Source organism: Hemicordylus capensis, chromosome 8 (genome assembly GCF_027244095.1).
Source record: "Hemicordylus capensis ecotype Gifberg chromosome 8, rHemCap1.1.pri, whole genome shotgun sequence".
NCBI lineage: Eukaryota > Metazoa > Chordata > Lepidosauria > Squamata > Cordylidae > Hemicordylus > Hemicordylus capensis.
In genome coordinates, this window is record NC_069664.1 from 11820128 (window position 1) to 12800621 (window position 980494).

General features: G+C 45.2%; 1 protein-coding gene across 4 annotated transcripts; it reads right to left on the reverse strand.

The window, feature by feature from the left end:
- Positions 1-348445: 348445 nt before the first annotated feature.
- LRRTM4 (leucine rich repeat transmembrane neuronal 4) lies at positions 348446-916979 on the reverse strand. Of its 4 annotated transcripts, none has more exons than XM_053269909.1 (4): positions 916237-916979; positions 912486-914032; positions 617230-617289; positions 348446-351491 (listed from the first exon to the last, which is right to left on the reverse strand). In XM_053269909.1, exons 1-4 carry the CDS (start codon positions 916238-916240, stop codon positions 351270-351272), a joined length of 1833 nt encoding a protein of 610 aa, XP_053125884.1. In that variant the 5' UTR covers positions 916241-916979; the 3' UTR covers positions 348446-351269. The 4 variants fall into 4 exon arrangements, 3 of the variants coding, with proteins under 3 accessions (XP_053125884.1, XP_053125885.1, XP_053125887.1); XR_008311098.1 differs by having other exon boundaries at positions 351425-351491; positions 912437-914032; XM_053269910.1 differs by lacking the exon at positions 617230-617289.
- Positions 916980-980494: the final 63515 nt, after the last annotated feature.

Consider the following 980494-nt stretch of genomic DNA (forward strand, 5'->3'; position numbering starts at 1 on the left):
CTTTAGCTGCCTTCCTGGCCAGGAGATGGATTGGGAGAGACTGGGGCCACATTCACATGCAAGGCAAAACCAGAGATGAAGGGACCTCCAGTTTCAAATCTGTACGTCCAAATGCAGACAGCTGCAGTGAAGTCACAACACAAAATGGACCCACGGTTTCCCTCCCTAGACTCTGATTTGTACCTTCAGTTTGTGGCAAAGTTCCTGCTTGGACATCCAGTTCTGTGGTGCAAGTGTTACGTCCAAACGTGGAACGATATTCTGGCTGCTTTTCCAACCAGAGTTGGAAGCCCCTCCCTCAATCCAGCTGCTATTGGCTGCCGGGGCTGTCCTTCAGCAAAGAAGGAAGCCCAAGCAGCAAGTTCCACCTCTTCTCTTTAGTCTTGCTGACTGCAGAGAGGGAGCTCTCTGTGATATCTGAATTCAGACGGGAGAGTGGGGGAGAGGAGAGTGAAACGGTAGGACCATATGACCCATGGTTCCATGTTACATGTGAATGCGGTCCATGTGTGCAGAAGGGTAGGGTTACTCCCTGCAGATTTCAGATGGCCTGGTACTGGCCTCTCTCCGCACCTCAGTTTTCTTGCCCCGTCGTTTTGGACAGAAAGTGAAAGCTAGCTTGGAAGCATACTGGAAGGTTTGACCAAATCCAAAACGACAGTTTTTTCTAAGAGGAATCTGGTCCATTTTCTGAATAAGTTTGGAAATGTCCAACAAGCTTCTTCAAGTAAATAAACTAACAGAATTAATTGCCGTACCTCTATTAGTATTTAATGCATAGTAAATCCTTGCTCCCCAATAATGTTCTTTGCCACAGCTTTGCTGCCCCAAACTAGTTGTTCTAGTCACCCCTGAGTTTGCCAGTGCAGAAGGACAAAGAGTGTTCACTCTCTGCTGTAAGGTGAAGCACTGCATGGGTGTATAAGTGCATAGTGCTGTGACATGACAAAGAAGAGGTTGATAGTGTGATGGAGGCAGGTTAGCAGATCGGATACCAATTGCTCAGAGCCTTGATGAGGGCCAAGAAATGCAGAAAACCATAGCTGAAGCTTTGTGTTGGCCTTGTGCCAGCATTCTAACACAGTAATATACGTTTAGCCATTGAACACTGACTATTCCTGAAGAAAAGAAAAACTGAGACATGTGATATTGAACAGTCAGAAGATTTTCCAAGACAATTTCTGAGAAGGAGCAGTCTACCCGAAAAGGATCAGATCCTTAAAAGGGCTCACAACCATTCTTCACTCACTCGGATGCTGATTTCAGGGAGTGGAAAGAGGATAAGAGGATGCGAGCATCGCCGGGGTTTATATATATTTTTATTTAATATGTTTATACTTAAATTTCTATCCCACTTTTCACCTATAACACAAGAGCCAGCATATACAGTAGTTAGAGTACCAAACGAGGGCTTGAAAACCTCAGGTCCAAATTCCCAGTCAACCATGAAACTTACTGGCCTCATTCACACAATCATATGAATCTAGGTTTCATGTGGGCTATCAAAATTATTGTGATTGTGTGAGCATGCACCAAGGTGGGTTATGATCCAAGATGAATCAAATTCCAACCATAGAGGTCATTCACACAATCGAAAACTGTGTTCTACCTGGGTTTGGGAACTGTGTGTACTCCCAATTTTTGATTGTGTGGAAGCAAGGTTAGAGGAAAACCTGGGTAGCTTTTTCTCCTACCTTGCTTCCACACAATCACTTCTACCCCGGTTTTCCTCTAACCTTGCTTCCACACAATCAAAAATTGGGAGTACACCCAGTTCCCAAAACCAGGTAGAACACAGCTTCTGATTGTGTGAATGACCTCATAGTCTGGGTTCACACAATCACCCTGAAGCCGATAATCCATATTAAAATTAGATTTGAATGATTGTGTGAACTAGGCCATTGGGTGACCTTGAGTAGTCACCTAATCTTCTGTTTGGCCTTTTCTGATGACTCAGAAAGTAGAACCCGCTAACCCTCAAAACTGTAATGGGAGAGATATCTTTATTAATCCAGTACTTTTCTTGTGCAAAAATCAGATTATATCCCAGTAATTTTCATTACATTACTCCAGTCATGGGACCCAAATTCTCTAAGTTCATAACTTTTAAAAGATTAATTTACTTCTTATTCGAGTCCCTCTTTTTAAAAATAGAACATCACTTTAAACTAACACTCTCTGGCTCCTTTAAATTCATTACCACTTTTCTTCAACTTTGGAGACAAGCTTTCTATGTTGCATTAGTCTAAGCTAGTCTAAGAGACTCCTATGCTATCAAATTTGCTGTAATAGCAAGAACATTAGCAGAAGCAAAGTTTATATCCTGATAATTGTCTATCATTATTTTGAGAGAGAGAGAGAGAGAGAGAGAGAGAGAGAGAGATGGGAGAAAACTCCCAAACTAAAATGAACTTCCCTACGATCTTGGTTTTAATTGTGGACTTAATTCCTTCAGTGCTTTCACAGCTACTTAAATTTCCACATCATTTGCAGTTGAGAAGGTCTTTAGCTGCATGTAATATATTTGAAGGAGGCCAAAGGGAAAAGCAGCCTGGAGTAACTTTATCTTTTTTATGCCTCACTAAGGGTCCATTTGCATATGCAAAGAGATCTGCATAAGTGAAACACCAATTGCACCTCTGACACAACAAACATATCACCTGAGAGCTAGGGTGGTATAATAGATGATGTACCAACTTAAAAAAGAAAGGCAGGGGGTTAAATTATTGCTTAGCTAGGTGCATAGCTTTGACAGCTGAACCAGGGCTGAATAAAATCAGCCCAGTTTGACCAAAATCAACCCAACTTCCATTTTGGAATGAATCTTAAATTGAAGGCATGCCACAACGGCCACTCTACCTTCAGTGCTGGGAACAAAAATAAAATGAAGCCTCTCCTGATTCTACCCACCCAATGATTCAACTTTGAGTTGAATCAAGTCTACCCTAAACAGGGATTGGGGGAGCAGGGAATGGGTCATAGCTCAGTGATTTTGCATCTGCTCTGGGGGGAAAAATGCCAGTCAGTGTAGACAATACTGAGCTAGATGGATCCATGGTCTTACTCAGTATAAGGCAACCTCCTGTGTAAGATTCAAACTGATTCAATGTAATCTCTACCCATGCTAACTGGGCAAAGAGGCACCTTTTACCATGGTGATTCTCTTTATTTAGCAGGGTGAGAGTAACTGGCCCTATCCACCCCCAGCACAGTACTTCCAGTGACTGTTACTGCCATCTGTCTTATGTTTCTTTTTAGACTGTGAGCCCTTGGGGGACAGGGAGCCATCTTATTTATTTGTTGTTTCTCTTTGTAAACCGCCCTGAGCTATTTTTGGAAGGGCGGTATAGAAATCGAAATCATCATCATCATCATCATCATCATCATCATCATCATCATCTCTCCCCAAAAAGCTGAATCAATGGTGATTCATAGATCCCTACTGTAATAATGAGGGCAGGCTAGGTACCAGGATTCAGGACCTTGGATAGCTCTCAGTGGAATAGGTATCTTCAAAGACTGGATGCAACACCTAAGAATGCTGTTCCAACAGTTGTCTGGAGCCAACTGAGAATAGAGTGTTATCTCTAGCTCTGCTCCCCCTCTTCCCTAGGACTGCAGCTTTAAAGGGCCATGCTCATGCTACAGAGGGGCTGGAGAGCCTTCTCCTGAGATGCTGGAGTACAGGCATGGAGCGAGGCCGAGCCCCCATGTCTGGTATCAGGGGCCCGGCTGGCCACGCCCCCGCATCTGACATCAGATGCAGGGGCATGATCTCTCTCCCAAATGGGGCTGTGCGGCCCCATTTGGAAGGCAGATCGGCCCGCGCTGCATTGGGCGGTGTGGGCTGGAGCCATTCCAGCCACGCTGCCAACACAGTGCACGCCAATCTCCCACCCAAATGGGGCCGCGCGACTCCATTTGGGAGGGAGATCAGCCCCGCTGCATTGGCAACAAAGCCAGGAGTGGCTCTCCCTGCCAGGAGCCCCATTTGAAAGCAAAATAACGCCCCCCACGTCTGACGTCAGCTGCGGTGGGCATGTTGGGGCCACAAGGGTGTGTTGGCACCTCCTGATTAGGGGTGGCCCAGGTTCAAAAGCTGTTGCTGCCAGTGCTGCCTCCTGGTACCCCCTCATATGGGAGTCTCTAGCAAGGCAGGTATTTCTGACTGCCTATCCAGGTACCATTCCTGCCCTCAGTCTTTCTGATCCTCAAAGCCCCCAGGTTCTGAGTCCATGACAACCCTCTGTTTTCAGAATAGGAATACAGGAAGGAAATTTGGAGTAACTATTAGGAATGCAGATTAGCACAGCCTCAATCAATACTTCTGAAGTAATTCAGCAAGGTCATTATTACATGGTTAACCATGAGGGTCAGAGAGTTAAGCAGGTAATCAGGAGTCAAAACGAAGTTCACATCCAGCAGACAGGCACAGCAGTAAGTCAAACACATGAAGACAAGTGAGGCCAGTGATAATGAGGCAAGTCCTGCCTCAGGCAGGACATCTCTTATACTGGCTGCTGACATTGTTTTTAAAAAGAATGTCCCCCCACTACTGTAGCTTACATTAACTGAGGATTGCTAAATCATTGACATTGTTATAAGAGTTGTCCAAGAGAAATGGTATAATATATGGAGAAAAATGTGTGTATTTTGTCCATTTTCTGGCTTTCTTATATGGAATTCAAGACTGCTTATGCAGGAGTCCCAGGAGGTCTCCAAATGAACAGACTTAGATTCATATAGTTTCAGCAAGAGCTGGTCTGTGGTATCAAGCATGAATTAGCTAAGCAGGGTCCACCCTGGTTGCTTATGAAAGGGAGACTTGGTGAACACAGTAAGGTATTCCCCTTGGGATGGAGCCACTCTGGGAAGAGAAGAAGGTTCCAAGTTCCCTCCTTGGCAGCATCTCCAACAAAGGGCTGAGAGAGATTCCTGCCTACAACCTTGGAGAAGCCGCAGCCAGTCTGTGTAGACAATAATGAGCTAGATGGACCTATGGTCTGACTCAGTATATGGCAGCTTCCTATGTTTCTAAAGTTGCTCTAGCATATGTCTCAAGGACAGCATTGGGGGTTAGCCCTTGGGCTCTCAGAGGGCCCAGCAATGCCAGGTGTTCTTTGTACCTGGGTCAGCCAAGGCCGCTGCTGGAGCCAAGAGCTCAATAAAGGAGCTGAAATTCGGCCCTCATCTGGTGCTACTTCTGCTCCTGGCATCCTGGGGCAATAGAGGGGGTTCTACAGAAAAGACAGGAGTCCCTCTGATGGATCCCAGGTCCTGAGTACTCCAGGGTTCCTTTGAAGGGCTGACTGCAAGGGGGACAACAGTTCTGTTTGCCGCTTGTTGAATTAGGGGGCTTTTGTCAGGGTCATGCTCTGTCCACTCTGAGCGCCTTCATGCTGCTGCCCCCTGTGACCATCTGCCACATTACAGTGGTTTACCAGATCACTCATTGACCTTTTCCTTCAGCAGCCAGGACTTGCCTCACTCTCACTGGCCTCACTTGTCTTCATGTGTTTGACATACTGCTGTGCTTGTCTGCTGGGTGTGACCTCTGGCTTCTTTTTGACTCCTGATGACCTGCTGAACTCTCTGATCCTCATAGTTGATTTGGCTCAACCTTTGGCTTGTTTCTGACTTCTGGCCCCTGTCCTGACCCCTTGCCTTTTAACAGTGAGGCTATTCACATGATTGCAGAAAATCGATTTTCTGCAATCGTGAGAACCACCGGGCTTGGCTGCGAGCACGGTGGTTCTTGAGCGGGTAACCCGCTCAAGTAGCCTGCCCCTAAAACTGGGTTTGCAGAGCGAGTGCTCTGCAAACCAGTTAATCATGAGTAGCCGCAGCGTGGCTCTGCACCATGGCTACTCACAAGGAGACCCCCAGATGGGAGGCGAAAATCTGCGTTCCGACTGCGGGGATCTCACCAGCATGCCCTGCATGCTCACGCAGGGCATGCTGGAGCTTCCGGGGACCGATTGGCCCCTGCTCCCCCCAGCCCCCGCTGGCTCCATCATGGAGCCAGCAATCATGTGGGCAGCCAATCTGGCCACCCAGGGCTCCCGCCCTGCTCGTGTGTGGGGAGAGTGGGCACAGCCTGCTCTTCCCGCTGAGCTCGTGAGACCTGGCTCAGTTACTTGGCTTGATGTCAGTATGTTCCTGGCTTCTGTCTTGAACCTCCTGGCTTCTAACTACCTGCCTGGCAGGACCTCCTGACTCTCCCAGGAATACACACAGCTAGCAGCCCCAGCTGCCTTTGGTCTTGTGGAGCCGAGCAACTGCTGCCCAGGGCCTAGCCAGCTGGGGCTGCTAGCTGTGTGTGTTCCTCTTTCTCTGATAGGGTCTCCACTGGGTTAGAGTTCAAGTCGGTCCTGGCAGGTGCTCTGAGGCAGAAGTAACACTCTCAGCTGAGTCGGTCCATTTGCATCTTCCCTTCACTGTTGGAGATACAGCTCCAGGATCATCAACTCTTTACACTTTCTGGCCTACTGACCATCAGGGGCATGGGGAATAAAGATAGTTAGCAAGGGTCTTCCTCTTTGTTCCCCAACTCTTGTTGTCTTTCTCTCTGTTCTGGTTTCTGATGGGTAGACAAATATTCTCGGGTCCCCCCCCCACACCTCCTCTTCATACTTCCTTGTTACATTTTACCTTCCCTCCTTCCTTGTTTTGCTCTCCCACTATGAAGAAACTCGCTTTCTATCCAAGTATGGAGGACTTCCTTAATAAACCTTAACAAATATTTGGACTTTAAATGTGTGTCTCAAGGTACTCTTAATGGGCTTGGCTTTCCTCACACACACTTGCTCTGTTATAATTGGGAACATTGAAATCCCTTCCCTACAACACTCTCCACCCCATCTGCCAATGCAGTTCTCCCCCATAAGCCTCTGCCTCTACACAAAGGCTTTGCTGATGAGTTCCCATTTGCAGATGGGATGGCTGGAAGGGAGGAGAAGGTGGGGTCAGCATCTCCTCTCCTCTCTGTCTGTAAAAGGAATTCCCACTCCCCAGATTCTGGCTAAGGTAAACCCCATTAGGATGGACCTTTGGGAGTGGGTGAGCTCACCAGCCATGTAGGAATGGGTCTACAGAGGGTATTTTGTCAAGCGCTTCTGGAGGTTGTCCTGATGTGAAGAATTCAAGAAGTCAGTGTGGTGTAGTGGTTAGGGATGTGCACGGAACTGGCAGGGCCAGTTCAAAGGTGTGGGGGGTACCTTTAAGGGTGAGGGAGAGAGCTCTTACCCCTCCCACCGCATTTCCCCCACTGGTGCTGCACTTTAAAAGCGTCCAGCGGCAGCGTATCTCCCTGCTGCCCCATCCCTCATCGGACTGGAAGTGACAGTTAAGTACCCCGTGCATATGCGTATGTTGGTGCATGTGTGCACACATTGGATGTGCACACAACTACATTATGGGAGTTTTAGTTAAACAACTGGAGATGCTGGAATAGAACAGGGGAGATCTGAGTTCAAATCCCAGTTCAGCCATGAAATTCACCGGGTGACTCTGGGCCAGTCACTTATCTCTCAGCCTAACCTACCTCTCAGGGTTGTTGTGAGGATAAACATTACCATGTACACCACTTTGGGCTCCTTGAAAGAAACAGGATGCGCGTGTGTGTATGTGTGTAACATACCCTGGGCTTTAGGAAGAAATGTTTTGAATATGCAAGATCACTAAAAATATCCACAAAATTAATAATGAAAGTGTTGTACACCTTTAGCTATGGGCAGAGGCCCCAGATTTGGATCTTGCAAGCTGAGCTTTACTGATCTGTCCCTTGCAGTATGGAATCAAGGGAGACGAGATTTTTCAAGAAACAGTGAATCAAGAAAAACAGTGGAGAATGAAATGGAACAACCCCTTGTAGACAGCTGCTTATTTCTGTTGAGTTGTCTGTCATTCCCTCAACAGGATGACAGAGTTTATTTCACAGAAGATGAAATGCATTTTCTTCTCAGACCATTGCAAGTTCCATTTTACACAACCAGCAAAAAAAAAATTTACTATGCTTTAAAAACTCATGATTCCTGAATTATTAGAGCTGAACTGCACACCTGAGGATTGTGGACACTGCCATGCTGATATACAATTGTGGTGATCATTTAGTTGCAATAGTAGAAAATATAAGATGAATACTATAGAAGCAGGGAAATGGCTGGACCTAGTGAGAACAATCAAGATCAAGAAAATCTATCAGAATTTTAAATTTGAAAAAAGCTATTTTGGTCCAGTTGCAAGACTTTTGAATGTAGGTGTGGGAAAATGGGTTTCTAGTCTCTTATGAGCTATGAACTGGACAGACAATAAATAATCACCTTTCAGCCTCGGTTCTCTGCTTGTGATGGGAATAGTAGCAATCTGCCTTAACAGAAGTGTTACAGAGCCAAATATTCTGCATACATACCAGTTTCCAAAATTCCATCAAACACTAATGTACCCAAAATAGAATTCAAGGAAGACTTATGAAGATTGGAGGGGGGAAACTGGACTCTTAATGGATAAAGTCAGATGGAGGTAAGAAGCAGATTTATCTCACTCCAGGTGGAACATAGGAACACAGGAAGCTGCTTTATACAGAGTCAGACCCTTGGTCCATCTAGCTCAGTATTGTCTACAAAGACTGGTGGTGGCTTCTCCAAGGTTACAGGAGATGCCAGGGTTAGGGTTAGGAGATGCCAAGGAAGGAGCTTGGAATCTTCTGCATGCAAGAATCCAGGTGCTTTTCCCAGAGCAATCCCATCCCCTAAGGGGAATATCTTACAGTGCTCACATGCAGTCTCCCACTCAAATGCAAACCAGGGTGGATGCTGCTTCGTAAAGGGGACAATTCATGCTTGCTACCACAAGACCAGCTCTCCTCCAAGTGGTGTTCCTTAGTGCGGTGTTCCTCTTTTAGCTCCTACCATATACTTGAATATCTGGCATTTTGAATAGCAAGTAAAGTGCTGATTTTGAGGACAGTAATGTGACTGAGAGGAAATGTGCTCTACATGGCCTAGACCTCTCCAACAGGAATTTCACAGCAGTTGCAGCTCCAGAAGTCTTTGCAATATCTAAGCCTTCCAAACCTTGGCATTTCACAAAAGCCCTTGGCTTTCCTCAAAACTCCTAGGACATTTTGCCCAAAGAGGAACTTCTAAATTCATTTTGGTGAAATCCAGAAACTGGGGGTGTGCAGAAATTTCTCAGGAAGTTTAAATCATCATCTGAGCCATTGAAATCAACTTCTAGTTTTTGCTTCAAATGTTATTTGGGTGGAAACTCTTACTGTTTTCCTGTACACAGTGAGATTTTGTTTTTTATTAAACATTTTTTATATCCCGCTCTTCCTCCAAGGAGCCCAGAGCAGTGTACTACAAACTTAAGTTTCTCCGCACAACAACCCTGTGAAGTTAGGGTGAGAGAGAAGTGACTGGCCCAGAATCACCCAGCAAGCATCATGGCTGAATAGGGATTTGAACTTGGGTCTCCCCAGTCCTAGTCCAGCACTCTAACCACTATACCACAATTGATGTATATGCGGTATCAACAAAACAAGGTGTGAGAGAATGGATTCTTTCAATGAGTGTAGAAGAACTTGCAATGATTTGCCCAGCAGTAGGAGAGGTGAAATTCAGGACAGGCCTGTGAAGACCAGGGCTACATAGTTATTTCCTAGGGTAGATGCAGTCTACTTAATTATTATGGCCTTTTTACACATTCCCCCCACAGGATGAAGCTTCATTCTCTGAACTGAGCCACCTGTTGTGGGTTATGGTACCCAGAGAAGGACATCCAAAGAAGACCTTAAAGGATTAGTAGACCTGAAAGGAATACCAAATGGATATAAGTTTGGTTAACCTAACTTTAAGGATTGAATGAAAGACTATGGAATTCTCTGCCATGGGATGTGGCGATGGCCACCAGCTTGGATGGCTTTAAAAGAAGCTTAGCCAAATTCATGGAGGACAGCTCTATCAATGGCTACTAGTCAGGGGCAGAGCCACCATTGGGTGAATGGGTTCAAAGAACCCGGGCCACCTCCCCCAGGGGCTACACCTCATGGTCCCAGACACACACCCCACATCTGATATCATACTCAACGGGGTGTTATTTCACCCCCAAATGGGGCCATGCAGCCCCGTTTGGGACTGAAATCAGCCCCGCACTGTGTTGGCAGCATGGCCAGAGTGACTATCCCTCCGTTTGGGAGGGAGACCACACACGCATCTCTGATGTCAGATGCAGGGGCAGGGGGCTGCGGCAGTGGGCGAACACGGGCTGCCGCCAGCCTCCTTCTGCCCCTGCTACTAGTCTTGGTGGCCATAGGCTACTTCCAGGTCCAGATGCCTTTGAATACCAGTTGCAGGGGAGCAATAGCAGAAGAGAGGGCATGACTTCATGGAGGCATCTGGTGAGCCACTGTGGGAAACAGGATGCTGAACTAGATGGGTCTTGGGCCTGATCCAGCAAGGATCTTATTTTCTTACATAAGATAGATTCCCTGTAAGCAGACTCCAGTGATCAAGAAATTCATTGAGGATCAGCACTTTGTTCCTTCAAAATATATGGCAACCCGACTTTTCTTGAATACTAATATTTTATGTTGGCCTAGTATCAGTATTTCCACAAACTTTTCAAACCTTTTTTTTTAACCTCCAGGCAGTGAGTGCAAATTATTTCTCCCAGGCAGCAGTGTCAAGTTGAGCAATAACGTCTGCAGTCACACAAAGCTGCGCATGCAATGATGCACTTAGGCATTTGCCAACTGATTCTGTGAAAGAGTGAGGAACCCTACTGCCCCCCCCCCAAAAAAACCTCTGGGAGATTGTTTTTTTGATTGAGGCTGTCTGTTACGAAGGCTAATTTGAATGCTGTTAACACACATCACAGACATCCCTGACACTGAATAATTTAGTGCATGCACACCTTGCTCACGGAGAGGAAATCTGGCAGATCAAATGAAAATGTTTACTTCGGAAGGCTGTCGTTGCAATTTGCACAATGCTTAGGGATGAAAGGAGCACAGTGAAATATTAGGAGACTCACCCAATAGGAAATTAGTTGAAATTTCATTTCAGTGTTTGCTGTCACCTTCACTCTGCATTCATTCATAATGCTGCCTGCCTGCCACCCAGCTGAGTCCCCGATTCTACTATCCTCGGATAACATCATTCCACTGATGACTCTCAGAATGATAATTCATTGACTGTTGTCCTTCCAATAATGTCCTTCCTCCTACTCACCTCTGGCTTTTACTTTCATAGAAACAACATAGAAACACAGGAAACTGCCATATACCAAATCAGATCCTTGGTCCATCTAGCTCAGTATTGTCTTCACAGACTGGCAGCGGCTTCTCCAAGTTTGCAGGCGGCAGTCTTCCCGAGCCCTATCTAGGGATGTGTGGACCGGTCCGGTCCAGGGGTTAGGGGTTGAACCGAACCCCCCCAGTTCCGTCGGACCGGAACCGGACTGCTGGGTCCAATCAGGCCAGTCCGCTTTTTAAAAAAAATCAAAGTATTTTTAAAGTACCTTTAGCCTCTTAGGGGGGCTTGCTGAGGCTGTGGTGGGGGTGTGTCTGCGCGGGTTCCCTCTCCGGCCGCCTTCATCACCGCCGCAGCCCGCTGTGGCTGGGTAACTGAACATTTTCGGCACTTTTGGGCCTCTGTAGGAGTGCACGGCTGCCATTTTGCAAGGCAGAGGGCACTGGTGCATCCATGGCAGCCGCCAAAATGGCAGCTGCGTGCTCCTATGGAAGCCCAAGAGGGCCAAAAATGTTCAGTTACCTGGCCGCGGTGGGCTATGGCAGTGATGAAGAAGGCTGGCGGGGGGAGAGGGAACCTTTGCAGACACCGCCCCCCCCCGTGGCCTCAGCAAGCCCCCCGACCGGTCTGGGAAATGGACTGGACTGGACCGGGGGGGTTCGATGGGGGACCAGACCGAACTGGGCCAGACGGTTCCATGCACACCCCTAATTATTCATAATTATTATTATTATTATGAATTTGATTTCTATACCGCCCTTCCAAAAATGGCTCAGGACGGTTTACAAAGAGAGATAACAAACAAATAAGATGGCTCCCTGTCCCCAAAGGGCTCACAATCTAAAAAGAAATGCAAGATAGACACCAACAACAGTCACTGGAGGTACTGTGCTGGGGGTGGATAGAGCCAGTTACTCTCCCCCTGCTAAATAAAGTGAATCACCACGTTAAAAGGTGCCTCTTTTTCAAGTTAGCAGGGACTGTCCCTGAAAATATGGTACTTTCCATGCCAAATCATCTCTCAAAAGGAACATTGCAAAGCATGTTGCTTGCTTTCTGCTGAGTTTGCCTCCCCAAGCTTTAGATATCCATGGAATTATTTGATATCCTTGCTCTTCCAAACAAATTTTGTTCATGCAGAGTTCTTGAGCCTTTTTCTCCCCAAAGAAACATGATAGTGTAAGGATAATACCAATCATTACACAATACATTATTTTTCCAAACGTTAAATAAATAATCAATGTTATTGGGCCTTAAAAACTCATACTCTTATATCATAATATAAAACAATTCTAAATTGTAAACGCCATGTAAAGCTAAAAATATATCAAAAGTTAACCATGTAAAGTGTTAGTGCAAGTGGTCACATGGAGACGGGCCTTCCCGGTTGCTGCCCCGGGACTATGGAATGTGCTCCCTGTTGAGATACGATCCTCCCCATCTCTGACAATTTTAAAAAAATATTTTAAAACCCATCTTTTTACTCAGGCTTTTTCAGCTTCTTGATAATGTACACAGGTTGTTAATTTTGTGATTGATTTTAAATTGTTAGTTTTTAATTGTTTTTATGTGTTGTTATATGTGTTTTTAAATGTTTTATCATTGTGAACCACCTAGAGACGTTTGGGGTGGTATACAAGTGTAATAAATAAATAAATAAATAAACCATTTGATATAAGTCATTAAACTAGGGTTGTTAAGAGAATGAATTAACTGGCATAGAAACTTCTTATTGAAAAACCCCTTTCTAAAAAGCAAGGGGAGAAAAATAAAATTAAAAGATGGGGAGCATACCCCTATTGATCACAATAGGTTGTCTTTGTTTTTCTGAAAATATCACCCTCCATCACCAAGGGTATGTATATTCTTCTTTCAAGAACAACTCTCTAAAACCTGCTATAAAGCAAGAGCCATTGTGACTGAATATCACCTAATCTGCAAGAGGAGATCCAAAAAGGGAATCCACAGCATCTGTCTGTGAAATGGAGGAAGGATGCGACTAGTGTTAGGCAAGCTTATTTGTCAAAGGGTGTTACTAACATCATAATTTGTGAGGCCTATTCACAGCTTGCTGGCTATTACTTGAAGTCACAAATCACAATAACTGTTCAGTTGAAATTGTAAAAGAGAAACCAGAAATGCTTCTAAAGCCAATGAGCCATTAAATAGTTGACAGTAATCTGCTTGAGAACCTAGAATTGTTAATTAGCCCCCAAATACAAATGGTGAATGCTCACTGCCATAGGCTCTACTGGGCCAGCTTCAGCGTGAATACAAATCCATGTCTTTTATTCATTTAAATGCGTTTGTCAGAGTGGAGACCACCAGTCGGACCCACTGTGCAAAATTCCTAGGTTTTATTTTAATGTGCATCTACTGAAATCCTGTTATGGAATTTCGTGCCAATCTGCTTTCTCATCAGTGAAGCAATTGTAACGACATGTATCTCTCTGCCTTCGTGGAGGTTTTACAAAGCTTCATTAATTAATGTTTGCAAAGTGCTTTAATATGCTTGGATGAAAAACATTGGCGGTGCAATAGTATCGTTATTAATAACACCCCAGAGGAGATTCGGCGAGGGAAACAGCCAATGAGGATGCAACTCAGTCATTCAAGTTAATTTCCTGTTTCCACATTGTCATGATGTGCTGAAGTGCTGGTGGTACCTGACAGATCCTTCGGGGGCATTGATGCCCATGGGTCTTTGCTGAATTTATTGGCAGGAGCAAGGATGGAGGTTGGCCAGAACAGAGAACTGCTGTTTCATGAAAGCATTCTGTTCTGTCTTTCAGCAATATAGATTGAAGGAGAAGTGAGGTAATACCTGAGCAGCTGCATTTAACTGGAACAAGGTATACAGAGTATATTACTACAAGGAGTTCACCACACAGCAAGCTTTACCGTGAGTTTTCTGTGAGGCTTTACTGTAAACTCAAAGTTATCCCCAAAACCCAATGCAAAAAGTGGATTTTTTTTACCCCATATATAAATTGGTCTAAGTGGGGAAATGATTTGCCTAGTGAGCAAGAGGTTGCTTGTTCGAATCCCTGCTGGTATATTTCCCAGAATATGGGAAACACCTATATAGGGCAGTAGTGATATAGGAAAGTGCTGTAAGGCATAATCTCATATGGTGCGGGAGATGGCAATGGTAAACCCCTCCAAAGAAAACCACATGCTCTGTGGTCACCAGGAGTTGACACCGACTCGAAGGCACAACTTTAGCTTGACTTTATAAATTGGTCTGCACTCTAATGTGCCGTCAAACACCCAAATTGTGTGTGAAGTACTCCCTGATAGCTTGCAGGGACTTCAGGGTAAATCTGCCCGATATGTGAATGCACACCCTCCATTCCGGAGAAGATGCAAGCTTTAAAAGTCCTGTGTGAAAAAATTCCGATACCTACGGGTCCTTGCTGAATTTATTGGAGGGAGTAAGGCTGGTGAGAGACATTTTTCTCCCTCTCACAAAACACTAGAACCAGGGTCATCCTCTGAAACTGATTGCCAAGAAATTTAGGTCTGACAAAAGGAAGTACTTTTTCACACAATGTATAATCACTCTATAGATAAATTCATGGAGGACAGGTCTATTAATGGCTACTAGTCTGAGGGCTATAGGCCACCTTGAGCCTCAGAGGCAAGATGCCTCTAAATACCAGTTTCAGGGGAGTAGCAGTAGGAGAGAGGGCATGCCCTCAGCTCTTGCCTATGGGCTTCCCAGAGGCATCTGGTGAACCACTGTGTGAAGCAGGATGCTGGACTAGATAGGCCTTGGGCCTGATCCAGTAGGGCCTTTCTTATGTTCTTATGCCCAGCCTATGAAATCATGTAGGGAGGTTCTCCTGCAGATCCCATCACCTCCTGAAGCAAGATTGTTGGCAACGCATGGGCAAACCTTCCCAGTGGTGGTCCCAGCTCTCTGGAACTCCCTGCCCCTTGACCTTAGTAATATAATGGAAAGCATCACTAAGCTGCCTATATTGTCACCATTTGTGTGCAAAGAGATGAAAACAACAGGGGTGATAGCCCCTTAGGTGTGCTCCACTATTTTGTTTTGTGTGGATATATTTCAGGCCTTCCTATTTGCAAACTCTTAGGGTCAGCCCCAGCCTCTAAATCATGGAAGCACCAGCCATCACAGTTAGTAAGTATGGGGTTTATTTTTGTAACCACCGGTCATAACACAACATTAAAAAATAAAAGGGGAAGGCAAATAGGGGGGAAGGGGGAAACAAAATCATACAATAAAAAACAGCAAAAATTGATACAGATTTAGTAAAGCTGAGACGAGTGCTCCAGTTTGGAGCCTTGATAGATACCATGTTTGCCTCTTCCGAAGAACGCTACTGTAACTGTGAGTGGTAAGCTGCGGGGGGTTGGGGGTAGGGGTGTGCAAACAGGTTCGAAGGTTCGGGGTCGAGCCAAACCCCAACCGGTTTTGCTCGACCCCGAACTGAACCCCCACCCCCATTTGGAGGTCATGACGCAGCCATGCAGGGTCCCATTACGCAGGCGCAGTGGCCTCCATAATGGCCACTGCACCAAGGAATAGGCTCGGAAAGGGCCGAACATGCCTGAACCGGGCAACCTGTAACTCCCCAGGAGGCCGGCGGGGAGGAGGGGAAACCTCCACAGCCCCCCCTGCCACCTTGGCAAAGCCCCAGAGGGGGTAAGTTAAAAAAATCTTTTAAAATTGCTTGTCGAACTCCCCTGGACTGAACCGAACTGGGGGGCAGGGTTTGAAGGCAGCCAAAACTGAACTGGCCTGGCTCAGTTCGAGTTCAGCTCAAACTCAAACTGAACCTGGCCAGGTGGTTTTGTGCACATCCCAAGTTGGGGGTAGAACCTCTGGCCCCATTTTAGATACTGTTCATGAGTGCAATGCCTTTTAGTTTGACATCTGACGAGAGCTTCAGAAACTAACATACACTGGGGAAAAGGTTTTTCTGTTCTAAATCTGTGTTTTGAATCAATAGTCCAGATTTCTTTTAGAAAAACCCATTAACACAGGACCACTTTAATGATTTAAAATTATATAGAAAGACTTCTTGTTGCTGTGCAAGTGTGTTCCAATGCATTATTATTCTTTTCTTTTTTTAAGGAAGGAAACCATGAGAACAGATTAATCCCACAGAGATATGGATTCTGAATTATCGGTGCCTCTCTGGCAAGAAAGCTGGATAATACCCAACCTATGGTGTGAAATGCAGCAGGGAATGATTTCATAAGCATCCCTACTCAATGCACTCAAACCATGTATCCAGCCCACTAAATGAAAGGACTTCTGCAGACACAACATGGCTCAGGCCTTAATATGAACACTGCTACTGTAAACTCCTTTAATCCCTCAATTACAGGCGGCTTCCTTCTACTCAGTGGCTGATGTTTGCTTTGGAAATATTTTCGTGCTCGCCCCCATCAATTGGAACATTGAGTATCTTAACTGCAAGACATCCTGAGCAGGAGAAAGGTTTGCAGACCAATCAAGGCGGGGAGGGAGGGAAAGAGGGAGGGAGACAGAAGCGAGAAGAAAACAAACAACATAGGACATCTTAGCACCTCCGTGGTGTTTGCCTGGCCTCAGAAATAGTCTATTACTTGGATGTCTGGTCATGTTATCCATCTAGCAGTGAATGCACTTGAAGTTGACAGAACAGACAAAAGGAAAAAGGGGGGACCTAACATCAGCAATCACCCAGGACTAACTCTTTCTCAACTGTTAGCCAATGATTAAAAAAAAACAACCTGCAGAGGAGAAATAGATACCACAGTGGCAAGTTGAATGAAATGAACTATGAAGTAAACTATAGATCCCCTGGTGTTGAGAAGCAAACAAACCCTGACTGAAGGAAAGGATTATAGGAGAGAATAAACACAGCTATGTACAAGCTGCACCTAAGGTATTAAACACCATATTAACCTTATCATTCTCTCTGTTTACAAGAGCAGACGAGCGGCACAGGCCACCTGAAGAAAAGCAGGAATGCTCCGGGGAATGTTGTCTTGGAAGCACAAGGCAAGGCATTAACATGTTTGAGTGCAGCTGGGACTGGCTGAACTTATTCTTGTTTGGTTCAATAAGTCAATAAACAACCTAATACCTCCCGACCCAGTTCAGTTCCAGTTCACATGGGGAAATGCACAATGAATTATAGTGCAGTGCTGATTTGCAAAATGCGGGGACAACTTAATCCAAGGCTTTTTTCTTTTTTCTTTTCTTTTCCAAACAGGGACCATTGGGGCAAAAAGAAAACAATGTGAGAGCCAATTCCCATTGACTTCTACACATTACTGCCCCTTTCTCAGTGCTTGGAGGGCCCTTTTATGAGATACGGAGTCCTCTCTTAAGAGCTCTGTGGGGAAAGTGCTGGGAAAGGGCTACACTTCCCAGCATGCCATGCACATCTTCCAAAATGGTGCAGGAGCTCAAGATGGCTCTGTTTCCCTTAAAGGAGACCCAGCCTAACATTGGGCAAAGTGGAGCATTGCACAGTGGGAACTGTGTGTCACCTTTGCATGGTGCCAGGGGTGTGTGTGCAACAGGGTATTCATCTTCAGCTGAAATACAGGCTTGCATGGCCTGCATTCACACAGGACCAAAAAACAATTATTTATTTAACATTTCATTCATCTGACATATTTGTACACCTGCCAAAAATTATGTCTCTGGGTGGTGTACAATAAAACAATACAAACAAAGCAAAATTAAAAAGGTTAAAAAACATTACCATAATGTCACTGCCCCAAGATTGTGGAATGTGCTCCCTGCTGAGATACGATCCTCCCCATCTCTGGCAATTTTCAAAAAACACCTGAAAACCCATCTTTTCGCCCAAGCTTTCTCAGCTCTCTAAAATTTTTAGGTTTTAATCTCTGGTTTATTTTTAAATTGCTAAAGTGTTTTAAGTTTTTTGTATATATATTTAACTTGTTTTATGTTATTCTTAACCGCCCAGAGATGAAAGTTTGGGACAGTGTCCACATTTGATAATAAATAAATAAATAAAATAATCTAAAATTTAAAACAAATGTTAAAAACTAGTAAAGCAGTATTTAATCAAAAGCCTGGGTGAACAGATGTGTTTTAACTGCCCTCTTCATTCATTCATTCGATTTCTATACGATTCATTCAATTTCTTCTTAAAAGTTGTCAGAGACGGAAAGGCTCTTATTTCAACAGGGAGCACATTCCAAAGCCTCAGGGCAGCAACAGAGAAGTCCCATCCCCAAGTACGCACCAGATGAGCTGGTGGCAACTGCAGATGAACCACTTCAGATGATCTCAATGGGCAGTGGGGTTGATGGTGAAGATGTTCTCTTACACATCTTTTTCAATTAGTCAAGGAGCTATACTTAAGGTTGATGGGAGCTGCCATTGACTCCTGGGCTTTACAATGAAGGACACGGACTATAACAGGTCTAAAATATCAGTAATAAAACTCAAGTACTATGAAGGAAGTGTGAAATAATTACAACTGGAAACATTCCGCTTAGTTCTTTTAGTGTATGAATTGCTTAATACAATTGGATTGTACCTTGGAATCTTTAAGTGGCAAGCTTTTGGTCTGCCTTCTGCTTCACAGCTCTGTAATAGCTTGCTCCTAAAAAGAATCAGAAATAGACCATTAGAATTAGACCATTGAAATAGTTCCATATAATCACTGGAATTTAGCCCCCAATTTGATTCCATTTGAGACCTGCAACATACAAGCAAAGCGTAAATTGGCTCTTTGGCTCGATGCTCTAAAGCAAAATCTGACAACCTCCACTTGAAATGAGCCCATGTGCAATTTTTCCTTATTTAGACCTCTGGAGTGGAACTCAATTAACTTATCAGATTTAGCATCTTTAAGGTACACTCTGGCAATATGTGCCTTGAGGAGAGGAGAGGAGAGATGTGCAAATAGATTCAAATTCAGATAGATTCAAATTGAATCTGGGTGATTTGGGTGATTCAAATCCAAATCCAACCATCCCTTAAAAAGGTAATTTGATTCAAATAGAATTTTTGAAACTTCAGCTCAAAAAGTTTACAATTTGATTCAAGAGCAGTTTGACATCTTTTAAAAACCATTCAGGCACCCTGATTGGTTTAAAAAGATGCTCCAACAGGGTCAAATTGATTCAAATAAAATTTTGGGATCAGATTCAAATTCAAAATGGATTTCAGGAATTCAATTTGAATTCAAAATGAATTGAAAAATTCATTCATGCACATCTCTAGAGGAGAGCTGGGTTTGCAGTGGTGAGTGTAAACTACCCCCTTTGCTAAACAAGGTCTGCCCTGGTTTGCATTTGGATGGGTGATTACATGTGAGTACTGTAAGATATTCCCCTTATGGCATGGGGACATAGCTCAGTGGTAGAGCATCTACTTGCACGTAGAAGGTCCCATATTCAATCCCTGGCATCTCCAGGTAGGGCTGGGAAAATTCCTGCCTGAAACTTTGGAGAGCTGCTGCCAGTCAGCATAGACCAGGCCTGCTCAATGTCACCCCTCTCCAGCTGTTTTTGGACTACAACTCCCATAATCCCCAGCCACAGTGGCCAATAGCCAGGGACTAAGGGGGTTGTAGGGCAACATCTGCAGGAGGGCCAAAGTTGAGCAGCCCGAGTTTACAGTACTGAGCAAGAAGGACCAATGGTCTGACTTGGTATAAGGCAGCTTCCTGTGTTCTTGAGGAAGAAGTAGCTGAGACAATCCAAAAGAATACAATTCCTGTGTTCTTTCTCTCTCTCTTTCTTCCTTTTTTCTGTTGTTGAATCTGACCTCCAGACTTGAAGTGAGTTCATAGGCAGGCAAAGCTTCCACGTCAAATGAGAAACACAGATAATTAACCAGCACAGATCTAACACTGGTTGACTTAATCTCAGCAGTTGTCCATTTTTGATGGAAAATTTGTGCTGATTTCATGGTGGGTGTATGGGAAAAAGTCGTCAAGTTTCATGGCTATTTCATGGCTTACAGGGAAGGATGTGGAGAACAATGATTCAATTAGGATTCCATAATAAAATCTCTCTTTCTAAATGGCTGCCGGTTTGTGTTAGTATCAAAAGTTCCCAATTACTATAATTTCCTTTAAATCTGCTTATCGGATTCAGTGTTGGTGGAAAAATGACGGAACGATCTTCGGTATCCTAATTAAAAGGCTGGAGATTTGAAACATGTTATGGTTTCTCCAGCATTTATTCTGGGGTACATTAGTGTCCTTCAATAACTACAATAGAGATAATCTGCCATTACTCACATGTAGATTCTCCTCTATATCTTGTATACTTATGTATAGCCAGAGATTTGTATATAGAGTGTTTGGGGTGGGGAGAACAACCATCTCTTGGCAGCCGCAACAATAGGCAAGTTTTTATGAGAGGGCAGTTCTGCTGGCCACCATGCTTTCCCTCCCCCAAAATTGTCCCAAAATTTATGCTATATAGGGGAGAACATTCAGGTCACTCTTAGGAACATAGAAAGCTGCCTTCTAATGAGACAGACCATTGGTCAATCTAGGTCAGTATTGTCTTCACTGACTGGCAACAGTGACTTCTCCAGGGTTCCTACCTGGAGATGCCAGGGACTGAACCAGGGGCCTTCAGCACACAAAGCAGGTGCTCTACCACTGAGCTACAGCTCCATCCCATCTTGGATGACTTATCACAGCTGAAATATAATCGTAAAAGTTGCCAGGGATAGAACTGGGAACCTACAGATTTGTGCAGTGCTGCCTTATGTGGAGAGGATTGCTGGTCTTCTGGTAGCAAGCATGACTTGTCACCTTAGCTAAGCAGGATCCACCCTGGCTACATATGAATGGGAGACTTAATGTGTGAGCACTATATGATATTCCCCTTAGGGGATGGAGCCTCTCTGCGAAGAGCAGAAGGTTCCAAGTTCCCTCCTTGGCATCTCCAAGATAGGGCAGAGAGAGATTCCTGCTTGCAACCTTGGAGAAGCCACTGCCAGTCTGTGTAGACAATACAGAGTTAGATGGACCTATGGTCTGACTCAGTATATGGCAGCTTCCTATGTGGTGAGCCCTGGGACTGAACGTTGGAATATTCACTGGATGTAGTCATCATATTGAGAGTGATGAGGAAGGATCCACTCCCCCTGACCTGAAAGAACAATCTTCTTTCAGATCTGACTGCAACTGTTCCTGGGCAATAGTAGTATCCTGCTGTGTTTCATGCCACAGCTATCTGAGGCCCAGTACTGACTTATGGTTCTCATGTCAGCAATGGTCTGCAAGCTGGGGCACTTTCATATTTTAAAATTAAGTGTCTAGTCCTTATGACTACAAAAACAGGCCGTAAATTGTGTGGGCAATTGAAATAAATCAGAGAAGTTATTAAATACATTTTCAGGACTCTGAGTAGCATCTTGCACTTCCCCACATTTTTTTTTTAATTTGCAGAATTTATGAAAACAGTATTTGGGTTATTTGGTTTTTAAATTTGTCATAGTGTAACATACACACAGCCCTTCTTATGGATCAGGGGTGCACAGCTTCTGCCATCCAGCTGTTGAACTATAACTCCCCAGACACACAGTGGATCAGTCAGGAATGATGAAAGTTGTCATCCACCAACAGATGGAAAGCGAAAATTGTGCAGCCCTGTTATAGGTGCTGCTTAGAAGTAAAGTAAACTACAAATAAATCACCCCTCAAGCCCTTTGTGGGAGATCATGGAAGCATCCAAACTAGCTCACCAAAACACTTCCGGAATGCTCCAACAATGAGTTTCACACAGAACTTCATTTCTGTAACACAACATTCTGTAACTCAACAGTCCAGAGAGATTTTACTCTCTGCCAGTGATTTCTTAGCGCTTTTTAGCCCCAGGACTGATTCTCTCAGTCTGTGCTAGAAATCCCTTTTCTTGGATTCTTCAGCCCCACACTTCTGATACTGTACTTCACTGCATGCCTCTGCCTCTGCACTCTCCAGACTGACCAAAAACAACTCTCCAACTGAACTTCTTTTTCAACACCAACACTCTCCTGGTGCCAGAGTCTTCATATACTCTTCTTCCCTCAACCTTTTTTTAAACAAACCAATCAGCATAACTTGTTCCCTCCATTTTTCAAAACATAACCAATGAAATCAAACCTCCCCTTCCTTCCAAAATCAACCCAGTACATTGCATCACCCTCAAAAATGAAACTGCTGAAGAGAAGCTGTGAACCTTTGGTCCCCTGTACAGCAAGACAATGGCAACAAAGAAATGTATAACAGAAGGGGTTTGCAGGAGCTGTAAACATGCGACTCCTTGCACAGCCTTCTTAACACAGCGAGCAACGTGTTTACAAAATGGAACTTTATGTACAAAAAGAAGAGGTTTAGGTCTCACTCCTTAGAGGCTCCTGCTGTAATTGAACAAGGGAAATACTAATGAACTGGTTCAAAAGTACTATGACGTTTGGATAACAGCATAACAAGACACAGAAGAGAACAAAAAGTTCTTGCTCACCCCCAGATACAGATATAGGAGGGAATAAAAGGTTCTTGCTCATCCCCAGCTGACATAGCTACATACATATTTTTTGTATCGCTGTGTGCTTTTTAAAATGTTGTTTTGTAGTGGTTGCCATGATGGGGGGCTTCCAAATGTTGCTGAAGTACAACTCTCATCATCTCCAGATACAATAGCTTGGGATGATGGGAGTTGTAGTTCAGCAACATCTGGAGGCCCCCAGGTTGGGAACCACTGTTCTATTGCAAGGTGCTCTAAAGACTATGTAGCTGGTGGAAAAGCAGGAAAACTGTGTGGCAGGTTTCCAGTTGGAAGACGGAGCCACATGTTAGTTTTGACAGCACTCAGCATGGTTGCTAGATGTTGTTGGGGCCTTTCACATGATCGCATGAGCAGGCTGGTGGGCTTGGGGAAGGCAGTCTTAAGCCTACCTTCCCCGCAGATGATCCGGGCTGGCTCCAGCTGCACCACCACACACACGATTGCCATGGCAGCAACCGGTGTGGCCAGGGGTGTAGCTAGGGGAGAGAGGGCCCGTGTTCACCCCTCTCCCTGGTGGCCTCTCAGAGTGAGGGAGATAATGAAGAAAATAGGGAAGGGTTGGGCTGCAGGGCCTTCAGGAGCTGGGGGGGGGGCCTCGGGTTCTTTGAACCCATCCACTCAATTATAGCTATGCCCCTTGTGCGGCGTTCCGGAAGCCAGGGGAATCCCACAATGCACCACGTGATGAGCATGGTGCATTGGAGGATTCTCCTAGGAGACCGGTGCTCTAGGCACTCATCTTTGTGTCAGCGCGGGTGGCAAGCAGCCTGTGCTGACACACGATCCCAGAGCCTGGGTTAATGGGGTGCACACTTCTTTAACCCAGGCTAAGAGCTGGGCTTCAGTGCTGGGTTTAGTGCCATGGATCCCAGTGGTTCTCACGGGCAGCCAAACACAGGGTAGGCTACCTAAGCCTGGGCTTGTCAGCTTGTAAGAACAGCCTTTTTGTTGATTAATGTTCAGGTTGTGTTTGAATTCATGGGCATGATGCAAGCAATAATTTGGCCTAAGTTTAGGAAGCCATCAGTGTGTGTGTGTGTGTGTGTGTGTGTGTGTGTGTGTGTGTGTAGAAGAAGGAGCAGACTTTCCCCCCTGTTTCTCCTCAGGCTAAGACTAGAACCAATGGGTTGAAATTACCAGGAAGCTTACAAGGACCTTAAGGCCACTGGGTCCAGGGTCTAAAATTGCCTAGCTGCACCTCGATCATAAAACATGGGAATAGCTTATCTAGTAGTCATAACATAAATACAGGGATATAATAATCTCTAACCATAGCCTGATGGGGGGAAAGCATCTTTTCTGATTTTTTCTCATTATCTGCAAAGTCAAAGCCTCAATTCTTCCATCTGCTCCAATACAAATTTCAATATAAATTGAACTAAAAATAATTCCTGGAAACATAAATGTCTCTGTTAATTTCCATTCTCTTCATTTCCTACGTGTTTTAACAGTGTGTTGAATGTCGTGGCGAGGCTTTCAAGTGATCCTAGAATGAGGAAGGCACAACTTGCTAACAGCAAACTCTCCTATAGAGTTCTGTGCCCTCTAGAGATTATTATAAGAAACAAACCACACACACTTAATTCCATAGTTGTAGGAAAAACAGAACAGATGGAGAAGTGCTCTATTAATGCAGCTATTTTCTGACTGGCGGCCAATTGGACATTCAGAAAGGAGCCAGCTCAAAATAGGACATGCAACTCAATCCAATCTATATTTATCAATGCGATGATAACCTGTTTTCTGGCCTATAAGGCATAATACACATTTTCAAATACACAAACAGGTTTTCCTAGCCAGGACGAAGATGGTTTCACGCAAAAGAGTTAAAATATTGCATGTGGTTTCAGATGTTTCTGTGAAATAAATAAATAAAAATAAAGTGCATATTTCATATTTTAAGTTAATAGTGAAAGAGTTTTTCTAAGTGAGGAGGTAGAAAGAATGCATAGAGGTACAGTAGAGCTGGTAGGAATAATTAACCACTTGTTTTTGATAATTGCATCTAAGAATTGCCTTGCGTCATGTATTCAGTTGCACTGTAGGTTCATAGGAACATGATTCTGAAAGGTTGCCGACTCCTGGTTTAGTATATTAAGACAATTAAAGGTAAGGTAAAGTATGCTGTCAAGTCAATTTCAACTCCTGGTGCCCACAGAGCCCTGTGGTTTTCTTTGATAGAATACAGGAGGGGTTTGCCATTGCCTCCTCCCATGCAGTATGAGATGATGCCTTTCAGCATCTTCCTATAATGCTGCTGCCCAATATAGGTACATAGGAACATAGGAAACTGCCATATACTGAGTCAGACCATTGGTCTATCTAGCTCAGTATTGTCTTCACAGACTGGCAGCAGCTTCTCCAAGGTTGCAGGCAGGAATCTCTCTCAGCCCTATCTTGGAGAAGCCAGAGAGGGAACTTGGAACCTTCTGCTCTTCCCAGAGCGGCTCTACCCCCTGAGGGGAATATCTTACAGTTCTCACATTTCTAGTCTCCCATTCATATGCAACCAGGTGGACCCTGCTTAGCTATGGAGACAAGTCATGTTTGCTACCTCAAGGCCATATTCTGGGAAACTTACCAGTGGGGATTCAAACCAGCAACCTTCTGTTTGTTAGTCAAGCATTTCCCTGCTGTGCCACTTAAGGTGACAATTAAAGACAATTAAAGAGCTCAATTTTCAAAACAGAGATCCAGGTGAGCTATAAGCCCTCACCAGTCACAATTGCTGGATCAAACCTCACAATTCCTCATTGTGAAAGATTATGGAATGTATTTGTGCTATGCACTTCCTCTGATCAAGTGATGTTACATCTGACTCACGCACTACTGTGCAAACTAGTGACTGTGCAATTCACGATAAACATAAAATAAGTCTCTAAATGCCTTTTAATTTCTTCTCAGCACCACATTGCAGGCGAGGCCACCTTCTGTGATAAAGCAGACACAGAGAATAGGATGTAAAATGAAGCACACATCCTGGAAGTCAGCATGTCTCAAGGAATTATATTTTTTGGTTCTGCTGGAGATGCCGTTTAGGAAAAATGGAAAGGCGTTCAAAGGCATAGGCAACAATTGACCATGATTTGACTATCATTCTCGTCACAAGGAGCATTGTTCTGAAAATAGGGTGCCCTTCTGCATTTTGGAGGTCAGGAAAGAAAAGCTTGTGACCAGACACCTTAAGAAGTTAGGGCTTCTTGCCAAAGGTGAGGCAAGGCTATTAAATGTCTCTGATCAGGTCAGCACACGATCAGAGCTGTGCCAAGATTCATCTGTTCATTGAAAGCTTTATTAAAGAAGCTGCCACTAAATGTGAAGATTGCTCTGCAGGCAGCACATAGGCTGTGACCCTGTGCACAGAGCTCCACAAGTAATAGTTCACTTTCTCATGAGAACAGGATGTTTCCTCCTGATATAGGCTGCTTTACAAGCTGAACTGTACATATGCTCCTTCCTCTGGGGAAAAACGGATTTGTAGCTAGGTTTGAGCTGAAATGTGAGACTGCACTTCATGGTGGGGAAGTGGAAATCACCCCCAGTTAACTAATCTTTATTTTAGCAATAATTTGAGGAAGAGGGGCAAAATACTGGGGAAATGTCCATCCATTCAGAGTGAGGACATAAAGCATTGCCCGCACTCTGATTTGGCTTTGCAATTTTATCCTGTAGCCAAATCTGATTGGCCACATGATGTCATAACATCATCACACTGGCTACACAGTCTCTGATTGGCTGGATCACATACCCAAATAACTCTTCTTTATCAGATGAATAAATAAATAAATGATGCACCAAAACAGCTGTTGACCAGAGCAGTGAACAGGAATGAAATTGAGCCAAATCACACGAAAAATGCAAGGTCTTGGTGGGGCATTTCCCAAATTCCTTCTCTAACACTAAAAAAAATGTGGTTGGGTGAACAAGACTGTGGTACCTGGTAACTGAAATATCAAAGATAGCACCAAGCAAACTTGCCTAGGAAGTTTGCAATGACAGAGATAGCCCGATCTCACATAGTCATGTAGTCACATAGTTGCGTGCCTAACTTCTCAAGGCAGGAGCAAGAGAGGTGTAGCTCAGAAACAGGGGTGAAGCAAGGCTGGAGTGGGCCTGGAGATGAGATTTTAAAATGGGCGCCTAACTGCTGAGTATCAAAGGAGACTTTCAACCATGTAATGCGATCCTATGTATGTTTTCTCATAAATCCTAACAAATTCAGTACAGTTTGCTTCCAGGTAAGTGTGTAGAGAATTGCAGCCTCAGGCAGCAAATCTAACCACATTTAGCTGGAAGTACATTTCACTGAAACCTAAAGGACTTTGTAATTTTTTTTCCACGAAACAACCCACTTATAGGACTTTTTGGATGTTTTTTTTAATTTTAAAAATATTAAAAACCAACAACTTGTCCAATCCACTTCAGTTTAAATATACATATTCCTCCTACATCTTTCTGCTCAAAACCAAAGCCCTATGCCCAGTCATTCCAGGTGATCTAAAGGCTGGGGTTGAAATGAAGTTGGTTTTTTATGAAGTCAAAGGGCAGATTCTTCCATTTTGGGATGGAACTACTTTAAAAAATCAAAACAAAACCCTGCTTCCCTCCCTCCTTCCTTCCTTCCTTGCTGCCTGCCAGCACTAGAGTTCCGGCTTCAGTGAGGCCTGAATGGAGGCCTCCCTGGAAGCCCCGCCCACCCACCAAACAGCTGAGAAGTAGAAACTGAAGGGGCTGCAGCCACTGGCAGGTTGCTTTGCTCCCCTGGCCAGAGCAGGAGAGCTAGCAGGAGAGGGGACAAGCAAGCAAGGCAAGGAGGACTGGCTAAGGGACCTGGGTGGGGGCCTCCGGGCACTGTGGGCCTAAAGACATTTGTCTCCCCTTGCCCAATAGAACTTATGCCCCGCTCAGTAGTAGAATACATGTTTTGCATGCAAGAACTTCTAGCTTTATTCCCTATCATCTACAGATAGTGCTGGAAAGAGATCCGCCCAATCTGGAACTTTGGAGAGCTGTTGCCAGTCAGTATAGATAATCGGGCAAAAGTCATAATGTTAAATGATGTAAAAGGTGAGTGATAGCAATGAGAAAAGTAAAGCGAATAGTCCAGGCTCCTCCAGAACCCTGACCTTGATCAAGCATAACCATTTCTCCTCCTCCTGTCAAAGATGCTTCCTGCAGACTCCCCACTACTCTTCACAGCAGGGGTGTGGGGGACAATTGAGCAAAGAGAGATGACTGTCCCTCAGGCACTAGGGTCTGGTGGGGTTGCCAAGGCTCCTCCTTGCCCTTGGCCAGGGGACTTCCTTGCCCCCTCCTGCACCCAGCCAGTGAACAAAGCTCTCACCCACTGGGAGTCTGAGGCATGCCCCTCTTCTCTCCAGCCAGCGTTTCATTGAGATGCTCGCTGGACTGGGGGGAAACATCCAGCAAGCAAGCCAGTGTTTCAATGAAACAGTGATTGGATAGGATGGGAGAGGGTTCAAACGGGCCCTCTCCAGGGCACTGGCCACACCGCCTGTGCCTGATGTCAGATGCAGGGGGGTTGGCCAATACCAGGGGCAGGGCCTGTCAGCCCCTGCAGAACTTACCCAGTCAGTGGTTTGTTTAATTGCTGACTGGAAAGGAGCTCCCAGTCAACGATTCCACAAACCACTGAATGGGGAAGCTTTGGTAAGGCTGATGAGCCGTGCCTCCTGCGGCTGATGTCAGACACAGGGGGTGTGGCTTGGGGGCACATGGGTGTTTTGCATGAACAATTAGATATCCTTGGGGCAGGGGAGCTACCGGAGGCTTTTGTCCTCCAGCCACAAGCAAGCTTCCTATGCTCCTGCCCCACAGAGTCTTCAGCAACAGATATCACATTCTCCTGCAATAAAAAAGTTGTGCTGTCGAGTCGTTGTTGACTCCTGGCAACCACAGAGCCATGTGGTTTTCTTTAGTAGAATACAGGAGGGGTATACCATTGCCATCTCCCGCGCAGTGTGAGATGATGCCTTTCAGCATGTTCCTAAATTACTGCTGCCTGATATAGGTGTTTACCAGTAGCGGTTAGAACTGGCAGCCTCTTGCTTGCTAGGCACGTTGATTCCCCGCTGCGCCATTAGTGCTGTCCAATTCCCAATTCTGAGGATTTTCACCCACTCTGTTTAGGCTTCTAAATGCCTTGGAGTGTGACTCTAGGCAACAGAGTATATGTGCACAGAGAAGGGAGATGCATATTCCTAAAGCACTGGGGCAGGTCTGCATTTTCCTATTTAAAAAACTGTTTGGGGAAAGAATCCTGTTTCAAACCCTGGAGAGACATTGGTAGTCATGGTAGATCAGGGTTGGGCAATCTTGGCCCTCCAGCTGTTGTTGAACTACAACTCCTATCATCCCCAGTGTCACACTGGGGATGATAGGAGCTGTAGTTCAACAACTGCTGGAGGCCATGATTGTCCACTCTTGATGTAATCAATACTGACCTAGATGGACTAACACTCTGGGTCAGCATAAGACAGCTTCATGAATTCAAGGCAGGAGCACCCAAAGAAGAGTTTCTTTCCAACAGATATCCCTCTGGGCCTGTAGCTACAATCAAGCACTGCGGTGATTTTGCCTCAAAGTTCACCTCCTAGGGAACATTGTTTAAACAAGTACTAGAAATTTCTTCCTCTGGCACTTGAGGATCCTTTTTACAAGAAGAATGAACAAGAGGAAGGCAGGTTAGAGAAAATGAGTTGGGACTGGAGCCACAGGAATTCAGGCCTGGGTATGCCTGAAAGTTGGAAGAAAGAATGAAACAAAACAAAATGCTGCAGTCACTGTTACATAATTGAATGATAGGCACAGAGGAAGCTGGCTTCTACAGAGTCAGATACTGGCCCATCTAGCTCAGTACGGTCTACACTGCCAGCCAGGGGCATAGCAAGGTTGGAATGGACCCAGACACAAGATTTTAAAATGGGCCCCTCACTGATATACACACACAAACACACTTCACAATATATAGTGCACTCACACTCACATCCCCATTATGAATACAGTGAATATTTAGTTCGCCTTGAATCTAGTTCACAGGGGCAGATCCAGCAGGAAAGTACAGGGGGTGTAACAAGAATTCCCCCCATAAAAGATCCTCCCCATATCAATAGTGTGGCTTGGATTCTCTCTTTCTTGCAAATGCACTATGCCAGGAGGTGTCAAACTAAAATTTGGTGGTGGGCCAGATTAGATTCTGATGCATCTCTGGTGAGCCACACATAGCCTTGCACCCACCTCACAACACCTATCTTCCTCCTCCTCTCTACTCTTTCTCTCATTTCTTCCTCCCCCTGCCCCTAAATTAACTGAATTCACTACTTTTTACACTCAGGGAAAGATTTATTTTTATTTTTAGAAGAAATTCAAAACATACCTGCTAATACCAGTTTTTGCATGGAAAATCCTATCACTCTTCCTCTCTCTTTGACAAAGGTGTTGTTAGGTACTTAAAAGATCCAGGGCTTGGGCCCACAGCCTCCCCACATTTTGATAACGAAAGCCTTTCATGCTCTCTTAAAGGTATAAATGCTCTCTTAAAGGTATAAAGCTAACTGGGCAAAGGGCCACCTTTTACCTTGGTGATTCTCTTTATTTAGCAGGGGGAGAGTAACTGGCCCTATCCACCCCCAGCACAATACTTCCAGTGACTGTAGCTGGGGTCTATCTTATGTTTCTTTTTAGAATGTGAGCCCTTTGGGGACAGGGTTCCATCTTATTTGTTTGTTATTTCTCTGTGTAAACAGAGCCATTTTTGGAAGGGCAGTATAGAAATCGAATTATCATTATTTTTTGTTTATTATTATTATTTCTTGTTTACACAGTCAGACAGGTGTTATTGACTGGTTTGTTTTATCCAGACATCGAGTCCTTCCCAAGGACCTGGGGTGGCTGCATTTTATTGTCAGTTGTTATAGATATCGTCGCAGAATATAGGCTGTTCCCAGTAAAACGGCTTTTTGTAATTGGCTGGTGGTGATTTCTGTGGCCCCTATGGTGTTGAGGTACTCTTCAAGGTCTTTTGGAACTGCACCCAGGGCACCAATGACCACTGGGAAGATTTTGGTCTTTTTCTGCCACAGGCTTTCAATTTCAATTTGTAGATCTTTGTATCTGGTGATTTTTTCTATTTCTTTTTCTTCTATTCTGCTATCCCCTGGTATTGCTATGTCGATTATTTTGACTTGTTTTTCTTTCTTCTCGACTACAGTTATATCTGGTGTTTTGTGTGGCAGATGTTTGTCTGTTTGTAGTTGGAAGTCCCATAATATTTTTATATCTTCATTTTCTACCACTTTTTCAATTTGATGGTCCCACCAATTTTTGGCTACAGGTAGCTTGTATTTTTTGCAGATGTTCCAGTGTATCATCCCTGCTACCTTGTCATGCCTTTGTTTGTAGTCAGTCTGTGCAATCTTTTTACAACAGCTGATTAGGTGGTCCACTGTTTCATCTGCTTCTTTACAAAGGCGGCACTTGCTGTTTGTTGTTGACTTTTCTACTTTTGCTCTTATTGCATTTGTTCTTAGTGCTTGTTCTTGCGCAGCCAGTATTAGACCCTCTGTTTCTTTCTTCAAGTTGCCATTCTTAAGCCATTGCCAGGTCTTGGTGATGTCTGATTTTCCACTTATATTGTGCAAATATTGACCATGCAGGGGCTTATTTTTCCATTTTTCTGCTCGGTTCTTGACTTGTTCTTTCTTGTAGGCCTGCTTTGTTTCATTGGTGTTGAATAGTTTCTCGTTATTGACCATTTGAAGTGCATCTTCTTCACTGTCCTTGATATATTCTTCAAGGCCTCTTTTCTCCTCCTCTACTGTTTGATGGACTTGCAGCATTCCTCTTCCACCTGAGCTGCGAGGGAGGTATAGCCTATCGACATCACTGCAGGGGAGCAGAGCATGATTGATGGTCATGATCAACCAACCTCACTGTCTGCTCATGTGGGCTGTCGGGCTGCTGGCAGCTGCTCATGGAGACTGGGGGAAGGAGCAGAGACTCATAGACTGGGGGAAGGAGTCTCTATGATATCATAGAGACTGGGGGAAGGATCAGTCTGGCATCCTGGAATCATAGAGATTGAGGGAAGGAATAGAGTCATAGCGACTTGGGGAAAAAGCAGCCTAGCAGCCTGGAATCATAGAGACTTGGGGAAGGAGCGCCTTGGAAGCGGAGAGATTTCCCAATGCACTCTGCTGCTCCTGCACAGTGCATTGTGGGATTCCTGCTCTCCCCCTTCCACCTTCTGATCACTGCACTGCTCTCAGTTGCACTGCTCATCTGGGCTCAGGGGAAGCCTTCCCCAAAAGCTCCCCCCACCCAATTTGGTCATGTGAATGACCACAATGTCTGAATAGGGCAAACATGAGTGACCAATTATTTTCATGACTGTGCGGGATTTGAATTCAGATTTCCCCACTGCTATTCAGACATTCCGATCATTATTTCTCTCTCTGTGGAGAGTTTTCTTTACACTTGTGTCCTTTACACTTTATGTCTCACATCTAAGAAATGAAGTGAAAAGCCTTGCATTTAAGGCTTTGAAAAATCTGCCTGTGGCATTAAATCTGGGATGGCCCATTCACACATGCAAATCATCACACAAGAGACAGTAAGATCTCCGTTTCTGCAATAGTGACAGTCAGACCCAGTGCAGCTGAGAAAGGGCTGGGGGAATAGTCTGTCCACTCAGCCCTAGATGAGTACTCCTCAAAAGCTTTCACATTCTCTGAAACTCTTTCAAAGGTATGGAAGAAAGAAAATAGCATGTTTGATCCATCTACAATGCAGGACTAGCACAAACATAAAATCAATACTTCTGTGCCAATGCTTAGTGAGCTAACATGGTCTGGTTTAGACCTCGTGCAGCTTGAAAGGTCCATGTTGTTTGGCCTTTCCAGTGACTTATATTTACAGCTGTTGCCCCACATAAAAACTGAGCATCAGTGAGGAAACTGGAGAAGGAATTTGGCTGATGGAGAGAGGTTTTCTGCTCTACATTAGGCATCACCGAACTCATACAGTTTTGTGTATCTTGTTTTTGAACTACAACAAGTAGTTGTAGCCTGGGTCATTCACAGCTACCATGGTCAAAAGCTGCAGTTGACAGGAATTGTAGTCCAAAGCAAGAAGTTACTAAGACTGACAAATTGTTAACACATATATAAAAGGTAAAAAGAGAAGGGAAAAGAAATCATAGATTGCTAGGCAGAGGTGAAACTAGGTAATTTTGGACCATAGACCTAATGAGCCTACTGGGCTCCCACTGCAAAATAAGCATCCTCTCTGTACAACCACAATATCTTTATTACTGTACTTGACCAGATTTCAGCATTATAGTACAATATTAATGTTCAATGCAGTTGATACAGTCTGTAAGATATCACAGTTACATTTAGGTAGAGGAGATTTACCCAAAACTAGGGATGTGTGAACTGGTCTGGGGTTAGATGGTCCAGGGGTTGGGTTTGGGGGTTTGGGGGCTCGGGGTTGAACTGAACCCCCCCGGTTCCATCCGGACCAGAACCAAACCCCCTGGACCAGTTCATGATTTTTGGGGAGGGGATTTTTTTTTACCTTCTCTCCCCTCCGGGGGTGTTCCTTGAGGCAGCAGTGGGGGTGAATCTGCAGAGGTTCCCCCTCCCCCCACCAGCCTTTGAAATGCCCCCTTCTGGCCTTTATGGCCCTTTTTTGGCCCATTTGGGCCTTCTTAAAGTGTTGTGGCTGCCAAAATGGCGGCCACTGCAAATGCACAAATGGCCTCTGAGAGGCCTGGCATGGCCCAGGACCTCACAGAGACCATTTGCAAACACACGGCAGCCATTTTTGTTGGCAGCCATTTATTTTATTTTATTTTTAAATGGCCGCTGCACTTGTGCAAGTGGTCTCTGCAAGGTCCTGGGCCATGCCAGGTCTCACAGAGGCCATTTGCACATGTGCAGCAGCTGCCATTTTTGGCACTGCACCACTTTAGGAAGGCTCAAATGGGCCAAAAAAAATGGGCTGAAAAGGCCCAAAGGGAGTATTGCAAAGGCCGGCGGGTGGAGGGGGTACCTCCGTGGACACCCCTGCCGCCACAAGGAAGTCCCCCGGAGGGGAGAGAAGGTAAAAAACTGTTTTTAAAAAATCACGACCCACCCCAGACCAAACCAGACCGGGGGTGGGGGGAGAGTTCAAGGGGTGCCAGACCGAACTGGTCCGGTCAGGTTCGAGTCCAGTTCAGACTTGAACCAAGCCAGACCAGCTGGTTCCATGCACACTTCTATCCAAAACAGGGACATATCTTTACCTAACTGATGGGGTGGTGCTTCACCATTGTTTGACGAATCCTGTATGCAACGGCAGAAAATTTAGCAACACAAGAAGTAACAAACACAGTCTTATCTTCAAGAAGATAGGTCACATAAAAATCCATTGGTCTTCTCTGCAAGTTCTCTAAAAGGGGTAAAATAAATTTGCTATGTGGAGTGTTATACAATTTACAATGAAGTAAAATATGAGTCAAATTTTCAACTTCATCTGATCCACAAGAACACTTGTGCAGGTGGTAGGGTATCTTTTTATATCTCCCCTCCAGCCAAGCTGATGGAAAATTATTATAACAAGCTAAGGGGAAAGTTCTCCGGTCGGTTGGACATGTCAAATTATAAAAATAACTTGCTGGAGTTACAATTGAGATAACCCACCAATTCTTAATATAGTTAGGGAGCTTACTTCTTGTGACTCGATATCTAGCAGATGTTGTTCTAGAATTCTATTGGCTTGATCAAACCCCACAGCAATTAAAGATCCAGAATAAAGTCCGACTGTCTGAAGTTTTCCCATTAACTTGGATAAACACTTAGAGTGGGTCTGATCCACCAGAACTAGTGCGGCCAATCCACTTGGTTGAAAATTTATTTTTAACCAATACTTTATCATTGCTGACCACACTCTGGTCTCCACTTTATTCACCCCAGCCTACAGCCTTAAGGCTCAGTTGGATATGCCTTTTGGCATTTGAAGAAATATTCTTAGAAATTTAGTGTGGACAACCTCCATGGGGGTAAAGTTCAAATAAGGGCCAATTAAGTTTCAATGATCAGCTGGGCCATTGACTTGGCTTGAAACAGTTTAATAGCCGCTGGGACAAATTGTCCTTCTTTGGAGCAATAGAACCTTGAGGACATTGTAACACTTCGCAGTTTTTGTTGAGTGTGCTTTCCTCCCCTCGGAAGTGTGAACATCCTCTCTGTATATATACATTTCACCATTAACCCACAGGTCTGGGTCAAAGTGCATTTGAGCAGAGGGGTGGGGAAGGACTACACAACCCTTGAAGGATCCATACATATTCTTGATCATTCACCATAAACCCACAGATCTGGGCCAGCATGCATTTACAGAAGAAGGAGAAGGAGAAAAAGGAGGAGGAGGAGGAGGAGGGGAATTGGAGGAGGAGAAGGAGAAGAAGAAGAAGACGATGACACAAACCCCAATGGATGCACACAGCTTCCTGTTCACTCCAAACTACCTGAAACACAACATGTGTCCCTTGCTCCACAGATCAAACATAAAACCAACTTGGACATATAGTGCATTTGTAAAGGGGGGAACTTAAAACCACAACACATGCCCTTGCTTCATAGTTCTCATGCAGACCTTTTGGATCACCAACTTGAGCATAGTGCTTTTTTTTAAAAAAAAGTTTATTTATTCAGATGTAACAGTTCCATTTTCACTGTATATGAAGTACTCTATGGATAGAGATAACTCTTACTGGTAGCTTTACTGCAGTAGGGGGAAAATCATTAAAAATCACAGGATTGAAAAATTTCCTTGAAATAAAAATACAGAAAGTCCTACCATTTTGGACTACATGTGTGCCCAGTTTCAGAACTCTAAGCCCAGCCATTCTGGAAATGTAAAGAGTTGGGGGAAAGGGCGGCAATGTTGAACTGTTATGAAGGGAAAGTGAAGATTCCTTCACATGGGGGGTAGAATGATGGTCCAATGGGAGGAGGGGCTTCAGTTCCAGAAGTTTTTATAATTTTCTGCCATGAAACAAGTCACTTCTAGATTAGGCACTGATTAGGCTTCTGGGAATCAGGCTTTGATTGTGCTTCCATGTTCCCAGACTTTTCATTACATAGCAAAAAGAACTTCTGGAACTTGGTCACATCTCAGTACCATAACTAAATGTGGCAACTGTTAATAACAACCAGCACCATCTGGGATGTTGTTGTTTATTGTTGTTGTTGCTGCTGCTGCTGTTGTACCAGTTGCCAGAAGTGTGTGGGTCAGGGCCAGAATTTAGGGATAGTTGCCAGAATATTTCTAGTAAAACCATCTCCATTTTTGCTTGGTGCTCATGGTTGGAGATTGGGAGAATATGCTAAAAGAAGAGGAAGTCTGGGATTGAAACGTGTGAAACAATTCCCCTTGCTTCTGGCTTCTTGCCCTGAGATGTAACTCCTTAGGAACATAGGATGCTTGTCAGATCACTGGTCCATCTAGCTCAGTGTTGTCTGCACCAACTGGCAGCAACTCTCCAAGGTTTCAGGCAGGACTCTTCCCCAGCCCTACCCGGAGTTGCCAGGGATTGAATCTGGAACCTTCTGTATACAAAGCAGGTCCTCTACCACTAAGCTATGGCCCCATCCCAGAGAAAAGGGGAGCTGCTACCTACTGAATCAGACCATTGGTTCGTCAAACTCAGTATTGTCTACACTGACTGGAAGCAGCTCTGCAGGGTTTTAGATGGGTCTTTCCCAGCCCTAACTGGTAAAGCCAGAGATTGAATCTGGGACCTTCTGCATGTAAAGCTGATGGTGTGCCACCGGGTTATAGCCCCATCCGTTTCCCTAGACACCCTGACAAAGAGGCTAAAATCCTGATACTGCTAGACAAATTCCTTAAACTTGGCACCACAACTCCATTCCCATCCAGGAACCAGAAGAATTAATATCTAAAGTTGGTAAGCTGTGTTTGTGTATCTATGTACATACACATGCCAAAAAGTCCTGTTTTGACTAACCCAGTTGCACTGACAGGATCCTTTTCTCTTCAGAACTGCTATGAAGTCTGCTGAAATTGCAACTTGGCATGATTTGGTTGCTTCTGGATCTTTCCATTTTACACTAATTAAAATATTCAGATTTCATTAAGATCAAGAGATTTCACACACTCTCTCCTTTGCTCTTTTAATTTTTTTTTGTCTTTGCACATCCATTATTAATAAGAACCCACCAACAATGCATGTGGCAAATTCATTCTCATGATAAAAACCCAAATCAAGGGGATTGTCTTTGCTTTTCATTGAGAGAGAGAGAGATAACCACGCAGTTCCAATCGTACACAATTAAAACAAATAATGCAACTAAACAAAGCATGGAGGGCGTGAAAAGCTCATTAAGACAGTGCTCTGCAAAGTCATTATAATGTATTTGTCAAGGTTAATTCTGTGGAGAAACAAATGCCATTAGCATCCTCGTAGTAATCAATATGCTCCACATTTCTGCCTTGAATGCAGCAAGGCAAAGGAGGAAGAGTAGACCGCCATACTGTCTTAAGTGCTTAGACTCATATATTTACACAATATCCCTTCTAGAGTAATTAGGGTACATCTTGCATTTCTCTCAGCCATGATGACTTGCCTAGGAGCCAGGCGTAATGAGTCTGACTTGTATCGGCTCCAGAGAAACGGCAACAAATCCATTACCAGAACTAAGTGTGTTGAAGAGGACACACCAAGCACAGCACTGAGAGTGAGTTGTGGGTGGGGGGGAGACAGGAAGTAGAACTGAGTACGGGAAACTCTGGGCCCCAAATGGGGAGTAGCATCACAAACAGGGAAACGGTTTCATGGAACAGGAAGTTGGTCAGAATGTGACAGCCAGAAGCTTTTTCAGATGGCGACATTACTCTGGGAGGGTGGGCAGTTCACATATTGGCCAGATTGATCCCAGAGTCCATGCAATATTTCCGAGAACACTTCACACCCAATTCAGGTTTTTCCCTCCATATTGGAACCTAGCCTGATTTATGTTCAGGGTTAAAAAAAAATCCTCTTTTTGCATCGGAGTATCTGTTCTGCCCTGAACTCACAGTAAAACCTTGTGGTAAGCCTGCTGTCTGAAAAGCCTCCAGGTAATCTCTGGCTAAGCTACAGGGGACAGAGGTTCTGTATGAGTTCCACTTATAACCAGTTTGTTTCCAGGCTATATTCAAAGAGATGGTGCTTACATTTAAAGCACTGTATGCATTGGGACCACTGTATGCATTGGGACCACCATCACCTTTTCTCATTTCCCCCCTTCCTGTTTTTCACAATCTGAGGATGAAAATTCCTTGGTATTCCTCATGATCTACCAAGTTGGTGGTGACCACAAAATAGACCTTTTCAGTTATGGCCTACTGGCCTCAAAGTTCTAGAAACACTCTGTGTGGCACATCCAGGATATTCGCCGTGTTATATGAGCTGTCAAGAATCCCACTCTCTTCAGGTGAGCCTTTTATGATCAAGATGTTGCTTTACTGCCAGTTCTATGTTTTTGATATATTCTTGTTATAATATTGCTGAGATTTTATTGATATTTCATTTTCTTTTTAACCCACTTTGAGAACAATTATTGAAAAATGGGCTATAAATTGACAAATAGTGGGGATTGAGGCCACTTTCTCATAAGAAAGTTCAAGTGACAGTTTTTCTAAGAAAATCTAACAGATTCATAGTAACTAGCCGACCCTGCACAGAGCATCTGTGTGCTCTTTGGGGCCGCGGTTACCTCTCCCCCCCACCTTCTGCCCTAGTCTCCACTTCCGGCCCAGACGCCTCTCCTCCCCACGACCACTTCTGCCCCCCCTTTCTTTCCCCTCCTCCTGGGCCTTGCCTCTGTGGCCGGGCCAATCCCGCCGCTGCCTCTGGCTTCTGTGGCCGGGCCCACCACTGCAACCAATGATCCTGGGTGCACCTCAGCCAGTCAGGCATGTCTGCCACCCAGCCAATCAGCTGTGCACTGGGACGCACATTCTAAGGTGCACCCAGGAGAATTAAATATATAGATGGATTGTACTGTTAACTTCCTATAAGTGAACTAATTTGTAATGGCCTATGGCTAAAATAATAAACTGAACATAGAGTTAGAAAAACTCAGTGGATCCGGGCAAAAGTTCCAACTTACTATGGTTTCCTTGCACATTATAAAGACCCTACTTATTATATTTTATAGCTGTCCCTTTAAGAACTTTAGAATGGTTTAAAACTTTAGGGGGAAAGGAACTTTAGAATGCTTTCATTCTAAACTGACCTCTCTACCATGCTTCCCACAGTTCCAGCTTAGCATGAAGTGCTATGAAAGTTTAATGCTAACCAAAAAGTCTACATGTATGTATGTATGTATGTATGTATTATTACATTTATACACCACCCCATCCAAAGCCTCTGGGTGGTGCACAAGAAGTTTTAAAAAGCATAAAACAAACACCATCTAAAACACACTACTTAAAACAATATCAAAACAATTCAAAACCATTTAAAACCAATTAAAATGCCCCCAAACTATTTAAAAACCTTGGAAGGCCAGGCCAAACAAATAGGTTTTTAGGGCTCTCTTAAAGGCCAACAGTGAGCCTAAACTGTGGATATCTGCTGCGAGTGCATTCCATAGGCCAGGAGCAGCTACAGAGAAGGCCCGGTTCTGAATCGCCACCAGACATACCGGTGGTAACTGGAGAGCCTCAATGTGCCTTTTATTTATTCTTCTGGATCATCAATAGCCTAACATGGATGTCTACATACAGCCAGATTGGTCTCTGGGGCAACCCAGAGAGACCTTATTATGCCTGTTTTGAAGCCGATATGTTTCTGGGCAAAATACAAAGTGTCGGATATTACCCTTAAAGCCCTGAATGGCTTAGGTCTGAGTTATCTTATGGAGCACCTTCTTCTGCACAATCCACACCGAATGTTAAGGTCATCTGAGGAGGTCCATCTTCAGTTACCACCAACACGTCTGATGAGAGGCGGACCCTCTCTGTAGCTGCTCCTGGGCTGTGGAATTCACTCCCGGCAGAAATACATCATCTGAGTTCGTTATTGGCCTTCAGGAGAGCTCTTAAGACCTATCTATTTGGTCTGGTCATCCAGGGTTTTTAAACTGTTTTTAAACCGTAAAGGTTTGGCCTGGTTTTCCAGGGTTTTAAAAAAACTGTTTTAATTGTTTTAATAATATCTTTATGTTGTCTTTTTAAACAGTGTTTGATTGTAATAGTTAATTGATCTTAGTTTTGTTTTAATGTAAACTGCCCTGGGCAATTTTTGGATAGATAGAGAGATAGAACTTTATTACGAACGTAATAAAAATCAAAATATATAATATTTTATATTTTATTACAATCATAATATAGAAATCAAATAAATAAATAGATAGATAGATAATATTTGTACATAGATTGTAGTGCATTCAACATGTGTGAATAGCAATAAATAAACTCAAGTATATATACAAACTCAACACTTTGAGTGCAGAGCTACCCTCTTCTGTTGTGAAAATGCAAGATCATTACAATATACTAAAGGGTGTTGTTGATTTAAAACCCTTTCCCATTACATATCTAATGAAGCCCTATTACCAATCAGTGCAAAATGACTCCATTGCCTGCCTTTCATTGATAAGGACATGAGGATTCGGAGTGGACTGGTAAAAGAATATTCTCCTGCATTATTTAGCACAGGAGAGAATATTCCGGAGAATTATTCTACCCATTCTATTAACTGTATCGTAGAATATTCATTTACAAGTCTAATTCAGAGTTCATATTCCAATCTCATGAAAATGCAGTGGAAGAGGAAGGGAGAATGCTACCTCTGTTAATCACTTCATCTCTGGTATTGAGGTTGAGAATCTTCTTTCGCTTAAAACAAGTGAACACTGATTTTGAATTCTAGCTACTCTGATAACAGCAATGACACAAACAGGTACTGATTTATCCCGTCTGTGCACTAATTATGATTGGAGCCCATTCCCTTTGTGTTTACAGAAACAAACAATATAACACTCCCTGAGACTCAGAACATATTTCATTATGTACACAGACTGCGAGCATGTTTGGATTTCGACCTGCAACTGGAGTTCATCTGACCTACTTTAGAGGGCAAAGCGGTATCTGACTAGTGTGTACCCTCTTGAGCTACAGTCCTACCCAGTTAAATGTCTATGGGAGGTTTGCTATTGATCTACAGCATGATCAAAATAGGTGCTATTGAGCATCAAGAGACGTCTGGTCACAGTTGCACTGGCTCTCATCTGATGACAACTTGAAATTGGGCCTTCTCTATTGCTGCCTGCTCCAGGACTTTGGAATATACTCCTTGTCAGAATAAGAGCTTCCCCACCTTTGGCTGCCTTGAAAAATCTCTTATGACACCAGAGGTGCTCTTACCCCTGGACTTCAAGGCCGAAGTCCAGGGTCTCCACAGCCTCTGTGGGCCCCCAAAGCCTCTTTTGGCTGTCCCAGGAGGTGTGGTCACCCAGCGGAGCATGGTGATGCTTAATTTTCCGTGCGGCGGCCTCCAAAGGCCTTTAGGTCCAGGCTCAAAAATTACCTACATGCACCTCTGTACGACACACCTGTTTCTCCAGGCTTTCTGTTAACTTTTAAACTGTTTTAAAAGCTGTATTGTTGATTGTTTTTAATTATCTGTTTTATTTAAATTTTATTTAAATGTAAACTGCCTTGCCTGAGTGAAAGAGTGATGGCAGTATATAAATATGGAGAATGAATGAATGAATGAATATCGACTTCAACAGAAGAGAAGTTGAATCCATTAGCATCGAGAACATGTCTCTGTGTCAATCAGCTTTGGCTGATATGCCAGCTGCATCCGTTTCTTGAGAGGAACAACCTCAAAACAGTGGTACATATGCTGGTAATCTCTGGATCAGACTACTATAATGCTCTCTTTTGGGGCTGCCTTCATATGTAGTCTGGAAATGGCAATTGGTGCAAAATGCAGCAGCCAGGTTGGTCTTCGGGTCATCTTGAAGGGACCATAATACTCCTATATTAAAAGAACTACACTTACTACCAATATGTTTCCAGGAAAAATACAAAATGCTGGTTATAAGCTATGAAGGTATTGCCTATAAAGCCCTAAACAGCTTAGGCTCAGGGTACTTATGAGAACATCTTCTTCGCCATGAGCCCCCTCGCCCATTGAGATGATCCAGAGATGTTCATCTGCAGTTGCTCATCTTCTCTGTTGCCACGTTCCTTGGGAATATGCTCTCTGCTGAAATAAGAGCCTCCCCATCTCTGAAAGCTTTTTAAAAAGTCTTTAAAGACACATTTATTCACTCAAGCTTTTTAACTAGAAATTGCTTTAATTTTATGTTGTTGTATACTGCCCAGAGAAGCAGGTTTTGGGCTGTGTGTGTGTGTGTGTGTGTGTGTGTGTGTGTGTGTGTGTATGTTTCACGATGCCTAAATGAGAAAATGTGCTTTCGTACAGGATATAGGAAGACTGCCTTAAGCCCTGTAAGAATGTATTCATGTTGGTTCCCTTAGGAAAGCACAGTGCTTCAGATTAGCTGTTTAAATATGTTAGTGGGGGGAACAGGGAAATTTTTTCTAAGAACTTGGAACACCTGGATGAGGTCTGAGCCTCTTAAAAGGACTGAGAAGGCTTCGATGTACGGAGAGATGTGTGGAGTTGGTTTGCTGTTATTTTAGCTTACAACTGTGCAATAGCAATTTCTAAGTCTGAATTTTGTATGTGTGTGCCCTTACTCTGCAGCAAGTCCTACTGAACTCAGCTGGGTTTACTTCTGAATAAATATGTCTGGGATTACACTATAAAAGAGAAGTGCTTCTGCTCAGTCTCCCAACAAGGTGATTTCTTTGGTTTTCTAGCTTCGGCTCAGCTTGGATACAGGGAAATAATGGAATTCACATAGAGCGCTGACTCATGTTCAGCTTGTGATCTGCTGCAAGCCTGAAATCATTTTTACATGTGTTACTGCAAAGTCAGGTATCCCCTATCCAGTTGGGGACAGAAATCCCTTTTAAACTGGTGACTGTCTTATTTTTAGAAGAGGATTGTAACTTTTCTTGTCCAGTCCCAACACAGAAGGCCTGCTCAGACTTCATGTTCTATGAGTGTACAGATGTCTGTGCACTTGTATATGTGTTTGTGTGAATGAGTGTGTCTGCATTCATGTTAAATGTGAACCTGAGTACAGGCCCCTCAAATGCATGGTATAGATAGGAAGTGCAGTATTGTACCTGTGTTCAACATAACGTGTGAATGACTGTACCTGTGTACAGATCTGTACCTGTGTACACTGTACACTCATTGTACAACTATTTGACATAATGTGTGGATGTATCTAGTGCCTCTCCAATGTCTTCTGCTTCTGTCTCCTTTGTGTTTCTTTTTGGATTATGAGTCGTTCCGGGACAGAGAATATAAATCTATATAAATTTGCTCTGACATGTTCTTTTGTTGAATAGTGTTATTATTCTTAATAATCCTGTACTCCTGGGCTTGTGTGTATATGTGTGTGCATTTCTGGTTGCTGAATTTCATGTTAGTTTCATACCAGTTTTCCATCCTATCAAGGTCTATCAATTTCATTCTATGAATTTAGAACATGATTTCTGCCTTCTGTGAAGTTATTCCTCCCAGTTTTGTGTCTTCTACAAATTCAGTAAAGATTTCCTCCACCCATTCTGTCATTGATACAAATAATGAAGAGCACCATGCCCAGGACAGGGCATGGTGTTACACTCCAATGAAAACCTTCCTCCAGTTTGATGTGGTGATATTTAAAGGGTATTATCTAGGGATGTGCAAATCGATTTGAATTTGAGTCAATTCATCTTAAGTATGGGTGATTTGAGTGATTTTAATTCAAATTGAATCACTCCTCTAAAGGGCAAATGGATTCAAATTAGAATCAAATTTTCAAAATTCAATTCAAATTTGATTTGAGAGCTGTTTGGCACCTTTTAAAACCATTTAGGCCCCCTGATTGGTTTTAAAAGGCCCAAAACAGGGTGCAAGCCAGAGGTCAAGTTGATTCAAATTCAATGCAAGCTCTAATTGAATTTTCAGATGACATTCGAATTTGATTTGAATTCAAAATGAATTTTCAGAATTCAATTTGAATTCAAAATAAATAGAAAAATTCATTTTATGCACATCTCTATATTATTATTATTATTATTATTATTATTATTATTATTATTATTATTATTATTATTAATTCGATTTCTATACTGCCCTTCCAAAAATGGCTCAGGGCGGTTTACAAAGAGAGATAACAAACAAATAAGATGGTTCCCTGTCCCCAAAGGGCTCACATTCTAAAAAGAAACATAAGACACACACCAGCAACAGTCACTGGGAGTACTGTGCTGGGGGTGGATAGGGCCAGTTACTCTCCCCCTGCTAAATAAAGAGAATCACTACGCTAAAAGGTGCCTCTTTGCCCAGTTAGCAGGGAAGAAAAGAAAGAGGTTTTTTTTCTGGTGAGGTGGCTGATGAATTTCAAACTAAATAAACTCACTCCTCAGTGAACTCCCATTTGATAGTTATTGGGCTGGTTCACTCATGAAAGTTCACCACTTGTTGACTGTTGACTTGGATATGTGAATGAGCAATTAACTACCTGTTAGAGGTCCCCAAGGCCTGGACTTTGCTTATAAAGGCTGGGACTCTGCTTACTTTTGGTGACTTGCTGCACTTCAGAGTGGATGTCAGTCAGAAGAGCATCCAAAACTTGCAGGCAATGACTGAGAAGACCCTGACCTATTTGCATGATAATCAAGCTTCCCCCAGCATCAGCACAAAGAGCAGAACACCCCCTGATGATCTTGTCAATCAGACAGAAACATTCAGGAGCAGATATCCTTCAGTCCTTCAGATATTGCGGGCCAAAATAATAAAGGACTTTAAAGGTTATACCACCACCTTGAATTAATAAAACATTAAATTTGTAACTCAGTTGGTGTCCATTAATGGCTCAATCAGAACATTGTCAGATGACAGACATAACAATAACCCTATTCAGACATTATGTTGCATGAGTGTACAGATATCAGCACACAGGTGCAGGTTTATGTATGAATGACTGTACCTGTGTTCATTTAAAAAGTGAACCTGAATACAGGTGCTTTAAATACATGGTACAACTAGGAAATATAGTGCTATACATAGCATGTGTAAAACTACCTGTGTGCAGAACTGAACCTCTGTATATTTTTCATGCATTGCACAAGGGAGTGTTAGGGTTGTTCTCACAGTAAGAGATGCATCCTACTCAAGTTCTGAAGCTGTGTGTGCTTCTGTTTTCTGCTTATGTGAAGTAAAAAAACAAAGTCAGAGGCGCTGACAGTGATAATCTGTGAACAGCAGTTGGGTATGATGGATCTGTACTACCTAGAGAGAGTGGACAGAAATATTTCTTCCTTTTTCTCAACACTAGAAAAAGGGGTCATCCCATGAAACTGATTGCCAGGAAATTTAGGACCAACACAACACATAATTAAAGAACGTTTCACACAACACATAATTAATCTATGGAATGCTTAGCCACCAGATGTGCTGATGGCCACTAGCTTGGATGGCTTTAAAAGGGGCTTAGACAATTTCATGGAGGATAGGTCTATCAGTGGCCACTAGTCCGGTGGCTATAGGCCACCTCAAACCTCAGAGGCAAGATGCCTCTAAATACCAGTTGAAGGGGAGCAACAGCAGGAGAGAGGGCACACCTTTATCTCTTGCCTGTGGGCTTCTCAGAGGCATCTGGTGGGCCACTGTGGGAAACAGGACTAGATGTTGGACTAGATGGGCCTTGGGCCTGACCCAGCATGGTTGTTCTTATGTTCTTATGTACCCAGCAAGCTTGTACCCACCACTTTAATGAGGTAAGAGGAAAAGCCCTCATCTCCAGCTGCTGTTTAAGAGTTGAATACTGTTGGTGCCTCCAACCTTGTGTTTTATTCACACACAGGGAGAAAATTGGAGCATTCACAGCTCCCAAACTTGAGTAGGACACTTGTCCTACCCAGTTGATTCACCAAATTCAGACGTAACAGGAAAAATGGAGGAAAATGTAACAGGAAAACAGGAAGTTGCTTCACTTCCGCCTCATGACCGAATTTGGGAAACCGGAGCTGAAGTTTCCCTCCCTGAACTCTGGAGGTTTGGGAACCTCCAACTCCATCAGACCCACGGATCCACGTTATATCAGAAGATGGCCATTGTGTGAACTCACCTAATGCCTGAATAGGGCTTATGAGTTTACTGTAAATAATTCACTGGGGGGAGAGGCTGAGTTCCATCTCATATGTGCCTCTAACCTCTTTCAAACAGCAACAAAGGAATGTGCTCAGCAAAACTCAGGCAGCACAGTGGAGTCTGATCATTTCCCCTGTAAAACAATGACCCTTTTGCAGAATTGCTTGAGAGAGAGTTGTCTTTTCCCATTGCTTTTCCTCCCGATTCCATGCACCTGTGCACTTTTCAAATGGCTCCATATGCTTAATCAAAAAGAAATCTAATTAGCTTAATTTACTTCATCGAAAACTAAGCAAGTAAACTATATGTTTAATTATACACTTTCCACCTTAGACAGCTATAATTAATGAGTCAAGAAATTGTGCAATATGCCTAGAGCAACCCTACATTACTCCTGAGGTACTTGGATACCAACAACCAGTCACTTCTTATTAGTATTAGAAGCAGAAAAGCCGACCGGAAGCATTAATCACGGAATCCTCAACACTGAGAGACTTTTAATTGTGTAGAGTGTATACAGCATGCATAGGCTTGTGCACATAGCATGGGTTTAATAATCTTATTTTAATAAATCATGTTCCTGCAGGTAACAAGAAGTTTAGCTGTCAGGTTTTCTAGTTCATGTGAGTTCCTTTTTGACACTGAGAGACCTGTAAAAGATTGCAAAGATTAGCCTTTAACTGGATAAAATAGGATACTGAGTAGAGCTTCAATAGATGTTCACAGGCAAATATTTTTGGTGAGAAAATGGGTTTGGGGAGGACTGAAATGTTCCCTCGAATATCCTCCAGGCCTTATTTCCTCTGCCGGATAATCAGTGTTAGCTTCACTACTATTTCCTCCCCTTTAAAGGGGCTACTCCTTCCTCAAAATGTAATCACAGTCAGTCAGGGAGCACACTGTAAATGTGATGACATCACAATTCCAAATACCCAATCCGATTTGGAATTGTGCCATCTCTTAGGGAAAATGTTGCCAGTTCAGACTGAGGCCAATGTGAGCCAGTGTGGTGTAGTGGTTAGAGTGCTGGACTAGGACCGGGGAGACCTGAGTTCAAATCCCCATTCAGCCATGAAACTAGCTGGGTGACTCTGGGCCAGTCACTTCTCTCTCAGCCTAGCCTACTTCACAGGGTTGTTGTGAAAAAGAAACTTAAATATGTAGTACACCGCTCTGGGCTCCTTGGAGAAAGAGTGGGATATAAATATAATAATAATAATAATAATAATAATAATACTTGCTATATCACATCTATCTATCTATCTATCTATCTAATCTATCACCCAAAATTTGTACCTCTGTGAAGTTTACAACAAATACAACATAATTAAAACAGTAAATAAAACATTAACTGTTCAAAACAAATTCACATTAAAAATATAGCTAAAAGCTTGAGTGGACAAATATGTTTTAAGCATGTTCCTAACCACAGAGATGGGAAGGCTCTGTCAGAGATGGAGCAGGGTCGTAAAAAGGTATCTTGCAAAAATGTTGCAAAAGCAGAATATGAGTTGTGGCTATCAAGATGACACTGAGAACACCAGAAGAGGAGTGAATGAACTCTGAATGCACCCTGAGCAACATCTGCAATCTCTGCTCAAACATGAGTCCATTCATGACAATGGGGGATAAAATTGTCTCTTGGGAAAAACCCATTCAAGACAGGGATACAGAATTGTCGGTGGCACTTCTTCATTCACAGGGACCAAACCACTTATGGTAATTGCACACATATTTGGGGGGCTATTGTGTACTGGGTGCCAGTGACAATGTCTTAAAATGAGGGGTGGAGCCAACATTGGGCAAATGAGTTCAAAGAACCCGGGCCGCTGTTCCCAGGGACCATGCCTCACGGCCCCAGACACACACCCCGCATCTGATGTCAGATGCAGGGGGCATTATTTCACCCCAAAATGGGGCTGCACGGCCCTGTTTGGGACTGAAATCAGCCCGTGTTGCATTGACTGTGTGGCCGGAGTGACTCTCCCTGCCTTTTAAAGGCAGAAAGAGCTGCTCCTGGCCTCTCTGCCAATGCAGCAGGGCCGATCTCCCTCCCAAACAGGGCCACACAGCACCGTTTGGGAGGGAGACCATGTCCCTGCGCCTGACATCAGATGCAGGAGTGTGGCTAGCTGGCCCCCTGCATCTGATGTCAGACTTGGGGGCAGGGGCAGGGGGGCATGGCGGTGGCCGAACACAGGTTGCCGCCATCCTCCCTCCGCTCCTGCTTAAAACGGCAATACTAAAGAATGAACAATCCTTGGATAATGGCACAAGATATTCAGCAGGGAGTGCCATTTGCCCCATGGCTGCTACTGAAGGTCAAAGCACGTACAACTATCCAACTGATGTACAATTATCACATCAACAATCCTTTCACATCAGTTGGGCAAGGACAAAGGAAATAGTGGCCCACTTTTCAGAGGCTCCATAGTGTGCAAGTATAACTACGTCCTTCTCATGTTGGATGTATATGAGCTTCAAAGGAAGAGCGAGTCCTTCCCCAATGGCTTCTTTGTGTGCATCGATCACCTGGAAGAAGGCTTTTTTGTATCATCACTTTTTCTCGCTGTGGTTCTTGTTCCGTAGGATTGAGAAGGCTGACCTCCAGAGGAACCTACAAAGGCAGTAGCACAATTTAATAAAGGGAAAGGGGGAAAACTTTAAAAGAAGTCAAGCTACAAACAGAATGGATAAAAAAGAAGAAGGGATTGGAGAGGATGATAAAGTGGTTGGCTATGGAGCTGAAGGGAAGATAAAAGTTGAACTGATCAGTTGAACTGATCAATAGTCAGGGTCATTTTCTGTCCAGCATAGAAATCTAATGTTTCTGGAAACTGGTCGTATAGGCACCAGTGAGTCAATGCATCTACCTTTGAAGAAAGAAGTCTCTAAGATCACAATGGACTCAAAAATAAATCCAGCATATTTCTCCACCCAGCCCCAGAATGAAAAAAAGTCATTTTTACCTTCTCAAATTCTTTAGTTGCTACTTTCCTTGCTAACTTGGTGGTGTAAAGGTACCTTCTTAACGTGTTGATTCTCTTTATGTAGCAGGGGAAGAGTAATCTTTTTATCTATAAAATACACTAAGGTTGTATGTGGCAGGCCCCACCCACACAGTGCTTTACCAAATGGAGGTGACAGAACAGAAGCACTGTGGTGATTGGGCAGTGAGGATTCCCTACCTGCAGATAGGGAAGAGGAGCAGGTAGGGGGCTAGTGAGTGAGCAAGCAGTGGGAAGGGGGCGAGTGAGAGTGCGGTAGAGAGGGTGTGAGTGAGAGAGCGAGTGAGCAGGGAGTGAGTGAGTGTGCGGCAGGGAGGGGTCGAGTGATCAAGCAACTAGTGGGGAGGGGGCGAGTGAGCGAGCAAGCGGCAGGAAGGTGGTGAGTGAGTGAGCAGGGAGTGAGCGAGTGGCAGGGTGGGGTGAATGAGTGAGTGGCAGGGAGGGGGCAAGTGAGTGGCAGGGAGGGGGCAAGTTAGAGTGGGTGACTGACACTGAGCAATAAAGCAGGGGCTGTGCTGGGGAGCAAGGAGAACAAAAATGCCCTAGCGCACAGATTATCTGTGCAGGTTCAGCTAGTTTATTTAATATTTCTCTGTGTAAACCGCTTGGGAAACTTTTGTTGAAAAGCAGGATATAAATATTTTTTGTTGTTTCCACACTTTCTGTATTCACACCTTGTTTGTTGCCTAAAGGAAAAGGGGGTGGGTCTTATTTCTGCTGTATAGGCTTCATCTGCTGCTCATTTTCTCTTTTCATCTTCTCTCTTCGTAGTGAGAGAAAAAAACCCATCTGTGAACTAATTCTAGGTAAATATAGAAAAAGGTCTGGTCTCAAAGAGATGCATAAGTTCAGCTGAGGAATGGACAGGCTTCACTCTGCTATATTTGTGGCATTCTAAGATCCCCTGGGTTCCACTCCACTTGTCTTCTAGAAGAAATTGAGGATTTCAGGATGTTGGCCACAGATTATTAACATATGGCTGGGGAGTAGTTGTGGGCTGGAAAATGTGCTTTCATCTGGACTCCAGTTTGAATTAGTTTCTGTCCCCCTTCTCTCCTAGTGATACACTATAACCATACATTCTTTCATTCTAATACTAATAAATTAAAGCAAAAAACATTTGGTTTACAGGAACAGTTATGGGTGTGGCAGCTCTAACTGAGCTCCAAAAAGCAAGGAAATTTGATGGCCCATGATGTTCATGCCATGAGGGCATGAGATCTGATGTCCAGTCTGAGATAGTGTACTGGCCTACAAAAATCATAATCACGGAAGCACAAACTGGCGAAGTCCTCCAGGCCCCAATGCCCTACCTGGGAAGGCTGGTGGCAATAGCAAAAGCTGAGGATCAGTGCTACAGCAATGTTACTACCAGTACCACTACCACTATCACTACCACTACGGTAAAGTATGCCGTCAGGACGATTTCAACTCCTGGCGCCCACAGAACCCTGTGGTTGTCTTTGGTAGAAGACAGGAGGGGTTTACCATCCTCCTGCGCAGTATGAGATGATGCCTTTCAGCATCTTCCTATATTGCTGCTGCCCGATATAGTACCAGTGGGGATTTGAACCAGCAACACTACTACTATTTATATAACACTTTTCAACAGAAGTTCTCAAAGCAGTTTACATAGAAAAATAAAGTAAATAAGTAAGATGGTCCCCTGACCCCAGAGGGCTCACAATCTAAAAAGAAACATAAGGCAGATACCAGCAACAGCCACAGGAGGGATGCTGTGCTGGGGGTGTATAGGGCCAGTTGCTCTCCCCCTACTAAATATAAGAGAATCGCCACTTTAAAAGGTGCCTCCTTGCTCAGTTAGAGTTTAAGAAGAATTTGGTAGCCTGTATCTTTGGACATATGATGTTACCTCATGCAATCAACACAATTTGTAAAAGAGAATGAATGGAGCACCTAGCCCAATTGTGTTTCCATGGTTATAATTTTTTAGGTCAGTACATATCTCAGACTAGACATCAGGTCTTATGCTACTGCTTTAAAAAGCAGTTTAAACAATATTTTCCTTTTTTCCATTTCTTATTCTCCACCGTTCTCTTTCAGAAAGGTTTTAAAGTGTGATTTTTTACACGGACACACACACACACACACACTTGAGCAATCAATACAATTTTATCCCATGGAGGGTGATCCATGACAATCTGGATAAAGACTGTCAACCCAGGCTCAATGAATTATGGAGGGAGACTCTGCCCCACTCAGATGGGAAGAACCCAACCACTGCCCTGTGGAAGGAGAGACATGGTGGGGGTGGACGATTCCTGACTGAGAAGAACAGAGTTTGTGCAGATTATATGTGTCATCTCATGAAGTGAGTTGTCTGCCCAGTGCATGTATCCAGGTTATGACACAGATGTTGCTGAGACCCATCAGACTCACTGACCGTGTCCCCTTCCTGATGATCAATGTGGGAATGTGTGCTGTTTTCAGAAGAAAGCTAGAATGGATCACAAGAGATTATGAGGCTCTGGGAAGGAAAGCAAAGAAATTTGGGGTCCAACTGATGTTTTTGTTGATTCTTCTTACTGAAGGTCAAGGCACAGGAAGTGAAAGCAGAATCCTGGAAGTAAACAGCTTACCATGAAGATGTTGGCGTTGGGAAAAGTTTGGTTTCTTGGGCCATGTCCTATGCTACCAACATGAAGGACTCCTGGCAAAAGATTGGATGCATCTCACAACAAATGGATGGAACATGTTTGACATGTGCCTGGCAAATCTCATCTAAATCTGGAGGGGAAAGGAGACAAAAGCCCAGAATCAAGTATAAAGCCAATCACCAGAAGCAATAATATGACAGTGGCAAAGGCAGGATGGTGAAGGAGATGTTCAGAAATATGCAGGAACCAAAGCAGGGAAATTGGGGTTCCTCCCAATGAGAAACATCTGAGAAATTTCTTAGAGAGTTTAAAACTGGATGTTGAGACTGCCTTGTGAATGAAAACTAGGGATGTGTTGTGTGGCTGAATTGATTCAACTCAAATCTGGTCAACGAGTGATTCAACCTCAAACTAAATCACCTCCGAGGGCACTGACCAGATTCGAGGTCAAATTGAATCACTCTAGATTTGAACTTGAATTGATTTGGCTATTCGAGTCACCATTTTGTCCCTGCAGTGCCAGTCCTCTGAGCTTCTCTGCCACTCTGGTTGGTTCCTTTGTACTATCTCATGATTGGCTGGCAGTCTCCCTTGCTTCTTGGTTTGGATTCTCAGATTCAAATAACTTCTTCATAGTATTCCCTATGAAGAATTTATTTCACAACCGAGAATCCACAACACATAAAAATTCTTAAAAATTCACCCCTTTGCCCGATTCCTTTGGGGGTTGGGTTGTAGTTGGCACCCATGGGCTCCCATCACCCAACCCACTTGGGTCCCCCCTAGCTCTGAAAGATTAGGTCAAATGAATTCAAATTCAAATAGAACCAAATCAAATTTGAAGTGAATCAACCCCAGATTCGAGGCAGCAGATTCGAGCTCAAATCAGATCAGGCTGATTTGATTCAAACTCGAATGGAATGACTAAAATTGATTTGTACACATCCTTGATGAAATCTGTAGAGACCTCACAGACGCTGAAGAATTCTGCCTTGCACTGTTTTGAACAGTCCTCTGCCTGCTTGCTGTAATGCAGAAGCTGCTCCTCTCTAAGGTGTGTGCCACTGTACATAAAGCATTAAAGCAAGCTAATGAGGTGTTCTTCCTCCCCCCCCCACTCATTATCTCTCTGCCAATCAGAGAAATGTGTGTTATCACATCTAAGGAAGTTAACAGCTGGGGAACTGAGGTTTTCATCTGTTAGCATTTATTTTAATCGAGGATGGTGTGTCACACCAAAACGTCTTGTGCTTTTATGTTTACAAACTTTTAGTTTGTCTTTGTTTGCACAATAAAAGGTATTTTGGTTGAGAGTTTGGAGTTAATATGCGTATTGCATCACCGATATATCAATTTATGCAAGCTAATGAATATTTATCTGACAGATTGTCAGCACCTCCCAGTTTCCTTCTCACATGTAGCAAAACCTACAAATGTTTTGTGGCATTTGCAAGACTGACAGATTTATTATGGCAGGAGCTTCCATGGACTACAGCCCACTTTGGAAAAGGCATGAATAATAATACGATGCAATAAATAATAAATAGTGGAGTGTTATCCTCAGTTGGTGGATACTGACACACTCACCCAGTCATACATATAACTGGGTGGGGGGACAGGGACAGAAGCAGCATAGTCAAAAGGCCACATAAGGCCTTTTGTCAGAAGTCCAGCAGATCTGTGACATTCCAAATGTATGCAAAATAAGATCAGTGATGATTCACATCAGCAATAATTGGTGATAATGCAATCTTCCAACCTTAAAGGTGTTAGATTAGCAAAACAAAGCTAGGAAGATTGTGTTATTATCAGTTGCTAGCACTGTGAGTGGTCACTGCTCACAGTGATTTGTACTTGAAAAGTGCAGTTTGAAAAAAAGTTTGGGAAAAAAAATTTGAAAAATGCAGACTTGGCCCTTTTTTGTCATTCTGCTTGGCACTGAGCTCAGGCAAAGATTCAACAGGTACAGCTTCTCCAATCACTTGGAGATGGTGGATTTGCACCTGATGGATTTCAGGAGATGCACTTGATGGATTTCTCCCTGATGCATTGTAGATGCATTCTCCACAGCATCCCATGAATGGGTTATTAAGAGAGTATGTCATCGATGCCATGCAGTAGATCAGCATTCTCACAACATCCAGCTGTGATCCTCAAATAACATGCGCTGGATTCTAGAGATAATTTCAGCCCTGGAAAAATGTCCTGTTTGGCACTAATTCTTGCACCAAGCCAAAAGTAGTATCAGAAGCTGGGGGAATTGCAAAGAGCTGGATCCGATTCCTTCCAAGCATTTAAGATCAACTTCTTCCAGATCTAAAAAACTGCACATTAACAGCATATCTGCAAATGGAAGAGATTACTGGCTGTAACCATTCTCTCCCATTGATCTGTGGAACTCAATGACACTGGATACAGAAATGACAGATTTGTTAATTACAATCAAGAACAAAGCATGTTGAGGTGGCATCTCTGACTGAAGATGGAGGGACAGAAGAGAACAATAGGCAACAATGCCAGCAGCTGACAGCACCACGTAGAGCTAAGTAAATTTAAGATAACACTTAAATATCCAACAATGGGCTTTGGTCCAGGAGAACATTTTGCTACAATAATTCTGTCAGTCTTTAATGTGCAACAAGCACATGAGTATATGTGTGTGTGTTTCATGCAACATCAGGGGCGGCCTTAGGGATAGGTGGTGAACTAGGCAGTTGCCCAGGGTAGCTACTGATGGGGGTGCTGAGCTAAGATTGCAATGGATACACAACTAGGCAACACTGATAAACTAGCCATGACTGAGTGACTTGAATCAGACTCAAATCAAACTCAACTCAAATCAGCCTGATTCGATTTGAGCTTGAATCTGCTGTCTTGAATCGGAGGTCGATTTGATTCAAATTTGGTTTGATTTGATTTGAATCGATTTGACCTAATTTATAAAGGGCTATGGGGCACCCAAGTGGGTTGGGTGGTAGGGCCCAAAGTGTGTGCCAAAGGCATTCCCCATCCACAGTGCTATTAGGGCCAGCCCTGAAACATAGCAATCCTTTCGGAAGCCGACCTGTGTTTTATCAGGGCACAGACACTAGATATAAAATTTCACAGAGCTTGGCTTTATAATATTCATGCACCTATTATTCTGCCTTGCCCATTGCTGCTGAATTTCTAATTCAAATATCAGATAGTGAATGCAACTAGTTTTGTAAACAGGTAGTACGCTGGCTGAGGGAGGAGGAGGAGGAGGAGGAGGGAGAGGAGGAGGGGGGATCATATCTTGACTTGAGTCTCTCTAAAGTCTCAGTAGAAGACGTAATCCCCCTGACCCTAATTTTTCTTTCTCTACAGGATCTTAAACAAGGAACCTCTGGAAGCCAAGTCAATCAGTGATTCCTTCAAACTCTCTAATCTGCCTATGGATTATCCTAAGAGCATCTGTAATTGTAAAAATCTCTTCTTTGAATGTCTGTAAGATGTCACTCTGTTCCTCAAGCGTGTCATGCATTATTCCTAATTTCATGACAAATGCCTCCAAAGAAAGCCCCCTCCCCTCTCTTTCTTTTTCTCAAGTCTGACATGAGCTACATTGTTCACTGCTTGCTGTCACGCGAGATACTCTCTGCAGAGCTCTTAAAGTATTCATACAGCACTGAAGCACTGAGAAGCATTTCCCATCCATCCATTCCATGTCTATAGCTCCAGGCCAGCTTCTTGCTTTTCCAGCATATTAGTAAGCCTTTTGATTCCAACAGAGTTTGTTTCAATTTTCTCCCACCCCTCACAATTTGTGAGCTATGATTCTTAATTTGGGGGGCATTGCAGAATGGCTCCCTATGTTAGAGCCATTTCAGAGGCAATTTCGAAAGGAAGGAACATAGGAAACTGCCATATACTGAGTCAGACTATTGGTCTATCTAGCTCAGTATTGTCTTGACAGACTGGCAGCGGCTTCTCCAAGGTTGCAGGCAGGAATCTCTCTCAGCCCTATCTTGGAGAAGCCAGGGAGGGAACTTGAAACCTTCTGCTCTTCCCAGAGCGGCTTCATCCCCTGAGGGGAAGATCTTGCAGTGTTCACACATCAAGTCTCCCATTCAGATGCAACCAGGGCAGACCCTGCTTAGCTACGGGGACAAGTCATGCTTGCTACCACAAGATGAGCTCTCCTCTCCTTAGACCAGCCTTTGTGTGCCTTCCTCCACATGCAATATAGGGTAGATGCATCAGGGAACTGGAGTCAATCCTAAATAATAATAAATAAGAAATGTAATTTCTTAGCTGAACCATAACCAATTGTTCTCTGGACAATTCAAAACACAAAATAAAAACATATAACAGATTAAATCAAAACAGACCAGAGGTGTGGAGGAGAGAATACAAAATACAATCCAAAGCAATTTAAAAACTCTACTAAAATCATTCTAAAAGTCAAATTTAAAAATAAAACTTAAATTTGAAAGGCCTGAGTGAACAAAAAGTTCTTTACTTGACATGTAAAAGAATGAAGCGATGAAGCCAGGCAAACTTCACTGAGGAGTAGGGATGTGTACGAATCAATTTTTTTTCATTTTGATTTGTACCTGAATCAAATCACCCCCAATTTGTTTTGAGTCTGAATCTGAGCTCCCTGAATCACCCCAGATTTGATTTGTACCCAAATTGGGAAGGCTATTCCATTAATGGGGTGCAACCACTGAAAAGGCCCTCTCCCCCGAAGGCACTCACCTCACTTCTTTTGGTAGGGACATGTGATCTGGTATAAACCTCAGTGCTTCAGAATGTGCATTGCCTCTCACATTTCATGTTAGGGTCTGGAGCAGTCCAAGGCAGACTGGACCTGACATCATATTGCTGTTCTTCAGAAGAAGGGCAATATCATGCACACACACCCATCTTGTGGATGAGTGTTCATCATTCTCAAGCCATGCTGCTGAGGCAGTGACATGTGATCACTCCCAGACTATACCACCAAACAGAAGTGGCTGGTGAGGCTAGGGCTGGGTGGGAGGGGAGAGGTGTCGTAAATCTGTTGGCTTGGCTAACCCGGCAGGATTTACAACCCCTTCAGCTCTACTTCTGTGAGTTAAACAGAAAGTCTGGAAATAAGAGTAGCAGCAAAGCTGCACGAATGAAAGCGAAAAAGACTCACAAAGAAAAACAGTAGCAAACAAAATAAAGACCCTTGAACTAAACTAGGTACCCCCCCCGATAACTGAGTAATAACTGGAAAAACAACAGAGCAAGGAGTAAACAGAACAAGGAGCAGGGAATGAACAGAACAAGGAGCAGGGAACGAACAGAACAAGGGCAGGCTGGAACACGAAAGGTTGAAGAATGCTAAGTATGAACACAGTCTGCGGTAAGCAAAAGTTGCTAACAGCAATCTGTGCCAATAACAGTCTGCTTAATATAGGGCTCAAGATAACCGACAGCCGATCAGGCTTTCCTGACTCAGCACTTCTATTTCCTCTCCTGTGATATCTTGCACCTGCGTGTCTCCCACTGAGCCTTTCTCTTGAGATGCCTTCTTAACACAGGTGAAATTCCAGCTTCCTCCTGATCAGCCTCTACAGCTCTCATGTCTGCCAGCTGTTGAGATTCCTCTGTATTTATTTTATTTATGTATTTATGATTTATTAAAACATTTTTATACCGCCCAAAACGTACGTCTCTGGGCAGTTTACAACAGAATAAAAACAAAGTAAAACATTCGTTAAGACTGCCATTCCAGCCCAGATCCAGAGTCTTTCCCCCCAGCCAAATCCTGCTACTGTGCCTCTGAGCCTGCACTCCCAACCGAGTCCTCCTGTTCCTCCTCTGATTCTTCTGAGCCATGACAAGAGGGCAGGGTGGCCATGCGCCTGTGCTCCCCCACCTTTCCATTCCTGACTAGGGATGTGCACAAAAACGGTTTGCCTGGTTCAGTTCGAGTCAAAACAGGGCTCAGACCCAACCGGGCATGATAGGTCTTGACACCCTGAATGTGGGGCCTGGCTTGGCTCAAATAGTTAGGGATTATGGGAGTTGTAGGCCAATATCTACAGGAGGAGCGAAGTTGTGCAGCCATGGTTTACACTGACCAGCAGCAGCTTCTCTGGCAGGGGGTTTCAGGCAGGAATCTTTCCCTGCCCTACCTGGGCATTTTTAGGGCTTTTTGCTCGCATCTCCTCCAGAATGGAAGGGGTGCGTTCACATTAGGGATGTGCAAACAGGTTTGGGGGTTCACAGTTTGTGGTTTGGTTTGGGGGTTTGACAGTTCGAGGGTCGGACCAAACCCCCACCCTGGTTTGGTCTGGACCGGGACCACACCCTGCCCTGAAGTTTGGAGGGTTCATGGACCAAAAATTGTAAAAAATTTTTTTAGATTTTCTGCTCTCCTCGGGGGAGTTCCTTGAGGCAGCAGGGGTCTGTGGAGCTTTCCTCTCCCCCAGCAGACCTTCTAAATCACCCCCTCACCCTGTACGGGAGTTCTTTGGCCAGTTTTCGGCACCTGTGAACAGGTGCTCAGCCCCCAACATGACCTCCGGGCCACCTGGTGAAGGCTGAAAACTAGCTGAAGAGCACCTGAATGGGGCGAGGGGGTGATTTAGAAGGCTGCTGGGGGAGGGGGAACCTCCACATACTCCCCCACCACCTCCAGGAACTCCTTTGAGGGGAGTAGAAGGTGTTTTTTAAAAATAAACAAACCAATATTCATTCCATGAACCCCCTAAACCAAAACCAAATCGGGTGTGTGTGTGTTCGAGGGGGTGCCGGACCAAACTGGCCCAGCTGGGTTTGAGGCCAGTTCAGCCTTGAACCAAATTGGGTTAGCCGGTTTTGTGCACATCCGTGGTTCTCATATCAGAAAAAATTACCCCCAAGTCCCTGTGAGCTATTGGGGAGCAGTTCATACACAATTTGGGTTTTTCACAGTGCATTAGAGTGTAGCCCGATTTATATCCAGCATGGAAGAGCCAGCGTGGTATAGTGGTTAGAGTGCTGGACTAGGACCGGGGAGACCCAAGTTCAAATCCCCATTCAGCCATGATACTAGCTGGGTGACTCTGAGTCAGTCACTTCTCTCTCAGCCTAACCTACTTCACAGGGTTGTTGTGAGGAGAAACTTAAGTATGTAGTAAACCTTTCTGGGCTCCTTGGAGGAAGAGCGGGATATAAATGTAATAAAATAAATAAATAATAATAAATAAATATCCAGGGTAAAACAAATCCACTATTTGTGTCATTTTGGGTGGACTTGCTGTAAACTTGCGGTAAAGCCTACTGTGTGCAAAACGCCCTGGAAATGTCAAAAATTGAACCTGAATTGGAAAAAAAATTGAACCTGGGACCCTCTGCATGCAAGCAGATACTCTTCCACTGAGCTACAGTCCTTCCCCTAATATCTCACAGCAGTCATGTAGTCACCATCCAAATGCAAACCAAGCAGATCCTGCTTAGCAAAGCGGACAATTCATGCTTGCTACCACAAGACCAGCACTCCTTCATGAGTGTATAGAATCATAATTTTAAAGCCAATTATACAACTGTTTCTTTGGATCACAACTGCCACTTTCCCAGTCCTCAAAACACATTCTCCTGTGCTCCCAAGACTGTGTCTTGGTCAATGACTGTATATTGTTACCAAGGGTAAGAATGGGACAATAACAAAAATGTCTTGTGTGGGCCAATCTGATGTTTTAAAATTAGATAATTGTGGCCATTTATCCTTTTATAAAGCAATATAATAAAGATTTCTCCATAACGATGTTATTGAAATAATATTTGCTTTGTTATTGCATTCTGTCATACTTTTAAATACATGATTATATCTTTGTTCCTCTGTATGAGAAAGACATGAATATGGCTTTTGTCTGCTTTACGCGATTCACAATTGCTTAAATTACTGCATGCATCAGATAAGATGGGACTGCAGGGAATGAATTCTTCTATATGATGGCTGATTATTTATTTATTGTCAATGTGATAAAATATGCTTCTTCCACACAGGCCATGGAAAAAAGAGGGGGGAGAAATAAAAAGAGAAAGGGGCTGTCTCAAACAACCAGAGAAAACATAAGAACATAAGATCATCCCTGCTGGATCAGGCCCAAGACCCATCTAGTTCAGCATCCTGTTTCACACAATGGCCCACCAGATGCCTCTGGAAGCCTACAGGTAGGAGTTAAGGGCATGCCTCTCTCCTGCTGTTACTCCCTCGCAACTGGTACTCAGAGGCATCCTACCTTTGAGGCTGGAGGTGGCCTATAGCCCTCCAACTAGTAGCCGTTGATAGACCTCTCCTCTATGAAGTTATCCAAACCCCTCTTCAAGCCATCCAGGTTTTTGGCTGTCACCACATCTCGTGGCTGAGAATTCCAGAAGTTGATTATGCGTTGTGTAAAAACGTACCTCCATTTGCTGGTCCTAAATTTCCTGGCAATCAATTTCATGGGATTACCCCTGGTTATAGCATTATGTGAGAAGGAGAAGAATTTCTCTCTATCCACTTTCTCCACTCCATGCATGATTTTATAGACCTCTATTATGTCTCCCCGCAGTCATCTTTTTTCTAAACTAAATAGCCCCAGGTGTTGTAGCCTTGCCTCATAAGAAAGGTGCTCTAGGCCCCTGATCATCTTGGTTGCCCTCTTCTGCACCTTTTCCAGAAAGTAGTGCCTTCAGACATTGACTAACTTTCTCCAATTTGATTGCATCATTACAAATGAAACTACAAAAGAGGATAGGTTAGGTAGCATAGAGACTGAACTTTTCAACTGCTATGGGATTAAAGTGTTCTTGTGGTAGCAAGAATGAACTGTCCCCTTGCTAAGCAGGGTTCACCTTGGTTTGCATTTGCATAGTTGACTAAATGTGAGGGCTGTTTCCCATAGGGTATGGAGCCATAGCTCAGTGGTAGAGGATCTGCTTCTCATGCAGAAGGCCCCAGGTTCAATCTCTGGCATCTCCAGATAGGGCTGAGAGAGACACCTGCATGAAACCTTGAAGAGCTGCTGACAGTCTGTATAGACAATACTGAGCTAGATGGACCAAGGGTCTGACTCATTCTGACAGCTTCTTATATTCCTATGTCCTGCTAATTTATTTTTTTTACTAAAAACTATAGCCCTATTTACATGCTGTATTCAACAGATATACAATCTATGTACAGTTTACACATATTTATTTTTACATTTTACATTTTATATCCCACACAACAACCCTGTGAAGTAGGTTAGGCTGAGAGAGAAGTGACTGGACCAGTCACCCAGCAAGTATCATGGCTGAATGGGGATTTGAACTCAGGCCTCCCCAGTCCTAGTCCAGCAGTCTAACCACTACACCATGCTGGTGCTCATACAGTACATATTTCTATGCATGTACAGTTATGCAGACATGGGGTCTAACTCTATAGCGTTATTTGCACCAACATACTCCATGAGATCTATTAAGGCTGCATATGGGCCACAGTGTTGGCCTGATCCTGATAGTGATTCAGGCCATTCTTGCATCATGCATGTGATGCAGGGGGTGGTTTGGTTCGTGTTAAGGAAAATCAGTATAATCTTGATGCATCAGGATAGGGTGGGCTTCCCTTTTAATGGGAATTTAGCTACTGCAGAGCAGTCAGTTGCCCTGTGGTAAGCCACAGTGACAGGGTTTCAGATTGTCACTTTCCCTTTCCCTAGAATGCACCAGAAAAGGAAGTAACACTGTTTCTGATTTAAAATGTCTGATAGAGCTTGCATCACCTCTGACCTGATAATGCAATGCATAGCCCTATTATATATGACTTTCATCACAGAGACAAGTTTCTATTTTAGCTAGACTCACCTTGTGGCCCTATCTCGATCGGTAGGCCCTGGCAATGGTAACTCATGCCCTCATCATTTCTCATCTGGATTACTGTAATGCACTCTACCTGGGGTTGCCTTTGAAGATGATCTGGAAGCTTCAGTTGGTCCAGGATGCAGCAGCCTGCCTGCTTATGGGCACTAGGAGACATGATAGTGTGACACCTCTCTTGCGGTCGCTGCATTGGTTACCTATTTGCTTCCGGGTCCAATGCAAAGTGCTGGTTCTCACCTTTAAAACCCTTCAGGGCTTAGCACCTGTTTACCTTCAGTACCGACTCTCCCGGCCCAGTTCTGACCCCTCCTGTGAGATCTCAGGTTGCCCTTCTTTTGGTCCCTGGTCTCAAAGAGGTCTGTAGTACTAGGGCCCATGGAAGGGCTTTCTCTATTGCCACCCCTTCACTTTGGAATTCTCTTTCCCCCCAGATTTGGTCTGCCTCCTCCCTTTCAGCCTTTAAGATGTTATTGAAGAAGTTTCTTTTCCACCAAATCTCTCTCTCTCTCTCTCTCTCTCAAATCTCAGATGCTGTTCTTGCCTTGTACACCACCCTAAGTCTGTGGATCAGGCAGTATATTAAATCTTTCGATAAATAAATAAATAAATAAATAAATAAATAAATAAATAAATAAATAAAAACATGCATATACGGCCATGAATATTTATATACCGCCTTTCAACAAAAAGTTCCCCAAGTGGTTTACATGGATATAAATAAATAAAATGGCTCTCTGTCCCCAAAGGGCTCACAACCATAAGATAGAACGCCAGCAACAAGGATGTGGTGCTGGGGATGGATAAGGCCATTTGCTCTCCCCCTGCTAAATAAAGAGAATCACCACTTTTAAAAGGTGCCTCTTTGCTCAGTTAGCAGGGGTTGTGGATGTCATTGGTTATGATCTCAAGCGGCACCCTAACCCACAAAGAAAAAGCTGCTGGAAGCTGCTAAAATGGATATGGAAGACAGAAACTTTTTTTTAATTTTTTAAAAAGAATGTATTTAGGAATAGTTTTAGCAGAGAAGGTAGCATGGGAGCTGTCCATGGTGCCTGTTTCTTGGCTGTCTCATCATTAGAATTAGCTCTGAGAGGCAAGTGAGTAAGGAACAAGAGTAGGAACCTTTTTTGAAAGAGGACTACATCTGAAATCAGACTAGACCCCTTTCCACATGTTAAGTCAGATCTTGACCAATTTTCCTTGGAGGTAGGAGCCAGGCCAAAAATGTGAGAGCCAGACGATGGACACTTGATAAAAATTACCTATCTTGCGGATGGATATTGTGGAGGGGGAGGGTAAATGGACTTCCCTTTATCCCCTTAACATGGCATTTTCCCTCTTTGAAAGCAGTTGGGAGACTCTCTTCATTTAAAGAGCTTGTAGTGGTTTAGTGAATGAGCATATTAGACACCTGTATGTTACTTGATATATTGGGAGATTGTGGTTGGGGATGACAGGGAGAAGAGTGGGCTGGATGTCTTCTTCTTTCCTGGCAAAATTGGTTATACATGTTGAGTTCTTCTTATTAATCAATCAATCAATGATGCCTTTATTGTGTATCAGTTAACATTGTGTATTAATTATGAGTGATCCTTAGACAATTGGAGATTTAACTTGATAATTCATTTGTCATCAATGAGCATTTGATCCACTTGGGGGGGGAAATTCACGTTCCAAAATTATTATACACTGTATATGGAATAAATATCTCAATTCTAATGTAAATACACTATATCTAAATTTTTATATGGATGGTTGTTAGAATGTGATTTTTTTTCCATTTGTATGTCATGGTCTGTTTTGATTGATGGTGGTCAGTAATAATTAATTGTTTCTATTTTTATATTAGGCATTTAAATATATGAAAGTTTGATGTTTGGGTGAATCTCCTTTATTTGTTAACTGTTAGTGTGCCATTACTTACATGAGTCGGTCTGTGGGAGAACTCCCGGAATGAGCTCAAAATGACTAAGCCAGCTCTTGACACATTTTAATGAGATTTCCCAACGCTCATGTGTGCGCTCTCTCTCTCCCTCCCCAAGTCCTTTGCAATGCCTGGACCAATTTGATTCAAATTTAGTACAGTTTAGGGACACATAGGGTGGCAGATACATGAACTTTGGTGGTGCAAGTAGGCTAACCTGTGTACTACCTAACTGATTTTATTGATTGATTGATTGATTGATTGATTGATTGATTGATATCTATGTAAACTGCTTTGGGAACTTTTTTTGTTGAAAAGTGGTATATAAATATGTGTCATATTCATAATCATATTTGGACCAAATTTGGAACAGTTGTTGGGACACATAGTCAATCAATGATGCCTTTATTAAATGATGCCTTTTATCAATGATGCCTTTTAGATTGTGAGCCCTTTGGGGACAGGGAGCCATCTTATTTATTTGTTGTTTCTCTGTGTAAACTGCCCTGAGCCATTTTTGGAAGGGCAGTATAGAAATAAAATAAAATAAAATAAATAAGTGACACCTCAATGGGCTAACTTGTGAAGATGGTAATTATCAATTAAGATTATAATGAAAGGAAAGTAGGCAGATTAGTTCTTACCAGAACTTCTTGTTTTGGATCTAGGAGCCAGCCTTAAAATCTCAGAGCCAGGCAGGCCTTTGACAAAATTACCAGACATTGTGGAGGCAGAGGATAAATGGTCTTCTCTTTATCCCCTTTACAAGTAACAAACTTAGAACAGAGAAAAGGGCTGTCTGGGAGAAATAAAGATTTTATTTAGCAGCTCTGCCTCTGAATATCCTAGTCTAGGTATAGTGGTTAAATTTCTAGGCACCATGGCTTCCTGGCATCTGGGATTTGCCAAGTCCTGTGTTAACTGACTATGTAGGGAATAGGAGGGAACAATCTCCTTTCCTCTACATGCTCACTGAAGATTTGAGCAGAACATAAAACATGCCTGGGGACCCTGACTTCCATATTTTTTCCAACCACCTAGAGAGATCCTTTGGACAACTACTCAGCCCATTCGATGAATGGGACTTCAGGAGTGAGGAATGAGAAGTACAATTCTGTCTTCTTCCTGTATACATTTACTGAATACTTTAATGACCCAGTCCATCGTATCCTCATGCTAGGCATGATCCTTTTCATGAAGAAAACAAGGGGAACATACTCCTGCATGTGAACAGTGTGTGATCAACACATCAATAGTACACCCTCCTGAATAAGCAAACAGAAGTTCCTGATGTTGTTTGTGTGAATCACTGTGCTTTAAAAGCGTTTGGAAGGTGATCTTTGAATGCAAGAGCAAATGTCATTTTGGTTCACTCCAAAGTTGAAGTGAACTTTGAAAAGTTGAAAAGATGCACATTCTAGCCCTATGGTTCCTCCACACTGCCTCAGTAGGCTTATGGTATCACCCGGCATTCTCTCTGTGTGTGTCTGTCTGTGAGTGTGTTTGTATGTGTGTCCATGTGTGTCACACCACCTATTAAATTCAAAACACCCGGACCAATATGAACCAAATCAGGTACAGTTGTAGGGACATGGAGAGACAACTCAACTGCACAGTTTGTGATGATGTCAGCCACCCCAATCCAAGATGGTAGATGTGTGGATGTTTGAGGTGTAAGAGGTATAACTTGTGGACTATCTAATCAATTTGAACCAAATTTAGTCCAGTTGTAGGGATAGTGAAAGGAAAGTAGTCAGATTAGTTCTTACTAGAACCACCTGTTGGGTTGAATTCTCCTCTTGCTGATACAGCTAGGTCCTAGGGGTACAGACTCTGAATGGGGAAGAGTGGACTTCCTACCACTAGATAAACTTCATCCTAGCCAAAATTCACACACCTAACATTCTGGCTAGGAGACTAGAGACAAGTGAATATCAAACAGGGAAATAGTCAAGCAAACAAGGAGCCGGGTCTCACGATCAGTGGGACTAAGCCCGCTCTCCCCGCACACAAGCAGAGCAGGAGCCCTGGGTGGCCGGATCGGCTGCCCACATGATTGCTGGCTCTGTGATGGAGCTGACAGGGGCTGGGGAGCTTGGGGGCCGCGCGGCCCCTGGAAGCTCGTATGCCCTGCCTGAGCGCGCAGGACATAGTGGGAAAACCCCCAGAGCCAGGAGACGGCTTTTCACCTCCCCTCTGGGGGTCTACTCATGTGTAACCATGGCACGGAACCACGACACAGCTACTAACGATCTTTAAAACCAGGTTTGCGGAGTGCTCGCTCTGCAAACCTGGTTTTAGGGCAGGGGTAGTTAGGTGGGTTCCTCGCCTAGGAACCACCAGGCTCGCAGCCGAGCCTGGTGGTTCACACGATGGAGCAAAATCGGGCTATCCTCCACTAGCCTGATTTTGCCCCATCATGTGAATAGCCTCAAGAAGTGCCAAACAAATGGAAGAGACAATTATATTCGGACCTAGTGGTACCCGGAAGGACTTTTGTAACTCCTAAACCTTGCTAAGCTGACAGCTACAGTATCATCTTTTTGCCATCAAAACTAGTGGCACTGAAGTGCAGTAGAAAGTGGGTGAAATGTTCTCTCCTCTGGCAAGCTATTGGGGTTTCACAAAGTGTATAGTGCCTGGGTCCTTCTGCCCACCCGAGTCTCTGGTACAAGATCTACTCCTGAAATGGTATACTGTATTATTTAATAACATGGCACGATATGCAATGAGGACTCCATCCTTTTCTACCCTTTCCTTGGATCGGCATTCATTTAACCTGGCCCCGAGAGATTAATTTCCTTTTCATTATCATTGCAGCTGTGACCCGCAATAAATGCTGAGTTATGGTCCAATTTATCAGAAGCTGTCATTGCTATTTACCATATTGAGCAATAATCCTCATTTTTCCTTCAATGGAGCAAAAGAATGGTACCAGGCAGTTTGGGGAAGTAAACCTCAAAAGATATGAAGGGCGTTCACATGACCCAAATCCCTGGTGGCTAGGGAGGGCTGAGGGGAAGGCAGTAGTATACCCTATGTTCCCCCCACATGGTCTTCTTGCTCCTATTGCCATGCTGCTGCGCACATGACCCCTACTGCGGTGAGCAGTGCAGCATTCTAGAGGTTGGGGAAATGCTGCTTGGCCTTCAGAAATCCCACAATGCACCATGCGAGGAGTGCAATGCATTGGGGGATTTCCCTGCAAGCTGGGTGCTCTAGGTTCCCAACTTTGTGTCTGCTCAGGCTGCGTGCAGCCCGAGTATTCAGACAAGCTTGTATCGGGGTAGAAGTCTGCGCTCGTACCCTTCTAACTAGGTAAACGTTCAGGTAAAAACCTGGGCTACCCAGGAGGGCAGTGCTGGGATCAAGGCCAATTCCAGCACTTCACATGAGCAACCCTACCCAGGCAGGGTTGCCCAAGCCTGGGTAGGGTTGCTCGTGTGAACAGCCTTAATGTCTTTTTGCATTGACTGTGTGTTGCATGCTGACTATAGTAAATAACACTTGTATGAATTGCTTCTGACCTCAATCCTTTTGATTACATTCTTCACACTGGCAAAATCCATAGCAAGGATGTTCTACCCTAATCTGTCAAAAACCTGGTGATTACATTTCACCGATTTTATTTTTTTCCTTTTAAGTAGGTCATGCACTTAAAATGTACATAGGCATACTGGCCATCATCAGCCAAGGAGAAGTGCGCACCATGAACCTCCTGTCTAAGTGAATGTTATACAAAATTAGTAGGTTTCAAGTTGTTTATTACTTTGTTGTGGGAGGATTACTCTGTATAATTCACTGTCACAATGCCCATTACCTTTGATGGCATTATTTTATTTTATTTTGTTTTATTAATTAGTTAGTTAGGTTGTTTGTTTGTTTGATTTATATACCACCCTTCCAAAAATGGCTCAGGGCAGTTTACAACAAACAAAACCAATTAAAATCAATTAACCATTAAAAAGATTTAAAGAGGGGTTATATAGGAAGCCGCTGAATATGGAGTCAGACCTTGGTCTATCTATTATTTATTTATTAGATAAATTTCTATAACGCCCAAAACGCAAGTTCTCTGGGCGGTTTACAAAATTCAGTATTGTCTATCTAGCTCAGTATTGTCTACATTGACTGGCAGCGACTCTCCGAGGTTTCAGAAGAGTATTTCCCAGCTATTCCTGGCAATGCTAGGGTTGGAACCTGAGATCTACATGCAAAGCAGGTGCCCTTCCACTGAGCTACAATCCTTCCTGATTAGACCCTTTCAAAGAGGATAGGATTATCAGTGGCTATGGCCTGTGATGGTGAATAGAATTTCCAGGTTCAAAGTCAACATGCTTCTGAATAGCAGTGGCTGGGCCTGATTCTTTGTTTATTGTCAAAGAACAAGAAACAACATATTGAGGCGCTGGACATGATTGCTGTGAAGCGCCTCAGTGAGGTCTGTGGGGAGAGCGGACTTAGCCTGCTCTCCCTGCAGATGATCGGCAGTGGAGCCCTGGGTGGCCGTATCGGCCACCCACATGTCTGCCAGCTCCATCACGGCCCCCAGATGTCCCAGGATGCCCCACGCGAGTGTGCGTGGCATCCTGGAGAGACCCCTGAACCTGTTAACCCATTAACCTCATTTAAGGGGAGGGTGTTTTAGGTGGGCTAGCCACCTTGGGAGCACTGCCCGTGAGACCGGTGGTTCCCACGAGCACTGGAAAGCAGCCTGAGCTCCCTTAGCCCACTTTCCAGTGATCGTGGGAATAGCCTCAATATGTCTTAATAATAAGTAGTGAGAATGGGCTCTTACATACAGGCATGTCGGCGACTTCCAGTCCTATCTGGAAGATGAGGGCAACAGGGTAGCAGGGAAGTACACTGCCACCCCAATGGGCTTTGGAAAACACGGATGCTGGTGGGGGAAAAGTGGCAGGAGGGTAAGTGCATCCTCCCCCCGCTCTTAAAGATAGACCCCCACCGCCGTCGAGCCTCCCCGCAGCGGTTCTTTTCACATCCCTACCTGTGGGCTCCCCAGAAGCATCTGATGGGCCACTGTGTGAAACAGGTTGTTGGAGTAGATGGGCCTTGGGCCTGATATAGCAAGGCTGTTCTTATGCTCTTATGTCCTTATGTTCCCCACAATTTAGCACTCTAAATCCCTATTCCTTGTTTTATGGTCTCCCCTGCCTGTTGACAGTCCAGCAACCATGCACTGGGGTCATGGGCAATCCATGACATTTTGTTGCCTGATCTGAAGGACAATATGATGCCAAAAAGGCAGTAGTGAAGATACACTCTTAGACTTTGCCACCAAGCCAATCAGTAGCTGCAGGGGCGGTTCCTAACTCAAAATGGTGGGGGGAAAGGATGTGCCACATTGGTACAAGGAAGGCAAGGCAAATAGTGCACTTCGGTGGGACGAGGAAGGGATGGCAGGGTCACACTAGTGGGACCAGTGGCCCCACACTTTCCACCTGCTGTGTCCCATCCTACACCTTTGCCTGAGGCAACCACCTCATTATTTCTCATTGAAGGGCCACCCCGATTGTGGTCTGCCATGTACCTCCCTCCCTCCCTTTCTCTTTCACACCCCCTCGCATATTTCCACAGTCCCCAAAACATCTGGAGGCTTATGAAGGCCCTGGAGGGTTGCTGCTTTCAGCTTGATAGATCACACTGGCAAGTTGTGTAGGTCTATCATACATACTACTAGAGATGTGAAAACCTGCAAAAAAAGATGGAGGGGGGGGAGGGAACTGGCAGGGGGGAGGAACTCATGTCCCCACCTTTTATGGACAAAACTCCTCCCCACACCACCCAGTTTTCTTCCATCTCTACATACTGCACCATCAATGCCTGTGGTGAGATTTGGAAGATGTTCTGATTTGACCTTTATGACAAGAAGAAGAAAAAGAGACCGGTATTGCAGTGTCTTTTAAGTATTTGGCTAAGCAGAATTTATCCGCTGTATTTTATTAAAAAGGTTTCTTCTGTGCACTTCTTGCTACAATATCCCCAAAGTTAGATCAGTTTTTTAATTGTCTCCATATTCTCTCTGCTGCATGTATTTGCCTTGTGCAATCATCTTCATGGTATAATGCTGTACGTTGTAATGAAACTTTTTACAACCACTCAGAAGCAGCCATAATTTTTAATGACTTTTCTCAGCATAATGATAGTGTAACATGTACTGTGAATGCGCAGCAAGGTACCTGGTTATTTAGGTTCATCTCATAACCAAGCTGCTCTGTCTCCCTCCCTCGCTCCCTCTGCATATGAAATAGCAACCAGATCTCCCTCCCCGGGCCCTCCCGATCCAATATATATTTTCTGCCGATAAGTTTTACAGGATTGGTCAAACATGGGGAAGATGAAACCTCCTTAACATCTTAAATACAAAATTGCTTGGGTGCCTGAGTGTGAAAACAGATGTAATATTTTAAGATTAGTAGAGGTGGTTCTTAGGAACATAGGAAGCTGCTTTCTACCAACTCAGACCATTGGTCCATCTAGTTCAGTATTGTCTACACTGATTGGAAGTGCCTCTCCAAGGTTTCAGGCAGGAATCTTTCGCAACCCTACCTGAAGATGCCAGGGATTGAACTTGGAAGCTTCTGCATGAAGAAAAATATGAAATGTTCCTGCCTTGGAATGAGCTCTGAAAAGATTCGTTATGAAATGAAGAAAACACAGCTGTAGTGGGTACTGATTGGCCAGTGACCATGACAGCAGCAACACATACACACACATATCTGGAGTAGCTTTGGAATTTTTTTTTAAACAGTATCTCTTTTGGGGTGTGTGTGTGTGTGTAATTCTCTAATTAACCTTCCCACTCATTTGCACTAAATTATAGGCATGGGCATTGCCTCAGAGTTGGGGGAGGAGAGAAGTATAGTCACTCCTCTCCTTCACCTCTCAGCGGGAGCCAAATGTCTGAGCTCCTCTCTGGGAGTCCACCAGACCAACAAATCCCATCCGTGCTGACCGTCTCATCTTTGGCAGCCCCTGCCTTAAATAAAGCCCTACATTTAGGACACTCCTCCCCGCTTCCAGCTTGCTCTTTCTTCCATGGCCAGGCAAGTGGATTGGCCACCCAATCCCTGGCTTCCAAAGGGGACCCCCTTCATTAGCATTTTTACACTCATCTGCAGCTGTGGAGCTGATATCATCGCTATTCCCTCTCTACCATTCTGCTTCCTCTAGGGCTGCACCCACTCCATCCCCAGCAGCTGCTGTACACCTCTCTGAGCCCTTCCTGATTTCTGGAAGGTAATTACTGGGGTTGTCCACATGATCTCACCAGGTTTTCTCACACATGTGGTTCCCCCCCCCCCAGTACTTGGGAGGGGCACCTCATCTCTTGTCAGTATTTATCTACTAAGGAAGCTTAGACAGTTGTCCTGGAAGCCAGATCTCTCTTGTTGATGCCATCGGCTTAAACAGCCATTCACCTGAAGTATTCTTGGAGGTGCTTCACATGATTGGTGTGAAGTGCTGTTAGGGTTAGTGCAGGGAGAGCGGGCTTAGCCCTCTCTCCCTGCACATGGGCAGTGAGCCATGGCTGGATCAGCCACCCACACTATTGCCAACTCCGTCATTGAGCTGGCAGGGGCTGCAGGGATTTGGGGCCAGCTGGCCTCCGGAAGTTCCAGAATGCCCCATGCAAGTGCATGGGGCATTCTGGAGAGACCCCTGGGGCCAAGAGCCTTATTTTAGCCTCCTGGCAGGGGTACCTTGTGTGTTGTTGTGTTGTGGCGCCGTGGTGCAGTAACACATGATCAACTAAATGGGGTAAGCAGAGCACTCGCTCCACTGACCTTGTTTAAGGCGAGGGGTAATTTTGGTAGTTTGCTGCCGGGAGCTGTGTGGCTCCCATGGCAGCAGACAACCAGGAGAAATCGGGCTAGGCTCCCTTAGCCCGAACTCTCCTGGTCATGGGAATAGCTTCTCTGTGTTGTATTTGGAGTTGTAGTTCAGCAACATCTGGATTACCACTGGTTGAGAACACCCGTTTTACAAGAATGGATGAAAACATTACCTGAGAACACACACACACACACACACACACTAAGCTAAGCTCAGCTAAGCTAAGCTAAGCTAAGCTAAGCTAAGCTAAGCTAAGCTAAGCTAAGATAAGATAAGATAAGATAAGATAAGATAAGATAAGCTAAGCTAAGCCCACTCTCTCTGCAGACGAGCAGTCACTCTGCTCCGGGCCGAACTGGCCACCCACACAACTGCTGGCTCCGTTATGGAGTCAGTGGGGGCTGGGAAGCTCAGGGGCCATGTGGTCCCTGGAAGCTCCAGCATGCCCTGCGCAAGTCCGCAGGGCATGCTGGAGAGACCCCCAAGTCAGGAGGCTTCTTTTCAGCCTCCCGGTTGGGGGTCTACTCATGAGTTGCCATGACGTGGAGCCGCACCATGACAATTCATGACCAGAAAGCCCAGGTTAGCGAAGCGTTTGCTCCACTAACCTGGGCTTAAGGCAGGGGCAATTAAGCGGGTTACTCATTTTGACTAAACTGCATTCGGCTGCGAGCCCAGTGAGTCTCATGAGTGGTGCGAAACGGGCTAAGCACCCTTAGCCCACTTTCCACTGATTGTGAGAATAGCTTCACACACACACACACACACACACACACACACACTCCCCTAAGGCTCCTTAGTCAAAGGAATACTGGCAAGAGATGGACTGCATCTCACCAGGCCTATGCCCCTGTGTGACAGCCTCCAAGAGAGGAGGTTGGTCAGAGTCGCACAGCTGTTGTGGTGATGGAGAAGGACTTGGGTCTCAGCTAAACCCTTTGTCCTCCATTATCAGGTGTAAGCCTGATGATACCAGAAGATCTGAGGGAAGAACAGGATAGGCCACCCAATGGGTGGCTCTCATACCCAGTAATAACTCCTGTATCTTATACAATAGTCTTCCAGTGAATCTGGGCAAATATACAAATCCACCATAACTGTAGGAAGATGTCATCTGCTTGATGTCAGGCACCAGTTGGTGCGTGCTCTCTGCCACCAGATAGACCCTCCTCTTTCACGAAGGTAATAGTTTTAATATAAGAACATAAGGATGTAAAAATAGCCCTGCTGGATCAGGCCCAAGACCTGTGTTGTCAAGAATCCTGTTTCCCACAGTGGCCCACCAGATGCCTCGGAGAAGCCCACAGGCAAGGGGTGAGGGCATGCCCTCTCTCCTGCTGTTGCTCTCCTGCAACTGGTATGTAGAAGCATCTTGCTGGCAGAGGAACTGGCAAAGTAAGGGCAGGGGAGAAGGGAAAACTCTAGTACAAGTTAGCCCAAGCTTCTAAAGGATCTTGGGTCAACTCAAAATGAGGTGCATATTTCCATCTGGGAGGAGTTCCCATTTAAACTCCTTTCCCAGCCATAATGTTACCAGCATCACTAAATGGTGACTGAGTAGCTATTCTGCTGACCACCATGTCTACTTGCTATAGCCCTGCTAATGTTTAGCATAAACTTCAAACTTTCACAAAGGTTAAGGAAGTAGTCCAGAAGCTGAGTTTGACAAGCATTATGAAGAATATTTGAGGGTGGCTTAGTTCCGCCTATACATCAGGACAATTCAAAGCAAAAGAAAATACTCATTTTCCTTTCCTTTAACTTACTTATTTATTTTGCTAGCAATGCTATTTTCTCCCCAGATAACATGTTATTTTCTCAGTGTAAGTACCCTTTGCCTTCCATTCACATGGAAAGAAGAGGTCTTTTCAAAAGCTCTCAGTTTTGACCTCACTCCTGTTGAAATCAGGTTGGGCTGTAGTGCAGTGAATGGATTTACCTATCAATTTAGAAAGCTTTTACTTAGAGTTAATTTACAATGGGAGTTGCTTCTCAAAGTTGCATATAGCTTTTGGAGTACTTTGTGCAGGGAATGGCTCCTTAGAGCCATTCTGCACTGCTAGAACCTGATGTCACTTGGGAATGTTGCTGTAATATGAAATGGGTTGAGAAAGAGGGAAGGGAGTAGAACTCCTCTACATACATTAGAAATTTGGTTGAACTGCTTCCCCGTGCAATCAAGGAAGGATATAGATTTCAGGGTGTGCACACCTCATCATGTGTGGTGGGTTGGCTGGCTGGCTGGATATTGTCCAAATAGGCCTTTGGAAAATCGGATCAGTAAAATCAGACCATTTCCAATTTTACTAAAATTGGAGGAGTTCAGAGAGAGTCTGAACCTGAACTTGGCCAACCCAGTTTGGATTGGACTTCTCCAACCCCTATCACAAAAATTCTGAGCTTTCCAGATGTCCAAATGGCAGCAAGAGGGTATTTTTAAAAAAGTAATTGCTGCTGAGGTGGCATCTTCTGCCCTCTATCTGCCTGCCTGTGCATATCTCATTAAAAAAAACCAAAAAAACTTTTAGCCCATTTATCACTCACATTACTAGCCACCAGCCGATTTCCAGGTTTCTCTTATGATTCTGTGGTGTGAGGTATCTTCCCCTTAGACTCTCTGATGTTACATCACTTCCCCTGTGACTCTCTGGTATTATGTTAGTTTTCTTGCGGGTTCACAGTGAATATATGTGGTTAATTTAAAAACCGATATTTAAAATAATAAAACTTTAAAAATGTTTTGTCTGATCCTGAACCTGTTCCAGAACCCAATCCCAACTCCGATCCCAAATTTGAGAAGGGTCCACAGAACCCCAAACTGATATTTTCAGGATCGGATGAGATCAGGTCAGACCCGATCCAGCATTTTGCACTCGTGCACAGGTCTATGTGCAAATGTATAATGTTATGCCAATCTATACTTGGATACAGACCTCCTCAAATTTGTGGTACAGATAAGTAGTAAACTACGTATACTACTACTTATACTACTGCTACTTAATACTACTTATACTACTCAACACAATCTGTGAATAAATGTACATATGTACAGAATGGTTTGTGTGTACACACACCCCATGAGGTTTTGAGACTTTTATAGCTAGACTATCGACTCACTGCCACCACTTGAGGTGAGGAAACCTTCAACCCTCAGTCTGAGCCATCAAGTGTCTCAGGGTAGCTGTGTTAGTGTTGTGGCACAACAATCCTTCAGCCTTCACATAGAAACATAGGAACATAGGAAGCTGCCATATACTGAGTCAGTCCCTTGGTCTATCTAGCTCAGTATTGTCTTCACAGACTGTCAACGGCTTCTCCAAGGTTTCAGGCAGGAATCTCTCTCAGCCCTATCTTGGAGATGATGCCAGCAAGGGAACTTGGAACCTTCTGTTCTTCCCTGAGCAGCTCCATCCCCTGAGGGGAATATCTTGCAGTGTTCACACATCAAGTCTCCCATTCAAATGAAACCAGGGCAGACCCTGCTTAGCAAAGGGGACCAGTCATGCTTGCTACCACAAGACCAGCTCTCTTCCCTAAGACCAGCTCTCTTCCCAAAGACCAGTTGACACATTGGATAAACAACAATTGAGGATTTTTTCTTGCTTGAAATAAATATGGCACTTTTCTCCTTTACACAGAGCTACAGTAAGCACCCCCACCCCATGCTAGTAAGGGACATAATTAGACCTGATCACCTGGTGGTGATGGCAGTCCATGTACTGGCTCTTTGCCACTGGCAAGTTGCCAGTGGCAACCAGGGCAGAGGGTGGGTGGCTGTGGAGGCAGGCGCGGTGCATGGTTCCCCTAGCCCTGGCCCAATTAGGTGGTGTGTGTTCATTGCTCACGGTTGCTCAATCTGTCCCTGATTCCTTACACTTTGCTAGGAACACCCCTCCGCACACTCCTTGCAAAGCTTCTGAGAAGCACCAGGTGAGAAGAGAAGCCTGCTGGCAACCATCCTTCCTCCAGCCCCATATGCCACTTGCAAAGTTTAAAAGTGCTGGTTTTGAATGAGGACTGCAAGGAACATGTGTGAGCAAGGTAGCCCCATGGGAGGAGAGCTGGTCTTGTGGTAGCAAGCATGAATTTTCCCCTTTGCTAAGCAAAGTCCCCCCTGGTTTGCATTTGAATGGAAGAAAACATGTGTGAGCACTGTGAGATATCCCCCTTAGGGGATGGGTCGGCTCTAGAAAGAGCACCTGCAAGTTTGCATGCAGGAGGTTCCAAGTTCCCTCCCTGGCATCTCCAAGAGATGGCTGGGAAAGAGTCCTGACTGCAACCTTGGAGAAGCCGCTTCCAGTCTGTGTAGACAATCCTGAGCTAGATGGACCAGTGGCCTGACTCAATATAATGCAGCTTCCTATGTAGCCTTTGGCACCTTGCCTCAGGTGCCACAATACTTTGGGCACAATACACAGGGACAGGACTTTCCAATGCACTCTCAGGGATATGGTTAGTGAGTAGAGCAACCCCACTTGAGAAAACACCTGAGCAGGGCTTTACTGCTATGCAGTTCCAAAGGAACCCAATTAATGCTGACCAAGAAATCATGTGCTGCAGGTGGCTTGCATATATAGTGGGGGAAACAATCAAGTGATGTTACTTTCAATTTGTGAGGGGAGGAAAGAGCCAGCTGTCTTCCAACCCATAAATTGAATGACTTGGTGTCCTAATATTGTGGTGTTTTATTATTATGGTTCTGTTCTGTTCACCATTTGTTTCTCTCCTGTCATAGCTATTTATGGTTCAATGCAACAATATCTAGTAAAACAAAATCATTTTCAATTTATGGAGTGGAAAAGATTTTTTTTTTTAAACTGTGGTCAGAGATCTACTGTGCCACATCAAAACATTTAGGACTATCTCTGGGCTTTAAAAGCTCTTCCGATATGATGATGCTCTGAAGATTTGATCAATGTTATCATCTCACCACAGGGCCTTTTGACTTTCTGTATGAGATATCCAACTCTCTTCAGAAATGCATCCTCCATATTTTGCTCTCTTCAAGATTTGTTTTACACTATCAGGAATGTTGATAGTGTGCATCAAGGGATCTCAGTAGGAGGTAGTGGGCACTATAGTTCTTATCACTGAGTGTCAGGTGGTGGAGGGAAGAGGAGGAACATCCTGATTCCCAGTTGTCTGTACATTGAAAATGACTGAGAAGTGATTTGTGCAAGATGGCAATTGTGTTGATTGGAATGGCCAACCAACACAATCAATCTTAAATTTGAAGTAGGGTGGCCAATGACCAGTCATGGTTGCCCTGTCTTATACACGATCACTTCCTGGTCATTTTCAATGTGCAGACAACCAGAAATCAAGAGCACATGCCTCCCCCTCCTCCCTCCACCATCTAACATTCAGTGGCAAGAATGATCATGAGAACCCATCCAGCATGCGAGAAAGATCTAGAACTGGAGTTGAAATGTATTTGTCCCGTAGGGGTACAGGGAACCATTTTATTTGTAGTATGTTTTATTTTTCTATGTAAACTTTGGAAATTTCTGCTCCAATATATAAATAGTAGTAGTAGTGGTAGCACAAAGAGAAGGGAAGGAGCCTAAGATGCCTACTGGGGTACAGAGACAACTCTGAAAGCATTGGGGAGAAGTGCTGAGATGAGGACTGCCTCATCAAGAGGGAGAGAGGAGAAACCTGCTAGCCTTCTCTGCCAAGGGCTAGCAGGTTTCAGTAGGATCAGCTCCCACATAGTAGCTTCTGCCTAATCCACCACAGCTAATGGATTAGCCTTCTGGCTCTCAAAACATTCAGCAGTAAAACCTCTCTCACACAGAACTCTTCTCCCTGTCAAAATCATCCAGTCCACCTATTTCCAGCAGCTTCCTCTTTATTTTATTTTATTTTATCTTATTTTATTTATTCAATTTATATACTGAACACAATACTGAGCTAGATAGACCAATGGTCTGACTCAGTATATGGCAGTTTCCTATGTTCCTATGTACCCTACTTTATTCCAGCTGGACTACAGCCCTATTACATTTTATATCCAACACATGTACAATCTGTGTATAATTTATGCACATACAGATCTATGAATACATATGTAGAGTTGTGACTTAAACATTACGTTCAACAAACCTACAGTAGAACACTTCCTATTTGTATCCTGCATTTGAGGGGGCCTCTATCCAGTTTCACTTGTAATAGGAACACATGTACAGTCATTCCCATAAAAATACATAAGGGCTGTTCACACAGCCATCAAAATCATGGTAGGAGGCATTCTACCCTAGTTTTTATGATTGTGTAAACTCATGGAAATCCCTCCAACCCAAGTTGCTCAAAGCAAGGTAGCTCAGCTTTTGTAACCCGCTCTTAGCCAAGGTAGGAGGAGAAGTGATCTCTTATACTTTGCTTTTCTGGTCATGTGGGTACACCTATCTTTTCTATCCAGCCACCAGGACCCATCAGGCCTGGAAACAATAGATAGCTGTGGCTAGAGGGGCTGCCATCATAGATGTGACATTCTGCAAAGCACATTCTATGATCTGTAACATCAGTTGCTCCAGGAGGGTTGGGTCTACCTCCTGCTCCTTCATAGCCAATCTGAGGGAAGCTGCTGATGTCATGAGTCTTTCCAATCTTCTGGTAAAGCAAAGCATGCTGGGAAGGCCAGCAGCTCCTGATTTCAGCAATGAACACCTCTCCTGGCTTTGTTGTGTGTTTCCTGGAGTTGCTGACTCTACTGTGGTAGGAGCTCTCTAACCCTTAACTCCACCTGTTTATTAGAACAAGCCTATACATGTGTATAGACATCTGTATGCACGTACAACACAATTTCTAATTCGGGCATAGCATCATCTCCCCATCTGTGAGATGGAGGTAATAACAGTGGCTTACAGGGTTGTTGGATTACTAAAATAATGTAAACTAGCTTAACCCACGGAGTGCATCTGCATGCTAGTACCTGATTGTTTCCACTGCCACAGCCTCCCTCACCTCAGATATCTCTCCACCCTCACCAGAATCTCTCTACCCTCACCTGAGCCACACTCCTGCTCCTCCTCCTTCATCCGGTTGCTTCCATTCCCCTCACCCCTCTTGCTCATGGCTGCAGCATTGTTGGCACCTATTGGCCAAGCTGCAGCCTCCTATCCCCAGAGACCTCCCCACCCTCACCCCGCTCCTGCTCCTCCCCAGCAGGAGCAGCAGGAGCAATTGACCGGGCCCTTCCTTGCTGCTGCCACCGCCATGGCCACTTGTTCCCCTCAGGCCTCTGACAGGCTTGGGCTCATCCCTTGCCTGCCTGCCTCACTCTGCCAATGGCCCAAACAGCAGCGGTGGTTGACTGGGCCCTATCTTGATGCTGCCACCATGGCTTCTCATTCTCCTTAGGCCGCAGACAGGCTCAGGCCCATCCCCTGCCCTTCCTTCTTTCTCTATTCCCCTCCCTTTCTCTCTCCTCCACTCACTTTTCCCCTCTGTCTGTCTGTTTGTTTGTTTGTTTCCTTCCTTCCTTCCTCTCTTTCTCTTTCTCTTTCTCTTTCCCTTCCTGAGTTAACAGATCTTGTTAATCTTGTTTCCTCATCTAATTCACACAATAGCAACCTCCTTATCCTGAAGGGGCTCTTTCCTCCCTCATGACTCCTCTCTTCAGAGAACCCTGCCTATGATTCTTATAGTCCTCTCCTCTACAATCAAGAACATCTTCCTACCAGTAACAGTTGCATTCCAACTGACCTTAACCATCACATGCTCCTCCCCCCTATACGCATATGGAATCCCCACTGCCCAATCACCATGATACTTTTGCTCTCACAGGCTCCTCCCCGCTATCTGCATATAGAATCCCCACTGCCCAATCAGGTGCTTTTGCTCACAAACTCTCGTGAGAGCTGCCACACAAAGGATTATCCACGGGTATGCCTTAGAGAATTAAATATATAGATGGGAAGTGCCTCAAACACTCTAGAACTATATAAATGTTAACTATAATATACCCTTCCTTCAGCTGCATGCATTTTTTTATTCTTCTCAGCAGGAAACTACACCTTCTGCTTGCATATGAAAGCACAGGGCACATCTTGCAGCTGGGGAAGTTATTAGATTACAATAGCCAGCAAACAAGTGTCTTAGCCCTCTGCTTGAAAGTCACTGATGCCAAACACATAATCACCTGATACAGCTCTATTTACTTTTGGGTATATTACTGAGCATTTGTGGAAGCCCCCAGATATTATTCTCTTGCGATCATCAAAATATCTGTGGCACATCAGCTTGGGAAATGCTTTGAGGAGGAAATTGGGTTTCTCTGCTCTATTAGGAGCAGTCCATTTTTATGATTAAAATCAGAAATAACGTTATTCTCAGTTAAAGCAGAATGCGTAAAATGAAGGCTCTCAGACAAGTAAAATGCTCAGAAAATGTATTAAAGAAGGGTGAGGGCGATCCAGACTGCATACAAAGGAATGGCTACTGTAATACAGACACTGTTGGCAGAAATACTGGTAGTGACGATGCTTATGCAGTCTATGGAGGGCCAGTTCAATTAATACTTTCAACACATGATTAGATTCCTCTACCCATGTACAAATGAACATCTGAATGGAAAACCATATATTCTTTACCCTGGATTCAAATATTTGATGTAATATAGCATTTAGAATGTGGGTAGTCCCAATCATGTGATTGGATGATCATCTGATTCGCAATCTGGTATTTCTCCCCCTGTACCATAGAGTTTGAATTGTAAACAAGACAGAGCCCAGAACAGGATCATCCAGATATGTAAGTGGGACTTAATTCTGGCACAATTTTTTCCTCCCTGTTTGAGATAGAGAGTTGTGAAAGGCCGCCTTCAGATATTATGCCAAACTGGAGGCCTCCATGCCAGAGGTTCAGGTTTGTGTTCGTACGAATGCATGCACTCACTGTTTTGTCACAAAAGTGACCCAAGGTTTTTGACCCCAAACCTGAATCTGAACCTTTGGTTCCACTCATGTTTTGCCACCAAAACCTTGGGTCCAGATCCAGAAGCAGCATCATGTCATTTGGATTCTGACGCTGCATCAAACCAGAGTTGAGGGTAGGAAGCTCCTCCCTCTCTCCTTCATGATTGGCTGCCACAGCTGTCCTTCATGTGAAGGAGAAAGCCCATGCAGCCTGTTCCTCCCCACTTGCAGTCTCTCAGATTGGGATTGTCTGGGAGACGGGGTGCAGGGTGGGGTGGGGAAAACTGCAGGTCCATTGGTTTGCTGTTATGTGTGAAGGGCTGGAGGGCTGAAGACCACCTCCAGCCTCAAAGGCAGGATGCCTCTGAGTACCAGTTGCAGGGGAGTGACAGCAGGAGAAAGGGCATACCCTCAACTCCTGCCTGTGGCTTCCAGCGGCATCTGGTGGACCACTGTGTGAAACAGGATGCTGGACTAGATGGGCCTTGGGCCTGATCCAGCAGGGCTGTTCCTATGTTTTTATGAAGAGTCTCACACACTGACTGACAAATGTGGAATAAGTGCTGCTTACAAGACAAGCAGGCTGTTTACAAGAAGGAAAGAGGAGAAATGACTGATTTGAGGTGTGAGGCACTCAGATTTTGCTGGGTCTTCCCACCACAGCCTTCCATCTGGGGTGAAACCATCAGCCCTTGGATCAGCAAGAGAAAGAATGGCTGTGAGGAACAAGCAGGATTGGGAGCCCCGCCACACAGAAGTCTTAGGAGTCTAGCTTGGAGCTATAGGAGACAAACTGCTACCCCACATCACCTGGGCTACTCTGTGGTGCACACATGTAGAGCAGAGGTTGAGGACCGATAGACAAAGGGGTGGTACAGTGTACTCAAAGAGAATATTCTCACGATTGCCCAAAAGCAGGCTAAGGGAGCCTAGCCTGCTTTGGGGCGATCGTGTGCTGCAACAGGAGCTGCACGGGTCCCAACAGCAAACCTCTCTATGTACCCCTCTCCTTAGCCAGGCTAATGGAGCAAGTGCTCTGTTAACCTCATCTTTTTGCTCATGTGTTGCTGTGGTGCACAGCAACACATGAGTAGATTCCCAACCAGGAGGCTGCAAGCAGCTTTCTGGGCTCGGGGGTCTCTCCAGGATGCCCCACGCACTCTTGCATACTGTGGTTGCATTCTCACAATTAGAAGGATAATTGTTAAAAGGTTAACCATGATCAGCAAGCCCCTCACATTGCCATGCAGTGTGCCATGAGAACCAGGAATGCCAAGGCTATCCTGGTTAAATCACTGAGGTTAACCATCATTTAACCAGGATAGATAACCAGGATCCAGTCTAATGTTGATTAACAGCAGCAATTTAACTGGGATAGCCTTGAAATTCCAGGTTCTAATGACATATTGAGGCTATTCAGGCACACGTGCAAGCCTCCCCTCAAAATGAGATTTGGAGAGCGAGTGCTTTCCTAACCCTGCTTGAGCGATTGTGTGCTCGTCTGGGCAGGTGATCTGCCCTCCCAGGGATACTGCAAGGATCGTCTGCGGGTAGGTAAATGCTTTCAGGCTTCCTCCCTGCAAAACAGGTAGCCCTTTCTCAATGCACGTGAGAAAGGGCTCACTCTGTGGGAGTACAAAAGTCTCACCAATTGCGATTAACCCTTTAACTGCAATCATTCCAATCATGAGAATGCTGCTTAAACAAAAATATTGAAACAAGGTGAGGCGCATCACATGATTGGTGTGAAGGGCCATTTGGGTTAGTGCAGGGAGAGTGGGCTTATCCCGCTCTTCCCACACACAGGTAGGGAGCTGTCCCTAGGCGGCTGGATCGGCCACCCACACGATTGCTGGCTCCATCATGGGCGGTGGGGATCAGGGGCCAGCCGGCCCCCAGAAGTTCCAGGATGCCCCAGAATGCCCCATGCATAGGACATTCCGGAGAGACCCCTAGGGCTGGGAAGCATATTTTAGCCTCCTGGTGGGGGGGTCTCCTCGTGTGTTGCCGTGCTGCAGAGCTGCACCACGGCAACACACGATCCACTGAACGAGCACTTGCACCGCTAACCTAGTGTAAGGGGAGGGGTACTTTTGGCAAAGCTGTGCGGCTTCCGTGGCAGCAGATGACCAGGAGGAATCGGGCTAGGATTCCTTAGCCCGATTCCTCCTGGTTGTGAGAATAGCTTCGGTAACTGCTCAGAACAGGAAGAAGTTGTTCAACACTTTGTTCAACCATTGGTTTTCATCTCTGAGCAAATGGTGATGGGGGGCAGATGCTAATACAGGTGCTGAAACCTGCTAGGGGGGTTCCATTTTTCATGCTTTTGCACTTTTTCTCCCACACGGGGCATTTTGATTCCCATCATATGTCCATGCCCTTCTGCCACTGGTTAATTAGGCAGATTGGAGTCTTGGCTAGTTTAGCTTCCACAGGAATCCAGAGCATGTTTAAGGAGGCAATTCATTTGAGCTCCCATCACTGGAGTTTGCAAAAGCCAAGGCAAGGACTCACTTTAATATACTGCTAATAAGGAAGCTTTAATTACAAAGCTCTCCAGAACCATTTGCCAATAATTTAGGTAGCTGCAAACTGGAGGTGTTCAGCAGGTAACGGGTAATTTATCAGCAGACCTTCTATCACTTCCATAAATCAAATGTTCTTATTACTTGTCATACCTGCACCATCCAATCTTCTAAAATGCCAGCTTCAAAGCACAAAAGAATTGGACTGCAAGAAAGGAGGTAGGCAGTTGCTTCTCGGATGTACGTAGCATTATGCTTTCTCATCCCATTGTTACAGATGTTGTGAAAATCTGTAAGATTTGCATTCTGTGACAAACCCCATTTTTACTTCCACGAACCACATTAGGAATCTGATCTGAGTAACTCTGATCCAGAAAAAAAACTGTGCTGTACTTTGAACCATCTTCACCAGTTTGCTTCTGGGCTAGATTCAAGTTGCTGGTCTTGACCTTCAAAGCCCTCCATGGCTTGGGTTCAGCATATCTGTCAGACCACATCCACCTATATGAACCTGCCATAGTCCTCTGTTGGACATCTCAGGTCCTGCTCATGGTCCCACCACTAACAGAGATCAAATTGGCGGCTACTAAAAATAGTGAGGCTCTTCTCATGATCGGTGAGAAGAGCCTGGGGGAGGGTTGTGAGGAGAGGGGGCTAAGTCTGCTCTCCCCGCATACAAACAGCAAGTCCTGCCTGAGTGGCTGCTGCGGTCACCCACATGACAGCCGGCTCTGTCACGGAGCCGGCAGGGGCTGGGGAGTTTGGGGGCTGCGTGGCCCCCAGTAGTTCCAGCATGCCCTGCACAATCGTGCAGGGCATGCTGAAGAGACCCCCGAGCCAGGAGGCTGCTTTTCAACCTCATGGTCAGGGGTCTCCTCATGAGTTTCTGCTGTGCAGAACCGTGCCGCGGCAACTCACGATCTGTTAAACCCAGTTAGCGGAATGCTCACTCTGTTAACCTGGGCTAAGGGGCCCAGGTTACTCAAGTGGGCTAGCAACTTGTAAGCCACTGGGCTCGCCTGTGAGCCTGGTGGTTTACACGAGCAGGAAAAATTGGGCTAGGGTCTCCTAGCCCAATTTTTGCTGCTCGTGGGAATGACCTCAGGGTCTTTTCGGCTGTGGCCTCTCAAATTTTGGAAAGCCCTTCCAGAAGAGCTTCACCATGCTCCCTTCCTTAGGGCCTTTTTGAAGACACATCTTTTTAGAAAGGTGTTTCAATATTTTAGCTAACTATATCCGGTGGGTTTTTAATTTTTTAATGTTAACTTTTAACATTTTAACTTGCAACTTTAAATTGTGGGTTTAACTGAGATTTCTTTTGAGTTTTGATTTTATCAGTTATATACTGTTTTATAGTGTATTGGTTTTATTGACTTGGTTAGCAACCCTGAATAGTAGAGTACTCAAGCGGCGTGGCATAAATATTTTAAATAAATAAATTCTCTTTCCCTTCCCACAAATTGGTCATCAGATTGATTCTCTTATCCACGGATTGCCAACTGACCAAGGGTCCAATCTGCTAACATGTCCCCTGATAAGAGAGCAAAGAGGCACCTTTTTAAAGTGGTGATTATCTTTATTTCCCCCTCCCCTTAAATGAGCGAGTGCTCAGTTTACCTCATTTTTTAATTTGTGTGCTGCTGCAGCGTGCAGCAACACATGAGTAGACACCTGACCAGGAGGCTGCAGCCAGCTTCCCAGCCTCGGGGTTCTCTCCAGAATGCCCCTCGCATTTGTGCGGGGCATCCTGGAACTTCCAGGGGCCGAGCGGCCCCCGATCCTCTCAGCCCCACCGGCTCCATGATGGAGCTGATAGTTGTGTGGCTTAGCCCACTCTCCCTGCAGACGATCGGCGGCGGAGCCCTGGGTGGCCGGATTGGCAACCCACATGCCTGCCGGCTCTGTCACGGAACCGGTGAGGATCAGGGGCTGGATTGCACCCAGAAGTCCCGGGGGGGATCTTGGAGAGACCCCAAGCCCAGGAGGTTGCTTGCAGCCTCCCAGCCAGGGTTCTACTCATGTATCGCTGCGTACAGTGGTTACACACAAGCAACAAAATGAGCTTAACGGAGCTCTCACTCCATTAACCTCATTTAAGGGGAGGGCGTTTTAGGCAGTCTAGCCACCTTGAGAGCACCGGGCTCGCCTGTGAGCCTGTTGGTTACCATGATCAACGGCAGGGGCGTAACTATTATAGGGCAAGAGAGACAGTTGTCTGGGGTCCCACTGCCTTGGGGGGCCCCCAGAGGCAAGTCATATGACTGACTCTCCCAGCCACACACCCGCCCAGGCTTCCTTCAGTTGTATTCATCCTCCGAAATTGGTGTGAGTGTTAAGACCTGGAGCTACCAGAACAGCATGTCTTTCTCTAGGACCATGAAATGACTTGCATCGTCCACAAATTACAAAACCTTTTAAAAATAATTTAGGATGATGTTCTATTGTGGCACATAGGAGATATGCTTGCTACCATAAGACCAGCAGTCCTCTTGCTGGGAAGCATCCAGCAACATCTCCCTGTTGTGACTATATATATATATATATATATATATATATATATATATATATATATATATATATATAACTATGCTTTTTGTTACCACTATTCAGCCTCATTTAAGATCTCTTTACTTCATGAGCTGAGCTTCAGTGAGGGGGGTGCATTTTAAAATCTTGTCTCTGGGCCCACTCCAACATTGCTATGCCCCTGATCAACGGAAAGTGGCCTAAGTTCTCTTAGCCCACTTTCCATTGATAGTGGCAATAGCCTCAATATTGAGCTAGATGGACCAATTGTCTTATTAAGTATAAGGAACCTTCCTGTGTTCCTATTCCTGCCCTCTTCTCCCATCTGTTGTATAGGAAGCAACAGTAACCATGAGCAATCTCCCCTTGGATCAACTCAAAACTGGGCTCAGAGAATGAAGCTATTTAAAAAAGGAAACAAAGAAACAGAGGTTGTTGCTTTTTCCAAGCTCAGTTATCACTTGTTTCGCTCCTGATGACATCACTGGGAGCTCATTGGGAGCTCAACAGGATCCTACGTGAGCATCCTCAACCCTTCTGTGAAGCCCTGGATGTTGCCCATGCCCCAAGACCCCTGGTCACAACAGGGAGAGGTTGCTGGATGCTTCCCAGCAAGAGGACTGCTGCAAGAATGAATTGACCCCTTTGCTAAGCAGGGTCTGCCCTGGATTGCATTTGACTGGGAGACTACATGTGAGCACTGTAAGATATTCCCCCTGGCTTAGAGGATGTGGCTCCTCTGAGAAGAGCATCTGCACGCTTGCAATCAGAAGGTTCCAAGTTCCCTCCCTGGCATCTCCAAGACAGGGCTGAGAGAGACTTCTGCCTGCAACTTTGGAGAAGTCACTGCCAGTCTGGGTAGACAATACTGAGTTAGATGGACCAATGGTCTGAGTTGGAATAATGCAGCTTCCTGTGTTCCTATGTTCCTAAGGTCCTGTGTTCGTTCTCTGTTCTTTCTTTTCCATGCCTTCTGTTCTTTTACTCTGCAATGCCAGTGTCCAAGTCAACAGGGACCCTTAACATAGTTATCTAGGGTGCCTTAATTTGAGTATCAGGTGCACTAGAAACGAGATATTTCCCAGGGCTCCTATCCCAAGGTTTGTCACAACTGATTGCTCAATAAAAGAAACTGCTTGGGGGTGATTTGGAAGAATTGTCTGGGGGAAAACTACTGAGTAACCACAAAGCCCCCAAACATTTACAAATTGGGAAGAATTCTGTAGAATCCAGCCAGGCTGAAATGTATTTTGGAGTTTTCGAATGCTGTAACAACAACAAATACAATGTTTTAATAACAACAAATACAACATGTATTAAATATTCAGCACAGATAGGAACTACAAAACAACTGGGGAGGTAAAAATAGAGAAAATAGGAAAGAGGGGTGATAGAATGTAGTGGAAAGGTAAGAGAAGGAAAATATGGTTCTCATATATACAGGTCAGTCTATTTGTTTCAGTGACCATGATCCATCTCTAGTCATATGTAAACAATATGACTCGTACAAAAAAGTACATGTAAATGGGCATCTGAAGGCACATTGGAATGTACATTCCATGCAAAGCAATAAGTTCAGATGGGAAGGAGAGCTGGTTTTGTGGTAGAAAGCATGAATTGTCCTCTTTGCTAAGCAAGATCTACCTGGGTTTGCATTTGGATGGGAGACTACATATGAGTGCCGGAAGATATTCCCCTTAGGCGATGGGGCCTCAGCTCAGTGTTAGAGCATCTGCTTTACATGCAGAAGGGCCCAGATTCACTCCTTGGCATCTCCAAGTAGGGTGGGAGAAACTACTGTCTGTCAACTTGGAGAGGTGCTGCTAGTCAGTGTGGACTAGGGCTAAGCAACTTTGGCACTCCCACAGTTTTTGAACTGCAACTCCCATCATCCCCAGCCACAATAAATTGTGACTGGGGATGATGGGATTTGTAGTTTAACAACAACTGGAGAGCCAAGGTTGCCTACTGCTGGTGTAGACAGTACTGAGCTAGATGGACCAATGGTCTTATTTGGTATAAGGCAGCTTCCTGTGTTCCTATGACTGTATCTTCATTTGGATGTGCATTCAGATATAGTTCTGTAAACAATGTGAATAGGACAATGATGGCCAGTGCAGTTGGATAATACTGAATATATTCTTTGATTCTCATCTTAGCCCTGAACTTGCAAGGTGATGCAAGACTGCCTCTCCCAGCTGTTACTAGGAGCTAATGCAGCACACTTTCTGCTTTTGGGAGGCCGAAGCCATCGTTGAAAAATGGATAAAATTAATTAGCCATTTTATAATGAGTTTTAGTTAGCCATCTTTTAATTGCTGCCTCCATGGTTATGCCTCTGGACCTGATTCTGGAAACAATTATCCATTGCAAAATGGGAACAGTGCGCAAGTAATGGCCTTTCTCTTGCATGCCATAAATGTGACTACTCCTTGGTGTTCATTTTGTGAGAACAGAGTTATAGCTTGAAGTTATCCCCATGCTTCTGAAACAGCATTCAGCAACCTTCTGGGTATACTCTATTAAGTACAGAGATAAGATTTTTCATATGACTGACACGAAATCACTTCTGGAGACTCTGTCATGGAGCTATAGGGATAAAATATAGGGATATAAAGGTATAAGAAATAAATGTTGTTCCTTTATCTGACAGTTATTTATTACATTTAAATCCTGCCTTTCTTCCATCTTGGAACTTCAGGCAGTATACATAGACTGCACTCACACATCACACAAAACTGGAGGTGAAGGGGCCTCTGGTTTCACTGAACTTCTGAATGCGGGCAACTGGAGTTACGAGACAAAATGGACCTGCGGTTTCCCTCCCCTGACTGTGATTTGTACCTTTGGTTTGTAATGAGGTTTGCCGCCTGGATCTCCAGTTCTGCAGTGCCAGCGTTATGTCCAAATGCAGCACCACAGTCTGGCAATGGGAGTTGAGGGAGGAAGCTCCTCCCTGGCTCCGGCTGCTATTGGCTGCTGGGGCTATCAAGAAGGAAGCCCAGGCAGCCAGTTTCCCCTCTTCCCTGCAGTCTTGCTGACTGCAGAGAAGTTCCATGTTGCATCATGGAGAGCATAGAGGGAGCTCTCTATGATGTCTGAATTCAGATGGGAGAGCAGGGGGAGCAGAACCACAGGTCCATTGGATTTGCGGTTCCATGTTTCGTGCAGCCATAGAGCTTCCAGGCTGTCACCCATCCAGGCAGAGGCTGAACAGAATGAGACCTGCTGAGCTTCAGCAAACAGATGATGAGAGTATAAAATGCAGGTGCTGAACCAAGCAAACCATAAAAATGAAGTCTACAAAGGGGAAATCCAACAGTACTGTTTCGCTGGGAGATCGCTCGGAAAACAAAGCACTAGTATGATTCAGCCCTGCTCAACTGCCAGCCATAATGATGGGACTTCATCCCATGGAAGAGGACATCCATCTTGTCCTCCAGATGGAGGGATGGGTCCCAGTCTGGAATCATTACATGCATACAGCCCCATGCATGTAGGCCCTATCCATGCAAAGTGTGTGCTTTGATTTTCTCTGGGGCACACTGAGGAGGCTGGTGTGCTCCAATATCCAGCTGGGTATACCGCTTGACCACAGCAACAGGCTATGTTAATTCCTCACAGTGGTAGGTCTAGAGCACCCAGGGAAGAGAGCTGGGGCACATACAGCAAGCATTTCGAAAGGCATCCCCTAAATTCCTAAAGGCAAATATTAATTCAGAATAAGGCAGGGATTTTCCAGGGCTAGTGACTGTCCCTTGCAAAGTGGGATCATATACACCAGGGGTTCCTAATCTGTGGTCCTCCAGATGTTACTGCACTACAACTCCCATCATCCCCATCCACAAGAAATCATAGCTGGAGATGATGGGAGTTGTGGTTCAGCATCATCTGGATGGAGCACCACAGGTTCGGAACCCCCTTTCCCCCCTTTTTTTCTTTTTTGCAATGGGCAGGCAGGTCATTCCTGCCGGTCATTTATGCAAAGAGTGATTCTAAAGGAAAAGACTGACTCCCTCTCCATTGATTTTGTTTCCCCTCAGCACATTTGATTCCCCCCTGCTCTAGATGAACTGTTGGGGAGGCAGCAGGAGAAGGCTAATTCAATTCTCCTTATGATTTGATTCAGGTTAATCATCATAATCTTTTGAACATGCAGCTGTCAGCAACCATTCTGTACTTGAGGTGCTAATAAAAACGTAATCAGCCTGAAAAGCTCTGGGCACATAACACACACTACCCCCATCAACTATAAATAACTACAGGTAACTTATCAGCTGTTGTGTTTTTTTGGTTTTTTTAAAAAATAAGCACACACATAAGCACACGTTTGTGCGCATGCACATAAATGAGTGTGAATGTGCCTGTGCAGCCTTGTAAATACTTCAACCGGCCCCATGGAAGGAATGATACAGGTGCTTCTAGAGGACACTCCCATGTGTAGATTCTATTCTCTCAGGCTGGGAGAAAGGCTCAATGGTGCAACTCTTGGCTGAGAGAATTGTGCCAGAGCTGCTTCCACAGACACATGGACACTGAGACCTCAGTCAGTGGCGCACCTAGGTCTAAAATCAGCCCCGAGCTTGAGGGCTTCGGTAGCCTCCCCCATCACGAGGCCCCCCTTATTTTTTTCCCCCAAAGATACCTGGCTCCACTGCTGTTCCTGCCTCCTGAGGAGCCTCCAAATGATCTGTGGGGCCTCACCAGAACCCTGACACTGTGCTGCTGTTCCACTGCACTATTTCTCCCATCTTCACTGCTGGGGGGTGGGGGGTGAGCCGAGTGGAGCAGGCCACCCCCTGTTGCAGCAGCGGTGGGCTTCTCCCCAGTCGGCACTTGGGCTTCTTCCCACTCCCTGGCCAGTGTGCGGGTTTCTCTCTGGCGGGTGCACTTGCCCAGTTTGAGTAGGGAGAGCATCATGTGATACATCAGGGCACGCAATGCTCTCCATACTCAAACTGCACCGGCATGCTGGCCAGAGAGAAGACTGCGTGCTGGCCAGGGAGGAGTGGGGAGAAGCCACCACTGCTGACATGGGTGGTGTCCTGCTCTGCTCAGCTCACCCACTAGCGGTGAAGATAGGAGAAATATCAGCACGTTGGGGCAGTGGCGGTGCGGGGCAGCAGTGGGGCTCTGGTGAGGCTGACTCTCACCCGGCTCATTTTATCCATGTATAGTTTTTTGTATTTGTATATTATATGTTTTAATATCAGATTGTTTTTATATTTTTAGCTAAATACTTTTAATTCATTTTTACTATGTGTTTTAACTTTTGTAAACAGCCTTGTGATTGTTTTAATGAAAGGCGGTATATAACTCTTACAAATAAAGAAAGAAAGAAAGAAAGAAAGAAAGAAAGAAAGAAAGAAAGAAAGAAAGAAAGAAAGAACTTCCTGCCATGGTTATAGAGGGAAAGTATAAGAGGCTACCTTATGCAGCTTGCCTCTGTCCGTGTGGTTTTGGCGATATTGAGACTACTGCCCACGTAATCCTTTATTGTGCCTTTTATAGGGATAGTCACTCTAAGTTTATTTCCCCCTTGCTAATAAATTGCCCTGGCCACACTGATCAATTTTATTTAGAGTTTTTGCTGTCTGATTTTAAAGAAACGATTTCAGTAAATGTGTTTGTAAGTTTCGTAAAGTTTTTATCGCCAGATTGAATGCTGCTGAAAATTGTTGATTATTTGCTGGTCTATGATCGAAATAAACTTTGATCTGATCTGTGTGAAACAGGATGCTGGACTAGATGGGCCTTGGGCCTGATCCAGCAGGGCTGTTTTTATGTTCTTAATAACAAAGAAGGCACTCTCTTAAATACACTGGACACAAACTATTACCTATTCCTTTTAAATTTTGTCAGCCACCTTGGGATGAGTTTTCTGAAAGGCAATATGTGTGGAGGCCAGGTGACATGAGCTCCAGTCAGATACGTGCTGCCATCATGCAGAATGCTGGCCAGAGTGCCACCACCACAGTTTGCAGGGCCGCTGTTACTGCTGGTAAGAGAGAGCTTGAATTAATTTAATGTTAAAGTTCTCTCTCGCTGTCCCCCAGTACTGCCCTCATTATCTTTATTTTTTTTAAAGCCAGAGTACTCAGAACATTCCGAATGGAATGGGCTTTTTCTGTTCCAAGCATGGAACACAACCCCATTTTTTTAGCTTGGAACACTTGAAACAGCCTGTTCTGAGCTTGGAACATTCCAGCTCGGAATATTCTGCACATCCCTACAGTGAAGCTTTAGCACTTTGGCCCCACTTCTAAAGCTCCTTGTACGAACAGGAAGGGAGCAGGACATAGGCCATCTCCCTCGATCTTCACTCCCAGCCATAAGGGAGGAGGCCGCCATCTTTTGCAGCTTGTATTTTTAAAATGACTTTTCTTATGTTCTCGTGGAGTCCTTGGTATGGTGTTGGTTAGAAATCCATTCCCTGGTTCAAATCAGCTTTTAAAGAATGCTTTAAGTTAATTCAGGGGTTTTCAAGTGTGGGTCCCCCAGACATTGTTGGACTACAACTCCCATCACTTCCAGCCACAATGACCAAAGGCTGGGGATGATAGGAGTAATACTTCAGCAACATCTGGGGGCCAAAGTTTGAGGACTTGTGGGTTAGAGCCTACTTCAGTCCTAGACTGAGGGTAGAGGTGATGGAGAACAAGGTAAGCAGAATAGCAGAATGGGGTCATTTGCTGTATGTAAAACTGCAGGACTTCCTTTATTAGATTCCAGCTGTCTTGAATTCCCTCTACTGCCAGGTCATTAGATTACAACCCATAATTATCTAAAATTTATGCACAGGTACTGTTGGAAGTGAAGGACTTCGCGCTGTCTCTTGTCTCAAAGACAGTGGAGGACAGACTAGTGAGTCAGAGGGCTAGAGGGTCAAAACATTGGTCATCCCTTCTCTACTGCTCTATCCCTTTGGAATGTAGATTGCTACTCTTATGGGCAGCAAAATGGGCTGAAGCCAAATAGGCCACCAAAGTTTCACACAGTCCTACTAGGTATGTTCATTATTATCTTCACCAGAAGCCCTCTTCTAGGTGCCCCCTTGGTTGGGTGGCAACCGGAGAAAGGGCTTCCTCAGTGGTGGCACCCCTTTTGTGGAATGCAGGGACATTCTCCTGGTATCTACTTTAGTATATCTCAGGTAAGAACCTTGTTCACTGAATGCAGAGAGAAATTCATGAGAACAGGACAAGATCATCACAGTGGGTCACTATTTCGATGTTCTCGTACTCACACAATTGATGGGAAGAGAGGGGAGAATGGAGACACAGCCCCATTCTCCAAAGTATATTTAAATAATTTGCAAAACATTACGCACATTGTAAATGTACTCTGCCTCATGTAAATCACGTCTGTAGCAATGGGTGATAAGGCTGAATATTCAAGATAAATACAACATTTGTAGTAATGATTTCTAAATCAAAGCCGAGTGTTTAAACTACCTCGACAGCTTTGATAAATCAGCAGCTGAGATCTAAAACTTCAAGAGCAGGGTGTGCATGTTTATAATTCCACTTTGTAAATCAACCTGCAGGGAAGAGTGTGTAGAATAATCATATTTATTACCGATTTCCCCCCTAAGGCACATTGAAAAGGCCAGGATGATAGTAATCTTGCTGTTTTGGGTTGCAGTAAAGCTGAACTAGAGAGGGAATTGTAAGAAGATTATACCATTTTGGAATGACTTATCCAAGCGAAGGCTCTGTCCTCACCGTGGTAAACCTGTTCTGGGATGTAGCCCAGTGTCTGGAGAGCCGTCTTTCTGGAGCAGAGCACAACCAAAGGGGGACTGCCATTTACCCATAATGCACCACACATTTATGGGGAGCCCTGTTGCTAAATGTAGCACTTCAGATGGAAGATGAAGTTTGACATGGCCAAATAGTTCTTCATACATAGTTAAACCAGCATACAAAAGAAAGAATGGGAAAGAAGACTAGTTCTAGAGGCTAATCCCACGGTCAATGGAAAGCTTTCCGTTGATCATGGGAACCACCGGGCTTGTGGGCGAGCCCGGTGCTCCCAAGATGGCTAGCCCGCCTAAAACACCCTCCCCTTAAATGAGGTTAATGGAATGAATGCTCCATTAACCTCATTTTGTTGCTCATGTGTTGCTGCGGCTCACAGCAACACACAAGTAGACTCCCGACTGGGAGGCTGCAAGCAGCCTTCCGGGCTTGTGGGAGGGGTGTCTTTCCAGGATGTCCTGCACACTTGCACGAGACCTCCTGGAACTTCCAGGGGGCCGGCCAGCCTCCGATCCCCGCCATACCTGCTGGCTCCGTGACAGAACCGACAATTGTGTGGGCAGCCAATCCAGCCGCCCGGGGCTCTGGGCAGGATCATCTGCGGGGTGAAGAGCTTCCTAGTATACCCTTCTCCCGGACTTGCTGGTTTTCTTTGCTTTTATTGATTGATTGATTGATTGATTGATTGATTGATTGCTGTTTACATTTATATTCTGCTCTACCTGCAAGGAGCCCAGAGCAGTGCACATGGTTCATGTATATCCCCACAACAACCTTGTGAGGTTGGTTAATCTGACAGAGAAGCAATTGGCCCAGCATCACCAAGTAAGGTCATTCACACAGTCGTCCACACTGGGGCTGGGGCGGGCTCGAGGCAGGACACTACCTACCTTCCCCCACACAATCCTACAGATCTTGGGCTTTGCTGTGCTGCACGCCGACAAGAGCAAGTGATCCTGGAGCAGCAAAGGGGATGGGGGGAAAGCAGGCTGCACCCTCCTGTATCCCATAATGCACCAAGCAAGGAGCACAATGCATTGGGGGATTCCCCACAGTTGGAATCTGTGAATTCCGGGAATTCCCCCGGCTCTATGGAAGCTTGGGCTTCTGGCATCCCGAGCTTCTACATGAGTGTGCAGTGAGACTGAATTAAAACCTGGGCTACTTGGTGGAGGAGCACCAGGACCAGGAGCAATCATGTTGATTCTCACAACTGGCCCTACCTGTGCTACAGCTCCCCTACCCAGGTAGGCCTGGTCATGAGTAAGTTTCATGGCTGAACGGGGATTTGAACTCAGGTTTCACTTGTCCTAGTCCAACACTCTAAGCACTACACCACTGTCTCTTTTATGGAGTATCCACAACTGTCACAGCCTAGCCCAAGTCTGCATCTTTGGTGAGAATTCCAAGGCTGCCCCATGTAAAAAGTATTGGTAACTACCTATTATTCCTTTCATAATGTTATCGGGATGTGTTTAAAACGTTGCTCAGCCAATACATTAGGAGCTAGCATGTAATCTACTGACTGTGTCATTGTGGCTTCCAGCTGACAGAAAAACACTAATGACTTCTACTGATGTTTGGATCATGACAGTTCATGCTAGAAATGAAAAATCGACTTCATCCCATGTTTGTTTGTTCGTTTAGTTAGGCGGGCATTTGGTTGCTGAGGCCAGTCTTGTGTGATGGGGCTTGCTTTATAAGATTATTTTAAATCTCTGTCCACATTTGTCTAGATTTCTATTGTCCAGGTTATTTTTCCTTCATCCCTTCACTGTTTTAGCCAAATGGGAAGCTCCAAATTTATCTTGAACATTTCACTGCAGGAAAAACTGAGACCCAGACATGTCCAGAGGACATATGATACAGGTTAAAGCCATCTTGCTGAACCAAATAATATAAGGACAGCCCTGCTGGATCAAGCCCAAGGCCTACCTAGTCCAGCATCCTGTTTCCCACAGTGGTCCACCAGATGCCTCGGAGAAGCCCACAGGCAAGAGGTGAGGACATGCCCTCTATCCTGCCACACACACTCTTACCTCTGGACATTTGGGTGGAAGTCCAGGGCCTTCACACCCCTGGAGCCCCCCAAACCCTCTTGTCTGCACCACATGGTGTGGTTGTCATGCTGTGCCGCTAGCTTGGGCAACCAAGCCTGAGCTCTGCTTCAGAGAGGAGAGTGGGGAAAGAGATATGTGGGATGGGAATATGTTAAGTTGTGTATTGAAATGTTTCTGCTAATGCCTATTTGCATAAATATATCTGCTATTTGTTCTTACATTATTGTGAGTTCAGTTGTTGTTTGTGCCTACAAGAACCTACGCGTTAAAAATTGTGTGTGTGTTTGTGTGTGTGTATAGGGATGATGCTTAACATGCAGTGGGATGTGGGGCTCCAAAGCCCTTTAGGTCCATGCTCCAAAATTACCTAGGTGCACCTCTGCCTCCTTCTGTTGCTCCCCTGCAACTGGTATTTAGAGGCATCCTGCCTCTGTGTCTGGACAGAGCCTATAGTCATCAAGACTAGTAGCGACTGATAGATCTGTCTTCCATGAATTTGTCTAAGCCCTGTTTAAAGCTATCCATGCTAGTAGCCATCACCACATTCCATAGATTAGTTCCATAGATTAATGAAGCAGTGAAAAACTACTTCCTTCTGTCAGTCCTAGATTTCCTGGCAATCAGTTCCATGGGATGATCCCTGGTTCTAATGCTGTGGGAGCGGTAGAAAAATTCTCTATATCCAATCTCTATCATGTCTCCTCTTAGCCACTTGTTTTCTAAATTAAAAAGTCCCAGGGGTACTAGCCTTGTCTCAAAAGGAAGGTGCTCTAGGTCCCTCATAATCTCAGTCATCTTCTCTACCTTTCCCAGTCCTATAATGTCCTCTTTGAGATATGGTGACAGAGTTGTACCCAGTACTCTAAATGTGGCCACACCATAGATCTGTATAAAAGCATCTTAGAGAGTGCCGCCTTCTGCATGATCTTCACCTCACACTAAGGTCATCTCCAGAGGTCTGTCTCCAGCTATCACCGGTGTGTCTGGTGGCAACTAAGAGGCAGGCCTTCTCTGTAGCTGCTCCTTGGCTGTGGAATGCACTCCCTGCAGAAATCCATAATCTGAATTCTTTATTGGCCTCAGGAGAACCCTCAAAACCTATCTGTTTGGCCTGGCCTTCCAGTGTTTTTAAATTCTTGTAAATGGTTTTAATGTTGTGACCTGGTTTTTCAGGGTTTTTCAAAAATTATTTTGAATGTTTTAATTGTTATTTTTATGGTGTTTTATAATCTCTGTTTTTAACTGTTAATTTGATTTTAATTGTTTTATTTTAATGTAAACCGCCCTGAGCCATTTTGGAAGGGCAGTTTAGAAATTGAATGGATGGATGGATGGATGGATGGATAAATTATACAAGCTAAGCAGGACTGGGCCTGGGCAGTAAATGGACGGGCGACCACGCAGGAAAACCCATTTAAGTTGCCAAGGTTACCCACCCTCCCTTATGTATGGACTGAAAGATCCACTTTACCCTGGAGGGTCATGGTTGAGCCCCCAGCAATGTAGCCAGTAGAATCCTCTCTATGTTGTTCTACCATCTCATAGTCTTTGCCCCTGAGAAATTTCAGGAAAAGGAAAAGCAAGTCCTGCCCCCAAGAGGGGAGGTAGACAGAGAAGCAGAAGGAGACACCTTAAAGCCAAATGGGATTTGAGCCAGATAAGCTCCCAAGACAGCCACATCACTTGAGAAGAACTTTCCTTTTCTGAATCGGCATCTGTTTCTGTACTCCGAGAGCCCATCAAAAAGGTGCCAGATGTTGCTTCTGCTGTAATCGCTCCTGCAGCCTGGCATCTGTGTCCTGCAATTTACAACCCTGCTCCAGGAGCAGCATGATCTAACGTTTGCAAAGCCGAAACTCCAGCTTGAGCAGATCGGTGAGAAGATCCCCCTCCCTTTCCTTTTAGCATGGCAAAATGCCCAGGACTGCAAACAGGACCAACTTTATAACAAGACAATTTTAGGTGGTAGCCCCAGGCAGCACTTTTGCTGCAGCAGCAAATATAGCTCTCCCTTCCTGGCTTTGGAAACAGAAGGCCAAAGACCCCCCCCCCCGGTGTCAGACTAATATATTAAAGTCTGAAAAATACAATAGACTATCTATATATATCTTATTGAACCTCTTTATAGGACTCTCTAGAGAGAATGCCTAAATAAACCATCAAGAAGAAAATTGCTTCCCCTGAAGATGCCAAAAATATAATGAGGCGGGTCTCACGATCCATGAGACCCTCTTTGGCTGGGTTTGCAGGGAAAGCAGGCTAAGCCCGCTCTCTCCGCAGACGAGCAGGGCGGGAGCCCTGGGCGGCCGGATTGGCAGCCCACACGACTGCCAGCTCCTATGTTCCTATGGCCTGGAGTCTTCTACTTTCTAACTTGCCCCTCCATCTCACAGTTACAATATTCCACTAACTGAAAATATACCTTAACCTTTCTCCAGCCACCTGAAGGACATCTTGAACAGTGGCCTATGACAACTCCTAAAACATTTGCTCGTGGTGTCAGAATCTAAGATAAATTCTGCCTTCTCTAGTTTCAAAACAATGGCTGGTTGATCAGGACATCTGGAGACATGATTATGGCTTCTCTTCTCCTCTCCCTCTCTCCAGGTTGATAAAGCTGAGTTTATTTCCCCCCTAAGCAAATCAGTAGGCTGACAATACAATAATCAGAGAAGCCTGCTCAGAAAAGGCCGCGGCCTTTCACTTATAATCCAAGTTGTAGATTTGCTCTCTGCAGGGTGCTGAGCTTGCGCTTTCCCCAATTCTGGGGATGACAGTTTGCTACAAAACAACACCCTGCCGTAAAAGAAAGAATCTTAGAAGATCTGTTAATTAACTAGGATTGCCAGTAGCTCGCAGTGGGAGAAGAAGCCACGCAACATGCTGCAGTGTTAAAAGCATCCCAGCACTTGAATCATTGCCGTCATCTTTTGTACAACATTTTTATGTGCAGTAATGATAGAGTTGAAATGAATCTGGGAGGGGGGAAAGAATACGAGCTGCCTCTGAACATGTAATTCAGATGGTGCATTGCAAGATACGTTCAGAATTCACCCATCAAGGGATATTAGCACAACCCAAACACGGAGTTTGCCGTTTTCAAACCCTTGCCTGAAATTCTGGTCTTTTAAAAAATCAGAGTGTCGGAGATAGGAACATAAGAAGTTGCCTTCAACCAAGTCAGACCATTGGTCCATTTAACTCAGTGTTCTCTACACTGATTGGCTGCAGCTCTCCAAGGCTTCCGGAAGAGGACTGCTTGGAAAGGAATTGAAAGGAATTGGAAAGGTATTGCCAGGCTTTGAACTTGGGATCCTCTGCATACAAAACAGATGCTCTACCACTGAACTATGGCCCCATCCCCAAAATCTAGGAACATTGGAAGCTGCCTTATAGTGATCCAGAGCAGGGATTCTCAACATTGTTGTTGAGATGTTGTTGGACTTCAACTCCCATAATCCCCAGCCCCAGTTGCCTTTGGTTGGGGATTCTGGGACTTGAAGTCCAATAACATCTGGGGAGCCAACGTTGAGAATCCCTGAGTCTAGCTCAGTATTGTCTACTCTGACCGGCAATGGCTCTCCAGAGCTTTAGGGTCTTTCCCAGTTCTACTTGGAGATGCCAGGGATTGAACCTGGGACTTTCTGCATGCAAGCAGATGCTCTACCACTGACTGAACTATAGCCCCATCTGCTAAGGGGAATATCTTACAGCAGACAGCTCACACATGCAGTCACCCATCTGAAAGCAAACCTGGGCAAACTCTGCTTAGCAAAGAGGATAATTTATGCTCGCTACTGCTAGACCAGCTCTCCTCCCTGAAACTGAAGGTAGCAGGGATGTCCCCTGAGCAGATGCTCTGATGTTCTTATAAGGTTTAATAGATGCTGCAGAGGGGCCCAACTCAACGGGGAGCCTGTGCCAGAGGAATGGGGATTAACCCTTCAGCCATATAATTCTCCCAATGAAAATTCCCCCCAGAAGTTGCTGTTTGCCCTACAGGAAGAAAGTTGCAGGATCAGTTGCAGCTTACAGCCTCTGTGCACCTGAGGCAGGTTTCCAAATCTCTCCCTCCACCATTCTTTAAAAACAGGGCAGAAGAGCATTTTGGCTCCTCACTGGTACCCCCAAGAACCTGCTGTCTTAGGTGACCATCTTCCCGCACCTCATGGAAGAGCCACCCTAGTACAGTACCCACTACATTGCCCATTACAGTACCCACACATTTTCCCCATGGCCAGACGGCATCTTTGGAGACAATTCAAACTGAGAAATCTTGTGAAAGGAAATGGTTTAAACCCATCCCAATACTGAACTAGATGGACCAGTGGTCTGACTCGATACAAGGCAGCTTCCTATGTTGCCCGAAGAATTGTCATAGAGCTCCATCTAGTCCATGAGATCATGGAGAGAATCTCCCCTGTGCGTCCTGCCACCTTCCGATTCAGGACTGTTGGTGATGCGTGGGCAAGCCTTCTTAGTGATGGCCCCAGCTCTCTGGAACTCCTTGCCCCTTGATCTTAGGCCATCCCCTCCTTTTTAAAAATTTTAAATGAAATGTTAATACTTTTTTTTTTTACTTCAGCAGGCCTTCCCCTAACTCTATACATGGTTCTCTTTGACTGCCCTGTTGTAATGATTGCCTATTATCCTGCATTTCTATCATTTTAGAGATGATTGTGTTTTATTGTGGCTTTTTGACAAATCTTGTTGTAAGCCACCATGAATTTGCATATGAAGAATGGCAGCATATACATCTTCTAAATAAATAAATAAATAAATAAAACACCACCTCTCCCAAGGTGATTTCCTTCTGGTTTTTTGCTCTTGAAAGCATCGGCGCCAGCTGTGATCTCTGTCTCCCAGCCAGGAAAATGAAATGGATGAATTATTATTAAGCACAGAAAATAGTTGGAAGGAAAATACCTTGCAGTAATAAAGCAACCCCACCACACAGAAAACCATTATTCACATCAAAGTTCTGATTAATATTCTTTATGCACAGCTTATCATGAATTTTGTGCAGGGTTAAATATATTTTCCAGTGACTAACATTGCAAGGCTGAGGATTAAAAAGGATAATGTACAATGTGATTTATGAAATTTTAATGGAAAATCCCCATGGGTTATGTATAAATCTTATTTATATCTTTAAAAGTATGTAATATGCTTATTGTATAGGTTTTTTTAAAACACACACACACACACACACACACACACAGTGGGAATAGGAGTGCCTGTCTAAGTTAATCCATTTAGAAAAAGAAAGCAACTCCTAGAGGCTCCAGGGGATAAACTATTTGATATTTTGGAGTGGATTTATGTTTTAGTATGGAATGTTTGATATAATTTATTTAGGAAACGGGTGGGGAGGAGATCAGGCTATTTTGAAGCAACTTATTTTTAAAGTATCTTGGATAGAAGAAATGGAGCGATTGTCCAAAGCTAGAACAAGAAGCAATGAGTATGTAACTCAAGAAGGTCAAGAGTTGAATAAACTTGGGGTGGCAGGTGGGGGAGATCTTAACTGTGAATCCTGTTCCTCACTGGCTTCCTAGGGAGGTTGTAGAAACTCCTCAGGCTGGCTCCTATTATGGAGTAATATGATCAGGATAGAAGCTGGGTTACCCTGTTTTGCATGATCATGATAACTCATGAAAATCCCTTGGGAAAATCAAGGTTTTCCCAAGCAGGATAACACATGTTTTCTGTCCCACTTTTAATAGAGGATGAAGGAGAGGAGAACTCTTCTGCATTGAAAGTGTGGTCACGAGAACTCACGTGGCTCTTCTAGCCAGCCTTCACATGGAGATCACCATCTCCCCACATGGCAACCATAGAGAGCTGTGCCTACAGCAGCTGCCATATATGGACGTGCCACTCTGCAAAACACACTCTGTGATCCTGAAGATAGAGCTGCTTCAACAGAGCTGTATCTGCCTCCTGCTCCTTTTTGGCCAATCAGAGGTCAGCCATTGATGTCATGAGGCTTTCCCATTCTGCAGGCAATGCAAAGCATGCTGGGAAGGTAGAGGGGCCTTCAGAGGACCTTCCATGGAGGGGGCAGGGCTTGCAGCTCCCAATTTCAACAACGGACACAGCACCTGCCTTGATCGTTTGTTTCCTAGGCATGTGGACCCAAATGGAAGCTCTGCTTGTGTGCTTCTAATAGGGTAGAGCTCTCCTGCACGCCAACCCACCCCAAATGGTTGTGTGAACACACTTCTTTAGGTTTTTAAGGAAATTTGTCTTCATTATGTGGCAGACATTCCTTAAGTATACAGATATTCTGCTTCAGGTCATAATAAATTATACATAAATAAGATGGCTCCCTATCCACAAAGGGCTCACAGTCTTAAAAGAAACATAAGGTAGACATCAGCAGCCACTGCAGGGCAGAAATGTTGCACTAATTAGTTGCACTAACTCTGAAGCATTAATTCCAGACTACTGTTGAGCTAGTGCAAACTAGAGATGTTCACAAAACAATTTTTTTGATTTGAATCCAAATTGAATTCTGAAAATTCCTTTCTGGTCTGGAAATTTGAATCTGGTCTGGAAATTCGATTCGAATGCAAATGGATTCAATCCTGTTTTGGCACCTTTTAAACCAATCAGGGGGCCTGAATGGGTTTTTTTTTTTTAAAGTGCCAAGTGGCTCTTAAATTGAATTTGAATCAAATATAAAAAAATTAAGGGGCAGTTTGTTTTGAATTTGATTCAGTAGAATCACCCTGATTCAAGACCAATTGATTCAAATTTGAATTGATTTGCACATCCCTAGTGCAAAATTCCCAATGGGATTCAGCTTCTTGTTCTAGTGCAACTTTATTCATAAAGCAAGCACAGCATTAGTTCAGGTATTTATTATTATTATTATTATTAATAATAATAATAATAAAGCTGTTGTAAAAAGATCTCACAGACTGACTACAAACAAAGGCATGACAAGGTAGCAGGAATTACATTGGTGGGACCATAAAACTGAAAAAGTTGAAGAAAATGAAGATGTAAAAATATTATGGGACTTCCGACTACAAACAGACAAACATCTGCCACACAATACACCAGATATAACTGTAGTCGAGAAGAAAGAAAAACAAGTGAAAATAATCGACATAGCAATACCAGGGGATAGCAGAATAGAAGAAAAATAAATAGAAAAAATCACCAAATACAAAGATCTACAAATGGAAATTGAAAGGCTGTGGCAGAAAAAGACCAAAATCATCCCAGTGGTCATTGGCGCCCTGGGTGCAGTTCCAAAAGCCCTTGAAGAGCACCTCAACACCATAGCGGCCACAGAAATCACCACCAGCCAATTACAAAAAGCACCTTTACTGGGAAAAGCCAATATTCTGCGACGATATCTATAACAACTGACAATAAAATTCAGCCATCCCAGGTTCTTGGGAAGGACTCGATGTCTGGATAAAACAAACCAGTCAATAACACCTGCCTGACTGTGTAAACAAGAAATAATAATAATAATTATTATTATTATTATTATTATTAATTCAATTTCTATTTCCCTTCCAAAAATGGCTCAGGGTGGACAGGACCCGTCCATATTGGCCACTTTTCCCCGATGCTAGTCAAAGTCCTGGTTTTCATGTGTAAAGCTCTAAACAGCCTTAGAGAAGCTTATCTGAAGGATTACCTTCTCTCATTTGAAGTTACTCACTCACCTAGGTAATAATCTGAGGTTTGACTCTGATGCTTTAGAAGCAGGTGGGCTGATGATGACCTTTTCTGTGGTGGCACCATATCTTTGGAACTCCATTCCCAGACTGGTCCACATTTATGTATTTATGTGTTTGTTTGTTTGGTGCCAGATGAAGACTGTTCTATTGCTACTGAGTTTGATTACCTACCTTTTGGTTGTACTGATCTTATGTTCTTGGATATTGTTGTATTATTATTCTATTTAATTTTATATTTTTATTTTATTATTCTATTTTATTTTATATGTTTACATTTATATCCTGCACTTCCTCCAAGGAGCCCAGAGCGGTGTACCTGGTTATGTTTATCCTCACAACAACCCTGTGAGGTAGGTTAGGCTGAGAGAGACATGACTGGCCCAGAGTCATGGCTGAATGGGGAGCCCCATGGCTGAATGAGGATTTGAACTCTGGTCTCCCCAGTCCTCGTCCAACACTCTAACCACTGCACCACAAGAACAGTGCTTTTAACAGCTGCTATAGCACTCTGTAAATGGCCTTCTAACATTACCTTAGCACTGTGTGCTACCTGCTCACCAGTGTTCGCTATAACAGGGATTCCCAAATATTGTTGACTACAGCTCCTGGCATCCCCAACTGCAGTGGCCTGTGGTTGGGGATTATGGGAGTTGTAGTCAACAACGTCTGGAAATTCCTGTCACAGTGAACACTGCTGCCTACTTCTCTTCTGGCAAAGCCCAACTTCTTCATAAGTGTGGAGCAGCAGAAAGGAACAAGAATGCCACAGCCAAAGAACAGTTGAGTACTGAGGCTGGTAGCATTTCATGTAACGTGGAAGGGGGCTGTAGCAGTTATTGGAGCCACTAATTGCTTCAGTTGACCCAGAGTAATCTTATGACTTTGAGCCTTGTTTGTGGATTTGTGAGTGGGATTTGGACTGAAGGCAGTCCAAATTGAGCACAAGTTCTAGGTGGCCATGCAGGTAAGAAGAGACTAACTTATGGTAAATCATTTACAAAACTGCTCTGGGCCTGGAGGATATTGCCTTTGTTCCAGGTGGAAAGCAAAGGTGTCCAATATCATACTGGCCAACATGACGAGCCATCCTGTGGCAACATCAGGTACCCACTGGGGCTGCTGCTCAACTTGACAGGCAGCCCCTCCAGTGCAGCACAATGGGGCTGCTGCAGGATGCCCTTCTGGGCAGCCACACAGCAGGAAGGAGCCTTGTGTGACTGCCCATAAGTGGTTTACATTGTTCCACAGCAACCTGGTTGCAATATACCTTCAGGGCTGCCTTTTAAGTAGCGCGGCAGCCTCCATGGAGCCCTAATGCTGATCTAGGGCTGCTCGTCATGTCGGCCATTATTTGCAATCCTGATCCCCAAGCAGACAGAGAATGGAAACACAATATATGGATTTGATCTGATTTCAAAAGCAGCTCGTCCATTTTCTTGCAAGAGGAGAGGTCAAGTGGCAAAAGTAAGAAAGAGCTGATAAGTGTTAGCTGTGCCTCTTCGCTCGTGCGAGCAATACGACATCTGGAGCATTGGAGCGATGGGAGTGAGTCCCCCATATCTCCTTGGCTGATGTTTTCTCCATGCACATGCCGAGAAGGATGGCATCAGAAAGACTAGCAGCTGGCTCTGAAAAATTGGCAAAGCCACCACCCAACCAATCTCTCATCTTCACACAGGCATAAACGTCAACATCCCCCTTTTTTACTCATTTGCTTTCTGCCAGGATCCATATCTCATTGAAAGATAAATATATATTTCATGTTTTTTAATCCAACCAGAGACAGCGTCACACAAATATCAAATGAAACTTCTGCTACCGAGAATGATTTGGGACGGAGATGAAAAGATAATGAAGCGAACTTTACTTCCATGTTCAGAATATATTATCAAACTAAACAGTACCACTTCATCAGGAGCAAATAAATTAAAGATGTGCCAAGGAATAGTTTATATTGGCTTCTTTCTTTCTCTTGCCCTTTCTTTTAAACCATCTCTGATGTATTGCTTCTGATCTCCAGATGCTATTTATATAGGCAAGTAATAGAAGGCCTTTTTCTATGCAGTCTTTAAGCAGATCTTAGATCAAGCTATAGAACATTTGAATCTCAGTATTTGGAAAGATCCGGTACTACTTTCTCGTCTATCAGGAACAGAGATCAATACCCTAGACAGACCTTTGAAGCTTCTTACTTCAGCGACTTTTGTAGTGTGTGATGGTACGGCTAGTGTGTGCCATAAGAAAGACATTGAGGTCATTCACACAGGTTTGGGACTTGGGAGCTGTGTGTGCTCCCAATTTTCAGTTGTATGGAAGAAAGGTAAGAGGAAAACCTGGGTAGAAGTGATTGTGTGGAAGCAAGGTAGGAGGGAAAGCTACCCACGTTCAAGGAGGGATTTTCAATTCATTCAGTAAGTTAATAGTCACCATTCTGCCTTTCTGCCTCATTGAAAAGAGGGGGGGGGGGACTAGTTTGCAGCATTGTATTCCTCAAGTTGCCATGATGCCATGCCATTGCCTATGCCTGCCTTGTTGCCAGCCTGAGCCCAGCCTGCTATGGCTACTGCATGTCAACCTTGGAATGGATTCAGGGACAGAAGAGTGGGTTGGATGGTAGTGCCCCAATGGGTGCCTGCCAGTCTTCCACCACCCAGATTCCAAAGGAGTTGGTCAATGGACTGATTATTTGTGATTTGTTAAAATTTACGTGTCTTTAAGATTTTTCCTCATAGGGAATAATGGAGGTTTCAGCAGCCCCATAACTTCACTTGTGGGACACCAGGGTGGCCCAGAGAGAGTGGTGGTGTAGTGCACATAGGGTGCCAACCATCCCCATGGGTTGCTAATCCATGGGGTGCTGGGTTCTTTTGTTTCTGTGGTGTTCTGAGTGTAGATTCTCTGGTAGCATATGAGAATGGATTCTGTTTTTCACTGAAAATTTCATATGCTAACAGAGAATCTACACTGAACACCTCAGAAACAACAAAACCCAGTACCCCACAGGCTTGTAGGTATGGGAGTGGTTGGCACCCTATGTGCACTACACAACCACTCGCTCTGGGCAACCTCAGTGCCCCCAAGTGGAATTATGGGGCTGCTGAAACCTCCATTATTCCCTACGGGAGAAATCTTAAAGACACGCAAACATCAACAAATCACAAAAAAATCAACCCTTGCCCAATTCATTTGAAATAATTCTGGTAGCTTCCTTGCCCCCATTGGGCACTACCACCCACCACACTCCGCTCTGGGCCACCCCTTTCCCCTTGATGTGAAGCAATACATTTGCTGGAATCCTCGTTATTCCCTATGGGAAAATTCTTAAAGATGCGTAAACTTAAAAAAATTCACAAAATAATCAGCCCTTGGCCCAATTCCTTTGAAATTTGGGTGGTAGCTTCCACCCACTGGACATTACCACCACCCACTCTTTTTGCCCTGGTACCCTTTTAAAAAATCCAAATCGATTCGGATTCAGATTCTGAAAATTCGGCTACAAAATGAAACAGGAGTGATTCAGATTCAGAAAATTTGGGTACAAAACAAAACGGGGGGTGTTTCGATTCGGAAACAAATCGAAACGAGAAAATTCAAAAATGCACACCCCTACTTTTTAGCATGATAGCACACTGAAAGCTGAAAGTCTTGCAATGCTATCCCCTTTTCCCCATCTCTAGGGGTGTAGTGTATACCTTGTCAAAAATCACAATGAGCATTCTGCCCCCAATGGGACCGACCACTCCAGGTGGCTCAAGTACTATATTGTGGACAAGACTGAGGCAGAGTAGGGGAATCCCCAGGAAGGTTGGCACAGGGCTGATGTTCTCCTTGCTGTGATGTTCCTCCTGGGAGACTGATATTGCAATCTCCCAATGACCCTTAGTGTTCTAGACCTTAAGTTCTGCAATCCTCCAACCAACTAAGAGTTCATGGAGGACAGGTCAATGGCAGAGGACTATCAATGGCTACTGGTCTTGCCTGTGAGCTCCCCAGAGGCATCTGATGGGCCACTGCATGAAACAGGATGCGAGACTAGATCTTCTTATGTACCTCTTCCTGTATCTGACAAAGAAATAAGACAGTCAATGAAGGCTTCTACCAGAATAAACCTATTCATTTTTAAAGTGACTCAAGATTCCTTTTTTGTTTTGGCTGTAGCACATTTAGACAACAACCACTATCATGTATAAAGACGTTATATGCCTTAATTAGGAAATGTCCATGAGCCTTGTTTTTATCCCAAACCATGACAAATATTTATTTTCATTAATTGATTGTTAGATTTCTATACCGCTTTTCACTAAAAACAAATAGCAGTGTATCCTAACAAATGGGAGAAAAGACAATTCCATTCCAAGTTTCAGATTCTGCCCTGTATGATGGGAGGAGAACAGGTTTGGGGAGGAAAGCTGGTCTTGTAGTAGCAAGCATGAATTGTCCCCTTTTCTAAGCATGGTCCACCTTGGTTTGCATTTGGATGCAGGAATAAAAGTGCTGTAAGACAGGGGTTCCCAAACTGGGGTACTACAGATATTGCTGAACTACAACTCCCATGAGCCCCTTGTGGCTAGGCATGATGGGAGTTGTATTTCAGCAAAATCTGGAGTACCACAGGTTGGGAGCCCTTGCTGTAAGATATTCCACTTAGGAGATGGGCCACAGCTCACTAGAGGAGCATCTGCATGCTTGTATGTTCCCAGGTTCATTCCATGGCATCTCCAGGTAGGGCTGAGAAAGCCTCCTGCCTATAACCTTGGAGAGCTGCTGCCAGTCAATGTAGACAATACTGAACTAGATGGACCAATGGTCTGACTCAGTATAAGACAGCTTCCTATATTCCTATGATGCATGCATGTAGAAAAGGTGTGCCTTTCCATACGCATAGCTAGGGATAAACTTTTTTGAAATGTTTTATGATAGCTGTCAAAACTATGTGAAAGGGGTAGAGCAAAAAAGACTCTAGAGTTTTCCCATGAATGTCATTGAATATTTTAGATTTGGTAGACTCTACACAGTGTGCCAGATGGCAAGAACCTCTGTGGGTGGTTGGTTTAGAACTCTGGGCCAAATTGAAGACTTCTAAAGATTTCCCTTTCATCTCTTTGGGCAGGGTGATGAAACCCTCTTGAAAGGCTCATGAAATCCACTGAGCACAGCTCTCAATGGGCAGAAGTTCCTCCAAGGATTGTAAATGCTCTGGTCATTGTTCCAGTGACACCAGGAGGTGGACTCCATCTGGCTCATTAAATTAATGCTGTCGGAGGTTGGCAATGCACTCTATGGAAATCATAACTGCAGACTTCTAGCTACTGAAACACGAACACTTCTGTATGCTTTTGGTAATGCGACATCAACATTGACACATGCTTTCCAAAGGCATACCCAGGCATCTGGCTCAGCTTATCTCATTTGCACACTTTCACAAGGGGCTTTAACAGGCTTGTGTTGGCCCTTCGCTCTCAAGTTTTGCCATTGAAAGCCTTCCAAATTTTCTGTCTCTACAGAGCCAAAACCTAATTATTTTCCTTGCTTTGGTAACTCGTAGTTAGATTTCAGTCCCTTCGGTGATTCTTACTAGGGATGTGCCTGAGCCGCGGTTCGAAGCAGAGTTCGAAGCAGAGTTCAAGCAACTTTGGGGAGTGGTTTGGGGAGCTTTAAGAAAGAGGAGAGCAGGTCCTTACCGGCTCTGTGTTGCCCCATGCAGCTTCCTGCTGGAGTGGCACTAGAAATGTACCCTCACGTGGCACCAGCACAAATATGCTGACCTCAAAAATGGCACCTGTACATGTTGGCACCAAGCAGGGATACTTGTCATTTCAAACTGCAGTTTATGCACATTCCAAATTCTCACAACCCTCATCAGGATCAGAGGAGCACCTGGTCAGGGTAGGAAGCTATGTGCACCCCCGACTGGTGGATGTGTGTTTGCAGATATCAAGGTAGGAGGAGGGTGTGAGCTGGGAGCTAGGAAAGATGTGTGCCAGCTGGGAGCTAGGAAAGATACCTTGATAAAAGGTTGACAATGCCCGTCCTACTCAGCCAGCTCTTACATGATCATGATCCCCTTCTCCTTTCTTGAATCTTGCTAACACATGATCACTGATCACTAATTGGAGACCAAAATGAAGACAGTGGGGCTATTCTCACGAGCAGCAAAAATCGGGTTAGGCTCTCCTAGCCTGATTTTTGCTGCTCGTGTAAACCACCGGGCTTGCAGACGAGCCTGGTGGCTTACAAGCGACTAGCCCGCTTTTGTAGCCCTCCCCTAAGCCTAGGTTTGTGGAGCAAGTGCTCCGCAAACCCAGGCTTCCCGATCGTGAGTAGCCGCAGCATGGCTCTGCGGCATAGCTACTCACGAGTAGACCCCCGGAGGGGAGGTAAAAAGCCGCCTCTTGGCTCCGCGGGTCTCCCCAGTATGCCCTGCATGCTCACACAGAGCATACTGGAGCTTCCAGGGGGCTGCACAACCCCCGAGCTCCCCAGCACCCATTGGCTCCGTCACGGAGCCACCAATCATGTGAGTGGCCGATCCGGCCACCCAGGGCTCCCACTCTGATCGTGAGTGGGGAGAGTGGGCTTAGCCCACTGCATAAAACTGTGGGTCATCTCCGGAGGTGTCTGGAGGTGACCCACTGATCATGAGACCCAGCTCATTATCTGAATGAGGATTTAAGTAAAGAAGGAAGAGATGCTTCTAAACTTTATATCCTCTACATTTCTCTTTAGGTTTTGAAGTTCCAAATTCATTTGGTTCCTGATTTTGGAGTTCCAAATTAACTACCTTGTTTTTGACAAGGAAGCCTTTTGACAAGGAATTAGGAAGCCTTCCTTTTTCTATTTCCAGATTTTGTAAAGAGGGCATGTGCAGTTTGCTGCAGCCTTCATCTCCATCGAGCATGTCTTCTCTATCCCTGAAACATTACCAATGAACATTTGCAGATTGCTAAAACATCCCTCCACAAAAAAGCAATCTTCATGATACGTAGATGCATCAAGGTTCTTTATTTTTGTGCAGAGTTTTACTGATATGCACATGCATTTGTGTGAATTAATAAAGCACCATTAAAAAGGCAGAAGACATCTTTATACACATGGCATCTTTGTGTGTGGTGTTTTCTAGGCCTGTTGCATGGCCAAAAACATCAGATTCTGACAAGAACACAAAAATTGCAATGTTGGAAAGGACCTTGTTGGCCCTTCCAAACTTTTGGGTCCTGTCATTGTGAAACTGTGACATTCTGTCAGACCTCCCTGCAATACTGTCCTGCCCTGCCCTGCCCTCTCCCCCTCCACCTGAATGGGGTTGTAGAAGAAAAGGGTTCTAGAAAGAAAACTGTCCTACTAAGTGCCTGTGTGACCCAGCTGCTCCTGGGGTTACCTAGAACAAAAGGGGGAAAGTCACAGCTGGTTGGCTGAGTGCTCCCTCCAGAGGAAGAGGAAGCAAAGCTGCCTATGTCCTGCCTAAGGAGGAAAGGAGGACAGGACAGAGAAGGGAAAGGGTTCTGGCAAACATGTTGGATCTCTGACAGTTCCAGAATGACAGCAGGGTGGTCTTGCCTCTTGCAGTTCCAACTTTCTGCCCACTACCTACTGTTATTGCAAAACTCCTTCTGAGAATGCCTGACAGAGAGTTCGTAATCTGTTGGATCCGATACGATGCACAGCCCTACTTTTCCCACAGTTGCAAAAGCACATTGTGCAACACAGCAGGAATACTGATGCAGTCGTACATATGAACACTTCAGGATCCCCCCCTTTTTGCCATGTTTTATCTCTGTGCTGCGTCTAGTTAAACTGAAACCTGGAATGCAGCACAGAGCAAACCAGAGAAACAATAAATGAATGGTATGGAAGAAATGCACTCTTCTCTAAAAGGAGGTGTTGCGGGGGGATATTTTAAAAGCCTTGGTGTTTTCAATACAGAGGAGTCATAAACAAAGCACGCTCCAGATATGTTGTGTGTGTGTGTCATTTTGTTTCAACATTCATCCAATCCCCAAAGCTCACTGAAGTAGTTGAACCTAACAAAGGAGTAAGATAATCTCACTAGGGGTGTGTTCACGCTATGGTTTTATAGTACTATATTTTATGATTCCATAAAATGGTTTATTGTGCTATAAAATATTCCATAGCAAGACAATGTTCATGCCACAAAATTAGAACATCCTAACTCGGGGGGAAGAGACAGAAACAAGCAATGACCACAAAGACTGACCTTCCAAGAACGGACTGGTGACTATATTGCCATGCCCCATTCATTTCTCTCTTGTCTGAAAGCATCCTGAGCTGCATCAGCACTGCTTGTTGGGAAGTTCTGTTAGGCTGCTTGCTCACTGCATTGGTGCATCCTTGTTCTGTATGTCAGTCAAAGAGACTTGCTTCTAGTAAATGTATATAGGACTGCACTGCATGGTTGTGGCCTCATGGGGCATGTATACAAAATTAAAAGATGCTTAAAATCAAGAAGGTTACCAAGCAGCTTTTTAAATGACACCTGGGGGATTGTCAACAGGAGCTGGGCAGTATCCAATTTGGCAAATGCCATTCCTTAAGGTGCGAGGGTACAAATGCTTCAGATAAACCAGATAGGGGCAGAGTAGAACCACTTAAAGAGCAGAAAGAAGGATGTGCTAGCTGGTCAAAAAGATAGAATGGCCATAAGAAAGGTAGCACACACCAGGTGAAAGATTCAGCATATCAGGTACTTTTATTCCAATGGTGAGTGAGCTGGAGTGCTTGGTTACTATTGAAAATATAGATATAGTGGGCATAACGGAAACATGGTGGAATAGTGAGAACCAGTGGGGCACTGTTATTCCTGGATATCAACTCTATAGAAAGGACAGCAAGGGGCAAATTGTTGGTGGTGTAGCACAGTATGTTAAGGGATAGAATCTAACAAGATAGAAAATCTAGGAAGACTGGAGCCCTCCACAGAAAATATGTGGGTGACAATACAAGGCCTGAAAGGAAATGTGCTACTAGGAACAGATCAAAACACTGACAGTGACTGGGAATTGCAGAAGGAAATCAGGGAGGTATCAAAGAGAGACAGAGCTGTAATAATGGGTGGTTTCAATTACCCACATGTAGACTGGGTAAATTCACATTCAGGTAATGTGAGTTTACTTGAAGATTCAAAAGATTTCTAGATATGCTGAATGACTGTGCCCTAGAAACATTAGTCATGGAACCAACCACCAAGAAGGTTACCTTGTACTTAATCCTAAGTGGTGCACAGGACCTGTTGCAAGATGTGTCATGGAAGCTTAAGGGAACAGTGACCATAGTGTGATCAAATTCAGCATATATGTGAGGAGAGAATCACCAAGGAAGTCTAACACAGGCACTTTGGACCTCAGAAGAGGAAACTTCTCTATAACAAAGAGTCTAGTCAAGAGAAAACTGAAAGAGAAAATCAGGAGTTACTTCACTCAAGAAGTTTATTTAAAACCACAATACTAGAAACCCAGTTAGAATGTATACCAAAATGGAGGCAAGGTACCACCAAGTCAAGGAGGATGTGAGCATGGCTAACAAGAAATGTCAAGAAATTTCCTATAAAATGGAAAAAGACTTACTTCAGAAAATGGAAGGCTTTCCCCAGTGAAGAGAACAGAAAGGAACACAAAGAGGTAATTCACACTATCTAACACTGTGTTCCACCAAGGTTTGGCAGCTGTGTGTGCTCCCAATTTGCAGTTGTGTGGAAGCAAGGTAGGAGGAAAACCTGGGTAGCTTTTCCTCCTACCTTGCTTCCACACAACTGAAAATTGGAAGCACACACAGCTCCCAAACCTGGGTGGAACACAGTTTTAGATAGTGTGAATTACCTCAAATTCTGGCAGAATTAATTCAAGGAGATAATAAGGGATGAGAAAAGAGAGTTTGAGGAACATTCACTTAAAACCATCAAGGAGAATAACAAAAACTTATTTGAATACACTGAAGCAGGAAACCTACCAGGGAGGCAGTTGGACTGTTAAATTATGATGGAGTGAAAGGGATTATTGAGGAGGATATGGAGATTGCAGAGAAGTTAAATGAGGTCTTCACAGCAAAGGATACCATGCGTATACCTGTGCATGAACTGAGCTTCTCAAGGACAGAGGCTGAAGAACTGAATCTGATGGAGATGATGAGATAAGAAGTTCTAAAATATCTGGAGAAATTAAAAATTAAATTGCCAGGGCCAGATGGCATCCACCCAAGATTTTTTAAAGAATTCAAATGTGAAATCACTGATCTCCTATCAAAATATGTAACTTGTTCCTGCAATCAGGCTCTGAACCAGCAGAAAGTAGCTAATGTAATACCAATTTACTACTCTGAAAGTAGCTAATATAACACCAATTTTCATAAAGGGATCCAGGTGGGAGCCAGGAAATTACAAGTCAGTTGGCTTAATGTCTGTTCCAGGCAAATTGATGGAAAGCATTCTCAAGGATAAAATTGTTAAGCATAGAGAAGAACAGGCCCTGCTGAAGGAGAATCAGCATGGCTTCTGCACAGGTAAATCTTGCCTCACTAACCTTTTGGAGTTCTTTGAGTGTCAACAGGTGTGTGGATAAGGGTGATCCAGTCAACATAGTATACTTGGACTTACAAAAGCTTTTTTCTTTCAATCTATCTATCATAATATTTAAAACAATATTTAAAAATTAGCACAAATTTAAAGATATAAAACAATTAAAACAGTATTATAAAACAGAAATAAAAATAGTAGCATAAACAATTATTAAAACAATTTTTTTTTTACAAAGTTCCTCATCAAAGACTCTTGAGAAAACTTAGCAGACATGGAATAAGAGGACAGGTTCATGTGTTTAATTGGTTGAAGGACAGGAAACAGAGAGTAGGTAATAATGGACAGTTTGCTAAATGGGGAGAAATAAGAAGTGGGTTCCCCCAAGGATCTGTATTGGAACCAGTGCTTTTTAATTTATTTGTAAATGCTCTAGAAGTTGGGATAAGCAGCTAAATGGCCACATTTGCAGATGACATTAAACTGCTTCGGGTAGTGAAATCCACAACAGATTGTGAGAGCTCAAAAAGGATCTCTCCAAATGGGTGAGTGGGTGACAAAATGGCAAATGTGGTTCAATGTAAACAAGTGTAAAGTGATGCATGTTGGAACAAAAACAAACAAACACCAACTTCACATATACACTGATGGGATCTGAGCTGTCAGTGACTGACCATGAGAGGGATCTTGGGGTGGTGGTGGACAGCTCATTGAAAGTGTCAACTCAGTGTATGGCAGCTGGGGAAAATACCACTTCCATGCTTGGAATCATTAGGAAGGGGTTGCAAATAAAACTGCTAATATCATAATGCCCTCATTCAAATCTATGGTGTGGCCACACTTGGAGCGTTGTGTACAATTCTGGTAACCATACCTCAAAAAGGATATTATAGAACTGGAGAAGGTGCAAAAGACGGCATCCAAGATGATCAGGGGCCTAGAGCACTTTCATTATGAGGCAAAGCTACAACAGCTGGGGGGGAGGGGTTTGGTCAGAAAAAGGATAACTGAGGGGAGACATGATAGTCATCTATAAAATTATGCATGGTGTGGAGAGAGTATAACACTAGAACCAGGGGTTATTCCTTGAAACTGATTGCCAAGAAATCTAGGACTGACATAAGGAAGTACTCTTTTACACAATGCATAATTAACCTATGGAATTCTCTGCCACAAGATGTGGTGCTGTAGATAAATTCATGGAGGACAACACTATCAGTAGTTCACATTTTCTGTTACAATTGCAGACGTGATTGTGAAAACAAGAACAAACAGTTGTGTATATGTGTGTGTATTAGTGGAATGTTTCAGCTTACACCTTCATCAGCAACATAAGGATTCCCCCCCCCAAAGGGTTGTGTGAGCCCATACAACTCACAAGGTGGCAGTTTAAAATGCTGTATTAGCAGAGTTCACGGGCAGGTGACAGGAAAAGAATGATGGGTGCATACTGCATATATATTATCCTCCAGGATCAATCCTTGAGGTGTGAGGGTCTTGTGCATAAAACCAATTTTGCATTCCATTCCAAGCTTGAAATGGAATGCAAAATCCATGGGATGTCTAGTTGGAGCAACTGGTCAAGCTGGTTGTTCCAACAGAATGACCCCATTCCAACTCAGAATGTTCCAAGCGCCATTTTGGACTCCAAAATGGCACTCTTCAGGCTTCCACACATGTGCAGCAGCCATTTGCATGGTGATGCTGATCACGCAAATGGCTGCCGCTTGTGTGCAGAGGCCAGAAGAGCACCATTTTGGAGTCCAAAATGGCACTTAGAACATTTTGAGTGTTCCAAGTCAGAACAAGGTCTTTCCATTCCAAGTTTGGAACAGGCCCTTTGTTTGAAGGATGTTTTGTCCTGAGCTCAGAACACTTGAAATGGCCCAGTTCATGGCCAGAACATTCCAACCGTAAACTGTTCTGCACATCCGAATCTTGAGTCCATAGATACAAATCTTTTCTTATTTGTCCAGCATCTCACAATGTATATTTTGCTCAAATATATTTTTTGTATATTTTGATATGAAATGTTTCCATATCAGTGAGACTGGTTACCCGAGTTGAAATGTCTGGCCACAGGTTGCTCCAATTTCTTTGTTAAGATGGTGGATTTGTGGCTCCTGATACGTGTCCTCAGGTCTGTGGATGTTTTGCCTAAATATTGCACAACATAAATGACATAGGTGGAAATATACGTGAAGCTTTTTCTTGATATAACAGACTTTCTTGGTAGAGGTACTGCTGAAGGAGATCCCTCAGAAAATTGCAAGTTGCAAGTTTTAGGACAGCTCTCATTAATAGTCTGCATGGGTTAGCTGGTTGATGGGATGCAATAAATGGAGGCTTGCAGATGATAGGTAGATAGGTAATCCATCATGTAAACTCACCTACAATCTGAAATCAAGTTTATGGTCCAGACCTACTTGCAACCTGAATCATCAACAGTATGTTTCTGCAGCTGGCTTGCTCTTTCCTTTTCTTTGCACACAGATAGAATCCACAGGTTGACATGGAGGGCCACCTGATAAGTGATCCTACTTTGGGGTTGGTGATTGAATTAGCTGGCCTTTTGGTGCTTTATAAATACTATGATTCTCTATTAGACATAGTGACTGTCTTTTCTGAGAACATTGGAGTCCATCCTGCCGTGCTCATCCAGTGCTGTGAATCTGCTTGCATCTCCAGCGCGCCATTGCTAATTTGCCTCCAGTATATCCACAGGTCTACTGATGCAACACCACAGGATCAGGTATTTAAGCCTGCATATATTTAAATACTTCCACATAGCTAGTTCATGTTATCAGGCAATCCCCATGCCTAATGCACTGAAGTTCAAAACTAGTAAGTGAAAGTTAATTTTCTTCCTTGTATTTTTAAAAAAAAATTCTCTGGGGAAAAATGTTATTTATTGGAGCTCCTAGGCTAAAAAAAAAAAAAATCAGAAGAAGTGATTCATTTCCAATGTGCCAGGATGAGGTTAGTGTGGTGCTTTGGAAGAGAATATCACATGAAATAGGATTTTGTGCTATTTCTGAGAAATGTCTCTTCTCCCTAACATGTTCTATTCAGATTTCTTCTAATTATGTCACATTGTTCAAGATTATTGCTGGGTGCTGTAATAAAAGTGCCAGATGCCCAGACATATTACTGCCTGCCAAGGAACAAGAGATAAAGAATGTGTGAAGAGGCATAGGTAGAATTGGCCATATATTGTATGTATGAAGGGAGGAAGACGTGATCTTTCAAGGAATTGAATCCTATGTCTTGTACATTTTCCAGAGGATCCACCCCCCACCCCCACACACCCTTTTATAAGTTCATGTCCTCACAGCAGACTTCTTATGGTTTAACAGCCATGCCCTCTTCCCAAGAAACCTGGCTAAGTAACATCTGAGTGAGAAGAAGCTATGGCAGTTTGGGCCTGATGACATGATTTCTGTACTAAAGGCTAGCAGACAGAAGAGAACACCTGAAATGGGAGATTGAACCCATATTCAAGAGTGTCCTCACCATCATCTGATCCAGACATTATGCGGTACAAGTGTTCGGATGCAGTTACACTCGTACACGTGTTTGTGTGAATGATTTTAAAAGTGAACAAGGATAGAGGTCCCTCAAATGCACAGTACAGATGGGAAGCATATTGCTGTGCCTGCACTTTGCATAATATGTGAATGAATGTACCTATGGATAGATCTGTACCTGTGTACTCTGTACACTCGATGTACAAGTGTTGAACATAACGTGTGAATGGGCCTCATGTGTTCAGCAAATGTGTGAAACGGGAATATCTGAACAGAATCAGAAGGGAGAAGGAAAAGAGGGGAAAAACTTTCCCTAATGTTTTAGAACCCCTGCTAACTGAGCAAAGAGGCATCTTTTTAAAGTGGTGATTCTCTTTATTTAGCACAGGGAGAGCAACTGGCCCTATCCAACCCCAGCACAGCATGCCTCCAGTTGCTGTTGCTGGTTTCAACCTTTTGTTTCTTTTTAGTTTGAGAGCCCTTTGGGGACAGGGGACCATCTTATTTATATATTTTTCTATTTAAACCGCTTTGAGAACTTTGGTTGACGAGTGGTATATAAATATCCATAGTAGTAGTAATGTCCAGGTCACAGGAATCAATTTCGTCAAGGATCAAGTCTTCTTCCCTTGATAGGTCTAATATATAAACAATTCTACTGGTATTCTTCACACAATCTTTATATTTTGTTCCTTCGCAGGCAGTAATATATCTGGACGTGAATCAAGTAAAAGGTTGGAAGGACAATGCACCGATCGTAGGAATCAATTTTCTTAGGATCATGTCCTCTTCCTTTCATATATGATCAATTCTACCAGTGTTCTTTACACACTCTTGTTCCTTGGCAGACAGGACCAGGCTTTTTCTGTTGTTGCCCCAGGGCTTTGGAATAAACTTCCCACTGAAATAACATAGGAGCATCTCCTTTGTTTGTTTGTTTTCAGGAAGAACCTCCAGACCCTTGTTCTCTCGGGCTTTTAATTAGAATTAATTTTCAATAATTTTAATACTTTTTAAAAACTTGTTTTAATAATTTTATTCTATTGTTTTTATTGTCATGTATTTTAATTTGTGACTTGTAAATATTTTAAATTTTGTACACTGCCTAGATATATACATATCAGGTGGTATAAAAATATGATGAATGAATGAATGAATGACTGATATGTCTGGACATATGGAACTTCTATTACAGCAGCCAGCATTAATATAAACACACACACACAGACACCCCGCTTGGCTAGCATCCAGATGAATGCTGCACTAGTACAAACATGTTGCAAACTTCCTTTGGAAGTGCAATAAGCAGGTCTTACTAGTGCAAGGATGTTGCAACAGCTAGTCCTGCTAAGTTTGAAACTTGCATTCCAAACTCGTGTGTCATGCCTCCTACTGTGAAGCCTCTTCCTCAGTCCATATATGTTGTAGGGAATGACGCAAACCTACTCACCATCCTTGCCATGCAAATGCAGTGATTGGACAAGCAGACCAAGAGTAAGAGATTTCACAACTTTGAGCCTCCTCTCACCTGCATGGTCTTCTTGCATGGGGGCATCTTTGTTCATTCCACTAGTGCAGCATGAGTCAGTCCTTAAAAGAGAAGGATTGAAACAGGGCAGTGGTTTGTTTATATAACAAATATATATACTGCCCCAAACTCACATTGTCCGGTGGCTTGCTATAGGCCACCTTCAGCCTCCAAGGCAAGATGCCTCTAAATACCAGTTGCAGGAGAGCAACAGCAGAAGAGGGGGCATGCCTTCACCTCTTGCCTGTGGGCTTCTCAGAGGCATCTGGTGGGCCACTGTGTGAAACAGGATGCTGGACAAGATAGGCCTTGGGCCTGATCCAGCAGGGCTGTTCTTATGTGTCTGGGCAGTATACAACAAAACAACACAGATTACAACAAAATTAACACATTACAAGAATTCAAAATTTTAAAAACAATGATCAATTCTAGAAGTCTAATGAAAAGCCTGGATGAACAAATGTGTCTTAAAAGCCCTTTTAAAAGCTGTCAGAGACTGGGAGGCCCTTATTTCAGCAGGGAGCACATTCCAAAGGCTTAACACGGCCTCTGTATTTTCCCAGTCAAAATCATTCAGTTCTCAAACCAGGTATTCGTTTTAGAAAAAACACACAAGTTTCTATGTTGTGGAAGCCACCTAATGGTACAGCAGGGAAATGACTTGACTAGAAAGCCAGAGGTTGCCAGTTCGAATCCCTGCGAGTAAGTTTCCCAGACTATATTGGGCAGCAGCGATGTAGGAAGATGCTGAAAGGCATCATCTTATCCTGTGTAGGAGATAGCAATGGTCAACCCCTCCTGTATTCTACTAAAGACAACCACAGGGCTCTGTGGCCGCCAGGAGTCCACACTGACTCGATGGCACACTTTACCTTTTCCTGTGTTGTACCTGTCTTCAGGGGATGGGGCCAGAGCCCAGGCAGAGCATTTGCTCTGATGAAGAAGGTTCCAGGTTCACTCCATGGCATCTCCCAGTTTAACTGGGAAAGACTCCTGCCAAAAACCTTGGAGATAGATGGATCAATGGTCTAGCTCAGTATAAGACAGCTTCCTATGTTTCTATTACCCCACCCCCTGGTGTGGCTAATGGCAACTGGCCTCAGCTTCCTATGTCTTATATACATTTTATTTGTTTGTTTGTTTAAAATATTTCTGTGCCGCCCAAAACTTGCATCTCTGGGCGATTGATTAAAGATTAAAAATGGTGGAAACCTAGCTGCTACCATCCTCCCGAAGAAATACTTTCCACCAATCAAATCTCCCCACATGCTTCCTCGTATAGGGAGATTTCCTCTTTGCCCAAATATCCAAAGTGTTTCTGTCAATCTACATCCATAATGTTGTCCCCTCTCCTGTTGTTTAAACCATGACAAATCAATCCACTCACTCAGGCAGCAACACATTTTCTTCTATACAGTAAATTACCTGCTTCAGCGATGGGCACTAGCAGCAGATGCTACCAACATATGGCTGGTTGAGGGCTGCCAGACACACCCGTTATGTCCTGATGGTCTGCTCATTTCAAGGGACATTGCATCACACAGTGAATTGTGCAAGGAAGCAACTGTTTCCTCTGCATTGTGATCATCCTTTACTGTGGCTGATTGATATAGGGGAAGATTTTCTTCATCAGACTCAAGAGTCCAACCTTTCATTTCTGCCAGTAGATGGAAGCTTAGGAAGCATCAAAAATTATACATCCCTCATCGAATGTGCTATGGGAAAGAATGTGTCATAGCTTCACTGCAAGTACCCTTGCTTCAATTAGGTATGACACGGGGGTGTGTGAGCAGGGAAGGCTCCGTAATTATAGTGATGGGAGTGTAGCTCAGTCAGTGGTAAAGCATCCGATTTTCATGCAGAGAATCCCATAGACTTGTGCCCATGGATAGGTGCCATAGATACCATAGCCCATGGATAGGATGGGGAGAGACAGGATAGCACTAGCTGGTCATGATGTTATTGAGATTCTGTCTGAAGAGTGGCCTATAGTGTATTAGACCCCTGTGTATTAGACTCTATATGCCTGTCTGTACCATCTATTTTTGCAAGGTGGGAATCACATCAAATCAAGTTTATTGCGGTCACAGACCACAATATTAACAAACAATAACAATTAATAGCATTAACAAGAAAAATTCAGGAAATTTCAAAGTTTACAAAATCACGAACTGTTCCAATTACTAATACAGTCTTTATGGAGCTTCGACGCCACAAAACAGAACTTTTTAAAAAAAAATTTTTTTGGCTATTTTAAAAAATATATTTGAAAATTCTTTTTTTTTTTAACCCAAGTCTTCTCAGGTTTTTAATTAAAAATACTGTTTGTTAATTCTATGGTTTCTAAATTATTGTATTGTTTAAACTTTTATTTGTGTTATATGTTTAACTGTTTTAACTTTATGTGTTTTAATTGTTGTTAGCCACCCAGAGACGTAAGTTTGGGCGGGGTATAAACTAATTAATTAATTAATTAATTAAGAGCCTTTACCTATTGGGATGCATCCATGGAAACCACTGGGCAGATGGGGCTCTGGATGTATAGAGGGCACAGATACTATTTGCAGTTAAGAACTCCACATGGGGGTCATAGCTCAGTTGGAGACTATCTGCTTTAAAAATTGGCCCCAGTTTAATCTCTAGCATCTCCAGGTAGGACTGGGAAGGATTCCTTCCTGAAACCTTAGAGAGCCTGTGCCGGTCAGATTCCGGACAGAGCAATGGTCTAACCTGGTTGTGGGACCCATAACTGGGAAAGTAGGGAATGGTGCCTAAGGCAATGTGCCAAAGGCTTCTTTGGGGAAAGTGATTTTTAGGAAGGGAAGAGGCATTATTTATTTTTATTTATTTATTTATTTATTCATTCATTTATTTATTTTTGCATTTATATACCGCCTTTCGTTAAAAAGATAACCCCAAGGCGGTTTACAAAAGTTAAAAACATACAATAAAAAGACAATAAAAACATCATGTTAAAAATATAAAAACATATAAAAACAGGCATAAAAACAATACAACAAATACAACAAATAAAAACACAGAGAAGCTGCAGTAGAAAATGATCATGTAAAAGCCTGGGTAAAAAGCCAAGTCTTTAAAAGCTTTCTAAAAGCCGTGATGGAGTCCGAGGAACGAATGGCCACTGGGAGAGCAGATATAAATATATATTATGCAGATATAAATACGACAAATATTTATATACTGCTTTTCAACAAAAGTCCCCAAAGCAGTTGACATAGCTATAAATAAATGAATAAATAGAATGGCTCCCTGTCCCCATAGGGCTCACAATCTAAAAAAGAAACATAAGATAGAAACCAGTAACAGCCACTGGAGGGATGCTGTGTTGGGATAGAGTAATAAAGAGATAATTAAGTGGTGCCATGGGGAAATGCTTGATTAACAAGCAGAAGGTTGCCAGTTCGAATCCCCACTGGTATGTTTCCCAGACTATGGGAAACACCTATATCGGGCAGCAGCAATATAGGAAGATGCTGAAAGGCATCATCTCATACTTCACGGGAGGAGGCAATGGTCAACCCCTCCTGTATTCTGCCAAAGAAAACCACAGGGCTCTGTGGGCGCCAGGTGTCAAAATTGACTTGACGGCATTCTTTACCTTTAGCTCTGGGGAGAGGGTGCAGAGCCCGAGCCCTCTCTTAAAAGCTCTAGGGGAAAACACTCCAGGCATGCCTCCCCAGATGGTTCAGGGGCTCAAGAGGGCCTAATTTCCTTTACAGGAACCCTCCAGCACTGGGGAAAGTATCATGGAGAACGTTAAGGAGCTTCTGCTGGATCCAAGAGCAGGCAAGATGCAAGCAGAGTGATGTGGTCGGAGCTTCAGGAGAGGTGAATGCTTCTAACAGTTTAGAATTCCATTGACACCCTAGAATAAAAGCTTGGAAATCTTTCTGGTGCCCCATTTTCATGTTCATTAAGCAGCACATTCTGTACGCGTACATCAGTGCCACTTCACCGAGTTTGGTCGCGTCAGACTTCCATTTGCAGCGGCACAAACACAATGCGCACCAGGCCCAGTTAATTTATCTGTTGGAAAGAGTGTCCTAAATCAAGGAAATCCGCTTATCCCTTTTGCATTGCTATTGAGGCTTTAAATGAAGGGGGGGGGGAGAGAATGGGAGAAAGGCTTTCAATCACAGATCAGATAATATTTTTCTTTTAATATTCATCCCTTCTCATGTTGCTTCCAGCGCATAAGATTAAAATAGGCAAATTAGGTTAAAGGATTAAGGGAGAGTAAGGCTTTCAAAAGAAAGTACAGTAGATATGATTCTCTCGCGCTTTGCATCTCTCAAAAGCATTTATATCCTCAAAGGGTGGCTTCCATCACTACCCACCCTTGCCCTGTTAAAACACGAGGCTTCAGTGTCAGCTTGCTGAATGAATCATTGTCCTTGGTTTAAAGTAAAGGAAGCCTGTGGTTTTGTCATACCGTGTTTTTTTGCCAAGTCAAAACAACAACAACAACAAAACAACCCTAGACAAGGAGAGGCTGGGGCCCAGTGGTTGAGCCCTGCCTTGCATGAACCGGGCTCCAGGGTCAACCTGTGGTGACATCCCCAAGTAGGACTGGAAAAGACTCGCATGGGAAATCTTACAGAGCTGCTGCCATTCAGGACTACTAGCAAAAGTCTATTCTGCACTCAAAGTGGGAGGGCAGGGAAGCCTGTCTGAGGCGCCGGAGGGATGGGGTCTCCAAAGACTGCTCAGGCCTCACCTCCTCCAAGCACTTCAGCTAATGAGATGTGCTTCATGGCTTCCTATGGAGGCCAAGGTAAAATACCACCTTCAGCACGGGGCTGGGGTGTGGCCACAGTGGCGTAGCTATGGCACAGGGTGTCCTGTTTTCAGCCTCCCGTGATGCTCAGGCCCCTAGCAGCATGCGCAGCCCCCATCCACAGTGGTGCACATGCCTCTGGCATGCAGCTTTTCTCACTACCAGCCACCACACCACCGCTACACCTCTTGCCACATCATTGCGCCTCCTCTCCCCCGGCTGCCCAGTCGCCCACCGCCACTTGCCATCAGGTTCAGTGGAGACTTAGAAGCAAGGAGCCCACATTCAGTTCCTCTCCCCAGATAGGAATGGAGCAGGGCCTCTCTGCTTCCAAACGCATCCTGAGCCTGTTGAGAATGGAGACTGCGCATGTGCTCTGATGCTGAGACAGGGCGCATGTGTGCCCTCCATTCACTTTGGGCTCTGGAGGTGCTCAGGAGCAGAGAGGCCCTGTTTTGTTCCAAAATGAGGCCCTGCTTTGGGGCACTCCCACCACCTCCACCCCACCACCCGACCCCAATGGCAAGTCGCAGTGGCTGGCAGGAGCCACCTTGGCAAGTGGGAGAGGGTGAGGAAGCAGCAAGTGAGAGGCTTTCAGTGGCCCCACCCTTCTGGTGACCTGTGTTCTCTGAACATGGGAAAACACCGGTAGCTGCGCCCTCAGTGGTGCAGGTGCCACATTCTCATAGCGTCATCAGATAAGATAATATGCTGCATTTAGCTAGCTAGTAGAGCAAACTGGCTCTTCCACATCATGAAAACATAGCATGCCCCAGTTCAGGTTAAAATTAGAGATATGCATGTTATGAATTTTTGATTTGTTTTGAATTTGAATTGAATTCTGGAAATTTGTTTTGAATTTGACTCAAATTTGAATCTGGTCCAAAAATTCAGTTTGAATTCAAATACAATTCCAATAGATTTGACCCTGTTTGGGTGCCTTTTTTACCAACCAGGGAGCCTGAATGGTTTTTTAAAGATGCCACATAGCTCTCGAAGCAAATTCAAATTTCAAAAATTTGGGAGGGATGCTGGGCTGGGAATGGATAAGGCTTGTCCTATGATTCAATTCTGAGGGTGATTTGATTCAAATTCAAATCACTTAAATCACCCAGATTTGAGCTGAAATGATTCAAATTTGAATTGATTCATACATCCCTAGTTAAAATCAGTAGAAACCTTTAGACTATCCACAAGCACAAGAGTCATTAAATTCAAACAGGAATTATCCCTCACTGGTAATATTTGCAGCCTCTCTTGCAATCCCAAGACATTTTAAATAGCTACCATTAATTATATTTCTGTTATTCTTACCAAAAGCTTCATTTCCAAGAACTTGGGTGTAACAGAATCTCTATATGCATTAGCTAAGAGCCTGTCCCAAACTGGGTGGGGAAAACAGTCCCTGGATGACTGACTGTACCAGCTGTCTGCCTTCACCAACAGCCATCAATCATCTGTCATTGCTCATTTTGTGCAGTCGAATGTTGGAGACGTCTGAATTGTTATTAATGTGCGGCAGAAGCAGGATATGTCTGCTGGAGAAGAGCATTTGCTATCACAAGTTAGTTTGGAACCAACAAGAGGAGAAAGGGATTCTTCAGTTGAACATGTAGCAGAATAAAAAATTTAAGAAAACTCTCACCCAATATCTTACCATGGATGTGAACTTCCAGTTATATAGGTTTGGGCTGCAAAAACAGGCAGGAGATGAAATCCGGTGGGTGTTTGTGGGAATCTTTCCAAAACACTGAGAAATGCTTCCCACCTCACTGATGGATGACCCCAGCTGTCCTCCAGTCTGTACACACATCCCTTCCTGACGTCTGCCTTTGAATGGATCACTGACTGCTTATGGTCATTAAGAGCTCTGATGCCACATAATGCTCTCTGAGTGCTTGCCAAATTCCCATTTACTTAATTTGCATCACCTCCCTATTAAAAAATAAATCCTCCCTATAAATGATGAAATTCATTGGTAAAAGAGACAGGCAAGCATTGGGACATGAGATCTAAATACTAGGAACATCGGGGGCTGCCTTATATGGAGTCAGACTCTTGGTACACATAGCTCAGTGTTATCTACACTGACTGGTAGCAGCCCTCCAGGGTTTCCCACAGGAGTCTTTCCCAGCCCTACCTGGTGGTGCTGCCAGGTAATGAACCTGGGACATCTTGCATGCAAGCAGATGCTCTACCACTGAGTACCCGGCCCCATCCCGCAAAGTGAATATCTTTACATCAGATAGTGCTCACATGTATTTATCTACCCAACCTAAGGTAAACCCTGCTTGGCAAAGGAGACAATTCATGATCTACCACAAGACCAGTTCTCCACCCCAGTACACCATGGAATATTCTCCCACTTTGATTTCCAGGCCAAAGGCAGGGCTTTCATTTTTTCTAGAAAATGAGGCTGTTGATACATCTGAAAAGGGATAGGACAAGTGTCCTATCCAGGTTTAGGAGCTGTGCGCACTCCAAATTTTCAGTTGTGTGGGAACACACAACTAGGTAGGAGAAGAGAGAAGTGATTATGTGGGAGACAGGAGCTGAGTAGGACATAGCTGAGGACAGGAGCTGAGTAGGATTGTGTGGGAGATAGGAACTGCTGTCCTGCCCAGTTCCTATCTCCTACACAACACTGCCCTACCCAGTTCCTGTCTCCCACACAATCACTTCTCCTTCCTCCTACCTTGGTGCACACACGCCTTTACTTATAAAACTTTAATAATTATCATACTATATATCACTAACTCTAAAAGGATTTTCACCATCCACACATATATATTTCTGTAAGATGTACCCGCCGCTAATCCCATGTATGGCAGCTCTCACGAGAGTTTGCAAGCAGCTGCTGGATAGTGGCGAGGACAGGCAGACCACAGCGGGGACGAGCAGGTTGGGGGAAACAAACTGTTCCCCAGGAGAATGGCCAAGTACCCCTGCTAACTTGGCAAAGAGGCATCGTTTAACATGGTGATTCTCTTTTTTTTAGCAGGGGGAGAGTAACTGGCCCTGTTCACCCCCAGCACGGTACTTCCAGTGACTGTTGCTGGTGTCTGTCTTGTGTTTCTTTTTTGATTGTGAGCCCTTTAGGGACAGGGAGACATCTTATTTATTTATTATTTCTCTGTGTAAACCACCCTGATCCATTTTTGGAAGGACGGTATAGGAATTGAACAAATAATAATAAATAAGTAAGCGGTGGAGAGGGTGGCACAGCCTCTCTCTCTGGCCTGCCTGCCTGCCTGCCAGCCAAATGTAAAGAAGGCCCCCACGTGGGCCAAATGTGGACAGACAGGCGAGAGAAAGAGGCGGCTGGGGGCAGAGTGGTGGGCAGGCAGCCAGCCTGAAATGGGCTGAGAACGGGGGGGGGGGGAGAGCTGAGGGGGAGGGGAGAGGGGAGAAGATGGGGGAGGGCATGAACGAGGGAAGGGGGGCAAGAACGAGGGGCAAACTAGAGGCACAGATGCTCTGCACCCGGGCCAGCTAGTAATCATTAATATGCAATCCTAAAACAAAGTACCTTGAAAACATCCAATGGCACACCAACCTTTCTGAAATAACAAAAAAAGAGAGAAACTAAGAGTAAAAATATTTTCCATGAACTAGCCATTTCTCCTCGCATGTACTGCATTTTTATTCACTTGCTGGAAAGTGTGTCATACGATTGCCACATCTCTGTGTTCATCCTCCAAAGGCAACTTTCCAAATAAAAACGCTCTTGAAAAGCAAACACTTTATATTAATGTGCTGCTTCAGAGAGACAGAAACTAATGAAGTGATTAACTCTTTAAGGGAGTGTCAGAAGTATCTCATTGTTTTAAAAGAGAAACATGAACTGGTCCTGGGTCACAGTCTGCAATCTTAGAATCCACTGCATTTCTTTTCACAACAGCAATTGATCATTTTGATTCCTCACCTGTTGAATTGCCCAGAAAATAAAATCTGTAGATTTATGGTTATGTTTTACAAAGTGTTCTACTAGTGGTTCTCCACTGCATTTATTCTGAATATTGCATTTATGTTCACCAATATATTTCTTCGCATTTCTGGAGGTTTCCCCCACAAACAATAGTTTGCAGGGACACTCAGTCATATAAACCACGTTATTTATTTATCATATTTGTACACTCCCCCAAACTTCCACCACTGGGTGGTTTACAACAACATAAAACAAGTTAAGACCAAAATAAAAACCTTAAAACAAATTTAAAACCACAATATCTAGTTAAAAAGCTTGGGTGAATAAATGTGTCTTTAGAGACTTTCTAAAAGTTGTCAGCGATGGGGAGGATCTTCTTTGAGCAGGAAGCGTATTCCGGAGTCTCATTGCGGTAACTCATCTGAGAAGGCCCATAGGGTTAAGGATGGAATGGGTTTTCCCAGTTTCGCTTGTGTCCAAAGTGAACTTGAACAGAATCTGACGTGTTCAGTCCCCCCCCCTCCCCGCTGAACAGACCCCCAGCCAGTTTGGATTGAATTTGAGCCAGTCTGGGGGTTCTAATGATTTTTAAAAAACAAACCAACAAACCAACCACTCACCATCTCCAGGAGGCACTGCCATGGTCGTGTTAAGGTCTCCTGCAGTTCCACCTCCCAATGCGGGCTTTCCTCCTGGTCTCCAATTGGAGTGGTTTGGGCAGTTTGGGGGCAGTTTTCAGCTTGTTCTGGGCCTCTTTGCATGGGCGGAGGCCATTTTGAAGGCCCTTGTGCATGTGCACTGGCCATATGCATGACCAGGGTCATGCGGATGGCTAGTACGCATATGTGGTGGCCTCCAAAATGGTCACTACCAGCACAAAGAGGTCCAGAACAGGCTGGAAATGGCTGAAAACCACCAGAAAACTGCCCAAAATGGGCCAAATGGAGTACAGAGGGAGGCTGGCAGTGGCGGGGGGGGGACCATTCCATGGTTGTGGTGAGTTTTTCTAAGAAATAATTTTGTTAGAACAGCCTGGGCGAGGGAGTTGGCTCAAGTTTGAGCCAAACCGGGTCTGGTTCGGCTCGGGGGCAAGCTATGGGTGAGCCCTCAAGCCGGCCAAGTTCAATGTCCAACCGGATCCCTAAAGGCCCGTTCCTGATTAGCCAGCAGATGAGCCAGTGGCAACTGCAGACAAACCTCCTCTCTGGATCATCTCAAAAGGTGGTGGAGCTCATGGAGAAGACATTCTAGAAGATGTATGTGGTAAAATGCTTTAAGATGTATTTTTTTATCATCAAAAGGATTGCAGGGAAAGTATTTTTAACATGTCTGTAAAAACGCTTCCCACATGGGAAGTCATCCCTTTGGAAGGTGACTCATTATTTGTGAGTTTTGTTCTGGCTTCCATGGGCAATCAGGCTTCTTCTACTGCTATTGCTAGATGGATATGTGCAGGCATGTCTCTGGCATATGAGTCCTTACATTTTACGCTCACCGGAGCACATACTGGCACACTCTACAAGAGCTGCGGCAACGTCTGTTGTTGTGAGGAGAAACTTAAGTATGTAGTGCACCGCTCTGGGCTACTTGGAGGAAGAGCGGGATATAAAATGCAACAACAGCAACAACAACTACAATAATAATTTAAAAAAAAAACACCTACCAGAGAGGCAGACACATCTGGCCAATCAGGGAAGCAGGAGCTTGACAAATCACAGCAAGTGACACAAATGTCACAAAATGGCTGCCAGTACCTAAAATGGAGGTTTGAGCCTTTGAATCGTTTCGATGGGCTCTGTTAGATTCGAACTCTCGGACTGGCATTGCCTATTCAATGCCCTGTTTGGTCCAATTTCAAACAATCAAACTGAACTGGTTTGAATTCTAACAGGTTCAAATTTGAACCTGTTAGAATTCAAACCTCCTCCTCCCCCTTCCCCCCTGCATACTTGTTCTCTCTCCTGCCCACCACGGCAGCCATGACCATTGCCTCCCCTCTCCCCATGGAATGAACCCTCTTGGCAGCTTCAGCCCCCACCGTAAAAATAATGAAGATCATCAGCCTATTAATGAAGATCCTACCTTATTTAATGAAGGTCCTGTGCTACTTATCACCATATAAACTAGGCTAGTGCATGGGAAGCAGTCTGAACCCTCTGAAATGTGATATCAATTCTCACAATTATTATCTGTTTGGAGCTTCCCACCCCCACAGCAACATTCTCTATGGAAACTTCAGGAGAATGGAACTCCAAATTGGGAAAAGGGAACCCATAAAGAGGAAGTTAATGGACAGAAACACACAACTGCATGTTTCTCGGCAGGTTCTGGAACATTAAGCAATGCTCAGTTAAAAAGACATGCTGTGGTGGCTACTTTCCCCTCACACCTTTCATTTCCAGCTGTTGGTCTACCAACTGTCCCAGGTGAGCCCATTATCCAAATTAGAGCTTGAGAAATCAGAGAATAGCTCGGAGAGTAGCTCATGGCGTGCATTTCCGTTCAAGCAGTGAGCACAACTGGAGAGAGAGTGATAAAATCCAACCACCTTCCAAACAGGAGGGTTTAATCAAGGACGCAGGCGGCTATGGACTGCATAATTACCTCTGAATCACCTGATGATCAGTGAAGACAAACAGCATGAATTCATGCACACAGCACAATGCACCTACAGCATGAGATGTTAGCTGTGATTGGGTACAGCAGTGCTTAGCTTGAGACCACCGAAAGATATTATCCAGGCCCCTTTTGCCCTGGAAGACTCCATATCCACCATAGTGTCACATCCTGGAGTGGGTTAAGTGATGATGTCACCGATGGATGCTTTCTGTGCTTCTGCTAACCAACCCACGACTATGCTGCTTTGTCAAGGGACAGGCAAGGTGTGTGCAGCTTAGGAAGGCTTAACCTCTGGAGGTTAAGCCTTGCATTGCCACATCTGGCTTCCTCACTTTCTGGAAACTCCTTGAAATTTTCCTTATTTGGGAAACATTTGGTCCAAGTTAGTAGCTTGTAAGTTGGTCTTTTCAACAGAGGCTTCTGCAGATTTGTTTCTGGCTTATTTAATTATTTAATTGTGGCTGTGCAATTTCTAAAGCTGGACTGGTCTTTTTATGGACTGTTAACTGACTAAAGGACAGGAACCACAGTCTAGGAATAAACTGACCATGAAGAGAAGTGGAGTCCCCCTAGGATCTGTTATGGAACCAGCCCTTCCTAACTTATTCATAAAGGATTTAGAGTTTGGGGTGAAGAATGAAGTGACTCCATTTAAAGATGACACCTAATTATGCACGATGGTGAAAACCCAAATGGATTGCAAAGGCCTTTTGCAAACAAAATGGCAAATGCATTTCAGTGTAAGCAGGTGTAAGTTGATGCTCATCAGAGCAAGTTCTGATTTCATATGGTTTCATATATATGACAGTGACAGTGTCTTATCAGGAGAGAGATTTGGGGGCCATGGTGAATAAAGAAAGGAAAGATTGTGCCGTTGAGTCGGTGTTGACTCCTAGTTATCACATGTGATTTTCTTGGTAGAATACAGGAGTGGTTTACCATTGCCTCCTCCCGCATTGTATGAGATGATGCCTTCAGCACCTTCCTATATCACTGCTGCCCGACAGAGGTGACAACAGCTATATTTACTAGGCACAGTCTGGGAAACACACCAGCGGGGATTTGAAATAACAGCTTCTTGCTCTCTAGGCAAGCTGCTTCCCTGCTGTGCCACCGCAGCTGAATGAATCAGTAGAAAGGTTTATTGATGACAAGGAGAAATATTTATATACCACTTTTCAACAAACCTTCCCAAAATGGTTTACACAAATAAATAAAAATAAATAAAGATAGGTCTCTGTACTCAAAGGCCTCACAAGCGAAAAAGAAACATAAGGTAGACTAGGGATATGAGAACTGACTTGAAGGGGAGCCGGTTCGCCATTGAACTGGGCCAGACTGGGCCTAGTGTGGCTTAACTTCAAGCCGAACCCCCTGGCCGGCTTGGAGACAGTTTGGGAGATTTAAGAGGCGTGTGTGTGTGTATTTATTTTATTTTATTTTATTTATTTATTATTACACTTTTATACCATCCCAACTCATGTCTCTGGGCAGTTCACAATGATAAAACAGTTAAAAACACATATAAAAACACATTAAAACAATTAAAAACTAACAATTTAAAAGTCAATCACAGAATTAAAAACCTATTAAAAAGCTGAAAAAGTGAAAAAGCCTGAGTGTGTGTGTGTGTATACACACACACACACACACACACACACACACACACACACACATGAACTCACTGCCGGGTCTGGGGGTGCTGGCCCCTGCTGGCCTTCCCTCGCTCTTCAAAATATGGTTTTGACCCATTTTAGAGCTATTCCAGCCCTTTCTCTGGTGGTGGCCACCCTTTTGGAGGTCACCATGCATATGCCTTTGCCATTTGCACGGCCTGGGGGCCAGGGCGCATGTGCAGCAGCCAGCAAAATGGCTGTCACCACCAGAGGAAGGACCGGAATGGTCCCAAAATGGGTTGGAACAGCCCTTTGAAGAGCAGGAGAGGGATGGCGGGGGGAGGTGGAGATGTCAGAGACCCCCCTCCCCCACAGCCACAGCAGCACCTCCCAGACCTGGCGGTGAGTTAAAAAAGAAGATTTAGCCTTAGAACCCCCAAATTGGCTCGAATTTGAGCCATGCCAGGGGTCTGTTTGGGGGTTACAAAACCAAACAATTCAGTTCAAGTCTGGTTCGGACTTGAATCGAAGCGGGCAAACCGATTTCACGCACACCCCTAAGGTAGACACCAGCAACAGCCGCTGGAGGGTTGCTGTGCTGGGGCTGGATAGGGCCAATTGCTCTCCCCCTTCTCAGTAAAGAGAATCAACACTTTTAAATGGTGCCTCTTTGCTCAGTTAGCAGGGGGACAGCTAGTTCCCTGCTCAAAACTGCTGATTGAGTGTACAGCAGCTATTTTAAAAAAGTTAATTCCATGCTAAAGGTCATTATGAGAGGGATTGGAAATAAAATTGCCAATATTGTCAAGCCCTTATATCAATTTGTGGTGCAGCCACACTTGGACTTGTGGCTGACATTCTGACTAAGGAAGCACATGTGCTTGTCCCCTTGTGGACCTGCTGTTTAAATTGGCAAGATATGTTTCAACCAATCTCTTCCAGTTAGCTGCCTTGCTGCCTTATTTCAAACTTGCTGAAGTTTCCCATTGGACTTCAAACATAGCCCCACGTACAACACAATGCACTAACCTAATCCAAACGTTGCATAGCCTAACATGGAAACAGGGCATGTGATACAGCCACCTTTCTGAAGCTAAGCAGGTCTAGATCTGATCAGTGGTTGGAAGGGCGGCTGCCTCACAACCCCCATGTGTGCCACTGTGACTTCAGTGGCGGTGGTGAGAAATGCAGGTTATATTTTAGGGATGTGCACAGAACCGATTTGTCCAGTTCGGTTCAAATCCAAACACTGGACTGGGCATGTTCAGTTTTTGCACCCTTAATGAGGGGCCCACTTTGGTTCAAATTCAAACCTGTTTGGGATGTTAATGACATTACATTTTTTCTTTTAGAAGGTGGACTTACTGCTGAGGGCTTCGGTGGCCTTGGGGGGTCTTGCTGCAGCCATGGTTGGGGGTCTCTGGTGCCTCCCCCTCCCCCTGCCAGCCTCCCCTCAGTCTCCCACAGGACGGTTGGGTCCATTTTGGGGTCATTTTGGCCCTCTGTGAGCATGCGGCAGCCATTTTCATGACTGGGTCATGGCCGGGCCCGGTCTGGTTCAAAGTTGAGCCCTCGAACCAAGTCAGTTCGAGCGCGAACCAGCTCGAGATTGAGCCAGTTCGCAAACCTCTAATATATGTAATAATGAATCACAAAGCAAAAAGCCTATGTGCAGTTCTGTTAAATAAGTAGGACTTTTGACAGAGGAGATATGAGGTCCTTCCTCCTCACGTGCCCCTTGCTCTTCTAACCAAGAGTTTAATCTTTATTAAAGGTGATAGACAAACAATTTCTTAGATGCTACCTCTGGGATTAGATCAGAAGTCAGCCTGAGCTGTACATTCAAAACAAAATCAATGCCCACCAGGATGTATCTGCCCCTCCAGCTTATTTGTCTAGAAAAAGCAGTATTCAAATGGAAGCATTTTATGCATGACTAATGCACATCTATCTGGAGTTAAAAGAGGAGTGGTAATTCTATCAATGTTGGTTCTCAGCTGGCCTGAAGGTATCTGCCTTGGATGAGAATGCGTTCCAAAACATTTGCTGTTTGACATTTCTGAGACTACCCCCCACCATTTTTTCCTTTATTTTATTCCAAAGGTTTAACACTTTAATCTTTTGAGCTGTCTCGTCAAAACCTCCCAGGCTTTCAGGGATAGATTTTGATGTAATTTAGAAGTGTAAATGACTTGGTTGATTGATTTAAGCAAAGCAGTTCTTCCCCCCAAATATCCACATGTAAACAGAGAAACAGAAGAAATAAAGGAAGTCTAAAGGGAGAGGGGATGAAGGTAAATGCAAGGCAGACAGCAGCTGCTTTTGTGAACATAAACAGGGTAACCTTAGATAAGGAACAGACACAAACACCGAAATAAATATGTTGACATTGCAGAAGTGAAGAGAGCTAGACTTTGGAATAGAAACCATCAACGTCTGCAATGCGTCACTGATAGAAAACATCAGTGTCTAGAGCCAGAATGTCAGTGGCAGTAGTGAGACAATTCCCATCCTCTGCCCCACGCAGCTTGAGGTGTGGGGGACCACAGACTGGATGGAAATCTTTGGCGATGGGGTGTCAGAGAAATCAAGCTTCCCCTCCCTTGAGATGCAAGGCATCCTCCATTCCTGCCCTGGGTAGGGATAGTCCCAGACCGGTCCGGAGGCCATTGAAAAAGCCTCCGGACTGGTCCGGACCAGTCCGGACCTGGGCAGTCTGGTTCGGGTGGTGGGGTAGCTTTAAGAGTGGCGGGAGGGTTTACTTACCCCTCCCGCTGCTTTCCCGCTCTGGCGCCGTAATGCTAAGAGTAATTGGGACAGCAGGATACCTCCCTGCCGCCCCTTCCCCGATGTTGCTGGAAAAAATTCCCAGCAGTCCTTTGAGCGCTTCACGACTCTGTGACGTGTGCGCATGCAAAGGACTGCTGGGAATTTTTTCCAACAACATCGGGGAAGGGGCGGCAGGGAGGTATCCTGCCGCCCCAATTACTCTTAGCATTACGGCGCCAGAGTGGGAAAGTGGTGGGAGGGGTAAGTAAACCCTCCCGCCACTCTTAAAGCTACCCCCCCACCCGAACCAGACTGCAGTTGGTGGTTCCATGCACACCCCTAGCCCTGGGATGGGTATGGGTTTGGGCTATAATTCTTGGCTGTCAAATTGGCTGCTGGTGAACAGTCTTTTTGCCTAACTGAGTGGGCCTAGCTTCATTGTAGGGCCCAGGGCCAGTGGTGACCTCCATCAACCCTTATGATTTATTTGGCCTGTGTGCAGCTTTGGCCAAGCTGATAATGCAGCACAGTCCCTCTAGCACCAGGCAGAGATGGCCATTCTCTCTGTGCAGTGCTGCACATTGTTCATGGCCGGGAAGCGGGCGGGCGGGGGGCTCCTTTAAGGGAAATTGAAGGGAAGGCATGCAAGGGGCACTGGGAAATGAAGTCTTTCCCATTGCTTTCCTCCTAGATCTTTTAAGAGAGGACTCCATCTCTCTTAAAGGCCCCCCCCACCCAGTACTGAGGAAAATGTAGTATTTTGCAGAGGTCAGCACAGTGGGAAATGGCTCTCACAATGAAGGGTATTGTTGTTTGCCAGAGTACCCCATTTTTGAAAATATCTACCCCATGTGAGAACAATTTAAAAAAAACAAAACAAAAAACACCCAAACACAGATGCTATTTTTTATTTACTCTGTTGTATCATCTTAAGTGGTGCAGCGGGAAAATGCTCAACTAACAAGCAGAAGGTTGCCGGTTCGAATCCCCACTGCTACTATATCGGGCAGCAGCGATATAGGAAGATGCTGAAAAGGCACATCTCATACTGCACGGGAGGAGGCAATGGTCAACCCCTCCTGTACAAACCCCTCCTGTATTCCACCAAAAGAAAGCCACAGGGCTCTGTGGGTGCCAGGAGCCAATGCTGGGGTGTGGGGAAAACATGCCTGTTAACTGCTGCTAGTCAGAGTAGCCAGTCCTGGCCAACATGACTAATGCTCTCACTCAGTAGCCTCTTACACAGGATTCATGAATGAATGCAGGCCACCTGTGTGCCCTCCTGCCATCAGCTGGGAGCCTGACCAATGGAAGGAGGATGGGCTGAGTTGGGTGAGTGGCCAAAGGAAGCGGCTGGTGGTTTCTGCAGGTAGCCGATAGCAGCTGCAGTGGGAGCCCCAGCAAGGGGAAGGGGTGAGCTTGTCGGCTCCTTTCGGTCGGGGTGTGCATAAAACTGGTTTGCCCAGTTCACTTTGAGTCCAAACTGGACTCAAACTGAACCAGGCATGTTTGGTTCCCCCCCCCACCGCAAACAGACCCCAGTCACGCAGATAGCCAGTGCACATGTGTGGCAGTCTACAAAATGGCTGCCACCAGCGCAGAGATGCATGAGCCGAAAATGGTCCAAACCAGGCCATTTGAGACTGGGAGGAAGCCAGCAGAGGGGGGAACCACCATAGCCCTCCTCTGTGGCCATGGCAGCACCCCCCAGAGGTGGTGTGTGTGTGTGTGTGTGTGTATGTATGTGTGTGTGTGTGTGTGTGTGTGTGTGTGTGTATATATATATATATATATATATATATATATATATATATATATATATTAGAACCAGTGTTCTCTGTAAGAGGAATTTCCAGATGCTGTTGACTACAACTCTCATCATCCTCAGCTGCAATATCTTTTGGCTGGGAATCATGGGAGTTGGGGTCAAAATATTTGGAAATGCCTCTTACAGGGAACACTGGTTAGAACCCCTGAACAGGCCTTGAGCTGGCTGGTGGATAGGGGTTTCCATGGAACTGGCTGGTCTGGTCCAGTTCAAGTCTGAACCAGACCTGAACCAGACTGGGCCAGTTTGGTCCATCACTCCCTCAAAACCCCCTGCCCGGTTTGGTTCACTCCAGTGAGGGGGGGGGGAGTTTTGCAGAACTTTTACAGAATTTTCCAGGGGGCTTCTCCAAGGCAGGTGGGGGATCATCTGCTCTCCCGGCCGCCGGCCTTCCTGCCTTAAAAAACTGTCCCATTTGGCCGTTCTTTGGCCCGTTTGGGTCTTTTCCCTGGCCTGGTGGCCATTTTGGAGGCTACCATGCCTGCGCAGTGGGACTCAGTGTGGCCTGGGGATGATTATTGTAATACCTTTTTCACTTAATGACCCCAAAATCAGATATTGAAAAGTATACAGATGCTTTCTGAACATGGGAATTCAATTTAGTGAACTTGGCTAAAAGTTCTCAGTATTCCATAACTTTCTCTAAGGAATCAGCCTCTGATAGATGCATGGAATTGATCGATTCTTTGTCAGTTATTGTTTAATTCCCACAAACATCCTCCTGCTAAACCTGTGTTAAGATGAAAAACACAATTCTATGCACATTTAACAAGATAATACGTGACTTAAACTTCCTAAAGTGCCTATGAAATATAGAGATAACATCCAGCACACACACATCACATACACATTCATATGAAGTGTTGATCTAATTTAGTGCTTTTTCAAGAAAAATAGGAGATTAGAATTTCAAAGAAGTGGTTTAAGATGAGAGTTAAGGGGCTTACACATTTCACTCATGCTTGAATACATTTAGAAATTACAAGTTAAGGTGGCCTAACAGCCATACCATGTAAGCAGTAAGCAGTAAATACTTTAGACAAAAAATATAATATTCTAGATATTATATTGGGTTCACAAAATAGGCTCCATGTACCCATACTTCGCCATCATTTTTCAGTGCCACATCAGGCTGGGAAAAGATGCATCCAGGCAGAAAGTCAACAGGTGCAGTTTTTCGAATCACTTGCTAGAGATGCCCCTGATTAATAGCAACTTGGTGCATCTCAAGCACAATGCGATCTATGTAAATGTCCAGGCAGAAATTCAACAGGTCCGTGCTCGGAAGAAGCTGTTGAGAAATGTGAGGAGAAACATTAAAGTCCTCACACAGCAGAGTATGCTCTGGTGGTAAAGAAATTTAACCCAAGAGATTATCTGGAGGCAGTAGGTTGAGTTTTAAAAAGCTACAAAGAAAGATTAAGAAACTAAAAATCCTATACTAAGAGAGAGCCATTGAACAGCACACCAAGGAGTTTCACACAACCCGTGTGAAGTGCCAGGAGGGTTTGTGTGGGGAGAGCGGGCTTAGCCCACTCCCCCCACACATGAGCAGCCTCCAAGTCCTGGGTGGCCGGATCAGCTGCCCACACGACTACCGGCTCCATCATGGAGCTGTTGAGGGCTGTGGGGATCGGGGGCCGCCCGGGCCTGGAAGTTCCTCCACACTTGTGTGGGGCATTCTAGAGAGAACCCTGAGGCCAGAAGGCTTGTTTTAGCCTCCTGGCGGGGGTCTCCTCATGAGTTGCCATGGTGTGTAGCCATGCCACAGCAGCACACGAGCAACTAAATCCTGTGGCTCCCGTGGCAGCAGACGACCAGGTGAAATTGGGCTAGCCTCTCTTAGCTCGATGTCTCCTGGTCGTCGGAATAGCTTCACCCAAACCTGCGACACTGACAGATTCTGACTGACTCTTGACTGCCTTAGAGACCTATTAACATAACTCTTCATGCCTCTAGTGGCCAAAGGAAGTTCCTGCAATGCTAGGAGTTGATGCTGAAGAATTCTCACTTCTAGCCGAAGGCACTTTTCTGTTCTTTGCATGCTTTTCAAAATGCTGATGCACCGCACCATCACAATAAAGGAATCTTCCCTTGCCTAAGCCTTTGGTGTAGCAAAGCTTCACATTTAGCAGAGGGTTTCTGTCCTATTATAAATTTTCTGTGGCTCCCCTGGTGTAGTAGTGGATGTTTTCATTCATCCCACCCCCACCCCCGCCATACCACTTGCTGATTGAATAGTGCTGTGCCTACACCTATACGGCAATCTTGCCACAGGTCGCCAGTTCAAATTTTCATCACCAGAATGGCAATCTGTGCAAATTAATAGCAGAACATAAACAATAAGAAGAGAAATCCCAGTGGGGAAACCTGTGGGAACACTGGTGCTTGACGATTTATTAACAGTTCATAATTCAGCAGCACTTTCCGTGTCGCAACCTCTCCCAGTTGCAATCCTGTTCCTGAAGTAAACAGCACCTCTCTGATTGATGGAAGAGCAGCTGGCCACAGGAATGGGCCTGAAGCTCCTAGAGGAGCTGGCTGAGCATTGGGATGACCTGTGCAGCATTTCCAGTTCAGTGGCCATTTACCAACTTTAATCAGAGAGCCTGCATTTCCTACTAGCAACAATTCGGCATTGTTAGAACAGGTCGCTACTGCCTTGGTCCCTAACCGCGACGGTGCCAGCAGCGCAGATGGCACGGCAGTGGCTGACTGTGAATCATTAATATGAAATCAGGCACATCTTTGCAAACTGGGAAGAAATGGAAAATGCAACACAGGAATTACCATTACAATGGCCACAGCTGCTTCCTGAGTTTAACGGTGAAGCAGCAGGTGGATATGTAACATTTTCCCCCTCCAGCTAAACATCTTTCAGTGGCTGTATGTGCATGTAACGGGGGACCAGAGTTGCAAGGACCTGCAATTCCCTTACCATTACATCCAGTCACATGCAACTCCAGTTCTGTCCATTGCACGACTTGAGGTTGCACTCCAGAGGCTCCAAATTGAGCCCTCAGTTTCTCGTGAGTTGCACAGTTCAAAACCAAGGGTTCATGCATCCTCCGTTCCATCCAAATGCAGCACTGGAGACTGCATTCGGCCAGACTGGAGTTGAGAGAGGAAGCTCCTCCCTCCCTCCCTCCCTGATTGACTGTGGGGGCTGTCCTTCAAGCAAGAAGGACACCCACACAGCCCTTCCCACCTCCTCTCTGCAGTCTCTGACTGTATGTAAGCCTGCAGATGCTCTTCCCAGAGCAGCCCCATCCCTTAAGGGGAATATATTGCAGTGTTCACATGTAGTCTCCCATTCAAATGCAAACCAGGGTGGGTCCTACTTAGCAAAGCAACCTGCCTAGAGAGCAGGAGCCTTTTGGTTTGAATCCCTGCTGGTGTGTTTCCCAGAATACAGGAAACTCCTACATTGGGCAGCAGCAATACAGGAAGGTGCTGAGAGGCATCATCTCATACTATGCAGGAGATGGCAATGGTAAACCCCACTTGTATTCTACCAAGAAAACCACATGGCTCTGTGGTCCCAAGGGGTCAACACTGAGTCGAAGGCACAACCTTTACCTTTACCACAGTACCAGCTCTCTTCCTCCATTTATTTATCTATAACTATCTTTATCTATATCTATCAATCACTTGTTATAATGCTTAAAAAATTTCTAGGTGGTTTACAAATCAAAACACTTATAATACAACATTTAAACAAACCAATTAGAACAGTGAAAAACAACCATCAAAGTGCCTGGTTAAGAAAATGCACTCTCTTAAAGGCCAGTAGAGAGGGCAAACTTTCTGTCTCAGTTGGGACCACATCCTAAAACTCAGGGTGGCTATAGAGAAGGTGTTGGGAATTCTCTCTGGTAAGAGATACCCTTCTGTTACAGCAGAATGCACAGAGGCACAACACAGCAGAGTCATATGTGTATGCTGAGAGTAAAAGAAACTTGGAGCCAGTTTATAGTTTCAAATCAATATAAGGAATCTTTATTGGAGAACTCCATTCTAGATAGGAAAGTGAAGAGATAGAATCTCTAATCTAGCTAGCTAGCTGGATGCAGAGGGGGTCTACTCATGAATTGCCGCGCCGCGTAGCTGCGCCGCAGCAACTCATGATCAGAAAGCCCAGGTTAGCAGACTGCTCATTCTGCAAACCTGGGCTTAGGGGAGGGTTGCTTAAGCAGGTGACCCGCTTTTATGAGACTGGGCTCAGCTGCGAGCCCGGTGGTTCTCACGGTCCTGCAAAATCGGGCTGGGCTCCCTTAGCCTGATTTTGCAGGACCATGAGAATAGCTTCCCTATCTATCAAATTAGTTAATCTCCGCAAGCAGCCCCAGAGAATTTGTGGGCTCATAATGAGGGTACTTAATTGCTGCTGTTTATCCCCAGGAGTTTCATTATGCTAAATCACTGAGCCTTAAGCCACCTGCCTTTGGGCATCCTCAACAGAAGAAAAATCAGATTCATTACCTATCCTGACAAATTGCCATTAAATAGTAGTTTATTTGAAAATGGGCTTCATAATTATATCTTTGATTGCACAGGGGAAACAGTTTGAATTTGTTAGAATACATTCTAAATGTAGGCTTTCACATTCACAGTAAGGCAGAAGGAAAGCAGAGTGCTTGATACACCCACATCACCATAGGTATAAGCAAAGAGACACCTTTTAAAGTGATGATTCTCTTATATTTAGCAGGGGGATAACAACTGGCCCTATACAACCCCAGCATAGCATGCTTCCAGTGGCTGCTGCTGGTGTCTGCCTTATGTTTCAGATTGTAAGTTCTTTGGTGATAGGGGACCCTCTAATTTATGTATTATTTATTTTTCTATGTAAACTGCTGTGAGAACTTTGGTTGAAGAGCGGTATATAAATATTCATAGTAGTAGTAGTAGGTACTGCTAAAAGATGCAAAGCTCTTCCAGCAAACTGGGTGCCAAGAACAAGAGTCTGGGATACAAGTCTCCACACCTTTACCTGTCAAGGGAAGGGAGGGTTAAAAGAAGCAGGAAGTTATGGGAACATGGGAAGCTGCCTTCTATGGTCCATCTAGGACAGTATTGTCTACACCAGGGCTGCTCAATTTTGGTCCTCCAGCTGTTTTTGGACTACAAATCTCATAATCCCCAACCACAGTGGCTAATAGGAATTATGGAAGTTGTAGGCCAACATCTGCAGGAGGACCAAAGTTGAGCAGCCCTGGTCTACAATATCTGGCAGTGGCTTCTCCAATGTTGCAGGCAGGAGTCTCTCTCAGTACTATCCTGGAGATGCTGCCAGGGAGGGAACTCAGAACCTTCTGCATGCAAGCCTGCAGGTGCTCTTCCCAGAGCAGCCCCATTCCCTAAGAGGAATATCTTACAGTGCTCACACATGTACTCCCATTCAAATGCAAACCAGGGTGAGCCCCATTCATGCTTGCCATCACCAGACCAGCTCTCCTCCCGTGAAGTTCCTACTTCTGCCTCTGCTTCTGTGCTTAATGTTCAAGACACAGAGTATCTGAAATTAATTAGTTAGTTAGTTAGTTAATTAGTTAATATTTATATATCACCCTACATCCTAAGAATCAAGATGGTTAACGTTGAGATAAAAACAATTCAATCAAAATAGAACAACACATCTCAAAGCTTTATACGAGCTTATTAGCCAAAAGCCTGGGTAAAAGGGGCAGCATTCAGGTTCCTCCTAAAGGCTGGGAGAGGGGGACCCATGAAGATCTCAATAATAAACAGACTGGGGGCAACAACTGAGAAGGCCCTGCCAAATGACAATGAGCCCAAGCAAGTTTTGGCATGTGAAGCAGAGCCCTCACAGGCAACGTAGCCAGGCAGGTAGACAGTGGGAGCAGATGATCCCTAAGGTACCTGGACCCCAGCCCATTATTTATTTATTTATTTATTTATTTATTTATTTATTTATTTATTTATGTATTCATTCATTCATTCATTCATTCATTCATTCATTCATTCATTCAATTTCTATACCGCCCTTTCAAAAATGGCGTAGGGCAGTTTACATAGAGAAATAATAAACAAATTTTGGGCTCCCTGTCCCAAAAGGGCTCACAATCTAAAAAGAAACATAAGATAGACACTAGCAACAGTCACTGGAGGTACTGTGCTGAGGGTGGATAGAGCCAGTTATTCTCCCCCTGCTAAACAAAGAGAATCACCATGTTTAAAGGTGCCTTTTTGCCAAGTTAGCAGGGGACATTAGGGTTGTGTCTGAAATGCAGACTGTTAGAAACATAGGAAGCCTTATACTGTGTCAGACCATTGGTCCATCTCAGCTGTCTACACTGACTGACAGCAACTCTCCAAGGTTTCAGGCACGAGTCTTTCTCAGCTGGACCTGGAGATGCTGCCAGGATTGAAACTGGGAAGTTCTGCTTGTGAGGCTGATGCCCTACCACTGAGCCCCATCCTCAAAGGTGGTATACATGGGTCTCCCATCAAGGCACTGACCACACCAAGACCAGCTTTGCTTCAGCAAGGGGCATGTTTTCTGTGCCCTTGGACCATGCTCTGGGATCCAGGAGCCTCAGATTTGGCAAGTTTGCTGTACATCAAGTGGGCTTTGATGAGATAGATCTTTTGCAGATCAAGAAGAGACATGTACAGAGAGAGTAGCTGATATCCAGACTGACACAGCACTGGTGCTGCTAATGCTGCACTGAACATTGTGGGGAGAGTCCATATTTGTCCATCTCCCCTTTCCTCAGAAGCCAACCAAATATACATCCCTGAGCATCCTTCAGCCCTCAGGGACTTGTTCCCACAGTGCCCAGCAGGTTCCGAGGGAGGGGGAAATTGACAGAAATTACCACTCCCCCACACCCCTGACCACCAGCACAGCATTAGAGCATCAGCACAGTGTTAGTCTCTGTTTCAGTCACTATCTCTGTACATATATAGTTTGCATTTCCACGTCACATGAAACCGGAGGTGAAGGGACATGTCTCTTGCAGATAGAGAAGAGTATGTCTTTAGGTATGTATGTAAGGGCAATCACAGTTTTACAAGAAAATGGACATGGGGTTTCTCTCCCTGGACAACAATTTGTACCTTTGGTTTGTAGTGAGGTCTTCTGCCTGGACCTCTGGTTCCATGGTGCCAGCGTTACGTCCGAATGTTGGCACTGCAGTCCAGTTGCTTTACAAATGGAGTTGAGGGAGGAAGCTCCTCCCTCGCTCTAGCTGCTATTGGCTGCTGGGGCTGTCCTTCAGTAAAGAAGGAAGCCCAGGCAGCCACTTGCCCCTCCTCGGTGCCTTGGACCCACGGTTCCACATTACATCCAAAAAATACCATAGAGATGAAGTTCATCAAACTTGTCAAATCTGAAATGGCTAAGAACCTAAGAATCATGTTGGATCAGACCTAAAGTGCATTTAGTCAGGGCTGCACAACTTCAGCCCTCAAGCTAATTTAGACAGCAGTTCCCATTAAGTTTGAACTGCAGCTCCCACAGAAGCCAATAATCATGGATGATGGAAGTTGTAGTCCAACATCTCCAAGAGGGCCTATGTTCTGCTGCTCTGATCTAGTCTGTTTTGGCCAACCAGATGTTTCTGGGAAGCTATGAGCAGGATATCAAGGCAATGGTGGACCTATTAGGATGGTCCATCCAAAAAGGCTTCTGGACCCAGTGGGATTTCAAAAGGCCTTGGAGGATTTTGACGTTGGTGCGGCTGGTGGTTCTGTCGATGCCCTGGTGGGAACCTGGAACAGGGAGCTCAACAGGGCAGTAGACATGATTGCTCCCTTCCGACCTGCTGCAAAAATGGCCCCTTGGTATACTGAGGAGCTGTGGGGGCTTAAGCAGTTGGGTAGGTGACTAGAGCACAAGTGGAGGAGAACTCGGTTCGAATCTGACAGGATTCAGCATTTGACCCATTTGAAGGCTTATGCGATGGCAGTGCACACAGCGAAAAAGAGATTCTGGTCTGCGTGCATTGCAGCTGCAGGTTCACGATCAGCGGAGCTATCCCGGGATGTGAGGAGTTTGGTTTCTGCTCCTTCTACTTTCAATCAGTCCCCGGAGTTGCTCTGCTGTGATGCCTTTAATGGGTTCTTTGCAAATAAGATCTCCTGTATTCGGGCCAACCTGGACTCCACTATTTCTGCAAGGTCTATGGTGGAGGTGTCCAGCAATCCCTCTTGCAGTATTAGATTGGATCAGTTTCAATCTGTGACTCCTGAGGATGTGGACAAGCTGCTTGGGGCGGTGCAGCCTTCCACCTGTTCTCTGAATCTTTGCCCGACTCGGCTGCTTCTATCTAGCAGGGAGATTGTTGGAGGTGGCCTAGTTAACATCATAAATGCATCGCTGAGGGAGGGTAGGGTGCCCCCTTGTTTGAAGGAGGCAATGGTTAGACCGCTCTTAAAGAAACCTTCCGTGGACCCCTTAGCGATGGATAATTATAGGCCAATCTCCAATCTCCCTTGGTTGGGCAAGGTGATTGAGAGGGTGGTGGCCGACCAGCTCCAGGCAGGCTTGGAGGAAACTGATTATCTAGACCCATTTCAAACTGGCTTTAGACCTGGCTATGGGGCTGAGACAGCCTTGGTCGGCCTGATTGATGACCTTTACCGGGGAATTGACAGAGGGAGTGTGACTCTGCTAGAATGCTTTCTATCAACTTTGGCTGATTCGACAGCTACGCCCATTCCTCAGAGAGGATGACCTCAAAACAGTGGTGCATCAGCTGGTAACCTCCCGGCTTGACTATTGCAATGCGCTCTACATGGGGCTGCCTTTGTACGTAGTCTGGAAACTTCAGTTAGTTCAGAATGCGGCAGCCAGATTGGTCTCTGGGGCAACCCAGAAAGACCATATTATGCCTGTCTTAAAACAATTACACTGGCTGCCGATATCTTTCCGGGCAAAATACAAAGTGCTGGTTATTACCTTTAAAGCCCTGAACAGCTTCGGTCCGAGATATCTTCGAGAGCGCTTTCTTTTACATGATCCCCACCGCACATTAAGGTCATCTGAGGAGGTCCATCTCCAGTTACCACCGGTTCATTGGGTGACAACTCAGTGGCAGGCCTTCTCTGTGGCTGCTCCTGGGCTGTGGAATGCACTCCCAGCAGAAATTCATAATCTTAATTCCCCACTGACCTTCAAGAGAGCCCTAAAAACCAATCTGTTTGGCCTGGCCTTTAAGAGTTTTTAATTAGTTTTAATTGTTTTAATGCCAACCTGATTTTCAGGGTTTTAATTGTTATGCTAGTTTAATTTTTTTTAAGATTTTTGTTTAATTGGTGTTAATATTTATATCTCTGTTTTAATTGTTATTGGTTTTAATGGTTTCTGTTTTTAATTGTAGACCGCCCTAAGCCTTTTCGGAAGGGCGGTATAAAAATTAAATGAATGAATGAATGAATGAATGATATCAAGGCAATGACTCTTTTCTGTGCTATTGCTCCCCACAAACAACAGCTATTTGATTTGTTCCTCCATGAATGCATGCAAATTGTGTTTAAAGCCAACTCAGATTCTAAAATTCAAAAAGTCTCAGGAACATGTGAAACATTGCTACTGCTTTCAACATCAAACTGTTTGGATTTTTTCTTCCTGTTGTTTGGCAGTTGTTAACTTTGTTTTTTAGATATTCATATTTGTTCTCTGGATGAAGGTGGATTTGTTTATCCTGTCCCTCTTTGCACATAATGCAAAACTGGAGTTGAAGGGGGCAGAGGTTGTCAAACCTGTACATCCAAATACAGGTCACCCTGGTGAAACTCTAGTTCCACACGGAAAGCGACCCAAGGTTTCACTCTCCAAACTCCAATCTGAACCCTCAGGTTGTAATGAGCTTTGCTGCTCCAATTCAAGGTTAGCAACCGCCTGTGCCACGTGCAAATGCTGAACTGCAAGTTTGGTTGTCTGAAACCAGAGTTCAGGGAGGAAGCTCCTCCCTCTATCCAGCTGTGATTGGCTGTGCAGGCTGTCCTTCACGCAAGAAGGAAGCCCACACAGCTAGTTCACCCTCATCTCTGTTACATCTGGATGTGGACAGGAGAGTAGGGGTGGGGTAGGGAGTGGACCCACAGGTCCATGCGGCCATTATAATTTGAGTAGAGTGGTTATAAATCAATTGTGTGTAAGGAGTGTATAAGAATAATTCTAACTAAAAGATGTTTCTAAGATCAGTGTTGTACTATTCTTGCTCCTAGAACCATCACCGCCCCAGGAATAAATAGGGATTACTCATTGTGCTAATACCCTTTTCATGCTGCATTTTCAAAAGTTGATGAGGTTGATATAGCCAGGATGATTCATGTGGAACTTTGCAGAGAAGTATTTCCCCCCCTCCAATGAGTTGATATAAAGCCATCAGAGCTGTAAACAAATCATTGACCTTTCCCTTGAGTGGATACCTACTGAACCCGAGGACTAGTCAACTTGATGGATCTCATATTTCCCAGCAATATACAGAATGTTGTGAAAACAGAAGTGCCTTTTTTGTGCCCACATCTTTTCTGTATGCAACAGCTACTTATCTTTTTAGTCACCCCCTCTGGGATCTTCATTTCCACCTACATGCATCACTTTTCATCACAAATTAGATCTTTGTATCTTTCTGAGATGAGGAACAAAGAATAGTTCACCCAGGAGAAAATCTACACTGGATCAGAAAGAAATTGATCTTTCAATTAATGCCAGGCTATAAGATTTATTATGAAATTAATGCCAAGCTAGAAAATAGCATTTGGAGAGCAACAGGATTTGAATCCATCCCCTCAATACGCCCATTTGACTGCAGTATCAGAAATGTCTTTTTCTTATTTATTTTTTAAAGGAGGGGGAAAGGTCTCTCTATCCTTCCCTCTCCCTGGCATTTGAAAAACCACCCTGGCAGAATTGTACGTGCATGGGCTGTATTACGACAATGTGCTCTGAGTGGGGTAGGGATGTAGATGAACCAGTTCAGCGGTCCTTTTATGGTGCGCACACACTGGCCACTTCTGGTCTGACACTGGCCAGGGTGCCAAGGAGGTATAGAAACTCCGTGCACAGGCAATTTTAAAGGCAGAGATATCCCGGAGGCCATAAGAGGGCACCTTGGTGACTTTAACCAGGAACCTGCTAGCTATCTATTGTCCCTCTCTTTACCAAGCCATCACAGGGTTTTCCTCAGAGCAAGATATGACGCCTTACCATCAGTGGTTCTATCTGGAAGGTTTTTGAAAACCCCTCTAGCCAGTTGGTTATGCCCCTGCGGCTCAGGTGAGGTCGAATCTGTCCACCATGTGCAGCTCTTTTGTCCTTTTTATAATGATAGCCAGTGCAGTCTTATTTCTCCCTTGCTATTCCCTTTCTCCCTTCCCTGGCCAGACTGCTGAATTTTACACCACACTCTGGATGCCAGGGAAGGAACTTGGAACCTTCTGCTTTTCCCTGAGCGGCTCCATCCCCTCAGGGGAATCTCTTACAGCGCTCACACTTCTAGTCTCCCTTTTGTATGCAACCAGGGTGGACCCTGCTTAGCTTAAGGGGACAAGTCATGCTTGCTACCACAAGACCAGTTCTCTTCTGAAGGGGTACATTTGATTCTTCACACTCTAACAGAGAAGGAACTTGGAACCTTCTGCTCTTCCCAGAGCAACTCCATCCCCTCAGGAGAATATCTTACAGTGCAAACATTTCTAGTCTCCCTTTTGTATGCAACCAGGGCAGACCCTGCTTAGCTTAAGGGGACAGTTCATGCTTGCTGTGACAAGACCAGTTCTATTCTGAAGGTGTACATTCAATTCTTCAGAATACGAATACTAATACAACAAATATTTATATACCATTTTTCAACAAAAAGTTTCCAAAGTGGTTTACATTGATAAATAAAATGTCTCCCTGTCCCCAAAGGGCTCACAATCTAAAAAAGAAAAATAAGATGGACACCAGCAACAGCCACTGGAGGGATGCTGTGCTGGGGATGGATAGGGTCAGTTGCTCTCCCCCTGCTAAATAAAGAGAATCACCACTCTTAAAGGGTACCTCTCTGTTCAGTTAGCAGAACCCTTTCACCTGCACTAGTCACTACTGTATTATTTCCCAGCCCATCTTATTTCCAAATTACATTGCATAATTTACTGAATGTCTTTTGTGCCATACATTCTGTACATAATTAAAGCATGTAACATGAGTAATCTACTTTCTCCAATTAATTATCTCTGTTATTCACAGCCAGCCATGGGTGGGGGGGTCTCCCCTATTACACAATCCTCTCCTTCAGTCTGAAAGGTCAACTGCAATTATGAATGTGCTTCCAACCCACTGTGTAATGAAATTAATTGGGAACATAAAATGAGGCTTGGAGGGAAATGACTATTTCCTTCATCTTAGCCAACTCCCATCCAACAGATAGCCATACTAAAGACTCTCACATTCCAAGTTTCAGGAGCAAAATAGCTTCCCTTTTGGGTGAGGAAATAATCGGAAGCTGCCATATACTGAGTCAGACCATAGGTCCATCTAGCTCAGTATTGCCTTCACAGACTGGCAGCCGCTTCTCCAAGGTTGCAGGCAGAAGTCTCTCTCTCTCTCTGCCCTATGTTGGAGATGCTGCCAGGGAGGGAACTTGGAACCTTATGCTCTTCCCAGATCAGCTCCCTCCCCTGAGGGGAATACCATACAGCATTCACATGTGGTCTCCCATTCATATACAACCAGGGCGGACCCTGCTTAGCTAAGGGGACAAGTCATGCCTGCTACCACCAGACCAGCAATCCTCTCCTTAATCTGTGTGCAAAGCAGATGCTCTACCTCTGAGCTATGTCCCCATCCCCTAAGGGGAATATCTTACAACAGACAGTGCTGACATGTACCCATCCAAATGCAAAGCAGGGCAGACCCTGTTTAGCAAAGGGGACAATCATGATTTCTACTGCAAGACCAGCTCTCTTCTCTTCATTAGGAACAAAGAAAAGGTGCTGCTTCTTTACAAGTTACAGCCTGGCTATTAACTCATTCAGTCATCAATGGCAGGGGTTCACAACCAGGGCCAGATCTATCTATCTTTCTTTCTATCTATCTATCTATTTCTGTACCACCCAAAACTTGTGTCTCTGGGCAGTTTACAATTAAAATCATTAAAAACATCAAATCAATTAACAATTTAAATCATTTAAAACATTTAAAACCCAGAATTAAAATTTTTAAAACTATAAATCTAATTAAATGTGAATAAATGTGACTTCAGTGCCTTTTTAAAAGTTGCTAGAGATGGGGAGGCTCTTATTTCAACAGGGAGCACATTCCGAAGTCCAGGGGTAGCAACGGAAAAAGCCTGAGTAGCCGCCAGACAAGTTGGCGGCAGATGTTGTGGGACTACAACTCCAATGATCCCCATTGACAATAGCCTCCACTGTTATGGCAGGCAATAATGGGTGTACTGATCTGCATCGCCGAGATCTACGGTTGGGTGCAGGTCGGAGTTGTGCCCCCAGCACCAAGGCAGGCACATGGGCCACCATTTTGCCTCCCACTGCTCATGGTCGGGGCTGACCAATCAGGGAGAGGCTTGACTGGTTATATGGCCAACCTGTTCTCCTCCTGGCCAATTGTTCTTTTTGCAAGGCACTCACCTGCCTGGCCTGTGCTCAGTGAAGATTAGCCAGTTGAGGCCATAGAAACCTTTTGAGCCTCACTGGATACAGCCTTTTTTCACCTGTCTCTCACTGAGTTTTGTTGTGCAGGGTTTTAATAGGTTTTTTTAGGATGGTTTGATCACTTGACAGGAGAGTGCAGGTTGGGGTAGGTTGTTTTGGTAATGGTGTTGGGTTGGAGGACCATTTAATGTGGGAGGAGGTTGAGGAACAGCCCTTCAGGGTTTTGCCGCCTGGAGGGTTGGGATTGGCCCCTCCTTGGAGGGTGGCTCAGTTCACCAGCCCAGAGTTCTGCGGCTTGGATTGGAGTGGGTCAAGCCCCCCCCCATCAGCGGGGGAAAGCCCTGTGGATGTCAGGACCTGGTGCCTGGCTGAACTGGCACCCGGCCCTTTGCCCTGGTGTGGAGAGGTCTTCCTTATGCTACTGACCCATATGGGTGGAATATGCATACTCTGGTTAGTTAGGTTCCTCATTGCAAATTTAGTTATGTATTTAGCAATAGTGGCCCTAGTTCACTCCAGTTATGCATGTCCTATCTTTATTGGGGCCTGGGGGTACAAATGGAATCCCACAACACCTGGGGTCCAGAGTTGGGAACTCCTGATTTATAGAAGCTCTGCTTTCTGTCCTGCTGCTGTGGAACTGGCTGGAATGGGTCATGGCCTTCCCAGTGGTGATGCTCAGACTCTGGAACTCTGTTCCCAGAGGCCAAATTGGCCCCCTTCTCTATTAATGTTCACACTGCAGGTAAAGAAAATGCTATGTCTTTACTTGGGATGGGGAAAGGGAAATGAAACTAGTGACATGTGTTTGTCCATTAGATGTGATGCTTGGTTTACAAGAACAATTGTAATAAGGTTGTGGGGTGGGGAAAAGTCTTCTCCTTTCTATAAATTGTGAATGTTGTTCTTGTAATGCAAATCTGTCTATATATTTCCCTAAGGTGTACCTGTCTCTAATCCCATGCATGGCAGCTCTCACGAGAGTTCATGAGCGAGCTGCCGGAAGGAGGGAGAGGAAAGCAGCGGCACCAGCAGACAGGCTTGTGGGAAGGTGGGAAACAAAATGGTGGGGGGTGGGAAGAACTAGAGGCGCAGATTCTCTATGCCCAGCCTAGCTAGTGTTGAATACACTGTTCGTGGACAGGGGAAGAAAACGGAGGTGGTGGTGGTGGCGGTGGGTGGGTGAAAAATGGCGGGGGGTGGGGGGGTGGGAAGAACTAGAGGCTCAGATTCTCTATGTCCAGCCCAGCTAGTGTTGAATAAATTGTTAGCAACAAATAAATACATACATACATTAAAAAGGAGAATCAGCATGCTGTAGTAGCTAGTGTTGTACTAAGATTGGGAAAAGAGAATTTTAATCCCCATTCAACTATGAAACTAACTGGGCCAGTTACTTATCTCTCAGCCTGACCCACCTCAACAGGGTTGTTGTGAGGATAATCATAACTATGTAGACAGCTCTGGCCTCTTTGAAGGAAGAGCGGGATATGTTTGTATGCATCAATTTAAACACCACACCACAACAATCTTCATGCAATCATCGACATATGTATGAATGTTTCAAGATAGGGCAGTGTGTGTTTTTGCAGTGTTTTATGAGTGCACATGTCACAAATACTTATAGATAAAGGAAAAGACGAGACTCTGGAAGGTACTGCAGTAACTAAACACTGCTGCAAACTTGTGTGCCCCATGCTCTTTACAAAAATCAGAATAATTTAAAAGGGACAATGAGGACTGCTTACTTCATGGGTTCTCTTTGGAAATCAGGATTCCCAAATGTGGGATGAAATCTGGAAGAGGATAATTTCAGAAGTATCTCTGTTATACAATCTGCATGTGCTTCTGTAAAATTATTTCTGGCTAACAGGTGCTTCTCTGCTACTATTACTTGATGAAAGCTGGGATTTCGTTAGTTAGCAGGTGTTCTATCCAACAGAGCATTCCATCACTTTTATTTATCAAGAGATGACTTGAGAATTTGATAACCTTTGCAGAGATGGAAGTGTGGCATGTACAATGCTTCAGTCCCATTTATAATCCTAAAATCAAGTTAACATACTTATTTAATTGGTCAGGCACTCTGAAGAATTTGATGGATTTATGCCTGTTGGAGTGAGTCGCTGCTACTCCCATATACCTGGGAGAGAAAAATTGTACTCTGGGACAACCTGGAAACAATTCAACAGCACAGGGCAGACATGACGTCTACGTGTTTGTTCCTATATTGTTTCAAGTTGATTGCTATGTCGAGTTAATATTTCATCCAAGTCCTTGCTTAGGAGATGTGATTATAATTATACAGGAAGTGACTTGAGCTTAGCTCTAAAAATATTTTCTGTGGGTATCTGTATGACCTTTCTTCCATATATCAATAAAAGTGCTAGAACAGAATTCTTTATGCAGCTGAAATTTCACCTATATCACAGCAAATCATAGGGATAACCTTGGGCCTGTTCCTCTCAAGGAACCATAAGTGTGCCTCTCAGATTTGATCTAAGTGTTCTAAGAATGTCCCTGAAGTCATATATTATGACCTAATTATACAGTGTATTAAGTCATCTATATATATAATGCCTTAATTATACAGTATACTGGAATATGGCTCTCATATTCCCCCTTAACTATTGATTGTGACCTAGAACTAAAAGCTTGGATGCCTAAATAAGGACTCTGATCCTGGGGGGTGAGGTTAGCCACTGAAGGTTAGGAAGGTTCCTCCAGATCTTTGCCTCCCCTAAATCAATAACAGCTGGACACCCAGGAAAATGGTCTTAGAACCTTCTTGATGATGAAAATTCTATAGCAAGCAAGCATATTTATTATATTTAGATTCCACTTTTCCTCCAAGGAGTCCAGAGTCATGTACATTGCATTATTTTCTTCCCTTCTTTTGGAGAGACACCAATGGTGAAAATAGGGCCGCATAGCAATAGCAATAGCAATAGCACTTACATTTATATACCGCTCTATAGCCGGGGCTCTCTAAGCGGTTTACAATGATTTAGCATATTGCCCCCAACATTCTGGGTACTCATTTTACCTACCTCGGAGGGATGGAAGGCTGAGTCAACCTTGAGCCCCTGGTCAGGATCGAACTTGTAACCTTCTGGTTACAGGGCGGCAGTTTTACCACTGCACCACCAGGGGCTCTTCTTGAATCATTGATTCATGAGCATGAATCGTGGGGCGTTCTCACAGTACACATTAGATGCATGGTGGAGCACGGGCATTTTAGATTGTGAGCCCTTTGGGGACAGGGATCTATCTTATTTATTTGTTATTTCTCTGTGTAAACCGCCCTGAGCCATTTTTGGAAGGGAGGTATAAAAACAGAATGAATAAATAAATAAATAATAAATATACCTGCTCATCCACTATGGCGATTTATTTTACCACCTGGTAATTGTTGGAAGCACACCCTAGATTTCGTGTTGCTTAATCAGCAGCAGACTCATAGCAGAAGGGGGGACTCTGCTGAGTCAGAAGAAAAATATTCCGTGAAACTTCTTTTAATGCCTACTCAGGATATTGCATCTTCAGCTCCTCTTGTAAGCTTTCCAAATAGTTTTCTTTAAATTAATGAGGTAATATACATTTCCTAATCTGTTCTTGCCTTGCCTTAGGGATGTGGGTCACAGGACTTTTTAACATATTAAGTGGATGGGCAGTCACCCAGCTAATAAAGCAGTTTCCTTGCTATCCCACGCCTGATGCTGTTTGTGTAATGACCAGATTTACCAGAACATAAATCATTGAAAGAGACAGAGAGAAAGGGAGGGAGGGAGAGAGAGGGAGGGAGGGTTCAAACTGACCGGTTTGAACTCAGACCAGCATTGCCAATGTAATGCCCAGTATGGTTTGAATTCAAACCTTCAAACCGTACCCAGCATAAGGAACAGTCTTTTGGTATTCAATGTCCTCCTCCATTAGGTATCTCATGGCATCATTCCCAGTGTATTTGCCACCATTGTCCGTGCAGAAGCTCTGTGCCTTTCTCCCAAACTTGTTGCTCACTCTTGCAATGTATTCTTTTAGTCTTTCTAATACTTGTCCCTTTTCACTTAACAGGTATGTGTATGTGTTTCTCTTTGTTGTAAACTTTTCGGTATCTACAGTATCTAAATTTTTCAACAGGTATCTAAATTTTTCAACAGGTATCTAATCTTGTGCACATGCCCATTATGTGTGCATGCACTCTGGGCACTTCTGGCTACTTCCAGCCAGGGGTGGCAAGGAGGTACGCTGCCGCCCTGCTGGACTATTTTTACACAGAGCGCTGGAGGAGGAAGCACGGTGGTGGAGGGGTAAGTGCACCCTCCCCCATCCTTAAAGCTGCCCCCCTGCCACACCAGCACTCAAAGGGTGCTGGTTCCATGCACACCACTAACACACACACAGTCAAAAACCATCAGGCTGCACGGTTCTAGTCTTTACTATAATTTTTTCTCTATTTTGAGAACTTCTGCTGTAGCACCACCAACACATTCAAGAAAGGATGGCGTCCTTGTGAGATAATGGGAAAGCCTAGGGTTTCACCTGTACTGTGGAAAAGATTGCTAACATCCACTATTCACTGGTGGGGGAAAATAAAAATTGGAATCCCATCATCTCTGCATGTTTGTCTATTTTTAGACTATGCTGGGAGGTAATTTATACCCACTCTAAGGCCTCTTAACATTGCCAACAAATGTCCGTGAGAGCTGTGTCCCATTGGGTTTACTACTGGCCTTTATAGCCAAAGTTTTAAATGCTATAACATAGCTCTTAGAATGTGGGTGTGCTGTCTGGAACAAAAACATTTGAAAGGGCAATTTAGAAGGCTGGATTTCACTGGAACCACTTAGAATGCCCTGGGGGGCACCACTGGAAGGTTCTGCTGGGGAAAGGTCTGCTATCACAGCAGGTGATGATAGTGGCTCAGAGTATTATTTTAGCCCTGTTCAGACCCTCACAATCATGCAGAATGAACACACAAAGCGGTGGGGAGCGGTGGATTACAACTGCTTCCCTTTCTGCTGAGCATTGAGTGGGAGATCTGAATGGAGCCTTGTGCATTAAAACAGCAGGCTCCCAAATCAGATGTTTGCAATCTAGACACTGTAAGGCACTGGAGGTGAACCTCAACCCAGGGCCTTAATCAGCTAGTCTCCTCCAGCAACTTATACCTCTTGCCACCAGGGCAGCTTGTAGGGAGGGACCAAGTGGTCTGGGTTGGGGCTATAGTTCAGTGGTAGAGCATTGGTTTTGCATGAAGAAATTCCCAGGTTAAATCTCTGACTTCTCCAGGTAGGGCTGGAAAGGACTCCTGCCTGAAACCTTGGAGGGGGGTTCAAAAAAGACCAAAGGTAACCACACTGGAACCTCAATCAGAAATCAGGATTCAAGCAAACATATAGCAACAAATCTGTATTGATACTATAAGCAACTGCAAATACAAACAATGGCAAAATATACATATACATATTTTCCAGATAGCAACTAATTTTGCTACTTTATCAAGTGTATAAGATAAATGTATAAGCAATATGAATGGACAAACTTTTAAAAAAAACACACTTGTAGGACTGCTGACTACAAGTCTCTAACTCTCTCCACAATCCAATAAAATTTACCAAAATCAACCAAATCACTCTTGTCCATGCAGTGAATGCACAGGATGTGCTACAAGTGAAGGATAATTTTAATTGATTTCCCCTTCCTTCTGAAGCCCACTGTGACTCCCAAAAGTATGTCCCTGTGGGCTGTGCAACCCTCAGGGACATACTGGAGTGGCAGGCAGAACAGAATATAGAAACAAAGAAATCCTCTGTGTCAGGCTAATGGTGAAAAGCCTGAAGAATACAACTGACTATGTTGTAAATCTATAGGACTCTCTAAAAAGAGCATGTTTGAACCATCAATGAGAAACTTGCCTCCCCTGAAGATGCCAAAAAATATAATGTATAAACTAAAACATTTTAATACATAAATCAAAACTTAAATTGTGAAAAAGTCACAACACTATGGAAGATAACAATAAACAATCAGTGAAAATAAACAATGAACAATAAGCATACATCAGGAGATGACAAATAAAGTTGCTACAAAGAATAATCTCCACCAATGTCCATGCTTACTGGTGTGAACCACTGTAGAGGGAGTCTGAGGATTCAACACATGCTAGAACGATGAATATCTTCAAATACAGATCACAATATGTTGTGTCGAAATGTCCACTCCACCAGTAAAAGTGTCCTCAAGTAAGAAAGCAGGTAGCAATCAATGGAAGTGCCAAAGCCAACAGGCACCCGGGTTCTGAAACAGTTTCAAGGTAACCCTCTTCCTCATGGGCAAATGTTCACTACAAAATTACAAATGCAAATTACAAATATCACAAGTGTGCATTCCTGAATCCCAAAATGAATGATCCCTCAAATTGCCCCATTGATACAGATACCTGATATGTCTCCTTATACCACAGACAATGCCTTTTCCACAGAAAAAATCTTTACTCAGTGGTTCACTGTCCTGCCCTCATCCCCCCTCCCTTCTCCCACCTTCCCCCATCTTTTCCCTGTCTTCCCCATCATCTCCTGTTGTCCCCCGTTACCTAAGAACCACAGCCTGCCATCCCCACTGGAGCTGGAGCCACCCAGCAGCCACCTTCCCTTCCCTTCCCTCAACTTGCAAAATGCCCTCTTTTTCTTTAAGGTCTTTCTGAGGACCCCAACTCACACAGTGGATTGTGGGGTGTGTAGTTCTTTTAATAAATGTAGCCATTAAAAAAACTATTCATCCCACAATCAACCATTCTGGGGTCCTCTGAATGTCTCCCAAATTGGGAGAAAGAGCGTTTATTCGATAGAAATCGAATAAATAATAAAATAATAATAATTTTGAAAATCAAGCTGCGGGAAGGGATGAGAAGCTACCCGTCAGGCATCTGGCTCTAGTATTCAGATGTCATGCTATGGTCCTTAAGTCCAGGTAAAAGAGGGGAGTGGGGAAAGGGCAGGGGGAGGCAGGAGAATGGAGCATGACATGGACAGAGCAGTGAGAGGTCAATAGAAATCTGCCAGGACAGGAGGATTGTTAGTTGAAGCGCCAACTTTCAAGGGTCCCTGTTGTCTTGGCAGAATTCATTCTGATAATGCCCAATATTGGGTATCTCCGATGCAAAACGCCTGTTGGACTAACCTGACCGCAGAGCCCTGGAAGATATTAATCCTTTGGTCCAGTGCAGTGCCAACATAAGCAGAAGACAACTTCCACCTCTGCACCGCCTGCTGGATTGAGAAGATTATATAGATAATCTATCTCAGAAGGGGCCTTCTTCCCAGTTAATGGAAAATTGCATTTCTTTTTTACATTAAGCACAATTTATGTGGGATTTTAATGAAACTCTTTCATTCAAGTTTATCTTACATGTTTCCTTGAGGTACTTAGGAAGGAGATGCTTCCCTGATGGATTTTTTAGCCTTTCACAATGTGTGGAACTAGCAAGAGTTATTCTGTTTCTTTCTTAAGGGTTTTTTTTCCCTTTTTCACAGAAGTTCATTTGCTTTTCATCTTGATGGAAACAGAGGGAAAAGTCCATTATTTGTAAGGCTCAGCAGTCCATGTGGGCCCTGTGCAAACACTGTCAAAGACATGCTGTACTTGATTGTCCTACTTATTAACATCACAGTCCAAAGTCACTCTTCCCCTTTCATCGGTTTTTCTTCCCTGCAGGATGGCCTGCCCCACTGAGTAACCCTTTCCCCTAGATGCTGGGCAGATGTGCAGAAGGTAAAGGCTAGGCTGTAATTTCAAAGGGAAATAGGAGATTCAGTTGAGCACCTTTCAGTTCAGTGGGATCACAGTTCAAAATTAAATGCCCTGTCATGCTAAACCACTGTATCAATTCAAATAACCTTAATCTAAGACCAAGGAAGCACTGGACTACTTTGGCTTTTCTGCAATAAATAAGAAGACACTACAAATTTGCAATGAGTTCAAGGTGTTTGAAATAGGCCTACTCCTAAATAAAGGTAAAGTTGTGCCATTGAGTTGGTGTCGGCTCCTGGGGACCATAGAGCCATGTGGTTTTCTTTGGTAGAATACAGGAGGGGTTTACCATCGCCATCTCCTTCACAGAATGAGATGATGCCTTTCAGCATCTTCCTACATCGCTGCTGCCCAATTTGGTGTTTCCCATAGTCTGGGAGACATATCAGTGGGGATTCGAACCAGCAACCTCTTGCTCCCTAGGCAAGTTACTTCCCTGCTGCGCCATACTTGTCTAGGGAGCAAAAGGTTGCTGGTTTGAATCACCACTGGTATGTCTCCCAGACCATGGGAAAGACCAGAGGCAAGCTGGTCTTGTGGTAGCAAGCATGACTTGTCCCCTTAGCTAAGCAGGGTCTGCCCTGGTTGCATATGAATGGGAGACTAGAAGTGTGAGCACTGTAAGATATTTCCCTTAGGGGAAGGAGCTGTTCTCAGTAGGTTCCAAGTTCCCTTCCTGGCAGCATCTCCAAGATAGGGCTGAGAGAGACTCCTGCCTGCAACCTTGGAGAAGCCACTGCTAGTCTGAGAAGACAATACTGAGCTAGATGGACCAATGGTCTGACTCAGTATATGGCAGCTTCCTATGTTCCTATGTACCTATATCAGACAGAAGCAGTATAGGAAGATACTGAAAGACATCATCTCATACTCCGTGGCAGATGGCAATGGTAAACCCCTCCTGTATTCTACAAAAGAAAACCACATGGCTGTGAGGTTACCAGGAGTTGACATCGACTTGATGGAGCAACTTTACCTTTACTCCTAAATAGGTGCTTAGAAAATACTTTATGAAGCAAAAACTGGGATTAAATCCCAGCTGACTCCCTGATATGTCTGGATATGAATTTTAAAGGTTGTGCACACAACCTGGGTGGGGAGGGTAGACAGGGGGTAAGGCAGGGTTTCACCTACCTTCCCTTCAGATGAGCAATAGAGCTCCTCTTCAGAGTGCCAGAGTGCACCCACGTGATCCACACTCTCTGTGCAGCATAGATCCCTGGAGGCCGGGACTCATTTTCACAATCCTCCACGCAGTGCATTGGGGGATTGCCTCATGATCCAGGTACTCTAGGGGCCCAATTCTGTGCGTGCTCAGGCTGCATGCAAAGTAGCACATCCTACAGCATTTCTACCCTACCTTAATGCAACATAAAATTATGCATGGTGTGGATAAAGTGAATAGGGAGATGTTTTTGCCTAACTCATAATATTAGAATCTGTGGTGATCCATTGAAGCTAAATGCTGGGAGATTCAAGACAGAAGAAAGGATGTCCTTCTTTACACAACATATACTTAAACTACAGCATTCACTGCTGCCAGATGTGGTAGTGCCCATCAATCTAGATGGTTTTAAAAGTGGCTTAGACCAGGGTTTCCGTGGGCCCCCAGATGTTGTTGGACAAAGGCCATGTCTGGGGATTCTGGGAATTGTAGTCCAACAACATCTGAGGGCCCAAGATTAAGAAACCCTGGCTTAGACCATGGAAGATAGGGATATCACTGGCTACTAGTCTTGGTAGTTATATACTTCCATGAGGATCAGAGGTAGCAAGCCCCTAAACACCATCTCCTAGGGAGCAGCAAAGGAGGGGAGGCTTTCCTCTTTCCCCCCACTTGTTGGCTTCCAAGATGCACCTGGTTGGCCACTACATGAGATAGGATGCTGGACTTGATGGGCCTTTGTTTGATTCAGCAGGACTTTTCTTATTTTCTTATAAATTCACTGGTTTCCCTTTTGGACTTAAACTGCTCTTTCTGAGTACTGTATACTGTATACATTGTCTTTTAGTAGTCTCTAGAGCACAACCGTGGCCATCAACCCATGCTGCTCTGAATTAAACATAATGAAATTAACTTTGTGTTACAGCATTAAGTGATCGGTGAAGATTCCGCTCCAAATTGTCCACCTATCAGGGTCCATTTGATTGTGTATCCCGCTGCTTCCAGCTCAGATCAAATCCCCTTTCCCATGTGCTTTCCCTCTAATCAGTTTTCATTATATTGTCTTGTACCTTACCTGTTGTGTGGGCTCTGAGAAATAACGTTTAAGCTGTTTTCAAGTACTGTATTTTTATGTTAAACAGGGAAAGAGATATTTGAGATGCTGGTGAAGGCCTTGTTATCCATCACAACTTACCTTTATTAACCCTAGGAAATGCTAGGAAGATCAGCCTAAATGCCTCTCCATTTAAATAATGTTGCTCTTAGCTGTACAGTTGAAATCCGTCCATTTCATTAAAATGGGTGTCATCATCTTGGTCGCAAACATTGTTTCATCTCTGATGCTGCCCTCTTTGTCTATGAGCTTTGTTTAAAAGGACAACTGTGGTAAGACAGTTTGCTGAATCTGTTGCATAGCACACTCTCCTCTCCCTGCTCAGATTTTTTATCCTGTCATGTTTATTAATTTACTGTTAAAAAGAATTTACTGGCTTCAGTTGAGACGTTGGGCCAACCAGACATGACAATGGAGGTTCCATGTTTAGGATTTTCCAGGGGTTTGGTTTTTGTCATTAATTAGCAGTTCCATGAGCCTGCTTTGAAGGTCAGGGAGGGGGTCCTCTGGAAGAGGGTGTTCAACCTTTTCTTCCCATGCCTTTTGGATAATGTAACCCACTCTCCTCAAATCTGCTTCTACTTTTAAAGTATTGGTACTGACTATACCAGCTGGTTGGGTAGGAATCCTCCTCTGGTTCTGACCACAATCTCAACCTAGGGATGTGTGAACCGGCTCAACCTTGAGCTGGTCAACCATCGAACCAGCCTGCTCCAAACTTGCCCTTGAGCAACACCAGGCCCGGTTTGGCTCAAGGTGGAGACACCCTCCCACCGTACCCCAGTCTGTGATGGTTGGGGTTTCTTTAATGGTGGACTTACAGCCCCTGAAGCCTCCAGCAGTCCCCCCTCCCCTTGCCAGCCATAACTCAGCCACACAAATGACCCATGTGTATGCACGACAGACTCCAAAATGGCCACCACGAGCTCAGAGAGGGCTGACAAGACCCCAAAATGGGCCGGAAAGGCCCCTTGGAGACCAGGTGGAGGACGGTGGAGGGAGGGGGAACTGCCAGAGACCATCACCCCTGCAGCCACAGTAGTACCCCCCAGGCCTCGGAGGTGGTAAGTCTGCCATTTTTCAAAAACAAACAAAAAATATCCCTGGCACCCTCTAACAGGGCCTGAGCCAGCTTGAATTTGAGCTGCCAGGACCCTCATTCAGGGTGCCAAAACTGAACATGCCCGGTTCTTTTACACCAACAACTACAACTACAACAATTTCTATATTGCTTTTCAACAAAAGTTTCCAAAGCAGTTTACAAATCTCTTTATTTTGGTCAGTGACCAGGCTGAGATTAAAACAAATGTAGAAGAGAAGACAATCAAACTTCTGCTACAAACAATAAAACCAAATAAATTTTAAAAAGTCCTCCTGAACATAGATCAAGGTACTGAGAGTACTACTAAAAATACATAACGAAGAATAAAAATAAAACCAAAGCAGTTTACATAGAGAAATAATAAATAAATAAGATGGCTCCCTGCCCCCAAAGGGCTCACAATCTAAAAATAAACATAACACACCAGCAACAGTCACTGGAAGTACTGTGCTGGGGGTGGATAGGGCCATTTACTCTTCCCCAGTCATTTGGTATGACTCAGCCAAGTGGGGAAAGGGCCGGCAGGGAGGTATCCTGCTGCCCCAATTACTAACGAGAATACGCACGCCAGAGGGGGGAAAGTGTCGGGAGGGGTCAGTAAACCCTCCCCCACCCTTAAAGGAACCCCCCACCCCAATCCATCCGAACACCAAACCGCTCATGTCCGGACAGGTCCAGAGGCCTGTAGAATGGACGCCAGATCGGTCCAGGCACATCACTCCTGAGAGAGAGACGCCTGCCTGCTAAGCACCTACTTAACTTTAGTAAAGCTACAGCACCCTAGACTGTTCACAGAGCTCCACCACGGCTGTTTCTAAAATGGAGTGGAAACATGGTGAGCCACCAGTTTGGCTGAACTGCTGGAGCTCTAGGAATGTGTCCATTTCCTACTTCTGATGTCAGAAAAGACATGCCAAGACTGGGCATGTCATTTAAACTAGGCAGTCTTGGTATATTCTACCCTGCATGTGGTCCTGATCCTGACATCTGTCCCTCGCTTCAGATCTTAGGTATAGATGTTGGGTTCTAAACCAAGAAGTGGGATAGAATTTGCCAAGACAGGCAGGTTCAGACAACATGCCCAATCTCGGTATGGCCTTCCTGGCACCAGAGGTAGGGCTGATTCACATTCTTGGGGGCTTGGGGGCTCAGCTGAACCTGTGATTCACTGTCACATGTGAAGCAGCCATCCTAAGCAGAGTTATTTGGGAGTGAGCCCCATTGAATTCAGTGATAAACATGCATTTGAATAAGCCTGCATAGGACTGGGCTATGCAGCTGCATCCAAAGCACTTGGAATGATTCCTATTGGACTTATTTTGAAGTAAACATGCATAGGATTAGGTTGCATACATCAAATATGTGCAGATGCTTCCTAAGAAGCTAAGCACCGTTATTTCCACAGTTCACAGTTATTTCCATATTTTGAAAAGATGTGGCTAGTCCTATTTCCCCAAATTGCTTGTTTTAATTCATAGGTGAGATTCTCAGATCAACATAACATTTTGCCCATTCTCTTTAATAGTGTAGAATTTGTATTTGTTAACTGGAGACCAAGCTTCAGATTTCAGAATATATTTATTGTATCTGCCTCATTATCCCCCTGAGAGTGAAAAAGAAGTGAAGTTGAAAGAATGGAATGTCTTTGTTATAAGTCTCATTAGCTCACGGAGAGAGAGAGAAACAAGTCAAGTTGGAGGAAGCACAGTTTTGCAGTTTCCAAGTCATGATTATCTCCAGTTTGACATATGCGCACTAGATATCTTCTGTCTGATTTTATGCACTGCTTCCTAAGGTTACCTGAAGGATGGCTGGTGTGTCCAAGTTCCTTTAATGAGAAAGCATAGCATTCCAATGGGGAACAAAGACGGTTAGAATTTCATAGATGTTGACTATGTTCCAGGATTTTACTTTGAAAAGACAAGAAGATATCAGCAAATGAGAACTGACAGTATGTTGCTTTGGTCTGACAATCACTCTAGTAACCTACAACAGGCCTTGAATATCAGCTTCCTTATTGTTGCTGTACAAAGTCAAAAAAACAGTGTGTAGTTCATGGAAGTCGTCATGAAATATCTGACAAAATCAATAAAATCCCTGGAGGAAATGGTGCCTGTAAGAACAATATATTACTTTGCTTCACTTTGGCACCTGCAAACCAAGGATTCTGTATGGGAGGGGTTGAAAATCAGGTCCTTTGTGTGCCTCTGTGTACATCTGGATTTTTGTCAAACCTAGGAAACATTAAAAAAACAAGCAATTTTTCAGATATCCAGTGCTTTATAAGATATTCATATGCTACACATTTCATATAATATTCATGCGATACACTTCTGTTATCCAATGCTACACATTTATTCACCCAGGCTTTTTAACTAGACTTGTGGTTTTAAATTATTTTAAGGTTTTAATTTCTCTGTTTTAATATGTTTTATTTTGCTGTTAACCACCCAGAGATGGGAGTTTGGGGCAGTGTATTATTATTATTATTATTATTATTATTATTATTATTATTATTATTATTCTCATCTCATCTCATCTCATCTCATCTCATCTCATCTCATATTTATTTACAAGTATTTATATACTGCTTTTCAACCAAAGTTCCCAAAGCAGTTTACATACAGAAATTAATTAATTAATTTAATGGCTGCCTGTCCTCAAAGGGCTCACAGTCTAAGAAACATAAGAAAGATTCCAACAATAGCCACTGGAGGGATGGTGTCAGTGGAGCTCTTAGGGCTGGACTTCCGGGCAGAGGTCCAGTCTCCTGCAGGCCTGGGGGGCCTCCAAATGCTGAGTGGTCCACTAATTTAAGTGGCAGGATTGTCCATGCAAAATGTGGTATCTCTCTTCAAGTCAGTGGGAGGTATCTTATTCAGAATGAGGCGGTTCCCACGATCAGTGGGAACTGCCAGATGGGGTTAAGCGAGGAGAGCGGGTTTAGCCCGCTCTCCCTGCAGATGAGTGCCTGCAGAGACGGCGGGGGCTGTGGGGATCGGGGGCCGCGTGGCCCCCCAGAAATTTGAGCATGCCCTGCGTAAGTGCGCAGGGCATGCTAGAGAGACCCCCGACTGGGAGGCTGTTTTTTTAGCCTCCCGGTTAGGGGTCTACTCGTGAGTTGCCATGGCACAGAGCAGGGGCCGCAGCAACACACAATCTAAAAGCCCGGGTTAGCTGAGCGCTCGGTCCACTAACCTGGGCTTAGGGGAGGGTAACTTTAGCGGGTTACCCGCTTTGGTGAGACAAGGCTCGGTTGCAAGCCCAGTGGTTCTCATGCGTGGGTTAAATTGGGCTAGGCTCCCTTAGCTCGATTTTGCCCAGTCGTGAGAATTGCCTCATAATCTTCTTTAAAAAACCCCCAAAAAACCAAAAAACAGCAGTTCCCCACTTCCCCTGAGCATGTTCTGGTGTAAAAAAATAATGCATTGCAGCTTATCTATTGGCAGTGGTAGGAGCAATAGGGGCCCCCCGAAAGGCCTTTAGGTCCAGGTTCCAACATTACCTAGGTACACCTCTGGATGCTGTGCTGGGGTTGGATAGGGCCAGTTGCTCTCCCCCTGCTAAATAAAGAGAATCGCCACTTTAACAAGGTGCCTCTTTGCTCAGTAAGCAGGGGTGAAAAGATAAGATAAGATAAGATACTTCATATTTTATACATTCTGTATGCATCTGGATATATGAATGTCTTGAAATGCAATGGAAGAAAAGAGAACAAGGTAGATGGAAGGAATCAGAGGCACCCAATGTGAGGAGGCTAGTTTCAACATTGGATTTTTCAAACCTGAAAAATCTTTATTTATGTACTTTATTTATGTACCTTGGATTCTTAATAATACATGCAGTACTTAACAATGCTACAGGTAGGGGTTTGCACAAATCCAGCTTGCTAAGTTTGGTTCAAGTCCGGATCGGGTTTGTGGGTTCAGGTTTGTGGATTCATCTATTAATTATTATTTTTTTAAAAAAAATAATTAAAAAACTGTAATAAAACTCACCGCCTCCCGCTCTGGGGGCTTCTCTGCAACTGCATGGGGGTTGGTCTCCAGAGGTTCACCCTCCCCTGGCCGGCCTCCTGCTTTTCACAAATATGCCTGGTTTGGGAGGTTTACGGGCCATTCCAGGCCTGTCCTCCATGGCAGCAGCCAATTTGGAGGCCGCTGTGCATGTCCAATGGGCCCCCTGTGTGATGATGCCATCCCCCCCAGTTCAAGATGGTGGATGCATGAACGTTTGAGGCACAAGTGGGCTAACATGTGAACAGACTAACTGATTTGGAGCAAATTTAGTCTACTTGTAGGGATAGTGAAGGGAAAGTAAGCAGATCAGTTTTTACCAGAACTACATGTTAAACAATTCAGTGGAAGATGCTCTTATCTCATCTGGATAAAAAGAAAAGAGAACTTGTCAGTCTCCCACCTTTGTGCTCTAAGTACTTACAGGGACATCTACGAACTGAAGTTTCAGATCTGAATTTGGTCAAAGTGAAGATCTCCCCGCGAAGCTCCAAATCAAATTAGAGACCCCCAAAGCACTGAGGTGGCCCTCATACTGAAGCTGTATTACTTTACTTTACACCATTCCACTCTGTAGTGTTCAGCCACCCTTCCCCCTGCCAAAGAGTTAACCGGAAGTGAACCTCTCTTGACTGACAGACTGATGAACTCCACGGCTCAACCAATCAGAACACCTGGTCGGTGGGATCTAGAGATCTTTTGGGAGGAAGAAGGCAGTTCTTTGTTAGAGAAGAGAAGCACATGTGGCCAGGAAGGTTAGCTGAAGGAAAATGACTCTGCAAGTCCTGGAAAGCCAGGAGGCTTGAATTCTCAACAACGGTTTGATGAGTTCAAGAAAAGGAAGCCTGGTCTTTGGCTTCAGAAGTTTAGGGCAGGAGAAATTGGTTTAGTCAGACTTTGCTTTAGAAGTTATATTCCTTTTGTGTGTATGTTTTGCATATTCCTGATACTGTTTTATTATAGTTACCTGCAACGTAATTAAAATAAGAAATACTAGAGTATGGTCCATACACCTATCGCACAGAAAAGGAGTCTGCATGCATTCAAGTGTGCTTTTGCATTTCCCTACATACCTGTTCTTGGGTAACCAAGATTTTTAAGGTGTGCCACCCCTACATCATTTGGGGTGATTTTGAAGTATTCTTGTAACCTACTGAGCCGGGTCTTGTGATCAGTGAGACCCGATTTGTAAGAGTAAGTGGGGAGAGTGGACTAAGCCCGCTCTCCCTGCACACGAGCAGGACAGGAGCCCTGGGTGGACCGATCGGCCACCCACACAATTGCCGGCTCCACACAATTGTCGGCGGGGGCTGGGGGGAGCGGGGGCTGATCGGTCCCCGGAAGCTCCAGCATGCCCTGAGCAAGCGCACAGGGCATGCTGGTGAGACCCCCAGAGCTGGGAGGCTTCTTTTCACCTCCCCTCCAGGGGTCTACTTGTAAGTAGCTGTGGTGCAGAGCCTGGTGGCTCCCACGATCAGTCAAAATCGGGCTAGGCTCTTTTGGATGGTCGTGGGAATAGCCTCACTGAGTATTTTTATCTGTAACTAAAACCTGAGAAAGCCTCAGATGGAAGCAGACTGTGGTACTTGAATAAATATGTTTTTCTTTTTGTTCTTTTACAAGCCTCTCCAAGTTGGTTTTTACCTCAGGAAAGGGGGGGGCAAAAGGGGGTTTACTCTGGTGCAAACATGTCTTCAGAAGCTCAGCAGCTATCAGTTTTCTCACCACATGTAGGCTTGCAGGTGGAAGATATTGGTACTTTTCCAGTAATCAAATAAAGAGAGTTTTCCCTGGGAATTCCACCCCAAACCCAGGGAGGTTCAAGCTCTGTAATAATGAGGGGTGGTGGCGGCAGCTGTTTTTGAACCTACCAAAAATACAGAAGAGTTTTAGGAGAAGCCTAGGTAGGAAGCTCAGCAGGAATGATTCAGCATTTCTTTCCCTCACGTGAGCTTGGTCTGAGACAAAGGCTTCAGTCTGCTACACACTGAGGCTATTCACACAAGGGGAGAAAATCGGCCTAGAAGAAGCTAGCCCAATTTTATCCCATCGTGAGAACCACTGGGCTCGGCTGCGAGCCCAGTGGTTCTTCAGCGGGTAATCTGCTAAACTACCCCTGCCCTTAAACCAGGTTTGTGAAGAGTGTGCTCCGCAAACCCGGTTTTTCTAATCGTGTGTTGCTGCAGAGCAGCTCTGCACCATGACAACTCACGAGTATACCCCCGACCGGGAGGCTTAAAAGCAGCCTCCTGGCTGGGGGGTCTCTCCAGCATGCCCTGCACGCTCGCTCAGGGCATGCTGGAGCTTCCAGGGGCCATGCGGAACCAGCAGTTGTGTGGGCGGGAAGAGCGGGCTAAGCCCGTTCTCCCCACTAACCCTCCCCAGGAGCCTCCCGCTGACCGTGGGAACTCCCTCACTCTGAGGCTATTCTTACGATGGGGGAAAACTGGGCTACAGGAGCCCAGCCCAGTTTCCCCCCATTGTGAGAACCATTGGGCTCGCAGTGGTTCTCTGGCAGCTAGCCCACCAAAGTAGCCCTCCTCATCAATCAGGTTAGCGGAGCAAATGCGACTCATGAGGAGAATCCCACCAAGAAGCTAAAACAATCCTCCCAGTCCTGGGGATCTCCCAGTATGCATCCTGGGGCTCATGTGGGGCATCCTGGGCCCTCCAGTGGCTGGGCTGCTCCTGATCCCCACAGCCTCTAACGGTTCGTTGATGGAGACAGTAGTCTTGTGGGCAGCCAATCCGGCCACCTAGATCTGCTCTGCAGGTGATCGTCTGTGGGGAGAGTGGGCTAATCCCACTCTCCCTGCCGAACCCCACCTGGCACTTCACAGGGATTGTGTGAAGCGCCTCTCTGTATAACATCAATGCCACATATATAGTTCAACTTTACATTTTTTCACTCTGTTGTGAATAGTCAGAGGCTATTGTCAGGGCTGCAAGGCAGACAATCCGAATCCAGATAAATATTTACACAATGTGATTTTATCTTCAGCAATTTCAGAGATGTATCATTCTGTCCCTACATTTTGGGGTAAAAATGAACAAGATTAGTCAGAAGATGCAAGATCCTTGTAACCCAATCTGACAATGTGATCTCATTAAGAGCCAGACATGAAATAGAGGCTTTCAAACCCAATCTAATTAGTCCCCATTACAGGGCTCTTTTGAGTGTATTATTAATTCAAAGCAAACTTCTGCACTTTAAATGAGCCACAGAGAGTGCATTTTAACAGTCAGTTACACTGAATACTTGCAGGGAAATAGCAGTATAAAATAGGGCACTTTGTGGCATGTTTTAAATCATCAAAGTATTGTACAAATATATTAACTGTTTTTCTCCTTTAAATGGGAGCCTGATGCTCCTTTATCTGGAATTCTCTTTCATTTGAAAATCTTACAATATAAGCCGAGGGGAGTTGCATCTCTGAATATGGGATGCCTCAAAGTAGCTTGGACATGATGTCCATGAGTTTTGCACAAATTGCTCCTAAAATTTTCATATATTTTAGGAAGTCAACGTTCTTCAACTAAAATTCCCATTCCCACACCCTGATTTTTGTTTTGTTTTTTAAGCAGAGGGGATCTTGCTGGGTCTGCTTTTCTATGGGGCATAGCATGAAAGCAGTACCCAAAAAGACTGCTGTCACTCACCTGAGCATGTTTTGCGTGAAGCTGTCTTGCCACACCCACCTTCGAAGCCAAATCTGGCAACAGACACCTAGGTTGGTGTGGTGGTGATTCGTTGAGGCCCTTTTTAGCCATGGGAGCTCATGCCCATCTGACCCCACATTTGGTGTTAAAAGGCATCCCTCCCACTAGTGTTCCCTGTCAGGGATTCCCAGATGTTGTTGACTACAACTCCCATAATCCCCAGCCACAGGCCACTGCCTGTGGCCAAGATGGCAGTTATAGCCAACAACACTTGGGAATCCCTGATACAGGGAACACTGCCTCCCACCCATCCTAGAGAACAGTGTGGATTTGGGCTAATTGTCTGTTTGGGCGCTGGGTAGGAACGTTTGGCTTTCTATTTCATTGGCCAGAGAGGGGAGTCCTTCTGCCTATCTCATGCAGTTACACTCCTTTTGCTCACAACTGTCAGATGCAGTGGAGGACGGAGAAGTTTAGTAAGTTTAATGGTGAGCACCCTAAAGTGTGAGTTTGGCATGAAGAGGCATTGTAGTCATCCTTTCCTGGCGTTGAGGCCTGGGGGATCTGGATAATCACATTGCAATATGCGGAGAAGCAACGTAACTTGATAGCATATTGAATATAGTGAATAAGGGTGTACGTGAATCAAAACAAAGCCAGAGTTCCATTCTGGTTGACAGGGTAGATCAACCAGATTAAACTCTGGCTTTGTTGCTGATTTATTGTATTGTGTGAATATCTAGGCCTCCCTTTCGGTCTCCTTAACGAACTTTCCAGCTCATGTGCTGGCCACCTCTTGCCTAGAATACCACAACTTTGTTCTCTCTGGCCTTATGAAATCATGTCACATTATCCAATGATACGGTGAGAAACGGAGGGAAGGAAGGATTCAGAGCATGGGTAAGCACTTCAAGACTCTTCTCAGTATTACCTTGGCCACACTCTAGCCATTTCCTCCTGGTGAGTTTCCACTTCGGTGCTGTTCTACACATGTTTAACATGAGACTCTATGGATTGGTTCAGATATCACATGGAGCCACAGCCCGGTTCCACATGATGTCCTAGAGCCTTGAGAACATGCCTTCACCCTCCCACATCTTCACAAGCTTCTGCTTCCAATGTAGGTTAAATGCCAAATCGGTTATGATATCTGAACCAACAGTCCTTGGTTTACTGTAACCTACTGAGTTTACATAAACTGCTGTCTCTAACTTATTTCAAACCTTGGTTTCAGATCGTGGTTATGAAAGATTGGAGGTCAGAATAAACCAAGATCGTTCAGTTTGGCTATCAAGATTGACCTGGATGGCGTTTGCGAGGAGAGCGGGCTAAGCCCGCTCTCCCTGCAGATGAGCAGTCAGTCTGCTCCGTGCGGCCAAACCAGCCACCCACACAACTGCCAGCTCTGTTACGGAGCCGCTGGGGGCTGGTGGGATCGGGGCCCGCTCAGCTCCCGGAAGCTCCAGCATGCCCTGTGCAAGCATGCAGGGAATGCTGGAGAGACCCCTGAGCCGGGAGGCTGCTTTTAAGCCTTCCGGTCGGGAGTCTACGTGGGAGTTGCCATGGCATGGAGCTGCGCCATGGCAACTCACGATCAGAAAGTGCAGGTTAGTGGCGCACTCGCTTCGCTAACCTGGGCTTTGGGGAAGGTTGCTTAAGCGAGTGACTCACTTCTGGGAGAACGGGCTCGGCTGCAAGCCCACTGGTTCTCACGGTCCTGCAAAATCAGGCTAGGCTCCCTTAGCCCGATTTTGCATAAGCGTAAGAATAGCCTCCTTGGTTTATTTTAACTCAAAATGAAAGTAGATGCAGGCACAGCCATTGGAAGATTGAGAGCCGGGTCTCATGATCAGTGACACCCAGTTTAGCAGGGTGAGCGGGGAGAGTGGGCTAAGCCCGCTCTCCCTGCACACGAGCAGGGAGGGAGCCCTGGATCGGCCGCCCACATGACTGTTGGCTCCATGACGGAGCTGGCAGAGGCTGGGGAGCTTGGGGACCGCACAGCCCCCGGAAAATCCAGTATGCCCTGCGCAAGGCATACTGGGGAGACCCCTGGAGCCGGGAAGCAGTGAAACAAGGCAACACTGGGAAGATTAGAAATAAAAAATTGGAAGCAAGATCAGCAGGAACATAACCCACCGCCCTTCACAAGAGTACTGTAAGAAATTCCCTTAGAGGATGAGGCCATAGCTTAGTGGAAGAGCATTTGCATGTAGAAGGTTCCAGGTTCATGCCCTGGCAACATCTCCAGGTAGGGCTGAGAGAGACTTCTGCCGGAAATGATGGAGAGCCACTGCCAGTCAGTGAAGATAATACTGAGCTAGATGGACCTATGGTCTGACTCAGTGTAAGGCAGCTTCCTGTATCCCTAAAGAGAGAAAGCTGGGTGTCATCAGCATATAGTCAAGACAGCTTCAACTTTACTTTGCAAAAACTGTTCAAGCTTCCGAAGTGGCACAAACGATTCCAGTTTGAACCCTGACATTCAGCCTAAATGTCCTCTGTATAAAAGCCTTCCATGCTTATAAACTTTCCCCCGCCTCAAAAAGAGAGAGAAGATCTTATCAGTCAAAGATTCTGGTGGCTGTTTTGATCATCTAAGAAAATCCAGTTTTCACAAATCAAAGTCTTGGCTGAAACTTAGACATCCTGAGGAGAAACTGTGGCATTTTTTAACATGTAAAAATCCTTCTATATTTGCAAAGGAAGCATGCATCGACCAGTTGGAATAGGCAAGGAAAGAAAGCTAAGATGTTAAAATCTACCTGCTGCTGGTTTATCCTCTTATCACTTTGTAGTTCAGCAGTTACAAAATGAAAAGGGATGAGAGAGAAGGAAATGCCTGACAGGGTGATTTTCAGCCATTTTAATGGCTAGAGCTTGCAATGTTATTTCTCCCACTTGCATGTGCTAGACAAAAGAAGAAAATGGACAGGGGGGAAAGCTTATATCTGCAAAGAAAAGCCTGACTGTTATCTGCTTTGCGAAGAATACTGGTTCCTCTGCTTATACCCAGTCTAATTCTCCTAATCAATTATAATCATAAGAGCCAGTGCAACAGCGTGGCCAAATACTGAGGCTCTTCTCACGATTGGTGAGAAGAGCCTGGATTGGGTTTGCGGGGAGAGCGGGCTAAGCTCACTCTCCCCACAGATGAGCAGTCAGTCTGCTCCGGGCAACTAAACCGGCTGCCCACACGACTGCCAGCTCCATTATGGAGCCGGCGGGGGCTGGGGGGATCAGGGGCCGCACAACCCCCGGAAGCTCCAGCATGCCCTGCACAAGCACACAGGGCATGCTGGAGAGACCCCTGAGCGGGGAGGCTGTTTTTAAGCCTCCCGGTTGGGGGTCTACTCATGATTTGCCACGGCATGGAGCCGCACCATGGCAACTCATGATTGTAGAGCCTGGGTCAGCGGAACGCCCGCTCCACTAACCTGGGCTTAGAGAGGATTACTTAATAGCAATAGCACTTACATTTATATACCGCTCTATAGCCGGAGCTCTCTAAGCAGTTTACAATGATTTAGCATATTGCCCCCCAACATTCTGGGTACTGATTTTACCGACCTCGGAAGGATGGAAGGCTGCGTCAACCTTGAGCCCCTGGTCAGGATCGAACTTGCAACCTTCTGGTTACAGGGCGGCAGTTTTACCACTGCGCCACCAGGGGCTTAAGCGGGTTAACCACTTGGAGACCACTGGGCTTGCCTGCGAGCCCATTGGTTCTTATGGTCAGGTGAAATCGGCTGCCCTGGCCTGATTTTGCCTGATCGTGGGAATAGCCTCAAAGTATACTAACCCTGGAAACCAAACCAGGAAATATGGAATAACAAAATCCAAGGGAAAATGCAGATGCAGAGACCATCTGGGAAATCTTGAAAGCATCCTCCACCAGGGTCAGGCCTGGATGCTTAAGATACTAAGAGGACACTATTGCAGCACATGGTTTCAGCAGCAAGACATTAGACTTTCTGCTTGGACCAAGTGTTGCAGGAAAAATCCTCTGGAATCTTGCCCTCCTGTTTGATCCAGATCCTTGCTTTCATCCTTCTATCTGAGTGGATAGAGAATGAGGCGTCTTGCTGGACCAAAGAGGATTGGGCAAGCTTCCCACTATTGACTTGCTGCCTGACTGAATTTAAGTCAAAATGCAACAAGGGTACGTGCTCAAATAAGCTTTTATTTCGTGATCACAAAAGGCAAAAGTACAGGTCAGAAAGTCCGGCAAGTACTGTGCACTGAAGCCACACAGTTGGCTAGTTTATATAGGTTTCAAGCAAACAAGCATATCAGTAAAGCGATTAATACATGTCATTAGTAATTAAACATACACGTTCCAGACGTGCCACTTAGAGCTTAGGAAGATGAGTTACTACTTGACCTTTCTGATAACCCTACTCCCTCATCTTGGTGCCAGAGATGTTTCTTTTTGCTGAGTGAGGGGAACATCTTCTTCACTATGAGCCCCACTGCCCACTGAGATCATCAGGAGAGGATTGTCCGCAGTTGCCACCAGTTCATCTGGTGACTACACAGGGACAGGTCTTCTCTCTTGCTGCCCCAAGTTTCTGAAATGTGCTCCCTGCTGAAATAAAAGCCTCCTCTTCTCTGGCAACTTTTACAAGTCTTTAAAGAAACATTTTTTTCCACCCATGCTTGTTCATTGGACTTGTGGTTTTAAATTGTGTTAAGGTTTTAATTTCTGTTTAAATTTGTTTCATTTTGCTGTAAACCACCCAGACTCAGACGGTTGGGGCGGTGTAAAAGCATGATAGATAGATAGATAGATAGATAGATAGATAGATAGATAGATAGATAGATAAGGAGGCATTTCACAAGACAAGTGTGAAGCGCCTGAGGGGCATTGGCCGCCCACACGACTGCCGGCTCTGTCACGGAGCCGGGCTGCGGAGATCAGGGGCCACATGGCCCCGTAAGTTCCAGGATGCCCCGCGTGAGTGTGTGGGGCATCCTAGAGACACCCCCCTCCCAAGCCCAGGAGGCTGCACACCATGGAAATGCACGAGCAACCAAATGAGGTTCACGGAGCACTTGCTCCATTAACCTCACTTAAGGGGAGGGTGGTTTAGGAGGGCTAGCTGCCTTGGGAGCATCGGGCTCACCTGCGAGCCTGGTGGTTCCCACGACCATTGAAAAGCGGGCTTCCTTAGCCCACTTCCCAGTGATTGCGGGAATAGCTTCAAGATGTTGGATCTGAGAGCTGGGTAGGGCGATGCTGGATAGGATCCAGCTCCTGTCTCCCGCCCGATCCCTGCTCCCTCCTCTTACCTAGTTGTTTGCTCCCACACAAGCAAAAATTGGGAGAGTGCACAGCTCCCAAACCTGAGTAGGACTCCTGTCCCACCCAGTTTTTGGTTGTATAAATAGCATCGAGGACTACCTTCTCCGTTGCAGCCCCTGGACATCGGAATGCACTCCCTGTTGAGATGAGGGCCTCCCCATCTCTGACAACTTTTAAAAAGGCACTGAAGATGCATTTATTCATTCTGGCTTTTAATAATCTATGGTTCTGAAATAATAATAAATTTAATACGGGTTTTTAAATTTTTTAATGTTTTAAATGTTTTTAATTGTTATGTGATTTGATGTTTTAAAATATTTTAATTGTAATCTGCCCAGAGATGCAAGTTTTGGGCAGTATAGAAATGAAATGAAATGAAATGAAATGAAATAAATAAATAAATAAATAAATAATACTTATGACAGGCACTGAGGCTATTCACACCACTGGACAAAATTGGGCTAGCCTCCGCTAGCCCAATTTTGTCCCATTGTGTGAACCACCAGGCTCAGCTGTGAGCCCGGTGGTTCCTGAGCAGGTGACCTGCTCAAGTAACCTGCCCCTTAAACCGGGTTTGCGGAGTGAGTGCTCCGCAAACCCAGTTTTCACAATCGTGAATTTCACAATCGTGAGCAGCCTCCCGCCTTAGGGGTCTCTCTCGCGCAGGGCATACTGGAGCTTCCGGGGGCTGCATGGCCCCCGATCCTCCCAGCCCCCACCAGCTCCGTCACAGAGCTGGCAGTCATGTGGGTGGCCTCTGTGGCCACTCAGAGCAGACTGCCTGCTCGTCTGTGAGCCCGCTCTCCTCGCAAACCCCCTAGTGGCTCTTCTCACCGATCATGAGAAGAGCCTCATGGTCTCACCCAGCCAAGCTCCTGGCCAGGAAGGAAGTGAAAGGATTGGCCTGGAGGACTCTTCTTCCCCCCTGGCTGCACTGGCTTTTACTGTTTGTTCAGGGGCAAAAGAGTGAGTGGATGAGGCTTCTTTAAGCAGCAGAGTCCTTTTAAAATAATTAATTCAAGCTATACAACCATAATATACTATGACTGTATTTTCTGAATCTTTGCTGTAATGTTCAAGTCTGTTGGAAAAGGGGAGCAGGACATATTTTTTGAGGGAGCTGCTGTTACCCCTTGCAGCCATCCCTGTTGTGCCTTTATGCATAACAAAGGCCACAAAGAATGCCTGAAAAGCAAGCACTTTGCAATAAAGAGAGAACAGCTAATTGCCCTGAAATGCTTAAACTTCCTTGCAGTTCCAGACCTTCTAATCTAGGCCCTTACTCAGTCCAGTTCGATTCGGAGAAGAAATAGAGCATTCCTCTGAGCTTGTCTAAAGTATGTTCCCTGGATTGCTCATGGTATTTGGACCCAATGCCAGATCTAAAGATCTGGCTTCTAGATAGGCCTGCACCCTGGTCCTGCTCTTTTTTGTAAATTAGCCTGTGCTTGTAGATATGTTTGTGCTGGATCACCAATGACTCTAGAACTATAAAGCTCCTTCAGTGCTATTTGCATACAGCAGAGATGGCTAAGTGTGAGAATGACTGGCCACCCACAAACTGTGTAGGTGTGTTTGGTGACATCCACGTCCTGCATAGTGCCTAACAGCTTCACTGGTCTCAAAGCACAATGGGACGAATCAGAAGCTCTCCATCTAGTTAACTGCCAGCTAAGTCCCACTACACATCTTTCTGCCCTTCTCCTTCCTCACCAAAGACTTCTGGAATAAATGGGGGTTCTACTGCAAAGAAAGATCGTTGTGTAAAAAGGGCCATTTCAAACAAGTGGGGACACTGCGGGATATCAAAGCATGGATTCAAAAGTCCTGATGCTATCAGGAGAGATTGCTCCATCTAACACATCCTTTAGGTAAAACCGGGCATCTTTGATAGTTCTCCATATTTGATCAAATATACCTATTGATCCTTAGCATGAAAGTTCAATAAGGACTATCAGTGTAGTAGAGGAGTACAATAAAACCTTCACTCTTTTTGATCTCTGGTGAAGCATTTCATCTTGACATTTGTTAAATATATCAGTGGATTGCTTAAAATAAGATAGGGTTTTTTTTTAAAAAAAAACACGCTCACTGAGAAAGGAAAGCACGCATTAAAAATTCACCTTTTATATTTGGTACCTTTTACATCTGGTTCCTTTCATTAATCTCATTGCACAGCCTGGTATTATTATCCAATTCCATTCTGAGCAAGATTGTGAGCCTTAAATGGATATTAAATATATACCCTTGACTGCTTCCTTACACCGTTTTCTTTCTCAGTTGCTAATCTTCTGTACCTTCCCTTTCATACATTTTCAGAAACATCTTTATAGCTCTGATCTGGGATTGCCATTGCGAGGAAGAAATACCTTTTCTCTCTCATTTGCACTGAAGTGATATAAACTTATGCAAATTTAAAATAGCACATTTCCTAATGCTGAGCATGCAGTTTTAAAAAAATCTGGTGCTTGCAGAAGAAACAACAAAAAGCAATCAAAAACAATGCAGAAATGAAAGAGAGAGCAACGTTCTTCTCAGGAAGAAGCAGCGGTGTTCTGATCCTCTATTAGGATTTAGGCACAAGCTAAGTCAGCTACAGCTTAGGGTCTTACCTTATGAGGGGCCACTGAATACAGAAAGAAAATGACTAAACTTCAAGTTTTACATAATGTGGTGTTTTTGGTTAATCCATTCCTTGATCCAGGCCAGCTTTTGAATAAGATCATAAGAATATAAGAACAGCCTTGCTGCATCAGGCCCAAGGCCCACCTAGTCCAGCATCCTGTTTCACACAGTGGCCCACCAGATGCCTCTGGGGAGCCCAGAGGCAAGATATATATGCATGCCGTCTCTCCTGCTGTTGCTCCCCTGCAACTGGTATTCAGAGGCATCCTGCCTCTGAGGCTGGAGATGGCCCACAGCCATCAGACTAGTAGCCATTGATAGACCTGTCCTCCATGAATCTGTCTAAACCCCCTTTAAAGCCATCCAAGCTGGTGGTCACCACCACATCCTATTAATTATGCACTGTGTGAAAAAGTACTTCCACTTGTCGGTCCTAAATTTCCCAGCCTTCAGTTTCATGGGGTGACCCCTGGTTCTAGTGTTGTGAGAGAGGAAGAAAATTTTCTCTCTGTCTACCCTCTCCACTCCATGCATAATTTTATACACTTTGATCATGTCTCCCCTTAGCAGGGGCGTAACTATAATAGGGCAAGGGGAGACAGTTGTCTGGGGGCCCACTGCCTTGGGGGGGGCAGTGTCAAGTCACATGACTGACTCCCCCAGCCACGCATTTGCCCAGGCTTCCTTCAGTTGTATTCATCCTCCAAAATTGATGTGAGTGTTCAGACCTGGAGCTACCAGAACAGCATGTCTTTCTCTAGTACCATTAAATGACTTGCACTGTCCACAATTTACACAACCTTTAAAAAAATAATTTAGGATGATGCTCTATTGTTGCACATAGGTTATTTTTATTATATCTATATCCATATCTATAAATTTTACTATGCTTTTTGTTACCACTATTCAGCCTCATTTAAGATTTCTTTTCTTCATGAGCTGAGCTTCAGTGAGTGGTGGGGCCCATTTTCAAATCTTGTCTCTGGGCCCACTCCAACCTTGCTATGCCCCTGCCCCTTAGTCACCCCTTTTCCAAGGTAAAGAGCCCCAGATGCTGTAGCCTAGCCTCATAAAGAAGGTGCTCCAGGAATGGTGCTTTAGTTACTTTTAATCCAGTCCGGAGGTAGAGGTTGGGCTAACAAACAGCCAGCAGCAAGAATGCAGGAAAGCAGCCTGCACTTGCCTCTCCATATTTTTTGTTTGTTTGTTTAAAGTATTTTTTGTTTTGTTTGTTTAAAGTATTTATTAAGGGAGTATCTAGGGAAAATAGCTCCTAGGACAAGCACTGAAATTGCGCCCCTGTCCAAACATCTGACACCCATCTTTCAGATAAGCTTACCATAATATCAGCTCAAAAATAAAAGTCCAAACCCTTTCAGGAGAAACAGGTTGTAAGCAACACAAACACATACACACACACACACACACACACACACACACACACCCATGCATGTGGCACATATGTGCCAGTCGCCTTCCCAAGGAAACACAGCACATCCATGTGCTGGGCATGCCTCCATAGAGCTAAGCAGTGAACGCTCTCTTTAGCAAACGCTCTGCCACCTCAGCACACCTCACTACAGGTTGCTGCCTCCAAGAAATTCAGGGATGTGTTTTTTCTGTCCAAACAGCCTTTGCCTTAAAGGGAGATGGTTGCAATGGGAAATCCTAGAGGTTCCAAACAATCTGAAATTGTCCAGCAGCTTACAATAGGCTTGGATCCAGCAGCCTGATCAGGAAGAAGGTGGAAGTTGGCTGAGATCAAGCATGCTTTCACCCCAGGGGAAGGGGTTGGGCCCCCCTTCTCCAACAAAACTGGTTGGAAAATAGAACAAAAATCTTCAAACCATCCAATCAAAGGGGCAAATCCTCAGACCTATTCCTAGCAGTCTGCTCCTAAACCCCCTTTCTTAAACCCCTTTCTACACACAATCATTTATACATAGGATAGGAAAGGGGGTTTAAGAGAAGGAAAATAATAAAAATTCCCAGAGACATGGGTCAGATGGGACGATGTATCTCCTGACATCCCTGCTGAAGCCTTGGGCTGGTGTCAAGTCACAAACCTGGGGTCAGGCCCCTTAAACAGGGCAAAAGCATGTGTCTGGAAAATTCCAGAGAATTCCTGCCCTCTGGGGGTCAGGACAAAGGAAGATGGAGTTGGGTAAAGGATATGTTAATGTGCCAACCTTGGTGCCAGGCAGTTGATGGGCTTTACCTGCTGGAACCGTCACCTAGATGGATGGAAGATTGCCCTTTTGTTTGTCCAGGGACTGACATACCTGCTATGGCCTCGACCCCATCTCTGATTTATTTTATAGAATCAGCATTACCTAAAGGAAATACTAATACTTCTAGTCTTATCTACTGCTTTCATATGGAGCAATCTCTACTGCAGCTTTAACTGTTGATAGTACCTGGAGAGGAGAAGATGAATGAGAGGCAGCACACATGGATCAAGATACCTAATTCTGCTGTCATGCAACAGATGGCTTAGCAGCTTGACCTCTGACACTTTTGCCTGCACTCTGCCCACAAATCTATTATCGGCGGGGTGGGGGGGAGGCATCTGACATCTAAAGCCACATAAAAAGCTCTCCGAGAGCTGCTATGTGTGGTTTAAAACAAACATGCTACAAAAAGTTTTCTCCCTCTCCAAATCACACCAAATCAAGAATGGACAATTGTATTGGCCTGAGGTTTAGGTTTCCACATTAACTACAGAAGATTTCAGTGCTCACTCTCTCCGAAGGGCTAGAGCTGTGTGGAGTGCGAATTTAAACCTGATTACTCAGTGGAGACCCAACAGTCAAAATCACTTGATTTCCTGGCCCTGTAGACTGATTCAGTTGGTTCAGAAGATTCGTGGGCTAGGAAATGGCCAGGAGGGCATGTGGGCCTGTCTTTTCTTACAAGGACTGTGTATCCTCCATAGATCACTATATACCACCCAGACCAGAGCACTTAACATATTCCCATTGCAAGTTAAAAGGGTTGAACTTTGGCTAGTTTGTACATACTAGCTGTCCTCTGATAGCAATATCTCGTGTCCAAAAGAAAGAGGGTGGGAAGCAGCAACAACAGCATTGTGACTTAGTGGATAGTGTGTTAAGTTGTGCCGTCACGTCGGTGTCGACTCCTGGCTACCACAGAGCCATGTGTTTTCTTGGGTAGAATACAGAAGGGGTTTGCCATTGGAAACATACCAGCGAGGATTCGAACCAGCAACCTCCTGCTCCCTAGGCAAGTAACTTCCCCGCTGCACCATTAGGTGGCATGGATCGTGTGTACCTGTGGTCAAATCCCTGCTCAGTTCACTGACTAAATGACTTTTGGCCAATCACTAACAATATTGACTTGAGCCTTGCCTACCTGGCAAGTGCATTAATTAATTAGTAGTGCTGTTAGCAACATTAATAATTCCTGATTTCAAAATAAGAATTTGGGTGGCTTATAATGCTGAACTCAAACATACAGTGGCCAATACTCTTCTCTAGCTTGAATTAAGCTCCAGAAAAACTTAGATTTTCCTTCCCAGCATCCCTCCGATCCACATACTTGCCTCAAACTTCCTCTCTGTCACACTACAACTACTACTATTTATATACTGCTTTTTAATGTATATAAAGTGTGCTGTCAAGTCGATTTTGACTTCTGGCACCCACAGAGCCCCGTGGTGTTCTTTGCTAGAATACAGGAGGGGTTTACCATTGCCTCCTCCCATGCAGTAGGAGATGATGCCTTTCAGCATTTTCCTATATTGCTGCTGCTTGATATAGTACCAGCAGGGATTTGAACTGGCAATGTTCTGCTTGTTAGTCAAGCATTTCCCCATTGTGCCACTGATACACATCCCTTATCTCCCTTTTGGTAGGTAGCAGTGGAGTGTTGAAAGGGATGGAGAACTTTCACTCCCCTCCCTTCTCTGATGCCTGGATGGTGGTACATGCCAGGAGCTAGAGGTGCTGGGAAATGCAGTTTTCCCAGGGCTCCTAAAACTGCTTTCCCTCAGTTCTCCTGATACTGATAATGAGCCAGCATGGTGTAGTGGTTAGAGTGCTGGACTAGGACTGGGGAGACCCAAGTTCAAATCCCCATTCAGCCATGAAACTAGCTGGGTGACTCTGGGCCAGTCACTTCTCTCTCAGCCTAACCTACTTCACAGGGTTGTTGTGAAAGAGAAACTCCAGTATGTAGTACACCGCTCTGGGCTTCTTGGAGGAAGAATGGGATAAAATAATAATAATAACAGCAACAATAATTCACATAAACAGCAGCAAACCAGGAACCAGGAGTGGAGGGTGGCAGGGAGTGTGTGTGAGGGGAGATCATGCCTCTCCTTGGTCCCATTGCTGCTGCCACCAAAGTGGCAACCCAGGTATGTGGGCAGGAGGGAGGGGGTTTTGACTAGGGATGTGCAAAAAATTTCGGGCTGAACCGAATCACCCCCGATGCCCCCGATATTTTTCGGGGCCGAGCCAAATCACCTGAATTTCGGGGCTGAAAAATTCGGGTGATTTGGCTCATGACCAATTTTTGGGGAATTTCTGAAGTTTTAGTGACTTTGGGGCGGTTCAGGGGCATAGCATGGGATCTGGGCAAAAAGAGTTTGCCCACAAACTGCCCCAAAGTCACTAAAACTTCAGAAATTCCCCAAAAATCAGCCCTTTGCCCAATCCCCCTGAAATTGGGGTGGTAGCTTCCACCCATTGGGCACTACCAACCCACCCCAATATTTTGCCCCTGGGCCCCCTTCCCCCCAAATCGATTCAGATTCAGATTCGGATTAAATCCGAATCTGAACCGAATCAAGGGTGATTTGGGTGGCCCAGATTCGGGCACAAAACAGAACAGGGGTTATTCGGTTCGGGTCCTGAACCGAATCACCGAAAATCCGAATTGCACACCCCTAGGTTTGACACTTAATGAGGGAACTGGGGGAGAGTTTTGACCTTGTTATCTGGGAAAAAACCAGGGTACAAGTAGGATGGAACTAGGTGCTGGCTAAGCTAAGCTATTTTCCAATTTCCTGATTCCATGGCTGAGCTAGGCGAATTATCTTCTTCACTATTAGCTTTATTTGTTTATCTATAAACAAGCTTTCCCTCATTATGAATTCTTAATATTAGATAATTTTATATATATCTTTATATATCTTTTATATCACTTAAAAGTAGGGTTGTGCACTGTGATACAAGGATGAATCGATTAGATTCAAATTGGGTCAAGTGGAACGATGCAACCACAAATCAAATTGCCATTGACCTCAATGGTGATTCTAGAGGTCAAACCGAATTGACCGTGATTCAATTTGCATCAATTCATCGATTCGAACCACCATTCTGTTTGCCGATTCTACTGGTTTTCTGTGGGGAGAGCAGGAGTACCAATAGGTTTTCTGGGAGAGCAGGTCTACCCATTAAACCCGATTGGTAGACCAGCTCTCCCCAGAAAAACAGTGCAATTTGAGAACCTATTGGTAGACCAGCTTTCTATTCCAGGTTGAATTGAATTGCAAAATCCAATTTCTGCACACTCCTACATGGAAGGGATCTAAGCCATAGATCATTCCCTTGTTACTAGTGTCAAACCCATGGAAACTGAAGCAGAGCTAGCATAGGAAAAACCAGAGGTTGGACATTTCCCAAATGCTCCCAGACTTCCAACATTACTGAATGAGGGGAAGCTGCATTACAGTAAAATAAAAAGTTGATCTATGACACAATTATCTGAATATTCTTACAAAATACAATTTATTACTGTAAATCAGTCATAATACATTCAATGACACTGACAAACTGTGGTTGTCAAAGGCATCATAAAACATCTCCAAAAGGTTTTCCCCCCAGGTTTTTCCAAAATAGTAAATCATCTTAAAATAATTAAAAACGTCAAAAAACAAACTTCATTAAAGCCACAAAATCTGTTTTGATTTTGACCAAGTCTATTGATGAATGGATTTTCTTGGTTCTGTTCTTTAATGGGTTCTCCCATAGTGGGGCTATTCTGATGATCAGCAAAAATCAGGCTATCCTCCACTAGCCCGATTTTTGCTGATCGTCAGAACCACCGGGCTCACAGCCGAGCCCAGTGGTTCTGGAGCAGCTAACCCGCTCTGGAACCCTTGGTAAAAAGCAGGTTTGCAGAGCAAGCGCTCTGCAAACCTGCTTTTTACAATCGTGAGTAGCCACGGCGCACCTTTGCGCCGCGCCTACTCATGAGTAGATCCCCCCCGGCCAGGAGGCAAAAAGCTACCTCCCGGCTTGGGGGTCTCCCCAGTATGCCCTGCACGCTCACGCAGGGCATACTGGGGCTTGTGGGGGCCACGCGGCCCCTGAGCTCCCCAGCCCCCGCCGGCTCTGTCTAAGGGCCAGCAATCGTGTGGACAGCCGATCCAGACGCCCAGGGCTCCCTCTCCACTCGTGAGTGGGGAGAGCGGGCTTAGCCCACTCTCCCCGCTCACCCGAAGAAACCGGGTCTCATGGATCGTGAGACCCGGCTCAGTGTGTTCCATTCAAGCACTTAGATACAATTCCTTAATTCCGGTTTAACTGTAAGAATTTCTGAAAGTAATCCCAGAACTGGAGCATGCACAATTTACTACAACCTTCTTGGATCTTGATTTCTACCATCTTCTTGTGGCTTTGGCAGATGTGCTGGTGATGGGTATAGGAAGTCTTGGGAATCTAGTATATTTGCTTTTTCATTAAATTAACACAGAAAAGTAACAGAATTTACCCATCTGTAGTTTTAACACCAATCTGGGCTTAATAATTGTCTCATTGTTCTCATGTTCCAATATAAGTAAGAGGAGTGGCCAGTTAGGATTCAGGAGCTATGTGCATCCCCGGTTGGGGGGATTAGCAATGAAGGTCAAATCTCATATCACTTGTCAGCTGCCCATGGTGACCAATTGGGATTCCTTCTCCCACATGATCACTTCACAGTCCTCTGTCCAGCTTTCCCCCTGCCCACACAATCCATTTTCAGGAGCTTGAACAGCTCTGGAAACATAATTGGCCACTCCTCCATCTTACACTGAATCATGAAAACCAACCGACAGTTTCTCATGTGAGATCCATGCCATGAAAATATATCAGCCAGTTCCCCCCCTGTAATTGCATCAAGATTAGTTTGGGGTGTGTTTTACTGCTGAACGTATCTACTACTACTATTTATATACCCTTTTTTCAAACAAGTTCCCAAAACGGCTTACATAGAAAAATAAATAATGCAAATGCAAATGTAAATCCTTTATTACGGTCTCTGACCAGATGCAATACCACATAGTGAAAATACAATGCCAGTTGTAACGCAACAGTAGGAAACACAAACCATATATACAATAATACAACATGCAATAACAGTACAACTACAAGGAACTTGCACCTCAAAAATAATGATAGAATAAAATATAATCACTTGAAATAAACCGTGCAGAGATCAATTAAATTCAATAGTTTATCATTACTCAGTTCACCCAATTATAGATTGGAGGAGTCCTTTGTTAATTCCTGATGCACTCTGCTAGCCATAGTGCAGAATTTTGCCACTGAATAAGTTATCATTTGTTGTTTATCTGATAATTAAAAAGACACATAAAACTCTTCTGAATGACCTGGCAGCTGTGAGAGAAATGGGCTAATTAGCTTGCTGTGAAGTTGGTTGCAGAAATTGCAGTATTACAACAAATGTCCCATTGGTTCCCTGTCCCCAAATAAGATGGTCCTCTGTCCCCAAGAGGCTCATAAGCTAAAAGAAACATAAGGTAGACACCAGCAACAGCCAACACTGGAAGGATACTATGCTGGGGTTGGAATGGATAGGGCCAGTTGCTTTCCCCTGGCTAAATATAAGAAAATTACCCATTTAAAAGGGTTCCTTTTTGCTTAGTGTGTCACACAAACACACACAGAAGCTCTTCTCATGATCTGTGATAAAAGCTTCTGTCAGGTCTGCAGAGAGAGTGGGCTTAGCCCGCTCTCCCCACAGATGATGGTGCCCAGAGCCCTGGGCAGCCGGATCAGCCGCCCACACTATTGCTGGCTCCATCACGGAGGGGTGGAAGAGATCAGAGACCAGCCGGCCCACAGAAGTCCAAAGATCCTGCAGAGACCTCCCAATCAGGGGTCTACTCATGCACACCGCAGTGACACATGAGCAACAAAATGAGGCTAATAGAGAGCTTACTCCGTTAACCTCATTTAAGGGGAGGGTATTTTAGGCAGGATAGCCTCCTTGGAAGCACCGGGCTTGCCCGTGAGCCTGGTGGTTCTCACGACCAACGGAAAGTGGGCTAAGCATCAGCCCACTTTCTGTTGATTGTGGGAATAGCCTAAGACACTCACATTAAGATAATTTAAGACAGGGTTACCAAACCCAACTGCTAAGCCCAGCCTTTAACTGAGGTTAAGGGTGTGAGTGCATCCTTAACCCAGTTGCTGGGATCGTGTGTGAGCTTGGGCTTCTTGCAGCCCAAATGCACACAGAGACAGGTGTGTAGAGCTCCCACGTCTTGGGGGTATCCCCCAATGCCCCGCGCTCATCACGTGATGCATTGTGGGCTACCCAGAGGCTGGGATGCCGTGTCCCAGCCTTCGGAGATCTGCAGTGCTCCAAGCAGCACAGATTGTGTGGGTACACAGTAGCACACCCAAAGAATAGGCACACCATCATCTGGGGCGGGGAAGGTGAGTGGGAACCTGCCTCCTCCCTCACTTGCCCTCCCATTCGTGGGGCATGTGAATACCCCCTTATTTTTTGTTACTATTTTCTTGGATGACGTGGTTTAGGAAAAATATTGCTTTTTTGGCAGTGTTTTATCAGTGTGCACATGCATAGTGGCATTAGTGGGGGGAAGACACTAAAGAAATGAAGGGATGGAAAGCTATCGTGAATTATGCCTTTACCCTGCGTTGCAGAAACTACAGAAACAAAAACAGGACAGTGGCTAATTCCACTTCAGAAACCAGACCAGTTAGTTTGCAACTCCAATATCTGAGAGGACGTTTGTATGAGAATTTCAGACGCGTCCTTACCAATGTCTTCCTCAACACCAGTGCAAAACATATATAGTGAGGGTGTTCTCATGAGCAGCCAAGACTGGATGAGGGCAGCTAAGTCTTGACTTGGTTGCCCATGAGAACTACCAGGAGCTGCATGGCTCTCAGTGGCAAAGCCACCTGGGAGCTCACTGGTTAGCCGAGGTCAAGGGCATGAGCGTGCCAACCCTGGCTAACTGCTGATGTATAATGACGGATAATGCATTGTGGGATTTCCAGTGGCAAGGAAAACACATCCCGGCTCCCAAACCTCTGTGCTTCCTGGGGCAGCAATGGCTCATCTGAGCACACGGTCCACACACCCAGAAACTCTTCTGGATCATCTGTGGGGAAAGTAAGCTGCTGCAGCTTTTCCTGCCACCCACCCTCAAGCCCGCTTATAGGATTGTGAGAAAGGGCTCTGTCCCTTGAGAATAAAGCTCATAAGTATCTTCTTGAGCCTCAGTATGAGGCTCTTCTCACGATCTATGAGAAGAGCCTCTAGGGGGTGTGAGAGGAGAGTGGGCTAAGATGAGCAGACAGTCTGCTCTGGGCAGCCGCAGTGGCCACCCACATGACTGCCAGCTCCGTGACGGAGCTGGTGGGGGCTGGGAGGATCGGGGGCCGCATGGCCCCTGCAAGCTCCAGTATGCCCTGCACGAGCACACAGGGGATACTGGAGAAACCCCAAGCCAGGAGGCGGCTCTTAAGCCTCCCAGCTGGGAGTCTACTCGTGAGTAGCTGCTAGCGCTCCTCAAACCCAGTTTAAGGGGAAGGGTAGTTAGGCGGGTTAACTGCCTGGAAGACACTGGGCTCCCCTCCGAGCCCAGTGACTCACACGGTCAGGTGAAATTGGGCTAGGCTCTCCTAGCCTGATTTTGCCTGATCATCAGAATAGCCTCTATATGTATTTAAAAGTGTGTGTGTGTGTGTTTGTGTGTGTGTCCAGGATGTCAACACATATTCTTCTCTACTAGAGGCTATTTCACTACTGAGAAATTACCAGATTGAAAGAGAAAAAAGTTGGTTGGTTGGCTCCAGGGGAAGTGTGTGTGTGTGTGTGTGTGTGTGTGTGTGTGTGTGTGTGTCCCTTTTACTTATGGTCAGTGTCCTCGAAATTTTGTTGAAGGACATAAACACAATGATCAAACTGAATGTCTGAAACAGGTACACTCAGGGGAGGAGGCCAGGAAACAAAAGAAGAAAGATCCCCCTTTAAACTAAATTTATAACTCTGTGTTGGAAGGAACAGTCAGGAAATTGCTTTCAAGAGGAGAGAAAGGGGAATTGAGAGCACCGAGGGACAGAGAGAGTGAGGCCAGGTTTCGTCTTCCTTTTTTCTTTTGTCAAAAATAAGAATGAAAGAAATGGTCAGTGAAGTTAATTCTGACAAACACTGTGGATTTAAAGCAAGGCTTGAAATCCAGGAAATGACAGGCACATTTGAAAATTGAGAAAGGTGAAGTTTAGTGACTAAGAGACAGAGCAAGTAACCTGATTTAAACCTGAAACCTGAGTCTGGAAGTGTAGGGTGTCGAAATCGCTAATATGGAGCTTTAAGCACTTTTGCTCAACTACAATTCCCAAAATTCTTTGGGGGAAGTCATAACTGTTAAAGTGGTATAAAAGGTGCCTCTTTGCCAAGTTAGCAGGGGCGTAGACGAATTCATGGAGGACAGGACTATCAATGGCTACTAGTTTGATGGCTTTAGGCTACCTTCAAGTTCAACAGCAGGAAGCATCCAAATACTAGTTGCAGGGGACCAACAGCAGGAAAGTGGACATGCCTTCATCTCCCACCTGTGAGCTTCCCAGAAGCATCTTGTCAGCTGCCATGTCCAGAATGCTGGGCTAGATAGCCCTGGGGTCTGTCTGATCCAGCTAGGCTGTTCTTATGTTTTTGTGTTGATACCCAGTCTTAGTTCAGTTGCTATTGGTCTCTTATATCAGGGGTTTCCCCACATGTTGTTGGCCTACAACTCCCATCATCCCTGATTTCAGTGGTTGGAGATCATGGGAGTTGTAGTACAGCAACATCTGGGGGGCCAAGCTCAGGAACCCCTGTGCCAAATACTGTAGCATTCATGCAAACCATGCTCATGTTATTGTATTATTTTTACCATGTTGAACTATTGCCGATGTGAGGTTTTGACCTGTGTTACATAGCAGACATCTAAAATCATGCTTGAGAGTAGCCAACCAGCCACATTTTGCACTGGACAAAACTTCCAAGAGTTCTTCAAAAAGTAGCCCCAGGGAAAGTGCCGTGCAATGCCTAGCCTGAGGCAAATCAGGTTGGCAGGCCTGGAGAGGATTTTTACAGGAAGGTTAAGTTGAAGCAAAATCCCTTGGTGTGGCTTCAGGTTTTGGAATAAACCCAACATTCAGCTTTGAACCTTGTGAATGAAATGAAACTTCAACGGTGGATATTTACCTCTGTTTAGGCAGTGGTAAATAGCAAGAAACACTGAAGAAGCTCATGCACAAGTAGAGGGAAAAGATGAGAGGCATAACTAGATTAGTGTAGCAAGCTGTAAGCACAGCACTATGTATAATACTCTAGAAGAAAAGAAAAAAAATATTTATTTTATTTACATTTATAATTTTCCAGGTCGTGGAGATTATTTTTATTTAAACTATCTACTCACCAATCCTAATTCGGACGTTATTCTTATTGCGGCCAAATATTGTTATATAATATGCCAAATGCGTACAAATGTAGTCTGATTTTATATTATTATTATTATTATTATTATTATTATTATTATTATTATTATTTTCTTATTTGTTTTATATTGTTATATTGCTGGTCTATGACCGAAATAAAATTTTACTTACTTACTATTTACATTTATATCCTGTTCTTCCTGCAAAGAGCTCAGAGCGGTGTACATGCTTATTTTTATCCTCACAACAACCCTGTGAGGTAAGTTAGGCTGAGAGATACATGACTAGCCCAGAGTCACCCAGTCACCCCTTAGCCCAGGTCAGTGGAGTGAGTGCTCCACTAACCTGGCTTTTCCGATCATGTGTCGCCATGGCGCTGCTCCGCACCATGGCAACACATGGGAAGACCCCCACCGGGAAGCTGCAAGCAGCCTCTCAGGCTTGCACAGGACATCCTGGAATGTCTGGGGGCTGTGCAGACCCCAATCTCTGCCACCCCTGTCGGCTCTGTGACGGGGCCAGCTGTTGTGTGGGCGGCCGATCCGGTTGCCCAGCTACGAGCAGCTGCTCATCGGTGGAGAGAGCGGGCTAAGCCCACTCTCCCCGCAGAACCCCTTCCGGCGCTTCGCACCGATCATGTGAAGCACCTCACTGTGTGCTCGCCCAAGAAGGGGTCACGTGTCAGCAAAAATCGAGGTAGGAGGAAGGGGGAGTAATTGTGTGCCATCCATGATCTAGGTAGGATGGCAGTGGTCAACCCACATCATTGTATACCCTGCAGTGAATCAAGGGTGGAGGAAAAGCATGTCCTGTGCCATGGATGCTGCCATCCAGCAGAACTCTTCTTATGTTCTTCACTTGTACAACCCTGTCCTGGATCCTCTGTCCTGGAGCTTCTTTGTTGGTCACTTGAGCATATGGGAAAATACCGGAACTTGACTTTTCTCTGTAATGTTTTCCTGGTTTCCATCCCATTACTGAAATCAAACCTGTTTCATTTTTGTGTGAACAACACTTTAAAAACATTCCCAAGTGTGATATGGAACAAAGTACAGAGGTAGAAGTGGAAACACACCTTGTCAGCTGTTTACACTGCACGTTTAGAACTCTCACTGGAATCAGCAAGGTAATTTGAAGCCGCGTCTTCCTGACAAGCAAGCTGAGTGAATGAGGTCAGCCCATGGAAAGTTGTCTCCATTTATCATGTGCTTCAAGAGTGCAGGGTTGCTATCATTTGCACCTGCTACCCAGGAGACTGTTTGGAAGCAAAGACTCAGCTAACTTTATAAGTCTTGACACAGTAGTTGCAAGAAGAGAGCACTGGAATCATCTTCTTGTCTTCTGGGAGCCGCTATCCACCTGCCTTGACAATACAGCCAATATCTGTTTTCATAGGCTAAATATAGCTATCTGACAATACAGCATCTGTTTTCATAAGCTAAATATAGCTAAGGTGAAGATTTTGTTGTTTTTAATCAAGAATGGGAGAGCGTATATGCTACTGAAAACAGTGTTCTCTTGTTTTTCAGTATGGATTTCAGTGCTCTAGAAAACTGAAGGATATTCAACTCTGTTGTGCTTTTAAATTCTCTTGTGCATTTGAGATCATAGCTTAGTCCAAAGGGATATTAAGAAGTTGCAAAAACATTGAGATCATTCACACAACTGAAAACTGAAAACACTTGTCCTACTCAGGTTTGGGAGCTGTGTGTGCTCCCAATATTTGGTTGTGTGGGAGCAAACTACTAGGTAGGATGGGGGAGAAGTGACTATGCGGAATCAAGGAAGGAGTGTAGGACAGTGCTGTCCTACCTAGATTTCATAACCAGGATTTGACCAAGGTAGGAGGAAAAGGGGTCCTATCCAACTTTTCCTCCTACTTTGCTTGTACACAATCACTTCTCCCTCCTCCTATCTAGTTTTTTTATTCCCACACAACTGAAAATTGGGAGCGCACACAGCTCCTAAACAGTGCTCCCTCTAATTTTTTTTCATCTGTGCACAGAATGAGTTGTGTTCTGGACTGGCATGACCCAGGCCATGCAGAGGCCTATTGTGCAGGTGTGGCGGCCTCTAAAATGACCACCGTGCCGAGGGGGGAAGGCCGAAAACTGGCCGAAGAGCAGCCAAACTGGAATAATGGAGGCCAGTGGGGGGGAATCCCCTCAGGACCCCCCCACCACCACCACCTCAAACCATTCCCCCAGAGGGGGTAAAAAAAATAAAATTTAAAAAAAATTCGCAAACCCCCGGGTGGGTTTGGTCCAGGGTCGGACCGAACACATGGTGGTTCGATGTCAAACCTGTTTGCACATCCCTATCCCAAGGCTGAACTCATCATGGTGTTAACAGACATCTGAACCCACCCATTGTAAAAACTCTTTTTTGATAACAATGCTGCTTCTCTGTGTAGGTGCATTAGTTAAGGAGGTGTTAAGCACATGCCATTTCATTTTAATCCATGCCTCTTGGTGTTTTTGAGTTGAAGGGGAAAGTGCCTACAAATTAACAATGAGTCACTAGAAGCATCAGATACCATCCCTCCTTGTAATGTTGTACCTTTGTCCTACTTGATTCCAATATCAAATAAAATTATTTTTACAAATAAAGAAAAGATTATGGCACAAATTCCTTTATTTATTGTGGAATATTTTGTAAATTGCACACAATATGTAGCCATTTTAAATAAATATGCTTGTTAGATTAACTTTCAAGAGCTCTACAATGAGATATTGTCTCTGTCGTTCTATACACAAAACATAAAAAGCATCATATATTATAAGTGGTTACACAGAAAGTCTAGCTTGTGTTTACCAAGTGCCATAGCTCCTACAAGAACCAGAGGTGCAGGGGAGAGTTCATTGGGCTTACTCCTTAACTGTAAGGGATTCAAAGTAGGCTGCCACCATCAGGTGTGCAGGGCATTCTGGAGAGACCCCCAAGGCCAGGAGGCTGCTTGTAGACTCCAGGTATGGGGTCTACTAGTGTGTCACTGTGCCATGGAGCCATGCCACAGTCAGTAAAATGGGGTTAGTGGATTGCTAGCTTCGCTAACCTCGTTTAAGGGGCGGGACTTAAGTGGACTGACCACCGGGAGCTGCGCAGCTCCGGGTGGGTCCCACAGCTGTGGGAAAGTGGGCTGGTCTCCCTTAGCCCGCTTTCCTGTGGTCATGAGAATAGCCTCATTATCTAATTAAAAGCCTGGGTGAACACATATGTCTCAACGGACTTTTTAAAAGCTGCCAGAGATGGAGAGGCTCTTATTTTGGCAGGGAGCGCTTTCCAGATCCTCAGGGCAGCAATGGAGAAGGCCCGTCCCTGAGTAGCCACCAGATGAGCCGGTGGCAATGGAAGATGAACCTTTCCTGATGATCTCAGTAGGCGGTGGGGCTCATGGTGAAGAAGACTTTGAGGCTATTCACATGATGGAAGAAAATTGGGCTAGCGGAAGAGCCCGGTGGTTCTTAAGCGGGTTACCCGCTTAAGTAGCCCTGCCCTTAAACCAGGTTTGCGGAGCGAGCGCTCTGCAAACCCGGTTTTTCTAATCGTGTGTTGCCATGGTGTGGCTCTGTGCCACAGCAACTCATGAGTAGACCCCCGACCAGGAAGCTCAAAAGCAGCCTCCTGGCTCAGGGGTCTTTCTAGCATGCCCTGCACACTCGTGCAGGGCATGCTGGAACTTCCAGGGGCCACGCAGGCCCCGATCCCCCCAGTCCCCGTCGGCTCTGTAACGGAGCTGGCCATCATGTGGGTGGCCGGTTCAGCCTCCCAGAGCAGACTGACTGCTTGTGTGTGGGGAGAGCGGGCTAAGCCTGCTCTCCTCGCTAACCCTCCAGAGGCGGGTCTCGTTGATCATGAGACCCGCCTCATTCTCTTAAATACACAGGGCAAAAGCTGTTTAGGGCTTTATACTTATAACCAGCACCTTGTATATTGCCCAGAAACATACTGGGACCCAGTGTAGCTCTCTTAGTATTGGGGAGCTAATGGTTGTCATGGCAGCTAGAGTGAGCTATGCTATTTGGCTTGGTTTCAAGTTCCCAGCAGTCTAAATTAGGGAATTTTCTGGCAGGTGGCCATAAGTCCTGTAGCTTCTGGGGATATTCTCCACCCAGAGGACTATTCCAGGTCCCCTCTCTTAATTTTTTTTTTTAAAGTAAGCTCCTAACCTTTTTTCTTGTAGAGATATGGGATAAAGCACGAAGGCTGCATTCTCACTAAAATGTAAGCTTTCTCCTTTCATCTGAAGTGAACAAAGATGGGCCCCATTATGAGCTGGGTCCAAATTCAGAGTGTGTGGCCCTAACAGTGGCTCACATACTGCACAAGAGTACATCAGCCTAGTAACATTGCATTTACACAATTTGAGTAAATTGCGCAAAGGCAAAATCTGCACAAATTGTGTTACGCAAGACTAAGCCCACTGCAAACAATGCACCTTACTCTTGTGTAACACAGTGTGCACAAATGTTGCATTTGTGCAACTTCAACAACTTACACAAATTGTGCAAACAGAACTTTACTAGGCTGATGTACTCTTGAGCAGTATGCCAGCCAGTGCGCGAATGAGTTTGCGTTCCACATTCATTGAATTCTGGATTTTCTATTCCAAACTTGCCGAATTCCAAATTCTCCCCCCACCCCCACCCCATCACACTTAATGTGGCTGTAGTCTGGTGACTATACATGGATTTCAGTCCTGTAGATTTAAATCTCTTAAGCATATGAAAAATCCAACCCTTGTGAAAATCACACATCTGCTTTATTCAGGAACATGAAATGCTGCTTTTCAGGAAGGCAGACACCTAGAAGAGTTTTCAAATATCTCAAACCTGGCCTTGGGTTTAAGTGAGGTTCTGTAGGGTTAGGCACACTGGGTGGATATATCCAGACGTCTTGCATAATGTCTGTTTTCTTGTGTTAGATACTATTTTCCCAGAGAATCTGAAACTTGATAAAGCCTTGTGCAAGAACATCTGTGTAACTTTCTTTCTCAAAGCAGAGGACAAATGAAAGGGCAGTGGCAGGGTACTACAGCCTCAGTGGAGGAATTCACTCTTCCTCCCACCACCTTTTCCCTTTCATTTGTCGCCACTGGAGAATACAACTGTCTCACTAAAGGTCTGACACCTGAGAGCTTATTAAAAGAGAATATTCAGCTTCTCCAAGAAGCTTAAGGTTTTTTAAATTTTATGATGTGTCTGGTTGTACAATAGTAGCATTATTTCTCTTCTGAAGGATTACAGATGGTAAGTGAACAGAAAGACGGAGGGAAAATCTATCTATATGCTGCATGCATTCGTTTTAACATTAAGGGAAGAGGGAGGTGAGCAGGGATGTGGAAATTGATTTGCCCATGAATCAATTTGGGTTGAATTGGGGGTGATTCAATGATTCTACCTCAAATTGAATCACCCTGAGAAAAGGGACCAGATTTGGGGTAAAATAGAATTACCCCCTAATCAATTTGGGCTATTCAGGTGCCCCTTTGAAGCCTGTTTTTCTGGGAAGTGGGCCTCAGAATGACTCTTTCATCCGGGGACAGCTGGTCTAGGTCTATCAATTGGTATCAGTGGGTAGACCAGCTCTCTGAGGCAGGCTGACACACTAAGAAGCTCTTCACAAGATCTGTGTGAAGAGCCTCAGGAGGGTCTGAGGGGAAGGAAGGTTTAGCTTGGTGGATCGCCTGTGGGCTGCCTGTGCCTCTCCGTGCCTCACCCAGCCGCACCGGGGGTCAGGTGCATGGAAGCACCGCCACTCAGTGCCCCACTCCCTGGAGCCCCAATAATGTACCACGTGAGTGTGTGGTGAATTACTGGGAGCCCCCCTCCCCCCCGAGTGTGCCTGCTGCAGCCTGGTTTCTTCTCTGTGTGTGAATAGCCTCATTGTCCACCCACCAGTCCCAATTGGTAGACCAGCTCTGCCCAGAAAACCAGGAGAGCTGGCCTACCAATTAGAATCAGTGGGTAGACCAACCCCTTACTGAGGTTGAATTGGGGTAATTTGCCAAGGTAGCTGACCAAGCCAGCTGCTTTCGATGAATCAGTTAGAGGAGTTCAGGTATTCTATTCGAGGTTCTATTCAACCTCGAATAGAATCACAGATATTGATTCATGCACTCCCCTAGGGAAGAAACAAAGATTTGTGTGGTGGAAATGGTCAGCTACACCTGTTTCTCTGTTCTGTTAGAAAGAGGCAATAGCCCTGCTCAGACATTAGTGCAGTTCACATGTCTGGCATTAAGATAGGAGAAGCCTCCTGCACTAATTCAGGAGCTGGATGCACTCCCATTTTCGCATAATGAGGCTATTCTCACGACTGCAGGTAAGCTGGCTAAGGGAGCCCAGCCCACTTTCCTGTGGTCGTGGGAATCACTGGGAGTGGTGCAGCTCCGGGCGGTTAGCCCGCTTAAGTCCATCCCCTTAGACGAGGTTAGCAGAGCGAGAGCTCTGCTAACCCCATTTTAATGGTTGTGCGCCTCTGCGGTGCGACTCCGCGCCACGGCAACACATGAGTAGAACCCCAACCAGGATGCTACAAGGGGGTCTCCCCAGAATGCTCTGCTCAGTTGTGCAGGGCACCCTGGGACTTCTGGGGGCCAGGCGGCCCCTTAACTCCGCCGCTCCTACCAGCTCCATGATGGAGCCAGTAGTCATGTGGGACTAAACCCAATAGCATGTTGAATTTGGACCTGAATATTGAGCCATTGGCTACACAGTATTCATCTTCTCCATGCCATTCCAGATCGGGAGATCTCAGTCATGTGGTAAGAGAACTTGTCCCTATCCCATGACAACATCAGTTTCTAGGAAGGCTGACACTAGCGTGGAAAGGAGTGTTCCTCCCACATGGCCTAGCTCCTTCAAGAAAAGGAGAAACAGCAGACAGACACATTTATTTCTCTTCAAAGTTTACTACATTGGCTTTCAGTGAAATGATCTCCAAATGCAGATTAAGAAGGCATTTAGCTCCCAGCTCATTTTTTGGTGTTGGAGAAGGTAAGAGATACACTGGCAGACATGAAGCGAATTCCTACTTCTCTGGTGTTCCTGCTGCTGCTTATGGGGACCATGGTGAGCACAGGGGAAACAGTTCTTCACTCTGGCAGTGTACTAAGGAGGAACACTGGGAGGCGGGATAAGTCCGCTCTCCCCGCAGACGAGCAGGGAAGCAGCCCTGGGCGGCTGCAGCGGCCGCCCACATGACCGCCAGCTCCATTACAGAGCCGGTGAGGGCTGCAGGGATCGGGGGCCAAATGGCCCCCGGAAGCTCCAGCATGCCCTGCGCGAGTGCATAGGGCATACTGGAGAGACCCCCAAGCCAGGAGGCTGCTTTTTAGCCTCCCAGTCAGGGGTCTACTCATGAGTTGCAACAACTCACGATCAGAAAGCCCAGGTTAGCAGAGCGCTTGGTCCACTAACCTGGGCTTAGGGGAGGGTTGCTGAAGCGGGTGGCCTGCTTCCGTGAGACCGGGCTAGGCTGTGAGCCCGGTGGTTCTCACAGTCACGAAAAATCGGGCTAGGCTCCCTTAGCCCGATTTTTCATGACCGTGAGAATAGCCTCATTATGTAACTGTCACTAGGAAATGGAGCTTTCATTCACAAACTAGCTGCATTTAGACACTGAGGCTATTCTCAGGCACAAGCAAAACTGGGCTAAGGAAGCCCAGCCCGGGTTTGCCTGTGGGTGAGAACTGCCGAGAGCGGTTGGTTTCTGGCAGCGGTGTGGTGGCAAACCCACCTCTGGAGCATGCCTACAAAATGAGGTTAAGGGAGCAAACACTCCCTTAATATCATTTTTCTAATTGTCTGCCAGGCCCGGCTGCTTGCAGGCAATGCTCTACCATTGAAAGAGCTACATTGGCTGGCGATAGGTTTTCCAGGCCAAATACAAGGTGCTGATTATAACGTATAAAGCCCTAAACAGCTTAGACCCATGGTATTTACAGTAAGAGAACAACTTCTTTACTATGATCCCCATCACCTGTTGAGATCTGGAGAGGTTCATCTACCGTGTCCACCAGCTCATCTGATGGCTTCTCGGGGACGGGACTTCTCCGTTGCTGCCGCGTGACTTTAGAAATGTGCTCCCTGTTGAAATAAGAGCCTCCTCATCTCTGGCCACTTTTTAAAGGTCAGTCAAGACACATCTGTTCACCCAAGCTTTTAATTAAATTTTAATAGTTTTTAACATTGTTTTAAATTTAAAATTATTGTAACGGTTTTAAACTTTTTATTTTGTTTGGTTTCTATTTTTTAATTGAAAACTGCCCAGAGATGTAATTTATGGGCAGTATAGAAATATGTCAGATAGATAGATAGATAGATAGATAGATAGATAGATAGGATCTCTTATAGCAGACAGTGCTCACATGTAGTCACCCATCCAAATGCAAACCAGGGCAGGCCCTACTTATCAAAGGGGACAGTTCATGCTCACTACTGCAAGGCCAGCTCTGCTCCCTAAAATGACGTTTTGGAGAATGCAGAGGGCCGAAAAGGAAAGGGGAGATTCAGCCAAAATAATTCCCTTTTATGCATATGGAAAAAGATGCTACCCAATAAAAATTATTTTGGGTACTTCCTTCATTTACTTTGTAGATTATCATGTACAAATATTTCTCCACATAATCAGGAAATAATGATCAATTTATCAAAGTCCATGCTGATTTCTAAAATGCATTGCTCATACCACTGGTACTATACGATTTAATTGTGAAAGCTATTTCTCATGTTTCACATGCATTTTCTTATGGAAAGGTTCTGGCTCATTTCGGGTTTCAGCAGATGGAACCTTAGAAATTTGGATGGCTGCCTCCAGAACCCTTTAATTTGAGGCGCAGGATTTGTGAGGAGGATATTGCTGAGGATTTATATTTCTACTTGTTGACATCCCATTTATTTTCAAAAGGAGATAATACACAGGTACGTGGAACAGCTGGTATTGCTTTTGGTCAAACCAAGAAAAAAAAAATCTATATTTTTGTTGTCAAAACAGAAACAGACATTTGAAAACATCATTGGCAGCGTCTGCTTAGATGAGGATGATGCGTATATATAAAAGGAAGTCTTCTTGGAGCACATGGTGGATTGTTTTAATAATTATCTTTTTATGTTATTTGTAAATTTGGTATGAGTTTATTTATTATCAATGATCTATGCAAATACACTTACTAGCAAGCAAAGCCTAATTTCAGCAAGAATGGAATGACAGTTATGCTCTCAGAATGTTACATAGCTTGTGAAAAGGAGTCCCAGCAGTCTTCCAAATAAAGTTGAAAAATAAGCACGGATTTAAAACAATTCTTTATTTTTTTGTAATCACTGAAATACTGCAAGCCTGCCACTCCCAAAAATGGTTCAGTGTATTTAATTATTCGGAACATGAAACAAATTCTGAATAAAAAATCCCAAGGGATTAGTGCACCCTGCTCCTTAAGATCTAAACGTGTTACGAGAGAAATGATTACATCCAGACAGCTCTTTCACACGTACTTTCCGCCACCACAAGTGGATGGCCAGCATCACAACACTTCAACCATCTGTAAACAATTGCCATTTGAGAGCCACTCAATGACCACTCAGTGAGACCCACTTTTGCCGCTATTGCGGGGAAAGCAGGCTAAGCCTGCTCTCCCTGCAGACAATCATGGCGGGAGCCCTGGGTGGCCGGATTGGCTGCCCACACGATTGCTGGCTCCGTGATGGAGCCAGTGGGGGCTGGGAGGATTTGGGGCCAGGTGGTCCCCAGAAGCTCCAGTATGCCCTGCATGAGCACACAGGGCATAATGGGAAGACCCCCGGAGCCGGGAGGCGGCTTTTCGCCTTCCCTCTGGGGGTCTACTCCCAAGTAGCTGTGGCATGGAGCCACGCCACGGCTACTCACGATCAGATAGCCCGGGTTTGTGGAGTGCTCGCTCCACAAACCCAACAGAAGCAGGTGACCCACTTGTAAATCACCGGGCTTGCCTGCGAGCCCGGTGGTTTACACAATCGGCAAAAATTGGGCTAGGCTCTCCTAGTCTGATTTTTGCCGATCATGAGAATAGCCCCCCAGTTTGTAAAGCGAAGAGGGGAGAGCAGGTTAAGCCACCCGCTCAAGAACCACCAGGCTTTAAGCCGAGCCCGGTGGTTCTCACCACTGTAGAAAATCAGGCTAGCGGAGGCTACCCTGATTTTCTACAATTGTGTGAATAGCCTCAGTGAGTAAAATGAAGAGTGGCTGTCCAGGGTCAGGCAGAGTCTGCCCTATATCTCTTAAGCAAGAACAGTCTGCTCATCTGTGGTTGTAACTATTGTCTGTGCCATCTGCAAGTGCACTCTAAGTGAAGACAGCCATGTAAAAATCATTACCCAGTCATGGTAGTGCCAGTGTAGTTAAGATGAAGAGTGTTTTCAACATTCCACCATTATAAGCCTGGTACATGCTATTGCTTATAAAATCAAAAGTATCCACCCGATCCCTCTGAAATCTTGCACACATCAACTAGGTGACAAGAGATAACCCCCCACACACACACCACCTGCCAAATGTGGTGCAAATCCAAATGTGGTGCAAAATGGCAGAGATACGTCAGTTTATGTTTTAACTCCTAAAAAGAGGGGTCAAAGTGTTGGTGACCTTTTTGCCACAGGCTATTCACACAATGGAGGAAAACCAGGCTAAGTGAGCCCAGCCTGGTTTTCCTCCATCGTGAGAACCACTGGACTCGCAGGTTCACCTGGTGGTTCAATGGCGGCTAGCCCGCCAAATCCCATATGGGATTGATGCCTTTTGCTCATTTAATAAAATATCATTCTAGTGATTTTTGAGTAAAACACTGATTGAGCAATCTGAGGGCCATCCTACATTAGGTTAAGTACCCTGTTTCCCCGAAAGTAAGACCTACCCCGAAAGTAAGACCTAGCAGTAATTTCTGATGTACCGCTAATTGCCCTAGTGCATTTTGGGGGGCTAAAATTAATATAAGACGCTGTCTTATTTTCGGGGAAACACAGTATACATTTGAATTGTTATGCTTGTTTTTAACTCACTTTCCAAAGCAAAGGATCTTATGTAATCATCATGTCTGTGTATCCCCTCTCTAATAACTTTTGCATTGACACGTCCTAGGGCAGGGACCACCAGCTACTGTTGGCCTACAATTCCCTTCATTCCCAGTTACAATAGCCAGTGAGCCGGCTCTCATGATCAGTGAGTGGGGAGAGTGGGGTAAGCATGCCTCCTGTTGCTTCACACAAGTAGCAGAAACTACTCCCTTAACCCAGTTTCTGCTGCTCATGTGAATCGCTTCACCAAGTGGCTGCTGTTTGCCCTGGGAAGTTGCCTTCCCTGATTTAGGGTTTCTGTGGTGAATTCATCAGGGTTGCTCAGCAGATAAATGAACATGTAAACGGTTCCCTGGGGGTAGGAAGTTTGAAATCCACTGTCTGAAGTTCACAAAATTCACTTCAACTCTACCCTCCCTGCCCGGGGACTAGTGAATTATGGAACAAGCCTATGAGTGAGCGTGCGTTCTTTGTAGTGGAAATACTGCACAACTACATCCCAGGTAAGTTACAGCTGAACTAAATTCTTTTTGGAAAGAAGAATCAATATGAGTTCTTCTTTCCCATTAAATCACTGCGGGGCTTTTGGTGAAATCAGATGAGGTATTTCTTAGGTAGTTATCTGTCTACCTCACATTCTATACTATTTATTTATGCCATTGTTCTGAAAAGGAGAAATAGAGGCAAATTTGCTTTCCTTTGCTTTCAGTGGTGTACTACTAGAACTGGAAATCTCTGCTGTTCTGTCAATTTAAAGAAAATGTAAGACTTTTAATTCATAACTAACGTAACCCATGCAGAACATCTGCGTGCTAGTACTCAATTGATCCTCTCACCCTCTGCCACAGCCCCCCCTAACCTTAGAGATCTCTCCACCCTCACTTGACCTGCACTCCTGCTGCTCCTTCTCCATCCCATTGCTTCCATCACCCTCACCCCTCTTTGTCACTCAGCCATCCCTTTACTCCACCCCCCTCACTTCTCTTGGTCGTGACTGCAGTGTTGCTGGCACCTATTGGTCAAGCTGCAGCCCTCTATCCCCAGAGACCTCCCCACCCTCACCTGAGCCCTGCTCCTGCTCCTCCCCAAAGGAGCAATAGCCGTTGACTGGGCCCTTCCTTGCTGCTGCCACAGCCATGGCCACTTGTTCCCCTCAGGCTGCTGACAGGCCCAGGCCCATCCCTTGCCTGCCTCCCTCCCTCTGACAATGGCCTTGGAAGCCCCAAACAACAGCAGTGGTTGACTGGGCCCTTCCTTGCTGCCAATAGGAGTCACCATGGCCACTCATTCCCCTCAGGCCACTGACAGGCTCTGACCCGTCCCTCTCCCTTCCTTCTTTGTCTCTTCCCCTCCATTCTTTTTCTCTTTCTCTCTCCTCCACTCACTCTTCTCCCTGTCTTTCTTACCCCCCCTCTCTCTTTTCTTGAGTTAACAGATCTTGTTCATCTTGTTTCCTCATCTAATTCACACAATAGCAGCCTCCTTATCCTGAAGGAGCTCTTTGCTCCCTCATGATCCCACTCTTCACAGACCCCTGCCCTCTATCTATCTATCTATCTATCTATCTATCTATCTATCTATCTATCTATCTGTCTGTCTGTCTATATTCCTCTCCTCTACAATCAAAAACACATTCCGACCAGTAACAGTTGCATTCCAACTGACCTTAACCATCACAGGCTCCTCCCCGTTATCTGCGTATGGAATCCCCACTGCCCAATCACCACGGTGCTTCTGCTCACGAATTCTTACGAGCGCTGCCACATGTGGGATTAGTCACGGGTACGCCTTAGAGAATTAGATAGATAGATAGATAGATAGACAGACAGACAGACAGACAGACAGATAGATAGATAGATAGATAGATAGACAGACAGACAGATAGCTACTGGGTAGGTGTGTGCATGAATGGTTCAAAATGAACTGGTTACTGCACATCAGGTCAGTTCATTTGGCTCAATTGCGAACCATACTGGTGCTCACGATTGGCAGCCGGTCTGTGATCGAACCAAATCAAACACAGTTCAGTTGAACCAGTTCCAACCAGTTCGATGGTTTGAGTGGCTATGGCAGCTGCCATTTTGTCTATATTACTCTCTGACTGCAATCCTATTACAACACACAATGTTGCCAAGTTCTGCACAGCAGCGTGCAAAAATTTGCTGGGATCTGACCACCAATAAGAACGTAATCAGGCCTGACATAGTGTTCATGCCTGCTGTGCTGCTTCTCCTACCCAGTTATACAGGGGTTTTTTTTGGTATTTTAATCACATTTTAATTCTAATCTTGTTCATAGCTTCTCAAAGATTTTAGTTTTATGCTCATAGTTTTTAAATGTCTTAGCGTCTATGCACTTATTTTATCGTATTTTAACATTCTATAGATCTTAGTTCAAACTTTACAGTTACTGTTTCCCACAGGCACAGATTGTTTTTAACAGCCCTGTTATGTTTTATCTTACTACTTCTGCAACAACAAATCTCTGGTTTATTTTCAAGTTCTTAAATTGTTTTTAAGATTTTGTATATGTTTTTTAACTGGTTTTATGCTATTGTGAACTGCCCAGAGATGAAAGTTTGGGGCGGTGTACAAATTTGATAAATAAGTAAAAATAATAAATAAATAAATATTTATATACTGCTTTTCAACAAAAGTTCCCAAAGCGGTTTACATAGAGAAATTATATAGTTCTTATGCTACTCAAAGACTGAATTAAAGATTGCAGCTATTCAGATATACAACCAAATCTGGGCTAAGGAAGCCCAGCCCACTTTTTTTGCACGTGAGTACCACCGGGAGCTTCTTGGCAGCAGCACAGCAGCAAACCTGCTTAGGGAGCCCACCACTTAGCCCGGGTTTTGGGTGCAAGGGTGCCCAGAAAGCAGGCAAAACGACCGTGTGTCAGTGCCGTACAGCCTCATGCAGCACCTATACACAAGTAGCCTTCTGGCCTCCATCGGGAGGCTCCCCATAATGCACTGCACACTCACACGGTGCATTATGGGAGTTCCGGGGACCTCCTGTCCCCAAACCTCCCGTCTGCCAGTAGCAGCCGGCGACTGCCTGGGAAAGCAATCTGCTCACCCATCCAGGAGGAAATGATCATCTTTGGGGGAGGTAAGCATTTCATAGCTTCCTCCCCTCGCCCCTTTAGAGCCCTTTCTCTGATCATGAGAAAGGGCTCACTGATTGGTTGGTTGGTAACCTACATTAAATCTAGTTTCTGATGATTAAGTGAACAAGCCTATTGGGGGTGGTTATTCTAAAACGCGGGGGAAGGCACGGTTCTGCAGGTCTTTGGGCAAGGGTCAACTTAGCAATACAGGGTCAACTTGTGGGCAACTTAGCAATACAGGCATGAGCGAAGGGAAATCTGAGTAGTGGCACGGGATGGCTTGTATAGGGAAAGACTAAGAGGCAGTTCCCATGATCAGTGGGAAGCACCAGATAGGGTCATGCAGGGAAAGTGGGCTTAGCCCGCTCTCCCCACAGACAATCCTCCAGTGTGCCCTGGGCAGCCGGATCGGCCGCCCACACGACTGCTGGCTCCATTACGGAGCTGGCGGGGGCTTGGGAGTTCGGGGGCTGCATGGCCCCCGGACGTTCCTGCATGCTCTGCATGAGCGCGCAGAGCATGCTGGAGAGACCCCCGAGCCCGAAGGCTGCATTTTAGCCTCTCGGTCGGGGGTCTCATGAGTTGCCGTTCCACGGAGCTGCGCTGCGGCAGCACATGATCTATTAACCCCGATTAGTGGAATGCTTGCTCTGCTAACCTGGGCTAAGAGTAGGGGTACTTAAGGCACTTTGCTGCTGGGAGCCACTCAGTTCTCGTGGCAGCACACGGCCACCAAAAAGCGGGCTAGGCTCCCTTAGCCCACTTTTTGGCGGTCGTGAGAACAGTCTCTAAGAGTACAATTTGCTCCAATGGATGGACAAGCTTGGGCCTCTGGCATGTGATTGATTGATTAAGTGCCGTCAAGTCAGTGCCAATTCTTAGCAACCACATAGACAGATTCTCTCCAGGATGATCTGTCTTCAACTTGCCGTTTAAGATCTCTCAGTGCTGCATTCATTGCTATGTTCTGCCTGTCACCTTGAGCCCCTCCCTTTTGTAACTAGGTGCATAGTAGGATTTTACAGTCTCAATTTGCAGCCAAATAAAGGGGACTGTTTGTTTTCTTAATGGCATCAATTAGACAGTGTAAATATCCTTTTCAGCTCTGTACTACCTTGAAGGTCAATAGGACTGAAACAAGAAGATCAATAGTCACAGATCTATCAAGACACTTTTGACTGGAATACTTGATGTCACAGATAGCTTTGTTTAACTGAGGATTTTTTTAGGTTCCTCTGAAAAGAAAGCATGATGTGGACAATGGGATAGGGTCTCACTAATTGGTGCTACAGGGTATGTCAAAAGTTGGTAAAAAAAATGCAAGTAGACAAGTTTGTCCATTAGTTAAAATCCAAATGTCACAGAAGGGTAATATCAGGACCAACTAAAGGTCACAGCAAACATGGGGGAATTAGCATCTGCACAAAGAGCCGGGTCTCAAAATCAGTGAGACCCACTTTGTAAGGGTAAGCAGGGAGATGAGCAGGGCAGGAGCATGGTGTGATGGAGCCAGCGGGGGCTGGGAGGATCGGGGGCCGTGTGGCCCCCAGAAGCTCCGGTATGCTGTGCGCAAGCGCGCAGGGCATACTGGAGAGACCCCCAAGCCGGGAAGCTGCTTTTTAGCCTCCCGGCTGGGGGTCTACTCATGAGTAGCTGCATTGCGGAGCTGTGGTGCCTCTACTCACTATTTTGAAAACTGGGTTTGCGGAATACTCACTCTGCAAACCCGGTTTAAGAAGAGGGGTAGTTAGGCGGGTTAACCGCCTGAAAGCCACTGGGCTCGCCTGGGAGCCCGGTGGCTCACACAGTCAGGCGAAATCGGGCTAGGAGAGCCTAGCCTGATTTCGCCTGATTGTCAAAATAGCCTCAAAATCTCTGGAGGGACATCATCCAGGAGTTTGGCACTGGGTATCCTCAATATGCAGTTTTATACCTTTGCCATCCCCAGCTATGGTGACTGTGGAGTTAATCAGTGAGGTCATTCACACAGTCAAAACCTGTGTTCTATCTAGGTTTGGGTGTTGTGTGTGCTCACAGTTTTTGGTTGAGTGGGGGCAAGGTTAGAAGAAACTCTGAGCAGAAGTGATTTTGTGGAAGCAAGATTGGAGGCAAACCTGGGTAGCTTTCCCACCCACCTTCCTTCCACACAATCACTTCTACCCAGGTTTTCCTCTAACCTTGCTCCCACACAACCAAGAATTGTGAGCATACACAGCTACCAAAACTAGATAGAACACAGGTTTTGTTTGTGGGAATGACCTCAGTGTATGGGGTTGGTGAAGGGCTGGATGTGGGGAAACAAGCTGAAACTATACATGCACGAGGATATTCTCCAGCCAGCATTAAAATATATACATCTTTGCTGAGGGGGCAGCAAATAGGGGAATTTACTTCCCATTTACCACCTCTCAAATTTCACACCCAGGAAAAATCTGTCTACCCATAGATGGCTCCTTGGGGGCATGGCTAACAGAGGAAGCAGACCCCCCCAATACCTTAAGGGCATTCATAGGACCTGGTCTCACGATCCGTGAGACCCGGTTTGAGGAAGTGAGCGGGAAGAGCGGGCTAAGCCCGCTCTCCCCGCACATGAGTGGGGAGGGAGCCCTGGGTGGCCAGACTGGCTGCCCACATGGTTACCGGCTCCAAGACAGAGCCAGCGGGGGCTGGGGAGCTCAGGGGCCGCGCGGCCCCCGGAAACCCCAGTATGCCTTGCGTGAGTGCACAGGATATACTGGGGAGACCCTTGAGCCGGGAGGCTGCTTTTAAGCCTCCCGGCCGGGGGTCTACTCACAAGTAGCCACACTGCAGAGCCATGCCTCAGCTACTCATAAGCAGATAGCCTGGGTTTGCAGAGCACTCATTCTGCAAACCTGGGCTAAGGGGCAGGCTACAGGAGCGGGTTAGCCGCTCCAGAACCACCGGGCTCGGCTGCAAGCCCGGTGGTTCTGATAACCCGCAAAAATTGGGCTAGGCTTTCCTAGCCCGATTTTTGTGATCGTAAGAATAGCCCCATTGTTTATCATAGTTCTATAGTTTGAATTTTTTTTAATTTTAAAAGGCCTCCATTGTTTAAAGAAGCCCCATTCAGTCACTCCTCTGCCCCAGAACAAACAGCAGAAGCCAGTGCAGACAGGTAGGTAGGAGACCCCTACTGTGTCCAAGAGCCCTTAGCTTCCTTTCTGGCCAGAAACCCAAGATCATGTGTGCAGTGGGGTGCAGGATCATCTCCCCTGCAGATTTCAGCTAGCCTGCTACTGACCTTTTGCCCTGTTTGGCTCTTTCTTAACACATCGTCTTGGACAGGAGGATAAAACTAGCCTGGAAAACAGACTGGAAGGTTTAGTCTAATCCAAAAAGATAGCGAGGTCATTTACACAATCACAAACTGAAGCTCTTCAGACAATTAGTGTGAAGAGCTGAAAGGGGGGTTGCAGGGAGAGTGGGAGGTTCATCCACCGAGACGAGTGGCAGCTTTGCTCTGGCGTTCTGGTGCCTGGCCACAGCTCTCTTGGGCACTCCAGAGGTTAGGCGGAGGGAAGTGTCACTGCACAGTGCGCTACCCCCCAGAGCCCCAGTAATGCACCACACATTTGGTAGAATACAGGAGGGGTTGACCATTGCCATCTCCTGCACTGTATGAGATTATGCCTTTCAGCATCTTCCTATATCACTGCTGCCCAATATAGGTGTTCCCTGTTGGAAGTTAAGGACTCTGCGCTGTCTCATGTCTCAATGACAGAGGGGGACAGACTAGTGAGTCAGAGGGCTAGAGGGGTCAAGACATTGGTCATCCCTTCTCTACTGCTCTGACACTGCTCTGATCCCTTTGATATGTAGATTGCTACTCTCAGGGACTTCCTGCCTGCCTGCCTGGCCACTTCCTCTTCCTCTTTCCCTTTCTTCTGGCTTGCAACACCCACACTCCTCTCTCCCTGCACCATATGTGTAGAGATGCAGAAACCATCCCTCAGCATCCAGCTAGCTAGCTTTTTTCGATTTTTCCTATCTCTCCACTTTACTATCTAGAATGGAGTTCTCCAATAAAGACTCCTTTTATTGATTTGAAACTATGAACTGGCTCCAAGATTCTTTTACTCTCAGCATACACGCATTGCCTAGGCAGACTCTGCTGTGTTTTGCCTCTGTGCACTTTGCTGTAATAGAAGGGTATCTCTTACCAGAGAGAATTCCCAACATTCCCCATAGTCTGGGAAACATACCAGCGGGGATCTGAACCAGCAACCTCTTGCTCCCTAGGCAAGTTACTTCCCCGCTGCACCATTAACCCCCCACCAAATAAAAAGGCAGACTTTATTGGGGGAGGGGGCTTTTGCACCCAGACCCAAGGAGACACGGACACACGATTCTTTGGTGAAATTGGCCACGTTTATCGAGACATAATTCTTTGTGTGCCAACATGGCACTCAGCTGGGATTGGCGCTCCACCCACTACAGTGTGGTTCCTATAAGGCCGGCCACGGAGTGACCACCTTGGCCTAGGGACAGTGGTGTTAGCACCTTGGCTCCAGGCGGCTCCATCACTCTAAAGTGGGTGCCACCCATCCACGCCGACCTAAAGTCAGGTCTCTGGTACTGACGACACCCCTCCAACGCTGCACAGCCATACGGAAGGATGGCCCTTTGCAGAGAAGAAGGGCTGAGCGGCATCCCTGATCTGTCAACCCTCAAGGGATCCATCGTCCTCCTTGGTGCCAAATGCTTACCTAAGGTGCATCATCCATTTTAAGCTGGTTTCCCCTCCGCATTGTACCTGCCAAATGTGACCGGGAGGTTATGATGCTAGCTGACTACCAAGCATACAGATATAGACTGGGGCAGGCAAAAAAAGGCGCACCCCCGCCGGCCAACTAGGTGTGGACCCAAAAAATTCCTGCCCGGCCCCAAATGGCGACCAGCAACGCCCAGCCTATATCTAAGGGATGGGGGGGGGGGTGCCTTTGAGAGGCGGACTGAGTGGGAGCACGCACGCTCCATCCCTTGCTGCTCCAGCCCTGCCCCTGGAGCACCCGGGGAGCTGAAAAGCAAGAGCTCACCCGGTGTCATGTGCTTCTTGGAGGAAGGTGGGCTGGGGCAAACAAGCCACGCAGCCCAGTCGGGCAGCAAGCGGCCGGATTCTGGAGGGGCACAAGCAACAATGGGGTAAGTCTTAGGGAAAGGGAGGGATACTGTAGCCTAAGCTACCCAGTACCCTCCTACCTCTGCTGCCCAGTCCTAGTATGTACCTACCTAAATCCCTTCCCACATACTAGGTGCCATTTAAAAGAAAGAACTCTGGGGCTCACCAATCTGAAGTCTTCTTGTTTCGGCATCTGACCAGGAGCTCCCGGCAATCACATCAGGCAGAGCCTACACAGGCGCTCAACAGCTGCCCACCACCCAAATAATCAGAAAATAATGGATGCAGGGGGACAGCAACCAGTTAAAGTCACTGGAGTGCCTGGTAACTCAGGGAAACAAAAAGCAGTTGGCACTGTAAAAGAGAAATTAGCGAGAGAGATAAGCCTCTGGCTCGCTCTCTTTCCACCAGCAGAAGGCCCAGCAGAGCAGTGTCTGCTGCAGTGTGGAGTTATTCAGCTAAGTGATTCAGCAGCAGGCACAGCAAAACAGCAGGCACAGAAAAGCAGTGGGCCCAGCAGTGCAGCAGAGCGAGCAAAAGCAAGACAGCAGCAAGCACAGCAAGGTAGCAATGCACCAAGTCAACCAGCTTTCTTCCACCAGATCCAGAGGCAGAATGAAACCAGGCACTGTCTGCCTGGGCTTTAAATACACTTTGAAACTCCCTCCTTTTTGCTCCGCCTCCCTCGTCCACCCTCCAATGGGGCCAGAGTTGCCCTGACAACGCTTGATTTGGAATGATAACAAGCCAACCAGAGGAAAGGAGATTGCAAGCTAATCAGAAGGCAGTGGCAGAAAACCAATCAGGAAAGGAGAAAAAGGGGGGATAAACAGCAGACAAAATGGTGGCTGCCATAGCTGCACGTAACTTTAATCTGGTTCAAACCAGATCACATCAAACCGGTTCGATTCAGTTTGACTGTGGAGGTTTGGGAATTGTGCGCGCTCCCAATTTTTGGTTGTGTGGAAGCAAACAATTAGGAGAAGTGATTGTGTGGGAGACAGGAGCTGGGTAGGACAGCACTGTCCTACCCAGCTCCTGTCTCCCACACATTACTGTCCTACTCAGCTCCCATAACCAGCATTTAACCAAGGTAGGAGGAAAAGGTGTCCTACCCAGCTCCTGTCTCCCACACAGTCACTTCTCCCTCCACCTACCTAGCAGTTTGCTCCCACATAACTGAATATCGGGAGTGCACACTAGTCCCAAACCTGGGTAGGATGCTTGTCTACCCAGTTTTCAGGTGTGTGCACAGCCGCACTGAAGATGATAGCTGGGGCTTGACAGAGGAGCAAACTCCCTGTCATCTACTTTGTTTAGATTTTAGATTTAGTGCAAAATGGGAGCACCCCCATCTCCCAGAACTGGGCAGGACTCATTGCCAATTCATATGATGGTTGTATGAGCTGCTTTCCTAATAAGGTATCCCAAGCACGGCTCATGAACATGCCTCCGGGGGGAACATTGCCTCCGCCACTCACCTGGCCGTGGGGGCTGCTGGGCAGCATGGAGCACCGGCTCCGTTTCCCTTAAAGAAGCCACCTGCCACCCCTTCCTGGAGGCACGTTCACAAGCCGTGCCTGAGGTATCCACAAACAGCAAAAAATAAAAAATAAATCAGGGACAAGAATTCACCAGGGACAGGGGCCAGAAAACCAGGACTGCCTCTGATTAAATAGGGACAGATGAGACAAATGACTTTGCATTTCAGATTCCAGAGAGCCAGCACGGTGTAGTCATTAGAGTGCTGGACTAGGACCGGGGAGACCCGAGTTCAAATCCCCATTCAGCCATGAAACTAGGTGGTGACTCTGGGCCAGTCACTTCTCTCTCAGCCTAACCTACTTCACAGGATGGTTGTGAAAGAGAAACTCAAGTATGTAGTACACCACTCTGAGCTCCTTGGAGGAAGAGTGGGATATAAATGTCATCATCATCATCATCATTCCAAGGCACACTTCAGGCCACAACCACTTCAACACTCCAAAGTCCTGCCTTAGAGGGGCATTCCCAGCTAGTGCTATTGCCATGATTTCAAAACACCATAACAGAGAGCAAAACATCTCATAGAATGGGATTGCTGTTATTCAAACTCATTGAGAAGCCACAATTCATGTAGCAGAAAGGCACTCCCAGGCGAAAGCCCCAGGAGCCTGCTTCTCTCTCCATGCACTGTTAGCTTATCTTCTGCCCACTGAAAAGCATCACCTACCAGATGATTTCATTTTTTTAAAACCAGAATCTCAGCCTTGGGTGGTTGTTAGTGTGTGAGCTCACATTGCGTTTTACAGGCATTAGCACACCAGGTCCCTCTGTGGATGCATGATGCCCAGCTCACTATATCGAACCTGACAGACATCAGAGAGGCAAAATAGCAAACATTAAAAGCAAAGCTTTTTTTAAAAAAATGAGTTACACAAGTAACAGGGGGGAAATCTGGTTTAGAGAAAAGAGAAGGGAAGCCATACATTTCCTGTCCCTCAGTCACAGATAAATCTGATCTTCTAGTGTATATTAGGGAAGCTTATGAAATCCCTCCTGCAGCTCAATTTCTCCCTCGATTTTGGATTTCCAGATTACCTCTTCCCCAAATGATATTAAACCAAAATGTCAGAATCTGGGGTTCTCCTGGATTTGTATTACTGGCATTGGCACAAATGTGCAATTAACACAGCAATTTCCACCATATTTGAATTATCAATGTTATAGAATCATATTAGGTTTGGGAAGGTCTTGGAGGTCTTCCTGAAGTTCTTCTAGTTCATCCCCTTGTGAGTGCAGAAAACTGCTACAACATATCTGCAGGTTTTCAAATAGTCCCGGTTTGAAAATCTCCAGAGGAGGAGTTTATTCAGTGCATGAGTAAACCAGGGGCATAGCAAGGTTGGAGTGGGCCCAGAGACAAGATTTTAAAATGGGCCCCCACTCACTGAAGCTCAGCTCATGAAGTAAAGAAATCTTAAATGAGGCTGAATAGTGATAACAAAAAGCATAGTGTTGAGATAGAGATAGAGATAGAGATAGAGATAGAGATAGAGATAGAGATAGAGATATATAACCTATGTGCCACAATAGAACATCATCCTAAAATATTTTTTTTTAGGTTTTGTAAATTGTGGACCATGCAAGTCATTTAATTAATGGTACCAGAGAAAGACATGCTGTTCTGGTAGCTCCAGGTCTTAACACTCACATCAGTTTCGGAGGATGAATACAACTAAAGGAAGCCTGGGCGGGTGCGCAGCTGGGGGAGTCAGTCATGTGACTTGCCTCTGCTCCCCCCCCAAGGCAGTGGGCCCCCAGACAACTGTCTCCCCTTGCCTTATTATAGTTACACCCCTGGAATAAACACAGGATAGGGGTTAGCATTTTCTCAAGCAATTCTCCCCATGTTCTTCTCGAGTAATTCTCCCTTCAATGGGAATGGGAACCAGAACCACACCTGATGGTCCTGCCCCCCTGGTCCCCCCACACCAACACTCTCACTGGTCATAACACCCTGCAGCTATGAATTTGGTTTTTCTACCCACATACACCATGCTAACGGGAGCCCTGGTTATTCAGATTTCTCAGAATTCTGTTGGAAAACACTGGGAATGCCCCTTGCTCTAATGGGCAGTCTCTAACAACATGGACAATGAAGGTGTCAGTATCAGGAGGTAAGGCAAGCATGGTCCCTCTCTCCCTCCATATAGGAATGTAGGAAGCTGCCTTTTAGCAAGTCAGCTCAATCTAGGGATGGTCACAAAATCGGTTCCCCCAGTTCAGTTTGAGTCCGAACTGGACTTGGACTAGACCAGGTATGTTTGGTTTTGGCACACCTGAACTTGGGGCCTGGTTCAGTATGAATTTGAACTGGTTTGGGCCTGGTTCGGGGAGTGCCAGACATGTTAGAATTAGAATGTAAAGAGATGGACTCACCGCCGCCGGGGTTGGCGGCCCCATTTGCATGGCCAGGTCAAACTCTCGAACCGAGCCGGTTTGAGCTTGAGCAGGCTCCAGGTTGAGCCGGCTTGCCCATCCCTAGCTCAGTCCATCTAGCTTAGTATTGTCTACAGTGACTGGAAGCAGTTCTTGAAGATTACAGGCAGGAGTCTCTCTCAGTCTTACCTGGCGATGCCAGAGAGTGAACTTGGATCTTTCTTCCTGCAAGCATGCAGATGCTTTTTCACTGCGCTATGGCCCCATCGCCTAAGGGCAATATCTTCTAGCACTCACGTGTAGTCTCCAATCCAAATGCAAACCAAAGTGGACCCTGCTGAGCAAAGATGGGAATTGATGCTTGCCACCACAGGACCTGGTCTCCTCCCCAAGGAACTCAATGGACACATGGATAATTACTTGAGGAGAGAGCTAAAACGACAGTGCACATAGTCACTGAAACGACAGTGCACATAGTCACTGAATATGCGTACTGTTGTGTGAACTGTTGGACATATCTGTATGTGTATTTCAAAACCATAGAGAGGGAAAGAGAAATAGAGAGGAGTGAAATTTGTCTACCAAGTGTAGGTTGTTTAGCATTAGTGTTTTGTTAGCATTTCCTGCATGACTATTTCTTAACCTTATCCCTGCTGTGACGCCAACTGGGATACCATCTGGGAATTTGCTTACATTAGCATGCAAAATTACATGGACTGAACATGCAAACAAACAGCAAGAATCACCCAAACAGCATACCTTTTTTGCAATGAATACACAACACGACGGTATGTTTTGTATGTCTTAGCTGGATCACAGCTACCTAGAAGCAAATGCTGTTCTAGCAGTGGCTAAAGAGACACGTTGATTATCATAGAAACTATGACCAGAAAGCCACAGATGTCCTTGTGGAAGAACTGGGTGAAGACATGAAATTACAGTGTCTATGTACAGAAAGATTGGCATTGAGCTAATCTGGGAATAGGCATAAGAGCTCTATTACCTAAACTGATCTCTCCCTCTGCAGATGCTGAACCTGAGCAAGGATACCTTTACCATAATGAGGCGGGTCTCATGATCCATGAGATCCGCTTTTTAAAAAACTGCAAGGAGAGCAGGCTAAGCCCGCTCTCTCCACAGACGAGTGGGCAGGGAGCCCTGGGAGGCCAGATTGGCCGCCCACATGATGGCTGGCTCCGTGATGGATCCGGCAGGGGGTGGGGGGAGCTGGGGCTGTGCGGCCCCCACAAGCCCCAGTATGCCCTGCGCGAGCACACAGGGCATATTGGGGAGACCCCTGGAGCCGGGAGATGGCTTTTCACCTCCCGGCTGGGGGTCTACTCGTGAGTAGGCACGGCGTGAAGCCACGCTGTGGCTACTCACAAGCCTAAAAAGCAGGTTTGCTGGAGCGCTCGCTCCGCAAACCTGCTTTTTAGCAGGGGTTCTCAAGCGGGTTACCCGCTCAAGAACCACCGGGCTCGGCTGCGAACGCGGTGGTTCTTACGATCAACAAAAATCGGGCTAGGCTCTCCTAGCCCAATTTTTGTTGATCATGAGAATCGCCCCAATGATTTTATAACCTGAACAATCAAGTCTTGGAATTTCTTCTGGGGATTGCCAGAGTTTTGGGAAAAAATGAATAAAAGTTGCCCTTAAAAAAAACCCCAACTCAAATAAACATCTAATAACTTTACTGCTTCCAATAAAGGATTCATTGCTGTGATTTACTAGTTATATGCAAGCATCACTGAAGATTTATGTTGCTAGTTACTAATTTATATACCCTAATTAGAGGTTTAGGAGCTGCCTGGATGAAAGGGGCATTATCTCTTGGCACAGAAGTTAATTATAGGCCAAATCTAATTTGTGTGCATGCATGCCTCTCATTAGGAAGATAAAAAGTACACACACACACACACACACACACACACACACACACCCCAGGTTTCTGCTTTATGTCACACATTTTGATTCTCCAAAATACAAATTGTATTTCAATCACATCTACAAACGGATCTTCACCTATATAGTAATTGTTTGTTAGAGCCTTGCTGTGATTGTATCACTTCAAAGGGGGGTTGCTTACACATCTAAAACAACACATAATAAACCAAAACATTTGAAATCCATCCTCATTTACTAGAACACCAAACAAAATGAGGCTCTTCAAACGATTACTGTGAAGAGCTGTAAGGGGGTTTGCGGGGAGAGAGGGCTAAGCCCGCTCTCGCCACAGATGACCAAGAGGCAGCCCTGAGTGGCCGCATCGATCGCCCACATGACTGCTGGCTCCGTCACAGAGCCGGCGGGGGCTGCGGGGATCAGGGGCCATGCGGCCCCCAGATGTTCCAGGATGCCCCGCATGCACACACAGGGCATCCTGGAGAGACCCCCGATCAGGGGTCTACTCGTGTGTTGCCACGTGCCACAGCAACACACGAGCAAAAAGATGAGGTTAACAGAACGCTCACTCTGTTGACCTCATCTAAGGGGAGGGTTATTTATGGGGGCTCCCATTGCAGCACACAATTGCCCCAAAGCGGGCTAGGCTCCCTTAGCCCACTTTTGGCTGATCGTGGGAATAGCCTCAATGACTCATTGAGGCTATTCACACACACACATGCAAAACTGGGCTAAGGGAGCCCAGCCCGTTTTTTCATGTTGTGTGAACCACCAGGATCAGACCAATCTGGCAGCTCTACGGTGGCAGACCCCCTAAATAGCCCCCTTACTAAATGAGGTTAAGGGAATGCTCACTTTCTTGCTCGTGGGGCCACACTGCAGGGAGGGCAGGGGAAGTGAGATTCCCAGGATGCACTGCAAACTGGCACAGTGCATTCTTGTATCCTGGTGACACATCCCAGGCCCCAAGCCTCCCTGCTGGCTCGGAGCATGGGGAATCGTCTGGGCACATGGGGAGCACGTCCAGCAACACAAGCGGGGTTGACTGTGAGGAGAAGTTTTTAATCTGCTCTCCTTGCAACCCACTCTAGAGCCCTTCTCCACAATCATGAGAAGAGGCTCCTAGTTATACAAAGATAAAAGACATCACTTGACATAATCGATGATGACTGTTCTTGTTTGACAACTTTGTTCTTTTTTATTGTGAAGATTTAAAAAACAAAATAAAAAGTATTTTACAAATACAATTTTTTTAAAATATATATTAAAAACTTTCCAAACTTTAAAAAACTAGTCTATTGGGAGGTCGAGGAGGAATCTATTTTACCTCCAGACTGAACCCCCAAACCTCCGGACCAGTCCGCACATCCCTAAGCCCTACACATTCACAGTTAAATGAATACTGTTTCAATAGTTTTAACATTGTTTTAAAATATTGTTTTAAGGTTTTAAATCATTATGTTTTAACTTTTTGCTGTCATTTATTTTAACCAATGTTTTTATTTCTCTGTTATCATTATTTGTTTTAACAAATCTTTTAACTTTTCACTTTTTTGTTGTAAACTGCCCAGAGACGTAAGTTTGGGTTGGTATAAAAATATGTTAGATAGATAGATAGATAGATAGATAGATAGATAGATAGATAGATAGATAGATAGATAGATAGATAGATGTTGGTTGAGGATCTACGCCAGTGGTCTTACTGTCTGACCAATTAACTAGCCTCTTACACACCACATACCACACACACACACACACACACACACACACAGCATCCACAACATTGATCCTAGTATTTCCTTTCCTACCAGATTTATTGATGTATTTGACTCCAGCTGCCTGGGAGATGGCTTATGACTCTTACATGGGACACCATTGACTATCATCTGCCTCACAAAACAATGTTCTCAGTGCCTCTCTTACAATCTCACAATTAATCCCACACACACACACTTTCCTGACAGTTTTCAGACTCTGTTGAATTTATTCTTTCTCTCGCCTGCCTCTTCAACCCTCTCTCGAAAGTGTTAGTTAGAAGTTAACAGGCAGAAAGAGAATTAACGAGATGCACACAAATAGCCTCCAAATGGGTTCTTTATATGCACAGCAAACTTCATGATATACAGAGAAGGCTATTTCCTGTTGTCAAAATCAATTATCACTGCAAACAGCAGGCTTCAGGATTACCAGTTTCCTGCTATTTTTCTTAAGGAACATCAGCGTATTTATTTCTCAAGTGTTGAAGACCATCTCTTGTGGCTTCAGAGCACCATACTTGCACACTGGGGTAATTCCCTTTTTCCATTTCCTGCTGCACAGTTTATTGAGGATAGAAACAATATAAAGCATTTGATTTAATTCGGCTAACTTCAGGTAGGTAAAACATATGGAAGCTTTGGATACATGCATATGTTCCCTTCCAAGAGCTGTGATTGTGGATTCTTCTCCTATGGTTAAAAAGAGATGTCCAGCATCACAACACAGATTTCAAATGCACATAGCAGGAGGCAGACTGCTCAACTCAATAGCAGAGTGCGTTGGAGAGGAGAGCTGGTCTAATGGTGTAGTGGCACTGTGGAAGATATGGTGAGGAAGCCTAGTGGTATGATCCACATTTAGCCTCTGCACATGTAGACTTCTATACACTGCTTATATCCATGCATTTAAAGGGGTCATTCTAAGCCTCTCTAGCCTTAAACTTTAGTAACCTTGTACTCCTGGGTTTTTTAAATTGAAAACTGTATATCCACCTGCATTTTTGTATTCATATTTTGAGTTGGTATTACTCTGCCAATTAGTACAGCTAGGCACAGATAAGGTTTACTTAAAACATATGCATTAATCACCCACCTGGGGCAGGGAGGATGGGAAAATGCACTGCCTGGGATTGGAATATACTTGGCTGCTGGTCAAGTGCATTGGTCTCACACAGGCCACTGATGGGCGGGGGGGGGGGGGACAACAGCCCCTTTCTTGGTGCTGCTTATGGGAATTGTAACAGTATAATAAAGAAACACAGACACCCCAGTTATTTGGAAATTCAGCATAGACTGAGACCCAGGAAGGTGCTACTCACCAGCTGGCGTTACAGGGGCCACATCCTTTTCATAGTCTCCGGGGCTCCTAGATGAAAAAGATAGCAATAGCAATAGCACTTACATTTATATACCGCTCTATAGCCAGAGCTCTCTAAGCGGTTTACAATGATTTAGCATATTGCCCCCAACATTCTGGGTACTCATTTTACCGACCTTGGAAGGATGGAAGGCTGAGTCAACCTTGAGCCCCTGGTCAGGATCGAACTTGTAACCTTCTGGTTACAGGGCGGCAGTTTTACCACTGTGCCACCAGATCATGCCAGATCAGGAATGTATGTTTTATCTTTTGTTCTGTAATCCTCTTAAAAACATTATTCAGCTTTGTCTAATAAAACCTCTTTGGCATTTACACTGGTTTGAGCTTATTGCCTCTGAATCCCAGAACCTGTTGGACACCAGCTGGCCATCGGTGCCAATACATATGGTAGCGAGCACGAATTGCCCCCTTTGCAAAGCAGGGCCTGCCTTGGTTTGCATTTGAATGGGTGGCTACGTAGGAGTGCTATATAATATTCCCCTTAGGGGATGGGGAGATAGCTCAGTGGAAGATCATTCATGTTCACTTCCACATGGGCAGAGCCACCATTGGGCGAATGGGTTCAAAGAACCCAGGCCGCCACCAATCAGGGGCTGTGAGTGCGGTGTCAGATGCGGGGACATTATTTCAGTCCCAAATGGGGCCACGGAGCCCCATTTGGAGTCAAAATCAACCTTCACTGCATTGGCAGCTTGGCCAGAGTGACTCTCCCTGTCTTAAAGGCAGGGAGAGACACTCCTGGTCTTGCTGCCAATGCAGCAGGGCTGATTGATCTCCCAAGCAGCTTGCGCTGACACATGATCCCAGGAGCCAGGTTAAGGGTGCATTTGCACCCTTAACTTTGGCTAAAAGCCAGGCTGCAGCACTGGGTTTAGCGCCGCAGCATGGCCAGGATCTGTGCAGATCCTGGCAGTTCTCATGAGCAGCCAAGCACAAGCTTAGGCCTAGGCTTGGTTGCTAGTGAGAACAGCCTCTAGATGTTGCTGAACTATGTATTTATTTAACATATTTTTATACCACCCAAAATTTACGTCTCTGGGCGGTTTACAACAAAACTAAAACTAAAACTCCCATCATAAATTAAAAAAAACCAAACAAACAAATAAATAAATCCTCCCCAGTTACAATTTATTGTGACTGAGGATGATGGGAGTTGTAGTTCAGCAACATCTGGAGTACCACAGGTTGGGAACCCCTAGTGTAGGCGATATTGAGCTAGACAGAGCAATCGACCGACTTAGTATAAGGCAGCTTCCTATGTTCCTGTGTTTCTGTGTTCCTATGAAATACAAACTCCTCCACCATTTTTTTTAAAATGTGATTCATTTAAGGCTGGTACACATCAATTGGACTGGTTCCTGAAATGGACTGAAAATGCCCTTCCCTCAATTGCTAGTTCTCTCCCCTGACTTACAGGCAAAAACATAAAATTAAGAAAAGGGAAGGGTATCCAGCATTGAAATGCAGTTCTCAGCTCCTAAGCACAGATGCAGGAAGGGCAGGTGTTCTGGTTCCCAGCAGCAAATGACATTTCTGGGCATGTTCAGAACATTGGAAGCTGCCTTATATCAAGTCTACAAAAAGAACCAATTGATCCCCCATCAAACTGAAATGAAGAAAAGAATAACCACAATAGGACAGACTAGCTGACTCCACACAGAGCATCTGTGTGTTCTTCGGGGCCTGCAGTTACCTCTCCTCCCCAGTCTCTGGCCATCTATGCGGCTGGGCCCAGGCTGCCGGGCTTAGTGCTGCCTCCGCGGATGGGCCCATCTCCACGGACAGGCCCACTGCTGCTGCCTGCCTCTGTGGCCAGGCCTGCCACCACCACTTGCCTTGTATTGCTGCCTCGGTGGACGGGCCGCCACCAGGCCGAGTGCCTCCTCTGCGGCCGGGCCCGCCTGCCGCTTGCCTCCCTGGCCATGCCCGCTGCCACCTCTGGTCTCCTGGGTGTGCCGGCACCCAGCCAATCAGCTGGGAGCTGGGACACACATTCCATGGCACACCCAGGAGAATTAATATAATAGATTATTGCCATTATAGAAAATGTATTCCGTATAGATCAGTTAAAGAATATGGACAGAACCATTAAATCATCACAAAGGAGTTGGGTTGGTAATCTGTATTTTGGACCTGTGAAATTGGGCGCTTTATGTGAAGCAGAAATTCCCCGGGTTCTGTGACAGAGACTGACACCAAGGTGAGAGAAATCAGATTTATTTATTTGCCGGCAAATAGCCCCAGCGGAATAATTTCCAAAGGCTGAGACCCCGATCACACTGCGGCCTCGCCTTTTATACACATAACAATTTACATATAGTGGGTACAATTCTCATTGGTAAGCATCACTTAATCGTCATCTTAACTATTACTACCAATCAGACAATTTCCCTAACTAAACTATAACTAAGCATTTCCCCCCCTCCTTCTCCCTGCATATTACTACAAATATTTCACTCAATTTCCCTAACTAAACTATAACTAAGCATTTCCCCCCCTCCTTCTCCCTGCATATTACTACAAATATTTCACTCCCTGCAGCTGTGGCCTTCAGCAAGTGCCGGCCAGCAGTTTGTTATCTAACAGATAGCAAAGGGGCCTCCTGTCTACATACCAACAAGTGGACTGGAGTTTATTATGCTGTCAGCAATTTGTAATTAGAGCAGCTTGGTTTATGCAGACTTTCTTTAACCATTTCTTGACCATAAAACTGAGTCTGCCTCATATGTACAGGAAGAATTGCAGTGCAGTCCCCAAATAGAAAAGCGAAATCAGTTTGGTGAGAAAGCAGCAAGGCAAGAGGTCTTGAGTCAGTTCTTTAGTACTGAAGAACTACAAGGATTTATTTAAGAAAAGGTTACAAACAAGTGTGGAAAAGGCTGCAGTTTAATTTCAGCTGTAGCTCATGGCTGAAGAGAGAGCCCCCCAAAACACAGCCCTTTCTGGAGAAACCAAATGGAGACAAACTGGAAGAACAAAGAGGGGAGGAGTCCAGCACTTTTTAGAAACTATCCCCCCCGGGGTCACAATGAGACATTGCAGCTGAGAGCTAATGCTTCCAGGGTCCTAGCTCCAACACTTTAAATAATACAGCAGTGCCATGGGAGTAATCTTTTTAACCAGTTCTACAGCACAGTATTGTTTAAAGAGGAAGGTCAACTCTAAGTGCACAGCAGGATAATATGCAAAGAGTGAGTGGTAGAAAGGACTGTATCACTCCAGATTACAGGTAGGAGATCACATTTTTGAATACTTACTGATGTGTAAATTGCCCTGTATGTAGAAAATGAGCACAGTGTAGGCAAAACTAGACTCTTTCTCCAAGATGGGCTAGAATTTTCTTTGTGAGAAGTTGTGAGGAATTGAGATTCAGTCCTCTGTGTTGTGTTGTGTAGTCGATATATTGTATGTTTTAAAATGGCAGCCTGAGGTCAAAAGTTTATCCTAGGAAATTAGTTACTCCTGAGGTGAAATGGTTAGGCCAGGAAAACAATTAGAGCTTGAGGTGAAAAGGTTAGCCCAGGAAAACAAGTAAAGCCTAAGGAAACAGAAACCAGGAATGCAAAATTTGCCCTCTTGATTGTCTACTTTTGTGTGTGTGTGCCCTCGTTTTAGAATAAAAAAGGCAGAGCTGAAGAGGGGTTTTAGTCAGAGGGAATTATTAAAAGAAGAAAGATAGATGAAAGTTCCTGGAGGCCTTCGGAGATGGTGAGTCTGTCTGCATTAGAGATAGAGGCTATTCCCACAATCACTGGGAAGCTTCCCAGTGATCATGGGAACCACTGGGCTTGTAGGCGATCCCTCCTCCCTTTAAATGAGGTTTACGGAGTGAGCACTCCATTAACCTCATTTTTTTGCTCATGTGTTGCTGCATTATTAATTATTATTATTATTATTACATTTTATAGCCCGTGCTTCCTCCAAGGAGTCCAGAGCGGTGTACTACATACTGAAGTTTCTCCTCACAACAACCCTGTGAAGCAGGTTAGGCTGAGAGAGAAGTGACTGGCCCAGAGTCACCCGGCTAGTATCATGGCATAGTATGCGGTGACACATGAGTAGACCTCCGACTGGGAGGCTGCAGCCCAGGCCTGCACTGATTCCAGCTGTCCAGGGCTGCACTTTGATCGTCTGCGGGGACAGCATAGCCCGCTCTCCCCACAGACCCGACAGAAGCTGTTCTCATGGATTGTGAGAAGAGCTTCATATGGTTTTAGATTGCATACCTGGATGCAGTTCCCTACATTGTTTTATAAGCTTTTGCTCATTTTTTTAAAATGAGAAAACAATTCCTAGGAATATAAATTGAATTGTGTTTTTTTCTTTCTTTCTAGCAGTGACATAACTTTGTTCAGATCTCTTGTGGTCTGCCATGCTTATTTGCCATACCATTACTCTGAGTTGTTGTCATAGACTGAGAGATAATGTGGGCTGTTTGGTAGAGGCAACTAGGGAATAAAGACTTTCACATTCTGGCAGCAGTAAAGTCCAAAAGGCGGGAGAAGCAAGAGGCTGGTTTGCTTGCCTTGCCCCCTCATTCACCCCCTTATTCACTACCAGACCGTGACGGAAGTATTAAAAAATGTCATCACCCATTGCAACCTGAAATTGTATGGTCAGCTTGACCATCTCATTTTTCTGCTTGTGAAATTGCTTTATACTGCATCAGACTATTAATCCATCCGTATTATCTGTACTGACAGCAGTAACTCTCCAGGGTTTCAAAAAGGGGCTTTCCCCAAACCTCACCTGTAGGTTTTACAGACAGGGCTTTCCCCCCAAATCCACTCCTGATTGGAGTGTGCCAGTCCACATATTCGCTGGATTTAATCCAACCTTCCTGCAGGCTATCAGAGACCAGGACAGACAGGGTTTTGTTTTTCTCCAAAGGGAGGCAGCGAATTCTGGCTTAGCCAGAGTTAGGTGCGGTGTAAAAAAATCCTCTATTTCCAGCACCTTTTGAAAAAAGCTCCAGGGCTTCTGCTTTCTCCGAAGATGTTGATGGAGGTGCTGATGGCTATGTGAAGGAGGTGCTGATGGCTATGCAAATGGTCCATCTAATCCCTCAAATTAAAATGCCTTGAATTTGCTGCGAAGCAGATTCAGCAGATTCGCTCTTCAGATACTCTGAGGCATAGAGCCATGTGTGAAAACCCTCCTGGAGAAGTCAGGGATTGAACTGAGAACTTTCTGCATTCAAAACGTATGTTCTGCCACTGATTCTGCAGCACCTCCTGCATTTGAATAGCCCAGTCCTTAGAAAAAGACAGCTGGGTGATGTACAGAATATTTTCAAGGTGCTATCTGTTCTCTCTCTCTTTCAGTCTGCTAAGTTTGTCTTCCATGTAAAGAAATCTATACTTTGGTCCTCATTTGAAGAGAGAGAGGAAAAAAAGAAGGATACATAACATTACACCAGATGGCAAATACAAAAATTCTAAGGCAGCAAAAACAAAAAGAAAAAGGGAAAAGAGAAGCTAATCTTGAAATCAAGCACACATTTCGGCATAATGGACCATATAATTAATCCATGAGTGAGATGACAAAGTCCCTAATCATACATACCAGTCAGCTGGCTCTTTGTCGATTTGGTTTCTAACTCAACTGTTTCATTTAATACTCAGAGTTAATGAAGGGTCTCGTATCCTAACAAGCTGTGCATTAGTGGATTTCTCTGCAGTGAGCACTAGAACCTCAGAAGGTTTGGTGCCAAATGGAAATGACAAAGATTAAAATTAAAACCTAATGAAAACACTGGGGGAGGGGAGAATTTATTACGGGATCCATTGGGAAGTAGCCAAGGGAGACCAAATTCAGCATGTTGGGTTTTTTTGGATCCCCAAACAATGGGATGTAAAAGGATGTGCAGACTCCCTGGGAAATCCCTTAGAGATGTCCCCGCTGAGGAGGATTCTGCAGTTTTTTTCTCAAAGTTTACTTCTGGCAAAATGTGATGTCAAATGAGAGATGCACAAAAATTTACAAACTGTACCAATATTATCAAAATCATTCTAGCTCTCTGAATCCCTACTAAGTGTGCACCTGGAAAAGGGATTCTTCTTCTTCTTCTTCTGCTTCTCTACTACTACCTGTTTGCACATCCCTATCCAACAATGCCCCCCAAATGCCCCAAATGGCCCCCACAATAACTGAAATTCTTTTTGCTGAACTGAGCCACAAATGGCTCCCGAAGACAAAATGGTGGCTGGAAATGACCTTCATGGTCACTTCCAGCCCTCTAAGAATTATGGATACATGGGTTTTAACCCTTTCATATCTACTGATTATTTATTTATTTATTTACTTATTTAGCAAATTTATTCACCACCACTTCCTTAGACTTTAGGCAGTTTACATAAATTAAAACAACAACAATGGGGGGGGAGAAAGAAAGCAAGAAAGAAAGAAAGAAAGAAAGAAAGAAAGAAAGAAAGAAAGAAAGAACCACACACTAAAAACTAAAAGCCAGGCAGAATAGGTAAGTTTTCAGAAGCTTCTTAAAGGACAGAAGGGAAGGGGCGTTATGAATACCAGGAGGCAAGGTGTTCCATAAGAAGGGGGCAAGGTGTTCCACAGAGAAGGCCCTCCCACAAGTCCGGGCTCCATGTACCTCCCCTGCACCCAGATCTCTGAGAAGGCCCTCCTGAGACAACCTCGCCGGGTGGGTCAAAGTTGGATGGGAGGGGCAGTCCTGAAGGTACACAGGCACCAAGCCCTGAAGGGTTTTATAGCTAATAACCAGCACTTTGAATTGGACCCGGAAGCGAACTGGAAGCCAATGCAGTGACCTCAGCAAAGGTGAAACATGATGATATTTTCTGCTGCTCATAAGCAGCTGGGCCATGGCATTTTGAGGCTACTGCAGCTTTTGAGTCATCTTCAAAGGCAACCCCAGGTAGAGCACATTGCAACAGTCCAACCGAGAGGTGATGTGGGCATGAGTTATGGTTGCCAGGGCCTGCCGGTCAAGGTAAGGCCACAATTGGTGCACCAGACGAAGTTAGGCAAATGCTCTCCTGGCCATGGCTTCCTCTTGCTCTTCCAGCAGGAGCCATGAATCCAGGAAGACCCCCAAATTGTGAACCTGCTCTTTCAAGGGGAGCATGACCCAATCAAGGGAAACACTTGAAAACGGAACCTGGCCAGACTGAGAACTGAACAAGAGCAACTCTGTCTTGGAGGGATTAAGCCTAAGCTTGTTTTGGCCCATCCAAACCCTTACAACCCCCAGACACTGGACTAATACATTCACGGCATGCCTGGATCGGCCTGGGGTGGTGATGCACAATTGAGTATCATCAGCATATTGATGATGCCTCACCCCAAACCAATGGATGACCTCACCCTGCGGCTTCATATAGATGTGAAAAAGTGAGGACTGAGCCCTGCAACACTCCACAAGAGAGAGGCCACAAGAGAGAACACTTACCTCCAATGCAAACTGTCTGAAACCATCCACTAAAGTAGGAATTGAACCAGCTCAAACTTGTGCCCCCGATTCCCAAGGCCTGTAGATGATTCAGAAGGATACCGTGGAAGATGGTATCAAAAGCCGCAGAGAGATCTAATAGAACCAAGAAAGGCACGCTCCACTCATTGAGGCTCTGATAAAGGTCATCCACCAGAGCGACAAATGCCATTTCCGTGCTGTGCTGTGGCCTAAACCCTGACTGAAAAGGGTCAAGAAAATCTACTTCATCTAGGATTCTCTGTAGTTCAGCAGCAACAATTTTCTCCAAACCCTTCCCTAAAAAGGCAAAGTTGGAGATAGGTCTAAAATTATCTAATATCTCTGTATCCAGGGGAAAAGACTTCAGGAGAGCGTGGACCACTGTTTCTTTCAAAGCTAGAGGAACCTCTCCCTCACTGAGTGATGAATTCACTGGCTCCTGGGCCCAGGACCTCACCCCACCACCAACCAAACAAATCAACCAGGAGGGGCAAGGATCAAGAGAACAAGATGCTGTACTCATACCACAGAGAACTCTATCCACATCATCGGGCTCCACAAGCTAAAACATATCTCAAATGACATCACAAGACATTTCCACCATCACCTCAATGAAGAAACCGAGTGTCAATTAGATACCCATGAATATGCAAAACCGTGGCTATAGAATCTGTGTATAACCAAGATCTCCTTTACTTGTTTTCAGATAGTCACCATGGAGGGGAAGAGTTGGAAGAGGAAGACTAATGTTTATATGACAAATTTAGATGCAGAGATAATTTAGTCCAATAATATTTATTTTTTAAAAGTCAATAAATAACTAACATACACAGCAGCTTGGTGTGTGTCCCAATTATACAATACTGACAGCTGTCCTGGAAATGCGGCGCAATTTAAGGATGGTACAAAACACTATTCATTTAATTGGCCTTATGCTTCAATAGTGTACTTCAGCAGTTTCCCCCCTTTCCAAATGTATAGTTTGTATATAAAATGAAACCAAACTCTTAAGTGACTTGAAGTGTACTACATATGATAAGCTGTGATCCTGGCAATCAAACCAAAATACTTGCTCAGTCACAAAGACTGTCAAAACGCCTTTTAGAGAAGGAGCTCATTTGCCTTTGACAAAATTTGGATTAAGGTCTTAAAGAGTTGGGTGCTTAGTAACAGCGACTTATGTGAAATATTTATATCCTGCCCCTCCATCACCTCTAGAGGAGAGCTGGTCTTGTGGCAGCAAGTATGATTTGTCCCCTTAGCTAAGCAGGGTCCACCCTGGTTCCTCCTCCCCCCAGCCGACCTTCCTTTTTGTAAATATCACCCGGTTTGGGCATCTTTGGCCCTTTACGGGCCTATTCCCTGGTGCAGCAGCCATTTTGGAGGATTCCCCTTTACCAGTAAAGCGGGCATGGGGGCCATCCTAAGGATAAAGGGGGCAAAAGGGAAATAAAATGAGCAGCCATGGGGGTTGAGCAGTGGGCATCTCCCCCCCCCCACACACACACGGCATCCCCCAGAGTCAGGCCTTCTTCAGCCTGTTACAGGCCTTCCTCAGCCCGGTTCAGGCCTCTTGGTGGTAGTAGCAAATATTCAAATGAGAACTTTGAAGGCCGAAGTGGAGAAGGGTTCCATGGGAACAGCAGTTGAACATCGGTCAGTCGGTCCTAAGAGATAGGTAAGCACCTTTCTGAAGGGACGGGCGATGGCCTCCGTCGCCCTCTCTTAAAAGCCAATAAAGAGTTCAAATTACGGATTTCTGCAGGGAGTGCATTCCACAGTCCAGGAGCGGCTACAGAGAAGGCCTGCCTCTAAGTCGCCACCAGACATACCTGTGGTAACTAACTGGAGACGGACCTCCTCAGATGACCTTAATGTGTGGTGGGGATCATACAGAAGAAGGCACTCTCTAAGGTAACCTGGGCCTAAGCTATTCAGGGCTTTAAAGGTAATAACCAGAACTTTGTATTTTGCCCAGAAACATATCGGCGGCCAGTGCAACTGTTTCAAGACAGGCATAATGTGGTCTCTCTGAGTTGCTGGCTGCCGCATTTTGAACTAACTGAAGTTTCCAAACTACGTACGAAGGCAGCCCCACGTAGAGCTCATTGCAGTAGTCAAGCCCGGAGGTTACCAGCTGATGCACCACTGTGCACCATTTCATTAAGAAATGAAATGAAGCCAGAAATCCATGTTGAAAAGGGGCAGGGACAAATGTAACTTGAATTTATCTTGAAAGGGACAAACTTGAAAATACAGTGCCACGCAGCACCCAAGCCACAATGATGTGAAAGTGTTTAGCATTTTATGAAAACACTTTGCCTCCCAAATCAAAATGCTCTATCTGTAAAAAGGGTCTCTCGGATGTCTTGCCTGAGGAATCTAAACTACTCTACATGCCTGAGAATCCCCAAAGGCTCACTAAGTAAGAATAAACAAAACAAATTAGTGTAGCAATGGGCAAATCTCCAAAGGCATGACTCAGAGAAGCAATGCACACAAATATGTTATGCATGCAAGAAAAGATCCCTTAGCAAGCGAGACAGACAAATACATTAGGCTCTTGGCAACTCATTATACTCCCCTTCACAAAGGCTACAAGGGGCGGGGGAGTGCCTCATTGGACTGGGAAGGCAGGATAGCTTGGGAATCTGAAAATGACAGCCTGGTGTCGCAGTCTTGTATCAAAACTGCCTATAGATATGGACACTGTTGATCACACACTGAGGCTATCCACATGACTGCCGAAAGAGGGCTAAGCGAGCCCAGGCCACTTTGGAGTGATCATGAGAACCGCCAGGAGCCGCACAGCTCCTGGAGGTTAGTCCGCTTAATTTCCCCTCCCCTTAAATGAAGTTAGCTCTGTGAACCCCATTTTGGCAATCATGAGTCACCTGCAGGAACTCATGAGGAGACACCCTTCCAGGAGGCTCCAACAAGCCTCCTGGCCTTGAGGGTCTCCCCAGATTGCCCAACGCACTTGCGCAGAGCATTCTGGGGCTTCCAGGGGCCAGGTGGCCCCCGATCCCTGCTGCCCCTACTGGCTCCATGATGGAGCCAGTAATTGTGTGGGCAGCCAATCTGGCCGCCCAGGGCAAGCTTCCTGCTCATCTGTGTACCGGTAAGGCTCTACACATGGAGCGTCTGTAGGGCCTCACTGTGTGGACCATCCCAAGGATCAGCACTTCCTTCTTAGTCCAGGAGTCTGGCCCACAAATTTTGGCCATCGGATTTGGCCATTTTTTGCAGGGGAAGAATGCTCATAGTGATTTTTGACAATGTCTACACTGCCACAGATGGAAAGCAGGTGAAAGCTAAAAGCACTGCAATACTTTCCGCAGGTTATCATACCTGCAGTGGGCACAGCTGTACTTCCACCTTGCTTCCATACAACTGAAAATTGGAAGCACACACAGCTCCTAAACCTGGGTAGAACACAGTTTTTGATTGTTTGAAGGACCTTAGTGTGTGAATAGGGCTACTATGAGCCTATGAAATGTTTATTTCCTATTTAGAAAACCTAAACTGTTGTGACTTCACTATATAACATAACAACTCTGCTGAATCAGGCCCTAGGCCTATCTAGTCTAACATCTTGCGTCTGATAGTGGTGTACCAGATGCTTCTGGAAAGTCAACAGGAAGAGATGAAGGCATGCCCCCTGTCCTGCTGTTGCTCCCCTTCAACTTGTATTCAGAGGCATCCTGCCTCTCAGGCTAGAGGTAGCCTACCGGCATCAGTACTAGTCACTGATAAACCATGATTTGTCTCAGCCCTTTTAAATACATCCCAGCTGTTGACCATCACCACATCCCCTGGCAGAGAATTCCATAGATTTATTATGCGCTGTTTTAAAAAGTACTTATTTTTGTCAGTCCTAAATTGCTTTGCAATCAGTTTCATGGGACGACCCCTGGTTATAGTGTTGAGAGGGATACAAATTTCTTTTTCTCCAATATCTCCATACCATGCATATTTGTATAGACCTCTATCATGTCTCCCCTTAGTCACCTCTTGTCTAAACTAAAAAGCCCCAGATGTAGCCTTGCCTTCTGATACCTGACTTTTTGGATAAGACTAATGAAATTTCTCAGGAAGTTCCCACATTTTCCTAATTCTTTTACAATGCATGATCTGATGGGGCCCATTCCCCTCAGCTTGGTTTGGAATTACACTTGGTAAATCAAAGTACACCCCAACCCTGAAAATCAGAGAGCAGAATGTGTGTGTTTTTCCAAATCCAGTTCAGAAATTCTCAGACCCCCATCACATTCCTGATGATGTCGGCGGATCCTGTTCTGCAAGCAGGACTACAGACTTATGAGTTTTCAAGAAATTATAGTCACATCCATTTTCTGCAGCAATAGCATTTTTCCTGGGTCTCAGGGAAGTACTTTCTCACTCGCAACCCGCTTGGCTTGTCAAATCAATCTGCTATTCCCAGAGCATAACACAGTGCAGACTGCAGAAAGGCATTTCTGCTGTCAGTGCAACTTCTCCTGGCGATCCCTTGCTTTCTTATGCTCTTCCCCAACTCCTTTTCGCTAAACAACTGGGTTGTGGTTCATCGATGCAGCAACCCACATACCAGAGATGGAAACAGGAGCTTCTTTCACTCTTGTCAGATAACAAGGTTGGTGGCCACTTCTGCTGCATTATCATCGCTGGTGTCACTTGAGGAGATTTGCAAGGCAGCTAGCTGGTTGTCTCCATTTACCTTTTCCAGGCATTATAAGTTGGATGAGCATGCTGCTACCAGAGCGGCATTTGGTCAGAGGGTCCTGCAGAGGGTCCTTCCAGGTCAGTAGATCCAGTTTGGGTCTTTCCCTCCCATGGTTGGTGCTGTGGTATCTCCCACGTTGGCTGACCTCCTACACCAGATGAGAAAGGTACATTGGTACTCATCGTGAAGGTGTCTTTTGGCTGGTTTAGAAGAGGTCACCCAAGTTCCACCCCGGTTATTGGTCCCTGGATCTCTGGGCTGGGAAGGGGGGACCATTTCTGGTTTTTCTCTTCTGATTTTTTCTGCCTCATTTTGTTACAGTTATGTTGGTTGTTTCATGTTATTTCTGTTTCTGAAGCTTGAGCTGTTTTAGGCACTGAGGGGATCTGCCCACATGCACTGGGTTACGGATCTTCAAGTATTTCTACTTCCTACCTTTCTGGAGCATGTGGAGCGATATAATCAAGGGTTTTCCACACATCACTGTTCCCCAGTGACAATAGCTGCAAATTTGGAGCAAATGGGAAGTGCCTCATAGAGGAAGGTCACCTAATGGTGTCGCAGGGAAGCAACCTGCCTAGAGAGCAGGAGGCTGTTGGTTCGAATCCCCGCTGGTGTGTTACTCAGAATATAGGAAACTCCTATATCAGGCAGCAGCGATACAGGAAGGTGCTGAAAGGCATCATCTCATACTATGCGGGAGATGCCAATGGTAAACCCCTCCTTCATTCTACCAAGAAAACCACATGGCTCTGTGGTCGCCAGGAGTCGACATCAACTCAACGGCACAACCTTTCAGACCTTTCCATAGAAGAAGAAGCTGCTCTCCAACAGAATGGAGCTTCTATCACTCATTTTCTGGCTTTCTCAGTGAACCGAAGGATGGCACCCAGGCCCAGAACCAAGATTCAGTAAGACCCTAAGCAGAGCCCTCCATGCAGCTCCCTAATGTCATGATTGCTGAGCCTCTCTCTCCTTCATCGGAGTCAGACTTTGAGCCTAACTTCCACCCATCCAAGACAGACCCCAAGCCATAGAGACTCAGAAAACCCAGTCGAAGAAGCAGGACGCTGAGAAATAAGGGGTGGGCACTTGAAGCAGGTCAACATACCGGACCAGGGTGCATGGTCAGGATCCACTTCCCCTTGAAAAGGACTCAGTTTGCTGCAGGACTTTGTTGCAGTGCCACTGCTCCCAGCCTGACTTGCTATGCTCCTGTGTAAACAATCTCCTGACTTGACTTTGGTGTGTGAATTTATTTATGTATTTATTTATTTTTACATTTATATTCTGCTCTTCCTCCAAGGAGCCCAGAGTGGTATACATAGTTAATTTTCTCCTCAAAACAATCCTGTGAGATAGGTTAGGCTGAGCGAAAAGTGACTGGCCCACAGTCACCCAGCAAGTATCATGGCTGAATTGAGATTTGAACTCGGGTCTGCCCGGTCCTAGTCCAATATTCTAACCACTGTTCCATGCTGGCTCCTGAACTGACTTGGCTCATCCTGCTCCTGTGTAAACTTGACCTCCTAAATTGGCCTTGGAACGTGGTTGGACTTGACTCATCCCATCCCCATATAAATCTGACATCCTGGCCTTGACCTTGGACTGTGACTGCTCATTCCTTTGTACAACTGACTTCCTGGCTTGTAGCCTCTGCTCTCTGACCCCGACTTGGTTCCCATGGTGAATCCTCACTAGAAGACCAGCAGACCCAGCCCTGCAAGACAAGGACTGAATAGCACCCCAGCCCACCACTCCCTGGTGCCTGCTCTGCATTCCCCATGGCGCCTGGCCTGACCCAGCCTGAACTCCCTATGGCACCCAGAGCTCATTCTCTAAGGCTCCTGTCCTGCTTCCCACAACCGAGTCCCTGACTGATATACAGTCAAGGAAGCACTGGTGCAGCGAGTGGAATGGACTCCCAACTAACAGCACCTCCCAATTACCTGCACCTGGGAAGGGCAATATTTGATTTCCCCTTCTTTAAGAAGCCCTCTATGCCACCCCAAAAATATGATCTGGAGGGCTGTGCCAACCTGCTGGAGTTAAGCTAGTCAGTGCCTGGATGAGAGACCAGAGAACCCTATACATGTTGCCCTGAGTATCACAATAGAAAAAGTACTGGGTATGAATATCATAGATCAACCAACCAACCAACCAACCAGCCAACCAGCCAATAAACCCATTTCCATCAGCTGCCTTTTTATTGTGACCCCCACCCCACCCCAAGTCATTGCTTTCTACTCCATGGAAGACATATAGAGCCGGGTCTCACGATCAGTGAGACCTGGTTTTGGAGGGTGCACAGGGAGAGAGCCCTGGGTGGCCAGATCGGCCACCCACACGATTGCCGGCTCCGTAATGGAACCAGCAGGGGCTGGGGAGCTCAGGGGCTGCACAGCCCCCGGAAGCTCCATTATTTATTTATTTATTTATTTAGCACATTTTTATGTGCTAAACCCTAACCCAAGGTCTCAGGGCCGTTCAACCCAAGGTCTCAGCAAGCACACAGGGCATATTGGGGAGACCCCCGGAGCCGGGAGGTGGGCAAGTCTGGTGGTTCTTATGATTAACAAAAATCGGGCTAGGCTCTCCTAGCCCGATTTTTGTTAATTGTGAGTATAGCCCCTTGGTCTTCTTCTGCCAAGCCTTTCAATTTCAATTTGCAGATCTTTGTATTTTGTGATTTTTTTCTATTTCTTCTTCTGCTATTCTGCTATCCCCTGGTATTGCTATTTTGATTATTTTAACATTTTTCTTTCTTCTCGACTACAGTTATATCTGGTGTATTGTGTGGCAGATGTTTGTCTGTTTGTAGTCAGAAGTCCCATAATATTTTTACATCTTCATTTTCTACAACCTTTTCAATTTTATGGTCCCACCAACTTTTGGCTACAGGTAGCTTGTATTTTTTGCAGATGTTCCAGTGTATCATTGCTGCTACCTTGTCATGCTTTTGTTTGTAGTCAGTCTGTGCAATCTTTTTACAACAGCTGATTAGGTGGCCCACTGTTTCATCTGCTTATTTACAAAGAAAGCACATGCTGTTTGTTGTGGATTTTTTGACTTTTGCTCTTATTGCATTTGTTCTTAGTGCCTGTTCTTGTGCAGCCAGTATTAAATCCTCTGTTCCTTTCTTCAAGTTGCCATTCTTAAGCCATTGCCAGGTCTTGCTGATGTTTGATTTCCCACTTATATTGTGCAAATATTGACCATGCAGGCGCTTATTTTCCCATTTTTCTGCTCGGTTCTTGACTTGTTCTTTCTTGTAGGTCTGCTTTGTTTCATTGGTGTTGAATAGTTTCCCTTTCTTGACCATTTTAAGTGCATCTTCTTCACTGTCCTTGATATATATACTTTTCTCCTCCTCTACTGTTTGATGGACTTGCAGCATTCCTCTTCCACCTGAGCTGCGAGGGAGGTAGAGCCTATCTACATCACTGCGGGGGTGCAGAGCATGATTGATGGTCATGATTTTCCTGGTCTTACGATCTAGCGTCTCTAGCTCTGCCTGGGTCCAGCCTATTATTCCTGCACTGTATCTGATAATAGGTATTTATTATTAGGTATTTATTTATTATTATTTACCAGGTATTTATGGCTTGTATGGTGTTCCCGCCATTGAGTTTGGACTTTAGGATTTTTCTAACTCTCTTGATGTATTCACTTTCAATTTTTCTTTTAACTTCAGTGTGTGCAATGTTATCAGCCTGGAGAATGCCCAAGTATTTGTAATGTTCTTTCTCTTCCAGGTTCTTGATCTTGCTTCCATTGGGCAGTTCTATTCCTTCTGTTTTTGTTATTTTTCCTCTGTTCATTATTAATGCATTATTAATGCATCATTATTATTAGATTTCTATACTGCCCTGCCAAAAATGGCTCAGGGTGGTTTACACAGAGAAAAAATAAATAAATAAGATGGCTCCCGGTCCCCAAAGGGCTCACAATCTAAAAAGAAACATAAGACAGACACCAGCAACAGTCACTGGAGGTACTGTGCTGGGGGTGGATAGGGCCAGTTACTCCACCCCTGCTAAATAAAGAGAATCACCACATTAAAAGGTGCCTCTTTGCCAAGTTAGCACCCTCCTCTCCACTCCTTCTCCACTCTGAATTACAGCCTCCTAAAATGCTTTTCTTTTTTAAGAATGGCATTGAGGCTTCATTACACACATTTCATGTAATGTGTAGTTAGTTTCTAACAAAAGCAATCATTGGGGCTTTGTTCCACATATTGCCATGTAATTTAGCTCCCTCCGAATACAACTGGCATTGCTTCAAAGAAGCTGCTGCCACCACTTCTGCTGAGGTTGCATGGACTCGGAGATTCTTTTTAATAGATTGAATCTGACTGAGGTATTAGATCCAATAATCCAATCACATCGGCATAATTTGGGCAATCTGCACATACTATTCCTCTCACCTTTTCAGGCTAAGATTTTTGTGTGTGTGTCATGACAATAGCCCCCATGATGTGCAGAAGTGTAACGCGAGACTGCTGCCAACCTGAATGGCAGTGTCTGGGGTCCTTGGAATGTGTGGTTTTGCAGGCAGACCTTTTGCAGGTTTCCCCACTCAGGTTGCTTACATAACCATCCATTCTGAGCTGCACCAACACTGCTTCTCATCCACAGCACAGCAGCCCTACAGCTTTTCCTCCTAACCTGGTCAAATGCTGGTTATGAAAGCTGGGTAGGGCTGTGCGGTCCTACCCAGCTTTTCCTACCTTGATTCCACATGATCACTTCTCCCTCCTCCTACTTAGTTGTTTGCTCCAACGCAACCACAAATTGGGAGGCCGCCCCCAAAATGGACACTTGTTTGTGTGAATGACCTCATTGAGCCTGTTCTCATGAGCAGCCAAGACAATGCTAAGCCAGCCAAGCCCGGGCTGCCCGTGAGATCCGCCAGGAGGTACGCGGCACCTGGAAGCACCTCAACAGCAAACCAACCTAGGGAGGTCCCCTTAACATGACTGAGAAGCAAGTCGTACGATCAATGAGACTCGCCGAGAGCGGGTTAGCGGGGAGAGCGGGCTTAACCTGTTCTCCCCACAGGCTATCATAGCCCTGGGCAGCTGCCGGCTCAGTCACGGAGTGCAGGGATCGGGGGCTGCATGCTCCCCGGAAGTTCCAGGATGCCCCGCATGGGGCATGCTGGAGAGACCCCTTGCAGCCTCCCAGTTGAGGGTTTCCTCATGTGTTGCCATGGTGTGGAGCCATGCTGCAGAAATACACAACCAAAAAACCTGGGTTAGTAGAGCGCTCGCTCCACTAACGTGGGGTAAGGGGAGGGTAGTTAAACGGGTGACCTGCTTTGGGGAACTGGGCTCGTCTGCAAGCCCGGAGGTTTCCACGATCCATGGAAAGTGGGCTAAGCTCCCTTAGCCCACTTTCCACTGATCGTGAGAATACCCTCCGTGTGTCAGAGCTGGCTGCTTTCAGCCGGTGCTGCAACACTGACAGGTGCCAGCATTTGTGCAGTGCATTGTGGGATTTAGGGGGGCCGGGACGAGTCCCAGCCTCAGAGTGATCAGTCCTGTTGTGCGCTGCATGGAGCAGTGCTGATCATGTTGGAATGTGTAGCATGCTTGCACCACTACAACCATGATCATCTGGGGGGAACACAAAGCTTGGGAAGCCTTCCCCTCCCTGCCCTCCCTCCCACCTGGTAGGTCTTGTCAATGCTCCACTGTGTGCTATGTAGCAGGTACAACTCCTGCTTAGCATATGATCACTGCCAGTGCTTCCAACCTTGTTGACACACGAGCAGAAAATGGAAGAGCACACAGCTCCTGAACTAGGGTAGGATGCTTTTCCTACCCATAATTATGAAAATGCACCTTTTGAGTCATCTGATAATATCTTTGGACTTAGGAACATGGGATGCAGCCTTATACTACGTCCGACCATTGTTCTGTCTAGGTTAGCTTTGTCTACACTGACTGTCAACAACTGTGAGAAATCAGGCAGGAAGCTTTCCCAGACCTTCCTGGAGATGCTGCTCGGCATTGAACCTGGGGCCTTCCGCTTCCAAGGCAAATACTCTAACACTGAGTGACAGCCCCATCCCCTAATGATGAGGGGGGGATTTGGTGAGGAATAGCTGCAAAAGCCAACAATGGATGTGCTGAAAGCAAACTATTTATTGCCTGCCCCCCTCCCTTTTTAGTTTTCTAATTCTTGCGAAGAAGCTGCTTCTCCAATTCTGTTGATTACTGTTGTAAAACAGAAACATATGATCTATTGGAAGTGGTGCATGGGAGATGGAGTTTCTTGAGTGCTAAATGACTGATCCAGGGCGGTCTCGTAAAGATGCTTGTTTGTCCCATCTCTCTGATTTATTTCTGCTTTACTCGAAGATTGAAATCTGGAAATGTTCTCATGACTCAGAGATTCTCATTAGGGGGGAAGCTATCAGCTGAGTACATGAAAAGGTGGACTATATTCCAGGCTTTGAATTCGAGTGATGGATCTCAGGGATGCTAATGATTCCCCATTTTGCAAAATCGGCAGGGAGAAATGGCTTTCTTTTATCACAGGTTGTATATCTACCTCTATTCATTTGTGATGAAGGGAAGAATTAATGTATAATGTCCAAAGGAGACTGTGCCTCATAACCTTCTCAGCTCCCCCTGCTCCACAAAAAAGTAATATTTTAATATCCTCTGCAGAAAAATAAAGGAATATCCTACCTATACAAATAAAAAGGCATAGGTAGGATGTAGGGCATTGCTTTGTAATTCCCACCCCCAACCTGAAATGCATCTGATTCCTGTAGGAATCATAGGCTGGTGTTTTGGCATGCAGAAATGGAAGGTGTTGATGAGCAGTGTTCCCATCATCCTCAGCTGCAATGGCCTTTGGCTGGGGATTATGGGAGTTGTAGTCAAAAACATCTGTTTTTGGTGACGGTGAGGGTACACTCTTTGCCATCAGCTGGAGGGCAAAGAGGTAGAAGTTATTTTACCTGGGTTCACAGGGACCAGATCTCTTCTGGAGACTGCCTGACTTCTATTTCCAAAGCATATAGACTTGAGGAAGTGACTCAGCCAGACCTTCCTCAACAGGACAGGAGAGCTGGTCTTGAGGCAGCAAACATGAATGTTCTTCTTTGCTAAGCAGGGTCTGCCTTGGTTTGTGTTTAGATTTGAACACTGTAAAATATTCCCCTTGGGGATGGGACCATAGATCAGTGGAGGAACTTGCGTGCAGAATGTCCCAGGTCCACTTCTTGGCATTCCCAGGTATGGTTGGCAAAGACTTCTGCCTGAAACCTTGGAGAGCCACGGAGCTCTCCTGTGCAAGATCAACCCATGGTCTGATTTGTTGTAAGGTTCCTATTTCTTGTGACCTGTGGCTGCAAAGAGGTGGGAGTAGTTCCTGTTTGATCCTGGGCTTGAAGTGAGGTCAGAATTGCCCTGATCTAGAGGAGGAGTGAGCCACCTAATGGTGCAGTGGGGAAATGACTTGACTAGCAAGCCAGAGGCTGCTGGTTCGAATCCCCACTGGTATGTTTCCCAGACTATGGGAAACACCTATATCGGGCAGCAGCGATATAGGAAGATGCTGAAAGGCATCATCAAATACTGTTCAGGAGATGGCAGTGGTAAACCCCTAGGTTCACATTTTGGGGTGGAGGGGAGACTATGCAAGTCCCAATGGATTCACACAGCTTCTTGACTATTCAGTAGCCCCCAGCCTGATCTCTATACTCTCAAAGGTATTGTTTGCAAAGACATTCATATACCAAAATGCATGTAGGCTACTGTCTGGTACTCTGGAAAATGAAGGGTCCTAGATCAGAATAAAAACCATTTAAAACATTTCATGGAGTGAAACAATTAAAATAATTTCATAGGATAAAAACAATTAAACAGTTTAAAATTAATTTTAATTAAAAGCCTGCAGGGGCTGGGGAGCTCGGGGACCGCGCAGCATCCGGAAGCCCCAGTATGCCCTGCGCGATTATGCAGGGCATACTGGGGAGACCCCCGGAGCTGGGCGGCGGCTTTTCGCCTCCCCTCTGGGGGGCTTCTCATGAGTAGCCATGGTGTGGAGTGGTGCCATGGCTACTCACGATCAGATAGCCCGTGTTTGCAGAGCCAATACGGCCACTCAGGGCTCCCTCCCCACTCACTGCCCCAAACTGGGTCTCACTGATCGTGAGACCCGGTCCATTCTCTTAAATACCCAGGGCCTAAGCTTTTTAGTGCTTTATAAGTAATAACCAGCACTTTGTATTTTCCCCAGAAACATATCGGCAGCCAGTGTAGTCACCTCAACACAGCAGTAATATGACCTAGATCAGGGACCCTCAACGTTGGGCCCCCAGATGTTAGTGGACCTCAACTCCCATAATCCCAAGCCTCAGTGGCCTTTGGTTGGGAATTATGGGAGTTGAAGTCCAATAACATCTGGTGGCGCAACGTTGAAGATCCCTGGCCTAGATGACCCAGAGACCCACCTGGCTTCCGCATTCTGGACAAACTAGTTTCCGAGCTACGTACAAAGGCACCCCCACATAAAGTGCTTTGCAGTAATCCAGCCTAGAGGTTACCAGCATATGTACCACCATTTTGAGTGGTACATCTCTCATCATCTCTGGTACAATAAAATGTGGCTGAAGATGATGGTAGCAATTGTTCAGTGACAGCTGGAGAACCAAGGTTGTCTTCCCTGGTCTAAAGGATGCACACCAACTGTGCTCTAAGAATTTAATTAGTTCTTTCTCAATGACCCTCTTGAAGTAAAGAGTTGCTGATATGCATTCCCTTTAATGGTAATTTGCCAGACAGACATCACTTTATGAGTGTGAGAGCCAGCTTTGGATCAGCGATGCTGGAGAGTGGTCAGATTTATGTTCAGTAATGATCCCCTTTTGCTTTCCTGTAGGGTGAAGCCATCTGTGAGTTTCTAGACTGTTTCACTGAGGATCCTCCAATGCTTTCCAATGGGAGAACAGCTTTCAAAGAGGCTAGCTACAGCTGAAGGCAGGTATCCAGAACTGTATTGTACACACTGTCAACAGACAATTCTTGCTACAGGAACAAGATATAAGGGCTCAAAAAGCTCACTTTTCTCCCTTTTCCCCTTTCACAACTTTCTAAGGTAACGATGGGAAAGCACCCCCTTGCCCAACACATTTTTTCAGATGTGACATACAGAGCAAGGAAAAACCAGTACAGCAAGAGGAGTAGGCTCACAATACTTCCCAACTACTTGCACGCACAAGTCCACTAGGGAAGGAGCAATTTCTGATGCCCTTCCCTTCACCAGGAAGTTGTCAGTGTCACCTGTAAATATGTCCCTGAGAGCTGCACAACCCTCGGTGACATATTTTCTCCCTCTGCATGTACTTGCTGAATGTGTTGGGAATGGGTCATGAGAAGAAGGCTGGAATGTCATCATGGCATTGACTCACAAATTGCATAATGCGACACAGGAAATTGGAACACTGTCTGTGCAGCTACTAGGTGCGTGTTCACACTGCCAATGGAGTTTCACACTAGGGTAGTTCCATTCTGGAATAACATTGCGCAAACACAACTTATTGCACCCGGATGACAAAGACACGAGACAAATTATATGGATTTAGAAAAGGGCCACAACTTTGTTAATTGGATAATGAAAGGAAAGAATTGGCACTCCACTCCCAACAGTGTGGTTCCAAAGAACTTGCTGCTTACACATGAGCCAGCCAGAATAACCTAGGGTGATACACCTCTGCTCCAAGCAGCCTCAGGCCTAAGTCTGTCTGGTGCCCATCATAGCCACCTAATGTGAGCATTAGAGGGTGTTGAATCCTATTGGCAGGTTGAAGTAAGCCACCACTCCCTGAGCCGTGAAGCATCTAGGGGCAGGCAATGACCTTTCCTTATGCCAAACCCGTGCCTGAAAAGGTGCTTACCAGAAGCCATTTGGTCATCAAATGTGTAGGGAGGATCTGCACCCCTGCAGTTACTTCAGATTTGGATGTCTATTCAACATATATTCCCCACTGCCTGCTTATCAAAATCGCCCTTAGCATTTTGGGAGTGTGCTTCAAAAATCTTAAGTGTACACCCAAAATAAAATGGAACCTTTATGAGGTGCCAAACCAGACAAGATTACCAAAGACCCATGACTGGTTAGTCCACAGTCCCCCCTCTGCACAGCAAAAACCAGCCAAGAATCATAGGAAGCTCTCTCTGGTCCATTTATGAAGCAGGCCATTGGTCCATTTAGCTCAGTATTGTTTACACTGACTGGTTGTAGCTTTCCAAGTTCTGCCTCAGTATATGGCAGCTTCTTAAGTTCTTTTCTTCCTGGGGTGGCATAGCCAGTCACAAATTGTTTGTGTAAAACACTGTATCAATGGAATATATCATTGGTGTAGGCGTGTGTGACCACTGGTCCAAAAAAAGCCACAGGTGCATCACATTGGGCAACACACCCTGATTCATAACCACATCATGGCTTTATGGGGAATGCTATTCCTCTTATACAACCTAAGGTCAAGGCATCTGAAAAAAGCTCCACTCTCTACAAGGTAATCATTAAGGTTGGCAATGGCCCTGAAGGTGAGCGAAAGCCCCCAGTCAGCACTCCTCAATGATCTTGTGATAGTTCTTCATTGGGTATGATATTTCTTCATTAAGCATGGGTATATACTCTATACCACCTATGGAAGTGATCCAGTGATCTTCCTTAATTGGGTATATTTCTTCATTGAGCATGTATATCAACCACCTATGGAAATAAACTTGTGGTATCCCTTCACTGGGCATGGTATTCCTTCACTGAACATGGATATCAACCACCTATGGAGTGACCTTTTGGTATTGGGCATGGTATTCCTTCCTTGAACATGAGTGTATACTCATGTTGGGAGTCCAACAGCAGCTGGAGGGTGAAGGTTGTGCAGCCCTGGTCGACACTGACTGCCAGCAGCATTCCACGGTTTCAGGCAGGCATTTCTCCCAGCCTTACTTGGAGATGCCAGAGAGTGAACCTGGGACCTTCAAATACATACAAATCAGATGCTCTACCACTGAACTATGGCCCCATCCTTGTAATAGGAAGCTGCCTTATCCTGAGTCACACCACTGGTCCATTTAGCTCAGTATTGTCTACACTGATAGGCAGCTTTGTTAAGGTTTCAGGCAGGAGTCTCTCCCAGCCTTACTTGGACATGCCAGGGAGTGAACTTGAGTGCTTCTGCATGCGAGCATGCAGATGATCTCCCACTGAGCTACAGTCCATCCCCTAAGGGGAATATCTTACAGCGCTCACATGTAGTCACCCAGCCAAATGCAAACCAGCTTAGCAAAGGAGACAATCCATGGTCACTACCACAAGTCCAGCTCTCTTCCCTTGTGGGTAGTCTGCTCCAGCTGTAGGTAGCCCTGGGTTGGATCAGGACTGTGGTGCATGGGTAGAGGGGCTTCTTTCTTTCCCTCCCTCCCTCCCTCTTTCTCCCCCACTCCCTCTCCACATGGATATCTGTATCTTTCCAACATAGAACAATTAAATGTTACAAATTATTTCCAGTTATTGAGATCAGCTAAGAACAGTCTATGCTTGCTTACAATATTTATGATCAAGTCAATCCATCCTTTAGGAAAGGAGAGGAGACAGATCCATTTAGAGCAGGAGTGATTGCAAACAGATTACCCCTCCAGAATATGAGCAAATTAACAATAGCATAAAACCATCATTAATCTCAATAGATTTACCACAGAGCTAAAGTCCCCAGCCTTGGCAAAGACTAAGGAGAATATGCTAACCAACCTAATTAGTCTAATTAACTTATGTTAATGGACCCGATTAACCTTATCAAAAAAGGTTAAATGTCTCTTCCAACCAGAGAATAGCAGCTTCTTAAAGCATCCTATCCTGAGGATGATGTTGCAATAAGATGAATTATGAGTGAGTTGGCTGAAGAAGTTAGAAGTCATTTCTTGTATTAAGAAAGTGAAATTGAGTTTTCTGGAACAGTATATGAAGGAAAAGTCAAATGGAAACGGATCTTGTGATAGTTCTTCATTGGGTATGGTATACCTTCATTGAGCATGGGTCTATACCACCTATGGAAGTGATCCAGTGATCTTCCTTAATTGGATATGATATTTCTTCATTGAGCATGTATGTCAACCACCTATGAAAGTGACCTTGTGGTATCTCTTCATTGGGCATTGTATTCGTTCATTGAGCATGGATATCAATCACCTATGGAGTGACCTTTTGGCATCCCTTCATTGGGCATGGTATTCCTTCATTGAACATGAGTGTCTACTCATGTTGGGAGTCCAACAGCAGCTGGAGGGTCAAAGTTGTGCTGCACTGGTCTACACTGACTGCCAGCATCTCTACATGGTTTCAAACAGAAGACCTCTTCAGTCCTGGAGATTCTAGCAAAGAATTTTGTACCCGAATCAAAACAACCCCATTTCAGAAACAAAGTTTTGTTTTGTTATCGCTCCTTTAGTTCCCTTCTGATATCTCTTAGTTCTGACTCTGATGTCTCTTTGAATTTCCCACCCTTCGGGCCTAGGCGCAGGCGGAAGCAGGGCCAGATGTGGCAGTTTACGGAACATCAGAGACAGGGAGCTTGCCGGCCCGAGAGCTCCTTACTCTTGTGGGTGGGTGGCAGCAGGCATGGCCACAGCCATGGCGGAGGAGGCAGACAGTGGGATATGGAGGCAGATGGCGGGGTATGGAGGTGGATAGCTAGGTATGGAGCAGCGGCAGCCCCTATCAGAGGAGGCGGGCGGGCAAAAATGGCAGGGAGGGAAGCCCAGTGCCGGGGAGAGAAAGCGCTGCTGGGGGGAGGAGAGGGAAAGCTGCCAGAGGGGAGGATGGGGAAGGACTGGGGAAGGAGAAGAGAAGGTGGAGAACAGACTGGAAAGGATGACATTACAATGGAGAATGGACTGGGGCAGAAGGGAGGGGGGGAAGTGGTGTTGCAGATGCAGCCCCAATTTGGATTCGGTTTTGGAGCAATTTGGCTCTGAAACTGAAAATTGGGGGCTTCGGGAGGGTTTGGACCCTCCCTGAATTGGGGGAGTGGCTTCGGATTCGGTCAAAGCGGAATGCAAAAAAATATGAAATGCATAACCCTTCTACAAAAGTGGTACTACTGGGCAGATTTCAGGCTTCTGAGAGGTGCGTTGTTGTTTTTTGGCTAGAGCTTTTGTAACCAGCAGCACAAAATGGCAGCTTGGGGAGGTGGAGCCAAACACAAAATGCTGGAGGAGAGCTGGTCTTGGGATAACAAGCATACAGTATTCTCTTTGCTAAGCAGGGTCCACCCTGGTTTGCATTTGAATGGGTGAGTACCCTGGTTTGCTACATGTGTGATTATAGTAAGATATTCAACTTAAGCGATGGGGCCACTCTGGGAAGAGCATCTAGTTCCAAGCTCCCACCCTGGCATCTCCAGATAGGGCTGAGAGAGACTCTGCCCATAACCTTACTGCAGCCAGTCTGTGGAAACAATACTGAGCTAGATGGACCAATGGTCTGACAGTTTATGCAAAACATTATATCAATGTAAGAAGGGGTTTTCACATCTCCGGAATACCCAAATAATGCTGTTGCAAGACAGGAGGATAGCCAGTAAGGATGCTTTGTAGTAGAATAAACTGGAGATAAATGTGTGTAAGACAAGGTAAAAGCAACTCTGAGCACACACAGAGGGAATGAGATTCCAAATGGCACAGCTATGACCCTATTCAGCCAGCCAATCAGATCGACAGTATTGATTGGAAGGGAAAGGAGAAGCAAGTCCAAGCTAGACTTGTAAAAGAATATTCTCTGATACATTTAATAGATTGGGTAGAATAATTCTCCAAATTATTCTCTCCTATGCTAAATAATTCTGCAGAAGAATATTCTTTTACAAGTCTAGTCCAAGCCCCCTGGAGAATGACTTAGACAAGATCTGGAGATACCAGTAGCTCCTGAGCTGCCTAATGCCTGCCCCTGGTTTACTCTACTACTACTACTACTACTACTACTACTACTACTACTACTGATATTTATATACCACTCTTCAACAGAATTCTCAAAGCGGTTTACACAGAAAAATAAAAATACATAAATAAGATGGCTCTATGAATAATAAGATGGCTGGATAAATAAGAGGTACTATCTATACTACACACATCATTGATCTACATCCATATAAGACAGTCCACTACACTGTATAATTGGGGAAGCATTTGGGTATTTCAGCAGGTGTGCCGAGTATGGTTTCGGAATTGAGAATCTCATTTAAAAATTTTTTTTTAAAGAAAAAATATATCTAGATCCCATGGCTTCAAAGATATGTTTGAAAGAAAATGCATGGGAAATTTTCAGGTGGGTTAGCAGGAGAAGATTTATAGTGGTTGAAGCCGGGGCTTTCTTCCATGCCCTTTCCCACCACTAACAAAATCACTGGTGTAGGAAACCCTGTCGTGACTCATGTTCAAGGCTTCATAATGCCCCCTTCTTTTTTGCAGTGTGAAAGGTGCCACAATTTGGGGGAGAACCCCACCACTCACCCACTACAAGCCCCTCCTCCCACCAAGACTCCCGCCCCCCCTCACCAGTCTCATGCGGTAGGTCAGCACTAATCCCTTCAACTTCACCCTCTGTCTTGCCACGGCAAATGGGTGGTATCTTTCTGCTGCATAAGTTAGCCAACAAATGACAGTGGCAAGGGAACAGGAAGACAGGTGAGGGGCCCTACACAGTCCCTGTTTTGAAGTGTACCCTGGGAGGCCCGTGTTATTTGAACATGCCCATCCAATTATAGTTATGAAGATACAGCAACAGCTTCTTTCTTTCTTCCTTTCTTCCTTTCTTTCTTTCTACAAGGCATCAGCAGCACTGGGCAGGAAGCGAAAATGGAAGCAAAAACAAACCTTTCCTCTAATTAGCTGCACTAGCAGTTAAGAAAGCTGTCCTTTGGCTCTACACACACTCCAAAAATGTTGTTATTTGGGGGACCTGGGGGGGAGAGAAATTATAGGACCTACCATGTCATTTACTTTTCATGAAGTCATTTTTCCCCTCTCCAACTATAACTGCATTTTAAAGGGCAACAGGGGCTACCTGGTGAGTCTGTCAAATTAAAATGAAGACTCCTGTGGTTTCTCTCCTCTCCCTTTTGCTGAGCACACATATGAAAATGTACAAACACCCTTCCAGAAAAAGAAAAAGCAGCAGCAAAGAATACTTGCCATAAGAACATAAGAACCACCTCACTGGGTTAGGCCCAAGGCCTATCTGGTCCAGCATCTTGCTATATGCAGTGGCTAACCAGATGCCTCTGGGAAGCCCACAGGCAAGAGATGAAGGCATGATGCCACCTCTCCTGCTGTTGCTCCCTTGCAACTTGTCTTCAGATGTATCCTCTTTCCGGACCTGGAGGGAATCTATAGTCATTGATAGACTGGTCATCCAAACATTTGTCTTGTCCTTTTTCAAGCCATCCAAGCTGGTGGACACCCCCATATCCTATGGCAAGGAAGAAGAAGGGAGAGGAGAGCTGGTCTTGTGGTAGCAAGCATGACTTATCCCCTTAGCTATGCAGGGTCTGCCCTGGTTGCATATGAATGGGAATGTCTGAGCACTGTATGATATTCCCCTTAGGGGATGGAGCCACTCTGGGAAGAATAGGTTTCAAGTTCCCTCCCTGTTTTCTCCAAGATAGGGCTGAGAGAGATTCCTGCCTCCAACCTTGGAGAAGCCGCTGCCAGTCTGGGTAGACAATACTGAGCTAGATAGACCAATGGTGTGACTCAGTGAGGCTATTCCCATGATCACTGGTTGCTCATGTGCCGCCTTGGCACACGGCGACACACGAGTAGACCCCCCCCAACCGGGAGGCTGCAAGCAGTCTCTCAGGCTCAGGGGTCTCTCCAGGACACCCTGCACACTTGCGTGGGGCATCCTGAAACTTCCCTGATCCCTGCACCCCTGCCAGCTCCATAACGAAACTGGCAGTCATGTGGGTGGCCGATCCAGCCACCCAGGGCTGCCTTTTGATCATCTGCAGGGAGAGCGAGCTAAGCCTGCTCTCCCCGCAAATCCGATCGTGAGAAGAGCTTCAGTATATGGCAGCTTCCTATGTTCCTGTGTTGCTTTCATTTTGTCTGTCCGAGCAATAAGTTTTATTGGATGACCCTTGGTTCTAGTGAGAGGAAAGGAAAAACTCTCTACCCACTTTCTCCAGCATGATGTTATAAATTTCTATAATCTCTCCCTTGTGTTACTTTATTTTCTAAATGAACCCCCCCCCCAACTCTACAGCCTTTCCTCATAATGGCCCTATCCACCCCTAGTAAAGTACCTGCAGTGACTGTTGCTGATGTCTATCTTATGTTTCTTTTTAGATTGTGAGCCCTTTGGGGACAGGGAGCCATCTTATTTATTTGTTATTTCTCTGTGTAAACCACCCTGAGCCATTTTTGGAAGGGCAGTATAGAAATTGAATGAATGAATGAATAATGAAGGTAGCCACCCCATCCCCGATCATTTTGGTAACCCTCTTCTACACCATTTTTCAGCCCAACGCTGTCCTTTTTGAGATGTGGTGACCAGAACTGTACACAGGGGATGACATTTAGTGCAAGAGGACACGTAGGAACATAGGAAGCTGTCTTATACTGAGTCAGACCATTGGTCCATCTAACTCAGTATTGTTTACCCAGACTGGCAGCAGCTTCTCCAAGGTTGCAGGCAGGAGTCTTTCCCAGCCGTACTTAGAGATGCTGCCAGGGATTGAACCTGGGGCCTTCTGCATGCAAAGCAGATGCTCTTCCCTTAAGGGGATTATCTTACAGCAGACAGTGCTTACATGTTGTAATTCATCCAAATGCAAACCAAGTTGGACACTGCTTAGCAAAGGGGACAATTCATGCTTGCTACTACAAGACTGGATCTCCAACCCCACCCATGCCACCTGGGTGGGCCTAAGCACTATTGATGGGGCTGGGTTGCACTTCGTCATAAAGCTCCATGAATGCAATTGTGCATCCACTGATTTTAGAAACAAATCTCACCCAAGGCAGGATCCATCATATGTAATGTACACCACAGAAAAAAGCCTTTATATAAAACTATATAAAAGCCTTTTACGATGCATTGTAATCATTAACCAGTCTTTTACCATTAAACTTACTGTAAATGGCTAATTAAGACAAACAGTTCTGAGACCATGCGTCCACCCTTTTTCACAAGCAGTGAGAAAGGGCAAGAGAGCTTGCAGGGCGGAAGCCCTAAAAAGCTAACCTCCCTGCAAACAATCCGGTTCTTTCCTTTGGGTGGGCAGATTGCCCTATCAGATGATTACCGGCTGCTGCTGGTAGCTCTGAAGGCTGCGGTGCTGGATGCATCGCCCCGCATCACTCTGCCCCCTGGAGCTCCCATAATGTACTATGTGTATGTGTGGTGCATTGTGGAGACCTCCCCTCCCCTCCCCGAAGCCAGCCATGAGCCGCACAGTCTGGGGCTGGCAGACTATTAGTAAAACAGGGTTAGAAGAGCGCTCACTTTCCTAACCTCATTTTGGAGTGTAGCTCCATAGGCGGGTTTGCCGCCATGGTGACGCTGGGATTGGGCCTGATCCCAGTGGTACACACATGTGTGCAAAATAGGGTTGGGCTTCCTTAGCCCAGTTTTGCATGTATTTGTGAACAGCTTCATTGACTGCTAGAATGTGAACTAATACGTTTTGATGATTTCAAAGGCTTTCATAAGCTGAAGGAAATCAGTGGCAGACAAAACAAGCAGTTTGTCCAATTAAGAAAATGATGTTAATTTTTATTGCTCTCTTGCACAAAGAGTCTTCTCTTGAAAATCCAACAGGACTTTGAATGAGTGGTGATCATTTCTAAGGAACTTAGATCAAGGCTTTAATTTGGATTTTTATCTATTTTATCCAGTTTTCTTCTGGATAATTGTCCTTATTTGTCCGTGTTACCATTGTACTCTGTGCTGTTTGATATGGTCTTTTGGCTGAAACAATCAAACTGATTGAGTGCTTTAAACAGATATAGTAGACCGACATATTTCTAAGACCTTGCAGACGCCCAAAGGTTAAATGCATCCATTGGAACTAATCCATAGGAGGGAGCTGCCAGCTGTTGCCAATTCTCAAACTGTGAAGTCAAGGAAGGGAACTCACTGGCTTTTCTGTTGGCTGAAATGAAGCTGTCAGCTGTTCTGAGGATGATTGAAGATCTTCTATAGCCACCTGCTTAAAATGAAACCATCCAGCATTGCTAAGTAAATTAGGAAGAGAGAAGGGAGGTGAGAAAAGATTCCATAAACCAATATCCCAACAAGGAATACGTATGGGTAGAAAATTGGTTTGAGCTAAGCTGAGCACCCATGCACAAAAAACGCACACACTGAAAGGTGTTCACAAAACACAGTAAAGAACTTATATCTCTCTTCTGGTGTCTAAATGAGTTACGATGCCTGCAGGATCTGTTGATCAGAATTTATTTTTTTTATCACACATAGATTGGAAAATGTGCTATGGTGAGAATCTATACACTGTTGTGCCAGCACTGTAGCACCAAAGAGGATTTTCATCACCTAGCATCAGGGTTCATTTTGTTTTGTTTTGCAAGCAAACACAAAACGTGCAGTTCAACCACACACAAAAAAAGAGAGAGCAATTCTAAAAGAACATTTATGCTGCTCAAAAATTCAAATAATGCAAAAAGTGCATTAGGTTAAATGTAAAAAGGGACTGATATCAATGAGAGATGTCAAGTGAGTAATCCAGGCTCCTCTAGACCCAGACCTTGATTAAGTGTACCAATGCCCCCAAAACCTAGCCAGGTTCCATCTCCAGCTTCTGTACAAGGTAGAAGGTTCTGTTTTTTCTGATGGGCTGTTTGGCACAACCCTTGGCTCTTTCTTGACTTCTGGTGATTGGTTGGTTTGATCTTTGATGTGTCCCTTGCTTCTCTCTGACCACCTGGCTCCTGATGACTACTTGGCTTTGACCTCTGGTGTGCTACTGACCCTTGGCTCTTACTCAACCATTCTGCCCCCTGAATGCCTACCTGGTGTGATCCCTGGTATGTTTCTGGCTCTCCCAGTCTTGTCTTTGGACCTCTACCCCCTAGTGGCTGCTTGCCCATGGTTCGGCTACACTGATGTGGCTAATGCAATACTAGGAGAGGAGAGCTGGTCTTGTGGTAGCAAGCATGACTTGTCCCCATAGCTAAGCAGGGTCTGCCCTGGTTGCATCTGAATGGGAGACTTGATGTGTGAGCACTGCAAGATATTCCCCTCAGGGGATGAAGCCACTCTGGGAAGAGCAGAAGGTTTCAAGTTCCCTCCCTGGCTTCTCCAGGATAGGGCTGAGAGAGATTCCTGCCTGCAACCTTGGAGAAGCCGCTGCCAGTCTGTGAAGACAATACTGAGCTAGATAGACCAATGGTCTGACTCAGTATATGGCAGCTTCCTATGTTCCTATGTTCTTAAGGAATATAGTAATAAAGAATCAGGCTTCCAATTGCATGCTACATCAGTATTGGGCACATAAAGGGCACTTCATAAGAAATAGATTTCACCATTGGACCAGAAAGCTCCATCCCTCGAGCAACCTCACTCCTGACACATCATACGTGCAGTCAAACCCAGGCTGGGCTGCCCTAGCCTGGGTTAGGCTGTGCGTGTGAATACCTGTATTTCTAACTTACTCAGAAATGGACCAGATTCTTAGAAAACTATTATTCTTTTTGGATTCAATCAAATCTTCAAGCCTACTTTCCAGGCTATTTCCTGTCCAAGACTATGTGGCAGGAAAGACTGGAGTGGGGAGAGAGGTCACTACCAGAGCAGTTGACATCTGCATGGGAGGCAAACCTGCACCCTCCTGTATGCATGGTCTGTATGCTCACCCAGCCCAGTTCCTGACTAGGAAGGAAGTGAAGGGGTTGGCCTGGCTTCTGGGAGGCTGGAGGAGTCTCCTATTTACCTGGCTGCCCCACCTTCTGCAGGTAGAGAGTGAATGAGGCTTCTTTAAACAATGGGCTCCTTTTAAATAATTGATTCAAACTATTGTATCATGGTATAGTATATCATGATCTAAAAGACTTTATTGTCTGACTCTTTGCTGTATCGTTCCAGGCTAGTGGGTGAGGAAGTAGAAAATATTTTGAAGGGAGTATCCACTACCCTTTGCTACCTTTTGGCGTCATCCCTACCCAAAATGAAGAAGCATGCCAGGCACATTGCGATAGCAGAAAGTACACCTCTAATAGCAAAGGGAAGCTAGAGTTGGGTGTTATCAGTTTTCAAAACTCATTAAAGGTTCGAGAATCTATTCCCAGTGGACATCTAACTCTGTTTGATGCCTTTGAAGGTGCTGTGATTAAGGGGAAGAAAATGTGATTTTAAAGAAGGGAAGCATCAGAGACTTAGCTTAGACTTAGCTGTTGCTTTTGGGAGATGTCTTTGCCTTGTTTCTCACCTCTACTGCATGAACCTGTGTTTGCCATTGTGATGCTTTCCCCACCTACCCACGCCTTCCTTAATCCTATTTATATAGCCTTGGAAATGAATGTGAGCAAAAGAACTGACTCCATTGCAGGGTTGACTAGCTCCTGGTCTCATTGTGGCAGGAATCATATATTTTACCTAATTAAGATAAGGCTGTTGCTTCTTTGCAGATTTCACTAATACAGAATTTATTGATGCAGTCGTACTCGCTGCTGTGGAGTGATAAAATACAGCTGACACAGGAGCCAAAGGCACCCTCTGCTGGAAATTGGAAAGCTGGCTAATAGAGATGGATCTGCTGGCTTGAACTCAACATGGGTGCTTCTCCGAAAATCAAGTGGTAACCTTGCATGGTTGGCTTCATATCGTTTATATACAGCCAGTTTCTCACATGTTGTCCCATTCCAGAGCAACCAAAAAAGGAGACCAGTCTATGAAGTTGAAAGGGCATGTCTATGCAGTAGAAGCTGGCTTGAGATTCTCAATGGCTGAGGCTACCAGTGAGAAGCATGGATATAGCCCTTCCCCAATGGTGCCATAGGAAGCTGCCTTATTCTAAGTTAGACCATGGCTCCAACTAGCTCAGCACTGTCTACACTGACTGGTAGTGGCTCTCCAAGGTTTCAGGCAGGAGTCTCTCTTAGCTCTACCTGGAGATGCCAGAGAGTGAAAGACATCTCCCAAAGGCAACAGCTAAGTCTAAGCTAAGTCTCTGATGTTTCCCTTCCCTGCAAGCATACAGATGCTGTTCCACTGAGCTATGGCCTAATCCCTTAAGGGGAATACAATACAGATCTTTATTTTGGTCGACAGAATATCTTAGTACTCACAGGTAGTCACTTCCAAATGGAAAGCAAGGTGGATCCTGCTTAGCAAAGGGGGCAATTCATGCTCACTACCACAGGACCCACTCTCCTCCCAAGTGCTTACCTTTTTGGCCCTGTTAGTGAGCAGGTGTCTTTCACTCCTGTGGAGAACTGTAAAGTGCTGCATTTTGGGAAGGGACACGCACTGTTGCAGTGAGAACAAAACTTGCTCTCCATATATGGGGACTCCAATCCTCATGGATGGGGATGCTGCAAAGAAATGCAAGTAATGAGGTCCTTGCTAGATATGCTTTACTAATATATTAGGGCCTCTCAGCAAGTCTGAGCACTGCTGAACTGTTAGCCAGGTCAGAATGCCCCAAAAGAGGGAGTGAAGAGAGAGGATCACAGCAACTAACAAGTAGATAAAGAGACTATTTTCACAAGCAAGCAAAACTGGGCTAAGGGGGCCCAGCCCGATTTTGCTCCCTTGTGAGAATCACTGGGCTCGGTGGTGAGCCCAGTGGCTCCATAGCGGCAAGCCCGCCTAAGAACCACCCCCTTAAACAAGGTTAACAGAGTGAGTGCTTTGTTAATCTCATTTTCCAGATCGTGTGTCTGCCTTGGAGGGGGAGGGGGATCTCAGAAATGCACCGCGCACTTGCACAGTGCATTACTAGGGCTCCAGGGATGAGGCACCATGTGGTGGCACTGACCTGCGCCTGACCCCCGGAACTGCCAGGCAAGGCGAGGTGCGGGAGAGCCGCAGGCGAGCCGCCGCTTGTCTGGGCAGCCGATCCGCCCGTCCAGCGATGGGTGAGTGCTCATCTGTGGGGCGGGTTCGGCAAACACCCAACTCCCCACAGACCACCGAGAAGCTCTTCTCACTGATCATGAGAAGAGCTTCACTATCTTCCACCTTACCCAAGTTACATGCTAAATATGAGGCCGGAACAGCCAGCAGGAAAGAAGCTCAGTCTTCTTTATGATGGAGAAACATTTCCCACCTAGGCAAGGTCTGGAAAGAGGCTCCATCTCCTTGATGATGGAGACACATTTCCCACCTAGGTAAGGCTGGATGTTTTATGAGACGTCAGAAGTTGAAAGAGAGTGTGTGTGGCTTGTCAGTTGGCATCTATTCCACTTATCCTGTAGAATTCACTCTCTAAGGTGGCTTTTTAAATGATTTTAAAGAATCATGTCCCACAGGAAGGAGCTGTTTCTCAGTCGCCATAGCTCAGTGGTAGCACTTGTTTTATATGCAAATAGTCCCAAGTTCATTCCATAGCATTTCTACACTGGGCTAAAAAAACCCCACCTGACATCCAGGAGAAATCACTACCAGTCATGGCCCTGGATCTGGAACCCAGTCCCAAATTGGGGGGTGAGATAGGCTGACACTAGCAGATCAGACTCCAGGTGACCCTAAGTGACTGGAATACCCTGCAGCAAGGAACACCTAGGAACCACTTCCAGCACCCCTGCCATGACCCAAGAATGCAAGTCATCCTCAGTGACGTGCAGCAAACACAGACACTCACCGGCACCACCAGAGTCCATTCTTCCAAGTCAAGCAAAGACTTTCAGCTACAAAGCCTTCTCCTGGAAGGGGCTGTGCCAAACCACTTTGGACAGTTGCTATGGAAACCTTCATTCAGCTCCAGACATTTGCCGGAGCAACGTCCAGTCTATTCTGTTGTATCCGCTTCCTTGCCCCTGTATGGAGCTGTCCAAGGTCCTAATACCTTCACCTGACTTGAGCTTCCCTTGGGACTGACTGTTGTCTGTGTCCCTCTCAGAACTCTTGCCAGCACCCAGATCACTGCCTTGGGGAAGGCCTTGCCTCGGTCATCGCTCCACACATGAAACAGGATAAGCATGAACAGGATAATACATGAGTAGTGCCACACACAATGAATGGTGCACAGAATTCTTCTTCCTACATTAGCTCAAGACAATTTGTGTTTGTGGTGTGAACAGATGCAACCATGCCCAGCTGATTTGCTAGGAGAAATATTAGCAGGTACCACAAAAGCAAACACATCTTCTTCCATGTGACTTATTACATGGCATCCAATGTCTGTCATGTCACCTCACATTACAACTAATTGGAAGCTGATGCAATATGACATCAAAGCTGTGGTTTAACATCCCACTGTTGTTCATTTTTAATCCAGCCTTTATTTTCCAGGCATGCTGATCATCTTGGACACTGAGACAAGCAGCTGCAGCACATTAGTTGACAAATAAAATTAAAGCTTGCGAAGCTTTCCATTATTGCGGTGATGCTCCCAGGCAAAAAATGACATATTGCATGATCTGAGGTCCTTTTGAGTTCTTCCAGCCTTAAGGTGCTGAATGATTCACTGCTAAAACCTATTTTCAGCTGTGGATGTTACTTTTGCTTCCATGCACCATGCTAAAGGGAAGCCATGTGGGATAGAAACTTGCTTGCAAAAAAATAAAAACCTGAAGTTTTCATAAAGGCAACTTGTCCCTTGGATTCTAGATTCTGTGCCAATCTGAATGGAATGGTAGGACTAAAATAACAAATGCATGGACATACATAATAAATAATTCTAAAAGGTCATTCACATAACCACAAATTGTGTTCTACCCGGATTTTGGAGCTGTGTGTACTCCCGGTATTTGGTTGTGTGGAAGCAAAGTAAGAGGAAAACCTGGGTAGAAGTGATTGTGTGGAAGCAAGGTAGGAGGAAAAGCTACCCAGTTTTTCCTCCTACCTTGTTTCCACACAATCACTTCTACCCAGGTTTTCCTCTTACCTTGCTTCCACACAACTGAAAATTTGGAGCACATATAGTTCCCAAACCTGGGTAGAACAGCTTGTGATTATGTGAATGACCTCTAAAAGTACTAAAAGAATACTGTCAAAAATCTATAAAATAATCATTCATAGTAATATTAATGAAAGAACAGGTCAAAATCTGATGGGAAAGAATGTTACAAGTAAGGATATCAGATAATGATTGGAATTTTATCTTTACTGCACCTGCAGAAAGAGCTATTTGTATAAACCTAAAAGAGAATTATTATAATAGCACTTACATTTATATACCGCTCTATAGCCAGAGCTCTCTAAGCGGTTTATAATGATTTAGCATATTGCCCCCAACATTCTGGGTACTCATTTTACCGACCTCGGAAGGATGGAAGGCTGAGTCAACCTTGAGCCCCTGGTCAGGATTGAACTTGTAACCTTCTGGTTACAGGGCGGCAGTTTTACCACTGCACCACCAGGGGCTCATAAGTTGGTGTATTACTCCCCAAAGATTAAATAACATATTTTCAAAGAAAAAGAAAAACAACAACAAATGGTGGAGATGTGGTTCAGAGAGATGGCCGATATCTTACCTATGTGGTGACATGTTCAAAAAAATTAGGAAGAAAAACATATAAAAAGAATGACTGGATTTGAATTTCAGATGGATCCCAAAGTAAAGCTATGAGAGTGGAAATATCCAAGCTGTATAGAACAATGATATCTAATTTGTTAACAGCAGCAAGATTAGTCATTACTAAAAATTAGAGGGGGGGGGAGTCTACCTACTTGTAAATAATAGGTTAAGAAAGTATGGATTATAGCACAACTGACTAAGTTTAGCCTGAGCTAGTCAGGCTAAGAGACAGAACACTCACAAAGAATTAGTATATCTCAAGCAATGGTAACTTTTTATTGAATATTGGAAAACATAATATAAAATGGATATATCAATATGCATGACTGTTTTTCTTTATTATAAGGTACATCAACAGGCTCTTTTTTCTCTTATGGTTAGTGTATATTTATTTTTATATTCAATTTGTTTCAAAGGTTTTTCTTCAGAAATAAACATCTTTGAGAGGGAAAAAGACAGACAATATAATTTATTTTAAAAGCGGCACAGGTCCAAAGCCAATTCCTAAAGCATCGAGTTATGGGCCACTATGCTGATTTAGCATCTCATTTTTCACATGGATTGATGGGTCATAAGGATTGATGGGACCCAGTTTCATTGCTGGTGTCAGTGCTACAGTTTCCTTTGATGTTGCATAGTGATGAGCAAACTCCGCTCAGCTCAGTTTTGAATGGTCACAGTGAAATAAACTATTTTCCAAACAACAATACAAGAACTTTTTATTTTATTTTAAAAATTCCAGTTCCAAAATTTGGAAACCCAAGGGTCTCATTAGGAGTGCAATGGAGTCTCAGTGCCTCTCTCAAATTCTCCCATGAATCCACAAATCACTTAGGAGCTCCACTGCTCCCTTCCCTTCTCCTATGCATTACCTGGTTCCTACAGATGACTCACAGAAAGTAAGTAGGAATACAATACAATACAATACAATACAGTACAGTACAATACAGTACAACAAATATTTATTTATTTGCTTTTCAACTAAAATGGCTAAAATGGCTCTCTGTCCCCAAAGGGCTCACAATCTAAAAAAAGAAACATAAAGAAGCATAAAACCATCAACAGCTGCTGGAGGGATGCTATTACTCAAGTTCTTTTTCAAGTAGGGATTATTTTCTTCTGTCATTGTATGAATGGTGAGATCAAATTGTATGGTATTCATTTAAAAATTAGAGATGTGCATGAAACAATTTTTTCAATGTTTTTTGAATTTGAATCGAATTCTGGAAATTTCCTTCAAATTTGAATCAAATTCAAATCTGGTCAGAAAATTCAATTTGAATTTGAATGGATTCGACCCTGCATTGGTTCCTCTTAAAACCAGTTAGGAGGCTTGAATGTTTTTTAAAAGGTGCCAAACAGCTCTTCTTTATGAATTATTTATTTAACATATTTTTATACCACCCAGAACTTATGTCTCTGGGCAGTTTACAACCAAATAAAATAAATGACAACAGAAAAGTTAAAAGATTACAACAATTAAAAATTTTAAAACAATATTTTTAAAACAATGTTAAAACTATTAAAACAACATATAATTAAAAGCCTGGATGAACAGATGTGTCTTTAAAGATTCTTTAAAAGTTGTCAGAGATGGGGAGGCTCTTATTTCAGCAGGGAGCACATTCCAAAACGTCAGAGAAGCAGTGGAAAAGTCCGGTCCCCAAGTAGCCACCAGACAAGCTGGTGGCAACTGCAGACGGACCTCTCCTGATGATCTCAATGGGTGGTGGGGTTCATGACAAAGAAGACATGGAGCCGGGTCTCACGATCGGTGGTGAGACCTAGTTTGGGAAGCACAGTGGGGAGAGCAGGCTAAACACGCTCTCCCCACAGATGATCGGGGGGGTCCTAGGTGGCCGGATTGGCCACCCACATGATTGCCGGCTCTGTGATTGCCGGCTCTCTTCCCGGAAGCTCCAGCATGCCCTGCGTGAGCATGCAGGGCATACTGGAGAGACCCCCGGAGCCGGGAGGTAACCATGGCACAGAGCCGCGCTGTGGCTACTCACAATCTTTAAAACCAGGTTTGCGGAGTGCTCGCTCCACAAACCTGGTTTTAGGGGAGGGGTACTTAGGCAGGTTACCCGCCTAGGAACCACCGGGCTCGCAGCTGAGCCGGGTGGTTCACACGATGGGGCAAAATCGGGCTAGCCTTCGCTAGCCCAATTTTGCCAGATTGTGTGAATAGCCTCATTCTCTTAAATACCCAAGGCCCAAGCCATTTAAGGTTTTATAGATTATAAGTAGCACCTTGCATTTTGCCCACAAACTTATCGGCAGCCAGTGTAGCTCTTTCAATACGGGAATAATATGGTCTCTCTGAGATTTCCCAGAGACCAACCTGGCTGCCACATTCTGGACCAACTGTAGTTTCTGGAGTACATACAAAGGCAGCCGCACATAGAGCACATTGCAGTAATCCAGTCTGAAGTTTACCAGCATATGTACCACTGTTCTGAGGTCATTTATCTCAAGATCTATTGAATCAAATTCGAATTGAATTTCTAAGATTTGATTCAAATTTGAGTTGAATTGCAATTTTAAGGGGTGGTTCGATTTGAATTAATCACTCGAATCACCCAGATTCGAGTCAAATCCGCATGTCCCTATTAAATTGGAATTTAAATAGATTTGCACATCCCTATTAAACATGTAATGTTTTTTAAAGTCTTCAGTAAAGATGCTCCAATATGTAACCAAGCTTGCACCACCTGTTCCAAGCTTGCAATGCCCGTTGCAGCAGTTAACAGCATCCCAAGGAAATGTGTGTATAAAATATGCATGGGCTTACAAAAAAACAACTACTGGGAATGCACACAGCTCCCAAAGCTAGACAGAATGCTTGTGCTACCTTCTTACCAATCGTTTGAACTGCCTTTGTATGTTGCCCATTAACTTAAAAGATAAATACTCAGAATTGCATAGAGTAAAATCATCTAGAACTCATATTTACACACACACACTACTTGTACAGGCATTAAAATCCCTTTAGTAATGGATTAAAGCTGTAAATGCAATTACTGCCCATTATTATGTGTGTCTTCAGTTGATTAGTCATCAGAATCACCATGACAGCAGATGACTTTAAAACAAATCCTAATTATGGGGAGTTTTTTTAAATAGCAAATAAGACTACCTTCTGTATGACATATTGGTTCTCTCGTTGAAATAAAAATATTAACTTTCCTTTGGCATTCCAATACTTCATTTTCCGATATAATAAAGCAGTTGCCTTGCAACAGGGATGCTGCCACGTCCCATCCCAAGCTCGAAAGCCTGTCAAATGGTAAGGTCACATGGGGGGCATGCCCTCTTCCCACATTGTCCCTTGTTCCCTCCTCCTGGCAACCAGGAAAGAAAGGGGACAGGATGGCAAGATGGACACTATGTGCTTTGCTCTCCAAAAATGAAGCGATAAAGATCTGTGTTCACAAGCACATGCAGCCAAGGTGGCACCATAAACTGGGCAACCCAATTAGATAATGGCAAGGTAACATATGGCAGGGTGGCAATACCCCGGGTTGGGTTTAAAAGGCAGGCGCACCCAGGAATTCTTGAAAGGCTCCGATCTATTGTTTGTACAGTGTTATTGAGGAAATGGGGCCCAGCCCCTTGCCCTTGGATTAACATTTGTGGTGCTGAGGCTTAAGCATGTGAAGATCCATCCAGCAGGATCAGCATTGTGTCCAGTGAAAGGAGTGTTTTTACATGGGTGATGGCGGATGCTGTTCTGGAGCAGACCACTTTCTCAAGAGATGGGGATACCCATCCATGAGAAGAACCATCTGAGGGGACAGGTGGATCGGGCTGAATCGCTAATAATGTGTGTCAAAAGCACATCTCCCAAGGATTTCTCTCTCATGAGAGTATTAGAACATGGAGGCATGCATGTGGGCTGGATGGCAGATGCTTTCCAGCCTGGTTGTTACACACAAGCAAGCCATGGGGAGAGGTATCCCAGCAACATGTCTCCCAGTCTTGGTGACTGCTGTGAGGAAGCAGTCCAAGCAAGCCCTCTGCCAGTCCAGTCACCCATCGGGACATATACATTTTTATTTTTGCCCAGCATGGTGACCTCACTCTCCTGGGGTTACTGGAAATCAGGGTTCTTCTTTCCCATGATTCCCCATGGTGGCTGATTGGCATACACCACAACACCAGTCTGAACCTGGGAAATTTGAGTGAGAGTTAAGATCTGTCCCCAGTCCCAGTGTTTCCCCAATCTGCCCACCCAGCAACACCTGGACACATGGAGTGTCAAATTCTCCTTTGGGTACAAAGGCTTCCCTGGAAACGAGGAGGTCGCTGTGCAAATGTTCTATCATTAACCAAAGAAAATGGGGGACCCCCCTTTTTTGATGGCTCAACTCATAAGAATGCAAGATTGAAGGTTTTTGTGTCTAAGATCCTCCCCAGTTGACTGGCTCTCTCCCCATGCATGCCCAGAGGTCATTTAAAGGGCCAGCCCTGTGTAAGTGGCCGGTGGGATTCATTCATTCATTCATTCATTCATTCATTCATGTATTAAACTTCTATACCACCCAAACTTTCATCTCTGGGCGGGATGCTCTAGGGATGGTGGGTCACGTCACTGCCGCCTCCCTGCCACTGCACACTCCCTGCCACCAATCCCAGGAGCATTCAAAGGTGCTTTCTACGGCAGGGATGTCTTAGAAGTCTGCAGCAATGCCGGGATACAGCATTATAGAGCTGTAGTGTTGCACATCATGTTACCCAGTGATTAATCAGGGAAAGGAAACAGAATCTAAGGTCTTTTTCTGGCAAATAGGGACAGCTGGAGTTTATGCAGTCTATGGATGGAAAGATGAGACGAGAAAGCCAGAGTAAATCTGGGTCTGTCTAAACTATATATATATATATTTGGGGAGCACAGCAGAGAGAATTGGGTTTGTCCAACTTGACTAGCAGATCTAATGTCTTCTAGCTGTGACAACACATCACTACGTGCACCACCGGAGCCCAAATCCATCTGTAAGATCAGCATATTAACGCTGATTTCCCCAACCCCATCCCTGCCCCCAGCACTTAGCCCAAAGTGGACTAATCAGAAAGAAAAAATTATAGTGCAATGCAAGGAATATAACTCAGACTAGGTTAAAATGTAAATCATTCAGTTTGATCAATACACAATCAAATGAAACGCATGCGATAAATAATTAACAATTCCTAAAACACTATTGAAGGTGGTCTACAAAAAAACAATTGCAGCAAGAAAGTCCATGCATACCTTCTCTCCTTCCCCCACACTGCCTCAAAATATACAAACTGATAAAATACTGTCCAAAAGACATATATAGCAAGGATGCTCCAGTGCAGTCCGAGAGCAGTCTAACAGAAGTGTTCCAGCAGGGCTGTTATGTTTTACTGCCAGTCTGAGTAGAAAATGTTGAGCTAGATGGCCCAATGATCTGACTCAGTAAAAGGCAGCTTCCTAAGCATTCGGGATGTGCGAATTGATTCAAATTTGAATTAATTCAACTTTAATCCAGCCAATTCAAGCTATTTGAATTTGAATTTAATCAGATTCGGAATCAATTTGAATCATCCCAATTCAAATCAAATCAATCTGAATAAATTTGACCTATATGGGGGGAGGGGGAGGAGAACCCCCTTTCAGCACTTTTTTTTTTTTTTAAAGTAAGGGGCCAGGATCAGAAATGGAAAGACACTAAAATGCCCTCAAAAGAAGACTGGTTGATAAAAATTTTGGAACATGCTGAGATGGCAAAACTTACAGCACTTATAAGAGACGAAAATTTGGAATGTTTTAAAGAAGATTGGGAACCATTTTTGCTTTACTTAAAGAATTATTTTTCTAATATGGACATTTCAGTAGGATTTGAAATATAGTAATAACAGCAGGTTGGGTAAAATCGAGTAGTATTGTGGAGAATGTATGTTTTGAATTATTATAGCAATGGTTTATATGTATAGTTATTGTGAACCACGCAGATAGGTAAGCAGGAAGTCAATATTTACTTATGTGTAGAATTAGATAAATGAATGTAATTTGAATGTAAAAGCTATTGTAAAATCCAATAAAAATTTAAAATGCAGAATAAAGCAAGGGGGCAGGGCACTGGGAAATTATCTTTGATGTGCAGAGCCTACAGTGGGGGTGGGGGCAGGGGGGGTGGCAGGAAAGGCAATGACCCGACCCACCATCCCCCTGTGGCCCGCTGGCCACTGTTTCTAAAAACAAGAGGCACAGAGGCGCCTTTGAACCACTCCTGGGGATGGTAACTGCAGAACATTCAGTGGCAGGGAAGCATCAGTGACCCGATCCACCATCCCTAGAGCATCCCACTGGCCGCTTACACAGGTACACAGGGCTGTCCCTTTAAATGGCCTCCGTACATGCATGGGGAGGCCATTTTAAGGGGTAACCCACTGTTCTTCTCACTAGAACATCAGTGTTTTTGTGCAAAATCACCAGTGTTCTAGAGAAAAAACACCAGGCTTTCCCTCTAAACAGCACGTTTGGATTCAAACGCGAATCGAATCCAGATTTTCGATTTGTGCACATCCCTACTATCTACCGGTGCAGCAGGGAAACTCTGTCTGATTTGCTCCATCTTTGCTCTGTATGTCAGCCACTGGCTTACATACGACACAGTGAGTCATGCACCCAAGAGTGATGCAGGCTTGCTGCCTGAGGGTCACTTACCAGCCCATCACCACTCCTAGTGCAGGCAGGGGAGGCACAGCATCATAAGCATGAAGCCTCCCCCTCTACATGTGCAGTGGCAGGGTGGCAGCAACTGTCCCACAAGCAGTGAGCCCTCATTCCTAATGGGGGCGCAGCATGATGTGCAGTATATAAGGCAATCTTTGTAACATTGTGGGGCTATTCTCACGATCTGCCAAAATTGGTCTAGGAGAGCCTAGCTTGATTTTGGCTGATCGTGTAAACCACCAGGCTCACAGGCAAGCCTGGTGGCTTACAAGCGGCTAGCCTGCTTTTTTAGCCCTCCCCAAACCCGGGCTTTCCGATCGTGAGCTCCCTCATGGAGCTGGCAATCGTGTGGGTGGCTGATCTGGCCGCCCAGGGCTCCCTCTGCCATCGTCTGGGGGGAGAGTGGGCTTAGCTCGGCCTCCCCACTCACCCCACCAAACCGGGTCTCACTGATCGTGAGACCCAGCTCTGTATCAATTCACATCTGCACATCGGTCATGCAAATGAATGCAAGTGAATTGAAGGCATTCCAAGCTGAAGCAAAATGTGCACGCTCCAATCTGGAACTTAATTTAAAATATTCTTCTACTAAATCAGATTCTGGGAGGTATGGAGTCCAGGACACAGCAAATCCAGAGAGCATTAATGAAACTCAATTAGGGACATGTTTTCATGCTTGGGAGAAAAGAGAAGAAACTGGGTGTCTGAATCCTGCAAATGAGCAATAGCAGAGCCATCAACATGGGCTGACATACCAAGGCTGTGCAAACAGGCAGCCCTACCCAGGTTAGGGCAGTCCTACCCAGAGGCGCTCTTAGCCCTGGACTTCTGTGCAGAAGTCCAGGACCTCCACGCCCCCTAAGGGCCCCCAAATAATCTTTAGTCTGTCCTGGGTGGTGTGGTCACCACACTGTGCCACCAGCCTGCGCTGTATCAGGTGGCTGAGCAGGACTGTGACCTGCACCGGGTGGCTGAGTGTGACCTCTGCTTTAGAGATTTCCATCAATATACCTATTTTATATTGTTACATTCTTGTGAGTTCAGCTGCTGATTGTGCCCTCATGAACCCACATGTTAAAAATATTGTCTGTCTCATGGTGTGTGTGTCTGTGTGTGTGTGTGTATGTGTGTGTAGGGGGCTGATTGCAGTGGGGTGGGGCAGCGGCAGTTCCAAAGGCCTTTAGGTCCAGGCTCCAAAGCTACATAGGTGTACCTCTGGCCATACCTGGATAGGACTGCTCATGTGCAGATTGAGACTGATCCTGGTGCTGCCTCCCTTGGTAAGCTGACTTTTTATCCAAGCTTTCATCAGAGTTAAAGGGCATGAGCACACCCTTTACCCCAGGTCCAGCTTCATGTGTACGCTAGGGCTGCATGCATGTCAAGCATACACAGAGATGGGCATAAAGAGCGCCCAGCTCACGCGGGAATCCTCCAATGTCTCTCACTCATTGCATGGTGCCCATAGCAGAGTCAAGGAATGGAGGCACATGTTCTGTCACATCTTTGGGGGCCCTGCCATGCATGCACCATGCACACCAGAGAAGCACGTGACATCACACCTATGTAGGCATGGCCTGATTGCCGGAGAGCCCATGAGAACCCTTCATAGTGCATTCCAATCTGGTGTTTGCTGGCTAGGTGCATATATTTCTCTTTCTCTCTCTCCAGCACTAGAAAGGGAAATAAATGCACCCAGACAGCCGATGCTGGCTGGGAATGAACTCCAGAGGGGTCATGTGGCCCTTCCATGGCTCAGGGCCGGGTTCTTTGAACCCATCTGTTCAATGGTGGCTCTGGCCCTGCGTGGTGCATTGTGGGATTCCTGGAGTCTGGGAAAATGAGTTCCAGCCTCCAGAGATCCATGCTGCATGGAGCAGTGCAGATTGTATGGATTCATGACAGTGGGTCAAAGAGGAGAGTGAAGATCGTCTTGGGGGAAGGTAGGTCCATCACTGCTTTCCTTGCATGATGGTCATGTGCATGCTGATGCCAGCATGAAAAGTGCCATGCCCAGAAAAGTGGTGGGGTGGGGACAAGCCAGTAAGGAGCTCCTTACTGGCTCCTTAAGGGAACAGTTCCCCACCCCTCCAGCCCATGGACGAGCTGATTGTGCAAATCTCTAGAATGCTGGGAGTTGATTGCTAGGTTGCAGATGTAATGATGCACAGCTTCAGGGGCACGGAACAGCCCAGTGGCCATTTTGGAGGCCACTGCGCCTGTGCAACTGGCCTCTACATGGCTTTGGTCATGCAGAGGCCAATTGCGCAGGAGCGGCAGCCTCCAAAATGGCTGGCGCGCTGGAGGAAGCTGGCTGAAAGGGCCGGTTTGGGCTATAAGGAAGGCCGGGGGTGGGGGTGGGCCTCCACGGACCCACCCGCCCCTGCCACCTCCAACAATTCCCCCGAAGGGGGTAAGTTAAATATATGTGTGTGAGTGTGTGTGTATGTTTGTGAACACCCCCGGACCGGACCGGGGTGGTTTGAGAGGGTGCCAGACCAAACTGGCCCGGTCCGGTTTGAGTCCAGTCCGGACTCAAACTGAAGTGGGCCAGCCAGTTCCATGCACACCCCTATTGTAGAATACCAGCCAATGTTCTCCTTTTGCCTTCGATAGTCCTTCTCTGGTAGATTTCTATCTATGCCCTTCTTTACAAATTCTGCTGTTGATAACAGAGATGACAGCAGAATGAGTTATATTTTTGCTCCAGGAAATTGGGAGCTTTCTTCTGTAGCAAAACAAAGATGAACATCCTTTTGTTCCCCTGATCAGGTTACCACTCTTGTTCAGAGCACAGAGAATAAACTGATCCTGAGGAGCAATAACCTGTGACTCTCCATTTCATCTACCTAAGACAGTGATTCTGAAATAACCCCTTCCTTCTTCATGTGGGATATTAACACATATATCTTACTGCTACCACTACTATTACTACTGCAAATATTCATATTCCACTGAAGTTCTCAAAGTGGTTTACACAGAAAAATTATATATTTTGAAGAATTTGCGTGAAATAAAGTCATATTTCCTGATGACTTACAAATACCAAATTTTGCAGACACAAATCCTGCCACTGAAACAGTGCACTGAATGCACTATTTTTTACAGCAGAATATGCTCAGGGAAAGGTTTGGATACTTTTGTATTTTTAGAAGAAATTCTAAATATAATCATCAAATTTTAATTGCTATTGTTCTCAACAGATTTTTAACACTCAGATCAATAGTTCCAAAATGACATTGTGCCCAAGAAAAGCAGACCTTTCTCAGATTCAGATTTACTATGATTTAAATTTACCAATTTTGGTCATTATTAAATAAAATGAATAATTTTTGAATTTGAAACCCTGCAAATTTCCAACTGTTCCTTTACTTCCCCTTTTCAACCACACTAATAAAACATTTTATTACCTTTATTTAATTTCTTCAACTTCCCTGTAAATGTAATCTATGCAAAATGACTTTGCCTGGTCAATGTCATTTGACCAGTAAATGACGGGCCTCATTTAAAAGTAAAAAGTAAAAGTAAAGTAAAAGTGTGCTGTCGAGCTGATTTTGACTCATGGTGCCCACAGAGCCCAATGGTTTTGTTTGGTAGGATACAGGAGGGGTTTACTATCACCTTCTCCCATGCAGTGTGAGATGAGGCCTTTCAGCATCTTCCTATATCACTGCTGCCCGATATGGGTGTTTCCCATAGTATGGGAAACATATCAGTGGGGATTCAAACTGTCAACCTTCTGCTTGTTAGTCAAGCATTTCCCCACTGTGCCACTTAAGGTACCTAATTTACTGGTACCTAATAATAATGGCACAGCAGGGAAATGACTTGCCTAGTGAGCAAGAGGTTGCTGGTTTGAATCTCCGCTGGTATGTAACACCGATATCGGGCAGCAGCTATAAAGGAAGGTGCTTAAAGGCATCATCTCACACTGCACAGGAGGAGGCAATGGTAAACCTCTCCTGTAATCTAGCAAAGAAAACCACATGGCTCTGTGGTCACCACGAGTCGACACTGACTCGAGGGCACAACTTTAGTTTAATAAATAAGGTGGTTCCTTGTTCCAAAATGGCTCACAACATAAGGTAGATACAAGCAACAACCATTGGTGGGGCGGGGGAATACTGTGCTGGAACTGGATAGGGCCAGTTCTCCCCCTGCTAAAATAAGAGAACCACTACTTTTAAAAATGCCTCTTTGCTCAGTTAGCAGGGACCAAAATGCATAAAATGCTCCCACTCTGTAGTAATCTCATTCTTGAAAAATCCGTCAGTGTGAATCAAAGACATCTACACGAAAAGAACATTAACTTCACAATACTCCACTAGTCCCACCCCATAATTAAAGAGGTGGAACCCCTTAGAGATAAACCCGGAGACTATCGTCTCTCATCCACTGCTTCTTTGGCCTTCTCTTAATACACATCATTGTAAAAAAAACCACACCAAATAAACCTTCTTATTTCCTTTAAATCCATTGTTAATTGCTAAATGTGGACTGTTCTTGCCCACAGATGGGATAGAGAAGTAATTATATATAATATCACTTTCCCTGCTGGGTTGTCAGGAGATTGTGCTGTAATTGCTGGACCAGCATCAAACAGCAAATGGCCAAGCTAGTTAGTTCACGTCCACACAAGAAGGAGTAATGATAAACTTTAAGAGGGGAAGATTGCAGAGCAAGCACCAGTGCTGCATATGGAATCAAATAAATCAGCATTGGCACTTGCTTTGGGGAGGTGGAATTTGATGACCACCCTGCTGTGCCACCTGAAAATATGTCCCTGAGGGTCATGCAGCCCTTAGGGACATATTTTTGGGTGGCATGGAAGGATTCTGGGGGGAGTGGAGGTCACTGAAGTCCCCACCACCACCATGAGCAGTCAATCAACCAACCAATCAATCAATCTTTATTACAGTCAAAGACCAGCACAGGATAAAGTACAGATGCAATATAATAAAACTCACACTAAAATAAAATATATCTCTAGAAGCTAAGTATGATTATAATAATAAAATACAATTCTAAAAACTGTATGGAATTAATAAAGTAAAATGCTACCGGCTAAGCCTAACACCTGTAGGAAGATTAATAGAGTAAATGAAAAGCTATCCTTAAAAGTAGGGCAACTAAAAGTATAAAATGGTTAGAATAATATATATACAAGCTACATAAAGTCAATATAAAAGCAGTGAAGTAAAAGGCAAATTAAAATTATTATATAATCAAGCAAATAAAATGCTCAATAGTCAGACATCTGCTACCAGGGATATTAACTGGCGGTCAAGACCCTGCGGATCTTGCACACTTCCCCACAGAACCTGGCAACTTTGTACGTGAAGGACTGATTGTCAATGTCATCTGAGAGTAGCATCTTGGTGTAGACTTCACTAGAGCGGGTATTTAAGAAGGCTGGGGTATTTAAGAAGCAGGGGAGACATGAAAGGAGGACATGGTCTATGGTTTCCACCTCCCCAGAGTCACAAGGACAGAGCCTTTCCATGAATGGGATCTTCTTGTATTTGCCTTCCACAATGGCGGAGGGAAGGGCATGACACCGGGCAAGGGTGAACATCCTTCTATGGCTTGATATTTCTAATTGTGCCAAATATGCAGAGGGGGAGATGCTAAGCCTACAACTTTCCGGGGCCAGAAAGCCTGTTGCCTTACTTAAATCTGCCTGGTGTTCCATGTCCAGAATCCTCTGTTAGATGGCCATTTTCACCCTGTCCCAATGCATTGTAAGCAAAATGGACGGAGAGAAGCCCAGCTGTGCCACTTTGTTGGAGACTGCCCATTTCCATGAGGACTGCAGGGTTAGCGGGGCCAAGCCCTGTGGGCAAAGCCAATGGTTGAGGACTGTCATCCAAACCTTCACCTCAGCTTTTATCATGCCAGTTTCCAGCCGTAGGGTGGCATTGGAGACACAGCAAGGCACTTGTAAGGTCCCTCTCAGGAATTTAGATTGAACATGTTCCAGTATGGCAAGATTGGATGGAGATCCTGGGTGGGCACCACATAGTAATTGTGTCAATGACTTGGCTTCATATTGTTTGAGCACTGCAGGTACGTAATGGCCGCCTCCAGTAAGTAAGAACTTCACAATGGCAGAGGAGCTCCTCTGTGCTGCTAGTGCAACGTGTTCACAATGGGCCCTTCTTGAGCCAGAGGCATGAAGGACCACCCCCTGGTACATAAATCAGGCGACCTGCTCAATTCTGTGCCCATCAATGTTCCAATGGTGGATCTTCAGTCTTCTAGTGAAGGCCATGGCCTTGGTTTTTTTGATAATTTATTTCCAATTGTTCACTCTTGCAATGCTGAGATAGTGCTGCCAGCACCCTTCTGAGACCTATAGAGGTCCACAAGAGGATAGCAGCAGCATCCGCATAGAGTAGGATGGAGATGGGCCAGCTTGGGAGGGTGGGTTGCTGAGGCAGCTCACCATGGCATTGATATAGAAGTTGAACAGTAGCGGGGCCAGGATACATCCTTGTTTAACTCCCTTCTGGGTTGAAATAAGGTTTGTAAGGTGTCAGTGGGGGCTACATCTCCCCTTTGGTGATGTTTCTGTGTGAAGGGCGCAGATCAGATACAGCAGGCATTGATCAAAAGCTTTTCCCAAAGCTTGACTTGGGAGATAGAGCCAAATGCAGCCATAAGGTCTATGAAGGCAGCATAGAGGGAAGTTGCTTTGTTAGAAGAGTACCTTCCAATGAGATGTTGGAGCATCAGGCACTGATCAGTAGTAGATCTGCCCTCTCTCAATCCCGCTTGTTCATCTGCCAGCATCTCTTCTTGCTCTAGCCAGTCTTTGAATTTCCATGTATGTACCTAGCATACAGCTTGCTGATGGTGTAGAGCAGGCTAATGGGCCTATAATTGGCAGGGTCATCCCTTTGGCCCTTTTTGAATATGGGGAAGATCGCCCATCCCCAGTCCTTGGGGATGCAGCCCTGGCAGTCAATATGGGCTGTGTTAGTCTGGAACACAACCCTAGCACTGGTGCATCTCACAGAGCATTGGTACTTCTTTTGCTAGGATGCCAGCCATTTGTTTTTTCTCAGCTGTACCAAGGAATCCTTTTAAAAGTTCACACACATCCCGCTCCACCAACAAGGCTTGTGAAAAGAGCATGTGAAATAAATGGTCCCAATCTCTCCCGCCAATGCTCCCATGAGCCTTGAACCTTTCTTCCACCAATCCATCACATCCCAAACCCCTCTCTCATATCTCCACCAACACAGTCAACTCTTGCCTGCTCCATCGGAGAGCAGAAGCAAGAAGAGAGGGATCTCTCTCTCCCCTCATTGATGCTTGGTATGCTGTTATCCAGTACACTAAGCACATGTAGACCCAGGAAATGCAGTTTTCCCAGTCTATGGCACCTGTAGCAGCCCTTGCTAAAACTACATTACCTATCTCTGCTCGCACCTAAATTACCTATCTCAGCACACTGTGTGGCAGCACCGCAGGCACTGGAGTGCAGAGAATCCTGCCACCAGCAGCCAATTGAGTGGGTGGGAAAGAAAGGGATTATGAATAGATGGGGGGGGGACTTTGGGGGTCTAGGTAAGTTGGAGGGGGGGGCAGCATTTAATTTCTCCACAAAATGTTTAGGGGTTTTTTTTCCAGTCTAGTGGTGCTAATTCTAGACAGAGAAACATTATGTGGTTGAAAAATGCTCATCTAATATTGGAGGTAAGCATTCTACATTCCCAAGGTTTATTTTTCTGAACCAAGAAACACAAGCTCCCCCATACACCAGACTGGAACTTGACAGCAAAGTGCCACTGTTGAGTCATGGTATATTCTGGTCCTAGAGTTTCAATTCATTATTTTTAAAAAGGTCTCCATTGTTTAAGTTAGCCTCACTCACTCATTCCTCTACTCCAGGACAAGCAGCAGAAGCCAATGCAACCTCCTCCAGCCTCCCAGGAGCCAGAACACTCCTTTAGCTTCCTTCCAGGCCAGGAACCAAGCTAGGCGAGACAATGGCCACATTTACATGTGACATGGAACTGTGGGTCCAATGGGCCCACGGTTCCACGCCCCTCCCCCACTCTCCCATACGAATTCGGACATACAGGACAGCAGTTTCTCTGCAATCAGCGAGACTGCAGAAAAGTGGGGGAGCCGGCTGTGCAGGCTTCCTTCTTTACTGAAGGACAGCCTGTACAGCCAATCATGCCAGAGTTGAGGGAGGAACATCCTCCCTCAACTTTGGGTTCAGGGGCAGCAGCCTGTGGTTCTGAATTCAGACGTACTGCAGGCTGCCTGGAACCTTGGGTTGTGGTGATGAAACTCACTACAACCTGAGGGTTCACATTGGAGTTCCAAATCTGAGCCCTCAGTTTTGTCACTGTGCGTAACCCTGGTTGCCTGCATTCAGATGTAACATCCATGGAACCGCAGGCCCATTCAACCACAGTTTCATGTTATGTGCAAATGTGTTCCATGTGTGCCGTGGGGGTGCAAGGTAATCTCTTCTGCAGATTTCAGCTGGCTTGGTACTGATCACCCTCCCCACACCAGTCTTGCCTGGCAAATGGTCTTGGGCAGGAAGAGGAAACTAACCTGGAAAGCAGAGTGGAAGGTTTAGCCTAATCCAAAAAGACAGTCCGAGCCAGATTCTGAGAGGAATATGGCCCATTTTCTGAACAAGCTTGAAAATGTCAATAAAGTTTCATTAATAAGGTAAATAAACTAACATTAATTATCTTAAAGTAAAGTGTGCCATCGCGTCAATGTCGACTCCTGGCGACCACAGAGCCCTGTGGTTGTCTTTGGTAGAATACAGGAGGGGTTGACCATTGCCATCTCCCAGGCAGTATGAGATGATACCTTTCAGCATCTTCCTATATCACTGCTGCCCGATAGAAGTGTTTCATCGTCTGGGAAACATACCAGCAGGGATTCAAACCGGCACTCTCTGGCTTGCTAGTCAAGTCATTTCCCCACTGAACCATTAGGTGGTTATTAATTATCTTACCTGTAAAAGTATTTAATGCATAGCAAACCCCTCCCTCCCCAAATAAGATTTTGCCACCCCCTTGCTCCCCCAAACTAGGTGTACTGGAGTTGCCCCCAGGCAGCTGGTACTACAGTCACCTGCAGTAGTTTGGAGGGGAGTGTCTAGAGAAGGTCAGGCAGAGGCAGCAAGTTGGCAAAGGTGGCCAATTTGTCATGTGCCAATCCCTTGCCTGCGGGGGCTCCTCATCAGGCCTCATTAGTGAGACACCTGTGTCGAGAAAGCAGAGTACAGTAATACCTTCACAGTGGTGCTGCAATGTCCTTATAGTGATGCTGCAGTGAGCTTTGATCAGGACCATAAAAGGAATCAGAGTGGTGTTTTTCCCCCTGTCATTAAGCAGGCTGAAGAACACTGGCCTATCATGCCAAATTAAAGTCTGAACTGCCATACCTGCCTTTGTGGTGCCCATATGTATTTTTAAAAATACATTCTTTGCTGTTAACATCATGGCTTCCAACACTTGTCATGAACTATGCACAGCAACAGTCTGGTAACTGTCTGCTTTTTTTCCCTGCACACCAACGAAAAAGCATACTTTAAGAGTCAGAAATGGATACATCAGGCAATTTTGCTGTCTCAACAGTGTCAGCCTAGATTACTTCGAGCGTTCCTCATGCTGTCCTCTGATGGGTAATGCATACAGTAGAAACTCAAAGATGCCAGGCCCAAACTGATGGCTGAGAGCTATATTTCATTATGGCACTAAACATACCCCCAACCTCTTCCCAGTTAGGAAAGACATGATCAAGGAAAGTAATCCCGTCTTGCAGATTTTTATTTATTTATTTATCAAATGTGTACACCACCTCAAACTTTCTTGTCTGGGCGGAAAGAAGGAAGCTGTAATGTGCCTGACAGGATATTTCTACAGCCATACATGAATTCAACCATACCTATTCTATAACAGTTGGATTCGCCAATGATTATCTCCAGGAGTTCTCAAGATCTTATTTATTTATTTATTACATTTATATTATATTCTGCTCTTCCTCCAAGGAGCCCAGAGGAGTGTACTACATACTTAAGTTTCTCCTCAGAACAACCCTGTGAAGTAGGTTAGGCTGAGAGAGAAGTGACTGGCCCAGAGTTACCTAGCAAGTATCATGGCTGAATGGGGATTTGAACTCAGATCTCCCCAGTCCTAGTCCAGCACTCTAACCACGCATGCAATATTACATCTGCAAGTTGTATCCTCTGGAGACCTAAACTCATTTAAAGTAGTTAGGTGTTCTTTTACCATCTATTTACCAATCTTCAGGTGCATTTCCCGCCTTCATATATGCATCCGATGCTCATCTGGGTCACATTTGCCTTGTCGGAGAAGATAGATGCAAAATCAGCATTGAGCAGCACTACTATCTCTTTGTCACCCATTACAATTTCAGCATCTTCTCCCAGCAGCAGACTTACTGCTTCCTTGGCCTTCCTCTTGTTCTTGACACACCCATAAAGCCCTTTGTTATTCTGAGCCTTAGCTTTTCTGTCCTTGGTCCTACAGGTTCAGGCCACTTTTTGGTATTCTTCATTTGTTAAATGCGCCCCCCCTTCCATTCCCTATGGGTCCCCTTTGCTTCTCAGCTGTTCACAGAGTGTACACCTGCAAATAAATCTGTGAATCTGAACATGGGGGCCCTGTTGAAAGTACCTAGGGAAAATCAGAAAAATAAATAAAGTGATATCATCATGGTGGTTGATGATATCATCATGTGAGCATTGTCTGCTGTAAGATATTCCCTTAGGGGAGGGGGCCATTGCTCAGAGGAAGAGTATCTGGAGGACAGCTGGTCTTGTGGTAGCAAGCATGACTTGTCCCCTTAGCTAAGCAGGGTCCACCCTGGTTGCCTATGAATGGGAGACTTGATGTGTGAGCACTGGCAGATATTCCCCTTAGGGGATGGAGCCGCTCTGGGAAGAGCAGAAGGTTCCAGGTTCCCACCATGACAGGCAGCATCTCCAAGATAGGGTTGAGAGAGATTCCTGCCTGCAACCTTGGAGAAGCCGTTGCCAGTCTGGGTAGACAATACTGAGCTAGATGGACCAATGGTCTGACTCAGTATATGGCAGCTTCCTATGTTCCTATCTGCATCCGTACATGTAGGGCTGGGAAAGACTCCTGCTTGAGAGCTCTGAGAGCTGCTGCCAGTCAGTGTAGACATTACTGAGCTAGATGGACCAATGGTCTGACTCAGTAGAAGGCAGCTTCCTATGTTCCTATGCAGGGGCGTAACAAGGCTGGAGTGGGCGCAGAGACAAAATTTTAAAATGGGCCCCACGCTCACACACACACACACACACACTTCACAATATATAGTCATGTGACTTGCCTCTGGGGGGCCCCCTCGAGGCGTGGGGGCCCCTCAACGTGTGGGGGGCCCCAGGCAGCCGCCTCCCCTTGCCTAATAGTAGTTACGTCCCTGTTCCTATGGCCACCTGATCAAGCTCCTTCCTTCAAGTATTATTTTCAGCTTATCACAGGTTTTGTAGTAGCGAGAGCTGGTCTTTTGGTAGCAAGCATAAATTGCCCCCTTTGTGAAGCAGGATCTGCCCTGTCAACTACATGTGAGCACTGTCTGGTGTAAGATATTCCCTTAGAAGAGTGGGCGATAGCTCAGTAGAAGAGCATCTGCATGTGTACACGCAGAGGGTCCCAGGTTCACTCCCTGTCATCTCCACATAGGGCTCAAAGACACTCCTTGAAAACTTGGAGAGCCACTGCCAATCAGTATAGAGATTATTGAGCTAGATGGACTAATGGTCTGGCTCCATACAAGGCGGAGGCTCCGTACAAGGTGGTCAAGCTCCTTCCTTCAAGTATTATTATTATTTTCAGCTTATTACTAAGTTTTTTGTACAGCTGCATTGGCTTTTCTAGTTTTTATGTTTCTCATTGAAATGGAATTGTGCCTTCCATATCCCCTTCAAGAACCACCTCTTCAATCTTGAACTCTTTTACACGGTTTGTTTATCTAGTCATAGAATCTGACCTAGCATGTCTGTGATTCCAACATACACAGATTCCAACATACCTTTCTCATGATCAAGTATGATGCCGGCCAGGTGGGTGAGGAGGAAACCTCTTCTGCGGATGATCATCCTGTTGGTGCTGGGTGTGCGCATTGCACACCCAGATGCTCTGTCACTGCCCCTGGCAGCATGGAGGTGTGGGGAACAGGATGTGTCATCCAGGCCTCTGGATATCCCACAATGCACCATGCCAGTGTATTGAGGGACTTTCCCCAGGGATGGCCAAGAACCTGCTCCTATGTCAGCGCCGACTGGAAGCAGACACAGTTAGGGATGTGCACAAAACTGGTTTGCCTGCTTCAGTTTGAACCAGAACTGGATTTGAACCAGACTGGGCATGTTTGGGTTTGACACCCCTCAAGCAGGGGCCCAGTTTAGTTTGAATTAGAGCTGGTTCGGGCCCAGGTTGTGGGTGGGAGGGTGTTCCATTTACAGGTTTAAAAAAATGACTTGCTGCCTGGTGAGGGTAGCAGTGTCCTTTGGTGGGTGCTGTGGCAGCTGCAGGGGTTCTCCAGCATCTCCCCATCCCACCTCAGGCCTCTCTGCAGTCTCCCATAGACTGAGTCAGCCCATTTCGGGGCAGTTTCACTACCTCTATGAGTGCATGGTAGCCTGGGTGATGGGCACCCTCATGCTCTTAACCTTGTCTAACTGGCGGGCTCCCTAGGCAGGTTCGCTGCCAAGGTGCCTTTGGGAACTACACAGCTCCTGGCGGTTCTCACTGGCAGCCAAGCCTAACCTTAGGTGCCCTAGCCCAATTTTGGCTGCTTGTGAGAACAGCCTCACTGTTTGCTCAGTGTAACTTTTCCAGAAGATCAAGAATTCCAACATTTCGTTATAAGTTCCCCTAAAAGTTCCCTATTAGTTAGAATCAGGTCGAGGACAGCTGATCCTTTTGTTCTTTCCTCCAACTTCTGAAAGAGGAAGTTTTCAGCAAGACAAATCTGTAACTTTTTAGATCTTTGTTGCTTAACTGAATTCATCGGCCAGCAGATATCAGAATAGTTGGAAGTTCCTCGTTACTAGTAATTCTTGCATCCCTGGATTGTTTATCAATTGTTTCAGGAAAGCATCATCCATGTCCTCTTCTTGGTAGGACCATCTGTAGTATACCATTGCAATGTCTTATCTCTTTATCTATTTTTATGCAATGTTCTCATCTGGGGTACCATGAGAAAAGGAGACTGAGGTGGGGGGAACATGGTTGCACTCCTCAAATGCCTGAAGGGTTGTCACATAAATGAGGGCAAAGACTTGTTCTCTGCTGAACTAGAAGGCAGGACGAGATCTAAAATGTTACAGGAGGGTAGAATTCAACTGACCATTAATTAGGACAAACCACTTCACAGAACAGCAGTATGACAAGATGACAGTCACCTGGGGTGGGTGTGCTCTTCCTCACCGGACATCTTCAAAAACACCACTAGGAACAGTGGTCAACCCATGAAACTGAAGGCTGGGAAATTTAGAACCAACAAAAGGAAGTACTTTTTCACACAGCATATACTTAATCTGTGGCATTCTATGCCACGGGATGTGCTGATGACCACTAGCTTGGATGGCTTTAAAAGGAACTTAAGAGAAATTCATGGAGGACAGGTCTCTCAATGGTTACTTGTCTGGTGGTTATAGGCCACCTCCAGCCTCAGAGGCATGATGCCTCTGTATACCAGTTGCAGGGGAGCAACAGCAGCAGAGAGGGCATGCCCCCATCCCTTGACTGTGGGCTTCCCAGAGGCATCTGGTGGGCCACTGTGTGAAACAGGATGCTGGACTAGATAGGCCTTCAGCCTGATCCAGCAGGGCTGTTCTTATGTTCTAAGAAGCTGGACAGCCATCGGCTGGGGTCACTTTAGCTCTGGACTTCCTGCATGGAGCAGGGGTTGGACTAGATGGCCTCTAAGACACTCTCCAGCTGCATGATTATATGTTCCCAGCCTTCCTGAAGGTCTTGGACACTGTGCAGTTTGCCGGAAGCATCATGGGATCTTGTGCACAACTCCCATGATCCCTGTATGCCTTTCCATGGATGGCAGCACATGAGACTATGCTGCAGCCTGAGGCCTCCCCAGCCGGGATAGGACCTTCTCTACCCTCTGCATTAGTAAAGTGTGGGGATGGGGACCTGAGAACATTGCTGGAAGCATGCCAGGGATCCTTCAGAATGGGCTAGGCTTTAAACTAAGTAATTGAGAGCATGCAAGAGAAATGCAAATGACTACAATTTAAATGGCCCTATCACACACTGATGTTATAACTGAAAGCACAATTCAGAATGGGCCTGAATTAGTTTAAGGCATCCAATGGACATTCCCACAAAATTAATTTTGATTTAAATAGCCCCATTACGAACCAGCGATGGCAGAGGGGAGACTTGGCCCATCACAAAGAAGGTCTTCTGTAGCCTCAGGTTATGACAAGGCGCAAGCTGAGAACATATTCAATGCAACAATAATGCTGCTGGGTTTCAGTATATCCATAGCAAGCAAGTTACTTTGTCATGTTGGAATAAGGCCGGGCACTACATGTTGATTGTCTGATGAGGAGATGTTTGCAGCATGCCAGGTCCAGAAGCTAAAGGTGAAATGCAGGGGTATAGTTATAACTGAACAAGGGGGGAGGGCAAATGCCTCTGGGCCCCTGAGGAAGGGGCCCCCTTCCAGTGGGTGCCAGCTCACTCTTTGTGACCCCCTCCAGACTCCACAACAGGATAATTGCTGCTGTGATTCATCTTGGCTTCAAGGTTGTTGAGCCCTCTCCAAGGGGGAGGAGTGTCAAACAGCATCCCTCCCTCCTCCTGACTGGCAGCTAGTGCTTAGGTTCAGCCCACCCTTCCCTCAGCCTGACTGGCAGACTCAAAAGTGAGGGAATCAGAGAGACAGTGAGAGAAATAGGGAAACTGCCTGAGTTTCAGCCAGCCAATCACAAGGAGAGAAGAAGGGAGGGTGCTGCCTGACACTCCTCCCCTCCCCTCCCCTCCCCTCCCCTCCCCCTCCTGAATCAGAATGAAAAGATATCCAGGATTCAAAAGGACCCTTTTGAATCCTTCATTAAAAAAAGAAGGGTGGAGGAGAGAAGGAGGCAGGGGCCCAATCTTTACTTCTTGTCTCACGGCCCATTCCAAGCTTGCTACTTCCCTGGTGAAGTGCATACCAGAAATTACAAAATAGATCAAATAATACAGATATCTCTTTAGACTAGAGCATTGGCTCCCATTCAGATAAAGACTGTCTGGTTACCTTCTTGCTAGCAGGCAAAAGAGCAGGGAATGAAACACTACTGTTCTTTTCATCAATTGTATTTGTTTTTCTAAGTCAGAAATCACTTCCAAGGAATATATCATCATAACACCGACAACCACAGCTGTCCTAAGAGAATTCAAATGCAACCAAAGTGTTCTCCTTATCAACATGTAATATTGGGCTGTTTTTGCATATACAAAATGTAATATTTTATACATGTGCTAGTGTCTATGTGTGCTGTATTGGTAAATTCCCATAAACCACAGCAGTTCCTTTCCTCTTCAGGAGAAGTTCTCACAATTGTTTACTGAAGTCATGTTTGTACTTTAGAAGGCCAAATATATATATATATATATTTGGCATTCTAATACTGCTTTGCCAATCCCCTTAACTTTTCACCCTAGGAGAGAAAGTAAAGCCCACCAAAAGCCATGTGTTTTAGATACCTGCCTTCGTGTCTCATATTCTATTCACTTCCCTTTGAGAAACTTTATACAGGTCAGGTCAGGAGGTGGGGGGGGGGAGGACTGGACCAGATTGACAGATGATGTAAACTATAGAAAAATCCCAATTTCAACCAAATAAATAAATAAAAAGATCTGGGCTGATCTACGTGAGGTGGGAAGCCAACTCATGAGATTCCTACATAGCCCAAACTGCACCCAGACTACTGAAGACACAAGGCATATTTTGGAAGTAAAGGGCCACAACTTTATTAATTAACAAGGTCATAAGCAGCAACTTGGTGCTCCACAGCTCACATTGTGAGATGTCTAAAAACACATTAGGTTACGCACCTTGACTCTGGGTAGCACTGTTGCCCTAAAGGTTAATAACTTCCCATTTTAGCTGATCTAGCAACATAGGAAGCTGCCTTATACCAAATCAGATTATTGACCCATAAGGTGCTCACCAGACCCTTCACTAATACTCCCTATTTCACACTGTGCCTGCTGTTGTGACTGGGAAAAACTAAATATGTAAGGAACATAGGCTAGGTTTGGATGTAGCACAGAACCATGGGTCCAATGAACCCATGGTTCCATGCCTTCCTCCTCCTATCCACATTTGGAAGTTTTGAAGAGGGGTCTCTCTGCAGTCAGTGAAACTACAGAGTGGTGGGGGAGCTGGCTGTGCAGGCTTCCTTCTTGATAGAAGGACAGCCCACACAGCCAATCAGGATGGAGTCTCCTCCCTCAACTCTGATCCCATCAGGCCCAAAATGTGGTGCCAGTGTTCAAACATAGCACTGGCACCGCAGAAATGGAGCTTGTGGTGATGAAATTCCACTCTGACTGAAGGTTCAGAATGAGGCAAGGGAAATCGCAGGTCACTTTCCCCTGCAAACTCCATTTCCCTGAGTTTGGACTTTTGGATTAGGGAACTGGAGGTGAAGGGACCTCTGGTTTCCTATTTCGTCTGAACTCAGCCAATGTATGAGGTAGGCAAAAAAACGAACAACCCCTCCATCAAGAGGCAATTGGATGAAGGCCAAAAAATTCCTACCAAATCCCCAATAAGACAAGCAGCAAAAAAACCATACTATGCCCAAGAGCGGGTGAGAGGGGTCACCTCTAAGGTGGTGATTTCCAGGCTAGCAGAGTGGGAGACAAAACTGCTAACTCCACCCCCTGGCCCATCAGCCGATGGAAAAGCCTCAGTTGCCTCATACAACTTTCCCAGACAAGATGGGAGTGAGTGGCAAGGTTTCTGCCACTTGCCAGAAGACTCTTGTCCCATCACATCAAAAGGACAAAGGAAAGCTCAGTAAGCATCCTCTTGCTGTAAGGAAAGATAGAGGCAATATTGACTTTGGCAAGGTAAGGATCTAGGACAATTGCCTTCAAGGCACACAAGGCCAAGTAGTCCCCCCACTGCCAGTATAGAGGTTGCTTTGGTTAGAGGTACTCCCCCCACATCAGTTATCTCATTGCCCCCTATTAAATATCAAGGTTCTACACACAATCAATGTGTAGAGCCTCATGGGGGTTGGCTGGGAAAGCGGGCTTAGTCCTCTCTCCCCACACACAAGCAGTCATTTGTTGCTGGGTGGCTTTGATCGGGTGCTCCTGTGCCCAGCTGCAGCTTGCTGGGGAGCTCCAGGGGAAGGGGAGCACTGCCGCATGGCACCCCGGCCCCTGGAGCCCCAGGAAAGCACCGCACAAGTGTGCGGTGCCTTCCTGGAGTCCCCCCTCCCCTCTTCCCCCAGCCCCTGGAGTGTGTCAGCCATGACACACAATCAAAATAACAGGGATAATGGAGCACTCTCTCCATTAACCTCATTTAGGAGGAGGGGTATTTAGGTGGGCTAGCTGCCATAGAAACACTGGGCTCGCCCACTAGCCCAGTCATTCTCACGATGGAGGGAAACCGGGCTGGACTTCCTTAGCCTGGTTTCCCTCCATCACGAGAATAGTCTCAATGTTTAGGATTGACAGTTTATGAAGCTGTGAGGCTTAAATAGAAGCCTGTGTTGTGGCCAGCACTTGCGTTTTGGTGGGTGTCTGATCTCAGGTTGGCAAAAGAGTCATTCTGAACATAGATAAGGCCATTTTTGAGCAGCTTTTTATCAGACTTGTTTGTGAAGACCACACCTGTTGTAGTGGTGCATTCTGGCTTTCACCTCCCAGTCAAAACAAGGCAGAGCTTGGAGCATGACAACGAGGTCATCAGCTTCTGGCTTGATTTGAATTGGGAGCAGGGAAAGGGCTTATAGAACTATCAGAGGCCTGAACAGTGTTCTCAGGGCAGAGAGGAAAGATCTGGAGTATTTGTCATAGGGATTCTATCTTGGAGGGTGATCTTTGTGCAAGCTGTTCCTGTGCATTGGGAGAGAGGAACCTGAGATTGGACACCCACCAAAACTTGAATGCTGTTCATACACCTGCAGGTCTCCACCTGCTAGCTAACACCTCAGAATCTCATGTGAAACACTTGTTGCTAGGTCTGTTTGCTCCTTCCGAGGAGATCCCATCTCCTCCTGAGTAGTTTTTTGGGAAGATCCATCAAGCCACCAGTTGTGCACTTCTCCAGTGATGCTGTTGTATCTCAACTCAGGCCCCGCAATAGTGTCGCTCTGCTGGGTTGGGTGATGATAGTGGTGGTAGGAATCTGGTGACAGCCCTGCCAGGGTTGGTTCTGCAGCCTTGACACCCCAGTTGCCCCAGGGTGTATATGTCTTCTGAGGGGTCCTTAGAGGAGTTAGAGAGGCCTAAGATTCCAGGGAGGCTGCTACTCTGGTTTCATTGGGAGAGCCGCCTGAGGGCATTGCATCAGTGGAAGTCTCAGGGTGCACACTGAGGGGTTCCTCGGAGGTTTCTTTGGGTTTCTGAATCCCCTTCAGGGTCCTTATCAGGTGAAACCCAAACAAATGCACAGTCTATTCTGCCTTCAACTGGTGGTAGAAATCCAATTTGAATCTCAGTAGACAAGTTGTAGGAACAAGGTATTGCCAGCTTGAGGTTCTCCAGATGTTGTTGGGATACAACGCCCATCATCTTTTGGTATTGGCCATTGTGACTAGGGATGATGGGAAATGTAGTCAAACATCATCTGACAGAGCCTTAGACTGGCCATGCCTTTGAATGGGGCTGTGTATGGCAGAGTCCATGGCTATACTCCCACTAGACTAAAAATCTCTCTCCCTCTCTCTATCTCAAACACACACACCATGAACCCAACTTTTGGCACTTTTGCTGTGGCCAATGAATGCTCTTATACTAGTTCAGTTCACATGCAAATCATCCTTGAAGTGCTAATATCCTGCATGAGGAATGAATACAGAAATTAGCACATAATTCTAAACTTCAGTGTCATTAAAGAAAATAAATGTTTTCCTTTGAGAAAGTAATAGGCGGTTTCCAGTGTTCTGGTACATTAGCCTCTTCTGTGCCCTTGCATATGATACTATCATCTTTAATGCACATATTATTGCATTAAAAAGGTAGAAGTGAGAGTTAATAAAGTGAATAGTTTCAATAGCTATACACTTACTGGAAAGTGTCAATTATTTCAACTCTGTAGGGCAGTTAAAGAGGTCTTAAGAGGACTTTATTTCCATTAGATAGCAACTATGACCAAAGGAGTAGTGCAGTCATATATTTAATTGTTGTTCTGATTGGCAGGTGTGAAGCTGGATTCATGCCATATGCAACTGAGACTACTTGTAATGTGTCGGAACATATATCTGCACAACTCTGCAGCTCCCACCACTTCAATGCCCCACCATCAAAGATGCTGTTCCTTTATCCAAAGTGTTCCTTATAACAGAGGTCAATACTACTGATGGATATTTTTTTAAAAAAATGTACATTTGTTTCACAATGAATGAAAAACTGAATGGAATGGACCTCATTTGGCATATTAATGTTTTTTGTGAAATGAATGGTTACTGACTCAGAAGTGGTGTAGTGGTTAGAGTGTTGGACTAAGATCAGGGAGGCCTGAGTTAAAAGCCCTGTACAGCTATGGAACTCACTGGATGACTCTGGGCCAGTTACATCTCTCTCAGCATAACTTACCTGACAGACTTGTTGTGAGGAGAAATATAACAAAGTACACTCCTCTGGGTTCCTTGGAGGAAGAGCAGGATGGATAGAGATAGAGACAGAGACAGAGACAGAGACACCCATTTATTATTTTGAGGAGAATTAAGCATATTGAACTCTGGGAAATATGGGGAGCCCATCCCCATGCTACCCTTAGGAGAAGAGGGCTCCCCTGGGGCATGGATGTTTGCCTTCTTAGCAGTCATTTCCCATGGTGTAGGATGTTAGAGTTGCCCATACACTCTACTGGAATGATGCTGTTCCATTAACCAGAGTTCTTCAAGCATCTCTCAGGTAAATAAAATAATAATAATAATAATAATAATAATAATAATAATAATAATAATAAAAATAATAATAATAATTATTATTATTATTATTATTATTATTATTATTATTTTACATTTGTATCCCGCTCTTCCTCCAAGGAGCCCAGAGCAGTGTACTACATACTTGAGTTTCTCTTTCACAACAACCCTGTGAAGTAGGTTAGGCTGAGAGAGAAGTGACTGGCCCAGAGTCACCCAGCTACTTTCATGGCTGAATGGGGATTTGAACTCGGGTCTCCCTGGTCCTAGTCCAGCACTCTAACCACTACACCACGCTGGCTCTCCAAAATTCTCCAAAATGGTAAAACCTCCCACCTCAGGCACTTCTGTTCCGCCTCTTGTTCCAGCCAGTCATTCCCCATCCCAGGAGCAAGGGTGTTCATGTGTAACAGGAAGCCTTGGGAACCTAGGAAGCTGGCTCAAACTGAATCAGATCATTGGTCCATCTAAGTTCAGTATTGTCAACACTGACTGGCAACAGCACTCCACAGTGTCAGACAGGAGTCTCTTCCAGCACTATCTGGAGATGCCAAGGAGTGAACCTGGCACCTTCTGCATGCAAGTAGATGCTCTTTCATTGAGCTACAGCTTCATTCCCCAACGAGAATATCCTACAGCACTCATATGAAGTCACCCATCTAAATGCAAAGCAAGGCAGACCCTGATTAGCAAATGTATAATCCATGTGGATGACCACAAGACCAGCTTTCCTCCTGCTCTCCTCATGTCTTGCAACCTTCAGTTCTTCAGTGCACAACATTCAAAACCAGTCTTTACTTTCCATTTGACTTTCAGTGGGGTGGGGCAAGGAGGGGGTAGGTTGCCTTGTCTCTCCTCATGCTTCTTACAGGCTGCACAAGCACTGTGAGGAGAGATTCTCCTTTCAAGGTGTGCAAAAGTCAGAACAGTCCCAAAGATCTGCTCTGATAGTGGCAGCGGGGAGAGCATCTTCCTGCCTAGCTGGCACGCCAATAATCTGCCACCTGAGGCCAGCACCTCAACTGCCCTCATGAAAGGACTGCCCCCTGTGCACAGGAACTGTGCAGTTTTCCATTTCCCAGAGTTAATCCAAGCAAGCCTCAACCTGCCTGGGCACATGGATCTTTTGTAGATATGCTGAGGGCTGACTCAGAAGCATGCCTTTTCTCTTTTAATGATTCCTGCCCTAAGAGGCTGTTACATGAAGTATGAACAACCCTCTAATAGACTACCCAATTGCAACTGTCACCTGCCGCTGGGGGCACAATCTTGAATTAAGTCTGTATCCCATTTCCAGCCAGATACCAACCTAACAAATGATATACCTCTTGTAGGTTTGATTCCGTTAGGGGAGTTCTAACAGGAAATACATGAGAATGGGAAGACATTCTCCAGCTCATTCTGAAAGAGACTCTTAGCTCTTGATGCACTTACTTATATATCAATTTAGCACTCTTAGTTGGATTTAAATTGAGCTGAGACCAACTTGCTTAAGACAAAATTGTGTCTTTCCCCCTACAGAATGTTCTGCGGGAGATTAAAACATGAATAAAGGGGGAAGAAATTGCATTATTACAACCTGAGAAGTTCTTGTAAAATTACTCTAATAGACTGACTGAACTGCCTAGTTCGCCAACTCACGGTGTGACTCACTGGTTGACATCCTGACTGAGCCTGCATATGTGCTCCCATCAGGGGCGTAGCAAGGCCCCCCAGGGGCCAGGGGACAAAACCCAGATCAGGGGGCCCCCTCACAGATGCGAAATGTGTGTGTGACCCATGCCCCAAGACACACCCTCTGCATCTGATGTCAGACACAAGGGGTGGGGCAGCCAACATCTTCCCACCACTACCCCTGCCCTGCAACCCCACCACAGCTACTTATCTTGGCCTCCGGATCCAGGGGGGATCACCCCCAGCAGAGCAGTACAGGACAGAGGTGGTGGTGGGGTGGTCTCCTGGTGGGGGGCCTGACCCATTGGGCCTAGGGACATTTGTCCCTGCTTGTCTAATGGATGCTATGCCCCTGGCTCCCATGCCCAGTGCTAGTCCAAAGCATGGGCACATTTTTGTAAGACTGCAATAACTTTCACCACTCTCCTTGTGCTCCAGAAATGCTGTTTGACAGTGGAAAAGATATCCACAATCATGTGTTTCTATGGGTCAAATAATGCTTCTGGAGCACAGGGAGAGGGGCAAAAATGTTCACACTCTTCCAGAAATGCACCCATGCCTCAGAAGTGCCAAGTATAGCAGTGTGCATGCATTGCTGTTAGAAGCATGCACGATGTATTAGTCAAGATATTAGCCAGTTTCTTTAATTCTTCTTAAAACTCCAAGAACCTTTGTGGGCATGTTTAAAAATACTATACTACACTATACATATTAATATTATATTTTCTGGTATTGTATTGGTATTGTAACTATTGGGCATTGACCTAAACAAAACTAACTACGGTGTGTGTATTTATATTGTTGATATTTCTCTTGGGGTTTCTGCAGTACAGGCCTCAATCCTTCCCGCTTAGTACATGTTCAAGCAAACATTTCCACAGCTGCTGAATGAGTCAAGCCAAATGCATAGATTAGGGAGGTTCTTATTAACAGGAATGCTCAAAGAATTACAATAACACATTTCAAAAGTCAAATACTCTTTATAATGAAGGGCATTCTACAGGCCTCTGGACCAGTCCAGACATGGGCGGTTTGGGTTCGGGTGGATTGGGGGGGGGGCGTTCCTTTAAGGGTGGGGGAGGGTTTACTTACCCCTCCCACCGCTTTCCCCCCTCTGGCACATGTATTTTCTTTAGTAATCGGGGTGGTAGGATATCTCCCTGCCGCCCCTTCCCCTGCTTGGCTGCAACATCATTCTGCATGAAAAGCAGGTGCTGTACCTTTGAGCTATGGTCCCATCCCTATTTGTATCCCTATCTCAACCTATCTGTAATAGATGGGACAATAATACATACCTTACAGGGATGTTTTTAGAATTATGTTAAGTACTTTGAATGCCCAAAAGTGTCCTACGAACGAAAATGAGGTGGTCTTGTACAAGCATGAATTGTCCCCTTTGCTAAGCAAATTCCATCATGGTTTGCATTTGAATGGGAGACTACATGGGAGCCAGCGTGGTGTAGTGGTTAGAGTGCTGGACTAAGACCTGGAAGACCCCAGTTCAAAACCCCATTCAGCCATGATACTAGCTGGGTGACTCTGGGCCAGTCACTTCTGCCTCAGCCTAACCTACTTCACAGGGTTGTTGTGAGGAGAAACTCAAGTATGTAATATGCCGCTCTGGGCTCCTTGGAGGAAGAGCGGGATATAAATGTAAAAATAGAATTAAATAAATAAATAAATAATGTGAACACAGTAAGATATGGAGCTGCTCTGGGAGGAGCACCTGCATGCTTTCATGCAAAATATCCCAAGTTCCCTCCATGACATCTCCAGATACGGCTGGGAGAGACTCCTGCCTGCAACCGTGGAGAAGCTGCTGCCAGTCTGTGTAGACAATACTGAGCTAGATGGACCAAGGGTATGTCTCGGTAGAAGGCAGCTACATATGTTCCTATGAAGCACTTGAATCCATCCTCATATCTCCGAGCATGCATCATTTCTTTAATTAGTTGTATGAAGCACTGCATCTGAAATATTTTTCTCATTCTCAGAGAGCATAAGAAGCTACGCTGATAAGTCATTAGGCTCAACTCAAGCCTTGCCTGGGTTTAATTAATTTAAATATTCATGGAAGAAGGATATGTGGGGAAGTGTTGTTCTTAATCAGAACAGACACCGCTGTTCTGTCATGCAAATTGCTCCTTCTGACGTAGACAATAACAGCAGCCTATTATAAAATCAAAATTAATGCTAATACAAGAGTAGGGGAGAAATGTCTGCTGAGTGCTATATGTGATTAATACACACCTGATAACCTGGTAGCAATGAAAGTCAATGCAACACCCAATCGCAGGCAATAATCTACCTTCTATTTTATTAAAGGGAGAGTCCGAGGGTCAAAATATACATTATGACAATAGTGCAGTGTGTCATGTGTGTCTCTGTGTGTTTCTTAACAGAAGCCGAGGAGTGCCTGATAAAAATTGTGATTGAGATTTAAACCTTTATCCCTGGGGTCCCAATGAAAACTGCATCCCCCAAACTATTAGTTCCTGGAGCAAAGCTTCAATTGGTATCAGGGGTGGCTCTAGAACAGGCCTGTACAACTTGGACAGATGTCCTCCTGCAGATGTCCTCTCTGCAGACCCCGCTGCAGAGAGCCAGCATGGTGTAGTGGTTAGAGTGATGGACTAGGACTGGGGAGACTCGAGTTCAAATGGTAGCAAGAGAGGAGAGCTGGTCTTGTGGTAGCAAGCATGACTTGTCCCCTTAGCTAAGCAGGGTCCACCCTGATTGTATATGAAAGGGAGACTAGAAGTCTGAGCACTGTAATATATTCCCCTCAGGGGATGGAACTGCTCTGAGAAGAGCATCTAGGTTCCAAGTTCCCTCCCTGATTTCTCCAAGACAGGGCTGGGAGAGATGCCTGCCTGCAACCTTGGAGAAGCCGCTGCCAGTCTGTGAAGACAATACTGAGCTAGATGGACCAATGATCTGACTCAGTATATGGCAGCTTCCTATGTCCCTATGTCCACATTCAGCCATGAGACTTGCTGGGTGACTCTGGGCCAGTCACTTCTCTCTCAGCCTAACCTACTTCGCAGGGTGGTTGTGAGGAGAAACCTAAGTATATAGTACACCGCTCTGGGCTCATTGCAGGAAGAGCGGGATAGAAAATGTAAAATAAATAATAATAATAATAATAATATTCTACAATTTCCATCTGGGGGCAGAGCCACCATTGGGTGAATGGGTTCAAAGAACACGGGCTGCCCCCACCAGGGGCCACGCATTATGGCCCCAGACACGCCCTCCATGTCTGATGTCAGATGCAGGGGAGTTATTTCACTCCCAAGGGAGATAGACCTGTGCTTCGTTGGCAGCACAGCTGGAATGCCTAAATGCAGGGAGAGTCACTCTGGTCAACGCAGCATGGGCTGATCTGCCTCCCAAAGAGGTCCCTGTTTGGGAGTGAAACAACACCCCGTGTCTTATGTCAGATGCGGGGGTGTGGCTAGCCGCTCCCTGCGTCTGACATCAGCTGTGGGGGGCAGGGCAAGGGGCCACATTAGCGGCTGAACATGGGCTACCACCAGCCTCCCTCCACCACTGTTTCCATCATCTCTGACTTTTGACCATAGTGGTCAAAATGCACTATCCATAGTAGCTGGGAGATAATGGGAGCTATACATTTAAAAAAAAAGCTGGAGGGTCTATGTTGTGCAGCCCTGATCTAGAACTAGTTTGGGGGAGCAAAGGGGTGGCAGTCAACATTATTAGAGGAGCGAGGATTTTGCTATACATTGAAGCTGTTCACATGAGTAGCCTCCTGGATAGGGCTGCTTGTGTGAAGCATCAGGTTTGAGGTCAATCAAAGCACTGCCCCATGGGATGCCGGGAATTTAACCCCTGGCACTTTCTTCAGTTAAAGTTAAAGGGCCTTTATCCAGGCCCCTCTGGCATGTGAATGGGCTCTATGTAGCCCGAGCATACACAGAGCCGGGCGCCAAAAGCCCTCAACTCATGGGGGAATCTTCCAATGCACCATGCTCATCATGTGATGCATTGTGGGAGAGCTGGAGGCCATGACACATTTTCCCAGCCTCCAGAACGCTGTGAGACTCACTGCAGAGCTGCTGATGTGGGTGCACGATCTTCTGGGGGAAGCTAGGTGCTCTCCTGCCTTCCTTCCTTCCACCCACCCACCCTCTCCAAACCAGCAGAAGGTCATGTGGATGACCTTATTAAATACTTATAAAGGTAAGGTAATTAATACTGTTAGTTTAGGTACCTTTTTAATGAAATCTCTGAAACTCCTCTGGAAAATGGCCCAGATTCATCTTAGAAAATATGGCCTTTTTAAATTAGGCCAAGACTTCCAATCTGCTTTCCAGGCTAGTTTTCCCTGACTAAGATTATGTGGCAGGAAAGACTGTAGTGTGGAGAGAGGTCAGCACCAGGATAGTGGAAATTACCCATCCCAGTTCCTGGCCAGAAAGGAAGCTAAGGGGCTGATATGACTCTTGGGAGCAGGGGCGTATCTAGGGTAGGGCAGGCAGGGCACGTGCCCTGGGCACCACTTGAAGAGGGGCGCAAATTCTTAAAATTAATTTAAAAAAAAATGGCCACCAAAAACAAAATGGCCACTGCACATGCTCAAATGGCCTCTGTGAGGCCCTAGGCCATGCCAGGCCTTGCAGAGGCCATTTGAGCATGAGTGGTGGCCATTTTGTTTTCAGAAGCCATTTTTTAAAAAAAAACCCACTACAATTATTTTTAAAAATGGCCACAGCAATGCTCAAATGTTCTCTGCAAGGCCCTAGAGGCCAGTGGTGGGAGGGGTAACCTTTGAAGATGCCCCCCTCCCACGGCCTATAGGAAGCACCCCGAAGGGGCTACAGGTTAAAAAAAAGATTAATTTAATATAATATAAGTTACTGTACACATATTCAGTTTGGCACTATGTACAGAGAATCAGGGCTTGTGAATACTGAGCTGAAGCTTATGAGCTAGGATTGTATTCATTTGCTCTTACTTTGCTTCTTATGATAAGTGAGTTAAATGTAGTGTCTTAATAATATGGCTATTAATGGTGAGTTTGTCTTTGAATCAGTATGAAATCCTTAGTATTAAGGCCCCTGGGAGTTCCTTGCTCTCTTTCTCTCATTTTAACTGTTGTGAGGAGAAACCTAAGTATGTAGTACACTGCTCTGGGCTCCTTGGAGGAAGAGCGGGATATAAAATGTAAAAAAAATAAAATGAAATAAAATAAAACATCCTTGGTACTATGGAACAGCTTCAAATGTTCATTTAACTGAACTGGAGTGAGCTGTTGCCCAAACAAATCAGCCTACTCTTCAGAATTGTTGAGATTTATCATTACTGCATTTAAGAAAGTGCAAAACCATGGATCATGGTTACCAGAAAGAGAGAAGCAACTAAAATTCCTAGGGATGTCAATAGATTGACAGGTGTATTCCTCACCCCCCTCCTTTTGTCTCCTGTAGTCCCATGTGGGTGACCTGTCCCTGCAATGGCAAAAGTTGTGAACCACTGGCTTAGACATCACGTCCCACCAAATTACATTGTGGCCTAAATTACATTAGACTGCTCAACTTGGGCAACAAAACTTAAGACACAACTATAACTCATAAAAATCAGAAGAAAAACAAAATAGCTCTTCAAAAGACCCCTGAACAAGTCAAGGAATTCTTTCTAAACCTTTGGAAAGAAAAACCTGTGTAATTTCAGAACTTTCCTAACCAGCTTCTCAAAAAGCTTCTCGACACAATTTATACCATGGCTTTTAGCAAGAGCTTTGGAATTGCATTGAGCTCCCAAAGATATTTGGGTATTTCTGTTTCAAAATGCTGTCTTCCAAATCCCTTTGCAAGGTCAGTTTAAATTTCAATCACACTGAATACAACACATACTTAACTAAACCATTCATGAGCTTTTTGCATATCTTATCTTCTGCTAATCACTCAGTGCCTCAGCTGGAGTGGAGAGAGTCAGAGAAGTCAATTTCAATTGCAATGCTTTTCCGAAGAACAAAGCATTCTGTCCAAAACACAGTCATTTTGATTTGGAAACAAAAATCTCTGTCTTTTAATTCTTGATTTTGTTTTGGTTACAAGACCTCCGAAATTGCCATTTTCAGGCACAAAACGTTTTGTACCCGAATTGAAATGCAAAAGCCTAGTTTTAAATTGTTTGAATTGTTTAGATTTTATGGTTTTAAGTTTGATTTTTGAATGATTTTCTTTTTGTAAACTGCCCAGAGCGGTGTAGAAATGTAAAAACAAACAAACAAACCAGATTTGTATCCCAGTGTTGTTTCCTGCACACCAATGAGCTCAGGGTGGCCTCCACTGATATAGGGTACCCCATTGTATCCTCCCAAGAACCATGTGAGGTAGATTAGGAAGAGAGTTTGACTGACACACTCTCTGCGAAGAGAGTGTGACTAGCACAAGGTCAGAGGACCATAGCAAGCTGCCTAAAGTCAGACCATTGGTCCATCTAGCTCAATATTATCCATACTGACTAGCAGCAGTTTTTCCAAGGTTTCAGGCAGGAGTCTTTCCTAGCCTTATCTGGAGATGCCTGAGATTGAATCTGGGGCCTTCTACCTGAGCTACAACACACCCAAAGGTAGCATACATGGGTCTCCCATCCAGGCACTGACCACACCAAAACTTGCTTAGTTTCAGCAAGTTGCTGTATTATGTTCCCTTAGACCATGCTCTGGGACTCAGTGATTCTTGGAGCTAGGGATATGATCCCAGGTCTTCCTTGTCCCAGTCCAACAATTGCACCATCGAGGCTATACCACACAGGCTTATGCACATACAGGCCTGTGTATGCTTTCTCTTCCATCTTATATTATGTTCATGGTGGACATGGGGGCCATACATCCACTCCTTCACCAAGCAAAGAGGATTGTCAGCCCGAGGCTTTTAAAATATGCAACCAGACACAAAACATGCAGTTCCAAAAACCATTATACAGCTGAAAAGAACATTTGTTCTGTTCAAAAATTCAAGTCATGCAAAAGGTTAGATTAGCTTATGTAGAAAGTGACTCATAATCACGAACAAAGTAAAATGAGTAGTCCAGGCTCCTCTAGAACCCATGCCTAGTTCAAATGTACTCATTTCTCCTCCCTCTGCCAAAGTCACTTCCCACAGACTCCACTGCTTCTCCCCAAGGAGCTTTCACCAATGAACATAACACTCTTCTGCAATACTACCATGCAATTCCCAGCTCCAAGTTTGCTGGTAATGAAAATACCTTTCATTAGCCCAAATTAGCCCAAATGGGCTAATTTGGTATGCTAGCAGAGGGTGAATGAATTTCATTTGGCATAAAGAAACAAAGTGTGAAAGACTCCTAAATCACTAGGAAGGAGATATGCATGGCAAAGCATTCCATGCACTCACACCAGGGAAGTGCAAATCAAGTTGATTCAAATCTGGGTGATTCGAGTGATTTGATTCAAATTTGAATCATTTTTTCAAAATTTGATTCAAGAGCTGTTTGGCACCTTTTAAAAGCAATTCCGGCCCCCTGATTGGTTAAAAATAGCACCAACACAGGCTCAAATTCAAATCAAATTTTTGGACCAGATGTGAATTTGAAACAAATTTTCAGAATTCATTTTAATTCAAAATGAATAAAAAATTGTTTTGTGCACATCTCCAACTTGCACATGCACACACACACACGGAACACTGGTTTACACAACCATTAACATCAGGGTAGGAGGTGAACTACCGAGCTATGCATGATCTTCCGAACTTACACATTTTGCTCCAGCTCAGGTTACTCCCAACAAGGCTACCAGCTTTTAAACAAAGATGGTGGGCGGGGTGGGGCAGAAAGGCTGTTTTTATGAGAAATCTAAGCCAGGCTAAGGCAGCCCAGCCTAGGTTAGGCTGCTCATGTGCAGAACTAGGATTGAGGCTGCTCCTGATGCTGCCTCCCTAGTAGGCCAAGTTTTTGACCAAGGCTTTTACCTGGTTTAAAGGGCATGCCCTGAACCCCGGTTCTGAGGTCATGTGACTGCTCGTGCTGTTTGCAGCCCGAGAGGAAACAGAGATGGGTGCCTAGAGTGCCAGAGAGATGTGCTCGTTGTATGGTGCATTGTGGGATACATGGAGGCCAGAATGCATCATCCAAGCCTCTAGAGATCTGCACTGCATGCAGCAGTACAGATCATGTGGTGTACTGTGCTTCCCACAGGGATCGTAGGGGGGGGGGGCAAGGTAAGCTTAGTGTAGACTTTACCCCCTGCCCCCCACCTCCAGTTGTGTGCATAGCCTCAAAGCCAGCTACCCTGTTTTCCCAGTCATGAGAACCCTCGCATCTCTTCTACCCAGCTATCCCACACTCAGGAAGCCACCCCAGCATGGAAATCAGAGACAGCTGTGCATAGGGGTGTGCACGGAACCAGTTCCAGAGGTACAGTTTGAATTTGAGCTGAATTCGAACTGTCCCACTGGACTTTGAGCTGGTTTGAGTCAAACCAGCCACCGGTTCAGTCCAAGGTTTGAACTGGGCTGAATCAGATTGGGACTGGTTTGATTTGGCTCGAGATACCAGTACCATTAGATTAGTGGCTGGTTTGGCTCAAACTCAGACTGGCACCCCTTTGTGGGGGTCTGGTCTGGTTCGATTCTGAACTGATCAAACTGACCCAGTTCTATTTGAACTGCACATCCCCAGCTGTGCATACAGTGGCCACAGTCAATGGACACTCTATGATGCCAAAGCTGGAGCAGTTTTAGGAGGGCTATTTCTGCATCTTGCTCATTAATGGCCAATGGGAGGGCAACTGCTGACATTATGAAGCACTTTCAGTCAGTGCTTTCCCCTGCTAACTTGGCAAAGAGGCACCTTTTAACGTGGTGATTCTCTTTGTTTAGCAGGGGGAGAGTAACTGGCCCTATCCACCCCCAGCACAGCACCTCCAGTGACTGTTGCTGGTGTCTATCTGATGTTTCTTTTTTAGATTGTGAGCCTTTTCGGGACAGGGATCCATCTTATTTATTTATTGTTTCTTTCTTTAAACTGCCCTGAGCCATTTTTGGAAGGGCGGTATAGAAACTGATTTATTATTATTATTATTATGCACACTTGGAGGACCTGGGGTGAGGCTTGCAACTGCCAAGTTCAGCAACTGAGTCCTTGTATGTTTGCAGGGTTTTAAGAGCCAAAGTGAGGCAACATTTTGGCTGACCTCCTACCTACCTCAAAATGGCCACATGAGCAAGCCTAAAGTTTCAGGAACTACCCACTCATTTTATTCACTCTTTATCCACCCTTCATGGCAATCTCTATGTGTTTCAGATGAGAGGGTGATGTTCAATCCCCTTTTGATTACAGCTTGCAGTTCATAGGGGTTCCAGCCTGCCGCAGGGAGGGTTCCATTGAACAGAAGCCAAGAAACAAAAAGCATATTTAAGAGTATTGATATGGTACATTTCAAACATTTCCCCAGTTTTTCATTGTACACCTCTTGCTTGATGAGGAAGAAAGCTCCCCCTTTCTAAATGTGGGAAGGGGATGTTTAGCTCTTTGGGTTTAGCAGCTCAGCCCTTTCTGCCGAAGTCTCTTCCAACCTCTAGTAACAGCAGGGAGGCAGATGCAAAGGAGTAACATTTCCCCCTTTCTAGAGCCTACATTTTCTAACACAAAGATATCTTTTAAAAGTCCCATGTCCAGATACAACTTCATAGTCCTTTCTGGAAGGCAATATACTTCCTAAAAGTCTCTTGTATGGAGATTAAACCTACTAGGACAATTTTGACAAGAAGTTTGCACCCTGATCTAGCAAGCCAAATTTGCTGGCACAAGTAGCCTTCCTAGGCTAGGAACACCCGACCCCCACAAGAGATGCCACTTCATGATAATTTGTTTGGAATCTGTGGAGGAATTTGCTTATCCCACCGTGTTGCTAAGATGTCATAGATCAGACTAAACCAGCCCTGTGATTTCTATGCTTAACCACTGCCACTAAGGAGACTTTTCTTTTCTTGGGCTATGTCTACTGTAACAGTCCTTAAACCTTTGCAGTAAAACAAAAACTCACTAAAGTGGGAAGGCTTTAGGCATGGGGTGGAGAAAATGAGACAGAAGTTTCTAATCTTTAAATACAAGAATTCTTTGCTTTGGAAAAAAGCAGTCAATTTAAAACAATAGCTTTGGTTTCTTGGCACAGCCTAAGAGAACAACAACAAGAACAGCAACAAAACCAGTTACCATAAGGGCAGGAATAAAATGGCTGGAAAAACACATCCAACTGACCTACCTAATACTGGTCCCTAATCTAGAGTCCTTGGTACTTACCTCAGGTTTTGCATCAACCTGGCTTGCCCCTTGTGCAGCCTCAGGTCCTATTCTCCTTCACAGTCCTGGGGGGTTCAATGCAGACTTGTTCTTTTGCTGGTGAGTGTTTCAGCTCTACAGAGAGATTTCACTCTCTGCTAGAGATTTCTTAGCTCCAGTGGTGCTCTTTGCACTGGATTTCCGGGTGGAAGTCCAGTCCCCTGCAGGTGTGGGGGCCCTCAAATGCTGACCTAGGGGGCCTCCAAATGCTGAGAGATCCATTAATTTAAATGGTAGGATTGTCCATGCGAAATGTACTATCTCTCTGCAAGTCAGTGGGAAGTATCTTATCCAGAATATTTTCTTTATTTAAAAAAAAAAAAAAAAGAGTTTCCAGCTTTCCCTGAGCATGTTCTGGTGTAAAAAAGAATGCATTGCAGCTTACCTATTGTCAGTGGCAGGAGTAGCAGGGGGCCCCCAAAAGGCCTTTGGGTCCAGGCTCCAAAATTACCTAGGTGCACCTCTGCTTAGCTCTTTTTAGCCCCACTACTGATTCTCTCAGTCTGTGCTAGCAACCCCTTTTCTTGGATTCTTCAGCCCCACACTTCTGATATTGTACTTCACTGCACGCCTCTGACTCTGCACTCTCCAGACCGACCAAAAACAACTAACTGAACTTCTTTTTCAACACCAACACTCTGCTGAAGCCAGAGTCCTTATATAATTTTCTTCCCTCAACATTTTTTTAAACAAACCAATCAGTATAACCTAAGTTCCCTCCATTTTTCAAAACATAACCAATGAAATCACCAAAATCCAGTACATTGCATCACCTTCAAAAACGAAACTGCTGAGGAGGAGCTGTGAACTTTTGACCTCCTGCTAGCAAGGCAATGCCAACATAGAGCTTGGGTACAACAGAAGAGGTTTGCAGGAGCTATGAACTTGTGACTCCCTGCACAGCCTTCTTAACATGAGGAGCAAAGGATTTACAAAATGGAACCTTATGTACAAAAAGTAGAGGTTTAGGCCTTGTTCCTTCATGGATTCCCTTGAAAATTTTCAGATGTTTCTCCTTGAGAAAGACACCAACATTTGCTTTGAATTCCCCTGCTTTGAAATAAAAAATGTTAGCCTTCTTCTTCACCTGATTGATATACATGTCCAGGTGTGCAGCCACCTAGTGATGCTTAGCTGAGTCCCATTGAATGGGCTGACTGCATTATCTGATGTGGGGGTGGATTCCCATGAGGTACTTACTGGGGATGCACATCCGGGACTACTGGACACGTAGTTACACATTGTCATACCTAGGCAGGGCAGCTGTGTCAGGAGAAAGACCTGTCCGGAGACTGAGAGCCAGGAACCATACCATTGGGGCAAGCTAAGCTGAAATGACAGAAGGCAAAGGATCAGCAATCAGTCAGAAGTAAGCAAAGTCAAGGTCACAACAAGCAGGAAGTTGGGAAAAGGTAAGGTTGAGATCACAACACGCAGGAAACCAAACGATTAGGGGATCAGAACAAGTCAGAATACATCCACAACAGAGTTGTTTCTACAAGAGGAAGAAGCAGACGGAAGCCTGAAGTAGAGCAGCCAGTAATGGAGCCCCGCCCAAGCCTGGAATGTCCCAGGTCTTAAAGGGCTTGTGTCCTCTTTTCTAGGGGTTGGCTGTGGTGCATATGCTGGTGGAGGTTTTGGTGCCTCTGCTTCATTCTCTGAGTCTTAGGAGAAGGATAGTTGAGGGAGTCAGCAGGTTCAGGGGACCCTGGTATTGGAGCTGGAGGCCCCTCAAATCACACCCCATCCTCAGTGTCAGACCCAGGTACTATACAGTCAGGCTTGGTGTTTATGACACATGCCACAACCACTGCTGGATCAGGGTTAGGGTCCATGGTGAGGTACGCTGGGGAGAGACTGGAGATACATGACAGGTTGAAGGCAACAGGAAGTAGAAACTGGTAGCGGAATTATGGAAGGAAGGCAGTGGAAATCAGCTGGAGAATGTAACCATGTCCCGAGCCTTGTGCTGGGGGTAGTTGCTATGCCCCAACCAGATTGCTTGGAGGCACAAGGCAGTGGTTGGTGTTAGTGCCTTAGGAGGCAGGGATGGGCGGGGTGAGCTGAGCCATTGACACACTTCCCTGCTCTCATTACCATTCACATCTTGTGTTTGTCCTTCCCTTCCTCTCTGAGGAGAGAAGCCGCCACCCATGGACATTGCGCTGTATTCGGGCCACTGGCATTATTAGTGATGTGCATGAATCATAATTTGACACATGATCCAGAACACATCCCCGGCCCCTTTAAAATGGAGGAGAGTAGGTGCCTACGTGCTCCTCTGCTGCTTGCCGCCACTTCCTGAATTGGCAGCGCTTCTCTCAGCTATTTCTGTGCACCAGCTGCATTCTTCCCCACCTGCCATCACATGTTGTATTGTGCACTTTGAGATTCTTGGAGGCCAGGAAAATGAGACCTGGCCTCAGAGCGATCTGCCCTGCTCCATGCTGATGCCACAGATGCTGATTGTGTGGCAGTGTGGAACATGCTCCACCAGGCAGCAAAGGAGCATCTGGGGGAAGGCAAGTTTTCAGAAGCCTCCCCTGCCCCTTCCTGACCACCCAGGAGGTCTTGTGAATGACCCCAAGTATATTAGTGCAAACACTGCTCCAGATCACATGAGTTTACCCACAGAAACACCATATAGCTATTTAGTGTTGGGTACACCAGGCAATCCCGAAAAACCGATGACACAGTTGAACTCAGTGGAATTTCTTAGCACTTCCCGGCTTCCTCTGGTTTTGCTCCTCTGTGTTACCAACATTATGACATGGAATAAAGATTTTTTTTTTTACGGACTGTAACTTTGCTAAGTAACAATGTCAAGACAGTAGTTTTCCTTTTAGAAGTTGCACAAGGGACTACAAGGCTGGGTATCTGGAACTCGAGATCACAATGAAAGCTCTCTTGCAATTATCAAAGAATGAATAAATTAAGTTACTTTTGGGGCTCTTTTATTTTTTATGAGAGGGGAAAAATGGGTCTTCCAAATTCAACAGAAGTAAGATTGGTCCATTTCATGGGTACAAAGTTAAGATCACTTTCTTTAATACATATTCTTCCAGATGCACTTTTTAAATCCCTTGCATAAGAGTATGGCCCATTGAACAAAATGTTCTATTCCTGTCTTAATTGTGAGCAAAGGCGGCGGGTGGGGAGAATCAGAAAGAAACTATGAAAGTAAAGTACGAACAGCACCACAGGCTCCAAATTCTCACTTCTTAAGAAGGTAACTTAATGGGAACCAAAGGTAAAAACTGACCCTCTGGCTATTTAGGAAAATTAACATTACCCGGGGAAACAGTGAATGGATATCTAGCTAGATAATGCAGCAGGTAATACTATACCTCAATGCCTCAGAAAGGCAAAAAAAAAAAAAAAAGACCCACTGGAAAACAACCATGTCCATCTTTAACTTCTGCATCACAGAAGCGATAAAGATTTTCTACGGTCTGATATATCACGCTGGCTTTAGAACTGAGGCTCCATACACCCACAATTTGCCTTGGTCTTTCGCTCAAGACTGGATGGGAGGGAGGCATTGAGGAAATATCCAACGAGAGAGAGAGAGAGAGAGAGAGAGAGAGAGTAGAGATATGCACAAGATGAATGTTTCAAATGGTTTTGAATTCAAATCCTATTCCAAAAATTCATTTTGAATTCAAATCAAATTTGAATCTGGTCCAAGAATTCAATTGAATTCAATTTTTGAATTCAATTCAAATTTGGACCAGCTTTCAATTGATTTGACCCTGTTTGGGTGCCTTTTTAAACCAATCAGAGGGCTTGAATTTTTTTCAAGGGTGCCAAGTGGCTCTCAAATTGAATTCAAATTGAATTGCCCTTTTAAGGGGTGATTTGATGCTAGTTCAAATTTATTCAAATTTGAATCGATTTGCACATCCCTAATAGATAGATAGATAGATAGATAGATAGATAGATAGATAGATAGATAGAAGACCAAAAATGATGCAGCCAGGTCTGTGTCACTGCGGAGCCTCTCTGAGGATTCAGACTAAGAGCAACTATCTGTTTGCTAAAAAGCTGTGAAATCCCAGTTCAGCAGAAAGGTCATCCTCAGGTACCTAATTTGCTTCCTGTAGCTCATTATTGGAATCCCGCATCTTCCATTTCCTTCAGCCCTGTATTTGCTGCACACACCCATCCCTCTGCAAGAGAGGAAGGTCAGTGACTATTCTGACTGCTATACAAAGACAAACTTCATTCTTCCATAATGTAATGAGCCACAGGAGGATTGGTTTTTCCCCTGGGCATACCACACTACAATAATGGAGATAACACTCATCTGTATTGTGTTGATGCACCTGCAGAGTCTGAAATGGTCCTTTCCTGAAATCTAACCCTAGGCAAAGGAAATTATCTCTCTCTAATGCTCTAATGGCATGCAACTATTAGGAATACACCAATTTCCCCTGTTTCATGACTTTATTATGTTCTGGTTTTGCTCTGGCCTACATTGGTGGGGTTCCTGTGTTCCTCAATGTACACCTTTTGATTTTTAAATTGTGCCAAACTTCACATAACACACTTGATGTGATTAAGACAGAAACAGGTGGCTGCTACTGAAAATGGTAGCTGAATTCCTCCGAAACTTCAATTACCGTAGGCTCCAACTGTTCTCATTTACCAAGGACATTCTCTGTTTCCCTGGGATATCGCTCTCCCTGTTCTGTTCCTATTTTTTGCCTATTGGGGATGCCTAGTTCAACTTTTCCCCCATGTGAGTTTTTTCGATTCAGTGGAAGAGGAGAACTGGTCTTGTGGTAGCAAGCATGACTTGTCCCCTTAGCTAAGCAGGGTCTACCCCAGTTGCATATGAATGGGAGACTTGGTGTGTGAGCACTGTAAGATATTCCCCTCAGGGGATGGAGCCACTCTGGGAAGAGAAGAAGGTTCCAAGTTCCCTCCCTGGCATCTCAAAGATGGGGCTGAGAGAGATTCCTGCCTGCAAGCTTGGAGAAGCTGCTGCCAATCTGTGTTGTCAGTAGTGAGCTAGATGGATCTATGGTCTGATTCAGTATATGGCAGCTTCCTATGTTTCTATGTCCCCACCACCCAGACTCATGTGTGCTCCCAAGAACTAGTCGTGGGTCAGCAAAAACAACTAAAACAAAAACAAGGTAGAAGGATAGGAAAATGGTTGTGCGCTAGCCACAACCTGGACAGGATACTGCAGGATGTGCTTTTTCTCCATCCTCAATTCCATGCTGGGTAAACAAAAGGCCCATTCACATGTTATGTTCAACACTTGTATGATGAGTATACAGTCTACACTAGTAGAGATTTGTACACAAGAACAGTCATGCACCTGTTAAGTTGAATGCAGGCACAGAGGAAGACTTCCTATCTGTACCATGCATTTGAAGGGCCTGTATCCAGGTTCACTTTAAAAATGAATGCAGGAACAGTCATTCACACAAACACATATACAAGTGTACAGACAGCTGTACACTCATTCAGGATTATGTCTGAATCAAACTAGGATCAGTTGGCCATCACCGACCTACCCAGATTGCAGCTACCACATGGTTACTTTCCCCTTCTACTTTTATTTTTGCTGATGCACAACCAGTTTTGGGGAGCGTGTTCAAGTGTGGGATCCTTGCTGGACACTTCTGCTACCCAGCATTTGGTCGTGAGAATGGCCTTCATTTCTAGAGATACTGAGCTGAATCCTGAAGAATGACAACGTGTAAGAGCGGGTTTCTCCAAGTGGGTGGACAGATGTGTCATGTCTGTAGTGCACCTACATGTCAATGTGTGCACAACATTAAGGCCCAATGTAAGGCACAGCATATAGAAACTGGAATCCAGTCTTCAGCGACCTGTCGCAGTGGGTGAGGGTCTTGGTATGAGTAAGTATTTGTTGCTATATGTATACCCCAATTTTCATCTGCAAAATGTTGGTGGGTATGGGCTTGGCTCATCTGTTTTGGTAATCTGGAATAATGTGCTCTGCCTGAACTTTATTATCTGCATTCCAATTGTAGTATGTTTGTAGTCACACCTCTCAGGTTGGTTGGCCATGTCTCGTTATACACAGTTATAGCCATCGGGGGTGGAGCTATAATAGGGCAGACTGGTTCAAAGAACCTGTTGCACCCTGCATTGAGAAGCTGTTGAGAGTCTGGGAGGAACTGCCAAGCTGCCATCTCCCCCTAGTTGAGGCTTCCGTTGAACTGCCGCCAGCCACCTAATACTGCCACTGCCATCCGCTGCTTTCTTTGGCCACTTGCTTGACTCCCAGGTCCATCCTTCTATTGACTGGGTTCCTGCACAATAGAAGGAGGGTGAGCATGTGCTGCCAATGTAAGGAGGGCAGGCCTGGAAGCCAAACAGGATGAGGCAGAGGCAATCAGCAGCAGTGGAGACAGTGGGGCCCCGGGAAGGTGACGGCCTGCTGCAGGGGGGAAGCAGTCATGGAGGAGTGAGTGGGGGTGAGTGTGTGCATGCACATCGGTATGAATGTTGCCTCCATGGAGGGGTGCCACTGCAAGTGGGGAGGCCGCCCATGTTCACTATCCCCTTGCTATACCTCTGAGAGCCATGTCCCTGTTTTCATCCGTGAAATGTTTCAAGGTAAGAGGTTTTTTTTTTTTTAGCATGAAACAAAACACAAAACACTCAAAAATATTTCATCAAAACAGCAGCCAAGCCGGCTATTTCAAAGAAACAAAGAACACACATTTTGCATGTTCCAAGTGTTTCAGCCATAGGGAACAATGGGGGAATCAAAACACCCCCTTGTTACATATGGGTAATTCCTAGGGACACCAAAGTGGGTTGGATGGTTGGGCATGCTGGGTGATACCTACCACCCAACCCACTAAACTTTCCCACCCGCCCCAACCCCCATTGAATTCTATGGGGAAAGCTTAAAAAATTGTTTAAAATTGCCCGCTTGTCCAATTCTTTTGTGGGTTGGATGGTAGGTAGCACCCATCATGCTGTACCATCCAACCTGCTTTGGTGTCCCTAGGAATTACCCATATGGAACAATGTGGAGTTTTGAGTTCCTCATTGTTCTAATGGCTGGAACAAGCAGAGTGCACAATTTTGCAACCCTGCCTCAAAAAACTCTGCGGAAGCACACAGTAAAAGGGAATCTGTCCTTTCTGACCTAGGACGCATTTCAAAATAGTTCCAAAATGGCCAAAAAAGGAGACACTGACACAGTATCCACTGTCAGCCAAAGGCCTGTGCGGCAGTAACATCATTGGCAAGCTGCTATCTTGCACACAATTATGACTCCTTTACTTTACATCCTAGCATGGTTGCAACAGCAGCAATCATACCACTGCAGTTGCACCTGCTATGAATGATGTTCAGCCTATTCTAGATGGGGTTGCACTCCCCTATAGGACCAGATTTGCAGTTGGGGGGTGATCAATTATCCAGCACTGCCACTAGAAGTTCAAGTGGCCTCTGTGGCTTGGAGCGCCTCTTATCAGCTTTGGCTGATATGCCAACTGCAACCTTACGTGGACAGAGAGAGCTTGGCCACAGTTACTCAAGCTCTGGTAATCTTTCACTTATAATACGGCAATGCATTGTATATGGGGATACCTTTGAAAACAGTCCAGAAACTGCAGCTGGTACAAAATAGGTTGCTAAATGGCACTGGACATTTTGATCATATTATGCCAGTGTTTCGTCAGCTGCACTGCCTCCCAGTTCGTTTCTGGGCCCAATTCAAAGTGCTGGTTTTAACTTTTAAAGCCCTAAATAGCTTGGGACCAGGGTTACCTGAGACAGTGCCTTGCCCCATATGTCCCAACCTAACCTTATGATCTTCTTCGGAGGCCCTCCTCTGGGTGCCACTGCCAAACAAATTGAGGTGGGGAGCTACTAGGGGAAAGGTCTTTTTAGTGATTGCACCCCATTTATGGAATAGCCTCCCCACTGAGGTTCGCCTGACTTCATAACTTTGTTCTTTTAGATGCCAGGAAAAGACTTTTGTCTTTTTGTCAGGAAAAGATCTTTTCGATGCCAGGAAAAGACACAGGCCTTTTAAATTCTGATTTTCAGGTTTGGTCTGATTTTTAACTAATTTTAAAATGAGTTTTTAAGCAGCTTTGTATTGTATTTTGTATTTTCTTTCCACCCTTTTGTCTGTTATGATTTAAAGTGTTATGTGTTTTTATTGTATATTTTAATCCTCTGTTGTGAGCCACCTAGAGAACGATTTGTATTGGGGTGGGTAACTAATAAAGTTTATTGTTGTTGATGATGATGATGTTGTGTTGATATTGATGTTGTTGTTTACACAGTCAGACACGTGTTATTGACTGGCTTGTTTTATCCAGGCATCGAGTCCTTCCCAAGGATCTGGGATGAATTTTATTATCAATGTTGTTGCTGTTATTATTATAGATATCGTCGCAGAATATGGGCTGTTCCCAGTAATGTTGCTTTTTGTAATTGGCTGATGGTGATTTCTGTGGCCCCTGTGGTGTTGAGGTGCTCTTCAAGGTCTTTTGGAATTGCACCTAGGGCGCCAGTTACCACTGGGATTATTTTGGTCTTCTTCTGCCACAGCCTTTCAATTTCAATTTGTAGATCTTTGTATTTTGTTATTTTTTTCTATTTCTTTATCTTCTATTCTGCTTCCCCTGGTATTGCTATGTCGGTTATTTTAACTTGTTTTTCTTTCTTCTCTAGTACAGTTATATCTGGTGTATTGTGTGGCAGATGTTTGTCTGTTTGTAGTTGGAAGTCCCATAATATTTTTGCATCTTCATTTTCTTCAAGTTTTTCAATTTTATGGTCCCACCTATCTTTGGCTACAGGTAGCTTGTATTTTTTGCACTTGTTCCAATGTATCATCCCTGCTACCTTGTCATGCCTTTGTTTGTAGTCAGTCTGTGTGATCTTTTTACAACAGCTGATTAGGTGGCCCACGGTTTCATCTGCTTCTTTACAAAGGTGGCACTTGCTGTTTGTTGTTGATTTTTCTACTTTTGCTCTTATTGCATTATTATTTATTATTTCTTGTTTACACAGTCAGACAGGTGTTATTGACTGGTTTGTTTTATCCAGACATCGAGTCCTTCCCAAGGACCTGGGATGGTTGAATTTTGTTATCAATGTTGTTGCTGTTATTATAAATATCATCGCAGAAGATAGGCTGTTCCCAGTAAAGTTGCTTTTTGTAATTGGCTGATGGTGATTTCTGTGGCCCCTATGGTGTTGAGGTGCTCTTCAAGGTCTTTTGGAACTGCACCCAGGGCGCCAATGACCACTGGGATTATTTTGGTCTTTTTCTGCCACAGCCTTTCAAATAATAATAATAATAATAATAACAACAACAACAACAGAAAAGCTGCTTCTAGTCTGTGTAGACAATACTGAGCCAGATGGACCAATAGTCTGACTCAGTATAAGGGAGCTTCCTATATTCCTATGCTCCTACCACCCTGTTTCCACCTCATTCTGCTGCATGTATATAGATCAGGCGTAGTTCTATCTTCACTGTGTTTGTTATTCTTGTGCAGACAAATAATGCCTAAAATATCGCTGGGGTGCAAGAACCAATGGAAGATTTCAGAATGGGGGAGGTGAGAAAAGCAGGTGACAGGAGGCAAATGGAGGTGAGCTGGAGAGGTATGCTGGAAAGCATTTCAGCATCCAAAAATAGATCTCAGAACACAGGGAAATGCTATTTAAATTGAAGTATGTGCATTTTTCCAAGTTGAGAATGTTGCATTCCACGCATGTTTTCGGGGAGAGGAAGCGACTATTATAAAACTGGGGAGATGGGAAGGGAGGCTCAGTGGAGAAGGAAAGCTGAGCTGTATCTGCTCCACCTGCCCTGCCTTCTACAGCTTCAGTTTGGTTTCCAATAAAAGAACTCAACAGGGCTAGAACAGGAGAGGTAAAATCATCAGCTACAAGAAGCAACCCTCACATCTCTGGCAGCATTTAAAAGTGACACCATCTGCATGGTAAGCTGTGCCATTGCTTTATTTTTAACTTCACCTTGCATTGCAAGAGTTCTGTGCTAAGGTCATCAGCACAGGCAGGGTGCAGTTTGATAGAATCACTCCCGTCTGTTGTACAGGAGTGTGCCTCTTATATTTTATAATAGGCATGGAGAACAAACTACTGATGTATACAGTGCAGCCACTGATGCTCCTTGGATCCTTTTTGCCATTTTAACTCATGCTATCTGAGCATGGTGCTTTACACCCTTTAAGAGTCCAGTTTCCTGCCCCAAGAAGCTTACAATCTAAAATTCAACACAAGGGAAGCAACAGAGAAAAAGGAAGAAGAGGAAAACAGAGGCTGGGGTAAATAAGAGAAAGGATATGCCAATCTCACATACATATACTTACTTTACTTCCTGTAAAGGTAATGGTAAAGTGTGCCATCAAGTCAATTCTGACTCCTGGCGCCCACAGAGCCCTGTGGTTTTCTTTGGTAGAAAACAGGAGGGGTTTACCAATGCCTCCTCCCATGCAGTATGAGATGATGGTCTTTCAGCATCTTCCTTTATCACTGCTGCCCGATATAGAACCAGCGGAGATTCGAACTGGCAACCTTCTGCTTGTTAGTCAAGCATTTCCCCGCTGTGCCAGTTTGTGCTAATGGCTTCATAGGAAAGATTTTGAGGAGGATTTGTAATATGACATGATGCAGGCACAAAATTCTGCAAACCAGAAAGCAGCACTTCAGTTTTAAACAATCTTTGAATAAATGGCGCACATTTTCAAACATGCAATAGCTGGGGTGAAGAGGCAGTCTTTATTGATTGATTGATTGATTTGATTTGTATACCACCCTTCCAAAAATGGCTCAGGGCCATTTACACAGATAAATAATAAATAAATAAGATGGCTCCCTGTCCCCAAAGGGCTCACAATCTAAAAAGAAACATAAGATAGACACCAGCAACAGTCATTGGAGGTACTGTGCTGGGACTGGGAGTGATACTCTGCTGACTGCAGAGAAGATGCTCTCCAGTATGTCTGAATTCAGACGGGAGAGCAAGAGGAGGGGGGCACAGAACCACAGATACATTGGACCCATGGTTCCATGTTACATGTGAATGTGGCCCCATATTTGCTCAATCTCTTATGCCCTTGATCTGCTTGTGCAACAAGGATAGTGGATAGCTTTGCATCATTTCATGCAAAATATATGGACCAAGGAAGAGTTTTCACAGCAGGAGAAGCACCCCAGTTTTCAGAACAGGAGAAGTGTCCCAGGAAGCACACACTGTTGCACTCGCACAACCTGAGTCTGGAATGCAAACTCTCAACTTATCAGAACAAGCTAGCATGACATCCTTGCCAAAAAGCTGCATTCATCTGGATGTCAGCCATTCTTGTGAAAATGGGATCCTCAAGAAGAGCTTTCCTATGAGGATTAAATGCGCTTTAGCGTCAGATAAGACCCAAAGCAACCTCACATTTATTGATTGATTGATTGATTCATCACATTTGTACACCGCCCCAAACTTTTGTCTATGGGCGGTTAACAATAGCATAAAACATGTTAAAATATATACAAAAATGTAAAACAATTTAACAATTTTAAAAATTATAGATTTGCACTCTTATAGAAATCATATTAATTTTAGCAGAGCTCATTCAAAAGATCTTCCCAGTGGATTGTGCCCATAGAGAACAGGTTATAATTTGAAGAAACAAATGGCCAGAAGCCTTCATGGAAAACCATGAGCTTTAAATAAACTGATGGCAAAACTGAAGACATAAATCTTTGCAAAAACTATGTATGGAAGAAGTAATGAAGTAATGAATGGAGCAGGGGAGAGAGAGAGAGAGAGAGAGAGAAGCAAAATAAAAACAACATGCAACATTCTGTTAGGGTAGCAATTAGATTCCCAGGCATATTTTAAACAGCAGGAGATCCATAGATGTTCCAGTTAAAAAGAGCTAGAAAATAGATTTTGAGTTCGTGAGATAGCAGCAGCATCCTCCCAAAGAAAGGTCAGCAGCCTGTTTCTTTCTCATGTACCTCTCCTTCCCCCTTACATCCCTTTTTCTCACCAGGATGTTAAGAGGGGACAGCAAATCTGAAGCTGTGGGGAAGCAGGTTTGTCAGCTGGTGGGAGTGAGAACTAACAGGGCTTGCTGTTTATGTGACAGGTGCACAAGAGTGGTGGGGGGTGGACATCGTACAGAAGACCACTGGGTTTGAGCTGGGGAGAGAGAACTTGTGATCCAAAAATGTATAGGAAAGAGCAGCAGGCATAGGGTGAGTCATATTCTAGGACAGGTTTCAGATGTCACTGGAAAGAAACGGTGGCTTGTGTTTATCCTTTCAGTGTATGGATGCTCTCATTTGTAACAGTACAAGTTTTTGTGTGTTATTGTTTTTTAAAACACCTGTCCTGCCTTTGAAGAGAATTGGTGGGATGGTGTTGAAGCTATAGGCCTGCCAGATCTATTCATCTATAGCTGTGGCAGACATAGGGACACAGGAAGCTGCCATATACTGAGTCAGACCCTTGGCACATCTACCTCAGTATTGCCTACACAAACTGGCAGCAGCTACTCCAAGGTTGCAGGCAGGAATCTCTCTCAGCCAGGGCTGGAACTTGGAACCTAGATGCTCTTCCCAGAGCAGCTTCATCCCCTGAGGGGAATATCTTACAGTGCTCACATACCAAATCTCCCATTCATATGCAACCAGGGCAGACCCTGCTTAGCTAAGGGGACAAGTCATGCTTGCTATGATAAGACCAGCTCTCCTCTGAAAATTCTGACAAATGAAGTGCTGGTACAGCATTTTCAACTAAGGCTGTGCCAGCATTATTTATTTATTTATTTATTTATTTATTTTTACATTTTCTATCCTGCTCTTCCTCCAAGGAGCCCAGAGCGGTGTACTGCATACTAGAGTTTCTCTTTCACAACAACCCTGTGAAGTAGGTTAGTCTGAGAGAAGTGACTGGCCCAGAGTCACCCAGCAAGTCTCATGGCTGAATGGGGATTTGAACTCGGGTCTCCCCGGTCCTAGTCCAGCACTCTAGCCACTACACCACACTGGCTCCTGGAGGAGGTAACTATCTTCCCATCATAGGAACAGAGGAAGCTGCCTTCTACTGAGTCAGATTATCATTCCATCTAGATCAGTATTGTCTACTAAGACTTTTGTTAATTGAGCAAAGAGGCACCTTTTAAAAGTGGTGATTCCCTTCTATTTAGCAGGGGGAGAGCAACTGGCCCTATCCACCCCCAGCACAGCATCCTTCCAGGGGCTGTTGCCGGTGTCTACCTTTTGTTTCTTTCTTAGAATGTGAGCCCTTTGGGGACAGGGAGCCTATCTATCTATCTATCTATCTATCTATCTATCTATCTATCTATCTATCTATCTATCTATCTATCTATCTCAATGCAAACCGCTTAGGGAGCTTTGGTTGAAAAGCAGTATATAAATATTTGTTGTATACTGACTGGCAGTGGCTCTCCAAGACCTTCCAGACAAGACCAGCTCTCTTCCCCTTCCTCCTGCAGGTGCTTGTGCCACCTGAAAATATGTCCCTGAGTCCCTGAGATGGTGCAGGTAGGTGCAAAAGGAAGGGGAAATCATTCTTCTCCCTGGTTACATTAACTGGAATGTAACAGTTCTGCAGTGACACTTCCTTTTAATGTTCCCTCTAACAGGGATTCCCAGATGTTTTGCACTACAGCTTCTAGCATCCCCAGGTGCAGTGGCCTTTGGCTGGGAATTATGGGAGTTGTCGTCGACAACATCTGGGCATTCCTGTTAGAGGGAACAGTGCTTTCCTAGGATGTTGCTTCTCGATCTCGACCACAATGTCACTGTCCGTAGAGGCCAGGCTGTCAAGTGTCAGGGGCAATGACAAATTATCTCCTATGCAAAATTGTCTCCGAACAGCAGATATGCGCAGTTGTGCAGGGTGTTCTAAATATGTGCAACCAGTTGCAAAAGGGGCCACTCAACAACAACAAAAAGTGCAGTTACAGAGGAACATCCGTGCAGTTCAAGCATTCAAGTCATGCAAAAGATTATGTTTAAAGTGATTGATAACCAGAGGCACTCTTAACCCTGGACTTTGAGGCTGAAGTCCAGGGACTCCACACCCCCTGGGGGCCTCCAAATCCTCTTTAGTCCATCCTGAGTGGTGTGGTTTGTGCCTTCAAGAACCTACGTGTTTAAAAAATTATGCTTAACTTGCAGTGGGGGCCCCTCCAAGGGCCTTTAGGTCCAGGCTCCAAAATTACCTAGGTGCACCTCTGCTGATAACCATGAGAAAAGCAAACGTGAGTCATCCAGGCTCCACTAGAACCTAGACCCTGACCAAGCATACTAATTTCTTCTCCCCCTGCTAAAGACACTTCCCCCAGACTCCCCTGCTACTCCTAAGAGTCTTCACCATGAATATCATGCTCTTCCACAATAGTGCTGGACACCTTCTCCACTAGGAGACCCACCACCTATTGAGATCACCTGGGGAGATTTGTCTGCAGCTGCCACCAGCTTGTCTGGTGGCTACTCAGAGATGGGCCTTCTCCATTGCTTCCCCGAGGCTTTGGAATGTGCTCCCAGTATAAATAAGAGCCCTCTTTTAAAAGGGCTGTTAAAACACATTTATTCACCCAGGCTTTTAATTAATTTCTAGAATGTATCAGTGTTTTGCGTTGTTTTAATGGTTTAAACCATCCAGAGACATGGGTTTGGGGTGATATACGAATATGTTAAGTAAATAAATAAATAAAATTGTGTGGTCCAATTCCCAGGTCTGAGGATTTTTCTCCCACTCTGTGTAGGCTTTTAAATGTCATAGAATGTGACTCTGGGCAACAAAGGATGTGTGCACAGAGCAGGAAAATGCACAGGTGTGCATTGTACTGGTGTTCACAGTGTGTGTGAATTATGCTCACATTCTATTGTGCACTTCTGCATTTTCCTTTTAAAACCCCTGCAGTGGTGTCACCTCCAAAAGCTCTTGTCATGATGGATTTGACACATAGTATAATCAAGGGTAGGAATAGTATAGTCAAGGGTAGGAAATACTCATGATTTTCATTTCCTTAAGTGGAGAAAGTTCATATTCATATTTGCTGTTAAATGTCCTGATTGGGGATAGATGGGTGCTCTTACATGATAGTTATTTAGACAAGGATGCTCCCCTAGAATAGTGGCCTCTGAACAGCAATTGCTTAATAACCTCAAGATTTTACAGGGCAGAGCTGGAGGGATATGCTAGGGTTTGATAAGAGGCTCATAGTGAGGAGTGTCAGAGAGAACAAGCTTGCAGCAGACATGGATGGGAATGTTTGAGTATGATGAGCCAGAGGAGGTTTTCATAGAAACATAGGAAGCTGCCTTATACTGAGTCAGAACAGTGGCCCATCTAGCTCAGAATTGTCTACACCAGGCCTACTCAACTTTGGCCCCCCAGCTGTTTTTGGACTGCAACTCCCATAATCGCCAGCCACAGTGGCCAATAACCATGGATTATGGGAGCAGTAGGCCAACATCTGCAGCAGCTCAGTGTAGGGTTTCAGGGCAGGAGTGTCACCCAGCCCTACCTGGAGATGCCACCAAGGATTGAACCTGGGACCTTCGGCATGCAGAGTAGATGCTCTACCAATGAGCTATGGCCCCATCCCCATGGGAAATTGAAGATGAGAGTGTAGGAGTGGGACTGACCACAGAGCTTAGAGATGAGAAGGCAGCTCCGGGAATAGGGAGCAGCACAACAGAAGGCACAAGGTAGAAGCTGACAAAAGGCCGAAAGAAGGCCATTTGGATATGAACATCCATGGGGGTGAAGAGAGATCTCATGAGACCAATATGTTTTGGACTGAGATAATGTCAGAAATTAGGTAAATAATAACAGACAATATTGCACCTTTCATTATAAATATTAAAGGCATTTTAAAATACTATTTATTTTATGATTTTTAAAAACCTGTTTAGGCAAAAGCATATTACCAGTGCATTTGAGAATAACAGCAGCAAAAACCAATGAACAAAAAGCTCATTGTAACCTTGAGATACATTTTGTGATGCAGGTAAAAGAGGCCTAGAGAAAAACAATATTGTATAATTACTACTGCAATCAGATATGACTCAGGCACAGTAATGCTTGTATAATTAAGATGCGTTTCAACATTCTACCATTATAAGCCACAAACATTCTATTGCTCGGAAAATCTATAATAGGCCAGTTCAGATGAAGGAGAGCTGGTCTTGCGGTCGCAAGCATGATTTGTCCCCTTTGCTAAGCAGAGTCTGCCCTGGTTGCATATGAACAGGAGACTACATGTGTGAACACTGTAAGATATTCCCCTCAGGGGATGGAGCCACTCTGGGAAGAGCAGAAGGTTCCAAGTTTCCTCCATGGCATCTCCAAGATAGGGCTGAGAGAGACTCCTGTCTGCAACTTGGGAGAAGGTGCTGTCAGTCAGTGTAGAAAATACTGAGCTGGATGGACCAATGGTCTGACTTGGTATATGGTTGCTTCCTGTGTTCCTAACAGTGGCTGCTACACGTGAGGAGGACAAGGCTATGCTGTGAGCATGCCCGTCCTGACTCCTGATGTCATTAAAGGATGTACCAAGTCTCTGCAAGTACTTTAATTGTGCAAGTCTGCAATGATCTCTGCAAGTCCCTTAGTTGTGTGTGATGGTGATTTATCCAAATTGTCCCTCTACACACAGTGTTTTGCAGCATATGTAGAAGGGTCATTCCAATGAACACTCCTCACACATGATTAAAGGATATGCCAAAACCTTGTTGGCCCATCCTTTAATCATGTCAGTGTGGGTGCTTTCACAGTGTGACCCTGTCCTCCTCATGCATAGAGGCTGTTGTTCATCTGAAATGGCCCAGACGTCAACTAGGAGCATTTCCCAATGGGGCTTTTAGCTCGCTTCTCCTCTGGAAGAGAGGGTGTGCATTCACATATTGGCCAGATTTATTCCAAAGTTGCCGCAAAGTATCGGGGAACACTCCAGACACAATTCGGGTTTTTAATTGTGCATTACATCATCACCTGATCTCTATCTGGGGTAACAAATTCCACTTTGTGCATTGGTTTTTTGGGGAGAAAATTCAAACTCGCAAACTTCACAGTAAACCCACAGTAAAGCCTGCTGTCTCGAAATGCTCTAGGTGATAATAAGTACCACCACTCCGCTAAATCTGGTGCAGATCCAAAATATGGCAGAGATAAAGAATGCAAAAATCATCTCCTAAAAAAGAGGGTGTTGAGTGTTGGTCACCTTTTTCTCTACAGATAAGCTACCTTTAAAAACAAATTTTCTTTGCTTGGACCACAGCTCTCCATGATGCATTATGTCATCTGAAAAGTCACATCACTCTCTTCCACATATTCTCCTTGTGAAAAATAAAGATGCAATTATGTCTAGATGGTATCATGTAAAGTTGATTGGATTTGTCACCCAAATTTTTAAAAGAAAGCCATTTTGAGAAGAATAAAATGGCCTCATATTATATCATTGTTTGTGTTTTAAGTAGCCTTGGAGGGACCCAAACAAGTCAAGAGACGTGATGTAATGTAGAGGGAAGTTAACCCTTTCCACTCTGCGGTGTGGTTCCAACAAAAAAACCCACCACCCCTGAATTAGGAACCTAACATTTATTTCAATCGCAGCTTCACTCCTCGGGCAAATATCTGCTTTCGGGGGGTGATTTTCACCAAGACCACAGTGCAGGAAGAAAACAATCTCTCTCTCTCTCTCTCTCTCTCTCTCGCTCTCTCGCTCTCTCTCTCCCCATCATGGTCATCACTGATTTGGGCTACTCCATGGTAGCATTGACACTACATCACATGAAGGCTGTCCTGTATCATTAGTGCAAGGTAAGGTAAAGTGTGCCAATGAGTTGATTTCGACTCCTGGTGCCCACAGAGCCCTGTGGTTTTCTTTGGTAGAATACAGGAGGGGTTTACCATTGCCTCCTCCCATGCAGTATGAGATGATGATGCCTTTCAGCATCTTCCTATATCACTTCTGCCTGATATAGTACCAGCGGGGATTCGAACCAGCAACCTTCTGCTTGTTAGTCAAGCATTTCCCCTCTGTGCCTAGAAATTGAGGCCTCAGGGAAGGAGGACAACATTCTGAGGAAGAGGGAAACATCCCCTTGAAGGGGCCCCTTCCGTGGATGATGACCCATATTCTCTTGCACAGGGGATACTCCTATGAGGGGGGCTCCTAGTAGTGGGTGATTCAGTCATTAGGGTCATAGAGAGATGGGTCTGTGGCCTGCGTGCCAACTGCATGGGGGCTTGCCTGTCTGGTGCAAAGGTTGTGGAGGTCACGTGGCATCTAGATAGGCTGTTAGGCAGTGCTGGGGAGGAGTTGGCTGTTATGGTGCATGTTGGCACCAACTATGTTGGGAAACGTAGTCAGGAGGACCTGGAAGCAAAATTTAGGCGGCTAGGTAGCATATTGAAGTCCAGGACCCCCAAGGTAGCATTCTCAGCAAGGAAGATTTGAGCCAAATATAAGAAGGTGCAAATCTTCCTTTCGGTAACTTAAATTATTCCTTCGTGTTCTGTCCTTCTAGTCTATTTCCCCCTGGACAAAAACAGGGGACATAGAGATTTTCAAGCATTTCATCTGAGTGGCAGAAAAAATCTCGCAACTAATACTGTGAACATCTTCTGGGAAACCAATGACCCTTTTCGTTAGTTCCACTTGGAAAGAAAAAAAATTGGCTTGCAGCAGGAGCTGTCTCAGAGAGCTGGCTCCAGGTAAGGCCTGTCTTTTCCTATTAGTAAAAGCAAACTTGCGATAGGTCTGAGACTGACAACCAGAGAGAAGGAGAAGGAGGATGAGAAGGAAATTTCAGCGAGCAGAAGGTATACTCTTTCTCCATGCCTCAATCGTACTTGGAAGATTGGCCTCTACAGCTTCTGGATCAATCTCCGTACCTGCCAATGGCTGAAATAAAAAGAAGTGCAGCCTGATCATTCCACTGACCCACATGATGCGCAAGGTGACCCCGGCACTCCCAGCCGGACAGTGCAGCTGTGCACATGGACACCCGCCTCAGCAGAATTGCACAGGACCACAGTTGCACAGCTGTGTAAAACAGTGCCCCTGCACTTGCACAGCACTGTGTACATAATGCCACTTCTGCTGCACAAGTGCAAACGCACTGCTTTACCTAGTTGTGCCACTGTGGTCTTCCGCAACACCGCCGGGGCGAGCTTCCGCATGCGCGGCAGCACCTGTCAATCCGGATTGCCAGCATTGCATTTCACATTATGTGGGCCCCTGTCTTCAGTGAGGCTTCTACCCAAATGAGTAGGTTTGTTCCCACACCATTTAAATCTAGGTTTAATCACATTGAAGTGATTGTGTGCATTCATGCCAAGTAGGGATGGGCACACGCTTGTTCAGCACCTTCTTTGGGAAGTGCCGAACCGGCTCGGGCACTTACCTGCTGCAACGCTTCCCTGCTACATTTCCGGGCATGGCGCTCACTCTAGCAAAGGCTGTGTGCAGCTGTAGCACTGTTCCCTGTAGCCTAAGCACATGGTTGTGGTGGCTGATGTCGCATGCACAGGCTGCAGGGAACAGTGCAGCAGCTGCGCATGGCCTTTGTTAGAGTGTGCACTGCACATGGAAAAGCAGTGGGGCAGTAGTAGAGAGCTACCTAATGGCGCAGTGGGGAAACGACTTGACTAGCGAGCAAGAGGTTGCCGGTTCGAATGCCCACTGGTATGTTTCACAGACTATGGGAAACAGCTATATTGGGCAGCAGCGATACAGGAAGATGCTGAAAGGCATCATCTCACACTGTGTGGGAGATGGCCATGGTCAGCCCCTCCTGTATTCTACCAAAGACAACCACAGGGCTCTGTGGTTGCCAGGAGTCGACACCGACTCGAGGGCACAACTTTACTTTACTATAGCAGCGGAGCAGGTAAGGATCTGCTTACGTCATTCTTAAAGGAGCCACTCTCCAACCTGCCTGCACAATCGGCTCATGCACGTCCCTAATGCCAAGGCGTTTTATGACCTGAGATTACCACTTGACATGGGTTCACATAATCCCTTCAGTGTTGGTAACCCTCATTACACCCAGATTCAAATGACTGTGTGAACAGGCCTGGTTTGTATAAGACTGTAGCCTTATAATTTCTTCTTCTTAATTCAAGAGCCCCTGCTTGAGTTTTACTCCTAGAAGTTGGTTATTATCTGACTGCAAACTGAATCCAATAGAAATTAATATTTAGCATCTTCCTAGCACTTTTGAGCATGTAGAGTGTTCCATGGTAATTCTATGGATTACTATGGAGTAATTCTATGAATTCTAAGCAACCCTATCAGTATTATTATCTCCTAAGAGTCGGTGGGGTGGGAAAGGCTGAAATTGGGAATAGATGGCTTTGCCTAGACTCAAGTCATGTAGAAAGTTTATAGCAGAGGTGAAATTAGAACCAGATACTTTTTGGTTCAGTTCAGTTTCATAGTCAAGCTCAGATTGCATTGCAAACTTTCAAAAGTAACACCAACACAAATGACATTTTATCTTACCACATGTTAGGGTGGGGTACACCAGTTAATTTAAGTATTTTTAACTCTGACGTGTCTGTATTTTCCATACTTAATTGATTTACATTTGACCTCTTGCAGAGTTTATTATTTTTCTGTATCCAGTTGATCTCTTGCAGAGCTTATTCTTCTGTGCTCTGATGATCTACAGTTGACCTCTTGTGGAGCCTATTCTTTTTCTGTGTTCAACTCACTTGCAAGTCTTGTCAAATGATCTTCATTGGTGGCGGGAGGGGGATGCTTGTTTCAGATTTACTTTATACTTGTATAAATGTTAATGCCTCCCTTTTCCAGGCACTAGGAAGAAGAAGAAGAACTGTCTGTACTGGTAGACTTTAGCTCCTTCCTGTGTACAAATTAACCTACTCCAGACATTCCACTGTTGCCAAAGCAGTCTGTACACATTGAGCACACTTCATTTTACCCTCCTTTTCCACCTAGGAAAGAAATGATAATCAGCAGATTGAACACTGCAAGGCTTCATTTATTTTGCAAAGCACTTTGAGACTTCAAGGCAAAGCTCAGTGCTGCATGAGTGCAAATTCTTATTGATTTTTTAAAATGGTTAGGAATAAAACACGGGAGGCATGAGGGAAAGTGAATCATTCACATTTGAAGAACAATCATTAGGATGCTCCAGGAATAAATTCCGAGTGTGATTTTGTTCACTTTGCATATTTCATTAATCACCCTGGAGGTGGCTCGGAATGTGATCAATGGCTCTGTTATGAGTACATTTGCTAATGACTCAAAAAGGGGTCAGAAAGACACTATATATACATCTGTGGGACAGCAAGGAAAGTGCATGGGGAATTATTTGAATAAATGAGAGGGCCTGTAGGCAAAGAATTAGGCCTGCATGATAATGGTAATTGAACAGGACATGGTGTTCAGTTTCCAGATTAAGTTTCTTGCATTGGGCCAGATCATGCAAAGAGTTCTGTTAGACGAAAGAGGGTGCCAACTTCTTCAGTGACACTTTTATGCATTAAATCATACAGAAGAATACCACCGATTCAAAGTGCATTGTAAATCGGCATAGAGTGGGAGTAGGACTGTACATGGAACCAGTATGGCCAGTTTGGTTCGCATTGGAACCGACCCGTCACAGTCCAGTTCCAGCCAAACTAGGCCTGGCCTGGTTTGACTGCCAAACTGGGCAGAAACCAGGTCAATGCTTGTAATGGGGAATCCAGTGATGATTCCCCTTTACAAGCAAAGCGGGGTTTCCTAAGGGTGGGGAGGAGAGGGGAATTTATTTTCCCAGCGCTGGTGGGACAGCAGCAGCAGGGCAGCGGGAGGCTCCTCTAAAGCCCCTGCTTTGCCCCCCATAGCAATCCGGACCAGCAGCGATGGCCCAGTTCAGGCCTCTGTACAGTAACTGCAGGGTGCCGGTCCGGTTCGAACCAGTTCGCCTCGTGGAGAGACAGATGAACTGTGACACCTCTATTTTTCATGCATACTCTAAAATACTGTATAATATTTGAAAATATCTGAAAGCAGTGTTTGGAGGTCTATTGGAACAAAAAGCATGAGATCTGCTCAGTAATGTTAACTGGATGGGATATTTTGTTCTCCTTTGTATTATAATCCATGAGTCTGGTGTGCCACTGTGGGAAAAAGGATACTGGACTAGATAAGCCTTGGGCCTGATCCAACAGAGCTGTTCTTATAAGTCAGGCACATAATGTTTTGGTCCTCAGTACCACCTCAGGGGATGTTTACCCCCCTAGAGATGGAAAATAGGTGACAGCATTGTTGCACTTATATCTTTTTCTGCATTATCACCTCCTTGCCACTGCCTCCACCCTCTGCTTTCTCAGCAAGCTATAATTTGGATTGCCACAAAAGTGGGGCATGCAGGAGGTGGCAAGGAGGGCAGGCAGGTGAGTGGGTGGGTGTTTCCCATCGGCCCTTGCCTCACTGGCCCAGCTCCTGCAGAGGATGCAGATAGCATGGTGTGGGTCACCAGGGAAGAGCACAAAGTGGTCCCACACCATGCTGCTCTCAGTCTGGGACCATTTTGGTAGTCCTGGTAGTGGGGCTGCTTGTTGACTCTGGGGGTCACCAGCACCTTCTTTGTCTGGGGCTGAGAAGGTCCAGGAACAACCCGAATGACTTCTGTCTGCTTCTCCTCATTCTCAGATGGGGGAGTGGCACTGCCAACAGGGATTGGTGAGGATGGAGAGCGCAATCTGGCTGGGCTAGTAGCCAATGACACCTCCTCCTCCACTGCCATGGGAAGGAGAGGAGAGGACCAGAGCCAGCTGCACTCCAGAGCCAGACTCCTACAGATAAGAGGAACAGAGGAAAAGAGGAAGTTGCCATATACTGAATCAGACCATTGGTCTATCTAGCTCAGTATTGTCTTCACAGACTGGCTGTGGCTTCTCCAAGGTTGCAGGTAGGAATCTCTCTCAGCCTTATCTTGGAGAAGCCAGGGAGGGAACTTGGAATCTAGATGCTCTTCGCAGAGCGGCTCCATCCCCTAAGGGGAATATCTTACCATGCTCACACTTCCAGTCTCCCATTCATATGCACCCAGGGTGGACCCTGCTTTGCTAAGGGGACAAGTCATGCTTGCTTCCACAAGACCAGCTAATCTGTGCACAACCACATCAGTGGGGAGGACTCGGGGAGTAGGCCCCTCTTGCTGTTGTCCACCACAACCACCATTACCCCTCCCTCTGCCTGTCACTCTGCTCCCGGCTCTACTCCGCATCCTCCCAGACACCTTGGGTTGTTTACTAATTTAAGCCCCAATTCTGATGGGGGGTGGCTGAGAAAAACCACCTCTAAGAGGGTAAGTGTCCAAGGGTGGCCCATTTACGCTCTGTGTGTCACAAACAGTGCTATCTATAGCACTGTGGTATGCACACAGAAGCTAGAAGAATTAACCCCCTCCCCAAATAAAGAAGCAGGCTTCATTTTTTGGGAGGGGGCGGTTTTTGGAGGGGGCTGAGCAACAATGTGACAAATCAAAGGGAAGAGAAGGCAAAGAAGGACAAGTGATTACTGTGGCCTTTCTCTAACCAACCCCTCCTGCCCTATAGGCTTGCCACCAAATCCCTTCCTGCCCCAAACTAGGCCCTATGGAACTGAACCTGACTGGCCCAAGGGTGGGGTTGGGGCTCTCACCTCCCAGCATATTCAGCTGCGGACCTGCCTTGGCATCTTATGCTGGATTCTGCACTTGGAGGCACTCTTGGGCTTTGAAGACACCAGGACTCAAGAGCTGGGGGGGAGAGGATTTGGTTGCCAGTCAGGCACCCACCCACCTAAAAGAATCAGAACAAAAAAGAGGGCAACAGAGAGAGCCTAAACAAGCTGGGCACCAGACAGAACTCACAGCACACCAGCCTGCCATAAAAATAGAAATTCCGACCAGAGTACAAGAGCAAAGAAGTGATGTGGCTACAAGGGGGGGGGGAACCCACCACATCACCCCAGTTATTAAAGCCACTGGGGGTGGGGGTGGCTGCAAGCAAGAATAAGAAAATAAAATTCCAAGCAGCACCCAGTTAAGTCACTAGGGCTGCTGGTACAATTTTAAAATAATTGGGGTGGGGGGGAATCAGCACCCTAGTTATTAAAGCCAGTGGGGGGTGGGGGGGTGAAGGTGGGGGTAGTTACAAGCAAGAATAAGAAAAACAAATTCCAAGCAGCACTCAAGGCACTGGTGCTGCTGGAAGGAATAGGAGGAGGCACTGCAAATTAAAGATTAAAAACAATTTGAGACACAGATATGCCCAGCAGGCTGGCACTCTCCAAGGTCATTCACAAAATCAAAAAACGTGTTCTACCTGGGTTAAGGTAAGAGGAAAACCTGGGTAGAAGTGACTGTGTGGAAGCAAGCTTCCACACAATCACTCCTACCTTGCTTCCATACAACCAAAAATTGGGAGCACACACACAGCTCCCAAACCCAGAAAGAACACAATTTTTGATTATGTGAATGACCTCTCTGTCTCTCTCTCCATTCAGTGGGGCTTAGGCAGGTAGGCAGGCCCAGACCACCACCACCACCACTCTGTTCTCTCTGATCTTTCTCTCCCTAGGCTCAAAAAGCAATGAGCCAGGTCTCACGATCAATGAAACCCGGTTTGGGGTCGTGAGCAGGGAGGGAGCCTGGGCGCCTGGATCGGCCATCCACACGATTGCCGGTTCCATGACGGAGCTGGCGGGGGCTGGCGGGGGCTGGGGGGAGCGGGGTCCGATGGGCCTCCTCATGCTGGCGAGATCCCCGGAGCTGGAAGCCGGCTTTTCGCCTCCCCTCCTGGGTCTCCTCATGAGTAGCTGCAGCGCGGAGCAGCGCTGTGGCTACTCACAATTAATAAAACCAGGTTTGCGGAGTGCTCGCTCCACAAACCTGGTTTTAGGGCAGGGGTACTTAGGCGGGTTACCCGCCTAGGAACCACCGGGCTCGCAGCCGAGCCTGGTGGTTCACATGATGGGGCAAAATCAGGCTAGCCTCTGCTAGCCCGATTTTGCCCCATCATGTGAATAGCCTCCATGTCTCTCTCTGCCTTCAAGCAGCTCCTAATATACATTTTGAAAATCCCTCCTTTGGCCTTCCCTCTCCCTGCTCCCTTCACACAGCCAATGGGGGCACAGTTGCCCATGTCAACACTTTATCTGAATGACAACAAGCCAAGCAAGAATAAAGGAAATCTCAAGCCAATTGGAAGCCAGTGTCAGAAAACCAATCAGCAAGGGGAAAACACGGAGACAAAATGGCTCCTGCAGCACTAATCACACTAATCGATTTGTGACATATCAGGACCGATTTGATGTAAACTTGAATTAGCCCCTTCATTTAAGGGGTGATTTGATTCATGGTTGAATTCGTGAATCACCCTTGATTGGTATGCAAATTGAATTGCACATCCCTAGAGTCAACTCAATTGCCAACATCCCCCAATTCTCTTCTCTTGTTTTTAAAAAAACTATTTATTTCCCATTTTTAAAATTGAAACACACAAAGCAATATTGTAAACAATCGATCACATAAACCTAGCAAAGAAAATATAAACAAAATACAAACAAAATTCAGCACTCTCTTAATATCAAAAAGGGTACAGAAAATATCCAAATCATTTCTAACATAATCATCTTTAACTGCTCTCGCCTAGTATAAGTGGAATTAGAATGTTCATTAAAAATAGAAAATGGAATCCACTTCTCTCAAAAACAATTTTTGTAACTCACATGCTTTCTCTTTTTAAAGTCCCCTCCCTTTTTAAACCTTTCTCTTATACTTGAAATTCTCTGTTCTTGTTGAAAGATAGCTGAAGAGGAGCCTAAATAAAAAGCAGTACTGAACTGGAGTGGTGGTGCTGGTGGAATCTGCTCAGGATAGTTATTTATTACATGACCCAGCCCTCAACATACAGGTACTGTGCTCGGAACCAGCTCTGAATTCAGTATGGATAGTTCAGTGCAAACATTCACCATTTGTGTCCTCGAGCAAACACTCAAAGGAGAAATGGCTTTGCTTTATAAAAAGTCTGCTGACTGGCATGCTCTCTGTATAGTTCTTGGAAATGCAAGCTGCATGGCTGAATTCCCAGCATGCTAAGGTTAGCTAGCAATGGTACCGATGCTTGGCAGTGCAAACACATGCTCTGGATTTCTGGCAAGCAAAATCTGCAGAATTCCTGGCAAAAACAAATGTATGCTCCCTTTATCGTTCTTTTTCTGCCATTGCACCCATATAATTTCAGACAGTGCTGACATATGGCCTTGAATTTCTGGCCAGTGAATGCACAGTGATTCCTCTCAGGAGATCTGCATTATCTAGATGGGAACCCAAACACAGAGGAAAGTGCAGCTTCCTGACAAGACCACGCTGATGTGATTTGTGAAGGTGGGGAGGAATTGTTGATTTTTTGCCAACCAAAACTACTGTTGGTGACACTGAAGAAAAGACACCAGATGGAGTCCTTCAGGGAAGAGAAACCAACCTGATTTGGGCACATTCAGCAACCTTAAATAGTTCACTTTGTGTTTTGTGTCACAATTCAGAAGTGACGTCCAGAAGGGTTTTTCTCTCCAGATTTAGGATTCCCTCCCAAAGAAATTTGGGAGAATTCTCTTAGATGATGTCTCCATGTTCTAGGACCGGGTAAATGCAACGGTGGCTTGACTGACATCCTGAACACCCAAGTGTCCATGCTTCAAGCAGCTGCAGGGATGAAAGAAGAGCCTGTGTGTTGCTCATTCGTATTTTGAATTTGGAGCAGTGATGGCTGCTGCCTGTTGAGGCAAGGGGTGGGGGGGCAGTGATTCTCTCAGCAGCAGGAAGGGGGTAAAAAAAATTCTCTTCTCTTTTCCTCAATCAGCAAAGCAGGAACAAAAAGCAGAGAATCCACTCCAGGCAGCAGGCATTCAAGGCAAAGCAAAGCTCCTCTGGTTCTCTCTCTTCTCCCACAAGGCAGAAAGTCAGAATGGTGGCTGCCTGTCTCCTTAAGTACATTTGAAAATCCCTCCTTCAAACTCCCCACAACCTTATCCCTTTTTTAACTTTCTCCTAGCCAAAGCAGGGCAGTCACCCCTGGCAGCATACGATTTGAATGGAAACGAGCCAATCTGGAACCAGAGGGGAATCGCCAGCCATTCGTTGCACACTTTAAATCACCAATCTGAGGCTTGGGAGGGTGGGATTTAAAAAAAAAAATTCCTGACACAAAATGGAAACAGCAAGAGAGATTGCCACAAAATGGAGGTCTAAATCTACGAATTTTTCAGGTCAGAAATCTGGGCAATTTGTTTTTGGACCCGAATTTGGCCAGCTAGCACAGGGGTGATTTGTTTTGTCCACAAATTGCCCCAAACAAGTAGATGAGGGTACAAATCATTTTCTACCTTAATCAGTTTGCACATCCCTACTACAAGGTATTTGCCCCCACCTGCACACACAGAGCCTATTAGTTTCCTTTCTTCTCACAAATACAAATATGTATTTGGTGTGGGTGTGTACATGTCCTCCTCCCTCACCGCTTGATTGTGTGGACCCTTGGGCTGCTGCCAGCCTGAGTGTCCATAGAGCTGCCCATCAGTGGGAAAATCCCTCAATGCACCACATTACTCACATAGTGCATTGGGGGATGAAGAAGGACCCAGCCTGCATTTCCCCCGCCCCTCCCTGCTCCCGTAGCACTCGCACCTTCCCCACAAACCTCCCTGCCCTCAATGCTTTTGGTCATGTGAACGACCTTATGGCCTTGAATTTCTGGCCAGTGAATGCATAAGAGGCTCATTCACACTATTAGGAATAGGGCAAGACAACTGCCCTGTCCTAGTTCAGAAGCTGTGCATGCTCCCATTTTGTGATGCTATGGGAGGGGGAAAGCAAGGTTGGATGAGGAGGAGGTGATCATCTGGGAGAGAGAATCTGGATCACACAGCATTTCCTCCACCTCAATAAAGTCCTGGGTGTAAGAGGTGGTAGGAAGGCAGAGGTGCTGTTGGGGGTGGAGTGCAGGTCCGAGGCCCACCTCTCTCTCTGACTTAGAGAGGCCCCACCCCATCTCACACCCTCCCATAGGAATCCGCCCCATCTCCTGCTGGCCCAACAGAGCACAACTCTCTCGGTGGCAGCAGAGTGGGCTGGCAGCAGCCCAGAGACACAGTGTGCCTATAGGAAGGCACTGGGTAGAAGGACCCAGATCTTCTCTCCCAGATGATAACTGTTGGGAATTCTCTCTGGTAAGAGAAACTCTTTTTCATTATAGCAGAGTGCACAGAGGCACAACACAACGGAATTTGATTAGGCATGCGTGTATGCTGAGAGTAATGTAACTTGGAGCCAGTTCATAGTTTCAAATCAATATAAGGAGTATTTATTAGAGAACTCCATTCTAGATAGGAAAGTGAAGAGAAAGGATCTCTAATCTAGCTAGCTAGCTGGATGCAGATGGATTCTGCATCTCTGCACACATGGTGCAGAGAGAGAGGAGCTTGCATGTTGCAAGGGAGAAGGAAGGGAAGAAAAAAAGGAAGAGGAAGTGTCATGAAGGAAGGAAGTAAATCCCTGAGATTAGCAATCGACATATCAAAGGTTTGTGTCAGAGCAGCAGAGAAGGGATGACCAATGTCTTGACTCTCTAGCCCTCTGACTCACTATTCTGTCCTCCTATGTCATTGAGACAAGAAATAGCGTATAGTCCGTCACTTCCAACAATAACTTCCTAGCATTTTGACCTTGCTTTCCCCCTTGCATGTGATCACAAAATAGGTGCACACAAAATAGCTCCTGAACTAGGGAATGGCCTTTGTCCTATATTCCTAATAACATGAATGAGCCTACTGATTCCTTTCAGGAGGAACAGGGACAGTTGCTGGTAAAGGTAAAGTGTGCCATCTAGTTGATTTTGACTTTTGGCGCCCACAAAGCCCTGTGGTTTTCTTTGGTAGAATACGGGAGGGGTTTACCATTGCCTCTTCCCGAGCAGTAGGAGATGATGCATCTTCCTATATTGCTGCTGCACGATATAGGTGTTTCCCATAGTCTGGTGTGTTTCCCATAGTCTGGGGAACACATCAGCAGTGATTCAAACCAGCAGCATTCTGCTTGTTACTACTACTACTACTTCTACTACTACTACTACTATTGTTATAAATACCTAGATACTACTCTGCAACAAAAATCTCAAAGTGATTTACATAGAAAAATAAATAATACATCAAGAAGATGGCCCCTGTCCCCAAAGGGCTCACAATCTAAAAAGAAACATAAGGAAGACACCAGCAACAGCCACTGGAGGAATGCTGTGCTGGGGTTGGATAGGGCCAGTTGCTCTCCCCCTGCTAAATATAAGAGTATCACCACTTAAAAGGTGTCTCTTTGCTCAGTTAGCAGGGGTCTCGTTAGTCAAGCATTTTCCCACTGCGCTACTTAAGGTGACCGTTCCCCTTCTAAATACAAGGGAATCACGACGTTGAAAGCTGCCTACTTTTCCTGTTAACCTCTTACAGAGAGAGTTGCCTTTCAGAGGGTATTTCCATTGCAGCCATTCTCCGTAGCACAATGAAATCTCTTCACTTTGTGAAACAAGCTAATTGACAGCGTTAACAATCTCACTTATTACACAATTGGAAAACAGTCACGCCGTAAACTGCAGATTCACTGTCCCCCGCAGGGCAAACTTGGGGGCACTGCTAACTCAATTAGCCCAGTATTTCTGCAGGATGTGCAATTACATTTACTAGCAAGTACTCCACAAAGGGTGATTGGAAGTCTCCGAAGAGCTGAAACAAAGGGCTGCTTTTTGTCAAAGAGGAACAGAACTCATTGTCTATCTGGGAAATCAGGGCAATTCAGAGAACCATGTTCTAAGTCCAGGCTGCAAAACTTTGGCGCTCCTGAAGATGTCTAGCTACAGCTTCCTTCATCCTTCACTATTGGACACTATGGCTGGGGACAATGGGAGTTGTAGTCCAAAAACAGCTGGAGGGTTGAAGTTGTGCATCCCTGTCAAGATCCAACTGATTCCAGTGGGAGAATGAAGTTTAGACCTGGCCCAGAAATGGATTTCAATATCAACTGAGGAAAGATGACAAATATGACACCAAGAACTGGATATTCATATGATCCAAATTATCTACCAACATGTTAGAGGGGCTGTAGGAGAAAAGGCATCTAAGAACATGAGAACATAAGAACAGCCCTGCTGGATCAGGCCCAAGGCCCATCTAGTCCAGCATCCTGTTTCGCACAGTGGCCCACCAGATGCCGCTGGAAGCCTACAGGCAGGATCTGAGGGCATGCCCTTTCTCCTGCTGTTACTCCCCTGCAACTGGTATTCAAAGGCATCTTTACTCTGAGGTTGGAGGTGGCCTATAGCCCTCTGACTAGTAGCCATCGATAGACCTCTCCTCCATTAAGTTATCCAAACCCCTCTTAAAGCCCTCCAGGTTGCTGGCTGTCACCACATCTTGTGGCAGAGAATTCCACAATTCTACTTTCATTAATGACAGGAATGTCCTAAGATAAGATTATTTGGGGGAACATCTTTGGCAATACCTAAATATCATCCTTGGTCTTTCTATACCATTAGACCCAATTATATTTATACCTGGACACCTACCAAATGTTTCCCTCTCAAAAAATTGCATTGAATTAAGTGCAGTCCTCCTGATGGAAACTAAATTTGAAATAATCAAAGGATGGGTGGGGGGGGAATACCACCCTCCATTGATCAAAGACTGGTTTGATAAAATTTGGGACATGCTAATTATGGACAAAATCTCTTCCCAGATTAAAAAAAAAACATAACAACCCCCAATCTAAAGATAACTTTTTACCACCTTGATGCTATTCACACAATGGTAGAAAATCAGGCTAGCCTCTGCTAGCCTGATTTTCTACCATTGTGAGAACCACCGGGCTCGGCTGCGAGCCTGGTGCTTCTTAAGCGGGTCACCTACTGAGTTAGCGCTCCTCTAACCCGGCTTCCCAATTGTGAGTTGCCACGGCGCGGAGCCATACCACTGCAACTCATGAGTAGTCCCCCGACCAGGAGGATGAAAAGCAGCCTCCTGGCTCAGGGGTCTCTCCAGCATGCCCTGTGCAGCCCCCAATCCTCCCAGCCCCCACCAGCTCCGTAATGGAGCCATCAGTTGTGGGCCACTTTGGCCACCTGGAGCAGACGGTTAACCCGCTCATGTAGCCCTCCCCATAGCCCGGGTTTGCAGAGTGAGTGCTCCGCAAACCTGGGCTATCTGGTCATGAGTAGCCACGGCACGGCTCCACACCATGGCTACTCACAAGTAGACCCCCAGAAGGGAGGCGAAAAGCCACCTCCCGGCTCTGGGGGTCTACCCAGTATGCCCTGTGTGCTCACAAAGGGCATACTGAGACTTCAGGGGCCGCACGGCCACTGCTCCCCCCAGCCCCTGCCGGCTCCGTCATGGAGCCAGCAATTGTGTGAGCGATCGATCCGGCCGCCCAGGGCTCCCTGCCCGATCGTCTGCAGGGAGAGCGGGCTTAGCCCACTCTCCCCGCAGTTTTGCAAAAAGCGGGTCTCACAGATTGTGAGACCCGCCTCATCCACAGTCTGGAAAAGTACTGCCCATCCTACAGTCTCATTTGGGGAAGGTCCATAGCTCAGTGGAAGAGCATCTGCTTTTCATGCAGAAGGTCCAAGATTCAATCCCTGGCATTTTCAGAATTCTATTCAAATTCAAAATGAATTTGTTTCATGCACATCTCTAGTATTGATGTTACTGGATTTCTCACTTGCCAGAATGCATCTTGCCCAACTGCTGATTGTGGTAGGACTAAAACTCCTACCCAGCTGCTTCTTCCTATGTGATCACATGATCCCACATGATTACTCCCTCCCCCTCCAACCTTGGTTTTAAATTGCAGCCAATCAGCAAATGGGAGCACGCTCAGCTCCCTATTCAGGGTTGGGGGCTTCTCCTCCCCTAATCCTAGTCGTGTGAAGTGCTCTAGTATTTTCTAAGAGGAATCTGGCCAATTTCTGAATAAGTCTGAAAATGTCAAGTAAGCTTTGTTAATAATGTTAGAATTCTAACATACTACTTACCGTACCTCTATAAGTATTTAATGTATTGTTTATCTTTTATGCAAACTGCTTTGAGAACATTTGTTGAAAAGCAGTATATATACTACTACAGTATTCAATATTCACTATGTAATTCATTGTAGCTGTATGTTTTTGTAAGTGGCCTGTTGTTTTATTTCCACCATATATTATAATGCTATCAATTCTCAAGGTACTGACAGGATACAACAAAATGCAATTTTAAAACATTTGCCATATTTTAAAATTGTGTTTTTAAAAAGCAGAAGAGGTGTCTGTTGTTGCTTTTAAATAACAACTGAAAACACTTACCCCTTAGGGTTGCCAGTCTCTCCTTTCCAGTTGCTCTATTTTTATGACTGTTTTTTATTTTTATTTTTTTGTTTTTACCATTGTGATTGATTTTAATATTTTAATGTTGTTGTTTTTTGGGGGGGGGGGGGGCGTTGGAATTATGTTGTATTAACTTCTGTAAACTGCCATGGGATAATTTTATGAAAGGCAGTAAATAAATCTAATGTTTGTCCAGGTATGTCCTGGGCCTCTTAAAGGGGGTTGGTTGAAGCACCTGGGCCAAGCCTCCGAGAAAAGGGAGGGGCTTAGCAGCACCCTTGTCCTCCTCCTTGGTAGTTACTTTCTAGTCTTGGGGCTGGCTCCTCACTGGGAGATCACAGTTCCGCTCTTTCCTCTCTGCCCATCATCACAGGCCAGGCCAATTTAAGGCGGCTTCACAGGCCGAGCACCCAAGCTCAACCCTTCTTGCTTCCACCTCCATGCACTCCCATCTAGTTCGGTCCTCTCCCCTACACCCACTTTCTATCTTCCATCTCCCCCTAACTCCAGCCCTGCCTTTGGGCAGCCACTGCCTCTGTCAGCTGAGTCTCTCTGCTGACATCATCAGCAGGTGTTGTTCAGCCCATCAGGTTGCTTTCCCGAGTCTGGCCGTCTGCACTTCTCCTGCCTGGCACCGGCACTGGGACGATGCCAGATCCACCTAGCCTCCCACTCAGCCTCCCTGCAATTGCACCAGCTCCTCCCCATTCATGATAAACTGAGATTGTGGGTGGGTCAGCTGGACATCCTAAAATAAAATAAAATAAAATAAAATAAAATAAAATAAAATAAAATAAAATAAACTTTCCCAAAGACCTCTTTAATGCCTAACACATAAAATAGATGTTCAGACTTAGCAGACAGTTTGCTGTGACACATCAGCTGCAATGCTCTAAGCTGATGTGTCACATCCAAACATCTGCTAATTATGAACATCGCTTTTACATTTTATTTTACCCATTAAAGGAAGTCCTCTTTAGTTTGTGGATTTTTGGACAATGCGTATGTTGGCGTTGTTGTACCATCTTATTTGAATAAATAAATATACAAATAAAATGCCGGGGAGGGGACTAGTAACTTTCTGCATGCAAACATGCAGATGTTCTTCCCAGAGCGGCAGCATCCCCTATGGGGAATATCTTCCAGTGCTCACATGTCATCTCCCATTCAAATGCAAACCAGGGCAGACCCTGCTTAGCCAAGGGGACAATTCATTTTGACTACCACAATACCAGCTCTCCTTCTTATAAGTTCTGTTTGGTTGCTCTCTCACTGTACCAGTGTATCCTTGCTCTGTCTGCCAGCCACATTTTTGGTTACTCTTGATAATTGAATCTTCCTTCAAATTTTGCACACACCCCACTGAACCCTGAGATGATGTCCTTGCACCCCATGTCTGTAATCTGGACACACAAGAATGCCATCCTTAATTAATTCATTGCACCACGAAACCTTTAAATGCAAGTGTGAACCCATTTCCGACTGAATAGCCTGTTCCTTGCAATTTGCTCTTCTTTGCAGCAGGGTTATTGGAAGCTAGTCCCTGCAGGGAGCTGATGCCATCTGGGCCCGTAGGCTCAATTAGCACATGGTGACAGCTAGCAAGACACTTTTGAGAAATTTCAACTTCTTGGCAAGAGGGAAGCTTTCTGGATGGTGTCAATGGTGTTTTACAAGGCGGCTTGCTGTTCCTTAACTTTACATAGCTATCACAAAGGAAGGGTATAGAATACCAGAAGAAGCTGAGCTCTGTGTGTGTTGGAAGGGATGTTGTGACTTGAACTGAGATTTCCCAGAAGTGATGCACTGACCATCTTCCTCTGCAGTGCCAGATTTCCATGCCAGCTGTAGGCAAAGGCCACGTCAGGATGAGGTGTTTAATTGCTTACTTCTGACTACTGAAACAGATCTCATCGCAATTTGGCATGTCACAAAAGAAAGCATCATGAGAGATGGCTTCCTCTGTACATTAAGAAGGCAATGACTTTCCAAAAATTAATCTAGAATGCCATCAAAGTAGAAGGTAGTTACCAGCTTCAACAGCCAATTCCTGTAATCCTTCTCAGCCAACCTTACCCCGGTTTATAACTCTTCAGACATTCACCTCCATTCACTGAATACTGTTCACTTTTCCTTTTGAGACAAATCAATTTTGATGTAAGAGTGAACATTGTGAATTGTAATGTTCTGGTACAAAGTTCCAGGAAATAGTATTGGGGGCAGGGGGTAAGTATGTACCAGGGCAAGGATTCTCAGCGTTGGGTCCCCAGATGTTATTGGACTTCAAGTCCCATAATCCCCAGCCAAAGGCCACTGGGCCTGAGGATTATGGGAGTTGAAGCCCAATAACATCTGGTGACCCAACATTGAGAATCCCTGCAAAGGGATATTCTTGGTTTAGCTTGGTCTTTTAATATATTTTTTGCAAAACACCTGTTTATGCAGTCAGAGACAAATGGGATGAGTAGAAGACATGCAGTAGCTGATGTCAACTGAAATCAGATTAAATCTGGGATGTACAGAAGCATTTCTGAATCTTTGTTCAGGCTACTCAACAAGAGCAAATTAAGCATTCAGCATCAGTGAATATGAGTACCAAATTGCTGTGTGATGGCTTCAGAGAAAGATACTTGCTGCTCCAGGTAACCGACTCACTGATACATTAAGAAAGGTTTCCCTTCCTTTGGAATCATGCATCATTCTCTCCTGCATGACTTTGCCTGTACACAAGACTATAATCCATAAGGGACATAAAAATCCAGTTATGACCCTAGTTCTTGATATGGGACCACAGTGGGCTTCCCTTTTCTCCTATCATGCTCATGCCAGAATACTATGTTTGTGAATAATCATGCTTTTCACCCACAAGTAGAATCAGTCTCTAATTGGGGAGAAACCCTGAGCCGGGTCTCACAATCAGTGAGACCTGGTTTCTAAGGGTGAGTGGGGAGAGCAGGCTTAGCTCGCTCTCCCCGCACTCGAGCAGACAATCTGTTCTGGGCAGCTGAACTGGCCACCTACACAACTGCCGGCTCTGTAACGGAGCCGGTAGGTGCTGGGGGGAGCGGGGGCCGATCGGCTCCCAGAAGCTCCAGCATGCCCTGCGCTAGCATGCAGGGCATGCTGGAGAGACCTCCGGAGCTGGGAGGTGGCTTTTCGCCTCCCTGCCGGGGGTCTACTTGTGAGTAGCCTCAGCGCGGAGCCTCATTGTGGCTACTCATGATTTTAAAAATGGGTTTGCGGAGCACTCGCTCTACAAATCCATTAAGGGGAGGTATATTTAGATGTGTTAACTGCCGGGAGGCAACCGGGCTTGCCTGTGAGCCCGGTGGCTCCCACGATCAGCCAAAATCAGTCTAGGCTCCCCTAGCCCAAATTCAGCTGATCATGGGAATAGCCTCCATGCCCTCCCACCTCTTGCAACATTTCATGAGAAGAGGAAAGGTGTAACTGATTGGCCAACTGCAGTATCCACATGTGTTTTTCATGTCTTTGTGAAAACATCTCCTTCTCAGCAGTAGAGCATCTGCTTTGCATGCAGAAGGTCCAAAGTTCAATCCCAGGCATTTCCAGTTAAAGGCTGGGAAAGACCCCTACCTGAAAGCTTAGAGAACCACTACCAGTCAGTGTAGACAATAGTGAGCTAGACAGCCAACAACCTGGATGGCTTTAAGAGGAGTTTGGATAACTTCATGGAGGAGAGGTCTATCAATGGCCTGAGGCATTGTACCAGTAGAGGGCTATAGGCCACCTCTAGCCTCAAAAGCAGGATGCCTCTGAGTACCAGTTGCAGGGGAGTAACAGCAGGAGAGAGGGCATGTCCTCAACTCCTGCCTTTAGGCTCCCAGTGGCATCTGGTGGGCCACTGTGTGAAACAGGATGCTGGACTAGATGGGCCATTGGCCGGATCCAGCAGGGCTGATCTTATGTTCTTATGGACCAATGGTCTGACTCAGTATAAGGCAGCTTCCAATATATGTTCCTTCTTAAAAGACATGCAGCCACCCACAACTACAATGGCAAGCAACAAGCCATCCAGTCATAAGAACATGCTGTCTCCTGCTGTCTCAGGCCCAAGGCCCATCTAGTCCAGCATCCTGTTTCACACAGTGGCCCACCAGATGTCGCTGGAGTCCAGTCGCAATGGGCGGAGAGGTGCAGAGGAAGCCCAAAGAGACTGTCAGCATGGGAGAGCAGAGGCCACAATCCTCAGGGAAGGGGAAACATGGGCAAAAGGGTGAAACCAGTCTCTGTGGCACATGAATAAAGGCATGGGTGATGGGAAGGGGTGTAGTTTGGGCAGGAAGTAATGGCGAACGTCCCTATTTTGGCCGAGGATGAGGACTTCTAAGAGTGTGGAGCTTGGAATCTCTAGGGAGAGGCCAGACTGTGAAAGAAGCAGACCCCTTGGGCACTAAGATGGGCACTCATCTTAGAAACATAGGACGCTGCTTTCTACCGAGTCAGAATATTGGTCCATCTCGTTCAGTATTGTTTACACAGATTGGTGGCAGCTTCTCCAAGGTCACAGGCAGGAGTTTCTCTCAGCCCTATCTGGAGATGCCAGGGAGAGAACCTGCAGGCATGCAGGTGCTGTTGCCAGAGTGGCCCCATCCCCTAAGGGGAATATCTTACAGCGTTCACATGTACTCTCCCATCCAAATCCAAACCTAGATGAGTTCTGCTTAGCAAAGGGGACAATTCATGTTTGCAAGACCAGCTCTCCTCCTCATCTTCAGGCTAAACATACTTAGCTCCTTCAACTGTTCCTTGGAGGACTTGGTTTCCAGACCCTTTACCATCTTTGCTGCCTTCTGAATTGCATTCTCTGAATTTAATTTAAAACCCAATGCAAAAAGAAAGCGGGGGTGGATGGAGAATCACATCTTGCCCATTATGTCAGGGGAATGGTGTATTATTGTTTGATATTGCAAAGGGGAAATTATCTTAATGTTCATCATGAGACTGTAAAGACAGCCTTCAGAATTGTCACAGATATCTCTTCCATGTAGCATGTGATACAGTCCACTTTGGCTGATAAGCAGATTTTGTTCTCTCTTCTTTACTTCATTATTCTTGTTTTATGGATGTTTGTGTAAGGAACAGAGATACTGCACTGAAGATCATATCTGGAAATATAAAGTTAGTGAATAGGCTTACTTTGTGTATGCTGCTGGATTGGACCTTCTGCAAGCTGTTGGAGTGGTGATTTGGGGAGGAGCTGCTCTGGGGTGTTTGCTATGCACCCATGACTAGTTTTGGGGGTTGTGTGGAGAATCACCAAATCTAGAGTGAGCAGTTCATTACAGAATAAATTTCAGCAAAGCTTTGGTCTTGAAAATTACTGACCGAGAATTTAAGTCAAATATAATCAGCTTTACAGTTGTCCCTTGTCAGTCATGGTTTTCCCAATCACGGATCTAAGTATGTTGCACCACAACATTTTGTTCATACTCCATCATGTCCTAAGGTTGCAGAATGATATTGTAGATGCTTTCTCTTGTTCACAGGACAAGCATTTTCATCAGCTAGCCCCAGCGGTGAGGCAGGAGCCAGACACCATGGCACTCGGCACTCTGGCTGTGGAACTTTGGCATGTAGAGGCACATCGGGCAATTGGGGCCTCTGTGGCACCAAGCACCAGGGTAGCCTACAATAGGAAGGGCAGGGCTTTCCAGCACCTCAGGTGCCAGGTAGGATTGGCTGACATCTGGCCTACTGCACCTGAACACCTGATGCAGTATTTGGTGCATCTGCAGTCCTCTGGTCTCTCTTCTACTACAATGGCTGCTCACCTAGCAGCTTGGGCCTTCAAGGTACAAGGTTTTTTTGGAGACTACTTTAGACTTTAGGGTATGGAGGATGCTTGAGGGTTGGACACATGAGTACCTGCCCTCAGCCCATTGCCTGTCATCCATTTGCACTGGAGATGTTTGAGTCACTGATTGGACTTCTCCCCTCTATTAGTGTGTCCAATTATGAAGTTGTTGTTTTTCCATGCTGCCAAGGTGTTTGTGTTTTTGGAGCCTTTGGGACTTCAGAATTCTTTCCCAGAAGGTGTTATGGGCTTCGGTCCCAAGTGGTATGGTAGATTTGGGCGTCATGGGACTCGGACCCAGGTGTTAGGCTAATTTAGCATTATTTGCCCATCACGTTACCATTAGACTTCATTTCTTCAAAACTCATCAAAAGGGTAAGGGGCATCTGGTTACCCTTCATAGGGCTGCAGACTCAATTTTGAGCATGGTTGCTGCCTGGAAATGCTATGTGTCTGGGCCATTTATGGGGTGTTTAGTCACACTGATGGGTCACCTCTGAACCAATATCAATTTTTGGTGGTTCTTCAATGTGCTCACGAAATTTTTTGGTAAAAATGTTTTAATTTATCCCCTCTGGGGGGTGTCTCCGAGGTGGTGGGGGATCCGCGGAGGCTCCCCCTTCCCCCACTGGCCTTCCTGCCTTCCAAAACCAGCCTGATTGGCCAATTTTCAGCCTGTTCAGGCCTTTCCACTGGCACAGCAGCCATCTTGGATGCTGCTGCGCCTGCGCAAGGGACCTCTGCATGGCCTGAGCATGAAATTTTAAAAAAGAATTATCAAAAAATGTCAACAGACCACCCAAACATGTTCCATCCAGGATCAAACCGAACCAGGGGTGGTACGGCTCAACCCCAAGCCTTCAAAGTGAACTAGTTTGACTTTGAACTGGTTTGTTTTCAAACCTGTTTACACATCCCTAATGTTTGGGTGCTGGTCCAACCTTCTGCAGCACCAAGTTCGCTGCAGGGCTGATTTTTCTGGTTTTTTCCCCTTGCTGATTTAAGATGGGATTGGCTGCATTTTTGGATGATTGGTGAGAGGTGTAGGGGATGGAAAGCTAGGCTTGCCCATCCCTGTGGCAGGTTCCAGTGTGACCTGCCACAATGTGACATGCCACAGTGGGGTCCTCCAGGGATCTGTACATGGACCAGTGCTTTTTAATTCATTCATAAGTGATCTAGAAGATGGGAGAAGCAGCGAGGTGGCCACATTTTCAGATGATATTAAACTATGTTAGGGTAGTGAGATCCAAGTCAGATTGTGAGAAGCTCCCAAAGGGTCTCTCCAAACTGGATGAGTGACACAATGGCAAATGCAGTTCAATGTTGGCAAGTATGAAGGAGGAGAAAAAACCCAACTCCACATATACGCTGATAGGATCTGAGCTGTTGGTGACTGTCCAGGAGAGGGAACTTGGGGTCATGGTGGACAGCTCGTTGAAAGTGTCAACTCAATGTGCAGCAGCTATGAAAAAGGCCAATTCCATGCTAGGGATCATTAGGAAGGGGCCTGAAAATAAAACTGCTAATATTATAATGCCCTTATACATAACTATGGTTCAGTCACACTTGGAGTACTGCATACAATTTGGTCACCATACCTAAAGAAGGACATTGTACAACTGGAAACAGTGCAGAAAGGGGCTTCATGGAGGAGAGGTATATCAACAACTACTAGTCCAAGGGCCATGGGCCACCTCAAGCCGCAGAGGCAGGATGTCTCTGAATACAAGTTGCGGAGGAATAACAGCAGGAGAAAGGGCATGCCCTCATCGCCTGCCTATGGGCTTCCCAGTAGCATCGGGTGGGCCACTGTGTGAAACAGGATGCTGGACTTGATGGGCCTTGGACCTGGTCCTACAGGGCTGTTCTTATGACAAAAGAATTTTTGTTATGAACCCCACCGCCCATTGAGATCATCAGGAGAGGTTCGTCTGCAGTTGCCACCAGCGCGTCTGGTGGCCACTTGGAAACGGGCCTTCTCCACTGCTGCCCCAAAGCTTTGGAATGCACTCCCTGAGGAAATAAGAGCCTCCCCATCTCTGACAACTTTTACAAAGTCTTTAAATACACATCTGTTCACCCAGGCTTTTAATTAAATAGTGTTTTAATAGTTTTAACATGGTTTTAAAACATTTTTAAAAATTTAAATTATTGTAATGTGTCAATCTCATTGGTTATCATTTATTTTGTTTTAATCAGTGTTTTAACTTTTCTATCATTTATTCTGTTTTAACTTTTCTGTTGTAAACCACCCAGAGACATGAGTTTGGGCAGTATAGAAATATTTATTTATTTATTTAACATATTTTTATACCACCCAAAACTTACATCTCTGGGTGGTTTACAACAAAACAAAAACAGAAAGTAAAACATTAGTTAAAAGAAAAACAAAAAGTTTAAAACATTACAAATATATATATAAATAAAAACAGCATTAAATCCATTAAAACAATATTAATTAAAAGCCTGGATGAACAGATGTGTCTTTAAATACTTTTAAAAAGCTGTCAGAGATGGGGAGGCTCTTATTTCACTAGGGTGCGCATTCCAAAGCCTCGGGGCAGCAGCAGAGAAGGCCCGTCCCTAAGTGGCCACCAGACGAGCCAGTGTCAAATGCAGACGGACCTCTCCAGCTGATCTCGGTGGGAGGTGGGGTTCATGATGTTATGCTAAATGAAATAAAAATAATAAATAATAAAGGGGCAGTGTAGAGTGGTGAGCACATTATAGCACATGTTTGGCATGAGGAGAAATCCTTGGCAGTCCTTGCGAATTTTTCCATCGTGTTGGGGAATCACCAACCTTAAAGGGCATTATGGCTTGGGGGCAGTGAGAACCCTGAAGCCTCCAGAACACTGTGCTGCTGAGATTAGCATGGATTGTGTGGATGTGTGAACCATGTGGCCCATGAAGAAACAAAGATCATCTGGTGGGTGAAGTGCTCCTGCCTGATGGAGAGCTTGGTGAGGGGGAGATTTCTTTATTTACCCCAGCTACAGTGGAAGTGCACAGGTAGAGAGAGCATTACTAATTAATATTGTCTGGAGACACGGAGTTAATGTTCTTAATAAAGTAGATTATTTAGGAAATCCATCAGGGAGATAGATAAGGCCTACATACCTTGCTACATGCAGGAATAGGAGAGGGAGAAGGAGGAAGTCTCTCTCCAGGTGAAAGAATGTAACCCAGTCCAGTCTAACAAAGGGGGAGTAGAGTAAAGAAAGCATAGTCAGAAAGGGAATGACCTTACTTGCTGGCTGTGTCCCAAATTCCCCTAGTGGATGCTGCTGCTCAGAGTCTATGCTATCAAGAGGTGCATCTCCAACACCCCTTCCATCAGAGAGAGTTGGATGTAGGGGTGTGCTGAACCAGTTTGATATTGCACCAATTCTCTTCGAACTGGGCCGGTTCAACTGCGAACTGGACCAGCCTCAAAAAAAGGCGTCTGGTCCGTGATCGAACCAAATCAGATCCAGTTCAATTCAAACCTATTTGAACCTTTTTGAAGGTTCAAGTGACTATGGCGGCCACCATTTTGTCTGCTGTGTTTACTAGTTTTCTCCCTTGCTGATTGGATTTCTTCCACTGCCTTCTGATTGGCTTGCTATCTCCTTTGCTCTGCTTGGCCTGTTGTCATTCAGAATGACAACAGGGCAACTCAGAGTTGTCAGGACAACTTTGCCCCCATGGGCAGGGGGCGGGGAGGGACGATGGAGTGGGGAGCAAAAAGGAGGGCGTTTCAAAGCGTCTTTAAAATCGGGCAGTGCCTGGCTGCACTCTGCCTCTGGATTCTGGAGAAAGAGAGCTGGCCTTCCTGCCTTTGCTGTGCCTTGTTGCTGGACCCTGATGCCTTAGACCCTGCTGTTGCCCTGATGGACATTGCTGGGCTCCTGCCCTGCTAGACCTTCCTGGGACTTGCCGGGCCTTTCTGTTGCTGAGTCGATGCCATCAGAAGCTGCATCTCCAGCACTGCCTCCACCCCCTCCCCAGCCCTCCCCACCCAGACCTTAAAGTCTTTGGCTCTTCCTTTGGCCTCTTGGAAATACAAACTTGCCATTCTGATTGCTTTGTTGATTTCTCCCAACATATTGATGCATTATTTAACACAACTGCACAGGGGCGTAGCAAGGTTGGAGTGGGCCCAGAGACAAGATTTTAAAATGGGCCTCCCTTCACTGAAGCTCAGCTCAGGAAGTAAAGAAATCTTAAAGGAGGCTGAATAGTGGTAACAAAAAGCATAGTGTGTATGTGTGCATGTGTGTGTATATATGTATGTGTGTGTATGTATGTGTGCACATGTGTGTGTGTATGTATGTGTATACACACACACACACACACTATGTGCTACAATAGAACATCATCCTAAATTATTTTTTTAAAAGGTTTTGTAAATTGTGGACGATGCAAGTCATTTAATGGTACTAGAGAAAGACATGCTGTTCTGGTAGCTCCAGGTCTTAACACTCACATCAATTTCGGAGGATGAATACAACTGAAGGAAGCCTGGGTGGTGTGCAGCTGGGGGAGTCAGTCAGTGTGACTTGCCTCTGGGCCTCTCCGAAGCAGTGGGCCCCCAGACAACTGTCTCTCCTTTCCCTATTATAGTTACGCCCCTGCAAATGCACATTCTGTAAACTAGCTTTCTGTCATTTTTGAAATATTGACGCATTTCCAGGAGTTCACAACTTCTCCTGTAAATCCAGTTCCAAATATATATGGCACATTAGTTAGTTAGTTAGTTTGAAAGCCTCATAGCTCAAATCCATACAAGAAAGAAAACAATGATTTTCTGAAAATATGTCTTGACCTTCTTGGTGCTCTTCTGAGATGATTTTTCATCCTCTCCTTCTGCCCTCCAAAACCACCACTTATCCTTTTCTTCATACTCCAAAGATCTTCCTTTTTGGAAACCTTTCTTTCTTTCTAGCAGTGTGGAATAATTCATGTCAGCAGGGAAGTGCAACTGCCAGATGAAAACAGTGCTTGACTTTGCCTCGTCCAGTTCCCACTACCTGATATTATTTACATGACAGACATCTGAAGTAACAGGAAGAAAACAAGTCTATTGTTTTGTCAAAGTTGGGGTTTTATGGAAGTTATTAGGTTTGGTCTTGGTCTACATCAGTTAAAGCCAGCTGAACTTTTACTATTTACTTCACACTGCAAGGAGAAGACAGCCTCTCCCAACATCTTCATTTGCAGCCCCATCACTACTGCCCGCCACCACCCACCTGCCTTTTCTGGGGAGTTGAGTCACACAAGAACAGACCTGGCATAAAGAGGCTGCCCACTCTCACTGAGATGGGGCAATGATCCAATAATGGGCCCAAGCAAGCAGCCAGCAGGAGCAGCAAGCAAATCGCAAGATGGAGGGAGCCTCTCCAGACCCCCATAGTCCCAGGATTTTGCTCCCCCACCATACAGTGGTGGTTATACCACTGGCCGAGTGCTGCTGGTTCTTATATTCCAGCACAGTCCTACGTTTGGACAGAGTGAGCTGATGGCATCGAAAGCATAACCCAATAAGCAGCCTCTTAGCCTAGGAAAACACTCTGTTGCATCCTACATTAAGAGCTGTCAGAGGAAGGACCAGATGTAAGTGATCAAGAACCAGCCAAGGCTAAGTGAAGAATATCTGGAAACTGCAGCTAGTGCAAAATGCAGCTGGTAAGGTTTTATCTGGAGCTGCCCGGTGGGAGCATATCACATCCATTTTGAAAGAGCTGCACTGGCTACCAGTTTGTTTCTGGGTCCAATTCAAGGTGCTGGTTTTGACCTTTAAAGCGCTTAACGGTTTGGGCCCGGGATACCTGAGGGACTGCCTGCTCCCAAGGGTTGCTGCCCGCTTGACAAGGTCATCTGAAGATGCTCTGCTCTGGGTGCCTACAAGGAAGGACGCTCGGCTGTTGTGCACTCGGGACAGGGACTTCTCTGTTGCTGCCCCCAGACTCTGGAATGCTCTCCCGGTGGCCATTTGCTCCTCGGACTCCATCACAGCTTTTAGAAAGAGTGTAAAATCTTGGTTTTTTGCCCAGGCGTTTATTTGATTCTCTGCTGCTGCTATTTGTAATCTGTATTGTTTTAAATTTTTAATCGGATTTGTTTAATATTTTCACTTAATATTTTAATTGGGTCTTTTTTTACCATCTTGTTTTTAAATTTTGCTGTAAACCGCCTTGGGATTGTTTGAATGAAAGGCGGTATATAAATTTAACAATCAAATCAAATCAAATAAGTGTGTATTCGCCCAGACAAAAGCTCAAAACTCCCAGCAGAACCAATTCCTTTTTATCTCATGGTTCCCATTTGCCTGAAAACATATTGGGCACATGCATTTTTGCACGCCACATGGAATTTTTAACAGGGGGACAGGAAAAAGAATTACATCACCTAGGCAACCGCACAACACTCTTTCACTCCATATATATAATGCCAGGAGGATAAAATCAGCAACAGGGACCATTCTGGACTCATGACTTCCCATTATTTCAATTGTCCACCAGCCCAACACGGTGCTTAGCTCGGCCTGAACGAGTGAGTTAGCAGACATCATCACCAGGGACCTAGCTAGATTGGCATGGGACAAGAAGTGGAAGAGCTGTAGGGACATGGTGAAAAAGAAAACATTATCAGCATGCCCTTTCTCTTGCTCTAATGTAGATAATAGCACACATTCTCCACACACATGGGGACCGTTACACATACACACACACCTCTCTATATCTGCATGCATTCCTGTGTGCAGAGGAGAGCTAGTTTTGTGGTAGCAAGCATGACTTGTCACCTTAGCTAAGCAGGGTCTGCCCTGGTTGCATATGAATGGGAGACTTGATGTGTGAGCACTGCAAGATATTCCCCTTAGGGGATACAAGCTCAACATTACCCCTCCCAGCTGTTTTTGGACTACAGCTCGATCTAAATTTTAGGAGCTACTGTTCATTATTATGTACCATACTACTGCTGGTATATTCTGTTTTTTGTTTTCTTTTAATTCTTGTATGTTTTCTGTATGGCCTACGGCCACAATAAATTGATTGAATATTGGGGGGGGGGAGGACTACAGCTCCCATAATCCCCAGCAACAGTGGCCAATAGCCAGGGATTATGGGAGTTGTAGGCCAACATCTGCAGGAGGGCCGAAGTTGAGCAGGCCTGCCTTAGGGGATGGAGCTGCTCTGGGAAGAACATCTAGGTTCCAAGGCCTTCTCTGGCATCTCCAGGATAGGGCTGAGATTGATTCCTGCCTGCAACCTTGGAGAAGCCACTGCCAGTCTATGCAGACAATGCTGAGCTAGATGGACCTATGGACTGTTTTGTTGCGCAGGGCATACTGGGGAGACCCCTGAGCTGGGAGGCGGCTTTTCACCTCCCGGCTGGGGGTCTACTCATGAGTAGGCATGGCACAAAGGCACGCCGTGGCTACTCATGATTGCAAAAAGCAGGTTTGCAGGAGCGCTCGCTCCGCAAACCTGCTTTTTGGCAGGGGTTCTCGAGCGGGTTACCCGATCAAGAACCACCGGGCTCGGCTGCGAGCCCGGTGGTTCTTATGGTCACCAAAAATCGGGCTAGCCTCTGCTAGCCCGGTTTTTGCTGATCGTGAGAAGCGCCCCCATGTATTCTAACACTTTGCAAATAAAAGACAATAGCTTAAAGACCTCTGTTATGCCTGCATATGTTCTCAAGTGTGAATTCCTTCAGATAAGAAGAATCAATGATCAGCATTAACACACACACCAATGGAGAAGCTGTTTCCAGTCTGTGAAGACAATACTGAGCTAGATAGACCAATGGTCTGACTCAGTATATGGCAGTTTCCTATGTTCCCATGTTGCTAATAAAACTGTCTTCTACCAAGATTTGTGTGTTTTCCTCTTCCTTTTTTCCTTTGTTGGCCTCTCCTTGGAAAATCTCTGATATTAAATAATTCCTTCTTCATATGGAAGTAGCTCATTACTACTACCATTACCACTACCACGACGAATAGCCGAGATACTCTGCCCCAAAGACCTCCTGACAATATAAGGGGAGTACCTACCTGGGAAATAAAAGTCAGTGAGGCTATTCACACGCATGTGCAAAACCGGGTTAGGGCAGCCCAGCCTGGTTTTGCATGCACGTGTGAACTGCTAGGATCATGTGCGATCCCAGCGGCACCATGGCAACAAACCTGCCTATGAAGCCTCCTCTCAAAACGGGGAGGCATTTTGTTTTTCTGCTCATGTGTCAGCCATGGCTGCTTGCAGCCACAGCTGGCAGACTCAGGGAAGGGGCATCTCCCTAATCCATCAAACACTTGCACGGTTCATTAGTGGGGCTCCAGGAGGTGGGGCACCACGGGCACCGTGGCTCGGCACCCCAACCCTCGAAGCTAACGGCAGCAGCCGGTGCTCATCTGGGTGGGCGATCTGCGGATCATCTGTGAGGAGGTGAGCTCTTCAGGGCTTCCTCCCAGCACACCCTGCAGCTTTTTCTCATTGCTCGTGAGAAAAGGCTCAGTGTTTTTTAAAAAATAATCTGTTTGCTAATATTGAGATACTGTTTCTGTTTGTTGGCAAAGATGCCAAAACAAAACACTTGATCCAGTTCTGCTGTCACAAGTGGTCAATTTGTCCAAGATCCTTTTAGTTGAAGGAGCCGGAATACAGAATGTGGAACGCAGTCTCTCAATACCAGAGTTTCAACGAGGAACAGATGAGCCATGATGAGTAGCGGCTGGTCTAGCAGATCATTTTGCTAGTTTTGCTGGATATGTATGCCCTATTTACACATTATGCTCAACACACATGTAATATGTATGCAGTGTACAGATCTTTGCACATGTACACACACATATAGTTGTGTAGTTATTCACACATTATGCCCCATGCATATGGAATAGTACACTTTCTCTCTGTTCCCTGAATCTGAGAGGATCTGTGTACTAGGATTCATTTTTAAAATGAACACATGTACAGTCATTCACACACAAAACATTTCCAGTTGTCATTGGACTACAACCCTCATCACCCCCTTCTGCAATAGAGCTGTGGTTTAAGAACTTCCGGGATCCAAATTTGAACACCCTGAACTATTCAGTTTCAGCTTCAGAATGATCTCCTAAACATTCTTAGTATTGCCCAAAGGATTCAGCAAAGCAAATAATTCCTCTCAGTCTCCTTACAAAATATTTGAAAGTCCACATTTTCATTCTGCATTTTTTAGTATAAAAGCATTATTTATCTAAAGCAAGTACGGGAACTGGCCCTGGCCCTAGTATGGCCTCCCTGCATGCCCAGTACAGGGAAGGCACTATCTGCCTGCTAAAGGTGATGTGAGAGGGGATTTGGTAGTTGGGGGCAAGCAGCCAGAGCAGTCAGCAGAAGCTGGCCTTCTCCACCACCTGCAATTGCTGGTTGTCCAAAGCTATCATCTCCCCAATGGCCCGGGTGATGAGATGAGGCTCTGGGAGACTAGACCACTTGTCCATTCACTGTACAGGCAACTTCTTGTGCTTGGGGCCAGGATCAGGAGCCTTGCCACTATTCAAGGATACCATAGGCCTATGGCTTCCAGCAAGAGCAGGGACCACCGGGTTGATGCTGTCGCAGGTGCTGCAGCATCCCCATCGTCCCAACGTGTGTAAGGTCCTCACCCCTGCTGACCAGTGTCCTGCAGTGGGTGCAGCCAGCATGATGTGGGTCATCATGGTGGAGCCCTAAGTGGTCCCACACCATGCTGCTCTTGGTCCAGGACTGTTTGGTGGTGGTGGTGGTACTGGGGCTGCAGGTTCATTCTGGAGCCACCACAATCCTCCGTCCAGGGCTCAGAAGGTCCAGGAACAAGCAGAATGACTTCCTCCTGCTCCTCCTTGGTCTCAGTTGGAAGTGGGGGGTTGTACCACCAACAAGGATTGGGGAGGATGGAGAGAGTGGTCTGGCTGGGCTAGCACCTCCTCTGCTACCATAGGAAGAAGATTTTCCTCCCTGACAGTGGAGGATCTTCCCCCTATCTCAGCTGTCACAGTCGGCTACACTGAGGTGCCAGGCTTCTCCAGATAGGAGAGCCTGGACCCAACCACGTCAGTGGTGGGGAAAACTTGGGGAGTAGGTCCCTCTTGCTGTCGCCCATCAGAACCAGCATCACCACTTCCTCTGCCTGCCACTCTGCTCTTGGCTCTGCTCCCAGTCACCTCAGTTTTTTGTCTCTTTTAAAAAATGTAGTTTCTCCCCCTAACTCTGATGGGGGAAGGGAAGAAGAAGCCTTGAAGGGGGTGTGAGGTCACAGGTGGCCTCTTTATGATATGTGTGCCACACACCATGCTATCTATAGCACTGTGGTGCACACTCAGAAGCGAGAAAAATCAAATCCCCCAAATAAAGAAGCTGGCTTTATTGGGGGGGGGCTGTTTTGGAGGGAACAAAGCAACAATGGGGCAGGTCTAAGTGAAGGGAAGGCAAAGAAGGGCAGGGGATTATTGTGGCCTCTCTCTACCCACCCCTCCTGTCCTACAGTATTATGTATTTATGTAGTATATTTTTATACCACCCAAAACCTACATCCCTGGGTGGTTTACAACACTAGTACTGCCACCTAATCCCTCCCTTCCCCAAACTAGGCCCTATTTAAAGAACTATAATTTCTAACAACCTCACCAAGGTGAGGGATGTCTCACCTTCTGGAATCTTCAGCTGGGTGCTTGCAGTGGTGTCTTTGGCTAGAGTCTGCCAGGTGTTGCTCTCAGAAGCACTTTTGGGACGAGCAGACACCGGGACTTGACAGGTGTAGGGAGGGCAGGTGGGTACCATTCAGGCACCCATCCACTCAATCGATCAAAACAAAACAAAACACAAAAAACACACACCCAAAAAGTTAAATAGAGGGAGGCACCGCAAACCAGCCTACCAAAACCGAAAATTAATCTACCAGGCACAGGCAGCACACAGGCATCAGTAGCAAAGGTGGCAGCAGGACTGCAAAACAATTGTTTTTTAAACGCACAGCACTCCAGATATTAAAGCCACTGGGGACCGGATACAAGCAAAGAGAGATAAAGGAAAACACGCATAGAAGTAAATTGCAAGCAGCTCCCAATTCCAGCCACTGGGGTGCTGGTTTGTTTGTTTTAAAAAAATAAAATAAATGCAGTTGTTGGCAGCACTGCAAATTAAAAGAATTTAAAAATACAGAGAGTCAGAGAAGCCTGCCTGCCTGCCTCCTCCTCTCCCTCTCTCCACTCACAGTTGGGGCCAGGCAGGCCAGCCCAGACCACTACTACTACTCTGCCCTCAGTGCTGCTCAGTCTGTCTCTGATTATCCTCTTCTGAGGCACAATTGCTCTCTCTGCTTCCACTCAGTCCCTTAAATAGATTTTGAAAATCCCTCCTTTGGCCTCCTCCCTACCTGCTCCCCCCTTTGGCCAATGGGGAAACAGTTACCCATGCCAACAATTGATTTGAATCACAAGCCAAACAAGAAGCAAGAAGGTCTGAAGCCAATTGGAAGTCAGTGCCAGAAAACCAGCCAGCAACTGAAAAACATGGAAACAAAATGGTGCCCATAATGCAAATCATGCAACTAGTGTCACAATGAGTCAGGGGCTATTCAATTCACCCTCAAATCAGTCCCTTCATTTGATTCGCAAGCAAATCTATGAATCACCCACGATTCATCGTGAATCAATTCACGCATGAATCGAATTACACACATCCCCATTATGAACTCTTAATGAGTTACTTTACCAAAGAAACAGAAGGTGCCAAGATATTAGACTTAGAAGGGGGGAATAAGTCACACTTTTAAATGGCAAATACCTGTATGTCAGCTGTGGGTTGTTTGAAGGTTATATGCAGAGTCTGGGATGATGCAAGATCCACCTATGATTATTACTCACTTACCACAGCACTGGAACTCAACGAGATGCATCTGATATAGATGCTAGCACGATCAAGGGGCCATGCAAATGAGTCTTCTGTATTTCCCCTTGGCCACCTATTGGTTCAGAGTTAGGAACATAAGGTGCCTTATGACCATTGGTCCAGTTAGCTCAGTATTGTCTACACCAGGAGATCTCTAATTTGGATACCCAGATTTTGCTGGGCTGAAACTCGCACTGTCTAGAGCCTCAATGGGCAAAGATAGATAGATAGATGCTTTATTTATGGCCAATGGCAAAAAAAAAAAAAAAAGGGCAAAGGATTATGGGAGTTGTAGTCAAACATCTGCATCCTCGAGATTGGGTAACCCTGATGTACAGTGATTGGCAGTGGCCCTTCAGGTTTTCAGGTAAGAGACTTTTTCAGCCATACCTAGAGATGCTTCTAGGGAGTGAATCTGGGACTTTCTGCATGCAAAGAGATGCTCTACCACTGAGCTGTGGCCCCATCCCCTTCCAGTTGAGTATCAGCCAGGATTTCTTCAATGTATCCTTGAACTAGCCAGAAATAAGCATCAGAAATGCTGCTGGGAAACATACATGCTCCATATCATATTTCAAAACCTTCGGATAGGGACCTGTAAATCACCCAGCAAGCTCTTGTGGATAAACTACACTAATTAATATAAGCAATACTGAGGCAGAGAAAATATTTACTGAGGGATTTATATGTAACCCTGCCATCATGTTGCACTATCCAGGGCTCACTTTATAAATCATTTAACAAACATTTGCATGTCTCATAAATGCTTTATAAATGTTTGCCAGTAATTTATCGCACACAGAATGCGATAAACTCACCTCAGTTTATAGTGCTAAATTCTTTTTAACGACCAGTGTATGCAATAAGAAGTGCGGCTGATAAATATCAAAATTGTTTGTCTTCGCGAAAGCTCTCATGAGGAATCTTTCGGGCCTGTGCAGTTGTGTCAGTCCAACAGGCATGTCAGAACACAAATATGCCCTCTGTTGGGCATTATCAGAAGGAATTTGAACACAATTGGAGGGACCCCGACAGGTGGAACTCCTACTAAAATCCCTCCTGTCATGGCAGAATTCTGTTGCAGTCGGTGGAGGAGCTATAATTGAGTTCACAGGTTCAAAGAACCTGTGCTCTCCTGCCTCTGGGGCGGCCTCGGTGCTCTCTAGGGCCGCCTTGCTCACCTCCCCCACTGGCTAGCCATTCCTGGGACTAGCCACTCCTGTGTGGTGCAGGGAGGCTGAGGGTTAGTGTGCACGCTCCTGGAACAGGCGCGGGCCGTGAATGCGCCTCTGGGGCGGTGGCGGGCAACTTCTTTAAGTGTAAACAGAGCCGGTGCTCCATGCTGCCCAGCAGCTCCCGCGGCGGGGAATTGCCTCCACCACTCACCTGGCTCCCACGGAGGTGAGCCCCCGCCAGAGGCCAGGTGAGTGGCAGAGGTGATTCCCCACTGCGGGGGCTGCTGGGCAGCACGGAGCACCGGCTCTGTTTAGAAGAAGCCGCACCCCCCGGAGATGCATTCACGGCCCGCACCTGGCCCAGAAGGAAGGAGTGGGAGCATGGAAGCCTCCAGAGGTACTACGGGAGTTCTCCTTCTCCCTGTATGTGCTGCCTATCCCCAGTGACACATCTTGTGGAGCATGCCATTGCTTGTGGAGTGGAGAAGCGGCCACCACCACTGGCCAGCATTGCACAACATTGTGTGCAAACAGCGGGAGTGTGTATTTTATTTTATTTTATTTTATTTATTTATTTTAGATATTTTTATACCGCCCAAAACTTACGTCTCTGGGCGGTGTATGGAAGCCGTTAGCCGTGCTGTGAGATACCCTCTCTCCCGACATGTGCTGCCCACCCCAGCAGCGCACCAGATGGAGCATGCAGTCACTACAAGGGAGCTGCCACCACCAATGGGAGAAACATTGTGTGCAACAGGTTAGGGGGTGCACCGCCACCGCAGCAGAGGGGGCCTGTAAGAACCTGCACTCCCCATGCCACTGGTTGCAGTTCTGATGTGTCTGTAGGAACCAAATGAGTGAAAGAGAAGTAGCTTCTCATCTGAGAGGCTGCTTCTCTTTTGCCTGACTGGGATTTAAAAGTTAAAGGATTTAGAAGTGCCTGGTTGAGATTTAAACGTTAAAGGATTTAAACATTTCCCTCTTAACTTTTAAATCCCAACAGAATGTCTGAAAATTTTTGGAGTTTCAGTTCAACTCAACGGGTTAGAGTGCTGGGCTAGGACCGGGGAGAACCGAGTTCAAATCCCCACTCAGCCATGAAACTAGCTGGGTGACTCTGGGCCAGTCACTTCTCTCTCAGCCTAACCTCCTTCACAGGGTTGTTGTGAAAGAGAAACTCAAGTATGTAGTACACCGCTCTGGGCTCCTTGGAGGAAGAGCGGGAGATAAATGTAATAATAATAATGATAATGATGATGATGATGATGATGATGATGTCAGTCCCTCCCAACTATGTTCCTATTGAATCAGACCAGACAGTATTCATCACGCAATGGCCAAGAAATCTTGCCTCACATTCTGGACTGTGCACAGAGATGCTGTAGAAGAGCTGAACGTGGAAATAGTTTCATTTAATTTCCTTTAAATAGTCTCATTTAATAAACAATTAAATAAATATGTATGTGATTTTTATGAAATTATTTAATCTAATTAATATTATTTTTAACTGTTGAGGTTAACATTTTTTTAAAAATTTCCTAGATATTTTGAATGGCTGGGATAGAAATATAATAAATGAATAAATAATACTAGTCAGCCATAGTATGTCCTAACTCAACGATTGTCCAACCTGGATCCCAGTTGATCATGGACCACAACACCACTTAACCCCAACCTCAATGGTTGTGAATGCATACCCTAATGATACCCCTGCTAACTGGGCAAAAAACCACCTTTCAGTTGGTGGTTCTCTTATTTAGGGGAGAGCAGCTGGTCCTATTAATCGTAGTATAGGGTCTTCTCCAGCGGTTATTGTTGGTAACTCCTTTTAAGAAAAGACCATGCACCTCTTATGGGAAATATTTACCAAGGGGGAACTAAATCGTGTTGTACTCTTGGTTCTTTCAAAGTTATATTTCCAGAAAAGAAAAGGGGAGAAAGGAACATGATTATGTTTTGGAGGAAGGGGCTACTTTTTTGAAAGAGAGAAATGTAAGGGTGTGCTGACACCTACCCATTCAAGCAGCAGCCTTGCTTCTGCAGAAACCAATATCCTAGTATTTATCTTCAGGTTCTCTATGCAGAGTTATCCCTACTAGGTCCAAACCGGCAAGAGCTTAAAGCAAGAGCTGCTGAACCAGTAAATGTTGGCTTTAAGTGCTCAGCCTCTTACTAGAGTCCAGTTGGCCTCAGAGTAGCCTGCAATGGATCTACTCAGGATGGATCTACTCAGGAGGAGGGGGAGCCTCCTTCTAAGTAGATCCATCCAGAAGGAGGACCTGAGCAGCTAGGCAAGCACTTGGCCACCAGAGTTTGACCCTGGCATTATGTTCCTTCTGGGGTCCCTGGGGTGATAAAGGGGATTCTGGACCCAGAACAGGAGTCTTTCTGGGGTCCCCAGGGCTCATCTCCTCCAAGAGGCTGACTGCAGGAGTGACAACAAGTTTTGGATGTTCAAAGTTTGTTGGATCTAGAGTGCTTTTGTTAGGATTGGGGGTCTCCCCTTGAGTGTGGCCATCTCCTCTTCTGAGTGGTTCTCCTCTGGGTTGGAGTTCAGAAAGTGCCTCACAACTGCCAACATAAAGAGGAGAAAAGCAACCACCCTACGCTGGATGAAGTCCTTTGCTACAGAAACAACTGATCAAGAAAACTCTTGCTGTTTGAGAGGCTAGTGACCATGCTCCATACACGTTGGTCGAAGACGAAGGTCAAATCCCCATTAAACCACAGAACTCACTGGTTGATTCTGGGCCAGTCACTTATCTCTCCTAACCTATCTACAGGTCTGTTGTGATGGTAAACATAACCATGTTCACTGCTCTGGGCTCTTTGGAGGGAGAGCGAGAAAGAGATAAGGAGGGAGGGAGGAAGGAAGGAAAAGCTGTTGTCCCTTGAATTGTGCTGGCTGATTTCAACTTTAGTTATGTTGACAGATTTTATCAATGGGAGGTTTGGAATGCAAACTCCCCAAGTTAATAAATCATGGTGAAGCCAAGACCAAACCTTGAGCCGGGTCTCATGATCAGTGAGACCCAGTTTCTGCAGCAGAGTGGGAGCCCTGGGTGGCCAGATCGGCTGCCCACACAATTGCCGACTCCATGACGGAGCCGGTGGGGGCTGGGGAGCTCAGGGGCTGCGTGGCCCCTGGAAGCTCCAGTATGCCCTGCACGAGCATGCAGGGCATACTAGGGATACCCCTGGAGCTGGGAGGCAGCTTTTTGCCTCCCCTCTGGGGGTCTACTCGTGAGTAGTCATGGCAGACTACTCACGATCGGGAAGCCCGGGTTTGCAGAGTGCTCACTCCGCAAACTTGGGCTTAGGGGAGGGCTAAAAAAGCGGGCTAGCCGCTTGTAAGCCACCAGGCTCACCTGTGAGCCCGGTGGTTTACACGAGCAGCAAAAATTGGGCTAGGCTCTCCTAGCCCGAGTTTTGCTGCTTGTGAGAATAGCTCCCTTGTCTGAAGTTTGTGCCTGGCTCATAATGAGTACAGCCTTCTTCCCCAGCTGCACTACACCATGAGGCTGTTCACACAACCAAAAACTGGGTAGGACAAGTGTCCTACCCAAGTGTGGGAGAAGTGATTGTGTGGGAGACAGGAGCTGGGTGAGATGACACTGTCCTAACCAGCACCTGTCTCCCAAACAGCACTGTCCTACCCAGCTTTCATACCCAGCATTTGACCAAGGTTGCAGGAAAAGCTGTCCTACCCAGCTACTGACTCTCACATAATCACTTCTCCCTCCCCTCCCCCCTAGTTGTTTGCTTTCACACAAGTGAAAATTATTTTTACATTACATTACATTATATTTACATTATAATGTAAAAATAATAAAATAATAATAATACAGTAGAACCTCGATATCTGCACTCTATACCCACGGATTCACATATTTGCAGTCAGGTAATGAACACCCTACCTCAGTACACACAGGGGGAAATCAGAAAATAATGACTTAATTCCATGTATCCGTGGGTTGGAGATGGTCAGAAATGACCTCAGAGGTCATTTCTGTCCGTCAGTTTGTGTTTAGGAGGCTCAAAATGGCTTTGTTAGAAATTGTTTTTTAATTTATAATAATAATAATAATAATAATAATAATAATTAATAATCTTTTTTTTACATTTTTAATTTTATTTATTTATTTATTTGGCCAATTTCCAGCCAATTTTTGGCTCAACCAAGTACAGGAGGCAGCTTCCCTCCACATTTCCCTCCGAAATTTGTCCGATTTTGGATGATTTTCCTGATGGTCAGGAACCTAACCACTCCATCCTATATTCCCAATGACTTGATATTTGTGGTTTCCATATCCACTGTTGCAGTGGGGAACGGAACTCCCATGAATATTGAGGTCCTCCTGCATTTGCCCCTTTTCTGCCTGTTAATGCATGTTTATCATACTCAGTCAAAAAAATGTCACAACTCGAGGCACATATTTTGAGGTGGCACAGAGGAAGGCGAGGGCATAAAAAGTTGCTTCTCTGCTGCATTGATGCAATTAGTTGGGAAATTCAGGGAGGTTGCTCTCTTGCTGTGCTGGAGCTCAGTATGTTAGTCACTTTCTGGAAGTCAATTGATATTAGCAATAGCAGAATTCCAAGTTTTGAGAATCAAAACCATTGCAGAATCTATGACTGCGGAATCTAGGTCAACTAACTGGTTGATTTTATATTTGTATAAATTATTGCTTTTTTTTTTTTTTTGGTCAACCAAGCCTTGTCTTCCATAGTCAATGTGCAATTGTAAAATTCCATACATTTTGATTAGTTAACACTGGCAAGTGAGAATTGAATTTTGGTCTCCCCTAATCCAATCTACTGTCCCCACTCTAGTGTTCATTGTGTTGAAATCAGTAGCACACACCCTTTGCCCCCCTAAATTTAATGGCTCTGGTTTGATTCCTATTTGGCTATCAAAACAGGTGCTTGCATTTTTTCAAACTCACTCAGGTTCGAAAAAACCTGCACTGTATGCTCCACCAAGCCATTCAGATGATGTTTGTTTTACCTTGATTATAGTGCATGATGAAATAAAAGATAAGTCCAATCTTTTTAATCAAAATAGAAATATGGGGCAAATCCCAGCCAAAGTTCAGCACTTCAGCTCCATTGATTTAAACAGGAGAGTTAGGTCTGTTCACACACTGGATTGTATGCACATATTGGCCCTCTTCACACATTATGTTCAACACTTGAGCCCTCTTCAGACACGATGAGTGCGGCAGTGCAGACACTCATGCTTATGAGGGCAAAAGTGAGGAGGATGTCCCACTGCTCTGCTGTCAATCACCCCCTGGAACCCAATGAAGACACTTAGGAACACAGGAAGCTGCCATATCAGACCATTGGTCCATCTAGCTCAGTATTGTCCACACAGACTGGCAGCAGCTTCTCCAAGGTTGCAGGCAGGAATCTCTTTCAGCCCTATCTTGGAGATGCCAGGGAAGGAACTTGGAACCTAGATGCTCTTCCCAGAGTGGCTGCATCCCCTGAGGGGAATATCTTACAGTGCTCACACTTCTAGTCTCCCTTTCATATGCAACCAGGGCAGACCCTGCTTAGCTAAGGGGACGAGTCATGCTTGCTACCACAAGACCAGCTCTCCTCATCTTACGGAACCATTTGTCTGAAGGGGGAGGCTCTATAAATGCGTTCAGTGGCAATTCAGTGAGATGGAGCCCGGATCAATCCAGGTTGGAGTTTACAGAATCGCCATTGAACACATTTACAGCACCACCCCCTTCAGACAATCAACTCCGTGTTCCACAGGTGCAAGGGGGTGACTGACAGTGGAGGGGGGGCGGGACTTCCTCTCCACTTTTGACTTCATAATGCCTGAAAAGGGCTGTGTACGACCAATGTACTCAGGTACAGCTATTCACATATTATGCGGAATGCAGATACAGCAGTCTCTGTAGCATGCATTTAAGGGAACCAGGTTCACTTTTGAATTGAGTGCAGGTACAGTCATTCATACAAAAACATGTAAGCATGTACAGCAGACGTTCTCAAACTTGTGTTCACAGATAGTATATAATTCCCACCCTCTTCCGTCACAATGGCCAAAGGCTGTTGAGGCTGGAAATGATGAGATCTCAACATCATCTGTGGACCCATGTTGAGAACACTTGGTGTACAGACAGCTGAATGCAGGTACAACATAATGTTAAATAGGGCTATGTGCAGATTGTACACAGGTACAGTGATTCACGCAGGTTGAATGCAGTTACAGCAGAACACTTCCTATATGCATTTCTGGGGACCTGTACCCAGGTTCACTTTTAAAATGAATGTAGGTACAAGTCATTCACACAAAAGCACGTACAACATCTGAATGCAGGTAAAACATAATATCTGAACAGGACTGTCATTAATCACACATTCTGTACAACCCCTGTACAACAGTATGCATCATCTGTACCCTGAATTTGATGAAATCCTTCCCTCAATCTCACTTCTAAAATACACATATACCGTTATTAAGACAAAAATATGTATGCGTGTGTGTATTCTATGGACAATTGTATGTGCATAGAATGTAATGTGTGAATAGCCCTAATTACACATGTGTTTAACTCACTCCCACTGAAATGGTACTTAATAAGTGCTTAACCTTGGCCAGAACATCCCCATTGATCATAACATATTAACATTTTTAAATTAGACAAAACTCCATCTTGGCCTGAGAGTACTTGATTGCAGCGGTCAACAGTACAAAACAGCTAGAGAAAACATTCAATAATTAGATTAGTGGCAGCCCCACCACAAAATAATATGTTTATTTTTCCCCACCACTTTTTTTGTCCTTTTATTGATAAAAACTACACAAAAGCTAACTGATCAGAATAATTAATTAAAAATAAATCAAACCATGTTACACATCCTACTGTGGTTATCTTTAAAAAAAATAAATCACGAGCTGTCGACTTTCACCAAGAAGCCTTTTCAGCCTAATTTTTACCATATTGGGTACGTTATGGATATTTCTATACCCAGCGTCCTCTTCCTTCCCTTTGTCTACATTGAACTCTGCTGTTCTGTTGAAGTGTGAGCTCTTATATCATCAGTAGCGCCCCCAAACACAAGGGTAGTGTCAACAATGAAGCACAATGAAGATAGGAAAAATAAAGTCACATCCACCCCCATAATGTACAGCATGTGTCTTAAATGTACATGCACCCCGAGGTTTGTCTGTTTTGCCTCTTGGTTCTTTTACAAGAATTGCCAGTGTCCATTTGGTTCTACACAAGCCTTTAACACCATGTTTAGAACCTGAAATGATAATACTGAGCCCCCACCCTCTCTCAAGAAAAAGGAAAGGAGAGATCTTGCTTTGTTTTGTTCCCAAAATAAAAAAAAAAGAAACAAATGTTAAAGAAATCTTCTGCTAAACACTTAATAAAGAAATGATACCTCATACACCATTCTCTGTCTGCATCCCCCCTTATTTGTACCTGTGGTTCTCATTCCAAGGAACCGTGCAATGTAGAAAAATTAAATATACAAACAGAACTTTTAATCCATCCCTTTATGTTGCTAGAGTGAAATCTAACTTTTTTTTTATAAGAACTCGACAATCTTTGATATTTACACCAAGAAGTCTGTTCAACAGTTTAAAGCCAAAAGAAATCCTGAAGTTCTCCAATTCATACTGCAAGGTCACTGAACTGGATTTCCACTGTCCTGCCCAAGCAAGTTCTCATTTCATTCCCCTCCTCCTTGTTTGCCTCAAAACGTTTGTCACTGGAATGGTAAACTGTCTTCTTCTTGTTCCATTCTGACCTTGAATTGTAGGTTCTTCCCGCCCCAGAAAAAAAGAATCCTCCCGTACATCCTTCTTAACTTTCAAGAAAGACTTTCCATCAGTTGGGTATTCTTTCAATGTAGATAGCTGGAGCAGCAGAACGTGCGATTGTAGCAATGAAGCTGTGATCTCGACTCAGCTCCAGGTTGGTGGTTTCAGCTTGGTCCCGGGAGATGGTGTCAAATCCTTTATTTACATGGAGGGGTTTGTGGGCCTGGCAGTATCCAATCACTGGCTGGTCATAGCCGTAATAGGGTAAGGTTTTCATATGGTGAGGGACCTAGAAAGAGACAGAGAGAAAAGGCAATGCATTACAGAAGAGAAGACATGTCCATCCCTAGGAACAAAAAGACAACAGGGCTATTCTCACAGTTATTATTAGGGTAGAATAGGCTTCCTAACGTAGTTGAGGAACCTGTGTGCTCCCGATATTTGATTCTGTGTTAGATAAAAGCAAGGTCAGAGGTGGTGAGTTTGCTCATCTGTCAAGCCTTGGCTGGGTAGGAGGGTTTTTCATCTGACCTCATTCCATGACAAGGAACTACCATAACTATTCAGATGGAATAGGGAGAAGGTGTGCTCATCCTACCCAGCTCAGGCTTGATAGATGAGCAAGCTCCCTGCCTCTGTCCATGCTTTTATCCAGACATGGAGGGAGGCCAGCAGTAGCCCAGGTTCTGCCACCACCACAGCCCCCCTAACCCCCATCCCCTGCATCTGATGCCAGATGCAGGGAGCATTTAGCTATGCCCCCCGCATCTGATGTCAGCTGCGTGGCCCCGTTCGGGAACTAAATCGGCCAGCGTTGCATTTGCAGTGCAGCCGCAGCAACCGTCCTTGACTTTTAAATGCAGGGAGAGCCACTCCAGCCACACTGCAAATGCAGTGCTGGCCAATCTAACTCCCAAATGGGGCTGCATGGCTCCATTTGGGAGCTAAATTGGCCAGTGCTGCATTTGCACTGCAGCCAGGAGTGGCTCTCCCTGCCTTTAGAAGGCAAGGAGGGTTGCTCCGGCCACTGCAAATGCAGCACTGGCTGATTTAGCTCCCGAACGGGGTTTTGTGGCCCCATTTGGGAGCTAAACCACGCCCCCCACATCTGATGTCAGACACAGTGGGTGTGTCTGGGGAGTGAGGCACGGTGGGCAGCAGCCGGGGTCCTTTGAACCCGTTGTCTCAATGATGGCTCTGCCCCTGCTTTTATCTAACACATGATCAAATATGAGGAGTGTGCACAGCTCCCCAACTAAGGAAGGAAGCTTCTCCTACCCTAGTTCCATTTATGCGGACAGCCTTAATGGAGGTTGGGGAGGGCCACCAGACCCTGATCCTGAGAACTACAAGGGAGCACAAGGCTGAGTCTATACTGCTTCACCTGTGGAGACTCATAGTGCCTTGTGTGCAAATATGGTGTTCACAAGTGCATACTCATCACCAAACGAGAACAACCTCAAATGGTGAACTGGCATGTGCGAGCAGACCATCACACTTCAACAAACACATAACAACAAACACAGCATCAATACCGTAGATCAGAGATCCTCAACGTTGGGCCCCCAGATGTTCTTGGACTTCAACTCCCATAATCCCCAGGCCCAGTGGCCTTTGGCTGGGGATTATGGGAGTTGAAATCCAAGAACATCTGGGGGCCCAACATTGAGGATCCCTGCCGTAGATGGTTTAACATAGTTATTAGGAAGCATTTTGAATAAAAAACAGCTAAATCCATACTTTAAAAGCTTGTCAATCAATCAAAGTTTATTAAAAAGCTTGTCTTAACATTAACTTTGCCTATCATTCTAAACGGGAAGAGAGTTCATAAAAGTTCCCTCACTCTAATATGTCCCCCAAATTTTCCACTGGAAAAAAGCCTCAGAAAAGCAAATGGAAAAAATCCTATCCCTGCCCAACCTGCTGCACAGCCATATTTCCATTTCCCCCCTGAACCTTCACTCTCTAGGAAAGAATCAAATGATTCTGTATAATGTGTTGTACTAGTACTAGCCTCAACAGCCAATCCATTTTTATTGATACAGTCACAGACCAACAAATAACCCCAATACAGGTTGAACAAAAGAAAGCAAGTGTGTTAAGGGGAGGGGTAATTTTAGTAGTTTGCTGCCGGAAGCCACGCGGGCCCTGTGGCAACAGACAACCAGGTGAAATTGGGCTAGGCTCCCTTAGCCCACTCTCTCCTGGTTGTGGGAATAGCTTCATGGAATGTGGTTCTGATGATGCCTGTTCCACAAGGATGAAGTCATTGAGCATATAGGATTTTTCTGAACCTTTCTTCTAGAACACTGTGGGTAACACATTAAGATGAGCTAACGTAAGCACCCTGTGATATTTTGGATTTGTAATTTGAGTCAAATATCTAGCAGGGTTAGACCTAATAGGTTGGGTTCGGAGAAAAACTCCCTTGGAAATCAAGGATTGTTCTGTTTGCCCATCCATGTCTAAAACACGTTGTCTAAGTACAGTTTCGGCTTGTGCATATCCCATTCTTAATAAAACCTCCAGATTAAATCCTTCTCTAATATTATAATACAGCATGTATGAAGATGGAAGCAGCAGAGAGTCAGGTACGGCTAGGAGCTCTCTCCCATGCTTTGTGCAAATGCTTCCACTGCTTCAATTTTTTTCTGGAAGAGGTCATGGAGGAGGGAGGGGCCTGATGAGATTCAGGGCTCTGAGCTATTCACTGGTCCCCACACTTACCAGACACTGCGGCTATTCAAACAATGGGAGAAAATTGGGCTAGCGGAGGCTAGCCCAATTTTCTCCCATTGTGTGAACCACACAAGCCCGGTGGTTCGCAAGCGGGTCACCTGCTTCTGTAGCCCGATGCTTAAACCGGGTTTGCGGAACGAGCACTCCACAAACCTAGTTTAAGCAATTGTGAGTAGCTGCGGCACGGCTCCGTGCCACGTCTACTCACAAGTAGACCCCCAGTGGGAGGCTAAGAAGCAGCCGCCCAGCTCAAGGGTCTCTCCAGTATGCCCTGCACGCTCGCACATATTGGAGCTTCCGGGGGCCGTGCAGCCCCTGATCCTCCCTGCCTCTGCCGGCTCCATCACAGAGCTGGCAGTCATGTGGGTGGCCGATCTGGCCACCTCGGGCTCCCGCCCTGCTCGTCTGCAGGGAGAGCAGGCTTAGCCCGCTCTCCCCGCTTACCTCCACAAAGCGGGTCTCACTGATTGTGAGACCCTGCTCACTTTCACACTAGATACAGTAGTACCATGCACAGTACCCTGTTTACAAGCAGTTGTATGAAAGGCATTTCCATCTCTCTGAAGATTGTTGTTAGGACAGCAGATCTATCAATCTACCTAGCCATCCATCTATTGTATCTGTCTAAAAATCCAGGATGTTCCTAGTGGTTGGCATTCAGTCTGAAACATTTTCATTTTATGTGACAGCTAAATGGCTGTCAATACATTTAGTCAACAGGAAGACCAAGACCACCTGGGTACCATATACAGCAGCCCTCATATAATGCAAGAAAATTCCCTCTTCAAAACAATGGCTGACTGGCCTAGCCTTCATCTTGGCTTACACGTAGCGTTCACCTCCAGGCTTTAAAGCAGCTATTTATGATACCATAAAACTCAGCCATGGTTTGTGTTCTGTTTAGGTTGGAGAATGTAGCCCTGTGTTTTACAGTGATGATGTACAGTACATTAACCAGGTCGGCCCCAGTCCATGCGATAGCTTTGTTCTTGCCTCCAAACAGGAGTGGAAAGCTACTGAATCACAGCATTATCTCTATCCCTGAAATGCCATTGTCTTGTCAACCACATTTTCAGTACTTTTAAAAACCTTTCCTTTAGCTCTCCTAGCTTGTTGCTTGCTGCTCTTATCAAGGTTGCCCTTTCGCAGCAAACTAGTTCAAAGCAAGGGGTGACATCCAGACTAACACTTCACTTGTGCAAACATGTTGCACTAGCTCATTAAGAACACAGGAACAGAGGACACTGTCTTATACCGAGTCAGACCATTGGTCCATCTAGCTCAGTATTGTCTACACTGACCTGATTCACACAATCATTCCAATCTAAGTTTAATGTGGGTTACCAACATTGACATCGTTGTGTGAACCCAGACCAAAGTGGGGGAAAAACCACCTTGGCATAGGTTCACACAATGATGCTAATGTTGTTAATTTACATTAAGAACAGGAGGAGAGCTGGACTTGTGATGGCAAGCATGAATTGTCCCCTGAGCTAAGCAGGGACCACCCTGCTTACATATGAATGGGAGACTAGATGTGTGAGCACTTTAAGATCTTCCCCTCAGGGGATGGAGCTGTTCTGGGAAGAGCAGGTTTCGAGGTTCCTCCCTGGCTTCTCCAACATAGGGCTGAGAGAGATTCCTGCCTGCAACCTTGGAGAGGCCACTGCCAGTCTGTGAAGACAGTACTGAGCTAGATAGACCAATGATCTGACTCAGTATATGGCAGCTTCCTATGTTCCAACATTTGAATGATTGTGTGCACCATGCCACTGACCGGCAGCAGCTTTGCAAGGTTTCAGGAAGGATATTTTCTGACTGATATCTATCAACATCTCAAAGCCTCTGAAAACATCCAGGGGCTATTCCCACGATCAACAAAAATCGGGCTAGGAGATCCTAGCCCGATTTTTGTTGATCGTGTAAACCACCGATTGGTGGCGAGCCTGGTGGTTTACGAGCGGGTAACCTGCTCAAGTAGCCCTCCCTAAAGCCCGGGTTTGTGGAGCAAGCGCTCCACAAACCCAGGTTTTCTGATCATGAGTAGCCATGGCACAGCTCCACACGATGGCTACTCACGAGGAGACCGCCCTGGAGGGGAGGCGAGAAGCCACCTCCTGACTCTGGGGGGCTCACCAGCATGCCCTGCGCACTCGCACAGGGCATGCTGGAGCTTGCGGGGGCTGACTGGACCCCGCTCCCCACAGCCCCCGCTGGCTCTGTCATGGAGTCGGCAATCGTGTGGGCGGCCGATCTGGCTGCCCAAGGCTTAGCCTGCTCTCCCTGCTCAACACCCCAAACCAGGTCTCACTGATCGTGAGACCCAGTCCCCACACTAGTGAAAGTAATAAGAAAGAATCCCCCCCCCCCCTAATTTCTTTTAAGATTGTACGCCCTTTTAGGAAAGAGGAACAACTTATTTTTACATAAAACTTCTTGAGTCAGAGTCATATACAGAGTCAGACCATTGGTCCAGCTATCTCAGAATTGCCTTCTGATCATATAAAGGGATCTCTGAATCACACCCAGTTTTATTTGGTTAGGAACAAACGAAATTGCCTTATACCAAGTCAGACCATTGAGCCATCTAGTTCAGCATTGTCTACACTAACTGGCAGCGGCAGATGCTCTTCCCCTGAAATTTGGCCCCATCCCCTAACAGAAATACCATACAGCAGCTCACGTGTAGTCACACATTCAAATGCCAACCAGGGCAATCCCTGATTAACAAAGGGGGCAATTCATTAAGTATGTGTTCCAAAATGTGATTTGGCATCTGAAGTGTGGGCACATCACTTTAAAAATGGGGGCTCACACAGCCCTTTTAAAGTGGAGGAGGGCAGGTCCATCCCATCCCATCGCTCTCCCCAGCTATGCCCACATGCCAGCTGCCCCTGTGCGATGTCAGCATGCACATGGCCTCCTCTCCAAGGTTCCAGGCAGGAATCTTCCCCAGTCCTACCTGGAGATGCTTCCAGGGACTGAACTTGTGACCAGTTGAATTTCTGGTTAATATGCACTACTGAATTTCTATCACACATCCTGATAGTCCCAGGTACCATAGTACTCCATGAAGGTACACATGCACCTATAGATATTCAACTGATGGTTTGCGGTCCATATGCAAAGTTTGGGGTCCATAGTGGCAGAAGCTTGGTAGTAGTAGAGCATGGTGGTGGAAGGAGCTTGAGTGGTTAGACCAAGCCTGCTCCACTTTGCCCTGTCTGCAACCTTGGAAAAGCCGCTGCCAGTCTGTGAAGACAATATTGGGCTAGATAGGCCAATGGTCTGACTCAGTATATGGCAGCTTCCTACGTCCTATGTCCTATTGGCCCATCTAGCTCAGCATTGTCTACACCAGGCCAGCTCAACTTTGCCCTCCCCAGCTGTTTTTAGACTACAGCTTCCATAATCCCCAGCCACAGTGGCAAATAGCCAGGGATTATGGGAGCTGTAGGCCAACACCTACAGGAGGGCTGAAGTTGAGCAGCCCTGGATTAGACAAACATGGTACAAAGCATGTCTGCCCTTTCTGCAGATCTTTTGATTAAAAGGGAACATTATAATTTTCAAGATGAACTCCAATTCCTGTAGCTTTCTTAACTTGGACAACTGAGTTATTTTCAGTGACATGCTTACAGATCCGATAAGAAAAGGATCAAACTGAACACTCTTGATAGAGTGCTTCTTCAGCTGAGCAGTGTATATGGAGATTATTTTGAGAATAATATTTCAGGCAAGTGGAATATTATGACTCTTGACTCTTCTCTGAACTGGGATTCTGCAAAATGTTTGCAACCAATTGTGCCATTCATTGCCAAAGTTCACAGTCCCTATGGAGAACATTTCAGATGCTGTGTGTGTTAAGCCTCCAGTAAGCCTGGAGCCTTGCTGAGTTTTCTTTGGTAGAATTTTTAAAAAGAGGGTTATCTCTTCCAATATCAGGCTAATGCTCATTTTGCCACCTGGAACACAAATTCTGTTTCCACTCTTGGCCTAAGCAAACCTGTTTGACAGCTTCCCCTCCCCAGTACCTACAAGTGAGTCTGAGTTAGCCAACTGCTGTTGATCACTTACTGATTAACATCCATTGTCAGCAACCAAGAAGAGCAAAAGGAGAGCTTGAGCCCTTTCTCACAATTACAGGTCAGGTGGAAGGGAAGGCTGCTCAAACTTACCTTCCCCACACATGCTCCGCCAGCCCTTGCTGGGCATGGATCACGTGCCCAATCACCAGCTTTCCCCAGCAGCGTGGTTTCCCACAGCAGCACGGAGGGTCAGGGGCTGAGACACATCATCCCTGATCCCCCCGGCACTGGCTGAGAGCCTGCTCTTGTGTCAGTGCGGTATGGTGCAGCAGACACACAAACTTTTATCCCCTGTTAAGGGTGTGCTCTTAACGCATACATGTGTCAAACCCCCTTCCACAGAGAAACATAAAAGTATGAAATGGCTGGTGAGAAAACTGAAAGCCACCTTCGGACATAACGCGGAACTGCAGATCCAATGGACCCATGGTTCTGCTCCCCCTGTTCTCCCATCTGAATTCAGGAGAGCTCCCTCGCTGTAGTCTCGCTGACTGCAGAAGGAGGGGGAACTGGCTGCCTGGGCTGGGCTTCCTTCTTTGCTGAAGGACAGCCCTGGCAGCCAATAGCAGCCAGAGCCAAGTAGGAGTTTCCTCCCTCAACTCTTGTTGCAAAGTAAACTAACTGCGGTGCCAGTGTTCGCATGTAACGCTGGCACCGCAGAACTGGAGGTCCAGGTGGAGGACATCACTACAAACTGAAGGTACAAATCACTGCCTGGGGAGGGGAACAGCGGGTCCATTTTCTTTCTTAACTGAAATTGCCCACATTTGGATGTTCAAAAATTGAAACTGGAGGCCCCTTCTCCTCCAGTCTCAGGTTACATGCAGATGTGGCCAAAGTGAGGCACCTTTCCACCTCAGAAGCAGAAGCGGTTGTGACTGTCCTAAGAAACTTCCCACTCTTTTTGTTCCCCCCTCACCCGTGAATTCCATTAGCTCTTCCCACCTGATTGTCTATTAAGTAACCTCTAAGTTATACACCCCTCCATAGAGTTACATTGGGGCAGTTGGGGGGGGGGGGCTTTTTGGCCCCCTTGGTTTTTTCTTCCAGATTTTTGTGAAACTAAATATCTGCGAATTACCCCAAGTCTGCCAGTAACTCCCTTTCACCACAGCTGCTCTGATTATGCGCTCATAAGGATCATAACGTATCCAGTTTTTTGGGGGGAGGGATCGATATAAGATACATCCAAACTGCTGTGATCTGCTACATTGATCTCCTATTGCTTAACATCCATTGTCAGCAACAAAGCCACAGCTAAGTTTAGAGGTGAGACTTCTTGAGACAAGGAACCATCTTCTCATTAATTCGCTAAGCAAACTATCCTGGGAACATTTTTTGTTGAAAAGTGATTCATAATTATTCATAATGATAATGGCTGACATTGAGAGTTAGGAAGCACAGGTGCAGTAAGAAAGCAGCCTAACAAAACTTCCAGATTAACTGCAGTGCTGCATGGGATAACACGACCATTTGTGATACGCTCCCCTTACCCAGGAAGCCATCTGTGCCACCTGAAAATATGTCTCTAAGGGTTGGGCAGCCCTTGGGGACAAATTTTCCAGTGGCACAAAGGCTTTCCTGGGAAAGGGGAGGACATAAAAATGGACAATTCAGTGCACATCACAGTTAGTTTGTAAGTTCTGTTAGGCTGCTCTCTCATTGCACCAGTGCTTCTTTGCTTTGAATGTGAGCTAGAGAAAATAATAATGTGCATGGGGAATGTCTCCCTATGTGAATAGAAGTGAGAGATTTTATTTAATTATTTCATTTTTTGATATACAGTATATACCACCTTTCATAAAAGCTATCCTAGGAGATGATTTTTAGTCACCCCTCTGGGGAAGCAACCTGCCTAGAGAGCAGGAGGCTGTTGGTTCCAATCCCCACTGGTATGTTTCCCAGAATATGGGAAACCCCTATATTGGGCAGCAGTGATATAGGAATGTGCTGAAAGGCATCATCTCATCCTGCGTGGGAGAAGGCAATGGTAAACCCCTCCTGTATTCTACCAAGAAAGCCACATGGCTCTGTGGTTGCCAGGAGTTGTCACTGACTCAACAGCACAACCTTTCATTTCATTCCTTCTCTAGCTCCCTGTGCCTCCCAAAAATATATCCCTGAGGGTTGCAGGATTGACAAGGACATACATTTTGGAAGCATAAGCAGCTGCAGAAGGATCCTCTGTGTCAAGATTATTGTCAACAGACAAGAAGCACAATTAAAAAGAGCTTGCACAAAAACAAGGATGCTGTTTTAGCTAGTTCCAGACTAGTATCGCATTAGTGCATCTAGCAAACACTAGTGCACAAGGCGCAGAAGTAGATGCCCACAACCTGTTCTCTCTCTCTCTCTGTCTCTGTGTGTGTGTGTGTGTGTGTGTAAATGCAACTTAAACCATATCCATATATTTATTTATTTATTTATTTATTTAACCTTCTTGCTTTGTTCATTGCATCAGTGTAGCCTTAGTCTGGATGTCAGCCAGTAATATTGATTATATAAAACCACAGTATGTAACAAAAGTAAAATAATCAAGAAAAAAACATGATCCAAGATAACCCTTGTAAGAAAATCCTTTCAAAATCAATTCACCAACTGCACCTGGTCTTCGCACACGCACACACACACACACTGTTCTATTGCTAAGGACATGCTAGGGTTTTTATCTGCTAATATGTATTTTAAATAAATAAACTCAGCAAACCTACCCAGCTGTAAGTCACCTAGACAATGTTGAACATATGAAAGCTTATACGATGAGCCGGTTCCCACGGTCAGTGGGAGCCGCCTGGAGAGGGTTAGCGGGTATTAGCTCACTCTCCCCGCAGATGACCCAGGAGTCTGCTCCAGGTGGCCAAATCGACCGCCCACACAACTGCTGGCTCCGTTACGGAGCCGTCAAGGACTGGGGGGATCGGGGGCCGTGCAGCCGCCGGAAGCTCCAGCATGCCCTGCGCGAGCGTGCAGGGCGTGTTGGAGAGACCCCCCAAACAGGGAGGCAGCTTTTAAACCTCCGGGTCAGGGGTCCACTCATGAGTTTCCACGGCACGGAACTGCACCGCAGCAACTCAGAATCGTAGAGCCCAGGTTAGCGGAGTACTTGCTCCGCTAACCTGGGCTTAGGGGAGGCTCATTTAAGCAGGTGACCTGCTTAAGAACCACCGGGCTCACAGGTGGTTCTCACAATGGGAGGAAATTGGGCTAGTCCAATTTTCACCGCTAGCCCAATTTTCTCCCATCGTGTGAATAGCCTCTAAGTCTGGCTCAGAGTGGTCACTGACTGGCAGTGACTCCTTACAGTTTCAGCAGGGGTGACTCTAAATCAACTAGTTTGGGGGAGCAATGGACATTGTTAGGGGAATGAGGACTTTGCTGTACATTAAATATAGAGGTAAGGTAATGAATGCTGGTAGTTTATTTGCCTTATTAATGAAACTTGCTTGACATTTTCAAACCTATTCAGAGAATGAGTCAGATTCCTCTTAGAAAATAATGAGCTTATTCTTATGACCAAATGGGAGGGGGAGTTGAAAGGAAGGCAGGATACTACCTGCCTGCTCCAATATGACCAGAGCTTACTCTGGCCTCTGCCGTTCATGCACCCACATGGCACAGTGGCGATCTCCATTACTGAAATCAGGAGCTGGGGCCTCCAGCTATACCACAATGCATTGCAGCAGCAACACAGAGGCAGCCCTCTGTATTACAGCAGCTTCACTCTGCCTGGCCCCTCTTTCTACCCAACTCTATGGTAAGCATGGCTGTTGGCAGCTTGGAAGTAGTTTAAATTATGCCAGTGCTGAAGATGACCGGGGGGGAAAAGGTAGGATGAGCTCTCTTCAGGTCTTTTAGCCTGGGTGGTGAGTCCGGGCCATCCAGGGAAGGAACTGCTGGACTGGGAGGGCTCCTGCTGCCCTGGATGACCAGAGATTCCTGGGTAACCCTTTCCTATCCAGGAATCTGTGGTCTTCAGAACATCTCCACTGTCTTTTTTTATTAGGTCAAACTTTCCAGTCTGCTTTTCAGGCTATTTTTGTCTTCCTGTCCAAGACCATGTGGCAGGAAAGATTGAGGCAGGGAAAGCAGACAATAACAGGCCAGCTGAAATCTGCAGAGGAGGTGACTCCACACACTCCCTGAAAACATGTTTCTGTTGAGGAGGAAGCTAAGGGGTTGGTCTGGCTCCTGAGAGACAGAAGGAGTTTCCTCCCCCTATCTGGCTCCCATGGCTTCTGAGGCTTGTTCTGGGGTAGAGGAGTGAATGAACGAGGTTTCTTTAAACAACTGAAGCCTTTGATTAATTCAAGCTATATGACAATAAGATATTTTGGCTGTATTATCTGACCCTTTGCTGTAAATTTCTCATCTGGTGGGAAAAGGGGAGCAGGAAATATTTTTGAGGGAATGCCTGCTACCCATTGATACCCTTGGAGGCTCTCCACACGAGCAGTGTGGAGAGCCTGCAGGGCTTCTGCGGGGAGAAGAACGATCCATCGGTGAGCCCTGGGTGGCTGGATCGGCCACTCACACAATTACCAGCTCCGTCATGGAGCTAGTTGGGGGGATTGGGGTTGCAACCCTGGTTGCATCCCTGGCTGCAGAGATTGGGGGCCGCTTGGCCCCCAGAAGTCCCAGAATGCCCTGCATGAGTGCACAGGGCATTCTGGAGATCCCCTCTGATGCTGGGAGGTTTGTTGGAGTCCCCCCCCCCAGTTTGGGGGTCTCCTTGTGAGTCACCATGGCATAGAGCCTCGCCATGGTGGCACACGATCCTGAAAACACATTCAGCTTACCTCGTTTAAGGGGAGGGGCACTTAGGGAGGTTTGCTGCTGGGAGCCATGAGGCTCCAATTGCAGCACACGACCAGGAGAAACTGGGTTAGGCTCCCTTAGCCTGGTTTCTTCTGGTCGTGGGCAGAGTCTCTTGGAGTCATCCCTTGGTTTTAGACACCAGCCTGGTTTCAGACACCAGACCACGTATCTTCAGCCCTAGCTGGAGATGGCAAGGGTTGAGCTAGGATTGCCCACCTGCAAAGCAATTGCTCTCCCACAGAGCTGCGCCCCAGAGACATTGGTGGGGGTGAGGGAGGGGATTTTGTCCAGCTCTACCTCTAACAGAGCTCCATAAAAGTGACAGGGGTTTCTAAACCCTTTGTGGGGGTGGGAAAACCTCATCTTTTTGAAAAATAAGTTTGAGGTCTGGAAGCAAACAAGTGCATAGGAACATAGGGAGCTGCCATATACCGAGTCAGACCATTGGTCCATCTAGCTCAGTATTGTCTGCATAGACTGGCAGCGGCTTCTCCAAGGTTGCAGGCAGGAATCTCTCTCAGCCCTATCTTGGAGGTGCCAGGGAGGGAACCTAGATGCTGTTCCTAGAGTGGATCCACCCCCTAAGGGGGATATCTTACAGTGCTCAGACTTTTAGTATCTTTTTCATATGCAACCAGGGTGGACCCTGCTTAGCTAAGGGGACAAGTCATGCTTGCTATGACAAGACCAGCTCTCCTCCTTTCACTGCAAGTAGCTAGTGAAGATAATATAATGAATTAAATGCCCCAAATCTGCAAACCTCATTTAGCACCCTGGCAGCAGTATCTGACCTTTTCAAAGTTTCTCACCTATGAGACCCTTTCAGGTGTCTCACGTGAATCTAGAGTGGTACAGCTCCTTAGTGCATGCATAGGCAATGCCCCAGAGTATATTAAAATTAAAGTAGCACCATAACTAGTTTCCTTTGAGGATGTAGACACCCAACACCCATCTTCAACCATGTGAAGATCTCATCATGGGGAAAGATGTCAGAATATCATTTTATGTGGACATTGCTTGAGGATGGCTTGAAGATGCTCTAAGATATACATCCCATGTCTCATTTGAAAATCCAAACACATAGCTTCCATCAGGAAAGACTTATGACAATGAGGGAGAAGGTAGCGTTGTTTTTTGTGTGCACTGATCATAAAGATGGCAGCTTGTTCCATCTATTATGCACAATATGTACGTCCAGTATTTAATATGAACATTTGATAATGTTGCTGCCACAGTGACAAATGAAGGCATTGGAGAATGAGTGAAATAAGTCTTTGTCTTGCATTAAATATTGGCTTTTCATTAGATCGGCTCAAAATTTATGGCCTGCAAGAGGGCTAACCAGGAATGAATGGCTTCCTTAAAGAGTTTAAAATGCTTTTTTAAAAGTTGCACAGGAGTTCTGTACATCGAGAGCAAAAATAAAAATGATTTCTTAAAGCCACAAGCCTGGGCTGCCAAGATATAATTCTTTTTGGTTATGATCTTTCTGGCTATAGCTCAGGGAAAATAATTGCCTGGGATTTCTGCAACTTATATAAAGAAAAGATTGTTCTTTTCTAGGTAAAGCTGGTTCTTCATATGTGGTGCCTCTTTCAGTGGTAGTAGGAGTATGCATCTGTTTTGTAGCAAATGGAAGATTGAACCAAAGTGGACCAATTTGGTTCAATTTTCACTGACCATAAAACAACCACCTACAGGCCATGAGTCCCATTTGTTTTCATGGTGCAGAGGCAAGATTTACCTTGTTGTGGAGCTGGTAGTAAGCTTTTTCTTTTTAAAAATGTTTTAAAATGTAGAGGGTGTGCAAATGATGTCAGAAGGCAAGGCAAGAGGTGCTAGGGTGTGGAATGTAGAGAGGAGCTGAAGATGGCTGGGAAGGAAGAGAGAGAGAGGATAAGAGAGATGGAAAAGGATTGATTTGAGATGTGAGAAGCTGGGACTTTGTTGGGTCCTCTGGGAATAAAGGAGGTCATCTAAATCAGGGATTCTCAACATTGGGCCCCCAGATGTTCTTGGACTTCAACTCCCATAAACCCCAACCAAAGGCCACTGGGGCTGGGGATTATGGGAGTTGAAGTCCAACAACATCTGGGACCCCACATTGAGAATCCCTAATCTAAATCGTGGCCAAACCATCAGCTATACAATCAGAAGGGTCAGAATGGCTGTGAGGAGCAGGGAGGCCTCTCGTGCAGATGCCTTAAGACTAGCTAGTAGCTGCAAGAGATTTTGAACTGCTGCTCTACACCATCTGGACCACTCTGTGCAAACCCATAGAACAGAGTTTGAGGAGTGCTGGACAAAGAGGTGGTACAGTTTTCTCAAAGTGTGGGGAAAGGGGGAAAGTTACCAACTGTAACAGCAGAATATAAAGAAAACCTGTTGCTTCGTCCAAGTGTCTGTCTGGATTCTCTAACCTCATCTCAGATACCATCTACAAGAACACATGACTTTCACTGGCGACAGATGCATCAGAGCCTCCCAAAGCTGCCTCCTAATGACCACCATATTTCCCCCATAATGCCCCAGCCACCTGCACTGAGCTTAAGATATTTTCCAGAACTATGTGAAGAAAGAAGTGAAGGGGGTGGTGTTGTAATCTACACCATCTTGAGCTCTTTGGAAAAAAGGTGGGAGAAGGACTAGTAATAAAATAAATGATGCGGCTGAAATCTTTAGTTCCTGGTCTCCAGAACATTAAACACCCTCCTCTCCCCACTCGGCAGAGGTAAAACAGAGTGCAAGAAACTTGAGTCCATACAAAAATACATACCACCGCATCATTGACAATATTCTTCACATTCAGTCAAGAGCCTGCAAATGTATTATTACCACCCTCTTTCTTTCATATGACAATTTTCTCAGTGGAGCCTCTTCTCTGCTGAATAGGAACAGTCAGACCAGCCGCACACTAAATAGCAGCGGACACAGAGGGGTGTTTTTCTTGTCCGGAATGCCTTACTGGGACACTGTTCAGAAGAAATTACAGGAGAATAATTGCCCAGCTAGCTCCCAGCAGTGAAAAATCAGTGGGCATGGTGGTTTAAATGAATTGGAAATCAGTTTAATCTGTCCCCGTAAGGGAAGCGTTTCTTCGGAATGTGCATACGTCGCTCTCATTAGCAGTCACAGGAGTTGTGTGCCCGCATCGTGGACTACAGCCCCACTGCTTCTGAAGGTAGAGGAATGACTCATAGACCCTTGCTTGAAGATATGCAGAACTATTGGTGTGATTGACAAGGCTGAGAAATCATGTATCTAAAACAATGGAGTGGGTGTCTGAGCTAGTAGTTAGAGCCAAGATTTAGTATGTCAGTCTTAACGTTGTTGCTGGAGAACAGCCCAGGAAAAGAGCACCAGAATTCTTAAAATCCTTTTCCATCTGCTCCTATTTAGTAGGGATAGTCTGGCTTTTCCTACCTCTGGTAACTCTGACACCGTTCTAGGACAGTGTCAAAATGCCCACCACATTTCGGCTGACATTTTTGCCTGCAGAAGAAATGGGGCAATTTCAGCAGGAATACCGGGCCCCTGGAAATGGCTGCGGAAATTCAGGGTGAGCGGGAATTACCAGAAGTGGTGGTTTTGTTTTTGTTTGTTTTTAAGTTTAAAGAGGAGCAGCAGCTCCAGATATGCTGTCCATCTTCATTCTCCTTGTTGGCAAGTCGCTGGGAAGGACATGTGTGATGCGATGTGTCCTTCTCCAGTGCATTCTGGGAAGAAAAACAGTGCTGGTGGAGAGATAGTGGCAAAAATGCCACTGCTTCTCCTTCCTGCTTCTCCAAAGAGCTTTTTGTACTTTTTTTTTTTTTTTACAAAGACTGCTGTTGCTCTCAATAGGACTCACCCCACATCAAAATTTCCCTGTGGGTAATTTCACATCCCCCTCCATGAAGGCTTCAGGGCTTCTAGCCCCCTGCCAGCCTCACCAGTAACTCCAGAATACCAGTGGTTGAGAACAAATATTTCAACCCTACTCCTAGTCCTGATGTCCTAAATCTGTCATAGAAGTGGAGAACCTGTGTCTAAAGTGGACAAAACCATAAGTAGGGGGAAAACCAAGTAAATAAATAATGCATTACTACCATCTAAAAAGTCACAAAAGAGTATAAAAGAATACACCTCTGAATACCAGTTGCAGGGGAGCATTGAAAGAGAGGGAGGCATGTTTTTATCTCCTGCTTCTGAACTTCCCATAGGCATCTGGTGGGCTACTGTGAGAAACAGGATGCTGGACTAGATAGGTGTTGGACCTGATCCTCCAAAGCTCTTATTTTCTTAACAATATAGTAAAGAGGCACCATGTATAGAGCCATGAACTGTAAATACTGTAGCTTCTCTAAAGTTAACTGAAATCTTAATTCAAATATGTTACAGAAACATATTTGACCCCTGAAATGACTATTACCTTGGTTGTGTGGGTTTTTTTTTCTGTTTTGTTTTTGGCCCAAATCTGAAACACCCCCATTTTGTTCTTTGTTTGAAATTGCAAAATCTGAATCCAAAATGTTTTGGATTTAAAGAAATGGCCAAAACTAGTGGGTGCCCAGTGGGTGGAAGCTACCACCCAAATTTCAGAGGAATTGGGCAAAGGGCTGATTTTGGTGAATTTTTGAAGTTTAAGATTTTTCCCATAGGGAATAATGGAGGTTTCAGCAAAATTATAGCTTCATGTCGGGGGGAAGGGGGGTGGGTGGCCCAGAGCAGAGTAGGGTGGGTGGTAGTGCCCGGTGGGGGCAAGGAAGCTGCCAGAATTATTTCAAAGGAATTTGGCAGAGGGCTGACTTTTAAAAATTTAATGGAGTTTATGTGTCTTTAAGGTTCTTCCCCATAGGGAATGATGGAGGTTTCAGCAGCCCCATAATTGCACTTGGGGGGCACTGGGGTGGCCCAGAGCGAGTGGTGGTATAGACCACATAGGGCAGGTGTCCCCAAACTGCGGCCCTCCAGATATTGCTGAACTACAACCCCCAGCATACCCAGCCACAATAAATTGTGGCTCAAGATGCTGGGAGTTGTAGTTCAGCAACATCTGGAGGGCCGCAGTTTGGGGAAGCCTGACATAGGGTGTCAACCACCCCCATGGGTTGCTAATCCATGGGATACTGGGTTCTGTTGTTTCTGAGATGCTTTGAGTGTAGATTCTCTGGCAGCATATGAGAGTGGATTCATGGTTTGTCATTGAAAATCTACAAGCTGGGCTCAGGCTGGCAACAAGGCAGGCATACACCATGGCATGGCATCTCTCAAGGGGGTTGAAAAAAATTCTTCTGGAACAAAAAAGTAATGCAGCAGATAAATCCATTCTCAGGCTGGGCTCAGGCTGGCAACAAAACCAGGCCTTTTCTGTAGCTGCTTCTGGTCTATGCAATGCACTCCCGGCAGATATCTGCAGTTTAGGCTCGTTGTCAGCCTTTAAGAGAGCCCTAAAAACCTGTTTGTTTGGCCTGGCCTTCCAAGGCTTGTAAAGTGTGTGTTTTTAAAGTATTTTAATTGGTTTTAAATGGTTTTAATCATTTTTGAATTGTTTTTATATTGTTTTTAGCAATGTGTTTGAATTGTGGGTTTTATGTCTTTTTAAAAAGTTGTACACTGCCCAGAGCCTCTGGATGGGGCGGTTTATAAATGTAATAAACAAACAAACAAACAAACAAATAAAAAGGCAGGCATAGGCAATGACATGGCATCATCATGGCAACTTGAGGCATGCCATACAATGCAAACTAGCTCTCTCTCTCTCTCTCTCTCTCTCTCTGTCCTCAATGAGGCAAAATAGCGTATGAGTAACTAACTTGTTGAATGAATTGAAAACCCCTCCTTGAACTCCTACCCACCCTTGCCCCTTCTTTGGCCAATGTGGGGTCAGGAAAGAGTGGCAAGAGGCAAAAGAGCCACTGGGGAACAAGGAGGGAATTGTCAGCAGTCCAGCCCATGCTTTAGGTCACCGATCGGAAGGCTGGAAGGGCAGGAAATTCAAAGAGATGTCAAACACAAAATGGAGACTGACTCAGAGATCACCACAAAATGGAAGTCCGAAACAACAAAACGTTTTGTAGCCGAAACAGGGACGTTTTGTTTTGTACAAAACTTTGTATTTGGAAAATGGGTGTTTTGTTTTGTCTATAAAACACCCAAAATGACCAGTTTCAAGTACAAAATGTTTTGTACCTGAAACATTTCGCACATCTCCAACTGTTACTGATGTTTTCAACACACTGGCTGACATCCTGAGTGACATTTTTTCCCCTCAAAGGCCTTTTAAAAGTTTCAATTTTTTTTAAAAAAAAAATTTGATCTGATTGTAAATGGTTCAAAAAAAGTTTTAAAATTGTTTTTGTATTGTATTTTGTATTTCTCCCCCTCCCCCTTTTTGCTCTCTTATGATTCATTGTGTGTGTTTTATCTCATGTTTTAATGTGTTGTAAGTCAACCAGAGAACAATTTGTTGTGGGGTGGCTACCAAATGATGATGATGATGATGATGTTTGTGGAAGGATATCACACAAGTGTAATGCTGTTGCAATAAGCTTGGAGCTTGTGTTCCAGTCTAGTGTTGTGCTCCCACAAGAATGCTTTAATTCGCACAACTATGGCATGTATAATTTGTTTTAAAGTGAACTTTTGCACAACTGCAATTGCACGAATCCTTGTTTTTAGTGCAACTACGTGATCTTCTTGCTCTAGTGCAACTTTGCTCATTACACAAGAGCTTCATTAGTCTGGATGTCAGCCTCTATTTGAATCTGTGATTTCTCTACTAATCATTTTAAACAGATTTCCTTAATGTGGGGTGTGTGTGTGTGTGTGTGTGTGTGTGTGTGTGAGAGAGAGAGAGAGAGAGAGAGAGAGAGAGAGAGAGAGAGAGAGAGAGTGAGTGTCGGGGGGGAATATATGACACCATAACCAGTATTCAAAAATGAATGACAAACTTCTGTACTTGCCTTAGTCATGTGCTATAGATGTTTTGGAGACCAAGCAAGCAGAAAATTAATGCAAGCCTGCCCAGCATTTTAGGAAAAGGATATTTCATGATGATAGTTTGGTTTTTAATACTCGCTAGAAAAACAAATGGCTAGTTCATTCCTCTGGGCATGTCTATACAGTATGTAGAGAAATCATCAAGAAAGGCACATGCAAGATCCTGAAGGAAACTGGAAAAGCAATTGGTTGAGAAAACATGTGCAGCTTTGCTGTCTTTGAAGTAAAAGTATCCCAAATGTGTATGTTACATATCCTACAAGAGGAAGGAAGAAAGAAGGTGGGGAGGGAGGGAGGGAGGGAAGGATACTTTTCAGACAACCTGACATTTTAAAAACAAAGAACAAGTTTCTTTGTCCATTCTTTTTCCATGGAGAGAGTTCCAAAAATTTCTGGAGCACCTTCTCCATGGCTCCATCTCTACATATTTCTGTGTTACACTGAAGGTGTCTACAAGTCAGTTTTCACACAACATTATTTCTAATATTTGTAGTGACTGTCACTCTTTATACTTAATGTTGTCCTTCTTGCACAAAAATCAATGGTGTGATTTCAGAGTTTAGGGACCTATATTCAGGAGTTACACAGAACTGCAGAGGAAAAGGGGGATCAGCAAAAATCATGTCCCACACAGGATGGGAATCTCTGTTGCACTGTGGGAGGGTTAATTTACAAGCCAGACATTGTACATCGTGAGGGTGATTTTGAGTTGCCCCACACCCCAAGAAGACATGGGACACATAGGTGTTGGTACAAATAAGGGCCACAATTTATTTATCAACTTCAAATGTAACGTTAAATAAAGAACACGGATTGGTTCTCCACCCCTGCATTGCAGGATCTAGAGGTACCCTCAAGGCATGTCTTGCCTATAGCATAGGGTGATGCATCTTGGCTCCAGGCAACCCCCAATGCTCTAAAGAAGGAGCTGCCCATCCTAGCCAACGTAAGGCGAGGCCTCTGCAATAGCAATACCCCCTGGTAGCCGCTCAGCATGTCCAGGGAACATAAGAACAGCCCTGCTGGATCGGGCCCCAGGCCCATCTAGTCCAGCATCCTGTTTCACACAGTGGCCAATCAGATGCCGCTGGAAGCCTACAGGCAGGAGTTGAGAGCACGTCCTTTCATGTCTTGCTGTTACTCCCTTGTAACTGGTACTTCACAGGGGCGTAACTATAATAGGGCAAGGGGAGACAGTTGTCTGGGGGCCCACTGCCTTTTGGGATCCCCCAAAGGCAAATCACATGACTGCCTCCCCCAGCCACGCACCCGCCCAGGCTTCCTTCATTTGTATTCATCTTCTGAGATTGACGTGAGTGTTAAGACCTGGAGCTACGAGAACAGCACGTCTTTCTCTAGTACCATTACATGACTTGCATTGTCCACAATTTACAAAACTCTTTTAAAAATAATTTTAGGATGATGTTCTATAGTGGCACATAGGAGATAGATAGATAGATAGATAGATAGATAGATAGATAGATAGATAGATAGATAGATAGATAATGCTTTTTGTTACCACTATTCAGCCTCACTTAAGATTTCTTTACTTCATGAGCTGAGTTTCGGGGGGGGGGGTGGATTTTAAAATCTTCTCTCTGGGCCCACTCCAGCCTTGCTATGCCCCTGATACTCCAGCAGGGCTTTTCTTATGCTCTTATACTGAGTGAAGCACATCTAGCTCAGTACATTGACTGGCAGCGGCTCTCCATGGTTTCAGACAAGGAGATCTTCCACACAACCTTGCTGGAGAGGGTGGGCAGGCTTCCATCCTCCCCTGAACCATGCCGGGTGCCCACATGAGCAGCGGGAGTTATGGGAGTTCCAGGGAGTGGGGCTATGTGGAGCAACGCGTCCTGGCACCCCAACCCTCAGAGATACCAGCAGAATCTGGCAATTGTCTATGGACACCATGAAGAGGCTCGTCTGTGGGGGTGGTAAGCTTTCGGAAGCTTCCTTCCCTTGCCCCTTCGAGCCCGTCTCACAGATCATGAGAAAGGGCTCTTTGTATGTTTTATTTTTTTTTTAAAAAAATGTTTTAAGAGTTTGTCTTATTTTGGTTTTGTGGTGTTTATTTTTGTGAACTGCCAGGAGCCTGTGGAGTCAGGCACTATACAAATAAAATGAAATAATAAAATAAAATAAAAATGGATAAGAGAGGATCCTATGGGTTTGGTAGGAAAGGTTAAAAACATGCTTAAAATCACCCACTTGATTATTTCTTTTGTGGGTTGGGTGGTAGATAGCACCCATCATACTCTACCAACCAACCCACTTTGGTATCCCTAGGAGCCAAATATGGGGAACAATAAGTTGTTTTTATTTTCCCCATTGTTCCCTATGGCCAAAACACTTGAAACTTTAGAGGTTTGTGCTGTCAAAACAATGAGGTCGACCGCTGTTTCAACAAAACGTTTAGGCTGCCTGCATTTTGTTTTGAGCTCAAACGAAAATGAAAAATCCATTTAATGGACATCCCTGTTCGGTCCTATTATTGACCTAATACACAGGGACTGTGATCCATGTAAACCAGTTTTGAGGTTTTGCTGCTGTTCTTTGCTTCCTGTGGTGGATTTTAAGTGTGAATAGGAGTAGGCAGAAAGTAGCCTACAGGGGAAAGCAAACCCACCCTGTAAATTGCATGTGGAAAGCACAAAGATCTCTTGTGGGGAAAATGTCGGCAGTTCATGTCAACAAGAGGCAGCATGCTTGACTGATCTCTAAACCAGTCAGCCATGATCTGAACAGTCCTGGGCTGCTCTAATAGTCTTCAAAATGCTTTCTGAGAGAGAGAGAGAGAGAGAGAGAGAGAGAGAGAGGTCTTGTGTATTAAACCTCTCCCTCCCTCCTTCCCACAGTTGTTGTGCTTGGTCAGTCTCAATATTGAGTTCGTGATGGTGTTCTCCCCATGCTCCCCCCCCACCAAAAAAAACCTCTTCAAGAGATTTGAAGAAGCCAAAGTTCTCATCCCAGGGATTAAATGACAGGGAAAACAACACACGACATGTTGTGTTGCAAAGTTTCCGATTTCATGAAGGATGCAGGAGGGGGAGCTTTGCCCTCTTTGGACTATGCTCATTCATTCCAACATGGGTCAAACCATCTTCTGCAGAAAGGTTCCCATTCTCAGTGTTTCGATTGGTTCCAGATGCCTAGAACTGTCATTTTATAGTCCCTGGCTGACATCCATTCTCAAAAAGTGCTTGTTGAAAATGTGCTTGTTTTCATCTGTAAGAAAAAAAACAGAGCTGTGCAAAATCCCAGAGTTACACGCTTGCACAAACAATCCTTGCAATGAAACCAGATAGAAGAAGGGGAATCCCAGCAGGAAGCTGCCATATACTGAGTCAGACCACTGGTCTATCTAGCTCAGTATTGTCTTCACAGACTAGCAGTGGCTTCTCCAAGGTTGCAGGCAGGAATATCCCTCAGCCCTATCTTGGAGATGCTAGGGAAGGAACTCAGAACTTAGATGCTCTTCCCAGAGTGGCTCCATCCCCTAAGGGGAATATCTTGCAGTGCTCACACTTCTAGTCTCCCTTTCATATGGAACCAGGGTGAGCCCTGCTTTGCTAAGGGGACAAGTCATGCTTGCTATCACAAGACCAGCAGGAGGTGCACAACAGCCCTCCACCTGGTTGCACATGCATAACAATGTTTGCACTATCACAACACTAGTCTGAAATGCAGGCTCTCAACTTAGCACAACAGCCTTGTGCTATTGCTACACATTTGTATAAGTGCTTCATTAGTCTGGATGTTGGCCACTGTCTCCAAGTGAGGACCTGGCAGTCCTTACAGAAGACCTAAGTCGAGTTTCTTTGAACACGAGAAGTCAAGAAGACATAAGTTGTGATCCTTTGAATATAGTATCCAAGTGTGACGCCCCCACTGGGGTTTGAACTCCCTCCTTGGACTAGTGCTGGGTGGCCGTCAGGCAGTCAGACCTCAGCAGGCGACGGGGTGTTGAAGGTGTGGGGTGGTTGCAGTCACTGTCCTCCCCCCTCCTTCTGTTGTGGCTGGGTGAGGTTCAGCTGGTCCCCCTTTTGGTTCTTTCTCTTACAGCCCAGCAAAGACTCTCCCATCCTCCACAAACTCCATGGCTGTCTCGTCATCAGCAGTTGCTTTAAATGCCTCCCCAGACTCTCGGGGTGCCATGCCAGGAGAAGTGGTGGGGTGTCGCAGGAGCAGGTAAGGACCGGCTTACCTGCTTTTTAAGGGAACTGCTCCCCGCCCACCAAACCGGTTCAGCTGTGGACACCCAAGCCAGTTCGGTGCTTCCCTAAGGAGGCGCCGAACTGATTTGTGCACATCCCAATGTGTTTGTTGTTCAAACTTTGGGTAGTCTGGTTCTTGGCCACTATATTTGCAAGTGGTAGACCTGGAGCAACTAGAATAACCTCAGGTGTGTTTGTATGTGCCAGGATAAGGACAGGATAAAGGGACATTACAAAGCCCTCAATTTCTCATTCCAGTTTGAATAAGCCCTGCTCAGGATTGGATCTAGGGCTTTTGGTGCCCTAGGCAAAGGTTGATGTTGGCGCCTTGCTACTTGTTGAGCTCCAGCTTTAATTTTGGCTGCGTAGGCTGCTCATCCACAAGGTCGAATTACCAGCCTGCACAGACGACCAGTGAATGCCTGTGCTGGTTCGTGGATACAGTGTGAGAGAGTTCCTTCTCTGTTATGGGGGCAAAACTCTAACACTTCAGAGATGAAAAGATGCTGCTGTGGATTTGGAAATCCTGTCTTAGACAGTTTCCTTTTGGAAAAGAATGCTGGGGCAGGGAATTCGTCTTCAAGAGAGGGAATGCAGCATATGAGCCTAGCTGTTTATTGAGGGATGAGGGTCGATGAGCAAAGGAGACTGTATATTCTGGGGTGCAGAATGTTCAGGACCTTAGAGGAGCAGGCTATGGGTGTGCACAAAGCTGTTTGGTTCGAGTCCAAACTGGACCCAAACTGGACCTGACCAGTTTGGTCTGGCACCCCCTTGAACCTTCCCACCCCTGTTTGGTTTGGGGGGCAGGGGGTTGTGAATAGTGTGTTTTTTTTTTTTAAAAAAAAGTTTCTTACCCCCTCCAGGGGTTGCTAGTGTGGCTGTGGGGGGCCCTCCGGTGGTGCCTCCTCCCCCACTGACCTCCAGAATTGCCCCCTCACCCAGTTCAGATGCTCTTCACCCTGTTCCAGGAGAGCTTTGGCTCATTCTGGGCCTCACCCCCATTGCGGTGGCCATTTTGGAGGCTGCCACACATATCTAATGGGCCTCTGCATGGCCTGGGCTGTTTGGTACGGCACCGAACCGAATCAGGGAGTGTTTGGTCCAGCGCTGGACCATCGGACCGAACAGGTTTGAGGTCGAACCTGTTCTACCTTGAATCTGTTTGCACACCCCTAGAGCAGGCTGCAGGATTACAGTATAGTTGATACAAATCAAATCTGGGGAGATTTGATTCGAGTTCTGATTTGGCCAGGTGTGACTGGCTAGATTTGTGCCGAGGTCGAATCACTCGAATCAGCCAGATTTGAGTTGAATCTATTCAACCTCAAAATGATTTGCAGATCCCTATATTATATTCTAACACCCCTGTGCAGTACTTCAGGGGGTGCAATTCAAGAAGGAGAGAGAGAGAGAGAGAGAGAGAGAGAGAGAGAGAGAGAGAGAGAGAGAATAAATGGAAGTACTATATTCTGGCATTGTTGATGTGCCCCCCAAGAATTAGTGCCCTAAGTTTCCTTGAGTCTCCTACTTTCCACTAGGGAGGCATCTTCCACAGGCCCCAAATATGCAGAATGTCAATACGACTTTAAACACGTGCCCCTCTAGCATTTGTTGCCTGCCCAATCTTCAGGAAAGCAGCAGGAACAAGAAACAAGTGCTAGGCTTTCTCCCATCCACTTGCCAAGGAGGCATTTAAACATGAAGGCAAGTAAATAGGTGCAGCGATGAGTTCATGAAGACTGATAGCAAATCAAAGGGAGCCAATTTATCTTAATGATTTGAGCTCTGTACAAAGCAGAGCATGTGGGGGCACAGGCTATTTCTGCATATCCTTCTACATTACATATAATAGGCTGCTCCAATTAGCGGCCAAATTGTTTCACAGGATTACCATGCATTTCAATACCCAAATAATCAAGCCAGCACTGCATGGGGGTGGATTGATGAACATTTTGCATATTTTGACAAGGGGGAATAATTCAGACTGACTTTGCTCACCACTTCGCTGTGCACACCACTGCATAGATCTCCCTGATGCTTACACGGAAGGAGGGGTACATGTCGGGGATGATAAACGTTGAGCACATTCAGCTCAAAAGCAGGTTAATTGTTCTCACCCATCAAAATACAGACGGACAATGCATTCATCTCGAGTTCTCATTTATATGGAGATGAGGCAAATTGTAGCCAACTCAATCTCTTCCTCACATTCCATAGAAAAAATGATCGGATTCCTACAGTAGCTCAGAACAGGGAGGATTTAGATGAAAGCCTAACGGAATGCATGATGGACCACCCAACCCTCCAAAGCCGGGAAATTGTTCATAACAGCAGACATGGAGTTGCTGGCTCTCGTGGGCAGAACGGGAAGTAACCCAAAATGGCAGCTATCGTGTTGGCAGGAAATTGCTTCCATTACACAGGAAGTAAGTGGTTAGAACCATTTTGGCTGACTGATAAACTGAACCAAATTGACACTGGAAGTCGGGAAAGGGATGTACATTGGGGAAAAGACCATCTAGTTCAGTACTATCTCTCTATACTGACTTACAGCAGATCTCTAAGGTTTCAGGAAGAAGCTTTCCCAACCTTACCTGGAAATGTAGGCGATTGAACCTGGGACCTTCTGCATTCAATGCTGATGTTTTACCACTGCTCACTTTACCACTGACCTACAGCCCCATTCATCTCAGTCCAGCTGCTATTGCTTTTTTTAAAAAAGGTTAACCTTATCAGTGCTGATGACAGGTTTAACATAACACGCAGTTTGGCCCTAAGTAGTAATGCAGTTATAGAACTTTAAAAATATCCGGCTGTTTGATTGGTGCTCTGATTCCTTATTTTTGATGGTGGGCTTGACTTGGGTATGGCTTGTAGGCTTTAGGCTTAATAGGAACAGAGGTACATAAGAAGCTGCTGTTTCCTGAGTCAGACTATTGGTCTATGTAGCTCAGTATTGTTGCCACAGGCCACCAGCAGCTTCTCCAAGGTTGCAGGCAGGAGTCTCTCTCAGCCCTCTCTTGGAGATGCAGCCAGGGAGGGAACTTGGAACCTTCTGGCATTCCCAGAGCGGCTCCATCCCCTGAGGGAAATATCTTACAGTGCTCACACATCACGACTCCCATTCATATGCAACCAGGGCAGACCCTGCTTAGTTTAGGGGACATGTCATACTTGCTACCACAAGACCAGCTCTTCTCCAGTCATGGTGATTTGGAGCTTCTCTGCACAGGGCTGAACAGCATAAGGCCAATGTGTTATACTGAGTCAGACCATTGGCCTGCCTTGCTCAGTATTGTCTTCGTTGGCTGCCAGCAGCTCTCCAGGGCTTCAGGCAGGAATCTTTCCCAGCTGTACCTGTAGAGGACTGTCTGGAGATGCCAGGGACTGGATCTGAGAACTTCTGCATGAAAAGCACAGCTTTTCCATGGAGTTACAGCCCCGTTTTATGATCGCCAACAGCACCAATGAGATTTAACTGTGGAATTGATGTCTCTAAGGATAACAATAATATCTTGTACAATCACACACTGGGAATTCCTCATGTCAATCAAAATGCTAGGGTGGGGAGAGGGCTGGTTGTCATCTCACTTAATTAAAGGCAAAATGATGGTGCCAGCTAATAGTTAGTTATATCTTTGTTGAAAAAGATTCTGGAGAAGGAAAACACAAGTCTTACACACAGTATGTTTCAGCACAGCATCAACAGAGAACATTGTCTGCCATCCAGAGCAGGCGAACGCTCATGGGAGGAGAGCTAGTAGTGTGTGCTACCAAGCATGACTTGTCTCCTTTTATAAGCAGGGACCACCCTGGTTTGCATTTGAATGGGAGACCACATGTGAGTGCTATAAAATATTTCCCATAGAGAATGGGGCCACTCCGGGAAAAGCATTTGCGTGCTTGCATGCAGAAGGTTCCACGCCCCTCCCCCCCCCCACTGCCCACCTGGCATCTCCAGATATGGCTGGAAGAGACTCCTGCCTGTCGCCTTGAGAAGCTGCTGCCAGTCTGTGTAGACAATACTGAGCTAGATGGACCAATGGTTTGACTCAGCATAAGGCAGCTTCCTATGTTCCTCAGCACTAGTGCTTTTGTGTAAGCACACCAAAACTTGCAGGAATTCTGGAGCTCACACTCCAGAGGTGCTCATTGAGACTGGGAACATGTCACTTGACCATCCAGAATATATACAAGCTCCCATAAAAATCTTTGCCCTCTTGTGCAAATGGGCAAGACCACCCATGCATTGCAGTGAGCCCACAGCAGGGCAGGGCTATTCAGAAAACCATAGGAGCACTGGAAACCACTTTCTACCAAGTCAGACTATTGGTCCATCTGGCTCAGTACTGCTTCCACAAGACCACCTCGCCTCCTCCAGACCATGATGCTCCAGGCAACTACCTAGGCGACCTATATGGACAGGCAGACCCTGAACACCAGCAGAGAAGATGTTGTTTATTTATGTATTTATTTGAAGATTGATTGATTGATTTACTGCCCTTCCAAAAATGGCTCAGGGTGGTCCCCCCCCCCCCCCTGAAACCTAACATGTCACTTACTTAAGCTAAATGAAATCTCCCTGAGATTTCAGGGAGATAATCATGGGATACTTTGATATACCGCCCTGAGCCATTTTTGGAAGGGCGGTGTATAAATCAAATAAATAAAAAATAGAATGGTGTGCCCCCTAGGTCTCTTTGAAGGGAATGAAATCCTGGGACAAGTCTCCAAACTTCTGCTAGTAATCCCATGCAGTCCATTTTTTTAGAGGGGGAGGGAAACTTATTTTGCTGTGATCACCTTCATCCAAGGAAAAGCCTTATATGGTTCAAGGTCTGGTACCATCATGGATTTGAATTCAGATATTGCACCCCCTCAACCAGACACAGATTCATTCACAAAATTAACTGCTTTAATTTTCTCTAACTTGGGTCCCCAGATGTTGTGCTACACATCCCAGCATCCCTGCCACAATGGCTTTCAATTATTGTGACTGCGGATGCAGGGAGTTGTAGCCCAACAATTTTTGAGAATCCCTGGCTTAATTACTTGTCACAGCCATCTTTTATCCTTTTGCCAGGGTCTGTCTGCTCTCATGACTGCCGCATCAAAGGATAGAGACAATGTATCCAAAAAGCTTCCAAATGTCAATGACATCATTCATTTCATGTCACCAACACTGGGATTTTGTGCCTCATGCCTATACAGGCCAACCAAAAGGCTTAAGTATAAAATCATCATTGCAGGTGCCACTAGATGGCACTGTTGAACACAGTTTTTCAAGAAAATCTTGAACTCTGGCTATAAAGTTGCACTTCCAGAGAAATGCTGTGTTATTTCTCTATTTTTTTTCTTGCCTATACTCTAAGAATGACCTCTCTCTCTCTCTCTCTCTCTCTCTCTCTCTCTCTCTCTCTCATTCTCTCTCTCTCTCTCACACACACACACACAGATCTTTATTGCTTACAAAGATATCAGTGTCATCGATAAACTGTTTTGATAAAAGTTAGACCACCTAGAGCCTTTAGAATCAGGAGGCATATATAATTAATTAATTAATTAAACTACACTTGCCAAGAAGCAAGCCGCAAAATATCTGTCGACTATCACGTTTTCTAAGTTTTGATGGATACTAGAGTAAGGGTTAATTCCTTTCCATCTACACTTTTAGCTGGGAGGTTTCAGGGTGTGCCTTTAGAAGAACAACGCTGTAGTTGGGGGTTAGAAGATACAGAAACTGTTGCACATATTCTTCTTCACTGTAAATTCCATTTATACCCTAGGGAATGTCTTATTGCTCCTTTAATATGTAAACCAGTAGATCAATCCAATGGAAATCTTGTTAAACATTTGCTCTCAGATAAAGATGCTTCAATTTCTATTTCTATAGCTAAGTTTAGTTATATTGCTTTTAAGAGGTATAATGGGACATCATCCTAATTGTAAACTCTCTGTGTGTGTATGTATGTGTGTATGTATGTATGTATGTGTATATATGTGTGTGTGTGTGTGTGTGTGTGTGTGTGTGTGTGTATCTCACTAGTTTTAATTCTCTGTTTGGTCTAATGACCGTAAATAAAAAATTATAATTACAGTTTAATTTATTATTATTATTATTATTATTATTAATAATAATACAAACAGACAAACATCTGCCGCACAATACACCAGATATAACTATAGTTGAGAAGAAAGAAAAACAAGCCAAAATAATCGACATAGCAATACCAGGTGACAGCAGAATAGAAGAAAAATAAATAGAAAAAATATCAAAATACAAAGATCTACAAATGGAAATTGAAAGGCTGTGGCAGAAGAAAACCAAAATTATCCCAGTAGTAACTGGTGCCTTGGGTGCAATTCCAAAAGACCTTGAAGAGCACCTCAACACCATAGGGGCCACAGAAATCAGCACCAGCCAATTACAAAAAGCAACTTTACTGGGAAGAGCCTATATTTTGCGATGATATCTATAATAATAACAACAATATTGATAATAAAATTCAGCCACCCCAGGTCATTGGGAAGTAGGGATGGGCCCGGACCTGTCCGGAGGCCATTCTAAAGGCCTCCAGACTGGTCCGGACCGGTCCAGACCTGGCTGGTTCGGTTCGGGTGGGGGGGGGTTCCTTTAAGGACGGGGGAGGGTTTACTTACCCCTCCCGCGCGCATATTCTATGTAGTCACGCGTGCGCTTCACGTCTCCGCAACGTGCGTGCGTATGGCCATGCGCGCGCACACATCGCGGAGACATGAAGCGCACTCGTGACGTGCGTGTGCACAAAAGGCTCCGTGCAGCCTTTTGCACTCAAGCGGGAGAAGGGGCGGCAGGGATGTATCCTGCCGCCCCAATTACTACATAGAATACACGCATTGGAGGGGGGAAAGTGGCGGGAGGGGTAAGTAAACCCTCCCCCGCCCTTAAAGGAACCCCACACACAGTGCCGGACCGCAGCTCTGCGGTTCCGTGCACACCCCTATTGGGAAGGACTCGATGTCTGGATAAAACAAACCAGTCAATAATACCTGTCTGACTGTGTAAACAAGAAATAATAATGATAATGATATAGACCTAGATATAAATTTGCTCTGTTGATATGCCCCTTCTGAATCTAATGATACACAAATTCCAAACACTTCTGAGGTTATATCTCAAAATAATGTTCAGGTTTTGAAGCACTATCTCTAATGTGACAGATGTAACTGATGGTTTTTTTCTGAGTAATGTGATGCATTGAGTAAATTGTATTTGTATTTGCTAACTTCTATTTTCTCTTTTCCTTAACCTGTATAGTGACTTATGGCTAAAGCAAGCTACATATTCAACCAATTATTCTGCTGCAATGCATCTATATATGGAGCTGCCTGACTTTGGTCCAATTTATGTGTCCAATTTATCACAGACACAGTTTGTCCTTTGTGTATGTTTCTTGTAAAATAGCATCCACCAAGGGATCAGGATGGGGGCATCAGTGGGGAGGAAGGGGTAGTGAACCCTTCCCTCTACATCATAGTCTCTCAATGAACATTTCTGCTTCATTGGCTGCTATTTGTTCTGGAAGGGAAGTTGGCATTGGTGCCTATGGCAAGACCCCTCCTGAGGTAAACAGGAGCTGTTGGGTGGATTACACAATTTTTTCCCATACAATGAAACAGGGTTTTAAAAAACTTTGCTGTGGTCCCACTTTGATTGCTCCCCATGGTTGCTATCTTGGTGTAGTGGTTATAGTGCTGGACTTGGACTGGGGAGACTCGAGTTCAAATCCCCGTTCAGCCATGATACTTTCTGGGTGATGCTGGGCCAGTCACTTCTCACTCAGCCTAACCTACTTCACAGGGTTGTTGTGAGGAGAAACCTAACTATGTGCACCACTCTGGGCTCCTTGGGCCTGCTCTCTGGTGGCAGCAAGTTGTGGCATACCTTCCCCAGAGATCTCACAAGGTGCCAACTTGGCCTTCCCGATAAGTGCACACTTTATTGATTCTTGGGTGCTAGGTCAAGAACATATTGCTTTTAGTTCTTCTGAGTTTCCGTGAAGGATTTTGGTTTCTCCTTCCGTTTGTAGGAGGAGAGCTGATCTTGTGGTAGTGAGCATGTGTGGTCCCTTTTACTAAACAGGGTCCACTTTCAGTTGCATTTGGACAGGTGCCTACAAGGAAGCAATGTGAGATATTCCCCTTAGGGGATGGGGTCATAGCACAGTGGAATAGCATCTACATGTGGGCATGCAGAAAGTCCCATAGTCACTTCCTGGCATCTCCAGGTGGGGTTGGAAAAGACTCCTGCCTGAAAACTTGGAGAGCCATCGCCAGTCAATGTAGACAATACTCAGCTAGAAGGATGACTGTTTTGGCATGTCATATATATATATATATATATATATATATATATATATATATATGGATATGGCATACCCATGGCTAATCCTGTGTGTGTCAGCTCTCACAAGAGTTCGCAAGGAGGAGCACCTGAATGGGCAGTGTGGATTCCATATGCAGATAAGGAGGAGGAGCCTGTGAGAGCAGAGGCACCATGGTGATTGGGTAGTGGGGATTCCATATGCAGATAGGGAGGAGGAGCCTGTGATTGTTAAGATCAGTTCAATGTGACTACTTTGAGTAATTTTCCTCAGTCTATCAGCTGTTATTCCTTGATGTCATTCTCTACTTTGTTAGCCATCACGAGAGCCGACTGAGCTGAAAGGCAGGAAACACATTTTTTAAATAAAAATAATAGCAAAATCCAACTGCCATCTTTGAAGAAGAAGAAAAACCATCCTTGAAAAATGTGTACATTTTTTTAAAGGATCAATTTAAATTCAAATCTTTTGTTTTTAAATGTCCTTCCACACCTGCTTATCCATCTCAGATTCAGCTCTGATATTCATGACCATGCAGAAAACTATCTAGTAGTCCTTCCAAATTTGTAACTTGCTATTCATGCATTTGCAAGTCATTCTGGCTAGTGGAAACCTCCTCATTGGCTGCTCAGCATGCTCAGCCTCCTGTGAATTTTCAGTTTATGTAACAACTTGTTTGTGTAATGGCTGCTTCGTTGACCATACAACTGCTTCAATTTCAGCTGCGAAAGTGAATTAAACAAAACCAACATTACTGATGCAAAGTTCAGAGCTGAAGTTTTCAAATGACTGAATGTGTCTGTTGATCAGAGGAAGCAAGGCTGTGAATATGATTCAGGAATCAAGAACTATTCATTTCACCTTCTATTTATCCTTACAGAGCATTACAAAAACAAGAAGTAAACATTCCCTGTGAAAACCCTGGGTCATATGAACGGCATCACATTCTCACAATCAAAAACTGGTTAGGAAGTTGTGAGCGCACCCAGTATTTGGTTGTGTGGGTGCAAACAACTAGGTAGGAGGAGGGAGAAGTGATAGTGTGGAAGCAAGATAGGAGGGAAAGCTGGGTAGGACAGCACCAAATATTGGGTGAGTAATCCACTAGTCAATAAATCACTTCCACAAACTTTGGTCATCAGTTCTATTGCAGGGGACTCATGCTCATTGTGATTTTTGACAATGTCGACCCCCCAGAGATGGAAAAGGGGAGATAACATTGCTGCATGTATAGCTTTCTCCATGTTACCACCCCTTTCTTATTCCTAACCTCAAACAATTATGTCAGGGGTGTCAATCTCCTGGGCCACAGACCAGATGCATCCCACAGAGCTCCATTACATAGGAACATAGGAAGCTGCCATATACCAAGTCAGACCATAGGTCCATCTCACTTAGTATTGTCTACACAGACTGGCAGTGACTTCTCCAACGTTTCAGGCAGGAATCTCTCTCAGCCCTATCTTGGAGATGCCAGGGAGGGAACCTGGAACCTAGATGCTCTTTCCAGATCAGCTCCATCCACTAAGGGGAATATTTTACAGTGCTCACACATGTAGTCTCCCATTCATATGCTACCAGAGTAGACCCTGTTTAGCTAAGGGTCCACTTCCACTTCCTTGTGCCACTGCCAGTCTTTCTCTCCCACTCAGAAGCAGGAATGGTTTGCCTGTTTGTTTCCTCCCTCTCATCGTTCCTCCCACCTCAGTCATATCTGGCCCACCATTCGATTGAGTTTGACATCCCTGGATTAAGCTGAAATTCTAGTCATTTTTGCACAGAGGAAAAGACATGGAAACAGATAGTCTAAGATTCATTTTTCACTGAATATTCTGCACCTGCAGCAGGAAAGAACTGCTAAAAGAATTCAACAGCACGTTAATTCTCAACCACTGATATTATCAGACAGCCAACATTCAAATTTGTAAGACTCTATTGGCCACATTTACATGTAATGAGGAGCCATGGTTGCAGGGGGCCGTTACATCCGAACATGTGCAACTCCAGTCCTGTCCATTCTGTTACCTGAGGTTTCACTCCGGAGACTCCAATTTGAACCCTTGGTTTGTAATGAATTTTGCTGCTCAAAACCGAGGGTCTGCGGAGTCTCAGTTGCATCTGAATCCAGCACTGGAGTTGAGGGAGGAAGCTCCTCCCTCTGTCCCTGCATGATTGGCTGTGTGGACTATCCTTCAAGCAAGAAGGAAGCACATAATGCCAGCCCCTCCTCCTCTCTGCGATCTCACTGAATGCAGAGAGGGAGCTCTCCCTGACATCCAAATGCAGACAGGAGAGCAGGAGGTGTGGGGGAGAGTGGATCTGTGTTACATGTGAATGCGGCCATTGCTTCAGGGTATAATGATGGTTATGTGAAAGATTAAATCTGTCTTCTTTTACTTATGAATGGATGCTGATTATTGCCAGCAACTACCATCTTAGCACCAGGAATTAGTGTGCTTGCCACACTATGGTCTTCAGAGCAATGGAAAAGAATTCATTTCCCATTCTTCTTTTCAACCACTAAGCTAACCAGGTGACCTCGTACTAATCCCATGATCAGATTAATCAAAAATCAAATTGATTAATTAAAAATATGCTTACTTCCATACCTTAAAGCATACTTCCTTTTTCAGAGAAGACATGACTCTGCTGCTGAGAGACACTAATTCCTGCTGCTAAGATGGTAATTGCCTGGTAATTGGTTTGCAAAAAGATGTAGACTAACCTTTCATTTGCAAATGAAGACACAGCATGAGAATTATTCAGAGAACATTCTGAGAATAATTGGAAGTCCAGCAGTAGGATATTCTTGGAATTTCCCAACTCACATATTCACCATGAGAATCTTTTGAGAATAAGTTTTGGCATATTCGTCCCAAGTCTAGGCGTAACAATTAACAAATTGTTCTACTCTCTTCATGGAGTAATCTTTGGAGGACATTCCTTCCAATTTTCATTTTCATTCCTCTGACAACATCTATTAATTTTTATATTAGTTTTTGTATTATTAAATTTTTAAAAAGCTTTTAAAACATCATTGCAATTATTCCACTGTCTTCATGGAAGCCAGATCTTCAGAAAATGCATGCCACACCCCCTTAACCCTTCCTGATGCATAAATACCAATTTTTGGCTTGATGAAACCCAGGCCACCTCCTGCATAGATAGCATAGCATAAGAGTGGTCATGATTGGGATCGGCACAATCATCCTGGGCATACAGCCCTAATTCGCACAATTTTCCTCCTCCAAAATAATTGTTCTTTCTTTTTCAAGTGTACCAGGCACAAGTGCAACAAGAATCTCAGAACACCTTGACTTCATTGGCCAACCTTCTAACATCAACTTTGTGTTCATCAATCCTTTGTATGTTAATGATTTCCCATTTTCTTCATGCACACAGTTTCCTAAATGCCATTTTAAAAAAGAATAAGTAACAACAACAAAAAAAGCACCACAGCTACAGCCTGTTTTCTCAGTCACAATAAAATAGCAATAATTTATGTTCCCTTTGTGATAAATGTAGTTGCTTGAGCTTCATAAAGTGCCAGGCTGAAAATTTACAATACAATGGAAATAATAAACATTGGAGGTGGACTCAATGCATACCACACAAGGGGATTGAAGAATCGGCTCACGTAGTGCACAGACCATCTATTCAAACCAATTTTCCATTCTAGCATTTGTTAGAGTAGTCTAAATGCCACATAAACTTCTTTGACATTCAATTATATAATGTATATTGAACAAGCCATGGAAGGATGGACAGATGGAAAATCTCACTGAGTGCTTTCCTGGCCACATGCAATTGTCAGCCTGTGAAGGCCAACTGTAAAGCAACATTGTGTGTGTGCATAATGCACTTCCACATGATAAGGCCACCCATATGGAATACATCAAAGATGGCAAACCACAGCCATTTTGAATCTGAACAATATGTCCAAATGAATGTGGAAACCCTATAGGAAATGATTGGAGATTTGTAGTCTCAGACTCATTTGGATATGAAGCAGTGTAAGGACTTGGGGTAGGGATAAAGACATAAGAACAGCCTTGCTGTATTAGGTCCAAAATCTATCTAGTCCAAAATCTAGTCACACTATGGCCCACCAGACCCCCACCAGATGAGGGCATGAAGGCATGTCCTCTCTCCTGCCACTGCGTCTCTGCAACTGGTATTTGGAGTCATCCAGCCTCTGGAGGTAGCCTAAAGCCATCAGGGCTGGTAGCCACTGATAAACCTGTCCTCCATGAATTTGCCTAAGCCCTGCTTAAAGCCACTCAAGCGGGTGGCCATCACCACATCCCGTGGCAAATCACCATATCCTTCTAAAATTATCTGCATCTGAATTTCTCATGATTTGAGTTCTGGTCTTATTTCTGAAGTGGAACAGAAGCATCATCATCATCATCATCATTATTACATTTATAGCCCATTCTTCCTCCAAGGAGCCCAGAGCAGTGTACTACATACTTAAGTTTCTCTTTCACAATAACCCTGTGAAGTAGGCTAGGCTGAGAGAGAAGTGGTTGGCCTAGCGTCACCCAGCTAGTATCATGGCTGAATGGGGATTTGAACTCAGGTCTCCCCGGTCCTAGTCCAGCACTCTAACCACTACACCACGCTGGCTATTAGTATTATTATGCTATTTACACACAGTCTACCAGATGTTATTGACTGGATTTGGTACTTTAATTATTGGGCCCTTTCCAAGGGTCTAGGATAACTAGAGATGAATTAAAGATATCACCATAGTATTTGTGCTGTCCCGAGTAGTGTGGCCTTCTGTAGCTGATGTGTTGTAATTTTATTGATGCCCACAAGGTGTTGAGATGGTGTTCAAGTTCTTTTGGTACTGCACCAAGGGCACCAACCACTATGGGCACCACTAGTGTTTTCTTTTTCCAGAGCTGCTCAATTTCAATCTGAAGGTCTTTTTATTTAGTTATATTCTCCCATTGTTTTTTGTCAACTTGTCTATCCCCTGGGATTGCAATACCAGGGATCAGAAACTGATTCTTCTCAATGACTGTCAGATCTGGCGTATTGTGCACTAAATGCCTATCAGTTGGTTTTGAAAAATCCCAAAGGATTTTTGCCACATTTTCTGTGACCTTCTCTGTTGTTGTTGTTGTTAACATCCAACATGTCAACATGTTGTGCAATTAAACACTGGCAATTTTGAATTGCCTACACCACTGTGAGTGCCTCCCCACTCCACGCCAGCACTCTTGTCCAAAGAGTTAAACTGGCGTGATCACACTTCGGTGACACAACTTTGATTATTTCCAATGTAAGCCGCATTTCTGAAGGGCAATCATGCCAGTTTAACTATTTGTACTAGAGCAGATCTGTGTGCATCATAGCCTGTGAGTGCAGCATGCCTGCACAGTCCTCCTTGACCCCAGTTTTCAGGGCTTTTGCCCCTTTTAGTGGGTTACCTTTAAAAGAAATGTACTCCCGTGGATATTCAGAAGCCTCCATTGGGTTTGTCAGTGGTCCTGTTTTGTTTCAAAACTCATTGGCACAGGATCGCATATTTTGCTGTTAGAAAGACCAACGGTCAGATTTGATTTTTCTTTCATTTCTTCAGCCTAATACTTTAGAAAGATACCACCACCATAATCTAGCTGCAGTTCTTACAACAATCCTGTAACTCGGTAGTGTTGCAGTCCTAATAATTCAAACAAAATAGAGATTGATCAGCTATCAGTGATACATTTTTGCTTAGTGGAAGATGTTCTCCAAACCAAACTAAATATTCATCTTGCTCAGTATTGCACAGTGTGTGTTTGATATCAGATACTGTCCATTCATTTGTTAATTCCACGTGTGTTTAGAGAGGCTGCTATTATTATTATTATTATTTTTAATTTTATTTTTATTATTTTTATTTTTACATTTATATCCCGCTCTTCCTCCAAGGAGCCCAGAGCGGTGTACTCCATACCTGAGAAGTGACTGGCCCAGAGTCACGCAGCTAGTTTCATGGCTGAATGGGGATTTGAACTCGGGTCTCCCTGGTCCTAGTACAGCACTCTAACCACTACACCATGCTGGCTCTCATCTGGTATGGGGTGTAATATTTGGCTGCTTCCCCCCCCCCCCATGAAGCAGACATTTGAAGTCATCTAGTTTGATCACTTAACTGCTCATTAAAAATAGAACACATAATTTAGCATAAATAAATGACAACCATACTATTTAATGTAGTCCAGGCTCATAAATGTACGCAGAAGCTGTTACATCAAATTTAAAGCTTAGTTGAAAGAAGTGACTTTTCCAATTGAATTGGTGAAGCAGAAAAGCCACATTACGAAGTATGACCTGTTTGTCAGATTTCTATTATGGACAGAGAGCAATCTTGATCCAAAATCCAGTGTGATAAAGGGAAAATATCTCATTGATTTTTAACCTGTGCGGGATCGATTCTGAAACAGCTTCCAGTATAGTCCGCAAATCACTTAAGCTCTTAGACTTGCATTTAAGACATTTCAGCCTATTGATGTCAGTGGTGCTAAGACCAGCAGCGAGGGCTTGTTCACACCATATGTTTCTGTAGAATCTACTCCAGGATAGATAACAATCAAGTTATGGAATGAGTTCTGCAAAAGTTCCACGCCTCCTTGCCAGGCCATGGATGGCCAGGTCTTGCTCCTGCAGGGGCTGGAGCAAGAGAAAGATGGAGTTCCACTGGATCGGAACATCCTGAGGGATCAGGTGTTCAGGTAGGCCCAGCTCAAGGTGCTTCTCCTTGAGCATCTGCCTACTCTTTTCACCCCAGTGGAAGTAAGGTGCTATCTTGCAGCACTTCTCCACAAGAGCAGCTGTGACAACAGCAGACAGGTGCTCTGCAACTTCAGCTGGGATATCGCGCCTGGCCATGGCCCCAGAAAGGCCAAGTGCATTCTGCACAACCAGGTTCTGTATACAAATATTGTTTGTTTGTTTGTTTATTCAATTTTTATACCTCCCTTCCAAGCTGGCTCAGGGCGGTTTACAATTAATTTTATATGACAGATATTTATATGCCACTTTTCAATAGAAAGTCCAAAAGTAGTTTACATAGATATAAATAAATAAATGCAATGGCTCCCTGTTCCCAAAGGGCTCAAAATCTTAAAAAGAAGCATAAGGTCCAGCAACAGCCACTGGAGGGATGCTGTGCTGGAGATGGATAGGGCCAGTTGCTCCCCTCCTGCTCAATAAAGAGAATCACCACTTTTAAAAGTTCAGTTAGCAGGGGACTAGTTCAGAGTGTGAGCTACACAATGGATGGAGACAAAATGAATCTACTGAGCTGCCTTCACTATGTTCAGAGCATTGTCGGTCACAATGAACCCTCAGTGAAGGTTTGGCTGCCCAGAGAGCCATCCCTCCACCTGGCGATCCATGGTCACCGACAGCCCCTTGGCCATATAATTATGTCCACCATCTCCACATGCAGCAGAACCCACTTGTGCTTTATTGCACCACCACCAGCAGATGTCCCCTCACTCTCCTGCCCCCACCAGTACACTATGAGGGAAAGGAAAGCATCATGGAGTCCTCTCCTGCTGGTCCACAGATCAGCAGTGAAGTGCCAAGATGGTGTCAGGTGCTGCTGCATACAGCAGCACTGACACAGCCTCCCTGCACAGCTGGTACAGGGAGGGCATCACCTGCCTGCTGAAAGTGGCACATGAGGAGATGGTATAGTTAGGAGCAAGCAGTAGGAACAGCTGGTGGAAGCCTGAGTTCTCCACCACCTGTAATGGCTGGTCATCCAAAGTGATCAACTCGGCAATGCCCTGGGTGATGAGATGAGGGTTTGGGTGACCAGACTGCTTGCCCACTGACTGCATCCAATGCTCAGGCAACCTCCCCTGCTTGGGGGAAGGAGTAGGTGCCTTGGTGCTAATCGAGGGCACACCAGGCCTATTGCTGCCAGTAGGAGCAACCCCCCCCCCCGGGAAGATGCTATTGCAGGTGCTTCATCATCCCCGACATCGCAAGACATGTAGGGTCCTTCCCCTGCTGACTTGTGCCCTGCATTAGGAGCAGACAGTGTGGGTTGGGTCACCATGGTGGAGCTCAAAGTTGTCCCACACCATGCTGCCATTGGAGCCTGTCCAGCCCCATTTTGGTGGTGGTGGTGGTGGTACTGGGGCTGCTGGTTCCTTATGGGGGCCGCCGCCACCATCACCACCTTAGGTCCGGGGCTGAAAAGGTCCAGGAACAGGAAGTGGAATTACTTCCTTCTGAGGGGAGGGATCACACTGCCAAGGCGGTTTGGGAAGGATGGTGAGACTGTGTTGGCTGGGCTATCAGCCAACACAATCTCCTCCACTGCCTGGAGAATACTCCAGAAGTAAACCAGTATATGTTTGTGGCGTAGATGATCCCATAGGCTTGCTGGGAATGAATATTGCAGTTACTCCATTCTTTTCCTTTGCACTTTCTGGCTTCCTCTGTGGCAGGATGTCATTGTTAACAGGATGCTAGATAAGTTGTTCTACTGATAAGATGTGGTAAGGATGTTTGGTGAGTGCATTATATAAAGATTCAGTCCGGCAGTGGTGAAGATCAGCATTGCTCTTCAGCGAGAGTGAATTGCCTGAAACACAATCTTTTCTTTAAACAGTTGGTAAGCTCTGCAGATTTAGCTGCTAACACTTCTTATTGAGATTCCATTTATAAATGGTTAAGGAAACTTTCACAGGTGACACAGACTAACTGCATCGGTGCACCGGGAAAAGGGTTGGTTTTTTATTGTTTCCCTTCCCCGGGAACAGAGATGCACCTAGGTAATTTTGGAGTCTGGACCTAAAGGCCTTTGGAGCCCCCCCCCCCCCCCCGCCTGCCCCCGCTGCAAGTTAAGCATGATTTTTTAACATGTTAAGTTCTTCAGGGCACAAACCACACCACCCAGGACAGACTAAAGATGATATGGGGGGCCCCGGGGATGTGGAGGCCCTGCACTTTGGCCCCGAAGTCCAGGGGTAGGAGTGCCTCTGCCCAGGAAGCCCTCTGGGACATATTTTCAGGTGGCACAGAGGACTTCCTGGAAGGTCATCCAAAATGGCTCTTTCTCTGGTGCACCGGTGCAGTTAAGTCTGGACGTGATTTTAGTCTGCTCCTCTCCCTGCACTGGTACTTCCTTACTCTGGATGTCAGCCATTGTATCTTTGTGTGGATTTCAATGGGAAGCTGCTTTGGGAGCCAACTTTGTCTGGGGAGGGGGGGGGGAAAGATGCTTACATATAAAAAAGATGAAGGATCCATGCTCATAGAATAACTGCTACTAGGAAGTCATTTTAAGTCAATGTTCTTCACTGCAAGGCTCTGGAGCCAGTGGTGGCCCTCAGGAACTCTAAGAGTGGTTCCGTGATTAATGGTTTTTTGGGCCTGTGTGAAGCTTTGGCCCAAGCACAGTCCCCCTGGCACCATGTGGAGCTGATCATTCTCACCATGCAGTGCTGTGCTGTGCCGGGAGTGGGTGGGTGGGGTCTCCTTTAAGGGAAACAGAGTCCTCGCGAGACCCTGCACCATCTTGGAAGGTGTGCATGGAGAGCTGGGAAGAGTAGTCCTCCCAGTGCTTTCCTCCTGGAGCTCATAAGAAAGGGCTTCATCTTTCTTAAAGGGCCCTCCCACCACTGAAACAAGCACAGAACTGGGCGGAGCTTAGCACAGTGGAAAATGGCTGTCACAATGAATGTTTTTTGCCCAAGTGGCCCCTGTTTGAAAAAACAGTGATGCTCGCTGATTTAAATTGTTCATCCAATGGCTATCCCCATACAGAAACCACATATATGCAGACACACACTACACAAATCAGAGGACCCCTTCAACAACATCCATTGTTCCAGCCTTTGCACATGAATGGCTTGGTGCGTGGAGACCTCTACATATGTTAGACATGGGTACCCAAAGCCCTGTTTTCCTGGAGAATGATCTCGAACCAGGACTGCTTGCTAGAGCTCCGTGCAATGCTTGTAAGGCATATTTCAGAAAGTAGGTCTGCCTGGCTGCCTGATTTATATTTATAATTCTAAAGACAAAAAATAACTTAGCAGGTATTGTGCCTGTCTTTAAAACACATCTATACACAGAAAGAGACTATTCTACTATACAGAATGAATTTGTATTCTCACAATTTTTTTTTTTTTTTAAAAATCAGTGTAAGATAATCATTGGTGGAGATGGGTGAGCTCACTAGGATTGATGTGAATTGGGCCTAGCAATGATGAAAACAGTTTTTCAGACTTGGGGGGGAAAGCTCAAATTTTCCCTTTGAGTTCTAAATATGCTCATAATTGGCACTCCCTGCAAGTTTGGACTCCCATATGAGCTTCCAATCCTTCCATATACGGCAGCTGCAGCTGCTGAGCTCCTTCAGCAGCTACTGATGATGCTCCAGTGACAAGCACTCCCTTTCTCATGCTCTCTCTCATATGCACATGCAGGAACACAAACTTTCTCCTCCACTCATCCCTGATTTGTGAAGTGTTACTGAGGCAGCATGTGCAGGGTGTCCTGGGAAATGGAAAGTTCCCAGGACACCCGGCATCTAAAATGAATGCCTGAGAAGAACTCTGGGCTATAAAACCCACTCTTGTTTTGAAGGCAAACATTATGAGCCTATTTGGGGCATGAAATTTACTAGGGATGTGCATGAATCAATTTTTGAGATTCGATTCGAGTTCAAATAAAATCAGCCTGATTTGTCTTGAACTCGAATTTGCTGCCCTCAAATCTGGGTCAATTCGAACTTGATTTGATTAGGTGTTATGAGTGCTTGGTTTTGAAATGACTTCTTCATAGAGAATCCCTATGAAGAAGTTATTTCACAACCAAGAATTCACACATACAAATTCCTAAAAATTCACCCTGGCAGTGATGGCAGAAACTTGGAGGGGGGGAAATAGAGATCGCTGGGAACAAAATGGAGGCTCGCATTGCCAAATCAATTCATGCTCAAATCAAGGATGATTCAAACTCGAATCTGGTAAGCATCCACAAGGATGATTTGATTCGAGGTCAAATCACTCAAATCGCCCAGATTTGAGTTGAATCAATTCAGCCATTAATTGATTCACACATCCCTAAAATTTACCAACTCCAGCGACATCTGTAAGCATGGGTTAGGTGTAATGATTTTTAGATGCTTTGGGTAAGCTTCTATTCTATCAAACAGTTTCTCACAGATTGCACTCTAAATGGGAAACATGATCCCTTGTAGATTTGCTCCACAAGATGCCTGCAGCATTTCAGATAAGACAAAATGGGCGATGAACGTTAACAGAAAGCATCAGTTGAAGGAAGAGAGGTGCTGCTTGTATGTGCCCCTTTCCCAGAGAGGTGTTGGACTTGCCTTTATAGATATAAATTCAATACTGTAGCACCTCACTCAAACTCTCATCTGGAATTAACTGCAGTGCTTGGCTATTTCTCTGAGGAGGCTGCTGGACAGTTTCTTTGAAGGAGTCTATTTTAATGCCTGCACTAAATAATCGCTAACGGTTACATTGTCCTCTGTATATTCCAGTACCGGGGTGCTTTTGTTTAAGCTAGGCAAACAGAAGGTTTTGTATCTCACTTGGAGAGATCTGACTCCATTTTCTGGTAGCATGAGTCATGAGACAGTCTGCAAAATCTTTGGCTGCTTTTGCTATTTGTCATATGCCTTTTGTTTTCTCTGGCTTGGTCCCTTGCTGCTGCTTCTTGGGTGCTTCTAGATGTTATCTTTCTCCAGTAATTGTTAAGCTTTCCTAGGTAACCAGCACAATGACATGCCAGTCTGACATCTGCAAGACACATGTCAACTGTACCAATCCCCATGCTGATTGCTAGTCCAAATGTCCTCCTGACAAGATCACCACAGGGGAAACAATGCTCATTGTGCAAAACCGGTGACAGTCGCTCTCAACCTCAGTGACAAGAGGCACCTTTTCCAAGAGTTACTTGCTCTTGTGCTTCTGGGCTTGGGGCTACCTCTGCTGGCGATGATGACTTCATGCTGTTCTTTGTGCAATCGAACAGCAGCACAGGAATGGTTCAGAGGAAAAAATACAGAAATGATAAGCTAGAGGCTCCCAGGAAGCTGCTCCCAAGTCTTACTGGGTTCATATACAAACTCAGCCATGAAACTGGTTAGGAACATAGGAAGCTGCCATATACTGAATCAGACCATTGGTCTACCTAGCTCAGTATTGTCTACACAGACTGGCAACGGCTTTTCCTAGGTTGCAGGCAGGAATCTCTCTCAGCCCAATCTTGGAGATGCTGCCAGAGAGGGAACTTGGAACCTAGATGCTCTTCCCAGAGCACCTGCTCCATCCCCTGAGGGGAATATCTTCCAGTGCTAACACTTCTAGACTCCCATTCATATGCAACCAGGGCAGAACCTGCTTACCTAAGGGGACAAGTCATGCTTGCAACCACAAGACCAGCTCTCCTCTCTTGGTAACCTGGTTAGGTGACCTAAGGCCAGTCAATTCTTTCTCAGTCTAACCTACCACACCATAATATTGGAAGGAGAGCCATTTTGGTGTGTAGTGGTTAGAGTATTAGACTGAAGCTGGGGCAACTAAGTTCAAATTCTCATTTGACTATAAAACTGGTTGACCAGGCTCTTGACCAGTCACTTATCTCTCAGCTTAACCTACCTCATAGGGTTGTTATGGGGATAAAAATAACCATGCAGAGTGCTCTGGGCACCCTGAAGCAAGATATAAGTGCAAAAATGCATACATACATGCATGCATCATGTGCACCACCCTGACCTTCTTGAGAGAGGCTGGGATACAAATCTCCCTCTCTCTCTCTCTCTCTCTCTCTCTCTCTCTCTCTCTCTCTCTCTCTCTCTCACACACACACACACACACACACACACACACACAGACATGCACCAAACCAATTGGGAAAGAAAGCTAGACTGGGGAGGAACTTAAGAACATAGGAAGTTGCCATATACTGAGTATCCATTGGTCTATCTAGCTCAGTATTGTCTTCACAGACTGGCAGCAGCTTCTCTGAGGTTGCAGGCAGGAATCTCTCTCAGCCCTATCTTGGAGACACCAGGGAGGGAACTTGGAACCTTCTACTCTTCCCAGAGTACCTGCTCCATCCCCTGAGGGGAATATCTTCCAGTGCTCACACTTCTAGTCTCCCATTCATATGCAACCTGGGCAGACCCTGCTTAGCTATGTGGACAAGTCATGCTTGCTACCACAAGATCGGCTCCCCTCACAATTCATGCTCACTTGTGGTAGTGAGCATGAATTGCCCCCTTTGCTAAGCAGGGTCCACTCTGGTTAGCATTTGGATTTTTTCCTACATGTGAACACTGTATGATGTTCCATTTAGGGGATGGGGTCACAGCTCACTGACATGCCCTGCTGCAAGTTAAGCATCATTTTTAACATATAGGTCCTTAAGGGCACAAACCACACCACCCAGGACAGACTAAGGATAATTTGGGGGCCACAAAGTCCAGGGGTAAGAGAGCCTCTGAACTCTGGTTAGAACGAATGCAGCCTCCAGAGCTGCATTTGGATGTCACATTCCCAGACTGAAACACTGAAACTCACTACAAACCGAGGGTTGAAATTGGAGTATGCGGATCACAACCTCGGGCTGCTTTACTAACGGGACCGGAGTTGCACATATTTGGATGTAACAGCTTGGCAACCTCTGGCCCCTACATCTCTGGTTCCGTGTTACATGCAAATGTGGCCTAAAGTACTCCCTGAGATCAATGAGAACAGTGGCTGTCCTTTCATTTCAATGCCAGGGAAAGAACCCTATGCAAATTCTGAACTGCATGCAAATTCTGGCCTGAATTTTGGAATGCATTCAGATATATACTTGCATGTTGCAACAACGTGCAAATACTTGCCACAACACGCTCCCTGCTGAAATAAGAGCATCTCCTTTTCTGTTTGTTTTTAGGAGGACCCTGAAGATGTACCTCTTTTCCCAGGCTTTTAATTGGAACCAAATTTTTAAACTTTAATGTGTTCTTATCTATTATGATTTTTATCATGTATTTTAAATGTTTTATATTATAGTTTAATTCTGTACACTGTCTAGGGATTTCTATATTAGGAGGTATATAAATTCAATAAAGTGATGATGATGTTTATGATGTGATGATGATGTTGATGATGATGTTGATATGCCATTTGGGGAGGGGGGATTACTGGCAATAGCCCAAGATGTCTGCATGAATATTTCTTGATGGCCAAGAGATATCCCACAACAGAAGTTAATGGCTGGGCGGTTCTTGGAATGTTGAAAAGAAAAGGCTGTTTGCTGTTTGGCCACAAGAGATAAAGAGATGGAGACAGAAGCAACAAGAGGGCTGCCGGCTGGAAGGCTCCTTGAGGCCTCTCTCTGGGAATCAGATAGGAGGCCGCAAAGTGTTTGCCTAATAGGAGCACACATGCTGTTTGCCTCCATCTGATGCTCAGCTTGAATATTTGTCCATAAACCAAATATTATGAAAATGTCACATGCCTCCAGTGATCTCTCCTTCAAAGGAAGCCAAACCCAAGAGGCAGATGGGAAGATAGGAGCTGCCTTGTACTGAGTCAGACCATTGGCTCATCTAGTTCAGAACTCTCTACACTGACTGGCAACAGCTCTCCCGGTTTCAGGCATGGGTTTCTCTCAGCCCTACCAGGAGACACCAGGGATTTAAAAAAACAAAACAAAAGCCTATTAATATTTTATTGGTTTTCCAGCAATGAACAAATCATCATTTTGAGAGTTATTAATATACAGCAACCTTAACTGTGCTATGAATGACATCTTTGATGAATGGTTATTATGGCTAAAAAAATTAGAATCGTTTGAGCAATTGTTTTTCCCATGACACTTTATGGATGCGAAAGATGGACTTTGAAGAAGCAAGATTGAAAGAGTATTGATGCTTTTGAACTTTGGTGCTGGAGAAGACTTTTGAGGATACCATGGACAGCCAGGAAAACAAACAGATGGATCATAGAACAAATCAATCCAGAATTTTCACTTGAGGCACAAATGACCAGGCTCAAACTATCATATTTTGGATATATTATACGAAAATCCAGATCCCTTGAGATGTCCATAATGCTGGGGAAGGTTGAAGGAAAGAGAAGAAGAAAACGACCAGCAGCAAGGTGGATGGACTCAATTATCACAGCAATGAATGCACCACTGAGAGACCTTGTAGGCCAAGTTGAAGACAGATCATACTGGAGAGAATCTATCTATGTGATTGCTAAGAGTCGACTTGACAGCACTTAATCAATCAATCAATAATGGTAAGGTGTGGAAGAAAGAAAATAAAGTGGGGAAGTTGAAGAATGAGAAGGGAAAGGGGAATCCATCCACACATTTACTTTTTTCTGTTCTAGAATTGCTCACCAAATATATGTTTATTCCATATATGAAAGCTAAGTGGTCCTTTTCTTTTTCAAGATATGTTAGGAATAGTTGCCAATGTATGAGAAAATAATCATAATGATGGTGATTTGTGTAATAAGTGCTTTAAGTAAAAAGATATCCATAACCATTATATTCCAGACCCTCAAAAACCAAGTCCTAACTGACAGATAACTGGATCCCCCCTTCCAGTGTATTGCAATAATTAACTTAGCTGCTCTAGTTAAAAGACTAAATAATTCATTATGGCAATAAACCATTGCCAGGGCTTGAACCTGGGACCTTCTGCATGAAAAGCAGATGCTTTGCCACTGAACTGCAGTGCGGCCCCATCCCTTCAGTGGAATATCTCGCAGCAAACAATATCAATATGTAGTTGCCTTTCCAAATGCACACCAAGGCAAATCTTGCTTAGCAAAGGGGATAATGCATGTCTGCTACCACAAGACTAACTCTCCACCCCGATCACCCTTCCTATCAACTAGGAAACTGGAGCGCACATAGCATGAAAACTGTTATCCTCTGTCTTTCAGTCCTTAATGGAACCTTCAAGGCAGTTAACAATAATCGCAAACAACATTAAAAAAGCAAACTGAATTAACCACATAGTTCAAGCAACAATAATATCATATCAGCCAAAAGAAAAGAGAGCTCAGTGCAAACCAAATTCAATAGCTTAATTCAGAAAGCTCTCTGAGCAAATGTACAGTGAAACAAGTGTCTTAACCGGCAAATCAAAGGGACAACACACGGAGATATTTTTCAAAATGGCCGCCAACAGTGTAGCCTGTGCTCCTGCAAAGCTCTACATTTGCACCAATGTTTGACAGAACTGGGGCAATTCTTCATAGTCTATAACACCTATGCATACTGTGGTGTTTGGGGTTAATCCATTCCTTGATCCAAGCAGGCTTTTCAATGGGGCTTTACTTATTTGTATTCCAGTCCAGGAGTAAAGGAGGGGCCAATGCAGCGGGAGCTGATCTATCTCCTAAAGAGGGCCAAACGACTCCATTTGGAAGGGAGATCGATCGGCCCCGCTACATTGGCAGCAAGACCAGGTGTGGCTCTCCCTGCCTTTAAGGCAGGGAGAGTCACTTTGGCCACACTACCAACTCAGCGCGGGCCAATTTCAGCAGGCCAATTTCAACCGGGGCCCTGTTTGGGACCGAAATAACCCTCCAAGTCTGATGTCAGACGTGGGGCGTGTGTGTCTGGGTCCGCACTCACGGCCCCTGATTGGTGGCGGCCTGGGTTCTTCGAACCCGTTCGCCAAATGGTGGCTCTGCCCCTGGGAGGAATATCTTGCAGTGCTCACAAATCAAGTCTCCCAATCTTATGCAACCAGGGTGGACCCTGTTTAGCTAAAGGGACAATTCATGCTTGCTACCACAAGACCAACTCTCTTGGTCATTTAAGTTCTGTAAGTATATTTCTTAATTTCATGTCTTCCCCATAGGAGTTCTGAGTGCCTTATGGCAAATCACCAGCCATTCAGGGCGAGGTGGAACTATCCTTTGCAGTGTTGCAGAACGTGAGCTGTCCACGTGTTTTTCAGAACAAACACCCGTGCAGGGTTTACGACAACATTACTTGTGAGACAAATGAATAGAGGTCAGTACAGAGCTTGCTAACTCACACACAGGAACAGGAACAAAGAGGAACAGGTAGGAGAATAGAAACTCCCAGCTAGCCCAACCAGTACAGAGGAAACTACAGCACCCCCTCTGGCCTCATAGCAAATTGCACGCAAACTCTATACAGTATGTTTGGCTGCAACTGTTGCATATCCCAACATGCAGCATATCATGATACTAGAATAATGCCTAAACAACCCCAAAATAAAAGGGGTTGCCCAGTGTGGTCTGAGAGCACATGTGACAGCCATCTTGCTGAAACTTAGCTGGTCTAGGTCTGGTCAATGTCTGGCTGTGTCACCTAGGAAGAGAAGCAGGATATAAATGTAGGGAATGGATTCAATTTCTCTACAGTAAACGTCAAAGATAAACAGCAGCGGAACAGGCTGGGGTGTCCTTTGCTGGAGGCTGACCTACACTGAGCAGGAAGTTGGACTAGAAGACCTACCAATCCGAAAATTATATGGCCGACATCCAGACTAGCCAAGTGCATGTGTGTCGTGATGTTGAGTATGCACTCTGGGGGATGGGCAATTTCCATCAATCTCCCCACCCACTGTAAAAAATATATGTCCCTGAGGGTCACACAGCCATGTCACAGATGGCCACAGAGGGCAGAAGGGAGATGTGGGGGGCAGGCGGGGGAACCACCCCTTTCCCTTAGTGCAGGGTGTGTGTTTACTGCATGCATGCTTTCTCAGTTTGGATGTTGGCCTCCGATTCAGTCATGGTCATGATTTAGCTATGAAGCCTTCGAGTTTTTTGGTTTTTTTATTGCTGTGGAATCGTTTTTGCATTGCAGACTGGTTATATAAAATAAGCCATTTCTCATGATCAGAGAAAGGGCGTTAAGGGAGTGAAGGGAGGAAACCACAAAATGCTTACCTCCCCTACAGACAATCATCTCTCCCTCGGTAAGCAAGCGGATCACTCTCCCAGATGATTCTCAGCTCCTGCCAGCAGCAGGCAGTTCCTTGGGAAGCCCCCAGAACTTCCATAATGCACCACAGGAATGTGCAGCGAATTATGGGGAGTCTCCCGACACAGGCCAGGAGGCTACTTGTGTGTAGGTGCTATGCGAAGCCACACAGCACCGACACATGATCATGTAGTCTGCTTTCTGGGAGCCCTCATGCCCCAAACCTGGGCTTAGCAGCAGGCTTTTAAGTGGGTTTGCCACCACGCTGCTGCTGGCTCCTGCTGGCAACCAAAACCTGGCCAGGCAACACATGCGCAACCAAAACCAGGCTGGGCTTCCTTAGCCCAGTTTTGGTTGCACATGTGAATAGCTTCAATGGCTGACATAATGGGGGAAATTACTAAAGTAGTCCCATTGAAATTAAAAGGACAAGTTAGGCAATGCGGACCTTATCCTTTTAATTGTCTAATTAAATGCCTTACTTGTCCTTTTAATTTCAATGAAACTACTTTGAGTAATCTTCATCACGGCAGCAGAAAAATGATGATGATGATGATGATGATGATGATGATGATGATGATGGCTGACAGCCAGCTCAAATCTTGCTGACTGCAGAGAGGAAGGGGAACTGGCTTCCTGGGCTTGCTTCTTTACTGAAGGGCAGCCCTGGCAGCCAATAGCAGTCAGAGCAAGGGGGCGAGGGAGGGAAGAGAGTTCTCCCTCAACTCTGGTTGCAATGCAACCAGACTGCGGTGCCAGCACTTGGATGTAATGCTGGCACTGTGGAACCAGAGGTCCAGGCAACGGACCTCACTACAGGGAAAAGATACAAATCACTGTCTGTGGAGGGAATCCACAGGTCGGTTTGGACATTTGGACATACAGTTTTTGGAACCGGAGTTCCCTTCACCTCCGGTTTTGTGTAACATGTGAATGCAGCCTATATGGGTGATTTCAGAATGAAGTATCACACACACACACACACCACCACCACCTGCAAGTGAATAAAGGTTTCCAAAGAATTGGCACAAGAGAGGCATAGAATGAGGATAGCCCTTAGGACTGAGCAACAATACAATAACAGGATATCTGTCCTGGCATTGGATAGGGCCAGTTGTTTTCTGCCTGCTAGATATCAGAGAATCACCACTTTATAATGGTGTCTCTTTGCTCAATTAGCAGGGACCTAGCTACAATCCCAGCACAGCACCTTCCACTCAAGTCAAGACAAGTCAATCTTTATTTACGGTCATTGACAGAAGAAGAAGAATAAGAATTTACATACTTAAAACAGTCAATCATACATATAAAGATAAGAATTAATGATTATATATAGTTACATTAAAAATCTATTCCTTTAAATTTCGCATTCTGGTGGCGACATAACAAAATTTAGCTACTACATATGATTCAGTTACATTCTTATCTGCTAATAGGTATGTTACAACAAAGTCATCTGTCTGTCCCTTGGAGGACCGGGTCTCATGATCAGTGAGACCCGGTTTTAAGCTGTGAGTGGGAAGAGTGGGCTAAGCCCGCTCTCCCTGCTCACGAGCGGGCAGGGAGCCCTGGGCGGCCGGATCAGCCACCCACACGATGGCCAGCTCCGTGACAGAGCCAGCAGGGGCTGGGGAGCTCGAGGGCCGTGCGGCCCCCGGAAGCCCCAGTATGCCCTGTGCGCGAGCGTGCAGGGCATACTGGGGAGACCCCCGAGCCGGGAGGTGGCTTTTCGCCTCCCGGCTGGGGGTCAACTCGCAAGTAGCCATGGTGCCGCGGCTACTCACGAGCAAACAGCACTAAGCACTAAGCCCGGTGGTTCTTACGCTCACAAAAATCGGGCAAGGATTTTCCTAGCCTGATTTTTGTGATCGTAAGAATAGCCCCGATGTCTTTTTTCAATGGGCTAATTAGTTGACACCTCAATTTTTGATAGATTGGACATTTTAAATGAATGTGAGCCATAGTTTTGATTGCCCTTCCGCAAAAGCATTTGCAATCTTCATACTGTAATTTCAGATACTTCTCGTAAAGCTTTGCAGAGGAAAAAGCATCGAACCTAGCCCTAGAAAAGGCCCAACGAAACTTGCTCAAAGTAACTGTAAATAGATATGTTGCCAGAACAAGATCTGACTTTGTATATATTTGTCTATAAGAGGATTGAAGGCGGGCTTTCTCTTCTTGGATATTGCACCCTCCACTTTATGTTGCTTTTTAGCCTGGGAGCCCTTTGGGAACCATCTTATTTATATATTTATGTATTTTACTTACTTACTTATCTGTATAAAACACTTTAAGAACTTTTGTTGGCTGCCCGGATGAATTCTCTCTTAGCTATCTTTTATCTGATATGATGACAAAATTACTTATGCTCAATTTTGTCTCATTGCCATTAGAATTCGATGAAAAAGTGTATCTGTATAGCTGGACTCCATAAGGTCTATGAATAGCTGGATTAACTACTGTTACTGTTTGACTTGTATATATGTATTATAAACTGTGCTGTCTGGGCACCAGTGCAGTTCCATTCGACCCACAGTTCTGTTTTACGTCTGAATGGGGCCCCTGTCTCTCTCATACACAGGCACATATGTGCATGACCAGTGACACACACACACACACACACACACACACACACACACACACAGACTACTGGTTTGCTCCACAGTGTCAGTAAGCATTGCTGTCCTATAAATGAATATTGATTTCCACTGCAGAGAGCCATGGCAAGTTTTAGTCAAGGAAATGGCTCTTTATCGGATGAGAGAGAAAGCCCTGCTCAGTGAAGTGTCAAAACAGAAAACTGAAATGTGCCTTACATCAACAAAATGCAAGCTGAAACCAACTGCCAAAATCTGAGGCCTAGAGAGACAAAGAAGGGATGTATCAGGCAGGCAGTAATGGGGAACAACATATTTATTGCATCTGAAACATGCTGTCGTCTAGACCTAACTAAAAAGCATCCAGGCAAAGTAAGTGGGGGAAATATCACTTAAGGCAGTTTCAAAGTGCAGTTGGTAGGTGGAAACAATCATGGATCTTGGTCTGGGGAAGCCAACGATGTAAGGAGATGCCTGATTCTGAATCAGACACAAGGCCCATCTGATCTAACCCTCTGTGCCTATGCATGACTGGGTAGGAGTGGCGCGGTGTGTGTGGACAGGAATCTCTCTCAGCCCTATCTTGGAGATGCTGCCAGGGAGGGAACGTGGAACCTGGATGCTCTTCCCAGAGCAGCTCCATCCGCTAAGGGGGATATCTTACAGTGCTCACACACCAAGTCTCCCATTCATATGCAACCAGGGCAGACCCTGCTTAACTAAGGGGACAAGTCACAGTTCCTATCTGTACCATACATTTGAGGGGCCTGTGCCCGGGTACATTTTTTAAAATGAACACAGGTACAGACTTTCACACAAGAACATATATGTGTGTACAGACATTTGTACACAATGTCTGAATATGGCTAATGACAGAGAGAGAACAAGAATAAATATGATTTGAGTTGTAGTCTGACAACCTCTGGGGATGTGAGGCTGGGGACCTCTACTTTATCTCCAAAGAGGGTTTTTAAAACACAAACCAAGAGATCCCCCCATCAGTGTTCTCTCTATCTCCCCCCACAATCTGTATGCAGAATTAGATTTGTTCTGGGTGGCAGTATCAAGGCAGTGTGCGCGCACATGAGCACTCAGGGTGGGGCCTTCCCAATTCAATCTGCGCGGGATCTAAAATGAACTGAGCAGATGTAAAAAAATGTATGAACATGCGCACATGTGCATGCCTTAGAGCAGGGTTTCTCAACGTGTGGGTCCCCAGATGTCATTGGACTTCAACTCCCATAATCCACAGCCCTAGTGGCCTTTGGTTGGGAATTATGGGAGCTGAAGTCCAATTACATCTGGGGACCCATACGTTGAGAATCCCTGCCTTAGAGGGAACACTGCCCCCCACCGTCTTCAGAGACCCACTCCTGCCTTCCTTTCCATCCATTTCAGAGCCCAGCACATCTGCACACGACATACCCACTTTACTAAGAGAGGAATATTCATTCCCTTTCTCCAAACAAATGAAATACATCCTGGCTGGTAGCTCAGAGCTATCAAACATGCAGTTGGCAATGCGTGCAAATGATAAGCAGCTGCTCCATCTGAAGTGCTATACAACTGAGCTGATGGCTCCGCTTCAGATGGGATTAGGAGAGAATGCTTCATAGGTAAGGAAAGCACAGTGGAGGAGGAAATGCATGTTTCCTTTCTTCTCATCTAATTTAACACAACATCCCATGGATTACCTGGCCCCGCAATGCAAAAAAAAAAAAAAAAAAGGTTCATCTGCTACAAGGCTGACTTCATGTTGTATTCTGGAATGGCTTCTGCAAACATCTCTCCCCCTTGTTTGCCCTCAATGCCAGCCAAAAACAGATTCTGCCTGAAATTTGCACTGTGATGTAGCTTGGCTTTCCAAGAGCCTCTGGGATCCCAGCGCACGCACCATTCACACACAATGTTTTAAACTGTAATTCTAACCATCTGTCAAAATAGGACTTCAGATTAGTGTTGCTTCCATTGATGACATTGCAGGATTCCTTGGTGTTGCCCAGCAAGAGTTTTTTATTTTTCCAATTTGCACATCATTGTTTTGGCTTGTTTGGAACATGCGGTGTGGCTCCTAGGAAGACAATCAGTCTCACAGCAGGATCTAGCTGTTGGTGGGAAAGGATGGGAACTGGCTCCAGCTCACCCAACAAGGAGAAAATCAATTGGGAAGAAGAAAATCTTCAAAGAACCCAAAATTGCTAACTGAGGTTTAAAGTGAGTTACAGATCTTGGGTTATTTGAAGCAAGAAGGTTAGAATAAACTAAGACTGGTGGGTTTGGCTTATTTAAACCTAGATATGAAGTAGACGCTTGTGCGGGGATGTTTGACCTCCTCAAGCACACATTCCTGAGTGTCAGGGAAGTTGTATAGAGCAGGGCTCTAACGGAGGTTCTGTGTGATGTCTGAACCAACCAAATGGCTGGTTGGACTAGAATTGGGAAGACCTGAATTCACACCCATGTTCAGCCACAAAACTCACAGGGTGACTCTGAGCCAATCAGTGTCCACCCTAGTTTGCATGTGAATGGGAGACATGTGAGCACTGTAAGAGCCTTAAGGGGATGGAGGCACTCTGGGAAGAGCATCTGCATGCTGGCTTGCTTAAGGTGCCAAGTTCCTTCCCTGGCAACATCTCCAAGAGAGGGCTGAGAGAGATGCCTGCCTGTAACCTTGGAGAAGCTGCTGTCAGCCTGTATGGACAATATTGAGCTAGATGGACCAAGGGTCTGACTCAATAGAAGGCAGCTTTCTGTGTTCCTATGTGGCTGCCCTGAGACTGGATGTAATTGCCTGAAGCATTTTAGGACAGGGTAGGAATGTACATCTTGGGTTGTGAGATGTTAGTATCCACACTATTGAGGTGGAGAGCCAATCCCCTTGCTGCTTAATTTGTTTGGATTGCAGAAATCTGCATTCCTTTCCCCCCAACAGAGCAGTGTGCCTTCATTGTGAATTTCAACGCAGTGTGGATTTAAGGCCTCAGCTGCTATTTAGGCAATCTCTTTGGTTCAAAAATCAGTAATATCCCTCACAATAGAGGACACTTGAAATATATGAGCAAATACCATTCCGTTCCCCACTGATTGTCCCTGGATGAATGGAACACACGATTACCAAACTTGCAGTTGAGCTGAAATATTTTTAGTTTTCAGTCTTTGTCTTATGCATAATCACCTACATTTAAGGTAATTTAATGTACCGCATATCAAAGGAATTTTAAAATGCTGCTTTTGTGCCTCGGAAGTAAATGCCAATTTACATCCAACTGCCACTCGATGAGAGAGAGAAGGGGGGGGGGGGGAGAGAGAGGTGAATAAAAAGCTAATTATGTAGAGGAAGGAGAAACAAATTTTCTACAATAATAAAAAGGTATTACTGCTGAATAAATGTATGTTAAGCTACATAACTGCATAAATATGTGTATTTAAATTCTGACTATCCTTGCCGATAGCTAATAAGCATGAAATCTGAGGTAAGAGATTAATTTAGTTGTAAATAGTCAAATCAACGTTCTTTCATGGTTACATCAACTGAGAGCACATCTCCCCCTTAGGGAAATAATTTTTAAAAAATCAAAATCAAAAACATGATTAAAATATGTATTTTAAAATCAGAGAGTCTTCATGTTATGATTAAAACTGACATTGTGAATCAGAGTGATTAAAATGGCACATACCTGATATTTTAATAAAGTAGCACTACTGAAACATTCCCGCCCAATCTCAGACCATAGTCAGATATTCTAACATGATGATAAAAACTGTCAGTCTCAAAATGGTTTCCTGTCTGTGAACCACCATTGAAATATGCCTGTTCCTCCTTTGTGATTGTTTGATTCTCTGTCCACTCTCTCTACATAATTTTAGACACATCTATCATGTCTCCCCGTAGTCACTTCTTTTCCAAACTAAAAAGCTCCAGATGCTGTACCCTTGCCTCCTCAGGAAGCTGCTCCAGGCCCCTGATCATCTGGGTTGCCCTCTTCTGCACCTCTTCCAGTTCTAAAATGTCCTTCTTACGATACGGTGATCTGAACTGCACATAGTACTCCAAATGTGGTCGCACCATAGATTTGTATAAGGGCATTATAAGATTAGCATTTTTATTTTCAATTCCATTCCTAATGATCTCTAGCATGGAACTGACCTTTTTCACAGCTGCTGCACACTGAGTTGATACTTTCAATGGGCTGTCCACCATGACCCCAAGATCTCTCTCCTGTTCAGTCACTAACAGCTCAAACCCCACCAGTGTATATGTGAAGTGTTTTTGCCTCAATCTGCATCTCTTTATATTTGCTTACACTGAACTGCATTTGCCATTTTGTTGCCCACTCCCCCAGTTTGGAGAGATCCTTTTGGAGCTTCTCACATTCTGCTTTGGATTTCACTACACCAAAGAGTTTAGGGTCAGTTGCAATTATGGCCACCTTGCTGGTTACTCGAGCTTCTAGATCATATATGAACAAGTTGAAGAGCACTGGTCCCAGTACAGATCCCTGGGGGATCTTCCCTCCATTGTGAAAACTGTCCATTTATTCCTACCCTCTGTTTCCTGTCCTTCAACCAGTTACTTCTGTCCATATGCCTGTTGACACTCTCAAAGAACTCCAAAAGATTAGTGAGGCAAGACTTGCCCTTGAAGAAGCCATGCTTCAGCAAAGCCTATTCTTCTGTATGTTTCACGGTTTTGTCTTTAAGTATGCTTTCCATCAATTTACCTGGCACAGAAGTTAAGCTAACTGGCCTGTAGTTTCCCAGATCCTCCGAGATCCCATTTTGAAAACTGGACTTACATTACCTATTTTCCAGTCCTCTGGTCCAGAGCCTGACTGTAGGGACAAGTTACATATTTTTTCTAGGAGATCAGCAATTTCACATTTGCCTTCAGAATGCTTGGGTGGATGTGATCTGGTGCTGGCCATTTGTTAATTTTTGTTTTTCAAGACAGTTTAGAACATCCTCTCTCGACACCCCAAATTGGCCCAGTACTTCAGCCTCCAACCCTAAGAAGCTCAGTTCCGGAGTAGGTAAATGGTCAGTATCCTCCACTCTGAAGACAGATGCAAATAACCCATTCAGTTTCTCTTCAGTCTCCTTATCCTAATAATAATCCTTTTCATGCCCTCATCATCTAAGTGTCCAACCACCTCCCTGGCAGATTTACTTCTTCTGATATATTTAAAGAAGTTTTTGTTATTCCCCTTGACACTTCTAGCTATATGCTCCTCAAACTCTCCTTTTGCATCCCTTCTTGTCTCCTTGCATTTCTTTTGCCAGAGTTTATGTTCCTTTCTGTTCTCTTCATTTGGGGAGGACTTCTTCCTTTTTATAGCTTCCCTGACTCTGCTTGTCAGCCATGCTGGCATCTTCCCGAACTTGGTGGTACCTTTAGTCATTCTTGGTATTTCTGCTTCCCTCCTGCATTTTTCATTCATTCATTCATTCATTTGATTTCTATACCGCCCTTCCAAAAAATGGCTCAGGGTGGTTTACACGGAGAAATAACAAACAAATAAGATGGAACCCTGTCCCCAAAGGGCTCATAATCTAAAAAGAAACATAAGATAGACACCAGCAACAGTCACTGGAGGTCCTGTGCTGGGGGTGGATAGGGCCAGTTACTCTCCCCCTGCTAAATAAAGAGAATCACCATGTTAAAAGGTGCCTCTTTGCCAAGTTAGCAGGGGTTTTTTTGAAAACCATTTTTCATGATTTTTGACAAAAAAATAATTTTTTCAGGAACCTAACCCCTGGATTCCAATAGAATTAAGGTTTCATTATTCACCATTTTTATATTCACGGTTGTAGACGAGAATAGAACCTCCGCAAATAACAAGGGCCTCCTATCATCCATGCATCTATCCATTATGCTGGGAGCTGACCAATGTTTCCCTTTGTGCAGCTATAACATTGCAAGAGATAAGCCAGAGCTAACAGTGCATGATCTGTGCACATGTGCAAGAAGAGTTGGCAGTTCAGGCTGCATTTGCTCAAAATAAGTTGTGCAGTTGTACTGTCTGATCACTCAATATGACACAGCTATATCTTCTTGCACTCATGAAAATCTCTGGCTTCCACCAGTGCAATGTTGCACAACATGTGGACCAATATTTATTTATTGACCTCTTTTTGAAAGCATACTCATGGGATATGGTTAGAGAGGCATCAGACCCCATCACGCTCCTCATGACAGCATCAAGAATGCAATCCACTCTGTTTGTAATTGGCTTCGGATAAACCATGTTATTTTCTGGTTTGTGGGAGGCTGGTTGAGAATTAGTTTGACAGAAGAGGAGGAGGAGGAGGAGGAGGAGAATGATGAGGATGAGGATGATTTCATATAGCACTTTGCACCCGGACAATATAGACACGAATCATAATTGTGGATTAAAATAGGGCCACAACTTTATTAATTGCAATCAATGGAAAAGTGGGAGAGGATGGGTGCTCCACCCCCAACAGTGTGGTTCACAAGACTCACTGCTAACCAACATAGCACCTAGGGCGAAACACCTCTGCTCCAGGCAGCAACAGGCTTAAGACCAACTGCTGCCCATCTTAGCCCACCTAACATGCAGCCACCTGCCACAGGATTTGCCCTCCCCAAGCCGGAAAGCCTTAGAGGGTGTTGAATCCATTAGCAGGTTGGAGTAAGCCACTAACCAATGCTCCCTGAGTTGGAAAGCCTCTAGGAACTGGCAAAGACTCCTCCAACCAAACATATGCCTGAAAGGTGCTCACCGGAACTCAGTTACCCAAGAAACTGCATTGTAGCTGCCGTTGTGACCAAGGGAACCTGAACCAACCAACTAACTAAGGCATATAGTGTGAGGTAGGCAAAAAAGGCCCCTAAACCAAAGCCAATCCATCAAGGGTAAAAAAAATTCCTACCCAGACCCACAAAAGGGGCAACCAGCCAAAGCCTGCACTATAACCAGGGATGGGTGGGAGGGGTCACTAAATGAGAAAGGACTGAGTTTGGGTGGTCCAGGAGCAGCAACGGCAGCCCGAGACCTGCCCCCTGATGGCCCTCCAGCCAATGGCTAATCCAGCATGCCTCGTGCCTTTTTCAAGGACGGGGAAAAGAGCCCCACCCCACCCAACACGCTGGGGAGGATCAGACCATTTTAACAAACATTTTCTCAAAGCAGTTTACACAGGAAAAGGAAGGAAAAGATGGTTCCCTGTCCCAAAGTCTTAACAGAAACCAAAGACAACCTGGGAAGGACACTGTGCTGAGCTGGAAAAAGGTTCATGTGTCAAGTCTAGTTTGTTCGTTTACAATGATAACAATGCATAATAAAAATAAAAAGGTAAAGATGATCTCAAAGCAGTTTACAGTAATTAAAACAATACATAATTAAAATACAAAAGTACAGATAATAGAAATATAAAAATAAAATCTCTATTTAAAATTTTAAAAACCACATAAAACACAAAGAGCAGCAGCAGTGAAAGCAATACTTTCATTCCAAAGCCTGGATGAAGAGCCACGTCTTTACTTTCCCCCTAAAACTATCAAGGGGACTGAGGACTGGATGCCAGCTGGGAGAGCATTCCAAAGCCTGGGGGCAATGACTGAGAAGGCCCTGTCCTGTGTTCTTGACAACCAAGCCTCTCTCACCATTGGCTCATGGAGCATAGCCCCCTCAGATGATCTGATCAAGAGGGCAGAAACCACTGGGAGCAGGCAGTCCTTCAGATATCCAGGGCCCAAACCATTAAGGGCTTTAAAGGTCAAAACCAGCACCTTGAATTGGACCCCAAAACAAATTGGTAGCAGTGCAGCTCTTTCAGAATGGGTGTAATATGATCCCAATGGATAGCTCTGGATACAATCCTTGCTACCACATTTTGCACTGAATATTCTTCAAGCACAGCTCCACATAGAGTGTGTTACACTAATCCAGCCATGACATGACTAGGGTATGGGTAACCGTGGCTAGATCTGCCTTCTAAGGAAAGGGACACAGCTAACACACTAGCCAAAGCTGTGCAAAATAACCTCTGGCCACCGCCTCCACCTGAGCTTTCGAAAGCAGTGCCGGATCCAGCAGTACTCCCAAGCTGCACGCTTGCTCTTTCAAGGGGACTGCAATCCCATCCAGAACCGGTTGGATCCTTTCATCCCGATTGGCTCTCCTACTGACCTACAGCATCTCTGTCTTGTCTGGATTCAATCTCAGTTTACTAGCCCACATCCAGCCCATCACAGCCTCCAAGCCCTGATTCAGGTCATCCACTGCCTCCCTAGGATCAGGTGACAAGGAGAGATAGAGCTGAGTGTCATCTGCATATTGCTGACAATGCAGTCCAAGTCACCAGATGATCTCTCCCAGCATTTTCATGCAGATGTTGAACAGCATGGGGGACAGGAACGAATCTGGCTGGACCGCACAAGCCAATAGCCAAGGAGTCAAGCAGTAGTCCCACAGCACCACCTTCTGGACCCTCCCTCCAGGAAAGGACAGAAGCCACTCGAAAGCATGCCTCCAATCCCCATACTAGAGAGGTGGTCCAGGAGGATACCATGGTTGATGGTATCAAATGCCACTGAGAGGTCCAGCAGAACCAGCAGGGACAAACTCCCCCTGTCAAGCTGCTGGCATAGGTCTTCCACTAGGACAACCAAGGCAGTTTCAGTCCCAAATCCAGGATGGAAGCCAGATTGAAAGGGGTCTAGTTACATACTGAAACAAAGTTGAGGTTTGGCCATCACCAAATGGCACTAATATCTTACCCTGAGCAATTCTTCAACAATTTTTCATTAACCAGTGAATAAAATGCACTATACCATCCTGTATTGCACTCAAGAATCTGTGACTCGTGACCCATATCTATGCAGAAATAACTCAAATCCAACTTGCAAAGTATCCCCTTGACTAGTCCCCTGGATTCAACACAAAAGCCTTAATTCCTCTTCCTTTATTGTATTCAATGCAATTACATAAAATGAAACCTCAGAAGTCATTGTGCTAAGAGATTAAATTCTACAGGTAAGATTGCCACCTAGAATGCACAATTGTAGACTTCTTACCTGATATTTTTTTTAACAAAAAGAAGAACCTAGGAAGATAATAGAAACTAAACAGTGCATGAAGATAGTAAATACGAGATGTGATTCTGAGGCTTTCTTCGTACAGACTATTATCTTCATGGGAGTGATTTCTCCCTTATAGTGATTGTCCCCATTCCTGCCTTGATAGCTGGGTAACTGGATACTGTAATTATATTCACCTAAGGAGGGAAAGTGGAACTTGGGTTTGGGAGTCTAGATCTAGTTTCTTCCTTAAGTGGAAAAAAAAAATTAAGTAGATTTAAAATCTGATAGCAAAAGGGAAACACCAGGCACAATCAAGTCAAAGTTATTTTGGGGCCCACTTTGAAGACCTATAGAAGTGTTCAGCTCATGCTTAAATCTTTCCCATTGAGATCAATTAAAATTAAAAGTGCCAAACTTTGGTTAGATCATGCCAACTATATAAGCCACTTTAAGCACAGGTCAGAAAGGCATAACTATTTTAAACAAACAATAATGGATATATATAATCAGTGGAAAATGGGTTTTAATTTCAGCAAGTAAGAAACATCCTGAGTGTCAGTGAGACTGCGGAGAAGTGGGGGAGCTTGTTGTGTGGGCTTCCTTCTTAGAGAAGGACAGGTCACACAGCTAATCAGGCTAGAGAGAGGGAGGAACTTTCTCCCTTAATACTGGCTCCATGGGCCCCTATGGAGCATCCCTAATCCCTATACTAAAGGGTAATGGTGAGAGAAAGAGACCTCGGTACTTATAGCAGAGGCAGCAAGCCCTCCGCCAGCCTCCTGAATGGCAGCCCTGGCTGGCTGCAGCCCGGTCCATGCCTCTGCGCATGCGCGGAGGCCATTTGCATCACCACGTGATTCAGGCTATAAGAATAATAGAGCCCTGAAAAGGAATGTCCCCCTTCCTGGAAAAGAACTGGGTTTCCCCCCAGTACACTTTAAATTGTGCCATAAATCTGAAAAACCAGTTTAATCACAGACCACAGTGGGGTTGAAAATTGCATGTGTGTTATTTCTGGGATGGTGGGGGGCGGGGGACGGACATAGGAAGCTGCCATATACTGAGTCAGACCATTGGTCCAACTTGCTCAGTATTGTCTACATAGACTGGCAGTGGCTTCTCCAAAGTTGCAGGCAGGAATTTTTTTTTTAAAAAATCTTGTCCTATCTTGGAGATGCTGCCAGGGAGGGAACTTGGAACCTTCTGCTCTTCCCAGAGCGGCTCCGTCCCCTGAGGGGAATCTCTTCCAGTGCTCACACTTCTAGTCTCCCATTCAAATGCAACCAGGGTGGACCCTGCTTAGCTAAAGGGACAAGTCATGCTTGCTACCACAAGACCAGCTCTCCTCTCAGCCTAAAAGAAATGTGACATTCTGAAGCCTTGAACAAACCATTCTCTTTCTACTTGTGTTGTGTTCAGAAGCAGGAGAAATTATACTGAGAGCATGATGCCCATGCCCCGGGTAGCATTCGTAGCGAACACATAGCTCTGTTTGACTCCCAAGCACTTGCAGGAGCTAATTAAGCAAAATGGAGACTGTCAAGAAAAACTCACCTTTTGCTCTGAAAAATTATTGCCATTCCTCAGTTCAGGCAGTGCAATCAGCATATTGCACCTCTTCTAGTCCCGGTGCAGTGCAACAGAGTTCTACAGGGCTAGTACCTATATCAGAAAGATGGGATCTTTGACCTAGAAAGGACACCCAAAATCTAGCCACTCAGCACTTTAAAAAAAGAAAATCAGGAACTGCACAATGCCCCTCCCAAGGCCTCATGCTGTGGGGAGGGTGATTTGTCCCAGCCCCCCCCATCACAGGCCCTGGGAGACCTCCCATTGGTCAAGGGCATCTCAGGGGGTGGGGTTAGAACAGCAGCTACAGCTGCTTTCTGCCCCAAATTTTCTGTGGGTGCCTGGCTTTCCCCTCCCTCACTTCCCTAGGTGCAGAACGGGCTTCTGCTGGTCATCCTTTTGGGGGCTGAATAGGAATTTTTTTGGCCTCCAACATATTGGCCTCTGTTGGGTTTCCCCCCACCTACTCTGTTATACTGGCCTAGTTAGTTAGTTAGTTCGGTCACAGCTGGCCAGGGACAGTGTGGGCTGGGTTATCAGAAAAGTGGGATTTAACATCGGTGAGCACCCTTGGACAGTTAAATAGGTTGATTGGTCAATCGCTCCCTGGTGGTTTTAGCAGTCCAGGGATGCTGGGGGGCCATGAAACCGGCTTCAGGACTTCACAAATCTTAGGGCTCAGCTGTCCGGGAGATGTGAAGGCCTAGAAGTGTCCAGACCCCTGTGGGGTTGACTATGAAGGGACAGGAGCGGGTTCTTACCTGCTTCTTTCCAGAGTCAGAGTGTGTTGCCCACTTAGGACGTGGGGTAGGACTGTGGAGTCTGAACCCGGTCTTTGTTAAGCCCGCACTGTCGGGGTGGGTGGGTGGGTCTTGGAGTGTTTCCCTCCTACTGTCCGCTATTCAATTAATTAATTGAATAATAAAGTTGTGGCCCTAGAGAAGCCTGGACTAGGTTCTAGAGAAGCCTGGACTAGGGATGTGCACAGAATTGGTTTTCCCAGTTCGGCTCGAATCCGGACCAGATACGAGCTGCACTGGGCAGCCCAGGATCAGACTCAATCATCCTATTTCCACCCAAGACTCAGAAAACATAAGCTATCTAAAGAAGAGCTTCAGCTTCTAAAACAGCCATAAAATAATATACTCTGTCCCAGCTCTCAGTCCCAGACCAAAGGCCTGATAACACCTCTTTGGTATCTGGCTTTGGCAACCACACACAGGCTGGCGGCCTACCACTGCTCATGCCACTGGCTGTGCCTCTGGTGTGCCTCTTTCCTTAAAAGCCCCAGAAACCCAGAACCTCCCCTCTCATGAGAGGGCCCAAGACTTGGGGAAACTGCTGCCAGTCTGCGTAGATGATACTGAGCTAGATGGACCAATGTTCTGAACCAGTATAAGGCAACTTTCCGTGTTCCTATGTTCCTGTGAGTTCTGCAAGGATGGTTGTAAGAATGCAGAGTTCCCAGGCAATCCTGGTTAAACCACATTTAACCAGGATGGTTAACCAGGATCTGATCTTTAACCAAGATAGCCATGATTATGAGAACACAGCCTAAAAAGAACATTGGACTCCATGATTGCGATATCAAGAGTTTGAGGTTTATTTCTCACCCCACACCTTTTCTATTCAAAAGAGCTCTAGAAAACATGCCCAAAGCTGTATAGAAGGACCTCAGGGATGTTAGGGGACCTGTGCAAACTTTCCATGGTTTTGCAGCCCCAACAAAAACACAAGCAAATTAAAGTCCCTTTAGCAATGTGGTTGCTAATGAGGAAGTTTAAGCACAAAAGCATCCTCAGATGTGCACTGCTAATTAGGTGCCTCTTTTGGTCTTAATCACATTTTAAAACCATTGTTGGAATTGTGTTTCTTCTTTAAAATGTGATTCTAACTAAGCAAACCCCTTTGAAAGGACATTGTTCCATCCATTTCTACACCTCGGAGCCTGTTAATTGGGTTCAATAAGAGCCAAAATAAATACTCCAGCCACGAGGAACTGGAAATAGAAACAGTCAAGATAAAAGATGAGGTCATCAAATATCCCTTTTCATTTGCACAACTCCTATCTCAGCCTGTTTCAAATTGCCATTCAAATTAAAAATGAAGCACAAATTTAGAAGCTGCCCTCTTTCATCGATTGCTCACATCATGACCCCACACATAGATAGGCTTTTTCCCCTCAGCTCCTGCCAAAATAGTACCATGATGAACGGGCTGGTGAAGTGGGAGTGGAGAGATCTGGACTTGTGATACTGAGCATGAATTGTCCTCTTTGATAAACAGGTTGTACTTTACTTTTCTTTTGATGACTACATGTAAGATATTCTTCTTAGGGGATGGGGCCTTAGCTCAGTTGAAGAGTATCTGCTTTGCATATAGAAGGTCCCAGGTTCAACCCGCGGCATCTGCAGGTAGAGCTGGGAAAGAATCCTGCCTTGAAGGACCACAGCCAGTCAGTGTAGACAATGGTGAGCTAAATGGACCAATGGTCTGACTCAGTATAAGGCAGCTTCCTATATTCCTATGTAAACCACCTATTGGTACAGCGAGGAAATGGCTTAACTAGAAAGCCACTGGCTTGCTGGTTCGAATCTCCACTGGTATGTTTCCCAGACTAAGTTAAACACCTATATCGGGGAGCAGCAATATAGGTAGATGCTGAAAGGCATCATCTTATACTATGCGGGAGAAGGCAAAGGTAAACCCCTCCTGTATTCTACCAAAGACAACCACAGGTCTCTATGGTTGCCAGGAGTCAACACTGACTCAACGGCACATTTTACTTTACTTTATGTTCCTATGTACCTAACAGGCCAGATAAGGCACTTTGTCATAAGCACAAGCAGTGCTTTGAATGCAACCTGTCAAACTACAGTTAGAAAATATTATTAGAAAATGCAAGACTAGAGCCAATAGCTCAGCAGATTGAACTAACCTACACATGCTCAGAATCTATAGCTCTCATTAAGGGACTAGGTCCCGGTTTGGACGTAACACAGAACCATGGTTCCACAACCCTCCCACCCACCCACTTTGCTATCCATGTTTGGACATACAGGAGAGCTGCTTCTCTGCAGCCAGCAAGACTGCAGATATTCAAGCGAATATGTTTCCATGACCTCCTGTGTATGTGTAAGATGTCTTCAGATGCGGAAAATGTCTTAAAACGTTATCAGTCATTAGAGGAAGAGAGCTGGTCTTGTGGTAGCAAGCTTGACTTGTCCCCTTAGCTCAGCAGGGTCCACCCTGGTTGCATTTGAAAGGGAGGCTACATGTGAGCACTGAAAGATATTTCCATTAAGGGATGGAGCCGCTCTGGGAAGAGCATCTGAGTCCCAGGTTCCCTCCCTGGCATCTCCAACATAGGGCTGAGAGAGATTCCTGCCTCCAACCTTGGAGACGCTGCTGCCATGTGTAGATAATTGATGGACCAATGGTCTGACCCAGTATATGGCAGCTTCCTATGTCCTATGTTCCTATTTTCCATACTGGAGCACGGAAACAGAGGGGTGGGGGGCAGGTGTGAAAGGTGCAGGGAGAGTGTACCTATTTGTCTAACTTCAGTAAAATTGAGCCCCAAAGCCAGAGAAACAAAATGGGGATTCTGGCCAAGATTTAAAAGGGAGCTTTCCCTGTCCCCTGCTAACTGAGAAAAGAGGCTCCTATTTTAAAAGTGGTGATTCTCTTCTGTTTGTTTGTTTGTTTGTTTGTTTGTTTAATTCTGTTTCTATACTGCCCTTCCAAAAATGGCTCAGGGTAGTTTACACAGAGAATAATAAATAAATAAGAGGATCCCCTATCCCCAAAAGGCTCACAATCTAAAAAGAACCATAAGACAGACACCAGCAACAGCCACTGGAGGGAGGGTGTGCTGGGGGGTGGATAGGGCCAGTTACTCTCCCCCTGCTAAATAAAGAGAATTGCCATGTTAAAAGGTGCCTCTTTGCCAAGTTTAGCAGGGGGAGAGCAACTGGCCCTATCCAACCCCAGCACAGCATCCCAACAGTGGCTGTTGCTGGTGTCTATCTTATGTTTCTTTTTTTAGATTGTGAGACCTTTGGGGACAGGGAGCAGCCATCATATTAATTAAATTAAATTTATTAATTTTGTATGTAAACCTCTCTGGGAACTTTTGTTGAAAAGCAGTATATAAATATTTGCTGCTGTTGTAGTATGATTCAAAACATAGCTCTGGTGCACAGGAAGCTGCTTTCTACTGAGTCAGACCTATGGTCCATCTAACTCAGTATTGTCCACTCTGACCAGAGACGTAACTAGGGAAAACGGCGCCCGGGGCAAGCACTGAAATGGCGCCCCCCATCCCCCCAACATACTACATTATACTTAGGTTTTTCCTCACAAGCGCCCGCCGCCGCCACCAAGCCAGGCCACTGACTGGCTGCCAGGCACCAGCAAAGCAATGGGGGTGTGTGTGTGCGGGCGGCGCGGAAGGGACCGCTCATGGGGGAGGGGGCGCCGACGCGCTCCCTTGACTGCTGCAGCGCTGCTGCACTGAGCAGGAAACATTTGTATTAACAAAAAATTTTTAAAAAATTAAAAAAAAATTTTTTGTCATGGCGGCGCCCCCCACGTGACCAGAAAAGATGGCGCCCGGGGCACGTGCCCCCCCTGCCCCCCCTATAGTTACGCCTCTGACTCTGACTGGCAGCATCTCTCCAAGGTTCCAGGCAGGTGTCTCTCCCAGCCCTACCTGGAGATGCTTGCAGGGATTGTCCTGGAAAAGCTAGAAACTGAACACGGAACTTGCTGCATACAAAGCAGATGCTCTACCACTGAACTATCGCCCCATCCTCAAGGACTGCAGTAAGTCCCTTCCTCTCATACGTCCATTTATTCAGCTAGGCCAGCTGCATTTATATCTGCACCAGTGCTTACATGTACCTCTTCATTTGTTTTCTATTGACTTTCTTAAGCTTCTCAAGACAGAGCCATACATGGACAAGCTGAGAGCCTTATGTTTCACAATCTGGCCGCATCTGGCTGTTCTAAATGCAGTGAAGAGGGTTTTAGATTAATGATGGGTGAACTCCCCTCAGCTTGATTTGGAAGCAAGCCGGCCGTTATGAGCGTCATCGAAGAATGCTAAACAAAGGGGGGGGGTATTAAAACTACAGCTGTTCCAAAAATGCTCAAATGAGCCATTTTGGTGAATTTCAGGATTGTGGGGCGACTCCGGAGGAGGTAGAACGGGGCCACTTTGGCAGGGGAGGGGTGACATTCTTCCAGGGTTTTGAAGTAGAGGTGGTTTACCACTTTTGGTGGCACCTGCAAGTTTAGAAAGGTAAAGTATCATTATCATAAAATTTATATTTTTCTGTATATTAATATGCAGGAGAGATGGTCTTGTGTGGTAAAGGTAAAGAGTGCCGTTGAGTCGATGTTGACTCCTGGCTCCCACAGAGCCCTGTGGTTGTCTTTGGCAGAATACAGGAGGGATTTACCATTGCCATCTCCCGCATAGTATGAGATGATGCCTTTCATCACCTTCCTATATCACTGCTGCCCAATATAGGTGTTTCCTATAGTCTGGGGAACATAATGTACTTTATCTGAATCCAACATTAGGAGGCTGTTCTCACGTGCAGGCAAGACCAGGCTAAGATAGTAGATAGTAGATAGCTGGTATGGCAGCTAAACCACTTAGGGAGCCTACTGTTTAGCCAAGGTTAAGGACATGAGGGCACCCTTAGCTTGGGCTAAGTGCACCGCATGGCGGCAAAACAAGAGCAGGCTCCTGGCCAGCAATGGACGCAATGGCATAGGGAGGCTGATGGTGACCTATGTGCGGCGGCGGCAGCAGCCCCCTGCACCCACCCCCTGTGTCTGATGTCAGATGCAGGCACCTGGCTAGCCATGCCCTGCATCTGACGTCAGGCATGGGGGACATGGTCTCCCTCCCAAACGAGGCTGTGCGGCCCTGTTTGGAAAAGAAAATGGCCCACGTTGCATTGGGCAGAGTGGGCCAGAGTGACTCTCCTTGCCTTAAGGGCAGAGAGAGCTGTTCCAGCCACCCTGACAATGCGGCGTGGGCTAATCCCTCTCTTAAACGGGGCTGCATGGCCCCATATGGGTGGGAGATCGAGCAGCCCCACTGTGTTGGCAGCAAGACCAGGAGCGGCTCTCCTTGCCTTTAAGGCAGGGAGAGTCATTCTGGCCATGCTGCCAATGCAGCGCAAGCTGATTTCACCTCCAAATGGGGCCGCATAGCCTCGTTTGGGACCGAAATAACACCCCTCGCATCTGACGTCAGACGCCGGGGGGGGGGGGCTTGTCTGCGCGGCCCCTGTTTGGTGGCAGCCCAGGTTCTTTGAACCCGTTCGCCCAGTGTTGGCTCCACCCCTGAACAGACAGATTCCCTACAATACACTGTGCACTCGCACAGAGCATTATGGGATTCTGGGGGCTGAGATGAGGAATCCTGGCCCTCAACCCTCCAGACTGCCTTGGCCAGTGGAGGATCATCTGGGTGCATGAAGAGTGTGTCCAGCAAAGGAAGACGAGTCATCTGCAGGGAAGATAAGTTTAAGCAGACTTCCCCACCACCCGCCCTCTAGCTTTTCTCATTGATTATGAGAAAGGGCTCTTGGTTTTCCCCAAGTTCTTTGATTTTAGAAATTGGGGGATCATCTTAAATTCAGATTCTCTTTTGCCTCTTCTGTTACCTCTCAATTTTTTCTGGTGCCGCCACAGGAGGTATAATAAACAGAGGTATATAAACTCTGTTTTTTTTGGGGGGGGGGGGAGTTGTCTTAAATTCAGAGTAGTCTTTGATTTGGGTAAATATGGTACATGCCATGTATTTGTGGGTCATACTCATGGCAGCACCGGAAATGTTGCAAAACCTATCAGCAGCCAATCACCATGTTCCCTCTGGAATGCTCCTCTGAAGGATGCTACATAGGATCTTCCCAAGGGGCATTCCAAGAAAAGAAATGACAGAAGCCAGAGGCTGGGAAGATTCACAACAAAGAACCAACAATCGCTAAAGAACCAACAAAGGCTGAACATAAACTGTGTGGCTGACATCCCTAGCCATGCTCTGCTTGTGCAAGGCTGTTGCGCCCGCAAAAGGCTGTAATTCTGGCTCGTTGTGCTGAGACTAAAGTTTGTATTCCAGACTAGTGTTGCATTTTTGCACTTGCACAAGCTGCACAACCTGTGGCATGCCTCACATGTTTTGCAGGCAACTATCAATGGCTACTAGTCTGGTGGCTATAGGCCAACTTCAGCCCCAGAGGCAAAATGCCTCTAAAATACCAGTTTCAGAGAAGCAACAGCAGGAGAGAGGGCATGCCCTCAGCTCTTGCCTGTGGGCTTCTCAGAAAGCATCTGGTGGGCCACAGTGTGAAACAGGTTGCTGGACTAGAGAGGCCTCGGGCCTGATCCAGCAGGGTGGTTTTTATGTCCTTAACTTGAGCACAACAGTGCAATTACCCAAATCCCCAGAATTTAGAACAGCTATGAGATCTTATTGCACTAGCACAACGTTGTTCATTGTGTAAGTGCAGTGTTAGTCAGGGTGCAGGTATGTATTTTTTTAAAGGGAGAACTGCCACTGCTGATGTCATCAAAATCAATGGTATGCACATCACAAAACTTTTGAGGAATTCCCACCCCCTCAAAGTGTGCTAGCGGGCTGATCCTAACATCTTTCCCCATTCTACCCCCATGGCCTCCCATCAGGGGCAGTGTGTGTGTGGGGGGGTACATAGGAACATAGGAAGGTTCCTTATTCTGAGTCAGACCATTGGTCCATCTAGCTCAGGATTGTCTACATAGACTGGCAGTGGCTTCTCCAAGGCTGCAGGCAGGAATCTCTCTCAGCCTTATCTTGGAGATGCCAGGGAGCAAACCTGAGACCTTCTGTATGTAAGCATGTAGATGCACTTCCCAAAGTGGCCCCATCCCCTGAGGGAAATATCTTAACACTACGCATGCACGTAGTCTCCCATTCAAATGCAAACCAGGGCAGAACCTGCTTAGCAAAGGAGACAATTCATTCCTGCTACCACAAGATCAGCTCTTGGGGGGGGCGGTGTTTGGATTAGCCTATTAAAACTAGGGGTGTGCATGGAACCAGATGGCCCCGTTTGGTTCGAGTCCAGACCGGACTTGAACTGGACTCGGTCAGTTCGGTCCGGCACCCCCTCGAAACCTCCCCCCCACAGTTTGGTTTGTTCCAGCGGGGTTCGTGAACATTTTCTTTTTTAAAAAAAACACCCAGGCCACACAGAGGCCAATTGCTCAGGCACGGCAGCCTCCTTTTTTTTTTTTTTTTTTAAAGAAAATGTTTACGAATCTGAATCTACATATCTACACAGGCCCAAGAGACCTGTTTGCATGTAGATGGGCAATTCAGATTAACACCTCCCTCATGCAGTTCAGGGATGTCCTAAGAGTATGTCAGGAAGTCCTTAGGTGGTGGTATGCTCAGAAGATCCCATCCTGATCATGTGTTGCAGCTGATGTAAGAATTGCTAAGACATAAGAAGTCCAATAAACATCACAGCAGCAACCAAGAGTACTACTACAACTCTGATCTATATCTATATCTATAGATAAATATAGATACACACACACACACACACACACTGCTTTTCAACAAATAATCTCAAATCAACTCAACCCAAAAACTTGGTAGACAAAAAAATACTGGACAACCCACTGACAGAAAGTTAGGGAAGGGAAAAAGCAGGGAGTTACATAATCTAGTGTGGGATGGTTACTGAAATATTTCATGATTCTGTCTAGCAAGTTCTGCTACTCAAAAACATGTGCAAACATTACTGGGAAGGAGAAATGTTATCCAGAGTTGACATGAATATTTTCAGACATTCACAATTCAGCAAAATTCCAGATGTCAATATTGTAATGTTGAATGCAATTTCCCAAAGGGATTTCATTTGAAAAATTAGCGCCTTAGGCTAGCATCTCTTAATGGTTTTCACCTCAGCAGGTGTCAAATTTGAAATCTGATTCGCCGTCCACAGACACATGTTGTCAAATACCAAGTGCCTTTTTATGTCAATAATCAAAGGCTGTCAAATTTCAAGTGTCAAATGCCAAAATCCAATATAATTGGACATTCAGTCCTGATAGCAAATCTTTGAATACTCAGTGAATATTCAAAATATGTGGAGGATATGTAAATACATTAAACCCAGTTTTGTAAATGATGAAGTTGGGAAGCAATTTCATTTATTTCAACTTGTCTACCTTTTTCTGCTACTCCCTTAAACTGTACTTTAGAGCTGGATGTAGGCTGAGACTATCCCATCTCACTAAAATAGTTAGTTTAGTAGCAACAATTTTTGACTGATACGCTGCAGTCATTTCATATATTAAACAATGGGGTTCCAATGAACAATTTACCAGCAGCTACCACTATGAGAATAATTAAGTAATTAATTATATTTTCTAATCTATTAAGCCTTGATTGCTTATCAGAGCATTCAAATGCAACATTTTCCTCTTGTCACTTCCAATTAATTTTGCACTCTTTAAAAAATAAGGAAATACAATAAGGAAGCTTAATGAGAAAAGATGTTTTTTTAAAAAAAATGGAGCATTTTTCACTAGACGTCTTTTAGGCCATAGTGGCCTTGCCATTGGGACAGGATGCCATTTTGAAAAGCGTTATCTGAAGATCAAAGAAACTGATAGTGGAGGAAGGCATCAAGCAAGGATGTTCACATCCTGTGACCGTGGCAGTGTAGATCAGAGCATCACAATGTTGGCCTCCAGCTGCTGTCGGAATACAATGCTTATCCTCCCCAGCTACAGTGGTCAGTTGTCAGGGGTGGTGGGAGTTGTAGTCCAACAACATCAGGAGGGCTGAAGTCCTGCAGATTAAGGAGTAACATGACTAAGTAAGTAAATCAGCCTGAGCAGACACAGAGCCAAGTGGCTGGAGTGCCCAGATCTGGGGAAATACCTCAGTGCACTGTGCTCCTTGTGTGGTGCATTGTGGGATTTCTCAGTGCCAGACTGCATTTCCCTGGCCTCCAGATAGCCACATGGCTCCTGGCCAAGCCTCTTGTGCAGGCACATGAGTCACATGGCCAGGAGCATATCATCTGCGGGGGGGGGGGACACCGGTGCTAGCCAATATCCCCCTGCCCTCCCCATCCTGCTGAAAAATCAGTCATGTGAATGAGTTTTCTATATGTTAGAGCGAGAGAGAGAGAGCAAGAGAGAGCAAATGTTATACATTATGCAAAATCAGTCACTGCAGCGCTGCAGAGAATTTACAAAATTACCAAGAAAAAGACAATGGGAGTTTGATGGGAAGATGTTCATTGATAGGATAATTGATTATGGCTTACTTACCTCTTCACATGCTTTATCTATCCTTTCATAGAGAGGATTAGGGTGATCAAATAATACAAAGGAGAAAAGGATGGATTTTTCCAACTTTCTTACTGCCTCTTTCTAAAGAAGGACAGAGAAATTCTCATCTTTCCTGGAGTACTCAGAAGCAAAGAATCCTATGACATGTTCCAGTGCTATGGTAACAGGAACCAGAAAAGTATCTTGGAAAGACAACTACTTCTGGCAGTTGCTAGGGGATATTTAAAATCTAGCTCAAACTGACAGGATCTCAGGTTTTTATGGCTTCTTCCAAAAAGCCCTAATCAGTAAATTGCAAGAAGCTGAGCCTGGTTTATCTAACCTCTAAAGAATAAAGGGCAGCATCATCCCTAATAGGTTTTCAGAGTTCGCACATTGCGAGCTGGATGCAAAAGGTTGCTCCACTATTTCCTCCGGTGATACCTGTCATTCCTTTGATTGACAGCCAGCTATTCTCTTGCTAACAATGACTATCCACTACTTCCTGATAGAATTACAGTTCCGATGTAGTGAGATTAGTTTCCTGCTTGGGCTCCTGTTGCTAGCTTTCCTTCCCCGCTTGCTCTATAAAGTAATCGCTTTGTAAAATAAGAGGTTAAAGGATAATGGGCCAAAACTGGGCCCTGTAGAATGCCACAGGGCCAGATGTTGGTCTACATCATGCTAGTGTAAACTATGAGCAACATCACTCAATAAGAGGCACACCAGTAAATGAAATCTACAATCCAAAAGGAGCATAATGCTTGTATAAGGAACACCTTAAGAGTTACAAAGCATTAATCCACAAGTTTTCAAGTTCTACAGAAACTTGTTCTACCCTAACCTAACCCCTGCTAACTGAGCAAAGAGACACCTTTTAAAGTGATGATTCTCATATTTTTTACAGCGGGGGAGCAGAGCAACTGGCCCCATCCAACCCCAGCACAGCATCCCTCCAGTGGCTGTTGCTGATGTCTATCTCGTGTTACTTTTTAAATTGTGAGACCTTTGGGGACAGGGAGCCATATTCATAAATGAATGAAAGAATGAAAATAAAATTGCTAATATTATAATGCCCTTATACAAATATGGTGCAGCCACACCTGGGGTACTATATACAATTCTGGTCACCTAAAAAAAGGACATCGTAGAACTGGAAAAGGTGCAGAAGAGGGCAACCAAGATGATCAGGGGCCTAGAGCACCTTTCTTATGAGGCAAGGCTACAACCCCTGCTAACCTGGCAAAGAGGCACCTTTTAATGTGGTGATTCTCTTTATTTAGCAGGGGGAGAATAACTAGCCTGATCCACCCCCAGCACAGTACCTCAAGTGACTGTGGCTGGTGTCTATCTTTCGTTTCTTTTAGATTGTGAGCCCTTTGGGGATAAGGATACATCTTATTTATTATTTCTCTGTGTAAACTGCCCTGAGCCATTTTTTGAAGGGCAAATTGAAATTGAATTATTAATAATAATAATAATAATAATAATAATATTACACCAGATATAACTGTAGTTGAGAAGAAAGAAAAATAAGTCAAAATAATCGGCACAGCAATACCAGGGGATAGCAGAATAGAGGAAAAAGAAATAGAAAAAATAACAAAATACAAAGATCTACAAATTGAAATTGAAAGGCTGTGGAACAAGAAGACCAAAATAATCCCAGTAGTAACTGGCACCCTGGGTGCAATTCCAAAAGACCTTGAAGAGCACCTCAACACCATAGGGGCCACAGAAATCACCATCAGCCAATTACAAAAAGCAACTTTACTGGGAACAGCCTATATTCTGCGACAATATCTATAATAATAACAGCACAACATTGATAATAAAATTCAGCCATCCAAGGTCCTTTGAAGTACTCCATATCTGGATATAACAAACCAGTCAATAACACCTGTCTGACAGTGTAAACAAATAATAATAATATTTAGCTTAGAAAAAAGACAACTGCAGAGAGACATGATAGAGGTCTATAAAATCATGCATGGTGTGGAGAAAGTGGATAGAGAGAAATTTTTCTCCCTCTCCCATAACACTAGAGCCAGGGGTCATCCCATGAAATTGATTGCCAGGACATTTAGGACCAGCAAATGGAGGTACGTTTTCACACAACGCATAATCAACTTGTGGAATTCTCTGCCACAAGATGTAGTGACAGCCAACAACCTGGATGGCTTCAAGAGGAGTTTGGATACCTTCATGGAGGAGAGGCCTATCAATGGCTATTAGTCTGAGGGCTATAGGCCACCTCCATCCTCAGGCAGGATGCCTCTGAGTACAAGTTGCAGGACAGTAACAGCAGGAGGGAGGGCATGTCCTCAACTGCTGCCTGTAGGCTTCCAGCAGCATCTGGTGGGGCACTTTGTGGAATAGGATGCTGTACTAGATGGACCTTGGGCCTGATCCAGCAGGGCTGTACTTATGTTCATTCATTCTCTATGTAAACCGCTTTAGGTTTGATGAAAAGTGATATATAAATATCAGTAGTAGAAGTAGTAGTAGTAGTAGATGATGACTCTTCATCAGGCTAGGTGTTAAGCAGAAGGGTGAGTGGGTGGAGGAATTGTGTGACTTCTAGTTCTCATATTTCCAAAGTATAGGGATATAGCCTTTATCTAAGAAGCTCTCTTTCTGTAATGAAATCATCTCCAAACTACCAGAGGCTGACCCAAGCCAACATAACAAGTATCTGGGGCATGGGTATTGGCAGGGGCCATTTGGATGAACAAGCAATAAAGGGATACACAGGGAATTCTTCTATGGAGGATGTCCCAACTGGAATGCTCTCAACATGTCCCCTTCATAATTGCATGTGCCAGGGGCTGTACCATCAGAACTGACCTATACTTTTCAAACTGCAGACCACTGGAGACACTTCCAGCACACCTCAGCCTTTACTTTGACAGCTAACCTGATCAAGAGTCCTGTAGAACCCAAAAGCTTACTGATTAATGCTTTGGGACTCTTAAGTTGGTCCTACTAGCTCCTTATATCATTTCATCCTCACCATCATTGCCTTCACATACATCCAACACTGGCCAAAGGTATTTGGGGTGGAGAGTCCCTTTTGAGAAGCTTCAGCCAGTGCTGGGTTCCCTCCCTGCCTTCATAAGCAGGGAAAGGCACCCCTGAACACCACTGTGAACATGGCACTGGCTGTAATTTACTCGCAAACAGGGCATACAGTCCCATTTGCCAATGTGACCACGCCCCAGGGGGTATAGCTGGGGCGGCAGAGGCCAACTGCGGATGCCCTGTTAACATTTGGTTGAGCTGATTTGCTAGAATGATGGAATAGAGCTGGTCTTGTGGTAGCAAGCACAACTTGTCCCCTTAGCTAAGCAAGGTCCACCCTGGTTACATACGAATGGGAGACTTGATATGTGAGCACTGGAAGATGTTCCCCTTAGGGGATGGAGCCACTCTGGGAAAAGCATCTAAGTTCCAAGTTCTCTCCCTGGCAGCATCTCCAAGATAGGGCTGAGAGAGATTCCTGCCTGCCACCTTGGAGAAGCCACTGCCAGTCTGTGTAGATGATACTGAGCTAGATGAACCAATGGTCTGGCTCAGTATATGACAGCTTCCTGTGTTCCTATCATTCCTTCCCAGGACCTCTAGGAGTCAAATCTGTGAGATCAGGGAGAATCAGAGAGCCCTATTCAGACGTTATGTTGTACCTGTGCGTTCCTCCCCGCCACCTGCCCCATGGAACAACATGACTATGATGTTGCATTTGAGAATAATCCACTAAACAATGATAAATTCATGTGATTCTTTCCCTTCCACAGTTACAACTAGAAATTTCAGGAAAACGGTAGAAACCTTAGGCCCTTCTTGCCCAAACCCCTGCTTTTCTGCAGGAGGGAGAAACAGAACTTCTTCAGAATCTTCCTCCCCCACTTTCTTTATAGCAGCATTAGAATGAATTGACATTTGCAGGCAGTCTGATTATGGATTTTTCTTCAGGCCATTGCTGTCTTCTGTTTTACATTTGGTTTGGTGTAAATTGCCTTTCTTGGTATAATACCATACATTTGTAGAAATTAGCAAAAGGTAGAGAAGTGAAAGTTGCACCGGAATTGGAGAATCGAATTGGAAAAGCTCCAGGCTGAATCTATATAAATCATACCTAAAGCACCATTGAAGGAGACGAGCTGTGCAAAATTAACTCTATTTGCTTTGGAGAAGGAATATTCAAAAAATATGCCTCGTGGGATGCATGGAAGCTAATTGAGCTTTAATTGAATGCACTCCTGAGACTGAATATTCCTCCACTGGGAAATGGATGCTCCTTAGAATGTCAACGCCTTGGGTCTTCTGTTCTTAGGTCAAACTGGCACAATCACCTTTTGGGTTTACTTTCCATAACTGGCCTTATCTATTCCCAGCACAGCCTCCTGCCAAAGGCTGTTGCTAGTGTCTATCTTATATTTATTTTTTAGATTGTGAGCCCTTTGGGGACAGGGAACCATTTTATGTATGCATGCATGAATGCATTCATGTATGTTTTTTATGTCTATGTAAACTGCTTTGGGAACTTTTGTTGAAAAGCAGTATATAAATATCCAACATATTTGTATTTGTATTCATATTTATGGGCTTTTCTTTGCTTGTTATTAGATTTGGGCTTGAACAGTGGGGCAGTGAAGTAGTCCTCTGAATTTTCCACTGTAGGCTCAGATGCTGATTTAGCACACAACCACAACTTCTTTTCAACAAATGCTCCTGCAAGCTTGTGTGTGCACCTTCTCCTTCTAAGCTATGTTGCCCATGTAGGCAGCAGAGGGGCAGGAAGAAGTCTGAGAAGAAAGAGAAAGAAAACTATAGGTGACTTCACATATCACATGAAATCTGAGGATTGGTGAAGTCACCAGCTCCTGGACTGTGCAGGCGAGGCCAAAATTCACTGTCAGGAAGGCTATGCTGACATTCCTCATGTTGTGTTAACCGGCCAGTGTTGACATATTCTGCCCTACTTGCTGTCTGGAGGTCAAAAACGGTCCCCCACGTCAAATCTTGGTTGCAGGTGTCGGCTTGCAGACTACAAGTAGGGCAGAATATGTAATCCCTGCTCACTGATCAAAGGGGCACCTTTTAAAGTGGTGATTCTCTTATATTTAACAGGGGGAGCAACTGGCCCTATTCAACCCCAGGCCAGCATCCTTCCAGCGGCTGATGCTGATGTCTACCTTTATGTTGCTTTTTAGATTGTGAGCCATTTGGGGACAGGGAACCATTTTTATTTATTATTTGTTTGTTTGTTTTTCTACCAAGAATACCACATGGTTCTGTGGTCGCCAGGAGTCGACACCGATTTGACAGCACGACCTTTCCTTTCCTTTCCTTTTTCTATGTGAGCTGCTTTGAGATCTTTTGTTGAAAAGCAGTATGTAAGTAGTAGCAGTCATAGTAAAGCCATCCTACCCAGCTCCTGCCTCCCACACAGTGACTCTCCCTCCTCCCAACTTGCTCTTTGCAAACACATGGCCACTGATCAGAAGCATGCACAGCTCTCCTATCCTGGCTTGTGACCCTTTGGGACAGGGAACCATCTGTTATATTATGTATTCTCCCTTGCAAACCACTTTGAACACTTCTTCAAAAGGGGTATATAAATATTTAATATCCTGATACTGGAGGATTCGCACAACACACCCAGTGTTGGCACAGTCTTCTCAATACTGGAAGGTGGGCTCACGTGCATATTCCAGAAAACAGCATCTTGTCTGAAACAACCCAATGTTTGAGAACCTACATAAGTCCACCTTGGAGACAGTCTACACACACACACACACACACACACACACACACACACACACACACACACACTGCCCCTTCCACTTGGGAAGTTGATATTGGAATACCACTGCTAGGGAGCAATCAGCACCTTTGTGATATCATTGACTCTTACACCAATCCCCACTTTCATCTCAGACCTATCTGCGTGCCTGGGATACAAAAGTCAAAACCTGCCAGGCTTAGCACCTCTACAGATAAAGGGAAAGAGTAAATGCAGACATACATAAGTGAGCAACACTCAGCATTCACCCACCCAGTCAGTTACAATCCATCTTCACGGCCACATTTCTATATGCATGGTCATCATCTGATGGATGTTTTGTAACTTTTTAATGACCTGAGTACTTTGAAATCAATCATGTAACCATCTCCCCCCCCCCTGCCCGAAAAGCAATGTCCTTGGTAGTCACAAAGTGCCCACACTGAAAATAATGTGGTTGTCTAAAGGGGTCCACTAGTCAACTGACTCTCTGGACATCATGTTTTATGCAACCTGTAGAAATCTAGTCTGCTGAAATGATGGAATCTATCACATGCTTTGTTCCCCAACAGTGTTCCCTGTCGAGATTTCCATTACAGCTCCCATCATCACCAACCAAAGGCCATAGCAGCTGGAAATGATGGAATTTGTTTTAACAACACGGATGTGAATCCACTCTTAAAACATTGAAACAACCATGCAATAAGACTATTGGTTAGAGATGTGAAATGTGATTTGATATTGAATTGATTTGACTCAAATCTGGGTGATTCGAGTGATTTGAATTTGAATTGAATTCTCTCTTAACAGGGCAATCCAATTTCAATTTTGAATTGAATGTTCAAAATTTGATTTTAATTTCATTCAAGAGCCACTTGGTACCTTTAAAAAAAAACAGGGGGGGTCCCCCATTTGTTTTTAAAAAGCACCAAACAGGGTTGAATCGATTCAAATTTGAATCAAATCTTTGGACCAGATTTTAATTCAATTCGAATTCAAAATGCATTTTTGGAGTTTGATTCAAATCCCAAATGAATTTTCGGAATCGGATTCTAATTCAAAACAAATCGAAAAATTTGTTTTGTACACATCTCTACTATTGATGATGCCCATATTCACATTTCTGGCTGAGCAATACAAATTTGAGTGGGCTTGGAATGCTTTCCTCAATAGGAGACAAGCATTATGACTCCAAACATTGTTCTGTTGTTTGGATTTTAAGAGGGACTTAAGCGCCTCCTCCCTCCCACTCACCCACATCAAATACCCCAGTTACCACCCTCCCATACCCCAGTTACCTTTCTGGGTTCTCCAGCAGTGGGGGGAAAGAGCAAGGTCTCTTTCTGCCCCTCTCCATGTTGGCCCTTGGCAATGGTTGTGTGAAAGAAACAAAGAGTGAAGGGAAATATAGTTCTCTCAGCCCTACTGTCAGTACATCTCCTGGCACCCCTTCCATTGAAGCATCAGAAAGTGGTCGTGGGTGGGAATTCCCTACCTTCCCCTACTTCCAGAGCACCAAGACAGATAAGCAGGGAGTCACCGAAGGGCAAGTAAGTTGGTAGCTGGGTGATTAAGGTGGTGGGGAGAGACTCAGTATGATGACATCTTTGAGATGTTACAGGCCATGAACTGAGATGGGAATTGATTTTGATAGAGCTAATCAAGAGATTATCTGGAGAGCCAGCATAGTGTAGTGCTTAGAATGTTGGACTAGGACCGGGGAGACCAGAGTTCAAATCCCTATTCGATCATGAAACTCAATGGGTGACTCTGGGCCAGTCATAGGAACATAGGAAGCTGCCATATACTGAGGCTCTTCTCATGATCAGTGAGAAGAGCCTGGGTGGGGTTTGCGGGGAGAGTGGGCTAAGCCCGCTCTCCCTGCAGACGAGCAGTCAGTCTGCTCAAGGCGGCCAAACCGGCTGCCCACACAACTGCCGGCTCTGTTACAGAGCCGGCGGGGGCTGTGGGGATCGGGGTCCACATGGCCCCCGGAAGCTCCAGCATGCCTTGCGCGAGTACACAGGGCATGCTAGAGAGACCTCCAAGCTGGGGGATCTACTCGTGAGTTGCCGCAGTGCGGAGCCACGCCATAGCAACTCATGATCAGAGAGCCCGGGTTAGCGGAGCACTCGCTCTGCTAACCTGGGCTTGGGGGAGGGTTACTTAAGCGGGTTAACTGCTTGGAGGCCACCGGGCTCATCTGCGAGCTTGGTGGTTCTCACAGACAGGCTAAATTGGGCTAGGCTCCCCTAGCCTGATTTCGCCTGATCATGGGAATAGCCTCACTGAGTCAGACCATAGGTCCATCTAAACAGTATTGTCTACCAAGACTGGAAGCGGCTTCTCCAAGGTTGCAGGAAGGAATCTCTCTCAACCCTACCTTGGAGATGTCAAGGAGGGAATTTGGAACTGTCTGCTCTTCCCAGAGTGGCTCCATCCCCTAAGGGAAATATCTTACAGTGCTCACACTTCTCGTCTCCCATTCATATGCAACCAAGGTGGGCCCTGCTTAGCTAAGGGGACGTCATGCTTCCTACCACAAAACCAGCTCTCCTCTCTTCCCTTGAGGAGAGATCAGCTCTCCTCTCTTCACTTGAAGTCATTTCTCTCTCAGCCTCATCTGCCTCACAGGGTGGTTGAAGGGCTGAAAAAACAACCTCTGGGCTCTGGGCTCCTTAGAGGAAGAGTGGCATATAAATGTAAAAATAAACAAATCATCAACCAACACATACTCCAAAGTTTTGGAGACTAGCTTGGTTTTTCTGAGCCCAGTTTGTGAACCTTACTCACGGGTTCTCTCCGTCAACAGATGGGGCAAGCGAATGAAGCAACGTCACGATGTGGCCCCTCATGCACTTTGCTGATGATTGTGTCTTGAGATGATGGTGCCAAAAGATGTAATAGAATCATTCTGCCAGTCTCAGAGTATGAGGAACCTGAATTCAGGTTGCAAGTTATAACTATGATTAAGACATGTTTCAAGCATTGCACGTGTCTTTTGGCAATACGCTCATGTCAAAAAATAGCCCCTAAAATCTGCTAATGTAGTTCAAAGTCTGTAGTTCAAGCTCAGGAGTGATTTTTTTTTAAGCTGCAGGGCCATAACATTATAAAAAGATAATAAAAGCAAAATGAAATGACAAGGAAAAAATGTGTCTAAATACAGACAAATAAAACCCAGCGAACCCAGGAACATAGAAAGAACATCATCGAAAATTGATTGAACAATAATATCCAACATATAACTAAAGACATTCATCTCAAACTAGTCCAAGAATTAATTTCCTGTGCAAAATATCACATTCATTCTAACAATTGATGGAAAATAGGATTGCATCTGTGGCATCTGTTGGCAACTTACATCTTGTTAGTTACATCAGTGGGCTTCAACAATAATTTCTTACACACAGAGACACCCACCACCACCACCACCACCACCAAAGTGAGGTCTTGTTATGGTGAGGAGAGCTGGTCTTGTGGTAGCAAGCATGACTTGTCCCCTTAGCTAAGCAGGGTCCACCCTGGTTGCATATGAATGGGAGACTTGATGTGTGAGCACTGGAAGATGTTCCCCTTAAGGGATTGAGACAATCTGGCAAAGAGCATCTGAGGTTCGAAGTTCCCTCCCTGGCACCATCTCCAAGATAGGGCTGAGAGAGATTCCTGCCTGTCACCTTGGAGAAGCCTCTGCCAGTCTGGCTAGACAATACTGAGCTAGATGGATCTAGATGGAGGCTACCAGCAACTCCACTGCTACCACCAATGCCACTGGGAGAGGGAATGTGCCACCACCAAGGTCGGGAGCGCACTACAACTGCAGTCGGCCTGACTGTGAGAACACAAGCTGTCTAGGCCCTCCCGACACCACTGATATTGAGCACCTGGAAGGGGTACCTGTGCTGGTCCTCCTCCACATGAAGCTTATCACATGCAATAACTGCACTGGAACATACGCATGCATTCAAGTCAACCTGTCCATGCAACCCAGTAGCATATCTCTCAAGACTGGTGAGTATTGCAATTATTCTCGATTGCAATTACAGTTTGGTACCTTAAGTGGCACAGTGGGGAAATGCTTGACCAACAAGCAGAAGGTTGTCGGTTTGAATCACTGCTGTGACTATATTGGGGAGCAGCAATATAGGAGGATACTTAAAGTGAGCATCCCTTTCATACTGTGTGGGAGGAGGCAATGGTAAACCCCTCCTGAAGAGAAAGAAAACCACAGTGCTCTGTGGGCTCCAGGAGTTGAAATCGACTTGATGGCATACTTTACTAAGTCTTGCTCTTTATTTAATCCCCTGCAATATAATTTTGAGTGCATGGCCCCACAGGAATATTCCCTTCCAAGTGTGCGTGCACACACACACACATGCTGAAAAATTAATTTGGGATTCCTTTTGCTTCTCCCCTGTCTGGGGTATCAGTTTGTGCCTTAACAACTGAATTTTTGCTAAACTAGGGATGTGCTCCCCTAAACTAGGGTAGGGCTATCTAAGTGGGTGACCCACTTTCATGAGACCGGGCTCAGCTGCGAGCCCAGTGGTTCTTACGATCAGGCGAAATCGGGCTAGGTCCAATTTCGCCTGATCGTGAGAATAGCCTCAATTACTCTTGGCAAAGCCCTTTACTTGTAAAGGGGAATTCTTGCCAGATTCCCCTTTACAAGTATTCCCCTCAAGCCGGCTCACAAGCCCCGCTTGGGAGGCTCAACAGTCGGACCGGACCACGCCCTGGCTCAATCAAGCCTGAGCCTGAACCACCCGGTTCTTTTCAAATTTGGCTCAAATTTGTACCCAACTTGGAAATCCAGTTGCATGAACATCCCTATGCTAAACACACGGCAGTTATTTAAAGGAGAGATTTGCACATTTGGAGATTAATGGATAGCTTTAACCTTGTGGTTGTTAATGGGAGCCTGTCAGGAGAAAAAGTAAACTTGCCCAGTAAATGTATTTGACCCTTCTTTATCGCGCCAAAGAAAGAAGCTGCAATTAGAAAGTCACACTGTCTTTTCTGGATTTTTTTCTTTTAACTGCATGCTTGCATACCATTTATCTATTTATCGAAATCAGCAATATTGGCTTGTTAAAGTAAAGAACAGCATCAGTTATCTGTGGACCACACAAACTACTGTTTAATACAATGCTGGAGGGGCATTGTTTCCAAGCGAACCAATTGTATTCCTTTTGATGGATCAGATCCTTTCAGGCTCTGCTGAAGATAGGTGGAAGGTTCAGTTGGAGGCAAACCTGTCCTAACCAAGTTCTTTCATCCCAATGAAGTTAACATTTATTTGTGTCATAGAAGCTATCCTGATCCTCAACATTCTATTTTTAACAACTTCTTCCAGAGCAGTTTGTGAACATTCCATAGCATCACAGCATGGCTGGATGCCAGGACCTGTAGGACACAGACAAGCAAGAGCCATTTTGTTAGCCTATGTTGTCTGTAAGATTGGGTTGTGAATATTATTAGGAGCATAGGAAGCTACCTTATAGTGAGTCAGACCATTGGTTCCTCTAGCTGCACTGACTGGCAGTGGCTTCTTCATAGATTCACGCAGGAATCCCTCCCAGGGCTACCTGTAGATGCTGCCAGGGAGTGAACCTAGGACCTTCTGAGGTCTGGAAATGGTCCGGTAACTGCAGCTAAAAAATAGGCCTGCAAGATTATTAACTGGGACTGGACATTTTGAGCATATTACACCAGTGCTTTATCAGCTGCACTGGCTCCCAATTCGTTTCCGGGCCCAATTCAAAGTGCTGGTTTTAACCTTTAAAGCCCTAAATGGCTTGGAACCGGGTTACCTGAGAGAGTGTCTTGCCCCATATGTCCCACCTGGGAACTTAAGATCTTCTTCAGAGATATGTCTCAACCCTGCCAAACAAGGTGAGGTGGGTTGCTACTAGGGAGAGGGCCTTTTCAGTGGTGGCACTCCATTTATGGAATGGCCTCCCTGGTGAGGTTTGCCAGGCTTCATCACTTTGTTCTTTTAGATGCGAGGTAAAAAGAACACTCAGGCCTTTTTGTTCACTCAGGCCTTTTAAGTTTTGACATTCTCATATTTGTTTTTTAACTGTGTTTATGGGGCAGCTAACAAATAAAGTTGTTGTTTTTATTGTGGGGATGATGATGATGATGATGATGATACCACCTGATATCTACATCTCTAGGTGGTGTACAAATTTTAAAACAGCATTTAAAAATCAGCACAGATTAAAATACACAAAACAATTTAAAACAGTAGCAGAAAACAGAAATAAAAACAACAGCATAAAATAATTATGAAAACAAATTATTAAAATTAATTCTAATTAAAAGCCTGTGAGAACAGGTGAGTCTTAAGAGTCTTCCTGAAAACAAACAGAGAAGGTGATGCTCTTATTTCAGCAGGGAGCATATTCCAAAGCCCCAGGACAGCTACAGAGAAAGCCCGGTTCTGGATCACTACCAAATGAGCTGGTGGCAACTGTAACCTGACCTCTCCAGAAGATCTTAACAGGTGCCAGGGTTCATGACAAAGGAGGCGCTCTCTTAAATACCCTGGACCCAAGCTATAAAGGGCTTTATAGGTAATAACCATCACTTTGTATTTCACCCGGAAACATATCGGCAGCCAGTGCAGTTCCCTTAAAACCGGAGTTATATGGTCCCTTTGAGGGACCATGTGAAAGCACACAGATGCTCTTCTTCTGTTTGTCTAAGTACAATGCCATAGGAGATTATTAGCAGCTTGGTGAACTATGTAGCAAAGAGGGGAAGGGGTAAGTCTTTAAGCTTACAGGTGGGGTTCTGGGAGTGGGGAGTCCTGGGGATGCCTCTTCTCTCCTGTTTTTTCAAGATCTCCAGACATATATGCATTAATAGCCCTGAGCTGCATTTTCCTGAAATGCTATAGAGCTGTCAGCTTCTTCCTCTTGATGTCTCCCGCATGCTCTGAATATATTGCCACCTCCAATTATTTCTCTAAAGCATTAAATATGACCGACCATAATCATACAAAGCTCTATAATGTAGCAGTCATTATTTTCAAAATGGTGTGATCTATGTTCTGCAGATGCAGAAACATGACATTGTTGCATATGGTCATCTACACATGGTTTGTACATAGTTTCTTACATTGACAGTTTCCATGCTGAGAAAATCAAGAAGCAGCTGTGCATTAATAATGAGTTATAGACTTTCTGGAACAGAGTTCTGGTCCATCACAATTACTATCCTGCCTCTGACAGCTGCTGGTACTTGGTCCCAGAATCCCCCATGGGGGATAAAAAACAGCTGGAAGGCAAATTTGGGCAGACAAAAGGTGTCAAAGAAAGAATTAGCCACCCCCTCCTGCTGGTCCTCTGATGAACCTCAAAGCCACCATTGCTGCTTTGCTTTAAAAAGAAGAAGATAAGAGGTTATCATGACTAACAGTGGGCTTGCAGAAGGACACTGCACATGTGCAAGGATGTTGTGCAGATGTGTTCCACCATGTCAGAGCTTTGTGCAATGCTGTGTAGTACTTGAGTCAGCTGGAGTCATGTACAATCTGGGTGGGGGGAAGAAGACTCATTGTGATTTTTGACAAGGACGCTGTTCTCATGAGCAGCCAAGATTGGACTAGGGAAGCTAAGCCTAGGCTTGGCTGCCTGTGAGAATTTCCAGGAGCTATGTGGCTTCCGATGGTGCTTCGGAGGCAAACCTGCCTATGGAGCCTGCAGGTTAGCACATTTGCACAGTGCATTGTGGGATTTCTGGAAGCTGGGATGATGCATCTGAAATTAGGCAAACATGTAGTCCAGGATGGCAGGACTCTGTATTTTTATTGAAAGGAAATTGGTCAATTCTGTGATTTCTAATTATTTCCCCCCCTTCGGCAGAAAAGCTGCTAGTAAGAGTTATCATTATCCATACAGTACTTTCTATCCAGTGAAAGTGGAACTGTTACATCTGAATAAACAAAAAAACCCACAATTTATTTTTACAAATGCAAGTTGGTTTGTGACCCAAAAGATCTGCATGAGGGCATGTATTGTGGTTTTAATTCCACCCCCCACCCCAGAAAAATGCACTCTATGTCCAAGTTGGTTTGGTGTTCGAACTGCAGAGCAAGGGACATGTGTTGTGTCCCAGTTAGTTTGTGAATGATCAAGAAGCTATATGAATCCATTAGGGCTTGTGTAGTCTTTTTGGGGGTTTTGGCAAATGCACTCTGGCCCAGATCTGTGGGTGTGTGGTGAATGATCAAGAAGAAGCATGTATCTTCTGGGGTCTGTAAATCCCTCCCCCACTCGTCACCCCAAATGTACTCTAGTCCAGACCTGTGGGTTTGTGGTGAAATATATAAATATGGAGAGGATGCTTATTTTTTGGAAGCTTATTAGGTCCAGGTTACACAATTACCTAGCTGCACCTTTGGTTATAGTGCCAGGTTTGTTTGTATTTCTGCATTATCTGCTTTGTACAGTAGTAGTGTTGTCCATAAGGCTTAGCTTTGAATTGCATTATAGTCTTATATGCTGAAGATTGGTTTTTCATTTGCTGAGTCACAATTACCAAACGGCCAATTTACCCTTATGCATTTTGATTTGAGATTACCCCAGAAGGAAAGTTGTTTCATCAGGGTCTACACTCTCCCTGTGCATACTACTTAGCTTAATACAGTCAGTTAAGATGTCTCAAGTTTGTTGAGAGTATTTTTAAAAGGAACATCAAATACATTGGATAGGTTCAATGGCTCATATCAGTCTTTAAGTGTACATACATATGGAAGAATATCAACCGGCCTCAACTTGCTGAGTTAAGGAACAGATAGATCACTCCGACATTTAGAAGGGCTGTTCTCATAACCTGAAACAGCCCCATAGTTATTAGTGGCTTGGGGCAATTTTCATTGTAGTTCAGAATCAGTGCAGCTCACCTACCCTTCTGCTTCTTAGGCCTAAGATGTCATCTCACCAGAGGGTCAACTATTAGTCAACAACCGGTCTGAGTGACAGAGAAAATGAGCAGTGGACTGGCTTTGCTCTTAAATCTGCTCTAGTATGAAGAAAATATTTGCAGATCCCTACCTGGTACACAGATGGAGAAGAGAGCTGGTCTTGTGGCAGCAAGCACAAATGGTCCACATTGCTAAACAGGGTTCACCATGGGTTGCATTTGAATGGGAGACTACATGTGAGCTCTGTAAGGCATTCCCCTTAGGGGATAGGGCCATAGCTCAGTGGAAGAATATCTGGGTTTGGGCCCAGTCAAGAATGGGGAGCCCTTTTTTGAGCAGGTGGAGATTTCATTTTGAGCACTGAGTGTACACTTGGTCAAAGACCTGAGCAACTTTCCCAAACATCAGGGTTGCTCAGATAGTATTTAATGTGGCTACAAGTTCTGCTTATGGCTGGCAGTAAACAATGTTCTAGTGTGGTGTGTTAAAATCATACTACTCAGAGGCAGAAAGGACCTCCTGCATTCAATTCATCCTCCTGCAATATAATCCCCAGTAGAGAGATAGCTTGGATATTAAACTTGATAGCATTTGATTTCCACAATAGTTCTCTAAAAAAAATCTTCTCTGTGCATGTAAAGCTTTTCAAACCCATTTGAATTCCTCCAGGGATTTAAACCTGCTTGCAAATATTTCTGGGTGGGGTGGGGGACCCTCAGCAATGCTGAAATAGCTATAAGAACAGCAGAAGGAGAGAAGTGAGTAGCATTTGTACCCCCATGCATTCTAACGGTACCTGCCCACCACCCCTAGTACATTTTACAACTGACAGGACAGCCATGTGCTTTATTGACTCAGTTCAATAAACCTGGTTCTTACCATCAGAACCCTTAAAAGTTTGAGGCCTGGGGATTTAAAGGGCTGCCTTCTGCCATATGTCTCTCCCTGTGAACTATATCATCATCTGCGGTCCTGCTGCATTGTCATCAGAAGTACAGTGGTTAAAGAGATGCTGTTTTGATGCTGGCGACCATTTTCTGCAGGGGCAGTTCTTCCATGAGGCAAGGTATCAGGAAGCTGAACTGTGGGAACTAGGGGCGCAAGTCCAAAGCTGGGACTGGGGGAGCCAGAAACATCCCAGGGATGAAGTATATGATCAGGAACTAGAGGGTCTGGTGGCATATGAATGGGAGATTACGTGTGAGCACTGTAAGATATTCCCCTGAGCCACTCTGGGAAGAACATCTAGGTTCCAAGTTCCTTCCCTGGCAGCATCTCCAAGATAGGGCTGAGAGAGATTCCTGCCTGCAACCTTGGAGAAGCCGCTGCCAGTCAGTGTAGGCAATACTGAGCTAGATTGAAGGCAAGGAAGCATGCACCCAGGCCATGGAGCTCTTGTCCTCAGCTCCTGAAAAGACCAACAGCCTGAGATAATGTTTTATTAATCTATTATTTGCTTCTTTTAATATTGTAAACTGCTTTGGGTGCCTTTGTCAAGGCAGAAAGGCCATATTAAAATGTAGTAGATGAATGAATTAATGAATGAATGATTAATATGTGAATGGATTCTTTGTCTATTAGCTTGTAGTCATGTAGGCTCACACAGACTCACACAGACTTCTCTCTAAATCCAAACAGACATGTACTGCAACTAAAGTTTTTTTTAAAAAATACTACTATTATAGGTTAGGTTCCACCCCACCACCACCCCCATTATGAATTAGGATTCTGAGTGGTTTCTTCAGAATCCGACACTGCTAACATCTCCTTGCTTCGTTACTAAAAATATAAATGAAAATTGAGATTCTCAACTGGTGATAGAGATGGAGCAGCTTCAGCCTCCTCTTCTGAAGTCGAAGAGGAGGAAGAGGACAAGGGGGCAGCTGTGGGTTGGAGGGGAGGTTCAGGAGATACAGGATCCCCTGGGCAGGAGATGCAGTAGGAGAACCTCACATACATATTCCTCTGCATCCTCAGAATCAGCATCAGGGTCTGTCTTGAACAAAGGGGAGTCAAAGCTAGGGATCACAAAAGTGTGCACCTAGGGAAGAGGAGGCCATTGTTGCAACTGCCGCAAAAAGGGAAGGCACATGGGAGGAGAGCTGGTCTTGTGATAGCAAGTATGAATTGTCCCCTGCACTAAGGAGGATTCACCTTGGTTTGCATTTTGATGGGAATCTACATGTAATCACTATAAGATATTCCTCTTAGGGAATGGAGTCTTAATGAATGTAGTTAAGGGAGAGGGCATCTGGTTTGAGGTTCAGCCAATGGCATCTCCAGGTAGGACAGAGAGACTCCTGCCTGTACCTTTGGAGAAGCTGCTGCCAGTCAGTATAGACCATGCATCCCCAAACTGCGGCCCTCCAGATGTTGTTGAACTACAACTCCCAGCATCCCTAGACACAATTTTTTTGTGGCTGGGTATGCTGGGAGTTGTAGTTCAGCAACATCTGGAGGGCCGCAGTTTGGGGATGCCTGGTATAGACAATACTGAGCTGTATGGACCAATGGTCTGACTCGGTATATGGCAGCTTCCTATGAGGGAGGTGGCATGTGGCATCCTGCCTCAGGCTTGCTGAGGACTTGGGCAAGCTAGGCCAGTGGACTAGCTTGCCAAGGAGTATGTGTGGCTTTCAGTGGTCAAGGGTAAACTCACTGGGAAATACACTTCAAGCTTCATCTAAACAACTCCACAATAAGACTGAATGATCACATAACACAAAACCAGGGGGCCCTTCACCTCTGGTTTCACAAGCTGTACATCCAAATGTGGGTAATTTTTGTTTCGTTGAGAGGAGGAAGGTAGCTGGTCTTGTGGTAGCAAGCATGACTTGTCCCCTTTGCTAAGCAGGGCCCACCCTGGTTGTAGTTGAATTGGAGACCACATGTAAGCACTGTAAGATATTCCTGTTAGGGGATGAAGCCACTCTGGGAAGAACAACTAGGTTTCAAGTTCCCTCTTTGACATCTCCAAGACAAGGCTGATAGAGATTCCTGCCTGCAACCTTAGAGAAGCCACTGCCAGTCTGTGTAGATAATACTGAGCTAGATGGCCCAATGCTCTGACTCAGTATATGGTAGCTTCCTATGTTCCTAAATGGATCTGCGGTTTATCTCCCCAAACTCTAATTTGAACCTTAGGTTTTCATTTAGTATTGCTGCCATTAATTTATGTGGTGCAAGCATTATATCTGAGCACTGGCACTGCAGTTTCCCGCTCCTGCAATGGGAGTCAAGGGAGGAAGCTCCTCCCTCGCTCTGGCTGCTATTGGCTGCTGGGTCTGTCCTTTAGAAAAGATGGAAGCCCCAGCAGCTCTTCTCTGCTGTCTTCTCTGCTGTCAGCAAGATGGCAGAGAGGAAGCTCTCCATTTTGTCTGAATGTGGATGGGAGAGCAGGGGGAGGTGGGCATGGACCCGCGGTTCCACGCTACTTCCAAAGGTGGCCTATGTGTATGTTGTGGATGTTCAGTATCTCATTAATCTGAAGACTACAATTGTAGAAATAAAATGAATACAGTTCTCGTGCATCAGAGGAAGTTCTGAGGCTTCAGGTAGGATTGAATGCATTTTCCTCTTGGTGTTTGCAGACATCAATACAACAGGAAATTTACTTGGTAACCAAAGTGGTTCACTGCCATCAACAGCATTGTTTTAGCAGTGGGAAGAGGCAATACATCTATATATCTATTTACATGGAAACGATTTCCAATAGGAAGAAAGAGGACAACATTGGGGTTTTGTCAAATAAATGAATTTTGTGGGGGAGCTGAAGGTCTTTTTCTCCCGCTGAACATTTCATTATGACTTTTCTTTTGGAAGGCTTCTACTACATTAAGAATGCTGGTGTTCCTTTCCAAAGGAGCAAATTGAAAGAATTATACGTTCCATATTCTTTTTCTTTAGCATTAACATGGCATGGGGCCAATCTCTATATCTCTCTAATAGGCACAAATATACCTGCCACTTAAAAGGAAAATATGGTGCCTATATGAGAGATTTGGAGTTCCTAAGGGAAAAGCTATTTTACAGGAAGGTTTGAGACAGGTAGAATTAGACCATTTCCAGATGGGGTAATATTTCTCACTAGGTGGGAATTGGAGAGAAGTTTTTCTGGTTCCTTTGACAACGAGCATCTCTCTTTGTAGTCGCTCTCCTAGAAAACATCTCACCAACATGGGCAGCTAAAATCTATTCAGGATTATTCTTATCTGTGGTGTTATCACAACACCATAGATAAAAATAATCCTGAATAAGTTTTAGTTGCCCATGTTGGGGATAGCTATGGATAGAACATTGCATTGGTTCGGGGAGAATTGGGTCCAAATCTCCACTCAGCCTTTAAACTCCCTGGGTGACTTTGGTTCAATCATTGTCCTGTTTCAACCTCTCATCTAAACAGTCACCAGGGCTAACCGAAGGGTTTTTGGAGCCCTAGGCAAAGTTTGGCGTTGGTGCCTCCCCAGCTGAGAAGTGTAGAGTCCTGGCTTTAACTTGGCCATGCAGACAGCTCATTTGTAGGGCCGAATGACCAGACCATGGCAGTTTTCCCTCTAACAGGGATTTCCCGATGTTGTTGACTACAACTCCCATAACCCCCAAGCAAAGGCTATTGCATCTGGGGATGCTGGGAGTTGTAGCCAATAACATCTGGGAACCCCTGTCAGAGGGAACACTGATTCTTACCACTAGCTTAGACAGCTTTACAAGGGAATTTCATTGAACTCATGGCACAGTGATCTATCATTGGCTATTATTCACAATGCCTATGTGGAATTTCCATGTCCAGAAGCAGTATACCAGGAACGTGGGGACCATGAAACAAGAGGGGTGATGGTTCCCCAGCTGCCAGCCTCTGGGGGACCATCAAGACACCCATCACCCTCGACACCCCCTTGAACAAAGCGCTCACCAGCTAGGAGTGTGAGGCACGCTTCTCTTCTCCCCAGCCATTGTTTCACTGGAATGCTGGCTGTGCTGACGGAAGGTGGGGAAAGCCTAGCCAGCCAGCATTTCAATGAAATGCTGACTGAGGAGAATGGGAGAGGCTCTGGAAAGACCCTCTCCTAGGCAGTGGCCCCACCCTGCATCTGACGTCAGATGCAGGGGGTGGGGCCAGTGCCAGGTACGGGGCCGTCAGCCCTGGCCGAGCTTCTCCAGCCAGAGGTTCATGGAATCTCTGACTGGGAGCTCCTTTCCCTGTCTTCTCGAGGAGGCAGGGAAAAGAGTTCCCAGTCAGCAATTCTACAAATTGTTGCCTGGGGAAGCTCTGCCAGAGCTGAAGGGCCCGTCCTTGGCATTGACCCCAGCCCCTTGAATCTGATTCAAGAGACGTGGCTTGGGGTGCACATGTGCTTCACGTGCAATTGATGCCTAGGAGGCAGGGGAGCAATGGCCAAGTTCCCTATGCCCCTGGACCAGAACACATGTATGACCAGCAGATAACTAGCCCATGCTGATGTGGGGATAATACAATGGGAGAAAGAAAGGATTTGAGGAGCTCAGAGCCACCCCACACTGCCCTTCCTCTGTTGCTGCTGCCTAGCCATGCAGGCCAGTAGTGCAGGCTCTCTTATATTTAGCGGGGGGGGGGAGCAATTGGCCCTATTCAACCCCAGCACAGTATTCCTCCCATGGCTCTTGTTGGTGTCTCCTTTGTGTTTCTTCTTAGACTGCAAATCCTTTGGGGACAGAGAACTATCTTATTATCATTTTATGTAAACTGCTTTGCGAACTGTTGTGGGAAGTGGTATCTATCTATCTATCTATCTATCTATCTATCTATCTATCTATCTATCTCCATATTAGTGGTAGGCCATGCCATCCTCAGGGCCAACTAAACCTTCTGTCTTCCTGAGAGTCAGAACAGCACTGTAAGGAGCTTCCCGGGGCAGAGACACCATTGAGTGGACGGGTTCAAAGAACCCAGGCTGCCACTCCCAGGGGCCACTCCTGGCACTCCAGACACACACACCCCGTGTCTGACGTCAGATGTAGGGCATGTGGTTTTGCTCCCAAACGGGGCTGTGTGGCCCTGTTTGGGAGTTAAACCACATCCCTGCATCTGACATCAGATGTAGGGGCATGGCTAACTTCTCCCTGCGCCTGATGCCAGATGCGGGGTGGGGTGAGGGGGGCTACGGCGGCAGCATCAGAACCCGGGCCACCGCTGGCCTCCCTCTGCAGCTGGAACTTCCATCTGCAATCACATCCAAGCCAACCATCACATACACCATTTACTTCCTGTTTTGCATTCGGGCAATTTTGAAACCCGGATGAAGGCTCCTATACTGAAAAGCCACAACAGTAATAGAGCAGAGGCAGGAAGGGAGGGATTAGGGACAGAATACATTGAGGTGACTCTGAATTTAAGATAAGCCCCTTTTAAAATAGAGGTAAAATACAGGTTTTACCTTTATTTACCCAAAAAGGAAGGAGACCCTGAATTTAATATAACCTCTCTGATTTCTAATATCAAAAAACTTGGACAAAACCTAGTCTTGAATTCAGGTAAATACAGTACCTCTCCACCGTAACTAGAATGCTTGCAAACCACCATTAGACAGTAGCTAAGGTACATGATATATATACCTACAGGTACATAGGACAACACCCGTTGACTCCAAACAACATCATAATCCCAAGAAAGTATGGCTCAATTAAGACCAAAAAGAATTTTAATGATGGTTTTAATCTATCTCTGGAATCTAAGGAGTGCACTGAGACTGCAGCAATTGGGTTTCTTCTCCGAGAAGAGCGGAATTATAATTTGGTGAAGCACGTCTGGCCATCAAAATTTCAAAGGAAGATACTCTACAGGAATAGCAGCCAATCAACAGATGGCAAACAGATGGCTACAAGATCCAGAGATATGTACATACCAAACTTAATTGAATGAAATTCATAATTCATTGCAATAAATTCAGTTTGGGCAGATGAAAGGCAACATCCTCAAGTCAATTAATGAGGAAAATGGTTTTAAATAATTAAGGCTCTATTTACAAATGACATCTGCATGTGAGGGTTTTCACAGGGGTAACAACAAATATATTGCATCTTTCTAAATGAGACGAAGAGGAATTCTTTGCTATGTAGATCCCGCTGAATTCCAGTGAACAGCAACATTCAGAAACTGAGCTGGAATTCCCCAGTTCTACGACAGTTAATGTCTGAGAAAGGTGATGTCACGAGTTACAGAATTTCAAAGAATTGGAGATGACACGCACAAGACCCCATTTCTTTCCTAGAAAACACACCAAACAGGTTTTTACTTCTGAGTGAATTTCCTGTTTGGGGGCAGAGTGCAGCTATTGGTATATCTACGTCTATAAGAAAGAAAAAGGTGTGGGTTATTTGTTGGTACCTATTTTTGTATTTGGTGGCAATGTCATATGGTGAGAGCATTTTGGGCTGGAGTGGGTGAGGCAATAATGGAAATAACAGGAATTCAACTAGAGTTGGATCCAATATTGTTTTTATTAACTTATCTTTAAAAAAAGGATACTGGTACAGTGTAGGGAGCTGATATCTTATTTGATAATTTTCCAGAAAGCTCAGATTCCTACAAGAGTCAAAATTATATGATGATGCAGTTATGGAAAAACTTACAAGTTATACAAGGAAGAAAGAGAGTTATATAAGTTATATAGGGGTGAAATATAAAGGTAAGAAGATAAGAAGAGAACAGCTCTGCTGGATCAGGTCCAAGGCTATCTAGTCCAGCATCCTGTTTCCCACAGTGACCCACCAGATGCCTCTGGGGAGCCCACAGGCAAGAGGTGAGGGCTGTTGCTCCCCTGCAACTGGTATTTAGAGGCATCTTGGCTCTTAGGGTGGAGGTGGCCTACAGCCACCAGACTAGCAGCCTTTGATAGACCTGTCCTCCAAGGATTTGTCTAAGCCCCTTGTAAAGCCATCCAGGCTGGTGGCTGTCAAAGCTTAAATTTCAATTTAAGTTTAAATTAACTTAACAAAACACAAATTTAAAAAGTGTGAGAAAGAAAATGCAAATACCCTGATTTTTCAAACAATTTAATGAGCCCTTTAACACGATTGATGAGAAAAGGCTCAAAGGGGCGAAGGGAAGAAGTCTTGAAATGCTTACCTCCCCCGCTGGCGATCCCTCCGTCCATGCTGGGTGCGGAGATCGTGCACCCAGATGTGCAGCTGGCTCTTCATGCCACACAGAGGGTCGGGAGCCGGGACGTATTGCCCTGGCCCCCTGAACTCCCATAATGCACTGTGCGAGTGCACAAGGGATTATGGGGATTTCCCCGATGCCCCGCAGTCTCCCAGCTGCCAGCTGCCGAGGCTGGTAGACGATTACAGAAACTGGGCTAAGGGAGTGCTCACTCCATTAACCCGGTTTAAGCTGCAGGCTCTGCAAGCAGGTTTGCTGCCACAGCACTGCCAACAGACATGTGCTTCTCGCAGCTTCTCACGCACAGCCAAGAGTGGGCTTGGTTGCCTAAGCCCACCCTTGGCTGCTCATGAGAACAACCTCATTAACTTACAATCCAAATCATACTTACTGAAACCCAACCATAAAATGTCTCTGCTTTTAAATATCAAGTCATTATTGGTACCAAGTAATTGGTGCAACATGTGTGACCTGTATCTAAATATTAGTGCAGATATTGTTGCAGTAGATGTGCACGGAGAGAGTGAAGCATTCTTGGATGCTCAGCAGGTTCCTTTTCTGGATAGAGGCACTAGTATAGAGGGTATGGACCTGGATAGAGGTAGGGGTGTGCACAGAACTGGCTGGTCCGGTTCAGTTCAATTCCTAACCAGTCCCGAACTGGACTGGGCCAGTTAGGTCTGGCACCCCCTCGAACCCTCCAGTTTGGTTTGGTCCAGGGCGGTTCATGAACTTTTAAAAAATTTAGTTTTTATTTAATTACCTCCTCTGGGGTGTTCTCCGAGGCAGTGAGGGGGGTCCATGGAGGTTCCCCCTCCCCTGCCGGCCTCCCTCTGCTTGAAAACCAGTCTGTACGGTAATTCTTCAGCCCATTTGGGCATTTCCCCCCCGGTGTGGTGGCCATTTTGGAGGCTGCTATGCTTGCACAATGGGCCTCTGCATGGCCTGGGTCATGAACAGTTAGTGCAGCTACTGCTGCCAGTAAATTTATTTTATTATCTATTCAATCTATACCACCCTTCCAAAATGGCTCAGGGCATTTTACAATTAAAACAGAACAATTAAAATCAATTAACCATTGAAACAGAGATGATGAAACATCATAAAACAATAATTAAACAATCAGAACAATTTAAAAACCTTCAAAAACCAGGTTACAATAGGGCTAATGTTTCACCCCTGTTCACAGTTCTCTCCCACATGCCCCTCAAAAAGTTATTTTCAGACTAGGAATAGGGCAGTGACTTAGGGCAGGCAGGCTTCAGATCAGCCCTATTAAATATCAAGAACACCTTTAGAAAGATGTTCAGTGCAGTTTAAAATATTGTTGCTAAATATTTCTATCTGATAATGCTCCATCTTAGGCTGCCAGCAACCTTGAACCCCTAAATGCAACTGCAAATACCTTTGCAGGCAATGTAACATCAGACAGCCATATACCACAACTAAAGATGACAGGAGATGATACCATCGTGCCCAGATGAAACTGCAGAGAGAACCGAAACTAGCAAAAAATAATGTAATTACCTATGCTGGAATACAGCCAGCTCAGGGCTCTCTCCTTGCACGAAGAAAATAACACTTTTTTATTTTAAAAGCAGGTGCTCTTTTTCTACATTGTGGCGCATGAAAGAAAGGAAAAAAACATATAGATAACACGATGTTCAGTTCTTGTTTCTTTGACATGATACAAAGAGCTTGGCTAGCACAATGCAAGAACAGGCAGATTCCCCCCCCCCCGCCCATTTCGGAATTTTTTAAGAGATCAGAAACATCCGCATCAGTCATGCTGAAGCTGTCTAATGTTAATGATTTGCTGCTTGAATATTCTTCATTCAGCAGGCTAAATTTATCACAGATATAACTACCAAGTCTAGTGAATGGTTGGGGACTTCAATCAATAAAAAGCAGGATAAGAGACCAACAGTTTTTATAATGAAGGATACCAGCATCCAACACCATCCCTGGAAGTTTTTTTTTCCTGGTACTGGGCATGGGCGTAGCGCCCATTGGACAAACAGAGAAAAATGTCCCTGGGCCCAGAGGCTCAGGGGCCCTCCAAGGGGCCCCCAAGCAGACTGGACTGCCCCTGCCTTTGCCCCACCACCCCTGCCCTGTTATGCTCCTGCCCTTGTCCCACTGCCACTACTTATCTTTGCCCCCATGTGGCTTGGTGGCGGGCACTGCGGCTGGGCTGGGCCTCTCCTCTCCGGCCAGCCAGCATGCCTCTCTCTCTTGCCAGCCAGCTGAACAGTGCATGTGCGTCGTTCGACTATTGACATCGCATTCCCGTGATGTCATGAGCATGAGACTTCCATAGTCAGAACTGTGCAGCTGGCTGGAGAGGAGAGGCCCAGTCCAGGCACATCTCCCGCCGCCATCACAGGGGCAAAGCCATGGTGGGCCAAGAGCAGAGGCTGCAGGGCAAGGGCAGCGGAGGGGAGATGTTTGTTGCCCCGCTCCTTGCATCTGATGTCAGACATAGGGGGCATGGCTTGGGGCACATGTGCAATAGAGTGGGGGCCCTACCAAGGTTTTGTTCCTGGGCCCTTGGGGATCTCGCTACACCTGGTTTGGCCTCAGGTTGTTTGCGGAATACCTGAATTGTTGCTAGCCCAATGTATAGATCAGGCACACATGTAGGGACAATGGAGCAGGTGGGGGGGGGGAGAGAAATGTCCATGAGCTACGGGGTATGGGGGTCCTGAAACAAGGCAGCCCCTCAGTCTCCCAGGGCACTCTGCCCCCCATTCAATCACCCCATGCTCCTTGCTGTGCTTCCCACCCACCCAGCACACTAAAGCCAGGTGCACTACAGCGCATTGACCACACCCCTTCCCCCTGCCTCATCCTGCTGACACAGGAGGTGTGGCCAGTGCTGAGAAGGAACGTGCCACATTTACATGCCCTCCACAATCATTGAAGTGCTTGCTTCACCAACTGCAGACGGAGCGGGGCTGTGCGGTTGTCCCGGACCTCCAGCAACCTTGATATGCCCCTGAGGCCAGGGATGGTAAATTTGTGGCTTGTGAACTGGATCTGATCCTGAGACAACTAGTTCATCCCTGACAGCCTTTCGAATGCATGCTAATCCACATATCGTGAAAAGTTTGCTTGCTTGCTTTCAGTTGCTTTCACTTCCAAGGAAAAAATATTTTTCAAGTTTTATATATGTGCATCTTATATGTAAAAGCTGAACATCTTATATGCATCTTTAGATGATGTACGAAGCTGCCTTATACTGAGTCATACCACTGAATCGATCTAGAGCAGAATGGTCTATCCTGTCTTATTGGTAGCAGATCACCAAAGCTTTAGGATCTGCAACATTTGTGGTCTTTCCTATTTCAATTTCAATTAGTTTATTATAGTCCAAGACCAGCAGAACACAAGGTACATCATACACAAGGTATAATACAGAGAAACCAAAGCAAAGATATAATACCAAGAGCCCTTTAAAAGGGGAGGGGAGCCTTTAAAAGCCTAGCCCCCTGCAGACAATCCGTTTCTGTTTGTCTGGCAGACGGATTGGCCACCCAGACGATTGCCAGCTTCTGCCGGTTGCTCAAAGGGTCAGGGTGCTGGGATGTGTTGCCCTATCCCCCAGAACTCCCATAATGCACCGCATGAGTGTGCAATGCATTATGGGGGTCCCCCCTCCCTGAAGCCAGCCGAGAGCCTTGCAGTATGCCAGCCCCAGCTGGGACTGGCAGACAATCAGTAAAGCGGGTGCTCGCTCTCCTAACCGCATTTAAGAGGGTGACTCCGGAGGTGGGTTTGCCTCCAAGTGTCGTAAACCCACCACACTCAATGAGCCATCGGTAATTTACAATGCAGTAGTAGGTGAAGAAAGCCAACTAATGGCGCAGCGGGGAAATGCTTGACTAACAAGCAGAAGGTTGCCGGTTCAAATCCCTGCTGGTGTGTTTCCCAGACCATGGGAAACTTCTATATCAGGAAGGAGCAATATAGGAAGGTGCTGAAAGGCATCATCTCATACTGTGCAGGAGATGGCAATGGTAACCCCCTCCTGTATTCTACCAAGGAAAAACCACAGGGCTGTGTGGGCACCAGGATTCGAAATCGACTGGACGGCACACTTTAACTTTAGCAGGCAAAGAGATGTCTCTGGTTCTACACTTCTTCCAAGCAGGCAAGAGGCTCCGTCCAGCGTCAGATCCCAGGGGTTCAGACTCCAAGGGTCCAAGCCGTACGCCACCACCATCACACAGAGAGGTATCAAGGCTGTTGATGAGTTGTCTCCAGCAGCCCGTCCAGAGTGAGGTTGCTGGGTTTATAGCAGATTGCCAAATGGAATCAATCAGCGCTCTGCCCAGTCGGCCGCCCTTCATCAGCCGCATGCACGCTACAAGTGGCTGCTGTGTTTCAACTCCCTGACCTGGTCACACCACTTCTTGCGCCTGCATGCCCTGGGAGACAACACCGGTGGCGAGAGTTCCTCCAGGGATTCATGACTCTGCTGGCTCCTCCTGCACCAAGCCCTCCTTCTGGCCCATCCTGAGTGCCTCCTCCCTCCAATCACACCAGCACTGGATGTTACGAATACATCATCTGGTCTTGTTATTTTGGATAGTTTGCAGACTGTTGCCTTAGGAGGTGTACAGGCGGCTTGGAAGGCTGAGGCCTACCACATGCATGCTCGACCCTTGTCCTTAATGGTTGGTGAAGGCTAGGATGGACTGGGTCCATGGGTGGTGGTGAATGCCTCTCTGAAGAAGGCAGTCATTAGGACCCTCCTAAAAAAAGGCCTCCTTGGACCCAGATGATTTTAATAACTTTCAAACAGTTTCTAAACCCACCCCGCTTCCAGGGCAAGGTGTTTGAGAACATTGTGGCATCTCAATTCCAGGCAGCTGGAGCAGCCCTGGATGAATCTGATTACTTAGACCCTTCCAGTCTTACTTCTGGCCTAGATGTGGGACGGAAACTGCCTTGGTTGCCCTGGTGGATGACCTATGAGGGGAGATAGAGGGATTGATTTTCCAGGGAGAGCTGATCTACCCATTGGGATCAATGGGTAGACCAACCCTCAGGGTCCTCAAGTAAATTCACTGCCTCCCACTTCTCTTCCAAGTCCTCGAACAAAGGCATGACACCGAGGCACCAGCGGGATCGGGCACGATCCCAGGAGTACACACACGCAGGCAAAACAGAGGCTGGGGTTCTTTAGCCCAGTTTTGCCTGCGTGTTTTAATAGCTTCCATATATTAAGCATTAAATATTGGGGGGGGGGATTAAAGTATAATATAGCCTTAAGTATAATATAAAGATAAAGTGTGTCGTCAAGTTGATTTTGATGCTTGGAGCCCATACAGCCCTGTGGTTTTTCTTTGGTAGAGTACAGGAGGGGTTGACCATTGCTTCCTCCCATGCAGTATGAGATGATGCCTTTTAGCATCTTCCTATATTGTTGCTGCCCGATATAGTACCTGTGGGGATCCGAACTGGCAACCTTCTGCTTGTTAGTCAAGCATTTCCCCGCTGAGCCATTAGGTGGCTTGAAGTATAATATACCAAACTTCAATTTAATAGAAAAATAAAATAAGATAAAATAATTCACACAGCGATGATCTAATTAACCTTTTCTAACATACCATTTCTGGATTTCACCCGCTGCTACACCAAATCTAGCCATTTGATAGGACACTGTAGCACACCGATCAGAGAGATTAAATCATTAGAACTACGTGGGTATCTATTGGAATTGGAATTGGTCTTTCCAAGCTGTGCTAGGTGGAAATCTTTTCTACTGAAAATGTCAGAGACAGAACTTGTTGTGACCTACTGGATATAAAGCAAGGGATAACTGAGGCTAACCAGGGATGGGTCCATGGTAGAGTTGTTTTACATGCAAAATGTCACATTGTTCAATACCTGGCATCTTCAGGTAGGGCTGGGAAAGAACCCTATATGAAGTCACCATTTTTAGTGCCACAAAGCCATTCTCTGGTGCTGGCTCCACAGTATTTGTTCTGCATGTGGGTCCCTGCTCTGGAGGCTGGTCACTGTGTATTTTTCCAGAGCAAGTCACACAAAAAAGCTTAAGTATGGGTAAACACTCTTTGTCATCTTAGCCAATGTGACAAGTGTATGTTAGATCAGAACTGAAACAAAAGCTTTTTAATTAATTGTTGAACAACACATTCATGCAGTCTATGATTACTTAATTATGTTATCATTACTGCCTAACCAAGATGCACTTATAAAAATCTCCAAGCCTCTTGTTTTCTCTGACTTTGCCAGAGTTAATAAACTCTGCTGTCCTCAGTACACCATGTACTAAATGATACTATTCTGTATTTTCCCCCCTCCACCTTTCCAAATTAAAAATAACCAATCTGCACACAGCCTTTGAAATGTGTCTGCTGTCCACAAATCCAATTTTGCACAATGACAATCTAATTAATCTTCCTTTTTTCCCCCGTGCTAACATATGGTCTCTATTCAACTGTGGAATATGGCAGAACCTTGCTGAGAACACACATGCCAGGCATACAGGGCGAGCAAAAATATCAAGTAGATGTGTGCATTTGGATATGCAGCAGAATCCACAAAATGTATGTACATGTGCCTTGCAGTATGCTTTCTTATTTGTGTAAAATATGTTGATTCCACTGTTCTGCCACCAACAGTATTCATAATAACAAGATCATAAATAAAAATATGAAACAGATAAAGTTTCAAATCACACTATTACATCACAGATTCAAATAAAAGCTAGTAATTACAAAGGGGCCAAACTTCTTTTGGGGAAGTTTCCAGGTCACTCTGATGAATTTTATTTAGAGTTATTGCTATCCAACTTTTGTAAAGAGATCACTTTCAATGTGGCTAGGTTTTGCTACATTGTTTGTATTATATACTCTAGTTTTATGTAACGTTTTTGTTGTACAGTCTGATCTACGATTGCAATAAAGTTTATCTATCTAAGGGGCCATTCACAAGACCTACTGGGCAAGTGGGCGGAAGAGTGGGGGAAATGCTTCCCAAACCTTGCCTTCCCCACAGACTATCGTTTGTTGCTTGGTGGGAATGCTCTCCACATGGTCAGATCTTCTCCGGGGCCCCACATGATCAGCCCTGCTCTGTGCAGATTGCTCTGAGGCCGGGAATCATTGTCCCGGACTCCAGAGATCCCACAATGCACTACAAAACACAAGTGATGCACTGGGAGAGTCCCACAGGAGATAGGCGCTCTAGGAGATAGGCGCTCCATCTCTGTATTCACTGGGACTAAACATAGCCGCAGTAAACACACGAGCTTGTAGGTCAGGCTAAGGTAGTGCTTGCTCCCATAACCTTGGCTAACAGCTGGGCTCAGGAATGAAGCTAGGTGGCACTGCCCTCCGGGTTTGGGCATGACCGCAGGGTTCTCACACACACCACGACCCAGCTGGGCATCCCTAACCTGGGCTAGGCTGCATGTGAGAACAGCTTCAAAGTCTACCAACCAATATAATAAGCAACTCATTCACCAAAGTGGACCATGAAAAAACAAGCAGTACAATAAATAAACTAAATATCAGAGGCCTGGTAGAAGAGGAAATAATTTGTCTGGCACGTAAAGGGTCATCAAGAAGGCCTCAGGTGGCTTTCCCTTGGGAGGGAATTCTATAGCTGGAACATGGCTATGAAACTGTCCCTCTGAAGGTGTTCAAAACAGACTGGATGGCCACCTCTCTGGGATAGTGTCAGAGTTTTCTGCTTTCAATAGAGGGTTGGACTAGAAGTCCTTTAAGTTCGTTCCAGATCTTAAATGGTATGATTTTCTAGTAGTCAAGCACCCAAACTCTGCAGGGAAGGGAACCTGATAGTGAGCTTCTAGTTATGTTTGCACTTGCTAGGTAGCTTCATATGGGAGTAGGCTGTCAGATATCTGACCCAGGGTGCCTAGGTTTATTCAGTATTCTCATTCTTGTCCTTAGTGTTCCTCAATCAATCAATCAAATATATTTTATACAAGGGATTCTCAACGTTGGGTCCCCAGATGTTATTGGACTTCAAGTCCCGTAATCCCCAGCCCCAGTGGCCTTTGGTTGGGGATTATGGGAGTTGAAGTCCAATAACATCTGCAGACCCAATGTTGAGAATTCCTGTTTTATACCATCTTAAAAGTAATTTTCCCCTCAAGACGTTAAATGCAAATAGAGAAAAGCAGCAATGATAAAAATCAAGAAGGTAGTCCGCACAACTGTTTGGGCTGGGACTGGGGAGGGCGGGGGGAAGGCATGCTCCTGTTTACCTGGTGAGGCAGGTGGCTACCAAGGAGAGGGCTTTTTTGGTGGTGTCACCCCATTTATGGAACTGCTTCCCCAGTGAGGTTTTCCTGGCTTCATCACTTTATCATTTTAGACGCCTGGTAAAGACCTTTTTGCTCACCCAGGCCTTTTAAATTCTGATTTTCAGATTTGATCTGATTTTTAACTACTTTAAAAATGTTTTTAAGCTGCTTTGTATTGTATTTTTATATTTTCTTTTCACTTTTTTTGTCTGTTATGATTTAATGTGCTATGTGTTTTTACTGTATGTTTTAATCCTCTGTTGTGAGCTGAGCAGAGAACAATTTGTTATGGAGTGGCTAACAAATAGTTGTTTTATTTATTTATTTATTTATTTATTTATTTATTTATTTAGTTAGTTAGTTAGTTAGTTAGTTAGTTAGTTAGTTTACACAGTCAAACAGGTGTTATTGACTGGTTTGTTTTATCCAGACATCGAGTCCTTCCCAAGGACTTGGGATGGCTGAATTTTATTATCAGTGTTGTTGCTGTTATTATTATTATTAGAGATCATTGCAGAATAGGCTGTTCCTAGTAATGTTGCTTTTTGTTACTGGCTGATGGTGATTTCTGTGGCCCCGATGGTGTTGAGGTGCTCTTCAAGTTGTTTTGGAATTGCACCCAGGGCGCCAATTACCACTGGGATTATTTGGGTCTTTTTCTGCCACAGCCTTTCAATTTCAATTTGTAGATCTTTGTATTTTGTGATTTTTTTCTATTTCCTTTTCTTCTATTCTGCTATCCCCTGGTATTGCTATGTCGATTATTTTAACTTGTTTTTCTTTCTTCTCGATGACAGTTAAAGATGATGATGATGATCATCATCTTCCTCCCACATGACTGGCGTAGAGGCTGGAGGAGAGAGCATCTTAGATTCCAAGTGTACCACAATGCATTGCACTGTGGCACCGCAGTGTGGCACACTGTAGCCACTCTAGAGGCTGGGACGCTCTTTCCCCTGGCCTCTATGGTAGCATGGGCTGCCAGCCACCCAACCGGGCAGAGCAGTAGGGGTGTGTGCACATACCCTCCTACCTCACTTTTAGCCTGGGTAGGAAGCTTGGGGCTACCGAGTGGGGGAGTGGAAGGAGCGGTAGTTGTTGTGAGGATAAATATAACCCTGTACAGCTCTCTGGGGCTCCTTCGAGGAAAAGATGAATGTAAATTTAGTACATACTACTTTGAGGGAGCAAAGTGGTGGCAAAGAACCTTATTAGGTGAGCTTATTTTGCTTACATTAAATACTTACAGAAGTAAGGTAATTTATGTTGCTTGTTTATTAAACTTATTAATGAAGCTTGACTGATATTCTCAAACTTATTCAGAAAATGGACCAGATTTCTCTTAGAACATACTGTCTTGTTGGATTAGGCCCAAGGTTCCAATCTGCTTTCCATGATAGTTTTCTCTTCCTGTCCAAGACCAGGTGGCAGGAAAGACCCTGATGGGGAGAGAGGCAGAGGCGATGACTCTGCACTAGTGGTGTCCACTGAACCGTTTTTGGCATTTAGGTTCAAATTTGAACTGAATTCAAACTGAACCACTGGTATGCAAACCCATTCGGTTGAACCAGCTAGTGATCTGGTCCATTCAATCAAACTGGTTCAAACCAATTTGATGGGCTATGCTTGTAAGGGGGAATCTGGTGGGGAATCTTGCTTTTTAAAAGATTCTAAGGATAGCCGGGGGTGGGGGGTGAGAGGGCACCTTACCAGTGACATTGGCAGCTCCTCTAAACCTTGGTGCTCCCCTTAGCAGCACGGCCCAAGCGGTGGAGGCATGGTTCCAGCCTCTGCAGATGCTCAGAGGCCATTTGCATGATCTCCGTGCATGCACAGACACCATTTTTGTGTGGTCACACAAATGGGTTCCACACATGTGTAGAGGTCTTGCAAATGGTCTCTGCACTTCCGCAGAGGCCGGAACTGTTCTTCTGCCATTCAGGCCACACTGCTGAGGGGAGTGTTGGGGTTTAGAGGAGCTGCCATTGCCACGACAAGTAAGGTGCTCTCTTTTTGCCTCCCCACCCTTCAAAACCTTTTAAAGGCAGGATTCTCCTTTGCTTATAAAGGGGAATCCTCACCAGATCCCCCTTTACAAGCATCACCCCTATAACCGTCAAACTGGTCAGTAAGGGACTAGGCCCAGATTGGTGCGAATTCAGACCAGCTGCCATATTTTTTTGTGGCTGGTTCAGTTTGAGTTTGAACAGGTCAAACTGGGCCAGTTCATATCAAACCTGGTTTGATTTGAACCATTTCTGCATACTCCTACCCTTCACCCCCTGCATCCATGGTCTCACCCAGCCCATTTTCTGGCCAGGAAGGAAGTGAAGTGTTTGACCTGGCTCCTGGGAGGCTGGAGGAGTCTCCTCCCTACCTGACTACATTAGCTTTTGCTGCTTGTTCCAGAGCAGAGGAGTGAGTGGACGAGGCTTCTTTAAACAATGGAGACCTTTTAAAACAATTTAATCAAGCTAAAGTATAGGTAAAGTTGTGCCGTCGAATCGGTGTCAATGGCGACCACAGAGCCATGTGGTTTTCTTTGGTAGAATACAGGAGGGGTTTACCATTGCCTCCTCCCACATAGCATGAGATGATGCCTTTCAGCAACTTCCTATATCATTGCTGCCCGATATAGGTACCAGCAGGGATTTGAACGAGCATCCTCTTGCTCGCTAGGCAAGTTACTTCTGTGCTGTGCAAGCTATAGGACCATAATATACTTTTATTGTATTGTCTGACATTTTGCTGTAAAGTTCCAGTCTGGTGAATGGGGCAGCAGGAAGTATTTTGGGTGGAGCACTCACTATCCCTTGCCACCCCTTGGAGACATCCAACCCTCATAGACATAATTTCAGGAGGTACTGGTGTTTTCGGATGGAAGGGAAGATGGGAAATTTCTGGCACATCAGTGCAGTGTTAGTCCAGCTGTCAGCCACTCACTTTTCTTAAAGCACATATTTGAAAGTGTAGAGCACACAGGTCTCATCATGAATGAAATCAATCTCTCTCTCCATTTTAGTGCAAATCCAGAAGTATTAGTAATGCACTTTTCTGCTATCAAAGTGCTTTGTTTAAAGCCAAGTAGCCTTCAGCTACCATTTCCAGAAAAGTCTATTCTTCTGCTTGCATGTATTGGGTCCCTGGAGATTTTACAGCAGAAATGGTTTTGAATGTAATACACTTTGATGTCAATTTTTTTACTTGAAGGTATGGCCTTAATTATAAGGGAAAACAGCTCTGTGTGTGTGTGTGTGTGTGTGTGTGTGTGTGTGTGTGTGTGTGTGTTTAGATGTGTATTTAGACAGTCTTCCATGTTCCACAAAGAAATAATTACAATTTGTGTCAAATAAGAAAAAAATATTTCAATTTCTGGGCAATATGACTAGATGTGGGTTGTTTCAGTCACAACATGTCATAGGAACTGGAATCACCTGATAGTTTTCAGGCATGCAATTAAACATGACATCTAATAATTAGGAAGGCAGGCTGCACCAAACTACCTCTGAATGCATGATTCTCCCAACTGGCACATCCACTGCATTTCCTTGATATGCACATGTTGAGAATCTTTTTATTTATTTTTTTAAAGGATATAATCCAGAGTACGGCACCTGGCAGAATATGGCAGAATAAGAGATGTTGTGAGAGAGACCCATAAGTGCTAGATCCATGGTGTTATTTTGATGTTTAGGGCAAAGGTGGAATTTCTCAATAACAACAACAATGAAACCACACAGTTCACACTGTTGTGTTTTGGCACTCATTTACTGACTCAGTTTGCAATTAGAATAGCAGTTACAGCTGGCCAGGTCATGCTAGTCAGTCAGGATGACCCCTCTGGATGGCATTCTTGACCCTTTAAGCTTGTGACTAAGGGCAATCCCTCTAATATTGAAATCTCTTAGCTATATTCACTAATTTTGAAAAGGAACCACTGAATCCTCCATATACTGAATCCCCTGCCTACTGAGCAAAGAGGCATCTTTTAAAAGCAGTGATCCTCTGTATTTAGCAGGGGGAGAACAACTGGCCCTATCCATCCCTGACACAGCATCCCTCCAGTGGCTGTTGCTGGTGTCTATCTTATGTTTCTTTTTTAGATTGTGAGCCCTTTGGGGACAGGGAACAATTTTATTTATTTATTTATTTATATCTGTGTAAACTGCTTTGGAAACTGTAGATGAAAAGCAGTATGTAGATATCCATTGTATTGTATTGTATTGTGTCAATCGTATTGAGTTGAGGAGAAGAGAGCTGGTCGAGGAGAGGAGAAATGGTCTTGTGGTAGCAAGCATAACTTATCTCCTTAGCTAAGGAGGGTCTGCCCTGGTTGGATACAAATGGGAGACTTGATATGTGAGCACTGGAAGATCTTCCCCTCAGGAGATGGAGCCGCTCTGGGAAGAGCATCTAGGTTCCAAGTTCCCTCCCTGGCAGCATCTCCAAGAGAGGGTTGAGAGAGATTCCTGCCTATAACCTTGGAATAGCCACTGCCAGCCTGTGTAGACAATGATGGATAGATCTAGAGGGACCAATGGTGCGACTCAGTATATGACAGCTTCCTGTGTTCCTATGTTCATAAATTCATCAAGTTACACTGTCTAGAGCAGTGATTCTCAAACTTGGGTCCTCAGGTGTTATTGGACTTCAACTCCCATAATCCCCAACCAAAGGCCACTGAAGCTGGGGATTTTGGGAGTTGAAGTCCAATAACACCTGAGGACCCAAGTTTGAGAATCCCTGGTCTACAGTGACTGGAAGCAGCGCTCCAGGGTCTCGGGAAGAGGTCTTCCCCAGTCCTACCTAGAGTTGTCCGGGACTGAACCTGGGACCTTGAACAGTGAGCATATGCATGTCACACAGAAGTATCCAGGTTCAGTCGCTGGCATCTCTCCAGGTAGGGCTGGAACCTTGTCTGAATCCTGGAGAGCTGCTGCCAATCAGTGGCTGATTTAATTTCTCAATGGGACTTCTCTGGGAAACTTTCCTCATTGTGTCAGCCTGTGTAAACAACACTGAACCAGAGGTGTCATTGGTTTGGTTTGGAAGCATTCATAGCCAGAGGCGTATCTAGGGAAAATAGTGCCTAGGGCAAACACTAAAATTGCGCCCCCTGTCCAGGCATCTGACACCCATCTTTGAGATAACTTTACCATAATATCAGCTGAAAAATACAAGTCAAGCTCATTAATCTTTTAATATTTCAAAAACTATTTAGCAGTGGACTTAGCCAGACCAAAAAATGCTGGAAAATGACAAATTTCAGTATGCGGGGGCTCATGAAATACCCAAATACAATGTGGAGGTGTACTTGGAAAACCAAACAGAAGTGCCTGTCTAATTCTCTACTGTGCATTGTAGCATCACCATTACATACGTTCTAAAAATCAATGGAGAATTTGACTTTTCCCAGATACTCTGAAAATAATTAAAGGATATGCAGAGTCAACTGTGTCACTGCTTGGAATATATTCTAGTCTTTCAGAAAGACAGTTAAAATGAGAGAAAGAGAGCAAGAAACTCCCAGTGGGCCTTAATATTAAGGATTTCACACTGATTCAAAGACAAACTCACCGTTAATAGCCATATTAGCAAGATATCACATTTAACTCACTTATCACAAGAAGCAAAGTAAGAGCAAATGAATACAATCCTAGCTCATAAGCGTCAGCTCAGTATTCACAAGCCCTGATTCTCTGTACATAGTGCCAATCTGAATATGTGTACAGTGTCTTATATATTATTATTATTATTATTATTATTATTATTATTATTATTATTACCTGTAGCCCCTTTGGGGGGCTTCCTAAAGGCTGGGGGGGGTTTGCAAAGGTTCCCCCCCACTCCGCTGACCTCTAGGGCCTCACAGGGACCATTTGAGCATGTGCAGTGGCCATTTTTAAAAATATTCTTTTCTTTTTAAGGCCACTGAAAACAAAATGGCCACCGTGCATGCTCAAATGGCCTCTGCAAAGCTTGGCATGACCTAGGGCCTCACAGAGGCCATTTGAGCATGCACGGTGGCCATTTTGTTTTGGGCAGCCATTTAAAAAAAAAATAATTTTACAAAATGGCGCCCCCCTTCAAGTGGCGCCCGGGGCACATGCCCTGCCTGCCCTACCCCTAGATACACCCCTGTTCATAGCGGGGAAGGACCATCGCTCAGACAGGTCCCAGGCACAATCTCCACAAGGTAGACTGTTCCATTGTCAAACAGTTAAGGAATTCCTCTCAGCAATTGAGACTGTTCTCACGAGATCCGCATGGATCCTCACACTCCTGCCCAGCCTAACCCTACTCCCAAGCCCAGCTCTTAGCTATTGTTAAGGGATCAAGCACTCCCTTAACCTGGCTGCCCACCTGCCTTATCCTGGTATCTCCTTGTGCCTAGTAGCACCCATCTGATGGGGGAATCCCTGAAGGAACATGGTGCTTGTGGGATATCCGGAGGCTGGATATCCCACAACAGACATCAATAGTCCCAGACTCTGTTGATCTGCACTGCACAGACTGTGTGGGCACAAGGGTCGCATGCTGAAGAAGCAACCAACTGATCATCTGGGGGAAGGTAGGTTGAACCTTGCATTTCCCTCCTGGACGCCCAACCACCTGCTCAACTGCCCGCCCATGCAGTCATGTGAATAGCCCCATAGCCTTGTCATTTGTGTCACCTTAAGCAGAGCAGTGGGGAAATGCTTGACTAACAAGCAGAAGGTTGCTGGTTCGAATCCCTGCTGCTACTATATCGGGCAGCAGCGCTATAGGAAGATGCTGAAAGGCATCATCTCATACTGCGTAGGAGGAGGCAATGGTCAACCCCTCCTGTATTCTACCAAAGACAACCACGGGGCTCTGTGGTCTCCAGGAGTTGATATCGACTTGATATCACATTACTTTGTAATTGTACCTTGTATCAAGTTACCTTGGAACTTGATATCAAATTACCTTGTAATTTGTGCTTCCTTGTAATGTTAACCCATTGGTTCTAGTCCTGCCATCTGGAAGAAAAGAGAACAAGTCCACAACTTCTTTTGTGACAGCCCATTTGAAGATGGCTATTATATCTCCCCATAGTCTCCTCTTTTTCAGGCTAAACATAACCAGCTCTTTCAACTGTTCTACATAGGGCTTGCTTTCCAGACCTCTTCCTACCTAAGCGGTCCTCTTCTGGACCTATCCCTTTTCATCAACACCATCCTAAAGATGCAGTCCCCAGAACTGTGATAGCTCAGCTTAGACATAGTGAGGTCCAGTTCCCTATTTTTCCCCTTCTACCCATGGAAATTGGATGCTGTTGTTCATGCATATTACCATATAGTACTGCAATAATACATACTAGCTGATCTTGCACAGAGCATCTGTGCGCTAGTGCACTCAGCCCCCGCTTGCCCGTTCCACCCCCCCACCACCTGCCTGTCCCCCCCACCCGCTTGACTCTTCCTCCCCGCACCTGCTCACCGCTCGGCCGTTAATCCCCCTCCACTCAGCTGGCAGCTGCAGGTCTGGCCCATTCAACCTGCCATTTGGCCAGCAGGCGGGCCCGGAAGGCTGTGCCACCCTCTCCACCACCTGCTCGGCCGGTCCCCTCAGGAGGAGGACAGCCATGGCCGGGCTGCCAGCCCACCGTTTTCTCTCCCCGCCCAGCCAGATGCTGCCACTGCCTGCTGCTTCCTCTTTCCCACCCCCACTGCCCACCCACCTGTTCACCATTTTTGCAGCCGTCCACCACTTTCTCCCCCCGCCACTTTCTCTCCCCACCCCGTGCCATATTCTTCCCCACACTGCCACTTTCTTCCTGCTGCCACCACTCTCCCCCCCACACCGCTGCTTTCCTCTCCCCCTCCTGGCAGCTCGCTTGCGAACTCTCGCGAGAGCTGCCACACATGTGATTAGCCACAGGTATGTCTTAGAGAATTACATATAGATATTTGTTGTTATACTGATTTGTTGTTTTACCGTTTATTTATTATATGTGAATGTCAGAGTAGCTTTCATCAATTTCACTGATCTCTGTCTCTTTCTCTCAAGGGCTCACAGTTTAAGGACTGTTTGTTTTCCCTTTCCCCGGCTTCAGGAAACAAGGTCAAACTTCAATAATGTTAAACAATTTATTTCTAGTTACCAACATCATCACTTGACCTCACAAAATACAGATCCCTTGCTGCACATATAGTAAGCTACCTTATACTGAGTCAGACCATTGGTCCAGCTTACTCAGTATTGTCTACACCGGCTGGCAGAAACTCTCCAACTCTGAGGCAGAAGTCCCCCCCTGCCCTACATGGAGATGCCAGGGAGTAAACCTACCTTCTCCATGCAAGCGTGCAGATCCTTTCCCACTGAGCTATGGCCCCATCCTCTAAGGGGAATACTTTACAGTATGCAAACCAAGATGGACCCTGCTTAGCAAAGGCAACAATTCATGCTTGCTACTGCAAGACCAGCTCACCAGAACCAACACTTTGCTCTTCTTTGATTTAACTTCTGCTCCCATTTCTCAGGTCACATAAGGAAGAGAGTTGGCCTTGTGGTAGCAAGCATGAATGGTCCCTTTTGCTAAGCAGGGTCTGTCCTGGTTGGCATTTGAATGGGAGGCTACATGTGTGATCACTTTGAGATATTCCCCTTAGGGGATGGGGCGGCTCTGGGAAGAGCACCTTCATGCTTGCCTGCAGAAGATTTCAAGTTCCCTCCCTGGCAGCATCTCCAGATAGGGCAGAGAGAGACTCCTGCCTGCAACCATGGAGAAGCCACTGCCAGTCTGTGTAGACAATCCTGAGTGAGATGTTCCAGCGGTCTGACTCTGTATAAGGCAGCTTCCTATGTTCCTATGGCATGCCAAAAGTCCTTGACTATCATGGCAGCATAGGCTGATATAAAAAGTGCTTGTAATAGCTCACAGGGTTCTGTGAGTCAGTGCAAACTGAGCCCTGAACCAATGTTTAATCTGTGTACTGAGGGACGTGTGGGTGAGAAGAGTTGGGATCCCACTTGGTGGCTCCGCTTTGACCATCACGTGTGCAAGGTCCTGTCTGTACTTGATTGTCCATCAAGCCAGAACAGGGATGGAATCTGGGCAGGGCCTGTTCACCCCTACAAACTGGGCCTTAACTGATGATCCAGCTCTCCACCTCCAACGGTCACCTCCTCTTCCTTGGTCATCTCCCTCCCGGTTCCCTCCGGAGGTTCTCTCCCCATTCCCTCCCCTCCCAGGTCCTCCCCTCCTGGTTCCTCTTTTTTGTGTGTCTCCTTCCACCTTTGTGTGTCCTTATGCCCTTTAATTAACCCCTTTAATTAACTGATTCAATTAATGCCCCCCTTTAATTAACTCCTTCTCCCCTTTGTGTGTCTCCCGGTTCCTCCCCTCCCGGCCCCCTCCCGGTTCCCTCCTTGGTCACCTCCACCTCCTCCGCTCCTCCACTGATGATCCAGCTCTCCACCTCCTTGTTTTTATCTAAAACATGATCAGAAATTGGGGATGGACTCAGATCCCAAATTAGAGTAGGAGGCTTCCATCCTAATATCTATCTATCTATCTATCTATTGATCTCCTGACTTCCTTAGACTTGAGGCAGTTTACATAAATTAAAACAACGAAGACAAGAGGGAACCCCCCCACAACACTTTTCAGAAGCTTCTGAAAGGACAGAAGGGAGGGGGCATTATGAATCTCAGGAGGCAGGGTGTCCCATAAGGAGGGGGCTGCAACACAGAAGCCCTCCCATGAGCCTGGGTCCCACGTACCGCCCCTGGACCCGGAACTCTGAGAAGGCCCACCTGAGATGACCTCACAGGCCGGGTCGAAGTGGGATGGGAGAGGCGGTCCTGAAGGTACACAGGCACCAAGCCCTGAAGGGTTTTATAGGTGATAACCAGCACCTTGAATTGGACCTGGAAGTGAACAGGCAGCCAATGCAGCGACCTCAGCAAAGGTGAAACATGATCATATTTTCGGCTGCCCATAACCAGTGGAGCATTTCAGGCCAGCTGAAGCTTTCAAGTCATCTTCAAATGCACCCCAGGTAGAGTGCATTGCAGTAGTCCAATTGAGAGGTGATGAGGGCATGAGTTACGGTTGCCAGGGACTAATGGTTGCCAGGGCCTAATGAGCTGCCCTATAGTATTTGGTAGTGGACTCGGAGCCTAAAATCCAAACCAAGTTCACACTGGGGGGATTTGAGGGAGCTCTGGTGAACATCAATCCCACACTGATGCACAAGAGGAATTAAAAGGCTGGCTGCTGAGCTAGAGCAGTGCTCAATCTTGCCAGTTCCCTCCAACCTTGAACCACAGGTGAATGCCATAAATATTAAATATGGGATTTACGGTCTCCAAGACTCATGATAGAAATACTACCACTGAAGAGGTACCATTGGGATTTACACCATACTTTGATTTAATTATTCGGCAAGAAGCGCTGTGTCATGTCAAGCCATTTTGTCCTTTGCTGTCAAAGAAGCAAGCGCCAATTTTGCTTGTCGAAAGAGGCCCCATAATGGACTGAAAAGAAATAAGAATGGGAAACTGTGGGCATGATTATTGTAATTTTCGGTGTCATGATGAAGCGATTATCCTTTTAAGCATGCAGACTATACAGAATGCTCTTCTATAATCATATACTTTTTGGCTTTCATATATACTTGAAGCACCACCGTGCTAGTTTTGCTCCTGCCGCGTTTGTAGGAAACAGAACGAGTCTTTGTGAATGTCACCTCTTTGATCGGGAAACAAAGGGCAATGTTTGTAGAGCTTATATGCCTTTTCCCCTGATAGTACAAGTTTATTGCACTCTCTGCAGCAATTTGCTCTTCATCCCAAGCCAATACAGAAGCCAGCACAGCCCCATAGCTTCAAAATTCCTCCAGCCTCCCAGAAGCCAGTTGAACCTTAGCTTAGCTTCCTTCCTGGCCAGAAACTACTACTAAAAGTTGTGCTGTCAAGTTGGTGTCGACTCTTGGTGACCACAGAGCCATGTGGTTTATGGTAGAATACAGGAGGGGTTTACCATTGCCTTCTCCCGTGCAGTATATGAGATGATGCCTTTCAGCATCTTCCTACATAGCTGCTGCCTGATATAGGTGCTTCCCATAGTCTGGGAAACATACCAGCTGGGATTCAAACCAGCAACCTCTGGCTCCCTAGGCAAGTTCCTTCCCCATTGTGCCATTAGGTGGCTTCAGAAACTCCTACTCCTACTACTATTAATATTTATATACTGTTCTTCAACCAAAGTTCTCAAAGCAGTTTACACAGGAAAAGATATAATACATAAATATGATGGTCTCCTGTCCCCATAGGGCTCACAATCCAAAAAGAAACATAATGCAGATACCAGCAATAGTCACTGGTGGGATAATCTGCTGGGGTTGGATAGGGCCAGTTGCTCTTGCCCTGCTAAGTATAAGAGAATCGTCGCTTTAAAAAGGTGTCTCTTTGCGCAGTTAGCAGAGGAGTGTCCATGTTTCCAGGGGCTGTTAGGTAATCTCCCCTGCAGATTTCACTTGGTCCGGTACTGACCTCTCTTAGGAAGCTACCATATACTGAGTCAGACCATAGGTCCATCTAGCTCAGTACTGTCTACACAGACTGGCTGCGGCTTCTCCAAGGTTGCAGGCAGGGGTCTCTCTCAGCCCTATCTTGGAGATGCCAGGGAAAGAACTTGGAGCCTAGATGCTCTTCCCAGAGCAGCTCCATTCCCTAAGGGGAATATCTTACAGCGCTCACACTTCTAGTCTCCCTTTCTTATGCAATCAGGGTGGATCCTGCTTAGCTTAAGGGGACAAGTCATGCTTGCTACCACAAGACCAGCTCTCTTCCCACCCCAGTCTCTCTTCCCACCCCAGTCTTTCCTGTCACATAGTCTTGGACAGGACAGGAAAACTATCCTTGAAAGCAGACTGGAACGTTGGGCCTAATCCAAAAAGTCAGTGAGCCCTTTCACATGATCAAATGGGGGTGGGCCAGAGGAGAGGCAGGAACCTACCTGCTTCCTCCCACATGACTGAAGCCTCCATTGGGTTCAGCTGATCCTGTCCCCACACCATCACTGCAGCTGCATTCCTCAGGGAAGCATTTGGCAGCTGGGAGTACGCCACAATCCCACAACTACACAGGCAGCAGAGAAGCAGCTCTCAGCAGTGCAGCAGCACACCTCTCCCTGGGCCTGCTTTCCAGTAGACTCTTTTGTTTACATGGCCGCCAGCTCCTGGGAGCTGCAGAAAGCTGGCGCAATTGCCCACATGATCAAAAGCGGAAGCATGACAGCAGGGGTTTCTGTCCTACCTCACTTTAAGCATGGGTAAAAAAGCTAGGCTACCCAGTTAGGCAGGCCCTGGGTAGGAGAGGTTCCTGAGGCTCCAGATGAGCTTCTGTAGCCAAGTTGCCCTCTCCTCCCAACAAAATGTGCTCGTGAAAAGGTTCTAAAGTCACCCCCTGGTTTCCTTAAATAGTCTTTTTGTCTAGCGAGGCCAGCTGTCCTTACCTCCGAAGACCCAGTGGAGAGAGGCCGCTAGGTGACAGGGACAAGTAGCAGCCTGGGAGAGATGGAGGAAAGACTGCCAAGGGGCAGGGACTCAACTCCAGTGGAGGAGGAGCAGAGCCCTGACAAGGCCGAAGGGGAGGCGTGCAAGGATAGCATCAGCAGCATGCCTCCCGAAGGAAGGGGGTCTGAGCAGGAGGAGGGAGAAGGGGGAGAGGCATTGGCAACAGCTGTAAAGGGTGTTGGCCCCAAAATTGGGGGCGGGCGATGCATAGCCTGTGAGGAGGCATATAAGAAACCAGCCAGGATTGAGAGGCTGGCTGATGGAGAGTGTCAGTGGGCCCCGGAGAGGGGCAGACACAAGGAGCAAGCAACCTGGGATGGAGGAGGCACCGGATGATGCTCAATCCCCTCCCTGTCCCTGCTCTGAGACTGGACCCGATAAGCCTAGCCAGGCTGGGTAAAGGAGAAAGGGACTTGTAGCTGGACACTTTTTAAGAGGAAAGAATAGATATTAGCTAACTGGACAGAAACTAATTTATTATTTATTATTTGCATTTTATTTCCCGCTCTTCCTCCAAGGAGCCCAGAGCGGTGTACCACATACTTAGGTTCCTCCTCACAACAACCCTGTGAAGTAGGTTAGGCTGAAAGAGAAGTGACTGGCCCAGAGTTACCCAGCAAGTATTTGGCTAAATGGGGATTTGAACTCGGGTCTCCCCGGTCCTAGTCCAGCACTCTAACCACTACACCACGCTGGCTCTCAAGTTGCAGCAAACTGTGCATATGCCCTCTCCTGGATTCATTTCATTTGTTTATTAATTGGAACCTTTGTGTCCCACTCTTCGAGAGCAAGTGTTCCCAAGGCAGCTGAAATTCTATTGATTCCCCATGTTAAGAGGTCAGAGCAATCCCATGAAAAAAGAATCGAATGGAGTTGAATCTGCTCGTTCTTAGTGAGCCATACAAGTAGAATTCTAACCCCTTGCAGGTGAGAAAACAGAAGATGCTGCTTCCCCAATAACTGAAGCTCCATGATAGGAATAAATGTTCATGTTGAATTGTTACATTCTGTACAACTGCTATATGCAGAGAAGCTCTACCAGGGGAAAACTGGGGAATGGAAGGAGGGCAAGCACTTAGGAAACTGCCTTATACCAAGTCAGACCATTGGTCCATCTAGCTCAGTATTGTCTATACTGGCTGGCACCGCATCGCCAAGGATACAGGCAGGAGTCCCTCCCAGTACCATGAAGATGCTCTTTCACTGAGTTGTGGCCCCTTCCTAAGGCGAAAATCTCACAGCTCTCAGATGTAGTCAGCCATCCAAATGCACACCAAGTCAGCAAAGGGGACAATTCATGCTCACTACCACAAGCATTGATGCTTTTGAACTTTGGTGCTGGAGAAGACTCTTGAGCATACCATGGACAGCCAGGAAATCAAACCAATGGATCATAGAAACAAATCAATCCAGAATTTTCACTCAGGGCACAAATGACCAGGCTCAAACTATCATACTTTGGACACATTATGCAAAGACCCAGCTCCCTTGAGAAGTCTATCATGCTGGGAAAAGTGGAAGGAAAGAGAAGAAGAGGCTGACCAGCAGCAAGGTGGATGGATTCAATTATCACAGCAATGAATGCACCACTGAGAGACCTTCAAGGCCAAGTTGAAGACAAATAATCCTGGAGAGAATCTAGAGAATCTATGCGGTTGCTAAGAGTCTACATTAACCTGATGGCACTTAATCAATCAATCAATCAGTCAATCAATCAATTGATCACAAGTCCAGCTCTCCTCCCCAGACCCACAGATGTAAGAGAGGGGGCACACATATTTGCAGGGAAATGTGGCTTTAGTATACACAGCTCACAGGCTTGCAATTTTTCTTTGCAAACCATGTGGGATAGAGACTTACATTTCCTATACATGAGAAAGGGCATTGCAGTGCCACAATGCTCAGGACCTCGAGCAGTTCCCACAATGCATTCTATTGTATTGCCATGATAAATATGGCAGTGGTTTGTAAAACTCTCCTCCAGCAGGGTGCAGGGTGCCTCAATTATTGTTTGAAGGGAGCTCCACACTATTTATGGACTACATACGGAAAATACAGTATGTACTACAAAGACCAAATTGTGTATGAGAGCACTGGAATGAAAGGTTAGAACTTGAAAACACAAAGGATTGTTTTTTCCATGCTGGCAGTAGTCACTAACAAAGGCATTACTCTATTAACCTATCCCACATGGGTTTTCCTTAATCTCTACATGAAGCTTCAAGCCCTTAAAAATGTTCCCTCTGTCCCTCCTGTGGATTTAAAAGCCTCTGCAGCCCTATGATCTTTTCTTAAGGAAACATATTGAAGCGATGAATTCTAAATGTTATAATCCAAACCGTCATGCTTGGGTGACAATTCACTTCATTCTGCAATGTCTACCATCCTGGCATACAATCTCTTTGGTTTATGGAAACTTCACTTCCTGGTGAGTTTAATAATAAATCGGCAGCAGCATCTGCCTTGGTAATAAATAATCTTAACAGGGAACAAAAGTGTAGTAATTTTCATAAGACATCTATAAACGCCATGCAAGAGGGGAAAAGAACAACTCATTCAAAAGACCCAATTTCCCTGGGACCTGATGCTATGGCCTGTTGAACACGATCTGAGGGGAAGAACAGCATTTTCCTCATTTAAAGATTTAGTGCATCTGGTGTTTGGAAAATGCTCTATCCTGCTAGCATCTGCTCTTTGAAAAATGCATCAGGAGTATTTATTCCATTTAGAACAGTGGTCTCCTACCTTTCCGTCATAAAATAGGCCTGCAGGACAGGGTGGTCTGGGTAGACCATACTGAACTAGATGGACCTATGGTCTAACTCAGTATATGGCAGCTTCCTATATTCCTATGTTCCTGTGAGTAAGGGACTCACACACCTTACAGTATTTACCTGAATCCAAGACTAGTTCCCCCCAGGTTCTTTTGTGTTAGAAATCAGGCGGTCATCTTAAATTCAAAGTCCTCTTCCTTTTGGGTAAATAAGGGTATAACCTGTATTTGAACACTATCTTTTAAGGGGCTCATCTTAAATTTAGAGTCATCTTGTTTGGGTAAAGGTAAATATGGTATTTTGCAAGACTGTTCAGTTCAGTCTCTCAGTGCCAGACCAGTTCTGGAGCAATGTGCATTTATGATCTTTCTTATCAGCAGGTCTCATATCTGGTTTGATCTCATATCTGGCTTGAATCCAAGCCCATGGTGAGTCCATGAATGGTCCTGTCAGTTTTAGTCAGCCTGTACCTTTGCCAAAACTCCCTGCAGCCTGAAATGGGAGAGTATCATGTCCAAATACAAGAAATATTGTGCATATAAGATGGAGATGTATGAAGAATATATGCCTGTATCCAGCCAAAAGACTCCAACCGCAGGGAGATGCTAGTTAAATAGTTTTGATTGCAGAGAGCAAAGGGCACCGACTGTCTAGTTAATAATGCAGCCCTCAAAGGACAATTTATTGGTACAATGGTGATCGCCCTTGTCTATAAACAGCAACTCAAGGTCTGAACTTCCACAGCCGCCCACATATAGTAATTTTAATCTTTCCACCTCTAATCACTGTACTTTCCCATAGAGGGTCGTGTTCCAATGCCATGTCCTTGAACGGGCGGGAGTTAAAATGCGCACACACTATAGAAAACAATTCAGCTAGGTCCATGTCCTTCGATACCTACATACTTTCCCTGCCTGCCCATTCAAGACTCTGAACACTGCTCAGCATATCAATGAGGCTGGATGCTTTCAGCAGTGCTGCCTTTCCCTTTTAACTTCTGACTAACAAGCTAAAATGTTTCCCATTGTAATTCATTAGAATGGATCCCATTTCAAGATTTATGTTTTTATTTGTTTGTTTGTTTGCCTGTTTATTTGTCATATTTTTATACCGCCTGATATCTACATCTCTAGGTAGTGTACACAATTTAAAATAATATTTAAAAATCAGCACAAATTAAAATACACGAAACAATTAAAACAGTAGCATAAAACCGACATAAAAACAGTAGCATAAAACCATTATTAAAACAAAATATATTAAAATTCATTCTAATTAAAAGCCTGTGAGAACCGGTGAGTCTTGAGGGTCTTCCTGAAAACAAACCGAGAAGGAGTTGCTCTTATTTCAGCAGGGAGCATATTCTAAAGCTCTGTGGTAGCCACAGAGAAAGCCCGGTCCTGGGTTGTCACCACCAAATGAGCTGGTGGCAACCATAACTGGGCCTCTCCAGAAGATCTTAACAGGCAGCAGAGTTCATGACAAAGGAGGTGCTTTCTTAAATACAAGACTTAGATTGTAAACTAAGTTTGTTGTGACTAAGCCACATTGAAATTAATGGGAATTAAATGAAACATGTCTCGCTGATTTCAATTATCCTGAGTCATGATTAACTTAAATGAGAACCTGCCCACTTGTAATGTATTACTATTAAAAGAGAATTACACTATATTAGGAATATAGGGAGCTGCCTTCTCCCGAGTCAGATCCTCGGTCCATCTAGCTCAGGGTTGTCTACACTGACTGGCAGTGGCTCTCCAAGGTTTCAGGCAGGAGGAGTCTCTGCCAGTGCTACCTGATGATGCCAGGGAGTGAACAGCTTGGGGCCAGGGTACCCGTCGGAACGCATTCGTCCATATGAATCTGCCAGGGCCCTCCGCTCATCATCTCAGACCCTGCTCATGACCCCGCCACTAACAGAGATCCGGTTGGCAGGGACTAGAGACAGGGCCTTTTCGGTTGTGGCCCCTTGTCTTTGGAACGCTCTCCCTGAAGAGTTTCGCCATGCTCCCTCCCTCAGTGTTTTTTTAAAAACCATCTCAAAACGCACCTTTTTAAGGAGGATTTTTAATGCTCCATTATTGCTTTGTTATATTTGGTAGGTTCTTTAGCTTGTTTAGCTTTTTATAATTTTCAGTTTTAATTTGAACCTAATGATTGTGGATTTTAATGTGACTTCTAAAAAAAAAGTTGCTTTTATTACCTTTATTGTATCTGTGTCTATCTTATTGTTATGAGCCAGCCCGAGCAGTAGTGCATTGAAGGGGCTGGGTATAAATATTATAAATAAATAAATAATAATAATTAATAAACAACCTGAGATCTTCTGCATGCAAGCAGATGCTCTCCCACTAAGCTATGGCTCCATCCCTCGACTGGAATATCTTATAGCACTCACGTGAAGTCATCCATTGAAATACAAGCCCAAGGTGATAAAGCACAACCATATTTTTTTTAGTGGGGGGAATCATGTTATGATGCATAAAATCCTAAATATAAACTTTTCCTACCCATCTGAGCTTTTTTTTTTTTGCTCAATATGATTAAACCCTCTATACCAGACTAATATATTTGTCATGCCCTCGATCTCAGATATCGAGGAGGAGGGGGAAGCTGACAGCCTTTCAGCCGATGCAGGGGTGCCTGAGGGGCAGAGCCCAGCTGTCGTTCCCAAGAGATGGCTGAGGAAGGTGCGGCTGATGTTTCAGAGCAGGCACAGCAGTCTGAGGCAGCAGAGACAGTGACGGACAGACTAGAAGATGAGCTGTGCAGGCAACCTCCACTGACTCCATAGCAACGGCATGTCACAAGGCGGAGAGCACAGCTGGAAACTATCAGGAGTAAACACCTCTTGCAGAGGGCTGAAAAGCCTTGAATCCCTGCCAGCTGAGAGTTATCAGCTTGGACTATAAAGCGCGTCAGCAGCTTTCTGTTAGCTGCTGGAAGACAACATTTGTCAACCTTCGTGTCAACAGCTTTCAGTCCGAGCCTGATATAAAGGACTATTCTGAGCCATGTTTTGTTTCTGCAGCCCAGTTTGTATTGTGGACTATCTTCCTGGACTTCCCTTCTGGGTGGCCAGATTGCTGACAATACTGAGCTATCTTTATACATGATTACGGCAGCAAGGACTCTATATGCTGCAAATTGGCGCTCTCAGATACTCCCAACACTGGATGAACGGACTTTAAAGATATAGGAGTATGCCTCAATGGCTAAAGTCACAGCTTACTTTAGGATTAACACAGATGAAACATTCTGGCTATCTTGGGCACTTTTTATAAATTATAATGTAGCGCAAGGTTTGTACCCTCACCCCAGATTTGGTTTTTGTTAAAGCTGAGGTTATATAGCATACATTTGCTTATGTAATCATGACATAATCTTTGATCTGTTTTTTGTTTTTCTGGCTCTGGAATATTTGAAGATTTGATGAACTTTAATCTTGCAATGGGGTTTTCTATTTGAATGTTCTCCATAATGTCCCACATGTACCTGTATGAAGCTCAAGAGTGTATAATGCAAATTTTTCTCTTTTTTCTATCTTTAAATAAAAAATTCTTACTTGAAAGAAAAAAAGAAATGCAAGCCCAAGGCAGACCCTCTTGGCAAAGGAGACAATGCATGCTCATTATCACAATACCAGCACTCCTTCTCAGTGAATGAGGCAGTTCCAACGATCAGTGGGAACCGCCGAGACAGGGTTTGCGAGGAGAGCGGGCTTGGCTTAGCTCGCTCTCCTCGCAGACGACCCATCAGTCAGCTGCGGGCGGCCGAACCGTCTGCCCACATGCGAAGCTGCGCTGCGGCAACTCACAATAAAAAAACCGGATTAGCGGAGCGCTCACTCCACTAACCTTGGCTAAGGGGAAGGGGAAATAGTAGGGTTTGTTGCCGAAAGCCATGCAGCTTCCGTGGCAGCAGACGATCAACAAAAAGCAGGCTAGGCTCCCGTCGCCTGTTTTTTGATGATCGTAAGACTCGCCTCAATGTTTTTCTTTTTAAAAAAACACTAAAAAAATTATTGCAGCCTAAGTTTTCATTGATTACAGACCACTTAGATGCACAAAGTGCCATTCTCAATAAGCAGGTATATATAGATGTGAACACATATCAATACAATGTGGTTTGATAGCTTTACCAGCCTGTAGAACAGCCCTCAAGAAACATTTTAAAAGCCTGGCCTTTAGTAATTGTTGAATGTTTTAAATTGTTTTAATAGCTGTTTTGTTTTTATTGTATTTATTTGCGTGAACTACCTAGAGCCTTTGAAGTAAGGAGGAATATACATTAAACACACACACACACACACACACACACACACACACACAAAACTATACAGAGAGAGAAACATACATACACACTGGTATATTTCTCTACACCCATGCATCCATCTTTCTTCCTTCCTTCCTTCCTTCCTTCCTTCCTTCGCAATAAAGTTACAGATTATAAACTTGATCAAGGGTAGTAATACATGTGAATATAACTGGCGGCGGGGGGGGGGGGGGGAGAGGAAAGAAAAATCCCTTAAACATAACTTAAACACAATAAATAAGATACAACCATCTTTTTCATGAGTATATATCATATTTCAAAGCATAAACAATTCATTAAAGTTCAACCAAATTGCTGAAAATTCATCTTCTTTACCTTGCCGACGGGAAAAAACAACAACCCAATTCAAATGCTGACAGGCAACACATATCAGTAACCCAAAGTTCCAATTCAGGAGTGAATTTGTTCTTCCAGAATTGTATTATAATCCTTTTAGCTACACCTCAAGTGCGAAGAATCCACAGTTCTTGATGTAGTGCTGGATTCCATATGCTGTGTACAGAATTAATGTATTTTGTACATCCCAGTGTACAGAATCAATGAATTCTATTAACATATGGTATTCACTGTGACAAGACGTGGTGATTCTCACCAGTGTTCCCTCTAACAGGGATTCCCCGATGTTGTTGACTACAATGCCCATATCCCCCAAGCAAAGGCTATGGAGCCTGTGGATGCTGGGAGTTGTAGTCAACATCTGAGAACCCCTGATAGAGGGAACACTGATTCTTACCACTAGCTTAGGCAGCTTTACAGGGAAATTTCATTGAACTCATGACTTAATGACCTCTGGCACAGAGGTCTATAATTGGCTATTATTCATAATGCCTGTGTGGAACTTCCATGTCCAGAAGTAGTACAAGTGCTTCTGGGATTAAGAGCCAGTATGATATAGTGGTTAGAATGTTTGACTAGGACCGGGGAGACCCAAGTTCAAATCCCTGTTCAGCCATGAAACTCATTGGGTGTTGGTGGGCCAGCCACTTCTCTCTCAGCCTGACCTACCTCACAGGGTTGCTGTGAGGCTAAACATAAAACCATGAGCACCACTTTGGGCTCCTCAGAGGAAGAGTGGGATATAAATGTGAAAATAAATAAATAAATTTACCTGCCACAAAACAAGAGATTTCAAAGCATTTAAAATAAATAAATAAATAAATAAATAAATAGGTAGGGACTTTTGACTCTTATGTATGTGTCTCAGTCCATGTGTATGGATCTTTTTATGGGGCAAAGGAGAGGAGGCTGCTGAGAGACTAGTTTTCTCATTACACTTTCTCTTCAAAGGCACAGAGGGGTAAGTCAGCACCCAAGAAGTTCCCCATCCATCCTTGCAGGTTTTGGAAGGTAAGCAGGGAGAGCAAGTGCTGGTTCCAACAGCCTAAGCTCAGTCCATTGATTGACTCAGTCAGGAGGGTATGTGAACGGGTTGGTAGAAGCATTGGTAGTGGGCTGTAAGACCTCGCACTACCACCCCAGAGACCTTGGGTCATTGGACACTGGCCAATTAAGCAGCTTCTGATGCCTCCTATGCCATCATGAGAACAGTCCTGCTGGATCAGGCCCAAGGCCTATCTAGTCCAGCATCCTGTTTCACACAGTGGCTCAACAGATGCCTCACAGTAGGGGTGTGCACAAAACCAGCTGGCCTGGTTCAGTTCAAGTCCAAATCTGGAGTAGTCCAGTTCAGTTCTGCACCCCCTTGAACCAGTTCAGCTCTGTCCAGGGGGATGTTGTGCATTGGGCATGTGCAGTGGCCTCCAAAACGGCCACCACCACACAGGGCAAGCCCGGAATGGGCCAAAGACCACTGAGACTTGGTGATTTTCAACATAACAGAGGCTTGGAGAAGCCTCCCAGAGGGGTGAGTAAAGAAAAACTTTTCTTTCTTTTTTTTAAAGTGACCCCCCACCCCCGAATGCCCTGCCTCCGCAGCCTTGGAAAATCCCCCCAGAGGCTCAATTTTTTAAAAAAATCGGGGCAGGCACCAGAAAATACGAATTATCCCTGGGTTTGTAAACCGCCCTGAGCCATTTTTGGAAGGGCAGTTAAGAAATTTAATAAACAAACAAACAAACAAACACAAACAAATGGATGGATAGATAGATAGATAATAGAGTGGATCAAATGCAGGCTAAACTGATATCAATCTTTCTTCTCTGTGAACTAACCTGAGTATTTCAGGATGACTAGATTTGCAAGATTTCCATTCATAATTGTAATGTAAACTTTGGTTTCTTCCAGGAAAGAAATGGCCAAGTATACTGATTTTTCTCCTTTATAAAAGTACTACAGGCACAATATCGATATCAACTTAAGGAATTTTCTGCTTAGTGAACAGACCCAGGTTATTGCTAACATCAAAGGCAAGCTAAAGGCCACCTTTAAAGAAATCACCCATCCAAAGAGTAATCCTGGGATTAAGGTTTTCTGATACTGTGTTCTGATATCAAAGACCATAACAAGAAGCACAGAACTCTTACATACCAGAGTTCATTCACTCCAATAGGCTGGTTAATTACCAAAGGCTTTAGACAGATATTAATCCCTGATATCCACCATAAGAGAGAAAACAATATAGAGATAACATATGACTTTGGACCTAGTAAAATGGACTGGGGCTAAGGAGGTAGGCGCTTGATTTCCAGAACTACCATGCAGGGCATTGGGCTTCTACCTTAGCCAATGGAAATAATAAATAATCAGAGCAAAAGGTAAAGGAATGTGAGGATTCCCCAAAGCCCTAACAGGAACCAGGGTGCACTTGGATATAGGATCAGGCCCAAAGAGTTAGCAGTGAAAGGAGATAAGAAAATAAGAGCAGCAAGACTGTAGCCATGGCATCTCCAACTCTTTTGGATTTGTTGCAGGGAATCTGGGAGCGGGAAGAACCAGTCAGAGTAGAAACCAGAGACAGAGCTGGCCCACTCACAAGACAAACCTAGGTGGTTGGCTAGGGCACCAATTCTTGGTGCGGGGGGCACACAAACAGTGCCAGGCTATAGGGAGACTTACCGCAATACTGGGGAGAGCCTGGCCATCATGACACACTTCCTGCCCACAAGGGATGTGCATGGAACTAGCCAGCCCAGTTCAGTTCGAATCCGGACCAGATTCGAGCTGCCCCCGGGTGGCTTGGTTTGGTTCGAACAAGCCTGGTCCCACACCGCTTTGGCCGTTGAGCCATCTCGCGCGCTCAACGGCCATACCTGTAAAGGGAAATCTGGCAAGGGGGAGCAACGGGAAAGTCCCCCCTTTTACCTTTAAAAACGTGTCACTGCATGGGGTAGGGGCGGCAGTGGCCACAGTAGCTGCAGGGAAGGTGGCGGAGGGGAAAGTTTCCCCTTTTACATTTCAGAGAACACCACTGCGTGGTGGGATGTGCACGGTGCTGGCCTCTGCGGCTGTGGGATTAGGACAGAGAGGGTGACAAGAGCTTCCTCCTGCTCCCCTCCTGCCTTCCAAATGACTGCATGGGCCAGCCTACAGCCCATTTGGGGCCTTTCTCCACACGCACGCATGTGCAGAGAAGCCCCAAACGGGCGGGGGGGACAAAATATTTCATTGCAAACTGTGATGGTATGTTTGCATTGGGGATGCTACTGCCAGGCAGGGACAGTCATGTGAGCAGATAAGGATAAGTATTGTTGCCTTTGAAGTGTCCCAGTTTATAGGGAGGTAAGCGCAGGAAGGGGCTGATCCAGAGGTGTTCTCTACCCTTCCGTATTCTGCAAAGCCTTACAGGGAGGTGATCTCAATGAAAAATACAGCCCTGAGAGCTCTGGCTAACTAAACTCACTGGGATTCAATCAGTAGAAACACTTGCCTACAATAACTAGTGCCCCAAAGAATATTTTTCACTGGAGAGGGGGGGAATAGTGACGATGATTGATTGATTGATTGATTGATTGATTGATTGATTGATTGATTGATTAAGTGCCGTCCAGTCGGTGTCGACTCTTAGCGACCACAGAGAGAGATTCTCTCCAAGATGATCTGTCTTCAGCTTGGCCTTTACAGTCTCTCAGTGGTGCATTCATTGCTGTCGTAATCGAGTCTATCCACCTTGCTGCTGGTCATCCTCTTCTTCTCTTTCTTTCAACTTTCCCCATCATCATCATCATCATTACATTTCTCTCCCGCTTTTCCTCCAAGGAGCCCAGAGCGGTGTACTACATACTTAAGTTTCTCTTTCACAATAACCCTGTGAAGTAGGCTAGGCTGAGAGAGAAGTGACTGGCCCAGAGTCACCCAGCTAGTATTATGGCTGAATGGGGATTTGAACTCGGGTCTCCCTGGTCCTAGTCCAGCACTCTAACCACTACACCATGCTTGCTCTTGTTATGGACTTCTCAGGGGAGCTGGGTCTTTGCATAATGTGTCCGAAGTATGATAGTTTGAGCCTGGTCATTTCTGCCTTGAGTGAAAATTCTGGATTGATTTGTTCTATGATCCATTGGTTTGTTTTCCTGACTATCCATGGCATCCTCAAAAATCTTCTCCAGCACCAAGTTCAAAAGCGACAAGCTTTTTCGATCTTGCTTCTTCAAAGTCCAGCTTTCGCATCCATAGAGTGTCACAGGAAAAACCATGACCCTTTCTAATTTGCCATCCTTGCTAAAATAAAATGGCAAATGCAAACAAATATTTATTTCTCAGTGCAGGAGTGCCCCACTTATCCCCCCCCCTCGAGTGAATATTTGTTGCGATATTATGACACCACTGAATATTTATCATGCTTAGCCTGAACAGATTAGAAATGGCCCTGTACAACATGGGTAATATCAGGAGGAGGGAGGAGGAGGAGGAGGAGGAGGGAGAAATGAGAGGGGAAACCTACTGTGTCGGATGGGAGGGGGTGACAGTGATTTATAACACAGTAATAAAGTTTCATCGTGTAACTGTCACTCTCAGCATTTCCAGAGTAAGAGCACGTTAGCTGCAGACAATGCGCTGGCTGCAGTAAGGTGCATTGCAGATGCATAATGCGATCTGACACTTTTTGTTCCTCTTCATATTAGTGCAATTCAGAAATGAAATTTCCCATGACACCGGGGCTGTAATTCAAAAGGAAATTTGTCAGTTGTGCATGCTGACCATCGTCAGGAGCTGGCACAATGGAGGAAGAGTCCACTAAATGCTCACCAGCAAGCCAGAAGGCCACAGGTTTCCAAATTTAGGAGCAAAACTCTGCCATCTTTCTCATTTTCCTCCCTTTGTTAGTATGTCTAAATGCCTGTCAAAAGAATGCTCAAACCAGTCTCCCTTCTATGCCTTTCCTCCACTTGCTCCTCTTCTGTTTTGCCTTTATCTGCATTAAACACTAAAATATCTGGGAGGAATGTTTTGGTTCATTTCTGAAGGTTCATCATATTAGAGGTATAGCTAGGTAAATTTGGACCCTGGACCTAACGGTCTGGCAAAATAAGCATTAAGGTAAAGTGTGCCGTCATTTTCAACTCCTGGTGCTCACAGAGCCCTGTGGTTTTCTTTGGCAGAATGGGTTTAGGTCTGGGCCAGAGTTAGGGATGTTCACAAACCAAAAATCACAGTTGGGTTTGAATTTGAACTGAACCACATGTTTCCTAACCACTTCAGTTGAACTGACTGGCTGGGCTGGTCCATTTGATTGAATCAGTTTGGCGGTTCAAGTGGCTGATACAGTAGTCCCTCGACTTACGAAGCACTCGACATCCGAAGATTTCGACATACGAACGACAAAAAATACTGGAAGTCGTTGCCGGTTTAGATGCGGCTTCCTCGACCTACGAATTTTTAGATGCGGTTTCCTCGACTTACGAGTGTTTCCGGACCTCCGTGGATGCGCTTTTCGACTTACGAAAATTCCGACCTACGAACGTGCGTTCGGATCGGATTATCTTCGTAAGTCGAGGGACCACTGTACTTGTAAAGATGAATCAGGTGAGGATTCCCCTTTAAAAGTAAAGGTATGGGGCCCTGGGAAACTGTAAGGGAGGCAGCAAGAGAGGCATTTAAAGACCTTTCAGATCACAAGCCAACTTGAGCACACTGCACTTGTAAAAGAAAAGTTTATTTATCCAGCTGTAACAGTTAGTTTTACATTAGTTAGTTAGATAGTTAAGTTAGTTAGCTCCACTTTCACTGGATCTGAAGTACTCTATGGATAGAGATAACTCTTTCTAGCAGCTTTACTGCTAAAGGGAAAACATCATTAGAAATTATAGGACTGACCAATTTCCTTGAAATAAAAATACACAGAGTCCTGCCATCTTGGACTACATGTGTGCCCAGTTTCACAACTCGTTAGCTCAGCCACTTTGGAAATATAAAGGGTTGGGCAAAAGGGTGGGTATGTTGCACTTTTTATGAAGGCAAAGGGCAGATTCCTTCGCATAGAGGGTGGAATGGTCTTGCGGGGTGGGGCCAGTCTGGAAATATAAAATGGACCCTCTTTTCCCTTGGGGAAAACCATGGGGCCCTCTAGGAGAGTGAGCACATGGACCCAGACCAAGTCCATGCCTAGCAGTGCCGCTGCAACATAAGCGAAAGAGGCCAAGGGACAGGCAACTAGGGCAAACATAGCCTTGAGACTTCTGAAGAGGCCATGAAAAAAAATCAGCAGCAGGGATAGCTAGCATTGTATTGAGAGCTAGAACAGGCTGTTTGGTGCTGTAATGCTTCTCTCCCGTTTGAGCTAACAACATCCTTATTTATAATCTAGAACAGGGGTTCTATTGTGGCTGGGGATGATGGGAGTGGTAGTTCACCGACAGCTGCAAGGTGGCCTACTCCGATCTAGAACATGTGATACTTCTACTGCAAAGCATTTGCCCAGACAGAGGCTGCATACTGTGGGTGGGTCCAGACACAATGCTAAACCATGATTGAATGACCATTTAATGTTACTAACACAAACCTTGACTCTCATAGAATCATACAATGCTAATGCTGGAAGGGAGGTTAGTCCAGTCCCCTGCTGAGTGCAGGAATCTGATATAGCATCACTGACAGATAGCCATCTGTTAGGAACACAGGAACACAGCCTCTGTTAGGAACACAGGAATCTGCCATATACTGAGTCAGAACATTGGTCCATCTAGTTCAGTATTGTCTATCAAGACTAGCAGCAGCTTCTCCAAGGCTGCAGGCAGGAATCTTTCTCAGCCCTATTGTGGAGGTGCCAGGGAGGGAACTTGGAACCTAGATGCTCTTCCCAGAACAGCTCAATCCCCTAAGGGGAATATTTTACAGTGCTCACACATTTAGTCTCCCATTCATATGCAACCAGGGTGGACCCTGATTAGCTATGGGGACAAGTCATGCTTGATCCCACAAGACCAACTCTCCTCCAACATGGAAATCCACATGTTGAGTATTTTTAGCATGAGGCCAACTGTTTAATTGAGGCTGTTCTCATGCACAGCCTAACTGAGGCTAGGGAAGGCCAGCCTGGGTTAGGCTGAGCATGAGAACAGCTGGGATTAGGCCCAATCCTGATAGGGCAGCACCACCTAGCCCCACTTTGTAGCCCTTCTGTTAGCCAACGTTAAGGGATCATGTGTTAGTTAGCTAACACACCAGGTTAATCCAAGATTAAGGGATCATGAGTTCACTGGGGCTATGGTTAGCCCCAGCAGACATAGAGACAGGTGCCTAGAGCATCTATCTCTTGAAGGAATCACCCAATGCATTGCAGATGTTATGGGATCTCCAGGGGCTGGGATGCATTGACCCGGCCTCCAAAGCTCTGTACTGAAGTATCTTCTGGGAGCATGCTGAGCTCCATTCTCCCAGCAGCATGGAATTGGAGAACAGAAGGGAAGGGAAGTTTAACAAGCCTCTCCCCTGCCCCACCCAGTCGTGTGAACAACTTCATTGTCAAAATAGCTCTTATAGTTAGGAAATTCCTCTAAGAGCAACATTAACAATAGTGTTAGTCGATCTGTCATTGTTTTAAATTGTTTTGATGATTTAATTCTTATTTTAATTTCTGTTCTTTTATTGTAAGAGCAGAGAAATGAGTTTGGGGGCAGTATACAGATTATATGCTATCTAAATAAATACTACTATGGAACACAAGCTCCAGACTGTGTAACTAGGTAGCACAACAGCCTTTTGGTCATGCATCACATTTGTGCAAGTTGTTCTTGAGTTTGGATCTCAGCTTTCGCTGGCCGCTCTTGGGTGGCATGTTGTTCGGATCCAGCCTTTGCTTCTTGATCTGCGTGTGAAAGCTGAAGCAAACTTTATGAATCTCTGCATTAGGCCATTCAAAACATGAATGGGTCTCAGCCTTTAATTTCTTGATCTTATCCTTGAAAAATCCAGAGCAAGGCCATCCATCACAAGGTTTAGCTGCAGTTCTGAAAATAACAAGATTGCCACCTTCTTATTCTTGGGACTGCAGAAAGTAAATTTTTCATGCCTGATAAATCAGTAGTTAATCCAGACACAGTCTCGTGGTGTGGTAAAAACAAAAGCTATTCTTGGTAAAGCTGAGTAAAACAACACACGTTGTAAATTGTTTTCAGTAATAATCTCAGGCTGTGAATGCCTCCGTGTCCATAAATCAGGATCCTGCATGATAGCACAATCAGAACTGAAATGGAAAGAACTGGCCTGTCTGTCTCAGGGAGAGAAAAATGAGACCAGCTTTTAGAGGAGAAAAAAATACTGGTGATAAAGGTGCCTGGGTATCCCTGAAAACAGAACAAAAAATCATAGGGAGGATCTAATAGGTTTGAGCCAAAATGGGTGGACATAGTTGGCAAACATTTCCACCCCCTTCAAAACACAATCACTCATGTCTTCATGTAGATATAGATACAGATACACACACACACACACACACACACACACACACACACACATATATATACACCCTGCCCCCCAGTACAGCACTTCTCGGGGTGGCTCACAACAATAAAACAAAAGTAATAAAATTAACAAAATTAAGTAAACAAGTTAAACGTCAGGCTAAAAATTATTTTATTATTTTAAGGGTTGGCTGCAAGACTGGGCAAACATGTTCATCTGTTCCAAAAGAGAAGCACTGCTCTCACTATTTGGCTTTGTGGCATCATTATCTAGTTGAACCTAGGTCCCTACTTTGGTAGTGGCACTTATTTCAGAATACGATCATCCTCATCCTCATTTACTACTACTACTGCTACTACTACTAGTACTATTAAAGGTAACGTGTGCCGTCGAGTCGGTGTCGACTCGTGGCGACCACAGAGCCCTGTGGTTTTCTTTGGAAGAATACAGGAGGGGTTTACCATTGCCTCCTCCCGCTTAGTATGACACCTTTCAGCATCTTCCTAGATTGCTGCTGCCCAGTATAGGTGTATAGCTCTCTAAGGCAGAAGTCTTTCCCAGCTCTACCTGGAAATGCCAAGGATTGGACCTGGGACATTTTGCATGCAAGCAGATGCTCTACCACTGAGCTACGGCCCCATCCTCTAATGGGGAATCTCTTACAGCAGACAGCACTCACATGTAGTCACCCATCCAAATGCCAACGAGGGTGGACCCTGCTTAGCAAAGGAGACAATAAGCATGACTCACTACTGCAAGACCAGTTCTCTTCCAAAGATTGTACTATGGTTGTGCTATGGGGCTTGCCAAACATTGGTGTTTAGCCTAGCTAGTGGTATCTCAAAACCTACAAGAGAATGTTCATTACAGTTTTGGATGTTTTTCCTCTGCCAACTCTAATAATCACAGAGAAAAACAGGCTTGGCCAACATTGCCTGAAATGGTTCCAAATATTTTATACCTAGAGCTGAAGCCTTATTATGATGGTAGGACATGAAAAAATGTTACTGTCATGGCGCTCTTGCATATGCAAAATCTCCCCGTGCCAAAATGAGCTTTGCATATATTATTAGGAACATAGGAAGCTGCCTTATACTGAATCAGACCATTGGTCCATCTAGCTCAGTATTATCTACACAGACGGGCAGCGGCTTCTCTAAGGTTGCAGGCAGGAGTCTCTTTCAGCCCTATCTTGGAAATGTCAAGGAGGGAACTTGGAACCTTCTGCATGCAGATGCTCTTCCCAGAGTGACCCCATCCCATGAGGATCTTACAGTGCTCACACAAGTAGTCTCCCATTCAAATGCAATCCAGGACAGACTTTGCTTTGCAAAGGGGATAATTCATGCTTGCTACCATCTGACTAGCTCTCCTCCTATTATTTTACAGATATTATTTGGGTGGCTATGAAAACTTTGCCATCTCATCCAACATGTAACGATCAGGAGCACACAACACTGGCAATACAACCACTTTTGGCAGAATAATACAGTTTCAATATGGAGTGAAAGCTTTTATAAGATGTTTAACGAGACATTGTCACCAAAATAGATAACTATTAAACGGAAAGAGCCAAATCTCAGTTTACTTTGATTAATTTAGCAATTCAGAAACACCGAGAAGTATTTTTTGATTACTTTTCAACACTCCCAAAGATTCAAGCTAATCAGCTGCATATGCATCACAATCTATCAAAGAGTCAATCTGTGTACAACTAAAATAAAACAATAGGAGTTATCTTGCACTCGTCTGGTCAATTTTAATGCTCTATGGACTATGCCCACTGAATTATGATGATAGTAAGACTGTTGGGGCCAAAAGTCATGGTTGTCACTTTTGCTAAGCAGGGTCTGCCTTGGTTTGCATTTGAATGGGAGACTACATGGGAATGCTGTAAGACATTCCCCTTGAGCAATGGGAATGTAGCTCAGTGGTAGAGCATCTGCATACTTGAATGCAGAAGACCCCATAAACATCCTCTGGTATCTCCAGAATGGGTATGGATTGGCTGGCAGGTTTGGCTTTTTTTAAGCCAAACTTTGGGTTACGGCCCATTTGATCCACGAGTATACCCCTTAGGTTCTGGCAACCTAGGACTATGGAAAGACTTGGGCTTGAAGCCTTAAGAACATAAGAACAGTTCTGCTGGATCAGGCCCAAGGCCCATCTAGTCCAGCATCCAGTTTCACACAGTGGTCCACCAGATGCCGCTGGAAGCCTACAGGCCGGAGTTGAGGGCACGTCCTTTCATGTCCTGCTGTTACACCCTTGCAACTGGTACTCAGAGGCATCCTGCCTCTGAGGCTGGAGGTGGCCTATAGCCCTCCAACTAGTAGCCGTTGATAGACCTCTCCTCCATGAAGTTCTCCAAGCCCCACTTAATAAGAACATAAGAGAAAAACCACTTCCAGTTATTGCAGACAGTACTGAGCTAGCTGGACCAATGGTCTGACTTGGTGGTATAAGGCAGCTCCCTAGGTTCCTAGGCCTTTGCACAACTGCGAACATACTTCATTAAAGCATAGGTAGCATTTTGCACAGTATGTCAGTCAGTGGATTTGTTCCATTTGCACACACATCAGAAAATGTTTCAAGGTGCTCCTACAAAGCAAGACATTCTTGCCCTTAAGTAAGTGGTTTGATGATCCATCTTTATGAAGGATTTGATACTGAAAAAAATAGTTAAGTATAATTGCTCCACATTTTTTATTCAGCCCATCTTCACCCCCACTTCACAACTCGGATGCCAGATGTTCATGCAATGATAGTGGAGTTCTCCAAATACTGCAGGAATGCAGTGAGTGTCATTTCATTGTTTGAAGCAAAGGCTTTCTGAATCCATTATGCCACAAGATTGTAACAGGAGCACAGTATATATATATATATATATATATATATATATATATATATATATATATATACACACACACACACACACACAGTATATATATATATGACTCTTATGCTGCTGATGTCTGTTCAAATGGAACTGTGCAATTTAATAATATTTATAATATGCAATGACATTTTAAGTGTCTAATTGTTCCAAAGTTATTTGATTTTCATTTGTAATTTAGTCGGTTGTAACGATTTCATTTGGCAGTCATTCCTGTCACATGCATTTCTATAGGTGCAGGATAATAATTTCATAATATATCTTAGACACTTAAGACCATAGAGCTAAATTACATTAGAATTCACCTGGAACAATATATTTCCATCCAGACTGGATGCCATTGTATTAGCTATGATTAATGTTTTTACAATTGGAAACCAATGGAAGTAATAAGGATTTGCTGCATATTATAGAGTGTTGCTGAACAGTTTTAATAATATTATTATGAATAAGTTGGCATGAAATAAAAGTTGGCAACATTCTTTATGAAATGTGAAAAATTATTAATTCATTGGGTAGACGAATCCATTATTCATCACAATGAATGCAGATGAAAAAACTCCTAACACCATGTTTATCTTTTGTATTAAAAGTATTCACATGTGCAGCATAATCCAGGCTAGGGCAGCCCAGCCTGGATTAGGCTGGAAGTGTGAAGCACCAGGAGTGAGATCGCTTCCATCGCTACACCCGTGCCAAGCCCCACTTTCAAACTCGATGGTAAACTGAAGTTAAGCAAACTTTTTGTTTGCTTAAACCGAACATTTTGTAAAGTTTGGGCATAAAACAAGCCAGATTTCACCATTTTTAGCCATTTTTAAAGAAACATTTCAAAAATTCACCAAATATCAGGAGATTAACCCATAACTTTGAAAAAAATTACACAGACTTCTGCCAATGTGGACCTCAAGTGTGCCAGATTTCATAACTCTATGCCCATCCATTCCAGAAATATAAAAGGAAGGCAAAGGGGACATGTTGTTACCCCTTTTCATCAAGGCAAAGGACAGATTCCTCCACATGCTGTTGGAATGATGGTACAATGGGGCTCTTCAGTTTCAGAAATTTTTGTAAAGTTCTGTCTTGAAACAAGGAAGATTGCCCATTTTTAGCCATTTAAAAAGAAAATATTAACACCAAAAATCAGGGGATGGGTCGATTATTGTTAAGTTTACTTAAATATGCTCTGGTGTCCTTCCCCATATGTGTGGCAAGTTTCAAACCTCTAGAACCAACCAGTGATTTTTAGTGATTTTTTTAAAAAAAAAAAATTCCCCACTTACCTCTATGGGAAAAGAATCCTATTCCATTTTGCTAATTCCAAAAACCCAAAGTATTTATTTCAGAACTAATTCCAACTTTACTGATCCATTTTTTAAAAATCCAATTTAGATTTCATCAGTGTTTACCAATTTGGGGTAATTTCAGACAAAATCCAAATTTTGGCATTCTGGAGATGCCAAGAGCTGCCACATATGGGACTGGCTCACGAGTTTGCAACTAAGCTGCTGGCAGTGGGAGAGGAAGGCAAATATAGATTAAATGCACATGATTATTATATTGTTTTTGTTTTTGTATGTTTTATAGTGCCCGTGAAGAAGCTTTGAAATATTGCACCCTAGAGGGATTTTGTCTTTCTTTATTCTTGCATCAGTTCTTGTCTTCCTTCTTTCCTGCATAGGCCTCCATGTAGGCACACCACCAGCAGAATTCCTGGCCCAAAGAATTTCATGGCATCACTCTTCTGTCCTTACCCTTGCATACTGGTTCCCAGCCCTGCTTTTTTTGAGGAGCTCTATCCTGGAAACTGTGGAGTCAGGGAAGCAAATACAAGCCCTCAGGAAACCCCTCAGGTCAGAGAGGGGCCCATAGAGAATCGTTTCCTCCCCCTCCACCTGATATCAAGGATGCTTCAAAATGAACAGAGTGAAGCAGAGAACATCTACTACTTGGCTCTATAATTACTTTTGAAAAATGTGAATTCCAGAAAATTGGCGGTTGGGTGGAAGGAAAGTCAATCCCACAGGGATCCCTCAAGTTCAAGGGGTCCTTTCTGCAGGTTTGTCTTTCCTCTCCTTCCTGCTATCAGGGCACAGTATACCCTTTTAAAATGTGTCTCATAACTAAGAAAGCTATTTCATCCTTGCTTTCCTAGGAGACCACTGCCAAGATTAGTTTGGATGAGGAACTGGGTTATTTCCCAGTCTGGGGACCTCCCACAGTGCCTCCATCAGCCTCTACTGCCATCACCTACAAGATCATTTGGGGAGGTCCATTTATGGTCGCTTGTCTACTAGCAACTCAGGGTTGAGCCTTCTCTAAAGTTGTCCCAAAGCTTTGGAATATGGTCGCTTTCACAATAGGAGCCATGTCATCCCTGGTAGCTTTCAAAAAAACTCTTAACCAGGCTTTTCAGAGAAGTTCAGAGAAGCTCTCCACACAAATAGTGTGAAGAGCCTGCAGGGCTTGTATGGGGAGAGTGGGCTTGGTCCGCTCTCCTCGCAGATGATCATGGCGCTAGCCCTGGGTGGTCAGATTGGCCGCCCACATGATAACTGGCTGTGTCACGGAGCCAGTTGGGGCAGTGGAGATCGGGGGCTGCTTGGCCCCTGGAAGCCCCAGGATGCGTGGAGCATTCTGGGGAGACCCCTGTGCCGGGAGGCTTGTTGGAGCCTCCCAGTCGGGGGTCTCCTCGTGAGTCACCGCAGCATGGAGCCACTCTATGGCGACTCACAATTAGGGAGATGGGGTCAGTGGAGTGCTCACTCTGCTAACCTCATGTACAGCTCCCATTGCAGCACACAACCACTGGAAGGTGGGCTGGGCTCCCTTTGCCCGCTTTCCAGCGGTTGTGAGAATAGCCTCGGGTTGTTTTAAATTGCTTTAAATTTTAATTATTGGTTGGTTTAATTTTTACGTGGTTTAATTTTATGTAAACCATAAAGAGCTTTGCATTTCCGTGGTATAAAAATTTGCTAAATAAATAATAAAGGCCAGAAGACACCATCGGGCGGTGGGCGGAAATCTCTTCCTCTCCTTCTTGAAATTAACCCAAGAAGTCTTTGCCATCTTAAACTGCCTTGCTTTCCTTCCCTTTTGTTCCGGCTGTTCCATTCATCCACTCCCTTTACTTGATTTAAAAGAGGCATGTATAAAGATGTAGATCAGTCATGTGGGTGCCTAGTTGAAGTGAGATGTAATAAGGATGCTCTTTGTGATTTAAAGATGGGAAGAAGGCAAGGCTAGGCTTTATATGCAGATAAGGTGAGCATGCAATAATTTACACAGAACAATATTTAACAACAGGAAAACTTATGAAGAAGGTAGGAACACACATAAACTCTTCTCCATCCAGCCTAAATTCAAAAAGCAATCTAGCAACTGCCAGAGAATAGTGAAACTCCAGAGTGATTAAATAAATGGAAGTATGAATTATACTGGTATGGTTAATCAACATATGTGCTGTCTGAAAGCTCTCTTTTGCACAGAGGATTTCCAAAAGGAAGCGGGGAAAGAAAGATCTGGCACGTATTCAGCATTACCTAAATGATGGCATTGTGTAGCGCACACACACACACAGAGACACAAATCAGCAGTCTTCCAAGTGAGCAGCTCTTTGAGATGATATTTCTGCCTCCTACTCTAAGAGGGTTTTAAACTTTGCTGCATCGATCCATTATCTGCAAGAACAGAGTTCTGCAGTCAGGCTGTAAGGAACACCAGGGTCATGGGTTTCTCCCTTGGATGCATTTATTTTAAGGTAGCAAGAATTCTTGTTGCTCTTTCTTCCTTTGAAAGATTAAGTCTAATCTAAGCATCGCCCCTATGGAAATCTTGGATTTATTTCCCTTACCATTTAAAAGCAATAGCTTGCATTCAGATGACATTTATCACTGCTTCTGGCACTACCAAGGAACACTTCTAATAGTTTTGCCAATTGCAAATGTGAGTTCTTTTCTTACCTCGCCTCCTCCCCAAAGGAGAGACTAGAAAAAACGCTGAAAATATTACTATTTTGTAGGAACTGAAGGGAATAAGGCTCCAGGATTCCATTGCCATTCTAAATGAGTATGAGGTACTAGTTTTTGGAACAGCCTTTAAAAAATCCATCTATAATGGCCTTGGGAGTCAGAGGCCAAGCCACTGGGGTGTGTGGATTAGTCTCTGTTGTCATTTTCAATGCAGGACAATTCCACTTCTCCACTTGCTGGGGGCAGCAGGGGCGACTTTGCCTTCACCCCTCAAAAAGTGGACTCTGCCTCATGCAGTGGAGCCAATTAGAGGCAGGCGCATCTGTGGTGACTTACAGGGGCCATGGTTCCCCTTGGGCCTCTTCTTGGATACAATACAGTCATCCCGCACCAACCATGGTTTTCTCAACCATGGTTTGGAGCATCCACAAGTGAGATTTTGCTACTGGTCTTGCAAAACGTGACTCGAGTATCCACAATTCTCACGTGATTTCATTTGCGAGAGGCACGGTTTTTGCCAGAAAGAGAAGAGAGAGAGAGGCAGAGGAATGAGAGAGATGGAAAAGTGGAGGAGAGAGAGAGAGAGAGAGAGAGAGAGGGAGAGAGAGAGAGAGAGATGTAGATGAGAAGATAAGTGAAGGTGAGAGAGAAGCATGCATTCCAAAGCATGTGTGGGCACAGATTTCTTTGTGCTGTTGATTTTTGGTGCTTTAAAGTGCATTTGAGTAATTGGGGGGGGGGGGGCTCACAAACATTTGGTAATGAAAAGGGGGGAAAGACTCCCAAAGGCGCTGGTAGATTGCAGTGAATGCAGTTAATATCTTTAAACTGATGCATTTCATATGAATACGTTCAGCGTAGGTATGTGCAAACTGGCTCAGTATTGAAGCGGTGCACACTCAAACTGGGCCTGTTTGGATGCTCAACCTTGAACCAGACCAGACCCAGTTTGGTCTGAGGTTGAACCAAACCTCTTGGGCCGGTTTTGGCCTGGTAATAGGGTGGCAGAGGGGGCGTGTTAAAATACGGTAAAATAATGATTTGCCACTGCTGGCAGCTGCGGTGGCTCAGGGGTGTGCTGTGATGGCCATGGGAGGGGTCTCTGATGGCTCACTCCCCAGTGCCAGCCTCCCCCAAGTCTCCCGGGGCTGTTTCGGCCCATTTGGAGGCCAGTTTGGCCCTCTGTGTTCATGCAGCAGCCATTTGGGGGGCCATCATGCATGCTCACGGGCCATTTCCAGAGGTTCAATCTGTTCATTCCTCCCCTTGCTAACTCCTGGTGATATTTAGGGATTTTGGGTGATTTTTAGCCATTTTAAACCATTTTCCCCTTGATTTTGAGGTACTTACATGATTATGGTTCTCCTAACCCAATGTTTCCCATTCATGTTTTCCCCTAACCCAATGTTTTACATTGACAATATTTCCCATTGATTCCTATTGCTCACCAACAACGAATTTGCCAACCACAGGTTTTTGTGAGAATGTAACCCTCACAATTGATGAGGGATGACTCTACACAGAGGCACTCTTACCACCACCACCCCGGAACATGGGGCCTAGTCCCTGGCCTTTAAGCTCCAGAGGGGCCTCCAAAGGCCCAGTAGGCTGCCGCGAACCCCCCGCCACTGCCGCCACCATGAGGCAGAACCGTCGATCTTCCAAGTATTCTAGCCACCATGTGCATGGCCAGGGGGTGGGGGGTGAGCCTGAGCAGGCCTTCCCTCATGGCAGCAGCAGTGGGCAGAGTGGGAGCAGCTGCTGGGCTGACTGTCCACTCAAGGGTCGTTGAGGCAGATGGTGCTCCTCCCAGAGTGGTCTCACCCCCTAAGAGTATATCTTACAGTGCTCAGATGTAGTCTCCCATTCAAATGGAAACTGTTTAGCAAAGGGGACAATTCATGCTTGCTACCACAAGACCAGTTAGTCACATAAGACAGTTACAGAGCAAAACTCAGAGAGCATAAGTTGCTTAATGGTGAGCACACTAGAGCACACACTTGGCATGTCGAGAGGTCATTCCCTGGAGCCTTTGCAACTTGAGGAAACCTTACTCAATCTTCTTTAGCATTGGGATGGGGGGGGGCATGCTTATCAGAGACTTCCGTCCAATTGGGCTAGCTCATGGAGCTGGGATCAGCTTTAGGGCTGTAATTCCATTCTAACAGTTTAAGAACCTGTCATGGGGCTTCCTGTACTATGAAGGGATAGGGAACCCAATCTCTTTGCTAATTTACTTCGGCTGTTTTGATAATCAAGCAGTGGCCTTTTTAGTCCATGAACCAGGCCCAGAAATGTTGGGCATCTGTACCATCTCTGGTACGTGTGACGGAGACCTGGTTGGATGAGCTGGACGGGCTTGGTCTCTCTCAGCAATGTCCTCCAGGTTTCCAGATCGTGCAACATCCCCGCCTTGAGGGTTGGGGAGGGGGCATTGCAGTCATCCATCAAGAGATCCTCCCCATTTCCAGATGCCCAGTCAGGCAATCTCAGAATTTTGAGTGCTTGTCCTTGAGGGTGGGCCTCCGAGATAGGCTGGGGATTCTGTTCGTGTACCGACCACCCCGCAGCACTTCAGTCTCCCTACCTGAGCTGGCGGGGGTGGTCTCGGAGGTGGCCTTGGGTTCCCCCAGGCTTATTGTTTTGGGGGATTTCAATGTTCACGCTGAGGCCCCCCTAGTGGGTGCGGCTCAGGATTTCATGGCCTCCATGGCAACCATGGGCCTGTCTCAGTTGGTATTGGACCCTACCCACGTGGCAGGACATACTCTGGATCTGGTTTTTGCTGACAGGGAAATAAATGATCTGGAGGTGTGGGAATTTGAGTCCACTCCCTTGTCACGGACAGATCATCATCTGGTGGGGTTTAGTTTGACTGCTCCGTCTGCCCTCTGCAGGGGTGGTGGGCCAATTAGGATGGTCCACCCCCAGAGGCTTATGGATCCACTTGGATTCCAGAAGGCCCTCGGGGAGTTTCCAGTGTCCAGAGCTGGTGACCCTGTCGAGGCCCTGGTCGATTTGTGGAATGGAGAGACAGCTCAGGCTGTTGACACGGTTGCTCCTAAATATCCTCTCCGGCTTGGTGGAGCCCGATCTGCTCCTTGGCTTTCCTCTGAGCTTAGGGCGATGAAACAACTTGGACGATGGCTGGAACGACGCTGTAGGAAGAGTCATGATGAATCCGACCAAACACGGGCTAGAGCCCATTTCAGGGACTATGCCGTGGCAGTGGGGGCGGTGAAGAAATTTTTTTCTCTCTGCCTCCATTGCATCTGCTCAGTGCAGACAAACAGAGCTGTTTTGTGTGGTAAAAACACTGCTGCACACATCCCCCCAGGTAATAGGGAGGAATCATCCACAGCTCGCTGCGATCAGTTTGCTTGTGACTTTGCAGATAAAGTCACTCGCATCTGTGCCGATTTGGACTCCAGAGTTTTGGCAGTTCCGGCAGACGTGCCTCTGGTACCATCTGGTCCCACTGTGTTGGATTCTTTTCAGTTGGTGCGGCCTGAGGATGTGGACAAGATCCTGGGCAGTGTGCAGGTGACATCGTGTGCTCTTGACCCTTGCCCTTCATGGCTAATAAAAGCTGCCAGGGAGGGTACAGGTAGATGGTTGGAGGTGACTATTAATGCCTCATTAACGGAGGGCAGGATGCCACCGTGCCTCAAGGAGGCAGTGGTAAGACCAGTACTAAAATAGCCCTCCCTTGATCCCTCCAACCTGGACAACTATAGACCGGTCTCTAACCTGCCCTTCTTGGGCAAGGTGATAGAGCGTGTGGTGGTGTCCCAGCTGCAGAGGGTCTTGGATGATACAGATTATCTGGAACCTTTTCAATCTGGCCTCCACCCCGGGTATGGGACTGAGACTGCCTTGGTCGCTCTAGTGGATGACCTACGCCAGGAACTAGACAGGGGGAGTGCGTCCCTGTTGGTTGTGCTGGACCTCTCGGCGGCTTTTGATACCATCGACCATAGTATCCTTCTGGGCCGCATCTCGAGTATGGGAATCAGAGGTACTGTGTTGCAGTGGTTCCAGTCCTTTCTTGGGAGGAGGGTCCAGAAGGTGGTGCTGGGGGACTACTGTTCAGCTCCATGGCAACTGGCCTGTGGGGTCCCCCATGCTGTTTAACATCTACATGAAACCGCTGGGAGAGGTCATCCGGGAACTTGGACTGAGTTGTCAGCAATATGCAGATGACACTCAGCTCTATCTCTGCTTGTCATCTGATCCTAGGGAGGTGGTTGATGTCCTGAATCAGGGGCTGGAGGCCATTATGGGTTGGATGTGGGCTAATAAACTGAAATTGAATCCAGACAAGATGGAGGTACTGTTGGTCAGTAGGAGAGCCAATCGGGATCAGGAGATTTTACCGGTTCTGGATGGGGTTGCACTCCCCTTGAAGGAGCAAGTATGCAGCTTGGGGGTACTACTGGACCCGGCTCTGCTTTTGGAAGCTCAGGTGATGGTGGTGGCCAGGGGTGCCTTTGCACAGCATTGGCTAGTGCGCCAGCTGCATCCCTTTCTCAAGGAGACAGATCTGGCAACAGTTACCCACGCCTTAGTCCCGTCACGGCTGGATTACTGTAACACGCTCTACGTGGGGCTGCCCTTGAAGAATATCCGGAAACTGCAGCTAGTGCAAAACGCGGCAGCAAGGGTGTTATCCAGAGCTGCCTGGTGGGAGCACATCACCCCCATTTTGAAAGAGCTGCACTGGCTACCGGTTTGTTTCCGGGTCCAATTCAAGGTGCTGGTTTTGACCTTTAAAGCCCTTAACGGTTTGGGCCTGGGGTATCTGAGGGACCACCTGCTCCCAAGGGTTGCTGCCCACTTGACAAGGTCATCTGAGGGGGCTCTGCTCCGGGTGCCTACAATGAAGGAGGCTCATCTGTCATGCACTCGGGACAGGGCCTTCTCTGTTGTTGCCCCCAGACTTTGAAATGCTCTCCCAGTGGCTATTCGCTCCTCAGAATCCATCACAGTTTTTAGAAAGCTTCTTAAATCATGGCTTTTTACCCAGGCTTTTACACGACCATTTCTATGCTGCTTCAATGTGTTTTTATTCTTGTGTCTATGTGTTTTTTTGCTTGTATTTTATAGTTTTTAAATTAGATCTGTTTTATACTTTTAGCTTACATAGGTACATAGGAACATAGGAAACTGCCATATACTGAGTCAGACCATTAGTCTATCTAGCTCAGTATTGTCTTCACAGACTGGCAGTGGCTTCTCCAAGGTGGCAGGTAGGAATCTCTCTCAGCCCTATCTTGGAGAAGCCAGGGAGGGAACTTGAAACCTTCTGCCCTTCCCAGAGCGGCTTAATCGCCTGAGGGGAATATCTTGCAGTGCTCACACATCAGGTCTCCCATTCATATGCAACCAGGGTAGACCCTGCTTAGCTATGGGGACAAGTCATGCTTGCTACCACAAGACCAGCTCTCCTCTCTTAAGTTTCTCCTCACAACAACTGTGTGAAGTAGGTTAATTGTCATTTTTATTGTATGTTTTTAACTTTTGTAAACTGCCTTGGGGTTGTTTTTAATGAAAGGCGGTATAGAAATTCAACAAACAAACAAACAAATAAACAAACAAATAATCAATCAATCTCTGGTTGTATCACCACAGGGATGAATGCTCATAGAGATGTTTGGCAACATCTACCCTCTTAGTGATGGAAAATAGGTATTGGCGTTGTTGCTTTTATAGCTTTCTTTGTGTTATAACCCCTTCATTATCCCTACCCCATACAATTAGCGTAAAATTGCAGTCATTTTTACACAGAGCAAAGGGTTAGGGATGGGGTTAAGGTAATAAAGAATAAATGGTTGTACTCTCTCCATGGAGTCATCTATGGAGGACATTCATGCCAATTTTAATTTCCAGTCAACAGTAATTCAATTCTATACAAGTTTATTTGTTTTTTAAACAAAGCATTTAAAACACCACTAGCCGGCCCGATCGCAGAATATCTGCGCCTCTAATTCTCCCCCCTCCTTCCCCCTCCCTCTCAGCTCTCCCCCCTCCCATTCTCAGCCCTCTTGGCCGTCGCCATCGCTGTTCTCTCCCCCTGCCCACTGCTGCCATCCCCCCCCCCGCCACTGTTGTTTCCCCACCACCATTTTCTTCCCCCCAGCAGCCACTGCCACTTTCTTCCCCCCCCCCACCATTTTCTCTGTCCACCACTGCTTTTCTCTCCCCGGCCTGGCAGCTTGCTTGTGAACTCTCGTGAGAGCTGCCACACGTGAGATTAGCGACGGGTTCATCTTAAAGAATTATATATATATAGATTGCAGATTTGTCCACTTCAGACCCGATGCTCAGGACAATAAAAGCATGAGAACAGTGCAATACTACAAGTATTGCAATGCTATCACCTATTTTCCCTAGAGGCATAGACCTTGACATAAATCACAATGAACATTAATCCCCCCAGATGGTACCGACCCCCAGCAGGCTCAAACATTACTTCATTCCAAATACTTCCCTCATGTCTTCAGTGGTGTAGGTGCAAAGACCTCTACTCCACCAAGGTCACTTTGACACTTGTTCTATCCATGCATGTTGCTTCCTGAAGTTAATTGGATTCTATCCAACTCCACATGGACGAAGGTGATACCACTGCAGCCCTCTGTCTTGCAAAAGGGGTGTCTAAACGATGCAGGCAACATTTCATTTCCATGTCTCCCTTTTTAAAATCTCTGCTTCACACTGATATCTCTGGGTGGCATCCCCTGCATGATTCGAGCCACCAAGAAATGGATTGGCTGGAGCTACTTCAGAACTCTCTGTGATTTTTAACTTGCTCGAGGCTTTTTAAAATATGGGCTAAAAGATATGGCATATGGATTTTTCTTAAAATTGAACTGGAAAACATCCTTAGCCATTCTATATACCCTTTGATGTAAGTCACTAGAGCTATACGATAGAGAATGGGTGGGTAGCAGTTCCGGAATAAGAATGAGCACATTTCCCCCAATTCTGTTCCTTTCTTGTTCCTACAGCTTGCTCTGCCTTGTGCTCCATTCCTCTTAAATTCCAGTTTAGCTAGAAACATTTCTAAAATTAATTCCAAACATGGAGCAAGCACAGTTGTGGTTTCCAGCTTTCACTGTTCATTTGCATCTCTTTCTCCACCTACATGACCCATGTGCAGAGGCTGATAACGACAAGCAAGCTTACACGGGAAGAGGAGATCCTTATGGCCTCTGGTCTTAAGTGATTTTAAATTTAAAGCAGACCTGCACAGCATAAGGCCCAGGCCCAGGATCTGGCCCATAGGGACATTTTTGTTCCAAGTAAGCATATCCTGAAGTAACAGCTATGAAGAGCTCTTGGCCTGTCCTAGTTAGGGGTGCGCAAACAGGTTCGAAACCAAACCAGTTCAATGTCATGACCTGGCCACGCAGGGTCCCACTGTGCAGGTGCGGCGGCCTCCAAAATGGCCTCCGCACCAGGGAATAGGCAAAGAAAATGAACTGGGCAGGTTTTAACTCCCCAGGACGCCAGCGGGGAGAGGGGGAACCTCTGTGGACACCACCCCGCCACCTTGGAGAAGCTTCTGGAGGGGGTAAGTTTTTTTAAAAATAATTGCTTGTTAACCCCCCCCCCCGACCGAGCTGAGCCAGGGAGGGTTTGAAGGGTGCTAAAACTGAACTGGCTTGGTTCAGTCTGAGTGAGATTCGAATATGAACCAAGCCAGGTGGTTCTGTGCATATCCCAGGTCCTAGTGACAAAAGGTAAAGGTAAAGGTAAAGGTAAAGTGTGATGTTGAGTTGGTGTCAATTCCTGGTGACCACAGAGCCCTGTGGTTGTCTTTGGTAGAATACAGAAAGGGTTTACCATTGCCATCTCCCGCGCAGTATGAGATGATGCCTTTTAGCATCTTCCTATACTGCTGCTGCCCGTTATGGGTGCTTCCCATAGTCTGGGAAACATACCAGCGGAAATTCGAACCGGCAACCTCTGGCTTGCTAGTCAAGTCATTTCCCGGCTGACGAAAAGCAGCGGCTTAAGGCAATTGGGCACTTGAAACGTCCAACAATACCATACATCCCCCCCATTGCCTTTTCCATGACTCCAATCCTCTCCCTGCTCACTTTCATTAGTATCTTAATAATTAATTTTAATGTAATACTTATTGTGCTGAAAATTGACCTCAGCCTCCTGTACACGAAGTCATGGTTGGTTCCGGCCAACCACAATGTTTGAGTTGAGTACCCCTTCTTTAAAGATAATAGCTAGCACATAGAATTGGCCTGGGAGAGGGACTATGAGCCAGTGAAGTTATTTTAACGCTGTGGACTAAAAAGATGTCGGCTGCCTACACCCTACTATTTAATAACCTAGCTGATGTGTTTTACACTAGCTGGAAATTCTTAACTGTTTTCAAGGGAAGTCTCATGCACAGCGCTTTGCAAAAATCCAATTGGCATCTTATCAGAGCATGAAGGGCCATCTCTGCCTATTTCTGTCCAGGAAATAATTGGGATTAGCAAACCAGCCAAGCTGGTAAAAGGTGCATTGTGCCACAGAAGCCACTGCAGCCTCCACTGAGATGTCCAGATCCAATAGCACCTCCACTCTGCAGGGCAAGTCTAAAACAGGCCAAGCACCCACACCCAGCTGTGATTTCGTGACTGCCAGAATACTGTTGACTGACCCCTGCCTCAACAAAAGTGCAATGCTGGCCACACCATGCATCCACAACATCAGCCCTCCTGCTGTTTTTCACTACAACTCCCATCATACCCAGCCACAGTGATCAATAGTCAGGGATGATGGGAGTTGTAATTCAACTTCTGCAGGCTGGCCAAAGACAGCTGGCCTTGTGGTAGCAGGCATGAATGGTCCCCTTTGCTAAGCAGGGTCTTTCCTGCTTTGCATTTGAATGGGAGACTACATGTGTGAGTGCTGTAAGAGTGCCTAAGAGAGATCCCTTAGGGGATAAAATCACTCTGGAAAGACCACCTGCCTCCTTGCATGCAGAAGGTTCCAAGTCAGCCTAACCTACTTCAGAGGGTTGTTGTGAAAGAGAAACTCAGGTATGTAGTACACCGCTCTGAGCTCCTTGGAGGAAGAGTGGGATATAAATGTAAAAATAAAAAATAAAATAAAATAAAAAGTTCCCTCCCTGGCATCTCCAAGATAGGGTGGAGGGAGACTCCAGATTGCAACCTTGGAAAAGCCTCTGCCAGTCTCTGCAGACAATACAGAGTTTGATGGACCAATGGTCTGACTCGGTAGAAGGCATCTTCCTATGTAAAGTTCTGCAGCACAGACTTTTGTCTCTTCTTCTTCTTCTTCTTCTTCTTCTTCTTCTTCTTCTTCTTCTTCTTCTTCTTCTTCTTCTTCTTCTTCTTCTTCTTCTTCTTCTTCTTCTTCTTCTTCTTCTTCTTCTTCTTCTTCTCCTCCTCCTCCTCCTCCTCCTCCTCCTCCTCCTCCTCCTCCTCCTCCACCTCCACCTCCACCTCCTCCTCATTTTTTATGTGCAACCAGGCACAAAATGTTCACTTGGGGCAAGTTGGGGAGTACAGTTCCAAAATAACATTTGCGCAATTCAAAAATTCAAATTATGTAAATGTTGTGTTATATTAGATGATGAAAAAAGTGGCCAATAACAAAAGGAAAGTAAGTAGTCCAGGCTTCTCTAAACCCAGAACTTCATCAATTATCCCCATTTCTCCTCCCTCTGCCAAAGATGCTTCCTGCAGACTCTACTGCTATTCCCCCCAGAGTTTTCTCCACTGAATATAACACCTCTGAATATAACACTATTCTGCAATAAGGCTGTCAAGTTTCCAGTTCTGAGGATTTTCTCCCACTGTGTAGGCTTCTAAGTCTCATGGAATGTGACTCTAAATATGTCTGCACAGACAAGGAAAAGGCACAGGAATGAGCTGCAGCAGTGCTTAAGTTATACTCGCATATCTGAATTTTCCTTTCAAATCTGCTCTTCATCTTATAAACATAGGAAGCTGCCTAATACCAAAGCAGAGCACTGATGTCACTGAACTACAACTCCCTTCATCCCCAGCTATAATTTACTGTGGCTGGGGCTGATGGGAGTTGTAGTTCATCAACATCTGGAGGCCCCAGGTTGGAGGTACACTGACCAGGTCTACATGGACTTTGGTTCTCCAAGAGTTCAGGCAGGAGTGTTTCCCAGCTTTACCTGAAGATGCCAGGGATTGAACCTGGGACCTTCTGCATGCATAGCACTGCATTCCACTTCTGCATACCACTGAGCTCCACAGTTTGCACAGACTTATGCACACCTATATCCCTTTACACGCATTAGCAATGTGTGTAGACTGGACATATGGAGGGGGGGCACAGGATCATGCCTGCTGCCCATGCCCCCAGTCTCTACATCTTGATTGATTTTGTCTGCACAAACCTGATCAACACAGGGCTGCTAGGGAGGGAGATACTGGGCACTATCTTGCTCACCCTAGAGGTGTGCATGGAACCAGATTTGCTGGTTTGGTTCAAATCTGAACTGGATTCAAATTGACCTGGATCACCCCGGTTCTGGCTTGGGTCAAACTTGACCCAGACTGGTTCAACCACTGGACCGGTCTGAACCACTTCACGGACTGTTTTGGGGGTCAACTGGTAAAAGAGAATCCATTGAGGAATAGTAAAGGGACAGGGGAGTTTCCTTATGCCTAGGGGGATGGGAGGTAAGTCAGTAGTACTCACAAAAAAGGATCAGTGGTGGCAGCTGTGGGGTGGGGGATGGCAGTCGCTCCCTCACACCCCGTCAGCCTCCCTCAGAGTAGTCCGGGCCTTCTCCAGCCCACTTTGGGCCTCCACGCATGGTAATTTGGGCCTCTACTAGTGTTCCCTCTATAAGGATTCCCAGATGTTGTTGACTACAACTCCCAGCATCCCCATCAGCAATGGCCTTTGGCTGGGGATTATGGGAGTTGTAGTCAACAGCATCTGGGAATCCCTGTTAGAGGGACTACTGGCCTCCACCCAGCCTGACAAGTGAGTCACATCACTCTGTTGTCATGAGAATGTCACATACCACCCTGACAGCAGCCCTGAAGACATTTGGGGATTGATGTCCCTTCAAGATGTCATGGAAAACAGGCCTTGAGAAGCTCCAGATATCGGCCTACTATTATGGTATTTAGGCAGCATCAAGAGAGGAATAAAAATGGGACAGAGCAGGTATACCAGCTCTGTATATTAAGATGTTGTTTTTGTTAGAGCAGCGACACATTATCTGGGGGGGAGATCAGACACACACACTTGCATCTGTCTCTATGACCCTTAATCATAATTGATCAAAGCCTTTGTGCACGGTGACTCATTTATTTGCGACGACCTTCATGAAGTACACTTTTTCTAAGCACCACCTAAGGAAAGTTTAAACAGGAGGTGCAGGGATATAACAAGCTGTCTTGTGTCATTCATTTATCTGGCCTGGTACTATCTGCGCTGATTGGCAGCTGCTCTCCAGAGTATTGGGCAGATACCTTTCCCAGCTAGATCACTCCGTAGATGCAAACCCCATTTGAATTAAGGGTCTTTACATTAGTGGGGAAGTCTGCAGCTTAAATGTCTAATCATTTTTGAAAGACAGCTCAGACTTCATGCCTCAGTTCTAAAACTTGCACTCTCCGGAAATAAATGCTTACAATATGGCTGTGACTGCAGTTTTCATGCCATGTCTGAGACCATAAGATCTTGGGGTCCAGGGGCGGAGCTATAATTGGGTGAGCATGTTCAATGAGCACAAAGCCACTCAGCTCCTAGGAGCCACCTGGTTCCCCCCAATCTCCGGTCGCCCTCTTGCCTCCTCGTTCATTCCCAGCTGGCATTATGTTGCTGGCTGGGTGCGTTTTTGCTTGCTCTCCCTCCTATGCAGGGGGCATAGCCATCGCCCGGAAGGGCCCTCATAGCTCCTCTGAAGCTCATTCCCAGCTGGCACTTCATTGCTAGCTCTGAGCGAGGGAGAGAAAGAAAGAAACAGCCAATCAGCAATGAAGCTCCAGCTTGGAACAAGCTGTAGACTGCCTCGTGGCCCTTCTGGGCACTGGCCATGCCCCCTGCATGAGACATCACACACAGAGGTGTGGCTAGTGTGCGCACATAAAAATCTGCCCATGGGGTCACTGGGGAGTAGGGCAAACACAGGCCCACCCTCACCTAGCTAGACCTCTGCTGGAGAGGAGAGCTGGTCTTGTGGTAGCAAGCATGACTTGTCCCCATAGCTAAGCAGGGTCTACCCTGGTTGCATATGAATGGGAGACCTTATGTGTGAGCACTGCAAGATATTCCCCTCAGGGGATGAAGCCACTCTGGGAAGAGCAGAAGGTTTCAAGTTCCCTCCCTGGCTTCTCCCAGATAGGGCCGAGAGAGATTCCTGCCTGCAACCTTGGAGAAGCCGCTGCCAGTCTGTGAAGACAATACTGAGCTAGATAGACCAATGGTCTGACTCAGTATATGGCAGTTTCCTATGTTCCTATGTTGAGTCTTTTCCTTACCCCACCACTGGAAAACCCCATTAGATGGGTAACTAGTTGCTCTGCCTTAACCACTGGGACAGAATCATCCTTAAAAATAAACACAAATAGTGGCCACCACTTGACTGGGTTAAAGAGGCATCAGAGCTTTGGGGCAGGGGGTACAGATTCTGCCCTGCCCTGTCTAACTATTCTAAACTGAGCAGCCAAAAATTCAGATTTATTTGCAAAGAATATAGAATTGCATCAAAGAAATGGTGGGAGCACAATCTTGGTTTGATCCTCAGACACGGGGATGGGGATGGAGCTCAGTGGAAGAGCATCTGCTTTGCATGCAGAAGATCCCATATTCAATTGCTGGCAACATCTCCAGATAGGGCTGTGAAAGATTTCTACATAAAACTTTGGAAAGCCACTGCCAGTCAATGTAGACAATACAGAGTTTGTTGAACCAATGTTCTGACTTCCTATGCTGCACTTGCCCCAGCTGATACAGGAGAGCTGGTACCCTTTGCTAAGCAAGGTCTGCCTTGGTTTGCACTTGGATGGGAGACTACATGTGTGAGATCTGTAAAATATTCCCTATAGGGGATGGGGTCACTCTGCGACGTGCATCTGCATGCAGAAGGTTCCAAGTTCCCTCCCTGCCAAATCCAAGATAGAGCTGAGAGAGACTCCTGCCTGCAGCCTTGGAGAAGCCGCTGCCAGTCTGGGTAGACAATACTGAGCTAGATGGACCAATGGTCTGACTCAGTATAAGTCAGCTTCCTATGTCCTTATGCTCCTATAATCTCTATGGCAGTAGTTTTAAGCCAAAAATCAAATCAGGCCTTTCACAAGAGTATCTGAGGGTGGGGTTTCAGGGGGAGAGCTTCTATGCTGGTCCTGACAGACAAGCAGAGCCCCCATTTCAGTCTGCAAGTCCATCACACATGCACAAGTAACACAGCTGCGATATCCGTTACAGAATCTGGGAGCTGGGTCCTCTTAGGATTGAAAGATCTATCCCACGATGCTTTGCTCTGACTGGAGATCCCCCATTTTAGCATCAACCACCCTCTGACTGGTTATGAGGGGGCAGGAGGCAGGGCCAGCCCTATTCAAGCCATTTTGAGGAAAGGAGTATAGATAGCGCTTTGCAGAGTGGCACATACACACATAGCAGCTCCTGTAGCTGCTGCTCTCTATTACAAATATGGGGGCCAGCAGCCAGGAGCTCCTGCCAAAGGGAAATGCCCAAACAGAATCAAAACCATTGAGACAGGGGAGCACTTCTTCCTTCCTACCTTGGTAAAGAACAAGGTAGAGAGAAACTTGGCTACCCATATTTGAACGAGCTAAGTGGAAGGGGTTTCCGTGTGTTCTCACAAGCCTGCAAACCTGGGCTGTATGCCTCCCACCTTCATTCTGATAATCATGTGAACAGCCCTCAAGTCTCCCTCTCCCTGATGCAGTATAGAACCCAAGGAGCAGAACCTCTGTCAACAACACAGATGACCATTACATGTGAGTCTCGCTCGCATACACAAACTACTGTTGACAAATTAGGCTCAAGCAGACACCTGTGCATCCTATCAAAACCTGTGCATCCTCTCTTGCAAGTAGACTGAATGGAATATATGGTCTATAATTCTCTTTGTATCATGATCTGGAGGGGTGTGATGAAGCTAGAAGAAAGCATTGCATCTTCTTAATAGACCATATTGTGAGTGAATCAGATATCCACATCATAATAAAAAGCTGTGAGCATTCTAGGGAATATGTAACCAAACTGGGCCTATTTATTTGTCTCACTAGATTTCTGATTGTGAAGTGCTATTTACCTTCTTTCATAAGAGAGTGATTTCTGTCCCCTTGTGCATTTATTGCTTCCATTTCACTCTCCCTGATAACTCCAAGATCTTCTTTATCCCATCTCTTTGTTCAATTACTGCCCAAGAATGCACATAACTTCAGCAGGCACTTTCTATACACGTTGTTTAGCAATCTTCCTAATCATGATCTGAAGCAAAATCCAATTACAGGCAGACTGTAGTGTCCATTAGATTCCTATTAGTAAAGATAAAAGCTATTCCTGCCCTCCCTCTTTTGCTGTCTTGCAACCTCCCACTCCAAGTGCTCAAGAAATAATAGCAAGACACAGCGATGCTGAAAGGTCATCAATAGGGACGACTAAACTTTTTGGTTCTCAGAAATTAAGGAACAGCATCCTTTGTAGCCAACAATAACAGTGGCTAATACTCATTAAAGACTGGATTTACAGAGAATCTGAACCCATCCTCAACCTCCAAGTGAAACTGGCTGATTGCTGAGTTCGGCACAACTTTGAAATCAAACCAAACACTTTAATTCACATGGCAAAGACAGTGCTGATCCTGACACTTAACTTGGAGGTACAGTGGATGAGTGAAAGGATGAAGAGATGTCTGGCCTGTAATAGTAATAAAGATTATTCTATTCTATTCTCCCCTGTTGTGTTCCTTTATTGTTCCTCTGCTTCACTCTGCCCTGAGCTTCACCTCTCCTAAATCCTAACAACTAGGAACTGCTCTAAGAGAACTGCTCTAGAAATGGAGTGTGTGCACAGGGCTCTCAGTTTTTGCTAACTTATAGTTCATTTCCATAAGTTAATTTTCACTAGAGCAGTTCACACTATCATAATTAGAGTAGGAGAAGCCTCCTACCACAAAAAACTGGAAGCATGGAACATCATTCATTCATTCGATTTCTATACTGCCCTTCCAAAAATGGCTCAGGGCGATTTCTGTACCAGTATCTGTATCTGTAGATGAATGGTACAGCAGGCTTTGATTTATTGCAACAGTGGAGAAATTAACCTATTAGTTGCATCTCAGAACAGGACAATCGAAACAGGACATTCTTTGAGATCTGGCAAGATTTAATACTTTTTATCAATCAAACAAATTATGGCCAAGTATTTACCTGCGTGTTACATTCAGGTATGGGTGTGTTATTCATAAAGGGCTCCCATTTGTTTGGGTTAATGTTTTGGATTGGTAACATCTTTAAGAACAGAACAGAACTTTATTACGGTCATAGACCAATATACAAGAAATACAAACAATGCATCGTGTAAATAAAATTAAAAAGGAAGAGAAAAATATATAAACTACTTATGAAATGCATTGCTAAAGATCAGATCGAGTTTTGCAGATTATAAAACAAAACCTGGCCACCATATTAATATTTTTTTCATCTGGGTTAAGTAATAAAAACTTCAAATAAAAATCATCAGAGTGTCTTAAAAACTTAGACAATAAGGTGGAGATTAATCTCAAGCGGACTTCCTTAAAAAAAACCACAGTGTAAAATTGAATGTGTACTGGTCTCCACTTGGCCAGAACTGCAAGGGCAGAGGCGGGCAAGGAAAGGGATGCCCTTGAACCTGCCCTCTAAAACGGCAGATGGAAGGGCATCCATTCTTTAATATCTTTATTATCTTTAATAATTGAGAACTGATATCTAGGAAGCTAAAATGTAAGGATTTTTTAAAATGTATTCTGTGATATATTATGACTGCGTTCACATGTAACATGAATCCAGAGCTCCCTTCATCTTTGGTTTTGGAAACTGTACATTCGAATGTCGGCAACCACCATTGTGTCATGAAACAGACCCGCGGTTTCCCTCTCCAAACTGTAATATGTACTTCCAGTTTGCATAAGTTTCCTCTGCCTGTCCCTCCAGTTTTGCACTATCATCATTACATCCAAACGCTGGCACTGCAGTTTCCCCCCTCTGCAACCGGAGTAGAGGGAGGAAGCTCCACCCTCGCTCCAGCTGCTATTGGATGTGCGGGCTGTCCCTCATAAAAGAAGGAAGCCTAGACAGCCAGTTCCACCTCCTCTCTGTAGTCAGCAAGACTGCAGAGAGGTAGCTCTCCATTTTGTCCGAATGCGGATGGGAGAGCGGGGAGAGGAGGGCACGGTTCAAGGCGGACTACGAATACAAATACGAATACGATGAATATTTATATACTGCTTTTCAACAGAAGTCCCCAAAGTGGTTTACATAGATATAAATACATAAATGAATGAAGGAATGAATGAATGAATGAATTAGCAAGTAAGTAAGTAAGTAAGTAAATAAAATGGCGGCCTCTACCCAAAGACTCACAATCTTAAAGAGAACCATAAGAAAGACACCAGCAACAGCTACTGGAGGGATGCTGTGTTGGGGATGGATAGGGCCAGTTGCTCTCCCCATGCTAAATAAAGATATTCAACACTTTTAAAAGGTGCCTCTTTGCTGGGGATCAACAATGTATTGTTCTGCCATTAATAAATAAATAATTTATTGGGGTGGGAGGTGAAGGAGAGCCACATATGCTGTCCTGAGTTCCTGGAGGAAGGTGCACTAACTAAGGTAGGGAATGCACTAACTAGCTGTGCATGCTCCTGTTTTCTGATCTGTCCTATCGAAGGTCCATCCATTCTCATGTGCTAAGTAGCAGCTGGGTTGGAGGACTTTTCCTCCTACCTCATTCAACAGCTGGGTAGGAGGGAGCTTTCTAATGCAGCTGCTGCTTCGCTCATAAGCACAGATGGTGCCTCCCTCCATCCTTGGTTTTAACTGACAGCCAATCAGCAGACTCCTGCACAGAGCTCCTGCATTCAGGTAGGATACTTCCCCCAACCTAATTATGATCATGTGAAGTGTGTTCCACTTCATCAGCTTCCTTCTACTACCTGCGTATTTTCAGAAAATATGTGGATGTTGTCAAGTTGCCTTTGAGCCACGATCCTTTAACTTCCCGTGCTCTGCTGCAAGGCATATGCAGCACTGAGAACAGTGGATCCTCCTGCATTGAAAAAGACGGATAGGGAAGCCGTCTCCTCCCTCTATCCTTCCCCAATGGGTGCAGGGCTGTCCCTTAGGGCAAAGCAAGCAGGGTGAAAACCCCAGACCCCACTCTTTTAACCCCATTAGAATTAACTGGAAGGGCCCCCCACACTGGCTGATTTGCCCCGGGCCCTGCACCCTGCCAGGGTTCTCTAAGGACAGCCCTGAATGGGTGGACTTTGTTCATGTTCATAGGGAGCTAATAGGGAGCTCTCAAAAATTGGCAAAGGGAGGTCCAACTTTGCAATCCTTGAAAAGGATGTGGTTTCTGTTCTCGAGCAGTTCCTGTTTATGGTCCCTGTCCTTGAAAAATCACTGTCCCTATTTTGTCCTTATTTTTGTCTTTTGTCGTTCCTTGTTTATGCGTGTGAGTTGCTTGAGTTGTCATTCTCCGATGTTCAACTCCACCTCCAGGGTCTCCACTAGTCAGATCTCAGAGTGGGAGGTCAATGCTTCTTGTCTCAATACACATCTATCTAAATGTGCTGTGTATGAACTCTAAAGCATCATGTGCAACCTGCCATTTCATCACTGGAGCAACTGAGGTATATTTTGAGCTGTCAAAATATTGTAAGAAAACTGTGGTTCTCTCCCTGCCGACCCAGTATATCTTCAGCAACAAATACGACTGAGTTTGGCATTTAAATCAGTGGAAGACAGGCTATGGTAAAGTAAATGGATACAGCATATAGCAGGGGGAATAAAGTCTTCACCAATGAGTAATAGTTGGCTGAGAGCTTGGGCGATGATTCTTAGTCTTAAGTAGAAGAAGTTAAAATGTGTCTGTGTTTCACTATTGTCCGGGGAGGCTGGCTGACTTTACCTCCGAGGATGGAGTGGCAAGAGGGCCCAAGGTGACAGGGACACATCCCAGCACTCCACATCAGTAGCCTAGCCCAGGCTAGGCTGACCTGGGCTGGGCTGCTCGTGAGAACCACGTCTATGTGTCATAAGGGTGTTGGAGAGGAAAGCTGGTCTTGTGGTAGTAAGCATGACTTGTCCCCTTAGCTAAGTAGGGTCTGCCCTGGTTGCATTTGAATGGGCGACCACATGTGAACCCTGTCAGATATTCCCCTCAGGGGATGGAGCCACTCTCGGAAGAGCAGAAGGTTCCAGGTTCCCTCTCTGGCAGCATCTCCAAGATAGGGCTGAGAGAGACTCCTGCCTGCAAGCTTGGAGGAGCCACTGCCAGTCTGAGCTATATAGACCAGTGGTCTGACTCAGTATACGGCAGCTTCCTATGTTCCTATGACTACATGCGTGCACTGTCTGTGGTAAGATATCCCCCCTTAGGGGATCGGTCCATAGTTCAGGAAAACATCTTATTTGCACGTAGAAGTCCCCAGTGTCCGTCCCTGGCATTCTCAGGTAGGGCTTGCAGAGACTCCTACCTGAAACCTTGGAGAGCCACTGCCAGTCAGTGTAGACAATACTGAACTAGATGGAGCAATGGTCTGACTTGGTATACGGCAGCATCCTATGTTTCTGTATTCCTGTGGTGGAGGTCACCAAATTCAAGCTTGATGAAGAATTCTTGGAACTTAGGATAGCCTTCCTCCTGCTGAAGGGAAGGGTGAATTTCCCAAGCTCTGAGAATTCTTCTGAGCTTGGAGAGCTCAGATGAGTTATCCATCCCCTCTTTATCAGTGGGAAAAACAACAGCAGCAGCAGCAGCAACAGCACCACCACCAACATTTGTATGGGGAGACTTTTTCTCTTCTCTTTGTCTCTGTTCTCCCACATCTCTCCAATGGATCCCAGCACATCAGGGGAACGACTGTCACAGTACTGTCACAGTACTGCCAGCCTGAGACCAAAGAAGGCCTTTTCTCTTTCCTCCTCCTCCCTCCTGCATTGTTGCTTTCATCAAAGTAAAAGGATGGTTGCTCTTGGGATTTGGAGTTTTCCAAAGACTCTAAATCCTAAGGGCCACTGTGCGTTGACTTTTACAAGCTGCTCTGAAGCTCTTCGAAATGACAACAGGAGGAGGAGGGGAAGGAAGAGGGGAAAAACCTCCTTTAGTGCTGCTGCTGCTTTTCCCACTGCCTCATCAATACAAGTAATGAAAGGATGGCGGTCTGATTGGAGGGGGTCGAGAACTTTCCGATCTGCCTGAGATTAATTTGTTGTGTTAATGAAGTACTTCTCCATTTGAGGATGGGGGGATGGGGACACTGACAATTTCCAAGTAAATCTAAAGTGAGCTTTGTCAATCTCCATGGGTACATGATTTCTGAATATACCAGTGTTATCTACTAAACTAGCAGATTCCAGTCATTTCTATCCAGTCATTTCTATCCTGAGCGTCCTCTGTTGACATTGGAAGGAGCTAAGGAAGCTTTTTGATGCTGGGGGTGGCGCAGTGCAGCATGAACCAGATCACAAAAGGAAGTTCATTCTCAAATATTCATTACCTTCCCTTCACCCATCAGAACCTGCAATATACACTCATTTCCAAATTACACTTCCTTTTGGTGATGAAGGAAAACACCCACTCCTTCATTTTGTGTAAATCATTGCTCTTGCTTTGGCACCAATGGAGCAGAGCTGATTTATTGCCACTTGCTATCTGGCCAGGAATCTTTATGTATCTAGTACCGAGTACATTTTAATTCATCTTCACTCTCATATCTATGAACCCAGGAAGTGTATGTTTATAAGGCAGCTGAACTGTTGCAAAAAACACAAGTGATTTAAGCTACAGGCCTGCCACTCTGGCTGGGGATGTCAAATTGTACTGTTGATGATTCTGTGATACTCAGAATATATGGGTATTAAATCTCCAACATGAACTTATATTCTACTGCCTATCTACCCTCATTTAATTGCAACGTCCCCTCTGTCCCAGGTCTACATATGGGAACAAAGAAAAGAATGTTGTTGGAACTGCCATCAGTCTCTGGCATTGAACACCAATGTGGTGTAGTGGTTAGAGTGTTGGACTAGGATAAAAGAGTCCTGAGTTCAAATCCCCATTCAGCCATGAAACTCACTGGACGACTCTGGGCCAGTCACTTGCATTTCCTTCAGTGTGGCATAAGTGATCATGCAGACAATAGTATGGCTGTTATCTGCAGCATGATGTAGTGGTTAGAGTGTTGGGAAAGGACCAGGGTTCAAATCCCTGTTCAGCCACGAAACTCACTGGATGACTCTGGGCCAGTCACTTCTCTCTCAACCTAATCTGACTCACAGGGTTGTTGTGAGGATAAACATAACCATGCACACAGTTCACAGCTCCTTGGAGGAAGAGTGGGTTATAGATGTAACAATAAAATATAATAAAAATAAACCCAAATCAGATACAGTTTGGGATACATTTTCAGATGAACATCTGCCTGTGCCATCCTGAGCTCCAGATTACCTTGAGTTTAATGCACCAGTGGACTTCATTAAACAACAATGAACAACTTTAGGAAACCTCGATGATGAAGATGATGATGATGAAGAAGAAGAAGAAGAAGAATTTGATTTCTATACCGCCCTTCCAAAAATGGCTCAGGGCAGTTTGCACAGAGAAATAATAAATAAATAAGATGGCTTTGAAGAAACATGCATACAGGCTGGAAAAAAGACCTCAGTAATAAGGCGATTTCAAAGAAAGCACACACACCAGAATATAAGAAAAACACACAATAATTTATAGGTAGCTAACTATGCTGTTAACTAAAGGAGTAGAAAGTCAACAGGATTTAAGAGCATGTGGTTACATTACCAGCCTTTCACTCAAACAGTGAGTGTGTGTGTGGTATATTTGGTATATTTGTATACCACCCCAAACGTGTGTCTCTGAACAGTTTATACACTGAGTATTTGTAGGCTGCATTCTTGCAATCACGGTGGATGATGCTCATCTTAGCTGACTCAAGGTCAAGCCATCTTGCCCGCTTGACAAGGTCATCTGAGGGGGCTCTGCTCCGGGTGCTGACAATGAGGGAGGCTCGTCTGTCATGCACTCAGGACAGGGCCTTCTCTGTTGCTGCCCCCAGACTTTGGAATGCTCTCCCAGTGGCCATTCGCTCCTCAGACTCCATCACAGTTTTTAGAAAGCTTCTTAAATCTTGGCTTTTTACCCAGGCTTTTACATGACCGTTTCTATGCTGCTTCTATGCTGGCTCTGTCGTGGAGCAGGCCAGGGCTGGGGAGTTTGGGGGCCGCGCAGCCCCCGGAAGCTCCAGTATGCCCTGCTCGAGTGAGCAGGGCCTGCTGGAGAAACCCCTGAGGCTACTTTTCAGCCTCCCGGTTGGGGATCTACTCATGAGTAGCCATGGCGCAGGGCCACACCGCGGCAACTCACGAGCAAAAAAAAGGGGGGGGGGTTGTGGAGTGCTCGCTTCACTGTGCTAGTCGCAGGATTGGCTTTTTTAAAAGCCAAATTTTGGGTTACGGCCCATTTGACTCACGAGTATACCCCTTAGGTTCTGGCCATGCGCAGCGCTCTGAAGCTGGGCCACCTTTACCACAACTCTCCCATCGATCAGTCTACACAAGCATAGAACAGGGTAACTGCAGAAAATATACTTACAGAGCAAACAAAACATAATAAGGCAAGCTACACTGTGGTGTCCTTCTTCACAAATAATGATGGGTCCCCCCCCATTGAAAATAAATCTTTTAGTCTAAGATGCATTCTAAACAGTAGGCTGGCTTTTATGCTAACTGTATCTTGGAGCGCCTGGAAATGCTTGCTGAGACAGAAGCATAAAACCGACTTTGAGGCAGAAGACAATGAAAGCTTTATTTACATTCACTCCCCTTGCCAGAGCCTGACTCCATATGGTCAGGAGCACAGATTAGAGCGCCGTGGGGGGAAGGTGCAGCAGCGGCAGGGTGAGTGACCTCTCCTTGTCCAAACTGTAGACTTCCCGAACACAAACACAGCTCTCACCGTTTTATGCCTTCACACTCCACTTCCCTACCGAAACCCATTGTGATCTAAGGCAAACTTGCCTCTCCGTGGAAGTTGCTCTGGCATCCATCAATAACACGGACGTAAGATATTCCTGTGCTATTGTAGCAGTCTGGGAAGTCATTGAGGTGAATGGGCATCTGGTGGGATGTGTGGAGGCAGAGGGTAGATTTTTCAACAGAGATAATCACATACTGTACACTCCAGCTGTCCTGTTTACAGTGGAGAATGCCAGTTTTAACAAGCTTCGGCACTGGTAAATTCCTATCCCTATTTTGGTCAATAGCAGATACCTTGCTAAATACCTTGCTTGTCTTTCCTTAGGGGTCAGCCCCACTCCCCAGTCTGAATGTGGGCATGTACAGATGCATCTTGTCCCTAGTGCACATGCATGTAAATACGTACACAGGAACTTCAAGCAGCCATTGACATAGGGGCTGTTCACACAATTGCACAAGCATGGTTGGGTGAGTGGGTGTGGGAGAGGCAAGACTCAACCTACCTTCCCCCAGATGATTGCTCACAGGCTGGGCCGCATGCAAGCCATGTGCCCACATGACCAGCACTGCCGAGAGCAGCACAGGTGAATTCCCATGCTGCTCCCGGAAAGACTTGTAAACAGAGGCCGCGACTCGTTGACTCAGCTTCTGTGAATCCCACAATGCAGTGTGTGATGCATGCACTGTACTGGGGGATTCCCCCAGAGGACGGGCACTCTAGGTGCCCATCTCTGCGTGTGGCCGACCTAGCAGTAGCCCAACTTGCACATGAGCAGGTAGATGGGGCTAAAGGAGCACTTGCTCTCTTAATTTTGGCTAACAGCTGGGCTTAAAAGCAAGGCTAGGTGGCTCTGGCCTGGCCATTCTCACAGGCAGCCTCACTTGGGCTGGGCATCCCTAGCCTGGATTAGGCTGCATGGGAGAACAGCCTCACATTTTCTTTGGATCTAGAAGCCAGCCCACAAATTTAGGAACCAGATGATGAACACTTGACAAAATTACTGGACTTCATGATGGTCATGAAGTCCATCTCCTCTGGAGGGGAGAGCTGGTCTTGTGGTAGCAAGCATGACTTGTCCCCTTAGCTAAGCAGGGTCCACCCTGGTTGCATTTGAATGGGAGACCTGATGTGTGAGCACTGTAAGACATTTCCCTTAGGGGATGGAGCCGCAATAGGAAGAGCATCTAGGTTCCAAGTTCCCTCCCTGGCAGCATCTCCAAGATAGGGCTGAGAGAGAGAGATTACCATTCTCACCAGTGCTGGGAGATTCCTTTCAGGGTATATTGTAAGATGGTGGCCAGTCTGTGTAGACAATAGTGATCTAGATAGACCAATGGTCTGACTCTGTATATGGCAGCTTCCTATGTACATTGTGGGGAGGGGGTGAATGGGTTCTTTTTATCCCCTTTACAAGTAACATACTTAGAACAGAAACAGGGCTGCCTGGGAAAAATAAATATTTTATTAAATAACCCTCTGAATATCCTAGTCTAGGCGGCATGATTACATTTCTAGGCACAATGGCTCCTTGGTGCCTGGGATTTGTCAAACCCTGTGTTAGTTCCTAGCCTGTGATTTCACACAGTGCAGCAAGTGAGATTTGATATGTTGACAATATATTCACAACATATTGTAGAATAATCTTGACTTTGCCTTTATTTAGCCAATAATCTTTGACTCTAAGACACACACACATCCATCTTTTAAATCATTAAAAGGCAGGCTACTGCAGAGTACAGTAATTCAATGTAGGGACAGCATTCTTCAGCAATGTGAGAAGGGGATATTTCGCAGGCAGTGATCTTTGCTATGAAATGCCAGGGATATAAGAATGTTGCTATTTTCATCTGTGAAATGTCAGAGGGTATCCATGTGAAATACATGGCATCCTAGGAGTTACCTCTAGCAATCCTTAGTATCATCCCTAAACAGGGGCGAATTAAACTTTTTGGTGCCCATAGGTGACCAGAGATTTGCCGCCCCAACAAGGGCTCCCCTTTACAAGTAAAGGGCTTGTGGGTGTGGGTGTGGTTAAATCTACTTTTAAAACATTTACAGCCCATTTCAGGCCTCGTGTGTGTGTGTGCGCAGAGACCCAAAATGGGCCAGAAATGGCCTGACCTGTCATTTGGGAGGCAGGTGGGCCCATGGGAGGAGCTCTCACCGCCGTCTCCACCATCATCCCACCACACACACACACGAAGATGGCCCGATGACCTGTCATGATTTGGGAGGCAGGCAGGCCCACTAGGAGCTGTTGCCACCTTCGCACAGTGGCAGTTTTAAAAGTTTTCAAAATAGATTTGACTTTCCCCTGCCCCCCCAAGTGCAAGTGGCGGATTAACACATAGGCACAAATTTGCTGCTCTGCAAAATTTGCCACCATAGGCAAGTGCCTACTTTGCCTATGTGTTAATCCACCACTGCCCCTAAAGATCACCACAGCACACAGTGGGTGGAAATCAGTCTTCAGCAATGTGTAATAGTGGGTGGGGACCTTGAACATTAATCCTTCATCAGTGAAACGTGAGAAGGTATGGACTTCACTCATTTGTTTAGGTAATTCAGAACAATGTGATCCACATGTATTTTGTTACCCAATTTCCATTAGTGGCATGCATGTAATTAGAACTGTAGATGCATTTGCATGTGAAGTGGAACCACGGTTCTACCACCCCACCCCATCCCACTCTCCCATCTGAATTTGGACATTCAGGAGAGCTGTCTCCTTTCAGTCAGCAAAGGAGCTGGTTGTGTGGGCTTCCTTCTTTACTGAAAGACAGCCCGCTCAGCCAATCACACCGGAGTTGAAGGAGGAGCCGGCACATTCAGATGTACCACAACCTGCCTGGAACCTCAGATTGCGATGATGAACCTCACTACAACCCGAGTGTTCCGATTGGTTTTCCAAACCTGAATCCTCGGTTTCATCGCCACGCCAACTGTGGTTCCGCGCATTCAGACGTAATGTTCACAGAACTGCAGGCCTATTCAACCGTGGTTCTGCCCACACATTCAAAGACCTGTCCCTATTGAGACTGGTGAAATGTTGCAGGGTATGCATTAGCACAGCTACCCAGGTTATAACTACATGAACTAAAGAATAGTCCATGTATACTTAGGAAAATTCCAGCATTGGTTTCTATGGTGAAAGTCTTATTATGGAATACACTTTAAAAAATCCCATGGACATGATCAGGAGCAGAAGACTGCACCGTGCTGGATTTAAGCACAAGCTACCACTTAGGCTCTCACATTATGAGATGCCTCTATACCAAAAAGAGGACTAAATTTCCAGTTTTATAGAACTGGTTGGAAAATAAAGAAGCAAGTCGGGGAAGACTCAGAGGCATGGCTCATATGTAATGGTGTAGTGGTTAGAGTGCTGGACTAGGACCGGGTAGACCCGAGTTCAAATCCCCATTCAGCCATGATACTAGCTGGGTGACTCTGGGCCAGTCACTTCTCTCTCAGCCTAACCTACTTCACAGGGTTGTTGTGAAAGAGAAACTCAAGTATGTAGTACACCACTCTGGGCTCCTTGGAGGAAGAGCGGGATATAAATGGAATAATAATAATAATAATGACAAGGTAGCAGGGATGATACACTGGAACATCTGCAAAAAATACAAGCTACTTTTAGCCAAAGATTGGTGGGACCATACAATTGAAAAAGTTGTAGAAAATGAAGATGCGAAAATATTATGGGACTTACGACTACAGACAGACAAACATCTGCCACACAACTGTAGTCGAGAAGAAAGAAAAACAAGTCAAAATAATCAACATAGCAATACCAGGGGATAGCAGAATAGAAGAAAAAGAAATAGAAAAAAAATCACAAAATACAAAAATCTACAAATTGAAATTGAAAGGCTGAGGCAGAAGAAGACCCAAATAATCCCAGTGGTAATTGGCGCCCTAACTGCAATTCCAAAACAACTTGAAGAGCACCTCAACACCATAGGGGCCACAGAAATCACCATCAGCCAATTACAAAAAGCAACATTACTGGGAACAGCCTACATTCTGCGACGATATTTATAATAACAAGAACAATATTGATAATAATATTCTGACATCCCAGGTCCTTGGAAAGGACTTGATGTCTGGATAAAACAAACCAGTCAATAACACCTGCCTGACTGTGTAAACAAGAAATAATAACCAATTACAAAAAGCAACTTTACTGGGAACAGCCTATGTTTTGCGGTGATATCTATAATAACCAACAGTATTGATGATAAAATTCAGCCATCCCAGGTCCTTGGGAAGGACTCGATGTCTGGATAAAACAAACCAGTCAATAACACCTGTCTGACTGTGTAAACAAGAAATAATAATAATGAGAAACCAGAGATCCCTTCACCTTCGATTCACAAACCTGAACGTATGGACCTGGGCATTTTCCCTCCCCTAACTCCCATTTGTCACCTTCAGTTTGTAGTAAGTTTTGCTACTGTAAATTGTATTCCAGCGGTGCCGAAACCGAAATGTCCATCCGAAACGTCCAAACTCAGGAGCACAATTTGATTACATCACAAAACGGAGTTGAAGGAGTAAGCTTCTCCCTCACTACAGTTGCTATTGGCTGCACGGGTTGTCCTTCAGGAAAGATGGAAGCCAGCACAGCCAGCTCCCCCACCTCTCTTCAGGCTCACTGACTGCAGAGGGCCCTCCAGAACATTATTTCTGGAGAGCAGGTTGCGGGGGCATGGAATGGAGCTGTGGGTCTACCAGACCCACAGTTCCAGGCTACGTATGACCTGGCCAAAAACAGACATTATTGTTCTGATAAGAATATACCTATATGGCCATGCAGTTATTTACCATATTGAATTTGTGAAGAAATAGATGTAAAGTGTATCTAAATTTTGTTAGACCAGGGCCTGGTTTAGACCAACGCCCACCATCATGGCTACAGACAGTCTTCACCTCTTCAGACTAACACTGCTGTTAAGTGTGAGCAGCACAGGAAGACTTCTAACTTGTTATATACTAGCCTTACAGGGTCATAAGATCATAAGAACAGCCCTGCTGGGTCAGGCCCAAGGCCCATCTAGTCCAGCATCCTGTTTCACAAAGTGGCCCACCAGATGCTGCTGGAAGCCTACAGGCTGGAGCTGAGGGCATGCCCTCTCTCCTGCTGTTACTCCCCTGCTACTGGTATTCAGAGGCATCTTTTAAGCAGGACTTAGCTTAGGGCCTCAGCATGTCATAATCCAGCCCTGATCTTGCAGTGGAGAAAGGAGAAAGAGGAGGAGGAGAAAGGAGAAAGAGTAGGAGGAGAAAGAGAGAGAGAGAGAGAGTTAAGCAAAGTGTTGATATCATCTTTCCACATAACCCTGCTTGAGTATAAAGATAACCAGGTATGTCTCTATTGTGAAGCAGGGTGAACGTGGCCGATTGTAGATGTTGGTTCTGGTGATGCTGGGAGATCTCTACTTGTGCTGGAAGGTCCTCAGGAGACTCTTTTAAGTCCAAGAATTAAGGAAAGGACACACTCTTTGGTTGTGGTGGAAGTGCTAGCTCTGGTTCCTCTAGTATGAGAAGGTGGTGGCATGGGGTCACCAGGGATCTGGATGAAAGGACCTTTCCACCTTGTCTAATCCCTTGAACTGTGCAACCCATCCCTCAAGTAAGAGTGTGTGTGTGTGTGTGTGTGTGTGTGTGTCCCAACGCTGGGGCCATGATGCTCACACATCTGTTTCAGAAGTGAGCACAGGAGAAGGTGTTGCAAATTAGCTTAGGGCAGGCAAAGAAAAGCCTTCAGTTATGTGGAACACTGGAAAATAGGAAGCTGCCTTGAGGCTATTGGTCCATCTAGCTCAGTATTGTCTTCACAGACTGGCAGCAGCTTCACCAGGGTTACAGGGAAGAGATTCAGCCCTATCTTGAAGATGCCAGGGAGGGAATCTGCAGCCTACAAGCATGCAGATGCTCTTCCCAGAGTGGCCCCATCCCCTAAGGGGAATATCTTACAGTGCTCACATGCAGTCTTCTATTCAAATGCAATCCAGAGTGGACCCTGCTTAGCAAAGGGGACAATTCATGCTTGCCACCACAAGACCAGCTCACCTCAAATAGGGGGTGAGATGCTTGGGATGAAAAGCAATTCAGCTGTTATAGGGAAAGATCACATAATGCCCCTATGTCAGTGTTCTTCATTGTAATGGCTATGGGGCAGTGGCAGCCCCTATCAACCCAAAGTGTGGTCCCCTTACTAATTGTTTTTGGGACCTGCGTGAAGCTTTGACCAAAGCTGAATACTCTGCATAGTTCCCTGGAACCATTTGGAGGAGAGCTGGTCTTGTAGTAGCAAGCATGACTTGTCCCCTTAGCTAAGCAGGGTCCACCCTGGTTGCATATGAATGGGAGACTAGATGTGAGAGCAATGTAAGATATTCCCCTTTAGGGGTTGGAGCCACTCTGGGAAGAGCATCTAGGTTCCAAGTTCCCTCCCTGGCATCTCCAGGATAGGGCTGAGAGAGATTCCTGCCTGGAACCTTGGAGAAGCCGCTGCCAGTCTGTGTCGACAATACTGAGCTGGATGGACCAATGGTCTGACTCAGAATATGGCAGCTTCCTATGTTCCATACAGAGATGGCCATTCTCACCAGTACTGGGAGATTCTTTTAGGGGTAACAGAGCCCTCTTGAGCCCCTACACCAACTTGGAAGGCATGCATGGAGTTTTGGGAAGTGTAGTCCTTTCCCCATAGTTCTCTTAAGCGAGGTCTCCATCTCTCTTAAAGGGTCTTTTCAGCACTGAGAAAAGTGAGGTACTGTGCAGAGGTCAGCACAGTAGGAAATGGCTCTTACACTGAAGGGGTGTGTGTGTGTGTGTGTGTGTGTGTGTGTGTGTGTGTGTGTGCATGCGCATGCCAAAAGTGGCCTCTGCTTTAAAAATAGTGAAGATCACTACTCTGCCAGAATGGTGAACTTGGCCACCATGTTACAATATTCACCATTCCTGCATACAAGTATGTTGATTTGCTTTTACTCTGCTAATATTCCGCACAGGAAAAACTGCCTCTCGAATGCCACATTCCACAGAAAACAGAAAACAGCTTCAAAGAATGAAAGAAAAAGAGAAAGCATCCAAAAAATGTCCTCCTCTCTCCCTCACCAATCCCTAATGCCTTTGAACAACAAGAGGGTACCAACATACAATGGTAATGTCTAATTGCATTCAACGATGTCTCATAAACCTTGATTTCATTTGCTGTAGATTCATGTATAAGCTTTTTAATTCTCTTATCTCACGCATATTATTAATCTGCCTAATGATAACCTTTCAAGCTGTTCTCCCCATAGCAAACTTGCATTATTTACAGACCAAAAAAATTTCTAGATTGACTTGCTTTGATTGCTGCTTATTTGAACCACTGTGTTGATCAGGCATAAATCAAGAATAATTATTAAAGTGTCTGAACAAGAGTTTTCATCCAAAGCTTTGCAAAAAATGCCACGAAACAAACTTCACACAAATACACGTCTTTGCTCTGCTCGACAAAACAATTAGGTATCTCATGGGGGGGGTGATGTCAACAGCTGTCATGTTCAACATGACAGAGACACAAGTTTGGGGCGGTAGATAAATAAAATAAAGTATTGCCTTGTTTGCTACAGATTATTTGTATTGCAAAATGGGCTGGTTACCTGAACAATGCTAATTCCCCCCCCCCCCCGAAAAGTGACCCCTGCAGCAACTCTGCCTGAAAAACTAAATTTGCCTCGTACTAATGATGTGGCTGGAATCCACAACATAGTGTGAGCTGTGTGGTTCCTAGCTCAGGTTCTGGATCTGCGTGGATTCCATGTCACAACTCTACCTTTAAACTGTAAGGCAGCTCAGGAGCTGGGTGCACTCCTGTTTTGTGATCATGAAAACAGCGAGGTCGGAGGAGAGGAAATGATAATCTGGGAAAGAGGAGCTGAGTCGGATGGTGCCGCTCTACTCAGCTCTCTTACCCAGCACTTTACTGGGGTAGGAGCGAATGCCAGTCCTCTCTCCCAGACAATCACTACTTCCCCCTCTGACCTCACTTTTTCATGATCACAAAACAGGAGTGTGTATAGCTCCCAAAATAGGGTGGGACATTTGTCCTACCCGGATTTTAATATATACCCGGATTGTGAACGGCCTTTGGGGTTGAGTAAAAGCACTTTATTCTGCTCCTGAATGTCTTTGCCAAATGTATCAATCCATTTCACTATGCTAGAACTCTAGAAGGCAGGACTGATACCACATTCACCTTGGACATACACACTGAGGTCTAATGCAGGAACATTAACTGTAGCATGTGAGAGACTGGCTCCTGTGCTCCTGTGCATCTGGAATAATTTATGTGTATTACCCCTACATAGCCACCTAATGGCACAATGGGGAAATGCTTGACTATCAAGCAAGAGGTTGCTGGTTCGACTCCCCGCTGGTACTTATATCGGGCAGCAGTGATATAGGAAGATGCTGAAAGGCATCATCTCATACTGCATGGGAGGAGGCAATGGTAAACCCCTCCTGTATTCTACCAAAGGGCTCTGTGGTCACAAGGAGTCGACTCGATAGCACACTTTACTTTACTTATTACCCCTACATTTAGGCACAGAACAATTACGGCACAGCTCAACTATTTTAAAAAACTGTGTTTGGGTCCAGTTCAGGTTCACCAGTATGCAGGGTTTAAGCAAGTTTGTAGTCGGCCCGGGGACAAAAGCGAAGATGGGTCCCTACCCCCTTGTCTTTTTTGTCTTCTCTCCCATATCTCCTGTAGGGGACTGAGTAATCACTCAACTAGTGATCCCCCTCTCTCAGGGACTTGTCCCCCCGTCCCTTGTTCAATTATAGCTACAATCCTGCCAGTATGTTTTTAACTCTCAAAGAACATTTCCAGATGAGGATTTTAGCTCACTTCTCCTTCAAAATGGAGGGTGTACATTCACTTATCAGCCAGATTTACTCTGAAGTCCCTGCGAGCTACCAGACACAATTCAGATTTTTCATTGTGCATTAGAGCATAGCCCGATTTATGTCTAGAGTAAAAAAAAAAAAAATCATTTTTTTGCATTGGTTTTTTGGGGCAAATTTGAACTTGCAGTATAGCCTTGCAGTAAACCTATGATAAACAGCATTTCCAGCTGTCTGGAAATGCTCCAGTTCACTTCTGGTTCAGATGCAAACTAAAAAAAAAAAAAAGTTAGGTAACCAGTTGAGATATTTTTGAGCGAATGTTAAACCACTTTTAATGCAGGTCTAAGAGTGACACCTCAGTTTCACTGCTCAGTTCATAGGTGGAAAAACGGGAGGGAGATTTCTACGAAATTTCCACCTGAAATTTTCAGGGGAGGGAGATTGCAGCAGTGTGAATGTCATTCAGTATTTTCCTCCAATGCCATGCCTGTGTAGCCAGAAGAACTGGAAGCACCAGAGGTGTTTCTACCAGCCAGCTACTGCTGGGCACCATTTTCTTTTTCCCAGAATGCACCAGGGAATGATGCAACATCACATTTTGTTGCAACATTCCAGACAACTAAATGATGGCATTTGACTTCAGCTCTTCTGCCATAGCTGCCACTCCCTGCCCAGGAGCAGTATGAATGCAAAATAAAGACATCTGTATAACAGTCACTTCTGCCACTAAGCTGAAGTGGCAACAGTACAGTGAGTCTCCTTGAAGCTGCACACAAGCATGCCATTAGCTCATGTCAATGGGGTGGGAATTGCACAGCGGATCTTCTAGGTGAATCGTGCCCCATGACTTTCACTTACCCCATGACTTTCACTTACAGTGGCATGGAGAAAGCATAGGTGGCCTGTGTTCTCATGGGAAGCCACCCCCCCCCCCCGCACACACACACTCCATGGTAGCAGCACACTACTTCCCACCCTGGTGTTGGCATGCTTGTTCTCTTGGTGGTGGTGCCAGCAACAGTGATGACAGTGGCTCCTCCCACCCCAGCGAAAGCATGCGGGGCCACTGGGGATGGGCAGGAAGTGGCGGAGGGCTTCAGGCATGCACTGCTGGGGGTGGGCAGCCCGGCATCGTGGGGAGGAGAGCTGTGTCAGTGGGCAAATGTGGCAGCCCTGGAGGTGGGGCCATGAGAGTTCTGGGGGTTCTTGGGGTCCCTTGAACCCTATCATAGCTCTGCCCCTGGGTAATTTCTGGAGCCCCCCCCCCATCTTCTAGCCCTGCTAACTGGGCAAGGAGGCACCTTTTAATGTGGTGATTCTCTTTATTTAGCAGGGGGAGAGTAGCTGGCCCTACCCACCCGCAGCACAGCATCCCTCCAGTGACTGTTGCTGGTGTCTGCCTATGTTTCTTTTAAGATTGTTAGCCCTTTGGGGACAGGGAGCCATCTTGTTTATGTATTATTATTATTATTTTATTATCTCTCTATGTAAACCACTTTGGAAATGTTTGTTGAAAAGTGGTATATAAATATTATTATTATTTGTTTTTGTTTTTGTTGTATGCTTAGGTGGCAAAAATGAGAAAGGGGAATTTCAGCAATTTCTTGGGTGGGCCCGAGAAATTCTAAGTAAATTTGAGGAAATCCCCCCCCAAAAAAAATCCCCTTCAGAATGATTCCACACCAGGACTAGTGCTGCCACCACCATCTAAAGTAAAGTAAGTTGTGCCATTGAGTAGGTGGCCACTCCTGGCGACCACAGAGCTCTGTGGTTGTCATTGGTAGAATACAGGAGGGGTTTACCATTGCCATCTCCCACACAGTATGAGATGATGCCTTTCAGGTCTTCCTATATCTCTGCTGCCTGATATAGGTGTTTCCCCATCGTCTGGGAAACAAAGCAGCGGGGATTCGAACCACCAACCTCTTGCTCCCTAGGCAAGTTACTTCCCCACTGCTCCAAAAAGGAAGGGAAAAATTGCACCTGCTATTCCACCACCAAACAATGGCAAGTTATCACCCCTGAAAATTTTACAAGAAACCTTAGAATAATTTCCCTTTCCTCCAAATCACCCAGTTTAATCCCCCGCATCCCCCAGCACCTTCAAATCTTGTTTAAACCACTTCTAAGAATTTTTCAGACCAACTCTATCCCTTCTGGTTAAATGTAAGTCACTGGAGCTATTTTCACGACCAGAGCTATTTGGATAGGAGAGGATTATTCTAGGTATCTGTGGTCATTTGAGGCATGGGAGCCCTCCCATGGCAGAAGCTCCATTCCTGGGTAGCTGATCTGGTCTACCCAGGTTAAAAGTGAGGCAGGAGGAGAACCAACCCCTCCCTACCTTCTCCTCTGGTTGTCTATGCTACCACCACTTTCAAAACTGTTCCCAGGTGGCCATGTTAATCAGAAAGTTGGGGGAAAGGGGGGCCAGACAAAGTGCAACTTCTGCAATGCTGAGGACAGCTAGTCTGCTGCTCACGCAGTGCATTGTGGGATCCTGGAGGACCCAGTGCAAGTCCCCCCCCCTCCCCTCTGAGCTCTGGAGCTCGCCGCCATGCTGCATGTGTGGGCTCACGAATGGCGGAGCCCAGAGGAGACTCGTGTCATGTAGAAACAGCAAGACTGGAGTCTGCCTTCCTTTGTGCTCCACCCTGTTTGACTTTATTGAAAAGCAAACCCTGTGACCCTTGCATTCCAAATATCTATTAACTATGGCATTGTAAATGACTATCCTAGGTGGACAAAAGACCAGGAAAAGGCTTATCCAGGAAAACAAAAACCACATTGTTGAGAATAAGTAGCTGAATAATTTAAAACAGCACAATTAATACTGAATTTTCTACACATCCAGAAGGAACAGACTTTGTTAGTGCAATCCACTGGGCAAACCAGGTTATCAGTTCTTAGATCAATGATTCCAAATGAAAAGTCGCAGACATATGAGCTTTCCCCGGGTTGAAAAAACTCCATAGGCTGCGTAATGGATTTGTTGAAGTAGGCAGTAAATTCTCTAGAAAAACACTGTGTTCCTTCATGAATAAGATTTTTACACTGACTTTCCTTCCTGGACACATCAAAATTTATACACATCGACAAAGAACCCAATTCCATGGTCACAGACTTCAATGTTAAAAATGCTACTTTTGGTGACTTGCTAATAGGATGAGTCAGAAAGCCAATTCACTAAACCAGTAACTCCTCTTACAAATCACAGTATCAAATTGGTGATTCACTCAATTGGGCTTCCCCCACAGTCCACCAACAGGACTGTGAATGCCAACAGAATCTTCGACTTGGAAGGCTTGGGTTAAAATCAAGGATGAATTGGAGGGATGCAATCACTAGCCATTCATGAATGGGACCAAAATAAAGATCATACACCTGTCACCACTCCCAACCTTCACATATTCAGCCAAAGATCAGAATAGGGTCTATGTGCATACAAGTGGTATGTACAATAGGCTCTCTCATTGCAACTGGAAATCCTGTAAAAGGAAAGATCGCCAATGTCATGTACAGAGACTATGAATGCACAATTGTACATGCACAGGTTCTGCTTGCACTTTTGCAGGAGTCAGGGACAGTTTCCACTGTAACAGGGATTTGTAGGATTTCCTACAAATCTCAGCATGCCCGGTCAAAGGCCCAGCCCAAGCTGGGGATGCTGGAAGTCATAGTCAACAACATCTGGGAATCCCTGTCACAGGTAACACTTATCAGGAATAGTGCAGCAGGATGATACTGCTGTCCTGTCATGTCTCAGCAATGGGTAGCAGTTCAGTGATGGAGTACATACTTTTTCTGCAGCAGGCCCTCAGTCCATTCCCTCTCATTTCCTTCAGATTGACATGGAGCCATGAATGAGCACTCGTTGGGTACAGTTGTTCAGCCAGTCATGAATCCATCCAACAGTAATATCATTTCGCTCACATTTTACCATCTTTTTCTAAATCCAAGATACACTATGCTCATGACATTCCCATGACATACTAAACTTTTTTTAAAAAGGAGCTAACTTTAGTTTGTCATGACTTGTTTTTGAAAAGCCGATGCTGGATCCCAGTGACCACAGTATCTTAGGTCATGAAACTCAGAACTGGGGACAAACGTTCACATTGGACAATAATACTCAGAAGAGTAATAGTAGGGAAATACCATTATAAAATACTCTGTCGCTATTAAGATCATCGGGAGACATCCAGTTACGGTCGCCGCTGGCTCGTTTGGTGGCAACCCGGGAGCGAACCTTCTCTGTGGCTGCCCCGGGGCTCTGGAATACTCTCCCTGTTGAAATAAGAACCTCTCCTTCTCTGTTTGCTTTTAGGAAGAGCCTCAAGACCCTCAAGTTTTCCCAGGCTTTTAACTGAAATTTAAAATTCTTAATATATTTTTATCTTCTGCGATCGTTTTTACTTGTTTTGAGAATTAACTCTTTTTATATTCTTTTACCTTCACCATGTTTTTAACTTTGTCTATATCAGGCGGTATAGAAATATGATCAATCAATCAATCAATAACAAACTAAATAGTTACAAATAAGTGAGAAACTTATTTTTCAAATTTAATTTGCACGTTCCTGTACTGCCACAACTCATGTCTCCAGGCAGTTTACACATGACATTTCATTAATTTAAGCACAACTCTTCACCAGGCAGGAAGTAAAGGGGGGAAATATGAAGAAAGGAGAAAGAAAAATGATGTTGCTGTGCAAGATGAAAGAGCCACTGGTTTCAGACTATTATAGTTTTAAAACACAATGTGGAGGGAGGTGTTATCCAGACACAGATTAGGTAGATTAGGTGAGGCTGTGCTCTGTGCAATAAAATTCAGGTTGTGCCATAAGCTGTCAGGATGGAGAAGCATGGAAAATCATGGAAAGAGGTTCTGTCAAAGCAATAAGTTTACTTCCCGTCAAAGAATCCACACCATGTACATGCCTCAGATCATGGAAAGAGCTTGAGGCACAGCAATGCACACTGGAGAGAAACTGTGGACATGCTCAAAATGCGGGGAAAGCTTCAGTCAGAAGGATCAGCTTTCTTATCATCAAATATTGTTTGGACTTCTGGTCAAGATGGCAATTTGGTTCCAAGTTAGTTTCAATTTGGTTCCAACGCACTCCAGTATCTCATGCCTAAAAGAGCCCCTGGTGGCGCAGTGGTAAAAACTGCTGCCCTGTAACCAGAAGGTTACAAGTTCGATCCTGACCAGGGGCTCAAGGTTGACTCAGCCTTCAAGTTCAATCCTGACCAGGGGTTCAAGGTTGACTCAGCCTTCCATCCTTCCGAGGTCGGTAAAATGAGTACCCAGAATGTTGGGGGCAATATGCTAAATCATTGTAAACCACTTAGAGAGCTTCGGCTATAGAGCGGTATATAAATGTAAGTGCTATTGCTATTGCTATTTTGATTATCCTCAGCTGCTTGTTTCCCCTGCCCCATCAGCTTGGAAGGAGAGCTGGTCTTGTGGTAGCAAGCATAACTTGTCTCCTTTGCTAAACAGGGTCTGCCCCGGTTGCACATGAATGAGAGACTACATGTGAATGCTGTATGGTATTCCTCTCAGGGGATGGAGCTGCTCTGGGAAGAACATAAGGTTCCAAGTTCCCTTCCTAGCATATCCAAGATAGGGCTGAGACTCCTGCCTGCAACCTTGGAGAAGCTGCTGCCAGTCTGTGTAGACAATACTGAACTAGATGGACCAATTGTCTGACTCAGTATATGGCAGCTTCCTATGTTCCTATGAAACTAATGAGGAAGCTCAGTGTTCCTATGAAGCTAATGAGGAAGAATACAGTCAGGAATGCTAGAAGCAAAGACATCCAGTCACTACAGACCAAATCAAACCAATAAAATCAAACCAACATAAGTGAGCCCAGACTTTGATGTTCCAGGATAGGACAATGGTAAATAAAATTGGCAACATCCTTTGCAAACCTCGTTTCAGGAGAAGGACATGTTGGGAAGCCAACAGCTCTAACTTGCCAAATGTCAGGATGGATCATGCAAAATACTATCTCCCTCCCGACACAGTGTGAATGATGCCCAATTCCATTCACAGCCACTCCGTATGGGATGCCAGTATTCTCTTGAACGGACTCCTTGCATGTGTAAAGAGTCACTGTCACTGGAGGCAGCAGCATTTCCCACACATGCCAAGGCAGGGACAGTCATTGGCAAGACAGAAAACAGTGCCAGATGATAATCAGAACATTTCCCTTCCAAGAAAGACACATGGAGATTGCAACAAGAATTCTTTCATCTTCACATTCAACACAACAGGAGAAGAGATTTGATCCAGATCTACTAATATTATGAGATGGCCTCTCCTTGCATGTATTTTTGTGGAACACTTCCATGTTCTCTGACATATGTAGTAGATCCATGTTCAATCATGATGACAGAAGAGCATTTGGGTCAGTAGGACCAGCTTTGGATTCAGTTCCAAGCCTTGACAGCAGATTGGCATTGGGATCTGCTAATACTCAACAGGATTTATGTCCTGAGTTTTAAGAATGTGAAGTAAGGATGTTCACCATCACATCGACATTGTCCACAGATTGTACAAATGCTGAATGTAAGGTCTAAGTAGGGCTACGGGCCATTTTCAGTGCTTCTTTTTACAACACAGGTTAGTAACATGACCAGAAATCAATAACTTCACAGTGGCTTCACATGACTCTGTTTCAGTGCCCAGACAAGCATTCAGTGGAAGCAACACATGAAATATCTAAATAACTTGGGTCCAAGGTATTTAAGAGAATGAGGCAGGTCTCAAGATCCGTGAGACCTCTTTTTAAAAAACTGCGGGGAGAGCGGGCTAAGTCCACTCTCCCCGCAGACGAGCAGGCAGGGAGCCCTGGGCAGCCAGATCGGCCACCCACACGGTTGCTGGCTCCGTGATGGAGCTGGCAGGGGCTTGGAGCTCGGGGGCCGCACGTCCCCCAGAAGCCCCAGTATGCCCTGCGCGAGCGCGCGGGGCATACTGGGGAAACACCCGAGCCGGGAGGCTGCTTTTAAGCCTCCCAGTCGGGGGTCTACTCATGAGTAGCTGCGGCGCAGAGCCGTGCCGCAGCTAATCACAAGCAGATGCCCGGGTTTGCAGAGTGCAGGTTAGCCGCTCCAGAACCACCGGGCTCAGCTGCGAGCCCGGTGGTTCTGACAATCCTCAAAAATTGGGCTAGGCTTTCCTAACCCAATTTTTGTGATCTTCAGAATAGCCCCAATGTCGTCTTCTTCTTGAACCCTGCCACCTATTAAGATCACCAGGAGAGGTCTGGTTGTGGTCGCCACCAGCGCAGTTGGTGGTGACTCCAAACTGGACATTTTCTAGGGTTGTCCTGGACTTTGGAATGTACTCCCTAACAAAATTGGTGCCTCCCCTTCTCTAGATGCTTTAAACGATATATGGAAACATGCCGGCTTAATCAGGCTTTTAGTCTGTAGTCTTAAAGTTCTGAGTTTTAGAGTTTTTATCTATATTTTAAATTGTCTTAATTGTGTTAATGCTTAAATTATTGTTGTGTTTTAAAATGTAAACTCCCTGGAGATTCGTATACAGGGCAGTATAGAAATGTGCCAAATAAATACATAACTGAAGCATAGCAAAATCACACTGTTATGCATCTACTTGAACAATGTGTTTTAAAAAACCCCATCAAAAAAAGCAAATTTGGATAACAAGGAGCTTTTGACGTATTGAGGTTCTGGTAAGGTAGGTTTTCAATTTCCAAGCAACAGGAGGTCACTGACTTACAAGAGGTTATCTAATGTGGTTGAGATTCTGTTTCATTTCCATTAAGCACAGCAGCTTATCCATGTAAATAACTTTGCAACTTGCGGTGTTTTTGAATATTGATTAAGAAAACTATTCTGCTGTAACTGTAACCTCCATGGTTAAAGTCAGCTGGCAGGTATATATGAGAAAACACAATCAAACCATCCAAACTGATACTAGCAATATTTAATTTCTTGCAAAATTGCAAACTCAAAGCTTCCTGGACATTAGGAACATAGGAAGCTACCTTCTACCAGGGGCGTATCTAAGAGCGGGGCAGGCAGAGCAAGTGCCCCAGGCGCCACTTGAAGGGGGGCGCAAATTCTTAAAATTAATTTTTTTTTTTAAAAAATGGCCCTAGGGCATGCCACGCCTCACAGAGGCCATTTGAGCATGCACAGCGGCCATTTTGTTTTCAGCAGCCATTTATATATATATATATATATATATATATATATATATATATATATATATATATATAAATGACCACTGCACATGCTCAAATGGTGCCTGTGAGGCCCTAGAGGCCATTGGGAGGAGGGGGAAACTTTGCAGACCCCCCACAGCCTTTAAGAAGTCCCCCAAAGGGGCTACAGGTAATTTTTTTTAAAAAAAATTAATATAATATAAGTCACTGTACACATATTCAGATTGGCACTATGTACAGAGAATCAGGGCTTGTGAATACTGAGCTGAAGTTTATGAGCTAAGATTGTATCCATTTGCTCTTACTTTGCTTCTTGTGATAAGTGAGTTAAATGTGATGTCTTAATAATATGGCTATTAATGGTGAGTTTGTCTTTGAATCCATGTGAAATCCTTAGTATTAAGGCCCACTGGGAGTTTCTTGCTCTTTCTTTCATTTTAACTGTCTTTCTGAAATACTAGAATATATTCCATGCAGTGACACCGTTTACTCTGCATATCGTTTAATTATTTTCAGAGTATCTGGGGAAAGTCAAATTCTCCATTTATTTTTAAAACTTACGTATTCATGATGCTTCAATGCATAGCAGAGAATTAGACAGGCACTTCTATTTAGTTTTTCCAAGTACACCTCCACATAATATTTGGGTATTTCATGAGCCCTAGCATACTGAAATTTGTAATTTTCCAGCATTTTCTTGGTCTGGCTACATCCACTGCTAAATAGTTTTTGAAATATTAAAAGATTAACAAGCTTGACTTATATTTTTCAGCTGACATTAAGGTAAAGTTATCTGAAAGATGGGTGTCAGATGTTTGGACAGGGGGCGCAATTTCAGTGCTTGCCCTAGGCCCTATTTTCCCTAGATACGCCTCTGCATTCTACTGAGTCAGACCATCTAGCTCAGTATCGTCTACATAGACTGGCAGTGGCTTCTCCAAGATTGCAGGCAGGAGTATCTCTCAGGCTCAGACCTATCCTGGAGGTGCCAGGGAGGGAACTTGGGACCTTTTGCATACAGGCATGCAGATGCTCTTCCCAGAGCGGCCCCATCCTAATGGGGATATCTTACAGTGCTCACATGTAGTCTCCCATTCAAATGCAAACCAGGGTGGACCCTGCTTTGCAAAGGGGGTCAATTCATGCTTGCCACCACAAGACCAGCTCTCCTTCCGTGATTGCATCTCTTGTCCTTGAAACTGTGTGCCCTTGAAACCCGAGGAATTGCACTTGCCTTCTAGAAACTCATTTGGCCTCCCCTGAAAAGCTGTTGGGGCTGAAGAGCATGGGAGCTGTGGTCCAACAACATCGAATGACTCAAGGTCGGGAAACTCTGCCGGAGAACATCTTTAAACCATCGTGCCATCACCCTTTTAGTGGCATTTATCATTGAAGTACAAACTGATGCAGAGCACATGGCATGCTGTGAAGAGCTTCAACACTGTGCCACACGAGAGAGGCTGGGAAATTGGGAATCATTTCAAACTGGGACCCATTAGTGATACTTGGTATGAAAAACGGGGATGGTATTACAATCATGTCCTATTGACGTATGTGAAACATTGGGGGGAGAGGAGCCGCATCTGCAATGACCAGAACATTTCATTGTGGGCTGCTGGCCAGCCCTTTCTTTTGCTAGGCATATCACTGGCTAATGGCCCAAGACATCTATTATTTATTTCAGATAATATATATCCCATCCTTCCAGTTGAAGACAGCTCAGGAGCAGCTTACAGAAAATGTAAAAGCATTAAAAATAAATAAATTTAAACCATCAGATTAATGTAAGAGAAAATAAAACAATATAAAACAGCAATGCTCCAAATGCTGGCACCACTACTCAGTGTTGAATAACTGCTTTGTATGCAGAAGGTCCCAGGTTCAACCCTTGGGAGCCTCTCCAGGTAGGGCTGAGAGTGCCTGAAACCTCGGAGAGCCACTGTCTGTCACTGTAGACAATACTGAGAAAGATGGACCAAGGGTCTGACTCAGTATATGGCAGCTTCCTATATTCCATACGGACCAGTAGACATGTCTCAATTAAAATCTCAGGTACAGAGATCCATCAGGAATGTCTGGGATGAGAAAAGCATCAACCAGAAGGAGAAGACTCTGCTCAACATAAGAACAGCCCTGCTGGATCAGGCCAAAGGCCCATCTAGTCCAGCATCCTGTTCCACACAGCGGCCCATCAGATGCCTCTGAGAACTCACAGACAAGAGGTGAGGGCATACCTTCTCTCTTGCTGTTGCTCCCCTGCAACTGGTATGTAGAGGCATTTTGCCTCTGAGGCTGGAGGTAGTCTATAGCCACCATGCTAGTAAGCATTGATAGACCTGTCCTCCATGAATTTCTCTAAGTCCTTTTTGGAGCCGTCCAATTTAGTGGCTATATCACCGCATCCCATAGCAGAGAATTTCACAGATTAATTATGTGGTGTATGAAAAAGTACTGCCTTTTGTTGGTCCCAAATTTCCTGGCCTTCAGTTTCATGGGATGATCTCTGGTTCTAGTGTAGTGAGTGAGGGAAAAATATACAGAATTTGTTTACTTAGAAAAATAGATCTTAGGTGCAATTGTTAGCTAATTAAAGGGTTTAAGCTCTGTCCTCCAAGACAGGAGGCCCCCAGCTCCCGGAGGAGTATCCTCTGTGCGGGAGGATATTGGTTCATCACCCAAGAAAGGAGTCCCTTCTAATGGAGCATTCCCCTCTTCCTCAGACTGATGTCCTCCTTCCATGACATCTTCATTTGCCATGACAGCAGAGTTGCTGTCAGCCTGGAAGTGGGATGCCTCTGTCACATCCCTGAGGATTTCATCCACATACCTCTGCCTCCTGGAGCTTCTCCAGGATACCTTGAGGCTATTCCCATGATCAGGCAAAATCGGGCTAGGGGAGCCTAGCCCGATTTCGCCTGATCATGAGAACCACCAGGCTCGCAGGTGAGCCCGGTGGCCTCCAGGCGGTTAACCCGCCAAACTACCCCTACCCTTAAACTGAGTTTGCGGAGTACGCACTCTGCAAACCTATTTTTAAAAAGTGTGGGTTGCCACGCTGCAGCTCTGTGCCACGGTTACTCATGGGGAGACCCCTGACCGGGAGGCTCAAAAGCAGCCTCCTGGCTCGGGGGTCTCTCCAGCATGCCCTACGTGCTCACACATGGCATGCTGGAGCTTCCGGGGGCCATGTGGCCCCCGAACTCCCCAATCCCCACCAGCTCTGTGATGGAGCCGGTAGTCATATGGGCGGCCGCTGTGACCACCCAGAGCAGACTGCTGCTCATCTGCGGGGAGAGCGGGCTTAGCTCTTTCTCCTCACAACCCCCCCCCCGGCTCTTCTCATGGATCGTGTGAAGAGCCTCCTTGTCTTCTAGAAAAATAACTTGTTCTCTGAGAACTGGAAGCTCTTTGCACTGAGTGCACACTCATGACTTCTGTCCCTCAGGCAAATAATCAGACATGTCTACTTGATGTCAGATAGAGATCCATCATCTGGAAAGAGTGCATGTGCTGCTTGCTCACAACAGATGCTCTACATGGATATTTATAAATAATCCCCCCCCCAAAAAAAACCCAATAAGCTTCTAGAAGCGATCTTCCAAAGGAAACCAAACCTAGATAGAATGCCCCCAGAATATCTCACCACTCAAGGAAGTGCAGATCCATTTGTTTCTTAGATTGTACTGTATGTGTCTTGATTTTCAAGGCTCACTGCTTTCCTCTGCGTTCTATTGATCCTGTACAGATTAGCTTTTCTTACATGTCTGAATGTGTAGCTATTTGGGCTGCCGAGTCTGCTGAGTCTGGAAACTGCAGGAGCTTCAATCCATTGTTCTAATTAATAACCTGCTGGAGATCAGTGGCAGTCCTGATTAAGTCTACTGGATGCTTTAGCCTGAGGGCTCGTGCCTCATAGTCATTCATTTTTTAAAAACATGAATATTGGAAGCTTCTTCCAAGTGTAAGTGAATACATCTTTGCTCTTCTTCTCAGGACTCTGAGTCTGTTAAATCTAAGGGGCTATTCTTACGGTCACAGAAATCGGGCTGGGAAATTTTTGTGATCGCAGCCGAGCCGGGTGGTTCTGGAGCGGCTAACCCGCTTCGGTAGCCCGCCCCTTAGCCCGGGTTTGCGGAGCGAGTGCTCCACAAACCCGGGCTATCTGCTCGTGAGTAGCCGCGGCACGGCTCCGCGCCACGGCTACTTGTGAGTAGACCCCCAGCCGGGAGGCTTAAAAGCAGCCTCCTGACTCGGGGGTCTCCTCAGTATGCCCTGCGCGCTCGCGGGGACTGCGCAACCCCCAAGCTCCCCAGTCCCCGCCGGCTCCGGCTCGGGACCGGCCATCGTGTGGGTGGCTGATCCGGCCGCCCAGGGCTCCCTGCTCGCTCGTGAGCGGGGAGAGTGGGCTCCCGCTCTCCCGTTAGAACCGGGTCTCCCTGATTGTGAGACCTGGTCCAGAGTCTTGTTGCTCCACAGACAACTGTTATATTAAGGATGGAACCTGATGAACAGGTTTTGTAGGGATCTTTGGCAAGTACAATGTAAGGATATCTAGATAGGTGCATTGTAGATGTAGAGACCTTTGTTGCCCATAGGGAAGTGCTCAGAAACCTCCAGCTTCTTTCAACTTGAACAAAACCTTGTTGAATGAACTACTTAGGCTGTGTTCACACAATCACAAGGATCCTTAAGAAGTTAATGGGGCTATTCTCATGATTAAAAAAAACCGGGCTAGGAGAGCCTAGCCCGCTTTTTGTTAATCGTAAGAACCACCGGGCTTGGCTGCGAGCCTGGTGGTTCTAGAGAGGGTTCTCCACTCGAGAACCCCTGGTCAAAAACCAGGTTTGCGGAGTGAGCACTCCACAAACCTGGTTTTCAGTATTGTGAGTAGCTTCGCACCACACCTACTAACAAGTAGACCCCCGGAGGGGAGGCAAAAATCTGCCTCCCAGCTCCGGGGGTCTCCCCAGTATGCCCTGCGCACTCCATGCCATGGCAAAACATGGGGAGCACCCGCCGGGAGGCTGCAAGTAGCCTCCTGGGCTCGGGGATCTTTCCAAGATGTCCCGCATGCTTGTGTGGAACATCCTGAAACTTCCGGTGACCATATGCCCCCCACTCCCTGCATCCCCCCGCCGGCTCTGTGACGGAGGGCTGCAAGCTTGACAGTCTGTGGGGAGAGTGGGCTAAGCTGGCTCTCCCTGCAAACCCCCTTATGGCACTTCTCACTGATCATGAGAATCGCCTCAGTCAGGATTAGTGAGCCCTTTGGAACTGATTGTGAGAACCCAGAGGCTTGGTTGACACCATCATTCGAATCTAGGTTTAATGTGGGTTACTGACATTAGCATAATTGTGTGAACCCACTTGAAGGTGGGAATCTCAGAGTCATCTCTGGCCATAAACCACCTTAGTCTGGGTTCACACAAGCATAGGAATGTCCATAACCCACATTAAACCTAGATTCAAATCACTGAGGCTATTCACATGAGCGTGCAAAACTGGGTTAAGGGAGCCTAGCCTCGTTTTGCATGCTCATGTGAACCACCTCGTTTATTTGATTGTGTGAGGTTCTTCTCACAATCAATAAGAAGAGCCTAGATGGGGTTCGTGGGGAGAATGGGCTAAGCCCGCTCTCCCCAGAGATGATCAGTCAGCCATCCCTGGGTGGCAGCAGTGGCCACCCACACGACTGCCGGCTCCGTCACGGAGCCGGCAGGGGCTTGAGAGTTTTGGGGCCACACAGCCCCCAGTAGTTCCAGCATGCCATGTGTGAGCGCGCAGGGCATGGTGGAGAGACCCCTGAGCTGGGAGCCATGCCACGGCAGCACACAATCCGGTAACCCCAGTTAGTGGAGTGCTTGCTCTGCTAACCTGGGCTAAGGGGAGGGGTGGTTTGGGCAGTTTACTGTGGGCAGCCACTCAGCTCCCATGGCAGCACATGACCACCAAAAAGCGGGCTAGGCTCCCTTAGCCCGCCTTTTGGTGTTCGTTAGAATCGCCATGGAAGATTGCAGCCACGGCAGGCACACTCAGAGGGGTGGGGGATCCCAAAAATGCAGCGTGCACTCACTTGCTGCATTCTTGGGGCTCCAGTGGGTCGGGTGTTGCACCTCCCTCCACCCAAGCCTCAGAGCGACTGGGCAAGGCATGGATGATCCGCTGCTCATCTGGGAGGGCAGTCTGCCCAACCAGAGACCTCTTGGAGATCATCTGCGGGGATGGTAAGCGAAACCCTTCTTCCCCACAGACAGCCCCGAAGCGCTACTCATGGATCGTGAGAAGAGCTTCACTGTATTAACTAGGCCAGTATTTCAGGCCTTGACCAATCCTGATCTCGCTGCTCTGGTTAACCAGCATTTAACCAGGATAGATAACCAGGATTAAATGCTGGTTAGCTGGAACAGTTTGCTTGTCCTGAAATTCTGGTTTTCACAATCAGCAAAACAGGGCACACTAATCCCAATTAAATTTTTAACCAAGATCCTTGTGATTGTGTGAACTCAGCCTTAGTCATATATCCTAGCTTGCAACTGTTCTGTTCTTTCTTTGTGAGGGGTCTTTCTTCTTTAAAAGAGAAAAGGACACTTTCTTGAGCAGTTATTTTCATACCTTCTCCTTTCGATGTGTTTTCCATTCAGGCAGAATGAATTACCAGTACATGGCCTCTTTAAGTACAACCCAGCTCCCAGACTTCATCATTCTTTTCACCCCTCAAGTTAGAAGAAACAGTGCTGCAGAAGTGCGGTTTAGAGACTGTTATATTCCCAAAACTTGCATGGAGTTTGAATGAATAATCAAGATGCAACATACCATACATAATGGCAACAGTCAGACTAAATTACTCTTCCCACTGAAATGATTCACGACTAATTTGTCCCATTAATTTCATTGGGACTCCTCATGAGTAACTTGAGATGCCAGCTGGTGAGCTATGCCCCTTTTAAGACACTGAAGCCATGTGGACTCATTCTTCTCACTGCACCCTGTGGACCAAACTACACATTATGTTAATAGCATACTTGGCCCTAATCTGATTTACTTTGATTAGCCTACTTTCCTTAAGGAAACTAAGCTCATGAGACCACCCGGGTGTGTGTGTGTGTGTGTGTGTGTGTGTGTGTGTGTGTGTGTGTGTGTGTGTGTGTTCCTATCAACTTTGCAATGCCTGGACCATTTCCCACCAAATTTGGTAGAATTGTAGGGACACATAGGAACACCTCAGTTGCGTAGTTTGTGATGATGTCACTCACCCCAATTCAAGATGGCAGATGTGTGAACATTTGAGGCGCAAGGGGGCTAACTTGTGAAGATTATAATTATCAATTAAGCTCATTGTGAAAAGATAGTAGGCAGATTCGTTCTTACCAGAGCTTCTTGTTATCTAAGTAGAAGTCTTGGTTGCGGGGAGGGGGATTTGGATCAGGACTGTGGCATCGGAGGAGAGGAATTTACACAACATGTTCTCTTTTTGCCCCCACCATGATCGCAATTCAAATCAGGCCTCTCATAACTGCTGCTTGTGCAGCAAGGGAATTCCCATTGGTGCCAATTGGGACATGTCACAGTTATGAGGAGGAAGGGGACAGGGTTTCCAATTCAGCCACTCCAAGATTCTAGTACATGATGCCACAGATCTGAAGCCTACCAATGTTTGCTCCCATCAGGCTTCTCAGCTCAGGTGAATCACACATTTGAATGCACACTTTAGCGTGAATAGCCATGGCGCAGCTCTGTGCCATGGCTACTCATGAGGAGACCCCCGACCGGGAGGCTTAAAAGCAGCCTCCTGGCTTGGGGGGTCTCTCCAGTATGCCCTGTGTGTTCGCGCAGGGCATACTGGAGCTTCTGGGGGCGGTGCAGCCCCGATCCTCCCAGCCCCTGCCGGCTCTGTCACAGAGCCAGCAGTCATGTGGGCAGCTGATCCGGCCACCCAGGGCTGCTGCACTGGTCGTCTGCGGGGAGATTGGGCTTAGCCTGCTCTCCCCGCAAACCCACTGTGCCTATGGAGGTGGGTCTCTGCGATCGTGAGACCCCCCTCACACACTTCCATCCAGCTCCGGAGCGGGCCTTCTCCGTAGTCGCTCTTAGGCTATTGAACACGCTCCCTATAGACATTTATGGTTTAACATGTTTGCCAGCCTTGGCTAAGAAAGCTGAGCCTGGTCTCGGCTGATTGTCAGAACCACAGAGAGCCACATGGCTCCCAGAGGCAAACCCACCTATGGAGTCCTCCTTTAAATTGAGGTTACAGGAGCAAAGCATTGCCTTTGCCCCATTTTTGACCACCTGCCGGCCCCAGCTGCTTGCAGGGCTCCCAGCTGGCATCAAGGGAATCCCCACAATGCCCTGCACACTCACGTGGTGCATTGTGGGAGTTCTTGGGGCCTTCTGGCCCCCAAACCTCCCTGCTGTTGGCAGCAATCATCTGGGGGTGGGAGCAATCCATCTGCCCAGCACAGTGACAGAAATCATTTGCAGGAGAGGTAAGCTTTTGGAGCCTTCCTCCCCTGCTCCTTCAAGCCCTTTCTCATGGAATTTGAGAAAGGGCTCACTGAATGCTAAAACTGGTGTCATCAACAGTATCAAAATGTGTGCTTTCTGCCCAGTGGAGTGGATTAATTCAACCCTAGCAAAAGTATGTGCAGAACCAACCTCCCTCCCTCCCTGCCTCCCTTACCCCTGCCTCCCTCCCATCTCCAATCCTCCCTCCTTCCTTCCTATGCTTCCTCCCATCTCCCTCCCTCCCTCCCTCCTTCCTCTCTCACTCCCCCCTCCTTTCCTCCCTCCCTCCCTTCCTTCCTTCCTTCCCAGCTTAAACACCTTCTTTCTGTCCTACTGCCAGCACAAGCTTGGATTTTCCTGGATGTAATCAGTGTCCCAGCAGGTGACAATTGGCTGTGTGAACCAACTTCATTTCCCCCCCTACAGCAGAAATGTGAAAGGCCAGGTGATATTATTAAAGAGGTCAGGGACATAATGTTGCAGGAGCTGAAATCACATTAATTCCTGTCAGTCCAGATAGATCACAAGCTGATATACACTCATCAGGACTTGTTTGTGCTTATTAGGTCTCCTGGGAGAGCAAAACTGATCAAAGCTCCATTACATTCATGTGATCAAGGAGTTAAATCAGAACCTGAAGTGAAATGAAGCATCAGGGATGGGAACCCCGAGACTGATATAAACCTCCTGACTTACATTTCCTTCAGGATGGCATAAGTGATTGTAAGTATGGCATAAGTGTTCATACAAACAATAGTATGGCTGTTATCTGTAGTGTGGTGTAGTGGTTAGAGTGCTGGACTAGGACCGGGGAGACCCGAGTTCAAATCCCCATTCAGCCATGATACTAGCTGGGTGACTCTGGGCCAGTCACTTCTCTCTCAGCCTAACCTACTTCACAGGGTTGTTGTGAGGAGAAACTCAGGTATGTAGTACACTGCTTGGGGCTCTTTGGAGGAAGAGCGGGATATAAAATGTAATAAATAAATAAATAACATAGCACACACCTAAGCTAATGCCCTGGTGGCAAGGGCAGGTTGGGGGAAGGCGTGGTAGGACCCACCTTCCCCAAACGATGGTCACTGCTTCCTTCGGCATGATGCTGCACTCTGCTGCACATGATCTGCATTGCTCCTGGCAGGGTGGCTCACTGGAGGCTGGGGAAACCAGTCTCCAGGAATCCCATAATGCACTGTGCCGTGAGCACAGTGCATTGGGGATTACCCCATGTGTCAGGTGCTTGGGCTGCATGCCATCATGCTTAGGGCTCTTTCCGCTTCAGACAAGCAATCATGGAAGTGCCTAACATCATGTGTGGGGCTCTTCCCTCTTTAGACAAGCTTTGCTGCAAGCATGAATTGTGGGGGGCGCACTGCTGATTGATATGGTGGGGCAGGACTTCCTCCTCCTTTGCCTTGATGCCCACAGAGAGGGGAAGCAAAATTTGAGGAGGGGCAAAATTTGCTGCTTCTCAGACTTTGCCGCTGTAGGCAAATGCCTACTCTGCCTCTCGATTAATCCACCACTGCACACAACCAAAAATGGGGAGCACACACAGCTCCCAACCCTTACCCAGTTTTCAGTTGTGTGCATGACCTCAATATTTTCCTGACTCCTGGCTTCTAGGGAGTACTCAACCCTGACTCTTGGTGTGTTGTTGAGGCGGTTCCCACGATCGGAGGGAACTGCCAGATAGGGTTATGCAGGGAGAGCAGGCTTAGCCAGCTCTACCCGCAGACGATCCTCCAGTGTGCCCTGGGCAGCCAGACGGGCTGCCGAGATGACTGCCGGCTCCGTTACGGAGCCGGCGGGGGATTGGGAGTTCGGGGTCTGCGCGGTCCCCGGAAGTTCCAGCATGCTCTGCACAAGTGTGCAGGGCATGCTGGAGAGACCCCCGAGCCGAGAGGCTGCTTTTTAGCCTCTCGGTCTGGGGGTCTCCTTGTGCGTTACCACAGCATGAATCCACAGCATGGCAGCACACGATCCATTAACCCTGGTTAGAGGAGCACTCGCTCCGCTAACCTGGGCTAAGGGGAGGGGTACCTAGGGCGGTTTGCTGCCAGTAGCCACTCGGTTCCTGTGGCAGCACTTTTTGTGGCAGCCCACTTTTTGGCGGTCGTGAGAACTGCCTCGCTGATTTCTGGCTCCTGTCTAGCTTTCCTGGCCCCTGCCTGCCTGCCTGCCTGGCTCAACCCCTGGTGAACTCCCGATTCTCCCTGTCCCAGCTTTGGACTTGCACCCCCTATGGATTGCTGCCCATGGCTCAGCAACCTCTCACCCTTGGAGAGTCAATGAGGCTATTCACATGATGGGGCAAAATCGGGCTAATGGAGGCTAGCCCGATTTCGCCCCATCGTGTGAACCACCGGGCTCAGCTGCGAGCCTGGTGGTTCCTAGGCGGGCAACCCGCCTAAGTACCTCTCCCCTAAAACCAGGTTTGTGGAGCGAGCACTACGCAAACCTGGTTTTAAAGATCATGAGTAGCCACAGTGTGGCTCCACACCACGGTTACTCATGAGTAGACCCCCAGAGGGGAGGGGAGGTGAAAAGCCGCCTCCCAACTCTGGAGGTGTCCCCAGTATGTTCTGCGCGCTCGCTGAGCTCCCCAGCCCCGCCAGCTCCGTCATGGAGCTGGCAATTGTGTGGGCGGCTGATCCGGCCACCCAGGGCTCCCTCCCTGCTCATGTGCGGGGACAGCAGGCTTCGCCTGCTCTCCCCGCTCACCCTTCTAAACCAGGTCTCACTGATCGTGAGACCTGCTCATTACCTGCTAAGCATTGTGGGGCAAAGTTTGAGAATTCAAGGTTCTTTGTGTGTTCTACAAGAACACCTGAAAACCCCCCAATTGATTTTTGGGTGAGCCAGTGGAGGACTCACACATCACTGGTTCCCTTACTTTCCTTTAGATCAATACACATTTAAAAATAGACATTTTTTTTTAAAAAAAAGCTTCTAAGCTTTTGAAATTGTAGCATCTAGCACACAACATCTTTATTTTCATAAGATGCTTTCCTTTGGGCACTAATGCCCTCCTCCATTTCTTTCCCACTTCCAGTGTGGTGGTAGTGGTGGTGATTATGACCATTATGATAGTAATTACTTTAAATGGAAAAAAATCCCAAAAATAATCTATAGGAAATGAGTGAGCCGGTAGAAAAGGTACATCTATAAATTGCATTGTGCACTGAACTGTAGGAGTGATGTCTCTGCTGGCTGAAATTTCCTGTGTGTGAAATCAGAGAAGTGACAATCATTCCCTGCAGGAAACCTATTTCCTGGCACCCATATGCACAGCCATTTTCTAATGAATAAAAAAGCACTTGAAAAATAAGCCTATAGAAAAGGAAAACACCTACTTAGAAAAAAAAAACCACATTCAAGCCATCAATGGCTTTCTGAGTCACAAGAGGAAATGGGAAAGTTGCCTGGTTGTTTTTCACACGGGACTTTTAGCTCACATCTTCTCCGGAACGAAGGATGTGTGTGTTCACATATTGGACAGATTTGCCCAAAGTCCCTGTGAGCTATTGGAGAGTGCTTCACACATGATTCAGGTTTTTCATTGTGTATTAGAGTGTAGCCTGGTTTATATCCTGGGTAAAAAATCCACTTTTTACCTTGGTTTTTTTGGGCAACATGAAACTTGCAGTAAAGCCTCTGAGTAAACAAGTACAGGTTGTTGTGTGAAAAATGCCCTGGAAATAAAAAACACTCTTTTGATTAATGGTGATGTGACATGGAAGAAACTGCTTCTAATGTACTAATTTGGACAGTCCTCTTAAGCTTTCCCCATTTCATTTTATTTCTTTTCAGCACCAGCATCCAGGGTTTTCTTTTTTCTTTTTGAATTTAAATTGCTGTGCGAAATGAAATTTGATTCTTCTTTTTCATTTAAAATGTCGGGCACAATCCACCAGTTAAGTTAAGCACATCTAAGTCCCATTGATTTCAATGTCAAAATGTTAAGCATTTGTTTATCCCTCTCCTTTAAATAGATGGGACTTAGGAGTGTTTATGTGTATTTTTTTTAAAAAAATGTGAACATGTTTATCATGTCTCTTCCATTGCTCAAGGTGCCTTAGAAAGTCAACAAGTAATAATAAAGCAACAGAATCCTAAAAACAGCCCCAGAAACTTTTTAAAAGCAGCAAACCCAGTAGGGAAAATGACATGAGATATAATCATTCTAGAGGGATTGTCATAAGCCTACTAGAGCCCTCTTCTCTTCCTTCCCCTCCTTCCCTTTTGTACATGGGTGTACATCATGGGCGTAGCGTCCCTTGGACAAGCAGAGACAAATGTCCCTGGGCCCAGAAGGTTAGGGCCCACCAAACAGACTGCCTCATTGTCTCTGTCCCACCGCACCACGCCCCTGCCCCACCCCACGCCCCTGCCCTTGCTCCGGGCCTCTCCGGCCAAAGCCTCTCTCTCTCTCTCGCTGGCTGGCTGGACTGCACGCCCACGCAGTTCAGCAATGGAAGTCACATGTCCATGACACCATGGGCATGCAATGTCCATAGTTGAACTGTGCAGGCACACAGTTCGGCCAGCTGGTGAGAAAGAGGGGGGGGGCACACCGGCCACCCAGAATGGCCTGGCCTGGGCCAGCCACATCACCTGCCGCCATAACAGGGGCAGAGATAAGAAGCAGCAGTGGGGCAAGGGAGAGGCAGTGGCACAGGATGGGGGCAGTGGGGGAGATGTTTGTTGCCCCATTCCTTGTGTCTGATGTCAGCTGCAGGGTGTGTGGCTTGGGGCATGTGCACACTTCATGCGCTCGATAGGGGGAGCCCCCTACAAAGATTTTGTGCCTGGGCCCCCAGGGGTCTTGCTGTGTACCTGGTGCATATATGCACACACTCATATGCATACACTCTAGGGCTCTTCTCACATTTGGCATTAGGCAGGAGAAACCTTTTGCCCTATTTCAGGAGCCATGCATGCTCCTCATTGGCTCTTGTGAGAATTCTACAATCAAGGTAGGAGGGAAAAACAAACTGCATACTAGGTATGGAGAGGAGCAGCAGTGGTAAGCCCAGAACTTGAACCCAGCTTGGGAGTGAGGGTAGAGAGAAAGCCCTCCCCGTGCCTCCCACCTCCATACCCAGCTCATAAAGTGTGCCGTCGAGTCAGTGTTGACTCCTGGTTACCACAGAGCCCTGTATACGTCTTTGGTAGAATACAGGAGAGCTTTACCATTGCCTCTTCCCACACAGTACGAAATGATGCCTTTCAACATCTTTCCTATATTTTTGCTGCCCGATAGAGGTGTTTTCCACCGTCTGGGAGACATACCAGCAGGGATTCAAACCGGCAACCTCTGGCTTGCTAATCAAGTCATTTCCCAGCTCATAGACAAACATTATTCCCTTCTTCTACCTTGCTTGTAGAATCCTCACGATGGTCACTCAGCAGCATGCATGGACACCTAATTAGTGTCAGGGGCTTTTCCTACCATAATGCCAATTGTAGGAACAGCCCTACAATAATGTCAAGCTAGTGTGCATCCAGCAGCACTACCACCCCCACAAACTCAGGACTCAGCTGGGAATATACAGAAGGTGTTGGGAATTCTCTTTGGTAAGAGAAACCCTTTTTCATTATAGCAGAGTGCACAGAGGCACAACACAGCGGAATTTGGTTAGACATGCATGTATGCTGAGAGTAAAGTAACTTGGAGCCAGTTCATAGTTTCAAATCAATATAAGGAGTATTTATTAGAGAACTCCATTCTAGGTAGGAAAGTGAGGAGTTAGGATCTCTAATCCATCAATCTAGCTGGATCAGATGCATTCTGCATCTCTGCACACGTGGTGCAGGGGAGAGGAGCTTGCATGTTGCAAGGTAGAAGGAAGGGAAGAAGAAAGGAAGAGGAAGTGGCAGGAGGGAAGGAAGGCCCTGAGATTAGCAATCTACATATAAAAGAGATAGTGTCAGAGTAGTAGAGAAGGGATGACCAATGTCTTGACCCTCTAGCCCTCTGACTCACCAGTCTGTCCTCCTATGTCATTGAGACAAGAGACAGCGCATAGGCCTTGACTTACAACAGGAGGAGGAGCAGGGGGAGGGGGAGGAGGAGGAGGAGGAAGGCTTTGGTAGGGCCCTATTGGTGGCCCAACAGGATTTTTTTTGCATATATTGGCTGATATTATGCAGTGTTAACAGAGCTATAAAGCTGTGCCTTGGGACTGCTGAAGCCTTCAAAGAGAGTCCTGACACTCAGGCTGTTTTCAAACAGTGATTGCGGAAGCAGCCTTTCCACTAGTTCCTCACAAAAACCACCCACTGTTGTGAATGGGGAAACTTCTGGAAACACTGCTCCTACAGTCTTTCTCCCTATTTCTCTTAAGTGTACCCATCGCTAATCTCATGCGTGGCAGCTCTTGCGAGAGTTTGTGAGCAGCTGCCCGGATAGTGACGGGCACGGGCAGGAGGGGGGGAAATGGCGGTGGCAGCAGCCGGGCTGGCAGGGGGAAAAGACGGTGGCAGGCAGTGGTGGGTGGGCAGAGAAAATGATGGGTGGGCGGATGCAGCCAGGAAGTAAACAGCAGCAGGTGGGGTGGGGGCAGTGGCAGCAGCGGTGAAGAAGAGGCCCGCCTTCAGCCAAAAGGAAGGATGGCCCGCATTGGGACCGAATGTTAAGTGTGGGTGGGTGGGCAGCAGAGAGGGCGGTGCAGCCCCTCTCTCTGGCCCATCTGCTGGCCAAATGTCAGGTCAGCCCACAGTGGAGAACGGCTGAGCAGGCAGTGGAGAGGGTGGCACAGCCTCCCTCTCCAGGTTTGTCTGCCAGCCAAATGAGGGGGCAGTGAGGGGGCAGGTTGGGGGGGAGAAAGTGGGGGGCAGGGGGAGAATGAGGGAGAACAAGAGGTGCAGATGCTCTGCACTCATTTCAGCTAATTTCTATTTAATTATTTAAGTCAAACGCTTCCTTCCTTCCTTCCTTCCTCACAAACATTTGCACAACCAAATTGTCCATGTATCAGTACGATGTATCAGATTGTTATTGTTTGATCCCAAATCTTTGACTTTCCTATCAAAAAACATGTTGCTTTTTCAATTGGTCCCTCCAGTTTCTTTTCTGTCTTCATTCTAAGCCAGAATAAAGTGAGAAATGGAATAAAAAGTGTGTGTGGGGGGGAAAGAGAATTTCAAGAGTGACTGATGAATCACATGGCCAGAACTAATCATACATCCTGGAGGGTTATCATTATCACAAGACACAGGCTGCCGTCTTATGGCTAAGATCAGGATTCAATTTCATCAGTAGAAGTCACTACTTTTAATACATTATAAGTTTTAAATGAAACTCTTCAGGTTTGGAGCATCCACAATAGAAGAAAGTGTATGACAATTAGTAAAAAGTTCTCGCAGATCTGTTAACATCAAGCTATGACATCAGTTCACAGTTTTGCTTGGATGCAGAGAATATTTCTCCAACGCAGAAAGCCTGAGATACAATCAAAGTAATCTATCTACTTGATTCTCAATGGCTTGGTTTTAAAGAAAGTCACTGAACTTCATAATACCTTGGCTCAGAATACAAACCTTGGTTATTCATACTGCTCCCTCCTCCTCGTCCTTCTCTTGCTCCATTTTTAATCTGAGCTGGAGAAGAAATCAACTCCCCTATCTTTTTCATTCAAACTTTCTTGCTTGATCTGACATTTTCCCCTCTTGAAAATAAACTCTTTTCCCTCAGATGAATAATTATGCAGACATACTGTAGCAAGCATGAATTGTCCGCTTTGCTAAGCAGGATTCACCCAGCTTTGCATTCAGTTGGGGACTACATGTGAGTGCTGTAAGATATACCCCTTAGTGGGGTGGCCATGCCCCCCTGAGGCCATAGCTCAATGACAGCGCATCAGCTTAGCATGGAGAAGGTACCAGGTTCAATCCCTGGGAGCATCTTGATGTAGGGCGGGGAAAGATTCCTGCCTGAAACCTTGGAGAGTCGCTGCCTGTCAGTGTAGGCAATACTGAGCTGGTCTGGAGAGCAGAGCTGGTCTTGTGGTAGCATGCATGAATTGTTCCCTTTGTTAAGCAGGCCCGCCTGGTTTGCATTTGAATGGGCGTTTACATGTTTGAGCACTGAAAGATCATTCCCTTTAGGGGATGGGGCTGTTGCTCAGTGGAAGAGCACCTGCTTGCATGCAGAAGGTTCCACGTCTCCTCCTTGGCATCTCCAGAATAGGGCTGAGAGAGACTCCTGCCTGCAACCTTGGAGAAGCTGTTGCCAGTCTGTATAGACAGTACTGAGCTAGCTGGACCAAGGGTCTGACTCGATACAAGGCAACTTCCTTTTATATCCTTACTGGCTGGCCCAGTACAGAGCACCTGCACACTAGTTCTCCCGGTCTCTCCATGCCCCACCCCCCATCCCAATCATCTCCTTATGCCACGTTCCCGCCACCCTAGCCACCCCCTACCATCCAGGATGGCAGCCGAGGCAGCAATACCTCCTTCCTGCTCCCCCATCGGCCTTTTGTCCCCCTGCTCCGCCTCCTCTCCCACCTTAAGTTGCCCCATGGCGGCGGAGAGGACAGGTGACAATGGGGCACTGGCAGCAAAGAGGGCAGCGAAAGCTCCTTCTGTGGGCCTGCCTGTCACCCAAATGGCAGATCAGGCCATTTACGGCCAATTTCAGGACTCCCTCAAAGAGCCTTGAAATGCACACCCATGGAAGGAGCTTTCGCCGCCCCCATCATCGCAGCCTCTGCCTCCATTCCTGCCTCGGTCTAAGGTTGTGTGTGCAAGCCCCACCCCCACACTTTCATTGGCCATGGCTGTGGCGGGGGCGGGGCTTGCCACACACGTCCTTAGCCTTTTATATATAGATAGATTGAAAGGTGCAGGCAAAAACTACAGGTTGCCAATTGACATGCAACGTTTCTCTGGATGTCCGCCAATCTTCCTCAACATGTCTGGCAGTACAAAGAATAGTCTAGTCACGCAACCACTATTGTGACAGGGCCACTGCAGTGGCAGAGCTGCAGGTCTTTGGGGATGGCCAGTTGCCTCCCCCACTCCCCCCCCCAAGTTGGATGCTCAGCCCCCCCAAGTTGGATGTTTCTCAGCAAGAACAGAGAGCCCCTTTAAAAGCTACCTATTCTTACTGAGAAGCAGCAGTGGACGGCACAGGATAGTACAGCCCTACTTTGCCAGGCTGATGTTGGCTCCATGACATTGTCAGACTGCGTCTTGTGGCCATCCTAGTCTGTGTAGGTGGTGGAGAGATGGTTCAGGCAGGTAGGCAGGAGGCAACGAGCTGTTAGGCGGGCAGATGGCAGTCAGTGAAGGGCCACAAAGGGGTCCGTCCTCAAATCTTGCCCCAGGGTCACCTCCAGCCTTGATATTCAAAGAAGTTAATACTTCTTCAGTGAAGAAGAATTAAAATTTGAGAGTGTAGCCCTAATTGGGAAATGCCACTATCCTGGACTGTGATAAACCAGCTGGAGAAGAAATACCTTCATCCAACACATGAAGCACTCTAGGAAAATCTGGTCATGGAATCATCACAAATTACTCTTGAATGAAATAGAACACCTGGGAAATTTTGAATCAGATTATAGGAAAGATGGACTTCGCTCTGCCTACTGTATTTACCTGAATCCAAGAGTAGGTTTTCCCCAAGCATTTTTATATTATAAATCAGGAGGTCATCATAAATTCAGAGTCCTGTTCCTTTTGAGTAAATGCAAGTATAACCTGCATTTAACCTCTATTTTTAAATGGGGCTTGCCTTAAATTTGGAATTGTCTTCGATTCAGGTAAATTCAGTATATGACCATCTTACATTATTGATCTCTCCCAAATCTCCACTTCTTGGAATGCTGTATGTATCAGATCTGTTTGTTTTAGGAGATCCAAGTGGTAATGTCACTCAAAAGCCCAGAGAAGCAGAAGTGCACCTAGGTAATTTTGGAGCCTGGAACTAAAGGAGGTTCCCCTGCTTCAAATTAAGCATCACTTTTAACACATAGATTCTTGAGGGCACAAACCACACCATCCAGGACAGACTAAAGAGGATGGGGGGGGCAGGGAGTGTGGCGGCCCTGGACTTCGGCGCTAGAATTCTAGGGGTAAGAGCACCTCTGTGTCAGAAATTTGGCCACCCGGTAGGGAAGTCTAGGATGATAGTTCACCAAAAGACCAAACTGGGTTGCAGAAGCGAAACACGGCTCAGAAATATTTCTCTCTGGCTCAGGCTGAAAGCTGTCGACACCAGGGATGACATATGTTGCCTTCCAGCGGCTAACTGTAAGCTGTAGACGTGCTTTATAGTCCAAGCTGATAACTCTCAGCTGGCAGGGATTCAAGGCTTATCAGCCCTCTGCAAGAGGCGCTTACTTCTCCTGATGGTTTCCAGCTGTGCCCGCCATCTTGTGACGTGCCTCTGCTGTGTAGTCATTGGGGGGTTGCCTGCACAGCTCATCCTCTGGTTCGTCCATCACTGTCTCTGGTGCCTCAGACTGCTGTGACTGCTCTGAAATATCAGCCGGACCTGCCTCAGCTGTCTCTTGGGAACCGACAGCTGGGCTGTGCTCCTCAGGCACCCCTGCATCGGCTGAAGGGCTGTCAGCTCCCCCTTCCTTCTCGCTATCTGAGAGCAAGGGCATGACACTCTGCAGAGAAGTATCATTTTTGATAACACTCGTAAGTGGGTCACTTCATAACATGCTCAACGACTATTGATTAAATGCTTGATGACAATTCAGGTTAGAATTCCATGTGTCATTAACACAGACAAAAGGAGAAGGCTATTTATGCTCCAGAGCTCACAGCCCTATATGCACATCTAATAATAATCTCTGGGCTCACATTTCATTCACAGACCACTTGGGAGGCTTCAAATTAAAAGCATTAAAATTATCAGTCAGGTGCTGGTTTCAAACACAGCATCACATATTTATGAGCTGAACCAGTTGAGTAGTTCCAGTATTGGGTTACTTTGCTGCTGACTTTAGAATATATTGTAAGCTGCTTCAAGAACTTCGGTTTGCAGTCAGGATTTAAATATCTGAACTGTCTGGGCGCCCCAGCTCCTCTGCCTTCTGAGGCAGCCAGAGGAGTCTCAGTAGCCACTGGTGAGCAGTGTGGCATCCTCCTCACCACACTTAGAAGAGGCATCTTCCCTAGGTAGCTGGAGTGAGTGTTTGGAACAGGAGATGCCACCAACACCTCCTGATGGAGTCAGAAGGCCGATGATGTCTGATGGACTCTGTGTGTGTGTGTGTGCGTGTGTGCAGGAGGGAGAACGGGTGGGCCAAGATAGCACAGGGACAGAAGCAGAGGGCAAACAAAAGGAAAAGGGAGAACTCTATGGGATTAATAAAGCACCAGGAGGTTTTTCACACATGGCTCTTTGCCTGGGATATCTGAAGAGCGAATCTGATTTGCAGTAGATTCGAGGCATTTTAATTCGAGGGATTAGGTGGATCATTCGCATAGCCATCAGCACCTCCATCAACACCTTCAGAGAAAGTAGAAGCCCCCCACCCCCTGAGCTTTTGCAAAAGCTGCTGGAAATAGAGGATTTTTTTTTTTTTTAAACCCTGGACTTAACTCCAGAATTCCCAGCCTTCCTTTGGAGAAAAACAAAGCTCTGTCTGTCCTGGTCTCTGATAGCCAGCAGGGAAGTTGGGTCAAATCCAGTGAATATGTGGACTGGCACACTCCAATCAGGAGTGGATTCGGTGTGTGTGTGTGTGGGGGGAGCCCTGTCTGTGAAACCTCCAAGCGAGGTGAGAGGAGGGGTTGGAGTCAGGATGTTTGGTCTGCAACTTGGCCTTTAAAGAGGGCAGAGCCAGTGATAAGGGCTGGCTGGAGTCAGGGAGTGTGTGGGTCATCTGGAGATGGACCAGTACAAAGAACCAGAAAGGCACACAAGAGGAGGAAGAGGGTGTTGCTAACCTCCTCCCCTGCCTCCGAGGCCTTGCTTGTAAAGCAGTAGACCCTTGCTGAGCCAAAGGCAGGCACCTGGGCTGACATAAAAAAAATAATAATAGGAAGGAAGGAAGGAAGGAAGGAAGGAAGGAAGGAAGGAAGGAAGGTCCCTTATATAACTAGACATTTCAGGGCACTGAATTGTGAATATAAAAATCAACAACATTGATATTGCGATCCAGTTACCAACCCTGATCTCTATCTCTGTGTGAATAAATATTTATTTTATTTATTTATCTATCAATTTTGTACACACACACCCCCGCCCAAACTTTCATCTCTGGGTTACAAACTTACAGCAACAATAGCAAAACATGTCTTCCTGAAATAATTTCAGTTACTGACACACTCATAGGAACATAGGGGCATAGGAAGCTGCCATATATTGAGTAAGACCATTGGTCCATCTAGATCAATATTGTCTACACAGACTGGCAGCGGCTTCTCCAAGGTTAAGAACATAAGAACAGCTCTGCTGGATCAGGCCCAAGGCCCATCTAGTCCAGCATTCTGTTTCACACAGTGACCCACCAGATGCCGTTGGAAGCCTACAGGCAGGAGTTGAGGGCATGCCTTCTCTCTTGCTGTTACTCCCCTGCAACTGGTACGCATCCTGCCTTTGAGGCTGGAGGTGGCCTATAGCTCTCCGACTAGTAGCCATTGATAGACCTCTCCTCCATGAAGTTATCCCAAGCCCTCTTAAAGTCATCCAGGTTGTTGGCTGTCACCACATCTTGTAACAGAGAATTCCTCAAGTTGATTATGCGTTGTGTGAAAACATACCTCCATTTGCTGGTCCTAAATTTCCTGGCAATCAATTTCATGGGATGACCCCTGTTGCAGACAGGAGTCTCTCTCAGCCCTATCTGGAGATGTCAGGGAGGGAACTTAGAACATTCTGCATGCAAGCATGCAGATGCTTTCTCCAAAGTGACCCCATCCCCTAAGAGGAATATCCTACAGTGCTCACAAATGCAAACCATGATAGATGCAGCTTAGCAAAAGGGACAGTCCACACACTCATGTCCCAGAATTACTGGAAGTAACACTGAAGGTTATAATACTCCAGGAAATCAGACTGCACTATAAACATAGTGTATATAAACATTTAATATATGATAGCCTTTGAGTTATTTGGTACTGTACTTTAAAAAATGCTGCCCTGGGCAACAAGTGATTGCATGTAATTTAACATTTTAAATGCGCCACTGCAAATAAATCTTTAATTTAGAGGTACAGTTTTAATAGCTCTTGTAGGACACTAAAATGTTTTAAAATCAACACTCATGGAAAAAAAAATCCCTCTTGTATTTATCATCAATAAAGTGGCCACATTCCATATTGTGTTCCACCTAGAGTAATTAGTTCAGAATTATGCTAGTCATAAAGGTGTAATTAGATGCTTTTTCTTAATAGATTAATATTGCATAGACTGCAAATATTTAACAAGTGCAAAGTTACAGAACACAGGCCTGGATCATATGGAAGCTACAAGTAGAATCTATGGGAAACAGGCCTACCAACAGCTATTAACTATGGTAATTAAATGGGATATTCCCAGGTTGAAAGGTGGCATTCCTCTGAAAAGCATTTTCTTAGGGTGGGGACAAGCAGAAGGGATAAGCTGGTGTCTTCAAAGTTAGTTGGTGGGTTTCCTGTAAGCATTTATCTGGGAATGGGAACTGCCAGGAAACAAGATGCTTGACTGGATGGATCTTTTATCTGATCTGCCCCCATTATGAGGCAGCCAGATTGGTCTCTAGGACAACCGAAGAAACCATCCTACCCCAGTTTTGAAAGAACTGCACTGGCTGACGATATGTTTCTGGGTGAAATACAAAGTGCTCATTGTCACCTATAGAGCCCTTAACAGCCTGGATCCAGGCTTTTAAAGGGAGTGCCTCCTTTGTCATGGACCCTGCCGCCTTTTACAATCTGGAGAGGTCCAGTTATGGTTGCCACCAGCTCATCTGGTGGCGGCTCAGGACTCGGCTTTCTCTGTGGCTTTGGAATATGCTCCCTGTTGAAATAAGAGCATCTTCTTTTCTGTTTGTTTTCAGGAAGAACCTTGAGACTCTGCTGTTCTTGCAAATTTTAATTAGAATTCATTTTAATTATTTTAATTATTTTATATTGTTTTTATTGTGTTTATGTATTTTAACCTGATTTTAATAAAATGTGTACACTGCCTAGAGATGTACATAACGGGCGGTATAAAAATATGATAAATAAAATTAAATAAAATAAATTATAAATAAATTATAATGAAATCACAAGAGAAAAGAGCCACAACTTTAGTGATAAACAGCCATGTAAACAATGATGAAAGTATTGGATCGCCACCCTATTTCAATGTGGAAACTAGTCTCTTGCCACCACAGGTGCAAGTCCAAATCTACATCACATTAGGTGACCCATCCTGGCTTAGAACAGCATCACAGAATGCTCCTCTTAGCCGACCAAAGGGGTCAAGGCATCTTACAGGAGGCATCAGCCCCCACATCATGCAGCTTTTAAGGTTGGCAATGCCCCTGCAGGCTAGAGAGTCTAAGGCAGGCTGTGAAGTATCTAAGGATTGAGCAAGAACTCCTCACTAAGCCCAACATGTGGCTTAAGGTGCTCACCAGTCACTATAGGATTTCCCATTCCACACTGTACCTGCAATTGTGACCAGAAAAAGAACTTAACCATAGAACATACGAACCTGCCTTATACCAAATCAAACCATTGGTCCATTTAGCTCAGTATTTTTATTTTATTTTATTTATTGTTAAATTTATATACCGCCTTTCATTAAAAACAATCACAAGGCAGTATTGTCAGTCAAAAAATCAATCAATCAATCTTTAAGGCGATTCCCACAATCCCTGGAAAGTGGGCTAAGGGAGCTTAGCCCACTTTCCAGGGATCGTGGGAACCCAGTGCTCCCAAGGCGCCTAGCCCACCTAATTTCCCCTCCTCTTAAATGAGGAATGAGCACTCCGTTAACCTCATTTTTTTGGCTCGTGTGTCACCGTGGCTCGCGGTGACACACAAGTAGACCCCCAACTGGGAGGCTACAGTGGGGCATCCTGGAACTTCAATCTCCAATCCCCGCACCCCCCGCCGGCTTTCGCTAAGCCCAGTCTCCACGCAGACCACATTGAACCACTTCACAGCAATTGTGTGAAGTGCCTCATTATTTCAGTACATGACCAGCAAAAATTAACACTTCAGTATTGTTTACACTAACTGGTAGCTGCTTCTTCAAGGTCTGAGGCAGGACTTTTCCCCAGCCCTACCTGGGGATGCCAGAGGTTGAACCTGGGACCATCTGCATGCAAAGCGGATGCTCTTCCACTGAGCTAAAGCCCTATCCATGGTAGGCAAAAAAGCAGAGTTGGGGTGGGGGCTGCCATCATCAGTCAATCAGATGAAGACCAAAAAATTCCTACCCAGCCCTCAACAGTTGAACATGCAGTAGTAGTAATGCAGTATGTAAAGCAGTAGTAGTTAATGCACAGCAGGGATTTTTTAAGATCTCCTTCCCCCCAGAAGTGCTCTGTGCTGTGAAAAAAAAAAATGTCCCGAAGGGCTGTGTGACTCTTGGGGACATATTTTTTGTCTAGCATAGAGTGCTTCTGGGAAGAAAAGGGGGGTCATCAAAAATCACCACCACACCCCAGGCAATCGCTGGAGTTGCATTAATAGAATGTAGTAGCAGCACCAGTGCTTCATAACTCAAGATATCAGCCATCTGTGAAATTGGCTCTCCCAAAATGCAAGAGTTAGTGCATCTGGATTGCATTCCTAAAGAACAAATCTGTTTGAGGCATCAATGCAAAAATCCTGGACAGCAGGAAAAGACCAACGTTTGAGCAAAATCACTCCTAACTTCAAGCACCACCATTTCCAGCCAAGGCGGAAGTGGTCTTCAAGGGTTTCAGAATCAAGTGATTCTGAAAAACACAACCCTCTCCATAATAAATCCATTATATTCAATTGGATGGGTCTGCCGCATGACAGCACTGATAATGATGGCCATGGAAGGAGGCATTGTGCATTCTGCAAGGAGCTTGGTGCAGCCAGTGCCTGGCAGGGAAGAAAATCAATGACTCTGACAGAAGCACCCTGCTGATCACACTGCCGTGTTATCAATTTTCTTCCCAGCTAGACAGCAGCAACTTCATTCACTCAGGAAAAAATAATAATAAGAGAATAAATATATAAAGAAATTGTCATCTAGCCTAAGGATGGGTGTAGCATGTATGCCAGAGTGGATCTTGATGATACATCCTTTCTTTGCCAATAAAGGAGAGGGCACCATAGGAATACCTAGTGGCAAACTGCTTCTTCTCTGAATAAAAGGAGGCTTAAGGAAGCCTTCGTTAGAATGATGGTTGGTTTGTTTCTTGGTGGAGGGAGCAAAGAGCAGAGGAGAAGAGGAGGAGGAGGAGGAGGAGGAGGAGGAGGAGGAGGAGGAGGAGACCTGGTCTGGTGGTAATGAGCATGAACTGTGCCGTTTGCATAGCAAGGTCTGCCTTGATTTGCATTTGGAGACTACATGTGAGTGCGGCACAATATTCCCATAAGGGATGGGGCCATAACTCAGTGATAGAGCATCTGCATGCTTGCAGAAGATCCCAGATTCATTTTCTGGCAGCACCTTGAAGTAGGGCTGGGAGAGGCTCTTGCCTGAAACCTTGGAGAGCCACTGCCAGTTAGTGTAGACGACACTGATCTAGAAGGATCAATGGTCAGACTTAATATTAGGCAATTTGCTATGTTCTTGTGGGGATCATAAACAGTATTGTAGTGCTCCAGGGATGGGCAGAGGTGCAGCCCCAGTACTTTTCCCCCCTCCAGGGTTTCAGCAGGGACTCAAAGCTCTTTGCTATCAAAATGGAAATCTTACGCTGCTCTTGCTATTCCAACAGTTTGTTATATAACTTGAATATTAGATTCCAATTACAAATACGTTAAAGGCGTTAAGAGACTTCCTTCTTCACTTTGAACCACACCACCCATTGAGATCATCAGGAGAGGTTTGTCTGCTGTTGCCACCAGCTCATCTGGTGGCTACTCAGGGATGGGCCTTCTCCATTGCTGCCCCGAGGATTTGGAACACACTCCCTGCTGAAATAAGAGCCTCCCCATCTCCTACCACTTTTAAAAAGGCAGTCAAGACACATTTGTTCACCCAGGCCTTTAGTTAGATATTGTTTTAATTGTGTTTTTAATAGTTTTAAGGTTTTAAATTTTAAATTGTTGTAATCTTTTAAACTTTATTAGGGTTAGGGTTGATTAGGGTAATTGAATTTATTACCATTCTTCCTGTCTTATCTTACAAGGAATATCCTCCACCCTTTGTCTTTGACAATCCAGACTACTCTTCTGGTTGAACAACCACATGAGGTTCAAGCTCTGTAGGGTAAGGAAACTATCCTTGATTTCTTCTAGCAGAACCTCCAAAATTATTGCATCTATTTAAGGGAGGTGTGTGGCCATTGGAATGGTTGTGGCTATAGGGTGTGGCTACTAAGATGAATATGGCTGTGTGGGCCATCATGGAGAGAGACTACACCACTGATGGCAAAGTTGTGTTACAGTGATGGGCAAACTCACAGCAGCTCAACTGCAGTGAATAATTGTTCCTGTGTACACTGTATGCTTGTACAAGTGTTAAGTATAATGTCAGAATAGGGCTACTGTCTCTTTGAAATTGCCAGCTGCTCTTTCTCTTGAACTCACACATCCACTAGGGGTGTGCACAAAACTGGCTGCCCCGGTTTGGTTCGAGTCCAAACTGGACCCAAACTGGACTGGGCCAGTTTGGTTCTGCACCCCCTCGAAACCTCCCCTCCCCAGTTTGGTTCAGTTGGGGTGGGGTGTGTGTGTGTTTCCGTGAATTTTTTTTTTTAAGAAGACTGCCTGAATCAGGCGATTTAGCACATAATGGAGGCCGGCAGGGGACGGCGAATCTCCAGAGACCCCCTGCAGCCTCAGGGAACCCCCCCGGAGGGGGTGAGTAATTTTAAAAAAAATATCACAGACTGGGAGAGAGGAGTGTTCGGTCCGAAAACAAACTGAACCGGGGTGTTCGAAGGACTGCTTGATTAGTAGACATAACAACAGTTCTCTGTTTGCTTCTAGGAGGACCCTGAAGACGTACTTATTTTCCCAGGCCCTCAACTGAGATTCAGTTTTTAAATTTTAATGTGTTTTTAACATGTTTTTATCTAATTTTTATCTTACGGATTTAAAATGTGTTATATTTTATGTTTTAATTCTGTACACCGCCTAGAGATTTTTGTACTAGGCAGTATATAAATTCAAGCAAGCAAGTGATCAATCAATCAATATATTTTAAGTGATACCTTAAGTAAGCAACATCTGTTAACTTTAATGAAAGGAACACAAGATTATTTATCCCAAGAAGAGCTAAATATCCTCCTTCCCAAAGCACAGATGTGCACACATAGACAAACACACCTACCCACTAATTTTCAACTTTCAGATGGAAAGTTCTTCAGCTGAGGAGAAATCCATCACCCTAATGCTCAAAACTCAGCTGCAGGAAACCAAAGGAAATGAATCCATACTATGGATCATTAGCCATGCATGAGTACTGCACCCAGAATTAATAGATATGATGTTATGCCTTGTGTTGTGGGACTGCTTTAAGTCTTTCCCCCATCTGATGGGAAAGGGTGGATGGGAATTTTTATTGTACTTTTTAATCCCTACTCACCTGACCCGCCTTTAAAAGCTGAGGTCCTAGATTCCCCCATAAGAATAGTTGATTAGTTGATAAGTTATAATTCAGCCATACTTGTCCTTCACTCACCATTTCTTAGTTACGGATTAAAGCAGAGGGCATCACATTGCTGAATGTCTATCAAGAGTTCATCCCTGAAAGTTCTTCATTTCAACACCAACTGTCTCTTAGCAGTCTTAGTGAAGACTGGAAGCCTTCGGGCACAAGCAAAGATAATTTCATTTCAAAAGACTGGCCTGTACCCCTTTTGACACAAAACAATTTCCATTTGTAAGGCTGAGCAGTTTCCGTTAAAATGGGTTATGATCTACAAAGTTCTAGAGCTAGGGATGGGGAGATCACAGACATGTAGATTTTCTACAAATAGATTCTTGGGTATCTGCTATTTATACTAAGCTCAGGTGTCATGGAGAACTGCATTTCTCAGGATCTCTGGTACCTGAGATGCTATTGTGAGCATGCTCAGTGGTGTTTTAAGCACAAGGCCTGGAATATACAATGCAGAAGGGGAGGGAGGAGGGTGAAGACAGCTCCTCCTCTACTCCTGATTGGCTGGCTACATGTTGTAACTCAATGTACCCCTCCCCTCAGCCTGACTGACAGGTTTCAGAAAATTGGCTTGGAATACTTCCATTGAAATCAATTTCAATAAGACTTATTATGAGTTATGTAGTGTGGATGTGAGCCATTGACTGTAGTAGCCTAAAGACTCTAATATTTAAATGTGTATGGGCATGCACACACATACGTAACATGTCTATGGAGTATATGAGCTGAAAGTTTTTGACAAAAGGGGTACACTTCTTTTTAAAAATTGGGAACCCGTGGTCTAGGTGATCACTCTGAGCCAGGTGATTACCAAGACAGGCAGCATACTGGCCAGATTTGGTCATAATAGGAGAATGGAGGTATCTTCATCTCTGATTTCCATAGCCACACGTCCGAATGCTGGAAACCAGAGTTAAGGGTGCAAAGGGACCCAAGATTCCTCTCTCCGAACTCCACTCTGAACCTTCAGTCAGAGTGGAGTTTCACCAACTGTAACTTCAGTTTTGCAGTGCCAGCATTACATCCAGACATGGGCACCACAGTTTTGGCCCCATGGAACTGGAATTAAGACAGTTAGCTCCTCTCTCACTCTGGCCCAATCAGTTGTGTGGGCTATCCATCTGTCAAGAAAGAAACTCGCACAGCCAGTCCCCAACCTCTCTGCAGTCTCACTGAATGCAGATAGGCAGCTTTCATCAACATCCAAACGTAGACAGGAGAGAGAGGGGCACGGAACCATTCAACCCACGGTTCTATGTTACATGTGAATTCATATATCATTAATTATATTCATGCTCTTGGGTCTGACCCAACACTCAAGAGAGACAAGAAAATAATCCAGTATCATTCGATGGAAGCAAATCTCAAAATTGCTTATGTTTTCATTCTTGATCCCTCCCTCCCTCCCTCTCTCTCCATTCCGCAAAATCTCATTTTGAAGCTGTTTACAGATGGGAGCCAACTACCAAGCTGACAATTTAAATAATTATCACTATTCAATGGACATATTGATTAGTGACTACCAAGTTTTCTCATTTTTGCCCTGATACAAGGAATAGAATTAATGGCTTTCTTTCTCAAGTCTAGCAGCAATAAGAAGGCATAATTAAACCACAATCTAGAATCTAAGTGAGAAAATCTAACTGAAGAATGCAGCTAGTACCAAGTGTTGACTTTTCACTGATTTAACTATACATTTCCCTGTATGTATAATGGTGGGTTTAAAAAAAAAAAACATGGGTTCTTGGTATTTCCCCCTTTCTCTGACAGATCATGTACTTATCGTATATGGAATCTGGGAGAGACACAATAAGTTTACTTGATAAAAATTATAGAGTAGGTACTGAAAACCGTAACTACTTGAACTTGAACTTGATAATGTTGGATGCAAATGAGTGAAGACCAAAAGGCTTTCGTTGGGCCACGAGAAGGAAATCTGCCTGAATTGTGGGGCTGTTGCTTTAGAAGACTATTTGTAAAATGAGGATTGTTGTTGAAAAGCCAGACTGGGATGGGTCAGACACTGCAGGACCACAGCCAGAAATAGAGGAGGGACAGCACACATTAAGTAAATTGGTCATTTGTTCCAGCTGCTAAACCCTGAAGTAGTAACGATTATCTGGGGATTCAGATTACAGCTGCCACCCCCAGAGGCACTTCTTCCTTAGCTTTTCTTCCAACCATTTTGTGCATTTATGGAATAAGGAAAAAAATTCTCTGGTTACTAGGCAGCCTAGTTGGTTGCCCCAATGTTAAGATACTGGCCGCATTCGCTCATAATGGAGAGCCGGAGGTGGAGGGACCTGCAGTTTCCTTGCAATTTCATCCAAACCCAGCCAACTCCAGTCCCATCCATAGTGCGACCCAAGGTCGCACTGACGAGACTCCAATTTGAACCCTTGGTTTGTAGTGAGGTTTGCTGTTCCAGACTGAGGGTCCAAGGTGCCTCCTTTTCATCCAAATGCAGCACTGGAGGCTGCATTGGTCCAGAGAGTTGAGGAAGGAAACTCCTCCCTCTCTCCCTCCCTGATTGTCTGTGTGGGCTGTCCCTCAAGCAAGAATGAAGTTCTCACAGCCAGCAACCTTGCCTTTCTGCAGTCTCGCTGACTGCATAGCAGACGCTGTCCTGAATGTCCAAATGCGGATGGGAGAGCAGGGGGACGGGAGAGTAGGGGGAGGGAGCATGTATTGGAATGGAACCCTTCATGTAAATGACATGTAGCTCCATGTAGTTACATAATGTAATGACAGCCCTTTATGTAAATGAAGGGATGAGATGCAGTGTTAGAATTTAACCAGAAAAGGCCAGCAGTATATCTGATGGTAGGAATTAAAGTTATGAGACTTCCAGAAGTGGTTATTACTGGGAAGAGAATGATGGCCTGGATGGATAATTGGACTAACCTTGTAGGGCACTTGCTCTGTTCCTATACTGAGCTGTACAAGATTTCTATATACTAGGCATGGTTAAGGAAAATGTATTTATTAGATTTATATACCGCCCTTCCAAAATGGCTCAGGGTGGTTCACATCATGATAAAAACAATTAAAACAAATAAACAATTAAAATCAAACTATTATAACACAATAAAACCAATAAAACAGCTACAAGCCCTGAAAATCAGGCCAACAATTTAAAACAGTTACTAATTTAAAACTCTGGATGGCCAGGCCAAATAGGTAGGTTTTAAGGGCTCTCTTGAAGGACAGCAATGATCTCAAATTACGAATTTCTGCCGGGAGTGCATTCCATAGCCCAGGAGCAGCTACAGAGAAGGCCTGCCTCTGCGTCACCACCAGACGAACCGGTGGCAACTGGAGACGGACCTCCTCAGATGACCTTAAAGTGCGGTGGGGATCATGTAGAAGAAGGCGCTCTCTTAGATAACTTGGACCTAAGCCGTTTAGGGCTTTAAAGGTAATAACCAGCACTTTGTATTTTGCCCGGAAACATATTGGCAGCCAGTGTAGCTGTTTCAAGACAGGCATAATATGGTCTCTCCGGGTTGCCCCAGAGACCAATCTGGCTGCAGCATTCTGAACTAACTGAAGTTTCCGGACTACGTACAAAGGCAGCCCCACATAGAGTGTATTACAGTAGTCAAGCCAGGAGGTTACCAGCTGATGCACCACTGTTTTGAGGTCATCATCTCTGAGGAATGGACGCAGCTGTCGAATCAGCCGAAGCTGATAGCACTCCTGGCCATGGCCTCCACCTGAGATACCAGGGTGAGGCCTGGGTCCAGGAGTACTCCCAAGCTGCGCACCTGCTCCTTCTGGGGGAGTGTAACCCCATCCAGCACAGGGAGATCTAACTCATCCCTCAGCTTCTGAGCCCCCACAATGAGCACCTCCGTCTTGCTTGGATTCAGCTTCAATTTGTTCTCCCTCATCCAGCCCATTACTGCCTGTAGGCAGGCATTTAGAGAATGAGTGCCATTTCCTGAAGATGAAAAGGAGAAGTAGATTTGGGTGTCATCAGCATACTGATAACACCCAGCACCAAATCTCCTGATGACCTCACCCAGCGGTTTCATGTAGATATTAAAAAGCATTGGTGACAGAATGGAGCCCTGGGGGACTCCATATAACAGCTCCCATTTTGAGGAGCAACTGTCACCAAGCTCCACCATCTGGAATCTACCCGAGAGATAGGAGCGGAACCACTGCAAAGCAGTGCCCCCTATCCCCAACTCCCCCAGGCGATCCAGAAGGATACCATGGTCGATGGTATCGAACACCGCCGAGAGATCCAGAAGAACCAGCAGACTCACACTCCCTCTGTCGATTCCCCAGTAAAGGTCATCCATCAGGCCGGCCAAGGCTGTCTCAACCCCATAGCCAGCCCTAAAGCCAGTTTGAAATGGATCTAGATAATCAGTTTCATTCAAGACTGCCTGGATCAGGTCGGCCACCACCCTCTCAATCACCCTGACCAACCAAGGGAGATTGGAGATTGGCCTGTAACTGTCCATCACTAAGGGATCCAGAGAAGGCTTCTTTAGGAGTGGTCTAATCAATCCCACCTTCAAACAAGGGGGCACCCTACCCTTCCTCAGTGATGCGTTTATGATATTAACTTGGCCATCTCCAACAATCTCCCTGCTAGATAGAAGCAGCCAAGTCGGGCAAGGGTCCAGAGAACAGGTGGTAGGCCTCACTGCCCCAAGCAGCTTGTCCACATCCTCAGGAGTCACAGATTGAAACCGATCCAATCTAATACTGCTAGAGGGATTGCTGGAGACCTCCTCCATAGGCCCTGCAAAAACAGTGGAGTCCAAGACGGCCCGAATACAGGAGATCTTGTTTGCAAAAAACCTATTAAAGGCTACAAGACCAGCAGCTCTCCTCCCTTCATGGATGGATGGAGGGCATGAGCCTGGGTAAGGTGGCTGGAAGCAACCAATTTGCTCCCTCTGTATAGGCCATTTCTAGTTGTTTTTCCTGCAGCAAGCTTTTGCACTTCACTGAAACTGGTCCTTGATTTATCCATCACACAGTATAAAAGGCTCTAAAGGTCAATGCCAGTCCTTTGCATTGGACTCAGTCACCAACTGTGCGCCAGTGAAGTGATATATTGAATCATACACTTCGTATGGCCAGTACTGTTCAAACCCCTTGTTTACAGCATTCTGGACCAACTACTCTCTGAACACTTTTCAAAGGCATCGCCAGAGCCCACTGAAAAAAATGACCGTAGACCTTCGTCCTGGAGCAGGAGTCCACAACCTGTGGTACTCCAAATGTTGCTGAACTACAACTCCCATAATCCTCAGCCACAATTTATTGATGGGAGTTGTAGTTCAGCAACATCTGGAGTACCACAGGCTGAGAACCTTTGGCCTAGATTCTACTGCTCTGTTGTACACCATGTGAGTTGTTGCACTTCCAAAACCAAGTTTGAATATATCCCCTTTCCTCTTTAAACAGTCAATGCTCTGGGTGACTGGTTCTATTAATAGCTGGAAATAGATATTAAGCATGTGATGCTTCACATTAAGCAAGCCATGACTATCACTAAAACACACAGAGTATGGAAAATGTATAAAATTATATGGAAACATAAAAGACCAAATTAATATCTTATTAAGGTGTCTTCCAGAGATTGCATTAAAATTCATGACTTGATCGTATAGCTACTCACCTTAGATCTCTTTCTTTAACAACTGCCTACGTTCTGTGGCAGCATTATGAAAATCAAGGGGTGATCAAAGGTAAAGGAGACTTAAGGAAATATGGTTTCATTCAGTATTGCAATGTCATTGCATGGTAACTATGGAAAAAAGAAAACACGAGGCTGTTCTCACAAACGGGGAAGGGCTGGAGGAAAGGCAGGATCCTACCTTCCTGCTTCCAAATGACCAGAGCCTCCATTTAGCACTGCAGCATTCTCCAGAGCTGAAATCAGGAGCTGGGGCCTCCAGATATACCACAATGCATTGTGCGAGCAGCAAAAAGGCAACCCTTAGCACAAGAACAGCTCTCCTCTCCCTGGCTATGCTTTCCATCCATCTCTATGGTAAACATGGCTGCCAGCAGCCTAGGAACAATTTAAAGCACACCAGCTGCACAGATGACCCAAATAGAAAGATAGGACAGCTCTCTTTGAGCCGGGTCTCACGATAAGGCTCAATATATTTAGTCAACATTTCAAAGGAAAAATGTGGATCATGGCCTGAGGTAGCTGGGTTGGACTGAAGGGCAGTGCTCATAAGAATATAAGAAAAGCCCTGCTGGATCTGGTCAAAGGCCCATCTTGCTCAGCATCCTGCTTCATCTGGAAAGCCTGCAAGCAGGGGAAAGAGGGCAACTGCCCCCTCCTGTTGGTGTTCAGGGGCATGCCCTGATGGAAAGAGAGCCAGATCAGTGTAGTGGTTAGAGTCTTGGACTAGGACCCGGGTTCGAATCCCCATTTGACCATGAAACTCACTGGGTGACTCTGGGCCAGTCATGTATCTCTCAGCCTAACCTACCTCACAGGGTTACTGTGGGGATGAAAAGTGTAAAAATAAATAATAAATAAGTGTAAATAAATAAATATACAGCTATCTAGGGTAGTAGCCAATCATAGCCCTATCCTTCATGAATTTATCTAGATTTTAAACTTGTCTAGATTAGTGGCCATCACCACATCTGGCGGCCGTGGATTCCATATGTACACTTTTACTTGCATTTAGTGGTCAGACCATAACAAAATAAATGGAATAAATCCAGTAAAACAATTGACACAAATAATACCAGTAAATAGCACACAGGTCAAACAACAAACAAACAAGCAAACCTTTTTAAGCTAGTAAAAATACAGTAACATCCAAGAATCCAATTAAAAAACAGATCACATAAAACATATAACTAAAATAGCATATAGGGCCAAATAAAAATCAGCCACACCTTAAAATACAGAATCCTCCCAACGAGCAACAGCATTTGCCTTCAAGAACTTCCTTCGAACATTAATTGCTGTGGATAGAAAATGAGCAGTCCCAGTCATTGAAGCTATTCCCACAATCACTGGAAAGCGGGCTAAGGAAGCTTAGCCCGCTTTCCAGTGATCGTGGGAAACACTGGGCTCGCAGGCGAGCCTGGTGCTCCCAAGGTGGCTAGCCCGCTTAATTCCCCCTCCCCTTAAATGAGGTTAGCAGTTTTTTGCTCATGTGTCACATGCTCGTGCAAGGCATCCTGGAACTTCTGGGGGCCACACGGCCCCCGATCCCCACAGCCCCTGCCAGCTCCGTGGGCAGCCAGTCCAGCCATGAGTGGCTGCTCATCTGTGAGGAAGAAGCTCTTCCCCCCCATCATGAGAAGAGTTTCATTGTATAGTTATCTTGATCACACAACAAATCGAATACTGTGTTATTGGCAGGTAGGTATCCTCACAAAACTCTTAAGGGTGTGCCCTAGATGTAATTGCCTTTCTGTTTTATACAGTGGACTTTGAATTGTAATATGAACCAGTTCTTCTACAGACTTTAAGATGCAAGGGCAGGGATTATCAGGATATGGCTTGTTGTATCTGTTTCCTCTAACACAGCTGATGGCATGAGATCCAACCTAGCTTTAGTAAAGGCAACCCTCTCTCTATAACTGTGTATCTCCCTGAAACAGCATAGCGCAATTAAAGGAGCACAGTGGGGATTTCTATAAAATGGTGATATTCTGGAAGCCAAGACAACTGCTCTATCACTTTGAAGAGCTACATCCTGCAGATGCTGGCTGAGCAGCTTTTTAGCACACTGTAAGTCCAAGCTCTTTATATATTGTTCAGAATCATCACTAAAACTCAGACTCATCACTCAAGATGATATACACATCCCCTCCAGGACTGAGCTACAGATTGTATTTGGGACACAATCCACTTTTGTTGGAGTGGCTGGCAAATTTGATTCCTCTGGCATAAATGGGCTAAAACATGGCTAGTCTCAAAGTGGTGCTTAGAAAGAAACTCCCACCAAAATCAGTGGGACAGGGTCAAACTGGATGGCCAAATTATCGGGGCTCTGGAGATCTGAGATTGAGGCCAGCATGAGGTGATGGCATTCTCCAATTGCTTCGGCATGTACAGATCAACCCACATATGTACTGTCTTAAAACCAACTCACCTTCAACCGTGGAATCATCATCATTTTTATTAGATTCTCACAATCTCCTCTGTAGGCAGAGATTGGAGATTATCACAGGGTTCAAGGGAGCACTCTTCCCACTCTCCCCATTACTGGTTTCACAGAGATTGCCACATGCTAGCTGTAACTTAGAACTGGAGGTTGGAATGCAACCATCACATATTCACCCTATTCACAGCTACGTTCAACACTCATACAATGAGTGTACAGAGCACACAGGCATGGATCTGTACACAAGTTTACAGTTTAAATTCACATTTTTATGTTGCACACAGGTACAGCAGTACGCTTCCTCTCTGTGATTAGAGGTGTTCACAAAACTGGTTTCTTCGGTTCAGTTCAAGTCTAAACTGGACTCGAACCAGACTGGGTATGTTTGGTTTTGTCACCCCAAATGAGGGGCCTGGTTCAGCTTGAATTAAAGCTGATTTGGGGGTTCTATTGTTGAAAAATTTTTTTTACTCACCTCCGGGTTTGGTCTTGAAGGGTGCTACCACGGCCACAGGGGGATATCCGGTGGTTCCTTCTCCCCCTGCCGCCCTCCCCTCAGTCTCAGAAGGGCCATTTTGACCCAGTTTCAGGCCATTTCAGCATGTGCAGCGGCCTCCAAAATGGCAGCTGCCATCTCCAAAAGGGCTAATACGGCCGGAAAATGGACTTAAACAGCCCTTTGGAGACTGGAGGGGAGGCCAGGGGGGAACATGCATGCATGCATGGCCACAGCAGCACCCCCTAAGGTTGCTGAACCAGGTGGTGAGGGAAAAATTTTTAGAACCCCCGAGCTGGCCTCAAGCCAGCCCAGTTTGATATCGAACCAGCTCAAGGTTGAGCTGGTTCGCGCATCCCTATCTGTGATATGCATTTGAGGGGCCTGTAGTTACGTTCAATTTTAAAATAAACATGGGTACTTTCCCCCTTCAGACTTTTTAATAAAAGGATGCTGTACTTGATTACAGGCCACCTAATGGTGCAGTAGGGAATGACTTGACTAGCAAGCCAGAGGTCTGGGGTTCGAATCCCCACTGGTCTGTTTCCTAGATTATGGGAAACACCTATATTGGGCAGCAGCAATATAGGAAGATGCTGAAAGGCATGGTCTCATACTGTGCAGGTGATGGCAATGGTCAACCCCTCCTGTATTCTACCAAAGACAACCACAGGGCTCTGTGGGCACCAGGAGTCAAAATTGACTCGATGGCACACTTTACCTTGACATGATTACAGCATCCCAAGTGAAAATGGAAGCCTGGCTGCCAGCAAATCATCACCAACACGTCACTCTCTGTCCACATTTGCATGTAATGTGGATCCGCAGATCCTATGGAGAGGGTAATACAGAGGGTAGGTCGGTTAGAAAAACCCGTGTTGCAAGTATTCAGCCGACATGGTGAGGAAACCTCTGTCCCCTAAAACTCCAGTTCTGCATTACCTGTGAATACGTGAATTTCTCACTCACACGCTTCACAGTTATGTTTTTTTGTCTGAAAAGACAAATGCAGTAAGCGAGATGGTGCCCATTTCCATGATCAGCAGGTTGATGCCTACCTGGAGTAACTGTGGATTACTGAGTAAGATTTGGTGCTGTACTTTTGAGAAGGAAGTACAATATATTTGACTATTTGCAAAGAGTTGCAGTCTGCATAGTGTGCACTGAGGAAGGAGAGTAGAATCGCATATGGCTGAACAGAATAATGGTATCTGAAAATTGGAATCATATATTTCTCCACACATGCGGATTATATCACACAGTCATCTTTCATTCTGAACAATTGCTCTGGATCACTGGACTTCTACAAGGAATGTGAAAGATTTTTACCATTTGGGACTTTTAGCTTTTATTTTAAATTTTCTATATCAAAGTATCTATATGTGGGACAATTGTTATAAGCTATATCAGAATTATGTCATATTTAATTTATTTATTAATTTAAAATATATATATACTGCCTCCTCCAAAGATTCTAGGTGGTGAACAACAATACGAATATCAATACTAATACTAATAAGTATTAATAATAAGTAATAAGTAATAATAAGTATTCCCGTGACACTCTATGGATGCGAAAGCTGGACTTTGAAGAAGCAAGATAGAAAAAGCATTGACGCTTTTGAACTTTGGTGGTGGAGAAGACTTTTGAGGATACCATGGACAGCCAGGAAAACAAACAGATGGATCATAGAACAAATCAGTCCAGAATTTTCACTCAAGGCACAAATGACCAGGCTCAAACTATCATACTTTGGATACATTACGCGAAGACCCAGCTCCCTTGAGAAGTCCATAACACTGGGAAAAGTTGAAGGAAAGAGAAGAAGAGGACGACCAGCAGCAAGGTGGATAGACTCGATTACGAAAACAATGAATACACCACTGAAAAACCGTAAAGGCCAAGTTGAAGACAAATCATCCTGGAGAGAATCTGTCTATGTGGTCACTAAGAGTCAACACCAACTTGATGGCACTTAATCAATCATCATCATCATCATCATCGGGCAAATGCCTGGCAAAACAGGTGGGTCTTAAGAAAGGCTTTAAAAGCAGCCAGAGAGGAGGTAAAATTACCATTTTATGGTAATGATTCTTACTTCATTCAAAAATTTCTTAATTCATTTGGTTTTTTACGGTTGATAGCATTTTAGTTTGGGTGCAGTTGTGACTTATTGAACCCTTCAGACTTCTTGTTTTTCTGTTTCTGCCTACCTGGAGATGCCAAAGATTGCAAAACTGATGCTCTTCCACTGAGCTACAGCTCTTGCGACAGCCAAGCATTAGTATCTGAGCCTGCCTGTGCATGCTATTGACATATCTATTCGGCATTCAAAGTTTATAGCCTTCATTTTTATTTATTTTTACTGGGGGGCTGCTAAACTTTTTCTCCAGCCATCTTTCCTCACCTTCAGTCTTTTCAGTGTGAGTTGGAATGAACTGCTCTCTTGATTAAACACAGGACTCAATTTTGCTCCATCACTTCCAGGATTATCACTGAGAAGAAACCCATAAAAAGCCTGACTGTAAATGAGTATAGTTAATGAAAAAAAAGCTGCATGAGGCTTGTAAATTATTGGCCGGCGTCAAAATCTTGCTGGAATCTATAGTGCCAGAGTCCCTTCTTCCTTACAAAAAATGGATCTCTTCCTTATTTAAGTGGATCTCTAAATATTCAGAGGACAATAAATGCAATTGGGAATGAGTGGGATAGAAAGACAGTGAGACACCTTTGTGGAAATTATTTTCCAGAGCAAGAAAAGTGGGGAGCAGGAACTTTCCAGTAGTTACATTCTATGATCACACAATAGGCTGGCTTCTATGATCAAAAGCTGGGTAGGAGGCACTGGCGACCAGTGAGGACAGCAAGTGGTACCCATAACAATCTTAACCTGTGATATTGCCACCACCTGAATGCTGCAGGGAGCAGCACTGTCCTGCCCAGCGTTCCACATGGCGGTGACCCCATCTTCAGCATTCACCTGGCTGCCGTGCATGGTGTCGCTGACCATGCAAATGACTATGCATGAGTAGTGGCCAGGTGAATACTGAAGATGGGGGTGCACCACCACGCAGAATGTCAGGCAAGGTGGCCCTGCTCCCTGCAGCATTCAGGTGCTGGGGATATCAGTGGTTAAGACTATTAGAGTTACCTCTTGCCGCTTCTCTACACAGCCCACACTGGCTGCCACTAGTAGGCTTTCAGTGCTCCACGGGTACTCATTAGAACTAGTGTGTTGGCAAAAACTGAGGTAGGAGCTTAGGAAAGGGATTAGGCCTGTTCACATGACCATTTGGTGGTGGGTTGGAGGCTTAGAGAGTTCCTACCGCATTAGCAGCACATGACCAGAACTTCTGTTTGGGTCAGCAAGCCCAAGAAACACACAAAGAACCCAGGTGTGGTGTCCATTCCTGAAATCAGGAGCTACAAGCATTGACAGTCCCCCAAGGCTTAGCAGGGTTTCCCAGCATGCTTTGCGCTGCCAGCAGACTGGAAAGCTGCAGCCTGCAAGACGTCAGCAGCAGCCCTCTGATTGGCCATGAAAAAGCAGCAGGCAGACCAAGCCTTGTTGAAGCCACTCTAAAGCTTTTGCCGGTTTTGCAGGGAGAACAGGCTAAGACTGCTCTCCCTGCAGACGAGCAGGGCAGGAGCCTTGGGTGGCTGGATTGGCTGACCACACAACTGCCGGCTCCATGACGGAGCCAGCGGGGGCTGGGGAGTTTTGGGGCCACGCAGCCACTGGAAGCCCCAGTATGCTCTGCACGAGCACGCAAGGCATACTGGGGAGACCTGCGAGCCAGGAGGCTGCTTTTCAGTCTCCCACCAGGGGTCTATTGTGAGTAGCCGTGGCGCGGAGCCACGCCGCGGCTACTCACGATCCCAAAAACCGGGTTTATGGAGCGCTCACTCCGTAAACCCGGTATAAGGGTCGGGGTACTTGAGTGGGTTACCTGCTCAAGAACCACCGGTCTCACAGCGGAGGCTAGCCCGATTTTCTACAACTGTGTGAAGAGCCTCAGCGTGTGCTTTGCAGATTGGAACAACACTGGATGGAAGGTGTTGTAGCTATAGCTATCTATTGTTTCCATGTGAGGCAGGGACTCTTGGATCCTAGTGGCTGTGTAGAAGTGGTGAATGTAAGAACATAAGAACAGACCAGCATCCTGTTTCACACAGTGGCCCACCAGATACCTCTGAGAATCCCACAGGCAAGAGGGGAGGGCATGCCCTCTCTCCTGCTGTTGCTCCCCTGCAACTAGTATTGAGAGGCATCTTGCCTTAGAGGCTGGAGGTGACCTATAGCCACCAGACTAGTAGCCATGGATAGACCTGTCCTCCATGAATTTGTCTAAGCCTCCTTAAAAAAATTCAGATGTAAAATTGCAAAACTCCTTGCAATATATATAACTTATCCCTAAAATCAGGCTCTGTACCAGAGCTAATGGCACAGTGGGGAAGCAACCTGCCTAGAGAGCAGGAGGCTGTTGGTTCGAATCCCCGCTGGTGTGTTCCCCAGAATATAGGAAACTCCTATATCAGGCAGCAGCGATACAGGAAAGGTGCTGAAAGGCATCATCTCATACTGCGCTGACTCGACGGCACAACCTTTCCTTTTCCATTTACCAGACAACAGTAGCCAATATAATACTGATTTTCAAAAAGCTATCCAGAGGGGATCTGGGAAATTACAGGGAGGTTAGCTTAACCTCCGTCCCTTCCCAACTATGTCAGTTGGGTCACCTTTATCCACATCCCTGTTGACACCCTTAAAGAACTCCAAAAGTTTAGCAAGGCAACCCTCGCAGAAGCCATGCTGGTTCTCCTTCAGCAGGGCCTGTTCTTCTATATGCTTAACCATTTTATCCTTGAGGATGCATTGAGCATTGCTTTCCATCAATTTGCCCAGAAAGACATTAAACTAACTGCCCTGTAATTTCCCAAATCACCCCGGATCCGTTTTTGCCGAGGACTGCAGTGGGAGAATGAATCAGTGGAAACGTTGAGAGTCACCCTGCATGAGCAGAAGTGTCTTCCCTTTCACACTAGCATATCTCATCTTCAAGAGGGATCCTTGTTCCATGTGGCTGAACATAAAGTTTTAGCAGCAGTGAATGTTCATTACGGTCACAGGAAGATGAATATATTGAATCATAGCCCTTGGCTCACCATCCATCAATATTGATTCTCCGGAGGCTTTTGAGAAAGCCACGCAGAGACTACAATATGGCATGCAAATAGAGTTCTACTGAAGTTCTGAAAGTGAAATTCCTAGTGAATTTTAGGGTTTCTTCCAAGGTGAGACATTTGAAACTCACCAAGAGCTGCCAAGTGTGTTTCTATCACATAAGTGCAATAGTTCAGGAGGGCTGGCACCAATGTTTTATGCAAAAGTGAATTTTGAAACTAATTTCAGGGTTGGTCTCATAGTGAAACATCAGAGAAGATTCTGTGAAAACCAAACAAGCTTCTATAAGGCATTTCTTTGGAGGGTTCTGCATATCGTATTTACCTGAATAGAAAATGAATTTGAATTTAAGATGGCCCTTGTAAAAAATAAAATAAAGGTTAAATACAGGTTTAGCCATATTTACTGTATAGGAAGTGGACTCTGAACATTTCTAACATCAAAGAACTGGGAGAAAACCTAGTCTTAGATTCAGGTAAATATTGTCAGGCACTTCACAGGATGAGTGTGGAATGCCAGATGGAGTTTGTGCAGGGAGAGCAGGCTTAGCCTGCTCTCCTCACAAACAAGCAGTCGCTCAGGGCTGGGTGGCCCCATTGGCCGCCAAGACAACTGGCTGCTCCAGTTGGGCGCTCCTGCTCTTGGCCACAGCAACGTTTGGAGCTCCAGGGGAAGAGGAGCACCACCACATGGCACCCTGGCACCCCAAAGCCCAGGAAGGCACTGTGTGAGTGTGAGGTGCCTTCTTGGGGTCCCCCATCCCCTATCCCCCCCACCCAGTGTGTGTCAGGTGTGGCTGCAGGCAGCCAAGGCTGACACACAATCAAAAGAATGAGTTTAATGGAGCACTCAACCTCATTTAAGAATAGAGTTTTTTAGGTGGGCTAGCCGCCAGAGAGCCACTGGGCTCACCCGCAAGCCCTTTGGTTCTCACGATTGCTCAAAACTAGGCTGGGCTCCCATAGCCCGGTTTTGAGCAATCATGTGAATAGCTTCAGTATCTCTATCAAATGTTAACAACTGATCAATGGACAACCCAGGAGTAGTTGGTTGAGCTAATTAATTCCATTGCAAACAGATACAGAAATAATGTGGCAGTAAGCATGAATTGTCCCCTTTGCTAAGTAGGGTCTGCCCTGGACTGCATTTGGATGAGTGGCTACAAGTGTGCACTGTCTACTGTAGGATGCCAGCGTGGTGTAGTGGTTAGAGTGCTGGACTAGAACCGGGGAGACCCGAGTTTAAATCCCCATTCAGCCATGGTACTTGCTGGATTACTCTGGACCAGTCACTTCTCTCTCAGCCTAACCTACTTCACAGGGTTGTTGTGAGGATAAACTTAAGTATGTAGTACACCGCTCTGGGCTCCTTGGAGAAAGAGCAGGATATAAAATGTAAAATAATAATAACTATTGGCATCTTTGTGGGAAGTGAAGGACTATATGCTGTCTCTTGTCTCAATGACATAGGAGGACAGACTAGTGAGTCAGAGGGCTAGAGTGTCAAGACATTGGTCATCTCTTCTCTATTCCTCTGACACTATCCCTTTGATATGTAGATTGCTACTCTTTGGGACTTCCTTCCTTCCAGCCACTTCCTTCCTTCTCCCCCCCCCACTTTCTTCTACCTTGCAGATGCAAGCTCCTCTCCCCTGCACCAATGCAAGCTCCTCTCCCCTGCACCATGTGTGCAGAGATGCAGAATCCATCTGCATCCAGCTAGATAGCGAACTGCCAGTCAGTGTAAACAATTCTGAGCTGCATGGACCAATAATCTGACTGGCAGCTGCCTGTGTTCCTAAAAATCCCGAATACTCTCTTTTATTTCATAATCAAACATCAATGCACTTTTCAAGAGAAACTGGCTGACATCCAAACCAATGCTGCACTGACACACCAACATTTTATCTTACAAAACGGGGGAGGGATGATTTCTGACTATCTTCTGTGCCTCCTAAAACTATGTCCCTGAGGGCTGGGGGGCTCTCTGGGACATAGTTTTGAGAAGCAGAAGGATCAGAAGATTGTAAAAAAATCACATTGGGGACGGGACTTCAGGGGAGAGACATCAGTGCTGAGGGACACTGGGGACATGCTGTGACATCGGGGACATGCTGAGAGACAATGGGAGTGGTGCACCAGAGGACATTTACACTGGCATATCAATCACATTGGGGGAGGGACACTTTTTGACTATCCTCTCTTCCTTCTGCAGTTGCCTGTGCCTCCTGAAACCTGAGGTTTGGAGGGCGAGCTCTGAGGAACTTATTTTCAAGAGGCACAGGTGAGTGCAGCAGGAACACAAGATTGTCAAAAATCACCTCACTCATTCTGCAATGGAAAATGCTGGTGCATCAGCACAGTCTTACTCTGGATGTCAGCCACTGACTTAATGCTAATAGATTGCTTTGAATGATATCCAACCTCAGATACAATATTTCTTTTAGAACTGGAAATCAAAACACTGCCACGTTTTTAATGACAACCATAGAGTGGCTGTGTCGTAATGACAAACACTCCTTGGAGTTAATTTGAGGGCTTTGCACACAATGCCGCACATCACCGGTCCCTGATTTATGAGAGCTGTTCGGCATAATAACAGAAAAACAGCACCATGTTGCCAGAGACAATTACATTACTATAACAGATGTGAGTGTTGAATACATTAATCTAATTTACCTAACAGGTAAGCTGGGGTGCATATGTTTTTAAAAGGACTACCAAAAGGTTATTACAAATGTTGTTACATTTTGGTTATTACATTTTAGAGCTAACTCTAGAAGAACTAGAAAGGAGGGTTTGGGACAGTATCTCAGTGGTACACTCAGACCAGTGCCTTACATGCAAAAAGATCACAGGTCTACTTTCACAGATCTCTAATTTAAGATTATCTGACGCAGAAGAGCTGGGGGGAAAACCCCAGAAAAAAACTGAGGTTCTGCTGTCCATCAGAATAGAGAGTAGTTTAAAGGATGGATAGTCTTGACGGTAGAACACAGCTTTGTATGTCCTAGTAGGGGTGTGCACAAAACTGGTTTGCTTGGTTCAGTTTGAATCCAGAATGGACTTGAACCAGACCGGGACATATTTGGTTTTGTGCACCTTGAAACACGACTCCCCCCTGGTTTGGTTAGGATTCTTGGGGGTTACATGTCTAATTTTTAAAAATTAAACAGAAATAGAACTCACTGCCACCACTCTGGGGGCTTCTCTGAGGCCACGGGGGTCTCCAGAAGTTCCCCCCGTCCCACCGGCCTCCATTATATTCAAAATCACCCAGTTTGGGCAGTCTTCAGCTCGTTCCAGGCCTCACCCCTGTGGTAATGGCCATTTGGAGGCTGCCGTGCATGCCCAATGGGCCTCTATGTGACTGGGTCATGACCCCCACCTCATGGCCTTGAAGAAGCCTCCAGAGCAGCAGCAGTGAGCTCTATTTCTAGTTCAAAACCCTCAAACAGGCCAGGGGGGTTGGCTTGATATCAAAATGAACCCGTGAGGGGGGGGGTTCGGTCCAATATCGAGCCATCAAACCAAACCAGTTTGATGTTGAACAGGTAGATTTCTGAACCTGTTTGCACATCCCTACGTAGAATTGCCAGGGATGACTCCAAAGGCTAACAGGCGCTCCCCTCAAAATACTTCCTACTCCCCCTTTGGCTCATCCATCCATCAGATTGGAACTTCAAAGCAAAGCTTCAGACAATACTGTCATAATGAATTATGGTCCTGTAGCTTTGATTGTTTTAAAAGGTCTCTGTGTTTTGTTTTTTTTAAAGCCTCATTAACTCATTCCTGTGCCCCAGAACAAGCATCAGAAGTCAATGCATTCAGATAGGTAGGAGACTCCTCCAGCCTCCCAGGAACCAGGCTAACCCCTTAGCTTCTTTGCTGGCCAGGCACTGGGATGGGAGATGCCAGGAGTAAACCTAGGATCTTCTGCTTGCAAGCAGGTGCTCTACCACTGAGCCATGGCCCCATCCTCTAAAATAATCAGTTAACAAAGGAATCTTCCTTATATACCTGGTGAAACTATTGATCCATCTAGCTCAGAATTGTCTACACTAACTGGTAGTGGTTCTCCAAGGTTTCAGGCAGGAGACTTTCCCAGCCCTACCTGGAGATGCAAGAGAGTGCCAAGCAGTGACCCTGGAACCTTCTGCATGCAGAGCAGTTAACCTGAGCTATGAGCACTGAGCTATGGTCCCATCCCATAAGGGGAGTATCTTACCGTGCTCACATGTACTCACTCATCCAAATGCAAACCAAGGTGGGCCCTGCTTAGCAAAGGGGGCAATTCATGCACATTAGCAGAAAACCAGCTCTTTTTTGCGAGCTCTCCCTCCTTCCCTCCCTCCCTTAGTGTGTTTTCCTTTCCCAAAACACACACTTGTCTTTTAGATCTGAGTCTTAAGCTGTCTGCAAGTCACTTTATTTGGGTGTATATACTGGGTGAAGATTTGATGTTTCAGAGCAAATAGTCTTTCTAACCCAGCCATGCAGACTGTTTTGCAATGATTTCCCAGCCTCTCTTCCTGATATGCTTTAACTTGAGATGTCAGGGATGTCACCCTCGGTGAAATCATCTATGAGATGTAACCCTTGACAACCAGCAGTCAAATAATGATATTGATACATGCAATCACCGTGTCTGTGTGCATTCAGATTCAGATTCAACATGATTCAAATGTGACAATATAAGATTCTGATTCTATACGCTCCAGTGGTGTCAGATATCGGATTGGATTTGGAATCTGAATCCTGATTTAAATTTGGATTTCCCCCCAATAGCAGTCAATGGGGAACAGGGAGAAAAATAACCAAAAATTAAGTCTTTGTCCTAAAGCCTTGAATTGTGTTGCACTTGTGAGGAAGGAGGTTAGGGTCCCATATAGTGAATTTGAAGAGAATTGGTCAATTTTATGATTTTTTTAAATTTCTGTTTTAAATTGGCTTTAAAAGGGGAAATCTGGCTTATTTCAAGCCAGAACTTTACAAAAGGTTCTGGATCTGAAGGCCCTCCTTGGGCCATCATTCCAACCCCATGTGGAGGAAAAAGGAGATTTCTCTGATTTTATATTTATTCTTTCTTCCTCATTTCATGAACAGACAAACCTTTACAAGGGATAAAAAGTATTTCATACCTTTTAATCCCTTAAGGGCTAGAAGAGAAAGTGAGAAATTCTTTCTAACCAAATCAGAACCACTCAAAGTACTTTTACTTTGACTGACTGTGTGCTTCTTCAATGGGGAAGACAAAAATTAATATAAAATCAAAAGAATGTCCTTGTTCCTCTACAATGGAGTGGAATGATGGTCCTAGGAAGGGCTTCAATTTTAAAACTTTACTTTTTGTAAAGTTCTGGCTTGAAAGAAGCCAGTTTTAGTCCTTTTTTTCTATTTCTGAAAATTTCCCTAGAATAATCAGAGTTACCTTTAAAAAAAACAACATATAGAGTGTTGCCAATGTCAATTTAATGTGTGCCAGATTTCATAACTGTATGCCCATTCATTCAGGAGATGTAAAAATTGAGACAAAGGGGCATGCTGTTACCCCTTTACATGAAGGCAAGGGGCCAATTCCTCCATATGGTGGCAGAATGATGGTCTAAGGAGAGTTTTCAGTTTCAGAAAATTTTGTAAAGTTCTGGCATGAAACAAGCCAGATTTTACCATTTCTACTCATTTTAACAAAATTTCAAAAATCCACCAAACATCAGAAGATTGACCAAGTCTCTTCAAATTCATTGGAGGGGGCCCTGAACTCCTTCCTCACATGAGCAGCAAGTTTCAGGGCTTTAGGGCCAACCACTTATTTTAAGTGAATTTGTTATTAAAAAATCCAATTCACCTCTACAGGGAAATTCCTATTCCATTTTGCTAATCCCCAAACTCCAAATTATTTTCAAATTTAATTTCAATATTTCAAAATCAATTCCAACTTTACCAACCCAATTCTGGGGAAAAAATTTCTAATCCAAATTTGCACAGGACAGGCCTATGCAGTCATTCATGGTGCATCATCAGTTTGTATAACTGTTTGGTGTTCTTAGACCACCTTGGGTCTCAAAATGTGGCCTTTCTGCAGATATTAAACTCTCAGAACCCCCACTCACAACCCCTGTCATTGACATAAGAAAATCAGAGAAAGTTGAGGATCCCAAGCCGGAGGAAACAACAGGAACATAGGAATTTGCCTTATACCAAGTCGGACCATTGGCCCATTTAGCTCAGTATTGTCTACACTGACTAGCTGAGGCTCTCCAAGGTTTTAGGCAGGAGTCTTTCCCAGCTAGACCTGGAATTGCTGGGGATTGAAACTAAATCCTTCTACATGCAAAGCAGAAGCTTTATCACTGAGCTATGGCCCCATCCCCTAAGGGGGGGGGGAATATCTTACACTGTTCACATATAGTCACCCATTCATATGAAATCCAGGGCAGATCCTGCTTAGCAAAAAGGACAATTCATTCTTGCTGCCAAGGGTGGCTTTTCTCCCCAGCCCTCCCAGATGGAGGGAGGGAGGGAGGGAGGGTCGAACAGAAGAGCAAAGAGATAAGAATTTGGTCAAAAGTAACAGTATGTAAAGGTTGGGCAAGCAACTCCTCAAGAGTCTTGAGGGAATAACTTTTTAACACTCACTTATATCTCCTGACCCTTCTCTCCTTACATATGAAGCTGTCTTATGATGAATCAGACCATCAGCCCATTTAGGCCAGGGTTGCAGGGAGAAGGTCTTTCCAACCTTGCTACTTAAGCAAGGAACTGGGCATGTTAGGTTTTGCTTCACCCACCCACCCCCAAACAGACCACCTGGTTCAGCTTGAATGTGAGCTGGTCCAAGGGTTCTAACAGAAAATCAATCATCATCATCATCATCATCATCATCACCACCACCATCATCGTCTCACTGCCTCTGGTGGGCACTGCTGTGGCCATGGGTGTGTGTGTGCATGTGCATCTCTGGTAGTTTCCCCTCTACTTGCCAGCCTCCCCCAGTTTTCAACTGGCTCAGTTCGGGCGGTTTTCTGGACATTTTTGGCCCTTTCTGGGCCTCTTTGCATTGGTGGCAGCCATTTTGGATGGATGGCCATCTGCATGACTGGGGTGGGTCATACTACCTTGATTTGGGGTGGGTGGTATCATCACAAACTATGCAGTTGAGGTGTCACTGTGTGTCACTTACTACAACTGTACCAAATGTCTCCACTGTTCATGCATCCACCATTACAATCTACACCATTGAGGTGTCCCTATGTGTCACTCACTACTGTAGCAAATTTGGTTCAGATTGGTTAGATGGTCCACAAGTTAGCCCACTTTCACCTCAAATGTTCACACGTCCATCATTTTGAATCTGGGTGGATGACATCATCACAGACTATGCCGTTGAGGTTTCCCCATGTGCAGGGGCGTAGCAAGGTTGTAGTGGGCCCAGAGACAAGATTTTAAAATGGCGCCCCCCTCACTGAAGTTATCTATCTATCTATCCATCCATCTATATACACACATATGTGTGTGTGTGTGCGCGCGCGCGCCACAATAGAACATCACCCTAAATTATTTTTTTTACAAGTTTTGTAAATTGTGGATGATGCAAGTCATTTAATGGTACTAGAGAAAGATATAGCAATAGCAATAGCACTTACATTTATATACCGCTCTATAGCTGGAAGCCCTCTAAGTGGTTTACAATGATTTAGCATATGCTGTTTTGGTAGCTCCAGGTCTTTACACTCACATCAATTTCGGAGGATGAATACAACTGAAGCACACCCTGGGTGGGTGCATGGCTGGGGGAGTCAGTCGTGTGACTTGCCTCTGCCCCCTCAAGGCAGTGGGCCCCCAGACAACTGTCTCCCCTTGCCCTATTATAGTTACGCCCCTGCCCATGTGTCCCTACAGCTGCACCCAATTAGGTTAATATTGGTACAGGCATTGTGTCGCTGATGTGGGACATACACACACAGAGACAGAATGTTTGGTGATCTCATTCCTTCCTTAAAGGAAAGTACTTAAGGAAAGTAGGAAAGTTACTTTCTTTAAGGAAAGTAAGCTAAAAATGGACCAATTTGGTGGCAAGTCTAGACTGAGATCTCGTACATACCATCCAACGCTGAGCTACAGTCTGTCACTCAATATGCATTCCGTCTCAAGAGATGCTTGAAAACGATTCAAGAAGAAAAACTGTGACCTGCATAGCAACCCAAAGTACAGAAATATCTGCAGCGCTATTAGAAAAGCATTGTTTCTTCTTTAAGGGAAAAAAGGGCCAAGATGTCTAATTTTGTTCTGAAGAGGAACTCTTTAAAAATGGTGGCAGTCAACCAGCACTAATGCTCAAATTTAGACTTCAGTGCAACTGGATAAGGTTGTGACTGAAGGCTCTCTTGAGCAAGAGAAGCCCTGGTAAAAGTCAGGCACTCCATCTTTAATTCATCCCACTCATCCTAAACAATGGAGCTGCTTCAGATGAGTGAATTATACAGCTACTCAGTCCATAAGCACAGCAACGAGAATGAACAATGAGACACAAATAAGATGGAGCACCAGGCCTTACCCCTGGATTCCAATAGATCTGTCACTCAGTTGCCTGTCCCTATTGTTACCTGTGCGTGCTGCAGGTAATTCTCTGCCAATTGCATAGTAATTAAATGGCCCCTTCTTTCCATGCCTCATCATCAGAGCATTTATGACAAACAATGCCAGGATGGTGTGGTGTGACAGTTCAAACTGCGGCACGCACAAGGGAAGGTTGACATGGCTGTGGAGGCTTTGTACAGGTGATACTTACTGCTGTCATACTAACGATTTCCTCTGCAAAATTGATCATGTAATAGGGGTGGACATGACTGATAAAGGCCTTTAAGTAGTTACCTTTGATCTAGCTTGTCTATAGCAAAAGGCCCAGAATAGAGAACATACAGATATTGAATGCAATCCAGTCTGGGAGGGGGATAAAAAACTAAACTAGAAAGCTCACAGTTAAGTGCTTATAAAGGATAGAAGTTTTTGAGAAGGAATCATTCAAAGCAGGAGCCTTATTCACACGTTATGCTGAACTCTTGCTCACACGTTTTGTTCAACACATGAGCAATGAGTGTCTGGTGTACAAAGGTACAGATTTGTGCACAGGTACAGGCATTCACATATGATGTTGAACACAGGTACAGAAGTACACTTCCTCTCTGTACCATGCATTTGAAGGGCCTGTATCTAGGTTTACTTCTAAAACGAACACAGGTACAGTCATTCACACCAACACATGTACAACTGTACAGACGTCAGTACATGAAATTGCATAATGTCTTAATTGGACTTTGTACAATCTGTATACAGTATATACAGGTTGTACCTCTGTTCAGATGTCTTTACACAGGTACATGTTTTTGTGTGAACGACTGTATCTGCATCCATTGTAAAGGTGAACTTGCGTACAGCTCCACCCCCACCCCTGATGGATCAGGCCCAAGGCCCATCTAGTCCAGCATCCTGTTTCGCACTGTGGCCCACCAGATACAGAGCTGAGAGGTCATAAAGCCTACCCCAAGCCCCGCCCCCTCCCTGGTCTCACTTCCTGTTTCTTGCCACGCCCAACATGGCTGCCCCACTGTTCCTCTCTGCTATCCCTGCCTCGCCTGCTTAACCCTACCGGGACTCAACAAGCCTGGAACCATCTCACCCCCGCTCTCTTCAGGGAAAGACTGAAGCCGCAATGGAGGAATGCCACACTCTCTGCTGGATCCCACAGGGCCATGCAGGCAACCAGGGAAGGCGCCATCCCAACATTAGTCACCATGCCTCTCTAAGTATTTAATATATAGTAAAATCCTTGCTTCCCTAATAATGTTCTTTGCTACCCCTTTGTTTCCCCAAACTAATCATTTTAGAGTCATTCCTGTCATACATACCAACCACTTTCAACAATTCTTGTAAACTGCCTAGAGCCTTTGGAGTCAGGCAGCATATAAATGAAATAAATCATATAAAATTACAACAATAAAAACATGTTTGCCCAAAACAAGAGATCCTGGTTTGCCCTGAAAATGGTCCCATGGAGCATTGGCGTCATCAATCCAATGAGGATGCCCACATTGTAGTGTCTCACTCTGAAGTGAACTAATGCAACCACACACAAAAATACGATTGGCATAATTGTCCTTGCTTCTTAGGTCTAGAAGAGCTGGAAGTGAACTCAGGAACATGACAGATTATTCTGTCTGTTGGCGCTCTCCATATCATTGCACAAAAAGACAAATTAGGTAAGATATAGTGTGTGCCTAGAAGTCATTTGCTATACATGTTCAGAATCAATGCTTAGCAAAATCGAGTCCCGGTTTTTGGCGATACATATTATTTGCTATAGCAACTTAGTAGAATCCGTCCCTAGTTCATGGTGCAGATGCAAAACCTCCACTCTCTTTCATCCAACTTTCCAGCTCTTTGAGGGGTTGTCAGGATATCCTTAAAAGGGCTATCGTCAATAGCTGGGTATTATCGCTCAAGCAGATGTACCATATTCAGCAATTCCAATAAAGTATGTGTATGTAGTGGGGAATTCAAATCCATCAATAATGCAGTAAACATAGCTGGATGCCAACAAATATAGCCTGATACATATAGGGAAATGTATTTCTACTCAGTCCTGATTTAAAAAAGAAGCTGGGATATCCTATGTGATATGTCTACCAGTTTTCAGAGCAATTTAACCAGTTGCCTATAATAATTGTGTATTATATTAGGGGTGTGCAAACTGTCTCGAGGTCAAGTCGGTACACCATCAAACTGGATTGGCTCAAGGGCTCACCCTCGAGCTGGACCGGGCACCGTTTGGCTCAAGCTCAAGCCACCCCCACCCCCCACTGGTTGGCTTGGGGCCAATTTGGGGGTTCTAAATTTAATTTTTTTTAAACTCGCCACTGCGGGTCCAGCAGCTGCGGGTCCAGGTGCTGGAGTGGCCATAGGTGTCTCCTTAGTCTCCATCTCCCCCACCGGCCTCTCCCCAGTTTTGAAAGGGCCGTTTGGGCTCTTTTCCTGGTGGCAGTGGCCATTATGGAGGCTGCCACGCATGCTCCCTGGCCTTTTGCGTGGGGGCATATGGAGGTTAAGGTGATCCTCCGTGGCCATGCCAGCACACACACATATACTAAAAGTTAAGAACCCTCAAACCAGCTTGAATTTGAACTGGACAGCAGGGACAGGGGTTCAGTGCTACAAAACTAAACATGCCCAGTTCATTTCAAGTCTGGTTTGGACTCAAACCCAGCTGGGCAAATCAGTTTTGTGCGCACCCCTATATTATAAGTTGGAACTGGGACCCTGCAGCACCTGCTCTCAACTGCAGTGTCTCATAGTGACCACTGGCAGGGCTGTAGGGTCATGGATGACTTCTCCTCTCTTTGTTCTCAGAGTTTGTAGTCTCCATTTTGTCTCTCCCAGAGCTGGCTGTTTGTTTTACTCTCTCTCTCTCTCTCTCTCTCTCTCTCTCTTTGAGCAGCAGCTAAAACAAGCTGCAGACACTTTCCATTTGTTTGTAACTTCCAAATAAATCCTTGTTGTTCTTCAAACTTAAAGAACTGTCTCCAGACCTCCTGCTTGGCTGAGTTCTCACTCTACTGGTTTTGCTATGCTCATCTTCCGTTTTGCTTCCGTTCATCTCCTACATTATACAGGTATGCTAATGCCTGTAAGGTGTGGTATGAAAACTGCATTCTGTCATTAAAAGCCTTGAACATTCTGGCCTGGTTCACACAATCATTCAAATCTAGTTTAAATGCGGTTTACCAACATTAAGATGATCGTGTGCATGCCAAGGCAGAAACCTCAGGACCACACCAAGGTGGAAATCTCAGGTTCATCTCAGGCCACAACCCACCCTGACCTCGGTTCACAAAACCACACTAATGTCGACTCACATTAAACCTGGTTTGTCAAAAGATCAAGACCTGTCATCCAAATGGCCTAAGATTTGATGACAAGCACCACTAGTTCTCAGGTGTACCTAGAAATCTTTTGAAAAATTATCATGATACAGCACTCTGAAAACAGATCCCTAAGAAGCCCTTTTTAAGGTACAAATTTTCAGCGAGACTTTTCTTGTCCTGATCAATATGTTTTTAAAAATTGAGTCAGTAGAAGGGTAGATGTCTTTGTTGTGAAACAGATCCATTGAGTATTCTTCAAATTACTAACCTTTTGAAGTTCCCATGATACCCTATGGCATAGATCAGCAGTTCCAAACCTGTAGTCTTCCAGATGTTGCTGAACTACAACTCCCATCATCCCCAGCCACAATAAACTATAGCTGGGAATAATGGGAGTTGTAGTTCAATGACATCTGGAGGACTACAGGTTGGTAACCTCTGGCATAGATCACACTGTGATACAAATCTGATTGTATTATTGCCACACTTATTTCTACCCTTCCTCCAAAGAAGTTCAGGGTGCTGCACATGGAATGCCCCTTTTATCCACACCTCACATCCTCTGTGAGTGGGTTAGGTTGAGAGAAAGTGACTAGCCCAAGTGAGTGTCAGGGCTGAGTGGGGACTTGTACTCACATCCCCCTGGTCTAGTTAAACTCTCCAACCTCTGACCACATGGCTGGTTTGAGGAGAAAGAGCCTTCTAGTAGGAAACCAGGAACTGCAGCATCCCCCCCCCGCCAAAAAAGTGCCCGTGCACTGTTTTTAAAAATTACACATGTGTACTTTTGTACAACACTGTCAGGGCTGCTTCATAAGTGAAGAGAGCCAGTGTGGTGTAGTGGTTAGAGTGCTGGACTAGGACCAGGGAGACCCGAGTTCAAATCCCCATTCAGCCATGGGACTTGCTGGGTGACTCTGGGCCAGTCACTTCTCTTCCTCTCTTGGAGGAAGTGCGGGATATACATGTAATAAATAAATAGATAGATAAATAAGTGGAAGGCAGCCCTGGCAGGCTGGGAACACTTGTGTTGGTTTGCACAATGTGTTGGCCGGTGTCAACTGCTGAATTTTAAATTCCTAATTATGCTGAAAGTGGGATGCAATTCTTGCAAATTTAACGAACAACATTTTAAATAAGGCCAAAGTTCCGCTGGGCATGTCCCCAAGATGCATCCCAAGCAGCACTCTGTGTTGTGGCCAAATCACCGCAGAATCACACCAGCAAATGAGATGTTTCCAGCTTGGAATTGCTCGGAAGCACAAATATAATAAAATCAAAGTAGACATGCAGGCATAGCAAAAATGCAACACATCAGAGGTCTCGGAGATCTTATTAGAATGTAACCAAAACAAATCAGTTTTATTATCTTCTACTGTAAACTCTCCATTTAGAGCGGAGGACAATACCAAGAGATGGAATTATATTTGCAATCGCAAAATCCATATGCTCTTTTGTCAATCACGCTGTATACAGAAGATGCTCTGAACACATCTGCGGAATGAGATTTCATCAAGCCGGCACAAATGTTACAGAGCTATTCATTAGAAGCAGACATTTACTGCAAAAATTACTGTTAAAATGGGATTCCAATTACAGAGCCAAATGTTGTGAGCTCGCTATTCAGAATGGCAAAAAAGAAAAAGAAAAAGAAAAAGAAAAATACATAGCCACCTTAACTTGTGGGAGTATTCATGCAGCTCTTCTAATTCAACTCCAGAGCATGTTTTGCTAAAAACAGGTTTCGTTTAGTTAAAATATACACAAGGTCAGAGAAGGGGAGGGAAACCTCCATGGTTAGCACTGAAATGAGCAATAAGGGCATGCCCACCTACATGCTCCCTGAGGCTTTATTAGTGAGTATCATTAAAACTTCAGATGTGAAGAACAGCTGAAGTCAGCCCAAGCAAACAGTCAATGGAAAATTAATGGCGTTTGTCAACAACATGCTACTAGGACACAATTACTGGTGCCTCTCATTCCTGAGCGAGTGGCTTTCTGGCTCACCTCTCAGCAAAGCAATCTAACATGCAAGGTTACCATAGCTATAGCTGAAATCTGGAAGGAACATGTCTATTATTTGCATTATAATTGGGGCATGCAGGCAACTGAAAAGTCTCTTTTGCTTCCATAGAAGAATTTGGTTGGGAAATCATGATTGGTGAGCCTTAAAAGCTTTCTCTGGCACATTGAGGGTGCATTACAGCTACACTGAAGGGCTTAAGAGCCAATCTGGATGTTCTTTTGTATGACTGCCATAAATGAAAAAAGTGATTTACAAAGAAGAATGCAGATGCAATTCCTTTAAATTACAACTATATAAATATTAGAGAGGGGCAAACAGCATGTCTTGAAAATCGTTCCAATAATTAATAAATGAAAGCCATCTTTTTATGGACTTGTCAGATTATATACCTTCTTTCAGTATTTGATGGTGAGTTTCCATCACAACTATTTCCTAGATTATTTTAAACCACTGTGGCACTGATGGATGGTCCATCTATTTCCATACTTTAGTGATACAGATCCTTGTTGCCCTCAATAAGCAGGTTAAAGGCTGATACCCTGACTGATGTTGGCTGCATTTGCATGTGATGTGGAACCTGCAGTTCTGTGCCCCCCTTCCCCTGCTCTCCCATCCGAATCCATACATACTGGAGAGCGTCCTTTCTGCAGTCAGTGAGACTGCAGATAGGTGGGGCAGCTGGTTGTGTGGGCTTCCTTCTTGACTGAAAGACAGCCTGCACAGCCAATCAGAGAGGGGCCATCTGCTAAGAAAGGCCCACCCTGGTTTGCATTTGGATGGGTGACATGTGAGCACTATGGATAGGGTCATGGTTCAGTGACAGAGTAGTAGCAGAGCATTGCATGTAGAAGATCCCAGGCTCACTCCTTGGCATCTCCAAGTAGGGCTCGGAGATACATCTGCCTGAAATTGTGTAGAGCAGTTGTCAGTAGTAGACAATGCTGAGCTAGATGGACCAATGTTCTCTCGGTATGAGGCAGCTTCCTATGTTCCTATGACTGAGGGGAACAGAATGGTGTAGCTGAAAAATATCCAAAATTTGTCCAATCTGTTGGGGAGTAAAAAGGATGCCCACGAGCAAAGCCCATTCTGCACCCAAGTGGGAGGGAGGAAGAGTCTGGGGCTATTCTTACGATCACAAAAATCGGGCTAGGAAAATCCTAGCCCAATTTTTGTGATCGTCAGAACCACCAGGCTCGCAACCGAGCCCAGTGGTTCTGGAGCAGCTAACCCACTCCTGTAGTGGCTAACCCACTCCTGTAGGCCACCCCTTAGCCCGGGTTTGCAGAACGAGTGCTCCACAAACCCGGGCTATCTGCTTGTGAGTAGCTGCGGCGCGGCTCCGCACCGCGGCTACTTGTGAGTAGACCCTTAAAAGCAGCCTCCCGGGCGGGTCTTCCCAGTATGCCCTGCATGCTCGCGCAAGGCATACTGGGGCTTCCAGGGGCCGAGCAGCCCCCGAGCTCCCAAGCCCCCGCCGGCTCTGTCTCGGAGCCAGCCATCGTGTGGGCGGCCGATCCGGCCGCCCAGGGCTCCCTGCCTGCTCATGAGCGGGGAGAGCAGGCTTAGCCCGCTCTTTCCGCTCATCACTAGGAACCGGGTCTCACTGATCATGAGACCTGGTCCTCTGCCTGGTGAAGACTGAGACAGTGAGGGGATTAAAAGATGGAAATGGCTCTGCCCCCTCCTGGATCACCCAATAGACTTTGCTCTGTGCCTTCTCCAATGAAGGGTGAGGCAATAACACTACCCCAACATGAACTGGAGAGTGGCCACATGATCAATAGTTCTGCTTAGTCATTAAAACGTTTTGGGGTAGTTTTTCTTTTGTAAAATTCTACAGGTAGCTCTTCAGGCCCTGTTCTTTTTTTCCTCCAAGGTTAAGAGAATTGTACTCCAGTGTTGTTCTGTGGATATTGGTGCTTCTAATAACACTTGTCTTCTTTAAGAACCTAGTGATATGGATATTTTCCAAGAAGAATATCTCCCTCTGTTGGGTTATCTGAATTCTACAGTTTCTTGCTATATATCAAACTCTGCTTATCTTCTGGTAAAGAAGCTATTCCCAAACCATATTTAATTGGGGGAACTGACTTTTTTTTTCCCTGTTCTGAAGCCATGATTCTTGCCAATAGTTTCCCTAGCTTATTACTAGATTTTTTTAAAAAAATCTGCTTAAAGAAATAAGAGTAACTTGATATCTATTTTTAATTTGAGTAGTTTCTTCAGAGTGACTAATTTAACAAAATCAGACTTTGTGCAGTTCTTATATTGCTCCCAAATCTGCAGTTTGTGCAATTAAATTATCTTCTGTTAAACTCTTTTCCTGCATCTCTGAGGGGTATTTAATCAGCACTCTCCCAATGAAAGCTTTACCAGTATCCCATAATTTTGACCATTTTACTCCCTACATATAAATAATAAAATTGTTTTTGGGTAGTTGAACCTTCTTGAAAACATCTTGATTAGTTGAATATTTGGAGTGGAACTAGACTGAATGGGTTTAAATTATAGGAGAGGGGATTCACTTGAACATCAGGAGAAATGCTTTAATGGTAAGAACTGTTCAGGAATGGAACCAATTACCTAAGGGTTGGGTGGGCTCTCCTTCATTGGAGATAGTCAAGCAGAGGCTTGGCATCCATGTGTTGGGACTTTCTGCAACAAGCAGAGCTTTAGACTAGATGGCCTACTCATCACCTTCCAACCAGTGTTGCCCCACAGGGTTTTGGTACCCTAGGAGAAGTTTGACTTTGGTTTGCTCCCGCACCCTGCCAGCCGAGACATGCAGAGCCCCAGCTTTAACTTGAACCACACAGGCTACTCTTTCATTGGTTCAAATGACCAACTGTGTGGATGGCCAGCAAATGATTAGCCTGCACTGGTTAGGGTATACAGTGGGAGAGGGAAAAGAGCTGAGGAGCTAGAAGCCTGCCCAATGCCCACCCTTCCTCTTTTGCCAATGGCTTCCTTCCTTCAGGAGTGCAGGTCCTGTGATCCTCAGGGCCAACTAAGCCCTGTCTCGCTGAGAGGCAGCTTTAATGGTGCTGCAAGGAGCTTTTCTCCATGACCAATCTAATCTAACAACAGTAAAGTCAACCATCTTGCACACCACTTACTTCTGCCTTTGAGAATCTAGTATGGAGGGTAGTGAGAAAAGAGAGGTGGGCAGGGTAGGTATGGGGAGGGAAGGGGAAATAGTTTGTAAATCACATAATGCCAATAAAAATTGTAAATGATGATGAAAAAGAAAAGGATGAAGACACATGCCTGAGCAACTGAAGCAGTAACAGGCAGGAAGGCAGGAAGGGAGCGGAGACAGAATGTACTGAGGAGAAAGGAAGAGGGGGAAAGTAAGCCAGAGACAAGCTAGAAGGTGGACCCTGACTACTCAACTTCCACCCAGAAAGCTGCAGTGCCCCCAAGAACTGGTGCTGTAGGCAACTGCTTAGGTCTGCCCTAGGTCTGCCTAGTGGATGCTTCCAGCTGTTAGATCCTATGTTTCTCCATTAGTAGGCATGTTAAACCTCTGACGCAAAATATTTCAGATACAAAATTCATGTACTTTCTTTCCCTTCTCCCTTTACTTTTTGCCTGTTCCATAAAGTTATTGAATTAGAGATGTTTTTATATCCAAATCATCATCCCTAAGCCTTTGTGATTTGGAAAATGATGGCAGTTGTAGAAGCTCTTCTGTGTGCCGAGTGGGAGAGAAATGTAAAAATGTTTGTTTACGCTATATTTCTTCTTGCTATCGTATCAGCGACATTGCTCTAATCAATATTTTATTAACTTGCCAAGTCACAAAGTTCTCTATATGGATGAGCTGCAATGATTCATAGAAGAACAATAGTCTTATTTTATGGCACGGCTTATCGGAGGAGGCTTCAGCAAAAACCCAATCATCCATTGCAAATACAGCACCCATTTGCTGAACTTGTATGACAAGTAAAATGTTTTGGAGACAGAATACACATAAAAGCTTTGTGATAAACTCCCTCTCATTATGTAAAAGCACTTAATGCATTATCGGTCTTTTAAAAAATTCTGCCAGTGGGGATATTGTATCTATTTAATGGTAGCATATTCAGATTACTCCATCATCAAGGGTGGGTTTTCCCCCCACCCTTCCCCTCTCTTTTCCTTTGGTTTCCTTGCTTGAGTATGAGTTAAGACTCTTAGAAGTGCATTGCAGATTTATGATGCTTGTATGATAATTAAGAGTCACATTTTTGACAATCATAGAACAATAAATTAAAATGCCATCTTCAGAAAGTGATATGTGTGCACAGCTCATTTGTCAGTGTGCAAAGGAATAATGGCATTTTCACATTCTTTCCATTTCATCAATTCAAAGTGGGCCAGTTCGAAGGAAGCCAGTCACAACTTGGAAGCAGGTTGGGGTCACTCCTAGAGCGTGCCCATCCTGATGTCACTGGCGAGCATCCCAAAACACTGTTGGGGCATCCCTTAATTGTGTGAGGCAGATTAATCAAAATCACCCTCAAATTGATTTCCAAAATGCTGTTTGAATTAGACAAAATATTCTCCAAAGATTCTCAGGTGGAGAAAATGTGGTGGGGAATTTTGAGAATTTTCTGTGGGGCCTTAAAATCTTCTTTGACTATTCACCAAATAATTCTCACCTTTCATTTCCAGAAATTGTGTTTTCTGGAGTAAGAAATGAGCCCCCAAATAAGCTTATTTTCAAGTTCCTTAGTGAAAAGGGAAATAGTAAACAGTTAGAAGGGATAGAAGGGACAGTTAGAAGGATGGTAGAGAGCCTTGAATTACCCTTTATAAGTTAAAAAGCTTTCTTTGAATGCTACGAAAACATATTGTTCAAACAAGCTGAAAGATCTGGTTGTGCTAATAAGATCTATCCACAGCACCAAAATGTTAATTCCTAAGGACCCCTTCCGTTTTGCTAAAAGCAGGAATTATAAGTACCTGGAACAACTTGAACTTGCAATTTTTTCAAAGTCCTGAGTCTAGGCCCCTAAACTAAGGAAATCCAGACTTTTCTTCTCTGCTATTCCCAAAATGTCATTTTGTTCATTAAATAGACTATCAGCCACTTATGCAACTTAAAAAAAATAAATCTCTGTTTGTCCCCCCCCCCCCCCCCCGTACACTCTTTAAGTATTCTGGATCTCTGAATTATTTTGCCAAATTCGGACGTAACAGGAAACTGGAGGTCCCTTCACCTCTGGTTTCCATACCAGCACATGCAGATACAGGCAACTGGAGTTTGCAGTGGAAAGGGTGCCGTGGATTCCTTCCTTGAACTAGAATCTTCAGCTCAGAGTGGAGTTTCGCCACTACAAACTCCATTTCTGCAGTGCCAGCATTTCATTCAAATGCTGGCACCACAGTTTCGGCCCCATGGAACCGGAGTTGAAGGAGGAAGCTCCTCCCTCACTCAGGCTGCCATTGGCTGATGAGGCTGTCCTTCTTCATTAAAAGAAAGGAGCTCTGGCAGATAGTTTTCCCTCCTCTCTGCAGCCAGCATGACTACAGAGAGGCAGCTCTCAATTTTGTCCAACTGTGGATGGGAGAGCAGGAGGAGGGGGCATGGAACTGTGGGTCCATTGAACCCACAGTCCAGTGTTGCAACCATAGGCAGCCTTTATTAAAATGCACCCAAGGAGCCATTCATGGATAGATATGCAGATCTATATAGTTAATTCTCTTAGCCGGCATGCGTGTCCAGGATTTGGCGGTGGAACTCTCACGATACGCTGCAAGAGTTCCGGTGAGAGGCCTGGCGGAGTGAGGAGGGAAGAGGAGAGGGGGAAGAAAGTGGCAGTGGCGGTCAGCCAGCTGGTGGGCAGGCAGGCAGAGGAGGGGAGTAGAGAAAAGTGGCGGCGGCAGGCAGGCAGGAAAAGCAGTGGTGGCGGGGGGGAGAGGAAAGCTGCGACAGGGCCCTTTTTGGCCACCCGCTGCGGCTCTGGGTGGGGGGGAGGAATGGGAAGGGGGAGGGCTAGAGAGTGCGGGGCTGGAGGGAAGGGGAAGAAAGGAGAGACCAAGGGCCAGGGCAGGAGGAAGAGGGAGGGGAAAACAGCCAGCCCGAAAGCGCCGCAGACGCACAGATGCTCTGTACGGGGTCAGCTTTTTTGAATTACTCCTATATATAAAAAAATTCAAGAGGTGAGAATCTGGAGATTTGGAGAATAATTCTCCAAAACATTATAATCCCCTCTAGGTGAAGAATAGTCAAATAGATTTGAATTGGATTTCATTTTTTTTCCATGTCTAGTTTGAACAGGGTTTTGGAGTGTGTGTAGTAGGGAGATTCAGGTGAATGCCCCCTTACACAAGAATAGGATAGCGCCACATCCTCCAGTGACAGTAAGGTGGGCACGCTCCTGATCTGACCCCATCTTGTTCCCATGCAGTGGACTGGTGCTTGTCCAAACTAGATCAGTGCAACATCATTTAGTGTGAAGTCCCAGAATATTTCACAAAGCAATTGGATAAGATAAGAAGGAGCATGATTTGCATTCAGCCCAGAATATATTGATCCCAAGCCCTTTTGGGATAGGGGGAGTATTTTATTATGATGATGCGTGTTTCACCTTGGCAGGGATTCTAAATCCTAAATTTCACTTTGAATCTCACTTCTTTGAAGTTGTGGTGCAAACTCTAGGAAATACTGACATGATTCCAAATGAAGATGAGAGAAGTTCACCCATGACTACAATGGATGGAGGATGTTAGATGGGGGCGGGGATTCCTGTGTGTTTTCCTTTGCTGAAATCCCTGTATTAGGGTGTATAGGTGTATGTTAAATTTCTTGGAATGTTGTTACAACGATGATGTCTGATAATGTCAAGGTTTATAGCTTTTATGGGGCAAGCATCTCTAGTTAAACTCATAAACTTACAAGCTTCACTAAACTCTTATAAATGGAAAACTTGAACAATGTCACCAATATAATACTGCCTTAGAAAAGATAACTTAGCCCTTCACTGTCATGGATGTATGGATGTGGGTGTGGGTGTGGGTGTGTGTGTTTCTATTGGAGTATGACAGCCTTTAAGCTCAATCATAAAACAATTTACTTAGAAGTATGTTCCTAGGGATGTGCAAAAAAAATTTTGAGCTCGAAACAAAACACCCTTTAAATAAAGGCCCTGTTTAATGCTCAGAACAAAACAACCCTGTTTAGATTTGAAACATTTCAAGCGCCATTTTGGAGACCTGTTTTTCCCTTGCTGATTGGTTTTCTGACACTGGCTTCCAATTGGCTTGCAATCCCGTGAGGGCTATGGGGAAAGGTTAACATTTTGTTTAAAACTGCCTGCTTGCCCATTTCTTTTGTGGGTAGGGTGGCAGGTAGCACCCGTCATGCCCTACCACCCAATCCACTTTGGTGTCCCTAGGGGCTACCCATGGGGCCAAAACACTTGAAACGTTTCAAGTTTTGTTCCATCAAAACAACCAGGTCGACTGCTGTTTCTACAAAAGGTTTCAACCATCTGTATTTTGTTTTGAGCTCAAAACAAAACAAAATCTGTTTTGTGTACATCCCTATAAGTTCCATTGATTTCAAAATATGGTTAGGCCCGATGCCAGGCAGACTGATCATACAAAGCCACTTTGTCTGCTGTTGCTGACAAAAAGCCCCTGACTCACAAATGAATAACACAAGTTGCACAAAACATATTGCCAGATCATACACAAGGGGAGGGAATACAGAGACTTTTCACAGAGAGTATTAAAAATGCATGTTTGTGTCATTGAGGGGATGTTCAAAGTTGCACATTCACACTTTCATTCTGTTTGCACAAGCATTTTACTAATGCAACAAGAATAGTGGATAGATTTGCACCATTCTCTGCAACAGAAGAACATAAGAACAGCAATGCTGGATCAGACCCAAGGCTTCTCTAGTCCAGCATCCTGTTTGACACAGTGGCCCACTAGATGCTTCTGAGAAGCCCATAGCAAGAGGTGAGGGCATGCCCTCTCTCCTACTGGTGCTCCCCTGCAACTGGTATTTAGAAGCATCTTGCCTCTGAAGATGGAGGTGGCCTATAGCCACCAGACTAGCAGCCATTGAGAGACCTGTCCTCCATGAATTTGTCCAAGTCCCTTTTGAAGCCATCTCAGTTAGTGGCCATTGCCAAATCTGTGACAGAGAATTCCATAGATTAATGACATGCTGTGTGAAAAAGTACTTCCTTTTGTTGGCCCTAAATTTCCTAGCCTTCAGTTGCATGACATGGGATGACCCCTGGTTTTAGTGTTGTGAGAGAGGGAGAAAAAATATCTCTGTCCATTCTCTCTACTCCATACATACATGCATACACCACAAACATGGCTCCCCATGGTCACCTCTTTTCCAAACTAAAAAGCCCCAGACGCTGAAGCCTTGCCTCATAAGCAATTTGCTCCAGGACCTTGAGCATCCTGGTTGTCCTCTTCTGCACCTTTTCCAGTTCTACAGTGTCCTCCTTAAGCTACAGTGACCAGAAGTGTTTGCATATGGACTGAGGAAGAGGTTTCACAGCAGGAGAAGCATTATTACAAGACTAGCCTGGAATGCAAGCTCCTAAGTTAGCAGAACTTGCTACTGCATAAGTACAACATGTTTGCACTACCCCAACATTAGTCTGGATGTCAGTCTATTTACATTGGAAACAAAGCTTCCCCATCTCTTGCTGCCTTCAAGAAAGCTCTTAAGACACACCTGTTTTTTCAGGCATTTAGTTAACATTTGTATATTGCTTTTAATTGCTTTGTTTTATTTTTGAATTGCATGTGAACTGGCTGGAGATGTCGTATACCAGGCAGTTACTTCAGAAATATAATAAAACAAAATAAATGCTAGCTTTTTTCTTTATTTCTTCACTTAATTGTCATCTCAGATGTCTGGTATTTATAGCTGCCTCCCCAACATCCCCACCCCCTTAGCCGATATCCCGAGCTCTGTGATAATGTGCCCAAGATTAAAATCCAGGCTGTTATGACTTCACATTTAATATTTTACTGGTAGTTCATCATTGTAGCTGCATCCTCTCTGCTGCCCACCCCCTCCGCCATTTGTTTAGGTGTATGCTCCAACGGATGCTTGAAGAAAATTAAAAACAAAATTGTGCAATAGAGTTGAAAGTATAAATCGGGGTCAGGTGGTGCTGAAATCCCTTTTGAAAGGTGTCTTTTAACATGCAAATCTGTGTGATGACACAGGCATACTCGCCTCATTCACAGTCATCATGTGGACAGTACATGGGGCAACAGTCAAAGGCCAGGCATACTTCTTTTTAGGAAAATTGCTGAATACATATCCATAGCAAAAAGAAATCGTTTATGGTTCAGATTATATAACTGTGATGCATCTAAATACATTTACTTTAGGAAACAGTCCTCAGACACTCAAAAATGAAAGCATATCCCCCCACCCTGTTCACACATTCATTTAAAGAGATAATAAATAAATGAACATCTGCAAAGCTTGTCCTGGCATTATTAACCAGCTGAGTGACAGTATAAGTAGTGCCCCCTACTAAGATACGATCCTCCCCATCTCTGGCAATTAAAAAAATAAATAAATCTGAAAACCCATCTTTTCAACCAAGCTTTCTCAGCCTTTTAAAATTTGTTGGTTTTAATTTTGTGATTGACTTTAAATTGTTGAATTGTTTTAACTTTTTATATGTGTTTTAATTGTTTTATGTTAACCGCCCAGAGATGAAAGTTTGGGAAGTATATAAATGTGATAAATAACTAAATAAGTAAATATGAAGTGATGGCCTTGATAATAACTGGTCTAAGGAGGCAGTTTGGAATATCAAGTTATCAAAAGGTAGCTTTTAACTAGTCAGTTTGGCCCTGCAGAAAGCTATCTGCTTGGTTTAATGTTCAGTTGGGTACATGTAGGCTCTGTTTAGACCTACCGATGAACACGTGGAGGTTGGGAGTGGTTGGGAGTGGAACAGTGGGCCTGATCCTGACCACATCCCCCTCCTCCATAGGTATATTAAACATCGGCACAGGATCATATCACTTCTTGGCCTTTGGGCTAAGATCGTGTGATGTAAAGAATCACATAACTAAGCCAGTGGGTCGCTCCACTGACTTTACTTAAAGGTAAAGTGTGCCATTGAGTCGGTGTCGACTCCTGGTGACCACACAGCCCTGTGGTTGTCTTTGGTAAAACACAGGAGCAGTTTACCATTGCCATCTCCGATGCAGTCTACTTACTTGATGATGATGATGATGATGATGATGATGATGATAAACAACTTTGTTAGCCGCCCCATAACAAATTGATCTCTGGGCAGTTCACAACACAGCATTAAAACATGAAATAAAAACACACAACACATTAAATCATAATAGACCAAAAGGGGAAAAATACAAAATACAACACAAAGCAATTTTTTAAAAAAATCAAATAAGTTAAAACTCAAATTTGAAAATCAAAATTAAAAAAGAACAAAGTGATGAAGCCATCTGCTTCTGCAATATATGATAACTTCTGATCAGGTTTTTTGGGGGGAAAATAAAGCAAACAGTATATGATGAGCACTCAGGCTTATGATGTATTCCATAAACAGTCATGAAGAATTCCACAAACAATGAACCCGGCAAGGGGTCACTGCTCCACTGGATTTGAAATTCCCCACTAGAGTCACAACAGAGGTAAACATGTCACTCCATCATTCTGAAAGAGTGACAAAGGCGCAAATCTAAAACAAAAATAATATTTATCTCTTTGAAAAGGGATATTTGATTCTCTTATGACAGTCTGGACGTTACCAAGCACTGCGGCCAGTATTAAAATGTAGATGGTGACTATCATTAGACGAGCGGGGACCAATGTCCCCCAGGGGCTGCCAGGGCCCCACTCCCCTCCATACTTTAAAGATGCCAGTATTGACTCTAATAAAGATTCCTCCATACCTAGCCAGCCAAGGTGGGGATTCATATGTTATACTTGATCATCTGTAGGCTCCATAATTGCATCTCAAACTACAGTACTAAGAAAAGATTCTGCCCAAGACGCTAGCCAACATTCCAAGGGGTGGAACCAGTGGGCATTGTAACGGCTGCTGAGCAACATAATGGGCAACTCTGATTATATTGCCCAACAGGACAGCTACAGAATGACTTAAAACAGTGTCTGGACTGTTGCCATTGGAAACAATGTCTACAAGTTTGGCTCTACTGGGTATGGGGGAGAATGTGTTTTGTTGAATTAAGTGTCAGGAACAGTTAATTACAACTCCCATCATCTCTAGCTGCAAAGGCCTTTGGCTGGGGATTAGGAGAGCTGTAGTCAATATCTGGGAATCCCTGTTACAGGGGACACTGGTCAGGAATAGAGAAGTGCACCAAATTAACTTTTTTTGTATTTGAATCGAATTCCAAAAATTCATTTTGAATTCAAATCAAATTTGAATCTGGTCCAAAAATCCAATTTGAATTAGAATCAATTTGATTCTGTTTTGACCCGGGTTTGGTTCCTTGTTAAAACCAATCAGAGTGCCTGAGTACTTTTTTAAAGGGAGCCAAATGGCTCTTGGATCAAATTCGAATCAAATTTCAAGAATTTGATTGAAATTTCAATCAAATTGCCCTTTTAAGAGGTGATTTGATTCAAATTTGAATCACTCAAATCACCCAGGTTCGAGTGGAATAGGTTCAAATTTGAACTGATTTGCACATCCCTAGTCAGGAGCTAACTGTGTTAAGGTTGATTATCTGATAACCTGCCCAAGTTTTCCCCATGTGGCAACTAGCTGAACTACATCAGCTTTGCCAGAGCATAAAGTTCTTAGGAACTGATCTGACCCTACCAATCCAGGCCATTCACTGGATCCTTGCAAGATAGGGAAAATAAAAAGGTTTCTTGTCTGGGCTAACGCCCAGCCTCCTTGGAGTGCTGGGCTTCCTGATTGCCTTCACCCCTGGCTTTTGCTGAGACTTAAGATGCATCATGTGGTCCTGGATCCTGTTGTACCTTTAGCTTCAGCCCTTAGCTTTAATGTTGGCTTCTGGTTTCATTTCCTGGTTGACTCACTCTTAGTCCTTGGGGCTATTCTCACGACCAACAAAAATCGGGCTAGCAGAGGCTAGCCCGATTTTTGTTGGTCATCAGAACCACCGGCCTCGCAGATTTGGCAAAAAGCAGGTGTGCGGAGCGAGCGCTCCTGCAAACCTGCTTTTTGCAATCGTGAGTAGCCCCCCGGCTGGGAGGCTTAAAAGCAGCCTCCCGGCTCGGGGGTCTCCCCAGTATGCCCTGCGTGCTTGCGCAGGGCATACTGGGGCCTGCAGGGACCGCACGGCCCCCACTCCCCCCCGCTGGCTCCATCTCGGCGCTGGCCATCATGTGGGCGGCCGATCCAGCCGCCCAGGGCTCCCTGCCCGCTCGTGAGTGGGGAGAGCGGGCTTAGCCCGCACTTCCCGCTCACCGGACAAAACCGGGTCTCACTGATTGTGAGACCCGGTCCCTTGACTGCGTTTTCTTGGACTTGATTACAGGAGTCTGACCTACCCTTCGATGACTGCTCACAACCCAGCACTGAAATTAAATTTTAGAGCAGATATATAATACAGTATAAGGCCATTCACATGGCCGTGACAGTGGCACAGATGGTAGAGGTGGGGAGGCAGGACCTACCCTCCTCTCAGATGATCTATAGTCTCCTCATGCCCACATGATCCATGCTGCTCCTGGTAGCATAGATCTCTGGAGGCCAGGAAAATGAGTCCTGGCCTCCAGGTATCCCCCAATGCATCACGTGATGAACCCGGTGCATTGGGGGAATCCCCCATGAGTTGGGCACTCTAAGTACCCCACTCTGTGTTCGCTCGTGCTGTGTGCAGCCTGAGCGCATACATGGCCCTGGCCCTGGGGCTGAAGGTGTGCTCATGCTCTCTAGCCCCGGCTAAGGGCTGGGGTTAAATGCCAAGCTAGTGGGGGTGGAAGCCTGGGTTGAGCTGCTTGTTTGAATAGCCTCTGTAGCTGATCTGTTGAATGGATACAGTTTAATCCCATTACTGTGTCTACATTCTGGGGGCAGGGGGACAAGATTACAATTAGCTCCAATCTTTGGAAATGCTTCTGAAGGAAATGGTCTTAACCACCAGACTAGCTTTGTTGCAAGGAAAAGAAACAGCCTGAACATTTCTGGAGGCTTGTTTGTCTGAAAATAATTCCACAAGACAAAGATATAGGCTTTTTCTGAGATTAAACTATAAACTATGTGCGGATTTATAGAATTTTTCCTTATTAGCTTTGAAAAACTACTGTATATTAAAAAAAAAAGGAGAATACATCTTTTAAGTCCAGAAAAGAAACCAATTGACAATGTGCCATTTGTTCATTTTCAGCAAATATTAACATGGAAGACAATTTTCTGCCTGACACGATTGCTTTAATTTTTACCAAGACGAATAGTGGGAGCAGCAGAGAATAATTAAATCATCTTCTCTTTCAAAAGATGCCTCATATTCTCAATGTGTGTTTTCAGCATTTTGTAAATCATCTAATGATTTTCTGCTCGTTTAAATATTGCTTCCCCATACCAAACTGATTAGCTAATGTGAAATATACAGGACTGCCTTTAGTTTCAGAAATGACCAAGTTCCTAAATCAGCTAAAGATTTCCTGCTACTGCGTATATTACGATTCCTGCGAAGCTGATTAGGATAATGTAGAAGCTGCAGGGACAAATTCTTTTTTTTCTCCTCAGGGTTACCTCTGATATATTCAAAATGAATTTCACTGTGAAAAGAAGGCAGCATTTAAATCACAGACAGCACAGCCTGCCTGAACAAGCTTTCCCTCCAGGCAGAATTGCCAAATATGCAGCCAACAAATCTTGCAGATTTGTTGCACATCCTGACTGCTGACTCGGGTGCCAGAATGTGTTTCTCAGGTGAGCAAGTCCTTGAAATTTGGGCTAGAGCAGATCTGCATGGGCTCTTCAAAGGTGCTGAAGTGTGATTTGTGCCCACAGGGTGGGTGGAGGAGTGGGGTTATGGTAAAATTTGGTGGGGGGACCTACCAGTGTCATTTTTTAGTTTACTTTCCAGTAGGCTTATGAGAGGTCCCAGAATTCTGTGTGTGTGTGTCCATCTGTGTGTGTCCCTCTATTAACTTCTGAACGCCTGGACCAATATGAACCAAATTGGGTACAGTTGTAGGGACACCTCAACGGCATAGTTTGTGATGATGGCATCCACCCTGATCCAAGATGGTGGACGCATAAACTTTTGAGGTGCAAGTGGGCTAACTTGTGAACTGCTTAACCAATTTGAACCAAATTTGTTACAGCTGAAGGGACACATAGGCATGCCCTAATGGCATGGTGTGTGATGATGTCATTCACTCCAATTCAAGATGGCAGCCGCATGAACATCTGAGGCGCAAGCGGGCTAATTTGTGGACTGCCTAACCTATTTGCGCACTCGCAACTTTCGGCCACTTCCGGCCGACGGGGGAAACAGGGCGGCAGGGAGGAACACTCAAGGGGCTTGGACTTTGAAGAGCGCCGGTGGGGGAAATGCGGCGGGGGTGGGGTTGAGTACACTCTCCCCCGCCCTTAAAGTGCTACCCCCGCTGGTGCCGAAGCACCAAATCCCGCCCCAGCACCGAAATGTTTCGGAGACCTTTACAATGGCCTTCGAAACGTTTCGGGCACATCCCTAATTATATATCATGTCCCAAAAGTATTTAGTATATATAAAGTAAAACCATCATCCAAAAGAGCACAGAAGACAAACAAAAGGTGGGCAAAAATGCATCCGCTAACCTGACTCTCACTGAGCCCTAACTTAGAGTCCTTGATATTCACCTTCTGCAACTCTGGATTTTCCTTCTGTAGTTTCTCCTGCTGGTCACATTACAGGCCTTGGGTTCAAATCAGCCTGCTTCTTTTGCTATCTCAGCTCTTGCTACAGCCACAGCACTAATTCTCTCAGCCTAGGCTAGCAATTCTTCAGCTTTGACTGGCCCCAGCTCCTCTACTTGGACTAGACTCAGTTCCTTCAGCTTTCCAACATTTATTTCTTGTCTGTCTGACTTCTCCATCCTTTTCTCTGCACATTCCAGCTCTTGTAACTGAAGACTCTCTACTCTGACTTCCAAAACTGAACTCTCACTGCTGACTTACTCAACTTCTTCACCCTTCAACTGCTGACTTCAGACTATAACGCTCTCTGTGAAAGCAGCCTCCTATAGGGATGTGCAAACAGGTTTGATGTTGAATGTGTTCAACATTGAGCCGGTTCAGTTCGACCATTCAGGGTCAAACCGAACCATTCCCTGTTCAATCTAACCCTGGACCACTCCCCCCCCCTTGACTGTTTGGGGGGTTCACAGACATTTTTTAAAAAAATTAAACTTACTCCCTCCGGGGGAGTTGTTGGAGCCAGCGGGTAAACAGAGGTTCTGCCTCCCCCTGCCAGCGTCCCTTGATGCCCATACTGCCATCTGGCTGGCTCTTCAGCCCATTCAGGCCTTCCCCTCCAGCGTGGTGGCCATTTTGGAGCCTGCCGCACCTGCACAATTGACCTCAGCGTGGCCTGGCTCGAACCGAACCAGACCACCCATTTACGTGCACACCCCTAGCCTCCTATATATACACAATTTTTCACTAAGCATTTTTTAAAAACCCAATCAGTACAACTCAAGTTCCTTCCCTTTTACAAAATGCAATCAATTAAACCAAAGCTGCCTTTCCCTCCAAAATTTACTCAGTACATTGCATCATCTTTAACTGAATCTTGCTTGAGAAGAAGCCATGAGCTTTTGACCCTACCAGCTTTTTTCTAACACACTTTGCAACATTTCATAATTACAATCTATTTACAGTAATGATGAGTTCTTAGGAATATCAATGCAATAATAATGCAATTCATTTAGGAGGGCTTATTTTTTAAAACAACAACAACAACAAAAACAAGAGGTCTAGGCCTCATTCCTCCACAGTTGCTGAACTACAACTCCCATCATCTCCAGCCACAATAAATTGCAACTGGGGATGATGGGAGTTGTAGTTCAGCAATGTCTGGAGTACCACAAGTTGGGAAGCCCTGCCCTAAGGGGAATATTTTACAGCAGGCAGTGCTCACCAAATGCAAGCCAGGGCAGACCCTGCTTAGCAAAGGGGACTATTCAAGCTCTCTACTGCAAGACTAGCTCTCCTCCATCTGACAAAGATCTTAAGAGATCAGGAAGCAGATATGGGAGGAGGAGGCAGTCTTTTGGGTACCCCAGTTCCCAGTCATTGCAGACATTAAAGGCCAAATTTAGCAACTTGGGCTGAGCCTGGAAGCTTCTGGTAGTCAATGAAGTGCTTTCATTAGTGGCACAATATGCTCATGGTGGCCACCAGGTCTCAATTAGCAGTCTGGCAGCCACATCTGGAGTCAGCTGCCACTGAGGGGCCAGAAGTTGGAAGCGTCTGTTCTCAACTAGAGTTGCACTACACAACAAGGCCCCAGAAGTAGGCACCCACATCCTGCCCTGCTGTTGCTGTGCCAGTGCAGGAGAGTGCACAGCACCGAACATCCATGCAGCTACGCAACCTTTGGGCCTGTACACAACTTTGTGGTGCTAGCACAGCACTGGCCTGGATGTCAGTCAGCACGACTAGCTTTTAAAGACCCTGTTCTCTTGAGCTTTTAGTGGTATTTAATTGATTGTTATGCTATTTCTCTCTCTCTCCCCCCCCCCTTTAGAATTAGAGCTGGTTTTCATTGCTGGCTGCTCATTTTGATGTTTTTACCTGTTGTTTTAGTTGTTTATTGATTTTTTATTTATTGCTGTTGTTAGCTTTCTTGAGGCTTCAGTGGGAAAGTAAATACTAATTCAGATGTAAACAAACATTACAGCTGGGATGGAGATTGCTCAGCAAAGAGTAGACCCAACTTGACAGCAGCTCCTTATGTGGACCTCTTTCAGAGCTGGATATAGATAGCCACCAAATAAGAGCCAGAAACCAGTGAAGGCTGCAGTTACCAGGCAAAATTCCAGTCACAACCAGTAGTCTTTATCACCCTTCCTGGTCAAGGGGAGAAAATGGCCAACTTCGGTTCCTTGCCCAGGGGAACAATCCAGCCTGCCATGCCCTACGCTTGTCCACATGGTCCACATCTAAGTAGGAGGAGCTGCCAGCCAAGTGTACTTTCAATCCATGGTCACATGAACTCAAGGCAGGAGGATGGGTAGGGGTGGTTTTTCATCCTTCCTCGGTAAAATGCTGGGGATGGAATGTGAGTAGGGTGCGGCCATCCTGCTGAGCTCCCACCTCACACACAATCACTCTTTTGCCCTCCTTCTTTGTTTTCTGAGTTCACATGATCATGGATTGAGAGTGTTCACAGCTCTTGTACCCTGGATGGGGGGTTCCTCTAACCCAGATGCAGATCATGTGAACCAGCCTACTGATCCGTGGGCTCCTAGTAGGGGTGTGCCGTGGAGGCTCAAGACCTCTGTGCACCTGAGGCAAGGCACCAAATACTGCAACCCCCCTTGTGCATACTTCCTCCCTCTATCCCCCTTTTAAATGCAGGGGCAAGAGGGCATTTTGCCACCTTGATGACACTCCAATAACCTACCGCCTGAGGCAACCAACTCACTTTGCCACGCAGAAGAGCTGGCCAACCCTGTTGGTGCATATTTGTTTGGGAGGAAACACACACACACACACACACACACACACACACACACACACACACGACTGCATTTCAGAGCTTCTCCAGAGTATCCTTTGGACATGCTCTGAACTTTGGTTCTAAATGATTTAGGTTCTAAACTACTTAGGAGGACTGAATGCCTTTTTCTCATCTGCCTTGTTTTGTTAATTGTCTTGTTCTGTCTCTCTTTTTTTTTTTGTCCTCCCTTTTTTCCGTCTCTAAATGCCTAAGCCTTTTCTTATTTGTAAGGAAAGCACCTTCTAAGAAGTACAAGGAAAGAATAGGAGGTCAAGCAAGGGATGATGTGATTGACAGCTCATATCAGTCAATGAGAAATGTAGCAGATGAATGAAAACTGCTAACTGGTGCTTCCTTTTCTTCCATTTAGAATCAGTGTGATTCTTGAGAAGAAACGTTGACAATGTGAAAAAAATGAAATGTCTTTGGCTATTTTCTCTGCCCCATATAAGTTTCCTCTTAGAGTACATATTCCCAGGAACTTTTCACATTTATTTTACATCAAGAATTTCTTTACCATTCCATTCTTCCTAAAATATTTTAATTAAGTGTAGGTTCAGAAACATTCCCCATAAGCATAGAATCCTAGATTGGTGTGGTGAGTATGCTCTTGATTTCCCGTTGAGAGAATCCAGGACATTTTGGGGATGTGAGGATGGCACTGTGTCAACCCAACTTTAAGCTGACATTGATAGCTGTAGAACAACTCCTAGATTAACCATGTTGGGTAAATGAGGGTTGATGTGGTGCCAACCCCCACATCATTGAAAATGTCTAGGTTCTCCCAACCAGAAGTCGGGATCATGTGTACCACACTAATCTAGGAAATGCAGGCATGCTTCTGATCATGAGAACCCACCCTAAGAATATATAGAGCCCTTTCTCATGATCCAAGAGGGCTTGGCGGGTGGGTGGTGAGGAAGGTTCACTAACCTTACCTTCGATGATGTGTCGAAGGATCTGGGTGCATGGATCATGCTCCTAAATGATTCTTGGCTGCCCCAGGCAGTGTGGAGGATTGGGGGCCAGGATGCATCATCGTGGCCTCTGGAAATCCCAGGATGCGCCCACACGAGTGTGCAATGCGCTCTGGGTATCCCCGCGGCGACTGGCAGGAGCCCTGCAGTCTCCCAGCCCCAGCTGTAAGCAGCTGGTGTTGGTAGATGATCCAAAAAATGCAGCTAAATGAGTGCTCACTCCCTTAACCCCATTTAAGAGGCTGGGTTTTTTTGGTGGGTTTGCCGCCGAAGCGGCACTGAAATTGGGTGAGATGCCAGAGGTTCCTTGATCAGCCAAGACCAGGCTTGGCTTTCTTAGCCCGGTTTTGACTGATTGTAAGAACAGCCACATAGAGGGGCTATTCCCACAATCAGGCAAAATCAAGCTAGGGGAGCCTAGCCTGATTTTGCCTGATCATGGGAGCCATCGGGCTCACAGGCGATCCCAGTGGCTCCCAGGCGGGTAACTGGCCTAAGTAAGTATCCCTCCCCTAAAACCGGGTTTGTGGAGCAAGCGCTCCGCAAACCCGGTCTTTTTTTATCGTGAATAGCTGCGGTGTGGCTTCACACCATGGCTACTCATGAGGAGACCCCCCAGAAGGGAGGTGAAAAGCAGCCTCCCAGCTCCGGGGGTCTTGCCAGCATGCCCTGCGCACTCGCTGCCCAGGGCTCCCGCCTGGCTTGTGTGCAGGGAGACTCGGCTTCGCCCGCTCTCCCCACTGATCTCCTGAAACTAGGTCTCACTGATCATGAGACCCGGCTCACTGTGGTTTTCAACAAAAACATCCCCCAAGCAGTTTTCATGGGGGGGGGAGTCCCCAAAAGTAGTCCCCAAAAGATCATGTGTTCAAAAGGCTCATTGTCTAAAAAGAAATCCAAGCCAGATACCAGCAAAAGCTCCTGCAAAGCTAATGTGCTGCGGTTGGTTTGGTTGCTTGGTTGTGCCATCGAGTCGGTGTCGACTCCTGGCAGCCACAGAGCCATGTGGTTTTTCTTGGAGTGGTTTGCCATTGCCATCTGTATGAGATGATGCCTTCCAGCACCTTCCTATATCACTGCTGCCCGATACAGGAGTTTCCCATATTCTAGAAAATACACCAGCGTGGATTCGAACCAACAGCCTCCTGCCCTCTAAGCAGGTTATTTCCCTGCTGCACCATTAGGTGCAGATACCAGCAACAGCTCCTGAAAAGGTAATGTGCTGTGGTTGGATTGGGACCTGCTAAATAGAAGAAAGTCATAAAATAGTTGTATTTAAAAGGTGCTCTTTGTCCTGGAAAAAAGAGAAGGAATTTTATTACCTTCAACCCAAGGCATGGAGATCAGGTAAACTATCCATCCACATAAATCACTCCCCTTTAAATTCAATGTGTGTAAAGCACAAACCAGTGAAGATAGTGTCTTCCAGGTGAATGGTTTGTGAAATGAGTTTGTTGACTGAGCCCAGCTGATGTACACCAAAGACCAGCTGTTAGATGGCAAGGAAGTTTGGATGCATGCCTTTTGAAAAAGTAACACTGATCATCCCCAGAGTGTCTATAAATGTTCTGATGCTGCAGCCTCCTCTTGAGCCGAGAGGACTGAATGGTTTTCAGTGGGGTGCTGGCTTAGTGAAACACATTTAGAATGTAACTCCCCATTTTGTAATTTAGGATGATACATAATACGCCATGTAATAGGGCAAAAAAGCATTTTTCAAATTGATGGCTCTCTAAGTGTGTGTGTGTGTGTGTGTGTGTGTGTGTGTGTGTGTGTGTGTGTGTAGCGGGGGGAGATGGGGAGAGGGAGAGGGAGAATGTGATGTGGAACAACTGTCTCTATTCAGTCCACCAAAACATCCCTCCAGTGGCTGTTGCTGGTGTCTGCCTTGTGTTTCTTTTACCTTGTGAGGTGGTGGCACCTCCAGAAAAAAATATGAACCCCTGCCGCCTCATTTCTGATCTAGCCTTGTTGTGAGCCATCTTCTCATCCATTCCTTTGGCTATGTAAACCGCTTTGAGGACTTTTTGTTGAAAAGAGGAAAATAAACATTCTGAACAATTAAAAATATAATAATACAATACAAGTAGTCTCTCCCACCCTATGAAATTCCCAGGCTCATCTCAGATTAAAGCTGTCACTGGTCCCAATGCAGGGTGTGTGTGTGAAAGAGAGATTGGTCCATATTTTGTGTCTATCTCCCTCCTTCCAAGAGAGGGAGTAGCAATTTTGATGGATGAAGTGTGTGTGTGTGGGGAGGGGGGTACACCATCATCCCCAGTGTAGCTGCTCGAATTCAATGTGAGAACACCCATAGCTCCTTTAAAAAAACAACCAAGAGTTCTTATAATAGATTTCTCACATCACATTTAGTCTGATCCACTGAGAAAAGGTCTGCTCATTCCCTCCCTCTTAGCAGACCACAGCTAAGAGCAAGTTAGGAGCATGTCCTTGTGGATCCACTCCACACGGCCATTGTTATCACATGGGTAAATAGATGTCACTGTTATCTATCTATATAGTTAGCCATACATTTTCTCCATTTCACTGCAAACCCTTCTTGTAGACATCTGCTATGACATGAAGAATATCAGCTAATCTTCATATGGCTTTTAATGATATCTAGTAGGGATGTGCAAATAGATTTGGGTACAAAATGATCTAAACCCAAATCTACCTGTTTGGGGTGATTTGTAGACAAACCCAATCGCCCCTGTGCTAGCTGGCCATATTTGGGTACAAAACAAATTGCCCAGATGTCGGACCTGAAAAATTTGTAGATTCAAACCTCCATTTTGTGGCGATCTCTCTTACGGTCTCCATTTTGTGTCAGGAGATTTTTTTGAAAATCCCGCCCTCCCATGCTTCAGATTGGTGACTTATAGTGTGCAGTTATTGGCTGGTGATTCCCCCTGGTTCCAGATTGGCTCATTTCCACTCAAATCTTGTGTTGCCATGGGTGACTGATCCCATATTGGCTAGCGAAAGGATCAAAGAAGGGACAAGGGTGGGGGGAGTTCAAAGGAGGGATTTTCAAATGTACTTATGGAGGCAGCCAGCCACCATTCTGCTTTCCTGCCTTGTGGGAGGAGAGAAAGAGAAAGAGAAAGAGAAAAAGAAAAAGAGAAAAAGAGAAAAAGAGAAAGAGAAAGATAAAGAGAGAGAGAGAGAGAGCCAGAGGAGCTTTGCTTTGCCTTGCCTACTGCCTGGAGTGGAGTCTGTGCTTTTGGTTCCTGCTTTCCTGATTGAGGAAAAGAGAAGATAATTTTATTCTCTTATTTTATCCTGCTGCTGAGAGAATCACTGCCTGTGCCTGCTGTCTGTACAAATCAATTTGGGTACAAAAGCTATTTGTACCCGAATCTACCTGTTTCAGGAGATTTGTGGACAAAACAAATCACCCCTGTGCTAGCTGGCCAGATTCGGACCCAAAACAAATCGGGGTGATTTGATTCAGGTACAAATCAAATCAAAAACATTGATCGTGCACATCCCTAATATCTAGTTTTAACCTTAATTGTAATGAGACTTAGGGGCCACTCACCTGGCCTACCAGACAGGCAGGCAGGTGTGGGGAAGCCTTCTCAAACCTTCATTCCCCCCCAGACAATTATTGTTTTGTTGGTGGGAGCACACTCCACTCCCACACAATTAGTCCTGCTATGTGCAGTGCGAAGCAGGGCAGACTGGTCTGAGGCCGGTAGGGGCGTATCTAGGGTGGGGAAGACAGGGCACGTGCCCCGGGCGCCACTTGAAGGGGGCGCCATTTTCTAAAATTATTTTTTTTTAAAAAAAATGCTGCTGAAAACAAAATGGCCACCATGCATGTTCAAATGGCCTCTGTGAGGCACCAGGCCATGCCAGGACACGCAGAGGCCATTTGAGCATGCATAGTGGCCATTTTGTTTTCAGCGGCCATTAAAAAAAATTAAAAATGGCCACCACACATGCTCAGATGGTCCCTGTGAGGCCCTAGAGGCCAGCAGGGGGAGGGGGAACCTTTGCAGACCACCCCACGGCCTTTAGGAAGCCCCCCAAAGGGGCTACAGGTAAAAAATAATTTAATATCATATAAGTCACTGTACACATATTTAGTTTGGCACTATGTACAGAGAATCAGGGCTTGTGAATACTGAGCTGAAACATATGAGCTAGGATTGTATCTAGGAGCTAGAATTTGCTCTTACTTTGCTTCTTGTGATAAGTGAGTTAAATGTGATGTCTTAATAATATGGCTATTAATGGTGAATTTGTCTTTGAATCAGTGTGAAATCCTTAGTATTAAGGCCCACTGGGAGTTTCTTGCTCTCTTTCTCTCATTTTAACTGTCTTTCTGAAATACTAGAATATATTCCAAGCAGTGACACAGTTGACTCTGCATATCCTTTAATTATTTTCAGAGTATCTGGGAAAAGTCAAATTCTCCATTTATTTTTAAAATTTATGTAATAGTGATGCAACAATGCATAGTAGAGAATTAGACAGACACTTCTGTTTAGTTTTCCAAGTATACGTCCACATAGTTTTTGGGTATTTCATGAGCCCCAGCATACTGAAATTTGTAGTTTTCCAGCATTTTTTGGTCTGGCTATGTCCACTGCTAAATAGTTTTTGAAATATTAAAAGATTAAAAAGCTTGACATGTATTTTTGAGCTGTTTTTATGGTAAAGTTATCTGAAAGATGGGTGTCAGATGTTTGGACAGAGGGCGCAATTTCAGTGCTTGCCCTAGGCGCTATTTTCCCTAGATACGCCTCTGGGACTCAACCTGGCCTCCGTGAAGCCCACAATGCAGCATGTGACACACACGTTGCTATGGGGGATTCCCACAAGAGACAGGTGCTCTAGACACCCATCTCTGTGTGTGACCAGGCTGGAAGGAGCCCATGCTCACACATGAGCAAATAGCCGGGGGTGAATGCTCACTCCCTTGACCTTGACTTACAGCTAGGGTAAATAGGGGGGCTGCAGTGCCTCCCCACAGGCCCAATCCCAGAGATTCCCACACACAGCCCAACCTGGGCTCGGTGCCCTTAGCCTGGGTTAGGCTGCATGTGAGAACAGCCTCTTAATCTAGTTTACATGTTTCTTGATTTATTTGTTTTATTCTGTGTTTTTGATTTTAATGCAAACTGCTCTGAGCCACTTCAGGAAGGGCAGTATATAAATTGATTGAATGAATGAATATTGAGGCCCTGCACACAAATGGCTTAGGACTTATGCTTTAAAGCAATTTAAAGTGTCTTTCATGCAGCAACCATAAAATGCCTTTCATGCAGCAACCCTTTGATAAGACCCTGCTAAATGGCTCTGGGTGGATAAAGGCTGGTTTGTAATACCAATAATGCCAGAGTTATTTTTCGGATCAGAGGCAATTTGTCCTGCCTGGGTTTATACAGGTTGTTTCCCCAAGAAAATATCAGAGGCATCTGCTTGTCATGGTTCAAAGACCAGAAGCTGGACTGGTGAGGTTGCAATATTTTAACATGCCAGAGTGTAAAAGAAATCACTCTGAAGGTTGCATGCCCAAAGCAGTCAAATGTTTTCATGGAGACAGCAGTTATGATGATGGCCAAGCTTAGGAGGGCACTCAGAGAACTGATATATTTTGATGGCACACTTTTTCAACACATGATGCTCGTTTCTGTTTGTTGTAAAAGGAAGCATATGGGCAAAAGCATTCCACATCATTCTTTTGAGAGCTGCCGTTTTAAGTCTTGATTTGTTGGATTAACTGCATGGCAAATTAAAAAGGTAAGAAGAGCCCTGCTGGAATGGATCAAAGGTACAACAGTGCAGCATTCTGTTTCACAGAGTGACCAACCAGAAGCCCCTGGCAAACACACAAGCAGGAAGTTTTCCACACCCGGCTTTTAGCCCACATCTCCTCCTGAATGGAGCAAGCTCATTCACATATTTGGCAGATTTACCCCGAAGTGATATTCAGAGATAAAGGTAAAGTGTGCTGTCAAGTCAGTTTTGACTCCAGGCACCCACAGAGCCCTGTGGTTGTCTTTGGTAGAATACAGGAGAGGTTTACCATTGCCTCCTCCTGCGCAGTATGAGATGATGCCTTTCAGCATCTTTCTATGGCAAGTCCACACAGCCAATATGGCTAATAGCCACTAAGAAAGTTATTCTCATCCCCAAGACACACTCCTGCTTCTCGCCATGTACAGAAATTTGTCACTAGGCCAAATGTCTCAACCAGCCCAAAACATTACACTCTCTGACATTATAATTATATGGCATGAGTAATTTTATAAACTGTATATTCTTAATTCTTTATGACCTGTTTTTATCCATCTTGTCTCACATTTATTCTATTTGCCTCAGCCATAACTGATCATGTTTTGATTTTTAGCCTTTTAACCTTTTATTGAGATGCTTCTTACTGCGCTTTTCTTATTGCATAAGACACAGCTGGGGCTGAGAGGCTGGCTGGTGGAGAGTGTCAAGGTCCCCTGGAGAGGGGCAGACACAAATAGGAAGCAGCCTGGGATGGAGGAGGCACAGGGTGACGCTCAAACCCCTCTCTGTCCCTGCTCTGAGGCCGGACCCAATAAGCCTAGCCAGGCTTGGTAAAGGGGAAAGGGACATGTAGCTGGACAAGTGACTTTTGGTGCCAGCACCAGCCCTGTTCGTATGTTAAATTCAACACTTGTACAAGGAGCGTAGAGTGCAGACAAGGTAAAGGTATTATACAGGTACATTCATATGTTACGTTGAATGCAGGTACATCAGTTCACTTCCTATATGAACCATGCAATTGAGAGGCTTGTATCCGGGTTCACATTTTAAATAAATGCAGGTACATTCAATATCCATGCTTTCATTATTCAGACCTCGATATGCATCGATTCATTATCCACAGATTCACATATCTGCGGCCGGGTAAAAGAAACCTGACCTCGGCATATGCAGAAAGTGGGGGGGGGGGAGCACACTGACCTCGCATATCTGCAGGCCAGGGGTGGCTGGAAATGACCGTCATTTCCAGCTGCCATTTTGTGTTTTGGAGTCTCAAAATGGCTCCATGGTTTAAAAAAAAAATGGAAAGAAGGCAATTTCCAGCCCATTTTCAGCTGATTTTGAGGCATCCAGGGGCACTCAGGGGACAGTAAAGATGGTAGGCAGTTCCCCACCAACACCCCAAATTCTGCTGGTTTTAAACCATTTTCTTCAAGCTGGGAACCAAACCCCCAATTCTGCACTGGCCTAATGCCTCGATATTAGCAGTTTTCCATATCCGCAGTTATGCCATGGAACTGAACCCCCACAAATATTGAGGCCATCCTTTACAGTCATTCACACAAAACATGTATGGCATCTCAACACAGGAAGAACACAGTAAGCCTCTTCAAAAGAGCAGCTAAACCTGAGTTATCTGCCTCAAGCACAGGGTTGCATGCTAGAGTATGCAAAATCCCCAAGACCTGGTAGTCCGAATCTGAACAACCCTGCTTCTAACCCTCAATCTTAACCCAGTTTAGTGCACAGCAGGGGCCCCGGTACCTGGGTTGATGATCATGATCAGAGCTTTCAGCTCTGTTTGCAAGTCCCACCATCCAGCTGCCATGTTTGTTAGAGAGCGTTACAGCTGGAGGGGCTGCAGTCTGTGAACATGCCACTCTGTGCAGCCACTCTATGATCCCTTGCTCAAAATAGCTTGATTGGGGCTTGTCCCACCTCCTTTCCCCTCATGGCCAATCAGATGGTGGGTGTGATGTAATGAGGTTTTCCCTTCTTCTTCTGGCAGTGCAATGTGTTGTGGGAAGGTTCTCCCAATTCTTGGCATACTTTCCTGATCCAAGCTCTCCTCATCTGTGCGCTGACTTTGCAGAGCCCAATGGAGGCTCTGCTTGTCTGTTCAGCAATGGGTAAGAACTCTTCCCAGCCCCAAACCACCCCCTCCTGATCATGTGCAAGAGCCCAATGTCTGGATAGGACTACTATTACTTAGACACATTCATACTATTATTCAGGCTCAAAAGGGAAGGCAGCTATTGCAGAGTAAATGAATACAGGCAGAAATGAGTGTTTAGCAATTAGTAATAGAGGGAGGGTAGCATATAATGGTCCTTGGTTCAAGAACAAGAGTGTTCTACATAACTTCCACTTTGTATTTCATCTATGCAATGTCTGAGGCTATGCTCTCTCATATGTGCAAATTAATTTCCCTTTTGGATTGGAAATACATTTTGATCTGAAGCACATACAAAGCTGACCATAAAATGGTGTGGTGAGGAAATTATTTTACTAAAAGCCAGATCATATCAACAGTAGTTGTTAAAAATTAAATTATAAAAACATCTTCAAGTGGAGGGGAGAAAGGTGAGTTCAGCATAAATGCAACCTAGCGTTGCCATGCATTTCAGGGGGAAAGAACATCTCTGTTTTGTTAAAAAGGAAGAACTGTTGTAATTTATTATAATTTCAGTGGTGAATGTGCTTGTCAGATATTAAAAATCCACTTCTGCAGGTTAGAAAATGATGCAAACCTAAACCACCACTGGGGGAATGGCAACAGTTGACTGAAGGCAGAATATCTTGAAGGGATGTTGATTATGAGGCAACAGTGATGTTTCTGACACTTACATATGCTTAATGCATCCCTTTCAACATTTCACAGGTGAAGACAGGGATGAGAAAACTCATTCCAAACAGATCTCGAGGGATTTCATTCCAAAAAGATCTCAGAGGGATTTCTAAATTTCCCTCTCAGAACAAATGACACCCCTGCCCCTTGAACTTGGAAAATAGCTAATTTGTTTCATGGACCCAATTAGGACAATGGCTACTAGTCTGGCGGCTGTGGGCTACCACCGGCCTCAAAGGCAGGATGCCTCTGAGCACCAGTTGCAGGGGAGTAGCAGCAGGAGAGAGAGGGCATGCCCTCACCTCTTACCTGTGGGCTCCCAAGAGGCATCTGGTGGGCCACTGTGTGAAACAGGATGCTGGACTAGATGGGCCTTGGGCCCGATCCAGCAGGGCTGTTCTTATGTATATTTTAACTTATTTGAGATGTTATCGCATTCCTGATAATGCCATTGGGACCAATGGGGCCCAGTCCCCCCACCACACACCCCAGCATAAAAGCTCAATACCAGCTTCTCACAAAGCCCCTCTCTTAACTTTTAGTGCTACGGTAGAACCAGAAAGATTATCAATGGGTATCTTTCCTCTCATCTTGGTACCTGACACATTTCACTGGTTGTGTGCCAGGTGCAAGGTATGCTGGGAATTTTAGTTTCCCCCACCCATACCACTAACTTGTGGCATTATGGAAGCAACACAGGATGGACCCACAGCTAAATGGCTCCCATAACATACTACTACTCCTTCCCAATAAATATACAATGGCTCCCATACCACTGGTTAAAGTGGTATCATTGTTTTAAATTGCTTTAGTGTTTGAACTTGGTCTTTAATCTGTGTAATTTTATTGCAAACTGCCCAGAGATGTGATTTTGGGGCAGTATACAAATATACTAAACAAATAAATAATTGACAAGTGTAAACTCTGTGTTAGTAATGTCCTAAGAAGGATCCTACTCAAATCACAGGGTGTCTCTATTTTATTTATTTTAAAAATAACTGTCACCTCTCCAAATGTTCAAAGTGGCTGGCTGGCAACCAATAAAAACAGCTTATAACGAAAAATACAATGTATACACTGTTTATAACTGTTATCCAAACTAAACAAGAAAACTTCATATGTTCCAAAAAATAATAATGAGATCAGCATTCTGAATTATGTTTAAGGATGGTAAAAGATGATTGCTTTGGAGTTAAGGAAATCCTTGTATGAAGAAAGAAAAGGAACTTAACTGCCATGGCCATAAAAGGTAAAATGTGCCATCAAGTTGATTTTGACTCTCAGCGCTCACAGAGCCCTGTGGTTTTCTTTGGTAGAATATAGGAGGGGTTTACCACTGCCTCCTCCCACGCAGTAAGAGATGACGCCTTTCAGCATCTTTCTATATCACTACTGCCTGTTATAGGTCTGGGAAACATACCACTGGAGATTCAAACCGGCAACCTTCTGCTTGTTAGTCAAGCATTTCTCCACTGCACCACTTAAGTTGAATGCCATGGCCATATCACTCTCTAAACTTATCACCTTTCTGAACTTTATTTAACCCCCACTCAAGGCAGCCAAACATTACATAATTTACATGAAAAAGAAGTGTGAACTTACAAAGTACATCCTGATTAAATGTGCATACAAGCTCTTCCTCATGAACTTTTTATTCAAATTTATATATATATACACACACATAGACAATGCAAACTCACAAACTCTGCTACAATAGGTGGAAATCAGATTAACACAATCCCCATCTCATGGCAATGCAAAATGGGCATGGACAATGGCAACTGCTCATTTCCATACGTTAATGCACTCAAAAGGTATCCGATATACACTGGGAAATTTACATATGGATAGATTAGCTAGCACTGAAGCTAAGCTACAAATGCTACCTTACACAGTAAATGTCCTGAAATTCACTGAGATCAGGGCAGCCCTTCCAGGAGAAGAGGTGAGGTGATCACTTCAGGCAGTGGATTATTGAGGTACCAAAGAGCCTGCAAGATGTCCCCCAGCCCCCTGTTTTTTAAAAGAGGAGGAGAAGGGTGTGCACAGGGATCAAAGCATGGGGATATTTGTTGCCCTGCTTGAAGGTGCATAGAGGTCTTGAGCCACTAAGCCTGAAGTCGCAGTCCTAGTGTTCCCTGTAATAGGGATGTGCACAGAACTAGTTCTGTGCACTCCCGGGAGGGCAGGGGGGTTTCTTTAAGGAGCAAGGGAAGTGATGCCTACCTGCCAGCCCCTGCCCTGCCACTTTCCCTCCACCAGTGCTCTTGCAAAAAGAGAGCGTTAATCCGCAGCTCGATTAACAGGGTCTAGCATCATTGCCTCCTTGCTCTTCTGATAATCCAGGACATAATTAGCTATGCTCATGTTGCACATAATGAGGCTGTTCCCACGAGCAGCCTTACATAGGCTAGAGAAGCCCAGCCTAGGTTAGGCTTCTCACGTGGAGTGTTGGAATCTGTGTGGATCCCGACACTCCCGCCCAGCCTAACCCCACTTCCTAGCCCAGCTCTTAGCCAAGGTTAAAGGCACAAGTGCACCCTTAAACCAGTTGCCGGGATCGTGTTTATCCTCAGGCTGCATGCCTCCTGAGGAAAAACAGCACCTGTCTGGTGGGTGCACCATGCTCAGTGCACAGTGCATTGTGGTATTCCTGGAGGCCAGGATGCATCATCCTGGCCTCCAGAGATCAGTACTGTTTGTTGTAGCATGGATTGTCTAGGAGCACAGTCTGCACTCCTAGCAATATTTGCTGTATAGTATGTTTGCTGTATCGTTGGGGGAGGGGAGGTAATTTGGACCCAGCCTCCCCACCACCACCTGCCCAGTCATGTGAATGGCCTTAATCTGTCATTTATCTTGATATATGAATTCTAGATGTTCCCAAGCTCTGACATTGCCCCTTATCTCTATGTGGGATGGTATGATCTTGCATATGAATTAGCTTGACAATTTGGATAATTACTGGGGTGTAGACAATTTGTGTCTAGGAAATATTTTGCTCCAAATGGTGGCTCAAAAGTGAATGTAGCAAAGCCATTATAAAGTACTGCCGAACACCAATAGAAAAGGTTCCATTTGCAATGTAGAAGGTGAAATATCACCAATGTAATCTATATTCTGGATGCTAATAAAGCCATGTCCAAAAGTTCTGGTTGCTGAATTGAGTGGAATGTTTCTATTTTCTGTCTTTCTGTTTTAGGCATGATCACTTGTTCCACTAGAAGGTTACAAGTTCGATCCTGACCAGGGGCTCAAGGTTGACTCAGCCTTCCATCCTTCCGAGGTCGGTAAAATGAGTACCCAGAATGTTGGGGGGCAATATGCTAAATCATTGTAAACCGCTTAGAGAGCTTCCAGCTATAGAGCAGTATATAAATGTAAGTGCTATTGCTATTGCTGCTAGAAAGATATACTTTTTCTCTCACCAATACTCCCCCCACCAGGTAATATTAGCATTATTTATATACTATGTAAATTATTAAGGATTTCCCCCCTCATTCCTTTTTGTTTGCATTTGTTCATTTTTACCCTAATCCTGACTCGAACACTTTCTTCTGTGTAAAAGCAACTGTCATTTTATCCCAATCATTTGGGGGCAGGGATAAAGAAGGGGTGATAACACAGAGCAAGCTGTAAGTGCAAGGATGCTATAACTTGTTTCCCATCTCTGGGGCTGAGGAGCTAGGTGTTGTCCAAATCACTATGAGCATTTGTCCAGTGAAACGGTACCAGTGGCTAGAATTTGTGGACCTGGGTGATGGACTATATACTAAAAAGACAGCATTTCCTCTAGGGCTGAGCACGGAACCAGGTGGGGGTAGATCAAAGTGGTGCAGGGTAGGACTTTAAGGGTGGGGGAGGGTGGATTTACCCCTCCCCACCCCCACCCCCACCAGTGCTGGAGTTTTGTAAAATACCTCAGGGTGACAGTGTACCTCCCTGCCGCCCATCCTCCTTTGATCAGAAGTGGCTGGAAATACCAGGTGTGCGTGCACACATCACACGTGTGCTTTCACACATCAGACGGGCTCATGTGTGATCCCAACATGCGCACTCGCGCCCGGCCACTTCCGGCCGAAGAAGAAGAAGGGGCAGCAGGGAGGTACGCTGCTGCCCTGGGGTATTTTACAAAACTCCAGCGCTGGCGGAGGGAGGGGTAAGTGCACCCTCTCCTGCCCTTAAAGTCCTACCCCCCACCCCCATCAAATGTTTGAACTGGCCAGTGTTCAGACCTGTTTGGAGGCCCATAAAAGGGCCTCCAAACAGGTCCGAGGACATCCCTAATATCCCTCCCACACCACCTTTTATTTTATTTTATTTTATTTTATTTTATTTTATTTTATTTTATGCATTTTATACTGCCCCATACACAAGTCCCTGGGCGGTTCACAAATTACACATTTCACAAAATGTGCACTGATGTGCTATAACAAACGTGTGAGTATCCAGGAGCATGCTCAGCAGCATCTGAGAGACGCTAGACTCCCTGGGAAATGTAGTTTCTCAACCCCTTTCAACAGTGTCCATGCCGGAACAGAGTGACTTTGTCCCATAGAGCTCAATGCAAGCTGTCAGGAATCCCCTAAAGTCATCTTAGATAACTGGCTGGGGTTGCTCAACTCTATCATCGCTTTGATCACACTTCTCTCCTTCTGTTTTATCTTGCAAATCAAACTGTGACTAGCGCCATGCTCTTTCTAATGGTGGGAATTTATTTTGCCTAATCAAGTGGAGAATCAAAGCTGATGAATCTATGCAGAAGGGAATAAAGAGGGTGATTATTTTACCTTTTAACATGTGAAAAGGCCTGAAGTGAAGGAGCAATATTCATATAAGGAATTATTCTGAGTCATTTGCTTACAATTATTGTGTTACTTCTTTTTTTGTTTCTGGAACAAATAAAGGAAAATGGTTCTGAAAATTGACAATAAATGCACAGATAATTCTCTGGAGTTTCCAGCTAGTGGAACTAAATGAGAGAAGTTATGGGTTCACCATCTCTTTGATTTTTTTTTAAACAAAGATCAAAAACTGAGATTAATGTAACTGACATTTATTAGACCAGGCAGATGAACACTCCTCCAGGTGAAACATACAGGGTCATCCTAAGGATGACCCTCAGGTGCCCTCCATTGATATGAAATCATAATCAGATAACAGAAGAAGAATGCCTCAGCTGTAATTAATTCCTACCTTATTCACTGCACAATCATCCATGACCATTCCTTTTTGAAAGAGGACTTCTCCGGAGAGCTGAGAAGATAATGGCAAGGAAACAATATATGTCTCTATTATTATTCATTCAAATTCTGCAGTCCATCTAGTACAAGACAATCACTATAAATTGTACATTAATAATTTGCCAAGATTCTTATTAACTCATTTTCTTTGACCCATTCAAGAGTATAGGACAATTTTGTCTTGGGCAAATAAGGGCATTACCCATTTGCCTGCCCCACCTCACACATCCCTATGAGCATACAATAAAGCAATTCACATGATCATTAACTGGACAGGAAAAGCATCCTACCCAGTTTCAGAAGCTGTGCACATTCCTATTTTCTGTTCACATGTCAGCAAAAACCAAAACCAAGGTCAGATGCAGGCACCAACAGATATCGGGAGGCTATTCACACAACCAAAAACTAGGTAGGACAAGTCTTCTACCCAGGTTTGGGAGCTGTGTGTGCACTCCCAATTTTTGGTTGTGTGGGAGCAAACAACTAGGTAGGAGGAGGGAGAATTGTGTGGGACACAGGAGTTGGGTAGGACAGCCTTTCCTCCTACCTTGGTCAAATGCTGGGTATGAAAGCTGGGTAAGACAGCACTGTCCTACCCAACTCCTGTCTCCCACAGAGTAATTGGAAGCATGCACAGCTCCCAAACCTGGGTAGGACACTTGTCCTAGACCAGGGCTGCTCAACTTCAGCCTTCCTGCAGATGTTGGCCTACAACTCCCACAATCCTTGGCTATTGGCCACTGTGGCTGGGGATTATGGGAGTTGTAGTCGAAAAACAGCTGGGGGGGGGCCCTAGGTTGAGCAGGCCTGTCCTAGACAGTTTCTGGTTGTGTGAACAGGCTCAGTCTGTTACACAGCAGCTGGGTAGGAGGGCTTTCCCTCCTTCCTCATGAAAGAGCAGGGGGCAGCTGCTGGGCAGGACGGAGCCCTTGTTCCCAGCTGCGGTTTAAGACTCTCTCTGCTGGCACCTCCAACCTTATTTTTTTTGCTTATACCTGATCAGAATGTGGGAGTGCAGACAGCTCCCAAAACTGGGTAGGACACTTGTCCTACCCAGTTCATGATCATGTGGATGGCCTTCTTGGACGGTTTTCTCTTCCCAATGTTGTTTGGCTGCTGCCACACTGCTACATGCTCAACTTCTATGGCCAATGGCAAGCCCACCTGCACCCTCTCACTGAAAGATCCAGTTGCCCTGCTCCTCCCCAGAGCCCAGTGCACAGTCTACTTGTTCTCCAAGTATGCAGGAAAGGGGGATAGGCACCTCTAATCATATTTCGGATTATCGGGGCTGTTAATTATCTGCGATAAACATGAACTAAAGCACACATAAAAATCAAAGGTCATAAACGTTCCATAATGATCACTGGAGGAAAGCTATTAGTTACTGAAGCAGTGGCAGCACTGGGCGGGGGGTCCGAGGGGGGGCACAGAAGGGACAGAGTGCATTTCTGGGTGGGCGAGCTGTGTCCCACATGTTAGATTTTGGAAACAGAGAGGATAGTACATTTCACATTTGCAGTCTCATCCTGAACATATTTTCACTGAAATATTTATTTATTATTTATTTTTATTTATTTAATATGTTTATATACCGCCCCAAATCAAAGTCTCAGGGCGGTTCACAACTATAAAACAACAATCCAAATAAATAAAACATTAAAATCAATTAAAACTTCAGAAGCTGCTTAAAACAAAATCAGTTTACAATATTTAAAATTACCAACGTTAAAAGTCCTGGTTAAAAAGATGAGTCTTCAAAGATCTTTTAAAAACTGATAGAGATGGGGAGAGTCTTATGTCAACAGGAAGCACATTCCAAAGTCTCAGAGCGACAACTGAGAAAGCCCATCTCTGAGTGGCCACCAAACAACTTGAAGGGCCTCCCCTGATGGACACAGTGGACGATGGAGATTGTGCAGAAGAAGACGCTCTCTTAAATACCGTGGGCCTAAGCTGTTTAGGGCTTTATAGGTTATAACCAGCACTTTGTATTTTGCCTGGAAACCTATTGGCAGCCAGTGTAACTCCTGTAACATAGGAGTAATATGGTCTCTTCGAGATGACCCAGAGACCAACCTGGCTGCCGCATTCTGTACTAATTGTAGTTTCCGGACTATGTACAAAGGCAGCCCCACATAGATTGCATTGCAGTAATCAAGTCTGGAGGTTACCAGCAGCTGTACTACTGTTCTGAAGTCATGAATCTCAGGCAACAGATGCAGCTGGCATATCAACCGAAGCTGATAAAAAGCGCTTCTGATTTTCTGGCGAAATCAGGGAGAGGTGTGAATCCAGAAGCACTTCCAGATTGAGTACCTGTTCCTTCTGAGGAAGTGTGACCCCACCTAGAACAGGCAGATCAATATTGTTTCCTGAGTAATGACCCGGCACAACAAGTACCTCCGTCTTGTCTGGATTCAGTCTCTTTTACTTCTAAAGATCAAATCCAATAAGGAAAAGCTGTACCATCTGATCCCTACTAATTATGGACATTAAGAAATGGTGCATATATTCAAGGAATTTGAATTGGTTCCTGTGCATCACTCTCCACTATTCACAATCCAGGCCATGTCCAAAAACTACCTGGGACATCCAACCAAGATCTACAATTGCAGAAGCAGTTGAGTGTATGTAATATCCTCTCAGTTACAAAATATTGTGGATCAAGTGCTCAGAAGGTGTGATGATGCTGTAACAGGCGGACAGCCTCAAGGAGAGATGTCTGCAGTGCCAGCAGCATATGGGTAGCAAGTAAGTAGGCACATATTTTACAGAATATGCCTATACTTGCTACCTCTTTGTTACAGGAGTTATTTCAGGTTTCACTTAGAATAGGGAGCAGGTCTGGGCAGTAGCATGCCATCCCATATAGCAGCAAATTAATCAGCCCATAGCACTTAATGTCTGAGCAACAGTCTTTTGCAGTAGCCAGTTAATGTTCCAATTAGGGATGCAACATTTAATTTATTAATCAGTTAGAATAATCGATTCTCACACACACACACACACACACACACACACACACACACGCATACACACACACACACCACTTTGATAGATGGTGTCCAAATTAGCCAGGCAGCAAATTTTAATAGACTTTTTTTTTGTTAATACCCGTACCTATAAACACTGCAGATGAGCACCATCTTGAAAGGGGCATTCTATCCTGTGTCAGGGAGAATGGAGAATGTCTCTCCTATTGTGGTGGGATCAGCACTAGAATTTCTTGAGAGAGGTGGTGATCCTTTAGAAAAAAGGGTTTTGTATATCTTTTTGCAAAAGAAGGGAGGAAAACCCACCAACAAGAAGTAGTAGTAATTATGTAATAAGTTGTGAAACGTACAGATAATGAGGCTGCTAGAATAACAAGGAACCTACTGTAATGGTGCAGCAGGGAGAGGATTTGATTCGCAAGCCAGAGGTTACTGGTTCGAATCCCTGCTGATATGTTTCCCAGACTATGGGAAACACCTATATCGGGCAGCAGCAGTATAGGAAGTTGCTGAAAGGCATCATCTCATGCTATGTGGGAGGAGGCAATGGTAAACCCCTCCTACCAAAGACAGCCACAGGGCTCTGGGGGTGCAAGGAGTCGACACCAACTCGATGGCACAACTAGGAATAAAGAAGCGATGAGGACACAGAAAAAGTTGTAAATGCAACAATGCAATCACCTATTTTCCATCTCCAAAGGGCAGACATTGCAAAAAATCACCATGATCATTTGTTCCCTGAAATGCTGCTTGTGGTGAGAATTTGTGGGCCGAGCTCATGGACTATATGTTTAAAAGAAAAGGAATTATACGCAGTGATTTGGAATATTTTAATCAACTAAGAGGTGTGTTTGTGTTTTTAAGTTGGGTAACAGCTGTAGTTCCAACAAGGAACAAACTGAAGCAATAGACAAGAAAGCTGGTCTGTGCTTTAACTGGAGACCATGCACAATTAAGCAATTCCTTGCTCCATCAGCAGAACTGTGTTTGACATTTTTTTAAAATTTTAAACTGGAAATGTGCATATGCAGCGGGGGGGGGGATTAACCTCTTTGCCACCCATAGACAAAGAGGATTTTTGCCGCCATGGGGAGGGAGCGCGCGTGGGGAAATCCCCCGTCTCTAAAAATTGCCACTGTCGTGGCACAATGTGGTGTGCTGTTGGCTAACCGCAGGGAGGGTAGAGGGGAGCGAGGAGGGAAGAGTACCCTTCCTTTACCTATTAAAGTTCTGCCCATAATTTTTCCTGGCAGCGGAGCCTTTCCATTAACATCCAACTGTTCTGTCCCAAGGGGGTGTGAGCAAGCAGCTGGTGAGTGAGTTTTACCCCTCATTTCAGGCAGCCATTTGCTGCCTGAACACCATTTATTCCGCTTTATCAAGGGAGAGAAAGCAAAATAAACGGTGTTCAGGCAGCAAACGGCTGCCTGAAAAAAGGGGGAGAGCTCGCTCCTCGGGGTCTCTGGAGCCCTGGCCATGCCCCCTTTATGTCATCATGTTGCTTCATCACGCAAAGGGGACGTTGCCAGGGCTCCAGCGAGACTAAGGAGCGAGCTCTCCCCCACATCTCAGGCAGCCATTTGCTGTCTTAAAATTGTTTATTTCGCTTTTTCGAGGGAGAGCAAGTGAAATAAATGGCGTTCAGGCAGCAAACTGCTGCCTGAAATAAGGCTCACTGACCGCTTGCTCATGCTCCCTTGGGATGGGACGGTTGGATGTTACTGTAGGGGCAGTGTTGGGCTGCCATGCTGCCACTGGGAAAAATTATGGGCAGAACTTTAAGAAGTAAAGGGGGTGTACTCTTCCCTCCTCGCCCCCTCCACCCTCCCTGCAGTTAACCAACAGCACATAGCATCTTGCTGTGATAGCGGCAATTTTTAGAGACAAAAGGGGGGGATTTCCCCTCACACCCCCTCCCTGCAGCTACCGCAGCCCCCAGAGGTGCCCTGGCAAAATTTGAGGAGTGGTCAATTACCGCTCCTCAAATTTTGCCACCAAAGGCAGACACTTCCTCTTCCTATGCCTTAATCCGCCTATGTGTATATGTGCTTCTGGAAAAAACTTTAAAAAGTATGTTCCTTTGAATTAATGAGAAGCAATGTGCACAAATACTAGGATCTGTTCAAATAAGCAAACTAAATTTGCAGGCAGACAGTTCAGATAAACCTACACTAACTAAAACAGCATATCTATTTATGAAATAAATGCCCTGTATATAAAGGTCACTTTTCACTGATGAAGAATAATTCTTAAGAACATACAAACATAAGAACAGCACAAAGAACCCAGGCCCTCCAGCTGCCTATTTTCCTCATTATCTCCCTCACTCTGAGAGGCCGCCGGGGAGAGGGGCAAATACGGGGGCCCCCTCCCCTGGCTATGTCCTGGGATTACCCCTGGTTGTGAGAGAGGGATAAAAATTTCTCTCTGTCCACCCTCTCTGCTCCATGCATAATTTTATACGTCTTGATCATGTCTCCCTGTACTTGCCCCTTTTCCAAATGAAAGAGCCCCAAATGCTATAGCCTTGACTCATAAGCAAGATGCTCCAGACTCCTGATCATCTTAGTTGCCCTCTTCTGCACCTTTTCAAGTTCTACAATGTCCCTCTTATGATATGGTGACTAGAATTGTATGCAATATTCCAAATATGGCCGCACCACAGATTTGTATAATGGCATTATAATATTAGCAGTTTTATTTTCAATCCCCTTCCTAATGATCCCTAGCATGGAATTGGCCTTTTTCACAGCTGCCACACATTGAGTTGATATTTTCAACAAGCTGTCCACCTCAAGATTTCTCTCCTAGTCAGTCACTGACAGATCAGGTCCCATCAGTGTATGTGTATAAGTTGTGTATAAGTTGGGGTTTTTTGCCCCAATATGCATCACTTTACACTTGCTTACATTGAACCACTTTTGCCATGTTGTCGCCCACTCACCCAGTTTGGAGAGATCATTTTGGAGCGCTTCACAATCTGTTTTGGATCTCACTTCCCTAAATGGTTTAGTGTCACCTGTAAGCACTTTGCTGCTTACCCCAACTTCTAGATCATTTATGAACAAGTTAAAGAGTACTGGTCCCAGTACAGATCCCCGGGGGACCCCATTTCTTACTTCCCTTCATTGTGAAAACTGTCCATTTATTCCTACCCTCTGATTCTAAAATAGAATCAGAGGTTTTTCAATTCTATGACAACACCTTGATGTTTCAGTTTATGGTTTCATGCCTTTCAGTCCCTGTTTCATTCATCAGACAGACATCCTGTCTCTCCAATAATCATCTCTCAGCACTGGAGGATCTATTTAACTGCAGATATATCCTCCTCCAACCTATCTGCTTAAAAAAAACTTATCTTGCTGATGCAGTGCAAATGATGTATTATGTGTCAGTGGGAGGCATTCCAATGTAAGGAGGCTATCTACAGCTGATATCAGCAGGCTGCATCTCTTATCTCTAATTAAAACACTCATGCAATTGTAGTCAAAATGTTTCATTCTTAAAAATTGCAATTGGATTTTAAATGGGGATTGGAGGGAGGTAGTAGTCTACAAAAGGAGCCACGCTGAAAAGTTTAAAAGAAGAAGAAGAAGAAAGAACATTGATGGATTGGAAGAAACAATCAGCCTGGGTATGCCTCTGACCTGGGTATGGATGGTCAAGTGAATGGGCATGCGTGCATGCACTCAGTCACCCTGTTCACAAGACCATGCATACTTGGGTACAGCCTCTGACCTGGGTATACAACATGGTCATGTAAATGCACACAACCATGTATACTCCCGTCAGAGGCTGTACCTGAGTATGCATGGTTGTATGAATAGAGTGCCTGGGCAGATTCAGATGTTACACAGAACCTCAGTTACAGCCAAGCTCTGAGTGACCTCTCTTAGGCTTGGGCCACACTTTCTAACCTCCTATCCCCATGTGAGTGCCTTCCTTTTTAGGGTACGATATGCCAAGATTGGTGGGTTCAGACATTGTGACCAATCACGGCATATCCCAACTGAAAAAGATGCATTTGCACAGGGATGAGAGTGAGGGGTGTGCATTCCCAGGGTCTATGGTCTGACTCGGTATAAGGCTGCTTCTTATGAGCAGAGCTCAGCTGCAGCTGAAGTTCCATGTGACGTCTGAATCTACCCATACTGCTGGAGGAATCCCTTTTCCTTTAGGAAAAGAAAGCTGCCTTGTACAGTCAGATCATTGGAGGGTCTACCTCAAAATGGTCTACACTGACTAGCAGTTGCTCTCCATGGTTTCAGGCAGAGGTCTCTCCTCGCCTTACCTGGAGATGCCAGGGAATGAACCTGGGACCTTCTGCATGCAAGCAGATGCTTTAGCACTCAGTTATGACCCCATCCCCTATGGTGGAATATCCAGAGGTGCACCTAGGTAATTTTGGAGCCTGAACCTAAAGGCTTTGGATGCCCCCCCTTCCCCTGCAAATTAAGCATAATCATGCTCCACCAGGTGACCACACTACCCGGAACAGACTCCCCTGCTAACTTGGCAAAGAGGCACCTTTTAACGTGGCAATTCTCTTTACTGAGCAGGGGGAGAGTAACTGGCCCTATCCACCCCCAGCACAGTACCTCCAGTGACTCTTGCTGGTGTCTCTCTTGTGTTACTTTTTAGATTGTGTGAGCCCTTTGGGGACAGGGAGACATCTTATGTATTTATTATTTCTCTGTGTAAATTGCCCTGAGCCATTTTTGGAAGGGCGTACAGAAATCAAATCAGATCGATCAATCAATCATCAATCAGTAAATAAATAGGGTTTGGGGGCCCTTAGGGTCTGTAAAGGCCCTGGACTTTGGCCCCAACGTCCAGGGGCAAGAGTGCCTATGGGAATATCTTACAGTGGCCACATATGTAGTCACCAATCCACATGCAAATCAGGGGAGACATTGCTTAGCAAAGGGGACAATTCATGCTCGCTACCACAAGATCAGCTCTCTTTTTCACTGGTGAGCAACAAAGAGAGAAGTGGAGAGACCCATTCTCACTGTCTGCTTTGGAAATCAACCAAAACCTGGTTCTTCTTGTTGACTTAACCACTTGCAAGAGAAGATGATGGAGAAGTAAAACTAGCCCCTCTCTTCACAATTCTGGAAGAAGCGAACTTCTAGGGGGCAACTGACCCAGCAAAAATTGGGGGGACCAGATATTCATGGAGCTCCTGGCTCAGCCCTATTGGCAGATGGGAAGGAAAACTGGGTTGAAGCTCAGAGCCTGTCCTTCCTAATGAAAAGGGGTACCTGAATAATAATAAATGTATTTTTTTAAAAAAGCAGCACAGAATACACTGCTCTTGGAGGGGAAAATATTCACCTTTGTTCAGCCTTAGAGTTCTTAATAGCAATATTGTACAACCAAATCTTTCAAAATGAACTTTTGTTAAAGGTATTCTAAAGCAGAAAAAAGCATTTCTTTGTTCTTCAGAACAACCAGCCACATTTTCAGATGGAGCTGACCTAGGAAAGCTCCTGGAAATCTGGAACAGCAGGATTGGGCGGGGGTGGGGGGTGGGGTGGCAGGCGGGGTGGTGGTGGTGGAGGGCTCACAACGGAAAGAAAAAAACGGATTCTAAGCTTCCTGCTTTGTACAGACATTCAGTGAAGAGGGGAAGAATCTGGATCACAGCATCCCTGCTGCTAACCTCCGTGACGCAGTTACTCATGAGGAGACCCAGGAAGGGGAGGCAAAAAGCCGCCTCCCAGCTCCGGGGGTCTCGCCAGCTCACGCAGGGCATGCTGGAGCTTCCGCGGGCCAATCGGTCCCCGCTCCCCCCAGCCCCCGCTGGCTCCATCAACTTTGACCTTATCATATTCCCATCCCACATTTTTCTTTCCGTTTTCCCCACTCTGTCTATAAAACTTCCAGCACAAGTCACAATCACACTCGGCCACCTGGCACAGTGCCAGTGGCACGGGACTCAGGGGGCCCCAGGTGGTGTGGAGGCCCCAAAGTCCAGGGGTAAGAGTACCACTGGTGGAGATATGGGGGACGGTCTTTCCTTAGATGCCCAACAAGGGTGTGGCCCAAACAGGCAAGGTCAAGGCTGAAATCAACAGATCAGACTCTGTAGTCAAGGCCGGGCCAAAAGCTGAGTTCTAGCAAAGAAAGTCAGCTGAGGAGAGTCTGCTGCTCCTGATAAAAATGAATAGCTCAGACTGATGGGTCAGTTACTACATGCATTTGTCTGAATAGGCAAACACTTGTTCACAGCTGCTTCCATGATCAACAGACAGAGGGACCTGTGCCCAAGTTCACTTTGAAAATGAACATAGGTATAGTCACTAACACAAAGAAACATGTGTGAGTGCACAGACATCTAGCCTAGGTACAACATATAGTGGGCTTGTTCTCATGATTACAAAGTTAGCTTGAGGATACTAAGATGCAGGGACTGTACACACTCCAAAAAAGTGATTGTGTGCAAGGGGGAATTTGAGTCGCAGGACAAGGAAGTGATTGTCACCAAGGCACAATCAGCAATCTTAGATCTGATGTGTGGTGGCTTGGAACAGCACCCAACTACGATTGTGCCTCTCAGACTACTATCACTTCCCAGTCCTCTGTCCAGGATTTCCCTCAAACACACAATCACATTTTGGAAGCACGCACAGGTCCTGCATCTTAGCTGGCTACTCCTCAGACTAACTTTGTGATTGTGAGAACAAGTCACAATCTAAAAAAGAAAAATAAGATACCAGCAAAAAAATAAGACACCAGCAACAACCATTGAAGGGATGCTATGCTGGGGATGTCTGAATAGGACTTGGGTGCAGCCCTCTTCTGTTGTTTTAAGAAAAGGGATACTGTACTTGTGTACCAGGTCCCAGAACATGCCTATAAATCTTGCTCCTGACATTGACACACCATGAAGCCTCACCCTCCTTGCACTCTTTGTAGTTTTGGTGTTTGCCTGAAGAGTTACTTCTGTGACTGGCAGGCTGGAGTGCTGGGCGAGTGAGATTTCCTGGTGTATCAGTGCTAGGGTCGGGATTCTGGGCATGCTCTGGGATAGGCGTGTGCAATTCAATTCGAGGTCGAATGGATTCGGGTCAGATCGAGGCAATTCACAGATTTGACCTTGAACTGAATCGCCCTCAAAATACAAAGCCTGATTCGGGGTTGAAGCGAACACCCCCAATTTGACCTGAATTGGTTTGAGATTCAAATGCCATTTTGAGGCATATTTTGCTGGGAAAATGGCACTTTTTCCCAGGGAGAGCTGGTCTACCTGTTAGGGTTGGCAGGTAGACCAGCCCTCTGCATTGGACTTGGCACGTCTGCCCACCAGTCTAGTCCTCTGAGGTGGGCAGATGCGCAAAGTCCAGAACGAAGGGCTGGTCTACTCACCAACCCCAATTGGTAGACCAGCTCTCCCCCAGGGAAAAAATGCCATTTTGAGGCCTGCAGAATAGGCCTCAAAATGCCGCACAAATCACCTGAATAAATTTGGGTCATTCGAGCGTGATCTTGAGCTGGCTGTTCTCAACAAATCAATTTGATGGTTCTGTAATTTGATTTTACTTTGAACTGAATCACAGAATTCTGGGATGCTCTTTTAAGCTTCTGAATAGGGCTAGTATTGCTTACCAAAAGGTCATGACAACTTGAGCAAAAGTATCTCAAATTCTTGCCTTCATTACGGCAACATGGCCTTCTTCACTAAGTATAAGCAGACACTGACTAAAGCCAAGAGTTGAGACCCCTTTGCTGAACCTTGTCAACATTCTTATCTGAGCAAAAGAACGTGCTCCTTTGCTGACAGCCAGACTTAACTATTTTAAGTGTCTCCGTCCTTCTGCTGAGCACTTTTGCACCACATGTAATTTTTCCTATCCCCTGGAGATAAATAACTATCATCTTCAAAATGAATAGTGGAATATTAAAAATAGCAATTCATCTTATGGTGGGTTTTTCTTTAATAAAATCTAAATGACAATGTCTAATTGCTCTCTGGTCTCATTAAGTAAATGGCTTTTATTAGGTCATCTCACAATATAGGTAGTACATTCTGACGCCTTAGTAAAACCATCCCTAATTAACTCTGAATATAAACAAAGGACCCTTCTGAACGTACCTTTATCACAATGCATTACTTAAAACTGATGGACAATGCAAAGTTTTCAGAAGAGAGATTTTCAAGCATCAGCTCTGAGATGTTGCCCATTATAATTTAGGAAGAATTAGAAGGTACAACATTTCATAAAAACCTTCATCAGCATCTAATGATGGCCTTCCTTTCAGTGATTTTAGGACTGCTATGGAAAGACTGAGAATTTGTGTTCACAAGTGAACCCTGATTGGCTAGGGGCACCCATGTGTCTGATAACTTCACTCTAAATGAGCTTCATTTGCCTTTAGTGACATCACCGCTCTGGGCTCCTTGGAAGAAGAGCGGGATATAAATGTTAAAAAAAAAAAAATTAAATCAGTACACAGCTGGCTTTGTAATCTTATGACATAAACCCACATCTGCCACATGAGCCCCAACTGGTTCCAATCACTAAGGGATGAATGAAATGGGGACGAGAGAGAGCGTGCCAAAGCATCAGTAGAGGTGGGGGAAGAACAGTGCTTGGCAAAAGCCACCAAAAAGGTGTGTTAAAGGTTTTTCAGGGGGCAAAAAGACCCCCCAAACTGCTAAGAGATCACTAAGTGCAGTTCTACCTATCATAAGAACATAGGGACATCAAATCAATCAACCAATCAATGGTGCTGAGTATAAGAGACAGAGTACTGGTCCATCTAGCTCAGTGTTGTCCACTGGCAGGGATTTCTTCAAAGTAGGCAGGAGTCTTTTTCCAGCCCTACCTAGAAATGCTGGCAGGGATTGAACCTGAGACCTTCTGCATGCAAAGCAGATGCTCTACCCAGGGCTGTCCTTAGGGCCTGGCAAGCAGGGCGACCGCCTCAGCCCTGCTCTTTTAAACCTCATTAGAATTAACTGGAAGGGCCACCTCCTCCTACCCTCCAATTCCCAGTGGCCGACCCACCGCCACCTGTTGCTCCCGGCAGCCTGCCCGGGCTGCTGCCTGCTCCTGTCGGCCAGCTGGCCGCTGGCAGGAGCACCCATGGTTTCTTGGCCCACCCATGGCCCACTGCCGCCTCCTCCTGCCCGCCAATTCCCGGGGGTTGCCACAGCCCACCACTGCTTGCTCCTGGCAGCTGGCCTACCAGCGCCCACATCCCTATTTTCTCCCACGTCCTGTCACTAATTGGCAGCTGCTCACGAACTCTCGTGAGAGCTGCCACACATGGGATTAGCGACGGGTATGCCTAGGAGAAATAAATATATAGATATTTATATACCACTTTCGAACAAGTTATCCAAGGGGAAGATGGGTGGGGGAAAATAGATTGATTCCCTGTCCCGAGATAGATTACAATCTAAATTTAGTTTTGCAATTGTGAGAAAAGAACTGGGCTGACATCCAGCACAACCTACTAGTGGCATGCAAAAAAGATGTGCCTGTGCTACAGAAAACTTCCCTAACTGCACAGCCACAGGGGTGTGCAGCAGAGGGGAAGAGAATTTCAGTGATCTGCCCTGCCTCCAGAAGTGCTGTGTGCCATCTAAAAATATGTCCCTGGGGGTAATGCAGCACTCAGGGACATATTAGGTGACAGAGGACACTTCTGAAGATAGTGCAGAACAACAAAATTCACTCCTCCCCTGCTGCATGTCAGAGGCTGAATGGCTGCAGGGGCAGTGGAAAAGCTTACCATAGCACAGGCACACCTTCCTGTAGGCTGTGCTTGATGTCAGCCATTTTTAAAAATCAGTCCCTAAAGCCATGAAGTGCTTCGAGGGGACACAGATGCAAAAAAAGAGGATATATTCTTTAAAGCAATAAACCAATGTCTTGGAGTTCATGAGGATCTGCACACATTAACAATGCAGCTTAGCAGGGTTTTCAGATTTTGTTTTACCTCCGGGGAAGAAAGGGAAAAAAAATAACCTAAGCAAATGCAAGCTGTCAAGTCATATATATGATGCCTAAAATCTCAATCGAGCACTTTGAAAGCTTGTCAGGAAAATTAATTACCCTCTTGATTTAAAGAGTGCATTTTTGTCCCCAATGACAAAAGCAGCATTTAACTATTGAAAGTGTATACTACTAGACACAAGACATCTCATTCAAAACATAATGCTGGCTGGGGTAATAACATATCGGATACAGAATGGATTTCACAGTCCCACAAGTACCTGTTTCTCGGTTCAGTCTGCTCCTGAGGTTAACCGGTGTGACCTCATTTGAAACTCATGGCTTGAGAACACCAAGCACATTCAGTAAATGCTTGGAAGTGACATATGGGAAGGACATTTTGATGCCCTTCATTCACCATAGGGGAAATTCAGTTCACTCTGTCCCTTTATTCTCTATCCTTTCTTCCTCCATCCCTTTCTAAAAGCTTCTAAAAGGGAGAAGTGCTTGCAGGGTCATTTACAGAAGCACTCTTACTCCTGGATTTTGGGGCTGAAGTCCAGGGCCTCCACACCCCCTGGGGCCCTCAAAATTCTCTATAGCCTGTCCCGGGTGGTGTGGTTGATGTGCCACTAGCCTGTGCTGCACTGTGGTGCTGAGCGAGACCTTTGCTTTAGAAACAGAGGAGGAAATGGGGAAAGAAATATGTGAGAATATATGTTGAGTTGCGTGCTGAATTGTTTCTGCTAATGCATACCTGGGCACTTTCCAGATTGTACCCTGCAACAGGGTCACATCATATCTCCTGTGTTGTAACACCGCAGTCCCTATACAGACAGCAGGGTGCCGTTCACATTCCCAATGCCTTGTTTCAACTGCGATATAGAGCTAGGACATCGTATATCCGGCTGTGTGCAACTTTGTTTCACTAGATTAGTGGAGCAGTCTGGATGTCAGCCATTGGAATAGGCCATTTTCAGATGTTTCAAACAGTGCTAAAAAACAACAATGATCAGCTTCCTCCAATAATTCCCTGAGGAAGTTCAGAAAGAATGAACCCCTTTGAATGGTGATGGGGAAAGGTTCCCCGGTCTCTCCAATAAAACTCCTTTTTTGTTTCAATTTTAAGCATGTAATGGTTCTCTCCAATAGCAACGGTTTTAATAAAAAGTTTTAAAAGTCTGAGAAGAATATGAGAAAGAATTCCTAAGAAATTGTAAGGTTCTATACATGTAAAGAAAAGGCATCAAAACGGAAGAAGAAAGTGGTGCTCTCGACCAATAGACTTCCAGGCATTTAATTCTGCTTTTTGCTGTGGTTCTTTCAGGCTGAGTTAAGCAAGATGATGGTAGACATTGTTCTCCAATCATACTGACAAGTATTACAGCTAATGAGTAATTACCTGTCATTCAGAAGCATTTGACAATGCCCATACAGGTTAAAGCCTAGGTAAGGCATTCAAGGTTTTGCATGCATCATACTGGCTTACATACCCGTGCATCATACTGGTTTACACGATTTAAAAAAAAAAAAAGGCCATAAAGCAGCCCTAACTTAGATAAGACAAGCTTCGGCTGTTAAAAATAATGAGTGTGGGGAGATCAGATTAATTTTATTACACAGAGCAGATTGATTCTTGTCAGTACATTATTTTAGACATGAAAATTACCTCTACTTTATTTAACCTGCAATTGCTAACCTGGCCAATTTGAAATTGGCCTTAAAAAAAAAAAAAAAAAGGACACCGTTTTGCAAACCTGGTCAATATAGCTAAATTGCCATATAGTTCAATGAGTTCTTGTATGAAAATAAGTATAGTTTAACCCACTGACCCTGAACAACTATCTTGATGCAACATCCAGGAATGAGGGTGGTCACACAGGTCAGGGTTCATGAGATGTGGCTGTAACTCAGTAGTAGAGGATCTGCTTTGTATTCAGAAGGGTCCAAGTTCAATCCCTGGCATCTCTAGGACTGACAACGTACTCGCAGCGTATCCTCTAAGTGCCCCTCCAGATTGCCTGTGTTTCCACATCAGTGTCCCTGCGTTGTCAGCAGGGGGCTATTCACATTTCCCATGCCTCGATTCAAATGTTAATGATGTGTTTTTGCCCTAAGACTTATAAATGTGCTGCAGGAAAGTAGCTGTATCTTTCCGTTGTAGGGAGCTTTCCCCGCATTTTATGCACTGCAAAGTTTTGCAGTATGGACAGTTCTTGCTTCCTTCACCGCGGGGAGAGAAACAGGCAGGGAGAAATCTCTGCTTTCTCCTCCTGTCCTCCCCACAGATCCCAAACCATACACCTCCATCCCCCTCCACTTGCTTCCAATATAACTTGATCTTGCTGAGAGCAGCTTTCTGAATCCAACCCTTTCTCATGTACTTTTTACCGCAGAGGAAGCCCATTGAACGAAATCATTTACTTCTGTGCAATCCCACTTGCTTAAGCGCCTCTCCATCTCTTACGACGACGTTTAAAAAGGCAGCCAAGACACATGTATTCAGCCAGGCTTCTAATTAGACACTGTTTTAATGGATTTTTAAAATAATTTTAACATTTTGAATTTTAAATTGTCGTGATGTTTTAACCTTTTTATTCGTTGTTTTTATTGCTTTGTTGTACACCGCCCAGAGACTTGCGTTTTGGGCAGTATACAAATATGTTAAATAAATAAAACATAAATACTATGAGGCAAAGGGCAGGGAGAGAGAACAGTCACTTACTTAAACGGAAGCTCATTGAAGTGAATCATGATTCATTTACTTCTAGGCAATCCCACAGCACTCACTGGAGGAGCGCTAGCCACCACTCCTTCTCTTTCCTCCTATGTATTTATTTCTCTGGAAATGTGCCACCACCGCCATCCTCACTCCTCAGGAGAAGGCCCGGCAGGAGGGAAGCAGCGAGGGCGACGGCGGAGAGGAGAAAGGCACCCCACCACTGCTGCAAGGCTCCCCGGCACTAGCGAGGCTTTGCTTGGGGCACTGACTGAGGAGGAATGGTGGAGGCTGCTGCTGCTGCTTTGCCCCCCGCCCAGAAGCCCCAGCAGGGGAGCTGAAAGGGTGCTGGTGGCCACCACTATGGAAGAGAGCACCCACCCGGGTGCCCAGCTCCTCTCTTCCCCGCTTCCAGGCTTGCCACAGGATTCCCTTTTGCTCACGACTCCATTGGCCCAAATAGAGCAGGAGGAGGGGCAGATAAATGCATTTCAATGAGAATATGAACATCCCTTCCTGGAAAATACATTTCAGCGGACGGAAAATATGAATGGCCACCAGCTTACAATGAAGCATTAAACCACCCTTTACTCTCATTTTGAAACTATTGCACTATTCCATCACAGTTTGCAATGCTTTAACCATTGCAAATCTCTTAGTCTGGGAAATGTCCAGGTAGGGCTGGGAGAACCTTCTGCCTGAAGCCTTGGAGAAGTCACCGCCAGTCAGTGTAGACAATACAGAGCTAGATGGATTAATGGTATGACTCGGTATATGGCAGTGTTCTCTGTTCCTATCTTTAACAGTGGCTCAAAAGGAAGAATTTCTTGGCTGCAGTACTATGACTGAAAATTATGCTGCACCTCTTTGCTATGCAACCATGACTTGGTTCACAAAAGATGCCTAGAGCAATCCCCACATGGTCAAAGAGGTCTAGTAACTGTCCGTAGCACTTAGGGGCTGCAACAGTTGGTTATGTCAATGGGGAGGCACCACTCCACCACTCTGTCTCTGCCACTCACCCACTTGTTTGTTTTCTAGCAGTTGGCGGGGGTGGGGGAGGATTAGGTGTTATTCTGAGAAAGTGAGAGCTGGTCATATGTTAGCAAGCGTGACTTGTCCCCTTAGCTAAGCAGGGTGCGCCCTGGTTGCATATGATTGGGAGATTAGAAGTGTGAGCACTGTAAGATATTCCCCTCAGGGGATGGAGCCACTCTGGGAAGAGCAGAAGGTTCCAAGTTCCCTCCCTGGCAGCATCTCCAAGATAGGGCTGAGAGAGATTCCTGCTTGCAGCCTTGGAGAAGCTGCTGCCTGTCTGTGATGACAATACTGGCCTAGATGGACCATTGGTCTGACTCAGTATAGAACAGTTTCCTATGTTCCTACAGTACCTGGGGCTTTTTAGTTCAGAAAAAAAGATGACTGCAGGGAGACATAATAGAGGTCTATAAATTCATGGTGTAGAGAAAGTGGATAGAGAGAAATTTCTCTCACACACAAACAACACTAGAACAGGGCCGGACTGGGGGCACTGAGAGGGCGCCAGAATGTATGTGGGGAGGGCGCCGGGTTTTGAGCAGAATAGGTAATTAATGGTGGGAGTTGGGGCGCAGGGGCGCCTGTGCGGGTAGGGCGCACCAGGAATATGCCCTGTTGCCTAGTGGGCCAGTCCGAGCCTGCACTAGAACTAGGGATGTGCAGACCGGTCCGGCAGTCCAACGGTCCAGTCCAGGGGTTCGGGGTCAAACCGAACCACCACCACCACCTGGTTCCATCGGACTGGGACTGGACCACTGGGGACCGGACCCCACCTAAAGGGGCTAAAGGTATTGACAATGTACTTTAATTTCTTTAAAAAATATATTTGTGGACTGTTCCGGGACCGGACCGGACCGGTGGGGAGGGGGGTTCGATGGGGGCCTGGACCGAACTGGGCCAGAAAATTCTCATGTTCTTAAAGTGTGTGTGTGTGTGTGTGTGTGTGTGTGTACGTGTGCGCCTGTTTATGTGGGGTTCCATTCTCGCCTACAATCACAAAAATGGAAACTGCGAATGAAGAAACGTTAACCCTATGGGAATCTCTGGTGGTTAGGCTCCTGAGCACACCAACATTGCAAAATAAGAAGGGGGGAGCTAAAATAAGAAGAATACCTTGCTCTCCAGTTCTGACCCCTAAACCCCCCAAATCACCTGATTATCTCCCCCCCCCCCATTTTTTGCAGAAAAGAGCCACAAAACGGCCCTATGCTGCCTTCAGGTCAGAAATGCCACCGGTAATGACACTGGGAGTCATACCGAAATTGCAAATAGGTGTGTGTGTGTGTGTGTATAGATATATAGATATAGATATATAAAATATATATGTTTCTGTTTTAATTGTTATTGGTTTTAATGGTTTTGTTTTTAATTGTAAGCCACCCTGAACCATCCTGGAAGGGTGGTATAAAAATTGAATGAATGAATGAATGAATGAATGAATGAATAAATAAATAAATAAATAAGCCTATTTTTTTACCTCTGATAATGGGAGGAACTGGGTCCCAATGACTTGTCCACAAATAGCAGAAACTGCAATAATAGAACCCAAAAAATGAGGTCTCATGTTTTTAAAGAATACATATTAAAAATATAAAATCAATGGCAACTACAATGCAGCCTGAAGAAAGACCCAGCAGTCCTCAGTATAACAGTTCAGAGAGCTCCAAATAAAGCAGCTTTAATCTGCCATTGTGATGTACGTTCTGTCCCTTCATTAATGGTTTTTCATTTTTTTAAAATGAAAAAGAAAATCATCAGCAAAAGGACAGAACATACATTGTAGCAAATAAATTTTACTATCGGTGCCACCATGGAAAAGACCCTGCCTGCAACAGATGTTTTCTCCTCCCCCCCACACACACACTACAAAACTGGTATGTTGCTATGCATAGAGATGATCTCTCCAGTATTCTAGATTCAACCCAGTCAGAGCTGTAATATTCTGAATTAGTTCCAGAAAGAAGCTTGAAGCCAGTATATGCCTGGCATTATTCATTCTCCATAACCACTCCATTCAGCGGTCTTGCAGCCATATTTTGTATCAGCTGTCGTTTATGAGAGCTCTTCAAAAGCAGCCCCACACAGATTACCATAATGTGCTCTATTTGCAATCTAATTGTTCAAAATAATTAAGTCTAAATGAGAGTTAATTAGTTGGATATAAGAAATATATCTATCATTAGGGTTTCATGACTCTCTCATGCATTCCTGATCCTGAGTGTTCATTTTTGATAGGGTGGTGACATCATGATGTCAAAAGAACCTGGGCCGCCAATGAAAAAGGCTGCTGAAGCCCACCTGAGGGTGTAGCTCGGGCTACGGAGAGCCCCAAGAGAGCTCTACACAGGTCATTTCAGGCAGCGCTTGCTGCCTGACAGTGTTTATTTCCCTTCCTTGCTGAAGGGAAAGAATGGGAAATACTGTCAGGCAGAAAATGCTGCATGCCCCAGTGCATGTGACGTCACGCACACGGGGTGTCACTCGAAAGGCCGCCAGGTGGGGCCGGACACCTGTACTGTCATTTGGCTGGCTCAGCAGCTGTTGCCGATATATGTGTTAGCTCAGCTCCTAACTTTAAAGGGACCAGGTGGTAGGGCGAAGTGCTTTGCCTATGCCCAAGACCTAGAGAAGCTATGAAACTATTGCCTTTTGCTGATAACTGAGGAAAGAGGCACCTTGAAAAGCAGCCACTCTCTTATATTTAGCAGGGAGTGAGCAACTATCCCTCTGCACCCACCAACACAGCATCCATATATTTATTTATTTATAGAATGCGAGTCCTTTGGAGACAGTGAGCCATCTTACTTTGTATTTTTCCCGTGCAGATCACTTTGACAACTTCTGCAGGAGAGATATATTATATATAAATATTGTAGCGATGATTAAACTCAATAATATAGCCATTGCTGGGTTCATTTTGTTCACTCTGCTCCAGGGTCTTGGTTAGGCTTCTTTCCCACTACTGGTCCCAGAGATACTACTTCTTCTACTACTACTACTACAAATATTTATATACCACTTATCATCAAAAGTTAGCAAAGCCATTCACATAGAAAAAATGGATGGATGGAGCTATTCTCATGAGCAGCTAAACCCAGGTTTAGGCAGCCAGGCCTGGGCTTGACCACTCATGAGAACCGCTGAGATCTGCGCAGATCCTGGCGGTGCTGCAGTGCCAAACCCAGTGCCAAAGCCCGGCTCCTAGGTTAAGGTGAAAACGTGCCCTTAACATGGCTCCTAGGATCTGTGTCACACTGACACAGAGACGGGTGCCTAGCAAAGGAGAGCTGGTCTTGTGGTAGCAAGCATGACTTGTCCCCATAGCTAAGCAGGGTCTGCCCTGGTTGCATAGGAATGGGAGACTTGATGTGTGAGCACTGCAAGATATTCCCCTCAGGGGATGAAGCTGCTCTGGGAAGAGCAGAAGGTTTCAAGTTCCTTCCCTGGCTTCTCCAAGATAGGGCTGAGAGAGATTCCTACCTGCAACCTTGGAGAAGATTGCAACCTTCCCAGGGGAAATCCCCCAGCACAATGTGTTCGGCACACAGTGCACTGTGGGATACTCAGAGAGTCCCGGCCTCTGTTTACATGCGCTGCTGGGAGCAGCACAGATAGTTATCCACACTGTTCCTGGCAGTACAGGTCATGGTGGCGTAGTCTGGGTGAGGGTAGGTTGAACCCTGCCTTCCTGCCCACGAGCACGGTCATTTTTTTAATTTTTTTTTTTTTACATTTTATGTCCTGCTCTTCCTCCAATGAGCCCAGAGCAGTGTACTATATATTTAGGTTTCTCCTCACAACAACCCTGTGAAGTAGGTTAGTCTGAGAGAGAAGTGACTGGCCCAGAGTCACCCAGCTAGTCATGTGAATAGCCCCAATGAATAAGATGGTTCCAAAAGGGCTCACAATCTGTAAAAAACACAAGGTCAAAACCAGCAACAGCTACTGGTGGGATGCTGTGCTGGGGACAAAGTGGGTCAGTTACCACCACCCCCTTTCTAAATTTAAGAGAATCACCAAAAAGACTCCTCATTGCTCAGTTAGGAGTCAACTCATCCTTTAGATGGAGATTATAAGAACTGAACCAGGGATCTTCCATATGCAAGACATGCACTCTATGATTGATTGATTGATTGCATTTCTAGACCACCGCATTCAAAGGCTCTGGGATCGACCACTGCACTATAGACTCTCTTAAAAATAATAAAGAATATGAATTTAGCCAGTCACCAAAGGAATGGGCATACTGACCCATAGTGCAGTTAGGTCAATATTGTCCACTCTAACAGGAACAAATATTTATATACCACTTTTCAACAAAAGTTTCCAAAACAGTTTGCATAGAGAGATAATACATAAATAAGATGGCTCCTTGTCCCCAAAGGGCTCACAATAAAAATAAATAACCCCCCAAAATAAAAAAAACCCATAGACTCCAGCAACAGTAACTGGAAGTACTGTGCTGGGAGTGGATAGGGCCAATTACTCTCCCCACTGCTAAATAAAGAGAATCACCACGTTATTATTTAATTTATTTAATTTAATTATTTATATATTTAATTTCTATATTGCCCTTCTAAAAATGGCTCAGGGCGGTTTACACAGAGGGAACTAGCGAACTTGAATGGAGCAGTCCACCTTGGAATGAGTTTGTACAAAACTTCAGTCTTAGATCTGAACAGAGAGTTTGAAGTTCAAAAATAGAATCAGGTTTATTTCAGGGTTTAGGGGTATAGGGGAAAAATAATAATTATTAATTCAATTTCTATATTGCCCTTTTAAAAATGGCTCAGGGCGGTTTGCACAGATAACTAACAAATAAATAAGATGGCTCCCTGTCCCCAAAGGGCTCACAATCTAAAAAACAACATAAGACAGACACCAGCAATAGTCACTGTAGGTACTGTGCTGGGGGTGGAGAGGGCCAGTTACTCTCCCCTTGCTAAATAAAGAGAATCACCATGTTAAAAGGTGCCTCTTTGCCCAGTTAGCAGGGGTTATGTTAGCAGCCTTCCAGGAGCTTATCCAGTTATGTTACTTCAGTCAGGGGCATAACTATAATAGGGCAAGGGGAGACAGTTGTCTGGAGGCCCACTGCCTTGCCCCCCCCCGAGGCAAGTCACATGACTGACTCCCCCAGCCACACATCCGCCTGGGCTTCCTTGAGTTGGATTCATCCTCTGAAGTTGATGGGAGTGTTAAGACCTGGAGCTACCAGAACAGCATGTCTTTCTCTAGTACTATTAAATGACTTGCATCGTCCGCAATTTACAAAAACCTTTAAAAAAATAATTTAAGATTTCTTTACTTCATGAGCTGAGCTTCAGTGAGGGGGGCCCCATTTTAAAATCTTGTCTCTGGACCCACTCCAACCTTGCTACGCCCCTGACTTCAGCCCCATTTAACTGGTCAGACCAGGTATGGAACCCAAGAATGCAAATTCTACCACTGAGACATAGTCCTTCCCCTAAGGGTTTCAGGACACATTTTTTTGGTGGCTCTGAAAGCAAGAGAAGTTATTAGTGAAACTGAATGGTTAAATTGGAGCCTCATTGAAGGATGATTTAGTGTTTTACCTAGGACCTCAAAAAGACTTGGGGTAGAGAAGCAATCAGGATACGCAACTGCTTCAAGGAGTATCAGTCGCTGAGGAAACCAATTAAAATTTTCAAAGTTCATAGAAAATAGGAAATAATTCAGGAAGTGGAGCTCTTTCCCAGCTCTACTCCCTCAGAGTTTTAACAGGAGATGTCATGGATTGAATCTGGGCTCTTCTGCAATCAAAGAAGCTGGTCTACTTTGTTCTATTTGGTTTTTAATTACATCAGTCTAGAAAAGCATACATTTTTAAGCATACATTTTTATACTGCCAGATGGCTCTAGGTCAGGGCTGCTCAACTTCAGCCCTCCTGCAGATGTTGGCCTACAATTCCCATAATCCCTGGCCATTGGCCACTGTGGCTGGAGATTATGGAAGTTGTGGTTCAAAAACAGCTGGAGGGCCTAATCTGAGCAGGCCTGTGGAGTCTATTTGGTTCACATGAATAAAGACAAAATCGATAAACCATTAAAACCATTAAAAATGAAAACAATTTAAAACCATTTAAAAATCACTGAAGGCCAGGTTAAAAATTACATTTTCAGAGCTCTTATAAAGGCTGCTAAGCCACCTAATGGTGCAGCCGGGAAATGGCTTGACTACCACACCAGAAGCTGTTGGTTCGAATCTCCACTGGTATGTTTCCCAGACTAGGGGAAACACCTATATCGGGCAGCAGCAATATAGGAAGATGCTGAAAGGCATCATCTTGTACTGTGTGGGAGATGGCAGTGGTAAACCCCTCCTGTATTCTACCAAAGTCAACCACAGGGCTCTGTGGTCGCCAGGAGTTGACACTGACTCATTGGCACACTTTACCTGTAATGATCTTAAGCCTCATATATCTATAGGGAGCACTTTCCACAGCCTAGGAGTGACTATGGAGAAGGCCTGATATCAAGTCGCTGCTAGGCAAACTGGCAGCAGCCAAAGATGGACTTCTCTGCATGACCTTAATGTGTGCAGAGGGGATCATGAGGAAGTAACTTGCCTAGAGAGTAATAGGCTGCCAGTTCGAATCCCCACTGGTATGTTTCCCAGACTAGGGGAAACACCTATATCAGGCAGCAGCGATATAGGAAGATGCTGAAAGACATCATCTCATACTGCACGGGAGATGGCCATGGTAAACTCCTCCTGTATTCCACCAAAGACAACCACAGGGCTCTGTGGGGACCAGGAGTAAACACCGATTCAACAGCACAGTTTTACTTTAAGCCATGCTATACCTCTTCCGTAAGAGCTGCACCAGGAGCTTTTTCAGACTGGTGACTTTACCGTGGTTTACCTTTACCTTTACTTTGGGAGGGTAGGAGTGCCCCCTATAGCCCATTGAGAATGCTTCTTACAATTTCATTACTTGACTGAGACTGCTTCTCACAATTGCATTACGATTGTCATGACTTGATTACTTGATGCAGGAGAACAGTGCTGTATTTCAAGATGTCCTCAAGATGCTTCCCAAGCATTAAACTGTTGTGAACACTTCCCAGTTATCCAAGCAATGAAAAATGCAAGGGGAGGAGCACCACCTTTATCCTGTCTTCCTTTGGAGGAGAGTGGTGTCTTATGGTGTCTTTGTAAGATTTGGTTTACTTACAGAGATACCGGCTGAGAAGTGGGTAAAGTAGATCAGCAGTTCACTTCTACAAGCCAGCAATAGATTACATTCAATCTCTAGAGAAACATCCCTGCAGCCTAAGCAGTGCTCCCTCTAATGTTTATCATCAGTGAGGTGAAAGAGTTTTGTTCTGGGTGGCAGTATCAAGGCAGTGTGTCCGTGTCTGTCTGTCTGTCTTTCTGTCAGTCTCTCCCCCCCCCCCACACACACACAGTATTAAAGTGCTGCACAAAGCATTAAAAAAAATCTCTCCACACCCCCAGGCCCCCAGCTCAAGAAGTTTTAATTCATTTAAAAAAGCTGCGGGGAAGGGGGCAAGGGAAAAGTCCCCCCTTTTGCCCCCTAAAGACTGCCGCTGCTGGGGGCAGGATGGGGCACGGTGGTCGTGGTGGATGGCTGCAAGAAGGGGGGCGAGGAGGGGAGAATGCCCCCCTTTTGACCTCTGAAAGCTCACCACTGTGCAGTGTCACGAGATGGGGGGGCGGCGGCAAGCTTCTTCCACCTCCCCTCCACTCAAGTGACTGCACAGACTCTGCTGTCTGAAGCCCGTTTCCAGCTTTCCAAGGGAAAATATTCCGATATCAATATTCATTGTAATGTTAACTCCATAATGTGGTATTATCACACACATGCCCTCTCATTTGCACCTGTACTGGAGAACTAGAGCATAAACATTTCAATATGTTCTCAAGATGCTTCCCAAGCATTAAATTGTTGCAAACACCTCCCAGTTCTCCAAGCAATGAAAAATTCAAAGGGAGGAGCACCACCTTTAAACATTTCAAGAGCTTTTCCAAAAGGCCAAACAGGAAATTGTCCTACGGGTCCTTCACAGCGATAACTCCAAGAGATAGCTAGGGGTAGCGGGTACTCTCCCTAAAGTATTTCCTGCTCCCCCTTTCACTCTTCAACCCACAAGACTGGAATTTTACACCAAAGTGTCACTCTGTAACTTGAATTAATTATTTACAGAGGCCTCCATTGTTTAAAGAAGCCTCACTCACTCACTCCTCTACCTCAAAAAAAGCAGTAAAGGTTAATGCAACTGAGGATTCAAATTCAGTTTTGAGGTCGGAAACCTTGGCTCGCTTTGCTTACGGAAACATGGTTCCCACAAACAGACAACCACAAACCTGAACCTCTGGCATTGTTGCCTCTGGTTTGGCATGATGTCCGAAAGCGGCCTAAGTGTTCTAGAGTTGCCCCTGGTCCTACAGTGGCTGCGCCTATATTGGAGTAGCAACCTGCCTAGAGAGCAGGAAGCTGTTGGGTTCGAATCCCCATTGGTGTGTTTCCCAGAATATAGGAAACTCCTATATCGAGCAGCAGCGATATAGGAAGGTGCTGAAAGGCATCATCTCATACTGTGCGGGAGGAAGGCAATGGTAAACCACTCCTGTTCTCTACCAAGAAAACTTCATGGCTCTGTTGTTGCCAGGAGTCGACACCGACGCAATGGAACAATATTCTTCTTCTACCCCAAGAGGCTCTCCTTGCTCCTTCTCTCCTTCATCAAGCCAAAACTTTGCTCTTCAGACAGGTTTTTGGCATGAAGAAATCTCTCTCTCTGCTCGCAGTTTATCACTATTTCGCCTTTGACACAAACCAACATGAGTAATATTGTTGGGGAAATGGGGTATAAGTCCTTAAACAAAATAAAACCTCAGGGTGACTTCCTAGAGGTCACAAAAGAAAGTCTATGAGGCTCCACACATGATCCATGTGTAGAGCTTTTCGAGGCTCTATGGGGAGAGCTGGCTTAGCCCGCTCTCCCCACAGATGAGCAGGGAGCTTGCTCTGGGCGGCCGGATCGGCTGCCCACATGACTACCGGCTCTGTCATGGAGCCCGTAGCGGCAGCAGGGATCAGGGGCCTCCCAGCCCCTGGAAGTCCCATGATGCCCCACATGAGTGCATGGGGCATTCTGGGGAGACCCCCAAGGCCAAGATGCTCACTGTTTTGCCATGGCAACTCACGATCAACTAAACAGGGTTAGTGGAGCGCTTGCTCCATTAAGCTCATTTAAGGGGTGTGTGTGGAATTAAGCGGGCTAACTGCTGGGAGCCACACAGCTCCCGATGGTTCTCACGTCTGCTTAAAAGTGGGCTGGGGTCTCCTTTCGAGTGGTCGTGTGAATAGACTCTGTGACTACATAGGTAATAGAGGGTTAATGGTCAGCGCAGTGGTAAAGCATCTGCTTTGTGTGCAGAAGGTCCCAGGTTAAATCCCTAACAGCATTTCCAGGTAGGGTTGGGCAGGACCTTGGAGAGCCACTGCCAGTCATTGTAGACCATAGTGTTGTAAATGCACCAAGGGTCTAACTCAATATAAGGCAGCTTCCTCTGTTTCAACAGAGGAGAGGAGAGAACTAGACTTGTGGTAGCAAGCATGACTTGTCCCCTTAGCTAAGCAGGGTCTGCCCTGGTTGCATATGAATGGGAGACTTGATGTGTGAGCACTGTAAGATATTCCCCTCAGGGGATGGAGCCACTCTGGGAAGAGCCTCTAGGTTCCAAGTTCCCTCCCTGGCAGCATCTCCAAGATAGGACAAGATTTTTTTTTTATTGAACCAACAAACTACCAAAGCATACAGTTCGTTGCCAAAGCACAATTATATGCAAAGTAGTTGTTTGTACATGATATATCTACAAAGATTTACACACAAGGATTTGGACACCCACAAGGTTATGACGTATATGCAGGTAGTCCTGTAACTTGGGGGTGGGGGATTTCAAGGCACATCAGGTAATGGGGGGGGGGTTGTTTACATCCAACGTCCATTTCCACAATTTGTCCCATTGCTGTTTAGAAGAGATACTCTTGTCTTTTTGCACATAACCATACAAACTTTTCCAGAAGAGATTTACTGTCTCATCTGTGTGAACCTCTTGGTCGCGTCTTCCCTCCCTATTCCTATGCAGGAGCATTGCATAAATGACATACAGGTTTACTACCCTGATTACGAGAAGGGGAATGTTCCAATTCCCTAGTATGAGGGCACCCATTCTGTCCTGTTTCCTTGAAGGTTTCTTTCTGGGACCTCGAAAGGAGGTTCTATCGCTCAAACCCGAGGTTAGTTCTTCCCAAGTCTGTTTTTCCAAATCAGGCCACTCTAACAGCTTGCTTACTCCCTGCCACACTCTTTAGGGCTGAGAGAGATTCCTGCCTGCAATCTTGGAGAAGCTGCTGCCAGTCTGTGAAGACAATACTGGGCAAGATGGACCTATGGTCTGACTCAGTATATGGCAGCTTCCGATGTTCCTAAGCTCCTATGTAATAAAGTGATGAACACTAGAAACTAATTCCTGTCACTGCCAAGATAGCTGCTATTTGGACTGACATCCAGACTAATATTGTGCTCATGCTGCTAATGTTGTGATTTTCCCTGAACCCCCATTCACTCTGAAGCCTACTCTTCCGGCCAAAAACATTTCCCTTCTCCCTAGAATCAGTTTAGCATTTGTAGCATGAATACTAAGTTAGCCTGGATGGCGGCCCTAGATTTTATCAGATTTACATAGGCACTTGGTCCACATGGAAGCAGCAAACTCGGTGAGATGCTGTGTTTAGCATAATTCTCATTTAAGCCCATTTGAAAAAGCAATGAAATTAAATAATGTTCATGAGTGTGTTTTATAATTTCAGCAAATGGACCCATCCATCAGCCACTTGGCTTACATCAATTGATTGCATTTGTGCTTGAAACAATAATTTGCATTGACAATGGTTATTTAAAGAAAGGACCAAGTCAAAAATACTTCTAAATGAATAACTACATATAGCACTAGGGAATGGAGGAGGGTGGGCGAGAATCTATCCATTTTGCGTTTGTCAGCCTGGTTAAATGAAAGATAGTTTGGTCATGGAATGAACCTTGATCTAAAGAATTTTTTCCTCCCTGCAGCATATAGGATGGGAGAGTTTAATAGCATATGCCTCTATGTTGTGTATTTTTGTTCAAGTAAACCTAGCACAATGCAGAACACAGGAAGTTGTCCTCTACCAAGTCAGACTATTAGTCCATCTAGCTCGGTATTGTCTAAACCAGGGCTGCTCAACTTCGGTCCTCCAGTTGTTTTGGGACTACAATTCCCCTAACTCCTAGCCACAGGGATGAGTAATCGGGGATTGTGGGAGTTGTAGGCCAACATCTGCAGAAGAGCTGAACGAGCAGCTCTGATCTACACAGACTGGCAGTAGCTTCTTGTAGTGCTACTTCAAGGTAGGTGATGCTTCTGGTGATGCTACTTCAAGTAGCTGCAAGTTGATGGGCTGGCAGAAGTCTCTCTCGGCCCTGTGCTTATAAGGGGCCCTGCACTAACAGAGATGCTTCTGGTACCAGCATCACTGGGAAATTATTTAGGAAGGTTATGTATTCATCATGGGGGCCCTGTAAAAGCTAGAGATTTGGCCACCAACCTGGATTGCTTTAAAAGGGGCTTAGACAAATTAGAAATAGGATACATGGTGGGGCACGGCTAGGTACTAAAAAGATCTGGGACCTACAGCTCCACTTTTGATAATTAAACTCAATCATCCCCACCCACCACAAGAATAAGCATGTATGTCTTTTTAAGTCTCTAAGTTTATAGTGGCACCCAGGACCTGGTGCATGATGTCAGTGTCATCGACCCTTTAGGGAACAGTGACCATTGTGCCATCAAATTCAGCATACATGCAGGGAGAGAATCACCAAGGAAGTCTAACACAGACATTTTGAATTTCAGAAGAGGAAACTTCTCCAAAATGAGGAGTATGGTGAAAAGAAAGCTGAAAGGGAAAATCAAGAGAGTCACTTTGCTCTAGTTTACTCAAAACCACAATACTAGAAGCCCAGTTAGATTGTATACTCAAAAGGAGGAAAGGTACCACTAAGTCCAGCAGGATGCCAGCATGGCTAACAGGAAGCCATAAAAGGGAAGAAGACCTCCTTCCGAAATTGGAAGCCCTGTCCAAAGGAAGAGAACAGAAAGGAACAAAAACTCTAGCAAGAGAAATGCAAGGTGACAATAAGGGAGGCAAAAAGAGAGTTTGAGGAACATTTAGCTAAAAGCATCAAGGAGAATAACAAAAACTTGTTTAAATATATCAGAAGTAGGAAACCTGCCAGAGAGGTGGTTGGACCATTAGACAATGAGGGAGTGAAAGGGATTATTAAGGTGGATATGGAGGTTGCAGAGAATCTAAATGAGTTCTTTGAATCTGTCTTCATGGCAGAAGATACTGAGCATATACCTGTTCCTAAACCAGGCTTTTTGGGGATGGAGGCTAAAGAACTGAGTCAGATAGAAATGACAAGAGATAATGTTTTAAACTGTCTGGAAAAACTAAAAACTAACAAATCACCAGGACTGGATGGCAGACATCCAAGAGTCCTCAAAGAACTCAAATGTGAAATTGCCTATCTCCTTGCTAAAATATATAACTTATCCCTTCAATCAGGCTCTGTACTGGAGGACTGGAAAGTAGCAAATATAACATCGATTTTCAAAAAGGGATCCAGGGGTGATCCTGGGAATTACAGGCCGGTTAGCCTAACGTCCGTTCCAGGCAAACTGATGGAAAGCATCCTCAAGGATAAAATTGTAAAGCCCATAGAACAATAGGCCCTGCTGGGAGAGAACCAGCATGGCTTCTGCAAAGGTAAATCTTGCCTCACTAACCTTTTGGACTTCTTTGAGAGTGTTAACAGGTGTGTGGACAAAGGTGATCCAATTGACATAGTATACTTGGACTTCCAAAAAGCTTTCGCCAATGTTCCTCATCAAAGACTCCTGAGAAAACTCAGCAGTCATGGGATAAGGGGACAAGTACGTGTGTGGATTGCTAATTGGTTGAAAGACAGGAGACAGAGGGTAGGTATAAATAGAGAGTTTTCACAATGGAAGTAAGTAAGAAATGGGGTCCCCCAGGGATCTGTACTGGGACTGGTGCCTTTTAATTTATTCATAAATGATCTAGAAGTAGGGGTAAGCAGCGAGGTGGCTAAATTTTCAGATGATACCAAACTCTTTCGGGTAGTGAAATCCAAAACGGATTGTGAGGAGCTCCAAAAGGATCTCTCCAAACTGGGGGAGTGGATGACAAAGTGGCAAATGTGGTTCAGTGTTGGCCAGTGTAAAGTGATGCACATTGGGATGAAAAACCCCAACTTCAAGTATACACTGATGGGATCTGAGCTGTCAGTGACTGATCAGGAGAGGGATCTTGGGGTCGTGGTGGACAGCTCGTTGAAAGTCTCGACTCAATGTGCGGCAGCTGTGAAAAAGGCCAATTCCATGCTAGGGATCGTTAGGAAAGGGATTGAAAATAAAACAGCTAATATTATAATGCCCTTATACAAAACTATGGTGCAGCCACACCTGGAGTACTGCATATAATTCTGGTCACCTCATCTAAAAAAGGACATTGTAGAACTGGAAAGGGTGCAGAAGAGGGCAACCAAGATGATCAGGGGCCTAGAGCACCTTTCTTATGAGGCAAGGCTACAACACCTGGGGCTATTTAGTTTAGAAAAAAAGACGACTGCAGGGAGACATGACAGAGGTCTATAAAATCATGCATGGTGTGGAGAAAGTGGATAGAGAGAAATTCTTCTCCCTCTCACATAACACTAGAGCCATGGGTCATCCCGTGAAATTGATTGCCAGGAAATCTAGAACCAACAAATGGAAGTACTTTTTTACACAATACATAATCAATTTATGAAATTCTCTGCCACAAGATGTGGTGACAGCCAACAACCTGGATGGCTTGAAGAGGGCTTTGGATAACTTCATGGAGGAGAGGTCTATCAACAGTCAGCTAGTAGGTGGAGGGCTAAAGGCCAGCCTCAAAGGCAGGATGCTTCTGAGTACCAGTTGCAGGGGAGTAACAGCAGGAGAGAAGGCATGCCCTCTACTCCTGCCTGTAGGCTTCCAGTGGCATCTGGTGGGTCACTGTGTTAAACAGGATGCTGGACTAGATGGACCTTGGGCCTCATCTAGAAGGGCTGTTCTTATGTTCTTATAATACAGCACCTTCAAAGGTAGAAGCAGTAGAGAGCTTGGTAGATCAGAGGAAGCTGCCTTCTAGTGAGTCAGACCATTGTTCCATCCTCCTCAGTATTGTTTACACCAGGCCTGCTCAACTTAGGCCCCTCTGCTGTTTTGGGACTACAACTCCCATAATCTCCAGCTGCAGTGGCCAATAGCCAGGGATCCTGAGAGCTGTAGGCCATCATTTGCAGGAGGGCCAAAGTTGAGCAGCCTGGTCTACACTGACTGGCAGCAGCTCTCCCAGGATTCAGGTAGGAGTCTTTCCCAGCCCTACCTGGTGATGCTGCCAGGGAGTGAACCTGGGACCATCTGCGTGCAAAGCAGATGCTCTACCACTGAGCCTATGGCCCTATCCCCTAAAGGGAATATCTTAAAGCACGCTAGTCTCCAATCCAAATGCAGACCAAGGTGGATCCTGCTTAGCAAAGCGGCAATTAATGTTCCCTAACAAAAGACCAGCTCTTCTTGATGAGGCCAGGAACTCTCTCCCACTCTCTGTGCAAGGTGCCTCTGCTGCTTCACTTCCTTTCTGGAAGATGTCATGGAGGAAGGAGGTGGCGGATGAGATTTGGGGCTTGCAGCCATTCTCTGGGGACTCCTACCCCATTGGCCACCCCCTAATGACACCCCCTGCCCAAAACACTGCTCATCTGGTTAGTAGCTGATGACAAGCAGGGTTGTGTTTGCCTCAGTTCTGCACATGTGCATTCAAGCAGCAATATTCGATATCACAAGTGCCCCTAGTCAAATGCCCATGACAAGCCTAATCTAGTTTGGGCTTTGGAAGAGTTCATTAGGCCAGCATTCGAGATGCCTGGATCCAGACTTCTGCAACTGGCAAATACACATTTCTAAAGGATTAAACTCCAGCTGAATGCATAAACTTCTCATATTATCAGGCAGGCCAGTGCTACCTGCTGTGCCTTCAAGCACCCCAGTGTTTAAATTTGACTGCTTCTAATGGGTTTCTCACTGCTGAAGAGCTCCACTTTCAAAAGTGACACCTAAAGGTATACAATTTGAGACCTGTCAGATAGAAGTCTTCTCAGTTATCCTTTAATCACTGCAAGGCATTCTGGAATAACAAGAGTAAACAGAAGGGAGAACAGGGGCTTTTGAACTCCTTCTGCGATCTCTGAAGGCAGCAGAAGCCAGCAGACAGAGAAAGAAGGAGGATCTGTATAAACCCTTTATTAACTGGATATTTACCATTTTATAGGGCAGAGGCAAAAAGGGATAACTGGAGAAACCATCATCAACCATCATTAATTGAACAGTGCTCATTTCAAGGAGCATGGAGATAGGGAAGCCAAGTTGTGTCTTTGATGACTCCTGATTGGCTAGGTTCATCCATGTGAGCATTACCTTCCCTCTAGAATGGGCTTGATTAGCCAGTTGTTCCGACAGAACGTTTCAAGAATTTGTGTTCTATTCTGAGTTCAAAAGGGAACACAAATCCCGCTCCATAAACATCCCTAGTCATCATGTCTACTGCATGATCCCTAACTAGGGATGTGCATGAACTGGTTTGTGTACTCACGGGAGGCAGGTATATTCCTTTAAGGGGCAGGGAAGGTGCCCTTACCCGCCCCGCCGCTTTCCCCCTGCCAGCGCTCTCCCCAAAAGCCCTGGCGTGGGGCTGCAGTGTACCTCCTTGCAGCCCTGGCCAGTGTTGTACTGGAAATGGCAGATGTGTGTGTGCATGCATGCTGCACACATGCGCGTCGGCCATTTCTGGTACGATGCTCAATGGGGCTGTACGTAGGTACGCTGCAGCCCTGTGCCAGCGCTTTTGGGGAGAGTGCCAGTGGGGGGAAATTGGTTGGGCAGGTATGGGCACCCTCCCTGCCCCTTAAAGGACCTGTCGCATCTCTGAACTGGCTTGGACACCAGACTTTCAATCTGTTTTGGCACTCCATAAAAGAAGTGCCAAACTGGGTCATGCACATCCTTATCCCTAACTGGCAGGTTGAGAGATGATTACTGAATCAGCAGCAAGGGGGAGGCATAGACAGGGTTTGGGGGGGGAGGGAAGCAGAATTAAGGGGCTTTTCAGGGGGCTTGAAAACCTCTGATATGCATGTCTCATTTCCCTGATCTTCAGTTAAGCTATACCTGGTGACTCTGTAATTTGCATTGATGATCTCTAACATTCACCACATTGCCCCATTCCTCTAAATTTTATTTATCTAATGTATTTCCTTTTTTTAAAACCACTAAGCGGTTCACTGCAATATTTGAAAAGATAAAAACAAGACCAACAAGTTAAAAGTAAGCAAAGTAACATAGAATGTCAGGCCATCTGCAGCAAGGTAAAATCCAATTAAAAACAGCTGTAGTTTAGAGCCATTCTAACCACATCTTAATTGTCTAATATAGACAATGCCAGCTACCTGCTACTTTCTAGAGTGCTCACACAGATGGCTTACTGATGCCCCACACCACCAAAATGCAACTACAGCAAGACTGGTAGGAAAAGGCTGTTGATTTCAGCTTCAAAAATGGCATTTGGGCCAGATGTGGTTTCCTCTAGATAGGCTCTCTCTCCCCATTTGGTGTTTTTGTTAGGAATCTACCTTTCAAGGTCAGAATCTACCTAGATAGGATTATTATTTTTGTGATGCTTATTAATTACCTGTTAGACCAAAACCTTTATTGGTTTTTACTTATTACCTGTATTAGACCAAACCTTTAAACAACAATTCACAAAGATGCTCTGGAACCTAAGGGTTCCACTACCTAGAAATGCCACTACCTAGAAATGTGTGTGTGTGTGTGTGTGTGCGCGCGCACGCGCGCGCATGCGCATAACACTTTGAACCATTTCTTCAGCTCTAATTACAAGTTTTCATCAAGCTGTCGCAGAAAGAGAGACAGGCAACTCATACAATGTTGTGTAAAACCAATCAATACAGCTTAGTGACTGAGTGTTTGTAACAGTAGCCTTGACAAAAAAAGGGGGAGACCCCCAATCTGTGATGAAAGGTACACACTACAGTTTCACATCTGTATACAGACATGATGAGTGCTTCAGTTTCTCTTCTGATGATTTTACAGCACCAGACGCCTTAAAACTCTTGATGCATCCAAGTGCAGTACTAAACCTACCTCCAATTGCCACTGTTACTCCTCCCTTCCAGAAAAACAACAAGGAGCCATGAAAAGAGTACTGAGTTCACAAGCATCCATGATTCAGAGGGCGCCTCAGACCCAAAGAAATGCTCTTTTCTCCGAAAGGGAGTAATACGTCTGACATATTAAGCATCTCCCATTTCCACCCTGCAAGACTGCAATGCATTATAAATAGTTATCTGTAAGCACCAAGCATCGTCCAATTTGTAAACTGCTTACCAAATTTCTAAAGATGATTTTTCATTATGCTCGTTTCCCCCGCCCCTCGTGGTTTCCCTCTCTCCTAGTGATATTATTGTCAGAGTATGTCATCAACGCCACTTCAGATCTGTCAGATATAATCTTCTAATCTGCCAACTTTTCACAAGGCAGAGATGAGATCTCGCACAGACTGACAAGACGTGCTGAAAAGTCTGGGCTGTCGCAAAGCCTGTTAAAAGCTTTAAGTTCCCCCTATTGTGTGAATCCTGTCAAACTTGGCCCGGGATTTTAATAATGACAGCTCCTGTCAGTTTAAAAGGGTAAATTATTCAGTTTGACACAGAATGTTGACAGTCAGTGTAAAAGGGGTCTTAGCAATTAAAAGAGAAAGGTGGGGGCAAGATCCAGGTATTGTAAAAGAAAGGTATTGAACTCTTGCTAAGCATCTTGGCAATTATCAGCCTAAATTGATATCTCTTCTTCCGTTCTTAAAATTAAAACCCTCTCTACAACAATAATGATTTAAAGCTACTGTATATAAACTGTCACTGATGTTCTCCTAAAGCAAGATTCCAAAAAGAAATCACAGTGTTGTTCTTTGGGTGACACATCTGAGGAAATAACACAAAATAATTTTAATAAGACCAGCAGAATTTAAGAGTCTTGCTGTATCAGATCTGGTCCATCATCCTGTTTTTTGGTACTGGCCAAACAGATGCCTTCAGGAAACACCAGACAGGGCACAAAAAGAGAGAGAACCCGTGTGGTGTAGTGGGTTAGAGTGTTGGACTAGGACCAGAGAGTCTCGAGTTCAAATCCCGATTCAGCCATGAAACTCATTGGGTGACTCTGGGCCAGTCATCTCTCTGACAACCTAACCTAGCTCACAGGGTGCTTGTGAAGATAAACGTAATCATGTACACCACTCTAGGTTCCTTGGAGAAAGAGCAGGATATACATGTAGAAATAAATAAATGAAAGCAATAGCTGCCACTTCCTCACTTCCTGGTATTCAGTGGTATACTGCCTCTGAAGATTGAGGTTTCACTTAGCCATCACAGCTAGTAGCCTCCAATATGCCCAGCTAGAGATTGGAAGGCCAGGGGGGGATGGGGTGTGTGTGTGTGTGTGTGTGTGTGTGTGTGTGTGTGTGTGTGTGTGTGTGTGAGAGAGAGAGAGAGAGAGAGAGAGAGAGAGAGAGAGAGAGAGAGAGAGAGAGAGAGGTGGGGGAGGGAGAGAACAACCCAGGTTTTCTTTTCTTTTTGAAAAATGTGGGGTTTAAAAACATAAGCACAGCCCTGCTGGATCAGGCCCATGGCCCGTCTAGTCCAGCATCCTGTTTCACACAGTGGCCCACCGGATGCTACTGCGAGCCTCCAGGCAGGAGTTGAGGGCATGCCCTCCCTCCTGCTGTTACTCCCCTGCAGCTGGTACTCAGCCTGCCTCTGAGGCTGGAGGTGGCATAAAGCCCTCCAACTTTCCTGCTGTGCCTGGGTTTCCCCCCAGGGTTTTTCCATTAGGTTTTTCACAGCTGGCTTTTAGTTCACATCTCCTCTGGAATGGAAGGAGTACATTCACATATCGGCCAAATTTATTCCAAAGTCCCTGTGAGCTATCGGGGAGCACTTCACACACAATTCCGTTGTTTTTTAAATTGCACTTTAGAATGTAACCCGATTCATATCCAGTATTTTAAAAAATCAACTTTTTTATGTGCAGTGCAGAAGCAGTGCCACCACCAGGCTTGGGGGGGGGGGTGGTCTTTGACCAAGTGACCAAGCAACTGTCCCTATTTAATTGTATAATTGTCCCCTAGCACAGGATTTCTCCAGTGAATGTTGCTCTCTCCTTCTCCTTCTCCCTCTCTTGTGAGCCCTTTTGGGGCAGGGAACCATCTTATTTATTTCTGATGAATATATTTGTGTATATAGTTTTGAGAACTTTTGTCGAAAAGCTGTGTATAAATATTCTTAGTAACATGACGGTATAAAGGCGATGAGATATGCATTTCCACACTTCAAAATTTTTTCAATGGCCTTCTTTAATGCGCAATTAAAAGTTAAGTTTGAAAATATTCAAAATTTCAAAAACTTAAAAACTAAACCACAGATGTGGCAAAATAGCAAACATTTTGATGTAAGACATCATCCTCCATGCTTACAGAGGTGGCTGAGGTCTTGTTCTTAAATATGACTTGACACCATGATTCAGCTAAAGAACTGAAGGCAATCAGCCAATCCTGTGCAGATCCCAATATCACATACAGGAAAAACAGTGGAAGGAGGGAAAAGAACACAAAAGCATAATGAAGTTCATATACTCAATAGCCAATGAATTTCCTTGCCTCTCTCATTTCCTCTTTAACATTTAGAATAGTTGCACCCAACTATAAATGATTTAAATCTTTTAAATCGTTATCATTATCCATAATCTTTTGGAGTGCAGGGACAGAGGCGGGAAGTCTCAATATAACCTTTCAGGGAAACAAAATTCTGGTCTATCAAAGGCTACTAGTCTGAGAGCTGTAAGCCACCTCCAGCCTCAGAGGCAGGATGCCTCTGAATACCAGTTGCAAGGCAGTAACAACAGGAGAAAGGGCATGCTCTCAACTCCTGCTGCGGACTTCCCAGCGGCGTCTGGTGGGCCACTGTATGAAACAGGGTTTCACACCAGTGGGCCTTGGGCCTGATCCAGTAGGGTTGTTCTTACGATCTTATGATTTCACTGAGAGTATGTGCCATTTGAGGCCACCTAATGGCACAGCAGGAAAGCAACCTGGGTAGAGAGCAGGAGGCTATTGGTTCAAATCCACACTGGTGTGTTTCCCAGAATATGGGAAACTACTTTATCGGGTAGCAGCGATATAGGAAGGTGCTGAAAGGCATCACCTCAGACTGTGTGGGAGATGGCAATGGTCAACGCCTCCTGTATTCTACCAAAGACAACCACAGGGCTCTGTGGTCACCAGGAGTCAACACAATCTTTCCTCCCCACCCCTTATGTGCCATTTAACACAGTGACATACTTCTGAGTAGATGGGTAGTGTAATATGACAGATGTCCAATCCATTCTACTCCACTCTGCTCCAGACTTTCACACAAATTTTTAAAAGTTGACCGGGAAAGAAAAGAAAGAAAAAGAAAGAAAGAGAAAAAGACATGCTCAACTGCCACAAAATTGGTGCAACATAACATCGGAGCATGGTTTGAAGACATATTCACAGGACTGTTTCAACACATGACTCAGCTGTTATTATGGGTGTTGATAACACAGTCTAAGGCAGAGCTGTAGAACTCTGGCCCTACAGCTGTATTTGGACTACAACTCCCATCATCTCCAGCCACAGTGGCTAATCATTTGGGATGATAGGAATTGCAGTTCATCATCTACAGGAAGGCTGAAGTTGTGTAGCCCTGGTCTATAATTTTATACAAATCTGGACCATTCACACTCTCTCAGCCTAACCTCCTAAGGGGAGGCAAGCTGGTCTTGTGGTAGCAAGCATGACTTTCCCCCTTAGCTAAGCAGGGTCCATCCTGGTTGCATATGAATGGGAGAATGGAAGTGTGAGCACTGTAAGATATTCCCCTCAGGGGATGGAGCCACTCTGGGAAGAGCAGAAGGTTTCAGGTTTCCTCCCTTGCTTCTCCAAAATAGGGCTGAGAGAGATCCCTGCCTGCAAGCTTGAAGAAGCCGCTGCCAGTCTGTGTAAACAATAATGAGCTAGATGGAACTATGGTCTGACTCTGTATATGGCAGCTTCCTGTGGTGATAGGAGATGTAGTCCAAAAGCAGCTGGGGAGATTCAGATTGGCCACCCCGGCAGTAGGGCTTATTTATAAGTAAATATGCAGAGGATTGTTCTGAGTGCAAATATGCTCCTTTCCATGGGAAGATCAGGCAGAACCTGGGCATCTGGTGGGCCATTGTGTGAAACAGGATGCTGGGCTATGTAAGTCTTGGGCCCAGAGGCACTCTTACCCCTGGACTTCCTGGCCAAAGCCCAGGGCCTCCACAGTCCCTGCCCGCCTCCCTGCAAAATCCTCTTTAGTCTGTCTCAGGCGGTGTGGTTGCCCAGCCGAGCATGATGATGCTTAATTTGCAGGGGAGGGGGACCTCCAAATGTCCTTAGGTCCAGGCTCCAAAATTACCTTATGTTCTTAACTAACTCTCTAGGAACCATCCTTTTATGGATTTGTTTCAAAGTTTACACAAATGACCTGGCCAGTCTTTCCTTCATAAGAAGAATGCACATCTTTAAGAGCATTCTGAAATACTGGGCGATCCTTTTAAATTGCTTATCAACTTGAAGAATGCTAGCTTCACTGAGACCGATTAAAGCCCCAAATACTGCTGTGCATTTGAGATCTCAGGCTTGCTAGAGTCAATATCCAGCACGTCTATGTACTTCTGAGTGGCAATATATCTAGGAACATATTTTCAAAATCAGAGCAATGTTCTCTGCAACTTCAGCCAGCCATAAAGGGCAAGAAAAGTTGCATTAATGACAGCAAAAACCAAGTATCTCAGTTATGTGTATCTATAGAGATGATAAGGGGTAAGAGTGCAGCTATCAAATGCTCTTATACTTGGCTTAGGCTAGAATTAGATTCTACACTAGGCACAGGGCTAAAACAGCTCTGAATCCGGCTTCCCCCTTCTCCTCTACAAAGTCTTCTCATATATGACCCCACCCCGTACCCCGGCCACCTCCACACCAATTACTGACATATAGTAATGAAGCCCTGTTCTGGTATTTGTCCCCTCTCCCTATTTTTGGCATTAGGATATTAGAATAGAATACTGGAGTTCAAAGGGACCTTGGAGGTGCTTTTCTGCTCAGTTCAGAAAACTGCTAAACATCCCTTATAGATGGCCATCTGGCCTCTGTTTGAAAACCTGCAGCAAAGGAGATCCTAACATTGCATGGGGCAGGCAGGCTGTTTTACTAACAGGTCTGAAAGCGACAAGCGGCGCAGCAAAGAAATGACTTGAACAGCAAACCAGAGGTTGCCAGTTCGAATTCCTGCTGGGATGTTTCCATCCCAGACTATGGGAAACACCTATATCAGGCAACAGCGATATAGGAAGATGCTGAAAGGCATCCTCTCATACTGCATGGGAGATGGCAACGCTAACCCCCTCCTGTATTCTACCAAAGAAAAACCACAGGGCTCTGTGTTTGCCAGGAGTCGGCATCAACTCAACGACACACTTTACCTTAAAGCGACAGAAAGGAAGGAAAATAGGCCCACCTAGCAAGCAAACACCAGCTGGGAATGACCTCCGTAGGGCTCGCACCCTAGCACATGGCATATCATGCAAGGGGGCATGGTCAGAGCCCCAGAAGGGCCACACAAGCCCTCCGGTGCTCATTTCCCTGCATTGCTGGATGCACATTTTGTTTGCAAAACCAACGATGAACATGGCTGGGAAATGAACACTGAGGGACGTGTTAGGTGGCCCCCAGGAGTTGGGTGGCTTTTGTTCTTTGAACCTGTCTGCCCTATTATAGCTCCACCCCTTCAAGGAGCAGGCAGTGAAGTGCATTAAGCCAACCAAGAGTGTTCATTTCTGGGACTATTCTAGAGCTCAGGTACCTTCCAATTCAGGTTCAAAAGGCTGACAAGACTCTTATTGTAGAATTGTATTTTAAAATGTCCTAAATTGAATAAGTGAAGCAATAATTTAAAAAAAAAACACCTGAATTGTTACATTTGTTCTTAAGTTGAGTTAGATCTGATGTTTTTGATACATTTCTGCAAATTAAAAGTATAGGGGAAAACAATGATTTCAAAGTTTAATTGTCAAACCCTGGCTTTGGAGGGAAAGGGAGGGAAACTTTATTAATAAAGTGAACATTGTATTGGCATCACATATAAGTGGCTTACAAATCTATCTCCACCTCAGCTATTTTGGCAGCCTCCTAGATAACTGCAGAGAACCTAATTTATTGACTGTTCCTACCAATCAACCAATGTGTAAGAGATCTAAAGCTACAAATATCTGGACTTGAAAGAACAACTTCCTAGTCCTTGAACTTGGAAGTGTTGGATGTGGTCCCAGAGACCACCTATACCTCATTTCTCTGCTTCCTTCATCCTACAATTGGCCAAGATATTCCACAATCTTGTAAAACCAGTAGCTGACTTCCAGACAAATTCCTCAATACTACCCATATGTTACTCAAAAAGGAAAGGTTGTGCCATCGAGTCGGTGTCAACTCCTGGTGACCACAGAGCCATGTGGTTTTCTTAGTAGAATAAAGGAGTGGTTTACCATTGCCTTCTCCCATGCAGTATGAGATGATGCCTTTCAGCACTTTCCTATATCGCTGCTGTCCGATATAGGAGTTTCCCATATTCGGACAACTTAATTTCAACTGCACTTCCATTGAGTAATTTAGTTAGAATGCCCATCAGTATCCCAAAAGAGGAAATAAGAGTAGATATGCTCATTGCTTATATTCACGTGATTCGTTTTTACTCCAGACTCTGGATATTTGGAGTGCTGAATTTGGGGATGGGATGGCACTATGTACACATACCACACAACAGTATATACACAGGAACATAGGGATCGGCCTTATACCAAGTTAGAACATTGGTCCATCTAGCTCAGAATTGTCTACACTGGTTGACAGCAGCTCCCCAAAGTTTCAGGCAGAGTCTTTCCCAGGCTTGCCTAGGGATTCAAGAGATTGAAGCTGGGACCTTCTGTATGCCATGCAGATGCTCTGCCACTGAGCTATAGCCCATCCCCATCAGAGTACAAAGATGCAGCAGATAACTTCCATCTTTGTTAAACAAAGGATGAATGAGTGATAGAAGTGTATACACTGGGCCCATTTGAACGAAATTCTCAGCCGATAGCTTTGGCATAAGCAATGTCTTATATCTAGTTCCTATGGCATGCACTATGAACTATGGCATGAACTACCATATTTACCTGAGTAGAAGGTGTCTCTGAATTTAAGATGCTGCCTTAAAAGAGAGGCTAAGTAGAAGTTATACCTGTATTTAACCCAAAGAAAGAGGACTCTGAATTTAAGACACTCCTGCATTTATGAGGAAAGACCTGGGCGGGGGGAACCTTGTTTTGGATTTGGGTTAATATGGTATGGTTAGTCTGGACAAAATGGTCGACCAATCTGCAATTATTATTTTTTTTTGAGTCATTGTTATTTTCAGAACCAAAATCAGCAATGATTGGTGTGATTTGGAATAGGAGGATTTGGTACTCTGAACCCCTCAGCTCAGAAACTCCATCCTCAATACAAGCCGAGCCCAAATGTTCTTCAAAGTTTGGGATTGGCTCATATTTGATTTGACACCAGCTCACCACTGTGGCGCAGTGGAGAAATGCTTGACTAACAAGCAGAAGGTTGCGGGTTCGAATCCTTGCTGGTACTCTGTCGAGCAGCAGTCACATAGGAAGATGCTGAAAGGCATCATCTCACACTGAACTGGAGGAAGCAATGGTAAACCCATTCTGTATTCAGGGCTATTTGGGTATCAGGCATTGAAATCGACTTGACAGCACACTTTACTTTATTTTAGCCACCTAATGGCACAGCAGAGAAATAACTTACCAGAGGTTGCCGGTTTGAATCCCTGCTACTATGTTCCCCAGACTATGGGAAACTCCTATATCGGGCAGAAGCAATATAGGAAGATGCTGAAAGGCATCATCTCATACTGCGTGGGAGATGGCAATGGTAAACCCCTCCTGTATTCTACCAAGGACAACCACAGGGCTCTTTGGTCGCCAGGAGTTGACACCGACTCAGCGCAACTTTACTTTAGCTCATCCAAGCAGTCCTCCTTGCCAAGCAATATATATATACCGTATTTTATGGACTATAAGACTCACTTTTTTCCTCGAAAAATATCCGCCAAAATTCAGGAGCATCTTATATGTTTTAACAGTTTAATATGTTAAAACTCTGAAAAACGGGATTAAAATTAAGGTGCGTCTTATAGTCCGTAGCGCCTTATAGTCCGTAAAATACGGTATATATATATATATAGAGAGAGAGAGAGAGAGAGAGAGAGAGAGAAGTGAACAAGTGGCAGGAAGAACTCAGGTTTATAGTCTGTACAGTCCTGCTGGGGCACAGAAACTGTAGTTTCCTTTGTCTCCCAATTTAATTCATTGGCCCATAAAGCAAAATAATCTCTAGCAAGAAGTGATGTTCCAGAGCACTCAGGAATGTCTAGATCTTAAAGATGAGGTCTTCACAGCCTCTCCTATCTGTAGTAGTCACTCCTTTACAGTTGCTTCCCCTTCACATAAGTAGATTTGCTTGTGTAGAGAGGAACAGGCTGTGGCAAACTCCCTGTGATGCAAGTTTCCTAAACTTTCTTGAGAACTTTCTTGTTCATTTTGGTTTTGTCCTCATGAATTCTCCAGAAAGCTGGTGGGGGGTGGATAATGACATGATAAGCAGGGGGAACTCTCCCTTCACTAAATAAAAAGGTAAGCAGATTGTACCTTAGAATAATCCACTTAGCCTTCCTACTCCTCCATCCATCCCCCCCCCCACTGCCAAATAAGGTGGTTTGGAATAATGTAGCTTCTTGATATGGGTTTTGGACCTGGTAGAGCTCACACTCAAACATAATAGCTAACATTTGCTGGTTTTCTAATGCTTCCATTGAGTTATCTCCAGCAAAGCTTAGCACTTAGCAAATAGACTTAGCATTAATGAACACTTTGAAAGTTCATATTATGATTTTTATAATGCATTCCGGTGGAGAAAATGAACAGCATCAAAGGGCTGGTGAGATTTTGTGCTTATTGAGTTAGCAGAGTGCCTTTTCATCAATAGAGCTAAAATTATCCAAGACACACCTTTTCCCCCCTCCCACAATATTTTGGATAGGTATTAGGGTGCAGTTATGGTGCAATGAATGCATAACTGAGAGACCTTAAAGGCCAAGTTGAAGACAGATCATCCTGGAGAGAATCTATCTATGTGGTCGCCAAGAGTCGACACCGACTTGATGGCACTTAATCAATCAATTATATTTGGATGTTCATCAAGGAAAAACAGGACTACTCAAAAATACTATATGACTTTTCCATGCAGGAATTAGAGGAGGGGCAGAGTGTGTGTGTGTGTGTGTGTGTGTGTGTGTGTGTGTGTGTGTGTGTATAAAGAGAGAGAGGTGGGGAGGGAAGGAGGGTGAGGGAAGGAGTTTCCAAACAACAACAACATAGGAAACTGCCTTATGATGAGCCACAACATTGGTCCATCTAGCTCAGTACTATCTATACTTATAGGTGTGGTGTTTTTGCTTAATCCATTCCTTGATCCAGGACAGCTTTTGAATGTTACTTTTATTCCAGTCCTGGATTAGAGGCAGGGTTAACAAACAGCCAGCAGCAAGAGCACGGAAGGCAGACTACACTTGTCTCTCTGTAAATAATACCTGTCTCATTAAACCATTAAAATTTCTGATTCTACTCCACTGTTTGTCCTTGCATACCACAACTCTTTCCTCTGGATTTTACAATAGGCAGCAGCTTTCCCAAGGTTTATCTTCCCCAGCCCTAACTGGAGATGCTAGAGAGTGAACCGGAGACCTTCTGCATGCAAGCATGCAGCTGCTTTCCCACTGTGCTATGACTCCATCCATCTTGCAGCACTAACATGTAGCCACCCATCCAAATGCAAACTAAGACAGACACTACTTAGCAAATGTGGACACTGCTTAGCAAATGTATTCTTGCAACCACAAGACCCGTTCACCTCCCCAGATGCTCAAAAATAGAAATGTGTTGTGCTGTGTACTATGTCAGTCATTTTTCAACATACCTCTTTCCCCAGGGTCACAACTGGAAACTGACATTAAAATAACTATTATAAAACGGTAAAGGTAAAGTTGTGCTGTCGAGTCGGTTTCAACTCCTGGTGACCACAGAGACATGTGGTTTTCTTTGGCAGAATACAGAAGGGGTTTACCATTGCCATCTCCTGCACAGTATGAGATGATGCCTTTCAGCATCTTCCTTTATCGCTGCTGCCCAATATAGGCGTTTCCCATAATCTGGGAAGCATACCCTTGGGGATTCAAATCAGCAACCTCTCGCTCTCTAGGCAAGTTACTTCCCCGCTGTGCCATTAGGTGGCTATTATAAAATGGTGCTGAGTGCTAAACTGAAGCAATTAATGTAAACCTTACCATGAAGAATACATGAGACACAAAATTTGGAGAAAGTAAGGGGGAAGAAGCAGCTCAAAGGGACCCAAGCTTACAAGCCAAGTTGAAATCCAAAGATGCTTTTACTTGGATGATAAAAATCTTATTATTTTAGTTTCCAAAAGATTCTTCCAAAACTCAGCAACATCGCTATAGCTTGCTTTAAAGAAAAAAATCAATTTGCTTTTGGTGGTCAGGGATGGAGAGGGATAAGATATAATTCATAGCATATTATTACCCACCCTGAGTCCTTAGGCAATAAGTACTGAATACATAAAGGGAACAATCTGCCCCAGGGCTGGGCTGTCTACTAGGCTGACCCAGACAGTCACATAGGGCACCAATTCTTGAGTGTTATGCAGTGGGCATGAACTCTGCTTGGATCTGGGTTGTGGAACAGAGTGGCAGGCATCACTGGTCTTATGGATATTTAAAGGTAGTGAGCATGTTCTCACGACCTCAGATTCCTGGGTAGAACAGGGTTAACCCTGGAATCTGTAGTCATCTGGAGAGCCAGGAGACCTCCCAAACTGGGGAGTCTAAATCCGCTATCCAGGTTAAACATGAGGTAGGAAGAAACTGGAGCCCATCCTACCTTCTTTTCCGGTTGTCTGCGCTGCTATGTGGTTTAAATTACTCCCAGGCAGCTAGCAGCCATGTTAACCATAGAGTCCTGGGGCTTGTGTGGCCAGGGAGTGTAGAGCTGCTGCAATACTGCTGAGGCTTGCCTATCTGCTGCCTCTGCAATGCATTGTGGTATATGTGGAGGCCTCAGCTTCTGACTCCAGCAATGGAGAATGCAGTGTTTATTAGGGATGTACACAGAACCATCTGGCCCGGTTCCGTCTGGCCCCCATCAACACCCTCCCTTCAGTCTGATCCAGTGGGGGTCCGGGATTTTTTTTAAATTTAAAATTAATGTTAAATACCTGTAGCCCCTTCAGGGGGCTTGCTGTAGGCCACGGGTGTGTGTGTGTGTCTGTGAGGGTTGCCCCTCCCCTCACCAGCCTCCCTCATCTCTGCCACAGCTGGGTAAATGTAGTATTTTTGGCCCTTTTGGGCCTTCGTAGGTGAGTGGAGGCCATTTTGGGCTCCGCTGCGCATGCGCAAATGCCCTCTGAGAGGCTGTAGCCATAGGTCATCCAGGAGGAAGGCATGAGGTAGGAGCATGCCTTCCCTCCAGCCCGCCCCATATGGTTGTGAGAATGAGCCCACAATCTGGTTTCCTCCCCACTCTCCTGCCCCAGCCACCATGTAGGATTTTGCCCCTGTGTGTGAAGGTTTCTGTATCTGCTGCCACCATTTATCTCCAGTGTGCCTCTCCTATTACCCTTGATAGTGGGGAATATACTTTAGGGTTAGGGTGTTACTCCAATCATGGAAATCCAAATATGTTAAAATCACAAAGAAAAATAAAGAGCACATTAAACAACATTTCTGTTCACCGCCTAGAGTCTTTGGAGAAGGTGGTATATAAGAAGTTTCAATAAATAAATAAATAAATAAAACAAAAGTTTAAAAGGGGATCCTTCCAATGAAACACAGTTCAAAATACAATGAGGCTGTTCTCACAACCAACCGAGGCAGGGTTAGGCTGGTCATGAGAAGCAGTGGGATGCTCGCGGATCCCTCTGCTCCTCACCTGACTAACCCTCACACCTTTAACCCGGTTACCAGGTATCATGTGTCTCCTCAGGCCAGGTGCAGAGCGGGACCACCAGCGGCATGTGTGTGGCCATGGCTGCAGCCCCACTGACGCTGCCCCCTTGTCTGACATTAGACAAGGCAGCGCCAGCCTTTTAACTCCTGAAGGGGCCACGCGGCCCCCGCTCGGGAGCTAAACTAGCACCCCCGCGTCTGACGTCAGATGTGGGGGGCATGTCAGGGCCGCAAGATGCAGCCCCTGATTGGGCGCGGCCTGGGTTCTTTGAACCCATTGGCCCAATGGTGGCTCTGTCCCTGCCTCAGGCTGAATTCAGCCTGAGGAGACACAGAGATGGGCTCACAGAGTGCCCATCTGATGGGGGAATCCCCAATGCAACACACATGCTGCACATTGCATTGTGGGATGCCCAGAGGCCGGAACAACAAGTTCCGGCTCCGGATTCCTCCTAAGAAGCCTCCCCCCTGTGCCCTCCCCGGGCGATCGTGAGAATCGCTCCAATCAGTTACAGTTTACTGTTTTACAGTCCGAGTTCCTTTCTGCCAGGTTCTCCTTGACAGTTCACTTCCAGCTGACTCTTCTTCCTAGGTGCTGAGATCCATGCAACTCTCCCTATCAGTCCCAGTACCTAGCAACGGTTGCCATGCTTACCTCACTAACCCCTCGGCTCAACAGCATACAAACACATCGATGATTCTTAACTAGTCAGTTCTTCACCCACCCACATTCAGTTAAAATTATATTATGTGCATTACAGAATATAAATTTTAACTGAAGGCGGGGGCAGAGCCATACTTTGCCAAGGGCAACAAAAACCCTATGGCTGGCTCTGCTCAGCCTCTAAAGCAGGGGTTATCAACCTGTGGCACTCCAGATATTGCTGAACTATAACTGCCATCACCCTGAGCTATAATTTATCGTAGCTGGGGATGATGGGAGTTGTAATTCAACAACAGCTGGATGGCCAAGTTTTCCCACCTCTGCTCTAAAGCATGGGTTTAGAGGCCCATGGTCTAGGGCCATTGGAGGGGTCCCTGGGTGGGTGGGGGCGGGGAGTCCAAAGAAAATATTTGCTACACTGAATTTAATTCCTGGCGAGTCAGCATGATATTCTTGTAAATAACTATCCTTTGGCTCAAGTTACCTAAGGGAACAGCTCCTTCTGCATGATCCCCACTGACCACTGGGCTCATATGAGGAGGCCCACTGGCGATTTCACCAACTTATCTGGTGGCAACTCAGAGCTGGGCCGTCTCCGTAATGGTCCTGTAGTGGCACTGCTGAGATGTGAGGCTTGATGTAATTGGAAGCCTTTAAAAAGGCCTTGAAGATGCATTTTTTTCCAGGAGGCTTTGACCTGAACACTTTAAATTGTTTTAAATGTCCCTAACAGCCACCTAATGGTGCAGCAGGGAAATAACTTGCCGAGCGAGCAAGAGGTTGGTAGTTCATATCCCCACTGGTATGTTTCCCAGAATATGGGAAACACCTATATCAGGCAGCAATGATATAGGAAGATGCTGAAAGGCATCACCTCATACTATGCGGGAGATGGCAATGGGAAACCCCTCCTGTATTCTTCCAAAGAAAAGCACACTGCTCTGTGGTCACCAGGAGCCCACACTGACTCAACAGCACAACAACAACAGTTTTTACCTGTTCTTAACTGTTTTAATCATTTTTTTACTTAGTTTATTTTGTTGTTAACCACCACGAGGTTCATTTAGTGGTGGTATATAAATGTAATAAACAAACCAACCCCCTCCCCCCATTTTATTTTATTTTTTGTACTGGAGCCCTATGAAAATATATAAATGGGCTGAATGTTCATGGGTGATCCTTGAGGACCTGAGGAGTCCATAGATGCAAAACAATTAAGAACCCCCACTCTAAAGTAGGAACATGAGAAGATGCCTTATACCAAGTCTGACCATAGGTCCAACTAGCTTAATATTGTCTATATGGTTTGGAAGCTGCTCTTCAAGGCTTCACTCAGGGGTTTCTCCCAGCCCTACCTGGAGATGCCAGGGATTGAAAATGGGACCTTCTCCATGCAAAGCAGATGCTCTACCAATGAGCTGTGGCCCCATCCCCTAAGGGGAACATCTTACAACACACAGTGTTCACATGTAGTTGCCCATCCAAATGCAAATTAAGGCAGACTCTGCTTAGCAAAGGGAACAATGCATGCTCGCTACCGTAAGACCAGGTCTCCACCCCTAATAATACTAAACACCATTTAAAACATTGCCACCTGGTGGGTTGTGGAAGGGGAGTTAGCCATTGATTGATTAAGTGCCATCAAGTTGGTGTTGACTCTTAGCAACCACATGGATGGATTCTCTCCAGGATGATCTGTCTTCAACTTGGCCTTTAAGGTCTCTCAGTGATGCATTCATTGAGTTAGCCATACTGGGAGATTGAATACAAACTGCTCAGGCTAGATTATACGGTCCATTGCCAACTTCAAAATCCCAACTGCAGCCTCTCTTGGAACAAGGTCAACAGTACACTGGGGCCCATAAATGACATCTCCTAGCCCTTGTGGCTTCCTGGTCCTTCTCCAGGCCACATCTTGGCCTTATACTTCCTCTATACAATTACACCAGCCCAGGTAAAAACTTCTCATTCCTATCTGTTAGGCATACCTACTTATTTTCCCAGCAGGAGCAACAGCTGCCAAATTCAACTGAGTGCTATCACATGAACACTGCCAAGCTAGTGTTAGACAACCTTTCTGCCATCGGTGAAATGTAAAACAAAGCTGATTTAATGATCACAAAGGAGCAAGAGGAAAAAGCACATAATCACCCGATGCTGTTACATATAAATCAAGTCCATAATTATGCAGCAGTAATTCCCACATAATTTGCCACCTGCCAATTCTTAATCAAAAGAAGAATGTTTCTGCATGAGTATCTTGACCTTGAAAATGTTTGCAGCACTGCAGTGCATGTTGGGTGGTGCCGATCTTCTACTGGATCTTTGTTCTTCCCACGTATCTGATTGATATGCACCTAGCTCTAGCTTCTTATGTTCCAAACCAAGAATTTTCAAATGTTGACAGGACAACACTCCCTAAATGCAGAAGAGTCTTTCCTTCAGATGAGCAAAACAATGATGTTACAGCTGCTGGCCAGTCATTCCTTGGCAAGACAAAGTGCTGGTGAAGTCAGCTGATGTTTCACCAGTAGGAACCAATTGTCTACTGATATTTGGCAATCTCTCTAAGATATCTATAACAGCTTGTATGACACCTCTCCAGCTGAGGTGATTTACAGATGTGTGTGTTTCAGAGAGAAACAGAAGTTGACAGTTTGGGAAGAGGAGAGAGTTGAGAATCTCTAGCTGGAATTAATTGAAACTAGGATCAAGAGTTGGGGCACGGCTCAGTTGTCCTCTCAGGGATTTTAGAAACATAGGAACATAGCAAACTGCCTTATACCACTGGTCCATCTAGTTCAGAATTCCCTACATTATCTGGTCATGACACTTCAAGGTTTCAGGCAAGAGTCTTTGCCAGCCCTACCTGAAGATGCTGCCAGGGATGGAACTGGGACCTTCTGCATGCAAAGCAGATGCTCTACCACTGAGGCATGACCCTGAGGCACAACCAAGAGAGGAGAGCAGGTTTAAGAGAGGAGAGGTAGCAAGCATGACTTGTCCCCTTAGCTAAGAAGGCTCCACCCTAGTTGCATTTGAATGGGAGACCACATATGAGCATTGTAAGATATTCCCCTCAGGGGATGGAGGTGCTCTGGGAAGTGCATCTAGGTTCCAAGTTCCCTCCCAGCAGCATTTCCAAGATAGGGCTAAGAGAGCTTCTTACCTGCAACCTTAGAGAAGTTGCTGACAGTTTGTGAAGACAATACTGAGCTAGATTCATATACTGGTCTGACTCAGTATATGGCAGCTTCCTGTGTTCCTATGACCCCATCCCTAAAGGGAATAACTTACAGCAGACAACACTCATATGTAGTCACCCATCCAAAGGCATAGGGACATAGGAAGTTGCCTTATATGGAGTCAGACCATTGGTCCATCTAGCTCAATATTGTCTACACAGACTGGCAGTAGTGGCTACTCCAAACTTACAGGGAGAAGTTCCCTTGTCCCTATCCTGGAGATGCCAGGGAGGGAACTTGGAACCTTCTGCATGCAAGAATGCAGGTGCTCTTCCCAGAGCGGCCCCATCCTCTAAAAGGGAATATTACAGTGCTCACACATGTCTCCCATTCAAATGCAAACCAGGGAGGACCCTGCTTAACAAAAGGGACAATCCCTGTGTGCGACCACAAGACCTGCTCACCCAGGTCTCCTGATACTGGCAAGCCTGATAATGACAAACCAGAACCACAAGATCAGCTCTTCTGCCTTCTAGAGGTGCCTGTTTGCATACACTTATGTTCTGCTTGTACATTTGCAAATAGAGTCAATATTGCAAAGACACCTGCAGTTCCTTCTAAATAAAAGGAAACATAATCAGTGGTACTCTTGAAGATCTCACACTGGGGAAGTATGAAGTGCTTAACAATGGCTCCTGAGAGATGAGTCATTCCATTGGCTCCCAAGCAATGGATGGAGTGTGGTTGTGGGGTGCATAATAGCCGTCCACAGTGTGCTGGATGCAGTGCTGGTCATTCTTCTTCTTCCTGCTCCAATCAAGACACACTTTAAATCATATTTAAAAAATTACAATTATTTGACAAACACTTCCTGCTCTGGGAAGAGCATCTGCATGCTTGCAAGTAGAAGGTTCCAAGGACCCTCCCTGGCATCTCCAAGATAGGGCTGAGAGTGACTCCTGCCTGCAACCTTGGAGAAGCCGCTGCCAGTCTGTGAAGACAATACTGAGCTAAATGGACCCATGGTCTGACTCGGTATATGGCAGCTTCCTATGTTCAGGAAAGGATGTCAAGCTGGAGTTTGTATTTTCCCTTGCTATTCTGACTCTACCTTCTTTGCAAGGCCCACTTCTCACTCTGGGAAGACTAAGGATGTATGATGAATCCCTCTATGCAAAAATCCCATTTTTAAATCTCTTTCTTAGCTCTGAACAATACATTTCCATGAGAAATGCAGCTTCCCTTTTTAGACTTCACCCACGGCTCACTGCGGTGTGTCCTAAATTACCAATTTGTCACTGCATGCTCCCACCTGATGCCACACATCTGTGTTTTATTTTGTCATGCTGCAACACAGGTTCTGTAGGCTTGAAGGGACATAAATCATTCAGAAGTCTCATGAAGGACAGCAAGCGGATCCAGTTCTCAGAGTTGGTGCCAACGTTTTGAAGAAGTGAAATTCAAAATCAATTTCAGGGCTTCCCCCCCCCCCCAAGGAGAAACACCTGAAAAGTTTCAAGGGAAGTAAAATGAAGTTCTGTAAGACAAGGGGCAGTGTGGTGCAGTGGTTAGATGCTGGACTAGGACTGGGGATACCCGAGTTCAAATCCCCATTCAACCATGGAAGTCACTGGGGGCCGGGCACTTATCTCTCAGCCTAACCTATCTCACAGGGGATAAACATGCTATGAGAGGATAAACATAGCAATGGGCTCCTTGGAGGAAGAATGGTATATACATGAAAACAAACAAACAAACAAACAAACAAACAAACATCTCTGGGGGTTCCTGCATAGCCCTAATTGTTACCCTTGTGTGAAAGGTAACTCATGTAACTGTGGCAGGTTCCATATTCTTGATTTGGGCAAATCTCCCCCGCCTCTGGAATACAGTTGAAAACAGTACCTTTCCTCTTCTCAGATGTTTTGCCTGAATCCAGCCACTGTGAGCGACTGTGGTCATGTGCAATGCAAACACTCTGAAAAGCCCGTTTAGGGGATAATTGTCCAAGGAGAACAACCCTGAGATACAGTAACTACCTTAAAAACTTCATTGTGCAAATCAGCCCTCAATCCCCACCCACACTTTAGAAGGGGAACAAACAGATTTACTTTAGGCAGAGAGCACAGAAGAATATCTGCAGATTGGGGAACAGATTTAATAGCCGAAAGTTGGCATGCTGTCTGAGAAACGAAGGTTGTGTGGGATGCAGTCACTCCACTGCATCAGTGTTCTTCATTGTTAGACCCGGGGGTGGCGGCCCGCACCAACCCAAAGTGCGGTTCCCTGATTAATTTGTTAATTGGGCCTGTTTGAAGCTTCAGCCAAAGCTGAATACTCTGCACAGTCCCCCTGGCACCATGCGGAGTTGACTGTTCCCACAATGCACTGCTGCACTTTAAGAACAGCCCTGCTGGGTAACGCCCAAGGTCCATCTAGCCCAGCATCCTGTTTCACACAGTGGCCCACCAGATGCCACTGGAAGCCCTCAGGCAGGAGCTGAGGCCATACCCCTCTCCTACTGTTACTCCCCTTTGCCTGGCACTGGTGGCTCCTATAAGAGAAACGGAGCCCTCTTGAACTCCTGCACTATTTTGGAAACTGCACAGCGAGCTAAGAATGATGGCGTCTGTGGTGATGGATAGTTCTATGCCACTCTTCAACCAAAGTTCTCGAAATGGTTCACACAGAAAAATAAACAACACATAAAACATAAATAAGACTGTCCTCAAACAGCTTGCAATCTGGAAATAAACATAAGTTAGATACTAGCAACAGCCACTGGAGAGATGCTGTGCTGGGGTTGAATAGGGCCAGTTGCTCCCCACCTGCTAAAATTTATTTATTTATTTATTTATTTAGATTTATATGTCTCCCTACTCCCATAGGACTCAAGGTGGCTTACAAGCAAATGTACACAACAACACAATTTCATAAAAATATATCTTGCATAGCCTCATAAACCACAACCCCATACAATCACCACTTTAAAAGGTGTCTCCTTTGAAAGACTTTCCCAGTCCTTTCCCCGTAGAGGTTTTAAGAGAGGGCTCCGTCTTTCTTAAAGAGCCCGTCCAGAGCTGAGAAAAGGGCAGTGCTGTGCTGAAGACATAGATAGGGCTGAGAGAGATTCCTGCCTGCAACCTTGGAGAAGCTGCTGCCAGTCTGTGTAGACAATACTGAGCTAGATAGACCAAGGGTCTGACTCAGAATACGGCAGCTTCCTCTGTTCCTATCTTCCTCACTCCAAGGGACCGCCAGAGAGAGGGGTGAACATGGGCCCCCTCTCCCCTAGCTATGACCCTGATGCTCACAGTGAAGGTTTTTTTTTGCCAAAGTGGCCCCCACTTGAAAAATAGGAAGATCACTGCACTAAATGGTATAAGGATTTTTGGCTAGGCTTTTATCAGCTTTCCCAGCTCCCCATTATGTACTCATGTGCTGCAGCAGAAATTATGTCTTACGTACAAAATTCAACTTTCCAGTGTTAGGGAGACCCCTGGGGGATTGAGGTAAATCAAAGCTTAGAGGAATGCTTCAACTCTGGGGAAAAGAGAAACACAAAAGAAAACTTCCCTCCCACTTGCTTGCCAGACAACTGGTCATCTTCTTAACAGAAGCCTGCGGGCATGGTTAGCTCAACCTGCCGATGTCTTTGCAGAGAGCGATTTGTTTTGTGCCTAGCAAACCCTTTGTTCTCCAGGGGGAAAAAATCCCCACAAGAGTGAGTTGTCATGTTACATGATCACAGTGGGACCACCACCAATAACATCTCAAAGAATTCCCCACAAAAATCCTGGCTTCTGGCTAAGGCATACTTCAATAACAAAGCTGTATTTGATGGATCCTGAGTATTACTGCTGAGGAGGAACAGCACTTTTTTCTCCAGGATGGCTCGTTGTGCTTTCTTGTTGCATCTTTCAATTCTTCTGTGTGATAAAGAGGAAAACAGTTCATAAGGCTTGTTCACACAATCATTAAGTGGGGAGGATGAGTGTCCGACCCATCTTTGGGAGCCCGATTTCTGTCATCTGTCAGCAAAAATCAAGGCAGGAAGCAGGGAGTGGGATCTTCTGCCAAACCTCAGCTGGTAGATCGGTTTTTCATCATACCTCATTCAGAAGTTAGTGACAGAAACTGGGTAGGCCGTAGTTGTCCTACCCAGCTTAGCAGATGATCATGCTCCCTGCCTCCTACCTTGATTTCTGCTGACAGACGACGAAAAAATTGGGAGCACGCACAGATCCTAAAGATGAGTCAGACACTAGGGGTGTGCACAAATGGCCAGGGAATGTGTAGCAGCCTCCAAAATGGCTGGAATGGCCTGAAAATGGGACAAAATGGCCCTTGTGGGACCTGGTGAGGCTGGCAGGGGAGAGGGAGGCTGCAGACACACACCCCTGCAGCTGCATCAGCAGCCCCCCAAGGCTGTTGTACCCATGGTGATGAGTAAAAAAATTTTTTAAAAAAAGTTTAGAACTCCTGAAATAGCCCCGAGCCGGCCAGGGGGTTCTGCTCAAAGTTGAGCTGAATCAGGCCTGGTCCGGCTCGAGGTTGAGCCTTCAAGCTGGACCAGTTTGATGGCGAACCAGCTCGATCTTAAATCGGTCCACACATCCCTATAGGACACTTGTCATACTCACTTAGCGGTTGTGTGAACAAGCCAATAGATTGGAGTGGACAAACATGGCCCTCCAGCTGCTGTTGAACTACAACTCCCATCTTCCCCAGGTACTGTTGTGGCTGGGGATGAAGGGAGTTGTCGTTCAACAACAGCTAGAGAACCAAATTTGCCCATCCCTGGAGAACACTGCAGACATCTATAAGATAAAGGCTGGGGGGTTGAGGGGAAATGGTAAGATTCAAAATATATCTGGCTTTCACTGGCAAGATTATTAGTTGTCCTTGATGCGACATCTGACAGGGGAGTCCTAACTCCAATACAAATAAATCTAGACTGATGCAGAATGATTCTGAAAATCCTAATGTTGATCATTGTCATTTTTTTATACCCCATACAGAACTTAGAAGCTCAGTTATTAATCTAAAATGTTTTGAGCTCTTAGGATGTGAAGAGCATTAGAGTGTGGCAAAATATTTATGAAGCCTCCAAAGCTCTGACAATGAGTTCCCATCTTGATCAGACAGGCCTCAAATATCTTCACTTTGCATTATCCTGCATGACTTATGGTCTCTATGAAAGCCCAGAATGGAATGCTGCCTCTTTTTGATAATACGAGAGAACATTCATTAGGAGAACTTTAGTCTTCCAAAGGCATTTGTGCATCTACGATACAGAGAGAGGTGAATGCAATGCATCAAAATGTTGTGACATGACCCTGCTTCACCATTTTTGATCAAACTGGGGACACAGCAAGGTTGAAGTAGGCCTTGGGACAAAAAGTGAAGATGGGCTGTCAATATCCATCCTCTTCCAAGAGGCTGTCACGCAGCTGGTGGGAACCCCCTCCCCCAGAGGCCCTGCGGCATTTGTCTGTACCCATGTTGAACTGTAGATCAAATGCAGGACATACAGCCCGCCAACGAGGCATAACAACCCTATTATGATTTCTACTACTACAAATATTTATACACCACTCTTCAGCAACTTCCCAGAGTAGTTTACATAGATACAAACAAACAAACAAAATGGGTCCCTGGTCCCCTGGCTCAGAATCTTAAAAAGAAGCATAAGATAGATACCAGCAACAGCCACTGGAGGGATGCTGTGCTGGGGATGGATAGGGCCAATTGCTCCCCCCGCACCCCACTAAATAAAAAGAATCACCATTTCTAAAAGGTACTCTTTTCTCAGTTAGCAGGGAATGTTGTGATTCACTGGGGATGTGATAGACCATCTTGTTCTGCTGCATAACCGGAAATACAAACTAGGAAGTTGTAAAGAACCCCAAAAGCCACAATTCATGACTACTGGGTTGTGTCAATAACTTGGCAGGCCACACATCTTATAGTATATGCCTATTTGATGAGTAGCCATGAGATGAGCAATTTGATTCAGTCCAACTCCTAAACCACGTCTGCTTGTAGTGAGCCATTTTCAACTGTGAAAATGGAAAACTCCACTGCTATGATCTTGGACAAAATTCCTTTAAGGATTCCCTTTCCCCATATGACAACCTGTCTGACTTTAAAGATCAGCCACTGAGGCCCTGCTCTCTGGCCTGCTAACAGAAGATCGTTGGTGGATACAGGGATAGGGTGTTTTTGGTGGTGAGTCCTCAGCTTCCTAGAGAGGTTCAGCAGACTCTCTCTCATGTACTTTTTGACCTACCCTCTTCCTCTTTCAGCAGCAGAGGCGTATCTAGGGAAAATAGTGCCTAGGGCAAGCAATGAAATTGCGCCCCCTGTCCAAACATGTGACACCCATCTTTCAGTTAACATTACCATAATATCAGCTGAAAAATACAAGTCAAGCTTGTTAATCTTTTAGTATTTCAAGAACTATTTAGCAGTGGATGCAGCCAGACCAAAAAATGCTGGAAAACTACAAATTTCAGTATGCTGGGGCTCATGAAATACTCAAAAACTATGTGGAGGTATACTTGGAAAACTAAACAGAAATGCCTATCTAATTCTCTACTATGCATTGTAGCATCACTATTACATAAGTTATAAAAATAAATGGAGAATTTGACTTTCCCAGATACTCTGAAAATAATTAAAGGATATGCAGAGTAAACTGTGTCACTGCTTGGAATATATTCTAGTATTTCAGAAAGACAGTTAAAATGAGAGAAAGAGAGCAAGAAACTCCCAGTGGGCCTTAATACTAAGGATTTCACACTGATTCAAAGACAAACTCACCATTAATAGCCATATTATTAAGACATCACGTTTAACTCACTTATCACAAGAAGCAAAGTAAGAGAAATGAATACAATCTTAGCTCATAAGCTTCAGCTCAGTATTCACAAGTCCTGATTCTCTGTACATAGTGCCAAACTGAATATGTGTACAGTGACTTATATTATATTAAATACTTTTTTTTTACCTGTAGCCCCTTTGGGGGTCTTCCTAAAGGCCGTGGGGGGTGTCTGCAATGGTTCCCCCTCCCCCCACTTGCCTCTAAGGCCTCTCAGAGACCATTTGAGCATGTGCAGTGGCCATTAATTTTTTTTTTTAAAAAAGAGGCCACTGAAAAAACAAAATGGCCACTGCACATGCTCAAATGGCCCCAGAGGCCTGGTATGGCCTAGGGCCTTACAGAGGCCATTGGAGCATGCACAGTGGCCATTTCGTTTAAGCAGTCATTTAAAAAAAAATGGCGCCCCCTTCAAGTGGCGCCTGGGGTACGTGCCCTGCTTGCCCTACCCTAGATATGCCCCTATTCAGCAGGCATTTGATTCTATGGCTTCAATGTGTTTTATTTGCTGTTACTAGTTTCTTTCATTTTTAAATCTGTGGTTTCATTTTTTAAATCTGTGATTAAATGTGGCTGAAATTGTGTGTGTGTGTGTGTGTGTGTGTGTGTGTGTGTGTGTGTGTGTGTAAGCTGCATTGCTTTGTGAGCTGCATTATTATAAACAAAACAATTAACTAGCTGGCCCGGGCAAAGAGCATCTGTGCCTCTAGTTTGCCCCTCGTTCTCGGACTCCCTCCCTTATTCACGGCCCTCCACCCTCCTCTCCCCTCCGCCTTGACTCTTCCCCCCGGCCACGCACCGCTTTCTTTCCCCCCACTGCCACTTTCTCTCCCTGCCACTCCCCCCTGCCGCTTCCCGCCGCCACCACCTCTTTCTCTTGCCCGTCCATCCTCAGCGCTTTCCCCAGCACTGCTTTCCCCGCCCCCTCTTTCTCTCGGTCATTTCTCTTGCCCATTCACTTTTTCCCAGCCACTCGCTCATGAACTCTTGCAAGAGCTGCCACACATGGAATTAGCGATGGGTATATCTTAGAGAAATATATAAAGAGATAATAACAACAATGCACTGCAGTCATCATAGGAGCCATGTTGGCTGCCTGAGGCAAATGGCAGTGAGCTGCATTGCCCTCCTTGCCAGTCCCTCTGTTTGGCCAGGAGCCGGCATTGACACCGCTCCACCCCCTCATGGCCACTTACTGCCCCCCCCACCTCATCCCCCTTGCCACTGGCCTCAGCTTCTGGGGTGGCCTGTTGCTGCTTGAATTTTGCATACCAAAGAAGCATGGAGTGAGCATCCAGCAATGGCAGCTTCACTGGTGGGTGTCTCCTCATGTCACACCACACAGACAGGTGAGGTGACACTTGCCACAGGCTACACTCACTCCCTATGGCACCATCTCCACCTGAGGCCATTACCTCACCTGGCCTTATGGAGGAGCCACCATCCTGGAAATGTTGATCTAAGGATTGTGTGAGGCCTTTTACGAGAAGGCACTTCCTAGTCACCTTTTCCTGACACGCAGAAACAGGCGTCATAAAACACATTGCCCTAGTACGTTAGTTGTGCCCCAGGGTATCAAAATGAATCTGATGTACTAGTAGCAGTAGTGATTTCTCAGCTTGGAAAGCCTTATTCCTTATCATACTGGCTTTTAGTCAACATTTCATTAACAAATATTTGCAGTGTTATTCAGGGTGGGTGGGGGCAGCAATAACAAGAACCCATTGTTGGGCTTGAAAATGCTTGTAAAATTTGAATCTCAAATAGAGCCAGCAACACAACTGGCTTCATTTCCCAGAAAACTCAAACATATTCATGACATCCTCATGGTGTTTCATTTGAATGCTAAGACCAGGCAGACCTGGGCATGCATTGTTAATACCAGCTACACTGATACAATCATGAAATGACATGAGAATTATGGAGAGCCCTCTGAAATGATCCTCACCCAATTTTGGAGTTCTGAATGGTCTGCTCTTGTTTCTGAAGTAGGACTGATGCATTAGCAACCCTCAGTTTCAAGGGCAATGACAGGGGACAGCCAAGTCAGGCATTTGCAAACAGGCCATGGCTAACCCATGGCTGACCCATGACTTGAAAGCCGAAAGGGAGGCACTGGCAAGAGACAGAAGCACTGTGAGTCTCCCCCCTCCAATGCTGCCTTCTGCAGCCCATCCTACCAGCCTGCAAATGGGAACTTCTCTTAGAAGTGGGATGCTCTCATTTGCAGATCAGGAGATGGGCTGAAGGTGGCAGCAGTGGTTCCAGAGATCCATGGTCGTGCCTCTTTTACCCTCTCATTGGGTAAACAGTTTTCCTCTCAGAGCCCTCTGGGAGGATCCTGGAGACATTAAGAGCTCTAGGAAGAGAGACCATTTGCCAAGGGAACTGGGAGGAGGAGACAGCAGCAAGCAACTGGGGGAGGGCTGCTCCTGCTTCTACTTTCCCCCTTGGGAGGGCCTGGCAATGGTGGCAGAAGCAGAAGGCAGAGGAGGAAGAGAAGGGGGATTCCGCAGGGGGAGGAAAAGTGGCCCTATCCAATTCTGGCACAGCAGCTCTCCAGTGGCTGTTGTTGGTGTCTACTAGTGATGCGCACAAAACCAGTTTTGCTGTTGGCTGGATTCCGAACCCAATTCGAGCCAACCTGGCCCAGTTCAGTTTTGTACCTGGTCAAACTGGACCTGGTTCGAGTTAGAACCAAGCTGGTTCAAACTGGCTTGGAGCTCCACTGTTAAACGGGAATCCGGTGAGAATTCCCTAAAGGGGCATGGGGCTTTCCTAAGGGTAGAGCAGGCAAGAGGGGAGTAAGTAAATGCTTCCAGCAGCGAGTGTGGCAGTGGCTCCCCCACACCCATTGGCCTCCCCCAGAGTAGCATTGGCCCCAATTGGGCCTTTGCACATGCATCATTTTAGTGACCTCTGTGCATGCACAGAGGCCACTTGCATGACCAGTAGAGCTCTGAGCTGGTTTGGTTCGATCCCAGACCCAGCCGGCTCACACACTCCTAGTGTCTACCTCCTGTTTCTTTTTAGATTGCGAGCCCTTTGGGGACAGGGGGCAATTTTTGTTGTTCATTTCCAATGTAATTCACTTTATATGTGTTTGGGGGGGGCAGGGGAGGAGCCGTATTTAAATCATAGTAATAGAGTGACCAGGAGGAGGGGCTGCTGTTGCTGCCAACCACATTCCTTCATTCATTCAGGGAAATGAGGTGGTGCAATTACCCCTCTGTTGTACCCCTTCCCCACTATTCACCAGTTAACTTGGTGTGGATGCAGCATTGCAGGGAAATGCAGGGCTTTGCCCTAGGGCACCTTGAAAACCTGGTACAAGCTATGGAACAAAGGGATGGAACTGGGGAAGCTATATTGCAGGCAGATTCTGTAGCTGCTCCCGGCAGATATCTGCAGTTTAGGCTCACTGTCGGCCTTTAAGAGAACCCTAAAAACTTTCTTGTTTGGCCTGGCCTTCCAAAGTTTGTAAACGGTTTTGTTTTGTTTAAAAGTATTTTTATTAGTTTTAAATGGTTTTAAATTGTTTTTGAATTGTTTTTATATTGTTTTTAGCATTGTGTTTTAAATGGTGTGTGTTTTTATGCTTTTTAAAATGTCTTTTACACTGCCCAGAGCCTTTGGATGGGGAGGTTTATAAATGTAATAAATAAAATAAAGAAATAAATCCACCAACTTAACTTCCAGGATTACAAATACAAAAGTTTTAATATTTGTTGGAAGGCATTAATATTTAGATGCCCATGTTCATCCCTGTTAACTAGGCAAAGACACACCTTTGAAATTGGTGGGTCTCATATTTAGCAAGGAGAGAGGAACCGTCCCTATCCAACACTAGCTCAGCATCCCTTCGGTGGATGTGTTACTAGTGTCTTTATTTTTAGACTGGGGGACAGGCTGCCATTTTCTTATAACTTTATAATGTAAGTTGCTTTGAGAACTTATTTGTTGGAAAGCAATGAACAAATATTAACAGAATATGCCAGAAGGAGAATCCCCCTCAGTATCTATCTTTAGTGGTCCTGTGCAGTCAAGATGAGGGGGCAGGGGTGGAGAAGAGTGGTCCATTGGATTGCTCAAGGTCCCCAAAAGTGACATGTCATGGCTCAGTATCTGCAATGAGAGTGGAAATCCAAGTGTCTTCACTTTAGTCCTAAATACATTACTTATAAATATGGCTCACTGATTTCAGTGGGATTTCGTTACAAGCATGCATGCATAGAATTGCATTGCAGCTCTTGAGTAACAGTCCCTGAATCTCTTTGGAAAAAGAGCTGAATTAAATATTAATAATTTGAACGAAAAGGCAATGGCAGTCCAATGAATCATATGGAAAGAGCTAAAAATCACCACGTCAAAACCACCTCTTGATTGTCAATCATTTCAGCGCACTGCAGTGTGAAATTGGCCTACCGTAGCAGTCAGATGTACCCTATAAAATAAAACTAAGCCAGACTCTTAAGGAGGCATTAAACGCTTTAAGGAACATTTATGATTTAAGATGCCATGAGAGACTCAGATGCAAGCAATCTTCTCCCTTTCCTCTTCTAGATTTGAAGAGGAAACAGTATCTCTTCACTATTATTTATCAGCATCTGAAGTAACCAAGATGCTCTCTACAAATGTCACAGTACTTTTGCCATGATGATGTTAAAAAAAAAAAAGAAGATGGTAAGAGCCACCAAAATAATGCCCACCAAAAGCTGAGAGAGAATGGATAGGATGGGCAACAAAAATCCAAACTATAACTAGAAAATCTGGATTAATTGATTGATTAAGTGCCATCAAGTCAGTGTCGACTATTAGCCACCACATAGATAGATTCTCTCCAGGATTATCTGTTTTCCACTTGGCCTTTTAGGAGGAGTCGCCGCCATTCAGGGGTTTCACAAGGGCCACAACTTTCCTTAATAATCAAACTAAAGGATTTGCCACAAGATCTTTAAAAGATGCAGAAGAGGGTAACCAAGATGATCAGGGGCCTGGAGCACCTTCCTTATGAGGCAAGTCTACAATATCTGGGGCTTTTTTTGTTTGGAAATGAGGAGACTATGGGGAGACATGATAGACGGAGTAGAGAGAGTGGACAGAGATAATTTTTTCTCTCACAGCACTAGAACCAGGGTTATACCATGAAACTGTTGGCCAGGAAATTTAGGACCAACAAAAGGAAATACTTTGTCACACAGTGCATAAATCACTGCCTAGAGATGTACATATCAGGTGGTATAAAAATATGAGATAGATAGATAATCTATGGAATTCTCTGCCATGGGATGTGCTGATGGCCACTAGGTTGGATGGCTTTAAAAGGGGCTTAAGACAAATCCATGGAGGACAGGTCTATCAATGGCTACTAGTCTGGTGGCTATAGGCCACCTCCAGCCTCAGAGGCAAGACCCTCTGAATACCAGTTGCAGGGGAGAATACCAGCAAGAGAGAAGACATATCCTCACCTCTTGCCTGGGGGCTCCTCAGAAGCATCAAGTGGGCCACTGTGTGAAACAGGACGAAGGACTGGAAAGCCTCAGGCCTGATCCAGCAGGGCTTTTCTGATGTCCTTATGTTATATTAATGTGCTAATTATGTCTATTCTTTAATAGCAGTTAAAGTTCTTTGGACCAAGACTGTAGATGCCAATTCTCTGCTTTCCTCAAAACCAAATTAAGGGCACGTCCCACCCCATGTCTACGCCCAGGAGCAGCCCTGCCTCAGTCACACATACCGTATCCTACACCACCACCCCTCTCTCACACACACACACAGTTTGGGGGTGGAAAAGCAAGGATGCCTCAAGGGACATTGTCCCCATTACTTAAATAGTCCTGAAAAGCTAATTCAAGGAGTCCCTTTGACCCTCCAATTCATGCTTCAAGATGCTCACCAATGCCTTTCTTTCCTATTCCCCTTTAATCCACACGGGAATATTGAAAGCTACTTTACACTGAGCCAGGCCATTGGTTCATCTAGCTCTAACTACACTTCCTCATAGGATTCTAGACTAGTGTCTTTCCCAGATGAATGGTACAGTTACTCCTATGATTTGTAGTCTCTTTTGAGGCAGCAGAAATGGTTGCAGCCTCAGAAAAAGAGGTCAAATCCCAAGAACTCAATGGGACAGTGGGGGGAAACACATGATTTTTAAAGTCAAGTCTTGGAAGGCAGCTGCTTGCTGCTCCCTCCTGAAATGAGGTAGTCAATTATCCAGAACTTTTGTGGCGGTATGAACAGAGGAGGTCCAGAGAAAAATAACTAGCAGGAGAAGGATTGAGCACCCCTTTCTTTTCCCGGATGCTAATCATCCTGTCACAGGGGAACTTTGCACCAGACCAGAGGCGCTCTTACCCCTGGACTTCTGGGATGAGGTCCAGGGCCTCCACACCCCCTGGGGTCCCCAGAATCCTCTTTAGTCTGCCATGGGTGGTATGTATGGCTGCCATTTCACTGGCCCAGGCTGCGCTGGGTGGCCGGTTGTAACTGTGACATGTGTGGGGCGGCTGAGCTTGACCTCTGCTTTAGTGACAGAGTGGGGAAAGAAATATGTGGGATGGGAATATGTCAAGTTGCGTGATGAAATGTTTCTGCTAATGCATATCTGCATAAATATTATTTATTTACTTCTTTATTTATTCAATTTCTATACTGCCCTTCCAAAAATGGCTCAGCGCAGTTTACATAGAGATATAAATAAATAAATAAGATGGCTCCCTGTCCCCAAAGGGCTTACACAATCTAAAAAGTAACACAAGAGAGACACCAGCAACAGTCACTGGAGGGGTATTGTGCTGGGGGTGGAATAGGGCCAGTTACTCTCCCCCTGCTCAATAAACAGAATCACCACGTTAAAAGGTGCCTCTTGGCCAAGTGAGCAGGGCAAACCTGTTTTATACTTACCCTTACATTCAAGTTCAGTTGCTGTTTGTGCCCTCAAGAACTCACATGGTAAAAATACAGTGTGTGTCATGGTGGGTGTTTGTGATGATACTTAATTTGTAGTGGTGGGCGATAGGGGGGCTCCAAAGGCCTTTAGGTCCAAATTACCTAGGCACACCTCTGCATCAGTCCAACGCCATTGGACGTTGTTACATGGAGCTGCAGTGTGAACTTTGTCCTCTGTGTTCCCATGACTGCAAGATCTCAATTTATTTTCTTCTCTGTTCAAATTACCATCACTGCAAGACGACTGTCTTCTATACAGTTCCTTCTTTTGCCTTGCTTCCTACACACTTCTATTTTTAGAGGGCAGGGCATAGGCCTCGGGAAAGGCAACACTTGTATACAAAAGCAAGATTGCCAGGAATTTCTAAATCATGGTAATTAACTTCATGGTCACTGTTACACAGTCTCCCAGATTCCTTGCTTTAAAAAAACATGTCATCGGTGCCTTTGGTTGCAATATAGAGGAATCGAGGTCTAGTGTGTATTAAAAATGGCCCAAATCCCATCAAAACCTGCAGGATTATTATCACAGTGATTGAAATAATGGGGTTAAAAGCCTCCTTCTCTCTCTCTTTGGTGTCATTACAAGGAAACTTATGATTAGACAATTAAATAAGGCACCCAGCTTGCCAAAGAGCATGTGTTTTACATTGCACAATGTTCCCCCAAATTGCTTCTGACTATCTTTCTGACAGCTTGGAAACGTGCATACGGCGCACCAAGGAGACAAGCACACACACGGAGGTGCTTGTTAGCATTTTGCCATCGTTACTATATTACACTATAACATGGTCTATAAGCGGGGAGGGAGAGGGGAGACAGTAGCACTCAATCCTTTCCAAAAGCTTGATGGCAAGACTCAAACAACATACATTAGCTAGGAGTGCTTTCAATGGTCTCTTCATTTGAATTTCTTTCCTGATTTTGGAGTTCTGAATGACCCAGTCCAACCATATTTACCTGGTTGATAATACTGTAAGACCATTCACATGACCACACGGGAGTGGGCTGGGGAGAAGGCAGCAACCAACCAACCTGCCTTGCCCCAGAAGACCAGAGCCTGATCAGAGTTCTGCCACCCACATGCTGACACTAGCAGTGCAGTGAGGGAGAAGAGGAATCTGGGCCACCAAGTATCTCGGAAGTGTGCTTCCACACTTCCTGCGTCATGACACCGCAGTCCCTACGCAGACAGCAGGTTGCTGTTCACATTTCCAATGCCTTGTTGTGAATTTAATAGCTGTGATATAGAGGAAGGATGTCATATATCCGGTGTGAAAAAGTTGCTGTTTTTTCGGGTTGTTAGTTGCTGTGAGACTGCTCCCCCTGCTGTTTACGTTCCGAATGCGACTTGCCCAAAGGGAGGCATTTTGCTGCTGTTCCAGAAGCTAGCCTGGAAAGCGCCCAGCTGTTGCTCCCTTGCAACTGGTATTGAGAGGCATTGTGCTAATGAGGCTGGCCCACAACCACCAGACTAGTAGCCATTGATAGAACTGTCCTCCATGAAGCAGTCTAAGCCCCTTTTCAAGCCATCCAAACTAGTGGCCATCACCACATCCTATGGCTAAGAATTCCATAGATTAATTATGTGCTGGGTGAAAAAGTACTTCCTCTTGTTGGTCCTAAATTTCCCAACCTTGATAGGGCAAGGTAGCAGTTTGGCAGCTCAACTCAGGCGCTGAAATATTTGGGCCACTCTTGCACAAATGTCCATCAACTTCAGCACTACAAAATAAGTTACTATGAAACAGAGTGAAGGCAAAATGTTTTTTTACAATGGAATATGGTTGGACTTCGTTATCCATGTGGGTTCCATTCCCCCCATTTTCTGTGGATAATGGAACAGTGGATGAATAACTAGTCAACTGAGTGAATAGGAATTGAGGGGTTAGGTTCCTGGAGGTTAGAAAAAGTAAGGGGGAAAGGCATGAAATGGCCAAAGTAATTAAAATTAATTGCTGTACTGTGCTCTGTGGGTCTCCATCTGTTCAGCAATGCCCCCTCCTCAAACTGCCAAGTCATCCAATTTTTCCATGAAAAAAACCCACAGAAATGTTTTTTCTAAGCCAGAAAAGCCACAAAATAGCCCCTTTAAGCAAAAGGGCAGCCAGAAATTTATTTATTTATTTATTTTTAAATTTATATACTGCCTTTCATTAAAAGAATCTCAAGGCAGTTTACACAGAATTTAAAAACAAGATTATAAAAAAGCCACAATTAAAAAATTAAGCTAAAATATAAAAACAAATCTGATTAAAAAGATTAAAATACAAGCATAAAAACAGAACAAAATACAAAGAAGCAGCAGCAGAGACAATCATATAAAAGCCTGGGTAAAAAACCAAGATTTAACACGCTTTCTAAAATCTGATGGAGACTGAGGACCGAATAGCCACCAGGAGAGCATTCAAAGTTCTGGGGGCAGCAACAGAGAAAGCCCTGTCCTGGGTGCACGACAGCCGACCCTCCCTCATTGTCGGCACCCAGAGCACAGCCCCCTCAGATGACCTCATCAAGTGGGCAGCAACCCTTGGGAGCAGGTGGTCCCTCAGGTATCCCGGGCCCAAACTGTTAAAGGCATTAAAGGTCAAAACCAGCACCTTGAATTGGACCTGGAAACAAACTGGTAGCCAGTGCAGCTCTTTCAAAATGGGGGTGATGTGATCCCACCAGGCAGCTCTGGATAAAACCCTGGCTGCCGCATTTTGCACTAGCTGCAGTTTCCGGATATTCTTCAAGGGCAGCCCCTCATAGAGCGTGTTACAGTAATCCAGCCGTGACATGACGAACGCATGGGTAACTGTGGCCAGATCTGCCTTCTTGAGAAAGGGTGCAGCTGGCACACTAGCTGAAGCCGTGCAAAGGCACCCCTGGCCACCGCCTCCACCTGAGCTTCCAAAAGCAGAGCCAGGTCCAGTAGTACCCCCAAGCTGCATACTTGCTCCTTCAAGGGGAGTGCAACCCCATCCAGAACCAGTAAAAACTCCTCATCCCGATTGGCTCTCCTATTGACCAACATTACCTCCACCTTGTCTGGATTCAGTTTCCATTTTTTAGCCCACACCCAACCCATCACAGCCTCCAGCCCCCAATTCAGCACATCCACTGCCTCCCTAGAATCTGGTGACAATGAAAGATAGAGCTGAGTGTCATCTGCATATTGCTGACAACTCAGTCCAAGTCTCCGAATGACCTCTCCCAGCGGTTTCATGTAGATGTTAAACAGCATGGGGGACAAGACCAAACCCCACGGGACCCCACAGGCCAATGGCCACGAAGCCGAGCAGTAGTCCCCTAGCACCACCTTCTGGACTCTCCCCACATGAAAGGACTTCCAATTCTCATACTCAACAGGTGGTCCAGAAGGAGGTTCAAAAGTCATTTAACCCTTTTCTGTCTGTGAATATTGAGGTCGCTGTATCTTCTCCGACCACAGATATGCAGAACTGCAAATACCAGTGCCACAAATATGGAGGTTTTCCTGTACATATGCAATGAAAAATAGAACTTTAATGTAAATGTGCAATCTTGAAATTCATTGTGTTTCCATAAGTTTAGCTTCTAGTTTGTGTGAACACAACAGATTTTTCCATGGTACTAAATTTATTTTTTCCCATTTGGACAAGCAATATACTATTTCAGTTAAATCATCCCATTTGGCCATATTAAATTTAAAAGAGGGTTAAATGCAGGGGGAGCCATATTGCTCTTATTCCAATCTATGGAATTGGACTTATTCTTGGTCTAGTCATAGACGATTATTTGCCAGCAATGACTAACAGAGATCAAAACATCCATTTTCCCTATTCATAAAATACAGAGTGTACCACCTCTGTTATCAACCTCTGCAATACAGTGGCTGCAGTCAGTAGTAAAACCAAGATATTGTAATGTGGCAAATGGCAGAAAAGAGCCAGAATGCTTCTAATTGAATTGCTTCAATTAGCAATGTTTCCTAGGAAGCAGCAGTATCGGGCCTATTATCCAACAAACCTTGCTCAGTTCTTTGAAACTCAGTTTAGCTTACAAGGCTGACATTTCATATCCTTAGGAAGTATTCACACTGATTACCTATCTATCTATCTACCTATATCACAATCATTAAAAGACATTAAGAGCCTATCAAAAAAATGCAACATTTGCTGAACAATGTTGATAGAATGGAAAACTGAGCTGAAACAAAATAAAATTCAGAGACCAATGCAAAGTTCTGCACTGGGCGTGGAGGAGGGGAGAAGAACAGGTATAGCATGGGGAATAAATGGCTTGGCAGTAGGGGTGTGAATGGAACCAGCTGGTCCTGTTCGGTTTGAGTCTGGACCAGATCCAAACCGGATTGGGCCAGTTTGGTCCAGAACCCCCTCGACTCTCCCCCCCCAGTTCGCTGGGGGGTGGGTTCACAACTCCCCTCTGGGGGAGTTGTTGGAGGCAGCAGTGGGGAGTCCGTGGAGGTTCCCCCTCCCCACAGACCCCCCACATCCAACTCCCCCAGAGGGGGTACATGAAAATATATTTTTTTAAAAACAAACAAACCGTGAACCCCCCAAATGGTTGGGGGTGGGTTGTCGTGTTCGGTCCGGGGCCCCAACACAGGGGATGGTTCAGTTCAACCCCAAATGGTTGAACCAAACCAGTTCAGTGTCAAACCTGTTTGCACATCCCTGCTTGGCATGTGAAGAGGAATGTAGTCAATGCAGTTGAGCAGAAGAAAGCAGTGTGATGCAGCTGCAAAAAAGACTACTGTGGTTGTTGTTTCCATGTCATGAGAAGTAATAGTTCCATTTTACTCTGCACTAGTCAGTAGGGCTATGCAAACTGATTTGAATTTGAATCTATTCAACTCAAGTCTGGGTGATTCAAGTGATTCAAATTCAAATCAAATCACCCCTTAAAAGGGCAATCCGATTAAAAGCTGAATCAAATTTTTGAAATTCATTTCAAATTAGATTTGAGATGTGTTTGGCTCTTTTAAAAAACCATTCAGGCCCCTTGATTGGTTGAAAAGGCACCCAAGAGGGTTGAATTGATTCAATTCAGACCACATTTGAATCTGATTCGAATTTGAAACGAACTGGGGGGAAAATAATTTCATTCACATCTCCACTAGTCAGATCTCACCTGGACTACTGTGTCCAGTTCTGGGCACTAGATGTGAATAATTATGTAGACAAATAAGAACATTTTCTCTTCACATTGAAAGCCCTGTGCATGAACCGCTATGAATGCATAGGTGCTATGCAGACATTCACCTGAACAGAAGTCAGCACTTACAGGATGCATATAAAGAACTGGTGTCTTCCTGTACATGCTGGCCAATACCCAGACTAAGTTACACAACAGTACTTCTCAGGAATTACTGTGTAGGATTAACTGTATTTAGCCTAATCGAAGATGACTGAATTTAACCACCTTAAAAAATAGAGGTTACATATCAAAACACTTGGAAAAAAATGAGTCTTGGATTCAGGTAAATACAGATTTTAATTTCAATAGGATTACTCTGGAGTAGTTTAGCCTGCATGTCAGTCACTCAATGTGGCCCACTCTCTCATACCTAGCACGTTTTTACTCTGGTATTTATTGCATTTAAAATTCTGGGTTTTGCAGATGTTCTGTTAAAACCACATTTCTTATCAGCTATTACTAACTGGTATTATAGATATGGAAGTCCTTGAGAAATTCTTGCAAAAATTATTTAGACATCTAGCCTGGCATTATATGATTAGCAGCAATATTGTAGTTCTGCTTTTAATAAGATTCGAGATGTGCAATGGCTTCTAGAGATGTGCACGGAACCAGGTGGGGGTGGTTTAGAAGGGGTGGGGGGGTCGGACTTTAAGGGTGGGGGAGGGTGCACTTACCCCTCCCCCGACCTTCCCCTTGCTGGAGCTTGGTTCCTGTAAAATCCTTTGGGGTGGCAACATACCTCCCGCTCCTTCCTCTCTTCAGCTGGAAGTACCGGGTGCACATGTGCATATCACAATCATGTGTGTGCAACCTTGAAACATGTGCATGCATGTGCCTGGTATGCCAGGTACTTCTGGCCATGCCAGGTACTTCTGGCCACAAAGGGGAAGGGGTGGCAGGGAGGTACGCTGTCACCCTGAAGGATTTTACAGGAACTGAGGACCAATGGAGGGAAAGTGAGGGAGGGGTAAGTGCACCCTCCCCCACCCTTAAAGTCCAACCTAAAGTCCAACCCCCACCCACTGCCAAATGTTCGAACCGACGGCCAATGTTCAATCCTGTTCAGAGGTCCATAAAAGGGCCTCTGAACAGGTTCGTGCCATCCCTAATGGCTTCTCCTTTATGGTCAGGAGAGAGTCATTGTGGTTAGAACATGACAGATACATTTTGCTAGCAGTGCTGGTCATCTGAGCAAGCAGCTTGCATGCCGCAGAGGCTGCAAAGGATAGTTTGGGAGAAGGTAGGTTGAACCCCACCTGCACACAAGCATGGGCATATGAATAGCCAGCCCCATAGTGTGAAAACCACAGGGATCACAAAGACATTGGCTCCACGTCCCCCAAAAGCTGGAATGTGGATCTCTCCTTAACCAATCATCTTATGCAACTACTAGATGAAGCACTCCCGCCTCTCTGCCCCCATGTACAATAAAAGATTGAACAGAGAGGGGTGAAGTGATAGTTAAAGAGTAGGAAAACGAATTGTTCTCTAAATGAGATATGACATGAAGTACACTAGGGGTTGCTGATTGGCTCTGTTGCAGAGAACGAGCGTTGTCCACAAAGACTGAAACTTAATTAACAGTTTAAAATTGTGCTTTGACATTTTTACCTCACCCTATAAAACCATGTGTGTAGCCCATGGTGTTAAAACTGACAACATTCATACTTCACATATTGAAATTACTACTTCACCAGAAGCTGGGTTTTTTGCTTCCAAGAAAAGAAGAACACTTCAAATGCAAATGGAACTTATTTGAATCTTAAGATTGCCACGAACCTCATGGGAATGTCAAGGAAAATTGAACTAGGGTTATTCCTAGGATTCCCTGCCCCCACCCCACCCCCACCCCCGCTTCCCCACAATGCAGCACATACCCATGTCTGGAATAAAATATGTTTGGAAGAAGGCAAATGTCACAAAACATAATGTGCAAAACATTCTTCATTACCATCCTCATTCTGAACAGCACCGCTAACATGGGTAGGGACATCAGCTTACCTATCATAATACACAGGCTTTGCGTGCAGAAGAGTCCAGGTGCAGAGGAGAGCTGGTCTTGCAGTAACAAGCATGAATGTAGGGATGTGCACCAATCAATATATGTGATTCGATTCAAGGTCAAATCAAATCGCAGACCACCACACCTGCATTGATTCATCAAAAGCAGCTGGCTTGGTCAGTGCCATGACAAATCACCCCAATTTGGGTGACGTGGGCACCATTTTAATGCTCATTTTGCTGGAGAAATTGGCTTCAAAATGGGACTTCTTTCTGGGGAGAGCTGGTCTCCCAATTGGGATCGGCAGGTAGACCAGTTCTCAGAGGCGGACTGATGCACCATGTCTGGAGCAGAGGGTCTGCCAACCAATCCCAATTAGTAGGCCAGCTCTCCCCAGAAAACCAGGAGAGCTGGTCTACCAATTCGGATCAGCAGGTAGATCCACTCTCCACTCTGGACGTAATACGTCAGTCCACCTCTGAGAGCTGATCTACCCAAGAATCGATTCATGGGTGAATCTATTTGCACATCCCTATATGAATGGGCCCCTTTCCTAAATATGGTCTGCCCTGATTTGCATTTGGATGGGTGACTAGTACTACATATAAGCACTGCCTGATGTAAGATATTCCCCATAGGGGTTGTGTTGTAGCTCAGTAGAAAAGCATCTTTATGCTTGCAGAAGGACCCAGATTCGCTCCCTGGCATCTCCACATGGAGCTGGGGAAAATTCCTGCCTGAAACTTTGAAGAAGCCACCAGTTAGTGCAAGCAATACTGTGCTAGATGGATTGATGGTCTCACTCATCGTAGGGCAGCTTCCTATGTTCCAGGTATCTCCAGGCAGGAGGATCTCATTGCTAATCTATAACAGTAAAACCAAGCAAGAGGGCAGCATTCTGAATCATGCTATTTCAGATTGAAATTGCAGAGGGTGGGTTTCTCCAATATAAATGGATCTGTACATGTAGTGAATCAGCACTTCAGAGAGAAAGGTCGCTCCTTGATGTGCTAGTTTACTAGATGCAAGGTTGCTTTGTCTTTAACATTTTTCTGTACCTAGTGTGCCATGGAGGCAAAGTGGATTGCATGAGACTCAAGATATGGAGAGGCTGTTCTCACATGCAACCCAACCCATGCTAGAGAAGCCCAACCTGGGTTAGGCTGCACATGAGAACTGCTGGGATCTGGCCTGATTCTGGCAGGGAAGCACCGCCTAGCCTAGCTTTTAAACCTCGCTCTTAGCCGTAGTTAAGGGTATGAGCAAGCCCTTAACCCGAGCAAGCCTTTATTGTGTGTTCACTGGTGCTATGTTCAGCCCCAGCAGACACAGAGACAGGCGCCTAGAGCACCTGGCTCCTGGGGGAATCCTCCAATGCATCATGCAGACAAGCACTCATCTGGAGGGAAGGTGCATTCAACCAGCCTCAGGACCAAAGGCAGAAGCCAATGTCTGAAGCAGAAAGCTCACTCTGTGAAGAGCCAGTATGAGGCTGTTGCACCAGCATATGTATATGTCTCATATATGAGGCTCCACTCCTTCCTGGATCTAGCTGGATTTCAATCCAGGGTATCAATCAGAGCCTTCTTCCTCCCCTGCCACCAAAGGAGACTTCAGGTGCCTAGGTGGGTACTTTGCTGCCAGCTGCCCAGAGCACAATTTGTTATGAAACTGGTAACAAAGTTTGTTTGTTTAATTATTATTATTATTAATTAGTTCTAGAGTTGAATCATCAAATGTTTTCCTAGGGTTGATGGAAAGATTCCAGGACTGGAGCAGGGTCCAGATGTGGGGTACCAGGCTCCTGGGAATAAGTGTCAGTGGACATTTCAAGGAGCCTGTGCTCCTTGGAATGAGTGTCTGTAGAGGGGAAGGCTTCCTCAGGGGCCATGGTCACTATGGGGTCCTTGTTCGTGCAAGAAGGCCCCTCAGAGGCTCACTTCTCCTCCCACCAGGGGAAAAGCAACTGGCCCTATCCATTCCCAGCACAGCATCCCTCTAGTGTCTATCCTAAGTTTCTTTTTTAGACTGTGAGCCCTTTGTGGACAGGGAGCCACTTTATTTATTTCTATCTATGTAAACCCCTTTGGGAACATTGGTTGATAATATTTGTCATATTCATATCTGGAGGAGGCCTCATCAATGTCTGAGCCCAGGTATGGGTGGATCCTGAAACATGGAGAAGCAGTCCAGGGAATCGCAGGGGAAGTGATGTGACATTGGAGAATTGTAGGAGAAACCTAGAAATCATATACTTGTGTGTTTAAAATGGGCTAAATACCTTTTTTAAAAAAGCAACCTAAAAAGGATATATGCACGGGCGGGCAACCATGAGAGCAGAAAGAAGGCAGAAGATGGATTTCCACCCCCACCCATGATTGCTAAAAAGAGAGAGAGAGAGAGAGTATGCTCAGACTCTCTCTGCCATTTGGAGCTCTGGAAAACTGATTCTTTTCCCTGGAAGAGCTCGGAGAAGTCCAAACCAAAATCAGGATTGGGACTGGGAACTCCAATCACCTCCAAAATGGCCCATATCGGGAACTTTCTGAAGGTCACAATCGGATGTTGCACAGACCTAGAAGACCAACCTACGGTCTGACCCAGCAGAAGGCAATTTCCTATATTCACAAATAAGAGGAATCATTTCCAAGTATTTAAAACTGAGCATTGTCCTTTGGGAGGCAGGACAATTCTTGCCTTCAAATCAGCATGAGGTGTCAAGGCATGATAACAAATAAATCTGTTCAAACCAACCCTAAAATAGAGCCACTTACATAAATATACAACACAATTAGAAGGAAATGGTCATCTCAATATTGCTGCACTAATGAGAACTGCCTCTATGAAATAACTATATTCATTTAATTAAAAAGCCCATTATGGATCCCATTCAAAATGCTGCTCATTGAACTCTTTCAAATAAATCTAATTTGTTTTAGTGCAGAGTTTAGGAGTGTCATTTTATTTGTACAAACAGGTTCAGAACAACAAGAGCTTTGGGTAATATAATAAGCTTTTCACAAAAGACTGGAGGGGGCAAGCATTGTGTGTGCACAGCTGCAAATTATTTGGAAAAAAATATGTGGAGTTTCTGGAGCGATTGTTAGCCTTTGGTAGACACATATCTTTTTCTTTGACTCTCTGCCCATTTCATTGTCTGTGACTGTGGTGACAGGAAAACACACTATGAAAAAAGTCACATACTTTTATCATCATTATGTGATTTTGAGTATGCAAAATCACAGTATTCCGTACCAAGCCTGCTCAACTTCAGCCCTCCTGCAGATGTTGGCCTACAACTCCCAAAACCCCTAGCTATTGGCCACTGTGGCTGGGGATAATGGGAGCTGTAGTCCAAAAATAGCTGGGGGGCCTACGTTGAGCAGGCCTGTAAGTTATGAAATGCTAATACTACTACAAATATGTATACACCTCTCTTCAACCAAAATTCACAAAGCAGTTTACATAGAAAAATACATAAATAAGATGGTCCCCTGTCTCCAAGTGGTTCACAATCTAAAAAGAAACATCAGGGGTTCCCAAAATAGGTCCCCAGATGTTGAAGTTGGACTCCAACTCCCATCATCCCCAGCCAATATGGCTGGCCGTTGTGGTTGGAGAGGACAGGAGTTTTAGTCAACACAGGAAGCTGTCTTATACTGAATTAGACCATAGATCCATCTTGCTCCTTATTGTCTATACGGACAATATACAGCAGCTTCTCCAAGGTCTCTCCTAGCCCTACCTGAAGATGCCAGGGAGTGAACCTGGGGACCTCAGATGCTCTTCCACTGAGCTAACCCTAACCCCATTGCTTAAGGCAGGGCTGCACAACTTTGGTCTTTCAGCTGATTTTTGACTGCAGCTCCCATAATCCCCAGTCAACTCTCATCATCCCTGACCCCTGGATGTCCAATATCTGCAGGAGGGCTGAAGTTGGGCAGCCCTACCCTAAGAGGAATATCTTTCTGTACTTACAAGTAGTCACCTATCCAAACACAAACCATGGTAGACCCTGCTTAGCAAGGGAGACCATTCATGCTTGCAAAGGTTCCAAGTTCCCCTTGGCATCTCCAAGATAGGGCTGAGAGAGACTCCTGCCTGCAGTGGCTTGGAGAAGCCGCTGCCAGTCTGTGAAGACAATATTGAGCTAGATGGACCAAGGGTCTGACTCGGTAGAAGGCAGCTTCCTATGTTTCTAACTACGCCCAAACCTTTAAAGGGGAACCAACGCCAATGCTGAATCTTGCTTCCAGACATTAATTTGGAACTAGGCACTGGAACATTTGAATTGTTTATGTGCTTGTTAATGCTAAGGCGCAGCATTTAAAATAAAACCGTTATGTCCTGCTCTCAGAGAAGGTCTTTGGCATGCACGTTTACTGCTAATGAAAGAATGTAATGCCAATGACCTTCTTCCCAGGTCCAAGCTGCACTTAAAAATTTAGTGCACTGAAGGCAGAAGATCAAGTGCCGTCCACACACTGCAAGTCCCCATCGAAATTAATAGGGCTGCAGAGTGGAGTAGAGTTGGAGATGATGAGATCTGGTCATCAATAACTCAGCAGAAAGCACATCCACTCTCTTTACTGTAGTGTATGCATCATTTCATTATGCTCCCAGGCATGTCTGAGAGACAGCAGGAACAAGCTACAAAGAATGACATGACTTCACCAAACCCCTGTAAAAGTCCTTCAGTATTTGTCGGCATCTGTCCCCTTCTGCAAGATTATTTGCTTCTACAGGCTCTGAAAAAGCACAGTGAGGAAGTGTTGATAGAGGACTCCTCTAGCTCCCCATTAATTAAAAGCAAAACCGCCACCAAAGCAGGTGCTATCACATTCAACTGGGGGATGGTTGTATTTCAAATTCTGTGAGTCCCTATTTTTATTTCACAAAGTATCTAGCTCTCTAGAAAAGCTGAACAAGATGACAGCAACATTTCCTAAAATGGCCATAGATGGTTTACCAGGGATATGTGGTGCTTTCACACTAGCCCTTTTCACTGGGATGGGCACCCTTTGTCTACTCATTTGTAATGGGAAGTCCCCACAATAGTCTCCTTCCAATGTGAAAATATGGAGGCCGTACTCGGGTATAGCCTCCAAAAAGGAGATGGAAGTCCCGCCTGGCTGTTAATCATTTGCCTCTGCCGGGTAGGCGCTTCACACTTTCAGCCTTCATCAAAAGCAACAAAGGCTGTTCTGTGAGTGATTCTGTGAGGTGATTGTGAGGTAATTTTTGAGCAAAGGTGATTCAAGCTTCAGGCCTAGGAGTCTCCCACATGCTTACAGCCTTTGCCACTTCAGACAAAGGCTGTAAACATGAGGGAGGGTGACTGACAGCCAGGTGGGATTTTCCCTCTTTTCTGGAAGCTGTACTCGAGTGTGGCCTCCATTTTAGATAGCCAGGCAGGACTTCCATCTTGCTAAAATGCTGCAGAAGATCTCTTTTAGCGGCTACACAATCATGGTCAAACCACTTCTTGGAGGGAATTTTCTGAGTAGAACAAACTGAGCCGGATCTAGATAATAGTGGTTTTAAAAACTGTATAAGTTCCTCATATATACCCAAGAAGGAATCAACATTGCCCAAATGACTTAAAAGTCTATCATGAATCTCTCTACCCTGGGAGATGTCCGCCTCTTTTTTGGAGGCTGTACTCAAATATGGCCTCCATTTTATAACATCTGAAGGCGGCTAATATCTGTCAAACTGTTGCAGTTCAGTGTATGCTTCCCTCTCCTCCTGTGATATTTTAAATTTATGCTTCCCTCCCCCCCTCCAACACTGCTTTTATGGAATTCCAGTGCCAGCTTCTCATGTGTAGACTGGCAACGTTCTAATTAACTTGCATGAGCACCATGCTTTTTTTCTTCCCACTACACTTGCCCCATTACATTGAAAGCCAACTTGAACTTACTATTTTCCTCTCACACTGCAATGCAAAGAATATTAAAAAATAAACTTGTCATTGCTTTGCTGAACTAGAGTTCTAAGCTGGTGGTAAGGAGAGAATGGTATGCTTCACCTTGGAGTGCTGGTGAGATTTATAAAGCATTTCCTACCCTTTCAGTCCTCCCCAAGGTTCTGTATGGATGAGGGAGATTTCTCTCTCCGCCTGCCTGCCAACTCTTCTCCCAAAGCAGGATAAGTTCCCAGATTACTTTCTTTCTCACTTTTCTTTCTCATAAACCAACACAGCAGTTGGTTTATGAACTTTGCCCATTCTGGGGGTACCAGTATCGTTGTGATAAGTTTGGAGTTAGATTGGAGCCTAATACATGTGTTATGTCTAAAACACTCTATCCCTATCCCTATTCAGACATCAAGGCTGTTCACACAATCAGAAATAGGGTAGGACACATGTCCTACCCAAGTTCAGGCACTGTGCACTCTGATTTTATGCGGGTAAAGCACAAGGAACGAGGCACTGACAGTGACTCTCTGAAGTGGCAGCTGAGTCAGAGGGCTTTTCCTCCTACCTCATTCAGCAGCTGGGTAGAACAGAGCCCTCCTACCCAACTGCCAGTTAGCAGACAATCACAGTCAGCACCTCTGACTTTTTTACTCGCACACAATCAGAAAACAGGACTGCGCGCACAGCTCCCAAACTTGGGTATGACCTACTCTATTTCAGTTCTTGTGAACTGCCTTAATAGGTTATACCTGTGTTCAGATGTCTGTGTACACATACATGTTTTGTGCAAATGATGGTAACTTTTTACATTTAAGAAGTAAACCTGGGTAAGACCCAGGGGCGTAACTACAATAGGGCAAGGGGAGACAGTTGTCTGGGGGCCCACTGCCTTGGGGGACCCCCCAGAGGCAAGTCACATGACTGACTCCCCCAGCCCCACACCCACCCAGGCTTCCTTCAGTTGTATTCATCCTCCAAAATTGATGTGAGTGTTAAGACCAGGAGGTACCAGAACAGCATGTCTTTCTCTAGTACCATTAAATGACTTGCATCGCCCACAATTTACAAAATGTATAAAAAAATAATTTAGGATGGTTTATTTTAATTTATGCTGCTGGTAAGACCATAGGAAGCTGCCATATACTGAGTCAGATCATAGGTCCATCTCACTCAGTATTGTCTACACAGACTGGAAGCAGCTTCTCCAAGGTTGCAGGCAGGAATCTCAGCCCTGTCTTGGATTTGCCAGGGAAGGAACCTGGAACTTAGACGTTCTTCCCAGAGCAGCTCCATCCCCTAAGGGGAATATCTTACAGTGCTCACACATCAAGTCTCCTATTCATATGGAACCAGGGCGGACTCTACTTAGCTAACAGGATAAGTCATGCTTGCTACCACAAGACCAGCTCTCTTCCCATGTGGTCCCTCAAATACAAAGCAGCTTAAAAACTCACTTTAAAATTAGTTAAAAATCAGATCTAATCTGAAAACCAGAATTTTTCTGGTGAACAAAATGTCTTTACCTTTGTTCTAAAAGAACAAAGTGATGAATAGCCTCACTGGGGAGGCTGTTCCATAAATGGGGTGAAACCACCAAAATGGCCTCTCCCGCCTCACCTTGTTTGGCAGGGGCATCTGGAGGAGTGCCTCTGAGGTTCTTAAGGGTTGGAGAGGGAGTGTGGACCGTGCATTTCTCCCTGGCTGCGCTTTCCAGCACCCTCCATGGTCACCAATCTCAGCAGCTATTTTGAGAGCTACACTCCTCCATCTGAGTACAAAGTGAGGTAGGATGGGCTTAAAGGAGCTGCTGAGATTGGTGACCATGGAGAGTGCTGGAAAGCACAGCCAGGGAGGAAAGCACGGCTTCACTGTCACAGACTGCCTCTCCACTGCTCACATGGTACATTGTGGGATCCAGGAGGACCTTATCCTCCCAATCCCACTTCCAGTCTGTCACCATGCCGATTGTGTGGGTGTGCCTGAGCAGTGCAGCCCTGAACAGGCTCTAACCACCTGGGGAAGGTTGGTAGGATCCTGCCTTCCCACCAGCAACCCTACTTTGATTATGTGAATTACCTTAATGCCTGAATATGATGTGGGAGTCAACCTGTTCTTTGGCAAATGTTTGACTCTGACTTCTGGCTATGAACTACAGCACGTTGCTGAGAAGAACTAAATTGTATATACCGATTATACCGATCCTTGTATGAGCAGCCATTGAAAATTGAATCTTACAATACATTTGTGTTTGAAATGGTGGATTTCCCATCTCAAACCTGCAATTTCACCCCAGAACTTCTGCTGCATGATACTTTAGCTCAGTCTTGGTACAAGAATTGCCAGTGTTGTCTGTGCCACTTCCTCTAGCCAAAGCAGAGATGGGGTGGGGGGGGAAGCTAAAGATGATCTGCAAGGGAAGCAGAAAAACACTGCTTCAAGCACTGGCTTCTGTCCCAACTGTAATGATTTGGAGGAAGTTATGTTAACCCACTGGTACTATGAGCTTAGCCAAATGCACACCCCTAGACTCCCACAGACTCCTCCAGGCAATTTCAGCCTATTTTTCTACCCATGTTTTCAGAATGCAAGCAGGAAACCTTATCCTCAGAAATTACTTGATAATTGAGTCTGGCCAAATTCCACCCGTTACCAAATGAATAAACCCAGGTTTGCAACTGAGCCAACCTCAGCTTTCTGATAAAATGTTCCAGCATGCGATGCACGTTTTCAGACACATGATCTGCTCTGAGGAAGTTGCTTCGTTTTGAGTCAGCCCTACGGCTCTTCTAACCCACGTCTGACTGCTTCAACTAATAGCAGCAGCTCTCCCAGCACCCAGCCAGAGAAATCTCTTTCCAGGCCCTGCAACATGAAATCTTTTCAATGGGAGATGCAGGGAACTGACTCTTTGTTGCTTTAGCCTGCAAAGCACATGTTCTACCACTGAGCCACATTCACCCTTTACAATGTAAGGCATCTATTTATAAAGAGGCCCTAGGCAAATGATGGAGAATGACTTAACTAGGGATGTGCAAATTGATTTGAATTGATTCAGCTCGAATCTGGGTGATTCAGATTCAAATCGAATCACCCCTTAAAAGGACAAGTCAATTCGAATTGAATTTTCAAAATTCAATTTGAATTTAATTCAAAAGGAGCTTTCAAATTGGGCACCCAATTCAGATCCCACCAATTGATTCTCTCTCTCTCTCTCTCTCTCTCTCTCTCTCTCTCTCTCTCTCTCTCTCTCTCTCACTCACACACACACACACACACTTCCCCCACCCCAACATTGAGGAAAAACACTGCCCACCGCATTTCCCCCCAGGTCTTCACATCTCTAGGTTTATAAAGCAAGATAAACAATAAAATAAGAGGATGTTCACTGTCCCAAAGGGGCTCACAACAGAAAAAGAAACTCAAAAGGAGATACAACCACTACAGACACGTTATGTTGAGTTGTCTATGGACAGTTGTTTCCCCCCTTGATAAATATAAGGAAGCTGGTCATGTGGTGGTGAGCATAAACTGTCCCCTTTGCTAAGCAAGGTCCACCTGGCTAGCATTTGGATGGGAGGCTACTAAGATATTCCCTTTAGGGAATGGGGCCATAGCTCAGTGGAAGAGCATCTGCATGCAGAAGGTCCCAGGTTCAATTCCTAGCATCTCCTGACAGGTCTGAGTGAGACTTCTGCCTGAAACTTTTTTTGGGGGGGGAGGGGGGTACTGTCAATCAGTGTAAACAGTAATGAGCTAGAGATACCAATGGTCTGAGTCAATATAAGACATCTCCCTATGTACCCACTCAAACAGATCCATCAAATGCCCACTGCCACCTTAAATGAGATGAGGAGCAGCAGCAACAGTCACCACCCCAAGCCGACAATTTAAAACATCATAACTGGAATAGGAAACAGCTCATTACATGAAAGATGCCCATGTTAATGGAGGTCTCAAATAAATGCTGCTATTAACAGAAGCAAATGCCACAAATTAAAAGCAAGCCCATTACATTTGATGTTGCACCTAGCAGTAGCAAAATATTACAGCATGATTCATTGCCGCTTTTCAGTTTACACAGCTGCTGGGCACCATTAGTGTGCCAGTTTCATTGGCACTTGCAAATTCATAAAAAGATTAAAAAAATATAGATAAAACACATTAAAAACAATTAAAATTTAGAAATCATATTAGAAACACACATGATCATCTTTGCTAGATAAAAAAGGTAAATTTAAAATCTAACCACCTGTGGTCTATAATCTTCTTAATCCACTTAAGGCTGCAATGTTTATTTATTTACTGATTCTCCTGTTATTTTCTGAAACACAGGCCACAAATGATTGATTTTGAGGTAAATCTTCCAACTAATGAAACTGTTACATTAAAAAAAAAAAATCTGTTACCTGGTAATCTTGAGGACCTGTAGTTTCTGGAATATGCTTTTCGCCAATGCCTCTTAACAACTGCTCGCTGCTCGCTCATGGCTATAGTAGCCTTACTCATTTATAATACTAAGCTTTGTACAGTAAAGGTAAAGTGTGCCGTCAAGTCGGTGTCAACTCCTAGCACCCACAGAGCCCTGTGGTTTTCTTTGGTAGAATACAGAAGGGGTTGACCATTGCTTCATCATTGTTAGTCAAATATTTCCCCACTGCACCACTTAAGGTGACCTAAGCTTTGTAATCTAGGTTAACTTGCAGGCAGCTGTAGTTATTTTTCTCTGCTAATTAAGCATGATTGAGCTTAAAGAGAAACACATACATTATCCTATTTTCCTGCTGCTTGAATACAAGAGGTCTCACAACATTTTAACCATAGAAAACCAAGTATTCTATTTTATCATTTAAACCATTCGTATTCTTAGTGTTCATTTGGAAAATCCATTTAGTCTCTTTCTGAATCAATATCCTCTGTTTGTTGACTTGATAGTATTTGCATGATTCAACTTTATCAATAATCATGACGTTAAAGTCCTTAAAATGATGGTGGTTTTGAATCGTTGAATTAATGTTGTGTCACCTTTCCCAACTTTAAAAGTGCTTCTGTGTTCTTGTATTCTTATTTTCAATGGCTGAGTGGTTTGTCCTACATATAACTTATTACATGGGCATATTAATAAATATGTAAAATTTGCCATCCAACAAGTGCCAAATAAATTGAATTGAAAAGATTTTTCTAAATAATGTAGAATATATTCATGTCTTTCATATATATGCCTGCAAGACATACAATGACCACATTTAAAAGTCCCTTTAAGACTTGATGTTTTTTGGTGAGATTTGTATGCTATATCTGCTCGAACTAACTAATACTTTAGAGAAAAGCCTCTCCTGTAGCTAATTGTTGGACAGACCACCTCTTCTATATGTTCTACTAAGTGCCAATGTTTATATATTATTGTTTTGATTTGGTTAGACAAACAGGTGTATTCCATGCTCCAGTATATATATTTTTCTGTCTTTACTAGCAACATTGTCAGTTTTTCTTTTTAACATTTCCTTTCTAGTTCTGTTTGACATCTTGTCTAGTGCAGTTTGAATTAGTTTCAAGGGATAGCCTCTATCTCCAAATTGCTCTACTGACTTATTAGGTTCTGTTTCATATGTATTGTCTAAAGTAGAGGGGCGTAGCAAGGTTGGAGTGGGCCCAGAGACAAGATTTTAAAATGCCCCCCCTCACTGAAGCTCAGCTCATGAAGTAAAGAAATCTTAAATGAGGCTAAATAGTGGTAACAAAAAGCTATATATATATATATATATATATATTCATCATCCTAAATATATCATCATCCTAAAACATCATCCTAAATTATTTTTTAAAAGGTTTTGTAAATTGTGGATGATGCAAGTCATTTCATGGTACTAGAGAAAGACATGCTGTTCTGGGAGTAGGGGTGTGCATGGAACCGCCGAACTGCGGTCCGGCATTGGGGTGGGGGGTTGTTTTAAGAGCGGGGGGAGGGTTTACTTACCCTCCCTCTGCTTTCCCCTTCCGGTGCCTGTAGTTCTTTAGAATTGGGGCGGCAGGATACCTCCCTGCCGCCCCTTCCCCTGTTCCACTGCTCAAGGCTCCCAGGAGGACCCAGAGAAGTCTTCTGCGTGTGTGCATATCGTGTGTGCGCTTCACATCTTTAAAGCTATTCCCTAAGGGGGGGTTGCAGTATAATACCTACGGAGGTATTGCGATGGCGGCGGCAGTAATTGGGGCGGCAGGATACCTCCCTGCCACCCCTTCCCCCGTTCCACTTCTAAAGGCTCAGAGCCTTAGGCTCCCAGGACCCAGATGTCTTCTGTGTGTGCGCTTCACGTGAAGCCAAATATCTCAGGTAACTTGCTAGATTATGCCCGGGGCTTTCTCTTAACTTCTCCCGCATAAGGTTCAAAGAGTAGAATGCAAAGTAGTCTATCAGAGGTTTCTAAGTTACCCTAATAAGGGAAAATTACTACATGTCAATGGGTTTTGATAAGAAGCTATTATCTCTATTATATAAACACACATAATTTGATAAGACTATTCTTTAGCGTACCATTATAATACAATGGCATTTAGATCCCAGCTACTGTGCCTATTGCTGTGAATATCCTTTGAAATGACTGGTTGTCTTAAAGAGGATGATGTGGCAAGGCAAGGAAGTTCCAGAAATGTTAATTCCATCACAGGAATGATGCAAAGCATTTCACTCTCCACTTATGCAGGAGAAAATGGCAGGAGCAGGAGGTACACAAGCTGGCAGCTTGAGAGTCAAAATATCCAGTGTGGTGAAGTGGTTAGAGTGCTGGACTAGAACCGGGGAGACCCGAGTTCAAATCCCCATTCAGCCATGAGACTAGCTGGGTGACTCTGGGCCTGTCACTTCTCTCTCGGCCTAACCTACTTCACAGGGTTGTTGTGAAAGAGAAACTCAAGTATGTAGTACACTGCTCTGGGCTCCTTGGAGGAAGAGCGGGATATAAATGTAATAATAATAATTATAATTATAATAATATCAAGAGTGCTGTGTGTTTGTGTACTAGGGGTAGGAACACAGGAACATAGGAAGTGGCCATATACTGAGTCAGACCATTGGTCCATTGAGCTCAGTATCGTCTTCACAGACTGGCAGTGGCTTATCCAAGGTTGCAGGCAGGAATCTCTCTCAGCCCTATCTTGGAGAAGCCTGGGAGGGAACTTGGAACCTCCTGCTCTTCCCAGAGTGGCTCCATCCCCTGAGGGGAATATCTTACAGTGCTCACATGTGGTCTCCCATTCAAATGCAACCAGAGCAGACCCTGCTTAGCTAAGGAGACAGGTCATGCTTGCTACCACAAGACCAGCTCTGGTCTTATTTGGATAGTCACCCATCCAAATGCAAAACAAAGCAGACCCTGCTAAGCAAGGGTGCAATTCATGCTCACTACCACAGGACCAACTTCGGAGACAGCACAAGCCCTTTCTATAAGCCATGCTTGAGATGTAAGCAGTTGACTGATGTCACACCATCCCAAGATGACACATGCCATAAATGACTCTCAATCTGAGACCTTAGTGTTATGATTCACTAAAAGAGGGATCTCATATAGAGAAGAGTAGGGGTGAAAAGGAATTTGGTTTTACAACAAAGTATTTTTAAAGCCATTCCATACACTGTCATTATTTACAAGCTTCTTCTTGACAATAAATTCTCACCCCATAAGAACAGTGGCTACTCCTCATCTTGCGAAGTCAGCCATTTCATCCTTGTTTAATTAACCTAGTAAAGGCAGAGCAAAAAGCTTCTCCGCATCAATAAAAACTCATGGAGTGAAATTATTGGCAAGCCAGTATCTTTGCTGGATTCTTGGGCTCTGAGCAGTGCTTACCGAAATGGTCTGATGTCTTGTTCCAAATGCAAACAGATTAACATCTGCATCTAAAAGAAACATGAGCCTTTGCTGTGCTGTGTACACTCCGTCTGCATCATTTGGGGTTAGTGAGGTGGTAAGCTCATATCAGGGCTGTACCAGGTGGGGGCTTGTGTGATTGGATGCCCCTCTCTCTATAGAAAGAATAAGCCCTATTGAACTCAGTGGGAGTTACTTCTGAGAATATTAGTTGGGAGTCAGCAGTAGATGACTAGAGAAGGATTCTAGCCTAGCCTTCTTTATGACATGGTTTTCAAGTCTCAAGGGAACACTTTTCATAAAGTACCTCCATCAAGTTTTGGCCAGTTCCCTAGCTCCTCAGTCACACCATGACCAAAATTGGAAAGATCCTCTGATATGGGAGACAGTAAATCCTTTCTTATGATTGCACGAGAGGGCTTCAGGGCGGGGGGCAGGGAACAGCGTTCCCTCTAAGCCATGTGCACGTGCATGTGAGTTTACTCACACCAGTGTGGTGTAGTGGTTAGAGTGCTGGACTAGGATCGGGGAGACCTGAGTTCAAATCCCCATTCAGCCATTATACTAGCTGGGTGACTCTGGGCCAGTCACTTCTCTTTCAGCCTAACAAACTTCACAGGGTTGTTGTGAGGAGAAACTTAAGTATGTAGTACACCACTCTGGGCTCCTTGGAGGAAGACCGGGATATCAATTTGAAAATAAAATAATAATAATAATAATAATAATTAATAAAGAAAATGAAGATATTATGGGACTTCAGACTACAAACAGACAAACATCTGCCACACAATACACCAGATATAACTGTAGTCGAGAAGAAAGAAAAACAAGTCAAAATAATCGACATAGCAATACCAGGGGATAGCAGAATAGAAGAAAAAGAAATAGAAAAAATCACCAAATACAAAGATCTACAAATGGAAATTGAAAGGCTGTGGCAGAAAAAGACCAAAATAATCCCAGTGGTAATTGGCGCCCTGGGTGCAGTGCCAAAAGACCTTGAAGAGCACCTCGACACCATAGGGGCCACAGAAATCACCATCAGCCAGTTACAAAAAGCAGCTTTACTGGGAATAGCCTATATTCTGCGACAATATCTATAACAACTGACAATAAAATTCTGGTATCCCAGGTCCTTGGGAAGGACTCAATGTCTGGATAAAACAAACCAGTCAATAACACCTGTCTGACTGTGTAAACAAGAAATGATGATGATGATGATGATGATGATGATGATGATGATGATGATGATGATGCACCATAGGGGTCACAGAAATCACCATCAGCCAATTACAAAACACAGCTTTACTGGGAGCAGCCTATATTCTGCGACAATATCTATAACAATTGACAATAAAATTCAGCCATCCCAGGTCCTTGGGAAGGACTCGATGTCTGGATGGATAAAACAAACCAGTCAATATCACCTGTCTGACTGTGTAAACAAGAAATAATAATAATAGCCTTTCCTAGACCAACACTTCTCCAGAATTGGTCAAATCCCTGTTTACATCCATCTAAGTCAGGAATAGAAGGAAGTGGTTGATTTTATGCTACTGTGTCGAACATTCTCAGCTCCATTGAACCATCATCTGCTCAGTCCTCCACAACATGCCATCCTGAGATAGCAAGTGAATGAATTGGAGGTGTGCTGCTCCTGGAAAGAGCAGTTGCTGCTGCCCCTCCTCCTCCTCCTCCTCCTCACTTGCACTCTCCCTTTGGGTGGCACAACAATAGGGAATTTGTTGTGCCATTCAAAGGGAGAACCAGTGGCAGCTGGTGGAGCCTGGGGTAGGAGATGCGCAGTGGAAAGTGGGATATACGTTTAACTTCAGATAAACCCTCCCACCACCACAGCCCATTATCCTGAATGGACAATGAGTCACTAACCGCACCTTTTGGTTTAGCTGGCTGACGTACTTGTGCAGAGAACATTTGAGGGGTAAACAGAACAAAGGGACAATTCAGAACGGGACTGAAAATTAAACTGCTAATATTATAATGCCCTTAGAGCCCCTGGTGGTGCAGTGGTAAAGCTGCCGCCCTGTAACCAGAAGGTTACAAGTTCGATCCTGACCAGGGGCTCAAGGTTGACTCAGCCTTCCATCCTTCCGAGGTCAGTAAAATGAGTACCCAGAATGTTGGGGGCAATATGCTAAATCATTGTAAACCGCTTAGAGAGCTCCGGCTATAGAGCGGTATATAAATGTAAGTGCTATTGCTATTGCTATTGCTTATACAAAACTATAGTGCGGCCACACCTGGTGTACAGCATACAATTCTGGTCACCACATCTAAAAAAGGACATTGTACAACTGGAAAAGGTGCAGAAGAGGGCAACCAAGATAATCAGGCTACAACACCTGGGGCTATTTAGTTTAGAAAAAAGATGACTGCAGGGAGACATGATGGAGGTCTATAAAACCACACATGGTGTGGAGAGAGAGAAAATTCCTTCCCTCTCACATAACACTAGAACCAGGGGTCATCCCATGAAATTGATTGCCAGGGAATTTAGAAACAACAAACGGAAATACTATTTCACTTTTTCTCTTCCACAAGATGTGGTGACAGCTAACAACCTGGATGGCTTGAATAACTTCATGGAGGAGAGGCCTATCAACGGCTACTAGTCAGAGGGCTACAGGCCACCTCCAGCCTCAGAGGCACGGTTCTGAATATCAGTTGCAAGTATACCTCTGAATACCAGTTGCAGGGGAGCAACAGCAGGAGAGAGGGCATGCCCTCAACTCCTGCCTGTAGGCTCCCAGTGGTATCTGGTGGGCTACTGTGTGAAACAGGATGCTGGACTAGATGGTTCTTGGGCCTGATCCAGCAGGGCTATTCTTATGTTCAAAAACTTAAAACATGCTGTGCTGATCCCTCAAAGGGCCACTGTGCAAGTGCATTGGCTGGTTGAGCGGTGGGGGTGGGTGGGCATCTCAGGATGTTGGGCAGCAGCCCTGGGAACATTTACCTGGAGCTAAAAGTATACTCCACTTTCTGATCCACCAGCCACCCCTGGGGAGAACGCAAGCTAGCAGGAGATGGAAGTGCCATCTCTGCTCAGTTGCTCATCCTCCCTTTTAATTTACTGAAGCACAACCTTTCATGGACTACAGTCCAGTTCATCAGATGCATGAAGTGTCATCCCAGGTAGGCAGGCTTATATAAACATTTGGTAATAGAGGGAATAAATTGAAAACAGGGGAGTCAAATGTCAGAAAGTGCATGACGCTTTGCCTTGTGTGGAGCTTAAAAGTAATCAAGATAAGTAGATGGTTATAATTCACAACAGCAGTAATTGGTGATAACAACATCCTCCTAGCAGTGCTAACTTAATTAATTCTATAATGTGACCGAAATGATTGGTCCTTATGGAAACCACAGCCTAATCTCTGTGTGTACTCAATGGAAAGAAAGGGTCACATCAGTCTTTACAGTTGCATCCTTTGCAGGCATTTTAAGGCTTCTAGAGATCTGATGATGGGATTAAGATTTAAATGCTGTCAGGAGTCTTGCTTGGGCAAGATCCAGGAACCCACAGATCTGGATGCTACTACAGCATGTTGTGAAATCCGTACAGTGCAGAGCAATTCATTCCCCATCCAGTAAAAGGTACAGTATACACCCTCTGGTGAACTTTGCTTACCAGGCTATGCACAGACTCTACCTAACCTGGAAGAAGTTTGGGTCAGGCTAGAACTTTGCCTGGGCAGCAACAGAATCTCCTCAATATCTGACAATGGTATAGCACTGAGGAATAGTGGACACATTTTTTGGGAGTGGGGAGGGAATTGTGAAGTTTTGAGGGAACCAACAAGGGAAAAGAAGATCTGATCAGAAGGTCTGTTTCCCCTTCTTCTTTTTCAAGCCTTCCAGCCCCACTCTGGTTTAAATGCCCTCCAGCGACCCTGAGATCATTTTCTACTGCCATGATTCCTGCTATAGAGGTATAAAACATTGCTCAACCAGAGCCCCTCTTAATTGCCCTCGTTATCACATTTAAAAAGAAAGGGACAGTGTGTGTTGAGTCAGCAGCATGGTGACTTTAATGCATGATGCACTAATGAAGTGTGCCTTAATGAAACTGTGAACGCTTCCCTAAGCCCAGATTTTAAGGGATAAAGCCTTATGGATGCGTCAAAGCATTAGGAAAGCAGATTACAAACCACAGCATTCATCCCTGCAACGGATCTAACAGCATCCTCCATGCCAATTTGAGCAAGCGTCTCTCCCCCAGCAGGCCAAGGGAGAAAAATGACAAGGACTAGCTGTATGTTCATATATCATGCCTTGCACACTATTATTCTGCCCTAATATCCTCTGGGGATTGTTTTAAAGCCTTGCAGACACACTCAAACCTCTGTCAGGCATAATACAGAATACAATACCTGCTTCAAAGGCTTGTACAAGCAGCTGTCATGTTGTCTTTCATAATGGCAGAGATGCTCCCCTGAAAGCTCTCCCAACCACTGTAATGCCTTCCTTGTGCAAAGTACAGTTTGGAGCATTTTCAAGCCATAGAGTGTGGTGGCAAACTGAACAGGTCTAGTCAGCCCTTCCTTATGCATTGAAACAGAAGAATCTTTTTGCACAACTTTTAAAAAGCCCTTTCCACTTCAGCTTATCTGGAGAAGGCTCCCTGTATACCTGCTACAAAACAAGCACGGTGCCTCATCTGGTCTTGTTTTAGCATCTCATCTATGCTGGTTTTGTGGTATCAAGCATGACTTGTCTCCTTTGCTAAGCAGGATCCATCCTGGTTGCATATGAATGGGAGACTTGATGTGTGAGCACTGGAAGATACTCTCCTTAGGGCAGGGGTGGAGAACCTTGGCCCTCCAGCTGTTTTTGAACTACAACAATTATTGTGGCTGGGGATTGTGGGAGTTGTAGTTCAAAAACAGCTGGACGGCCAAGGTTCCTCACCCCTGCCTTAAGGGATGGAGCCACTCTAGGAAGAGCATCTAAGTTCCAAGTTCCCTCCCTGGCAGCATCTCCAAGATAGGGCTGAGAGAGATTCCTGCCTGCAACCTTGGAGAAGCCACTGCCAGTCTGGGCAGACAATATTGAGCGAGATGGACCTATGGTCTGACTCAGTATATGGCAGCACCCTATGTTCCTACTGTGAGGTTTGTTTTTTATTACAAAACCTTTAGAGGCTGGAAAACTGGTCTTGTGGTAGCAAGCATGACTTGTCCCCTTAGCTAAGGAGGGTCCGGCCTTGGTTGCAAGTGAAAGGGAGACTAAAAGTGTGAGCACTGGAAGATATTCCACTCTGAGAAGAGCAGAAGGTTCCAAGTTCCCTCCCTGGCAGAATCTCCAAGATAGGGCTGAGAGAGATTAATGCCTGCAACCTTGGAGAAGCCGCTGCCAGCCTGTGTAAATATTGAGCTAGATGTACCTATGGTCCGACTCAGTATATGGCAGCTTCCTATGTTCCTATGATAGAAGTGCTGGCTGCAATTCCCCTAGTATTGGGCAGGGGGTGTCACTGCAGTATGAGTGTTACCCAGGGTCTGGGTCATAGTGACCCCCATCTCATCTCTAGAACGTTATGTCTTGTCTCCAAGTTGAGGGGATCCTTGACCTGAGGTCATGACAATCACATGAGAACATTTGTTTACTATGTTTACATCCTGTTCTTCCTCCAAGGACTCCAGAGCAGGCTATGTTTATCCTCACAACAACCCTGTGAGGTAGATTGGGCTGAGAGATAAGTGACTGGCCCAGAGTCAGCCAGTGAGTTCCATGGCTGAACATGGAATATGAACATGGGTCTCCACCGATCCTAGTCCAGCACTTACCATTTTATTACACTGGCTCATTGATAGGAAGATGCTGATGTGTTGTCCAGAGGTGCATTTATATTAGCTCCACATACAGAAACCCATCGCTGCACATGGCTCCCCTCTGAATGCTGCACATGGCCATGTGTTGCACATCACTTCACATGGCTCCGCCGAACGTTGCTCGGTTCTCATGACTCATGTTTTTTCAATAGCTGATGCAAATGTTTGCTGTCTGAACACAACTTCTGCATAAAGATACTGTTCAAGAAGGGTGGCACACCCTCCTACTCAGGCGTGACTCCAAAGAGTAGCAAGGGGTAGAAGGAACTCCACCCAAAATATTTCCTACTCTCCCATCCACCAGACTGGAACGTCATAGCAAAGTAAAACACAATGCAGTCATAATATATTATGGTGTTCTAGGAAAGGAAAGGAAAGGAAAGGAAAGGAAAGGAAAGATTGTGCCGTCGAGTCAGTGTCAACTCCTGACAACCACAGAGCCCTGTGGTTTCCTTGGTAGAATACAGGAGTGGTTTACCATTGCCAAATCCCACACAGAATCCCACACAGTAAGAGATGATGCCTTTCAGCACCTCCCTATATCACTGATGCTGGATATAGGTGTTTCCCATATTCTGGGAAACACACCAGCGGGGATTTGAACCAACAGCCTCCTGCTCTCTAGGCACGTTGCTTCCCCACTGCACCATTAGGTGGCTCCATTATGGTGATCTAGCTTGAATTAATTATTTTTAAAGCCCTCCATTGTTTAAAGAAGCCTCATTTGCTCACTCATCTACAAGCAGCAGCCAAATAGTTAAAAGATTCCAGCCTCCCAGGAGCCAGGCCACATGCTTAGCTTCCTTCCTGACCAGATTTCAGTTGGCCTGGTGCTGACTTCTCTCCCCACCCCAGTCCTTCCTGCCACATGGTCTTGGATAGGAAGAGAAAACTATCCTGGAAAGTAGACTGGAAAGTTGAGCCTAATCCAAACACTACTCTCTAAGAGGAAACTAATTAATGACCTCTGTATTTAATGCATAACAAAATCCTCACTATCATGTAGTTTGCCACCCATTTGCTCCCTAAGAAGAATTGTTCTTGAGTCACCCCTGCTGCTACTCTAGTTCATCAAGAGTCATGCTCATGAAAGTCATGAACACAGCCTGTGAACTATTAAAGGCTAAGAGCCCCATGGAAACAAACATGAACATAAGAACAGACCTGCTGGATCAGGCCTAAGGCCTATCTAGTAGGTATGTGCATGGAACCACAGTGGTGTGGTCCGGCACTGGGGGGTGTCTGGCTTTTAGGGTGGGGGGTTAGTACTTACCCCTCCGGCTGCTTTCCCCCCTCTGGCACTCCACTTTGGTGCAAAGGTTTTTGGGCAGCAGAGTTCCTCCCTGCCACACCTGCCCCCATCATTGTCCGGAAAAAGGGGAAGTTGCCTCCACGCATGCAGCCATCGCAGTGCACGAGCGCCTGTTGCCACTGCCACGCGCACACCACACACGGCACACGATGCGTGTGTGATGTCACAAACACAACGCATGACGTGTGTGGCGCACGCACAACGGTGACAAGCGCATGCGTGGCGGCAACTTCCCCTTTTTCCAGACAACAATGGGGGCAGGGGCAGCAGGGAGGAACTCTGCCGCCCCAAAAATTCTGCACCAAAGTGGAGTGCCGGAGGGGAGAAAGCTGCGGGAGGGGTAAGTCCTACCCCCCCACCCTTAAAGCCAGACACCACCACCCCACCGGACTGCTGGACTGGCCCAATCCCTCTTACATGGCCCCGGAGCAGTTCCGTGGACACTCCTGCTATCTAGTCCAGCATCCTGTTTCCCACAGTGGCCCACCATATGCCTCTGGGAAGCCTGCAGAGAAGAGCTGAGGACATGCCCTCTCTCCTGTTGTTGTTCCCCTGCAACTAGTATTGAGAGGCATTGTGCCTCTGAGGCTGGAGGTGGCCCACAGCCACCAGACTAATAGCCAGTAATAGACCTGTCCTCCATGAATATGTCTAAGCCTCTTTTAAAGCCATCAAAGCTGGTGGTCATCACCACATCCCCTGGCAAAGGATTCCATAGATTAATTGTGTGCTGTGTCTAAAAGTACTTTCTCTTGTCGGTCCTAAATTTCCCGGCCTTCATTTTCATGGGATGACCCTTGGTTCTAGTGTTGTGAGAGAGGGAGAGGAATTTCTCTCTGTCCACTCTCCCTACTCTATGCATAATTTTATACATCTTGATCATGACTCCCCGTAGTCACCTCTTTTCCAAAATAAAGAGCCCTAGATGCTGTAGCCTTGCCTCATAAGGAAGGTGCTCCAGGCCTCTGATCATCTTGGTTGCCCTCTTCTGCACCTTTTCCAGTTCTTTCCAAAACTACAGTTTGCCTGGCTCTTTGGGAATAGCCAAGACAGGCTTTTAGATCAATTTAAGTTGCTGTTGCTCCCCTGCAACTGCTATTTCGTGTCATCTTGCCTCTAAGAGAGCAAGAGAAGTTGAACCAGAGAACATCCTGGCAGGTGGTGTTCTAGGACACCGTCTAAGCTATTACCAACACAAGACGTCTTACTGATGTGGCCATCAGTACTGAATAATCTGCTAAGCAAATTTGGATTCGACTAACCTAATTTGCAATAGACAGAAAAAGCTGTGTTTATTAAGTTACAGCACAGCCTTAAACACATTACATGGATAGAAGTAAGTCCCTACAGATGTCAAGAGAATTTATGTCCACGTTAAATAAATTTAGGATTTCAGCCTTTGACAGTCAGAACTTGTGCTCCGTTTCCATCCCTGCATATAAGAAGAACTCAAAACGCATTCAGTGGGAACAGAATACTGTTTTTATATCCAGTGCACTAATTCACTTTGGTGTCTTCTAGAGCATAAGGTTCCAGTTGCCAGAGCAGAGAGGGTACTTGGACCCTTCTGAATGGCTCGTTTCTCTTCCCTAGCCTGCAACAGCAATTCCTTGCACTGACAAACTGCCTCGGTGGATCATAGCTTTTATTTCCTAAGATATGACCACAAGCTAGCTATTTTTAGAGACAGAATTCTTGGTTTAATGGACCATTGGTCTGGCCAAAACAGATTTGACTTAGCACTGAATTTTCAAAAACGGGAAAATGGAAATGAATTCAGGGTTCCTTCTTGAGCACTTTGAAACACGTCTCTATAATGCATGTGCCATTTTTCAGAAGGATTCTGCACAAATTTGGCATTGACATTTTTTTGGGGGAAATCATCTGATATCTGTAAGACAGTGAGATCAATCAGTACTTCTTACAGCTTGGCTCAGAGGCATATCACTGGGCAGTGTAGATGCCAGGATGATACTAGAGAAGAATCCATACAGCTGCCTGATGCTGTGCTAGCTGGCTGGGAAATGGCGATAGGCAGCAATATGAGCTGTGCATGGCAAGGCAGGTGAGGTAATGAACTTGGACAGAGAGGTGGGATGCCCACAACTGCCCTAGGGCACAGGTGCCACCTAAGTCCATTGCTTCGCCTCGCCTCATTGACAAGCCACCCCGATGATGTGGCTGATTTCCCTTCAGCCCTTCCTTTGTCCAGAGTTGATTGGTGGCCTTAATGACCATCTGACATCCCTTAGGTTGTGTCATGATCCACCCTGGTTCACCTAAGGAGGACTTAAGTACAGAGACGGACTCAGATGAACCTACTGAGAAAGTCCCATTTGAGGACTCCTCTGAGTAGTCCCCTCTCCTGCCAAAGAGAAGTGTCCTCATGACCCCACAAGAGGGCACCTTACCAGAGGCCAACGCAAGCCCAGAAGAGCCTGACAGGCCTCCAAGCCTCAGGGAAGACCTCAGACACTACAATGCACAACCCCTCAATATCACCCTCGATTCTAGGGACCACTATCTATGGCTTTTGCTGGCTGGCAATCCCAAATGGAGAAGGCACATGGTGGGGGGAGGGGAGAGAGAAAGAGAGAGCTGCCACCGTCCATTTCTCACCACAACACTATCTCACAAACAAACCAAACTACAACTCAAGGAAGGTACAAGGCAGGCACCCAAGTTCTGCCTTTGTCAACTGGAGATCCAGCAAAACTCAGTGCTGAGAAGAGAAAACCACAAAGTAAAACCTTCCTTCCTTACTCCTGTCATGATGTATCCTCTTCAAGATACACAAAGAATAAAGGTGTGCTCTCTCTGCCTCCCAGTCCCTTTGAATAGACTTTTAAATTGAAATTTCCTCCTTTTGTGTTTCCCCTCCAATGAGGATACAGCCAATGAATACACCATTGCCCATAGCAACACTAACCAAGAAGCAAGGAAATCACAAGCCTGTGCCAGAAAACCAATCAGCAAGAGGGGAAAAAATTCTCCAAATTAGCACTCAGAACATCAAAACATTTCAATCAAGAAGGGAGTTGTTCTTCTCCAAGCTCAAAACAGGCCCTTTATTTACAGGGTGTTCTTTTTCAAGCTCAAAATGGCCTATTGGAAGTCAAAACATTTCACCAGCAAAACATTCTGCACATCTCTAGTAGAGTTCCAGGAGAGAGAGTGGGATCAGAGAGCCATCTTATTACTGGCTGGTGATATTTATTGTAGCCACACACAATTCCAATCTCATTGTTTGGGGACTTAACAGGGTCTTAATGGTTAGCTCCACTACTACTATAAGCATAGAGAGAGCTCTTGACAGATAATAATATCTGTCCTGGGTGGTTTGCTGGTAGATAAGAGCCCTATTCAGGCACTATTGTTAAAAGGCTGTACTTGTGTACAGCTGTAAAAAGCAGGGCTAGAAGTCCTGCCCTGGCCCATCACTCACCACCACGTCCTCCGGATACATTGGCATTTGTCTGAAAAGGTGAATGCTGAATCCATAATGGTTGGTGCTTCCATGATTGGGAGGCTGGGGCACTTGAGTTTCCCAGTCATGGAAGTCTCCACCATCACAAATGCCAGGATATCTGTAAGCAGTGGGGAGGAAGTGGGGAGTGATGGGCCAGCCTTTCACGGGTGCATGTGAGTACAGTGTGTTAACAACATCTGGACAGGGCTAAAGATCTACTAGAATGTGCATCCTGGAGAACCAAGAGTCTCTAGTTCAGATCCAAGTGTGTTTGTGCTAAACGGATTGAAATTAATTTGGCTTGTGTGTGCACATGATCACAGAGGCTGTTTGAGGAGTGCAGCTTACAGTATATTTGTGTAATTCAAGAGGCCACAGGAAACCTGTGCGCTGAATCAGCAACCCGTTGACCTTAAAGCCATGAAGTGCTAATTAAAGCATGGGAAGTAGAAGGAAGATGCATAACCAGTAGGGAAACAAATAAATAAGAACCTATAAAAACCAGGCCATGTGCTTGCTCGCAATATAGGCAATTATTCCTCCTTTCTCTACCCTGAACAAAATATGGAGCCCTTTCTCAAAATTGCATGAGAGGGCTAGTTGGTGGGCAGCAGGGAAGGCTGTGAAAGCCCACCTTCCCTGTAGATGATCTTGGAGGACTGGGCATGCAGTTTGTGCACCCAGATGGTTCTCCGCTATCCACAATGCACTGTGCAAATGCACGGTGCATTGTGGCGAGTACCCTGGCAATGGCTGGGAGCCTGCTCCTGGTAGCACTGGCTGGTGCTGACCCACAAGCAGTTAGCCCAAGTTAAGGGTGTGCTCATGCACTTAACCTTGGCTAACTGCTGGGCTCCCTAGGCGGGTTAGCTGCTGGGAGCCGCTTTTCTACCCCTGGTTCTCACGGGCAGCCAAGCCCAGTCTTGGCTGCCTTACCCGGTCTTGGCTGCTCATGAGAACAGCCTCATGGTATGTTGTCCACAATTTTCTTTAAATGGTGATGGAGGTGGCTCTCTTAAAAACCCTCTTCAAACTTATTTTATTCCTTGATAGATAAAACTACAATGGGGGGAAATCCTGACTTCAGTCATCCAAATCCTGCTGCTCGAGCAATATGTCAGCATTTTAAAAAAACTTTAAATATTTGATTAAACCTCAAATATTTGTCAAACTGCAAATAGTGGATTAACCCTACCATGTTTCCTTAGGGGAAAGGTGCTATATTTGTTCAGCTCCATGGGAAAACCTCCATGTAAAGCACATACTGAGGCTTAGAAAACTGGGAAATTGGATTACTGCAAAACTGCTGGACATTCAGTCACGTCCCTGATTTGTGTGTATGAAGTGACCTTGTCTGGGTTGGATCACTGGTTTGTTTAGTCTAGTACTATCTGTGCTGACCACCAGTAGCTCATAAAGGGTCGGGCACTGAGGTCTTTTCAATTGGGAAAGCATATACTCTACGAGAGAGCTGTTACTTCTCCTGAACTCAGAACTGCACCATGTACCACTTTAGTCTAGATAGGGAATCCTGGTGTACACATTGAAAGTTGTGATGCACACTTAAGAAAGCTGGAATCTCATTCCACTTGTACATGTAGGAAAATGCTATCTCACTCACTTCACTAGATGGAGCAGCTCTGGTATGTATGTATTTATGGGAATATTATTCATGAGAAGATTTATATATCACTTTTCAACACAAGTGAAAAGGGAGGAGAGCTGGTCTTGCAATAAAGTAAAGTTGTGTTGTTGAGTCGGTGTTGACTCTTGGTAACCACAGAACCACAGGAGGGGTTTACCATTGCCATCTCCCATGCAGTATGAGATGATGCCTTTCAGCATCTTCCTATATCTCTGCTGCCAAATATAGGTGTTTCCCGTAGTCTGGGAAACATGCCAGTGGGGATTCGAACCAGCAGCCTCTTGCTCCCTAGGCAAGTTATGACCCCGCTGCACTATTAGGCAGCCAGTCTTGTGGTAGCAAGCACAAATTGCACCCTTTGCTAAGTAGGTCCTGACTTAGTTTGCATCTGGATGAGTGACCACATGTGAGCAGTACTGTACAATTCCCTCCTCAGGGGATGGGGCTGTAGCTCAGTGGCAGAGCATCTAATTAGCATGCAAAAAGTCCCAGGTTCAGTCCCTAGCATCTCCAGGTAGGGCTGGAAGAGATCCCTACCTGAAACCTTGAAGAGCTGCTGCCAGTTCATGTAGATAAGAATTAGCTAGATGGACCATTCAACTGACTGGAGGCAGCTTCCTATGTTCCTAGCTTTCAAAATGGCTTACATAGTAGGAGGTATATGACTTCCATTCTTTAGAGGGTCAAAGATATCTGCATGCTCATCTAATTGAAGAGAACTTCTTGTTGTCATAGCTCCATGATGGTGCACAGGTTTTTCATGCAGAAGATCTTGGCTCAATCTACAGTTAAGAGGCCTCGGAAAAACTGCTACCTGAGACGTTGAAAAGCAGACAAGGCTAGATGGACCAGTGGTTTGTCTTGGTAGAAGATAAATTCATGCACATACAGGTGAAACTCGGAAAATTAGAATATCGTGCAAAAGTCCATTAATTTCAGTAATGCAAATTAAAAAGTGAAACTGATATATGAGACAGACGCATTACATGCAAAGCGAGATAAGTCAAGCCTTAATTTGTTATAATTGTGATGATCATGGCGTACAGCTCATGAAAACCCCAAATCCACAATCCCAGAAAATTAGAATATTACATGGAACCAAGAAGACAAAGATTGTAGAATAGAACAATATCGAACCTCTGAAAAGTATACAGTGTACTGTGCTTGATTGGCCAGCAAACTCGCCTGACCTGACCCCATAGAGAATCTATGGGGCATTGCCAAGAGAAGGATGAGAGACATGAGACCAAACAATGCAGAAGAGCTGAAGGCCGCTAATGAAGCATCCTGGTCTTCCATAATACCTCATCAGTGCCACAGGCTGATAGCATCCATGCCACGCCGCATTGAGGCAGTAATTGCTGCAAAAGGGGCCCAAACCAAGTACTGAATACATATGCATGCTTATACTTTTCAGAGGTCCGATATTGTTCTGTTCTACAATCCTTGTCTTCTTGGTTCCATGTAATATTCTAATTTTCTGGGATTGTGGATTTGGGGTTTTCATGAGCTGTACGCCATGACCATCACAATTATAACAAATTAAGGCTTGACTTATCTCGCTTTGCATGTAATGCGTCTGTCTCATATATCAGTTCCACCTTTTAATTTGCATTACTGAAATTAATGGACTTTTGCACGATATTCTAATTTTCCGAGTTTCACCTGTATTTAAGGAGCAGAAGAAGAAGGGCAGAGCATGTGGTCAAGCTCTGTTTGCTGAAGGTCATAGGTTCAATCTCTGCTATCTCCAATTCAGAGGTATTGGTTAGGAGTGTTGGGAAAGAACTATGATTGGGATTCTGGAGTGCCACTATCAGTCAGATGAAATACTGGATTAGCTGTATTGGTAGCCCAGGTCTGACTCCACATCAGGCGTCCATATGCAATTATTATATTGAGTTATTAAATCAAACTTGAGTAAATTGTCTTCCTTAGGAAGCAAAAACAAAACAAAAAACCCTGTTCTGGGTTTTTCTCCAAAACAATGTTAGTTTCCCAGAAATAAAGTAACAAACAACATTGTGAAAATTTGCTCACTCAGAACACACATAAATCAAACCATTGTTAATATGATTTACAAGAGGAGGAAAGGAGCAATCCATTAATAAATCTATCCCAGGGGATACAAAAGGTGGTCTTTGAAAAGAGATTTTACAATACCACCGCACAAAAGAGGCGCTTGCTCATTGGGTACCATGTCACTATGCTTGCCTCTCTTACACCAACAAACCCAAGTGGTAAACAACTCATTCTAATGGAGAATTCCTTATGGTTCATTAAATTTGAGGGAAGGGGAAAGAACAGTGGAAAATGCTGAGAAACCTAAGAGCTGTGGATATAAATAGAGCAAACAGTGGATTCTAGTGTTTAATATTTGCTCAGATTCTGACGTGACAGCAAACATCTATCCATTCCCTACAATTCACCCCTGAAAATCCATTGGGCTTTTTGAGTGTTCCTGTGAGAATTCAAACTGGGTGTAATCCAAGGGATTGCAGAACGTCAGAAAAATAATGGAGTGGAACTGAGAGGATCCAATCATTCCTAGTTAAGACATGAGATGCAATACTATCATTACTTGTATATCTCCATGTTTGTGCATGGTGCTGCTTATCATGAATATGACAAATATTTATATTCCAGTTTTTAACAAAAGTTCCCAAAGTGGTTTACATAGATATAAATAAATAGGCCCCTGTCCCCAAATGGCTCACATTCTAAAAAAGAAACACAAGGTGTTTCTTCTCCACAGTCACTAGAGAGATGCTATGCTGGGGGTGGATAAGGCCAGTTGCTCTCCCTCTACTAAATAAAGAGAATCACCACTTTTAAAAGGTGCCTCTTTGTTCTGTTAGCAGGCGATGATGGAGACAGGGGATGATGGAGACAAAGGGCTAATGACCAAAAATGGATACTAGTGATTAATAATAATAATAATAATAATAATAATAATAATAATAAGAAGAAGAAGAAGAAGAAGAAGCAGCTTGTTAGCTGCCCCATAACAAGTTGTGTTCTGGGCAGCTCACAACACAAGGTTTTTTAAAAATCCAATAACAATACATTAAACACAACAAACAAATCACAGCACACAGAAATACAATACACTTTTAAAACTCTTTTTTAAAAAAATCAGTTTTTTAAAACCAGTTTTTAAAAAACCAAGAGGCCTTCAACTGGTGTCTAAAAGAACAAAGTGATTGTGTCAGGAGAGCCTCACTGGGGAGGCTATTCCATAAATGGGATGCCATCACCAAAACGGCTCTCTCCCCATAGTTGCCCTCTTCACCTTACTTGTCAGGGCACTCAGAGCAGGGCCAGGACAAAATGATTGAACAAAGGAAGGGGAGGGATGTGGAGGACGCAATAAACAGAGGAAGAGTATCTGATCATTTCATTTACACACATTTAAACTTAGTTACAAGAGAATAGAGCCACCTAATTGTGCAGCGGAGAAATGCTTGACTAACAAGCAGAAGGTTGCCAGTTTGAATCCTCACTGGTATGTTTCCCAGACTATGGGAAACACCTCTATCATGTAGCAGCAATATAGGAAGATGCTGAAAGGCATCATCTCACACTGCGTAGGAGGAGGCAATGATAACCCTCTCTTGTATTCTACCAAAGAAAACCACAGGGCTCTGTGGGTGTCAGGAGTCGAAATTGACTTGACAGCACACTTTACCTTTACAAGAGAATAAGAAGACCAGAGAGCAGCACTAATGAAGTCTGTATATGGAACAGTCATATAGTATGACTGCGGGAGACAAGTTTGCATGAGGATGCCATTAGGAACATAGGAAGCTGTCCTATTCTGGGTTAGACTATTCAGCCCAGTATTATCTGCACTGAGTGCTAAGGGTTCTCCAATGTTTCAGGCAGCAGTGTTTCAGAGTAGGCTTGTGCATTTCAATTTGGGTACAAAATGTTTTGTGCCCGAAAATGGCAATTTTGGAGGTTTTGTAACCAAAACAAAATCAAGAATTAAAAAAAAGATATTTTTGTTTCCAAATTGAAATGACTGTGTTATGGACAGAATGCTTTGTTCTTCGGAAAAGCATTGCAATTGAAATTGACTTCTCTGACTCTCTCCACTCCAGCTGAGGCACTGAGGGATTAGCAGAAGATAAGATATGCAAAAAGCTGTTGAGCATGAATGGTTTAGTTAAGTAAGTGTTGTATTCAGTGTGATTGAAATGCAAACTGACCTTGAAAAGGGATTTGGAAGACAGCATTTTGAGACAGAAATACCCAAATATCTTTGGGAGTTCAATGCAATTCCAAAGCTCCTGCTAAAAGCCATGGTATAAAGTGTGTGGAGAAGCTTTTCGAGAAGCTGGTTAGGAAAGTTCTGAAATTACACAGGTTTTTCTTTCCAAAGGTTTAGAAAAAATCTCTTGACTTGTTCAGGGCTCTTTTGAAGAGCTATTTTGTTTTTCTTCTGATTTTTATGAGTTATATTTGTGTCTAAGTTTTGTTGCCTAAGTTGAGCAGTCTAATGTAATTTAGGCCACAATGTAATTTGCTGGGACATGATGTCTAAGCCAGTGGTTCACAACTTTTGCCATTGCATGGACAGGTCATCCACATGGAACTACAGGAGACAAAAGGAGGGGGGTAGGGAATACCCCTGCCAATCTATTGACATCCCCAGGAATCTTAGTTGCTTCTCTCTTTCTTGTAACCATGATCCATGGCTTTGCACTTTCTTAAATGCAGTGATGATAAATCTCAACAATTCTGAACAGTAGGCTGATTTATTTGGGCTATGGCTCACTCCAGTTAAATGAACATTTGAAGCTGTTCCATAGTATACCAAGGCAGTTCATTGGTCTATCTTGCTATCTCAAATGACCTGTGGTCACTGTTCCATGGGGAGGGAGTGTTTTTATTGAAAGATTGCTTGAATCCACAAATGGGTTGTGTGGCTGTGCTAGTGCCACAGGGACAGGCTCCCATCTGCTGCAAAATTCTCAAATAACTGTGCCAAAAAATTAAGTATCGTTGTTCATCATTCTCTTCACTCTTTCAACTTGTTTATGTGGGGCTTCAAGGGCAAAACAGTTAGTTGGGTGGCAGTGCCCCAGGGGTGGTGCACCCAGATTCCAAATAGGGCAAAGGGCTGATTTCTTCAGAATTTTTGAGGTTTACGCATCTTTAAGATTTTTCCCCATAGGGAATAATGGAGGTTTCAGCAGCCCCATAACTCCATCTGGGGGGCACTGGGATGGCCCAAAGTCAGTGATGGTGTAGTGCACAGAGGGTGCCAACCACCCCCCTGGATTGCTAACCTATTAGGGTACTGGGCTTTGTTGTTTCTGAGGTGTTGAGTTTAGATTCTCTGGTAGCAAATGAGATTTTTAATGAAAAACCATGTATCCACTCTCATATGCTACTAGAGAATCTACTCTCAGAACACCTCTAGAACAGCAAAACCCTGTACTTCATTGGTTGGCAACCCATGTGGGTGGTTGGCACCCTGTGTGCACTACACCACCACTTGCTCTGGGCCACCCTAGTGCCCCTCAAGTGGAGTTATGGGACTGCAGAAACCTCCATTATACCCTACGAGGAAAATCTGAAAGATGCGTCACTTCATTAATTCTTTAAAAATCAGCCCTTTGCTAAATTCCTCTGAAAAAATTGTGGTAGCTTCCTTGTACCAACTGGGCACTACCACCAACCACACTCTACTCTGGGCTACCCTTTTCCCCCACGTGAAGCGATACTTTTCCTGAAACCTCCACAAGGTTTTCAGGTTTTTCTTGAAACTTTATCGCACGAGTGAGATTTTTGCTGATCTCTCTTTCCCCAGGAAGTACCCTGTGCCACTCAGAAATATGTCTCTGAGGACTGAGCAACCCTCAGACATATTATCAGGTGGTTCAGGGCTCTTCCAGAGGAAGGTCAGACCAGTGAATATTGCTTCTCCCACTTGTTTGATGTGGGAATGTTCTGAGTTTTGCCCTTTGAGGCAACATTTCATTATTGTTTCATCATCATTCAAATGAGGTAACCATTTCATTGGTTACTGAATTGTTTCTGGGCTCAGTTCAAGATGCTGGAGTTGACATTCACAGCCTGAAAAGATCTAGGGCAGGGTTTCTTAACCTTGGGTCCCCAGATGTTGCTGGACTACAACCAGAATCCCCAGACATGGCCTTTGTGGCTGGAGATTCTGGGAGTTGTAGTCCAACAACATCTGGGGGCCCAAGGTTAAGAAACCCTGATCTAGGGCACAATATCTGAAGGATTGTTGTCTGATCCAACATATGTGTGTCTGCAGACTCAGGTTGACATCTGAGACCCTACTTCAGGTATCTTTAGAAGTGAAACAGGTGGGACGTGGCATTTTCAGTCATCATTAGTCCACTATTTTGTTGATAATGTTGTTTGTAAAAAAAATGTTTTATAAGCCATTAAAGCATCCCTGAGAGAATTAATGAACAGCCTCCCAAAAGGGACCTGGTTGGCATAATCACTGCTTGTTTCAAAAGATCTGCTATATATAATTGGAGATGGGTAAAATGATTGAATATTTGCTGGTGGACTGACATAGTTTGTGTTTGATGGCTTTTTAAAGCTATTCGATGCTGGAGATTGAGGGGGCTGCTTTGTTTTGTTTTAATTGCTTTTATACTATTTTAATTCCTGGAATTCCTTACTGGACTAAACATGTGGGTGCAGATGATGATGAATTAGACTTCTCTTAACTGGTCTTTAGACTAAGCACAAACAGCATCAACTAAAAGAGTGGAATATATGGACAGTCTGCCTTCTCGGGCTTGTGGCTAAGGCAAAGTGTGGTGTGTGCTTGCCTGGCATCCCTCAAGTTTATAAAACATTATGCAAATTATACATTGTGCACAAATGAAATCAGCTACTGTACAGCACTTTTCCTTTGCTTTATGATACACTTCCACTATAACACCTAGGAGTGAATCAATAGCTTTATGTAAAGAGAGGGAATAAGTGGGCTAATTTTCCGAAGAGGTACACATATTGGGCTACTCTTGAGACTCCTTGAAACTGAAGGAACTCTCTCAAAGATTGCCTAGAAGTGTCACATTGGGAGTTTCCTGCTGGTTAAGGTCTTGATTTTCTTATTTTGATCAGTTGTGTGCTAGAATTTAACACATAGGATTGATTCCAATATAATTTTTCCATTCATGGGAGAACAGGTGTGGAAAATGCCATATCAGGAGAAAGCATGATCAGATTTATCCCATTTTTTCCTTTATTATTCTGTGGTTTTGCCCTGATTTGCATTTCACTCCTCTTGATTTCCAGTCAAATTAGGAGAATGATTAAAATTAATTCTGGAGCTAGACTACGTGCAATTCACTGCAGCTTTCAGTTCTTTTAGCAAATTCACATTTCACTTCCATCCCCGCTGCTGTGTTATCCTCATGCATGTTTACTCTGGTACAAATGCGGAAAAGCTTCTTGATGTGATTGTATATATGGTGCAGTATTTATATACAGTATTTATATACAGTATTTATATGGTGCATACATACATAAGCACAGCCTAATGCACGTGACTAAGGTAATATGACCTTTTATTTTATTTTTGCTTCCTGCTTAGTTGGTGCTGATCTTTGCTCAATTTGGGGAAATCAAGTGAGCCTATGCAGGGCCTCCCATTTCTTTCGCTCAAAAGACAGACACCATCCCATGCACACATTTCACTGAAGCAATCGCAAAGTCTAAAGGGCGTCAAGATTCAAAACTTGGGTTTCAGTCCCCATGGCTTAATGATGAGACATTGCAACTAATGACAAAGGAGAAGGTTCTTTCGAGAAGGCTCAGAATGCAAGAGTATCTTTAGGGGTGGCCCATGGGGCACGGACCCCCAGTCAATGGCTCAGATCCCCAGACCTCATCATCCACCTCCCTCCCTCCTCCATGACCTCTTTCAGGAAGGAAGGGAAGTGGTGGCGGCACCTGCATAGAGCATGGGGAGAGAGCTTACTAGCTCTCTGCTGCTTCCATCACCATACATGTTGTACAGGAGGACCACAATATTTGCGGGGGTTCCATTCTCAGCTAGTGCTGCAGATATCGAAACCGTGAATAAATACTGAGGCATTGGAGCAATGGAAATCCAGGGGTTAGGTTCCTAGATGCTTTAAAAATTGCTAAAAATTGCCCTACCTTGCTCTGCAGGTTCCCCGCATTCCAGCACTACACCCCAAAAGCACCAAAATTCAGTTTTTAAAAAGCAAAAAATCATTATTTTTGGAGTTTGGGGGGGGTGTCAAAATGAGCTATAAAATGGCTCCCGATTTCTCCTGAACACAAAATGGCGGCCACAAATAACTTACTCTAGTCATTTCCGGCTGCCTCTGATCCATAGATATGTGATTTAATCCCACTTTCACTGGTTTTTCCTCACATATATTGAAGTTGGGTGCCAGTTACCAAACCATGGAGATGCAAAACCACGAGTGCCAGACCTGCGATTAATGAAGCCCTCCTGTATTGTAATATTAGGTTTTTTTTTAAAAAAAAGCATATGTAATTATTCGTGGGGGCATGACTGAGTTTGTTTATCAAAAGTGGGGCTGTGGACCTGGGCCATGGATCTTTTAAATACGTAGCAATGTCCATACCAGAATGCCTTTCTTCACCCCATACATCTGAAGACTAGGCTTCCATATGGGGTGGCATTTAGCAAAGAGCATCATGGAGTTACCCTTTGGGGTTGCTTGCCATCCTCAATGGCTTTTGTGCAAAATCAGTTCTCTGACCACTTAAGTGGATAAGGCTTAGTTCCAAATTAATGTGTTTCAGTCCAGGCTGTTAATGGACTTGGTAAAGTCACAGGCACTGTTTAGATCCTGCTGTCTCTCCTTGCACCACCGCTATCCATTACAATGTGACTTAAGAACTGGAGGAAATCTTGCTTTCATAAGCACCCTACAGGACCACAGGCAAGTGCAACACAAGCAGAATTAAATAATAACAAAGACAAAATAATTATGTTTTGCCCTATGGCACCTTTCCCCCTGTGGATCCCAAAACACTTTGGAGACCTTAATGAATCAAAGCCCCATATGCTATTGATGTTTGCTCCTGGATGTAGCAGTCATTGTTAAGTCCAGTACCATAAAAAGTGCAAAGCCCTCAAAGGTAGGGGAAAGGAAATGAGTTACTTTATGCATCCTGGCAACCGCTGTGCAAAGTGGCTGGAGATGAGAACTTGAGTAAATGTTTTTTCAGTGTCCACAGTATCTATCTACATGAAATTTATCTTGTGATTGGGCAGGATAAGGAACATTAATGGACACCAGCGAGATACTCTTCTTGTCCTACATGTAACAAGGCTTCAGTGTGATTTGAATGGTTCCCTAGTGTTTGAATTTATATTCTGCTTGGGGGCACTGGATATTGCGTCTAGCCACAAAGAGCAAAAAACATTGCAATCACTGTTTATAAATCTTGTGGGGAAATGCATTTTCCTAGCTGCCGCTATGGCAACCGGGAACCCAATATTGAACCAGGAAGCCTGGCATAATATACAAGGGATTATTTTCCCCTGGTTTTGCTGGAGTCGGAGCTGCTTTAATAGAAAATCAAGTCAATTAAAAGGGACATCACAGAGAGATTTCATCTACTCAAATAGATGCTACTCAGTGGAAGTTGGGGAGTGATTTGCTAAGTCCTTTCTTAATTAAATTTGAGAAAAGACATGGAATTGCCCCCATATTCTGAAATCGCCCCAAATTCTGTGCTCCCCAAATCCTAGAATGATACACAAATTCATATTTGGCCCTAATGTTGGATGGTCTGTTGTGCTTAATATTGTGCGAAACTGTTCGGCAGAAGGTCTCTAGGGTTCAGGCCAAGTAATTCAAACATGTCTAAGTTACAGCTGTGAAGATCATCACCGATGGGACAGCAAGCTTAAATTACAAAGAAAACAAGAACTAGTGACTGATCAGTAATGACACATTCCCCTTCCAAGTTCTAAATCAATGCCCAGCCCTGTTTGGAGATGCTGGGGACTGAGCCGGGGACATGCAAAGCAAAGGCACTACCACTAGGCTATGGCTGCAGCTCATACTGCTACTATGAATATTTATATACCATTTTTCAACAAAAGTTCCCCAAGTAGTTTACATAGAGGGGGGGAAAAAAGGTGGATTCCTGTAGGATTCCTCCCTATTCCCAAAGGACTCACAATCTGAACAGAAACACAAGATAGACAAAATAGCTTTGCTATTTGTTCTATGAATGTGGACCAATCTTATGCTGGTCTTGGACCATAATAAAGATGATTGATTGATTGAACACAAGAGAGACACCAGCAACAGCCACTGGAGGGATGCTGTGCTGGGGCTGGATAGGGCCAGTTGCTCTCCCCCTGCTAAACTACCACTTGGAAAAGGTAAGATAATCATTCAGGGCAACATTTCAACAGCCAATAGTATGGTTGCCATATGGAAAAGAAGAGAGTATTACTATATGGAGGTATACTTGGAAAACTAACAGAAGTGCCTGTCTAATTCTCTACTATGCATTGTAGCATCACCATTACATAAGTTTTAAAAATAAATGGAGAATTTGACTTTTCCCAGATACTCTGTAAATAATTAAAGGATACACAGAGTAAACTGTCTCACTGCTTGGAATATATTCTAGTCTTTCAGAAAGACAGTTAAAATGAGAGAAAGAGAGCAAGAAACTCCCAGTGGGCCTTAATATTAAGGATTTCACACTGATTCAAAGACAAACTCACCATTAATAGCCATATTAGCAAGACATCACATTTAACTCACTTATCACAAGAAGCAAAGTAAGAGCAAATGAATACAATCCTAGCTCATAAGCATCAGCTCAGTATTCACAAGCCCTGATTCTCTGTACATAGTGCCAATCTGAATATGTGTACAGTGTCTTATATTATATTCTTTTTTAATTTTTTTACCTGTAGCCCCTTTGGGGGGCTTCCTAAAGGCTGTGGGGTTTTTTGCAGAGGTTCCCCCTCACTCCGCTGGCCTCTAGGGCCTCGCAGGGACCATTTGAGCATGTCCGGTGGCCATTTTTAAAAACAATCTTTTTTTAAAAGGCCACTGAAAACAAAATGGCCACCGCACATGCTCAAATGGCCTCTGCAAGGCCTGACATGACCTAGGGCCTCACAGAGGCCATTTGAGCATGCACGGTGGCCATTTTGTTTTCAGCAGCCATTTTTTAATATATTTTTTAAATTTTACAAAATGGAGCCCCCTTCAAGTGGCGCCCAGGGCACATGCCCTGCCTGCCCCATCCTAGATACGCCCCTGTGCGCTCCCACATGATCCCAGCTCCATTCAGCATGGAGAAGGACAGATTGCTCTGAGGCCAGGACACATCGTCCTGGCCTGCAGGTATCCTACAACGGGCTGTGCGCCAAGCACAATATATTGAAGGTTGGGCACTCTAGGCATCTGTCTCTGTGTCAGTATGAGCTGCAAGCTGACACACACAACCCCAGCAACCAGGATAAGGGTGCATTTAACTTCAGCTAAGAGCCGGGCTTCAGCGTAGGGTTTGGCGCCAATGCACTGCTGGGATCTGTGTGGATCCTGGCGGTTCTCACAGGCAACCAAGCCCAGGCTTGGCTGCTTGAGAGAACAGCCTCAATAAGTGGCTCCTTTAAAATAGACTATCTTTGACAAAATGTATAGGGTTGTTTGGGGAGGTATATGTGTGTGTGCACCTGGTAAAAAATCTATTTCTTCCTGAACAATGTACAGAAGTTATTTGAAATCCCCGGTAAGGCCTGCTTATTGAGTCAAAGGCCAACCATGAAAGCTGTGACATGCCCTGACAGAAATTACTAAAGGGGACCAAAAACAGTAGAATGCTGCCTCTATGCTTTTCCTTATTAATTTTCAAACACAATGAACTGAGGACACACTTCTCAACAAGAATTGATTCATAGTATTTAAATATGACTTTGCCCTGCGTTCACCCAGAATGTCTCATTTGTAGCTGCCAAGAACATCATTACCAATGGTACAGCAAGTTTAAATTACAAAGAAAGAGAGAACTGGTGTGATGACTGCTCAATAATGAAACATTCTCAATACAAGCTCTGAAATCAATTTCACTAGACACTGGGTCCTTATTTGGACCACTTTCAAGATCAACTGTTTTATCATATTTTTTCCTTGCATAATCATTCTCCACTGACTTTTGATTAAGCTCTTCATAGTCTAGGCTATTGAGTAAAGGGAGCTTTCTTTCCTTGGGAAAAAAGAAGAAACAAACAAGAACATAAATCAGTTTTCCCTGTAGGTATTTTTTCCTCTACCCTGTATTCTTCCATTGCAGCTGAATTTGTTTTTCTCAGCATTTCTTAAAGAGATTCACACCCCCAACCTTTTCCCCCTCCCACTGCTTTAATACTAGAATACATGAACATAAGTGTCTTTCATTAGGCTTCCTTTTACTAACAATTTTTTTCCTGACTTCAAAACTGGAAGCCGATCTAATATAGGAAAAAAGCCTTGCTAGTTCAAAATTGGTTAGCTGTGGCAGGATACCTTGTTTGAGCATCACACCAAAGTGCCCTCATTATTAAAGCAGAACTGAACTGTCACAGCACAACTGAATGCTGAATATCTCAAAATTAAGGCAAAGGCAAGTATGCATCCAACTCTTTAAAGCTCTACACACGATCAGTGTGTATTAGAGAGCTGAACTGGGCTTGTGGTAGCAAGCATGACCCGTCCCCTTAGCTAAGCAGGGTCCACCCTGGTTGCATATGAATGGGAGACTAGAAGTGTGAGCACTGGAAGATATTCCCCTCAGGGGATGGAGCTGCTCTGGGAGGAGCATCTAGGTTTCAAGTTCCCTCCCTGGCAGCATCTCCAAGAGAGGGCTGAGAGAGATTCCTGCCTGCAGCCTTGGAGGAGCTGCTGCTAGTCTGTGAAGACAATACTGAGCTTAGATAGACCAATGGTCTGACTCAGTATAAGGCAACTTCCTATGTTCCTATGAGCCTAATAGAGTTCTACAGGGAGAGTGGGTCAAGCCTGCTCTCCCTACAGATGATCGGGGGCTAGCCCTGGGCAGACAAATCGGCTGCCCACACAATTACTGGCTCTATCAAGGAGCCAGTTGGGGCTGTGGGGTGGCCACCGGAAGTCCCAGAATGCTCTGCGTGAGTGCACGGGGCATTCTGGGGAGACCTCCAATGCTGAGAGGTTTGTTTTAGCCTCCCAGTCAGGGGTCTCCTTGTTAGTTGCCGCAGAGACTCACGACCACAGAAACGGAAGTAGTGGAGCACTCGCTCAACTAACCTCATTTTAGGGGGAGCTGTATTTAGGTGGACTGAGCCACCTAATGGCACAGTGGTAAAATGACTTGACTAGCAAGCCAGAGGTTGCCGGTTTGAATCATCTTTGGTATGTTTCTATGGGAAACACCTATAGTGGGCAGCAGCAATATAAGAGATGCTGAAAGGCATCACCTCATACTGCGTGGGAGGAGGCAAAGGTAAACCCCTCCTGTATTCTACCTAAAGACAACCACAGGGCTCTGTGGTCACCAGAAGTTGACACCGACTCGACAACACACTTTACCTTACCTTTATTTAGCGGGGCTAGCTGCCGCTGAACCACCAGGCTAAAACAGCTGGGCTCCCTTAGCCCACTTTCGAGTGCTTGAGAGAACAGCCTCTTTATGTTCCCCCTTGGTTGGGCATCTGCTGAGGACCAGGGCCCAACAGAGGATGGGGTAGAACACCTGCTCTGCATGCTGTATGTCCCAGGTAAAATCCCTGGCATCTCCAGGTAGGGCTGAAATACACCTTTTTAATTTTTTTTTTTAAAATACATTAAATCCCGCTCTTCCTCCAAGGAGCCCAGAGCAGTGCACATGGTAATGTTTACCCTCACAACAACCCTATTGGATAGATTAAGCTGAGAAAGAAGTGATTGGCCCAGAATCAGCCAATGGCATGGCTGAATGAGGATTTGAACTCATGTCTCCCTGGTCCTTGTTCCCACACTCAAACTGCTACACTGGCTCTCTTTCCCTTTTTCAGCTTTACAATACAAATTTCTCACAAGTATTTAAAGTGAAACAAAAGGCAAAAAGGACTTGGCGCGTGATGGATAAAACAGCTAAATCAGACAATCTTGCATGAAAATTCTGACTGTTGTGAGATGACATGGTGTGATCACGTAGCTTTTACACCACAAACAAAGCAAAAGAAAAAGGATTGACGTTTTTCCAAGTCACGGATTGTGAGCCAGAAGTTTACCAAGAGATATAGAATGTACTGGGTCTAATCCATGCTAGGGCATACATGCTATTGCACCCATGGATAAGTGACAATCGGGGAGAAAGGGTTAGTCTGAACCAAGTCTAAATCACTGAGCCTTCTGTTATTGTAATATTTGCTGCTGCAAATTGCATAAAAATTAGGCTACTGGAGATGAAAGAGTAGAAGAAACAAACCTTATTTAATGTTGTGCAACTCTTCTGATAACTATTCTCACAATGTCTGTTGGCCTGAGTGTTGTTTCTTTGCTGGTGTCCCCCCAAATTTATTCTCTCCCTGTGCTCATTCACAGAGCAATTTGGTTCGAAACATCGTTAGAGCCATCTCCATGAATGACTGCCAGTTCCCATTTGGGGCATCACCAAAACTATGGCAAGAGCTGGAATCTCCATGTTTATTTTGTTCAATTACTCTTCCTCATTCAGCACATTCCCCACTTAGAAATACCACCTCCTGCCCCATGGGCAAAATCATCCTGTCTTAAAAATGATGTACAATGGTCAGTGTTGCCACATGAAGTCATGACATTACACAGATCCTTCAAACCCAGAAAGAAACAAAATACTACTACTACGAATATTTATAGACTGCTCTTCAACTAAAGTTCACAAAGCAATTTACAAAGAAAAGTTCATAAATAAAATGGTACCCTGTCCCCAAAGGGCTCACAATCTAAAAGAAACATAAGGCAGATACCAGCAACAGCCACTGGGGCGATGCTGTGCTGAGTCATTTAACCACATTAAATGAAAGTTTTTCTACACCTCAGGGAAAGCATCAGGGCCCAGGGTGCTCAGAAGGATCCACTGCTTATCCCAGAGAACACATAGGAACATAGAAAGCTGCCTTATGCCAAGTCAGACCATTGGTCTAACTAGCTCAGTCTTGTCTACACAGACTGGCAGCGGCTTCTCCAAGGCTGCAGGCAAGAATCTCTCTCAGCCCTCTCTTGGAGATGCTTCCAGGGAGGGAACATGGAACCTTCTGCATACGCAGGCAGATGCTCTTCCCAGAGTGGCTCCATCCCCTAAGGGGGATACCTTACAGTGCTCACTTGTAGTCTCCCATTCAAATGCAAACCAGGGTGGACCCTGCTTAGCAAAGGCGGCAATTCATGCCGGACCTGAAAGGTTACAACCTGATCATTGTAACCTTTGTATAAAATTGGGCGTAGAACATTGGACGGTGGAGGGAAAAGGCGCAAGTAACCAGGACTTCGCTCTCTCTGGGAACCAGCATTTGCTTTCTACTTACTTGCTGCTCCTACATGAAGCTGCCCATTGTCTCCTTATAAAGTGAGTAGGAAGGAAGGGGCTGTGGGCAGGCAGGTCAACAGTTCCAATTGATGCCCCTTTTTTTGTCTTCACCCTGCTCTGCCCTGATTCTCCCTCAATACTGCCTGGTCTGTCTGCCAGGACTCTGCGTTTTGCTTTTCCCCAGTCCTGGAATGTATTGCACTTCCTTGGCTCTCCATTCAACAGAAGTACAAAATGGAAGCAATGGACTTTTGTCATAATTACTCAGTGTTTTCAGAAGTTAGAATCACTATCTTCTGTCCCATGGGCAAAGTTATCCTATCATAAAAACAGTGCACAACGGTAAAACCTTGCCACATTAGCTCATGACATTATCAAGAGTGTTCAGGAAAATGAAACAGGCAAAAAAAGCCAGAACATTCACATGCCCAAAGGTACCAAAATGAGGAGAAATTATTCTTATTGTGTCTAAAAATGTTTCATTGGCTCAAGGTGTTTGGGATTTATAATTATACTTCTAAATAACTTAACTCTTATATTTAGCAAGGGAAGAGCAACTTATTTTTTTTGTTATTTCTCTGTGTGAACCGCCCTGAGCCATTTTTGGAAGGGCGGAATAGAAATAGAATGAATGAATGAATGAATAAATAAATAAATAAATAAAAATAACTGGCCTTATCCAACACTAGCACAGCATCCCTCCAGTGGCTGTTGCTAGGGATGTGCACAAAACCGATCTGCCTGGTTCAGTTGGAATCAGAACTGGACTCGAACTGGACCAGGCATGTTCGGTTTTGGTACCCCAAATGAGGGACCTGGCTTGGTTTGAATTCAAACCGGTTCAAGCCCAGTTCAGGGATGTTAACTTTTTAAATTTTTATTTTTTTTAAAAAAAATAGGTGGACTTACCACTGCTGAGGGCTTCAGCGGCTTCAGTGGGGGCTGCTGTGACCACAGAGGTTCTCCAGCATCTCCCCCTGCTGGCCTCCTCCTGGTCTCCCACGGGCCAGTTCAGCCCATTCCGTGGCCCTCAACCCTCTGCAGGAATGCAGTGGCCATTTGCATGGCTGGGTCATGACCTGACCAGACAAATGGCCCCCACACATGTGCAGCACCCTAAAAAATGGCCACAGCACACGCACAGAGGGACAAAATTCCCCCCAAATGGGCTGAACCAGCCTGTGGAAAACCAGGGGAGGATGGTAAGAGGATTGGGAGCTGTTGGAGGACCGTCTCCTGTGGCCAAAGCAGTATGCCCTGAGGCTGCTGAAACCCTCATCAGTGGTAAGTCCACCTTTCTTAAAAAACAAAATTAAATGTCTCTGGCACCCCTGAACTGGTCCCGAACTGCCCTGTGGGGGTTCGACTCCAACCTTTAGCCAAACTGGGCTCAGTCTAGTTCAAGGTCAAGCCCTCAAACTGAGCCAGCTTGCACACCCCTAGCTGTTACAGGTGTCTACTTTATGTTTCTTTTTTAGATTGTGAGCCCTTTGAGAACAGGGAACCATCTTCTTTATTTATTTTTCAATGTAAACTGCTTGGAGAACTTTTTAGTTCTCAAAGCAAAGAATTGCGTTGAGAGCAGTTGTTGTCCATGGAGTTCCATTTCCACTCTTTTCTGCAGATAACAAAACCACAGATAACGAGGCATTGAGTCTATGGGGATGGGGGGTTGCGACCCTGCAGGGAAAATGAAGGGCATAAAAGTGTGAGAAATGGTAGAAATGGGAGCATAAATGTGCCATACCATGCTCCGGAGGTCTCCAACTGTCTCACAATGCTTCCCCCCAACCCCCCAATTTCAGGGATTTTCCTTGAAAAATAGTGTTTAAAAATTTTTTTTGACAGAAAAGCCACAAAATGACTCCTTTAAACAAAATAGTAGCTGGAAATGACCTCAGAGGTCACCTCTGGCCACCTAGGAACTGTGGATACATGAGTATTAATCCTTTCTGTATTGGTGTTTGCCAGTGTCAGGTACTAATTTTTGGACCATGGATACGCAGAACCGCAAATAGCAGTACCGCATATAGGTGAGGTCCACCTGTATTCGTATTTGTAGTCATGATGAAACCTTTGTTTCAGGGGCTGAAAAGGCAGAGAGATGCTTTATTACCACAGAGTAACTTCCTTTGAGAAGAGTGGCAGACATCCTGCCTAATGCAGCATGGACATGCCAGGCACATACATCTATGCTGCAGAGAGGTTCCTAGCTGTGCAATATCAGGATAACGATAACTTTTTGGAGGGTGAGCCCTCGGGAGACAGGAGCCATCTTTGCATTAATCTTTTTCTATATTGTCATTGGGTCTTTCAACAGAATTCCTTACTTAGGATACGAGCAAGCCAAACAAGTATCTTCCCAGTGGGTGGATGATATAGAATATCAAAATGATGTTAATGGAATACCTCATTATATGAGGGGTTGGGTTGTAAATTTTGTATGGGAACCTGCAAGCTATTTAACAATGCTTACCTTCTCCAGGCTGTGAAAGGAGTTCTTTGGGGCTAGACACAATGCCCTCCCTTCTGTACTCCTGCTGTGTAGATTCTCTAAAGCACAATTAGCAGAAAGAACCTGTCCATGTTGGTCAGGGAAGACAGAAATGATCCAACATGTTTTGTTAGAACATGTTATTCCTCATTTTAGAACTATTCCCGTACAGGGTATATCTCCCCTCTTTTGCAGAGGTATCCAGACAGTCTGGAGGGGTTTTATACCAAGCTATAGCTTTCTGATATAAATCAATCCTCAACTTGTATGGTAGCTACATTTTGTGAAAACATGATAACAATGGACAGTCTTGATCCCGTTCATTGTAATATTTTTCTTTTATTGATTTTAAATCCTGTATTTTTTCCTTTATTGTTCTTAAATTATGTATTTGATACCTTGATTGGTTGAGTCTTTTTCTAAGTGAGCCACTTTGAGGACTTTTTTGTTGTTGAAAAGTGGGATAAGAACAATAGTATTGAATGTATGGGTGAAGGACTTTCTTCCTCTGCATCTGAAAGTGCCCTGTACTACCTAAAATATATGTCCCCGAGAGTTGCACAACTATTGGAGACATTTTTTTGGATGACACCAGGCTTTTCAGGAGGTAAAGGAGATTGGTAAAATTTGCCCCCCACTGCATGAGTGGGCACTGTGATAGCGTGGAAGCTCCCCACAGTATAGATGCATCTTCCTGGTGTGCTCATGCTGTATTAGTCAGGATGTCAGTCAATGTCTGTTGATAACCCCGAAGGATTACAAATCTGAAATGCTGATATTTCTCTCTCTCTCTCTCTCTCTCTCTCTCTCTCTCTCTCTCTCTCTCTCTCTCTCTCCTTTTGTGTGAAGAAAATGAAGACTTTTAAGTCTTATTTGTTCCCAAGCCTCCACCCCACTACTGATAGAAGAACCCTAATCATTTTTATAGGAATTATAAATACCATCTCTTAAAATAGCCCCTCTCATCTTCTAAAGATGTTGTGCTATTCTCATCACAATCACGTTGGTTGCTAATGTGCAGAGAGCTGTATAAGAAAGAAATGGATGACAGCTTAAAATCTTTTTTAAAAACTGAGTCTAGCTTGCAAGGAATTATGGTTCTCTAACATAGTTTGTTGGGTTCCCCCCTCCCCCAGAAGGCATGCATTTTTCATCCTGTAGATGGTAGGAAAAACTGTCAGCCTCTCCACACAGTTTTTGTGTGCTTTGTGGAAGATCCAAATAACTTCCTCCTCAACTGAAGTGCCTGTTGCTGAGAAATCATGGGTTCTTAGCAATACATCAGAATATTTAGTCAGTGGAAGAATGCATATCTCCCCTGCTTGTCCAGCATGGGATCGTCTCCTGCAAGAAGTGATTTGTGGAAGCTGATATTTAAAATAAAATATTTATTTCCTGCCTTTCAGATCCACTACAGAACTCTCAGGATAACTCCCAGTCTAAATGAATAAAATGTCAATCATATGAACTATAAGAAGAGCTATCAACCAGCAGATACAAATCAGGAGAACAATAGTTGAAGACACATCTCAAGAGAACAGTGTTGAGCTGATGCAGAACTGGAGCTAACTGGGTCTCATTTGCTAAAGAGATCCATAACCTGGGCACTATTTCTGAGAAGGTCCTGTCCTATGAGCCCACCAACCACACCTCAAATGGTGGTGGAAAAGAGAGCAAATCCCCTCTAAAGACAAAAAGTGTATGGGCAGTTTCATCTGTTTAGTAGACAGAGAGGCAGGGTGATCATGGTGTGAATACCATAGGCACCTACTGGCTAGTCCCAGAGACATTACTAGTGATGCACATCACAACAGCCTCCTTGATCTGTCTATGCCATCTATATATTTAATTTGCTAAGACATACCTGTGGCTAATCCCATGCGTGACAGCTCTCACAAGATTTCACAAACGAGGAGAGGGGGAGAGGAAGGTGAGTGGCCGCTGGCCAGCGAAAGGAAGTAGTGGTGCCGGCCACCGGGAGAAAGCACCGGGTGGCGAGAGGAAGCAGCAGCCAGGCCAACCACTGAGAAAAGCACCATCCCGGTGGCCATTGGGCGGCGAGAGAAAGCACTGCCTGGTGAGAGGAGGTGGTGGCCAGGCCAGCTGCCAAAGTGCCATCCAGTGAGAGGAAGCGGCGGGTAGGGCCAGCCGGCCAGCTGCTAGGAGGAAGTGGCGGCCAAGGCTGGAAGGAGGGGGGAGAATGAACTGGGGATGAAGGGGGGGAAGAATGACTGAAGGGATGTGGGGGGAGACAGGGAGAACCAGGGGCGCAGATGCTCTGTGCCAGGTAAGCTAGTTGTCTATATTTCTTTAAAACATATTTGCAAGTTTAACTAGATTAACTGTGTGACTTCCTCTTAATGCTTCCTGGGAATTGTAGTTTGGTAATAATACTCTCTGAGGTCCCATTCGGACATAATGCCAAACCAGAGGCAAATGTGCCAGAGGTTTAAGTTTGTGATTATCTGAAAGTGTGAAGTCGCGGGTTCATCACCCAACTGCAGCTCCATTTTCACTCCCAAATTAGAATTTAAACCCTCAGTTTGTAGAGAGTTTTGCTGCAGAAACCTGAAGTTGAAAGGTGGGATTTGGTCTTGCAAATTCTGCCGCTGCTATAACCTCGGTTCTGTGTGCAAGCTCCTCCCGCTACTATCAAGAGAGGGAGCAGCCCAGAAATGTGTCATTTGTGTCTAGGAAATGTGTCTAGGGTAGCCATGTTTCTTGCTGGCCATCTCTTGGAGCTGCTGCCCTGCCCTCTGCTGCCTCCCTTCTCCCCTTGCTGCTGTTTGGAAACAGAGATGCCACATCCTTGGAGTTCATGCATTTAAAGGGACAGAAATACATTGGAGAAAGCCTGCTTTCCCCTGCTTGTTTTGGACTGCGTGTGTTCCCTGGCAAGAAAAGGATGGTAAAACTAGATGGAAACAGGGGAAGAGGTTCCCCCATGATTCATCACTGTGGTGCTCTGTTCACAAATACATAGAGCCCTGGTAGCACAAAAAATGGAACACATTCTCAGCACACACATCTCTATCGCCCTCTGTTTCCCCATCCTTCAGTCATAACAGTGAGATCCTCTAGTTGGGTTTATTTTCTTGCAGGTGGCTTCCTTCCACACCTATGTCCCACCCATGTTCCACGATGCTCATGTTACATGCTGTGGGATTCAGGTTCCAAATACTTCACAAGTGTGCCAGTGTGCCAAGATTTGAGTGTGCTATTGAACTGTGATCAAAGGCAATAGTCTGATATGCTGATGCACATGCCCATGTACCAGAGAGTACACTGCTGCAGGGGCGTAACAATAATAGGGCATGGGAAGACAGTTGTCTGTGGGCCCACTGCCTTGGGAAGGGGGGCAGAGGCAAGTCACATGACTGATTCCCCCAGCTGCACAACCGCCCAGGCTTCCTTCAGTTGTATTCATCTTCCGAAATTGATGTGAGTGTCTGCAATTGATGTTGCTATCATTAACCAGTTAAAATGGGAAGAGAGGGGCCCAAGTCTCTCTTCTTGGGAGAGGGAGCAAGGGGGCCCCAAGTCCATTCCTCCCCAACTGGGGAAGACAAGAGGACCCTGCCCCCTGGAGAACTCAGGGATTCTCAGTCAGCAGCTATTTTTCTGGAAGTTTAAGGCCAACGCAGCAAGCAGATTCCCCTAGGGAGAGTCCACTTGCTGGCTGTATGCTCACATCCAATGGCAGGCAATGGGTTAGCACTGGAATAGCTACCGGGGGAAGTCCCCATGTCAGCCCTTTTAAGTGCAGCGATTGCAGACCTGGAGATCCCCTTGTCTCCAAGCTGGGATGCATATAATACAGGTAATTCCTCCTGCCCAAAGATAACAGTTACAATGGCTTCGACAGGTGCTGCCTTTCCAGGCAGGCACCACTTCCCAGAAACACCAGCAGCTACTGATTTCCATGAGATCTACCCTTGGGTCTGGGAGCAGCTGTGTGGACACCACGTGACATCAATTCTCAGGAGCCAGCATCCCCTCTTGAACCCACCAAGCCAACAGCCTACCAATCACCCCCATTTCTTAGGTGCTGTTCAGCATCTCTCCCACAAGACCTCATAACACCCTGCAGTGGACAATTATTGTGCTTGTGCGTAATGTGTAGAGGGCAGGCAATCCATGCCAAAAAGGCATGACCGCACTGGGCACACCCCTTCTAACATCATAGCCAATGGTTGCAGCTTCACTAGCGTGCTGATGCCTTGGCCACAGTGTGGCAATGCGAGGAGAATGGAGCTTGCTGGGATGCAGACTGACCGGATTAGGAAGGGTCCCTCTGCCCAGAAGCCATCAGTTGTAAAAGCACAGTTGGACAGTTGTCTGTGGCCTGATTCTTGGCGTAACAGATTAACCGCAGCTTTGTCTACCTGCAGTTTCATGCTCTATCCAAATGCAGCCTTAGAGATCCCTGCTTCACCTGCCATACTGCTACAGTTCCCTTGGTTTCTCAGGGAGTGGGAACAACTACGAAATCAGTTCAAGTTTGGTATGTAGTATAAGAACAAACTAAGCCAGCAATCCTTATTTTTATTGATTGTCATATTTGTATACCAACTTCCATCAAAATAATCCCAAGGTGTATTAAACACATTAAACCAGGATTTTTTTAACCTTGGGCCCCCAGGTGTTGATGGAATACAACTCCCATCATCCCCATCCATGTCAATTGTGGCTGGGAATGATGGGATTTGTAGTCCATCAACATCTGGGGGCCCAAGGTTAAGAAACCCTGCTTTAAACAATACAAATATTGGGGTGATTCTCACGATCGCCGAGAGCAGGTGGGCGGGGGGCAGGATGGAGGGATTGGTGGTGGGAGTGTACCCCAGGCTTCCACACAAGCAGCCAAGGGATCCAGGGCTGGAACTATTTCTTCCAACCTCTGTGAATCTCACAGTGCAACCCGCAGCACCCTCATTACATTGGGGGATTCCCCCAAGAGACAGGTGCTCTAGGCACCCATCTCTGTGTGTGGCTGGGCTGAAACCAGCCCATGTACATGAGCAAGTAGCCAGGGATAAGGAAGTGCTTGCTCCCTTAACCTTGGCTAACAGCTGGGGTAAATAGCGAGGATAGGTGGTGCTGCCCCACTGGGATCAGGCTTGATCCCGGAGATTCTGACGCACAACCTAACCTGGGCTGGACTTCTCTAGCCTGGGTTACGTTGGATGTGAGAATAACCTCATTAAATTTCAATATAAAAATAATAGCAATTGATTAAAGTTAAAAACATATCTCTATATATAATTCTCTAAGGCATACCTGTGGCTAATCCCGTGCATGGCAGCTTGTGCAAGAGTTTGCGAGCAGAAGTACCTGATTAGGCAGTGGGGATTCCATATGCAGATATGGAGGAGGAGCCTATGCTGGGTAAGGTCAGTTGGATTGCAACTTTTACTGGTTGGAAGATGTTCTTGATTGTAGAGGAGAGGAATATGTATGTATGTGTGTGTGTATATATATATATGAATGATAGTAGGCAGGGGTCTGTGAAGAGAGGGTTCGTGAGGGAGGAAAGAGCCCCTTCAGGAGAAGGAGGCTGCCATTGTGTGAATTAGATGAGGAAACAAGATGAACAAGATCAGTTAACTCAGGGGGAGAGAGGGTGGGACATGAAGGGAGGGGGAAGAAATAGTGGGGAAGAGAGAGTTGAGGAGAGAGAAAGAGAGAAAAAGAAGGGAGAGGAAGAGAGAAAATATGAAGGGAGAGAGACAGGCCCAAGCCTACCAGCGGCCTGAGCAGGACGAGCAGCCATGGCAGTGCCTACTGGCAGCAAAGAAGGGCCCAGTCAACCACTGCCCCTGTTTGGGGCTACCGAGGCCACTGGCAGAGGGAAGCAGGCAGGCAAGGGACGGGCCCGGGCCTGTCAGCGGCCTGAGGGGAATAAGCAACCATGGTGTTGGTGGCAGCAAGGAAGGGCCTGGTCAACCACTGCTGCTCCTGTGGGAAGGAGCAGGAGAGGGCCTCGGGTGAGGGTGGGGAGGCCTCTGAGGATAGGGGGCTGCAGTCGGGTCAATAGATGCCAGCAATGCTGCAGTTGTGACCAAGACAGGTGAGGGGGATGGAGTAAAGGGATGAAGAGGGGGTGAGGGGGATCGAAGCAACCAAGAGGTTGAGGGGGATCAAAGCAACTGGATGGAGGAGGATGAGCAGGAGTGCGGTTCAGATAAGGATGGAGAGATCTCTGAGGTGATGGGGGCTGTGGCAGGGGGTGAGGGTGAGGGGAGCAATCAAGTACTAGCGCACAGTTGCTCTGCGCGGGTTAAGCTAGTACACAATAAAACTACAATATACAGAGCAGCAGCAACACAGAACATAGCACTCATCTAAAGGCCTGGGTAATAACCCGTGTTTTTACTTATAATATTTCCTGTGCTTCGGCAGTGTGCTTAAAGATCAGAAAGGTCAGAACATGCTGATTTGTTCCTGTGGTGTGTTTTTGATCTCCCGGAGTGTTTCTAGTGTGTGGGATGCATTCCAGACTAGGATGCAACACTGCATATGCAGGGAGAAAGGGGGAGTTGTGAGCGGGCTCCCTGCACACACCTGCAGTCTCTCAAAGCGTACTCACTTAGTTAGTCAGGAAGTCAACCGTCTTGAATTAACACATTAGAAGTGAGTCCCGTGCTGTGAAGTTTAGTTAAAGTTGAATCCTGGGTCTGAAAAGGTTGGAGATTGTTGACACAAAATTATGCTTACCTAGCTTTTTAAACAAGTAAAATACCAGGTAGCCATCCTAATGTGGGCATCTGCAGTTCTGACAGAAAATGGACCCATGGTTTCCTTCCTCAGACTCTGATTTGTACCTTCAGTTTGTAGTTAGTTTTGCCACCTTGACCTCCGGTTTAGTGGTGCCAGCGTTTCATCCGAACATGGCACCGCTGTCTGGCTGTTTCTGAATTGGCATTTAGGAAGGAAGCTTTTCCCTTGCTCTGGCTGCTCTTGGTTGCCGGGGCTGTCCTTCAGTCATGAAGGAAGCCCAGGCAGTCAGCTCCCCCTCCTCTCTCCAGTCTCGCTGACTGTAGAGAGGGAGCAATAGGTGATGTCCGAATTTGGATGGGAGAGTGGGGGGAAGGGGGAGTGGAACCACAGGTCCATTGGACCTGACGTTCTGTGCTGCGTTCAAATGTGGCCCCTGTCTCTAGACCCTGTCAATCAGATCTCTGTTAGTGGCTGGGCCATGAGCAGGGCTTGAGATGTTGAAATAATCCTACCCTGGCAGGTTTGTATGGGTATGTATGATCAATTGTGTATCTGCTCTGAAGGAACAGCATACAGAGAAAAAAAGAAAAATGCCCATCATGAATATGAGAATGTGCTAAGCTGCCCAACAACCTGTATGACATTCAAACAAAACAAAAATCTGTTCCATGTCACTTTTGTAAAGAATAATTTTTTTGCTTAGCTGATAATAGGAAGAGAGATGTTCTTTAAACACGTTTTCTCATAGGAAACGAATGTGCTACCAATCCTGATCCTGACATGCTGGCAGCTGGCAGGTAGAAAGCGAGACTGGTGGAATTAGATGGTTATTAGCTGCAAATATTGCAATACCTTAAACCATCTCAAGCTAGCAATGTTGACAGAGTGATGGAATCCTGACAATACCATGCCAAGCAGGCTAAAGGATATCATAGCCGAGCAGATGATTAGTTTTAAAACTTTTAATGGGTCCAGGTCCACTGCAGCCTGATGGAGTGAATGGTGCAGAGACCCCAGGGAAATATAAAACTATTTTATATCTCATTTGCAGGAATGAACACCCAGGAGGTACTTCCTTTTGTCAGAAGACATAAGCTCTCCCTGAATATATTGCTTTAGCATTTCTGTGCTGCTGCATATAGCCAGTGCTAATATTTTTTATACTGAACTGGGCTCATTAAGTCCCCTGGTAGAGAGATGGGGTCGAGGGGGAAGGGGAAGAAAATCTAATAGGAAATATTCAATTCAGTTGTGTACATAATGCATTAGCAAGATGTTGGGGACATAGCAGCCAATGGCACCTGATAACATGCCAGGTTAAAAGATGGGGCTGCTAGAGTTTCATGGAGAAAGTAGTTAGAGAAGAAAAGTAAAATGTTTAGGTGCACATAGCTCTAAAAGCCAATGTATTCCAAAAAGGTCAATGTATTTAAGCAACTGGGAGCTAGAGAGAGACCTGGAGGAATGTGCTCAAAATGGTTCTTGGCAGTTAATTCACTGTCTAAGGGCATACAATACAGACACCTTGCTGAAGCTAAGCAGCTCTCGGTGCGGTCAGTGCCTGGATGGGAGACCGTGGCTTTGTTGTGAACCGCCCTGAGATTTTGGTTTGGGGCAGTATATAAATATGTCAAATAAATAGATAGATTAGGCCACTTTTGGAGATGGGGCCATTGCTCAGAGGTAGAGCATCATGCAGAAGGCCCAAGGTCCAATTACTGGCATCTCCAGGTAAGGTTGAGAAAGTCTTCTGCTGGAAACCCTAGAAAGCCACTGCCAGTCAGTGTAGAACAATACTGAGCTAGATGGCCAATGGTCTGACTCAGTAAGGTAGCTTCCTGTGGACAGTAGAACTATTTTGGGGGAGTCTGTGTAGACATTTTTAGCAGGATTAAAACCCCTTGCTGCATTCTCAGCTGCCGTCACTTGCCCAAAAGTAATAGCAGTGATATCATGACATAGCCACATTTGTTTGGTTATTTTATCTGTGACTGGTGATGGAATCATGCCAGATGTAGCATCTGGATGTCATCCATTTATGATATGAAGCCTGATTAGGTGAACCATGGAATCACCCATGTAACTAATTCCGTAAGCTGCAGAGGAGGGCGGCGAGATGACAAAGCAACAGCAGTCAAGGAAATAATGTTATCAAAGAGGGTTTTAAAAAGTGACTATTTGCACATTCTAAGTGTTTTTGAAGCAGACTTTCAGCTCTGTCAAATTAGCCAATTTCAACTCAAGGATGTTACCAAATTCCAGTGAAAATACTGTTTAAAGGGTTTAGAATATATTTACATATATATTTAAATATAGATTTTCTTCCCCAATGGTAAAAAAAAAGAAAAATCCAGGGATTTTTAGTAGGAAAGAATGGAATGGAAAAGGAATCTGTGGAATCTGATGGGGCCATAGCTCAGTGGCAGAACATCTGCTTTGCATGCAAAAGTTTCCAGGTTCAGTTCCCGGCAGCATCTCCTGATAAAAGTTATAGTCTGCCATCGAGTCAGTGTTGACTCCTGGAGGCCACAGAGCCCTGGGGTTATCTTTGGTAGAATACAAGAGGAGTTTACCATTGCCTCCTCCAGTGCAGTATGAAATGATGCTTTTCAGCATCTTCCTATATCACTGCTGCCCAATATAGGTGTTTCCCATAGTCTGGGAGACATACCAGCAGGGATTCAAACAGGCAACCTCTGGCTTGCTAGTCAAGTCATTTCCCCACTGGGAAAAACTCCTGCCTGAAACCTCAGAGAGCGACTGCCAGTCAGTGCTTTATGGCTCTCCCAAGTCACATATAGTTTGAGCCCCAAGTGATGATCACAGATTGTGGATAAATTAGTGTTGAGCTGAGTGACTGGGTAAAATCTTCCTCAATAGAGTAATCTATGCCTCCAGTGAAATGTCCAGATGAATCCTTATCCCATATAAGTTGTCACTACATCCATTTTCTTATCTGCCAAGAGCATTCCACATATTTGCCTTCATTGTGATCAAATGGTCAACATGTTGGACTTCATAGTAGGCTTTCCAATATCAGCTCAATTGGGTCATCTCTTGGGTGAGTCACTCACGACCTCACAGGACCAGTGTCTATTAAATGAGCTTTAATACCCTATTTGAGTAAAATACCCTATATGGAAGGGTTTTTGAGATGAACTTGAGATCATTCTTTCACGAGTGAGACCAAAACAAGTCATCAACCATCCTAAAGTTTAGGGATATGCTGGAATGTAAATCAGCATGACTGCTGGCATCACAGGACATAACATCCTCCTCTGCAAATCCTCAAATACAATATTATTTGACCAAAGCAATATTAGTTGCATATTGCACATGAAAGTTTTAGCAAACAAAATTGAGTTCTGCTATGAGCTTTCATGAACCAAAGGGAGATCATTCACATTTTTTAAAAAAAAAGTGTAAAAGTTTCATTAGTTCACAAAGTGAATACCAGTTCATAATTATTGTAAGGAAGATGTAATATTCCACAAAATTACCAGAGCCATACCTTTTTATTAACTTTGCTTGATAAAAAGTGAGGAGGATCATGTTAAAACTATTACATTAATATTCCTCTGAGAGTTGTGCTATAATTTCAGCTACTCTTTTTCTTTCTCCCTCTCTGCCCTGTGAGTCAATATAGGAGGATGTCTGGCAATCAGCTATTGCAATTATCTTTCTTTCCCAGATTTGAATTGGTAACTGTAGCTTCCACTAATAGAACGGAAAATGAATAGTATCCTCCCCCCCCCACACACACACACTTTCTCTGCTGCTTGTAGTTAGTGGATGAATATTAAGGAGACTAAGAGAGGGTAAAGAGGACATATGTTTTTAAAAGTCTGATTAATGCCAACAAGATAGATAGATAGATAGATAGATAGATAGATAGATAGATAGATAGATAGATATGACTAAAAAAATCATACTAGCTGGTAAATCTTGACTGCACGGCACAGGATTAAATAGCTGTTGCCAGGATATGACACCAATGACCTCTGGAAGTAAAGCGAAGAGCTATTGAATATTATAACAGTTTCCTAAGTGACTTGATTATACTCTGTGCCTAAGACACTGAATGGGGGTTATATTCTACATTTATCAGAGTTCCAGATGCACTTAGTGAGCTACAGAAAGGTTTTCAAACCATTTCCGATATGAAGCTGCCCAAGAATAAATATCCTTGAGCGATCCACCTTTCTCAAAGATAAGGCAGAGAGCAGCCAGGAAGAAGATCTTCTTGAGGGAGGCACCTTATTTGGAGAATGCCCTTCCTTGGGAATGTGCCTGTCCCCTTCTCATGTGAGTTATCACTGGCCAGGCTCTTCTGTGTTTTGCCACAATTCCCTCCTCACACTAGGGATGTGTGAATCGATTCGGGTACAAAACAATTCGTACCCAAATCTACCTGTATTGGGCCATTTGTGGACAAAACAAATTACTACTGTGATAGCTGGCCAGATTCGGGTCCAAAACACATTGCCCAGATTTCAGATCTGAAAAATTTGTAGATTCAGACTTCCATGTTGTGGTGATCTCTCTTGCTGTCTCCATTTTGTTTCAGGAAAATATTTAAAAAATCCCACCCTCCCAAGCTTCATATTGGTGACTTAAAGTGTGCAATGACTGGCTGGCGATTAGTTCCAGATTGGCTCATTTCCAATCAAATCTTGTGTTGCCAGGGGTGACTGAGTCCGCATTGGCTAGGAGAAGGGTCAAAGAAGGGACAAGGGTGGGGGGAGTTCAAAGGTCAGATTTTCAAATGTACATAAGGAGGCAGCCATCCACCATTCTGCCTTTCTGCCTTGTGGGAAGTGAGAGAGAGAGAGAGAGAGAGAGAGAGAGAGAGAGAGAGAGAGAGAGAGAGAGAGAGAGAAGCTTCGCTTTGCCTTGCCTGCTACCTGGAGTGGATTCTCTGTTTTTTGTGCCTCCTTTCCTGATTGAGAAAAAGATAAGATAATTTTTTCACCCCCTTCCTGCTGCTGAGAGAATCACTGCCTGCACCTGCTGTCTGTACGAATCGATTTGGATACAAAACAATTTGTACCCAAATCTACCTGTTTCAGGAGATTTGTGGACAAAACAAATCACCCTTGTGCTAGCTGGCCAGATTCAGACACAAAACAAATCAGGGGTGATTTGATTTGGGTACGAATTGAATTAAAAAAAACCCCTGATTCATGCACATCCCTACCTCACACCTCTATCTTGCCCTTTAGCAGCATTGTGGAACCGGCTTTCACTCTCTGCTAAGCTCTGTGACATGCCCATGCCCAAGCACGCGTTGTTCTCAAGCAGGCCATGCCCATCAGATTCTCTGGTCACTCCATCACCACCATGCAGTGCCTTGGAGCATGACCAAGTGCTTCCAAAAGTGAAGATGAATGAGAAGAACGAGGAGCTCATCTGCCAAGCACCAGTGCACACGGTAAGTTTCTATGTGTGTTCTTTGTGTATCTGGATGGCTTGGAGGGATCCTATGGAGGATATTTGCATGTGTTAACCGGAATGCAAATGGAAAAGAATTGTCAATTTGTCATTTGTCAAGCAATGAAATTTAGATATAAACAAAAAAAACCCACCTATCTAGTCTTGGCATCCAGCCCCATTAAAATCGGGAAGCATAATACAGAGACATAACACAGAGGCAGCAACATATTTTGCCGCTTTCACAATCCCCAGCCATCACAGAGCCTTCACAATGGTGAGGTTTGATATTCTCCCTTCAAAAGTGCAAGAGGGACAATTAAAACAACAACATATAATGAATGTGTCTGCCCATGTGGTGCAGAGGCAGTTGAATCATTAGGGCATGTTTTATTTTATTGCCCCTTTTAAAATGATCTTAGACGGTCCTTAATACTCCCCTATTTGTAAGATTTCTGGGACATTCTGATGAATTTTATCTGGCTTCTTTCTGATAAATATCCAGGAGTAACATATAACACTGCAAAATTCTGTGCTGCAGCATGCAAAAGATGATGTTAGTTAATTAAGGATCAATAAGGATTGTACTGGACAAAGATCATATGTTCCTTAAAGGTAAAGTGTCCCGTCAAGTCGGTGTCGACTCCTGGCGACCACAGAGCCTTGTGGTTGTCTTTGGTAGAATACAGGAGGGGTTTACCCTTGCCATCTTCCATGCAGTATGAGATGATGCCTTTCAGCATCTTCCTATACTACTGCTGCCCAATATGGGTGTTTCCCATAATTTGGGAAGCATACCAGCGGGGATTCGAACCAGCAGCCTCTGGCATGGTAGTCTGTATTTGTGATTTTACTGTGGTTGTATGGGCAAGATTGTGAAGCTCGTCAGGGACCAAAATAAAGATGAAAATAACTGTAAATGTTGTTGTGTAATCTGAACCTATGGTCCAGCTAAGATGACTGCCTTTGCACTGTTTCATGGGTAAGGCAACTCAACTGCACTAAATGAATAGCAAGTGCTGAAGCTTTGAGAACAATGCACACAGAATCCATAGGAAGTGGGCTGATTCCATTCAATCAACAATGTACTTGGAATCCATAGTAAGGCCATCACTCCTCCACAAACAAAGTAGAGAACCTGCCTAGCAACTGTTGCAGAGAAAGTACTGAAGAGGATGCTCCTTTGTCACCTCTGTGGTACTTAATCAGTTCTGTCTTTCACATCCACCCGCCAGGCCATGTTCAGTGGGAACTGAAGAAAACAAGGCTTTGTTTGGATAATGCTGTAAAGTTTGAAGTTTTACAATAAATGGAGAATTTCAAACTCTGGTTGTGGTTCATATTACTCTTTTCATATGCTCTTTTAAGAAGTACTATCCAGTGTACATATTGTCAGACTGACTTGAATGGGCCCTAGAATAGGAGACCAACATACTTCAATGCAGCATTCATTTAATAAGGCTATTCACATAGCCGTGTGTTGGGAAGGTGTGGCAGAAGGTGGGGATGGACCTACCTCCCCCCCAGATGATCATTATCTCCTTGTGTGGAGCATGGCTCACGCTCCACACTGCTTTGAGCAGTGTGGATCTCCAGAGGACAGGAAAATCAGTCCCAGCCTCCAGCTATCCCACAATGCACCACATGACAAGTAAGGTGCATTGGAGGAATCCCCCGTGAGTTGTGTGCTCTAGGCTCCCAACTCTGTGTGTGCATGCAAGCAGCCTGAGCACACATATGATCCCAGCCCCAGGGTGGAGGGTGTGTTTGCACCCTCTAACACAAAGGCCAGTTACAAAACCTGGGGCCGAGGCAGTGCCAGGATCAGGCTTGATCCTGGCGGTGCACATGAGTAGCTAAGCTGGGCTGGGCTGCCCAACCCTTGACTTGTCTGCTCACGTGCACAGCCTCAACTGCCTTGTATTGAGGCACACCGTTATTCATCTACCACAGTATTGTCTACACTACCTGGCATCAACTCCCTATGATTTCAGACAGAGGTGTTCTCTTTCCCTGCCAGAGATTGAACCTAGGACATTCTACATGCAAAATATGTTCTTTATGACTGAGTTATGGCTCCTTGTCTGCGAACATGCAGCTTCCCAAGCATACAGATCCAGAGTCAGCCACTAAATGGTCTTTCTCCTTGTGGAGAGGGCATATGTCATTTTTGTGGTAAGTTTATTTACAAATCTACTTTTTGAGCATGGGGAAGCAGACAAGCACCAAGAAAGGCATTGCATGTTTTAAAGCACAATTATCTCAAAAAGCAAATAGAGCTCACCCCCATCTAGGCTTTTTCCTCCAATCAGCACAACACTGGCTGCTTGCATTTCATTGGCTATACTGCAACTCACGAGTGTTTTCCCTACCCGAGCTGGTGGAGTGTGTACTAGGGGTCTGCACAGTTATGCACCTAGGTAATCTGGGTGCTTCGACTGCTCCCACCACAAGCCCCTCCTGCCTCTGCGAGCCCCCCCCCCGTTGTCGTTACTGCCGCCGTGAGGCCAAACTGCTGATCTTTGCAAGTATTCTAGCCGACATGTGAGTGGCTGGGGGGCAGAAGTGCACCTAGGTAATTTGGGCATCTGGACCACCCCATCACAAGGCCCCCCCCCCACCACTGTGAGATGCCCCCTGCCACTGCTATGAGGCGAAAACACTGTTCTTTGCAAGTATTTGAGCTGCCATGTGCAAGGGTGGGGGTGGGCCTGCGCAGGAATCCCCCCCCTTCCCGTGGCGGGCAGAGCAGGAGTGGCTGCTGAGCTGACCGTCCCCCTCAGTGACCCTTGAGCAGACAGATTGGGTCAGATCCGGAACACCCAGATATCAGTTTGGATCTTTTTTGAGCCCTCGAAGGTCGAGGTCAGTAAAATTGGGGTTGGTAAAATTGGCGAAAATCCTCGTAGAAGTCTAAGGGGGATTAAAAAAACATCAGAAAACAAACAAATCAGCCTGGGAGCTCTGAAAGCTGGTATACAAGTAGCAACGGATAGTCGGACTAGGCATATTTAATTAAAAGTGAATCCAGCTTTTGGTGTTTTTATTTTAATTTTTTTTTAAGTAACTGGGAACTTGTACTCACAGAGAATGTGGAAGCAAAGTGATGCAACATCCAAGAATCTCAGGGGAAGTGCTATAACGACAGAGAATCGCAGGGGGAACCTGGAAATTGGCTGATTAGTTTTAAGAATTTGTAAGTTAAAATACTGGCTAATTAAAAAATAAATAAAAAGAAACGCATGGGCGGGCGGGTTGGTTGGTTAATAGAGGGCTGAAGATGCCCCCCCCCATTGCGTTGGGTGGGGAAGCAGACTCCTGTCACCCTTTAGAGCTCTGGGAAGTTCTGAAGTTGCCTGAATAGAGTCAGAGAATCCCAACCTGAACTAGGATTCCCTAGGTTGGGGTCAGAGTATCCCTGACACCCTCTGTCCTGGCCCGTGTCAGGCTATGTCCAACTTTGCTGACCTGGCATTGCACACCCCTAGTGTGCACTACACAGATTCCATCAACCAACTATGCTCAATCTTTCTCCTGTCCATCAACAGTCATAGTACAAACAACTTCAGCAGGCTCTAGAAGCATCATCAGCTGACAACCAGTGCTTATTATCAAGCAAATAACTGAAACAAAGTATTGTAATCATTTCTATATAATAGCATTTCCTACACATACAATTAGAGCATTATACAAAACAAAAAGTTAGAGAATGAAAGAGGTGCAACATTTTTTTAAATTAAAAGATAGCAGCATTTAACTATCCCCCCCCCCGGGTATTCAACACAATATAGAAAAGTCAAGACTTATCTTAGGGGCAGATTAAATGAAAATGCATTTTAATGAAGCACTGGAAATCAACAGCAGACATGAAAGACTGCAATTTCAAGCTGAAGAGTGTGTGTTGGCAATATATGTTTTACCGTCCCTACCAGTCATTTGTCTACTAGTATCTGAAAACTGCAGGAGGGAAACCTGAAGGGGATGCTTTTGAATGGGGAAAAAATGTCCGGCTTTCTGAATTGTATCCCCACTCAAAACCACAGCCTTCCAAGGATAGTCTTTAATAGTAGCTGGGCCAGGCACAGGGCATCTATGCCTCTAGTCCTCCCCCATTCCCCCCCCATTGCCCCCCCCCAGTGATCCTACACCCAGTGCTCCTGCCTTGTGGCCAGCAGGTGGGCTGGAGAGGAAGGCAGAGCGGACCTGTCTGCCACAAGCCCGCTGCCATTAGCTTCTCCCCCACTGGAGCTCCTGCCCTTTGGCCGGCAGGCAGGCCAGAGAGGAAGGCTATGCCGCCCTCTCTGCTGGCTGCTGGCCACTAACACCATCACCATTTTCTCCCCCTTCCCCATGGCTAATCAGAAGCTGCTCGCGAACTGAGCTGCCACACATGAGATTAGCCACGGGTACATCTTAGAGAAATAAATATATAGATTCCAGGGGTTAGGGTTAGGGAGAGATTCCACTTTTGTATGTTCTTTACAATTTGCTCCTTAGGATGCAATCCTATATTATCAGCATGTACATTCAGACATTATCCTAGTCGAGGTTACAGATGCCTGGACACACTTTTACATGTTTGTGCTCGACCTGCGTTCGTTTTAAAAGTAAACCTTTGTACAGGGGCCTCAAATTCATACCACAGATAGGCAGTGAACTGCTCTACTTGTGTTCAACATGAATCACATAACATGTGTACAGATCTGTACTTTTTATTATTTATTTATTTTTATGAGGCCTAACCTACCTCACAACAGCTGAGAGAGAACTGACTGGCTCAGAGTCACCCAGCAAGTATCATGGGCCATGATTCAAGGCTGAATGGGGATCTGAAATTACTTTTGCACATTGGGTAATTACCTTGGCACTGGTCAGAGGCGTAACTAGGGAAAACGGCACCCGGGGCAAGCACTGAAATGGCGCCCCCCCGCGCCCCCAACATACTACATTATACTTAGGTTTTTCCTCACAAGCGCCCGCTGCCGCTGCCATGCCAGGCCACTGACTGGCCGCCAGACGCCAGCAAAGCAATGGGGGGGGGCACGGGCGGCACGGAAGGGACCGCTCATGGGGGAGGGGGCGCTGACATGCTCCCTTGACTGCTGCAGCGCTGCTGCACTGAGCAGGAAACATTTGTATTAACAAAAAAATTAAAAAAAAATAAAAAAAATTTTTTGTCATGGCGGCGCCCCCCATGTGACCAGAAAAGATGGCACCCGGGGCACATGCCCCCCTGCCCCCCTATAGTTACGCCTCTGGCACTGGTAGGAGAGGAGAGCTGGTCTTGTGGTAGCAAGCATGACTTGTCCCCTTAGCTAAGCAGGGTCTGCCCTGGTTGCATATGAATGGGAGACTTGATGCATGAGCACTGTAAGATATTCCTCTTAGGGGATGAAGCCACTCCAGGAAGAGCAGAAGGTTCCAAGTTCCTTCCCTGGCAGCATCTCCAAGATAGGGCTGAGAGAGATTCCTGCCTGCAAGCTTGGAGAAGCTGCTGCCAGTCTGTGAAGACAATACTGAGCAAGATAGACCAATGGTTTGACTCAGTATATAGCAGCTTCCTATGTTCCACTGTACATTCATTGCATAGTTTCTGAAAAAAAGCCAGCTTATGTCTGATTGGATTTCGTGGTGCTTACCTCTGACTAAAGGTTGCTTAAGATCAGTGTTAATTGCATCATGTAGGTGTGTGCACGAACCATGGTTTGAACATTGTTTGGGAGTGGGGACAGGGCCGTATCTAGGGAAAATAGCGCCTAGGGAAAGCACTGAAATTGCACCCCTGTCCAAACATCTGACACCCATCTTTCAGATAACCTTACCATAATATCAGCTCAAAAATACAAGTTCAGACACTTTCAGGAGGAACAGGTTGTAAGCAACACATACACACATACAACCATGCATGTGGCATATATGTGCCAGTCACCTTCCCAAGGAAACACAGCACATCCATGTGCTGGTCATGCCTCCATAGAGCTAAGCAGTGAACGCTCTCTTTAGCAAACGCTCTGCCACCTCAGCACACCTCACTACAGGTTGCTGCCTCCAAGAAATTCAGGGATGTGTTTTTTCTGTCCAAACAGCCTTTGCCTTAAAGGGAGATGGTTGCAATGGGAAATCCTAGGGGCCCAAAACAATCTGAAATTATCCAGCAACTTACAATAGGCTTGGATCCAGCAGCCTGATCAGGAAGAAGGTGAAAGTTGCACCTAGCCACAGAACAGCAAAACAGTGTGATATTCGAATCAGAAAAATAGTGTGTGTGTCTGTCTGTGTGAAAGAATTTATAACAATAATCTACCAATTTTCTGTCTCTGCCACACTGCAGACACTGCAGAGGTTTGGTAAAAGGTTGCCCCTGCCCCATCCCCTTGAGTTCCTGGGTCTAAAGGTTAAAAAAACCAAAAACAAATTCTATTGCACACATATTCCATTTCCTATCTGTCGCTGTGACAGATACTAAGGTAGTAAGAGCATATGGCCTGTGATAGTGTGCATTGGATAGAGGACATCAGCCACCTTCATAGCATTACAATGCTTTCAGAAGTGAGCTTTGTCATAAATGAACCAAGTGGGGACACAAATATGGTGCCTTGGATAAGTTACACTTCCCTTGTTCAATACAGAGGCAGGCAACAGGCAGACTGGACAGTAAACTTTATGTCTAGTTTATCAAATGCACTAATCAATCAGAATCACAGCATGACTATTCAATGTGTCTTTTAAAAACAATTGTGTTCAAAGTAAAAAGGGAGTTGCATTGATTTTTTTTTAAAAAAAAGACATTCTAAAATATAACTTTTTTAGAAGTTAAGGAAACTTGAGCAAATCTACTTGGGATGCACACAGGCAATAAAAACCAGAGTACAACTCAGATAAATTGAAGGAAATAATTTGCAGCACGTTACCTACTTATTTCAAAAGACAAGCCATTTCTCAGTATGGTAAGACTGCACAACACAGGGATGGCAATACATTGCAAATGCAACATTTCTGGGTGTGAATTCTTACAACAGTGTTTTTTTCTTTTTTAAGCACCACGAAAGTTAAAGTCAAGCACTTTCCAAGTTGGAAATCGCACAAACCTTATAATCAGATTGCTTGACAACTATGCAGATAAAGATAGAGCTCTCTATAGAGAATTAAACAGCATGCAAGTGATTATTTATTTATTTATTTATTTTATTGTTAAATTTATATACCGCCTTTCATTAAAAATAATCCCAAGGTGGTTTACAAAAGTTTAAAAAATATATAATAAAAATGGCAGTTAAAAGTATTAAGCTAAAAATATGACAACAAATCTGATTAAAATACATAAAATACAAACATAAACATATTTCCATTTTATTCCTTGCCTCTCCCCCCACCCCGCCTTCAGTTTTGCCAGCTTACAAGGTATTCAACCAACATTGTCTTTTTAAGGGATGTTTTGTCCACTTTCTGTCTCCTTTGATGTGTGCTCTGGTGCATTGTACTGGTATGCTATGGTGCTTCCTATAAAAGAAGAATTGTCTTGTTTGTAGTCTATAAATCAACAAGAACAAATTTTCTGTGAGCTGCTGTACACACACATCAGCCAACTGTATACAGCCAAGAGCAGAAGATCAAAGGAAAAGGTTTTTTTGATGGACAAGCAATTGATTTGTAAACCTGCCTTTCCACTGGATTTGAAGTGGGGAAGAAAGTAGATTAAACAGACCTATCAAAGAAACTCAGATCATGAAAGGAAAAAGATGTGCCCTAAGTAGCCTGTAGAGGGCTTGTCTTCTGCAGGCTCTGAAGAAGTACAGAAGTCAATTAATCAGAACCGTTGTCTTCATGGAAATGTAACCTTAAATATACAGGGACTAGAAGGCATAATGTAATACCTGCATTACATGTGGCATTTGTTCCAATGTAGTATTTGTTCCAATATATGGAACGTGCTGATGACTGCCCTGTCATCCATTAGATTTTGGCAACTTAGAATCCCTAATTCTTAAACTACTATGCTCAGTAGGGGAAGATAAATAATAGGACACCTATGGAGCTCAGCGGAGAAGCATGGCTTTATGGAAGCAATGCTTGCCTGGCAGCCTCATGGTCTTAGGGGATGGAACCATAGCTCAGTGGAAGAGCAGCTGCCTACATGTAGTAGGTCCCAGGTCTACTCCTTGGACTGGGAAAGATGCCTACCTTAAACTGTGGAGAGCCACTGTCAGACAGTGAGGACAATACTGAGCTAGGTGGAGCAAGGGCGTGAAAGGCAGCTTCCTACAGTCTTCTATGAGAGCCAGCATGGTGTAGTGGTTAGAGTGCTGGAAGAGGACCAGGGAGACCCGAGTTCAAATCCCCATTAAGCCATGATGCTTGCTGGGTGACTCTGGGCTAATCACTTCTCTCTCAGCCTAACCTACTTTCACAGGGTTGTTGTGAGGAGAAACCTAAGTATGTAGTACACCGCTCTGGGCTCCTTGGAGGAAGAGAAGGATAGAAAATGTAATAAATAAAATAAAATAAGTGTGTGTTTAAAGGAATTTTGTGGGATGATATTGCACTCCAAGTGCCCCAGTTTACCAGGGCCAATCCCGATTTATGATGCCTGTCTCTAGCAACTAGCATTCCTACTGGGGATATGAGAGCCAGCTCACTTTAAGCTGGGCTAGACATCAAACTGACCTGCTTCGAGTGGTCCGAGTTTGAACCAGACTGACCCCTGGTTCAAAGAACCAGCTCACTGGCCAGTTTGAGTTTGAACTGGACCTACCCCGGTTCAAAGAACCGACTCAAGGGCCAACTCAGGTGGTGACACAAATGGCCTGCACATATGTGCAGAGGTCATGAAAATGGCCTCCATGTGTGTGCAGAGGCCCAAACCGGGCCACAGCCAGCCCGCAGTCTCATCTGAGAGGCTGGGGGAGTGGGTGGAGGAGCACCCACCACCACCTCCGATGTCTCTGCTGCCACTGCAGCTGCCTCCGCTGTCCCCATCACCTGCATTTTAAAGGTAAAAGGAAGCCTTTCCCCTGCCCCTCCATCCAGTGGTCCCTCTAATTGTTTTCATTTCTGTGCAGAATGAGTTTTGTTCTGGGTGGCAGTATCAAGGCAGGGTGTGCGCACCTGCATTCAGAATGGGGCCTTCCTGATTCAACCTGAGCAGGATCCAAAATGAACTGAGCAGACATCCAAAAACCTGTGAGCGCACACACATGTGCACACCTTAGAGGGAAAAGTGCCCCCACCCCACATTTCCTGGGGATGCCCTTTGCTTGTAAAGGGAAATCCTTGCCAGAATCCCCTCTATTTCATCCATCCATCCATCCATCCATTCATTCAATTTATATACAAATAAAATAAATTTGATTTATTAGACTCAAATAAATCACATTTCTTTTGATTTAAATCTATCAAAATAAATGATAGATAAATGACCTTTATACTTACGCTGAACCGGGATGAACCAGCCTGCAAACCGGTTCATCCCAGTTCAGCCAAGCCCGAGCCAGCACTGTCGCACACATCCCTAATTTCTGCCATTTCACAAATGAATTAGGGATGTGCTAGTGAACACCCCAAGCCTCATTTAAAAAAAAAAAATCACTACTCAGAGCAAACCAATACAGCATACAGGGAGCAGAACAGAGCTTTCAGCAATGTGAGATGCTGTGTGGTGCTCAAGCAGTGATCCTTGGTTACTTTAATAAGGTGTCCCTATTTTCATCTGTGAAATGATGGAAGGTATGCTTCAAAGGTGGAGTTGGCTCTCTGTGGGGGTGGAGTAATGGAACTTGCTCTACTTGTGTGTACAGTCAGGTATGCTGACCCTTGCCTTTCTCATCCCTTCTGTGGCATCTTCTTTCCATCCTCCTCAAAGAAGTCAGAGTGGACTATAGGAGTCAGACCCATGGGAGAAGAGGCTGAGTACAAATTTTGTGTACAGACGAACGAATCTTGTCCATGACATATGAAGCTGCTTTACACTCAGTCACACTACTGGTCCATTTAATATTTAATCTGCCTACAGTACAATGAATATTACTTGATATTATAGGAAGAAGCACAAATCCACGTCAGGGTCTAGAGTTCTGGGGAAAAGTGCAGTAAGGTCAAAGTCAGTAGTTGACCTTGTTGTGTTTGCATACACTATTGGTTATCTCAACACTTTTCTTGTACTTTTCCTCAACTGAACTGTTTTCTGTTTTTACTTGATAATTCCTGCATTGTTTCAGAATGAAGAAGGTTTTGAACCAAGTAAAATTTTTCTTCTTCTTTTAACGGTTTCAATAATGTCTCTATTATTTTTCCTACCCTACACCTACTTGCCTAAATTGCCTTACCACTTGTTTTATAGCTGCTTCCCTCAAAATCACAATGCAGTCTTATATAGATTTAACTAAGAGTTTACTCAGTAACACTCCAATTCATCTTTCTCTTTCCCCTCCCTTTTCCTTTCTGACAACCCCCCCCCACACACACACATACTCTTTCTACAGGATCCCCACTGAGACAAACTTCTAAACAACAAAACATAAGAGACGCTGGATAGAATACACCACCACTCTTAACTTTTTGTAAAGCTGAAGAATAGAGGCTGCAGTGATTGGATAGTAGAACCAGTCAAAAGAACTCTACCTGGTGGCAGAGAGTTGTTTATGAGCAGGGCCCGCTGAGGTGGTACCCTCCACAATGCACAACCATGTTGAGGTTCTTTATATATGTGCTCCAGGAACAAACACAGTTGAAGAGGAATGGGGGATCAATATCTCCATCATGACCCACTTTAGAATTTCCCAGAAGGAGCATCTGTTTTGCTATTTTTTTTAAAAGTGTACTAGATTAGATAGACCTTCAGCCTGATGCAGATAGACAATTCTCACTGAGCTCTTTCTCACAATCGGCGAGAAAGGGCTACAGGATGAGTGGAGAGGAAGTCTTGAAATGCTTACCTCCTCACAGATTATTTGGGCTCCTGGTCTGGGCACGGAGATCGCATGCCCAGACATGCAGCTGCCTCTTTGGGCAGCACAGGGGGTCGGGAGCCAAAGTGCATTGCCCCACCTCCTGGAACTCCCATAATGCACTGTGCAAATGCACAGTGCTTTATGGGATTCCCCCGACACTGGCCAGGTGCCCTGCAGCCTCTCAGCCTCAACTGCAAGCTGCTGGGGCTGGCAGGTGATCCAAAAAATTGAGTTAAGGGAGTGCTTGTTCCCTTAACATCCTTTTGAAGATGGGCTCCGGAGACAGGCATCCTGCCTGGAGCTGAGCGGCTCCCAGCAATCCTTATGTGCAGGGGATTCCTTAGCCCAGTTTCCCCTGTGCATGAGAACAGCCTCAATGTCTACTTAATGTAAAGTTCTCTTCATCTTCAAATCTTGGAGATTACGGGCAAGAATGGGCAGATCTCTTTCAACATTCATGAGAGCTAGAAACTAGCAGTTATTAAAAAGGGAAATCGAAATGATTGAGGTTCTGTAGATTTTTAAGACCTATTGCCATTAGCTAAGGGAAACTCCAGAGACCCTGCCTACCCTCTCAGTGCACACTAATTACCAGTCTTTTTTTTTTCTTGGTGCACCTTAGCTTGATCTCCAGTCTCCCATTTCATTATTCTCACCTTTGCAATAGTAAAAGTACCTTGGTTGGCTCAGCCACATCCTTACAGTAATCAGCATTTCATTATTATTTCAGTGGAGTGTCTGCAGATCAAAAGCACATCACTACAGGCCACTGAATTGCCATGAAGAGTCATACATATTTTAAGTAGTAACATAGAATGGAATTATTATTTTACACTGGAGACACATATCAAAGATCACACAGCAATAGAGGCAGGGAAACTGAAAAGACCCTATTCATCTTTCACAAACACCAGAAAAAAAGGCTTTCAATAGTAGTTCAGATTAATTAATTAATTAATTAATTAATTACTTTATTCAATTTATATACTGCCCTTCCAAAATGGCTCAGGGTGGTTTACAACAGGATAAAAACAATTAAAACCAGTTAACAATTAAAATCAAAACTATAAAAACAGAATAAAATCAATTAAACATTCAAACAGCTAAAAACTCTGGAAAACCAGGGCAACCATTTAAAACCGTTTACAGTAGTTTAAAAACCCTGGAAGGCCAGGCCAAACAGATAGGTTTTAAGGGCTCTCTTGAAAGACAGTAATGAACTCAAACTACGGATTTCTGCCAGGAGTGCATCCCAAAGCCCAGGAGCAGCTACAGAGAAGGCCTGCCTCTGAGTCGCCACCAGACAAACCGGTGGTAACTGGAGATGGACTTAACATGTCCATCCTCAGATGACCTTAACATGTGGTGGGGATAACTCCTCAGATGACCTTAACATGTGGTGGGGATCATGCAGAAGAAGGCATGCTCTAAGATAACTAAGAGATAGAGGTGATATTAGTAGGATTGTGCATGGACAAAATTATCAGAGACAATGTGATGATGCAAGTGATTATCAAATTGTATGAACTAGGATCAAGTCAATTGATTTATCAGTATTGGGGTGAATGCATCAGTCCATAGGATATAGTGGGAAATCATCATCACATATATAAAACTATTATTGTCAGTCAGAATGGGGTGAAATGCTTTGGTGTGATAGACCTATCTTAGAATTGAGGGTGGACCCAATTTTATCCTTCTATCAATTCTATTCTTCAGAAGCCTTGATAGTACCACCATTTCATGCAGAAGTGCCAAGGTTTCAGAGAAGAGGCTCTGATCTGGAGCAGGGATACCAAATAATTGTTCTCTCTCTACCCTCCTGTGACACTTCAACATTTTCCATATATGCCACACCAGATTCAATGTTGTAAAGAGTTTCAATCTTTGTCTCAGAGCTAGCTCACGGAAAGAAAATGCCAAGTCATCCTTGCTGAGCTGCCTGGGTGAGCTTCTCATGAAACTATTCTGTATTTCCGGTAGATTTAAAATGCTGCCACCACCACCACCCCTTATTGACAGAGCCTGAACTCCCCTGAGATTTGGGGTGTACTATCACAGGGGAAACTCTCTTAATTTTGCTACTGAACAAGTACAAAAAAGCCTTCCACGTGGATGCCTACATGGAATGAGAAAAACTGATAGCTGCGGAGCTCTTGAGACCATTTTTGCACCAGAGAAACCCCTTTTTCCCTGATTTAAAACACAACTCTGAGAGGCTTGTACAAAGGAAAAAAAGTTTTATTCAGTTACTACAGACTGCTTCCATCTGAGGCTTTTAGCTTTAGATACATTCAAAAATACTTAGTAGGTTACAAAAATAGGTTGTCTTAGGCTTCAGATTTAGGTTGCATTTAGGCATGCCTAGATGTTTACAGAGTCTTTTGCAACACCCTAGGTGGGTTGAGTGTAGGCTAGTGTTTCTTATTTTAATTATGTTGCAGGTAAACAATAATAAAACAGTATCAGGGATTTACAAAGCAGACACACAAAGAAATGTAAGTTCCTAACACCCAGTCTGATTAAACAAACTGTTCCCTATGCTGGATTCCCCTTTCCTTGAAAACTCACCAAAACTCCTGAGGAGAAATCAAACTTCCTGCAGAGCTCTCACCCTGGGAAATTATCTTGCAGCCTCCAGCCATGAGGCATCCAACCCCATGTTAGTCTGCACTCTCTGCATAGACTTACTTTCTTGTTCCCAGAATTCTCAGCAACAGCGCTCTAGCTCCCACCCCACTGGTGGACTGATTGGGCGATCTCTGGAGATCACCAGCCTGTCATTCAAGACAAGGGTGCACATTCATTTAAAAAAAAAACAACAACAAATTTTAATACTGTCCAAAACTTACGTCTCTGGGCAGTTTAAAACAAAACAAAATAAATGACAACAGAAAAAGTTAAAACACTAGTTAAAACAAAATAAATGATACTAGAAAAAGTTAAAACATTGCAACAACTTAAAAAAATTAAAACAATATTTCAAAACTATTAAAACAATACTTAATTAATTGTTAACTATTTAGAGGGAGGGGAGACTGGTCACTACAAATGTCAAGCAACGTCTGTGCCATCAGGAACAGAGAAAAGCAGCATGAAAACAGCTCATCCATCTCTGGATGAAGTTTGATATAGCCTGATTCAATATGGACAATATTGTAACGGGTGATGCCAATATTAGCATTTTTGCCCAAAAATGATGAAAGTGTCACTAATCTGACTGTGTCAGATCAGATTGTAGTTCTGATTCAGTCCACAGCCCTAGAAATCAGATATATGTGTGGAAGGGCAGTCAGAATCATACCTATTTGCCCTAACCTCTCTAAATGTATGAGGTGACACAGAAAGGTTTTGACAGTGTCAACTGTACCTTTCATTTTTGTAAGTATAGATTGATTGATTGATTGATTGATTGATTGATTGTTAAATTTATGTGCTGCCTTTCATTAAAAACAATCCCAAGGTGGGATTGTTAAAAACAACCTTTTAAACAAAAGTTTAAAAACATATAATAAAAATGACAGTTTAAAGTATTAAGCTAAACATATGACTAGGGGTGTGCATGGAAATGGCTGGCCCGGTTTGGTTTGAGTCACCAGACCGGCCAAGTTCAGTCCAGACCCCGTCAAACCATACCCCCAGTCCGATCCAGGCTGGGAGGCTCATAAAATTATTTTTAAAAATATTTTAAATGGGGGGGAGGAACTGTAGCCCCTTCGGGGGGCTTCCTGTAGGCCGTGGAGGGGTCCGTGAAGGTTCTCATCCCCCCGCCAGCCTCTTAAATCACTGCCACGGCCTGGGCAAACGCTTGCTTTTGACCCATTCAGGCCTCCATAAGTGCACACGACAGCCATTTTGGCTGCTGCCACACATGCATAAATGGCCTCTGTGAGGCCTGGCATGGCCCACAGCCTCACAGAAGTCATTTGCACATGTGTGATGGCCATTTTGGAAAAAACATTTTGGCCGCTGCCACACATGCATAAATGGCCTCTGTGAGGCCATGGGCCATGCCAGGCCTTGCAGAAGCCATTTATGCATTGTGACGGCGGCCAAAATGGCCGCTGTGCACACTTACGGAGGCCCGAATGGGCCAAAAGCAAGTGTTTGCCCAGGCCACAGCAGTGATTTAAGAGGACGGCTGGGGAAGGGGGAACCTTTGTGCCCCCCCCCCAAGCCTAGAGGAAGCCCTCCGAATGGGCTACAGGGTTTTTTTTCTCATTTAATTTTTTTTAAAAAATTGAATGTTCTGTGGACTTGTCTGGAAGTTCGGTTCCAGTCTGGACGAAACCAGGGTGGGGTTGGGTTCATTCCCAAACCTCTGTACCAAACCCCCAAATCCCCAAACCTCCGGACCGGTCCACACATCCCTAAATATGACAACAAATATTGCAACAAATCTTATAGCATTGCAATACTTTTAGTGTTTAGTATGTTGCCATGTTTTCATTGTCCTGCAGCAGCCAACTTTGCAATAGTGCTTTAAAAGCTTTTAAAAGTTTTTAAAACACAACTACTCTACCCCCCCCTCAAAAAAATATGGGTAGAACGGGTGTCCTATGTACCCAGGATTGGGAGCTGTGCATGCTCCCAGTTTTTAGTTGTATGGGAGAAAGGAACTACATATGAGGGGGGAGAAGTGATTGCGTGGGAGTCAAGAGCTGGGCAGGGCAGCACCGTCCTACACAACTTCCATACCCAGCATTTTGAGATGGGAGGAAAAGCTGTCCTCCCCAGCTCCTGTCTCCCGCACACTCACATACTCCCACACTTATTTCCTGCTCCTACCTCAGTTTGCTCTCACCAGGGGCGTAGCCACCACTGGGCAGCCGGGTTCAAAGAACCCGGGCTGCCACCCCTCAGGGGCTGTGCCTCGCGGCCCCAACGCACCCCCTGCATCTGACGTCAGATGCGGGGGAGCTGGTTTAGATCCCAAGTGGGGCCCTGTTCGCAGCGCGGCCAGGAGCAGATCTTCCCTGCCTTAATGGCAGAGAGAGCCACTTCTGGCTGTGCTGTGAACACAGAACCCCGTGTCTGATGTCAGATGCGGGGGCATGGCTAACCCTGCGTCTGTCGTAGGGGGTGGGGTGACCCGGACCACGGCTGGACACGGGCCGCCGCTGGCCTGGCTCCGCCACTGGTTCCCACACAACCAAAAATTGGGCACCCACATGCACAGTTCCCAAACGTGGCTAGGAGCCTGCTATACCCAGTTTTGGGTTGTGTAAACAGTCTCAGTATTAATGTTGGAAATGAAAAGCAGCAGGAATGTCCTCCAGTACAACAATTTGGTCATTGTTACCCTAACCCTTTCCTCTGGGGAAGAATGAGTGCAGTTTTGGTTGGGGGGGCAGAGATAAAGAAGGGATGGTAAGAACACAGAAAGCTAAATGCTATCACCTCTCTTTGTTCTCTTACCAAACTTAGTGATGGACATAAGAACAGACGTGCTGGATCTGGCCAAAGGTCCATCTAGCCAAGTATCCTGTTTTACACAGTGGCCCACCAGATGCCTCTGAGAAGCCCACAAACAAAAGGTGAGGGCATGTCCCCTCTCCTGCTGTTGCTTTCCTGCTACTGATATTTAAATGTATCTTCTCTCTGAGGCTGGAGGTGGCCTATAGCCACCAGACTAGTAGCCACTGATAAACCTGTCCTCCATGAATTTGTCTAAACCCCGTTTAAAGCCATCCAAGCTAGTGGCAAAAATCACCACATCCTCTAACACACCATTCCATAGATTAATTATGAGCTGAGTGAAAAAGTACTTCCTTTTGTCTGTCCTCAGTTTCCCAGACTTCAATTTCATGGGATGGCCCTTGGTTCTAGTGTTGTGAGAGAGGGAAATTCCCCCCCCTCTGCCCACTCTCTCTACTCCATGAATAACTGAGGAGAGCTGGTATTGTGGTAGCAAGCATGACTTGTCCCCTTAGCTAAGCTGGGTCTACCCTGGTTACATATGAATAGGAGACTACATGTAAGCACTGTCAGATATTCCCCTCAGGGGATGAAGCCGCTCTAGGAAGAGCATCTAGGTTCCAAGTTCCCTCCCTGACAGCACCTCAAGATAGGGCTAAGAGAGATTCCTGCCTGCAACCTTGGAGAAGCCGCTGCCAGTCTGGGTAGACAATACTGAGCTAGATGGACCTATGGTATGACTCAGTATATGACAGCTTCCTATGTATACTACCCTATAATATTTCCCCTGCCTGTACAATGCTCTCCTTATGTAGAGAGCATTGCAGTAGTCAAACCTGGACGTACTAGCTGATACACTACTACCATTTTGAGGTCATTACCTTCAAGGAATGGGCACCACTGTCATATCAGCTGAAGCTAATAAAAAGCATCCTTGGCCATAGTCATCACAGCCCTAAACAAAACCAACCCCCCACAACCTATGTAAGTATATAAACCATGTGAGACCCTATTCACAGCTCTGCTGTATCATGGCTTGCTTACCTCCGATGCTCCAGAAAGCCCTTGCTGGTGTCTCTCTAATCCAGGCCAAGAAGAACAAAATAATAATCAGTCTGAGAAACAAAATATGCAAAGGGCCAAACTCCATGTTACACACCTCCTTTTCTCCATTTTTTTATTTCTTTGAATACCAAATACAGGGCAATAGCATCGTAATTTAATATAAACTGACAGTAACACAAACATAGTGAATCATAACCAAATATAGTATCTAATGATATTATCAACACTTAACAACATCTCCTACATAAAATGCCTTGAATACTGAAATCAAATGCCATTGCTAAAAAAAGAATTACATAAATAAGTATGTGGTACTTTGTCTTGTCCTTTTGAAGCTTTCTACGAATGTGTCAATTTTCCCCATTATCAGTTGATCTCAGACTCTCAGACTTATTCTTTAATGAAAGAAAAATGTGATTCCAAAACTACGAGGACATTTTAAAGCAAAAAAAGTACTATTATCAATGCCAGCCTCTCCATTACAAAAAAAGAAGAGACTACAGTTTCATGCATCTGTGTGTAACATATAGTGTAGCTCAATGATGAATGGAAATAACCATAATTCTTCTATCAGCTTCAGCAGACACGTTCGTCTATGTATTTAATGATGTTTCATAGCAGAACTATGTTTTTAAAAGCACTTTGAAATACTTGATTAAAATAAATAAATACGATTATCTTTGCCAGCTTCAACATTACAATATATACATTCAGTGAGTGAGTGTGTGAGTGTGTGTAAATGTTAATGGCCATTAATTGCAGGCATTTTGGATATATATATATAGCCTGCAATTAACGCCCATTAACATTTATTCACCCCAGATCTGTGTTTTAAAGCCAATAGAGTAATTAAAAGAAGAGAAAGGAAAGGTTATTCACTTCTAAAGTTGTATGTTTGCACACCGTCTGTATTTCCAACTTTTTTCTCCCCAGTTTCTGTCTTGCAGACAGGAGAAAAAAATGAGTCACCTTCAGAACACAGTTGAAATATATGAGGGTGTAAATTAAAATGACTGATGAGGGGTTGAGGTACCACAAATGTGTTGGCGTCCTTCAAATGCCAATCAGTAATCAAGGCAGATTAAATTAACGACAGTGCTTGATTTCTGATTATATTTCAGAAAATAAGTCCTGTTGGGTCCCCTTGACTTTAAAATCAACCTTTATGGTGGGGGCGGAGAAGTATCAGTTTAGAAGTATTGGTACAGTTTTTCTTTTGGATGTGTGAATAATAACAACAGTTTTGTGAGGGCAGCCATATTGTTGGCTTGATTTACAGCACACCAGATGGCCAGGGGTTACTTCAGTGAGATCCCAACATTTGACTGTAATGAAAAGTAAATTTAAGATTTCCCTCCGTGACTTAACTCAGGGGAGTGGGATCATTCTGCTAAATTCGACATGATTGGCATTACCATAGAACCTCAGGAACTGTAATTAATTTTCTGCATGACCCAACATATTTACAGTGTTGGTTATTTGCTTAAATTATTTGGCACTGGGGTCATGGGCAGCTGTAATTTGAGAGGAATTGGCTTACTTTCTGGAAGAGAGTAAGACGGTGTCACAATATAAGCCTGGCTGGAGTCCAGGTTCTTTCTTCCTCATAAAACAGATGTTCAACACTATGGCTGCACAGCCCCAGTTAACCTCTACAGCTCACAGACAACAGGAGCCTATAAGGAGGAGGAGGAGGTGTGCACTGCCTGTCACAAATGGGCTGCAAGATGAGGACATGAAGCATGCAGATGCAAGCCATCACTTGAAAAGGAAGCTGAGGAAGAAGAGAAGACCTGTTCTGTGTATTAGAAGAAGCACTGGTGTAGAAAACTCATAAGAAAATCAGTGATGACATTGTCCTGCAAAGATAGCACGAAGCTCTTCTCATGATAAGTGAGAAGAACACTGGGGCCAGTTGCAGGGAAGGAGGGTTAACCTTACCTTCCCTGCAGACAATCCTCCATTGGTCTCTGGGTGGATAGATTGCCCTCCCAGATGAAAGGCCACTTCCCTGTGGTGCCTCCGTGCCTCACTCAGGCACTTCAGGGGTAAGGCACAGGGAAGCACTGCCATGTGGCGCCCCACACCGGAGTCCAAATAATGCAGAACGCAAGTGAACATACATTACTGGGAGCCCTCCCCTGAGTGTGCCCACCACGTGGCAGACACATGATCACTTAGCCCAATTTGGGGGCACGCTTGCACCCCAAACCCAGGTTAAACGGTGGGCTAATTATGAGGGATCACTGCTGTACCACTACTGGGAGCTGTGCGGGTCCTGGCAGTTCTCATGCGCAGTGAAAACCACACTGGGCTTCCCTAGCCCAGTTTTTCTGCTCATGAGAATAGCTTCCATGTAGGGATGTGCGAAACGTTTCGGGTACAGAACGATCTGTACCCGAAACAGCGAATTTCGGGTGATTTGGAGCCGAACCGAATCACCCTCAAAGAAATCTGAATAATTTCGGATCCGAAACGAAGCACCCCTGTTTCAGATCCGAAATATTTGGAGCTCCATTTTGTGGCCTTCTTCCCCCCGCCCCTACATTTTGAGCAATGACGTCTATTTGAATTTCCCGCCTTTTTGCATCCCATTGACTTCAATGCAAAAAGGTCTGATGTGACTCTGCTCCAATTTTGGGTCCCAGGGGCAAAAGAGTGGGGTGGGGTGGTAGTGCCTAATGGGTGGAGGCTACAACCCAAATTGCAGAGGGATTGGGCAAAGGGCTGATATTTGGTGAATTTTTTAAGTTTTAGTGTCTTTGGGGAAGATTGGGGGCATAACGTAGGATCTGGGCCAAAAGAGTGGGGTGGGGTGGTAGTACCACCCCAATTGCAGAGTGATTGGGCAGAGGGCTGATTTTTGGTGAATTTCTGAAGTTTACGTATTTTTAAGGGTTTCCCCCATTAGGTATAATGAAGGGTGTATTGCTTCATGTCGGGGGGAAAGGGGTGGCCTAGAGTGGTGTGGGGTTGGTGGTAGTGCCGGGTAGGGGCAAGGAAGCTACCTGAATTTTTTCAAAGGATTTGGGCAGAGGGCTGATTTTTGGTGAATTGTTGAAGTTTATGCATCTTTAAGGTTTTTTTCTCATAAGGTGGTATAATGGAGCTTTCAGCAGCCCCATAAGTGCATTTGGGGGGTGCTGGGGTGGCCCAGAGCGAGTGGTGGTGTAGTTCACATAGGGTGCCAACCACCCCCATGGGTTTCTAACCCATGCGGTACAGGGTTCTGTTGTTTCTGAGGTATTCTGAGTGTGGATTCTATGATAGCAAATGAGATTTTCTATGAGACACCATGAATCCACTCCAATTTAAATAAAATCTCCAGGCTTAGATCAGATGCTAGTAAATTGAAAGATATGAAAGACAAGAAGCTGAAGAATGAAAACACCAAACAGTATCTGATCCAAAAAATACCACCTAGATTCAAGGAAAATTAGAGAAGTCCTGGAAATAATAAAGCAGCAAATAACAGCAGTGTCAAAGAAGATTAGCAGATATGAAGCCAGAATTACACAACACAAGCAGAATCTCCAATTCCAGTCGAATCAGAGACGTTTCTACCAAAGTATAGAAGGAGAAACTGCAAGAAACGTAGAAACACCAAATAAAGAAGAAACAGTGCAATTCTGGGGGAAATTATGGGACAATCCAATAGATTATAATAAAAAAGCAGGCTGGATGAAAGAGGTCAAAAAATGTAACCAACAAATGCAAGATCTAATAATAACACCAGAATTAATAAGTGAAAGAGCAAAGAAAATTAAAAATTGGACTGCGCCAGGTGATGATGAACTGCATGGCTTTTGGCTTAAACACCTAACAAGCCTTCATAAACAACTATCAAAACAGTTCAATCACATTTTGCAAGGCGGTGATGTTGAACAATGGCTAACAACTGGGAAAACTCATCTCATCATGAAAGACCCAGCAAAAGGTGCAGTTCCAAGTAATTATAGACCGATCACCTGCCTGCCAACCATGTTCAAATTATTAACTGGAATAATAGCAGATGAAGTGATGCAACACTTATTAACTAACAAACAGCTTCCAGTTGAACAGAAAGGAAATTACCCGAACACCAGAGGCACAAAAGACCAGCTGCTGATTGACAAAATGATTTTAGAAAACTGCAAGAGAAGAAAAACCAATCTAAGTGTTGCATGGATTGACTACAAGAAAGCCTTCGATTCATTGCTTCACACATGGATACTAAAATGTTTAGAAACAACTGGTGTCAGCAAAAACATTCAGATATTTATTTAAAAAAACAATGAACATGTGGAGTACACAGTTAACAATCAGTGGCAAGACACTTGGACAGGTTAGCATTAGAAGAGGCATTTTCCAAGGGGACTCACTATCCCCTCTGTTGTTTGTAATCGCCAGGACCCCACTTTCACAAATACTAAACAAAACAGGCCTGGGATAACAAACATCTAAAACATCAAGTCAAATCAACCATCTGCTGTACATGGACGATCTGAAGTTGTATGGAAAGTCCCAGTCAGAAATCGAATCTCTGCTAAACACTGTCCGTATATTCAGTAGCGATATAGCAATGGAGTTTGGACTAGACAAGTGTGCTGCATTAATAATGAACAGAGGGAAAATAAGAAAAACAGAACGAATAGAACTGCCCAATAGAAGCAAGATCAAGAACCTGGAAGAGAAAGAACATTACAAATACTTGGGCATTCTCCAGGCTGATAACATCGCACACACTGAAGTTAAAAGAAAAATTGGAAGTGAATACATCAGGAGAGTTAGAAAAATCCTCAAGTCCAAACTCAATGGCAGGAACACCATACAAGCCATAAACACCTGGGCTATACCTATTATCAGATACAGTGCAGGAATAATAGACTGGACCCAGGCAGAGCTAGAGACGCTAGATCATAAGACCAGGAAAATCATGACCATCAATCATGCTCTGCACCCCCGCAGTTATGTCGATAGGCTATACCTCCCTTGCAGTTCAGGTGGAAGAGGAATGCTGCAAATCCATCAAACAGTCGAGGAGGAGAAAAGAGGCCTTGAAGAATATATCAAGGACAGTGAAGAAGATGCACTTCAAATGGTCAATAACGAGAAACTATTCAACACCAATAAAATAAAGCAGGCCTACAAGAAAGAACAAGCCAAGAACCGAGCAGAAAAATGGAAGAATAAGCCCCTGCATGGTCAATATTTGCACACCATAAGTGGAAAATCAGACATCACCAAGACCTGGCAATAGCTTAAGAATGGCAACTTGAAGAAAGAAACAGAGGGTTTAATACTGGCTGCACAAGAACAGGCACTAAGAACAAATGCAATAAGAGCAAAAGTCGAAAAATCCACAACAAACAGCAAGTGCCGCCTTTGTAAAGAAGCAGATGAAACCGCGGACCACCTAATCAGCTGTTGTCAAAAGATTGCACAGACTGACTACAAACAAAGGCATGACAAGGTAGCAGGGATGATACACTGGGACATCTGCAAAAAATACAAGCTACCTGTTGCGAAAAATTGGTGGGACCATAAAATTGAAAAAGTGGTAGAAAATGAAGATGTAAAAATATTATGGGACTTCCGACTACAAACAGACAAACATCTGCCACACAATACACCAGATATAACTGTAGTCGAGAAGAAAGAAAAACAAGTGAAAATAATCGACATAGCAATACCAGGGGATAGCAGAAAAGAAGAAAAAGAAATAGAAAAAATCACCAAATACAAAGATCTACAAATGGAAATGGAAAGGCTGTGGCAGAAAAAGACCAAAGTAATCCCAGTGGTAATTGGCGCCCTGGGTGCAGTTCCAAAAGACATTGAAGAGCACCTCAACACCATAGGGGCCACAGAAATCACCACCAGCCAATTACAAAAAGCAGCTTTACTGGGAACAGCCTATATTTTGCGACAATATCTATAATAACCAACAGTATTGATGATAAAATTCAGCCATCCCAGGTCCTTGGGAAGGACTTGATGTCTGGATAAAACAAACCAGTCAATAACACCTGTCTGATTGTGTAAACAAGAAATAATAATAATAAGGCAGTCAAGATACATTTGTTCACCCAGGCTTTTAATTAGATATTGTTTTAATTGTGTTTTAATAGTTTTACCTTTTTAAATTTTAATTGTTGAAATATGTTAATCTTTTTATTGATTGTTTTTATTGTCTTGAAAACCACCCAGAGAACTTGCATTTTGGGCGATATAAAATATGCTAAATAAATAAGTAAATAGATAGATAGATAGATAGATAGATAGATAGATAGATAGATAGATAGATAATGTACTGCACTGTGCACAAAAACATCACACTCTCATATTTTGAACTTGAGTGGGGCATACTTGCAAAAAAATAAAAAATAAAGGCAGGTTACTACTCATTTATATTTCCTTTAACTTAATAAATGATGCTCACACGCATTTTAGAACTGAACTCTCTTGATGCCAGTGTCTGGTTAGCTGCAATGTTGCCGTCTCTCTGTGCCAGGATGCTGCCAGGTCCTAGACTGCACAACCCTTCTGTGCCAGCCAGAACAGTCATGGCCCCGTGATGGGCCCTTTGAGAATGACCAACATGAAAACCTTAACTATTTCCCCCCTTTTCACTTAATGAGCTTTTGTTATTTAATGCCTTCTGAGCTTCATGCCAGCACTCTATTTCCAGCCCTCAGAATGTACTTTGTGCTATACAACTGACCCAATGACAATAAAACATCCCAAAGCAATAAAAACAACATATAACCTTTTAATTAAACATTTAAAAGCCATTCATTTATTAGGAAGATGCATTCCTGGGAATACTTCCATCTACTTTAGTTTTAGGCTGCCGTGTCAGCACTACTCTGGCTGCATTTTAGTGACCTCCAGGCAATGTAACACAGCAGCTTGAATGGCATTCCCAACTTTTAACGGGTGATGTTGACATTTCCGTATGTCTGCTTTGGACCAGTATCCCCATCTAAAGTCAGTTTGGATATTTGTTAGATGTCTAATCATGACAGAGAAGGCAAACATATACCAGTTTGTTTGTTTTTTTAATAAATGAAACCAAACTGTATATATCGTACACCTCCCAGCTTGACTCATGTGGCCCATATGGATTGAGAGATGGTTCTGTCAAATTTGCCACTGCCATTATGCCCTCATGCCCTCAGCAGCTGCACAAGAGGAGAACCTGACCAACTGACACATCTCCCATCAATATTTTCCATTATGCTATTAAAAGGCACAAATGTCCAACAAGAAGAACATGGGAAGCTGCCTTATCCTGAGTCAGACCATGGCTCCATCCGGTCCGGCGGTCCGCGGTCTGATGGTTCGGTCTGGGGGTTTGTGGGTTCGTGATCGAACCAAAGCCCCACCCACCCCCACCCCCGGTTCCGTCCGGACTGGAACGGAACCGCCAGTCCAGTCTGGCACAAGTCCGCGAACTTTTTTTTAAAAAATTAGAAATTAAAAGTAACTACCTGTAGCCCCTTCGGGGGGATTGCTGTAGCCGCAGGTCCGCGAGGGTTCCCTCTCCCTCTGCCAGCCTCCCTCATCACCACTGTGGCCTGGTAAAGGTAGGGGTTTTTTTGCCCTTTCAGGCCTCCGTAAAGCGAGGCATGTGCATGCCCTAATGCACTCTGCAAGGCCCAGCCCGAGTGGGGGAGGTGTTTGACGGGGGCTGGTCCAAACTGGCCCAGTTCTGTTTGAGGCCGGTCCGGCCTCCAACCAAACCGGGCCAGATGGTTCCATGCACACCACAAGCTCAATGCTGTCTAAACTGACTGGCAGTGACTCTCCAACTGTTCAGAGAACAGTTTTCTCCAGCCCTACCTGGAGATGCTGCCAGGAATTGAATCTAGGCCCTTCTGCATACAAGCATGCAGATGCTTTCATGCTGAGCTATGGCCTCACACCCTATGAGGAATCTCTATATATAATTATCCTGGGTGTGCCTTTAGAATGTGTGTCCCGGCACCCAGCTGATTGGCTGGGTGGCAGAGGTGCCTGATAGGTTGAGGCAGCGGGAGCTCACGCACGGCAGGAGGCTGTTGAGCTGCTGAAGGGGAAATGGCAGCGGCCCCAGGCACAGTGAGGCAGTGGCGGTGGTAGCCTGCATGCCCACCAGGGTCAGGAGGCAGCTGTGCTGCCAGGAAGAGGAGGCGGTGGCAGCAGGAGGCAGAAGGAACCATGAGCAGGGGAGAGAGAGAAAAGTGGGCCAGGCGGGTGTCAGAGACGCCTGCTGGAAGACAGGGAGAAGGGCCTGAAGTGGGGGGGGGGAGAAGAGTCAAACTAGGGGTGCAGATGCTATGCACCCAGTCAGCTAGTATCTTCATATTGACTACATAGTGATGACACAAAGTCACCCATCCAAATGCAAACCAAGGCAAACCCTGCTTACCAAAGAGGACAATTCATGCTTGCTACCCCAAGACCAGCACTCTACCCCTTGAGCAACTCTGCATCCCAGGAGGAGGGAGTTCCATAGGAACATAGGAAGCTGCCGTATACTGAGTCAGACCATAGGTCCATCTCGCTCAGTATTGTCTACCCAGACTGGCAGTGGCTTCTCCAAGGTTGCAGGCAGGAATCTCTCTCAGCCCTACCTTGGAGATGCCAGGGAAGGAACTTGGAGCCTAGATGCTCTTCCCTCCCATCCCAAGGGGAATATCTTACAGTGCTCACATTTCTAGTCTCCCTTTTGTATGCAACCAGGGCAGGACCTGCTTAGCTTAAGGGGACAAGTCATGCTTGCTACCACAAGACCAGCTCAAGACCACAAGACCAGCTCTTGCTACCACAAGATCAGTAGAAAGGTCACAAAATATAACTAGGAGTGGTCTATGAGGCTTTAGAAAACATGGAATCCTACCTCACTTTGAGAGCATTGACTTTATGGTTTACAACAGCTCTTACAGCCTCTTCCCCCCACCCCCAGCCACTATTTTCTGTCTCAGCCTTCTCCAATATTTCTTGACCTTCGGCACATATCTGGTAAGAAGCTTTGGTAAGAAGTTTCCTGCCTAGCTTTTTTGGCTAACTTGGTGGAGCCAACTCCTATCCATGTCTCAGTGTAATGCTGTGCATAGGTACATCTTCACTTCACTTGGGGTCTGGCAGGGTCACGGCCAGACACCAAGACACAATCTTGACACATCAGCTTAGCTAAAGCTCTTTCATCCTGGAGCCCCGTGTGCATGTTATACAGCAGCATAATGAGGCATCTAAAAAATCAAGTCCTCTGGTGAGCAGGACACGCAGATCTCCTCACCAGAGGTCTTGTCTGCCAATGTGGCCTGTGTGCTAGAAAAGGAACTGAGGAAAAAGTGGGGATTTTTGGTGGCAACCACAAATAATGTCTGGCTAGTGAACTAAGTCTACGTTTTGTGGATCCATGAACATATCTCTTGAAACCATGGGACCCATTTTTTGTGTAGTTCAGCTGTATACTGTATAAGTTGCTGCTGTGAGGCTTCTTGACATGCCATTCTAGGGGGGAGAAGGAGGAGGAGGAGGAGGAGGAGGAGGAGGAGAAGGAGAAGAAGAAGAAGAAGAAGAAGAAGAAGAAGAAGAAGAAGAAGAAGAAGAAGAAGAAGAAGAAGAAGAAGAAGAAGAAGAAGAAGAAGGTGGTTTATATCCTGCTCTTCAACCAAAGTTCTCAAAGCGGTTTACATCGAAAAATAAATGATACATAAAAGCATGGACCTTCACACAGAAGGACCGTAGCTGGAATTCATTCCAATGGCCACATTGCCCTACCTCCCAGGTAATATGCAATGTGAGTCTGCTTTCCCCAAAGCAGAAGCCTGTAGAAATCCATGCCCTCAAATATCTCCAGGTTGTACCTTGCTACACACTAATCCCATTCTCATGATCAAAATCTTGGCAAGAGGAACTCCCAGCCAGTGTAGGAGAGCCTACCTGGTGGTCATGGGTTTGCAAATATCAATGTAGGTGGAAGAGAGATTGTTGGGGAAAGAGGAGCTGGGGAGAGTGGCTTTTCATCCACCCTCGACAAAATGCTGGAGAAAATGTGGGTTGGCTGTGGCTGACCTACCCAGCTCCAGGCTCCCACAAATCTCTGCAAACACACAACCACCAAGGAGCCAATTGGATGCATGGCTCTCCCACCCTGGCTGGGTGCTCCTCGTGCTCAGATTTTGATCATGAGAACAAGCCTACTGGTTGTCAGAATAAATGTTCAATGGATTCTGCTTGTTTATACAAATGTTTTAGCACAATTATTGCTTAATAATTAAGCAGACCATTGCTTAATTATTGCTTCTACAACACATTTGGGGCTTAAAGCCACAAGGGGTTTAATTTATTAATAGTATTAATAACTTAAGGCTGCTTATTCTCAAATACAGGGGAATATTCCCGGTATTTTATGTTATTTTTATAAATAAAATATAACTTTTCTTTAAGAAAAGTTCTTTTTAAGAGACTTGATTTTAATGTCCTCTGTTCCGCTATTTTGGAGGGGAAAATCCCTATCAAACTACTTGGGCCCTTGTGGAAGTGAGATAAGCTGTATATCACATATTATTACTTTGTGGTTTCTACAGAGATAAAAGAGCAAGGCTTCTATTACCTCTGTTTGCTCCCTTGCCTGGGAGGCCGTGGGAAATGTCTATGGCCTTCCTGGTTGTGAATATGTGAATAAACAAACAACATTAAGGTCATCCACACAACCGTTTTTGTGCTAGGGAGAGTAGGCAGGGGGGGAGGCAAGGCATAACCTACCTTCCCCACAGATGATCCGCCACAGTACTGAACCACATGATGAGAATGCCCTCAGAATGGTTGCTGCAGTGTGCCATGCGGCATTATGGAGGCTGGCCCAGCCTCTGGAGATCCCATAATGCATCGCTTGAGAACAAAAGTTCTCAAAGTGGGTGGGTTACATAGAAAAATAATCAAACACTAAATAAGATGGTTCCCTGTCCCCAAAGCCCTCATAATCTAAAGAATGAAATGCTCCCATTTAAATAATTAAATGTTGCTGCTGGCTTACAATCCTTGCAATGAAGAGCACCAGTCCATTTATTTGTAGAAAAACAGATATCACAGAAATGCCATAAGCTTCCAGTGCTCTCTCCTCACAAGGAAAGAGACCCTGTAGTGACTTCCGCTGGAATGTTTTTATCCATAGGGAATTGGGGAACACATATTAAGCAGCAATTCAGATTGACAGAATAGCATGAAGGAAGGTGTGAAGGTCAATCCATGAGTGCCTATTGCAGCCAGCAAGCCTCCCAAGACTGTGAAAACTTTGCTGGATTAATTTACAGTTGATTAGGCATTATTAATGTTGGAAGTTAAAGGACTTTGCGCTGTCTCTTTGCCTCAGACAGTGGAGGACAGACTAGTAAGTCAGAGGGCTAGAGAGTCAAGACATTGGTCACCCTTCTCCACTGCTCTGATGCTATCCCTTTGAAATGTAGATTGCTACTCTTAGGGATTCAACTTCCTACTTCCTCTCTCTCTTCCTACCTGCCCGTCTACCTTGCAACATGGCAAGCCTCTCTCCCTGCACCATATGTGCAGAGAGGATGCAGAATCCATCTGCATCCAGCTAGATAGATAGATTAGAGATCCTAACTCCTCACTTTCCTATCTAGAATGCAGTTCCTTAATAAATGCCTTTTATATTGATTTGAAACTATGAATTGGCTCCAAGTTACTTTACTCTCAGTATACACGCATGCCTAACTAAATTTCCACTGTGTTGTGTCTCTGTGCACTCTGCTATAATGAGAAAGGGATTCTCTCACCACAGAGAATTTCCAACAGGTTATGGGCCCAGTATTTTGAGCTGTGTGTACTGCAACTAGAGTGTTAGGTTTGTTCCAGGAGATCCAGTGAGATCTAGCGTGGACACTTTGAATTGCTAATCTACAGCAACTGCCTTTTGAAGCCGGTGAGGATGGCTACATACCTAGAGAGAAAGTTCATATTCTTATCTCAACATAAAAGCATAAATACATATGCAAGAGGTAACCCAGAATAGAATCTCGACCAAAAGAAACTTACTATAATAGCACAGCCATTATTTTAAAAGGGGAAGTCCCCTCCCACCTCAATTTCTGATTATGTAACTTTGTTTTAAACAGTTTCTAAACTAACATCTGTATTTGAAATGGAGCAATTAACAAGGGGATAAGAATATGCATAATAAGGAGCATGTTAGCAAAGTATTAAGCAGGCCAGCAGAGGCAGACCCCTTCTGAAAGCTCTCTTCTTTAGGGTTTTGGCTTATTTTTGGAACTATTTCTTATTTCCTACCATTCAAAAGGTGATGTTACTCCAAATGGTTATAGTTTGTTACCTGAACCAAACTAAAGTTATATAACAGATAATCTCTTGTCCCTTTAAAATCTTTCAGTAATGAATGGGATTGACATTCTTAAGGTTGATGTCAAAGAACTCAAAAAGCCATCCTCAACAACCAATAACCTGGTCTCACAACATTAAGTTACAGATTTTTAATTATTTTCCCAAATCATATTTTCTCTTTACCTTTCATGTTATGCAAAAGTTGATCATTCTCTTACAGTGTGCACTGCAAATCCATGCAATTCTCTGTGATCTAAAGTTCTCAAAAAAAGTCTTCTTCATTAATCAACGGAGCTACATATGTTGCAATTGTATTTATTTACCTGAAAAAAACCTCTCTATTTTCTGGTACTCCTCCACAGAAAGAACATTCTCCATTTTCATAGTCTCCTCACCCCCACTTGTATTTTTTAATTTTTTTTTTTACAAACAACAGATAAAATTCCGCTCTGGAATAAACACATATAACACCTTAGGATCATTACTTCACTTAATTCATTTAGAATATTTGTATATTTTATATATTGGATCATTTTCAACCTTCCAAGTCCTGTAAATGCAGGGATTTTGCACCAGTAAAACTAGTTTAGCCTTTTAAAATCCCTTTAAACATGCCATGTTAAGATAATAGAGATGACATTCCTCAGGGTTCAGCTTCTTTCTCAAGAGACTTTCATGGGAATCTCAGAGCACATTCCTCTGAGCAGGGGCACACCAAGGTATATTTGATGCCCAGACCTGAAGCTGAAAGGCTTCAGAGGCCCCCTGCCTGCTGCCCCCCCCTGCTGTGAGCCCCCCCATTAATTTTTTAAAGAAATACTTCTTGGCTGTCCTGCTGCTGCTGCTGCTGCTGCTGCTGCTGCTGCTGCCAAGCCCCCTGCATGCACCCGGAGAGGGGGAAATAGTAGCAGCACATGTTGTGGGGGCCAGGCAATAGCGGTGGGGCATTGGGGCTCTTGGGGAGGCTCCCCAGAGCATTTGGGGGGCCCCCAGGAGGCAAGAGGCCATGGACACCCACCCCGTGGTCCGTGCCCAAATGGGCCACTGTCTCCGAGTGAAATCTCATAGCAGCTAACCAGAATAACACTGCATTAGTGCAACAAAGTTGTGCATATGCAAGAAGGCCACATCATGGGACAGATGCTCAGTCTTATGCAAGATCTTGGCTCTCAGTCCATTTGCTCAACAAGGAATCTGCCACAAAGACATGCCAATTTCAATATCTTTTTAAAATCATTCCTTTGCCTAATTCCTTTGAAATCTGGGTGATAGCTTCCTTACACCCATTGGGCACTACCACCCACCACAACCCACTTGGGACATTATGCCCCTCCCCCTGGGACTTATAATGAAGGCTGCAGAAATCCCCATTATTCCCTTTGGGGAAAAGCTTAAAGATGCGTAAACTTCAAAAACCATTTAAAAATCATCCCTTTGCCCAATTCCTTTGAAATCTGGGTGGTAGCTTCCTTGCACCCATTGGGCACTACCACCCACCACAACCTGCCCTGGGCCACCCTGGTGCCCTCCACGTGGAGCTATATATCTGCTGAAATCCCTATTATTCCCTATGGGGAAAACCTTAAAGATGCATCAACTTCAAATATTCTTTAAATACCATCCCCTTGCCCAATTTATTTAAAATTTGGGTGGTAGCTTCCACCCACTGGGCTCTACCAACCATCCCACTCATTTCCCCCTGGGGCCCCTTTTTTGTCCCAAATCAATTTGGATTTAGATTCAGAAATTTTGTGTACAAATCGAATCTGGGGTGATTGGCGGGTGGGGGTGGGGCAGATTCAGACCCAAAACCAATCGGTGTGTGTGTGATTAGATTTAGGTAAAAATCAAAATGAAAAAATTGATTCATGCACATCCGTAGTGGATAGCAACACAGTGGGAAATGGCTCTCACACTGAAGGTTGCTGGGGTTCCCATGTGCTTTTATCCCATCTCTCACCATGTCCAGAACCTTCCTGATACACATTGACAGGACCACGTGGAACATCCAGAGAGGTTTCCAATAGATGAAGAACATCATATGCACACCACACCCCACAAAATGTGCAGTTAATCACTGTGCTCTTTTTGCCGCATGTCTGAACACGATGCTAACAGCAAGGCATAACAGGATGCCTCATATAAGTCCAGCAGTTCCAGATAAACTCTGAGTGGCAACAAGAATAGCAAATGACAGATGAAGTTCTCCTCCAAAACAGTGTCTCATTAACAGCATGTCCTCATTTAAGAGGGCAAATTTACCATACACAATTGCATTCCTTCTTCAGTGTCCTCAGCAGCAATTGAGCATGCCATAGAAGAATTTACCCCCTGCTACTCAACAAGGCATTAGGACAGAATGGTCTAGAATGTTAACTAAACACACTATGGAACCTTCCTCCTCAAATTAAATTAAAGGCTCTAAAAGAGGCATGTGGATTGAGATCAATGGTGTCCAACTTCTTCTTTTTCCCCTTCTCGTACTGAAGTACAGCAGTATTATTCCAAGCTTTTGTCCATGGAAGTATTTTGGCCAGAAATACAGCAGATTATCTGGCAAGCATCCTTTTCATCATTTCATATGAGCATATGGAGCTGCCTTATACTAAGTCACACCAGTGGTCTATCTAGCTCAGTAGCTGGCTACACTAGCTGGCACTAGCTCTTCAGATGGCGGGGGGGGGGCGGCGGATCCTTCCCAGTTCTATTTGGAGATGCTAGGAAGTGAATCTGGGACCTTTTGCATGCACTCTCCCACTGAGCTACAACCCTGCAAGCTAACATATGAAGTTGCCAAATCACATTAACAATTTGAAAGAAAGCATCCCAAAAAGGGAGACAGGGGCAGAGATTTATCAGAGCTGGGTATCAAAAAATAGGAACCGCACCTGCTAAAGAGGGCAATTGCTGTTTATCAGTGTAATAATCAGTAACTAGCTGGGCTGGGTGCAGAACATCTGTGCCTCCAGCCAGCCCACCCACTGCCACTGCCTTTTTCTCCCCCTGCCCGACCTCCTCCAGGTGGCCAGGCCAGCCCGTCTCCTCCTCTGGCCAGCATAGCTATTTTCTCTCTGTTCCCGTCGCTATCCTATCCGGCAGCTGTTCGTGAACTCTTGTGAGAGCTGCCACACATGGGATTAGCAATGGTTACATTTAAGAGAATTATATATAAAGATTGTTTATTGGGCCTGTGAGAGGTTTTGGCCAGAGCTGAATACTCTGCAGCATCCCCTGTTGCTAGAACAGCCTGTTTGGGGGCTACAAACAGTGCCCTACTACGTTATTTGGAACTGCAGGCTTGCAGTCTCCATCTTGGCTATGAGTTCACATGACTGTGAACTCTGCACATTCCCATATTTGGCAAAAGCTGTTGAGTCGGTCACTTAGCATGAGCAAACATGGAGTAACTGTTACCCAAGAAGTATAACAAGTGACTGCAAGGCAAAAGCCTATGGCCCCTCTCTGTTCAGAAAAGGAAGATGCCTGAGCAGACCCCAGTTAAGGGGGGAAAGTATTTCTCAAGAGAACAATTAAAGTCCCTTTTCTGGGCATAAAGGATTAGTTTCACTAATCGTCTTCAAAGGAATCCAGATAAGGCTGAGACAAGGAACTCCCACCCCACTATCGCTGATCAGGCACAGACCAGAGGGAACAGTCATTTGTTTCAAAAGAATCATTTTTTGTCCATCTGGAAGGTCTTCCTGGTGTGCCAGATAAGCCTGAGCTTACCCATTCACTCCAGCCTATATAGGTTGTACAAACCATTTCTCTTTATTGTTCATTGAGATCACACCTACTGGTGATAGAATCAAGCAATATGAATTAGTTTGTCAATCACCGATGTCGTCCCTATCAGCAAGGAGATGTGACCCGTGTATAGCCTGAAGGCATGATTTTGCCTATTTCTAGCCCAAACGCCAAGGAATTGTGTGTGTGTGTGTGTGTGTGTGTGTGTGTGTGTGTGTGCTTAGCAATAGCCATAACATCAGCTACAGCTTTTACTCCAGTCTTGATTCCAGCTCGGATCCCAGCGTCCGGTTTGGACATGTCTCCAGACCCAACCCATGCACCCCGCTTGGCTGCCCTAGAGAACTGGTCTCTAGAGACCCGACCACCTCTGGACTTTTCTTGGAACCAGACACTATTCTGGTTTCCTGGCTTGCGAGTGGCATGCTTGCTTCTCCTTTCCCCTGCCTTCCTGCCTTGTCCCTTCAAGGAGATTCCCCAACACACATTACCCTGCGAGTATGTCCGACACACCACCGGATTTTGGATTAGGTATTACTGATGGCCTATCTTTCAAACTCTCTTCGCCCCCTTCTCTTTTCTCTTTATGCCTAAAGCTACTCTTCAGGCCCTTTCTCTAGCCACACCTGAGCTGATTCTGTAACAATTCAAGCCTTAAGGTAAAACACCTCTTCGTGAGATTCCAAATTAGCATCTTTAGTTAATATTTTTTTGCCTCCTTCTCTGCTTAATCAGTGTTTCTCTTCCTGTACACCCTAAACTACTAGATCAATCACATTGTACCACATTTCTGTCTCCTCTTCATTTTCCAGACCAAAACTTTGCACAAATTGATACTGTAAGAGACTGTTTGCTCTAGTCTCACTAATTCCCCACACAAGCCCCAAGTAGTCTTGGGGTGTTCCACCAGTGCTCCAGAACAGTTCTGTTAACACCTCTGACACCCTGAAGAGGTGATCATTTCCACCATGCAATGCCAGTTGGCTCCTTTAAGAGAAACTGAGCCCTCTTGAGCCCCTAAACCATCTTGGAAGGCATGCATGCACAGAGTGCTGGGAAGTGTAGTCCTTCCCTGGGCTTTCCTCCAAGTTATCTCACGAGAGGACTCAATTGCTCTTAAAGGGCCCTCCCAGCATGGACAAAAGTGCTATACTGTGCAGAGGCCAACACAGTGGGAAAAGGCTCTAACATTGAAGGGTTGTGGGTTTGCTTTTTTTGATGAAGTGGCCCCTACTTGAAAAAATAGTGAAGATCACTGGAAGATCACTAGGAAATGGTGCCATAGTTCAGCAGTAGAGTGTCTGCTTCACATGCAGAAGGCCCTAGGCTCACTCCCTCGCATCTCCAATGGGGAAAATTCCTGTTTGAAATCCTGGAGAAGCTGCTGCCAGTCAGTGTAGACAATATTGCGCTAGATGGATTAACAGTCTGACTCAGTGTTAGGTAGCTACCCATGATCCTATTTAATCGATATCATACATTCTAAAAAAAGAGGACAAGTTTGGCTACAATTTTCTAATATGCTTCAATAGACACATTAGCAAAAGAAGCAATTTTTTGTGCAATCTTCACTTTCCAGCTAACAAAGAGCAGTTTAATTTTTCTTGTTGAACTGACCCAATGATCCTGTACTAAAATGTAAGCTGTCCAGACATTTAGTTCTGCTGCACTGCAGAATCTAATGTTCTCAGTGTAGGCAAACTCTTTTGTTTTGTCTCTGTATATTTTTTTGATTGCTTTAATCAGCGTTATCTGCTTGTTATTTGTGTTACCTTCTTAAAAAAACAGCTGTGATTCAGACAAAATAAACAATGCTTACAAATGCTATGGTCCTTCCATTTAAATTTTTAAAAGCTGTACTTCTCAGTGATTGATTGATTGGTTGATTAAGTGCCGCCAAGTTGGTGTCGACTCTTAGCAACCACATAGATTCTCTCCAGGATGATCTGTCTTCAACTTGGCCTTTGAGGTCTCTCAATGATGCATTCATTGCTGTCGTAATTGAGTCCATCCACCTTGCTGCTGATTGTCCTCTTCTTCTCTTTCCTTCCACTTTCCCCAGCATTATGGACTTCTCAGGGGAGCTGGATCTTTGCATAACGTGCCCAAAGTATGATAGTTTGAGCCTGGTCATTTGTGGCTCGAGTGAAAATTCTGGATTGATTTGTTCTATGATCCATTTGTTTGTTTTCCTGGCTGTCCATGGTATCCTCAAAAGTCTTCTCCAGCACCAAAGTTCGAAAGCATCAATGCTTTTTCTATCTTGCTTCTTCAAAGTCCAGCTTTTGCATCCATAGAGTGTCACGGGATTCTTGTGACATTGTCCAAATGATTCTAATCTTTGTAGGTGTAGACATGTCATGGCATCTAAATCTACTTTCCAAGGCCTTCATTGCAACCCTACCAAGTGATAGTCTGTGGCGTATTTCTTGATTGCTGGATTAAAATTGGTTACAAATGCTATGTCCTTCCGTTTAAATTTAAAAAAGCTGTACTTGTCAGTGATAGCCCTGCCACAACATTGTAATCAGATGCCAGACATAGGGGGCAGGGCTAGGGGGTCTGTGGCCATAGCAGAACCCAGACTGCCACTGGCCTCTCTCCATTCCTGGTGACACCCCTGTCCATATCCCATCTAAAAGAGGCATCTCTGTCCTTTTGTCCTCCTCCACCAGTCCCTGTGCCTGAGTATCCTTGCTCGCTAGCAAAGCTAGTCACTGCCACAACACTTTGGTGGCATTATTTCTTGGCCATTCCCATTCTTAGAAAGGAAACTGCCTTACACCAAGACAGACTATTGTTCCACCTAGCTGGGTATTGTCTACATTGATTGGCAGTGGCTCTGTCTAGACAAAACACTGGCTGGAATCCTGACAAACCACTGAGGCTGTTCACATGATCAGAGATCCCTGGGTAGGAGAGGATTAAACCAGGTCACCTTGGAAACTGGGAGCCTTGCCAACCCAGCTGTACTGAACCTGGGTAGCTCAGATTTGCTATCCAGGTTAAAAGTGAGGTAGGAGGACTACCAAGCCCATCCCACTTTCTTCTGTGGTCATCTGCACATGCGATCTGCAATAAATGCAGCTCTAGCTGCCAGCAGCCATGCTTATCATAGAGTTTTGGACTTGCAGGGCTAAGCAGAGCTGAGCTGCTGCAGTATTGAGGGCTGACTCTCTGCTGCTCATGAGATGCATTCTGGGATACTGGAAGACCCAGTTTGGATTTTCTTCTCCTCGGAGCACATAGCAGCCTGATTGTCTGGGGCAGGGATTCTCAATGTTGAGTCCCCAGATGTTATTGAACATAATCCCCAGGCCCAGTGGCCTTTGGCTGGGGATTATGAGAGTAGAAGTCCAATAACATCTGGGGACCCAACATTAAGAATCCCTGGTCTGGGGTTTTTTTGTAATTTAACACAACCAGAGGTTTGGGTCATCTGGGAGGCATGAGGCAGGAGCATGCCTCCCCCACAGGGTCATGAGAATGGGCTCACTATGTTTCACATCCCTACAGGCATACAGGAGGAGCCCATGGACTATTGCCCCAGTCCCCTAGGTACTGGATGTTGCTCTAAAGCCCTAATACTTCCAAGCACTGCCCACATTCCAGAAGCTCTCTGCAATATGCACCCAGAGCCTCTGGATGGGGCAGTTTATAAATGTAAACTGTAATAAATTAATAATAATAATAACAACAACAACAACAACAATAACAATAATATCAGAAACATATCTCTGTTTGCCTTCTGGAGGACTGGGGGAGTTGCATGTGGGCCCCCGCTGCATACCAGCAGGGGCTTAAAGTATGCACACTTCATCAGGATTTCAACCACTGTGTGTAAACCATGGGCAAATTATGGGTTTAAAAAAATATAAGAAAATGGTGCTATTTTAGACCTTTATTCCAAGCTAACTATACCAGTTTGGGGAGGAGAGCTTGTCTTGTGGTAGTGAGCATCAACTGTCCTATTTGCTAAGCAGGGTCCACCATTTGGATCAGTGACTACATGTGAGCACTGTAAAAAATCCCCCTTAGGCAATAGGGTCGTCGCTCAGTGGAACACATGCAGAAAGTCCCAGGTCCATGTCCTTGCATCTCCAGGCAGGGCTGGGAAACAGATGGATCACAGTTTGTGTACTGGTCCAAATTTGGACCGGTCCAGGTTCCAGTGGACCGGTTTGGCCTGGTTAGGCCAAACCTCGAACTGGTCCAGTTTTTTGAGGCTGTGCTGGGGGTGGGGGTGGAAAGTAGCTCCTTTAACAGTAAAGACCTTACCAGTTATAGTTTTATAGTATTAGAGTAGAAATTTGAAATAATGTTTTATGGTTTCATAGTTTGGTTTAATCATGCTCTACTGCTCTATTTTATGCTGGTCTGGGACCATAGTAAAGATGGATGATTGACTGATTGCCCTTACCAACTGGACTGCTGCTCCAAGCAGCTTCCTCCTGCTATGGCACTTCCCATGACAGCCCACGTGCGGCACTGTCATGACTCCATCACTCGCCTGGCCTCCATGCACTTTGTCTTTACTAATAAAGGTGTTGCTGCCTCTGCTGGTGCTGCCTCAAACTGCTGGACCGGTTCAAGGTTCAGCCAAATTGGGCTGAACTGGTCCACCACACTGTGGACCAGTCCAGGTCTGTGTGCACACCCCGACTGGAAAGACCTCTGCCTAAAATGTTGGAGAGCCACTGCCAGTCGGTGTGGATAAAACTATGCCAGGTGGACCACTGGTCAATATAAGGCAGCTTCTCATGTGAGGAACAGTGTTTGGTAGAGCATCTGCCTTGCATTCAGAAGGTCCCAGGTTCACTCTCTAGCATCTCCAGGTTGTGCTGGGAGACACTCCTGCTTGTAAACCTGGACAGTTGCTGCCAGTCAATGTAGGCCACAATGATCTAAATGGACTAAGAGACTGACTTGGTATAAGGCAACTTGCTGCGTTCCTGTATTCCAGCAAATGCCTTGATAATGGGTTTTCCATGAAAGAAAAAGAAAAAAGCTGGCATTTCATTTCTATATTATATATGATGCTCTTTTAAACAAACAAAAATCTAGGTCTCCATCCAAATCCTTCGTTCTTCTCCCCAAAGCCCTGCCAAACAACTTCAGCTCTATTTCTGGATAGCAATTAACACAAGAATCTGTCCCCAAAATACTGCAGTTTCCAAGCAGCGGGGCTTTGGGAGAAAAAAGGAAAGGAGGGGGGGAACACACAGACAGGCACATATGCTGACATAAACTATGTATTTGGATTCTAAACAGGATCTTGCAGCACACGCTGTGCTTAAATGGAGGCATCTAGCACTATCCGTTTAAATGCATGCTCCTTTCCCCCGCTCCTGCACAGCACATTTCTCTTTTCCTTTCTTTCCCCAAGAGTGCCCAGATTTTCTAATCCATAGCGCCTGCTGTTAATTGTCCTCCTGCACCTGCTTGCTTTTTGACACACAGGAGTCCTGAAACGTGGCTTCTCTGTTCTTTCTGCCCCTACACTGCTGCAATTTGGGTTTTCTAGCTTCCATACAAGCTGGATGCTTTTCCCAATTGGGGAGAACCAACAAATGCTGATGCTGAGAGTGAGCAGCAAGGAGGAACCTAGTGGAACCATTCTGCCCAATGGTTTCTCTGCTGTAGGGGACACCTTTATCATTTCAAGTCTTGCAACTCCTGTTCAGGAAAAATTGGTGTGATCCATTCGGAGGATAACTGAATGGGTTTCCGTACTCTGCCGTGTTACAAAAGGCTGTTAGCCATTTTGGGAACATCGGTAAACATAGGAAAATAGGGAGCTGCCTGATACTGAGTCAGACCATTTCTCCAACTAGCTCAATATTGTCTACCCTGACTGGCAGAGACTCTTCAAGGGTTCAAGCAAGAGTCTCTCTTAGACCTACCTGAAGATCCTTCCAGGGATTGAACCTGGGACCTTCTACATGAGTCTACATGCAAAGCAGATGCTCTTCCACTAAGCTACAGCCCCATCCCCTAAGAGGAATATCTGACAGGGCTCACATGTAGTCACCCATGCAAATACAAACCAAGGTGATATGTGCTTAGCAAAGAGGACAATTTATGCTTGCTCCTACAAGGCAAGCTCTTTGTGCGCAGAGCTTAAAGTCCCTGCCTTACATACACCGCAGCACCCTACTGATAGAAATGGCATTGGGAATGATGGGACCAGTGTTGCTGTAGCTCTGACGCAATCTCCTTCAGAGCCATGCTGCATTTGCTAGTACCAGTGATGATGCTTGGACTCACATGGAGCCACTGTGGACCCCACCCCACCCTCCTTCATCAGTAGGGCTCTGCCCTAAATGTAAATCAGGGGAAGCCACTAACAACTGCATGCAGGGCTTAAAGTCAAGGAGGGCTTGAGCCTTCCAAGTTAGCTAGGGGAGAGTGGGCTCATGTTTGCCCATCTCCCCAGGGGCTCCTCACACATGCTATGCTGCTGACATCACATGCAGGGGATGTGCCTAGCACTCAGAAGGTCCAACACAGCCCCCCAGAGTTGATTTCCCAAATGGCTTCTTTGTCAGCTGGGTCTTTTCTTGGTTCTCTCCCTTGCTCGGAGTGAGAACATAGGAAGCTGTCATATACTGTCAGACCATAGGTCCGTCTAGTTCAGTATTGTCTTCATAGACTGGCAGCAGCTTCTCCAAGGTGGCAGGCAGGAATCTCTCTCAGCCCTATCTTGGAGATGCTGCCAGGGAAGGAACTTGGAACCTTGATGCTCTTCCCAGAGTGGCTCCATCCCCTGAGGGGAATATCTCACAGTACTCATGCTTCTAGTCTCCCTGGACCCTGCTTAGCTAAGGGGACAACTCATGCTTGCTACCACAAGACCAGCTCTCCTCTCGAGAACCCAGCTGACAATGAATTCAGCTGGGAAAGGAGGCTGCTGGAACTTGGGGCAAGGGGCGAGGCATGTGGCTCCCAAGAGTTGTATGGCTCTGGTACTTTGAACCAGTCCCCCCAATTATAGCTCCACCCCTGCAGCCTTCCCAAATATTTTAAGGAAGGCTGGGGAAAATGCTTTCATCTTTTAAACTGTATTTACAATGTGTATTTTAAACCATTTTAGTTATCTTTTGAATGGATTAAACCAGTTATCTCAATTTGGCTTCTGGAAGAGTAACACATCTTGAAGTGTATTGGGCTGTAAATTGAGCCCTTTCTCATGATTAGTGAGAAAGGGCTTGAGGGAGCATGGGGAGGAAGGCTGCTAATGCTTGCCTCCCCACAGACAATCCCTTGTTTCTCCCTGGGTGACAGATCACCTGCCCAGATGATCACCAGCAGCCCCCGGCAGTGCAGACGGTCTGAGGACAGGATGCATCCTCCCGGCCCTCAGAATTCCCATAATGCACAGTGCAAGTGCATTATGGGTGCCTGTTGCTGCTGCAGCATCAGGTTAAAGCAGCTGGTGCTGCACATGAACAGGGAAATGGGGTTAAAGGAGCAAAAGCTTCCTTATCCTTACTTAAGTGGGTGGCTGCACAGACGGGTTGGCTGCTAAAGCACCATCACTTGGCTTCCTTGGCCTGGTTTTGGCTGATCATAAGAACCTCATTGTTTTCAGTGCAACTTCTAGGTCTGTTTCTTTCTGGAAGAGCTGACTTTGTTATTGTACATTGTTGACTTTTTTGTTGTTATTATTAAATCTGCTTTTTAGGTTGTTTTGTTTAGAGATGCTTACAGAATCCACCTCAGTTAGATTTAGAAATTCTGCTTTACCAAACGTGATTACTGAAGAGGAACTCAAAATATCAGAATTCATTATTCTTCTGGAGGTGCATTTCTGGAAATTTTGAAGACATGAAAGGAAATTAAAACTTTCATTGTTTCCCCCTTTATTGTTTTATTTGGAATTGTGTAATAGCAAATTCTCCACTGTCATTTCCCCCCACATTTACTCTCTTGATTTTATTATCTTTGAAAAATTACATTTAGTAGAGTTTATCTCCCAACAGATAAGAGTATTTGAAATTCTTCCTTACTACCAATTCTTGTTTTCTTAAACATCTAATTTGTTTCAGGAAAGCAGACTCCACATCCTCTCTTTTGCATGGTTATCTGTGAAAGAGTTCAACTATAGTGTTAAAAACATGTCCTCCTTCATTTATTTTTGTCCACCTGCCCTCCACTGGGCACCCTCTTGAATTTCTATATAGGTGTATACATTTGACATATCATGCAACTCTCTCTCCCTTTCTGTTGCAAGTGTTATTTTTGAACAAGTTATAACCTTTGACTGCTATGTTCCAATCCTGAGAGTCATCATACCAAAGTTTATACCTATCAAGTAGGCGTGTGCATGGAACCACTTCAGGTGGTTCGGTCTGAATTAGAACTGAATTAGAACTAAACTGCTGGTCTGCGAACCGCTTTGTTAGAACTGGCTGGTGGTTCGTACACCCGAGCCAGGTCAAACCAGATTGAGTGTGTTATTTTTGAAAACGTTATATCCTTTGACTGCTACATTCCAATCCTGAGAGTCATCCTACCAAGTGTATAACTATCATGTTTATACCTATCAAGTAGGGGTATGCATGGAACCACTCTGGGCAGTTTGGTTTGAATTAGAACTGAATTCAAACTGAACTGCTGGTCTGTGAATCAGTTCATCAGAACCAGCCCGCAGTTCGGTTTGTACACTCAAGCCAGGTTTATCTCAGTTTGAGATGCTTGTAAAGGGAAATCTGGTAGGTACAAGCACTGAGGATCCCTAACAATTAAAATTGGGTTGAAAACGGTGTGTGTGGACAGGTGGGAGTTCACCTTACATGTGGCGAGGTGGACCGGTGGCGGCTCCCCTAGGCCTCACCAGTGCTCCCCCCATCAGCCCATGCTGGCAGGCACCCAGTTTAGATTCCCCTTTACAAGTATCCCAAACTGGTCAAACCAGCCTGAACCACCACCACTCTTGAGCCATCACCTCTACTAGGGGTGGGGGCAGGTCTGGTTTGAGCTTGAACCGGTCGAACCGGGTCAGTTTGAATCGAACTGCGTTCTGCACACCCCTACTATCAAGTCACATTTACCTTCCTGTACTTGAAATTCATGCTCATCTTGTTTATTTCCTATACTCTGTGCATTGCCGTATAGACACTGCAAACCATGGATGATAGGCTTCAGTGTCTGTGCTGCTATTTTATTGTGGGGGCTGCAAGGCAGCCCTACAACTCCCCCCAGTTTCTCCTCTAGCACCCAACTCTGTACTTCCCTTCAGGCTTTTGGATCAGTTCTCCATAAGATTTCATTTAAAGCCCTCTTAAAGAAATGAGAATCTGTCTAAAGATTTCCTGCTTAACTCAGCTCTGAACCCAGAAGGCAAAAGGTTAAGCAGAAACCTCAACACAGATTTTGGAACGTTTGTAACACTGTTAGCAATCTGATTATGCATATTCTCTCTCTCTCTCTCTCTCTCTCTCTCTCTCTCTCTCTCTCTCTCTCTCTCTCACACACACACACACACACACAGCCTTTTTTTCTGATACCATCAAGATATGCACCATTCATTCATTCACTTAATGCAATTCAAGGGTACCTTTTTTCCCATGCTGAAGGACCTGAAATTATTATCTTATCCAAACCACTACTGCACTTTGGGAAATCTGATTCTTATAATAAACAGTAGGTCCTGTTCTCTCCATCTTGTTCATTCCATCTAGTCAGAGCTCCTTTTGCTGTGAGGCAGAATACCTTACACTATTAGCTAAGTGCCCATTCAGAGGAAATTCCAGGTGAAAATTGGTACCTGCACTATCTATAATGGAAATAAAAAAATTAACACTCTGCTTCTTAGTAAGGTCTTTGGCTTTTCCTGAGCCAAGCTTTCAGTGCATTCAGCCATTTCTGAAAATGAGCAGAGTCTCTACCTGTGCATCACTAGAGTACTAGCATTTATGAAGATCCGTTGGCCTCATTCACTCACTGACATGAAATTCCCAGACCAAACCATGGAATATAGAAACATGCCATCTTTGCAGGTTCCCGACCTTGCCCAGACTACCACAAAAATCCCAAACCCCAGAAAAAGCCATTAATGTCCCAGAAATTTCAGGGAAACTCTCCCTTTGGAAAGCATAGGGAATGATATCTCATAAAGATAGAGCACAATAAGCACAATAAGACATTATTATGTTTGAAAACTGCAATTTCTGATTTACTAGTGTTCTTATAAGCATCAATAGAAGCACAGTTCGAGCTGATGGGAGGGAAGTTGGGGAGGGCCTAGGGGACCCACTGATGGCCCCCTACCAGGGGGTGGGATCTAAGCAAAGAGGAATCTAGTAAAGACCCTAATCAGCAAGCACTAAAACCAGGGTCAAACTGGTTCAGTCCAGTTTGACCCTGGTTCTAGGAATTAGCTGAACCAACAGCTCATTCATTAGAACTGGTATGCAGACCTGGCGTTCAAACTCGATCTGAACAGAGCAGTTTCGTATACACCCCTACACCAGAGCATCATCAGAATCATCAGCAGAGCCTACTCAAAACCCATTCAAGGCTTCTTGGAATCCTATTGGACCCAATAATCTTCTCAGACTGACCAACCTAATGAGTCCTTCATCCCTAAAGAGGTGGGTTGTGGTTGCAAGTCCTGTCTTAACCAAGAAATCACAGGAGTCCCCACCAACAGAACACTACCCTGATCAGAATAAAAGACTAAATCGAGCGTGTGACCAGCAGCATGTATCAGTACAGAGACAATCTGGGATAGGCCCATAGTTGTCATGGTTGCTATGAACTCCTGAGCCATTCCTGACAACCATAGTGAACACTGAAGTCCCCAACCACCAACAATCTGGACAACTCCAATGCCTAACCTGAAATGAACCTCCCATTTTCTCCAGTCATATTCTCAGGTTCCACAAATGGTCCTGAAAAGCGCTAAAAAAAATGTTCAGCCTACTCTCAGCTGCCATCCACCACCACCCATAATCCCCTCAAAATGACAACACATGATGACTCTGTTGAGCTGCTGTGTAAAAACAGACCCAAAAGGGAAATGACACCTCTTAACTGAGCAAAGAGGCTCCTTTTTAGTGGTGATTCTCTTTATTTAGCAGGGAGAGAGCAACTGGTCCTTTCCAACCCCGACACAGCATCCCTTCAGTGGCTGTTGCTGGTGTCTGTCTTATGTTTCTTTTTTAGATTGTAAGCCCTTTGGGGACTGGGAGCCATTTTACCCATTTAATATGTGTACCTATTTATTTCTATCTAAACCGCTTTGGGAAACTTTTGTTGAAAAGCAGTAAATAAATACTTGCCGTATTCATATTTGACACTCCTGCAAGCCATCCCTTTGAAACTTTACAAGGGACATTGGACAGATGCCTTCTGCCCAGCACAAAATTGCCCCACTGCATTCCAAAATCCTTCAACACCTTCAGATATCACTGAAACTGCTTCAAAGAGAATGTTTGGATCATGTCTTCTTGTAACCTATATGGAGCCTATCTATATGGTAAAAGACTGGAAACGGAGTAAACTTATTTGCTGAACTGTGAGACAGTGCAGAATAAATGAAAAAGAAAACTCCTTCACTTCCTTATTCACTCCTGGGGTCAATTTCGAAATGGTGTGCATGGGGGGGGGGAGACTCTACTTGGCCTCACTGGCAACTGGTTTGTCCTATAGCAGGCCTGCTCAACTTAGGTCCCTCAGCTGTTTTGGTACTACAACTCCCATAATCCCCAACCACAGTGGCCAATAGCCAGGGATTGTGAGAGTTGTAGGCCAACATCTGCAGGAGGGCCAAAGTTGAGCAGCCCTGTCTTATAGTGTCAGAAGCTGGGAGAGTGGATAGGGTTCAATCACATCAGGAACTACAGCTTTCATAGAATCACAGAGGTAGAGGGACCTTAGGAACATAGGAAGCTGCTATATACTGAGTCAGACCATTGGTCCATCTAGCTCAGTATGGTCTTCATAGACTGGCAGCGGCTTCTCCAAGGTTGCAGGCAGGAATTTCTCTCAGCCCTATCTTAGAGAAGCCTGGGAGGGAACTTGGAACCTAGATGTTCTTCCCAGAGCGGCGGCTCCATCCTCTAAGGGGAATATCTTACAGTGCTCACATGTGGTCTCCCATTCAAATGCAAACAGGGCAGACCCTGCTTAGCTACTGGGACAAGTCATGCTTGCTACCACAAGACCAGCTCTCCTCTCCCTTGTAGGTCATCTAGTCCAAACCCCTGTCTCAATGCACCTGCTTGCTTTTTGACACACAGGAGTCCTGAAATGTGCCTTCTTTGTTCTTTCTGCTCATGGCCATGATATCGAATCCAGTAATCTGTGTTTCTTCTAACCGATTTCCCTAAAATAAAACAAGATATGAAAACAACTTCAAATCTTGGATTCATATCTTGCCCCCCCCCCCACCAAGGGATGTTCATTAGAATAAATCATGATGGCGTATTTCTAAGCTACCTTGAAAATACAGTTCTTTGGAGGCTTACAAGAGGAGGGAGGGAGGGGGGACATGCATTCATGAGGGATATCATGCAGAATTTAGAGATATTGTGCAGAATATCATGCAGAACCAATATTTAACCAAGGTTCTGTGTGACATCTGAACTGGCCCATTAGCTGTTTTATATTACTTATACCAAAAAAAAAGTTTTTAAAAGAAAATAAAGTGGGGGGGGGGAGAGGAGTATTAAGAAGATGTTGCACAGTATATGTTATTAATTTTTATTTGGAAGCTGTATTGATGTAGAGAGGAAAAGATGGAACCATGAATTAATTCAAAGAGTCAGTATTTTAGGTTGCATTGCTGTGCCTGGATTGGATCTTGAAGGCAGCAAGCGCCTCTAAAAATAAAACTATGCAGAAGAGATTAAAGGAATACAAAAGGAAAATTTGGAGGTGTGGTAAGGATGACTAATGGGGCTAAATTTAAGCAAGCCACTTACACTGCTTCGTTGTTTTGGTGATTTTATATAACTGGCTTTGGGGGTGAACCAACAGATTGGTGCTGAATATTTTTTGATATTTCTGATTTAATGTATTTAGTGTTACAAGGGTGTCCCCCCTTCATTTGTCACAAACAATATTTTTTTGAGAATACATTTATGTCAGAGTATTAATGGGCCACATCCAGTGCTCTATTAAGTAACAGACATTCCATTACCATCTGACCCAGAAGTTCAGATGCATCTAAGGACACATGGAGGGCCAGACCTTTTATTTTGAATTAATCTCTTCAGAACAACTTCCACTGTGTACAGCTGATGTGGATATGGGAGATGACCTCCATGTAAGGGAGAGGATTACCCTGTATTTTCAGGGCAGCAGAGTTCCATGAAAGGAGTAACTCTAATGGGCTGGGAAGAGGAGGAAGAACCTGATCCAGAGGCTGCCAATATCAGGTACTAGAAGATTTTAACTAGAACAGGGATTCCCAGCTGTCATCTTCCAGATGTCACTGAACTACAACTCTGATCATCCCCAGCAACATTGTGGTTGTAGTTCAACAACATTATGGGGACCACCAGGGGGGAACCCCTGAACTAGGACTAAACACCAGTTCCCAGCATCACTGAGGCCACTGGGAAGAGGAACTGCAAGCCATTCTAGCCAGATGATTTCCACAGCAAGCCATTATCCTCCTAACCTGGGAAGTCAGCACAGCAGATGTTGAAGGCTCAACTGGGTGTTGCTGGTGCTTCGAAAGGCTCCCTTGTCCTTTCTCTGTTCCATCACCCAGACTGATAAGTCTGTAGCTTGCCTACCTCCAAAGTAGTTGCCACCATGGTCTGAGGAACTGATGCCCTGGCACCAGCATCCTCAGTAGAACACTACACAAAAATAATAGTCATAAACATTAACACCTCTTTTTATGGTATTTTATCAGTTTCATTGCATATTTACATAATGCAGATGCTCTAATCAGCATTCAAAATTTCTCTAATCACATCACAATTCATGTGTAGAGTGCACTGCAGACGTAAACCACAGGAATAGTGAAAAGTAAAAGTAAAGTGTGCCGTCGAGTCGGTGTCGACTCCTGGCTACCACAGAGCCCTGGGGTTGTCTTTGGTAGAAATACAGGAGGAGGCTTACCATTGCCATCTCCCACACAGTATGAGATTATGCCTTTCATCACTACTGCTTGATATAGGTGTTTCCCACAGTCTGGGAAGCATACCAGTGGGGATTCAAACTGGCAACCTCTGGCTTGCTAGTCAAATCATTTCCCCACTGGGAATACCCACTGGTGGTATTCAGGAGCAGTGAAAGAACTATGGAAATCATTTCATCCATACTTTTCTTTTACTCTTCTTTTGAAGTGCTCTGCATCCTCTCCTCGTGGTTAGTTATGGAGCTGCCGCAGGAGAACTTGCCAGAGGAATATGCTCAGAGGCATTTCTGCCAGTTGCACCTGTGCTCCATCATGAAGAAGCACATTTAGGTTCTCACAGGGGAAACAGATTTATCGTTGTTGAGGTCTTGTGGTAGCAAGCATGAATTGTCCCATTTGTTAAGCAGAGTCCACCCTGGTTTGCATTTGAATGGGAGACTACATGTGATAACTAAGATAGTCCCCTTATGGGATGGGCCCACTCTGGGAAGAGGGCCTGCATGCTTGCAGGCAGAAGATTCCAGGTTCCCACCCTGGCCTTTCCAAGACAGAGCTGAGAGAGACTCCTGCCTGCAACCTTGGAGAAGCTGCTGCCAGTCTGTGAAGACAATACTGCTAGATGGCCAGTGTGGTCTGACTCAATATACGGCAGTTTCCTATCTTGCTATGGAGGGAGTTGTGTAATCCTAAATGCAGAAGCAATGACTGGACTGCTGAATCACAAGCAGGTTTAAATTTCTCTCGTTTCAGCAAAAGTATAGCTTCATTTTTTTGGGGGGAAAGGGGTGGCTCAGAGGAGAGTAGGGTAGGTGGTAGTGCCCAGTGGAGGCAAGGAAGCTGCCAGAATTATTTCAAAGGAATTGGGCAGAGGGCTGATTTTTAAAGATTTAATGGAGTTTGCGCATCTGTAAAGTTCTTCCCCATAGGGAATGATTGTCAGTATCTGGCCACCTGGCAGGGAAGTTCACAGTACCAAACGGAGCTGCAGACACAAGATACTGGCAGCAGGAATTCAAGGCTTATCAGCCCTCTGCAAGAGGCATTTACTCCTGATAGTTTCTAGCTGAGTTCTTCGTCTTGTAATACGCCTCTGTTGTGGAGTCAGTGGAGGCTGCTTGCATAGCTCCTCTTCTCATTGGTCTGTCATGGTTTCTGCTATGTCAGGTTGTTGTGCCTGCTCTGAATCATCAGCCGGATCTGCCTCAGCCATTTCTTGGAAACTGACAACCGGCCTCTGCCCCTCAGACACCCCTGCATCGGCTGAAAAGTTGACAGCTTCCCCTTCCTCCTCGCTGTCTGAGATCGAGGGCATGACAATGATGGACCTCCATAATTCCTGCCCCATAACTGCACTTGGGGGGCACCAGGGTGGCCCAGAGCGAGTGGTGGTGTAGAGCACATAGGGTGCCAACCACCCCCATGGGTTGCTAACCCATGGGGTACTGGGTTCTGTTGTTTGAGATGTTTTGAGTGTAGATTCAGATTTTCTGGTAGCATATGAGAGTATATTCATGGTTTGTTGTTGAAAATCTCATATGCTACCAGAGAATCTACACTCAGAACACCTCAGAAACAACAGAACCCAGGTTAGGAACCCATGGGGGTGGTTGGCATCCTATATGCACTACACCACTTGCTCCCGGCCACCCCAGAGCCCCCAAGGTGGAGTCTGCTGAAACCTCCATTATTCCCTGGGGCGCGGGGGGAACCTTAAAGAAGTGTAAACTTCAACAATTCCTAAGAAATCAGTCCTTTGCCCTATTCCTTTGGAATCTGGGTTGTGGCAGGCACCCCTTGGGGCACTGCCACCCAACCCACTGTTTTGCCCCTCAGGGCAAAACTTTCTGCCCTGAATCTGCCCCAAAGACATGTCAACTTCAGAAATTCTTTAAAAATCAGCCCTTTTCCCAATTCCTTTGGAATCTGGGTGGCAGCAGGCACCCATTGGGGCACTACCACCTGAACCACTCTTCTGCCCATAAAGCCCCCTTTCTGCCCCCAATCCACCCCAAATAACATCAACATCATACATCAACAACAGCAGAGCTCTGGAAAAAATCAGGCAGATTTCCAAAGGTCATGCACATCCACACCCCACCCCCCGCGAAATGCAACTGATCTACACACAACAGTGTGAAACAACAGCAATGAAATGCATACTGCTCCACTAGCCAATGAGGGTAAAATTTACTCTTAAATTTGCTTAAAAGGAATAAGGAAGCAATTGCCAGCAGATCAGCCCATGCTTTCGCTGGCCAATCTGCGGGCTGGAAGGGCTGGAAATTCAAACAGATGTCAAAACTCAAGATGGAGACTGAAGGAGAAAGACTTTTTGCGATTACAAAATGGAATTCCAAAACAGCCCAAACAACATTTTGTATCCGAAACAGGGACATTTTGTTTTGGCTACAAAATTTTCTGTTTTGAGCATTGGGTGTTTTGTTTTGGCACCAAACGTTTTGTATCCAAAACGAAACACACATCCCTACTTAGTTCATGGTCAGACTTCACCTAATGTGAAATTCAAAGGTAATTTTAGAATCCTCCTCAAAAAGAACATATTCATTTCAAGAGAAGTCAGGAGCTTCAATAAGACCAGTAAAAGTGTGTGCGTGAGTGTGTGTGCATGCGTGCATGTGCTTGTGTGAACATGCACATGTGCACATGTGCATTGTGGCAGAATTGCAAAGTAGTATAGTCATAGGAACACAGGAAGCAACTTTACAGGAAGTCAGATCATTGGTTCATCTAGCTCAGTATTGTCTACACTGACTGGCTGCAGCTCTCCAAGGATTCAGCCAGGAGTCTCTCTCAGCCCTATCTTGGAGATGCATAGAGGGAACTTGGGAACTTCTGCCTGCAAGCATGCAGGTGCTCTTCCCAGAGCAGCCCCATCCCCCAAGAGAAATATCTTACAGTGTTCATACATGTAGTCTCCCATTCAAATGCAAATCAGGGCAGACCCTGCTTAGCAAAGGGGACAATTCATGTCTGCTGTCACAAGACTAGCTCCTACAAGATTAGCCTCCTGACAGTGTTACTCAGCTTTAAGTAATGTTACATTCAGTGTAAGTTTCCCTCTAACCAGAACACTGTGAGAAGAAAAGCAAGTTGTTTATTTACTACCCTGATTCTAAGATTCTTTCATACTAAAGAAGCATGAGATTTAATTAGTGTCTGATCAGCTGATGACAGTCAGGAACTCAAGTTTCTCATCTTCAGTAATAATTATCACCATTTGAGTTACAAATATCAACCACCACCTCCTGCATATGTATATATTTCTCAGGATGATGCAAAATGTAGACATCTTTTTATTTTTATGTTTTTAAAGTACTTATTAAGGCGATTCGGTGGAGAACTGATTGATTGAAAAAGAATTATTTGTTGTTATTTTAACGAAAATCACCATCACCCAGCTCTGCCAAGTCATAATCCTCAATTTTATTTTCCCTCCACTCTGGTCTCCACATCTTTGAATTCCTGGGGATAGAATAGCAAGTGACTAAATTTATTTATTTGTTTGTTTGTTTGTTTGTTTGAATTCTATACCGCCCTTCCAAAATGGCTCAGGGCGGTTTACATTAAAACAAAGCTAAAATAAATTAATCTAAAACTGTAAAAATATAAAAACCATTATTAAAACAATGAAAACAGTTTTTAAAACCCTGAAAAACCAGGCCAAACCTTTACAGTTTAAAAACAGTTTAAAAGCCCTGGAAGGCCAGGCCGAACAGATAGGTCTTAAATACTACAGAAGAAGAAGAAGAAGAAGAAGAAGAAGAAGAAGAAGAAGAAGAAGAAGAAGAAGAAGAAGAAGAAGAAGACAACATCACAAAATACAAAGATCTACAAATTGAAATTGAAAGGCTGTGGCAGAAAAAGACCAAAATAATCCCAGTGGTAATTGGCACCCTAGGTGCAATTCCAAAACAACTTGAAGAGCACCTCAACACCATAGGGGCCACAGAAATCACCATCAGCCAATTACAAAAAGCAGCTGTACTGGGAACAGCCTATATTTTGCAACGGTATCTATAATAACCAACAATATTGATGATAAAATTCAGCCATCCCAGGTCCTTGGGAAGGACTCGATGTCTGGATTGACAAACCAGTCAATAACACCTGTCTGACTGTGTAAACAAGAAATAATAACAATATAATTAAGGAGCACAAAGCATTCCCCTGCCCTACACTGCTTTCAGTAATTAAAGGACCTTGACTACAGTGCTAGCACTTGGTACATGCCACATTCATTTAGTTCCAGGGACTCAAGTGGAGTTTTGGCAGTTCATAGCCCATTAAAGCTCTTCTTTCTTGCTCTGTGTGATGGCAAAGCCAGGAAGCCATCCACCTCATTAAAGAAAACCTTGATGGCAGTTTGCTTTCCAGAAGACAGTAGCTCAGACTTAAAGCCTCTGCTTTTGCATTCATTTGTGACATACCCCTTTTTCTCAGCCCAACAGCATATTCTCATAAGAAGATAAGAACAGCCCTGCTGGATCAGGCTCAAGGCCTATCTAGTCCAACATCCCATTTCATAAAGTAGCCTAGTAGATATCTCTGGGGAGCCCACAGGCCAGAGGTGAAATCTCACAGATTTATAGCAAAGGGGTCCCTTGAAACATAGATTAGGCTGGTTCCCATATTTCTGCACTTATGGAAGTGGTCTACAGCTGCAAACAATTTTATTAATATTTATATCCCAGTTTTTGACAAAACGTTATCAAAGATATACACAGAAAAAGTTCCCTGCTCCAAAAAGACTCACAAGCTAAAAAGAAACACAAAGCATCTACAGCCACTGAAGAGATTCTGTTCTGGGGTAGGGTAGGAATAGTTGCTGTTGCCTTGCTAAATATAAAAACCATAGAATTGTGGTGGGGTGAAGGGCAATAGCCAACACACAGATGACAGAATCACAATTCAAGATTCAGTCTGATCTGGCCAGACTTGAATCTTGCGCCAAAGCCAACAAGCTGAAATTCAGAGAGTACAGAATCCTGAATTTGGGCATGAAAAATCAAATGCCCAAGTACAGAATGGGGCGAATCTGGGTTGGCAGCAGTACATGTGAAAGGGACTTAGACTTCCCCATGGACAACAACTTGAACATGAGCCAGCAGTGTCATGCAGCTGCTCAGGGGTGTAACTATAACAGGGCAAGGGGAGACAGTTGTCGGGGGGCCCACTGCATGTTCACATGGAATACTGTGTCCCACATTTTAAGAAGTGTGTTGATGAACTGAAACAACTTCAAAGGAGAGGAGAGCTGGCCCTGTGGTAGCAAGCATGACTTGTCCCCTTAGCTAAGCAGGGTCTGCCCTAGTTGCATATGAATGGGAGACTAGAAGTGTGAACACTGTAAGATATTCCCCTCAGGGGATGGAGCCACTCTGTTTCATGTTCCCTCCCCGGCAGCATCTCCAAGCTAGGGCTGAGAGAGATTCCTGCCTGCCACCTTGGAGAAGCCACTGCCAGTCTGTGAAGACAATACTGATCTAGATAGACCAATACTGATCTAGATAGACCAGCTTCCTATGTTCCTATGAGAGCAAACAAGATGGAAGCCAAGTCCTATGGGGGATGGTTAAAGTAGTTGGGTGTGTCTAGCCTGGAGAAGCTCTTGTGTGCAGCCCTGTGGGTGTAGGTTGGGTGTGGGTATGAGCCCCAGCATGGCACAGACAAGCCCCGACATGGCACAGACAGTTGAGAACCACCCACATTATGCCGCAGGGCATGAGAGCCATTAATTTTATTTTTTTCTGTTATCGTGTATGTGAGATTAAGATAAAATGAAATAACTTCGCACTGTCTGACAGGCAACACAATTGCAGAAATGGTCTGTGAGATCTGGATGGCGCTTCGGTACTCAGTGAGCAGAATGTATGTGTTCAGTCAGAATGGCTTCCAGACCCTTTCCGTGCACTGATTGCCCCAAATATATTGGCTGATATGAACCGGAATCTTGAGATAAATGCTTCTAAATGTAATTCAGCCTCATGAATGAGGTTATAGGGAATGGAGAGCCAATTCAGAAAGAATCTTCGGCTCTTGACTCACTGCACCTCATTCCACAGCTGAAGATGAGTGTATAAACAGCAGCAAGTTTGCTATCTTTGGTGGATAAAGTTCACCCCAAAAGGCAGAGACTTGTGAATCTGCCAAGACAGTTAGCAAGGGGACAATGTTGAAAAATTGTGCAATTTGTTGGTCTTGCAGTTATCTCAAAATAACCATCTTGAGATAACAAACTGAGATTCCTGAGGCCCTCTATTCTAACCTTCCTGTCCACTTTAATCATAGCAATACTGGCACGAAACAAAAAGGAGCAATCAAAATAAAAAATAAAAATGCTACTGTCCTGCACCTTGGGCATTCGAGGTCAACGGAGAACTGACTTTCAGCACATGCTATGCTGCTGTATGCTTAACTGTCTTTGCTAGAGACCCTGGCTATTTAAGATAACCTCTTCTTCATTATGCCCCCCACCAGCCATTGAGGTTGTCTGGAGAGGTTTGTTTCCAGTTGCCGCCAGCTCGGCTGGTGGCCACACAGGGACAGGCCTTCTCGGTTGTTGCCCTGAGACTGTGGAATGCGCTCCCTACTGAAATACGATCCTCCCCATCACTGACAATTTTAATAAAGCACTCGAAAACCCACCTCTTCAGCCAAGCTTTTCCAGCTTTTCAAATGTTTAGGTTTTAACCTGTTTTTAATTTTTAGATTTTTCTAGCTAGCATTTGTGGAGGCCATCTGAATTGGGAGCACTGCTTTAATCATTTCCATTTATGGGAGGAGAGATGGTCTTGTGGTAGCAAGCATGAACTGTTAATTTGCTAAGTAGGATCCACCCTGGTTTGCATTTGAATGGGAGACTACAGTGTAGGAGCACTGTAAGATATGCCCCTTAGGGGATGGGGCCACTCTGGGAAGAGCACCTGCCTGTTTGCATGCAGGAGGTTCTAAGTTCCTCCTTGACATCTCCAATGTAGGACTGAGAGGGACTCCTGCTAACCTTGGAGAAGCTGCTGCCAGTCAGTGCAGACAATAGTGAACTAGATGGATAAATGGTCTGACTTGGTATAAGGCAGCTTCCTATGTTCCTATGTACCTTTGCTACAGTCCCAATCAACCTCTTCCCTGCAGTTATTAATTGAATAGGGAGAAAATCTCATGTTGGCATCTATGGAAGCTTTTCTCTGTGGTCAGGCATGGGGAGGAATCTGGATTGGGACCACAGCAAGGGCAAAGGGATAATGCTCTCCTCCCCAAATGTGGTCCCATTAAGGAGGAATCAGTCCTATTCCTTGAAACGGTATCACTTCACAAGGACTTGAGCAACAGCAACAAAAAGATAATAAAGGCAATATAGGTGGACCTCATCACATGCAATCCTGACAACCGTAGTTTTGTATATCTGCAGTCAGGTAATGGAGATCCAACTTCAGTATATGCAGTTTTTAAAAGGGTTAGAATCTGCATATCTGTGGTTCCTATGTGGCCGGAAATGACCTCCAAGTTCATTTCTGGCCACCATTTTGCTGAAAGGAGTCATTTTGTGGCGAGGATCCAGGGTAATGAGAGTGCTCGGGCTGCGTGCAGAGCTGGGCACTGCTTGTGCAATGCATTTTGGGATACCTGGAGGCTGGGATTCATTTTCTCGGCCTCCAGTGATTTGTGCTTCTTGGAGCAGTGCAGACCTTGTGGGCACACAAAGAAGAGATCATCAACTGTCAGGGGCAAAGGTTCATCCCTGCCTTCGACCCCCACCCCCACCCTCATCACTCTTCTCATTGTCATTAATGTGGGCTATTTAGGGGAGAGATCCAGGGAATAAAGACCTTCACTTAATGGAAGTCCAAAGGTGGGAGAAGCTTTGCTTTCCCTTCCCCCTTATTCACAGGTCATGCATGGAGGCCATATACATGTCGGCATAGTGCAGGGGCATCTGGAAGACACCCCACTGGCATATGGGCATAGCTGGGGGGAGCACCAGGATTACAGCAGGATTACAGTCATCAGAGGAGGAGAAGGTATGGACCTGTTCTCCTCCTCTTTAAAGGGGCTGTGTAAGCCCTCATTTTTAAAGGGATGTGCCTGCGATTCGGATGCTGAATCACATTTCAAGCACATCCCTAATTCAAGGTGGCTTTTCTATGAGCAGAATTTAGATTTGGGGGAATTAGCCTACACATGACCTTGCACATGATCATCTCATGTTAAAACAAACAAACAACTTATTCCCACTGACAGTTGTTGGCGCGTATGAACTCAGAAAAGAAACCATCCTTTCTGAAGAACCCTTGCCATCAAAAGGAGCGTTGGTTTTGCAATGCATTTCTCCTTCACTAAGCTAGGCCAATTACAGTTGTTTGAATCAGCTCACGTGTATAAACATTTGCAGACGCAACTCCTAAGCACCATATGTTCTTTGAATCAAAAGCAATATATGAGTTCATCACTTTTAATAATGATAGCGATTGCAGGATGGTGTCCAATACCAGAAACATAAGGCATCTGTTTGTCTTGCTGGCATTGGCCAACTTGCTGCAATAATAACAGTTGAGCATCACCGAGGCCACAATTACATTCAATATGTGGCATTGCTCCACGTCAATGCTAGAATGTATAAGTTTGCATATACGCACAAATAAACATCTTTACATAAAATCAAACCCAGAGCAACATACTGAAGCTATTTTCACGACCAGTAGAAAGCGGGCGAAGAAAGCCTAGCCCACTTTCTACTGATCGTCAGTGCCACCGGGCTTGCGGTCAAGCCCAGTGGTTCCAAGGTGGCTAGCCCGCCTAATCCCCCCTCCCCTTAAATGAGGTTAACGGAGTGAGCCTCCCAGTCAGGGGTCGATTTGTGTGTCGCTGCGCACCATGTTGGCACACGAGAAAAGACTATTTGTGGCATACAAGGGAAAGAGCAAGAGCCTGGCAATATCCAGGCAGAGGATAGCTCATTGGTTAGTGGAGCTGATTGTCCATGCCTACAAACAGCAGAGGGTTGATCCTCCACGCACTATACGAGCGCACTCAACAAGAGCATATGCTGCCTCGGCTGCGCATTTGTCAGGAATCCAGGTGGCTGATATCTGTCCAGCAGCAACATGGTCATCTCAACAACCATTCATCAGGCATTATGCCATTGACTTGCAGATGGCAAGACAGGCTGAATTTGGGAGAAGCGTTTTCAAAAGGGTGTTGCCATAAGCTAAGGGTCTACTGTACCCACCACCATAGATAAAAGCTGGCTAACTGCCCATTTCATTATTAATGCAATGGATCACGATCCAGATAAACAGTTTGCTCACCTGTAACTCTTGATCTGGAAGTGATCCGTTGTATTCATAAGACCCTCCCAAACCATCCCCGCAACAGTACAAAAAAGAAGTTTTCAGTTGTGTGACTGACCACCATAAGGCCATGCACACGAGCATTGTCGGCGAGCAGGGAGGGCATGGGGGGAAGGCAAGATCCAGCTTGCCTTCCCCCAAGACAAGCAGAATCCATATGTGGGACTTCAAATAGATCTTTGGAGGCCAGGAGAATGAGGCCCAGCTTCTAGGGGTGTGCGTGGAACCGCGGAGCTGTGGTCCGGCACTGGGGTGGGGGGTTCCTTTAAGGGTGGAGTAGGGTTTACTTACCCCTCTCGCCGCTCCCCCCCCCAGCGCGTGTATTCTCATTAGTAATCAGGGCAGCAGGATACCTCCCTGCCGCCCCTTTCCCCGCTTGGCTGCAAAAGGCTTCAAAGGCCCATTGTCTAGAGTCATAAAGCTCCAAAGCAAAATTTAATTTGCAATTCTAAAAAGTTGTTCCAAGCACCTGAAACACTGGTTTTGCACAATAAAAGAGGTCATTTACAGTTATTCAGTACCCCCTTGCACCTCCTGTGAGCCTTCCTTCCTTCAGTGCTGCCTGTTACTGAATTTATGTTTCTGTAAACTGTTTGGAGTCCATGCAGCACATGCATTCTGAGCATGTGCTAAGTGCCTGTTCAGTTATGCCAGGGCTTCTCAACCTGTGGCACTCCAGATGTTGCTAAATTACACATTCCATCAACCCAGCCACAATAAATTGTATCTGGTGATGATGGGAGCTGTGGTTCAGTAACATCTGGAGTGCCACAGATTGGGAACCTCTGAGTTATGCTCTGGAGTAAGATCCCAATCCGTTCTGTAGGAATCGAAGTATGTCCACAGTATGTCCAGATCTCATGTAGCATGTGCACAACCATAGTGAGAAGGTCTGTATGTATTTGTGTGTACTTGTGTATGCTGGAGACCTATGATGGAATATAACAGATTTTAGTCTCACAATATTTGAAGACAAGATCTCAAAAAAAATTTCATCTGATTTTCTCTTGGTTTTCAAGGGCGGGGCACAGGAAGGATGAAGAGAAGGAGTTCTGTCTTATGTGTCTGGGTTCAAATAATCTGATTGTAAAACTGCATTTTTTCCTACTTCATTGATCCACTTTATTTTCATTTCTATCTGTGCTAAAAAGGGGTGAATCCATTAGTCACTTTAGGGAAGGCTGAATATGATCTTTTATCATACGCCCAAAAGCTTCAGAGTTTCATACAGTACACAAAGAGCAGAAAGCAAGGAATATCTGTAGGTAAAAATATCTTCCGTTGCTTCTTAGAAAAGAGAAACTACCCTATGTGATTGGAGTTCAGAGGTGTATTTGAAATCACCTAATTTGATCGTTTACAGTTCAGTGCACAAATTCACCCCTATTCAAGAATAAATAAAATATGAGATTCAGCTGAGCTGAAACCTGTCACTTCTGCTCACTGCATTTTGAAGATTTTTTTTAACCTGCTCTTATGCCTGCAATATAGCAAGTGTTGTTTATTAACTATGAACAGGCTTGTTCGTGTGCTGTGCTCACCACCACCCCTCAAAAACACCCCACCCTCTATTTAAATTCTTGGCTAAGAATACTCAAATTATAGACTGAGAATAAGATACACAACTTGAAACTTTATGGGCATTTTGCCCGCAATCCTGCATGCAGAGAGCAAGGTGTGACATAGAGCTGGCTCCAGATTCCATGAAGGAGACATCTCCTGCACAGGTGCTCTCCGCTCCCAGCACCCAAGGTTCATGGGGAAGGTTCACCTGGGTGGTAGCAGCAGTGATGCCGAGTCTGTTCTCACCAGGCAGAGATGAACAACCACAATGAGAGGAGAAACCTGTTGGGATCCTTGTCTGCTCGGTTTTAGTGGTAAGGATGTGCACAAAACCAGTTTGCCAGGTTTGGTTTGAGTCCGAACTGGACTCAAATTACAGGCATGTTGGGTTTGGGCACCCTGAACAAGGGACCCAGCTCAACTTGAATTCAAGCTGGTTCAGGCCTTGTTTTGGGGTGCCAGGGATTATGTTTAATGGCTGACTTACCACCTCCGATGCCTCAGGGGGGTGCTGCTGTGGCTGCAGGGGGGGTGGGTGTCTCCAGAGGTTCCCTCTCCTCCCACCGGCCTTCCCATGAGCCATTCTGGCCCATTTGGGGCCTTTTCGGCCCTCTCCAAGCTTGTTGCTGCCATTTTGGAGTACGTTGCAAGTGTGCATGGGCCATTTGCCTGTTGTCTCCCTACAGGGGCCAGTACTCACCGCCATGGGTGGTTAGAGCAGCAACACCACCACACTCAGAGGTAAGAGGCATCATGGGATGCTCCCTAACCCAAGCGGCAAGTTGGTTTCCCCCCTCTTTTGTCCCGACTCTTGGGATTTCCTCACACAGACATAGATTATACAAAACTATGGTGTGACCCCATTTGGAACAGTGTACAATTCTCGTCACCATATCTCAAAAAGGATATCGTAGGACTGGGAAAGGTCTAGAAGGGGGCAACCATATGGCCTGCAAAGTGTGAGCTGTGAGCGTCACAAGCCTGGGCTTGTGACACTCATGACTCGAGTTGTGCAGACAGGCAGAGGTGGTTTGCCCAGGCCAGGAACAGTGGCTTAGCTGCTGCCACCATGGAGGCCCGCTCACCTGAGGCACTCAGCCCCCACCTCTGGCAACACTGTGCACACGATGGCACGAAAACAGAGATTGATGTGATGTGACGTGGCATGGCAGACAGGCATGGCAGGGGGTGCAGGAAAGCCCTTCAGGACATTTGGAGCCCCTCCGGCTGAGGACCGGACTTCGTCCCAGAAGTTCAGTCAAAGAGTGCCACTGTAAATGTACACAAGCCCTGCTTTCCTATGTATGGAGAGAATGTTCTAGCAGATCTCTGCACTGAGCAGGTGGTTGACCAAGATGCTCATAGCTATAAAATTCTATGAATTGTGAGGAAAGCCATCTTTGCCAGCCATCCAGCAAAAACCATTCCCATGCTTCTATTACATCTTCATAGAGGGGACCATACAGGGATGTCAGGTCTGCAGAGTTGCCACCCAGGGATACATCTGGTGAGTTTGCTCCTGGTTTATGTCTGTTCACTGAAATTAGATGTCTGCAACTGGCTCTGAGTCATATAGGCAGCAAAGGCCTTGAATTTCAGATCACTAAATAAGAGTAATAACCTTCCTCCCCACTTGCCACTCAAATCTCTGCAGTTGCCATAATCATCACCCGTGACTTTCCTGCAAGGTCAAATCCCAATTGATCAAATGCCTTTTTAAAATTTATGTATATCAAGTTAGAATGTGGTTATGACTCATATTGGATGATGCAGAAATCTACAGTTTATATAATTGTAAGTTGTATCCACAAGGAGGATACAACTTGTGTCCCTATAACTTGGGATACAACTGGGATCCTATAGTAAAATACTGAAATGCTGCTTCTGTAAACCCCAAACAGTTCAGTATCAGGACCAGCAACAGGGATCATGGAGGTCAGGTCCTGCTCAAAAACCCACAGCTCACCTTCAGGGCCCCAGGGACTAGGGATGTGCATGAATCGATTTTTGCGCTTTGATTCGAGGTCGAGTCGAATCGAATCAGCCAGATTCGATTCAAACTCAAATCTGCAAACTCGAATCTGATCAGATTCAATTTGACTTGGATTCAATTTGGATATTGCGGATGCTCACAAGATAAAGCACTGTTGGCCCCTCAACCCACCTGTTAGCACCATCTACTTCTGCCACTTCATCTTTCCCTTCCTCCCCATTCAGGTAAGTGGGGGCGTGAAGTGCTGTGGGGAAGAGATACATAGGAAGCTGCCTTATACCTAGTCAGATTGTTGGTCCATCTAGCTTAGTATTGTATACTCTGATGGCCAGCGGCTCTCCAATGTTTCAGGCAGGAGTCTCTCTCTGCCTTACTTGGCTATTCTGCCAGGGATTGGACCTGGGACCTTGTGCATGCAAGCAGATGCTCTACCACTGAGTTTAGGCTACAACCTAAGGGGCACTCATCCAAATGCAAAATAGGGCAAATGCTGCTTAGCAAAGGGGACAATCCATGCTTGCTACTGCAAGACCAGCTCTTCCCTCCAGAGTCTCCTGCAGGGTTTTGCTGCAGGGTCCCCAGCATTCTGGGACTCTCCCTGGCATGAGTTTTTACAAGTTTGTCCCCAAACATCCCACTAAAGCAAAGCTATGATTTCCTACTTCTCCAGGACATCAAGGAAAACCTCTACATACAATCCTCACAACGTTATTCCATCCGCTTGCCCTTCTTAAAGTATGCAAAGCAGCCACTTCTGTTTCCTGCTTTGCAGGCTGATGAATGGCAGCATAGAAGAATTCACAAAGCAGCTCCCATTAAAAATCACACACACACACCAAAGCAGATTGTTGACATCAATGCACTGCTCATCAGGTTCTATCTCACTCCTAACATTTCACAAGATGTTTTTGCTCCTGAAAATAGGCTTGTTAATAGTATGTTGACAGAGGTTTAATCAAAACTGCACCAGCCCCCACCTCTCCTTTCTTGGGCATCCTTCTCACAACACACAAACATCTCCATGAAACAGCACTGGAAGAAAGAGCTGTTGTTACATTCACTGTATTGCGCTTTCCCTGATTATTCTAAATCCCAGCTCCACCAAACTTCTCTGCAGAAATCCCCACTGCTCTCCTTTTGCAGATCTTATTGAAATGAACAGTGTGAAGACAGCTTGAAATAAACCAAGTTAAGGCTGCCATATTACTAGGGAGTAAGTTTTGTTGAATTCACTAGGATTTAGAAATCAGCAGAATGACTAAATAGGGATAAGTAACTGTCCCCTGCTCCATTCCTTCATAGGTTTGCTCTGCCCTGCATTGACTGCACTCCTCTTGAATTCCAGTTTAATTAGGAGGATGCTAAAATCTCCAGATTTGAGGCATCAACAGTTTTCTGCAGCCTTCACTTCCTTTGTGTCTTTTCCCCAACTCTGTATTACTGATGTGTACATGGGTTGTTGGTCCAAACACTGCAAAAACACAATCTTGATGTGATTATGTGTATTGTATACTTGCATCAAGACCTCTGTGTGCAGTGATCAATGGACATTGTGGTGTTTTTGATTAAGCTATTCCTTGATCCAGGCCAGCTTTTGAATGGGGCTTTAGTTACTTGTATTCCAGTCCTGGAGTAGAGGTGGGGCTAACAAACAGCCAGCAGCAAGAGCACGGAAAATCAGTCTGCACTTGCCTCCCTGGACATAATATCTATTTCATTAAAGTATTAATATTCCTGATTCCACTCCACTGCCTTATCCGTGCATGTAAAGTAAAGTTGTACAGTTGAGTTGGTGTTGGCTCCTGGCAACCAGAGGGCTATGTGGCTGTCTTTGGTAGAGTAGAGGAGGGGTTTACCATTGCCATCTCTCACACAGTATGAGATGATGCCTTTCAGCATCTTCCGATATCGCTTCTGCCTGATATAGGTGTTTCCCATAGTCTGCATAGCATACCAGCGGAAATTTGAACCAGCAACCTCTTGCTCCCTAGGCAAGTTACTTCCCTGTTGTGCCATTAGGTGGCATACCACAACTGTTTCCCTTGGATTCTACAGACACACACATACATGTGTCCTGTGCATCTAAAAACATTGTGCAAAGGAACCCTAATGCAAGCAAACATACAATCAATTACATGGTTTGATTTCTGTGTGTTATCAATGCACATATGTATATTGGAACACTTTGGTCTATGACCGTAAATAAACATGACTGACTGACTGGCTATATTGGAACACTGGCTACCCTTTTTAAGTGTTCTTGATGCCAAAAAATACCCTGAATATAGAGGGCCTGAAAGTCTGGAAATGATTTTTAAAAATTTAATATTCATATTTATGAAGATCCTAAATGGATTAATTGAAGTAATAAAAATTGAAGTATTATACTTGTTTCCAAGCTGATTTTTTTTTCTTTTTCTCAAACTTTAACTCCATGCCTCCAGACAATATTAATTAGCAGTGCTCCCCTACCTGTGCACTTCTGCTGTAGCTGGAGCAGATAAAGAAACCCCCCCCCCCCACACACACAAGCTCTCTAACAAAGATGGGTCCTGTGATAAGAGCTACAGTAATGGCACGGCCTTTGTGTTCTTGCCAGACCCATCTGGCAATCAAAGCTTCTCCTGCTTTCAGACATGCAGACGGCAAAGATTCTGCCTAGCTGAGCTGCTGGAATTGGCCACAGAACAGTATATTCATAGTAGGAAAAAATGACTTTGTGTCACCATTTGTGTACTGATTGGAAGAGAAGCAATTAGTGATGTGTCAAATAATGGATACATGCCACAGGTGGCAACATGTTTGCAAGGGAGACACAGGATCCTCATCCATTCTGACAATCCATCCTCCTGATTAGGCCTGCATTTCTACAGCAGCGGCCCATTCTTTATCACTTCTTGCTGGCGTGGGCCTCAGCAAAAGGGCCGACATCATTCTCTCCGTAGCGGCATGGAAACCTGCCACTGTTCCTCACTCGGCGACACCTCCGGCTCCCAGCCCTCTCATTTATTTGGGAAGAATAATATTTTCGGTGCTTTGCCCACTAAATCATGCGGCTTTCAAATCATGACAGCAAAATTAATGATAAACAGTCAGCACCGAGTAAATATTCCCATCCCGGAGGGACTCACAAATTAGCAAGTCTGATGTCATTAAACATTTAGGCCTTTATTAACTGCTGCATTCTGTGGTCATACTCAGATAATTTCGAGGCTAGCAAATATATCTTCTTGCATTTCAGAAGTGCTGTTCTATAATGTATGTCACTAAGCCATAAATATAGGCTTCTGCTGCCTGCATAATGTTCTCCAGCGTGGGGCAGTCATAAAGGAAGCTGAAGCGATCTACACCTTTTCAAGAGTGGCATTTAGGAACAGAGCATTGCTTCCTTTCCCACCCCTTCATTTCATATCCTATGAATTTGCTCCCAGATGTTTCCCCCATATTTTATTCCCTCCACAAGCAGAAAGAACTCAGGTAAACCCACTGAGGCAAAGCAAAGCAGTTTGGAGAAGGTCTTCACCTGCTTCCTGGCTCCCCATGAATCCTCCATCCTTTCCTTAAAGAGTTTCTCTTTTTCCCTATGTCTAGGGATACTACCAAAGCCTTGATGAAGACTAATATTTGTAATAAGACAATGATGCATGATTTGTATGATTTAAGGAAGCTTGGTTTTTTAAGAAGTGGTATGTAAATTTTTAAGGTTTTTTTTTTAATTGATCCCGCTCCTTATTTACTCATCTCTTTTAACCCATTTAAGTCTGGCCTATGCAAAATTTGGAAAGGATATTTAGATGTTGTGACGTGTCTACACCTACAAAGATTAGAATCATTCAGACAATGGTTTTCCCTGTGACACTCTATGGATGTGAAAGCTAAACTTTGAAGAAGCAAGATTGAAAAAGTATTGACACTTCTGAGCTTTGGTGCTGGAAAAGACTTTTGAGGATACCATGGACAGCCAGGAAAACAGACAAATGGATCATAGAACAAATCAATCCAGAATTGAGGCACAAAAGAGCAGGCTCAAACAAAAGAGCAGGCTCAAACTCGAGGCACAAAAGAGCAGGCTTCAACTCTCATACTTCAGACACATGATGCGAAAACCCAGTTCCCTTGAGAAGCCCATAATGCTGGGAAAAGTGGAAGGACAGAGAAGAAGAGGACGACCAGCAGCAAGGTGGATGGGCTTGATCACGACAGCAATGAATGCACCACTGAGAGACCTTCTAGGCCAAGCTGAAGACAGACCATCCTGGAGGGAATCTATCTATGTGGTTGCTAAGAGTCAACACCAACTTTAGGGCACTTAATCAATCAATCAATCAATCAATCAAATGCAAAACTTAGATGGCATGCAGTTTGTTGTCACATTTTTCTAAAGGTTGTTCACATGACCAAAATCCCTGGTGGTAGGGAGGGCTGGGTGGGAGGCAGTAGCATACCAACCTTTTTCCACCTGATCTTCTGTAGCCCTGTGCCACGGTGTGCTGCTGCACACACAATCACTGCTGTGGTGAGCGGCACAACGTTCTGGAGGCTGGGGATATTATTATTATTGTTTATTTTTGTTTATTTAACTTGCATACTGCCCAAAATTTTGTCTCTGGGCAGTTAACAATGACATAAAAACAATTAAAACAAATATAAAAGGTTAAAACAGTTTAACAATTTAAAAACAGCATAAAATTAAAACCTACAAATTTAAAAAACTGAAAAAGTAACTCATCAGTTCCTTTTTAAAGGGAAAAGAAGAGGAGGAAATACCCACCAGTCTGGTAGGGTAAGCCCCACAGAGAAAAGGAGGAGGAGGAGGAGGAGGAGGAGGAGGAGGAGAGAAGGAACAATAATAAAACATCCATCATTACAAAATGAATGATGGCTACAATGAACCTTAACTGAAATGAGTCAAAATTTAAACAAAAATTAATGGAACAATGCAGCATTTTATTTTATTTTATTGCTCATTCTAATGTACCAGATAGGGGGTTTGGCAACCAGCCTACAAAAATCATAGTGTTTTCAGTTCCTGCCACCATTCTGTAAGAATGATGGTGAATTTGTACTACAACTTCACCGCTAACTATGGCACTGTATCCAATCATGATTAGATTAAATCCTAAAAGATTAGCTGTTATCCTAAAAGATGCTGCTGCTTGAATTTAGTTAAACACAACATATAAATCATAGGCCCATTCTCATCCAGGACTGTTTGGAATTGATTTGCCACAACTCATTCTTACTCGGAAATTGTGAATTTGAGCAATTGTGAATTTTGCCATGTGTGTGGCAATGGTTGTGAAAGTCAGATTGATCCAATGAGGTTACCTTTTGTTTTGAAGAATGGGAACGCACTACAACTTTCTCCAATGGGACCACAGTACCCCTCTTCCTACGAGAGGAATACACACCCAAATGTTGAGCTCAGCCATGGTAGATTTCATGAAGTAGCAAGAGCAAGGATCCACAGGTAGTAGGTCTCAGCCCTGGGATACAATCTATCTTGCCTGGGATGTGAACAAGCCAAAATGAATCCAAAGAACCTAGGCAATATTCATATCTGATCCTATCACTGAGCTGCAGTCCAAGTTGATGCAGATGCAAGCAATTTTTTTCTGTAGAATATTCTGCAAACTGGTCAGACCTGAAAACTGACCATTCTGAGCAGTGAATCTCTAACAGGGATTCCCAGATGTTGTTGACTACAACTCCCAGAATCCCTAGCTGCAATAGCTTTTGCTCGAGGATTCTGAGAGCCATAGTCAACAACATCTGGGGATCCTTGTTAGAGGGAACACTGATTCTGAGTTGTGTCCCCTAGGGCCATGTTGTAACTGCATTTAGCAGGTAAATATCGCCTTTTCCTATCCAGCCACAGTGACTATTGCTGGTATCTCCCCTGCTTCCTTTCAGAGGTGAACCTCTAGGGTTAGGGAACCATTTCTTCATTCTGTATGTGAAGAGAACCACTTTGAGAACTTTGTGGAACATATTTGTTGAATATAAATATTCTACACCGGAATCCTACTATATAGTCCCTAGATTGGATGGAATTATTATTATTTTCCCTTGGGAGCTAAGAAATAAAGTGCATCACCCAATGAAGCAGGTTCCTGACTTTCATGAGCTGTTCTGAAACATTTTAGCAAAGCATTATAATACTTAAGAAAAAATGTCAAAGATCTAGCAAAATCCAGGAGCCTCTTCACCATTTCCCAACTGCATTGTACAACATTATAGAAATTACTCTCGTACTTTAGAGTGCTTAGTGTCATGGGGGAGGCAGCTTGCTAAATATTAATATTAAACCTGAAGGCATTCCATGAGCTGTGCCCTAAATTCACTTAGTATTTCGAGAGTCACTGAAGACAACAATTTGAAGCTGTTAAATGAAGTATTATCCAAGTTTCTAACATTGCTTCTGGATGTTATTTACTCCTAACTATTTTGTGTGGTGAATTATTTCATTGGGATGCACCCTCGCTTGGCAAGAGTTTGTTTGTTTGTTTGTTTGTTTATTACATTTTTTTGCTGGCCCATACAGAGGCTCTGTGCAGTGCACAACAGATCAAAATCTAACAATCAACCATTTAAAGAAACACAATATAAATACAACTGTAAATACCAATAAACTTTTAAAACAAACATTTAAGAGCAATTTAAAAACACCGCAAGGCCAGACCAAAGAAGTTTTAAGGGCTCTCCAGAAAACCAACATTTTTCAGAAATTTACCAAAAATCAGCCCTTTGCCCAATCCCCCTGAAATTGGGGTGGTAGTCTGCACCCATTAGGCACTACCACCCCACCCCACTACTTTTGCCCAGATCCCATGGTATGCCCCCGAACTGCCCCAAAGTCACTAAAACTTTAAAAATTCACCAAAAATCAGGATTTTGCCCAATCCCCCTGAAATTGGGGTGGTAGACTCTACCCATTGGGAAATACCACCCCACCCCAAAATCTTGCCCCTGGGCCCCTTTTTACCCAGATTAAATCCGAATCCGAACCGAATCAAGGGTGATTTGGGTGACCCAGATTCAGGCACAAAACAGAACAGGGGTGATTCGGTTCGGGTCCGAGCCGAATCACCCAAAATCCCGAATTGCACACCCCTAATGCGTTGGGGATCAAACAGAAGAAGGAGCTGTCTAAGGTAGTCCAGATGGAAGCCATTCAGGGCTTTAAAGGTAATAACCAGCAAGCACTTTGTGTTTTGTCTGGAAACATATCGGCAGCCAGTGCAGCTGTTTTAATTACAGGTATCATATGGTCTCTCCATGTTACCCCAGAGATCAATCTAGCTGCTGCATTTTGCAATAACGGAAGTTTCCGAACTACGTACAGAGGCAGCCTCACATAGAATGCATTGCAATAGTCAAGCAGTAGTGCCAATAGAGTTGGTACTATTCACTATTCAGGAGAAAGTTGATCCAAAACTAGTTTAGGAACATAGGAAGCTGCCATATACTGTGTTAGACCATCAGTCCATCTAGCTCAGTATTGTCTGCACAGGCTGGAAGCGGCTTCTCCAAGGTTGCAGGCAGGAGTCTCTCTCAGCCCTATCTTGGAGATGCCAAGGAGGAAACTTGGAACCTTCTGCTCGTCCCAGAGCAGCTCCATTATCCCCTAAGGGAAATATCTTACAGTGGTCACATATGGTCTCCCATTCATATGCAACCAGGGTGGACCCTGCTTAACTAAGGGGACAAGTCATGCTTGCTACCACAAGACTAGCACTCCAGTATGCATCTAGATCGGGGGGATATAAACATATTCATACAAAATCGCTATCATAATGTTGATATGATAATGTCCCTATGTAGAAAAAAATCACTTTCAGTTGTAGATGTCTTTGAAAACCTATAGACAATTGACCCTATCCAAACCAATAATCTGCACAAGAAAAAAGACTCACAGAGGCTGAGCTACCTAGCAGGTGCACAGAAAGCTAGTATGGGGAAACGATGCCTGCTTTCAGTGATGGGAGAAGGCATTTGAAATAGCATTCATTAGCACATTTGAATTTGTATGTAGGCAGCTTGTTCGGAGTCTGCTGAACTTGTGATCAGTCAGAAAGGCCCCCTGTATTCAAGGATGGCGCTTAAGTACATTGTCTTTCCTAGGATATGGTACTTCTAAAATTGTCCTAATGTAAATTTGTTTCCATATTTTGAAGTTCCAAACAACATGCTTTAGGAATCCTCCATAGTTCCTTCCTAAATAATCTTGGTGCAGTTTTGTGTTTATCATACTGAGATTGCTTTTTGGTTTGGTTTTGCATTATTATATATATTCAGTGGTCATGTAAAGAGATGAGAGAGCAGTAAATGAATTTAAAGAGGTGGACACCTCAGCAAACTGCACTTACTGTACTCTAGTTCTGGAATTCATCTTAGAAGTTTGCTGAGTTAAACTTGAATTTGGGGGGAGAGCAAAGTAGGGCACAGCAAACCTTGTCCCATTCCTTTATTGGAGATACCACTGCTGCAGGGACTCAACATGCTCCTTGAACCTTTCCAGATGTTTGGCTACGGTTCCTTAGGTTTTTTCCAAACAACAACAACAAAAACCTACTTGGAAAGCAGTTCATACTGTATGCTCTCCCTGCCGTCCTTCTGGTCCCTTTTGGCCAATGTCTTTGAAGATGAGGCAGGTGCCCACCTCCTCCTTTCTATTCAAGTGTGCAGGTAGAGAAGGAGCAGGGTATGTGTGCATATGTGGTGGAGACCCTGATGCTTTTAAACATTTGCTATTTTTAAAAAATCATAGAAGTCTGATTCATATTTGTTTTAATGGCATGGGTCTTGTACAAGGCTGCCACAAGAGAACTTGGAACTCTGAAACCAGGCTCGTTGTAGCACAAGGTAGTGGGACTCTATATACAAAATTTGAAGCTGATCACTTGATCGGATGGTTTTTAATAAAAATTTTACACAGGGCAAGTATTTCGCTTTTTGTTTTTTATTTCTCTGTTGATCTAGCACAAGGCTGCAACTGGACACCAGGTGGCAGACCTGCACAAGATCGATGGGGAACAAAAAAAGATGAAGCACCCTCCCCGTCTAAACAATCTATTAATAACCATCCAATTGACCAATCAGTTTCAAATTTAATACACAGAGTCCTGCTATCCTGTGCTACAACTGTGCCTGGTTTCAGAGCTCCATGGCCAGCCCTTTCCAACTTATGGTTTATTTCTAATTTTCCATTGACTTCTATGTTTAAAAAAACCTTGTAGCTAGCTATAGAGACATGTGGCAAGACCCATGGTGATTTTTTTTAAAGAGTCAGTTGTTCCAGGAAGGAAGAATTTTAAAAGATTAAAGAAAAATATAGAAATGAACTGAGGTTGACTCCAGGGCTCAGGAAAAAATTCTGCCAAATGCTATCATGTCAGCAGATACTCAGCAAAGCCACACCTCCATCTCATCTTGATCTGCTTTATCCATGGGGTCTATCCACACATCAGAATCATAGTCTGCAGATTGTTGGAGTATTCCAGGAAAACATTTTAGAAAGTGCACCTATTTTGGAATGCAGATACTCCAAGTTAAGCTCCAATCGTAAAGATAAAACCTGAATAATTCTACTCGCTATATGAACAGTTCCTTATTGTTTCAGTATTGAATTCGGGCTAAATTCTGCCCCCATATGAACGCACCCCAAGCTTCAGTGTGCAAAAGCTATGTAAAAGCTCTGTGCAGAAAAGCTCCTTGTGTCTTTGAAAGGTTCACCAGAAATCATTTAAAGGCCAAAACATTTCAAATTAGATTACTCTTCAGGGACAACAATACCCCCCTTTCCATGTTTTATAAGTTGATTAGTCTTGGGGATGGGGCTGTAGTTCAGTGGTAGAGCATCTTATTGGCATGTACAAGGTCCCTAGTTTGATTCCTGGCACCTCCATGTAGAGCTGCAAAAGATGCCTTCCTGAAACCGCAGAAAGCTGCTGCCAGGCAGTGTAGACAATACTGAGCTATATAGACCAATCATCTGACTTGGTATAAGGCAGCTTCCCATGTTCCTCTGAGAAGACTAAACTAGATGAGACATTTATCTTTGGTTAAATGGCACCAATGAGAAGGACTGAGAAAACTGTCAAACGGGTGTGTGTGTGTAGGAGGAAGAGAGTTGTAACCAGTGGAACATAGGAAGCTGCATTATACAGAATCAGACCACAGGTCCATCTAGCTCAGTAGAAGACCTTGTGAAGCTGGGACCTTCTGCATGCCAAACAGAACTACAGCCCCAATATCCATCCCTTTATGTTGTTTCCTGTAACTTAAATAATTTAATCACTTAAATCACCCCCCACCCCACAAATGATTCAAATTGCTACAAGATGAAAAACAAACAAAAATATACTTATATTGTAACATTTGTTTTCTCCCTCCACAGCTAAAAAGCAGCAATTGGGGAAACATTTAAAGTTGGGAAACAGCATGGGAGGGAAGGCTACAACCCTAGTTCAAGTCACCACCACCCTCTGCAACTGCTGATTAACAAACATGGATTAAAAAGATATGGGGATATCCGAGCACAGCTCTCCCATGCCACATCTTGGCCTTGATTTTAGTATATGGCTGTCAGGTTCTAAGGGAATCCACAGCAGACCGCCGTCCATGAGCCTCCAAGAGCCACTCAGCCACTTCCATACACAGGCTATGGGTGCACAGGGATGGTTTTGGAGATCAATGGTGGGTCTGAGGACCCTGATCCATCAGCAACTGCTGATGGATCCATTGGCAACCCCTGCTACCAATCCTGTGGACCAGTGGCATTGCCATGTTGGCAGCAGCCCATGGCCAAATATTTTGGAGGGTTGTAGCCACCACTGAAGCCACACCCACCTGCTGTTGCCTGTACATGATATGACGACATCACTAGCCAGCAGGAACAGGCACCAGGAAGTAATGTCACTCTTCAGCAGCTGGGCTATGGAGGCCAGGAACTAATGGCAGGGTGAGCAGGGTGTGGGGGGGGGGGAAATCTGAGATAGCAAATGGGGGGCTCATACAGCAAATGATGTGGTGGGCAGGCCCAGGGCAGTGAATAGCAAGGCATATGATGGCTGCCCCCAAACAGAGCCACCGGAGGCCTGTGTTCATAGAATGTGGCTGCTCTGTGGTAGATCCGCCCCTGCCATTGACTACACATGCTTCTGGGTGTGGAGACTTCCATCAGATGGTCAGTGCTTTGACCAAGTTCTGGTCACCACATCTAAAAAAGGACATTGTAGAACTGGAAAAGGTGCAGAAGAGGGCAACCAAGATGATCAGGGACCTAGAGCACCTTCCTTATGAGGCAAGGCTACAACACCTGGGGCTATTTCATTTATAAAAAAAGACAACTGTGTGGAGAAATGATAGAGGTCTATAAAACCATGCATGGTGTGGAAAAAGTGGATAGAGATAAATTCTTCTCCCTCTCACATAACACTAGAACCAAGGGTCATCCCATGAAATGGATTGCCAGAAAATTTGGGACCAGCAAACGGAAGTATTTTTTCACACAGATGCATAATCAACTTGTGGAATTCTCTTCCACAAGATGTGGTGACAGCCAACAACCTGGATGGCTTTAAGAAGGGTTTGGACCAGTTGCAGGGGAGTCACAGCAGGAGAGAGGGCATGCCCTCAACTCCTGCCTGGAGGCTTCTCAGTGGCATCTGGTGGGCCACTGTGCAAAACAGGATGCTGGACTAGATGGGCCTTGGGCCTGATCCAGCAGGGCTATTCTTATGTTCTTATGAGAGAGTTGTGAGAAGAGAGACTGATATATTTCTGTGCATGGATCGCTTTTGGTGAATCAGGCTCTCTGGCCACTAGGCCAGAAAACTGCCTGCTTGTCATTACTTGCTTGCAAGGACAAATAGATCAAACACTGCAAAAAATCAGGGTTGGGCTATGGCATAGAAATTCTTCACAATCTGCAAACAAGTACATGTCTGCATAATTTCTGCACTTCCTGGCATAGAATTCAAATTCACCTGCCAATTTTGAATCTCCCCTGCCCCACTTTCTTTTGGAAGAACATATGAAAAACCCTAGAATTAGCTATCACTCTCATGTAGAAGATCTCAATCAAAGCAAAGAATGTTTACATGAAATAGGGGTGTGCAGAACCGGTTCGAATCAAACTGGGTTCAATTCGAACTGGCCCAGTTCGAGTTCGAACCAGATCAGCTGCTAAAAAAGGTGATCGGACCAAGTTTGAAACAAACTGGGCCTGGTTAGGATCGAACCATTTGGCCAGTTTAGGTGGCGATGCTTGTAAAGGGGAATCCAGGAATTACAAGCGTAGGGGATTCCTAACTCTAAAGGGGTTCAAAGGGCAGGGAGGAAGCCACTGGCGATGTAGCAGTGGTGGTGGCTCCTCGGTGGCGGCAGCTCCTCTAGACCCCTCTGGTGCTCCCCCACAGCAGCACAGGCCCACCCTTTCAACCCCTTTAGGACTCCCCTTTGCTTCAGTCTGAATTAGAATTGAACCGCCCAGCACAGTTCCATCCACATCCCTATCAGGAAATTCCTGTGTACTAAACCTGCCAAGTTCGGCAAAATCTTTCTAACAAATCCTCCTCTAACAATCCCCTCCCATTTCAAGAAGCTTGTTTGAGAAGGAACATATGTTAGGCCTTTCCCTGCCAATTAGAGGAAGATATTTAGAATATGTCTCCAAAAGACAATTTAAGGAAATTGTCATATTCTTCCATTTTCTCCCCTCACTATCTCTATAGTTATAAGATACGTAGGTAATCTTCCAGCTGAGATCTGGGAGGTATGCGCCAGGATGAACACTTGAATATCTCAGCCCAAGGATGCTAGCAATGAGAAAATCCATCACCACCCAATTAAAAAAATGTAGTTTTCCTCGCTCTTTAATTTGTTCTTAACATTGTTGTTTAAAGAAGAGGTTTTATGTTTTGTTATACTAATAAAGGCGTCCCTACCAGCCTTGAAATAAGTAATTCCAGTTAGAAGGTGCTTGATTTCTGGCAGCCAACCCCCTGAGCTTTCCTTCTGAGGTTGATTTTAATTTGTTTTACTATAATGAATGCACTCCAAGCATTTTATGAGCCTCGGAATTGGATGCTGCAAAATGCAAGAAGAGCTTTTGGTGTCCATGGTTTTAGGAACATTCTGAAGATTTAATGGAATATGAAACATATTTAGGATACACATGGGCTGCGTTTGCACGTAACACGAAACCAGAGTTGAAGGGGCCTCCAATTGAAAATTCTGTATGTCTGAATGTGGGCAACTTCAGTTTGGACGGAAAATAAAACCAGTGGTTTCCTCCCCAAACTCTGATTTGTACCTTTGCTTTGTAGTGTGTTTTGCTGCCTGTACATCTGGTTTTGTGGTGCCAGCAATATGTCCAAACTGAAGGCTCACTCTTCGGCAACCAGAGATGAGGGAGGAAGTTCCTCCCTTACTCTGGCTGCAATTGGCTCCTGGGGCTGTCCTTCAGTCAAGAAGGAAGCCCACACAGCCAGTTCCTCTTCCTCTCTGCAGTCCCACTGAATGCAGAGAGGGTGCTCTCCATTACATCCAAATTTGGACAGGCGAGTAAAGAAGCGGGGAGTGGAACCATGGGTCCATTCGACCCACTATTCCGTATTACTTGCAAATGTGGCCATATTAAAGACCTGGGTTATGTCCGCAACAGTATCCACTGGGCTTGTTTTCTCCTAAATGATGCAATGAGGAATCATACAAGCAAGTGGCATCTTGTGTGTATTGCAGTCAAAAACCTTCAAACTCACACAACTGCTTGACATCAAGATCTTGTTTAAAATCCTTACCACAGGAGCAGTGATGAAACAGTTTAACTTAATAAAAGCTCCCCACAGACCTTTGAATTCAGATTCCAAGATCTCTCAGGACCCCACCAGCATTCAGCTTCAGGGCCCCAGGTTGCCCAGACTCTGTGGCACCAGAGTAGCTCAGTCAAGAAAGCCAAAGCAGCTGTGACAGCCTTGCCTGCCAAACACTGTTGTGACATCTGAATCAGGGCTGGCCCTAGAATTTTTGGCATTCTAGGTGAAATATAACTTGGTGCAGTGGCATAACGAGCTTGGAGGAGGAGCAATAAATGAATAGGGGCCCTTGGAATGTTAGTTTGTTTGCAGCACCTAATGACACTGCAATTTTTTTTATTTTATTTTTTTGGGTGATGGTGGCAGCCACCACTACAAAGCCATTGCTGCTGCTTCCTTCTCCCTCCCACCACCGGCCCTAATTTTGCCACTGCTGCTTCTTTGCCACCATCATCAGATGAGCTGGTGTGCGGGCGGGCAGACCAGAGGAGAAGAAGAAGCAGGTGGGTGTAGGACGAGGCCATAGACTTCATACACCTTGGGCTAAAAAAAAAAAAAAAAAAACCCATCACCATTGACGGAATCAAGGCCTTGGTATAAAACACCCATGAAGAGGCACAATGCACACAAACATTTCCAGAAAAACCCAAGAACACTACAAGCTCTTTGGATGCTGCATGTGTGAAGCTGTTATGGCAATTTTTGAAGACAGGCAATAATTTGATGGATAGGCACACACAACTGACAACTCACTAGAATCAACCAGCATATGGAAAAGAAACATCTGGAATTGTGAGATTATGCCTGAACTGAAACAATGCATACACTTTTTATTTCATTTATGGTGGAATAAATATTACTTTGTTTCCAGGTTGTCTATTGAGGAATTAATGAGGAATGTGCAGCATTTTCATCAGAGCTCATGGATCTTCTCGAAACATGTTCCTAAATACATGTCCCTGAATGCTTCGTGACCCCCCCAGGCTGAGAAGCTGCCTCCTTCCAAACAGACTTAAAACCACTATTCCCCCCTCCCTGCCACGGCTTTTGCAAAACAAAAAACAAAAAACTTGCCTGCTTTTTTGACAAGTTCTATTTCATTACAGGGGCAAAATTTGATGTGAAAATTGAAACTGACTAGCTGTGATGCATTTCCTGCCATCTTACTCCATATTATATTTTGTTTATGTCTTTATGGGTATTGGTCTAACCAGAAAATGACAAAAAACAAAACTGTGTAATGAAGATGACAGAGTGCAAGAGCCCCAGACTTCAAAATGACTTTTGTGCCAGTTTTCCTAATGAGCAGTGAAGGATTAGGCCACCGTGTGCTTCTCTTTCCTATGGGAAGCACAAATTGTTCATCACATTTAACAGTGAAAGATTTTTCACATTCATGTGTCTCTGAAGCGGCATGTAAATGATTTATATGCTGATAGGGTAAGAATAGCTTTTAGGACATTACAGTGCTCACTGCAGAAAAACTGCTAGGAAACTTTTCAGCAACCCAGTCTTAAGATGAGAGACATTCATTGCACACTTAACACAGCTGTCATAACATATGAGCACTGCTGGATCAGACCCAAGGGCAATCTAGTCCAGCATCTTTCTTCATGTAGTGTCCAACCAGAGGCCCACAACCAGAAGATGAAGGCATCTCCTGCCAGTGCTCACCTGCAACTGCATCTACTCGCCTGCATCCCCTGCCCTCTCCTGCCGTTGCTCATCTGCAACTGGTGTTCAGAGGTGTTCAGAGGCCTCTGAAACTGGAAGTATAGCCTACAGTAATCAAAGACTAGTAGTCACTGATGAACCTGTCCTCCCTGAATTTGTCTAACCCTATTTCAAGCCATCCAACTAGGGATGTGTGGAACCGGTCCAGTGGACCGCGGTCCAATGGTTCAGTCTGGGGGTTCGTGGGTTCGTGATTGAACCGAACCCCCCCCCCCGGTTCCGTCCGAACCAGAACCGAACCGTCAGTCCAGTCTGGCACAGGTCCATGAACTTTTTCTTTAATTTTTTTTAAATAAAAGTAACAACCTGTAGCCCCTTCTGGGGGCTTGCTTTAGCTGCGGGGGGGGGGGCACAAGGGTTCCCTCTCCCTGCGCCGGCCTCACTCATCACAGTTGCAGACAGGTAAAGGTAGTATTTTTGCCTCGTTCGGACCTCTGTAAAGCGGGCGGCAGCCATTTTGGCCGCTGCCACACATGCGAAAGTGCCCTCTGCAAGGCCCGGGCCCACGTGGACACCCCCCCACCCCGCAGCTACAGCAAGCCCCCCGAAGGGACTACAGGTAGCTACGTTTAATGTTTTAATTTTTTTTAAAAAAAAAAAAGTTCACGGACCTGTGCCGGACCGGACCGGAGGGTGGGGGGAGGCTCGATGGGGACCAGACCGAACTGGCCTGGTTCTGTTCGAGGCCGGTCTGGCCTTGAACCAAACTGGGCCAGATGGTTCCATGCATGCCCCTATATCCAACCTGGTGTCCATCACCACATACCATGGCAGAGAATTCCACACAATAATTGGGCCCATTCGCATGACCTAACAGGTGGGTGGGAAGGCAGGGGGAAGGCTTCCCAAATCTTGCCTTCTGCCCCCACCCCCCAGATGATCATTATTTGCCTGGTGGGTGCACAAAGCACACACCCACATGATCCCCAATGCACCTTGCATTGCGAAGCAGCGCAGATTGCTCTGAGGCCGGGACTTGTTGTCCCAGCCTCTGGGTATCCCACAGTGCACCACACACTGAACACAGTGTACTGGGGGACTCCCCCAAGGGATGGGTGCTCTAGGCACCCATCTCTGTGTTAGGGTGAGCTGTGAGCAGCTCATGCTGACACATGCTCCTGGCAGCTGAGTTAAGGGCATGTTTGTGCCCTTAATCTCGGCTAAGAGTTGGGTTTTGGCGCATGGTTGGGTGCTGCAGGGCTGTCGAGATGCACATGGATCCTGGTGGTTCTCATGGGTAGCCAAACCCAGACTTGGCTGCTTGGGTTTGGCTGCTCACGAGAACAGCCTCATAATGTGCTGTGTGAAAAAGTACTTTCTTTTGTCAGTCCTAAGTTTCCTGGCAATCACTTCCATGGGATGCCCCCTGATTCTAGTATGGTGGGAGCTTGAGAAGAACATCTTCTTATCCACTCTATCTACACCATGCATAATTTTACAAACTTCTATTATGGCTTCCCTTAGTGGCCCTTTTAAAAAACATTTATATTCCGCTCTTCCTCCAAGGATCCCAGAGCGGTGTACTACATACTTAAGTTTCTCCTCACAGCAACCCTGTGAAGTAGGTTAGGCTGAGAGAGAAGTGACTGGCCCAGAGTCACCCAGCTAGTTTCATGGCTGAATGGGGATTTGAACTCGGGTCTCCCCGGTCCTAGTCCAGCACTCTAACCACTACACCACACTGGCTCGTTTCTAAACCAAACTAAATGCTGGCTCTTTTTCTAAACTAAAAAGTGCCAGATGTTGTAGTCTTGCCTTTTAAGGAAGGTGCTCTGTCTAGTAAAGGGGATCTGTGTTCTGTGTTTTTGAGAGATACAGTTCTCATATTGACTTTTTAAATGAATGCATTCACAAGTCTCATTTACATCAAAACCTGTACATGTGCACAGACCAGTGTTTCCTGTAATAGAGATTCCTAGATATTGTTGACTACAACTCCCAGCATCCCTAGCTGAAATGGCCTTTGCCTGGGAATTATGGGAGTTGTAGTCAACAATATCTGGGAATCTCTGTACCGGGGAACACTGGTACAGACTAGAGTTGATGTGAATGGACCTCCCATTTTCATTGCACTAGTAACAGGCAAACACTGAGATACCTGTTCTGTGATGTCCTGTTTATGGATGAACAGGTCAGTGGGAGGGAGAAGTTGCATTCTACTTTAGTCTCTTCTGGAGAAGAATGCAGGGCTTGTGTGCAATACTCACTTGATATTTGGGCAAACATTTCAAGTCACAGTGGTTTCTATTCTATTCTATAAGCCTCTCTCTAATTACACATTATTGGAAGATGTTAAGTTAAATTTGATGTCCCAGCCAACTCAAAAGATGCTTGGAATGGTGCTTGAAAGTGGCCATCTGAGCAGTTCCACCTCTTCAAGTCACTGACCTTGAACTTCTGTCTGCTCCTTCCTTCATTTTGCCCTCCCTGAGAGTAATGTTCTTGGGATCATAAAGGCCCCACTAGCCCTCTCCTGTTGCCTCAACTACACATAAATACTTTGGTTTTATAATATTCATTCAGATCAGTTTATACCTACACCAGCTCCAAACTACCAGCACTTTATTTTTACTACTATTCATCATAAAAAGAAAATTACTAAGCCAATGACTTCCGAGTCCTTGCTTTAAAAATATAAGAATACAATCCAGGTCGAAATGAAATTCTGTTCAACTTGGACTTTTTAAGTACGATCTATAGAGTAATACAAGGTAACAAGGAAATTTACTTTAAAGCATTATTGAAAAAGCTATCAGACACCAAGGACTTGTGAACAACAATCAAAATCTATGATTATTATTTTTATTACAATGAGGAAATGGGAATTTGTTCTAGGGATGAACCTTACATTACTGTATATATATAATGTGTATTTTCAAAAATTGTCCACTTTCTTCTATTCCAAGTTCCAACATCGGGATCTTATATCTATTTCCAAAACAGCTGGAAATGTTATAATCCTTGTGGACAGAGAACCAGAGTGCCTGTGGGCACGTAGGAGGTACTGGCAGACTCGGAGCGACCCACAGATGCATCAATTACACACAAATCTGAAGGAAAAAGCCCAAGAGGGACAAAGAAAACCCCACCCCATAATTACACCCATGTTAGTCAATGGGACAGATTGTCCATGAGCCCAGACAGTTAACAAGTGGGCAGAGCTTACTATTTTTATTATTATTATTATTATTATTATTATTATTATTATTATTATTATTACATTTTATATCCTGCTCTTCCTCCAAGGAGCTCAGAGTGGTGTACTACATACTTGAGTTTCTCCTCACAACAACCCTGTGGAGTAGGTTAGGCTGAGAGAGAAGTGACTGGCCCAGAGTCACCTGTAGCAGAATCCTCCGGGTTCAAAGTGAAAGATTGACACCAACAGTTGAGAAAAACCAGACTTTATTGCTAGCAATAGACTCAGTGGGATAACTCTCCAAAAGCTGAGCCCTGATCACATTCCAGCTTCAGCTCTTATACCCATCTTAATTACATTCAGTGGATACATTCCTCATTGGTTGGCATCACTTAGTCGTCATTTTACAATTATTATAATCATTGCTATTATTACAATTAGGCAATATTCCTCTAGCTTATAATTGAGCATTCCTCCCCTCCTTCATCTTGTTCCAACCTCTACTCCCCTCGGCTATTGGCCTTGAAGGTGTCGTTAGCCAGCGCCTCTGTTATCTGGAGATACCAAAGCGGCCTCTTTGCTTGCAATCCAGCAGAGGACAGATTTACGGTGCATTCAGCAATTTGCAATTAAGGTTGTTTGGTAACACAGACCCTTTAACCATTTCTTGACCACTACCTGAGTCTGCCTCACACCCAGCAAGTATCATAGCTGAATGGGGATTTGAACTCTGGTCTCCCTGGTCCTAGTCCAGCACTCTAACCACTACACCATGCAGATTGTCCACGAGCCCAGACAGCTAACAAGTGGACAGAGCTAATGAAATTCAGTGTCTAGGATTAGAGAAAGAGGGCTTCAGCAAAAACAGCAGGAATCCTCCTTCAAGACAGTCTTTCCTGCAGTTTTTTAGAGGAAAGTTTTCTAATCATCTCCACAGGGCGGGGGGAGGCTCAAACTCTGTGTTCCTGCCCTCACCAGTCAGGTAACCTGTTCTGCTTCTGAAGGTAAAATTTGACACAGTTAATCTCTTGTTGTTTTGAAGTATGGCCCTCCCATGTGCTTGTGGGCATCTCCTCTCAACTCATCAGCTTTATGAGAACACTCTGGAGCTTCAGACACACCAAAAACAATAAACGTACCTTAGGCCACTCAATAGCATATACCCCAAACTGAAGAGCCCTGAAGCTTTAGGGCTGGATTCAAAGGAAGTGGGACTGAGCACAAGTGTCCCCCCCCACCCACCCACACACACAACACACAAAATCCCAAGAAACAGAACAAATAAAATTTGCACATGAGGAAAAACCCAAGTTAGAGCAGGCACGTCTGCCTTTGTTGCTAATTTTTGTTTTGTCACCATGGTGAGCCAACTCAAGTAATGCATGCACAGTAGGGATATAGTGCAACACATGGTGGTGGGTTCAGATTTGGAACATGGTATGACTTGCTTCGCCAGCCAGAGGTTGCCGGTTCAAATCCCCTCTGGTATCTTTCCCTGGTATGACTACTCATGAGTAATTTAGTCTGGAAGTCAGACAGTGCAACTATCTCCCTTTCCTAATTGATAACTAAGGAGTGAGATGTCCTTCAACCTCTCAAGGAGTATAACTAAAGATCCAATTATAATTATTGCAACTAGAATTTGTTGCCTGTGACAAGATGGTTATTGTTCCTATAAACCATGTTGCAGGTTCTGTACGGTATGCTAGAGACGGTAGGTTTCAAGGTTGTTACAAAAGAGAAGGGTTCCGAAGGGCTGTCAGAAGGGCTTGGGATCAATCTGTACAACCGAGAGAGCAGGTCTGGTTTTAAGATAAAGAGACAACATTTTTATCTCGTGTGGTGAAACCTGGAGCCTCCAAGTATGGACCCAGCTTGAGTTATGCAGTATCTTCACTGAATCTAAGCCCATCTTGGCCTGGTTAAATGATTGCTTGAGAAACTGCAGTATGCTGCCTTGAGGTCATTCATACTTTTAAAAACTGCATCCTATCCAGGTTTAGGAGGTGTGTGTGCTTCCAATTTTGGAAGCAAGGTAGGAAGAAAACCTGGGTAGAAGTGATTGTGTGGAAGCAAGGCAAGAGGAAATGCTGTGTGTCAGCCATGGCTGGCAGACTCGGGGAGGGGAGGTGGGGTTCCCATAATGCACTGCGATATAATGCAATGCATTATTGGAGCTCCAGGGGGGCAGGGCGATGCAGTGCAATGTGTCCCAGCACCCCGACACTCAGAGCTGCTGGCAGGAACCAATGCTCATCTGGGTGGGTGATCCACCTGCCCAGGGACGTCGCAAGGATCGTCTGCAGGGAGCGAAGTGCTTTTGGGTTTTCTCCCTGCAGAACGGGTAGCCCTTTCTCACTGCACGTGAGAAAGGGCTCAACATGTCATCCATATTAGATAAAAAATAACTTACATAAAGCTTATCAGAACATCCTGGGTAGTCTTTTTACAATGGCAGCAAAGAACTATGGAGGTTGTTATAAAAACGGCAGTATAGCAGAAAAGCTATAGCAGAGTTCAGTTTGTTGTTGTATTACATGGGCCTAGGCGTTCTGCATAGGAACCTTCTTAAATCTTCCTTTAAGCACAGCTGCACACAGCAAATAGTATGATACTGTCAGAGCTGCATTCTAGGAAGTTAGCCTGAAGATTGTGGGAGTGGAAAGCCAGGATAAGGACCGCAGGGTAGACAAGTCAACAGTCAGGCTGAGCAGTCCACTCACAGTCATGGACAGCAGCAAGCTAGAGTTCAGCCCAGGCAGCCACCTAACAAGCAGAGCCACCACACCAGAAGCAAGGAAACTTCTTTTCCCCCTTCCTGTTTAGAAAGCCAGCCAGGGCCGGATTAAGCTACTGCAGGGCCTGTAGCATATGTTATGAAGGGGCCCCAAATTAAAAAAAATGCACATAAATATTGAAACATAAATTATTTACTTGCATATACAGTAATTCAATTTTTTCATTTGCTATACAGCCAGATAATACGACAAATGTCTGACACTTCAGTAATACTATTACGTACATGTAGGAATCAATTTCAAATGTCAAAAGTAAGAAAACTGCGATTTAAATGTGCCGGGTTCACGCACAAACTGATAGAGAGGTTGTATGGTGTATGGTTGAAAGTTTATCATTTTTAGACACTTCCCCATCATTGAATACAATTGTTAGCATTATTTATGCCTTGACATTGCAAGCAGACAAAACCAACAAAACACAGCACTGCATAAGAGTTCTTTTGGCCCTATCTATCTATCTATCTATCTATCTATCTATCTATCTATCTATCTAAAATGAAAATTCTATGTAGACAGTGGCTTTCCAATTAATAACATGTTGGGACCAATATCAACTGGTGTGTTTGTGGCCACATTCGCATGCAACGCAGAACCGCAGATCCAATGGACCTGCAGTTCCATGCCCCTCCCCACATTCTCCCGCCTGCATTCAGACATACTGGATAGTGTCTTCTCTGCAGTCAGTGAGACTGCGGAGAGGTGGGGGAGCTGGCTGTGCAGGCTTCCTCCATGCTTGAAGGACAGGCTGCACAGCCAATCAGGGAAGGAGAGAGGAGGGAGCTTCCTCCCTCAACTCCAGTCTGGGCAAATGCAGCCTCCAGTGCAGGAAGGCTCCATGGATCCTCGGTTTGGAGCAGTGAAACTCACTACAAAATGAGGGTTCAAATTGGAGTCTCTTCAGGTTGCGCTACCAGTGGGACTGGAGTTGCATGCGTTCAGACATAACAGTAAGGAAATCATAGGTCCCTGAAACTCCATTCTCCCCCGTTACATGCAAATGCAGCCAATATGTTTTGATATCAGTTAGCATGAAATAGACATGAAATACCTCTGCTGAGTTACTTTCCTTAATGAATGTGACCTTTGAATAGTGCCGTTCAGTTCCATTTCCACTTGGGCAACACCAGTCACTTTTATGAATTTTTTATCAGAGAAGGTCTTTAGAATAATTAAGGAGATTTTTAAAAAATCAAATGGAAATTCAAACATCGAAAGATGAGCCTTCATTAAATATACCCTTTGAAGCACGGAGGCAGGGTTTCCTGGTGGGGCTGTCCTCTGTTCCGACTTCATGAAATAGCTTTCCATAATATGTCATTTCATGTCCCCTTAATGAAAACTATTTATTGACTCATGCAATAAAACGTAGTAATTCTATTCTCTCAACTATCTGGCATTTTAGACATGGGAACATAAGAATAGCCCGGCTGGATCAGGCCCAAGGCCCATCTAGTCCAGCATCCTGTTTCACACAGTGGCCCACCAGATGCCGCTGGAAGCCACAGGCAGGAGTTGAGGGCATGCCCTCCCTCCTGCTGTTACTTCCTTGCAACTAGTACTTAGAGACATCCTGCCTTTGAGGCTGGAGGTGGCTTATAGCCCTCTGACTAGTAGCCGCTGATAGACCTCTCTTCCATCAAGTTATCCAAACCCCTCTTCAAGCCATCCAGGTTGTTGACTGTCACCACATCTTGTGGCAGAGAATTCCACAAGTTGGTTATGCATTGTGAGAAAAAGTACTTCTGTTTTTTGGTCCCAGATTTCCTGGCAATCCATTTCATGGGATGACCCCTGGTTCTAGTGTGATGTGAGAGGGAGAAGAATTTCTCTTTCTCCACTTTCTCCACTCCATGCATAATTTTATAGACCTCTATCATGTCTCCCCACAGTTGTCTTTTTTCTAAACTAAATAGCCCCAGGTGTTGTAGCCTTGCCTCATAAGGAACGTGCTTTAGGCCCCTGATTGTCTTGGTTGCCCTCTTCTGCACCTTTTCCAGTTCTACAATGTCCTTTTTTAGATGTGGTGACCAGAATAATACGCAGTACTCCAGGTGTGACTACACCATAGTTTTGTATAAGGACATTAGAAAATTAGCAGTTTTATTTTCAATCCCCTTCCTAATGATCCCTAGCATGGAACTAACCTTTTTCACAGCTGCCGCACATTGAGTCAACACTTTCAACGAGCTACCCATAACAACCCCAAGATCCCTCTCCTGGTCAGTCACCTACAGCTCAGATCCCATCAATGTATACTTGACTTTGGGGTTTTTTTTGTCCCAATGTGCATCACTTTACATTTGCCAACACTGAACTGCATTTGCCATTTTGTCTCCCACTCACCCAGTATGGAGAGATCCTTTTGGAGCTCCTCACAATCCATTTTTCATTTCACTACCCAAAAGAGTTTGTGTTATCTGCAAATTTGGCTACCTCGCTGCTTACCCCTACTTCTAGATCATTTATGAATAAATTAAAAATACTGGTCCCAGTACAGATCCCTGGGGACCTTACTTCCCTCCATTGTGAAAACTCTTTATTTATACCTACCCTCTGTCTCCTGTCTTTCAACCAGTTAGCAATCCACACATGTACTTGACCCCTTATCCCATGACCACTAAGCTCAGGCATAAAGTTTTTTGAGCCAGGATTTGAAATATAACAATATCTTAAGAAACTCAACATTCCTATGGAAACTTAATCCTTCTTGCATAAAGGGTTTGCCCTAAAGAAGAAGAAATGAAATAGTGGGCCGGGTCTCACGATCAGTGAGACCCGGTTTGGGGCAGTGAGCGGGAAGAGCGGGCTAAGCCCGCTCTCCCTGCTCACAAGCAGGCAGGGAGCCCTGGGTGGCTGGATCGGCCACCCACACAATGGCCAGCTCCGTGACAGAGCCGTCAGGGGGTGGGGGGAGCAGGGGCCACATGGCCCCCGCAAGCCCCAGTATGCCCTGTGCGAGCGCACAGGGCATACTGGGGAGACCCCCGAGCCGGGGGTCTACTCATGAGTAGGCGCGGCACGAAGGCGCGGCACGGCTACTCACGATCTTAAAAAGCAGGTTTGCTGGAGTGCTCGCTCCGCAAACCTACTGTTTAGCAGGGGTTCTCGAGCGGGTTATCCGCTCAAGAACCACCGGGCTCGGCTGCAAGCCTGGTGGTCCTTACGGTCAATAAAAATCGGGCTAGCCTCTGCTAGCCCAATTTTTGTTGATCGTGAGAATCGCCCAGTATGTGGTTGCCCCACAATTGTCTGTGGAAGGGGAGAACTACTCTTATGGTAGTGATCACGAATTGTCCCTTTTGGTAACCAGGGTCCACTCTGGTTTGCATTTGGATGGGTGACCATAGGCAAGCGTTGTCTGCTGTAAGACATTCCCTTTATAGAATGGGACCATAGTTCAGAGGTACCTTGCATACAGAAGGTCCCAGGTCCAATCCATGACAGCATTTAGAAATAGGGCTGCATGAAACTTTGGAGAGTCATGATTCTTGACCCCTCAGTGGCTGCCTAAAACTTGTCAGTCTAATCCAGTGGCCTCAGCACCACAAGCCAAATGTGTCAGTGACGTGCTTATCTGTGTAACATTGAAAAGGAAACTTGCATGGGGAGAATGCACAAGCTGCCCCATGCCTTGATGCTTATTCATGTTTCCCTGAATGAGGTTTACTTTCAACACTGCAAATAACTGCAACCTACCAAGGACAAGGAGCATTTAGTCATATAACCCTCATAGTTTTACCATCTTGGCTGTGTGTGAGAGCAATCTCTCTCTCTCTCTCTCTCTCTCTCTCTCTCTCTCTCTCTCTCTCTCTCTCTCTCTGACACACACACATACACACACCCCTGGCTGCCTGGCCTTTAGCACAGCACACCTGAAGAATGTCCACTTCTCAGTCTTTTGACCCATACAGTGTATTGTCACTTTTAGGGGGCCCTCCCTGCAAGCATCAACATGCTGGCCAATTGGCCAGCTGAGAATTTCACAGCAATGCAAAAGAGCAAACATTACAGATGGGGAGATGATTTTATTTAGATGAAATGTGACAGAAATCCAATTTCTCTTGCTGCATGTCTGGAATACCAAGTTACCCAAGTCTCTGATTACAAAGTATGATTTCTACTTTCTTTGAACAAAATGGAGGTACATGCACTAGAGTCTCTGTGCAGATTATTTTTATTGATCAATATTGTATTCAGAAGATGTATGCACCAGAGCAACCCCTTCTTCTTACATATATTAGCTTCCAATCTACTGATGTGATACAAAGCCCAATGAAGGGAATGCAAACCTATTTTTAAAATTTATTTATGTGTCCTACAGTGATACAGGTTACATGACAATCTGAATCTTCATCTTGCAGTGACAGGTGCCCCTTCTTTATAGGTTTTTAAAGAGAGGCTGGACAGATATCTGTGTCACTCTCTCTCTCTCACTCTCTCTCTCTCTCTCTCTCACTCTATATATATATAGTTGCTGCTTTGTGCTATGTATTATTATTATTTTATGGGTTGTTAAATTTTTATATAGAGATTATTTTATATGAATTTATCTATTTTGATTTTTGAGATCATCTGTACCTTTTAATTTTTTATTATTTTTATTTTATTTATCATATTTTTATACCGCCTGATATGTAAATCTCATATTTACATTATGCCTGCTAACTAGGCAAAGAGGCACCTTTTTAATGTGGTGATTCTCTTTACTGAGTGAGAATAACTGGCCCTATCCACCCCCAGCCTAAGTACCTCCAGTGACTGTTGCTGCTGTCTATCATATGGTTCTGTTTAGATTGTGAGCCCTTTGTGAACAGGGAGCTATCTTATGCATTATTATTTCTCTATGTAAACCATTTTGGAAAGTTTTGTTGGAAAATGGTGTATGAATATTGGTTGTTGCTGTTGCTGCTGTTTTAATTATATTGTAAACCGCGTAGAGATTTTGATGAAAAGCGGTATATAAATTGAATAATAAAACAAACAAATATAATATTTGTATAATGCCCACTACTGAAGTCTCTATAATGATATTCTATTATTCTGTATTATTCCAGCATTTCGAGGTTTTGAATCACCTTATCTTGTTAATGGAGTCTTGCATTAGCAATCCTACATGCTTTCATTTCTGATTCCCAAACATTGTTCAGATGGGTGTGCATGGGCAGTTGGCTAGTTTTCCATTTCCTTCCTTTTCTTTTTCTTGCAGATTATTGATGTGCACCAGTGCATATGCTCATTGATTAGATCACAGAGCAAAAATGAATCTTGATGCGATTGCGCAATCATCTCCGGATTCTTTTCTTGTTCTGCAATTTAACCAACGCATGGGGGGCATGGGTTGAATTGCAGAACAAGAAAAGGATCCTTATATACACTCATGTACAGAGGTAACGTGTTGTTTCTAGGTCCAAATGAAAGTGCTGCATTTACCGTTTAAAACCCTAAATGTGTTGGGGCTTGGGTGTTAACTGAAAGACTGCTTTTGTCCCCATCAGTTTGCCTGCACACTCCAGTCCTTAGGGCAGTGTTGCACAACTCCAGGCCAACAGCTGTTCATGGGCTACAATTCCCATCGTCCCATGGGACAGTGCATGCAGGACAGGGCCTTCTCTGGAATGCTCTCCCAGTGGCCATTCGCTTCTTGGACTCCATCACATTTTTTAGAAAGCTTGTTAAATCTTGGCTTTTTATCCAGGCCTTTGCATCTGTGTCTAGTTTTATTGTTTGTATTTTGTATATTTTGAATCAGACTTGTTTCATATTTTTAGCTTAATATTTTTAATTGTTCATTTTAATTGTATTTTTAAAAAAACTTTTGTAAACCGCCTTGGGATTGTTTTTAATGAAAGGCGGTGTATACATTTAACAATGAATGAAATGAATGAATGAATGAAATCCCCAGACACAGTGGCTAATAGGGATGATGGGAGTTGTAGTCCAACACCTGTGGGAGGGCCAAAGTTGTACAGTACTGCCCTGTTCACCGCTCCGGGCTCCTTGGCGGAAGAGTGGGATATAAATGTAATAACATAAAATAAATAATTTTTTTAAAAAAACCTGGAGAACCAGGTTGCAGCAAGTTAAAAACATTTTTTACAAGAAGAAATTAAAAACCCTGGAAGGCCAGGCCAAGCAGATAGGTTTTGAGGGCTCTCCGCTGCTCCTCCTCTGCATTTTGGTATACCTGGAGGCACCTGCTCCCGATTTCAGCAATGGAGATTGCTGCTGCACCATTTGTGTGGGCACAAAAGTGGCAGAGCCCAGAGCAGGCAGGTGGGGTCCTGCCTCCCCTCCACCCCATCTCCCCCATTTTGTCATGAGAACAAACTCAATAGTTGCTCGCTGTGATTGCTGTGATTGCTGTGCACTGTTCCATTTGCCGTTTTAGGCGTTATTGCTCTTAGGACTGTTTTGTTTTATTAGTGCTTTATGAAAGTTGCAAAAGGGTTCAACTTTTCAACTCCAAAGCAGGAGATATGTACACATACCCCCCATACATACCCCTGAAAGCTGAAAACATGCATAACGTTCTTGCAGGAAATGGCTGGACTCTGCAGCCAGAAACTGAAACTTGGGTTTGAAGCTCCTCATCTCCATTCCTGGCAAGCCCCTAACTTTGATTTGTGTTTGTTTTTGAAGGAACATCATTAAAATCAATCTTTGTCAAACTTACCAAAACCGAAGTTGAGATGCGTGTTGCAACTGGCGATTTCTAAATTCATTACATTTGACAAGAAAGGCAACAAAATTGAAAGAATTCACCATAGAGTGTATGAAGAAGGATTTGGGTTGCTATGGTTACCCTAATGATCCCAATGTTGCCTGCTATAATAATCTCTCTGGGTCTCCACAGATGCACAAGGCTGCATTTTGGAGCACATTTCCCTGTTTCCTTTTCAAGGAGGATTGGAGCATGGGGGGAGGGAGAAGGACAAACCTCAAAATAAACTTTTCCTGCCCCCAACTGAAACAACTTCCATTTGCTTCTAATGACACTTTAAAAAAAAGTTGGGTCTGAGTTTAAGCAGAAACCTCCATTTAATGAAAGATGGAACACACCACACAAGGAGGGAGAAGTCAAAACAATAGATGTTGAGGGAGGCATTTGAAAAGAAACATATAATGGAACCACAAATGCAACATAGAGAGTGGGGAATGTTCTCATTCAAACAACAGTAAGCTCTCTATGGCACAGGGAAGATGGTAGAACAGCTAATCTGGGGGAACAGAGGGGTGGCAAAGAACATTATAAGGGGAGCGAGGATTTTGCTACACATTGAGGCTGTTCTCATGCACAGGCAAGACTGGGCTAACAAGGTCTTGCCCACAAATGAGAACCACCAGGGTTGCATGGCAGTTAAGGTTGCTAGCATTCCCTTAGACCCATTTTTGATTGTCTGTCAGCCCCAGCTGCTTGCCAGCATCAGGGAAATCCCCGCAATGCACCACAAACTCATGCAGTCCGTTTTGGGAATTCTGGGGGCTGGGGCGACACATCCCAGCCTATGGTCTTCTGTGCTGCCCAAGGAGGCAGGTGCATGTCTGGGTGCCCAATCTCCACGCCCAGACCAAAAGCGAGGATTATCGGTGGCGGGGGGTGGGTGGGAGGTAAGCTTTTTGAAGCTTCCTTCCCTGCTCCTTCAAACCCTTTGTCACACATCATGAGAAAGGGCTCGTAAAATACTTATAGAGGTAAGTTTATTTAGTGTATGCGCCCTATTGGCATTTTCTTGGAAAGCATACTGACCTTTTCAAATCTGAAAATAAGCCAGATTCCTCTTAGAAAATTCCAGGCCTGTTCTCCTGACTCTTAACTGGGTCGGACAAGCATCCTACCCAGCATCAGGAACTCTGCATGCTCCCAATTTTTGGTCGTGTGTGAGTAAAACGCTAGGTTGGAGGAGGGGGGAAGTGATCGTGTGGGAGGCAGGCACAGACTCCGACAGCATCATCCTACCCAGCACGTTTAACCAGAATGTTGCTAAGGTAGAACAAAATGTGCACAGAACACCCAATCTATTATTATTATTATTTATTTAACTGCTTTACCATCTGAATACGGCTAGATGGCTTTAAATTTGTTGTTCTTGTTTGCCTGACAGCAGTTGTTTGACAGATATAAGTTGCAGGAGGCAGAGTTCTTCCTTCCTCACCCTTATTATTTGTCTGTTTGTTTGATTGATGGATTTCTATACCGCCCTTCCAAAAGTGGCTCAGGGCAGTTTAGATTAAAATAAAAACTAAAATCAATTAACAGTTACCATAGGAAACCATAAAAATAACATAAAACCATTAAAAACATAAACATTTTTAAAAACTTCTTATATAAAGAAGCGGACAGGGCCAGGTGTTACCTGCCAGTTTGGAAGAAGTAAATAATGTTTCACTCGCATTTTATTACTCCATCTAGCTCAACACTGTCTGCACCAGCAGTTCCCTACCTGTGATACTGCAGATGTTGCTAAACTACAACCCCCATTATCCCCAGCTACAATTGATTGTGCCTGGGGATTATGGGAGTTGTAGTTTAGCAACATCTGGAGTACCACAGATAGAGAACCCCTTGTCTACACTAACTGACAGTAGCTCTCCACTGTCTCCAGGGTTCCTGGCAGGGTTTCCTCCCCTCCTCCCAGCTCTATATAGAGATGCTAGGGATTGAAACTCAGACCTCCTGAATGCAAAGCCCCTAAACTACAGTCTGTCACCAATTAGTGAACATTCAGATTCCCCCTTAATCAGCTTCCCTTAGGGTTTCCAGTCAGTCAAAAGTAGTCTGACAGAGTCCTCTAACGAAAACAGAAGGCTGAAATGCAGAAATCAGAAGGTGGTGCAGAGCTAAATACGATAAGGGAAATGATCAGGTCTTGTGCTAGAAAGCATGAATTCTCCCCTTTGCTAAGCAAGGTCTGCCCCGGTGTGCACTTGAATGGGAGACTACATGTGTGAGCACTGTAGTGTGAGCACTGTAAGATATTCCCCTCAGGGGATGGGTCTGCTCTGGGTAGAGCATCTGCATTTTGCATGCAGAAGGTCCCAAGCCCTCCCTATCCAAGACAGGGATGAGAGAGACTCCTACCTGCAACCTTGGGGGAAGCCACTGCCAGTCTGTGTAGACAATACTGAGATAGCTGGACCAATGGTCTGACTCGGTAGAAGGCAGTTTCCTATGTTCCTACGGTCCAGTGATCATCATCTGATAAATTACTGCTGCTTCAACTGCTATGAAAGGGACAGCTACAGGGTCTAGTATAAAAGTTGGCAACTCTAATTGACCTGCAGGCCAGGCCAGAACTTAAATCCTTCCATATATATGGTGCGCCTTCCATAGCTTTTTGCCAGGGGGCAGAGCTTTGGATTCCCCCAGAGCATTTGAGGAGCTCCCTGCTTGATTTTATTGAACTCCACCCCCACCAAGATTAATATATCTTCAGATTTTCTCCAGTCCCCCCAAATGGTCTGTCTTTTCCCAATCCCCCAAATTGAGGAGTTGCTCTCAAATCTTTCCCTTTGCCCACATCAGATCAGCAGATGCTACAGCTGGCACAGGCAATTTAACCCTGAAACCACCACTGGCACTTCTGTTGTCACTTTCCAGGTACTCGAGCATCTCTTCTTGCTCCTGCACAACTGGGAAGCATCATAGGATGCTTTGGCTGGTCACCCAGCAACAGGGATGCAATGGAATGCTACTTGCAGCTGAATTCAGTGGCAGACTAGGTATCAGCAGAAAAGCAGGGATCAAATGGCAGCAGCAGCAACATCAGCAGCAGTGACCACCATCACCCTTTCTGCCACATGTTCCAGTTCAAGTATGGAGGGAGACAAGTGAGCCCTGCTGGATCAGACCCATCTAGTCCAGCATCCTGCTTCACACACTGACTAACCAGGTGTCCCCAGGAAGTGCATAAGCAGAGTCTGAAGGCAATAGGTCTCTCCTACTTCCCAGAAGCTAATACAGCCTCTAAACATGGAGGTTACATACAGTCATAGGGGCAACTCTAGAACAAACAGTTTGGGTGAACAAAAGGATGTCCAGCAACATTATTAGGAGAGCGGAGATTTTGCTATACATTGGCCTCATTCGCACATAATGCCAAACTGCAGTTAAATGGGTCAGAGGTTGGGATTCCTGTATGTCCGAATGTGTGAAACTGCAGTTACATGCCCCAAACGGTTTGTAGGTTCCCTTGCCAAACTTCAAATTGAATCTTCAGTTTGTTTTGAGTTTCGCCACTCCAAACTTGAGGTTTGGGGATGGCAGTGTTACATCCAAATGCTGATGCTGCCATAACTGTGGCAGCCCAGACCCACCCAGGAACAGGCACACTCCATGCTTCCCAGCCCTACCTACAGCCCCATTTCCATGCCTTGAAGAGGCAGGAGCACTCAGGTGAGTGCTTCTGATCTTGGAGCTTGGTTGGCTTTCCTGAGAAGTGGGAGGTTTTTAGATTGTGAGCCCTTTTGGGACAGGGAACCATCTTATTTATTATTACATTTCTGTGTAAATCATTTTGAGAACTTCTGTTGAAAAGCTGTATGCAAAAGTTCTATGTAGCAGTCATTGTAGTAGTAATAGTAGAAGGAGGAGGAGGAGGGAGGAGGAGGAGGAATCACTGCTGAAACAATCTCAGCTTTCAGATTTCAACCAGGTCTTTTGTTGATATGTCACATTGTTTAAGAGCTAATGAATAAAACTCTGCTTTGAGTTCAAAGCAGTAGGAGCAGAAGTAGTTCAACATCTCATCTGGGGCCTGAACAGAGGATCAACAAAACACATTTCTACTCTGGTGTGGTTTAGAGGTTTGGCTTCTGCTTATCATAGGTAGAGTTCCCATAAATCACACTGCACAAAGGACACATGAGATGTTATATCACTCACCCCTTTTATCCAGAAGACAAGGAGGAAAGCAGATTTAGGGCAGCATAGATGACAATTTCCACCACCTCCTTGGAAAGTTACTTTCTCAAGGACAGAGAGTCCTCCCACTGCACTGACAAGAAGTTCTTGTCTGAGGACAGAGATTTAAGCTACAAAATCTAGGTGGTCCCCTCCACGTACGGCTGCAATGCTAAAGAAATGCAAATGATATTAGGGCTGGGATTCATACAAATTTCTGAATAGGGAAAAAAGCCAATTCTACTGGCTAATTTATTCGTAAGGAATAATTCCACCAGCTCTAATAATGCACATAATTACACACCTCAGTGGAGTGTTGGGGGTACTAATTAGTTAATGTTTGTACAGCACATTGAAGATGCTATGTGCTTAAGTATTACTATTATCTAAACAGAGTATTCACTTTCAAGTAATATGCGCCATAACTTGGACTACTGATATATCAGCTCCTCTCACAGAGATATAATCAGCAGAAGGTAGTGCATTAACTGCACTGAGAAATGAGGGGAATCCCACCCAGCAAGGAGTGCTGATAGATGCCTAGACCACCTTCTATATTCAGAAAATCCATTCAGGTGTCAATAGCCTTGAAGAATGAACAAGTTTTGCAGTTGGCAGGGAAGAGAAGTCAACAAGCAAAGAAGCAGCAGGAACAAGGGCCCTATTCAGACACGAGACTGGTTCACAGATTGGAGGTGGGTCACCCTGATTTGCATGATTGTCAGAACCCATGCAAAGCCCTCCAGCCCAGGTTGCTCCCAGCAGAGCTACCCAAGTTTTAAGCTGGAAGAGAGAAAAGCCCTCCTACCTTGATTATCTGATCGTGAGAACTCACATCCCTCTTCTACTTTGACAAATTGCACCCTGTCTGCCCTCCCCCACATGCCAACTATAGAGAGCTGTGGCTACAGTGTCTGCCATAGACAGACACAATAGACTACAAAGCACACTCTATTATCCTGAAGGTGGAGAAGCTTTGGTAGAGCTGTGTTCACCTCTTGCTCCTTCATGGCCAATGGGAGGGCAGCCACTGGTGTCAAGAGGCTTTTCCAGTCCGTTGGCAGCTCAAAGCATGCTGAGCCCCATTCTTGGAAGACCTTCCATGGTGGGGTGGGGCATGCAGCTGCCAAATTCAACAATGGACCAAGAGGCTGCCTTGATGGTCTGTATCCTGGGTTTGCAGACCCAAATGGAGATGGGATATGTTATTGTGTGCTATTGTATGGGTAGGAGCTTGCCTAGCCTACAACCCACCCACCCCCAAATGGTTGTGTGAATGAACCTATGATGTTGTATGTATGTACTGGTGTCTGTGTACATGTAGGATCAAGTTCAGATGATACTTTGTCTACTGGCCCTAGCTTATGCAATATCAATAGGGGTGTGCATGGACCCAAAAATGTGGTTACGGCAGAATTCAAATTGAATTTGAACTGAACTGTGCTCCGCTGAACGAGTTTGGTCAAACCGACTGGCCAGTCTGGTCCATTTGGCTGGACCAATTTGGTGGTTCAAGCAACAATACTTGTAAAGGGTAATCCGGTAGGAATTACCCTTTACAAGTAAATTGGAGGAGGAATCCACTGAAGGGTGGTGGAGGAGAGAGGTGAGAAAGGTAATTTAAGGTTCCTATTGCCTGGCCTGGTGCGGCTGCCAGCACCTCTGCTTGTTGCCGCCCTATAGTGCAGCCCAATTGCTGCCATATCCATCTTTAAGCAGGCCATCCACACAGCGGAGGCACAGTTCCAGCCTCCGCTGATGCGCAGAAGCCATTTGCGTGGCCTCCATGCATCTGCAGAAGCCAGAGCCATGCAGCCGCCACACAAGCAGCCTGCTTAAAGATGGCTGTGGTGGCAATTGAGCTGCACTAGGAGGCTGTTAGCAGCAGCCAAACTGAGCTGAGCAGTAAGAACCTTAGATTCCCTTTCTCGCCGCTCCCCCTGCACCATCGCTTTTCAATGTTGAACCAGTCCACTCGAACCAGGCTTTATTCAGTTTGATTGTGGACCAAACTGGCCCGGTTTGATGCAAACAGGTTCAACATCGAATGGGATGTATTTAGGCACACTTAATCTGGATATGTGGGCACTATGAATGCACACATCCTTCGCTAGATGTGCATGTTCATGGTGACACCTTTCCCTAATTGTGCGGGGAGGGCTATTTGTCTAAACTCATCCCCTACATGCACTACAAATTGGACTAGTCCAGATGACAAATAAATGTTGGAACTGCAAAGCCCCATGCAAGCTCCAAATGACATCTTATGCACAGATCACACTTTCACATAGGCTGCAACATTCCTTCCTAGCACAATTATATCTTCTGGCCACATGCTGAGCAGGGACTTCATCCAATTTTCACAGTGCCATTTACTGGCCATCTCTTGCAATCTGAGTAGAACCTCTCACTACTCTTTGAAAGTGAAAAGGAAGGGTTCTTCTAAAATTGCAAGAGCGGACAGCAGGTGGCACTGTGAAAACTGCATGAGGTCTCTGTTCAGCATGTGACCAGAGGATAAGATCATGCTAGGAAGGCGTAAGATGGCCTATGCAAGCATGTGTACTGTAAGAATAGAGCTAAGTTCAAAATCAGAGAGCAGAAAAGTTGAATGGGCAATAGTTGTCAATAGTTGCTTGAGCATGCAATAAAAAGACAGAATACATAGCATGCTACAATTCCTTAGTAAGTCTTGATTTAAGTCTCAATTTAAGTCTTGTCCACCTAATGGTGCAGTAGGAAAATGACTTGACTAGCAAGCCAGAGGTTGCTGATTCGAATCCCCGCTGGTATGTTTCCCAGATGATGGAAAACACCTATATTGGGCAGCAGCGATATAGGAAGATGCAGAAAGGCATCCTCTCATACTGCACGGGAGGTGGCAATGGTAAACCCCTCCTGTATTCTACCAAAGACAACCACAGGGCTCTGTGGGTGCCAGGAGTCAACACTGACTCGATGGCACACTTTACCTTTACCCTGCTAATTAGAGGCAAAGATGTGTTTTTTAAGCTGTGGCTCTCTTATATTTAACAGGAGAAGAGAACCTGTCTATTTATCCCAGCACGACATCTTTCCAGTTGCTCTTGCTGGTGTCTCCCTTGTGTTTCTTCTGAATTGTGAGCCCTTTCTGAGCACAGAGAACTGTGTTTCTTAATCCCTTTGTGATGTAAACCTTTTGGTCGAAAAGCACTGTATACATATTCCTAATAGTACCCAATGAGTGTATGTGTGCTGTGGGTGGCAGACGGACATATCTCAGTGGCTTGCTTCATAGATCCTTGTAAGTTCAGACACAAACACATATCCACAAAGTAGTTCCCACCGCCCCTGCCCCAGCCATTAATGGCTGCTTTAATCCTGCTGGCATGAAGTTGTTAATTTAAAGCTCTCCAGACAATGAGTAATGGCTAGAGAGCTCTCATTTGAAGAAACAGATGAGCCGGAACACTTTCAAAGCCAAATTAAGAATTTAGAAAATTGTACTTGCATTTGTTTGTGGCTAATGCATTCATTTCCCATCTCTTCCTCATTAATATAGTATAGCCATTGATGCAGCTCCTATTAATTTAATAGTAGTATAGCCATTATATGCTTAACATGGTAGCGTAGCGCCTTTGCTGAGTTCCGTCTGTCAGTGAGCATAATACAGTGCTTAAAGAATTTATGTTCAGGCATGCTTTTACTCAATTGCACTTTCAGTGGGACATGTGTATGATCAGAAGCAGTGCAATTCACCTCCCACCTATTAAAAAAAAGCTGCCAGTATCCATCTTGGATACTTGGATTAAGGGAAGGGATGGACATTTGTTTTGATGTTCATTTACTTCCATTTTTAAAAAGCTTAAATTCACTGGAAATTGGCTTTTGTTCACTTGTCAAGCCTCTGTGAACTGGAGGTACTTACAGCCAGATTTCATGGGTGCCTGCAAGGCATTGCTGCATCAGTGCAAGCTACTTATCAGGCTGTTCCAAATCTGTTGGGACCAGGGGCCATTTCTCCCTGGATTTTGGAGGTCACAACTAGCTATTCTTGTTTTGAATGTGTAAGTGGTGCATTAGGAATCTGATGGGTTGTTTTTTAAAAAAATTGAAACCAGTCAGTCCTAAGATATAGGCACATGCCATTCTGAAGGGATGGGTGATGGCATCTGTTGCCCTCAGCCAATTGGAAGGGAGTTGGATTCAGATCTCCAAATCTGAAGTGGCAGAGATGTGTGCTGTGAGACATCCAGTGCAGTAATGCAACCAATCCCAAAGAAGCCAGGATGGGGATGGGGCTATAGCTCAATGGTTTAGTATCTGTTTTGCATGCAGAAGGTCCTAGGTAGGGCTGCAAGAAACTAGAGGTGTGCACAAAACCAGTATACCCAATTCTGTTTGAGTCCAAATCAGACATGAATGAAACCAGGCATGTTTGGTTTTGCTCCCCCTAAACAGACCTCCCAGAACAGCTTGAATTCGAGTCTCAAAACTGGTTCAGGTGGTCAGCCATTTCTGACCACTTGTGGCCTATTCTGGGCCTCTTCGTGCTGGCAGTGGCCATTTTGGAGGCTGCCACACATGCACACTGGCCATCTGTGTGATCCTAGTCAAGGTTGAGCCTGTTCACACACCCCTAAGAGCGACCCCTTCCTGAAACTTTGGAGAGCCTCTGCCAATCAGTATAGACAATAGGGGTGTGCACAAAACCGGGTTGCCCAGTTCGGTTCAAGTCTGGACCGGTCTCAGACCAGACTGGACATGTTTGGTTTTGCCACCCCCCAAACTCCCCCCGGTCCGGTCCAGGGGGGTTCGCGATTTAAAATAATATTTTTTCAATTTACTCACCCCCTCCGGGGGGCCTCTCCGAGACTGCAGTGGGGGTCTCCGGAGGTTCCCCCCTCCAGCCGCCTGACCTGGCCACGCAGAAGCCCATTGGGCATGTGCAGCAGCCTACAAAATGGCTGCCGCCATGGGGGTGAGGCCTAGAATGGGCCGAAGACTGCCTGAAACGGGCGATTTGGGCACTAACACAGGCTGGCAGGGGAAGAGGGCAGGGGCGTAGCAAGGTTGGAGTGGGTCAAGAGACAAGATTTTAAAATGGGGCCTCCCCTCTCTGAAGCTCAGCTCATGAAGTAAAGAAATCTAAAATGAGGCTGAATAGTGGTAACAAAAAGCATAGTAAATTTATATATATATATATATCTCCTATGTGCCACAATAGAACATCAACCTAAATTATTTTGAAAAAGGTTTTGTAAATTGTGGACGATGCAAGTCATTTAATGGTATTAGAGAAAGACATGCTGTTCTGGTAGCTCCAGGTTTTAACACTCACATCAATTTCAGAGGATGAATACAACTGAAGGAAGCCCGGGCGGGTGCACAGCTGGGGGACTCAGTCATGTGACTTGCCTCTGGGGGCCCCCAAGGCAGTGGGCCCCCAGACAACTGTCTTCCCTTGCCCTATTATAGTTATGCCCCTGGAAGGGGGAACCTCCAGAGACATCTCCCATAGCCTCGGAGAAGCCCCCATAGAGGGTGAGTGAATTTTTTTTTTTTTTTTTAAATTAAAATTAAAACTTAGAAACACTGCCCACCCACCCCATCTGGGGATGGTGTGATGGGTTCAGTCCAATATTGAACCATCGATGTCAAACTGGTCCAGAAACAAATATAGACAATACTGAGCTAGATGGACAGGCTGTCTGCCAGTCTGTCTTTAGGCAGCTTCCTCTGTTCCCACATGTGTGTATGTGCATGTGCCCGCACAAACATTGTGCCAGGCTACTGCTGCAGATTGGAGCTTCCATGGCTGCATTTTGTATAAAAAGTGGGTGGGGAGAGAACAAAGAAGAAGACGTCAGGGACTCAGCCCTATACAGTATATAGTTTGGCATTTGATCTGAAATCTGAGGAATGTTTATTTGTAATGCAAGGAAGTTCCACTGAGTCTAACAGGTCTTGCTCTCAAGTAACAGTGCATAGGATTGCAGCCTCAGTCCCTGCATGTTTAAGGTATGCAATTCAACCCAAATCTTGTATATTACATTTTAGCAAATATTGTTGGAAGAGAAGATGCCACAAAGGAGAGAAAACACACACACTCATATATCTCCCCTAAGAAGCACTTGTCCTTGGTTCCTAAATTTAAAAAGAGAATTCCAGAGTGTTCCTCTTTTTCCATTAGACGAAGCTAGTGCAATGATCTCTTGATACCTTCGTCACAAACACCAGACATCAAGTATCTGACTCTGAAGGAAATGGTATCTGGACCAGATGCTATTAGAGACAAGCTCATAGGGAATTCTAAAGCAACCAGCAGACTTTGCAAAGAAAGAGGAAAAAAGCATTAGCCACAGGCTGGAATAACTTTGCTTTCTCGAAAATGAAGAAGGCAAGGATAGGAGCTATAACAGGCAGAGATAAGAGTGCCTAGTGCTGCTTTTCATTTAAACCAGAAATCCTCCCTGAAAAGAAAAGAAAAATACTGGTGTGTTTGATTATCAAAACAGAGTGATGATTTCTGGGTTTATGTTACCATACACATTCTCAGTAGCTATGTAGTGGTGGCATATTGTGATACTGGCCCACACCTCTTGCTGATAATGGCAGGTACACACTGATCACTATTGCTAGTCAGCCATTGAAAAGGGAGGTGGGCCACATGGGTTTGAAAGAAAAGGAAGTGATGTGCTATGGCTTGCTTCTGCATACCTGACCCTGCTAATAGAAATACAGGAATATTGGTCCATCAAGCTCACTATTGTCCTCCCTGACAGGCAGTGGCTCTCTAAGGTTGCAGGCAGGAGTCTCTCCCAGCCCTACCTGGAGATGCTGTCAAGGGTTGGACCTGGGACCTTTGGCATGCAAGCAGGTGCTCGACCATTGAGCCCCATCCCTTAAGGGGAATATCTTACAGCAGACAGCACACTCACATGTAGTCACCCATCCAAATGCAAACCCAAGATCCTGTGTAGCAAAAAATGACAATTCATGTTTGCTACCTCAAGAACAGCTCCCACAGGAACATAGGAAGTTGCCTAATACTGAATCAGACCATTGGTCCATCTAGCTCAGTATTGTCTACACAGACTAGCAGCAGCTTCTCCAAGATTGCAGGCAGGAGATTGCCCGAACCGGGTGCTTTTATACAAAAGGAAGGCCAGCAGGAGAGGGGGAACATCCATGGGACATCCCACCCCACCACAGCCTTGGAGAAGCCTCCCCAGAGGGGGTAAGTACCAAAAAAAATATTTTTTAAAAAAAAATGCATGAAAAAAACCCCCATGCCCTGGGGGCATTCAATCCAATGTTGAGTTGATTGGGGGGGTGCGTTCAATATCGAGCTGTCAAAGCAAACCACTTTGACTTTGAACAGCTTTGGAATTGAACCTGTTTGCCCATCCCTAGACTCTGCATATCAAAGGGAACAATTCATGTTCACTACCACATGGCCAGTTCTCTTCCAATTAAGATGTAGAACCTGTGGGAGCAACTGGTGTGGGAGAGTTAGTCTTGCAGTAGCGGGCATGAATTGTCCCCTTTGCTAAGCAGGATTCACCATGGTTTGCATTTGGATGGATGACTATATATGAGCACTGCCAACTGTAAGATAGGGTATGGGCACCTTAGGGGATGGGGCCATAGCTTAGTGGTAGAGCACTTGCTTAATATGCATTCAGTCCAAAGTTCAGTCCCTGGCAGCATCTCCAGGTAGGGCAGGGGAAGAAACCTACTGGAGAAGACTCCTTGGAGAAGCTGCTGCCAGTCAGTGTAGACAGTACTGAGCTAAATGGACCAACGGTCTGATTTGGTATAAGGCAGCTTCCTATGTTCCTATGTAAAATGAGTAGGAGAGAGATGTGGGTGTTATAGGTGCTAAGTAGCTGGAGGGAGATGAAATTGGGGAGTGTGATGCTGAACAGTATAGATGGTGGGAGGTTCCAAAATATCCTGCCATCTCACATCTGAAATTTCACAAACTTTTAACTTGTTCTGTATATAAAAACTATTTCCTGGGTGCCATTTCTGATTTACCTAATCTGGTTTTCAGAGGGGCAGCAATGAGGTAGTGATCTGCCATTTCCCATTATTGATATCTGTGCTTTGTTTAGTTCACTTGGAATGCTATTCATGTGCTCTTTGCCATCATCTTCATTTTCCTTTCCCCCCCTTTACTGAAGTGCAGAAGTGCATATGCACATTGATTCAATCATAGCACAAAAGAGAAACTCAATAAGATCGTGCAATCACAATATCTTTTTCTGGAGCAGGAAGGGTCCAGTGTTTCATGCTTTAATCAATCTGCATATACCCTACTGCACAACTGCAACCTGTAAGGCCGAAATAAGACATGAAGTAAAAACTGTTACATTCTGGGTTGGTAGTTGCATCTATGGAAATAGGAATGTACTGCTTTCTTAATGGCTCCCATAGAATTCTTTCAACAAACTAGTAAATGAGTTGCAATGAGCTGTTGTGCACTGCCCAGAGCCGTTTGGATAGGGTGGTATATAAATGCAACAAACAAACAAACAAACAAACAAACAAAGAGGCTTTGTGACTAAGGGAAAGGGAAGAGCATCACCTCACATACCAAAAAAGAAACAATGACCAGTGGCAATCTTAGCCCTCACTCCAGTGGTCCTGAGCACACCTATTTATTACTCCCATGTAAATAAATGGATGCATGTCATTCATTCATAGAGACATAGGAAGCTGCCTTATACCAAGTCAGGCCATCAGGCCATGTAGCATAGTATTGTCCACACTGACTGAAAGCGGCTAGTCCAGGATCCAGGCAGGAGTCTCTCCCAGCTCTACCTAGAGATGCCAAGGAGTAGGGATGTGCAAATAGGTTCAGGGGTTCACGGTTCGCAGTTTTGGTTCGGTGGTTTGATGGTTCGGGTTGAACCAAACACACACATACACGGTTCAGTCCGGACCTACCCTGAAGTTCAGGGGTTCGCAGACCGAAAATTGTTTCCTAGAGGCGGTGGCGGGGTGGGGGTCCATGGAGGTCCCCCCCGCTGGCCTTCTAAATCACCCCCCACCCTGTTTGGGCGCTCTTTGGCCAGTTTTCAGCCTTCACCTGGTGGCCCGGTGGCCAGGTTGGGGGCTGGGTGCCTATACACATGACCACTGGGCCACCAGGTGAAGGCCGAAAACTGACCGAAGAGCACCCAAACAGGGTGAGGGGGTGAACGAAGAGCACCCGAATGGGGCGAGGGGGTGATTTAGAAGGCCAGCGGGGGAGGGGGAACCTCTGCGGACACCTCCCACCGCTGCCTCCTCCAGAAACTCCCCCATGGAGAGTAGAAGATGTTTTTTAAAAAAATAAAATAAAATAAAAACCATTTCCGGTCTGCAAACCCCCCAAACCCGAACCAAACCCGGGGGGGGGGGGTTGAGGGGATCCTGGACCAAACTGGCCCTGTTCAGCCTCAAACCCAACCAGGCCAGCCAGTTTTGTGCACACCCCTTCTAGGGAGTGAACCTGGAACCTAGATGTCTTCCACTGAGCTGAAGCCCCATTCCTAAGGGGAATATCTTTTATTGTTTACATGTGGCCACCCATCCAAATGCAAACCAAGGTGTCCTGCTTTCCCCCCTTTCCTATGAAGAAAAAGTAAAATACAGAACTGGATGACCCCATTGGTGTGGATGGGCCATCTCCACGTAGAGGGACACAACGGGAGAGAACAAAGCTCCAAAAATGGCATTGCACTCCTCCATACATGGGTTCCTCTCACCACCCTGCTTATCGTGATGGCAGCATTTTCCTAGTAACATTGGATGAGATCCTGATTAATGAAGCACAGACTGAGGCTTTTCCGCTAACAGAGATCATGCAGTCCTACATATTTTCAGAAACCACAAAGCACTTATGGAGGCAGGGCAGATCAGCGAAAAGTGCTCCCCCTGCCACATGTACGCATGCTCCATTAGTGAGGCCATAGCTCAGTGGTAAAGTATCTACTTTGCATGTCAAAGGTCTAAGGATCAATCCCTGGCATCTCCAGGAGTGTTCCTAGATGGTGATTTTACTTTAACCACAGAAGGGCAAGTGTGGGTTCACATATTGTCCAGCTTTAAGTTGAAGTCCCTGCTAGCTTTTGGGGAGCACTCCATAGACAATTCTGGTTTTTCATTGCTCATTGGAGCTTAGCCTGATTTATGTCTGGGGTTAAAAAAAAAAGCCACCTTTTGTGTCGATTTTTAAGGCAGTATTTCACCCCTCCTAAGCCTGCTGTCTGGGAAAGCTCCAGGTAGGGCTGGGAAAGATTCTAGCCTGAAACCTTGGAGAGCCACTGCCAGTCAGATGAGACTGTGCTGATGTCGATGGACCAATGGTCTGACCTGGTATAAGGCAGCTTCCTATGTTCCTAGTGACCTGCATTAACGGCTACATCCTCTCTTTGTTACTCTGGATCTCAGTCATTATCTATCTATCTATCTATCTACAGTGGTCCCTCGACTTACAAACTACTCGACATAAGTATTTTTCGAGTTACAAACGGCAGTTTTAGATCCGGTTTTAGATTCGGTTTTTTCGACTTACAAATTTTTAGATGGGGTTTCCTCGACTTACAAATTTTACATGCGGTTTCCTTGACTTACGAATTTTACATGCGGTTTCCTTGACTTGCCTGCCTGTTTACTGCCTGTTTATTCTTGAAAAGAAATGTTCCTGTGCAGTTTGCAAGCCTTACTGGGGGTCTGGGTCTTTTTTCTAGGCTCCGGAACGCATTAATCCGTTCCCAATGCATTCCTATGGGAAACCGCTTTTCGACTTATGAACTTTTCGACTTACAAATGTGCATTCGGAACGGATTAATTTCGTAAGTAGAGGGACCACTGTATCTATCTATCTATCTATCTATCTATCTATCTATCTATCTATCTATCATGCCACATTGAAATGAATTTCATTACCACAGATTTTTTTGGGGGGGAACTTCCAAACAATATATATTTTTGGAAGGCACAGAGCACTTTCTGAGGCAGGGAAGATCAGCAAAAATTAACTCCTCATCCCTGCATCCACATACTCTGTTAGTGGAGAACCCCCTGGCTTCAAAGAGCCTCCTTGTTTCGTTAGTCAATGAGGCTATTCTCATGATGGGGGTGGGGGACAGGCAAAAGGAGCCCAGCCCAGGTTTTCCCCACCGGGGTGGTTCTCTGGTGGCTAGCTGGCCAAAGAAGCCCTCTGCTGACCCCGTTTTCCCGACTGTGAGTCACTATGGCGTGGCTCCGCACCACGGGCAAGTCATGAGGAGACCCCAGCCGGCAGGCTAAAACAAGCCTCCCTGTCTTGGGGGTCTCTCCAGGATGCCCCACGCACTCGAGCAGGGCATCCTGGGACTTAAGGGAGCTGGGTGGCCCCCAATCCCTGCAGCCCCTACCGGCTCCATGACAGAGCTGGTAGTCATGTGGGCGGCCAATCCAGCCACGCAGCAACAAACAACTGCTCGTCTGCGGGGAGAGCCAGCTAAACCTACTCTCCCCACAGAGCCTAGTAAGGCTCTCCATGTCAAGGTCTGGCCAGCTGCTAGGGAAGTTCATGAAGTAAGCGGAGCTGCTGAAATCGGATATGGCTTGGCTGAACGCTGTCGGCAAGGAATGTTGACGAACGTTGATTCTCAGCAATGAGTAGGAGGCTGGAGATGTGATTTATAGAGCAAGCTGAGAGCTCCCAGCTGGTAGGAATTCATGGCTTGTCAGCCCTCAGCAAGAGGTGTTTGCTCCTCCTAACAGCCTCTAATTGCGTTTTACGTCTCGTGATCCTGCGCTGTTGTGGAGTCATTGGTGTTTCATTACATAGCCCTTCCTCGCATTGGTCTCCCATGCCTTCTGCTGACTCAGGTTGCCGTGCCTGCTCTAAATCATTAGTTGGATCTACCACAGCCGTTTCATGAACGCTGACAGCCGGGCTCTGCCCCTCAGACACTCCTGAATCGGCAGGAAAGTTGACAGCTTCCCCTTCCTCCTTGCTGTCGGAGCTCGAGGGCGTGACACTCCACACTGCTCGTGTGGAGAACCTCTATAGCTCATCCAATGTTGCCAGGAAAATACACTGCAGTGGTTGTCAGCCACCATGTTTTCACCCTCAAAGACACGTCCAAGATGATGATATATCTGTGTTCTAAAATCTGGTTTTGCAAATGTGCTGTTTCCATTCAGACTGAGGCACTTCACTTGCTGAAATCTTTGGTTTATTAAGCTAGTCTGAAATCCAATACAGTGATTGCTTTCTTAAACACACAGAATTGTCTCTAAATGTATGATGTTCCCAGTGCCAAGTGATTTTTCATCCAATGCTTCTTTGGGGGGGGGGGAAACACAAGTATTTGTGTTTGTTTATTTGTTTAGAGGGGGAAAGCTCTTTGGTTAAACTTCATGCCCTGTAGCCAAGTCAAGTACAGCATGTTGTTTTTGATGGTATCTATTAGTATTGAGAATATGTTTGTGGGTCTCTAGCTGCAGTTGCTCACACTCAGTGAAATCAATAAGCAATTTCCTCCATATGTATGTTATATACAGTAGCTGTGACAAGGTCCAGATAGCTTACTCTACTCTGTAATTGAGTTTAGCACTGAATGTAATATTAGTGAGAATAAGCCAATTGAAATATCTATCTATCTATCTATCTATCTATCTATCTATCTATCTATCTATCTATCTATTTTTCTATCTATCTATCTACACATACTTAATGTTGTGTCTCTCATACTCCTTAATCAAATGTCCACAGAGCACTCATAAAAAATTAAATAAATAAAACTGGAAGAAAACCCAACATGCACAGAGAAATGTCTTAGGAATGACCCTCAGTACGATTTGCAAACAGGACAGCATCACACAAATAAGCAATGCAGTATCTTTGGGGTAGCATGGCAGGGGAGAGCAAAGTTTTATCCCCAAATAGGAAGGTGCCCACAAAAATGCCCTTAAGAATTAAACTATGAAACTGACCTAAATGAGTGGTTCCTTAGCTTAGTTGCAGATCACATACTTGGTTTGCAGAAATGGTGCATTCCTCAGCACTTCTTATGTGGACCTCATGTAGCTGGGTTTGGAAAGGCCTTTGTGTTCCCAAGCCTTAGGAGAGCTGCTGCTGCCTGTCAGAGCACAGAATATTTTGCTAGGTGGACTAATTATCTGACAGTGGAAAGCAGCTTTTCTCTTACGAGCAACCTAACAGACGTTAGGATTATTTTAAACAACTATTGCATGGTGTCATATATTGCTGGCCACTCATCTTTATGCCCCAAGATACCTTGTACAAGGGATCTTCACAGTGAAGGTAATGTGTGTTTGCCTATATGTGCCTTTGTATGCATGGAGCTGTATCTGTGTCTCAGATACACACATAGAGAAATAGGGAGTTGCCTACTACTGAGTCAGGCCATTGGCCCATCTAACTCAGTACTGTCTACACTGACTGGCAGCATCACTTCACATGCAATCTTCACATCCCTCCATGGCCAGTGTCCTAATGCAGGGTTTCTTAACCTTGGGCCCCCAGATGTTGTTGGACTACAACTCCCATCATCATCATCCCCAGACATGGCTTTTGTGGCTGATGATGATGGGAGTTGTCGTCCAAGAACATCTGGGGGCCCAAGGTTAAGAAACCCTGTCCTATTGGCATGCTTGCCATTAGGCAAGGCTTAAGGTGCCACCCAGCTACCTAATGGCACAGCAGGGAGGTAACTTGCCTAAGGAGCAAGAGGTTGCTGGTTCGAATCCCTGCTGGTGTGTTTCCCAGACTATGGGAAGGCTATGGGAAACACCTATATTGGGCAGCAGCAATATACGAAGGTGCTGAAAGGCATCATTTCACACTGCACGCATGGGAGATGGCAATGGTAAAGCCCTCCTGTATTCTACCAAAGACAGCCATGGGGCTCTGTGGTCACCAGGAGTTGACACCGACTTGATGGCACAACAACAACAATGTACCACCCACCGCTGGCTTTCCAGACTATTATTGCGGTGCAAGCATGCCTGCACAGCAGGCACACAACTTTTGGCACAGCCCATATGTTTTAAAGAGAACTTTTGCACAATAAAGCCATTTTGAGAATCCCCCGTGGCTCTGCACGGTGGCATTTGTGAAACCACACACTTTTCTTGCGCTAGTGTCACTTGGCCTATTGTGCAAGCACCACATTAGTTTCTCAACCCCCACGTTCACCACTGTCTGTGGGGTTAACGGACTGGACAGTGTGTCTTACTGTCCCTAACCAGACCCAGCACCTCATTTCTCCAGAGACTTTGCAACCAGGAAACTAGCTTATTCCTTTTTCTATGTAAACCACTTTGAGAACTTCTTTGGGAGTAAAGAGTGGTATAAATAAAGATGGAGGAGGAGGAGGAGGAGGATCAAAGGCACATGGTGGCTGTGGAGGATAGGTGGGCACTTGAAGGATGTTTTTAATGCCCTTCAAAACTCCAAGTTCACCCTCCACATAGGAATGATGACTCCCAAGTTCACCAGGTATTAAAGTATCATTCCAATATTACACAGAGCAGGGATTCTCAACGTTGGGTCTCCAGATGTTATTGGACTTCAACTCTCATAATCCCCAGCCCCACTGGCCTTTGGTTGGGGATTATGGGAGTTGAAGTCCAATAGCATCTGGGGATCCAACATTGAGAATCCCCGACACAGAGCATTGGTCCCAGTTATATCAGACTATTATTTTCATGTTTAGTCTTGCAAAGTCCTAAGCTGGACTAAGTATGGGTTCTTGGTTTGTCATGAAATTGTAGTTGGGAAGGTCAAATGGAGAGTTTATGCAGTGGCAATCCCCATGGGCCCTAAATGCAGCTCCCTGATTAATTGTTCATTGCGCCTGTGGGGAGCTTTGGCTAAAGAGGAATATTCTGCACAGTCCTCCTGGCACCATGCGGAGGTGGCCGGTCCCTCCATGCAGTACTGCGCTTTGCCCAGAACTAGGGGGCTCCTTTGAGGGAAACTGAACAATCTTGAGCTCCTGCACCATCTTGGAAGGTGTACACAGTGTGCTGGGAAGTGTAGCCATTCCCAGTGCTCTCCTCCTCAAACTCTTAAGAGAGGGCTCCGTCTCTCTTACAGGGCCCTACCAGCACTGAGAAAAGGGTAATATTGTGCAGAGGTCAGCGCAATAGGAAATGGCTCTCACATTGAAGGGGTTTTGCCAAAGTGGTCCCAGCCTAAAACACAGGCCCGTAACAGGAAACCGGCAGACCCTTCACCTCTAGTTCCCAAACTGGAACATATAAACTGAGGAATAACAGTCTCCTCCCCACCCCCCGCAAAAAATGGACCTGCGGTTCCCCTCCCCAAACTTTTGTCACTGGTTTTCTTGAAGTTTCATCTGCTCAGTGTCCAGTTTGCCTGTGCCAGCATTACAGCGTTACATACTCTTTAAAACTGGAGTTAAGGGTAGAAACTTATCCATCACTCTGGCTCCTATTGGCTGTGCGGGCTGTCCTTCAGGAAAGGAGGAAGCCTACACCGACAGCTCCCCTGGCTCTCTGCTGTCTCACTGACTGAAGAGAGAGACTGTTCTCCAAAATGTACAAACACGTACAGGAGAGTGGAGGGAAGAGGGGCACGGAACTGTGGGTCCACTGGAGATGTAGTTCCATGTTACGTATGACCCGGGCCATAGTGCAGATCACTAGTTTATGGCATAGTGACATCTAGGTTGTATTACACCATAGATTAGATCATGGCTCAAACCACCTCCCTTTAGGTCATGCATAAACCCTTTTGTCATTAAGCAGATCCCACTAGTTCTCAAGAGCTTTGAAAAAAACATTGGTGCAGTCTCTGCACCAGGATCATCTGTGTGGCTTGTAAGTGTCAAGCACAATAAATGAGAACACTCAACACAGAAAAATCAGTCCTCTGCCAGCAAGTACACTTGATGCACAGCTATTGTGTCCCCAAGCATTTAAAGACCACTCGAGTAATCCATTCAAGGTGACTGGCAATGCATCCAAACATACGTGTTCTTTCAGAAGTCACCAACAACTCGAGTCAGAAGCGACGGGTTCTCCAGTGTCCATGCAGTGTGCATTTCTGGTTGATCACTCGATTCCCACTCCTGGACTCAGTCCAGCATATAGAGACATCTAGTGGCTGAGGCATGTACTCTACATTAGCATGTTATGATAGGGTTTAATTGTGAGAGCTTTCTACAAATAGGGAAGTTTGCCTCCAGGTACTAGCTTCATTCCTCTTGATTTTGAACAGGATGTTTGTGAACAGAGCCTGTGAGAGACAGAGAGAAATGTGCTGATTGTCTTGATAATTTCCTTAACAATATTGTTTCCTCTTTTGAACAAGACAGATGTCTCATTTTGCAATAACATTGGCTGTTTGTGACATTTGTGGAATATATTATCTGTTCCTATTTCAACCACTCCTGGGCTGAATATGTCACCAACTTATTCATTTAGCTTTCTTGGGGCCATAATATGGCTGAATTCAGGCAAAACAGGCAGTCGGTGAATAGCCCCTTCACCTCTGGTTTCTGAAGCCGCACATCCGAATTTGGCAAAATGGAGAAGGGTGAAAAGGGACCTGTGGTATCCCTTGCAAAACTCCACTCTGGACCTTAGGTGCAACCTACAAGACTTTTACCACCCTTAACTCTGGTTTTGTGGTGCCAGCGTTACATCCGAATGCTGGCACTGCAGTTTGGCCCCCATGGAACTGGAGTTGAGGGAGGAAGCTCCCCCCTCACTCCAGCCTGATTGGCTGTGCAGGTTGTCCTTCTGTCAAGAAGGAAGCCCACACAGCCAGTTCCTCTGCCTCTCTGCATTCCTGTAAAAGACTCACAACTTGACCACACTAATAAACGAGCCACGGGGAAAGGTGACGAGCAATAAATCAAATCTTATATAATATGCAGATTTTATCCATATGTGATGGGGCTGTCAGAAAGTGGAAGGTTTGGGGGCGCATGTCTAAGGTATTATTCAAAATATATTAAGGTCATTCACATGACCAGCCTTCGGGGATAAGACAGGGCTAGCCCAGGTAGGGCTGGTCGTATGAAGCACTGAGATCGCTCCTGATCTTGCTGCTCCTCCCCAGGCAAAAGGGCATGTGACTCTTACCTCACTGCCTGGCCACTGTGCTGTGGAAGCTGTTCCTAGGCTGCTGACAGCCCTCTTATTTATTTTTATTTATTCATTCAGTTTCTATACTGCCCTTCCAAAAATGGCTCAGGGTGGTTTGCACAGAGAAATAATAAATAAATAAGATGGCTCCCTGTCCCCAAAGAACTCACAATCGAAAAACAAAAATAAGATAGACACCAGCATCAATCACTGGAGGGGTTCTGTGCTGGGGGTGGATAGGGCCAGTTACTCTCCCACTGCTCAATAAAGAGAATTGCCACGTTAAAAGCTGCCTCTTTGCCAGGTTAGCCATAGAGGACATGGGACAGAGCAGTCCGGCAGTGGGGAGGTTTGCTAGAGTGGTGCATTATGAGATATCCTTCTCCCCACGTCCCACTCACTGCGCCACTCACTGTGCGCTGCTTGTATAGGCATACAGGCGGTGAAGCCCTGTTCAGATTCTGGTTGCATTGGGGAGGGCAGGAAAGCTCCTTCCTCCCCCCGCCAGCTCTCCCCACTTTGGTCATTTTGATGACCTTATTGAATTGCAACTTAACTTTGGCTATTATGTTGATGATATTTGATGTTATTAATGCGAATGTTTATGACATCGGAACCTAGAATGCTGCATTATACCAAGTCAATCCATGGCATCTACACTGACTACAAATCCAAGGTTTCCTCCTCCCTATCTGGAGATCTCAAGGGATTGAAGCTGGGCCTTCCTGCATGCAACGTCGATGCTCTGCCGCTGAGCTACGTCCCCATCCCTGGCAATGACAATGGCGAATCTCTTGGCCAGTCTATTGGCAGGAGCCAAGATTGTTTGGAAATATCACTGGAAGAAACCTGAAACCCCAATGCTTAAAGAGCTGCTGCTAAATTCACTGCATATTACAGATCGGGGGGGGGGGGGAATACTGACATAGGTAACAACAATAAGGCAAGAGAATCCAGCCTCCTTAATTTGGCAGAAAAACTGACTCATGTTATTTCTTTGGGGAATACTTACAATGCACATATAGTACTTACTAGAATGCTACCCCTACTACCTGGGCAACGAGGGACCTTTTAATGTTGTAGTTCTCATATATTTAGCAGGGAGAGAGCAACCTTTCCCCATTCAATCTGGCACAGCATTTTATTCTTTTTTTTTCTATGTAAACCACTTTCAGATTTTTTCTTATTGAATAGATAAGAAATCCACCCCTATCCACCCCCAGCACAGTGCCTCCAGTGACTGTTGCTGGTGTCTATCTTGTGTTTCTTTTAGATTGTGAGCCCTTTGCAGACAGGGATCCATCTTATTCATTTATTATTTTTCTGTGTAAACCACCCTGAGCCATTTTTGGAAGGCTGGTATAGAAATAGAATTATTGTTATTGTTATTGTTGTTATTATTATTGGCATAATAAAATAATAATGGGGGGGTGTAAGAAAATGATTATCTCTGTATTAGACAGAGGCATACATTCCCATGAGCATATAGTTCCAGGCTGACAGTGCATTACAGAGGCTCTGTAGCCCCTGGACTTCCGGGTCAAAGTCCAGGACTTCCATACACCCTCCCCCCACCAAATCCTTTTTAGTCTGTCTCAGGTGGAGTGGTTACACTAAAAATGTGTTAAAAAATACTGTATGTGGGGGTGGGGGTGGGCCCTCCAAAAACCTTCAGGTCCAGGCTCCAAAATCATCTAGGTGCACCTCTGAGTACATACACCTTTCCTTAAAGTGGACTGCGTCACTCTGCTCTCTCCCACCCTCTCCCCCATCGCATGGACCATGTTCACACACTTGCTTCAATCTAATCAAACCCCATATCCAGACGTCTGCAAACTGGGGGCCTGTTTTGTGCGGATGACTGTACCTCTCTTCACTTTAAAAGTGAACCTTGATACAAGCCCCCTGAGATGCAGGATGAACATTGGACATGTCAAGGAAGCAGCTAGGAGAGCCCCTTGTGTGTACCAGCCACGCCCCTACATGTGACATCATGTGCAGGGGGCGTGACCAGCACACGGAAAACCTGCACGGCCCTGAGTCTCATTTCCCAGCTGACCACGAAGCGGGATGGCTGTTTTCTTTGTGTTTTCTTCACTTCAGGAAAACACCTGCTTCATTGTCAGCTGGAAAATGAATGCAAGAGGGTTGAGCTGGCCCTTTTGGTGCTGGCCAGGCCCGCTATGTGTGACATCACATGCCGGGGTTCATTTCCCAGCCAGCTGCCCTGCTGGCTGGGTGTTTTGTTTGTTCTCCTCCTCACTTAGAGCGAATCAAGAAAACATGAAGGGACAAGCCAGGCAACTCTCAGGAACTGGGCAACTCGGGTTCTTTAGGGACATAGGAAGCAGCCTTATACTGAGTCAGACCATTGGTCCATCTAGCTCAGTAATGTCTACCCAGACTGGCAGTGGCTTCTCCAAGATTGCAGGCAGGAGTCTCTCTCAGCCCTAACTTGGAAATGCTAGGGAGGGAACTTATTTTATTTATTTATAAATAAAGAAGAAGACAGAAGGAGAACAGCTTGGGTGGGGCACTGACTGACTGCTGTCTTTGCCCCTGCCCCACCTTTCCTCAGGTGTGTGTAACATCTCCTTGGGCTGCTGCTGGGGCTTTGGCTGCTGCTGCTGCTATATAGGGCAGGCTAGCCCAAGGGCCTGGGGGAAGAAGACAGAAGGAGAACAGCTTGGGTGGGGCACTGACTGACTGCTGTCTTTGCCCCTGCCCCACCTTTCCTCAGGTGTGTGTAACATCTCCTTGGGCTGCTGCTGGGGCTTTGGCTGCTGCTGCTGCTATATAGGGCAGGCTAGCCCAAGGGCCTGGGGGAAGAAGACAGAAGGAGAACAGCTTGGGTGGGGCACTGACTGACTGCTGTCTTTGCCCCTGCCCCACCTTTCCTCAGGTGTGTGTAACATCTCCTTGGGCTGCTGCTGGGGCTTTGGCTACTGCTGCTGCTATATAGGGCAGGCTAGCCCAAGGGCGCGAGCCTCTTGGTGCGAGCCGAAGGGCGAGAGCATAAGGGCTCTCGTCCTTGTGGCTCTCTGCCGTGGGGCGAGCTGCCTGAGGACCAGAAGATCTCTCTCCTTCCGCCCTGAAGAGCCATCTTCTCACAATTAAGAAGTCAGCAGGAGACTACGCAAGCCTGGTTTTGTTTTGTTTTTAATTAAGCCAAGAAGCCGTGGTGGGTTAGTCTGGGGAGATGTGTCTGGGGGAGCAAAAAAGTGGGTCTGAAGCGGGGGCGGCAATATCACAGGTAGCGGGCAGAGGGAGGTATGGCGGTGGGAGTTGGGCAGGCCGTTACAGGGGAAAACGGTCCAGGCAATTGAGGCCTGTTCCTTTTTCCGGCCCTTCTCCCAACCCTCTGACCCTAGGGAGCTCTGGGAACACTCCTTCGAGGATTAGGGTGCTGCTGCTGAATGCCAGGTCAGTTAACGCAAAAACATCTCTCATCCACGATCTGATTGTGGATGAGCGTGCTGACCTGGTATGTGTGACGGAGACCTGGTTGGATGCGCTGGGCGGGGTCGGTCTCTCTCAGCTTTGTCCTCCAGGTTTCCAGATCGTGCAGCAGCCCCGCCTCGAGGGTCGGGGAGGAGGCGTTGCAGTCATCTTTCGAGAGACCCTCCCCGTTTCCAGGTGCCCGGTCAGGCAATCTCAGAATTTCGAGTGTTTGTCCTTGAGGGTGGGCCTCCGAGATAGGCTGGGGATTCTGTTGGTGTACCGACCACCCCGCTGCACTTCAGTCTCCCTACCTGAGCTGGCGGGGGTGGTCTCGGAGGTGGCCTTGGGTTCCTCCAGGCTTATTGTTTTGGGGGATTTCAATGTCCACGCTGAGGCCCCCCTAGTGGGTGCGGCTCAGGATTTCATGGCCTTCATGGCAACCATGGGCCTGTCTCAATTGGTATCGGGCCCTACCCACGTGGCGGGACACACTCTGGATCTGGTTTTTGCCGACCGGGAAATAAATGATCTGGAGGTGGGGGAATTTGAGACCACTCCCTTGTCATGGACAGATCATCACCTGGTGGGGTTTAGTTTGACTGCTCCGTCTGCCCTCTGCAGGGGTGGTGGGCCGATTAAGATGGTCCGCCCCCGGAGGCTTATGGATCCGCTTGGATTCCAGACGGCCCTCGGGGAGTTTCCAGTGTCCAGAGCTGGTGACCCTGTCGACGCCTTGGTTGATCTCTGGAATGGAGAGATGGCCCGGGCTGTTGACACGGTTGCCCCCAAGCGCCCTCTCCGGCTTAGTGGAGCCCATTCCGCTCCTTGGTTTTCCTCGGAGCTTAGGGCGATGAAGCAACTCGGACGACGGCTGGAGCGACGCTGGAGGAAGAGTCGTCACGAATCCGATCGAACACGGGCTAGAACCCATTTTAGGGACTACGCCGTGGCGGTGGGGGCGGCGAAGAAACGTTTTTTCTCCGCCTCCATTGCGTCTGCTCAGTGCAGGCAAACAGAGCTGTTTCGTGTGGTGAAAACATTGCTCCACACATCCCCCCGGACAATGTGGGAGGAGCCATCTACAACTCTTTGTGATCGGTTTGCCTGTCACTTTGCAGATAAAGTCGCTTGCATCCGTGCTGACCTGGACTCCAGAGTTTTGGCAGTTCCGGCAGACGTGCCTTTGGCACCATCTGGTCCCGTTGTGTTGGATTCTTTTCGGTTGGGGCGGCCTGAGGATGTGGACAAGATCCTGGGCAGTGTGCGGGCGACTTCGTGCGCTCTTGACCCTTGCCCTTCATGGCTAATAAAAGCTGCCAGGGAGGGGACAGGCAGATGGCTGGAGGTGATGGTTAATGCTTCATTAAGGGAGGGCAGGATGCCATCGTGCCTTAAGGAGGTGGTGGTAAGACCTCTATTAAAAAAGCCCTCCCTTGATCCCTCCAGCCTGGACAACTATAGACCTGTGTCTAACCTGCCCTTTTTGGGCAAGGTGATGGAGCGTGTGGTGGCGTCCCAGCTGCAGAGGGTCTTGGATGATACGGATTATCTGGACCCTATTCAATCTGGCTTCCGCCCCGGGTATGGGACTGAGACTGCCTTGGTCGCTCTAGTGGATGACCTACGCCGGGAACTAGACAGGGGGAGTGCGTCCCTGTTGGTTCTGCTGGACCTCTCGGCGGCGTTCGATACCATCGACCATGGTATCCTTCTGGGCCGCCTCTCGAGTATGGGAATCGGAGGCACTGCGTTGCAGTGGTTCCGGTCCTTTCTTGAGGGGAGGGTCCAGAAGGTGGTGCTGGGGGACTACTGCTCGGCCCCGTGGCCGTTGGCCTGTGGGGTCCCGCAGGGTTCGGTCTTGTCCCCCATGCTGTTTAACATCTACATGAAGCCGCTGGGAGAGGTCATCCGGGGATTTGGACTGAGTTGTCAGCAATATGCGGATGACACTCAGCTCTATCTCTCCTTGTCATCTGATCCTAGGGAGGCGGTGGATGTCCTGAACCGGGGACTGGAGGCCGTGATGGGTTGGATGTGGGCTAACAAACTGAAATTGAATCCAGATAAGACGGAGGTGCTGTTGGTCAGTAGGAGAGCCAATCGGGATGTGGAGATTTTACCAGTTCTGGATGGGGTTGCACTCCCCTTGAAGGAACAAGTACGCAGCTTGGGGGTACTACTGGACCCGGCTCTGCTCTTGGAAGCTCAGGTGGAGGCGGTGGCCAGGGGTGCCTTTGCACGGCTTCGGCTGGTGCGCCAGCTGCGTCCCTTTCTCGAGAAGGCAGATCTGGCCACAGTTACCCACGCCTTAGTCACGTCGCGGCTGGATTACTGTAACGCGCTCTACGTGGGGCTGCCCTTGAAGAATATCCGGAAACTGCAGCTAGTGCAAAACGCGGCAGCGAGGGTGTTATCCAGAGCTGCCCGTTGGGAACATATCACCCCCATTTTGAAAGAGCTGCACTGGCTACCGGTTCGTTTCCGGGTCCAATTCAAGGTGCTGGTTTTGACCTTTAAAGCCCTAAACGGTTTGGGCCCAGGGTATTTGAGGGACCGCCTGCTCCCAAGGGTTGCTGCCCGCTTGACGAGGACATCTGAGGGGGCCCTGCTCCGGGTGCCGACAATGAGAGAGGCCCGGCTGTCGTGCACTCGGGACAGGGCCTTCTCTGTTGCTGCCCCCAGACTCTGGAATGCTCTCCCAGTGGTCATTCGCTCCTCGGACTCCATCATGGCTTTTAGAAAGCTTGTAAAGACTTGGCTTTTTACCCAGGCTTTTACATAATCGTTTTTACTGCTGCTTCTGGGTGTTTTTATTTCTTGTATTGTTTTATGCCTGTTTTTATATGTTTTTATACTCTTAGCATGTTGTTTTTATTGTGTTTTTATTGTATGTTTTTAACTTTTGTAAACCGCCTTGGGGCTATATTTTAACGAAAGGCGGTATAAAAATGCAAAAATAAATAAATAAATAAATATTTGGCATATTTTTATATCACCCAAAACTTATGTCTCTGGGTGGTTTACACAGATTAAAAAAGTAAAACATTAATTAAAAAGAAAAAAATTTAAAAGCAAGAAATTTAAAACACAATTTAAAATTTTAAAACAATATTCTAAAAACCACATTAAAACAATCAAAACAACATCAGTTAAAAGCTCAATATCAGCTAAAAACTTGGAACCTTCTGCTCTTCCCAGAGTGGCCCCATCACCTGAAGGGAATATCTTAGTTCTCACATGTAGTCTCCCATTCAAATGCAAGTCAGACAGACCCTGCTTTGCAAAGGGGACACTTCATGCTTGCTACCACAAGACCAGCTCTTTCCCGTCCACCCAGGCACTTTCCAGATTAAACCCTAGAATAGTGTCACTACAGATGTGCTAAGTGTGCTTCCGTACTTCCTGTGTTGTGGCACTGCAGTCCCTGAGCTGACAGCAAGGTGCTGCTCACATTTCCAATGCCTTCTTTCGGGTTTTATCTTTGTGTTATAGTGCTACAATGTTGCATGTGCATCCCCCCCCCCCCCAAATAGCAGTATTTTCCTGTTTTAGGAGTTTGAGATTCTGGGGATAGTTTTCAATACGATCCTGCCAAGCTGAAGCATTTTACTGCTGTTGTACCATGTAATCTGAAAAGCGCCCCAGTTATAGCTCTGAGCCTGGGAAATGTACTACCTGTGTCCAACTTAACATGTGAATGACTGTGCCTGTTTACAATTCTGTACACAGATCTTTAGACAGATCAGTATAATGTATACAGATTGTACAAATGTTGTACATCACGTGCGAACAGGGCTACAGTTTGTCCTGCTTCACTCTCATTCATTGCACAAGTGTGCATTTCACACATGTGGTCATTTTCACACAAAGGCCTGTGGTTTTCAATGACTACCTCCTTTCCGCTGTCCCCACAAAGGCAGATTACATGACGCAGACATCTCTTGAGAAATCATCACCAAAATGAGCACTGTAAACTCTAAGCTGCTCAAGGACATGTTCCTATACTTGTTTGTTTAAGCTCAACATAAATATCGGTTTTATTTTTAGATCGCCTTTAAGTTATTTTATTACACATTAAGGGAAATGAGATCTAGCCAATTAAAGTACATTGGCCATTACTTACAAGTAGGCCAAAATCCATCATAAAACAAGTTTAAAAATAAAAAGAGCTCGCTAAGGTCTATAAATGTAGTAAAAACTCAAAATGAGGAAGGACAAGGATATTAATATGGTGATTCTTTGGAAAGAATTCCCAGCCCACTAGTAAAAATACTTTGATTTAAAATAAGATTATTTATTTTTTTAGCTTTCAGGGATTATTTGTTTGTTTGTCCATACTAAATTTGCCAACTTCCAGACACAAATTATTTATCCTTAACACCTACATGGGAGGGAGAACTTTGGTTGGGAAAATGTTCTCCTCAACACAACCAATTATGGTCCAGAACCACAAGTTCCATTTGGGACAGAAGACTTCCTGGAACAGGCTCAGAACCAGGAGCACAGTTATAACTGAACCATAGGGGACAAATGACCCTGGTCGCACAAGGGGTGGGGGGCAGGTCTACTGGTTGGGAAACAGCCCTGACTCATTGGCAAGCTGCTGACTTCTAACCAGAGTGTGTGGACTGTGTGATATGATTTGCATAGGAGCAAAAAAGAAGTACTACGTTCATACAGTTCTGCAGCAAAGACATGGGAGGGAGGGAGAGGGAGGGAGGGAGGAGGAGAAGGCCAGGTTCCCAGGGGCCTATCTGTGTGGTGTTTTTGGTTAATCCATTCCTTGATCCAGGCCAGCTTTTGAATGGGGCTTGAGTTACTTGTATTCCAGTCCTGGCGTAGAGGCGGGGCTAACAAACAACCAGCAGCAAGAGCACTGAAGGCAAACTGCAGTTGCTTCTCTGTACATATTTATATATGTTTCTTCAAGGCGTACCCATCGCTAATCTTATACGTGGCAGCTCTCGCGAGAGTTCACAAGCAGCTGCCTGGATAAGCAGCTCACAAGCAGCTGCCAGCCGGCGGGGAGGGAAAGTGCTGGCCAGGCTGGCTGGCTAGGGAAAGCGGACTGGGAGGGGGAGAACGGACTGAAGCTGAAGAGGAGTCAGGAGAATGGAATGGGACTGAAGGGAGGGGGGGAAATGAAGATGGGGAGGAGAGTCGGGGAGAACTAGGGGCACAGATGCTCTGTGCCAGATTCCGCTAGTAATAGCTATTTCATTAAACTATTAATATTCCTAATTCTACTCCACTGCCTTGTCCTTGCAGACCATGACTCTTTCCCTTGGATTTTACAGACTGCACTTCTTGTCCTTGCTATCCCTCTGCTCAGACTGTATTGCTTTCCAGTGAGTTCCAGGTCCGTTCTGCAATTAGAATGGGAAGTGGGTGTAGTGGAGGCCAACCTGGTGGCATCTCTAGCCTTGTTAGGCCCCCACCACACGTGCCTGGAGGCTTGTAGAAGGCAGTGATGCCCCTGATATTTCACCATACCAGAAGCCTCACATCATGCACAGAGAGGCCTAGCGGTACATCTCCAGAACAGACTGAAAAAAACCATTCCAGGTTCCACAATGCATTCAGGAATTGGTGTAGAGTCAAGCCTGTTCTACCACCACCTTCTGGAATGGAGTCTCCCTCAGAATTGCTTCTGAAGCTCCAGGGCAATTCGAACCTCTGCTCATACCTGTAAGCCGGGTGGAATCATAAGTGGAGAAGCATCTGCATGCTTACATGCAGAACGTCCCAGGTTTACTCCCTGGCATCTCCAGGTAGGGCTAGGAGAGACTCCTGTCTGAAAACTTGGAGAGATACTGCTAGTTAGTGTGGAAAATACTGAGCTAGATGGACCAATAATCTGACTGAAAATATAGCATCTTCCTGGGCTCCTAGATAGGTTAGGGAAAAGAGGTTAGTCAGAGTAAACTAAAGTGTGTCATCAAGTTGATTTCCCACTCCTGGTGCCCACAGAGCCCTGTGGTTGTCTTTGGTGGGATGCAGGAGGGGTTTGCCATTGCCATCTCCTGCCAAGTATGAGATGATGCCTTTCAGCATCTTCGTATATCACAGCTGCTCAATATAGGTGTTTCCCATAGTCTAGGAAACATACCAGCAGGGATTCGAACCAGCAACCTTCTGCTTGTTAGTCAAACATTTCCCCACTGCACCACTTCAGAGTAGGGTGAGATAAAAGGAAGATGTAGAAAGGGAGACATTTCCATTGTTTATATTCTCAGGATTTACTGCTAGTTGTTATGGACATCTTCTAGGGATTATTGGCCACATGTTTCTTGTTTAACTGTTCAGTGATTATTTACAAGTTCTTTGAGAACAACTATCTCTGCCTCTTCCGAGTAGCCAAAGTGGAAATATAACCTGAACCTTCTACTTGATACAAGCAGTAGAAATTTATGTTCACTCTGAGTTTATCTCTACATGAATAAAGCATCAAATACTTGGGAGTATCTGTACTGGCTCCTTTTTGATCGGGGATGGTCAGTCTCCGAAACTCAGACATTGGAAGCTTTTGTACTGCTTCTGTGAATCCAAAGTGAAGTTTTTGAAACTTCCTTTCTGCAAACATGATCTTCACTCTCAGATGGGATTATGTGCAGCATCTGAGAGATTGCAGCACTGTAGGCTTCCTGATGTTTGCTATCGCTGTGCAGTTTCAGATTCTGACTAGTATGCGGGGGGGACCAGTTGCAGTAACTTTTTTTAAAAATGTCAGCAACACATTGAACTTTCCACATTTACTACACTCTTACAAATATGAACAGCTGGGAAGAGGAGGGGCATGTCATAAACCCAGAATCTGACATGGAGGAGTCCCAGGATGAAGGGTTCATGACCCCTGAGCTTGACTCTGGTTGAGACAACTCACAGGACAAGGCAGAATTCGAAGGCCCTCACCTCCACCCAGGGTTACCCTTAGGCAAGGCAAGCAGGGTGACCACCCCAGGCCCCTCTCTATTAACCCCCATGAAGATTGACTGGAAGGTGGCCCCACATTGGCTCATTTGCCCCAGGCCCTGCTCCCTGCCAGGGCTCTCAAAAGACAGTCCTGCCTCCACCAATGAAAGCACCTGCTGACCTGCTCAATATACCCTTGCCTGTGTCATGGGAGGAGAGCTGGTCTTGTGGTGGCAAGCATGATTCCCCTTTGCTAAGCAGGGTCTACCCTGGTTGCATTTGAATGGGAGACTACATGTGTGGGCACTGTAAGATATTCCCCTTAGGGGATGGGGCCACTCTGGGAAGAGTACCTTCATGCTTGCATGCAGAAGGTTTCAAGTTCCCTCCTGGGCATCTCCAAGATAGGATTGAGTGAGTCTCCTGCCTGAAACCTTGGAGAAGCTGCTGCCAATCTTTGTAGACAATACTGAGCTAGATGGACCAAGGGTCTGACTCAGTAGATGGCAGCTTCCTCTGTTCCTATCCGAATCGGAGGATGAATCAGAAGCACCCCAATCCTCACCAGCAGCCACCTAGCTATACTGCATCCATACTTAAGAAATAGGCACCCTTTAAGACATTCAAAGCTTGGGCGGGGCTGCAGTGCTGGATCTGCATTTAGGACTTCCGCTGAAGCAACTTTGTGGTGGATGTGTATTTCCCTGCTCCGGATCCTCTTTCTTGGACCCCTTGCTTGTTGTTGAACCTTGACACTGCCTGCTCTTAATGGACTGCTCTTTGGCTCCTGACCTCCTGCTTCATTCAATCACTTTGCCTTGCTTGTCCCAGTGGATTGCTTTCTGGCTTTTGTCCCCATGCTGGGTTGACACTGACTTTCCTTCTCCCACTATGGGCTTCCTGACCAGTCCAGGTATGACAGCGGAGCACTGTCTTCTGATAAGTTAGTGGGCTGGTTCACATGATCAAGTGCTGGGTAGGAGGACGCCTGGCCCCTGGAAGTCGCAGGATACCCCATGCGAGTGCATAGGGCATTCTGGGGAGACCCCTGAGGCCGGGAGGCTTGCTGCAGACTCCCGGTTGGGGGGGGTCTACTTGTGGGTCACCGCTGTGCAGAGCCGTGCCACAGCAACTCATGATCATGAAAATGGGGGGGGGGTATGAAAAAGGGGAGGGGGGCTTAAGTGGGCTAGCCACTGGATCTCCCGTGAACCCAGTTGTTGGGGGGGTCTACTTGTGGGTCACCGCTGTGTAGAGCCGTGCCACAGCAACTCATGATCATGAAAATGGGGGGGGATGAAAAAGGGGAGGGGGCTTAAGTGGGCTAGCCACTGGATCTCCCGTGAACCCAGTTGTTCCCACAGCCACTGGAAAGCAGGCTGGGCTCCCTTAGCCCGCTTTCCAGTGGTCATGAGAATAGCTTCATTGTTTGCTAGCCATGATCTGGGTGGGATGGCACAAAAAAGTGCTTTTCCTCCACCGAAGATAAAATGCTGGGTAAACAATGCCAGTTGGCCATGCCATCCCTAGCATTAAATTCAGAGTTCTTTTCATTTCAGGTAAATCCAGGTGTAACTTGTTAATAATTTATATATAATTTTGTCTTGATGGCTTTAAGGTTGTTTTTTAGAATATTTTTTTAAAATTTTAAATTGTGTTTTAAATTTCTTGCTTTTAAATTTTTTGTTTTAATGTTTTACTTTTTAAATCTTCTTGTAAACCGCCCAGAGGTGTAAGGTTTGGGCAGTATAAAAATATGTTAAATAAATAAATAAATATCATATAGAATTTATTTATATAATTTGTTTCAGGTACATGCAGGGGTCGTCTTAAATTTAGACTAGTCTTCTGTTTGGGTAAATGGCATTCAGATGTGGTGGTAGCAGAGGGAAGCACCTATTATTTTACACTTAAAGGGGTCTCTCACCACCACGACCCCTGGCGACACCCACACTGACCACTACTGTAACACACTGTTGTATTCATTCATTCATTCATTCAATTTATATACTGCCCTTCCAAAATGGGTTAGGGCAGTTTACAACAGGATAAAAACAATTAAAACCAGTTAACAATTAAAATCAAAACTATAAAAACAGAATAAAATCAATTAAACATTCAAGCAGCTAAAAACCCTGGAAAACCAGGGCAACCATTTAAAACCATTTAAAACCGTTTACAGTAAAACCCTGGAAGGCCAGGCCAAACAGATAGGTTTTAACGGCTCTCCGGAAAGATAGTAATGAACTCAAATTATGAATTTCTGCCGGGAGTGCATTCCACAGCCCGGGAGGAGCTACAGAGAAGGCCCGCCTCTGAGTCGCCACCAGACGAACCAGTGGTAACTGGACACAGACCTCATCAGATGACCTTAACGTGTGGTGGGGATGTGAACACTTCTAAGAAGGCGCTCTCTAAGGTATGCATATTGTATGTCTGAATTGTGAGGGTATGTGTGTATGTCTATGTGTAGAGGTCCCCCTAATTTTCACATCTCTCTCTGCCATGTCCCCCCCCCACACACACACACACTCCAAGACAGCTTCAGACAAAGCCCTGCTCTTCTTTGGCACAGTTCACCCTGTGATGATCAGAGGGAAGGGATAATCTCTTAATTGGCACATTTCACTTCTCACCAGGGTGTGCTAATTAAGAGGATCCTATAGCAACCCCTGCTGACTGGATACTTTGAAGAATGTCTGAGTAGAGACATGGATGGCTTCCAGCAGTCGCCAACAGAGTGCTAGGTGAAGACCAAGGTTTGCTCATTAATTCAGGGAAATCTGTAGGAGGGTCACAAAGGCGAACGGTGGACAGCAGGTAGAGCAGTCGCCACCACCCTACAAGTCCTGTATGCACAGAAGCTAAGAGGACTCCTGCCTGCAAATAGTGGGAGTTGATGTTTAGCAACAGCTGGAGAGCCAGGGTTGCCTCCCATGGTGTAAGTGTAACTTCCGGTGTCACCCAATCCAAATGCCAAAGTCCAACGTGGCCTTTCACTCTTGCAGTGATCAATGGAATATTTGAAAAGGTTCAAGATCTTTCTGCTAGGGGTATGCACAAACCGTGGTTTGAGCACCATAAGAACAGCCCTGCTGGATCAGGCCCAAGGCCTATCTAGTCTAGCACCCTGTCTCACACAGTGGCCCACCAGATGCCTATGGAAAGCCTGCAAGCAAGAAGTGAGGGCATGCCCTCGCTCCCCTGCAACTGGTATGCCTTTAAGGCTGGAGGTGGCCTATGGCCACCAGAGTAGTAGTCACTGAAAGAGCTGTCTTCCATGAATTTGGCTATACCCCATTTAAAGCCATCCAAGCTAGTGGCCATCACCACATCCTGTGGCAGAGAATTCCATAGATTAATTATGTGTTGTATGAAAAAGTACTTCCTTTTGTTGGTCTTAGATTTCCCAGCCTTCAGTTTCATGGGATGGCCCCTGGTTCTAGCGTTGTAAGAGAGGGAGATTTTTTTCCCTCTATCCACTCTCTCTACTCCATGCATAATTTTATATACCTCAATCATGTCTCCCTGTAGTCACCTCTTTTCCAAACTAAAGAGCCCCAGATGCTGTAGCCTTGCCTCATAAGGAAGGTACTCCAGGCCCCTGATAATCTTGGTTGCCTTTTGGGAATGGCACATAGGAGCTTTAAGAAAGAAATAATTAATCTATGGAGTTTTCTGCCATGGAATGTGGTGATGGCCACTAGTTTGGATGGCTTTAAATGGGGCTTAGACAAATTCATGGAAGACAGTGAGGCTATTCACACGATGGGACGAAATCACGCTAGCCTCCGCTAGCCCACTAGCTGCGAGCCTGGTGGTTCCTGAGTGGGTAACCCGCTCAAGTAGCCCGCCCCTTAAACCGGTTTTGAGGAGCGAGTGCTCCACAAACCCATTTTTGAGATTGTGAGTAGCCGTGCCACAGCTCCGTGCCACAGCTACTCATGAGTAGACCCCCAGCGGGAGGCTGAAAAGCAGCCTCCCAGCTCGGAGGGTCTCTCCAGTATGCCCTGCGTGCTCACGCAGTGCATACTGGACCTTCTGGGGGCCGTGTGGCCCCCAAACTCCCCAGCCCCTGCCCGCTCCATCACAGAGACTGCAGTCATGTGGGCGGCCAATCCGGCCGCCCAGACAGGTCTGCCCGATCATCTGCGGGGAGAGCGGGCTTAGCCCACTCTCCCTGCAAACCCGGACAAAGCAGGTCTCACTGATCGTGAGACCTGCTTCAGTGGGTAGGTTCCTTTGTTGATGCTTTGAAAAATAATTACAAACTCCAACAAAAATAGTGAGGAAAGGAAGGGAATGGAGGAAGGAAGGAAAGTGGGGCAGTGAGGAATGGAAGATGGTGAGGAAGGACGTGAGCGATCCCAAGTAACAGGAAGCTCTGTTGTAAGGGATGCTACTTGAAGCAAGGACACATCAGCCAAAAAGGAGACAGGAGGGGAAAGGCACATATAGAAACACAAGAGAAGAAGAGCTTGTGATTTTTGACAAGGTCCACACCCTAGAGATGGAAAAGTGGTGAGGTCCCAATGAAGCATGAATTGCCCCCTTTGCTAAGCAGGGTCTGCCCTGTTGTGCATTTAGATGGAAGACTACATTTGTGAGCACTGTCAGAGGTAGCCCTCAGGAGATGGGGCTACTCTGGGAAGAGAGCCTGCATACATGCATGCGGAAGGTTCCGATTTCCTTCCCCGACATCTCCAGATAAGACTGAAAGAGACTCCTGCCTGCAATTTTGGAGAAGCTGCTGCTAGTCTGTATAGAATACCGAGCTAGATGGACCAATGGTCTGATTCAGTATTAGGCAACTTCCTATGTTCCTATGGGAGCTATTCTTGAGGTAGCAAACATGAATTGTCACTTTTGCTACACAGGATCTTGGGTTTGCATTTGGATGCGTGACTACATGTGAGTGTGCTGTCTGCTGTAAGATATTCCCCTTAAGGGACGGGGCTCAATGGTCGAGCACCTGCTTGCATGCCAAAGGTCCCAGGTCCAACCCTTGACAGCATCTCCAAGGAGGACTGGGAGGGACTCCTGCCTGCATCCTTGGAGAGCCACTGCCTGTCAGGGAGGACAATACTGTGCTAGATGGACCAATGTTCGGACTCGGCATAAGCCAACATCTGAAAACATATGAAGCTGCCTTATACTGATCCAAAACCATTGGTTTGTCTAACTCAGTATTACCTATACTGACCAGGGCTGGAGCCAGATGGTGCTGGGCCTTGAGGGAAGACCATGCCTCCCCCATCCCTAACCTTGAGCACCTTGACATTCTCAGCAAAGCTTCAGCAATGTTTATCTTTCAACATAATTAACATGTAAAGGAGGACTTTGGAGGAGCTCTGATTTGATCTGACATTGCATTCTGTGAGGCTCCTTTTGATCAGCTTGTGGAAGAGCTCAGCTCAGCTTCTGTGAAAGTACACCTGACTGAAACAAAAGCAAAGTAATCGGATTTTCCAAGCAGAAGGCTAAGGCTGCTACATCAAGTTTGGGGCTGACAGATCTAGTCAGAGACTTCAACTCTTATTAACCATAGCCTATGTGTAATGAAAGAGAGGTCACCGGAGATTTCTAAGCATTTTCCAGCCCAGGGCTGGCCCCAGGCTTGAGTGGGCCTTGGGTAAGGTCACCTCTCCAATCCCAGTGGGCCATCCTCCCTTTCTATGAAAACAGACAGTGGCCTTGTTCACACAATCACTTGAATCTTGGTTTAATGGGAATCTTGGGCCATAAACCACCTTGGCATGGGTTTGCACAATCATGTCAATGTAGGTAATCCACATGGAAACCTAGATCCAAATGATTGTCTGAACAGGCCTACTGGCTGGCCTACTGCATGGCATGCAGCACATCTGCTTGCCAAAGGATGCTGCACTAGTACAAAACCACTGTGCTAGCTAGTAGCACTATTTCTGGAGCCTTAGTTCCAGACCAGTGCTGTGCAACCACGCCTCATTTATTTCAGTGGGAACTTTTGCACATTAGCGCTCTTCCACAATCACCGTTTTAGTGCAACTAAGCCTTCCTCTTGTGCTAGCATGGTGGTGCTCATTCTGCACGTGAATGTGGAATCCTCTGGATGACTTTCAGTCTCAGCAGCAACAATAATTCATGCCACAAGTTGCCACCTACCATGCATTCCCTTAAGAATGTCCCAAGCAGTCTTGCAGTGCTATATGGGGCACTATGGGAAAGAAAGAAAAACATGGTGGGAAGCAGCGGCCAACCAAGAAACCCTGCTGGATCATTCCAAGGCCTGTCCAGTCCAGTATTCTACTTCATTCAGTGGCCAACCATCTGGAAAGTCCAGATGGTTGGCCACTGAAGTGAGGAGAGCTGGTCTTGTGGTAGTAAGCAGGACTTGTCCCTTTAAGCTAAGCAGGGTCTACTCTGGTTGCATATTAATGGGAGACTAGAAGTGTGAGCACTGGAAGATATTCTCCTTAAGGGATGGAGCCGCTCTGGGAAGAGCATCTAGGTTCCAACTTCCCTCCCTGGCTTCTCCAAGATAGGGCTGAGAGAGATTCCTGCCTGCAACCTTGGAAAAGCTGCTGCCAGTCTGTGAAGACAATACTGAACAAACTCTATGGCAGCTCCCTATGTTCCTATGTTCCTAAGTAGGGAAAAGAGGGCAATCATCCCCTCCCATTGGTGTTCCCAGCACATGGTGTTCAGAGACATGCCATCTGATCCTCACGGAAGCATATCTTTTCCATGGCTAGTAGCTATTGCTATATCTAATACAACAGCAGCAGCAACAAATATTTATATACCACTTTTTAGCAAAAGTGTCCAAAGTGGTTTACATAGAGAAATAAATAAGATGGCTCCCTGTCCCCAAAGGGTTCACAATCTGAAAAGAAACATAGGAGCATAGGAAGCTGCCATATTCAGTCAGATCATTGGTCAATCTAGCTCAATATTGTCTTTACTGACTGGCAGCGGCTTCTCCAAGGTGGCAGGCAGGAATCTCTCTCAGCCCTATCTTGGAGATGCTGTCAGAGAGGGAACGTGGAACCTTCTGCTCTTCCCAGAGCGGCTCCATCCCCTGATGGGAATATCTTGCAGTGCTCACACTTCTAGTCTCCCATTCATATGCAACCCATGTGGACCCTGCTTAGCTAAGGGAACAAGTCATGCTTGCTACCACAAGACCAGCTCTCCTCTCCCAAACATAAGATAGACACAAGCAACAACCCCTGGAGGGATGCTGTGCTGGGGATGGATAGGGCCAGTTGTTCTCCCCTTGCTAAATAAAGAGAATCACCATGTTTAAAAGGTGCTTCTGCCTAGTTTCTGAAAGAGAGTCACAGCTTGGTACATATGGTGGAAAGGTGAAAAAACACTTCCAGAGGTACAAAGTTTTAGAGGTTTTTTTTAATATATTAAAATGTTTTATTTGTGTTAACATGGTGCAGCAGGGAAATAACTTGACTAGCAAGCCAGAGGTTTCCGGTTCAAATCCACACTGGTGTGTTTCCCAGACTATGGGAGACACCTCTATCGGGCAGCAGCGATCTAGGAAGATGCTGAAAGGCATCATCTCATACTGCGCAGGAGATGGCAATACTAAACCCCTCCTGTATTCTACGAAAGACAACCACATGGTTCTGTGGTCACCAGGAGTTGAGACCGACTTGATGGCACAACTTTAGCTTCATTTGTTGTGCTTTAGATTGTGAACTGCCAGAGTTTTGCATATGGGGTGGTATAGAAATGTGCTCAAATAAATAAACGTGGGGTTTTTTTGCATTGTTTGCGGTGTGGGGGGGACTTCCCTTTTGACATTTCTCACACTCCTTGTGCAAACGTTTGCCAATCATTTACATTTCCCTCTCTTGCTCTCACTTGATATCACTCTCAGGGATGTCAGCAGCCAATCAACTCTCCTCCTCCTCACTGCAGCTTGGCATTTCCCCTTCCCTTTCTATCATGTGAATAGCTTCACTTTGGGGCTATTCTGACGATCAGCAAAAATTGGGCTAGCCTCTGCTAGCCCGATTTTTGCTGGTTGTCAGAACCACCAGGCTCACAACTGAGCCTGGTGGTTCTGGAGCGGCTAACCCACTCCTGTTGCCCACCCCTTTGCCCGGGTTTGCGGAGTGAGCGCTCCGCAAACCCGGGCTATCTGCTTGTGAGTAGGCGCAGTTCTGCACCATAGCTACTCGCGAGTAGGTCCCCGAACGGGAGGTGAAAAGCCGCCTCCCGGCTCCGGGGGTCTCCCCAGTATGCCCTGCAGGGTCTCCCCAGTATGCTCGCGCAGGGCATACTGGGGCTTCCGGGGGCCGCGCGGCTCCTGAGCTCCCCAGCCCCCGCTGGCTCCATCTCAGAGCCGGCAATTGTGTGAGCGGCCAATCCGGCCACCCAGGGCTCCCTCACTGCTCGTGAGTGGGGAGAGCGGGCTTAGCCCACTCTTCCAGCTCACAGCCCCAAACCTGGTCTCACAGATCGTGAGACCCGGTCCTGTGTTTTACCCAGGTTAAGGAGCTATATGTGCTCCCAGATTTTGGTTGTGTGGAAGCAAGGTTGTGTGGAAAACCTGGGTAGCTTTCTCTCCTACCTTGCTTCCACACAATGAGTCTAGCTGGGCTCCCTTAGCTCGGTTTTGCTCGCTTGTGAGAACCACCAGGCCAGCCCGTTGGCTCCACAGCGACAAGCCCGCCTAAATACCCTCCCCCTTAAATGAGGTTAACTGAACGAGCACTCTATTAACCCCATTTTAACTGCAGCTGCATACTGTGGGCACACTTGGGGAGGGGAGAGAGGGGAGGGGGGATCCCAGGAATGCACCGCGCACTTGCACGGTGCATTACTGGGGCTCTGCAGGGTGGGATGCCGTGTAGTAGCTCTTCCCTTTGCCCGAGCCCCAGAGTTGCTGGGCGAGTTTGGCCGAGCACGGGAACGCCGGAGCCAAGCTGCCACTCATCTAATCAGGCGATCCTCCCACCAGGTCAAGCCTACTCTCCCCAATGAACCCCTTTTGGCATCATGTGTAGAGCCTTAATCACTTCTACACAGGTATTTCTCCTATCTTACTTCTGCACAACTGAAAACTGGGAGCACAAACAGTTCCCAATCCCAGATAGAAAACAGTTTTTTATTTTGTCAATGACCTTGCAAATGACTGTGTAAACCGAGCTAGTGAATGTTTGCACAATCTGAAGGATTTGAAGGAAAACCATGTGCTGTCTGGTTTTGACCAGGATATTCAGCACAGCCCTGCTTAGAATTTAAATAGCCATATAAACAACACCTTGACTCATGTTTTCAGTTACATTCCAACAGTTTCCCCATATGCAGGAAATTGTAGCCTTTAAAGTGGCTTGAGCTTATCCAGAGTGATCCATTTTGCTAATTAATTCATTTGCACTTCCCTTAAACACTCCAACTCCTGTTTGAGGTGGAAATTAAACCTGTCTCTCCTGTCCTAGGGATGATTCACACATGCAGGCTCCTCATTCCATTGCTCATCACTGGATGAATCCCCTCTAGGGAACTTCCTCCATTGACAAAGGACTATATATGACACAAGGTTACTTGATTATGGAAGTTTTGTTTGTGCTCCTGGTGGCAATTTTACACATTCCAGTAATCACTTGAGGCAGCAGCCATCAAGTGATGAATTTGTGTTTGTGAGTTGCACTTCAACACCTAACCTTGCAAGGATGAAAATAAGCATCATCCCAATTTTCTTACAGAGGATAACTGTCTGGGCTCCACATTACACACTGATGAAGGCTCTACTCTGGCTTCTGTATTTATTTAAGCTGTGATATCACGCCTTGCCCTTACTTAACGCACGCCATGAGGGTGTTTGTTCTTTAAAGTAAAAAACAAGAAAGTATAGAGTAAAGTAAGATATGCTATCAATCAGATATCAACCATAAATTGTCCTCAGTACCATGCAAAAAGGCAAGCTGTGGAACATAGGAACATAAGTTAACCCCTGCTAACTTGGCAAAGAGGCACCTTTTAACATGGTGATTCTCTTTATTTGGGGGGGAGGAGTAACTGGTCCTATCCAACCCCAGCACAGTACCTCCAGTGACTGTTGCTGGTGTCTATCTTATGTTTCTTTTTAGATTGTGAGCCATTTAGAGACGGGGTTCCATCTTATTTATTTATTATTTCCCTGAGCCATTTTTTGAAGGGTGGTATAGAAATTAAATGAAGAAGAAGAAGAAGAAGAAGAAGAAGAAGAAGAAGAAGAAGAAGAAGAGCAGGAGGAGGAGGAGGAAGAAGAAGAAGAAGAAGCAGCTGCCTTATACCATTATTACCTGATGCCTACACAGACTGGCAGTAGCTTCTCCAAGGTTACAGGCAGGAGATTCCCTCAGCCCTATCTTGAAGATGCCAGGGAGGGAACTTGAAATCATCTGTGTGCAAGCAGGCAAGTGCTCTTCCTAGAGCAGCCCATCCTCACAGGTTAATATCTTTTAGTGCTCACAGATATTCTCTCATTAGAATGCAAACCAGAACCTGCTTCACAAAGGGGACAATTCATGCTTGCTACCACAAGACCAGCTCATCCTGTATATTTGTTTACTTAGAACCATGTCTACTCTGCACCTTCACATATTGGCTTACATACTTCACATGCTGGCTTACAATACAAAAAGCAAGACACAACTGCAAAACCCATACACAATCTAGCATACTGAGGCTCTCCACATGAGCACTGTGGGTAGCCTGCAGGGCTTCTGCGGGGAAAGTGGGCTTGACCCGTTCTCCCCACAGACAAACATGGAGCCCCCCCACCCAGGCCATCTGGATCGGCTGTCCACATGATTACCAGCTCCATCTGGTAATCATGTGGATTATCATGTGCTATTATGTGGTAATCATGTGAATCATGTGGTAGGGGTGGTGGGGATCGGGGGCCACCCAGCCACCGGAAGTCCCAGCATGTCCCGCGCAAGTGCACAGGGCATTTTGTGGGGACCCCTGATGCCGGGAGGCTTGCTACAGCCTCCCAGTCGGGGGGGGGTACTTGAAATTTGCCGTGGTGCGCGGCCGCACCGCAGCATCTCACAATCTTAGAAATGGGGTTAGCGGAGTGCTCACTCTGCTAACAAAATTTAAGGGGAGGGCTACTTTAATGTTGTAAATTATTATTACTTTGGTGGGCTAGCTGCCATTGAACCACCGGGCTCGCCTGCGAGCCCAGTGGTTCTCACGATGGGGGAAAACCAGGCTGGGCTCCCTTAGCCCAGTTTCCCCCCGTCGTGAGAATAGCCTTACTGGCTTGCAAGATGAGAAATTCCACATGTTTGAGAGATAAACACCAGGGTTTTACATAGGAACAGGAAACTGCTTTGTACTCAGTCAGACCACTGGTCCATCTAGCTCAGTATTGTCTACATTGATTGGCACCGGCTCTCACAACGTTCCCAATCCAGGTTAGGGCTGCTATTTACTTTAGGCGGAAGCTACCATTGGCAGCAATAACATCTGGGGGTGGAATCTAGTTTGGGATCATGGAGGGAACATAAGGTTAAAAACAAACCCTTTTCCCTACCAGGGTCCCGATCAAGATTGGGTCCTCACACAATTGTTCTTTTCATTTAAAGGAACAAGCCTGAAGGCCTCACTTGTGCAATCGCTCTGTTCTCTAGTTTGAATCTCCTATTACTGGCATTTCAAAATAGATTTCCCCAAATGTAGGGCAGGGACCAGGACAGGGTCCTGAAAATAGGGGCTGTCACTGGTAAATATAGAGGCTATTCACACAATTGCAGAAAATCAGGCTAGCCTCCGCTAGCTTGATTTTCTGCAATCGTGTGAACCACCAAGCTCGGCTGCAAGCCCGGTGGTTCTAGAGCGGGTAACCCACTCAAGTACCCCTCCCCTAAAACCGGGTTTGCGGAGCAAGTGTGGTGCGGCATGAGGAGACCCCCGGAGGGGAGGCGAAAAGCCACCTCCCGGCTCTGGGGGCCTCACCAGCATGCCCTGTGCACTCGCGCAGGGCATGCTGGAGCTTCTGGGGGCCCCCGCTCCCCCCAGCCCCCACCGGCTTCATCACGGAGCCGGCAATCGTGTGGGCGGCCGATTTGGCTGCCCAGGGCTCCCTCCGGGAATAGTTTAGCCTGCTCTCCCTGCACACTCTCCAGAACTGAGTCTCATTGATCGTGAGATCTGGCTCATAGGCTACTTCGCAGCAAGTTAGGATCCCAGAATGTTAGAGCTGGAAGGTAGCATGGAGGACTTCTAGACCAGCCCCTTACTCAGTGCAAAAACCAGCTATAGCTTCCCTGACAGATGGTTGTCCATCCTTTGTCAGAGAAGGGGACAACATAATCCCTTGCAGATCTGTTTTTATCATTTCCCCCTTTCTCCCGCTTGTAAGAAATAACTCCAAGAAGATTCTCCATGGTTCAAACCAAGCATGGTTGTGATAAACATACAAACACATGAACTCTGGCCCTGAGCTGCAATGAAACTCTTCTCATGATTGAAAGACCTTTGTTTAGGCAAGACAACAAGACTTTAACGAAGGGATACATTATGTGTAAACAAAAGAATTCAATCCAGCCCTACTCTCAACAGGGCAGCAGTCCTAAAGAAAGCTTATCAGACAGGAGCATATGGGGAAAGCAGAAGGATTGAGTGTTTAATTGGATGCAAGTGAAAATAACCCAGCTTCTGTGGAACTCTAATTAGAGGGGGGAAACACCTTAAATTAATTACTCCAGGGGAGTTGGGGTCACATTTTCCTTTGTTATCATCAAGCTTCGGCCTGAACTGAGGGTATTACGTATGGTATCACCTTTTACGTAAAACTCAAGGGCCTGGTCCACTCTCAACCCCAATGTGGCAAGGCAGCAACATTTGCAACGCAACCCTTTGCACTTTTACACAGAAGTAAATCTTATTGTGTTCAGCAGGGCTTACTCCCAGATAGGGACAGGATAGCAGCCTCAGTCAATGAACTGGTTGGATGGATCCATGAACAATATTTTGGATAAGCTCTTGGCAGTGGGGTGGGGCTGGTCTTGTGGGAGTGAGCATGAATTGTCCCCTTTGCTAAACAAGGTCCGCCTGGGTTTGCATTTGGATGAGTGACTACATGTGAGTGCTGTACGGTATTCCCCGTGGAGTATAGGGCCATAACTCAGTGGCAGAGTATCTGCTTTGCATGCAGAAGGTCCCAGTTTTGATCCTTGCCATCTCCAGGTAGGGCTGGGAGATATTCCTTCCTGCCATATTGGTCAGCTGCTGCCAGTCAGTGCAGACAATACTGAGCTAGATGGACCAAGGGTCTGACTCAGTCTATGGCAGTTTCCTATGTTCCTAAGACAGCTCCCCCCCCCCAACTGACTGTCCATTCCTACTTAGGAGCTATGAAGACCATGAAGTGTTCAGTGAGTGAATCACAATTGGAAAGAACAGAAAGAGAGTCAACAATCCCATGTCAAGGTCAGGGGCTTTTGACTCACCTCTCTTTCATCCTGGAATGACAGTGCCAGGTGAATATATATCTGTTCTTTCAAACTGCGAATTGTCAGTGACTCAAGCCATGAGGCAAAGAGCTGAGTCACACATTAGAAAAAAACGGAGATTATGGATGGATGAGTCATTTGTGCTTTTGATGCTTCATTTCTGACGTAACATGTAGGGGGACTCAGGATGTACAATTGCCACCATGGTGAGACACCATGAACTCCAGATCGTAAATACTGGGCTCACCAACCCACATAAGTGTTTCCTTTGGCTACCACAACTCTTTTTGTTACAAGTTAATGATGCCTACGAGATCCAAATCCCTCTTTTAACAGCGTGTTTGGTTTTTAGCTTCTGATTCTCAGGGACACATTCAAACAGCTTGGCCTTCTGCCTTACTCCGCCAGCACCCCATTTGAGCTCTCGTGCTCAAGAGAGGGGTACTGTGTCACTGACTGGAATGCTATGGAACTGAGCCACCTTTGATCATCAGGATTTCATACATGGGAAATGTGAGCTATGCCCAAAGCATCAGTGCTTGAATGAAGTGCTGTATGTGGTGTGCAAAAGCTTCAAAAAGAAGGGAACGTCCCGTGAGAAAATGTCCCACTAGTGGCAGGGACTGGAATGACACAGATACACTTTATTGCCCTTGCAGGCAACTTATGTAGGGATTCGCTTTCAAATTCAGCTGGGCCTGAAAGGTTGCCTCAAACTCCTTGAAGGAAAGGGAGGATACAGCTATCCAGCTTTCCCACTGCCAGCCTTCCCTCTTTGTAAGTAAGTAAGTAAGTAAATAAGTAAAGTGCCATTGTTGTTCTGTTGCCAGAACCTGAGGGGTATACTCGTGTGAAATAGGGGCCGTAACCCAGAATTTGGCTTTAGCATCTTCCTATATCGCTGCTGCCCGATATACCGTATTTTACGGACTATAGGACGCTACAGACTATAAGACGCACCTTAATTTTAATCCAGTTTTTCAGAGTTTTAACATATTAAACTGTTAAAACATATAAGACGCTCCTGAATTTTGGCAGATATTTTTCGAGGAAAAAAGTGAGTCTTATAGTCCATAAAATACGGTAGGTGTTTCCCATAGTCTGGGAAACATACCAGCGGGGATTCGGACCAGCAGCCCCTTGCTCCCTAGGCAAGTTACTTCCCCACTGCGCCTTTAGGTGTCTAAGTAAGTAAGTACATTTTATTCGACATGTGTAGCCATAGAGCATCGCACCAAACAAAGCCAACACTAATCCAAAGGGAGAACACAAACATGAGAATGATGACAATATTGGCTTTGCCCACTGAGCACAAAGATACAGGCAAAAGGTTCTTTAACCCATCCCTCCATATTATGAAGGGCAACAGAGACTTGGGCTATTCCTCCCCTTTATTCAGTTCAGACCCACTCTTCAAGACACAAGCAAAGGATGCTGAGAATCCTAGGATTCAGAGCTGGAATGGACACTGAGGGTTTTCCAGTCCAACCCCCTGCTCAGAACAGGAAACTGCCACAACATCCCTGACAGACGGCAGTCCAGCCTCTACTGGGAAACTTTGGAGGAGGAGAGTCCCCTTGATTTCCAGATACCTCACCAGAGGTGAAACCTAGGTAATTTTGGAGCCTGAACCTAAAGGCCATTGGAGCCCTCCTCCCCCCCAACGATGCTGTAAGTTAAGCATCATCCCCCTACACACAAACACTGTGACATGCAGTATTTTTAAGGAATCTTTAAGGCACAAAGAACAACTGAACTCACAAGAATGTAAGAATATAAAACAGGTCTATTTATGCAAATATGCATTAGCAGAAACATTTCATCACACAACTTAACATATTCCCATCCCATATATTTCTTCCCCCACTCCCCCTTCTTTCTCTAAAGCAGAAGTCACGCTCAGCACCTGGTGCAGGTCACATTCATGCTTGGCCCCCCGACGCAGTGCAGTCCGGCAGCGTGGCAACCACACCACCCAGGACAGACAAAAGAGGGTTTGGGGCCCCTAAGGGGGTGTGGAGGCCTTAGACTTTGGCCAGAAGTCCAGGGGGAAGAGCACCTCTGCCCCTCACAATTTTTGTTGCCCTCTTCCGAAGCTGTTTCAATTTATCAATGTGATGCCCAGAAATGGACACAGGATTTCTAAACAAGATCTGACCAGACAGAAGAATAAATAAATCAAACAAATAAAATAAATAAATAAGAATGGAATAATTACTTCTTGTGCCCGGGACATTATGCCTCTGTTAAGACAGCCTAAGACTGCATTTATAGGGGTTTTTTTAATAGCTATATCACACTGCTGGCCAGGGGCAGAGCCACCATTGTGCGAACGGGTTCAAAGAAGCCGGGCCATCAATGGAAGGGCCATCACCACTGAAGCCCATGGGGGATGTAACTCAGGCCTCGGAAGAGTCTGAAACGATCTCCCCCTGCCCATGCCTGGGCCCCGAGCAAGCATTCCCCTGTCCTTTTCAGGTCCTTTCTCAGGTTCTGTCCTTTCTCTCCCTCCAGTGAGGGAGAGAAAGGATAATAGATGCTTTCAGGCAGCAACTGCTGCCTGAAATGACATGGAGAACTCACTTGGGAATTCTCCCTGTCATTTCTGGTGCTGCCTGAAATAGCTGGAGGGAGAGCAAGGGAAATAGATGCTTTCAGGCAGTAAATGGTGCCTGAAAAGGACAGGGGAGCACTTGCTCAGGGCTTTCCGTAGCCTGGGCATGGGAAGGGGGAATCCCCCGTGCATGTGATGTCATGTGCACGTGACATCCCTAGAGGGGCTGGGGTGTGTGTGTGTAGCCAGGTTGCTGTTTGGCTGGCTCTGGGTCTGCTGCTGGTTCATTTACAACTTGTTGTCTGTAAGATACCTTGGTTTGCTTCACATATGCTGCTGCCAAGCCAAGTCTTCTCCATCCGGCAGGTGTGCATTTGATTTTTCTTCCCTTAATGAGGGACTATAGGGACAGAGGGAGCTGCCTTCTACTGAGTCAGACTAGTTGAGGATTGTCTACCCAGACTAGCAGCGGTTTCTCCAAGGTTGCAAGCAGGAGTCTCTCTCGTCCCTATCTTAGAGATCCTGCCAGGGAGGGAACTTGGAACCTTCTGCATGCAAGCATGTAGATGTTCTTTCCAGTTCATCCCCATCTAAAGGGAATATCTTACAGTGCTCACACATGTCTCCCATTCAAATGCAACCAGGGTGGACCCTGCTTAGCTAAGGGGACAAGTCATGCTTGCTGCCACAAGACCAGTTCGCTTCACTTTACATTTCTCTCAACTTCACCTTATTGCTTTTAGGCCAATGTTTGAGCTTGTGGAGATCATTCTGAATCTTGATTGTGTCTTCCTAAGCATTACTGTATCCCCTTCCCCACAAGTTTCATTTCATAATCATCCTTCTTCCAGACCATTCAGAAATATGCTGAACTCTACAAGTTCTGAGACAGAGCTTTAAAGGAATGTTGTCATTCCTTCTCACTGGAAAATGGTAACAGAGGCTGTGGCAAAGCCCACCCCTTTACTGGATATTTAGCCCCTCATTTCAGAGCCCAAACGACTCGAACTCTACCCTTATCATCCTAAGGCTGTTGCTCCATGGTGGAACATCTGCTTGGCATGCAGAAGGTCCCCAGTTCAATCCCTGGCATCTTCATGTAGGGCTGGGAAAGACTCCTGCCTGAAACTTTGAGAATTGTCATCAGTGTAGATAGTACTGAGCTAGATGGATCAATGGCCTGACTCAGTATGGTGGCTTGAAGAACCTAAGGGGTATACCCGTGGATCAAATGGGCCGTAACCCAAAGTTTGGCTTTTAAAAAGCCAAACCTGCCTTCCTAGGAGAACTTTGACAGAGTCCTCCCCCCTTAAACACGCTGTGACAGAGTCTCTGGTGTTCTTTCCACCTGGAGAGTAGTTTAAAGATGCTCTTCGTGTGTCTTTGCTTGCACGAGCAAATGCAGCTAATAATATGGGAGTTAAAGGCAGCTGTGCTTGGAACTAGTAAGCTTCTGGGGACCACACTAAGCACTCAGGCCTCCATTCCCCCCTCCCCCTCTTCTCACCTACTCCACAGCACTCAGATCTCTCATTGCCCAGCTGGAAAGCAAGGACTGGCTTTCTAAGAGATTACCGAGGAGAGAGAAAGATCCCCCACCAAAAGCCTGCTTGAAATCCAATACTAGAAATTAATGTAGCTGAAACAATACACTTCTTGTTAATCATCGAGGAAACAGCATAAAATGGATGGAGGGGGGAGTGCAGTGGCATTTGACAAATCAAGGCATCCACAGGTGTCAAGGAACAATGTTTATTCCTGCTGCCATTAATTTATTTAAGGCAAAGCCGATGGGCCAAATGTTATATTAAATATAAATATATAATTTAAAATAAATAAATAAATAAATAAATAAATAAATAAATAAATAAATAAATAAATAAATATAGTGCCCAGCTAGGCCGTTATGCTTATCATACACTCTTGGAGTGGATCCAAGCCTATTTCTTAAGAGCATTATTTTTTTTACTCCTAAATGTAAATGCTACTCTGAGATTGGAAACGGGAGTTATTAAGATCAAGGCCAGAGCCTGGTACCTAACACTAATAACCTGGATAATAATTAATGTAATGCCCAGCGGACTGCTACCTTTACTATTATCTTAATAATTAATTAATTAATTACTATTAATTATTATTAATTATTAATAATAAGGTGATTATTATTGAGATAATAATAATATCTTAATAATTATTATCTTTCCTTTAATAGACTCTAGCTGGTGGGAGCACTGTGTAAAGAAACTCTGCAGCTCTGGTCTTTCACCAGATGCAGTCCTCTCTCTAGGACTGGATAGGGCCAAGGAAGTTATCAAACAAAGAATCTGGGATATTGAGTTTCAGAATGTTCTGATATTTCAGCTCCTTAGTGGAGCGTTGAGAACTCGCCCAGCAGATTACTTATTCATTTTTACCTTTTCCAAATACAGGGCCAAATACAGCCAGAAAGCGCCGGCTGGGGGTAGGGGCAGAAAAAGTGGGCTGCTCCCACCAGACAGAAACTGCAGGCGGCCAGGGTGGGGGACAAGCAGGCACACGTGGGGCGGGAGAAGAAATGGGCCGGTGGAGGCGCAGATGGTCTGCGCCTCTCCCAGCTAGTTATGTCCTGTAGAATCCAAGGGAAAGAGTTGTGGTATGCAAGGACAAGGCAGTGGAATCAGGAATATTAATACTTTAATGAAATAGATATTCTGTACAGAGAGGCAACTGCAGTTTGCCTTCAGTGCTCTTGCTGCTGGCTGTTTGTTAGCCCCGCCTCTACTCCAGGACTGGAATACAAGTAACTCAAGCCCCATTCAAAAGCTGGCCTGGATCAAGGAATGGATTTACCAAAAACACACATGTCCCATCCTCATAATGTTCACTTCTAACATGGAAAACAGATTTATTTACAAACCATTAAAATATCCTTTCGTTCACTGTGAATAATAACAATGAATGAAAGGATATTTTACTGGGATGTAAGTAAGTAATGCTTAAAGGTAAAGTGTCCCGTTGAGTCAGTGTCAACTCCTGGTGCCCACAGAGCCCTGTGGTTTTCTTTGGTAGAATACAGGAGGGGTTTGTTTACCATTGCCTCCTCCTGTGCAGTATGAGATGATGCCTTTCAGCATCTTCCTATATCTCTGCTGCCCAATATAGGTGTTTCCCATAGCCTGGGAAACATACCAGTGGGGATTCAAACCGGCAACCTCTGGCTTGCTAGTCAAGTCATTTCCCCATTGTGCCATTAGGTGGCGCAAGTAATACTTACATCCCAATAATATATCATTTCATTCATTGTTTCTAATTGTGAATAATAAATGATAAATTACACTTATTTATTTAAGAGACCCCTTTCAGAGAAGCCAAGGAGGCCAAAAATAAGTGATTTCTGCCCTCTTTCAAATTTCCAGCCATAAAATGTTTGTACTACCAGGGATCACAAATACTTCACGAAAATATCAATAAAGGATTAAAATTCTGACTTAGTGCGTGCACATGTGGGTGTGTTCCATTCTTGGGGTAAAAAAATTAGGAGCAAAAAGTTAATCATTTCTTAAGACTGCTGAATTTTCTCCCTAACTCACAGGGTCTGTGGATACATTTGACAAGTAAAAGAGACAAAGAAGAAGAAAAAAGAAAAGTATGTTTCCATCGGCAAATTGCTGCTAATTTGAAATTGCTAGCAACCTGCTTCTTGGTTTGATTTGTGCAATTTGTGTTCCTACTGTGAGAACACAAGAACTGCCTTCATTTCTCCATTTTATTTCATGTGTGACATTGACAAGGCTTTGAAATCAAAGGCTCCTACCATATGATTTAGAGACTCTGAGAAGGAAAGATGATAATGTTGGAGGGAGGAAAAGAAGATAAGAAATTTACATTAAAATCATGCAATTTTGCTGCACTGAAGAAAACCGCTGGGACAAGGCAGTACCTGAGGAGCTGCAGGCAATGTTACATTATGGATATAGTTACATATGGATATAGTGTAGACATTTTAAAAAGAACTTTTTAAAAAATCACCTCTTGTACCAGACCATGATAAAACGGTACAAAACTGGCATGTTCATACAGAGTACAGAACACATTTCAGGTGACACTAATATGTGAAGCTTTTTAATCTTCCACTTGATAAGTTGTGCTGCACTACAAAACAACGGCTGACATCCAGAGCAAGGGCACACTTGAAGAATAAGAAAATGTGCACTGATGCAAGCAGTTAGCTTAGTTGGGTTAAAAAAATGGGGAGTTGCACAAGAGCGCTGTTGCACAAAAATTCCCATTAAAATAAATAAGGTGTGCCACAGTCTCACAGCTATTGCAGAATTGGAAGCATGCTTGTGACGCAATGCTAGTCTGGATCATAAGCTCCAGATTTAGTGCAATGAGCTAGTGCAACACTTTTGTACTAGTCCAGGGCTGCACAATTTTGGCCCTTCAGCTGTGGTTGGACTACAACTCCCATTATTCCTGGCTATTGGCCATTATGGTTTGGGTGATGGGAGTAGCAGTCCAAAACCAGCTGAAACGCCAAAGCTGTGAAGCCATGCACTAGCTCAATGTCCTTCCACAAGCGTGCCATTGCTCTGGATGCCACTGTCCAGTATGTCCCCAGCTGCAAGCTGGGGTTAAAGGTGAGTCCAAGGTAATAGAATTTTAAAGTTGGAAGGCACCTAGAGGTCTTTTAGTCCAACCATCTGTTCAGAGCAGGAAATTGCTATACTATCCTTGCCAAATGCCTACCCAGCAGGCAATTTCTATTTTTTTTTTAACCTTTCCCCCCAAACCCCCATAGGATCCTATGATTGGGTGAAAGGTTAAAAATTTGTTAAAATTGCCCACCTGCCCATTTCTTCTGTGGGTTGGATGGTAGGTAGGACCCATCATGCCCTATCACACAACCCACTTTGGTGTCCCTAGAAGCTACCCATGGGGAACAAAAATTCCCCATTGTTCCTTATGGTCAAAACACTCGAAACATTCTGAGTTTGTTCCATTGAAATAGCTGAGGTCGATTGCTGTTTCACTGAAATGTTTTGGCCATCTGTGCTACATTTTGAGCTCGAACCAGAATGCAAAATCCATTTCATGCACATCCCTAATAAACAAACAAAACTAAAACTAAAACAGGCCTGTTTTGCATAGCTTTATATAATTCCTTTTATAACTATTTATCATCATCCTCATGGGTATATTTTATGTTGTAGTTTCCTGAAGATGAGTCTTTACTTGAAACATGTCGGGATCTACTCTTGAATAAATAGCTACTGAACTGTCCCTGCTTCCTTCCTTCCAGAAATATTTGTACCCAGGCTGGGAGTTATCCATGGGCTACCTGAGTAAGTGGAATTTGGAGGGATAATACTGTTGATGCAGTGGAGAAGCAACCTGCAGAATATTTCCCCAGAATATGGGGAACTCTTATATCAGGCAGCAGTGATATAGGAAGGTGCTGAAAGGCATCATCTCATATTGCATGGGAGATGACAATGGTAACCCCCTCCTGTATCCTACCAAGAAAACCATATGGTTCTGTGGTCGCCGGGAGTCGACATCGACTCGACAGCAAAAACCTTTCCTTTCCCTTTTTCAAATTCAACCTTCTTTCTGCAACCATGAATGGCTTGCCACAAGGAGCAGCAGAGCTCAAAGGAAGATCCCCTAGTTCCAGACCCAGCCCCTTTGGGCAATGTAGCAGGTAAGGGAGAAAACTGTGGCTCACATGCAGACTAATGAAGCACTTGAGCAACGATATCATAAAAAGATTGCACAGCTGCAGTAAATCACAGGGGTTTTTCATAACTGCGCTGTTGTGCAAAGGTTCCCTGGAAAACATAAGGGGTGTGTCAGGAATTGCACGCCTTGAGCAAGCACAAACATACTAGTATGCTAGTGCAATAATATGCTTGCTCTAGTGTAACGTCCTTGAACACACACGCAATGGATTTGCATGTTGGCCACTTCTTCTCTCTCTAAACTGTTATTATAAATATTTATGTAGCACTTTTCAATGAAAAAGCTCTCAAAGCAGTTTACATAGCAAATTATAACTTGATTGGCAATATCTTTAAGCTCCCATTTGGCTTTGGAAAACAAATCTCAAGCAAACTTATTAAGGCTTCAGAATTCATCATTGAAAGTTACACAACACATTCCAAGGGTCATTGATTTGCTTGGGAAATAAAGATAGATAGATAGATAGATAGATAGACAGGCATTCATTATATATTATATTATATTATATTATATTATATTATATTATATTATATTATATATAATTTAATATTCTAAAGTATTGCACATACACACACATATATTTTCTCTCTGTGTATGTTTATGTCTATAGATACACAGGGGTGGGGAGAAGCTAGTCAATCAGAATATCTCTGCAAGGTTTCTTTCAAGAACCAAATAAATTAGACACCTGACCTGGTAGTTCATCTGTATTTGATGTTTGCACAAACAAGTAATCAGTACTATCGTTTGTTCAATAGTGTTTTACAAATGCCATGTGCAATGCCACAACCGCTAGAGTCAACAGAGTGGAAGCCAGTTATAGATGACTTCCTTCATATCTTCTTCTCCTGGGCTGCTAATCACTGCTCCCAGCTATCTTTATCTGCGTGCAAAGAAGCAGAAAAAAACTGTATCCCTCCCTGCACAGTCTGAGAAAGACATTGGTTATGGAACTGCAGGCATCCGTGCTTGCAAATCCTTTTTGCTTCTTTGGATAAAACTAGTATTAGCAAAGAGGCACCTTGAATCAGCAAGGGAGATCTGTGAGAAGAAACATGAATCCATGGGCACAGAAGATGCAGATTTGGATGTTGCTCTTGCAACTATGTCACCTTGTACATTTGGATCCCACTGGACTGGCTGAATACCAGCTTTTGATGAAAATAGAGATGTATCAGGTCTGCTCCTTGTGAGTGGCACATCACCATACCTGGACTGGGGAATTATCTGCAAAGGGACAAAGATGAGGGTGGAGAGCCGGTCTTGCGTTACCGAACAACAAGTGTCTGCTTTGCTAAGCATGGTTCAACTTGGTTTGGGTTTGGATAGGTGACTATATGTGTGCAAGACTTCTGCCAGAAGAGGAAGGAAGTTAGGGGAGGGGAGGTGGCCCAGGCCAGGGGAGGTGGTGGCGGGAAAACCAGGTGGGCCTCTCCTTCAGGAGGCCAGTGGGGGTGGTGGTTAAAGGAACCCCCAACACTGCTGCTGCTGATGTCTCCACCACTGCGGTCCCTGCCACCTGCACGAAGAAGGTACTTAGTACCCTTTAACTCCTCCCGCCTTAGTATAGAGAATGCCCCTATAGACACATATACTTGTATAGAGGAGTCATTCCTGGATTCCCTTTTACAAGTATATCCCCCAAATTGGTTCGGACCAGTTCTTTTATAACCGGGTCCAGTCCGGTTCGAACTTGGACTGGCTCCCCCCGCCCCGCTTTGGGTGGGCTGGGTCAGTTCGAATTGAACCGGTTCACACATCCCTGCTCCAAAATAGCCATCCTAGAGTCGCCCTTGTCTAGAGTACCATTGTGATAATGTAATGGGTGAAAAAGATAAAGCATAATTGTGTTTCATCCAGGGTTATAACCTCCTTCTTCAAACATGGCTGGTTGACTTCACTTACATGAAGTAAATGGTACCAAGGGAATCCTTTTCTTTTATGTATACAAAAGGGCCTCAGCCTCGATGCGACTGTTTAGAGAAACTGGTAAATTTTATATTGTGTATAATCTAATACAAGATGAAATGCTTGGGTCCCCACCCCCACTTTCTTAGCTACAAGGACAAGCAGATCAAGGTTTCTCTATCATTCAGCTATCCACGTTTGTGCCTCTTTAGTAATAAATGCTTAGAATGTTCTTTCAGAATAAACAGAATCTACAGTAACTCATATCTGAGAGTATTTTAAAAATAGGTCTTATCTTGTTCCATTTATTAGTGTGAGTACGTGTATACGATATTGTCCATGCACACACACAACAGAATGCAAAGAGTGCTCTCCCTGCAGAATTAGGAACACTGATTTCCTAATGTGTGCATTTCCAGCATCATAATGCCTTTATATAAATATATAAATATATAATGTCTTTGTATCAAGGATGTAATGATAGCCATTAGATTATGTGTCTTTTTAAAATAAGACAAATTCACTGAGGCATATAGGTATGCTCATGATGGCTGTTCGTGATGGCTAAGTAGAACCTCCATATCCAATGGCAATATACCTCTGTATACCAGATACTGGAAACATACATTGTTGCCCCGTATCTAGGCTTCCAGGGTCATCTTCCCAAATGCAGAGGAGCATTTTGTATATTCCACAGTGACCTGACCCAATGGAGCTGGGGGGAAATGGAGCAGTGGGGAAATGACTTGATTAGCAAGCCAGAAGTTGCAAGTTCAAATCCCTGCTGAAAAGTTTCCCAGACTATGGGAAACACCTATATCGGGGAGCAGCGATATAGGAAGATGCTGAAAGGCATCATCTCACACTGCGCAGGAGGAGGCAATGGTAAACCCCTCCTGTATTCTATCAAAGACAACCACAGGGCTCTGTGGTTGCCAGGAGTTGACACCGACTCGACGGCACACTTTACCTTAACCCTACTGTGACCCAATGTGACACTTTTTGCTGTGCTAACATAGCTGTTGGTACACACACATTTTCAGCATTCATGGGCTGGCAGAACTCATCTTTGGATGGGAGAAACTTTGAGACAATTTTGAAGCTTTGAGAAAATTCAAACTGTTTGCCTTTGATAAACCTTACTGCAGCATTTAGGAAAGGGCTGTCACTTAGAGGTAAAGCACAAGCTTTGCATGTAGAAAAAAGTCCCAGGTTCAGTCCCCGCTGTCTCCAGGTAGGGTTGGTCACGATCCCTGACTGAAACCACAGGGCACAACTACCAACTAGTGTAAGGAAGTGAGCTAGATGAACCAGTGGTCTGTCTCAGGAGCAGGTAGCTTCATATCCATGCATCATAGGAACATAGGAAGCTGCCATATACTGAGTCGGACCATAGATCCATCTTGCTCAGTATTGTCTACACAGACTGGCAGCGGTTTCTCCAAGGTTCCAATTTGAACATATTCATCCCAGTTAGCTGTTCAAGGTCTTGAATCTGGAATACATCCTTCTCAGTCAGCTGTTCAAGTTTCTGGATCTGGAATGAGTGTACTATAACCCCTTTGTTACTTCAGTGACCCATGAGGATTACTATCAAGGATACCAAGGAAACGATCAAGAAAACATCAGAAATTTTGCCCTCTGGGTCTACATAGGAGCTTGGTTTCTCCTCTGGGCATACTTATTTTTTCTAGCCTATAATTGGCTTTATGTTATGGGGTATATTGATTACTACTCTTCCACATTTTATGTATTTCTCCTGCCTTATTTTTGTATTCATACTTTGTGATATTTTATGATTATTTGTCACTTAAAATAATATATGGCTGTTCTTACTAGCCTTAACTAGTCGATAGTGAAGTTTGCATATATGGACTGATTATACTGTTCATTGAGTATGTGTACTAGGCTTTTCCAATGCATTCACTTGTTCTATCAACACGGTTTTTTGATTTAGGCTTCTTGACTCTATGTGTTTCCCTTTTTGCATTGTGAATTTCTCCAAGGTTGCAGGCAGGAACAGGGGCAGATTAACGGACAGGCAAAGTAGGCACTTGCCTATGGCGGCAAAATCTGAGGAGTGGCAAATTTTGCCACCGCTCTCTGGGAGACAGGAGGAGAGCCGGAAGAAGCTCTTGCAGCCCTCACTGCTTCCATCCTGCCGTGCTGCAATGGTTTTTTTAAAGGTAAAAGGGGGGACATTCCCCTCAACCTCTCTTCCCACAGCCACTGTGGCCACCCCCGCTCCCAGAGCTGGGTGGCAAATCCTTGGCTGCCTATGGGTGGCAAAAAGCTTAATCCGCCCCTGGTCAGGAATCTCTCTCAGCCCTATCTTGGAGATGCCAGAGAGGGAACGTGGAACCTAGATGATCTTCCAGAGCAGCTCCATCCCCTGAGGGGAATATCTTACAGTGCTCTCACTTCTAGTCTCCCTTTCATATTTAACCAGGGTGGACCCTGCTTAGCTAGGGGGACAAGTCATGCTTGCTACCACAAGACCAGCTCTCTTCCCATCAAAACTGCATCTGGTATGGTTGCCTTGACAACTAGGATCATAAGCTTCAAATAATGTCAAGTAGAAGACCAAGCTTCACTTCAAAAGCAATCAGTATTCTGACTATGGAAACATTAACCTGAATTCAGATATCGAACCTATCAATACAACCATGGATCCAAACCAAATTTTGACATTTCAAATTTCAGAAGCCCCAGTTTCCAAATCTGAAGGATTCTGCCATTCAAAATATCAAATGCTGGAAGTTAAAAGGGAACATTTGCAATCTCTAGAACATCACGCTTTGATTCAAAATGAAAGATATTTCTTACCAAATACAATATGTGCTGCTGCAAATCTGACCAACATTTTCATTAGAAATCAAACTTATTTAAACATTCACATTTGAGCACCAAGCACAGCGTTTGCTTTCCAATTTATGGTTCCTTGATAAACTTGACTGTGAACAAATTATTATTTTTTTCCCCAGCAGAAAGAGGGTGGGCAAGATTTGTTTTGAAATGCTGCTTTGAAGCACTCATAGTTTAAAAGAATTTCCCACTAAATGCGTGGGCTGCGATAAAGAGACCATGGACCGGGTCTCACAACCCGTGAGACTTGGTTTGGGGTGGTGAGGGAGCTCTGGGTGGCCGGATCGGCCGCCCACATGATTTCTGGCTCTGAGACGGAGCTGGCGGGGGCTGGAAGGCTCGAGGGCCGTGCGGCCCCCGGAAGCCCCAGTATGCCCTGTGTGAGTGCGCAGGGCATACTGGGGAGACCCCCGGAGCTGGGATGTGGCTTTTCGCCTCCCCTCCGGGGGTCTACTCATAAGTAGGCGCGGTGCAAAGCAAACAGGCCACTTTCCTATATTGTCACTTTTGGCAGTGAGGGAGCAGGTAGCATCTTCTGAAGCTTGAATTTTGAAATGTTTTCCCTCCCTCGTTTAATTTCCTTAGAGTTCTGGGAATGGCTGCAGCCTCAAACAAAGGTCATGAGCAGAGGCGTATCAAGGGAAAATAGCACCTAGGGCAAGCACTGACATTGCGCCCCTTGTCCAAACATCTGACACCCATCTTTCAGATAACTTTACTATAATATCAGCTGAAAAATATAAGTCAAGCTCATTAATCTTTTAAAATTTCAAAAACTATTTAGCAGTAGACGTAGCCAGACCAAAAAATGCTGGAAAACTACAAATTTCAGTATGCTGGGGCTCATGAAATGCCCAAATACTATGTGGAGGTGTACTTGGAAAACTAAACAGAAGTGCCTGTCTACTTCTCTACTATACATCTACTAGCATCACTATTACATAAGTTTTAAAAATCAATTGAAAATTTGACTTTTCCCAGATACTCTGTAAATAATTAAAGGATATGCAGAGTAAACTGTGTCACTGCTTGGAATATATTCTAGTATTTCAGAAAGACAGTTAAAATGAGAGAAAGAGAGCAAGAAACTCCCAGTGGTCCTTAATACTAAGGATTTCACACTGATTCAAAGACAAACTCACCATTAATAACCATTTTTTAAAGACACCACATTTAACTCACTTATCATAAGAAGCAAAGTAAGAGCAAATGAATCAGTGTTCATAAGCTTCAGCTTAGTATTCACAAGCCCTGATTCTCTGTACATAGTGCCAAACTGAATATGTGTCCAGTGACTTATATTATATTAAATTATTTTTTTTAACCTGTAGCCCCTTCAGGGTGCTTCCTATAGGCTGTGGGGAGGGGGGGGTCTGCAAAGGTTACCCCTCCCACTGCTGGTCTCTAGAGCCTCGCAGAGACCATTTGAGCATATGCAGTGGCCATTTTTAAAAATAATTGTGGTTTTTTTTTAATGGCCGCTGAAAACAAAATGGCCACCACGCATGCTCAAATGGCCTCTGTGAGGCCTGGCATAGCCTAGGGCCTCACAGAGGCCATTTGAGCATGTGCAGTGGCCATTTTGTTTTTGGTGGCCTTTTTAAAAAATAATAATAATAATTTTAAGAATTTGCGCCCCCCTTCAAGTGGCGCCCAGGGCACGTGCCCTGCCTGCCCTACCCTAGATACACCCCTGGTCATGAGGTCATTCACACAATCAAAAACCTGCCTGGGTTTGGGAGCTGTGTGTGTTCCCAATTTTTGATTGTGTGGAAGCAAGGTAGGAGGGAAACCTGGGTAGTTTTCCCTCCTACCTGGCTTCCACACAATCACTTCTACCCAGGTTTTCCTCTAAATTTGCTTCCACACAACTGAAAATTGGGAGCATACACAACTCCCAAACCTGGGTAGAACACAGAGAAGCTCTTCCCACAATCAAGTGGGAAGAGCTACCCTCTTTTGCGGGGAGGAAGCCCGAAAGCACTTACCTTCTCACAGATGATCCTCCTTCGGGCTCTGGGTGGGCAGATCGCCTGCCCAGACAAGCAGCAGCTCTGCTGCCCCCCAGAGTCCCAATAATGCACTGTGTGAGTTGTTCCCCCCTCCCCGCCTGAGTGTGTCTACCACAGCTGCAACCAGAAAAACAAGTAGCGCTTGCTCCGTTAACCTCATTTAAGAAGGTAGGTAAATAGGTGGGGTGGCCGCTGTGGCGCCCCCAGGCTCGCCCTCAAGCCCGCTGGTTCTCACGAATGAGCAAAACTGGGCTGGGCTCCCTTAGTCTGGTTTTGCTTGCTCGTAAGAATAGCCTCAGTTTTTCATTGTCTTCATAATCTGTGTGAAGAGCTTTGGGCAGGAGAGCATGTTTGCCCAATGCTACCTGTAGACAATCCCTTACCTTTCCCTGGGCGGGCGGATCGCCACACAGATGAGTGCCGGCCTCAGTTTTTTTAAGACAGGAGTGGGCAAACTTGGCCCTCCCACTGTTGTTGAACTACAACTCCCATCATCCCCAGTGACAAATCGTTGTGGCTGAGGATGATAGGAGTTGCAGTTCGACAACAGCTGGAGGACCATCCCTCTTCTCTGAGGAACCTAGCCCATTTTTGAATAAGTTTGAAAATGTCAAGCACACTTTGTTAATACGCTAAACAAACAATATTAATTCCATTACCTCTTTAAGTATTTAACATATAGCACATCCTTTCTCTCCAATAACATTCTTAGCCAGTCCTTTGTTCCCCAAACTGGTTGTTCTAGAGTCGCCCCTACTCATAAGTCTGGAATGATGAGAAGCCTGACCCTCTTCAAAGTCTCACCCTTTTTCTTCTCACCTGGGACTGTTACACAGAGAAGGCTTTACTGCACGTTTACTGGAAGGCTTTACTGTGAACTCAAAGTTGCCCCCCACAAAAGACCCTGACACAAATAGTGGATTTTTAAACCCCAGATATAAATCAGGCTATACTTTAATGCACCGTGTAAAGCCCTAATTGTGCATGAACTGCTCCCCAATAGCTAGCAGGGACTTTGGGATAAATCTGGCCAATATGTGAACGCACCCTCTCCATTCCAGAGGAGATGTGAGTTAAAGAGCTTTAAAAGCCCTGTGTGAAAAACTTCCTGAAGATCAGGAAGTTAGTTTCAATATTTGGATTCAGATCATGATAATCTGTGCAGTTTATAATATTTGAATCCAATATTTAGATTCAGATTATGATAAACTGTGCATAATCTTTAACTTGGATTCAGTGTTGCCTCTAACAGGGATTCCCAGATGTTGTTGACTAGAACTCCCATAATCCCCAAGCAAAAGCCATTGCAGCTGGGGGTTCTGGGAGTTGTAGTCAACAACATCTGGGAATCTCTGTTAGAGGGAACACTGTAGTGGGATTGTGTGTTTTCATGAGAGGGATGTGGTGGGCAGTGGTCAAAGAAAATGGCACGGATATCATGAAGCTGTTTGCTGAGAGATTTCCAACTTGGCAGTGAGAGAGGCCTAATATATGCATTGTAACACATAACCATTATTTTTGTCCCTTCAACCTTATACCTTCAAGCTCAGCTTAAAAGTAGTCATTACCTCTTTTCAGCAGGTGGCAGTGTAAAGTAAAAACAGGCTCTGGAGTTAAAATGAGTAGGTTTGTTCCACCTCACAGTCTCTCCTCCCAGGAAAAGCAATGAGACATTTACAGGAAAGGTCAGCCTCTCGGAAGGTTCTGGACTCATTTCCACAGCACAGCCATTCATTTCTTGAACAGTCCAGGGCATTAACAGGCTAGCTATGTGCAACCCAAGGATTTTCTTCCTTTTGGTTGCAACTAGTGAAATAGTCTCTGGCTGCTGCCCAGCACACCTCACCTCAGTGACTGATATCCTGATTAATGGAGTGCTTGCTCAGTGAGCAAAGAGGCAGCATTCAAAATGGTGATTCTCTTATATATAGCAAGGGGAGAGCAACTGGCCTTCTCCACACCCCAGCACAGCATCCCCCCAGTGGCTGATGTCTACCTTATGTTTCTTTTTCTATTGTGAGTCCTTTGGGGACAGGGAATCATCTTTATTATTTATTTTTCTTTCTAGGTAAACCGCTTTGCAAACTGTTGTTGAAAAGCAGTCCATAAATATTCGTTGTGCTGTCGAGTCGGCGTCGACTCCTGACAAACACAGAGCCCTGGGGTTTTCTTTGGTAGAATCCAGGAGGGGCTTACCATTGCCTTCTCCTGCACAGTGTGAGATGATGCCTTTCAGCATCTTCCTATATCGCTGCTGCCCAATATTGGTGTTTCCCATAGTCTGGGAAACATACCAGCGGGGATTCGAACCAAAAACTTTTTGCTCCCTAGGCAAGTTACATCCCTGCTGAGCCATTTAGTGGCCTATAAATATTAGCAGCTGTATATACATAGTAGTAGGAGTACAATTGGAGGGCTTTCCAAACTGTGCTACTCCAGCCATTGGGGAACAGCAACTCACATCAACCCCAGCTACAGTTTAGGAACATAGGCAGGTGCCATATACTGAGTCAGACCATTGGTCTATCTAGCTCAGTATTGTCAACACAGACTGGCAATGGCTTCTCCAAGGTTGCAGGCAGGAATCTCTCTCAACCCTATCTTGGAGGAGCCAGGGAGGGAAGTTGGAACCTTCTGCTCTTCCCAGAGCGGCTCCATCCCCTAAGGGAATAACTTTCAGTGCTAACATTTCTAGTCTCTCATTCATATGCAACCAGGGTGGACCTTGCCTAGCTAAGGGGACAAGTCATGCTTGCTACCACAAGACCAGCTCTCCTCTCCACCAAATTCAGAAGGTTCCAGGTTCAATCCCTGCATCTCCAGGTTGCAGGAGACTCCTGCCTTAAACCGTGGAGAAGCTGCTGCCAATCAGTTTGTAGACAATACTCAGCTAGATGGACCAAGGGTCTGACAATGGCATACGACAGCTTCCTATGTCCCTATGTTTCAGTTTATGATTTGCATCTGAGAAGACTGTTTGAAGAACACTCATTTTGTAATGTCATTTAGCATTGCAAGCAACATGACAAACATGTTTCCCTAAGCAATTACGAACTTTGGCAGTTTCCCTAAAAAGTTACGAACTATATACATTACAGTAAAGATTCAGTGATTCCTTTCTAGAAAAAGAGAGAGAGAGGGAGACTCAGATACAAGGCTCAAGCCTGTGTGGAAATGCAGCATTGGATCTCTGATGCATGGTGTGTGGGGAATCTTTACAGCTACTCAGGAATTATCCAATACCAATAATGATAAGCGAGTAAGTCAAAATCCTGATGCCAAAAGGTTATGATGTATTCTGGAGAATATCCAGGATTGATTATCCAACAGCTGGGTTGTTGCCAGTCGGCAAGCGGATCCTTTGCAAGCTGAGTGCTTTTAAGGTGGTTGCGGTGGCCACTGCCACTGCCAGCAGGGGTCACAAGGAGGCATCAGGGGAAGGTTCACTATTACCCCTTCTATGCGTGTGAGTATAAGCATACATGCAGCCAGCACAAGACAAGTCTGGAACACAAGCTGCAGTCTTAGTGCAAGTAGCTAGCATAACAGCTTTGCACTAATGCTGGTGTTCCCAAGCTGTGATACTCCAGATGTTGCTGAACTACAACTCATCACCCCTAGTCACAATACATTGTGAGAGGAGAGCTGGTCTCTATTCGGCTGTATTATTACCTATGCTGGTCTTTGATCATAATAAAGTTGATTGGTTGCTTGATTGAGATCTGGTCTTGTGGTAGCAAGCATGACTTGTCCCCTTAGCTAAGCAGGGTCTGCCCTGGTTGCATATGAATGGGAGACTAGAAGTGTGAGCACTGTAAGATATTCCCTTCAGGGGATGGAGCTGTTCTGGGAAGAGCAGAAGGTTCCACGTTCCCTCCCTGGCTGCATCTCCAAGATAGGGCTGAGAGAGATTCCTGCCTGAGACCTTGGAGAAGCCATTGCCAGTCTGTGTTGACAATACTGAGCTAGATAGACCAATGGTCTGACTCAGTATATGGCACCTGCCTATGTTCCTAAACTGTAGCTGGGGTTGATGTGAGTTGCTGTTCCCCAATGGCTGGAGTAGCACAGTTTGGAAAGCCCTCCAATTGTACTCCTACTACTATGTATATACAGCTACTAATATTTATAGGCCACTAAATGGCTCAGCAGGGATGTAACTTGCCTAGGGAGCAAAAAGTTTTTGGTTCGAATCCCCGCTGGTATGTTTCCCAGACTATGGGAAACACCAATATTGGGCAGCAGCGATATAGGAAGATGCTGAAAGGCATCATCTCACACTGTGCAGGAGAAGGCAATGGTAAGCCCCTTCTTGCCCCAATGGTAAGAAGCTACTGCCAGTCTGTCAAGACAATACTGATCTAGATAGACCCATGGTCTGACTCAGTATATGGCAGCTTCCTATGTTCCTATGAATGCAAAAGAGCTGCTCTACCACTGAGTTATGGCCCCATCACCTAAGGGCAGGTGCGGCTCGTGAACTCTCCTCGGGGGGGGGCAGCTTCTTTAAGGTAAACGGAGCCGGTGCTCTGTGGCACCCAGCAGACCCCTCGGCAGGGAATCGCCCCCGCCACTCACCTCGCCGCTGGTGGGGGCTCGCCTCCGTGGAAGCCAGGTGAGTGGCGGAGGCAATTCCCTGCTGCGGGGGCTGCTGGGCGGCACGGAGCACCGGCTCCGTTTACATTAAAGAAGCTGCCCGCCGCCTCCCCCCCGCCAGAGGCTCGTTCACAAGCCATGCCTGCCTAAGAGGAATATCTTACAGCAGACAGTGCTCACATATAGTCACCCATCCAAATGCAAACTAAGGCGAAACTTGGGGCAAAGGGACCAATTCCTGCTTGCTACTGCAAAGAGAGAGAGAGAGAGAGAGAGAGAGAGAGAGAGAGAGAGAGAGAGAGAGAGCAAGCACACACTTCTGCTTTTAGGCAGCAGAGACTCTGAAAGCAGGTTTTTGCGGGGATATCTTAGTTCTTTATAGGGACATGAGGCTAGGGATGTGTGAGCCAGATGGCAGGGCCAAGCCAGCTTGCAGGCCAGCCCTGAGGTAATACTTGTAAAGGGAAATCTGTCTAGCCTAACGGGGATCGCGACAAAAAGGGAATCTTTACCATCCTACATAGCAATAGCAGCAATAGCACTTACATTTATATACCGTTCTATAGCTGGAAGCTCTCTAAGCGGTTTACAATGATTTAGCATATTGCCCCCCAACATTCTGGGTACTCATTTTACCGACCTCGGAAGGATGGAAGGCTGAGTCAACCTTGAGCCCCTGGTCAGGATCGAACTTGTAACCTTCTGGTTACAGGGCGGCAGTTTTACCACTGCGCCACCAGGGGCTACATGAGGCATACTGTGAGTAAAATATCCCAAGGCACCTTGAACCTGGTACGCTGCTGGGAATTTCATGTGAGGGGAGCATGGGAAAGCCATCTGGACCCCATTGCACATCAAAAAGGTGGCAGGTTCCGAACTTGGTAATTGCTCTTAAAAAAAAAAAAAGAGCGAGTTTCCATTTTTTAGAACAAAATAGGTCCATTCGCAGAGCCCAGTTCCAAACTGAGTTTAGGGGACTTTGCTGTTCATTAATTAATTATGATACAATCCTAAGTGTGGTAGCAGAAGAGACACAAATTTCCCCTAAGCAATTAGTAAGCCAGGGTAGAAGACTGCAGAACAAGTTCTAAAATTAAGGGTTGAGCCATTCTTTTGTGAATTTTAATTTTGTTTAGAATGTGCTGAGACCATACAAGACCTGACATCTTGCATGGTCATCCTGGCGATCTCCCAGTGGATTCCTTTTTGCATGGTGGGTCATTCCTCAAAATTGGTTCTCTATACATGACCCAAAAGTTTGGATGCACCAGCTGCCTCATGCAAAAAGGAATGAACTGGAAGGATGTCCATGAAAGGCATCAGGACAGGCATACTCCTTCCCTTTATATGATGTGAGCTGGAAATGTATCATCTAAACTAGCCCACAACGGGTTCAAACTCTGATTAAGATGGAAACCAATGTGTTCCATGTATCCACGCAAGCCTGGACTAATTTTGCATAAGAACACTCATGCCAATCTTTATTTTGTAATTATAACTTCAATTTATTTGTACCTGAGCCACTTTGGAAGGGCGGTATAGAAATCAAATAAATAAATAAATAAATAATAGCAATCATTTTTATTTATGCACTGCCTAGAGTCTTTGGAGGAGGTGGTATATAAGAAAATTATAATAATTAAATAAATATGCACTTGACAGGTGCATAAACGTTTATGTCATAGCTCCTACCACAGCCAAAGGAGGAGAGGGAAGTTCACTGGGGTGAATCCTTGACTGTAAGGGATTCAAAGCAGGCTGCCACCATCCACTTTATTTTAATGTGGGACAAACCACTCTTTCCACATAAAATTCCTGCAGGGGTGGGGGAGTGATAAAACCCTCCCTAGAAGGGCTGAGCAATCCTAGGCCTCCAAAGGCGTGTGACTAAGGCGGAGCCAAAATGAAGAGTAGCACATTTCTGCCACAAGGATTTATTATTAGATTAAAATAAAAAGAAATGTAATAAGAACAATTGTTTCTTCATAAAGCAGATTGTAAGAGAGAGAAAGTTTTCATTTAACCTGGCAACTCAGATGCGAGCAATACAATAAAGGAAAATAACTTCCCTCACGAGTCTAACTGAACTGGTCCCTATTTTATTATTCATAGGCAGGGATCTTGGCCTCCCATTTCCCCAGCAGCTTCCCAGCTGGCTGCTTCCTCAGGGCACTCCTAGAACAGAATGACTCAAGAAGAGGCTTTCTCTTCTGCAGGTGGCTGTGAATGTAGTTCCACCCAGGTTAGGGGTGTGTGTGTGTGTGTGTGTGTGTGTGTGTGTGTGTGTTTAAGGGGAAAAGATGGCAAGGGAAGAATATGTCATGTTAACCCAGAAAGTAATACAAATCTTCATGCAATTACTTTCCTAGAAAAGTGAAGAAGTTTTTCTTTTGTGCTGAAGGTACAGTGGTGTCATGGTCTTTTTTCTTTTCTTTTCTGATCCAACTTCATGCTACCACAATGGGAAACAATGCAGAACAGATATTTCTCAGGGAAGTTGGGCTATATTTTTGAGATTGAAGGAGAGCTCAGAAGTCATTTACATGAGAGGCAGGTTTTATAAAAAGTAATGAGAGCAGATGCTCCAGTTATGTGACCGATGACACATTTTCAAACTAAGTCATTATGCTGGGAGCAAGGAGGACCAGAGATCTCAAGAAAATGTCCTTAGATCCATATGTGCTGAGACTTTTTGATCAAAATGTGAATGTACCATATTCAACATTCTAGAACAGGAGTTTCCAACCTTGGTCCCCATATGTTGTTGGACTATAACTCCTATCAACAATGGCCTTCAGCCCCAACCACATCTGGGCGCTCAAGATTGGAAATCTCTGTTCTGAAGGCCTGGAAAAATACAGATAGATATCTATAATCTAGCTAGTTATTTCAAATCAGCCTGTGAACTTCAGTCTTCCCTGCCTTGATGATGTGATCTCTGCACCTTCTCCCTTCTGTCCTTTTTTCTTACATTTTTCTCCCTCTTTCCTTTCCTGCTTCAGCAGTAGTGGAACTAGAAAAAAATACTTGATGGAAGAGTTGTAAAAAAAAACCAACTGCTTTGATCCAGAGATCACTTATGCACTTAGAAGATGTGATGACTGCCCAGAGATTTAATATTCTGTGAGATATTCTGTAATATTTTCTAGGCCTGAGCTGGGCAATATTCAGGTTTTTTCACTGCATTTTTTTTTAAAGCATCAAACTGTGCCCCCCAGCCTGCACTCCTGTTTATATGGCTATTTGCAGTCATTCACCTCCTTCCATTGCTGCCTCAATGCCATTTTTCTCAAATGCATTCATTTTATCTTAACCAATCAGTGATCACATTGTAGTTGTGTCTATGTCAGATAGGGTTGCCATATTCAAGTTCCCCAAATCCAGGCATCCCAATTTGCATATTATGCAAAACAGCTTGCAAATTTGTATGTTATGTGAATTCACGGATGAACAGTCCAGTTGACTTGTATCTGCCCTAGTTATCTACCAACAATAGTTTAAAAAAATACCCACAAAACCAAAATAATATCTATAAGAAAATACTGAACTAAGTTTCAGATATTAATACCTGCAACAGAACAAAAAATACACTTAGCTCTGCAGTTAAGGCTGCAATTCTGTACACACTTACTTGGGAGAAAATCTGATTGAAACCAATAGTACTAATGTTTAAGTTGGCATGCACAGAATGGATTGTGTGATAAAGCTAAAAACCTTAAACATTACAATGCACATGTAGGCTGTGGTTTATATCAAAATCAAGCTATCTTTTACACTGCCCTATAGAGATCCCCTACTGGCAAAAACCCAAAAAACCAAATACAACATTCCTCAGGTGGGTTACTTATTGTCTGGATCTCTCCCAGGCAGCCTCCAGTGCTTCACCTGCCTTCCTCTAAGTCCAGCAGTTGAACAGAATAGTGGCCACAGGTTTTGCTCCATAATTCTGCTTCTACAAGGGCTAGAGCTCAGCTTTTAAAAAGAAAAGAAAAGAAAAAAGAAAACTGGGAATCCAGCTAACCAGGCACTGGAGGAGATACTTAAAATCTGGTAAATACCTGAATATCTGGGAGAGATCTGGGATGGCAACCAATCAGATCTGGCTATGTGCTGACATGACATCACTAAAGTTACAAAAAGCCTATTTTGACTGGTGGCAGAGCTTCCTGTCTTGGTCACATTGATGGTTCTGGCTTCCTCATATCCGTAATATAGTCCCATTTGTATGCATAACCATGTACACAGAACATCAGCAATCACAACTGAACCCTTGCAGGGATCTCTGACAAATCACCAAACCCATCCCTATGCTGATGAAGTGTTTGGCAACCCCACCTCACATGCCTCAGCTCAGTGGAGTTGTTTGAATCCAGACACACAAACATAGGAATATAGGAACATAGGAAGCTGCCATATACTGAGTCAGATCATAGGTCCATCTAGCTCAGTATTGTCTTCACAGACTGGCAGCAGCTTCTCCAAGGTTGCAAGCAGGAATCTCTCTCAGCCTGCTCTTGGAGGTACTGCCAGGGAGGGAACTTGGAACCTATAGTAGATGCTCTTCCCAGCACAGCTCCATCCCCTGAGGGGAATATTTTGCAGTGCTCACACATCAAGTCTCCCATTCACATGCAACCAGAGCTGACCTTGCTTAGCTAAGGGGACAAGTCATGCTTGTTACCACAAGGCCAGCTCTCCTCCCCAACGAATGTCCATGATAACTTTTAAAAATTGAATAAATTGAAACAAAGCGGGAAATGACTTGACTAGAAAGCTAGAGGTTGCCAGTTCAAATCCTCACGGGTATGTTTCCCAGACTAGGTATAGGTATATAGGATATAGGATATAGGTTTTTCCCAGACTATAGCAGGCAGTAGCAATATGTATCAATTTCTATATCAATATATATCATATATCAATATATATCAATATATATCAATTCCTATATCAATATAGGAAGGCATCATCTCATCCTACATGGGAGGAGGCAATGGTCAACCCCTCCTGTATTCTACCAAAGACAACCACAGGGCTCTGTGGGCGCCAGGAGTCAACACTGACTCAACAGCACTCTTTAGCTTTACCATGTATACAGAAGCTTTGCATGGTGATCTGAATAGACATCCAACTTTGCACTGGAATTATTATCAGGCAAAAGGTGCTTACTCTGTTCATTTACAAGCCTGTGGTTTCAGTACATACATAAATTAAATTTGTTTGTTCTTATACTAGTTCAGGAAAGTCCAGTCATAGTGGAGGCCCCATGCTGCCTTGCCCTACATCCCAAGTAGACATTTGTGGCTTAACATCTTTGCCAACCTTCAAAAGAGCTCTTACAACACATTTTTTTCAGCCAGGCTTGTAGTACTCTCTGAATGCTTTAAATTTTTAAATTCCTGTTTTAAAAGGTTTGTTTTATTTTGTTTTTCTTGTGTTTATTTTTATGAACCACCTAGAGCCTCTGAAGCCAGGTGTTATATAAATTAAATCAATCAATCAATCATAATAAATAAACAGAATGGCATCATCTCATACTGTGCGGGAAATGTCAATGTACCCCACCCACCCACCAAAGAAAACCACAGGGCTCTGTTGTCACCAGGAGTCAAGACCGACTTGACAGCACAACTTTAAGGATTTAAAACCAACCATCAAGCCAATGAAACAGCCAGGAAGAAATTTTTTTTCAGTTGCTTAGGACATTTAGTAACACTTTGTTCCTTTAAAAAGGATTTTTAAAAATCCCATGTACATGTGTATGTGTGTATTGTGCATGCATGCGTGCACACACAGTTGAACTTAAAGATGTTCTTTAAAATGCTCATGCATTATGAGACCTTGAACTTCATTTTTGCCTTCTAAATCTTTCTGCTTTGTAGAAGTCCATCTAAGTACAATGAATGGGGCAATCCCTCTAGGAGACGGACTTGAATTATGATTCCATCTTACAAGATATGAATCCTTCCAGAGGTACATTTGTCCAACAGCTTAATTATTTAAAAGAATATAGAGCCCCCATTCCCACTTCTTCCTATTGTGAAACAAATTTTTAAGCTTAAGATACCAGGGAATAGTTCCCCCCTCTACCTCCCAATGTCTAAGTATCACATAGTGCATATCTGCCCTTTTCACAAGTGAAACCTAGTAGCTATGGAGACAAAGAATGGTAAATTCAGGCAGACTCTTGCATTTCAGCACTGCCTTATGATTGTTATAGCAGGTATTTAATGTTTCCCTAGTTCTTCAACTCTAATAGAAGACAAAGAAATAATATCCAGGATATCATCCTGACTGGTGAAAAGAAAATGGATGATTATTGATTGTTGACATTTCGAACCTGCTCTGTATACCAACTATACAAAAGCCAATATTCAAGTCTTGCGAACACGTTTGCATATGCCCTGCTTTCTTCATCATCTCTTTGTTCAGTACTGACTCAACACTGGCTGATCTAACCATGCTTATGAGACTGGAAGCACTCCTAGGCAGTGTTCCTTATGGCAGAGACTTCTAGAAGGAGCAGCCAGTGAGGGTAGCACTGGGGCAGCAGTGAGAGGCACCTCTTAAAATAAATCAGCAGGTGCTTATGAGGGCAGCACCTGCAAGCTGCCTCAATCAGCGGCACTCCACCCGGAATCCTATGCCCTCTGCCCGGCATCCTGGCAGGACAGCAGCATGGCCCTGGCTTCTGCATGTGTGCAGAGGATCCTTGTGCAGGCACTTTCTCCCTTTCACTGTCAGAACTCACTATTGTTGTTGTATTGTTGTTGTTTATTTCGGCCCAAGGCCAGCATACAAAAAAACCCAACAACAGCAAGAATAAATACATAAAATAGATACAATACATTTAACATGAAATGGATAAAACATTAATGGCTTCCGGTACCGCACATATAGCCAATTCCATTCAAATAAACCAGTCAATCTAAAATGCACAACCCAGCATCCTGTCCCTCCATCATTCTAAATCGAATCTTACTTGCTATAAATAAGAATTTTGCTACCCTCCTGTAAACATACTCTGACTTGGCAGCAACCAAAAAAAGAACCTTGTCCCTACCAGAGGGACAATTAGAATTAAAATGAATTAGCAGTGGGGAAAGAAGCTTTCCCCTTAATTCAATATAAAATCTACACCTCAGGATCAGGTGTTCTGTGGTCTCCACTTCACCAATCAGAACTCACTATGACTAGCATTAATGCTAACCATGGTTAGCAGCTAATCATAGTTAGATATAGGCCAAATTTGTATGTAACATGGAAACGTGGGTCCAATGTTGGGGAACGAAAGCAGCATGTACATGGTTTTGCTCCCCACCCCACCCCACTCCTGTCAGAATTTAGACATAACGGAGAACAGGAAGCCTGCAGACAGCAAGGGTGCAGAGAGGAGGGGCAACTGGGTATGCAGGCTTCCTTCTTACATGAAGGACAGCCTGCACAGCCAATCATGGCTGGAGAGAGGGAGGAGCTTCAATTACAGGGAATGCAGCCTACAGTTCCGCATGCAGACATAATGCAAGCTGCGTTCAACCTCAGACTGGGGTAGTGAAACTCACTATAACCCAAGGGTACAAACTGGGGTTTCAAAAAGCAAACCTAGGGTCACTCTCCTCATAGAACCAGAATTTACTGCATTTGGATGTACAGGCTTGTTTTAAACTCCAGTTTCACATTATGTCTGAGTGCGGCCATAAGTGTACAAATTGTAGTCTGTGATAACTAAGGCAAGGGTCAGTGTTAAGGGACTTAGTGCTTAACGTATGGATTATGCTGTCGGATCACAAGCCTGCACTTCATGCAAGTATAACAGAATGTGGAATAGCTTACCATAAGAAGCCAGCGTTTATTAGATGATCATCATATTTCTCTGTTGTACCAAGGGCCCTACATGTCAGCAGGTCCATCCCTCTAAACCAAGCCCCTTCTATATATAGCAGCATAAGCAAGGATGAGCGGATGGATACCATAAGGTGAGATGTGAAGAGGCCTCTCACATGCAGGAAGGCAAGATGTAGTGCTCAGCTCAAGAGCACACTAAAAATGAAAATTCCCTGCATGGAACTGGAGACTAGTCTGGCTAGTGTTGAGAGATGTTCTACATTCTGCTCCACTTGCAGGGGATGGTGATTACAGCCCCAAAGAATAATCTGGAGAATCCTAAACATTGCCTACACCCCATTGAAATCACAGGTGCTTAAGTACAGCATCAGACAGTTATTCCCCTTAGATTATTTTCATGGGAGGCACACAGCATTCTCTGAAAGCAGCTCCAAGTGTTCAGAAGCTGAAAGGGTTAGGTGAGCAAGTGTTAACTTGAAAAGGCAATGCAGACAGAAGGGCCTCCACAAACTAAAAAGAACAAATTCTGGATGTTCTTCACAATGAAGGGTGCTTGAGAGTTGTGATGAGTATTAGATGAAGGGCAAGATATACAGGAATGCGACTAGATGCAACAATAGTAGAACAGAATTCTGATTATTTAGGTCATATGTGATCCCTACAATGCACAGAGAATAAGGCTCTCCACACGAGTAGTGTGGAGAGCCTGCAGGAGGGTTGTTGGGAGAGCGCGCTTGACTCGCTCTCCCAGCAGACAAGCATCCAGACATCCCTGGGTGGCTGGATCGGCCACCCACATGATTACTGGCTCCATCATGGAGCCATTTGGGGCAGTGGGGATCAGGGGTCACCCGGCCCTTAGAAGTTCCAGAATGCCCTGTGCAAGTGTGTGGGGCATTCTGGGGAGCCCCCAACTCCAGGAGGTTTGTTTTAGCCTCCTGGTAGGGGGTCTCCTTGTGAGTTGCCACAGCTAGGAGCCACGCCATGGTGACTCATAACCAGGAAAGTGGGGTAGCAGAGTGCTTGCTCCACTAACCTCATTTTAGGGTAGGAGTGTTTAGGTGGGCTAGCCGTTGCTGAACCACCGGGTGAGCCGCAAGCCCGGTGGTTCTCATGGCCAGTCAAAAGCAGGCTGGGCTCCCTTAGCCCGCTTTTGAGTGGTCATGAGAATAGCCTTTATGTCTTCTTGTTAAACCATCCAGGATGAAGTTCAGGTGGCAAGGATGCCTGCAGAGGTATTGTTGTGACCCCTGCCCTGAGCAAAGACTCTGATCCTGATACCATGAAAGCAGGATAAGCACCAGACCAAGACTGGGCCAGAATCTGCAAGAACCCCAAGGTTGGAGACTCTGAAAACAGATGCTCAGAGCCTGAAACAGTAGCCTCAGAACCTGAGCCCCCTGTTGAGCTGATCGCTCCTATACCATTGCACACTGTGGTGTCTGCATGCCAGCACTTTGAACAGGATCAGCAAGAGAAGAGTTGTGCCAGACTCTGGGCCAGAAATCTATCCCTTAACGTTTCCACTCTCAGAGCAGGGAGGTGGAGGCCAAGAGTTATAGCCTGAGCCCATAAGTACTGAAGAGCTCAGTCTGACTGCTGCTGGAGCAACTTGTTCCAGGAGCTGTCTGAGGTGCTGAAACCCACCCTGCCTTCTATGCGTCACTACCTTCCAGACCTATTAGTTTCTGGTCCGTGGGATGGGATTGGTGTTCTCCATGGCTGCTCTTTCACCCTACTGGATGCTCTCCCCCTGTAGTCACCTTCAACAAGCACTCCATACATTCAGTAAATGTTTGGAGGGCGTGAACTGGCTACCCTGCCCAGAGTAACCTGATTTCTTTTACAACTGTCTGTTTAACATCATATTTAAGACTGTGGACAAGATTTAAGACTTCAGAAGAGTGAAGATTTTGGCCAGTTGAGCCTGTGATTTGATCTAATGAAAACATTTCATTAACTGTTGCAATAGAGATGCTGCAGTTGTGAATCAACTGAAATTGAATGAAGAGATTTTCATTTAGAATATATTTCCTCTATCAAATGGAAGACGAGGCTCAAAGGCCATGAGAAAGTAAGGGTTTCTTCATCTTTTCCAATTTCCCCTTAGTCTTTGCTGTGCCTTGGTAGTAACAAGAATATCAGAGCCACCCAATTTTCCTTACTGTGGTTGTTGTTGTTGTTGCTTTGGTGATACTTGCTTTGAATTCTATAACAGCATTCTCTTAAATGTTAGAAAGTTATTTTCACTCTAAATATCATATTCAGGTTTTAATTTATGCCAGTATTAGGAACAATTCCAGGACACATGCTTCAGATATTTGTCAGTTAAGCAAATTAATCCTCAGATTGAAAGGCATAATACAGGATGCTAAACACTGTGGAATTTGAACACAGTTCTTTATTTCCACTGGCAGAGGGCTCAACTTCACCTTGTTTCTAAAGCAATCTATCAAGCCCACTCCAACATTTCAGTACCCAGGGAACACTATATAACCGTCTTAGCAGAGCTGCTAGGTCATCTGAAGCTCAGACCCTGAGAATCAGGGACTGGAGCATGAAAGCAAAAGGGTGGTGCTTTATGGCTTGTGGGTAGAGCCTGGTGTAGGGGCAGGGCCTAGCTGTGCCTGGTAGGTCAATGTGGAGCCAGATAGGGGTATGCAGAACTGGTTCAAATAGGACCTGATTCATTTCAAACAGACCCAGTTTGATTCGAACCGGGGTGGTTTGACTGGTTTGTGCTCGAGCCAGACTGCCCCCCACAAAAGGGGGCTGGTTCGAGTTTGAAACGATTTCCTCCTGATGTCCTGTGTTCATTCTCCATCAGTTTAGTCAATCCTGTGAAGACACTAGCCCTGTTCAGATGACAATTCAAGTAATAGGACTATGTTGGTGAGGAGGAATGAAATAGTTATCCCTTTCTCACGATCAGGAGAAAGGGCTCAAAGGGGTGAGGGGAGGAAATCTTGAAGTGTGTACCTCCCCTGCAGACCATCTCCTTTTTCGTTGCTGGGCAGTGGATCACACACCCAGATGACTGCCAGCCACTGCTGGCCATGTGGAGGGTTGGGGGCTGTGATGCATCTTCCCAGCCTAAAATGACTTCCCAGGAGTCCTATAATGCACTGCACAAGAGTGTGGTGCATCACAGGGATTCTCCCGACACTGGCTGGGAGGCTGTATCATTATTTTATCATTATTTTATCAATTTTAGCTTTAGTAATTTTAGGTTTTTAACTTATTTAGTCTTAACGAGTATATTCTATCTATTTAACTTTTTAATCTGCAATCATTCTTAGTTTTAGCCTCTTGATGTTATGTACTAATACGTATTTTAACTTGCCTTTTAAATTGCAGTCATCCTTAATTTTAGACTTGTCAAGTTTGTACCATGATATCATCATAACAACATCACATAACATGTAATTTTTAACCTGTATCAATTTTATGCTGGTCTCTGACCATAATAAAAGATTGATTGATTGATTACTTGTGACACACAATTAATTAGCCCAGTTTCTGGGCACACTTGCACTCCAAACCTGGGCTAAGCGGTGTGCTCCCTAAGTGAGTTTCTTGCTGTACCAGTTGCAGGAGCCACATGGATCCTGGTAGTTCAGATGTGCCAGCAAAGCACATGTCAAGCACAGCATCTGAGCTGGGCTTCCTTAGCCCTGTTTTGCCTTGCGTATGAATAGCTCTGGTGTCTACTGACCCTGCCTCTGACCTCCATGCATGTACAGAGCCTAAGCATGTACAATATGCATGTGTGATGTCTAGACTATAAAAAGGCAGGGTATAGATTGTACCGAGAGACTGTAAGCATTGTGCAGGCCTTTAGGTCAATGCACACAGTTTGAGGTGGAGCCAACATTTCCAATTATGTTCCTGATGTCCATGCATTTGTACTCCCTTGAGTGGTTTTTGAAGATGACTCCTGAGAAGGAAGCTGAAACTTCCAGTCAAACCTTGAGACCGGGCTACCTCACCTCCTAGTTTAGGTGCTGGATGTCCAAGCTCATGACTTGCTACCATAAATGGCGACTATCCATTGTTCCTTCAGTGCAGGCTGGCACCCATTTCTTTTGTTTGTTTGTTTGTTTGTTTGTTTGTTTGTTTGTTTGTTTGCTCTCCTTCCCTTGTGTGTTCTTCTTCACTGACTAGAGATCCTTGCTATGCATCCTTGACCTTTCTAAAGTTTTCTCCAAGAAACACATGCTTTATGATGAATCATCATTGGCTAAGCCAGTTGCCAAGTTTGGACCCAAACCCAGATTTACTGACCACCCAATTCACACTGCTTTACTGTACATATGAGAAAACACATCACACAATTATCTACTGCCCAAATCTCATAGATCTGTAGTTTTGCAAAAGTCACCATTTGTTTGTAGTTCTCCTCTCTTCAGATTAGATCAGTACACTTAAGGGAAACGCAAACATCTAATTACGTACATTTGAATTAAATGTTCTTGACTCTGTGGAATCAACCGTCCATCTATAATTTGTTTGCCAGCATTCTGGCCTGCTCTTATCGTTGCTTCCAAGATCTATGATAAGGTTTTAGCACTTGCTGTCAAAGGCTGTATTGCATTTGCCATCTTTTATTACTGCCACTGAGAAGGGCAAATGGTCTTTAAACTCTGCTTCAATTATACTTCCCTTTAGCAAAGCAGTCATGTGTAAACAGAAAACAACGTATTGGTAATGCTTATCCTCCCATTCATTTATGACATAGTGGGATCAGCCTTCTGTTCTTACAATTTGGAATGTTTTATCAAGAATCATTTCAATATGGACCAAAAAAACCACAGCCCTTCCTACTCCTTCCATCTCCCTCCATCTCTTATTCTGTTGACACTGAGGAGGTTTAGACTGCAGTGATAGTCAAGCACAGCATCTAACATGCACTATGAGCATTATCTAAGTCCCAATAAGCACACACTGAGAAATTCACTGAGCTCAGGCGGCTTTAATGGGAACTTGTAGGTTTCCATCTCTGAGTTAATCTAAGTAAAGATAGATTGACATACAATGTGAGGGAGAAGAGGGCAAAGATGTCTGTCAATTAGACACTAATTAAAAATACTACAAATTAAATATTTGAATAGACATTTCACCTTCCAGTTCATTCCATACTAGGGACACTGAATCCTGTTGAAATTGTAAAGTATCCCCATTAATTTTTGATTCAAGGATATACAAATCCAAGCCAAAAAGAATGACCACCACAATGAAGAAATTCATGGCTGAAATTCACATTGCCATTCTACTGGAGTACATACTGTATAGCCGATAAGTATAGTGACATGAGAAGCCAAATGAGACTCAGTTGCAGTATAGTCACATAAATCCATCTCAGAGTGTGTCTATCTTATTTACATCTTGGGTACCTCCATTGTGTTGTATACAAATGGACATCGCTCTGAAGTAGAACCCCCCTTTGGCAGTCATTTCTAGCTGCAGACTGAAACCATCATATCTTGGCAGATTTTGGTATAAAGTTTAATTATATAATATTAATTTGAAGCCTTCCAGGTTTGGGTTCCAGGTTTGGGTTCCAGGTTTAGGTCATTGTGCAACACAATCAGTGGGACTCCAGATCCTACAGTCATTCAACATGGGAGAAACTTTGTTCTCCAACCTTTGAGTGCAACAATGCCAATATGCACTGACAAATTCAGTATCAGTACTCTTCCTCCCTCCCAAGAATGTGCAACATCTCCCTACAAAGCTGTAGGTCCTAATTCTATTACCCAGTCTTCCCTGGTTCTGCAGACAGCAATGGCTCTCTCTACCAACAGATACTGTACAAGCGTGAACCAAAATTACCACCAGACATAGAGGGGCTCAGAGTAAATGGAGTTCTCATCTGCTTATTTCAGGTCTGAAAACTGACACACGAGCTATGTAGATGCTGTCTAAATCTACTAATAAGTGCCAATAGAAAGTTCAACTTTTTAAGGCCCCAATTTCAGCCCAAAAGGAATAAACATGCATTTAAATCCTTTAACACTACACTTCAAAAAGGATTAAACACTGCTCCTTCCTTACGTTCCATGGGGATTTTAATGGACATGCTTCCATGCACTGCAGAACTAGGACAAAAATGCAGAGAAAAAGTTTATAAAGTCCTTAGCTTGGTAATTCATTTGGAATAGTTCAGAAAAGCCACGGGATTTTGGACAGACCCCAAGGCAAAACCAGAATGTGTTGCATACTCAGTCTGATCCACTATATAGCTATAACAGAGTATGGCCTTATTCACCTCACCCTTTACATCAAGGACATGGCAGAAATAATGCCCGTGAAACTAGCCACTTTATGCCAGTGTAAAATGGCTTGGAGGCCTAAATGCCTTCATCATTGCTGTTTATTCCAACCTCATCTCATCCTTGAACGAGCCCCTTTCGAGTCTGAATGGTTGAAAATAACCACCGTCACTTTCCTGATTGCTGTAATTTAATTAAATAACCTTTCACACTGAGCAAACCCAAAAGCAAAAAGGCTCATTAATCTTTCTAGTGATTAGAGACACCTCAAGAGCTTCAAACATTTACCTCTCCTTCCCAGCAGCAGAAATGGATTTAGGAGGATCATGGTTCATACCTCACATTCCCTGGAGCCTGAAATGGTATACGTGCAGGGTCCAGATCCATTAACCGATACATCCATGGTCTCAGAGTTTGTCGGCTTGTAGTCCACATAATACTCCTGTAAAGGGGAGTTCATTTGCCTTTCAGACTCTCGGGCCTTTTTCCGGCGTCTCTTCATTAGAGAGTTTTGCTGGAGCTGTTTCATGCTAGCTGGGTAGCGCTTCCATGAGACATATATGACCAACAAAATCATAGCCACGGAAAGAAAGAGGGCAACGCTTCCAGCAATAATCTTGTGAAAGGAAACATGCTCATACTCTGGCTCAGGTCCAGAGGTTGGGAATTCTGGAGAAGGGCTTGGTGTAAAAGACGTTGGCTGGTAGTCTTCCAGTTTGGGAAGAGTAGGTTTTGGAATAAAGATAGGCCTCTGTGGAGTTTTAGGTGCCTGGTAGGACCTTTCAGTGACCACAACTGGGATTTCGGCACAGATGTTATAAGTTTCAACAGCATCGCTCACTTTCTCACCCTGGATATGCTTAGGGCCTGCACAGATCATGGTACTTTCCTTGTTTCCCTTGAAGTTTTCAAGCCAATTAAAAAGAGGGCAAATGCTTCGAGTACATTCCCACATATTTCCAGACAGAGTGATGGATATTAAAGAAATCCAGGCATTGACAGTCTCCTGAGAGATGTTGGTGAGTTTGTTGGAATCCAGATTGAGCTTCTGCAGATTGGGCAGACATTGGAATGTCCCAGGTTCAATCCCTGCAATGTCATTCCCCGATAAATCCAAGTTGTGTAAGGAACTCCAAGTCCATGTTAAACCTTGACTGATGGACCGGATCCTATTCCATTGCAAATAAATGGAGCGGAGATTGAAGAGACGTGGAAAATGAGCAAAGTTGATCTTAGAAAACTGGTTGTGCTCCAAGTGGAGCTCTGTTAGCTTCAAGAGGCCAGCAAAGGCATTGCGGGATAAACTCCGTAGGCGGTTGTAGCCTAAATCCAGAAAATCAAGATTCCGGCAATCTTGGAAAACACGGATTGGAACAGTTTTCAAGGAGTTTGATCGTAAGTGCAAGATCAAGAGCTTGCGAAGACCTTTAAACTGCTCAGATTGCAAAATCTGCAGCTTGTTGTATGACAAGTCCAGATTACGGAGATTGGGAACCGGATGAAATGTTTTGTTCTGCAGAATGGTGATCTTGTTGGAGCTTAGAATTAATTCCTTCAGCCGGCGGATGCCTTGAAAGGCATCCTCATCTACGGAACTGATGTAATTATGGTCAAGGTACAGCCATATGAGTTGGTGAAGGCCTGCAAACTGATTTGGCTTAAGCTTCTGGATGCTGTTGTACCGTAACGACAAGCCTTGAGACCCTCCGGAAATGTTCTGAGGGATGTCTCTGAATGCGTGAGATTCACAATACACAATTTTGCCATCACATCTGCAGTTCTTGGGGCAAGCTCTCTGAGCCCCTGTCAGTGTTACAAACAGCACTGTAGGAAGGAGCACGAACACCGCACGCATGCCTTTCAGCTGCTTAATTACATGGAAACCTACAACATGAAGAAGACAAACATGCATTGTGAAGCCATTCAAGTAAATCAGCAACACATTACTTGTCAATGGGATGTCTAACAGCACAAAGCAAGTATGGCCAAATCCAAGACAACCTGTTTGCCTTCTTGCTGCTGTTTTTCTGTTGGTTTTGTATGCAGATGTTTGTCGCTCTGCCCCTTGTTTCGCCTTCCCCCCTCCCCAGCCCATATACACCCCCACATGGTAGTTATTCTATTCCCTGAGTGTTATTTATGATCACAGAAAAAGATGAAAAGCCCTCCCCACCAGCTTTTGACTCATTCCTATGATCATCAGCATGCTACATAGCCAGAACATTCTTAACACTGGGAGGCTGAGGTTTTAACAATAAACATACTTGTCAAGTCACTGTGATGTAGCCTTTCTAAGGAAAATGAGCCTGTGCTCCAAGATTGTTAATACTTCCTGAGCAAGTAAAGGTCTCTAAATAAACCAACTTGGCAGTGCAGATCCTCTTGGCCTCTCATGAGAGAAGGGCGAGCAACAGAAATGTGACTGACGTGGAAAATGTGTCGATGGCATGAAAAAAGTAGGAGTCAGGAAATTCCACCCCAGGGAAAATTGTGTTGGGTGGCATGTTCTTGAGACGGAGTGCAAGGAAGGGTTCCTTCAAATATGCTAAACATATCCCAGGTATGCAGAAGGTAAATGTGAGCCATATCTTGGGCATTACGTAGAAAGTCTCTGATAAAATCCCACATTGATGGATGATGGGCTAAATGGCATAAGGAAATTTTGGGCATTACAGATACATAGCCTATCATCATATAGAATTGTTTATATATCGATAATGACAGTTTCCCCTATCAGGTATGTTTTAAATATATAGTTGTGTGTGTGTGTTTGTGTGTGTATTCATATAGATCTGTCTCGATATATTTTATCGACAGATGTTCACAGAATAATATTTAAGCTAGGCGTGAATGGCATCCTGACAGCAGCACGAGTGCAAGGCTTACTGAGATGCTTCCAAATCTCCCCTCTGTCCCTTTCTCACACCTACCCATTTTAATATTTTGCATTTTTTCCCCTCATGCCAGGCAACTTCTTGTCCTTTCATGCTCCAAAGTAGATGCAGCCCACGTTCCCCACATTTGCTGAATAACTGTGGGCAGAGGTCTCGGGAAATCTAGCCGGCACATACATGCATGTATGCTCATTAAAGAATGCAGGGGGGGGGCAACTTTTCCAGACCTTATAATAATAATCTTTGAGCTGGTGGCTTTTCCCAGAGTTGAAATCTTTCTGACAATTCAACTGTATCTTTCGATCAGATTTTTTAAAAAGCTATTATCCCCTCAGCAATAAAGAATAGCTTTATTACGAAGTGGGGGAGAAAGGGGAGCAGAGAAAGGCAGAGATGAAAAACACGCAGGTATCCCCCCCCCCACCAATGTTCCTGTTTGAAACCAAAAGGTAACTGAGTGGGGCGGGGAGGATTTCTGAGTCTAAAGAGCTTTTGACTCTGTCTCTGATCTTTTTCACTTTAATGGTGAGGTTTTTAATTTAAATTCTGATCCTTTCTTATTGCCTGTATGCCAGTAGTGGCAGCCGAGGAAAAATATGTTCCAGCTTACAGATGGAGGGAAAAATATAAACCTGTCACAGTTGAGGAGGAGGGGAAAGACTAGTAAATGACTGTCGGAGATCTAGCAGCTATTTGTGGGGTATTTATTTTTCCAGTTCTCATTGCAGCCCTTCAGAAACCAGGTCCATAGCAAATGACCCTTCCTTCCTATGCCTCCCTGCAAGTTGCAAAGGGTTAAGGATCCAGATGCCCTCCAAAGGTTGCTTAACTGGATAAAGCCTTGATGGGGATGCATTTGGGTACTTCTGTGTGACCAGAAAGGCCATCGGGAAGTGAGGCAGAAAGAGAAGCAGGGCTGTTCTGGGATGTATGTGTAGCCTATTACCGTTATTAATTACATATAGAAACACTGCAGGGACAAAAAAGAGAGAGGAAGGGACAGGAAAAAAGGAAAAGCAGGATCTAAAAATATAATAGCAAGTGAGTCACCAGGCAAAAGAATACACTAGTGATGTTTAGAGAAGGTCCCTTCTCTTGTTCAGCTATCAGCCCTGGGAAATATATGTATTTTAAAAAAAAACATGCACAGAGACAGCTGCAACCCTTCTAAGGAAACAGGAAAAGTTCACTTACCCATCCTTTTCTGATCCACAACTGTACCCCCCTTTCCTTCCAGCTGTTTTGCTTCTTCCCTTTGGGGGGGGGTGGGTTTCCTCTTGTTGGGCTTCTCCCCACTGCTCTCCAGCCAGCCACTCTCTTTCTTTAAACCATCACAATGTCCATGTCACCCAAGCTCAGTGGCCATTGACTTCAGTGCCATCCGGCGTCAAATGCTGGGAAGCCAGACAAAGTTCCCGAGAGAGGACGAGGGAGAATTTGGGGGAGATGTGGGGGGGAGGGAAGGGTTAGGGAATGGGGATGGTGGGGGTGGGGGTGCAGAGGGACAAGAGGAGGAAGGGGGGGCGGTTAGCCTCTGAGAGCCATCCTGCACATCAGCAGGGGACCAGCAGCATCAACTGGCAGGCTGCACATTGGAGACTGAAGGTAAAGCAACTTCTCAGGGAGGAAGACAGACACCTTCCCCAGCTCTTGAGCATCCCTTCTTATTCGGCTGCTGCCTCTTGCCATCCGCAGGCACAGCGACCCATCCCCTCCACCGGGGGATGCCAGCAGGCCTTCCAGGAGAAACGAGCCCCCTCTCAAAAGCCGGCCAGGCGCCTTGGATCCATGGAGCTGGTCAGGCTGCGAATGCTTTGTAGCTGTGCCGAGAAGAAGCTGCTCTCCTCTCATTCAGAAGGCTTTTCAGGCGGCGAGGAGGATGCCGAGGCGCTTGTTGGTGCTAATGTTCTAGTTTGCGATACACTGAGTGCCCTCCACTGGAGAAAACAGATCACATATTAAAGGCACGAACAAGTGAAGCTGTCATTGCTATGCAGGCTCACTTCTTTCACTAAGAAAATTAAAGACACAGGCTTGCTTTTTTTTTTAACCCCCCCTTTCTGCACCAGACCCCCCCCCCAACTTTCCACATTACATTATTAAATGTTTTTGTTTGCATTGCCTGGAAACTGGCTCGGAATAATTCTTTTTCCCCGCCCTCACCTTCATATTTTGTAAGCACCCATCAACAAATGATTCTGACTTTAAAAACCTCAAGCACCGTAATACTGACTTGGATTCTCGCCCCCCCCCCCCCCGCCACACACTGCCCTTTAGAAATGAGGAGGAGAGCTGGGCTTGTGGTAGCAAGCAGGAATTGTCCCCTTTGCTAAGCAGGGTCCACCCTGGTTTGCATTTGCACAGGAGACATGTGTGAGCACTGTAAGATATTACTTACAGATTTATTACTTATATTGTATCTGTGTCTATCTTATTGTCGTGAGCCACCCTGAGCAGTAGTGCACTGGCGGGGTGGGATATAAATATTTTAAGTAAATAAATATTATAAATAAATAAATAAATAAAATTCCCCTTAAGGGATGGGGCCACTCTGGGGAGAGCATCTGAATGCTTGAATGCAGAAGGTTCCAAGTTCCCTCCCTGGCAGCATCTCCGTTAAGGCTGAGAGAGACTCTTGCCTGCCTGAAATCTCCGGGAAATCGCTGCCAGTCTGTGTTGACAATACTCAGCTAGAGGGAGCCTGAGGTGGACTTCCAGGTGAAGGTCCAGGGCCTCCCCCCCCCAGCCCCCCCCAATCCTATTTAGTGTTTCCCAGGTGGTGTGGTACACCAGCTGTGCTGCACCAGGCAACCTAGCATGACCTCTGCTTCAGAGACAGGAGTGGGGAACGAAATGTGTGGGATGGGAATATGTAAAGTTGCATGTTGGAATGTTTCTTATAATGCAAATCTGCATAAATATACCTGGTTTATATTCTTGTGAGTTCAGTTGCTGTTTGTGCCCTCAAGAACCCATGTGTTAAAAATATTGCAGCCGGGGTGGGGGGTAGGCCTCTCAAAGTCCTCTGGATGGACCAACGGTTTGACTTGGTGTAAGGCAGCTTCCTATGTTCCTAAATTGCAAACTGGTCTATTTTATTTCATTGGCTGGAATGGAGGGGGGCGCTTTCTGTTTGCGGATGCTTGCAGAAGCAGAATTTGTGTGAAAGGGATATCACTCATCCATATAAAGTGGATTTAATTAAAAGCACCACTTGAAAGTGTAAACATTTTGAAATGGCTGAAGAAGGTTCATCTGAAAAAAATTAAAAATTAAAATATAAAAGGACTTGTGCAAAATGTACCTGTCAGGTACTAACAAAGACACTGAGAATAACAGAATTGTAATGGCTTGACTAGCAAGCCAGGGGTTGCTGGTTCGAATCCCCGATGCTATGTTTCCCAGACTATGGGAAGACTATGGGAAACACATATACCAGGCAGCAGCGATATAGGAAAATGCTGAAAGGCTACCAAAGAAAAACCATAGGGCTCTGTGGGTACCAGGAATTGACACCCATTTGACGGCACACTTTACCTTTTCACTTTAGAGTTTGAAAGGATCTTGAAGGTCTTCTATTTATTTATTTATTCATTCATTCATTTTACATTTTATATCCCACTCTTCCTCCAAAGAGCCCAGAGCGGTGTACTACATACTTAAGTTTCTCCTCACAACAACCCTGTGAAGTAGGTTAGGCTGAGAGAGATGTGACTGGCCCAGAGTCACCCAGCTAGTTTTCATGGCTGAATGTGGATTTGAACTTGGGTCTCCCCGGTCCTAGTCCAGCACTCTAACCACTACACCACACTGGCTCTCTTCTAGACCAGCCCCATGTTCTGTACAAAAAACGGCTACAGTATCCCTGATAGGGACATTGCAGTTATACAGAGCATGGCCTATTTGAGGATAAAGCCAGATTGCTAATATATTTGCCAGTACTCTGAAATTAGCAGAGGGAGCCTGCTCCATTAGTTATGGAAAGTGAAATCTCAGGGAAGGGGGAGAAGGGACGGGGTGGTTGGGGTGGGAGAAAGCCAAGTGGGTAGTTATTAACACTGTGGGGGAGAATCAGAAACTATATATGGAATGAATTTGAAAATGGGCACACACACAGAATCAAAATCACACGCTCACAAATACACACACAAACAAAAAAAACCCAAATGTACACATGCCTGCGATACAAAAACATGAATGTGCATGCAATACAAACACACAACCGACACAAGCACACATTGACACACACAGATACACACATGAATGCAGAAACACATGCTCACAGAGACACGTACACATACCGCGTGGTGTAGTGGTTAGAGTGCAGGACTAGGGCCGGGGAGACCCGAGTTCAATCCCCATTCAGCCATGATACTTGCTTGGTGACTCTGGGCCAGTCACTTCTCTCTCAGCCTAACCTACTTCACAGGGTTGTTGTGAGGAGAAACTTAAGTATGTAGTACACCGCTCTGGGCTCTTGGAGGAAGAGCGGGATATAAAATGTAAATAATAATAAAAAATGTAAATAATAACACAAACATATGCATACAACTATGATGACCAATATTTATATACTGCTCTTCAATCAAACTTCTTAAAGCGGTTTACAAAGAAAAAGAAATATTACACAAATAAGCTGGTCCCCTGTTCCCAAAGGGCTCACAGTCTAAAAAGAAACATAACGTAGGCAGTAACAACAGCCACTAGAGGGATGCTGTTCTGGGGTTGGATAGGGCCAGTTGCTCTCCCCTCACTAAATATAAGAGAATCACCACCTTATAAGGTGTTTCTTTGCTCAGTTAGCAGGGGTACAACACAAAAACACAGGCATACACAAACATGTGCACTTGCACACAACACAAACACATGCAGAAATATGCACAGGCACAAGCACACATATAACACACTCAGAAACCAATGCACACAAACCAAAAGCACTCGTGCACATGTCACACAAACATATAGACACACACAAACACACAGGGACATGCCCAGGGGGGGAAAAAATATATATATATACACACACACACACACACACACACGCTTGTGTTTGTAAATATATATATATATATATAATTGCAAACACATGCATAGGTATGCACACAAACACAAGCACATGAATGCAGACACAAACATACACACACACACACAGAAACATGCACACATACACAAAGGTATGCACATGCTACCCAAATACAAGCATAAATGCACAGAAACATATACATATTTACACAGTACAAACACACATGCAAACACACCCACAAAAACACAAGCACACATGCATACAGACAGGAACACAGACACATATGCAGAAATGTTAAGCACAAGCATGCACGTATGTACACACACACACACACACACACACACAGAGTCACATACATGCCAGGATACATTAGCGCAAGTCCTTTCTGTTCATATGGGCTTACTTCTGAGTAAGCCTCTCCAGCATTACAGCATCCTTTTACTTCCCCACCCCCAAATTTCCCTTGTCTGTCAGGCAGACAGTGACTCTCTCAGCCTAAAAATTACCTCATATTTCTCTCCGTCGTCAGTGTTCTTCTGCCCACACCCCACTGTTAGAATCAGACAGAAAAATTCTACTTGACTTCTGTGATGGGTCACTTTAATTACACTTATTTTATACATTAAAAAGCACTAAGCTAATCTCAGTGAAATTTGGCCTATTTACTGCCTATTCACAAAGCTCAACTTATCCTACTATTCCCAGCCCAATAACTTATCTCTCCTATCTCCTAGAAGGTAGTATATATTTTATAGTGGGAAACCTCCAAAGGTCTTCACTGTTTTTCAGGGTGGGGGGCATTTGGGCAAAGCTTTTCCATTGTGAGAGCCATTTTTCACCTCAACTCAGAGTTGCATTTTTCTAATGCTGGAGGGGGTGGGCTTTAAGAGTAACAGAGCCCTTCCATCTTGGAAGGTGTACCTGGAACACTGAGAAGGGCAATCCTTCACAGCACCTTCCCCACAGAAGAAGAGAAAGCTTTGTTCTGTTAGGTCTGTCCCAGGAGTGCGCTGAGGAAACAGCTGGCTGAGAGCTGCTGGGGAAATGGGAAGGCCACAGCCTGTGAGTAAGAAGAATAGGGACCAGTTCAGTTAGAACCGTGAGGGAAATTATTTTCCTTTATTGTATTGCTTGCATCTGAATTGCCGGGTTAGTGAAACTCTCTCTCTCTCTCTTGCAATCTGTTTTATAGAGAATAAGAACAATTGCACACTGTCCCCCTGCTTATAATCTAATAATAAACCCTTGCTGGTTGGTGAAGTGTGCTACACTTCATTTTGGGACTGCTTTAGTCACAATCTCACGGTGCATTATTGGAGCTCTGGGGTGGTGTGTGTGATGTGAGGCAACACCCCAACCCTTGGAGCAACCTGCAGCAGCTGGTGATGGTCTGGACAGGTGATCCACCCACCCAGAGGCAAGGACCTGCTTGTCTGCAGGGGAGGTAAGCTTTTTGTGGCATCCTTCCCTTGCCCTGTCAGAGCCCTTTCTCTGTTCGTGAGAAAAGGCTCTCTGTGTTAAAGGAGCTGATAGGGTCAAAAGTGCATAGCTTCTGTGAAGCAATTTCAGTTTGTAGGTGATGAAACATACTGGTTTGATTCTGGAGGGAAAAGGAGGTTTAAATTCTACTGGTTATGTTTTGAAAAATGGAGAGAATTTGAGTTTTGCTGATTGGATATTCTGAAAAGTCTAGGAGGAAAATTTGTGTGTGTGTATAGAAGGGTTGTTCAGAGAGCTCACAGTCTTGTTTGTTTGTTTGTTCATCTATTTATCTATCTATCTATTTATTTATTTGTGCTATTTCTATACCACCCTTCCAAAAAATGGCTCAGGGTGGTTTACATTAAAACAAAACAATTATAATCAATTAACAGTTAAAACAAAGACTACAAAACACCATAAAACAAGTAACAATTAAAACATTCAACATAGTTTAAAAACCATGGAAAACCAGGTTAAAGCAAGTTAAAAATATTTACAAGAAATTAAAAACCCTGGAAGGCCAGACCAAACACAAAGGTTTGGAGAGCTCTTCTGAAGGCTAATAATGAACTCAGATTACAGATTTCTGCCAGGAGCGCATTCCACAGCCCAGGAGCAGCTACAGAGAAGGCCCCGCCTCTGAGTCACCACCAGACAAACTGGTGATAACTGGAGATGGACCTCCTCAGATGACCTTTACGTGCAGTGGGGATCATGCAGAAGAAGGAGAGCATGACTTGTACCATTAGCTAAGCTGGTTGTATTTGGTCTGTCCTGGTTGCATTTGAATGGGAGACCAGATATGAGCACTGTAAGATATTTTCCTTAGGGGATGGAGCTGCTCTGGGAAGAGCAGAAGGTTTCAAGTTCTCTCCCTGACTTATCCAAGATAAGACTGAGAGAGATTCCTGTCTGCAACCTTGAAGAAGCCACTGCTAGTCTGTGTAGACAATACTGAGCTAGATGGACCTATGGTCTGACTCAGCATATGGCTGCTTCCTATGTTCCTACTTCTATCCTGGTTTTCCTATTACCTTGCTTCCAGGACCTGACCAGGACCTGAGATTGCACCAAGAACAGGCCAGATTGCTGCAAAGGCTGAGGTAACTAAAAAAGAGTTCAGATAGATTAGTTGGATGTATTTCCCAACAAACCTCTTATTTCTTCCTTTTTGTTCATTTATAGTAACTGGGCATTTTTATTTTTATTTTAATGCTATATAAAGAAACCCAAGCTAATATTTTTAAATTGACCATATTTTTCCAAAGTAATCTTTCTTGTTGAGTTAAAAAGAAGTTGTTTTCTGTTTGTCTCCTCCCAACACCTATAAGCCTTTCCACTTTACTGTTGTTGTTTTTGTATTTTTTGCAAAGGTTGAAGGGCTGTTTTAGGAGACACAGCCATAGAAAAGAAAAGTCTACTTGGTGGCAGGCTGGCAGCGGTAAAGTATAGACATCACGGGGCTGGTGGAGTCTGTAATTCCTCCACACGTGGTGTCACAAAGATCGATCAGTAGTGGTTCCTCCACACATGGTGGTAGTAGAGGGATCCATCACCCATGGTAGCACAGCAGGGCAGTTCCTCCACACCCGTGTTCCATTCTGGATACTGTTGTGCATACTGCAGTATATCACAATGGAAACTATAAGACTCTAGTATAATGCAGAATATACTACAACTGTTTGAGAAATATATAAAATATAATGCAATTCATTGCAGCTATTCTCACGATCAGTAGAAAGTGGGCTAAGGGAGCCTAGCCCGCTTTCTACTGATCGTGGGAACCACTGGGCTCAGGGGGGAGCCCGGTGGTTCCAAGGCGGCTAGCCCGCCTAACTCCCCCTCCCCTTAAACACGGTTAATGGAGCAAGCACTCCGTTAACCTTGGTTTTTGCACATGTGACACACGAGTCGACCCCTGGCTGGGAGGCTGCAGCCAAACTCCCGGCCTCGGGGGTATCTCCAGAATGTCCCGCGTGCTTGCGCGGGGCAACCTGGAACTTCCAGATCCTTGCAGCTCCCACCAGCTCCATGACAGAGCGGGCAGTGGGTGGTCAATCTGGCAGTGGTCAATCTGGGTGGTCAATCTGGCAGTGGGTGGTCAATCTGGCCACCCAGGGCTTGGAGGCTTCAATGTGTGGCTTTCCAGATGTTGCTGAACCACCCATCATCCCTTCAACCACAATTTGTTACAGCTGAGGATGATGGGAGTTGTAGCCCAGCAACATCTGGAAAGCCACATGTTGCCTACATCTGGCTCTAGTGGATAGCAACAATGCACCAGCAATATCCGAGATTCACTCCTTACTCTGGAACAATGTAACTATATAACCTTTTATGCTTAGGGTTCCAGCCTGTTGTTTCCCCGAGGACTGTGCAACATATTTTCAGATGGCACAGAGGGCCTCCAGGAGAAGTGAGGTTGTTGAAATCTGCACACACATCTCCACCCAGGTTAGTCCAACCCATCTCTACTTCTCATGTAGCACCTGCACTTCGTTAGTCAGATGTCAGTCCCTGGTTTCATCGCTTTTCCGTTGCACATAGCTGCAGGCATTTTTCTATTTCATAAGCCAGCCAGGTGAGCAAATGCGAGACAGTGATGACCTGGTTGTGTTCCTGGTTCAGTGCCTTTACTGTTCTGTGGATTCTCTCTGCCCTAGATTCCAGTCATCCTGAACTCTGGCTTAACTAGGAGAACTGATAAAATTAATTCTGGAACTGGAGTATGAGTACCATATAGCTTTCCATTCTGTAGTTCTTGTGCATCTTTCTCATTTTTTTGCATCAACAATGCACTTGTGTTGTTTTATAAAACAGTGCAAAAAAGCAGTTTTTGTGCAATCATATATACATGTGCACTCATATATGCATTCACAGCTGAACCAGGAATCCTTGCGGGAGAGGGTCTACTCAGGGTTATGTTCCTTCACATTGGTAAAACATCCATAGAAAAGCAAGAATAATTTTACAGAGGATTGCACCAAGAATGCTTTTTTTTGGCAGTGTTTTATAATGTGCACATTCATATTGCACATACAGAGTATGAATATTGCACATATTGCATTCATACATAGTGGGGCGGGGGACATGGCTGAATTAAAGGAAATGGAAGTCATAGCAAACTGCACATGCACAGTACTCTGTATAAAATTCAGGAAAAAAGAACAAAACGATGACAGATTCCTAATGCATATGTTCCACTTCAAAAATGAGATCTGGTAATCTGGAATATAGAAAGCCGCCTTATGCTGAGTCAGAATATTGGTCCATCTTGCTCAAGATTGTCTCCTCCAAGTGGCAACAATTCTTCAAGGTTTCAGACAGGAGACTACCTGGAGATACAAGGGATTGAACCCAGGACCTTCTGCATCAAAGACAGATGCTCTTTGATGCAAGAGCTATGGCCCCGTCTCATTTGAGTTGTGTTTTTTTTAAACAGGACGATTTAATATGGTCCCATTTAATATTCTGGAATCTAAAAACCCAAGAAGAAATTCATATTCAAATTTCAAAACCACATCTGGATGTGGAAGGAGCAATTGGGAGCATCTTCCAGGCTCAACCACACCCTCTCTGTCTATCCAGAATGCAGGGGAAGGATAAAAAGCCTCAGTGTACCTGACATGCCATATTTTTTATTATTCCCTCACTGAGTTTCCAGTCTCAATGAGTTACACAGAGAAACAAAGTGGACAACATGCGCCCAAGAGAGCTTACCTCTTCCCCATTCAGGCACTCTCTGATGTGTCTCAAAATCTTTAGTGACCTGAGTTGGGGTGTGAATAACGGATCAGTAAAACCCCTCTCAGGTAGAGGTGCTCTTACCGCTGGACTTCAGGGCTGAAGTTCAGGGTTTCCACACCCCCTGAGGGCCCCCAAATCCTTTTTAGTCTGTCCCAGGTAGTGTGGTTTGTGCCCTCAAGAACCTATGTGTTAATATGATGCTCTGAAATTACCTAGGTGCACCTCTGCTCCCAGGTCAAGTATCTGTGGGGTCCCTCCTCTGCTTGCTACCGCCACTCCCACCCAATCAGGAGGGAAGGAAGTCTGCATGGCCTCCGGAGTTTCAAGGGCAGAGAGGGAAGGTTGCTCCACCTCTTCCCACTTCTCCACTCATGCTTGCCTGGCTGCTCTGACTCCCAGGGTGGTATTCACCAGCCACTCTTCCCTCAGCTCTGCCTCTCATCATCAGTGGGCCCTCCTTTATATAGCTGCATGCAACCCATGCAGCTCTCAGGAGAGCCGAGATCTCACTGACCTCTCACCCCCAAGTCTTGCAAGACCCCCGTGGGGTGCCACGCTCCCTCTTCCTGGGCTTGCCCAGGTGATGGTGACCTCCATGGGAGTCTGGGGCCCCCAGACTGTCACACCTGCGCCAAACCCTGCCTTTGAGGAAGGCAGCAGCACATGAGGTGTGCACGCCCTTGATCGGGTCCAGCCGCTGCTTGAAACGTGTGCCGGAGACCTTGCCTTCTCCACCCCACTCATGCCCTGGCAGCATACTTTCCGATGCTCATCAATAAAGTATCTTAACCCTCTAAGTCCTGCAGAGTAGCTTTAGTTGTGACCAGGAAAGGAACCTGGTAACTATAGAGTTTCCTGTGAGGTTAGACACAAAGACTCCATCACCTACCAATTTGATGGCGGCCCAAAATGTTTCTACACAGCCCCCTAAAGGGCAACCAACTGAAACCCACACTTTGTTCCTGGGCAGGGGGCAAGAGTTGCCTCTCAAACAAATATTAACCTCAAACTCTCAAATTAATATTGTTTGAATGGTTTTAATGCTGTTTTAAAATATTGTGCTAAAAAAATTAAATTGTTCTAATGTTTTGAACTTTTTGTTTTGTTTTAACTAATGTTTTACTTTCTGTTTTTATTTTGTTGTAAACCACCCAGAGATGTACGTTTTGGGCAGTACAAAAAATATGTTAAATAAAGTAATAATAATAAAAATAAAACACCAACTGAGGACCCAGGGGGCGGGAACCACGACGGCACGCAAACTCTGTCTGCCTGGCTTCTGCAGCCAATTGGCCTGCCCCAGACATCTTGTGCTTCTTCAAGAAGCCAGGATTGAGCAAAGAAGCTGCATCCAGGAGAGGCTGAGTGACCGGCTGCATTGTTATTAAATAATAATCCTTGGCATATACCTGTATACCTACTCATTCCTCTGTGGCAATTTAGTTCTTCACATGTGAGAGGCACTTAAACCTAGGTCAGGGTTGAGGATTCTCCTCAGGCTACTGAACTCCTGCCCTGTCTCCGTAGCGATGTGCCACCTGTCTGGTTTCCCACGGCATGAATGCTTCTTTCAGTGGCCAAGCTGGCTGACAGAACTGGCACTGGAGGGGGGGAAATGGAAGGGACCCTGCTAACTGGGCAAAGAGGCACCTTTTACTGTGGTGATTCTCTTTATTTAGCAGGGGGAGAGTAACTGGCCCTGTCCACCCCCAGCACAATACCCCTCCAGTGACTGTTGCTGGTGTGTGTCTTATGTTTCTTTTTAGAATGTGAGCCCTTTGGGGACAGGGAGCCATCTTATTTGTTTGTTATTTCTCTTTGTAAACCGCCCTGAGCCATTTTTGGAAGGGCAGTATAGAAATTGAATTATTAATAATAATAATAATAATAATAATAATAATAACAACAACAACAACAACAACAACAACAACAACAACAACATGTGGTCCCTGTAACAGAGATTCCCAGATGCTGTTGACTACAATACCCATCGCTCCCAGTAGGGATGTGCAACCGGCTTAACCATTGGGCTGGGCTCGGGCCAGTTCGGGATTTTGTTTGTTTGTTTGTTTATTCAATTTCTATACCGCCCTTCCAAACATGGCTCAGGGTGGTTCACACAGAGAAATAACAAATAAATAAGACAAACAAAATGGATCCCTGTCTGCAAAGGGCTCACAATCTAAAAAGAAACATAAGATAGACACCAGCAACAGTCACTGGAAGTACTGTGCTGGGGGTGGATAGGGCTGTTGTTGTTAAGTTAAAAAATAGGCGGACTTATCACCATTGCCGGGCTCGGGGTGTGTGTGTGTGTCCTGATGTCCCCCCTCCCCCCCTGGTCATTTTTGGCTCTTTATGAGCCAGTTTTGGTCCATTACAGGCCTGCTTGCAGCGGCAGTCACCATTTTGGAGGTCGCTGCACATGCCCAATGGACCTCTGCATGGCCGGATCATGACCACATAGAACCTATACACATAGTGTGCATAGAACCAGACAGGACCCGGTTCGGTTTGAGTGTGTTTCTACTCGAAACGAACCGGGTTTTCCGGTTTTGTGCACACCCCTAACCCCCAGCTGCAATGGCATTTTGCTGGGAACTGTGGGAGTTGTAGTCAATCTGGGAATCTCTGTTACAGGGAGTACCACTCACAACCCTTAGCTGGAGGTTGCAGTGTCCCTGTTTGTGTCAAGAAGGAGCAGTTAATTCTCTGAGTTGCTGTCTAGGGGGATGTGCAGAGTGGCACCTTCTGTATAAGTGTGTAGGTGGAAATGCTGTGTGCTGCTTTCCATTTTGCCCCTTAATTGAAAATGCCCACATGTTCCTCCCAGGGATCCAGTGCAGTGCTTGGCCTGATGGTGTGATGTCACATGCTGTGGCCCCATCAGACACCAGGAGGTGGGGCATGGAGCTGTCCAACCATTCTTGCCCATCCAGCGATGCCTGATCATACCAAAAGCCCAGTAACGAAAGGAGTTCTAACTCTGAGCAGCTGACAGAAACAGCTCCCCCATCCCAGAGGGGAAGTGTCTACCCATGACACTGCTGCTTTTGCAGACATCAGCAAGGTCCCAGCCTGGTCCATGCCAGGGCAAACAGCAGGAGATGGATGGAGAATTTACCACCCATGGACAAGAGTAGCTGGCCCCTAGGAAAGTAGATATTTTGCAGTGTGTCATAGGAATGTTTGCTTATGACAGGAGTAATTGTACAAGCAGTTTTAGTTTGTTGAGTACTATAACTAGGAAGTGTTCCACTGGGGGCCAATCCTTCCTTTCAGAACAGACTCTTTGAAAGTGGTGACACTTCCTCTTCACTCCTCATGCTTCTTGTAAGCTTTTCAGGAGTGTAAGGAGAGGAGGGCAGCCCTCTCCCCCGCCCACTTCTTCCAAAGTTTGCAAGGTTAAGATAGGCCCTGTTGAATACTCCAACAGCCACAGGGAGTATCTTGCCACCCAGTTGGCACCCTAGTTATGTGCCATCTGAAGTGACCACCTCACCTTCACTGTTGTTGACTACAACTCCCATAATTCCCAACCAAAGGGCACTGCAGCTGGGGATGCTGGGAGTTTTAGTGAAGAACATCTGGGGATCCCTGTTAGAGGGAACAGTGCTCACCTTGCCTCATGAAAGGGCCGCCCCGTGGGAATGATATTCCCCAGAAGCTTCAGAAGAGTACAGACACTGGCCAACTGGGAAGAATCTTGTTTGTTAGCTGCCAAATATCACCAGATATGAACGGCAATGGTGCTTACACTTTGCCCATCAAAATGGGAAATATAAAGCCCACAGCCAAGGCCAGCTTCAACTGTTATGCTACCAAAGCTGATTGCCTCTTGTTATTGGTAAGCTGTAGGAAATATCAATACTAATAACCAGTGAGCCTATTTGCACTGTTGATTTGCACTCTGTCATCCAGGCTGTATAATCCAATTCGGTATTTGTTTAGTTAATCTATCCATTGATACGAAAGTTGCAAGCAGGGTATTTTCTCCCCACTTTTTGGTCATTCTGTCAAAATGCAGGAAACTGTAGCCATAAGCATGATTTAAGTCCTACAGTTTGTGCTCCCTCATGTCAGTGAAACAAGCAGCTTGCTTGCATGGAGAGGATAGGCAGTAACGTTCCAAGTGACAGCTGCTTATAAGCCCTGAGGTCATTCGCATGACCAGACCTCCAGGGGTAGAATGGGGCTACCCAGGTAGGGCTGGTCGTGTGAAGTGCTGGGATTGTTCCCGATCCCAACGCTCCCCCTGCCCCCAACAGGTAGCCCTGGTTTTAAACCCAGGCTAAAAGTTAGATAGGAGGATCAAAGGCGGTCTTACCCCTCGACTTCAGGGCCAAAGTTGAGGGCCTCCACATCCCCCTGGCAGGCCCCAAACCCTCTTTAGCCTGTCCTGGGTGGCGGGGTTTGTTAAGAACCTAAGTGTTAAAGAACTATTCTGAACTTGCAGCGAGGGCAGGGGCAGAGCCACCATTGAGCAAACGGGTTCGAAGAACCTGGGCCGCCACCACTCAGGAACTGCGCCTCACACCCCAGACATGCCCCCTGCATCTGACATCAGCTCCCAAATGGAGCGACACCCTTTTAAAGGCAGGAAGAGTCGCCCCGGCTGCACTGCGAACACAGCACTGGCTGATCTAACTCCCAAACGGGGTTGTGTGGCCCCATTTGGGAGCTAAACCAATGTTTAGACACATGTGATGTCAGACACAGGGGGCATGGCTAAATGCTCCCTGCATCTGACGTCAGATGCAGGGGGTGGGGCTGTGGGGCACAGTAACAGCAGAATCCGGGCTGCTGCTGACCGCCTTCCATGACTAGCGTGGGGGCCTCCAAAGGCCTTTAGGTCCAAGCTCCAAAATTATCTAGGTGCACCTCTGAGGAGGATGTGCAAACACCTCCTACCTCACTGCCTAGTCATGTGGTCAATCGGGATGCCATCAGGTTCTCCAAGGCTGCCGACAGCCATCTTGGCCATAGGGGCCAGGGTAAGGAGAGGCCAAGAAGCAGGGAGATATCTCAATGTACCACCGTGTTCACACAGTGTGTTGTGTGATATCTGGTGATCCGACTGCCTTTCCCCTATCTCTCATTTGCCATGTCAGTCACCACCACACCACTTGTCTGGGCACATGAGCAGTAGAGCCCTCTTTGGGCTCAGATCATGTAGGGCAGGCCTTTTCAACTTAAGCCCCCCAGCTGTTTTTAGAATACAACTCCCATAATCCTCAGTCTAAGTCAGGAATTATGGGAGTTGTAGGGGAACATCTGCAGGAGGGCTGAAGTTGAGCAAGCCTGATATAGGGGAAGGCAGGAGCCTATTTGCCTTCCACACATGATCCAAGCCCCAGCCTTCCCCCCAGCCCTCTTCAGCTCCTTCCTTTCCCACAGCCCTCCCCAGGCCCAGCTGATTTGGTCGTGAGAACAACTTTATTATATTAGAAAATAGGATCATAGGAAGCTGCCAAATACTGAGTCAGGCCATAGGTCCATCTCACTCTATATTGTCTACACAGACTGACAGTGGCTTCTCCAAGGTTGCAGGCAGGAATCTCTCTCAGCCCTGTCTTGGTGATGCTGCCAGGGAGGGGACTTGGAACCTAGATGCTCTTCCCAGAGTGGCTCCATCCCCTGAGGGGATTCTCTTACAGTGCTCACACTTCTAGTCTCCCTTTCATATGCAACCAGGGCAGACCCTGCTTAGCTAAGGGGACATCATGCTTGCTACCACAAGACCAGCTCTCCTCTCATATTTGCCTTCCCAACAGGCACCTGCATTTAGATGCCTGTACACACGCATGTCTTTTTGTATGAATGGCTGTAAAGATAAAGTGTGCCGAGTCAGTGTCAACTCCTGGAGACCACAGAGGCCTGTGGTTGTCTTTGATAGAATACAGGAGTGGTTTACCATTGCCGTCTCCCGCACAGTATGAGATTATGCTTTTCAGCATCTTCCTATATTGCTGCTGCCTGAGTTTCCCATAGTGAAACATAAGGAAGATTATGTTTCCCATAGTCTGGGAAACACACCAGTGAGAATTCGAACTGGCAACCTCATGCATGCTAGGCAAGTCATTTCCCCACTGTGCCATTAGATGGCTATGAATGACTGTACCTGTATTTATTTTCAAAATGAAAATAAAGTCTGCCTGAAAGGCAGGATATAGATGATAAATGTACTGTTGTACCTGAATTCCAAATAGGCTGTTAATAACTATACCTGCATACAGATCTGTACCTGTGTACACTGATGGATATATCATACCGCCTCACGCATGTGTTTAGTGAACCATGGCTACTCGTGAATCACCTAATAGCAGTTGCAAAAGTGCCCACTTGTAGAAAAGCTGAAGTTGTGCACGGGAGTTGTGCAATCACACATCCATTGGATATAGATCCTGGTTATCTATCCCAGTTAAATGCTGGTTAACTTCATTGATTTATCTGGGATTGCCCAGCAATTCCTGGTTCTTACAACAAACTCTGTGGCAGCGTGTGGGTTCAGCAATTGCAGCTAACTCTTTAACTGTAATCGTTCGGGTCATAGGAAGCTGCCATACACCACGTCAGACCATTGGTCTTTTGCAGCAGGGGTACTTCTTCCTGGCACATAGCCACACATAGTCAGGATGTCCTACACATAGGAACATAGGAAGCTGCTATATACTGAGTCAGAGCCTTGGTCCATCTAGTTCAGTATTGTCTACACAGACTGGCAGCGGCTTCTCCAAGGCTGCAGACAGGAGTCTCTCTCAGCCCTATCTTGGAGATGCTGCCGGGGAGGGAACGCGGAATCTTCTGCATGCAAGCAGGCAGGTGCCTTTCCACTGAGCTATGGCCCCATCCCCCCAGGGGAATATCGTACTATGCTCACATGTAGAGGCAAAACCATGTGAACAAAGCCAAGCTCGGTGTTTCTGTGCTTAAGAACTGCTGCAATAAGGCCCGATCCCAGCTGCACCTGGGTAGCATACCCGCCAAGCCAGCCACCCTCCTCAACGAGGTAGAGAGAGCAAATGGTAGCCCCATTTGTGCAATTGTCTGCCAGCCATGCAGCCCAACTGCAGTCCTCCCAGCTGGTTTTTGGGGAGGAGAGGGGATACTCCTATAATGTACATTATGGAGGTTCCGTGGGGCTGGGTCTCTGAGCCACGATCTCTGAGCCACCAGAGGAGGCAGCTGCATGTCTGGCGGCGTGATCTCTGTGCCCAAACTCTCAACAAGGATCGTCTGCAGGGAGAGGCATCCCCTCCCTGCTGACCATGTAGCCCTTTCTCACTAATCAGGAGAAAGGGCTCATAGTCTCCCATTCAAATGCAAACCAGGATGTACCCTGCTGAGCAAAGAGGACAATTCATGCTTGCTACCACAAGACCAGCTCTCTTCCTCCATGGTCATGTGGTCAAAATGATATATTTGTAAGTGTTTGCACTTCTTCCAATATAACAACATAGAGTACCTTGAGATGTTAAAGGTAAAGTGTGCTCTCGAGTTGGTGTCGACTCCTGGTGACCACAGAACCTTGTGGTTTTCTTTGGTAGAATACAGGAGGAGTATCCCATTGCCTCCTCCCGTGCAGTATGAGGTGATGCCTTTCAGCATCTTCCTATATTGCTGCTGCTAGATATAGGTAGTGGGGATTCGAACTGGCAACCTTTTGCTTTCCCCACTGCACCACTTTAGATATTAACCAAGACATTATTAAAAGGCAATTAGAGAAGATAATGTGGCTTGAGGGGTGGAAAAGGGAGTACAATAAGTGTAACACATTTCATTTATTATTGGAAAACTCAATAAAATATATTTTAAACAAAAAAACCAAAAAAAGGACATTTCATTTGTATATAATACGTAGAAACGCATTTGGTATGTCTTGTTAGCTGCATTGGGGACTTTTAATAAAAAGGCAGGTATATAACAGTTACAAATATAACAGCAACAGGTTCAAATCCAATATTTTATTACAGTCACAGGCCAGTGGAATAATAATACATGCACACAGAAGCCCAACAGAGTAAACCATAAAACTTGTAATATAATATTAGCAAGTTAAACCTCAAAACAGAACAGCTAAATTAAATTCATAAAGAGCTCCTGAAGTTTTCCCAGACAGCAGGCTTTACTGTGGGTTAATGTGAGGCTTGACTGTGAGTTCGGGGCATATTGGCCACAACAAGTAACCAAAAAGTGAATTTTTTACCCCAGACATAAATCGGGCTCAGCTCCAGTACACAGGGAAAACCTGAATCGTGTATGAAGTGCCCTCTGATACGTCACAGGGACTCTGGGGTAAATCTGTCTGATAGGTGAACACACATCCTCCACCCTGGTGGCGATAAAAGCTAAAAGCCCCATCTGGCGAATCTTGCTGGCTATCAGACAAAACTTACCCACATTATAAGACACCAACAGGTTGGATTCCAGCCAAAGTTAGGTTCTTAGAAGTCTGTTTTCTTCAATAGGGTATATTTAAGCATTTGCTTAAGTTAGGGGTTTTTCAAGGTTCTTTATTCTGGCTGCATCGTGCCCCCCTACGTTAATTCCTAAGGAATCAGAGTTTTCTTAAGGGAGTAATGGGAGAGGTGCTACATTTATTTTAACCTGGCTAGACAATTGTGCTGCTGTGATCAGTGATTTCTCTCTAGCTTAAAGTCTTCTGTCAGCATGATTCTCTTGACTCACACCTGATTCTTCTCCCTTTCATCAAAGGTATTTCAGCCCACCTTGAATATCCCCTCTGGGTATTTGATATGGCTGTATGCAGCACTTCAGTTCCTCAAAGCTCCCCAAAGTCTTTTATTAGTATTTCACTATATTCCTCACCATCTCAAGAGGAGTGAAGAGATATTGCCTGGATACACGCAAAACACATGGCTTGGTGTAGAAAACTGAAGTAGACCTATTTATCAGGTTTCCATGGGATTAAGCAGCACACAAAACCAATACCGCTAGTTTTTTTCTGTCTCTACTTGACAAAAAAGAGGATGTTCTTGAATGCCAAATACAATAACAAAAAAGCACTATAAGTAATTGCTTTACCATCTCAAGCCATGCCATGTCCAACATCGGGTAACACTGGCTATATATCACAGGCAACATCATCTATATCACTTTGCTGGCATTTTTAGGGTGTAAAAATGTTTTACAATCTCATTCTCATTCACAACTAGCTTAAACAACGTAAGAGTTGTTGGATCAGACCAAAGGTCCTTTCAGTTAATAACTCTGTCCATCTCCACCACTGGCTGGACAGGAGCCTCTCACTTTGGCTTCACAATTCTCAGTGGGCATACTCAGTTATGCTCTTAGCTAACTTTCCCTTAGTTATTTTCTCTTTTATTACGGGGATTTCAAACAACAATTACTCAAAAATCACTAGATTGATGTTTTTTAAACCAGCAAAAGGCACCAGTCCTGTATGGACATGAAGTTTGGAGGAATGCTAAAAAATACATCCAACATTTAAAAATACACATTGGGGCTATTCCCACGATCAGGCAAAATCGGGCTAGGGGAGCCTAGCCCGATTTCACCTGATCGTGGGAGCCACCGGGCTCGCAGGCAAGCCTGGTGGCTTCCAGGTGGCTAACCTGCCAAAGTACCCCTCCCCTTAAACTGGGTTTGCGGATTGAGCACTCTGCAAACCCAGTTTTTCTAATCATGAGTTGCTGCAGCGTGGCTCCACGCCACAGCAACTCATGAGTAGATCCCTGACCAGGAGGCTTAAAAGCAGCCTCCCGGCTCAGGGGTCTCTCCAGTATCTCTCTCACTCGTGCAGGGCATACTGGAGCTTCCGGGTGCCACGCAGCCCCCAATCCTCCAAGCCCCCACTGGCTCCGTACCGGTCATGTGGGTGGCTGATCCGGCCACCCAGGGCTGCCGCCTTGCTTGTGTGCAAGGAAAGTGGGCTTAGCCCGCTCTCCCCACAAACCCCCTAAAGGCTCTTCTCATGGATCGTGAGAAGAGCCTCATAATCTGTGGTGAAGAAAGGTCAACAAAACTTTGAAACCTCTTTTTAGCCTTTAAAAACCTAACCTGCTGTATCTCAGCCATTTTGCAATGGCTTTGCACCAAATTTGGAGGGCTGGTGTCTCTTGTCCCCTAGGGAATATGTGCATGATTTCAGAGAGATTGGGTGGATTCAGCCAGCACTGAGTCTGCACATGGCCGAGAGCACCTTTCCCTGCCTGGAAAGGCAGAGAGACAGATTGCCAGCCAGGCTGGGAACCCATTGCTGTCTGAAGCTTTCCACAAAGGGAGTCTGGGCAACTCTAGGGGAGTGGCAACCAGTGTTCCCACTAATGAGGATTTCCAGCTGTTGTTGATGACAACTCCCAGAATCCCCAGCTGCAATGGATTTTGCTTGGGGATTATGGGAGTTGTAGTCAACAACATCTGGGAATCCCTGTTAGAGGGAACACTGGTGGTGACCCAGTTCTTTGGACCCATCTGTGCAATGGTGGCTCTGCCCCTGGTGGGGTCCATCAACGTGGCAAAGAATTTCAGAATTTAATTGTGTGTTGCATGAACAAATGCTTCCTACGCTATTACTCCAGTTTCACAGTGATTTGTCCAAGGCCACCTAAGAGCCACTTCATATATTGCATACCCAAGTGGTTCCCAGAGCTGTTGAATATGCTGAGGAGAGGAGGAGGAGGAGGAGGAGAAACTGGTAAGCAAGTACATAATTTGTCCACACCTTTGCTGTAACATGCAGTGTGAGATTCTCACATTTCACCCCTGGTGTATGATCACAATTCCTTACTTTTCATTTCATGTTAGAGCTATTTGAGCTGTTAAAAACAATGAGCCCTTACTCATGATCAGCACACACACACACACACACACAGAGCTGAGGTTGCTTTATTAACCAGTCAGCTCACATTAACATCAGCATGGTGCATAGTGTTCATAGCAATTAGTGCTGCTATTTCATGTAAGAAGATATATGGGTGGAGCTTCTGGTGGTAGACCAGTAAACGAAGCAATCCTCACAATCGCTCCAGGAGGTGACACCCTTCTGTGGGGAGGAAGCCCAAAAGCACTTACCTCCCTGCAGTCCTTGACTGCCTCCTCCCTGGGCGGCCGGAATGGCCACCCACACAATTACTGGCTCCGTCACAGAGCCAGTTGAGGCTGTGGGGATCAGGTTCCGCCTGGTCCCCAGAAATTCAGAATTCCTCACGTGGGGCATCCTGGGGAGCCCCCTGACTCGGGAAGGCTTGTTGTAGCCTCCCAGTTGGGGGTCACCTTGTGAGTCGCCACGGTGCGGAGCCACACCATGGCAACTCATAATCAGGGAAACAGGGTTAGTGGAGTGCTAGCTCCGCTAACCTCATTTAAAGGGAGGGGGAATTAGGAGGGCTAGCATCCGGGAGCTGCCCGGCTCCTGGTGCTGCACACGACCACTCGAAAGTGAGCTGGGCTCCCTTAGTGGACATGAGAATAGCCTTAACGTCTATCCCTCTCCCACTATGGGGCTATTCTCATGATCAGCCAAAATCGGGCTAGGAGAGCCTGCCTGATTTTGGCTGATTGTGTAAACCCCCAGGCTCGCAGACGAGCCTGGTGGCTTACAAGCGGCTAGCCTGCTTTTTTAGCCCTCCCCTTAGCCTGGTTTTGCAGAGCGAGTGCTCTGCAAACCTGGGCTTTCCGATTGTGAGTAGCCACGACACGGCTCCACACGGCTCCATGGCTACTCACAAGGAGACCGCCGGAGGGGAGGCGAAAAGCCGCCTCCCGGCTCTGAGGGTCTCCCCAGCATGCCCTGCACGCTTGCGTAGGGCATACTGGAGCTTCCGAGGGCCGCGCGGCCCCCAAGCTCCCCAGCCCCCGCCGGCTCTCTCATGGAGCCGACAATCATGTGGGCAGCCAATTCGGCCACCCAGGGCTCCCTCTGTGATCGTCTGCAGGGAGAGCGGGCTTAGCCCACGCTCCCCGCTCACCCCACCAAACTGGGTCTCACTGATCGTAAGACCCAGCTCTATATGAGGCAGTTCTTAACCTTTTAAGCAGTTGTGGTGTGATCCAGCTTCAAGTATCAGACCCAGACGGTGCTAGGCCGGTGCCTCCATCCCCTGCCTGTCCCTTCCCACTGACAAGGAACTTATGTGAGGTAGCATAGCTTATCTATGCTGGCAAAGGCCATGCAGCCACTGTGCCCATGCTGGCATTCTCTCATCATAGGCTAACTTGTGAACCACCTAGCCAATTTAGTCCAGTTGTAGGTATTGTTAAAGGAAAGTAGGCAGATTAGTTACTATTAGAACAACTTGTTTTTATTTGGAAGTATCCAGGGGAGGTTCTGATTTTGATTGGAGCAGCAGTGTGCAAGGTAGTTCACACAATGGTTAACTGGGTAGGACTTGTATCCTACCCAGATTCAGGAGCTCTGTGTGCTCCTGTTTTGTTTTTTTTAATTGTGTACTTGTAAAAACCTAGGTAGGAGGAGGGAGGCATTGTCATCTGCAAAAGAGGAGCTTGGTAAAACAGTGCCTTAATCTCCCCTTTCTCTACTTTGTAGTTTGCTCACATGTGTTCAAAAATTGGGAGCATCCATAGCTCCTGAAGCTTAGTAGGATGCTTGTTCTACCTGGTTTTTGACCATGCAAATTGCCTTTGTATTATTAATCTTTTCCATAATGCTCTACACCACGGGTTCCCAACCTGTGGTACTCCAGATGTTGCTGAACTCCCATGATCCCAAGCTACAATTTATTGGGGGGAAATTTATTGTAGCTGGGGAGGATGGGAGTTGTAGTTCAGCAACATCTGGAGTACAACAGGTTGGGACTCATACAGAGTAGCATTGTGTGGGCATAATGCTATTGCACTGACTAGGGCAAGGATTTAGTTCAGTGACGTTTCACAAAGCATTGTCTGTTGCAGATTAATTCTTACGCTAGCAGAAGATGCTGATATCTTGTACAATGCATTGCCTTTTCAACTGCTTTCCATGGTTAAAAAATGATCTCAGGTCACATGTGGTTTGGCACTCTGTATGTCAACCACACAACGAGACCTGTCATCACTACTGACTGGACTTTAAAATATTCTAGCATTATCTCACATGTAACTAATTTCCCTTCCTCTTCTCATTGCACCCATTTGCCACGCTAGCATCCTGTGTATAACTAATGATATTTTTTGACACACATTTTGGATGAAAGGACATGTGGAAGGTTCTGTACCTGGCACAAAATAGGGGAAAGCTTTATATATCTCTATCTATCTATCTATCTATCCAAAAATCTGCCAGTGAAACTTTCCTCTTCTCTTTTAAATCACATCTCCTGTAACCTGTCATTTACCTACTTCCCATTCCCTGCTTCTGCAGCAATTTTGTTTAAGGTTATCATTTATACTGAAGATCATCCTTGAGTTAGTTAATTGAGCCTCCAGCTCTATAAAAATAATTCAGACCTGGCAATTGTTAATACATTTAAAGCCTTCCAATTTGTTTCATTCTTGGAACAATTCAGCAGGCTAAAAAGTCACTTGTCTTTATTTCATTATGTGTTACATTATTTCACTAGTATATGGCCATTTATGTTTCAAAAGAGAAAATGAGAGTGCTGGCATTAAAGCGACACCAGCCGTGTCAATTTGAAAACCAGGACAGGATTTACTAAACATGCCTATAACACTGTAACATGGTCCATATTACAAGCCACAAAGGGGAGAATTTCACAATGTTCTTGCACTGGCTGATTTCTCCAAGGATATTTATACCAACCATTTTATTTGTGTTTGCTGGAATTGGGGAGAATAGTAATTGCTATTAGAGCAGGCTGCTGGCCAGAGCATCTGCAGAGAGATACAGCCACAGGGAAATGTGATATCCAGGAAAGGGTTATTTGAAGAACAAAAAGGCAGGATGAGAAAGACCACTCACCCGCCCAAGATAAGATTTCTTTCTGCACCACTATCAGGCTGCAAAATGAACTGGTTTGCATCAGGGTTGGTCCATCTACTAGGCAGACATAGATGGTCACCTAGGGCACCAGTTCTTGAGGGGTGCCACAGATCCCTAGGCAGGTCAAGTGGGGAGGGCCTGTCTCCCACCTGGTCTCTTGCTTGCTTTCCTTCTCCTCCCCACTCAGCACATGCTGTCCACGTCCCCCTCTGTCTCCCTCGACTTCATTAGGAGCAGTGCCGCCTAACAGAGGGTGCCTCCATCCTGGTTTCTCAGGTGCCCGAACTCAACATCCCTCCAAACTGCTGAAGAGGTTTCAACATCGGCTTCCCTCCTGCCTGCTGTGTGGTCTGAGAGATTTGGACTGAATCATCCTTCTGGGACTGCAGAGGCTGAACCTCTTAGGCCTTGCTACTGCCTTCCTACTTGAAGCCTTTTTTAATAAATAAATTTTATTCCGTTATCCTAGACCAGTGATTCTCAAACTTGGGTCCTCAGGTGTTATTGGACTTCAGCTCCTATAATCCCCAGCCTCAGTGGCCTTTGGTTGGGGATTATGGGAGTTGAAGTCCAATAACACCTGAGGACCCAAGTTTGAGAATCATTGTCCTAGACCCTTGGAAAGGGCCCGATAATTAAAGTACCAAATCCAGCCAATACCATTTGGTAGATTGTGTGTAACTATCATCATCATCATCATCATCATCATCATCATCATCATCATCATCATAATATATTACTGGAAAATATAACTGGAGAATCAAACATCACCAAGACTTGGCAATGGCTTAAGAATGGCAACTTGAAGAAAGAAACAGAGTGTTTAATACTGGCTGCACAAGAACAGGCACTAAGAACAAATGCAATAAGAGCAAAAGTCAAAAAATCAACCACAAACAGCAAGTGCCGCCTTTGTAAAGAAGCAGATGAAACCGTGGAACACCTAATCAGCTGTTGTAAAAAGATCGCAAGACTGACTACAAACAAAGGCATGACAAGGTAGCAGGGATGATACATTGGAACATCTGCAAAAAAATACAAGCTAAAAAAAACTGATTGCCAAAAATTGGTGGGACCATAAAATTGAAAACATGGTAGAAAATGAAGATGCAAAACTATTATGGGACTTCCAACTACAAACAGACAAACATCTGCCACACAATACACCAGATATAACTGTGGTCGAGAAGAAATAAAAACAAGTTAAAATAATCAACATAGCAATACCAGGTGATAGCAGAATAGAAGAAAAAGAAACAGAAAAAAATAACAAAATACAAAGATCTAAAAACTGAAATTGAAAGGCTGTGGCAGAAGAAGACCAAAATAATCCCAGTGGTAATTGGTGCCCTGGGTGCAGTTCCAAAAGATCTTGAAGAGCACCTAAACACCATAGGGGCCACAGAAATCACCATCAGCCAGTTACAAAAAGCAACTTTGACTGGTTTGTTTTATCCAGACATCGAGTCCTTCCCAAGGACCTGGGATGGCTGAATTTTATTGTCAATACTGTTGGTTATTATAGATATCATTGCAGAATATAGGCTGTTCCCAGTAAAGTTGCTTTTTGTAAGGCAGCCTGCGGTGTATCCAAATTCAGAACTGCAGGTGGCTTCCCCTTGAACCAGAATTGAAAGAGAAAGCTCCCCCCACAACTCTGGCATGATAGGCTGTGCGGGCTGTCCTTCAGTAAAGAAGGAAGCCCACACAGATAGCTCCCCCACTTCTCTGCAGTCCTGCTGACTGCATAGAGACTGCTCTCCGGTATGTCCAAATTTGGATGTGGGGGCGCAGAACCATGAGTCCATTGGACCCGCGGACCGCGGTTACTTGCAAAATAGGCCAGAGTATTTTCCATTTCTCCATTTCACACTTGAGAGGAGAGAAGGACTGAGTGCAGATTAGACTCAGAGGCTATTCACACGATGGGGCAAAATCAGGCTAGTGGAGGCTAGCCTGATTTCACCCCATCGTGTGAGCCACCGGGTTCAGCTGCGAGTCTGGTGGTTCCTAGGTGGGTAACCCGCCCAACTACCCCTGCCCTAAAACCAGGTTTGCTGAGCAAGCGCTCCGCAAACCTGGTTGTAAAGATCATGAGTAGCCACGGTGCAGCTCTGCCCCATGGTTACTCATGAGTAGACCCCCAGAGGGGAGGCAAAAAGCCACCTCCTGGCTCCAGGGGTCTCCCCAGTATGCCACGTGCAGCCCCCGAGCTCCCCAGCCCCCGCCGACTCTGTCACAGAGCCGGCAATCGTGTGGGCAGCCAGATTGGCTGCCCAGGGCTCCCTCCCTGCTCGTGTGGGGGGGCTGCCCCGTGCACCCGATCTGGCTGCCCCGTGCACCCTCCAAAACCAGGTCTCACTGATCATGAGACCCGGCTCTCAGTCTTGTAGCTGAAGACCATGGCTTCCATGATAGCTGAACCAGGCCTGAATATGTGCACAAAAACTAGCATTGCCCCAAATGGGAAAAAAATAAATGCTGTGTCGAATGTATCCATGACTGTTTAGGTTTCAGTTTCTGGAGAAGTGATGCTCACTTTAACTTGGTGCAAATCTCAGTATTCTCACCAGTAAGAGGCTGCTATTAACTTGAGCTTAACTATTAACTACAGTTGCAAGGCTGCTTTCTTACTTTTTCTGACTTGGGAGCTGATCCAAAAAATGCATACTGTATGTAGTTTGAGTGTCAAATAGAATCTGTCTCCTATTTTTAATCCTGAAAGAGATGTGCCCTGGGTATCCAAAGTTTGGGGGAACACTGGAGTTGATCTATGACCTCCAAATGTGCATTTCAGTTGTGCCAGTTTCATTTCAAGTTCCATTTCTTTGTTGAGCAGCAATGTGATTGGCATTTGAGATAAGGCTTTGCAAGAGTTGAACTTGCAAGATCAAAGCCTTGCCAAGACCGCGACTCTGCAGCAAGCTAATTAAAATGAGCAAAACGACTTCTGCAAAACTCAAGTTAAGGTCTTGGCTCTTCTGCGTTAAGCTTTGACCAAAGTAGATTTTTATATTCTTCTTACAAATCCAACTGAAGCAAGAGCCGCTTTGCCTCATGTGTATAGATGCCATAAGCTATGCAAAGACCAATCTGATAGATAACCACAGAGATCCCTCACAGAGCTCAGTGCTTCAGGAAGTAAGAGAAGCCTTGCAAGAGGCCACATGCGTTAGCTACTTTATAGAGGAGGATCTTTGTACTGTGCAAGATGAGAGGAGCTTGCATATGTAACCCTTGCTCTTCAAAGGTTAAAACATTAGATGATATAGGCTTGACACTTGTCCTAGACACTTCTCATCCTTTAGCATGTTCTGAGAGATAGGATAAGAATAAATGCAAAGATGAAATCCCTACAACAGCATTTCCTCATAGGCCAAGAGGGTCTGCATTTGTTGGGGGTGGGATATTTAAACTCCTTTGTGGAAGGTCAAACATCTTTTTTCCCCATTTCAAACACTGACAGTTTTACACGTAACTCTCAAAAAAGCATGAGATACCAGTGACATACATGTCTTACTTTATTCTTTAACTAAGGCAATGGTGTTCCTCTCAAATGCAATATCTATATCATAAGAACAGCCCTGCTGGATCAGGCCCATGGCCAATCTAGTTCAGCATCCTGTTTCACACAGTGGCCCACCAGATGCCACTGGAAGCCTACCCTGCAATGGGTCATGGTGCTGAAGGTGCTAATTTTTCCTTACAGGTTGGCTCAGTTACCAGTGCCCCCCTCCCCATATCCTCTGGGATGGACCTGAGGCTGGGGCCTAGATCCAGGGACTCCTCTGGCTTGGTGTCAATAGTATAAACCATGGGGTCTTGTCAGGGTTCATAATGAGGGGTCCTTGGCTGGTGAAATCTTCACGATCCCCATTGGGGAATATTCCATTATGTCTGGCCAGGATGTCCTTAGGCTCCGAGTCAAGGGTATCAGTGACAATTCCTGTGTCTGGGATGATGAGTTCTTCAGACTCCCTGTTGGGGGGCTCACTGGCATCTCCAAGATAGGGCAAAGAGAGATTCCTGTCTGCAACCTTGGGGAAGCCGCTGCCAGTCTGTGTAGAAAATACTGAGCTAGATGGACCTATGGTCCGACTCAGTATATGGCAGCTTCCTATGGTCCTATGATCCTATGGTTCAGATTCATTGTTGGGGAGTTCATCCTCAGAAGAGGTGTTGGTGCTCCCAAGGGAAACCCTGATAAGAGTAAACTTTACCTTTTGCACGTAATTAACTCCTGAAGGGAGTGGAGGGTGTTGATATGTTGTAAGCAATTCTTGACTGACTTTGCCTTCGGTGAGAATGCACTTTGGCTTGCTCGCCTTTTTGCTAAGTTGTTCTTATTTTATGCGTGCTTAATACTATTTTGTTTTGTGAGCTCCTGCTTCCATCTGCTCTGAGGCCTCTCATGACCTGGATACAGATGCCCAGACAGCTAGCTGTCAGCCATTGGCCTGAGAAAAAGCAGCAAGCAGAACAACCCATCAGTCCTAAAAACCTATTTCATTTTTTGCTAGGCCTCATGGTGACCTTGGGAAATTTCAGGGCATATCATTGCATGTATTCAAGGCCAAATTAGATGTTGCTTTACATCCCACAGACTGAATGGGAATCCCATGCATGGGTTTGCTATTTCTTCTTTTATTTAAAAAAACCAAAAAAAAAAAAAAATTAACCTGGGCATGATTCAGATGGGGACCATGACATGGGGAAAGGGGATGTTCAACCTTTTCCGTCACACCATTTTTGCTTTAAAAATTATCCCGCATGTTGCTCGTTGTCCCAGTTTTCAATAGGTGCCAAAGATCATTGTCCCTCTGGCTGCTTGTAGGACTCTCTAATAACATTGGCTGACATCCAGTGCAGCATTTGTGGGTCCATAACGCTATGCTGTGGGCCTGCACCAAATGGGCAGTTGCATAAGCAGCACTTCTGCAGATTTCCCCATTTGGGACAACAAGGAAATCTGTGGAACCACCCATCTTGCTTTCAAGTTCTCGGAGACTCTGCAGCACAGTGTTATGGATATCCAGTGCTGCACTGGGTGTGATCCACTGGATGATCATTGAATTTAGCTTTCAGGGCTGGTTCAGGCATCACTCAGGACCTGGGTTACAGCCGGGCTCCACACAACATCCCTGAGGCTTGGAATGGAAGCGCTTTCCTTTCCCATCTCTGTGTACATGTGTACTTCCTCTCTAGATTAAATTACACAGAGATTAGTCAAACCTACCAATCTGGGTTTATTTTTTTCTAACCTACTTGTTTCGAATAACCTGAGATCTCTAACTCACTTCCAACCTTGGGTACAGATCTTGGGTTATTTCGAGCAAGTTGATTAGAATAAGCTGAGATTGGTCAGACTCGCTGTTAGAATCGAAATGAAGGGAAATTAGGAATACCACTCTCATTGGCCAAGGCATAACCTTTCCTTCATTGCCATTTCAGTGCCACCAGTCTCAGTGGCGTCCAGGCACAAAGCCTGACCACCAGCAGCCTGTGTGTGGCTGCAGCGGCGGCCCCGCTCAACCCGCCCCCTGTACGGCCCCTTCAGGAGCTAGTCTGGAGCTGGCACTGTGTTTGCCGTGCAGCCAGAAGTGGCTCTTCCCTTCCTTGAGGCAAGGAAGAGCCGCTCCTGGCCATGCTGTGAACACAGTGGCCATTTAACTCCCCAATGGGGGCTGCGTGGTGCTCGGGAGCTAAACCAGCACCCCCGCGTCTGATGTCAGATACAGGGGGCATGTCGGGGCCGCGAGGCACGGCCCCTGATTGGGCCCGGCCCGGGTTCTTTGAACCCGTTCACCCAATGGTAGCTCTGCCCCTGGTGGCATTCTTTCTAACCTGCTTGTTTCAAGGAGCCCTAGATCTGTCGTTCACTTCAACCCTTGGGTGCAGACCCTAGGTTATTTGAAGCATTATACTGAGTAAGGCCCTTGGTCTATCGACCTCAGTATTGTCTTCGCAGACTGGCAGCGGCTTCTCCAAGTTTGCAGGCAGGAGTCTCTCCCAGCCCTAGCTTGGAGATGCTGCCAGGGAAGGAACTTGGAGCCTAGATGCTCTTCCCAGAGCGGCTCCATCCCCTGAGGGGAATCTCTTACAGTGCTCACAGTGTTCATATGCAACCAGGGTAGACCCTGCTTAACTAAGGGGAAAAGTCATGCTTTCTGCCACAAGTCCAGGTCTCCTCCATTTATTGTGGCTGGGAAGGCTGGGAGTTGAGCCTGGGCTTTCTGCATGCAAGCAAATGCTCCACCATTGAGTTACACCCCTATTTTCTATGGAGAATATCTTTATTTATTTATTTTATTGTAAAATTTATATACCGCCTTTCATTAAAGCAATCCCAAGGTGGTTTACAGCAAAAAAAAAATTTAACACAAGATGGTAAAAAAGACACAATTAAAATATTAAGGGGGGGGGGATATTAAACAAATCTGATTAAAAAAATTAAAACAAAAAGCATAAAAGCAATAAAGATTATAAAGAGCAGCAGACAGAGCTCACATGTAGTCACCCATCAAAATGCAGACCAGGGTGTACCCTGCTTAGCAAAGGGGACAATCCGTGCTCACTACCACAAGACCAGCTCTCCTCCCCAAAGCAAGTTGGTTAGATTAAGACAAGGTGAATTCAACCAATCCTGGATTTTTAATCTGGATAGGAAGTAGATGCTCATGTGGGGATGCAGGGTGCGGGGACACATGTTCCTGAGGCTCAGAGACATTGTGCAAATCCTGCCACTAACCAGGGTTCCAAGCAACATCTGAACCAGCCCTCAGGGTCTTCAGTTCCATCATGGAGAAACAAGAATTTTTAAAAAGCAAAGAAACAATAATTGGTCTCTTGAGTATAGAGATGATCCTCTTTGAAGGCATTGATGTGTATTATAAGCAAACTATATCATCAGAAAAGGATGCATATTCTCAATGGCACTGAACAATGGGGAACTGCCAAAGTTATCTGTGTTATTCCTCTAGAAGACTGAAGCTGCAACCCCAGAGGTCGTTCATGACCCAATAAATGAGAGCATTGAATATTACCATAAATAATTAAACTGTATGTGTGACTTAGGGCCTGATCCTTAATGTAAATCACCCTAAACCATTTTTGGAGGGGCAATATATAAATTGAATAAACAAACAGACAAGCAAACAAATAAAAAATATCTTAGCCATTCCAAATAAGACATTCCAGTTTTCTTTCCTGGTGGATGTTAATCAGAAAATGAAGACGTTCACTATGAGCTTGGATTTAAAAAAGGGATTGTTAACGATGCTTACAGTAGTTCGGGCGAGAGAGAGCAATTTCTGCTTTAGAAGTAGCCTTTTGTCAGATATGAATCCACTCTATTTGAAAACAATGGCAAAGCTCCCTCTGATATAAATGAAGCTGATTGCTTCATCCAGTCCCCCCACCCCAATCCCCACCCTTCCCAGCCAAGACCAAGAACATACAGCACCATACCACTCTGTCAGACCATTTCTCACCCTTTTATGCTTGGGTAGATGGTCAGCATTATGTATTGCCAGGGGTGGGAAAACTTGGTCCTCCAGCTGTTGTCGAACTACAATTCACATCGGTTCTCTGCCACAGGAAGCGGCAATGGCCACCAGCTTGGATGGCTGTAAAAGGGGGCTTGGCAAATTCATGGAGGACAGGACTATCAATGGCTACTAGTCTGGTGGCCAGAGGTGCACCTAGGTAATTTTGGAGCCTGGACCTAAAGGCATTTGGAGCCCCCTCCCCATGCAAATGAAGCATCATCATGCTTGGCCAGGTTACCACACCATGTGGGACAGACTAAAGAGGATTTGGGGGCCCCAGGAACTGTGGAGGCTCTGCACTTTGGCCTGGAAGTCCAGGGGTAAGAGTGCCTCTGCTGGTGGCTATAGGCCACCTCCAGCCACAGAGGCAAGATGCCTCTAAATACCAGTTACAGGGGAGCAACATCAGAAGAGAGGCATGCCCTCAACTCTGGCCTGTATGAGAGAGGGCACACTTTCATCTCATGGCCGCAACTCTTGCCTGTGTGCTTCCCAGAGGCCTCTGGAGGGCCACTGTGTGAAACAGGATGCTGGACTAGACAGGCCTTGAGCCTGATCCGGCAGGGCCATTCTTATGTGCTTATCATCCCCAGCCACAATAAATTGTGGCTGGGAATGATGAGAATTGTAGTTCAACCACAGCGGGAGGGCCACCACTGTGAAAAAAAAAGCTAGGTATACTATTTGCACAGAGTGCTAGAAATCCTCAGAGAAAACAAGAGTCTTCAGCTGATTCCAAAATGTATTTCTTATTCAGCTGTTGACAGGACAAGATGGTCACTTTCTCTGCTTCTGTAAGAATGCTACTCAAATAGAAGAGAAATAGTTGAGCGAATGCCGAGGACTGGATTCCACCCACGGCTGCTGCTATTTTTACTGCCTGACATAGAGAGAGCAGCCTAGCGGAACATCCCAACTAACTGCACTGGTGCAGCAGGGAAGAAGCAATTTTTGATCCCCCTGCCTTCCCCAGCAAGTCCTCTGTGCCACCCCAAAATATCTCACTGATAATTTATAATCATCAGTGTAAAAATAAAAAAAAGAAACTTCTCTCACTTCAGAGTAACTTAACCTTTTGCATCATCCTTCTATGTGCCATTTCACCTCACATCAGATGCAAAAGTGTGCTAAAAGGTGTTCTGGAAACGGAGGCGAGCTGGTCTTGTGGTAGCATGCATGAATTGTCCCCAGAGGTGTACCTAAGTAATTTTAGACCCTGGGCCTAAGTCCCCCTTGCTAAGCAGGATCTACTGTGGTTTGCATTTGAATGGAAGACCACACGTGAGTGCTGTAAGATAGTCCCTGAAGGGATGGGGCCTCTCTGGGAAGAGCATTTGAATGCTTGCATGCAGAAGGTTTCAGATTCCCTCCCTGGCATCTCCAAGATAGGATGGAGAAAGACTCCTACCTGAAACCTTGGAGAAGCCGCTGCCAGTCTGTGTAGACAATACTGAGCTAGATGGACCAATGGTCTGACTCAGAATATGGCAGCTTCCTAAATTCCTATGACAGAAAAGCATCTCCACTACTACTATGTATAATTAAATACAGCTTATCAACAAATGTTCCCAAAGTGGTTTACAGAGAAAAAATAAATACATAATAAACAAAGTGGTTCCCTGTCCCCAAAGGGCTCACAGACGAAAAAGAAATATAAGGTAGGTACCAACAAAGGCCATTGGAGGGATGCTGTGCTGGGGTTGGATAGGGCCTGTCGCTCTCCCCCTGCTAAATATAAGAGAATTGCCACTTTAAAAAGATGACTCTTTGTTCGGATTAGCAGGGGTTCCCTTTCCTCCTCCTCATATCTCAGCATGGCCTGGGTCAAAGTGCCAGGGCAAAATGTAATCTAGCTGTAGCTGCTAACCTGGATCAGTAATTGATGGAGACAAGGAATGGGAGTATTAGGAGGACTGTTCATTCCTCCCCTGCTTTCCACAGGAAATGTTCAGCTGCTCTGGAATTATCTGCACCTGTAGCATAGCCTTGTTTTAGACAATCGTGCCTGCATGATGCACCATGTAGAGAAGCATATAGTACAATTTATTACATTTTTTTTTTAGTAAACGTGGGGTGGGGGACCCCAGGAAATGGGGCAGAGAAGGGGGACAGGTGGGCCACCATATGGGGCAGGAAGCACATCGCAATGCCCCTTACCCCCATGAGCATCGTTGTTGCCCGCCAATGACAAGGGGCCAGTCAGCAAGGAGGGCTTGTCCTGGCAAGATTCCAATGACTGTCATGCACTCAAGGTACCCCTCTGGCTGAGCAATGAAAGGGCTTATTTTCTGGTCATTATCCTTGGTGTATTTGTATGTATGTTTGTTTGGTTTCTATACTGCCCTTCCAGAAATGTCTCAGGGTGGTTTACACAGAAAAATAATAAATAAATTAGATGGCTCCCTGTCCCCAAAGGGCTCACAATCTAAACAGAACCATAAGATAGACACGAGGAACCGTCGCTGGAGGTACTGTGCTGGGGGTGGAATAGGGCCAGTTACTCTCCCCCTGCTAAATACAGAGAAATACCACATTAAAAGGTGCCTCTTTGCCAAGTTAGCAGGGTTAAAATTGTGGGTCCCTTAAAGCAGGGGAAAGTTCAACAAGTAACTGATCATTGCTTTCATCAGAGGTGTAGCCACTATTGGGCGACTGGGTTCAAAGAACCCAGGCCGTCACCCCTCAGGGGCTGCATCTTGCAGCACCAACACACGCACACCCCCGCGTCTGATGTCAGACATGTGGGGGCATGGTGTAGCTCCTGAATGGGTCAGTGTGGCCCCGTTTGGGAGTTAAATGGCCAGCACTGCGTTCGCAGCTCTCCCAGCCCTGTTCAGGAGTTAGACCATGCCCCCACATCTGACATCAGATGCTAACCCCGTGTCCGATGCTAACCACCTTTGTCTGACATCAGACTAAGGGCGGGGTGAGGGGGGCCACGGCGGCAGCTGGTCTCCCTCGGCTAGTGGCTTTCATTGCTAACTTTAATGTAATAATGTGCTGAAAATTGACTTCAGCCCCTATGTACCAAGTCATGGTTTGTTTCGGGTTTTTCCCCAGGGCATTTGGGTATGCACCCTTGGCCATGCCAAACAAGCTGATGCAAAATGAATCGACATCCTCCCCGAATTTTTGTTGTTGTTGTTTAAAAATATAGAATACAAACTGAAATACCAGCCACTACAGGCCGTCCTGCTTCCCTGATTGTTCAGAACGTGGAAATGTGAAAATTACAGCCACCAGCTCAAGGGATTAGCCTGGCTTTCCCTTAAGCATGCCGAGAAGCCTATTTTGTAGAAGTCCAAGCAAATACCCTTTCGCAGCCACTTAATGCTGCTTGTCCCCAAACAATAGTGATTGATTTTGTTTAGTCCTGCAAACACAAATTATCCCGTAATCATCTTAGCCTTCAGGCCTTGCTTACATTTGACTTGTTTGTCTTTTAAGTGGACAAGCGGGAAGGCTTGAAAAATGGAAGGGGTCTGGGGTGAAAAGAAAAGAGAAAATGGTGCATTTCTGGGTCATGGCACATGCATGCACTCTAATTAATTTTTTACTTTACTGTTTGGATGCAAGAAGCGAGGAGTGAATGTAGAAATTAAATAAATCACGCATCTCCCTCTTTGCTAAATTGCTGCTTCAGGGTACCTCATGATGATCTCTTGGACTGTACGGCAGTTTGTTTTCATGCCAAACAAGTTTACCCAGCAGGACACTAAAGAGACACAATTTCCTAACTACATATAGTTCTCCACAACTGGCAGTTTAGTTGTTTTGCATCAGTCTCTGTTCTGGAGGATGAAATTGCATGCACAATTACCCACCATTTTTGAATAGCAAAGAATATCCTCCAGCAGCAACAGAAAGGACTGGGGCCGGTGTTTGCGAAGCCTGATATTTGTTTGGTTCCACTGGTCTCTCTCAGTAGTTGCGATTTCATTTTCACTGCCATCATCCCCTTTGTTGTCCTCCTTCTGATTCTGAATTATGAAGAGCCCTCCAGAGTTTCTGCTTGAATTGGAAAGAAAACCACTACACTCAGTGAGTGAACATACTATGCTTTTTTCCAGCTTAGGACAGTTGGTTAGCTGGACTATTTCCTGGGGAAATGAAACTGGGCATCTATGGACTCCTTCCTGTGAGTAGGGAGTTTGCTGGCCACCCAAGGACATCTCCACGCCCAATGGTGCCCACACATGCAAACATTGGGTACAACCCCTGCACTGATGTCAGACCCAAGGGGTGTGGTCAGCACCCGGAAGGAACTGCATGCTCCCTTTCTTGTTCCTTCCTAGCTTCTTCCCAGCTTAATTGTTGGCTAGGTAGGAAAGAATGGGGAGCCACCTAATGGCACAGTGGGGAAATGACTTGACTACCAAGCCAGCGATTGCCAGTTCGAATCCCTGCTGGTATGTTTCCCAGACTGTGGGAAACGCATATATCGGGCAGCAGTGAAATAAGAAAAAGATGCTGAAAGGCATCATCTCACACTGTGTGGGAGGAGGCAATGGTAAACCCCTCCTGTATTCTACCAAAGAAAACCACAGAGCTCTGTGGTTTCCAGGAGTCGAAACTGACTCGACAGCACACTTTACTTAGGAAGGAATGGGAGAAGGGCTGCATAGCCCACCTTCCAAATGCTGGCCATATGAATGAGGAAAAGGAAGGAAGGAAGGAAGGAAACTCAGCTGGGCCTTCGATTGTCCATTGGGAAGAAGTGTGCAAGGGACCATGCCTCAAGTGTCCAATCAGTGAGCACTTCGTTCTCCAGCTGAGTGCAGGAGGAAGTCAAGGACTGCCATGGGTGAGGAGTGATGGGCCATCATGGTTCTCCCCAACGCTGGTGGCCCAGGTACATCCCCCCCATCCAGTGCTGGCTATGCCACTGCCTGAGGGAAAGAACACTGGCGACTATCATTCATGCTGTAGTAACCTAATAACTGGACTATTTATACTGCCTGGGGTTGTACTTGGAAAGTGGAAAATTTCAACAGATTCACAATGCAACTTGCTAGAATACTAACTAGGGTTTTAGTATTCTAGGACTAGGATATTAACAAAACAAAGCATCTTACTTTATTGGGGCTGGGGCTGTAGCTCAGAGGGAGAGCATCTGCAAGCAGGAGGCTCCGGGTTCAGTCCCTGGCATCTCCAGGTAGGGCTGGGAAAGACAGTAGTAATGCCAAGTAATACTATTTGGACATTTAACCAGGAAAGTTGTTCTCAGGTCCTGCTGTATAATGGGTAACAGACAACTTAACTGTCTCTTCTCCATTGTGCTTCAAAAAGATCAGTAGCAGGATACTGGGATGGGTTGCCTCCCCCTGCACACATGCACACCCATCAGTCACTGCTGTTCAAATGGCCTTTCATGAGTGACAGTTGAACATAGGAAGCTGCCATATACTGAGTCAGACCATTGGTCAATCTAGCTCAGTATTGTCTTCACAGACTGGCAGTGGCTTCTCCAAGGTTGCAGGCAGGAATCTCTCTCAGCCCTATCTTGGAGATGCTGCCAGGGAGGGAACTTGGAACCTTCTGCTCTTCCCAGAGTGGCTCCGTCCCCTGCGGGGAATCTCTTCCAGTGCTGACACTTCTAGTCTCCCATTCATATGCAACCAGGGTGGACCCTGCTTAGCTAAGGGGACAAGTCATACTTGCTACCACAAGACCAGCTCTCCTCTCCTCTCATCTACCTACCTCCTCCTCCCAGATGACACGGGCCTCCTCTTGGCTCTACCGCCTGTGTGCCCACACAAGCAGCACCACAGCGAGTTCCAGAGCTCTGATGAGAGGGGGGAAACTCACATTGGGTCCTCCAGGATCCCACAAGGCAATGCACAAGGAGTGGAGCAGCTGTCCTCAGCACTGCAGCAGCTCCACATCTGCCTGGCCCCTCTTCCCCCCCACCGGACTTTCTGATAAATCAAGGCTGCTGGCCACCTGGAAGTGGTGGCGATGCACATGGAGAGGGGAAGAGATAGGATGGGGGTTGTTCTCCTCCTAACTCACACTTTACTTGAGTAGCCAGTCTGGGCTACCAGAGATGGAGCTCAGGAGGGCTCCTGCTGCCACAGGTAACTGGAACTACCTGGGTAGAAGAGGGTTAACCCAGCTAGCTCTGGTCATTAGAACGGGCTTAGGATGTCAGCCAGTGTGTTGTGATCATGCCCCCAGTCCTCCTCCCAGGAACTCCTATGGATTTTAGGTATTAGGTAGAGACCAAGAGAAGCCAAGCCCTGCTCGCTCCACTGAGACTCTGTGGTCTGAGAAGCAAGCCATCCTCCCACAGCACAGAAATGTGCATGATAGAGGGCCCTTCATATGTATTTCAAACATGTTTTGAGACACCCCCAAACATGGCCCTGCAATCCTCTCATTTGTTAAACCCCCTTGCCTGTTAATTTAGTATCACCCTCAAGACCAGGGCTGTTCAACTTCAGCCCTCCTGCAGATGTTGGCCTACAGTTCCCATAATCCCTGGCTATTGGCCACTGTGGCTGGGGATTATGGCAGTTGTAGTCCCAAAACAGCTGTAGGCTGAAGTTGAGCAGACACTGAGATGCCATAGTGACCTTTCCTCCGTCTCTAACCCTTTTCCGATGTCCTGATTCATGCTGTGGTCCAGCATCTGCAGAAGAGTTCTAGTTCTCCCCTGCAATCCCTGTCGTCATTCCTTGCCACCCACATGCTGAACTCAGATCAAGCCTGCTTTGTTTGTGGGACTTAATAGGATCAGGCCCATCGGAGGGTTCTCAGCATGTTCCTGATAAATACATGAAATATATACTGCTGTTTGTAACCTACAGTCTCAGGTTTTTAAGCAGGCTTTATTCTCTAACTCCTTAAAAGGGAAATGTTAGCCGTGGGTCTTAGGGAAAGGGATAATCCCCCGTCTGTAGCATAACAACTGGCCATGATTATGATGTCACAGACAGCAAATTATGATCCCAGTTAAGAAATAAGCAGCAAGAATCAGGAGGTGCTTTAAGACTTTATTTGCACATCAGTAATGAGGATAAGGAAGATAGTGCTTGGTAGGAGGAGGAAGGAGAGGAAGCATGGTGGGGGTGAGTGGGATGGTTTTAGGCTGTTTTACACATTGGACTGGTTCTCACAATTGATCTAATGTTAATTAGATGTGCAACAGAGTTTCCTGCCATGTGCACATTCCCACACAGTGTGTCATGATAACTCAGACATCAAAGTCTTTGTCAGTTATTCTCAAGTCCTGGGAACACTCCCAATCCTCCCCTGGATAGCCCTGATCTGCTACCCAAGCTTAAAGTGAGGTGGGAGGACCCATGCACACCTCCTACTTCATTTGCCAGTCGTCCGGAGCTCCGATCTACCGGCAGCCATCTTGGTCATAGAGCTGGGGGGAAGGAGCAGCTAGGCAGCACGGGAGATTTCCCAATGCACCATGCTGCTCACACAGTGCATTGTGGGATGCCTGGCTGCCTTTCCCCCCTCCCGATTGCCGATTGCCTATTGCCTCACCGAACTGAAAAGGAACTGACATGTAGCCAAAATCTGTAATCAGGATCTGAAGCCAGCTTGACCACATCAGTCATTGATGGGTTGTTGTGGCACCAATCTGAGATCCCCCAAAAGAAGTCTGAGTTCTCATGCTCTACAGGAGTCCGTGTGGGGCAGAGTCTTCCATTCCCATCAAACAGATCAATGCTGAGAACCAGATACAGCATAGGATAGTTCATGCAATTATGAACAGGGTAAGAAAGGCCTGTTACCTAAGCCTTCCAGGCCAGCTGCCAATTAGCACAGGATCACTGCTGGCACCTCTGACCTTGTTTTTAACTCACACATGAACAGAAAACCAGAGTCCACCCAGCTCCTGTACTTCGGTGGGAGGCTTCTCTCACTCAATTAATGGTCATGAGAACAGCCCTCATATTGTCACGGAGCTAAGCAAAGCTTGATCCTCACAATCCATCCATCCAGGCTGTGGAAGGTCCAAGGTTGCCGACACAATTACCGGCTCAGAGCCAGAGGGGGCAGCTGGGATTGCAGGCCATCTGGCCCCCGAAAGCACCAGGATGCCCTGTGCAGGGCATTCGGGATGGGGGGGAATGCCAGGAGGCTTGCTGCAGCCTCCTGGTCAGGGGTCATGGGTTGCTGCACCGTGGAGCCGTGCCGCAGCATCTCACGGTCTTAAAAACGGGGTTAGCAGAGCGCTTGCTCTGCTAACCTTGTTTAAGGGCAGGGCTGCTTTGTTGGGCTAGCCACCGTTGAACTAGTGGTTCTCACGATGGGGGGAAACCGGGCTGGGTTCCCTTAGTCCAGTTTCCCCCCATCATGAGAATAGCCTCTGCATCTTTTCTCTAAGTGCTTTTTGCTTCAGAGTCCTTCAGGAAAAGACTCCACTCCCTCCTGATATCCCAGAGAAAGAGAAACTGCTTAACCAACATGCAGATTTAGTAACCAGTGGGTTTAGAGATCGACAACTTATTGCAAGCTGGCCCCAGACCCCTCTGGATTCAGTCCCAGCTCCCGCCTAAGGCTGGATCAACAACTGTGCCCTCTGCATAGCCTCAGTGCAAGGGAGGGAGAGGATAAGGAAGCAGGGGAGTCCAGGCACTCCCCCCACGCCCACTCTTCCTGAAAGGATTCACATCTCCTGCTCTGTGTGTGGCACTCAGCTGGCACAGCCTCATGTTGTGAAGCTAAAATAGAGGGATGGACACTATGAATGCTTCTCTGAGTGCCTTGTCGAAAGAGTAGGCTGTTATTATTACTAATAACAATAATGGCAAAGGTGTATACTTTTAATGTAGGGCCAGTTCAGATGAATGCTGGCCACGACAACATGTGATCAGGATGGGGTTGTGCTGAGAATGCATCCACCCTGACATCACCGGAGGGATTCCCAATGTGTTTTGGGGGTGATCCTTAATTACATGAGGGGGTGTCCATCTGAATCACCCCTTTACACATGCGCCAGTACTGCACCCATGGGCAGATTAAGCTTTTTGCCACCCATAGGCAAAAAGGCTTTTGCCATCGTTTACCTTAAACAAAAAAGGTTTGCCTTTAAAAAAATAATAATAAGGTAAAAGGGAGGACTTTCTCCTCACCCACTCCGTCCTTGCTGCTGTAGCCGCACCCAGAAGGGGCTGCACAAGGGAGGAGAGCTGGTCTTGTGGTAGCAAGAATGACTGGTCCCCTTAGCTAAGCAGGGTCCACCCTGGTTGCATATGAATGGGAGACTAGAAGTGTGAGAACTGTAAGATATTCCCCTCAGGGGATGGAGCCACTCTGGGAAGAGCATCTAGGCTCCAAGTTCCCTCCCCTGGCATCTCCAAGATAGGGCTGAGAGAGATTCCTGCCTGCAACCTTGGAGAAGCCGCTGCCAGTCTGTGAAGACAATACTGAGCGAGATGGACCAATGGTCTGACTCAGTATATGGCAACTTCCTATGTTCCTATGTAGCCGCTGCTGCTCACAGAGAGGGGCAGTAAAATTTGAGGAGGGGCAAAATTTGCTGCTCCTCAAATTCTGCCACCATAGGCAAATGCCTACTCTGCCTCTCCGTTAATCCACCACTGACTGCACTTAATTGCTCAGAGAGTGAGCACATGGTGCATTCCCCCCCACCCCCGCCGCCAGCTTAGGCCAGTTAGTCAGCTGGACTCTTCCCTGAGGAACGAACTTGGGCAGATATATCTACTCTTTCCTGGGAGCAGGGGTGTAGGGAACTCACTGGTGGCCTGAGGACAGACTCTCATTGGCAACCTCTGCCCCCACTGGTGCCCGCATGCACACGTGCTGGCCACACACCTTATATTGATGTCAGACACAGGGGGCATGACCAGCACCCAGAAGGGGCTGCACAACTCTTTCTTACTCCTCCTCAGCTGGCACTTCATTGCTTCATTGGTTTTGGAGTGTTTGTAGAGGGGCAATTCAGATGAATGACAACTCCTTGGAACATCCTCCAATCATAGAGGTCTATGGGAGGAGAGCTGATCTTGTGGTAGCAAGCATGGATTGTCCCCTTTGCTGAACAGGGTCCATCCTGGTTTGCATTTGAATGGGAGACATGTATGAGTACTGCAAGATATCCCCCCAGAGGTGCTCTTACCCGTGGACTTCCAGGCCGAAGTCCAGGGCCTGCACAGCCCCTGGGGCCTCCAAAATCCTCTTTAGTCTGTTCTGGGTGTTGTGGTCACCTGGTCAAGCATGATGATGCTTAATTTGTGGCTCAGACTTCTGACTCAAAAGAGTCAGAGGAGGAACGGGAGGATTCGCCTGCTAGTGAGGGCTCAGAGGCACAGCAACAGGATTTGGCAGGGAGACCAGACTCTGGAGCTGAGGAATCAGAACAGCTGCCAGACATGAAGGCTGATCAGGAGGAAGCTGGGATTTCACCTGTCTTGAGAAGACATCTCAAGAGGAAAGCTCAGTGGGAGACACACAGGCGCAGGAGATCACAAGAGAGGAAGCAGAAGTGCTGACTCAGGGAAGCCTGATTGGCTGCTGGTTCTCTTGAGCCATATATCAAGCAGTCTGTGCTTTCTACCAATGCTGTTAGCAACTTTTGCTGACTGTGGACCGTGTTCTATTTTGAATTCTTAACTTTTCCGAGTTCCAGTTTGCCCTTGTTCTATTCCTTCCTGCTCTGATCTCTTGTTCCCTTAATTCTTTGATCTGGTATCCTTTGTTCTTTTTCATTCCTTGCTCTGTTGTCTTCTTTTCAATTATTACTCAGTAATTGTTAGAGGGGGATACCTAGTTCAGTTCAGGGGGACTTGATTCATTTACTATTTTCTTTGTGAGCCTTTTTTTTTTCCTTCATGCAGCTTCCCTGCTACTTTTTGTTAACTCACAGGGGGAGTGCTGAAGGGTGTTATAAATCCTGTTGGGTTAGCCGAGCTAACAGATTTACGATGGGGGGCGGGGAGGGCGGGCTGCAAAGGCCTTTAGGTTCACCTCTGTATTCTCCTTAGGAGATGGGGCCACTCTAGGTAGAGCAGAAGGTTCCAAGTTCCCTCCCTGGCATTTCCAAGCTATGTCTGAGAGCCTGCAACCTTGGAGAAGCTGCTGCCAGTCTGTGTAGACAATACTGAGCTAGATGGACCAAGGGTCTGGCTTGGTATAAGGCAGCTTCCTATATTCTTATGTTAGGGGTGGGTGCACTCTTTGCATGATCCTGTCCTGCTCAGGTGCTGTGGTCAGCATTCATCTGAACTAGCCCAAAGAGTCCCCACAGTAACAGATTGCTCAGCAGTGAAGCACTTGTGCAGAAGTGGGCTCTTCGATAAAAAGGTTTCAAATTGAGGCTGGACAGCCATTTGTTAGGGTTGCTGTTGCATATTTGTGCACTGTGCAGCGGGTTGGACTAGAAGACTTCCAAGGTCCCTTCCAAATATAAAATGGTATTCTTCTATCCTACACTATACAAGTTGATAGAGAGAAATTCTTCTCCCTCTCTCACAACACTAGAACCAGAGGTCATCTCATGAAACTGAAGGCCAGGAAATGTAGGGCCAACAAAAGGAAGCACTTTTTCACACAATGCATAATTAACTTGTGGAATTCTCTGCCACAGGATATGGTGATGGCCACCAGCCTTGATGGCTTTAAAAGGGGCTTAGACAAATTAATGGAATTTGTCTGATGGCTATAAGCTACCTCCTGCCTTAGAGGTGAGATGTGTTTATATACCAATTGCAGGGGAGCAACAGCAGGACAGAGGGCACACTTTCATCTCATGCTGTCACCTCTTGCCTGTGGGCTTCTCAGCGGCATCTGGTGGGCCACTGTGTGAAATAGGATGCTAGACTAGAAGAGCCTTCGGCCTGATCCAGCAGGGCTGTTTTTATTTTATGTTCTTAACTTTCAGTATACATTTAAGGGAGAAATGTCTCTCTTCCACATGAAGCCTGTTGCCATCCTGTACACATCTGAACCCATCCCATTTATTTAAACTCTGAAAACTAGGGCAGGGCACATAGGAAGCTGCCTGTTACTGAGTTGGACCATTGTCCCATCTTTCCCAGTACACTGACTGGCAGCAGATTTCCAGGTTTTCAGAAAAGGGTCTTTCCCAGCCCTACTAGGAGATGCCAGGGGTTGAACCTGCAACCTTCTCATGCAAGCAGATGCTCTTCCACTGAGCTATGGCCCCATCCCCTAAAGAGAATGAGGTGCTTCACACAATCGGTGTGATCAAGAGGCAGCCCTGGGCGGCTGGATTGGCCACCCACATGGCTGCCGGTTCCATCACGGAGCTGGCGGGGGCTGTGGGGATCAGGGGACGTGCTACCCCCGGAAGTTCCAGGATGTGTGGTGCATCCTGGAGAGACTGAGCCCAGAAGGCTGCTTGCAGCCTCCCAGTTGGGGGTCTACTAATGGGTCATCATGCGCCGTGGCAACACACAAGCAAAAAGATGAGGTTAATGGAGCACTCGTTCCATCCAAGGGGAGGGGTAATTAGGCGGGCTAGCCGCCTTGGGAGCACTGGGCTCGCCTATGAGCCTGGTGGTTTCCACGATCCCTGGAAAGTGGGCTAAGCTCCCTTTGCCTGCTTTTCAGTGATTGTGAGAATAGCTTCAATATCTTTTAGCAGACCACACTCACATGTGGTTACCCATCCAAATGCAGAGCAAGGTGAACCCTGCTTAGCAAAGGGGACAATTTATTTTTGGTACCACAAGCCCAAGGGTTGGGCAAGGTAAAGGTAAAGTTGTGACGTCAAGTCAGTGTGGACTCCTGGCGACCACAGAGCCCTGTGGTTGTCTTTGGTAGAATACAGGAGGGGTTTACCATTGCCTCCTCCCGCACAGTGTGAGATGATGCCTTTCTGCATCTTCCTGTATCACCGCTGCCTGATATAGGTGTTTCCCATAGTCTGGGAAACATACCAGCGGGGATTCGAACCAGCAACCTCATGCTTGCTGGTCAAGTCATTTCCCCACTGTACCATTAGGCGGCTCTGTACTGTCCCTTTATTATGCCAGCTCCTGCAGTTGAGCAAATGCAGGCCTCTTAAATGGTGGATTATTAATAGGAATGAGAAGCAAACTACAGACAATAAGGAAAATTTCCACAGGAGTGTTCCTAATTGCTCTGGATGGAAGGAAATGGGTATCTCCAGGACGTCATGCTCTTTAACTTGGGTATGCACTGTCACCTGTCACCAGCATAAGGGTATGTGCTGAGGGCAGGAGAACTTTTTAATGCTGTGAAATTCTCCAGCATTGTTCCACTCGGTTGTGTAACTAGGGAAGAGGAGTTAACGAAGCAAAGAAAAGACCAGCAACAGCTGCTGAATCCTGCTACCAAGCCAGTGGCTTCTGCTAATGTCTTCAGTAGGGGAACAGAAACTGTCGGCCGTCTGCCAGTCTCTTTCTCGCTTTTTTTCTCTTTCGGTCTCCTGCCAAGGATGGCTGGAACCGGATGGAGTGGGTGGAAATTGCATCTAGACATTATGCTATGAAAGCAGAAGCAGGGAGTTAAAGGCAAATATCAGTCATTTGCTCTGGGTGGCCAGATTCACACAACCTTTAATACTTGCAAAGAGATTTGCCTTAAGGCAGAGTTTCTCAAACTTGGCTTCCCACATTGATTGATTGACTTTATTGGTATACTAGATGGGCTGGGTACAGAGCATCTTTGCCTCTAGTCCCCCCTCCTTCTCCCCTCCCTCTTGATTTTTTCTGTGTCCTCAGCCCCCCCCCCCTTTTTCATTCCCTTCCCACCCGGCACCACCTCTTTCTTTCCCACCTGCCCGCTGCCTTTTTCTTTCCCCACCTGCCTCCACTGCCATTTTCTTCCCTGCCAGCCAAAAGCTGCCATTTTCTTCCCCACCCACCCACCCACCACCGCCATTTTCTTCCCCGCCTTCCAACCCACCACTGCCATTTTCTCCCCCACCCACCCACCACCGCCATTTTCTTCCCCGCTCGCCCACCCACCACCGCCATTTTCTTCCTCGCCCACCCAACCACCACCATCATTTTCTCCCTCTGCCTGCCCACAAGCCTGTCCGCTGCCGCTGCTTTCCTCTCCCCCTGCCAGCAGCTCACTCACAAACTCTGTTCAACATCGAACCTGTTCACACATCCCTACAGCTAGGTCTTGGTGCCCTACCAGGGTAATGTTTTTGCTACAAACCTTGCAGCCTAAGCTGGGTTGCTCAAGGGGACCATATGGGCTACACTGTAGGCCCCTCCACCTAATTTGGCACTCAGACCAATCCAGATCTGCCAGGCTTTATAAAACCTCAGCCTCAGAGTATCAGGTGTCCAGGGGACTTCAATATCACAACTAGTCTTAGAGGACAGACTCCTACCTGAGTCTGTTCCCTTCATACTCGTATTGCTTTTAGAATTGGGGCCTCCTTTTTCCAGTCTTACCAAGCTTTTGTCTTTCTGAACTTGAGTTGCTGGTTATAGAACTTGATTCCTTTGGCCCCATTAGACTGGCAGTGCCTAATTAGAGTGGCAGTGCCTTCAACAGATTGGGAGTGCCTTCAACAGACCCCATTAGATTGACAGTGCCTGCACCTTCTTCAAGTGACCTCCAACCGACCCTGACATTCTCAGCTCAAAATTTACATTGCATAAACACATTCATGTATGCACAGAACACACCCACATCAGTCATAATGACAGACCCATGGCTAGTTACTTATTTTACACTGACAGCAGTTTGTGTGGACATAAACCTGGCCAGTAGAAATGCAATGAAAGAAATGCAATAAAAGAAACACAATAAAAGCATCAAGGAAACCTGGCTCCTGTCAAACTTTGCATCCCAGAATGATGGGATTCAGATTCTTGTCATCCACAAAAGTCATCATTGGATGCTAGAAACTACCTTTCAAATCAGGCAAATTGTCGAGTCCGTTACATCTGAAATACTAGTCTATCAAATGCATGTCTAAGTTACGGAATTCTCTTTCCCCAGAAGCCCAGCAGGCCACCTTATTAGCCATATTTCCAAAGCTTGTAAGAGGTCTGTGTATGGCACAAAATGTTGGGTTCCAAATGACCTGATCCAACCCAACCCAGCAGTGATACGGTTGGGAGGTGAATGTTAGCCACAAGTACTGTGTAATCTGTGTCAATCAGAACCAGCTGGAGACCTGACATGTCTACTTGACATCTCCTGCTGTCCTCATCTTTGTCCTCTTCCTCCTCCTCTCTCCTTTACCTGGAACCTGGGTAGAAGCAGGAGACAGGCAGAATAATGTCCTTTTCGCACTGTACGGAACATTCCACCAGCTGCCTTGCCTTCCAACACAACTTCCATTTAAAAGACACATTTTTGCCTTCAGCTTCAATGCCTGAGTGGCTTTGGTGGCTCTGGGACTTGGAGTTGTTTTTTCCTGAGGCCAAAGCCATGACCTCTTCAGACAAGTTTTTTCTGGTGACTGACTCACCTCCTGATCTGTACCTGCATTTACTGCTTGAGCTTCTTTTTATTGTATGTGTAATTTTATTGCTTTAATGTTTTATTTGTATTTTATTGCAGGATCCTTGTGTGATGCGTTGTATGATCTTATTGTATTGTATTTATTTTGGGTGGCATACAATGGCCAAGGGCCATACAATAAAAATAAATACTACAACACATCACGCAAAGCTCATACAATGGAAAGGCAGTTTATAAATTAAATATTTACTTAATGTGAAAGGTTATTCATGTAAAAAAGTGGTATTTTTGCCTTATAATGATCTGTGAAGTAACATGTGCTACTAGAAATGTCTTAGGATTGCTAGCTATAAATTCAGCCAGTGCTAATTGTCAGAGTATGATCAACTTTCTGTGTAAAAATAAAAGTCTAGTTTTAATTAGTTAACATATTTGGCTCTTGTGAATGCAATAATGACTAAAGGCAAAACATCCAAGATTTAGAACAGATTTAAATCTACCCTGGATGTGCCTGGATATATAGATGGCCAAGAATTCATTTTCAAGGATTCACAGTACTTTAAAACCACAGATTCACCTCTGCTCAGGCTGACAGTCTATTAATGAGGTCACCCAAGTCATTTCACTCCAATTGCTAATCTATTCATAGCTTACCATCAGAAAAAGAAAATCCAAGGTCTCCATTAAATAGCCCTTTGCGTGGATACTTACTTGCAAGCTTTGGGTTGTTCTCTCAGCCTTGGGGAATGTTCAAAGAACGAAGAGGGCTGGAGAGATACAGGCAAAAGTGACTAACTTGGAAATAGATTGGAATAAGTGAATTGCCATTCTATGCGACACTGAAAGCTGTCGAGTGGGGTAGGGTTTGTGTCCATCCTGTGAGGAGGCAGGATAGATGCCTTGCCGTCTGCCCCTTGCCTTGTGCAGACCGGGGCCAACGGGCCAATCAGGGAGAAGAGGTGTGAGCACAGTGTGAGCACTGCAAGATATTCCCCTTAGGGGATGGAGTCTACTCTGGGAAGAGTGCTATGGGAAGAGCAGTACCCTGCTCTGGGAAAAGCAGAAGGTTTCAAGTTCCCTCCCTGGCTTCTCCCAGATAGGGCTGAGAGAGATTCCTGCCTGCAACCATGGAGAAGCTGCTGCCAGTCTGTGAAGACAATACTGAGCTAGATATAGACCAATGGTCTGACTCAGTACAGGTGAAACTCGGAAAATTAGAATATCGTGCAAAAGTCCATTAATTTCAGCAATGCAAATTAAAAGGTGAAACTGATATATGAGACAGACGCATTACATGCAAAGCGAGATAAGTCAAGCCTTAATTTGTTATAATTGTGATGATCATGCCGTACAGCTCATGAAAACCCCAAATCCACAATCCCAGAAAATTAGAATATTACATGGAACCAAGAAGACAAGGATTGAAGAATAGAACAATATCGGACCTCTGAAAAGTATACAATGTACTGTGCTTGATTGGCCAGGAAACTCGCCTGACCTGACCCCATAGAGAATCTATGGGGCATTGCCAAGAGAAGGATGAGAGACATGAGACCAAACAATGCAGAATTGCTGAAGGCCGCTAATGAAGCATCCTAGTCTTCCATAATACCTCATCAGTGCCACAGGCTGATAGCATCCATGCCACGCTGCATTGAGGCAGTAATTGCTGCAAAAGGGGCCCAAACCAAGTACTGAATACATATGCATGCTTATACTTTTGCATGTAATGCATCTGTCTCATATATCAGTTTCACCTTTTAATCTGCATTACTGAAATTAATGGACTTTTGCACAATATTCTAATTTTCCGAGTTTCACCTGTATATGGCAGTTTCCTATGTTTCCTATGTTCCTAGTGTATTATTGTGGTGTGTCTTCTCCCCTCTCATAGGAACATAGAAATCAATCAATCAATCAAACAAACAAACAAACAAATAAATTTGTGCAGAAAAAACAGGACCAGAAATCCCTCCCACAATGTGTCACTCTCAAGACATTGGTCTGAAGACCCAAATGCTGTAAGTATGATGGTAAAGGTAAAGTGTGATGTTGAGTCCGTGTCAACTCCAGGCAACCACAGAGTTCTGTGGTTGTCTTTGGTACAACAGGAGGGGCTTACCATTGCCATCTCCCGCGCAGTACGAGATGATGCCTTTCAGCATCTTCCTATGTCACTGCTGCCTGATATAGGAGTTTCCCATAGTCTGGGAAACATACCAGTGGTGCTTCAAACCGGCAACCCCTGGCTTGCTAATCAAATCATTTCCCTGCTGCGCTATTAGGTGGCTTAAGTATGATGGTAGGTATGGTGTTTTGGGTTCATCCATTCCTTGATCCAGGCCAGCTTTTGAATGAGGCTTTAGTTACTTGTATTCCAGTCCCGGAGTAAAGGTGGGGCTAACAAACAGTCAGCAGCAAGAGCCCTAGAGGCATACTGCTCTTGCTGCTCTGTACATACTGAGGTAATTCACACAATCAAAAACTGTTCCGCTTGGGTTTGGGAGCTCTGTGTGCTCCCAATTTTCCGTTCTGTGGAAGCAAGGTAGGAGGAAAACCTGGGTAGCTTGTCCTCCCTTGTTTCCACACAATCACTTCTACCCAGGTTTTCCTCTTACCTTGCTTCCACACAACCAAAAACGGGGAGCACACACAGCTCCCAAACCCAGGCAGAACACAGTTTCTGATTGTGTGAATGACGTCAGTATCTGTTTCGTTAAACAAGCCATGGGGGCATAGCTAGGAGAGAGAGGGCCCGTGTTCGCCTCTCTCCCTGGCAGCCCCTCGGAGTGAGGGAAATAATGAAGCAAATATCATTATTTGCTGGGGGAGCTGGGGGCCCTCAGGAGCTGGGGGGCTCCAGGTTCTTTGAACCCATCTGCTCAATTATAGCTACACCCTGCTTTGGTCCTGCTTTTAAAACATCTGATGAGGGGAAGAGCATACCTGCCACCATATCCCTAATTTCCCATTCAGGTGAATGGGAAAATAGGAATATTTTGGCAGTATGGCAGAGCCTCACCTTGCCCCAAACCCAATGGCTTTCTCATACCAAGCAAGATCTCATTTATATTTTTATCACTGTTATTTGTATATTGCTCCTCAAGAAGAAAGTTCTCAAAGAGGTGACCTGGGGATGTCAGAAAGCAACATCCTCATTTTGCCAAGTGTCAGGCTCCTCAATCCACTCCATCTACCCACATCCTCAACATGTTAGCTTGTTTGTATAACTGGGCAGTTTGCCAACACCAGGCTCCCATGCTAAATTTAGGGTTGTCTGCCTTGGGACAATAAACACCAAATCATGCACATGTTTTCTGAATACAAGACAAACACTTATTTAATCAAAGGAAGCTCTTAGTGAATCAGAATGTTGCAAAACCAAGCCAAACAAATGTGTTATGAAATGGGAACAGCAGATCAACCAACTTGTTTTTTGATCTGCCCACATTTTGCTTTCCCCTCACAGCAAATATCTAAAAGTGACAAGTAAACAAATCAAGTAGTTGCATTTCATCTGCTAGGTTTTGACCTTTTTGCATATGCAAATAGATGTAAGACAGGGCTGCACGTCTGCAGATGTCAGACTACATCTCCCATCATCCCTGGTTATTGTCCACTGTGGTTGGGGATTATGGGAGTTGTAGTCTAAGATCTGCAGAAGGGTTGAAGTTGTGCAGTTCTGAAGTAAGATAATGAATGAACTAAAAATATTGTCTGTAGCAGAGACAGGGGCGTAACTATAATAGGGCAAGGGGAGACAGTTGTCTGGGGGCCCATCACTTTAGGGGGCCCCCAGAGGCAAGTCACATGACTGACCCCCAGGCGTGCACCTGCCTGGGCTTCCTTCAGTTGTATTCATCCTCCGAAACTGATGTGAGTGTTAAGACCTGGAGCTACCAGAACAGCATGTCTTTCTCTAGTACCATTCAATGACTTGCATCATCCACAATTTACAAAACCTGTTTAAAAATAATTTAGGATGATGTTCTATTGTGGCATGTTAGTTATATAGATATAGATATATAAATTTTACTATGCTTTTTGCTACCACTATTCAGCCTCATTTAAGATTTCTTTACTTCATGAGCTGAGCTTCAGTGGGGGTGGGGGTGTGTGTGCATTTTAAAATGAATTGTTTCCTTGCCTAAGCAGGGTCCATCCTGGTTTGCATTTGAATGGGAGACTACATGTGAGCACTGTAAGGTAGTCCCCTTAAGACATGAGGCTGCTCTGGGAAGAGCACCTGCATGCTTGCCTGAAACAGGTTCTAAGTTCTCCTCTTGGCATTTCCAGATAGGGCTGAGAGAGACTCCTGCCTGCAACCTTGGAGAAGCCGCTGCCAGTCTGTGTAGACAACACTGAGCTAGATGGACCAGTGGTCTGACTCAGTAGGAAGCAGCTTCCTATGTTCCTGTATTCCTAAAGTTGCATTAGTTTCTCTGCTTTCAGGTAGTTGCGCTCTCTCGCTTGCTCTCCCGTCTCATCCTATGTATAATGTGTGCCTTTCTTTGAATTTAGCATCTGTCCATGAACTATAATAAAAATGATGCCATCTGTACATCCAGAAGTGTATACCTAATTGTCCAGAGACAACAACTGTTACATTTGCTTCCATCTCAGAACTATTTAAAAGACCAAAGAAAAAACTGGAAGTCGAAGTGAGATGGGAGAGGCTCAACAGTTCCTGGTACATTCAAGCTCTCTTGATTAATTTCCCTTTAATCCCTTGCTAAGCAATCATGTAAACAATTGGAGGCCCATCATTTGCTTATTTTTAAAACTTTAAGTGACTTATAACAAGAAGAAAAAGGAGGAAGCAAATAAAACAATTTGTAGCAAAAACGAAGAATACAACCAGCAAAACAGCAACACTGTAGCAAAAACAAAAATATCCAGCAAACGGTCTCCCCACAGACCCAACCGAAGCAATTCTCACAAATCGTGAGAAGAGCTTCTATATCAACCTGATTCAAACACTTATCTAAAAGTATAGTTTTTACTAAAGGGATGAATGTCATCTACAATCAGGGAATCCAAAGGGCTTCCTACTAAAGAGGCATTGCGCAAGACCGACATCACCATGGAAAAGACAGTTGTCCTAATAGCAAACCTTCAGTCAGTAACAGAACATGAAGAGGCCATTCACACAGTCAAAAACTGTGTTCTACCTTGGTTTGGGAACAGTGTGTGCTCCCGATTTTCATCTGTGTGGAAGCAAGGTGGGAAGAAAACCTGGGTAAAAGTGAGCAAGGTGTTTCACACGACATGTATGAAGCGCCTGAGGGGGTTCTGCGGGGGGGAGAGGGCTTGATAGAAGGTCACAGGTTCAGTCTCTGAGACTATGGGGAGCCATTGCTAGTCAGTACTTCCAATACAGAGCTAGATAGACCAGTGGTCTGACTTGGTATAAGACAGTTTCCCATGTGCCTGTTACATTGGCATTTAGCCCTATAGAGACCTGTCACTGGTGTGTGACTTCTTGTGCCTTGATTTTGAAGAAAATAAAATAAACTAGCTGACCCTGCTCAGAGCATCCATGCACTAGTTGGGGCCAATCACGCCCCCCACCCACCCAATGCCGGCGTTGGCTGCCATTATTTCTCCCGCCGCCAGCACCACCGCCTCCCACCTCCTGCTCCGGCACTTTCTCTCCCCACCACTTCACCCCCTCCCTTCTGCCCCAGTCCATTCCCCATCATTCCCAGTCCTTCCCCCCTCCCCGCCCACAGTTTCTTGCTGGCTTTAAAGCCGGGCCGTCCCCTCCTGGGCCGTCTCCTCTTCCTGGTAGCCCAGCCGCCTCCTCACCCCACCGCCACCTCACCACCATGGCCAGGTCCAAAAACACCGCTGCCTCACCACCGCAGCCAGGCCTGCAGCCGCCACTGCAGCCTCGCCCAGTCCTCCCCCCTCCCCGCCCTCGGTTTCTTGCCAGCTTTAAAGCAGGGCCGTCCCTTCCTGGGCCATCTCCTCTTCCTGGCAGCCCAGCCACCTCCTCAGCCCGCCGCTGCCTTGCCGCCACAGCCAGGCCTGAAACTGCTGCTGCCTCACCATCACAGCCAGGCACACTGCCATCTCCCCATTGCTGCCACCAGCAGTGGCTCCCCATTGCGGCCAGGCCTGCTGCCGCCTCCCCATTGAGTCTGGGCCTGCCACTGCTGGCTCCCCAACATGGCCACCACCGCTGCCTCACCGCCCATCCTTCCACTTCTGTTCCTCCATGCATCTGGTCTGCCACGCATCCCCACGCATCCGGCTGTCCGGCTAAGAGAAATAATTATATAGATGTACTTGATAACAGCTACTATTCCAGGTACATTTAAGGTCAGTTTTGAAATTGCCAGTTAATGCTGTTATCACACCCGGTTGGGAAAAATAGAGCAACTCTTACTCAGAAATAATGTTCATTGGTCTGGTTCACATCTCTGCAAAATGTTCTAATAGCACATCATTTACAAATGGATGGGGCTCAGCTGCAGCTCCCACCAATCCCATGTGCACAGTAATTTCCACTTACTTACACTACACTTTCAAGAGAAGGTTTTTTCCAAAGGAGTGAGTGGAATTCCCAGGCTTTAACCATGACAGCCTCAAGACTTATGCTCAATGCACAGCACTAAAAGATGGGAATGCTTCATTTTCAAAACTGACCAAGGAGAAGGATATGATAGGAATTAGGTATGTACAATATAACATTCTGGATGGTTTGGGAAAGAAGTAGAGAGAGAAACACACTCAGTATTTTGCAACAAATGGTTTGAGGACAGGACTTTCTAATATGAACCTGTCCAGCCTCTGAGACAGGACAGAGTAAGCACCCCCAGTTGGAATAAATTATTGTTATTTTTTTTCCATATTGCTTTCCTTGTTTTACTAATTTGGTGAGCTGCCCCAAGCAGTAGTGCCCTGGAGGATCATGGTTTAAATAGTTTAAAAAATAAATTCATGGATAATGGGGCTATCAATGGCTACTAGACTTTAAAGATCTATATTTCCATCAGGATCAGAAGGGATATGCCCATGAAAAAGGAACACCAATAGGAGGAGAGCACTGTTTGTCAGAGCAAGCATGAATTGCCCCCTTTGCTAAGCAGGGCACACCCTGGTTTGCATTTTAGTGGGAGACTACATGTGAGTGCTGCAAGATATTCCCCTTAGGGGTTGGGGCTGCTTTTGGAAGACCATCTGTATGATTGCAGATCTAGATAGATAGATAGATAGATAGATAGATAGATAGATAGATACTGTATCTTTATTTCGGTCATTGACCAGCAATGCAGATCCAGATAGGCATCTCCAGATAGGTCTGAGAGAGACTACAGCCTGCAAACTTGGAAAAGGAGAAAATTTGGATAAGTCTGTGTACACAATACTGAGATAGCTGGACCAGTGGTCTGACTCATAAGAACATAAGAATAGCCCTTCTGGATCAGGCCCAAGGCCTATCTAGTCCAGCATCCTATTTCACCCAGTGGCCCACCAGATGCCTCTGGGAAGCCCAAAAACAAGAGGTTAGGGGATGCCCCCTCTCCTGATGTTGCTCCCTGCAACTGGCATCTTGCCTCTGAGGCTGGAGGTGGCCCATAGCCACCAGAGTAGTAGCCATTGGAAGACCTGTCCTTCATAAATTTATCAAAGCCCCCTTTAAAGCCATCCAAGCTGGTGGCCATCTCATGGCAGATAATTCCTGACCTTCAGTTTCATGGGATGACCCCTGGTTCTAGTGTTGTGAGAGAGGGAGAAAAATTTCTCCCTGTCCACTCTTTCTACTCCATACATACCTTTTATACACCTCTATCATGTCTCCTCATAGTAGCTTGTTTTCCAAACTAAAGAGCCCCAGATGCTGTAGCCTTGCCTCATAAGGAAGGTGCAGTATAAGGCAGCTTCCTCTGTGCCCTCAATGGTGGATTCCCCAGATGCACCTGGTTGCTGGCTGGTGAAGAAGCAGGATGATGGAATAGATGGACCTTTGGCCTGACGCAACAGGACCTGCTCAAAGGGAATTTCTGACCTTTAGGGGAAATCTGACCATTAGAGGAACTCCCCTGATTTCTGAGCATTAGTGCACATTAGGCAGTGGAGCTTTTGCAGGCAATTCCAAAAGAAGAGCAGGACTGCTGTTGCTCTTTTTGAGCTGTTTACAGCTATCCATATCCTCATCAGCATCCCCCGTCACCACGGACTGTGTGTCACACATGGAGTTGTGACAGGTTTACATAGCAGGAAAACCCAGAAGTTCAAGCAAGCCTTTGAGGGTCAGCAGCCACTGAAGGGAAAAATGTTGCCTTGCTGTCATTTTGGCACAAGGGGAGTTGTTTGTGTTGGAGAACAGCAATGTGTGGAGCCTTTTGCTCTCTCTTCAGTGTGCTTTATGGGTTTTTTTTCCTTAGCTGCCTGGTGACAGGTTTTTTTTTTTGGGGGGGGGGGGAGCCTCTTGCATATTAGTGGGCAATTCCAAGGGCAACAGATTCAGGCACATTACCACTTTTCCCATGACTGGAGTCCTAAGCAAATTTTCAATATCATATATAATTTTTGATATCGTACATACCCACTGTCGGGCCTTCCTGCTGGTTGCAGACGGGCGTGAGTACTCACCCAATCGGGGGGCCAAGAAGACGGAGGAAATACAACCCCTGGGTACAGGCAAAGTCAGTTGAGACCCTACAGAGTTGCTAGGGAGAGCCAGGAACCCACAGACCGTAGATGGGCCAGCATGGACCGACAGGTTGCCTCCTGGTGGCAAAGAGGAGAAGGCAGGGCCTCAACAGCTGGCAAGACAGGCACCAGCTGAAGAAGGGAGGATGCAGGCAGCTACGTTAGAGAGGGTGGAGTCAGGAGAGGGTGGCTGGGATTGCCCTGATTGCAGGGCTTTATTTAAGGCTTGGATGGCTGGGGATGAGGAGTTCTGGAGAGATGGGAGTGATTTGGTTCTAGAGTCTCCCAGTGAGGAGCAGCCTTACCCCTCTCCCTGATGGTTGGTAGAGGAATAGGGTGACAACCCTCTCACCAGCACTCTCACTGACTGCAGAGAGGAGGGGAACTGGCTGCTTGGGCTTTCTTCTTGACTGAAGGACAGCCCTAGCAGCCAATAGCAGCCAGGGTGAGGGAGGAGCTTCCTCCCTCAACTCCGGTTGCAAAGCAAACAGACTGCAGTGCCAGTGTTCGGATGTAACACAGGCATCATGGAACTGGAGGTCCAGGCCGCAGAACTCAATATAAACTGAAGGTACAAATCTCTGTCCAGGGAGGTAGAAATCTCCAGGTCCATTTTGAAACAAAATTGTTGTTTCCCACATTCAAACGTACTTCACCTGTGGTTGCATGTTTTGTGCAAATGTGGCCACTGTCTGAAATGTGCAAAATATGTTGATAATGGAATCAGAATTGATATCCCAAAATTCTGACCATGCAAATGGCCATTGTATGTGCGCAGAGACCATGTGCATGCCGGCGTTGGGAGCAGGGGCAGCTGGGAGATACCCCGTCGGTGCACAGTTAATCATGGGGGCAGTGCTGGGAGTATGGCGATGGTTGTCCTCTTCTTTAAAGGGACTAGGGAAGCCCTCATTTTTAAAGGGAGGTGCCCCGTGATTCGGCTTCCGAATCATGTTTCGGCACATCCCTCTATTTAATTTCAAGTGCCCTCTCTGGCTCCTTCAAGATAGGGCTTAGAAAGATTGCTGCCTGCAACCTTGGAGAAGTTGCTGCCAGTCTGTGAAGACAATACCAAGTTAGATAGACCAATGGTCTGACTCAGTATATGGCAGCTTACTCTCTTCCTATGACCCTAATTATAAGAATTGATGGTGTACCTTTTGCAAGTTTGCATATTACTACTACTGCTGCTGCTACTATTATTTATATTCTGCTTTTCAACAAAAGTTTCCTAAGTGGTATGTATGTATGTATGTATGTATGTATGTATAGATAGACAGATAGATAGATAAGCTGTCCCCAAAGGACACATTGGCTCACAGTCCTATTTGAAATGTGTCTTCACCTGTCCAATCACAGGCTTTATCCTCTAATAAAGCTGAGACATGCAAATAATAAAGAATTAAGCTAGCAGATCCTATTAATATCAACTAGGAGGATAATAATCCAGATGCTTATTATTTCTCTTCCATCTAATATTTACCCCCATCATCTTGGTATTACTGCAGAATCATGTAACTGCAGTTACAGTCAATTAAAAGAATTGCAGTCCAACTGTTTTAAGATGAATCAGAAGCATTCTCAGAAACTCTCCCTAACTCCAGTCCTTGCCATGGCTGATGACATATTAATTCTTGCCTACTTCTGTTCATGAAGCTTTTCTTCAAAATCTACATATAATTTTGGATTTAGTGATTTTTTTTTTAAACCAGTTTTTCTTCTTGGAAGTTGTCATCCATTTTATTTATTTATATTTCTCCATGTAAACTGCTTTGGGAACTTTTGTTGAAAGTAAATATTCATTATCCTTCTCCTCCTCCTCCTCCTCATCAAGATCTCTGGCCTTGGAAAGAGAAGGTACATACATGGAGAAAAAGTAGGACTTTAATCAGCTATCGTAAACTTTGCTTAGGCCTCAGAGATATCTTCATGCATGGAAAGGCACAGAAGGATGAAACTCTCTGTGGCTGGCAGGCAATATTTCTTCTGGACTGACCAGCCTGGTTTAATATGGAATCTAGTCTTCTGCCCTTGTCTAGTCAATTGACCTAGCCACTCACTACCGCCTTCCATTCAAACTCCAGTTCCTTTTATTCCAAACTGCTGGCATGGTCCTCCGGAATCTTGAACTGCTAAGGCCACAGCATGACCATGATGGGTATTCCCCTTTGGAAGAAAAACCCAAACCTGTTACATTTCCATGATTTGTACCACTATAAACAACCCATTCAACATTCTATAGCTTGTTTCAGGATATACAATGTTGTACATTTCTTATTTTATTCTCAAAACATTCCAGTAAGGTAAGTTAGCTTGAAACACAGTCTGGACCACCTTTCCCCCTGCCATGCTTGCTGTGCTTTGGGCACACTTGCATTGGCCTTGTCATTCCTGGAATGCATCTGGCCATTCCCTTCTACGCCACACTTACATAAACTAGAGACCTGCTACTCGCCAGGTCTTTGGGAGCATCCATCAATGCTGTCATTGAAGTTCTGAACTGAATGTGGTGAAGAAACTGGTCCAGTAGTAGCAAGCATGTATTGTCAATTTTACTGAGCAGGGTTCACCTTGGTTTGTATTTAGATGGGTGACTGCCTGCAAGCACTGTCTGCTGTAAGATATTCACCTTAGAGAATGGTCCGCTCCTCCCCAGCGTGTCTGGGGCAGGTGTGGGTGGGCTTTTTTCCATGCCTTTAGAAAGCCATGAGGCATGAGTTGGCCAGCCATTGGCTGGAGGGCCATCTGGGGGTGGGGCTCAGACTGCCATTGCTGCTCCCAGGCCACTCCTAACTCAGTCCTTTCTCTGGAAGTGACTCTTCCTACCCATCCCTGGCTATAGTGTGGACTTCTGCTAGTCACCCTTTTGGGGCTGGGTAGGAATTTTTTTGACCCTTGATGGATTGGCTTTGTCCGGGGGGCCTTTTTTTGCCTGCTTCATACTATATGCCCTAGTTAGTTAGTTAGGTGGGTTTCCTTGGTCACAACAGCAGGCACAGTGCAATTTCTTGGGTAACTGAGTTCTGGTGAGCACCTTTCAGGCATGCGTTTGGTATAACGAAGAGTCTTTGCCAGTCCCTACTCCCTAGAGGCTTTCTGGCTCAGGGAGTGCTGGTTGATGGCTTACTCCAACCTGCTAATGGAATCAACATCCTCTAAGGCTTTCTGGCTTGGGGATGGCAAATCCTACGGCAGGTGCCTACACATTAGGTGGGCTAAGATGGGCAGCAGTTGGCCTTAGGCCAGATGCTGCCTGGAGTGGAGGTGTCTCACCCTAGGTCTTAGTCCGGTTGGCTCACTCTCAAGCAGCGAGTCTTTGGGACTGCACTGTTGGGGTGGAGCGTCAATCTTCTGTCTACTCATTATTTACAATTAATAAAGTTGTGGCCCTATTTTTAATCCATAATTGTGTCTTTATGGTCTGGGTGCAATGGGGTGCAATTGCTCTTGCAGAAGGTCCCAGCTTCAGTCTCAGGATCCCCAGAGAACAGAGGGTTCTTGGGTGTGGTGAGTTCCCTTGGAAAGTTTCAAGTGTAGACTCTGTAAGAACATTTGCCCCCCACACTGGCCCCTACAATGAGGTATGCAAGTCAACCAAAATCAACGGGGCTTAAGCTGTTGAACATCCTGTCCATTATTTAGACACCAACCACCCCACCTTCATTTCTTACTAGACAGATGTACACATCACCAAAAGCAAACAAACAAAACCCCAGCATCTCAGCAGGCACCCAGAAGCAGCCTGATAGGGTGTCTTAGAAGAGAAGCCAACAGCTCAATCCTTCCCATATGGAAGTCTCTCCAGCCCTGGATGAAACCCATCAGTGGAACTACAGGAGACAGATTCACAGTCTTGCCAGTCATGCTGTATCTGTTTAATGGATAAACAGAAAGTGTCTGGTGCTTCTTGTCAGCACCCCATGCTGGTTAAGAAGACATCTGTGGTTGAGGTTTGCTGCTACCTCTGCTTGTGGTGGCCCAATTTAACCAGAGAGGGAAAAGTTATTTTCTATACAGAGAACTCCTATGGATTTCACAAAACCAGAAACCAGTTTTGGGAATCAACTTTACTTTTACAGATTTGGCAGAATCAGAGAAGAGCAGAGCTTGTGGTAGCAAGCATGAATTGCCCCCTTTGCTAAGCAGGGCCCATCCTGATTTGCACTTGAATGGGAGACTACATGTGAGCACTGTACATGCCAATTTGTGTAGGCAATACTAAGCTAGATGGCCCAATGATCTGACTCAGTAGAAGGCAGCTTCCTATGTTCCTAAACTGGAAGGATTTTTCTTTTCTTTTCAGTTTAGTATAACTGTTGCACAGCATGGTGCTTTGAAGAAATCAGAACTGGTTGCAAGGATGTTTTCCATGTTACACTTAATGTGATCTGAAATGGCAAGAGCTCAGCTGATCAAACATATACAGGGATATACATGGTGACCTGCAAAATTGACAAGAGAGATTTGGTTTCTGGAACCATGGTCTAAGCTTCCTTTATGAAGGACTCTTGGCAGGAGATGAGTTGCATGGATTGACAAAATTTTGTTTGCTGAGGCTGGACAAACTTGATCAAGAGGGTTTAAGCTGAATCTTGTGGGGGTGGAGACAAAAGTAAATACAAAGCTAAGTAATAAGCTTGAGAGTTGGGTACTGAATGAGAAATAGGGAGAGATATGAGGTTAACCCCCACAATAAAATAGCAGCACATTTTGATCACAATATACATGACTTGGAGTGTCTGCACACTAACAAACTTTGGTCATCTGTACCATCTCAGCGGATGAATGCTCATAGTGATTTTTGGCAATGTCTATTTGCCTAGAGGTGGGAAATTGGTGATAACATTTTTGTTCTTACAGCTCTGGTTATCACATCTTCTTTATCTCTACCCCCAAAGGGCTCGTCTTGTGGTAGCAAGCATGAATTGTCCACTTTGCTAAGCAGGGTCCACCCTGGTTTGCATTTGAATGGGAGACTACATGTGTGAGCATGGAGATATTCCCCTTTGGGGATGGGGCCACTCTGGGAAGAGCATCTGCATACTTGCAAGCAGAAGGTTCCAAGTCTTCTCCCTGGCTTCTCCAAGATAGGGCTGACAGAGACTAGGGGTGTGCACAAAATAGTGTTTTGCAGTTCGAGTCAACACTCGGATCAAATAGCAAAAATCTGAATAGATTAATTGGACCAAAGATGGCCAAAAAAAAATCATGGGCTCATGATGGTAACTGGGGAAGAGAAGATGTAATGTTGGCAGGTCAGCAGGCCGTTACAGGGGAAGGGAACATGTTTTTAGTATTTGTTTGTTGTGAACCGCCCTGAGACCTTGGGTTAGGGCGGTATAATAATGTGCTAAATAAATAAATAAATAAATAAATAATACCCATCCCTGTGACATGCTTGTATAGAGCAACCTGGTTGGGCAGCATCTACTATACGACCCTCATAGTATGACACTCTCATGAAAGAGCAGTCCATGAGAGAAGGGATTGTCATCACTCATTATTAGTGATTCTACCAAACACTCCTGTCCCCCATACGGTTCTTCTCATGAGTTGTGAAGGTGTATCCTCATCATGACCTTCAACTCTCATGAGTGAGCAGTCTGCTCAGGAACAGTCAAGAAGAGCATCTTTCCTCGTCACCTATGAAGAATTACTCCTTTCACTGGGGCAATGCTGATCCTGCTGCCTGGCCCTTCTCATTTGGCAGGCTGACAAGCTGTGGGGTGGGATGTCATGGTGTCCCTGTTGCCGGGCAACTGCTTTGCTGGACCAGAGATAGGGTGGGGTGGGGAGAGTGCTTGGAGAGGCGGCCAGCGAAAAGTGCCACAAGCATAGCATGGGCACAATCCCAGGTGTGTCTGTACCGCTGTCTCTGTGATTATGATTCCAGAATGAGAATGTGTTGTTGCAGTTATGGTGCCATCCACATTTGGATTTACTGCTGCCATAGAAAAAAATCTCAGGTTACAGCAGCAAAACTCACCACAAACTGAATGTTCCAACTGGAGTTTGGCGAGGCAGACCACAGATAGCTTTTGCTGCGAAACTGCAGTTGCATGCATCTGGACATAACAGAGTTCCAACTTCTGCCCCATTTACCTCGGATTTCATATTATGTTTCCAATGTGGACAATGGCTGGTACTGGAGCTAGCAAGAGAGTGTTGGTTATTGTGCAGCAAACACCATGTACATTCTCCTGCCTTGGAACATGCCTGAGGGAGGTGAAGCAGGGGCATATGGAAAGGGATTGTTTCCTGGGGGCGGCAGAAGAGGGGACTCGGTCCTCATGGGAGATGTTTGCAGATAAATATTGCATCATCTTTTCCATCTACAAGACATATCTCTATTTTTAGAATTAAGCTCTTTGGCAAGAGGAATTCAAGGTTGCTTAAACAGTGCTGGTTTGGGGGCTTGTTTGCGACTGAACTCTAGACACAGAACATTGAGCTACATCTGTTTTGAAAATGTTGTTTCATGGACCTCAGTGGGATGCCTTTGGAGGGAGACCTGGTTGTGAGAGACCTCCTGATGGGGGGGGCCCTCCAATTTCTCTTGAGGAGAGTAAATAGGGACTTGAAAGCTTCTCAGAGGAAGCTGAGAAATCTTATTTTGCCTCCTGTAACTATATTTTAGGCCTGCATTCTGGCTGTTGACAGATAACACTCGTCTGAAGTGTGTGAGAGCAGATAGGGAGCGTGATAAATTGGGAGTGCACAACAGGTGCTAGAAGCACCAGCAGCTTTAACTAAACATATGTAATTAAAAAAATTTAGAATATTGAGTCCCCCTCCCCTTCCCCTGGACCCAAATTCTGAAGAAAAGAATTTCTCTGAAGGTATAAAAGTTTTCCTGGTTTGTTTCTGACCACAGTTTAAACTGCTGGTTTTAGAACTGAGGGAACTGTTTTTAGCTGAGGTACCAGAATGAAGTATCAGCGTAGAGAGGCAGAGTCGGCAGAGGCACAACTATAGGGGGGCAGGGGGGCACGTGCCCCGGGCGCCATCTTTTCTGGCCACGTGGGGGGCCCCGCCATGACAATTTTTTTAAATTTTTTTGTTAATACAAATGTTTCCTGCTCAGTGCAGCAGTGCTGCAGCAGTCAAGGGAGCGTGTTGGCGCCCCCTCCCCCACGAGCGGTCCCTTCCGCACCGCCCGCGCCCCCCCCATTGCTTTGCTGGCGCCTGGCGGCCAGTTAGTGGCCTGGCTTGGCGGCGGCAGCGGGCGCTTGTGAGGAAAAACCTAAGTATAATGTAGTATGTTGGGGGGGCGGGGGCGCCATTTCAGTGCTTGCCCCGGGCGCCGTTTTCCCTAGTTACGCCTCTGAGAGTCGGTGACAAAATGGTGACTCTGGGAGACAGAGCCACTTGTAAAATGGTGGCTTGGCTTGTACAGAAATTGACCATCTACAGAAAAAAGGAATTTCTGTGTCAAGAGGGGAACAAGACAGTCTTCTACTTAGGAGTAGGGTCGCCATATTCAAGTCTCCGAAATCCAGGTGGCCTAATTTGCATATCATGCAGGCGACAACCGATTTGCATTTTATTTATTTATTTATTTATTTCACAGATTTGTATAATTTCCCCTCCTTCTCTTGCCCTCCCATGTGGTCGGATCCAGAGTAAAACCTAGGCAATCCGGGCAGCACATTTGAAATCCGTGTAAATCCAGCTGGAATTTAGCCACTTGGTGGAGGAGCCAAAATACGGAGGATACCCTAAATTCTGGGGGACATGGCAACCCTACTTAGGAGATACTCTCCCTTGAAAAAAATGAGTAAAACAAGGAAGGGGAATTTAAATGAAAGGAGGAGGGCACTGCCTGGAATGTTTTTACTCTTGGGTGTAGGGCTCTCCTTGCCGCAGGAAGCTCTGTGTCCTTTCTCTCTCTAGGCAGGTTCAATAATATTCCTAGATCTGATTCTGAGATGGGGCTCCATTACACTGGGATTCCTTGACCTTATCTTGAGACAAGCAATCCCAGTCTCCCAGCAATTAAGATCCTGAGCTCTTGGTTCCTCTCTCCCGGCAACTGCTGGCTGTTCTCCCTGCCCAAACAGAGAGAAAGACATTGCTCCCATTGAAAGCAGAAGTCCTGCCCTTCCTCCCTCTAGCTAGGGGCAGAAAACCTTGGGTTGAAAACCCTGGCTGTTGTTGAACTACAACTCCCATCTTCCTCAGCTGCGATAAATTGTGACTGAGGATGGTGGGAGCTGTAGTTCAACAACAGCTGGAGACCCAAGCAGTGCCCCCTCTAACAGAGATCCCCAGATGTTGTTGACTACAGCTCCCAGAACCCCCAGCTGCAATGGTTTTTACTTAAGGATTCTGGGAGTTGTAGTCAACAACATCTGGGGATCCCTGTTAGAGTGAACGGCAGACCCAAAGTTGCATACTCCTGCTCTAGGTCCTGTCTTTTGCCTCTCCCTGACTTCCTATAACGGCTCTACTCCTGTTCGTCTAAGCCAGGGTTGCTCAATTTTAGCCCTCCTGCAGATGTTGGCCTACAAATCCCATAATCCCTGGCTATTGGCCACTGTGGCTGGGGATTACGGGAACTGTAGTCCAAAATCAGCTGGGAGAGCTAAGTAGAGCAGGCCTGATCCAAGCACATGGATGATAGTTTGGCTGAGCTGAGCCAAGTCATCCTCTGCGGCCCTTTGGACCTTCCCAGCCAGTACTTTGTTCACCAGCTGGGTGCTTTCTTTCTCTCCCTTGCTCTGAATGAGAGAGAGGGAGAAGGCACCCAGTCAACAAGTGCTTTGTTCATCAGCTGTGTATAGGAGGGGGTGCCCTGTGGAGGAGGAAAGGGTGTGCTATGGCAGCCTCCAGACCCTAGCGACTCAGGGACATTTGTGTCCCCCCGCCCCGGTCCTTGGTCAATGCTGGCTATGCCACTGGTTGAGGTACTTCAATATTAGCTAGAGAGCTGGAATTAAATATTCATGTCTAAATATTTAGAGGTTTTCAGCTATTCTAATTTGAATTTTTATATGTTTTTAATTGTCTTAAAATTTATTGGAATGTTTTCATGTGTAAACTGCCTAGAGACTTCAGTAGTGGACGGTATACAAATATGCTAAAGAAAGAAAGAAAAATAAATAATTGAGATGTATTGAGTAAATAATTGCCGGTACCATGGGAGGCTGCTAAACCCGGTGGTTGGGGTGAGACTGGAAGCATGCTGCTGCAATTAATTAATCTATTTCTAAAAACATGCTGAAGTATATATTTAGAAGGGCCACCTACTCCTTTAGAAACTTCCATATTTGTTGTGATCATTTGCAGACTACTAGTTATGGGTGCACCCACTTTTTGAAGTAAGGTGGGTCACAGGGCCTTTTCTATAGCTGCATCTTGACCGTGATGGAGAAGAGAACTGGTCTTGTGGTAGCAAGCATGACTTGTCCTCCTAGCTAAGCAGGTTCCACCCTGGTTGCATTTGAATGGGAGACTAGAAGTGTGAGCACTGTAAGATATTCCCCTCAGGGGATGGAGCCACTCTGGGAAGAGCAGATGGTATCAAGTTCCCTCCCTGGCATCTCCAAGATAGGGCTGAAAGAGATTCCTGCCTGCAGCCTTGGAGAAGCCGCTGCCAGTCTGTGAAGACAATACTGAGCTAGTTAGACCAATGGTCTGACTCAGTATATGGCAGCTTCCTATGTTCCTATG

Excerpts from the sequence above, each read along its gene's own strand:
- LRRTM4 (XM_053269909.1), bottom strand. Across the intron at positions 617,290-912,485 it reads CAGGCTCCAGGGAATGTGAG|CTCTCCGGAGAAGTCCTCTT; the intron begins GTATGAACCATG and ends TTATCTTCTCAG. Across the intron at positions 351,492-617,229 it reads ATGATTGTGCAGTGAATAAG|GTCCCTCACCATATGAAAAC; the intron begins GTAGGAATTAAT and ends GTCTCTTTCTAG.